General features: G+C 47.0%; 1 protein-coding gene and 1 pseudogene across 4 annotated transcripts; one reads left to right on the top strand and one right to left on the bottom strand.

Moving 5' to 3' along the window:
• The first annotated feature begins 203,685 nt into the window (after positions 1-203,685).
• Positions 203,686-746,459, top strand: BCL2L1 (BCL2 like 1). Of its 4 annotated transcripts, none has more exons than XM_069650982.1 (3): positions 203,686-204,105; positions 656,161-656,832; positions 745,507-746,459. In XM_069650982.1, exons 2-3 carry the CDS (start codon positions 656,284-656,286, stop codon positions 745,642-745,644), a joined length of 687 nt encoding a protein of 228 aa, XP_069507083.1. In that variant the 5' UTR covers positions 203,686-204,105; positions 656,161-656,283; the 3' UTR covers positions 745,645-746,459. The 4 variants fall into 4 exon arrangements, with proteins under 4 accessions (XP_069507083.1, XP_069507084.1, XP_069507082.1 ...); XM_069650983.1 differs by lacking the exon at positions 203,686-204,105 and adding an exon at positions 655,415-655,438; XM_069650981.1 differs by lacking the exon at positions 203,686-204,105 and adding an exon at positions 655,425-655,654.
• Positions 708,887-709,620, bottom strand: LOC138581456 (ATP-dependent Clp protease proteolytic subunit, mitochondrial pseudogene; annotated as a pseudogene).
• Positions 746,460-953,543: the final 207,084 nt, after the last annotated feature.

Below are 953,543 nucleotides of genomic sequence, written 5' to 3'. Positions count from 1 at the left end.
AAGAGGTAGAGAATGAAAGTTTAAGTGCAACTTTGCAAAAATGTACTCTCAAAATCAATGCAGAATTGAAACGGTTTATTTTTGTCATTGTGCATTACAATTGTTGACAACATAATTATTTTTAAAGGTAAGTTGCAAAGTCCAGTCTAAGGAAATGATGTTTAACTAAGAAATAAACATAACATTGTAGCATCAATTAGCCCATCTTCGTCGCTCTAGAGCAGCGTCTTCAAACTGTGGGGCGTGCCTACCAGGGGGGCGCGGCCGCAACCCTGTGGGGCCGCGAAAGCCCAGGACGAAATGTAAAAATAAATATATATACATTTTTTTTAGATTGGAGGAAATGCGCAAGGTCGGACTGGAGCATAAAACTGTCTCAGGCACCAATGAAAAAGTGTTCCCCAGTTGCAAATGGATATTCATTCCTTTGGTCACAGACTGTTTGAATAGTACCCAAGAGGGTGTTTTATGTCAAAATATAAGCAAATTGTGATATTCAAAGAATATTTATTCAGCAACAATGGTCAAAACTACTAGCTACATAGTGAAGTAACTCATCAAACTGGCCCACATTGGCCAAAAAAGTGGCCCATTTTGACTGGCCCACACTAGCATTTTGCATTTTTGGTACAGGCTTTGCCCTATTGCCCTATAGGCCAGTTCGAGCCTGGGGGCTCATCCATAATGGGTGAGGGGGCATCCACCCAGTGGCCCCCTCACCCATTATGGAGGAGAGGAGTAGCCTGCCCAGTGAAACACTGAACACTCCCTCAGCTGCTTTGTCCAGCTGGGGGAGTGCTCCTAGGCTGGCTGAACTGTCAAGGGAAACCTTTGACATTTCAGTTCTGTTCCCCAGCCGCACATGCTCACTGAGCCATGCAAGGCTGGAAGCGTTTTGCTTCGCCAACCTTGCATAGCTCATTGGAAATGCTGGCTGGGGCCCTGAATGTCTGTATGTGCTAGGGGGAGCTCTTGCGCCTCCTCGCACATACTAAGAGAGCAGCCTGGAGCGGGGTGTTTCAGCACCCATGCGAAAGCCCCTGCAGAAGGTATGTTTATGTTAATTTATTTTTATTTAAATATGTGCATGGATGCATGTATGCTTGTGTTATGAGTGTAATGAGTGGCCTCATCACGAGTTCGGCTGTATTCCCGGCTGTACTACCGCCGACTGTAATAGCCCTAACACCGACCGGTACGGTGGTATTACCACTGGATCACGAGTTGGGCCTTAACGGTAAATCCCCATTCCTGAATGGGTCTATTGGATCCAATAGGGAATTTTCGGTGCTAATACTGCGGGCTAATACAGCCGGCTGTAATACAGCCAAAAACAGGGAGTTTCACCTCCAGAAAAAAGCTGGAGGTAAAACAGCCGATTTAGCGCCCAACTCGTGATAGGGCCAGCCCTTAAATGCGCCGGTGATACCGTTACCACCGCATTTAAGGGCTACAGCCAAACTCGTGATGAGGCCCAGTGTATGGTGATGGGTACTTTTGTGAATGATAGAGTGATTGCTGTGTGAATGTGTGTGCGTGTTTGTTTTGGTCCGTTGAGCTGATTTTGACGAGGGTAGAGGGGGGAAGAGTGTTGTACAACAAAGGCATTTAAAAAATGCCTTTGTTGTACATTCCCCGTACCCACCTGACAAAATCAGCTCTCCTTTTGAGGTGCTGTGGAGCTCAGGGGATCGGGATGGTAGTTTATTACTGGATATCTATCATAGATGTCCAGTCAAAAATACCATACTTTTCCCCTTTGCCCCCCAGCACCTTGCATACACACATAAACATGTTGATTGTATTAGGCGCTGTGGGGCCCAGGGGACAGGGATGGTATCTTTTTACTGGAAATCTATTATAGATGTCCAGTAAAAAATATCATGCCTGCCCTCTTAGCCCCCCAGCTCCAATTGCAAACTGTTTGGCTTTTTACCCATTTTCTTTTCAAAGAATGCTCTAAAATGCAACATTTTAAACCATTATTTTAAAATAATTCACAGGGGAAAACCCCCCAAACTCCTTTTGATTGGTTCAGGCTCCCTCGCTGCGCTCAGTCGCTATGGCATATCTGGTGGAAATATGTATTATCCTCCACTAAAAAAAATCACCAGCCACCACTGGCCCTGGGACTGTGCTGGGAGCAGGGTGGGGGAGCCCAGGCACTCAAAACAGATAGTTGGGAGAACCCAAATGTCCACACCCAGCCGGGGTGGTCTCCTACCTTAATTTTCGGAAAACTAAGAATCAATAAGAAACAAAAGGTAGGAAAGGGAGTTATCAACAGTTACTTAACAGAACTGAACAATAAAATCAAAAAATATATACTTTATTAAGATTTCAAAGATGAAAAATGTCATCACATGAATAAAATGCATATTCAACATTAAAGACAGAAAACTGTAGATACATATACAAATATGATAAAGACATGACACAATATTCTAAAAAATAGAAGAAACAAAGATGTTAAAATACATCAGTTGGTAGTGGAACCTCGGAGTCAGATTTCTCAGGGTCTCTCAAAAATTTGATCCAATCTGGTATGACTCCTAGATTACAGACTCAACATGTTTCAGTCCTCTCTCTGGTAATGGGACTTTCATCAGGAGTGTTCAATTACAGTATTAGAGTTTGGTACACAACTAACTCAAGGTTTTCTTTACTGAACCTTCAATCGAAATTCACAAGGAGTAACTGTTGAAAAACCCAAAACAATAGAATCAACAATTTGTATATATTCTATAAAACACATTTAAGGTGTTGAGGCGAGCTCAAGGTTATATAAATTACCTGTGCTCCCTTATGTAGTCTATCCCTCAAAGGAGAAAAGGTCCCAACGATTGGGCATGTTCAAACGTGATAGTCTGATTACTTCAAGGTGTTCCTATAAACAAATTTGTAAAACGAGGGGATCATTAGATTGGCCATTAATCTACAGATATTGTTGCTCACAGGACTCACATGAGCCAGGAAACATTAGGAATTGATCATTAAAAAAAATATTGATCATTAAAAAATATATATAAGAGTTATCACTTCGTCCAAACTAGTACCCGTAAAGTCTCAAAACATAAAAGTCACAAAGTGTGGCTTCTTACCTCAAAAAAGCGGTTATTAACCCCTCTAGAGGTCTCCCCGGTGTTAATTAGGTCAAACTGGTTTGGCTGCGCATGGTTCGGTATTATTTCGGCTAGATGTAGATCATCAATACTTACAGATAAGGTCCCAACACCATCTAAAACCAAAATGCCACAACAAAGGCTACTTAAGACGTTGTAATCCGTGTGGTCTGATTTAATCATTAAACGTCTTCCTAGTGTTCTCCCTGGGCTCCCGGGTGTTTTTTTTAACACTGTTTCCCCCATGAATCAATACTTTAGGTGGGCCTAATTAGTTTGGTATCTAAGACTGTTGAACTAGTCTTCAAAAAAATATATATATGTATCAATGACAAATTACTGCCCCAGTACTTGATCTAACCCCATCTGCCGGGTTTGGTCGAATCCTGAGTCTTAATCTCCACCTAATCTTGTTTCTGGTCTATATACCCGGCATGCTTACCTTACTCGATGTGGTTGACACATCTGCCACTGGAAAGAGCTTCTTGTCAGGCTTCGGCTCTACCTCCCTCTTCTCCTCACCTGATTCTTCGGATGTTAGATCTTTGAGAGCCTCCTTAGCTCTTAGGCAGTTCTTCTCCTTGTTGGAAGCCTTGTCCTTGTGTGTCCGGACCTTCCGCTCGTGTATATAAGGTCTGGCCCCTCTGGAGGCCACCTTGACAGAGATATAAACCTGCCCTCGGGGGCTCCCAGAGGGCCAGCCTCAACTCCCAGGGAAAAAGCCAGAAGGCAGAAAAAACCCTGGAGATCTTGTTTATGGGAGATGGTTGTATGAGGATCTTCTGGAACTTAATGAGCAGTGGATGAAACACTCCAATCAGCTGAGTTGCCAAAGGAACACTCGATAGATCGTTAATGGTGGCTGACTCGGAGGCACAGATAAAGTGGAAGAGGGAGTATCCACAATAAACCAAGAAGCACTAAAAGGAATGACAGAAGAACCGGGCACTATAAGATAAACAACGACAGGAGAGAGAAAGTATCGAAATGCTGGTAAATCCCAACAGAAAGAAGGATAATAAACAGTGTGCTAACAGGTCAAAGAAAAATGAAAGGAGGAAGATCAATAAGGCAGAAAACTAGCAGAAGGCAAGATCAGAAGAGATGCGATGGAGAGGAATGGCCACACGCCGTAGTTCAGTAAGTAAGAATAAGTAGGAGGAGACAGGTAGAGCCGCAAGCAGTCGACGATCGCAGGCGGCGGAGCAAGGAACGGCGAAAGAAGCCGAAGCGAGAGGTAAGCAAACCGACTCCGGGAGCCGAAGCGAAGACGGTAAACGAATCAAAAGTTGGAGCGGATAGACGAGGAAAACACAGGTACTAAGAAGCTAAATAGTAAAACCGCAGAACAAAACAACTACGAGGAGTCGAAGGAGAGAAGCGTATACTACAGGAGTAAATGGAGCGTCAGAGTGAAAGTACACAGATGCAACGCACCCAACCAGGGGGCGGAGTCGGATATTATAGGAGACTCCGCCATGTTGGGTGAGGACTGGTGCGGAACCGTGCATTAAGCTAGTGCCTCCAATGATTCCAAATCCTCCACCCGCGGTTCCTGATACTTCTCTTCTCCAGGTATGTGTTCTCACCCGGCAGCTTGGATGCTACTGTTTCCTGTTCTTGGGCTCAGAGCAATAAAAACTGAAAAAACACTGGAACAGCGCCACAGGGGTCCGCCATATTGTGAGGTGTGGATTAGGAAGACCTAAGTCCTTTTTTGGTGTTGAAAATCCCTAAATGTTAAAGGGATGGTCTAGTAAAAAATTTTATTTAAAAAATAGATAGGCAACATAAAAAAAAAATACTAGCATTCTCCGTTTTAAAACTTCCTATGTAAAATTTTGAGCTATTCAAGCTCAAAAGTCGCAAAAGCAAGCACATGGGCGCATCCATTTTGTGAAATGGAGGCCCTCCTGTGCTGGCTTTTGCTTTTGCGGCACTAATGAAGGAAAAGCCAGCGAGCTGTAGTAAACAAAGGCTACCGCTCGGTGGCTTTCCCTTCATTAGTGCTGTAGGCGGAGGACAGGGACCGGAGACCAGAGCAGGAAAGCTGCAGCTGAATCTCGGTAAGTGCTATTTATTTATTTTTTTAAAATAAGCACTAGCTGCGTTTTTTTTCTAAGTTTTCCGGGCTGGAGGAGCCCGGAAAACTTAGAAATAAAACTGCAGCTTTAAAAACGTTGTATTTATGTTTGCGGTCGCTTTTGAAGCGACCGCAAACATAAATACAACGTTATTGTGTTGGAAAACGCTGCAGTTTTATTACGTTAGGTAGAGCTATGTAGATGTTAGGGCTCACATCCAGGTCATGAGGGATCGATCCCCCCTACGGTATAAACCATCACCACATGTTAAAGAAAAGCATTTTTAGATTTTGACGGCAGTACTGTCCCAGAGGGCTACAATAAACATCAGAAGAACGCCGGAATAACGCCACAGCGATCTGCCATATTGGGAGGTAAAGAATGGGAAGTCTTTAGTCCTTTTTTAGTGTTAACAAACCCAAAAGGTTCATTATTTCGTAGAGAAGAGCTATGTAAGTGTTCGGGCTCGCATCTAAATCATCAGGAATCGATCACGACCACAATGTAGACCATCACTACATGATGAAGTCTACCATCTTCCCATCCAGGGACTCCTCGTTTGAGGGAAAATGTGGTCTACACAACACTTCTGTTTGAAGAAGTGAGAGCCCGATAAATGTAACTCGGGTGGCATAAATGTGTGCTAGTGTCTAAACGTCCTAAAAATACCATTTCAAGGTTTTGAGAAAGGCAGAACTCTCCCAGTGGGCCACTGGTATTTATATTTTAGCCAATCAATTGATTTGTTAAGACACAAGTAGATCACTTTGAGTCTGAAAAATCAACCTCTGTTCCTTTTCAAACAATATCTTGCTTTTCATATTATGGCTAGCTCCTCTCACCATCAAGAGAACTGTCCATTGAAAGTCCTCAAAACCATGTTGTGCCTCGGTGAAATCTTTCACTAGGGGGGCTGTGAGGATTTTATTCTTCAAACAGCTTTTATGTTCCAAGATATGTGTTTTTACCTTTCTGTTTGTCTTGCCTACGCAATGCCGGTTACACGGGGACGTAATCATATAGACTACGTACCCTGAATTACAGTTTGTCATCTGTTTCTGATGCCATGGCTTGGATAAACCAATATTTACTTTATTTGTTTTAGATGTGAGTTTACATATGGCACAGTTCCCACATGGGAAGTGGCCAGTGATGGGTGTAAGCCCCCATGACTGTGTCAAGCTGGTCATTTTAGGTGTTTTTTCTTTTAGCTTACTGCTACTTACCCGATTACCGATAGTGGTAGATTTGTTATAGGCAAACAAAGGTGCGGGTACTTCAGAATTAGTATCTGTAAGCACCCTCCAGTGTTTTCTAACAATTTGACTAATCTTGAGGCTAAGATTAGTAAAGGTGTTCACGCAAACCAAGCACTCCCCAGGCAGCTGTTTAGTCTTGTCTTCTAACAAGGCATCCTGGTTATTATTAGAGGCTCTTTTTGCAGATTTCTTAATCAATTTTTTCGGGTAGCCTCTTTCTTTCAATTTTGAAGCTAGATTATTTGCTTCTTCCTTGAACAGAGTTCGATGGCTGCTGTTTCTCTTGAGACGTAAAAATTGGCCGTACGGCAAATTATCTCTCAAGTGTTTAATATGATGACTTTGTTAGTGAAGTAAAGAATTTTCTCAGTTAGTTTGTGGAAGGGTTTTACCATTAGTCAACCTTCTTCATGGAAAATAGTCAAGTTCAGGAAATCTATAGAAACTTTCTGTATGTTCATGGTGAATTGTAAATGACGATTACAATGATTGAGCCAGGAGAGAAAATCCTGCAGTCTCTCTACTGTCCCTGTCCAGATCATAATGACATCATCGAGGTACCGTGCCCAAGACTGGACATGCTGTTCAAAAGGATGAGTGGTGTAGATAAACTTCTTCTCGAAAAATTCAACATAAAGATTCGCCAAGCTGGGAGCCATTGTGGCCCCCATGGCAGTGCCTTCGATCTGTTGAAAGAAAGAACCCTGAAATTCAAAATAATTCTGTGTGAGTGCCAGTCCGATGCACCATAGGATGAAGGAGCTAGGTACCGAATCACTGTCTAGTACAGTGAGCAGGATCTCTCCAATGGTTTCCAGGGTTTCTCTTTGCGGGATGTTGGTGTATAGAGAGACAATGTCGAGACCCACTATGTATGAATTGTCAGAATTGTATGGCAGGTTTTCGTATTTCCTTATCACATCCTTGGTGTCTTTTAGGTATGATTTCATTTGGAGCATGTATCCCTTTGTCAGGGTTCCACTGAATGCCTCGTTGGGTAAACATAAACGGAGTTCGCGCAATAACAACCTTCCTAGTAAACCCAGAGGAGCAAACATTTTGGTTCAAAATCGAGGTGGTCTGCTAAACCTCAGAACCGTTCTACATTGTTTCTGGCGCGTCCTTTTACAGAACGCTATGGGTTGCCATGGAAACGCTGGCGGCCATGGTATTCGCGTAGGCACTCAGGCCTACGGCGCCGTCCTGTGCGTACAGTCAGGTGACCAGTAGTTACCCGTGCACACAACGGCGCTTCTGAATTTGTCTGTTTTCAAAGCTACGTACCTTGTCGTCTTGGCTCCATGAATCCCCGGTCTGCCTTGTGACCACCCTTGCCTCCTTGTTGTCAGTGCTCTCAAGTCTTACCTGCTCAAACCCGACCCAGAACGTCCATGGACTGTACTCGTCTAAATCCTCAAGTCTTACCTGTTCATATCAGACCCGGAAAGTCCAACGACTGCATTTGTCTAATCCCTCAAGTCTTACCTGCTCATTCCCGACCCGCAACGTCCACGGACTGCCATCGTCTAAATCCTCAAGGTCTTACCTGCTCATACCAGATCCGGAACATCCATGGACTACAATCGTGTAATCCCTCAAGTCTTACCTGATCATACCAGAACCGGAAAATCCACGAACTGCAGTTATCTCATTTCACAAGTCTTAACTGCTCGTCGTTACAATCAGAAAACCCACGACTGCATACACCTCATCTCCTGAGTCTCGCCTGTGTCATACGTTCTTTCTGTCCAAAGGACATTGGCGCCTCAGCGCAAGGATCAAAGAACACCAGCGCAACGTCGCCCGGATCAATTGACTCTTTAGGTGTCCTTGTGCCGTCGGGTATAGGAAAACAAAACATTGTGTTTACAGGACTGTCTCTCCATTTTCAACTCTCCTGCAACACCTATCAAGGGCACTCATTTGGTAAGCACAAGACTATTAGTTTCTTACTTTCTTGTTGTTTCTGTATTCTCAGCAACCGTGAATTTACTTGTTTTCAAGGTACTCACCAGTCTAACTTGGAACTATTCAGTGCCAGTCTGATTTTCTTGTTTGTGAGTATCAGTTCAGTATCTCGCTTTGGAGAGTTCATTGCCTTAACCCACATGTTAACATCTGGTTAATTTTTCTTGCAGCCAGCTGTTGAAGTACCAGGGTGTACCATATTTCGGGCAGTACTCACCTCAATCTGTCCTTTTGTACACTTGAGGGGTATATTGGGTAAATTGCATCACGACGTGTCAAGCCACCACTACTATACTGAGCTTTTGTGTCATAACATATTCAGAAGCCTTTACAAAATGGCCGTTGACCATTTGGCGACTCTATCCAAAGTGGTGGAAGACCTTAGGGCTGACATGACAGCCGCACATGATGCTACTCAACGTTGTATTAATGAGTTACATGCTGATCTGCAGTCAGGGGCTGGAGCATCTAGTCTTGGAGTGGATTCAACTTCAGGAAGGGCTCAATCAAGAACTGAGTCAAGCCCAGTGTACATTAGCCCCTCCAGAAAGGTTCCTAGGGGATCCTAAGACCTTTTGAACATTCATTAATCAGTGCCGTTTACATTTCCTGTGTAGGCCTGCATCCTTCCCTGATGCTATTACTAAGGCAGCTTTTGTTCTGTCTAACCTTAGGGGTACTGCTGCAGTGTGGGCCAATCCCTTGCTGGAACAGAGTAGCCCTTTACTGTATGATTATGAGGCTCTGATTACAGCTATGACCTGTGTGTTTGATACCAGATATAAATCACAGGCTACGGACTTGGAATTGCTTTCTTTACAACAGAAAGACAAATCCTTCTTGGAGTATTTGGCTAAGTTTAACCAGTTAGTTGCAGAAACAGATTGGCCCGACGAAAAGAAATCTGCTTTGTTTTACAAGAGTCTTTCGGAAGGCTTAAAGGATATTTTCGCAACTGTACCAGTGGTTCCTAGTGGTTTCCCAGAACTGGTTGACCTCGTGTTGCAAATCGATGCACGTAAGGCTGAACGAAAGGGGGAGCAAAGAACCACCCAAACCGTTCCGACGCCAGCAACTCCGGTCCCGGCCTCCGAACCGATGCAAATTGGTGCCATTCGAGGTCCGGTCACTCCTTCAGAAAGGGTGCTTTGAAGGGTCAACCATTTATGCTTCTATTGTGGGTCATTGGTTCATTTTCGGAAACTTTTTCCTAAAAAACCAAAGAAGGCGGGAAATGCCAAAGCTCGACAATAGACGAGGTCCCTTTGTCGAGTCAAGCGTTCATGGACCCCAGATCCTCGGTTTACTTTTTCAGTCTTGGCTACTTTGTCTTCTACCCCTGAGATAACCTGGTCTGTTGAACCTATGATTGATTCAGGTGCTACTGGAAATTATGTGGATGCACAATTTGTACGTGATCATTCCATTCCATTGATTCCCAAGAAAACACCAGAATTAGTTAATGCAGTGGATGGTACGCCTCTCATCTCGGGTTTGGTGACAGAACAAACCATTGATCTTGTGTTATCGATTGGTGACGATCATTCAGAGATCATCCGTTTTGATGTTATTTCAGCTCCTCAACTTAAGCTGATTTTGGGGTTGCCATGGTTAATGAAACACAACCCTTCCATCGATTGGATGTCACGTTCAGTTGAGTTTACCTCGGATCACTGTCAGGAGTATTGTCATGCAGATACGGTTGGATCTGGAAATCCTAGTTCCAGGCTCCTAGATTCAGCCTTAACGGTTGGGGCCATTGCTACAGTGCTCCTTCCAAAGAAATACGATTCTTTCAAGGACGTTTTTGATAAGAAGGCGGCGGAAAAACTACCTCTGCATCGCCCTTATGATTGCCCGATAGAACTATTGGCAGTTGCTTGTGTTCCTTCCGGAAGAATCTATTCGCTTACACAAAAGGAGGATGTGGTCTTGAAGGAGTATTTGGATCAAGCACCCCACATGGGGTTCATCCGTCCCTCCAGGTCTCCAGCAGCATCACTGCTTTTCTTTGTACCTAAGAAAGAGGGAGATTTACGCCCATGTATCGATCATAGAGAATTGAATGCAGTGACAGTACGGAATCAGTATCCGATTCCCCTGATATCTGTTCTGCTGGATCAACTAGGTTCTTCCAAGTTTTTTTTTTTTTACCAAACTTGACCTAAGGGGGGCTTATAATCTGGCCAGAATCAGAGAAGGTGATGAATGGAAAACAGCGTCCAAAACTAAGTATGGTCTATTCGAGTACTTGGTTATGCCATTCGGTCTTTGTAATGCCCCAGCTACCTTCCAGTATTTCATCAACGATGTTTTCAAGGACTTACTGGATCAGTTCATGGTTGTCTACCTTGACGACATTCTCATTTATTCTTCTACCTATAAGGAACATGTCCAACATGTCTCAACCGTTTTGCAGAGATTGCGCGAAAACAACCTCTATGCCAAATTGGAGAAGGGTGTTTTTCATGCTGACCAGGTGGAATTCTTAGGTTACGATATCACCAGTGAGGGGGTTAAAATGAGCAGTAATAAGGTTAAAGTAATCTTGGACTGGCCTGTCCCAAACAATGTAAAGTCTCTTCAGTCCTTTTTAGGCTTTGCAAACTTCTACAGGTGGTTCATACACTCATTTTCGGCCATCGTAGCTCCCTTGACTGCATTAACCAGTTCTAAAACTCGCTTTGTATGGTCTGATCAAGCCCAGAAGGCCTTTGAAACATTAAAGTCCACGTTTACCTCTGCCCGGTCCTACAACATCCAGATCAAAAACGTCAGTTTATTGTTGAGGCTGATGCCTCGCATCTGGCTGTGGGGGCGATTCTGTCCCAGAGGTGTGAAGACTCTGGTCTTCTACATCCTGTGGCTTACCATTCCAGGAGACTTACTAAGTATGAGATGAATTACACTATCACTGAACGTGAACTTCTGGCAACATCTGATGCATTCCTGGTATGGAGACACCATCTATTGGGTACTATTACACCCGTACAGGTTTTCACTGATCATCGTAATTTCTTGCTCTTAAATCTGTACGCTGTACCACCGCTCGCCACGCAAGGTGGCATGAATTCTTTTCCATGTATAACTTCCACATCACGTACCGTCCCGGCAAGATGCATTCAAAGGCAGATGCTTTATCAAGATTGAACGAAGGCTCACCGGGAAAGCACTGTGTTACAACCATCGTTTGTCATTTGTTCTTGTACCGTAGATCCTTCTTTGAAGGGAATGATTAAATCCTGGATGGCGACGGATCCTCCTGAACTCCATGATCATGACATAAAAATCGTCAATTCCATGCCTTATGTACCTCCCTACTTCAGAAACCCGTGTCTTGGCCCTTCAGTGGTGTCATGATGCCTTAATGACTGCACATCCAGGGAGACACAAGACGCTCTAACTGGTAAAACGTTGGGCATTCTGGCCTACGATGGTGAAAGATGTTTCGGACTACATCAAAGGGTGCGCTATTTGTGCTCAGTGCAAAGGTACAGTGTCTAAACCTATGGGATTGATTCAGCCTATACCTGTTCCTAAGAAGCCCTGGCTAATGATCTCAATGGACTTTGTGGTCGAATGACCTCATGTCCGAGGTTGTGATACCATATGGGTGGTCGTTGACTACTTTTCCAAGATGGCCTTGTTTGTAGCCTGCCAGGGTATTCCTTCTGCTCCGGTTCTAGCAGAAATGTTCTTGCAGAATGTGTTCCGTCATTTTGGGCTACCTGAGATCATCATTACAGATCGTGGCTCTCAGTTTACCTCTCGTTTCTGGCGTCATCTAGTCACTGCTTTGGGTATAGATGCAGGTTATTCTACGGCCTATCATCCCGAAACGGATGGGCAAACCGAAAGGGCAAATACCACTATGGAACAATTCTTACGTTGTCTGATTACTCAGCATCAAGAGACATGGTTAAATGTTTTGGGGGCGGCAGAATATGCATGTAATAATTCAGTACATTCATCTACAGGTACTTCTCCGTTCTTTGCTCTTTACAGTCTCCATCCTAGGTCAATTCCTGAGGATCTAATACCTACCACTGAAAACCCGGCAGCTCAGGCTTGCATTCGTGACTTCATCTCCTTAGGGAAACGGTCTTTGATCATTTGGAGGCCGCTCAACAGCAAGCTAAACTCTATGCTGACAAACACCGGAGACCTGCTCCCGATTATCAATCTGGAATGTTGGTCTGGTTATCTTCCAAGAACCTCCATTTGTCTTGTCGTAGATGTTTGATACCTCGTTTTGTGGGACCTTTCCCCATTAAGGAAGTGATCAATCCTTTGGTGGTTCACTTAGATTTACCTTCCCAATGGAAGATTTGTCCAGTCTTTCACGTTTCACTTCTGAGGCCTTGTCCCGCAGGTACTCGCCCTTCATCTCATCCGGCACCAGTGATAGTCAAGTGGGTGGAGGAGTACGTGGTCAAAGCCATTCTGAATACTAAGTTGATACGTGGGGTCTGTCATTTCCTTATTGATTGGGAAGGTTATGGTCCGGAAGAGCGAACATGGGAACCCGAGTCTAATGTACATGGTCCTCGTCTTTTGTCCGAGTTCCTGGCTGCTCGCTCCGGGGAGGCATCTTTGGGGGAGGAAACTGTCAGGGTTCCATTGAATGCCTCGTTGGGTAAACATAAACGGAGCTCGCGCAATAACAACCTTCCTAGTAAACTCAGAGGAGCAAACGTTTTTGGTTCAAAATCGGGGTGGTCTGCTAAGCCTCAGAACCATTCTACATTGTTTCTGGCGCGTCCTTTTACAGAACGCTATGTGTTGCCATGGAAACGCTGGCGGCCATGGTATTCGCGTAGGCACTCAGGCCTACGGCGCCATCCTGTGCGTACGGTCAGGTGACCAGTACTTAAGCCGCACCCCTGCGCACGGCTGCGCTTCTGAATTTGTCTGTTTTCAAACCTACGTACCTTGTGTCTTGTCGTCATGGCTCCTTGAATCCCTGGTCCGCCTTGTGACCATCCTTGCTTCCTTCTTGTCATTGCTCCTAAGTCTTACCAGCTCATACCAGACCTGGAACGTCCACGGACTGCAATCGTCTAATCCCTCAAGTCTCACCTGCTCATACCAGACCCGGAACGTCCACGGACTACAATCGTCTAATCCCTCAAGTCTTACCTGCTCATACCAGACCCGGAACTGCCACGGACGGCATTTGTCTAATCTCTCAAGTCTTACCTGCTCATACCAGAACTGGAACGTCCACGAACTGCAGTTATCTCATTTCACAAGTCTTACCTGCTCGTCGTTACAATCGGAAAACCCATGGACTGCATACACCTCATCTTGTGAGTCTCGCCTGTGTCATACCTTCTTTCTGGAACTGTCAAAGACACTTTTGGAACATTCAGGACTGTCGCACATTGGCGCAAGGACAATAGGATATTGGCGCATCAGCGCAAGGATCAAAGAACACCAGCGCAACGGCGCCCGGATCAATTGACTCTTTAGGCGTCCTTGTGCCGGCGGGTATAGGAAAACAAAACATTGTGTTTACCGGACTGTCTCTCCATTTTCAACTCTCCTGCAACGCCTATCCAGGACACTCATTTGCTAAGCACAAGACTATTTGTTTCTTACTTTCTTGTTGTTTCTGTATTCTTAGTAACAGTGAATTTCCTTGTTTTCAAGGTACTCACCAGTCTAACTTGGAACTATTCAGTCCCAGTCTGAGTTTCTTGTTTGTGAGTATCAGTTCAGTATCTCGCTTTGGAGAGTTCATTGCCTTAACCCACATGTTAATATCTGGTTCATTTTTCTTGCAGTCAGCTGTTGAAGTACCAGGGTGTACCATATTTCAGGCAGTACTCACCTCAATCTGTACACTTGAGCGGTATATTGTCAGAAAGCCTAAATTGCATCATGCCGTGTCAAGCCACCACTACTATACTGAGCTTTTGTGTTATAACACCCTTCAAGTAATGATCGGCAAATTTAGATAAAGGCTCAAGAATTGAGACTATTGGTCAGCCCGGAGGTTTCACAAGTGATTTATGGATTTTGGGTAAGCAGTAGAAAGTGGGTGTAGCTGGTTCTGAGTTGTTAAGAAATGACATTTCTTGTTTGCTAATCCAACACCTTTCTCTGGCTTTAGTGGTTTTAAGTTCAATAAGGATTTGAAGTTCTTTGGTTGGATCTATTGCTAGTTTCTTATAGTAATGCACATCATTAAGTTGTCTAAGGCATTCTTCAATATAGTCCTTCTTATTAAGTATAAAAATGGCTCCACCCTTATCAGCCTTTTTGATGATAATGCTGTCATTCTTGGCTAATGATTCAATTGCCTCTTTCTCTAGAGTGGTAAGGTTATGGTACATTGGTATTGCTTGTTTTTCTAATTTTGCTACATCCACCAGAACTCTTTTTTCAAACATCATTGATTCTGGCATAGAAGCATACGCCGGTGGACAAAAAGTGGATGGATTTTTGAGACCTGAATGGTTCCTCATTTGGAACCCAGTTGGTTCTCATGTTTGATTAGCAAAGAATTCCTTTAGTCTGATTTTCTGCATAAATTTAAAAAAATCAGCGTGAAACAAAAAGGGGTTGTGTTTATTTGAAATCACGTACCCTAAACCTTTATTCAAAAGTTGTCTTTCCATGAGAGTAGGTTCATAAGTTACCAAGTTCACTAGAAGCGATTGTCGCTCCGTAGGAATCTCTGATCTCCGTTCCAATTGCCCCTGTTGAGGTCTTTGTATAAAAAAGGCTGATTACCTTGGTTGGAGTTCCCTCTTCTTTGTCTAAAGTTAGAGTTTCCTCTTCCTCGGTTAGGAGCATTAGTAGATGTTCCCTCTCCTGGATTGTCTGGATCACTACTAATATTACTTGAACTAAAAGAGGTTGCTCTAAACCTTACTCTTCTATTTTGTCACGTCTGTCCATGACTTTGGCCAACTTGGGTTTTGTAACCTTCTTTTGTGTATGGATAGGCTCTTTTATGGGTATATCTACCCAAATCCTTTTTAAGCCTTTGGATTCTTTCCATTGTGTTGGTCTGTTTAAAGTCCTTCATTTCTTTGTCTATTTCTGCTACTTTTTTCTTTAAGATGTCTAAGGATATCAATTTTTTGATGTCTTCCTCTAGTTTTTTAAGGTCAATCTCAATTTTTTCGGCGGTTTCTTTCGCTGTGTCTATTATCAGAATGAGCCAGTCTCAGGCTCAGCGGTTTGCGATGTAACGCCACTGTATTCAAATTTGGTATAATCTAAAAAATGCCGGGGTTCATTTGGAACTGTGAGACCCTGGGGGAGGGATTTATCTTTGAGATATTCCAACATAAGGCAGGGACTGGGGTGGGAGCAGGATGGGTGGGAGCCATGGGATAGTGGTGGGAGCAGGGTTTGGAGAGCCCGGGTTCTGTGGTGGGGTGGAGTGGGGAGAGCACTGGGACTGGGCAAGGAGTGGGATGAGGGAGTCCAGAGACTGTGATGGGAGCAGATGGGGGAGCCCAGGGACTATACTGGGAGTAGGGTAGGGTGACGATGCGTGATAGTTCATAGCCATTTGGACTTAATGTCCATTTGGCATTTTCTGGGGGGCCTGTCCTGCCCACATTTTGCTCGGGGGGCAGGCCTAAAAAGTTTGAAGACCACTGCTCTAGAGTCCAAACCCCTGCCACCAATCCCACTACAAAATTCCAAAATATATATGTACTTACAGGCAGAGACTGCAATTGTCCTTTTTAATTGTACAGCAGGACGTTCCCTGCAGGTTATCATCCCAATCTTCCCATCTCTAACCTCTGAAGCAGGGCCACTACGGGCCCAGGCTAGAGTGAAGCCCCACAGAGGTCTCTGGTGATGCAAGGTCTAAGCGCTTCCGTCTAGCTGCAGGTATTTAACTTCCAAACGCTGCCCGGTGCCCTACGGCCTGCCTGTCCAGAGCGCGCCAAATTTAGGATGGAACATCACGCGCCATTATGACATCACTTACATGACAGTCACGTTGTGGATTGGCGCAGGATCAGCCTGCCTCAAATAAGAACTTATTAACTGAGTTTAAATTAACGTATCCAATGAAAGGACAAATTAAATGCTCTAGGCCGGGTCCTAACCAGCCTTGTTATAAATACACCACTGCCCCCCCACCCAGTACCCTCCAACCCCTATGCATCCCAGAAGTCAGGGATCATTAAGAACACCACAGAAGAAAAATGCATTGCTGCGTTCATTTTGCCCTTTAAAAGGCAAGGACACAGTGAGTCCCATTCTGCCTTCGTCAAGGTCCAGCAGGGATTGCGAAGGTCCCAGGGCCAGGTCATAGGTGGCAGCAGGTGCACCGGTGGGGGTGCGCCAGTTCCACTGGACCCTGCATCGCTAAAGTTACAGTGTACTGCCCACCACGGCTGGCATGTGGCCATGGGATGATCGATCGATCGATCCGATCTTCACTCAATTTCAACTTTTCACATAACTCACCTCGAAGACTCACGAGCGGGAGCCCAAGCCACGTGCTGGGAGGAGGAGGACTAGTGGTGAGTCACTGTGGTGCTAAGTCAGTCCCTCCAGTCCAACTCCCACTCGACTGCTTCAAGCCAACTTAGTCAAGGACTGGACCGGAATAAAAGACTTGGCGGCCCACCACACCTGAACTTGCTGCCCTGCGCCGCGGCCGCCACTCACACTGTGCAACCTGCCTGTGCGTACCAGCCAGCGCCAGGGTGTGGTCTCAGACTCAGGCTCACTGAGACTGCGCCCCCGTGTCTGGCTGCTACGCACAGACAGTCACGCAGGGCCGGCGTTCGCGGCACGGTACACTACTACAGATACCACGTTACAAAAACAGGTGACCCTGACCTGACCTGTAGGCCTCACATCGGCACTGCAGGCCAGGCAAGAAAAAAAAATAAGCTGGTGACCGTGCGCTGCCGTGCACAGAGGCAGGCAGCACAGTTTTATATTATTAAAATGAAGGAAGGCCCAAAAAGAGTTCTGGTGCGCAAAAAAGAGTGCCTGTGCTGCCCACTGGCAACCACCGGTAAAAATTAAGCACTGGTAACATGGCCCTCTTTCTCCCAGCGGCATATTCCATGCGACCCACCGCTTCAAAGTACATAGCGAACAATGTCTAACATTGTGGACATGGAATCGCAGGCCTACCTGGGGACTGCAGAAATGCTTGAGGAGGCGTTGCACCTTGCATCATGGAGATGATGAGCACTTCCCTTGATCCTTGTCGCCAATGATGTTGTGGCTTCACATAAGACTCAACACTGTATTTAGTGACTTATTTAATCACATCCATGAATATTAACTATGTACACAATACAGTTAATTCACTGCTTCCTTTTGTCTATTCCAGTCCATTGACAGTCAGTGCTTTAAGTGGGCCGGGCCTGCCGGGGCTGGGCCCCGGCAGTCTCCAAAAAGTGAGGCTGAGCCAGGGCCCTGCCGGGGCCCTCCGGTCCCACTGCTCGACAGCGGGTCATTGTCCCGCCACCGCCTCAGCCGCGACGGGAGAAGAGGCCGCCATCATTAAGTCAGGCAGTTGTGACTGACAGAAGTGCAGGGCAGTCACAGCTTCGCAGAAACTAGTTTGCGCGAAGCTGCGGCTGCCTGGCACTTGTAAGTCACAGCTCAGGAAACGCACCCCACCATTAACACCCCTTTGTCTCCACTCACTATTGTGCCTTTTACACCGTAAGGATGAGTGTAAGAATGCCATTTCAGCCATGGACTTTAACAAGCACAACGGGAGTGGAGACAAAAGGGTGTTAATGTTTGGCCGAATAACACCGTGATGGAGACATTAGCTGAAAGCCTGTTTCATAACAGACAGACGTTAGGAGGACGGAGAAAAACTACGAGACTGAAAGATGGCGTCCACAGACTACAGCACCTACAGTCAAGCTGCAGTCCAACAAGGGTGAGTTGTGATGCATATACTAATTGGCGGTTACTGTACATGTAGCGTTTGAGAGAAATTCTGTTAGAGTTTGTCTAACTAGTTTGTTTTTCTGCACGTCAATTGTTTGTCCATGTGTTTCAAAAAAAATCTATAACCTTGGGTTTTGCGCATCCGACGTGGCAGGTGATTTACCTCCTTTTAAAATGACAAGATCCTATTTACTTTTGATGTAAGTTTACCTCAAAATCAATTTCGTATGCTGGTCCCAACCTGTAGGAAAGCACTCCACTGCAAGGATCTCTCCAGGGATGTATGTGAAATAACACTCTCCCAAAGCCCGTAGTTGTACCTTGAATGCTGTATAGTGCACATTAGCGTGTGTCTTGCACCAAAAATTGACTCTCGCCATCGATGAACGGTCTCTTATTGTTTGTGTGTGTGCGACATCAGTGTGTGGTTACTTTAACCTGAGCGATGGCATATCTTGCTGAACTCCCTCACTGCTAGTGAGTCCTCCCTAAATTGTCATTGTTTCATTGGATAGATCTATATGCTGCATATATATATATATATATATATATATATATATATATATATATATATATATATATATATATATATATATATATATATATATATTCAATGAAAAAACTTTGTTAAAGGGACGTTATGGTTAAGTTGCACTAATAAAAACCTATGAAATTCAATGAAAAACCCTTTTTAAAGGGACGTTATGGTTAAATTGCACTAATAAAAACTTATGAAATTCAATAAAAAACCTTTGTTAAAGGGATGTTATGGTTACAAGTAAAACCAAAAACCCCAGAAATTCGCCAGTTATGGTAAGCTAAGCAACCATAAAGTGCGCCACCAACATGCACTGCTAAGACTAACACCCAGGACATCAAAGATGACATCACAAATGATCTAAACAAAATTGCTAAAAGATGGCCACCATGGAAAGGGAAGGGAGGGTTCCATACAGGGCCTTTCTTCGCTTTCTATGGCAGCCTGCAGAAGGCAAAAAGAGAACTCTATGACTATATTACCACAAGCACATTTTTCTTCCTTTTCAAAATATATCCCAATTTCGAATATCTTTACCACAACATGGCCAATTTAACCCCATGTTTTGTCCCTCATGGTCATGGCCAGTAGCCAGATTGTCCGGACCATGACCTTATTCCATGACCCGCACAATCTGGCCATTGCCCATGGCCACAGGCTATGCCTAAGTCACCAAAGGTATATCACTATTTTTTGTACCTACATTATGACACTTGTCAAAAAATAAAACACAGGCACATTTGCAAAACCATGCTTTCAGGTCCTTCTCAATGCTCCTTACACAAGTTTGCTGGAAATCCACCCATGTTTTATTTTTTCAAAAGTGTCAAATGTATGGACATACAATCGTCATATAACCTAGCCCCCACTTGACAAAATCCATTCAGACTTTACGAAAACATTTATTTCTAGATCTATAATCTTTTTGCAAACCTTTGTGTAGATTTGTCAAATGGCACCACATTTATAAGCTTTTACAATATTTTGGGACACCGCTCTAATTCTGCGCCCTCTTGACAAAATCCCACCAAACTGCGCAAAAACATTTATATCTATATGTATTATCAGTTTGCCAAATTAAGTGTAGATTTGTCAAATGGCACTTCATTTATAAGCCTTTATATCATTTTGAGACCCCCCTATAATATTACCCCCTCTTGACAGAATCCCACCTAACTTTGCGAACACATTCCGGATCAGGTCAAAAATATAATTGCAGCATTTCATGCAGTTCCATTAAGTGGCGCCAAATTATAAGCCATCCAAGAACTGCTTTTCACCAACCGTGTAATACAGAGGTGTCCGCAAACTTCACAGGACTGTTCGTGTACAACCGAACCGTTCACGGACTATTGCAGCAAATGCACCTGTTTTTTTTGCTTCTTGCAGGCCATATTCCATCCCATCCTCATCACGCCTCACCTCCCCAGAGATTATTTGATAAGTTTGACAAGTGCAACGTTGTGTTTTTTAATATGTTTTACCACGATGTATGTGGACACCGGCCACTGTCCACAAATCCAAGATGGCGGGTATTTCCAAAAATCTGATGCACCTCACGCTTCACTTCAACCAATCAGCGAACACGTCGTGTGTCCGCGGACATGACGCAAGCCGATTATCCAATCGGTGTCCTGTCCACGGAGCAAACAGGGAAGTGTATCTGCCGATAGATATCACCTACTTTTTGGTTGTTTAAAAAAACGACTGGATGGATTTTCACCAAATTCACAAAAGCACGATTTTGGGACCAAGCCACTGCTCCTACAGCAAATTTGGTGAAAATCCGTCCAGCGGTTTGGGCTGTAGGCGCGACAGAAATATTTTCTCCATTCAATCTTTGGGAAAAGAAAGACATTTTGCAACCCCCCCTATAACTTTGCGCCCCCCTGGACCAAACCTCACCAAACTTTGCAAAAGGGGGCCATATACTTTTTTTGCAAAGTTTGGTGAGGATTCATCCAGGGGGAGCGAAGTTATAAGCCGCTCAAAACGGGCTCTTTCTATGGGTTAAGCAACTTAACCATAACTACATGGCCGCTACCGCAGGCCATGTAATATCTATCTGCTGCAGATAAGACACAGTGGGCCTCATTACGACCCAGGTGTTAACCATGGCGCTATTAGCGCCATGGTTGACGCCGGTACCTTACCGATTCCGCCATGGTGAATGGCGGAATTACCGCCCCATTCCAAGGTTGGCGGGGCGGTAATTCCCCATTCACCATTGGCCCTTCCCCATTCCCATTTTTGCCCCCATAGGGCTCAATCGAAATGGGGAAGGCGATAACTACGGTACCACAAGTTGCGGTACCGTAATTACCTCCAAGGTCCCTTTGCGGGTCCCGTCCTTAACGGCTGTTAAGGGAGGACCCACAAAGAGACCTTGGAATTGGGTGGTAAGGGATTACCGGCACCAGTGCCCTTACCGGTACCGGTAATCCCTTACCACCCGGGTCGTAATGAGGCCCAGTGTAATTAAATGATTCGCCCAGGACCACACATTTTGGTTGTACCAGCAGTGTTGCAGTATGCGCTTAGTTATGTAGATTGGACCACCCCTGTTCATTTTTGCATGCTCTTCTTTAGGCCACGCCCTCAAGTTTAGGCCACGCCCACCAGAAAAGCCACGGCCCAAATTAGCCCCCCCCCCCAATTTCTTACCCCACTTAAAACACTGGACACAGTCTATCAAGAGGCCAGGTGGCATCTTCTGTGGCACCATCTGCGCTTCCCCTGACGGATTCGCACGTTGGGGTTGCACATGCGCACCGTGATCCCGCGAGGCTACGGTGGCGGCCGTATCTCGTGAGACCGCATCCTCACCCCCAACATGCTGCCAGGGATAGTTAACATCCTCAGCTCAAGGAAGCAATAGAGACTTTATTATAAAGGTAACAGCCTAACAACCCCTCCACAATGACATACCTCCAACCTCCTAATGCTTACATTTTCTATTGAAACCTCAACAGTTGTTGTATGTGGGCTCACCAAACTGAGTCGGCCCACGAGGAACCAGCAACATCCGAATCGACAGGTATACAACTCTAACGGAATCATAAGTACCTAAACCAGGATACAGACCCCACTAACCCAACCTTCAATCTTCTGCATACTTAAACCCACGCAAAACCACACAACCATCTCTCTCCCAGCAATCTGCACGCACTTTACCACACCGCACCAACAACACATAAAACTGCACCCACAGCACTCGAGGCCTTCATCCGTTCCGATACTAGCACCAAAGCCCAGCACTCGATGTATACCGAGCTGAAGCTGCCAACAGCATACCACTTCTCCCTCTCTCCTCCCCTCCTCCCGACTAACCCTACCCACCCTTCCTGTTTCAGATCCGCCAGAGCGCCTGGGGACCAATTCCGTTGGTGACGGTGCGCTATACAAGTACCGCTAACATAACATGTGCAGTGGCACCGGGCTTGTAGACATGGGAGGAGCACAGAGTGAGGGGCGAGCAGAAGTGCAAGGTGCCTTTTTAATTTTGGAGATGCAGGCTTTAGGTCAATGTTTGATTGAACCCTAATTGGGCTTGGGGCTCGCCTCTCCACCCCTCGAGCGACAGCATGGTGGCATTTTCGGACCCAGACTACAGGATTTTCAAACTGGTTTATTTGTTGCAGTGCTCTTTCTTGGGAGCTGGGAAGACGTCTCAGTGGGTTGGTGTGCCTGCTGCTTACACCTGCGTGAGCATGTCATGCATTTTGAGTCCTAGTTAGAGCGTGCAGTGATTCAAGCAATTACATCCTGTTTCTGGCTGTTATCAGAGGTTCATGTCCCTATGCGTCGGCTCAGTGTGTTAATGTGTCAGTGGCAGGCGTCTGTGTTCAACTTATAAATCATATATTAACATCCAAGTGGGGCTGCTCAGTGGTTTGATTGCATCTGCTGCAGAGCGCAACAAACCGTTCTGAATCCCGTTGGTGGGTTATAATTGACCATTCAACAGATGCAAAGTACACCCTTCAATACTTATCCTCACTGTGATGTCGTAATGAAGCCTACACACGAGTCACGTGGGAAGGGAGTTGGGGCATGGGGAGGGAGAGAGAGGAAACGGATAGGGAGGAGTCAGTTTGGAGTGAGGGATACGAGAAATAAAGACGTGTGTGTTTAACCCTCCAATGGTATCTGCTTCTCATTGCATGGTCTGTTGCGATTGAGGAGCCGTGCAAGTAATGCAGAGAGTTGGGAGAGCTTTCAGCTTGCCAGATACCAAAGTGGTGATAAGGGGTCAGCCCGCGTGTGTTTTCGCAGAGCCCCGTGGTGGCGCCCCTACAAGACGTGCACAAGGACGGCAGGAGGCGTAAAGTCAGTGGGCGGAGCGGCCTGAACGCCGGTGTGGCACAGTGACAAGACCCGTAGCACCCAGCTGTCCTGGGTGCAGCAGGAGGCACACAAGGCGCTCGTGAGGGAGCATGTTTGACACCTCCCATGGAGGTGTCATTGTCCTTGAAGTTCGCTCGTGCGTGCAATCAACGGTCGCATGGGGAAGGCACCATATTGTACTCAGGAGGTAGCCGTCTCATCCCGGCAAAGAAGGAAGAGGTCAGTGAGCACAAATTAACTCAAATTGCAAAGAGGAACACTGAGCAACGTGTGCAGGCAGTTATCAGCCAGTTTTCACATCTGTGCCAATTACCCCAGGAGACAGCATGCACGATTTCCAATCAAGAGTGGCTGCAGTAAGCACAAGGACACAACGCTTAACACACCCAACCTAAGAAAGGGGCACCACATAATCCAATCAGCCCCATCGCAACCATGTCAGAAGAGGTTGAGCTGACTGTGCCGGTCACACCGCAGGCAAATCTGCACACAAGGTTGCAGGACAACTTAATTATGCAGTTACCCACCCATTTTGACTTGTCAGAAACCAGCAGCTTGGGTCCCAGATGGAGAAGATGGATGAGGTATTTCGAGGTGTACATCAAGGCCATAGGACCTTTGGAAGAAGACAAAAAGTACAGTCTACTAACTCTATCGGCCCAAACGTGCGTGATATATTATATGAACTGCCGACGGGACCCACAGATACATACATCAACCTAAAGATGACCCTCACTGACTACTTCACACCCCACACAAATGTGGATTATGAACGACACGTGTTCCACATGATAAAACAGCTAAAAGGGGAATCAATGAACACCTACGTGATGCGTCTACGCATGCAGCTTAAACATTGTGTCTTCAACAATTACTCAAATGACGAGGCATTACGATCACAGATTATTGCATGGTGTGAATGCACTGATTTCAGGAGCAGGCTCAATCACTGGAAGAAATCTTATACCTAGCAAGATTAGACGCTGCGCTGGCTCTTCAAGTAGAGGGCTTGAGTGACATTAAAATCTCTCATGGAAAAATGGAAACTGTCCACAAACTGGACAATATGACACTGCCCAAAGGTAATGGGGAACGCTATTTCTATTGCTGTGGTTATGAGTTTCCCCTCAAAGGAGTCTGGCCGGCCATTGGGCAGTCGTGCTCAGCTTGTGGCAGGGACAACCATTTCAAGGCCATCTGCCGCATGTACCACAGTCAATCACGAGGTGAAGGGAGCAGTGTAAGACCAACACAAAGCTGGGAGAGAAGGATATCGAGTCCCCCGGGGACCGCAAGCCAAACCTATGAGCCGCCCCATCAACAGCAGAGAGACAGAGACAGAAGGGACAGAAGGGAAGATGGAAGGTTACAGGAGAGAGCACCGGACCGGTGAAATGGCGATCAAGCAAGCCAACGACAAGCCAATGACATCGAGGACCAGGAGTAAACCTAAGAGATATGTCCGGTATCCTGTTGAACAGTCACAGACAGATAGCCGATCCAGCGCGTCGTCGGAAAAAGATTCGAGAAGAAAAGAATCTCTGTGCGAAGAATCACGAAAAACGGGTTACCTCTATGCACTCGCAAACCCAACAGCCATGGAACGAAGTCTATTGCTCCTTAAAGTAAACAACATGGCTGCCGAATTTCTAATAGACACAGCAGCCACGGTCAATGTCATAAGTGAGGAGGACTACAACAATCTCCTGAAGTCAACCTGCTAAATGGCACCACTGTATTTTCAAAACTGGACCTTAACAAAGGATATCATCAACTGGAACTGAGCAAAGAGTGCAGATACATAACCACTTTCGTCACCCATCTGGGTCTTTACAGGCACAAACACCCTAGTTTCGGGATCTCGTCAGCTGCAGAAATCTTCCAGGCGGTAGGTAATACATAATGTCATAAAGCATATTCCCAACTGTTTAAATTATAGTGACGACATTCTAGTGTTCGGACAAGGTCAAGAACAACATGATAACACCCTTCCTAGAGTGTGCAAGGCACTACAGGAGGCTCATCTCACACTAAACAGGGAAACGTTTGAGTTCAGAAAGCACACTATTTGCTTCTTTGGGCATATTTTCTCAGTACAAAGCATGATGATCCCTGATCCAGAGAAGGTGACTGCTTTCACTGAAGTAGACCCTCCGACAAATGTATCAGACTTAAGGTCCTTCTTGGAGCTCGCCAGCTACTGCACCTGTTAAATCAAGGATTCTGCATCAGTAAGCAAAAATTTGAGAGCCCCGACGAAACGTTAAGTAACATTTGCATGGACTGATGCATGTCAGCAAGCATTTGAGACAATTAGACACTCCATTGCAGACACCAAGAACATGGCATATTTCAACACAGCAAGGGAAACAGAATTGGTAGTGGACGCCAGCCTAGTGGGATTAGGTGCCATACTGACACAGGTTGATCCCAGAGAAGGAGGACTGAACAAGTATACTCACAGGCTGAAAAAGAAGGGTTGGCTGTAGTGTGGGCCTGTGAACATTTTCATTTGGCCCTTTATGGGAAACCTTTCACAGTGGTCACTGATCACCAAGCACTGCTGTTTAAATATGGGAACCCACAAGCTACGATGCCCCCTAGAATTGCACGATGGGCACTAAGACTGCAGGACTACAGTTTCTGCATCATTCATCATCCGGGGAAGGATGACAATCCCGTTGATTTTCTATCTAGTCACCCTTGCAAGAACCCTATGCCTACACCTTCCTATGCTGATCAATATATTCACCAAAACGATCAGGCCATACAAATAGTTTTCAGATGTATTGAGTCCGGGCGGTGGAAGCAGGCCAAGCAGACAGGAGTGTGTGCCAGCCCAGAAGCTCAACAAGACCTCAGCAGTCTGGTGGCGGTGAAGGAGGAACTCCCGAAATCAGAAGAAGCACTCTTACTCAAAGGAACTCAACTAGTCATTCCCCGGATGCTACAAGGGAAAATCTTAGAGCTAGCGCATGAGGGACATAGAGGGATTGTGTCCACCAAGCAGATGTTACAGCATACAGTCTGGTTTCCACAGTTGGATGCGCAGATGGAAACGCTGCTCTGACAATGTCCCACATCTGAAGTAATCAGAACTCACACCCGACCTGAACCACTGTGCATCACCGGCCTGCCCGAGAAAGCATAGGATGAAATAGCAGTTGATTTCTTCGGTCCTCTGGAAGGTGGGGAATACATTTTTGTGGCAATGGACAAATACTCTCGCTTCCCAGATAAACAACTGGTGCCCTCCACCGCTACCTGTCACACCATACCGACATTGGACAGGATGTTTGCTGCATATTGGATACTGAAAGTAGTCAAATCTGACAATGGACCCCCTTTCACGGGGCAGGATATTAGAACTTTCGTAGAATAGATGGGTTTCACTCACAGACGTGTCACACTGTTTTGGCCACAGGCCAATGGAACGATGGAAAGCTTTATGAGCAACATCAAGAGAAATGTACAAATTGCATGACTGAGAGGAGACCCTGTTGAGAAGATATTATATCAACTGCTGTGTGAGTATCGCAACACACCCCATAGCACGACTGGGAAAGCACTGTCAGAGGTGATGTTTGGATGTAACATATGCACGAGAATCCCACATGTCATGACTGCCGGAGAGAGCTATGCGGGAGACCCCGAGATGCGGGAGCAAGACAGGACAGCTAAGGAACGCATGGAAGAGCGAGCGGATGTAAGTAGGAAAGCTCGTGAAAATGATCTGGAGATAGGTGATGTCGTAATTGTGCGACAGACCAAGACCCATAAACACACAACGACTTTCGATAAAGAACCCCTGACTGTCACTCGGGTAAAGGGTTCTCTCTTCACTGCGGAAGGAGACAGAGAGAGGAGACCCGAAACCCCTCATACTTCGAGAAAATGCCTGGAACCGTCATGAAGAGCAATCTCGATGAGGAATGGGGTCCACAGAGTGGGATACCCCATATGAAGGAGATGGAGAGGACTCCAGCGAGGAACAATCCAGGTCACCATACAGAGAAAGGAGTAGCCCAAGGCCGATGAATCAAGTGGACAGACAACAGAGGGCGGGCATCAGGCCCCAGAGACTCATACAAGAAATGGAGTGAGATGGAACGTTTTGATAAGAAAGGGGGGGTAATTTCATAATGAAGCCTACATGCAAGTCACATGGGAAGGGAGTTGGGGCAGGGGGAGGGAGGAGAGAGGAAACAGATAGGGAGGAGTCAGTTTGGAGTGAGGGACATGAGAAATAAAGACGTGTGTGTTTAACCCTCCGATGGTGTCTGATTCTCATTGGATGGTCTGTTGCGATTGAGGAGCCGTGCAAGTAATGCAGAGAGCTGGCAGAGCTGACAGCTTGCCAGATACCAAACTCACGTGAGAGAATTTGTAATATTGGTCAAAGATGACATGACTTACGCTATTGTTCATGTCCTTAAGCCTCCTCCAATCCTTCTCTGAGGCAGGGGATGGGAAGAGCCAAATGCTCTTTTGGTAGGGCTCTCCAAGCTATTGCTTTCTATGTGGTGCCTCAATACGATTGCTATGTCTAATACATTTCTCTATTGCAAGTAGGTCACATAATACCTGTTTTACCCTCAAGTTACTTAATGACAATTACCCTTATTAAGCAAATGTTTATTTTGTTGAGAGACATGTTAACTTAAATAAGTTCTGTTTTTATAAATCAGTAAAGCCTTTTGATAGTACCACATGTAGTGTCCAAATGAGGACTTATTGAAATTGCTGTCTTTTAGGAAGTCTTAAAAAGGTTTCCTACGAGGCAGGTTTGCATGAACTTGTCATGCACATGTCATGGGTCCAGCTGATATAAACTTAAACATAATCACCCGCACAGGAGTGGTATACATTCTATAGATAGGTGGGGTGATTTAGCACGGGGTAGTAAACATGATGTGTTTATGCATGATGTCCCCCAATTAAAGGTGGGTTGTTATGAGGACCAAGTGTCACTGGAAAATACATCTATACATTGGTTGCGACACGTAAGAGGCTGCAAGTCAGTAATTCGGGATGACATTGCTCATTGTGCAAGAGGTAAAATGCTCATCACAACCGTGAATTTGTTCGGGTAACACTGGGTAATCCAGGGTTGGCGGAGGGGCTGTTGCTGGTTGAGTTAAGATCTTGTCCCCCAGCGTGTTTGAACATTATCCTTCACCCTAGACCCCCAACAAATAACCATCCCTCCCTTGGTGCCACCAATGATTGGGATCTGCCACAAAGAATAATGGTTGAGAGTGCTGATGGGCTGGATGAGATTGACTGACTGACCGGGACAAATAATAAAACTCACCTTAAAGTGGTACAAGAATTCTTGCAGACACTGCAAGTGGTAGAGACCACATCTTGAAAGAACTGATGGTGCTATCGTGGAATGTGGCAGGAGTGTATAAATTGATACATGACTCTGAATGGGTCTGTTTTATCCACATGTTTAATATTGTCTTATCCAGGAAACATAGGCTATGGAGAATATAGAACTAGGTGGATTTAGTTATTTTTGTTTAGGTGCAACAAAAGGCCCTAGAGGTAGACCTAAAGTAGGGCTGGCAATACCGATTAGTCCAGTATTGGAATTGACAGTCAAACCTTTGATGACAGGCTTAGTTGATCTGCAGGGCCTAGAGGTGACCAGTTTGAATGGGATGTACTGTGAGAAACCAAAGAATGTCACACCTGCTAGTCCCCGGGGAGCTCTCGGGTGGACAGGGCACGCCATTGCCTTTGGATCCAGACCCTGGGGGTGGACCAGTGCGGGAGGATCACCTGGGTGAGGGGTCTTTGGGGGGAGGGGGTGAGGCAGCCGATGGCGAGACGCGGTATTCCTCCCTTTCCCGTACCCATGATCCCTCCTACTTCACAGGATTCTCTGATGTCCCAACTTCCACCCCCCTTTTCACACAAACACCGGGCAAAGGAATAGGGTGACTGAGAGTAAAAATTCTAACTCTTACAAATCGCATTGGACATATCCCGCTAATTGGGTCAGGCAAAGTCTGGCACTTGACTCTAAGTGCATACGTCAATTAGCTCTCCTCATACGGCTAAAAGGCGGAACATAGAGACACACTTTGAGCAAGGTGGAACATGAGTAAGAACAGAACTTCCGGGGCAAAGGCGAACCTACTAGAGCAGAGCAACGGACCGAGGGATGAGAGCAGCGGAAGGACCCCAGGAATTCCGTGCAGGAGTTTGTTGACTCCAAAACGCAGCAAAAGACACGTGGAGAAGGCCAAATCCCAAACAAGAAGGCTGCATTGTGTTTCAAGGACACCAGCAACCCTCCCGGGTCAATGGCAGAGTTGGTCAGGCGAGGACAAACCTGTAGTACTAACCTTGACTTGTAAACTGGAAGACAGTAAGGACAAGAAAGAAACACACACAGCCAGTGAGTTGGCAAGCGACATGAGAGACACGTGTGTGCTAAAGAAAGATTGAAGTGGCAACATTATATCGCACAATTGAATGCTGCATGCATGTGGATGAGATGCGAAGAAAGGCAGACCTGCGAATGAGCCTTAAAGTAACAATAGCTGTAAAGTCAGCAATACTGAGTAACGGAGTGGTTCAGTGAAAGGAAGTAGCCCACTCGAAAGTTTCTGTGAATGGTGAAAGGTTTGTAGCCATAAAGTGAATGAACTGTAAGAGCGAGGTGATTAAAATTAACCCAGAGAAAAGGGGAGAGTAAAAAGGTGAATGTTGAACTTTGGTGCATAATACAGTGAACTACCAAGACCAGAAAGCATTGGGGCAAATAACATAGGAGTGTGAATTGAAAGCTGTAAAGTTGAAGTGGTCCTGTGGAGGTCTGTAGAAAAAAAACATGCACATTCAAAAGTCTTCGACATCAGGAAATGGTCACAGCCCAACTGAGGGAGACCGGAAGTGTAATAAGTTAGGGGAAGAGAACCCCTGCAAATGAACTTTTTGGTGAACTGTTTTTTGGAAATTGGAAAATAAGACTTTAACATGGAAGGCCAGGTGGGCCTCAATCCATGTTTTGAACTTCCTGTGTGTTAAGAACCTGAGCCAGAGTGGGTCATCTTGCCTACAGGGATCGCCTTACTCTGTGCTTTCCAACGTGGGGAGGAGAGCTGACTCAGCCACCTTTATTCTTTATATTTGAACACTAACTTTCCTTTGCATACATATTCTCCTTTTTACACCTTTTGTACAAGATATAGGGCAGGCATTAGGTGGTGTTAGTATAGGCCCTTTTGATTTGGTGTACTTAACTAGGACTGTTTTATTTATTATTTGATGGTCGAGACGACTCCCACCCTAGCTATAGGGCAAAGTAGGAGTTTCTCCAACCCCATTGAAACTTCAATAAAGGTTTTCAAATTGTACCTTTTGTGTCTGTGTCATATTTGTGATACCATGCCTCCCTTACATATGGTGTTAGCAGTGGGATAAGACTCAATTGAGACAAATTACGGACCCTATAATTCCAGAAACCTAGTCACAGAGCCTCAGACCACTCTACTGCCACAAAAGAATCCATAGACTTTGATATTTGTAGCAGCAGAGAAGCCACTATCCCTCCCGGGAAAAGAGGGAGGATTCCCACAGACTTAGTTCTAATACCCCCTGCGATTTGCTATATAAAATTGGCCCCAAAATCTGGGTTGGCCTGGAATTTTGGCCTAGATGTCCCAGCAGGCGTTATAAATCCAGACTTACATGGAGACATAAAGGTTCTCCTACAGAACCATCAGAACCATAGCGAAACTCCATTTGAAATACACAGTGGGGACGAAATTACACATGGAATTCTTGGGAAGGCTCTATTTCCTCATTTTGAGGAAGAAAGTGAACCAGAGGAAACTGAGAGAGGTAGCTTAGGTTTTAGAGATTCTGATGAGACGTGTATCATTGAGGCAAAAGGGGAAGAAGAGCCTGCCAATCTTCCCAATCTAGCCTTAGCCCAGCAAAAGGATACAGTGCTCGCAGAGGCTTTCTTACAAGTGATTCCTGAGGGAGAAGGACAAGAGAAGGTAACCCAAGGTCACAACAGTGGGAAATTATATTAGCCAGGTATCCATGGTGACATAAAGAACTTCATTCAGACTGAAATATGCCAGAAGACCAGATCCCTTACCTGCCACGCTAAACCCATTACCAATAATAGAAGACGCTATGGATATCATTGGACTGTTGTAAACCTCTAGACTGGGTAATAAATATGTTCTCGTAATTGTTGATTACACTACCCGGTACCTAGAAGACTTCCCCATGTGGAACAGCACAACCCAGCACATTTTAAAACACATACTACCATTCTTTTCTAGGGTTGGTTTCCCCAAGGAAATTCTGACGGATTAGGGATCCAATTTCATGAGTAACCTTATGTGTGAAGTCAAGGAATTGCTACACATTACCACCTTAAGAACCTCAGTTTACCACCCGCAAACAGACGGATTGGTAGAGAGATTTAACAAAACCCTTAAAATGATTTTGAGGAAATTGGTAGATGAGGTTGGGAAGGACTGGGGTTGCATGATCCCATAGGCCCTATCTGCCCTATTTGCAGTAAGAAAGACCCCCCGAGGCATTGACAGGATGTGCTACCTTTGAGCTACTCTATGATAGAGAACCAAGAGATATGATATGATATGGCATTTATAATGCGCCTATACACATGTCTTCGACATGCTCCAGGAGACCTGAGAAGAGAGAGATGAGGCACCTATTCCCCTCTCACACACAACTACCCGAATGCGAGAGCACATGAAACTCGTCCAGAGTCTAGTCCATACTCACTTGGAGAAAGCTCAAGCCCAACAGAAGTCCACCTATGAGAAGAAGGTGAATTTAAGATCTTTTTCAGCAGGACAGAAGGTATTAGTCTTCCTACCTACCTCTGAAAATAAACTTGTCTCGAAGTGGCATGGTCCATATAAGGTGCTAGAGAAAACAGGAACCTGTACCTATAAAATAGCCCAACCTGATAGAAAGTAAAAAACCCACTCTACCATGTAAATCTCCTAAAGAAGTGGAAAGAAAATCCTTCCGCTGCCACCTCCTCTATATTGTCTTGTTTGGTACCCGAGGAGACAGACAACTCTGAACTTATTCCCCAAGAACTATCTAAATAAAAACAAGAAGATGTGAACAACCTTATTATGGCATCCCCCGATGTATTCTGCGAGAAACCAGGGAGAGTACATGGTACTTATCATTATATCAGAACTCCAAAGTGAAGAGTTGTCCATTTGAAACTATATAGACTCCCAGAAGCACGAAAACAAATAGTGGTTGAGGAAGTTAAATAAATGCTGAAGGCCAACATTATTGAGCCCTCTTCGAGTTCATGGTACTCCCCTATTGTGCTGATAACGACACCTGATCATCCTTGGGGGTTTTGCATAGACGTCAGGAAGGTAAACGCCATCTCTGCCTTCATTGCCTACCCTATGCCATGCATCGATGAGTTAATAGATGCACTTGATAATGCCACATTCCTGTCAACCCTAGATTTAACCAAGGAAATATGGCAGGTCCCAGTACATGGACCTGAAAAGGAAAGGGCGGCTTTCCCAACACCAATTGGACTATTCCAAATCAAAAGTCCTCCCTTTTGGTCTACATGGGGCACCAGTCACTTTCTACTGATTTATGGACAGGATATTACAGCCCTACTCTGATTTCTGTGGGTCCTATATTGATGATGTTCTCTGAGACCCCCGACCGGCCCATAGAGTCAGAGTTTGCTCAGAAGCACTTTAAGACAAGATAACAGCACCTGTGAGATGGATGGGGGTGCAGGTACATACTTCAACACCAATCAATAAGGACAACTCAATGGTTTGGCAAAGGGAGTCCGTTTAATGACAAGTAAAAAAAATGGGGAGTCATGAATAGCAGCAATGGGGCGATCTTCCTTCTCGCTTCAACTCCAATGAACTTCATAAAAATCCTAACATTTATACTAAAAACTCGCCATCATTGACGTGTAACACTCAAAAGTTGACATGCAATTCTATTGGTTCAGAAAAGGTAACTTTACTATAGGTACTATATCTGTATATGGTAACGGAGTGAGGAGATTGGGGAAACACTGTCAGGTGGGCATCTAGGCCCTTGCTGCAAAAATGCTACTGCAGACATCACTAAAAGTACGACTTCAAATTGGTTCTACTAACTATAGGACCCTAGATTACTTGGTCCACTGTGATTGGGTTAGCACCAACCCAATGCATACTTTCTCACTGGGCTTAGCAGCATGCAGAATGGTCGGCCAGGTGTAGGGTGTCCCTCAACTCACCCGGCCTTCCTCCAATCAATCATTATATGTGGCAATTATTTTGCTGTGGTTGGCCTCGAGACTGCAACTTCTGTCTAGATATCTTCTCCTGGCTCACAGCCATGTGTAGGTGTGGGGGTCTTGCTCTGTTCTTTCGGCTGGTCACGTGATTCAGACACAGTGGATTTGCCTTTTCTTCAACAATTTGTGTATTTGAATTTAAGTTCACTTACCACCTGCCTTCGCCTTTGCCTTCTTATCTTGCCCCTTGAAAGCAGCATATTCTGGTACTTGCTTCAGTTAATTGTAGCTACTGCTTGTTCATTTTGATGGATACGACCTTGGTTCCCTAGGCACGAGTTGCCTCTGCTGAGTTTGGTTTCTGCTGCTCAGCTCCTGATTTCGTTGAATGCGAAACCCTTCTCAAATGGCCTAAGTAATTTTTGTTGATTCTGCTTTTCGTGCAAAGTGGAAGTATACTTCATATAAAGGGCTTTAGTTGAGGTAGATATGTATATGGCGCTTGCCGCACTATCCCTCTACTAAGCATAGCAAGTCGCACGATTCTCTTAGCTTTCTTGCGGTTCCAAGCATATGTATACGTGTAAACTGGTCAAATATTTTGTCATGCTTACAGCTTAAGCTTCTTACATTTGACATCGCCTTCACACTCTAAGTTCACGATATACTAGTTCATGGCGTTTTGTCTCTTTGTGCCATTCTCTGGTCGTCATTTGTTCTATAGGTGAGTCAGTCCAGGTTCTCGTGACGTCACCATTCGTCTTCCATTAGGACCTTTTTGGTTTCTTCAGGGACTGTACTCACGCGATCTTCGGTTCGTCTCATTTGTTGATATGGCTTTCTCAATGGGTACCTTACTGTCCATGGTTTCCTCGGTACTGGTACTTCAATAGGTGCTGTTCTTCTAATAGGTACTGGGCAGAACACTACCGCGGCTCTCTGCTGGTTTATTTGCTCATCATACGTCACATATCTCGGTATGAACGTTCTTGGTACTTCAAAATGGATGGTTGAAGTGTGGACTGTATTTGGGACCTCCTCTACACTCCCCCCTCTGGGCGATTCATGAACCACTTTCACCTCCTTCTTTGGATCCATCTTCTTTGGTACCTGTGTATTCACCTTCACTTTATCGCCTGGGTCCATTCTTTCTTCATCTTCTGGGTCTATACATGATGGTCTGAAGAAATGTCTCTTTGGAGTCCATATTTTTATAACTCCTTTTAGGCTTCCTGCGGTTCTCACGATTTTCTCTTTATTCCATGTCATCAGTTGACACTGTCCATTTGGGCTGCAGTAAACCCATCTTCCCACATAGTTTCTATGCTTCTTGGGATATAGAATCCTTGTTCCTTCTGCTGCATGAATGATGGCTTTCACAAAATCTCTTATTTCTTCATCAGTCAAGCTTTTGGGCTTCCATCCTGGCTCGACATCAATCATGATCTTAATCCCTATGGCTTTTTTCACAGTTTTCTGGCACTGGGAGATTATTATCTTGATAACGCAGAATCCTAGCAGTGTCATCACTAACAGGGCTCCTAGAAACTTGAATGCATCTGCCATCCATTGTGGAACCCATGAGAATAGTGATCCAAACCAACTGTCATCATCAACTTCGTCCGTCTCATCAATCATCTGGTTCTGCAGTTTTGTCAGCATACCTATGGCTTCTGTTATTGTTCCATTTTCCTCATCGTGAGAAGGTATAAATGTGCAACATGATTCTCTGATTTTTGCACAAACACCTCCATCCATGGCTGTGATCATGTCAAGCACATATCTATTCTGGAGAGTCATCAGTTGGACTGCTCTTAACTCCTCCTTGATCGCGTTGAATCCTTTTATGGTTGTGTTGTTGGTCTGCAGTAACTCCCATCTAGGTATCTGCAACCATTTAGTATTTGCTCCAACTTGAAATCTTGGCATGAAAATTGTTGTGAACACTGATGAGGTGAGGCTGAATAGCCTGTGTTCATATGGGATTGCATGAAAAGCTTCTTCTGATTTGGCTGAAAAGTAATTCTCCCTTTTCATTCGGGTCAACAGTTCCACAGATCTCTTCTTCCTCAGGTGAGCATCTACTTTCGGGAAGCTGTCAATGTTCAAGTCACTCTTCGGGATCATGAATGCTGGAATGTGGACATTCATTATTGTGCATATACCTCCCCAGTTTCTCGGCAATCTGATGTATGCTTTGGATCCACATGCCCAATAATTCATAATCACTGCAGTTCCATGCATCATTCCTGGAGCATCAAAGATTCATCCACAGTTCTGATTCTCTCCCATCTTCCTGGTGCTATTATTCCTGAAACACAATTTTGAGCTCTCCATTGCTACTATCTGCAAAGGTCCCCCTCTGTCTTTGACCCATGTCAGCAGTTTTGCAAGCCTTGGCCACAATGGCTTGCATATCCTTTGTGAATTTTCAATTGCTTCCTTGCAGGCTTCGAGGACCATCCATGCCCTGCAAATTATTACTCCTTTCTCCCATAAGTCTGGTGAAAGCACTGTTCCCCAAATCTTCATTTTGCCTCTGTTCTTCCAACTTTGAGCCTCTTCTTGAGTTTTCCCTTGGACATTTAGCCTCTTGTTCACTTCCCATCTGATTTCCGCTCATTTCACTCCAGGTTTCTCATACCTGATGACATGATTCCTAGTAAGAGCTCTGTCTCTTGTCTTTATGTCTTGAACATAATCATCTTCATCAGGATCAGTTTTTTCAGTTGCCCATTTCAGTGAGGCATCACTACCCATGAAGTGGCCTCTGGTTTTGCACATTGCTACATGCGAAAGACAGTGTACTGTCTGGACATCAGTTTCTACAGCTACAAAGTTCTTGGACTTCCCCATGCTGTATGGTAGGAATGCACAAACAAAGCATTCCTTCTCTGAACTTCGTCTTCCAACTTATTTCATGTGTTGGTACCGAATATTGTTTCCCAAATGTGCTGTCCAAGTAATCGTTTAGTTTGTTGTTGTATCTGTGCATGCTTCTCTTGATTCTTAAAGTTTTCATGTGGTTCGCTATAACTACATCCCTGATGCATCTATATGGCTCTTTCTTACTGGAGGATTCTCAGGCATCCTGGTCCTTGGTGCAGGCCTCCTCATCTGTGCCATTTGAGCAGACAGAAGTCTGGCAGTTCTTTCTTTGTCTTCATATGTCTTTTTCTTTCTGGTTAGAAGTGTCCGCATCCACTCTGGTTTTGGTTCAGTATATGGCTGTACTGTAGAACTTGTACTTGTTTCTTTTACTGGAACATATATGCTCGGCAATGTTTTTTCTGTGGGTTTATTCTTCAGCTTTTTTTGTTTCTTCCGGAGTTCAGTTTTGTCCATTTGTCTTTGCGCTTCACCTATCGTGGACCTTCTCACAGTGGGCAGTCTCTTCTTCTCTGCTGCTTTTGATTGTGGTTGAGCAGTCATTGACACTAGGCCTGGTGTATGTGCATTCACTGTTTGCATGCGTGTGGTTGTCAGCAACCTTTTTTCATTCATACTCTGCCGACCCTGTCTCCGGCTTTTCAATTTGTTTGTTACCACAAGTGTGTGTGTGTCATTGCTAATCACATCCATCTCAAGTTCACTCACTCCATTATCAGATCTCCTAGGGACTGGAATTACTATAAAGGGTCTGGGTGCTTTTGTGGGTGTCATGCGCACATCATTAGGTGACTGTACTGGGATTGGAACGCTTTGTACACCAATGAAAAATGCAGTTCTGATCATTAATGACAGTAAAATGATGATGAATATAATACACAAATACATTATTCCCCTGTAGGGTAGGCGGCAAGATTTACGTCTAGGGAACTGTGAACATCTCTCCTCCTGCGGGAGGACTAGAGTACTGTTCTGGACCCCCATCTCGATCATCTGTAAAATGTGTTAACTTTTAATACAAATTCTAAATAATATTTTCTCTGGATCCTGCTTGTTCTATTTGTGAGCTGTAGAACTTAAACAATTGTCTCTCCTTGTCAGACCACTGGATTTGTCTATAAGTTCTGGATACAGTTTTCTTGCTTAGGCTATGGGTAGCGTCAAAATCAAGCAATAATTCAACAAGTCCCTTTACTGTGCATGTTCAAAATGTATCGGATCCCAACCTACACCTCTGATCTGCTTCATTCCTGAAGACATGCTGTATCCTTGTCAGTACAAAAATAAAAATAAAATAAATGAAATCTTTGACACTGCTCTCTGGATCTGTCCCTCGGCGGAAAGTTTAAAATCTTTTCAAATAGTTCTGCTGATGGTTAGAAAGTTCTATTTGCATCACAATACCATGCAGCAGCATGCCCATCTGTGCAGAATTTGCTGGGTCTCTGATGTATTTGAGGATGTCAACATCGATTGGTCTCCCCACAAGCTCTGGAAAATCCTCGATTAGGCGGAAGAACACATTGCTTGCCAACCTGCTGTCTTCTGGTGACAGGGACATTTCTCCTTTCGTGCTGGAATTTGGGACTGTTTGCTTTTCACTTCACTGTGAAGAGTGTCTGCAACTTCCGTTTGCGTGGAGAGCCACTTGTATAACTATGCTATTTAGGATGATGCTCAGACGTTCTGTATTTGCTGGATCTCGAATAAAAGTTAATGCGTCTGTCGTTCTCCCGACAAGTTCTGGACACTCTTCAATTAGGCGAAAGAACAATACGTTGATAAACTCATTCACTTCCTTCTCCGCTTGGGACATTTGGCCTTTCCTTGCTGTACTCAGGAAGTAGGAGGAGCTGCTCGGCAATCACAGTGAGCAATCTCCTTATAGCCTTTTCGTTTTTAGGATCTTGAAGAAAGTCAGTGACACTGGTGAGCCTCCCCACCACTGACGGGTACGATTTTAGCACTAGATTGAAGAACGTTATCACATCCTTGGTGATGTCGCTACTGTAGGACACCATAAGTGATTCCGAACAAGGTTATCGTGCGGAAAGAGAAAGGATACTGGTTTTTCTTCCAGCTTATGTGTCCGCTATCAAAATTTTGCATGTTCTCTTTTCCTTATTAAGGCTTCAGTGTGCCTCAGTCCAAAGTTCAAATTTGGCAGGCTATGATGTGTTTTTTAAATGCAATTTTCTTCTTCACCCGCAACTAGGATGCATAGAGTGTGCCTTTTTATGTCCTTAGCCTCCTTTTTGCTCAGAGGAAAACCACAGCTTTTGGACAAAAACTCTTTGTCTTTGTTTTGCTGCTGCTCATGCGTCCTTCTTCCTCGTCATGGATCCCATCTGCACTTGCTGTGGTTCTTCCCCATCGTCTGCAGTCTCTTCGCGCTGGGGTACAGGCAGGGGGCCTTCTCCGATGTATGGCTTAATGTCACACAAAAAGATCCAAGCTCTTCTTCCTTGTAGTTTTACTGCAGATGGAGTGCAGTCTTCCACTGTAAAGGGACTGTTAAACCTTGGCTCTTCCCACCTTTTCCTCATATGTTTTTTTATTAACACGATGTCTCCAGTGAAAATGGAGGGAACACAAAGTCCTTGAGCTGTTCTTTCAGTAATATCTCCTTCTGTGTTCCGTGCTGCCCTGCACCCTTTTCGTCGTCGCTGCAGCTGGTCGGAAATTACAGTAAGCCAAGATGTCATGCAATTCAAGTAATTTTGCATTTCAGACCCTAAGATTTCTCCTGCTGACTGGGCATCACATCTAGCTCTGTCTTGGGGTGTCATTGGAGTGCACATTCTTCTTCCTGTGGCTATTTCGTGCGGTGTAAGATGATGGTCGGAACCAGGTTGATTCCTGAGTGCATACAATGCCAAAGGAAGGCAGTGCAACCATCCCTTTCTTAGAGTAAGCTTCAACTTGGCTATCCTTTCCTTTAATAAGCCATTGAGCTTCTCGCATAGCCCGTTACCTTGCGGATGATACATCAATGAGAACTTGTGCTTTATACCAAGCAACAAGCTAATCTTCTCGAAAACTTCATTTGCAAACTGGGTCCCGTTATCCGATCTCATGACTTCGCATACCCCCCACCTGGGAAATACCTCCCTCACTAGAAATTTGGCCGCACAGGTAGAGTCTGGGTGTGTACATGGATATGCTTCTATCCATCTAGAGAATGGACACACCACAACAATGAAATACCTGTACCCATTACATACTTGAATCATATCGACATAATTGACATGCAAGTGTTGAGAAGGTCCCTTAGGCCTTGGGATGACTCCTCTAATTACCTTCAATGTGTGCCCAGCTGTGAACTGTTGGCAAATTATACAGTTCACCAGAAAAAGCACAATATGCTCCGCTAAATTCGGTATGAACCAGTCTTCTGCGAGCGTTGCCGCTAGATTCTCTTTTGTCATGTGGGCTGGGTAGTGTAACTGCTCCAGCACTCATTTTAACAGGGCTATAGGCATTACTGGTTTACCAGTGCTGTCTTGTCGCCACAAGCTGTCAGAGAGGTTTAAAGAACACCCTCGCCACTTGCATACATTTTTCTCCTCCTGTGGTGCTTCCACTTGGAGTTCCATTAACTGTGTTTGTCCCAGATTATTATACCTTTCAGGTGTAATCCGTGCAACCATAATTTTCTCATTTGTGTGCTACTTCCATGATCTTCTCACTCTTGGATGCCATATGCTTGGCTTCCGTGTCTGCTGCTTGATTTCCTCGTGAGATAAAATCTGTCCCCTTCATGTGGGCGGTGCATTTCACGACTGCTATGCCCACTGGGAGCTGTAGTGCCTTAATCAGTCTGTCTAACAAGGCTGCATACTGTACTGGCGTGCCGTCCACTCGGAGGAAGCCCCTTCTTTTCCAGCACGCTAAGCCTGCATGCACTGTTGACATCACGTAGGCAGAGTCACTGTACACCGTTACTTCCTGGTCCGCGTGATTCTCAATCGCGAGTATCAACGCCAATAGTTTTGCAGCTTCTGCTGAATAATGAGACGGTATCCGTGCACTGAGAAGCACTCAGAACTCTCCATTTACTGTGTGCTTCATCACAGCAACGCCTGTATATCTTTGTCCATTGTTTTTGATTGATTCTCAAAGAACCGTCAATGAAAATAATTTCTCCTCCTGCTAATGCATTTTCTGGGGATTTCATCATAGAATTCTTCATAATTCACGCAGTCATGTATTGACTCTCCTTCAGTGACTGGCTCGGCTATGAACATAGCTGCGTTCACTATTTTTCATCGGACTATTTTAATCGATGGATTTGATATGACAACTTCATAAGCAGAAGCTCTCTGAGATGTCAGTGTGCCTTTCGGTTTCTCTAGATTAGCAAATAGCGAGTGCTGGACATATAATGTCATTGAGCATCCCATTACAATGGTTACAGCCTTCTCGATGGCGAACACTGCAGCAGCTAAACTTTGTTCACACAGGAAATGGCCTCTCATCACTGGGTCCAAATTTCCACAATACTGTGCTAGGGGCTTGTACCCCAATGTGGTTCTCTGCGTGAGTACTGCCGTCATGACGCTGCCATTCGTGTGTGAGGACAGGTAATATTCCTCTGCATAATTGGGGATCCCTAAAACTGATGCCGTGCAAATGGCTCTTTTTAGCTCAGCAAATCCTTCCTCAATGGTCTCAGACCATTCAATCTTTTCTTTCGTCGCTTGTGCCTTCTTTAGGGCCTGAAGCAATGGCTTGGTGTAGGAGCTGTAGTCAAAGACCCATGCCCTGACATAATTGCAAAGGCATAAAAAGCTCTGCATCTGCTTTACCGTGTGTGGCTTGGTTGTGTTTAGTATGGCTTCAGCTCTTTCTGGGGTAACTCTTTTCCCTTCATGAGAGATCAGCTGACCTATGTAGAGTACTTCTCATTGACAATACTGTAACTTCTCTTTGTCAACCTTATATCCTTTCTCAGCCAATATAGTCAATAGCTGAACAGAATCGTGTCTTCATTGCTCCTCTGTCGTGCTACAAATTAATATGTCATCCACACATTGCAAGACAACACTCTCTAATGTAATATTGCTTAGGTCCACCTGCAGGACTCTGTTAAAGATAGAAGGAGACTCACAGTACCCCTGGGGTAGCCTCGTGCTTTTCAGACGCATCTGTCTGAACGTGAATGATGTCAGATCTTGTGAGTGGCATATTTTGCCTCAACAGGTATATTACATAGAATTGTAGCCAGGTTTGGGACTATCGGGAACTCAGCCTCAACAATATCATTTATCAGCCTTAGATCTTGAATTAGTATCCAAGACCCCCCTTTTGATTTTTTGATAGGGTAAACCACAGTATTGCATGACGACTCTGACATCACTAAGATGCCTTGCTCCATCATCGCCGAAATTGTCTTAAAATTCCCTTCATCTGCCTCCCTGGACATGGGATATTGTCGTTCCTTCTGTAAAATTGCTCCTGGTTTCAGTTTTTTCTTCACTTCTCTGACTCCTTTCAATAGGCCTACATCATAGGGTCCTGTGGTCCACACTGAGACAGGTACCTGGGCCATGTCACTCTCGAAATATTCAGGGCGATTATGTGCCAACATCATTCTCTGAGGCACTTCTCTTTTGATCATTTTCACCCAAAAGGTGAGGCTCACCTCCACTGCTGTTTCTCCTTCGTCTGCTTGTTCATCAAACAGATCATCATCAGTGATGTCAGTCAATCTATACCCCTCGTCAATGGCGATTACTGTGCACCATTGTCGACCTTCATCATCATGACCATCGATCAAAACCACTTTTCCTCGCATTGCAGCTGTGTGTATCACCAAGGGAAATACTTGTCCCCTTTCCTCGTGCATAGGTATTCTTGGCCTGAACAAAAATTCATCTGGGGTCCTCATAGTTTTTTCAGCAAGGCCTGGCAGCCCTGCCATTAGCACGCGCATTCCATATGCAAATATTTCTGACTCTAATGGAATGGCTCTCATGGCTACGTGTCCTGCGTATGCTCTAATCATTTTGCATATGTTTGAATAGTGCATTCCTGGAGTTGAGCATACTATGCCCTCCTCCGTGAACAAGATTGTCATATTTCGTTTTGTCAGTAGATCTCGAGCCAAAATTTTTACTGGGGTTTGTTGTGAATATAATAGAGGCACATTCATCTCACATTCTCCTATAGAGACTGGAAGTGCGTTTGCAAAGGGAACACGACTTGTAGCTCCTGTGAAACTCTGAGTATTTATAGCATCGCCGGACAAGGAAAACTTGCCTTCACATATACACGAACGTGTTGCACCCGTGTCAACTAAGAAGGAATATTCTTTATCCCCTATAACGACATCCACCCTTGGTTCCCGGTAAGGGTCTGGTGTCACTGATAGGATAGAACACATCAGGGTTCCCAGTGAGCTGTCCCAGTCCATATATAATTCTTTCCCACCTTGGCCGAATGGACTTCCCCCATCGCCGGTGTTACTCCTCATACCAGGGTTCACGGCCTGCCCTGTGCTCACTGTCTGTGATAGTTGCATCAGTGACTGTTGGGATTGCCCTTGTGGAAAACTCACAGAATTCTGAGGCTGTAAGCCTTGTTGTGCTCCTGGCATCTGTTGTTGCACCGTGTGATTTTGTGCAACTCCCTGCTGTAAGAATACAGGTGGATTCGTCGTACCTGCTCCTATCCCTTGTCCGTTCTGTATCATGCCTTGATTCCTGCATGTGCGCGCTAAATGCCCTGTCATCCCACACAACCAACATACTGGCGGTGGTCTGATCACTTGCCCATTAGACATATCTTGATTGACATTTTGCATATTTTGAAAACCCCCTTGATTATTCTGGAAACCTCCCTGATTGCTCTGCCATCCTCTCCCTCGAAATCCTCTTCCCTGATTATTCTGCTGTGGATTATTAACTTGTTGCATGCTCGACTCAGCTGTGTTAGTTATCATGGCTCCTTCGAGAGCATATTTTGACAATTTCTTCTGCACTCATTTTACCTCCTCACCCTTTCGTGCAGCTTCCTTTTTGCGATTCTTTTCTTACAGCAGTCTGCAATAGTGTGCGATGGTCAACTGTATTTCTGACCATGGCTTGGCCTCGATTCCCACCAATTTCTTGAGCTGTTTCTATACTGGTTCTGGCAGCCTTTGGCACAATATATGGTAGAACACGGGTATAGATTTCCCCCAAGATTCCAGAGTCTCGAGTAACCAGGCGTCTTGAAAATTCTGTATGTAAATTAATGGGTCTTCCGACTCCTTCATTTTACGTGTCATGATAGCTCCCATATCGGAATTATCGGGGTATAGCACTCGTAGTGCTTTCCATATCGTGGCTCTGCAATTATTAAATGGAGGTCCGTCATGCACTGTATTAACTGTGGTCACCCCAGGGTTACCCGCCCATGTCCACACATCGTCAGCTCTATCACCAAGTATGGCGATTAAAAGACCTTTGATATCCCTGATAGCTAATGTGTTCCCTCCCGTCATTTTTTCAAGCTTGTGTATCCATTTCCTGGCTCCCGATGTTAACATTGGAAGCTTATTTTTCAGGTTTTCCCGATCCATGTGTGGCCATGGAATATATTGTGGTCTTGCTCCACCTTTCTCAAGCAACGGAAATTGGGACGCATAGTCCTCTCCCTCCTCTCTCATTGCTCTTCTGTCTATTGCAGGCGTAATATTCCTGCATCGCCGTCTACCAGGCAATGACCTTAGTCGGCTCATGTAGGGTGGTGGCGATACCCCCCTCTGACCGTGAGATACTTCTTTGCGCCGAACTGGCTGTGTGGCAAATTCTGATGCCCTCGGTGTAGATCCCCTAGAGTCTGACCATCTTATCCCTTTCCCTCCTGAGACTCTATTTTCGCATCTTCTCTCCTTCTCTGTTTCTTCACGCTCCTCTCTTTCGGTGTCAGATATTGTCTGCCCCCAACTTGTGCAACTACTTGCATCCTCATTGCTCCTGCTTATTTCAAATCTATCTAGCAAAAGTTCTCTATTCCCATTGCTTCAGGAGACATCCTCAGTGTCATAAAGTTGAGTGCTTTCCAGGCGCTCGTTTTCCCCCTCCCCTTGTGGTACTTGTTCTAGCCTCATTTCATCATATATCCCATTGATCGTTTCTCCCCTGCTTCTGGTGTCAAAGTCATCCTCGATATTTGTTCTAGATGTGCCTGGTACTGAATCGTACTCAGGAAAGAATTCTTCTATGTCTTCCCTGTCTACTGCTGGCTCAGGTTTTTTAATCTCTCTTTCTAGATATTCAAGATCGCATGCTCTCTGTCTTCGCTTACGTTCTATATCGTCATCGAACTCTCTGCGCTTCCTCACTTCCTCTCTGACCCTATCTTCCTCCTTTTTCTTTTCGTTCCCTATGTTCAGTTGCCCTTTGGATCTCCTCATCCATTCTTCTCTTTATTCTTTTCTCTCATATCCTTTGTTCTTCCTCCAACCTTTGCTGCTCCTGTCTGTCCTGTTCAGTGGTTGCTTTCTTTTTGTGATCGCTTTGCCTTTCTTGCTCTTCACGATATAACTGTCCTCGTCTCTGTTTATCTCTTTTCTTTATTCTTTCGTCTCTCAATCCTTTTTCTTTTTCCCCTCTCTTTCCTCTGTACCTCGTCTAACTTCTCCTTTTGTTTCACGTCATCAATGCCTCTATTCATCCAACTTTGAGCCTCTTCTTGAGTTTTCATTTGGACATTTAGCTTCTTGTTCACTTCCCATCTGATTTCCGCTCCTTTCCCTCCAGGTTTCTCATAACTGATCACATGATTCCTAGCATGAGCTCTGTCTCTTGTCGTTATGTCTTGAACATAATCATCTTCATCACCATCAGTTTTTTCAGTTGCCCATTTCAGTGAGGCATCACTATCCATGAACTGGCCTCTGGTTTTGCACATTGCTACATGTGAAAGACAATTTCTACAGCTACGAAGTTCTTGGACTTCCCCATGCTGTATGGTAGGAGTGCACAAATGGAAGACCATCTTTTTAATCTTTCTGCTATTATGAGAACCCTGAGAGAGGCTGGCTTAACTGCCAATCCATCCAAATGTAAGGTGGCTCAATCAGCCGTGAAATACCTAGGCTTCTTTGCAGGGAATGGAAGTGGCCAGCCCCAAAAAGAAAAAGTGAAAGCCGTCCTAGATGCCCCCAGACCCAAGTCCAAGAGAGACCTTAGGGCATTCCTTGGATTGATTGGTTATTACCATAGATTTATCCCATATTTTTCAGATAGAACAGCCAGATTAACAGACAGGCTAAACATGCTGAACCCCAGAATCTTCATTGAACTGATGGGGATGGTTCATGTTACAACCTAAAGCAAATCTTGTGTCAGAACCCATTCCTAAAAGTAGTAGACTTTTCAAAAGAATTTGTGTTTCAAACTGATGCCTCTCTCACAGGGTTAGGAGCAGTTCTATCACAAACATACGATAGATTAGAGCACCCCATCCTATTCACTAGTCGTAAACTCTTTCCACATGAGGAAAACGACTCTGTGTTGTAATTAGAGGCCCTTGCCATCAAATGGGCAATTGTCCATCTGAGGTACTACCTTCTAGGAAGAATGTTCAGACTTCTCACAAACCACACACCTTTAGTATGGCTACTCTGGCCTTCTTTCATGGGCTCCCCCCCTGCTCCCTCCTCTTCGATCCCTCCCTCTCATTCATCCCTCATATTCAGGACATTGTCAAGAAGTCCCACTTTCAGCTCTTCCTTCTCAAAGGAACACTACCCTTCGTCACCTTCCCCCAGAGATTCAATATTGCCCGTGCCCTCGTTCTCTCCAGGCTAGACTATTGCAATAGCCTCCTCCTCAATCTTCCTGTGTCCACCCTGCAACCTCTCCAGCTTACCCACAATAGGGCAGCAAGACTTATCCTTGGCCTCAAGCCAAGGGACTGCATCTCTCCTGCCCTACAAAGCCTTCATTGACTCCCAGTCTCAGCACAGATTAAATTCAAATCCCTCTGTAACATTCACAAGGCTATCTGGGGCCAGGGACCACTCTATCTTCAATGCTTCCTGTCTAAATACTCCCCTTCTACGCCCCTGCATTCCTGTGGCACCAACTCCCTGTGTGTGAAGCGGTTTGCGAAACAGAGAGCTGGTGGCCGATCACTTTCCTCAGCGGGCTCCCTCCTTTGGAGCAGCCCCTCACCCCCCTCTGTGTCTTGAGCAATACCTCCTTAAGTTCCCGGAAAAGCCTTAAGACCTTTCTCTTTACCTCTTCCTTCTCCCCCTCTCTTCCCTGCTAATCATACAGTAGCATGACTGATGTGCAGGGCCCTTATGTATCCTCGGGGGCCCGACCCTCCCACATCTCTCATCCCGGCCACTGTCTATTTACTGTACTTACTTGTATCACACTCCCCACGGGAGGTTGCGCTTATGTTCTTCTCCTCTTAGCACTTCACCCCGACACTTCTCCTCAAGCACCACAGCACCTATCCCTTCCCCCCTACACTTGCACGTTCTGAACACTCACAAGGCAAAGTAGGTTTGTCTTCCCTTCCTGTTAGTCTTGCTATTTGTTGTACTATTAATTCAATTATTTATCTTGATGTAATTCATTGTCTACCACCCCTGTCCCCACGTTGTCGCCCTTTGGGCATTTTGAAACAGTTTTGCTAATTGTATAAACGCTTAACAAAGGATCAATAAATAAATAAAATTAAGTCAACGAAAGCGCTCTAACCCTCAAATCATGCGATGGTTGTTATACCTGCAACACTACTGTTTCACTGTGGAACACCGAAAAGGTAAGAACAGGGGAACGTCGATTTCCTTTCCCGGTTTCCCTGTGAAACAGATGCGGCTACATCGTATACGGTAAGGGTATGTAAGAAACCAGAGGGTTTCTCACCCACTAGTCCCCGGGGATCTCTCTCTAAGGTGGCCAGGGCACAGCCATCGTCTTTGGATCCAGACCCTGGGTGTGGACCAGTGTGGGAGGATCACCTGGGTGAGGGATGTTCGGGGACTGGGGATGAGGGAGCCAATGGTGAGACGTGGTATTACCCCCTCTTTTGTTTATCTAACCTATCCTATTTTTTAGGATTCTCCAAAGTCCCAATACCCCCCTTTTTACACAAGCACTGGCCCGAGGAAAAGGGTGACTGAGGGTAACCAGACTAACTCTCACACATCGTACTGGACATGTCCCGTTAATTGGGTTAGGCAAAGTCAGGCACTTGACTCTAAGTGCATACACCTAATACCAATTAACTCTCCTCACATGAATAAAAGGCAGAACCTAGAGACACACTCTGAGCAAGGCAGAACACAAGTACGCCCCCGGGGCTCGAGAGCAGCGAAAAACGAAAACGGTTCCTAGTGATTGCATCGAAATCCAAAGCATCGATAAACCATAGCATTGAACACAAAGCATCTAAGAAAAAAACATCTAATCCATTTTTTTTGTTTTTAAAATGTTTTTACGGCGGGGTTCCCATCCAACCCCCCTTTTTAATGGTTTAAAACACATTTCTACTAAACTAAACCCTTTTCCTTTGAAAAAAAGGCATCCAATGGTTTTATTTTTTGATGCATTTTTGTCAATGCTATGGTTTATTGATGCTTTGTATTAGATGCAAAGACTGGATACCTCGAAAACCCCAAGAGTTCCCTACTGGATGTCGTTGCCTCCGACAGGCCGCAAAAGACACGTGGAGAAGGCCAGTTCCCACATCAGAATGCTGCATTGTGTTTCAAGGACGCCAGCGACCCTCCTGGGTGAACGGCAGAGTTGGGGAGGCGAGGCCAAGCCTGTGGTTCTAACCTCGACTCGTGAATTGGAAATCTTAAAACCAAGTAAGAAACGCACACAGCCAGTGAGTTGGCAAGTGACCTGACAGACTGGTGTGTGTTAAAGTTTGAAGTAGCAACATTATATCACAAGTCAAGGCTAAACATGTGTGGATGAGACGCGAGGAAAGGCAGACTTGTGAATTTGAGGACAGCTGTAGAATCAGCGATACTGAGTAACGGAGTGGTCCGGCGAAAGGAAATAGCCCACTCAAAAGTCTCTGTGAAAGGTTTGTAACGATAAAGCGAATGAACTACAAAAGCGAAGTAAGCAAAATTAACTTCTAGAGAAGGGGAGAGTGAAAGATGAACCTGGAACTTTGACTTGAAGTGGTCCTGTGGAGGTCTGTAAAGAAAGCCATGCACTTTCGAAAGTCTTCAACATACGAAAGCAGTCTGAGCCCGACTGAGGGAGGCCAACGTGTAAAAATCTTGGCAAGGGAGCCCCCTTGCAAGTTTTTTTGTTGATCTTTGTTCTGAAGAGGTCTGAGCCCAGCAGAGTTGGACCTATGTGAACTTTGTTGTGAAAGGTCTGAGCCCGACAGAGGGGGACCCATGTGAAGTGTGTTTTGAAGAGGTCCGAGCCCGATAGAGGGGGACCTACGTGAACTTTTTGTTGAAACTTTATTTGGAACTCAAGAAAGAGAGACTTTAACATGGAAGGCCAGGCGGGCCTCGATCCACGTTTTGGAATTGTTTATTGTGTTGAAAACCGAGCCAGAGGGTGTCATCCTGCCTACAGGGACCGTTTTACTCTGTGTGGTCTAACGTGGGGAAGAGAGCTGGTTCAATCACATTTATTATTTTGAACACTGATTTTTCTTTTGCAAATGTATGCACTCCTTTATACACTTTTTGTACAAGAAATAGGACAGGCATTACGTTTATGTTAGCATAGGCCATTTTGATTTGACAGAGTCCACTAGGACTGTTTTGTTTATCGTTTGATGGTTGAGACTACTACCATCTTAGTTATAGGGAAAGATAGGAGTTTTTCCAACCCCAGTCTTTAATGAAGGTTTTACAAATTGGACCTATTGTTTCAGTGTCATACTTGTGATACCATGCCTCCTCTGCAGCATCTACAAACTATCAACCAACTAACTCAATTTAGCAATGAAAGATTCAAGATGGCTGCCGGAGGAAGAAGGACGTGACGAGGGAAGCTCCGTCCCCATCAGGCCAAAAACAAGCAGTATAATAAAGCGTAACACCGCAAACTTGGCTGGATAACTGTCGCACCCCCACATAGTGTCGAGACGCATGATACGGCGGGAGGAGGTGCACAAAGGGGCGCAGTGTTTGTGCCAAAGAAGAAGACCGGGAGAGTAAGCGCAAAACACGCGCCTGAGGCGGCCCCTGCGGTGAACACCAGCCAACACCTAGGTGAGCGCGAGCTGAGCCCAGTAGCAGTGGTGAGCCGGAATACCTTGCGTGTGTCCTCAGCTGATACGCATCAAGGCTGCGGGGTGGCGGAGCAACCCAGACTGGCGGTGAGCGCCTCATTAGTTACTGGGATGGAGTTATGGACTACCCTCCCCGCTAGCAGGTGTGGGGTGGATGCGCACTCTGGACTTGCGCAGCCGACAGAGGCCTCCGTGGGGAGGCTTACCGTGAATGCAAGACAGTGCCCGGCAGTGGCTAGGTACACCGCAGAGACGTTAATACACCCTGGCCCCCTGCACCTTAGCTCTGTGCCAAGCAATTTGAGGCTGCCCTAAGGCAAGGAGTTAAATAGGTGGCATCCAAACTGCCCACTGCAACGAGGCACAGTTGTAGGGAGAGGGCACGGTTCAGACCCTGAAGAGTGCATGGATTGCCGGCTCACCAATAAGAAACTGGGAACTGCCTAGGCAAAGCACACAACACAGGAGAACTGCACTACAGGAGCAGAGATGGGCTGGCTCCATTTTCAGTGCTAGGACAGCCCCAAAGCTGGTGGAGGGTTGGGGGAGTCAGCATATTGCACTAGCCGGAAACAAGTTCCCACCAAGATGGCAGGAGAGGGCAGTCATAATGGAGGAGTGAAACAACCCTGAGTAGATTTGCTGAGCAGAACAGTGTGGTGAGTGCCCCACTGTTATTAGTGGGGTGAACATCTCCCCCCAGCCCCCTTTGGCATCAGTCTAAAGAACTCTGGGAAAGAGGTGGAAAAAGGGAAGGCATCAATGACCTGAGAAGATAAAGAGGAGCCCCTATTTCCTCTGCAGTAGCTAAGGAGAGCACATATACTGGCACAGGGGGACTAATGTCAAAAGGCAAGGGGAGGGGGCGTGGCCAACTGCCGATCCATGCACAGGTGAATCGTAGGAGCTCCTGTGCGGCCGCCGAAATCCGCGTGAAATCCTGGGTATATTCCCCATAGATGCAATGAGGAATGTCTGGGAGTGGAGCTGAACTGCTGGTGAGCCCAGAAATCCGGCTGAACAGGGCTGTGGAGCTGTAGGGGTCGTATTTATCAAGCCGAAAAGTTCGGGAAGGTGGGAAGACTGTGCAAGATGGCCCCCGTGGAGCTGTAGGAGAGAGGGGAATGAGCCGTCTGGAGCCTGTGGGGGGTGATGGCGAGGGACTCGAGGCGCCCCTCACAACGGTGAGGGAACGGACTGGACAGCCAGGAGAAGCACCTTGGGGTCGGCGGCCGGCAGCAAAGCGGGTTCCTGGTGCGGGAGACTTTGCTACGCCCGCGGAAGCAGCGGCAAGAGGAGACCCGGCGGGGAGCCAGAGGCTGCCACTGGAAGAGGAGCAGCCCGGAGGACGGGGAGATGATGGGCCATCTAACGCTGCAGCGGGGACTGGAGCTCGAGCCCCGCTGCAGAAGAATGGGCTCCTTGACAGAGCAGGCAGCCTAGACGGTGCTGCTGTGGGAGCGGCGGCCGCAGCACCAGAGGTGAGCCGGGTCCCCGGGAGGTGGAGGTGGACCCATGTAGAAGAAGCCCTGAGAAGTGATTGTGTTACTGGTGGCAGGACCCTGGAAAGCTGAGAGCCCAGGTGTTGGCAAGTAGGACGTGGAGGCCAGGAGTGAAATTGACTCACCGTAGGTGTGAGTCAGTGAGATAAGGCGGTGACTCCCCCTGGCTACAAGCCTGGACTGGGCCCTCAAGGAAACATTGAAGTGTGAAACTGAAACCCCTGGGGAGGGGAATAGGGGGGTTGGATCTCTGGTCCCCCTTTGGTGGGGGGGCCCTGGAGATCTCCCTCATTGATTTTGGGTGGACTGTAAGTCCAGCCCCAATGTTGATACATTGAGTGGAGAGAGAAGAGGGGCCCACGCGGAAGGAGGTTCCCCCTCCCTGGAGCGAAGTGTGGAGTTTGGAGAGGGCCTGGGGGACTGGCCTTGAAGAGGAAGAAGGCCAGCTTGGAGAGGAGTGCTTTAGCCAGGTGGCTAGGGTGGAGGCGGCGGAGGTTGACGACACCAGAGGGGACACACTGGAGCAATAGGTGGAAATAGGCTTGAGGCAGCCAGGGGAGACTAGTTTCCGCAACTGTGCTTGGAGGGTCCCTTCTGGGAGCTGGGGACCATGGGAAAAAAACAGCAACGGATGGAGAAATATACAGAAGTGAAAGAGAGGCCTCAGAGGCAAGAGGGCCCGGACCGGCAGGAGGTCCCCCAGGGAGAGGGGAGAAGCCTGGTGACTTTAGACTCCGTAATGGAGGCAATACAGGTCTCCAGAGATACTCTACAAGAAAGTATTATGGAGGTCCGAGTGGATGTCTCATTGGTGAGGGCAGACCTCTGCAAGGTCTGGGAGAGGGTTACAGAAGTGGAACAGAGAGTCAGCACGGTGGAGGATGATGTCCAAAAGCTGAAAAATCAAGTGGCGGGCCTAATAGGCGCAACTCGTACCTTGGAAGTTCGGGCCGAGGATGCGGAAGGTCGCTCCAGGCGCTGCAACATTCGCCTGGTGGGGGTCCCGGAGAGGGAGGAGGGCCCTAGTGCTGAGCTGTTTGTGGAAAACCTGATTCTAAAAGTCTTGGGGATCCGGGGCCTGTCCAATCTTTTCACAGTGGAGAGGGCACACAGAGTTCCGGGGAGGCCTCCACCGCCGGGCGCCCCGCCGAGAGTAATGGTAGCCAAGATTATGAACTTTAGAGATCGTGATGCCATTCTGCAGGATGCTCGTAGGGTGGGGCAATATACGATTGGAAGTGCAAAACTGAGGATCTTTCCGGACTTTACCCTTGAGGTGCAGCGCCAGAGGAGATCCTACGACGCAGTGGGGAGCCGTCTGAGAGAACTCAATTTAAAGTACATGATGTTTTACCCGGCAAAGTTAAAGGTTTTGTCAGGAGGAAAGTCTTGTTTTTCTGCTAGCCCCGAAGGAAGTGTGGGACTGGTTGGACATGGGGCAACATAAGGAGGACCCCTCTCTGGCTAGTCCGGGGGAGGGACAGCTTGAGGTAGGGAAATGTGGGTTAAGTTTGATATGGGGTCAAGGAGGGGGACTTACCTGGTAGATGAGACCCCTGGAAGTGAGGTGGTATGGGGGAGAGAGAGGGAGTTGCAGGCGGGGCTGCATGGGGCAAGTGGTGAACCCCCTGGTTTAACCAACGCCATTAACTTCCTGCCCCGGGGGAGATAGGGAAGAGGGGTGTAATAGTGCAGTGGGTCTACTGCTATGGTGGGAGGAGAGGGAAGGGAACATAGGGGAGGGGGGAGGGGAAGGGAGGGTGGGGGGAGAATCAGGGGTGGGGGGAGTTGGGGTGGGTGGCACCAAGTTGGGGTTCGGTGCGGGAGGGGGGTGGGGGATACGGCCATTGGAGGGGTACCTTGACACAGCAGCCGGCCATGTGAAGAGGCGCAAGGGGTCGAGTTATAGATATGGAAGAGGGGTTGTTGGATGGGCACGATCCTGGCATGCCGAAGGAATAAAATGGGAGGTTTGAAGATTGGGACATGGAATGTGCGAGGGCTGGGGAGTTATCAGAAAAGGAGGAAGGTGGGGGAATATTTGAAGAGACAGGGGATACAGGTGGCCATGTTGCAGGAGACACACGCGGATGTAGAGGTGTTGGGGAAGCTTGAGAGGCAGTGGGGGGGCCAGATACGAGGTACAACATACTCCACCCAACTGAGGGGGTTCTCATCTGGGTGGCAAGAGGGCTCCCGCTGGAGTTGGAGCGAGGGGTGACTGATGGGGGCGGGGGGTAGGATGGTCCTGGTACGCGGTACATGGGAGAACAGGGCACTATGTATGGTCAACTCATATGCGCCCAATGTGGATGATAAAGAGTATTTCCCCTCGGTGCTGCAGATGATGGGGGCCTACAGAGGGGAAATGATAATATGGGGAGGAGACTTTAATTGCCATCTGGATGAGCGATTGGACGGGCATGGTACAAGAGGGGGATCAAAGAAATGTATGGCGGCATCGCTGTTGGAGATACTGTGGGAATTGGATTTGGTGGAGCTCTGGAGAGAGAAACATGGAGAGGAGAAGGGTTTCTCTTATTAATCGAGTGCACATGGTTCTTACTCGCGCTTGGACTATTTGATAGCGAGAAGGGAATACTGTCACTATTTTGGGGAAACAGAGTATCTGGGACGGGTTCTATCAGACCATTCTCCTCTGGTGACGATGTTGGGCGGGCCCGGTGAACACCCACCGCTGCGGTTGTGGCGGTTGAGGGTGGAGGCGCTGCGAGATGGGGCGTTTGTGGCAGAGTTTAGGGAGGAGATTGGGTGGTACTTTGAACTGAACAAGGGCACGGTGGACATTAGGGGGGTGTTATGAGAAGCCTTTAAGGCGACCATTAGAGGGGAGTGTTTGGCCATGGTAGTGGGGATGAGAAAACGCCTCTTAGATGCGTTACAACGACAGAGGCCCGGATAGCGAGGTTGGATCGGGATGCAGCGAAGGGGGGGCAGACGTGGGGGAAACCCTGGCGCAAGCACTGGAGCTCCATCAGAAAACTTTGACGGAGCTGTCACACTTTGATGAGAGTAGACGAGATGTGAGGCTTCACGGGGAGGGAGATAAGGCGGGAAAACTCTTAGCATGGCTCATTAGCAGAGAAAACCTGAGCCGCGTCATAACCCAGGTCAGGTCTAATGATGGTGGGACAGCCGGGACACAAAAGGAAATCAACGCGGCCTTTGTGGCATACTATAAAGGGACTTTATGCGAGTGAGAGGGGGTACGTAGAGGTGGAAGTGGAGGATCTCATGGAGATGCTTCAATTGCCGAAGTTGGATGAGGGCAATCGAGGGGAGTTGGAGGTCCCCATAGGGGAGGAGGACATAAGATGGGCGATACGAGCTATGAGGAGGGGTACAGCACCGGGCAGTGATGGTCTCCCGGTAGAATTTTATGCGGAGTTCTCCGATCTGCTCGTCCCGCAGCTCCTGAAGGTTTATGAGGAGGCGTTTCAGGGAGGGTGTCTCCCGGAATCGATGAGAGAAGCAGTGATCACGGTGATCCTGAAGGAGGGGAAGGATCCGAGGGATTGTGAGGCGTACCGGCCCATCTCGCTTTTAAATGTCGATGGGAAAATCCAAAGGAAAATCCTGGCGGCCAGGTTGGCGATGCTTGCGCCAAATTTAGTACACCCTGATCAATGTGGGTTTATAGAGGGCAGAAACACATCAGGAAATATTTCCTGCTTGCATCATGTGATGGATCGCGTGAAGTCACAGAAGCAGGACATGGCTTTAGCGTCATTTGACGCAATGAAAGCGTTTGACTCCCTATAATGGAAGTGATTATTCCGGGTGTTGCGGGAGTTTGGATTCGGGGAAAATGTGTGCAGATGGCTATCCCTGTCGTACACAAAACAGCTGGCGATGGTAAAAACCAATAACTGCGTTTCGGAAACATGGGAGCTGGAGAGGGGGACTAGGCAGGGGTGTGCGGCCTCCCCAATTTTGTTCGCTTTGGCACTGGAACCGTTAGCGGCATACCTGCGGCAGGAGATGGGTGAAGCTGGAATTGAGGTTGATGGCCGGAGGCACATTGTATCCCTATATGCAGATGGCTTATTACTATATGTGGAGGACCCTAGGCTATTCCTTTCAGACCTATCAGAAATCTTGAGAAACTTCAGAACCATGTCGAGGTTCCGTATAAATCCAGAGAAGTCGGTTTTGTTTCCGCTGGGGGGCTACGGGATTGTCCAAAGCAGGAACTACCAGAACTGCATATAAGATGGGAGATGGAGTCGTTCCGATACCTGGGGGTGCGGGTGTTCCATGATGTAGTGGATACGTTCGTACATAACACTGGGAGGGCGCTATCTAAGATAGGTGACTCCATCCAGTTCTGGAGGGTTTTACCAATCTCACTGATGGGTAGGGTGGCATTATGTAAAATGGTAATCCTTCCGCGGTTACTATATTTTTTTGCAAATATACCGTAGGTGGCAAAAAAGGAGTTCTTTAGGATGCTGGATGTCAGGATTAGGGAGCTGCTCTGGGACTCGGGAGGAGGCGGGTGTCCTTGCAAACCTTGCGGAGACCGAGGGAGAGTGGGGGTCTGGGTCTCCCGGATTATGAAAAATATTTTGTGGCGGAACAACTGCAATCAGTGATGGTGTGGGATCATTGGGCGGTGGACCTCCTGGGAGTATTGGTGGGGCCCTTGCAGCGAGAATGTAGGCCGGCGGACCTCTTGTGGTACCCGCTGGGTAATGTGGGGACATCAGTGGTTTTTGAAGCGGTAAGAGAATCATGGAGGAAATATGTGGGTGGCAGGGGGGTTAAGGGCCGCTATGAGAAGAACCTCTAATGGGGGGCTGATCAGAAACTCTGCCAGGCAATTGGGAGGGTAGGGATACGAAGGCTACGGGAGAAGGGGTGTGAAACGGTGGGGGACTTTTTTGAGGGAGGGCAGCTCCTTACCTGCAATGAATGGTGTGAGAAGTTTGGCTTGCCACGGGGAGTTTTTCTGGTATATGGAGCGGTGGTTCGAGGATGGCAGAGTTATGGGAAGGGATACCTGAGGAGCTGGAATCATGCCCGGTTCTCCGAGTGTTACTCAATTGGGCTGGGGGAAGAGGACGTATCTCGCGGGTATATAAGGCTCTCGGAGAGAGATCAATAGGAAGAGAGTCAAAAGTTAAGGAGAAGTGGGAAACGGACATGGGGCGCCAGATCTCGAGTGAGGAGTGGGAGAGAGTCTGGGACCTGGTTCGGAAATCCTCGAGGAACGCCCGTTTTCAGTTGGTCCAATTTAATATCCTGCATAGGGTGTATATTACCCCAGTGGCACTTAAGGCGATGAGTGGAGAACATTCGGGTGATTGCTCCAGATGTGGGTCAGGGGATGGGGGATTCTGGCATATGGTCTGGGAATGTGGGTTAATAATAAAATACTGGGATGAGGTGCTTAAGGGAATAAATGAGCTACTGGGAGCCAACCTGGAGAGAAGCCCGGAGACCTGTCTGTGGGGGAACATACCGGGGGGGGAGCGTAACAAAGTATGAAACAGAATGGGTTGGTTTCCCCTATGTCCAACAACTCAGCTCTGGAGGAAAGATGGAGGAAAGATGTCCGAAGATGGGGATTAGGGGAGTTGGCGGTACTGCAGAAATTAAAGGTGGAGGAGGAGGTGGGGGAGGTAACGGTTCACTGGTCTCAATTGTTGAACGACCTTGCAAAAGACAATGATCTGCGCCCTCCGTGAGATGATGTAACTGGAGGAGATGCAATAATAAGGGAGAGGGGGAGTGTGGGGGAGCGCTTTGTGGATGGGCTGACTCTACCCTCAATGAACTATCAGTATTTGTGCTGGGCTGCTGTGGCTAAAGAAGACCGGAGATTAGTTCCGGTAGTGGGGAGGGCGAAGGGGGGGGGTGTTTGACAGGGGGTATGGGTTATGCGGTTGGGGGTTTTGGGGCGGTCTAGAGTTGGGCCTGATTTTTGAGGGTGGGAAGGGGGGGAGCGCCGAAGGACTGTTGTATTGAACTGTCAATTAAAAATGTTTGAAAGAAGGGATGTTAAGGGGGTTGGGAAGTTGGATCTGTTTAAGGCCTACGTGTTTATTGAAAAGGCAAATAAAAAGTGTTTAAAAAAAAAAAAGGCGAGGGGAAATCAACAGCAGCCAAGTAGAAACCTCCCCAAAGAAAGCTGGCAGGCGGCATGTGAAGATATTGGGGACATGAAGCACAACAGCACAGCTAGGAGGGAGCAGAAGGCCAAGGCGCAATACAGTAGGGTGAGCACAGGGACTTAGACATAGCAGTCCGAAAAGAAGACCTGCAACAATGCTTCAAAGAATTCCAAGATACTCTTATGGAAATATTCCAGACTCAATTTGCTCTGATGAAAACAGAACTGAAGCAATCTATACAAGAACTAAAAGTGGATGTCGCTAAGTTGGAGGAAAGGGTGGACACTACGGAAAGAGCCATGCAAGACAATGACACAAAGAAAAATGACGAACTTTTAGAGCACCTCTCCTGCTTATCACAAAATCTGGAACTACAGTGCGAGGATCTGGAGAACCTCTCCAGGAGATCAAACATCCACATTAACAATCTGCCGGAGACAGTGGAAGACAAAGACCTAAAGAGTATGGTGCAACAACTCTTCACAAGACCTATTGGATGGGCATCAAGAGGGTGCAGTGCAATTAGATAGGATCCACTGTGAGGGCTGTGAGGGGTCAGACATGCAAGACTGACACAAAGGTAAAGTTTTCTCAAAGTTTGACATTTATTCAAAGTAAAAAGAGGGTTGGATGAACGCCTAGCTTTCCCTAACCTAATAGAGCAGTGTTCTTCAAACTTTTCTGGTTGGACTTTCCCCCAGAGCAAAATGTGGTCAGGCCGGGGCCCTCGAAAATGCCAAATGGACAGTAAGTACAAATGGCTATGAATTATTGCGTGCCGCACCCTGCCCCCAGTATAGTCCCTGGACTCCCCCACATGCTCCCATCACAGTCTCTGGGCTCCTTCACCCCACTCCTAGCCCAGTCCCTGGGTTCTCCCCACCACAGGCCATGGGCTCTCCTCACTCTCCTCCCACCACTATCCCATGACTCCCCACATCCTGCTCTCACCACAGCCCCTCGCCCCCCCCCCACCCTGCTCCCAGCACAATCCCAGGGCCAGTGGCGGCTGGTGAATTCAAGGTGGGTTTGGGGGTTCTCCCCTGGGGATTTTTCTAAGATAATGGGTTAAAATGCTGCATTTTAGAGCACACTTTAAAAAGAAATTCGGTACAAAGCAAAACAATTTGCAATTGGTGCTGGGAGGCCTCCCTCATCCCACTTCTAGCCCAGTCCCTGGGCTCTCCCCACCTCACCACAGACCCTAGGCTCTCCCCACCATGCTCCCACCAAAGTCCCTGACAACTGCAATTAGGCCAGTAACTCTGAGTATACTGCTTTGAAATTGCAGTGGCATGTCCTGTACCGCACACAATGTGATTTTACTGCTTGATAGAGCCAGCTCAAAGAGATCCCCAGGAGGTATGTATTGGGCAGGGTGGGGCAGGTAGTTAGGGGAATGGCCATGTGGATTGATTAGCCTGGCTGCGTGTAGTAAAATGTGGTTAAATAATCAAATATCATCCATAGCACCCACACGCTGTGTATCTTGTCTCACATCTCCCTCCTAACCTATCCCCCTAGTTTTGGCATACAGGCGGTGCTTAAGTACCAGATAATAGCCACAACAAAACATTTGCACCACATGATGTCATTAAAGAGTTGTCTGCTTTGGGGCTAAAATAGGCAGAGGCAAGGGAATGGCACCTAGGGACACCTGTGTGAAACGTTTCATTTGGAAGCTCTACGATACAATTAAATAGTAGATGATAAATCCTTCGAAAGACAAAAGTTCGAGACATTGGCTTTGCTAATACTTCTTACTTTTGTGGGCTTGAAAGGATGCTGTGCCAGCCGAGTTCTCCGAATGTTCGGATATGCGATAGGCGAACCATCTTCAGGGCATTCATCCTTATATAATATAGAATTCTGAGGCACAAAGTGATGCTGTCTGGTCTATTTCAAATACATTTAACTTCACAAAGCAGCATTAACAAGACATTGCCAGCACCTTGCATTTGGAGGTCTGCTAATTTATTTTCCCTCTGCTGGCAACAACAATGGGTTCAGACACGAGCTTCCTAACAATACCTACGTTTGTCGTGCAAGTGTGACCAAGTGTACATTTCTTTTCTCCCACATGACATTTATGTACCTTTTTTAGGCAGCGCTCACGCTTATATGCGCATGGTGTTACCCTCAAGAATATAGCTTGCTTAATAGCCCGCAATGTGGCATAACTTGTCAAACCACCTTATTCTGTTGATAGTTTGAAAGCTCCAGTACAGCACTTTCTTCTTCGAATTCAGCCACTCCACAGAACCCACCCTACCTCCAGTTGTTTGCAATTAATAGTTTCTTTTATAGGCGTACTAATGAAGGTAATGCTGAACATTCAAGCTGGTTCCAAGGCCTATTCTACTTGTTCTCCTTTTATGACAACAGCCTCATAATCCTGCCCATGTCATTCCTGCCATCTACGAAAAGCCTAAAAGCAAATCATCCCTTGCTTTCCAGAATTGTATAAAAAAATCGTAATGGATGCTCTGGAAATACTGTTAGCATGTTTGTATATAGTTCTTCCGGCCAGATTCCTCCAACTTAGAAAACTGCTATGGTAACTGTTATTTTTACACAATGAAAAAGTACTACTTTGGCTGGCGCGTGGTGACAGTTATCAAAAGACTGTCTGGGACTGTGAATTGCAGCAATAAACGCTTCTCTACAATGACACTGCCTGAGCCGTGTGAAGGAGGCACATGTTAACGGCGGGGGAGGGGATAAAGTCAGCTGCAGGCGTTTTCCATTTCATTTCTCAGGAAAAGTAGGAGACACAACATCTTTGTCAGACTGTGTGTGCGTGACTCCCTGGACATGAGGCCGTGGCCCCCCAGAGGGTCATGTGACAGTATGAATACTGCTGTAGTAGAGAGATCCCTACCTAGCAAACTAAAACTAACGGAAACTGATCTAATGTCAACAATATCCCTAGCCCTCACACAACAAATGTATACAAGGAAAATATGGCTAAAGTTCAATTCAACAAAATAGTCTTGTAATTCAAACGCAAATGTTCTTGGAAGTACTACTTGTGACAAGGGTTGTATTCCCTTTGCCTGAATCAATTCAGGAACAGTGAAATTATTCTTCTGTTTCAACACAGTTCCGTTCAAAGAAATATAAAAGTCTTTTTCAACTATAGAGTCTTTCTTGAAGAAACAATAAATGTCCTTTTAACTACAACTGGTAGACAGTTCAAACAATTCAATGGTTTCCACAATGACCCTCTAGTAATGATGACTGACTTTCTCCCAAAACACAGGCTCCAAAGCAAAATGCAATTGATTCTTCTTCTTGTTAAGATAACATGTCACTCTTTTTCAACAATTCTTCTTGTCAAGATAATATATCACTCTTGTTCAACACTTCTTCTTGTCAATAAAACTTTTTTTGTCAGGATAGCAAACAACAACTTGCCTCAGTAGTATACTTCTTCTCAACAAATGATAAAGCATATAAGTTATTTCATTCAACAAAGATTCTTAAGACAATTCTTTCTGCCACAACGGTATCAAACCATCATCTTCTTTCTTGGTCCACTCGCCTGCTAGGACTAACCACTATCAGCACGTTCCTGGTATACTTGCCTGCCAGTAAGAAAACTCCTACCACTACCTTTAATGTTGATGTCTTGATTCCAATATTGCCTACCTGGAAGAAAACTCCTACCACTACCTTTAAAGTTGATGGCTTGATTCCAATATTCACCAGTCTTTCACAATTTTTTGACTGTTGGCAATGTGAGATATACGCTTTCCAAAATTATATCTCTTAAATGGGGCCTTAGGCTTTGCTGGTTCTATTAAGGGTCTTTCACAACTTCTTGGCTGATGGTAATGCTGGTTATGAGCTTTTCCCAGGGGTGGTCTTGGTCTAGTTTGCCTGTAGTCTCTTGTCTATAGATAATGTTGGTTATAGGCTTCCCCCACTGGTAGTTTGCCCAAAGTCTTTTTACAGCCTGTTGGCTGTAGGTAGTACTGGTTACAACCTTTCTTCTCTTGGAGTTTTCCCAAAGTTATTTGACAGCCCCTTGGCTGTAGGTAATATTGGTTACAAACTTTCCCCTCTGGGAGTTTGCCCAAAGTCTTTCTTCTTTGCCACTTAGCTTTGTTTTCTTTAACTGAATGGTATTCATTAAATACCTTCTGCTTAGATTTAGTAACTGGACGGTATTCAAAATCATTAGTGTGGGACAGCTTTCTTGCATGGAACACCCCGGTGTCAGCATACACGCTCTGCCAACTCACTGGTTCTTCGCGGTGACTCCATCTGGCTGCCAGGCCTTGCGAGCTTCAGGTAAGTTGCACAGAGGTCTCCAGGAGCATGGGCAGTTCTGTTGATCTTCCACGGCTTCTCCAGTCTGCTGCATGCTGCTTCAGTAGCACGTCTCCTTCACAGCTGGGCTTCTACTTAGTACTCTGTCTTCCAAAGCGCACACTCTACAGTTCTTCTGGCTTTCACTCATTGGGGTGACTTCTGCTGGTGGGCTTCTCTCCGTGGCTGCTCCTGCACCTCGGATGGCTTGAGCTCCCTCTGCTACGACTCCCGCACAGCCATGATCTGCTTCTTTCTCTGCTTCATCTTCTTCACAACAACTCCAACCACCCAGCTGGGTCTTATCCTGGGATTTAAATACCCTGCTCAGGTGCTCTAATTGGAAACGACTAGACCACACCTTTGAATATTCACACTCCTGAGTCCCTCTTGCCTCTGAGTTCCTCTTCTTGGTCTCAGTACTTTTGGTACTATGGGAGTCGAAGTCCATAGGAGAATGGGTAATATTAAGTTGCTCAATTTTATTTTCAATTAAATCAGATTGTTCTATAGACTGAGAGTTACCAGAGTAAGGGGAGCTTGGGTAAAAGGTCTGCCACTTCACATTAGAGTGAGAGGTTCTCTCTAAGTCCAAATCACAACAACTCATGGTTTTCATCTTTAGCTCCTGAGCCTCTGAGGCACCAGCTTGGATCTGTCTAACTGGCTCTTTATAACAGGTTCCTTGAAAATTGATGTCAAAAGGGATTATAACATTGATAGTATGCCATTAAATATCGAGGAACGATTGCATTTTCATCTTCAGAAGAAGAGGAACATCGCGTCTATCCCAGTGAAGTCACTGCTTCCCCTTAACAGTCTTCTCCCATGTGATCCTTCCCCCTGATACCACCCTGTGAGAAACCTGATGGTGTCTCACCCGCTAGTCCCTGGGGATCTGTCATCCAGGTGACCAGGACACGGCCATCCCTTTTGGATTTAGTTCCTGGGGGTGCACCAGTGTGGGAGGATCACCTGGATGGGGCGATCTTCGGGGAGTGCAAGTGGGACACCGGATGGCGAGACGCGGTATCCCCATCCCTATAACACCTTTACCCCATCCTACCAGAGAGACTTTGCGGAGTAAAGAGACTTGCATACAGAAGGTCCTGATATTATGATTTAACTGTATCCTTATGCTAAAGAAGCCAGAAACTGTGCTATGCTTGAGTGAACCACCTTGTCCAGTGCTAAAAACGTGGGGAAGGGAGGCCAACAGCCTGAACATCCTGACATATCATTTTTAAAACATTTTTCTTTTTGTAACATTATCCCCATGCTGTTTGTATTTAGAGGTAAGGATTGGCAAAAGGTTTTCTAGTATAGGTCCCTTTTATTTTGACAAGACACCACTAGGACTCTGTTATTATTATTTGATGGTCGTAGCTTGCTCCCATCTGTAGATTTAGGATTAAATAGGCATTTATCATACCCTTGTTGAAGTTCAATAAACACCCTTGAACTGTGGTCACTTGTGTCTGTCTTACTGTTGATACCATGCCTTCCTTACAACCCCCAGGGTTAGGACAGGTAGCCGCAGCCTTCCCCAGGCCACATGGGAGGAGACTTTAGGCTAGGGTTTAGTGATGACTCGACAGGGCCCTTGGAGGAGTGACTCATGGTATAGGGTGCGAGATGTTGGCGGCTATGATCTCATATGCCCAAAAGGAACAGATCCTGAAGGTGGGTTGAACATCCTGACATATCATTTTGAACACTTCTTTCTTTTTGTAACATTATCCCATGCTGTTTGTATTTAGAGGTAAGGATTGGCAATAGGTTTTTTAGTATAGGTCCCTTTTATTTTGACAAGACACCACCAGGACTCTGTTATTATTATTTGATGGTCGTAGCTTGCTCCCATCTGTAGATTTAGGATTAAATAGGCATTTATCATACCCTTGTTGAAGTTCAATAAACACCCTTGAACTGTGGTCACTGTTGTCTGTCTTACTGTTGATACCATGCCTTCCTTACAACCCCAGGGTTAGGATCAGGTAGCCGCAGCCTTCCCCAGGCCACATGGGAGGAGAATTTAGGCTAGGGTTTAGTGATGACTCGACAGGGCCCTTGGAGGAGTGACTCATGGTATAGGGTGCGAGATGTTGGCGGCTATGATCTCATATGCCCAAAAGGAACAGATCCTGAATGTGGGTTGAACATCGGAGCCCATAAGAGTCAACAGAATGGACGTACAACCGTATCAAGATTTGGCCCAAAGCACACTGCAAAAAAGGAGAGCAATGGGTCTGGTGGTGAGATTTCTCTCCCCAAAAAATGTGAGATATAAGTGGATTTTCCTTTTTGGATTGCTGTTCACCTGGGAGGGCCAACAGCACAGGGTTACGACGTGCAAGGAAGGGACGAATATTTTGCACCTACAGGATGAGCAGGGAGAGATCTAAGAACGGAATACGAACAGTGAACAACATAGAAGGCAACCGTGGGAATGGAAGACGGTGCTGAAACAAGTGCGGTGGAAGGAAGCCATGTAAGGCCATTTATTGGCCCTGGTTCATCCAATTCCATCGAATCCAAGGCAATTTGTCACCAGGGGGAAGGATAGAAGCAGTAGTGGGGGCCCCAGTACAAGGGGATTCAGGGTCAGCATGGTGTACTTTCAATATAGTGGCCATGGGGCGACCAGCTTTAGTTTGGGAGGTCGATTGAATTGAGGAGTGCAGGCTTTAGCATACCAGTCAAATGGAGCTCTGGGAATCTTGGAGGGTCAAGGCCGTGGGCCATTCGTCCAGGTTTCAATAGGAACCTTGATTTTCCCCAGGGAAACAGAGGGGGGGATGTTTGAGGTTGGGGGGTGCAGTGGAGGGCTTGGTGAATTTGGGGTGGTGGGGAGGGCTGGAGGAAGGAAGGGAGATGGCTCTGCTGGCGGTATGGGACTAGCTGCTTCAGGCAGGGGATGCTGGTAAACTATCTCTGCTTGTGATGGTCGACTTCAATTCAACCCAGCACAAATCAGATTACCACAGTCTCTCGCTCGAGGCTGTTATTTTGTTCACATCGAATTGATGGGGTTTACATATTCCTAATGAAGGTATTACAGGTGATTGCCCTCCTCAATTTACCTGGAAAAACGCTCAGCACATGCCGACTGTCGATTATATCTTTGTACCTCAGATGGTCTTGTACAACTGTACCACTTTATCTGTAGTCTCTACTGATGCTAGTGATCAGAATATGCTTAGGTTTTAATTTTGCTGTATCTAATCCAGAAATCCCTGCTAGTGCCTTGGTAGTGGAAGTCTGTGAAAGAGATAAGGCTCTAGTATGGCGTCCAAGATACGGCAATGGCTTCAATCATCAAATGTACTGGCTTTTGGTAACTAATGATGCTGATGTGATAGATCCTCACCATTATTGAGAGTTTAAATTGGCGCGCCAACATGGATCGTTTTTGTGGCGAGTTTAGTCCCTTAACATTAAGGGACACGAATGTTATACCCTCAGGTGGCATCATATTAGGATGTGCATTGCTGAATGGTAGCCACGTTGGTTCTAATGGTTCTAACATGTCTGGTCAATTTGATTTAAAATGTGAACGTGTGACAGGTACTTTCGGGTGCAATAGTGGAAGTACAAAAATGTGGATTTGGGGTCTCCTTCCCTTTCGATGAGTATGTGCCCTCCCCTCCACGTTGGAAGATGCTAAACCCCGGCATTTTAATAGAACTGAGACGCCCTTAAGTAAAGAAGGGCCACACTACAAGGGCCCCTCTCAGGCACATTTTCCAGATTATCACCAAAAAAAATCAATAATCGGACCGGGTAATCTTCAGCTGACATAACTTTGAACTGAAAGAAACTACTCTCTCTAAACTACATAGGTAACCCGTAGGAGTCTTGCATGAAACACAATACTAGGAGCGATCTGAGCCAATTCTTGAGGCTGCAGGACATTCCTCTCCGGAGGTGCTCGCCGAGCTGTTTTGGAACTCGTGAGCAGATATGAAGCATAACTAGAGGATCAACAGGTCTCCGGGTGTGTTGTAACGCTTACATTTCCGAGTTCCTGGGACTTGGCCCCTCTTGGCGGATGCGGGCAGGGACTTGCGCAGCGGTCCCGCAGGTCTCCTGGATCTGTCGCTGTCGGAGTCTGATGTGCTCCCCTGCAGACTGTCCAGGAAGCTAAGAGCCTCCTCCACTCTGTCATTCTCTCCCTCATGCTCGAAGCTTAAAGAAAAGGGGAACCCCCATCAATAGCAGATCTGGCGTTCCTGCAACCAGGCAGTCAGAGGGCGACAACCTCTTCGTTTGTTTAGTGTAGCTGCAGAGAAATCTTGAAAGAGTTTGACAGTTGTCCCCTCGAACACTATGCTCGTGCTCTCTGCAGAATGTCTTGTCTCTGCCTGTAATAATGGCACTTCACCAGGACAGACCTCGGGCTGTTTGGAGGACCCCCGGCTCTTTGGACTCTGTCGAATTCCATGAGAGGTGCGTTGGCGGGGTCGAATAGTGATGCCACCAGGGCTTTGACTCTCATTTCCAAACCAATTAGGGTTTCACCTTGCTTTTCGCTGAGGCCCTTGATGCGAATGTTGGTTCTTCGCTCCCGATTTTCTAAGTCGTCCAACTTCAATTCTACGTCCTGCTCTTTTTGTTCCAGGTCCAAGAATCTTGCCTCAGTAGACATTGCCGCAACATCACTTGACTGCTGATGATTTTCCGCGGCCTCGATGCGGTCTTCACCCTTGTCCATCCTTGCTTGAAGATCAGACACTTTTTCCGTAAGGCTAGGTTTTATAGAGCGGATCTCGGCAAATAGGAGACGAATATCTGATTTGGTGGCACTGTCGCAATCATTCCCTGGGATTTCCAAAGAGCTCTGAACCTCATCTTGCTCCATGTTCCTTGCAGTGTGGCAGAAAGCTCAAAGCTTGGAGAGAGTGCACGGTCCAGCTCACCGACAGAGAGGCGGGTCTACAAATGTCTCAATTACCAATTCCCTTTGTGGCTTCTCATTCTCGGGACTAGGACTGCTGTGTTTCTGGTCGGGGGAAGCCTAGTTTCACTGTCCCTTCTGTTATGTCGTCCGGTCGAGGGTCTCTTGAGACGTTACTGCTCCCGGTGGCGTTGTGTATAGTGGGTTTCCTTACTGTGCGATGGTACAATATCTTCTCCTCTCCCCACTATTCTGCTCCTGCCGGATCTTAGCGTAGGTTGTTGGCAGGAGCACTCGATGCTGGGGATTTGGCGTTTGGTGAAGGAGCTTGTCGGGCTGCTTGAGGTGCTCCTTCAGCCTCAATATGTTCCTAGGGGGTGTGCCAGTATCCCTTGGCCACCTTCTCACACGCCGCAGTGTAATCCGGAGCACCTTCTGGCTCTTCCCCCCACTTTCTAGGAGCTAGGTGAACTCCCCTGGCGGAGGAGGTATTCCGACTGCACTTCACACTTATCTGCCTCTTGGGGGCTCACTGCTGTGCTTGCCGGATCCAGTGGAGGTTTGGGGATATGTTTTTCACATTGCGGGACAATAGCAATGTGTGCACACTTCGTGGGGCTTCCTGCCTAATGTGCAGATGTTGCACACAGTCCCCTCAAGCCCTATGTGTGCATCGGGATAGGTCTGCAGTCTCTCCCTCCTTGCTGCGTCCCCTGGAGCAGATGAACGAGTCTCCCCCTGTGCCAGCCGAGTCTCCCCCTGTGCCTCCAGCCATCCTGATTAAATGTGGGTGGAGGCTGTTGGTATGTGGGACTGTTGCAATGCACTTGAGCTGTAGATGAGTCGCACCTGCCTTACATCAAAAGGCTAATGCGTGGCGAGTGCCTTGTGTGTGTATTGTGCCAAATTGCTCCATTTCGAGCAGGTGCGCAGCTGGAGGATTTCTGCCGAGCGGGCCGCAAGGGAAGGTGTCCGCGGTGTAGGGCGGCCCAACGGTGCGAAATTGCTCAAATTTGCCCGCCCGCTGCACCTTACCGGTAATCCTGCTGCTTTCGGGGGGAAGGACTCACCGTACAGTGGCACGGCAGTCGGATTGTTCCCAGCTCGTAGGTTTGGTACATGTGCAGGAAATCTTCCTTCTCTCTTTCACTGGAGCTCGGGTCTAGCGCCCGCCATTTTAGGAATGCGGCATTGCGGCTGGGAAGTCTGTATCAAAGGTCTTTTTTCTCATAGGGACTATTGCGGTTCTGCTACCAATTTCTACTCGACATGCCCCACTGCTTTATTGTGAAAGGGGTTCAATCAGGGACCACTGTGGGGCTGACACATGCATGAACACTAGACACACTGGTACCAGTTTGTGGAATGGGACCAGACAGTCCCAGCCCACTTCCCAAGCCCATACACACATTGCATGCACAAGCCTGCGGAAAACACAAGCTTTCCTGTGCAAATGCATGACCATGAAAGGGAATTCCTGACCTGAGGAGGCAGGAAGAATGCCAAAGAACAAACTGGCCAAAGAACAAGCAAAGAAATCTTCTGGCACGGCCCTCTTGGGACAGTAGCCACAGTTAGTAGCCAGAGGCGGTAAATGTGAATGGGCTAACTAAAAATATAGCAAACATTGTAAAAATGTAACTGCTGCCACCAGCTTGTCTTTACAAAACAAAGAGGTGATAGATGGAAGGTTTAGAATTAATCTTAAACATCTGGCAATTGCTCTGGGCAACCCTGCAGACCATCGTTCTTTGCCTGCCAAGCCCTTACAGAAAGTGAAAATATCATATGTAAATCAGGCTTGGTCCCACCCCCAAATGGGCATTCCAGCCCGAACTACTAGGTCATATTCCTTGTGCATGAGCCCACAAGCATCTCTAGGCCAAGCATGGAGTGGGACGGCTATGCCCAGATGTGGATCTGTGTCTGCTGGGCCTATAGACCAAAGGTACTCCTCATTGATGAGGCCCACGAGGCGGAAACATGTCTGGGGATGCTTGTGGTCTTGTCCCCAGGGTGTGGTCCAGGGAGACCAGAGAGTGGAAGTTGCATCGGGCGTGATCTCCCTTGTCACAGTAATTACCAAAAAGACATAGAGAGTGGAAGTTGCATCAGAAGCAATCTCTCATCACAGTAATTACCAAAGAGACACAGAGAGTAGAATTTACATTGGGAGTAATCTCCCTCGTCACAGTAGTGATACCCAGAAAACCAAGAGTCAAGAAAGCCTCGGGAGTAATCTCCCCCATCACAGTAGTGATAACCAAAGAACCAAGAGTCAAGAAAGCCTCTGGAGCAATCTCCTTCATCACAGTAGTGATACCCAGAGAACCAAGAGTCAAGAGAATCTCAGGAGTGATCTTGTCATACACTCAGGGAAGAATCCCTCCTTACTCACAGCTTTGCATACCCCTTCTGGAGATAGGGACGCCCAGACACCTAGCATAGCCAAAATGCCCACTACACAATCGCCTCCTCATTATGCCCCGTTACCTGTAGTGTGTGGGAAACGTCAGCCTCCGTGGCCTAGTGTCAGCCGCAGGAAGCGGCTTAGTTCGTTTCCTCGTTTTCGCTGGCAGCTGCCAGGCAGAATACGAACGGGCTGGAGCAGCCAATCGCGCCCGCTTCCTGGTTTCGCGTCGGCATCCCGATCACGTGTCACGAAACCAAATCACGTGATCGGATGTTGACGGACATAAAAACGCTCAAACGCTCCTCGCTTCACAGCTGTTTTCTACACTGTTAGGGTTTGCGTTACGGATACTTTTGTTCAAGACCTCGGCTCACGACACTCGGACTGGCTTTCTTGCTCCTCGAAAACTCTTCCCTGGATTTTGCTCGAACTTTGATACTTGGACTTTGTCTAAACGGAAACGGACTGGCTTTGGATATTCCCTTTTCTGAATTGTCAACCTGGACCTCGATCCTCGGATCATTTTGCTGACTGCTTTTGGATTCCTCGAACCACGTTTTGTCACAGTACTACGAAAGACTCTAGCCTCTCAGGTGATTCTCCCAGAGTTGGTGTTTCTTCATCTAGCTTTCAGGATCGCTGGCGTTCCCTCGTACCACAGCTTTGAACACCATAGCCCTTGACTTTGAACTTAGGTAAGCCTTACTTATCACTGACTCAAGGTACTGTTATTGCTTGTGTTAACCTTGCCTTCCTTCCAACAGCTTTGGGGTTCTCGACGCTGCTGATCCTGTGAAATACCATCCACCTGTGGTCCCAAGGCTCGCAGAGGGAGTTCATTCTACCTCTCTGCCTCTCTGTGGGGAACTTGGGAACGGAGGTCCATACTCTCTTCACTACGTGGCAAGTCACGACAGATCTCCCTCGTCACAGTAGTGATGTCCAAAGGTCTAAAGGTCTAAAAGACTAAGAGACAAGAGTACATCAGGAGGAATCTCCTTTGTCACAATGATAATCCAAGTAAAATATGCCAGAGCGACCGAGCATAGTGAGAGAGCCTGAACCAACCAAAGGGAGTTCAGGGGGTTGGGGTGGGGAGTTCTTCCTGACACCCGCCTCTGCCTTATGGTGCATTATACAGAACACTTCACACTTTCTGTGAAAAATTGGGTAAAATGCCAGACAGTTTGCAGTTGGTTTTGTAGGGTAGCTCAAATCTACAAAGCCAATAGATGCAACTCATCAACAGTGTACAGGGGCATTTCCCAATGCATTTTCAAGATGCCTTTACCCACAATATATGCCAGTATAAAAACATAGTCAAGCTGGCTGTGCCCATACATGTTCATAATGGCTGCACCAATATATGCCCGTATTGCCACATAAGAACATACTCATGTTTGCTTAGCAGATAATGCCAGGAATTATACTATAAGAAAACATGCCCAGGCTGGCTCAGCAAATATATGGTAGTATCCCTATGTTAGGACATACTCATGTTGGCTGTGCCATTAAAAATGCCATGCCACACTAAGAAAACATGTCCAAACTGGCTGCATCAAAAGGGCAGTTTAGCAACATAATAACGCTTATCATGCTTACTTTATCATAGATGGGCAAAATAGCTGCCAAGCCAGAGTAAGAAATAGCTAGACTGACTGCACCAAAATGCCAGTAAATCCATGTAATAACATATCATGTTTGCTTAACTATAGATTTCCAGTAAATAATACCATGCCACAGAAAGAAATGGCTAGACTGGCTGCACCCCAATGCCAGTCTAGCCAGGTAATGATAACTTATCATGATTGCTTTATTATAAATACCCATTAAAAATGTCATGCCACAGTGTGAAGTAGCTAGACTGGCTCCACCAAAAGGCCAGTCTAGCCACATAACATGCTTGTTTTATCATTGATGGATGCCCATCGACCAAACAAATGTGGTATTAGTGCACCTTGCCCCTCACCCACCAAAATCAGTTCCTAGGCACTGGCCAAGCACAAACACATGCATAAACCGATTCACAAACCATTCACTCACTCATTCACATGTGCACGCAGCCACTGGTACATTATACACTCACACACACATTACATAACAGGCAACACACCCTTGCATGCTCACATGCATATATATACATACACACATCAAACGTGCAGCCCACACGCACACACGCATGCGCACACCCACGCATATAGACACTTCCAACATTGTTTTTCTAACAAGCTCCGGATGCTACTCCATCTTCCCTGAGGAAGGCTCCCGCTTTGCTGTGACAGCCAGCTCCCGCTCTCCAGCCTCCACCATGCAGACAGGAAACAAGAAGCAGGGAGAGCTTACTTGTTCCTGTCATGCGCAGTGGGGCCGGAGCCCCGGTTCCACAACTGGCCAAGCACAAACATATGCATACACCGATTCACAGACCATTAACTCGCTCCTTCACATGCACACCCAGCCCCCTATCCATCATGCACTCACACACATTACAAAACAGGTAACACCCTTGTATGCTCGTATGCATATATACACACATCAAACATGCAGCACACATGCATGCGCACACACACGCATACAGACACTGCGAACATGTTTTGTTCTTACCTGCTCTAGACCCGACTCCATCTTCCCAGAGGAAGGCCCCCGTTCCGCTGTGGCAACCGGCTCCCGCGCTCCATCCTCCACCATGCAGACAGGAAACAAGAAGCAGGGAGAGCGTACTTGTTCCTGTCATGCACAGTGGGGCCAGAGCCCCGGTGCCGCAACTGTACGCAACTGTATTTTTTCTTTTTGAAGTCTGAGTGCATTGCTCTTTGTGAGAAACCTGAAGGTATTCTCACTCATACTCCCCGTGGATCCTTTTATCAGGTATCCAGGGAAAGGCCATCATTCTCATTGCTGACCCTGGGGATGGAGAAGTGAGGGAGGATCACCTGGATGGAGGGTCCTTGGGTATTGGCATTGAGATGTCCTCAGGTGAGACACAGTATTCCACATTCCCTTTTACCAAATAGTCCTCAATCCCAGACACAGTCATGGGATATTGTTATCCCTGTCCCAATATCAAAGAACATGACCGGAGATAGCACCAGTCTACATGCATCAGAAAGAGGATGAAAAGAAGAGGGATTAAAAGTGGGGTGCCAGCAGGTGAGGCATGGTATCCCCCTTACCCTTTTGAAAAACAACTAAACCCTCCCCCGGCCCTTATAGGCTACTGTAAGACCTCTCCCCTCTTTACCGCATCTTTTATCTCTGACAGTACAGGGACGAGGAAGAGGTGACTAGGAGTGATGAACACTAACACCTCATTTCACCACTCTAGTACTGGGACAAAGAAGATGCCTGTAGAGTGCGTTAAAGGTTAGGCATGTCCTTTTAATAATGGTCAGGCAAACCCAATTGAACATCCACACCGGCAACCTGTCAAAGGGTTGCAGGTGTATAAAGGGAGACCATAAATGCAGCAGAGAGAGCAAGAGGGAGGCCTGGGTGTCAGAGACCAGCAGGGGACCCATGTCATGGGGAGGCAGCCGTGGTGGGACCTGAGAGGAAGCCAGGATGCTTGCCGAGATCCAAGAGGACCTGTGGATCCCAGGACAAGCGGGGCTGTGAAGCTAACACAGGCGTGGGAACCTTGTGCGAGAGAAAAAGCAGCTGGAGCTGCGAAAAGAGACAAGAGGAAGAAAGGATGCTGTCCAGGCTGAAGCAGCAGGGCCGCCGGCGTGTGGAGGACGGTATCCGGAATGTGAGCGGGGCTCGCAGAAGCCGGCCCAACAGTCTACAAGATGGAGAAGGAGATAGGTGGGTGGGGATGTTTTCGGATTTCCTTTTGAATAGCTGTTAATTTAGTAGTACTGAATTTTGTTGCACTGATGTATATGGAGTAATCTCTCACTTGTTCCCATTCTGTTGTTACTCAGTTGTATTATTTTCTGTATAATTATTAAATAAAGTTGAAAAAAAAAAAAGATGGAGAAGGAGAAGCTGAGCCACCGGAGAGGAACACCAGGACTGGTGAATGTCGGGGAAGTCACCCAGCACTGGGGCACTCCTAGCAGGCTATGCTTAAGCAATTAAGGGCTGCACATGTTTTTTGGTTAATATCAAACTGAATGCAGCTTTGAAACAAGGTTGAATTACATTTATTGAATACTGAACTAATTGAAACTTTGTACACAAAGCTGAAATACTTTTATTGAACACTGTATTGCTTGAAACATTGAAAGCTGATTCACATATATCAAACATCAAAATGAATGAAAACCTTTCAACTGAGCTAAAGTAAGCTTATTGCATACAGAACAGAATAACAATTTATGGGCAAAGTTAACAACGGATGACAACCAGAAGGGAAAGTGCCCATTTTCAAGTAACTTACTGAAAAGAGCACATGTGTGAAAGAATACCACTGAAAGGTGGGTCCGGGAAAAGACTGCTGTAAAGTAAACTTTATAAACACATATAATACGTCAAAGCCAAAGGCTGTAAAGAAGTGTATAACACGTGGTGACATAGCCAAGAGGCTGACCAGGAGAAAGCAGAAACGTGTAAAACGGCATACAGAGCCAAAACGGGTTCCTGGTTGCGCGACCTTTGATGGATGGACCGTGTGGTCTGACAACTGCACCTAGACCAGTGAGCCTTAAATGATGAACATCAAAAGACATTGTGAAATTAACCAAGGAGCACTATGAGTGAAATGGTAAAGCGAACCAGAAGGAGGGTGAAGTGGATCTATTTTATGTTGAACATTTTAAGGTTGAAACCAGTGCAAGTGCTACATTGAAATCTTGGAGAAGGGAACCCTGAGATTTGAGAAGCTGCAAATACTGTCTTGAGGACGGAGCCTCAAGACCCCATCTTTCGTGTGAACTGTGTTACATTGAACATGGGTAAGGGAGCCCTGAGGATTGTGTGGAAAGGTATTGCCTTGAACTGGGGAAAGGTAATCTTGAGACTTTTTTGGAACTTTCCTGAACTTGGGGAAGGGGAGCTGAAAGGGAAGCTAACAGCTGGAAGACGCTCAGAACTTTATATTGATCACTATTTCTTTCATTATTGACATCCATACACATTTTATAGCTTTAGTTGTGAGGGCAAGGATAGGTTTTGGACACAGACAGACCTTTAAGTTGAACTCTTTGGCTCAGACTTTTCTTAGTTTCGTTCAGGTAGGGAAATCCCACCCTAGCATAGGGCAAGGTAGGCCTTCTACCATCTTGACATTTGAGTTACTAAATCATTTTATTTTGAACTTTGAATCTGTTGTCTGTGTCTTGCTTCATGATGCCTTCACAGCTCCGACTTCACAAAGAAATCACAATGATTTAATTGGTTTGTAAAGTTGGAGTGCATTGCGCCTTGAGTTGACAAAGAAATGATATGACTACAGAAAAAAAGCATTTCTTTCTGAAGCTTGTCGGGGACCCCCAAGAAATGGTGTTGTGGGGCCACCTGCATCACGTGGGATGTGGCGACCCTCGCTATGCCAGTGATATTATCACATTCAGCACTGCCCACTTATACGACACAGCCAATTTCAAGATTTTAGTTGCATGGCAAAATAGATCCAATTTGATGTGCTAATTTATAGGAGTTTTGTCATTATTAGGCATTGCTTGCATGACATACAGTTCTTTCTTTATGCCCGCTAGTCTCTGCATATCTGGTTATAATTCTAACAAATTCTAACTTTTTCTTTGGATGTGGGCTATTGTCATTTTCCCCCCTTCTTTATCCTTTTTTCATTTAAAAACAGTTACATTACTAACAAAACAATTATATAGTTAACACTAGGACCAGGAAAGAACATAGTTTCAGCCATTAACAGAATCCTTCGTACTGTACAAATTGGAATCCATATAATACATAATATCATGTCATAGATAACATATTTTCGTATTGAAGGAGATGGTAAAAGACAGGCTTTTGCAATGCTGGCACATACAATTAACTTGTTCTATGTTTAATGTGACGGGTTGCTCACCACAAATAACCACTATAACGCTATCTGACAGCCCAATGCTGTTTTTTATGGGTTCTGTAGAAAGAAAGAAAAAGAAAAAAAACTGAACGGACAAAAAAAAATGCTGAAGTTGCTTAATGTCGATCAGCGGGAGTGGGGGATGCACGGGTGGCCTCCGCTCCCCTTGATCGACATTATGGGACGTAGGGGGTTGCAGGGGTGTCCCCGCTTCCATAAAAAGGAAAGCGGGGGACAAAGGAAGTATTTGTTTTAAAAAGGAAAAAGAAAAGCACCCTGCAGTGGAAGTCCCGCCTCTAGATGGGGAGGCAGAATTTGCGTCACTGGGTGAGCGCTGCGGTGACTGAGAAAAGGTAAGTTGGACGCTGGAGGTAAGTATGTAAGTATTAAGGGTTAGGGAGGTGGAGGGAGGGAGGTTGGATAGTGGGCAAGGGTGATGCTTGTTATTATTACCTTTTCGAAACGTTTTGAATTCATCCTTCCAAAAACAAGCGATTTCCAGTAACTTTAAAAGGGTCCTTAGGGCCTACCGGTTTTTTAGGGGATATTTGGCACTAGGGCCATCCTTTTCTCTCTTCTCCGGCGTTCTCCCCACCTCCCCAACCAAAGTGTCCCTAATGGGTGTTAGTTCTGTTGAACGATGACACGTGTGTGTCTGCTTCTGGCTGGGACTAATGGTGCTTTCCCTGAGCTGATGGATACCTGTCTCCCTAGGGCTCCTGTAAATGTCTCTACCCTAGCCCACTTAGTACTGTAAGGGTGTTATGGGGATGTTGCCTTCTTCTGCACTGTACCACCTGCTCACCAAAACAACCTCACCTATCCTTCTCCTACACTGTGTCCCAATGTTATTCTCCTCCCAACCATTTGCTATCCCTTGAATCTCACATTCTGCCCTCTTACCTCCACTCGTGGGCTTCTCTTCCTACTTTTCAATTCCTTCACTCACTGCTGTCACTACCGCCTTCTATCTCTGATAGTACATTCTACTCCCTTCTTTCTCCTATGCTACCTCTTGGCCTCTGCTTCTCCTGCGCTGCTACTAACACTTCTCTGTTCTTAACACCACTCCTTAGTCCACTACTCCCTCTCACGAGTTGCTCCAATTTACTACTACTATTATCACTCACTACTACAGCTCCCACTCTATTGCTACTACCACTTTGTTAACACCACTACTACCCTACTACCTCTTCACCCTCTAGTCTTACTCTTCACGGCCACTACTACCACTACTACTACTTACTACCTCTCTCTCTAACTGCTACCACTCCCAACTACTACTACCTCCTCTCTACTCCTATCCTACTACTTGTCCACTTGCACCTTCCTCTCACACACAAACCCTCCACAGACCCCTCTTTCCAATACCCTCCGCACTCCCTTCACCTTCATATCTTCTGGTCTCTCGGATGTCCTCCACCACCACCTGTCCTCGCCCATTACGTCTAGGAGTGGCGGAAAGCGGGATCTTACAGGGAGAGACTCCCCTCTTGGAAATAAGGACTCCCGTTCAGAGAAGTAATTCCCTTTTTATCTCATACAAAAGGCAAAAAAAGAAATATCTTTAACACCAGAATCCTCTCCTATGTGTTGTTGTATTACATATCTGGAAGAATGTCTATATGGTATTGAGATGAGTAAACATCAAGGAGTATGAAAGAATGAACAGTTGCCTGACACTCAGACGGGGACGCCCAAAGGAGTTAGGCCGAGCTTGACTCAAACACAAAGGAAGGACTATTCCTGCCACTTGGGGAAGTCTCGGTCTGACCTCATAAAACTGGGAGGACTTAGGCAAACATGGAGCGAGACCAAGGAGTTTCAAACAGGTTCTGCAGAGACCGAGACGTGGACCTGCCGAGTGATGAGAAAAGCGGAGAAGAGGGTGTCCGAGGAACATCTGTGGGCAGAGAGCCTACCAAGAGACTCTGTCTAGAAAGAGTATCCTTGTAGGGATTTGCTCGTAGGAAGCAGCAATCAAAGAACGTCAAGAGAGGAGAAACCTCTCCGTACAAAAGCCATCAAGGTGGTCGTACCCCGAGAAGTACCGATTACAGAAGTAACCAAGAAAAGTGAAGGATACCTGCCATACATTAACCAGGAGGAGGAGAGAGAAACCCTGTGTCGAATGGCTATACCCTAGCTGGCATAAGAAGAGTGAACCTAGCTACTGGACTCCTCATATTCGTCCCAGTAGTAACAAAGGTTATAAGAAGAGTGAACCTAACTACGGGAACCCACATACTTGGTCCAGTAGTAATAAATGCTATAAGAAGAGTGAACCTGACTACGGGACCCATCATACTCGTCGCAGTAATACTTGACGTCATATAAAGAGTGAAGCTAGTGAAGATGGGACTCCTTTCACTTGTTCCAGTAGTAGTGAAGAAGGCAAGAGAGGTAGGTAGAGTTAAACCTTGGGTACATTACCCAGATCCCGAGGGAGTAGTATAGAGACCCAGAGACATAAGACTTAGGGCCTCATCACGAGTTGGGCAGAGTGGTACAATGCGGTGATAACGCTATTACTGCCACATTTACCTTTTAGCTGGCGATAAAATCCCCCCTTTCTGCCCGTTTTTGGCACTATTAGCACAGCGATAATTTCGCCGCCGCTAATAGTGCCAAGAAACCCCCATTGGGTTCAATAGACCAAATCGGAATGGGGATTTACCTCCCCAACGCAAGTTGGGATCCGGCACAAATCGCTCCAGACCGAGTTAGGGTAACGACCGCTGGGATACTGTCCAACTCAGGATGAGGCCCTTAGTCTCAAAGATAAAGAGGCAATAATACCTAAGGAGAAAGAGAGACTGTTCAGTGACTGGTGCAAGACATAGAAGAAGATAGGGTTCAATACCCTGGAGAAGAAAACATTAAAGAAGCCAAGAGGAATACAAAATAAGATATGGACAAGTTCTAGGAAAGAACTGGTCAAGAAAATAGCCGAACACTATTTAAAGCTTACCTATTGAAACAGAACATCTTTCTGAACATCTTTCTGCCCCAGGAGATGGGAGGCATTCTCCTCGTCTTTAGTTGGTAAGTGTTAGTGGTAGGGTCAGGACAGGTTAAGTTTGGGACTGAGGACAAACATTTGATTTTGGACTTGCACCGTGATGATGAGCACTAGTTTTATTTGTGTTAGGTAGGGCAAACCTTAGTTTAGGGAAAGGTAGGCCTTTTCTCTTTATTTTGAATAAAGTACAGTTAAACATTGTGAATCCTAGTCTGTCTCATCCTTCCGGCTGGCCACACACTGTACCCGGGGAATTGGTTTGCTGCTCCTTCCACTGGTGGCCAGTGTGATGCCTGTTGTTGCATCCCGGTGCTCGGCCTCGTCCCGCAGCGCTGCCCTCTTCTTCTCAGCGCTGGCTCCTGCTGCACTTTCCATGGTTCTGGTACTCTGCCACAGCCCCATGGCCCGGTAGTCTCTGGGCCTCATTACAAGTCAGGCAGGCTGCCGCCGGACTCGTAGTGAATTACCGCCTCTGTGATTGCCGGAATCACTGGTGCATTACAACCTTGGTGACCAAGTATTTCCGGAGGCGGAATTCCAGTAATCCCCATTCCCAATGGAAACACTGGTTCCGTCTATGACAGAGCCAGGTGTTCCATTTCTGTCTGCAGGCGGGTGGCGTTACTCCCCCCAGGTCAGACCTGGCGGGAGTGACACCTCCCACCTGCAGAACTCGTAATCTGCCGGTTCGGAAACTAGGGTGGCGGCGGGTTTACCGCCACCATTGTTTCCGGACTGGCAGGCTTATAATGAGGCCCTCTGTGTCTTAGTGGGCGTGGATGCCGCCAGCACCTGAGGTAAGGCAGTGGAAAGAGGAGTCCTGCCCACAATCAGGCACCTAGGTGGGGTGTCAGGGGTGGGGTGCCAGGGGTGGAGTGTCAGGGGTGGGGTTCCCTTCCCTGACAGGGTTGTGAAGGTAGCCCTATCACAATAACCCATATCTATGCCTCAAGCTTGCATGCTGAAGCCTCAGTGGCAAGAAAAACCCTCAGGCTAGCCCACATATCTGCTGAAGCCGCAGTGGCAAGAAACACCCTCAGAATAGCCCATATATCTTTTGGCCTGCTTGACGAGAGTAACTATGCAGTGTATGTTAAAAACTGCTCACTGTGTAGCGCAAAGGGGGTGATGTAGTGCTGTTTGTACGGATGGTGGTTTTAGGGGTGGAGTAGAGAAATTTGATTATGTTAGCATAATCGCAGTGGGTCTGTGGCTCAACCAACAACTGTTTGAATGTATTTTGCTCATTACTTTTCCTCAAATTTTACAATCAAAATGTAGAAGGTGCGTTGGGGGTCAGGAAATATTGGTGTGGTTGGGGTAGGTACGTGGCGAGAGGTAGTGGAGAGATTGCATGGGTATCTATTTGCCCTTGTGCAATAAGAAATATGAGAAAAAAGCAGGCAAAAGAAATGTGAGCAGTTTCTTTCGAGCAATAGACATGCATCCAATATAACCATCTCTCAATCACAAGCGACATAACACCTTGAAAAGGGATGACCATTTGACGGAGTCGTATGCTTTGTCAGCGTAGAGGGTAGTGTAAGGGTGTGCAAGCAGGAGACTTACACACAAGTGGCATGATTGTTGCTAAAGACTATTAATTTGTGAGAAAATAAAGGAAAAACCTTACTAGACCCTATCACAAAGAGGGGTTTCCCTGCCTCAACGATATGTCAGAATGTCCATAACCAGAAATCCACCATCCTGTGTCAAAACCTATTTCCTTCTCTTACACTTCTAACTAAACAAAAAGGTTGGTGACTCCCTTCCCCAGGTTCAATCCCTTTCAAAGGTACCACACACTGTTCCAGATTGAAAAGTCTCAGTTGACAAATAAAGCAATGTTCTAACTCCAACACCTTGGTGACAAGAGAATTACTCCCTTCCTTTGACCTTTCTCAGGTTTCTCACAAGGTGGAATGACTCCTTTCTCCTGGCCTTTCTTAGGCTTCTCACACTGCTAAGAGAATGACTGCCTTTCCGTTGTTTTTCTTACAATGTCACAAACACCAGGGGAAATGACTCCCATCACCTGGCCTTTCTTAGGCTGTAGGCCTCTCACAATGCCAAGAGAATGACTCCCTTCTTTGGCTTTTCTCACAATACTCACCAACACTAGGGGGAATGACTCCCTTCCCCTGGCCTTTCTTAGGCTTTTCAGAATGCCAAGAAAATGACCTCCTTCCCATGGCCTTTATCACAATGTTCACGTACACCAGGGGGAAGTACACCCTTCCCCTGGCCTTTCTCCAGGCTTACTTTCAATACAGTGCTCCCGGGGGAATGTCTCCCTTTTCCGAGTCTTTCTGAGAGTTTCCTTACAGTATACAACTCCTGGGGTAATGTCTTCTTTCCCAGGTCTTTCTCGGCTTTTGTCTCACTGCACACCTGGTTCACTACCCTAACATCACAACGCGGGTGTGGAATGAAGGTAAAGTTCAAACAAGTTTATTTAAATAATTTGTAGTTATCGTAGACGCATTCTGCTGGCTGTAGCACAGACGATAAAACGTTGTAAACATAATACACATATCAAGAATACAGAATACATATGTAAAGTCCAGTGTGCAAAAGGTGCAAAGAATGCATCCCCAAATGGAGAAGAATTGGGAAATTCTAAAGTGAAAAAGTAGCCATCATATCCTAATCAATGAGGATAAGAAGGACTCCAAATTGATTCACAATCTAAAGTTAATAGAGTTAATAAAATCAAGCATACAAGTGAATTAGAATGGGTAGAGTCATAAAGCATTTTTTTTCATTATGCAGAAATCTACTAGGTGAGACAATCTATCATAATGTATTTGTCTTCAGAGTGTTTTCTGAGCTCTCTTTCAGGGTCTAACAATGTTCCCTCCTTCTTAGCTTCAACAATCTCCAAATGGTATTGTGGGACTGTTTTCCTCAGGACATACTGCTTCTATTTGAAGGTCTGTGATAAGTTTAAACTTTCTATCTGTGAGGTAATATTTAAGGTATCCTACAGCCCACTTTATTGCTAAAGCTTCTAATTCAATGGTGGCATAATTAATCTCTCTGGGGAAAGGTTTTCAGCCGATGTAAAGCACCGGATGTACCACTCCATGATATTCCTGTGATAAAATCGCCCCTAACCGTTTTTAGAAGCATCAGTTTGGGGTAAAACCTCCTTATTAAAGTTAGGGACTTTTAGCACAGGCTTGTTATATAGAATGCATTTCAGGGTATCAAAACAGGCCTGATCTTCTTTTTGCCATCGTAATTTCTGAGGTTCAGTGTTTTTTCACTTATCGATTAAACAGTCCTTGGTGGTAGAGTAATTAGGGATAAACCTCCTATAGTAACCGGTAAGTCCTAAGAAGGCCCTAAAATCTCTTTTTGTTTTAGGAGTTGGGGTTTCATGAACATCCCGTACCTTCTCTAACTGGGGTTGTACAAGTCCGTTTCCCCCAAAGAAACCCAAGTATTTGTTCTAAGTGGCATGTCTTGGGGTTAGTGGTTAGGCCAGCTCATCTTAGGGCTCAGATAATTTCATACCAATAGTACAAGTATTCTTCACAGATTTTGCTATGGATGGCAATGTCCTCCAGATAGGCATGGCAAAACCAGAATTGGGCCGCAAAACTGGTACATTAATCTCTAGAAAGTGGCAGGAGCGCCATGGAGCTCAAATGGTAGAACTTTAAAGTGAAATAGTCTGCTTGGGGTGGGTAGCTGTCTTTTCCCTATCTTCCGGGTTTAATGGCACCTGCCAATATCCCTTGGTAAGATCAATCGTTGAGAGGTAGAACGCTGCGCCCAGTCGATCCACAAGATTGTCAATTCGAGGCATTGGATAATTGTCAAACTGGGATACGCCATTGAGTTTTTTAAAGTCTATGCAAAACCTCCACGATTAAACAGGTTTTACCACTAGGACTATTGGTGAGCACCACAGACTTTGCGATGGCTCGATAATATCCGCTTTTAGCATTTTCTCCACCTTTGGAGTACTATTTTTTTTTTAATATCTCGGATGCAATAGGGCCTGAGATTAACGACTTTCCCAGGGGGGAGTACTTATATGATGGTAAATCCAGTGGTCGAAGTGGGCAGGAGTGGTTGGGGGTGGTGCTCCTCTACTTCTCGTTATTAAGTTTCACTGTTCCTATACTTTTATTTTAAAAAGAACGCATTATGGAATATTTTCGCTTTAAAATAAAAGTGTAGGCAGAAGTTGAAACATGCATGTTCAGTGCAATGCACTGAATGTTCTCTTGAACAGCAGGCGCATGTGTTTGGAGGTTTCTACTGTGCGTGGGAAGAGGAGTGGCAATGGGGTTTGTGGGAGCAGGGGCAGGCCAGTAGGGAACATTGTTCCACTACTTCTTTTCGCACACTTCGACCACTGGGAAAATCCCCTTCACTCTCCCAGACTCACAGTTAAAGACATCAGTGAACTGATCTAAAATATCTTGGATGTCTTGTTGTTGGTACTTAATTGGACCCATCAGTCTCTGCGGACAGGAGGCTGGCCATTACCATGGAGAAGGACTCTGCTGGGTCCTCTTTCCATTCCTTTAAGAGGTTCACGTGGTATATTTGAGTCTTAAGTCTTTCATCAGGTTGGGAGATACGATAGTTACAAGGGCCAGTCTATTTTTCTCAAACCTGGGCTGCCTTTGCCCGACAGTGGCCCCAAACTGCTGCACTATATGACAACTATGGCACCGTTTTTGCCAAGTAAATACAAAGAATGTGCTCTAATGGCAGCCCACCCATTCTTGTACCAAACATGTTATGTTATGTTATATTATATGATTTGTAATGCGCACCCGGTACCCGAAGGCTGATGGGCGCAGACTAACAGACACAGAACAAAACTACACATACAGCAGAACTATAAGCTGTCCGTTGTTACTACTAGCACGGCTCTAAACAGCGAGCAATCTTTTCAGCTTTTTAAAAAAAAGTTCTGTTGAGACCAACATTCTTATTGAAGTTGGGAGGGCATTCCAGGCAGTGGGGGCCGCTACTTCAAAAGAGCCTTGCCTTGTCTTGTTGGTCTTGTGCCGGGGAACAGTGAGTATATTTGAGTTGTCCGATCTCAGTGACCTTCCCTTGTCTTTCACAATTATGGCTTCCTTCAGATATGATGGCATTGGACATCAGGATTGAGCCATTGATCTGCGAGGCCTTCAGCGTTTGTTCTTTAATATGCACAAGCCATCTCGAGTCACGTGAAATTGTGACTCCTAGATAACGAAAAGAAGAGACCCATTCCAGTTTTTTGCCTTCTACAGATATTTCATTGCCCCAAGGTTTGCTGTTACCCACATACATGAACTTTGATTTCCCCACATTTATTCCCCATATAACTATTGAACCCATTCACTAATATTTGCAGGGCCGGTTTGGTTCTGGCTGTCAGAACTGTTTCATCCGCACATAAAAGTGCACATATCTTCTGAACGGCTGTCCTAGGGCCATCACTCATCAGACCAGACAGTACACTGGGAAGTGATTTTGTATAAAGGTTAAAAAGGAGCGAGTTATTACACACCCCTGCTTCACTCTCCAGGTCATTCGAAACGCCTGAGCTGTTTGACAACTGGTCCCCAATCTCACTCTTGTCGACAAGTTTATATGAAACTGAAGTAGAATTTGCCGTAAATCCTCTGGCATGCCTATTTCACACAGTACCCTCCAGAGCTTGTTATGAGTTACACAATCGAAAGCGGTGGAAAGGTCCGTGAAACCCAGGTATATCGTTCCTTTGTAGCCTTGAATGAACTTGTCCAAGAGCAGAGTCAGATTCAGTGTCTGGTCAACTGTGCTGAATCCCTTATGGAAACCAAATTGATACTTGGTCAGAATCTGGTTTTCGGTAATCCAATCCAGAATCCTGTCATGCAGCACTCATACAAACCACTTTGCTGAAGTATCAATTAAGGAGATTGGGCAATAACATGCTGGATTCCTTTGTTTGTTTGATCACTTTTCTTAAAAACTGGCACTATCATTGCCTCTGGAAGGGAGGCATAGTATCACAAGTATGACACTAACACACAAGTTACAAGTTTTAAAACCTTTATTAAATTCTTGGGATTTGAAGACACTCCTACTTTGCCCTATAGCTAAAATGGGAGTAGTCTCTACCAACCATCAAATAATAAAGAAAACACAGTCCTAGTCAGTCTATGGCAAATCAAAATGGCCTATACTAACAAAACCTAATGCCTGCCCTATTTCTCATAAAAACAGTGTGTAAAGGGGAATATGTATGCAAAGGGAAATCTGTGTTATAACATAAAGGATCAAAGTGGCTGAGTCAGCTCTCCTCCCCATGCTGGACAGCACAGAGAAAGGCGGCCCCATAGACAGGATGACACACTCTGCCTCACGTTCTCAAAACAAAGGCAGTTCAAAACACGGATCGAGACCCACCTGGCTTTCCACGTTAGTCACTTATTCCAGCATTCCAAAAGTTCTTTCACAGTTCAACATAAAGTTCACGTAGGTCTCCCTCCCTCGGACTCGGACCTTTAAAAGTTTTAATAGTTCACGTAGGTCTCCCTCAGCCGTGTTCGGACCTCTCAATCAACAAGTACCTGATTCAACGCCGATCTCCCTCACCCGGGCTCGGACCTGACAATCACAGCACTTGCAGGGGTTCCCTTCCCAAAGGTTAATTCACATTCGTTAGGGTTCCCGTCCCCTTACTTATCACACTTCCGGGCTCCCTCAGTCAGGCTCAGACCTTTTTCTGATGTCAAAGACGTTCGCTTGTGTGAGGCTTTTACCATAGTCCTCCGCAGGACCACTTCGACTTTCTCTTCAGCTCACACTCTTATGCTATTTGCCCCAGTGTCTCTTCAGCTCACACTCTTATGCTACTTGCCCCAGTGTCTCTTGGTATCGGTAGTTCAGTACCATAAGGACAAAAGTTCAACCAACTTTCTCTTCAAACATTCACCTTTTCACTTCCCCTTTTGCCGGGGTTAATCTTGGCCATTACGCATTTCATTTCATTCACTTTGCTGCATTATAACATAACATTTCGCAGAGACTTTTGAGTGGGCTACTTCCTTTCGCTGGACCACTCCTCTACTTTGTATCAATGGCTTCAAAGTTATCAGCCACTGAAAAGTTCATCACTGGTTAGCTTTCTTTCGCTTCTCATCAGCATATGCGCAACCTTCACTTGTGAAATACACTGTTGCAGCTTCAATCTTTCCTTGACACAAACCGGCCTTTCATGTCTTTCACTAACTTCACCGGTTGTGCGCGTCTCTTTCTTGTCTCTGCGGTTTTGATTCACAAGTCAAGGTTAATACCACAGGCTTGGCCTCGGCTCCCCAAATCTGTCGTTCAACCGGGAGCGTCCTTGGCTGCGATTTGGCTTTCTCTGTGTCTCCTTCACGGTTTCCCGGAAGCAAGGACCTCCTGTAGGGATCTTCAGGGTTTCCCTACCCTTTACTCAAGTCCCTTGATCGGTCGTCCTGCCCCAGTATCTATGCCTTTGTTACGGTTCTGCTCCTTCCCGTGTTCCACCTTGCTCAGAGTGTGTTTCACCTTTTATCCATGTGGGGAGACCTAATGGGTATCAGATGTATGTGTCACAGCGACGTGCTGGTCGCTGTGGCACCGATCGAGAAGGGCGTCTCGCTTGCTTTGACTTTCCTTCCGCAGCTTGGAGTGCCGGTCTAGTTTATTCCATCATGGCGCCAGTACACACTGGCTTTTCTTTCCACAGCGGAACTTGCTCACTGTGTTTGAAACCTCCAGAGTGGTCTCTCTTCTCGGGTGAGACGCTTGTGCTTCTGTGCCTCTCTTTTACTCATTTCCAGCCCATTTCTTCTGCCTTTTGCTGCTTTGCTCTCCTGCCGGCTTCTCCACTAGATTCTCTACCCTCCTCCTTCCTTTGCTCCCGATTTTCACCTGATGGATCTCCATTGCTTCTTGCCTGCTGTCTTCTCTACTGGATACTCCACAACTGCTGTCAAGGGATGACTACAGTGTTTTTATGCCAGACTGGCTTTTTCCCTGTCTTGGGGGCGCTGCCCTTCGGTTCTGACTCTGTGTACCTCCTGCCTCAGTTTCAGGATACACCATGGCGAAGGAGGAGGGTCGTCCTTTTCTCTGCACTCAGAAACTTTGTGATAAACCAAAGAGCAAGACCGCAACTACTGCAGAAAGTGAAGATCACACGGAAACTACAGGTGAGAGACGTGAGAGATTGAAACGCCAAAAAGAAGATTGCAACCATGGCGCAGATGCAGGAGTTTGTGAATGCAGTCCAAGCATTTTCAGCTGAAGTGCAGAATCTTAAAGCTGAGAATGCCTTGTTGCGTCATATGATGACCGCTAAAGATGCTTTGACAATGGAAGCCCCTTGGGGGGTCTTACCTGTGGAAAGTTCGATGGAACCCCAAAACAACTCAAGGAGTTTCTGGATGCATGTACAGTGCATTTTCTCCTCAGAGAAACATATTTTGCCTCCGATAAAGCAAAGATTGGATTCATGATATCCAATAGGACAGGAAGTGCTTTATTCTGAGCTACACCCTTGGTCATCACTGCTAGCCCCCTTGTTGCTTCCCATGCTGCCTTTGTACATGCATTAATGGACATGTTTGAAAGGCAAGAAGGGACCTCCAATTCTTATGAATCATTACTGGACATTAAACAAGGGTCACAGGACATTTTGTCCTATATTTCCAAGTTCAGGAAACTGGCAGCTGAGGACGGATGGCCCTAATTGGCTCAGTTTACCATATTCAGGTGAGGCCTTGCGGAGGACATCATGGATGAATTAGCTCACATTGCTCATCCAGCTACACTATCAGAACTCATATCTCTGTTTCTGCAGATAGAATACAGACAGCAAGAACGAAAGAATGAAAGAAGAAAGCACAAGGGTGCTTCTTATCCTTCTCGACCAGTGACCGCCCCTTCTCTCAAGGAGTGTGCACCTACAGATGAACCCATGCAAGTCGGCCCTGCCCGTGGACTGTTGACGCCAGATGAGAGACAAAGAAGGAGAGACCTCGGGCTTTATCTTTAATTCGGGTCTCAAGGGCATCTTCTCAGGGAATGTCCAGAAGTCCCACCAAGGAGGTCGGGAAATGCAAGACCCCGATCCTAGAAGGGATGCTAGACCAGGGAGTATGAAGACATCCCAATGTCAGCCAAGAAGTCACGGAAAACCAACTGATGGTACTACGTGTTCAAGTGGAATAAAACACCGCATGCTCAGTCAAAACCTTGGCTCTTCTTGATTGTGGTGCAGCTGGAAATGTTATGGGCTGCCATGATTCCTACCCCCGGGCATCCGGACCAGGTCCATCTGTCCCGGGAACAGGCATCCAGATACTTGGGAAAAACCCAGCAGCCCCAGCTAGGGGCTATCTGGGTACAGTCCTGGCACCGTAGGCGCCAGGCTCATAGAAGGGGTCAGTCCTGGCACCATAGGCGCCAGGCTCATTTGCTTTCACTTACCTCGTGCAGACCATGCTGCTCAGCATTCAAGCCAATGTGAAGTCTGAAGGGGGACTACTTTATTTCAGGGACTATTTTCTTACTCAGGTGTGGTCTTGGGAACTTCTTAACTGGGACTACTTTGAAGGCTATTTAAACCACGCCCGAAGAGCAGCTCACGCTTCGCGTTATTCTGCATCCTGCAGCGTAACGCTCACCGTGCCTGCAAACCAGCATCCAGTCTTTTGCCACGCCCGCCTCAAGTCTGGAGCTCCTAGAAAAAAGGGAGAAAGAAGGAAAAAGGTTAGAACAAGAACAATACTTATTTCCTCACCTGATTCTGGATCCATCGCGCCTTCGAATAGGAAGAAAGACGTTATTTGATGCGCGTCGCATCGCCTGCTGCAGCGCCGCGCTATACTCACCAGCCTTCCCAGCACCTCCACGATCCACCTCTGTCTTCATCATTTCTTCGCCAAACTCCGGCACCTAAGGGGAATAAAGAACAGCAAGGTGAGCCTAGAGAATAATAAGGCAAGATTAGTCACCACAATAGACTTACCTGATTTTACCACCGGAGGCATTCTTCATCTCCACGGGCCGGCGCAGCCTCCATTCATCTTCGCCGAACTCCGGCACCTAAGGGGAACAAAAGGACAGCCAGGTGAGCCGAAAGAACAAACCAAGGGAATCTCTATCATCATAATAGACTTACCTGATTTTACCGCCTGAGGTATTATTCCTCAAAACGCCACAATTTCTCACTCTGCACCTGTAATAATGGAGAAGGCAACAGATTACATACAGGTGTCATTTACCGGAAAGTGTTGGATAATACAGACTCTTACCTGAACTTTACCAGCTGCACGAGGCAATCTTCTCTAGGGTCAAGCTGCAAGGTATCGGACAAGAGTGAAAGTCATTTTGAACTCTTACGAACTATATACTTACGGCTTCTCGCCAGGATCCTCAGAGTCAATATTGTTCTGGAACTCTCCAATTCCTTCGGACCAGTGAAGTACTGGTTATCCACGCGCCCCTGCATTCTACGCAGGATGGAGAGCTCATCCTTTAAAAACCTAAGGTGAGAATATAAAAAGAGACATCAGAGGTGATTAGAGGGGAGAACAGTGGGGGGGGTTATCACTCAAATCCACAGGTGGCTAATTCCCTTTCTCCACTTTCAGGAGAATACTTCTTAGGGTCAAGCAGATGAGATTAGGTGGGCCAGTCCAGTCTGTTATCTCTGCACTATGCGTCACGTGGGTGGAAACCGCAGCTGTCCTGTTCCGATCGACGCCCCTGTGGGAGCCAGGTGAGCGTAACATGGACAATCAATGGGCCCTTCAACATCGATTATGTTTGAGGGACCGAGTCGTAAACGAGCCAGTGGAGGGAGTTGACGGAAGACCCCTGAGTTCCGGTTTGATTACAAAGACAACCCAAAGACTCAAGATGATGGTGCAGGAACACCAAGAAGAGATAACATTCGACATCATCAGAGCCGCTCATTTTCCGATCACCCCCGGAATACCATGGCTTCGGAGACATAATCCGGCTATTGATTGGGAAAAGAACATTGTAAGGCTTTCCTCAGACTATTGTACACAGCAATTTTATGGAGGAGTACCAACCATTATGTCCAAAGTGGCCCTGTCTGAAGGTCCGAATCATTAGCTGCCCGCAGTGTAAGAAGTGCCATTGGTTCCCTTAAGATACCAAACCTATGCCAACGTGTTTAACAATCAGATACCCAAGAAACTCCCTTCTCATCGGGAGGGAAATTGCACCATAGACCTCATCACAGGTGCTGTGGTACCCTTTGTTCGAATGTTCACTCTTTCCTGTTCCGAGAAGAGAGCCTTACGACAATACCTGGATGAGAACCTCTACAACAGTCTCATACAAGAATCTAAGTCCTCAGCAGCGGCCTCTTTGTTTTTCATCCCAAAGAAAGACACTAGCGAACTTCGGCCATGTATAAATTATAGAGGCCTCAACAAGATTTCAGTGAAGGACCAGTATCCCATGCCTTTAATAAAGGACATCATTGAAGCTGTTCAAGGTGCGTCCGTATTTACGAAACTCGACCTGAGGGGTGCATAACATCTTCTCTGGATCAAGGAGTGGGATCAATGGAAGACCGCTTTCCGGACCCCCTTCGGTCACTTTGAATATCAGGTGATGCCCTTCGGTCTGGTGAATGCATCTGTGGTTTTTCAACATTCTATGGACCGAATATTTGCAGATGTACATTTTCATCACGTCATTGTATACTTGGATGATATCTTGGTCTTCTCCTCTTCTTCCAAAGAACATCAACATCATCTTTCAGGAGTTCTCCAAAGGCTTCAACACAACCAGCTCATGGTCAAGCCAGAAACATTTCTCTTCGAAGCACCTTCGGTCCCCTACTTAGGGTTTATACTAACCAAAGAAGGGGTTCACATGGATACACGAAAGGTTTTGGCGATCTCTACCTGGCCCACCCCAAAATCTGTAAAAGAAATACAGAGGTTCTTGGGGGTAGCCAACTTCTAGAGCCATTTTATCCAGAACTTTTCGGATATCGTTCTACGATTCACTGCCTTCTTAAAAAAGGATACTCTGTTCATCTGGGGAAGGGTAGCAGAACAAGCCTTTCTGACACTCCGAGAAGCCTTCTGTAAATCCCCTGTACTGATTCTACCGGACCAGTCTAGAAAATGTATTGTGGAAATTGACGCCTCCCAAGGGGCTATCAGGGCGGTGCTTAAACAACTAGCTCCAGATCATGAAGAACATCCAGTGGCCTTCTACTCCAGGACTCTAACAGCCAGTGAAAGAAATTACTCTGTGATAGAGAAGGTGCTGCTTGCCATACGGGCTGCCTGTACGGAATGGAGACACCTCCTGTTGGGAGTAGAACATCCTTTTGAGGTCCGCACAGATCACAAAAATCTTCAGGTACTCCAACATATCGAATGCAACAACAGCAGACAAGCCTGATGGGCTTATATTTTTTTGCAATACGATTTTTTCATCATTTATCTACCCAGGACCCTGAACATCATTGCAGATTCATTGTCACAGAGGGATACTGACGAGAACATGGACCACCTAGTTCGTAAACGGATCCTAATAAATAAACAGGTTGAATATGTGATTAACGCATTTGCTGATAAACTTAGGCCTGCTTCTTACAGAACCTTTCTCACATCCATACCCCTGAAGCATCAAGGACATGTTACCCAAAAGGAACAGCTGTTTTTCTTCAAAGGAAGACTGATCGTCCCTCAAGTCCTTTACAGAGAAGGTTCTTTCGTTTACCCATGATATCCCCTCTGTGGGACATCAAGGACTCGCTGTTACCCAATACCTCCTTACCCACACCTTTTGGTGGCCTATCTTGAAGAAAGATGTAAGGGATTAGGTGCTGTCCTGTCCCACTTGCTCGAGAAGCAAGTACAACACGCACAAACCCATTGGTAAACTCACACAGTCAGTGGTTTCCCTAGGTCCATGGACACATCTATCTACTGATTTTGTAGTGGATATACCCCCTCTGAGAGCAACACCGCTTTCATGGTCACAGTAGATTTATTCAGCAAGATGGCTCACTTTTCCTCATAACCTCGCATTCCCTCAGCGCCGGTTATGGCCTCAGTCTTTCTCAAGGAGATCTTCAGTTTGCATGGATTACCACTTTCTATTACCACTGATCGAGGTTCTCAGTACACCTCCCATTTTTGGTCATCCCTGTGCAAGCTTCTGGGCATAGAACGGTCGTTGTCCTCTGGCTCACACCCGTAAATGAATGGCCAAACCGAGCACTTGAATCATACCATGGAGCATACATCAGATGTTACACACCACTAAACAAGATAATTGGTCAGCCATGTTACTTCTTGCAGAGTTCGCTTACAACAATGCTCTTCACACAGCTACCAAGATGAGCCCTTTTTTTGCCTAACAGGTATGCATCCCCAATCTCTACCCTTGTCAGTGGCTCCAGTGACAAATATACCATCTTTAAACATTTTACGGCAACAAATGGCCAACAATCATTCTTTGGCAAAGAGCTGTCTCCAGGAAAGCAAGGAGAGGAACAAGAGGTATGCTGATCAACATCGATGCAACAACCCAATCTGGTCAAAGGGAGATAAAGTCTGGCTGTCAACAAAATACCTACCTAGATGGATCCAACCCTCTAAACTCTTCCCGAGATATCTAAGTCCCTTTCTCATAACAGCCAAGATCAATCCTGTGGCATACCAGTTACAGCTTTGCAAGTCATTGAAATACATCCATCCTGTTTTCCACACTGTTTTCCACACTTCTTTGCTGCAGGAATACCGTCCGGACCCTTTCCATAGTTCTCTACCTTCCGTAGCCCAAAGTACTTTGTCCAATACCGACTCTGAGGAATATGAAGTAGCCAGTCTATGTGACTCCCGATATTCCTGAGGAGCTCTCCAATACTTGGTACATTGAAAAGGCTATTCCCCTCAGGAACGTACCTGGGAACCAGCCTCTCACATTCATGCTCCCGTTCTCCTCAGACGATTTAATCTGCGACATCCCTGGAAACCAGGACCAGACCGGAGAAGAAGGGGTCATACTGTCACAGCGACGCACTGGTTACTGTGGCACCAATGGAGAAGGATCTATCGCTTGCCTTGACATTCCTTCCGCAGCGTGGAATGCCGGTCTAGTTTATTCCATTATGGAGCCCGCACATGCCATCTTTTCTTTCCACAGAGGGTCTCACTCACCACGTTTCAACCCTCCAGAGGGCTCTCTCTTCTCGGGTGAGTCGCTTGTGCTTCCTTGCCTCTCCTTTGCTCGTTTTCAGGCCTATTCTTCTACCTTTTGCCACTTTGCTCTCCTACTGCCTTCTCCACTGGATCCTTTACCCTCCTCCCATTGCTCCTGATTTTCACCTGCTGGATATCCATTGCTTCTTGTCTGCTGCCTTCTCTACTGGATACTCCACAACTGCTGTCAAGGGATAGCTACAGTTTTTTTTTATGCCAGACTGGCCTTTTCCCTGTCTTGGGGGCGCTGCCCTTCAGTTCTGCCTCAGTGTACCTCCTGCCTGAGTTTCAGGATGCACCGTGGCATAGGAGGAGAGTTGTCCTTTTCTTCGCACTCAGAAATTTCAGGACAAACCAAAGAGCAAGACCGCAACTACTGCAGAAAGTGAAGATCCCACTGAAACTACAGGTGAGAGACGTGAGAGTATGTGATTAAAGTCAAGTGCCTGACTTTGCCTGACCCGATTAGCGGGACATGTCCAATGAGATATGTAAGTGTTAGCCTCTTTACTCTCAGTCGCCCTTTTCTTTGGCCCAGTGTTTGTGTAGAAAGGGGGTGGAAGTTGGGACCTTGCAGGATCCTATAAAATTGGACGGGGGATGGGTATGGGAAAGGAGGGAATACTGCGTCTCACCATCAGTTGCCTCACCTCCACTCCTCGAAACACCCGTCACCCAGGTGATCATCTCGCACTGGTCCCCCCTCAGGGTCTGCATCCAAAGGCGATGGCCATGCCCTGGCCACCTGAGAGAGAGAGATCCCTGGGGACTAGAAAGTGACACACCCTTTGGTTTCTCACACCTTCCTCTATGAATGTCACGACCCTTGCCCAAAACCCCCTCTGGCAAACCCATTGGCCAGGTGGAGTCAGGACTCAGGCCTCTAGAGCCTGGCATCCTTTTCAAAAGCCCTCATGCAGCCAGTCCTGGCGCCTATGACGCCAGGCTCATACACCATGAAAAACAATGTGCTTGGGAACAACTTTATTGTATTGTCAGCCAACATGGAGGCATCCACATAGCTTGGTTCCTAAGAACCAAGCTATGCGGTCTAGTGTTTTGGGTGTGGTAGCCTAGGGACTACTTTACCTGGACTATTTTGTTGGGGCTATTTAAACCACACCCAAGCAAGACAACACGCTTTGTGTTACTTTGCAGCTTGCAACGTGACGCTCACCGTGTCCAGCTATTCCCTCGAACCTCGGAGAAGCAGAACCTGCAAGGAAACAAAAGGAACATCATTAGCAGCAGCATCTTACCTGCAGTCTTCATCTTTAAACACTTGCAGCGACTGAGAACAGCTTCCTCGAATTTGCACGCCTCTCGGATAGAACGACCTGAAAGAGGAAGATAGAGGCAACATTAAAGAAAGCAGTAGAGACATTTACAAATTACGAACTGCTCAAAAGTCTTACCTGGCTGGTCGCCTCTCGGCTGGCACCACTCCGGACATTCTACTCGCGCTGAAGAATACCGGAAAACACAGGTTAGCAAAGGCAAGACTTCTCAGCGCTGCGCATAGCGCTTACTTACTGCATCATAGCGCTCTTAATGCGCCATCATTTACCAGCGGGGCTCAACCAAACCAATTCACCGCGCTGAAGCTCTGCATACCTAATGGAGAAAAAAGAGACATTTTAAACAATGAAAGGCATGCAGGATAGAAACAAAACTAAAGAACAGCAATAAGACCTACCTGAACAATATCAAACGGGCCGGCGTCAGTGAAGTAACTGGACCGCACTCGCCCATGAAAGACAACACGCCCCTGCAAAGAAGGCAGGACGGAGAGCACGCCTAATTCTACCACAGGGTGAGGAGAGGGCGCCAGAAGGACTGAAATCATACGGGGGTGGAGGGAGGATACTTCCCCCAGTCGGTCAGTCTTGTACAAGTCCTCCTGTATTTTCAGGCAGAACCTTCCCCGCAGACCACATCAGGGCAAAGCTGAGAAGCATACCAGCGAGTAACCCAGCTGGGTGGCGTCCCTGTGGATACCAGGTGAGCATAACAGAACGCAAAGCCTACCATAACAAATCCACCTGGGCGCCATGGAGACATCAGAAATGGACCAATTGGCCCAATTAGACAAAGAACACACTGAAGAGATTAGCAGGCAATACTTGCAATCACAGGCAGGACAGACGCCTCTACCTGGAAGCAATCCAACGATGCAAAACCCTGCCATACCACCCACTACGGTACAGATCACGTTAACTGGAACAGTGCCTTTGGCACCACCAGAAAGGTTCTCAGGCGACCCACGGAAGTATGCGGCATTCATCAATCAGTGCCGCCTTCATTTACTTTGTAGGTCTGGAGCATTTCTAAACGACCAAGCTCTGGTAGCTTTTGTCTTATCATACCTGAGTGGTAGTGCAGCAGATTGGTCGGTGCCATTGGTAACCCATGACGATCCTCTATTACATGACTTTGGGGGGTTCCAGAGAGAAATGGAAAAACTTTTTGCTCGCCATACCCAGGAACAAGCAGTAGACAATTAACTGTTGTCCCTCCGACAGAGGAATCAGGAATCAGTACATTGCTACCTTCAACAGACTGGTTGCCGAAGCTAGGTGGCCAGAAAACAAAAGAACCACGTTATTCCATCGATGTCATGACCCACAGGACGCGCTCCTTTTGGTCTTCCTGGTCCTTATCGCAACAGGCCTTGCATTCCCTGACACTCCCAACATGGCCGTCCAGCGTGACACACCTTCCGTGGTCTATACGTTGGACGTAACATATTCTACTAATAGACCGAACCCCCGCGGCTCTGCGCGTCTCAATGCTATTGCCAAGTAGCGATCAGACTTGTGCTCCGTAGTTCGCAGTATTGCTTTCCTGGTTCCTAGCTTTTTTACTTCCATTCCTTGCCCCTTTCCCTTTTCCTCTTGCTTCTTGGACTTGTGCGCCATCAGCACGTCTGCATCCCGGAATCTTAAACGCACGCTGGTGTCGGAAGAGACTTGCTCAGCCTTATTCAAGTCCAGGTCTGTCCACAAGAAGACACCGCCCACGGAGTCCAGCAAGGATCGGTCTCAGGTGAGAAGGGGGGAACTCTGTGACAGTTTGAGACTCCTACCGACCGCACTGGAAGTCAACATGGAAGCGGCCGTCCAGGACCTGATGCGAGGTATGCAAGAAATAACCACAGAGGTGCAGAATTTAAAGGCGGAAAACGCTGCTCTCAAGCAATTAGTTCTATCCCGTGATTCAGCCGCAAAAGAAAGTGTGTTACTGGGTGGCATTGTTGACAAATACGATGGGTCGGCAAAAACCCTTTGTGGATTCCTGGACTCATGTTTGGTTCACTTTACATTTAAGCCCTATTACTTTTCCACTCCCAGGGCTAAGGTGGGGTTCATAATCTCTCACCTTTCCGGAAATGCTTTAACCTGGGCTACACCCCTAGTTAACTCCGGCGACGCTCTCCTAGATGACTACGATGGTTTCATACGGGCCCTAAAGACCATGTTTGATCGCCCTGAGCAGGTCTTTAGTGCCCAGGAACGCCTCTTAGATTTTCAGCAGGGATCCCAGGATGTGCTCACGTATGTAACCCGCTTCAAGCAATTGGTCAAGGAAGCTGATTGGTCTCCGGAGGCAAGTTTTACCCTTTTCAGGAGAGGACTGAATGAGGAGATTAAAGATGAGTTAGCCAGAGTGCCCCGACCGATCACATTCCAGGCTCTTATGGACCTTGCCATGCAAATAGACTTTCGCATCCAGGAAAGGAAGGCAGAGAAGAAAAAATCTAGGGGAAACCCCCCGAAGGTGTCCTTTGAGAGTACCTCCAAATCTGACACAAACCCTCGATCAGTCACCGAACCGGAACCCATGCAGATAGGAGCCTTCCGTGGACCCATATCCCCGCAAGAAAGGATGAGAAGGATTAATACAGGGTTGTGCATGTATTGTGCCTCAGACAAACACTTGTTTAGAGAATGCCCTCTGGCCCCTCCTCGGCGTTCGGGAAACGCCAACTCCCGATCCTAGATGGAGCAGGGCTTCGGGAGAGAGATGTTTGCTCCACATCACTTCCATCCTTGAACTCTCCTGGACAAAACAATCTAGTGATACTACAAGCCTTCCTATCAACCTCCGGGAATAAGACCTATCCTGTTTTGGCCTTGGTGGACTGCGGGGCTATGGGAATATTCATTGATCAAGATTGGGTTTTTAGTCACCACATCCCATACAAAACACGAAGCATCATGCAGCCGGTGGAAGCGATCGATGGAAGACCCCTCACTTCGGGGCCCATAAGCCTGCAGACCAAAGAGATCCAGCTTTCAATTAACCACCACCAAGAGCGGATTCGATTTGACATTATTAAGTCAGCTCATTACCCCATGGTACTGGGCATGCCATGGTTACAGAAACACAATCCGTATATCAATTGGAAAGCAGGATCACTATTCCTCGGCTAAGAGTTTTGTATGTCTCACTGTATAATCCTGGATCCCTCCTTGACCCCCTCCCAAGAACCACCAATAGACCATCAAGCACCTCTCATGGTTTCCAATATCGTGCAGGTTGCTAAGGCCTATCAGGGATTTTTTGATGTGTTCTCAACTGCCATAGTCCAGGCCTTACCCTCTCATAGGCCTGAAGACTGCACCATAGACACGGATCCCTCAGCAGTGATTCTTTTTGGCAGGATGTTCATCCTTTCCGAACCTGAGAAAAAGGCCCTCCGAGAATACTTGGATACCAACCTTGAGAATGACACCATAAGACCTTCAAAATCTCCAGCCGGAGCTTCATTGTTCTTTGTTCCTAAGAAGGACACTAAGGAACTCAGACCCTGCCTCGATTATCGTGGATTAAATCAATGCACCCTCAAGGACCGGTACCCTTTACTCTTAATCTCGGATATCCTGGAAGCGGTGTGATTTTCACAAAACTGGACCTCCGGGGTGCCTATCATTTGATTCGTATCCGGGAAGGAGACGAATAGAAAACAGCATTCAAAAGTAAAGGCTATATTATCCTGGCCTGCCCCCACGACCGTGAAACAAGTTCAATCCTTCCTGCGGATTGACAATTTCTACCGGAAGTTTATACCCACCTTCTCTGAGATTGTTCAACCGATTGTTGCTCTCCTGAAGAAAGACCCCCCCTTTGTCTGGTCTATTCCACAAGATAAGGCATTCCAACTCTTGAAGACAAGATTTACTCCAGCTCCCATTCTGGCCCAACCCGACATTGATCGACCATTCCTTGTGGAAACGGATGCCTCTAACTACGCCATTGGAGTAGTGTTGAAGCAAGAATTTGAGGATAAACTAGAACACCCCATTGCTTACCGTTCATGAACCCTGACTCCCAGTGAGACACACTATTCCGTCCTGGAAAAAGAACTTTTAGCCATCCGCCAAGCCTTCACTGAGTGGCGACATCTACTCCTGGGAGCAAGATATCCAGTCCAGGTCCGCACGGACCACCGAAATCTTCAAATTCTACAGTCATTAGAGTGTCGGAACAGTCGTCAGGCTCGTTGGGCCTTCTTCTTTGCCCAGTGCCAGTTCCACATCACTCATGTTCCTGGATCACAAAACTTGATTGCTGACGCCTTATCTCGACGGCCTGACTATGAAACTACCGAAGATAAGGCCTATCCTAAAATGTTTCCCCACACGGTTTTTGTAGCCCAAGCAGTCAACCTTCTGGAAGAAATCAGAGTACAAACCCAATCCTCTGAACTTTGGAAGAATATTTCAAGAAAGAATCAATGGAACCTGAGAGTCAAGGAAGGATATTTGTTCAAGGACAACGCTCTGCTCATTCCTACACAAAAATTACAACAGAGAATAATAAACCTCTGTCATGATACCCTTCACTCCAGACATCGTGGCATCACCAACACCCTCCACCTCATACAAAGACAATTTTGGTGGCCTAAAATGAAGACTGACGTACAACTATATTCCGAGCCTGTGCAATCTGTAGTCAGAATAAACATGACAACAAGAGGCTGGCGGGTCTTCTGCTACAACCCGCACTGCCAACAAGGCCATGGGAATGTATCGCTACAGACTTCATTGTGGAATTACCGCCTTCCAGAGGGTACACCACCATCATGGTCACCATTGACTTGTTCACTCATATGGCTCATTTCACACCCCTCAATAAACTACCATCCTCATCTGAACTGGCTGGAAACTTTATGGAGCACATATTCCGCCTTCATGGACTTCCTTCCAAGATAATTTCCGATTGAGGACCTCAATACGTCTCACAATTCTGGAAACACCTCTGTCAAATATTAGGAATCCAACGCGCTCTTTCATCAGGTTATCACCCTCAAACCAACGGGGCCACAGAACGTGCTATTCAGACTCTGGAACAATATCTTCGATGTTTTGCTACTAAGGTTCAGGATGACTGGTTGCTCCTGATACCCGTGGCTGAATTCGCCCATAACAATTCCAATCATTCATCAGTAAAGACTAGTCCCTTTTATTGCAGCCAAGGATTCTATCCATCAGTTCTGCCCTCTGTTCTTCCACAATCCACACTGGTACCGACTGTCGACTCCTGGATTGAAACACTCATCAACATACACAAGGAGACCAAAGAGCACTTAGAGAAGGCCAGAACACAGACCAAGAGATATGCGGATTCCAAAAGAAGACCCGGGCCTTCTTATTCAGTTGGAGATCAAGTCTGGTTGTCCTCGAAATTACTACCCCGACATCTGCGGCTGAACAAATTGGCCCCCCGGCATTATGGTCCGTTTTCCATCAAGGAAATTATAAACCCAGTCTCATACCGGCTCAAGTTACCAGAATCCTGGAAAAAGATTCACCCAGTTTTCCACACCTCCTTATTAAAACCTTACATTCAATCCTCCCGGAAATCCTGCAGACCCACTCTTGTGGTGGTGGACAATCAACTGGAATATGAAGTGTCCCGGATATGCGACTCCAGGTATAAACGGGGTCAGCTTCAATATCTGGTTGAATGGAAAGGATATCCCCCCAGTGAAAGAACTTCGGAACCACTTTCTAATCTGAATACCCCTCGACTGCTCAGAAGATACCACTTCATACACCCAGGCAAACCTAGAGGAACAGGTTTTCGGAGGAGGCATGCTGTCATGACCCAGAGGACACACCCCTTTTGGTCTTCCTGGTCCTTATCGCAACGGGCCTTGCATTCCCTGACACTCCCAACATGGCCGTCCAGCGTGACACACCTTCTGCGGTCTATACTTTGGACGTAACGTATTCTACTAATATACCGCACCCCCGCGGCTCTGCGCATCTCAATGCTATTGCCAAGTAGCGATCAGACTTGTGCTCCGTAGTTCGCAGTATTGCTTTCCTGGTTCCTAGCTTTTCTACTTCCATTCCTTGCCCCTTTGCCTTTTCCTTTTGCTTCCTGGACTTGTGTGCCATCAGTACGTCTTTTTCGTTTCCCGGATCCCCGGATCGCTGCAATCCCGGAATCTTAAACGCACGCTGGAGTCGGAAGAGACTCGCTCAGCCTTATTCAAGTCCAGGTCTGTCCGCAAGAAGACACCGCCGACGGAGTCCAGCAAGGGTCGGTCTCAGGTGAGAAGGGGGGGAACTCCGTGACAATCGAGGCTTATGAGGCAAATTAAAGGACGTCTTAGCCCAGGTGGTTGATCCACCCAGAGACTGTGCAGAATTCATAAATCTGGTTGTGCAGCTAGACCATCGGTTGCAGGACTGAAAGGCAGACCGGTCTAAGATGGACCCTCGGACCGCGTATGTTTGACCAAGGGAAAACACACCCTGTGTACCTGAAAATGCTGTAGAACCCATGCAGATTAGAGGGATACGGCCTCCATTAACAAAACAAGAGCGGGACAAAAGAAGACAACAACAGCTTTGTTTGTATTGTGGGAAATCAGGACATTTCCTGAAGGACTGTCCAGTAAAACCCCCAAGAAGAACAGTCAGGGCCACAGAGAAGGATGAAGCTAAGGAATCGGAAAACTACCAAGCTCGACAAACGTAGAGGTCAGTTTTTCGAGTGAGAAGAAAGAGTTGCTGACCTCGCACTTTGCAATACCAGTGATCTTAATTAACCACCAACAGTCATCAAGAATGCATGCCATTGAAGCATACATCGATAGCGGAGCAGTTGGAAATTATATTGATCAAGAACTGGCAGCAGAGATGGGGCCTCCTTTGTGTTCTAAGCCAACTATGGACAAGGTAACCACCGTGGATGGGACAGAAATCGCTTCCGGACCAGTAACCCAGTGCACAGCCAGGGTAACCTTGCTGTGCCAGGACGGACATCGGGAGTCTATTTCATTTGATCTCATCAAGGCACCTCAGTTCAGGCTAATACTAGGGATGCATGGTTGGTCAACCCTTTGATAGACTGGCGGGCACGAAAATGAACCCCCCCCCGGTGACTGCTCCCCTGTCTGCTATTACCAAGAGGAGAAACCCAACGTCTGTATCTCCATGACTCCCATTTCGACCAGGAGTCAGAAACGGAAAGGCGGATGCCTTATCTCGCATGGGCATAGATGAAATAGTATATACAACTCCAGACCCAAACTCAAATTGAATCAAGTGAGAAAGATACTTGAAATTGTGCGCTATTTACCAGCCTGTATGTTGGTTAGTGAGTGATACACATAGAAAAAGAATGATACCGGCAGCAGGAGTCTTACCAAAGGTGAACCACCCACCAAATGGTTCACAATATGTAAAACGAACTTAGAAATAATTAGCAGACTAACACTGCGCACAGAAACAGTATATATCTAAGTTGAAAACATTTTTCAAATATGGTGTTCCTAAACCGATGCTGCAAATAATCGAATCCACACATCAGATCAAGCAAAATCTCTTCTTTATATTATGAAATAATAGCCGACACGTGTTTCAACCCCAACGGTCGTTGTCAAGGCTATTAATTGTCCATATTTGTCAGACGGTGAGGACTTTTCTTCTATTTTCCTGTACATTAGACGGTTAAAAACATGTTTCATGTCACGATGGCCCGGGTACTTCTTACTGTGCACTCTATCTTTCTTTCCTTGATAGGTTTTTTTACACGTGCAAGTTTAGCATGCACTCCAAACGGGTGGTCTTTGGCACGGGTCGCATGTTCCACTATGTGCCATCTATGCACAATAACATGATCACAAACATATTGTTTTGGAATACGCATGTATACATTAATAAGTTATTTCAAATTCAAGTAGATTATCTACGATAGCGAATGCGAACTGAATTAAATTTTCCCTTTTTTTATCATCTATTTACATGTACTTCTGCTTATCCCAAAACCTCCTACCATCTGGTCTGGTATGACTTTTAATAATTTATTTTATGTTTGATGGATTTTGTTTGTATATATTTTTCTGTTTAACAACAACTGACTTTATAATTTGATGTCAATATAAAACATTTTTTTGGTATATTTTGTAATCTATTATACAACTATGGACAATTAAAAGACCTATGGGGTCGAAACACGTGTCGGCTATTATTTCACAATATAAAGAAGAGATTTCGCTTGATCTGATGTGTGGATTCGATTATTTGCAGCATCGGCTTAGGAACGCCACTATTTGAACATTTCTTTCAACTTAGATATATACTGTTTCTGTGCGCAGTGTTAGTCTGCTAATTATTTCTAAGTTCGCATCTCCAGACCCAGTACCTATTATACCTGAAGACAAACTCTTCGGTATCACGACAGCCTTAACACAAGCAGAACTACGAAAAGAAATCCAGCCGACAATGAATCCTGATGCCTACTTCGCATGGCAAACTCAAGGAGAACAATATACCATCAAGGACCATCTACCCTTTTTTAGGGATCGCCTATATGTACCCAAGGAGGAATTACAACAGCATATTATTTCAAACTATCACAATTCACTGATCGAAGGGCATCCTGGGATCGCCAAAACCCTAGCTAAGGTGAAAGAGAACTTTTGGTGGCCTACCTGGCGTAAGGACATCATTCAGTATATTCAGTCCTGCGGTGTCTGCACACAAAATAAATCACAGAAACAAAAACCATCTGGCCTCCTACAACCATTGGACATTCCTCCTGTTCCATGGCACACTCTTTCCCTTGACTTCATCACTGATCTACATCCAAGCCAAGGGTTCAACACCATCCTTGTAGTTGTGGACTTATTCTCGAAGATGGCCCATTTTATTCCTCTCAAAGGCCTCCCAGACACAGCCACTTTAGCAAAAGGGCGTGGTTAAGCTACATGGCTTTCCTTCAGTTCTGGTCTCTGATCGAGGCAGCCAGTTTGTTTCAAACTTCTGGAAAAATGTTGTGCAATGGCGCAGATCGACGTTCGGCTATCTACCAGTCACCATCCCCAAACGGACGGCCAAACCGAGAGAACCAATCAGACACTCGAGCAATATTTACAGTGCATGCTGCACCACGAACAAATGAATTGGAAAGACCTACTATGGATAGCCGAATATTCTTTGCATTCAAGCACGGGACAAACGCCCTTCTATACCCTTTATGACAGACATCCACGTACCTCGGAACTAGACCTTCCAGCCAGCTTGGAAATGCGAGCGGTAAAGACTCTACACACAACCATTACTCAGGCTATCAAAAGGGCAAAGGAACACCTTATTCATGCCAAAGAAAAACAAAAGGGATTTGATGACCAACACCGGAAAAAGGCCACTGATTATCAAGTAGGAGACAAAGTTTGGTTAACCGCTAAATTCGTACCCATCAAGGGAACCCGGACCTTTCATCCCAGATTCTTAGGACCCTATATCATTAAGGCAATTATCAACCCAGCAGCCGTGAAACTGGATTTACCACCTAATCTACACATCCACCCGGTATTCCATGTGTCCCTCCTGAAACCAATGCAACCCGGCACACGGATTGGGACACCACCTAAGCCCATACTTGTTGACGGAGAACCAGAATTCGAAGTCAAAGATATCTTGGACTCTAAATACTCTAGGACCAAGCTATATTATCTTGTCGATTGGAAAGGATTTGGACCACAAGATAGATCCTGGGAGCCCAGTGAGAATATCCACGCACCAAGTCTAATCAGGAAATTCCATTGGAACTTCCCAACCAAACCTGGGCCAGACAGAAGGAACACCATGGGAGGGGCCTTAGGGGGGAGTTCTGTCACGACCCTCGTCCAAAACCACCTCTGGCAATCCCATTGGCCAGGTGGAATCAGGACTTGGGCCTCTAGAGCCTGGCATCCTCTTCAAAAGCCCTCATGCGCCCAGTCCTGGCGCCTATGGCGCCAGGCTCATACACCATGAAAAACAATGTGCTTGGGAACAACTTTATTGTATTGTCAGCCAACATGGAGGCATCCACATAGCTTGGTTCCTAACCAAGCTATGCGGTCTAGTGTTTTGGGTGTGGTAGCCTAGGGACTACTTTACCTGGACTATTTTGTTGGAGCTATTTAAACCACACCCGAGCAAGACAACACGCTTCGTGTTACTTTGCAGCTGGCAACATGACGCTCACCGTGTCCAGCTATTCCCTCGAACCTGAGAGAAGCAGAACCTGCAAGGAAACAAAAGGAACATCATTAGCAGCAGCATCTTACCTGCAATCTTCATCTTTAAACACTCGCAGCTACTGAGAACAGCTTCCTCGAATCTGCATGCCTCCCGGATAGAACGAAGAGGAAGATAGAGGCAACATTAAAGAAAGCAGCAGAGACATTTACAAATTACGAACTGCTCAAAAGGCTTACCTGGCTGGTCGCCTCTCGGCTGGCACCACTCCGGACATTCCACTGGCGCTGAAGAACACCGCGACCTACAAGGAAGGAAAACACAGGTTAGCAAAGGCAAGACTTCGCAGCGCTGCGCATAGCGCTTACTTACTGCATCATAGCGCTCTTAATGCGCCATCATTTACCAGCGGGCTCAACCAAGCCAGTTTGCCACGCTGAAGCTCTGCATACCTAAGGGAGAAAAAATAGACATTTTAAACAAAGAAAGGCATGCAGGATAGCAACAAAACTAAAGAACAACAATAAGACCTACCTGAACAATATCAAACAGGCCGGCGTCAGTGAAGTAACTGGACTGCACTAGCCCATGAAAGACAACGGGCCCCTGCAAAGAAGGCAGGACGGAGAGCACGCCTAACTGTACCACAAGGTGAGGAGAGGGCACCAGAGGGACTGAAATCATACAGGGGTGGAGGGAGGATACTTCCCCCAGTCCGTCAGTCTTGAACACAGTCCTCCTGTATTTTCAGGCAGAACCTTCCCCGCAGACCACATCAGGGCAAAGATGAGAAGCATACCAGCGAGTAACCCAGCTGGGTGGTGTCCCTGTGGATACCAGGTGAGCGTAACAATGAATTTGTTATGATCTTCAATTGTAATATCATATCTTGGTCTTAAAGAACTTGATTGGTATTGAGTCTAGTCCCGCTGATTTGCCATTGGCCATCCCTTAGCAACTTCACCCATTGACAACAACCAGTTTGACGCAGTAGCATAAAATATGTTACAGGCTGAAATATTCGGATCAAATGGGTCTGGATTATTCATATCATTATTGTCACAATAATTACCATACTGTGACGAGAAACGTGTGGTCCACTTTTTTTCGCCCACTCGATCTACACATTTCTGCTGAGGATTTCCATTAAAAGATAATTAATTGGAAATGACTTTCCAGTACTCACTTAAGTTGCCTAGTGCTGCAGCCCTCTCTAGCTTTAACCAGTCTTGTCTAACATAATCCTTCTTGGTGTTATTCATGATCTTTTTATAGAAAGCCCTAACTTGGGCCACCATTTCCTTATCTCTCGTTTGCTGCTTAATCGTTAGTAAAAGAGTTGCTTTGCCAGCTTGCATTGTCTATTAAACCATTGTGTTCTGCTGGGTAGTGCTTTGGGCAAAGTGGAAGTCCTCCTAAAAGCCTGGCTTACAGTCCTTATCATATCGGTCCAGGCAGACCACTTGGCCTGGTCAGTAGCCCCAGGTTATAAACACTTCTTGAAACTATCCAGGATAGCACGCATTACCCGGGGGACTAGCCAACCAGAATCCACCTGCCCCCAGGCAAGCGTTTTAAAAGCAGATGCATAACCCTCCTTGCTCTTCGGAGACGACTCATCATCCCCAATACATAGGGCCTCATTACAAGTTTGGTGGTAGCCTTGCCGGTAAAACCAGCAGTCTGCGCCATACCTGCACATTTTTCCGGCACCCGCATATGGGCAGTTACTGGGTCATTACGGCCCTGTCGGACCCGGTAATTGCCCATTCGTGGGTGCAGAATAAAATGCTCCCCATTCCCATTTGAGCCCCACATGGCTCAATGGGAATGGGGAGGTCTGATGCACCGGCACCATTCTTGAATGGTTCCGGTGCACCCGTCATGCTCTGCTCGCGGGTGCCACAGACCGTAACACGGTGCTACATTACAACAGCCACCACCCCAAGAGCCTACGAGATAACCTCCCGTATGGACAGTTCTGGAGGATTCGTCGCAACTGTACGCAAATGGACGACTTTCAGAAACACTCAAGCGACCTTCAGACAAAACTGCTGTCTAGAGGCTACCCCAAGAAACTTATAAAAAACACCCAGAAGAGAGCAAGATACACACTGAGAGAGGCCCTTACCCAAAGACCAAACTGCTACTTCTGAGAATATCCTGACTTGTGTCACCACCTTTAGTCCTACCACTTCCAAACTCAAATCACTCATCAGAAAATTCTGGCCTCTTGTTCAACTCAATCTTCCAGATGAACCTAAACCACGTATGGCTCTCAAGAGGTCCAGAAATCTAAAAGAATTCCTTACCAGTTCCAAATCCAACAAAACTCCAGCCCGTTCCACCTTGTGGAACATGAGAGAGATCATTGGACATCACCCGTGCGGCCAATGCACGGCTTGCAAACAGACCAAAAAACTCAACTCGTTTATGATTGAGGGGAAAGAGTGGAAAATTAGACACTTTTCTAATTGCAAATCCACCAATGTTATATATGTAATCAAATGTCCTTGTGCACTACGGTACGTAGACCAAACTTCAAGACCCGTTCACAAACGCATTTGCGAACACAGATCAAGGATACGCTGCAAATCCCTTACTGCTCCTCTGGTCCACCATTTTGTCGAATTTCATCATGATTCCGACTCCTTCTCCAGGTGGGTGGTGGATAAAGTCCAGAACAAAACCAACATTGCCAATACCCTCAATTTCAAAGAGGCATGGTGGATGCATAAACTAAAATCCACTACCACCGGCCTCAACGAGGCCCTACTGGGACCGTTCAGCATCTGAACTTCCTTCCCTAATTACTATATACATGAGCTCCCTCTCTGCTCTGCTCTCTGCCACAACTGATGCACTTACATGCAACAGAGACTATTGTCTACCATGTGTCTAGACATTGTTATCCGCCCGTGTGTGCCTGTACATATGCGCATATTCATGGTGCCATTCACCACCAGTTTCCATCGATGAGGCTTGACTTGAAGTACAACTCTGTATTTTATATGATGCATCCGTGCATTACATGCATGACTTGTGTTACAACTCTGTACTGTATATGGTGTACCCCATGCTCTTACCATCTGACGCAGATTACTGTGCATGCATATCCCAGAACTCTTTTTGTATTGATTTGCTCCTTCCTCTGTACTGATTTGGTTCTGACAGACATGTCTACATTTTTGATTTATATTTTGTGGCATTTTCAGATCTTATGTCTTCAGGTGCTTCCTTTTGATGACTGTCAGTTCCTACTCCAGCACCACCCCTGGGGCCATGGCTTTCCCTCCCTCCCCCCGCCATACAGGACGTGTTCACCCTGTCTTCAGCACTTATCTTGTACTGAGTTCGGCCTTTGTTTTGCCACTGTTTACATTTTACCTCCCGTCGTGTGCTAATTATTCATACACACTGTTCTTACTTTCTACTCTTCACTCTCAGCCGCATGACCAACGACATGCCGCTTTCCATCTCCTTTCCCCCTTCAGTGCGTGACTGTTTCTACTCCAGCCTCCCAGCCTATGCCGGATTTATTCCCCTCCTAACACCTTCCCTCCCACATCCACCCCTGTGCTCAGAGCACATACCTGATGCACATCGCCGTCTTGTCATTTACACACGGATCAGCTGATCCCGGGGGCAGCTGTTCTCCGACACCATGGGTTAGACCCTCATATTGTTCTGCATTGTTCCCGCAGCAGGGAGTCCAGCCGGAGACACTACCCGCGGGACACTGCGCAGCTACAGCATTGTGCACACAAGACACTAATCTCGTGCGCATGCGCAGTCCCTTCCCGCTGGACCGGGCTTATCCACAGCTCTCCTTTCCAGAGCCAGCACAGGTGCCATTTCGAGACGCCGGTCCAAGTTCTGATCGCTTCGACTTACTGCAGGTATGCCCATCCATACTTGCCCACGGGCAGGCAGCCACTCGCCGCACCCTCCTCTTGAGAACGCCGCTCCTTCTCGGCTCTAGAGGCCCCCACTTGGATACTTACCCGATCCTCAATTTTTCTTCACTTCCACCCCACAGGGCGCTCCAGACGCTCTCACTCCTCAGAGCCATCCAGCCATGATGACTTCGCTCACGGACTGGTCTTGAGAGGGTCCCCTGCCCATTCCTGGTGGGACCCCACCAACCAGTTTCAGGTACCTTTTGTCCCCCTTTACCCACACCGCTATGCATTCCTCCTGAATTTCTTTGCTTGCTTGTGCTGCACCCCCTCGCGCATCCATTGACTCATGCAATATTCCCTCCTCCTTCCCCCTTTCCCTCCCCCCTCTTCCGCCTTTGCCTCTCTCTTGCTGTACAGGTTCAACTCCTGCGGACCTACTACCGACCCCACCATGCACTCCGAGGGTCTGGCATTATTCACCCACTGGCCGCCGGTCGGCATCCCGGCCATCCACTCTACCTATGCCCACAAAGGCTACTTCTGCCTTTCCCACTGCCCTATGATGAAACCCTTCGGGTTCATCCGCTCCAACTGGACGCACAACCAGTGGTGAGTGGTGTCTGCCTCTGGAACCGTTTTAGGATTTGTTTTTTAGCGTTTTATGCTTCACATTGACCCTCATCAGCAACCTTTAGCTGTTTTAACTGTACTCTCTTATATAATCTCTCTACCTTTCATGTTTCTCTTAAACACAGAGCCTCCTGACTTTCTTTGACCCCAGAAGAAGGCTACCATCCATTCTGCCGAAACGTCAGCAGCACATCTTCCCTAAAGTATTTTCGGGTTTCAATCCTGTGCTGCATTTTCATTTCCTAACATCACACCCAGACGTAGACCAAATATGAGGTCAGACTTTAGCCGGGCATAGGAGACTGATTTCCAACGTCTCCTCCATCTAGGACTTTTATCCTGTGTTTTTTACACCCATTGGCATGAAACATTTTTTCTCACTAACAAACTGCCAGTTAAAATGAATGCTGTATTTACCATGCCTTTGACTCCTACATTGATGTCATAGTGAATGTTTAACTATGCTTCTGTGTTCCACAACGGACATTATAGATTGTCATATATAAAAAAAAATCTACTAAAATGCTTTGCACAAAGAAAATAAGCATCGGCTAAATTAATAAAAAGCTGCAAATTTTCTATAAAAGAATTGGAATTTTGTACATGATTACTGTATTAGAGATATCTGTTTGACGCCAGCAAGCATGCTTTTTCCTCCAACGGTTGCCCAAACTGCACGGGCACCCATAAGGGTCTAAAACCAGTGTGCACTGAATCCACCCTGCGCACCCCTAAGATCCATAGAGGTTAGGACAACCCCCCTTGTTATAAGTACACCCGCCAGGTCAGACCTTATAATGAGGCTCATAGCGTTAAAACTAAGGGGTCAGGGTCACTTTCGTTCCGGGGAACCACCTCAAACTACTTAATCCTGAACCAATTTTCTACACCCAGTATTACATATTCGATAATTGAATGTTACCTTGCATTCGAAAAGGTGTACTTTCCCGGGACTTCGGATTTAAATCTTCTATTCACTTGCCTAAATCCCATTTCAATGATTACATCCATACATTTCTTTCCCCGACAATCCGCCCTAGGGTCAATAAGTAATGATGTACCACGTCCTAGTCTCCCACTCCTTCAACAGTGTCTGCATAGTTCCCCAATTTCAAATTAAAGTCACCGCCCAGGAGGAGCCTAGCTTCCAGTATGGAATTTTCACAATTTCAGTGTTGCATACACAAACCCAATAGCCTCGTCATAGATATACTGCTATCATTATCACTTGCTGCGTTATAAAAATCGGCTATACGCCACAAAGAACCATCAAACAGTTCAAGCCCTCCAATCAGTAGTGTCGACGAGGTTAAGAACAGACTCGACTTTTTGACCTTCTGGGAAATCCGTATATATGTAGTGAGGCCACCATGCTTCCTGTCTCACAAAGAGGGAGATGCCTGTGTGGTAAAGACCTCAAACTTGTTCATCTAAATCGTATCCACGGACCTGGTCTCCTGCAATAGTAGAAAGTCCGCTTTCTCTAGAAATGCCATGAAGTCGGGGTCTATGAATCTGGAATTCAGTCCTGCAACATTCCATGTAATTAGTTGCATGAAATTCGAGGAAATGGTTTACTTATTAGGATTGTGACGGAGGAATGTGTGTGATGCAACCGTAGACAGCATCTTTTGCACTTCTTGTCAATGTAGACAAGAAGGATCTAGCCAATACACCCTCCAGAGTGGCTTGGTTCACATCCATCATGTCTGTCGCTTTTGGTGGTACCAGGAGGCCATTGAACTTTGAGTATGCACAGCCACATGTATTCATATTCATGCCGCTCTTCTCCGAGATTGTCATAGTTTAGCAAAGCATCATGTAGATGGCATACGATATGTTGCTTATCCTGGTGCACTTCCATGCCTCTCAGTGCCAGGGCATCGGCACAATTTAATATGGTTGTTCGCAAAAACTGATTTGGGTTGCCAGTCATAGGGTCGAAAACAAAAGTAACAAAAGGTCAAAAGGACCGAAAAAAAGGGTCGAATTTTTTTTTTGTATTTTTTTTAATGGGGGGGGGTTCTCCCCAACCCCACCCTTTTTCTATATTAAAAACATGTTTTACCAACCCAAACTAAAAAATATATATATAAATAAATAAATAAAAATGTGACCCTTTTTTTTCGATCCTTTTGTATTCGAGCAAAAGGTAATTTGATCCTTTATTTTCGATCCTTTGACTGGACACCACTGATTTGCTATTCTAAATCTCACGTTGCAGCCACTAGAGTACATACAGTCTTGTTACCGTGAAGATTTTGAATGACAGGCCAGTTATCCCCAAAGTTTCTGTTGCTACTTTGATCAATGACCTCCTGTAGGAGTTCTTGTTTCTGTGGTTCAGGCCTTTAAAGCAGCAAAATGTTCACCAACCTCAGGAGGAATGACTCCCTTGACCTGGCTTTTCTTAGACTTTTTTTTTTATTGTAATTTTTAGTTTATTCAAACTTTTATTACAAACTTTCTTATTACCGAAAAGAACACAAAAAAACACAAAAGAGAACGCAGAGCCATGAACAAGAAGAGAGAAGAGAAGAAATATACATAAGCGGACAGAAAAATAATCACGGAATCCTTCCCATATTGGTGAGTGGTCACGTTGTGAGTTCTTCATATGGAAGGATCTTTTCTAAAAAGTTAATCACCGCACAGGTTAGATGGACATTTTGACTGGAAAGCGTTCTACACCACCACTCCTCAGAGTTGTCATTTAGAGGAGCATATTTGCCCAAAAACAGGGATCTCATCTTTACTAGCTTGTCGCATTCAGTTATTATATGTTTCAAAGATTCGTCGTTGGCCAGACAGAATCTACAAATGACGTTGGTTGTATTTACATCATGTCGGGTCCATAATACATCTTTTGTATGGTACATGTTTAAGCGTAGTCTCAAAAATTTATTTCGATGATATCTAGATGGAAATTGGCTTAGATATTTTGGTAATTTATCCAAGCCATTTATCGCAGTCCCTAGATCCAGGGAAGTCTTCATGTTCGCACGATTTTCTGCGTTCTGTATCCAACTCCACTGATGGAATTTTTTTTGGCTAGCTGAGGTAGTTCCATCACGGCTTCCCATTTGATGTCAGCAGCGTCAACAATTTATTTTGTTGACCCAGCATCTCAGCAGTCCTTCATATGGTCGCTGTGTGGATTCTGTCAAGATTCTGTATGCAGGCATGGGCTCATTCAAATGTAATTTCCTTACTGTTGATATAGATTTCCATAGCACAGTGGTTTATAGGGAGACAAGACCATGCTCATATCTTATGGCTTTTATTGAGACATAAGACGAGAGACTAAAGACACGTCTCCAGAACTTTGCCTCAAGAATGTCCCAACAGACAAAGCTCAGGTTCCAGCCTGCCTCGAAGCCGAAAGTAATTGCTGGAACGACTTTCTGTTTATAGAATGTTAACACTGGAATTGTTGTGAATTTCCCATATTCTGCATGTATGCGTGCTCCCTGCACTTCAAAGCCGGCCATCCGATTTTTTAGATCTTTCAACCAGTCTGATTCGCTTATTGAATTGTTGAAGAGAATTCCTAAATAGCGAATGGAGGGAACATTTCCTATACTCTCACAACCAATCGACCATTTGAAGGCACGATCTTTCTTTGTTAACACCTTGCTGACAATCAAAATCTTAGTTTTCATTTCGTTTATTTTTAACTCATTGTCGTTACAATATGCTTGGAATCCAGTTAGCAACCTTTGGAGTCCGATTTGTGTGAGATCCACTAACACAATATCACTGGCATAGATTGCCCAACTCAGATGCTGCCCATTTACCTTTGGTGGGAAGCATGAGACATTGCCAAGTGCTGATGAGATGTCAGAGAAGTATAATTTGAATAATAGTGCTGCCAATGGGCAGCCCTGCTTAACACCTCTATTTGTTGGAATTTTGTTTGTTAACTCACCTAGAGCATTCATCCGTACACACATGGTGGTATTTGAGTGTAAGGCTCTCACTGGATCTAATAGTGATGTTGGACAATTCCACTTAGCCAACTTTCCCCATAATTTGGCTCTATTTATTGAGTCAAATGCAAGTTTCATGTCGATGAATGCTAAAAATAGCTTTGACTTTTTCTTTAACGTCTCCAATTTCAACAAGTTTAGTATCATGAGATTTACTTTGGTTCCCACACCTTTGGAGAAACCTGTTTGTCGACAGTCCATCAAACCAGCGCCGAGGGCCCATTTCGCTAGTTTCTGTTATAAACAGGTGGCAAAGATTTTTCCAATAGTGTCTAGGAGAGCAATCGGGCGATAATTCGAGGGATTGTCCCAACTGCCCTTCTTGAACACTGGAAACACAATGGCTGTTCGCCATGACTCAGGAACTTCTTTCACTGATGCTATTAATTTAAACAGGTAGGCAATGAAATGAGACCACTTCTCTTTTCTTTCTTTGAGCATGATATTTGTAATGCCATCAGGCCCTGCAGCTCTTGAGTTCTTTAGATGTTTAATAACTTCTTCAATATTTATAATGTTCTCTACCACATCCCAGGGCTCATTACTAACCTCTGTCTGAGTAAATTCGCTTGAAGATGTGGAACTAAATACATTGCAGAAGTGTTCTTCCCATGTCATCCTCGATATCCCGTTTGACTGCATTATGTCTTGATTTAGAGACCCTTGATTTAAGATCTTCCAAGTTTCTCTGGACTTGTGATTTAGGATCAACTTTAACATCTGTTCACCTCTTTCCTGATCGCGCAAGCAGACAAAGGACTTCAACCAGTTTCTGTATTTCAACTTCCTTTTTTTGATTAATGGACCAGCATTGTGACCATGAAGTCTCTTGAGCAGTCTTAGATCTTTTCGCAACAACTTTTTTTCCGTCTGCACGGAACTGCTAAAGGCATGCTTCTGAACTTTAGGCACGCTCACACCCAATTTGTTTATGACACGAAATTCTGATAACATAGGGGCAAAATTTATTTTACTTTTTGGAGATTGGTTCCCCATCTTAAAATTCCGTGAAAATTTGACTAATTGGGCTGTGTTGATCCTTGATCTATTTCCCCCGTGGTTAACTACAACGGCGGTCTCATAAGATCCTTCAGGTGTGTATTTGTCACATCTCCAGGATAGATGTAATGGATAATGATCACTATTAGCACACCTAATGATATGTAGATCAACAATGTCAGCCCACACGTTGTTTGAAATCCATATGTAATCCAGGGTTTTATGCCGCAGTCCACCATGCCAAGTCGACTTTGGTGGATTATCACTTTTCGTCATCCCATTTAACATATCACAGTCTCGTGTTTCCATGGCTCCTTGCCATTGTGTTTTTCTCTCTATATTAGCGTCGGCTGTTTCTTTTGTTGCCCAATTTGTTGGCTCGGTGTTGTCAAACCAAGAACAATTTAGGTCACCACATATGATTATCTGTAAATCGTGACATGTCACTAAACTGTCGTCTATAACTAATGTTATTGATTCCAAGTATTCATTAGTTGCGATCATGGTATGGTTCCAATATGTATTGATCAAGAGTAACTTTTTGGAATCTTTAAAGACAGATGGCATGAATTCCAGCAGAATCCCTTGAACGAACAAGTTAGGCATGGATATTTTGATTATTTCCCATCCAAATGAGTTGTTAAGCATTATTAAAAGCCCAGAGAAGGGGCGACCGCTATGATTTTTGCCAGCTGGGTTTAGAAGAATGGAATATCCAGCTCTTGCCAGTGTTTCGCGCAGCCACGTTTCTTGTAGGCATATAGCGAAGTTCTTATCTAAGGAAAAAGGTAAGTCTTGAAAAAGATGGCTAAAGCCACGGGTGTTTCATGAAATCAGTTCACAAATCACTTTTCCATTTGGCCTATCTAGTTACGTCCTTATTTGAGTTTCCACTGTTGCTCTCCCTTTAGCCACACGGTCATTTTCCTTCTCTCTAGGCTGTATTTTAAATGCCTCACTTAAAGTATCTCTTCGCTTTTCGCTCGTCGTACGGTGATCTTCAACTGGGGAGGTACACTCGGACCGATGTTCGTTGGAGTCTTCCATCTGATGTGAGACCTCAAATCCGTAAGACAAAAGTTTGTCTTTAGCGGACAGTAGTGTTTTTTCTACTGCCTGTGAACGTATATGTAGTAATAACTGGTCAGAACAAGTCTCTGATAGGTATTCTACAATACGGATGTCATCTGAGGTTATTGTGCGCAGTGATGGAATAACATGAAATAAGCGCATCACGTTACTTCTATTTAGATTTACTTAGTTGCCATCCGGGAAGATATTTTCAATCCGAACTCTTCTAGTCAAATTTTTTGTGACAGGGTTTTTTTCAAAACGCACTTGCTGTTCTTGAACAGAATATTTTGACCTTTGCGCTTGAGTTACTCTTGGATTTAGCGCTATATTTAAATGGTTTCTTTTTTGAGACTCCGCCTTTGGTTCAGTAGTCAGCTTCCTCGAAGCGGATTTTGGGGCTATGGTACTGTCAGCCTTGCCATTATTTGTTTGATTCATTTTGCTTTTGTTCGTTCTGCAACTACAAGGCGAGTGAATGGATGGTGCAGTTACAGGAATCATCTCTTGCACATTTGCTCCGGGGGCACTCTAGTTTTCGTCTCCTGCAGCGTCGTTGTCTTCATCGATCGAATAGGTTGACCAATCTCCAAGGTCAGAAGACTCTTTTACCGACTCCACTGTTTTTGTTTCTGAGTCCATCCTTATTCGTTTTTTTGGGTTTTTCTCCTGTTGGGCAGTCGATCGTTCAACCATCTTTGGCAATTCCTGAGGATTGAGTTTGTCTATTACGACTGCTTGTGTCTTATCAGGGAGAGCCCGTTGGAAAAGACCCAGTTTGCTCGGTGTTGACAGGTTTTGTATAAACTGTTTGGTTTTAGCAGGATTTTGCTTTCTCTGTCGTTTTTTTACCGCTGGCTTCTGTTTGTTAGTAACATCGAATATTTTCGTGGAGAGCTCTAGAGTCTTAGCATTGCCCAGAAAAATATCAAAGGTGTTACAGTGTTTTTCTTTTGTGCTATTTTGCACTGGCGTTTTTGTGCACACAGAAGTGGGGCTTTCCTCCACTATCACGATGGACAGAATCTGATCCTGAGGTTTTTCTCCCGAATCAACTAAGACTGTTGGAGCGTCAGCTGGTACTAGAGCTTTTTCAGCTACTGCCTGCTCCGGATGAGCGGGCCGCTGAGTCACAGAACTCGTCGCCTCTCGTGGATTGCCTGTTTTAGCTGTATTTACTCCAGCCATAACATGTTGACGTCCATGTGCATGAGAGCACGAAGATTGGTCATTCCAACGATTTTTGTCCAGATGGCGAAACCATTTCATACATTCAAGGATGGCCTCCATGAGGTCATCTGACTTGGTATGCTCTCTCATTGCCATATCACTTAATCTGTGTTGCCACTGGAGAGATAGATTTGCCTCCATTTCGTTTTTCTGCTGTAACAATTCAAAACTGTGAGTTAAAACTGACAATTTATTGTCCAGGTTTGCCATTATTGCCCCTTGATCTCTTATGGATTCATTCAGAGATTTGTGTAATTTTACAAATGGCAACAATGCCAGCGACGTTGCAGCTAACACGTTGTTGTGTATTTGAATAGATGCAGCCACTGAAATGTTTGCCTTTAAAGCACATTCCACGTTTTGCTCTTTATGTGGCTGCTCAATATGTGGCTGATTCGATAAACCGTTGTTCGAGCCTGCTGAATAGTCTCCATTATTTTGTGACATTTCCGATGTCGATTCATTGCAGTGATGGTGCAGTGGAGCGTTTTAAACGCTTCTTATCCCTTGAGAGCTTGCATTGGCTCTCAAGTTATTTGTCTGTGGAGTACTTGTTCTTTCTCTGTTATTTGTCGAGCGACGCACCTCTGTAATGTTTACATTGTTTGAAGATGAACTCAAAATCATATTACTCAGCACCGGTTTAGCTGGGAGTGAAAAGCTGTTCACTAATTTGTCTTTTATTTGCAAGAAGTCATCGGTCAGGCGTTTAGTCAAACACGCTTCCCTCTCGACAGCATCAGAGCTTGCTTTTAATTGTGCAGACGTCTGAATTTGATGGTGTTCCAAGACTGCGGTTTTTGCTTTCAGTGTGTCAGGTACGGCAATGTTTGATGTTTCCCTAGTTGATGTAAGGGGATTGGCTTTGTGCAGGCCAACGGCATCGCATCCCGTAGACATTCGAGTATCACTCACTTCACAGCTCTGATTGTCAAGCGCGTTCCAGTTTGCAACTGCGGCTGTATGAATGATTGGACGCGCCTCCTTGCAGGCAACTGGAAAAGCAAACGCTGTCTGTTTTTGATTTAATGGCGCTGGAGATTGTTTGCTCACGCAGGAGCGGGGCATGGTCGAAGGATCAGCGGATGAAATTAAGCTGTAATCCGCTGAATATGTTGTAGAAGCAGATTGACTTGCTGCCGCTGATTCGACCTGCGTTGATGGTCGACACACTTCAAGACCCACAAGGCATTTCTTTTGTACCTCATGGAGCCGAGGATTAAACGACACTTCCCTTTGTTCTATAGCATTTGACGGGACATGTATTTCAAGTAGTTCGGTGTCTGTGACATCGAACGGAGATTGAAACAGCGAGGGATCGATAGTGATGTTATTTGGAAGTCCATATCTGACATCTTCTGTATTCTCAGTCTCGTCGGCATTCAACAGAGTGGCATCGACGGCTCCCCCAAGCAGGACCTTGTGTGAAACTTCAGGTAAGACAGGTCCATCAGTTGTTACTACGAACGAGACTTGTGCCTCAGCATGCGTCTCGACATGTATTTGTTGATTAGATAATGGAGTCAATGCCTGTGTTAAGCCCGATTCCTTCAACCTGGCACTTAAGGGGCCTGATACAAGCGATTGTAAAGATGGCACTGGTAGTGCCACGGATAACTGAGTGCAGGTTGCTAATGACATATCAGCGCTTACCTCGTCTAATATTTCAGGGGAAGCCATTAGACCGAGTGCTCTGGGCAGTTTCGACTGCCGTCGCTTGAACAGCGTCTTTAGCCTCGTCTGAGGGCCTGGTGCAGTCATTTTTCCACTAGTTCCGGTCTTCTTAGTTATCGCCAGATCTTTCGCCGTCAGAGGCGGACTGGGCAGACTGGAACTCTACGGGACTCTGCGCGGCGCTTTGCGCCTGCTACACCCTTTTAAGGGTGGAGTCAACCAGTTAAAGGGCCAGAAAAGGTAAATTCACCAAACACAGTCTGTAGCAGCAGCTCCTCACAGCACAGAATCCTGTGCAGACTGGGACTCTACGGGACTCCGCGCGGAACTTCGCACCTGCTACACCCTTTTAAGGGTGGAGTCAACTAGTTAAAGGACCAGAAAAGGTAAATTCACCAAACACAGCCTGTAGCAGCAGCTCCTCACAGCACAGAATCCTGGGCAGACTGGGACTCTACGGGACTTTTCACAATGTCAAGAGAATGACTCCCTTCCCTTGGGCTTTCTCACAATGTTCAACAAAACATCGTGGAATTACTCCCTTCGCCTGGTCTTTCTTCAGGCTTACTTTTCAATACACAACTCCTGGGGAAATATCTCCCTTCCCCAGATCTTTCTCTGGCTTTCTTTACAGTATACACCTCCTGCGGCAGTGTCTTTGTGCCCCAAGTCTATCTCGGTTTTTGTCTCACAGCCCACCTGGTTCACTACCGTGCCAGGTACTGTGACTGTGAAGAGCAGTGATGATCTTCCTTATATGGGTGTGGGTCCCCGACTCGCATTGCTTCTTCAATAATATCATGGATAGACTTGATTCACTCTCCTGTCAAGTGCTATCGGATGGGCAATGATATAAGATAGTCTCTTTACTGTGGTACGGGTGCCATACCCTTAATTGGCGATCTCCCTCGCCCGCTGCATTGGATACAGCCTTCTTAGTCCCCCCAATGCCTTTCCGGCTGCCTGCATACCTTGCTTCGTAGTCCGCAATGGCTCTGGCCTCTCTAGGGCATAAGCAGGCAGCCGCAGGACTTCTGGGGCTGCCGAGGCCTTTCACGCTCTGCAGTCTTACTTTTCCTTCTTGTTGCATGCTTCCTTTCTTCCGCGCTTCTGCGGCTTCATGCACCCAGGAACCTTTGTACACCAGTTTGCAGGGTCGTTCCTCTTCCTCCGACTGGCATCGGACCTTCCCACTCCCTTCTTGGTATCCCAGACTGCTTCTGTGCTTCCTTCGCTTTCGTGGTCCCTCTGGGGAGGGTTAAACTAACATGTCAGTGCCTTTTCCCTTTTCTTTCTTCAAAAAACTTGTATTTAACTTACTGTGGATACAAGCAGGTTCATCAGTGTCACATTTAGAGAGCGAGGACAGCAGTATATATTCCACCTCAAATTCGTCCCACCCCCGCAGCCTTCCATTGTCAGCAAAGACCATCATGACTTGCATTGCCCACATATTATCCCCTTGTAGCATCAGTATTTTATAGCAATTAGACATGTCTCATGATTGGGGGTTTTGCAGTGATGGCTGGGAAGTTTTCAGCATACTCATACTCAATGAAGGGTCGCCATGTGCGAACAAATTTCCCATATCTCCCCATGCCCAGTGCAGTGATCGTATCTGCCACTAAAAGTTCCCACTCTTTCGCTCACCACATTTGGATCACTGGGCCTATTGTAGATTTCCAGTTCTTGGCAACAGTCAGTTTGTCCACTAGAATGAGAGTGGCCATGGATCCAGATATTGTGAACACCTCATCCCCAGTATCACCCAATAACACCACTAGGGGATCCATCGGCAGAGTCAGCCCAGTAATTGCTTTGATTCTGGCTAATGTGAGAAACCTGAAGGTGTCTCCCTGACTGGTCCCTGGGGATCTGTCATCCAAGTGACCAGTACACGGCCATCGCTATTGGATCTAGTTCCTGGGGGTGAACCAGTGCAGGAGGATCACCTGGATGCGGGTTCCTCGGGGAGTGGAATCGGGACGCTGACGGGTGAGAAGCGATACCCCCTTTCATATAACACATTTGCCCCATCCAACCCCATAGGATACTCCGAAGCTCTACCCCCCTTTTCCAACACAAACACTTTCCTACACTGAGACAGACAACGGACCAACACCCAGGCCATTTACTTGACATGTCCCAACACAAGGGTCAGGCAAAGTCAGGCAATTAACTTAAACTATGCACATCTGATGGCCCTTTCCCTTCCACATGGGGATAAAAGGCAGAGCACGAAAGTACACTGAGAGCAAGGCCGAAAACACAAGGATGCAGTCGTATCGAACTGGCAGTTCAAGAGGAGGAAAAAGGCAGAGCGATTTGAAAGAATGACCAGAAGGGAATTGCACTTTACCTTTTCAAACCGGACCCGCAAAGCCTCAGTGAAAGCGAACGTAAGACCGGGAGTCACAGCTGGCAAGTGGCGTATCGGATGTCCGCGGTAAAAGGGACCCTCCCACACTGATTGCCAGGATGGGGAGAGACGGTTCTCAGCGTGGTACCTCCGTTGATTCCAGCGACAAAAGGAAACGCCAACAAGGTCAACCCAGCCGGTGAGTCGGAAGCCAGTGATAACAAACTGGACTGTGCTGAGCCCAAGGTTGCAGTGGCAACATTGTATATACTGAAAGAGGCTAATAGACAGAGGTCTTTTCTGAGTAAAGTTAGAACCAGACATAGGGCCTCATCACGACTTTGGCGGTAACCCTTAAATCTGGTGGTATCGCTATTACCGCCGGATTTAAGGGTCTGCCAAATCAGGACTTCGGCGGATTTCGTCCCAGTTATGAGCTTGGCGGAAATCCACCGAAAATTCGCGCTCATACCGCCGGCGGATTTCCCGCGTATTAGCGCGAAATTTCCCCATTGAGCCCAATGCCCATGGGGAATGGGGCATTCCCGAATGGGCTCAATGGGGAATGGGGATTAACATTACCGCCGAACTCATGATCCGGCGCTATTAGCGCCGGGGAGTTCGGCGGTAGGGCAGATAGCGCCGGCGCTAATAGCGCCGGCGTTACCGCCCAAGTCGTGATGAGGCCCATAGAGTGGTCAGGCGCCACATGGGTGGTCATTTGAAAGACTCTATATAGTATTCCATTGCTGAAAGAAAGAGAAAGTATTGAACTGAGATCATTTGTTCTGCTAAATTGAAACTACAAAGACCAAGGGTCCTTAAGGGAGGCCGTGAGTAGTGTCAAAGTGGTCATACGAGGGTCAAGTAAAATCCCTCATACAGTTGAAAGTCTTTGACACATGGTGAACACCAAGTGAGTTGTGAAAACTGTGAAGTGTGGCCCTGATGGAGGGATGCCGAAAGAAAGCTAGGGGAAGGGAACCCCTGCTTTCAGACAAGCGGGAAACCGGATGAGGGATGTCCACAATGAATAGTTGTTTAAAAAGACATTAAGACTCTGGAATGTTACAGTGTGAATGAAAGGCCTTAGTGAACCTGACGGAGGGAGGCCCACATTGTACGAGGGATTTGACCCCGGCAGAGGGAGATCCTAAGGCGAAGAGTAATCACCCCATGAAGATTTATTGAAGGAACTTTTGTTTTGGTTGATTGCAACACATCAGGTCCTCTGGGGCAAGAGATTTTGGGTGAAAGAGACTTGGCCACAGAAGGCCCAGATATTTAGGAAATTAACTGTATGTTTCTGCTGGCGAGGCCCAGGAATGTGCTGTGCTCAAAGGTCCTGCTTTGTCCCGTGCTAATAATGTGGGGAAGGGAGACATCCTGACTTATCATTTGTGAATACTTCTTTCTTTTCTTGGGAATATTATCCCACACTCTTTTGAAATTAGCTATAAGGATTGGGAATTTTATTTTTTTTTTTTTTTTTAGTATAGGTCCTTTTATTTGACAAGATGCTACCAGGACTGCCTTATTATTATTTGAAGGTCGTAGCTTGCTCCGATCTTAGATTTCGGTTTAGATTAGGCTTCAGCTCACCCATTATACAGTTTAATAAATACCCTTGAACTGTGATCACTTGTGGCTGTCTATTCTTGATACAATGCCTTCCTTACACTAGCGCTTCCTTCCAAAAGAGACCCACCTTCCCACATGTCCAGACCATATGAAACAGAGATCCCACCTCGGGGCACCCACGCCAACATGTAGCTGGATAGTCAGGGGACATATGATGCAGTCGATCTGGTGTAAAGTACCACCTATAACAGAGTTTATAGGAGTACTCTTTATTGGTAACACACCTCAAGGATTTGTACATTTGTTCCCATATTCGTACCCAGGCGTCATCATCAGTCTCCCTACCTAGGTCCTCATCCCATTTACACATGTATGGCAGCCACGTTATTGGGTCCCCCCATCAAGCATTTTGTATAAACGTGATACCTTCCCCTGAGATGACTCCTGAGAATAGTCAATTCGAGGCTGCTCATCGGGTTAGTAGCTCCATGCTTTGTGGTAGGGTGAGATGCCCAGTGCCTCAACTGGGCAAATCAAAACCGTTCAGTCTCAGGTAAGGCAAAAGCTATCTCACATTTGTCGAATGTCAGTGCATTCCCTTCTTCTTTTTTTAGTTGTTGCAGGCTATTCAGCCCCCTATTCACCTATTCCTCAAAGCCCTTGTTGTCACATTCCAGACGGAACCCCAGATTGTTCCAAATCGGTGTCAATAGCCCCACCCCCAGCTTCGTACCCCATTTCCGAAATGCCCTCCACAAATAATAATACGTGTTCCTGGTTGTGGCTAACAGGGTCAACCCATGAGTATGCTCCAAGTCTCTTTTCTCCATATATGGGAGTTCCCCCCGCTTCACTGCAGAATGGGCCTGCTCAATGATCTTCCATTTTGGGAGCATGTTATTATCCCCCCAGGTCATCACATGTGTCACCTGCGCGGCCAGGTTGTAACGATGGACGTCGGGAACCCCCAACCACCCGACGTTCAAAGGTCTTAATGATACAGTCCTTGAGAGCCTAGCCCGTTTGTTACCCCATAGAAACAGGAAGACCTTCCTTTGAAACGCTCGAGGTTCGAGTCTGGAATTTTAACAGGCAGTTCCGCGCAATGGTAGAGCAGTAGTGGATGAGGTACATCTTGACTGCAGAGATTCTGCCATACCAAGAGATTTCTTGATTCCCCGCCTGATTACATTTTCAGAGAAATCCTGAAACAAAGGTGGGACGTTGGTTTGAAAACTCTCCGAAGTCTTACAGGGGATACAAATCCCAAGATATGGGATAGATTCCCGAGACCACTGGATCGGGGCAAGAGCAGCACCTAGGGGCCTATCAAGAAGTTGTATAGAGACATCCAACCCATGTGATATGCCATAGTTGATTTTGAAGCCAGAGACCCTTCCAAATTCTGTCAGCTGCCGCAACAGCCCAGCCATCGAGGTACGGGGGTTCCACAGTGTTAGTAAGATACCATCTGCATAAAGTGATATTTTATCATTATTCCCCAACCCTAAACCCCTCAATAGCTGCACTACGCCGGACGCGACATGCCAGAAGTTCCATACTTAGGGCAAACATCAGTGGGGATAGTGGGCAATCCCCCTTGTTGTTGGGAGGCCGGAGAAGTACCCATTAACCCGAAGCAACGTTGATTGCTCTCGATAAATGGTCATCACCCAACCAATAAATCCAGGGCCAAAGCCAAATTGTTCCAGCACAACACTGAGGTATCCTTGTTCCACTCTATCAAAAGCCTTCTGGGCATCCAAGGCAATCACCCCCAAGTCAGTACCTGAGGCCTGCTCCACCTCTATTAGATCTAGGGCCTGCCTAATGTTATTGTGTGCACTGCGCCCTGCAATAAATCCAGTTTGGCCGCTATCTACAATTCTAAGAAGAACCTCCGTCAACTGGCAAGCCAGAATTTTGTCAAATAGTTTCAAGTCTATATTGGTGAGTGTAATAGGTCGATAGGAATCAGAGAGCATCAGGTCTGTCCCTGGCTCGGGGATCAACACAGTTGTGCATCCTCCCATGGATGGGGTTACTCTCCCAGCCACTGAGAACGAGTTAAAGAGATCTACGAGAGGGGCAACGAGAAGGGACATACATTTCCTGTAAATGAGAGCCGTAAATCCGTCAGGGACAGGGCTTTTATTCTTCAGAGTTTTAATAGCCCATTCTGCGTCCCCAGATTTGAATTGGACCTTTCAGACTTTTGCGCTTCTCAGGAGATAGCTTTGGGAGGCCCGCACTATCCAAGTAGGCAGTCTGGCTTTCACTCAAGTTTGCTTCCCCCGGGAACACTTCCCCAAAGTGAGTCTCAAATATCCCCATGATGTCTGCCACCGCCCTTCGGACTACACCCTGATTGTCACAAAGTGCCAACACTGTATCACAGGTCTGAGATTTCTTTAGTTAAGCTATGAGGAAGCGATTAACTTTATTCCCTTTTGCATAGTAACATTGTTTAGTGTTCAACATTGCTTGCGCTGTCCTGTCAGTTTAATGTCCTCAAGCTTTTTGCAAGCTATTTTCATTGCCCGCCAGGCTGCCCGTGATCGAGTCCGCTTGTGTTCCTACTTCGCAATTTTTACCTCAACTCTGCAGGCCCAATCAGATTCTCTGCCGCACTCTTCCAAGTTGTCTAGGCTGCTCATGTTGGTTCCTTGAGACTTTCTCTAGGTCATCCCTGCTCTTCCTTGTCTCAGTATTTGTTACAGGAGTGATTGTGTAACAACACATGACAAAGGATAACAAGGATAACAAGGATGGGGAGTGTGGAGGTACAGGAGAGGTGTGAGTATGTTGTGGGTAGTCGTCCCTAGTCCCATAGAGAGAATCTCTCCCCATGAGATCTACCTGCTTTGTACCACCCCCAGGGGGACTATCAGGTAGCAGCCTCACCTCCCTGGCCTCATGCGAAGGGGCTACCCCTAAGGCAGAAAGGACAACATCCAAGGATTCGTCACAGTAGTAATTACAGATGGAACCTGAAAGGAAGTCATGGCATCAAACAGTGAAAACAGACACAAGTGATCACAGTTCATTTTCTTTTTTTAACTTCAAATGGGTTGGTTAAACACCTATCTAAACCTAAATCTAAGGATGGCAGCAAGCTACGACCGTTGAATAATGCTGCAGTCCTAGTTGAGTCTCTGTCAAAATAAAAGGGCCTATACTAATAAACCTATTGCCAATACGTACTTATAAATACAAAAGGTGTGGGACAATGGTGTATACAAAAGAAAAGTGTTCAAGAAATAATAGGTCAGGACGGTTGAGCAGTGGGCTTCCCTTCCCCATGTTTTTATCACGGGGCAAGGCGGCACGTTCGAGCTTCGCACACACTCTGGCTTATCGGCTACGAGGACACCGTTTAAAGCACAGACACCAGGGCCTTATGTCAAAGCCTCCTTTGTGATAACAGCCACTTACTGCAGAGGGTCTGTCGTAACAAAACAAATCTCAAAGTTCCATTCCTATCAGGATTTTCACATGCACAAGTTCTCGCTTTCAATGTTCATCATGGGTCTCCCTTCTTCAGGCGGAGACCCCCTTTTTATCACAATGTTCATGCTTGGTCTCCCTTGTTTGGGCAAAAAACATGGATCTCCCTCCTTCAGGTTCGGATCTTCTTGATATAGATCCCCCTCGTTTGGGCTCAGATCCTCTTAGTATCAAAATCAAAGACTTTAGAATGTGCGGTGGGTTTTGCTTAAACCCTTGCAGGACCACTTCAATTCACTTCTTACAATTGCTTTCATCAATCTTCATTGCTTTCATCATTCTTCTACTTTCATTTCTCTTGGCAGGATACCATACAGAGACCTTCGATTGCACACTTTTACGGTGCTGGACCACTCTGTCAACGGTATCGTATCTTGCTTTCTCAAGTTCAAACATTTGTCAGCAGTTTAGCTTTACTTGTGTCTTTTATCACACACGTTTAACAGTGTTTGTTCCAGTGCTCGTTATACAATGTTGCCGCTTGCAACCTTGATTTCAACAAAGACTGGTCTTAGATCGGTCTCCCAACTAAACGGTTGTGCTGATCTCTCTTTTACTTCTTTCTTGGGAGCCAAGGACGATACCACGGCAACTGCTGTTCCTCCCTGCCCTGGTCATTTACGTGGGAGGGCCCTTGGTATCTTTGACACACACCTTGCAGGATTCTTCAGTCTGGTTTCGTGGCCTTACACTTTCTACTTTGAAGGTTTCTTGAAAGCAACAGCGTCTTGCCGAAAAGGTCAAGGGTATTTCACAAACCTTAGGGTTAATATTCTGAAATATAGCAAATAGCCTACATAAGTTATGTTGCATAGCGCTAGCGGGAATGAAACTTGCCTGGTCAGGTGTGACCAGGTGAGCCATCTGCTGTACAATATGATGTGCAAGTAATTTTCCTAAGATATTGTTCTCTGTATTCAATAATGAAAGGGGCTTATACGATATTTTCTTTTCTTTCGTTTTTTATTATTAGTGATTCTGGTTGTTCTTACTCAACCTTACACAAGATTAAAAGCAAGTAAATAAACAATTACATATATCAATTCAATTACATATATACAAACAAATTTCCTTTGAAATTCATAATCCCACCGAAAAATAGTAACATTACTTCTTTACAGTATTAGACTTTGTGTTTGTCACATAAATTATTTAAAAATCATTATCAAAAGCTACAGATAGATGTTACTATCTTAACTTTCAGTCCAGCCCAGTGCAGAATTTTAATAACAGCAATCATAGCCATGGTTTCCTCATCACTCGAGATTCTTACAAAAACAAATCTTCTGTTTTGAGCAGCGCAAAGTTATGTTTGAATCGCCCCAACCACAGAGTTCTGATTGTTGCCAGTGTGGGCCAATTCATATCAATGTGCTCTCTATCTTGAAACACAGATTGGTCTTTACACAGATCACAACCAGAGTCCATCCTCCTATTTTGAGATCTTACCTGACAGATCTCACTAGTTGGAAGTAGGTTCAGTCTGTATCTCAAGAACTGGCTACCCCAGTCGGGATACTTCCTTCGAGATTTGTTAAGTGGTGACAGACTGTTGGAGAGCTTGAATTGTCTCATCCTTGTAATTGCGATTACCCAATCACTCATTAACTAAACCTTGTTGACTTCATTCAGATACCTTTTTATTCAGATACCTCATGAGGTCTCCTGTAGGTACCTCCAAGCTGGATCCCCTCTGCTTTTTCCCTAAAATTGGAGACTGAACTATGTGAGGAACACGGAAGAACACCTGCCAAATCCTTGTATAAGAAGTCCTTCACAGGTGTCAAAAGTCTTCTATATAGTTAAAGAATTCCTCCAATCTAATAGGCAACTGAGTGAGGTCAGGCCCAACTCAAACCACAGGGAGGCCATGGGCACACAGTTCGGTAAACCCAATGGGCCTCATTACGACTCAGGCGGTAAGGGGTTTACTGCGGCGTAAACAGCGCCGACCCTTACCGCCTGATTCCGAGGTCCCTTAGCGCCATGGAGGTTTTAACACCAGGTGTTAAAATCCATGGCGCTAAGGGACCTTGATGTTAATTACGCCACCGTAATTTACGGTGGCGTAATTAACGCCTTCCCCACTCCCATTATGCACTATGGGGCAAAAATGGGAATGGGGAAGGGTAAATGGGAATTGGGGACTTACCGCCCCGCCAACCTCGGAATGGGGCGGTAAGTCCGCCAACCACCACTAAACGTAGTTTACGCCATGGTGGTAAAGGTACGACCCAGGCGGTAACTTACCGCCTGGGTCGTAATGAGGCCCAATGCCCGCTTCCATACCCTAGACTCAATCCTTTCGTATGGAAGCAATCGCAATTGGTAGTCGATCTTGGTACCATACAGCAGGCCCGGGACCACCTTCATTTGATAGTAGGTTATCAACGGGCAGATAGAAAATCTGTAATACTGGGAGCTAATCTTTTTCATCTGTGAACCAGCCTGGGAGGCCTTCAATAACAGACGCGTCCTGGAGATATCCATGCTATTATCTGCCTCCAGATTGAAGCCTTAATGAGTTAAAGAAATGGTTGGGATAAGGCGTTGTTCCCCCATACACCAACTATACTCCACTTAACCTTTTTTTAAGACGTAAATCTGATTATGTTAGTTGTAATACCATTAATGCTTAGCTATTTCAATAATGAACATTCCTTAATGGCGTCAAATACGGGATGTTAAATATGGGATGGTCACTGAAGGTATCCTGGGGGGAGCGAATGAAAAGCTAGAATTCCCAAATCTGACGGCTAAAGGTTGAATAGACAGGGAGCTAAAACACAGTCCTGGCGGGGACCCCTTCTTGTAAGAAAGGCTTCCACCAGTGCACCCTGCCCATTCAACCTTACCTGTAAAAGAATGTTCTCATCGAGATGGATCAGAATCGATAGAAGTGGCCCCAGAATCTGCCAATCGATTATCTTAAGCCAGAGTAAATATTGATTGATGCAGTCGAAAGCCTGCGTATAACTGATTACAGCTACATATAGTGGCAACTCACCCAGTTTAAGCGTCTTCCCTCAACCAACCCACGACTAGACTGTTTAAATCCGTGCCCAGCCCCTTCCGCAAGCCAGTCTGGTACTTTTGTAGGCGACTGGCGTGGGTCGCCCAGTCCACCAGATTGTGCAAGATCAAGCCTGCAAAGATCTTACTCTTGCTGTCAAGAAGGGAGATAGGACGATAATTGCTTGGGATTTTCATATCTCCGTGCTTATGTATGGGTACCATAAAAGCTGTATGCCAGGAGGTCAGAGTCACTCCTTTACTCAGCACTGAGCTAAACAGAATAAACAGTAGCTTAGACCACAGCTCTGGATCCAGTTTGAATAGAGCATTTGACAAGCCGTTTATGCGGCCCTGGAGTTGGATGATTTCTGGATCAGGCCCTCAATAGTTTCTAATGTCATATTCAATTCCCATGCTACTTCCACCACTGGACACAAAATTCTGCGGTCGGAATTGCTGTATACGTTCTGGAAGTGTCTCACCCACTCACCCTCAGCTATGAGATTGCTTTGTTGACTGCCTTGTGTTTCATTCATGGAATTGATCAAATCCCCAACATTTCTGGAGTCGTTTCTGGTTATGACCTCAAGCATTTTGCAACCCTCTTCATGTTCTAGGATACATTTACATTTTTGTTTCAGGTGTTCTGATTAACCAAGAATAACTCCCAACCTTTGCGCTGCCTTTGTAGGGCCCGAATGTCTCTTCTAAGCTCCTTCTTTTTATTTTGAATGCTTAAGTCAAAAGGGTGGGGTGTAAGGCATTCCATTTTCTTTATTACCCATTGGTATATGTTTGTAATCATTAAAGGAGGCCTGTAAAGAGCTGGAAGTGATGCTGGCTATCTTTTGCTCCAATGAGGACGTTTTAATGAATTGCTGCATGAGCCTGTTGAATCTATTTATATTTCCAGTGGGTTTAGAGATTCTATTACCAGTCTGGTTTACTGTTATTGCACTAAACTAGGGTCTCCCTTTAACAAGAACTCTGTGTTTCAAACTTATTGTTATCTGTGAGTGGTCGCTTAGATCAGTACCCCTGACCCTCATTTCCTCACAGAGGTCAAAGAGGGACAGTGTTAGTGCGACATAATACAGAAAAGCCTCTACGTTGGTCTTGGAGGAAAATCTGCAATGGATCCATTCAGAATCCTCAGATTCCATGGTACAAACAGATAAACCCAAGAATTCCCCACAGCACAAACTCTGGAATTAGAAGTAGAAGTTTCATTATCATTGCAAGGATTATATTTAAAACCCTCTGCATTGTCCACAAGGCTTTCTGGGGCTTCGGTCCAAAATACCTTCAACTATCCCTCCGTAAATACCTCCCCTCTTGAGCCCTTCGCTCCTCTACTTCTAACTCCCTCAGGGTCAGTCGTTTTTCAAAGAAACAAGCTGGGGGTAGATCCCTATCTTCGGCTGGGGCCTCCCCTTGGTACAGCTTTCCTGCCACCTTGAAACCTGAGGAGAACTATCTCCGGTTCCGGAAGCACCTCAAGACTTTCCTCTTCGCTTCTGCCTTTGCCCCTCTTCTCCCCTGCTGATCTGTTTTCTCTCTTGGCACCATGCACCTGGCCCCCCTCTGTCCTTCAGGCCCAGGTACCTGCTCACCTTGCCATCCTCCTGCACTGCCTCCGAGCCACCCCTTGCACTATGGTCTGTATCTGTACCCATACAGTCCCCCATCCACTTCTTTTATGCACTAATCAGATATACCCTATCTGCTAAACCTAGCACTTGCCACTTGATGGCTGCACTACCACCTTTATTTATTTATTTTTAACTTATTTATTTATTCTGTTCTCTCCCCTGTGCCGCACTTTCCACCTCTCCCACCTTCCATGCACTTTTCCCGTTCCCATGCACTTGCGCTTTCTCAATGTCACGGTGTCTCTGTTACCCTCCCTTTGCCTGGTCGCGCTCTGAAACACTTGTGTGAGAGTGCGATATAAATAAAATATAAATTCCATTTCATTGTATAGGGCTGAACAACAATCTGCATTTAGATCACAGGCCATCATAATATGAGTGGGCCCCCCTTTCACATAGAAACATTTCACACTCTGCTCCACATGTATCCAGGAAGCTACCCACCTCTATATGAGATGGATTACTGTAGATGCCCACCAACAGCAATGGCTGCAGGGGGCAGATTCCCTTCATTTTCACCTTTATTGCTAGTAAGCCATAGATGTTATCACACATTACTTCTGATTCTAGCAATAAGGAATGTTTTATCATTTGTATACGATTTCTATCATTTGTGTAAGATTTACAATGTTCTTGCCAGGCTTTAATAATAAAGTAATCAATGCAGTCCTGGTGGATTCGTGCAGCACAGCTGCCATCAGGGAGGCTTAATGGACCTTTTTAGCTAAGGAGCTTGTTTCTCAATATAGGCCATATAAATCTCCACTATACGACCATCAATATCTGGAGCCTCCCAGTTAGGGAGGGATTGAATAGCCTCTGTAATTTCATCAACAGCGATACAAGTGTTCAGGTTCTCCGCCTGTTCATAACCAAAATACTGCCAGTAGACCCTGTTTAAAAGCAAATCAATCTCACTTTTTGAGCATGGTATTTTTGATGTGTATAAAGCCTCACACAATTAAAAAAATACATTGTTAATGCCATCCTCTCCCCAACACCTGTCGCCAGCCTGGTTCACCACCCCTTTGATAGTTTTCTGCCCTCTCTCCTGTTGAGCAAGCCATGCTAGAAAGTCACCTGGTCTCTCCTCCTGGCTGTATTTCGTAGCTTGCATGTTGCCATCCAGGTACCGGACTTCCCTATCGGCAAGGACATGAAAAACATGAAACTTTTCTTTTATCTCCTCTAGAGTGCGCCCATTCAGGTGCTCAGTATATTCTGACTCCAGCTGCTTGAGTTCATCTTATCACTCCCCCATTTCCCTCCTGATTTCCTTCAAGATATCAGCCTCACCTGAGATGCACATTCCTCGGATGAAACATTGAATGCTTCCCACTTGGTACATACACTGCCCACGCTGCATTATTCCAAAAGTACAGAACAAAGTCATTCATAATCCCCTGCCTGAATTAATCACCAAGCAGTGCCTCACATTCTAGAACGTAGAGTGGGAAGGTATGACATACGTCATGGCAACTGGGTATGGTCAGATAGAGTTCTTGGGAGTATTTTACATGAGGACACTGCATGTGTCCCCTGTGTGGAAATCATAAGGTAACCTATGCATGTGAAAGCATTGTGAGCTAATGAATAGTATGTGTGTTCTCGACGTTGACAGATGCAGTGTCAACATGTATCAGTGAATGAGTAGATCTGAGCAATAGCTAGTCAGGTGCATGCAGCGGGGGACAGGGGTTCAGCTTCAGTCATTGACATATCTAACTCCAACCATGTTAAAATCCCCAGCCCACAAAACCAGGCAACCATTGTATTTGTGCAATCCTTGGGTCAGGTCCTGGTAAAAGGATGGATTGTCCACATTATGGGCTTAGACATTCACTACAACCATCCGGATGCAGCATATCTCCTCCATTGCTGATAGCATGTGACCCTCTGAGTCTGACTCAGTCAGGTACAGCTTAAAGCCAACTGACTTGTGCAGACATGTAGCCCACCGTCCCCTAGTACCAGAGGTGTTTGGTGCGCATTTCTGGTGTTAGCTCCAGGAAGATGCTAACCTGTTCTTACAGCTTATGTAATAATATTTCTTTTATTGGTGTATAAATGGGTTTCCTGCACTATTAGGATATCAATACTGTGCCTCTTAGCATGCTTCACTGCCTGATGAGCTTTCCTATTGTCTTTCCCTCCCCTTATATTCTAGGTCATTATTGACAGTGCTTTACTCGTTATATGCAACTCAGTATGTGTCCTCCGTTGCGATGCGTCTGTGGCAGTCCACTAGTCAACATATCAGAGTGATCGCTCATACCTATACGCATAAAAAGCAGCATCTTTTGCACCCTCTTTACACACACCATCAAACTCTGCTCATATTTCGCGACCATGAGGAGTACATCTTCGTCTCAATTGTTTAGTACTCTGATGATAATTGGGAAATCGGGGCAACTGGTAGTCGCCTTAACATCAGGGAACTGTAGGCTTTTTCCACTATGGAGTGTTGCAACACCAGAGAATTATCCAGAATATTGATCAAAACATTCTCAATAAAGTTATCCATTTTGCCTTTAAGTTTCGTAATCTCTTGTAGGCCTGGCAGGAGTATATTAATCCTCCTAGAACTTCCATTCAAGTCTTCACATTTGGTGCCACTTGTTTTTATTACGAGGAGCAGACGACTGGCATCTTTCCGCAATTGAGTGGAGCTGTCTTTGACAGCTCCAATCTGCATCTTAGCTTCAGACTCTCTACTGCAAAGCATCTCAATTTGGGACATAGACATATCAACCTTGCTAGACAGGAAGTCTAGTTTCTGCCCCATGTCACCCTGTCTGCAACGGGTATGCCCAGACATGGGTCCAGAGCGTGCTTGGTCTAGAGACCCCAGCTACACCTCACTGATGATGCCCAATAAGGCCAAAAGATGTCTGGGATTGTACAAATTTAGACAAGTATTTGTGCAGATTGGGAACAAACCAAGCCTCCAATCCATATTAGTTTAGACCCTAGTTTTATCATTTTAGCCCCGCTCGCCCCCTTTGTTCATTTCATTTGCCACAAATGGTTGGGGGACGGACCTGAGCGAGGTCCGGCCGTGAGCGGTGACCCTCGGAGTACCTGACTGAACACATGGAGTCCGGGTTGCAAAGACCCCAAAGGAAGGTAAGGGGAAATACGGGAAGAAGGGAATTAGCAACAAAGGGAAGGTAGTTAAGAATAGGGTCTGTGTGAGTGACGACGAGGGACCCCTGCAGTGTTATCTCCACTTCCTTGCACCCCCAGAAAGCAGGGGGGCAGCGTCTTCAGCAAGTTAGCTTTATCCATTAGTGTCCAAGGCACATAGTGAGGCCTTCCCACCCCCTTGTGAATGAGAGGCATCTGCAGGTTTGATTTCCCTCTCCCCTTACCTACTTTTGTTCCCTTCCTTTTTGCCAACGCCATTCGTCCCATCCTGTTTCTCAACCTCCCCTGCCACCCTCTGTCGTCCTCTTCTTCTCTCGGGGGCTTCTGCCGTGGCAATGGTACACCCCCTGCCCATGCCCCTTTCTCACATTCATCTAGATCACTCCAAAATTCCTCTTCCCTATCTAAAGTCACACTACCTTGTCCTGTACTTGCCTGCTCATCTTCCTTCTCTATTCGTATTACCTTGACGGGTGTGCTATCAACACGGAAGAGGAAGTCTCCTGACTTCCACTCATCCTCAGCTATGCCAGAGAAAATTTTTGATGGCGGGGGCGGTGGAGTTTGCCCACCCTCTGGCAGAAGCTGCAAACTATCACACAGTGCTCTAAGTCGCTGCGTGGGTAGTGCTCATTTGATTTTCTAGATCCCGAGAGAGGTGTCCTAAATGTACTGGGGGTGCGCTCATTGGGCAGTACAGACTTTTAGGGTCGTAAGGGGGAGGAGGGGTGGTTACTTGTGTGGTTGGTGCACTAGGCCGGGGCAAATATAGTGGGTCACTATATCCTTCAGCAGGTTTGGTCAATAATGGGTAGAGTCTTTTAGGTTCTTCCCCCTTACTTTTTTCTTCCCCACTCTCTTCCTGTGTTGCTGCCACCTGCGGTTGCGCCTCTTTATCTTTGTTTTTAGTAGGGGGACCTCCTCAAACATACGCCAGAGGTCTAAGAACTCTCTTCTATTTTGGAGCTGTTTTCCCTTGTATTTGATCGATAGGTATGTTGCCACAAGATCCAGTACTGTCTTATCAAAAGACTTTCCCTCTTGCCATATTTGGGATGACCCACCCCCCTTGATTTCCTTTAGCCATTGCTCATGATACTTTTTTATCTTCTCACTGTGTAATGGGAGGGGTTGACATATGCTCAAGAGGAGCGTACCAGCTCCCATTATATGTATTTGCTGGTTAAGTGCATGTATATGTATAGAGGTCCTGTACTGGTTGAGACAGTACTAAGTGTCGCCGCATTCCACCCCCTTTCGGAGCTAGATTCCCGTATCTCCTCTTATTCTGTCACCTTATATAAAATCCTAATGGCCATATGAAAGAAGAAAGAAAGATTGCTCACTCATACATACTCTAACCCATGAGTTGTTCCTCTGTTACTTAATCGGACTCTGTTCGCATTACCCTTACCCCTCCTTTAATTTTCCTTGCTATCAATACTCAAGTGTCCATGTTGATCCAAGAGCCTCCGTGCGCAGTCTATCCACAATCGGGTGCCGCCCCCAATCAAGAGCCGAGCCCGGCTCCGGAGAACAGTAGATTGGGTATTTGCAAAGCCGGGACCTGCTGAACCTGTTCAGGAGCGTATGCGTTTTAGGGTACCAGTCAGCCGTAGGTGGAGGCGGTTTTGTTGGGGGTGCCCCAGATCTCGCCGCAATGCTCGGGGGCTTTCCAGTATCATCACTTAGTCAGGGTCACCAAATGAAAGCGGCCATTCCCCTTCATAAAAACCCAAAACTCAGAATAAATGGACACACCCCAGTAGGGAATGAGACCAGGAGAAAGATTGCGAGTCAAACAAGGTAAGTTTTATATAATAGTAAAATGAGGCATGCAGAGGACTCTGCGGCTCCGAGAGCGCTCTGCCAACAATACAGAAACATAACTTTTTAACCACAACCTTCGTCATTGATGACGATTTCTATAAGTGTTACATGGTGCCACTTAATTGCCTCGTTTGGCTAATACATTAAATGCTATAAGGTGGCGGTGCTGCTTGATTGGCTGGTGCTGAACTTGTTGCTTCTTGTGGCATGTGGGTCAGCTGGGCTCATCTGGGAGGAGTGAAGATCAGGCTGAGTACACACCATCAGTCGTCTAACTAATCTAAGCTACACAGTACTTATTGGCATGCAGTGATTCATATAAGACATAAAAACTTTAGACAAAATATGCAGGGTCGTCTATAAATTGTAGTAAAAGGCACACATTCTCGACTTGGGCCTCAGTGGGGACAGAGGCGCAACGGTCCAGGTGCCTTATCTGTGAATGCCCTCCTGAGATTTATTGACATGGCACCTCATGGTTCAAACGAATGGATTGATAGGTGTAAGTACAGGGAGAATATATGATTTCTGTGGATTAGTTATATTGGGGGCCATCTAGGGTGGCCGGTGGGGATGGGCCGTCTGCTAGATGAAAGAAACACAGGGGAGCAAGGGTTATACCGACAATAATTCCTAAGGGTGGGGTGTTTGGAGGAGCTGGGGCAGGTTTATGGAGACGGATGGTTTTCGCAAGCCAGGCGTCGGCCCGGTCACACACAGGGCAATGATCTCAGAGGAAAAGAAGAAATACATTGTCAGTTTGCAACATTTCGCGCCCAAGCTTCTGTGAGAACTGGACAGCTGTGGCATAGACAGGGGAGGAGGAGGTGGGGCTGAGCAGTACGCAACGCTGTGAGAAGGGAGAGAGGGCTTATTAGAAATCGCAGTGCGGCCTAGTAAAAGATGGAGTCGGGAATAATACAAAATGGAGTCTGGGGACATACGAGATGGAGTTTATGTGTCATGCAATGGCTTCCAAGCTTGTTCGCCAGTAGCCCAGACCTAGGGACATCTCCAGCAATTGAATGAGCATAACTTCCACTTCATACGGGATGTAAGGGGGTCAAAAGGCCCCTTCCTCCCTTACACTAGGCGTAAATTCCACCTGCTCCTGGCATGAAGGCTGGTTCTACATAGTTGCCAACATGACACATTCCAATCTGTTGGTGCTCATCCAGTCCTGGTTTTTTCTTTGCATTCTGGGACTTGTAGTCCGAGTTTTATAATGAGAAAAATGGAACTCCAAATCTCAGAATGTAAAGAAAGAAAATCAGGACTTGTTAAGCACCTACAGATTGGAATGGGTCATGTTGGGAAGTATGAATGCACACTTGCCACCAGTGAACTATTAGTCGCCAATGGCTGGTAGTGATCATATACTCACACCCACTGCAACCTTCATTTTCCTGGTTCAAAAACACAGGATCTACTTCAGTTGAAAAGTAAGTGGGCGACATGTACGTTTACCAAACATACTAAACTGTAACTGTACTAGGACATGGGAGCAAACGTATGGCCTCTCTTCTACTAATGCCATAAGGATGCCATCTCCATCCAGTCCATTGTTGTAGTCACCAGGACGTAGATAACCTTTTGGAACTAAATGTAGGTGTGAGGTGGAGTCGGATATCCTAAAGCATTGGGTCTGCAACCTTTGGCTCTCCAGATGTTTTAGAGTACAAATCACACGAGTCCTGGCCAGCATAGTCAATGGTAGGGGATCATGGGAGTCGTAGTCCAAAACATCTGGAGAGCCATAGGTTGCAGACCCCTGTAGCCAGTCAGGTATACCTCCTTGAGGATAAGTACAAATTGTCTTCAGCTGGGGTTTCTTGTCATCAAACTCTGCTCCATGTGAAAAAGATGTGACATACAATGCAGAGCGCCTGGAGACTGCCCTAGCAGTGCGTGGTTTACATCAACGTAACATAACATCTAAATAGAAATGCTTTACAATGGTAATGTTATGTAATGGGATCTTGCTGTAGCACGTTTTTTGAAATTCGCAATGCCTTTTGGTACTTTGGGTACAACAAGTGGGTTTATAGGTGTGTTTGAGGGAGCGGAACAGAGGTTGCGGGTAAATGAGCTGTGCGAGGCATGCTGGGAGATACCGCTGCTTCTATGCCGGTGTTTTGTGTGTGGTATGTGTTAGGGTTCTCCTGGGTAGTGTTTTATTTACAAGCCGAAGCCAGTCACCTACGTGTGTTATGGGGTATGGTGTGATGGTAAGAGTAGTTGATAGAGGTGGGAGATGTAGCGTGTGTTTTAGGCACCAGCTGGAAGGTGTTATTGTGGAGTTGTATGGTTAAGCAGGTTGTATTAAGATGTTGGCAGTTAGCTGTTAGTCACAGCTGAAAGTTGAATGCCTTACACAACACAGCACCAATCACTAATCTTGGGTCAGTGTTCTCGTCCACACGGGCCGATAATATTGCAGCGCAGATAGTAAACATGCGTGACGCAGCACTTTCATTGAGTGCATACATTGGGGTATGGGCTAGTTAGTGCTATGTGGCATTGCGGGATCGGATGCATCACGAGGAGCCCTTGCAGATCTCGACACCGCCCAGCGGAGGGTTAAGCTTACGCAGTACAGGGATGCAGACCTGAACACGTCAGCCAGGATCCAAGCAGCTTAGTCGCAGGTAGACCGCACCAATCATGGCCCGGACGCAGCGAGCACGAATTTAATGATTGCCCAGCACGTGCACGGTGGATGTTAGTTATGGGTCTTCGGTTTCTGATGTTCTTGTTAGAAGACCCATGCCTTTAACCCTAACAAATAAAGTAAACTGATTTATTTAAAAAAACAATACAACACTGCCATCTAAAGGCCAAAGATAAAACGGCTTCCAAACTGAAGGACTGTCATTGAATCCTATTAATTCATTTATTTGAGCATTTCAATCGGTAACCAGCATGCAAGTAGGTTTACGATAGCGCTGGGGCGGGAGTGTTTAGTATGCACCTCATTTACACCGTCTGCGAAATGATGCTTGCAGCAAACGTCATACTATACCATGGAAACTTAAAAGGGTATGTTTGTACTTTCAGCATTGAAACTAATCACGTCCCCTCTGCTGTTTGGAATGGTATCATATTGTGTATGTATTAAACATAAGAAGAATGTGTCTTTTTCTCAAATTACTTATAGACTTAATGTTCTTTATAAAATATATACATGTATGTGTAATGCATGTGCGAAAATGAGCTAAAAAACATGGCGCCAGTGCATGGCCATTTGGGACTTTCATTTCGATAGCCACAATGAACGTCTATGTTTCTATGAGCTTAATTAGCAAACATGAGTGCTGCCACTGATGCGTTGTTTATATTTAGAAGCAGATGAGTTAATTATGGAGGACAGTAGGCGCATTGTTCAATCAAAGACGCGCCAAGAAGGGAGTCGGGCAGTGCAGGTGCTGTGATAAGGGGTGCTTGGAGTGAGCGCACAAGAGACAAGCTGGGTTTTTCCACAATTAACTGGAAAATTCCACTCTGTGCCCCCGTGCTTTTTGGCTGTTCTATGGCCAGGAGCGGTTGTCAATTCACGGAAGGCGGGGACCTGTTTCCCCATGAGAGAGGGGTATCAAGGTAGTAGAATCAGAATTGGAACCCCGGGTGCTGAAGTCTCGCTGAGAGGGGGGATGCTCTGCTCCAGACCCAGTTAGAACGTGTGATCTCTCTGCCCACCTGCCTTAGGTCTGGGTAGTGTTGTCGTGGCTGAGATGAAGTTCTCTTCTTCAACTACGTTAACGGTGAAGTGTTTTCTTTATTCTTATTGATGTGTATGTCGATGTATAACTGACTTTGTTTATTTACAGTATTGTGTGTGTGTGTTTATATTATTATATCATGTGTGAATAAATGGCCTGTAAAGCGCCAATCATATTCTAACTATTGGTCTCTGTGTGGGGTATTGCCTCCCTGAGTCCAAGAACTTTCCAGTCTGCGTGGTCTGGTAAGTGGTTTCTTGGGTAACTGCACACGACAGGAAAAGCAAAACATTTTGGCGCTGTGAGCAGCGCCTTTGTGCTGTTGTTGATGCCAAAGAACCCTGATGAATCTGGAGCTTGGTCTCGGATAGGCAATTCTCTTTCTGTAGTGGGAAGGAAAAGTGAGTGTGTTCTTAGGTATTGTTAATAGGGGACCTGAAACATTTATTGACACCATGAGTTCCCTATTTAGGAAAAAAGGACGCTCCACAGGCAGAGACTGTCCTGAGATGATGATCCCAGGGTGGACAAAGAGTCCATATGATAAGCTTGCACAGACTTGGACATATGGCGCAGGTTTGAGTGAAACCTGGGATACGAGTTTAGGGGAGGCCAGCCCGGTTGAAGTGGTGGGGTGCCTGCTACAGGTGTCTGTAGAAAAGGGGAAGGAGTGTTCCGCCCTAGGTAGATGAGGGTGGATTTTGTTGCATTCATTTACAAGGGTACACCAGCAGAGTGTAGAATTGCAGGTGCAGGTTTTGAGATTGGAAAGGGAGCTGGCTGCTGAGAAACAGATTGCGTTGATGCAGCAGCTTCAAATGAAATTGTATCATGACAAGGCGGATACATTTCAAGCAGTAGCTGAGCAAGCTGCTGTGAGAGTTGCTTGATATAAATATCACAAGAGAAGATGGAGGGTGAACACCTGGAAGGTGGCAACAGTAATTGCCTCTGCAGGGGTTGATTGGGACCCCGACCAATGGGACAGAGATGTATTTGATAGTACCAGCTCGAGAGTGGGTCGGAAAGGGAAGTACCGTCCAAATTAGAACCTGGTCGAAAGGAGGGGACTGTTAACCCAGTCATGCGCAGGAGAGCAGGGCAAAATCAGAATAATCCGGGAGGTGGTTTAGTGGATTTGATAATGTTAGAGGATTACTCCAAGCAGGAGGTTGGGGAAATAATTAATTGATTGAAACAGAGGGCTGAGCCTCTGTTGACCTGGATGGTTCGTTTATTTGACGGAGGTGTGTCAGGTCCTCTGGTGGATGCAACACTTGCTGCAAGGTTTCTGTCATTGTCGCAGGAAATGCATATTCAGGAGATTTTGCGTGCAGGACCACCTCATGATGAGGATGGCAGAGAACCGCAAGTGTTGCTATTACAGTTAGCTGCGCAAGGGTGCAATCAAAAGTATCCAATGGCATCAGACTAGCCCAGTGAGGAGAAAAAATGGTGCACCCTGAGAGAGGCGATTCCGAGGCTAAGAGTATATGTCATGAAAGAAGCTATCCATGTTGAGACGCCCGAACATATGGGGGTAGTAGCATTATCGGTCATCCCGAAATACCATTATTCGAACTGCTCCTCCAGTGTACAAGAATGCCATTATGACTTTGTTGGTGGGAATGACTGGTAAAATAACGGATGAAGTAGTGGATGCTATCAGAGAGTTGGCTGATATGGGGGAATGGGATAAGGAAGATGAGAGACCCCAAGAGAGAGAAAGAGAGGGGCACAGTAAGAGATGAACCCCTGGAAAGAGGTTCGATAGCAAAGATTCCCAAGTATCTAGGAAAGATATGTTTTTGGCGCTACTAAAAGATGGAGTGCCGCGGAAAGACATTGATGGGATCGAAACTCGAGAAATGTATCAGCACTATAAGAAGAGAGGGTTAGAAGGAAAGGAGCGGTACAGGCAAGTGAAAAGGCAAGATGTCAACAAATCCTGTGGGGGAAGGGATCCTTTTCGCCTGAGGAGGAGGCGAATGAGGAGTCCTTGGAGACGCCTCTACCATATCAGCCGATTTATGCTGATTTACGGAAGGTGGTGAGCGCTATGTTGGAGACAGAGTCCAAATACGCGCCTTCAAAATACGACTAGGGTTGTGGTCAGACTCTGGTAGCGGCTGCTCGACTTGAGGTAGACAGACGGCCTCATCTGAATGTGAAATTATTTTGGCGAGCGGCAAATGCACAAGAGGTTTGTGCCTTAATTGATACCGGGGCAGAGGCCTCATTGATTCACGGGACTCCTTAAAGGTTTAATGGTAAGCATTTCACCATTACAAAGCAGTCCGAACAAGAGTTGACATGAAAATTGGTAATTTGAATGGAATAAATATCAAGTGCTGATTGTTCCCATACCAGAATACATCATTGGCTTTGATATTCTAGAGGGGTTGACCCTCGGGTTAGTCAATTTGGGGTGATTGCATTAACGTGTTCTCCCGTTCTTGTAGGAACATTGAAAATGCCCCCTGTGCAGGTTCCCTTAGCCACAAAACGGGTATCTGTGAAACAATATTGTATCCCTGGAGGGCAGAAGGAGATTACAGACACCATTAAAGGAGATGTTGAAGCAGGTGTGCTATGACCTGTGACCACAGCTTGTAACAATCCGGTCTGGCCGGTTAAAAAAACAGACCGAATCTACAGGATGACTGTGGATTGTCGTGAGTTGAATAAGTACACTTCTCCATTAGTCCCCGCATTCCAGAATCAGTTACCTTGATAGAGAATGTGCAAAGGTTTGAAGAAACCTGGTAATTGGTCTGACCAATGCATTTTTCACAGTACCAATTGCGGAAGAATGCCAAGAGCAGTTCGCATTCTCGTGCAATGTGAGGCAGTATACGTTTCAACGTTTGCCCATGGGATACTTGCATAGTCCAACCATCTGTCAACCATCTGTCACCGGCTGGTGGCAGAACACTTAGATAAGATTCTGTGTAAGGCAGATGTGCACATTTTGCACTATGCCGATGATATCTTGATACAGGAGAAGGATGAGCAGAGCGTGCAGCTGCACCGCGACCTCATTATTGAGGGACTGAGAAAGAAAGGCTGGGAAATTAAAGAGATGATAACCCAAGGTCCCACAGAAACTGTGATCTTTCTGGGGATTCAGTGGCATAATGGGCATTGTGAGATGGTGGCAAAGGCTAAACAAAATATTTTTGAGTTCTCCACAGCTGTGAATAAGAAAAAAGCTCAACAATTCATAGGTCTGTTTGGGTTTTGGAGACAGTATATACCACATTTGGGGCAGATTCTTGCACCCTTTTACCGGGTGACACGAAAAAAGTTCAACTTTGAGTGGGGAGAGGAACAAGAGAAAACATTTCAATTGGAGAAAGATACAATACCGAAAGTGCTTGATTTATGGCCATTGAGGGTAGGAGAAGTGGAGTTGAATGTTTCAGTGCAGGAAAACTATGCGAACTGGAGTTTGTGGCAAAAACAAGACCGGAAGCGTGTCCCTTTGGGATTCTGGAGCCGTCAGTTGCTCGATGCTGGTGACCGATATACTCCCTTTGAAAAACAGTTATTGGCCTGTTATTGGGCTCTTGTAGATACAGAGCAAATGGTGGTGGGTCATGATGTATTGACCCGACTGGAAATTCCGATTATGCAATGGGTATTGAGCTCTCCTAAAACACATCGAATAGGGCATGCACAAGAGGCCAGCATTATTAAATGGAAATGGTACATTCAAGATCATGCCAAAACGGGAAAAGGTTGCGAAATTGCATGAACAGGTAGCTGGTGTTCCGTTGGCTGATTTGGAACCTTCAGACAAGGCTGAAGTGAGGGAGTCTCCCGTGAAATGGGGAGTACCGTATGGAGAGTTGACGAGTGAACAGACAGAGCATATATGGTTCACGGATGGTTCCGTCAAATACCTGGGAAACGAGCGACACTGTAGCATATAAACCCCAAAATGAAGAAAATATTGACCACGTCAGGGAAAGGGAAAAGTAGTCAATTTGCAGAATTGTATGCCGTTTATCAGGCATTAAAACAAGAGGCACCTGGTTGTTGTTATGTATTGTTAAGTGACTTCAATTAGGCAATTCCACTAAGTCAGTGCCTCGTCTGGGACGCCCAAGGAAAGCCCTTATTTATATATTTTTATGACAAGTTATACTCTGGAGGATAAACCCTTATATAACGCCCCTCTCTTTGAATCCCCCTGACCTCACTGAGCCAAGAAGTAGGTTTGTTTGCAATTTAAAAGATTTATTGGAAAATTTAAACAATATATATATCACACTTTTATAATAAATTAATATTTGATATCACACTTATGAGTATAATGTCGATCAACAATGGATAATGTTATACTAGCACACTTATTTTATTATTTAGGAGTTGGTACGGAAAGAACAAGGTAGCTGCGAATGCTTTATGGTTTCAAGGAGATGCAAAGATGAATAAAAGGCAGTACAGAAATAAACTTGATATGATTTCAGCAAAAGATAATGTGATCGCTTTTCCTTTTGACAATTCACTCCCCCCCTCTATGCAATATAAGGAAATGGAAGGATAGCACTCAGTCTTCAAGAATACCAACAAAAACTCAGAGTGAGTGAGAGATACTTTAAATCAGTTCGGGCCAGCCCTATCAATGATTCAGGGATGGTGATCAGGTTGAAAACGGAATTCCGTAATGGAAGCAAAAGACAAATGATTTTACACGTGGCTGGAATGAAGCAAAATGTCAAATCGCAGCAATTTAGTCGCGTGCGTCAAGCGCAATTACGGAGGAAGTATAAGGAACGTGTTTAGAGCGTGCTGGAAAGCTTATAATCTGAGCTTTAAAATAAAAGTTAAATCACGCTTCTATCACAAATGGTTCAAGAGATATGGACGATTTTGTGAAGGTAGATTCTCAAAATAAAAGTAAAGCTCAGAATGACAGATGACAGTTTTGCAGCTTTGAATCAACAGGAGGGACACGATTTCTATGATGCAGTTCTCGATAGGTTAAAATAGTTTGAATTAGATTATTTTAAACTAAGAGATTGGTTTTGCACAGTTCTGGCTGAGTACTCACACTATATTTTGGACAGGAATGCGACTTCGTCAGGGATCGGGTCAGGATTGGCTGCGGTTCTCTCGCCACTGGGTACTGGTTCTCTGGTTCTGCTCACAGTGATCTGGGTCAGCTCTCAGCACTGCACAGCGATCTGGTCTCTCTGGATCTCTGGTCTCTCTGGATCTCTGGTCTCTGGAGATTGATGGATTTGAAGTCTGGAGTCTCCCGGCAAAGCGTCCCGCAAGAAAGTGGAAAGTGAATGTCCCTGTCTGGCTTCCAGTGGCTCTTTTTATGTCTTTTGAAAATGGGTGGGGATGCTAACTTTCTGTGCCCACCCCACTCACGATTTGATAGGTCAAGGATTTCTCTTTGACCTGATTTGAGAAGGGAGCAGTGAGTCATCAGGTGTCATCTTTATGGCATACAGAAAGAACACTCCCCTTTTCTTTTACCTTAGAAAATCATTTTCATAACTAAACACATTTCCCAGATTTACAAGTGGTTGACATTACATGTACAGATTGCAGATGACTTGAGGTACATTCTTGTTCAACTCTGATCTTCCTCAAAGCTTGCATTCAAAAATGACAACTTATTTTCGTTTTTAGTTGGTTTACCAATATCGGATATTTACCAAAAATGGCACAAATGTACATCGCCTTTCTACACATATTCCAGTAAATTTCCATGTCTCTAGCTTAAACCCAGTGTCTGCAACATGAATAAATTGTGGGGTTCGGTCCTAGAGCATCGTACAGAATTGAGTTTAGACTCAAATTGTAGGTACATTTTCCATTTTAAGGATCTCCAAATTGTACATTCCTGTCATCTGGTTACAATTAGTTATCAGTGTTTTATAAAACATATATTTGCCTTCAATTCCATTCACAAAACGTGTCTGGCCCGCCCCTAGGAACTGGGCGAGTCAGGGATCACATGTCTCTTCTTCCAGGCAGAGCTCTGTTTACAGTACACACCCAAATCAGCATACTCCATTCAATTGAAAGAGTCTATTGCGTTGACTGAGGTCAGCAGACCAGGGGGCCACTCTGCATTTGGTTAGCATGACCATTTCATCTCCTGGGCTGTTCTGGTAAGGGCTGGTGTGAATGCTTCCCATGGACAGAGGCACTTTGAACTGTTTTAATTGAATCCGACTGCCTCCTGGGAACAAACCTCTGAATTCCCAGCTAGCTCAGGACGCTGTTTAGCTTCTGCAATACAGGTCCCCAGTCAGAGTTTAGACCGCTAGCACGGTTTGTGGAAAATGCCGGTACTGCACCTATTTTTGGGATCTGTCTTGAATTAATACATTTCCAAAAGAAAGGATTTTACTTGATAGTATATGATCCTTGCTTGACATGGCACTGATGTGGATCTGTAGTAGAGTAAAGTAAAACACTCAACCATAGTTGGATTTTTGTTTGGTGGTTCCGGGCCCATGATCTTAGCAATTTTTGACATTAATAAAAACGGGTTTTGAACAGAACCATCTTTCTTTGCACTGGTGGGTGGCAGGTCAGGGGACCATTTTGCTGTGCGCAAAACTTCACGGTTCTCCAGGATTCTGGCGCAAATGTGGACTTTTCTGCCCTCTTGGATTTCCTAAGTCCACCACACCAAATGTTGCAGCATAATAGTCCAAACGTGGGTCAGGACACCCAACAAGCCCCCCCGCCCGACTGCGCTTTGATTTCGAGTCGAGGGGGAGTCGGGTGCAAAGGATGTTTTGATCCACACGCTAGTATGTCCGCATCATCTTCTTCCAAATCCGCAGATGGCACAGTTCAGCATCTTTTCCTCCATCCGGTTGGATCGATCGGTTCTCCTCGCCTGTCCTGATGGGAATATTGGGCGGTACCCCGGTCCCCTCGGATCTTTGCTCCCGGTCCCCGGGTCATTCTCCTTGGTCAGTCTTCATGGTTTCATCTCTCCTAGGATGATAAAGCAAAGCGGCAATACACATTCCTAGACATTTTTCCACCACTATTAATGGTGTGGCGAACATATACATTTTATACATCGGATACATTTTGCAGTCTTATTTTAAAAAACAAGATATAACAGGAAACATTTTCATACCAGAATCATGATATTTTTAGAGACCATATGCGGGATATTTTAGGGTTGGAACTGAATTACTCTGGAGCGGCCCCCTCTGGGATTCCAGAGGATTCCTCCAGTTGTTGCAGAGTGTGCCTGGGATGGCAACACTTTAACTGATTTATATGGACCCACTTGTCTTCCCCTTCCGCCAACCTACCTTTGGGGATGCGGATCTTGTATGCAACTGGGGAGATCTTGTCTATAATTTCAAACGGTCCCTTCCATGTAGGCAACATTTTCGCTGTTTGGCCTGGTTTCTTTGGAAATTGTATAGATAGACCCGGTCTCCCACATTATATACTTTCCTGGAAGTTTTCAAATCGTAATGGGTCTTCATGCTATCAGCTGATCTTTCTAGATTCCGCTGAGCATAGGCAAAAGCATGTTGAAGGTGTTTCCTTAAATTCTCCACATACTCATGAGTTGTGGAGGCATTTATCAATGTCTGCTCTTGGGTCCTGTAGAGCAAATGCTGGGGAAGCACCATCTTGCGTCCAGTCATCAGCTCAAATGGTGACATTTTAGTTGCAGATGAAGGGGTAGATCTGATGGCCATTAGGAACAGAGGTAATCGGATATCCCAACTTGGCCCAGAATCTGCCACAAACTTTTTTAAGATGCTCACAATGGTTCAGTTATAGCGTTCTACTGCCCCAGAAGAAGCTGGTCGGTAAGCAATATGTATCTTCCTTTTGATCCCCAGTATCTCCCACATCTTTGTCATTACCTCGCTGGTGAAATAGCTACCTCTGTCTGACTCAATCCTTTCAGGTAGACCACAATGGGAAAAGATGTGGTTAATCATCAGGGCAGCTGCTGTTTCTGCCTTGCAGTTTGGGGCCGGGAGACATTCCACCCACTTGGTAAACAAGCATGTGACCGTCAACATGTACTTGTTTCCCCTAGACGAACGAATCACAGGGCCTACAAAGTCGATTTGCAAATCTGACCATGGCAGTGTCATCCCCCTCTTTTGGGGAGGCGCACGGTTTGTGAGGGATGATGGCTGAAATTGTGCACACACCAGACACCCCTTCAAGTATTGGTCGAGGTCCTGCCCCATGTGTGGCCAGTATGCAACCTCTCTTAAGATCTCAAGTGTTGTATAAAACCCCCTATCACCGGCGGTGGCCACATCATGGGCGTGACTTAACATCAGGCTTCGGAATGAGGTAGGGACCACCCACTGATCATGGCCAGCTTGGGATTTCCTTACCAACAAACCGTCTTCGATTCGAAACATTTTTGGACATTTCAGCAACACTCTAAGGTCCTCCTTCCCAATGTAATCGGTATCCGTCAGGGGAAAGTTCTCAGGGTCCTCAATGTATTGGTAAAACTTAACAATTATTGGATCCCCCTTCTGAGCCGTAATTAAATCAGCATCAGGGGTCTCTTTACTCCACTGTACAGTTGAAAGATCATTGTGAGCATTTGCCTGGGACCTAGTGATAGCCGTGACCTGGATTTCCCCCAATAGGGACTCTATTTCTATTAGATCCCCTTGGATGGCCCCGGTTTTGGCCAGCTGATCAGCTGAGTCATTTCCAGTTTTGTCTGGTCCCTCTACTTTGGAATGACCCTTGATCTTTATCCAGTAGATGGTCATTCCATTCGAATTGACCAGATCATCAATATTTTGGATTAACTTCCCATGTTTCAGGGGTTTGTTATTAGCACATAACATGCCTCTGGTTTTCCAATTAACCAGGTGCTCCACGAACCCGTTCCGTACATAATCTGAATCTGTGATTATGACCAGTTTGTGGAGTTGATGTTGGACAGCAGTGAGGATGGCTTGATACACAGCCATCAATTCTGCCACCTGAATACTTCGGGGACCAATTTTGTACCCAGCGGAGGGTTCTGGGGACTCCTTCACCCATGCATTCCCTACGCCAGCCACCAGTTCTTTTTCCCTGTTGTTGTCAACATGGTAAGAGCATCCATCCACATAGACAGTGGGCATTCCCTCACACTTGTCCTCTTCAAAGACTTTGTGTGGGGAATTAAGGTATGCCTCCATGTTGTCCTTGATTTTTAGACTTTCGTCCTCGAGACAGTTTTCTCTGGCATAATCATGCAAGTCAGCCAGACCTTGCGCGAGGGGACTCTTCTTGTTTTGGCCATATCTGACCTCCACAGGAAAGCCTTGCATTGACAGAATCCAGGAAGTAATTCGGGAATTACTCACGTTTCCAGCCCGGATTCTGTCACTTTGGAGATATTGCAGAGGCTGGTGTGGAGTCTCCACTAGGATGTGTTCCCCTGGATGAACGGGCAGTAATTCTTCAATGCCCACACCGTTGCCAGGAGTGCCTTTTCACAATCGTTGAATTTTTCCTCCACAGAGAATAAAGTTTTGCTCGCATAGGAGATTACTTTATTGACCTTGTCATGCTTTTGGTATAATACTGCCGTCAAGCACGTATTAGAGAACCCTGTCTCCAGGAAGAACTCCTTGTTTCTGACAGGGTAAGCTAAGCAAGGTGCTTGTGAGAGGCTTCTTTTGAGTTGTCTTACTGCCTCGGATTGTTCTGGACCCCATTCCCACTTGACCCCCCTCCTTCAAGAGATGAATCAGGGGTCTGGTGATCTCTGCGTAGCCCTCAATGAACTTTCTGCTGTAATTAGTCAGTCCAAGGAGGCTCCTTAGTTCCCGCAGAGTTGTGGGGTCTTTCAGTTTCTGAAGTGCTTCCACTTTCTTTTCCTGGGGACAGAGACCCTGAGGAGTAATCTCATGCCCCAAGAAATTAACAAGGGTTCTACACCACTGTGCTTTCTGAAAGGAAAGTTTTGCTCCAGTAGCCCTCAACTGTGTCAGAACATAACGGATCTCCGCTATGTGTTCTTCCACAGATGAACTTTTGAAGAGGACATCATCTACATAAGCCAGGTTACCCCTCGCACCCAGGTCGGGCATGGCCTTATGTAGGAAAATGTTGAATTCATTGCCGGAGTTGAGGTATCCGAAGGGAGTCCGGGTCCATGTGTACTGCTGGCCCCAAAGGTAAAAGCCAGTTTGTATTGGTCCTCCCTACTGACAGGCACAGTCCAGTATCCATTGGTCAGGTCTATTGCAGTGAATACCTGTAACCCCTGAATCTGGGCCAGCCCTTGGTTAATGTAGAGCAGAGGCCATCGGAAAGTATGGGCCCATTTGTTGAGCTCCCTAAGGTCGGCGCAGAGTCTCCACTGGCCGTTTGGCTTCAATATTCCCAGCATCGGATTATTGAAGGGGCTGTGTACTGGACGGATTATCCCCCGGGACTCAAGGTTCTTAATTATTTTAGTAAGGGACTCCATGGAAGCGAGAGGCAAACGATATTGCTTCACAAACACTGGAGTCATGCCAGGGTCCGTGGGAATTGTTGTCGTGTGGATGTCGGTGCGACCACAGTCATATGAGTCTACTGCAAAGAGATCTTGGAAATCCAAGAAAACTTGTTTCAACTTTTGCTTCTGTTCCAGAGTCACACAGGCATCAGCTAGGTTGACTCTCTCTTCCACCATATGCCTGAAGCCTGGAAAGACTTCTGGTTTTGCTATCTCAGCGGCCTCCTCCAGCTGGGTGGAGAAGTCCCTGGTCAGAGTGCTGATTTGGACCGGAGGCCTCAGGTGGGAAAGGCAGCCCTCATGGGCCTGGAAAATCACCTCATCCCCTCTGAAGTCACAAGTCACATCTTCCTTACCATAAGGGCAAGAAGTGTACACCAGGAAGTTCCCCCCATGCCGGGTAAAGATCCTGTCTGGTGTTGTATTGTCATCACTGTCACTGTCAAAACAGTCCTTGGGGATTGGTCCTAACAGTTCATTTCCTAAATCAATGGAGAAATGTCGGTCATCAACCGCCATTCCAATAATGGTGCCTGCGGCTAGAGTAATACTCTTTAAGTCGCTGTTATCCACCTCTATTGGAATGGTGTCATGTTCTATGTTGACTAATGGTGTTGGGTTTACCCATAACCCTTGCTGTTGGAGGAAAGCATTTAGATGAATATAAGCATCAGGGTTTTTCAATTTTTGTCCTCTTTTAACTTTCACTTCCAGGGAGAATTGTCAGGTCCTTTCTGGGATGGTGACTTCCTCCTTTATCTGAATTTCAACTGCATAAGGTAGCAATTGAGCTGACCTAAATGCTTTTTCTGGATCATCAAAGCCCATGGGATTATCCGCTAATCGGGACCAAGCTTTGAAGTTTATTAGGTCCAAACTAATGGCAAAGCGATTGAGAATGTCACTGCCTAAGTAAAAGGCGGCAGTGACGTCTTGCACGACCCAACAATCATGGACTATGCTCTTGTTGCCAATGGAGATTTTCAGCATACACCTGCTTGGCAGGAGATGTTTGGAATTAGGTGCTTCCAGGTCCATTTCCCATTTGTCTATCAGTTTGAATGTGGGAATGGCTGGATCTTTTGGGAGTTGGCGGAACATGGCTTCGCTGATGAAGCTCTTACCGTTGTTCACCCACACTCGGGCGAGAACAGAGTCCTTCCCATCATTTAACTGAACAGGGATGAACAACTGCTCTCCAATTTGCTGTATATCAGCCAGGCTCTGAGCTGATTTCACATCTTTCTGGACTATCGGAGTGGGAATGTCTGATTGTGGATTTGTAAAGAATTTCAGAGTATTTCCTTCCAGTGTGGAATACCACCTTAAACTGGAAGGAAGGTTGATTTTCATAAATAGAGAGGACCCCCCATCACCAGTCTGTTGTCCTACTGCTATTACTGTCACGTCTGGAATTTGGTTGTTCTGGAAGTGAAATTCTACTTAGTCAGATTTCTGTTCAACCATGTGGCAGGTGCCGTTTAAACTAACATGGTTGACACTCTGTTTTAATTTTATTGGTCGGCTAGTCTGGGTCCAGAGTACCTTGTTTACGCAATCTATTAGGGGTGACAACCTTCTCAGGAGGTCATTCCCTAGTAAACAAGGGGTGCCCTCTGGAGTCACTACTATGACCGGGTGTTTCACCTTGTGTCGCCCAATTTTGATGTCCAAATCTACAGTCCCCTCGAAAGGAATTTCCTTCCCGTCTAAGTTCTGGAGTTGTCCAGGAAGAGAGGTGAGGGGAATTTGGTACTTCTCCCCCCTACCTGAATTCAGTTAATCAAAGGCCCTTATGGACAGAAGGGTAGCTTGACATCCAGTGTCCACCATCGCCAAAATTGTATCCTGCCCCTGTACTTGTACCGGGGCATAGTATCTTCCCTCCTTCTCCTCAAGGGTGCACGGATAATGCACATTTTTGGACAACTGGTGGGCTAATTTTCTGGTTTTGGACATTGGGAGAGAAGAGATTTGGGCAGAATTCTGTGGAGAGTCGTGGGAATCTGCAAGAAAAAGTTGGCATCTTGAAATGGTTTCGGGTTTCCCTGGTTCCGGGCCGCCCCCCTTTTTGGAAGCAGTCATCAGGATGGGTTTGACCCATGGGATTTTGGTATTGTTGGTTCTGGGATAGAATGATGGGCGGCGACAGCTTAATCCCCACATCTACCCAGTCTATTGACTCGGTTTTAGGTTCCCCTGGTTCCGGGCCGCCCCCCCCCCCTTTTTGGAGGCAGTCACCAGGATGGGTTTGAACCAGAGGTTTTCGGTCTTGTTGGTTCTGGGATAGAATGATGGGCGGCGACAGCTCAATCCCCACATCTACCCAGTCTAGGTTGGAATCCCTTGGGACCCATTTTTCCTTGGGAGGAGTTCCCCCATCTCTGAAGGAGAAGAACCTTTTCCCAGGATCCTCTGAGGATCCCCCTCCCTCAAATTGGAAGACCTGTACCTCCTCCAAAAAATGGGTCTGTTTGGGTCCTTTGTTTCTCCTACCTCCTCTTTGCTCCTTGGGTGGCAGACTTTCAGGGGTAGGAGATTTTGTTTCCAGTTCCTGGGTTTCCAGGGGCTGTTTACAAGTGGGGAAGGAAGCTTCCTCCAAGGCTTTACACCCCCCTTCCCCTTGTGCCTCCTCCCTGGGAACCGGTGGGTCATCGGGGTGCTACCCCCGTCATTGTTCTGGAGCACCAGGCCCAGAGTTTGGGGCATTCTGCGGTGGCATGATCATCTGAGGGTACTGCCCTCAGTAAGTGACCCAGATCCCGTGCCATATTTTGGACCTGACGCTCAAGTTGGGAAACCCACTCAGGCTGATACGGGGTTCTGTTTTCTCCCCTGGACTGATCCCGGGAAGGGTAGCTATCCCTTCTCTGGTAGTGCCCCGGGTTGGGAAGATTAGGGTACCCCTCCACCCTTGGCCTCCCCTCTCCCGGATTAGGTTGTCTGGGCTCAGGGAAGTGGGGAAAGAAGGATGGATGATTTTGGGGCTGGAAATTGGGTGGATACCTGGGAAAAATGTTCTGCCCAGTGTTTGGGGAATTTCTGCCCTCCTGTGGGAAGTTAGGAGGGAAGTTCCCTGGGTCAGGTGCTTGGCTGGTTCCCCCCCCCCTTGGGCTGGAGGAGTCCATACATAACCCAGGATTGGTCTGTTTCCCTTGTAGCGGGGACTTACATAGTCAGGGGAGCGAGGGACCCCATTTGTGGGATTACCCCCTTGACTCCCTGTCTGTGACTGGCCTGAGGGCCTTCTGGGCTGTGAATTGTTCAGTGCAGGCAGGTTTTTAGGCCCCCCCATCTCCAAATCTAAAACGGGGGAACCTTTACCTCTGCCACCTTGGCAGCAGCTGGGGTGCTGTTGGTTTTAGGGTTTTTGGGCTGATTCTTATTTTCCACCGGTTTCTGCACCTCATAGATGCGGGTGGCTTGCTCAATGACCCAGTCTAAAGATCTTTTCTCGCGAAAATCTCTCATGAGCTGGGTCATTATGTATTTGGGGAGTGCATGGAAAAATGTGTTGATGAATTCTCTGCTGTCCGTGCGCACCCTTCTGGTGGTCTGCGCAAAGGCACGCTTCAATTCTTGCACAAATTCTTGTGAGGCCTGATTCTCCCCACATTGCAAATTGTAGGCTGCCTTACGAGCCTCTTGGGGATTCCGGTGAACAGAAAAATGTTTCAAGATGGCCGCCCTATATGTGGACCATCTTGAATGGTTTTGGTCCTCCAGCCCCGCAAAGAAACTGGAGTATTCTGGGGAGAATGTCCATTTGACATACTGAATGCAGCTACTGGTGTCCTTCAAATGGAAAGTCTCCATCATTTGCTCAAAGAGCTCCAAGTGTCCCCAAACAGAATACTTGGAGTTCTTGTGATAAGGGGTGATGACACTCCTTATTGCCTTGATCTGCTTTAAGGGGTCCTTAAGCAAGGCCCTTTTTGCCTTATTGGCCTTTTTGGTTCGGGTAACCCTGGTCCACTCATCCGGATTCTGCGAGTCTGGGAATGGCTGGCAGAATGTGGGGAACTGGTCTCCTGTGTCCTGGGCCGCTCAGAGGAGTCTTCAGATCCCTCCTTGCTGCCAGGATTTGATGGGTACCCCCCACTGACCTAACTGGGCGGAGGTTTTCAGGATGCCCTTAGTGGGCCTACTCTCCTGGGGTTCCCCACTAAATTGCACTGTGCTTAGGTGCCCATACCCGGATGCCCGCCCATCCATTCCTGGGAGGTACTGGCCTATGAACCCCATACTTTTGGCTGGATAGTAATCTGCCCTCCCTGTGGCCCTGTGCTCATGTGCGCCAGGGGACATGGGGGTGGCAGAGTCCAAGGACTGGGAGAGATGAAGGCCTCTGGTACTAGGGCTCCTGAGGTTATGCTCAGGTGTTTCCCTTTCCCAGCGAACTTCATCTCTGTCAGCCCCTGCTCCCTGTTGCAATGCAAGAGCCTGCGCTTTCAGTTCCTCAGTTAAGGCCTTACTAGACTCTATCAGTCTCTCCTGCATGGCTACCTGTTTCTGGAGCCTATCATTGTGCTGACAGAGAGCCTCATTTTCTCTCTGCGCTTCCTGGTTGGTCCTGGAATACTGGGCCAGTCTTTGCTGCAGGAGGGTTACCTCCTAAGTCCCATCCCTACTGGCCTGCTCCTTTCTTGCCAGGGCATCTTCCAACCTCCTGGTGTGCTCTAACAAGTTCTGATGCTCTTTTTGGAGGTCACCCAGCCCCTGGAGGGCCAGGTGATTTCCTTCAATTTTTTCTTTTAATTGGCAGACTTCCTGGCCTAAGGTGTCCCTTTCCTGACTAAGAGCCTGCATCTGTGCCGCCAGGTCGTCCCTCTGCCTTTGAAAGGCACCAGCTTTCTGGCGTTCTTGATCAAACTCTGCCTGGGTATCCAGGTCTTTCAAAATCAATTTATTGCTTTCCTCTTTCTCTCTGTCTAGTTGGATTTGCAGGGTGGCTACCTGCTCTGTGCATGCCCTGTTAAAGTCTATTTGTTGCTCCAGCTTTTTCTGGCTCTGCAGTAGGGCGTCCAAACCTTCTTGGTACTCCTTCTGCAAGGCCAGAAATCTGTTATCCTGGTCAGACTTTTCCTGTTGCAGGATATTCATTTCCTCCTTTATTTTAATAATATACTGCCTACTATCATTTTCTGACTCCTGGCTCCTCTGCAGCCTCTGCTCAGAAGAGACCAGGTCAGATTGGGCCTTCTCTAATGCCATCAGTTGCCTATTTGCCAGATCTTGGCCTTCAGCACATTTGTCCTGTATGGCTCCCATATGTAAATATAAATATGCTGCTACCCTGGCAATCTTGTTGTGCTCATCCTTGGCCTTAAGGGCCATATATAGTTCACTCAGGGCCACATGTAAGGGACCCTGATCTCTCCATTTATCTGACCCTGTTTCAGTGATCTGGGGTGCGATTGCCTGCAACCAGACCGCCTGGTCCTGGTAAGCCCACTCACCTCTCACAAATAGCTTATGTAAGAGGTGTTCACTGGCTATTTTGATATCTACCAAGGTCGTCATTCTGGAACTTGATTTCCTTCCTGACTTACAGAAGTTAGTATTTTATTTTGCAAAACAGACTGTTTCCTTAGAGCGTTCCTTTGAGGGGTGTCTTTACAGTGTAACACGGCGTGGTGATCCAACAGAATTTATATATTCTGTCAGTTAGCACACTGTATTAATCTGCACAAGTGATAGATCTAATCCAGAATCCCCGGCTACGAGCCCCCACTCTGTTAAGTGACTTCAATTCAGCAATCCCACTAAGTCAGTGCCTCGTCTGGGACGCCCAAGGGAAGCCCTTATTTATATATTTTTATGACAAGTTATACTCTGGATGATAAACCCTTATATAACGCCCCTCTCTTTGAATCCCCCTGACCTCACTGAGCCAAGAAGTAGGTTTGTTTGCAATTTAAAAGATTTATTGGAAAATGTAAACAATATATATATATATATATATCACTTTTATAATAAATTAATATTTGATATCACACTTATGAGGATAATGTCGATCAACAATGGATAATGTTATACTAGCACACTTATTTCATTACTTAGGAGTTGGTACGGAAAGAAAAAAGTAGTTGGGAATGCTTTATGGTTTCAAGGAGATGCAAAGATGAATAAAAGGCAGTACAGAAATAAACTTGATATGATTTCAGCAAAAGATAATATGATCACTTTTCCTTTTGACAGTTCACTCCCCCCCTTTATGCAATATGAGGAAATGGAAGGAGAGCACTCAGTCTTCAAGAATACCAACAAAAATGCAATACAAAGTTCCAATTCCCCCCCGGCAAGCTTAGAGAAACAGGGATGATTTTTAAACAAAGGCCCAAAATACTTTAATGTGATGGCAATGAAGTGATAAATATGCTAAAACTGCTTTTAATTCCCTCTAGAGGTTCAGGCTGAGTGAGAGATACTTTAAATCAGTTCAGGCCAGCCCTGTCAATGATTCAGGGATGGTGATCAGGTTGAAAACGGAATTCCGTAATGGAAGCAAAAGACAAATGTTTTTACACGTGGCTGGAATGAAGCAAAATGTCAAATCACTGCAATTTATTCGCGTGCGTCGAGCGCAATTATGGAGGAAGTATAAGGAGTAGCAAGTCGGTTTAGAGCTTGTTGGAAAGCTTAGAATCTCAGATTTAAAATAAAAGTTAAATCACGCTTGTATCACACGGTTCAAGAGATACGGACGATTTTGTGAAGGTAGATTCTCAAAATAAAAGTAAAGCTCACAATGACAGATGACAGTTTTGCAGCTTTGAATCAACAGGAGGGACACGATTTCTATGATGCAGTTCTCGATAGGTTAAAATAGTTTGAATTAGATTATTTTAAACTAAGAGATTGGTTTTGCACAGTTCTGGCTGAGTAGTCACACTATATTTTGGACAGGAATGCGACTTCGTCACGGATCGGGTCAGGATTGGCTGCGGTTCTCTCGCCACTGGGTACTGGTTCTCTGGTTCTGCTCACAGCGATCTGGGTCAGCTCTCAGCACTGCACAGCGATCTGGTCTCTCTGGATCTCTGGTCTCCCTGGATCTCTGGTCTCTGGAGATTGATGGATTTGAAGTCTGGAGTCTGCCGGCAAAGCGTCCCGCAAGAAAGTGGAAAGTGAATGTCCCTGTCTGGCTTCCAGTGGCTCTTTTTATGTCTTTTGAAAATGGGTGTGGATGCAAACTTTCTGTGCCCACCCCACTCACGATTTGATAGGTCAAGGATTTCTCTTTGACCTGATTTGAGAAGGGAGCAGTGAGTCATCAGGTGTCATCTTTATGGCATACAGAAAAACACTCCCCTTTTCTTTTACCTTAGAAAATCATTTTCATAACTAAACACATTTCCCAGATACACAAGTGGTTGACATTACATGTACAGATTGCAGATGACTTGAGGTACATTCTTGTTCAACTCTGATCTTCCTAAGAGCTTGCATTAAAAAATGACAACTTATTTTCGTTTTTATTTGGTTTACCAATATCGGACGTTTACCAAAAATGGCACAAATGTACACCGCCTTTCTACACATATTCCAGTAAATTTCCATGTATCTAGCTTAAACCCAGTGTCTGCAACATGAATAAATTGTGGGGTTCGGTCCCAGAGCATCGTACGGAATTGAGTTTAGACTCAAATTGTAGGTACATATTCCATTTTAAGGATCTCCAAATTGTACATTCCTGTCATCTGGTTACAATTAGTTATCAGTGTTTTTATAAAACATATATTTGCCTTCAATTCCATTCACAAAAAGTGTCTGGCCCGCCCCTAGGAACTGGGTGAGTCAGGGATCACATGTCTCTTCTTCCAGGCAGAGCTCTGTTTACAGTCCACACCCAAATCAGCATACTCCATTCAATTGAAAGAGTCTATTGTGTTGACTGAGGTCAGCAGACCAGGGGGCCACTCTGCATTTGGTTAGCATGACCATTTGATCTCCTGGGCTGTTGCTGGTAAGGGCTGGTGTGAATGCCTCCCATGGACAGAGGCACTTTGAACTGTTTTAATTGAATTAGACTGCCTCCTGGGAACAAACCTTTGAAGTCCCAGCTAGCTCAGGATGCTGTTTAGCTTCTGCAATACAGGTCCCCAGTCAGAGTTTAGACCGCTAGCGCCGGTTTGTGGAAAATGCCGGTACTGCACCTATTTTTGGGATTTGTCTTGAATTAATACATTTCTAAAAGAAAGGATTTTACTTGATAGTATATTATCCTTACTTGACATGGCATTGATGTGGATCTGTAGTAGAGTAAAGTAAAACACTCAACCATAGTTGGATTTTTGTTTGGTGGTTCCGGGCCCATGATCTTAGCAATTTTTGACATTAATAAAAACGGGTTTTGAACAGAACCATCTTTCTTTGCACTGGTGGGTGGCAGGTCAGGGGACCATTTTTCTGTGCGCAAAATGGCACGGTTCTCCAGGATTCTGGCACAAATGTGGGCTTTTCCGCCCTCTTCGATTTCGTACGCCCACCGCACCAAATTTTGCAGCATAATAGTCCAAACGTGGGTCAGGACACCCAACAGTATATACCAATTCTTGGTCCGTGGCAAATGGGCTAGCTGTCTGGCTGCCAACATGGCAAAAGAACGGATGGAAGATCCATGCTAATGAGGTGTGGGTTAAAGAGTTGTGGCAAGACATTGCTGAAATGTTGATGCATAGTACAGTGACTGTGTTCCATGTAGACGCCCATTGCACAACCGACTCATTAGAACGTTGGTTCAATTCTGTTGCAGATGACCATGCCAAAATGTCAGTAATGGACACAAGATCTGAGGAGGATGATCTGGAAGGGCTTGCTAAGTGGGCACACCAGAAAAGTGGGCATCTCAGAGAAAAGACTATCGGGTGGGCACAAGATCGAGGGATTAGCCTTCCGTTAGCAATTGTGAAAACTATGATTTTACAATGCCCAGTGTGCCAACCTCACAAACAAAGGTCTATCCCGCGTATCATTCAGGGTACCTTGAAAAGAGGCAAATTGTCTGGACAGATCTGGCAGATCGATTATATCGGTCCCATGCCAATTAGCAGAGGATGTCAATATGCGTGCACTATTGTGGACACATATTCCGGATATTTGATGGTGATGCCATGCAAGAGAGCTACCCAATTGAATACGATCAAATTGTTAGACCAAGTGGCATTGTATTATGGAATACATATACAGACTCAGAGTGACTGTGGATCACATTTTAAAGGAAAGCTGATTCAAGATTATTGCCAAGAGAAGGGGCTTGAAAGGATTTTTCATGTCCCCTATCATCCTGACGCTTTGGGATTAATTGAGAGAATGAATGGCTTATTGAAAGAACAGTTGCAAATAACTGTACAAGGCAGTCTGAAAGGGTGGCGTGAAGGAGTTTTGGATGCAGTTCAAGTGCTTAACAATAGACCCATTGCAAATGGAGAGACCCCTCTGATGTGCCAGCTTTACAAATGAAACCGAATACAGTTATTGAAACCTTGGTGTACTGGGAAATGCCACCTGGGGCATTAGCTCCTTATCAAGCCACCCCAGAATCAGCAGGGGTGGATTTGCATGCAAGGGAGGAAATGAGACTGGGACCAAGGGGAATTGGTGTAATTGACACGGGAATCGGAGTACACATTCCAACAGAGTATATGGGATTAATTGCAATTAGATCTGGGTTAGCTTTAAGAGGAATGGATCCAGGTATTGGGAGGGGTTGTTGATGCTGACTACCAGGAGGAAATTAATTAATAGTGGAGAGACCATCCTTAATATTTATAAGGGGGATAGGGTGGCACAGCTAATCATTGTACCTGTACAAATCTCTATGGTAAAGAAGGGAGAGCCACCGACTGTGATAACTACACGTGGAGATGGAGATTTTGGCTCATCAGACAAAATGGTTCCGAGAGCAAAAGTCTGGGTTGAGAAACATAGTGGTCCCCCGGTTCCGGCGGATGTAATTGCAGCAGGAGAGGACCAAGTAGACCTTGTAATGGAACGAGGGAAGAGGAAAGTCAGGTTCCCGCTGACAAATGTTATTTACGTGTCCACTGATATCTTGTTCTCTTTTGACATTTTGTTTTCACACCCTGGTCGTGGTGTTTGCACTTGTGGGTGTGTGTGGAGTGCTTTCAGGCGAGTTCGGGGACATGCGAGAAATGGTGGCAAATGTTTCCATAGTGCAACTGAATTCAACGATCTGGACGACGAATGACGGTATTGATGTTATCACGCTGCCTGCTGCCCGTTCCGCTGTGGGGTATTGTGGCTCCTGGAGAAAATGGTGCAAACATAATGTTTTGCCCCCTTCTGTGGATTCCATGTCTTTTGTTCGACATGGCTATGCCGCCACTGTGGATCAACCTGAGAATATATGGGTCTTCTTGGCCCGACATGTGCTGAACATTTCGCATTTCTGTTTAGCCGAAGTCCATGATGCTACGAATTTGATTTCAACGTGCCTTGTGGCTGTGCCTACGCCGGGCCCTGTGTTGCAGCAGATTTTTGGAGTACTGCATAATAACTCTCTCGTAGAGGATTCAGATGTCAGAAGTTACATTTCTGTTTATGAGTATTGTCGATTTTGGGCTGATACTGATCCTAAATGGAGAAATATGACTCTAATTATTACTTATAATATCACTCCTGCTGATGTGTGCTATCTAATGACTTATAGTCCTAAGCGCATTGGCAAGGGCCAGCAACTAGATATAACTAGTGATCAAAGTGGCACTAACTTAAAATGTTTATGTGCTTGATCTAACTCTATGTGTATTTATGTGTCTAACAACAGGTTTTGTAATTTCATTGTTGTGGCAGCCAGTCACATTTGACATGTCAAGCTCCCTACTGGTTGGCTGTTTTCCTGTGGTAACACTACATATTCATATATTCCTGCTAACATTTCTGGTGGCCCTTCTGGCCTAACGCGCCTTAGTTTGATGATGTTTCCTTTGCAACCTGTTGTTCGCCACTCTACACGTGCTGTACATCATATTGGTCTCTCTCCTGATTGTGATTCTAATGTGCGATTGATGTCCGAAGCTGAAGTGTTAGCACTGGGCTTTTCTTTGGTGGGGGTATTCGGGTTAGCTCCTGGGGGCTATACATCCTTAATCAAACTAGCTCGTGCAGTCATGAAAGGGCTTAATGAAACCTCTCAAGCTCTAAATGAGCTGCTGTTAGACAACAAGAATTTTAGGAAAGCAATTTTGTAAAACAGGGCTGCTATAGATTATTTGTTTTTGAAACAGAACTTAGTTTGCAATGCTGTAGAAGGGATGTGTTGTTTAATCTAGAGGATCATTCTCGTTCCATCGAAAATCATATCAGTGATTTAAAAGACCTGATTTCCCAAGTCACCCAAGATCAGGGCAGGAGCTGGTGGGATCAAATATTCTCATGTATTCCACTGGCATTGCATTATATTTTTGTTTGGATTGTTGCTGTATTGATGGTTCTTATTATTTGTTGTATTTCTTGTATCCCAAATTTATTGGGTATGTTTCGTCAGTGTCAGACCGGCTTTCCATCCATTGGGATATAGAAATTGATTGTCCAAAGGGTGGAGTGTAACGCGTGTGCGAAAATGAGCTAAAAAACATGGCGCCAGTGCGTGGCCATTTTGAATATTCATTTCAATATCCACAATGAAAGTCTACATTTCTGGGAAACAAAACATGAGTTCTGCCACAGTTGCAATGTTTATATTTGGAAGCAGATGAGTTGCTTATAGAGGATAGTAGGCGCATAGTTCAATCAAGGACGCGCCAAGAAGGGAGTCAGAGCTGTGCAGGTGCAGTGATAAGGGGTGCTGGGAGCGAGCTATTAAATAGAAAATTCCACTTTGTGCCCCCATGCTTTTTGGCTGTTCTATGGCCGGGAGCATTTGTCAATTCACGGAAGGCGGGGACCTATTTCCCCATGAGAGAGGGGTATCCAGGTAGTAGAATCAGAATTGGAACCCCGGGTGCTGAAGTCTCGCTGAGAGGGGGGTTGCTCTTCTCCAGACACAGTTAGAACATGTGATCTCTCTGCCCACCTGCCTGGGACTGTGTAGTGTTGTCGTGGCTGAGATGAGGTTTTCTTCTTCAACTATGTTAACAGTGAAGTGTTTTCTTTATTCTTATTGATGTGTATGTCAATATATAACCGACTTTGTTTATTTACAGTATTGTGTGTGTGTGTTTATATTATGTGTGAATAAAGAGCCAATTATATTCTATTAGTCTAAGTGTGGGTTATTGCCTCCCTGAGTCCAAGAACTTTTCGGTCTGTGTGGTCTGGTAAGTGGTTTCTAGGGTAACTGAACACAACAGGAAAAGCAAAACAGTATGTTATGTTATTACTTTTTTTATACTAAACACATCACCAGTGTAGTGGTATTAAGGTGCAGAGCCCTGTCATTGTAAAGGCGAATTTTGACCCTGCCTAGGGTGGCAGCCAGACCGTGGTCTGTGGGTTGAAAAGCAAATGGAGACAAGACGGGCAGAAAGGGGAAGAGTGGGAAAAGTCAGGGAAACAAAAACATTCAGATTTTTCTCATAACGGGTAGGGAGATGAAAACCTAAGCGTGAGTGATAGCGATATTTGGGATGAATCTATAGTTTTAAGTGTTTTTGCTCAGACCACAAATGTAATCAAAAGAAGGGAGGGGAGCTTCCCTTATTGGCCAGCAGACATTTCATGGAGGCCATTAGGAGTGTGGTGGGGGTTTTAGGGTAAGTCGGGTTTTGGATGAGTAATGGCCTTGAGATGTGCTCGTGTCCTTGAACATCTTTGCACTGTTCCTAAACCTCAATAAATGCAGCAATTTGCGTTTTTCTTTGGACATTTACTGGACCTCAATATTTTAAATAATCCTTTACAGTCTGAATGATCTTACTGACATTAGTGAAATGGTAAACAAGAGGATATTGAGGATGTCAGGGGTTCTATGCAATTTCATTGAATACATTTCAACGAATATGTATTCATTGATTTTCTTTTTTTTTTCTTTATGTCTATTTGGCTGCAAATGTATGCAGGGGGAGACCCCCAGCAGCTCCCCCATGCCCTGAATTCCCCCAATCTTAATTATAAAGATCACTCAACCCCCCAACATAAATTTACGGCCAAATTCGATGAAAGAAATGTGTTGTTTTTGGAAATCTACCACGATGTAACCTCCCATTCCCGAAGTCAGGTCACCAGGTTTGTACTCACCACTGGCCAATGTCTTGGCGAGTATGACATGGCATTCTGAGAACCTGTGGGGAACAAGCATTCATTCCAGGGTTGTATCATAAGCCCCTCCTGAACTTGTGTGGAAGTCATGTGTTAAGTGACACATGGGAGACATGTCATCCGCTCAATAAATGGCCGAGCAGCTTCCCACTCGGTGGTCAGTCACTGCACTGACTCCGGCTGTCTGTGCCTTCTTGCAGCTAGCGCTGGCACTGCGCAATATGCTGTGGGCCTCCTCCACACAGCCCTTCACCAGCGGGTCCTGGGATCACCGGGTCCCCTAATATCTGGCGACAAGGATGGGATGTGGCCCCTGCAATCCCAAAGAAGAAGAGACACAGCCTGTCCCTGCCACGCGACCGGCATGGTAAAGGCCCCCAACAAGCACCAGACCTGCTGGCCTCCGCGGCACAGCAAAGGTCTGCTGGCCGCCCAGGCAAGCAAAATAAAAAAAGAGAAGAATTGGTACTCCCGCCTGGGAGAGTCAGCCATGGCACGGCCCAGACCCTGGGAGGGGGGAAAGGAAGTGGCGTGGCATCAGCTGCAGTATTCATATGATTGTGTCTCCCGCCTGGGGGAGAGAAACAGGAGCGGCCTCCACTGCATAGGGGAGAGAGCAGCCCGGTGCCATGTTAAGGAAAAGATGTGACAATAACTTGGGATTCATCACATACCCTTTCCCTTCTGCAACTAATTCCCCCCTCTAGATTTTTACCGGTGGGGCTTAGGGAAGCATTCCAATACCAGATGGGCATATTCAGTGATAATTCATCTTCCTCCCAGGTTTCAAAGAGGGAATACCCTGCGGTTGGTTTATACATTTCATTAATATTCTCACCACATTTTGGGAAACTGGTTCCAATAATGGTTTCTTCCAGTAGTCTGGGAATGTGTGCCAAATTGATCAAGGTGTTACGACCCCTGATGTTAATAACTGTTGGGTCAGTTGATACACTGCTTGCTCACTTTGAACACTGGTAACCCTAATTGGTTTAGCATGGTTAAGGTTATTTATGTTGATCAAGTCCCTCCTCATGGCTGTCTGTTTGCTATCGGAATCTACCAGAGCCGATACTCGGATTCCGTTAATGGTAACCTGTTCATGGGTCTAAAAAGGGACTGTTTGGCAGAGATAAATACTGGTGTTCTCAATGTCAGGGTCTAACTGATATTCGGGATCACCCCATTTGTCACCTGTCATACACCCTATGTGCACGGGCTCTCCCTTTCCATTAGAGGGACACTGGTGTCTGGTGTGAGAAACCCGAAAGTGTCTCACCCGCTAATCCCCAGGGATCTGTCATCTAGGTGGCCAGGACACAGCCATTGCTATTGAATCCAGTTCCTGGTGGTGGACCAGTGTGGATGGGGGTCCTTCAGGGAGTGTAAGTGGCACACCAAAGGGTGAGGCACGGTGTCCCCTTCCTTATGACATCTTTTCCCCATCCTACCAGGTAGGATATCTAGAAGCTCAACCCCCCCTTTTCCGACACAAACACTTTGTCACAGACAGTTCACCATGAGCGACCACGGACTAACACCAGAGCAGGCAATCACTGATAACTACACACTCCTGACTTCCATCACACTTCCCCACACGGATAAAAGGCGGAGCACGAAAGCACACTCTGAGCAAGGTCAAACACACAAGGAAGCAGCTATTCCGGGATGGCAGTTTAAACAGAGGAGAAAGGCGGCGAGACCAGAGAGGGAGTTACCAGGCCGTTTTCCAAGAAAGGATCGCGACTTTCAGGAAGCCTCAAGGAAAAGAAACATAAGACCAGGAATTATAGCGGACGAGAGGTGTAGCATGTGTCAACGGTGTGGGGTACATTGACCCATTCAGCAGAATTCCCATCCATAACGAAGCTGCGCTTCTGCAGTCAACAGAAAAATGGCTGTGCTGGCTCCTTGGAGCACCATTGCATCAAAACTGTGTGTTGCAGCGACAGAAGGATGGCTGCACCATCTTGCCAAACACCTATTGGGCGAGTTGGAACAGAGGGCACACCGAGAAAGGTGCCAGTGTGTTCTTGGGTGCACCCCAAAAGAAGTGAATCAAAGTAGCGCTGCTCTGCTGCTTTCAAAAAGTTCTCATTGAAAAGGGAATCTTTTACACTAAGGATGCTGCCCTGGCACTATTTTCATCTATACCACATCACATTGCTTTTATCCATAAGGCCTTGCCATGCCCATCCATATCCACATTGTGCTTCAGCAGGAGAAAGCATGATCCCTGGATGACAGACTGTGTCAGCCAAATCCGAAAAAGGCAAAAGAAACTTCACTTTCAGCTGCAGAAAACGCTTCACTTTTGAGTCACAAAATGTCAAAAAGATCAATGCATCAAAGCAACCCCAGCTCTCTGGGCCTATGTCAATTTCAGTGCATCTGTGTTTCAAGCAAATTGCTGTATAGAAGGAACTGACTATGGCTGCAAAACAATATTGGGAAGTCAGATGGAAGAACCGAATTTAAAAAGGGAAATCCTATCAACTTTCACCACGTGTCAAAATGGGCTTTTGAAAACCAAAAGGAAAATGCCTGTTTTAAAATTACAATGTTGGAGAAAAATGTATCCTTGCATAGCAATGTGAAGGGGTGTTTGCTGGGGGACATGTATGGGATGTTTTATCCAACAGGCTTGTTTTTGATTCAGAGCAAAATAACAGAAAATAAAGGAATTAAAATGTATTGGCTGGATTTGGCAAGCTCCAGAATTGGTCTTTCTGCTGGTTAAACAGAGGCCTTCCCCCACAAAATGAAGCCACCATAAACTTCTATGACACAGGCATGCCTGATAATTGCTAATTTGGAAAACTTTGAATGGGCCAAGACAAAGAAATGTCACATGCTTGTTAGACATTTGTCTGTGCTCCAGGCTCTTACAATAGAGATCTGGGACACCCATGTGTGAAGTGGGGGAAGTGGCAATAAACAACCAATCAAACTGGGAAACCCACATGGCCACCCTGGGCTGAAAATGACAGTTGGTGGTAGCTGAAGAAAAAAATTGTCCCAGTGTAAGGACAAAGGCTGACCATCTGTCTCAAAATACTATTTGATTAATACACTTTTAAGTTCATTTTGTAACCGGACAGCGCAGAAATGTAGAAATTATACAGTTTAAATGTCATTTCCGTGGCTTTCAAATAAGATATCTTGGCTGTCAATAGCATGTATGGGACACAAACGCCAGAAAAATTTGAATCATGGGGAAAGGACATATGATGGAACATTATAAATTAACAGAGATATGCTCCATGATAATATGTACACACACTTAAAGTTATAGAATTTTAAGTAACATATTTCTCACTAAAAAGTGCGAAAAACTGGCGAAACAAAGTCTGATAAACTGTAGAGTTGGACTGCCCTGCTCAGCGTGAAATATGTAATCAGCCTAGGTAATTTATAAAGATGCCAAAATTGCATAAATGTGTGATTTATGTGAAGAATGATTTTAGCTAAAGTAACTGGGATGATCCTATGCATAGTAAACCCACATCATCAAGCTGCTGTCAGGTTTCTAAAAGTCCAATCAATTGACAGGAAGGCGGTAACAATCACCCCTGGCCCATCCAGTTGTTTAGGGGTGTACTCAGCCTAAGCCTGCCCTACTATATAATTCTATGATGTCACCATGCTTTATATAAAGGGCGGCTGACAGAACTCTAGAGACTCTCTCCTGAATTTCAAGCGCCTGCGTTCCTGATCTTCTACATCCATCTTGCCAGATTCCAGATTACACTGCAAGGCCAAAGCATAGCTGACCCTACTCCAGCAAGGCCCAAGATTTAGAAAATCCCACTAAAACCCCACTAACCAAGGGGAAAAACTGTGGTACCCTTTGTGGGGAGCATCCTGTCACCAGCGTTTTGCCCGCTAGCTGCATGCCTGCTGTACTTCTGCCATCCAGCTGTACTGCTATCCAGTGACCAGAATTGCCCGGCTGTTTGCTGTAGGGGGCGTCCGCCGTGCGGTGACCAGACCCGTTTGACTGGCCCAAAATTCCAAACTCAAGTGTTGACTGTATTTACCCATCCCATAGAAATACATAGCTTACCTGATCTTGACCCTTTTGTCTTTATTCCACTCTATAAGAATCCTATCCATGCCTTGGTAATTTGTCCTACTGTCAGAATTCTCTGTGCATTTTGTCTGTGTTTTCCTAGTGTTATCGCCATTCTTTCATTTACCCCATCCTGTAACTCATTAGCAATATTTTGAAAAATGTTATTAATTTCCACGGTAAGAGAAATGCGGCGTGGAGCAGGTTAATGCGGCCGACTTAACCTGTTTCATGGGCAGCTCTATCTAGCCTTGATAATCTAGTTTAAGTAAAACTTGTCTTTCGGTCCCAGCCGATTTTCTCTCTTTCACGGCTTCAATTTACCAAAACCGAACCTCTTTTTATCTTGTAAATCTCATCCAAATCTTCAGCTACAACCATCCTTTCACTCCTATATTGTCCCTGTGATGTGCATCTATTCCCCAGCCCAAAAACTGCATTCCAAATCTGAGTATTTCACCTGTTTTTCATATAAATCGTTTGTGTCATTTAAAACAGCAATTGAAAAATGCAACTTTCCAACGTGTGATTCGGCTGCATCGTGTTTTACTTTCAACTTGTCTTTGGACTGTGCGCCTTTTGTTGAGAACTTGCTTTGAGATTGCCAGTGTTTATATGTTACTGCCATTGTGAGAAATCATATTTGCCTCATAGATTTAACCACACATTAATTATTTATTTGTCAATTTTCCGAGTGTAATTTTATGCTATTGCAAAGGGTTTTAAAATGTTTACTTCATATTTTATGAGGGAAGGGCGGATTTCAATTCTGTTTGCTGCACAATATGCCTGACTCCCTGCCGCTTCTTTCTGTCCATTCCAAATTCAATTCACAGGGGTTTGGGAGAGCATTATAGGGGGAAATCTTAACTCAGGTGCTATCTACCCAAAGAGAAAAAGTGCTCCTATTCATTTGTGCTTTGTATATGTTCTTGTAGAAGGTTAACCAAGTGTATTGCTTCAGTTTCCATTGTAATTATATTTATGTTTATGTTTATTGAGTTTATATAGCGCTTTACTCCAAAGCGCTTTACAGTATAACAACAGTACTAAAGAAGAAGCATATTTACAAACTTGAAACAAACCAGTGGTACATTACACAGAACAATTGACTCAAAAGAAGGGGGGGTAAGGGGGAGTGTTCCCAGATGGTCTTGACGCCCACGGGTGGTTACAGCATCCGATATAAGGGCATCGGGAGGAGGGGGGTGAGGGGGGAAGGGAAGAGGGAGGGGTTTTCGGGGGGAGAGGTAGGGAAGGAGAGTCAGGGGGGGAGTGGAGAAGAAGGGCTTTCAGGGAGGAGCAGAAAGATGGGTAGGTGGGGGTGGAGTGGATAGGGAGAGGTAGGGAGTTCCAGTGGAGGGGGGCCAAGAGTTGGAAGGAGCGGAAGCGTAAGGAGGCACAAGGTGCTGGGGGTACAGTGAGAAGGTATAGATCAGCTGAGCGGAGAGAGCGGGAGGGAGAGTAGAATGAGAGGAGGGAGGAAAGATAGGGGGGCGAGGTCATGGAGAGATTTGTAGACAAGTCAGAGGAATTGGAATTTCAATTGTGAGAGGAAAGGGAGCCAGCCGAGTTGGGAGAGTGAGGTAGAGATAGAGTCTCGAGGGCCGAGGAGACATACAGTACGGATAGAGGAGTGGTAGATGGATTTTACGGGAGTCAGGTGAGAGATAGGGAGGCCAAAGAGGAGAGAGGAGCAGTAGAAGATATGGGAGAAAATAAGGGAGGAGATTAGGAGTTTAGTAGCGTGAAAGGTGAGGGAGGGGCAGATCTTGCGGATGTTGAAGAGGTGGTGCCAACAGGTAGGAGAGGTTAGAGAGATGTGGGTGGAGAAGGAGAGGAGTCAATATGGAGGCCAAGGTTGCGGGCATGGGTCGAGACAGGGAGATTGGAAGGAGGGAAGCGGATGAAAGGAGGAGGAGAAGGTGAGAGAGTGTTAGGAGAGAAGAAAAGCACTTCAGTCTTGTCAGAATTGAGGGAAAGAAAGTGGGATGACATCCAGTTTTTTATGGCTGTGAGGCAGGAAGAGAGAGTGTGGTGGAGGTCGGAGGTGAAGGAGGAGAAGGAGAGAAAGAGTTGGGTATTGTCCGAGTAGAAGTGGTGGGAGATGCCGAAAGAAGAGGTGATGGGTGCGAGAAGGGAGGTATAGAGAGAGAAGAGGAAAGGTCTGGGTACAGATCCTAGGGGATGAGGAGTTGGTAGACTTTGGGGATGAGGGAGGTGGGGATGGGATCAGATGGGGCAGCGGTAGGGAGAGTTTTGGAAAGGAGAGGGGAGACACAGGATGGGGTGATAGGACAGAAGGTGGACATGTTAGCAGAGGTGGAAGAGGAAGGGGGGAAGGGGGGAGAAAGAAGGAGAGGAGAGGATATCTTGGCGAAGAGAGAGATTTTGGATGAGAAAAGGTTGGCGAAATCAGAGGGAGAGAGGAGAGAGTTAGTGGAAGGATCAGGAGTGGGAGGGGAAAGAAGGCGAGAGAGGGTTTGGAAGATATGCCGGGGTGTGAAGCTTGTTAGTGTAGAAGGTTAGAGTAGTAGAAGCGCTTGGTAGATGAGAGGCAGGAGTCGTAGAGAGATTGATATGAGAAGTAAGAGGATTGGTTTGATAGAGGGGTATTTGAGCCAGCGTCGTTCGAGACGACGGAGAAGGCGACGCATGGACAGAAGGTGAGAGGAGAGCCAAGGTTGGGAAGGTTTGTGAGAAGGTGAGAAGGAAGTAAGAGGATAGAGAAGGTCAAGACTGGAGGAAATGGAGGAGGAGAGTGAGGAGAGGGCGTCATCGGGCGAGAGAGATGAGAAGTCAGGGAGAGGGTGAAGGGAGGAAGAACAGGTGTCGAGGAAGAGAGAAGAGTTGAAGTTGCGGAGATCACGACGAAAGAAGGCGGAAGATAAGGGCGAGGGGGACAATGAGGAGGGGGAGGGGTAAGGGAGAAGGAGAGTAAGGCGTGGTCAGAGAGATAGTTGGGAAGGGACGAGATGGGGGAGGAAGAGTGAGATGAGAGAAAGATGAGATCGAGAGTGGAGCCAGAGGAGTGGGTGGGGGAGTAGGAAGGGGGAGAGGAGGTAGGAGTCAAGTAAAGAGAGAAAAGGGGAAGAATGAGATGAGGTGGAGAGAGGGAGGTTAAAATCGCAGAGGACAGAGAGAGGAGTAGGGGAGGGAGAAATGAGAGAGAGAAGGTTGTCTAGGTCTTCATAGAAGGAAGCACGGGGGCCAGGAGGTCAGTAGATGATTAAGAAGGAAATCGCGTGAGGGTAAGTGAAGGATTTTAAAAGAAATTCAAAGGAGGAGAAGGTAGGGAGAGATAAGGGAGGAGATGAGGAAAGACATTTAGGGTGAAAAATTAGACCAACGCCGCCTCTGCGACCTGAGGAGCATGGGACATGAAAGAAGGAGGAAGAGGGGGTGGAGAGAGATGCAGGAACAATGGAATTGGAGGGGGAATCCAAGTCTCTGTGATGCAAAGGAAGTGAAGGTTGAGTCGTAAGTACAGATCAAGGGCTGCAGTGGCTTTGTTGCAGATGGATCGGGCATTCCAGAGGGCGCTGTTGATGATACCGGAGGAATTGGCAGAGGGTAGGTGGATAAGATTAGAACGAAGAGGGATTATGCGAGGGGGAGGGGGTGGGCAGGGGTTAGCAAGGGGGGGCATGAGGGTAAGTGGAAGGAAAAGGAAGAGGAAGAGGAGGAGGGAGAGGGGGAGGGAGATGGAGGGAGGCCGTCGGAGGGAAAGGTAGGTAGAGGGCATGACAGGAAGGGGATGAGAGTGTAAGTGCTGGTGGCCACACAGTGGGGTGCCCACAGTTGGAGTGGGTGTCAGGGGATATTGTAGATTCAGTGGAGGGGGTTGAGGTTTTAGAGAGGAGGGATGGGGAGTCGCAACAGTAAAGAGGGAGTCCAGGCAGTGGAGTGAAGGTTGCAGCAGCAGAGAGACTGAAGGCGAGTTGGTGAGGGGGGTTGGATCCTTTGGAGATCAGCTGCAAGCAGAGAGTCAGACAGGACGATAGTCACAGGTGGTCTGTAGTGAGGAGGGCGAAGTGGCACGCCCGCGGTGAGGTTACAGATTGTTGCAGCAGAGCGCAGGAAAGCTGGGACACTCGGAGTCGGCGACAGTGCTGGGTTGAGCGGGGGATGAGATAGCGAAGGGGAGGAGGGAGGCCCAGATCTGCTGGTAGTCACAGTGGTGGTGGAGAGGGCTAGACAGAGCAACAGATCCCAGGTGGTCCGTAATACAGATGGCGGTAAGGCACGCCCATGATGCGGCTATTGACGAGGGGCTCTCCTGTCTGTGTAGGAGTGGGGGTGGTTACTTGGTAGAGGGAGTGATGAGGCTCCTGCTCAGAGTGGTAGTCGGTCACTCCGTGGAATAGAGCGGTCCTGGGCGATGGACCGGGATAGCTAGAGGGAGGCGCAGCTCAGGAATGAGGTGGCTGTAGGGGTGATGTCCGGCGCAGCAGGCTTGATGGCAGAGGCGGCCTCGGCAGGGACCTAATGGAAGTTGGATGTTGGGCAATGAAAGTCAGATGAGGTTGGTCCTGATTGTGGGCGTGGCTCCAGATGGAAGTTAGAGTGGGGGGTGATGTTAGGCGCAGTCAGCTGGCAAAGGAGGCGTCAACAGGGGCACAGTATCTCATTCAGCGCTGTGTTTATGCAGCACCACAGAGCTTCTCTGGGAGTGGGCAGTGGGCTGGGGCTGCAAGATGTTGGAGGGGGTGCAGCACCTGACGGTGGAGGCAGCCATGGCAGGTGGGCCAGGGCAGCAAGGTGATGGAGGGAGGCGTTGCTCCCGACGGTGGGCATATGGTGGAGGCAGAGATGGCAGGTAGGCCGGGGCTGCAAGATGTTGGAGGAGGGGCGCTGCACCTGACGGAAGTTAGGCGGTGGAGGCAGGCACGGCAGGCGGTCCGGGATGGTAGGCGCAGTCCAGGATGGTAGGCGCATTCGTGGAAGTGGCAGAGCTGGAAGCAGCTCACAGTGCAGTGGAAGGAGACGGGCACAGCACTCGGTGGCACAGCACTCAGTGGTAATGGTGTGCGCAACGGGCGAGATGGCAGTGAAGGCTGTGGCAGTGGGTCCGTCTGTAGCCTCTGTCCCCAAGGCAGTGCTGGAAGGAGCTCACAGTGCGAAGGAAGGAGATGGGCACAGCACTCGGAGGCCGTCTTTAGAAGGTCTTTAGATCACTGCAGTGGTGGCAAGGGTGTGCGCAGCAGGCGCGTTGGCAGCTACAGTCAAGGCAGCGGGCTGCAGAAGTCGGTCGTCGCCACGCAAAGAGAGATCAGGTGCTGGGACCCAGGAGAAGTCCACGGGAGCCCCGGAGGAGGACCAGCAGAGGCCCCGCCGAGGGCGCTCAGAGCTTTGAAACAGTTCGGCGGCTGATGGTACGGCTGCCAGTGCAGTTCCAGAGCTGGAAACACACAGAGTCTCACCCAACAAAGTGGTGGGGGGTGCAGCACCAGGTGGACGCCCCCAGTTTCATCACGGACAGCCCTGTGCAGTACCCGTCACTTTTGTCGTCAGAGCTCCCGCTCGGAGGAGAGTGGGAGGGGGCCTACTGCAGAGGCCGCTGAAGAGATGAGGTGAGTGGATGGTCCGAATGTACTGCTGTCAGTGCAGTGTTGGAGCCGGGGTCCTGGAACCCTTCAGCGGATCATGTGAATCCTGGAATCCAGGAGGAGTCTGCAGGAGCCCCCGGAGGAGGTGCAGCAGAGGCCCCGCCGAGGGCGCTCAGGGCTTTGATCAGTTCGGAGGCTGATGATACGGCTGCCAGTGCAGTGCCGGGGCCGGGGATGCACAGAGTCTAATCCAAGAGAGTGGCGGTGGGTGCAGCACCAGGTGGGCGCCCCCAGTTTAGCGGCGGGTAGGCCTGTGCAGCACCTGTTACTTTCGTCCTCGGAGCTGCTGCTCGCAGGAGAGCGGGAGGGGGCCTAAAGCAGAGGCAGCTGAGATGAGGTGTATGGAGGGTCCAGTTCAAGCTGAGATTTGGACCGATGGTGCTCCAAGGGTTCTAAGTGAGAATCGTAGAAGTTGATTTCAGTAAATTGTTGTATATAATGCAAACACTCAGAATGTTTCAGCCTGAGATGAGGAGACGACCTCAGGGGTAATTATCACCCCATTGGTAATTGCTGCCCAATATTAAAACTTGTATGATTTTCTTTGAATTTTAAAAATAAATAAATATTGCATTCCCACCAACCGCCTGGTTCATGGTCCATTGTGACCCGGGGTATTTGAAAAAGGAGGTGTGAGACAGGTTGTGAGCCATCTCAAATTGAATTTGCATAAAATAAAGAAAAAGCATTCCAATTGTGCACTACATCCTAGGCTAAGACCTTAACAACGGTAAACAGGGTCCTCCCACATTAATAGCCAAGGCGGGGACAATCGATTGCCACTGTGGTACTGTCCTTGACTCCGACAGAAAAGCAACACCAATGAGTTCAGCACAGCCGATGAGTTGGGAGAAACTGATAACAGACGGGACTGTGTGATGCTCAAGGTTACAAGCAGCAACATTGTATGAACAAAGAACTTGTATTTGATTGAACTTCATGAAAACCCAGCTGAGTACCAGATACAGAGTGGCCTGGCACCACATGGGTGCTCACTTGAAAGTCTCTGTTTGGTACCCCCCACACCCCGAGAGCATGTGAATATTGAATGACAAAGTCAAAGTGGTCTTGCATCGGGTTAAGTAAAATCCTGTGCACATTCGGAAGGGTTCGATTATATACAAAATGAAATTGGTCTGAACCCGGAAGAAGGGGACTAATTGTTTAAAGGGGGATCTGAGCCCAGAAGAGGTGGGTCCGGGGTGAACAGTAAAACTCAACCGCACAGATATTGTTGTGCCAAATGTGAACCCGACTGAGGGATGCTTATGAATTGAAGTTGGTCTTATCCCGGATGAGGGGGACTAATTGTGAAAGAAGGATCGGAGGGGGATCCAGGGCAAAGAGTAAATCGCCCGGCTTGACTATTTGGAAAAGGAACTTTTCTTTGTTGTTCAGAAGGCCATGATGTTGGTGAAGGAAACTGTGACCTTGTGCAGAAGAAGCCCAGGAGTGTGATGTGCTTGAGTGACCCGCCTTGTCCCGTGCTAAAAACATGGAGAAGGGAGGCCCACGCCTAAGCATCCTGACTTATCATTTTGTGAACACTTCTTTCTTTTTATGAACATTATCCCACACTATTTTGTAGAATAGAGGTAATGATTGGCAATATTTTATTTTTAGTATATGCCCTTTTTATTTGACTAGACTCCACTAGGACAGTATTATTATTATTATTTGATGGTAGTAGCATGCTCCATTTTAGATTTAGGTTTAGATAGGCATTTTTCCCACCCTTGATAAAAGTGCAATAAACACCCTTGAACTGTGATCACTTTAGAGACTTTTATCACAACATTCAACTTTTGGTTAGGTTCCAATGAATAAACGGACAGCCTACCCCCATCAGCTAATGTCCTTCCTTAAAAAATGAGTTTTTGGTGGAGCATGGGGATTTTCAGTTTTGTTCGGAGTAATTGCTTAATGGTATAAATGGGTTCAGTAGAGGAAACGTTTAACTAAACAACCTCTCCTCAGGCATCTTTAAGTATTATTAACATAAGGAAAGGGGAGGAAGGGGGAAACATTATTGATATTTCTTAGCTGTCGAATTAGGAGACTGGTCTCAGTCTTGGTCTATCTGTAATTTTGGGGTCCCCCAGTTTCTATCTACCAGGTCGAATCCCACTTCTTGCACCATATGTAAGGGTGCAGAAGAAGGAAAACGACAGAGAGGTGGCATTTTTGTGATTTACATGTTTTTTATTCAAAGTAAAAAGGGTTTGGGGAAAGGCTTAGCTATCCCTAGCCACTAAGAGCGGTTGCCCTGCCTCAACAAAAAGTATACCATGGACACTGTCAGGATGTCCGTCAAACAAAATGTCCACCGTCCTGTGTCTAATTCTATTTCCGTCCCTTACACTTTCTTTCAAAATAATGGAAACATGGGTGTCTTCTTGATTCCACAAGGAGGCCTCTCCGGTTCTGGTTGTTGACTCCCAAGTGCAGTTCTTCTGACAAAAGAATATAAATGTTTCAATGTTAATAGTTTAATGTTCACTATTCACCAGTTCATCCAACTTAAAGATAACCCAGTTACCCGGTCTCCTGGGGGGGAACCTCTTCCCGAGTTCTTGGTTCCTTCTATTTGCAAAAACAACTTTCCTCATAGTTCCTCTGGGGAATACCTCTCCCCCCAGTTCATAGCACAAAGAATGATCCTACCCAGTCTCTTGTAAGGCCTGGTTCACTACCTGCCAGACCTTACCCTAGACATTTCCAATAAGGCATCAAGCCTGGTGTACTCGCCTGCCAGACTTGACTTCCACAAGTTTCACTTTCCTTGATATTCGTGTTTTGGACTCCAGCCCAATGGTTATAATTATTCTCCTGTAGGTGTGGGTCCTCGTCCATTATGTTCTCAACTGTTGGGCTTTGCCTGCTTTCATCTGGGTCCCAGCCCCCGATCCTCTGTCTTGGTGGTATCCCTGTCCCTTCGTTACCTTGTCTACACTTGGACAGACCTGGTGTACTTCCCTGCCAGGTTCGTCCAATGTTATCTGATTGTATGCCTTGCTCTCTATTTTCTTGTGTCCCTTGGGATGTGTTTGTCCACTTCAGACAGTTCGTAAGGTACTGTAGGTTCTCTTTCTCACCCCCTTGTGCTCTTCAGGGTGTTCTCACTGTGCTTATAACATTTTGAACTATTTGTATGCTTCCCTTTTCATCCCCTTGTAATCTTCAGGGTGTTTTCATAAAGTTTGCAAAGTTTGTATTATATTGCACAAGGCCCCTTTCACCCCCTTGTGTTCTTTTGGATATTTTGTATTTTTTTGTATTTAGGTGTTTAGTTTTTACAGAAAGAAAACCTTACACCATCAACTTTTTGAACATCTTAAAACAAAATGTGTCCCTCCTCTGACCATCATTTGTAAGCACTGATCAATATCAGTTACCCAGTAGGCAACCCCCAGTCCTGAGCTTGATCCATTAGATCATGGAGAAAATGTCTTTCCGAAGCCTAACCAAGGCCAATGTCACAGAGATCTGTTCTCCCTTGGTGAACGCAGTCCACCAGTCAGTTGCCATCGACTCACTTTCCTTAATTAATCTGCCCAGGATGTTGGTGTCAAGACGTGAGCTACTGCATGGACTAGAGTACCTCCGTCCACAAGTACCAGTCAGGGAGGTAAGTGTATCACTCACTGACCGGTTATTGAGGCCACAGGTGGCTGTAACAACAGCACCGGATCCCAAGGTAGCAGCAAAGGAAAACAACACTGGTTAAAGGCAGTTCAATGGTCAAGAACAAGCAGATAATCATTTTAGGGACTCCACCTATCAATGAGAAGCTGGAGACAGGATCTTGTAGTAGGAGAGGGTGTAGGATTCCCGATATACCGGAGGCATATCCCTATACTACTGCAGTGCAGTGTGGTGTGTAGGTAGTGTCCAGCACCTGATAAGATGTGTCCAAAGCGTTGCAGTAGAAAACCGCCAGCAATCCAGTTCAAAGTACAGTAGAGGAAGTCCATGGCAGTCCAATAAGACAAATCCAAGGTCAGGTAACACAAGCAATCCGAAAGGGGAAAACACCATAAGCAGATTCAGGAAAATCCAAGAACAATCCAAGAAGCGTAACCTAGGTCAAGAATCCGGAAGTCAAAACAACGTAGAAGTGCAGCAACGAGGAACGCTTAACCCTGGCCGGGAACAAAGCTGAGAAGCAGTGAACACTGCGCTGAGAGTTCATTTATCCTCGTTGTCAAGGTAACTGACCATGTGACTTCTGGCGTGTCACGTGACCGGCCATGAACGTTCCTTGTATCTCTGCCAAACGCCATGGCAACCACCAATGCGGAAGCGGCTGCATCTGCCGGCAACATCCCCTTCATGTTAGAACAGCACCCCTACCACGGTGAGTACTGAAAGAAGAGGACTGTTTGACAGGTGCCTGAAATGAGGGTGGAGCGGGAGGATGATGTGAAAGTGGCATGCACCGGTTGCGGTGTGTGAAGTAACTTGATTCTTGAAAGTTGGTCCTTATGTCTCTTGTAAGGGGGCAGAATAGTACCAAAAGTCTCAGAGTTTCCTTCAAGTCTTTGTTTAAGCACAGTCTGCATGATGTATTGAATCCCCTGTCACATGCTCTTTGTCTCAATATTTCTTTTGCGGGGAACAGGTTTAAGCGAAAGTGCATGAACTGTGCTCTAAAATGATGGTTGGGCAATTTCTGCAGATATTTCGGTAGCGTGTTGAGTTTCTGGCCTCTTGTTAGAGCTTCCCGTAAAGTTTGTAAGCTTGTCTCTCTTGCTGTGTGTTAATTCATTCTTGCGTGTACAGCTTCCGTTTGGTTCCATATAGATTGCTCATCAGGCATTTTTTGGTTTCTTCCAAGTCTGCCAAAATTGCTTGGCAGCTGCTCCTCCATTAGTCCATAATTCTTTCGGTAAGGCTTTGCTTAACACAGAGAAACCTCCCGGAGGGTTAGGCAGTACACACTTGCGGTATAAGGAGAGTGATTTCCACACCACTATTGCGTATAGTGATGTCAGGCCAACTTCCATCCTGATATCTTGGATGGGGGTGCTTTTTGGCAGACCCAAAACCCTCTTCCTAAACAGCCCTTCTATTTTTGGCCAAGTCTCAGCTGGTGATGCGAAGGAAGCGTCTGCTCCATACGTAAGGATTGGTACTACACTTCATACCATTTTCATACGGTGGAATGAAATCACAGGCATCAGTGAGAAGCCACATAATTTACTAAGGAGAAGCCTTCCCTGTGCAGCAAGGTGTTTGGCTTTGTTTCTTAGGATTGTTTAGGATTGTTTCTCTCAGGCCGTCTCTACTGCTAGTGTTCAAACTCGCCCAGGTAATAGAGCTTACTTCGCTTACTTTTCTCCACTAAAGTTTTTTTTCTTACTTGGCTTGCCACCACATTTCCCACTAAATGTCAAAATCCTGGATTTTTTAGGATTGATTTTGAGTCTGTTTTTCCCCACATAATCTTGCAGAGTGTCAAGCTGTCGTTGTAAACCTATTGGCGTTTGATCCATTAGCACTACATCGTCTGCATAAAGCAGTCTACCAATGGCTTTGTTAGCAAGTTTGTGGGGGGGGGGGTATTTAAGATTCGCAAAGGCTTCCTTTACATCCAAGATGAACAAATTGAACAGCTCAGGTGCAAGTGGACAACATTGCTTAAGACCTTTGCCATTCGCAATAGGGTCAGAGAGGAGGCCCATCCTGTCCAGCCTGACCCTTAAGGCTGTTCCACAGTAAAGGCGTTTTAGTGCATCTCTGATATCACAGGGGCATCCCCATCCCTCATGTTTTTTCCATAGCTCAGGTGGGCGTATAGAGTCGAAGGCTTGTGCCAAGTCGATGAATGCCATATAGGTTTTTGCCTCTTTTTATTTCTCTGCACGAGCCTTTAGGATATTGATCAGGAACACGTTGAGAGACGTGCCGACACCCTTGACAAAGCCTGCTTGCCTATGCCCTGATGGCCAGAGCAGACACTACACGATGACAAATCCAACAGGGCAATAGGCCGGTAGTTCTTAGGATCTGACCTGTCCCCCTTTTTGTAGATGGGGACCACCACTTAAGACTTCCATGACAACGGAACTTGTCTAGACTTTTTGATATGGGCAAAGAGTCTGTGCAGAAATGTAGCCCATAACTCTGGGTCCTTTTTTACCATGACGTTTGTCATCCCATCAGGTCCCGCCGCCCTTGAGTTGCTAGCTTTCTTTATAAGTTCCAGAATGTCTACGATGGCCGTGGCAAAACTCCACTGGATGTTATGCAGTAGTATGTCTCGGCTCAGGTCCTCTTCACTGCACTCAAAGAGTAAGGCAAAATGGTCTACCCATTTACTGGCTGCTTACGGCGTTTGTAATAAGGGCATCTTGTGGGGCATGCAGTGAGTTTATTATTTGCCAGATTTGCCCAGTCTTTTTTGATGTGATCCTGTTTAACATAGCTTCAGAGTCATGTTGAAGCATCATTTTCCTGTGTGAATGTACCCAGTTACGATAATGTTGCTTAAGTTTTTTAATAACCAGAGCTCCCACTGTGCCCACCTTTTTTAGGTTACGTATTTTGGAATTAAGGGTCTTCTTCCTTGTGGCCAACTCCAGGTCATATTTGAGGCGGTAGCAAATGGTGTTCTTGTTAATAAAGTTCTTATGTTCCACAAAGTCCTTCAACATGATGGAGTAGTTAATGTGTTGCTCCACAGAGTCCCCAATGCATGCCCTATTTGGGATCTTAATTTGGTGGACAGATGGCTGATTCTTTGGTGGGTTAATGATCCTCCTATTCCTCCCGGGCGTCACTCCCAGCTCACCCGGGTGGAACTCCCTTTGATGTTTTTTTTTTTTTTTTGTTTGTTACAGTTGGCGAACCAACTTTTCAAATATTAAATAACAATGCAGTGTATTCCAACAAGTTACATACATTAATACAATGCATCCCAGGATGCCCACAATCATAGTGCAAATTGCAATACTCCTCATATTCATGATAAAATACATTTAATTTGTTTTCCTTACTCTCACTTAGTCTCTTACATTCCTGGTAGTATTATTTCTAAAAATTGCACAATGGCAACCTGAACAGTTATTCTTTAGCTAGAAAACAGCATGTTCCAAATTTGATCATAATCTACATGATTCTGTACAATAAGTTTCTTCCCAAAACATTTGGCCCTTGTTGCTTCTAATGCAGTGCACTCGATTACCAGGTGCTGTAACGTTTCCCTCTGCTCCCAGAGTAAACAGAATCGGCAATAATTTTGCTCTCTTGGTATTAGTTGCCTTCTACATAAGAAATCTCTTGTTTCGTGCTGATTCAATCTAAATTTGAACATTTTTCGGCGATGTGAGTGCGATGGAGATTTTACCAAATAATCAGCTATCACACCATACTTTTTAAGGCCGAAAGTGCTAGAATTAAAATCCCTCAGTTTTGAACATAGTGCTAAGTTGCCAACCCAGTCATATTCATAGATCTTTCTTTTTGCACGATCTGGGTTGGTTAATAGCAACTCAATTGTTACCGCGGCATCAGCTGCTGCATTTAGGGTATGGTGTCGCCACCTTCTCCATAAACCATCATTCGATGTGAGAATGTTTTGAGCTAAGATATTCAAGAAGGATGGTTTCACTAACCCTTCTAATAGTTTTCACAACAGGGCACACTGTTTCCATAAAACCTAGTTCGAATCGCAGTAACGCCAAGGGTGTTCCGGGCGACAATGTTAAAACTGTTTTCCATTATTTTGCTTCCCAAGCATCCCAAAAACAACGGTCTTGCGGAGCAAAGGCCTCGACGCCATACAGTAGGATCGGAACTACCTTCAACCTATAAAAGGTTATAACATGTTTTAATGTGAACTTCCCAAATTTCCTTAGTAGTATCTTTTACTGCGAGATCAACTGTTCTAACTTAGCTTTGATTTCACAGGTTTGGATTTTTAAAGTTTTTTGGTGTTCAATGTGGATTCCCAGATACTTATATCTTGGAACCACTGAAAGTTCACATTGATGTAAAGACCACCTCAAATTGAGTCTCTTTGAGTTTTTGTTGCAAATTAAGATTTGTGATTTGGCGGTGTTCACAATTAAATTGTTGGCAATCGTATACATTTCTAATTGATTCAGCATATTTTGTAACCCACTAGCTGTCTGAGAGAGCAAGACTAAATCGTCTGCATATAATAAATAGGCTATCTTTTGGTGACCAATGCGAGGGGCATCAGTAATGCAACTCGTCAAAGCCGGACCCAAATCTAGAATGAAGAAATTGAACAGAAATGACGCAAGGGCGCAGCCCTGCTTCACACCTCTGTGTGTTGCAATCAGGGGAGACATTTTTCCTTCCAAATTTAATTTGACTCGCATGGAGGTATTCATATGTAATTTCATCACCAAATTCACTAAAGATGGAGGACAATGATGTTGCTTAAGTTTGTCTACAAGTAATGATCTGTCAATTGAGTCAAACGCTGACTTAAAATCAATGAAGCCTAAATACAATGGGCTACCACCATCCATTTGTTTTGATTGTATCATAGAAAGGGCCATGATATTGGGGATCGTTCCCATACCTTTTACAAATCCAGACTTGAGCGGATCTTTGAGTTGACTATCAGTCACCCACTTATTGAGCTCCTTCAGAATGAGTCTGCAGAATATTTTACTCGGGGCATCTAACAAGGAAATCGGACAATAGCTCTCTGATAATTTACGATCGCCTTTTTTATAAATTGGAATTGTGATTGCTTCAGTCCAAGACTTTGGTAGTGTTTGCTGTTGATTAATGGCTGAAAATATTTTAAAGAGAATTGAACCCCAGATTTCTAAATGTTTTTTCATTATGAAGTTAGATATACCATCAGGGCCCACCGCTCGTGAGTTACTAGAGGACATGATTAATTGTTTAATCTCGCCCAGATCTATTTGCAGATGAAACTTTAGGTCTCGCCGGGGTGGTGCCAATGGTCGAGAATTAAGGGGTAGCGCATATAGCTGCTCAAAATGGTTCACCCACTGATGTACATCCAACACTGAAGATTGCATATCCATTTGATGATTATTGGTGGCCTGATTGAGTGAGGCCCACATTTTTGATAAGTGTTTCTGCGCTAACGTGGATAACATCTGCTCCCCATCTCTTTGGTATAAGGTTGCTCGATGTTCCAAGCGCCAGTTATTATATGTTAAACGAGCTCTTTTGGTGAGGACCGATCGGACGGACGGACGGACGGAGGAAGCCTTGCTAACCTTCTTAATTCTGCACGATGTGCAGTTTTCCTGATATATAGGGATCTATCAAAAGTGTGCAAGTGAACTCTACCTTTTGAGTCACAAGGTTTTTATTGACTAAAAGCTTGCATTACATCACTATAAATAAGACCCACATTAGTCGTATGCAGAGTATCATTTTGATTGGAATCAAGCAGGATTTGATTGAAGTGTATCAAGGCATTCTCTGTCCATCGTAAGCGATTCCCACCGCAATTATCAACAAAACAACCATTCTTCAGTACCCTCGGCTGATCGACCCCAGATCTTATACCAGATTGCCAATTGGCACAGAGCAGATCATGGTCACTCACCCTTGACGGTGTCACCTAAAACGCTTGCATCTTAGACCATAGTGCAAAGTTCACATATACATAGTCAATTGTGGATGACGAGCTACCTCTATGCCAGGGTTGGTGCCGAGGGAACATCAGGACTAATGGCTCCATTCAAAACATATTTCTAAATGAGACTAAAAAGTTCCATCGCACCAGTCTCTCACACTGTTGCCCATCATTTTTTGCAAGACAATTCAAATTCAGGCCCCAGCCAATATTAGGTGGGTGAAGGTTTTCTCTTCATCAACCATGTCCAACAACGCATTCAAGTCTTTAAAAAACAGGTCTGTGGTGATGGCTACAGGATTCCAATATATATTGAGAATCGCATATATGTCCCCATAAATAACCACCCTTACTAATAACATATAGGGGTTTGGGGTTGCCCATACATCTGACGAATACCCTGGACCATCTTTCAAGGCTACTACTAGACCCGCAGATGATCTGCCTACTGCGGACTTTAGGGCAGGAACATGATGGACTTGATGTTCAGCCCAAATTAGAGGTGAAATCAACCATGTTTCTTGGAGGAGGATTGTGTCAAACCTACTTAGCCCGCTCTCATCATTGTTCAGGAGCTGCTTGAAGCCTCGAGAATTCCAACTGACCAATGAGAGGGACTGCTGACCTTTAGAGTTACCTAGTTAATTTTGATTAGAATTGCAGTTGCAAACACAAGATCCCCCTCCTAGCTCTGATTGTTTGTTGTTCGTATTGGTAGTGGGAAAGGATTTGGTATTAGGTGCACATTCCGTGCTACTTGATGCTAGCAGACTGGACGTACTATATGTTTCCACACTAACTACAAACCCCAGGTCGAGCAAGTACCTCTTTGCTTGCCAAACCAAGTTTTGAATTACTCTGGATTGAGTCCAAATGCGAACAGCATTTAAGTTCAAATTTGATAAAAATTCTACCAGAGTTAGATCAGCTCATATGATGTCTTGCAGTGGCGGTACATCTGAAAAAATTGCCAAAACGGCTCTTCAATTTAAATCATACTTGGTACAAGGAGCCGGTCTACATTTGAGGATCAAGGAGCATAGTGCTGGTCGAATTTTACTTTTTGAATCACTCTTTTTCTCTTGTTTTCCTACAAATGAGCTGGCGGGAACAGATTCCTTGCCATTCATATTCAAAACCAAGTTACCTAGTGCATTTTTAACGAGTGATAGCACTATATTTGATAGGTCACCTGGATTGTTCATGTGGGATGGTGTTGTCGGCTTCACACAAGCCGTGGAGTTGCTTATGGTCGGGTAATTGTTATCAAAAGCAACCAGGGTCGTGCTCAAAGTGGGGGCTACTAAATCAGTGCTTCAATTTCTACTTATATAATCATTGATTGTGAACTTCTTCACACCATTCTCTAATGTATTGGAACCCTTGTTCGACAAGCACAGCACTACAACAGGTGCTCCCACTAATGAAGGGGGAAGATGCTGACCCTGCACATACGCATCCACCTCCTTCCTTATTTCTGCTCGATGTCGCATTATCTCCTCTGTACAGGATGTGATAATGGTCTCACTTGCGTTCTGCTGACTGGTTGTAGTTGTCAACAGTGATCTAGAGGGGCCGACCTGACACTTCAGCTGTGCAATCTCTTTCATCAAGGCATCTAAAGGGGTATACTCATCCACCACCCCTACGCTAAGGGCCTTAATGGGTTCTCTTGGCTTATCTCGATTCATCATCATATATTTCTTTTTAATTGCATCAGAAACATTTACACATGGTTTTCTATTTGCAACTATTGGAGTGGAAATGGATTTCATAAAGCATTTAGCAGTAGCTCTCCCAATGCTTTTGGGAGTCGGTTGATTGTTTGATAATTTTATCCGTGCCTTCTTTTCAACTACATTGCTAAATACTTTCTTTTTTGGATCCTCATCCCCCATTCTCACATTAATCCCTTTGTCATTGGCACAATTAAAAATTGAATACACCTTTTAATTAGAGGTAAGCTTCGATGGAAGAGCACACTCAGGTCGCGAATTACATATCAAAAGTGGATTCAGTTCTTCAATTACCGGCACAGTGGGTATTTCATGTATAACAGATTCAAAACAGGGTAAACTACTCCTGTATGCCTGATTAAGGGGTGTGCCTCCCGACGAGTGTGGCACCGTCGGTTGGGGAACCACTAAGTGTGTTTGTGTGGCTATTGAACACAAAGGTGCTTTCCCCCTCCCATCTGATATAGCCCTTAACTCATTGATCTCATATCCATGTTGCGTGACTTTTTGATGTAAGGAACATAACAAATCTCTTAATGATTGGACAGCCAAATTCAACGCTTGTAGAGAGATGTTGGACTGAAGCAGGGCCGGAGCATTCAAATCCACATAAGTGTTAGTCCCACGCAAGTGCAAATCTTGGTAAGTGGAAGTGTTCATGCCCAGGGTGCACACACCGGGGCTAGCTCTCACTGACGTGTTCGATGTAGTTGACTCATCATCAAAGCTTTGGGATGAGTCTGTAAACATCAAAGGTGTGCTAGACAGATTGTCCACCATACATTTGTCAGAGAATGCTGAACCATTCATATCCAAGTCAATAATGGCAGCATCCCCTGCCGCTTGTGGTAAACTTGGTATGGCAGTGGGAAGAGTCAATCCTTGAGTTAGTGAGTCTAACAGAGCCGTGTCAGAGATAGATGAATCATGTGGACGGAAGTTTTGTTGCGCAGTAGTCAGTAATAAGACAGGAGTTGTACCTAATGTTAGGCCAGCAGTGTCTAGTGCAGGCCTTGCATTTCAAAGTTCCACACTACAAACACCCCCAGTCATCTGTACCTGAACACTGGCCACAGCCCGCTTTGCTCTGTGGGCTGATAGTGAACCGCTGCAAAACATTCGAATGTCCCCATTCACCATTGTGCCTTTTTTAGCTGGTCCCCGTGCCAGAGTCACACACTCACACTGGACTGGCAAGGCCGTATCATTACGGATAGCTGTAAGCAACGGAGAATGATCTTTCAGAGATATGCCTAAGGTCGTAGATCTGGTCAGCATAACAGTCAAACCAGATTTGCTCTTCTTTTGATCAAAGAACACGGGGAGACACAGAGGAACCACACCTGTTACTTCGGCTCCTCAGCAACCTTCACACAATGGGGGTGACTCTGCTTGGACTAATACCCTCACACTGCGACAGATATCCTGACTTACAGGCACAATGCAAGTGATCAACAACAACTTGTTGCATGTGGCCAAGAAGCGACTGGGATCAAAGGGTCTAGCCCGCAGTCCCCCGCTGTTCGCTAATTCTGATCACACGAAACTCCCAATAGAGCTAATATGGGTTACTGAGTGTGTCAAATTACATACAGCTGTACATTACCGACTTATGTAATGCAAGGCGTCATGACAACGTGCTGAATGGGGGTCCACAGCTTTCTCTTCTTACTGTGGACGCCGGAGTGCACGCGGTACCAGCGCCTACCAGCCGCACAACAGCCAGTGGCCTTGCCTCTGAAGGGCTTAACGCCACAAGGGTGGCTCAGGTTGTAATTTATGCACGGCCAAAGTCACGTGATCAGTCATGTGATGCGGATGATCCCACCTCCTCCAGGAACAGGGGATTCAACAGCAAGTGCTACAGCAAGCTCGCAGTGCTGTTTAAAACAAGATGAAAGCAGGTAAGCGTTCCAGTTGAAATAGAATTCTTCTCCTCAGCACAGTACACGCCGCTCAGCCTGCTCGAGTTGCAATTTATGCATGGCCAAAGTCACGTGATCAGTCACGTGATGCGGATGATCCCGCCTCCTCCAGGAAGCAGGGGCTTCAACAGCAAGAGCTACAGCAAGCTCGCAGTGCTGTTTAAAACAAGATGAAAGCAGGTAAGCGTTCCAGTTAAAATAGAATTCTTCTCCTCAGCACAGTAATTCTGTTGATACCGAGCAGAAGAAGAAATATTTCCCTGCTCTTTTCCTGCAGGAAGGGACTGGACAGATGCAGATTCATACGTCAGGGTCGGAAACTGTCCGGACGTCGCCCTTTGATGTTTACTCATCAGTTAACAAGTACGTTTCAGCAGGTTATAATCACTCATAGTCATGTTCTTCACTTCCAGCCTATTTACTAAGGATGTCATATTTCGGGTTATGAAGATATTGGGCCTCATTACGAATCCGGCGGTAACCGAGGCGGTAAAACCGCCTGGTTACCGCCGGACTCGTATTACCATTCTGCCACCGTGATTCCCGGAATTACCGGGGCATTACAACCCCGGTTATCCGGGAATCTCGGAGGCGGAATGGTGTTAATCCCCATTCCCATTGAGTCCTATAGGACTCAATGGGAATGGGGATCATGGAAACAGCGGCAGCATCTCGTAATGCTGCCGGTGTTTCCTCGTCAGTTTGCAGGCGGGCGGTGTTAAACCCGCCAGGTCAGACATGGCGGGAACATCACATCCTGCCTGCAGGAGTTGTGATCGCCGGCATAGAAAACAACGGTGGTGGCAGGTTTACTGCCACCGTTGTTTCCATACCGGGCGATTTGTAATGAGGCCCATAGTCTACGATTTGCCTGTTCCTTCTTCCTTTCCTTGTAATTTCAGCTGGAATGTCGCCCTCAGTGTGCCCATTCATGATGTCAATGTTGCTCAAGGCAAGAATGTGACACCACTCAAGACCACTCTTTATCGCCGGACCAGCCGAAACGCCTGCATTCTGAATCAGGCATCGACTTTGGTCGAAGAAATGGATCTTCAAGTCTCTGCTAACGATGAACCAGGGGCCTAGCCACCGCTCTGTCTGTCGATCCAGTATGTCTGTTATCGTTTCCAGTAGACACCAGATTTCAGGTGCTTCAGGGTTCCAGTATAAATTGAAGACTGCCAAAACTCTTTGCCTTGCGGCCTCCCCTGGCCCCACCTTTAATGTTATCACCTGAATGTAGGGGTTGGGATTTTCTATTAACAATAGTGTAAGGTTAATCCCATTTTTTATGGCAGTTAGTAGACCTGACCTAAGCCTACCGTTTTGGTCCTTTTATTGCCAAGTTTAGTTAAGTGGTGTAGCCTTCTAATGTGGGGGTATGCTGCAGCTGCGTTTCCTGGAGGCAGATTATGTCAAATGTTTCGAAGTGTAGTTCCCATGAACTAAACAGGTGGCCAAAACCTTGTGTGTTCCAGGTGCCAAAAACAAGCTTGTTGACGGCGATGGGTTTATGCCGTTATGACTTTCTGATTTTGTCTGTCAGAATCCCTGCCAGCCATTTCCAGTTTTCTTCCTCTGCCTTCTGAATCCCTGGAGTATACCGGCATTGTGTTCCGTCTCCCTCCTTTAGCCCTCCACCGTAATCGTCATTGTTGGAAGGATGGCTTTATTAAGGTCTTGTCTGTCATCCTCCTTCGGAAATTTATCACTACTTCCCGAAGTTACCCTGCTTTCATTTGAAGCTTCCAGAGACAATACAGTTGGACTCTCAATTAACATCAGGTCAAAGCCCATTGGTAACAGACGAGTGGCCTCTTCCAACAAAGGTTGTTTGACTAACGACAAAGCGAGGTAGACGATCACCTTGTCTAACCTCTCTTCCTCTGGAAACTCAATGATGTCCAGGTCATAAATTGTTGTGACCTTAAACTTGGAACATGGTGGAATAGTCGTAGAACGTTAACTCGATTCAATATCAAGCCATCTTTCAGGAGTAATATTCTCTCCAATAGTAGGCTATTACTTGCTTGGGTGGGAGCTTTGAGGGGGGCCCATCTTAGATCTTGAGTCGATCTCCATTCTTTTGTCACATTGTTTTCAGCAGGTATTGTAGGGGAGGACTGGTCCAGGAGGACCCCCCTCGCCTGCATTTTCTCCCCAGGTGAGGGCTATGGCTCTCTCGGGCGTCCCCTCATGCCACCCGGGCCCAGGTGGTGGAGGGTTCACCCACTGGAGACATTGCCCACACGTATTAATTGCCCACATGTATTAAAATCCAGCTAGGCCCAGAAACCATTTTGTCTGGTAAAGATGGTGTGAGCTCAGCACACTGTAGTGCGGCCCCCACCCTTGGAGGGTTTCAGTCATCCTTGTTGCCGCAGCACCCTGGCAGATCCGCTGCGAGCACGTTCCCACGAACAAGACGGACATGAGCTAGTGTAATACACTAACATTGTAACAGTTCACCTCCCGCAGTGTATCATCGCTCCCAGCATGACCCGGCCAGCAGGCCTAGGCAAATGAAAAGAACAGTAAAATGGTCGTTATATGCCAGACAATCTTTGTATATTAATGTTGAGACTACTTGCAAAGGATGCTTTTCTCTCATAAAATCCCTTAGATTACAAAAAGCCTGTAAGATGTATAATTACAAGAGATCATGCCCCCATGATATAAGCGATGGTGAGCATATACCATTGCAGTTGGGTACTAATAACAACGGCATGCACCAGGAATCTGTTTGTTACGTATATGACTGGAAAACTTACACCCCATGGGCTCGTGCCATAACTGAACTAATGCTGCTAGAGGACACAAGAAAACGAATGTAACCATACAAAGGGCCCATGTGAAGAATGCATGAGAAGGCGCATGTCATGTGTGCATGTCTAGGCCCCACATGCGCCACCACCGTCACGAACAAGTGGCGGGTTACTTTCTATGTTCTCCACCAACCCTAACTCTACCTCACTTAATGCAAATATATATGCATATAACTAAATACTGCACTTGTAAAAATATAATGTATGAATAAGGTACTCCGACTGGGTATAATCACGACACATCCAGCAAAGTTTAAATGCATGTTTTGTAATATTTTGAATAAGTATTATAGAGTGTTCAAATGTTTGTGATGTCTCTACCTAAATCGGCAACACACGAGGAAGATACCTTTGTGAAATACGTGCAAGGCCATTCCCCCTCCCACCCTGCGAAGGCTGCCAAGGCATGAGAGCAGAGACCGCGCCGCGCTGCGTTACCTCCCCCAAACTAGACTGGAGCCGCTTGAAAGACTTGTAACCCCCTCTGTAGCACCCAAGGCCACCACCCGCCACCTGCATTATTTACAGCACAGCAGTAAACCTCTGCCTGAACACACGCGCCCCCTCGTAAACCTCACAACCCACCGGACCATCTCAGACTTATGGCCCTGTGCAATCAGGACACCCAACACTTTGACAACACACAGCGGAACATCCATAACAACTTCTAACAAGGCAGTAAGACATGTACCGCCCGTCCCAGGCCCCGAAGCTTAGCTCCTCGACCTATGGCCCCGGTCAACAGGACACTGGTAACCATGTCCTGACGTATTACCTCCAGACCCCTCACAAGGTACATTCCTCCTGTGTTGCATTAACCTGTTGTATAACCTATTGAAAGATTTACTAAAGAAGATAATACCAGAATGTTTGAATGACTGCGGTGTGCACGGCTTAGGGCTAACAAGTCAGGAAAAGACATTCATCTCTGCCACTGGCCGCGATGGCCCCACAACACCGCCTGGATGAACTCTGCCACCCTGCCAGGCCCAGCCCAACCCACGAGGCTGCCCAGTGACGTCTTCCAGCCAAAGCCAACCACATCACAGCAGCACCTATAGTTAGTCATCGCCACCCAATCCCCATGAACTTGTGCCCCCTATAGTGTGTAGGTTCTTATGATGTTTTTTGTAAATATATACGCCTGTCTTTGCTATTGTCAGACAGAGCGCTCTCTGAGTTTGCAGAGTCCTTTGCATGCCCTATTCTGATTGATAAACTCCCATTTACGCTCACCCGCACTCTGTCTTGGCCTTATTCCCATATTGGGAGAGTCCTTCTTTCATTGCGGGGAGGATCGTGCTGTGTGGGGGCGCTTGCCTTCAGTGGTAACCCCGATAGCGTGATATTATTTCTTCCTAAACTCGTTATAACCGTCCCCTTTTGGCACGAGAATCTCCGGTCGAAAAGGGATACGCACGGTGAGCCGGCTCCGGGAGGCTGCCCGCCAACGGCGACCGGTACACTAAGAAGTGCGCACTCAATAGAGAAAGGGTACGGGATCCCGGTTGAAAAATCCCCTTTGAGTACCGCTCGCCGGAGTCGGGGCCGACTGTTGAGCTGACGGCGACACTGCCTGGACGGACCCAGTTTCGGAGACTATCGGTTCAAGACGGGCACGTGAGTACCGAGTGCGAGCGATTGTAAAGGGAGCGGGGAGAGAAGTGAAGGACAGGGAACGAAAAGGGGGTACGAAGATATACTAAAGATCATTCTAAAATTTCCTTTCTTTTTCTTTGCATATGGCCATTAGGATTACGAGGTGAATAAGAGATAGAAGTGACGGGAACCTAGCTCCGAAAGGGGGTGGAAGGCGGCGCCGCATAGTGCTATATTGACTAGTGCTGGGAATATATGACGAAGTGAAATATAAGATAAAAGTGTTCAGCAAAAGGGGACACTGAGAAAATATTAGTGATCGCTACTACTTCTTTCTTTTCTTTTTCTTTAAGGGTAGGGGGAGAATAAAAACCAAGATTAGCACGAACTTGGGAAGAACGTAAGAGAAAGGGGGGCCTACTAGGAGGGGGAGAGCAGGTTAAAACATATAAATATATGCATATGCGCATTCATCTATCTAAGTAAGACAGACAGGGACAGCCGGCTAGGGAGGAAAGGGAGGGCAGCGTGAATGGTGTACTGAGTGTTACCAAGAGGTGTGTGCACCTCGTATGTGTCAGGGGACAATTTGAGGTTGCGAATGTGTAAAACGGCTATAAATGCATAATTGTCAAATGGTCATGGTAAGTGTGACCGGATGAAACTTTTTTGAAGGCAGCGGTGATACAGTGACGTGAGTGAGTGCCTTTTGATTTCCGGGTTGCTATTGTCAAAATAAATGATGGGTTGCTCTTGTATGTGTACTCCAAAGAGAACAAAGTAGAAACTGTGTACAGTCAGTTTCGTATTGAATAGTCAAGGGAGGGAGAGCCCAACCGAGCATAACAGTGAATGTGAAGTAGAATACGAAAAATAATATTGATACTACATTCATATTGTAGTTGCAGACACACAGAGACAAATAAGCACGAGGAGAGCACTGAAATGGGGGCAGAAACACCCTTATCACATATTTGTAAAAGTCTTCCGGGGTACGCGGAGCGGATTAAGAAATATCACGACCAATGGGTAACTCAGTTGAAGGGAGAGGGGCTACCCCAGATATGGCCAGAGGGAGGGTCATTTGATAAAAGCGTTCTGGATATGGTGGTCACATGCGTTTTCTTGAAATATAAAGGAAAACAGTTGCAAAATAAGAGGGAAATAATAGACCTCTGGAGGTTATTTGAAGAGGTACCACCGCCTAAAGCACCAGCATTAAATACTGACCTCCCATCCACTACAGACAATCCACTGATGATACAGAAAGATATCAAAGAATTGCCAAGTGTAGCGCCACCAATAGAGGTAATAAGTTTGTACCCGATACTGAAAAAACCTGTACCCGCAGAAGGATACAGTGATCCAACGTATGTACCTCCCCCGACAACTACTACACCCCACAGGCCCACTGCACCCCCACCATATGAAAGTACAAGGGAGCGAGGCCAGGCGAGTACACAAAGGGTGGACATAGAGAAACTTACAGATGATTTACAGTCAAGACTCTCAATAGCAAAAGATGAGCTCTCAAGGATAAAAGATATGTGCGGACAAACAGCACTTAATGCAACTAGGTCAGGGCGCACGTCTAGAGCGCCAGGCGAGACAAGAAGACCCGAAGAGGGGTGGAAGAAAGGCGAGATACTGTTCAGAATTGAGGAAGAACCAACCCGAATAATTGAAATAGAGGCACATGAGGGAGATCCTGACAATGATGAAAGGCCTATGGGGGATAGAGAGGAATTACTATGCGACATTGGGGACGAGTTAGAAGAAAGTGACAGGTTGAGCATGGCTGTGGGAGGGGGAAGCGAAGGAGGGGATGGCACATGTTCAGTGAGAACACTGGACGACGAGTGGTCGGGACGACTAAGGAACCGAGTGGGAAAAATGGCATCACTAGAAACATCAGCATCCAAATCGGGTCCGGGTGCTATACAGAAAGGAAAGCTACAGCTTCCGTTGATACACAGAGGAGGAGGGAGACTTAACTATATCCCATGGGCACAAATGGACAAAGCCAACTTATTAAAGCTATTGCCCCCGTTATCAGGAGGGGCAAGTAAGTGGATATACGCCTTTGAAAAACATACTGCTGGGGTACCCCTAGCTGTAGGGGATGTGAAAAGTCTACTCGTATCAGCAGTGGGCGATCAGGCTGAAAGAGTATGGGTTAAAGCCGGTTTCCCAGGAGTTACGTTAGATTGTGACCGCCATGATGGGGCCTCCTTTAACACAGTGCGGGCTAGGGTGTGGGACGCCTTGCGCGAAACATTCCCAGATACGCCGGACTTGCAGTCGGTGATGCAATGTACCATGAATGAGGGGGAGGAGGCTATGGATTACATTTTTCGGGTTCAAGAGATGTGGAGAGCGGAGACGGGCACACCCTGGTATCAATCGACATCTTTATTTTACTTCATTATAAAAAGAGGGTTCCCCAAGGAAGTGCAGAAAGCGCTCGACAAGATTGCAGGCATTGAAGCGAAGGGATGGCCAGAAATCCAAAGCATAATAATACACCATTGTAAAAGGATAAAGGAGAGGGAGAAGGAGGTGGCACAGAAAAGGTTGGCAGACGAAGCAAAGTTAGTACAGACAAAATTGGTGAAGGTCGCAGCAGCAGTAGCTGCACTCCCACACAGCAGGGAGGGAGAGGACGAGGAGGAGGGGCTGATAGCAATACAAGGAAGGATGGCAACTAATTGGGCGGGAACAGGACAGCGGCAGTGGAGTGAGCAAGAGCAAGGTGGAGGTCCGCAGTGGCAAGAGTGGACCCCTCGAGGGGGAAGAGGTGGGTACAGGGGCCGAAGAGGAGGCGGAACGGGGTATGGGGGAATGGGAGGAAATGGATGGCAGGGCCCTAGAGGTGCACAAGGAAGTTGCTGGAACTGCGGGCGATGGGGGCACTATTCCAGAGAGTGCAGAGGCAGACCCAATAACGGGTTCCAAGAGGTAGAACAATATGGCCATCCCCACCCGGGAAGCCCATATGGCCTCCCAATGGGGCAACAACAATTAAGAAACCCAAGCCAAGGTAATGCCGGCCAGCAACAGGGAGCCCAGTATAGAGCACAGAACCACCCACAAAACATGCCTAACAACGACAGCATGCAATATACACCAGGCAACCCTTTCGCGACAGCAACAAACGGGGCCCCCGCACCAGCACCTTACAACGGCATGTCAGTGGTCTCAGGTAACGTATTTAATGAAGGGGGGGCGATGAGACACCCCGCATAGGACAGCCCACAGAGAACACTTGCGTGTCCAGTTCTATCTACCACCCATAGTGCAGCAGAGGAACCATTGGTAGGGGCGCAGATAGGAGACAGGCAATTTGTATTCATGGTTGATTCGGGAGCGGAGAAATCATGTGTCAGGGAGGGCCGGTTCCCGTTATCTAACAGGAAGTTAGAGACGCAGGGGTTCTCTGGGGCTGTAATTGAAGTTCCTTACACAGAAGTTTTGGATGTAACCGTAGGGGGCAAGACTGTAAAGGCACCCTTACTGTATTATGAACAGTCCCCGATAAATTTGCTGGGGAGGGACCTTATGAGTAAACTTAACATGACCATATCATTTACCGAAGGAGGAATAGTGTGTTCTACACCCGGGATATGCCCCTTGCGTGCAATGTTGGTAGTGCAAGCCTACACAACCACACAGGAAATACGAGGGCTGCCACAAAATGAAGAAATGTTTATTGAAGGGCTAAAGACTTTGGCCCTTATAGTTCCAGAGCTAAAAAGCATGGATTGGAGGATTCCAGCAGAATTCCTCTTCCGCCCCATAGTGTGTCCAAATGCAGCACCAGGAACAGTGGTGTCGTTGGATTTCCACGCTGTGCAGGTATCAACGAAACGGATCGCTGTTATTGGAATGGACAGAGAAGGATGTGAGTGGCGCACCGTGCTGTGTACAAACGCCAACCTCGCCCTACGCGAGGTAACAGATGAGGATCTCTTTTCAGACACAGAAGCAGATGGTGAGATAGTAATGGAAATAGCGATGCCCTGTGACCTTTTGATCCAAGCCAGAGAGATCCCCGTCCAATTGATGGCAGTGGTAGGAACACCACCGTCATTTTTTGATGACGACATGAGGTTGGTACCAAACAAATTATGGACAACAGGCCCCCATGATGTAGGGCTGCTGCATGGAGTACAACCTGTGATAATAAAACTAAAACAAGGAGCTATCTTACCCCGAGTCAAACAGTATCCATTGTCCCGTGAGGCTGAAGAAGGGATAAAAGAAACGATAAATGCACTACTAGTACAAGGGATAATAGTGCCTTCAAACTCACCATGTAACACATGTATTTATCCAATCAAAAAAACGAAAGGGGGGTCTTGGAGGATGATACAAGACTTACGCCCCCTCAATGATGTAATACAGAAAGAGTTCCCTCTAGTCCCGAACCCTGCATCAATACTATGCAGTATCCCAAAAGCAGCATCACATTTTACAGTAGTGGACTTGAAAAACGCATTTTTCTCAATACCTCTGGCAGAAGAGAGTAGATATCTTACAGCGTTCACACTGGGGGGAAAAAGATATGAACACTGTAGACTGCCACAGGGATACTGTGAGAGCCCGAGCATATTCAAACGCATATTGCATGAAGACTTGGGAAACCTATCAGTAGAGAGTACGATTATTCAGTACGTAGACGATTTATTGGTGTGTGCACAAGACGAAGCAACATGTAGAAAAGATTCAACAACTCTCCTGACTTTACTAGCAAACAAAGGATACAAGGTAGACAAGGAGAAGCTACAGTATTGCCTGACTGAGGTCCTATACCTGGGACAGCTCATATCAAAAGATGGAAAGAGAATAATTCCTGACAGGGTGGAGGCAATAAGGTCAGTAGGAGAGCCCACGACAGTGAAAGACATGCAGAAATTTTTGGGGATGTGCATTTATTGCCGAGCATGGATACTAGACTATGCAGCATACACCAGGCCCCTCCTACAAGCACTCAAAGAAGCACAACAGGAGAATGGAAAAATAAAATGGTCAGAAGAAATGAGCATATCGTTTCAATCACTGAAAGAGCTAATTTCAAGCGCTCCAGTACTAGCAAACCCTGATTATGGACACGAATTTTACCTATTTTCCCATTGCAAAGGAACACTTATGACAGCGGTACTGACACAAAAAACATCCTTAGGACACAAGCCCCTGGCGTACTATAGTGGTACTTTGGATGCCGTAATGCAGGGTCATTTCGCGTGCGAACAATCGCTCGCAGCAGCCGCATTCGCGATTGAGAAAAGTGCCACAATAGTAATGGGATGCCCTGTGACATTGTTCGTGGAACACTCATTATTTGCAATACTTGAAAGATCGAAAAGCACACTGACCACACAGCGGGCAACAGCATACGAGATCATATTGTCCAGCGCCAACATCCACATAGTGAGATGCAAAACAGTGAACCCCGCCACATTCATTACAGAAGCGTGCACATTGGAGGATATGCAAAATCACGACTGCGCAACCCACACAGGAGAAGGAGGGGAGGACACAGTGGTGTGTGAAAACGCTCTCAGCGAGGGGGAAGTGTACTTTGTGGATGGGTCCGCATCAATTGATATGGACACGGGAGAAAAACACGTTGGCATGGCGGTAGTGAGATTAGAGGAAGGTGAGTTTGAAACATTAGTACAGTACCGCCTCCCGTCACATTACTCTGCACAGGCAGCAGAACTGATTGCGCTCATAGAAGCACTACATGCAGCGAAAGGCTGTGCAGTAACAATATACACAGACTCAGCTTACATGACGACAACAGTACATGGAGGTCTAGCAAGATGGGGCCGTAGGGGATTCAGAAGGGCAGATGGAACACCAGTACAGCATGCTGAATTGTTAAAAGAATTAATAGAGGCCCTACAAAACCCTACTGCTGTAGCAATAGTGAAGTGCCAGGCCCATACATCCAACACGGACGTTGTGTCTTTAGGAAACGCGGCAGCGGACACTGCCGCCAAAGAGGCTTCCTATTTCCAGAAATACGACACAGGTGAGTTCATGATCAAGAACACAACAACCGAAGAACTGTCAGAAGGGTACAACATGATGTCTTTATCACAAATACTAGAATTACAGGAAGGAGCTAGTGCAGAAGAAAAACTAACGTGGACAAAACGGGGATGCAGCCAATCAGGAACAGACCTATTATGGCGGCAAAATAACTCAGGAAAAGTGGTAATGCCACTACAGTTACTAGAAGTAGCATTTCAACAGCTACACTTCCCTGCACATAATACCAAACAACACATTGCAGCAGAAATACAGGAAGAATGGTTTGTGCCCTGTCTCCAGGAGCATGTGTCTCGATTAGCACTGGAATGTACAACATGCCAAATATACAATTCAGGAATGACATTACGCACACTCCGGGGAACAATTCCAAAACCCATCGGCCCCTTCAGAGAACTACATATAGATTATGCAGACATGGGGGAAAGGTGTAATGGCTCGCGGTACATGATCGTGGTGGTGTGCCCATTTTCAAGGTGGGTGGAAGCGGGACCCTGCGCGCGACCTGATGGCAAAAGCGCCGCCAAGTTCCTAGTAAGGGAGGTGTTCCCGCGCTGGGGAATTTGTGACGTAATTCGCTCAGACAACGGCTCTCACTTTGTGAATGAACTTTTCAAGGAAGTGACCACACTACTGGGTATAAAACATAAATTATGTTCGATTTATCATCCCCAAAGTAATGGCGTAGTGGAAAAGATGAACGGCCTGTTAAAAGGCAGGTTATCAAAATTATGCTTCACATTGAAGAAAAATTGGATTTACTGTCTACCCCTGGCGCTATTTGAACTAAGAAATCAGCCAAGTAAAGACCACCATTTGTCCCCGCACGAGATCGTGACTGGGAGACGAATGAACACAGCACACTCTCCACTGCGCGAACACTCAGATGCTCACAGAAGCGCCGCAATATTGGGAGATGAGTTCACAGACTACCTAAGAAAATTAACAAGAGCAGCGCGCGCCATATCAAAACAACTGTCCCCACCCTTCACTAGAGAAGAGGGAAACATAACAGGATCTGTCACGGAGCCAGAGCAACAGCTACAGCTGATGCCAGGTGACTCAATTTATGTTAGAAGCTTTGTACGTCAGTGGAATGCACCACGATTCCATGGTCCATACGAGGTAGTATTTTGCACGCCCACAGCAGTGAAGGTAAAGGGCTTGCGGTACTGGGTGCACTTGACCGACGTACGAAAAGCATACACCAATGTACAAGAGGAGATAGATGAGGAGGCACAGACAACAGCAAACGATGCAAATGAGTAGGATGTCTAAATATTGACTTGCGTGAGTGTGTGATTAAGCACTGGACTTGAATGGAATAATGTCAGCGCTGGAATTAAATGCAAATAATAACTGACAAGGATATTACAAAAAAAAAAAAAAAAAATATGTGTGTGAGGGATTTCTTTTTTTTATCTTGTTAAGTGGTATGTAATTAATGAAATAATAATATTATAGCTTGTATATACCCTTGTCTGTGAATACCCCTCCCCCGCATCCCCACCCGCTTCCATTCCCCGTCAAATGTATTGGCACAGATGGTGCCAGCAAAACGTTTACATGCATGCACTTAATGCACTTTTATATCTCAAACAGGAGCTTCCATGGCATCTAACGGGCAGCCTGCAACGGATAGAATTAGTAGAATGAGAGAATTAGTATATGAGAGATGTAGATATTTGTATGAGTGTGGATTATCAGTATGCATCACATTGTTTTTTATGATCATGTTTGGCCTGGTTACATATTGGGTTATAGCGTTCATCTCTATCGAGATGTACGAGGGGGGAGGGAGTAACAACACTACTGGATCAATTAACAGTACCACCGGGCCCAATGCAACTGCAGGGGTCAATACCAGGGAAGGTGACTTTTTGATATGGGACGGAACTAAACTTGTGTGGGGGTATCATACCACACCATCCAGTGTTGTGACCTCATAAAGAGAAAAGCCACAAGGTGGAATGCAGAGCAACACAGTGTCTCCACCAGGGGTATCCACTTACAATGCCCACAGTCTCAATGACCGAAACCCGTCTGCCATATCATGGTTGTATAACACCCCCACCAGCCAGCTTGCCCCCATCCCAAAAAACAATCTGCCAGATAACGTCAGGAAAGAAAACGATAAGTTACTAGCAATGCACGAAATATTATATGACGAATGGGCCAAGGGGGGCGGGAATGAAAGAGGGGGGTCTAGTTTGTCCACTGCCCAGGGGGGTGGGAAATACACGAATAACAAGAACAACAGACGAAAGAGAGAAGCAGGGAGGAGAAAGTACGATGAGTACTATGGGCTAGGTCTGGATGAGATGGAAGACCCACGACACCCCCATCAAACAAATAAGTGGTATGCAGACATGAGTGCCACCGCTAAACAGACTACAAACGAGAGTTGTTATGTCTGTTCCCTCATCCCTCATGCATCAGGTACACCCAAAGTGTTGCTACCCAAAGAGTTGCCTATTGTGGATGCCCAATGTCTCCTTCATCTCACGCTGTGCAGGATTAAGAACACCTTCCAGGCACACAATGTGACTTTTCAAATGCTGCAGAACGAGAAAACGTGTTACCCAAAAGCGGCAGGAGTGGTATGTTTGAAAGAACCATTTTTTGTAATAGAAGGGACACTTTTTTCCGACAACAAGCGGAAGGATGAAGAAGTACTGTGCAAAGCGGAAGCACTAAGAGGTGTGGCACCGGATAAATTGCAGTGGATAGAGGAAACCTGTACACCAGTATGGAGAGAACACATTTCAAAACTAACTTGGGTAACTGCCATTGAAAAACCGTTCAAACTGCAAAGCGAAATGGACTACAAACTGTGCTTTAAAGGAGAAGGGAGGACCCCCATGGGAACAAACAAGAACTGCAACAAGACCCTCACCATCCCAGACCTAAGGAAAGGGACAGCGGCCCTGATGGACACGTACTGGGTGTGCGGCAAACAGGCATACCTACACCTCCCCCAGTCATGGAGTGGCAGCTGCTCAATGGCCACTCTGCACTCAGCCTTAATGGTGATACCAGAAAGCCACGTCGATGGGACACAGGAACACATGCACAGTGTGGCTCAACCAACTGCAGAGACACAAATGTATGTCCTGTCTTCTGGAAGCAAGGGAGAAGTGCTGACCCGTAACAAACGAGCATCAAATTACATATCAAAGGCATCATCAGAACTATTGGCTCAGATCCCAGACAAGTATCGATTATTCAGCTCAGCAGAAACATTTTTTGCCTCACTCGTCTCAAGTGTCCAAGCAAGGGCAAACGCAAAATGGCTCCAGATAACACGCTGGGAATTGATTCAGCTGGCAAACGACACCGAAGAAGGATTTAATATAATTAAAGTGGAACTAAGAGCTTTACGACTAATGACCATGCAAAACAGGTATGTCTTGGACCTGTTGACGGCGATGGACGGTGGTGTTTGCCGAAAAATAGGAAGTGCCTGTTGCACTTTCGTACCTTCTGAAGACGCAGAGAATGGCTCCCTATCCCATGTGATCGAAGCAGTCCACAACCTAGGAGAAAAAATGAAAATGGAAGGTGGAGCAGAAGCGAGTACATGGTTCGACAACATCTTCTCCTGGGTTCCCTCATGGCTTGGAACAACTGTGAAATTTTTAATACCAGCTGTTGTGTTCCTCCTTCTACTTTTTTGCCTGTGCCAGGTGGGTCTTTGAGTTTGTGCTAACGCAGTACCAAATGGTGCAATGATGATGGTGACAATGGGCAACTCACACGGTACAATAAAAACGATGCAAGAAGCACAAGTACAAACAGGGATAGATAACTCGCCCAGGTACCAACTGGTGCCTATATACCACGATAAAGATATTGTAGATAAGTTGTGGCACACCACCATCAAAGAGCCCCGTATACTAGAATGGTATGAGGAAGTTTGGGTAGATTTGGAAGGAGATGGTGGGTGCATATATCTAATGTGTACCCCAGATGAATATGCCCGGAGAGGTGAGAGTTTAAGGGGGGTGTGCAGAGCATGGATGCCCATCAAAGGAACTCCTGCATGGGATGAGGCGGTGATGGACGAGGCAGAATGTAGGAGGATAGAAGATTTGAAGAATTTGTTACTTTAGTAACGAAAGGGGGGAAATGTAGGGGAGGACTGGTCCAGGAGGACCCCCCTCGCCTGCATTTTCTCCCCAGGTGAGGGCTATGGCTCTCTCGGGCGTCCCCTCATGCCACCCGGGCCCAGGTGGTGGAGGGTTCACCCACTGGAGACATTGCCCACACGTATTAATTGCCCACATGTATTAAAATCCAGCTAGGCCCAGAAACCATTTTGTCTGGTAAAGATGGTGTGAGCTCAGCACACTGTAGTGCGGCCCCCACCCTTGGAGGGTTTCAGTCATCCTTGTTGCCGCAGCACCCTGGCAGATCCGCTGCGAGCACGTTCCCACGAACAAGACGGACATGAGCTAGTGTAATACACTAACATTGTAACAGTTCACCTCCCGCAGTGTATCATCGCTCCCAGCATGACCCGGCCAGCAGGCCTAGGCAAATGAAAAGAACAGTAAAATGGTCGTTATATGCCAGACAATCTTTGTATATTAATGTTGAGACTACTTGCAAAGGATGCTTTTCTCTCATAAAATCCCTTAGATTACAAAAAGCCTGTAAGATGTATAATTACAAGAGATCATGCCCCCATGATATAAGCGATGGTGAGCATATACCATTGCAGTTGGGTACTAATAATAACGGCATGCACCAGGAATCTGTTTGTTACGTATATGACTGGAAAACTTACACCCCATGGGCTCGTGCCATAACTGAACTAATGCTGCTAGAGGACACAAGAAAACGAATGTAACCATACAAAGGGCCCATGTGAAGAATGCATGAGAAGGCGCATGTCATGTGTGCATGTCTAGGCCCCACATGCGCCACCACCGTCACGAACAAGTGGCGGGTTACTTTCTATGTTCTCCACCAACCCTAACTCTACCTCACTTACTGCAAATATATATGCATATAACTAAATACTGCACTTGTAAAAATATAATGTATGAATAAGGTACTCCGACTGGGTATAATCACGACACATCCAGCAAAGTTTAAATGCATGTTTTGTAATATTTTGAATAAGTATTATAGAGTGTTCAAATGTTTGTGATGTCTCTACCTAAATCGGCAACACACGAGGAAGATACCTTTGTGAAATACGTGCAAGGCCATTCCCCCTCCCACCCTGCGAAGGCTGCCAAGGCATGAGAGCAGAGACCGCGCCGCGCTGCGTTACCTCCCCCAAACTAGACTGGAGCCGCTTGAAAGACTTGTAACCCCCTCTGTAGCACCCAAGGCCACCACCCGCCACCTGCATTATTTACAGCACAGCAGTAAACCTCTGCCTGAACACACGCGCCCCCTCGTAAACCTCACAACCCACCGGACCATCTCAGACTTATGGCCCTGTGCAATCAGGACACCCAACACTTTGACAACACACAGCGGAACATCCATAACAACTTCTAACAAGGCAGTAAGACATGTACCGCCCGTCCCAGGCCCCGAAGCTTAGCTCCTCGACCTATGGCCCCGGTCAACAGGACACTGGTAACCATGTCCTGACGTATTACCTCCAGACCCCTCACAAGGTACATTCCTCCTGTGTTGCATTAACCTGTTGTATAACCTATTGAAAGATTTACTAAAGAAGATAATACCAGAATGTTTGAATGACTGCGGTGTGCACGGCTTAGGGCTAACAAGTCAGGAAAAGACATTCATCTCTGCCACTGGCCGCGATGGCCCCACAACACCGCCTGGATGAACTCTGCCACCCTGCCAGGCCCAGCCCAACCCACGAGGCTGCCCAGTGACGTCTTCCAGCCAAAGCCAACCACATCACAGCAGCACCTACAGTTAGTCGTCGCCACCCAATCCCACTGAGCTTGTGCCCCCTATAGTGTGTAGGTTCTTATGACGTTTTTTGTAAATATATACGCCTGTCTTTGCTATTGTCAGACAGAGCGCTCTCTGAGTTTGCAGAGTCCTTTGCATGCCCAATTCTGATTGATAAACTCCCATTTACGCTCACCCGCACTCTGTCTTGGCCTTATTCCCATATTGGGAGAGTCCTTCATTGTCTCTCATTGCGGGGAGGATCGTGCTGTGTGGGGGCGCTTGCCTTCAGTATCGCAGTTGTACTTTTCATAAGTCGCTCCCCCAATTTACTGATGCTTTGCCCACCATTCTTGAAGAGGTATTCGTGTCCCACTCTTCGTGGCCACTGCCCTCTTCAACCGCTGGTCAGGCTTGATTGGCTACCTCATGAAGCTTGATGGTTCTCTAGGCTGATTATCGTGATTTCTTTGTCTCTACTATCTCTGTGGAGGTAGGCTTGGTGTAGCTGGGGCCCAGATCTGAATTACAGGGGGCGTCCCTGGTTGCCACCCTCAGGTTCACCCATGGTCCTACATTACTTATTGCCTCCGGAAAGCCGGGTGGGTAAGCTCTCACAGCTCTTGACTCCAATTTCGGGATTCCCGTGCTCTGGTCTCCGGAAGAGGAAGGGGGAGAATTGAGTGCTTCTTTGCTTTTGTTAGGGCAGGCTCCACTTCCTTAGCCACTCTCTCCTCATCCGTGGTGGAATCCAAATCAATATGAGTTTGATCATCCTCCAGATTCAGTAAATCGTCTGTCACCTCCCCTTCCGTCACAGTGTACATGGAGAGCTCCAGCAGGTCCTCAATGGCGACTTCTTCTGATCTTGTTCTTGCCCTCTTCACTAGTTGCTGTGTGCGGTGGCAGCTTGGCTCCTTGGACTAACAGGAAAGTGGCCGACCTGATGGATTTCTCAACTCTAGTGATCCATCATGTTTTCGGTGGGTAAGATTTCCAATAAAGGAGCGACTGCCATTGGATCTCGGCTTGGTTGGAGTACTTTTATTTTTTGTTTTTTCTGAAGAACCTCTTTGATGTGTGGTGTCCTTGGGTGTTTCATCACAGACTTCCTCAGATTCTGTGCTGGTTTAGCTGGAGTCCCTGATTTGGCTCTGGTTCCATCTTGGGTTCTCTTGAAGATGTCAAATTCTTTTGCCTTGTTTTCGATGCTCTGACTCTGGGTTCCCTCCTTTTGCACTGCCGTCTTTGGAGACTGGGGATCGACGGCTTCCTCCTGACGTCAATGCGATCACGACCACATCATGAATTATATTCTCATACTTTTTGGTAGAATCTTACTACAAGCCTCAATCCGTTTCCTCTATAGCCTTTCTATTCATCACCATTCATTTGTAACTGGTAGTTACATTTTCTGCACACCAAAAGGAAGAAGGTTATGTGGCTTGAGGCATGTAATCCGTTCATTTTGTTGGTTGGGTTGGGGGGTGGAATGGACTATGGGAGGGGACCCCCAAATCTATCTCTGCACCATGCCCCAAAAACTGTTAAACTGGTGCAGGGTGCAGCTCTCTATGGTGGCCACCTGTGGTGTGTGATACACGGTGGCCACTTGGACATGTGAGGTGTCGTGATCAGGGATGCGTGAGCTAAGTGGCAGTGAGAGCGAGGCATCTACTGCTACATCAAAATTGGAATGTGGGTGTGTGGAGTGTGTACGTTTATCTGGGTAACGGTTGACAGTTGGAGTGAGACTAGTCTGAGTAGTGGACGCCAGCTTTGGGACCATACCATCATATCGGTACCCTGCGTGGTATATGGGAAGTGAGCGTCTTCTGTGCCTTCTTCTTGTGTCAGCTCACAACAGGGCGCTCTGCATCGCGCTTATGAGTGAACTCATCATGAGGCACCCCATTGACTGAGCACCTCAAAACAATATTTAATAATCACTGGACCCAATCCTGAAGTCTGTGCAGCTTCTTCCCCAGGCCACCACGTGACACCCCGTAGGGTCGCAATGCCTCCTCTGCAAGACATCGTGTGCTGCCTTGTTTTACATGTGGGGGTCCTAGGTTTACTGCAATTGCTTTGCATGCAGTCTACCTGCAATGTCAAATAGGCATCTTTATCAGAAACCGTTAGGGCAAAGAAGACCATACTTACCTGCAACGGTCTCGCAGGGCACAGTAAAAAGAAGAGGTGTGGCCTGCCTTCATACCCCAACAGAGAAGTGGGGAGAGGAGTTACTTTTTTTATGACTACTTGTCGGTAGAGGTCTCATCTAGAAGGAGGCTCTTACCTCACCTTGTTAGGGCCGGGACAAGGACAAATGGACGATGAGGTAATGAGGGCATTGGTGGCCCCAACTTTAATGTGGAGTTGCAATCACCTGCTATTTGATGGCCATATACATAGTACATGAGAACCTGAAGGAGATGGACATATAACCTCACACCAGTTGCAGTGCCTGGCCATAAAATAGCACTAAATATGCTTGTCATTCCTAAACTGATGCATCCGTTTGCAACAGCTCAGCCAACCATTTACAAACCAGTCAAAAACCACAAAACGGAATCAAAACAGATATCCATCTATCTACTCTCTACCTATAAACTATGTAACACTCGAACTTCATAAAGCCCGTCCTATTGCGTGGCCAGTGCTTCAGTAAATAGTGCTTGTTGTCGGTTATTTTAGGCATTGTAGCACTATAAATAACCATTGTATACATATTTCTGTTTAGGTGAATTGTACGCGCGTAGCTACTTACACAGCTTAACAAACGGTGGCGGGAATCTGCGCCATGTGCATAGGATGTGCCTGTCTGCACGCTGTTTCTTCCACAAAAATAATCCTCTCAAACTCCATTGGAACGTCAACCATGACAGGTGCTGCGGTGTGAAACGGCTCCCATTCTAGCTATGGAAGTTTGGCCTCTGTGACCTCCGTTCGCAGTCGGAATTAAGTACTGGGTCACTGTGACGTCATCCTTCGTCACAGTGCCGCCCTTCTGTTTTAACAGGTGACTTGCCATTTCGCGGTCCGCTGCAGTGTCTAACAGAGAGGCGCGGTGCGAGGCGCCATGTCATTCCAGAAGGGTGCTGGTTAGTCGCCCCACCCCCCAACGACATGGCAAACAGTTACTTTTACCCAGCATACGTTTTGCCCTGAATAGAGCTTCTGCCAAGGTAGGCGTACCGTACCTCTTTTAATTATCCCGATGTATGCCTGATGTCCACGGGTTTAAAGAGTCCGTGTTCACCCACATAAATGCAGAACCCCCAACATTTCAGAGCTATTTTTGGCACCTTCGTATAATGCTATTTCACTTCCTCGCGGGCGGGTACTGCTAGTTAGTGACTGCTGTGCCCAGCAGGGCAGTATGGGCAGCAACGTACAGCTTTCGTGTTTTCTAAAGCACTCCCTGCCTTGCTTCCTTGTCGAAGCAGTCTCTTGAGGGTTCTCAGCGTCTGGGCCAGTGGCAGTTTTAAGTCAAAGTCCCCAATGGGCAAACATGACAGTGAGCTCCAGGTGGGCGGACCATGGGGGCGGATCCCAGAGTGGGCGGAGTTACACAATGGGGAACTTTAAGGACACGCCTACATTGTTTAAGTTGTGTTTTCTGTGTTTAGGGGCCTGGCTCTTGCTGGAGACAGCTGGGCCGCCTCCCCAGGTTTGGCTGTCAATGGTGGTAATATTGAATGCTCAAGCCTGTAGCTAATGTTGGAAATGATAGGTTTCAAGTCAATGTGCAATAACGGTGGCAATAGGAAGGGACATTACAGGAGGTGATATCACAGCATAATTCCCACAGCATGCAGATACATTTTGTGCATGCTGTACCCCACACACTTGAAATGTCATTGAACATCACAGACAGTAGTGTGCCTTTTAATATCAAAACATACTAGAGCTTACCTAAGTTTTGTGTAGGTGCTGCTTGTGGCACTTGAAAGACCCCTTAACTCTACCCCCCCCCCCCCCCCAAACCCCCATATCACCTCCAGCACCACAGGGCCCAGTGAATGGAAATGGAGAGGGAATAAGGGCAGGATAGTGAGGGAGAAAAGAAGAGAAGGGGCAGGTGACATAGACATTGATGGGGCAGGAGAGTAGAGGGTGAAGGAGGGGAGAAGTATGAGGGAGAGTGTTAGGGAAGACAGGATATAACGTGATTAAGGGGGACCAGGTGAGGGTAAAGGGGTGAATGAGTGCAGCGAATGAACGAGAGCAGGAGAATGGGGCAATAGTTAATGAGGCACAAGAGTGAGGGGAAATGCAGGGCAAAGGTGATAAAAGGGAGGGGAAATGTAGAGCGGGGATTCAGGAGTGCAAGAAGAATGGGGAATGAAAGAGGTCTAAAGAGTCAGGGAGAAATGAAGAGTGAGGGAGGGCAGGAGAAACAGAGAGAAGGGCGGCAAGTGAGTGTGAGGAATGCAGAGTGCAGGGGCAGCAATGTAAAGGCAAATGGTGTGCATCATGGGTTAAAGATGGAGGGAAACATTGAGTGAAGGGAAGCCAGGGGAGTGTGCGAAATAGCAGCAAAAGGAGAAAGAGAGTGGGATATTTATTTAATATTTAAAAAAACCTTTGGCAGAAATGGAGAAAGAAAAAGACGAGAGGATTAAGGGAATGAGGCAAACACAGGGGATGACAAAGTGATCAAAAAGAGCAAGAAAAGGTAGTAAGGGAAAGGATAGTGGAGAGGAAAATGCTAGTGTGGAAAAAAGGGGTTGAAAAGAATGCTGTATGGGATAAAAAGGAAGCAGGAGGGTAAGGAGTGAAAGGGGAGCATATTTGTGATGCGAGTTAGGCAGGCGCTTGCCCTCGCTCTCCACCTATACCCATTCACAGCTGCAATAGATAAATGAACAGGGAAGCAATTCAAATACAGCTACTTAGATGAGGTTGTAGTGAAATGGGCCAAAAGGTCCACATGGGTGACGAAAATACCTCATACCAAGTTGGCAGCTGCATCAACTCAGATGAAACCTAAGGTTGGGGAGCAGGGCTGGGTGTGTCTGTATGGTGACCAACCACCCTGCATTTTGTGGGACTATCCCAATTTCACAGGCCGCGTCTCACACACTGCCAGTTCGCGCCATGAATAAGCTATGACTTTTCTCCTCTGAAGCAGGATCAGCTGTCCAAAGTCTTCCCAGCGCACACTTTTTGTGTAACAGTTAAAAGCACAGGGAAGCACAGCACCTTCCCACTGCTCCTCGAGCACCCACAGGTTCAGCTTTGTGTCAACATAGCATTGCAATAAACAGATAAGAGATTGATGACTCAGACACAGGGGCGCCTGGGCAAGGACTGTTGTCCCTTAAAAAGTGCAAATGGTGGGTGATAATAAATGGGAGTGGGAGTCTAACACGGCATGCTGTCTGAAATGTTGGCTCAAACAGATGACCTTATATTGCATTCTCTTTCACTGTGAATATTTTTTTAAAACCAAATGAGATTGTTTTTAGGTCCATACACCTTTTCAGGCTGCTGCTGCAATCTTGCATTGAGGGTGGTGAAAATAAAGCTACACATATCGTTTTGCTTGATCTATTTCTATAACAGGGTATATAATGTCAGGCCGGTTTCTTATGTGATTTGTGTACTTTTCGAGGCATTGCTAGACAACTAATTATTCAATTTTTGGAAATGCCAATCTTCACTAATTTCACCACTTTAATTAAATGCGTGATCCTGGGCAAATAATTTAATCTCACTGTGCCTGATCTGCTGACATTGGGTGTCCCTGGAAGGGATTCAGTTTGCAACGTTTGCTTTGAAGAAAAACCTTCATGAGTTTACTAAACTACTGAGTTGTTGCATATTAATAATACTGACTATTAATATATCACACACCACATTATTTTCTTGGCTTACACTGGAAAACCTCTTTTAACGCCTTCACCAATGGTTACCTAGTATATGGAAGACTGATGTGACTGCTCTAATGTTATTTTCTGTGATGTCGCTTCTGATCATGTCAATCCCTATCATGCAAAATCAGGGCTCTGCATATCTTTTTCTGGACAGGTCCGGAAGACAAAACAAACATGTCAGTGCCTTATATGCCTAACAGCCCCAGTGTTGTGATTTCATTGTGCTGTGTATGTGTTCAAGAGCCTCTGAGAGAGGACCCAAGCAGCTGTCCCCATTTTGGCAGTCTTACCACACAGCAACATATTTCTTTGTTCACGAGATTAAATGTTCACGTTGCCTTGCGTGCATTTTACAGACAGCCCTTTGCTGGCTGCTGTCACCTTAACTGGAGACTTTACATGTGCGCTTTGCAGCAGGTTACAGACTGCATTTGATAGCATCCAGCTGTATTATCACCTCTTTGCCTTTTACTCTGGTTTGCATAAGCACCTTCCGACCAGAGCAATTACACATTTTTCAGTGGGCGTTTAGTGTTTCAGCTCCCCTCTTGCTGCTTGCTCCTAAGGAGCATTCCTTTGTTCCATTATTATTTAAGCAACCCAAGGGGTCCACATACTGTGTCCACCCCCCAACTATGAGCAAGGTGGGCCCAATCATACTGAAATGGGCTCCCTATGAGCCCTGACACATGTTCAACTGGGCCCTGTGAGCGACTGCCAAGACTTTGTTTTTCTACTGTGTCCGACTGCCAGCAAGGAGGGATGAGGGTGTGCATCTTGTGGCTGATTAAAATAGATTGGGTAGGTGGGGACTAGGACACCCGAGGGCCTGCTCATCCTTTGTCCATCACCCGGGTGCTAAGTCTGCCTCTGGTTTGGGCGTGAGCTTGTGAAACTACAACAGATATTACCAATGCAAAAATTGCCAAAGCAAGTCACAATTCATATAGAAAAATATCACATGCACATTCTCTTTCACGCTCTGTACAGGACTTACAATATATAGGGTAATAAAGGAGTTTATTTTGCATTGAAGCTCTTGAGACTGCACTGAGTCGCCACCAAAAGGGGGATAGGACCAGCTTACTCCATGCACTTTGAAGGGCAAGATAATGGACCCTTGCTTTTCCCGGTGCCAAGTTTAATGTAATATATCGACTATAAAAGGGTACCAGGACAGAACTGCTAAGTACGGAAGACAGGAAGTAGAAGAAAAGGTGAAAGCGTCTCCCGGAAGGGACGCTTTCCAAATGAAAACCAATACAGGCGCAGCCTATCAAAATAATAAATTAAGCAAAGGATCAAAAAAAAGGAAAGAAGGCAAAGTAACGCGAAGAGTCACGGACTGGGGTAATACTGAAAGGAGACGAACCTGAAAGTGGGTTAACAGAGAAGGTTTAAGGAACTAATATCGCCAGACCAAGAATTGAAAGACACACAGACAGAAGACAGGAAAAACCAGGAAGTAAGGGAAAAGTAACTCGCCAAAACATACTGGATGGTAGCAAGGAAACCGGTATGAGAACAGGGGAGCGTGACACTGAAAGTAAACAGATACAACGCACTCTAGTTTATGCTCCGCCCACCCTTATAGAGGGGGCAGCCATTTTAGGGGAAGACTAGATCAGTAATCTGGATTCATTGCTTGTGTTTCCAATGATGCCATAGTTTCCAAGGACGGCAAATGACAAAATGCTGGAGATCCTTGTAGGGTCTGCCTTCCAAAATCTCTGATTCATGGTGGGCCAATTTGTTTAGAAATCAAAGTATTGTACTCTCCTTAGTGGTGATTACGTTTTAAAGCAATTGAGTATGCAATTTTAAGGCTTTTTAGGTTTTTGTTTAATTTGGTATTGAGAACAGAGTGATTAAGAGAGTATGGTAGGAGGGAGTGGAGTGAGTGTTAAGAGGTAGAAGCAGTAGGCAGGGTGTACTTAGAAGGGATAGGTTAAGAGAGAGTGGCAAGATTAGGGCTCAGTGGTGTAGATAGAGAAGGGGGCAGTGAGAGCACGGAAGAGGAGAGTAGACTGTAGAGGGGAGCAGAGGGTAGAGTGAAGAAGGGTGCAGAAAAAGGGTGAAGAGAGGACAATAGAGTAAAGAAGGGAGTATAGAGTGGAGTGGAGGAGGAGAGGCAAATATATTGGAGAGAGAAAAATGAGTAGAAAGAGAAAAAGAAGGGCGAGGAAAGAAGAGTGAACATAGTAGGGACAGAAGATGGAGAAATAGTGGGAAGACGATCAGAGGGAGGGAGACAAAACGGAAGTGAGAGAGAAAGGGTGTAGTATGATCAGGGAGAGAAGAGAAAGGGAGCAAGTGAAAAGGATAAGGGTGTCTGCTACTGGCACCAACTTGACATCATCATTTGAAAAAACGGGGTGATATGTATAAGCTTCCACGTCCCATTCCACATTGCTTCTCACACTCACATTCTTTCAGTGTGCGGAGGGTCGCACACTGTGTCCTGCGGTTGCTGACCTCATCCGAGAAGCCATTTCCATGTTTAAATTGCTGTATGGAAAATAGAATTATGTTTTGGCTGTGGTAGATACTTTGTTGGGACTATGACCTACCCTAGACCCTTGGTGGGAGTTGTTTTCTGTTGTTTTCCACGTTTTCTGTTCTTTCTCTTTGGTAATTTGCATCTTTCTGAAGTGGATTGATGTAAGGCTTTAGTACATCCGCCCTTTGTTGTTTCTTGCTTTAATGTCTTGTGGAATATAAGAAGGATGAGCAGGACATGGACGTGGGAGCGGCAGTATTCTGGTCTTAGATGTTGTACTCACCATTCTGCTGAGTGGGTTGTTTATGTACCAGAGTTTGTGGTACTGGAATATTGATCCTGCCCCTCTTTGCGTTAGACAAACCCATAACATGTATGGATCTGTCTGTCCTCCATCCTGTTTGTATTGCCACATCTACAGTAACATACCATGTGTCCTGGGCAAGTCACTAACGAAACCCAGAAATATGCTCTCTTCCATTTACTGCTGAAATCTGGAGCAGAATTAGGTTGTGAGTTTTTTTGAGAATTAGTAATCCTGTTTCACTCATCCTTGTGTTCTTCCTCCAATCTGAAGAGAGACTCGAGGTAACACTGCTCTTGGTTCTGTGTGGCTTATTGAATTTTGTGATTATTTCGGTAGTACGTTTTGGGTTTTTGACATATTACTGCAGCTGAAAGCCTTAATTGAATTGGCTGATGCCCACCTCACATCTGCTTATTTGGGAATGGCTAAAAAACAAGGTCACATAGATTGAGCCATTTATTTCTAAGGGTATGGTATTTACAGTGCCATTAATAGCTGCTGTCGAACATGTGATGTGTGTACTGAAGGGCAAGAAGCAGAGATTATTCCAGAGCTCTGATGCAATGTCTACATGGGATGGCTATTCCACGACTGTATAACAATGCCCAGCTTGTGTCTTCTCAAGCTCTTCCATCACATACTGGTTATACTGGTCTATACTACATGCTATCACTGTCAAGAATCGGAGTGCTGATCAAAACACCTAGACGACCAAAGAGGTAGTAGTTAAAAGGGATTTTATTTGGGAAAGTAACAAAAGTAAAGTGGTTCAACTCAAACAAGCAACATGATGGCTCCTCTGTGTGTTGAAATAAGTGACAAACAAATAATAGGATGTCTACTCTTTGGGTTACAACAAGTAAACAAAAAGTCCGTGGACCTCTGCCTGGCCATCCAGGGGGATGACTGTCACTCTGTCTGAGGTGGTTTTAGTACCCTCAACCTGTCTTTCCACAAGTCTGGTAGTAGTCCTCTTCTTCTTTAATGTCTCTGCAAAGTCTGAAACAAACTCCTCTGCCATATTATATTGGTGGATGGTGGGGTTTCCAAGAGAGCCAGCTGCAGCCACAAGCCACGTGATGCAGGGCACAGGCTGACATGGGGAACATCCCCTTGCTCCACCAACAACACCATCCACCAGAGTCAGAGGCTCATCACATTGCCGCTTTAGTGCCTCTGTCCCTTTAAGGGAACTGGTGTGTAGCGATCTCGTGGAGACAGCCAAGCCTGCATGCTTTCCCCCCTCCCCCATTGGGTGCTGAAATCATATCTGAAAGCATAAGGAAAAGCGCAAGATTTGTACTGAAAGAATGTTGAAACTGATGACTGCAGATGTACCTGAGCCACCACGGACAGAGCAGACCCGCAGCCATGACTAAGCGATGATGTGGTGACCACAGCCATGTTTTGGGAGGTGGTGCATTGAGAGAGTTGATTGGTTGATACGCATGTGAAAACCCAGAAGTCCATGCTGATATGTTGTGAGACTCATATGCCCTGCGATTAACATTAAGGTTTGTTTAGCCACATAAGACCCGTAATAAGAGTCACGTGGGCACGAGGTGCCTGTTCAGGTCTTATTACATATAATGGATTGATCCGCAAGAAATGTTGTCCCTGTCAAATGGGTAGGTGAGCGGAATTGTCCAGGTCTGAAATGGTGCTGTAAAGCCATGTGGTGTGTCGTGTGTCGCCCTTGCCCTGGTGCTGTGTGAATACAAGCTGGACGGACTCCCTGGTGTAATGCTGATGCGTAGAATGTTGATGTGAGAGTGCCCCTGAATGTTGGCTCAGCATACAGGAGCAGCAGAGGAAGTTTGGCTATTAAGGGGTGACTACGTGGTTGCAAAGGGCAGCAAAACGGCCCGATAGTCGCAGCTAGGCTGCCCTGCGGCGGCTTTGACAGCCTGGGAGAGACCCAGTGAGATGGCTTCATAGCCTGGGAGTGAAGTAGTGAAGAGGCTTTGACAGCCTCAGAGAGAGCGTTTGGTGCTTTGACAGCCTGGGAGTGGTTATTGGCAATGGATCTGCGGGTCCCAAGTCAGCAGGGATTTGAATTCTGCGAGTCGCAGGCTAGAGCAAGACCTGCGCCTCTGTGAAGTGGCTTATCTACGAGGCGCCACCACATGTGAGCAGCCCCACGTCGGGGTTATGAGAAACAACTTGTGGAGTGTGAGGGCGTAATAAGACTGATGGCGGAGGTCATGGCCCTGATCTATATGCAAGGATCACCCACAAAGTATGCGTCCACCGAGAATAAGAAGTTTTGCGACTTATTGAGAAGTGCTTACCTGTCTGGAGCGGTGTGCTCCGGATCGTTATCTGGAGTCCGTTGTCTGGAGTCTGCCATCTGCTCCGTTGTTTGGAGTCCGGTGCTGTGCAGATGTAGGCTCTGGCAGGCGTTCCAGCGGTTGGCTCAGCAGAGCTCCATTCCCTTGAGCTGTGGGGTCCTGAGTGATGAGGTCTCCAGAAGGTCATTATCCCAACACTCTTTTTCTGTTAGGATGTTGCAGGCGCCGCTCGCATGAGGGTCCTTTTCTCCCTTCACCCGGGAAGCTGTTTTCAACGTGAAGGTTCCTTTGTGTCCTTTGCCAGTGTTTTGTTTAATTGCTGGAGGATTGCAGGGATTTTGGAGAAGGAAAACAAAAAGGACGGAAGTTAAAGGCCGGGCCTGGAAAGTCTGCGCTGTCTAAGGATTCATGAACATCAGGTACTGTTGTGGTGAACTGGGAGCAGTGCTGGCTGGGAGCAGTGCTGGCATTGTTGGGCAGCAGCACAAGTAGACATGCCCTTAAAGGTGCTGTTGGAGCTTTGGAGCTTAGAGTAGAGTGCAAAAAACAAGGGGGTTCCTGGGAGTCTACCTGCCGGACATTAGTCCCAGTTACGAGAGCCTTACCCAGATTCTTTAGCTCACTATCTTTCACAGAGGAGAAATATCCAAAGCATATCAGTCTTTGTCCTGCCCTGGGGCAGTCCAGCACCGACATGCTAGGCAATTCTCCTCTGAACAAGAGTACCAACAGTAACCCCAGACACGTATTTCGGTCTGGTTGGACCTCATCAGTAGGGTGGAGGTGTGCCTTTCTAAGAATAGTGAGCAGGGGGTCCAAGGCTGGAAGAGCAACAGCGAAATGGTTTACCCCGCTACTCGACAGCATGAAAAGGAAAAACAGGAAGCTTGAACTAGAATGGAGGAATAAAAAAGACTGGGTCAACAAATTTGAATTCCAACGTCAAATCCACTCATACAAAAAGGAAATCCTAAAGGCCAAAAAGAAATACTTCGACAACAGAATCACGAAAGCTCCCAACACCCAAAAAGAACTGTTTAAAATCATAACCAAAATGAGAAACCCCACTGGCTGCAACAACACACTGATAGCCTCACTGAAGCTATGCAACAACGTTGCAGACCACTTCAAAAACAAAATCAGCACCATTCAACAGATCATACAAACCAGACCAAGCAACCTCGACATGCAACCCACCCACTCATTTGAGGATTGGCAGAACAAACTCTGAAACTTCCCCAAAACATCAGCGGAGACATTCGTCAAGCTGGTAAACATTAGCAACAAAGCAGGCTCCGCCATGGATCCCTAACCCCCAGACATACACAAATCAATCCTCACACAAAGGACACCCATGGAATACCACAGAAACCTTTTCAACCAATCAATTTCAACATGGAAAGTACCACAATCCTTCAAATCAGCATACATCAACATACGTCTATAGAATAACACAAACATTTATAGAAGAAAATCTAATGCTGGATCAGGCACAAGTAGGCTTCAGACGATGCGAGGCACTGAAACAGCACTGCTCTGAATCTTGGTCAATCGAAAGGCGAATGCAGGCTCAGACAAAAGCACAGCGATAATACTTCTGGATCTATCTGCAGCATCTGACACAGTCAACCACGACATCCTCATCGGGATATTGGAAGAAATAGGAATAAACGACCTAGCCTTACTATGGATTAAGTCCTTCCTAACAAACAGAACAGAAACCGTATGGATCTAACCTTTCAAATCCATCCACCCCAAGGGAACTAACCTGCAGAGTACCACAATGATCATCTTTTCCCCACTACTTTTCAAGGTAATGCCTCAAAATGTCGCCCTCACAATTACGACGGCTTAGTAAATGCAGAGTTTTATTTTTGACCCCCCTTACACCATATATATATGTGGGGGGCTATGTGATATAATGGTAATTTGGAGGGGCTGAGGGGGGTCTCCCCAGCATATGTACAAGACACACATGAAGAAAACACAACGCTGATACGCTGCCTACAAGAACTCTGTGGCTAGATGAACTCAAACAACCTCAAACTCAACCCGGGCAAAACAGAAATAATTATCATATCCAAAAGCGCAGAAAACAATCACTACATCCCGTGGCCGATGGAACTTGGTACAGTGCCACCTCCATCAACGATAGTAAAGAACCTGGGAGTTCTGATAGACAACAAACTAACACTTGAGCCACAAGTAAACGCTATATTCAAGAAATGTCTCTTCCTACTGCACGCAGTAAAAAGTATCCTACCATTCCTCTCTTTCACCCACAAAACACTCAACATCATCGCACTCATCATGTCCAGAGTAGAATATGGCAACAGCTTATACTTAGAAATACCAGAACAACTGTTAAAGAAACTCCAGCAGAGCCAGACTCCTGCTCAAACTACCACAAAGAGAACACATTACCCCAGCACTGAAAATGCTACACCCGACAAGACCACTCAGATCAAACAACGACATACACCTAGAACCAAAACCATAAAACTAAAATAAATTCAGAGGATTCTGGGGTGCTTTTAAAGGCCCCAAACAGAAATCCCTTTCACCTGAAAAACTGCATTTAAGCACTGCCACCAAAAAACAGCTCTACTTTGCTTTCCCTGTCACATGAGTGGCAAGCATTGTAACACCATAAGCAAAAACTGCCCTGCTTTGCTTTTTTTTCACCTAAATGACAAAAAGTTATACACTGCATCCAAAAAACAGCATTGATTTAATTTTAATTCAAATGAGGGGCAAGAATTTCAACACTACAACCAGAAAAGGCTTTTGCTTTCCCTTTTTCATTGAACAGCAGCCCTTTAAACATTGCAAACAAAAAAAGCAGTTTGGCTTTTACTTTTGTTCACGTCAAATTAAAGAACCATGTGGAAGAAGGCCTACCCCTCAATGCAAACTTGCTCAAAAAGGAGAAATCAAAGAATCCTTGACCTGCAACACAGGATTTGAAACATTAGAAGCAAAAAGCCTGCACATGTGTGAAAAGAAAAATGGCTTTAAAAAGCCACAGTGGAAGATAGCACTGCTCATGCAGAAAATGTCAGGGAAATATGATGTGGGGGGGTTGACCCAAGCAAATGTACATTCTGTTCCAACCCACAAAACTCCAGTCACCTTTGAAGAGACACTTGCTGCAGGAAAAACCTGTTAGGGCTGAAGGCAGGAACTTTATAATCAAAAAGCCCCACTTCATGAGGGATATCACACATACCCTATAACCATCCCGCAATAAAATGTGATGCTGCTGAGGGCGTCACAATTCCCTGTTCTGCAGACTTGAAGGCAGGAGCTCAGAGATTTCAAAGAAAGCGAAGTGAGGCTGGAGCATGATCAGGAAGTGAGCCCTTGCTGCACCCACTTCAAAGAGCAAACTGCAAAATTTAAAGGGACTAATAAAAACCTCTGGTCACCGGCTGAGCCCAAAAGAAGACAAATGGCTGTGGGGGATGAAACGGCCCTCCCACAGGGGAGACTGACACTCCCAATTGACATTAAAAGATTGATTTCATTTTAGGCATTTTTAGCAGCAATCAGAATTAGAATAAACTTTGCTTTATGCTATTTCTTCATGTAATTTCCGGGCGGTTTTAAGGAGATACATTGCATTTACCTAGGACTATGGGGACTGAAATGGCCAGTTAAGACTAGTTTCAGGCTGATCTGAACATGTGATGAATGGGACAGTTGGCAAAGAGATGGAAAATGAAATTAGGAATATGCTTGATCATTTGCAGAGTCATAACTTTTGTACATTTTATGAAAATGACAAAAATGTGCCAAAGGGCCATGCTACCTCATACAGAGTTGGCGGACGGCTTACCTAATTCCCTGTGACCAACCAAAACTGCATATCTAGTTCATATGGCAGGGGCTAGTATAATTATGAAGTTATGAGACATAACTAGTTTTTGCCAAAAAGTGGTAATGAGAACAAAGAATTGTAATAAATGCAAACAGACAGATGGTGCTCTCGTCCCTTGAACCAATCATGCCAGGGCGTGAAGAGAGGAATGGTAAACTGTCTTATCTGAGCAGCAGGGATAATAACAGGGTACACCCCCTAGATTGTAAAGTTAGTGATGTCATTTCTGCTATATAAGAATGCTGTACTAGCACTCGGGACACACAGACAGACACACAAAAACCAGGAGACAGGAGAAGGAGGACAGAGAGAAGGCTGCTTAACCTTACAATCTTTGAGAGTGCAGTGACCACACACCTTACCCTAGCTGTCCAGAGTGTCCTGAGATCCAGCTGGCTTTCGTGAATCCTAAACCAAGGCTTGCTTTGTAAGTAGCATATACCCCATCCCTAAATTGCATAAGACCTTCACTTTTGTAGCATTGCATCCAATATTTCTCCCATTGAAAATCCCCAAAATTGCCAGTGTAATTCAGCCACCTTCCCATAGAAGAATCTATAATTAGCCTGTGTATGCTAGCAGATATCCTTTAAAGAAAAATACCTCTCAGTTGTCTGTGTAAATCCTTGGTATTTTTCAAGTAAATCAATTAATTTCCCCATTGAAATTTACGGTTCAAAACTGTTGAAGTTCGAAATCAACTATCGTGTCCCTGTTGTTGTATTCAATTATTATAGTCATTAAAGTATTGCCTCAAAAGAATTAGTCTCCTTGTAACTGAAAACCGAATGTGCCTGTGTGTTGTGTGCATTACCAAATAATTCCTATTTGTATCTGTCTTATTAAACCCCAAACCGTTGTTCCATTGTGAGCAATCCCTTTTGCCTAGAAGTCTACTTGTTATGTGCCTCTGTCCTTGTCATTGAAAACCGATTATCCTATTGTAAGCTAAGCCCCTCCCCTGAGCTGCCTGTCATTGTAAACCCAGTGTAAACGAATTTCCATTTGCCACTGTATTTTTCCCTTTTGCCTTTGCTTTCTCCCAAAAGCGATTTTCCCACTTCATTTCTATTGTTGCCCTGGTGTGCTGATTAGTATGCTCTAAACTTTCCCTATCTCCTAAAGTGTAAGCAATTCAAATCTCCTTTCATTCTGTCCCCAGCAGTTGTGAGAAATAATCAAAATCCCATTTTGTCATTTTGCTTCAAAAACAGGTTTTCACTTTCTTTGCTGGCTTCCCATCTTGGGGTGGTGGGCTTTAACCCAAATCCGATTTTCTCTCTCTATTCCTACTCCTTGCCACTGCCTTGCAGTCAAAGGAATCAAGTCTAATTGATGTTTGGGGGTGTGTGGCGCAGGGGGAGTGCTAAACCGTTGGTGCTATCACTTTGTAAACATTTTTCTTTTTTTACGTTTTGCCATTAAAGAACTGTGTGACTTGTAATAGGATACCTTAACCTAATTGTTCTGTACAGGCTATTGCATTTGTGTTGCTACAACAATGGTGGCTGCTGTATAATAAATTAATAAATATCTCATTGAGATACACCGGCCTAGTTCCTAGTCCATTGTGACATGGGGTGTTTGTGGAGGTTGGGTGCGAGACGGGTTGGAGGCGTACTCAAAAGAATCCATAGTATATTAAAAATAAACAGCGTTTTATAGTGCGCCACATCCATTGTAGGGGAAGAAATTCCCTACCTGGCATGTGCCGTGTTATAAACCGTGACAGGATCATATTTCTCCCACCAGGCACCAATAATCTGGAATGAGCTACCAAAAAACATGCAAAACAAGGGATCATCTTCAATTCAGAACACTACTCAAAACGTGTTTCTTTGCTCCAAAACTCGAATGAAACGACTAGGAAGCATATACGTAGCAGGAATCGAGAATCCCAGGGAGGGAAACATATTACCCGTGACTTAAACTTCACTAACTGCAGGGCGAGGGAAGGACGCCATGGACACATACCGCTAGCACACAGATGAAATATAGATAGGTTAGGACATGACACGGGAATGGGCAGGAAGGAACCAGGAGGATGGGGAAAAAGGACACCTAATCCACATGAGAAAACAGAGGCAGGTAAGGACCCCGCACAGGAATTGGAAGGGAGGGACCAAATCTGCCAACTTAAACATCGCCAACCAGGGTCGGACTGGAACAAGAAATAGGCCTGGTCACCCAAAAAAAAGTGGCTCACCCCTCACCTCAAAAAAGTGGCCAACGCCTCGCCTCACAACCCTTGACCTCTGATGACATCACCAGAAGTGATGTCATTTGACACCCACCCCAAAGGGACATCCCGGGAAGCGATGAAACACAACCTTTCACCCCTCGACAAAACAGGAAGTGGCACCAAATAGCATTGTTCCTAAGTACACTAAATTACTGTGAATTCAAGCAGACGTCCAAGGCCAAATGATAATGTAATTTTATAGCACTTACGCCTAAGCTCTTTTTTATCGAACAAATATGCATACAATATCACCCAACCTGTGTTGGTACTCATTTATCGACCTAAGAAGGATGAAAAACTTTTTGAAAAAGAAAAAAAATATATATATTTCTTTCACATCACATTTATTTTTCTCCAAACCGGCCCAGGAATGGCCAGAAACCGGCCCCCACTTCCCAGGGACGATTTCGGCCCGGCCACGGGCCGAAAGGCAGAGAGGCCAATCCGAAGCTGTCAACAACCCCCGAGTGCGGGACCACGCCCGCTCCAGACAGGTACACAGACCACTAAAGTAAACAGAGGAAAACTGCCACTCATTAACATACCGGCTAATTAGATGAATTAACGACAATACCAAAAAACAAAAATAATCATACATGTGGAGGAAAGACAAAGAGGAAAGAAAGAAAGAAAGAAAGAAAGAAAGAAAGAAAGAAAGAAAGAAAGAAAGAAAGAAAGAAAGAAAGAAAGAAAGACAGAAACAAACAAACAAACAAACAAACAAACAAAGAAAAGAAAAAAAACGAACCCAAATCTAAAACCTCATTCTCCACATATGCTTCACATACAGAAATTCACACAACCACTTCTCTGCACAGCAATCCACACGTACCTCACCACACTGCAACAACAAACAACACATAACCCGGATCAACAGCACATGGGGACTCGCACAAACCCGATAACCGCACTCAAGCTTAGTGAACGGTACAAACCGAACTGAAGCTGCCAACAGGATATCACAGCTCTCACTCTCCTATTCCCATTACACCCTACTAACCTCCCGTCCCACCCCCTTTTTTGTCAGGTCCGCCAGAGCACCTGCGGACCACTCCGGTGGTGACGGTGCCCGGTACAAATCATTAACATTGTCATGTGAGGCCTGTCGGGCTGGATTTGGGATCCAATGTCATTCAGAATGGTGCTGTGCCTTTGGAGAAGAGACATGCCTTTTCTGGTTGTGACAGTGGCTCTTGGTTGCAAGCTGCTGTGGAGATCTTTGAGTATTTATTCTGGCTGTGTCAGTTGACTTTGTCATGCGGGTGATTTATATGAATGGCATGGCCTCTGTTTTGGGGAGGCCAACGATTGGTGGGTCCGGTATTGGTCCAGGTTTATAATTCCCTAGCCACCCTGAATGCCCTCCTATTGCCTGGCAAAGGAGTTTGATTGTCCCCCTATTTAAAAAAGGGGATATTTCTGACCCAACTTGCTATATCGCCCCATAGCACTGGTTGACACATCATATGAGATTTACGCATCCTGTCTGGCACACAGATTGTATGCGTGGGCCTTTAAGAATTATGTGGTCCCAAATACACAGGCAGGTTTTTCGAAAATGTTATTCAACAATAGACCAGTGCTTTATCCTACATCCGATTTTCACAAAGTATGTTAAAGGATGGAAGCTGCGGTTATTTGCTGCATTTCTTGACCTGTCCAAAGCATTTGATTCCATCAACCGTGTATTTATGTGGAAGAAATTAAAATCTATTGGGGTGCCGCCTACGCTTTTGGCTTCAATCAAGGCTTCATACAGAGACTCTAGGATGTCTGATAGGTGTGATGAGCAGTACGGGTACTCGAGAGAATTTAGCAGCAACAAAGGGGTGAAACAAGGTTGCTCCCTTACCCCCCTTTTGTTCTCTCTATTTCTGTGTGATTTTAATCCTACAGCCAGACAAACATCTCTTATTCCACCGTGTCCTAACAGGGTGCAGGCATGTGCATTATTGTATGCAGATGGCACAGTGCTGCTGGATTTAACCCCCAAAGGCTTACAGCTGAGTCTGGATGATGGCCATTTGTACTTAAACCATGGACTGACACTAAACCCTGTAAAGCCTAAGATTTGGGTGTTTGGGAAAAAAAATGAAGCACACCCCTACTTGGTCACTTAAGAGTGAATCTCTTTAGGTTGTCAACGAGTATAAAAACCTAGGCCTGCTATTCACCCACAATGGGCCATGGAGAAATTACATAAGCATAATTTCTAACCAAGCTCAAGTCGTCTTTGGCGTACTCGTGTGCATCTACCATCAATTCGGAGATAAACGCCTGGATATATGTTTGCAAGTACTGCAGACCAAGATTAATTTAGCTACTCTTTATGGGGCGGAAGTGTGGGGTGCTACCCCATCCAGGCATCTGGAGATGGGGCACAACAAGGGTCTTTGCAGGTTAATAGGCCCACCTCCTAACTCCCCTGCAGATGCTGTTCTCTTCATATTGGGTGCGATAAATATCTCCCTTTTAGCAGAACAGCACTTTTTTTTAAGTGTCTACACAGCCCTTTTTCTAAACCAAATTTATTAGCGGCAGTGTCGGAACTCAGAAAACATGTAAAAATACTCAGCGAAAATTGTCTCTCATGTGGGCAGAATACGACTGAGTAAGCAGCGTATTCAAAACAGGCTGAGATTCATTCTTAAAAAAAGGGCAGTCGAGTTGGAAGTGGGTGCCTTCTTAGAGCGAGTGATTATGCTCCCGTCCTTAAGGTTCTATGACCCTGTCTTGGTGTTTCCGAAAGCCTCACCAACAATAGAGGAATACACTCTCCTAACAGGCGCAGGTTGCTGCTTATGGCACAAATAAATGTATTATCACTACAAGCAAGTGTGCCATGGTTGAGGTCAGAGAAAACCTGACAGTTTGTAGGTTCACATTTCATATGAGGAAACGCTGGCTAAAAGGCAGCATTTTAATCAGAATAATATAAGAACCTGCACAGGGGCAATTCATTGTTTAATGAATTCTAATGATGTAACATTTTTATCTGATGCACCCTATTTTTATTAAGAAAGCTTTTAAAGTGTCAAATACTTTATGGAAAAAAGGAATCTAATTTTATATGATGGTTGTTGATAGTTTTATGTACTGTTGTATCATTGTGTTAATGGACGTATTGTCCGGATACAATTAATTCCTCTCTGAGAAATGGATTACTTACCTGTTTTTTTTAGCCTATGCTTCACTATATTGACAGCAATGCTAAATCTTTTTTTTTGTGTTTTGTGTTAATATCTTCCCTCCAAAGTACCCCAAAATTTGAAGGACTTTGTTGCTCAAGGCAATTGGCTCTATTAGAGTGGGAATCTCTCGTTTCCCATGTCCTAGTAGGTTCAATTACCTAATTTTGTTTGGTGAGGCTATTTGTTGTATGTCTTGTTACGTAAAACTCAGCTTGTGGCGTAGCAAACCACTTGCTGGGTTTGTGGAGGTCCAACCCCTGTGTGCTTGTTTAGCAGTGCTGGGTCCGCTAGTTGGCTTGACCTGACTGTTGTGTTGTGTGGTGCAGTGTTCGCTGGAGAGGCTGACCTGGCCACGGGGGTGCAATGAACCAGTGCCTCTCATTGTGTTGTGGTGGTGGGGTGTTGGAGACCTGTAGGTTTTGGTTGTTTTCCTGGCGGGTTGTACCTGCATGTGCTTTTGGAGACCCTGCAGTTGGACACCCCGGTACCCTTGTGGGGGTCATCTTCTTTCTCCATTAGTTTAGTTTAGTTTAGTTTATTAATTTATAATGCACACCAAACCCAGGGGTATCAGGGCGCAGCAGTTACAGATAATGCAAAGCTTAGTTAACAGATTACAAAGTTGGCAGTGCAATCAAACGTAGTGCAGATGAGGATCACTGAAAGAAAAAGGAAAACGCAATGGAATATACATAGACAAATCATTACAAAATAGACAGGATGTAGAGGCACAGGGTTCGTACAACTAGGATACGTAGGGGGGGGGTACAGGCAAATATACAAGAAGTGGTACAGTGGTGCGAGAGTGTAGTCCTGAGGGATAGATATGTGTGTGCGGACATTAGATGTCGTTAGACTTAAGCCAGTTGATGTAACTTAGTCTGAACTTTGGGTAGGATTGGTCTTCTCTAATGTGGTGTGGTAAGGAATTCCACAATTGAGCAGCTTTGATGTGGAAACTATTTCCACCAACCTTAGATTGCTTGAATCTAGGCATGGTGATGCAGTTGGAATTCATAAGTCTCGTGGCTCTATTGGAGATTCTTCTTTGAAGTTTGTTCGTGAGATAGCTGGGGGCAGAGTTGTTCAATGCCTTGTGTGTCAGGGAGTGTATTTGGGTGGGCACCTGAAGCCCTGTGTTCTGTTGTACATGGTTTAGGTTAGCGCCTTTGGCAATGTAGTTGTTGAGGGGTGTACTGCTTTTCAGTGCAACACATTTGTGAGTGGTAGAATGTGAGATGGTTGTGGTTTGAGCGTTTATGAACTTGTGGTGAGTTGTATTGTTGGACTAGTTCCCTTGGTTAGTGTGTCTTGCTGTGGGCCCGCAACAAGACTGTGAGTTGTGTTTGGATAGTTGGCCTGTTCATGTTGCAGGATGTTGTGGTGGGAGGATGTTTGGTGGGAGCGTTGTTCCTTGTTCTCAGGAATAGAGTGCAGGGTCATGGGAGTTTTTGCTTCTTGTCTGAGTGGGATTTGGAGTGTTGGTGGAGATGTCAGACTTCAGGCTACTTTCTCAGATGGTGTTCCCTGTGTGCTCTGTTCCGCACTCTCTTTCCTTTGTATTGAGGGGGAGATGTGCTGTGTCTTGTGTCTCCCTTGCCCTGGTGCAGTGTGAATGCAAGCTGGATGGAATGACCGATAGAAGGCTGATGTGTAGAATGTTGATGTGTAATGCCCCTGAATGTTCCATGGATGTCAGTTGAATCTGAGAGCCTGTGAGAGTGGGAGCTGGTGAATTTTTCATGTACCTTCCTTTATACTTAACTTGTAACTTGCACAAAAAGGTCTGGGAGCCCTTCTACCGAGAATGAACGTGGCAAAATAACCACTATCTATGGGAAGGTGCGCCCTTGGGAGGGTCTACACCCACGTTTTAGCTTAATGTACCTTTCACAGAGGAGAAATATCAATTTGCATATCATTCTTTGTCCCACCCACAAGGGCAGTCCAACACCAAAATGCTAGGCAAATCTCCTCTGAACAAGAGTAACAACAGCAACCCAAGAGAGGTTGAAGCTGTGCCTCTCTAAGCACAGTGAGCAAGGGGTCTACATCTGGATTATCCTGGGTAATTTAGGATGGAACCCAAAGTTCCTAATAATGCACAAAAAGGTCTGGGAGCCCCTCTACCGAGAACAAACATGGCCAAATAACCTGTTCTATTGGAAGGTGCCTACTCGGGAGGGTCTACAACCACGTTTTAGCTCACCTTGTAACCTGCCTGCTTGTTATTACCTTGCCAACTGGAACATTAGTAAAAGAGTTAATTTCCCTACCTGGTGTCTCTGAGGTCTTCTTTACCAAGAGCACATTTTTACACCATGCCCCCAAGATCGGGGGATATTCTGTTAGGAAATGGGTTGTTAATGTAATGGACTAAATGTATAATACTGACTCTTCTGTAAAAGTCTAATTGTGCAAAACTATATAAAAACCCTGAGGATTCGGTATATAGGGGGGTCACATTTTTGGGTCATGATACTATGCCATTTTCGTTATACAGTTCTGCATAGCTGTATAGAAATACATCCTGTCCCTCCCTTTGCTACCTGAGATTGCTTATTGGATTACATGGTGATGGAGTGCGGCTTCACAACCATACACCTAAGAGTAAGGGAGACCTCTGAGAGGGCACGGCCAGGATATAGCAAGCAGAGAGATACTACTTATGGGGAGGAACTAAAAAAGTGCAAGTCTCACAATAGAACTGTAAGCCATCCCCCGGGGCAGGGTCTATCAGTCAAACCCCATACCAGCTGCATAGCGCTGATACACCTGAGTACTATTAGGCTGTAGAGAGGCTGGAAGGCGGGCAAGGGCCAATTAAAGGAAAGGCCTGTGGCAGAGGACTAGAGATGGACCTCATTTGCAGACAGCTGGTGAAGAGTGCAGAAGGAACTCTGTCATAGGCTGTGTCTTTAATAGTGCCTTGAACTCCCATCCAGCTCTCTCTGACCTAAGGGAACTCAAGATGTGTCTCACTATGTAATTGGTATGGACATTTGTTGATTATCTCTGGGTATGGCTTGCAGTGTTCATGTGAAACTTGGGGTTGTTTAGTCCCTTCCCCTATGAGGTCTTGACTTTGTTTGCCACAACAAGGCCCTCCCTCCGGGAGGAGTCCCTTATCCTAGCAGGCTTTAGATGTATGTGTGTGTGTGTGGACCTTGTGTGGTGTCTGGTTAATGGATCCAGTTGTCTGTTTTAGTTCCGGGTACACTCCTTCGCCCAATGGTTTTAGGGATTTCTGCACCTGCTCGAGGAGAGTCCAACATGCTGGCGCTGCCAGCTCCACAGGAACGTACCATATAATCAAATCCCTTAAAGGGATCATGCTGAATTTAGGCCCTTGTAACAAGTCCCAACCTTATGGGAGAGGGTGGGATAGACCAGGGATCCCCACCACATTGCCCCTGGACCCTGCCTCATGTAGGGTGTGGCAGCAGCCACTCTCCTTCGTCACCCCATCCCCAACCTCTAGAGCAAGTCAGGGCACTTTGTTATATCCTGCTGATTTTCATTTGCACAGTATCTCTCACAATATTTTCAAAGTATACTTTAGTATCCCGAGAAATACGTTCTGGCCAGGGTACCTCCTCTATGTCTAAGATGGCATAGAAGATAAAAGATCTTTTAAAGAATAAAATGTCATATAAATCAATTTTCACCCCCAAACAGACTGGTTTAAATGTTTAACAAAAGGTTAAATCACCCAATGAAAAGGATGTTCTACCACCCTTCATTCTGTTTGCTCTGTGAAATACTCTCCAGGTCTGCACTGACTTATGCTCATTTGAGCTGGCTGTATGGATGACATCCACTTGGTTTGCTAGACATTCTCCAAGAGGCATGGAAGACCCCAGAGCATACTCATCCTATCTTATATGACTTTGGAATATCATGAAATCTGGCAAGAGAGAATTTGGCGAAGGATCGTATACAATAAAATGCCTGCTTGCTTATGTTCAAAATAGGAGTCTGGCACTTGTCTTGCTACTTAACTACAGCAACTAGTTTCTGGAACAATGGCACAAGCCTTACAGAGTGACACAAGGCATAAGAAATTTGAACTGTTGTGCTTATCATCCTCACAGAAAAAAGAAAAACCAGATTTAGCATGTCACTTGGTTTAAGGTGTGGCAGACATGAGAAGAAACAAGTAAGACTTCATCACCTTCATGAAGGTTACCACTCCTTCATTTACGAAGAGTATCAAAGAATGATGAACATGGGAGTCTTTGAGTAGTCCTTTAGTGAAGGGTCCACCCCCGATGTTTTCATTCACAAACATGATGGACTGTGGAGGTTCTGTGTAAACCTATCCAGAATGTGAATGCTAATCACATGCCACACACTGATTGGGAGGCATGTGACTGTATGTGCAGCTAACTGAGGGCCTGAGAGGGTCTAACTATATTACTACAAGGATCTTACAAAGGTCTTTTAGGAAGAGCCACTTCATCTTAAGGAAAAAGAAAATAGCATATTTCTTTCAACCTCAGGGTCTCGTTTAATTTACAGTGTGCCCTCTTGCTTGCATAGTGCATCGGCTACATTACAATTTTGTGTGTACTTCCTCTTAAAGAGCCACGCTTGTGCATCAGCTCAGTTTGATGATGGCATTGTCCATAGCCTCATCACCATCTGAAGTTGGTCAGTTCTATCATTATAAAAGCAAGCTTAATGACATGCCATACCAAATGCACCTTCCCTGCTTTACCAGTAAAATATCTTGGATATATCAAGTCAGGAACGGAGTAGTAAAACCACAAATCAATAGTGGCGTAGCTGAAAAGAAGAAAGATCTGTCTTCCTTCTTGATGTTGATTTATTTCATAATATAGAAGTATTTTTCTCCCAGTTTTCAACATGGGCCAACGACCTAATCTATATTCTTTCTAACAAGCTCTCCCAAACCTGTTAAAATGGAACTAAACAGCCATACAAGCTTTCACAGATTTGAAAAAAGGACTTAAGTTGATAAAGTGTCCAAGAGGTTTTCTCTCCCCTGGACATTTCCGACAACCCACTTACCCCCACGCCCAAACTTACCTGTGAGCGGCACACCTCACAGCGTGCCACCCTCTCCTGCACCCCTTTGCGATGCCGGTTCCCTTCACTTGCGTGAATTGGAACCGGTGCCGCATGGTTCTCTTTTGTTTTTTTTTTTACTTTATTCCAACAGGTGCGGGGCACACCTCCGCATTCCCTGCTGACATTAAAGTGAACAAGGAGGCGGGGGACACCCCTGCATCCCCTACTGCCCTTGTTCACTGTAATGCCACCGAATAGGGCCCTTGTTTGAAATGTTCGGCCATACGTAATGTTCGTATGGCCAAAATTCAATAAAGTCTCCCATTCATTTTTATTTCTCGTTTTTTTGTACGGATACCGATGTGTCCACAGTGGGACTTGTTGCAGTTCTATCGCAGGTTTGGATGCAGAAGATGAACCAATACTTTTTCTTAGCCGCAAGCAATTCCCAAAGGAAGACCGCTATTTCACCATTGAGAGGGGATGCTTGGCAATTAAGTCAACAGTATATGCTCAATGACATTATTTAACACTTTAATTAATGGAAGACACTTCAAACTGGTTACCAACCATGTCCCGTTGGTCTTACTGTGCTGTAACAAAGACACACATGCCCAAGTCTTGGATTACAGTAATTTCAGTTTCAGTTTCCTAAGAGTTACCGCTACCGCCGGTTCATAATTGGCGGCAAGCTACTGACTTGGTCCCTCCCTCCCCCCCACCCATCCATTTTCTCTTTTCACCCTTCCCCTCCCCCCCTTCTTCTCCTGTCCGTCTCTCGCTCCCTCTCTGTCCTTATCCCTCCCCTATCTCTGGCAAGTTTCTTTTGCCCCCCCCGCCTCCTCCTCTTCCGCCCTTCTCTCTTCCCCCTTTTTTTCCCCACTGTCGCTCCTCTTCCCTCTCTTCCCCTCCCCTTTCCCCCCTTTCCCCTTCCCCTCTCTTACCCGTGATGGAGGAAGACCCGGACCAGCGTCTCCTAAGGAGCCGCACAAAGAAAACCCTAACGTTAGCGCCCAGCAGCGCCGCAGGCCCTGTCCCGTCTCTGCATTCGTCAAGAGCGTTAGCGGCCAGCAACCCGCTTTCGCTAGAAAACCTGGATCACGCTCACCCTGGGTCCACCAAAGAACTTTCTCTCCCTGGTAGAGACAACGAGCACGGACTGAACCCACCCTTCCATATGGTGGGACCAAGCAACGCATCTGCATTACCTACACTTTGCCCGCCTTTTGAACCACGATCCTCTCTGTCTTCTCAGGTTCACAAAGACAGAGCACTTGGAGGCCGCTTGGGCCAGCGGCAGTCATGGGACTTCGAACCCTTTACGGCCCCCCCCCGCACCGCTTTGGCGAGAGACCACCCCTGTGCGGGGACCGGAGGGCCCCTGTCAGGGGGTCTGGGGGCGGGCCCAGTTTTAAGCGAAGCGACATGCGAAACACAACTTCCTCTAAATCCGCCTGCTCGGCTGGCCACCAACCTCCAAGAAAGTTCAAGTGTTTCCGACTCGTCTCAACAGCCTCAAGACGCCCAGCGGTCACTCCACTTGACCACCAACCTTCCCGCTCAGGACCTGCTCTTCATTTCACATGTCATTCCGGCTGCTCAAACTACCACCACGGCCCTAATTCATCCTGCTACACCGGGCAGCCGGGTCCCTTCCTACTGCGGCGGTGGAGGACGTCTAGAGAATCCAATGGCCTCTCCCACCCCAGCTAAGATAGCCCAGCACCCCGCATCGGATGCGTTTAAACCACCAGAGACGGGCATAGCGCCAGCCTCGCCCGGCAACATCCCCGGCACCGGGGCATCAAGGACGTCTGATATTCTGTCCCCAGTTTTGCATAACCCCCCAACTTCCTCGAATCCCCTTTCGGAGGATCCTAGTGAGGCAGACTCCGATCCCTGTTCTGAAACTTCAGAAAGGGGCAGCCGTAAACTGACAACCCATCAAAAGAAAAAAAGACCTATCTTCAAAAAAAAAGGCAACACGGCCTCTAAGTCCACCGACCCAATGTTTACAGCCAAACCTGCACTCGCCTCCAGACAGCCTAAAAAGGCTGTTTCGCAACAAGGGCAGAAGAAGAAGCCCCACACAAAAACTACTCTACCTATTCCACTTTTGTCAAATGCTTTGCTGAATTTCTTCCAGACGCAAGGCAAACGGAAACTGTCCAATGACTCAGAACTTTCAGATGCAGAAATCCTTCAAGCCCTGGATGAGACGCCTCAGACGTCTAAGTCAAGGAAAATCTCCACTTTTGCCAATCCCCAGGGCACGTTTCCCGGGCAAGTCCCGGCTCCAACGCCATTATCCTGCAGGCCATTAGAAAAGCCTTTCCCGCAGTCTGATCTAGGATCCGACCATTTGGTCACCCTGACTCAAACCACATCCGAAGCTGTTCGACCAACTGTACCAGCGCCAGACACGCCAAGATGGCAGGTCTCAGCTTCAAGTCCACCAGAGCTTGGTCAGGCGAAGGCTCCATTACCACCGCTTCCAAACCCGGCGGTCACCACAACAACCGATCCACTATCCAACAAAAGGACCTCCTATCAGCCCCTTTTAGAAATCTTTGACTTACAGCACCCCAAAGGGGGGCCACAAAGAGAAACGTCGCCTCAACCCTGGACAACGAATCACCTGTTCACCGCGCTGCCCGCTGCCAGTCACCAAGACGCCTTGACTCAGATTCCTCAAACAATGGACCTAAATCTGAGGCCTTCTAATACGTCTGACCCTGGAGAGCCCAATACCAGGCGCAGGCACTCACTGGCAAACCCGACGGCTCCAGGACCAAAGGCCTCGTCAGCAAACGGCAGATTTGATCTGTCCTCATCATCGCACAAAGACTCACCCAACACCAGAAAAGATCTGACAACAATAATGTCGGCAATTACCATCTCCATGGCCCCGTTCTGCAAATTATACGAAACGCTAAGTGATGTTTCAAAAGATAACACAGCCATCTTAGCAAGTATACAGTCGAAGCTAACCTTCTTAGAAGGCTACATAACAGCTATTGACTTAAAGTACGAATCCCAGGCCCTAACAAAAGAGGCGATAGCCTCAGATCTGGAGCGGTCCGTGGCATCATCATCAACACACGGCCCTTTGCCTCCAACGTTAAAGCACAAATCTACACAGACGTCCCAGGCAAAATTTTCAAATGAAAATGCTCCAGTGTTCCTACACAAAGCAAAAGTGTCACAAACATCCAACCTGCCTACACTGATCCCAAACCTGGCTTTGGGAACCTGCCTACGTCCGATTCAACCCCTGCCTAAAGGAAAGAACATCCTGAAATTAAGTGGGATCGATATTCCAATCCCACTAGTCGACAAACTAAACGATTGTACCCCCCCACGAGAGGACCTCCCCTCCACCTCAAGAGATCCTGGAAGCACGGCTGTAAATATCACACGCGCAGGCTCCGTGATGGATCTCACCTATTCCCCTAGACCGACAACAGAATGTGTGACCTCAGACATACAACCATCCACGCCGCCTGACAAGGGGCATTCTGCCCCTGCGAACGACCCTATTCCCTGTGAGACTAACCTGAATTGCAGAGCGCCTCACCATTCCAGCCGGAGGGAGACCCCCGAGCTGAACAGAACGACGAAGACCCGACATACTGATGCTCCATCAAGATACTTGTCAGATGCCCAAAGCAGACCCAGGACGAGAACCCACTCAGTCAGATCGTCCCCGCAGAAGCTGCGGACATCCAGAAGTGCAATAGACAACCACACTCTCCGCCCAAGGGACAAGTCTACTCGCGTTTTTAAAATAGAGCAACTCTCTGACAAAGATAAGTACATCATCTTGAATAGAAAAACAGTGCTAAAAATCACATCGAATACACCCTCGCTACGCAAATTAACTTCGGATGATTTCAAAAGGGTGGAGCCTTATCACAGAGGTAATAAAGCGAAAGCCTACCTACACATCTTCTCGTCTGCAACTCAAGATATAGGCCCCCTTGCTAGCGATGAACTCAAAGCACAAGGTCTTCTACTGTCAGAACTAAAGTCTCCTGTCCTCAAGACCATCACACAGGACCAGCAACCCCCACACGAAAGACCTGATGCCCCTAGTTCTTCCCAACGGCATACCGATCGAAGAGAGACACTGAAGTCGCACTTTTTTTATCCATCAACAACCCGGAAGCCAAGTCAAGACTCACCTGAACGCCCCATAAGACCCGCCGGGGGATCTCCGGATCCACCTCTTCGGCCATCACAGCTTTCCAAGCGGTCTATCGACACTCAGGACCAAGCCAGACAACGTCTGCGGCACTCCCCTTACCAGCGACCACGCAGGGCGCAAAGGAAACCAAGCTGGAGAGAGCAATCTCCACGAAGAGCTCGCGCACCCCACAGATCGGGTGGGCAACCCAAACCACCATCGTCGCCAGTTCCAAAAAAGTCTCTCCCCCAGCCTGGCCCGTGGGACTGGATAAAAGGGGCTCTATCATCCTACCGCCTCAGATAGCAATTACCCAAGGAAGCCGATGACCACCTATGCGACAAACTCTTGTCACTGGCCTCCTGGAATACCAGAGGGCACGTCCACCTGACTGACCCTAACACCTCTGACCTGGGCCATTTTGACATCTTTTGTCTACAAGAAACCTGGCTCCAAGAAACACCCTCCATGGACGGGTATGACATTGTGATTTCGCCGGCGACAAAAGGGTTACTAGGCCGTCCCTCAGCGGGTCTGCTCATCGGTGTACGATCAGACCAAAATCTAAAAATACTCAGGACCACAGCTAGTTCATACGGGATACTGGCAGTCCTAATTGACTGGAACCCTGCTTCGGGACCGCCAAATCGCCGGCCAAAGCAACCCTCATCCCCACCACTCGCTGTAATCACTACCTACTGGAACCCGCAAAGAACCACAACGCAACTTTTCTGCCAAAATATGGCAGAGGTCCTGGATGAGATTCTTATTGAATGGAACACTCCCTTCATACTGGTATGCGGTGATCTCAATGCGAAGTGCAGCCAGCAGAAGACAGACCGAAAAAAACCATCCGACGTAACTGAAGCAGAGCATAGAGGACAAGCATGGACGACCCTCATGGCATCCCGGAACCTACACAACGTTGCCTGGATCCGTGAAGGACAGACGCTCCTCCCGACCTGGGAGAGGGGCCGACTGACAGCCACATTGGACTATATTTTTGCGTCTCAAGCCCTGTGTGCTGCAATTCAAGACTTTAAGGTGGTTAAAACGACCGCCAGTGACCATAACATGCTCATCACGTCTTGGAGCTCCCTAGCGAGGAATTCAACTTCCTATTTACCAACGATTGAAACAACTCCCAAACAATCACGCCTGCGATTGACCCGGACCAACATCAGAGCTATCACCGATCAGTACGTGGCTGAATTTGAGATCGACCAACCTTCCGTGCCATCGTCCAGGCCGGACTACTATCCCCTGCTCTTAAAATATACGAGCCACCCGGCAGTGGGCCTAACCACCCCCAAATCTTGTACCCACAAGTATGACCGGGAAACTGCGGGGAAAAAAAATAGCCTGAGAAATCTCAGAAGACGTGCAAAGACCACCAATACCGAAGAGGCATGGGACCGTTGGAGAACTGAAAAAAAAGCCTACAAATCATGGATCAGGGCACGTCGTGCTGTTTTATACCAACAGGACGCAGAAGCTATGATGAAAGTACTACACGCAAAAAAAACGGCAGATTTCTGGGACTTGGTAAACGCCTCGCAAGGATCTACAACCTATAACATGAGCAATTCTGTCCCAGAACAAGTTTGGGCCACGTTCTACACTGATCTTTTTGCCAGCTTAGTGCGAGAGACGAATCCGTCCTTTGCCACCACCGGTGCACCCTGGATCGACCTCTCCCTAACATCAACCATAAGTACTGCCATCCAAAAGTTAAAATCTTCCAGAGCCCCAGGCCCGGACGGTTTGTCGAACATAGATTTAAAAAAGCACCACGTGGAATGGGCTGCCTTTATGAGCATTCTGTTCGACCATTGCAGATCTACCAGACAGATCCCATCATCATGGTGCAAAGCAATCATCATCCCTATTTTCAAACGTGGATCCAGAGAAGCACCGGAAAACTACCGTCCGATTGCCCTATTGGACATAATGGGAAAAATATTTGCCTCCCTTCTTTTAGACCATTTCCACCGCTGGGAGAGAACAGCTCCCTGCAGCGATCCCTACCAACTAGGCTTCAAGAAAAACGGCAGCACCACACTGAACATCTTCATACTTTCACTTCTAAAAGCCAAAATAAAACAAGGTTCTCCTGCGGTGTACGTGGCTTTTATCGACCTCTCTCAGGCGTTCGACAAAGTGGACCGACCTAGACTATGGAGAAAGCTGGCAAACTGGAACTGCCCACCGGCCATATTACACCCTATAATAGCCCTCCACACCAATACTTCTCTTAACGTCCGTCTAAACAAACAGGGGGCCCTGTCTAGAAACATCCAGACGTTCAGAGGCGTCAAACAAGGCTGCCCTCTAGCTCCGGCACTTTTTGTGGCTTTTTTGGGGGACTTCAAAGATTCGGAAGCGTTGGTGCGCTGCTTCCCCCCAAAGTTTGGCAATCTCCCCCTGTCTCGCCTCCTATACGCCGACGATATGATCCTGTTTGACCAAACGCCGATCGGCCTCCAAAGGCAGCTGGACAATCTGGCAACCTACATGACCACCAACAATCTTCAAATAAACCAGACCAAAACTAAAATCATGATCTTGTCCTCTTCACGCCACCTGCCTAAAACCACCGGGTTTTGGTCAGTTTGCAAAACCAGAATCGAAGTGGTTCAACAATTCAAATATCTAGGTGTACTCTTAGATGGGTCGCCACATGAAAGCAAAATGCAGCAACACCTCTGGACCAAAACAAGGCAACTGACTTCCCAATTACGAGCACTCGACAGGAAGTTTGGCAAATTTTCACTAATCCCGGCCATCAATTTTTACAAGGGCAAAATGGTACCCTCTCTGACCTACGGCATGGACGCCATGTTCACCATACCGCCCCAACTATGGCGTAAACTAGAGGCCTACATATGGAAGTCCCTTTTAGGTCTGCCAAACGCCATTCCTATAGAAGCAATCAGACGTGATCTGGGCCTTTTGTCTCTAGGCGCCACTGTCAGTGGGGCTGCTCTTGCCCTATTCAGGAAAACTTTAATTAAAGACAGTCTCCCAATTTTCACAACAATTGGGCAGGAACTTGAATCAACCACTACCAAGTCGGTCCAAAAGTGGGTGGATCTTCAAAAAACCAAACTGGAAGGCCTGCAATGTTCACTTAACGACCTGATAACGAACCCACAAAGAGTAAGTGAAAAACTAAAACTACAGGACTGGATCAACACTGTGGACAAAGCAGCTTCCATCAAGTGTCTAAACCATCTTCCTCCAACCTATAATAAACTGAAATCTCCTATTACGTACTGTCTGCGATTTCCAGATAAAAAACTACGCTCAACTTTTCTAAGGGCTCGTTTAAACCTGCTCCACACCCGCGAAACCTTGAGAAGAAGACTGCAGACCACCTCAACTATTTGTAGACTGTGTGAAGACCCTGACTCTGTGGAGAACATTCGCCACCTGCTCCTAATCTGCCCGGCTTTGGACGACATTCGGGCCCCATTTCTGTCTTCGCTTCGGCCAGACTCGGTCTTGATCGAGGAGCACACATGGTGGTGCCGTTTAATATCTGGCGAGAAGTCTCGTTGGGCGGTTGCCACGGCCAAAATATTAGAAGCAGCCTTCTCCAAAATTGGTGGCAAAACTAGTGGCCTGCAGACCGTGGATGCTTAACTGACGGTTTTCTGCTACCTCTAAAATCTACTGTGTAGCTGAGTCACTGGGTCTTAAATTGGCGAACCTTTATTCTTTTGATTTCTTTTGATTTTCATTCACTGCAACTGTCAACTTCTTGTAAAAATCATTTTCTTTGATTACACACAAGTAAAATAAAAAAAAAAAAAAATAAAAAAAAATTAATGGAAGACACTTCAAACTGGTTACCAACCATGTCCCGTTGGTCTTACTGTGCTGTAACAAAGACACACATGCCCAAGTCTTGGATTACAGTAATTTCAGTTTCTGATACAACACAGCAGCAGGGAAAACCATCAATATGTAACGTCCTATCTCGCTTCCTGTTGGCAAGGACCTTAAAAGCATTCTATGGTGCAAACTTAGAAAAAAAAACCTGTGGTGTGCGATGAATCCTGTGGAGCCCTGACAAAAACACAGCCTAAAGTCTCCTCCCATGTGGCATGCGGAAGGCACCTGCTACCCGATCCTAACCCTGCGGGTGGTATCAAGGGGAAGGATCATATGGGAGCAGAAGTCTATCAAGGGGAAGTGGTGACTCCACTAGGAGGGACGGAGTATTCATTATCTTCTGAGGATGAAGTTTAAATAATTCCCAGATATTTAATGACATACTATCTATGTACCAATCCCTCTAATATCAATGTGAAAAGAACCTGTTATAAAAAGTCAATTAAACAGAACAAAGTTGGTGCCTCAGAGACTTCAGGAATTAAAGATGAAAACCTCGGATTGTCGTAATTCTGTCTTAATGGGAAGTCCTCCCTTTAATGTAAAATTGCACTCTTTCCACAAGCTCCCCTTACACTAGGAACTCTCAGTTTCCAGAACAATTGAAAATGACATAGAACAACTTCATGTTACACAATCTTCTATGGACTTCAGTTCCCATAATCCTAAAATGGGCGGCTCGGATTATGTCAAATCTGATCCTTTCAGCATTCTGCAGGACGGTAATTTGAAGGTCTTCGGTGGTGTGAGTGATCAAGTCAGAAGTAAGCGGTTCTCCATCCACCCCTTCTACCTTCTGGTCTTCCTTCTTCTCAATTCGATGAAGACCCACCTGGCTGGCCCAAATAGTGTCTATGAAGTTTCCTGCGGCTCCACAGTCGATGAGAGCAAGCATGTCGATCCTTTGGTCCTTGATTGTGAGTTCTATGGCCACTACCATAAGTCGAGAATCTTCAGGAGTCTCAGGGGAGGATACTGTAAGAGTCACGTAGGGACTGTATGTGGTACCTTGGTGGCCCGTCCCTTCTAGGACCGAGGTCGCCCCTTTCCCAGACGCCTAGGAGGAACTTCGGGTCAGTCCCTCAGGAGATGGGTATCTGAGCTGCAGTACATGCAAAGGCCTTTGTCTTTCCTTCGCTTTCGTTCCTCTGAAATAAGTGGGGTTCGAGCTGTTCCTATCTGCATAGGTTCTTCTTTGACCTGATGGCTGGTGTTTGGGGATGGAGTGAAGTATTCCCCAGATGGTAAAGAGAGGCCTCAGACCTTTCTTTTCTCAATCTTACGTTCCGATAAGCGGTATTCAATATGGAGTACCGCTGACAATAGATGGGAGAAATTCGGTGGACGGGGAGTGCGGGCTAACTCATTCTTAATGTCTTCCTTCAAACCCGCGTTTGAAGATCGCGTATTAGGCCTGCTCGGGCCATCCTGCACCTGATGCAAGCTGTTTGAAGGTAGTGATGTAGGTCAGTAGGTCGGTATTACCTTGATGGATATCCAAAAGTTCTTCACAAGCAATGAAGGTGGTTTCCGGTTGTTCAAATGATTGTTTGAGTAAATTTACAAAACCCCTGTGATCTTGCAGTATAGGGCTGGAGCTGGTAACCACCATGTTAGAGACCAGAAACCCAACTTGGGCGTGTTCGGAAGCAAAAGTCCCAGCTCTGAACATGAAGTGGACAACACAGGCTTCCAAGAACTCCTTTAACTTTTGGGGGACCCATCAAACTTCCCAGCCGCCAGAGCCATGGGAGGCAAATATGCTAAATGGGATCACGCGGGGCAACTAGCTGACGAAGAACAGTGTTTTTGGTCTTTAAATTCTGAACTTCCTGGGAAAGTCCTTGCACTGCATTGACCAGTTACTGGAACTGTTCAGCTGTAGCCATCGCTGTATTTGGGCGTTGCAAACTGTCAATCTCAGATAATTCAGTTGCAGTTTCAAACTCTTCCTCACCTGAAGAGCTGGAGCTTGGTGCCGATAACGTCTTCCTTCTTCTGTTGCTGTAGTCTTTCTTTTTGTGTAGATATGGTCTACCACAAGAGGAAACCACAATGGCCGCTATGGAAGGAGCAGGCCAGTGACCTCACTTCCGTGATAGCCAAAGTGAGGGGCAAAGCCTCTTGGGCACAAAAATCCCCAGGTCTTGTGGATACAATGAATAACAGGAAGAGGTCCAGGAAAGAGTGTCTCGAAATCCATGCAACTGAAGATCCAAAAGGTAATTAGAATCCAGGTCTGACTGAAGTGAAGAATACGACCGCTTCAGGAGCGACAAAGAGGACAAATGCAGTAACCCCAAAGACTGCACCCAGGAGCCTAGGGAACAGCAGGAGTAAGTGTAGCAGCGTGAGGAGCAGGAAGCTCTAAGCAGAGTGAGAGAGACAGACCCAAAGAAGCAAGGTAAAGGATAGACAATAATGAAACAATAATGGAACCGCGGGCGGGGACAGCCCGATGCAGGAGAGCCAATCGAAGCTAAGTAGAACACACAAGCAGAGAGGGCTTGCTGCAGGGAGCCGAGGAGCCGGGGGCGGTCTGAGAAGACGCTCGCGAGCAGGAGCTGAGAGACTGGCAGGGAAAGATCTACCGCGAGGCAAAGAAAAAGAGAATGGTGCCGCAGGCCGGAGGCGGACTGAAGCCCCAGGAAGGCGGGGGCGGAGAGCAACAGAGCTGGGGAGCGGGATCACCGAGAGGAGCACTAGCATCTAAACCCAAAGAGGAAAATCAAACACTGGGATTGCAACGTGCCGACTGCTGGGAGAGGAGGGGTTAAGAACCTCCCAGCGGTGGCCGTGTTGCCAACAACTAGACCGTACAAAGAGAAAGGGCCGATAACGTGGTGGCAGACTAATGAAGGCGAGTCCTCCAGGTATTCCACACTCGCCAGCCGCCCGGGCGCATGACACACAGACAGAACCCCACTAACAGGAGTCACCCCGCCAGGGGAAAACAAGCAGAACTGCAGAGTACGTGCAGCGTAAGGCAGGGTACTCCGAAGAATCCCAGCTGAGAAGGTGACGGGTTTCCAGGACAGCGTGTGTCAGATGGATGCAGCCGCAGAAGATCAAGGTAGCCGTTGTTGCTCCAGGAGACAGCTGCGCAACTTACCCGAGGCTCACAGAGGCGAGGGAGTAAGCCAATTGAAAGCAGAAGCACCGCCACAAAGCCAGAAAGCCAGCAGGAGCAGCCGCAGAGAACCAGTCAGTTGGCAGGGACTGAATGCTGACCCCAGGGCGATCGGTGCACATAAACTGTCACAAAAGCAGAATTTTGAATACTGAACTATTGACAAATCAAAGCAGAACTTATTTAATGAATATCAAATTGTTAAAGAAAACAAAGCTAAGTGGCAAAGCGGAAGGTTCCCCATAACAGACTACAAGAGAGGAAAGTTTGTAAACAACACTACCCACAGCCAAGAGGCAGTAAAAATACTTTGGGCAGAATACCAGCAAATATTACCCACAGCCAAGAGGCTAAGAGAAGTCCATAGTAAGACAACCACTGACAAAAGCTCACAACCAGCATTATCGTCAGCCAAGAAGTTCAGAGAAACCCTTAAGAAAGCAACTGAAGCATAAGTCCCTTTTTGAGAGATATACTTTTGGGAAAACATATGTCTTAGCTGTAGGAGTTTTCTTCCTGGCAGGGTAGTACACCAGAAAAGGGCGTATAGTGGTTAGTTCTGGCAGGGGGAGTGACCAGGAAAGAAGATGATGGTTTGATATCTTTGTGACAGAAAGATAGGTGGAAAGAACTTTTGTTGAATGAAGATAATTCATGTACTTTATCATGTGTTGACAAGCAATAGAATTATTGAGACAAGTTGCTTTTTGATATCCTGACAAAAGTGTTTTAATTCAAGAAGAAGCATTGAGAAAGAGTGACATGCTATCTTGACAAGAAGTAGGTTCTGTGGAAGAAAGGTTCTAAATGATAACAGAACAATTGCATTTACAAGAACCCCTTTTTTTACTTTGAATAAATGGTAAACTTTGAGAAAACTTTACCTTTGTATCCATCTTGCATTTCTGACCCCTCACGAGTGCTAGGCAAGGGTTACCACCAAGTTGACTCTTCCCCTGGTAACGTGACAGCGCAGCAAGACTTAGGAGGAGAGCATGGTGATAAGGTACAGTTTGTCAATCAGCAAACACTTGTAAGGCACATGTATACATTTACAGGTAAGTTCTAAGGTTAGAGTCAATTAAAATTACAATAGTAAAAGGGGTCTACACAGAGGCCCACACCACTTCTACACTGTGTAAGGAAGGCATGGTATCAAAGTAAGACAGACACAAGTGATCACAGTTCAAGGGTATTTATTAAACTGTAAAAATGGGTGACACGAACACCTAATCTAATCCTAAATCTAAGATGGGAGCAAGCTACGGCCATCAAATAATAATAAGGCCACCCAAGTGGAGTCTAGTCAAATAAAATAAAAAAGGCCTATACTAAAACAAACTATTGCCAATCCTTACTACTATGCTACAGAAATAGTGTGGGATAATGTTCACAAGAAAAAAAAGAAGTGTTCACTAAATGATAAGTCAGGATGTTATGGCTGTGGTCTCCATTCCCCACGTCTTTAGCATGGGACAAGGCAGGACTATTGAGCACAGCACACTCCTGGGATTCTCCGGCAGGAGGTTACAGTTCCTTTGCTCAATATGAGGACCTTCTGTGTCCAAGTCTCCTTTATGCAAAGTCTCTTGTTCAGAGGGCCTGAATCAAAGAAAACTTTTAGTCTCATTTTTCTAGTTAATTTAAATATGTTGATGTGTTCCTCAAATAAGGCAGTATTGTTTGCTGGTAAAAAAGAAAGTCCTAGGTCTAGCAAATCTTGTTCTTGTTTGGAAATGTTAATTACTAATGTACTGCCTTCTTTTTGGTCCTCAATCTTCTTGTGTTCTCTCCTTGTTTTTCCCTGCCTAAAAAGGTCGGTGCGTTCGCAGATGATGTTGTGGGGCCGGTTGGAGATAGGTGATTCAGAACAGTGCCTCTTTTGTCTACTACTGGCATTCTTGAAGGGAGTGTCACACTACTGCCCGAAGTGCCACTAGATGGATCTGTTTCTGTCCCAGTATTATTGGGTTGTTCAGATTGAAATGGTTGTCTATTGGGTTGTTGCTGTTGATTGTGATGATAGAAATATTGCCAGGTGCATATTATGTCCCATGAATAGTCTAGAGTATCCCTTCTGAATTTAATAATTTCCTTTTCTCTATTTCTTTTTTGTAGGAGTCAAGGTTTATATTTGTGTCTTCCAAGTATTTTCGTTAAGTCTTCCACTGTCAGTAATGTAATGAATTGTTCTTTAAGTTCAGTGATCTCTGAATTTATTTTAGACAGTGATTTGGCAAGTTCCTCAATAGTTAGCAATATTAAGGTCCAGTGAGCATTTGTTGAGAATCTGTTCCCAGGTTTTACAAAGCCACTATTTGTTTCACATAATGTTGGACGTAGGTATATCTTCAGTCCTCTCTGTATTCTTTTAGCCTGATAGTATTGTGCCAATGAAGATGCGTGGAGTTTTTGCGAGATTTCTCATCTGTTTAATCTTTCCAAATTGTCAGCAAGTTTTTCGGGGCTCACCATCCTTGAAGTTGTACGTTCAGTGACTTTAATTAGGTCGAGGTATACAAGATGCTTCCTCTTCACTGAATGCTAAGGTTGTTGCATGTTTAGATGTAAGTTTATTTTAGAAAAAGACATTCTGTGGTCCTGTCCACTGTCTATCCAGTTCAGGGTGCGTCCCTAAGGCAAGTGTCACCCCACCCAAATGTGGGTAAACTTGCAAGAAAACAACAAAGATAGGCTGATGCACACCTTAGTTTTGGAAACAATACTAATTTCTTGTGGAAGTGAAGTAAATTAAGTTACATTTTACGGTGCAGGGGAGAAAATAAAGACTGACTCATCCGTCGTTAGAACAATACCAAAAGAATAAGTGTCCTTAATTGAACATCCTAACATATAGGTGATTTTTTATGAAGTTGCTTTCATAACACAGATTATCACATATATTTAATGTTACATAAGCAACTGATACAACCTTTCACTTATCTTGTAGATACCCTTGGAGATTTCTGAAAGAATCATCAAGTAATTGATTGAATGTAAAGTTTATTTTCTACTGATGAAGGGATGTATTTTCCTGAAATGTGTGGTGCTCTATACTTATTTATTATTGTTTTGTAAAATACACTGATGATTAATACTATATTTCCATGAATTCTATGATTAAGGTGAAATTAGACAAACCATATCTATCTGAATTATAATCACATAAATTCCTTCAACACTTGACTGGCATTTGCCAGTGGTAAGGGTGTGCAGGGCATGGGAGTGTCCGTCAATTGAGGACACTTATTTCTTTGCTATTGTTCTGACGACTTATGGTATCAGAGTTGTTTTTTATCTCCCGTGCACCCTAAAATTGAATTTAATTTACTTCACTTCCACGAGAAATTAGTATTGTTTCCAAAACTAAGGTGTGCATCAGCCTATCTTTAATGGTATCAAAGTAAGACAGACACAAGTGATCACAGTTCAAGGGAGTTTATTAAACTGTAAAAATGGGTGAGATAAACGCTGAATCTAAACCTAATCTAAGATGGGAGCAAGCTACGACCATCAAATAATAATAATAACATTCAAGTGGAGTCAAATAAAAAGGGTGTATACTAAAAAAAAACGATTGCCAATCCTTACCACTACGCTACAAAAATAGTTTGGGATAATATTCACAAGAAAAGAAAAAAGTCAGGATCTTATGGCCGGGGTCTCCCTTCCTCATGTTTTTAGCACAGGACAAGGCAGGACTCTTGAGCACAGCACACACCTGGGCTTCTGCTGCATGAGGTTACAGTTCCTTTTCTCAATATCAGGAACGTCTGTGTCCAAGTCTCTTTCATGCAAAGTCTCTTGCTTCAGAGGGCCTGATATGCCATTAAAAACAAACCAAAAGTTCCTTCTGCTAATCTTCATGTCGGTGATTACTCTACACCCTTGGATTCCTCTCAGCCGGGCTCCGATCCTTCTCTCAACGTTAGCCTCCCTCAGTCGGGCTCAGACCAACCACTCTTAATGTTATTCTGATAAATGGTAGCATGCGCCCCTCTTCAGAAAGAACACAGCATGATAACCTGTTCAGTGGGTTTTTCCCCACTATGAGAGTTTGTAGCCATCTGCTTTTTGCTCACTGTACCTTTCACAGATGGGAAATATCCATTTGCATATCAGTCTTTGTCCCTCCCACGTGGGCAGTCCAGCACCGAAATGCTGTGGCAATTCCTTTCTGAACAAGAGTACCAAAAGCAACCCTATACATGTGTTTCAGCCTTGATGGGCCTCATCAGTGAGGTGGAGCTGTGCCTCTCTGAGCACAGTGAACAGGGAGTCGACGTCTGGGTTGCCCCAGGTAACTCAGGGTGACCAACCCCAAGTTCCTTGCAAACATTTTTCATAAATGGTAGCAGGCGCCCCTCTCCAGAAAGAACACGGCATGATAACCTGTTCAGTGTTTTTTTCCCACTGTGAGTGTTTGCAGCCATCGCAGTGGACATCCCTTAGTCGGTTTCATAATTGTCGTCACAATGTTCATGGGTGTATTACTGCAGGTGTATTACTGCTCACCCTTATTCGCCGGCATCCCTCAGTCGGGTTCACATTTGCAGAGAGGTTACACAGTTTACCTAGCTTTCTCGCAATGCAGGATTCACTTCCCTTGGCTTTCCCCTGGCATCCCTCTGTCGGATTCACCTTGGCATTTTAACACAGTTCAAAAGAAATTCATTCTAGACCCCTTAGGTTCTTCACTAACCCAAGTCAGGGTCTCAGCCCCCAGCCAGGCTTCACACAGTTTTATCACCAGAATGCTCTTGAATGGGTTACTGTTTACCCTAATTTGCAGGCATCCCTCAGTCTGGTTCACACTTGCCCAATTTACACCGTTAATTTTGCTTAGCTTTCTCTTGGTGTCCCTCAGTCATGTTCACATTTGCCGCCACAACGTGCCAAAGACTTTCGACTGTACAAGGGTTTTGGCTTGACCCCCATATGATCACTTTGACACCTCACGCTGGACTCCGCTAGTGCCTCTTGGTACTTGTAGTTTCCCCAACTGTGCACAGACTTCAACATACACCGCTGCAGGACCACTTCCATTTCCCAATTCAACACATTCTACTTGTTCAGGAGCGGGGTACCAATCAGAGTCCTTCAAATGAGTGCCCACGTTGCGCCAGGCCACTCTAACTCTGATACCAATTTGGCTTACAAAGGAACTTTGTCCATTAGTCTTCTTTCTTCATATAATGTTGTTCTTCGCAACCTTGAGCCCAACACAGTCAGATCTAATATCAGCTCTTTCCGACTCACCGGCTATGGCAAACTCTGTTGGCGTTTCCTGCCTCTGGAGTCAAGGACGGTACCACGATGGCACCCACTTCTGCCCCCCCTGGCTATTAGTGCGGGAGGGTCCCATGTACCGCTCACATCCTTCACACCATTCGCCAGCTGCAATTCCCGGTCTTACGTTTCCCTTCTCTGAGGCTCTGCGGGTCTGGGTTGAAATGGGCAGGGGCAATTCCCTCCTCATCATCCTTTCAGGTCTCGCCGCCTTTCTCCTCCGTTTGAACTGCCGTCCTGGAATATCTGCTTCCTCATGCGTTTGGCCTTGCTCAGAGTGTGCTTTCGTGCGCTGCCTTTTATCCCTATGGGAAAATGGAAGGGAAGTCAGGTGTGTGTAATTATCGGCAATTGCCTGACTCTGCTTGACCCTTGTGTTAGGACATGTCAGGTATATGGCTCTGGTGTTATGTTGTGTTTCATGGTAATCGGTCTTGAGTAAGTGTTTGTGTCAAGAAAGGGGGGGTTGATTTTCTAGATGTCCTACGGGGTAGGATGGGGAAAAGGTGTCATAGGAAAGAGGGTACCACATCTCCCCTGCGGTGTCCCAATTCCACTCCCCGAAGACCCCTCACCCAGGTGATCCTTCTGCACTGGTCCACCCCCAGGAACTGGATACAATAGCAATGGCTGTGTCCTGGCCACCTGGATGACAGATCCACGGGGACTAGCGAGTGCGACTCCTTCTGTTTTCTCACAACTGCTAGAGCCAGTCGAAATATTGATATCAACAGTACAAAAGTATCTACAGGACTCCTAGGATTGAGGAACAGTGAACTCTACATCGAAATGCCTATACAAGGACAGATAAGTAATAGAAATCAGACAGTCCCTTAAAAGAACAGTACAGGATCTCTAAAACATAGATCTCACCCTCACAGTAAGTATGGAAAAGATTACACAGCTTAGTATATTTATACTTATTTTACTACTGCTAGAAAATGTGAAAAACAGTGATTGGTCACAAATAAATGCACAAAAAACCACAGGCAGGTACTACAAATACCAGGATTATTCTAAAACGTAAGCCCCTCAATGGGAACAAATGCACAATGCAGGTTTACCGGTTGTTTGTTATTGTCACTTTTAAGAGCTATTTTAGAGTTCCAAATGTTTGGCCATATTGTTTGAAAAGGCGGACCTGATAGATCTGCTGCTATTGTCGGAAAAAGGTATGCATATTTGACTTAGGGTCCATAGTTGGGGTGACGATGGCAACCATCCAACTGAGGAGCCACAAGGGATCCCACCTGAGGAGCTCAGGACCTGGAAACGGATGGTTGCAAAGTGGTTCCCTGTCAGGTCAGTACTGAACACACACTGCACCCAGGGCCCAAAGACCATGAGGAAGAGGACCAGTGACAAGATTGAGGTCATCACTCCACACTGAAGACTTTGGGCCTCATTATGAGTCAGCCGGTCCGGAAACAACGGTGGCGGTAAATCCGCTGCCACCATTGTTTACGGACCGGCTGATTCCGAGCCCTGCAGGCGGGAGGTGTCAATCCCACCCGGTCTGACCTGGCAGAAGTAACACCACCCGCCTGCAGGCGGACATGGAAACACCGGCTCTGTCATAGATTTACAGAATTCCGCCTCCGGAATTACCGCATCACCAGGGTTGTAATGCCCCGATGATTCCGGCAATCACGGAGGTGAAATGGTATTACTGGTCCGGTGGCAGCCTGGCAGTTTTTCTGGCACGGCTACCGCCGGACTCGTAATGAGGCCCTTTGTCAAGAAAGGCACAGAAAGTGCTGGCCCAGATGCCTTTTCAGATGCCAGGCCTCGGTCAGGCTAGATGACAGCTCAGGAATTCTGTTGTCTTCAGAGTCTTAGAAGGTGCCAATGCCAGATCCGGAGGGCCCAGGGCAAATGTGGACCAATTCCAGGCAATCCGTGATAGGGAGGACACGACAGTAGCAATGGGGTGCCCAGAGGTGACACAGCAAGCAGAGCAGATGTGGCTCTGAGAAACACAAAGAACTCAGCACAGGCAACAGGATGGTCCCACACAAAGAGGAACAGCTGCAGTGGTGTACATTCTGATGTCCCACGATGAAGAGCACAAAGGTTTGTGAGCAGCAGCACAGGCCACTCAGTTTCAGCACAGTAGCAGAGCACCCACTGCTGTACAAGTCACAGAACAAGGTGACATAAGTTTTGAATGAGGCACACAGGGCTGCAGTGAAGGATAATCCAGCTGCTCCTGCCACATCAGAGAAAGGAAGATCCTTTAATAGGATTTCAGAGGATGGAAAAGAGCAAAGCTTCGCCTTTGGAAGATATAATGGAAGCTGCACCGACCCAAAACAAAGTATTTTCAGAACAGCATCGTCTGTTTCAGCTAAAAGGATATCATTCTAGGGTCTGATCTGAAATAGAGGCATGACATCTCCACATATACACACACACATATGGCTAGTGGCCTTCCATAAGCCTGCAGTCGGCATCCAGGCACCATTCAAAGTTTTGGAGGCCATCCAATCAGGGTTGATGAACCAAACTTCACTTTACCGGGCATTCACTCAGGGATGTGGACTGCAATGTCTGGGAGACCCACATCCTGTCCAAACTGGATGGCAACAAGAAAGGGGAGATCAGGTAGGCGCTAACAAGAGTTTACATATGCAGAACGTTGATTTCTTGTGGTCCAAACACACAAAGAAGGCCAGAAAACAAAATATCAGGGGTGTAGGGTTTTTTAAATAAACAGGTAGCACAATGGTAATAGGTTGCAAGGTCATATAGCCAAAACTAAAACATGTAGGTGCCACAAGGATGCACAAAAACCACTGCGCAGACCCATAGTGTCTAGGTGTGGATCCATCCTGGGGCCAATATGTAAATTTATAGATCATTTTTTGAAACCTCTAAGCCAACAGACTCTGACATATTTACGAGACACCATGGCCACAATCCAAGTCTTTGAGGATCTCCCATATAATACATCCACCAATTTGCTGACCACCATGGACATTAAATCTCTCTATACGGGTATTCTGGAAACGGAGGCTCTCGAATGTATACAAGCACATCTAACACATCACAGAACGCAAATGAGTGTTCCTACGAATTTCATTATTGAACTCTTGCAACTAGCCCTGACAAAAAACGTCTTCTCCTTTAATGACTGCTTCTATTTACAAACGTGGGGGCAGACTTTGCACCCAGCCTTGCAATCATTTACATGGACGAATTCGAAAGAACATTTGTGCTGAATGAGATGAACCCATTTTTGAAAAACATCACAAATTGGAGAAGGTATACAGATTATGTGATCTTCATCTGGCAAGGCGATCACACCACTTTAGAAAGCTTTCACACCTGGATCAACTCATGTCATGAATCCATAACATTTTCCCTGGAAGCAGGTGCCTTTTCAATTAGCTTCCTTGACCTCAAGATACAGGCGAAAGATAACCAGTTGGTGTGTTCTCTTTTCAAAAAAGACACAGACAGAAACACTCTACTCCACTACAAAATCTGCCACCCACGTAACCTAAGGGATAATCTTTCATATGGGCAATTTTTGCGACTAAGGCGCAACTGTACTGAAAAAACTGAAGTCTGCCAACATGCATTGGAGTTGGAAAGTCGACTATAAAATCGAGGGTATCCTAAAGAGCTGATAAAAAAACAACTGCAAAAGGGCACTACTGCCCGGGAAGTCCTACTTCAACTGAGGATTAGACGTGACGATCAGAACATTATGACTGTGTGACCACCTTCTGTCCGGCCACCATTAAAATCAAACAAATCATCAGGACATTTTGGCCACTTGTCCAACAAAAAATTGCAGATGAACCCTATCCCTGCATGGCCCTAAAACGCTCAAAAACCCTCAAAGAATATTTAACACATGCCAGGCTTACCAAGAAAGCATGTAGAAACACTATGTGGAACTTAAGAGATCTTACGGGGCACCATCCATGCGGTACTTGTTCTATATCTAGATTCACCAGTAAAATGAAGAAGTTTGATGTATTAGGCAGGGAATGGACACTGCAACATTTCTTCAACTGCAAGAGCACCAACGTTATTTACATTATTGAATGTCCATGTGCTCGACGTTATGTAGGACAGACCACCAGACATGTACATAAACAGATAATTGAACACTGTTCGGGAATCAGGTGCAAAAACCATACTGCCCCACTCGTTTCCCACTATATACAACTACAACACAACCAGGATGACATTAAGTGGTGGATGGCAGACAGAGTACATGGTGACACCAACATTGGGAATGCACTCAACTACAAAGAGGCATGGTGGGTCTTCAAACTCAACACAATTGACCATTGTCTCAATGACGCAAGTGTCCCTACAACTTATAGATAAAATCTTTTTGTGCTTTGCCTTCCCAGCAACCAAGGAGCTTGCTTCAGGCCTTGCTAGACCATGGTGCACCACCTGACCTGAACCCTTTCTTCGGTACAGTATGAATGATACTCCTGCTTCCTGCTTTTTGAGGCTTTCAACCCTTGGGATGCCTTCCTTATGTGCGACAGGCCCACATGTGGTTGGAGTTATCTCAATATGAGACCTCCTGCAAGCAGGTTGTTTTCGCCCGCTCTGCTCTTCTTAATAATTATTTTTGCTTTCACAAACCGTGCCGACGGGTGCCCACTTCATTTACTGCAACTCGAGAAACTGTCTTTAATTTATTGTAGCGTCCTGGTTGCCATAGTTCCCTACCAGTCCCCTTGCATCTGCACGCATGCGCAGCATAAGAGACACATTCCTAGGCCCAGAAGAAGGCAGCCTCCACTGACTGCCGAAACTTCTTTGGACCAGGAGCTTACTGCCCTTTGAAGTCCATACCACGCCACCACGCCATCAGGAAATAACTTTCCGATGTCGACCTTGTACTAGTCTTTCATCATTTTTGTGACCATGGATTGGTCACATTGGTATCTAGAGCACAACCACTAAATGGTTTATTGCTAATTATTGTAATAAATTACAGTTAGACACACATGCACTTTGTTCTAACTACATGGTCTTTAAATCTGTGAGTTGTTCACATGATAGGCTTCATGTATGCATCAATTGATTGTATTGAAATGTTCAATTCACGTCTCTTTGAAGTAGGATTTGTTTGTATTTTTTGTATCTGTATTCATTGTTTCACAATGCATTCAGCAATGTAAGTGTTTTTGATTCTTTGTTCGTAGTACTCATGTTTTAATATATAGGAAAACGATGAATTATCCAGATATTGATTCAAAAAAAGCAAAAATAAATAGTGGCAACACACTGAACCGCTCATTGAGAAAAACGCATGTGTAATGTTGTATATGTGTGTGCTAGCGGGGCTTAATTAATTCACTTATTACTCACCTGCTGTTAACCTGGTCAGGCAAAACAATTGTAAGCCATTGTTCTATGAAAATAATGCATACTGAGATCTAAAGTATTTCATAACTGTTTCAGTGGAAAAACCACACTCTACTGTTCTCTAACCAACCTAGTCCCAAACACACTTCCAGTGTGATTAAACCATGCAGCAACAAAATGGGGTTCCAGAGGAGCACCCCTGCGCTGATAGCCAAATGGGCTACTATGGGCCGCACATCATAAATGTATTGCAGCTGCAGGGGGACTTCAGTAGAAGTCCCTCTGACAGCAACATGACAGTCCACTAATCCAAAAAGCTAGCCAAAAGACAAGGGCACTAACAGAGTTTGCAAAAGGGAGTCAAAAATAATTCTGTGACATAACATTTCCCCACTCCTTTTTCCTAAAATTAGATGTGGAATTTAAGGGAGGAGCAGTATGTTGAAGCGTCAGGGGACTGGGATGGCCCATCTGCTGCTCAGGGTGGACCCCAGTGAGTGGAAGGAGCAGGATTCTCTGTACACTCCAGTTCCACTGAGACATGGTAGCCACCAACCCATGCAATCAACCTTGATGGAGAAGAAGCATAAAGAGGACAGGTCCCAACCTTCCCAAATGAACTTGTGTTTGTATGAATTACGGAGGTGGACTTGATGCAGCTGGCCAGCATAGGGGTGTGCAACAAGACGATAGGGTTGTGCAACAGGACGATAGTCCTGTATCAAGTAGGCAAGCTTCAGAGATTTGTTTATCCTGAGAGTGGTGTCCATCCCCATATGCACTTCTCACGACTGTGAAACCACACAGTTCTGCTGACGGGATTCCGGAGAAAACCAAGATGGTGACCAGGCCCAGATGCCCTTTTAAAGCCTCACCCAGAGTTAATAAGGCAATGCCAGTAACCCCAAACTATCCTTACTCAATTAACCAATGCTGTAGAGTACATAGTCAGTAGGAGATACAATTGAAAGCCCAGTATTACCAGACAAATCAGAACAGGGAATCTTGCAGGAGAAGCCAATTTGGGACTGGATCAGCCTGGGAGTCAGATGTTTTCAAAAGCATAAGTGGTGTGTGAGAATGTCAAAGTGATAGTAACTAATCATCTCGAAGGGGGACTGACTCTAATGTGAAGGGTGCTGCCTTTCACATAACAGGGCATTTCATCAGTCATGCCCAGGTTTAACCCTATGCTCCTAGCTCTGTCAAGAAATAACTTCTTTACATTGTGGCATAAGCTAAGAGTTGACGTAACAACTGGAAAACCATTTTTTTCAGGAAGTGAGCATGGACACAAAACTTAAAAGCATTTTGGACTGGATGGAGGCAAGGTTGATTTTTGATGCCCAATAGCTGCTTTTGACCATCTGGATAGCTATTCACAAGTTTTTAAGAAGAGCTTTGCAGCTGTCTTGTCTAATGGGTTTTTGTTGTTACACCGCCTACGGTCTTACTGTTCTCCTGTTTCAAATTTGTGTAGGTAAGTTTGAACCAGGGGGCATAGTGCTGTTAGTTCCTCGTGGAGGCAGCTGAAGCTGGAAAATCAATCAGATTCTGAATCTCTGAGGATAGCTCATACGTTAGCTGAGAATTATCTGGGGGACTCTCCAAAGCTCAGGGAGCTGAATGAACCTTCTGAATAGCGGGTTGGAGAGCTCCCTCATCAATATGGATCTCTCGCCATTTTGTCTTCACTACCACTACCATTAGACTGTGTCTTTGGCCAGGGCCGCTACATTCTTTTCCAAAGAGTAGATCACATCAAGGTTTGCATCCTTGACGTTCTTATTCAGTTACACACTGCAAAGGCTTCATGCATTTTAGTGGCCAGCGAGTCATCCTGCGAATCCCCACAGCGATTGAGATCCCACATTGAAAGTGCAACGTGGGGAGAAGAAACGTGACAACTCAAGACCTCTCATTATCTCACACTCTACAAGTGAGGTGGGCACCCACTGCCTCCTCTGGGGGAGAAACCTGTGTAAGTAGGCAATGTGGAAACAGTTTTCCTGCTTGTGAAAAAGAAACACCAGTGAAATGAAGGCCTTTACCTTTAATGCCTTTCCGGGCTTTATGTCCGTAACATCTGGACGCTCCACTGTTCATACTTCAAAGGCAGCCACGAAATGAGTAAGCGATGTATGTCTGAGTCTAATCTTTCATACGGCATTGATGTAAGTTTGTAGAGCCGATTTATATAGTGCAAACATAACTGGAAAGTAGCAGAACAGTGTTCAAATAGAGGAGGAGGTTCATAATAGATTAAATAGATGGGCAGAGGTGTAGACAGAGTAGGGCCTATGCAGCACAGTGTGGGCATTTACAGATGTCAACGTCACTTGCGTGGGCCCAACTGCATTAGCTTCAGGCCCCACTTGTTAGAGAATCCTGGCTATGCCTCTGGAGATGGGATGGGGATGGGGATGTTGCCCTCTGTATCCTGCCATTGTGTTTGTCGGCAAGCAAGGCCACCAGTGCCTTCCCGGAGTGCAGGAATGTGGGGGTCAGCCTGATGTTTATAGGTTTGGAATTCCAGAGTGTGGCAGGTAGCAGGAGCATCTGTGCTATCTAATCTTCCACTCCTTGGATTCCAATCTGGGGATACCTTGCTACCCTGTTTTGTATTGGGAACCTGCAATAGTGAGTTTCTCTGCTGGGCGAGATGCTGCCTTGGCCATCAATGCTTTGTAAATGAGACAGACCATCTTGAAGCTGGTGCAGGCTTGGGGATAATGAGTAAAGTTCCTTGAGTGTGGCAGTGATGCATTTCAGAAAGTCAGCCTACTGGTCAGCTCAGCTGTCACCTGGGCCTGGTTTGTGGCCGAGACACCTGCAAGTAAGGTGTTGCCACCGTCCCTGTGGACGATCACCAACTCTTGGATGACGGTCCTGAAATCCGAGGTGGGGGTGAAGGGTTTGATTCTGAAGAAGAAGCGTGTTCTGGTCTGTAAGGCAGTTTGGATTCAGGTGAATTGTGATTACGTTGTTAAAAGGGACTGAAAGTGTACAGGGATTGGGCATCAGTGATGCGTGTGCTCTTCAGTAACCCTGAAGTCATAGGAGTGTATTTGAAGGGCCAGCTGCAGCGACGAATGAGATAGAAGGTCTGTTAAGTGTGTTGTGGTATGAAGTGAGTGTGGAAGGAAAGAGTGGGATACTGACAGCACCTGAGAGTGGAATAGCGGTGACTGGAGCAAGTTAGTGCGGGGGAGGGAATTAGGCCAACTAACTCATTCATTAATCTTTTGTAACTCGCTAATTACCAGAGACGAGTGTGCTGGGATTCGAGTCTTTGTTGCTCTAGTCAAACGCATTGCCCCTGTGCTATCCTCCCAGCCAAACCAGTGGGGGACACCTAGAGGTTATTAACGATTTATGCTTAATTGTTAATGTAGGTGTTTTATGCAACTCAGCATGCATACAAAAATGCTTCCGAGTCCAGGATAGATAGCGAAGGCGAAAGGCCCCTCGCAGAGGGTGTGCATGGCAAAGGCAATATACAAGTCTAGATGTGACTAAGAATGCTGACCCTTAACAGACTGGTGGAGGTGATTAACACGTGACTAAAGAATGGAGTGATATATGCTGTCATGGGTGTGGTAAAAGGAGACTCATTAGCTGCAGTTTCACCTGCCCTCTAGTGAAATGCAGAGTTGTACCATATGCTGCAGAGCCCATTGAAGACTCTAACAGAAGCATGCGAGTGCTGACAGGGTGAGGAGAGCGCTGGCAAGCCCTGTTCTCAGCCTCTCAAAGGTGTGGTTAACCTCGCCTTGTCTGTCTTTGTTGCTACCAGACAGTACATTTAGAGCCTAAAAGTGATGTATTATCTGCGTGAACAACAGAAAAAGGGGAACAGTCTGTGCTCTGACTGTTCAATTCAAACCAGGCAATCCTCTCTGGCACACCCAAAACGCGTTAGGAATGCTAGACGGGTGCAGGGAGGACGTGTCTGCTATCGCACGATGCACACTGCAGAGAAGAGAGCATGACTTCCTGGTAATCTTCATTACTCCTAGTCTTACACTTCTTCATCACTGTACTTACCTTATGAAGGTGTTCTGCATCCCAGCAGAACCCTGTCCCAAAAGCCCATTATACATGTTCTTTTTTTTCTAGCACTTCCCCAACTCATCTGGTGCATAATAATCCTCATGTCCTTATGAAAATACCAGGCTACACCCAAGGAGAAGAGGGGAGGGCATCATTACTGTGACGAGGTAGACAGAGAGTAATGAATAAGATTTGCAAGTTACATTCACGCCCCTAGTCCTTGTTCAAGCACTTACTAGTGGTGCATAGCAAAGACCTAAGATTGGATCGGAACAGACACAAATGTGCAGCCTCGCTACAGTTCCATGCATCTGTTGGAACCGTCTGCAAAAACCAGGAGGAGCTTAGTACATGTTTTAAAAGACAACTTTTCTTTTAAGTCTGCACGTTGTTTATGATGTTGTGGTCAAATTCGACCAATTACATATACATAAAGATGGATATGCATATGTGGGGTGGGGGGTGTGTTGGCTGAAGGGGTGAGGGATTGGGGGGAGGCATCTAATGGGAACACCCACTAAAGTAATAAAACCAGAGGGGGGGCATTACGGGTCTGATAATGCCCTGAGGCATCAGTTCCAAGCCCAAGCGAAGTGAGGGATTTAACATAAGCATTAAAGGATAATGCAAGTATTTCTACATTCTATACAGTACATATATATTAAGTACACATTAGACACAGTGCAAAACATGCTCCCATGTTAGGCACATGCCTCGAATGTACTAGTGGTTCTATTCCAAACAGATACCCAAACCACATAAAAAAATGTGAGTTAAAAACTAATATGTTTACAAACTATTCAAGTGACTCATATATAGCCCCTTTTAGGTTCTGAATTCCTTAAACAGACAGTGGCAAGAGTGGTCTACGTCTCAATGACGTTTTGACGTTGCTTCTTTTTTCGCCTTCCTCAGGACCCTTCAAGAGATCTTCTACATATGGTATACACGCATTTCGCCGACCTATTTTTGGTCGTGGTACTTTTCATCGCCGGATTTTACATTGCCAGAAATCCCGTTTTTTTATTTTTTATTTTGGGGTGTGTTTAGTTGGGGTTGGGGTATTATTATAATAGTAAGGGGGGGAGTTTGAGGGGGAACCCCCCCCTTAATAAAAAAAAAACCCAAAACAGGGTTTCTGGCAATGTAAAATCCGGCGATGAAAAGTACCACGACCAAAAATAGGTCGGCAAAATCACGTAGAACCCTACATATACATCCCTAAACAAATTCGGAAGTCTTCTACAATTTCTGTTCACTCATACAATTGATACCACAATCAGAAGAAACATCTCATTAGTTGTTACTCACCAACTCACTTGACTGGTTCGTTGGGAGTTGCTTCAGGGCTCACCGGAAGGAATGCTGAAAAAACACAGTTCCTGGATGGTTGGACCTCGAGCCCAGGTCTTCCCTAAACCTGCGCCTCCTCAACTTGAGGGAACTCTTTTCTATGATACACCCCTCTGCTGGGTGAGTTTAAACAGACAAAGGGGTTGATCAAATAAAAGAGCGTAGAACACGCACACTGGTAAGTAAACCAAGCTGTAAGGAGAAAACAAACCACAGGTTACACCATTGCGGACAGAAGAGAAATGTAGTATCCCTGAGCTTCTCTTAACAATACCTTAAGTATTGTATGCAAAGGCTGGAGGAGGTTGTGGTTCCTATTGAGAACAATAACAACTAGAATTACCCACTGACACTAGAACAGATTGTAGCACTACAGGAGAACATAGAAAACCATAGGACTTACCACTGGGAAAGGAGACAGGTCACTGGAGAGACGGGAATGTCTAGGAACAACGACTGGGATAAAACAATAAACAGGGAAGTTAGTAAGGTGGTTGTCTCGGGCGGTACGAGGGTCGCGCTAGAGCTGGGTTGATGCACGGATTCTGCAAAGCGTCCTAAGCGCACCTAGTCTTGATTTACAGTTCAGTAATGAGGTCCCTCTGGGTTGGAAGTAAAATGGAGAATGGCAACAAGAGCAGCGTGGTTTTAACTGGGGATATGGCTGGATCGTAGTGCCAACGTGAGTGGAACAGTATGCGGCACGTGTAAGTAAAGGTGAAAGAGATGACTGAAGTAAGAAGGATGTTGCAAGCTTACCAGTTTCCTGGACAGACACGAAAGTCTGTGAGGCAGCACCAACGAGAGATGCTGGCCGGAAGAAATCTCCCTAAGAGGATCAGCCCAGGGTTGGTCAGCAGAGACAGGATATGATATGATTGGTTATGTATAACATGCTTAATACCCAGAGGTTTCTAAGCGCTGACCGGGGGATAGAACCTGTGGTGCTCTGTGTTGTCTTGTTTCCAAGGCAAGCACGTTGCCCCTGAGATATCCTCCCGAGACAAGGGCAGTCCAGTAAACAGTCCGTGTTTGGCAATGAAAACAATCAATGAAGCAAGGTGTTCAGCTAGAAGGCAGTTCGTTGAGCAATCCGTAGTCGGCAGCGGCGGGTCGTAAACAGGAATGGAACGCTAGGCGAAGGAAGTCTGGTAACACAGCGCAAAGTCGATAGGAAGTGGTTCGGAACAAACGAGTTGAATTGAGTAAGCTGCAAACAGAAGCAGTGAATGTAGCCCGCACCTTGGATTTACATAGCCTTCCAGAGGTGGGACTCGCGGAACCGTGCAGCGGCTGACATCACGTGACGTGGCACGTGACACGACATGGCAACAGATGCTGTGGACCATCTCTATGGCAAAAGCCAGCGCCGTAGGAAGGGAGCCGCGCCCAAATGATGGGGTAAACGAAGGTGAGAAACACGGGCGTCAGAGCACCGGGCGTGCCTGGGTGTAATATTAGTCTCTTTATGCATTGAATGTAGCCTGTATATATATATGTTTGTTTGTTTGTTTTATTATTTGTAATGCGGGTAACAGGGCGCAGCAGTTACATGAATATGCGAAGCTTAGTTACGACAATAAAAATATGTACATACACAAATAATAGTAGTAGCAAGATTATATACATATATACAAATAGACACATGTGGGTATAATAAGAGCAGATGGCAGGAGTATAAGAGTCTAACACCTAGATGTGTTTGCATTTTTTAACCAAGAAACAACTTTAGAGCGGAAGTTTTGATAAGGCAGATCCATTCCAACAGTTGGTGGTAGGGAATTCCACAGTTTAGCTGCTTTCACTGGGAAGCTGTTGCCCCCTGTGGTGGAGCGTTTGAAGTTGGGGACAGAAAGGCAGTCTTTGTAGAGTGTTCTAGTAGGTCTCGGGGAGGTCTTTCTATGAAATCTGTCTATCAAATAAATTGGAGCAGCGTTATTCAGAGATTTGTGAGTAAGAGGTGCAGTTTTTAGGAGAATTTTGTCTTTGATGGAAACCCAGTTATTCTGTTGGCTGTGTGCTGTGATATGGTCTCTTCTGGAGATGCCCAAAGCCGCTCTAAGGGCGTTATTCCGAAGAGTTTGTAGTTTGCTGGAGGTAGCATTAGAAGACCCCAGATAGAGAGCATTGCAGTAGTCCAGGCGGGACAATATGAGGGCTCTGGCAAGGGTCAAGCAGCTAATGTCAGATAAAAAGGGTTTGGCTGCACGGATCAGTTTGCACGTGTACGCCGTGGAGGAAGCTAGGGAGTTCACCTGTCTGTTGAAAGAGAAGTTGTCCAAATAGAAACCTAATGTTTTAACCTCTTGTCCTACTTTGATACTATTGCCATCAATTGTGAAGGAAGAGTAGACATGGCCTAATTTCTTTAAGCTGGAGGTGGTGCTCAGGATGATAAGTTCAGTTTTATCATCATTCAGGCATAGTCCATGTATGGCCATCCATGCCTGGATGATGACGTACACTCTATTCACCAAGGCCAAATCCTTTCCATAATCCCCAGAAAGCGGAAGGAGGATCTGGGTATCATATGCATAGTTAGTGTAGGTGATACCGAGATGATCCAGATCATCGAAAAGGGGCTTAGTGAATATATTGTACAGTGTGGGCAAGACACAAGAGCCCTGTGGCACACCACAAGTGATGGGTATGGGGTCTGCTGCAGATGTGGGTGAAAAGACCCTCATGGTTCTGTCGTTAAGGAATGATCTAATCCATGTGATGGCCTCATCGGAAAAGTGGGCTGAGGTGGGTGCATAGGACAGAGTGGTCCACCAGGTCGAATGCTGCAGAAAGGTCAAGGAGGAGGAGTAGGGCGGCTTGACTATTGTCTCTGAGCTTATCAATCTGTGCTTTAAGGTCAATGAGAGCAGTCTCAGTCCCATGTTGAGGGCGGAAGCCTGATTGTCTGGCTCCTAGTAGGTGATGTTCTTCCAAATATTTCTGTATTTGCAAGTAGGTGACCTTATTCAGAATTTTTAGAAGGAATGGTACGGTCGTTATGGGTCTATAGTTTGTAGGTGTGGCTGGGTCAAGTGTCGTTTTTTTTAGTAGTGGGAGTACCCAAGATTGTTTTAGATTGGGAGGGATAGAACCGGTGGAGAAGGAGGCGTTAATTAACTTTGTGATGAAAGGGGAAAGGTCGCAGGCAGCATCCTTAATGAGCTGCGCAGGGCAGAGATCTCCCTGACAGTTGGAAGGTTTTAGTGGAAGGGTATATACTACAAAAAAACTTTGTTTAGGGGACGTTATGGTTAAGTTGCCCTACCAAAAACCTGTACACTTCACTAAAAAAAAAAAAAAAAATGTCCACCTCCCCTTTATGCTTCAAATTAAAACCGAAAAACCCCTGAAATTCGACAGTTATGGTAAACTAAGCCCCCAGCCCTGCCACCACCCCTGTGCACTGCTAACACTAACTAGCACGTAGATGGTGCGAGTTATGGTTGCTTAGCTTACTATAATGGCGGAATGTGCAGTGGTGTTTCGTTGCACTGTGAAGTATAACATTCCTTTAGTGATATTTTTTTACTGAATGTACATATATATGTATGGCAGGGTAGGAAAAGAAAGGGGCTAAACAAGTGATGTCGTCAACTTAAACATAACGTCCCCGTAACAAAGCTTTTTTTGTAGGGAATTGCATAGACTTTTGGAAGGTGGAACTTAAGCATGAAATTGCGGCAATGAAGTCGTTCAGTAGAATGTACACTGTAATCATATGATTTTGAAAGATATGTAGTATAGTGTATGTACTTGACATAGATTTAACATAGAACATACAGAACCCCCTCCTTAATGACATTGGAAAGGGACGGACTGAGCGCCTGTTTGCGGACGGGGTTGGACAGCATCAACATTACCCAAAGAGGCGGGGGATAGCTGAAAATGTACTATTGTCTTACAGAACAAATGTGCAACGTAGAAGAAGGACATAAAGATATTATAAGTAGTAATAAATAAATATGGAAACCTGAAGTTAGGAAAAGAAAACCACACATTTAATAACCATGTAGAATAAAGTGGATGGTACCATAAAAAAGAAAGGATGCCTCCAGCGTAATCACTTCACAGAAACTCGGCAGCCTGGAACGACAGTGGACGGACGCAGTAGGACGAAGGGACATTACAGCAAAAGAGTGAGTGCAGATCATTTTTTTATATGGGTGATTTTATTTTGTGGTATGTATTGCATAAATAGTAATTTCTTTCTGTTGTTTTGACACAGAAATGGCAAGTACTTTGGAGTGGCTGGAGGAGCATTTCCCACATGACGAAATGTCTGAAGACAGCGACAATAATGGTACAGAGTGCTCTGCATATGCAAAATAGTGACCAGTATTTTAGAGGCATTCAACCTATGTATTTTATTTTTTAACAGACCAGGAAAGAAAAGAAGAAAGGGCAACAAACGAAACAGAAGAAGACAGGATAAAAAGGATAGAGCAGAAAATGGACACATTGAACAACAATTTTCAAAGTTTACGGGAGTTTGTGGAGCACTGTGTGAGAGGAAAAGTTTGTTATCGTTGCCCCACCTGCACCTGCCTTGCTTCTCCATTCCCTAGTGAACCATCCCCAAACCTTGAACAGGAAAATAGATGTTTTGACGAAATATCCATCCCTTCTTCCCCTCACAAATCTTCTCCTCATAACCACCCCGTGTTGAATCCTAATTCCCCCATATTTGTTTCCGTGTCCGCTTCCCCCGCTATTTCTTTAGATTAATGGGTGTGTGTGTGTTTGAAATGTTTTTGTGCAGTAGTTGTAGAGAAAGAGTGTGTGTGTAGATTTCTTTTTATAAAGACCTAAAATGTTCGTGAACAGCGCGCCTGTTCGACCTATCCGCAAGCAATGGAATGTGGGTGCTGTCTAATGTGAAGTAAGACGGATGTGATGTGTGACTGCACCATCTTTTCAAAATGTGCGTACATAAACAGAAAGGGGTGTCCAAAGGATATACTATGTCGGCGTACCGCTTGGAAACGAGATAATACATGGTCGTAGAACACACAAGATGTCTGGAATGGGTGTAAATGAGTAAAAAGGAAGTGTGTGAAGGACAGTATAGCGGTCCGTATTGGGCGCAGCCAAAATGGTGCCGTCCGTAGAACAGGCACGGTGGCCGGCAAGTTCGTAGGCAAACAAAATGGAGTTGTCCAAAGGACACTGGAACTGTCTGTACAGTGAACATAGCATGCGTGCACATGCGCAGTAGAAACGTAAGGATTGCGAACATCGCGCCAGTTCCTAACTGTCCGTCTCACTTGTGTCGCACTTTGAAGTAGTTTCAGAACCCGAACAATGTCGGTAGGACACTTGTGCGCATGCGCATGTTTGATTCTTTGCATTTGCTGTCCAGGGGACTTTCATTACGGGGGCAGATGTGTTGAGGACGTCATCTTGTGACCGCACCTACGCTGAGAGTGGGGACTAGTTTCCGCGGTTTGCGTGCTTCCGCAACAATAAAAATGAACTTGTAGACACAAGGCAAAGTATTGTGGAGTGTAAAAATGTAATTTCACACATCCCAAACAATAGGCCACCTCAGGAGTTGCTGTGTAAAATGTGTGTACCGCTTTGTGGGGATGAAGATGGTCACGAGGCACACCCCTGCACCCCTACAAAAGGCCACACCCCTGAGTGCATCTTCATTGTCCTTCTAGCTATAGCAGATTGAGGTGCGTTGCCTTTACTGCTATAGTGACCAAAAGGAAACTAATCGGTATGGCTTCCATGGCTGCTGTTGGGTTATTAGCCTCTGCACCACCCCCAAACCCGCCACCATCACCACCTCACCAAGGACCTGCAGAGAGATTTATGGGTGAGGATGTAGAGATTGAGGAAGAAGAGGAGGAAGAGAATGAAGTGGAGGAACTCCGCACTAGGAGCACTCGGCGGGAGTCGTGGGTGTGGCGGTTGTTTTCCGTTTATGGGAACGTACCAAAAGCACATGCGAACCTGGTGAAGTGTAATCAATGCGATGTGGTGTTGAGTTGCGGGAGATTTGGAGCGTACAGTTTTGGTACGACAACCATGAAGCGACACCTCACTTCGTTCCACACTGCGGACATTCGCAAGGTGGTGCCATGTGAAGAGCGTAGTCGTTTGAGTTCCTCCACAGCATCCTCGGAATCCGAACCTCCCACCACAAGAGACACTCCTGTGGTGGAGCGCCTCCCTCCAGCTGCTTCACAAGCCATTCGCAATGCTGTGGACCCTTACCTTTCAAAGGTGACAGTAGTGTGCACGTATTGTGATGCAGTACTCTGCAGGGGGGAGAGCTTTCGAAGTGCTTTTGAGGCTGCAGTCACCGAGCACCAGAAGATTTGCTCCTTACCTAAATAAAGATCACCCTTAATATTTGTCTGTTCAGTTGCCCTTTCTTATCCCCGTGGCTGGTGTCCCTTCCTTACCCTCCTTTCGCCTCTTCTCCTAGTGTGTCGAGTGCTGTTAATCAATGAACGTAAAAACAACAAAAATGACAGAAAAGGCTCTTTTCAGAGCCGCCTTTCTCACTGTAACAACAGAACTATGAAGTGAAGGCCGTAGACCCCTGCGGAGTTCAGCAAAAGTTTGCAGACAGTCGTAGAGGGGAAAAAGGGAAAGTGCAAGCAGAGCAAACGCAATAAAGTATACGTTGGGAGTAAGTGGCGGCTCTGAAAAGAGCCTTTTGGTGGTGTGTTGTGTGGGTCAAAAACAGTGGATTAGGGAAAACGGATTGTCAGATAGGTTAGTGTGATTGCAAAAGAGGGCGCAATGCATTTTCTAAATTGTGAAGAAACATCTGATTGCCAGCATATGTGAGGTGGACTCCATCTCTGCGGAAAATGAAACTGCTATGAAACAAAATGTTTTCATTGTGGAAAGAGGACATGCCAACATCTCTTAAAAAGGCACACACAGCCTTATTCACATTGCGTCTCGCTTTCTCCATTTGTGGACCAATGTCTTTGGGCAATACGGGAAATAAGTATTTGACAATTTGGAAACATGTCCATGTGCTTTGCGAGTCCTTCCTTCATGGCAAATTGTAAAAAAATTCCAGATACATGGCCTAAACTGTTTCCTCCACAATGAATGATGAGTATATCTGGAGGATGCTCTGTCTGTAAAGTACCACAAAGAGGTACCAAGTCCAGCCATCTCATGCCACGCACGCCATGCCAGTGCACTTCCGCATGTGGGAATCCGAAATTTGTAGATAAACTGCAGCTTTCTGCATGCACCTTCAACCAATGTATCCATGAGTCTCCCACAATCCAGATAATCTGTTTTCGAGCATGGAAAGCCATGGCTGTGTGGTGTCCTGTGAGGGAGAAGACGGTCTTACTAAAGTACGTCGGTCAGAACACACCTACTGAACTTTATGGACCAATCCCTAGCTCCGCTCATTCTCATTTACATGGGACTCCACCCTTCAATCCCCGGTGGTGATATGTGCTGGCTGCCAACTACCGCCATGTTCGCGGACATGTACAGTACCAGAGCGTGACGACGGTACATTAAAGTACTATTCTCCTTTTTCCCCTTTAAGGTAGGCTCTGAAAAGAGGCGTTTTTATTTTTTTATTTTTGTCCACATATCGTACAGACATGTGGCATTTTATGTATTTTTTTGTATTTCTTGTCCTTGCTTTACTCTTGCAAACATTACAGAACCTTCTCTAAAGCAAGCCTTATGTTCCAAAAGAACATCGCATTTCCCAAAGAGGATAGCGCAACACCATCTCCTTCAAAGTAATGCGCATTGCTTGGAGCAATGTTATCGTGGCTACAAAAAAACATACCAACTCGTAGCATGAATGCACGCATGCCGCGATTAATGATGCACCTCCCGATGCTTTGATCTGGACAGAAAACAGAAGGGTTGTTCCATTGTACTCTCGGGAGTAAAGCAGAAAAAATAACTTTCGATGTTGGGAAGATGGTCATGAGTGCTTCAACTAACTGTGCCAAATCTGCCAACAAAGTACGTGAAGTCAGGATCCCAAGTGGCAAGCACCGTAGTGCAAAATTACCACATGAGGAGTGGTCATTCTACGCATGTCTCTGCAAACTTGCAGAATTGCCGCAGAATTGGCATCAGTGTCAGCGCTCCACACCACCTCCACTCCTCGCACATCGCAAGGGTTTGCCACATGCCTACTCTCGCCATAGTGTTGTAAGCCTTGCACAAAAATGTCTCGAAGCAGCAAAACCCTGACCCTCTGCACCTCTGCCATTTTCAGTGTGCGCACCGTCTTTCGACGCAAAAGAGTAATGTGAACATCTGATTGGCTGATGCCTACAGTCGTCTTTTCATGCAGGATTTGCTGTAGAAACCTGTATGTGACACGCCCTACCAGCGGACAAGCGTTGCCTACGTGCGGCACATAACTCCTTCATTGGACACAACTAAGCGGGCGCACAATCATCCACCAATCACATAGAACATCGCTAATTTTAACTCCGTCATCAACACTGCGCACTTCAAAATTACTGGTGATGATTCTTAATGGAAATCGCATACCAATGCAAAGCACGTACTTCACAAGCTACTGTGCAAAGATTGTGAATTTCTACGTACAAATCCATGCATGTCCACATGCATCAGTATAGAGTGCAGGTATGTACATTTTAATCAGAGTACATGTGGAAGCCTTATGATTTAAAATAGACAAAATAATGCCGGTAAATTTCCATAGGGAACACATAACAACGCTCCCCCTTTTAAAGTGCAAGATTGCCGATTTGTCATTAACAAATTGCACGACTGCTTAATGTCTTCTGCATAACCTGTACATACGTTGCAAGTATGCCTATTTCGGCATAGCTCTCAAACATTTTTGTCTGAAAGGTGGGTGAAATCAGCCGATTTTGTTTTTGGCGGGTGAGACGCCCATTGGAATGAATGGCCGTGCAGGAGGCTTGGCGGGTGAGTCTGCACTTGACAAGGCAGGTGACACCCGCCAAAAGCGTGTGAGTTGAGAAGTATAATGTCGGGCAGACCTCGATTTTGGATGTGAAAATGTCGGAGTTCTGTACTCTGTACTGCCAACAGTAATGCTACTTGCAATGTGATCGTATGAGAATAGTAATCGCTCCCGATTGTGGTGCTGACATGTCCTTCGGAGGGTCTCCCGATTTTTGGACATTGTGCTTTTCATTAAGAAGTACAAAATGTTTGCCCATCTACTACTTTGTCCTATCGCTTACAAACCTCTCTCCTATGCATACTACACTTTGTAAAGAACAAGGCATTTGCAAACACTTAAAAATGTAGTTATTTTGAAGGACTTTCAAGTACCTTATTGAAAGTAGTATGCAAAGACTGCACAGAGAGAAGTGAAATGTGCACGTGGACTGGGTTGAAATATGAAAGTTGAATCCTCTGACGAGAGATGTACAAGTAAAGTCTGCAGTATCATGATGGCTGCAAACACACAAAGTAATTGGTATTGTTTTTTTAATTAACAGTGAAGACTACTCTCCTGAGAATCAACAGCATCTACACTGCAGATGACATATCCGAAAAACCTGGTCATCTTGCACAAAAAAGTAAGTACAGTACAACCTTCATATTGTAACTACTCCTTAAAGAGGCTGCATGGGTTATTTCTTTATTTTGGGCACCAAAGGAAGCATTCATTTGTAAACCATTCTACCTACAAATATCCATGTATTGAACAAAGATCTACAGGTGGAATGGCTGACAAATCCCTGTGTGTTTGGTACTGAAATAACATAGGAAATCCTTAGAAGGTTAGATTGTGAAAATAAGTTGCGGTAGCAAGTTTTTGGCATTTCGGTTATTAATAATGGTTCTCGTCAAAAGTAGGGCACTTTGTACTCTCATCTAAAGCACATTGTACTAGTATACAAACAGTAAAGTAGCCTGACCAAATGATAGTTAGAGGTCACTGAGCGTTCACACACCATGCCAAAGAGCTTCCCCATCACACTTATGCACACTTGCACACAGCACACATACATTGGACAACAGACCAAAGTATACTTTTTTTCTCAACAGACACCAAAGAATGCCTACCAAAAAGCAGCTCCGTAGAAAGGAACGCAGAATGAAAGCAAATAAAAATAAAGGTGACCAATGTAAGCATCCACCTGTTGTAGAGTTAGTAGAGAATCTTGGTACAAACCACCTAATGCAGTTGGGTAACATAATAAAAGAAGTCTCAACTACCGAAACTGTACCTCCTCCATCAAAAAGTGTCACAAAACATAGAAATGTTGTAAAAAAAACGGCTGCCAGTACAGCTAACAATGTTCCTAATAATCCTGATAGTGTACGAAGAACCCATAGTAAAAAAAGTATTTTAGCAAAAATGTTTCGTCACAGAGTCCTTCAGAATCTACTAAGAAGAGGACCAAAATCATCCTCACCCCTTAAAACGTACCGTAGAAAGTTAATTCTACAAGCACTCGTGGACAGTGCAATCCTTCTCAAAAGGAAGTTCGGATTAGTGTTAAAAAGGATGAAAGCAGTAACAAAACTAAGTACCAAACTACAAATGAAACTCAGTAATAAACGGACTGTGAACAAAAATAATTTTTTGCATGTTGGTGGTGAATGGACTCAAACAACAACCACAGAGCCATACTTTAATGAAGAAGCATACAAACAAATTCAAACAAACACAATTGTCATCCATAGCAGTGGACGAGGGTATGAGAAAATCAATGCTACCATCATGGAACAAGAAACACTGCTTACAAAACTATCTTCTGAAAACTCAGAATTACCTCTCGATTGAGCAGAACAACAACGTCCAGTATACAAATGGCCGTGCACATCAATGTGTGCCATTCCAAACAAAGCTTTCAAATCTTTACGTCAGTTCCTCAACCAATATGTAAAAGGTAAAGACAAAAGTAAAATGAAAGTGCTGCAAAATATGGATATTTTTGTAGTGCGGAAACACACAGGACTAAAAGGACATTCATTAGCCTGCATTTCTGGGCCTATTTGCAAAAGTACCTTCCATGGTATCAAAAGAATATCAGTACATCATTCCAAAGTAAGAAATTTAGTGCATAAAATATACTGTGCAAAAAGTCCAGCTTCAGAATTAGGCAATTTAAATACCACTCTTCTGCATGGTACATCCAACTACTTACAAGAAGAAATGGACCGTATTCAGAAAAAGTATTTTGGAAGTGAGAGCCACGTAGAGAATGCAATAGTTTTAGAGCATAGTAGCGACAATTCTGCAAATAGCAACCTTCTATTACACACATACAGAAAAGAAATACTAAAATTTAAAAGGTCATCGGCTGAAGTACCAAACCATGTGTGTGTATGTTGCTGCAGAACGTTTTACAAAAGGAACACAAAAAATGTGGACATAGCATACAAAATAGAAAACAATGAAGACTCTAAATGGTTTGAATTAGCTTTGTACCTTTTAGCTGAAAGCAAATATGAAATAACTGAACACCTAATATGTTGCAGTTACTGTACTGCAAAATTAGACAACAACCACACTCCTTCACGTGCAATTACAAATAATTTGGATTTGTTTCCATTACCAAAAATCCTGCAACAGCTCAATTTGTATGAGAGCATAATAATTCAAACAGTTCACCCATTTCAAGCAATTATACGCCTTCATCCAAAAACAGCAAATTTACCTTCCTCTGAATTGGTGAAAGGCATTCGTGGCAAAGAAGTTTACTTGCCATTAGATCTAACGGAAAATGTGCACACTCTAGGAGTGGAACGTTCAATAGAGCATTCTTAAATAGTCTTGGTAAATGGAGTACCAACAAAGGACAAAAAAATTTGGCAACAATTAGTAGACTTACACAAAGTTACACAAGCATTGCAATATCTAAAAGACAAAAATGAGTACTACAAGGAAATAAATATTGATGAAAGCTTAAGGCAAACAACTGAAATAATTCAAGAGCCATCAGAAACTGGACAATTCGAACTTCTGGATCCAGCTACAGTATCCACTCTTTTGGACCATTACACAATTCATCCATTGCATTCCAATGAAAGTATAGATGATGCACTAGAAACTTACCAAATGCGACAAACCAAAGGGTCACCAATGAGTATTTGGGAAAAAAGTATAGAAGCACATGCTTTTCCACTGCTATTTCCTACTGGCAAAGGTGGGAGATACGATGATAGACCCACTCAGATTGGGGCATCAGAATACCGCTCATTACGAATGTATTCGCAAGATCCAAGATTTAGAGAAAATGTGGAATACATATTCCACCTACTCTATGAAAGTGAATTAGCAATACTATGTTATGGAGTTGCACACATTCTTAAATCTGCAACACACTTTCAAAATATGTCAGCTACGCAGTTAATACAAACAGTACAAGAAAAAGATGAGGTTTTACAATCAAGTATAACAAATGTGTTTACAAACATGCGTGGTACAAAGGAATACTGGTTTAGACGGCACGGAGACGTGCGTTGCATGATCAGAAACCTTGGACCACCAACTTGGTTTGTTACGCTAAGTTGTGCAGAATATGCATGGGAAGATTTACAGGAGTTCCTACGCATAGCAAACAGCAACAAAAACAGCATAGATATATTAACACCTGCAGAACTGTGCTCTCTAGATCCAGTTAATGTCTCAAGATATTTCCATCATTGTTTCATTGCAATGCTACACTTTATTTGCAATAAAACTGTTCCTCCCTTGGAGAAGTGCAACACTTCTTTTGGAGAAAAGAATATCAAGCGAGAGGAGCACCACATATTCACATGCTGTTATGGATCAAAGGTGCACCGAAATTTGGGCACGGCAGTGATAGCACTGTTTTGCAGTTTATCCAAAAATATGTCACATGTGAAATCCCTTCACAACAGACACATAGTGTGCTGCATGAGCAGATTTTACAATTTTAAAGACACAAATGTGGCAAATATTGTCGCTGTAAATACAAAAACAAAGATAGATACTACACCAAATGCCGCTTTGGTTTCCCTAGACCAGTTACAGAAACAGGTGAAGTAAACAACTTCATGTCTTCAGTTCAACATAGTGTTAAAGGCAAATCACCTAAAAACACGTATTACATAAAAAGAAGGGAAGAATCAAAATATATCAATGATTACAATGCAATCATTGCCCTATTATGGAATGCAACCATAGATGTGCAGTACATTGCAGACAATTCAACTGCTGTTGCACGATATGTTACAGCCTACTTAACAAAAGCAGAAAAAACAGAGTTTCAAGACCTCTGGGATGACCTAGCATCAGACAGAACATTATCACAGAAATTGTACAGCCTAGGCATAAAAATGCTCTCTCATAGAGAATGTGGGGCCTATGAAGCAGCAGATCGTTTAAGCGGCACTGCTTTGTATGGAAAATCAGACAACATAGTATGGCTCAGTCTTGGTCCTGCAAAATCTAGAAAAAGAGTGCTAAAATCATATGAGGACATAGAAACAATTGCCAGAAATGATCCCAACAGCCAAGACATTCTAAAAAACAATTTACTGGACACATACTATCCGAACAGGAGTACCACTCTGGAAAGCATGTGTCTATACCACATAGCTCAAAACTTTGCATACAAAAATAATGTAAAACCCGATGAAAGCAAACGTAGATATAGAGTGACCGATTGAGAAGGGAGTTTAGTGAAATTTAACAAACGAAGCTTAATTAATCATGTGAAATTGTCATTAAAAACTCCTCAACAGAAAAAACTATATTACATGTCTCTGTTACAACCATGGAGAAAAGAGGAAGACATACTAGATAATTATGAGTGCTATGAAGATGCTTTCAAAGCAAATGAAAGCACTATCACCGATGTTAACTTTACGCAGTACAAAACAATGTTACACAATGAGCAGCAACAGGAAGAAGAAATTCAGGCCCAACTAGATAAAGACTCTTCTGACAGTAGTCAACCTTCTGTAACAGGAAGTCAAGAACCATTAGGACAACCACTAATAGCAAATGAGGCTGAAGTTGCTATGGCAGAAGTAGAAAACACCATGTATCAGTATAAAGAAGATACAGAGGACTTAACTGTACAACAAGCAAAACTTAACAACGATCAGCGCACCATTTTTGAAGAGGTAACAAAACAAATTGTGCATGGCGTACAACTCGAAAATAAAGAATGTACCTGCCAAAATTACAAACCTATACTGCTGTACGTCAGTGGTGAAGCTGGATCAGGGAAAACATTCTTAATCAAAATTACCAGCAAGTTCCTTCAACAATTGACAAACAACAAACTGTCAGCTGTTGTAACATCCCCCACAGATTTAGCTGCCTACAACATAGGCGGTGTGACTTTACACCCATTACTACTGCTTGCAGTAGAGCATCAAAATAAATTAGACTACTACAAACTTTCTGCAGAAGCTGCAATGGAATTACGTAGAGTATTGAAACAAATGAAAATGCTACTAATAGATGAAGTGAGCATGGTCTCCAATCTAATGTTGGCTTTGATTCATCTCAGATTGCAGGAAGTACTTAAAAGTAATAACGAAGAACTCTTTGCAGGGAAACACATTATCGTTTTCGGAGATCTTCTACAATTAACACCAGTAAAAGGTGAACCGATTTTTAAAACCTTAGGCCGCAAACTCTGCCAGAAAACTGTTGGTAGCATAGGTAATGTTAACCTTTGGCAACATTTCCAATACAGAGAATTAACTGAGAACATGCAGCAATCTGCAGATCTCACTTATGCCAACATCTTTAAAAGTATTAGAGTTGGTGTATTATCGCAAGAAGCACAAGCTGTATTGAAAAAGCGGCATATACATGCACTTTATGGCGATAATGCATGTGCAATTGATGTTATGGAACAAATAGCGCACAAAAATGTCAATTGTATGGCCTTAATGCCAACTCTTGCAAGCTGTTTCAAATTCAATGAAACAAGGTTAAAGAAAGAAATGCAAGCAATAATAGAAATTAGCACCACAGACAAACTAGACGTACATGGTTTGACAGTACCCATGTGTGAGCAAGCCACAACAAGACTAAATAGTTTAGAAAATTCAATCTCCAACACAGCTGGGCTGGTAAAAGTATTGAAATTATCATTAAATTGTAGAGTAATGCTTAAACGTAACCTTGACGTAGAGCAAGGGCTAGTTAATGGAGCACTGGGCCCAGTTGTTGGCTTTCAATCATACCCACGTGATAGCAGCATTCAGTTTGTAAATATTTGCTTTGATAAAGTTTCAGAAGTAAAAAGGATAGGGCGCTCAATGTCTCGATTTCTTTTCGTCAAAGACATGTATGTACCTAGAGAGCAATTTTCTCTAACTCTTACATATGCAGTTACCATTCATAAATCCCATGGTCTTACCCTAGAGAAAGCATTGATAGCTATAGGAAAGACAGTTTTTAAGGAAGGCATGAGCTACGTAGTATTATCACGCTTACGTACACTTGACGGTCTATTGCTAATAAACTTTGATTCAAGTAAAGTCAAAGCTGATATTCCTTGCATTCTAGAATACAATAGATTGCGTTCGCTGTACACCCCTCATCTGAAACAATACCCTGTTCCAGATAAAGTGAAACGTGGTAAAAGAAAAGTAAATGAAACAGAAATGCAACAGAATGCAACAGGAAATTCCGCAAAAAAAAAGAAAAGAAGCTAAAGTTTCATCAATTGCCGCAAACATAGAAGAACCTATTAGGGAATGTAAACCAGGCACGTCTGCAAAGAAGCAACAGAAAAACCGAAAAATGCACTCAGATACAGAACTTGCTTGCCCATTCAAATTTACAAATGAAAGTGGGGTAAGTTGCTATGCAAATGTAGCAATGAATATTCTATTTCAATTGCCACCAATTGTTAACAATATTTACCTGCACAGCACAGACCAATTGTGCTTGCAAATGCCAGTGCTGCATAGAAATGCAACAAGCAATCCTGACAACACATACAGTGTTCATGGAGTAAGGCAACAATTGGACGACTGTGCTGGAATGGTGAGATTCACTATGAACTCACAAGAAGATCCACAAGAATTTCTAATGTACATACTATTAGTATTGGAAAACAAAAGCATACCTGTAAATGAAATCTTCAAAATTTCGTACATGTGGAAACATACATGCACTCTCTGTAACAAAGTGATACAGGAAGAAATCCCAAATGAGCGATTTGTGTATATTTCCATACCAAATTGTGAGAGCATTCCATTTCAGCAACTTGTACAAAATGCAAACCATGGCAGATTATGTGGTATTTGCAATTCAGACAATCGCTCTACCTTACTGATACAATCACATAGTGCCTACATAATACTTATGCTTCTACGTTATAATGCAGATGGCACCAAAAACAACTGCAAACTAACTGGATTTTTTACACGGTCAAGTGTCACTTGGAAAGAAAACCTTTACAACAGTAGGAATAATCTACCATGCAGGTGCTACAACCAATACAGGTCACTACACTGCATACATTAAAAAGAATTATGGATGGTTTGAATGTAATGATAGCACCATTACTCTAAAGCAGAGGTTGCCAGCTAACCTAACAAATGCGTATTTAATGTTCTTGAAGCCAAAATATATGAAATAATGTGTACTTCTAAATTGCCAACTAAGTATGTGAAAGACTACAAACAGTTAGAATACGCCCACATGTATCTAACTACTCAACAGGATGTAAGAATGACACAAATAAATGATTATCACAGATCGTTGGAAACAAATGCACAGGCAGAATAAGCCTATACGTATCTAACTGTTGTTAAAAATCGGCAGGAAGGCAACAAAGAAAACATTAATGGGAAAGATAAAGGAAACAGGATATGTCAACGACACAAATGAATGAGTATCACAAATCTGTAGGAACACATGCACAGTTAGAATATGCCTACAGGTATCTAACAAGCCAACAGGATGGGAGAATGACACAAATAAATGATTATCACAGATCGTTGGAAACAAATGCACAGGTAGAATATGCCTATAGGTATCTAAGTGTTGTTACAAAACAGCAGGAAGGCAACAAAGAAAACATTAATGGGAAAGATGAAGGAAACAGGATGTAACAACGACACAAATGAATGAGTATCAAATATCTGTAGGAACAAATGCACAGTTAGAATACGCCTACAGGTATCTAACTGTTGTTAAAAATGGGCAGGAAGGCAACACACATAACATTGATCAGAAAAATGAAGAAAACACTGAAAGGAAAAAATGAAGTACTTAGTTGCATAAGAAATGAAGTTTTTTTTTAATCCGACAAGGATTTTTTTCCCCAGACCCAAGCATTAGAAAAGCAAACACAGAAACTGAGCGCAATGCACAGTACACTGCTTTGTAAACTAAATATGTATGTCTAAAAAAAAAGTTAACTGTCTATTATGCAATGTGGTAAATGTGGAAGAACTGCAAACATTAACACACCTTTTTCTTTCATCACAGAAATGGAAAAAGTGATACTTCCGCAAAGTACGAAAACCAATTAAAAAAAAGTTTATGGATTCTGAACAAAGTAAGGAGTGTGTATATTGGCAGGCATTTTCTACACATGGGAATCTACTTGTCTAATCTATGGTAGTAATATGCTGCAGTGCCTGTAGGCTGGCCTTTCTTCTGCGGTGAGTAACCTACCACCTACGCCTTACAACCAAGTTTCAAGGAGTACAGTTCCTATCCACAACCATCGCTGCATATGTAAAACATGGTCCTTGTAAATTAGCTGCTTATAAATTTACTTTTCGGATCATCGTCTGCAGCCATGAAGTGAAGAAAATAGGGCAGCAACACAACGACCACAATCCACCACACCCATATTAACTTGTAACTCTACTGCTTTTGGCTTCAGTCTTGCAGGCATGGGCTTTAGCCATGCACCCAAGACTGCAGGGTCTTCCCACAACCACCTTGGTGATGTGTGGTAGTGGGGGTTGTTCTATAGGTGTGTTATCCTTCAGTACCTCTGCCCAGAGGCTTCCCTCCTAGGTGTATGTCTGTAGATCTTTCATGGGATGGGTGTGCAGTGTCTTCCAAATCTAGTATTTAGCACTTTGTTCTTGGTTGCATGGCCTTCGGCCATGCACCCAAGACTGCACGCACTCCCCACAACTTGCCAATCAAAACTTAACACTACGGATGTGTGCATGGGTGGCATATGTGGAGGTGGTTGTGGCCAGGGCCTACAGTCTTGTAAGTAAGGCCTTTGGCCTTTGGCCGACGGCCATGCATCCAAGACTATAGGCCCTGGCCACAACCACCGTAGCATGTGCAACCCAAGGCGGCGTACTAATGAATATAATGATAACCATTAGAAAAAAATAATGCATTCATGGCATGTTGTCAATTTCAATGTTCCCTAACACCACACGTGTCCTTACAAATCTAACAACTCCCCTGTGCACTGCACGGGCTAAAATACTGGCCTTATTGGGCCCCTCATTTTCTGTGCGTACAAGGAGGCCACAGGACATACGTCATAAAGTGGGTATAAGTGTACTATTAGGTGCAGGGCCTTCGGCCCTGCACCCAAGAGTGCAGAATCTCCCCACAACTTGCCAATGAAAATGCAACACAAGGGGTGTATGCATGGGTGCCACATGCGGTGGTGGTTGTGGCCAGGGCCTACAGTCTTGGAAGTAAGGCCTTCAGCCTTCGGCCGACGGCCGTGCATCCAAGACTCTAGTCTCTGGCCACAACCACCGTAGCATGTGCCAACCATGACAGCGTACTAATGAATATAATAATAGCCATTGGAAACAGTAATGTACGTGTCCTTACAAATCTAACAACTCCCCCGTGCACTGCACGGGCTGAAATACTGGCCTTATTAGACCCCTCATTTTCTGTGCGTACAAGGAGGCCACAGAACATACATCATAAAGTAGGTATAAGTGTATTATCGGGTGCATGGCATTCGGCCCCCAACACTGCATGCACTCCCCACAACTTGCCAATGAAAATGCAACACAAGGGGTGTATGCATGGGTGCCACATGCGGCGGTGGTTGTGGCCAGGGCCTAGAGTCTTGGAAGTGAGGCCTTCGGCCTTCGGCCATGCATCCAAGACTCTAGGCCCTGGCCACAACCACCGTAGCATGTGCCAACCATGGCAGCGTACTAATGAATATAATAGTAGGCATTGGAAACAGTAATGTATTCACAGCATGTAGGCAATTTCAATGTTCCCTAACACCACACGTGTCCTTACAAATGTAACAACTCCCCCATGCAGTGCACGGGCTCAAATACTGGCCTTATTGGACCCCTCCTTTTCTGTGCGTACAAGGAGGCCATAGAACATACGTCATTAAGTAGGTATAAGTGTACTGTGCGTACAAGATGGCCATACACAATACATCATGACAACCGACCCCCAGAACAAGTGCATTAATCACCCATATGTTAAGACTGTAGCCCCTGGCCACTACCACCGTAGCATGTGCCACCCATGGCGGCGTACTAATGAATATAATAATAGCCATTGGGAAAAATAATGCGTTCACGGCATGTTGTCAATTTCAATGTTGTCTACCTATACCAATGTGCTTTCAAGAGTTACAAATGTCCTGTCCACTACATGGACTGAAGTGTTACACATTTCCTGCCCACTACATGGATTGAAGTGCTATTTTAAAACAATTTTTATTATTTTTAAACAGCACACCAAACATTACAACTTTTAGGACGTTCATAATCAATGTCAAATCAACACTTTTATGCATTTCCCGTCCCCCCCTCCCTCCCCACAAACTCGAGCCGTTCCATCAGTGTTATCATCATGAGCATGTTCGGGAGTCTCAGTACTAGCCGTCTCATCTGAGTCCTCCGTTTCATGATTGACCTGGTGAGGGGTTGCTATTGAGATCACTAGTAGCCTCCAGGCTATCAGGGGGCCCACTTCCTCCTCTCCCCCCCCTGGTAACAGCTTCGAAACCGCAGTTTCTGCTTCCGCCCACCTCAGGAGGTTCGCCCACCATGTCTCCACTCTAGGCCTATGGGCTGCCTTACAGCACATTGCAATCCTACGCTTGGCCAGGATATAGGCCAGATCCCTCATTTTGTTGATATGCTTTAAATTGCGTGGCCTGGGAAAATTCCCAAGCATACATGCCCCAGCTGACCCCACATCCAGCACCACGCCCCCACCGGCCATTTTCGTCCTTATTTCTTGTACCTGTGTACCTCCGGGAAAGCCCAGAACATGTGCAGCAATCCTGCCTCCTCCTCACCGCACCTGGGGCATCTCTGTATGGTTGAACCTCCAAACCTGGCTATTCTTCCAGGCGTCAGATAGGCCCTGTGGGTGACGTACAGCTGGATCTGCTGAAGCCTCGCATTCCGGGTCATCTTTTTATGGTACCTTTGGGCTCTTTCCCATTGTCCATCTGTCATGGGTTCTCCTATCTCCTCTTCCCAATCATGCCTCAGATAGAGCAACTCCCTCTCTGCCTTCATTCTTAAGAGCTCATGTATCCTAGATATTTCGTGCCCACCCTCCGAGACATCGTACATCATTTCTAGGGCGACGTCGGGTTCCTCCGCTAGTGCCGTCTCTGGCCATCTTCCTCTTACCCGTTTAATAAGTCTAATGTATGTGATGTATTGGCCTCTATGCACCCCTGTCTCCTCCTGCAACCTCTGGAACTCCAATATCTCCCCTTCCTGCCATATGTCTCCGAGGGTAGCCAGGCCCACCGGTTCCCAGCTTCTGCGGACCGCCTCGAACAATTAGGGGTCATGTCCACATAGCACCACTAGCGAGACCTGCAGAGAGAGCGGGTCTGGGTCACCCACCGTTTTCCATGTCCTGCGCCAGACTTCCCATCCCAGCTCCAGAAGTCTCCCCCTCCCCGCCATCTTAGTCTTATGCATCCACACTGTTTCCCTTAAGAAGTACGGGGCTGAGTCACCCTGCAAAAGCCTAGCTTCCGTCGAGTCTTCCGCAGACAAGCACCTGGCTACATACAACAGCTGTCCTGCCAGGTAATACAGTTCAAAATTTGGCAGGTTTATGCCCCCCTTATCACAAGTATTCTGAAGTTTCCACAGGGCCACCCTATTCCTGGAGTTGCCCCATAGGAAGCCCCTGCACATGCCATGGAGTCTCACAAAAAAGCTCTGGGGATCAGGTACAGGACATTCACAAAAAAGTGCAAGAGTCTGGGCAAAATGACCATTTTGAGCAGAGCTGCTCTCTCCATCATTGCTAAGGGTAATCTAGACCAAAATGCCATGCTATTCCTAATTCCCTCAATCGCCTTCTCTGTATTATGTTTGTGCTCTGTTTCTATCTTATGGAAAATGCTCACGCCCAGATACCTAAATGTCACGGTCTGACAGGGTATCCGCAGAACGGGTATTCTCTCCGGTGGGGTGTACCTGTACCTCCCCAAGGGGAACAAGCTAGACTTCCTGGGGTTCACCGATATGCCCGAGAGGGTGGCATAGCGATCCATCACCTCTAGCACATATTGCAGGTTTTCCTCAGGGTAGCGCAAGTAGAGGAGCATATCATCCGCATACAATGATATCAGGTGTGTGCCCCCTGTCGTGCGAATCCCCACCTCCATGTATTGTTGCCGCAGGCATATTGCCAGCGGCTCTAGTGCCAGAATGTATAACATGGGTGACCAGGGGCAACCCTGTCTGGTCCCCCTGCTGAGCTGCCATTTTTCTGAAACTATGGGTCCAGTTTTGACTCTCGCTATCGGGGAGCTGTAAAACAGCTGGACCCATCTGATATATCCTCGTCCCATCCCGTTTCCTTTCAGGGTTGCTTTCAACCACGACCACCGCACTGAATCAAAGGCTTTAACCGCGTCCAGCGACACGATAGCCATCTCGTCCGAGTCCCCCTTGGTTTGATCGATGATATGGTGTAGCCGCCCATGGTTGTCTGTGATGTTTCTGCCAGGGACATAACCCGTTTGGCCTGGGTGTATCAGCTTACTAATTACCCTTTTTAACCTATTTGCTAGCACTGCCGTGAGTATTTTGCTATCCTGGTTAAGCATGGATAAGGGCCTATATGACCCACATTCCTCCTCCGGCTTGCCTGGTTTCAGGAGCGGGATGATCACTGCCTCGCGGAGGGACGCCGGCAGTTCCCCTTGCTCATAACCTTCATTAAACATAGCCAGCAGCGGCTGGAGTAGCTCCTGTTTATATGTTTTGTAGAACTCGCTGGGTAATCCATCTGACCCGGGCGCTTTACATGTAGGGAGGTGTTGAATCACCGCCTCCAGTTCGTCCAGGGTAATGGGGGCGTCTAAATCTGCGCGTTCTACGTCATCCAAGGTGGGCAACCCCAAATCCTCAATTGTTTCCAATATTTCCTGGCTCATATCCCCCCCTGTATCCTCATATAATCGTCTATAATACTTGAGGAACTCCCCATTTACCCCCTCCTGGGTGTTATGGATTTGACCCTACGCATCTCTGACCCCTCTGATCACCGAACGGGGGGTCTTGTTTTTATATAGCCAAGCCAGTAATCTACCCGGCTTATCTCCCCCTGCGTGTAACCTCTCCGTGTATTTTTTAAAATTTAATTTGCATAATCTGTCCCAGAGTTCATCACAGGCTATCCGCAAATCCCTTATCTTGGCACTGTTCTCTTGGGCGGTCCCCTCACATTGAGTAAGGCTCTCTAGCTCTCTTTCTGTTTCTTGCAGTTCCCGTTCAATACCCCCCGAGGAGCCCCTTCGATTTTGATATGGCTACCCCACGTACCACTACCTTGAATGCCTCCCATATTGTTCCCACAGAACGAACACTGCCCGTGTTAATTTCAAAGTATTCCCCGATGGCCTCCCTCAGATCCTCTCGGAATTCCGTATCCTGTAGCGCCTCTGTTCTAAGCCTCCATGTCGGGATTCACGCTCTGGGAGGTTGATAGTGCCACTCTACGACCAAAGGCAAATGGTCAGATAATATCCTGGCCTTGTATTCGGCCCCCACCATTTCTCCCATTATATCCGCAGCAGCAAACACGTAATCCAACCTTGTATGCAGGTCATGTGGCACTGCATGGTGCGAATACTGCCTATCCATTGGGTGTAGCCTTCTCCACACATCCTCCAACCCAAGGTCTGTCAGCAGTGCTCCCAATAATTTAGCTGCTGGCGCTGGCTTCCCCAATTTGCCATCTGACCTGTCTAACCCAGGGTTCAAGGTGCAATTAAAATCCCCTCCCCACACCATCGCGCCACCTACCAGGGGACTAATTTTGTTGTATAGAGACCTGAGGTATGCAGCTGTGTCATGGTTAGGGGCATACAGATTTATAATGTTCACTTCCCTATTCTCCAGGAGTCACGCCACCACCACCATTCTGCCCTCTGGGTCTATTGTCGAGCTGAGCAACCTAAACGGCACGTGCGGCGCCACCCAAGTGATCACCCCTCTTGCATATGCCGAGTATGTGGCCCCCATGACACTGCCCTTCCATTTTCTTCTGACCACCTCCAACTTCTCCTTGGTGAGGTGGGTCTCCTGTAACAAGGCCACGTCAATGCGCATCCTCTTTAGATAAATCATCACTTTGTTGCATTTTAGATAACTGTTGAGGCCCCACACATTCCAGGTCACCACTCTGAGACTACCCGATGCCATCTGCTCGGTGTATTCCTTCTCCACCCTCCCCTCGAAAGTCTTCTCTGATGGCCCATTGTCTGGCTCTTAACCCTCCCTCCATCCACAGCTCCCCCCCTTCCCAAATTTCCACCCCATTGCACGCAACCCTTCCGCTCCCCCCACCCTACCCTGCCCCAACAATTGCCCAGCTCCATCCCTGGATCTCAGGCCCACCCGCGTCTGGTCCTGTCTCGGTACCGAGGACTAGGACCCCGCGGGGCGTCACCGATCTAAAAGTGACCTAAGTATATTACTATGGGAGCTCCCACTTATCTAAATGGGATAGCTGCATCCACCGGGACCCGCCAGCGCTTAATTGTTTAATTGCCACTGCACATTCCCACAAGCTTTATTTGACACTATATTCAAGTCCCAATGCCTCATCAATGTTACCAGAGGTGACTCGGCTGCATACTACTTATCTTCTGCGACTCTCATCTGGGCATCCGGTTCCTGAGGGTGGCCCTGCATGTCCAGCCATTCTATAGCATCCTTTGGCATCTCGAAATACAAGGTTCTGTTCTTGTGGAACACTTTCAGTTTGGCTGGGTAGAGCAACTGAAACTGTAGCGGTGGCCGGCCTCTCTCAACCTTCTTTTCACCACCCCGTAGTTCATCCTGCTGCGCTGTACGTGCAAAGTGTAATTTTTGCAGGCCCCTTTTCGATTGTTCCTCCTCTCCGGAAAAATTCAAGTATTTTCTCTCGATCCCTGTAATTCAGAATCTTTGCTATCAGCGGCTGCGGGGGGGGGCACCCGGGGATGGTCTTTTCGTCATGGCCCTGTGTGCCCTCTCAACTGCAAACCCCTGTGTCAGTGCTCCGCCTGTTATCTCCTGCAGGAGCATGATTTCCACATATTCTGTTGGATCAGGGCCCTCCATTCCTTCCGGCAGACCAACAATGCGAATGTTGCGTCGGGCGTGCCCTTCTGCCTCCTCCGCCCTGAATACCAGGTTGCCCACCCTCTGCACAAGGGCATGGATCTCTGATCCATGGACGTGGCATGCCGCCGTGTTCGGGGCCATTTCCTTTTCCAAGTTTCCAGTGCGCTCTGAAATCGCACGTACGTCCTGTCTTAGCAGATTGACTTTCTCCTGGACCACACCAATCTTGAGGTCCAGGCCCACTTTCAAATCGCTCATTGCCAGGTCCAGTTTAGTCTCCCCAACTTTCAAGTCTGCTATCGATGCCAGCACTTCCTGGATCGTGCCCGGTGTCTCCGCTACTGTCGTGCTGGTGTCTTTACTTTTGCCCCCTTCTGCGACAGGGGGCGACCTAGCATAGGTCTCCAGTGTGGACTGCTTGTTCCTGGGCTTGACCGTCCTGGAAGACATCCTGCTATGTCGTCCGAGCACCAGCTGGCAGCTCCCTTTCACGGGCAAGAGGTCCACGTGGCGCCTGGCCCCGCAGGGGCCAACACCGCCGTGTTTGGATGTGTCCTTATTGTTCGCTCCACGCCTTGGATGGATTGTGTCCACCCACGTAGCTGCGCCCGTGTAGTGTAGCACAGCCGGTCTCCGCTGTAATCTCTCCGTGGCCAGTGATCATATGTATCCGTTGGCCCAGCGCCCTACCACCACGGCTCTCTGTCGGCCCTAAGGCCATCCAAGCCCCAGTCCTGCCCAAGGTGCAGTCCGCACGCTCCCCAGCCAGGGAGGCCGCCTCGCAATGAGTCCGGGGACCAACAAGTGTCCTGGTTAGTCTCTCCTGTCTTCCGATTATGGCTCAGTCTGAGGTCCCCCCACCCTCAAAGTTCGCGGGCCGGGGCACTTTCACCGAGTCTCTTCCTGACTCCGCCCATCGTTGCCGCCGGTACGTGTGCCGTTGGTGTCCCTTCGCACCACGTTGCCTATTCCAGGGCCCCCTGTGTGCTTCGATTCATCTTGGGGCCTCTCGTCGCTATGGTCTGCGCAGCGTCTAGTGCTCTCTGGGGGCAGCCCCTCAGAGCGTGCCTTATCCCTGTGTGTTGGCTCAACCCGCAGCACTGGCCATAACGCCTGCCACGGGCAGCCCGGTTTTCAGTTCACAATGGTGTTGATCGTGTGGGGTGTCTATGCGGGGCGGTTGGCAACCTCTTTGTCCTTCCCCTACACCAATCCTGTACAGATCTTATCCCCAGCCTTGATGTGTGCTGCTTCTGCCGCTCTTCCTTTCTCTCCAGGCAAAGGGGCCACTGCTATTTGTTGCAGCCGACCTTTTGTGTCAAACACAGCGCTCGTTCGTTTCGCCTTGCAATGTGAAGATACAATGTATCTGCTATAGCTCCCCCAACTTTCGGTCCGTCTGCGTCGCTGTCCCGGCGCCTGCCGCCGGTCCGTTCGTGTTTCCCTGATTCTTCCGGCTGCAGGCCATGCACCCGTGCGCACTGAAGGCGCTCCTAAAGATGTTTTGCCGTCGCTCTCCCCAGCCCACAGAACAGTTGCGCGGCCTGTATCGCTCCACAGCGCTCCGGCCCCTTCAGATTCACGTCTCAGGGCAGCGCTCGTCTGTCAATCACAGGCTTCGGCTGGGCTCACGGCAGCGTCCCCAAATATCCGAAAGTTCCTTTGTTCTCGCCGCCATTTTGATTCTTATATTTTCCGGCGCTCACCGCATGGAACTATTTGTAACTTTGTTTCTGTGCATCGCGCAAGCACCAGAGTTCCAACTAGTGCACTCCCCGCCTTCATAGGCAAGGGTGTCGTTTCCCAGCACTGGCAGGCATCCGTGCACGCAACTATTACAAGGATCATTACAGGATCATCGGAGCTCCTCCGGAGTACGTCCTCTCACATGGCCGTCCTGGCCACGCCCCCAAGTGCTATCGTTATTACCCCCCACATTTACTGTACGTACAAGGTGTCCATAGAAATTACATCAAGACGGCCGAAGAACAAATGCATAGATCCCCCATTTCTTACTGTGTGAACCTTTCCCAATGCTCTGTGACACAGCAAAATAGGGTAATGAAAAAAGCATGTGTACGCTGGTTGTTGCTCCGCTTTCCGTGGATCCAAGATGTCGGGCGCATCTAAACCATCTGACGCAGAACATGTCTCGCAGCAACCAATGGGCAGAGATGTCGCCTGTACGCGGTCATGACGGCAGCCCCTTAGCCAATCGGTTTCTTGTTCGTCGACCGAACAGGGAAGTGTGACCGCGGAGCGAACATAGATATCACTAATTATTTCAGACCTACTTTTTCATAATTATAAATAAACGTACTGCATGTATGGTGACAAAATTTACAAAAGCACGCTTTCTGGACCAAGCCCCTGTACCTGCCACAGATTTTGTCAAAATCCGTCCAGCGGTTTCACCTGTAGCCGTGCGCAAAGTTTTTCCCCCATTCAGTCTATAGGAAAAAAAGACGTTTTGGGTCCCCCCCTATAACTCCGCTCCCCCTGGACGAATTCTCACCAAACTTTACAAAAACATTCAGAGTGGCCCATATACTTTTTTTGCTAAGTTTGGTGAAGATTCGTCGAGGGGGAGCGGAGTTATAAGCCCCCAAAAAGTGCTCTTCCTATGGAAACAGCAACTTAACCATAACTACATGGCCACTACCGTGGCCATGTAATAGATAGATAGATATATATATATATTTATTATCAAAGAAACTGGCTTATCGTCAGTCATTTGAGGAGCACTCTCCTTCATACCAGCTTCAAAGAGTAGACGGTCACCAGCATATCATTAATGGCTTCTTTATTTGTTTAAAATACATCTTCCATTCTTCCCAAGAAAATCGACGCGTTTCGCAGCATTACTTGCCGCTTGCTCACAACACCATTTTACCAACACCAACTTATTTAAATACAAACATATGCCTACAGACATAGAAATGGGACAATGGAGTTTATATATATAAAACTCTGTTCGCCCCACCATTATTGGGTGTGGGGGCACAGGTCATGACACCATGTTAAACTCACCTTAATTAAGGAGGGCACAAACGAGTTTCAAGGTTGCATATCTCTGTATAAAGAAGCCAGAACAAGCTGCGTAAAAATATATCAAAAAAGCCATATGCTCTATCGCATATCAAGACTGTCTTAATTTTAGAGGAGATTGGTAACACGTCATCTAAGGTGAAATGCAATCAAAACAAATCTTTTTCAGTACTCTCCCTAGCACACAAAGTGCTCTTTTTAGATGCCTCTACTTCTTAGAAAACATTATGTAACATAGCGAACGGGAGCGCCTATTCTTCTCGCTCACCTTTACAGATTTTATTTGACTCATGCGGGCCTCATGAGCGAATATTAGCGCCATCTTAAGGATCCATTTTCCGTATGCCAACCTATAAAATCAGAGACGTTTGTAAATATATTTTTATTCTGTCCGTGAAAGACTGCATGCAATTGCAAATTCCGTCCCTTTCTTATTTTAATCTGAGTTATCGCCCAGTGTGTACATCAGTCAAACCGCTGTATGTGAGTGTCTCCCCCTCCATACGCGAGTGATTTACTTCTTGCGAGGGGACAACTGACTTCCATTTAGCGTACCTCGCGTAACCTGATGATTTCTCATTTGGCGGCTATACCCGGAAATGCGGGTAAAGCACGGCACCATCTTTAAAGGGAATTTCTTCTGTTTTACTTAGACGATCAGTTCAAACATCGATTCATAGTCAGCAATTCGATTTCTTAAAGTCATGATTTATAGATCTTTAGGAGCACCATAATTTGTTATTATACATATTTAGTTAGGAGACGTCAACATCATTTGGGTCACAAAATCTTTTAAAACGACAATACTCAACACATTTTCTTTTTCCCAGAACTTCATCAAAGTATTATTGCTACACAGTTACATATGTACAATTATTCTCCCTTCAACTGAAATACATTCTTATATAAACAACTACAAGTGCCGTAGATTTTTCTGCACACATATCGTCCCATGACCAAAAATACAAGGTTTACTGATTCAAAATCATTATCGTCATTACATAACGAAATCGGTTCATCAAAATATTGTAGGTATTCGCCCTAACGTGCATACAGTGATCATAACTTCAGCCTAAAGTCCATTCTTACATCAATCACTGCAACTGCCATGGATATGTCATCATGTGTACGGCTGCATGACTAAATAACATGGAATATAGTTTGCAACTCTTGTAATGGGCCCAATAATAGTTTTTATCCATGTGCAATTACACAGGTGAGATTACACAGGTTGAAAGAATTCATTTAAGCCCTTTAGGTGGGTCTGAAGTCTATACATCCATTGGGCTTCTTTATGTAGTAATGCTGTTTTGTTATTATTAGTATTCATAACTGTATCAATTACCCACAAAAACATGTCACAGTGTTGTTTTTCTATGTAGTGTTGGACCAGTGGATCCCCAATCGGTTTATATTTGATCCTTGATCTATGTTCCGCTATTCTGATCTGTACTTCTCTACTGGTCTGACCTACATACAGTAAATCACGTGGGCATTTCACACAGTATATCACTTTGCTTGTTTTACAATAAGTCATCGTTCGTAAAGACTAGTCTTTGTTCCGCACCTTAAAGGACACCATTTTTCTTGTAAATGTGCATGCAGGACAGGAGCCACAGAGGAAGTGACCCACTAAAGTTCCCATATTCCAGAGTTGGCTATTAACTGATTTGGTTACATATTGGGAGTGTACTAGATGGTCTTTGAGATTTTGTGCGCTTTTTAAAGCAAACCTCTACGTCTGCAGTTGTGGTAGATTTAACTTCACCGGAGGCCAACACTTGTGAATCACTTTCTTAAGTTATTTGTGTGGGCAAAAGGTGGTGACACATGTCAATACTTTCAGTTGTTGTATTTTCTCTCGATCCACGAGTAGGACTTCCCTTGGGGTGTTCTGAGCTCTTTTTCTTGAATGAGCGATTAATCTATTAGGATAGCCTCTACTTCTCAACCTGTTATTGAGTTCTCTCACTTTGCATTGAAAGACTTCTATTCTGGTATGGATCTTTCTCAGCCTTAGATATTGCCCATATGGCAAATTAGCCTTTAGGTGATAAGGGTGAAAGCTTTTAAAATGTAATAATTTGATGCTGTCTGTTGGTTTATGATATGATTTGCATATAAGGTTCCCTCTTTCTGCTCCAATAACCACATCTAAAAAATTTACCTTAGAGCAAGAATACTCGTGGTAGAATTGTATGTCTTCTTTGCATGTGTTTAGCCAAGTACAAACATTATTTAAAGACCTCACATTGCCTATCCAGATCATTAGTACATCATCTATATAACAGCACCATTCTTTAATTTGATCTGAGCTAAAAAGATGTAGTCCTCTTCATATTTAGCCATATAAAGTGTTGTCAAATAGGGGGCGAACGTAGCACCAATGGCAGTGCCACTGGTTTGCAACTTTTAGATGCAGCGTATTCTACATTTCTTCCCCAGTGCAGACCCTAGGGAGCACATTCCATGGGCACTTTCTATGGGTCATAGGCACACCTGGTGCTTCTTTCTGCAATAACTCAATAGGTGCAAATTTTCATTGGGTCCAGAGCGGGCTTGCCCTCCTTTAACCATGCTGAGAAGGGACTGTGCGAAGAAAACAGCACAGCAGATGAGGCCTACAGAGCCCGGCATTGAGGCCATAACTCGGGAAACAAGGAGGCCTGCAGTGCAAGACTTCTCAGTGTTCTGTGTCTGGAGGGCAGAAGGCAAAACAGGAGGATTCTTGGACAGATCAGGTCTTTTTTAACCGAGTTGAGAAGAGGATGGACTAGACAAGAAGGAAAGGTATACAGGATTTTTAGGAAAGGGTTTTGTAGGATGGCAGATCACCATCACAAGTAAGTACTGGGATGAGGAAGAGGGACGTGGAGGTAATACGTGAGAGGTTCTGTCTCAGATCCATCCTGCAGTGAGTTGCTGTCTTAGTTGGTGAAGCTCTCAGAGTGACTGTTCACTGAGTGGCAGATAACGAAGCAGAGGGGATTAGTGAAGTGCAGCGATTAGCTGTTAATCAGGCAGGAAGTGCAGTAGGCACTTGCTTATTGACTGTAAGGTAGAGCTGTTAGTTCACATGGCGCCTATACTCATTTCCATCTGGAAGCATAGCTTGCCAGTCCTCTCCTTCCAGCATGAAGCTGACTTGCAGGTCCACTGTTTTTGATGCATTTTCCATTCTGAAGCAGCTTGCAAGATCCTTGATTTTTGTTATTTGATTTCACATCCGGCCTCAAAGCTCTTCTTGCAGATTTCCTACCCTGTCCTCATCTCGCATTACCCTGCCTTCAGTGCAGCATCTCTTGTATATGCCAACTTCTATTTTCGGTTCTATGTGATAATCTCGAATATTAAAGATCGTTGTGAGAAACCTAAGGGCACACATCTACTCCCCTTGGATCTTCTTCCGAGGTGGCCTGGGAAAGGCCATAACTTTGTTATCCCAACCCTGGGGGAGGAGAAGCGAGGGAGGATCACCTTGGTGGAGGGTCCTTGGGGATTGGGACCAAGACGCCCTCAGGTGAGACAGGGTATTCCGCATTTCCATTTCATGAAGAAACCTCTATCCCAGAGGCAGCTATGGGATATTGTTACCCACATCCCAATGACAGAAGGTATCACCAGTCCAGAATCATCAGAAAGACGGTGAAGAGGAAAAGGGTTAAGGGTAAGGTGGGTGAGACATGGTATCCCCGTTCCCTATTGACGAACAACCTTGCCGGCCTTTATAGCCTACTATAAAACAGCTCCCCTCATTTACCCATATTTAACATCTGAAAGTACTAGGACAAGGAAGAGGCGACTAAGAGTAATGAACACTCAAACTTAATTTCACCATTTTGGTACTAGAACGAGGAAGATGCCTGCAGAGTACTGTGAGGGTCAAGCATGTCCCGCAAATCCCTTTAACAATGGTCAGTCAAATCTAGGACCTGAGGAGGAGCCAGAGCGCCGGCCGATGTCCCTGAGGTGTGGGAGCCTCCGTGACAAAGATCGAGCAGCAGGGGCTGCGAACAAGCAGGAGAGAAAGAGGATGCCATCCGCGTAGACTCAGAAGCAACGAAGTTACCGGCGTCCAACCGGCATGCGAGCGGGGCTCGCAGAGGTCAGAGCGCCAGCCAGAGAAGCGAAAGGAAGCAGTAGGACACTGAAGACTGGTGTGTGTCAGGGAAAGCCACTCAGAACCTGGGGCGCTCCGGGTGAGCTGCGCATGAATAATGAAGCGCTGTATGACTTCAAATCAAGATGAGTTATGCATACTGAATATTGAACTGAATGAACGTTTAAAACAACGCTATATTGAATACCAAACTGAATGAAAGATTAAAGCAACGCTAGAAAATGTACCAAGCAGCATAGACAAAAAGCAAACACACTGAAAAATGTCCACTGCCTCTTTCAAAATGTCTGCTGAAAAATGGTTTTCTGCAAGATGCACTCATTATTTATTACAGAGCAGCTGACCTACACCAGAGCCCTTCTGAAATATGTATCTTCATGAGGTCTGGCAATGAGCAAAACTCGCTGGAGCCAAACCTAAAAAGGCAGAATGACATTGCCTGAAGTCTGAAGTATTTACCCTAAAACAAAACAAAATGAATAAAATATATTGGTGTTGCAAGTATATTTCACTCACAATAGATTACAGCACTTACCTGTGGTGCCAGCGAGCCCTGCATTGCAGACATGCCAGGAGTATTGTCGTCCATTAATTATTGACAGAACCCAAGTAACCCTGCAGGCCAGGAACAGTTTCATCAGCAGTATGTGCCCTGACACGTTCATTATTCAGAAGATAGAGTTGAATGCTTGCCCTTAGAAGTGTTTAAAAGAGCATTTCTGCCAGTTGGGATTGTGCCAGAACTGAGAAATCAGCTTGGAATGCTGTATTTCTCCCGGCCACATTTATCCCAAGTGGAGAAATGGGGCAACACTTGCCTGAATGGTGGCCCGAGGGCATTTTCCTAGACATCTGTAAGAGACCTCTTTCCGACCGTGTAACGGCACAGAGGGTGGTGGCCTGTCAAAGAAGAAATGGTATCGCCCAAGTCCCCTTTCCCCATCCATTGCCCACAACGGCAGAGAAGGAGAGGCCAGCATTCAGGGGCGCGAGTGTACCGGTAGCGGGCAGGTAAATGGAGCAAAGCAAAAGCTTGGAAAATGGAAGGCGGGCCGGGGTGAGGAAGAGTAGGTGTGTGGGGGCTTCCCCCACTTGAAAATCCACGGCAGGAGAGAGGCGAATTGATGAGAAGGGTGCGAATGACAAGGAGCCAGGTGCCTAACCCTCCATTATAGTCAAGGAGGGGACGGGGGCGGGTGTGATTAGAGGTCAGACAGGGTAGGATTGGGAGAAACAAAAAAGGTTTGGGGGAAGAAAGAAGCAGAAATGGGGGCACCACAGCGTAGGTGTGGCATAGTTGGGGAAAGGGGAAGTGTGTAGCGTTGGAAGGTGGCGGACAAGACGAAGTCAGAAAGAGTACAGTGGACGGGAGCCCATGTGAATTCCATAAAGTGTGTCACAGGGGGAGCGGGACAATGCATGCAAGGAAGAGGAGCAGTGGTTGCCATTACCCCCTAGATCCACCAGCTTTCCCATCCTAAGAATGCTAATTAGCCCTGATCATATCTAATATAGGTAAAATACCATGGATTAATTATCTCACCGGACTGCTCCAGAATCAGAATACATAGATGAGAAGGGGAGGGGTGGGGGGGGTGGAGGGGGACCCAAATAGACCACCACATCAAAAGTGGTTGAACCGCAGTTCCTTTCGGATATTTTCCAGGCCATTCTTCCCTTGGAAAATAAAGGTCAAAGTGGCCTGTGAAATCCCCAATAACCTTCTTGGAACAATATTCTCCAAGTCAAACTAAATGAAAATATGTTTTAAATACTGTGAAAATAATGTAATCAAATCATATCCAAAATATGAAGTCAAATAGTTATTTTACCCCATATTGTAGATGTGAGTCAACTAGATTATTGTCACACTTGTTTCATATGTGTTCATATTGTCTGAGTTGTGTTTAAGTTTAATGCGGACATATCAATGTTTGAATATTTCTTTTGCCAATTAAATATATTTTATTCATCAGGGCACAACGTTTGCTATGTTGTTCCCCATGGTTCCTAGATTCAAGTACTCTGAATGCCCCAGAAAGTGCACAGCAGCCAGCTTCAATGTACCTCACAATACCTGTCACAGAAAATTATGAGAACCAAAACTACCAGACCTTTAATGTCCTTCCACACTCATCGCCTGCCCCTACCAAAAGTAAAAAGGGCCGGAGGAGGAGGCTCCAGCTTCCCGACCGTGGCAACAAACCATTGGAACGCCCTCCCACCTGCCCTAAGAGCGGGAGCGTCCTACTGGCTGTTTCGAAAGGCCTTAAAAACGTAGCTATTGTTGGGGGCCTGCTCTGGGTCACCGGGCAGGCCCCATACTCATGTCGGAGACACCCGACGGGGTTCCGTTGGGCAGCGATCACGCCGCGGATGATGCAGTGGGGATCACCCCACTGCGCTGCAGGTCACTGGAGCCCACACTGGGCTGGGGGCACCCAGCACATGACGGCCCTGGCTCTGGGGGCACCCAGGCCGGGGTTGTCCCTAATAGCCATGATCACATGGCCTGCAGACAATGGAGGTCGGCGCTGCCCAGCAGGGGCGCCAGCCTCGGGGGGGGCTCGGTCCTTGGGCCTACACCACCCTGTGTTGTGCCAGGCAGGCACACAAAGGACGACACCGGAGCAAGGGTAGAGTGTGACTGACGAGCCGGAAATGGCTTGTTACTTTTATTACGTGACCCATGACAACATCCTGGGAGCTACCATGCTCCCAGGAAGGTTACTACGCAACACCACTCCATTTTTTAATAATAACAAAACAAAGTTTACACCACTATACACTACTGCTCCTATAACCACTTTACTAATTGTTCACCACTTTATTCACCTGGGTGAGTGGTTCTACCACAACAGAATAACTCTCAGAGGTACTGGCACCATGTTACATTGCCCACCACCAGGGCCATTTTACACCAGTCTGTCTCTGCAGGCCTGGAGTCTTCATCAAGGACGGCGGTGACGATGTCCATTTCTCCGCACTCCTGGAATTGCAGGACGCCAGCCTGTGTCTTCACCACTGGTCAGATCTGGCAGCCACACCAAAGTCAACACAGCCGGCAAAGCCGCACCTGGGAAGGCCCAGGGGCCACATCGGCCTAGTCCATAATCTAGGGTGCAGATGTCGTGGCCGGATGTATGGGCAACAGAGGTAGGAGGGCAAAAAGCACTCATAAGAGCTGCAACCCTCCCTGTGGAAACATCACCTTCACCACCACTGGGCCAGGGTCTTGCGCGGGCCCAGGAGCAGCGCCATTGATGCTGCGGGCAGGGTGGCACGCCCTCATAACCACCCCACACTTGCTTGTTCTTTGTTGCCACGGCAGGTCCGGTACCTAGATGTGCTGCCGCAGGCACGTGCTCCACCTTGTGGGAGCACTTCCTATCCCTGCAGAGGGTGGGGGGGCCGTTTGGAGGGCCACCAGTTCTGTTTCTTCTTCATCAGCACACTTTGCCGCTCCTCCATTCCTTTTCTGCTCCAGAGTCTAGCACTTCAAGAGGTCACCTGCTGCACCCCTGCATGGCTTGGGACATGTGGCTCCCTCCATTTCTGTCCTGCTGTCCATGGATAGTTTCACCCTGGCAGGCCCATGTGTTCACAGGCCTCGCCCCTTTTCATCACACTTTGGGCACTAAGCTACTTGCATGGGTCACCGCCAGGCCCAGGCGTTGGAATGCCACTCCCCCTCCCCTTGCTTATGTCGGGCCTGTCGCAGGGCCTGCATTATTGTTTTTTTTTCATGCGACGACCACCGCCACTCTTCGTTTTCGCGGCCCGCGGGTGGCGCAGGAGCAGGCAGCTCACCCGACGGGGTTCCGTTGGGCGGCGATCACGCCGCGGATGATGCAGTGGGGATCACCCCACTGCGCTCCAAGTCACAGGAGCCCACACTGGGCTGGGGGCACCTAGCACACAATGGACCCGGCTCTGGGGGCCCCCAGGCCGGGGTCGTCCCCAATAGCCATGATCACATGGCCTGCAGACAGTGGAGGTCGGTGTTGCCCAGCAGGGGCGCTGGCCTCGTGGGGGGCCCGGTCCCTGGGCCTACACCACGCAGTGTTGTGCCAGGCAGGTATACAAATGACGACACCGGAGCCAGGGTAGAGTATGAATGACGAGTCGGAAGCGGCTTGTTACTTTTATTTTGTTGGTCACGTGGCTACTGCCACGTGACCCATGACAACATCCTGGGAGCTACCATGCTCCCAGGAAGGTTACTACGCAACAGCTATTATCCTAAAAACTACCGGATTGCCTTGCAGAATATGAATACGTTCTTGGCTCTTGGTGTACTGGCTGTATGCCTCTGGATTCTGTAAGGCACTGTTTAAGGACTTTTTGTTTTTGTTTGTAACTGATGTCGCAACAGTGCCCTGATGCCCCCAGGCTTAGGTGCTTTACAAATGAATAAATAAATTAATAATATGGAATTTAGTTTGTTTTGCACTGGCACTGTTGCAAATGTTGGCCGTAGGCTCAAACATGACGACAAAACCGTCTGGGAGGGATCCATCTTTAATGGACTCCTTCAGTAGTAGGGCTGGACTAGCCACTGCTGCCACCTGGTACCCTACCATCACCTGGGCATCCACCAAGCCTGACACTGGGCTCTTCACCAGCGTTCCGGTACAACTTGGTAATAATTGGATTGCACACCTTGAACAGCTCCTTCTGCAACGTTCAAACTCCTCTTTTTCAGTATTCTGATTCTTACCCAACGAGGCAATTATTTTGTGACATTTCTCCAAGACTTTCTGCTTATCTTCGTTGCTGATCTTTCCCTGGATTTTTTCCTCCCTCAGGGTTGCCTTCATGCTGAAAGCATAAGATTCCATAGAATTCTTGGATGACACCTTGTCCTGTATCTTTCCATCCTCAGTTTGTATTTCTCTGCTTCTAGGACCATGCGCTCAATGTCTTCCTTACTCCATCAGCCTTTGTCGTTGGTGATAGTAAACTTGCTCGTCTTCCCAGTGCTATTGTACACAGCAGAAACCCATGTTCTCATCAATGTCAAATGTTACTTCAGTTTGAGGAACAACATAGGCTGATGGAGGAATGACAGTCAGGTCAAACTTTCCTAAGAGGTTTTTGCCCTTAGTCATAGCCCTCACACCTTTATAAACCTTAATCAGCACACCAGGCTGCTTGACCGAATGAGAGGTGAAGATCAAAACTATGTGGGGTGGAATGGTGATGTGTCGCTTAATTACACAGTCATGGCTCTTCCAGCTCTATAAACACCTGAGTACAAGGGGAGGACATTCAGCGACAAGAAATCCTCCATGTTGGCAGACTTGTCCCAGACAAGATCCCTGCTTGCATAGCTGCACCATTGGCTACAGCTTCATCAAGGTTCATGCTTCTGATCAGCTCTTTGTTGTACGAAAAGGTAGGGTAGCCCCTGAAGTGTTAAGTGTGGATTTGGGACAAAGTACAAAACAAACAATAAGGAGTAATTCACACTGTGGTTTAGACATAGAAATGAATGTCCTAGTTTTACTTATTTTTACCAAAAAATGTTTCTGATCAGCTCTTTAGCAGTGAAGAGCTCCTGTAGCAGCAATATTGTGTATGTAGATCTTTCACGCTTAGCATCTATGTTAATAATTGATCCACAACCAGTGGGACTCCATTCTGATTATAGGGAATACCCTTCTTGTTTAGCTCACATAATACATGCATTCTTTACTAATTGCATTGGCAGACAGTGCAGAAAGCGGATTTACTATGACCTCCCGGATAGAAAGCACAGTGGATGATAGTGTAGAGTGCAGTGCAGGCAGAGGCCGTCCTTTGATTGGTGTACAGTGCAGTGCAAAGAAAGATTGCTCTCTGCATGGCACACAGTGCAGAGTGGCTGCTCTCTGTCCTAATTATGTACTCTAATCTTCATTACACTTTGTCTGAATCTTTGTCACAGTACCCAGGCACAAGGTGCCTACATTCTCTGTCCAGGTTTTCTAAAGATTTTTTTCACTTCCATCTTTGCCCCTACAACACCACAGACGTGGACCCCTTGCTCACTGTGCTCAGAGATACACAGCTCCACCTCTCTGAGGCCCAACAAGGCTGAAACACGTTTATGGGGTTGCTGTTGGTACTCTTGTTCAGAAGAGAATTGCCATAGCATTTCTGTGCTGGACTGCCCATGTGGGCGTGACAAAGACTGATATGCAAATGGTTATTTCCCTTCTTTGAAAGGTACAGTGAGCTAAAGTGTGGCAGCAGACTCTTGGTGGGTACCTTCCCAAAGAACAGGTCATTTAGCCATGTTCGTTCTCAAAGAGGGGTGCCCATGGACTATTTTTTGATTGTTTAAGGGACTTAGGTTTAGTCACCCTAAGTTTCCTAGCGTCTTCTAGATGTGGACCCCTTGCTCACTGTGCTCTGAGAGGCACAGCTCCACCTCACTGATGAGGCCCAACAAGGCTGAAACACGTGTATGGGGTTGCTGTTGGTACTCTTGTTCAGAAGAGAATTGCCATAGCATTTCTGTGCTGGACTGCCCATGTGGGCGGGACAAAGACTGATATGCAAATGGTTATTTCCCTTCTTTGAAAGGTACAGTGAGCTAAAGTGTGGCTGCAGACTCTTGGTGGGTACCTTCCCAAAAAACAGGTCGTTTAGCCATGTTCGTTCTCAAAGAGGGGTGCCCATGGACTATTTTTTGATTGTTTAAGGGACTTAGGTTTAGTCACCCTAAGTTTCCTAGCGTCTTCTAGATGTGGACCCCTTTCTCACTGTGCTCTGAGAGGCACAGCTCCACCTCACTGATGAGGCCCAACAAGGCTGAAACACGTGTATGGGGTTGCTGTTGGTACTCTTGTTCAGAAGAGAATTGCCATAGTATTTCTGTGCTGCGCTGCCCATGTGGGCGGGACAAAGACTGATTTGCAAATGGATATTTCCCTTCTGTGAAAGGTACAGTGAGCTAAGGAACAAGTTACTTACCTGTAACTGTTGTTCTCGAGCATGGGTCTGGCATGGATTCACATACTCATGAATATTCCACGTCATCAGGCCGGGAATCCTCGGTAAAGAAAAAATCAGTTATCAGTTTAGTTTCTGATCTGTCTTTCTCAGTAGTAACCAATCACTGGTCTCTGGGTCATAATGCCCCCAGCTAATGACTGCCCTCTCCCTAAGACCCACCTCTGGCAGCCATCCTCAGATTTGGTAGCACGTAAAGTGGCAGTATGACCAAGTGAAGAGCCGCAGAGGGGTAGGGGGGAGGGTTCGCATGTAAATCCATGCCAGACCCATGCTGGAGAACAACAGTTACAGGTAAGTAACTTGTTACTTCTCCAGCATGGGGTCTGGCATGGATTCACATGCTCATGAATGAAGAATACATAGCAGTACACACATGCACAACCACGGGAGGTGGCAAAAGGCTCAACATTAAGCATTACATCAAAACTCAACATTGAGCATTTCTTACCTCCTCACCAGGCTCATTTTAAGCGAACAGGTTGCGCAGCACTGCTTGGCCGACCCTGGACTCCTCCCTGGAATCCCGGTCGATGCAGTAGAATCTCGTGAAGGTGTGCGTCGACCTCCACGCAGCAGCCCTTCAGATGTCCAGCAGGGGTACACCAGACAAGAACGCCATGGTAGCAGCGATAGCTCTGGTCGAATGGGCTCTCGGACGGCCGGGCTGCGGTCGGTTCGCCAACCGATGACAGTGCATGATGCAGCCGGAGAGCCATCTGGAAATGGAAGCCTTCGAGAGGGCCTTCCCTTGGTTCACAGGTCCAAAGTTCACAAACAGCTGTGATGTCCCCCGAAAACTCATCGTTCGGTCCATGTAGAACTTCAGCGCTCTAGCTACATCCAGTGAGTGCAAAGTCCTCTCGGCCGGCGATGAAGGCGACGGGGAAAAAAACTGGTAACACCAAGGGCTCGTTGAGATAGAAGTCCGACGGCACATGGGGCATGAAGGAGGGGTGCGTCCTCAGCACTACCCTTGTATCGTGAAAGGTCAGGTATGGAGGCTTGCAGGATAGCGCCTGGATCTCTCCCACTCGTCGTGCGGAGGTGATGGCCACCAGGAACGCCGTTTTCCATGACAGAAACTTCTACGGGGCCGAATGCAACGGCTCGAATGGTGGACCCATGAGCCTGGTCAGCACCATGTTGAGCTCCCATGCCGGGGCTGGTACCTTCACCGGCGGGAATGATCGAAACAGTCCTTTCATAAATTCCTTAACCAGGCGATGAGACCACAGGGATGACCGCCCTGTAGTCCTGGTGTATCGGGAAATAACTGCCAGGTGTATCTTGATTGAAGCGTGAGATAGTCCTGCTTTGGCTAGCGACAGTAGGTATGGCAATATCTGAGGGGCCATAATCCGCAGAGGGTTAATCTTCTGTGCCTGGCACCAGATGGAGAACCTTTTCCACTTATGTCAGTAGCACTTGAGAGTTGAGGACGCCCTGGCCTTCGCAAGAACCTGTCTGCAGTCGGCCGGGATATCGTACCCTCCAAACACTAGCGCTGCAGGAGCCAGGCCTGCAAGTTCAGCGACTCTGGGTCGTGATGAAGAATGGCGCCTCCTTCTCTGGAGAGAAGATCTGCATCCGTCGACAGCTTGACTGGTGGGGATGCTGACACGTCCAGAAGGTCCGGAACCATATCTGTCTCGGCCACGCTGGTGCGACAAGGATCATTCTGCACCGGGACTTCTTGAACTGTTGATGAGTCAGAGCAGCAACGGCAATGGAGGGAACGCATATAGGAACAGGCCGTCCCAGGGGAACGAGAAAGCATCGCCCATGCTCCTCGTGAGGGGAAACCTGCTGGCGAACCTCTGGCACTTGGAGTTTGTCGACGTCGCGAACAGGTCGATCTGGGGTTTGCCCCATCGTTGAAAGAGTCGGTCCACTTGGTCCTGGCATAGTTCCCACTCGTGGCACGAGCGCAGCTCTCTGCTGAGTGAGTCGGCAATGGTGTTTTTTATCCCTGCCAGATGAAACGGCACCAGGAACATCCCTTGAGCGACGGCCCAATGCCACAGATCCAGAGCTTCCTTGGATAGGGCTGGGGACATGGTTCCGCCCTTCTTCCGGATGTAAAACATCGTGGTGGTGTTGTCGGTGAAGAGCCTCACTACCTTGCCCTTGAGGGACGGGAGAAAGGACCCGAGGGCCCAGAACACTGCCCTGAGCTCCAGCATGTTGATGTGGAGCGGCTTCTCTTCCGGGAGCCAAAGGCCTCTTGCGTGAAGATCTCCGGTGTGCGCTCCCCACCCCTCCAGGGAGGCATCCGTCGTCACCGTCACCTGGTGGGCGGGGATCTGAAAATCTGTTCCTGCTGCCAGGTGAGCGCGGGTGCCCCACCACCGGATCGCTCGACGGAAGTTCTTGTTGAGAGGGATCCTGTCTTCGAAGCTGCCCGTCGCTTGTATCCAGCGGGCGTCGAGGAACTCCTGTAGAGGGCGCATCCGAAGCCTGCACAGGCGCACGAGATATATGCAAGAGGACATCATCCCGAGGAGGGACTTGATGGACCTCACCTTGGCCACGTCCGTGGCCAGCAGATGCTTCACCTTGCCTAGGATGGCCTTTGTCCTTTCCTCCAACGGTGAGGCCAGACACGCCACTGTGTCGAGTTTGGCTCCCAGAAACAGTGGGACTTGCGAGGGGACCAGGTGGGACTTGGGGAAGTTGATGGAGAACCCCAGGTCCGTGAGCAGCTGGACGGTCTTCGCTGTGTGTTCCACGGCGAGCTCCCTTGTCGTTGCGCGGATGAGCCAATCGTCCAGGTAGGGGTAGACGTGGATCCCCTGTAGGCGCAGACGCGCCGCCACTGGAGTGAGGCACTTGGTGAAAACCCTGGGTGCCGATTTCAGTCTGAAGGGGAGGGTCTTGAACTGGTAGTGTCGCCCTTGGACCACGAATCTGAGGAACTTTCGGTGTCCTTTTAAAACGGGGATATGAAAGTATGCATCCTCCAAATCCAACGACGACAGGAAATCGCCCTCCTCCAGCTGTCCAGCACGTGCTGGAGGGTGACCATCCGGAACTTCTGTGCCTTTATGTACTTGTTCAGTCATGGCAGGTCCAGGATGGGTCGCCATCCTCCTGTCTTCTCTTTCACGAGGAAGTACCTTGAGTATACTCCGGAGCCCCAGAGCCTCTTCGGGACGAGCTCAATGGCACCTTTTTTGAGCATCACCCTTACCTCCAATAGCAGTTGAGGGACGTGATTTTTCTTCCTGACCATGGGTGGAATGCCGGGGCACTTTTTTAGAAATTTGAGGGCGTGCCCCTCGGCCAGGGCATCCAGCACCCAACCGTTGGTGGAGATGGACTCCCACACGCTGACGAACTTCGCCAGCCGGCCTCCCACCGGGGTGCTTCGGTGGGGGCCCTACACCACGGTCGGTTCAATCTTGCTTGGAGGACGCCTTGCCGCCTTGGCCTCCCTGGCGATGACGGCGGGGTCCACCCGACTTGCCTCGTCCTCTATAGGCTTCCTGCGACGAGGAGCGGGCCGCTTGGCGGGAAGTAGAGGAGCCACTGCCGAATCCCTTGGAGGCACCCTGCTTGCCTCCGGTGCTCCGAAAGGACGGCTTTCGTTGCCGGAGAACACCTAGGGCCTTAGCTGTCTCCGTGTCCGCCTTGATGGCTTGGAGGGACTCATCCACCGTTTTCCCAAACAGATTGTTCCCGTCGAACGGCATGTCCAAAACCTTGGCCTGTACGTCCTGGCGGAAATCCGTCGCCTTGAGCCACCCTCGACGTCTAAGGCATACGCTGTTGCCTAGCTGGCGGAAACCGGTGTTGGCAATGTCCGTTGCCACCGTTATAGCGCGGTCCGACGCCACTTCGCCTTCTTGCAAGATCTCCAGGGCCCCGGCCCTCTTGTCGTCCGGTAGGAAGTCCAACAGGGGGGTGATCTTGTACCATAACTCCCTGTCGTAGTGGGCCACGATCGCGAGGGCCGCCTTAATCGTTGTTGCCGCCGACGAGATAACTCGTCGTCCCATTGCATCCAGGTTCTTTCCTTCGCCGTCCGGTGGGGAAGTTGACGTTAAGGCCGATGCCCCTCGCTTTCTTCTTGGCCGCTGCTGAGACGACCGAGTCAGGGGTCGGTTGTGCCCTAAGGCACAAAGGGGCCGCGTCGGGTCCCGGTACTTCTTCTCGTACCGATCCCTCTTGGCAGGCGTCATAGACAGGTTCTTGAGAAGGGTGAGACCCTCGTCCCAGATGTCATCCAACAGAGGCACGGCGAGGACCGTTTTCCTCTTGGCATGGCGCCTTTGGTAAAGTAAACCGTCCTTCTTCTTCTCTTCGGGGCACAGCTGAAAAAACTCGGATGCCCTGGCGATTATTGCATGGAAAGATCCGATCTCGTCGGGCGGGGAGGCCCGGGCTGGGGGCGATGGGAGCTCCATCCCCTCGTCACCACTGTCGTCGTCGGTACCCGTCGTGGCCGTGTCCATTCCCGTGTCAGCCCCAGGGACGGGGGACATGGACAAAGGTTGAGTAGGCTGCGCGGGCTGAAAAGGCGGGGCTGGATGGATCTGTCGTCTATTGTTCGGGGGACTTCCCGCCGGTCCTGGCTCTGGCTCCTCCGTCGAGCCTGGTTCCGGTTCCTCCGTCGGTGGTAGGGGCAATCCCGTCCTTATCTCCGAACATAAGGATTGTATTGCTAACAAAATGGCCGCCGAGTTGTCCTGCGGCCCCAGAAGCGACGGGCGCAACAGGTTTCTAGGACCCTCGCCAGTGCCGCCGTCGCTCTCGTCGTCCTCTTCGTTGGGATCCCTCCCTTGGGAACGAGCTTCTTCGACACCCTCGTCGAGGCCCGCCAAGACTTCTACCAGCTCCTCCTCGGATGCTGTGTCTGTGTCCACAATGGCCACTGCCCCCCCCTCTTTTTTTCTGCCGGGTCTTCACGGGGGTCTTCTCGATGGGTCTGAAAGAGGCTTCCCCCCGCGGAGTCAGGGAGACTATGGGCCCCGAGGTAGCCTCCACTTGTGTAGCCTTTGCAGGCTGCGCCAGGGCCGCCGCGACTTCCTCGATAGAGGCCTTGGCCGGGTGAATCAAGGCCTTTACCACCTTCTGTGGGCCTGTGGCCTTCACCTTGGGGGGAGGGTCACCGCCTCGCTCCCCCTCGGCTGGGTCCTTTGAGCTCGACCGGGGCCTCTCCAGAAGCTTCGCCGAGTTCTCGGCCTTCCTCTTCCCTGAGCCAGAGCATTGGCTCGTGGTTGATGGTGCTGGAGAGGATACGCCCTGCCTGGCAGCCGAGGAGCCCAACCGTTCAGTGCTCCCGGTGCCCGCGGAGTCGCGGTGCTTTGCCTTCTGTTGGGCCCCCGTCACCAGGGCGCCCTCAGAGGACTTAGAAGACCGCTCGGACTTCTTCTTCTTCTTCTTCTCACCTGACAGGCTCTTTCCTTCCAGCCAGTTGGAGAGACGAAGGTGTCGGTCCTTGATGGTCCATTCCGACATGTTCCTGCAAAATGCACAGTCCTTCTCCACGTGCGTTTTGTCCTCATGAAGGCAGTAGAGACATTTCGAGTGCTCGTCCTCCTTGAACACATTCTGAAGCTGGCATCCAGGGCAAACCCTGAACAGCTTTCCGGGCGTCGAGCTTCCTTTCTCCTGGGCCATGCTTCAGGTAGGCTGCAGAAACTCCTGGACTCCTCCATGAAGCGTAACTCGATGAAATCTTCACCCTTGAGGGGCGCTGGAAAAATCCGACAAGGATCCCCGTTAGTCGGATGTAGAGACGGTGGAGCTTGAGGCTCTATTTGACCGAAAAATGAGACAATCTCTTAGAAAAAAGCGCGAAAACGCAGCAAAAGCTCGAGAGCTAAACACGAGGGCTTCCAATACTAGAGAGTGCGGTAAAAATCTGAGGATGGCTGCCAGAGGCGGGGCTTAGGGAGAGGGCAGTCATTGGCTGGGGGCAGTATGACCCAGAGACCAGTGATTGGTTACTACTGAGAAAGACAGATCAGAAACGAAACTGATACTGATTTTTTCTTTACTGAGGATTCCCGGCCTGACGACGGGGAATATTCATGAGCATGTGAATCCATGCCAGACCCATGCTGTAGAAAGTGTGGCTGCGGATTCTTGAGTATCTTCCCAAAGAACAGGTCAGTTAGCCGTGTTCATTCTCAAAGAGGGGCGCCTATGGACTATTTTTTTATTTCTTCAATGATAACATTGCCAATTATTGGTCAGTGTGTGCACATGATTAAAATGGAATCATTTCAAAATTCTTCAAAAACATTTATTTTTCCCCAGTATCAAGACTAGTATGGTATTCAGAGAAAGGTTACTTGAACAATTGAATTTTAGAAACATGTATTCACGCAACTTAGCTCCCCTGTATAAGTGGGGGGTTATGAATATATTGGCTATGTCCAGGTCATTTAAATGTAGTGTGGCAAGGCAGAAGAATGACTCAGACCAGAGGACATGTTTAAATTTAGTTTTATATTTAAATTAAAAGTAAAAAGCCTAACTAACCCTACTACTAAAAGGGAGTTCCCTTCCTAACCTAACTAAACTAAGGTGCTTGTCTGTAGTCCAAAATAAAAATAGTCCTCGGTCCAAAGCTTCTACTAAATTGGCCCTAGCACTTAGCCAAATGTAAAAGAAATATAAGGAGTGCCCTGCACTCGTGGATCTTCACAGAGATCTCTCAGTCCTTTCCAGGTATCCCCCCTGAGTCTTGATCCAATCTTAGAAATGACTAAAAGTTCCTCTAAACAAACAGCTCTTGTCAGTCTATCAAAGGTTCCTCAAAGATTTTTGAAGTTCAAAATAGTCTCAAGTTCCTGAAAAAACAAAATATCCTATCTTTTTTATGTGGAGGGACATTTCCCTGATCCCCTTCCACCTACTTGGTCGATCTCTCCACACTTCGACCAACTTCCAGGTGCTCTTGTGCTGCTGTGATACATTCTCTTCTCTCTACTTATTCTGCCCTTGTGGCTCATTTGGGGTCCCCTGCCCCAATATATCACTTGGTTTGCTAGGGTCCCTGGGGCCCTTTTCTACTTCTGGTTCTCTCAATTGTCTTGGGTACCTGTAACTCGGGTATGAAAGTAGTTTCCTTGTGTTCTCTGGCTGCCTGTGACCCTTCTGGGGGTTCATGCGGCTCAGGTTTCTAAGGCGTTTGTAACCCTTTGATATTGATATTGATATTTTATTTCTATTGCACTCGTACACAAGTGTTTCAGTACGCTACAAGGCAAGGGAGGGGAACAGGGGAGAACCAAACAGTGATCTTACTAGGCCCATTGACATTGAGAATGCGCATGGGGGAGGGGGAGGGAAAAAGTACATGGAAGGGGGAGAAGTGGAAAGTGCGAAGCAGAACAGATAAATAACAATAAATAAATAATAAAGGAAACGAACAGTGGTAGTGCAGCCAGCAATTTGCAAGTGCTAGGTTTAAGGCAGCAGACAGGGTAGGTCTGATAAGTGCAGGAAGAAAAAGGGGGGGCTGTATGGGTAAAGATACAGACCCCAGTGCAAGGGGTGGCCCGGAGGCAGTGCGGGAGGGTGGCGGGTGAGCAGGTACCTGGGACTGGAGGACAGAGGGTGGCCAGGTGAACGGTGCCAAGAGAGAACAGCTCAGCAGGGGAGAGGGGGAGCGAAGGCAGAAGAAAAGAGGAAGGTCTTGAGGTGCTTCCAGAACCGGAGATGGTTCTCTTCAAGTTTTAGAGTGGCAGGGAGGCTGTTCCAGAGGGAGGCCCCAGCCGAAGACAGAGATCTACCCCCAGCTTGTTTCTTTGAAAGACGACTGACCCTGAGGGAGTTAGAGGTAGAGGAGCGAAGAGCTCGAGAAGGGAGGTATTTGCGGAGGGATAGCTGAAGGTATTTAGGACCCAGGACCCAGAAAGCCTTGTGGACAATGCAGAGGGTTTTGAATTTAATCCTTGCATCCACTGGGAGCCAATGGAGAGATTTCAGAGCTGGAGAGATACGATCCCAGGGCTTGAGGCTAAGGACAAGTCTCGCAGTCCTGTTCTGGATTAGTAGCAGAGGGCGGAGAGTAGAGGCAGGTAGATTTAGAAAGAGGCTGTTATAATAGTCCAACAAAGACAGAACCAGAGCTTGGGATACCATGAGCTTTCGGGAAGGTGAGGAAAGGCAGAGTACCTCTGAGGAGGTGCAGTAGGAAATTTGACTTTTTAGAGACCTCCGAGATGTGGGCGGAGAAGGAAAGGGTGGAATCAAAGATGACCCCTGGGTTCTTAGCCTCGCAGGTGGGGGTAGGAGGAGGGCCAAGAGAGGCCGGCCAGTGAGTTAGGGCAAAGGATGGTGACTTGTGATGGTTAACGTGTCTCGCTCTCTCAGGCTTCTCGGGTCCCTGTGACCCTTGGATGGAGTTAGGGCAATCCTTCCCTCTTCCCCGCTGGTTCTCTTGTCTTTCCTCCTTCCTCTGACAATGGCAACCCACGTACCTTCTGTGTTGTGGTGCTTTCTCCAGGGAGGGTTTGTCTCGGAAGTGGCGGCATGGTTCTCAACAGCTTGCCACTCCTCGCCACTGAATGCTGGCGGTTTTCGCGTTTCTATGGGTCTTGCAACTCTCTCGCTCTTCACTGGCTCTTGTGCTGAGAGCAGAGGACCCGGTCCTCTCTTGTCCCTGGACTCTGTGCCGGTTTACAGGCCCCGGGCTCACTATGCCCCGAACGTGGTTGCGCCTCCAGGTCTGGTTCTGTCTGTGCAGCCTCGGCTTCTGCAGCCTTGCGCGTTTCCTAGACTGGCGTATGGCGTCTCAAACAGGCGTCCGCTTCCTTCTGCTCTGCAGCAGGCGCTGTTGGTTTGGTGAATTCTCCTCTTGCCAATGCTCTCACATCTGGGAGTCGCCCTGGCATTGATATTCTCCTCCATTCAAGGGTCGTTGGCTCTTTATTCTTTATATCTCTGTAATCAGAAGGGGTGTGTTGTTCACCACAGGTTGGCAAGCAGGAGGAAAGTTGAGCATTACCCTGAGCCTAAGACGAAGATGTATTGTCCTCTTGTCTTACTCCCATATAGGCAGAGAGTACATTGTAAATAGGGAGTTCGCTATGGGAAGGGGGGTCATTGTCGCCAAAAAGAGGGTCACTCCGAGCAAGGCCCCCCTTCATTCAACCCCTATGGAGGGTTTTGTGGAACTGGCTCATCTCCCTAGCCTCAAAGGGGGTGGCTCCCCCTAGGGAAGAAGGGACAAAGTCTCCAAAATTGTCAAGTGGCATGTAAGTCATACAGGTTAGGATTAGAAAAATAAAACTCTCAGGAATTGTACAGTGTTTGTGAACCCATGTGTGTGTAATGTTCTCAGAATATGTATGTGCAGCTTTCTCTGAACATGCATATGTAACTCCCAATCTATATATGTGCAACGTTCAATCTACATATGTGTGCAGTTTTCAATGAACATTTGTTTTGGGCTGGAGATGTGGTATTCTCTAGTAACAGGTGCAATGCTAAACACGCTAGCCCATTAACATTCCAGATAGGTATTCCTGTGCATTTTCGAGATAAGACATTGCAGAGATGTAACTCTTTGCACAATTGTACATAAGTAGAATTCATTCTCAGTGCTAATTGTGGTTGCGCAAACATATCGTTAACCAGGGGAGTTGCTAGGTCTGGAAAAGATTGGGGGCTAAGCTGATGTCGGAACTGTTGGGACTGGGGACTAGCTAGTCTTTTGGCTGTAGCTCCTGAGATTCTATCCGGGGCTACAACCAAAAGATCAGGGGCTATAGCCCCCTTAGCCCCCCCCTAGCAACGCCCCTGTCGTTAACATCGGCTGCACAGTTTGCATGATATCACATTAGACAATAGTGTGTCATGAATACATTATGGCCTGTTCATGAGCCAATGATTCTATTTAACAGGGCTTAATTTTACAAAACACTTCTGCATTTAAGTTACACCAACATGCTATCTGTTTTAAATTAGGGCTTTTAATACAAATGTTCATTGGGTTTTAAGTTACACTACAATGGTGTCTGTTTTACATTGTGCTTCTTGATACAAATGTACATTAGGTTTTAAGGAAATTGTATCTCACTTTGTAGTCAAAGTAAATGGGAAACATATGGCACCAAATGTAACACTGCGCCAAGTCTTTGTCAAATTAGCATTCCCATTGATACACAACCCTCTATTCCCCGGATGTACCACAGACAGTACTATGAGCAAGTCGAATTTTTATTGGGGTTTCTATATGTGCATTTTTAAATGTGGCTACTCATTTTAAGAATATCAGCTTGGACCCTCACTCTGGAGCTGCTGTATCAGTTTCTAATGTGGGCTGATCCCCTCTCTGAAAGGGTTTGAGTCTTCAGCCTGCACAGGAATCAGTCATCCAGATGATGTCAGCTCTGTTCCATAGCCATCTCCATTTCTAGTTGCATCCAGAAATATAATCTTCAAATGCCCACCTCCCAGTATTAATCCTGTCTTAATAAACCTTCAATTTTCTGTGCAACCAATTTTATAATCCTTCACTCCTCCCAGCATCCTGTGACTGGGTGTGGATACCACCAGTCCCATGTCTGCAAAGGTGGGAGGAGATTTCACTCCTCATTTTATGGGGATGCATTTTGTTTAAGTACAATAACCTTTTATTGACATGTGCTAGTTTAATAAACAACTGTTTTTTCCATTATGTCCGAGGCAAATGTCAAATAGGCTGGAAGATATCATCTTTAGCTGCAAACTGCAGTTTGTTTTAAGTTAGTAGAACATTCCTTTCTAAAGATATGATTTTTCAAATGATTACATTTTTTATTTCAAAGGCACTGTGAGGAACCTGAGGGTGTCCTCACCTCCTTTTCATCTGAATCCTCCTCTCAGGTGGCCAGGGAAACACCATCACTTTTGGATGCCGACCCTGGGGGTGGATATGCGAGGGAGGATCACATGGGTGGAGGGAACTTGGGGACTGAGGAGAGGACAGCATAAATTGAGACGCTGTATCCCCCTTTTCCTTTCAAAATGAGACCGCTATCCTTAAAACCTTTATGGGATATTGTCAACCCCTTCCCTTCTCCTCCTTTCAATCAATTTTCCAGAAATACCATTATAGTACTGAGACGATTTTTCAAAAAGGTAGCAGGCGCCCCTCTCCAGAAAGAACATGGCATGATAACCTGTTCTGTGGTTTCTTCCCACTTTGAGAGTTTGCAGCCATCACTTTTTGCTCACTGTACTTTTCACAGATGGGAAATACCCATTTTCATATCAGTCTTTGTCCCGCCCACATGGGCAGTCCAGCACCGAAATGCTATGGCAATTCCCTTCTGAACAGGAGTACCAACAGCAACCCCATACACGTGTTTCAGCCTTGTTGAGCCGCATCACTGAGGTGGAACTGTGCCTCTCTCAGCACAGTGAGCAGGGAGTCCACGCCTGGGTTCCCCTGGTAACTCTGGGTGACCAACCTCAAGTTCCTTGCAAACATTTTTCAGTAGTGGGACGAAGAAGAGGAAAACTAGGAGGACACATCCTCATTTCATGAACACACATACATATCAGAGTCAAGCCGAGGTAACAAATCCTTCTTTATTAAATCAGACAACTTTAAACTCCCTTTTGGTGCTGACACGAGAAAGAGGACTATGGATGCATAACAGAGGATCAACCTGGCATGTCTGACTAATAGACTCATCCAGAGTCAGGCACAAGAACTTAACTACCCACACCTGGGGTTAGTTAACACACCTGAGCAATATAAAAATGCCTGCTGTTCAGGAGTAAGAGGAACGAGCTGGAGAAAAGGAAGCTGGTGACCCAGGAGACTGGAGCAGTGCTGTGCAGGAGAGAGGAATGCCGCAGCCGTGGTCGACTGTGTGAGGATCCTGAAGGGAGAAGCAGTGGAGCTCTCCTTCACTGCAGCCGCCGCTGAGACAAATCAGGAAAGCGTGCGGTACAGACCACGCAAGGAAGGCAAAGCAGGGAAGCAGCAGAAGCCTGGAGAAGCCTGTTGCAAAGGACGCTGGATGGAGGAACACTGCCGTACGCGACCAGTGAGTGTAGAACCAATACACACTGTGACCGGGGTGCTCCTTTAACGTTTAGCAAAGTCCTTTGCTGCTGCCAGGTGAAAGGCAATGTGACTGAAAGCATTTGTGCATACCGAACAGAGTAAAAAATGAATGGAAAGCATTTATGAATGTCACACCAAGTGAAAAGGTGTTCTTGTGAATATCGAACAGAGTAAAACGATGAATGGAAAACATTTATGAATATTGCACAGAGTGGAAAAGTGTTGAAAGTACTTGTGAAGACTGTGCAAAGCCAATTCAATACTCATGATGGGAGCAAAAGTAAAGTATATATGAAACGCAAGTTGAGGAATGTAATGGAAATTCAAGAGGGTACTAAGGAGGTAAAACAGATTACACCGTGAAAGTGTCTAAAAGTCTAGAGGGGCCCAACCATGGCAACATGAGAAAGCTGTGTGGTGGCAAGAGCCAAAGTCGTGTTGGCAAGAACCGTAGAAATACAAATAAAAATAAGAAGCGGCAGAGTGGCTAAAGTAGCCACAGAACAGTGTTTAAAGCAGGTGACACTAAAGAAGCAAACCAGTAGCACCGTCAACTCGAAGCAATGGCTGAGTGCTGATGGCAACAGGAAAACAGGGTATCGGTTACGTGACCTGTAATGGGTGGACTGTGTGGTCCGACAACTGCACCTAGACCGAGTGTCCTATGTGGAGAATGTCATATTTGAAGCCAAGCTCATGTGTCATTCGTTACATTTTTGTTGGAGAAGCTGAAGTTAAGAAACTGAACTGTGTTGATTTTGAAAACTGGAAGTTTAAATTCTTGGGGGAAAGAGACCCCGACTTGGGAGGTGTCTCAGGGAACTGTGTTATTTTGAAGCTAGCAAGAACGTCTGAACTCCTGGGGAAGGGAATCCCCATACTTTGAGAACTATTTAAACTTGGGGACGCTCATACAAAGCCAAGGGCTGCCAGAAGCTCAGATCTTTCTTTTTGAACATTATTCATTTGAGACCGACATCCCTACACATTGTATACAGTTAGTTGTGAGGGCAAGTATACGCTTTGGACACAGACAGAGACTTAGGTTGGACAGACTGACACAGATTATCCTTAGTTTTCTTTTGGTAGGGAAATCTTTGAGTACAAACTTGAAACTGTTGTCTATGTCTTGCTTCATGATGCTTTCACAGCACACAAGGAACTTTTTCTTCAGTTTAACAAGTATTATAAGTCAAATTCATGATATTTTCAGGCCTGCGGATGGCACTGGCGGTGCATGGGAACTGGGCTCTTTTCCGTTTTTACATGTTTTTTTTATTTTTTATTTTATTTGTAATATCTAGTTTCTTACAAACTTTTATTACAGCTTTTATTATCAACTTTCCTCATCGGTCTCATCATTTCACATTTGTGAATTGTCAAAGTTCGAAGATCCGGAGGCTATTCAGTTTACCGTTTTCTCAAGAAAGTTTATAACTGCACAAGTCAGGTGAACTGAATTCCCACTTAAAATTCGCAACCACAATTCATCCATACTGTCAGTAAGTGGAGCAAACTTAAACAGGTGTAGAGTTCTTAGGTCTTTAAGCAAATGACATTCGGTCAGTATGTGTTTTGTCGTTTCCAGATGATTCGCACATAACCTACAGAGAGGATCCTTTACATTGTCAATGTGCCGGACAAAACATGATTGCCTGGTCTTGTAAATGTTTGTTCTTAGACGCAGAAAACCATCTCTGTGATAACGAGACGGGAATTTACTCAAATATTTCGGCAGTTGGTCCAGCTTGTTCGAATTCAGCCCCAAATCCAAAGCGGTCTTTAATTCGTGATATTTTTCCAAGTTGTCAGTCCATAGCCATTGCCTCAGTTTTTCTTTGGCATTTTGAGGACGTTCTAATAGCATCTCCATGGTGACATTTGCGGCTTGCATATTTGCTTTTACTTTTTCAGACCACAGTTCCTGTAAGGTTTCCTTGTTTGGTTTTTTTTGTGAGCTAAACATTTTAAATGCCGGTTCTGGCTTTTCGATTGACATCTTTTGCAACAAAGCCATCGATTTCCAAATGACAGTTCCATACATAGGCTCCAGTCCCAATTCATGACGGATTACTGTCACTGATAAGTATTTAGGCAGTCTTAGCGCACAACGCCAAAACAGGCCTTCAAATTTTGACCAGATCTTGTAGTCAATGTTCCAGCCTGACTCGGCTGCAAACGTTATTGCTGGTATCACCTTTTGTAAGTAGAAGGTTCGTACTGGAATCAAAGAATATTTCCCATATTGTGAGTGAATTCTAGCTCCTTGTAGAGCTAATGTTTTGATTCTTTTTTCAAGTTCAGTCACCCAACTCCATTCTCTTATTGACGTGCTGAAGGATATACCTAAGTAGCGGATCACATTCACTACCTTGATCGGGACGTTGTTTATTGTCCACTTGAAGTTCTTATTTCTGTGACCCTCAACGAGGCCGAGCTTCAGTATCTTTGTTTTTTCCACGTTGATCTTCAGGTCATTTTCCACCATGTATATGTTCAGCGTATTTAATAAACTCTGTAAGCCTATTTGCGTTTTGTCGATCAATACAAGATCGTCTGCATAGATCAGACAACTTACAGGATTTCCGTTGACTTTGGGAGGGAAGCAATGAGTTTTTTCTAGCGATGTATAGTTTGAAAAGAACCGCTGCCAGTGGGCAGCCTTGCTTCACTCCCTTGTTTGTTGCAATCGGTTCAGAGAGGTCGCCATTTTCGTTTAGCCTAATTCTTATGGAGGTTAAATCATGCAGGGCCTTTATGGGATTTAGTATGTTATCTGGGCAGTTCCATTTCTTCAGCTTTCCCCAGAGCTTTGCCCGATTTATTCCATCGAAAGCTTGTTGCATGTCTATAAATGCGAGAAACAGTTTTTCTTTTCTTCGCAGGGTTTCTAGTTTCAGGAGGTTCAGTATGGAAAGATTGTTTTCAGTTCCGACTCCCTTGGTGAAACCGGTTTGCCTTACATCGTTTCGCTCAAATTGAAGGGCCCAAGCTGAGATTTTTTTTCTGTAAGAAGGCTGCAAATACTTTTCCAATGGTATCCAGTAAGGCAATTGGTCGGTAATTGGCAGGGACGTCCCTATTGCCTTTCTTATGAATTGGGACGATTATTGCCTCAGACCAGATTGTTGGAATTTTCTTAGATTTTGCTATTATCACAAACAATTCGGCTCTGAACTTGGCCCATTCATAAGGATGTTGTTTTAGCATTATGTTTGTGATGCCATCTGGGCCAGCTGCTCTAGAGTTTTTTAGTTTTGCTATGGCACAGATTATGTTATCCACCGTCTCTATTGTATCCCAGCCCGAGTCAACAGAGTTGTTTTCTTCCTCCGTCAAACAACCATGGGACGAGAATACTTTCTGGAAGTGACTCACCCATGCCGCCTCGGGTACTCCATTTGCCATGGTTGCGGCTTGATTTAGGTGGTCTTGATTTAGGATTTTCCAAATATCTCTGGTGTTATGTGTTCTTATCAAGGAAAGCATCACCTCACCGCGTTCTTGATCTCGCTGGTGTGCGAAAGCTATTAACCAGTTTCGGTACCTTTGTTTACGTTGTTTGATTATACTTGCATTGTTGGTGCCAAATCTGGATCGCAGATCTTTTATGTCTTTCCTCAGTTTCTTCTTTTCACTATTAAAGCTGGTGCTCCACGTGTGTTTGTGATTAAGTACTGGTGGAGGATTTCTTGAGGGGTGCATACTCAAATTTAGAAGGATTGCTGGATAATTTATGAAATCTGAGCTTTCTTTGTTTTCTGACTGAAAAACAGAAGTTAGTTGCCGGATCTATTTTGTATTCAGCCTAAGCCTGTTATGGCCTGAATTCACTTCTAATTGAGTGCAGGACGTCCCACTCAGGCGCTTACACCGAGGTTGCCAGGACATTTTCAACCTCGGTGTAACTATTATTCGTTGGTGTTATCTGCAGGTTGGCAATTTTGTGCATCACGTTGTTCGAAACCCAAATGTAGTCTAGTGTTTTCTTTAACCCCATATTTGACCACGTAATTTGTGGCGGGGAATCGCCAGGCACGTTTCCATTGACCATGGTACAATCTCTGGATTCCATTGCCTCGGTCCATCGTGCGCTCCTAGGGGTATCCCTGAAGTCTTTGTGGCAGCGAAGAATGCTTTTCTGTTGGTTTCCATTGAACCAAGTTGTATTTAAGTCACCGCACACGATTATCCAGAGGTTTTGGAGACTCCTCAGATTTTTGTCTATTATTGTTGTTATTGATTGAATGAATGCCCCTGTCGAGATCTTTGCAGGGTTCCAGTATTCGTTGAGTAATAGTAGATGTTGAGATGTGTGATGCTCATTTTCAGCTCCACTTGTTTTTCTTTCAAGTAGGGTTGACTGGACATATCCGTTTGGGTTTGTTGAATCCACCACTTCCCAGCTTGCTCCTATTTCTATCAGCGTCAATAGCCCCGATAATGGGCGACCTCTTATGTTCTTACTTGCAGGGTTTATCAATATTTGATATCCGTCATTTTCAGGAGGTTGACGCATCCTAGTTTCCTGCAGGCATACTACGAAATTATCTGAAAGGTCCTCTGGGAAGTTGTTGTATAAGTGGCTGGAGCCTCTGGTGTTCCACGAAATCAGAGTGTTGATGGCTTCCAATCCATCGTTGTCTAGTTAATGTTTTTTTCCAGATTGTTGTATGGTCTTTTTGCTCATGGCAGAAGTCGAGTTTGAGTTCAAGTGCTTACGAATCTGGTCGCGCCCGTGACTCAGAGAGCTCTTGGACTCTCGCCTATCAATGCCTTCTCCTCCATTCAGTCTTGTCGGCCAAGATTTCGAAACCAAGGCATAAAATGTCATCCTTTGCGCCCATCAGTGACCTTCTAACTGCTTGGGAGTTGATGTGTAACAATACGCAGTCAACCCGTTCTTCTGAGATATATTCAACAATTTGAATGTCATCAGAGGTAATTGTCCTTAGAAGAGCACTGAGTGCAACAGGTGCATTACGTTGCCACGATTCAGATTTACATCGATGTCATCTGCCAACACGTTTGTCAGTTTAATTTGTTTTGATGATGTATGATGTTGCCCAGAAGTGGGGGTCTTCAGTGTTGAATCTCCAATTTTTTGTTTTTGAGCAGCGGTACGCTTTGGATTTAATCCAGTAACTAGCTTTCCCTTTCTGTTGCAGGGATTAACCATTTTTCCGCCATCCGTTTGGTTATCGAACTTCGCAAAAGCTAGGGCACGATTCGCACCCATTTTTGCAGGGAAACGTAATTGAATCGGTTTTGTTTTGAATCTGTTTTTGTGGCTTAGAGTATGTAGTTCCTGAGAATTCATTCTATCAGTGGAGAGGTTGTCGTAGGAAGCGCTACTGCATTCTTCACTTACGTCATGTGAGTAAGTGGACAAGTTGCAGAGTTCTTCGAGACCCTCGATTGTCGAGTCACTGCTGGAGTCTGAAACGATTCTCCTCCGCTTATTTGGATTCGATCATGTTGGCTTAGACGCTTGTGTTGTCGGAGATGAGTCATTGAGTATTTTTAACTTTTCTTTTCCGTTGTCATTCTCTTTTGTTGGCTCCAAGACGGGAAATAACAGTTGTTTATTTGTCGATTTCCCTAAAGGTTTTTCTCGGGCAAATACCTTCGAGATGGAGGGAGTTGTTAGGTTTCGAATAAATTTCCTTGAATTTGAAGTTTGCTTCGTAATAACTGTATTTTTTGTCTTTTCTTTCCTTTTTGTATGTTGGGCACTGCTTGCTACCCCTCCTTGCCCTTCATCTTGGGTGCAGCTTGGATTCATTCCAATTTGGAGGTTTTTTGCACCTCCATAAAAGATTCCGAATGACGCCTTTGAAGTTGAACAGCTTGGTGCCGCTGCTGGCAAATTCCAGATACTGGGGGGACTGATCTTTTTAGGCCATTACATGCTTGCTTCTCCTCTTTCGATTGTGGGGCCTCTACTGCGTGTGATTGATATTTCTCATGGTTAACAGTTTTTGTTTCACTTTCTTTCATTTTTGTAGCCTTTGTTGCGCCTTTGTCAGAGTGTGCCTGATGGAGTATGCAGACTTGTGCGCTTACTGGGCCATTGTTTCCAGTTAGTGTTGATTGTGAAGCAGCGGGGTCACCAAGACTTATGTCTTGACGACTGCCACTTCCTGGGTGAGCCAAGTTTGGAGATGCTGGGCTTAAATTCAGGAAGGACTTTTTCATAAAGTTCAACAGCTCATCCATTTGGATCCTTGCTTCATTTGAATTTTTTTCAATTAGCCGAAATATTTTTTTAAATCCATCTTCCATCTAAATATATTTGTTTGTTCTTTTTTATTGCTGATAATTCAGATTGAGTTCCATCAATGATATTTTTGTCGGCTAAGTGTCCAACTATCGCTCCATTGTTGTGTAACGTTTCATTCACACTTTCATATAATTTTATGAAAGGTATTAGGGCCTGCAATGTCGCCGCTAAAACATTATTATGAATCTGTATTGCCGCAGCAACGGATAGATTAGATTTGGCTTCTGTGATTGATTCGCTAGGACTTTCCGCCTTGTCCTTACAATGACAGTTGGTATCGCAGTGTTCAGCTTGTCGGGGCAAAAGTTGCTTCCCACGGCATGACTCTATAGATTCAACTTTGTGTGCGTTTAGGGGAGTGGAGCAATTTGGGGTATTGTCTCCGCCTTTGTTTGTCAAGGACTTAGGTCGGGATGTCACTCCTCTCAGTTTTTCGGCTCGCCCATCTCCAAAATCGTGACACCGATGAGATCCGGGGACTCCCCTCTCCCATCTCAGCAAGCTAACAGCTTCGTTCTCATTTTGCTCCTGATGGATTATTTTTTGTTGGAGGTTCGCATTTCCTGATTCAAGGAGCGCTGAATTGCTCCGAAGTCGACATTATTCTTTTATTGTGGCTATTTCGTATTTATCTTTGGAGTAACTTTCTGCTAGCTTCGCCTTCATAGATTCGAAGTCCGCTTGCAGCCTTAGAGTAAGTCTGGCCTCCCGTCCGGGTAAGTCGGTTTCATTGTTGTTCAATCTCAACAAAGGAGTGGATTGTACAATGCCTGTTCGCATATTCTCTTTATTGAAGGCCACTAATTTGTCAATATTTGTTGGGTCCAAATTCGACGTTATATCGCTCACCAGTTGATTAATGATTGGATGGCTCGTCTGGGTCAGAAGAAGTGATTCTGTGTGGTCAACAGATTGATCTAGAGCCGGTTTCTGAAAATGAAATCTTAACGTTTTGGTGTTTTTTTGAGTGCGCACGGAGTCCGAGTTCAGAAGCTCGGCGTCCGTCACCTCAAATGGGGAATAGAAGGAATCTTCTCCTTCCTCATTGTTCCCATCTGGTGGGCCACATGATTGTAAGATTTTTCTTGGAGCGTCAGAATTCATTTTGCGTGCAGGCTGAGCGGCTGTTTCTCCCTTCTCCCTCTGGAGCAGCTGTATTCAGCAGGGCCCTTTTTCTGCTAGCTGTCTGGAAAATCAGTTTCTAATGTGGGCTGATCCCCTCTCTGAAAGGGTTTGAGTCTTCAGCCTGCACAGGAATCAGTCATCCAGATGATGTCAGCTCTGTTCCCTAGCCATCTCCATTTCTAGTTGCATCCAGAAATATAATCTTCAAATGCCCACCTCCTAGTATTAATCCTGTCTTAATAAACCTTCAATTGTCTGTGCAACCTATTTTATAATCCTTCACTCCTCCCAGCATCCTGTGACTGGGTGTGGATACCACCAGTCCCATGTCTGCAAAGGTGGGAGGAGATTTCACTCCTCATTTTATGGGGATGCATTTGTTTACATGAGCACAATAACAACATTTTGCGATCAGGGCCTTATGTCTATATTTCATAGGGTGAAGTTGCTGGAGTGAGGTGGATTCTAGGTTAGTTCAAGTCAACACCAAGTGGCATGTTCGGACTTGTCTCATTTCTGCATCACACTTAGGATTTCTGGTTTTCAGTTGAATCCGATAAACCCTGGGAAAAACACCACCGGGAGGAAAAGGTGCCTCCTTGGTGTAAACTGAAAAAACATTGTTTTTCCCCCTCCCAGTGATGGCTTCGTATGATCAAGGATTGGAGGATGTTTGGGTGTAGGATGCCGAACAGGTGGTTGCAGAGGGGCTTGGCATACAATAGAAGGGCTCTACCACTCCCCCAGCATGCCTGTATGCGTCCTCTCCCGTATTCAAAGACATTGCACATTCTATCTTACATCATTTGCTTTGTAAAAAATATTCTTCGCCGTGTTCAGGGGCTATTTTGAGGCATTATGGACACATTTGAGCCATTTTTGTGGCTGCCAAGTCACATCTCATGGCCCCAAAAACCTTTAAATAGGCCTTGACCGCTGACAAATATTTGTATTTACAAAAAATGGTTTAACATTGATTTTTCAGTGTCACCATCGAATTTAGGGTTTTAATAAGATATGCACAGACACCAAAAAATGAAGGTTCAATTATTTTTTGTAAAAGAAAGTATTTGTTAGTGGGCATGTGCTACTAGTTTTTTTTATGTGACCATGATTTCACACATTCCCTAAAATAAACATATCTCAAAATTTGCCTCAATTCCTCAAAATAACCCCTGACTAGTGACAAATACTTTTTGTCAAACTAAACAAGGATGCAAAATAGATTTGGCTGCAGTAATATTTGTGGACCCACGCTGTATTTGTGGCGATTGCAATATATATTTAGCGTTAAAATAAGACACACACAGGCACTGCAAAATCTCTCTTGCATCCTTTTTTTGTAAAATAAAATATTTGTCAGTAGACCGGGGCTATTTTGAGAAATTGTAGCCAACCTTTTGCCATTTTTACGGCCACACATTCACTTGGCCCAAAAAATACAAATTGCCCTGACATTTGCCACACTTCCTCTAAACAGCCCCCGACCACTGACAATTTTTTTTTTTTTTTTACAAATAAAAACAATGTAACCTTGTATTTGCAGTATCTGCATTCATGCTCCCAGGCTCTTGGCTTCTGTTCATGCACATGCTGAGAGAAGGCAAGCAACAGGTGAGAAGGAGGTGGGAGTCTAAGGAGTCAGCAATAAAGTAAATTTGTGCACACTATTGGTACACTTTTAAGGCAAGGCACTTCATACTCCAGCACATTGAGGCCCTGCAAATCCTGACTAGTCTCCTCTTGTATGCCTGTGTAAAACTATAACTCAACCACGTGACCTCATCAACATATTTTGTTGCACCTAAGTCTGGTGATCCTCCCACACTGGTCCACCTCCAGAGTCAGGCAACTGACAATAACTACACACACTTGACGGCCCTTTCCCTTCCCCACAGGGATAAAAGGCGGAGTACGAGAGCACACTTTGAGCAAGGACAAACGCACAAGGAAGCAGCTATTCCAGGACAGCAGTTCAAACGGACAAGAAAGGTGGCAAGACCAGGAGGGAAGTGCCCTTGCCATTACTGACCCAGACTCACAAAGCCTCCGTGAAAGGAATCATAACACCGGGAACTACAGCTGACGTGTAGTATAACAGATGTCAACGGTGCACGGGACCCTCCCGTGCTGATAACTAAATCGGGGAGAAGCTCTTGCTACCGTGGTACCGTCCTTGACTCCAGAGACAAGAAAAGACAAGGACTTCAGCAAAGCCGGTGAGTCAGAGGGAGAACCGATAGTAAACCTGATGGTGTTGAGCGAAGGTTGCAAACGGCAACATGATATGAACAAAGAATTTAGGTGCTACTGAACTTTTAAAGCCCAGGGAAAGTCCAGCTGCAGAGTGGTCTGGCGCCACATGGGCGCCCATTCGAAAATCTCTGGCTGTTCCCCTTTTCTTGTGAACATTATAGTCCCAAGAGGCCATAGGAAAGAACGGCATAGAGAGTTAACGTGGTCATACAACGTTTGGGCCAAAATCCCTGGTACAATCGAAAGTCCTTAACCCACTACCAAAGTTTTTACATTGTGAAACAGGCATGTGCGTCCGGCTGAGGGAAACGCTGTGCGAACTGTAAATGTGTGAATCCTGACTGGGGACTTAAGAGAAAGCCTGACTGGGGGCTGGAAAAGCTAAGGGAAGTGAATCCTGAAAGGTGTTACAACTAAGTGAACTGTGTTAAACTAGCAATCTTGGCCTCCCCCAGTCGGGTTCACATTTGCCAAAGGATCGGAGTCCTGTTGAGGGGGATCCACAGGTGAAGGGAAATCACCTGACGGGAAGATTACTGAAAGGAACTTTGTTTTGTGGTTTAGAGCACATGAGGCCCTCTGAGGCAAGAGACTTGATGTAAAAGAGACTTGGCCACAGAAGGCCCTGATATTTTGGAAACAAACTGTAAACTTGTGCTGGAGAAGTCCAGGAGTGTGCTGCGCTCGAGAGTCCCTCCTTGTCCCGTGCTAAAAATGTGCGGAAGGGAGACCCCAGTTATGTCATCCTGATTTATCATTTTGAACACTTCTTTCATTTCTGGTAAACGTTATCCCACACTATTCTGTAAACTTAGCAGTAAGGATTGGCAATAGATTTGTTTTAGTATAGGCCCTTTTTAGTTGACAAGACGGCACTAGAACTCCATTATTGTTATTTGATGGTTGTAGCTTGCTCCCATCTTAAGATTTAGGTTTAAATTCAACGTTTTCCTCACCCATTTATACAGTTTAATAAACACCCTTGCATTGTGATCACTTGTGTGTGTCTTTACTGTTGCCAGCATGAGTTCCTTATAAGGGAGAGTAACTCACAGCTACAGGGAGCGTCTGCTCAGGAAGGAACACAGAACATTGAGATGCGAAGAGGAGAGCGCTGCCGAGCGTCTTCTCTTCCCGGTCGCGCTCGGATTTGCTGTGCGCCAATATGCCATCACATTCTGTATCTTGCTGCAGTTTGTTCTGCTTTGAGGTGATGTGCTCAAATATTATAGCATAATATACTTTTTCTTAACAGAAACCTCCCGTCCTGCAGCAGCAGGACATCATCTGCACCATTCACTTGGATGCATTGCACATGGTACATTCTGCGATCAATATGCTATGTTACTGTGATTTATACCGCAGATCTCCTTCAGTGCGCTGTTGTCTTTGGGCCTCAGTACAAGTTCAGTAGTGCAGGGAAAAAGTTACAGCGACTTGTTTTAGTGGTAACAGAAACACTGGTTTTATTGCAAACAGAAACACTGGCTTTATTGCAACACTGAACAACAAGTTTAACCTTGAAGTGGAGGATTTTCATCCAGCATCATGCTGGAGTTATATCTGCCACTGTAAGGACAAACATCAGTGCAATTACAATGTCCACCAAAATCGCCATGCAGCCCTATGAACTCCAGAAATGGGAATTAAAATCACCCTTCCACCACTTGTAATCCTGTGGTAAAGCCAGTGTACCAAGCGGCAGCAAAAGTAAACGAGTTTAGCAGTAATTTGGTGGATTTGCAACCGAATTACCACCAAACTCGTAATGAGGCCCTTTGTCATTTCTCTCTCTCTCTCTCTCTCTCTCTGCCTTCTGTAACTTATAGCAATATGTTTTGCATAGATTCCACATTTACTATGGTATGTTAGGTTACTGGGATTCATACTGCATCACTCTCTTCTGTAATATTGTTCAATGTGTTCTGTTATGAGGATGATGTGCTAAATATCTTATATATGTAATTCTCTAAGAATGCCTGTCGATTGGGGATTGGGCATGCTCATACAGAGATGCAGCTGCTCCTCTTTTAAAAATCTGTGGAAACTAAAAGCACAACAGCCCTGTGACCCCAATGGAGTGACAGATGTTGTAGTCATTTTACCCTCCCATGCAACTCCTTAGGTAGTCCGAATGGGTATATATGGGCCATGGTTTGAAACATTTTAATGTTTAGGGTAAGTGTTGTGAAACACGATATTAGCACCAAGCCCAGCGTGCATTATGTACTTAGTCAGGCAAGCTTACAACCATTTTAACACAGGCACAGTTGTCAAATATAAAGATCTGTGGTCACTCTTATGCTTCCAAAATGTTCTTTGATTGTATTAAAAGCAGCCAGGAACCCTCATTGATTCTCATTGTCAGAGGGCTGTTTTGAAAGAGTACAGTAGAAGCGTACCACAGTGTACATTTGGGAAATTATTTAAATGGCTATTCTAGGTTTTGATAATGTTCATTGTTCAGTAAGACAAGCCTAACAGTTTTATTATGCATGATGTATATGTTGGAACGATTATTCAAAATAAACATTGAACAATTTAAAAAAGAGCCATTTTACAATGTTAGTACAGTTAAATAATAGATTTCTTTGCAGAAAACATCCCCTCTTCAAGATAACTGTTTTTGGCTCTGGTTAGACTGCGGTCAAGAACCACTGGGGTGGCACTAACAAATTTGCACCTGACAATGGGACTCTGTTAGGATATTCATGGCGTTGACCACATAGTGTAGCCGTAGAATTCCTCAAGGCAATATTCCCTTGGTGTGAGGCACAAAACCAGAAACACCAATAAGGATATTGTCCAGAAGAAAGAGATCAGAAGATGGCAGGCTCTGCACTGGAATTCCACCTCTCAACTGAACTTCTGGTTAAGCACTGGCATTAGATACTTCTCAACGGAACTGGTAACCTGAAGCTCAACTAGGAATGCCGTTCAAGGAACAAGAATAAGACACACCCAGACTACAAGGAACCAGAGCCGGATTTTCCTAAAAAACAACCACCAAGATGAAAGAGATATCACAAACCAAGGTTGAAATCAAGCCAAGTAATAGAAAGAATGCTTACTGATGTGCACTTGGTAGTTGAGCGAAACTGGTCTAAGAACAATAGGAAAAACCCAACGGCACGAGGACGCAGCCCTGAGGTGGTGAGTCTCTAGTCCACAAGGCCACCGGACCCGACGGCACAATGACGCTTTATACTGAGGTGGCGAGTCTCTAGTCCACAAGGCCACCGGACCCGACGGCACGAAGACGCCTATAAGGTGGATTCCTAGACCAGAGTATGAGGAAGTTGCTTTGAGGTTGTTACTGTAGGTGTAGGGATTCCCAATTGGTGCAGGCAGACTGGTCCATGAGTGCCCCCAGAGTAGAATGCAGGGTGAAGGTCCTGATCCCTCAAACGAACAGGAGAGATTGCGGGGAGTAAGACAGGTTTGTGGACAGTGATCCAAGGTCCGAAAACAATGTCTATAGACCACTACTAAGTAGTGGAAATTCGTGAAATATATTATTACTATGGAGCAGGAAGCGTGAAGGCCAATCAAGGTAGAAGCAAAACAATCTGTAAGACAAGCTAGTTCGGCAACGGGCGGGCGGCAAAGTAAAGCAAAGGGAATTCCAACACAGTCCAAGATTCGTAGCAGAGGATCGGCAACGTGCAGGCAAGAAACAATCAAGGGTCAAAGTACAAGCAGTCCGTAGGGCAAAAATAGGTCAGAGTGCCAAGATAACAATAACACTAGCAACATGGAACAAAACTTACTTCAATTAGAAGCACCAAGCCGATTCTCTTCCCGGCTTTTGAACCCGAAAGTCACGTGATCCAAACTCACGCTGCACACGTTGCACGTGGCCACTACGTCGCGTGGAATGACCCAGTTTCCACGGCAACCGTACACGCTCCAACAAACGGGTCCGTGTCGTGATGAATACTCGTTGCACCAAAGGCATGGTGCGCATACGGGTGCCACATGGGTAAGAGATTTGGTTTGTACGGCCCTAATGACCCCTGAAGTGAGCAAACCATGCAGTTTAGCCACATTGTCAATGCATTTCCTGACAGACTCCCACCCGCAGAGAGAGACAGAGACAAAGCGAGTCAGAAAGAGTAGAGAAAGAAACAGAACACAGAGAAAGAAAGAGAGATATAACATAATATTATAATATCATGTTTCTTACCAGAAGCCCCTAGGGTCATCCACCCACGGTAGCAGGGCATTGTCTACACTATTCCACTCACAGGAATTGCACAAAACACTATCCAGAGAAACCTGAGCAACAACTGCAAAATGTTATATACAGGTCTTTTACATCCAGCCCAACGAGTGAACAAGCACAAGATGATGTTTGGATGAGTTTCCAAAAATAAATGAATGGATACACAATGTTTGCAACTCTCATTTAAATCACTTAAATCCTTCAGGGAAAGCCGCTTTAATTAAATTAAACACATGGAACTAGTTACTTACCTGTAACTCCTGTTCACCAGCATTGAATATTCCCTGTCGTTAGGCTGGGAATTCTCTGTAAAAGAGCAGTTTCATTTCAATAATATTCAATACTTTTTTTGTTCAATCATATTTTGTATTCATCTGGTTTTAAATTCTTTTTTTTATTTATTTGATGACTGTTCCATATTTTCCCAATATTCTTTATATTTTGGAAAACCTCAACTTCTCCAGCATTGGATCTTTCATAGATTCCCATGCTTTGAATATTCCTCATCATTAGACTGAGAATCCTCGGTAACAGAGGAGTTTAATTTTAAACTGCAAGCTTCAGTCACCTTTGTGCTCTATTATTGTCATTTTGGGTCATACTGCCCACAGCCAATTGGAAGGGCTCCCTTAGCTCCACCCCTGAGGTCCATCTTCAGATTTTGGCATACAGCACGTAGGATGGCAGTATTAACCAAGAAGAGAAAAGCAGGGCAGGTGGGAAGGTTGCATGTGAATCTATGAAAGATACCAATGCTGGAGAGCAGGAATTACTGGTAAGTAACTAGTTCCTTCTCCATCATTGGATCTTTCATAGATTCACATGCTGTGACTAGATTACAAAACACAAGAAAAGATCCAACACACATTTAGTTTAACATATTTTAATCTATGCATTTATTTTCAAGTAATAATACTTTTGAGCTTGTAAGAAAAATGTGCAAACGTTACAACCTGAAAGTGCATAAAGTGCAAACACAACGTACGCACAAGAGCATTCAAATACAATACATAATCATATCAATACATATAAATATGAAAAACTGTTCATACTGCCAGAAAAAAAGACTTCAATCACTCCCTACAAACACTCCACTCACACAACAACCAACTAAGGTTGTTTGAGGAGTGGCGAGATATTATTCCAGCCATCTGTGTGGAACCAAACAAATACCCATTACTTTTATACTTCAGAAACATCCTTGTAGAAGACTTTACTTCGCCAACAGTCGCATGATTACAAACTTTGCGCAACTTCTAATCTTGTGCACAGATATTGATTGTTCAAAGTAAAAACAGGGTTGAATGAACGCCTAGCTTTCCCTAACGCAATAGAGAGATCTTGACCTAGCAAACTAAAACTAAAGAAAACTGACCTGATGTCAAAAATATCTCTGGCCCTCACACTAGTTCACTTCCACAAAACAATCTTCTAATTCAAACATAAATGTTCTTGGAAGTACTCCTTGTGCCCAGGGTTGTGTTCCATTCCCCTGGATCAATCCAGCAACACTCAAATTATAGTTCTGTTTCAACAGAGTACCATTCAAAGAAATATAAAAGTATTTTTCAATCACAAGTCTTTCTTGAAGAAACAACAAATGTCCTTTTTACCACAACTGGTTGACAGTTCAAACAATTCAATGGTTTCCACAACGTCCCTCTTGTAAAGATGATTGACTTTCTCCCAAAGCACAGGTTTCGAAACAAAATGCAATTGAAACTACTTCTTGTCAAGATAGCACGTCACGTTTCCTTAATACTTCTTCCGTTAATAAAACTCTTTTTGTCAGAATAGCAAACAACAATTTGCCTCAGTAGTATACTTCTTCTCAACAAATGTTAAAGCATATACGTTCTTTCATTCAACAAAGCTTATTTCCACAATTCTTTCTGCCACAAAGGTAACAAACCATCATCTTCGTTCATGGTCCACTCGCCTGCCAGGACTACTATAAGCCTTTTCCTAGAATACTTGCCTACCAGGAAGAAAACATCTACCACTAACTTTAAACTTGATGGCTTGATTCCAAAATTCTCCACACCAGTCTTTGGGTGTGGTTTCACATTTTCTTAACTGTTGTCAATGTGAGATATAAGCTTTCCCAAAATTATATGTCTTAAAAGGGGCTTTGGGCTTTGGTAGTTCTATTAAGGGTCTTTCATAACTGCTTGACTGATGGTAGTGCTGGTTATGAGCTTTTCCCAGAGGTGGTCTTGATCTGGTTTGCCTGTAGCCTCTTGGCTGTAGACAATGTTGATCAGAGGCTTCCCCACTGGTAGTTTTCCCAAAGTCTTTTGACAGCCTCTTGGCTGTAGGTAATATTGGTTACAAATGTTCCCCTCTTGGAGTTTGCCCAAAGTCTTTCTTCTTTGTCACTTAGCATTGTTTTCCATAATTAATTGGTATTCATTCAATAATTGTTTGGTATTCAAAATCATTAGCGTGGGTCAGCTTTCTGGCACAGAGCATCCGTTGTCAGCATTCACTCATTGCCAACTCATCAGTTCTTTGCAGTGCTCCCTCTGGCTGTTAGGCCTCACCCACAGCAGTGCTTCTGAAGTTAGTCACCCGCTTTGGGGAGCATCAGGTAAGTTGCGCGGCAGTCTCCAGGAGCAATGGTAGCTCCATGATCTTCCGTGGCTTCTCCAGTCTACTTCACAGCTGGGCTTCTCCTTAGTACACTGTCTTTCGCTGCACATAATCTGCAGTTCTCTGACTTTGACCTGTCGGGTGACTTCTGCTGGCAGGCGTCTCTCCGTGGCTGGTCCTGCACTTCGGATGGCTTGAACTCCCTCTGCTACACCTCCCACACAGCCATTATCCTGGGCTTTAAATATCCTGCTCAAGTGCTCTAATTGGAAATGACTATTGGAATTGGAATATTCACACTTCTGAGTCGCCCTTGACTCTGAGTTCCTCTTCTTTGTCCCCATACCTTTGGCATTATGGGAACTCGAAGTCCATAGGAGAATGGGTAATGTTAAGGTGTTCAATTTTACAATAAGCCATTGTCAGTTTAGGAATCATAGGGGAATGGCGAGTCCCCCAGCATGAGTCCCTTACCATGTGATCCTCCCGCATGAAACACCCCCTGGGTCAGGATCAGGTAGTGTGAGAAACCTAACGGTATTCTCCCAGGTAGACCCTGGGAAATCCTTATTCCGGTGGCCAGGGAAGGGCTGGCGCTCTCAGATCCCAACCCTGGGGGTGGACGAGCGAGGGAGTATCACTTAGGTAAGTGGCCCAGGTTTATGCTCAGGGGAATGCCCCAGGTGAGACGCGGTATGTCACCGGGGAAGAAGAGGAGAGTGAGATCCCTGAGACCTTTATGGGCTGTGCCACATCTGCCCCTTCTACCCATTGAATCTCTCTTACCCAAATCCACTTATCCCTCTTTATATAACCTATTCCCTAGGATATCAAACCTTGTTATATTCAGAAACTGTGTCTCCTAAAACCCCTGTAGTCCTGTGCCTTACCCACATAGACCCAGTCATTCCTTTCCACGCCCCTCTGGTCACTATTTCCTGCACTCCCTTATGTTCAGACAAAACACTACCATTCCCACAATTCCCCCTGTTCACTTCATACTAACAATCCCAGTCATTTCTGTTTGCCCCGCAAACCCTACAAATCCTGTCCCTCTGATTATCATTTTCCGAACAGCAGATCCACTATGACAGAACACTACCGGTCCAACAATCCCCTTTGTTCTGTTTTTCCTCCTGGGCATTCTCGTCCATTTAACAAACCCTCTAAAACCTACCCTTCTGATATAACCTCAAACCCAAATACAGAGGATACAATGCCATATAACACCTATTTCCCTTCCGACTCTGTAGGATGCTCTGACACCCACACTTTTCCCCGATGTAGAAAACAATGGTCAAATAAAACTGTGTACCTGACATGTCCCAACCTGAGGGTCAGGCAGAGTCAGGCAATTAACTTGAATCACACACCTGAAGGCCCTTCCTTTTCCCCACATGGATAAAAGGTGGAGCAGAAGAGTAGAGGGAGAGAAAGGTGAGTACAGCAGACAGCACGAAGGGATGGCTACCATGTAGCAGTTCAAAAGAAAGAGAAAGGCGGCAAGAATCGAGAGGGTGGCGAGGAGAGAAGTGACGTTGCCCTTTTCGTCCCAGGCCCGCTGAACCTTCGAAGAGGAGAGCCTAAAACCGTGAACAATAGCACAAGCGTCATGCAGCAGATGTCAACAGTACACAGGGCAAGCCTAAGCCAATAAGCAGGAGTGAGGGAAGCTCCTGCACCTGTTGTACCGGCCTTGACTCCAGAGATGCCAAAAGCCAAGCATTTCAACACAGCCGCTGAGTCGAGGGGAGAACCAATAAGAACCAGGCTGTGTTGAGTGACAATCGCAGGAGTGGCAAGCTTCGAACCAAAGCTAATGAACTTTGAATGAACTGTAAAAAGGGTGAAGGGGAGACCAGTTGCAGAGGGAAAGGGGAACCACGTGGGGGCTAACTCAAGAGACTACGGTCAAGCCCCATATGAGATGAGATAAACTAAAAGTCCCAGAAGGCCGTAGGAAAGCCCACGAAATAGGTCAAACTGGTCATACGCCAGGGTCAAGCAAAATACCCATACAATCGAAAGACTGTGATCTACAAGCACTGTGAAAGAAAGGGAAGTGAATCCCACAACAAAAGAACATTGAGAAACCAAGGGAATTAAATCCTGTTAAAGTAAGAGGGGTCCGGGCCCGACCAGGCGAGATATGTGGGTGAAGCCAGCATCCAAGAATATAAAAAGGCAGGAGGGGTCCAAGCCCGATGGAGGGAGATCCGACGGTGAAGCTATCATCCAAGGTTGTCAGGCAAGAGGGGTCCGAGCCCGACGTAGGGAGATCCGGCGGTGTAGCTATCACCCAAGAGTTGGAAGTCAGGAGGGGTCCGAGCCTGACCGAGGGAGATTCAGGGGTGAGACCATCATCCAAAAACTGACAGTCAAGAGGGGTCTGTGCCTGGAAGAGGGAGATCTGGGGGTGAAGCTATCACCCAAAGGTTCATTTAGAAAAGAACTGTGATATATTGTGAAATACGATTGAAAAGGGTCAGTCCAGAACAGGGGGACCCAGGGCTGAAACCATCACCCTCTTGAGGAGGTTCCATGTGTTAATATCCCTGCAAAAATATCGCCATACAAGAATGGTGCCATATTGTTGCGGCGATATTAACCCATCAAACATGTGGGGGACATCCCTGCAGCCCCCATATTATTTTAAAGGGAGCGGGGGACACCCCAGCAACACCTGCTCCCATTTACCCCATAAATTATCCCCGCCTATGGCTGTTTCCGACTACCATATATATATGGCTATATTATTGGTGGGGATAATTTTATCTGATACCCTTGGAATTATGGATTACAATTGAGAAGGGTCAGTGTCCAGAAGAGGGAGACCCGGGGGGTGACCCTGTCTCCCTGTGAACCTTGGAAACTAACTTTAATTTGTTAAAGGAACTTTTATTTTTGTTATTTAAAACACATCAGGACCCGAAGGCAAGAGACTTTCACAGGAAATGAGACTTGGCCATCGGCGGTCCAATGAACTACCGTTGTAACTGTTGTCTCGTGCTGAAGAAACCCGAGAATGTACTATGCTCCAAGCTCCCATCTTAACATGTGTCCAAAACGTGGGGAAGGGAGACCCAGGCTACCGCAACCTGATATATTATTTGAGAACACTTCTTTCTTTTCTTGAGAACTAACCGCACCGCTTTTTGTTTTAGTTGTTAGGTTTGGCAATAGATTTCATAGTATAGGCCCTTTTTGTTTTGACACAACACTACCAGGACCGTCTTATTTTCAGATGATGATTGACGCTTGCTCCAATCTTAGATTTAAGTTTAGATTAGGCGTTTTTCCCACCTGCAAGCAGCATTCATTGTTCAATAAACCCCCTTGAACTGTGATCACTTGAGTTTGTCTTACTTGTTGTCACCATGAGTTTCTCACAGTAGTGACTGCCTTTCCCTGGCTACATGGAAGGAGGCCCATAGAGGGTTTCTATTGATGATCTTACTAGGTTCATCACAGTGCTCACTTCCCGGGCCCCATTAACTTCTCAGCTAACCACCAGGCACCATAGAGTGAGAAAAACACCAAAGCACATCTCCAGAAACACCCAATTTGAGAATCATACACTGGGAAAATGCACATCACTACCATGCACCAAACCCAGGGCCAGTGCCACCACCCAAAATAATTGTTTAATGTTAATGGGTGTCACTTATCATCAATCAAATTGTAGTCAAGTTGGATCACCTACCAGCATTTACCAAATAACCGGGTTTTACGGACAGACCACGGACTACGCCAGGCATTGACACTATATATTTAGAGCATCACACACTCCTCAATGAATGAAACGTGCCCCTGGGCTAAATCACCCTTCCAGATATTCGCGGTGGCATGGAAAATCAGAAACCAAGAAATATGAAACCTGAAAACATGACCAACACCCAAGTCTATATATGTAGAAAGGCATTAAGAAATCACCTGAAGCGCCCATGAGGCTAACGGCACCCGCGGGGGCTATGCGCTCTCCCTCAACTTGGGCTGCTGTAGAAAGCCATTCACAGCATGTTCGAAAAAACACGTTTGGAAACACCTACCCGCATCTGAAGCGGTAACGTGCGACAGAGAAGTCTCCTGCAACTCTAATTAGAATAGATTACAAAGCAGCACCATATAACCATAAACGGGCAGAGGCAAGCTCCTCCTAGAAACACTTACCACAAGAGACACTAACATCACGCATACCTTCAGCTATCCCTCCGCAAATAGCTCCCCTCTCAAGCCCTTCGCTTCTCCACCTCTAACTCCCTCCGGGTCATTTGTTTTTCAAAGAAACGAGCTGGGGGTAGATCTCTATCTTCGGCTGGGGCCACCCTCTGGAACAGCCTCCCTGCCACTCTAAAACTTGAGGAGAACCATCCTGAAGACCTTCCTCTTTGCTTCTTCCTTCGCTCCCCCTCTTCCCTGCTGATCTGCTCTCTCTTGGCACTGTGCACCTGGCCACCCTCTGTCCCCTTGGCCCAGGTACCTGCTCACCCTGCCACCCTCCTGCACTGCCTCCTGGCCACCCCTTATACTGGGGACTGTATCTGTACCCATACAGCCCCCCATTTTCCTCTTTTTCTGCACTTATCAGACTTACCCAGTCTGCTGCCTTAAACACAGCACTTGCCACTTGCCGGCTGCACTACCACTGTTTATTGCCTCCATTTTCATTTTCTTTTTCTTTTATTTATTATTATTTATCTGCTCTCCTCTGCTCCGCACTTTCCATTCTCCCCTTTCCATGCACTTTCTCCCCTTTTCCCATTCCCATGCACTTGCGCGTTTTCAATGTCACTGGGCCTAGTAAGATTGTTGTTGTGTTGTTCTCCCCTATTCACCTGTGTACGAGCGCAATGCAAATAAAATATCATATCATACAATATCAGAATCCCAGTCGAGGCAGTAGAACTTAGTAAGCGTATGGACTGACCTCCATGTCGCTGCCCTGCAGATATCAAGAAGTGGGATGCCAGAAAGGAATGCCATGGTAGCGGCCACCGATGTGGTGGAATTAGCCCTGGGCCTACCAGGAACGGGCCTGTCGGCTTGTTGATGGCAGAAGGAAATGCAGGAGGAAATCCATTTGGTGACAGAAAGATTAGACAGTGACTTCCCAATTCCAGACAGGCCAATTGTTATGAAAACTGTGAAGTCTGCCTCAAGGCTATGGTGCGGGAGACGAACAAGTTACTTACCAACTGTAACGTTCTTTCGACTGGATGCTCCTTCCACGTATTCCTCATCTTGTGATAATTCGTATCGCCAGCTTCGCTTTGCTGCATCGGAAAAAAAATGTTGGCGGAAGGCGCTGTGCTAGAGGTCGTGGCGTCGAATGTCCCTCGACGGGCTCCGTACCGTGTCAACGTCACTGATGGTATAAGTAGCTTGAGCTGCGCCCGTTAGCTTCAGTTCTGTTTTTTCGAGGAAATACTTGTGGAACATCCAGGAGTATGCTGTGACTGATAGGCCCATCGTGAGAGGAAATTGTAAGAGAACAGACTGTACTGCGGGGTAGGCTGGGAGGGTCGATGAGGAATACGTGGGAGGAACATCCAGTCGAAAGAACGTTACAGTTGGTAAGTAACTTGTTCTTCGAATGGATTGTGTCCTCCCACGCATTCCTCATCTTGTGATAGACTCCCATAGCAGTGACCAATTTGGAGGTGGGAGTGCTAGTTCTTGTTTTCGTTGTACAGAGTGAAGTACCGCTCTGGAAAATAACCCCTCATTGGAGGAGGAGGCATCTAAGCAGTAATGCTTGATAAAAGTATGCATTGATGCCCATGTTGCAGCCGAGAAATATCTTTTGCAGGGACTCCTCTCTTCAAAGCCGCAGAAGTAGCCATTCATTCCCCTTGTGGAGTGAGCACGTAGCCCATCCGGTGGGTCTTTTCCTGCTAATCTGTAACACTCCAGTATAGCTAGAATAATCCAGCGGGATATGGTTTGTTTTGTCACCGCTAAACCCAATTTACGACCTGTGTAGCCCACAAAGAGGTCGTCTTGACGTAATTTTGTCATTCTTGCAATATAAAAGCTGAGGGCCCTCTTGGGGTCCAGCCTATGTAATCTCTCCTCTTCTTTTCCCAAATGAGGAGGAGGATAAAATGTTGGTAAAACAATTTTCTGCGACAAATGGAAGTCGGAAACTACTTTCAGTTGGAAAGATGGTTTAACTTTCAGAACTACTTTGTCCTTGTAAAATGTGGTGTATGAGAGAGCCTGTAGTTCACTAACCCTGCGGGCTGATGTAAATGCCACAAGAAGGACAGTCTTTAGTGTTAAAAGCCTCAATGGACAGGAATGCAGAGGCTCAAATGGTATACATGATAGGAATTTAAGAACTAAATTTAAATCCCAGGTTGGAACATGAAATGGTATGGGTGGATAGACATTTGTAAATCCTTTAAGAATTGTATTATTAATGGTATTTTAAAGTAAGAAACCTCTTCCGAGGAGCGCTTAAAAATGGACAGCGCAGCAAGGTATCCTTTGATTGTTCCGATTTGGAGCCCCAGATTGGCTAGATGTAACAGGAAAGAAAGCACAATTGGTGTCCCACATTGAAAAGGGTCCACGTCTCTATCCTTGCACCAGTTACTGAATTTATTCCAACTACATCGGTACAAAGATTTTGTTGCTGGCCTCCTGGCCGAAAGCAAAATCTCCATTACGTCAACCAGAAGGTCGCAATCCTTGTATCTCAACCTCTCAGAAACCATGTATGAAGTTTGAGCGTGTTGACCTCTGGATGGAGAACCTACCTTCCTTTTGCTAGAGAAGATCCTCTCTTTGTGGAAGACGTATTGGAGGGCGGATGGACATGTCCAGAAGGTCCAGGTACCACGTCCTCCTGGCCCAATCCGGGGCAATTAGGATCATGGTTTTCCTGAACTTTCTCAACCTCCTGATTACTTGAGGAATCACGGGGACTGGAGGAAACGCGTACAGCAGGGGCAAATTCCAATCCACTACGAACGCGACTCCCAGAGCTCCGTTCAGAGGAATTTCCCTTGAGCAATACTGATCGCACTTTCGGTTTACCGAACAGATCCACTTGAAGGGTTCCCCAAAGGGCGAAGATCTCCAGAAGGACTTCCTGAGCTAGCTCCCACTCGTGGGAGACTGTGCTCTGCCTGCTCAGAGCGTCTGCTGCCGTGTTCTGCTCTCCGGCTAGGTGAACTGCCAATACAGAGCTTCCCTCCTGTATCGCCCAGAACCAGCGCTGCATCGCCTCTCTGCACAGAGGTAGTGATCCTACGCCTCCCCTTTTGTTGAGGTAGTACATGGCCACTGTGTTGTCCGTCATTATCAGAACATTCTTTCTCTGTACAGAGGGCAGGAAGGCCTTCAGAGCTAGTCTGATTGCCCTCAGCTCCAAAAGGTTGATGTGTAGTCTGTACTCCGATGGAGACCAACGTCCGCTAATTGTCAGATCGTTGGTGTGTGCTCCCCACCCCGTGAGTGAGGCGTCCGTCACTACTGTTATCTCTGGCCATGGTTGCCAAAAAGATTCTTCCTTGAGGATGTTGTCGTTGCAAGCCCACCATGATAGATCCTGAGCAACTGCGCTCGGAACTTGCAGGAGATTTGACATATTCCCTGAGAAATGGGACCACTGAGTTCTGAGGGCCCATTGGAGGGATCGCATTCTCAATCTGGCCTCTGGCACCAGCAAAATGCAGGATGCCCTGAGACCGAGCAACCTCAGGAAATCGAAGGCCGGTAGATGCTGGGCTTTTTGGAATTTTGTTACCATCTGCTGGATGTGGAGAGCTCTCACCTCGGGTGGTGAGGCTTTCCCCGAGGAAGTGTCCAAGACTGCTCCGATAAATTGGAGTTGTTGGGATGGTACCATGTGGGACTTCTTGAAATTGAGGGAGAAGCCCAGGTTGTAGAGGAAGTGGCAGGTGATCGACAGGTGTTCCTGAGCTTGTTCTGGAGAATGTGCTCTGATTAGCCAGTCGTCCAGGTAGGGGTATAAGTGAATTCCCCCCTCTCCTGAGACTCGCTGCCACTACCGCTATCACTTTGGTGAAAACCCTCGGGGTGGAGATCAGCCCGAATGGCAGAACTCAAAACTGATAGTGAGAACCGCCAACTGCAAACCTCAGGAATTTTCTGTGCTTGGGATGGATTGGCACATGACAATAAGCATCCTGAAGGTCCAATGATATCAACCAGTCTTGGAGTTGGAGAGCCTGAAGGATCTGAGAAAGGGTTACCATCTTGAACTTGTCCTTCCTGAGGAATTTGTTTAATTTTCTCAAGTCCAAGATGGGTCTCAATCCTCCGTCCTTTTTGGAGATGAGAAAATAGGGGGAGTACCAGCCTTTGTTCCTCTCCACTACAGGTACATGTTCTATTGCACCTTTCTCTAGCAGGGTTATAATCTCCTGCCAAAGGAGCGGATCTGGAATTTTAGTAGAGCTGGCTCCTGGTGGATAATCCTGAGGTCTTTTTATGAAGGGTAGGCAGTAACCTTGAGCTACTGTCTCCAGTGCCCATGCATCTGAGGTAATGCCTCGCCATTCTTCCAGATGCTGAGAGATTCTGCCTCCCACAGGTGTTTTGTATGATAAGACCTCAGAGAGATTTGGAGGCGGCTGCAGGAGCGGCTGAGGGCATAGATGCCATTCTTGAAGATGGCTTTGTAGTCTTTTCTTGTCCACCAAGAGTGACATTTCTTCTGCCCCTTTGAAAAGCCTGTCCTCTTCCTCTACCGACAGAGGAGTAGTATCGAAAAGGACGACCCCTCCAGGAAGATGAGCCCTAATAGGGTTTCTGAGGCTGTCGCATGGAGGCACTAAGAGACTTTGCTGCCGCTTTTGAGGTCTGTCGTTTTTCCAGGCTCTCATCAGCGTTACTACCAAACAGCCTCGAGCCATCAAAGGGCCTGTTGAGAAGCCTGGTCTGTACATCTGGTGCAAACCCCGACTTTCTCAACCACGCAAATCTGCGAAGCACTGTGCTTGATGCCATGGACCTGCTAATACTATCAGCAGTATCCAGTCCAGACTTGAGGCATTCCCCCATTGCCTCTTTACCATCATTGACGATATTCAGGAAGCCTTCCCTTTGCTCGCCTTCCGGAATATGCTCAGCCGCCGCCGAAATGCATTCCCACAGGGTATGTGTGAACCTGGCCAGGGTACAGGTGACATTGGTAGATTTCAAGGCCATGCTACCCGATGTAAAAACTTTACGAGCCCAGGCATCAACCTTTTTATCCTCCCTGTCCGGAGGTATGGTTGGGTTTGCTGCCTGCCTGGATGTAGTAGCTGCCTGAATACCCAAGCTTTCTGGAGTAGGGTGTCTACTCAGGTATTCTGGGTCAGACGTGGAAGTTCTGTACTTGTTTTGGGAGATTGCTGTCTACTGCAGGAATGCTATCAGGTATTTCCCAGTTTTTCTCAACTGTTCTTTGCAATGCCCTATGGAAAGGGAGAACTGGATCTTTCTGGGGTCCTCGGACTATAATATCCATCATATCATCTTGTTCAAACGTAGGGGATGCTCTTCCCCAGCCCATATATTCAATCACTCTACTCATCAAATTCCTATACCCTGAGTCTGCATGTTATGCAGGATCAGGTGCAGCAAACTTTAATTCGGGTGATGTGTCCACACCACTAGCAGAATGTAGAGTTTCAGATAGATCTCTCATTTTTGTCTCAGGATTTATCAGTTCCTCTGGAACTTGTCTAGTCCCATATTTTACTCCAAGAGGAGTGACCTCCTCATCGTCTGAACCAGTTTCCTCAAAAATTGAAGACGTGGACCTAAAGAAGTCCGATCTTGGTAAAGGTGTAAACCTTCTCTCTTCTTCCTCATAATTTGTCGAAGGAATCAGTGTTTTCTTCGAGGGAGTCTTCGAAGGAGTCGAAGGAACCTTCGACACACTCGACGAAGCCTTCAACAAAGGCGTTGAGGATAAATTAGGTTTCGTTATCGGAGCAGTCGGCGCCGATGGCGTCGATGAAGTTGCACCCGACTTCGATAATTTTTGTTTCTTATGAGGGATCGGAGAGGCACTCGATCCTAGAGGATCTCCCGACGACTTGAGATCTATGGGTACTACTAGGCTTAACCGTTGTAGTTCCCGACTTCCCTGCGTCGTCCAAAGGAGCAACCGGGGTCTGGCTTTTCTGAGGTTTCTTCGAGGTGGTCAAGGCTGCATTCTCAAAGACATGCAACATTCTTTTTCTAAAGCTCTCCCACTTTGAAGGGGAATCTGATGTAGTCGGACATCAAACCAATTCTGTCGACGAATTGGACGATGATGACGGAGATCTACGTCTCCTTTTGAGCTTTTTGGAGGAAGACGAAGAAGATTGTCTCGACCTGCTACGAGATCGGGATCTTTTAGAGTGCTTTTTATGGCGTTCTGATTCCTTAGAGTCCGATGATTTTTTATGTTTTTTAGATAAGGCTTTCGAAGAGCCACCCGCCCCACTGCTAACTTACTTTTCCTCTCACGGAGGGCCTTCTCCGTTATAGACTGACAGGAGCCACAGTCGCCGGTTCGATGGTCTGAGCCCAGAAACCACAAACAGATACGGTGAGGATCGGTGATGGACAGCTTCGATCCACAGTCATTACACTTCTTAAACCCAGTTTTGGGAGTCAAAGCGGTCAATGAAGAAGACATTTTCTTGACAGAAAATCTCGAAGCGCGCCGTTCTCGAGAGCGAAGCAATCGGAAAAACGGAACTGAAGCCAACGGGTGCGGCTCGAGCTACTTATACCATCAGTGAAGTCGACACAGTACAGAGCCTGTCGAGGGACATTCGACGCCACGACCTCGAGCACAGCGCCCTCTGCCGAAAATGTTTTTCCGATGCAGAGAAGCGAAGCTGGCGAAACAAATTATCACAAGATGAGGAATATGTGGGCGGACACAATCCATTCGAAATAGTATTTTAAAGCTTGCAAAAACATCCAGGGTGTGCAAAAAGCGCATTGCCGGGGTAATCGGCGATCCAAAGAACACTGGAAACACAACAGGTTCATTGAGATGAAATGTGGATACTACTTTGGGCACAAACGATGGGTTGGTGTGTAGAACCACTTTGAATTTGTGGAATGTTATGTAGGGCGCCTTGCAAGAAAATGCTTGCATGTTTCCCATTCGCCGGCCAGAGGCGATGGCCACTAGGAAAGTGGTCTTCCAGGATAGGATCAGGGCTTTTCTGCATTGGCTGAAATTGAGGCTTCATTAGAGTGGAAAGGACCACCTTGAGCTCCAAAGCTGGTGCCAGTCGTTTGATTGGTGGAAAAGAATGGAAGAGGCCCTGGAGGAACTCTGACTAAACTTTAGGATCAAAGCAAAAGTGAGGCAGGAGTATAACTTGAGATAGCTGCTAAATGCAACTTATATTTTTGTTTTATTGTTTGTTTATAACGCGCTTAATACCAGTGAGTGGTTTCTAAGTGTGGGATCGGGATTCAAATCTGTGTTGCGCCACGTTGTTTTGCTTCCAGGACAAACGCGTTACTCCTGAGCTATCCTTCCTCCTTACCTTAATGGAGGAGTAAGCAAGACCAGCATGTGCCAGAAGTAACAAGTACAGCAGTATGGCAGAAGGTTGAATGGTGAAAGGATCTAGCTTTTTGGATTTGCACTTTATTTTGAACCTTCTCCATTTGCTGTTGTACAAAGCAAGCGTAGAGGGAGAGTGAGCCTGTGCCAGAATATCCCTGCAGTCTTGAGGTGCTGGGATAGAAAGACACGAGCCAGGCAGTCAGGTTGAGGGAGGCCGGGTCATGGCATAGGACGTCCACTCTGTCCCTGGACAGCAGATCAGGATGAGGGTAAAGTCTCACAGGGGGAGACGAGGAGAGCTCTAGGAGGTTGAAGTACCAGAACAGTCTCAGCCATTCAGGGGCCACTAAGATCAGTCTGCACCGATGTTGTCTAAAGACACTTAGGACTGACGTCAAAAGCAGAATCGGAGGAAATGCGCAGAGGAGTTCCCTTCCCACAGGAACGAGAAGGCATCCCCTAGGCTTTCCTGGTGGGGAAACCTACTGCCGAACGCTGTGCACTGTTTTTTCTGGTATGTGACAAAGAGGTCTATGTCTGGGGTCCATTAAAAGGCTAAAAACCTGTTGGAGCTAATGCTCCAGTAACTCCCACTACTGACAGGCGTGAAGTTCTCTGCTGAGTGAATCCGCCATGGTATTCGGAAATCTTGGGAGATGAAGAGGAATGAGGAACATATGATGTTTTAACGCTCAGTGCCATTGGGTCTGTGCTTCCAAAGACAGGGATGGAGATCTTGCGCCTCTCTGCTTGCGTTTGTAGAACATTGTGGAGATTTGCCCCACCTTTCCGTTGACTCTTGAAAGGAACGACTTGAGTGCCCAAAAGACTGAGCGTAGCTCTAGGAGATTGACATGTACAACTTTCTACTCTATCGTCCAAAGGCCTCTGCCATGCAGGTTGTCTGAATGCACGCCCCAGCCTTCCAGGGAAGTGTTTTAGGTGACTAACTTGGTGAAGGAGAAGCTGAAAGGGGGCGCCCTGGATCAGAAGAGCCTTGATGGACCATTAGTGCAGCTCTTTTCGGAAACTTTGAGTCAGATTGATTTTGATCCTGCCAAGACCCGGAGACCTGTTTCCAACTTGCATTAAGGAAATCTTGCAAGTGACATATGCAGAGCATGCAGTGAGGTATTAGAGGGATGCAGATGCCTCTAGGCCCGCTATATAAATAAACAAAATGACTAATTACAGGAGAGCAACACGCCTAACAAACACTTTTAGCTGCAAACAGATATTGCTGGAGACACAAAGAGGTGCTGTACTTTGGCAAGAAGAATGAGCACCATTTCCTCTGACGGGGTCACCGTGCACGATAGAATGTTGAGATGTGCACTCAGGTACAGTGCTTTCCGATAGGGAATGAGACATGATTTTGGGTAGTTGATGGAGAAATCAAGGGATTGCAGGCAGTAATCAGACCAATGCTGTAAACTGCCTTTGCATATGATGGTGCCCTCATCAACCAATTGCCGAGATATGGGTAGACGTGAAGGCCCACCCGACGGGGATACGCTACCCCTGGGTTGAGGCATTCGGTAAATAGCCGGGGTGCAGACCACAGTCTGAAGGTTAGAGCCTTGAACTGGTAACGCTGACCTGCTACTACAAAACGCAGGTACCGCCAGTGTTTCCGGTGAATAGGGATGTTAAAATAGAAGCTGTCTAGAGACGCCAAAAAATCGATGTGTTGCAGTTGTGGCAGTACCTGCTGTAGTGTGACCATCCAGAATGTTTGGGCCTTTAGATATGTGTTTAAAACTCTGAGATCTAAAATCGGTTTCCAAACTTCTGTCTTTTTTTCTTACCCGAAAGTATCTGGAGTAGACTTCTTGACCTCGTTGTGTGGGTGGACATTTTTGTATGGTCCCCTTGGACAGCAGCGACCAAACTTCTTGCTGGAGCAGATGATGGAACTTCTTTGCTTTCCTGGCTGGAGGGTTGTTAGATGGCCACTTGAAAAACTCCAGCGTATTGACCTGCTGAATGAGGGATAGCACCCATTTATCGGTAGTGATATTTCTCCACTCCTGTCGGCAGTCAGGCAGCAGAACTAAATAAAGTCACAAAGGACACACATAGACTTGCAGGGAGTAATATCACTGTGTTGCTCTATATTGACAATGCCGTGCTATTGCTGTGCACTCCCATAGCATTACAGAAACTTGTTAATGCCTACGTTAACTACACGGGATGTAGGGATTTGTTAGTAAACACAAAAAAATCCCAAGTTATATGCGTTGGTAAGCAGATTAAAAATGTACCTTCTATTTTCACATCTGGGAATAAACTGGACTTGGTGGGGAAATCCACCTACCTTGGGGTGATTTTTAAGAGTAGGGCAAATTGGTTTGAAGTTATCTCCAAAACAACACAGAAATGTTCTCAGGCCTGTGGTCTTTTGTATAGGTTTGGGCTAAATATTTATCGGGCTAAGCCCATTGCATCGTGTGTTTATGGAGCAGAGGTGTGGGCTTTGTCCCCAGTACAATCAATTCAGGCCAAAGAAAATATTTTTTTCCTGAATATATTGGGGGCTGCAAAGAGCGCCTTAATTTATCTGCTATATCAAGAGCTAAGACTGGACTATATGAAAGATCTTATACATTTAAAACCCCTGTTATTCACGTTAAGAATATGGTCCCAAACCGAGTACCACCTGACGCATGAGATCCTACAGGAGCTGAAATCCTCAGATACCTGCAGGAATGTCACCTGGCTGAATACACTGGAAAAAACATTCAGGAGCTTAGATTTGTTAGGCTATTATGTTTCTCCGGCACATGTCTCCAGAGCCGATCTTGCATTAGTGTGGCAAAAATATATTGAGTAGAAAAGGCAACTGCATGGCTTACTTGAGTCCAAAAAACAGTCTGTCATAGGTATATTGAATATGGCTGCAGGGGGCTAAATGTTGATAACATGTGTTGGTTTTACAGTAAGCGAAAGAGGAGCGTTTTGTTCCATCTAAGGACAAGTTGTTTATTGTCGCTTGATAAGGGCCATGACGGTAAGACCTGTATGGGTTCGGCATCAAGTATTCGATGTCCCCGCAAAGTCACTTTATCTCATGAGTTGGCTTGTCTTTTTTTTTTTGTCCACTATTTTATCAAACTATGCTAAGATTTTTAAAACCGATTTTAAAGAAGTCAAATTGCTGCTCAATCAAAGAAGCTATTAGATACCTACTCTCTTGGCCATATAGAGAGGTTGCAGCGGCTGTGTATATGTTCTTAGAAGAAGCTACAATACAGCTGATTACGTATAATTTGCCGGTATTATGTACCCATTGGGCCTAGGGACATCGTATGTGTTTTAAGTGTATCCTATGTTTTATAATGGGTTTTCGCAAATGGACTGGGAGAGAATTAGGAGCACTGATGGTATCTATCCTTACCCGTTTGCTCCTGCACCGTATATGGTATATGTCTGATGGAAACAAACAGTTGTATTAATTATAAGTTTTCTATTTGGATTCGTTCAGCACATGTTGTATGGATTAGGAAAAGAAACAATGGTATTTAGCATTTATAATGTATGTTTTATTGTTGTTGTGATGTTTTCTGACGTATCTTTTATGGCGTTATGCCAAATTAAAGTGTAGGGAACACTCCTGGATGAATTGTGACAGTATTCCTCCCACCACAGTGCTGAAGTGGGTGTCCACAGCCCTGGACAGGTCAGGCTGTTTGCATGATTGGACCCTGGATTGAGAGGAGCCTTGCCGACGCTGGTTTCCTCTTTAGGACTGGGACTTTTTTCTTTAAGCATCTGATGGACATAGGCCGGTGCTTTGTAGGAAGGAGACCGATAGGCAGGACGGTATTCCCTTTAAGTCCTGGGGAAACGTGATCTTCCCGAATGAAAGGACGGGCGCTTTTGTTGCATTGTCCCTATGGAGCGTGCCGTGTATATATCCGTCTTAATGGTCTGCAGGGTTTCATCCACCTTCTTCCCAAACAGATTCACCCTGCTGAAAGGCATGCCGACCACCTTAGGTTGTACCTTAGGTCGGATGTTTGTAGTTCAACCATTCATGTCGACGCAGGACAGCCCCATTTCCTAGTTGTCAAAATCCTTTGTCCGCAATGTCTACAGAGACTGATAAGGCATGGTCGGATGCTGACTCACACTTGTGCGGAATATCTAAAGCTTCTTGCCTTTTATTCTCTGGAAGGAACTCAAAAGGGGTCCCAGCTTGAACCACAATTCTCAGTCATATCTGGCAAGGATGGCCATAGCATTAGCCGCCTTGATGGTAGTGGCAGTCGTGGTGATGATCTTCTTCCTGAATCTTCTTCCTGAATACATCAAGATGCTTACCCTCCTTATAAGGTGGGACTTAGTAGGAGGAAGAGGGATTTGTGGACCATTTATGTGGCGCAGCGGATACCACAGAGTCTAGAGTTGGCTATGTTCGGAGGCAGGTGGGGCCTGAGCCCGGGACCCTGTACTTTTTTTTTATCAAACCGCTGCTTCTTGGCAGGTGCCGATGATGGGTTTCTCATGGTAAGAAGTCCTTCTTCCCAAATGCCATCTAAATGGAGTATAGCTAGGACAGACTTTCTGTGCTGATTGCACCTTTGGGAAAGGAGGCTATCTTTCTTTTTTTCCTCTGGCAATAAGCCGAACATCTTGGTTGCCCAAACCATTAGGGCGTGAAAAGATCCAATCTCATCAGGAGGGGAACCCTTGGTTCTCCATCCGCTAAAACTATGTCATCAAACTCATCTGACCTGTCTGTGGTGGGGATTGAGTGTTGCTGGTCTTGAGGTTCATCCTCAGATTCAGTGAACGACAACTGCAGCAGCCTCTTGGGATGCTTTTCATCCCTTGTGGGGCAACGTGGAGGTGGAATTCCACTTGGGCCTAGCTGCGGGACTAACAACACCTGATGTGGGTGAGGTGAGGACGGGTCTGGCAGTCTTTAGTGAAGCTCAGACACTAGAGCTTGAAGGGTGGTCAATTTGTCCAGTGTTTTGATAAAGGAATAAATATCACTTTTCTGTTTGAAATTACACGTGAATGTCTCTCTGAGTTATGGGCTACTAGATGTGATATCCTTGCTGATGCAAGCCTTTCACTAAATAAGTGTATATTGAATATTGAATCACTTTTTCTACAGCGGGGACTATATATGCTCTTTGATTACCTTTGACCCCCACCACTGCTGCCCACAGGGGCACCCCTTATTAGTTAGAACAGTGTGACATCTCTAGGTGCTTGTGTACGCGCGCTTCTGTCTTGCACCGATGGCTCCGTCATGGTAGCACCTGTACTGGTGTTGACTTCGGAAGAAGCATGTCTAAGCCTGGGCTGGAAGGGCTGAACTCCCCTTCTGACGACAAAGACAATGAGGGCAAACTATCACTGTGCCAGAAGGATGGAGGGTTGTTTCTGGTTTGATTCTAATGGGCTAGAGGATAAGGTGGTTGTGGGAGTGTCACTAAAGCTGATGCTTTAAGAGGTGGCAGCGAGATGGACATGGATTTTGTTATCGTTGACGATGGTTTTGTCGCTGCTGATGAACATTTCGTGGCTGTCGACGAGGATGTTGTGGCTCTTGAGGTGGCATTTGCAGTCGCTGACAGACTTTTTACGGTCGTCACCGGCATGGTTGACGACGATGAGGCATTCGGGATTGTAGACGTTATGGTGGTCAAGGTGGCTAGATTGTTGTCAACAATCTTGGCATCCCTGATGCAGGCATACGCCCTTTGACTTTTGAAGATGAAGGCCTACCTTGCGTAGACAGCGTGGAAGAACCTCAACTGTTTTTGGAGGCGCCATGTCGTCTCCAAGGGAAACTTTGCAGGAGGTGCTACGTGGTTCGCTGGGTAGACCTACCTTGCCAAAGAAAAGCATGACTCTGTACTGGAGCGGAGTCAGAGGCCCCAACGGCATTGTCGAGCCATGCCATGAGTCTTTGATGATGTTCCCTCTGGGTTTTATTTGAGATGGATTGAGATATCTCAAACTCCTCGATGATGTGAATCATGTGAATCTAGTAAAGATCCAATGCTGGAGAAGTTGAGGTTTTCCAAAATGTAAAGAATATTGGGAAAATATGGAACAATCATCAAACAAATTACAAGTCTGCCAGTCTGGAAATAAGGGTGACGGCACCCTTTCCGGACTGGCAGACTACAACTCTGCTTTTCTGGGCCTGTGCGCCCTGGAAGGTCTGACCTGCCAGGTGCAACGGCCCTGGAAATTGGAGTTGTCACCGAAGCACCAGCACCATTCGGAACGGTGCCGGTGCTTCTGTGTCCCCACTCCCATGGAGTCCTATGGGGCTCCATGGGAATGGGGACTAACAAATTCTGCCGGCTGACATCCCGGGCCGCCGGGACTTTCCCATGGCACTGGGATATCAGGCGGCCCGGGCACCAGGATATCAGGCGAAACAGATTTTCGGTCCAGCAGCAACCCACCGGTAGCACTGGCGGATTACCACCGGTAGCACCAGAGGGTTACAGCCAGACTTGCAGTGAGGCCTTATGTCAAGATCTCTGTTTCAGAGGGAAGCACAAAATTTAAGGTAAAAGAGGTAACTAGAAGTTAAAGCATGAAAGAAAGAAAAAGAAATTGGTACCAACAGAAGCACGGCTTTTAAAGTGTTTGAGCAGGGGAAAATGGCAGTATTTAGTTAAAAAACAAAAGTGGTGTTGGGTGTCACGCTAAGTGACAATCATATTGCAAGGCTCACTGCCACCCCAAGCATGTTTATTTCAGTGTATACTCTTTATGCTGGTTGAGGATTAAGCTTTGACCCAAAAAGCAACAAAATAAAACACACAGGGGAACTGTTAGCTCACGCTCTATTCGTCTCAGCCATCCATCTGAGCTATGAGATTAGTTGCAGCTGAATAACGTAATGTATTACGAAAATGTTAATGGTACCCATGCTTATTCCTCATACTGTATTGGCATGAAACTGTTATAATATTGAGAAGTGCAGAATTTTACTAAATATTTGTATATGAATTACACAGTTCTGTAATAAACCAAATTAAAAATATTCATGGCCAATTGCAAAAAGGCCTTGCCATATGTGGTATTCAAACCCAACCCTAACGACTATTCCTGATTCAAAGGGCCATGCCGTATCCACTTGTCAATTCACTGGCATGGGAGGGAAGGCCACAGAAGTGTACTTAGATGTGCTTTAACACATCGCCATGTGTCACGATGCGCTGGGCTCGGGAAAACCCTTGTGCATTGCCATCGCAGTTTCCATCTGGCACCACTCCAAAGAGAGAGTGGAGAGGTGCAGTTAGTTTCTCTTTAGGCATCTTCTACAATTATCAGGTGCAATTTCTGCACCTGCCCTAACTTCTGCTTCCACCTCATGGTGGAACTTAGAAAGGAGGGACATTTAGAGTTTATGGTGATGCCAAGAGCCAGAGGCGAGATTTTACAAAGGTTTCATTTTTCCTGGTACCAGGGTTAACAGCACTAGCATAAATGAATCGTGTGCACACTATGTGGTAAACGGGAGACAGGCGCCTGCATTCACTATGAACTCCTTCTCAGGAAGTGCCTCCAACTCAGCTGATAGAGGAACATCCAAAAAACCCTTGAACTCAAACTGCCTTAGGTTGGTATAGTAATAAACTAATTAAACATGCTTTCTTTTTAAAAGCTCAAAATAACCCCAGGAGACAAAAAGAAATGACTGCAAAACCCTGGACCACAGTGGGCCTCATTCCGAGTATGGCGGTAAGGGATAGCGGCCACCGCTAACGAGAGCGGTGGCGGTAATCCCTTACCGCCATACTCCGAGTTCCCTTAGCGCCATGGTGCTTTTAACACCTGCTTTTAGCAGGCGTTAAATACCATGGCGCTAAGGGACCTTGATGTTAATTACGCCACCGTAATTTACGGTGGCGTAATTGACGCCTTCCCCACTCCCATTATGCCCTATGGGGCAAGAATGGGAATGGGGAAGGGTAAATGGGGATTGGGGAATTACCGCCCCGCCAACCTTGGAATGGGGCGGTAATTCCGCCAACCACCAAGGCGCTGCCGGTCCGGGTACGGCGTCAACCAAGGCGTTAATAGCGCCATTGGTTAGCGCCGTACTCGGAATGAGGCCCAGTGTGTTTTGTAGATGGCGGAAAATAGATATTTGACAAACTTTAAACAAGCATTGTCAATGCCAATAGTTGCGGCGTTTACTGATGTTCTTTGCATTTTGCATTTATAGGCACCAGGGGGCAAGGAGGAGAGTGCACAGTTTCAAAAGAGGATGCGATAAGCGGTGCAGGCGTGCAATAGAATAAGAAGGGTAATAGAGCAATGAAGGGAGCCATCGATAGAGGGAACCATTGATGCTGAGCAAGTGAAAATATGGGCGAGAAAGAGTGAGAGTGAGAGTGTACGAAATAAAGTGAGAGTGTAAGAGGATGGATGAGAAGGGATAGGGACGGTGTAATGTGGCAGGAGGAATAGGGGGTAAGGTGGTGTCAGGCAGGTGGGGGAATAAAGGGTGTAGGCTGGGTGGAGCCAGGGAGAGGGGAGTAGGGTGTGTGGTGGGGGTAAAGAGAGAAAGGGAAGGTTGAGTAAAGAAAGAGGGTGTAGGATCGGTCGCGGTAGAAAGAGGGGATGGGTCGGAATAGAGAGAAAGGTAGGATGGGTGAATGGTGGTAGAGGAAGAGGGGATAGGGTGGGTGGGGTTAGAGAGGGGGTGGGTTGCATTGGCAAGGGTAGAGAGGGTGAGGGTAGGATGAGTGGGGGTAGATGGATTGGGGGTAGTGTGGCTGAGTGGGGGTAGGGTGGGTGATTTACAGAGAGTAGGTGGTGGTAAGAGATTGGGGTAGAGAGAGTGGGTTTAGGGTGGTGGAAGAGGGAGTGGGGTAGAGAAAGTAGGGTCAGGGTGGGTGGGGGTAGAAATTGGTAGGATAGAGAGGGTAGGGGAAGATAGGCTGGGTTAAATAGGGTGGGGGTAAAAAGGGTGAGGGTAGAGAGGGTGTGGGTAAAGAAGGTGGGCGGTTGAGGGTAGGGTGGGTGGAGGCAGAGAGGGTGAGGGGGTAAATAGGTTGAGGGTAGGGTCTGTGGGAGTATTTGGGAGGGTGGCGTAGAGAGAGTGGGGGTAGGGTGGGTGAGTGGGGATAGGGTTGGAAGGTGGTGGTAGAGAAAGTGGGGGTAGGTTGGAGGTAGAGAGACTGTGGGTAGGTTGGGATGGGGAAGAGAGGGTGGGGGTAGAGAGAGTGGAGGTATGGTGGGAGTTTTGGCCATCTAGAGAGTGGGGATAAGGAGGGTGGGGGTGGTAGAGACAGTGGGGGCAGAGTGGGTGGGAGTAGAGGAAGAGAGGGTAGGGTAGGTTGGTGAGGGGTAAGGTGGGTGGGTGTAGAGAGGCTGGGGCAGAGGGGGTGGAGAGAGTCAAGGTAAGGTGAGTGGGGTAGAGATAGTGGGTATAGGGTGGGTGAGTGGACGTAGAGAGAGTGGGGATAGGGTGGGTGCTATACAGAGTGGGTGGGGGTAGAGATTGGGTTAGAGACAGTTAGGGTGGGTGTGGGTAAAGCAAGTGGGGGTAGGGAGAGTGGGGAAGAGAGAGTGGAGTAGGGTGGGTGGGGGTAGAGAAAGTAGGGTCAGTGCGGGTGGGGGTAGACATTGGGTAGGGATAGAGAGTGTAGGGGTAGACAGGGTGAAGTAAAGAGGGTGAGGGTACAGCGGGTGGGGGTAAAGAGGGTTTTGCTAGAGAGAGTGGGGGTAGGGTAGGTGGGGCGGAGAGGGTGGGGTAGAGAGGGTAGGGTGGGTGAGTGGGGATGGTGTTGGTGGGTGGTGGTAGAGAAAGTGGGGGTAGGTTGGAGGGTGGGGATAGAGAGAATGGGGTAAGGTGGGTGGGGCAAGAGAGGACAGGGTAGGGAGCGGGGGATAGGGTGTGAGTAGGGCGGGTGGATTGGTAATCCACAGAGTGGGGGTGGTAGAGACAGTGGAGGTAGAGTGGGCAGGAGTAGAGGGAGTGGGGGTAGGGTAGGTTGGTGGGGTAAGGCGGTGGGGTAGAGAGGGTGGGGGTAGAGGGGATGGGGTGGAGTGGAGTGTCAAGGTAGGGTGATTAAGGATAGCGATAGTGGGTAGGGTAGGTGGGTGGGGTAGAGAGAGTGGGGATAGGGTGGGTGGGTGCAATACAGGATGGGTGGGGGTAGAGATTGGGGTAGAGAGAGTGGGGTTAGGGTGGGTGAGGGTAAAGCGAGTGGGGGTAGAGAGTGGGGTTAGGGTGGGGGAAGAGAGAGTGGGGTAGGTTGGGTGGGTGTTGACAAAGTAGGGTCAGGGTGGGTGGGGGTAGGGAGAGGAAGGGTAGGGGTAGACAGGGTGAGGTAAAGAGGATGAGGGTAGAGAGGGTGGGTTAAAGAGCGTTTTGCCAGAGAGAGTGGGGGTAGGGTGGGTGGGGGCAGAGAGGTTTGGGGTAGAGAGGCTAGGGTCGGGTGGGTGAGTGGGGATAGGGTTGGTGGGTGGTGGTAGAGAAAGTGGGGGTAGGTTGGAGGGTGGGATATAGATAATGGGGGTAGGGTGGGTGGGGGAAGAGCGGGTGGGGGTAGAGTGGGAGTAGGGTAGGTGGGTTGGTCATCCAGAGAGGGTGGGTGGTAGAGACAGTGGGGGTAGGTTGGGTGGGAGCAGAGGGAGTGGGGGTAAGGTAGGTTGGTGGGGTAAAGTGTGGAGGTAGAGGGGTGGGGTGGAGAGAGTGGGGATAGGGTGGGTGGGTGTAGGTAGAGAGGGTGTGGGTAGAGAGAGTGGGGTAGGGTAGGTGATTGCGGTAGAGAGGGTGGGGATAGGGTGGGTGGAGGTTGAGAGGGTGTGGGTAGAGAGAATGGGGGCAGGGTAGGTGGGTGGGGGTAGAGATAGTGGGGGCAGGGTGGGTGGGGGTCGGGTCAATGGGGATAGGCTGGATAGGATGGAGTATTAGGGCGGGTGGTTGGGGGTAGAGAGAGCAAGGGCAGGGCGGGTTGGGACAGACAGATCTGCGGTAGGGTGGATGAGGGTAGAGAGCCAGGGTAGGGTGGGGTGGGTGTGTGGGGTTCGAGAGAGTCAGGGTAGGGTGTGTACCTGTAGTGAGAGCAGGGGTAGGGTGGGTGAGTAGGGGTAGAGAGAGCAGGGGTAGCGTGGGTGCGGGTAGAGACAGCGATGGTAGTATGGGTGGCTGGGTATAGAGAGAGCAGAGGTATGATAGAGAGTGGGTGTATGGTGAGTGGATTTGGGTAGAAAGAGCAGGCGTAGAGTGGGGTAGAGAGAGTGGTGGTAGGGTGGGTGGGGGTAGATAGAGCAGGGGCTGTGTGTTTGGGGTCGTAGGGTGGGTGAGTCCCTTTAGAGAGATTAGGGGTTGGTAGAGAGAGCGGAGGTAGGGTGGGTGGAGGCATAGACCGAGTTGTGGTTGGGTGGGTGTGCATGGAGCAGTGGTAATGTGAGTGGACATAGAGAGAGCAGATTTAGGGTGAGTGGGGGGCTAGAGACAGTGGGGGTAAGGTGGGCGTGGGTACAGAGAGGAGGGTTAGGGTGGGTATGTGGAGCTAGAGAGAGTGGGGGTACAGTGGGTGGGTGGCTGTAGAGATAGTCAGGGTAGGGTGTGTGTGTAAGAGAGCGGGGGTAGGGTGGGTGGGAGTAGAGAGAGTGGTAGTAGCTTGGGAGGGTGGGTGGAAGTCGATAGAAAGAGCAGTTAGGGTGAGTGGATGGGGTAGAGAGAGTGGGGGTGGGTGTAGAGAGAATCACGGTAGGGTGGGGGTAAAGAGAGTGAGGGTAGGGTGGGTGGGGGTAGATAGAGCAAAGGAAGGGCTGGTGTGTGCGGTTAGAAAGAGTGGGGATAGGGTGGGTGAGTGCCTGTAGAGAGATCAGGGGTTGGTAGAGAGAGGGTTGGTAGGGGGTTGGGGGTACAGACAGCTTTGGTAGGGTGGGTGGCATAGAGAGAGCAGCTGTAGGGTGGTAGACATAGAGAGAGCGGGTGTAGGGTGGGTTGGGGGCTAGAGAAAGTGGATGTAGGGTGGGTGGGTCAGGGTACAGAGAGCAGGGGTAGGGTGTGTGTGTGGGGTTAGAGAGAGTGGGGGTAGGGTGGGTGAGTGCCATTAGAGAGATCAGGGATTGGTAGAGAGTGGTGGTAGAGTGGATGGGGGTTGAGAGAGCTGTGAAGGGTTGGTGGGCATAGAGAGAGTAGTGGTAGGGTGGGTGGCCGTAGAGCGAGAGCAGGTGTATGGTGAGTGGGGGGGCTAAAGAGAGTGGGGGTAGGGTGGACAGGGGTACAGAGAGCAGTGGTAGGGTGGGTATGCAGGTTTAAAGACAGCTGCGGTGGGGGGTTGGTGTTGATAGAGAGAGCAGGGGTAGGGTGAGTGGGCTATGAAGAGAGAGTGGGGGTAGAGAGAATCGTGAGAGGGTTGGGATATAGAGCGTGGGGTGGGGTTGGGTAGATAAAGCAGGGGTAGGGTGGATGTGTGGGGTTAGAGAGAGTGGGGGTAGGGTGGGTGAGTGCCTGTAGAGAGATCAGTGAGAGGGTGGGTGTAGGGTGGATGGGGAGAGTGAGCCGCATTAGAGTGGATGGGGTAGAAAGAGCAGGGGTTGGGTTGGTGGTGTAGAGAGAGCAGGGGTTGGGTTGGTGGGGTAGAGAGAGCAGGGGTTGGGTGGGTGGTCAGCGGGGTAAAGAGAGCAAGAGTAGGGTGGGTTGGTGGGGGAAGAGAGCATGGGTAAAGTGGGTAGGAGAGAGCGGGGTAGGGTGGGTGGGTATCGGTATAGAGAGCAGGGGTAGGGTTGGTGGCTGGGTTTGGGTAGAGAGATCAGGGGTAGGTTTGGTGGGTGGAGGTAGAGAGAGTGGGGGTACGGTGGGTGGGTGTTGTAGAAAGAGAGCGTGTGTTTGGTGGTAAAGATAGTGTGGATAGGATTTGTAGATAGTGTGGGTGTACGTTCAGTGGGGTAGAGAGAGCGGATGATGGGTTGGTGGGGGTAGAGAGCATGGGGTCGAGAGAGTGGGGGTAGGGTAGTGGATGGGAGTAGAGCGAGCAGTGATAGGGTGGGTTTGTGGGGCGAAATAGTAGGTGTGAGAAACCAGAGGTGCTTTTCCCATGCTGTTCCCCGGGTTCCCTGACTCAGGGAGGTGGCCTGGGGAGGGCCATCGCTCTTGGATCCAACCCTGCGGGCGAACAAGCGAGGGAAGATGACCTGGGAAAAGGAACCTTGGACACTGTGGGAGGAACGCCCTCGGGCGAGACATGATATCCCCCCTGTTCCAATACATCCCTACCAAACATCCCCTCAGTCATCATGGGATATTATTGCCCAAAACCCATTCACCCACAACAATACATCTGCCCCCTTCACCTTGACAAAAACCCACATGGTTTTTCCATGATCCCTAAGAGAAACTACAACTCCCACAATCCATTAATCCACTATAAAAACCCAAAGACAGAGACTAGGAAGATTGCCTATAATGATATGCAACTGCCCTGTCCCACTAATAAGACCAAACAGGGTCATGCGCTCAGTCACGATCACGCCCACTCTGCCTTTAGGAAATATGTGCAGTGCCATTACATGTTCCCCCTACCATTTTTTAACAATACTAAGAAGAAGGAGAGGAAAAGGGGAGCTATGAAGATTACCCATAGGAGCCAATGTACCAGGGATTCCAATTGGAAGTCGTCATTTTGTCCCGATAACGAGGCCAGGCAAAGTCAGACCTCCCTCCACAATCATTCCCACCTGAAACCTGTTAAGCCTCCCAGTCAGTATAAAAGGCAGAGCACACAGGCATACTGAGCAAGCTGGAGGGGCTGAGAGGATTGTGCTGTCCAGAGGAGCCAAGGAGAAGCTGCAGAGACCCTGAGCAGGAGGACATGCTGCCAAGTCTCTGGGCCTGTGAGGGCAGGAGAGGCTGTAGTGTGGCAAGAGAGCTGTGCTTCCAGGCAGCCAGACCAGGGGCAGCTGCAGCTGACAGGGCCCAAGTCAAGGCTCATCCTCTGGGTGTAACATTAAAACCCTGGCCTTTGACAGGCAGGTGGGACGACCCTGACCCCAGAAAAGCGCCATTGGAAACCCCACAACTCCCAGAACCTGCAGAATGCCGTTTTGGGGAGCTGGTGAACTGGGAGCAAAATAAAGACTGATGCATTGTGGACCTTGTACACCACAGAATTTTTTTGTTTGATTGAACATTTGTGTAAAGCGACAGGGTCCAAGCCCGACTGAGGGAGACCCATGTGTGAAGTAAAGGAGGGGTCTGAGCCCGACTGAGGAAGACCCGTGTGAGTAGCTAAAGGAGGGGTACAAATCCAACTGAGGGAGACCCATGAGAATTGGAGCTGGGTGGAACACGAGAAGGTGTAGAACTTCTGGGGCAAAGGCGAACCCACTGGAGCAGAACGACTGATAGAGGGACAATAGCAAAGGGTTGGAAAACCCTGAAATAACCTTCAGGAGGTCAATGCCTCTGAAAAACCGGGAGAGTGCTAAATCCTAGATAAGGAGACTGCATTGTGTTTCAAGGACGCCAGCGACCCTGCCGGGTGAACGACAGAGTCGGGGAGGCGAGGTCAAGCCTGTTGTATTAACTTTGATTCCTGAATTGACGCAGCAAATTGAATGAACTCTGAAATACATAATGGTTAAGATTAACCCCGGCAAAAGGGGAAGTGAAAAGGTGAATGCTTGAAGAGGAAGATTTCTTTAAACTTTGGGATTATGGTACAGAACTACCAAGACCAAGAGATACTGGGCAAATAACACAAAAGGAGAGTGGAAGTGAAAGTCGAAGTGGTACTGCAGAGGTCCATAGTAAAAACCTTGCACATTCGAAAGTCTGAGGAGAGCTAACTCAGCCATCTTGTTTCTTTATGTTATAACACTGACTTGTCTTTGCATACATATTCCCCTTTACACATTCTTTTTTGTATAAGAGATAGGTCAGGCATTAGGTTTTGTTAGTATAGGCCACTTTGATCTGACAGAGACTATGACTGTTTTCTTTATTATTAATATTATTATGTGATGTAGAGACTAATGCCATCATAGCTATAGGGCAAAGTAGGAGTTTTTCCAAACCACACAAATGTAATAAAGGTTTTGAAATGGTATCTCTTGTGTTAGTGTCATACTTGTGATACCATGTCTTCCTTACACAGGGTTGGGTGGGGGAGTTGTAGATAAAGTGGGGGTAGCGTGGGTGTGTGGGTGTAGAGAGGGTGGAGGTAGAGATAGTGGGGGTTGGGTGGGTTGATGGTGGTAGAGGGATTGGGTGTAGGGTGTGTGGGGGTGGAGAGAGTGGGGGTAGAGAGAGCAAGGGTATTGTGGGTGGGTGGAGTTAGAGAGAGCAGGGGTAGGGGTAGGGTTGGTGGTGGGGGTAGAGTGTGTGTAGGTGGGGGTAGAGAGTGTGGGGGTAGGGTGGGTGAGGTTGGTTAAAGAGAGCAGATGCAGGGTGGGCAGGTGGGACTAGAGATAATGGGGTACGGTGGGTGGGGTTAGAGAGGGCGGGGATAAAGTGGTTGGGGATAGAAACCGGGGCTTGATAGAGAGAACAGGGGTTTAAGGAGAGATATGGGTTAGGGTAGGTGGGTTCAGATGGACAGAACAGGGTACGGTGGGTGGGTGGGATAAGAGAGAGCCGGGATAGGGTGAATGGGGTAGAGAGAGCAGGGGTAGGGTGGGTGGCATTAGAAAGAGTGGGAGTAGAGAGAGTGGAGCTAGAGTAGTGTGGGGGTAGAGTGGGTTGGGGTGGAGAGAGTGGGGGTAGGGAGGGTGAAGGTAGAGAGAGTGGGGGGTTTGTAGAGATAGTGGGGGTAGGTTGGTTGGGTGGGTTGGGATAGAAATGGTGGGGGTAAATAGGATGGGGTAGAGAGGGTGGGTGTGGTAAGAGAGACTGTGGGTAGGCTGGGTGAGAGACAGTGGGCATAGTCACTGATCAGCACTCAAAAACACCCTCTGCAACATGCCTGCTCCCACAGGATAGAATAATCCTGCTTTGAACCCAACTTCACAGCTATGCAAAAAACAACACAGGCAGCTTGCCTGCCTCATAAATCTGAGGCTTGCCTGGCTGCTTCAGTGACAACAGATCACTCTGCTCAGACTTTAAACATAGTCCGATAGGAGTTAATCTGAAAAAAAGCATTGGTGCATACAAATTAAAATCTAATGTGCATCTAGTTAAGTGCAGTCATTTTGCTCCTACTTTGGTAGCACACACAGCTCCATGGCAACAGCAGCAGGCATATAGACACAAGCGAGAGGGTCAAGGCCCACCTGGTCCTTCAGCCATTTCATAGGCAAGCATCGGCAAGTTGCCACGCCAATGCCATACACTTCTCCCGTCACATTTACAGTACCAATGGTTTAGCGATTAGGTGACTTACGCCACCAAAGGGCCAAAACCAAAAATAGTAGTGTGTGTGTGCAAATACACCTCCAGGCATGTATTCTTTTACCATTTTCATACATAAATACGAGGCAGGGGACCATAAAAAAGAGATTGACGACCCGAATTACCCATAAACGACAGTTTATCCTACGACATAGGCCCTCATTACGACCCTGGCGGAAATGGGAAAACGATGGCGGAAATGCAATACCGCCATCGAATAGCGCTCGGTGCGACTACGACCCGTCACCGCAAAGTACGAAGCCATTAGCGACACCGTAGTGAACGCCAACGCTAACTGCACCAAGCACGCGCGCGCGCGTCATGCCAAACCGCAAACACCACCATGGTGCAACGGTACGCCAATTCCGACCCTAGCGGACATGTACCTAACGCCATCAGGCATGGCGGAATGGACCATTCCGCCATGGTGAGAAGTACGGCATCGCGAATCAACCGTAAACGGCCCCACTGAGTGCCTGTACACCGCTCCCTGCCCACAAAGTACAACTCCCTGTAGGTGCAAAGAAGTCACAATGCAACCATTGAAAAGTACAAAGCACCCATGCATGCCAACGAACAAAAGCAACACAAGAGGTGCCAATGGGAGCTGCAGGGCACAGATGGCACGAATACAGAAGCCATCCCAATGGACATGACCACAGTCCCCCACCAAGAAACGCACGCAAACACAGGCACCTGTGCCCAGCAACAATCCGAAAACACATCATTCCACCAGTCCACCTGGCTGACCGGCATCTGTTACACAAAACCCAATCCCCCGCCCCTGAGCATGACAACATTCAAACTGTCACATTCGCAGCCCCCATCCCTGACCTCACGGGCTCAGTAGGCAAACGCGCCCAGTACAGTACCACGCAACTAAACCCCGAAGCAGGAACCCAATGCAGATCACCTCACAATACATCGCCCCACAAATAGGCACATGCCACATCACTTGCAAAGAAAAACGCTACACGGGCCAAATCCGATCAGAAATTCAATGCACAACTAAATCACCAAGCCCATACAGCCATCAGGCCACGAACTCAAAAACACATTCCACCATTGAGGGCTGCATCCGCAAGAAATGACCATCCACCACTTGTGTGACGCCCTGTTCCAGCATGGTACACAGAGCCACATTCACGTACGAAAAGGCTACATGGAAGCGCACACAACCGCAGGGCCGTCCCAATGTGGAGGCACTAGTCCAGCTGAAAGGCCGAAATGTTGCTCCGAGCCACCAGTACTGCGTAAGGGCATGTGGGCCACTGGCGATCGTCCCATAAGATCGTAATGCTGCTCCACCGATTAACACGAAGCAGCAGGTGTTGGGAGTAAAATCCATCTGCAGGAGTGGCATACAGATGGCAGTGGCAAAAGGGGAGGAGATACCTGTCAACCAAAAGAAAAGAACAAGAACAGAATGGCCATCAGAACCACATACGAACAACTCACTTCAATGAGCACACGAAATCCACAGCCATATGCATGCTAGCCCACTCCAAAGGATCATCACCACCCCAAAACCACTTGCGACTTATAACTCTCTATATCGAGGTGTAAACACCATCACAAACGAGTGTACCTGTGCATGCGTCTGCCATAACAGAATCCATCAGAGGGGAATGTTAACGTGCATGGACACAAGTGGCTGAGTGCGCGTCGAGACAGGGAGGGCTCAACAAGGCCAGATAGACGATGGGCCCACTATGGCAGCCCTGCATCACATAGCGTAGGGGAGGCAGATAGACCCCAAGAAGCCCTGTACAAGGGAAACTCTGCATCAAATCACCTGCCCATGCATCCATTCATCATACCCTCATCCAGGAATCAAAACGCCTGAATAATTACTCACATGACATTAGAAACATCCATTGAGTCTGTGCGTAATGCAGCCTGCTAAATCCACAGTGCCCCAGCCCGTAAATCCAGTGTTGTGAAGTAACATGTATTTGGGAATGGCCGGCCTCATCGCCCACGTAGCTATTGCGCATCCCAAACTATTCATATCAATCATTGCTCCCTCGCCATGGGCCCTGTCTCAAGGACATAGAACAAAAGAACGTTATATTTGCAGACAGACCTGTGGGCATCTCCTCGCCGCTAGCCGGAAACCGAAAGCGCCGCCCTTCGAATTCCTCATTTGCAACATCACGTCGATAAGGCATCTGTGGCCGTTTGAAATCACTAATTATTCCATCGAGTGCGGCTGTGCGTGAAAATGGCAACTGCCTTCACCCACGAATGGGAAGCCACGCCCGTCGTTGCAACTCGGTACAGTGATGCATGAGGGCCCACCGTTACTCGAGTACTACGTTCCACTGACCCTTCACAAGTCCGTTCGCGACTGCACAGATAGTATGGGAAACAATGGGACCACAGCAGAATGAACATATCAACCAATCTTACACGGCCATCGGGTACAAATACATGATTGCAATAGCAAGATACAAATACCCGATTAGCAGCGTCGTGCGCGGGACATGCTCGGCCAAAGGGGAGAGCAGTTGGCACAGGTGGAATCAATCACCACAGGTGGAGGCCATACAGCCTGGAAACACATAAATTGCACAGCCAGTCTCCTCCCACAACCACAGCGAAATGCTACCGGCAGGACTCGCGATGTTGGCCCTGGGGGACCTGATAGCACTGCAAGTGCTCCGACTCCAAGAGGAAGACGAACATCAACTACAACCAGCCGCACGGAGGAGACGCAGGAGGAGGAGGAGGCCAAGGCAGGGCCAGCAAGGCCCACCAGCACAGCCACTACCACCACGCAGGCAGCCCGCAATACCACGCCTCCGAGCACATCCGTTCAACCTCACTGATGAGCAGATCCACACCCTCTACCGTCTGGACCGGGACACCATAGCCGCCATTGTGGACATGACACAGGCTGACCTAGTCAGCATGATAGATAGCCCAACCGCCATCCCACCCCTACTGAAGGTGGTGTCTGTACTCCACTTCCTGGCCACAGGCACCTACCAGCACACAGTCGGACAGTTGCATGGCATTTCTCAGCCACTGTTCTCACGGACACTATTCCAAGTGCTCGATGCCCTCCTGCAGCACGCAGACGACTACATCTCTCTACCACGCTCGGAGCAGGAAATAACCAACACAAAAGTGGGATTCCATGCACTTGCCGGCATACCGGGTTGCATTGGTGCCATCGACTGCACCCATGTTGAATTGGTCGTCCCACATGCCATGGAGGCCCAGTACCGCAACCGAAAACAATTTCATTCCCTGAATGTACAAATGGTGTGTGACTCCAACAGGATCATTACGCATTGTTGTGCCCGATTCCCTGGATCAACCCATGATTCCATGGTCTTGAGGAACTCTACCATACCACGCTACATGGAGCGACACGCAGGGAACAGATCCTGGCTACTCGGTGAGTCTCATTGCATGCATGATGATGTGGGGTATGTGATTTGGCAATGTACTGGCAGGAAGGGGGGGGGGTGTGCGTACGTATCAATGGCATTCCACATCCTATGTTTCTCGTCCAAATACAGGTGATGCTGGATATCCACTGAAGAGATGGCTCCTCACACCAGTCCGGAACCCACGGGACCAGCATGAGGAGGACTACAACCATGCCCACTCACGTACCCGTGTAGTCATTGAGCAGGCATTCGGCCTACTGAAGACTCGTTTCCGCTGCCTGAGCAGGTCTGGCGGGGCACTCCTGTACCGCCATGAGAAAGTTGCAAAGATGGTCATGGCATGTGTCATGCTCCACAACATGTGCGTACGTAGAAATGTGCCCATGCCCCCTGACGCAGAACTGCAAGCACCTGATGATGGTCATGATGAGGGTGGGGATGTGGCAGCACCTCATGGAGTCTGCGAGGCACCGGAGGCCCGTGACATCCGTCAGCATCTCATTGATGTATGCTTCTAGCACTCACGCCTGGTGGCTGATACATGGACACGGGACTCGTGGCACTGCGTGTGTCTGGGACATGCACAATATGGACTGTACGCCTATGATGGCCTAGTACACAAAGATCAATGTCCACACATCTCATTGGTTGATCGTGCACTTTTTATGGCATATGTGATATCATGTTGAACACCCTATCGACCCGCCACCCAAGTGAGCCCAACACACCCCCTCCACCCTCCTACCTCCCCCCCGAACACCAGTGTCCAAAGATGCTCATTGTCAGTGGGCTGTCGCTATTGCATGCCCCCTCTGCGGGTATCAGGGGCACCCCTGCCTGTGGAGCGCCGGGTCCTCCCAGATCTACGTTGGGGGCTGCCCTGGACGGAACTTGCAACGGATGATGTGTCTGCCTGCTCACGTCCATGCATGTCCCTAAGGGTTTGCGAGAACTCAGTGAGCACACGGCGCACTGCGGCAAGTTCGGCACATACGTCTTTGGACGTCGCATGCAGTTCCCCCCTCAGGCTCTCGGTGCTTCTCTCCATTTGGACTCTCAGGCTCTCGGTGCTACTCTCCGTTTGGACTCTCAGGCTCTCGGTGCTACTCTCGATTTGTGCCCTTAGCGTCTCAGTACCTCTCTCCATTTCTGCCCTAAGTGTCTCTGTTGATGTTTCTATGTCTGCCTTGGTGCCCCCACATTCATCGGCATGGCCCTTGAGGAGTGTGGCCATTTGCTGCTGTTGGACGATTAACTTGTCGAGGGACTGTTGCCTCTGCTGGGCCATGGCCATTTGCGGTGGTGTCACAGAGGGGCTGTTGTCCTCATGTTGCCTTGCCACAGGGCTTGGGGGGGATGGCCAGTCGTCGTCTTGTGGGTGCCCCTGCGTGGTATCCTCATGTTGTACGGGATGGGACAGACAGGGGGATTGGGACAGGTCATGGATGGATCTGACTTCGACATCCCCGTTTTCTGTGTCCGAGCATGCTGCCATCAATGGGGTGTCACCTATGGTGCTGCTGCCACCAGAGGCAGTGCCTTCTGTGGCATCCATTGGGGGGACCTGTGGTGGTGGTGTTGTGGGCATGCTGGCTGCTGGGGTGCCTGTTGATGTTCCCTCCTGTGTGCTGCCACCTGATTTGTGCTGCTGCCGTGTCTTGATGCGTGCAGCTGAGGTGGAGGGTCTCTGGCCATTGGTCTTGGCCCTCTTTGCAGGTGTGCTGGTAGGGGTGTCCTGTAGCTCGTCGTTTGGATCGGACCCTGTGGTGGAGTAAAGGAGGGCGAGGGTTATTGATGGGTCTGTGGGAATTGGAATGGCATTGTATCACATGCTTTGGGGTGGTACCTGAGGGTGATTTGGGTCGGGGACTTGGAGGTGCTTTGATTTGTGTGTGGAGTGAGGGTGCAGTTGTTTGGCAGCCTGCAGTTTGGGTGTGCCTGCTGCACGTGTAGTGCGTGTATTAGGGGTTTTTAATTATTTATGTATTTATTGTGGATTTTAACGTGCGCTATCAGGCCGATGTGTGTGGACGTTCTCCTGGACATGTGTTTCTGTTGCACTATGTGGACGCATGGTACTTCACATGGATGGACTGTGTGGATTGTTATATCTGGCCCACCTACCTGAATCTTCGGATGTCTGCACTCCTTTCTCCATCCCTCCGACTCCCTCGATGCTCTCCATTCCGATGGTGGAGGCACAGATTTCTTCCCAGGGGGTCAACTTGATGGTTGATTCAGGAACTCCCCCGGTGGCTGTGGCAATGTTGCGGTTGGCGGAGAGTATGCTGCGGACGCGTATCCGCAGGTCGTCCCATCGCTTGCGGCATTGCTGTGGGGTGCGGGGTGCGGTCCCCACCGCACTTACACGCTGTGCCACCAGAGCCCATATGGCCTTCTTGTTTGCAAGTGCCGTCCTGGTCATTTGCGTGCTGAAGACGACGGCAGCATTCTCCTGTAGGGTCTCTGTTAGCACGGTGAGTTCCTCGCGGGAGAAGTGGACCTGCCGCTTGCGATCGCACGCTTTCTTCGCTACTTTTCCCATTTTTCTTGGTTTCGCTAGGGTGGTTGACGGGGTGGGGTGTGTCTCAGGGTAGTGTTTTTAGTGGTTGTGTGGTTTTAGTGTATTTATAGGTGTACGCCGGGATGTTTCCCGTTCCGGCCCCGTGTTTTGACTCCCGTTTCCGTATATTTCCGGCCACCGTACTTTCCGGTAGGCGCACACTGCGGTGACCGCTAAGAGGGGTGGCGGTATTGCACCTGGGGCGCCGTACGGCGGCGGTGTGGGCCGTTTTGGGGTCATTTCCGCCATCGCGGACTTTGCACTTCCGCCATGCCGTGGTGCTCGTGCTCGATGGGTCGGAATGGGCCGCAGTTTGCTCCTTCGTGCTATGGCGGAAACGCTATTTACGCTGTGGCGGTCCGGTCAGTCGCTTTCCGCCAGGGTCGTAATGAGGGCCATAGTCTTTTAATAAAACAGACTGTTTTGCTCTAGAACCTGTAGAGCGCTCTTTTGCTCGCAAGCTAGTTTTGTGCTTAAATAATATATAAAAATAACAATAATAATTTAAACAATATAAGGACTTAGGCAGCTGCAGTATGAAAAAAACAAGGAAGGTAACTGGCTAACTAGGTGAATATTTATAGAGCGCAACATATTACCTCGAAAGGGGTATCATGGCGCTAAGCTCTTATTAGCATATCCACCTCAGCCACTTCATTAGTTACTTCGGAAAGAAAAGAGTCTTCAGGTTGTGTCTGAATTCAAGGTCAACAGTGATTAGACATAGTCATAGTGGAACAGCATTCCACAATTTAAGGACCAAAGTATTGACCACCCCATCGTTGATATCTAAATGTAGGGGGTCAATAGTAGCTCCGCTGTTGCAGACCTTAGATGTGTCCCTGGTGAGTAGAAAGAGAGGCGGCTTTGAACGAAAGGGGAACCTGTTAGTTACAGGCTTTATGAGCCGACATAGTGCCTTGAACTCAACTCGTCTAGCCACAGGAAGCCAGTGTAAGGTTTTAAGTGCGCCATAAATGTGATCTCTGCGATTTAGCTTCAACAGCCATCTGGCAGCAGCATTCTGAATCTATTCAAGTTTTGTTTGCCCCTTCTTTGGGAGTGACCCAAAAAGACAACATTAAAATAGCGAAGGCGACTTGAGATAAAAGCCATGAGTAGATGAATACCTAGCTGAAAAAGGAAAATAATCAGGAATTCTTTTCAATAATCTGAGGTGAAAGAAACAGCTTCTTGTAAACTTGTTAATCTGGGTGGTCATGGAGAAAGCTGGGTCAAACCAGACTCCTAGATTACTAACCGGTTCTGAAGGTTGAGGACGACGTTTCCACAATGGAGGCCATTGGTCATTGTAACAGACAAAGGGTGAATCCTGAGGTGGAATTTTTACAAAACTTTCTTTGAGTGGAGCACCCGAGAGTGATGGCCACTTTACTGATGTTCTTTTTAATTGTATTATTGTTTTTATAAAGAACTTTATTGCCAAACCCAGATTTACCTGAGTCCTTCACTGCTTTTATGGTGCTTAGCTGACCCATGACAGTGGGGCCAATTTATGAATTTGCCGGGGTGTGCTGGTGCACACAGTTTAAGTGTAAGAGGGATCGAGGCAGTGAGCAAACTGTGTGCAGGTCCGACTCTGGGTCTCCGGCAAGTGTCCGGAACCAGAACACCAATGCGCCCAGCTCCCTTGCCCCCACAGTGATCTTCCTCAGGGGCTTGGTGGCAGGTGGTGCCCTACAGGCCAAACAACCTAATGCAGAAGTGAATCCTGTAAAAGTGGAAAATGCAGGCATTGACACCACAAACGACAAACCACGGACCCGGCTGGATTGCACATGGACTGTGGCAGACACCAGCAGCAGCAGAGATACACAAAGTAAAGACATGAATGGCTCCTTACAAGGACTCCAAAATCGGCCAAACCGGGAGTTAACTTCTCTATATGAGGGATAAGAGCGGTTATGCTCTAAAGACAGATGCAGCTCCTCATGAAAGGCTATTGGCTGCGAAGCTAGAGGTTCATGGGTTTCAGAGCTCTCGGGGTGACACAGCATATGAAGAGTAACAGGGGAGCCAAAACAGTGCCCTCGCTGGAGGAGCAGAGCCAGCCACCTCAGAGTGAGCCGCTGACACACGGAGCGCCGCTTGGCAGCGTTTGTTACTGTCCTCAATGCACACCGCTCTTCTTCACCCTCGTTTCATAATGTCCTCTCTTCCGGGCTCCTCCATAACCACTGTATACAGGGAGGAATCACACAAGAAAACCCTTCAAATAATGAATGAAGCAAGCCATAAAATAAACGGCCAAAACATATGACTATTACAGTCTAGCCCTTTCATACATTTCTACATAACAAGCATACATGGCCTCAACACATTCAGGGACTCATTTTGTAAGCCCTGGTGTGCAAAAGTAAGGTGTAAAAAAGCCAGGCGTTAGCCATTTACACCTTACTATTATGCTCCCGGGCATTTAAGAGCCATTTGGAGTCAGAGAAGGGCACCAGAAGGAATGCTTTATCGTCACCCTGCATTTTCATGCTGGAGTTAAACTAATGGATTCCTATGGAATCCACCTCTATTTAGCACCTGGTTCCAAATTCAATTCATGAATTTGAATTCACCATGGTTTGCTCAATAAATGCAAACACAATCGCAGCAGCCCATTTAATTAAATTGCCATTTGGTGCCAGAGAAAGCCAACACTAAAAACTGGGGCACTGGTGAATGTCAAGGTGTCAAGAAAGAGCAATGGGCTGCACATCCCCTAACGTCAGGGGCGTTGCTAGGGGGGGGGCTAAGGGGGCTATAGCCCCTGATCTTATGGTTATAGCCCTGGATAGAATCTCAGGAGCTGCAGCCAAAAGACTAGCAAGCCCCCAGTCCCAACAGTTCCGACATCAGCGTAGCCGCGGGTCTTTTCCAGACCTAGCAACTCCCCTGTCTAAAGTTACGCACTGAAGGTGCCATGAACCATGTTCCATTGCTGCAACATAGTGGCAGGGGTTCCTACTGCTGGGTGGTACCAGTATGGAGTTGAGTAAGGTCTTATTTGGACTTTGACAGATCCCTAAAATACGCTCATGTCTCCTTTCAGACACGGATGCCAACCCTTCTATGCCGCCAGGGCACAGTTTCAGCAAATCAGTTCTATTTGTTTCATCCAACAACCAACAGAAACGGATGTTGGTGAGATCCGAGAGCAGAACTAAATGACATATGGGAACGAGGGACAGAGAGAAGGGATGTTGGTCAGAAGTGAAAGCAGACTTAATGGCAGAAGGGGAAGCCCTGGTAATATGGACGGGAAGCAGATGAAATAAAATGCATATTAATGAACACTTCAACATCCTTGTGGTCAAGATATGTTTCAGCTACTAATTCTCCTTTCAGAACTGATGACTACCACTTCCATAGCATCTAGTTTCACGCTTATCGTCGGGGCTCTGCGCCAAGTTCAATCTCTAGTCTGGTTTTCCCCTTTGAAGGGTATCGGAAAGGATTGTGACAGAGAGTAGAAAGCACCTAATTTCCAGTAGCATGCTATTTGTATTCATTGATAAATAATTCACGGTGGCATAGTGCCATTTCATGAGCCATTAGGTTTGTGGAATGCTTGAACACGAGATGGAAATATTTGCTTAAATTGGTGATAAGAAGCAAGTTCGCTTTGTCAGATGAGGTTTGTCGGACTCTGTGGGCTTATCGCTTCATCTCTCACTCAGTGAGGGGGAGTGTGTGTTCTATCGAATTACTTTGAGCAAGGAAGGGTAGAATTAAAGTAAGGCCAGGATAGTATGACATTACGTAGTGGTCGCCACACAGGCAAGCAAGAAGGGTTTGGTTTCTGTTATGTGTGGTTTATGTAGAGTCTGTTGTTAGTTTTCCATTGTTATTGCCTTCATGTTATTTCAGTGGTGAAGGTTGGTATGTATGCTGTAGTCTTGTGCTGCCAAGGGGGACTGGAGTGCCGCATAAAGGCAATGGGTGCGGTGGCTGCGCCTAAGGCCTCACAGGGAAAGGGCATCTTTGGCATGCGCACCATCTGAAGTACCCGACATCTGTGCGCACACAAAGGAGCATAGGCTGAGGGGGAATGTGTGCCACTCTGCTCACCTGTGTTGTGGATGAACCCCTCTGTGTAGTCCGTATCAAGTAATATTAGCCCCACCAAAAATATCGCCGTATATATGGTCGTTGGGAACGTCAATAGGCAATATTTTTTGTAGGGATAATATTAGGATTTTTTGGGAGCAGGGTTTGCGTGGGTGTTCCCCGCTCCTTTTAAAATAATACACGGCAACCTGTCCATTCCTTAATATCGCTGCAAAAATATGGTGATATTTTTGTTTGGTGATATTTCTGCAGGGATATTAACACATGGACCCGTGTAGTCATGGACTGCACCACAATTATACATGCCCATGGCTAAGGGCTGGTCTCATTCATGTTCTAGAGGGATCACATGCATGTAGTTGTGGTATATGCCCACATTTATGGACTGACACAAGCGCTTCGTGCAGGTAAGCGCCCAGAGCTTTTTGGCATGCTTCTTTGTGGGTGGCTTCACGTGCAGGCCACATTATTACTCATTTGGGACACCAGTGGGTTAATTTTGCCGGTTAAACCATGAACGATGGTTTGAGATCGGCCACATGAGCAACATATATGCATCTGCTGAATAACAATATTCGTCTGATCGGAGGGGAATGAACTGTTAAACACATATTAGGCGCACAATGGTTCGGACGCCCCCACACAGCCTAAGAGAATATGAGACATGCGTGTCTTTTTAACACAAACTGTTGGTTTAAAAACACCAGACGACACCGTTTCTTCTTTCCCCGCAGTGTCACGCGAAGTCCGCGAGGACTATCCCTTAACATTTCACCACTTATACCCTTGGGTTGAAGACAATCTCCACGAGAGGGGGGGCAGGGGGGATCAACGCTAATTTTTAATTGTAATACCAGCCTTGCCAATAACAAGAATGGGCACAATAATGTCATTTTCTGAGAACACAATTTTATGTAAACTATGAATGTACGCACTATGGACCAGACAATGGAATTCCTGTGGTTCTTTCCACAGGTGTATGTACAAAATGCTACACTGAGGTTAAGACAAAGGTCAGTAGTATGTTTTTGGTATTACAATTCACTGTATTGAATCTGCATCAGAGAAAGTTATGTTGATTAGATAACATTAATTAGAATAATACCTGTTATATTTACAGGATGAACATACAGACTGGGAAAATGTATCTCAAATGCCCTGAAGCTGAACTATTAGTCCGAAACGCATTGGCATTAGTTGTTTGTCAACGATTTGAGTTTATTGAGACACTCTATTTGTTGAGTTCAATAATATTTGATGAACAATTTTTGCAAGACATCCTAGGGTGTCCGTCAAAGTAATTTACCATTGTAACTCGCATTTTGGTGAAATGTGGATATTTGTTTACCGTTGTTTCTGAAAATAGTTTCTGTTTGTTAGAAACACTTGTTGGTTTTGGAATTATTCTTTCATTTATTTGCTGACAAAATATACTGGACACTTCTTTGTTGCCACGATTTAATTTAATCTTGCATTGCATTGCCTTTGGCTCTTGCATAAACTGTCAAAATTATTATTGAAGTTGTAGAAGCTTGGCATGCTTTTCTAGAAAATGGTGTTGAAGATGTTAAATTGTCTTACCATAACTTTAAACAGGGCATAGCCCTCTTAGGAGTGCAAGAAAGTTTCCCCGTTGGCAACAACGGGCCATTTTTGTGTTTAGTGGTTCCCTACGGAGTCTCTTATGGCCTAGAGACCTATTACCTTCTCGCAACTGAAGTTTAAACTCTCGCTTGAACCAAAAACATGTATTTATTGGCTTAATATCTTCAAAGAAATGTTAAGAATCTATGACTATACAAGTAGTGCCCCTCTCTACTCTCTCTTCCATTACGTGGTGGTCCAACATAGACAAGCAAGAAGGATTTGGTTTATGTTGTGTGTGGTTTATGTAGAGTCTGTTGTTAGTATTCCATTGTTATTGCTTGATGCATTTGCGTTCCAGAGCCAGTAGTTAGTTAGCTTCTGGTTTGTAAGGGGGATGGTGGGTGGGTCCCTTTATCCATGAATCCGTTTTCACATAATACCTGCGTCATGTTATTTCAGTGGTGAAGGTTGGTATGTATGCTGTAGTCTTGTGCTTCCAAGGGGGACTGGAGTGCTGCATAAAGGCAATGGGTGCGGTGGCTATGCCTAAGGCCTCACAGGGAAAGGGCATCTTTGGCATGCACACCATCTGAAGTACCCGACATCTGTGCGCACACAAAGGAGCATAGGCTGAGGGGGAATGTGTGCCACTCCGCTCACCTGTGTTGTGGATGAAACCCTCTGTGTAGTCATGGACTGCACCACAATTATACTGTGCGGGGCTAAGAGCTGATCTTATCCATGTTCTAGAGGGATCACATGCATGTAGTTATGGTATATGCCCAAATTAATGGACTGTTAAGTTCTTAAGCATTCAATATGCACTGCAACAGCCTATCCGAACTAGTGAGCGTCATGCCGCGCAGAGCAATAGTTGGGAGCGGAGTACACATAAGTACTGGGACTGCCTGGAGGAATTTTCTCACTGAATAATCTTTGCACTATGCTTCATGTTGCAGGATTTCCATGTTTCCCCAGCCAGGCGCAAGTCCCCCCCTCCCCCCCATGAACCTTCTAAAGATGGTATTTGGTGCGCAGCATGTTTGCTACGTTGTGCGGTGCTTGCCGTACTTACAGTGGTAGAAGGAGGTCCCTGGAATACGTCTGCAGGCATGCCAGTGCAATGTGCAAGGCATCCTCAATGGGCAGAGTGGCATGGGCACACAGGTGTGCACCTGCACACACAGGACTTTTGGTAGGTACGTCGGCCCCCAATGTAGATCTCAATGTGTACTCTGTGATGCACCCATGAGGAAGTATCACATTAACTGCCAGGGCTTCCTGAGAAGTCTTGTCCCAGCTGAGGCCGCACATTGCTTGCAGTAAACAGGATTGCAGATGATCACACTGTAACTGTGGTACAGGTTACCATTTTTCTTGTAACATGGTCATTGCATACTGAAGTTACTTCAGAGTGCCAAGAGGCGAAAGGGATAGTAGGGAGGGGGTACAAAATCAGTGAAAAAAGAAAGAGGCAGCCATTAAAATTAAAAAGTACTCCTTCACAGCAATTCCACGAATTTAATTTCAGGTAAAAAGGGTATCACAAGATATAGTTTGTGAACTATGGTCACATGCTGAGGTTGTCAATGATCCATCTAGAAGGCTCTGCGGAAAAGGAACATTTTCAGCGATCTTCTGAATATGAGGTGGTCTGGTTCAAGTCCCAATTCTGCAGCAAGGGTATTCCATAGTTGTGGACCCAGGATGGAGAACATCTTTTGTTTTAGTCGGCTTGTGTGTTTGACCATGAGGTTAGCTGACTTGGACTGGAGGATCCTATTCCGTTGGTGGTGCTTGAGTCTGTTGGTGAGGTGCTTAGCTCCTTTCCTCCTGTAGGCTTTACAGCTGAGGCAAAGCGTCTTGAAGTCTATTTGTTGTTGCACAGGAAGCCAATGAAGAGCATGAAGTGCATCACCCTTGATGTACGATCAACATTATTTAGACCCATGATTAAACAGACCACCCTGCTTTGCAGGGTTTGGAATTTCAGAATGACCTTATTGTTGAATCCGCTGAATATACTCTGGCAGTGGTCTCATGTGGATATCACCAGCCCAGGGAGGCTTAGATCTTTTGTTGGAGGTCCAACATTGAGAGGAGTTTTCTCAGGATATCGAATTAGGGGTGGCAGCTGCTTTCCAGTGCAAAACACGTGGGAAAGAAAACAATATAGCAAGGTGTACTAAAGTGGAACTGTTATAGAGTCAAAAGAATAGAACAGGTGTAGTTGTGTTTTGGCATCAAGAACAGAACAAGAGAACTACCAATCTCACCAGAGTGCTTCGTCACACGCCATATTTTAATACCAGTACCAGTCACCCCCAGAATGCAGAATATGACTGTTATGTTAAATGATAAATGTTAAAGGTATTTGTACCACGCACCGTCACCAACGGAGTTGGTCCCCAGGCGCTCTCGACTGCAAGAACGTCCTTACTTTCTCATAGTGTTGCGTATCTGAGTTACTTGACTAGATCCAGAACCAGAGCAGACCTTCTGGGAGCCAAAGAAGATTAGGCCAGTGCCCCCTTCTCCCTTAATTAGATGAGCCGCGGTGAGAATTATAACACTGGCAGGACTTCACCCAAATAGGTGGAGGTGGCAGATAGTAAGCACCTCTATATGATGCTTGGTAACGGGAGTCAGGAGCTACAAAAGTTGACAAGAACAAGAATGTCAAAAGATTACATATCTAGATCAACCCCTTACTTATTCTCCCCTTCAGTACAATTGTTACCTTAGATAAGAATGGCGGCCGGGCTACTATCTCTTACATAACCGCTCGGAGAATGTCAAATTTTATGCCCACCTCGAATGCATTATAAGACAATTGATAGAATAACTAGTTGCATTTTAATGTATTGCATAGGATGAAATAATCTGAAAATGGTGATAGTTTGAGAATATTTTATTCAATGGGAATGCTATTGTTTTTTAACATTTTTAGATAGTAGTTATTATTAAGAGGAAACCTTTTCTTAATATCAATTGCTTATGTATCTATAACAGAATGTATTATCTTTGTATGACTGTAAATCAAATGTCAATTGAGCAGGGGTTGTATGGTTTTTATGCAAGTATAATATTGGATCACATTTGATGGTATTATTTTTCCGAAATAAATCTAGTTTTGAATGACTGACTGCCAAATGCTAGCACACAAAATAGCCTAGCCTCCAGGAGGCAGAAAATACCAGTAGGGCAACATAGGTGCCCCACAGGTAGGGTCGGATTGTTAGTACAGGGGACTGGAAATGGTCAGGTGAAGAGGTGCTGGCTATTCTTTGATTGAAGAGGCCCCTGGCAGAGGTGTGTGAAAGTACAATTAGTCAACTCGGGTAGCCATTTAATAATGAAAAACAAGAACACTGCAGTGGCATATCAAACACAAGTACAAAGCCAACTGTGAATGGGGGAGTCATAGTCATGATAAAAACAGCAGAGAGCTTCCTGCGGTGAAGGCGTGTCTTAGGTTTGGGCCAAGGGAGAACCTTTCCAGAATAAGCTGTACATTCCTCAGGTAGCATGTGCATGTTTGCGGTAGAAAGTATAGGAGAGAAAGTGGAAGAAGGTGTAGAAGGAGAAGAAGATGATGACAGTGCTCGCCGTAGTGGGAATAAACAAGAAGGCTCCTGTTTACCTATGATTGTAGAGGGAATGTTCCTGGACACTTTTTTGTTTTCTAGACTGACATATATTACTGTCTTAAATATATGTTTGGGAAGGATCTTGATGGAAATATACAAGGCCTCATTAGTCCAGATATACAACCAAAACATTCAAGAACTTCCCCATGGATGCACTGGGAGGAAACCTCATCACATGGGCCTTTATGTCCGACCCTTCTGAGAATGTCAAGTCCCCGGCTCGGTGCACTCAACCATATTCTGAGGACACCAGCACGAATTTACCACTGAAACTTAGAGTAAAAAACATAAGCCCTTCATACCTTCGTACACACAAGAACTCATCAACAGCAAGCATACCATCCACAGGCAAGAAAGGCTATGGTAGAAATCTCACCAACAAGTAAACCTCATCACTCGGACAACCCTTTATTTTTCATATTGGACACTCATGACCACAGTCGAAGCCCAAAAGATGCTCATCATCATAGTCACAGCACATACAACACTCATGACCACAGTCAAAGCAAACTACTAGAAAACATCAATCGTGGAAGCATCCAACAAGAGCAGAATGATCTTCCAAGCCGTGAAGGACTACATCAACCCCTTGCCAGACCCTGCAGTACTGCAATCCACTGCCAAATGCAATGCAATCAACAACCTCTTCACAGACAAGATAGACAAGATTAGGCAACACATTGATAGGTCCAAAAACACCACAGACATCCCAGATTGTAACATATCAAGAGGGATCAAATTCAGGACCATCAACACTTTTACAGCACTTAACCCCACCACCTACAAAAACAACATTCTCACCCCATGGACTGTTATGGTCAACACAGGTGAAGCACTTACACCACTTCTCAATCTCATTAATGCATCCCCTTCCCAGATGAGCTGAAAATGGGACAGACCCCCCTCCTGCTAAAGAAACCCACACGTGGCGTAGATGACCTGGCCACACATCTACCCTTCATCAACAAAGTGATTGGGAGCACAGTCACCATCCAGATGGACAAAAGGGTCCCTAAACGCAATCTCCTACAGGACCACCACTTTGATTTCTGGATACAATGCAGCACAGAGTGAGCCACCATTCAAGTTATCGATGATGTTCTACACTGTTAGGCAGAATCATATGCAGTACCCTTTGGGAACACCACACACAATTAAGACTACAAGTGACAGTACAAATTCACCTTTGGTACAAGCCTTTACTACACTAAAGTGGTAGCGATGGCTGAGCAGCCAGACTTATCTCAAGAGTAAAGTGAGCAGTATCATAAGTTACACAAAGGACAGCAATTGCTATGGTTCAAACAAACACTGACTCAAGGTTTCTGAGTAAAAGAATATACATTTATTGACACAATCATCTGTAAAACAGTTCACTAATGTAAAACAGCAGAAAATCACAATATTAATACACTACACACCACCCAATGAATACTGGACAAGTTAAGCTCAAAATGAAGTGTGAGCAAAATGGCACTCCAGCAATTTAAAAAGGGAGGGAAAGACAAGGTTATTCAAAATCAAGCAGCACCAACAAGTAAGTAGGCAGGGCAATCTAGAAAAGGCTTACTACAACTAGGATTCAAATAAATAGGCCTGGGCCAATGTCAATGGTTCAGAGTCTTTGCAGAGGATCACACAGTTCAGAGTAGTTTGCGGTTAAATCTTTGCCAAGAGTTCGAAACAAAGTTGGTCGGAAGAAGGTTTATTTAAAAGAGTAGAGAAGGACAAGCCCTCGGGTTAGCGAAAGATTTCAAATACTTTCACTGCGGTTGGATGGAACAAACGACCGAAATTGAACAGTACCTTAGTAGTAGAAGAATGCTGTAGCTGAGGCAGAAGTTCCTGGCAGATCCTGCAGGATCATGGTTCCTGAAGCGACTGTCGGACTGATACGAAGGAGGAAGACTGGAGGATCCTGCACTGCCCAGGGAAGAAACCAGCAGCAGAGCAAAGCGACAAATAAAAGGTGCGCTCCTTAAAACCCAAACAGGGTCCGGTCCTCCTGGCTATCCGGTTCACTGCAGCGATGCACAGCAAATTCGACCAGGGGAGGGAGGCCTTGCTTGGTGTTTGGCGAACTGGTTGGTCCCACCAGCTTAGGGGAAGAAGATTCCTTGCAGATCTTCTCTGTCGTCGAAGTGTTGGAGATTCGGACCACCGCCGCAGGGCTTCACCGGGAGGTTCAGTAGTTGCAGTAGTCCTTTTCCTTCAGCTCCTCTTCAGTTCTCTCGATCCAGTGGCGACTCTCCCTTCCAAGTCCCAGAGACCTGCTTTTTATGCAGCTTTCCCCCATTCACACAGCCTGGCTGTCAATCACACAGCAGGGTGGCTGTCCTGGCAGGACAGTAACCTAGCCAATCAAACAAGAGTGCGACTTGGGTTTCCAAGGAGACCCTGTGCAGGGGGCCTAAAACCCCTCCCTCACATCCTGTCTACCTCGACTCTCAGGCACCTAAGGAGCGTTTCTGTGCAGAAGCCCGCCAAAGGACGTTGAACAAAGGAACCAAACCTGGTTTGGCACGCAGAGTACAACACGAGAAAGACCTTTACAAAAAGAAATGGCCCATAAACTCAGCCGGAACCAAATAAAATTAAAAGGGGTCCAGCGGATTAAAGTTTGAGGCTACTAACTTAGCTTGGCTATTTTCATAGTCCACTGTAGGGAAAGAATTGTAGATACCACTGCCACCAGGAAAATCTTAAAGAAAGGGGAACGAAATAATGTTCCATGAGAAACAGATAAAAAGGGATAACTGTTAAACCTTTCCAGTATTCTATGGAAGATAGTTTGTACTGGGTCTGTGAATTTAAAAAGACTAATAAAGTCAATGGCAACTTTACATGTTCTGGCAGGCAGTAGTCAGTCCCAGAAAATGGAGTTTAAAGTGGGAAGTCTGAAAAAGACAACCCTGTGTCACTGCACTAAAGGTGCTGTGTGACACAGTAAAAAGATGATGCCTATGGAGTAGGTGAGGCTCCACAGTCTATGAACACAAAAAATGTAAAACACACAGCAAAACACATTTAAGAGTGGGAAAAAAGGCTCACACTCCTACCAGGTGAAACGAATAAATCCTAGAAATCCAGCAAAGCAGCTGAGGGACTACGTAGGTAAGGGAAATTAGCCATTCTGGAGAATTCTCCCTAAGATCCACATCCTGGACCAAAGGGACACCTGCTTACTCATCCTATTGAACTTCTCTGCCACCATTGATACTTTTAACCATGGAGCCCTCCTGAAGGTCCTAGCCACACGTATGGAATTTCGATGGAAGTCCATCAGGGTTCACCTCTATAAGAGAGACCAACTCATCCAGCTGGACCCCAACAGATCCAAGCACTGCCCAGTAACCTGCAGAGTTCCACATGGCTTCATCCTGCCTCTGTTAACCTCAACCAGTACATGGCACGTTTGAGGGGACTCCTCACCCACACTGACAACAAGACACAGCAATATGGAAATGACAAGCAGCTTTACCTAAAGATCAGTTGCATCAATGACATTCATTGACTGAAGCCCTGTCTGTCTCACATCCAAGCGTGGATGTTAAGTGCCTACCTGAAACTCAACCTGACAAAGGCTGAAATCATTCTCCATGGAAATCCAACCAAGTATGCACATGTACAGAAATGGCTGACTGGCACAACTTTATATTAATTCATACCTCAACTCTCACCCCATTTAAAGTCTCTCTGCTTTTCTATCAACTATGACGTCTCATTCAAAACGCACATCGCCAAGAATGTCCAAGCATCATTTTATCGGCTTGTGCTCCTGCAAAATCAAGCCTGCCCCGACTTTCAGAAGTTGTCTAAGCCATGAAGATCTTGCAGCTGGATGGTGGCATCACCCTCCTCCCAGGAGTCCCAGATTGTACCTTGGCCTCTCTGTAAGATGTGCAGCATGCTGCAGCATACCTCACTGCAACACTGGATTAAGAAAATTTGACATCACTCCCATGCTCAAGTGGCTGCAGTGGCTACCCCTTCAAGCACACATCATATTCTAGACAGCCTGCATTACCTATATAGCAGTCACAACCAAAGCATGACTCTAACTGTACAAGAAACTCAACATCTCCAGATGCCAATGCAATACCAGAAGCCACAACAACGCCTGACTGGAAACTAAGAACTGCAAGAGGGAAAGCAAACAGAACATTGACCTTTTTCTGCTATGCACCCTGTCTCTAGAACAAGATACCAATTAAGATAATACTGTGCCCCTCCATCCTACACTTCAGGAAGGAACTGAAAACACTACTCTTCAAAGAACATCTCACCAATCGATGACTAGGGTCTGCATGCACATGCTGAGGGTCTACCTCTACCAGCCAAAGGTAGTTAGCCACATTACTTTTAAAATAATAAACTGCTAGCCGTGGGAAATCAGTTGTGCTCCACTTACCAGAACCTTTGAACACCTCAGACTCATTTGACCAACCCTCTTCAGGGATTCTCTCTCAGTCCCAACTGTCAGAATGGTTTTGAAAGCTCCCCCACAATTGAATCACACAAATGACACTCACATGGGCCGTTATCAATAGGACAGGCATCTCTGGTCACTGCTGTGTAGAATGGGTCACCCAAGTCAACAGAGGCTGGCCAATGGAAGGGCACTGATGTCACAACACACCACAGAAGGATAGATATGTAACCTACTACTCTACAGTGGCAGATCCCTGCGAAGCAAACATACATAGAGAGGAGAAACAAAGCTGACTACAAACCCTCATTGAAGCATGGGTTTAGAGGTAGGGTTTCAGCATTGTTTTTGCTGTCTTCTCTGTGAGTGAAGGTATATGCATGCAGACCCATCCTGAGCTATGTGTATGCCTCACAACGCTCCCCATCTCTCGCTAAGCACTGTGCAGGCAAAGTCATCATCAGGTACTGCGTGTTCTGGTAAAGGATAGTTTGGACCAGGGGTTCTCTGAGAAAACTTTTTACGGCCTACCGGGGCCTTAAGGGTAGTTGGCGCTAGGGCCGTCCCTCTCTATATGATTCCCACCGTTTTACCCCCTCCCTTGCTCGGGTGTCCTTAACAGGGATGTTAGTATCTCAATAGCGGGGACACCTATCTGATTGATGTTCTATCTGGTTCTATTAGTGGCTTCCCTAAAGCAATGGCTAACTGACTCCCTAAGGGCGTGTTAAGTGCCTACCCGAAACTCAACCTGACAAAGGCTGAGATCATTCTCCATGGAAATCCAACCAAGTATGCACATGTACAGAAATGGCTGACTGGCACAACGTTATATTAATTCATACCTCAACTCTCACCCCATTTAAAGTCTCTCTGCTTTTCTATCAACTATGACGTCCCATTCAAAACACACATCGCCAAGAATGTCCAAGCATCATTTTATCGGCTTGTGCTCCTGCAAAATCAAGGCTGACCCGACTTTCAGAGGTTGTCTAAGCCATGAAGATCTTGCAGCTGGATGGTGGCATCACCCTCCTCCCTTGGCCGCTCTGTAAGATGTGCAGCATGCGGCAGCATACCTCACTGCAACACTGGATTAAGAAAATTTGACATCACTCCCATGCTCACAGTCTTTCCCAGACATAGCCCACAAAGTATTCTAGGGATTTATGGATGGTGCCTTCTTTCACTAGATGTCACCCTTTCGTCTCATACACACATTCTTACTGGTCCCTTCACTACACTGGCTTTAAGATAGTCTCCTCCTGCTGTGCTACTGTCACTCTGATCTCTCACTCCGCCTTTCCAGCGCCACCCTTTGATCTGACTTCTTCTCTTACTCCTCAACTCCTTTACTTCTTACTGTTGCTACCTCCTGTTACCTCCATTGTTATCCTTGCTCCTTCCTCCCAATCTACATCCTTACTGCTTGAGATTCTTCTGTGATAATTCCTCTTTGCGTCTACCACTGCTCCTATTCTTCCACTCCCTGTCGCTCTTCCTACTTCTGTCTCCACTGCTGTCCCTAATCTGCTATTCGTTCTACCCACTACTCCTGTCATCACTCTACCCTTCTTTTCACTCACTACCACCCATTACTACCAATTGAGCACTCTAATACCTTTTTTCTCTCACTCATTACTCCTGCTCCCTACTATATCTACTCCCAACTACACTACTATCTCTGCCACTACTACTACTACTACCACTCCACTACTCCTACTCCTACTCATCACGCTCTCCACTCTCACACCCACAACACTCCACAGACCCCCTCTCTCCAATAGCCTCTGCACTCCTTTCGCTCTCGCGGACGTCCTCCACATTCTGTCCTCACCCAACTAACCTACACCCAACCACTCACACACAAACACACACACTTACTTAAATACCCCCCACCCACCCAGGATTGGTCCATTTACCGTATCGAATAGTTTATCTGTCTGGCGGAGGTTTGTCCAGGAGAAGGAATTTGGAGGCTTCAAAAGGGCTTGTAAATCCTGCTCTCTCCTTGCACTATGTTGCTGCTGCATTTCTTTTTTTTTTAATAATTAACTTTTTTAGCAGTCAATCTGATACAAAACAGTAGACACAGTACAAGGATTAATACTGATTTTAACCTTTTATCAGTAATTGTTGAGCAAACAATCTTACCCAAAAGCACACAAAGATTGTGGCAGCCATATCATAACTTTCTGGCATTGCTTCGTCAGTTCAGCTCATTAGCAATTGGGGCTTGCTTTCACCTATGGCAACAGAGGTCCCCTCCGTGAGGGCAGCGCTTGCTTGTCCTCCACTACAATCCACCCACACACAGGCCCACATTCTCCTGCCCGTAAACCTACTGGGGTCTGCGCTATATTTATCAAGGAAGACAGACCATTCCATTTCGCTAGTCATGTATCAACCCCATCAAAAATTCCATGTCATCCATTTCCCTGGCTTTTCCAGACCCACTACTGCTGTCCTGGGAGCGATGCCCTTTCTCATCTCGCCGAAAGACATGTGCGCGCAGCCAATAGCAGGAAATGCAACATGTGAGGGAGTTTCCTCCACCCCCCATCTCTTACTTCCAGGCCAAACAGCACCAATAAAGGGTCCAGGCTGCGCCCTACTCCATCTAAAATCCTTATCCAACCCAGGGCCTCCTTCCAGAATCTTTGCACCATCACACATGACCACCACATATGCCAATGGTCTGCCTTCTGCCACATCCCCTCCAGCATCTGGGGTCCACCCCCGGGAACTTTTTCCAAAGGCATATCGGGTCCCACTGCCATCTATAAAGTAATTTAATACCATGCAGTTTATACTGCCACGCTACGGATGTCTTTATGCACGCTCCTGCACAATAACCCCCATAGTTTGTCATCAACATCCATTCCCAGATCCTCTTCCCACTTCCTCCTACACCTCTCTGTATCTCTCCGCCTAAAAGAGGGTCCGGTACAGCTTTGAGATCAGGCCCTTCATGGACGTCTCAGTGCTCAGCACTTTCTCAGTCTCCGTCAGCACCTGTTGTATCTTCTCCTTCCGCTTAGCTGCCATCAACTCACCTTTCAGTTGGAGATATTTAATCACTGACAGCCTGCCAATACACAGACTCTCACCAAGTGTCGCGATGTCCGCAAAGACATCTCCTTTCACCACCTGCCCCAATCGCTCCAGCCCTGCGTCACACCAATCCTGAAACCGGGACGGGTCCTGGGTGTCATCCCTAATTGGGAGGGCCCATATGTGGCTTAGGGGGGAAGGCCAAGTCGTGATGTCAGTCATTTCTCTTTTCTGCTTCCAGTGTCCACAGTGGACCTTGGATCCTGTGTACCCAGGCGAATCGGGGTACCACCCTGTGTAGGGCCCAAAGCCACTCGTCCGCCGTTACCGGCCTCAACCACTGGCTCTCTATGTGCACCCATTGTTTCTGCCCATCAACCCTCATATGAGGGACTATCGCCCTGAATTGCGCTGCTCTGAAGTATGTACGGATGTCAGACAGCCCAACTCCCCTCCTCTCTTTCGGCTGCACCAGTGTCTTGTAGGACACCCTCTGCTTCTGCCCTCCCATTTGAATCTCATAATGCTAGTTTCAAAGTGGAGGTCAGGCATTGCAATCGGCAGTGTTTGGTATAGGTATAGGATCCGCAGCAGCAGTTTCATTTTGACAGCATTCAGTCTGCCAATCCAAGACAGAGTCAGCCATGACCAGGCCTCCATGTCATCGAAGAGCCTTTGCACAACTTGGGGTAATTGATCAAGAACAGGTCGCCCAACTTTCTGGGTATTCAAACTCCCAGGTATTTACGCTTATGTTGCTCAATCGGTATCCCCAGGGCCCTGAGATCTTCTCTGTGTTCCCTCTTAGAATGACGGAAGGGGACGAGGGCTGACTTATTGATACTTATCTTGAATACTGACACCATTCCATATTCCCCCAGCACCCTAATTACACCCCGAGCAGAGCTACCGATATTACCAATATGGGGGAGGATATCAACCGCGTATAGGCTCAACTTGTACTCCTCTTCGCCCACCCTTATGCCCTTAATCTGCACTGTTTGCCTGATATTAATCCCCAGTGGCTTGATAGACATGGCAAACAGAAGAGGGGACAATGGACAGCCCTGCCTCAACCTCTCCAGAAGCGGAACTCTCTGGATGTCATGACCTACAGAACGCACCGCTTTTGGACTTCCTGGTCCTTGTCTCAACGGGGCTTACACTCTCTGGTACTCCCAACATGGCCATCCAGTGTGAAACACCTTCCTCGCTCTACACGTTGGACGTAGCGTGTTCTATTAATAGACCACGCCCCCCGTGGCTCTGTGCGTCTCAATGCTATTGTGAAGTAGCGACCAGACGTGTGCTCCGTAGCTCGCAGTATTCTTATCCTTGGTTCTATCCAACCAACCCCATTCCTAGTCCCCTTCCCTTCTTTCTTGCTTCCTGGACTCGTGTACTGAGTAGTGCACTCTCTTAACTTCCTGGATTCCTGGATCATTGCATCCCGGAACTTTGAACGCACGCTGGAGTCGGAAGAGACTCGTGCAGCCTTATTCAAGACCCGATCCGTCCGCAAGAAGGCATCGACCAAGAAATCCAGAAAAAATCGGACTCAGGTGAGAAGGGGGGACCTCCTTGACAGTTTGAGACGCCACCCGACCGAACTCGATATGGACATGGAAGCGGCCGTCCAGGACCTGATGCGCGGCATGCAAGAGCTATCAAACGAGGTACAGAATCTAAAGGCGGAAAACGCCGCTCTCAAACAATTAGTTATATCCCGGGATTCTGCCACAAAATAAAGTGTGTTGCTGGGCGGCATAGTGGACAAATGCGATGGGTCGGCAAAAAACCTTTGTGGATTCCTGGATTCATGTTTGGTCCACTTTACTTTTAAGCCCTACTGCTTTTCGACTCCCAGGGCTAAGGTGGGTTTCATAATTTCTCACCTTTCAGGAAATGCCTTAACTTGGGCTATGCCCCTCGTTAATTCCGGCGATGCTCTCCTAGATGACTATGATGGGTTCATACAGGCCCTTAAAACCATTTTTGACCGCCCAGAGCAGGTCTATAGTGCCCAGGAACGCCTGTTAGACTTTCAGCAGGGATCCCAGGGTATGCTCACCTATGTAACCCGATTCAAGCAATTAGTCAAGGAAGCTGATTGGTCCCATGAGGCGAGTTATATACCCTTTTCAGGAGAGGACTGAATGAGGAGATTAAGGATGAGTTGGCCAGAGTGGCTCGCCCAAGCTCATTCCAGGCACTAATAGAACTTGCCATGCAAATAGACTTTCGTATCCAGGAAAGGAAGGCAGAGAAGAAGAAATCCAGAGGAAATCCTCCGAAAGTGTCCTTTGAGAACACCACCAAGACGGACACAAACCCAGGCTCAGTCACTGAACCAGAACCCATGCAGATAGGAGCCTTCCGTGGACCTATATCCCCGCAAGAAAGGATGAGAAGGATTCATACGGGGTTGTGCATGTATTGTGCCTCAGACAAACACTTGGTTAGGGAGTGTCCTCTAGCCCCTCCTCGGCGTTCGGGAAACGCCAGCTCCCGATCCTAGATGGAGCAGAGCTTCAGGAGAGAGATGTTTGCTCCACATCAATTCCATCCTTGAACTCTCCTGGACAAAACAATTTGGTGATACTACAGGCCTTCCTATCGCCCTCCAAGAATAAGACCTATTCCATTTTGGCCTTGGTAGACTGCAGAGCTATGGGAATTTTCATTGATCGAGATTGGGTTGTTAGTCATCATATTCCATACAAGACACGAAGCACCATGCAGCCGGTGGAAGCAATCGACAGAAGACCCCTCACTTCAGGACCCATAAGCCTGCAGACTAAAGAGATCCAGCTTTCTATAAACCATCACCAAGAGCAGATTAGATTCAACATCATTAATTCAGCTCACTACCCCATGGTATTGGGTATGCCCTGGTTACAGAAGCACAATCCGTATTTCAATTGGACAGCAGGATCACTATTCCTAGGCTCAGAGTTTTGTATGTCTCACTGTCTATTCCTGGATCCCACCTTGAAACCCCCTAAAGAGCCACCAAGAGATCAGCAAACACCATTCATGGTTTCCAATATCATACAAGTCCCTGAGGCCTATCAGGGATATGCTGATGTATTTTCAACTGCCATAGTCCAGGCCTTACCCCCTCACAGACCTGGAGACTGCGCCATAGATACAGATCCCTCAGCAGTGATTCCCTTCGGCAGAATGTTCATCCTTTCCTTCCGAACCTGAGAAAAAGGCCCTCCGAGAATACCTGGATACCAACCTTGAAAATGGCACCATAAGACCTTCAAAATCTCCAGCGGGTGCTTTGTTGTTCTTTGTTCCCAAGAAGGACACCAAGGAGCTCAGACCTTGCCTCGACTATCGTGGCTTAAATCAATGCACCCTCAAGGATCGGTACCCACTGCCCTTGATCTCGGATATGCTGGAAGCTGTGAGAGGCGCAGTCATATTCACGAAGTTGGATCTCCGGGGTGCCTATCATTTGATCCGTGTCCGGGAAGGAGACAAATGGAAAACAGCCTTTAGAACACCCTTTGGTCACTATGAATATCTAGTCATGCCCTTTGGACTAGCTAATGCCCCCACAGTTTTTCAACGTTTCATGGATAGGGTGTTTTCTGACATGTTATTCCTCTTCGTCATTGTCTATCTGGACGACATATTGATCTTTTCCAAGGACCTTCTAAAGCATGAAGAACATGTAAAGGCAGTATTACAACGACTCGGTGAACACAAACTTTTAGCCAAACCCGAAAAATGCTTGTTTGACGTTACTTCTGTTCACTACCTAGGATTCATCCTTAGCCCAGAAGGAATTGGTATGGACCCTTCAAAGGTAAAGGCCATACTGGCAGGGCCCGCTCCCACGTCCATGAAACAAGTTCATTCCTTCCTGGAGCTTGCCAACTTCTACCGGAAGTTCATATCCACCTTTTCCGAGATCGTTCAGCCAATCGTTGCTCTCTTGAAGAAAGACACCCCCTTTATCTGGTCTACACCGCAAGATAAGGCATTCCAACGTTTAAAGGCAGAGTTCACGCAAGCCCCCATCTTGGCCCAACCCAACATAAATCGACCATTCCTATTGGAAACGGATGCCTCTAACTACGCCATAGGAGCGGTCTTGAAGCAGGAATTTGAGGATAAACTGGAACACCCCATTGCTTAGCTTTCACGAACCCTGACACCCAGACACACTACTCCATCCTGGAAAAGGAACTGTTAGCCATCCGCCAAGCCTTCACTGAATGGCGACATCTACTTCTGGGTGCTAGATATACAGTTCAGGTCCGCACGGACCATCAGAATCTTCAAATTCTACAGTCATTGGAGTGTAGGAACAGTCGTCAGGTGCATTGGGCCTACTTCTTTGCCCAGTACCAGTTCCACATCACTCATGTTCCCGGATCACAAAACCTGATTGCTGACACCTTATCTCGACGTCCTGACTATGTAACTACTTAAGATAGGGCCTATCCTAAGATGTTTCCCCACACGATCTTTATAGCTCAAGCAGTCAATCTCCTGGAAGAAATTCGAGTGCAAACCCAATCCTCTGATCTGTGGAAGGATATTTCAAGGAAGAATCAATGGAACCTAAGAGTCAAGGAAGGATATTTATTCAAGGACAATGCACTGGTCATTCCCACACAGAAATTACAACAAAGAATAATAAACCTCTGTCATGATACCCTTCACTCCGGACATCATGGCATAACCAACACCCTCCGCCTCATACAAAGACAGTTTTGGTGGCCTGGAATGAAGACCAAAGTACAGCAGTACATCCAAGCTTGTACTATCTGTAGTCAAAATAAACATGATAACAAGAGACCGGCGGGTCTTCTACTGCAACCTACACTGCCAACAAGGCCATGGGAATTCATTGCTACGGACTTCATTGTGGAATTACCACCTTCCCGAGGATACACGACAATCATGGTTACCATTGACTTGTTCACTCATATGGCTCATTTTACATCCCTGTGTAAGCTACCATCCTCGTCCGAACTTGCTGGAATCTTCCTGGAACACATATTCTGTCTGCATGGACTTCCTTCCAAGATCATATCTGATCGAGGACCTCTATACATCTCACAATTCTGGAAACATCTCTGTCGCATTTTGGGAATCCAACGCACCCTCTCATCAGGTTATCATCCCCAAACCAAAGGGGCCACAGAACGTGCTAATCAGACCCTAGAGCAGTATCTTCGATGTTTTGCCACCAAGGTTCAGGATGACTGGTCGCTCCTGATACCCGTGGCTGAATTTTCCTACAACAATTCCGATCTTTCAGCACTTAAGACCAGTCCCTTTTATTTTAGCCAAGGTTTCCATCCATCAGTTCTACGCTCTGTTCTCCCTCATCCCACACCGGTACCTACTGTCGACTCCTGGATCGAAACCCTCATCAACGTACACCAGGAGGCCAAAGAAAACTTAGAGAAGGCCAGAACACAGACTAAGAGGTATGCGGATTCCAAAAGAAGACCAGGCCCTTCTTATGCAATTGGTGATCAAGCCTGGTTGTCCTCGAAATTACTACCCCGACATCTACGGCCAAAACAAGTTGGTCCCTCAGTACTATGGTCCATTTCCCATCAAGGAAATTATAAATCCAGTCTCATACCGGATCAGACTACCAGACTCCTAGAAGAAAATTCACCCAGTATTTCACACATCCTTATTAAAACCCTACATCCAATCCTCCCGGAAATCCTGCAGACCTCCTCCTATGCTGGTCAACAACCAACTGGAATATGAAGTATCCCGAATATGTGACTCCAGGTATAAACGGGGTCAGCTACAATACCTGGTTGAATGGAAAGGATATCCTCCTAGTGAAAGAACCTGGGAACCACTTTCTAATCTCAAGACCCCTGGACTGCTCAGATGATTTCACCTTATACACCCGGGCAAACCTGGAGGAACGGGTCTTCGGAGGAGGCATGCTGTCATGACCTACAGAACGCACCCCTTTTGGACTTCCTGGTCCTTGTCTCAACTGGGTTTACACTCCCTGGTACTCCCAACATGGTCGTCCAGTGTGAAACAGCTTCCTCGCTCTACACGTTGGATGTAGCGTGTTCTATTAATAGACCACGCCACCGCGGCTCTGCGCGGCTCTATGCTATTGCGAAGTAGCGACCAGACGTGTGCTCCGTAGCTCGCGGTATTCTTATCCTTGGTTCTATCCAACCAACCCCATTCCTAGTCCCCTTCCCTTCTTTCTTGCTTCCTGGACTCGTGTACTGAGTAGTGCACTCTCTTAACTTCCCGGATTCCTGGATTGTTGCATCCCGGAACTTTGAACGCACGCTGGAGTCGGAAGAGACTCGTGCAGCCTTATTCAAGACCCGATCCGTCCGCAAGAAGGCATCGACCAAGAAATCTAGCAAAGATCAGACTAAGGTGAGAAGGGGTAACTCCTTGACACTGGAGGTCTTTCTGTTGACCACCACCTGTGCCAGAGGGTCTGCATCATCCTGTCCCCGAGTCCCAATTTACAGAGTACTGCAAATAAGAAGCCCCACTCCACCCTGTCAAATGCCTTCTCAGCATCCAGGCTGAGGAGGACATAGTCCCTTCCCTCGCTCTGTGTGTATTCCATGAGGTTGAGGGTTTTACATACAGTGTCAGCCCCCTATCTTCCAGCAATAAAGCCAACCTTATCTGGGTGTACCAGGTGAGGCATTGCCCCTCCATGCCAGTGGCCAATATTCTTGTAAAGATCTTCTCATCAACGTTTAATAGCGGGATGGGGCGGTATGAGGGGCACATCGTAGGGTCCCTGCCCTCTTTGGGTATTAGTGTGATCAATGCCTTGCTGAATGATTTTGGCACATTGTCCGTCTCTAAGATGTTACTATATAACTAGTCCTGTGGCTAAGGAAGGAACCTTAAAAAATCCCAGAGTGTATCTGTCCTCCCCTGGTGATTTCCCGTTGGGGAGTCTGCTCATTGCTGCCTATACCTCCTCCACATTAATTGGGCTCTCCAGCATTCCCGCCTCAGCCTCCGTGAGTCCCGACATATCATCTATATTTGTCAGGTATAGCTCAGAGTCCCTGGCCACCCCCGTGCCTTCCGTATCATACATATTCTCATAAAATCGTGCAAAGCAATCAACAATCTCTTACGGCTTATCGTTAGGCTGTCCGCCCTCGTCATGCACTGCTGCAACCCATCTTTCTGTGCTCTAAATCTGTCTGCCAGCAAGGCTTTATTCCCCCTTCTCATAACATTTTTGACCAAGGTATTTCAGTTTATGCAGTATGTCCCCACTTTTTAATGCCTTCAGCTCTGCTCTCTTCATCTGCACCTGCACAAGCTCCTCATCATCGTACTCTTCCCCCTTGTGCACCCTAAACGTGCATTCTGTGATCTCTTTCTGTAACTTCTCCTCCTGCAGCTTACGCTCCCTTCCTACGCACTCCTCTCTCATTAATATCCCCCTCCAGGTAGCCTTCCCCGTGTCCCATACCACATTAATACCCATTTGCCCTGTATCATTAATTTCAAGGTACTCGGTTATGTCCGCTGCCAATTGCTCATAAAAGACCAAGTACCTGTACAGTGAATCATTAGATCTCCAGTGCGATCACCATCTGCCCAAGTACACTTCCTCGGGGATACAGGTCTGTAGAAAAGGACCACCTGCTAAAGCTCTGGGCACCTCTCCATCCGCTGAGCGCTGCTCCGCCTCCATGCAGCTGAACACTTTGCTCAAGCATCAGCACCGGTCGTTGCGCCAACACAGCAATAGATTTGGATGTGACACAGTTACTTGGAAATCACTGAGATGCTGGAAGAAGTCAATTACTCTTTCCCATGGATGCTGACTCTACAAGAGCCATCTCAAACTACAGAGAGTAATGCACCAAGACGTAGTAAGCCATTTCTCCCAATTCGTAGTGTTCAAAGTGCTTCAGGAAAAGCCGACAGCATGTGTTGTTACTCTGCGCCTTCCACTTCACAAAACACATCCCATCTCGCAGGTGAGTCTGCAGTCGTAGGCAGTGCCGATTGCCAAGGGTTTCTGCTGTTGTTGCAGAATTAACAAGTGCTTTCACCAATTCGAATTTGGCATCCTTAGAAGGCTTGTCTGGGTCCACTTGTCTGCCTATGGTGTAGTCCACAAATCCAAGACTGTTTATAATCAGCCTCTGGGCCCATGGCTGGTTTGCAATTGCTGTGGTATACTTGGAAATCGGCACACAGATACATCCATGTTATCCATATAGTGATGGCACTGGAGCCCAGGGAAATGTTTCAACTACTTTTGTGACAAATCGTTGCAAGCCTTTGGGCGCCTGGGGCTCCCCACAGCTTGCTTCCAGCAGGAGCTCGCCCCTTATCTGCTGCGGTGGCAGCACTCCAAATTATTGCCTGCCCACTGTGCTGCTTCTCTGATTGCAGCACACTAGGGGCCGCACCCCTATTTTGGCCCCAGGCCTTTGCCGCAAAGGCCTCTGCCTCATGCCTCATGGGGGTGGCGGGGAGCCAGTGGGTGTGCCGATCTGCTATTGCCGGACGGCTGCAGGGTCAGTGTCACGGCTGGGGTGTTCCGCCTCTCCAACAGTCATTTGCCATGCCAGGGGCCACGCAGATGTGCTCCTCCTTGCATTAGTCCTGGTGGGATCAGGAGGTACAAACCAGGCAGCCATTTCACTGCACGCCCCCTGGCGGTCTCCACTGCTACATTTCTAACCTGGACCCTGATGGGGTCTAGGAGGGTTAGTTTTGTCCCAAGTACTCCCTGTGATTTAGTTGTTTTTTATAGGCCTGTTTGGGGCCTTTGTTTAAGAAGCGTAGCCTGTTGGTGGGCTAGTGGACTCCACTTTCCACAATGGGTCACCGTGGTAGGCTAGTGGGGTTTCCGTGAAGCTCTCTGCTGAGGTGACCAGTGTTATCACGGCTGCTGCACCCCTTGGTGTTCCTTTCTCAGCTGTAGCGCTGGTAGGGCTGCTCCGGCTGCAACAGAGTCCTCCATGGCTCCACCGCTGAGATCCTTCAGATAAGGAATGGGTAAGAGGGGGTCCGCCTTCACTCCGGCATATGTCGGGGTGTTGCGGTGGGGCCCTTGCCCCTTTGACAGTGCTTGAAAGCAGGCCCTGTCATTTAAGCTTTTGAGTACATGGGGAGGCGTGTTCACCCGGATGGTAATAAATATGCTAATACTAACCTGCAATCATTAGAAATGCTCACTTGGGGTGTATATTATATATGAACACACACCCTTTCAAACCCTGGGGTGGGGTACTAGCAGTGTTTGGAATACTTAAGGTCAATGTTAGGATGCCCTCCCCAGACAGCAACAAAATCTCAGGGTTTTTGGTTTTGAAATGCAGGCAAGTATGTCATTTGGTTGTCGCCAGGCTGTAATGTCAAATTATTGCTAGTCAATACGCTTTATTCGTATACAAAACATCTATATATTACAGACAATACATCAGAAAATGCATATAACAACCTGTCTAAAAAGCAGATTCCACAGAAAGAATCTCATTACATACAGCCCTACAGATAAGGGGTGTATCGGCCAGTTTTACTCCCTAGAAATAGGCAAATACTCCCCAAAAATTCAAACAGGAAGTAAAATTACTCCCAACAAAAAATTGTGAAATAGACACTTAGAACCCTGTGCCCCTGCTTTCTCCCACACAGCTCCATGGATATGTTTGGACCACTAGTGCACATAGTACCACTGCAAGAAGCTACAATTATAACATGTAGCTTTTAAAGGGCATGAATAACTAGGTGCAAAGAAATAATTATTCATTGAACATTTCCGTTTTCTAGCTAAAACATATTTTTACTCACTTATAGAATACTCTCATTGGGAATTAGACTTATATTTTTACTCCCTAAACATATTTTGTACTCCCAACTTTAAAAAATAGGGAGTAAAACATTCTCACTTCCAAATTGTATTTGGAGCACCGATTACATATGTACTGCGATGAATCTGAGGATGTCGTCCCTTCTCCCCTAGGGGGAGACCTTTCTCATGGGGCCAGGGTGGTGCATCCACAGTACAATAGTCCCACTGGGGGTGGTGCTCCGTGGGATGATCACATGGGGGAGTAAGCCCCTTATGGGGTTGGAGATGATCATACCCAGATAACGCGGTATTCCCCCGAATCAATACACGTACACCCTTCTCCAATGCTAAATCCTCCTTCCCCTTCTTTTGATAGGGCTAATACGTGGTATTGTCAACTTGGCCAACCTAATATACTACACAAGATCAAAACATCAGAGAATGCAAAGTCTGCTACATATGGCTCTATTTGAAATATTGGGGAAACTAATATACTTGACAAGAGCAAAACATCAGAGAATGCAAAGTATGCAGCATATGGCTCTATTTTGAGTACTGAGAGGAAAATGACTAGAAGTCCAAGAATCACTCTGGAGAAGCAGAGCCAGTGCTCTAGCTTCTCACACTATGTGATTGGCCCAAAGCAATTCCACTATCCAGCGTGGTAGTTTAATCAGAGCTCAGCTGGGACAGAAGGGGGGAGCTGTCCTGCAAGGAGGAGTCTGGTGAGCCGTACACCGACAGAGCAGACGAGAGCCAGCAGTGGGGAAGCTGTGAGCTGAGGAGGAGAACCCAAACATAATGCTGGAAGGAAGGACTGTTCCACCTGCTGTTGAGTAAAACCTCCAGGCATCCCAAGCACTGGAGGACGCACCACTGGCGAGAAGCAGACATCCGCAGAGTTGCTGCAGATGGCGCCGGAGCCACAAATACTATCAGAGCCTCGAAAGATGTAGCAGCTGCTCAGGAAATGCTGGTAACTGCTAGGAAGAAGCAAACAGGTAATGGTTTATCCGAGAGGTGCTGGAGGTTCAGAGAAGCATGGGGGTGAAGGCGCAGGCTGGAATAAGAGTGTCTGGGAACCTTGGAATGAAGTGCAAGTCTGGGACTTGCACCCATATGAGAAACAGAGCCATTCCGAATATTGCACGTCTGGGTCCCACACCCATATGAGAAACCAAAACAAAGCAATTCAGAATATTGAAAATCGCGACTCGCATCCAAAGAGATAAAGTCCACGAGAGGACAATTGCTTGGCAGGAGAGTAAACCAAGCAGTGCTGAATATTTCGAGTCTGGGACCCGCACCTAAACAGAAAAAAGGCTATTTAGAAAATTGGGAGACTGGGATCCACACCCAAAGAGAGACAGTCCATGAAAGGACAAGTACTTGGCAAGAGAGTAAACCAAGCCGTTTTAAATGTTGCCAGTCTGTGACCCGCACCTAAATGAGACGTTCATGAAAGGATAACTGCTTATCAGGAGAGTACACCAAGCAGCAGTTCTGAATATTGCGAGTTCGGAACTCGCACACAAAAAAGTACAGTCCATGAGAGGACAAAGGTTTGGCAGGAGAGTGAACCAAACAGTTCCGAGTATTGCGAATCTAGGACCCACACCCAAAATGAGAGAAGAGTAATTAGTGAAAAGGAACGCTACGCTTGGTAGAAGGAGTGTGAAAAGTTGTTGGGATAAAACAGTAGAAATGTATGCAGCATATTCTTATGAACTACCCATTGACGTTTACTTAAGAAATTATATAAGCCTGAGAGGCCCAAAAGGAAAGAAAGTAGAAGAAGAAGGAAGTTAGGGGAAAAGATCACAACCCTGACCTGGGAGTTAAAGGGAGTGTGCCAAGTTGTTGAGATAGAGTAGTGTGGATTCAAGAAACCTGTTCTTGTGAATTATCCAGTGACATTTGCTAAAGGAAATGCAGGCCTGAAAGGCCCAGAAGGAGAGAAAGTCATTTAAGAAGGAATCTAGGAGAAAGGATTACAACCCTAACCTTGGAGTCCTACATTTGTGAACATTTATTTATTTTCACCAGTTTTGATTACAGTGAGACAGGCAACTTTTCTGCTGGTTGGATTTACAAAGAACACTTTACTTTGCTTGGACATCATCCTTGCACAGTTGGTTGAAGTTATTAGTGTTAAGGACAGAGGTAGACTTTTGAGACACAACAGTGATGTACTTTATAGTTTTGGACATTCTGACAATTTCCTTTGTTTTCTTTGACGCAGGCCAATCCCTCCTAGTTTTAGGGATAGAGAGTCATTTTTCCAACCCATACTAAATATTTGTGTCCAAAAGCATGCCACCTTTGTGTCTGAGCCTTACTTCTGCACCCTCATAGTAGCAACAGGTTCTTTCTACATTTCACTGCACACTTAAAATAGGTTAACATAGTCCATCCAATCAGAGGAGTGTCCACTATTAGTAAATAAAAAAGAGCAACCCGGTATTGAGCAAACATCTTTGTTGTCAGTAGGGGAACCAATGTGACTGCTCTTTTATGATCATATGCCGGGCAAATGAGTACAAAATGTAAAAGAGCCTCCTTTGGAGCACCACAGAGTAAAAATATATTGTCTTCCAAAGCACCAGACCAGACAGCCATGATCACTCTAAGAGGTAGACAATTAAATCTAGCTCTAGTTACTAAAGAGCGTTCATAAAAGTGATTAGACCAAATTAGATATTGCTGTATGGTGTTGAAGGATAAAGCTGCGTGCCTCTGATTAAAAGGTTTTGTTAATTTGCTCGACTCACGCATGTCCTTTGAGTTGGACACTAACTGCTTTCTTAGATGGGATGCCATGACTCTATTAAGACGATTTCCAGGCCTAAAGTGCTGCTGTGCATTAATATTAGTCAGGGCTGTTTTAATGTGTCAGAACCAGGGAATAGGCAGTACACTGCTATGATCTAACCTTATGTTGATGATAAACTGGGTAAGATTTGCTTTGTAGTTTCTACAAATTCTCATCCAATGTAACACTGGTTGTAAGGATAAATCGTCCTCAATGAAGTTTAACCTCTTGGTTTACCATATAATTCAATATTTTAGAGCCCCAAATCCTCAAAACAAAGCCCCATAATTAACGACCCATGTGAAAATAGGCAAAGGCCGATGCATAATGTTAATTATGTTTCACTATTTAAGTTGATATATGTTTATGACTGTTGTGTAAACAGGCAAATATCGCTTTTACAATTTTGACTATGTTTTTCTAGTTAATCATATGTTGCCACAATAATGTTTGCAATGCAATATGTTTCAAACAGTGGACCTTCTAGGTTTATGTATGGTATGCATTTATTTATGGTGTGTTTTGTGTCCAATTAGCACATTTTTAAAAAATTGTATTTGTTGAATTTGAGATTTTCTTTTATTGGATATATGATTAGTACTTAATGCATTTTCTATCCACATTAAAATTATTTGGATATACAATGGTGTCATGGTACTCCACAAGAGTAATAAGAGTGGACATATCCACCGTTAGTTATTAGTTTAAATAAATTGTGCATAATGACTGATCCCATCTGGCACCCTTGTCCTGTTCATTTTAAGTATTACTTCCCCTGGTGTCAATGGGTTATGGGGACTACCCACCTAAAGATTTGGTGTCCATAATTAACGACCATCAGAGTTTTCTATTTGTATACTTCTAACATCATGATCAATGGTTGCAACCTGTGCATTTTTTCAAGAAATGAAAAAAAGCACCAATGGCATGTTTCATTCTTGAAGTTACTTTGCTAAAATACCTCACACCAGATCAGGTATACTTAAAGGGAATGTTCAAATAATCAAATTCCTTGACAACTGGAATTATGAAGTTATTGCACGTCAAAGAAGGAAGTTTGATGAGCTTCCCCGATCTATGGGCCACCAGGATAGTAGATTTGGAGTCATTAACCTCCAAGTCTAGCTTCCTCAAAAACGGGTGTACTCATTTATACGCTTCTGAAGTGCATTAGGGGTACGAATGATTAGAATAGTGTTATCAGCATAAACGAGCACAAGGAACTTATTGGTTCCCATTCTGGGGACATCAGTTGCTAGTTTATTTAGGGACTCCTGTAAATCATTAATTTAAAGCGAAAAGAGCAGGGGTGCCAAAACACTCCCCTGTCTGATTCCAGTGCTAACTGAAAAATATAACGCTCAATGTCCCACTCAACCACTCATTACACAGGCCACCATGCCCTTGTGAATATCCTCCAGGGCAATGATTAAGTGCTTGGGACAATTGAGTGATCTTAATCTATCCTATAATTTAGCCCAATTGACCTGGTCGAAAGCTGTCGACAAATCCATAAATGATAAATAAATTGCTCCTTTTCTTAAATAAAAAGAGAGTTTGCCGCTAGGAGAACATATTCAGTGCCTGTTCTGAGGTCTCCAACCCTGCCCTAAACCACAATTGAATATCAGATTAAATGTTATTTTCTTCGGCCCATTGTTTGATTTTGCTTAGCAAAGCTATCCAGAAGATTTTAAATTGTGTGTTCAAAAGCAAGCTAGGTCTGTTGGGAGCAAGCTGTTTCCTTTTTTAAAAATAGTTTAAGTAAGTACCCGCTTCCTACTGATTGATATCAGGCTCCGATTTAGTAACATGTTTAAAACAATTGTTAAAATCACAGCCCAGAATTCCAGAAGATCTTTGTACAAATCTGCCGGTTTTCCATCCGGGTGCAGACATCTGTCGGCAGCTTGTTAGTGAATAGCTACCATAATGTTATCAACTGAGAATTCAAGGTTATTAGTATCAGATACTACACAGCCACCCATAAGGACATTTTCAGTTAAGGTGGCTGAGCAAATGCTACACAATTCCATAAAATGAGCAGAAAGCTGTTCATTAAACAATGTAGAAAAGTAAGTTACACACTCAGAGTCCCCAACAGAGACAGCAGCACTGTTACTACTAAAATTATACAAAGGACCCTTGTTCACTACATCCCAGAATTTACGGGAGTCCTTCATAGAGACAGCATCAAGCAATGTATTCCAGGCCTCCTTATCCAGTTGTTGCTTCCGGAGGATAATAGCCTTTTTATATTGCGCTCTGGCCATTATAATATCCGATTCAGTTGAGGATAGGATCTAAAAATACAAAGCATATGCTTTTTGGAAAGAGTACCTGCTTTGTTAAACCCACCCTGTTGTTTAGAAATCAGGTTCGCCAGAGTTTTCAAAAAGAAACAATTTGAGCTATAATGCATCAAATCACTATATGTATCTGAAATGTCGTCAGGCTGAGTACGATCGTTAATTTCACATCCTTACTGTTCATGGCCTGTAAGAATGTCATTGTATTTTCCCTTGTTCCCTCCCTTGCCTTGAAGTGCTTTGAAACACCTTGTGTATATGCGCTATATAAATAAACTATCATATCATATCCCCCATAGTTACATACAGTGTTTTGTCATCATTAGATAGGAGAAGATTGATGGTACCCCCATTTTTATTTATGATCTCTTGTAGCAATAAAATCTTGTCAGTAGCTGAACAGCCCATCCTGATACCTTGACGGTCTGGTTTCATATGGGCCATATGTGGAACAGGATTCTGTGCCCAGAATTTTTCTGCCACAATATTTTAGCACAATAGGATGGTTATCACTGCCTAGTTCCTCTAATACAAAACATATATTGTAACTCAGACCATTGGTTAACTGAAGTACAAAAATGATTGATCAAGGAAAACCCCTGATGACCGTTAAATGTATATTTACCCGAGATGTCATTCGGGGTGCACTCATTAACGGACTAGAGACCCCATTCAGTAAACCAGGTACAACACATCATGCCCGATGCATACATTCAGGGATCAATCACATTAGGTCCTTCACAATCTATTAGGTAGTCTACAGTTTGATCAAATAAATCTGGGGAGGACCACTGCCTAATTTCAAATTAAGATCACCCCCACAATAATCCAGCAAATATTATATGTATCTCCCAACCACAAATTATCCAGACAATGTGTAAAAATTGACAGCGAGGATTCATTATTCTGCTTTTGTGCATGTTTGTAAAAATTAATTAGCAGAATAAATGTGTCCCTTTTTGGGTGCAATTCGATTGCTTGTAAACAGTTAAGGCCGAGCATCCCTCAATATTGGTAAATTTAATTGATGATTTAACTAAAAGACAACCCTCCAGCAGTTTTCATCTGCTGCTGCTACTGGCTATGATTTGCTAGACACAGTAACCATCAAAAATAATATCAGATAAGGACCAGGTCTCTTGAAGTAAGATAATATTGAATTTTGACAGAGCATTGAAAATTTCAGTTAGCATATATTTTTCCCAGACCCCTGCTATATTCCAACTGATCAGGGATAGTGTATTCAGTGTGGCAGTTCCTGAATTAATTTGCTTGTCAGTTAAACAATAACCTCATGACTACTGCACTTTGATAGAACGATAGGGACAGGATTAATGTTGGTTTGGGAATACTCTTGGGCTCATGGTCAGTCAACTTCTTCTAAATTGGACAAGCAATCATATCTATTTCCTGAGGCCATAATACCTGTGACACCCGCATCATGCCTGCTGCACACACTTAAGTGTAGAGAGAAACAGCTCACAGCTCATTCGCTCCATGAGCCTTCCCGCAGAGTTTCTATCCTTTGGGGTAGGCTTCGATTGAACCCTTACAAAGCTCTGCACAAGCATGCTAGGTTTCTGAGCTAATCTATTTGATTCAACACTTTTAACCAGATAAAAATAGGATAATGTTTTAATTTTCAGTCCATTATTTGATGAGCACAGTCCTAGTGGGGAATCAATCGCTTTAGCAGTTAAAGGGTTGGAAAATTATACCACAATACAATCCACCATTATGGTTTTATCTATGAGGCCCACTCAGTTGACAAGACAGCCATTAATATTGTATTTGGATCAATACTAAAACCACCTCTTCTGGTATTGATTTAGTCAGTCATTTTGTTAATGAGTGACATCAATAATTTTAAAAATCCCTTCTCTTGAAGGGTCTTGCCCCACTATCACACCAACCAATGGTAATGTTGCTGGTGGTAAGTGTAAGGTAGGTAACATTTATGATTCTATAGACTTAACTGGGAGATTAGAATTATGCATGACAGACTGAGAGTGTAAAAGTGCTGGCAGAACAAGACGAATATGGATTTCTGCCATCACGCTGCTACTAGGTTTACTTGCTCCTTCCCCTCCCAGGGTCGTTGATTGGGTCACCTGTATTTCTGATATTCTAGAACTCCCAGATTTGTTCTTAGTGGCGGGCATAAAGGACTAGCAGGAGATTTTATGTTGAGCAGCGAATTACATTTGATCACATTGGAGATCATTAGAAGAACAAGTTACTTTCTTACCTGGTAACTTTCTTTCGATGGGATGGTCCGACGAGGTATTCCATATATATGACAGGTAATGTCCACAGCTGTGCTGCTTCGCAAAATCTTCGGCGTCTGCGTCCTGCGTCGATGACGTCGATGCCCCGTCCCCGAGGACCTCCTCAGACTGCCGACGTCACCCGATGTGATAAGTAGGACGCACGACGCCCATAGCCTCAGTTGTAGTTTTTTCCCCCAGAACGTGTGCCACCAGTTTTCTGCCAGTCAGACACACAAGGCCTTGCGGAACGCAAGCTGCAATCGCAAAAGAAATTCTGCAGCGGGGAAGGTAGGGAGGGAGCAATATGGAATACGTTGTCGGGCCATCCCATCGAAAGAATGTTACCAGGTAAGAAAGTAACTTGTTCTTCGAGGGGATTGGGTCCTCCGACGTATTCCATATCTATGACAGACTCCCAACGCAGTACCAAGCAAAGAGGTGGGAAAAGAATTTAGTACACAAATTTAGCATGCCCAATCAAATTGCGGAATATAGGACTGCCTTGCCAAAGGCCAGATCCTGCCCTCTGATGGAATCAAGGGAGTAGTGACGTACAAAAGTATGTACTGAAGCCCAGGTGGCTGCATCACAGATGTGACGAATAGGAACACCCCACTGCAGGGCAGTAGACGCAGCCACTCCCCTGGTAGAATGGGCCCGCAAGCCAGCCAGAGGGTCCTTACCCGCCAAGCGGTAACACTCGGAGATAGCTAAAATAATCCAACGAGACAAAGTCTGTTTCGTCACAGCTTGTCCCAAACGCTTTCCAGCATAACCAATGAAAAGTTGATCGTCCACTCTGACCCGGGACATGCGCGAAATATAAAAGCTCAACGCTCTCCTAGGATCAAGCCTATGGAGCCTCTCCTCTTCCTTACCAGGATGTGGAGGAGGATAGAACACCGGAAGAACAACCTTCTGGCTCAAATGAAATTCCGAAACCACCTTCGGAAGAAAAGAAGGACGAACGCTAAGGACAACCCTGTCCTTATGAAACACAGTGAAGGGTGGCTTAACTGAAAGTGCCTGTAACTCACTCACTCTGCGAGCAGAAGTGACTGCAACCAAAAACACAGTTTTCAGAGTTAACAGTCTCAAAGGGCAAGAATGTAAAGGCTCAAACGTAGCACCCATAAGAAACTTAAGAACAAGGTTCAAATCCCAACCGGGCACCAGAAAAGGTGACGGAGGGAACACATTAGTGAGCCCTTTCAAAAAATGAGAAATTAAAGGAATCTTAAAATAGGAACATTCTTCAGACGAGCGCTTAAATATGGACAGCGCCGCCAGGTAACCTTTAATGGTCCCCACTTGCAAGCCCCTGTGGACCAAGGAAAGCAAAAAAGACAGAACCATGGGAATGTCACATTCAAAAGGATCCACATTCTTAACCCTGCACCAGTCGCAGAACTTTCTCCAATGGCAACGGTACAGAGACTTTGTTGCCGGCCGCCTGGCCGAGAGCAACACCTCCATCACGTCTTCAGGGAGGTCCCAATCCTTATACCTCAACCTTTCAGAAGCCAAGCGTGAAGGTTGAGGGATCTGACCTCTCGATGGAGAACCTGACCCCCCTCCCGTGAGAGCAGATCGTCTTGGTAGGGAAGACGACGTGGAGGGCAGATGGACAAGTCGAGAAGGTTTGGGTACCACGTCCTCCGGGTCCACGCCGGAGCAATGAGGATCATCAGGGAACCGAACCTCCGTAACCTCCGCAGTACTTGTGGGATGACGGGGACTGGAGGAAATGCGTACAGCAGTGGGAATGACCACTCCACCATGAACGCGTCTCCTAAGGCTCCTTTTGGAGGAAATTCCCGTGAGCAAAACCTTTCGCACTTCCGGTTGACATTGGAGGCGAATAAATCTACTTGAGGGGTCCCCCAAAGGGCGAAGATCTCCAGGAGAATCTCCTGAGCCAGCTCCCACTCGTGAGAGATCGTGCTCTGCCTGCTCAGAGCGTCTGCCGTCTCGTTGTCGACTCCGGCCAGATGACAGCCGAGATCGAAACTTCCTGCTGGATGGCCCAGACCTCAAGCTGCATCGCCTCCCTGCACAGAGGAAGTGACCCTGCCCCCCCCTTTTTGTTGAGGTAGTGCATGGCCACCGTGTTGTCCGTTAGAATCAGGGCACTCTTTCCTCGCACAGTTGGCAGAAAAGCCTTCAGGGCAAGCCTGACGGCCCTCAGCTCCAACAGATTGATATGGAGTCTGGACTCCGACGGAGACCAACGACCGCTGTCTGTCAACTCGTTGGCATGAGCTCCCCATCCCGTGAGGGATGCGTCCATCATGCTCGTCACCTCCGGCCAGGGCAGCCAAAATGGGGCCCCCTTCATAAGATTGCCTTCGACGGTCCACCACAGAAGGTCCTGGGTGACCGAGGGCGGCACCTGAACAGGGTCCGACAGCCTACCGGAGGACAGACCACTGGAGCTTGAGTGCCCGCTGCAAAGATCTCATCCGCAGTCGAGCCTCTGGCACCAGAAGAATGCAGGATGCCATGAGGCCGAGCAGTCTCAAGAACTCGGACGCTGGGAGATTCTGGGCAAGTTGAAACTTGTGCACCATCTGCTGAATGTGAAGAGCCCTCACCTGGGGAGGAAAACACTGCCCCAGGGATGTGTCGAGCACTGCTCCGATGTACTGGAGCCGCTGCGTTGGTGTCAAATGAGACTTCTTTAAATTGAGGGAGAAGCCCAGCTTGTGAAGGGAGTGGCAGGTGACGGACAGATGATCCAGGACTTGCTCGGGAGAGCTCCCCCTGATCAACCAATTGTCCAGGTAGGGGTAGACGTGAATCCCCCCTTTCCTGAGATGCGCTGCCCCCACCACCATGAGCTTGGTGAAAACCCTCGGGCGGAGGTCAATCTGAACGGCAGGACCCGAAACTGAAAGTGCGAGTCGCCAACCACGAACCTCAGGTACTTCTTGTGCTTGGGATGGATCGGCACATGGAAGTAAGCATCCTTGAGGTCGAGAGTCCTGAAGTTGAAGGCCCTGGAGGACTTGAGAGAGAGTAACCATCTTGAACTTGTCCTTCCTGAGGAGTTTGTTCAAACCGCGCAAGTCCATGATGGGTCTCAATCCCCCGTCTTTCTTCGAAATCAAAAAATAAGGGGAATACCATCCCTTGTTCCTCTCCGCTACAGTCACCAGTTCTATGGCGCCTTTCTCCAGCAGAGCTTGAATTTCCTGCGCAAGGAGCGGATCCGGACTCTTCAAAGAGAGGTTCCCAGGTGGATTGTCGTGAGGCCTCTGCCGAAAAGGAAGACAGTAGCCGTGGGTTATGATCTCCAGAACTGTCATGATCTCTGCTTCCAAAAGGTCAGGGTTTTCCCAACTCCCTTGGAAGCAGATCCATAACCCAGGTTCCGAGTGCCAACCAGTCCCAATTGGGACCTTTTGGACCCAGTCCTGGCGCCAGTGGCACCAGGCTCATAAATATGCCCAGTCCCAGCGCTGGAAGCGCCGGGCTCATAATGCTTGGGTGGACTTACCTGCAGCAGACCATGCTGCTTACTTGCCTGCCAGTTGAGCCTCTGATCCTCTTCTGTTTGGAACTACTTTTCCTGTTGGGTGGGGCAGGAGCCACTCTCTAGGTTCAGAACACTGGAACTCTTCTGGAAAGCAGGAACTCTTTTCTTACCTAGGCTTGGCTGTGGAAGGAGACACCTAAGCACTACAGGAGGCTATTTAAACCACACCCGATGGATGAATCTTGCTTTGCGTTATTCTGCATCCTCTGCAGCAGAACGCTCATCGTGTCTTCTGCATCTGATCCTGGGCCTAAGGAAAAAGGCTTACCATCCTGAATCCAGTCTTCAGCAACACCTATAAAGACAAGAAAGAACAGGTTAGCATTACGGTCTTCAGTGACAGACTCCGGGGAACCCATGCAAATAGGGGGTCTGAAAGGTCCTCTAACACAAAAGGAGCGGGAAAGGAGAAAACAGTTGCAATTATGCCTCTATTCCGGAAACTCAGGGCACTTTCTTCAAGACTGTCCGGTGAAACCTGCCAAGAAGGCAGTAGGAGCCGCAGTTACCAAAGTTACAAACTCTGAGCAGGGAAACGACCTCGCCCGACAAGAATAGAGGTCCTCTTGCTGAGCGTGAAAACCAGTTCCGTGACCTCGCATTTCGTGATACCTATGGTCCTCATTAGCCCTGATAATCCGGATCGATTACATGCAATTGAAGCTTACGTCGACAGCGGTGCCATCGGCAATTATGTGGATCATGAAATGGTTTTGAGGATGAATCTAACTCTTTGTCCCAAGGCTGTAAAGGACGTCATTACTACGGTGGATGGTACGGAGATAGCCTCCGGGCCAGTAACGCATACCACTCAAGAAGTGACGCTAGTAAGTCAAGATGGACACCATGAGAAGATCGTGTTCGATGTGATCAAGGCCCCTCAGTTTCAGATTATTCTAGGAATACCTTGGTTAGAGAAACACAATCCTCTGATCGATTGGCGAGCAAGAACGGTCCAGTTTCCAGAATGTGTCTCTACTTGTCACCCTCCACCTGGTGTTGCACTGGCAGCAATTTCTTCAGAGACTCCCCAGTTACCTCCCGAATACCTAGAATACCAAGATGTTTTCCGGAAGGATCAGGCTAACTCTCTACCTCCTCATAGGTCTTATGACTGCCAGATAGACCTGATACCTGGATCTACTCCTCCTTGTAGTAGAATTTATGCCCTCACCGAGCCTGAGAACCTTCACCTTCGACAATACCTGGATCAATACCTGGCAAATGGGTTTATTCGTCCTTCCAAGTCCCCTGCTTCTTCAGCTTTGTTCTTCGTTCCAAAAAAGGAAGGAGACCTTAGAACTTGTATAGATTATCGCTCCCTGAACCAGATCACCGTTAAGAATAGATATCCGTTACCTTTGATCCCTGAACTCCTGGACCAAGTCAGAAAAGCATGCATATATACAAAGCTGGATCTTAGAGGAGCTTACCACTTGGTACGAGTAAAAGAGGGCGATGAATGGAAGACGGCCTTCCGCACCAAGTATGGGCTATTTGAATATCAGGTCATGCCCTTCGGACTTTGCAATGCCCCGGCCGCCTTTCAATATTTTATGAACGATGTCCTCAGAGAGCTCATAGATGTGTGTGTTGTTGTTTACATTGACGACATCCTCATTTATTCTTCATCGGAATCTGAACATCGGAAACACGTGAAAATGGTCCTCGAAAGATTGCGTCAACACAAACTTTTCGCTAAGTTGGAAAAATGTGTTTTCAACGTGACTGAAGTTGAATTCTTGGGATTCATATTATCACCTGGCGGAGTGCGTATGGATTCAAAGAAGGTCGATACAGTTCTCAAATGGCCATCACCATCCTCCGTAAAAGGTGTGCAAAGCATGTTAGGCTTCGCTAACTTTTACCGCAGGTTTATCCCCGAATTCTCTCGAATAGTCCAGCCCATCACTGCCTTGTTAAAGAAAAACAAACGTTTTGAGTGGGCTACCGAGGCGGAACAAGCTTTCCAGGATTTGAAGACTAAATTTATCTCTGCACCAATCTTAAAACACCCTCGCCCCGAACTCCCCTACATCGTGGAAACTGATGCTTCAAGCCTTGCCATGGGGGCAGTTCTATCACAAAAGGACCCGATAACCAATCAGTTGCATCCCGTGGCATTTTGGTCCCGCAAATTCTCGCCTCCTGAAATCAATTACACGATTACTGACAAGGAACTTCTGGCTATCAAGTCTGCCTTTAAGGCTTGGCGGCATTATCTGCTGGGGGCCCGACACACCGTTACTGTGATTACGGATCACCGAAACCTGCAATATTTGAAAACCGCAAAAGCCCAATCCTCTAGACAACTCTGTTGGGCATTATTCTTTGCCGAGTTTGACTTCATAATTACCTATCGACCTGGTACAAAAAATGGTAAAGCTGATGCCCTTTCTCGGATGGGAGTGGAAGAACACTTGATCAACCCTAAACATGTACCAATCATTCCCGAACAAAGAATTCTGGGTGTAATCGCCACACAATCCATAGAGGAAGTTGAGGATAAAGCCAGGCAACTTGTAACTCCAGCAGACATACAGAATTGGCATCTGCAGGGAAAGGACTTTGCAGTAAAGGACAACTTATTGTATTTCCAAGAATGATTATACCTACCCAGCACAGATTTACAGAAAAGAGTAGTCTCTTGTTATCACGATTCTTTAATGGAAGGACATCCCGGTATAGCCAAGACCTCAGAAAAGATCAAGCGCTACTTCTGGTGGCCGTCTTGGAAAAAAGATATCAGAGACTTTATAATGTCCTGTGGAGTATGCGCCCAAAACAAGAGTCAAAAGGAAAGACCAGCAGGCCTCTTACGCCCTATTGACATCCCACCTCGCCCTTGGCATACGCTTTCTATGGACTTCATCACCGATCTACCTCCATGCTCCGGATACAATACGATTCTAGTAATCGTGGACCTATTCTCCAAGATGGCGCAAAGGCTTGCCAACAGCAGCAACTCTGGCCCGAGAATTTCTCGAAAACATCGTCCGACTGCACGGTTTTCCTTCGGTTCTAATTTCGGATCGAGGTAGTCAATTTATTTCTCATTTTTGGCGAAGTTGCTGTCGGTCGGCTCAAAATTGATGTGAGACTATCGACCAGTCACCACCCTCAGACCGACGGACAAACCGAGAGGACCAATCAAACTCTGGAACAGTATTTACGCTGCATGCTGCAACAAACTGAAAAAACTTGGAAAGACATCCTTTGGATAGCCGAATATGCCTACAATAACTCTGTCCATTCGGGAACTGGGAAAACCCCGTTTTTTCTTTTGTACGGCAGTCACCCTCGAACCTCGGAGTTGGATCCCCTCCAAGATCTTGAAACACCAGCAGTAGACTACCTGCATTCTACAATCACCCAAGCCTTTAAGGAAGCTGTTTCTCACCTTCAAAGGGCTAAAGAACAATACAAGAAAGGAGCAGATCAACATCGGAAGGAAGCCCCTCAATATCAAGTAGGGGATCAAGTCTGGTTATCCACCAAATATCTACCTCTAAAAGGGCCACGCACATTCAACCCAAGATACCTTGGTCCCTATTCCATCACTACCATAGTAAACCCAGTAGCGGTCAAGTTGGACTTGCCCCCGCACATGAAGATACATCCGGTCTTCCACGTCTCTCTATTAAAACCCGTGCAACCTCAAACCCGACTAACTAAATCTCCAAAACCTATCCTAGTTGATGGAGAACTCGAGTTTGAAGTCAAAAGCATTCTGGACTCCAAGATCTCCAAATCTAAACTATTTTACCTAATTGACTGGAAAGGCTACGGGCCCCAAGAGAGATCCTGGGAACCTGCTGAATATGTCCACGCTCCTCGCCTAATCAAAAGATTTCACCGAACATTTCCTGACAAGCCAAAACCCCCGGAGAAGCCCGGTTTGGGAGGGGCCTTGAGGGGGGGTACTGTCATGATCTCTGCTTCCAAAAGGTCAGGGTTTTCCCAACTCCCTTGGAAGCAGATCCATAACCCAGGTTCCGAGTGCCAACCAGTCCCAATTGGGACCTTTTGGACCCAGTCCTGGCGCCAGTGGCACCAGGCTCATAAATATGCCCAGTCCCAGCGCTGGAAGCGCCGGGCTCATAATGCTTGGGTGGACTTACCTGCAGCAGACCATGCTGCTTACTTGCCTGCCAGTTGAGCCTCTGATCCTCTTCTGTTTGGAACTACTTTTCCTGTTGGGTGGGGCAGGAGCCACTCCCTAGGTTCAGAACACTGGAACTCTTCTGGAAAGCAGGAACTCTTTTCTTACCTAGGCGTGGCTGTGGAAGAAGACACCTAAGCACTACAGGAGGCTATTTAAACCACACCCGATGGATGAATCTTGCTTTGCGTTATTCTGCATCCTCTGCAGCAGAACGCTCATCGTGTCTTCTGCATCTGATCCTGGGCCTAAGGAAAAAGGCTTACCATCCTGAATCCAGTCTTCAGCAACACCTATAAAGACAAGAAAGAACAGGTTAGCATTACGGTCTTCAGTGACAGCTCTTCACTTACCTGGTCCATCGGCTGTCACCAATGCCTCGCGCTGCATTCCGACATCTGAAAGACAAAGGCTTACCTACTCTTCGTGCGCTCCGGAGGTCTTCACACTGCATTCCGGCATCTGAAAGACAAAAGCTTACCAACTCTTCGCATGCTCCGGAGGCCTTCGACGCTGCATCCCGCATCTGAAAGACAAAACAAGGTGCGTTTAAAGACATTGGGGAACTTTAATACTCACGTGCCATTACTCCTTTCCACATCTAACCCAGTGGGTATTCCGGCACCCTGCAGCCGCTCCGAACTTGTACCTGCAAAATAAAAAGACAGTTAGAGCGCATCGTGAAGCAGGCAACAAACGCTTACTTACGTGCTTCCAGGCGCTTCTATTCATCACACGAGCTCCATCTTCAACTCACTTCAGCCCGTCATCCACCATCGCCGGAACCCTGCAAAACAAGAGACATCATTACTAAAGACTTTAAAGACATTAGAATTACTCGAAACTTACCGTTCGTGCAGTAAACAACGGACAGCAGTCCTCTGAAGTCAAGAGGCCTGCTCCCCTTATCCAGTGAAGAAACTGGTTACAGCACCCTGCCCCGAGGCAGATGGAGAGCACGGCGTTCACTTACCTAAGGTGAGAGCGTTAACCTTCGGGGTTCTACAGGAGAAGAGAAAGGGAAGAAGAGAGAGACATTCAATAACCCAGTTCATTAATCCCATATTTTCTATCTGCAGACATCTTACCCTTCGAGTCAGATATACAGTGCACAGAGGTCCAGCCCAAAGAGTCAGCCGTGTGTTACACATCACCTTTGAAGATACGGTATACGCCCAGTCAAGACCGGCGAATCAGGTGAGCGTTACAAGAACCCACACATCTGAAGTAATGGCTCGCCACTCTACAAGATGCTGCGCCAGCCTTCCCCCAACCGCCGAACCATGGGACCTGGCCTCATGACTGAGTGGTAGCGACTGCGGCGTTGCCTGAGGGCAAAGAGGCAACTGCCCGAGCGGCCTTGGCACCTCGAGTACCCTTGTTTCCACCTCTGGCACTCTTACGGTGGCCTCTTTGACTGCTAGCTCCTCTCGCTTTACTGAAGGACGAGTAATAGCGAAAGGAACCTCGTCTCCATTGCTGTCCCCTAGGACGAAAAGGCGGAGGTTGGCGAACTGCAGCGCCCAACGACTTTGCTGCAGCTTTGGAGGTCTGCAACCTCTCAAGGCTCTCGTCAGCCTTGCTGCCAAAAAGATGTTCACCGTCAAAGGGCATGTTGAGGAGCCGGGACTGCACATCAGGAGCAAACCCAGACTTCCGCAACCACGCAAACCTGCGTATTACGGTGCTCGCTGCCATGGACCGGCCGACACAATCTGCCATGTCCAAACCCGACTGAACGGCCTCACACATGGCATCCTTGCCATCCTGAACCATAGCAAGGAAACCATCCCGTTCGTCCCCTTCGGGAATAGGTTCAGCCGCTAATGCAACACAGTTCCACAGTGTGTGTGTGAAACGAGACAAGGCACATATGGAGTTGGCCGCCTGAAGCGCCATACCCCCTGAAGAAAACACTTTCTTCGCCCAGCCGTCAAAACGTTTATCGTCCCTATCCGGAGGGATTGTAGGATACAACGCCTGCTTTGCCGGGGCCGTAGCCGCCTGCACCACCAAACTCTCCGGAGTGGGGTGCCTGGACAAGTAGCAGGGGTCGCTACTGGCTGGATGGTATTTTCGCGACAAAGACTTGCCCACTGCCGGGAGACTCTCCGGAGCAGTCCAAGCCGCTGCCACCCTTCTCTGCAGAGCCATATGAAACGGCAAAACCGGGTCAGTGGGGGGACCAAGATCAAGGATGTCTGTGAGATCATCCTGAACGAACTCCCCTGGGGGAGCTGACCAACCCAAGTACTCGGTGACCCGAGACATAAGGCGCCGATATGAAGCCTGGCATGAGTGCCAGGCTCCGGCCTACAAAACTCCACCTCCGGAGAGGTGTCCAGTCCACTGGCATCATGCAGCGACTGCCTCAGGTCGTCAAACTAGCTATGGCCCGAGATAAGCTCATCTGGTACCGTAACCGGAACCAAGCCGTCATCAGAGCCTTCATCACCCTCTGAAATGTACTCCAGGCGGGGAGAGGAAGACATTTGGGGACCAAGGTAGTGCCTGACCTTAGCCAGAGCCTTTCTAGGGGCTAACCCCGTGCCACGGGGCCCCTCTGACACCACCGCCTTGAAAGGCGTTGAGGGCGCCGAACAAGTCGGCCCTGGCGTCGACAGAAACGGCGTTGATGTCGAGCGAATCGGCGTCGACGTCAGCTGCAGCGCCGCCAGCATCGACGGCGTCGACATAGGCCTCGAAGCCGGAGCTCCGAGGGTGTCTCTCGACGACCTAGGCGCCTACAGCATCGACGCCCCCCTTGGAGGCGGAGCTTCGACAGAAATCGTCGACGACCTCAGCGCCACAGGCGTCGACGTCTTCTTCGAAGACGCCACAGAATCACGCGGTCTCCAGCGCGTCGAGGACCGGGACCTGGAACGGGCATGGCGAGAATGGCTACCCTTGTCCGAGCGGGACCTCTCCTGCGAGCCGTGCCGACCACCCGAGCCCGAAGGCGTACGAGTGGTGTCTCTTGACCGGTGCCGACCGACCCCACTCGGAGGCGTGGACGGACCGGTGCCCTGCGATTCAAGAATCGCCAGCATCTGCTTCCCGAAGGAAGCCCATTCCTCTGTTGTCGCTTGCATGGAGGGATAAGCGACCCGCCGACGGGCGGAGTCCTCGGAAGAGGACGGGGAAGGTGACCTATGCCGGCGCTTCCGGGAATGCCTCGAAGAGGCGGAGGAGTGGCGAGACCGACTCCTGGAAGGAGACCCACTGGACTTCCGACGATGACGCGGAGAGTCGCCCCTCGAGTCATCCGTCGAAAGCCCTGCAGACCTCGACTTCCAGGGCTTAGACACCCGACCTACCGACAGCTTCTTCTTGCGTTCCCGCAAGGCCTTTGCCGTGAGCGACTGGCAGTCGACACAGTCGTCCGTATCGTGGGCCTCCCCGAGGCACCAGAGGCAGGCGTCGTGCGAGTCCGTGACCGACATCTTGCACCCACAGACCCCGCATTTCTTGAAGCCCGGATGCGGGGTTGAAGAAGAAGCAGACATCGCCACGAACAGGTCTTCACAAAAAACCGAACAGGTTCAACGAATCGAGAAGAAAACAGCAAACTCCAAAGAGTCGAGGCGTACTGAGATTCACGAAGCGAACACGTTCGTGGAAAAAACGGAACTGAGGCTATGGGCGTCGTGCGTCCTACTTATCACATCGGGTGACGTCGGCCGTCGGAGGTCCTCGGGAACGGCGCATCGATGTCATCGACGCAGGACGCCGAAGATTTTCCGAAGCAGTACAGCTGTGGACATTACCTGTCATAGATATGGAATACGTCGGAGGACCCAATCCCCTCGAAAATCATTTTACACTCCCCTTAAAATATCATAAATGATTAAAAGCAAATTGAATTACTATTTTAAACTAGTTAAAAACTCCAAAACGTCCTGTACCTTCATTGTAAGGTGTGCGGAGGAAGATTCAACGATTTTGGTTATCTGATGCATTTTGCTGGTGATAATCTCCTTTAAGGGACTCATTTTAGCACTTGGCCAGTGCAAGGATCATCTGCTAACTCCACAAAGAATTCAAGCCCCTTGTTGAGCAGAGTGCTGGGGTTATCCTTAACCTGTGATAGCAGAGGTATCGGTGAAATAACTGTTAGCTGTGGTTCGGAGCAGTTAGAATTAGTGGATGTGGATATGCTCTGAGCCACCAGCTGCTCAGACAAATTCCTATTAGAAATCAAACCAGTACCCCTTTCTTGTCAGACCACTTTCTCACCAGAGATTGCAGGAGTCCCCTCTACAAGGCTAGAGTATCGTAAAGTTGCTGACAAAGCTCCCTCTGATTGAAGAATATTGTGCAACGTTCTTGTAACTTCCTTAAGAAAAAAAAATCCAGTGAGTGTTGGTTCTGTAGTGGGGGTTTAATGCCGCCCTTCTGGGCTTTTTCCCTGCCACTCTACCTTTGGGAGTTGTTCCCTTTGTTTTCCTATGGACCGCAGCCACGTTTGGTTCCGATACCCCACAAACTACACAATACAATTGTAGAAATAGGCATATTCAGCACGTTATGGTAGGCTATCGTAGGCAGTGATAAGTTCAACGTACACAATATGGATCGGCTCAAAGGCTAAGACCGCACTTCCTGATTCCAATAGTACAACAATACAATGCAGTAATTCAAAGTTCTGAGTCCAGGGCAGTGTGATAACCTACTCAGTAATCAGACAAGAGTGTGCACATCCAAGTTCAAAACAACTAGAGCTCCTGTGAGGTAGCTAAAAAAGGACAGAAAGCTTGGTTGCCTACTGCTGTGTCTGGGCCTAGCACCAGCCAACAGCTTCACAGCCACACAGGTAAAATGAACCGCTTTGTCCTGTTGCTACACCCGATAGTGGCTGCATACGCGCCAAGTTGTCGCCAAACTCACCAGTTCACACCACATGTGGTTAATGTAGGTGGGAGAAACAGATGAGGCTTGGAGGGGGCTGGGTGGCGGGTGGATTGTTGGCTGATAGCGGACTACAGCCTTCAAATTCCAAACTCTGGGTACTGGGCTCCTACCTCTAGATTCAGGCACTCCCTTGTGGAGAGTAATGCAGAAGGAGGACCGAAGGGTAACAGCACGACAACAGCCTGCCATGTTAGCGGCTCCAGCAGTGCTCAGCTGCGCCCATTGGTAGCGGTTTTGTTGGGAGCACGATCCGATGCCCCGCCTCCTCAGGTTCACAACAGGGCAACAGCCCGCCTCATCAGCCAATCCGGAAGCGTTCCGCTGCACTCGTTGGCAGCGGTTTTGTTGAAAGCAGGATCCAGTGCCCAACCTGGGTCACAGCCGCCCTGTTGGCAGCTCCGCCAGGCAGTAAGATAACAGCAGCGGCATCACATAAGTACACTGTGCTTAGGGGGACGATACCAAGTTTGAGAGTGACAAACAACATTAGTTTTCTTTTCAGTCTTCATTGTCTGATATTTCCACTTTTGCAAGCTAAACCTAGTGAGGCGGCCCAGCTGTTTCCAGTCATTCAGACCCTTAAACACATATTTCAACCGTAAAAAGAAATCCAGCTTAAACAACACAAATAATAGTTTTCCCTAAAGTTCATCATTGTCACAATTTTAACTGCAATAATTCTTCTCAACGTAAGCCCTGCCCCCATGACCCGCCTAGCTTGGGCCTCCTTCAGTCCTACACACAGGGCTCTTTGCCTTAATTCTGCCACTACTCTCATCACCAACACTGGCCACAGACTTAGCCTCAAGCGTCCAACACATCAATACAGGGCTGAAGAACAGTGTTCTACATGAGCGTGGCTAAAGGGAGGGGACGCACCAAGCGAAGGGAGGCATGTGCCGTACGCTGTTGTAACTGCTTCGCCCAGCAGGCCTCCCTGGGCCAATGTTCCCCATCCCCCTCCTACAGTAGGGACCAGCTGGGGGAGCCCCTCCCCTACACTAGTTGACGCCACCCGCAGGAAGTGGGAAGAGGGGAGGGAACCCCAAGGTGCTAAAAGGGGCAGTATGGGGGGGCAGAGGTAGCCCATCCCCTATTATGTGCTTATAAGCACTGTAAGATGGGTAAAGCCGCCTCATTGTAAATACCTGCCCACCCACCCGAAATATAAAGCACAAAAATCTGAATTGTTGAATATATTAATCTGTGTTTCATTTTACAGCATGACTGTCGTAGTGGAGGCACATGGTGCTGCAAGCTGGTAGGCCTGCTGGAATCCACAAGGGACTTGTAGTGTCCGAGGTTGTCGGCGGCGGAGTAGTTAACTCAGCCAGCCACGAGGAAAGGGCGGAGGAATGTGTGGGTGGCGGGAAGGATAGCTGCAAGGATCAAAGTTGGCAGGGGACTAGGCAACTGGCGGTAGGGGCTGGCAGGCACACGGTCACAGGGCGCAGGGGAATCCAGTTAGTCGGGAAAAGGGGGAAGGGGACAAAGGTAGGGAAAAGCGGCCCAGGAACTTGGGGAGTTGGTAGAGGACTAGTGGTCGGTTACCACGGGGAGCAAAGGGGAGGAGAGGGGGGGCAACCCCCAGGGGAACGAGGAGGCGTCAACGGGGGTAAGGGAAGGGGGCAAGTGCAAAGAGGAATAACCTAATGGGGGCATGCGAGAGGGTAAGTCACACAAGCAACGGGGAGCGAGTAGTAGGCCTGGAGACCGGGTGGAAGAGGCAGAGGTTAGGTACCAAGGGAGGGGAGGGGTGAGGAGGCGAGAGAGCTGGAGGACACCGAGGCAAGGAATAAGATAGGGACCTGGAAGCTGGAGGTCGGTGTATATAAAAGGTAAATAAATTGGAAACCAGGTAAAGCAAATGCAGGGCCCCGGGCAGGGCCGGTATGGGGTGTTGTTGCTACGGAAGCCGACTGCTGGAGGAAGAGCGTAAAATGATGCTAGGAGAAAAGGGGTGATTGGTTGGCACCTGAATGACAAGATGGCATAAATACTTTGGCACGTGAAGAGGGAAGTTTTCTGCTGCAGAAGCCAGCGTGGGAGCCCGGCAGGAAAGATGAGTCTGAGTGCAGGCAGACAGGTAGAGCCTTGCCCGCAGCTCTCACAGATGAGGTAAACACGTCGGACCGTTTCAACCCGGCCGTGTATGGACAGTGCTGCGTCCGGCGACGTAGCCCACCCGAAGTACCCCCTGCTGGCATATGTGAGAAGTCGCAAATCACTGGTCAGAGGATGGGGCACAGCAGCGTCAGCCTTGAATACACGGAGCGCGATTAATACGTAACGTGTTTTTAGAGAATCGGTTAGCAATTGCGTATGTAGTGAATATGTGTCAGGCAGCTATCGGACATTAGAGACGCTGCGTGGCAGGCCGGCGGGACAGTTCAGTGAGCGGTTGAGGGTGCAGATGGGACGGCAAGGAGTCACTGTTATAAAAGCTGTGCAACACACAGTGATCCTGTACTCTAAAAGGGAAAGGCTGTGATATTCCCTGTGCTGGCACTGGCAGGCAGAACAGTGCACAGAGCAAATGTTTTACTTCCCCCCAGGTGAATGCTGCCTATATTGGAAGAACGTGCCTCCCATAAATGTACCCACTATGTTGCCCTTTGTCTTGACGCCTGGCCGTGGAGTATATGACTGTCAGCAGCTCTAGCCGTTGGCGATTCTGTGCTATCTTGACGTAGGTAGTAAACTCATCACAGTCGCTTGGGACGGGGGCGTCGAGAGAGGGGAAATGGGCTACCCCGCCCATGTGTATCCAGTTGTTGCTAAACGCTGGGTCGTCCGAAGATGTGCCAGGGTGAGTGGGGCCCCATTTCAACATTATGTTTGGTGGGGCCCATTGCGCACAGCTGGGGAACACTGTCTGAGGCACCTGTGAGACAGAGGAATGCATGAGGATGTTAATAGCTACACATTGTCACTGGACAGGCAGGCAGCCGAGAGATGAAACACAATGTCAAATGAAAAGCTATTGAGCTCTGTCAGCAAGCGGCTAATATAGACAAAAGCGGAGTAAAAGGCAACGTGGTACTAAGAACGTGAGAGTGGTGGCGACCTGCGGGCACCTACAAAGGCGTGCATGGAGAAAAGTGCACATTTAATTAATGTCCTTGAATTAAAGGAGTGTGTTGCCGTCGCAACAAGGCGGCAGCTTCTTCGGGAACGGTGGGGCGGGAGGGGTCTAAGGCTCCGAGCCTGTGTCAACTGAAAACGTTGCAAGGCAAGTTCTCAAATATCACCTCCGAACAGTCCATCCAGTCCAGATTTCTTTCTTCACATTGTGGTACCTACAGTTTTGGATTCATAGTCGAATTAGCATAAATTAAGGGTACAAGACTGCCTTAAAACAAAACAGGGACATAGTATGAGGGAAAATAAAGCTCTGCATCACTACTACCACCATTCAGTGCGAGTGCATAGTGGTTGGAAAGTAGCTGACTGGTGGTCAGTCCTAGCTTTACATGTGGTGATTTGTAAGTCCAAATCTATAGGAAAAACTAAACTACAAGTCCCAGAAAGCAAACCGCTGTTGACTGAACAGCCAGGGCTGGATGGAGAGTTCAGATATGTCCGCTGTTCAGATACTGCTCCGGTGGCGATTTGGTGCAGTACAAAAGCCAACTAACACAACATAACATTAGACCACTTAGCAATACTTAAATCTGTGTTGAGCTGTAGTCCCCTCTCTGAAGATCTAGCAGGCTGCCCAATGTCAAGTGTTAAATAATCTACAAATTCTGGTCCTCATTCTAACACCACAATGCAGATCTGCTAACTGTAGATCCATATTGATAGGGTGACATTTAAACATCACCGCAGTACACGGGAGAAAAAAGCCATAAGCTAAACAAAACAGCACCAGCAGAAAATCTCATATCTGCCATTAGACAGAATAGAGTCTTTGGTTCTAAACATTTATAAACCATTAGTATAAATGAAGTAGTTAGATGACAAGAGGGGCCAAAATCTTGTCAGCATCACTGGCCTTCAAAATGTTCTTACACAGATCTCTGTGTGGCATGAATACATGATTTTTTTGACATCATTGTTTTATTGACATCAGAAGTATGAACCACCATGTCCTCCCTAGCAAAAGTCACATTTTGACTTCGATCTTTTTCTTTTTTCTCTTTCTCTCTTTTTTTCTCTCTCTCCCTAAACCCACACTCATCTGAAACAGTAGACCCTAAACCCACTGAGCTAGGTTGCCATCATTTTCTTGTATGTTTAGGCATGTGATTTTGCATGTATCTGTGAACACCATACAAATCACTAAATCATATGTAGAAGTATGCTCTTTCCACCCAGTTTGTCAACTATTCGGATATTTGCTCATGATAAATCAGTCTTTATCACTGATGTTTATATTTGCATTTGCCACTGTACCATGGAGTATGGTTGCTTTGTTTTTCATTCTTGGATTTTGCTGAATTGCTTGTACTCACTTTGCAGATATACACTGGGCCTCATTCTGACTGTGCTGGTCTGGAAATAACAGTGCCAGTAACCCTACCAGCACCGTTGTTACTGGACTGGCACAGTACGACTCTGTGGGTGGGTGGCGTCCCGCCCACCAGGGTCAGACCTGCCGAGCGGAACGGCACCCGCCCGCATAGTTTTGCGGAAGCCCCGGCACCTTTAATGACGGTGCCGGTGTTTCCGTGGTCCCCATTTCCATTGAGTCCTGGGAAGGAACAAATTACTTACCTGTAACTTGTTCTCCAGCATGGGTCTGGCATGGATTCACATGCTCATGAATATTCCCTGTCGTCAGGCCGGGAATCCTCGGTAAAGAAAAAATCAGTTTCAGTTTCATTTCTGAACTGTCTTTCTACTAGTAACTAATCATTGGTCTCTGGGTCATACTGCCCCCAGCCAATGACTGCCCTCTACCTAAGCCCCTCCTCTGGCAGCCATCTTCAGATTTGGTAGCACGTAAAGTGGCAGTGGGACCAAGTGATGAGCCGCAGAGGGGTAGGAGGGAGGGTTCGCATGTGAATCCATGCCAGACCCGTGCTGGAGAACAACAGTTACAGGTAAGTAACTTGTTCCTTCTTCAGCATGGGGTCTGGCATGAATTCACATGCTCATGAGTATAAGAATACATAGCAGTACACACATGCACAACCACGGGAGGTGGCAAGGCTCAACATTAAGCATTTCATCAACTCAACATTAAGCAACTCTTACCTCCTCACCAGGCCCACCTTCAGGCGAACAGGTTGCGCAGCAGTGCTTGGCCGACCCTGGACTCCTCCCTGGAATACTGGTCGATGCAGTAGAATCTCATGAAGGTGTGTGTCGACCTCCACGTAGCAGCCCTGCAGATGTCCAGCAGGGGTACGTCAGACAAGAACGCTGTGGTAGCAGCGATGTCTCTGGTCGAGTGGGCTCTCGGACGGCCGGGCAACGGTCGGTTTGCCAACCAGTGACAGTGCATGATGCAGCCGGAGAGCCATCTGGAAATGGAAGCCTTCGAGAGGGCCTTCCCTTGGTTCACAGGTCCAAAGTTCACAAACAATTGTGATGTCTTCCGAAGGCTCTTTGTGCGGTCCACGTAGAACTTCAGCGCTCTAGCTACATCCAGCGAGTGCAAAGTCATCAAGGGCTCGTTGAGATGGAAGTCCGACGGCACCTTGGGCATGAAGGAGGGGTGCGTCCTCAGCACCACCCTTGTTTTGTGGAAAGTCCGGTATGGTGGTTTGCAGGAGAGGGCCTGGATCTCTCCCACTCGTCGTGCGGAGATGATGGCCACAAGAAAAGCAGTCTTCCACGAGAGGAACTTCAATGGTGCCGAATGCAGAGGCTCGAATGGTGGCCCCATGAGCCTGCTCAGCACCACGATGAGCTCCCACGCCGGGGCTGGAGCCTTCACCGGCAGGAATGATCAGACAATCCTTTCATAAACTCTATCACCAGACTATGAGACCACAGAGATGATCGTCCCGGAGTTCTGGTGCATCGGGAGATCGCCGCTAGATGTATCTTGATGGAGGCGTGCGCTAGCCCCGCCTTGGCCAGCGACAGTAGGTACGGCAGCACCTGGGGGGCCGTAATCCGAAGAGGGTTAATCTTCTGTGTACGGCACCAGAGAACCTCTTCCACTTATGTCCATAGCACTTGAGAGTCGCGGACGCCCTGGCCTTTGCAAGTACCTCCTAGCAGTCCGCCGGGATATCATACCCTCCAAACTCTAGTGCTGCAGGAGCCAGGCCTGCAAGTTCAACGACCCCGGGTCATGGTGGAGGATGGCGCCTCCTTCTCTGGTGAGGAGATCCGCTTCCGTTGGCAGTTTGACTGGGGGAGACGCTGGCATGTCCAGAAGGTCCGGGAACCAGATCTGTCTCGGCCACGCCGGTGCGACAAGGATCATCCTGCACCGGGAGCGTCTGAGTTGGTTGATGAGTCGCAGCAGCAATGGCAACGGTGGGAACGCATACAGAAACAGGCCTTCCCAGGGGAATGAGAAGGCATCGCCCATGCTCCCCGGCTGGGGAAACCTGCTGTCGAACCTCCAACACTTGGTGTTCATCGCCGTCGCAAATAGTTCGATCTGGGGATTGCCCCATCGTTGGAATAGCAGATCCACTTGATCCTGTCGCAGTTCCCACTCGTGGCACGAGCACAGCTCCCTGCTGAGTGAGTCGGCAATGGTGTTCTTTATTCCTACCAGGTGGAAGGGTACCAGAAACATCCTTTGGGCGACGGCCCAGTGCCACAGATCCTGCGCCTCCTTGGATAGGGCTGGGGATCTGGTACCTCCCTGCTTCCGGATGTAGAACATCATGGTGCTGTTGTCGGTGAAAATCCTCACCACCTTGCCCTTGAGGGAGGGAAGGAACGACCTGAGGGCCCAGAACACGGCCCGGAGCTCCGGTACGTTGATGTGGAGTGACCTCTCCTCCGGGAGACAAAGGCCTCTTGCGTGGAGATCTCCGATGTGCGCTCCCCATCCCTCCAAGGAGGCATCCGTCATCACCGTCTCCTGATGTGCCGGTGTCTGGAAGTCCATACCCGCCGCCAGATGCACGCGGGTGCCCCACCACCGGATCGCTTGGCGGAAGGTCTCGTTGGCCGAGATCCTGTCTTCAAAGCTGCCCGCCGCTTGCATCCAAGGAACTCTTGCAGTGGCCGCATCCGCAGTCTGCACAGGCGCACTAGGAAGATGCACGAGGACATCATGCCGAGAAGGGACTTGATGGACTTCACTCTGGCCACAACCATGGTCAACAGCCGCTGCACCTTTCCCTTGATGGCCTTTGTCCTTTCCTCTGATGGGGAGGTCAGTCACGCTACTGTGTCGAGCTTGGCTCCCAGAAACAGTGCGACCTGCGACGGAACCAGGCGGGATTTGGCAAAGTTGATGGAGAATCTCAGATCCGTGAGCAGTTGGACGGTCTTCGCTGTGTGCCCGACGCCGAGTTCTCTTGTCTTTGCTCGGATGAGCCAATCGTCCAGGTAGGGGTAGACGTGGATCCCTTGCAGGTGCAGCCGTGCCGCCACTGGTGCTAGGCACTTGGTGAATACCCTGGGTGCCGACTTCAATCCGAAAGGAAGGGCCTTGAATCGGTAGTGCCATCCTTGGACTACGAATCAGAGAAACATTTGATGTCCTTTTAGAATGGGGATGTGAAAGTAGGCATCCTCCAAGTCCAGCGACGATAGGAAGTCGTCTTCCTCCAGCTGCCCCAGCACGTGCTGGAGGATGACCATCCGGAACTTCTGGGCCTTGATGTACTTGTTTAAACGACGAAGGTCCAGGTTGGGTCACCAACCGCTGGTCTTCTTTCTTACGAGGAAGTATCTAGAGTACACTCCGGAGCCCCGGAGCCTCTTTGGGACGAGCTCGATGGCTCCTTTCTTCAGCATCGCCCTTACTTCCAGCAGCAGTTGAGGGACGTGGTTTTCCTTCCTGGCCACGGGTGGATTGCGGGGGCACTTCTTTAAAAACCCGAGAGTGTGCGGGCACTTCTTTAAAAACCCGAGAGTGTGCCCGTGGGCCAGGGAATCCAGCATCCATCGGTTGGTGCTCAGGTGGGGGCCCGATGCTACGGCTGGTTCAGTCCTGCTTGGCAGAGGCCTTGCCGCCTTGGCCTCTTTGGTGACGACGAGGAGATCCTCCTGACTTGCCGCATCCTCTGTAGGCCTCCTGCGACAAAGAGCGGGCTGCCTGGCGGTACGTCGAGGAGCCGCCGCCAAATCCTTTGGAGGCACCTTACTTGCCTCCAGAGTTCCGAAAGGGTGGCCGTCGGTGCTGCAAAACCCCAAAGGCCCGGGCCGTCTCCGTGTCGGCCTTGATTGCCTGCAGTGTTTCGTCCACTGTCTTGCCAAACAGGTTATTGCCGTCGAAGGGCATGTCCAAAACTCTGGTTTGCACGTCCTGGCGGAAATCGGTCGCCTTGAGCCAACCACGCCGTCGAAGACAAACACCGTTGCCCAACTGGTGGAAACCGGTGTCAGCAATGTCCGTGGCCACTGTTATGGCATGGTCCGACACCACCTCGCCTTCCTGCAGGATCTCCAGGGCCTCCGCCCTCTTGTCGTCAGGAGGAAGTCCAGCAGAGGAGCTATCTTAAACCAAAGCTCCCTGTAGTAGCGGGCCACAATCGCTAGGGCGTTGGCTGCTTTAATAGTCATCGCCGTCGACGAGATGACCCCTCGCCCCATGGTGTCCTGTTTCTTCCCCTCGCTGTCCGGGGGGCGGGGGGTTGAAGTCAAAGCCCTAGCCCCTGCCACCTTCTTATTGGCTGCCGCCGAGACGACCGAATCCGGGGTCGGCTGCGCCCTAAGGCACAGAGGGGTGGAATCCGGAACCCGGTACTTCTTCTCGTACCGGTCTCTCTTGGCAGGGGTCGTGTACGGGTTCTTCAGGAGCAACAGCCCCTCATCCCAGATGTCAAGTAACGGGACCGAGAGGACGTCTTCCTTTTGGCCTCACGCCGTTGATAGAGGAAACCTTCCTTCTTCTGTTCTTCGGGGCAGAGCCCTGGCAATCATGGCATGAAAGGAGCCAATTTCGTTGGGCAGGGAGGCCCGAGGGGGTGTGATGGGAGGCCCATCCCGTCGACATCCATCCCCGTCATGGCCGTCTCTGTTCCTGTGTCCTCCCTAGGATCAGGGGAAGGAGATGAAGGCTGTGAGGGCCGCGAAGGCTGGATGGGTGGGGGGATGAACTCTCCTCTGCTTGCTTGGAGGGCTCTCCTACGGGCCAGGCTCTGCTGGATCGTCCCTTGGGGGTAAGGGCAACCTCGTCCTTATCTCCGTACATAAGGCCTGGATCGCCATCAAGATGGCTCCCGAGTTGTCCCGTGGCGCGACGGTTGGTGAGTGGAATCCTCCGCCTCCACAGGAACCTCATCGGCACCGCCGTCGCTCTCTTCGTCCGCCTCATCGGGATTCCTCCCGTGCGACCGGACCTCCTCGAACTTCTTGTTGAGGATCTTCACGACTCCAGCCAGCTCTTCTTCAGAGGCTGTATCCGTGTCCCTGATGGCTACCGGCCCCCCTCTTTTTCCACCGGGGTTCTCACGGAGGTCTTATCGATGGGCTGAAAAGAGGATTCCCTCTGCGGTGGCAGGGAAACTGGGTCCCGAGGTCGTCTTCACTGGGGGAGCCTCCACAGGCTTCGCCAGGGCCGCCACAACCCCCTCGATAGAGGATTTAGCCGGGTGAATCAAGGCCTTCACGACTTTAGCTTCTCCAGAAGCTTACCCGGGTTCTCCGATTTTCTCTTCCCTGAGCCAGAACGTTGACTTGTGGTTGATGGCGTCAGTGAAAGCACGCCCTGCCTGGCAGCCGAGGAGCCTGACTGTTCGGCGCTCCCGGTGCCCGCGGACATGCAGTGTTTAGCCTTTTGTTGGGCCCCTGTCGCCGGAGTGCCCTCAAAGGACTTAGAAGACCGCTCGGACCGCTTCTTCTTCTCACCTACCGCTGGGCTCTTCCTTTCCAGCCAGTTGGTGAGGCGGATCCGCCGATCCTTCATGGTCCGCTCCGACATGTTCTTGCAAAACGCACAGTCCTTCTCCACGTGCGTTTTGCCTTCATGAAGGCAGTAGGGGCATCTAGAATGCTCGTCCTCCTTGAACACATTCTGCAATCCGCACCCAGGGCAGTTCCTGAGCAGCTTGGATCCGGGCGTCAAGCTTCCTTTGTCCTGGGCCATGTCCACGGGGTAGGACTCAAGGTCTTCTGGAATCCTCCAAGAAGCGTAACTCGATGAAAACTTCACCCTTGAGGGGCATAGAAAATTCTGAAACGGGTCACCGTTGATCAGAAGTAGAAACGGTGGAGCTTGAGGCTCGACTGACCGAAAAAATGAGATTAAACTCTTTGAAAAATTGCAAAAACGCAGTAAAAGCTCAAGAGCTATAGCACGAGGACTCCCAACACTTGAACGTGCGGTAAAAATCTGAAGATGGCTGCCAGAGGAGGGGCTTAGGTAGAGGGCAGTCATTGGCTGGGGGCAGTATGACCCAGAGACCAGTGATTGGTTACTAGTAGAAAGACAGTTCAGAAACTAAACTGAAACTGATTTTTTCTTTACCGAGGATTCCCAGCCTGACGACGGGGAATATTCATGAGCATGTGAATCCATGCCAGACCCCATGCTGGAGAATGGGGATTATCAATTTACCGGCACCTGACTTTGCAGAACGCCAGGGTTGTAATCCCCCGGTGTTGCCGGCAAATTTTACAGGTCCAGCGGCAACCAGCCGGTAGTACCGGTAGGGCTACCGCCAGACTTGTAATGAGGCCTACTGTCTCTTAAATCTATGCTCTCTTTTGTGCCCTTTTCCCCCTTTCAGAATGAATAATTTTGGTATACCTGCGGTGTTTCAATAAAAACGTCATATCTATAGGGGGTCATTACACCTTTCCCGGTATCCAGCTGGTAATTCCGGCGGGATACTGGCACACAGTATTACCGTTCCCTCCGCCTGATAACCTGGAATTTCCAGGATATTACAGGCAGCAGGAATATCAGTAAAGCCCATTCCATGGAAGGGATTGCTGGTATTACCGGCGCTGTTAATACCAGCTGTTTTTTACTGGTGGGGGGCCGATTTACCTCCATCTTTTTGATGGAGGTAAATTAGGTAACCCCCACCAGCAAACTTGTAGTTTGCCAGTCCAGATATGTGCTGGCATACGAAAATACAGGCACTTTGTTCCAGACCGGCAAACTTGTAATGAAGGCCATTGTCTGATTCGTTTAGCACGTGGTTTGGTGCTTTGCAAGTCAGCTTTATTCAACACATAGAATGAGTGTAGATTTTGAAAGACAAGTATGCACAAAGCACTGTACATTGATGCACATTTCAAGATAGAATGGGACGAGTTGTAGTCAATGCCCTAAATTACAAACTAGGAAATCTCGGCTAAGAGCCCAACTTCTCCACTTGACTGTAAGTATGCAATCCTGGGCAAATCAGCTCGCATCACTGTGCCTTAGTTTGCATAGCTGCCAAAATTGGTTTCTCCTAGACATTGGGCCTCATTACAAGTTTGCCGGCACACTAACAACGGTACCGGTAAGCTTGCTGGTACCGTTGTTACCATTCCAGCAAACTACGAGTTCTGCTCGCGGATGCCTTACCGCCCGCCAGGTCTGACCTGGCGGGCGGACCGGCAGCCGCCAGCAGACCATGCTGGATGCACCGCCACCATTCGGAATGGTGACGGTGCATCCAGCCTCCCGATTCCAATTGAGCCCTAAAGGAATCGAATAGGAAGGGGGAGCATTTTTTACCGGCGCCCGGCAATAGGCAATTATCAAGCCCGGCGGGACTGTAATGACCAGGTAATTGCCCAGCCCCGGGCACCGGTAAAAAAAATGTGTAATGAGGCCCATTTTCTTTTTTTCATGTACACTACACAAAGGGATTCACCCGGGCAAAGTTTAACATATTATAGTTTTGCATAGTATATAATAAGATTGGCAATTTATATAGTGCATGCTACAGGCTGAAGTGTCACGTTTGTCACTCATAACTATATCAATTGTGATGGGTAGATTAAGTGAAATAAATTATGCTGCAATCGGGCTCGTTGTAAATTTGCTGGTATCCTGCCGGTAAATCGAGCGGCATAACGGCAAACGTTATTAGCGTTCCCACAGCCAGATATACCGGTATTACCAGCATATTACATCAGCGGGAATACTGGTAAATCCCCATTCCCTGGGGCCGCAGGGCACTCCATGGGGTGATCTACCGGTATTCTTGGACTGGTAACACCAGTGCCAGTAATACCGGCTGTTTCTTGCCAGTGGGGGCCTGATTTCCCTCTTGCTTTTGGCTTGAGGTAAATCAGGTAACTGCCACTGAAGTGCAGCTAAAAACTATTACCAGCACTTATTCTGGACCAGCAAACTTAAAATGAGCTCCAATATCTTTTTGGTGGCTCTAGGATAGTCTGGCGCTTGGGTCGTGCAATACAGAATATAGGCATAGAAGGATGTGATGTTTTTACAATGGTATTACAATGCGCAATCTGAAAGCACAACAGTCATAGTAAAATATAGCTATTGTTTCATTTAAATGTACTGAAAAAAGTGCTATTTCCCAAATCGCTTAACTCTCCTTTTTAGTTGGGTATACCACATAGCTTGTTGGAAAAAACTCATGAGCACCCGCCCCCAATAAAATTGACTAATCTTTGCCTCTAAGTGTAAATGCCTAAACAATGACCCCATTGCCAAATCACCCACCCCTGGCTATCAACAAACTCCCTGGCCTTCTTTTTGTAAAAAGATCACACATGTTGTGGAAAGAGGTAGGCATTGACAATGCAAGAGGATCCTTGTGGATTAGGTATACACAAAGTCATACTAAGGGAGTTTTCCTAAGACCTATACCCACCTCATACTCACCTTTCGATTTCACTCTTCGATTTCAAACTTCTGGAAACAGATTACCAAGAAGAACTCAGTTGACTCTCCTTGCATCCAGAGATGTTGAGCTATGGGCCCTGCTGATTTCATGCCACACCCATATTGATTTGACAGGCTCTGAGTTGTCCATGATCCTCTGGACTATGCTTGCCATAGCTCAACTTCAACCCATATACTCCATCCTCTCAGCCAAAGACTTTGCCTCCTCCTTCTCCTCCAAAATCACCAAAACTACAATGTCTGCAACTTTGTATCTGTCCTCGCTCATTATCCCAACCAGCCACTAATTCACGACATCTCCACTTTCAAACTTCTCTCCCTCCTCCCCTTCTGAGATTACACCTGTCCGCAACTAAGCCAACCTGTTTGGCGCTCTTACTGATCCCTTTCCACTCCAAATGATCAAAGAGGCTGCATCCACGACTTGCTCTCACCTCTCCCCCTTCTTCAACCATTCACTGTCAGCGGGCTCTTCCCAGCCCTCCTTGAGAAAACACATTACTGACCTTAACAATTCCTCTTTCTACTGAGCTGACTCTCTTCTACCTTACCATTCAGAATCCATAAGCATGTTGTCATTAACCAGGTTGTCAAATTCCTTGAGGTAAATGTTCTGTGTGCCTCCCCCCAACCCGGGTCTCACTTAAGTCCACTGCAACTGCTCTAACTTATGTTATGTCTCAAATGTTCCCACCACTGGTCACCACTCCCCCACCCGCATTATATTTGATCTCTCTCCCACCTTCAACACTGTGGATCCCTCCCTCCTCTAAACTCTGTGCTGTTTTGGCGTCATGGACACCAACATCAAATGGGTGCAGACTCATCTCTCTAACCACCCAATTTCCATTTCCTGCACCTCTTCACACCTCCTCCTTTCAGTGGGCGTCACAAAACGATCCACCCTGTACCCGATACTTTCAGCACTCTAAAAGCAACCTCCTCTACACATTTGGATTCTCAAATCACATCTTTGCTGTCAACACGCACAGCTTCTCATTTCCTGCTCTTAAGCCCAATATCTGTGAATGCATCACCAACCAGCTCTCCACCATTCATCAGTAGATGGCACAGTGTTGCCTGATCCTGAACACCTCAAAGATTTAAGACATCTTTCTTCTAACCTCCAGTGCCAACTCTACACTCGCATTCCATCCTTTTCTTCCGACTTCTTAATGCCATCTCCCAAAGCTGACAACCTTGAGGTCCTCTTTGAAAGCAAACACGAACTACATCAATTAATTATTGGCTAGAGCCACTACCACCACGTACAGGTTGAACCTTCTTAACATCAGGAAGGTCTGGCTACACCTGACCAATCACGTTTCTAAAACCCTCATCTCCAACCTTGTTCTCAGCAAACTGGCTAGTGCTCCAGCACGCCCGTGGATCTCCCTCTACTGCTTTGCACCCTCAATAAAATATTCAACATTGCCACACTCACCCTCTAAGAACGACCCAATCTTCCACATCTTGCATAACTTCACCACAGTGGCTCTTTCTGCAAAATCCCTCCTTCCAGTGTCTTCTCCTTGCTTTCAAATCCTTTTTTGCCTACACGTCACAAGCTGACTGAATCAATTTCTCTCTTAACTATCTTGTTTAGGCTCTCCACTCACCATCAACAGCCTCTCTGTTGCTCGACTGCCCATGCGCTGCCTCCCACTTCTGCTCATTTACTCTACTGTCCCCTCATCACTGGAATGCGGTTCTGTCTGTCATTAAGGCAAACCTACTGGATTTCCCTGAGAAGTTGAGCATTTTCTCCTCCAAGTGGGCTATCCAGCCCACCCCACCCTCCCCCACTGCACATGTGAGCCTCTTACCCCCAACCCACCTGTAGCCTACTATGAATGAAACCCTTTTTCTCTTCAAATATAATTTTGAGCACTTTACTTTTTCGGCTTGCCCTGGGATTCCTGCAGGAATTACATTGCTCGCATTGGGCAAACAAAATCTTGGTGGCTTATTTCTGAAATGCCTCTCTGCTGCAAAGCACTATGGGAGAAATATAAAACTTTTTTGGGATGAGGGGATCACCCCCTTTTTCGTCGAATATTTTAAAACTACTGGATGGAGTCACCCCAAACCACCAGAAGGCATATCTGTGATGCGTTATGCCAACATTGTTTCTAATTTGGTGTAAATCCATCCAGCAGTTTTCGCCCTGTGGGCATTCAATGGAAGCACTTTTTCTCTCTCCCCAACATTTCTAGTTTTAAGGGTTTGACGAATCCAGGAAATGTGTCCCTTCTCCCCAAGGGAGAGCTACCCCCTTTGGTACTAGGGAGTTGATACCCTCTCTAGTGGTCTTGGCAAGCGTGATCCCACCCCCATGGGTGACCCCGACCCCATTAGAGAAGGAAGGCCCAAGCAAGAATTCCATCCCATCTGCTTCTACCTTAGACTCCTCAATATTTGTTGGTTACATGGGGGTAGAACATTGCCAGAGGGTACAGGGCCCCTTTAATATGGATGGTTTCTGACCTGGTTTTGTTTCCGCCTTTTAAGGAAGACCAGGACCAATGTAATCTTCCTCTCCGTTCTAAGGTGGAACGTAAATGCTGACAAGCAACGGAAGGCCAGAGAGGCCGGCATGCATGGACATGCATCAGAAAGAGACACTCCCACAGAGGAGGAGGTGAGAGCCACATAGCATGGCAGGTAAAGACCCAAGGCAGCCCGCGGAGTGCTGCCGCATCCACAAGGGCAGGAGCCCCGACGGGACAAGGACCGCGGAATAACAAAGCAGTGGCAACAGGATGAAATGGCATCCCGATATGCCGAAGCTTTGGGCATTGGGAGGCAATGCGGAACAGCAGACCGTGCATACCAGAGCAAAGGCAAGGACGCAAACCCACATGGGCCAGAGAGACCACCTCCAGTCCAGCGCAATGCCACGCTGGAACTAAGCACATTCTGGGTTGATGGTGGGAATACCCCAGGAGGGGAATGAGAAAAGTCATAAACCATGCAGGGATGAGCAGGCCTCTAGCCCATCTGGGTCTAAATACCCAATATATAAATAAAATAGAAAGCCCATCTGGGTCTAAATACCCAATATATAAATAAAATAGAATCAAACAAACGGGGATAGAGAAGCCAGAAGCCCAAAAAGACTTGAAAAAAGCTGAATATCCTGCGGGGAGGGGATCAAAGCAACCTCACAAGCAAGACTGAACATGCCCAAAGCCCACACAGGGAGAGAGAAATGTAACAAAACCAACAGGGTTGAGCCGGCCCATTGTCCACCTAGGGCTAACGATCAGAACACCCCACGGGGGAGAGGAGAACACTAAGCACTGAAGGGCTGGGGAAGCCTGCAGCCTGCCTGGGGCTGGAAAACAACTACTCTAACAGGGGGTGAAAGAAAGGAGAAACTGTTACGCTCATCTGGTCTCCACGGGGACGCCACCCAGCCCTGGTTGGATGATTTGCACTCTCGAACCCTCTCCCGGTACCTTGTTAAGGCCTCTGGTTAAAGATGGGTCTGCAATATAGGAGAGCTAGAGTCAATACTAGATTGTCTTTATGTTTCCCACCTCCCATGGCCTCAACTCCTTCCTCCCCCCTTGGGCCCTCACCTCACCTTAATATTGTAAAAGGTGGATTCTCCGTCCTGCTCCTCGTAGCAGGGGCACGTAGATGTGGGGGGTGAGCAGCGACCAAGTTACTTCACTGGTGCAAGCCCCCCTGTGGGAATCCAGGCCTGCTGCGACTCTGTAGGTTTACTGCTTTACAGTCTTTATATGCAGTTCTTATGTTCCTCTTAGTTCGAATAATAATGTCTTGCTTCTTTCCTTTTAGGTATGGAAAGGTAGTTTGGTGCTGTCACGCAGTTTGAAGATGAGCATGGGCCGGTAGGCGAAAGCGCGGTGTGTGCGATTCTGTCCGGCGAGTAATGCGTGATGCGCGGCGCTGTTTCGCCTTTTATATTGCTAACCTGTGTCTTTTCTCACCTTGCAGGTTGTGATGTTCCTCAACGAGCGCTGTAATGTTCCAGCAATGATACTGACCAGGAGATGACTGCCCAGGTAAGAATTGTGTGGCTTTCTTCATTCGGGAGGAAACGTGAGTAAATGCTTACTAATGCTGTCTTTCTTTCTCCTCTTTCCAGGTTATGGTATTCCAGGATGCATGCAGTGCCGGATGATGGAGTTCATACCTTCAGGTGAGTGGAACTGAAGTCGGCGATGGATTGAAGACAGGATAATGTTCCAGGTAAGTTTCGTAGTGTTCTTTCTCTCTCTGCAGGTCCTTGGTTTCAGGTAAACCGGCATCAAAGAACTGGACACAGTGAGCGTTACGCTGCCCACAGCAGAATAACGCAAAGCATGTTCTGCTGTTTGGGTGCTGTTTAAATAGTCTCAGGTAAAGTAGTCCAGGTAAAATAGTCCCAGGCCTGCCACACCCAAAGTAGTCCAGGTAAAGTAGTCCCAGGCCTGCCACACCCAAAAGACTAGACTGCATAGCTCAGTTCCTTGTAGCTGAGCTATGTGTGTGCCTCCATGTTGGCTGATCCCTCCAAGTTAAATAGTCCCAAGTAAATAGTCCCATTCTAATCTTGGTCTTCATGATGGTTATGAGCCTGGCACCAAAGGATCCAGGACTGACTCCAAGTGAGTCTTGGATGAGATTTTAAGGCCTTTGACATGGCCCTAACTGGAAGGCTGACTTGCCAGTGAGGGCCAGGGGCAAGGGTCATGACAGCACTTCCCCCCCAAGGCCCCTCTCACGGTGGCACTTCTGCCTGTTCCTGGTTTGGCTGGGTAATTCTGATGGAACTTTTTAATTAAGCGAGGTGCATGGATGTATTCACTAGGTTTGCATGATCTGTCTTGAGGGTCGTATCCCTTCCAATCAACTAAGTAGTATAGTTTGGATCTGGTGTATTTTGAGTTTAGGATATCCTTTACTTCAAACTCTGGTTCTCCGTCAACTAATACTGGTTTTAGTGGCATTGTAACCCGAGTACCCGGTTGTACCGGTTTCAGGAGTGATACGTGAAACACAGGATGAATCTGCATAGTGGGCGGTAGGGCTAATTTAACTGCCACAGGATTTATTATGGATTCAATAGAATAAGGTCCCAGATATCGGGGACGAAAGGTCTGAGTCCCTTTTATGGGCACATATATTGATGCTAACCAGACCTTGGGCCTCATTAAGAGGTTTCCGGTAAGCAAAAAACCACATTACCGGCATTGCTTACCACTCCGGTGTATTCCGACCCGCAAACCCGCTAATAGCGGCATGGGTGCGTACACGTGCCCCTTCGGGGAGCAAATACCGGCATGGCGGTAATAGGAGGACATCCCAACCCACGCGGACATGCAAATACCGGCATCGTGAAGCTGGTAATCACGGGCTGCACGATGCCGGCCATAAAGGCATCGCGGAACACCCGCAAACAGCAATCAGGAAAAAAGCCAACTGCCACAGGTGCACACAATCCCCACAGGTGGAGTCAATGGAGGCTGGGCCTGTATAAAATGAGCACACCCACACACCACACTCCTTCCAACACCAAAATGCTACCTCTAGCTGTTGCAATCATGGCGCTGGAGGACATGCCCATACTGCTAAAACTACAGCAACAACAGCAACAACAACTACAGCAGCAACAACAACAACTACAGCAGCAACAACAGGAAGCACAGAGGAGACACAGGAGGAGAAGGAGGGTGAGACAAGCCCAGCAATTACCACCAGCGCAGCCAGCAGTGCCTCGTAGGCAACCACCAATCCCTCGCACCAGACCCAGCCCTTTTAACCTAACCCCTGAGCAGATCCACACCCTGTACCGGTTGGACCATGACACCATCACCACCATAGTGACATGATACAGAACGACATTGCCAGCCTCATTGAAATACGCACTGCCATCCCCCCGCTACTAAAGGTGGTGTCTGTGCTCCACTTCTTGGGCACAGGCACCTACCAACACACAGTGGGCCAGCTGCATGGCATTTCACAGCCACTATTTTCATGCATATTGAACCAAGTGCTGGATGCCCTCCTGAAGCACGCAAGCACCCACATATCCCTACCACGGACTGCCCAGGAGATAGCCGACGCCAAAGTAGGCTTCCATGCACTGGCAGGCATGCCCAATTGTGTTGGTGCCCTCGACTGCACCCATGTGGAATTGGTAGTCCCCCATTGCATAGAGGCGGTGCACCGCAATCACAAGCAATACCACTCCATCAATGTGCAAATGGTATGTGACTCCAGCAAGATCATCACACATTGCTGCCCCCGATTTCCCGGATCAACACATGATGCCATGGTACTGCGCAACTCCAAGCTACCCCGTCACATGGAGCGACATGCTGGACCACGTGCCTGGCTGCTTGGTGAGTTGCACAACTGTCCCATGGCAGTGCTTTGGGGTACTGATGTGTAGGGATGTGTTAGGGAGAATTCTCTGTTAAGGCTAATTTCCCAAACCTAGTGAGTCCCCCAGCAGCTTTGCTGTATTTTTGGGGTTTATTTTTTTCTCCTGCTAAGAGTGAAACTCTTTTTCTCCCACTCTTAGGCATGATTTGAGTATGCCCTTTGACTGTGAATGTGTTTTATGGGCTATGGGGTCTTTTACTCCATAGGGCTTCATGTGTTTTTGGTATATGTGTTACACAGCACCCTCAGTGCAGTAGCACAGGGGTGTCATAGTGACCCCCAAACATAGACACCATACCCTGAGACTGACTACTGTCTCCCAGGGCATGTAAAGTCACCATTGCCTTTACTAGTCTCAAATTGTGAACAGAACCAGTACAAACCATCATATTGTGGAAGTACTGGTAGGGGTAATTCGATTGCCCCCGGGTCTGTTTTCCAAGGGGGCACTGTCCAGTCCCCCCTTGTCGAGTTTCTGGCTGGTGGCAGTGGATACCACGCAAAATATTCCACCGGAATATTTCCTATGGGATTTTCCCATTGATTTTAAATGCACCACTTTTTGGTGCAATGTGAAAGATACCGCTGGGTTATTTATCTAATATTTATTCCCCGGTTGGGTCTTTTTGCCAGGACTCGGTTTTAAAATGGCGTTTGTGTTCGCCTCTCTGAAACTCTAACCCAAGTCGAGCCCTTTGTTCCACTTTATTGGCGGGCTTCTGCACAGAAGCCCTCCAACTGGTGCCACTCTGTCTGGGGTCTACAGGATGTGTGGGAGGGGGATTAGGCACCCTGGACTGAGTTGCCTTGGCAACTCAAGTCGCACTCTTGTGTGTTTGGCCCAGTGATGAGCCGCCCGGCTCACCACTTAGCATCTGTGAGTGACAGCTAGGCTGTTGAATGGGGGTTTTTCTGCATAAAAGCAGGGCTTTGGGGACTGGAACTTCGGAAGTCGCCACAGGACCTAAAGAATCCAAAGAGGGGAGAAGCTGAGCCAGCTACAACCACCGGTGGAGCCCTGTTGTACAAACTCACCACTTCCCCGACGACAGAGGAGATCTTCTTCCAGGAGTGTTCTTCCCTTTGAGCTGGGGGGACCAACCAGTTTGCCTTTTTCGCCTTCCTGGACATCTCGTGGTCGAATCGCCTGTGCATTAGCACCCCGGCGGCCGGATAGCCACTCTTCACCACTACCGCGAATAAAAGGGTTGTGACTTTTAATCGGGAAACTTTGCGGCTGGTTTCTTCCCTGGCAGTGCAACGACCTTCAGCTTTCTTCCTCATCGAGATCATCTCTCCCTCTGGTCGAAGCCACAACTTGCACCCGCTGCCAGGAACAACTGCCACCGCTGGAGCTTTCTCACCATTTCAGGTACTGTGTCCCGCCTGGTCTCCCTTGAAACAGATTGTCCAAGGTGTCCCGTAAATCCTTGACTTTCTAACTGGTTTGACCTCCGACCTGCTAACTTTGCCTTTCTGAACTGACCCAACCTCTTTTTGACTTTTCTGAAAAGACTTTGAGTGCATTTCCACTGTGTGATCTTGGACACATTCCGCCTTGCTCTCTCCAAGAGTGGGCCTGGCCTATGAACTTTTTGCTCTACAGTAGACCCTGCCTTTCTTGACTTGCTGTGGTTTCTTAAAAGTGTTGGTACTGTATTATGTTCCTACTCTGCCTTTTCTCTCCCTTTTTAAACAAATTATTGGAGTGCCATCTACGGTTACACGCTCACCTCTGTTTTGCTAAATAAGTGGTGTCTTAACCTAGACTTGTCGAATAATTAGCTAGGGAGTTGTATATACTTATAGTGACTGTGTTTGAACTTCCTTGATATATTAGTGCCAGTGTATTCTCATAAGTGTGTTTTTAAATAAATAATTATATACTTTTATACCAAAGCTCTGGTCAGTGTTTGCTTGTTCTACTGTATTTTTAGCCCTATTGTGAAGAAAAAAAACATACATATACCACTAGCTACCCACCTCTAACACACCGAAAGGTGGCTACTTGTCAGAAATTTACCTCACAGTAGGAATTTCATAGGATTATATCTCCCACCATAGACAAAGAAATGTGTTTAGCATATTTTAATTATTATATCAAACAACATGGTAAAACAACATAAAAAACCTATTTCCCGCGTTCGTTATTTGTAGAAGCACAAATGGGCGGAAGAAGCAGACACCAAAACATTTGCAATGTACAATTTGCGTGATGTTAGTAATGGTGTATTTTGATTGCATTTTCAATTATACAACAACATGGTATAATAGCGTCAACATTTGAATATGTTTCTAGGGAGAAGGACAACACTGTTGCAGTTTAAAGCTCGTCAGTAAAGTCCAACGCCCCGTCTTCAGGACGCGATAGGTTAAAGAAACACGTTACACTGGCAACATGGCGCCTATGTGTCAGTGTAGTGACCTAAAAAGATAAATAAAAATTGTTTTACTCAAACATGATAAAAACGGTGATGGTGGTGTTTGTGTGCATACAAAACAAGTAGCCAGGTTGCTAACCTTAAAAGTGATTTCTTTTGGTGTGATGGGCAAAGCGATTGCATGAATCAATTCAATTGAGGCGGCAGACCAGTCCGTCTTAAGAATTCAAGCTGTAAATCAATACGTAAATTTATTTAGATTTTTGTTGAAACAAGTAACATATTGAACCAACAATAGTTACATTTTGATATATGAATCAATCATATTTACCACTGTATCTGTAAGGCAGGGATTATTGTTTCAAGTCCTGCAGAGAAATGTCAGTAGTGTACCGAGTTTCTATGGTATTCCGGATACTACATGTCCCATAATGCATCATGGAATGTAAAAGAAATGCAAAAAGCCTTTCAATTTCACAGGTTTCACCTGATTTGCGTTTCTTTCAAGCATTTAAGTGGCAGGGGGTAACACTTACTTGGCCATAATGATCCCCAAGGCTGTCTTGCATTGTTATATATTGGGTTAGATATTTTAAACCACTTGCATGTCAGTGAATGGCTCTGTGTGGGAGACAAAGGCACCAGAGAGTACAATTAGACTCTCTGTACGTTTTTGAGCAACAATCAAGTGTGGCATGGATTTCAAAGCAGGCTTACCTGTCGTGTGTGCATTCGCCTTCACAGAATCGCTTTACCCCGTGGCTTTTTCCTTGGTTGAATACTGGGGTAAGCCAAATGTCATTCGTTGACATCGAAAGAGGACTGCCAAGTCCAGTCCATTCGTGTGTGTAATAGAGGAAGGACTTTCCTCAGTATTAGAAAGGGGTCGGCCATTTTTGAGTGTATATCGATCCTATGAAGGTATACTTAACACGGCAGTAAATAATGATCTGCTTGCTAGTTCTCAGTAAGGGGGTGTGTATAGTGTGTCAAATACATTTTTTTCTTATAGAGCAAATTTGTGCACACAATGGTTATACATTATATGACAATTTTAGACAAGGCATCATCCTCCAGCAGACATGATAGACATAAATGGCAATGAGATCATATTTCATTAACCCCCCACTGGTTGTCTGAGCTGTTAGTGGATAAACAGACTCCACTCTACGGCAATATTTAGACCGGACTGGACTGTATTGAGATTATAAACTAATTTTTGCTCCATTTATTTAAGGAACAGATCCCTATTCCCTCCCCGTGGGTGAGCTTTAGATGTCTCAATAACAAACCAAAATATATCTTCGCATGTTTGTTTTGCTTGTAAATAATGGGCCACCAATGGTTTATCCGGAGTACCATTCCGTATGGCTGAGCGATGTTCGCCAATTCGTAATTTCACTGACCTGATCGTTTTGCCTATATAGATTAACCCACAAGGGCATTTTATCCCATAGATCACCCATTTAGTCAGGCAATTTGAGAAGGATTGGTATTTCCATAGCCTGTCATACAGATCAATCTGTTTCAAATTCTTGGTCAAATGGCAGACTGAACAATGTCCGCATGCATAATGACCACTGACTAATGGCAGTCCCCATAATGTAGATTGAATGGGTGTCTCAATGTTGTTAATAGGGTAAGTGTGTACTAATTTATCCCGCAGATTAGGCATCCGCTTGAAGGCAAATCTAGGAGAATTGGGTTGAAAATGATCGGTATGAATGATTTTCCAATTTTTTAGTATCACCCTTCTTAGGTCATTACTCAGGGGCGAAAAAGATGAGACACATGTAATTCTATCATCTTGTGGTTTTGTGTGTTTCTGAAGGATTACTTCGCGATTTGCATTATTTTCCGAGGATATTGTCTCTGTTTTAGTTTTTCGCTCAAGAACTGGCTATTGATTTCAAAGTCAACCAATTCACTACAGTTCCGTCGGATTCTAAGAAATTGTCTGTAGGGTAAATTTTCCCGTAGACTAGATGGATGGAAGCTGCTGAACAATAAAAGCGTATTCTTGTCTGTGGGTTTTTTGAATAATGTAGTACCCAGTTGGTTTTCCTTTTTGAAGATTTTCAGATCAAGAAAGGCTATATTGTCAGTGCTTGATGACATGGTGAATGTTATGGTTAGAGTTTGGCTGTTGAGCCATATTAGAAAGAGATCTAGTTGGTCCTGGCTTCCGTGCCAAAGCATGAACACATCGTCTATGTAACGATGCCATGAACTAATGTGTTCATGGAAGGGATTAGTCGCCGTGTAGATTAAATTAGATTTGTAGTGATCCATGTATAAATTTGCTAAGTCTGGTGCAAATGTAGCACCCATTGAGGTCCCTTGCCTTTGTTGGCAAAAGGTTTGATTACAAAAGAAAAAGTTTTTTGTCAGTGCCAGCCTCACACATTCGATGATAAAATTGGTTGGCACTGTACGGTCAGCTCTTGTCTCTAGATATTGATGTAATACTTCAATGCAGTGGTCCTGGGGGATGTTAGTGTATAACGACTCTACATCCAGGGTGACCAAGATGTCATCGGCCCCTGGGTGTAGACTGGCAACAATGTGTATCATAGCTGTAGTGTATATACTGCCTAACTCTTCTTGAGAGAAGTCTGACTGCTCAGCCACAGCTACCAGGTAAATCTGGGTGGTGCAGACTGCTACCAATTGGGTTTACTGCTTACTCCTGTGGTCTTAAACTTTTTTGCAGTGGTCCCTAAGGGAACTGTACAGGTTTCTGCCTAACAGGATGCATAAGGGGGGGGGGGGCATACTCCACCTGGGTGGGAAAAGGGGGGCATACTCCACCCGGGTGGGAAAAGGTGGGGCATACTCCACCTGGGTGGGAAAAGGTGGGGCATACTCCATCTGGGTGAGAAAGGGGGGGCATACTCCACCTGGGTGGGAAAGGGGGGGCATACTCCACCTGGGTGGCAATTGCCGGTGATTGGAGAATGCATGCAGAGCTAAACACTCCTGACCTGAACCGGCCAAATGGAACATGACACACCACTGGGCCACATTTCTCAAATTATGCATATTGATGACAAGTAAGAGGCACAACCAGGCCACCATGAGGATGGCAAGCAATGCATGAATGAACAGGATGGCAACTGTGGAAATGTGGTCAGTGTGACCATGCACAGTGAAGAATGAACAGCATGAATTGGAGGCTAAACATTGTTGCACTACCACAGCACATCTGCCTCAGCATGCATGATTACACCCTGCATCATCTATTGAACGCCATCCAGACTACCACACCTCATGACAGTATAGATTGCATCTAGGTGACATATTTGCATGCGTACAGGGACATGTGCATGCCCACACCAAATAGCTGGCGCCATGACTGTGCAGTTCAGAGTGACAAACACCTCTTTGTATCTGCAGGTGATGGAGGATATCCCTTGAGGCCACGGCTACTTACCCCTGTGCGGAACCCGCAGAACAGCCATGAAGAGGAGTACAATCGTGTGCACACCCGTACCCGTGTTGTGATTGAGTAGACCTTTAGCCTGTTGAAGGTGTGGTTCTGCTGCCTCAGCAGGTCTGGTGGGGCACTCCTATATAGGCCTGAGAAGGTGGCAAAGATCACCATGGCCTGTGTCATGCTGCACAACATGTGCGTCCGGAGAAATGTACCACTGCCACCTGACATTGACATGCGTGGCCCGGGTGAGGATGATGAGGATGGAGACGGAGGTGAAGTAGCCCCCCTGCCAGTACGTGATGCACGGGATGGCCATGCTGTACGCCAAGCACTAATTCACAAATACTTCTGAAACACAGGGACTATGATAGACATGTGTCAGTGACACACTGGCTCCATGTGGACATGCACACTTGTATTGTTAGGAGTTGGCCACTGAACACCGTCACACATTAAATGTACATGCACAAAATGAAGAATGTCCAGCCATTGAATTTTTGGCACACAACGGGTGTATTTTTCAAACAGGCAACAATGTGAACACTCCCCCCCAACCCCCAGTGAACTCCCTAACCCACCCTACAAACCCCAAATGTCCCCAGTGAACTCCCTAACCCACCCTACAAACCCCAAATGTACTCTAATGATTGTTCCCTTCAACAACAACCATGTGTCCCACGGCAATTGTCTGGCCAATCTACTTCTTGGCCTTTTTGGTATCCCGGGGTGGCAACTCCGAGTGCCGTGCACTCCTCCAGGTCATCCGCACAGGGCTTGTGTGGGCTGAGGTTGAAGGTGTTGTAGCAGAGGACGTGTCAGAGGCAGGTTCCACGCCTGCTCCAAGGCGTGGCCGCTGCATATGGTGCAGGATGGACGTTAGCACTTGCGTTACTGCCCCCAGACAGTCCCTCATGACGATTGCAGATGCGTTAACGGCAGCAGTGTTTGCAGCGATGGCTGCTGTGGTCTCCCCAATGGCAGTAGCAATGGCCCTCCTCATGTCCTCCCCATCGGCAATATACTGCCGCATGAGATCAAGCATTGACTCCTGTCGTGCCTCCACCCTTGACAGGCAAGCCTCAAAGGTGTTGGTGGTAGCTGGAGTGCTGGTGGCCGGGGTGGTGGTAGCCGAGGTGGTGGTGGCCAGGGTGGTGGATGGCACGTGCGTGGGGCCCACATCCAGGGTGCTGTCCTCCTCGAAGAGGCACATGTCGGAATCTCTGAAGTCGGAGTCGTGGATGCAGGGGTCGTCACTGCTGTCGTCCTCCATATGGGGTGGGAGGGGTGGCCAGGGGGCTTGGGGTGGGTGTAGTGGACACGACTGTGACACCCTTGGTGTCCACATTCGCATCCGCAACGTCCGCAGTGGTTGGTGGTGCAGGAACGGAAACCCCTCCCACTGTTGTGGGTGGCTGCTGGTCTTGATGTGTGTGGCCCACACTGGCAGCAGGTTTTTTTTGCTGGGTATCAACCCGGTCTGGCACACTGCCTATTGGTCTTGCCTGTTTCTTTGGCTGGGTGGTGGCGGTGGCCCTTGTCCCATGGCGTGATGTTGATGCCCTTGCGCCTCTCTCCTGACTGGCATCTTCCTCATCGGTGCCTGGGGGTTAGAAGAGATGCAGGTCATCAGTGATATTGTCACATGCCAGCTCCATACTATTGTGCTGTGATATATTCATGCATTCATGCATCCATTTATTACAGGGGTGTGGCAATTGGTGTTCTGAGGGGGCATGTAGGCTATCAATGCATGGCAGGTGGCATGCCATTGATATGGGGTCTGTGTGTTGGGTTACATGGGCACGGTCATGTTATGTTGCCCGTTTGTTGGTATTGGGATTGGCACTCAGCATGCATTTGTGTGTGCCAGGGTGTGGCAAGCATTCTTGACTGGATATGTTGATGTGGGTCTGGGACATGCATTGGCTTGCCTAGTCTCACTCCACGTCACTTGTGCTACGTCATGTTTTTCCCTACAGGGATGTGCAAGGTCACTCACCTCCTTCTGGGGATGATGTGGTGCCCATCTCCATCTCTCCGAATCCCCTTATTGACTCGGGATCAATGAATGAGCTGGCAGTCTCCTCCCAGGGCATAAGCTTTGATGGTGAGTGTGGCCCCCCTCCTGTCACCATGGCCGCCCTCCTGTTGACTGCCAGGCTGTACCTCACCCTCAAGAGGAGGTCGTCCCACCTCTTGCGGCAGTCCCACACAGTACGTGGGGTAGTCCCCACGGCTGACATCCTCTGGCCAAACTCCCGCCAGATTTGCTTTTTCTTCATCTGGGCAGCATGCTTCATGTCATTTGACTTGATTATGTCTGCATGCTGGGCCAGAGTGTCCGCCAGCATGTTGAGCTCAGCTTCAGAGAAACGCTGTTTCCGCTTCCGGGGGGTCATCTTCTGGGTAGCCTTTGACATCCTCAGGGTTTTCTGACGCAGCACAACACTGTGGAAAGGACTGTGGTTAGGGAGGATGGCAATGGATTGTGTTTTTAAATATGGCCGCCGGCCCATTTCCAGTTCCTGCGCAATGACGTTATTTCTGGGTCCGGTTTTGCAAACCCGGCATTAGCATTGTGGTATTACCGGGCCGGTATTTAGGGGTTGCTACTTGGCAGTGCTGGTATCAGCAGGTCCCGTGATGCCGCTATCGGGGGAGGGCCTTTAGCGGCATGCCGGTATTTCCATTACCGGCATGGGGCTTCACGCATGCTCGTGCACTCATGATCACCCGCTATTAGCGGGTTCATACGAGCACAGACCCGCTCTTACCGGCATGCCGGTAATTAAGCCGTTTTTACCGGGCTACTCGTAATGAGGTCCCTTGTCTCCAATTTGATAGTCGGGGGCTTTACTACGATGTTGGTCAGCGAATTTCTTTTGTCTGTTCTTGGCTTGGAGTAAATGTTCTGCTGCTTCTTTGAAGGCCTGGGAAATAGTCTCATGTAGGGTTTTAACCGCTGGCATTTCCAAAGGGGTTGGGAGATCCAATTCTGAAGTACGTGGATGTCTACCATGTATAGTGTAGAAAGGGGTTTGTCCAGTGCTGGTGTGTAATGAATTATTATAGGCATATTCAGCTATCCATAACAAGTCCTTCCAATTTCTTTCCACTTGATGTAACATGCAACGTATTGCTCGAGGGTTTGGTTTGTTCTTTCTGTTTGCCCATCTGTTTGAGGATGGTGACTTGTGGATAGTCGAATGTCAATTTGGGCCATTGGACAGCATTTCCTCCAGAAGTTGGATACGAACTGACTACCTCAAATCTGAGATCAAGACCGATGGAAAGCCATGTAGCACGTACGATTTCCTCCAGGAATACTTTTGCTAAATTGGATGCATTTGGAAGACCCTTAAAAGGAATAAAGTGTGCCATTTTAGAGAACAAGTCTGCAACTACTAAGATGGTGTTGAATCCTTGACTGGGAGGTAGATCTGTAATGAAATCAAGGGACAGAGTGTGCCATGGTGCAGGAGGAATTTCCAATGGTTGGAGAAGACCAGCTGGTTTCTGCTTTTGGGACTTGTTTTGTGCACACACATCGCAAGATTGGATAAATTGTATGTCTTTACGCAATGTGGGCCACCAATAGTTTCGTTTTACTTTAGCTAGAGTTTTGGCAATTCCAGGATGACCTTCAATCAGGGAGTCGGATAACCCAAAATAACCTGTTCTTGTAAATCTTTACTTGGCAAGCATAGACGGTTCCTAAAATATGGTAACTGGTCTTTAATGTTCTCCTTGAGTACACCACTCTCGTGAGAAAGTGGGATCCATTAAGAGTTGGATCTTGTTTTGGAGTTCACCCTGTGTCAATGTTGTTGTAAGACCCAGGAGTTTGTCTTCTGGAATGATGGCTACTGGATCTGGAGTTATGTATACCTTTTCATCAACACCCATGCGGGACAGGGTGTCAGCCTTTCTGTTTCGGACTCCTGGCTGGTAGGTGATCACATAGTCATATTCAGCGAAGAAAAGAGCCCACCGCAGTTGACGGGATGATTGAGCCTTTGCTGTTTTTAGGTATTGCAGGTTTCGATGATCAGTTATGACCGTGACAGTATGTCTAGCACCAAGGAGATAGTGTTTCCATGCCTTGAAAGCTGATTTTATAGCCAAGAGTTCTTTGTCTGTGATAGCATAGTTGAGTTCGGGAGGTGAGAATTTTCATGACCAAAAGGCCACAAGGTGTAACTGGCAAACTCCTGGGTCCCTTTGTGAGAGAACAGCTCCCATAGCCATGCTAGAGGCATCTGTTTCAACTATATTGTTATTGTTATTTTGCATTTATATAGCGCCTTATATACCATTGGTATGGTCTGAAGGCGCCGGTAGGTTGAACGCCCTTGGGAACCGAAGTTCAGGTCAGTAGAGAGAGTAGAGGGAGTCCAAAAGTGCGTGTGTGCACCAGGTATGTGTGCAGCTGGTGCGGAAATCGAGTGGTAGCTGCTTCTTAGTTGTAGGTGTGGTGGTTGAGCGGTCAGGAGTATGTGTTCGCTCTGGTCGGTTTTACCCAGAACGAGTGTGGCTGCGTTAGGCCTGAGGAGAACGCCTGGCTGGGGGGTGTGAAACCAGCAATGATTACTTAGAGTGATGTGGAGTAAGCGGGAGAATGTAGATATGAGAACAGTTATACCGAATGGTGTCATAGTATCTCTGTGTTCTAGATGAGTGGTGGTGTAAGGGGGAGAGTAAGCGTGGGGTGTGGTATGATGTATGTTTTCAAGTGTTTCATTCATTCCAAAGCATATTAAGTATCGTCCGTTGCACATATTCGTCCGTTCCTCATACTCGTCCGCTCCACACATTCGTCCAGTCATTATCATCGTCTAGTTCACACCCTCGTCCAGTCGGCACACTCGTCCAGTCCGCACGCTTTCTTTGCTGCGATTGGTGTGAGAGAGGGTAGGGGGGTCAGAGGGGGAGACAGAGGCAGCTTTGGTTCTTGCTAGGGCTAGGCGCGCAGTTTTTAGGGAGGGGAAAGGGTGCGGTCGGGGGGAGGTGGCAGGGATATGATGGCAAGGCGGGGGTGGGCGATTGCAGGGTGGGGTGTGGTAGTGGGGGAGCGGGCACGGGCAGTGCTGGTGGGTCGGCAGTGGGGTTCAGGAGAAAGAGAGTGGTCTTGGGTTTCTGATGGGCACTGGTGGAGTTGGTGCGCTCATGATTGGTGTGAGGTTGATTTGGGAGGGTTTTCTGATTGTAGTTCTAGGGTCAGTGACTCACACTTATAGGTACACTTCTGGGCTCAACTAGTCAAGGACTAATTGGTGCTTCTAAGCAATTGGATATACTTCTAAGTGCAACTTGGTACGGTTCTAAATGCAATTGGGTACACTTTCTTAATGCAGTTGGGTATACTACTGAGTTGAGCAACTTTCAGAGAGGCTAATGGGCGCAACTTCAACTGTAGTTGGATATACTTCTAAATGCAGGTGGGAAGAGTCCTAAATTCAACTTTCTCAGATAGGGTATTGGGTGCAATTTCTAAATGCAATTGGGTACACTTCTAAATGTTGGTGGGAACAATTCTAAATTCAACTTTCTCAGAGAGGGTGCAGGGTACAGTTCTAGATGCAGGTGGGAACAGTTCTAAATTCAGTTTTCAGATAAGCTATTGGGTGCAGCTTCTAAATGCAATTGGGTACACTCCTAAAATGCCGTTGGATACACTTCTAATTGCAAGAGGGAACAATTCTAATTCAACTTTCTCAGAGAGGGTGCGGGGTACAGTTCTAATTGCGAGTGGGAACAGTTCTTAATTCAACTTTCTCAGAGAGGCTATTGGGTGTAACTTCTAAATAAGATTGGGTATACTTCTAATGCAGGTGGGAACAATTCTAAAATCAACTTTCACAGAGAGGCTATTGGGTGCAAACTTTCAGGTGCAATTGGTACACTTCTAAATGCCGTTGGGTACACTTCTACATGCAAGAGGGAACAATTCTAATTCAACTTTCTCAGAGAAGCTATCCGGCGCAACTTCCAACTGCAGTTGGGTACACTTCTAAATGCAGGTGGGAACAATTCTAATGCAGGTGGGGACAATTCTAAATTCAACTTTCACAGAGAGGCTAATAGGGGGCAGCTTCTAAATCCCACGGGATCCCCTGGATCTCCCTGCTCCCGCCTCCCATCCCACAGGATGGGAGGCGGGAGCAGGGAGATCCAGGAAGGAGCGGGGAGGTAAGGGAGGTCTGGGCAAGGATGCCATAGAACTGGAGCAGAGGTGATTTTTTTCTTAAGTTCTGAAAAGGCCTTCTCTGCTTCTTTGGTCCAATGGAACTTTTTATTGCTTTTTCTCAATAGTGATGTAATTGGATGCACTGTTTGGGAAAAATCTGGTATGAATCGGCGGTAAACGTTTGCAAAGCCCAACATACTCTGGATTCCTTTAAATGAAGTTGCTGATGGCCAGTTAAGAATGGCATCTACCTTGTGCCTATCCATTCTGAAGACAAAAGCAACATGCGCTTGGTCGTTAGGAAAAGCCCGAGGCCTGCAAAGGAAATGAAGACGACGCTGGTTCATGAACGTTGCGTACTTCTAGGGGTCCCCTGTAAATCGTTCAGGTGGCGCTAAAGGAACTGCCCCAGGAAGGGTTATTTGTACTGGATTGGTGGAGGAAGTTGGTACAGGTGCTGGCAGAATGTTACCAGGCAATGGGGTCTGTCCTGCCTGTGATTGGAGCAATTGTCTACTTATTTCCTCGGTACAATCTTTAGTAACAATCAAATCCCTCCTAATAGCGTTGGTTTCTTGCCTGGCTGAATGTACTTCAGCGCGTAATTGTCCCAAAAACTGAACTAACTTGTCAGTCTCCGAAGTCTCCATGACGGTCAGGTGGATAATATTGTTATGGCTTGCGTTCTGTTACGCTCACCTGGTATCCACGGGGACGCCACCCAGCCCTGGTTGGATGATTTGCACTCTCAAACCCTCTCCCGGTCCCTTGGTAAGGCCTCTGGTTAATAATGGGTCTGCAATATAGGAGAGCTGGATTCAATACCAGATTGTCTTTATGTTTCTCACCTTCCTTGGCCTCAACTCCTTCCTCCCCCCTTGGGTCCTCTCCTCACCTTAATATTGAAAAAGGTGGATTCTCTGTCCTGCTCCTCGTGGCAGTGGCGCGTAGATGTGGGGGGCCAGCAGCGACCAAGTTACTTCACTGGTGCAAGCCCCCCTGTGGGAATCCAGGCCTGCTGCGACTCCGTAGGTTTACTGCTTTAGAGTCTTTATATGCAGTTCTTATGTTCCTCTTAGTTCGAATAATAATGTCTTGCTTCTTTCCTTTTAGGTATGGAAAGATATTTTGGTGTTGACATGCCGTTTGAAGATGAGCATGGGCCGGTAGGCGAAAGCGCGGTGTGCGAATGCTGTCCGGTGAGTAATGCGCGATGCACGGCGCTCTTTCGCCTTTTATATTGCTAACCTGTGTCTTTTCTCTCCTTGCAGGTTGCGATGTTCCTTGCCGAGCGCCGTAATGTTCCAACAATGATACTGACCAGGAGATAAATACCCAGGTAAGAATTGTGTGGCTTTCTTCATTCGGGAGGAAACATGAGTAAACGCTTACTAATGCTGTCTTTCTTTCTCCTCTTTCCAGGTTATGATATTCCAGGATGCATGCGGTGCCGTATGATGGAGTTCGTACCTTCAGGTGAGTGGAACTGAAGTCGGCTATGGATTGAAGACAGGATACTGTTCCAGGTTCTTTCTCTCTCTGCAGGTCCTTGGTTTCAGGTAAGCTGGCATCACATAACTGGACACAGTGGCCGTTACGCTGCCCACAGCAGAATAACGCAAAGCATGTTCTGCTGTTTGGGTGCGATTTAAAACGTCTCAGGTAAAGTAGTCCAGGTAAAATAGTCCCAGGCCTGCCACACCGAAAAGACTAGGCCGCATAGCTCAGTTCCTTGTAACTGAGCTATGTGTGTGCCTCCATGTTGGCTGATCCCCCCACCCCCAATAGTCCCAAGTAAATAGTCCCATTCTAATGTTGGTCTTCATGAGGGTTATGAGCCTGGCGCCAAAGGCCAAAGGTGCCAGGACTGACTCTAAGAGAGTCTTGAATGAAGTTTTAAGGCCTTTGACCTGGCCCTAACTGGAAGGCTGACTTGCCAGTGAGGGCCAGGGGCAAGGGTCATGACAGAAACCCATCAGAGTGAAACAGAGTTGGGTCCTTCCTGAAGCGAGGTTTGTGAATCAGTCTGAAGGAGCAACAAGTGAACTATGTTGTTATTGTAAATACCGGCCCATCAAGGTTAAAATAATTAATCTCAGGAGAAGGGTTAGCCAGAGACTATATGGACTACCTGACAAGATCAGCATTTGAACCGGAGAACCATTGAAAGGCAATTTTGTATTTTCTTTGTTGATCATTCTGCAAAACCGAGAAGACTATCCGCACTCTTTGGTGGGGGACAACCACTTTAAAAAGGAGTAACCCAATACTAGGCTGAAGCTTAGTTTCCTTTTCTTTCTTTCTTTTCTTGGTGGCAGGTTAGTGTCGTTTTGGATGGAGAACCGAGTTAATTCGTGAGGCATCCTCACGAGCACCAGTTTCTTATTTTCTAGCATAGGGAATCTATCATAGAGGTGGGGGCAATAGAAGGTTTTCTAAATTTCTTTAATAAATATTGGTATCAAACCTGTCGTCCTGTCTGTCTACTGTGTCTCGCTTACCACAAGGGACTAGCTTTGTTTGGGCAAATTTCATTCAGTTCCGCCCAGCAAGTCAAATGTTATTAGCAAAATAATTTCGGGAAACGTCTGTGTACACAGGCTTCTCATTAACCATAGAGTGGTGTATGCATATAGTGTTGATCCAAAAGAAATCAACAAGTCAATACCTGAATTAGTCGAACAAAGTCAAACTGAACCTATATATATATATATATCCATATGGAGAGTTTGTCCGCATTAGACGCAACTGCAGTAAAATCGAAGACTTCGATTCAGCCAGCAAAATAACAGCTTTCAATTTCCTACAACAGTAATACCCCAAAAGGATTATCGAAAGGGCGTATTTGAAGGTCCGTGAAATGAATAGATATACTATGTTAACCACATCTAAAACGGACAGAGCAAAAGAGGAGGAGCAAAATACTACCAGGTTAATTCTGACATTTGGAAGCCATTCGAGTATTATTAGAAGAATAGTCAACAAGTATTGGAAAGTGTTAAAAGCTGATAAAGACATTGGAAACATGCTGCATGACCATCCCGACATTACCTTTCGTAAAAGTGCCTCCATCAAAGACTTATTGGTGCAAAGCTATATGACCACAGAAAGGAATGACACAAATACCAATTGGCTTTCCCTAACAGGAACAGGCTTTTTCAAATGTACCAGATGTAAGATCTGTAAATATGCAAAGAACTGCAAAAGCTATGAGCACCCTATATTAAAACATCTGGTTTACATCAATAGCAGAATCACATGCGAATCAGAACTGGTGGTATATGCTTTGATATGTCCTTGCTCAAAATGGTACATCGGAAGCACAAAATGCAAGCTGAAAGTGCGTATTTTGCAACATGTGAGAGCTATTATTAACAAGGATTGCTCTTATCCCATGGCTAAACATTTTTCGGAAATGCACAACGCCGATCCAGCTTATCTTATGTTCTTCGGCATTCATAGGGTCATCCCAGGCCCCAGGGGTGGTGACTATGAAAAAATACTCCGCCAAGAAGAGACTAAATGTATCTTAGACTTCGAGAGCAAAACACCACTGGGACATAACATCGACGAAGAGCTTTACACATTTTTGGGGACATAGAGATCATATTATACACAACAATATCCCCGATTGTCTATACATCTATAGGATCCCCCCTATTTTGCTATTTTTGTTGTGTTTCTGTTATTTTTCTATTATTGTATCTGCTTGATTGATTGCGCATTGTTTCATTTTTTTATTCCTTTTTGACTTATCACTTTACTTTCTTTTCACTTTTCATGGTGACTTTTATTTTGATACACAAACCATCTGTGTAATATACTTGGCTCAGGCATGCCCATAGAGAGGCCTGGTTCTGGTAGATTTGTTTTAGCCTGGCAAGCTAGTGGTGGTCACCTGAATTCCATTCTAAGATATCACAGTGTCCAAGACGATGTGATCACATTTTTAGTTCAGAGTGGTCACCTGTGCATGTATTACCTGATATTACCTGATATGCATATACAGCAAAAAACAAGGTAACACCATTTGGCTAGGAAGTCATTTGAAATCATTGCTCAGTAGCAGTTGGAATATATTTGTTTTGATTGTGAGGTATCACATAAGAAAAACTATTCTTCTGGCTTGCACTAAAGTATCTGTAGAGAGATGTTTACAGCTCACACTATGCATTTTATAATATGGCTTTAATGTTCTCTATATCCCTCTATATGTATTTATTGTGTCATAGGAATGCATTATTTGTACAAAAGCACCATGCACTTTATATTGTTCCAACGCTATTTGTCATAGGAATACATTGTTTGCACAGTAGCACTATGCACCTTATATTGTCCTAAGGCTACTTACCTAGCGAAGAAATTAATCTCGCTTCCAGGCATTTTACAACAATGGCAAAATGCATAAGCAGTTACTTGTTGGGTCTGCTAATATTTTTGAAAGACTTATTCTTTTACCCCTGCCTACATGCACTTTATGTGACAGTTAACATTACATCATTTAGATAAAAACACATGGGACCATCATTTGGCAAAGGAGTTACTAGCAGTCACCGTTAGAAGCAGATGTTGGTCTTACTGTGTCGTATTATACAACAAAAAAGAAAAAATTCCTTTATTATATTGGAATATTTTAGAGAGATGCTTATAGTTTGCATCTTGCATTTTATAATACGACAGGAATATTCTGTATTATCCCATATGAATTCATTATATCATAGGAATGTATTGTTTATACAAAAGCACTATGCACTTTATTTTTACTGAACGCTACATACTCAGCGAAGATAGTTATCTCGCCTCTAGGTACTTCGTAACATGGCAAGATGCGTAAGCAGTCACTTCTTGGCTTTGTAAATACTTAAGGCAGATCTATATTATTACCTCTGCCTTTATGCATCTAATAGGAAAAATAACACCATGTTACTTACATAGGAGTTTTAATGTTTCCTTATTGCCCTTATAATTGTGGTTTATGTCATATACTATAAGTTGGTTTTTAAGAATATTCATATTTAAAATACCAATCGTATTTGCATGTGTCTTTTAATGGCGAAAAGGTATGTTTAACATCTATATATGTGTTTATACCATTCAGTAATGCGAATCAGTAGCCCAAGCCAAGATGGCTAATTGCCATTATTTTTAAGACTTTAAGTCACCTTTTTTATGTCTTTCACTGTGGGGGGATTGTCTGTTATATAAACAAACACTCTATGGGTGATGAGTGACTGTGAACAAGCCACTGGTTAGTGGTGAAACGCGTCAGGCTGCCGTCTGGCAAAGCATATATTGCATTGGGAGAACACTTTTTATCTGCTGCATTTCTTAAATAAAGGCTGTTATATTTCACACAACCGAAGATGCAGTGTTTTGCTGTTGGATTTCCGTGATGATTAGAATCATCGAAACACTTTCTTGTTCGTGGAGTGCTGCTCGCCTGAATAGTTTCTGCAGAAGCTGTTTGTTTTTTGAAATATATATATATATATATATATATATATATATATATATATATACACACAGACAATATCTAAATCTGATCTGTTTACGGCTGTCCCATTTTCCATGTCTCCACTCCCTAACCCCTAAAACAGAAATGGACTACTACTACCCACAGCATTTTGCAACACTGTAAACCCACCCAGAAATGGAATTGTCTTTGCTGGCTGGTAATTTTTACTAGGTAATGCACTTCTGGTAAAAGCGTCAACCCTATCACTGAAATATATACCAAAAAATACAACCAAGCTAATTGGTGCGAGTACAAGACAGTCTGATGTATCTGCAAAGAGTAATTTGCAGACACTGTTGGAACTTTTAAACACATTCCTAGGTATGTAGGGATTATTTAAGTAATTTCTTTAAAAGTAACAAAAATGTCACCAATTCTTTGTAGACCCGAAATATTTGTAATATACATTGTAAAAAGTACTAAGACTTTTGTTCACCACAGCATAAGGAAGCCTTTTTACTATGTCTATATGTAAAAGTCGCCAAGGGTAGTCAGTTACTCACCGCTGGGGCCAAGAGAGCTGGATCCAGAAGAGAGAGAGAGAGGTAGGTATAGTGAATGCGTTTGTGACTGCTTCCGGAGAGATCCAATGTGGCACCCGATGGAGGGGTCAGCTGCTGCTGATGGAAGGAGACTTTACATGCCAGCACCAGGCATCGTTAGGCAGGGTCCCTGCAGCAGCTGAGTGTCTACAGTCTCCACCTCTCCCTCTCTACCCCTCTTTCTCTTCCTCTGCACCATTCTTGTTTGTGCGCATGGCTCACCGACATAATGAGCCGCAGTCCAAAGGTGGCAAACTAGCACTAGAGGGTGGCTTGGCTGGTTTCCAGGCAGCCTTGCTAAAGAAATGTTTGGGGCTTGGCTGATTTCCCGACACCCCTGCTAAAGAAATGTTTGGGGAAAAAAGAGCTAAATGGTGCATAAGAACCCACTTTTTAATGCCTATGCTGACTTAGAAAGATTAGGTTTAGATACTGTTTTAAAGGAGAGTTACAAAACAATCCAATAGTTCAAGATCTGTCACACTACCTAGCAATTACTCCTAAGGAGTGTAAACAAGAACAGTGTGTCCATCTGAGGCATTCTTTTCTCAGAATAATCAATGTGTTTACATTATTTCAAGATGCAGCTCAGAGAGCCACAACACAAATATTGTCCACGATATCATCCTGTGCCTACACATTCCAGCCATCATATGAGAAGTGAGATGAAATGACGAGCAAAATTACTTGTGCTACAGATTTTTGTAGATGTTCTCAGAATGCATGTTCGGCGAACATGTGTTCATCAGTATCACTGCATCACAAAATAGGTCAAATGGAGTTAATCTTTTGTGGATGTGCCATTCTGAGTAACTGAACAGGAATTGCTAAAGAAACACACATTTCAATCATTTGAAAGCACTATGGAAACCCCAACAGTCCCTACCCTTTGGCTAACCAACAGTTTTCCTCCACCTGACACCTAAAAACAACAAACTCACCCACACTTCGAACATCACAAGTATACACCTCTAACTACATCCAACATCCTCAACCGCTGGCAAACACATGCCCACACTCATCCCAAGGCCACCCCTCTGGACACAAAGCTTTTGATGCCTCTCACACTTTTCACCTAGAAAGATTTCAAGCACAGAGAGCTCAGGGTACTTCTGATCTGCAATCTCAACACAGAGCACTTTAATCATGCCTTTACTTCTCCCCCAACTAAGCAAACCCACCCACTCTCTTCCAGATGTGCCAAAGCACCTGCAGACCATACAAAATGGCAGTGGTGCATATGCATAAGTGATTCTAAATATTAAGCATGCCAGTTTCGATGTCCAACTCTCTCGCTGCACCGCCTCTTTTAGTACCCATTTACTTATGTATCACTCTCTGTCCCATGTATTTTGTAAGTGACATCTTACACCCTGCCTCCTGAATGTAGGTGGGGAGGGGTCATTTTAAAAAAGGTGGAGCAACAAATGGAGGCACAAAAGAGTTTTCCTGCTCGAGCACATTTTCGTGCTGTATTGACCTGCTCCGTCTTGTGATCACACTTGTTTTAACACCTGTATGAGAAGTTTGTGCAAGCGTAAATCGAAGGGAATCCACCTTGATTTAGCACCTGCTAGATAGCAGACAGATTCCATATGAATACATTAATAAATGCTGCCTTCAAAGCATAATTTGCAGGTGGTATTTTTTTTTTTTTTTACACGACTGATCATAAAAATTAAGAATATAGGTGATTGCATCTGATTTCTCTTACCTTTTACCCTATGCCTTTTTTAAATGTTGAAAATTGAATGTAGGGGACCCAGTAGCATGTAAGTGCAAATGTTGGTTGCACTGTGCTAATTAAATTTGTATTTTTCGGAAAATGACCACCTTTGTGTGCGTCCCTTCCTCTTCCTGTGTACAAACCACTCTGTGACCATTACTGTCAAACACTCCTTTCTCTGTAGCAACCTTTCTCCGCCGGTCTGAATGTCCTTCTTTACAATGTCTATATTCATCTGTCCCTGTTCCCATGTCTATGTCGTTGCCTCCCTTCCTCTTCTATACCTATACGTATCTCTATCCGCTCTGTGTTCGCTGTGTCCCTGTCTCTCACTGCACATCTTTCTGCCTATCTCTGTGCCTCTCTCTGCACCCAACTTTGGCCCTTATTCACAGATCGTTTTCCAATGTGGTTTTTCCATTATAATCCGCTTCTGTGAATTAGGTCCTTTGTGTCTACCTCTTACTACCTTTGTTTCTGCTCCTGTGGGAGAAACCTGAAGGTGTCTCACCTGCTAGTCCCCGGGGACCTGTTATCTAGGTGGCCAGGATACAGCCATCGCTTTTGGATCCAGGTCCTCAGGGAGTGGAAGTGGGACACTGGATGGCGAGACGCAGCATCCCTTTCCCTGTAACACCTTTACCCCATCCTACCAGCTAGGATACTTAGGAACTCAACCCCCTGCCCCTTTTCCCAACAAGAACACTTTCTCACGGACAGCTCACTGTGAGAGAAAACGGACTAACACCCAAGTCGTATACCTGACATGTCCCAGTATAGTGGTCGGGCGGGGTCAGGCTATACCTGACCATTACACACACCTGGCTTCAAGCGCACTTCCTCACACAGATAAAAGGCGGAGCACGTGCTTTCGTACGCTCTGAGCAAGGCAAAGCACACGAGGAAGCAGCGGTTCCAAGATGGCACTTTAATACAAGGCGAAGGACGGCAATACCGAAAATGGAAGGAAGTGCCCTTGACCTGTTCAACGAAAGACTGTTGCTTTCAGCAACCTTCGAGAGTGGGAAATGTAAGACCAGGAATCGAGGCTGAGGAAAGCTTCATTGTGTGTCGTAGGTACCCCGGGCTCTCCCGCATCTATAGTCAATATGGGGAGAATCGCATGCCACTGTAGTACCGTCCTTGGCTCCGACAACAAAGCAGTGCTTGTGTACTCATCACAACCAGTGAGTTAGGGAAACTGATACCAGACCAGACTGTTTTGAAGCAAGCAGCAACATTGTACAATGAGAACTTTGAAGCCAAGATTCGATACTGTAAACTGAGGGGTCCAGCACTAAAATGGGTGATCATTCAAAGGTCTCTGTTAGGTATCCAGCTGAAAGGTGGCAAATGTGAAGAGTGATAAAGAATTGGTCCTGCAACGGGTCAAGCAAAACCCCTGTGCACATTCGAAAGTCTTCGATTGTTGATGAAATCGTATAGAAAGTTGGTCCGAGCCCGTAAGAGGGAGATCAGCTAAAAACATTTGGTTAAAGCAAGTTGGCGTAAAGTTATGAGCATTGTGTTAAAAGGAATCTGAGCCCGACTGAGGGGGATCCAAGATCTGAGCCCGACCAAGGGGGATCAGGGGTGAACCATGCGTCACCCGAGAAAGAATACTCTACGAGGAATTAGATGCATAAATAATCTGAAAGGATCTGAACCCGGCTGAGAGGGATCCTGGGTGAATAGTGAATCACCTAAGAACTTGAGAACTTGTGATAATCTGAAAAAGGAAAATAACTTATTGTTTGTTTGTCGCATCAGGCCCTCTGAATGAAGGGACTTTGAAAGGAAAAGAGACTTGGGTCAGGAAGGCCCTTATTCTAATGATTGAACTGTATCCTTGTGCTAGACAAGCCAGAGACGGTGCTAAGCTCGAGTGTACCGCCTTGTTCCATGCTGAAAACGTGGGGAATGGAGGACAACGGCCTGAACATCCTGACATACAATTTTGAGAACACTTCTTTCCTTTTCGTAACATTATTTCCCACACTATTTGTATTTAGAGGTAGGAATTGGCAATAGGTTTATTATTATAGGCCCTTTTATTTTGACAAGACACTATGAGGACTGCGTTATTATTATTTGATGGTCGTAGTTTGCTCCCATCTGTAGATTTAGGATTAGACGGGTGTTTTTCAAACCCCTTTTGAAGTTCAATAAACACCCTTGAACTGTGGTCACTTGTGTCTGTCTTACTGTTGATAGAATGAGGAATAGGTGGGCACCACGAAGAGTATCATATTTTCATGTAGTTCTCAAATTTGGTACTGTTCCAAACATTGTTTGTGCTTAAATGGAGCTCACTGGGTCGAAAAAAGGTCCAATGACACTCGGGCCTTAATACCTGTAATGATTTGAAAAACAGAGTGGAAATCACCCTGTAGCACCCAGCGCTCACTGTTTGCCTTGTATCATGAGGCTAAATTCAGTACTTGAAGCTCAATTCCATTCTTTGTTAAATTAGTTAATTGGTTTTTGAAAAATCTGTGTAATTATTTGATTTATTTCTTTCAAAAATGCGATTTCAGCCACTTGGTTTATCAAAGCTTTTACTCAGGAGATTGTGTTCAAATCACACAATGCATTAGGCGTTTTCCCAATCCCTCTACCTAAAATCACAGCTCTTGCCAATGCATTTCGGTGTCTAGCACCATCTTCAGGGCTAAATGTCAACATAAATTAACATAATGTATATATAACAAATGTAAGTAATAAATGTACATAACATCAATGAGATAAGTTCCATCCCATAAGTTCTTACTCTCCCACTGAGAGTAAGAACTGCAACGGCCTAGGAATGGGCCAAAGGTAGAAGAGATCACCAACAGGCTATATTTTGGGCAGAGATGGAAGGGTAGTGGGCTGGGTATTCCATAGCCATTGCCTTGGCTATGGGTGTGAAGTGGGTGGGAGAGAATTCAAAGGCGCTTTCCTCCCTAAAATCCCATCCCTATATTTGTGGCCCGCTAAATGATTTTTACCATGTATGCGCCGAAACCAAAAAGGAGGGTTCCTAGGTCCTTTCTTGCCTGCAAGGTTAATGTTACATGAAAGTGGTGATTCGTAAGTCCATATCTATAGAAAGAACAAAATTACAAGTCCCAGAATGCAATCCGTTGTTGACTGAACAGCCAGGGCTGGATGGAGAGTTCAGATATGCCAGTTGTTTAGATACTACTTCGGTGGTGATTTGGCGCAGTATAAAAGCCCACTAACCCAACATAACATTAGACCACTTATGAACACTTAAATCTTTGTTGAGCTGTAGTCCCCTCTCTGTAGATCTAGCAGGCTGCCAAATGTCAAGTGTTAAATAATCTACAAATCCTGGTCCTCAGTCTAACACCACCATGCAGATGTGCTACCTGTAGATCCATATTGATATGGTGACATTTAAACTTCAACTAACAATAAGAGACCAATGGAGTAATTTAACGACGTCTGGACCTAACTCCACTGAAGCTTTATAGATAAGGAACACCAAAGGAACCAGTCGTCATTTTCCTGTGTGAACTCACACCTTTCTCCCAACTCTCGGTCCATGGACCGAATAGGACCCGAGTCGTAAGTTTGTGAAAAAAAATCAGAGTATAGTTTATTCAAAAGAAACACACAACCTAGTGCACTTTTTTCTTAAAACATACAGTACAAAAAATATAAATGTTCCAAACCAGTTAAAACACTACAAAAACAACAAAAACACCTGCCTAGGTGTCACATGTACACATCAACACTCCTGCCTATACAAATCTACCCAGTACAATTTGTAATCAACAACACAATAAACCCAGTGTATAGCAACACTATGGTTGGTAGCACCTCAAAAAACCACCTTTGTTTGTTTTCAGAGGTTCCCTATTTGTGGACTGTCAGCTGATTGTCTACCCTTCTAACTGCTACTAGGGTGACTATAACCATTCACTTGGTTGATGAACAGCACCTTTCAAGTTCAGGGTGCTTTTATGCCCAACATGTTTCGTTCATATAAATGAATAACAATGATTCAATGAACTTCTTCAGGGGATCCAAAAAAATGGCAACTATACACATATAACAACATTTTCCAGGAAGCGCTATCAATCCACCATGGAGGTGAGGTCAATCCAAGCATTGAATCTACTTCAAAGTTGTGAAGACAAAAAGTATACACAACCAGCTTGGGAAGGAGAAAGGAACAAAGAGAACATAGGAGAAAAAACAGAACAGAGATCAGAGTTAATGACATATCTCTATTCAGTTTACAAGATTAACATTAGCCTAATTAAGATTTACCAAGCAATTGCCAACATGTGGTCAATGCACAATGGTTCAGGTAATCAGGGGAGCATCTCATCTGTAGACGGTACACACATACTACAAAGCCGAAAAGGGGGAGGAGAAGAGAAACGGAAATTAGTACTGAGAATAGGGAAATGCAGAAATGTCATACGAGTCTGGTAAATCTCGATCTATGGCCATTATAATCCCTGAACACCAATGATTCGGGACACTGACACGCGAGGACTCCATTCTAATAAACCTAGGCAACACCCATCGGTTAAAAACCACAAGATTGTGCCTTAAAATAGAGGACCGCTAAGGATTGATAGTGAATGGTGAATCATAACAGATTAACTAAGGCTCACCCGGATGTTACTACCATATCTCATGACCAAGTGGGACGCGTGTTGTTGTCAGTGATTGTGTGCAGCTCAATTGTTACAATTTACGATATTCAATATACCGAGGGAGAAAGCAATCCCAGTTCGCTCGAACCTGTGTACGCCGATGCGGCGTGCACTCCTTGGACAATGCTAATACGGTCCGGACCTCAATCCACACGCTGCACTCTAAAACAAACAGTAGAACGGTAGGACATGAGTACTACCCCCAAGTGCCGGTAGTGACCCCTCCACATGTCGACGGTAAGAGCAGAGAGTGTGGCTTACCAGGTTATGGTTCCGTCACAAAGTAAGAGCTTACTGCCAGACTGGTCTGTGTGCAGTGTAAATCCTAATCACGGCTCCCGACCTTCCGTGCTGATAGCTCACCCGGAGGTTTATATCTGGGATGTGGGCGAGGCTACAGAATCAGGTCAGGTGTCCACCCGGCATACGTGTCTGAAACGGACCATGATGTGTCACTGGTCACAAACATAGGGTAAAACCGAGTTAGGTAAATTCCAGCCCTGTGGACGAGAGTGTGGCAGCCGCTGCCCACTATATCCTGCGACCAATCGCTGCCTCTGCCTTGCATAGAGCATAACCGTAGGACCCCGGAATCCTCCCGTCCCCGAAAACGTCGGAGGCATTCAGCGCCGAGGCTTGCCTCGACATAGCGCGTGGTAAGTGTACACATGCACAATGGGACAACAACTATGGGGCAAGCCCCCATCACCCTGTCATCTGCCTAGCTCTGCCCCCACATCTCTGGAGAGTAGTCAACTATCCAAGCTGAAATTTCAACACATAGTGTTAATAAATCTGATTTCCTGCACATCTTGGGTGAGGAAAGTCATGCAACTGGATCCAGGGAGGTCATAACACAGAGTCTCAAGTAAACGTTATTAGCCCGATGGAGTGTTCTCTAGGAGAGAAAGAAAGAAAGCTCAGCATCTATACAAAAGTGCCAGGGGCCACTACCTAGGTGTGTTAGATGTGCTGTGACCCCAGTTAGTCTGTTTGTTGAGGCCCGTCTCGGCTGACTTGGTGAGGAATATTAACCATTGTTCTTTGAACAACAGTTTATCAGTAATATTGTCATTCTTTTTGGACCTGTCAATCTGCCACAATACGGTCCATTGTAATTCATCCGGACCGTGTTCCATCGCGACAAAGCGATTGACTAGCGGGGCTAAGAGATTTTTCTTTTTAATGCAACTCATGTGCTCACTGATCCGACACTTGATTTTTCGCTCTGTCATGCCTTTATAAAGCCTCGGACATGGACACCAAATGGTGTAAACCACTTCAGTGGAATTACAGTTGGTGAATTAGGTTTGTACCCATGGCCGTGTGAGGCCAAGATCAACCTCTTTAGTGCGCCTGGTATATTTGCAATTGACACAATGCCTGCATGACATTTAAAAAATCTCATATCTGCCATTAGACAATATAGACAATATAAAGTCTTTGGTTCTTCACATTTATAAAATATTAGTGTAAATGAATGAGTTAGATGACAAGAGGGGCCAGTAGCTTGTCAATATCACTGGCCTTTAAAATGTTCTCACACAGAAGTTACTTTGCACGTTGACTAACATGCACCTAAACAATCCAATATATATTGCTTCCCCATATCGCTAGGTGAGCAATCTTATCATGATTACACCACTAATGTTTCTGAGTAAGATATGTCCCTGCCACATGGGACTTGATTTAATAGATGGAAGTTTGTGGTGAGCCTTTTCCAGGATTATAGTGGCACATTATAAATACACCCTGGGTGTTTATTATCTCTGTCTGACATGAATACATGATTTTTTGACATCATTGTTTTATTGACCTCAGAAGGATGAAAAACCATGTCTGCCCTACCAAGAGTCACATTTTTTACTTCGATCTTTTTCTCTTTTTTGTTTCATTTTTCTCTTTTTTACTTTCTCTTTTTCTCTCTCTTTCACTCTCTCACACACATGCACACCCTCTGAAACAGCAGGCCCTAAACCCACTGAGCTAGGTTGCCATCATTTTCTTGAATGTTGAGGCATGTGATGTTGCATGGATCTGTAAATACCACAAAAATCAATCACTAAATGATATGTAGGAGTATGCTTTTTCCAGCAAGTGTGTTAACTACTCAGATATTTGCTCATGATAAATCAGTCTATATCACTGATGTTTATATTTGCATTTGACACTGTACCATGGAGTATGGTTGTTTTGTTTTTACTGCTCATATTTTGCCTAATTAACTTTTACTCACTTTGCAAACATACACTGGGCCTCATTACAAGTATGGTGGTAAGGCAACAACGGCACCGGTATCGCTACCAGCACTATTGCTACCGTACCGCCATACTAGCAGTTCTGCCCACAGGTGTCCTTGCAGCCACCAGGTCTGACCTGGTGGCCGTACCGGCACCTGTGAGCAGAACATGATGGTAGCACCGGTACTGTTATTAACAGTACCGGTGCTTCCACCCTCCACATTCCCATTGAGCCGTATGGGGCTCAAATGGGAATGGGGATGTACCAGACCCAGAACCCGCGAAAGGGCAATTACTGGGTCAGGCTGGGCTGGAATAGCCCGGTAATTGCCCATTCGCGGGTGCCAGACCAGGATGCAAGTTTGGAGGTAGCCTTGCCGGTGTAACCGGCAAGGCTACCTCCAACCTCCTAATGAGGCTCACTGTCTCTTAGATATATGCTCTCTTTTGTGCCCTTTTTCCCCTTTCAGAGTGAATCCTTTTTTTTTATACCTCCAGCCTTTCTATAAAAACTTCTTATATATTGGGGGTCATAAAACGTTTGCCGGTATCCCGCTGGTAATTCCGGAGCGATACTGGCAAACGGTATTACCGTTCATGAGCCTGATATGCCGGAATTTCCAGGATATTACAGGCCGGCAGGAATACTGGTAAATCCCAATTCCATGGAGTCCCATAGGACTCCATGGAGGGGATTGCCCGTATAACTGCGCTGGTAAAACCGGCTGTTTTTTACCAGTGGGGGTCTGATTTACCTTCAGCTCTTTGCTGGAGGTAAATCAGGTAACCCCCACAGCCAAACGTCTAGTTTGCCAGTCCAGAAAAGTTCTGGTATACCGAAATACAGGCACGTTTTTCCAGACCGGTAAACTTGTAATGCAGGCCATTGTCTGATTTGTTTACCATGTGGTTTGGTGCTTTGCAAGTCAGCTTTATTCAACACATAGGGCCTCATTAGGAGTTTGGAGGCAGCCATGCCCTTAACAAGGGCATGGCTGCCTCCAAACTCGGGTCCGGGTTCCCTGAATGGGGAAATACCGGACCATTCCGACCTTGGAGGGCCCAGTATTTCCCCATTCAGGGAACCCGGACCCCCACCATCCCCATCAATGGGAATGGGGAGGGAGCTAACAACGGGCCCGTTAATAATGGACCCGTTGTTAGCTCCCTGGTTCCCTCGTGGGACTCGCAAAGGACGTCTGGTCTGACCAGACATCCAGAGTGGGTCCCGCGAGGGAACCTCGTAATAGGGCGGAATGGGTTTAACGGCGCCGGCACCATTACCGGCGCCGTTAAACCAATACCGCCAGGGCCCTAATGAGGCCCATAGAATGAATGTAGATTTTAAAAGACAAGTATGCAGAAAGCACCGTACATTGATGCACATTTCAAGATAGAATGGGAGGAGTTGTAGTCAATGCCCTAAATTACAAACTGTAGAACTAGGAAATCTCAGCTAAGAGCCCAACTTCTCCACTTGACTGTATGTGATCCTGGCCAAATCAATTTACATCACTGTGCCTTAGTTTGCATTGCTGCCAAAATTGGTTTCTCCTAGACATTTCTTTTTTTTCAGGTGCACTACTCAAAGGGAATCACCCGGGCAAAGTTTACCATATTACAGTTTTGCAAAGTATATAGTGCATGCTACGGGCTGAATGTCTTGTTTGTCACTCATAACTATATCAATTGTGATGGGTAGATTAAGTTAAATAATTTATGCTACAATGAGGCTCATTATAAGTTTGCTGGTATCCTGCCGGTAAATCCGGCGGGATACCGGCAAATGGTATTACCGTTCCCACTGCCTGATATACCGGTATTACCAGCATATTACAGGCAGCAGGAATGCCGGTAAATCTCCATTCCACGGTGTCACACAGTCTTCATGCTAGTCTTCCTACTACATTGATTTGACAGCCTCTGAGTTGTCCATGATCCTCCAGACTATGCTTGCTGGAGCTCAACTTCGACCCATATCCTCCACCCTCTCGGCCAAAGACGTTGTCTCCTGCTTCTCCTCCAAAATCACAAAAACTACAATGTGTGCAACTTTATATACGCCCTCCTCCCTCATTATCCCAACCAACCCCCAATTCACCACATCTCCACTTTCAAACTTCTCTCCTTCCTCCCCTTCTGAGCTTACACCTGTCCTCAACTAAGCCAACCTGTTTGGCGCTCTTATTGATCCTTTTCCACTCAAAATAATCAAAGAGGCTGCATCTGCGACTTGCTCTCACCTCTCCTCCCTCTTCAACCATTCACTGTCAGCTGTCTCTTCCCAGCCCTCTACAAGGTGGCCATGGTCATGCCCACCTTGAGAAAACACATTACTGACCTTAACAATCCCTCTTTCTACTGTGCTGTCACATAGTCAGTGTGGGAGGTGAAGACCCAAACAGACTTGTTAAGGACCGTGGAAGAACAAAGCAGTGGAAACAGGATGAAAAGGGCGTCCTGATCCGCCGAAGCCCTGAGCACTGGGAGGCGATGCGGAACACCAGAGCATGCACACCAGAGCAAAAGGCAAGGACGCAAACTCGCATGGGACAGAGAGACCACCTCCAGTCCAGAGCAACACCACCATAGAAAAGGTATGCAACAACATCCAACAAGTAGCTGGAATGTGGTGAGGCTGGAACCAAGCCCATGCTGTGTTGATGGTGTGAATACCCCAGGAGTGGGCCTGTAGCCCACCTGGGTCTAAATACCTAATAAATAAATGAAATAGATGCAACCAAACGGGGTTAGAGAAGCCAGAAGGCCAAACAGGCTTGAGAAAAGCTGAATATCTCGCGAGGAGGTGTTCAAAGCAACCACACGAGCAGGACTGAACTTGCTGAGGTAGCTGAATGCCTTACCATTCATAATCCATAAGCATGTTGACTTTAACCGGGTTGTCAAATACCTTGAGGTAAATGCTCCGTGTGCCTCACCCCAATCCGGGTTTCACTTAAGTCCACTGAAACTGCTCTAACTTATGTGTATTTATTTATTTTTTTACATTTGTAAAGCATGCTAAACCCTGGGGCTTCAAGGTGCCGATGCTTGACCAATTACTTGCAAAATCAATACAGAAATTGTATAAAAGGTGAGCAGGCGGTTTCATACATTGATCTCAAGTAGGTACAGGGGGCAACTACTTGCTCCAGTTAGACAAAGAAAAATGTTTTTAGTGCTTTTCAGACTGTCGAGTAGGAATGTTCAGCGCAAAGGGTAGGCAGGAGGAGGTTCCAGTGTTTGGCAGCAATGGCTGGGAAGGTAGATCCTCCAACTTTGGTACGTTTATATTTGGGTGTTGTGATGCAGTGGGCATAGGCTGCTCTCGTGGGTCTGGAGGATGCCGCCTTAGTGATTTATTGAGGTAAGTATAGCAGGGAATCCTCGGACAGACATCTGTGAGTTATGGAGAGAGTTTTGACGATAACCCGCTCCCGTATGGGGAGTCAGTGGGCTTGTTTTCTTGCCGTCATGATACGTTCACTTTTAGGTGATATTCAGAGTTGCTCTGAGGACAATGGGGCTCATGCTGAGCCTGCCGGTTCGGAAAAACTGTGCTTACCGGCACCGTTGTTTCCAGACCGGCATATTAGAGATATGCATGCCGGAGCCGCTGTGCCCGACAGGTTGGACCCTGCTGGGCACAGCGACCACGGTATGCAGACCATCACGGAAGCAGCGGCACCGTCATTAACGGTGCCGGTGCTTCCGCGGTCCCCACTCCCATAGAGTCCTATGGTACTCTATCGGAATATGGACTTACAGTTTACTGGTGCCTGACTTTCCGGTCCGCCAGGGTTGTAATCCCCTGGTGTTACCAGGAAGTCAGGTGCTGGTAAATCATTACGGGTCCGGCGGCAACCTGCTGGTATCACCGCCATGGTTACCGCCGGACCTGTAATGAGGCCCATTGTTTAGGATTAGCTGCATTTTCTGAATGTTGATGTCTGTGGTACCTGCAAAAAGGGTGCTGCAATAGTCAAGCATGGAACCTACAGTGGCTCGGGCGATGAGGAGGCATTGTCTAGGGATAGGAAATGTCTGGATGCGTTTATTAACTTAGTTGTATAGGCAGCGGATGAGGCAATGGCGCTGAGGAAAGGGGGAGAGGGACAATGTGGCGTCAAGGTATACACCTAATGTTTTGACAACAGGTGAGACCGGAATTGGGATTCCATCAATGGTGAAGGAGGTATATTAGGGGTTGAGCTATTTGATCACAGAGGGGGGTCCTACAAGGAGTAGTTCAGTTTTTTTGTCGTTCAGGCAAAGCCGGTGAGTGGCCATCCAGGGCTGGATGGTCAGGTAGACGGTATTGAGAGTAGTAGAGTCGTCATTGCCTGAAAGGGGCAATAAAATCTGTGTGTCATCAGCATAGTTTGTACATGAGATGACCATAAAGTCAACAAGGGTAAAACATGGTCTTGTGAATATGTTGTACAAGGTTGGGGGCACACATGAACCTTGGGGCACAACACATGTGATCGGGGCTGGTGAGGCGCTGGCAATCTCGGCGAATACTCTGAGGGATCTGTCTCCAAGGAATGAGGAGATCTAAGATGTGGCCTTGGGAGAGAAGTTGGCTGAGGAAGATAGATGCTGCCCCAGAAGGTTGTGGTCCACTAAGTTGAACACAGTATAAAGGTCGAGGAGGAGCAGCAGGGCAGCTTTATCTTTATCCCTGAATTCATCGATTCGGATCTTGAGGCCTAGTAGTGCAGATTCGATCCCGTGACCTTGGCGGACTCCTGATTGACTTATACCCAGGACTTGATTGTCTTCAAGGAATTGATGGATTTGCAGGTAGGCTTCGCTGTCCACATTTCCCAGCAGGAAGGGCACAGTAGTGATGGGACCGTAGTTGCTGGGGATGGTTGGGACTAGCAAGGGTTTTTCAATGAGTGGGAGTACCCAGGCTTCCTTGAGTGACTTAAGGACTACGCCCGTAGAAAAGGAGGCGTTGGCGTTGATGAAAGAGATAAGGGGAATAAGTGCGTCAGAGCAGTCTTTGATGAGGCTTGCAGGGCAGATGTCTCCTTTGCAACGAGATGGTTAGAGCCCTTTTAGGATGGATTTGACTACGTCTTCTGAGACAGAGAAGTAGAACATGGGTAGATTTTGGGAGCGGGGAGTGGAGGAGGAGGCTATTCGAGATGTTAGTAATGGGTCAATGAGGCATTGTTTAGAGTCGATTTTGCTGTGCAGGATGTAAATTCTGGCGAGCATGGTATTTGGTATCCTGGTACACCACTGAGTGTCTTTAGTAAGAGTGACTGGAGGGGTGGTAAGGTTTTCAAGTTCTCTGACGATGGTGAATATTTCACAGGAGTTAGATTGGGCATTGGCAATGTGTGCATTTTAGGTGAGGGATTTGGCAGAGATGATGGCTTTTTTATAGTGTTGGAGGCTGCTGTGAACAGAAGCTTTGTGGCATCTGAGGGTGATTTTTTCCCATTTGCCTCTGGTTGCAGTTTAATTGTGCAAAGTGTTAGGAGTTCAGGTGTGTACCACGAGTTCTTGTGTGTCGATGCGTTAGATTTCCGGGGCTTAAGTGGAGCTATTATATCAATGGCAGCTGTTAGGGTTTTCGCATACAGGTCTGCAAGTGTGCTTGGGTCATTGTCTAATGGAGGTTCAGGTAGGAGTGAGTTCAGCACAGGGGTAAGACGCTCCTTGGTGAGGCTTTTAGCACTGCGGGCAAGAGAGGGTGGCAGCGGGACAGAGATGGGAACCATGCGTCCCGTTGGTGCGATGGAGAACTGTATAATGTTGTGGTCTGTTCATGGGCAGCGACTGTTAGAGAGGATAAACGCGTTGCAGTTGAGGACAGATATCTAATCTAGGGTTCGGCCTTTGTTGTGCATGGGGTACTGATGCATTGTTGGAAGCCCAGGGAACTAAGAGAGTTGGAGGGTGAAGCGGCTGCTGGTTCATTAGGGTCATTGAGACCGAGGTTGAAGTCCCCCTGGAGGATACATTTTGAAGTAGGTTTTATGTGGGACCTCAGGGTGTAGAAGAGGTTCTCTTCAAAGGACATGGGTGATCCTGGTGGGCGGTAGATGGTATATAGTGTGGTGGAGTCTGAGTTGGAGAGGGCCAGTGTGGCAGTCAGGATATCACTGTTGTCCTGCAAGGGGGAGTTAAGTTCCCTGATAGGTAGTGATCCCTTTGCTATGAGTGCGACTCCACCATCTCTGGAGTTGGATCCATCTGATCAATAGATGTGTATCCAGGGGGGAGGGCAATAGAGAGGGCAGGGCCAGATGCGGAGTGCAACCACGTCTCACAGATTGCCAAGATGTCAAGGGTAGAGATAAGGTAGTTAATATCTAGTGTGTGTGCCTGGATGGATCGTGCGTTAATGAGAGCGAATTTCAGGGGAGTGGTAGTAGAGCAAGGTTGTCCAACATACGGCCCGCGGGCCACAATGCGGCCCTCCAAGCCATTTCACGTGGCCCGCGAGGCTGTACAGACAACATTGAACAAATAAAGAAATACACCGGGCCGTGGTGGAGGACTGTTACTGCCTCTGGTGCCCCCTAAAAGTGGGGGGGGGCACCAGAGGCAGTAACAGGCCACGGCCCGGTTTATTTATTTATTTGTTCAATGTTTGTCGGGTCCGTGGACCCGATTAATTTATTTATTTCTGCAATGTTGGGCGGACCCAACAATGCAGAATAAATAAATTAATCGGGTCCACGGACCCGGCAAACATTGAACAAATAAATAAATAAACCAGGCCGTGGCGGAGGACTGTTACTGCCTCTGCCACGGCCTGGTTTATTTATTTATTTGTTCAATGTTTGCAATGCATAAATAAATGAATTAATCGGGTCCACGGACCCGACAAACATTGAACAAATAAATAAATAAACCGGGCCATGGGCTGTAACTGCCTCTGGTGCCCCCAGCACATTTGGTGCTGGGGGCACCAGAGGCAGTTACAGGCCACGGCCCAATTTCAGGGGCGCAGAGTATGCGGGTGATCCGGCCCCCTGGCCGGAGAGAAGAGACGCAGTATGGATGGTCCTTTGTTCCATCCATACTGTGTCTCTCTCTGGCGGCCCGGGTAAAAGCCGGGTAAAAAACAATGTTTAAAAATTGTTGGATGGATGCAAAGCAAGATGCTCTTGTTTTGCATCTGTCCTTCAATTTCTAAAAATCGTTTTGGTTCGGGTATACTTCTACATCTGTGTGCACGGATGTAGAAGTACACCCAACCCAAAACGATTTTTAGAAATGGAGGCACAGATGCAAAGCAAGTCTGTCCCTCAATTTCTAAAAATCGTTTTGGGTTGGATGTATTTGTACATCTGTGCACCCCGCTTGGCAAGAGGGGTGCACAGATGTAGAAGTAACCCAACCCAAAACGATTTTTAGAAATGGAGGCACAGATGCAAAGCAAGTCTGTCCCCCAATTTCTAAAAAATCGTTTTGGGTTGGGTGTATTTGTACATCTGTGCACCCCGCTTGGCAAGAGGGGTGCACAGATGTAGAGGTACACCCAACCCAAAACGATTTTTAGAAATGGAGGCACAGATGCAAAGCAAGTCTGTGCCCCAATTTCTAAAAAATCGTTTTGGGTTGGATGTATTTGTACATCTGCGCCCCCCGCTTGGCAAGAGGGGTGCACAGATGTAGAAGTACACCCAACCCAAAACGATTTTTAGAAATGGAGGCACAGATGCAAAGCAAGTCTGTCCCCCAATTTCTAAAAAATCGTTTTGGGTTGGGTGTACTTGTACATCTGTGCACCCCTCTGTGCACCCCTCTTGGTAAGAGGGGTGCACCGATGTAGAGGTATAATGTACCCAGTGGGATCAAACCTGTGTTGCTCCTGAGCTATCCTCCCGAGACTCCGAAGATCTGAAGTACATTTAATGATACAGAACCAGAACTATTGAGCAAGTCTAACATCATCTTCATCATCATCAGAATAAATCAACACTGTTGTGGTTATACAAGAGCTAATATATTTAAAGGGATGGAATTACTCCGAATGTAGCAGCACTATTCAATAACCCAAAGTGCTTAAGCATAGTTAATGTGAAAATATGACACTTCTCACCATTGGGACAGTACTGCCTTGGACAGAGTTTCACAGTGAAGAAGTGAGCAAGTGATCCGTGGTATGCAGCCCACACACACGCATGGCATTCCCATGCACCCACTAGCGCGAATTGCACCAAATTAGTGAGATTGTGCTCCAAGGCACACGCACAGTCTTTGCTCTGAGGTTTGACACACTCACAGGATGGGATGGCATTTCGTTCTCCTATCCTAGTTGTGTTGCTCTGCCTTTTGAGGGCTACTACAACCTGGTTGATTATAGAGGGGTGGAGTAGGGCAGTATTGGCCTACTGGGATGCAACTAGAAGGCTTAAACCTCCTTCTTACTTGCCTTTTGTATATGCAATACATGCTAGCCAATGTTTCCACTGTTCTGCACCCCCCGCGTACCCCTCGCACCAAGTTGGCGACTACGTGCAAATGCGGTCATATAAGTGCTGGTTATGTCACTTCCTATATTTGGGCACCACCCGGGAAATTCATAAGTCGGCTCCCCTGCCCGATTTATTTATTCAATGTTTGTCGGGTCCGTGGACACGATTAATTAATTGATTTCTGCAATGTTGGGTCCGACCAATAAACCGGGCCGTGGCAGAGGACTTTTACTGCCTCAGGTGCCCCCTGGAATTGGATTATGCTTCTTTCATTACCACAGAAGTAATGAATGTGTATTACAGAGATAAGCTGGCATATGTATTGGGCACACTGCACATGCTCAGGCAGCATCAATCATGCTTTGTAGAGGACAATGCTGGCCTAAATTGGTAACAGCCAGCACAGACATGTTGCTACAGAGGCATATTTTGGGCACAACCAGCATGTCAATGTGTTACATCAGTGACAGTGCTGTCTTACTGTCTTAATGTGGACACATTGATCATTAAAATGTGTTGTGTTCTACAATGTTCTTGTCTGCTGTTAGTGACATGGAATGTACATGTTCCCCTTTAGAACTGATTGTAAACGTATGGCTTTTTGGTCACTTTTCCTGCTGTAAAATGCACAATTTCAGCCCCATATTTGGACAAAAAAATCTTGGGGGGCGACCCCCCCAAACCCTCCCTATATTGTTATAGCTCCCTCGCTACGCTAGATCGCCCCCACTATTTCCGAGAAATATCAACACATACACACTGGAAGAAATCACAAGAAACTAACCTTTCATCACTGCCCCCGACACCAAAAGCTATTTTTGGGACTGCATGGCTATGCCTTTGATGCTATTGTGTGAAAGGTCACACACCATCGCTTTTGAATATACTGCTTTGGGTCAGGGTGTTCACTTTTGGCTCGCCGGGTGACGAAAAGTGAATGCTTTGGCCCCACATTCAAAAAGGTTGGACAAGCCTGTAGTAGAGTGTCCGAACTGCTGGATAGGTTGAGATTTAGTGGAATCCTTGTGTTGGGTGGTAGGTTTAGTTGGCTTGTGGATGCAGCTGGGTGTAGAGGTCTTGGTTCTGGGATGCACATGTGTGAAAAGCTGGTCTCCTAGGCGAGACTTTCTATTGGAAGTGGATTGAGGGAGTGTAGTGTGTTGTGGGGATGTGAATCCTGGTGATTAGTGGAATTTAGCGCAGCCCGGTATTTCCACGCATGTGAATCTGGGTTGGGTAGGGTCCTCTGGCAGGAGGCTATAGGGATACTAGGCATTAGTGGTTGTGTGAAATAATCATTGTACTTAATGCGCAAGCCATTGAGTGAGGGCAGCTTGTTAGGAGTTGATCAGATAGGTGCGTAGGGGTTGATGAGCCTGGGCGCAGCTACTCTATTCTGTCTGGTGTTGAGATGGAATGGCGTAAGGGAGGTTTGTAGGATATGTGTCATAAAGGTGCATGCCCGTAGGTGTAGGAGCCTAGCCAAGCCAGTACAAGGGGAGGTACGGGCTGGATAAGGGGTCGGGGGTGTAGGAGCAGTGAGTACGCTTTTGGGTGCAGGGGGAATGTGCCTCGAGGGCGCACTTTGCTCACTTGGCAGTTGCTATGAACGAATAGGTGATTTGTCTGAGTGAGGCGGGTCCCGGGACGTAGCACTGGGTTCAGTCTTCCGGGAGGGGGGTGAGTCATGGTGTGTGGGGCCCTGTGAGTTGGAGTGCCGAGTGGGCGTGCAGGCTTGCTCCTAAACCATCAGTGTTGTTGAGGCTCCAGGCTTAGTGGCAGGATGGTCTGTGAAAGCCCAGTGGTGATGGTAGGTACAAGACGTAAATGCGGTTTTGAAGAGAGGCTGGGGGTAGCCAAATCGGACGGAATCATAATGTGAAGGTAATTGATTACGATTCGGTCCCATGGACGCGAGGGGGGTGGCGGAGGGGAGGGTATAGACCGGTGTTCTGTGGCAAAAGCCAGGAGACATAGTTATTTTCAGGAGGTGGTCTCCGGAGCATGTGGTGTACAGAGTGATGGGAGGAAGGGCGTCAGGGGAGGTATTGGGATTACATTAGAGCAGCACAATCTAACATTAGAAGCCAGAGACATTGGCTTACCAGATAGATGGCCAGGAGCTGAAGGAAGGATTCAGAGATGGGCCAGGTACCTAATGTGAGTAGAATGGGATGCCTCATGCCCTGACAGACCCGGACAAGATGGGTCCTTAGGTGTGGGCCAGCTGAGCCTGCCGGCTTGCTTCCTGTGCACATGACCAGGACCAAATATCTGTGAATACATCACCAACCAGCTCTCCAACATTCATCAATGGATGGCACAGTGTTGCCTGATCCGGAACACCTCAAAGATTTAAGACATATTTCTAATAGCCTCCAGTGCCAACTCTACACTCCCTTTCCCTCCTTTTCTTCTGACTTCTTAATGCCATCTCCCAAAGCGCACAACCATGAGGTCCTCTTTGAAAGCCAACTCGAACTACATCACTTAATTATTGGCTCTACCACCATGTACAGGTTAAACCTTCTTAACATCAGGAAGGTCTTGCTACACCGGACCCACCACGTTTCTAAAACCCTTATCTACAAACTTGTTCTCAGCAGACCCGACTAGTGCTCCAGCCGGCCCATGGGCCTCCCTCTACTCCTTTGCACCCTCAATAAAATACTTCACCACAGTGGCCCTTTCTGCAAAATCCTTGCTTTGAAATCCTTGTTTGCCTACACATCAAAACCTGACTGAATCCATTTCTCTCTTAACTATCCTGTTCAGGCTCTCCACTCACCATCAACAACCACTCTGTTGCTTGACCCCCGCTTGCACTGCCTCCCACTTCTGCTAATTTACTCTACTGGCCCCTCATCACTGGAATAAGGTTCTGTCTGTCATTAAGGCAAACCTACTGGATTCCCCTGAGAAGTTGAGAATTTTTTCCTCCAAGTCCCACCCCAAACTCCCCCATTGTACATTTGAGCCTCTTTCCCCAACCCACCTGTAGCCTACTATGAATGAATCCCCATTCCTCTTCAAATATAATTTTGAGCACTTTACCTTTTCGGCTTGCCCTTGGATTTCCCGTGGGAAGTGAATCGCTGGCATCGAGCAAAAAAATAAAAACTGACAGCTTTTTCTTTCTGAAATGCCTCTCTGCTGCAAAGCACTATGGGAGAAATGTACAACATTTTTGGGATGAGGGGATCACCCCCTTCTTCTTCGTCGAATATTTTTAAAACTACTGGATGGATTTACCCCAAAGCACCAAAAGGCATATCTGTGATGCTTTGTGCCTAAATTGTTATTTGGTGTAAATCCATCCAGCCGTTTTTGTCCTGTGGTATTCAATCGAAGCACTTTTTCTCTCTCCCCAAATTTTCCAGTTTTAAGGGTGTGACGAATCCAGGAAATGTGTCCCTTCTACCCAAGGGGGAGCTACCCCCTTTAGGACTAGTGAGGTCAGACCCTCTCTAGTGGTCTTGGCAAGTGGCATACCACTGGAGGTGACCCCCAAACCCCTGGGCCAAGGAAGGCCCAAGCAAGAATTCTATCCCCCCCCTTCCACCTTAAACACCTCAATATTTGTTGGTTACATGGGGGTAGAACATTGCCAGCAGGTACAGGGCCCCTTTAATATGGATGGTTTCTGACTAGGACCAATGCAATCTTCCTCTGCGTTCTAGGATGGACCATAAATGCTGCCATACACCAATAGAGAAGGGGAGAAGCAAACCGGAAGGCCAGAGAGGTCGGCATGCATGGGCATGCATTGGAAAGAGACACTCCCACAGAGGAGGAGCTGAGAGTCACATAGTCAGCGTGGTGGATGAAGACCCAAGCAGACTTGATAAGGACCGTGGAAGAACAAAGCAGTGGAAACAGGACGAAAAGGGTGTCACGATCCACCGAAGCCCTGAGCATTGGGTGGTGATGCGGAACACCAGAGCATGCACACCAGAGCAAAAGGCAAGGGCGCAAACTCACATGGGACAGAGAGACCACCTCCAGTCCAGAGCAACCCCAACATACCAAAGATTAGCAGCAGCATCCAACGATTAGCTGCAGGGTGGTGAGGCTGGAACCAAGCCCAGCCCATGCTGTGTTGATGGTATGAATACCCCAGGAGTGGGGTGAGAAAAACCATAAACCATACAGGAATGAGCAGGCCTGTAGCCCACCTGGGTCTAAATACCGAATAAATAAATGAAATAGAAGCAACCAAACGGGGATAAAGAAGCCAGAAGGCCATACAGGCTTGAAAAAAGCTGAATATCTCACGAGGAGGTGATCAAAGCAACCGTACAAGCAGGACTGAACATGCCTGTAGCCCACACAGGGGTAATTGTTTGAATACCCTAGGAGGGAGAAAGAAATGTAACAAAACAAATGGGGTTGAGCCGGCCCATAGTCCACCCAGGGCTAATGATCAGAACACCCCAGGGGGAGGGGGAGAGGAGAGCAGTAACCACTAAAGGACTGGAGCTGAGAAAATGACTACTCCAAGAGGGGGTGAAAGAAAGGAGAAACCCATCAGAGTGAAACAGAGTTAGGGCCTACTTTAAGCTAAGTTTGTGAATCAGTCATAAAGAACAACGAGTGAACGATGTTGTTATTGTAAATACTGGCCTAGCAAGGTTAAGATAACTCATCCTAGTAAAAGGAGAAGCCAGAGACTGTATGGACTACCTGACAATATTGAACCGGAAAACCATTGAAAGGCAATTTTGTATTCTCTTTTTGGATCTTTCTGCAAAACCGAGAACCAGAGGAGACCATTAGGACCCTTTGGTGGGAGTCAGGAAACCAACCACTGCAAAAAGGATTAACCCAATACTAAACCTAAGCTTAGTTTCTTTTTCTTTCTTTCTTTTCCTAGTGGTAGGTTAAATGGTAGTTTAGTGCAGTTTTGGATGAAAAACCGAGCTAATTGGTGAGGCACCCTTACAAGCACCAGTTTCTTATTTTCTAGCATAGGGAATCTATCATATTGGTGGGGACTATAGAAGGTATTCTAAATGTCGTTAATAAATATTGGCACGTAACCCGCCGTCTTGTCTGTCTCCTATGTCTCGCTTACCAACTTTGTTTGGGCAAATTTCATCCATTTCCGTCCAGCAAGTCAAATGTTATTAGCAAAAGAATTCTGGGAAACGTCTGTCACATTAACTATAGAGTGGTTTATGTCAACACCTGAATTAGACGAACAAAGTCAAACTGAACATATATATAATATATAATATATATATACATACACCTGATCTGTTTACGGCTCTCCCATTTTCCATGTCTCCACTCCCTAACCCCTAAACAGAAATGGACTACTACTACCCACAGCATTTTGCAACACTGTAAACCCACCCAGAAATGGAATTGTCTTTGCTGGCTGGTAATTTTTACTAGGTAATGCACTTCTGGTAAAAGCGTCAACCCTATCACTGAAATATATACCAAAAAATACAACCAAGCTAATTGTGGCGAGTACAAGACAGTCTGATGTATCTGCAAACAGTAATTTGCAGACACTGTTGGAACTTTTAAACAAATTCCTAGGTATGTAGGGATTATTTAAGTCATTTCTTTAAAAGTAACAAAAATGTCACCAATTCTTTGTAGACCCGAAATATTTGTAATATACATTGTAAAAAGTAATAAGACTTTTGTTCACCACAGCATAAGGAAGCCTTTTTACTATGTCTATATGTAAAAGTCGCCAAGGGTAGTCAGTTACTCACAGCTGGGGCCAAGAGAGCTGGATCCAGAAGAGAGAGAGAGAGGCAGGTATAGTGAATGCGTTTGTGACTGCTTCCGGAGAGATCCAATGTGGCACCCGATGGAGGGGTCAGCTGCTGCTGATGGAAGGAGACTTTACATGCCAGCACCAGGCATCGTTAGGCAGGGTCCCTGCAGCAGCTGAGTGTCTACAGTCTCCACCTCTCCCTCTCTACCCCTCTTTCTCTTCCTCTGCACCATTCTTGTTTGTGCGCATGGCTCACCGACATAATGAGCCGCAGTCCAAAGGTGGCAAACTAGCACTAGAGGGTGGCTTGGCTGGTTTCCAGGCAGCCTTGCTAAAGAAATGTTTGGGGCTTGGCTGATTTCCCGACACCCCTGCTAAAGAAATGTTTGGGGAAAAAAGAGCTAAATGGTGCATAAGAACCCACTTTTTAATGCCTATGCTGACTTAGAAAGATTAGGTTTAGATACTGTTTTAAAGGAGAGTTACAAAACAATCCAATAGTTCAAGATCTGTCACACTACCTAGCAATTACTCCTAAGGAGTGTAAACAAGAACAGTGTGTCCATCTGAGGCATTCTTTTCTCAGAATAATCAATGTGTTTACATTATTTCAAGATGCAGCTCAGAGAGCCACAACACAAATATTGTCCACGATATCATCCTGTGCCTACACATTCCAGCCATCATATGAGAAGTGAGATGAAATGACGAGCAAAATTACTTGTGCTACAGATTTTTGTAGATGTTCTCAGAATGCATGTTCGGCGAACATGTGTTCATCAGTATCACTGCATCACAAAATAGGTCAAATGGAGTTAATCTTTTGTGGATGTGCCATTCTGAGTAACTGAACAGGAATTGCTAAAGAAACACACATTTCAATCATTTGAAAGCACTATGGAAACCCCAACAGTCCCTACCCTTTGGCTAACCATCAGTTTTCCTCCACCTGACACCTAAAAACAACAAACTCACCCAAACTTCGAACATCACAAGTATACACCTCTAACTACATCCAACATCCTCAACCGCTGGCAAACACATGCCCACACTCATCCCAAGGCCACCCCTCTGGACACAAAGCTTTTGATGCCTCTCACACTTTTCACCTAGAAAGATTTCAAGCACAGAGAGCTCAGGGTACTTCTGATCTGCAATCTCAACACAGAGCACTTTAATCATGCCTTTACTTCTCCCCCAACTAAGCAAACCCACCCACTCTCTTCCAGATGTGCCAAAGCACCTGCAGACCATACAAAATGGCAGTGGTGCATATGCATAAGTGATTCTAAATATTAAGCATGCCAGTTTCGATGTCCAACTCTCTCGCTGCACCGCCTCTTTTAGTGCCCATTTACTTATGTATCACTCTCTGTCCCATGTATTTTGTAAGTGACATCTTACACCCTGCCTCCTGAATGTAGGTGGGGAGGGGTCATTTTAAAACAGGTGGAGCAACAAATGGAGGCACAAAAGAGTTTTAATGCCTCCATTTCCTGCTCGAGCACATTTTCGTGCTGTATTGACCTGCTCCGTCTTGTGATCGCACTTGTTTTAACACCTGTATGAGAAGTTCGTGCAAGCGTAAATCGAAGGGAATCCACCTTGATTTAGCACCTGCTAGATAGCAGACAGATTCCATATGAATACATTAATAAATGCTGCCTTCAAAGCATAATTTGCAGGTGGTATTTTTTTTTTTTTTTACAAGACTGATCATAAAAATTAAGAATATAGGTGATTGCATCTGATTTCTCTTACCTTTTACCCTATGCCTTTTTTAAATGTTGAAAATTGAATGTAGGGGACCCAGTAGCATGTAAGTGCAAATGTTGGTTGCACTGTGCTAATTCAATTTGTATTTTTCGGAAAATGACCACCTTTGTGTGCGTCCCTTCCTCTTCCTGTGTACAAACCACTCTGTGACCATTACTGTCGAACACTCCTTTCTCTGTAGCAACCTTTCTCCGCCGGTCTGAATGTCCTTCTTTACAATGTCTATATTCATCTGTCCCTGTTCCCATGTCTATGTCGTTGCCTCCCTTCCTCTTCTATACCTATACGTATCTCTATCCGCTCTGTGTTCGCTGTGTCCCTGTCTCTCACTGCACATCTTTCTGCCAATCTCTGTGCCTCTCTCTGCACCCAACTTTGGCCCTTATTCACAGATCGTTTTCCAATGTGGTTTTTCCATTATAATCCGCTTCTGTGAATTAGGTCCTTTGTGTCTACCTCTTACTACCTTTGTTTCTGCTCCTGTGGGAGAAACCTGAAGGTGTCTCACCCGCTAGTCCCCGGGGACCTGTTATCTAGGTGGCCAGGATACGGCCATCGCTTTTGGATCCAGGTCCTCAGGGAGTGGAAGTGGGACACTGGATGGCGAGACGCAGCATCCCTTTCCCTGTAACACCTTTACCCCATCCTACCAGCTAGGATACTTAGGAACTCAACCCTCTGCCCCTTTTCCCAACAAGAACACTTTCTCACGGACAGCTCACTGTGAGAGAAAACGGACTAACACCCAAGTCGTATACCTGACATGTCCCAGTATAGTGGTCGGGCGGGGTCAGGCTATTCCTGACCATTACACACACCTGGCTTCAAGCGCACTTCCTCACACAGATAAAAGGCGGAGCACGAAAGCACGCTCTGAGCAAGGCAAAGCACACGAGGAAGCAGCGGTTCCAAGATGGCACTTTGATACAAGGCGAAGGACGGCAATACCGAAAATGGAAGGAAGTGCCCTTGACCTGTTCAACGAAAGACTGTTGCTTTCAGCAACCTTCGAGAGTGGGAAATGTAAGACCAGGAATCGAGGCTGAGGAAAGCTTCATTGTGTGTCGGAGGTACCCCGGGCTCTCCCGCATCTATAGTCAATATGGGGAGAATCGCATGCCACTGTAGTACCGTCCTTGGCTCCGACAACAAAGCAGTGCTTGTGTACTCATCACAACCAGTGAGTTAGGGAAACTGATACCAGACCAGACTGTTTTGAAGCAAGCAGCAACATTGTACAATGAGAACTTTGAAGCCAAGATTCGATACTGTAAACTGAGTGGTCCAGCACCAAAATGGGTGATCATTCAAAGGTCTCTGTTAGGTATCCAGCTGAAAGGTGGCAAATGTGAAGAGTGATAAAGAATTGGTCCTGCAACGGGTCAAGCAAAACCCCTGTGCACATTCGAAAGTCTTCGATAGTTGATGAAATCGTATAGAAAGTTGGTCCGAGCCCGTCAGAGGGAGATCAGCTAAAAACATTTGGTTAAAGCAAGTTGGCGTAAAGTTATGAACATTGTGTTAAAAGGAATCTGAGCCCGACTGAGGGGGATCCAAGATCTGAGCCCGACCGAGGGGGATCAGGGGTGAACCATGCGTCACCCGAGAAAGAATACTCTACGAGGAATTAGATGCATAAATAATCTGAAAGGATCTGAGCCCGGCTGAGAGGGATCCTGGGTGAATAGTGAATCACCTAAGAACTTGAGAACTTGTGATAATCTGAAAAAGGAAAATAACTTATTGTTTGTTTGTCGCATCAGGCCCTCTGAATGAAGGGACTTTGAAAGGAAAAGAGACTTGGGTCAGGAAGGCCCTGATTCTAATGATTGAACTGTATCCTTGTGCTAGACAAGCCAGAGACGGTGCTAAGCTCGAGTGTACCGCCTTGTTCCATGCTGAAAACGTGGGGAATGGAGGACAACGGCCTGAACATCCTGACATACAATTTTGAGAACACTTCTTTCCTTTTCGTAACATTATTTCCCACACTATTTGTATTTAGAGGTAGGAATTGGCAATAGGTTTATTATTATAGGCCCTTTTATTTTGACAAGACACTATGAGGACTGCGTTATTATTATTTGATGGTCGTAGTTTGCTCCCATCTGTAGATTTAGGATTAGATAGGTGTTTTTCAAACCCCTTTTGAAGTTCAATAAACACCCTTGAACTGTGGTCACTTGTGTCTGTCTTACTGTTGATAGAATGAGGAATAGGTGGGCACCACGAAGAGTATTATATTTTCATGTAGTTCTCAAATTTGGTACTGTTCCAAACATTGTTTGTGCTTAAATGGAGCTCACTGGGTCGAAAAAAGGTCCAATGACACTCGGGCCTTAATACCTGTAATGATTTGAAAAACAGAGTGGAAATCACCCTGTAGCACCCAGCGCTCACTGTTTGCCTTGTATCATGAGGCTAAATTCAGTACTTGAAGCTCAATTCCATTCTTTGTTAAATTAGTTAATTGGTTTTTGAAAAATCTGTGTAATTATTTGATTTATTTCTTTCAAAAATGCGATTTCAGCCACTTGGTTTATCAAAGCTTTTACTCAGGAGATTGTGTTCAAATCACACAATGCATTAGGCGTTTTCCCAATCCCTCTACTCAAAATCACAGCTCTTGCCAATGCATTTCGGTGTCTAGCACCATCTTCAGGGCTAAATTTCAACATAAATTAACATAATGCATATATAACAAATGTAAGTAATAAATGTACATACCAGCAATGAGATTAGTTCCATCCCATAAAAAAGAAAAAAGTATAATGTGTATATTAGTGCCATTATGCGTGCCAAAATCATTGTCTTTATCTTTACTGAACGTATGCATACAGCCATATAAAACTTTAATTACCTGAGCTGTGTTGTATGCGCGTGAACGCCTCATAAATGTACATATGTCAATGCAGTGTTTCTGTTAAGAGAAGAGAAAATACTCTAAGCTCGCTGTCTGGCTTAGTAACATTAACTACTAGCGTGGACTGCCATGACTCGGCAAAACTTCCTACTTTGACTCTGCTCTCAATCCAACTGTTCATAGAAATGGTTGCAGCTGCGCATGACTGTGCGTGGCTTAGTAGCCTCGTCACCAAGGAGATACCGGCCCCGCCTGTCGTCCATGATTGGACAAGACTGACGTGCCTCCTGCCCCACATCCTCGCGTGAGCGTGGGGGCGGGATGATGCGTCTCCTAGGTAACGTGTCGTCATCGCATCACAAGGTTACTTTCAATCCATAAAAAACATTTACAACCAGGTACAAAGGTCCACATATGCATTTTCATCATCAGATCTACATTGGGCAGTATGAAAGTTATACTGTCGTGTGGCTTTCATCTGTGCACGTAACCAGGCCGTGAGTGCGGCATCTGGGTGTGTGCGGAGATGGGAGGAGGCACGAAATATGTTATATAGTTGCATACCTTGCTGTTTGTCACTGTGGTTCCATCCGTGCAATGTGTCAAGATAAGGACAATTTAGCATCTCGTTACTAATCGGCACTTTGTGCTTGTTTATGATTCTCTCGATGCAAGGTGAATCAACCTGTCGATAATCGTTACATTATCATTAAATTGTTATACCGACACCCATCTTGTCCCAAGGGCATACCTATTACATCCTAAGGGAAAAAAAGCCCTCTTAAAGATAAAATTGTGTACCAAACAAGGATACTGTTACATTTAGTGTGTGCATTACATTAGAGAAAGCAAGCAAAATTGATCTCTTCATTGAGCCCTTTAGTGGTAAGGGTTCCAGGGCGGTCTATCCAAAATGATTCTCTTTGATCAAGTCTTTACTGTAGATTCATGTGAGGCTCCTCTTTTTGAACAACCTCTAAAATTTGGAACCTTATCTGGGACAAATTGTGTTTTTTGTGATCCCAGTGCCGTGCCACTGCTGAAGTCTTACTGTGTGTTCGGATACACGAGCGATGCTCGTTCCATCTGGTCTTCGCTGCTCTCGTTGACTGTCCTACATAGTATAACCCACATGGACATTTGATGGAGTAGATTGTGTTGATGGAGTTACATGTTCCAAAATGTCTCAATTTAATCTTTTCTCCAGTGTTTAGGTGATTTACTATATTTCCTTTCAATAAGTATCCACAATTCGAACAACTTGGACAAGGATAAGTTCCGGTTCTGGTAGTTCTCTCTTTCCTCTTCAGGCTTTTTGTTCTGACCAACTTGTCTTTCAAATTTTGGCTCCTTTTATATGCAAATGTAGGAAGTTCTTTGAACAAAGGCTCAACTCTCTCATCTAGTGTCAATATATTCCAGTTCTTTTTGATGATATCTTTGATCCGTTTGCTCTGTTTAGAGTATTTGGATACGAATACTATTGGGGGTGCTTCATTCTGTTTCAATTTAGGTTGAAGTAATTCTTCTCTTCTTTTACCCTTCAGTCTTTTTTTCACTTCCTCAATTTCTGATCCGTCGTATCCTTGAGTCAAACATTTATTTCCCATCATGTTAATTGCTTCCTCATAGTCCTCTGGATCACTTACTATCCTTTTAGACTAGGCTGATGAAAACTTAACTTTTGTAGGATTTTGTTCCTGTCTGTAGGTGTTTGATATATATTAGTTCTGTAGCCAGTTTGTTCCTTAGTAACCTTGACATCTAGGAAGTGTATTGTTTCCCTTGAACTTTCAGGTGTGAATTGGATACGTTCTTCAATATTGTTAAGATACTCCAAAAATCTTTTCAACTCATCCTCTGTGTCATGCCAGATCCCAAAGATATCGTCTATGTTTCTAATCCATAGATCGATCTTGCTTTTCCATCTTGCCTCTTTCAGCACATGGTCTACCTCAAATTTGTGTATGAACACATTAGCGTAGGCCGGTGCCATTGTTGCACCCATAGACATTCCGGCTGTTTGTAGGAAGAACATACCTTTATATTGAAAATATGAATTTTCAATGATGAACTCCAACAGGGCCATAATGAATTCTTTCTGAGCTGGGATATCTCCTTCTTGTAACAATAGCCATTCCACCGCAGCTCTTCCCAGATCGTCTGGAATTGAAGTGTATAAACTTTTCACGTCTATTGTAAACAGTATGTCTGTTTCTCTATATGTTGCTTCATTCAGATATTTCAAGGTGTTGTATCTTTGACGTACGTACAAGTTTTCTGTATTAGAGGTTGTAAGAAGTAATCAATATAGGCTCCTAAGGGTTGTAGAATACTGTTGGTCCCTGCTACGATAGGTCTCCCTGGATGGTTGATAAGACTTTTGTGCACTTTCGGTAATATGTAAAAATGCGGTATCTTTGGGTAATTGTTTATCAAGAATCTTTTCGTGTGGTGATTAATCCAACTCAATTCTTCTGCCTTAGTAAGTAGTTCTTCCAAGTTTTGTTTGATTCCAATAGTTGGATCTGTTTCGAGTCTAGCATATGTACTTTGATCTTCTAACTGCCTCATGCATTCCATATCATAGTCTTTCGTGTCCAGTAGTACAATTGCTCCTTCCTTATCTGTACTTCGTATAGTGAGTTCTTCATCGCTGTACAGTTTTTTGATCAGCTCCCATTCGTGAGGTTTCATATTCATTCGTCCTTTGGACTTAAAATTAATTTTCTCTAGATCTCGAATGGTTTGCTTTTGGAAAATGTTGATGGAGGGTCATTGATTGGTGGAATGAAGCCAGTTTTGGTTCTTTGGTAACTTTCATACTGCCCAATGTAGATCTGATGATGAAAGTGCATATGTGGACCTTTGTACCTGGTTGTAAATGTTTTTTTACGGATTGAAAGTAACCTCGCGATGCGATGACGACACGTTACCTAGGAGACGCATCATCCCGCCCCCACGCTCACGCGAGGATGTGGGGCAGGAGGCACGTCAGTCTTGTCCAATCATGGACGACAGGCGGGGCCGGTATCTCCTTGGTGACGAGGCTACTAAGCCACGCACAGTCATGCGCAGCTGCAACCATTTCTATGAACAGTTGGATTGAGAGCAGAGTCAAAGTAGGAAGTTTTGCCGAGTCATGGCAGTCCACGCTAGTAGTTAATGTTACTAAGCCAGACAGCGAGCTTAGAGTATTTTCTCTTCTCTTAACAGAGACACTGCATTGACATATCTACATTTATGAGGCGCTCACGCGCATACGAGACAGCTCAGGTGCTCAGGTAATGAAAGTTTTATATGGCTGTATGCATACGTTCAGTAAAGATAAAGACAATGATTTTGGCACGCATAATGGCACTAATATACACATTATACTTTTTCTTTTTAATGGGATGGAATTAATCTCATTGCTGGTATGTACATTTATTACTTACATTTGTTATATATGCATTATATTAATTTATGTTGAAATTTAGCCCTGAAGATGGTGCTAGACACCGAAATGCATTGGCAAGAGCTGTGATTTTAGGTAGAGGGATTGGGAAAACGCCTAATGCATTGTGTGATTTGAACACAATCTCCTGAGTAAAAGCTTTGATAAACCAAGTGGCTGAAATCGCATTTTTGAAAGAAATAAATCAAATAATTACACAGATTTTTCAAAATCCAATTAACTAATTTAACAAAGAATGGAATAGAGCTTCAAGTACTGAATTTAGCCTCATGATAAGAAACAGTGAGCGCTAGGTGTCTTACTGTTGATACCATCCCTTCCTTACATCTGTCTCAGTGTTTCTTGCTTTGCAGCCTGTCTTTGTGTTTTCTGTTGGCACTCACCTGCTTATCCTTCATTGATGGTGAATCCGCAGTCTGCGACACAGTTTGCTGGAGAGGAAAGCAAGGTAAGTGGTTTTGCATGGGTGCATTTTACAAGGACACTTACACTGAGAGTAAGAACTGGAACGGCCTAGGAATGGGCCAAAGGTAGAAGAGATCACCAACAGGCTATATTTTGGGCAGAGATGGAAGGGTAGTGGGCTGGGTATTCCATAGCCATTGCCTTGGCTATGGGTGTGAAGTGGGTGGGAGAGAATTCAAAGGCGCTTTCCTCCCTAAAATCCCATCCCTATATTTGTGGCCCGCTAAATGATTTTTACCATGTATGCGCCAAAACCAAAAAGGAGGGTTCCTAGGTCCTTTCTTGCCTGCAAGGTTAATGTTACATGAAAGTGGTGATTCGTAAGTCCATATCTATAGAAAGAACAAAATTACAAGTCCCAGAATGCAATCCGTTGACTGAACAGCCAGGGCTGGATGGAGAGTTCAGATATGCCAGTTGTTTAGATACTACTTCGGTGGTGATTTGGCGCAGTATAAAAGCCCACTAACCCAACATAACATTAGACCACTTAGGAACACTTAAATCTTTGTTGAGCTGTAGTCCCCTCTCTGTAGATCTAGCAGGCTGCCAAATGTCAAGTGTTAAATAATCTACAAATCCTGGTCCTCAGTCTAACACCACCATGCAGATGTGCTACCTGTAGATCCATATTGATATGGTGAAATTTAAACTTCAACTAACAATAAGAGACTAATGGAGTAATTTAACGACGTCTGGACCTAACTCCACTGAAGCTTTATAGATAAGGAACAAAAAAGGAACCAGTCGTCATTCTCCTGTGTGAACTCACACCTTTCTCCCAACTCTCGGTCTATGGACCGAATAGGACCCGAGTCGTAAGTTTGTGAAAAAAAAATCAGAGTATAGTTTATTCAAAAGAAACACACAATGTAGAAATCACCATTAATAAAACCAACATCACATTTAAAAAAGTGTAAAACCTAGTGCACTTTTTTCTTAAAACATACAGTACAAAAAATATAAATGTTCCAAACCAGTTAAAACACTACAAAAACAACAAAAACACCTGCCTAGGTGTCACATGTACACATCAAAACTCCTGCCTATACAAATCTACCCAGTACAATTTGTAATCAACAACACAATAAACCCAGTGTATAGCAACACTATGGTTGGTAGCACCTCAAAAAACCACCTTTGTTTGTTTTCAGAGGTTCCCTATTTGTGGACTGTCAGCTGATTGTCTACCCTTCTAACTGCTACTAGGGTGACTATAACCATTCACTTGGTTGATGAACAGCACCTTTCAAGTTCAGGGTGTTTTTATGCCCAACATGTTTCGTTCAAATAAATTAATAACAATGATTCAATGAACTTCTTCAGGGGATCCAAAAAAATGGCAACTATACACATATAACAACATTTTCCAGGAAGCGCTATCAATCCACCATGGAGGTGAGGTCAATCCAAGCATTGAATCTACTTCAAAGTTGTGAAGACAAAAAGTATACACAACCAGCTTGGGAAGGAGAAAGGAACAAAGAGAACATAGGAGAAAAAACAGAACAGAGATCAGAGTTAATGACATATCTCTATTCAGCTTACTAGGTTAACATTAGCCTAATTAAGACTTACCAAGCAATTGCCAACATGTGGTCAATGCACAATGGTTCAGGTAATCAGGGGAGCATCTCATCTGTAGACGGTACACACATACTACAAAGCGGAGAGGGGGGAGGAGAAGAGAAACGGAAATTAGTACTGAGAATAGGGAAATGCAGAAATGTCATACGAGTCCGGTAAATCTCGATCTATGGCCATTATAATCCCTGAACACCAATGATTCGGGACACTGACACGCGAGGACTCCATTCTAATCAACCTAGGCAACACCCATCGGTTAAAAACCACAAGATTGTGCCTTAAAATAGAGGACCGCTAAGGATTGATAGTGAATGGTGAATCATAACAGATTAACTAAGGCTCACCCGGATGTTACTACCATATCTCATGCCCAAGTGGGACGCGTGTTGTTGTCAGTGATTGTGTGCAGCTCAATTGTTACAATTTACGCTATTCAATATACCGAGGGAGAAATCAATCCCAGTTCGCTCGAAACTGCGTACGCCGATGCGGCGTGCACTCCTTGGACAATGCTAATATGGTCCGGACCTCAATCCACACGCTGCACTCTAAAACAAACAGTAGAACGGTAGGACATGAGTACTACCCCCAAGTGCCGGTAGTGACCCCTCCACATGTCGACGATAAGAGCAGAGAGTGTGGCTTACCAGGTTATGGTTCCGACACAAAGTAAGAGCATACTGCCAGACTGGTCTGTGTGCAGTGTAAATCCTAATCACGGTTCCCGACCTTCCGTGCTGATAGCTCACCCGGAGGTTTATATCTGGGATGTGGGCGAGGCTACAGAATCAGGTCAGGTGTCCACCCGGCATACGTGTCTGAAACGGACCATGATGTGTCACTGGTCACAAACATAGGGTAAAACCGAGTTAGGTAAATTCCAGCCCTGTGGACGAGAGTGTGGCAGCCGCTGCCCACTATATCCTGCGACCAATCGCTGCCTCTGCCTTGCTTAGAGCATAACCGTAGGACCCCGGAATCCTCCAGTCCCCGAAAACGTCGGAGGCATTCAGCGCCGAGGCTTGCCTCGACATAGCGCGTGGTAAGTGTACACATGCACAATGGGACAACAACTATGGAGCAAGCCCCCATCACCCTGTACATCTGCCTAGCTCTGCCCCCACATCTCTGGAGAGTCGTCAACTATCCAAGCTGAAATTTCAACACATAGTGTTAATAAATCTGATTTCCTGCACATCTTGGGTGAGGAAAGTCATGCAACTGGATCCAGGGAGGTCATAACACAGAGTCTCAAGTAAACGTTATTAGCCCGATGGAGTGTTCTCTAGGAGAGAAAGAAAGAAAGCTCAGCATCTATACAAAAGTGCCAGGGGCCACTACCTAGGTGTGTTAGATGTGCTGTGACCCCAGTTAGTCTGTTTGTTGAGGCCCGTCTCGGCTGACTTGGTGAGGAATATTAACCATTGTTCTTTGAACAACAGTTTATCAGTAATATTGTCATTCTTTTTGGACCCGTCAATCTGCCACAATACGGTCCATTGTAATTCATCCGGACCGTGTTCCATCGCGACAAAGCGATTGACTAGCGGGGCTAAGAGATTTTTCTTTTTAATGCAACTCATGTGCTCACTGATCCGACACTTGATTTTTCGCTCTGTCATGCCTTTATAAAGCCTCGGACATGGACACCAAATGGTGTAAACCACTTCAGTGGAATTACAGTTGGTGAATTAGGTTTGTACCCATGGCCGTGTGAGGCCAAGATCAACCTCTTTAGTGCGCCTGGGATATTTGCAATTGACACAATGGGCCTCATTAGGACCCTGGCGGAGAGGGTGTTACGCCAGCGTAGTGCATGGCGTACCTCTCCGCCATACTACGAGTTCCCGTAGCGCCATGGCGGCCTTTTCCGCCTGGTTTTACCAGGCGGAGAAAACCATGGCGCTACGGGACCTCGTTGTTAATTACGCCACCGTATTTTACGGTGGCGTAATTAACTCCTTCCCCACTCCCATTATACCCTATGGGGCAAAAATGGGAATGGGGAAGGGCAGAATGGGGATTGGGGATTTACCGCTCCGCCGAGGTCGGAATGGGGCGGTAAATCCGCCAACCCCCATGGCGCTATCGGCGGCTTTCCGCCATGCTTCGCGGTGCATTTAGCACCGCGAAGTCCGCCTGGGTCCTAATGAGGCCCAATGCCTGCATGACATTTAAACTTCACCACAGTACACGGGAGAAAAAAGCCATAAGCTAAACAAAACAGCACCAGCAGAAAATCTCATATAGAGTCTTTGGTTCTTCACATTTATAAAATATTAGTGTAAATGAATGAGTTAGATGACAAGAGGGGCCAGTAGCTTGTCAATACCACTGGCCTTCAAAATGTTCTCACACAGAAGTTACTTTGCACGTTGACTAACATGCACCTAAACAATCCAATATATATTGCTTCCCCATATCGCTAGGTGAGCAATCTTATCATGATTACACCACTAATGTTTCTGAGTAAGATATGTCCCTGCCACATGGGACTTGATTTAATAGATGTAAGTTTGTGGTGAGCCTTTTCCAGGATTATAGTGGCACATTATAAATACACCCTGGGTGTTTATTATCTCTGTCTGACATGAATACATTATTTTTTGACATCATTGTTTTATTGACCTCAGAAGGATGAAAAACCATGTCTGCCCTACCAAGAGTCACATTTTTTACTTCGATCTTTTTCTCTTTTTTGTTTCATTTTTCTCTTTTTTACTATCTCTTTTTCTCTCTCTTTCACTCTCTCACACACATGCACACCCTCTGAAACAGCAGGCCCTAAACCCACTGAGCTAGGTTGCCATCATTTTCTTGAATGTTGAGGCATGTGATGTTGCATGTATCTGTAAATACCACAAAAATCAATCACTAAATGATATGTAGAAGTATGCTTTTTCCAGCAAGTGTGTTAACTACTCAGATATTTGCTCATGATAAATCAGTCTATATCACTGATGTTTATATTTGCATTTGACACTGTACCATGGAGTATGGTTGCTTTGTTTTTACTGCTCATATTTTGCTTAATTAACTTTTACTCACTTTGCAAACATACACTGGGCCTCATTACAAGTATGGTGGTAAGGCAACAACGGCACCGGTATCGCTACCAGCACTATTGCTACCGTACCGCCATACTAGCAGTTCTGCCCACAGGTGTCCTTGCAGCCACCAGGTCTGACCTGGTGGCCGTACCGGCACCTGTGAGCAGAGCATGATGGTAGCACCGGTACTGTTATTAACAGTACCGGTGCTACCACCCTCCACATTCCCATTGAGCCGTATGGGGCTCAAATGGGAATGGGGATGTACCAGGCCCAGAACCCGCGAAAGGGCAATTACTGGGTCAGGCTGGGCTGGAATAGCCCGGTAATTGCCCATTCGTGGGTGCCAGACCCGGATGCAAGTTTGGAGGTAGCCTTGCCGGTGTAACCGGCAGGGCTACCTCCAACCTCCTAATGAGGCTCACTGTCTCTTAGATATATGCTCTCTTTTGTGCCCTTTTTCCCCTTTCAGAGTGAATCCTTTTTTTTTTATACCTCCAGCCTTTCTATAAAAACTTCTTATATATTGGGGGTCATAAAACGTTTGCCGGTATCCCGCTGGTAATTCCGGAGCGATACTGGCAAACGGTATTACCGTTCATGAGCCTGATATGCCGGAATTTCCAGGATATTACAGGCCGGCAGGAATACTGGTAAATCCCAATTCCATGGAGTCCTATAGGACTCCATGGAGGGGATTGCCCGTATAACTGCAAACCGGCTGTTTTTTACCAGTGGGGGACTGATTTACCTTCAGCTCTTTGCTGGAGGTAAATCAGGTAACCCCCACAGGCAAACGTCTAGTTTGCCAGTCCAGAAAAGTGCTGGTATACCGAAATACAGGCACGTTTTTCCAGACCGGTAAACTTGTAATGCAGGCCATTGTCTGATTTGTTTACCATGTGGTTTGGTGCTTTGCAAGTCAGCTTTATTCAACACATAGGGCCTCATTAGGAGTTTGGAGGCAGCCATGCCCTTAACAAGGGCATGGCTGCCTCCAAACTCGGGTCCGGGTTCCCTGAATGGGGAAATACCGGACCATTCCGACCTTGGAGGGCCCAGTATTTCCCCATTCAGGGAACCCGGACCCCCACCATCCCCATCAATGGGAATGGGGAGGGAGCTAACAACGGGCCCGTTAATAATGGACCCGTTGTTAGCTCCCTGGTTCCCTCGTGGGACTCGCAAAGGACGTCTGGTCTGACCAGACATCCAGAGTGGGTCCCGCGAGGGAACCTCGTAATAGGGCGGAATGGGTTTAACGGCGCCGGCACCATTACCGGCGCTGTTAAACCAATACCGCCAGGGTCCTAATGAGGCCCATAGAATGAATGTAGATTTTAAAAGACAAGTATGCAGAAAGCACCGTACATTGATGCACATTTCAAGATAGAATGGGAGGAGTTGTAGTCAATGCCCTAAATTACAAACTGTAGAACTAGGAAATCTCAGCTAAGAGCCCAACTTCTCCACTTGACTGTATGTGATCCTGGCCAAATCAATTTACATCACTGTGCCTTAGTTTGCATTGCTGCCAAAATTGGTTTCTCCTAGACATTTCTTTTTTTTCAGGTGCACTACTCAAAGGGAATCACCCGGGCAAAGTTTACCATATTACAGTTTTGCAAAGTATATAGTGCATGCTACGGGCTGAATGTCTTGTTTGTCACTCATAACTATATCAATTGTGATGGGTAGATTAAGTTAAATAAATTATGCTACAATGAGGCTCATTATAAGTTTGCTGGTATCCTGCCGGTAAATCCGGCGGGATACCGGCAAATGGTATTACCGTTCCCACTGCCTGATATACCGGTATTACCAGCATATTACAGGCAGCAGGAATGGCGGTAAATCTCCATTCCACGGTGTCACACAGTCTTCATGCTAGTCTTCCTACTACATTGATTTGACAGCCTCTGAGTTGTCCATGATCCTCCAGACTATGCTTGCTGGAGCTCAACTTCGACCCATATCCTCCACCCTCTCGGCCAAAGACGTTGTCTCCTGCTTCTCCTCCAAAATCACAAAAACTACAATGTGTGCAACTTTATGTACGCCCTCCTCCCTCATTATCCCAACCAACCCCCAATTCACCACATCTCCACTTTCAAACTTCTCTCCTTCCTCCCCTTCTGAGCTTACACCTGTCCTCAACTAAGCCAACCTGTTTGGCGCTCTTATTGATCCTTTTCCACTCAAAATAATCAAAGAGGCTGCATCTGCGACTTGCTCTCACCTCTCCTCCCTCTTCAACCATTCAACCATGTCAGCTGTCTCTTACCAGCCCTCTACAAGGTGGCCATGGTCATGCCCACCTTGAGAAAACACATTACTGACCTTAACAATCCCTCTTTCTACTGTGCTGTCACATAGTCAGTGTGGCAGGTGAAGACCCAAACAGACTTGTTAAGGACCGTGGAAGAACAAAGCAGTGGAAACAGGATGAAAAGGGCGTCCTGATCCGCCGAAGCCCTGAGCACTGGGAGGCGATGCGGAACACCAGAGCATGCACACCAGAGCAAAAGGCAAGGACGCAAACTCGCATGGGACAGAGAGACCACCTCCAGTCCAGAGCAACACCACCATAGAAAAGGTATGCAACAACATCCAACAAGTAGCTGGAATGTGGTGAGGCTGGAACCAAGCCCATGCTGTGTTGATGGTGTGAATACCCCAGGAGTGGGCCTGTAGCCCACCTGGGTCTAAATACCTAATAAATAAATGAAATAGATGCAACCAAACGGGGTTAGAGAAGCCAGAAGGCCAAACAGGCTTGAGAAAAGCTGAATATCTCGCGAGGAGGTGTTCAAAGCAACCACACGAGCAGGACTGAACTTGCTGAGGTAGCTGAATGCCTTACCATTCATAATCCATAAGCATGTTGACTTTAACCGGGTTGTCAAATACCTTGAGGTAAATGCTCCGTGTGCCTCACCCCAATCCGGGTTTCACTTAAGTCCACTGAAACTGCTCTAACTTATGTGTATTTATTTATTTTTTTACATTTGTAAAGCATGCTAAACCCTGGGGCTTCAAGGTGCCGATGCTTGACCAATTACTTGCAAAATCAATACAGAAATTGTATAAAAGGTGAGCAGGCGGTTTCATACATTGATCTCAAGTAGGTACAGGGGGCAACTACTTGCTCCAGTTAGACAAAGAAAAATGTTTTTAGTGCTTTTCAGACTGTCGAGTAGGAATGTTCAGCGCAAAGGGTAGGCAGGAGGAGGTTCCAGTGTTTGGCAGCAATGGCTGGGAAGGTAGATCCTCCAACTTTGGTACGTTTATATTTGGGTGTTGTGATGCAGTGGGCATAGGCTGCTCTCGTGGGTCTGGAGGATGCCGCCTTAGTGATTTATTGAGGTAAGTATAGCAGGGAATCCTCGGACAGACATCTGTGAGTTATGGAGAGAGTTTTGACGATAACCCGCTCCCGTATGGGGAGTCAGTGGGCTTGTTTTCTTGCCGTCATGATACGTTCACTTTTAGGTGATATTCAGAGTTGCTCTGAGGACAATGGGGCTCATGCTGAGCCTGCCGGTTCGGAAAAACTGTGCTTACCGGCACCGTTGTTTCCAGACCGGCATATTAGAGATATGCATGCCGGAGCCGCTGTGCCCGACAGGTTGGACCCTGCTGGGCACAGCGACCACGGTATGCAGACCATCACGGAAGCAGCGGCACCGTCATTAACGGTGCCGGTGCTTCCGCGGTCCCCACTCCCATAGAGTCCTATGGTACTCTATCGGAATATGGACTTACAGTTTACTGGTGCCTGACTTTCCGGTCCGCCAGGGTTGTAATCCCCTGGTGTTACCAGGAAGTCAGGTGCTGGTAAATCATTACGGGTCCGGCGGCAACCTGCTGGTATCACCGCCATGGTTACCGCCGGACCTGTAATGAGGCCCATTGTTTAGGATTAGCTGCATTTTCTGAATGTTGATGTCTGTGGTACCTGCAAAAAGGGTGCTGCAATAGTCAAGCATGGAACCTACAGTGGCTCGGGCGATGAGGAGGCATTGTCTAGGGATAGGAAATGTCTGGATGCGTTTATTAACTTAGTTGTATAGGCAGCGGATGAGGCAATGGCGCTGAGGAAAGGGGGAGAGGGACAATGTGGCGTCAAGGTATACACCTAATGTTTTGACAACAGGTGAGACCGGAATTGGGATTCCATCAATGGTGAAGGAGGTATATTAGGGGTTGAGCTATTTGATCACAGAGGGGGGTCCTACAAGGAGTAGTTCAGTTTTTTTGTCGTTCAGGCAAAGCCGGTGAGTGGCCATCCAGGGCTGGATGGTCAGGTAGACGGTATTGAGAGTAGTAGAGTCGTCATTGCCTGAAAGGGGCAATAAAATCTGTGTGTCATCAGCATAGTTTGTACATGAGATGACCATAAAGTCAACAAGGGTAAAACATGGTCTTGTGAATATGTTGTACAAGGTTGGGGGCACACATGAACCTTGGGGCACAACACATGTGATCGGGGCTGGTGAGGCGCTGGCAATCTCGGCGAATACTCTGAGGGATCTGTCTCCAAGGAATGAGGAGATCTAAGATGTGGCCTTGGGAGAGAAGTTGGCTGAGGAAGATAGATGCTGCCCCAGAAGGTTGTGGTCCACTAAGTTGAACACAGTATAAAGGTCGAGGAGGAGCAGCAGGGCAGCTTTATCTTTATCCCTGAATTCATCGATTCGGATCTTGAGGCCTAGTAGTGCAGATTCGATCCCGTGACCTTGGCGGACTCCTGATTGACTTATACCCAGGACTTGATTGTCTTCAAGGAATTGATGGATTTGCAGGTAGGCTTCGCTGTCCACATTTCCCAGCAGGAAGGGCACAGTAGTGATGGGACCGTAGTTGCTGGGGATGGTTGGGACTAGCAAGGGTTTTTCAATGAGTGGGAGTACCCAGGCTTCCTTGAGTGACTTAAGGACTACGCCCGTAGAAAAGGAGGCGTTGGCGTTGATGAAAGAGATAAGGGGAATAAGTGCGTCAGAGCAGTCTTTGATGAGGCTTGCAGGGCAGATGTCTCCTTTGCAACGAGATGGTTAGAGCCCTTTTAGGATGGATTTGACTACGTCTTCTGAGACAGAGAAGTAGAACATGGGTAGATTTTGGGAGCGGGGAGTGGAGGAGGAGGCTATTCGAGATGTTAGTAATGGGTCAATGAGGCATTGTTTAGAGTCGATTTTGCTGTGCAGGATGTAAATTCTGGCGAGCATGGTATTTGGTATCCTGGTACACCACTGAGTGTCTTTAGTAAGAGTGACTGGAGGGGTGGTAAGGTTTTCAAGTTCTCTGACGATGGTGAATATTTCACAGGAGTTAGATTGGGCATTGGCAATGTGTGCATTTTAGGTGAGGGATTTGGCAGAGATGATGGCTTTTTTATAGTGTTGGAGGCTGCTGTGAACAGAAGCTTTGTGGCATCTGAGGGTGATTTTTTCCCATTTGCCTCTGGTTGCAGTTTAATTGTGCAAAGTGTTAGGAGTTCAGGTGTGTACCACGAGTTCTTGTGTGTCGATGCGTTAGATTTCCGGGGCTTAAGTGGAGCTATTATATCAATGGCAGCTGTTAGGGTTTTCGCATACAGGTCTGCAAGTGTGCTTGGGTCATTGTCTAATGGAGGTTCAGGTAGGAGTGAGTTCAGCACAGGGGTAAGACGCTCCTTGGTGAGGCTTTTAGCACTGCGGGCAAGAGAGGGTGGCAGCGGGACAGAGATGGGAACCATGCGTCCCGTTGGTGCGATGGAGAACTGTATAATGTTGTGGTCTGTTCATGGGCAGCGACTGTTAGAGAGGATAAACGCGTTGCAGTTGAGGACAGATATCTAATCTAGGGTTCGGCCTTTGTTGTGCATGGGGTACTGATGCATTGTTGGAAGCCCAGGGAACTAAGAGAGTTGGAGGGTGAAGCGGCTGCTGGTTCATTAGGGTCATTGAGACCGAGGTTGAAGTCCCCCTGGAGGATACATTTTGAAGTAGGTTTTATGTGGGACCTCAGGGTGTAGAAGAGGTTCTCTTCAAAGGACATGGGTGATCCTGGTGGGCGGTAGATGGTATATAGTGTGGTGGAGTCTGAGTTGGAGAGGGCCAGTGTGGCAGTCAGGATATCACTGTTGTCCTGCAAGGGGGAGTTAAGTTCCCTGATAGGTAGTGATCCCTTTGCTATGAGTGCGACTCCACCATCTCTGGAGTTGGATCCATCTGATCAATAGATGTGTATCCAGGGGGGAGGGCAATAGAGAGGGCAGGGCCAGATGCGGAGTGCAACCACGTCTCACAGATTGCCAAGATGTCAAGGGTAGAGATAAGGTAGTTAATATCTAGTGTGTGTGCCTGGATGGATCGTGCGTTAATGAGAGCGAATTTCAGGGGAGTGGTAGTAGAGCAAGGTTGTCCAACATACGGCCCGCGGGCCACAATGCGGCCCTCCAAGCCATTTCACGTGGCCCGCGAGGCTGTACAGACAACATTGAACAAATAAAGAAATACACCGGGCCGTGGTGGAGGACTGTTACTGCCTCTGGTGCCCCCTAAAAGTGGGGGGGGGCACCAGAGGCAGTAACAGGCCACGGCCCGGTTTATTTATTTATTTGTTCAATGTTTGTCGGGTCCGTGGACCCGATTAATTTATTTATTTCTGCAATGTTGGGCGGACCCAACAATGCAGAATAAATAAATTAATCGGGTCCACGGACCCGGCAAACATTGAACAAATAAATAAATAAACCAGGCCGTGGCGGAGGACTGTTACTGCCTCTGCCACGGCCTGGTTTATTTATTTATTTGTTCAATGTTTGCAATGCATAAATAAATGAATTAATCGGGTCCACGGACCCGACAAACATTGAACAAATAAATAAATAAACCGGGCCATGGGCTGTAACTGCCTCTGGTGCCCCCAGCACATTTGGTGCTGGGGGCACCAGAGGCAGTTACAGGCCACGGCCCAATTTCAGGGGCGCAGAGTATGCGGGTGATCCGGCCCCCTGGCCGGAGAGAAGAGACGCAGTATGGATGGTCCTTTGTTCCATCCATACTGTGTCTCTCTCTGGCGGCCCGGGTAAAAGCCGGGTAAAAAACAATGTTTAAAAATTGTTGGATGGATGCAAAGCAAGATGCTCTTGTTTTGCATCTGTCCTTCAATTTCTAAAAATCGTTTTGGTTCGGGTATACTTCTACATCTGTGTGCACGGATGTAGAAGTACACCCAACCCAAAACGATTTTTAGAAATGGAGGCACAGATGCAAAGCAAGTCTGTCCCTCAATTTCTAAAAATCGTTTTGGGTTGGATGTATTTGTACATCTGTGCACCCCGCTTGGCAAGAGGGGTGCACAGATGTAGAAGTAACCCAACCCAAAACGATTTTTAGAAATGGAGGCACAGATGCAAAGCAAGTCTGTCCCCCAATTTCTAAAAAATCGTTTTGGGTTGGGTGTATTTGTACATCTGTGCACCCCGCTTGGCAAGAGGGGTGCACAGATGTAGAGGTACACCCAACCCAAAACGATTTTTAGAAATGGAGGCACAGATGCAAAGCAAGTCTGTGCCCCAATTTCTAAAAAATCGTTTTGGGTTGGATGTATTTGTACATCTGCGCCCCCCGCTTGGCAAGAGGGGTGCACAGATGTAGAAGTACACCCAACCCAAAACGATTTTTAGAAATGGAGGCACAGATGCAAAGCAAGTCTGTCCCCCAATTTCTAAAAAATCGTTTTGGGTTGGGTGTACTTGTACATCTGTGCACCCCTCTGTGCACCCCTCTTGGTAAGAGGGGTGCACCGATGTAGAGGTATAATGTACCCAGTGGGATCAAACCTGTGTTGCTCCTGAGCTATCCTCCCGAGACTCCGAAGATCTGAAGTACATTTAATGATACAGAACCAGAACTATTGAGCAAGTCTAACATCATCTTCATCATCATCAGAATAAATCAACACTGTTGTGGTTATACAAGAGCTAATATATTTAAAGGGATGGAATTACTCCGAATGTAGCAGCACTATTCAATAACCCAAAGTGCTTAAGCATAGTTAATGTGAAAATATGACACTTCTCACCATTGGGACAGTACTGCCTTGGACAGAGTTTCACAGTGAAGAAGTGAGCAAGTGATCCGTGGTATGCAGCCCACACACACGCATGGCATTCCCATGCACCCACTAGCGCGAATTGCACCAAATTAGTGAGATTGTGCTCCAAGGCACACGCACAGTCTTTGCTCTGAGGTTTGACACACTCACAGGATGGGATGGCATTTCGTTCTCCTATCCTAGTTGTGTTGCTCTGCCTTTTGAGGGCTACTACAACCTGGTTGATTATAGAGGGGTGGAGTAGGGCAGTATTGGCCTACTGGGATGCAACTAGAAGGCTTAAACCTCCTTCTTACTTGCCTTTTGTATATGCAATACATGCTAGCCAATGTTTCCACTGTTCTGCACCCCCCGCGTACCCCTCGCACCAAGTTGGCGACTACGTGCAAATGCGGTCATATAAGTGCTGGTTATGTCACTTCCTATATTTGGGCACCACCCGGGAAATTCATAAGTCGGCTCCCCTGCCCGATTTATTTATTCAATGTTTGTCGGGTCCGTGGACACGATTAATTAATTGATTTCTGCAATGTTGGGTCCGACCAATAAACCGGGCCGTGGCAGAGGACTTTTACTGCCTCAGGTGCCCCCTGGAATTGGATTATGCTTCTTTCATTACCACAGAAGTAATGAATGTGTATTACAGAGATAAGCTGGCATATGTATTGGGCACACTGCACATGCTCAGGCAGCATCAATCATGCTTTGTAGAGGACAATGCTGGCCTAAATTGGTAACAGCCAGCACAGACATGTTGCTACAGAGGCATATTTTGGGCACAACCAGCATGTCAATGTGTTACATCAGTGACAGTGCTGTCTTACTGTCTTAATGTGGACACATTGATCATTAAAATGTGTTGTGTTCTACAATGTTCTTGTCTGCTGTTAGTGACATGGAATGTACATGTTCCCCTTTAGAACTGATTGTAAACGTATGGCTTTTTGGTCACTTTTCCTGCTGTAAAATGCACAATTTCAGCCCCATATTTGGACAAAAAAATCTTGGGGGGCGACCCCCCCAAACCCTCCCTATATTGTTATAGCTCCCTCGCTACGCTAGATCGCCCCCACTATTTCCGAGAAATATCAACACATACACACTGGAAGAAATCACAAGAAACTAACCTTTCATCACTGCCCCCGACACCAAAAGCTATTTTTGGGACTGCATGGCTATGCCTTTGATGCTATTGTGTGAAAGGTCACACACCATCGCTTTTGAATATACTGCTTTGGGTCAGGGTGTTCACTTTTGGCTCGCCGGGTGACGAAAAGTGAATGCTTTGGCCCCACATTCAAAAAGGTTGGACAAGCCTGTAGTAGAGTGTCCGAACTGCTGGATAGGTTGAGATTTAGTGGAATCCTTGTGTTGGGTGGTAGGTTTAGTTGGCTTGTGGATGCAGCTGGGTGTAGAGGTCTTGGTTCTGGGATGCACATGTGTGAAAAGCTGGTCTCCTAGGCGAGACTTTCTATTGGAAGTGGATTGAGGGAGTGTAGTGTGTTGTGGGGATGTGAATCCTGGTGATTAGTGGAATTTAGCGCAGCCCGGTATTTCCACGCATGTGAATCTGGGTTGGGTAGGGTCCTCTGGCAGGAGGCTATAGGGATACTAGGCATTAGTGGTTGTGTGAAATAATCATTGTACTTAATGCGCAAGCCATTGAGTGAGGGCAGCTTGTTAGGAGTTGATCAGATAGGTGCGTAGGGGTTGATGAGCCTGGGCGCAGCTACTCTATTCTGTCTGGTGTTGAGATGGAATGGCGTAAGGGAGGTTTGTAGGATATGTGTCATAAAGGTGCATGCCCGTAGGTGTAGGAGTCTAGCCAAGCCAGTACAAGGGGAGGTACGGGCTGGATAAGGGGTCGGGGGTGTAGGAGCAGTGAGTACGCTTTTGGGTGCAGGGGGAATGTGCCTCGAGGGCGCACTTTGCTCACTTGGCAGTTGCTATGAACGAATAGGTGATTTGTCTGAGTGAGGCGGGTCCCGGGACGTAGCACTGGGTTCAGTCTTCCGGGAGGGGGGTGAGTCATGGTGTGTGGGGCCCTGTGAGTTGGAGTGCCGAGTGGGCGTGCAGGCTTGCTCCTAAACCATCAGTGTTGTTGAGGCTCCAGGCTTAGTGGCAGGATGGTCTGTGAAAGCCCAGTGGTGATGGTAGGTACAAGACGTAAATGCGGTTTTGAAGAGAGGCTGGGGGTAGCCAAATCGGACGGAATCATAATGTGAAGGTAATTGATTACGATTCGGTCCCATGGACGCGAGGGGGGTGGCGGAGGGGAGGGTATAGACCGGTGTTCTGTGGCAAAAGCCAGGAGACATAGTTATTTTCAGGAGGTGGTCTCCGGAGCATGTGGTGTACAGAGTGATGGGAGGAAGGGCGTCAGGGGAGGTATTGGGATTACATTAGAGCAGCACAATCTAACATTAGAAGCCAGAGACATTGGCTTACCAGATAGATGGCCAGGAGCTGAAGGAAGGATTCAGAGATGGGCCAGGTACCTAATGTGAGTAGAATGGGATGCCTCATGCCCTGACAGACCCGGACAAGATGGGTCCTTAGGTGTGGGCCAGCTGAGCCTGCCGGCTTGCTTCCTGTGCACATGACCAGGACCAAATATCTGTGAATACATCACCAACCAGCTCTCCAACATTCATCAATGGATGGCACAGTGTTGCCTGATCCGGAACACCTCAAAGATTTAAGACATATTTCTAATAGCCTCCAGTGCCAACTCTACACTCCCTTTCCCTCCTTTTCTTCTGACTTCTTAATGCCATCTCCCAAAGCGCACAACCATGAGGTCCTCTTTGAAAGCCAACTCGAACTACATCACTTAATTATTGGCTCTACCACCATGTACAGGTTAAACCTTCTTAACATCAGGAAGGTCTTGCTACACCGGACCCACCACGTTTCTAAAACCCTTATCTACAAACTTGTTCTCAGCAGACCCGACTAGTGCTCCAGCCGGCCCATGGGCCTCCCTCTACTCCTTTGCACCCTCAATAAAATACTTCACCACAGTGGCCCTTTCTGCAAAATCCTTGCTTTGAAATCCTTGTTTGCCTACACATCAAAACCTGACTGAATCCATTTCTCTCTTAACTATCCTGTTCAGGCTCTCCACTCACCATCAACAACCACTCTGTTGCTTGACCCCCGCTTGCACTGCCTCCCACTTCTGCTAATTTACTCTACTGGCCCCTCATCACTGGAATAAGGTTCTGTCTGTCATTAAGGCAAACCTACTGGATTCCCCTGAGAAGTTGAGAATTTTTTCCTCCAAGTCCCACCCCAAACTCCCCCATTGTACATTTGAGCCTCTTTCCCCAACCCACCTGTAGCCTACTATGAATGAATCCCCATTCCTCTTCAAATATAATTTTGAGCACTTTACCTTTTCGGCTTGCCCTTGGATTTCCCGTGGGAAGTGAATCGCTGGCATCGAGCAAAAAAATAAAAACTGACAGCTTTTTCTTTCTGAAATGCCTCTCTGCTGCAAAGCACTATGGGAGAAATGTACAACATTTTTGGGATGAGGGGATCACCCCCTTCTTCTTCGTCGAATATTTTTAAAACTACTGGATGGATTTACCCCAAAGCACCAAAAGGCATATCTGTGATGCTTTGTGCCTAAATTGTTATTTGGTGTAAATCCATCCAGCCGTTTTTGTCCTGTGGTATTCAATCGAAGCACTTTTTCTCTCTCCCCAAATTTTCCAGTTTTAAGGGTGTGACGAATCCAGGAAATGTGTCCCTTCTACCCAAGGGGGAGCTACCCCCTTTAGGACTAGTGAGGTCAGACCCTCTCTAGTGGTCTTGGCAAGTGGCATACCACTGGAGGTGACCCCCAAACCCCTGGGCCAAGGAAGGCCCAAGCAAGAATTCTATCCCCCCCCTTCCACCTTAAACACCTCAATATTTGTTGGTTACATGGGGGTAGAACATTGCCAGCAGGTACAGGGCCCCTTTAATATGGATGGTTTCTGACTAGGACCAATGCAATCTTCCTCTGCGTTCTAGGATGGACCATAAATGCTGCCATACACCAATAGAGAAGGGGAGAAGCAAACCGGAAGGCCAGAGAGGTCGGCATGCATGGGCATGCATTGGAAAGAGACACTCCCACAGAGGAGGAGCTGAGAGTCACATAGTCAGCGTGGTGGATGAAGACCCAAGCAGACTTGATAAGGACCGTGGAAGAACAAAGCAGTGGAAACAGGACGAAAAGGGTGTCACGATCCACCGAAGCCCTGAGCATTGGGTGGTGATGCGGAACACCAGAGCATGCACACCAGAGCAAAAGGCAAGGGCGCAAACTCACATGGGACAGAGAGACCACCTCCAGTCCAGAGCAACCCCAACATACCAAAGATTAGCAGCAGCATCCAACGATTAGCTGCAGGGTGGTGAGGCTGGAACCAAGCCCAGCCCATGCTGTGTTGATGGTATGAATACCCCAGGAGTGGGGTGAGAAAAACCATAAACCATACAGGAATGAGCAGGCCTGTAGCCCACCTGGGTCTAAATACCGAATAAATAAATGAAATAGAAGCAACCAAACGGGGATAAAGAAGCCAGAAGGCCATACAGGCTTGAAAAAAGCTGAATATCTCACGAGGAGGTGATCAAAGCAACCGTACAAGCAGGACTGAACATGCCTGTAGCCCACACAGGGGTAATTGTTTGAATACCCTAGGAGGGAGAAAGAAATGTAACAAAACAAATGGGGTTGAGCCGGCCCATAGTCCACCCAGGGCTAATGATCAGAACACCCCAGGGGGAGGGGGAGAGGAGAGCAGTAACCACTAAAGGACTGGAGCTGAGAAAATGACTACTCCAAGAGGGGGTGAAAGAAAGGAGAAACCCATCAGAGTGAAACAGAGTTAGGGCCTACTTTAAGCTAAGTTTGTGAATCAGTCATAAAGAACAACGAGTGAACGATGTTGTTATTGTAAATACTGGCCTAGCAAGGTTAAGATAACTCATCCTAGTAAAAGGAGAAGCCAGAGACTGTATGGACTACCTGACAATATTGAACCGGAAAACCATTGAAAGGCAATTTTGTATTCTCTTTTTGGATCTTTCTGCAAAACCGAGAACCAGAGGAGACCATTAGGACCCTTTGGTGGGAGTCAGGAAACCAACCACTGCAAAAAGGATTAACCCAATACTAAACCTAAGCTTAGTTTCTTTTTCTTTCTTTCTTTTCCTAGTGGTAGGTTAAATGGTAGTTTAGTGCAGTTTTGGATGAAAAACCGAGCTAATTGGTGAGGCACCCTTACAAGCACCAGTTTCTTATTTTCTAGCATAGGGAATCTATCATATTGGTGGGGACTATAGAAGGTATTCTAAATGTCGTTAATAAATATTGGCACGTAACCCGCCGTCTTGTCTGTCTCCTATGTCTCGCTTACCAACTTTGTTTGGGCAAATTTCATCCATTTCCGTCCAGCAAGTCAAATGTTATTAGCAAAAGAATTCTGGGAAACGTCTGTCACATTAACTATAGAGTGGTTTATGTCAACACCTGAATTAGACGAACAAAGTCAAACTGAACATATATATAATATATAATATATATATACATACACCTGATCTGTTTACGGCTCTCCCATTTTCCATGTCTCCACTCCCTAACCCCTAAACAGAAATGGACTACTACTACCCACAGCATTTTGCAACACTGTAAACCCACCCAGAAATGGAATTGTCTTTGCTGGCTGGTAATTTTTACTAGGTAATGCACTTCTGGTAAAAGCGTCAACCCTATCACTGAAATATATACCAAAAAATACAACCAAGCTAATTGGTGCGAGTACAAGACAGTCTGATGTATCTGCAAAGAGTAATTTGCAGACACTGTTGGAACTTTTAAACACATTCCTAGGTATGTAGGGATTATTTAAGTCATTTCTTTAAAAGTAACAAAAATGTCACCAATTCTTTGTAGACCCGAAATATTTGTAATATACATTGTAAAAAGTACTAAGACTTTTGTTCACCACAGCATAAGGAAGCCTTTTTACTATGTCTATATGTAAAAGTCGCCAAGGGTAGTCAGTTACTCACCGCTGGGGCCAAGAGAGCTGGATCCAGAAGAGAGAGAGAGAGGTAGGTATAGTGAATGCGTTTGTGACTGCTTCCGGAGAGATCCAATGTGGCACCCGATGGAGGGGTCAGCTGCTGCTGATGGAAGGAGACTTTACATGCCAGCACCAGGCATCGTTAGGCAGGGTCCCTGCAGCAGCTGAGTGTCTACAGTCTCCACCTCTCCCTCTCTACCCCTCTTTCTCTTCCTCTGCACCATTCTTGTTTGTGCGCATGGCTCACCGACATAATGAGCCGCAGTCCAAAGGTGGCAAACTAGCACTAGAGGGTGGCTTGGCTGGTTTCCAGGCAGCCTTGCTAAAGAAATGTTTGGAAAAAAAAAAGAGCTAATAGTGCATAAGAATCCACTATTTAATATCAAGACTAGGTTAAGATACTGTTCTAAAGGAGAGTTACAAAAAGGTCCAATATTTCTCTTTGTTTAGCTTCTTTGATATTTGAATTGCATCTATCACCCTTGACATATCAATCCACTCAGGCCTAACAGCCCGCAACTCATGTGACTTATTTGGGTAAAAATGAGTGCAACTGGAAAGGGCTTCTTAATCGATCACATTTGTAACGGTATGCAATGTCTCATATGACATTCATTGTGAGGGTTTCTCAGGTTTCGGTGGCATATTAGACCATGTGTGTTCAACGTTTATGCATCTGATCATAATGTAACAATGCAAGGTCATGCACCCGTATTCAGCAATGGGTTTCAATATTTTCGAGTTGTTCAGGTTTCAAATAGCATCTAAGGGCATTTTTAGCCAACCCTGTTAACATAATGGGTCATTTGTTTTTTATCAATGTTTGATTAGTTTCTGAGGTCTTTTATTCATGAGACTAATTGATTCTTTCAATATTTTTCACTCCCTTTCTTTTATTTTTCCTTTATTGTTTTGCTTTGGCTTTTTGGAATTGACATTCTTTTTGTTGCATTGTACTCCTCTCGCTTGCTCTCTACCTCAATGCTTTGTTGCGATTTATGATTTATTATTATTTTTTGATTTGTGTGGACAACACATCGGACAATGATGTTGCTTATGGACATAATGTTTCATTTCATATTGCACTAATTCAACGGTACAAACTAGAATTATGTTTTGTGCCTTGAGAAAGACCCACCTGGTTGAAACACGTGTCGGCAACTGTGTACAAACTAAACACGCCACCATTAAATTGTTTTCTTGATCGAATTCTGTATATCCACAGCTCTCCTCATTGATCTGTGTCAGCGCATGTATGGTGATTCACTCTCTTTATATTCTTCACTCATGTGCTAGGCAGGGGTAGCCTAGTGAGTCACCATCTGAAGCAGACACCACCACACATTACAAACCTCAATACTTTTGATACAGCGCCCACATATCTGGTAACCCCCAATTCCATTTGTTGTTTTCCATTATTAGTCAATCTGATCCATCACAGCCTTTGGATCCATGATCAGAGTAGTGGTACCAGTATCCATAAAGACATTGGGCCTCATTATAACTGTGCGGGTCCGGAAACAACAGTGCTGGTAAGCTTACCAACACTGTTGTTTCCGGACTGACACACTACAACTCTGCGGGCGGGTGCGTCACGCCTGCCATGGTCAGACCTGCCGGATGGGACGGCACCCGCCCGCAAAGTTTTCACGTTAGCAACGGTGCTGGTGCTCCTGTGTCCCCAATACCATGGAGTCCTATTGGACTCCATGGGAATGGGGACTAACGAAATTGCTGGCGCCTGACTTCCCGGTCGCTGGCAGGGTTACCACCGGACCTGTAATGAGGCCCATTGACTGGATAAAGTTTGAATGGCTGTCTAAGAGAATATCTGTTTGCGTGTGTGGATGTCACTGGCCCTCCTGGGGGCTGTCCAAACAGTGAGTTGCTTTGTGCGTTCTTGACTCTTCAGGCTGTCATGTTCATATGGGTGAGGAGGGGCATTCCAGGGATGGTCTCTTCACACACTACCTAGCAATTATTCCTAAGGAGTGTAACCAAGAACAGCATGTCCATCTGAGGCATTCCTTTCTCCGAATAATCAATGTGTTTACATTATTTCGAGATACAGCTCAGAGGTGCAGCAAAGCATGTTTTGGCCATGGGAAAAATAATGCCCGTCTGAACAATTATGCCACAACACCAATATTGTCCACAATACCATCATGTGCCTACAACTTCCAGCCATCACATGCAAATGTAAATGAAATGACCATCAAAATTACTGTGCTACAATTTATTGTAGTTCTCAAAATGCATGTTCTCTGAAAGTGTGTATCACTGCATCACAAAATAGGTCAAATGGAGTTAATCTTTTGTGAATGTGCCATTCTGAGTAACTGAACCCAGAGTTTTCAAACAAGACGCAAAGGTCAATCATTTGAAAGCACTATGGAAACCCCAACAGTTCCTACCCTTTGACTAACCATCAATTCCTCTCCACCTGACACCTAAAAACAACAAACTCTCCCCCAAACTTCAAACATCACAAATATACACCTCTAACTACATCCAACATCCTCCGCCGCTGGCAAACACATGCCCACACTCATCCCAAGGCCACCCCTCTGAACACAAAGCTTTTGATGCCTCTCACACGTTTCACCTAGACAGCTTTCAAGCACAGAGAGCTCAGGGTACTTCTGATCTTCAACCTCAACACAAAGCACTTTAATCATGCCTTTCCTTCTCCTCCCAACTAAGCAAACCCACCCACTCTCTTCCAGATGTGCCAGAGACCATACAAATGGCAGTGGTGCATGGACACATCCTAATAACCTAACATAACATCTAATATATATGTGATTCTAAATATTAAGCTTGTCAGTTTCCATGCCCAACTCTCTCTCTGCCCCTGTCTCTTTCAGTGCCCGTGCCTGTTTACCTATTACTCTCTGTCCCATGCATTTTGTATGTGACATCTCTCACTCTCCCCACTAAAAATTTTTTTGTCCCGATGCCTCTCTGGGGGGTGAAGGAACTTGTTTTTACACCTGTAGGAGAAGTCTGTAAAAGCGTAAATTGAATGGAATCCACCTTGATTTAGCACCTGCTTTATTTTCTTTTTCAAGACTGATCGTAAAAGGAAAGAGTTAAGGTGATTGCACCTGGTTTCAATTACCTTTTACCCTATGCCTTGTAAATGTTTAAAATTGAATGTAGGCGTCCCAGTAGCACGTAAGTGCAAATGTTGGTTCTACCTTGCATGCAATTTGCATTTTTGGGAAAATGTCCCCCTTTGTGTGCTTTCCTTTCTCAACGTGTACCCACCACTCTGTGATCATTACTGTCAAACACTCCTTTCTCTGTAGCAACATTTCTCCGCCGGTCTGAATGTCCTTTACAATGTCTATATTCATCTGTCCCTGTTCCCATGTCTATGTTGCTTCCTCCCTTCCTTTTCTATACCTATACGGATCTCCATCCGCTCTGTGTTCGCGGTGTCCCCGTGTCTCACTGCACGTTTCTTTCTGCCCATCTCTGTGCCTCTCTGCATCCAACTTTGTGTCTTCTTTCTGCCCCATGTTCAGTGTTTCTTGCTTTGCAGCCTGTCTTTCGTTGGCACACTGACCTGTTTCTCCTTTGTTGATGGTAAATCCGCAGTCCGTGACACGCAGTTTCCTGGAGAAGAAAGCAAGGTAAGTGGCTTTGCATGGGCGCATTTTACAGGGTACACTTATACTGAGAGTAAGAACAGCAATTGCCTAGGACATGACCAGAGGTAGAAGAGATCCCCAACGGGCTATATTTTGGGTAGAGATGGGAGGGTAGGGTATTCCATAGCCATTGCCTTGGCTATGGGTGTGAAGTGGGTGGGAGAGAATTCAAAGGTGCTTTCCTCCCTAAAAACCCATCCCTATATTTGTGGTTCGTTAAGTGAATTACGCCACGTATATGCCAAAACCAAAAAGGAAGGTTCCTAGGTCCCTTCTTGCCTGCAAGTTTAATGTTACATGAAAGGTCTTTATAAACTTGAGACGGGATGTCCTTTTCACATGATTTGTTGTCAGCCTAGCCAGTGATAATGAGGGTAAGAACAGAGTCGATCAACCAAAATGACCCACAGCAACTCTGCTGTGGGTACTGACATCATGCTGTTGTTCAGGCAAGCTTAAAATACATTCTGATCGGTTCGACATTACAAGCTCAAGAAAAGTGGCCTTCTTAGCTATGGACTAGTTCTTCTGAAGCATGCGCTCGAAAAAGGTACCCAAAACCCAGTCGGCATCTAAGCGGCAGCAGTCTGAGGAGTTACTGTGCACCCCCAAGAGACTCAACAAACATCTCCACCAGCCTGCAAAATACTACCCCCGGATACTGACATTTTAAAAGCGCTCTCCTGCTAATGCCTTGAAAACAAAGTTATAGACTAGAGGCACTGTGCCCCACCCAAACAGGCATTCCATAGCCATCTATTTACCATCTGCAAAATAATCACCCACATAACAGAGTACAGCTGTTTTAAAAATGCCCCCTCCATAACTTTAAAAATGGAGCATTGGGGAGCTGGAAAATACAGCATAATTTATAATTTCAAATAGCTGAACCACTGCAAGACTGAGGAAAGGTACAGCAAAGCGGTGGAGAATGCAGGAGGATGCGTTAAAGCTGTGGCACAAGCTCCAGCTGGACTCGCAGGACAGGGCGATTTCGTGCAAGAGTGTCCCTCAGTAAAATGAGGATCACTCCTCCACCCCGTGATTTGCAACTCTGCAGGTGCCTGCTCTACGCCATGAGAACAATGCATGCCGGCGTCTGTACACAGATGGAGTGTTCCTCACTGTTAGGCAGAATTGCATGCAGTACCCTCTGGGACCACCACATACAATTAGGACTACAGGTGTAAGTCTGTACTACACAATGGGCCTCATCACGACTTCGGCGGTAACCCTTAAATCCGGCGGTAGCGCTATTACCACCGGATTTAAGGGTCCGCCGAATCAGGGCTTTGTCGGATTTCGCCCCAGCTCTGAGCTGGGGGGAAATCCGCCGAAAATTCGCGCTATTACCGCCGGCGGGAAATCCGCCGGTGGTATTAGCGCGAAGATTCCCCATTGAGCCCAATGGGGGATGGGGCATTCCCGAATGGGCTCAGTGGGGAATGGGGACTTACATTACCGCCAAACTCGTGATCCGGCGCTATTAGCGCCGGGGGGTTCGGTGGTAGGGCTAATACCGCCCACGCTAATAGCGTTACCGTTACCGCCCAAGTCGTGATGAGGCAAAGTGTGTGGTAGCGAGTTGAGCAGCCAGGCTTATCTCAAGAGGGAATGTGAGCAGTAAAAGAGGTTAAACAGAGGTCTTACAATCACAGTGGTTCAAGTAGACATTTATACTCAAGGTTTCTTGGTAAAACACGTATTAATTTATTACACAATCATTTAGAAAACATTCACTAGAAGGAGGCAACTTAATATTGTACAAAAATAAACTTCAACGTCAAACCAATACGTTTCTGAGCAGATTAGGCTCCCCTGAAATAGGAGCACAATAGCATTTCAGTCACTTTAAAAAGGAGCGTAAAGGCACAAGTTAATAGAATAGATCACAAATACTTTCTTAGGCAGTGCAAATAGTTTCAGTTCACTAGAGGACTCAAGTCAGTTCAATAGGCCCAGGCCAAAGTCAATGGACTAGTGTCTTGGATAGGAAAGAGCAGTTCTTGTAGTAAACGGTAAAGTCTTTGCCAATGTTCTCAGAAGTAGTTTGTACGAAAAGGAATCATATGTTGGGTCACAAGCTGATTAGGCCTGCAAATTGGGAAAGTTCCACGAACTTTCACTGCGAGAGATGCGTTCTCTCAATCGTGTTGGCACAGTACTTTAATGTGAAGCTAAAGATGCAGCTGAAGACGTTGGTTCCTGGCAATTCCCGCAGATCTCACAGTTCCTGAGCCTCAGTCATGGGGACAAGAGGGAGGACATTGGGGGACTGCTGCACTGCATGGGATCGCCGGAAAACGCTGACAAAATAGAGTCACTTCAGTTCGAGTAGCTGTAGTGAAGCACACAAGCTGGTGTCATTCCCCCTCGTTAATCCTAACCAGCTCCGAGAATGGTATCCAGGTGGCTTACGAGTTGATTGGTCTTTCCAACTCAAAGGAAGAAGTTGTCCTTGAAGGGGATTCTCTGTCGAGGTGAACTTGGCAATTCGGACCTGCAGCAGGGCTTCACCGGGCAAAACAATGGTCCAGGAGTTGCAGCAGCCGTCCTCTTCCAGCTCGTCTTCGGTTCTTTCGCTCCAGGGGTCGACTTTGCTTTTCAGTCCAAGAGACTCGCCTTTTAAACAGTTTTCTCCCTTTCATTCCAGCCTAGTTGCCACTCACCCAGCAGGGTGGATGTCCTTGCCGGACAGTCAGCCAGCCAATCATGCCAGAGTGCATTTGGGTCTCCTAGGAGACTAAGCACAGGGAGGTTTGGGCACCTCACTCACTTCCTGCCCACCTGAGACACTCAGAAGCCAGAGGCAGTCTTCAGTCCTGAAGCCAGCCAAAGGCATGAAAAAAAAGGAACCAAACCTAGTTTGGCGCGCAGAGACAAACACTATAAGGACCTTTCCAAAAAGAAATGGTGAAAAAAGAAGACCGAGACCCGTTTAAACAAAGGGGCTTAAGGCGCCATCTTGAAAAACATGGCTCCCGCGATTATTAGCTACCGGTGTTCGCGGTCGGGAAAAATCATGGTAGTTCATTGTAAAACCACTATCACCAGCCATTTCGATAGAAAAGGGTATCATTTGACTGCTACATGAGTTTCTAGACATAGCGGAGACTAGGTAACCCCTCCAGCACTCTATAGGAAGATAGTGTGTGCTGGATCTAGGAATTTAAAAAGTCTAGTAAAGTCAATTTAACCTTACATTCTCTGGGAAACAGTAGTTTATCCCAGAGAATGTATTTAAACCTTTGGGAAGTCATCCCTGTGTCACTGCTCTGAGGGTGCTGTGCAACACACCTGAAAAGATGCCTATGGAGTTATCTGAAAACCCCATAATCAAAAGAAATAAACACAGAAAACAAACAGAATTAAAAGGTAGAGTCCCAAAGTTCAGCAAAAGAATTGGGGGTCTCTAAGGTAGACATGAATTAGCACATGTTGAGAATTCTCTCTAACACTCACCCCCATAGTTCACCAGGTGGGGACTGCTGTGTGACCTGTGCCAGAAGCAATGTGTCAACATGGAGGTTCGGACATCATGTCGGTTAGCCTCCATGGGTGAGTGAGAGGCCGATGAATGATCTCTTCTGGAGTTTGAAGGAGAGCCGCCAGCAGAATTCTCTCTGATTGGTGTGACTGGTCCTGCAGACAAGGATAGGAAGAGTCCAGTCTGGTCAGCTACAGGGTGAAATCTATGTTTTGGTGCCCATGCTAACAAATATTCGGAGGACTCAGGAATAGAACAGTTACCTAGCAGAAACAGTGAATAGCTACCTCTCCAAAACCCACCATGCGTTGCAACGAACGGCACAGCAGCTAATAGGAGAAGGGATGTTCCGGGTTCTGGCAAAGTCCTGGAAAGAGTAAATACCCTCTCTCCACTCAGTTTCTAGGCCACGAAAAAAGCGAGGCCATGGCTTTAAGTGTGCCGGGGCTAAATGGGCAGTAGCCAGGCCCAGCTGAAGATGTGTCACGGCTCGTGGGGGTCCATTTCAACATGATAGTTAGGGGCCCCTCCATGCTTACAGCAGAAAACAATAGTCTGAGGCACCTTTGCGGTGCATGCATTATAATGGAGACAAAACAATACAGCAGGAGGTTAATAGCTGCCGATTATCACGAAATGGCTAGCCAGCAGGTAGCTGGAACACTAAATGCCCACTGAAAAGCTATAAATCCTTCTATGTCAAGAAGGGGTCGATGTAGAGAAACCTTTGTTAAAAGGCAACAAGGTGATAAGAACACGTCTGCAAATCACAAGGGAGGCGACGGCCTGCAGGGCTCCAGGAAATGCAGCCTGTAATGCAATTGCTGCTAAGCACACATTTAAAACCCAAGAAACAAAGTCATATAGAAAGTAATACATTTCCGTGTAACAAGACTGGACAGCCAACATGGGGGCCATTGTTGAGGACCATCCTGTGGTTCATGGCCCCTATCAATGAAATTTTTTGAAAGGCCCTGATGTCGTCCCTGACGCCAGCTTCCATAAACCCAACCTTGAGCCCGTTTGAGGTAGATGTGTGGTGCACAGATTATAATGGAGATGTTGCCTAATGCAAACTCTGATGGATGATTTCGAAAGGTGTATCATTGAGGGTGAATAACATAAGCCCCACCTTCAACTTCATTATTCACTGCCCCACACGAAAGAGCTGAAAGAAGGGTGAAACATGTCAGTGATAACACCCTTTAAAGAGGTCTGTCCTTGGCTAGCAAAACCACACATCCAACAGCCTTCAGTTGGAGAACACAGGTATTTCATACTATCAGGCCCACGTTCCAGCTTCATTCTGTGGCACAATCCTAGCTAAAGCAATGAAAGGCGGGGCTAATACCTGTAGATGATCATGGAACAGGTTTATTGGTCCCTGCACAGTAAAACAAAAGACGGGGGCAAGCAGTGGGGCAGCCAGCCATTTATTTAGAAACTCAGCCAGGGAGAGCTTTATTTACAGTATGCAGCCCGTATGCAAGCAAGACCACCTGAGAAAATGCTGAGTGACCCAAAACACATGTTTGCTGGGTCTCATGATGTATTGTTTGGGGCAGGCAACCATTGCCTAAACGCCCGCCCCTTCTTTAGGACACGACCAGCACACTTTGGCCATGCTCCCTTCTTAACGCCTCTCTCGATTGCACATCCCACTGCAGACAATGAGCAAGGTTTTATAGACAGGAAAGGAGGGCAGAATTTAAGTGCACTTTCAAATGAGGGTGCACTTTTAACCATGGCTCAGTAGTTTGTGTCACTGAGAGGGTTTACTATGAAGCCTGCTAGGAAGGTTCTGCAAGGTTGCAGTGGAGGACTGAGATGAAGAAGGGGTGGGGTTCAGTTATTTGGCACATGTAGAGCGCTCCACCCCCAATCCATACCCCCTTTCTTTGGTCAGTCCATGCCAATGCCCTTCTTATCTACAAGTTGAATTGCTCCCGACTCAAACCTGTGCTGGTCATTCCTCTGGGATCTGATGCCTTGACCCTACAGTAGCACCGTCGGGATACTCGATGCTGAGGTAGCTGTGAAGGCCTTGAGTGCAGCACGGGGTGTATGCCCTGCAGGAATTGCACTCCGGTTGGGGAACTCTGGGCAGGAGAGGGCGTTTTCTCACATTCCTCCACAGAGTGGAAGAAGAGGCATATGGGTGCAGGGACACACAGGTTTACGGACACTCCTGGTAAATGGGTGCATTGCAGCCTATAGAACAATGGCCTTGATCATCCACTTGGTTTGTGGGCCACAGCTTAGTCATCTGCGACAGCTGAAACGTGCAACGCGCCACTGCACCAACACTGCCAGTATCCACCCATGACCTGGGCCATCTCAATGATTTCCTTGGCACTGCACACCCACTCACCGAAACCTATTCCCTGGGATCACATGATCAGTCTCCAAACCAGTGTGCATGGGTCAGGCAGATTCCACTCCAAAGCTTACCTAGCATTCAGGCCCCTGCCCTAGTCCAATAGCATAAGGCACTGGTAACCAACACAATGAACAGTGCAGGAAGGGTAGCCATGGGACTGTGGCATAGCTGGAATACCCCTTACCCATACCACAGAGCAGCGGTTATGCTGGCAGTCTGCACGGCCTGCCAACCTTGAGATTTGTTTCATTGTGTGGAATCGGTGGATATGGATGCCGGGTGTACGCAGCCAGTGCCAGGGTCAATCCTCCCCGACATAAGCTTATTTATGAATTACGAGACACCAGGTTTCTCCGTCACACTGCTCAGACCCATTTTTAATTGTTGATAAATATTGGTGGCAGGAACATGCTCAAATACCTGGGGCATCTCTTTTTTGAGTGGGTGGTGTTGGCAAGTCCACATGAGCGGCCTGATGGCATTATTCTCGCTGAATGCAGAACCACTCTATCTACCAAAAGCCCTTGAAAGGAAGGGTGGACTCAGGCACACTCTACATATCAATGCTCCTTAAATCATCCCTATTCCCTAATGTTGGCATTGAAAGAAAGACCAGCATCTTGAAGAGTCTATCTCTTTGCTAATTAGTCCAGACAATCTCAGCATCACACTACTAACACATTACCTTGCAATCCAGTAGCAAGCCACAAGTAAATCCGGGCAACATTAGGGGAAGTCCAGGAGGCAAGGAAGATGTATGGGCTATCTTCCCCTAACTTCACGCATTGACGATGCTATGACACTGTCCCCATTGCTGCTACAGGGGGAGTTCCTATTAAGTGCAGACAGAATGTAACCCTCTACTTATTTGGCATGCCCATGGCAAACTTTCTTACTTTCTCCCAGGCACTCATTCTTTCCCTTATCAGTCATCCAAATGTGTTCCCATATTTACACAAGGCAGCAAAATAGGAGGGATTGTGGTCGGATGCGAATCAAGAGGTAATGGTGTATGCAGAACCATGGTCAGATGTAAGCGGTGGTAGTCGGATCCGAGACCAGTCCTATAAGATGCAATGGAGGTGTAGTTCAGATCAACATCCTATTAACTTGGTTCAAACCATTACCTCTATGTATAGACCTACGGACTATCTCTTCCAGGATATCTTGTGTTTCTTTAATCAGCTAAGCTCTTCTCCTGGCACTCCAAACTGGAGAATGTGCGGACTGGAGAGAACACTTGCCAGAATATTTAGAAAGTGAGAACTAGACCAAAGTGTCATTGATGGACAAAGGGCAAACCCACCTATGACTCATGCTGTACATGTATACACTACTTTTCTTTGGACACAGTATAGGTTGGGGGTCTCACATTTCAGGCTTATGTTGCAAGGGCCATAGATGATTATTATTATTATTCGGGTATTTATTGAGTCTGGACCTAGCTTTAGGGAAACAACGAACCGCTTTACAGTCATAGGAGGAAGAACCCTGTGAGGGAAGCGGATGAACAAGGGAACGGTAGTCCAAGTGAGGGGATTCATCTGCGCTCAATTTCAGGATTTATATAATTAACAGTAAGGCTACTTCTTTAAATGCAAATTTAGTGGTTTATTGCTGTGCTATTTTATAATCATAGCCAGCTAAACAAATCCTTTGTGTATTTTTCATTGAGCTATCATCTACTGTGCTATTGTACATTCATAGCCGGTTAAACAGGAGAGAACATGTTTATCTTGACCGCTATAAACAAAAACAAATTCAAGGATTTGTTTAGTCTTTATAATGAATTGCAATATTTCAAATAAACTGTTTGGATTCAACATTAATTAAATGGTGTACTACTCACCAATTCGCTTACTTAAATTTTGTATCAGATAGACACATTTCTTAATATAGTAGCCCTGCATTAGAATAGAATTGCTTGTGTCAGCCTCAATCTTAATGCACTTTACGCTAAGGTTATATTGTATTTTCTTAGGGATGTGTGAAGGAAAAAGCTTAGTTAGGTTTGTTTTGCGTTGGCTTACCTGTGAATGAGGATAGCTATGCTAGTTCATCCTCTCTAGATCCTACAACGTCAAATCTGCGTGATTTCGGCATTCCAAGACGGCCGCTACATCTTTATGCCAAAGTGTGATGTCATCCAGTTCACATTATGAACGCAATGGCATCATCACGTTGTTATTATGAAGCGTCCATAGGCCAATTGCAGGCAATGCCGCGATCGTAGCAAATTCTTTCTAATTTAATTGAATAAAGTTTCTTATTTTGAGAAAAAAATGTTTTTTTTAACCATTTATTATCATTTATTGACTTCCTGATTCTTGTTAGCTCAATTAGGGGCTCATACAGTTACTAATGGTGATATAATAGTTATACGTTTATTGATTAACTCTGTTATTTTTACTTCCTTGTGGTGCTTCTTAATTAGTATTACAATTCGTAGTATTCTAGGTTTGCGTTTTCGCTTAACAAGCATCAAAATACTATGTTTTATATCCCACTCTTGTGTCCCATTGCCTATTTCTCTCCATGTACGTTTATTTTATTAGCCTTCCTAGGTAGTGAGTTACTTGTTTTAGTTGTGTATGCAGCCTAAACATACTATGGGTGTTGAGTGTCATATACATTGGGTTACAAGATATAGTCAAATTATGACAGAGACAGCGAGAAAATCAAAGAAACTACTCATTCCTATAGCTCAAAAAATTAATAATTAAGGAACAAGAAAAAGTAAATAAAATTCAGGAAATTAAGAGGTACATTTTCTAACCAAAAGCATCATAATTTCGATTGAGGATGAATCACAGATAAGTACATAACTCATTGGGGGTCATTACAAGCGTGCCGGTCTGGAAACAACAGTACTGGTAAGCTTGCCGGCACCATTGTTTCCGGATCGGCAAACGAATTATGCGGCACCCGCGCCTGCAGACCTTGACGGTAGCACCGGCACCATTCTGAATGGTGCCGGTGCTCCTGTCCTCCCCATTCCCATTTAAGTCCAATGGGACTCAAATGGGAATGGGGAGTAATTTTTCCGGTGCAACCGATGCTGTAATGCCCCAGTAATTGCCCATTGCCGGGTGCCAGAAAAAAAAATGATTCCGATGGCAGCCGTGCCACCAGGTTCGTAATGACCCCCATTATGTTGACTTAGACCTGTGAGGCATGTGTCCATAATATTAATACATTTAGTTTCTTTTTGTCGGAGTAGTTGTTCTCCGTTACCTCGCCTTGCAGGCATGTGTGTTCTTTCTAGACCCACTTACTTTAATTTTTTCCAGTTTATCATTTCGATGTTCAGAGTTAAAGTGCACTGCTAGCAGGTGTCTTTATTGAGTATCGCTCGGAAATGTTCCATTATTCTAGTCCTCAGGTTTCTTATCGTGCTTCCAATGTACCATTTTTCGCATAGACATTGTATTCCATAGATGACACATTTTGTATTAGTTTATAAACTGATTTATTCTTTTTTGTTAACCATTTTCTCTGTCTATGATGCTTGTTCCAGTCATATTATTAGGACAAATTTTACAATTTCCAAATGTGTTATTCCCAATTGTTTTGGGTATATTCAACATGCTTTGCAATGTGTCTCTTTCATTTGGTTTCATAAGGCTAGGGCTGATTCGATTTTTTATGGTTTGGGCTTTTCAATATGTTATAAATGGGTATGGATCCAAGAAATCAGATAGAGTGCTATCCAATTTTAGAATTTCCCAGTGTTTCCTTAAGATGATGCCTATGATATATGCGTCAGGACTATAGGTGGTAATAAATCTTATTTTGCTGTTCATGAAGCATTGTGCTGTGTGGGCATCTTTATTAACAATCAGTTGCTGTCTTGCTTTACATTTTGCTTGATTTTCTGCTTTCGTTTCTGATATCCTCTTTCTTTGAATTTAATCAATTTGTTGTTCGTATGTTTATCATATTCGGAAGGTCCGGAATGTCACACGCTGATTACATGAAAAGAATCTTCGAAATACTTTATGCGAGTCCTTTAAATTGCAAGATTGAATCCCCAAAAAAGAGTCATCTGTCTCATCAGTTATACCTTAATGGTTAGAATCAGCTCCAAATCAACGGGTTAGAGTCCCAGGTGCCGCGCACGTATTAGAACACCAGTATTTCCAAGATTCTTTTCATGTAATCAGCATGCGACATTCTAGGCCATCATAACTAGCATCCAAGATAAAGACCCTGAAGATGACTTAGGTCGAAACATGTGTTGGCAGATGTTTGGGAATAAATCATTTACAGATGAAGACCCAACTAGACTGACTAGTTTTAATAACATTAATTCTGCAAAATCATCAATTCTGAACAAAGCCTGATTCGCCAGTACCAATCTATTTTCTGATTTACTTGTCTGAGGCCTTTATGGGCAGGCCTTGTGGAATTGGTGACGCAGCCTGCCGCTATATTGACTTCAAGTGGTCATAGCACACTCTCAAGTGGTTGTACCAATACACTTATTGTTTTTCTTGCCCATGAAAAGATTGGCATAAGTTGGGGCATATTTTGAGCCCATTGCAGTGCCTTACTGTTGCTGGTAAATTTGTCCATCAAAGCACTTTTTTTTATTGTCTAATGTGAATTTGAGTAGGGATATAATCATCTGATTCTGTTCATAGTATAACATCAGTCTTGATTTGCGAAAGTATTTAGTGGTTTCAATACCTTTCTGATGTAGAAGGCTTGTATATAATGATGTAACATCTAATGTTACAAATCTGCAGTTAACATTCCAGGCGATTGAGTCTAGCTGTTGAATTAAGTGTTTTCTGTCTTTGATGAATTATGCCAAGTTTGAGGCCAGCGGGTGCAAATGAACATCTATGTATGCTGATATTCAATCTGTTAATGAACCTATCCCTTTGATGATGGGTCTGAATGGTGGCATACTCTGATATTTCTTGTGGATCTTCGGCAGAGAATAGATGGTCGCCATACATGGGAATTGTATGTTCATGAAGTTGTATTCGTCATCATTTAGTAGCCCTTTTTTACACCAATTATTGCTCATCGTTCTTCAATGGGATACTAAGTTTGGGAGAGGATTGCTCAACAGTTTATTACAGCAATATTGGTCATTTAAACGGTGTAGTGCTTCTTTTACATAATCTTGTTTGTTCATGATTACTATTTTCTGACGTTATCAGCCAATTTGACTATGTAGTTGGGGTTATTTTCTGAATGCTTCTTTTTCTTTAAATGATAAGTTACATTGTGTTTTGCCCCTTTGATTGGTTAAGTAGATTTTTCTTAAATCTTCAGTAACTGCTTTGTTAAAGAGTTCTACTACATTGTCAGGTGGTAAATTAGGTACAAATGTAGATCTTGGTTTCAGGTGAGATTCTTCTGCCAAATTGAGGGATATATTCTATTCTGTGGTAAACCTTTCTAATGTGTAATCTTCTAAACCTTCATGGTTAAGCAGATTGTTTGATTGTTCTGATAATTCAACTGCTAATGACAAAGGAATGGGTATTTCGGTATTTCCTCTCCAATTTCTGTTCTTGATGGTGCCATCTCAAAATATTATTCTAGTTTATGTCGTCTACAAAATGTGTAGATGTCTAGGTTTGTTTCGAAGTAATCATAATGACTTGATGGACTGAAAGATAGGCCTTTATTTAAGGCTTATATGTATTCATTTAGTTTGAAGTTTGAAAGGTTGACAACCAAATCGATTTGTTTTGGTCTCTGTTCTATTGAGATCTTGTTAACATTCCTGGCACACACCTGCACCTTGGCTTTTTGATAATGCCCCTCTTTCCTCTTTGGTGCATCTTTGTGATTTCGAGGTAGTTGGGTCTGCTGAGTTGTTTATGCCTGTATAGTATAAATCTGTTTTAGTGAAATCTGGTACTTTTCTTGTGCCTTCTTAGCTCTTCTAAAACAGGACACTATTTCAGAAGAGACTGTTTTGGAAATGATTTCCTGGTCAGTATCACCATTACTTTCAGTTTCAACTTCAGAGGATGATGGGGAGGGGATCTCTATTGTGGAGGTTTTTATTGTGCTTTGTACTGGTATATTGGATATTCTTAGGTCATGTTTCTTTTGAAAGGTATATAATCCTCTTATTTTTATCATCTTTTTCGTCTCTTATGAATTTTTTACAGTTTTTTGTATTTCATCTCTGTGGTAAATTTGGCCAGGTGATCATCGAAGATCTCATAGTTCTTAAAAGTCAAGATGAACATTTTCTCTCTTGAGGAGCTTCACTATAAGTGTGGGAAAACGCGTGTAGAGAGTAATTAATTACATTTAATCAATCCTACAACAAGGTTGAGAGAAAAAGTAGGGGAACAATTTGAAAAGATAAATTGAAAGGAGCCAAGAAATGTAACATGAATAACTATGAAATAGACTTTTCTCTGAAAAAACATTCAAGAGGATCTGTTCAACTGACTATGAATGTACAATAGCACAGTAGTTGATGACTCAATGAAAAACATACACATGCTTTGTTTAACTGGCTATAACTGTATAATAGCACAGAAAGAAACTACCAAATTAGCATTTAAAGAAGTAGCCTTACTGTTAATTATTTAAAATACTGAAATTGAGCGCAGATGAACCACCTCACTTGGACTACATTTCAGTGTTATTGGGCAGACACAATAGTAAGAGGTTGGAAATTTGCGACAACAGGTACTTCATTTTGAAAGTAAATCTTTCGCATAAAGGTTGATGAATGACTGCATCTTCCAACTCACAAACAAGAGAAAGGGTTGCTAATACCAGGGGATGGGGAAGGTGGACAATTTGACAGCAAGGGATATGCAAGCAAACAGGCGAGGAAACAGTGAGGAGCAGATCAACCAGTCTCACGTAGGGTGGGGAGTGGAGGAGCGATTTCTTGAAGAGGAGGGTCTTGAGCTTCTTCCTGAACTGTAGAGGCGACGGGCCAGTCTGATGTTGACTGGGAGGAGGTTCCAGAGTCTTGGGGCATAGAGAGAGAATGCCTCTCTTCTGATTCTTTCCTTCCTGCACCAGATGAGTTCAAATTAGCACATGTTCTTATTTCTGGTGGATCGTAGGGGATCGACGTGGTCACTGTGCCACCCGTAATTCCACCGATGAAAACGTTGACTGCAATTACGGTGCAGCGCAGTGATCAGATAGATCACTTCTGCCCGCCTGCCCCGGCCCGCAATCCCAAAAACCACAACCCCCCCACCACTTACCTTGACTGCGGCGCACTCCTGTTTGTGCTGCTGGCATCCTTGTACCCCTGCGCGTCAGCTCCCACTTACGTGGGGCGGTGCTGACGCTGCAACCCCTGACATCTGTTACTGAGCCCAAGGAAAACAGGGGACACCCCTGCAACCCCTGCTCTGTTTGGGTGCAGTAATGGGGGTTGGAATTTTTGTGTCACGCTTCGGCGCAATTGTAGTAATGTCGCCACAATGGTGGTGGCATTATGGTACAATTCCGATCATAGGTCTACTGGGAAGCTGGGTGTCTCAGTGAGCTAGTTTGGGCACTTCGGGGTGACAGCCTTGTAGATGATGCAGCAGGATTTGAAGATGATACAGGCTTGCAGTGGAAGCCAGTACAGTTCAATGAGGGTCGGGATGAAGTGATTGAATTTGCAGAGTCCTTTGATAAGTAGTGTTACAGCATGCAGGACACATCTCAGGGGGGTCAACATAGACACCGGAAGGCCTTCCAAAAGGGCATTGCCAATAACCAGGTGGCAGAGGACCAAGGCTAGGTCAGAAGATCCGAAGTTGCTTTCTGGAATGTAGGGCTTGATTTTCTGCAGGAGAGAAAGGTGGTACCAAGCGGTTTGTGTCTTCCCTGCTATGTGCTGTTTTAAGGAAAGGTGTCTGTTGATGTCAAACCCAAGGGACTTGGCACAAGTGGTCAATTGGGGTGGGAAGCTCTCGAGGTTCATAACAAAGAGCCCGGCGGTGTTGTTGGTCAGCAGTAGGAATTGACTGGATCATTATGAGACAGGCCTTGAGCCTGCAGATGTCTTCAATGAAGGATATCTTGAGGTAGAGCTGGGGATGTGGATGTTGGGTTGAGCGATGAGGGTTTCAAGTGGTTCCATGTAAAGATTGAAGATCACCAGAGAGGACAGATCCTAGCAGGACTCCACAATGGATGGGTAGAGTTGATGATCTGGAGGAATCCATTTGCAAAAAATGGTGGCAATTATCAAGTTACGATTTGAACCAGCTTAGGGTGATCTCGCTGATCCTGATACAGCGATGTAGATTGGCAGTGAGAGATTGGTGGTCTACTGACTGTGTCGAATGCTGCTGAGAGGTCAAGGAGAACCAGGAGGCAAGGATGGCCATCATCGAGGACTTTAAGAGCATTGTTGATCACCTTTACGGTAGCCATTTCTGTGTTTCATCTGGGTCTGACGCCAGATTGGTAGGACTGAAGGAGGTTGTTGGCTTTCGATGTGTTGGAGGAGTTGCGTGGCTACTGCTTTCTCAAGGATCTTACCTAGGAAGGAAAGATGGGTGATGGGACGGTAGTTGCTGAGGTTGTCTGGGTCCAGTGTTGGTTTATTGAGAAGTGGGAGAGTTTGTCCAGACTTGAGGGTCGAGGTGAAGGTGCCTTAACTTAGGGAGCTGATGATGATCGTCAGGTACGGGAGAAGTGTTTCAGTCTGAAGCGTCTTGAGTACAGAGGCAGGGAGAATGTTGCCTGTGTATGATGTGGCCTTGATTGATGCTAGGGTTTGTAAGACAGGCATGGTATCAAGAGAGCCACAGACTCAAAGGCAACAGTTTGAAAACCTTTATTTATAAGCTTTGTTGGGTTGGTGGAATACCTAACTGGACCTCACTCTAAAGGGATTGGTCCCTCAACTGATGTTTCTAAGGGCCGTTGATGTCTATAAGTCCAAAAGCAACATCCTTCTGTGTCTAAACCTATGCTTGCCCTCACTCCTTGACAAAATGTGATGGGAAGTTTTGTTAAAGAAAATAGTGGTTCAAAGAAAAGGAAATGTAAACCACAGCTGGTCTTACCAGTAGGTGTAGTTCTGCCAGTGCAAGATAGTTCAATTAAAAAATGGAGCCCTTGCAACCTTCCACGCAGGGCTCTTGCAGCAAATCAAAAAAGTTCACAATGTTCTTGGGTCTCTTGGCATTCCCTTCCCCAAGCTTGGACTCTTCCAGTTCAAGACAAAAAAATACACAGTTCTGGTCAGGCCTCTCAAGGTTTCCTTCCCCAACCTTGGGCCCCTTCTGTGTTTTAACAAACAAAGTTCTTCTGGTCAGGATGTACCTTTTGTTTCTTACACAATTCTTCTTAGGCTTCTCAGGGTTCCCTTCTCCAAGCTTAGGCCCTGTTCGTCATCAAACAAACAAACTTCTCCTAGTCAGGATGTACCTTTCACTGTACAGTTCCTACATGGGGTAGTAGAGACTTTTGAGAACACTGGGCTCTATGCTCCTCCTAAGCACAACCACTCTGACTTACAACCCCTCTCCTTGCTCTCTGTGCCTTTCTTCTGGCACCTTTTCTCTTCTATGCCTCATTCACTCTGTTATCTTCCACTTCACTGTGCCTCCTGCACACCTTTTCTATCGTGCACACTTGCACCCTCTTTTTATCTTGCCGTGCCTCTTGCACACTTCTCCTGCCTTTATCATGCCTCTGAAACCCTCTGTCCCTGAGGTTGTGCACTCTTGCACCTTCTTGTCACATTCTCGTGCTGTTCGCACTTTCTTGTTTTCACCTTTGGGTCACTAGCAACCTTATGTTTTAACAGTTCACTTTCCTCTTATTTCAGTGCCCCTACCACATTTTCCTTCAAGCTTTCTTTCTGACTTTCCACTTGTTTTCGCTCTCTCTTACTTTCGGCTTTCTTTCTTTCATGCCACTTTACATCATTCTGCTTGCTTTCTTGCTTTATGCCTTTTAACAATCTGTCACTTGCCTTTTGCTCTGTGCCGCTTTACGTCGGCGCATTCCTCCCGCTCTGCTGCAGTCACACGCAAGCTCCAGAGTTTCTCTCTCATTAACTTTCACAAAACTCACTGGCAGCGTCGAGTTGACAGGCGATCCCTCCAGGTCAGGCGGGGTTGAGGTCAGGGTCTCACTGCCTGCTCATCAGACACCCTTGATGCCAGCACAGGTCCCAAGGGAACAAGCACTCCACTGAACACCGCCAGCAGAATGCAGGCAGCCTCATTCCCGCTCCTTGGAGACATGGCTCCCTCACCATGATGCAGCCCCTCAGACACCGGGCCAGCGTATACGCATGCTGTTCCAGCCTTCAGCTCCTGCCCCTCTATGCTCCTTGGCTTCTCTGGTCCAGACCGCATCCCCAGCTTGCTTAGTGCTTCTGGCAGAACCCCACCTTTTATAGAGTAGGGAAGTCAATTGGAGGTCAGGTGTGCACAGTTGGGATGAAGTGCCTGACCTTGCCTGACTCTATTGCACTTTCGCGATCTCAATGTCACCTAGCCTAGTAAGATCGCTGTCTCCGTCTTCCCTCTGTTCCCCCTCCCTTGCCTCGTCGTGCCTTGAAACACTTGTGTAAAAGCGCGTTTTAAATGCCAGATCATATGATATTAGTGGGACAGCCTAGTAGTAGGTTGTAGTAGTAGGCCCTGTCTTGCTTCCCTATGGGTAATCCTCAATGATCTTAGTTGCATCTGCTGCGTCTCAGTGTTTTTTGGAAATGGGGAGGGGGAGATGTGACAAGATGGACTCCTCACTGCTCCTGTCCACCTCGTCCTCGTCCCAGTACTTTTTGGAAATGGGGAATGCATGGTGGCTTGTGGTGAATGAGGAGCTGTCCCCCTGTGGCCTTGTGGGTGCTGCACCCGTCTGGTTGGGCTACGGTGTGGTGAAGTGGGATGGGTCCGGCGTCGTGTTGTTTCCGGCCGGCCCTTTTTGCGGGGTGGTGGTGCTGGTAGAAGCGCGCTGCCTCGGGTGCTGTGATGTTGTAGCCTCCTCACTGGCATCATCGGCCTGTGGTGATCGCTGTGTCCCTGTGGGATACATAGGGTGTGGTATGAGATCAGGGCAGCCTAAATAATATCATGCATATCATAACTTCAAAGTGGGTTTGTACACAGTATCAATCATGCATTGCAATTTGTTCACTCCCCATGTTGTGATTGGTGGAACGTGTCACTGTGGAGGGACACTGCACGGACATGTTTGCATGACATCTTCAGATGCCTGCTGGGGATGCACGGTGCCCATGTTGCAGGTTTTTTTTCATGCACACTCACACATCACGTAGCTGTGCCATGGCCATGGATGTCTGGTCACTGGCCCTTGCATTGATGCAGTGCACATACAGGGGAGTCTAGGGGGTGCTACGGTACAGTGGTACAAGGGGTCAGTTATGGGTGTCTGCTGTGCCTCACGCACATTGCATGCACATTCATTCACTCAGGGTCTGCATGTGTGGCCCTTACAGGTTCATGCATTTTTAGGGGGGGGGCTCCCCTGCAGCCTGCTGTGTACTGGTGCCAGCCTCCGCTCCTCCGACTCCCTCTATGGTGCCCATATCGATGACCGTCCTTATCTTTTCCTCCCAGGATGTGAGCTTGGGGGGTGGTGGTGCAGGCCCTCCTCCAGTCCCCATGCTTGCACTCCTGTGCTTGGAGAGAAGGCCATGTACTCTGACCCGCAAGTTATTTAGGTGCTTGCGGCAGTCCTCCCCATCCTGGGGCACGCGCCCCACTGCAGACACCCTCTGGCTGATTGCACCGTATAGCTCTTTCTTGGTGAGTCACTGCCTCCTCCACAAGTATGGCCAGCTCCTGGTCATTGAAGTTAGGTTTCCTGACCCTGTCCAGGGCGGACTTGCCCCTGAGAAATGTTTTAGTCTTCAAAGGGGTGGATGGCTTGCAGGGGCTGTGATATTCGGCGGATTGTGACTTCCATAATGGCTGCCGCTTTATTTCCCGTTCCGGCAGTGACGCATTTCCTGCACGCTAATAGCTTGCGCTATTAGAACCACGGCTCGGCGGTAGCGCAGAGTGCAATGGATTTACGGGTTCCTGGCCAATTTCTACACCAGATGCTATTGCCTTAACACCATGTCCCTGTGCGTGTGCATGCGTACTCGTGATCTGGCGTGCTTTCCACCAGGGAGCGTGGCGTTAGCGCAAATAGTGCTCAGCGGGATCTCCACCGGAATACCGTTGAACTTGTGATGAGGCCCTAGTCTCTGTTTACCTCTAACTACCAGTCTAGGCAGGTCATTTACAGTGACGTTTCTATCCACATAAAGAGGAAGATCCTGTGGCTTCATTCTACACTTAAAGCAGAAGTTACCCATAATTCTGAATGTATTTAATGTCCTGGTCGCCGCTTATGGCCAGCTACCGGCATACTATACAGATCTTGCAGCCTCATAAGGCCATTTACCATCATCATCATTTGGTAGGTGCAGCCTCGAATGTCCATTCCAAACTCTTGCAGCCTCATAAGGCCATTTACCATCATCATCATTTGGTAGGTGCAGCCTCGAATGTCCATTCCAAACTCTGGTAGAGTTCATGTACCACATGTATCCTCAAAAACTAGGCACTCCCTCACAGGCGCAAGTACTCCCATCACATGTCAAAGCCTATGGGCCTTCCTTTAGTGCAAAAGCCACACTTGGCATTTCCCAGAATGCACACAACCTCACTCAGTACAGAGATCCAACAGAACAACATGTCCAAAATGATATCCTACCTCATCTAGCATAAAAGAGGAATATCTGTCCCACAATGCACTCATCCCAACGCAGTGCATGGGCACCAAAGGCCATGTCCCTGGATGCACTTTGGATCATTCAGTGCAGATGTATAAAACTACATACAACAAAATGCACTCTGCCTTTCTTTGTTCAGAACCCCAGGGACGACTACATGCCCCAGATTCCACTACACCTCACTTAATACAGATAAACACAACTCAGTATGTATCAGAATGGGCCACGTTTAATAAAAAAAATATGTTTTTATTATTAAGTATATATGATTTATAATAAACATGTATAATGAACAGCATTCAATACATTAAAAGGCATTAAAAATCAATTCCATAATATAATTATATACAAAGTTCATCTTGTATCCCAATACAATAGAAATATTCCACTGCATGATACATGACATCCAAAATCAAAACTTACTAAAATAGTATAATACATCAGAAAACACATTTTAATGTTCGATCTTTTTATTTTCCAGAGAAATCATTTTGGTTTAAAAATAAAAAGGTTGTTATATATGCCTTTCTAATCGCTCTTGTAATCTATATATAAAATGCACTACCACAATTATCATGGGCACTTGACTGCCATTTAGTAGTCGAGACCACAGGGACTCCAAAAATACTGCTTCAGTGCTATTAACAAAAATAGCCAATATCATCAACTGAAGAGTCCTTGTCTCTTTGCAATACAGGTTTCCCTTTTTCGAGGGCAACCTACACAATAAACAGAATCTCATAGCGTCACCGTACCTATACGTGGGTACCCAAATATCCAATGTGAAGTATATTGAAGCAGAATCGTATTTCTGCTGCTTGTATCTGCTTAGATTCACATACTGTGCATATAGTCTGTTATTTAGTGGTAATTGCACAGTATTGCATCTTGTTTTCCAAGTTGGAAAAGGGACATCGACCTAGGCGTGTCTGCAACACTATCCAAACTGTAACATGTAGTGTATCCATGAGCCCTCACGCGTTGAGGCCCCCCTGGTTGTTTTTGTTTTACCATAAGGGAGCCTGAAGAGAATGCGTGAGTGAGCACTGTGAGAAACCTGAAGGTGTCTCCCTAGCTAGTCTCTGGGGATCTGTCATCCAGGTGGCCAGGATACGACCATCGCTATTGGATCTAGTTCCTCGGGGTGGACCAGTGAGGGAGGAACACCTGGATGGGGGGTCCTCGAGGAGTGGAAGTGGGACACCAATGGGTGAGACGCGGTATCCCCCTTCTATCAACACCTTTTCCCCATCCTACCACATAGGACATTCAAAACCACTGCCCCCCTCCCTTTTACGACATGGACACTTGCGCACGACACAACAGAGAATAGACTAACGCCAGAATCGTTTACCTGACATGTCCCAATACAAGGGTCAAGCAAAGTCAGACAATTGATCAGAATCACACACACACCTGACGGCCCTTTGATTTCCCCACAGGGATAAAAGGTGGAGCAAGAGAGCACGGTAAAAGCAAGGCAAACGGCACAACGAGACACCTTTTCAGACCCAGCAAGTTTAAGAGGAGAAAGGCAGCAGACATCGAGAGGGTGACGAGGAGAGACAAAACCTTGCCCTCTTCTTCAAAACCCTGCGAACCCTCAGCGGAAAGAATCGTGACCGAGGACAGTAGCCCAAGTGTGCTGCAGCAGATGTCAACGGTACATGGAGGGTGTTGATGCTGATAAGCAGGAGCGAGGGAAACTCGTGCTACCGAGGTACCGGCCTTGACTCCAGTTACGAGGAAATCCAAGTGGTCCATCACAACCGGTGAGTCGAGGGCAGAGCCGATAAGAGCCAGGCTGTGGTGAATGAAAGACGCAAAGTGGCAAGTTGAACCAAGTTCAAATAACTGTAAAAGTGTTGAGGGGAGACCAGCTGTAGAGGGAACCGGCACCACGTGGGTGCTAACTCAAGAGACTCTGATCAATCCCTGTCTGAGTGAAACTACAATTACCAGAAGGCCTTAGGAGAGCAGCCAAGATAGGGCAAAGTGATATGATATGATATGATAAGGCATTTGTAACGCGCCTATACACAAGTGTTTCAAGGCGCGAAAGTGGTCATACAGGAGGTCAAGCAAAATCCCCGTACAGCTGAAAGCCTTTGACCTAAGAACTGTGAGAAAGCAAGGGAAGTGAATCCCACAAACATTTGTGAATGTGAAGTTGGCAAGAGTGAACCCGGAAGAGGGATGCTGACGAGAAGGATGGAAATCTAAAGTCCCAAGAAACAGTGTGTTGACAAGAGTGAACCCAGCTGAGGGATGTCCACGGGAACTGTTTAAAACAACATTAAGATTTGTGAAAGAAGGAAAAGCCATAGTGAACCCGGTGGAGGGAGGCTGAGAGTAAAGAGTGGTCAGCGTCCGGAAGAGGGGGACCTAGGGGTGAAGAATCCTCATCCGATGTGAAACCAAGAAACAAACTTTCATTTGTTGAAGAAACTTTTGTTTTTGTTGGTTAACTATGTCAGGCCCGCGAAAGCAAGAGACTTTCAAGAGAAACGAGACTTGGCCATCGAGGTTCCTAGTACACTGGAACAGAACTATTGACTAGTGCTGGGGAAACTTGAGTGTGTGCTGTGCTTCAAGATCCCACCTTAACCCGTGCTCAAAAGGTGGGGAAGGGAGAAACAAGCTACCGCATCCTGACATATTCTTTGTGAACAGTTCTTTCTTTTCCTGGAAACCATCCACACCTTTTCGTATTAGTTGTAAGGTGGTTTGGCAATAGGTTTCTTAGTATAGGCCCTTTTTATTTGATAAAACGCCACTAGGACTTCCTTATTTTCATTTGATGGTCGACGCTTGCTCCCATCTTCGATTTAGTTTTAGATTAGGTGTTTTTCCAACCTGCACAAAGTTGATAAACTAAACACCCTTGAACTGTGATCACGTGTGTGTCTTTACTGTTGCCCCCATGAGTTCCTTACAGTACAGAAGGAGAGGAAAGGTGTAAGATGTCTACGTTCCTTCAACTCCAAGCAGGGAGGACGGGTGAGCGCATGTGAATCTAAGCAGATACAAGCACCAGAAATATGATTACGGTGAGTAATGTATGTCTTCTGATGCTTGTGAATCTGCTTAGAATCGCAAGCTGTGCATAGACTAGCGAGCATTACTAGGAGATGGCGGTGGGATGTTGGAAGTGTAAGGGAGGCATGGTATCCAACAGTGAAGGCAGACACAAGTGATCACAGTTCCAGGGTGTTTACTGAACATTAATGGGTTGGTTGAACACCTATCTAATCCTAAATCTAAGGATGTGAGCCAGCTACGACCATCAAATAATAATAATGCAGTCCTAGTGGAGTGTCATACCTGCCAGATTTGCCCCAGCTACTTCTACATGTGCTCCATGCTGCATGAATAAAGCACCCACTTTCAAGCAGGAGTTTGCCCATAGAACGGCAGCAGGGCCGCTCTATTCACATTACGGGCTAACCAGGCGGTTTCCCTGGAGACAGCGCTTACTGCTGGGTCGCTGCTCTTACTGTCTGGTTGTATTTCCCTAAAGAACTTCAGGTCACGCGACTACTGAATCACGTGTCTGGGTGTGTGTGTTCCTTACCCAAGCACGGCTGTTGCTGGAGCCCGGTGCTTCCAATTAATATTCTGTCCTTGAAGCTCTCGTTGCCCGTCACCTTCCAGTCTGGCAACGTTGTTTCCAGTTGCTTTTCTCCAACTCTTAGAAAAGCATTTTGCTGTCTTCTCAGCATTCGCTCAGCGCTTCTATTCACTGAGTCAGAGCCGCTGTGTTTTAGAATGAGGGACAGCTGTTTCGTTCATCAGCGCGTCTCCCGCTTGCTACTACAGACTTCAGCTGCTCCATCCAGCCGCACGGCTCCTGCGACTACTGCTAACCTCAGTGGCTCCATCCAGCCACACAGCTCCTGCGGCTACTGTTACAGTGTGTGCAATTCTTGGACTGCGCTTCAGGACATAAGTGTGGTCATCCCGCCGCCGTCTGTCCCTCTGTTCTGGTCATTCGCTGCCGAGAACTTGATTCTACAACTACATCTACAGCTCTTCTGTTTGTTTGCTTTCGTGCTGACAAGACGCACATTGCAAGTTCAGCCATTCGGTACACTGCATCAACGGCTGCTCTTCTCTCTTTAGTTGGATTCTGCCTCCAAATGACATTACAGGACATTTTTTGTTGCTTCCTTGAACCTAAGGAACAAGTTACTTACCTGTAACTGTTATTCTCCAGCATGGGTCTGGCATGGATTCACATGCTCATGAATATTCCCTGTCGTCAGGCTGGGAATCCTCAGTAAAGAAAAAATCAGTTTCAGTTTCGTTTCTGAACTGTCTTTCTACTAATAACCAATCACTGGTCTCTGGGTCATACTGCCCCCAGCCAATGACTGCCCTCTACGTAAGCCCCTCCTCTGGCAGCCATCTTCACATTTGGTAGCACGTAAAGTGGCAGTAGGACCAAGAGAAGAGCCGCAGAGGGGTTGGAGGGAGGGTTCGCATGTGAATCCATGCCAGACCCATGCTGGAGAAAAACAGTTACAGGTAAGTAACTCGTTCCTTCTCCGGCATGGGGTCTGGCATGGATTCACATGCTCATGAATACAAGAATACATAGCAGTACTCACATGCACAACCATGGGAGGTGGCAAGGCTCAACATTAAGCATTTCAACAACTCAACATTAAGCATCTCTTACCTCCTCACCAGGCTCACCTTCAAGCAAACAGGTTGCACAGCACTGCCTGGCCGACTCTGGACTCCTCCCTGGAATCCCGGTCGACGCAGTAGAATCTTGTGAAGGTGTGTGTTGACCTCCACGTAGCAGCCCTGCAGATGGCCAGCAGGGGTACACCAGACAGGAACGCCGTGGTAGCAGCGATCGCTCTGGTTGAATGGGCTCTCGGACGGCCGGGCAACGGTCGGTTTGCCAACCGGTGACAGTGCATGATGCAGCAGGAGAGCCATCTGGAAATGGAAGCCTTTGAGAGGGCCTTCCCTTGGTTCACAGGTCCAAAGTTCACAAACAGCAGTGATGTCCTCCGCAAACTCTTTGTGCAGCCCACGTAGAACTTCAGCGCTGTAGCCACATCCAGCGAGTGCAAAGTCCTCTCAGCCGGCGACGAAGGCGACGGGAAGAAAACAGGTAACACCAAGGGCTCATTGAGATGGAAGTCTGACGGCACCTTGGGCATGAAGGAGGGGTGCGTCCTCAGCAATACCCTTGTCTCGTGTAATGTCAGGTATGGAGGTTTACAGAGGGCCTGGATCTCTCCCACTCGTCGTGCGGAGGTGATGGCCACAAGAAACGCTGTCTTCCACGATAGGAACTTCAGCAGTGCTGAATGCAAGGGATCGAATGGGAGACCCATGAGCCTGGTCAGCACCACTTTGAGCTCCCACGCCGGGGCCTGAGCCTTCTCCGGCGGGAACGAGCGGAACAGTCCTTTCATGAACTCCTTCACCAGGCGATGATACCACAGAGACGACCGCCCCAGAGTTCTGGTGTAGCGGGAGGTAGCCAACAGAAGGATTTTGATGGAGGCGTGAGCCAGCCCCGACTTGGCCAGCGACAGCAAGTACGGCACCACTTGAGGGGCCGTAATCCGCAGAGGGTTGATCTTCTGTGTACGGCACCAGACAGAGAACCTCTTCCATTTGTGTCCATAGCACTTAAGAGTCGAGGACGCCCTGGCCTTTGCAAGCACCTCCTTGCAGTCCGCCGCAATATCGTAACTCTAGTGCTGCATGAGCCAGGCCTGCAGGTTCAGCGATCCCGGGTCGTGATGTAGGATGGCGCCTCCTTCCCTGGCGAGAAGATCCATGTCCGTCGGCAGTTTGACTGAGGGGGGGGACGCTGACATGTCCAGAAGGTCCGGGAACCAGATCTGCCTCGGCCACGCCGGTGCAACGAGGATCATCCTGCACCGGGACCATATGAATTGACTGATGAGTCATAGCAGCAATGGCAACGGTGGGAACGCATACAGGAACAGGCCGTCCCAGGGGAATGAGAATGCGTCGCCCATGCTCCCCGGCTGGGGAAACCTGCTGGCGAACCTCCGGCACTTGGTGTTCGTCGCCATCTCGAATAGATCGATCTGGAGATTGCCCCATCGTTGGAATAGGAGATACACTTGATGCTGCCGAAGCTCCCACTTGTGGCAAGAGCGCAGCTCCCTGCTGAGCGAGTCGGCAATGGTGTTCTTTATTCCTGCCAGATGGAAGGGTACCAGGAACATCCCCAGGGCCACAGCCCAGTGCCACAGATCCTGCGCTTCCTTGGATAGGGCTGGGGATCTGGTGCCCCCATGCTTCCAGATGTAGAACATTGTGGTGGTGTTGTCGGTGAAGACCCTCGCCACCTTGCCCTTGAGGGACGGGAGGAAAGACCTGAGGGCACAGAACACGGCTTGGAGCTCCAGGACGTTGATGTGTAGTGACCTCTCCTCCGGGAGCCAAAGGCCTCTTGCGTGGAGATCTCTGGTGTGCGCTCCCCATCCCTCCAGGGAGGCGTCCGTCGTCACCGTCTCATGATGTTACGGGGTCTGGAAGTCCATGCCCAACACTAGATGCGCATGGTTGCCCCACCACCGGATCGCTTGGTGGAAAGTCTCGTTGAGGGAGCTCTTGTCTTCGAGGAACTCCTGTAGTGGCCGCATCCACAACCTGCACAGACACACAAGGTAGATGCACAATGACATCATGCTGAGCAGGGACTTGATGGACCTCACCCTGGCCACCTCCATGGTCAACAGACGTTGTACCTTTCCCAGGATGGCCTTCGTCCTCTCCTCTGACGGTGAAGCCAACCGTGCCACTGTGTCGAGTCTGGCTCCCAGGAACAGGGCGTCCTGTGACGGTACCAAGTGGGACCTTGCGAAGTTGATCGAGAATCGCAGTTCCGTGAGCAGGCGGACGGTCTTCGCTGTGTGATCGACGGCAAGTTCTCATTACTTTGCTCGGATGAGCCAATCGTCCATATAGGGATATAAGTGGATCCCTTGCAGGCGCAGCCGCACCGCCACCGGTGCCAGGCATTTGGTGAAGACCCTTGGTGCCGACTTCAACCCGAAGGGCAGGGCCTTGAACTGGTAGTGCCGCCCTTGGACCACAAACCGTAGGAACTTTCGATGTCCTATCCGTATGGGGATGTGGAAGTAAGCATCCTCCAAGTCCAGCGACGACAGGAAGTCGCCTTCCTCCAATTGTCCCAGCATGTGCTGAAGGGTGACCATCCTGAACTTCTGGGATTTGATGTATCTGTTGAGGGGGCGAAGGTCTAGGATGGTCCGCCAGCCACCGGTCTTCTTTCGGACGAGGAGGTACCGCGAGTATACTAGCCCCGGAGCCTCTTTGGGACGAGTTCTATCGCGCCCCTTTTCAGCATTGCTCGTACCTCCAGAAGCAGCTGTGGCATGTGGTTTTCCTTCCTGGCCACGGGTCGTAGACGGGGACACTTTCTTTGGAATTCCAGAGTGTGCCCGTGGGCCAGGGCATTTAGCACCAAACGGTCGGTGGAGATGGACTCCCACACGCTGATGAAATTCGCCAGCCGGCCTCCCACCGGTGTGCTCAGGTGGGAGCCCGACGTCACGGCCGGTTTAGTCCTGCTTAGCCGAGGCCTTGCCACCTTGGCCTCCTTGACGACAATGACGATGTCCTCCAGCCTTGCTGCGGCCTCTGTAGGCTTCCTGCGACGGGGAGCGGGCCACCTGGCGGTACGACGCAGAACCGCCACCAAATCCTTTGGAGGTACCTTGAGACTTGCCTCTGGAGGTCCGAAAGGACGGCCTTCTTTGATGGAGAGAACCCAAGGCCCGGAGTGTCTCGGTGTCCGCCTTGATGGCCTGCAGTTACTCGTCCACTACCTTGCAGAACAGGTTGTTCCAGTCGAAGGGCATGTCCAGTACCCTGGTCTGTACGTCCTGACGGAAGTCGGTGGCCTTGAGCCAATCGCGCCAGTGAAGACAAATGCCATTGCCCATCTGGTGAAAACCGGTGTTGGCGATGTCCGTGGCCACTGTGATGCCGTGGTCCGAAGCCACCTCTCCTTCCTGTAGGATTTCAAGGGCTTCCGCCCTCTTGTCGTCTGGTAGGAAATCCAGGAGGAGAGCGATCTTCAACCAAAGCTCCCTGTCATAGCGTGCCACGATTGCAAGGGCGTTGGCCACTTTGATGGTCGTCGCCGCAGACGAGATGACTCGTCGTCCCATGGCGTCCAGCTTCTTCCCCTTGTTGTCCGGTGGGGAAGTGGAAGTTGATGCCATCGCCCCTGCCGATTTCTTCTTGGCCGCCGCAGAGACCACTGAATCCGGGGACAGCTGAGCTCTGAGGCCCATGGGGTGGAGTCTGGGACCCGGTACTTCTTCTCGTACTGGTCCCTCTTCACAGGAGCCGTGGACGGGTTCTTCAGCAGTGACAGTCCTTCTTCCCAGATGTCGTCCAGTAACGGGACTGAGAGGACGGTCTTCCTCTTGGCCTCCCGTCGTTGGTAGAGGAAACCCTCCTTCTTCTGCTCTTCGGGGGAAAGCTGGAAAAGCTCTGATGCCCTGGCGATCATGGTGTGAAGGAGCAAATTTTGTCGGGGGGGACGGGGGAGGCCTGGGCAGGGGGCGATGGGAGACCCGTCCCGTCGTCATCACCGTCATCGTCTGTCCCCGCTGTTTCATCCCTCGGTGAAGGGGATGGAGGTGAAGGCTGGAAAGGAGGGAGAGGATGGATTCGCCTCCGCTTGTTCGGTGGGCTCCCCGACAGTCCAGGTGCCGCTGGATCGTTGCTGGGGTAAGGGCAACCTTGTCCTTATCTCCGTACACAGGGTCTGGATAGCCATCAAGATTGCTCCTGAGATGTCCTGTGGTATAGGCATCGGTTGCGACGGCTGGGGTGTGGGGACATCCGTTTCCTCCGCGACCCGCTGCTCCTAGTCGGCCACACCGTTGCTCTCTTCGTCCACCTCTTCGGGATCCCTCCAGTAGGACCCGACTTCCTCGAACTTCTTGTCCAGGATCTTTTTGAAGCCAGCCAGCTCATCTGTGTCCATTATGGCTACCGTGCCCCCCCCTCTTTCTTGTCCCAGGGTTTCACGGGGGTCTTCTCGATAGGTTGAAAAATGATTCCCTCCGGGGTGGCAGGGAAACTCTAGGCCCGGAAGTCGTCTCCACTGGGGTAGCCTCCACAGGCTTCGCCAGGGTCACCATGACTCCTTTAATTGAGGCCTTCACCGGGTGAATCAGGGCGTTCACGACCTTGGGCGTGTCTGGGGCCTTCACCTTAGGGGGAGGGTCACCACCTCGCCCCCCTTGGCTTTCTTTGTCAGGATAGACCGGGGCTTCTCCCGAAGCTTACTCCGACTTCCTTTTCCCCGAGCCAGAGCGTTGGCTCGTGGTTGATGGCATTGGGGACATTGTTCCCTGCCTGGCAGCCGAGGAGTCCGAACCAACGGCGCTGCCCGCAGACTCGCGGTGCTTTGACTTTTGTTGGGCCCCCATCACCGGAGCGCCCTCAAAGGTCTTCCGTTTGGACTTCTTCTTCTCACCTGCTGCTGGGCTCTTCCCCTCCAGCCAGTTAGTGAGTCGGGTCCGACGGTCCTTCAATGTCCGGACGGACATGTTCTTACAGAACACGCAGTCCTCTTCCGCGTGCGACTTGCCGTCGTGAAGGCAGTATAGGCACTGGGAGTGCTCATCCTCACTAAAGACATTCTGTAATCCACATCCAGGGCAGATCCTAAACAGCTTGGATCCAACAGGCGTTGTGTCTCCTTTGTCCTGGGCCATGTCCAAGCGGGGTAGGCCTCAAAGATCTTCCGTAATCCTCCAAGAAGAGAAACTCAACAAAAATTCGCCCTTCAGGGGCTTAGAAAAATTCCGAAATGGGTCCCTGTTGATCGGAAGAAGAATCGGTGGAGCTTGAGGCTTGAATTGACCAAAAAATAAGAGTAAACTCTTAGGGAAAAAAAGCAAAACGCAGTAAAAGCTCGAGAGCTATAGCACGGGGACTCCCAACACTTGAACGTGCAGTAAAAATCTGAAGATGGCTGCCAGAGGAGAGGCTTAGGTAGAGGGCAGTCATTGGCTGGGGGCAGTATGACCTAGAGACAAGTGATTGGTTATTAGTAGAAAGACAGTTCAGAAATGAAACTGAAACTGATTTTTTCTTTACCGAGGATTCCCAGCCTGACGACGGGGAATAGTCATGAGCATATGAATCCATGCCAGACCCCATGCTGGAGAATTATTGGGTACCTCCAACTCTCTGTGTACTTGACTCTGGCTTTGCAGAGGATTTTGTGCACCAGCCCGACACTAGTGCGTCCCTCGTGCCGTACGGGTTCTCGTCCCTAACTAACATCCCTTCCTTACTCGTTTACCTCGACCTCTTCCGGATCATCGAGGATCAGCTATTCCCAGTCCAAGGTATGGTACATCTGGTTTGGTTGTTCATATGAAAGTAGGAGAGTTAGGGGCTAGTTAGGTGAACATTTCCGATACTAAATCTGGTCCTCCTCTTTCTAGGAGAAGATACATTCCAATAAGAACATTCAGCTCTGCATCCCTGGCTAGCCCCGTAATAGGGAACGCTGTGCCCTTTTCAGTGATCCACTGTGCTAGCTTTAGGTTCTTCTCAGCTAGTGGGGTCGGTTATTAGGGTGATCTTACTACATCATAGGACCCTCCATCGCACAAGGGCACAGCAGTTCATACCAAGACAATGCTGCAGTCCCGGTAAGTCACATTCTTCTTCACTATCATAGCTGGTTGTATTCTGAGTGCCTAGTGTAAAAGAATAAGAAGCCAAAATGGATATCCAGGAGATCTTGGCATCTCTATTACAACTAGTTACAGACCTGATGAATAATATGACCTCGGCACACGATGCAATGCGTCATCGTATTGATGTTCTACAGGATGCAGTTAGGGCACCTGTTCAAGGCGGTGCTCTGCCAGGTGGCACGGGTTCAAGGTCTGGGTTCCCATCACAACGTCAGGATCCAGTACCCGTCTTTGTTCCTACACAGTTCCCGTTGGCTCCACCAGAGAGGTTCACAGGTGATCCTAAGACATATAGGACTTTTGTGAACCAATGTAGACTCCACTTTCCATGTCGTCCAGCTTTGGTCCCGGATTCAACAACTAAGGCTGCCTTTGTGCTCTCCTCCTTAGGGGGGACTGCCGCCTCTTGGGCTAACCCACTGCTTGAAACTAACAGCCCTCTATTGTATGATTGTGATGACCTCCTTACTGCTATGAGCAGGGTTTTTGACATGCAATATGTCACGCAAGCAACAGATTGGGGACTCCTCAACTTGCATCAAGGTAATCAGTCCTTTTTGACATACATGACCAGGTTCAACCAATTAGCCGCTGAGACGAACTGGCCCGAGGGAAAGAAATCTGCGGTCTTCTACAAATGCCTTTCTGAGGAATTGAAGGACACTCTCTCCACGGTTCCAGTTGTCCTCACGGCTTTCGGTGATCTAGTGGATCTGGTCCTTCAGATAGACGCACGAAGGTCCGCTAGGAAGGGTGAAAAGAAAACCCTACCAACGTCTGTTTCCCCACCGATTACCAGGTTTCTACAACAACAAGACCAGAGCCCATGCAAATCGGTGCAGTCAGAGGCCGTTTGTCATTGGCTGAAAGAGAGAACCGAAGGAAGAACAATCTCTGTATGTATTGCAGTTCTTCGGAACATCTCCTGGTTACTTGTCCCAAAAAACCCCTCAAAGAAGCAGGGAAATGCCAGAGCCCGGCAATAGTAGGGGGTCCCATTGCTGGGTTTGTGTTCCGACTCCCTTGTGTCCTCCACCTACTCACCCATTGTGGTGCCCATCACTTTCCATTTTTCAGCCAAATCCAAACAGGCCAAAGCCGTCTTAGATTCCGGGGGCAACAAAGAATTATATGGATCATCATTACGCTACGTCTCTAAGGATTCCTTTACAGACAAAAGACAGTCCAGAGACAGTGAATGCTGTAGACGGTACAGTTCTTGCTTCTGGCATGGTTACGGAAGATATAGTCTTTGATATCATTGCCACCCCGCAGTACAAAGTGATCTTGGGATTAGCACGGTTAACTCTGCACAACCCCGCTGCTGACTGGATGAATCGGGACTTACAGTTTCCTTCGTTGTATTTTAACGATCATTGTTTCCTTAATCAGAAGTCACCTAGAAGTCGCCTTGTTTAGCTTTAACTGACTTCGCCCCTGTTGTTGGTTCCATATCAATCAAAGAGGTCGTAGTACCTCCTGAGCCCACTCCTTTTGCAGACGTATTTGACAAGGGTTTGGCGGAACAACTCCCTCCGCACAAACCATATGACTGTCCTATCGAGCTGATTCCGGGTGCCAAGATTCCTGCAGACCGAGTCTATGCATTGCAACTGGGTTTCATCTGCCTGTCTAGGTCATCTGCTGCGTCGACCTTATTCTTCGTTCCCAAGAAGGAAAGGGACCTGCGACCGTGTATCGATTTTAGGGCTCTTAACTCCATTACAGTAAAGAACCAATACCCTTTACCATGGATATCCATCCTCCTGGATCAGTTGGGTTCCTCTGCTGTATTCACCAAGTTGGATCTCTGTGGAGCCTATAATCTGGTCCGCATCCATCAAGGCGACAAATGGAAAATGGCATTTAAGACACGGTATGGTCTCTTTGATACCTAGTGATGAGGTTCGGACTTTAATGCACCTGCAACGTTTCAATTTTTCATGAATGAAATATTCAGTGACATCCTGGATCAATACGTCATCATTTATTTGGATGACATACTGATTTATTCTCCTTCGTATCAAAAGCATGCTGTTCACGTCACAACGGTGCTACAATGGTTGCGTGATCATCACCTGTATGTCAAGGCCGAGAAATGTGTCTTTAATTCATAAGAGGTGACATTTTCGAGATACACCACCACCAACCATGGGGTGCGAATGAATCACTCCAAGGTAAAAGCAATCTTGAAGTTGCCAACACCTACCTTAACCAAAGCACTACAGTCATTGGTGGGTTTTGCCCATTTTTACCAGCGTTTCCTCCGCTCCTTCTCATCTGTTGTAGCACCTCTTACGTCCTTGACCAGTACAAAGACACTGTTTAATTGGAACAAGGCTGCGCAGTCGGCGTTTGCATTTCTGAAAAAAAGCCTTCACTACTGCGGCTATTCATCAACATCCTGACTCCACTCTTCCATTTCTGGTCGAGGCTGATGCCTATAGTATTGCGGTCGGTGCCATTCTGTCCCAGGAATGTCCTGACACCAAAGTGGTGCATCCGGTAGCGTATTTCTCACGTAAGCTCTCTCCATACGAACGGAATTATACCATCATGGAAAGGGAGTTACTTGCTGTTAAGGACGTTTTCACGGAATGGTGGCATCACCTTCTGTAAGCTCTATGGATTTCGTCGTGGACTTGCCCATTGATCAAGATTACAATACCATCTGGGTCATTGTAGATTACTTTCCAAGATGGCTTTGTTTGTTCTGTGTGCCGGAATACCCATAGCTTCTGTGCTTGCTGATCTGTTTATGTGGCAGGTTTTCAGTTTTTTTGGTCTACCTTCCATCATCATAACCAACAGGGGATCACAGTTCACGCCCCATTTATGGAGAGCATTGAGTTCAGCTTTTCTCATTGATGACAGGCTCTCTAGTGCTTATCATAGTCAGACTGACGGCCAAATGGAATGTACAAACAGAACAATGGAACAGTATCTCTGTTGCCTATGTCTACAACATCAATCGACGTGGTTATCCATTCTGCCTTTGGCAGAGTTTGCTTACAATAATTCCTTACATACTTCCATTGGGACTTCAGCGTTCTTTGCCTTGTATGGTCAGCATCCACGATCCATTACACTGGACCCGCAGCTGTCTCTTGCCAACCGGCAGCAGTTGCCTGCGCTCGGGATCTGGTTTCATTGCATCATAAGATCATAGGTCAATTGCATCGGGTACAGGAACGCTCCAAGCGGTATACGGACTCCCACAGATCCCAGGCTCCGCCATACCAAGTCGGTATGAAGGTTTGATTGTCCACTAACAACTTGAGGATCCCGGGTAAGAGGTCTCTACTGCCAAGATTCATGGGTCCTTTTTCTATCTCCAGGATCATTAATCCGGTTGCCGTACGTTTACAACTCCCGGCCCGCTGGAGGGTCCATCCAGTGTTTCATGTGTCCTTGATCAAACCCTGTACTTCCTCGACTCGGTTGTCTGTCCGTCCCCTCTCGGTCACGGTCCGGGGTTCGGAAGAGCATGAGGTCAATGCCATTTTGGACATGCAGCTCAGGTCTAGTAAGCCTTACTACCTGATTGATTGGAAGGGTTATGGCCCGGAAGGCCTTACTTGCGAGCCTTTGTCTGGTATCCATGCACCAGCGTTGCTTTGCTGCATTCATGCTTCTAGGGGGGGGTGGCAGGGCCTTTGGGGGATGATACTGTCATGTCTGCCAGGTTTGCCCTAGCTGCTTCTTCACATGCTCCCTGCTGGATGAATAAAGCACCCACTTGCAAGCAGGAGTTTGCCCAAGAAACGGCAGCCAGGCCATTCTATTCACATTACAGGCTCACCGAACGGTTTCCATGGAGACGGCACTTGTTGCTGGGTCGCCGCTCTCACTGTCCAGTTGTATTTCCCTAAAGAACTTCACGTCATGTGATTTCTGGAACATGTGTCTGGGTGAGTGTGTGTTCCTTACTTAAGCACGGCTGTGGCGGGAACCCAGTGCTTCTAATTAATGTTCTATCCTTCAAGCTCAGGTTGTCCGTCGCCTTCCAGTCTGGCAACTTTGTTTCCAGTTGCTTTTCTCCAACTCTTAGAAAAGCATGTTGCCATATTATCGGGATTCGCTCGGCTCTTCTATTGACTGAGTCAGAGCCGCTGTGTTTTAGAATGAGTGACAGCTGCTTCGTTCAGCAGCACGTCTCACCCCAGCTACTATAGACTTCAGCTGCTCCATCCAGCCGCACGGCTCCTGCAGCTACTGCTGACCTCAGTGGCTCCATCCAGCCGCACGGCTCCCGCGGCTGCTGTTACAGCATGTGCAATTCTTCCAGCCGCACGGCTCCCGCAGCTACTGCTGACTTCAGTGTCTCCATCCAGCCGCACAGCTCCCGTGGCTGCTGTTACAGCGTTTGCAATTCTTGGACTCTGCTTCCGGACATAAGTGTGGTCATCCCGCCACCGCCTGTCACTCTGTTCCAGTCATTCGCCGCTGAGAACTTGATTGTACAACTACATCTAGTTGTAGAATTAAGCTCTTCTGTTTGTTTGCTTTCGTGCTGACAGCACGCACATTGCAAGTTCAGCCATTCTGTACATGATTCTCTAGTGGCGGTAGAGGGATCTGAGGCTCTGTGACTACGTTTCTGGAATTTTAGGGTCCCCCAATTTGTCTCAATTGAGTCACATCCCACTCCTGACACCACATGTAAGGGAGGCATGGTATCAAAAAGTGAAGACAGACACACGTGATCACAGTTGAAGGGTGTTTATTGAACTTCAGTGGGTTGGTTGAACGCCTATCCAACCTAAATCTAAGGATATTAGCAAGCTACGACCATCAAATAATAACGCAGTCTTAGTCGAGTCTCTGTCAAAATAAAAGGGGATATACTAATAAACCTATTGCCAATCCTTACTTCTAAATGCAAAAGGTTGTGGAACAATAATGTATGCAAAAAGGATAAGTGTTCAAGAAATAACATGTCAGGACGGTTGAGCCGTTGGCTTCCCTTCCCCAAGTTTTCAGCATGAGGTAAGGTGGCACGTTTGAGCTTCCCGCACACTCTGGCTTCTATGCCACGAGGATACAGTTCAAAGCATAGATTTCAAGGCCTTTCTGCCAAAGTCTCTTTTCCTTCAACAGTCTCTTACTGCAGAGGGCCTGTTGTAACAAACGGGTATCAAAGTTTCAATCCTATCAGGATCATCACATGCGCAGGGTCTCGCTTCCAATGTTTATCATGGGTCTACCTCCTTCAGGCTTGGACCCCTTTTTACCACAATATTTACGCATGGTCTCCCTTGTTCAGGCTAGGACCATGGATCTCCCTTGTTCGGGCTGGGATTCTCTTCATATCAAAATCGAAGACTTTCAAGTGTGCAATGGGTTTTGCTGCTTGAACCGTCGCAGGACCACTTCGATTCACTTCACACAATGTTCGTATTCATCTTTTGGCTTTTGTTTCTCTTGGTGGGACACCTTACAGAGACCTTCAATTGAGCACACTCACGGTGCCGGACCGCTGTGTTAACGGTATTGTATCTTTCCATCACAAGATCAAAAATTCCTCCACATTTTAGCATTATCCGCGTCTTTCATCACGCATTAAACAATGTTTGTTCCAGCACTTGTTATACAATGTTACTGCTTGCAACCTTGACTTCAACACAGACCGGTCTTCCATCAGTCTCCCCAACTCACCAGCTGTGTTGATCTGTCTGGTGAGTCTTTGTTCTTGGAGCCAAGGACGATATCCCGGTGGCTATTGCTCCTCCCCACCTTGGTCTGATACGCGGGAGGGCCTTCGATATCTCCGACACACAATGCAGATTTCTTCAGTATGGTTTCATGGCCTTATGCTTTCTGCCTTGAAGGTTTCTTGAAAGTAACAGTTTCTTGCTGAAAAAAGGTCAATGGTAATTTCCGTCTCGCAAACCTTTCTTTGTTTCCTGTCTTTCTCCCCTTGTTGTTTAATGGAAGTCAGGTGTGAGCGATTGTCAGTAATTGCCTGACTTACTTCACCTGACCATAGTAGCGGAACATGTTAGGTACACTGCTCGGGTGTGAGTCGGTTTTCTCCCAGAGCGGGCTAAAGGGGTGGGAGATTAGAGTTCCCACGTATCGTACCTGGTAAGATGGGGTAAAGGTGTTACAGGGCGAGGGATACTGTGTCTCGCCATCCGGTGTCTTACTCACCGAAGACCCCTCACCCAGGTGATCCTACCGCACTGGTCCACCTCCAGGGTCTGGGTCCAAAGGCGATGGCCGTGCCCTGGCCACCTGGGAGAGAGATACGCAGGGACTAGCAGGTGAGGCACTGTAAAGACTGGAGGGGGTATCTGTATTCCTGCTCTCTATATGGCAGAATAGGAGGACAGAGCACCCGAGCCAAGATTCTCTATTTGGTAACGTTGGACGAGCAATCAAGGTTTAAGCTCTCAGGAGGTGATGCAGGCTAGTTCTTAAGTACAGTGTAGGCCCCAAGCACCCACAAAGGAATGTCCACACATTATGTTAGTGAAAACACAGTTCTTTATATGAATAAGGCTTTGATTATGTACACATACAATAACATACTTGGGGCTCAGGCAATTCTATAATGATAAATATATACAGTCTCTATGTGGTACCACAATTACTCATTTGATTCCATTAAAATGCATCAACTGTGGACAGTTTCAAATGACACACAAATCAATTAATAAAGTGAACCACCAATAGACATAGGAGGAAAACAAGGGGTTAAACAATTGGCAGAATACTGGGCCCCTACCACTAGGCACAGTTTTGTGTGAGGATCCCCCCCATCTGGGCAACCTGTAAATAAAGATATACTGACAAGCTCAGTCCATATAATGCTTAGGAGAGTCTTATTTCCTTCTAAAAATGTTCTACTACCCCAATGTATCTGGTTTAGTAGACAGGTCATCGACGGATCCTTCTTGAGTGAACTCCCTTGAAGGCAGGAGCCACGGATTGTCGAGATTCCACGAAGAAAAGGGTGAACAACGTTGTAGAGGCAGCAGCTTCGGTCCTTGCGTTGCTCATCGACGATCGGTCGTGGACGTCCTGCCAAGATGAGGCCTGCGGTGCACCACTGCGACAATAGTGTGTTGCTGCAAAGAGTCACTGAAGAATGTAGGCTCAGCAAGGGCATCGGGTCGTCGGCATTTGGCGTTGGTGATCGGGACTCGACCACGGCTGGCTTTCGGATCTTCGTCGCCGTCTTTGAGGACTTCGGTTGGCGGGAAACCCACCAGCGGATTCTCCTCGGTTTATCGGTGACCTTGACTTTCTCCGGCAGGACAAAGCGGTCGACTGGGATGAGAAAGGGAGTCCTTGATTCAAATGTCTTAGGCAATGGAGCGCTGCGGCTCCGGTCGACGATGATAGTCGTCGATGGCGATGGACTTCAATGTCCGGGTGCTTCGCTTCAGATTCCTCAGCGGTCCCCATCTCCGGTCGGCAGCCTTTTCGAGGACTGACATCCAGGGAGCCTTGGTGAAGGTTAGTTGGTGCACGATGGTCCCTCGTAGCTCAGGAAGAGGTCTCCTAGACAGGTCCTCTCTTGGATCAGTTTCTTGAAGGCATGGCAGCTTTCAGATTGTGTCAAAGGGAAACAGCAGTTAACCTTCTTCCGGCTCAGCTTCGAGATCAAGCATCAAGTTTGGACTTCAGCTTCTGACCGATTTTCATCAGTGAGAGGTCCCCCTCTCTTTCACTTTGCTGGGTCACACTCAGGCAACCAATCATTCAGAAGGGCATTCATGAAGGCAGGCAGCCAGCCAATCAGGCTCACAGTGCATTCAGGGCATTCTTCTCCATCCAGACATTCACAACAAGGAATGTGGATTGAGACAAGCACCCAGCCATTCAGCACTCCACACTGCATTCATACCAGTTTTGGGCAGGGCTGACTCAGTCTTTGTGTCATATACCAGACACCCATAACAGGAAATATATATTTGTATTTTGTGGGTACACCCTTGGGGTGGGGCCTGAGGGAATGGAGTGTGTGACAGTCACTGGGAAGGCTCCAGCCACTCTGGCCTGGACTTCCCCACAATATGGAACTTCCACCCAACAGCCAGTCAGGGGAAGGGACAGAGTCAGGGCTTCCCAGAACTTTGGGAAAACAAGGTAACAGGCAGTAGAAAGCAAGAGGCCACAGGGGCCATCTTGTCTCCTATCAGGAATCAACTGATTCCAATGGCAGGGCCCGGTACACCACAATGGAGGAAACTCAGAGCACCTGTCAAATTCACCAAGGAGCTGCCACCAGCCTATAAGCTGCTCTGTGGGCCACGCACAGGTGCCCAAAAACATACACTAAGGGTACAGGGCTGTACCCTCACTCATGGGTGCCATACGGGTATCACAAGGGTCTGTTCACCATGACCAAAAAGAGGACGAGCTGCACCAACAGGAGTCCCACATGGACTCTTGTGCATAAAATAACACATAACACACATGATAAAAGGACTACATGACAGGAACATGGAGGCCCTGTCCCTCCAATGCATTTCCAGCATCACAGTCACCCCCTCGCCCTGAGACTGAGGTTAGGGTGGTCTAATCTCCCACGAGATTGACACCCTAAACCAGACGGTAAACATACCTTCTGCAAAGGCCATCCGCATTATCATGACTCATCCCTGGACTAAACTCAATGGTGAAGTCTAGCCCTTGCAGGCTAATTCACCACCTGAACAGTTTTAGGTTTTCACTGTTCATCTGCATAAGCCACTTTAAGGGCTTATTGTCTGTTTGGACCTTGAAGGTAGACCCTGTAAGGTAGGGCCTAAAACACCTAAGGCTCCAAACTATGCTAAAACATTCCTTTTCAACAGTAGCCCACCTAAGTTCTCTACCCTTGAGTCTACTGATGAATGTCATCTAACTGGGACAAGACAGATCCAATTCCGGTGTTGCAGGCATCAGTCTGAATGATAAAGGGATTGCTGTAATCAGGCGCACACAACACAGGTGCCCTGCACAGACTTTTCTTCAAGCCAACAAAGGCCTTCTGACAGTCTTCGGTCCAATTAACCTTCCTCGGTTGTTTGGGTGAAGTCAGAGCTGTCAGAGGGGCAGCTATGGTTCCATAGTCCGCCATGAAGTTGCAGTAATACCCAGTGAGGCACACAAAGGCTCTCATTTTGGTTTGAGTAGTGGGAGTCTCCGAGTCCTGTACATCCTGTACCTTATGGGGGAGAGGTTGGATTCAACCCCCTCCTACCTCATAACCAAGATATGCGACTTTCCCCTGAGCTATCTGGCACTTTGTGGCCTTGATAGTGAGGTGAGGTAAGCCCTTTTCAAGGCCTACAATACCTTATCCAAATGAGTCTCAAATGCTCTTCCCAGGTGGAACTGTAGACAGCAATGTCGTCTAACTAGGCCACACAAAAGGCCTCCAGTCCACTGAATGCATGGTTGACTAATCTTTGGAAGGTGGCAGGTGCTTTTTTGAACCCAAAAGGCATGTCTCTAAACTGGTAGAGTCCCTCAGATGTTGAGAGTGCAGTCTTTTCCTTGGCATGGTCCGTCAGAGCTATTTGCCAATAGCCTGAGGTAAGGTCAAAGCTGCTCACAAATTTGGCAGCACCTATGGTGTCCACGAGCTCATCAGCCCTGGGCAGTGGGTGCGCATCAGTTTTGGTGACGACACTGACCCCTCTGTAGTCTACACAGAACTGCCAATCCTTGGTACCTGCCTGGGAACTTGCCTTGGTGATAAGGACCACTGGAATGGACCAGGGACTGGTTAAGGGGTCAATAACACCTGGATCCAACATCTTGGCAACCTCAGCCTTGAAGTGGTTCTTCACCGTGTCTGACATCCTGTAGCATCTGCTTTTGATAAGTATGCTGTCACCAGTGTCAATTTTGTGCCTACACCAGTGGGTGAGGCCTGGTGTCAGCAAGAACAGAGGGACATACTGCCAGAGCAAAGCCCTGCAGGCCCTCTGCTGCTATGGTGTCAGAGACATGCACTCCCTCCACTGAGCCATCCGGAGGGTTGCTATGCAGCAAATCAGAAAGGGTCTCACTCTCATCCTCTACTTGCTCTGAAGCTAGCAAGAGGCATGAGATGTCTGCTCGCCTATGGAAAGACTTGAGCCTTTTGATGTGGAATACTTGTGGCTCTACCCTAGGGACTCCCATGTCAACCAGATAATGGACTTCGCCCATCTTGGAGATTGTGACGACCGTCGCCCAAAACCCCCTCTGGCAAACCCATTGGCCAGGTGGAGTCAGGACTCGGGCCTCTAGAGCCTGGCATCCTCTTCAAAAGCCCTCATGGGGCCAGTCCTGGCGCCTATGGCGCTAGGCTCATACACCATGAAAAACAATGTGCTTGGGAACTACTTTATTGTATTGTCAGTCAACATGGAGGCATCCACATAGCTTGGTTCCTATGAACCAAGCTATGCGGTCTAGTGTTTTGGGTGTGGTAGCCTAGGGACTACTTTACCTGGACTATTTTGTTGGGGCTATTTCAACCACACCCGAGCAAGACAACACACTTTGCGTTACTTTGCTGCTTGCAACGTGACGCTCACCGTGTCCAGCAATTCCCTCGAACCTCGGAGAAGCAGAACCTGCAAGGAGACAAAAGGAACATCATTAGCAGCATCATCTTACATGCAGTCTTCATCTTTAAACACTTGCAGCTACTGAGAACAGCTTCCTCGAATCTGCACGCCTCCCGGACAGAACGACCTGAAAGAGGAAGATAGAGGCAACATTAAAGAAAGCAGTAGAGACATTTACAAATTACGAACTGCTCAAAAGGCTTACCTGGCTAGTCGCCTCTCGGCTGGCACCACTCCGGACATTCCACTCGCGCTGAGGAACACCACGACCTACAAGGAAGGAAAACACAGGTTAGCAAAGGCAAGACTTCGCAGCACTGCACATAGCGCTTACTTACCGCATCGTAGCGCTCTTAATGCGCCATCATTTACTAGCTGGGCTCAACCAAGCCAGTTCGCCGCGCTGAAGCTCCGCATACCTAAGGGAGAAAAAAGAGACATTCTAAATAAAGAAAGGCATGCAGGATAGCAACAAAACTAAAGAACAGCAATAAGACCTACCTGAACAATATCAAACGGGCCGGCGTCAGTGAAGTAACTGGACCGCACTCGCCCATGAAAGACAACGCACCCCTGCAAAGAAAGCAGGACGGAGAGCATGCCTAATTCTATCACAAGGTGAGGAGAGGGCGCCAGAGGGACTGAAATCATACAGGGGTGGAGGGAGGATACTTACCCCAGTCGGACACAGTCCTCATGTATTTTCAGGCAGAACCTTCCCCGCAGACCACATCAGGGCAAAGCTGAGAAGCATACCAACGAGTAACCCGGCTGGGTGGCGTCCCTGTGGATACCAGGTGAGCGTAACAGAGATGATACTGAAGGGTCCAGTCCACTTATCTGCCAAAGCTCGAAGCTTGGTAGGCTCCATCATAAGGATCTCCTGTCCTGGAGTCCAATCCACTTGTGATGATTTAAGGTCACCCAGTACTTGTTCAATTCCTGGCTTGCCTTAAGGCTTGCTGTCGCCTGGCCCATCATCTGTGTCATCCGCCGTCTGAGGCCTAACACATAGTCCCCCACTTGCTTGGCAGGACCTGGAGGAGTGGCTTCCAAACCTTCTCTGATCAAGGCAAGGGACCCCCTCGCGGGATGTCCAAAGAGGAGCTCAAAGGGGTTGAAACCAACACCCTCTTGAGGTACCTCTCGGTAAGCGAACAGAAAACATGGCAGGAGGAGATTCCATTTCCTCCTTAGGGGTTCTTCCAAAGCACCCAGCATGCCCTTGAGAGTTTTATTGAATCTCTCAACAAGATCATTGGTCTGGGGATGGTAGGTGGTGGAGAACGACATGCATTACTCACTGTAATAGCATTTCTGATGATTGTATCTGATTAGATTCACATGCTGTGCATATAGTCCGACATCCAGTGGTAAACGCAGAGTCCCTCCGATTGTATTTTTTCTGCCGTGAGGGAGCCTAATGACTATCGTGAGTGAGTACATAAAAGAGAGAAAGTAGTAAAATGTCTATGTTCCTTCCACCCGAGTGGGGAGGAAGGGTGGGCGCATGTGAATCCAAGTAGATACAATAATCAGAAATTCTATTACAGTGAGTAATGCATGTCTTCTGATGCTTGTTAATCTGCTTAGAATAACATGCTGTGCATAGACTAGCGAGCAGTACCCGGAGTTGGAGGTGGGTTGTGAAAAGGAACAGTAGTGAAAAGATGTATTAGTACTGCTTGTCCCACTTGAGAATCAGATCTAGAACGCGTGTCTAGGCAATAGTGTTTTGTAAAGGTGTGTACAGAACTCCAGGTTGCCGCTTTGCAAATGGACTCTTTTCATTTGCAATGAAAGCTATGGAAGCCCGAGTGCCTCAAGTAGAATGTGCTCTAGGCTTGAAGGGCATTTCCCTCTTAGCAAGAGTGTAACAGAGTGTGATGCATTTGACAATCCACCTTGAGATGGCTGATTTAGAGACAGGATCCCCTTCTCTACCAGCTGCCACAGAAACGAAAAACGGGTTAGTCTTTCTCGGTTGTTTAGTCCTTTCCAGGTAAAACATGACTGCTCTGCGCATATCTAATGTGTGTATGCTTCTTTCGGCCACTTTAGAGGGGGTCTGGAAGAAGGTAGCCAGTTCTATTGATTGGTTCACATGGAACGTGGAGATAAATTTAGGTGCAAATCGAGGGCCAGTGCGCAGAACCACCTTATCTCTGCACTAACAAAAGGGTCTAGAACTGAAAGGGCCTGTAGTTCACTAACCCTTCTAATGGAAGTAATAGCCACTAGGAAGGCTGTCTTATAGGTAAGATCTTTGAGACTTGCCTTATGCATAGGCTCAAAGGGGGACCACCATGAGCCTAGTCAATACCACATTCAGGTCCCATCCGGGAGCCGGGTTTGAAATGGGGGGATGAATCTTTTTAACCCCTTCCATGAAAGCCTTAACAACTGGTAATTTCCACCACAACACATTTTGTTGTGACGTAGTGTAGGCTGAAAGAGCAGCCAAGTCAACCTTTAGGGAATTAAAAACCAGACCTGAGTCTAGTAGGTGAGTCAGGTACAATACAATGTGAGTAGGAGAGCAGTCAATGGGATTGACGCCCTTGGCAGTGCACCAGATAACAAAGCGCTTCCATTTGCTGTAGTAGCAATATCGGGTGTTCGGTTTTCTTGCCTCCTAGAGTATGTCCATGCATCTCTGAAGAAGTTGTAAGTGCCCAACTCTACGACTTCAGGAGCCAGGCCGCTAAGTTCAGGGTTTGCGGGCATGGGTGAAGCGTGTCTCACTTGTCCGGAGATAACATGTTGTACGGGCAAGGCAGTTTTATTGGAGGAGAGAGAGACATCTCCATCAGATGAGAGAACCAGCATTGGCGGCCCCACATGGGTGCCACCAATATCATGGTCACTGGTTCTTGGTGCATCTTGTGCACAAGCTTGTTGAGTAGGGGAGTCGGGGGGAAAGCGTAAACAAATTTCCCTAACCATGCTATCTAGAGACTGTTCCCCTTGGATCGGTTCTGGGGGTACCTGGAGGCGTAATCTAGGCATTGGGAGTTCTCCATGGTTGCGAACAAGTCGATCTCTGTGCGAAAACGTTGGAGACGATGTCTTCGTGTAGTCGCCATTCGTATTCCTCGGGCAGTCAGAAGTCTCTGCTGAGCACGTCTGCCAGAAGATTGAGTTCCCCTGGAACGTGTTGGGACAACAGGAACATCTTGTATTTGAGAGCCCATATCCAAATGTTCTGGGACAGCTTGGATAGCCCTGGAGAGTACCATCGTAAACACCCTTGTCGCTGAAGCAATGGCAAAGGGGAGTACTTTGAATTGATAGTGCTTGTCCTCTATCATGAACCTTAGGTATTTTCAGTGCGCTGGAAACATTGAAATATGAAAGTATGCATCTTTCATGTCCAGTGTTGCCATGTAATCCTGTTTCAGCAGTGGGATTACTTCTTGTAAAGAGACCATGCAAAACCTTTGAGGTTTGACAAATTTGTTCGCTGTGCGCAAGTCTAGCACAGGGCGCATGGTGAGATCCTTTTTGGGTACAAGGAAATACACTGAATAAATACCCTTGTTTACCTGTAGAATCGGGACGACTTCTATGGCGCCCTTTTCTTGAAGGATCTCCACCTCTTGCAGAAGGGTGTGCAGGTGTTCCAGAGTCCAGAGTCGTGATTTTGGTGGTCTGAACTGAGGTGGTTGGCAGAATTCTATGCAGTACCCGTGGGCCATGGTCTTGAGTACTCACTGGTCTGTCGTTATCGCCTCCCATGCTTGAAGGAAAGATGTTAGACGCCCCCGACTGGGGTGGCATGGGAGGGAACTCAGATCCGATGGTCATTTCTGACCCGAGGCCGGGGAGGCCCTAGGGGTGGAACCACAGCCTCTACCCTTTCCACGCCGCTGTCCTCTAGGTGGCTAGGTGGTGGTGGTATTAGATCCTTGTGCCGAGTTCCACTTATTTCCAGAACTGTATTGGTTCTGAGGTGAGCAGGATTGCCCACGAAAGGACCGGCGGGAGCTGCCCCCTCTCTGTTGATAAGGTTTCTGGGTAATCTGCTGAAGGGACTGGAGTTTCTCATGTTCTTTCTTGGCTGTTTCAAGAACGTTGTGCACTGCTTTGCCAAACAAGTTAGTTTCTTCAACGGGTTTGTTTATCAAGGCAGCCTGAGTCTCTGGTTTTAACCCAGAGTTCCTCAGCTAGGCATGTCTCTTGAGCAAGGTACTTTGTGCCAAGGTTCTTCTCGCTGTTTCCGCAGCGTCTAAAGTGTTCTTAAGCACATTCTGATTCACCTGCTTGCCTTCTGATATGATGGCGAGCAACTTAGCCCGCAAGGGTTCTGGTACTTCTTGAAGGCCTTCTTGTAGCAGGTTCTACTGGACATCTGCATAGCTAGCCAATAAGGAGTTGTTATTGGCTATTCGGGTGGAAAATGCAGCAGCAGTTTTGACCCTTTTACCCAATGCATACAGCCTCTTGGACTCCTTATCGGGCAGTGCCTCTCCTGTAGACATACTCCATGTTTAATAGAAATCCACACATGGATTAAAATAGTCACTTGTGTTACTAACATCACACACAACTCAACGAACAGCAGTTGAATTTCTGTGTATAAGTACTATATGTCTACATATTATTGTTTCTCTTCAAAACGCAACCAATTACATCTTCTGCAAATGGTTTTTATTTTATGTGACTTGTTTTAATATTTTGTGATATGAATATGCAGACCCATTAAAATATGTTGTTCTATTACATCTGGTCTACGGATTTATACATGTTTTGTTGATAGCCTTTTGCTGTCTCTTGGGGAGTGACCCACCTGTGTACTGGGAAGCAGAGTAGCTAGTTGTGGAACTTTGCTCTTCTCATCTAACAAAATGTTAGCAGGTACATTGTCCTGAACCAGGACAGGAAGCTTAGCTGTCTTGTCTCCAATCATGATTGTGACTAGGGCTACAGGAGATAATTTGGGAGGCCCACCAGCTAACCTGGTGGTTCTCAGAGGAGGACCTACATAGTCCTCTGGCATGAGCAGGGTCCTGTCCATCACTGTCATACTTGCGCCAGTGTCTCTCAACCCAGTAGAAGGCTGGCCAATCAGAAGGACACTTCTCAAAAACCTACGGGTGATTTGAGGGATTGTAGCCAGTACTTTTGCGTACTGGTCCCAGGCCCCAAGGGACACTAGGGCAATCTCTACAAGAGCACTGAATGTGATCCCTGTAGAGGAGGGGTGGACCGTGGCCTCCACCTCAGGCATGGGGTAAGGGTAGGTCAGGCTTACAGCCTTGACTCCAAGTGCTTTACCTTTAAACTTGGGGTCACCCTTCTTGTGGTCCAGTGCCCCACAGTCCCAACAAGGTCCAGTAATGCCGGGTATGGTACTGGAGCCACTGGGAGCCTGCTTTGCAGCATGAGGACCACTACTCTTACTCCCACCCACATAGGACCTATCCCCACTAGATCTTTGGGTCTTAGGTGAGGAAGGTTTTGGTTTACCCGACTGTGGCTGCTTTTGGGACTCCTCACACTTCGAGAGACCCCCTTTTCCTTGTCCTTCCCACTGGGTTCCTTGGGGGACACCCGGTAGGAGACGTACTTGACAGCCAGCCTGGCCAGCTTCAAGGGATCTAAAATGTTCTGGTCAGCAACATACTGACGCAGCTCTGGTGAACAGGCTTCAGAAAAATGCTCAAAAAACAAAAACGTGGGACAATTCAACAAACGTTTTCACTTTGTAACCATCAATCCACCCCATCATGTTCATATGTGTAGCACTCACCCAGTCAATCCAAGACACAGTCTCTCTTTTCTCATATTCCCTGAACCTTTTAAGGTACTGGGTAGGTGTCTTGGAAGACTTGGCAATCAAAGCAGATTTCATGCACTCATAGTGACCCCTTTCTTCTTCACTCAGTTTCAGAATACAGTCATACCCAGTCTGAGGCACTCTGCTTAACAAACACTTAGCCCGATCGCTTTTGTCAAAATCATGGATTCCACAAGCCATCTCAAATGCTTCAATCCATTGGAGGATATCAGAACCCCCACATAAACACCAACCAAATCTTTCATAAACATGGTGGCACGGGACCTGACACTCTCAACTGGTTTGGCTAAAGTCTCCACTCTTGCTTTCTCTAGCTGGATTCTCTGACATTCAGTGTCCTTGTTTTTAAGTTCAAGATCCCTATCTTTGTGTATCACTTGCTGTGCCAACTTCTCCTTCTTAAGTTCAGCTTCAGTTTCCAACTTTTTATATTCAAAGGCCAATTTCATCCTTAATTAATCAAGTTCCAAGGGATTCCCTGAAGAAACACTGCTGGGTTTCGGAATAGACGCAGTAGGAGTGGTGGCACTTCCAGAAACAGATTCAGTAACAACCCCAGGGTCAGGGTCCTCAATGGTTGCATCCCCCCATTCATTAAGAGCTTCACAATCAGTCTGTTAGTCCACCAGGGCAGCTATCAGCTCAGCCCTAGACTTATCTTCAAAGTCTAACTCCGTGGCTTCACAAGCACTCTCGAGAGCCTATAAGCTCATTCTAGTCAATTTACCATTTGCAAAAGATTCCATTGCTTGTAATGTAGTTATCTAGTACACAACTAAACCTCAGTTTAACAAAGTGTGGATATTTTGTAAGTGGCAAGGTTACACACTGATTCTTAAAACCATAAGCATCCCACTGCTGCCAATAGTGTAAAGACTGGAGGGGGTATCTGTATTCCTGCTCTCTATATGGCAGAGTAGGAGCACAGAGCACTCCAGCCAAGATTCTCCATTTGGTAACGTTGGACGAGCAATCAAGGCTTAAGCTCTCGAGGTGATGCAGGTTGGTTAAGTACAGTGTAGTCCCCAAGCACCCATAAAGGAATGTCCACACACTGTTAGTGAAAACACAGTTCTTTATATAACTAAGGCTTTGATTATGTACACATACAATAACACACTTTGTGCTCAGGCAATTCTATAATGATAAATATATACAGTCTCTATGTGGTACCACAATCACTCCTTTGATTCCATTAACATGCATCAACTGTAGACTGTTTCAAATGGCATTCAAATCAATTAATAAGGTTAACCACCAATAGACATAGGAGGAAAACAAGGGGTTAAACAATTGGCAGAATACTGGGCCCCTATCACCAGGCACAGTTCTGTGTGAGGATCCCCCCACCTGGGCAACCTGTAAATAAAGATATACTGACAAGCCCAGTCCATATATTGCTTAGCAGTGTTTTATTTCCTTCTACAAATGTTCTACTACCCCAATGTACCTGGTTTGGTAAAGTTTGACGACGGGTCGTCGACTGATCCTTTTTAAGTGAACTCCCTTTAAGGCAGGCGGCACGGATCGTCGAGATTCCACGAAGAAAACGGTTAAAGTTGTAGAGGCAGCAACCTCAGTCCTTGCGGTGCTCGTCGATGATCAGTTGTGGATGTCCTGCAAAGATGAGGCATGCAGTGCACCTTGGCGATGATAGTTTGTTGCCGCAAAGAGTCAATGAAGAATGTAGGCCCAGCAAGGGCATCAGCGTTTGGCGTTGGCAATCGGGACTCACCACGGCTGGCTTTTGGATCTTCGTAAGCATCTTTGAGGACTTCCGGTGGCAGGAAACCCACCGGCAGATTCTCCTCGGTTCGTCAGCGACTGTGACTTTCTCCGGTGGGACAAAGCGGTCAACGGGGATGAGCAAGGGTGTCCTTGATTCAAATGTCTTAGGCAATGGAGCGCTGCGGTTCCGGTCATCAACGGCAATGGACTTCAATGTCCGGCGCTTAGCTTCAGATTGCTCGGCGGGCCCCGTCTCCGGTCGGCAACCTTTCGAGGACTGACTTCCAGGGAGCCTTGCTGAAGGTTAGCTGGTGCAAGAGGTCTCCCAGCCAGCTCCTCTCTTAGATCGGTTTCTTGAAGTTAGGGCAGCTTTTAGATTGCGTCGAAGGGAAACAGCGTGAACCTTCTTCTTCTGGCTCGGCTTCGAGATCAAGCATCAAGTTTCGACTTCAGCTTTTGAATGATTTCTATCAGTGAGAGAGCCCCCAGATATACTGTTTGGTGTCTCATTCACTCTGCTGGGTGACACTCAGGCCACCAACCATTCAGAAGGGCATTCATGCAGGCAGGCAGCCAATCAGACTCACAGTGCATTCAGGCAATTCTTCGTCATCCAGACACTCACAATAAGGAATGTGGATTGGGACAAGCACCCAGCCATTAAGCACACCACACTGCATTAATACCAGTTTTGGGCAGGGCTGTCTCAGTCTTTGTGTCACATACCAGAAACCAGACACCCATAACAGGAAATGTATATTGGTCACACACTCCATTCACCCAGGTCCCACCCCAATGGCGTACCCACAACATACAGTCACTGGGAAGGCTCCAGTCAGTCTGGCCTGGTCTTTCCCATAATACAATCTATGGAACTTCCACCCAACAGCCAGTCAGGGGAATGGACAGAGTTAGGGCTTCCCAGGACTTTGGGAAAACAAGGTAACATGCAATAGAAAGCAAGAGGCCAGAGGGGCCATCTTGTCTCCTATCAGGAATCAACTGATTGCAATGGCAGTGCCTGGGTACCCTAAAATAGAGGATACTCAGAGCACCTGTCAAATTCAGCATGGAGCTGCCACCAGCCCGTACACTGCTCCGTGGGCCACACAGAGGTGCCCAAAAACATACACTAGGGGTACAGGGTTGTACCCCCACCCATAGGTGCCAAAAGGGTATCCCAAGGGGCTGTTCACCACGACCAAAAAGTGGAAAAGCTGCACTTCCAGGAGTCCCACATGGACTCCTGTGCAGAAAATAACACAGAACACACATGATAAAAAAGACTACAGGACAAGGACATGGGGGCCGTGTCCCTCCAATGCATTTCCAGCATCACAGACACCTTCTGGTTTCTCACACCCATTTGTATCAAAAACCAAAGACTTTTGATTGTGCGATGAGTTTTGCTTAAACCGTTGCAGGACCACTTAGATTCACACCCATTCGTATTCTTTATCTTTTACTTTCATTTCTGCCACTTTTTGGCTGAATATCTTACAGAGACCTTCGATTGAGCACACTTGCTGTGGCAGACCACTCTGTCACAAATATTGTATCTTCTTTGCTACAGTTCAAACATCCATCAGCCGTTAGGCCGTCCTTGCATCTTTCTTCACATGCGTTTAAACAATCTTTATCCTTGCTCTTTGTATACAATTTTGCCACTTGTAACCTTGACTTCAAAACATACCGGTCTTGCATTGGTTTACCCAACTCACCGGCTGTGTTGATCTTTCTTTGATCTTGGAGCCAAGGACGGTACCACAGCGGCTGATGCTTCTCTCCTACTTGATCAGCCGTGCAGAAGGGCCACGGGTATCTCTGACACACAATACAGGATTCTTTCCTCTGGTGTCCTGGCCTTATGCTCTGAAATCCAAAGCTGTCTAGAAAGTAACGTCTTTATGCTGGAAAGGTCAAGGGTATCTCCCTCCTTGTGCACCCTTCATGGTTTGCCATCTTTCTTCCCTCGTCCAGCTGCCGTCTCGAAACTCTTGTTCCTTCGTGCTCTTTGCCTCACTCAGAGTGTGCTCTCGTGCTTCACCTTCTTTCCATTAGGGGCAGTTCAATGGAATGAATGGTGTGAATAATTACCATTAATAACCTGACCATAGCAGTGGGACATGTCAGGTGCACGGCTCGGGAGTGAGTCCGTTTTCTCCCAGAGCGGGCTGTCTGTGTGGAAGTGTTTGTGCAGGTAAAGGGGGTAAGGGAGAGCGAGAGAAGTAAAGTTTCCATATATCCTAGTGGGTAGGATGGGGTAAAGGTGTTGCAGGGAAGAAAGGGATACTGCGTCTCCTCATCAGGGGTCGCACTCCCCAAAGACCCCTCACCCAAGTGATCCTCCTGCACTGGCTCAACCCCAGGAACTGGATCCAAAAGAGATGGCCAGGTCCTGGTCACCTGGATGATAGATCCCTGAGGACTAGCGGGTGAGACACCTTCCGGTTTCTCACATACCCTTCCCCTATGCAAGGTGGATCAACTTGGTCCTTTCCAAAGGCCTCCCATTTTAGGACCTTGCAGAGAGCAACGGATAGATATTCTTTTCCTCCATTCCGGTAGAGGCGGGGTGTTTGTATTTGTCACCCAAATGTATCCTATAAACTGGGATCTAGGTAGTGATTTTGTTATTAGGTATTCTTGATGCTTTGGTGTTGGCTATTGACGAATGATAGATTCATGAGATTCTGTTTCTGTCCACTCCCACACTGGAGAGATTTGGGGGTAACACTCACATTGCCAACAATCTTGTGGTATAAATTCCCTGTGGGGTTTTGGCAGTTCTTGTAAGAGAGTGGAGAATGCAGGAAAGTCCCTTCCCACAATGACTTCTTCTGAGAGCCCAGGAATAATGGCCGATGACACCAGCTGTGATTCTCACCTAATGTTAATGTACACGGGTATCTTGGGATAGACCTCGTTATCTCCATGTACATGTCATCTCCATGTACACATGTAACTCTAACTAGAGTCGCATTCTTTAGGTCTGTTGTTGTAACCAAATCGGCCCTTATGGCAGTCTGTTTGCTGCCTGAATCAATTAGCACATTTACGGGTCTACCATTTACCAGAGCTTTTTCATATGTAAAGTCAGTTGAAGACTGGCATAGACATATGCTGAAGGTTTCTAAATCTGCCTCTGTTTCTTCCCACTTGTCCCCTTTCAGGCACCCTATTTTTATAGGTCTTCTTTTAGATTTTTAGGGTAATGTCAGGCAGATAGCCAGTTTCTTTTCATGAAGAACAAGTAGGAGGTTACGTTTAATTGTTTTAAGTTCCCCTGTCCTGCTTTCCTCTCTACCCTTCGGGCATGTTCTTCTGACTTGTATTCTCTCTTTCGGGATCCAATCTTTGGGTTCAGAGCGCCCTCCCCCACTATCTATTACCTGGGATGGGGAGCAGTAAGTGGGGTTGTGATCCATCCGCTCCTTGCTTCTGTGTACAGAGTGAAAGTGTTTTATTGCATCTGAGTGGTTCTGGGAAGTTTCAGCAGCCATGACTAGGGTAGGTCGGTTTAGCCGCAACACTGCTTTCTGTAAGAAAGGAGGCAAAGAATTGGTAAATTGTTCCAGAATGATCATGTCTACCAATTCTTCCATGGTTTTGTGATTAATCCAAAGGTATACTGTGTTCTTAATTTGTTCCCCCAATTTGAGAGGGGTTTCACTGTGGTTGAAAGTCCCTTAATTTCTGTCGTTAGAAATTACAGGTTTGGCCTACCCTTTTAAGAAGTCCATCTTTTATGCATATAAAGGTAGCCCCCTGGGCAAGATTAAGTGGCTCTTAGGTGGTCTGTAGTTCGCCATACAATAGGGGCCCCACATTTTAAAATAATTAGCTACTCTTCCCATCCCGATTTTTCAGCTAATCGCTCGAAATTCCTTGGGTCTTCACCTTCCTGATAAGGTTGTAGCATCCCTTGAGGTAGCAGGGGTCTCGCCTGTAACTCGACTAAGTTTGTTACATTTTATTGAAGACTGGTTTTGGCCTGAATGTGATGGGTGGCCAATTGGGCCATGATAGCTTCAAGTTTGTCCATGTCTACCGGGGGAGTAAGGGTTACCTCCATAATACTTTGAGTCGGAAAAGAAAAGGGTCTCAACTTCTTCGGAGAGAGGTTCAAAGTCATCTGACTTCTCCGAGCTTGATCCTGATGGAGGGGAAGATCTGGGTATGTTGACCTCTAAACTAGATGGATCAGGAACGAGACCTAGCCTGGTACCAAAAAGGAATGGTTTGGGAAAAGGCGGATTCAGGTTCAGGGCGCTAGGTCTAATGAAGACGTGTGAGGGTCTTATTCTTTAAAATATGCAATCCCATTGTTGAATATTATAGTGGGAAAGATTGAAAAACAAATCTTGTTGGCCAATCGGGACTTGAAGCTGGGAAAACAGAGTGGGTATTCTATCAAACTAAAGGAGTTCAATAATCCTATTTTCTCCTTCTGGTGGTATGACGATTGCCAGCATGGATTTCCAATTGTTGTCAACTGAATCACATGCCACCCCTGACACCACATGTAAGGAAGGCATGGTATTAAACAGTGAAGTTAGACACAAGTGATCGCAGTTCAAGGGTGGTTATTGAACTTCAATGGGTTGGTTTAACACCTATCTAATCCTAAATCTAAGGAGGGGAGCAAGCTATGACCATCAAATAATATAAATTCAGTCCTAGTGGAGTCTGTCAAAATAAAAGGGTCTATACTAATAAACCTATATCCAATCCTCCTTACTTCTAAATACAAAATGTGTGGGACATCAATGTAGGCAAAAGAAAAGTGTTCAAGAATTGATATGTCAGGATAGTTGAGCAGTTTATAACCGCAATGTGTTCCATATACAAAGATTAATGGAAGAAGGAAATATATTGACAACAGCTACTATATGACATTTTTTGTCTGCCTAACTAATGTCAAAAAGGGAAGGACAGTGCCATGGGAAGAATTTTGTCAAATCTTTCCCTGCTCGGGTTTATCCCTTACGCAGCCAAGTCAATCATTATCGGACTATCGCCACTAGAAAACATACCATGCCCAAACCACATTCTGCACAAGCATCTCTTGAATCTATTCTTGACACGGCCAACATAGGCTCTGGCAAACTCATATTGAGTGCAGATGGAGTGGCTAGCCCCACGGCACCACAGAGGTCTGGCCCTGAGCACTCTCCTAACAGCCATAGAGAACTGTTTATAAAGGAAGGTTTTTATAGTGTCAAGCTAACACGATCTGTGGACAGATTGCCACGGGATCAAGAAAAAATTACTATTATTTTCCCAGTTATATCTGTGACAAGACGTGAATGCCTGCCAGTAGTGGCTAGCGCACCCAATTTCTTGGCAAATATTGACAATAACAATTCTTTGCTAAATATGTGCCTGAACCTAAGACGTGCTTCCCTAGCAGGAAAGGCTCTGACCACTGAGAAACAGGCATTACCATTTCCCACAAACGTGTCAGCTATGCCCAATCTCGAACACATAGTGAATACACATTTGCTGGATGTTGAAGATTCTAGTCTGGACATCTCTGGAAATACTACTCGGGAGGAAGCCAATTTGAACGATTCCAATTGTATGCCTAGCTTGAACACCATTGCAGTCACAATGGATGCGATTTTGTGGCCTGGGTTCCACGCTGGCCAATGGAGAGCAATTAAGAGTATTCTGGCTAAGGAAGTGGATGTGATTCTGAAAAGCAGTGTGGCGGAAAGGGGCGTGACTGGTGTAAGTGTAGAGACTGATGGTGAGGAACATTTGGGTGAAGAGATATTGATTGATCCAAGCATGCTAAATATTCCTCTTTCAATGTCTGATCACTCAATGTCACCTATCGATACAAACCAAGGCAGGGATGGTCAAGACCTTGTCGAGTATTGAGCCTCCCCTAGTTAGTAGTCAACCCAAAACATTCTGGAAATGCAGAAAGCAAAAAATAAAGGTAAGCCTCAGTTGTTTCACAAACAATTCTCTGAAAAACCTCCCCAATAATGCATCTGCACTGGGAACAATTTCTAACGCTAACAAGATTGTAACATCCACAAACTGTATGAGAGTCACCTCGCTGAAAACGACAAATACTTTCAAACAGCCTCTGTGCCAGTGTGGCACCCTAGATAAATGGCTGCAATTCCCTGAGGAGGGATCCCTGCCTCTACTGGAAATTAAGGGCACAACCTTATCCAGACAGAAAGATAAAGGACAAACAACGAAGGTGCAGCAGACAAAAATTGATATGGGCACACAATGTGTGGCAAATATCGACTGGGAACTTTCACAGATTGCGGCAACATAATTGGACCAGAGGGTAGAGCTGAAGTCTCGGCCCGAAGACAGGATGGACCATGGATACACCCACACAATGCTGACAACCGGTGATCATGCCGGCTCTCTACAACCAACCCATAAGGACGGTCATCATTAGTGGTCTAACTCACATAATCCTCAGTATGGCAAATTATCTAAAATCACATAATTCTATCTAATCTAGCGACAGTCCATTCTTAAATAGAGGAAATGTGATGCTATTGTTTAAGCGAATTGAAGAGTTGTCAATCATGACTTCACAAGACATTGAAAAGGTAGAATTGGCCATTTTCAAAGTCAATTTAATTGGGTGGTGATCAAGCTGGTTAGTAGTGTGGTTGTTCAAAGACTCATGACATTTGCCAACACATTTTACACCATGGGCTATTGCATGCAACTTTACCACAGCCTTTTGAATGAAGAACGATTTGGGTCCCTAATGTATACCATGGAGGGCAAAGCATCCACTAAAGCGTATAGGATAAAAAAGGGGAGGGGTAATCCAGGCCACCAAATTAAAGTGGCTCAGCCAACTCAATTTAACAAGATTGCAGCACCATCTTTAGAAGAACCACTTTATTGACCTTCGGTCCACATTAAACTGGGCCCTGTCCTATCCTGGAATACGAGGGGATTTAGGTTGTTCACTTCAAACACTGCAGAATTCGCCACCTCGACTGAAATCTTTTTGCTGCAGGAGATGTGGCTAACAATCCCTTTTTCGCTGGATGGCTAGCAAATATTTCTACAACCAGCTATCAGGGCCCGGATTGGGAGGCGTAAGGGTGGATTATGCATAGGTCTCTGATAAAGTTATGGAGCAGTTGGTTATTACTCGGGTGTAGCCTGTGACTATGGTTTAGCAGTGGAAACCAATAATTTCCTTGACAGCAACACTAACACTGTAATACTGAACGTGTACGATCCACCTGATGGAACACACACTGATTCGTTGTTGAAATGGGTGACAGAATTACTGTCCCTCTGGCAGTTAAAGAACCTGAAATGATTTATAATGTTAGATGGTGACTTCAATGCCCACTGCACTAACTTAGAAAGAGATGACATTACTAAAGAACAATGGATGTTGCTCACAGATCACTCAAGTATTCATTTAGAAGGGTTGTAGATGGTTTGAAGCATTATTAGAATTTAATTTGGTGCCTTTCCTACCTAGTAAGAGCGAATCACTCCTGGAGGTGGTCACATGGACGAACGGGATTGGTGTCTCATGGCTAGATTGTATGTTTGTTACTGATATCCTACATTGTAAAAAAAATGGGAGGTATGAAATTCCATTTACACCACTTAGCGATCGTGCATTGTTGAAGGTCTTATTTCAAGTGTAGTCCCAGAAGAATAGGAAGGTGGACATGGGTAAAGTGTCAGTTACTGCTCAGGGTAATAGAATCGTATTGTCAGAGGCCAACCTAAAAAGGGCTAATGAATATATAGGGAGGATAGTTTTCACCCAAAAAGAACTAATAAATCGCTGTAATGATGATTTGGGTGAACAATTTTCCCTAATTAAGCCCTGCCTCCACATGGCAGGGAAGATAGCTGTACAAGGCAAGGATAATCTTCCAGTTTTCGACTACAAGATTCACAATGAAAAGTGCCAGCTACATAAGAAAGTAAAAGTCATTAAGAAAAATAAGAATTTGAACTATTTAGAACAAAAAGCCAAGATTGGTACAGAGTATTCCAAATACAAGAACTGATTACAAAACCAGTCATGACTCAGCCAATTGGAAAACGCTATATGACCTGACACATACGCATAAATCACGAAAATGTTGTTACCTTTCTTTTTTGGCAGCAACGGCACCAAATTAAATCTGTGCCATATCAGAAATCGAATGGAAGGCACATGTTAATGGGCTTTACTGGGATCAATCTAACGTGAAATGTAAATCTTCCTTTGAATATCTGGGAGGCCTAGTACAGAATGTTGAACCCATTGACATCTTAAATCTCTTGGTAAGACCAAAACCATCCACGGCCCCGGAACCGGACGGGTTATTCAACGCTGTACTGAAGTGTAATCATCAGTTTTGGGTCAGAGTGCTGTACCAACTTTATACTAAAATATGTCCCCTGGGAGTGATTTGCAGGACGTGGTATAATTCAATATTGGTACCCATACATAAACGTGGTTCACAAACCAACCCTAATCAGTACAGGTTGTAAGCTATGTTAGATGCTAGTAGCAACTTTTTAACAACAGTACTATTAGATATGCTGAATAAGTGGTGCAAAGATAAACAACCTTTCCAGCTAGGATTTAGGAAAGGATATTCTACTTTCCAGACCATATGGTCCCTGTGTCTGTTGGCCACTGATGTGTTAAGTGGGACAGATGGTGACCTTTTTCTATGCTTTGTTGATTATACGCCAGCATTTGACTGTGTCGACTGCCTATGGACAGATCTGGAAAGATGGGGTATAGATAAACATCTGCTATACTTCATAAAGGCCCTATAAACCGATACTACTGTTACCATCCACCTCTCACAAGAGGGCGATATTGCCTCCTCCATGCCTACCAATAGAGGATTGAAGCAGGAGTGTGTTCCTGCGCGCGTGCCATTCAACCTCTGTGTGGTTGACATGGGGGAGCATTTCAGTTTGAAGTGGACCTTTCCGCCACACATGGTTGGGGCAGCAGTGCTGTGGATTACCAATGCGGATGACACAGACTTACTGGACCGCACCCACCTTGGTCTACAAAGAGTGTTTGCCAACTTGGCTCAGTTTGCGGAAGTAAATGCGTGAAGATAAACTATGCAAAGACCAAGGTTATGCATATCCATGGTAAAGGGAAGCGCACTACGAGGTTTAACTGGTATATAAGTGGTATTAAATTAGAACTGGTTAAAACCTATGTGTACCTCTGTTTACGGTTCTAAAGTGCACCATCCTCGTCACTATATTACACCCATATTAAAACTAAAGCGATGTGACGATGGCTGGTATTGAGGGGTTTGATTAAGGGAGTGGGAGGATATTCTGTTGAGGGATTACTGGAAGTGTTTACTAAGACTATTGTCCCTTGTATTTTATATAGGTTAGAAACTATTCCAGAAAAGCATGTGGGTTGGTTAGATACATTAGAAGGGAAAATCCTTAGATCTCTACTGTGATTACCGTCAATAGTTTCTATAGCTGCCACGAGAATGGAACTGAGTATTACTTCCTTAAAAACTATTAGAAAATTGTCTTGCAGTAAGTTATTCTTAACAATAAAATCAAGCAACCAAAACAGCTGAACTACCGGACATTTTTTGATGACTAAGACTCTGTAAATTATTGTAGGGGTAATAATGCATATATTGACCTGGTAGAGTCTGTACAATCTCATTTGCACAACATTTGATTGCCGTTGGGAAAGGCAGCTGATATAGGTTATTACCTACACAAACCCAAGCACAAGACACTGGAATGGGACATAATGAGGTCTATTGGGATACTTGAGAAAGGACGACACTCTGAGGAGTATGTCTAAAAAAGTTCAGAATATTTTAAGCCTTGCACATATTTGATTAAAGCATGTACATATACATTAAGACGTTTTATTACGTATCTGCGACTAAACGTTTTGCCTGTTATGGATTATATTGGTACGTGGCAGAATATTCCTCACGAAAGAAGATTATGTTGTATGTGTGCCAAGTCTATAGAAACAAGTGGACACATCCTGTCATGTGAAAAGGCAACATATTTCTATTATAAGGGTTACAAGCGTTTTGCACATCGTCAAATATTATTGTAACGGACCCGTTTTGGTCCAAGATCCTGGCAGCAGAATCTCTTGTAATTACTGTAGCAGCTATGCACGTATGGGAAAGCATTCAAGGTATATTATTAGAAAGGAGGCATTGAATCGACTCAAATCGCTCAAAACCTATCTGGGGGGTATAGACACCTATGACCTAAATAGACAAGCCTGTTGACTACTGGTACTAATGGACAAAGTGTAATGAACGGGAAAGGAAGTTCTATACATTAATTTTAACAAATGTATTGTCTAAGGTATTTAATAGAACGGTAAAGATTTAATTGATAGTGTAGGAATTGTTGCATGATTTTATATGTACAGTAATTTGTTGAAATTTAGTGTTTTCTAGTTTTTGTTTATCACCTTGTGTATTTCGTATTGTGATTTGTATGCAAAAGGCTTAATTATATTGGCCATAATGCATTCATACAAAATGAAAAAATAAATAGCCAAGAGATTTCAAGGAACTGTGGGCCTAATTCACAGAAGTGTTTTCTAATGGCAAAACACCATTGGCAAATGTTCTGTGAATTGGGCCCTGTATGTTATAAGGAGATACACATTGGCAGGGGCCAGGAGAACCTGAAAAAGTATAACAAGTGCATGGTGGCCAAACAAGCCACAGTAGGAAATACAGCAAAATGTCACCCTCAGAATTCCGACTCCCGAAATTCCGACCTTTTTGTTTTACGACCCCCCTTACACCATATATATATGTGTGGGGTTATGGGATATAATAGAAGTATGGAGCGGTGCGCAGGGTCTCCCCCCCGCATATAATAATAATAATTTAGCATTTATATAGCACTACAAACCCTCGGGCATCTGAGCGCTGCTTATTATTACCCATGGTGTGTGGTGTTCATTTATCGACCTCGCAATGATGAAAGGCTGAGTTTGGCCCAGCCGAGATTCGAACCTGCTCCCGGGACTATGTTATTTTGAAAATCTGAAAGATTTTAACTATTGGGAAAGGGAACCACTGTGCCTTATGAACTATTATGAACTTGGGGAAGAGGACGCTGATTACAAGCTTAGAGCTGGAAGAAGATCTGAACTTATTTTGAACACTACTCATTTTGATGCTGATATGCCTACACATTGAATACAGTGTGAGAAACCTGAGGGTATTCTCACTCCTACTCCCCTTGGATGTTCTGCGCGGGTGGCCAGGGAAAGGGCATCCCACTTGGACAGAGACCTTAGGGGTGGAGAAGCGAGGGAGGATCCCCTGGGTGGAGGGTCCTTGGGGATTGGGAGTGAGATATAGTCAGGCAAGACGTGGTGCTCAACATTTCCCTTCCAGGAAGAACCCTCTATTCCAAGGGCCATCATGGGATATTGTTATCCATGTCCCATTGACCAAGAAAAGGATATTCGATACCACCAGTCCAGACGTACCAGAAAAAGAGCAAAAAGGGTTAAATGTAAGATGGGTGAGACATGGTATCCCCATTTTCTTATTGACGACCAGCGTAGCCCTCCCTCAACCTTGATTGGCTATTATAAGCCAGCTCCCCTCATTTTCCCACATGTAATCCTTGACAGCACTGGGACAAAGAAGAAACAACTAAGAGTAATGAAGAGTACACTCTTTCACCACTCTTGTACTGGTACGAGAAAGATGCCTGCTAGGAGCTTTGAGGGTCAGGCAGGTCCCTTGGATTGTGGTCAGGCAGGGCTAATCAAACATCCACACCTGCAGCCTGTCAAGGGGCTGCAGGTGTATAAAAGAAGACCAGCCCAGCAAGGAAGAGAGCAACAGGGAGAACAGCAGGAGACCATTGTGAGGAGGAAGCTGTGGTGGGACCGGAGAACGAGCCAGGATGCCAGCAGTTATCCCAGAGGACTTGTGGGACCCAATGTGAGTGGGTTGTGTACTTCCCACAAGCCTGGGAGCCTGCGTAAACCAGTGCGAGTAGCAGGAGCTGCTGTGAAGCCCAGAGGATGCGGTTTGCGCCCAGGAAAGTGCTGGAGTGTGGACGGAAACACACGGCAAGTGAGTGGGGCTCCCACCAGTGGATTTCCCGGCTCCGGAGGGCAAGAGGAAGTCACGGGAACCACCGGGGAGAATAATAGAAGGCTGGTGAGTGTCAGAAGGGTGCTCAAGCACCGGGGTGCTCCCATAGGACCGCTAGTGAGTAACGGTCCATAAAAGAAAGCCAATAAATATATATTCCGAACTAAACGGAAATTTAACATTTAATCAAACAAATGCATATTGAATACAGAACTATATGAAAACTTAACATTGAAACAAATAAGTGCCTATGGAATACTGAACATAATTAAGCAACATAAGTGCCTATTGAACACCGAACTAAAAGTGAACAATAATGAATATATGTTGCACAACGATTTAACTCAAACCTTTAAGTCAAGTACATTAAAGGCTGAAGGAAGACAAACATTGAACTTTTATGTGTGGCAAGGCCAAGATTTGGGATGAGGCGTGTGACACGTGATGGCAGAGCCACAAGTATATCAAGGTGAAGCCAGAGGAGTGCAAGATTACACACTAGGCCAAGAGGCCAATAAAAGGAACTAAGTAAAGGGGACTTGGTGCACAGGAGCAAGTGCCAGGGAACCTATGTGGGCTGGGGAGACCAGGGATCCTGGATGCCAGACCAGTGGTGGGTGGACCGTGTGGTCTGACAACTGCGTCTAGATGAGAGATCCCTGAATGGTGAAAGATAAGGACACTGTGACAGTGTGAGAAACTAGGTGTCTCACCCGGTAGTCCATGCAGATCTCTCTCTCTCTCTCTCTCTCTCTCTCTCTATCTATCTCTCTCTCTCTCTCTCTGTGCTAGGGCACGACCATCGCCTTTGAATCCAGATTCGGGGGGTGGACCAGTGCGGGAGGATCACCAGGGTGAGGGGTCTTCGGGGAGTGGGAGACCGGATGGCGAGATGCGGTATCCTTCTTCCTGTAACACCTTTACCCCCATCCTACCAGGTAGGATATGTGGGAACTTTACCCCCCTTTCCCTTCTCGAACACTTTTACACGGACAGCCCGCTCTGGGAGAAAACAGACTCCCACCTGAGCAGTGTACCTGACATGTCCCGCTACTATTGCCAGGCGAAGTCAGTCCACAGATTCTTGCTTGTACCGGTAGCCAGTGTGCATCTCTTCCGTGTTGGGAGATGTGTTCTCTTCTGTTAATACCTAGGGCAGCGCTAAGGGCTTTGTTTTGCAGAAGTTGTAGTTTGGTTATTTTTTTTTAGGTGCCTAGCAGTAAAATATTGCAATAGTCTAACTTTGTGAGGATTAGGGCTCTGGCGAGTGTCAGGCAGTTTTCGGTGGAGAGGAAGGGGTTGCTTAAGGTAATGAGTTTGGCTGTGTATGCAGTGGAGGCAGCAAGAGCGCTAATATGATTTGTCATAGAGAGTTTAAGAGTCGATGTGGACTCCTAAGGTTTTGACTTTGTGATATGGTAATAGGGGTGCCATCTATCAAGATGGAGGTATAGTCAGACGGGAGTTTACTGAGCTTGGCTGGGGAGCCGATTATGAGGATCTCCTTTTTTTCTCCGTTTAGGCAGAGACTATTGTTCGCCATCCAATTTTGGATGAGGGAGTAGATTTTGTTGATACAGGCAGTGTCCTGTTCTAGATTACTTAAGATGGGGATAAGTATTTGCGTATCGTCAGCAAAGTTTGTATAAATTACTCCCATGGCGTCTAGTGCCGCAAAGAGTAGCTTTGTATATGCATTGTAGAGCGTTGGGGAGAGGCAGGACCCTTGTGATACTCCCAGAGGTATTGGGATGAGATCGACTGCTTCTTCTCCTAGGGCAATTCTTGTTGTACGGTCTGAGAGGAAGGATTTTATCCAGGTTGTGGCTTTCTTTGAGAAGTGGAAGTTGGTGGAGAGGGTGCTGCATAATTTGTCATGGTCGACTAAATCAAACGCAGCGGAGAGATCTAGTAATAATAGGGTACCCAGTTTGCCAGAGTTCCTAATAGAGTCCATCTGTTTTTTTAAATCAAGGAGGGCAGTCTCTGTGCTGTGGCTGGGCCGGAATCCCGATTGTCTGTCCCCTAATAGGTGGTACTGTTCTAGGGGGGGTTTGTACTTGGGAGTAGGCTATTTTATCAATGATTTTAAGGAGGAAGGGTACAGTTGTTATGGGCCTATAGTTTGTTGGGTTGGTGGGGCTAGTGTGGGTTTTTTGAGTAGAGGTGTGACCCATGCTGATTTAATGGATGCTGGTATTGTGCTAGATTTGAAGGATTCGTTAATAAAGTTGGTGATGATGGGTGCTAATGTCGCGGCACAGTCTTTGACTACTTTAGCAGGGAAGTTGTCGCCTTTGCAATTTGATGGCTTGAGGGAGACTATAGTTTTGAGGACCTGGTCATTGGTGACTTGTTTAAAGTGGAATTCAGGTATATCAGATTTAAAGGTGGCGTCAGGTAGATGGGATGGGGTAGTGGTAGGAATGAGGAGCTTTTTTTGTGAAGCTATTTTGTTTTGGAGTGTGTTCACTTTGGAGGATAGTGCATCTTGTATGGTGGTACACCATGCTTTGCTGATGGTAATGGGGCTGATGGGTTGGATAGGGGATTCAAGTTCTTTAATAATGGTGCATAATTATTTTGTGTTAGAGGCTGCATTGGCTATCCGATTATTAAGTGAGTCTGCTTTGTGGGTGAGTATGTTGCGTTTGTAAGTTTTGGACAGTTGTTGTCGTTTGATTTGGAGTTGTGGGGAGTGTTTTTTCTGATTAAGTGTTCTAGAGCTCTTTTTTCCCTTCTGAGTTTGTTAAGCTCTTCATTGAACCAGGATGAGCTATGTTTGGGTTTGGGTATTTTAGTTTTTAGCGGGGCTACTTGGTCTATTGCGGCTTTTTAGGCATTGGTGGTAGTGTTCTGAGATGTTTTCAATATTGGTGAGGTCTAGCGGTTTGGAGTTAAGTAGGTTGGTGAGCAAAAGGTTGAGGTTTTCAGGGGTGAATTTACGTGCGTTCCTGATTTGGATAGGTGCTTGGTTAGGAGTTTTAGTTATTAGGTCTGAATTTAGGTTTATGCTGAAGTGAATTAGGTGGTGGTCAGTCCATAGCATCTTGTGGATGTCTACTATGTTTACTGTGGTGTTAAGGGTTGAGTATTCAGTCGAGGATTCTGCTTTTGGAGTGGGTGGGTGCGTTCACTATTTGAGTGAATTGCATCTCGCAGAAGGCCTTGTGGCATGCTGTTGCTTTGTTGTCTCGAGGTTCATTGAAACCTAGTTTGAGGTCTCCTAGGAGTATATATTTGGTTTTAGGTTTGAGCGTAGGTGTAATTGATAGAGGTAAGTCTATATATGGTTTGTACCACAGATCCAGGGTTTTTTCTTTGGTACCAATTTACAAGGTTTCCATGCGCCTGGTTATTGTTCCAATTAGAGATGGTGTTGCAGGTTGTGTGGAGCAAGAAAAAATCCAACCCATAAGTATCCCTACACCACATTTGAGGACTAGATCCAAATTCACACCGCAATTTGGCCAAGACAACATGATTGATGCGTTTCATAAAGTTTTCCAAATGGACATTAATAATCTTTTTGAAAGGAGGAGCAAATCCAGAAATAGATTTAAGACCAAAAATAACAATCTAACTGTAAAGGAGGCAAAATCCCTGAAAAATCTACAAATGGACCAGTCCATAGTTATCAAGGAAGCCGACAAAGGGGGAAAAAATGATCATTATGGATCGTGCAGATATATACAGATGGCCGAAAATCACCTCACAACCCCCCTTTGTTATGAGGAACTTCGGACAAATCCAACCGTAGAAATCAAAAATCAGATACTGGAGCAAATCAAGATTTGGGAAAGGAAAGGCCTAATTACTGATAAAGAACAAGCTTATTTAACTGTCTCGCACCCTGTGGTCCCAACCATTTACTTTCTACCCAAGGTGCATAAAGCACTTAGTAAAATTCCGGAGGGGAGGAGACCAATTGTCAGCGGTATTGGTTGGGCCACAGAGAGAATTAGTGAGTTCATTGAATAATATACTAAGCCCCGTGTACCAGATACTAGAGCTTTTTGTAAAGATTCTACCGATGTCATTAAGAAACTTCAATCTATCCATTGGAAAGATACATACAAACTGGTTACATGGGATGTCCGAGCCCTGTACACCTTGATTAAGCACGAGGCAGCCATTGAAACCATAGACTATACTTTTCGTGGGCAAACTGCTTCACACTACCACTACGTGACCATGCTGAAAGAAATGCTCACAACGTCTTTGGATAACAACATTTTTCTTTTCGACAAAAGATACTTCAAGCAGAAACAGGGAGTAGCTATGGCCGTTAAATACGCACCAGCCTTAGCCAATCTATTTATGAGTAAATTTGAGGACAAATATGTTTACACGGATCCAAATGCAACAGACAAAATTGTGATGTGGACCAGATTTATTGATGACATTTTACTTATCTGGAATGGGAATGACCAAGACCTACTTGAATTCAGAGATCGTCTAAACAACAATACATAAGGGATTTTACTCGCAGGACCATCGAGTAACATCAGTCTAGATTTCCTTGATCTTACAATATATGTGATGGATGGCAAACTCGTGACTAAACTTTCCGCAAACCAACAGAGGCCAACTCAACCTTATTTGCAACAAGTTGTCATCTGAAAACAGTGGTAATGAATATACCGAAGGGGGAATTCGTAAGAGCCCGGAGAAATTGTAGTAATACTAGTGACTTTGTTCAGGAATGCGACCTATTGAAACATAGATTTTGTCAAAGAGGCTACAATAAAAAATGTATAAATGTGGCACAAGCAAAAGTTGTTACTATGAATAGGAATATAACCCTATTACCCAAGAACCATAAACGAATGGAGGAACAGAATAAAGTAAACTTCATCACAACGTTCTCTTACGACAATTTTGAAATAAGAACAATACTCAATAAAAATTGGCATCTGCTTAAACTTGACGATCACCTCAAAGACCCCATTGATGATAAACCTACACTAATCTTCAAAAAAGCTAGATCCCTAAAAAACATGCTTAGTCCATCCTTACTCCCTAATTTGCCAACACCTAGACCGGACCTATGGCTACCCAGTCTACCTATTGGATTCAGGAAGTGCGGTTCATGTAGCATGTGCAAATTAGCGCATTCAAATACAGAGATCTTCATGGACTCGAGAGGAACAACTTTTTTGATCAAAGATACTGTTACAGAATACTAGATTCTTAGACTAGGTTCAATGGATCTTTAAGAACCCCCGATTAAATAGGTCTGGAGGTCTTACCTGAGCAGACTGATATGTTCAACGGGAAGCAAATGCTGAACTCAAGAATCTCCCCGACCAACGCGTCAACCTCTCAACCGGTAGGGAAACCCAGAGTGAGAGGTACGCGCCAGTCAGGGAACCCCTCTGGGGAAGAAAACCCTGGTCGAGCGCAGGATCCGAAGATTGGAGTGTGGTTCGCAGGCTGATGACGCCAACTCGATCATGGCGTAGAGTATCGGAAGACTGCTTCTGGAGAGGGAATAAATGAGAAGCGAAGTGATGAATAGCAGAAGTATAGGAAGGGGAATGGGGAAAACAGGAAAGAGACTAATTCCCCTGACCTCTTAACCAGCCGGATTGTAAATACCAGGAGAGAAGCTGAGAATATGAGACACGGAGAGGGCGACTGGAACACAAGTCTGTCAGAAGGAAGTAAAGGTGAGTAAGCCCATAGAATCAAATCCTACAATACCTGAAGAAAGATTCAGAAAGGGACTTGGACGGGAGTATTTATTATTACCCAGAATGCAGTAACTCGAGAACTCAAAGGCAGCGTTTCCGAATGAGACGCAGGATGAATCTGGGGGATTTGTGTCAACAAAGAATGCTGAAAAGAGAATCTGGAAAGTTAAGAGAAGAGGGGTTAGTAATGGTCAGAGGTAAGAGGTTTCTGCTGAAGATTTGAGATTGCCTAGTTGCGAACTCACGGAGCATCTGCTAGTACAGTAGCGACGCGAAGAGCTGGAAGTCTCCGTGTCCTATGAAGAGTCACGTGAGCGGTACGCCGTACCTCTGGCGAACGTGAGAGGACTGGAACGGTGATAGCGGAACCGTTCGTACTGCGATCCACCATCTTGAAGGTACCCTTCCGAATGGAGCCACAGAACCGGCTTCTAGACCAAAGGGACCAGCGCTTCGTGAGTGTAACAGTATGCCCCCTTCTCCTGGGGGGCGACCCTGGCTTCCCAGTATGTAACCTAAAGAAACGTTGGACCAGACGTGGAGCATGAACTCCTGAGGCAGGCTCCCAAGTTCTTTCTGCAGGGGAGTACCCCTTCCAGTCCACCAAGAACTGTAGTTTCCCCCTCCGATAACGGGAGTCACAGATACTGGCGACTTCATATTCTGGGCCAGCATCGGTAGAGATAGGAGGATGAGGGGTACAGTCTGACCGGTGAAATCGGTCCGGTACTGTCAACCGAATCTGGGAGAGGTGAAAAACAGGATGGATCCGGGACCATGACGAGGGCAAATCGAGCTTGACTGCCGCAGAACCGACCATCGATAGGATCTTGAAGGGACCGAAGAACCTAGGGGATAGCTTAGAAGGGACCAAATGTCGGGGAAGAAAGCGAGAAGCCAACCAAACAGTATCTCCCGGGCTTAATGGTGGGACGTCTTGGCGATGTTTATCAGAAGTCCGTTTGGCCCTATCTTGAGCCGTTCGTAAAGAGACATTAGCCAATTTATGTCCTTCTTGTATTTCGGAAATAAGGCCATCCACTCGTGGACAGTTAGAAGGGGATAAAGTGACAGAAGGAACAAAGGACGGATGAAATCCATAAGTACAATGGAAAGGGCTAGTATGAAGGGCTGTATGAAGGGCATTGTTGTATGCAAATTCGGCTAAGGGCAACAAGTCCAACCAATTGTCTTGGGCTGCTGATACGAAACACCGTAGATAGGTCTCCAAGGTTTGGTTAAGGCGTTCCGTCTGTCCGTTCGTCTGTGGGTGATACCCCGAGCTGAGAGCCAGCTTGATTCCCAAGACTTGGCAAACCATTTCCCAAAACTTGGAGGTGTATTGAGGGCCCCTATCGGAGACCACTGTGTCCGGTAGGCCATGTCTGGAGAAGATTTCCGAAAGAAAAATCTTAGACATTTCCCCAGCCCCTCGCAGCTTGTTCAAGGGAGTAAAATGTGCCAACTTCGTAAGATAATCTATGGTGACCAGTATGGCGGTCTTGTTGTGTGAGGGAGGAAGATCTACTATAAAGTCGGTAGAGATCATTTGCCAAGGTTTCTCTGGAATCGGCATCCGGGTGAGCAGCCCCAAAGGTGGGGTCCTGGGATTCTTGGATTGGGAACAAACGATGCAGGCTGTTACATAATCCTGTACATCATTGCGGACTTCTGGCCACCAAAAATATCTTAGCACTAGGTCTAAAGTGCCTTGAACGCCTCGATGCCCAGCGGCCCGAGAGTCGTGACACATTCGTAATACTTCATGCTGCAGCTCTGAAGTAGGGATAAAAACTTGTGATTTGTGAAAAAAAAAGAATCGTTCTGGGTAAGATGATAAGTACTGGCTGTCTTCTTGCAGGCGTCTAGGTTAGAGACCGATGCAGTCCTCAATTCACTTAAGAAGTCGGCGATGACAGCGATGAATCTTGCTTTGGGAAACAATTGTTCAGAGCTGAATTGGGAGACAGGAACGTCCTTACGAGAGAGAGCATCCGCCCTCTGGTTTTGTTTTCCTGGAAGTATGGTAAATTCGATCCGGAATGGAAGGAAGAAATACGCCCAACGTGCTTGTCGACTGTTGGTTGTATATGCATTCTGTAGGACCCTGAGATTTTGATGGTCTGTACGTACCACTACAGGAAAGGGTGAACCAAGTAGCAAGTGTCTCCACTCTTCAAACGCCCTTTTTATCGCCAGCAATTCTTTTTCGAGAACTGAATAGTTTTGTTCCGAGGCACTGAAGGTTTTAGAAAGATATGCAACTGGTCTTTCATCTCCTTGGTCGGTTTGTTGAAGTAAGACCGCGCCTAGAGCATAATGAGATGCATCAGTTTCCACAAAAAACTGTTTATTCTGGTCGGGGGTTATCAAGCAGAATAATATCTGAAAAGTTAGGGATGAATTTCCTGTAAAAATTAGCAAACCCTAAAAAACGTTGAATCTCCTTAACGTTAGAAGGTATAGGCCATTCAACCACTGCGGAGATCTTTTTTGGATCCATAGAAATGCCTTGGGCTGACATCACAAACCCGAGATAGGTTACCTGTCTTTGGTGAAATTTGCATTTAGATGCTTTACAGTAAAGCTGATTTGACTGCAGTCGTTTGAGTACAGTTTTTACATGTATCAGGTGTTCTTCTTGAGAGTGGGAGTATACTAAGATGTCGTCTAAGTAGATGATTACAAAATGGAATAGAATATCTGCGAATAGATGGTCCATGAAACGCTGGAACACGGCAGGTGCGTTCACCAATCCAAAGGGCATGACGTGATACTCAAAATGCCCAAATGGGGTTCGAAATGCTGTCTTCCATTCCTCTCCAGGGGCAATACGGATGAGATGGTAAGCTCCGCGAAGGTCCAGCTTAGTATAAAAGGAAGCTCCTCGAACTGCCTCCAGGATGTCAGGGATTAATGGCATAGGATATTTGTCTGCCACTGTGATCTTGTTAAGACCCCTGTAGTCGATACAAGGTCGAAGTTCATCAGTCTCCTTCTTTGGGATGAAGAAGAGAGGCTCCGGCCGGGGAAACTGACTCAGTAATGAGCCCGTTCCTTAAATTGGTTTGGACATATTCTTTAAGGACTACCTTTTCTTGTTGGGAAAGGACGTACATTCTCCCAAACGGGATGGGTTTGTCAGGAAGAAGTTCAATGTGACAGTCATCTCTTCTATGAGGCGGTAGAGTAGGGAACTGGGGATTGGAGAAGACAGACTGATACTTCGAATAGCATTCCGGAACAATCTCCAAGTTGTTTATTGAAGATACTGGTGAAGGGATCGAGTTTTCAGTCGGAATGTAGATGCCAACTGATTCCTTGGCTAAACAATGGCTGACACAGTATTCCGAGCCGAGGAAGAGAGTACCTGCTGTCCAATTTATAAAGGGGTTATGTCTCCTTAACCAGGGGAGACCCAATATAATGGGGAAATGGGCTGCCTTGATTAGATCGAAAGTTATGGTCTCTTTATGTGAGGCTATTTGACAGACAACAGGTTCTGTCTGTTCTCGGATAGGGCCGGAACTTAGTGGATGACCGTCAACTCCTTGGATAGGAGTGACCATCGCTTTGGGTATACAGTTAATTCCTTGTTTATTGGCCCATTGATCATCAACGAAATTCCCTGCAGCTCCGCAGTCTACCAGAGCAGGTACGTTCTGTACCATCTGAGCGTGAAAAACGAGAGTAACAGAAATAATAACCATTGTGAGTGGTTGCTACTGAATCCAGATTTACGGGGATTCTCTTTGGGGAATCAGAATCTTGTACCCCTACCGTTGTTCCCCCCTGCGGTAGGGCTTTGAAGTTTCCTGACCCCTTAGCTGGAGTGCGTCGGGGAGGAACTAAAGGACAATCTCGTAACTTATGAGATGAGGCTCCGCAATACATGCATAGTCCCAAACTCTTCCTTCTCTCTTTCTCTGCTGCCGATAAGGGTCCTCTCACTGTTCCTATTTGCATAGGCTCGTCAGAAGCTATAGGTTTATTTGTTATGGAGGGATAATCGAGTTGGGATCGTATGCCTCTAGTCTTCTTCTTTTCAGAAGAACGTTCATGTAAGCGGTAATCGATTTGCATGATGAGTGTTATCACATCCGCTAGATTTGCCGGACGCGGAACCTTAGCTACCTCATCCTTTAGTTCGTCTGAAAGCCCTCGTCGGAATAAGGTGAGCAACCCATCGTCTGGCCATCCTAACTCAGAGGAAAGCTGTTTGAAGAGAGTGATATAGGTAAGTAGGTCTTTGTTACCTTGTCTAAGATCTAACAGTCTTTCTTGCGTGGACACTGAGATCTCTTGTCTACTGAACATTGATTTCAAACTGTTTGTGAAAGCAGAATAAGAGTCCAAGATCACATTATTAGAGGTCACCAAAGGTGTAGCCCAGGCCAAAGCAGGTCCGGCCAAATGTGAAATCACAAAGCCAACCTTATCTTTGTCCGTGGGAAAGAAGCGGGACTTAAAGGTAAACTGCACAGTGCAGCTATCAAGAAACTCCTTAAGTTTGTGTGGATCTCCGTCAAACTTGCCTGTATTCAAACTTACTGGGGGAGAGTCTGAGAAGGCACGAGTAACCTGTTGTCGTAATTGAGCATTATCCTGTTTGAGAGCCTGCATCTCTAGGGACATTGATTGCATGGCGGCAATAAATTGTTGCATTTGCTGTTCCATTGAATCTCAGTCTGCAGTAGCCTTATTTATTTTTATTTTTTAGGCGTTGCTAACTGTTACAGAATACTAGATTCTTAGACTAGGTGCAATGGATCTTTAAGAACCCCCGATTAAATAGGTCTGGAGGTCTTACCTGAGCAGACTGATATGTTCAACGGGAAGCAAATGCTGAACTCAAGAATCTCCCCGACCAACGCGTCAACCTCTCAACCGGTAGGGAAACCCAGAGTGAGAGGTACGCGCCAGTCAGGGAAACCCTCTGGGGAAGAAAACCCTGGTCGAGCGCAGGATCCGAAGATTGGAGTGTGGTTCGCAGGCTGATGACGCCAACTCGATCGTGGCGTAGAGTATCGGAAGACTGCTTCTGGAGAGGGAAGAAATGAGAAGCGAAGTGATGAATAGCAGAAGTATAGGAAGGGGAATGGGGAAAACAGGAAAGAGACTAATTCCCCTGACCTCTTAACCAGCCGGATTGTAAATACCAGGAGAGAAGCTGAGAATATGAGACACGGAGAGGGCGACTGGAACACAAGTCTGTCAGAAGGAAGTAAAGGTGAGTAAGCCCATAGAATCAAATCCTACAATACCTGAAGAAAGATTCAGAAAGGGACTTGGACGGGAGTATTTATTATTACCCAGAATGCAGTAACTCGAGAACTCAAAGGCAGCGTTTCAGAATGAGACGCAGGATGAATCCGGGGGATTTGTGTCAACAAAGAATGCTGAAAAGAGAATCTGGAAAGTTAAGAGAAGAGGGGTTAGTAATGGTCAGAGGTAAGAGGTTTCTGCTGAAGATTTGAGATTGCCTAGTTGCGAACTCACGGAGCATCCGCTAGTACAGTAGCGACGCGAAGAGCTGGAAGTCTCCGTGTCCTATGAAGAGTCACGTGAGCGGTACGCCGTACCTCTGGCGAACGTGAGAGGACTGGAACGGTGATAGCGGAACCGTTCGTACTGCGATCCACCATCTTGAAGGTACCATTCCGAATGGAGCCACAGAACCGGCTTCTAGACCAAAGGGACCAGCACTTCGTGAGTGTAACAGATACCATCAATTGCCGCAGTAAATATATTGTCTACGCGATAATTTGCACATGTGCGCGCATATATATTGGCAGCACTATACGGGAACTCAGGTACAGAATACGTGAACATGTTTATGCCATGAGTAAAGCTGACTCCACATTACCACTTGCCCAACATTGGCAAACCAAGCATCAATTGGATGACAAAATGGATGGGAGGTTGTCTTGATATGGGCCAAATCTTCCTCGGGACCAGCCCTCGGGAGCAATAATTACCCAATTCAGCCCAAAATACAGGTTCTATTGTGCTGAGCAGTGATCTCATGCTAGTGACAAATGACACCTTCAATAAGTTTTAGTATTAATTCTAAACAGTGAATTTCATATACATATGGGATTCAAGTTAGAGAAGATTTCAAAGCACAAAACTTAGAGAAATGCAAAATTTAGAGGAACATAGAACTTAGATAAACATAGAGAAACATAGAGAAACACAGTCTTACGCCCCTTCAATCAGCACTGGGAGACCCTGGCCCTCATAAGCTAGCTGTAACAAGCCCCGCTCAGAGGACAGCGCTGCTGGGTGCCGTCAGAGCTCCAATTCCGGGCACTTGATCTTGCTCGAACCAAGTCCACAGGACGATCTCCCACCTGAGTCATGTGAGCATGCATATTTTATAATCTCGTGCTGCCCACCCATGACGCACAGTTCCAGAACTTTCCCTGTGCAAAATATAGGCTGGCTCATGGAAAAAACCCAACTCTGTTAATTTCCACTGTGCTTCTTCTGAGCCCCTCCCTGGCCCATCTGCGCGAAAGCTCAGGAATGTCTTATCAGTGCCTTCCCAGAGAAAAGGAAGATTAGCTTGGGGCCATGCAGGGCTACCGTTAGTGAGGCAGAATATTCTAAGGGAAGCAGGGATGTATTAACCCCATCTGCAAGCTCTAAAAGGCATGCACTCATAGCTTAGTGTTCATAGCGCTTAAGACTGGCTATCTAAGCGCTATATAGGTGCCATAATGTTCCAAACACTCCAAAAATGTCTATTAGCTACAGAGCTAGGGCCCTCTCCCTGCCCGTCTATCAACAATGCATAATGTGACCTATCACTCATACTAGGCCTGCATATTCCTTGTAGCTCACTACTGCATAATGGAAGTGCTACAACAGACTGCTGTCAGCATTTTTGGCACATACTTTGAATACACTATTGGCTTTCAGCGGCTAATGCTGTCATCTAAAGCCCTGATTGGCAAGGTTGCAATTTTGTGTATCACTACATTCCACCCCTATTCAAAGTGTGTGCGACAATGCTGACTAATACACATCAATATAGTATTTAGTGCAGTGATAAAGACCTTGGGGCTTTGCAAGAGGTTTAAGCAAACTATCTTCTAGCGGTTAGTCAGCGTGGCATGCAAGGTAAAACACTGCCTAAACAAAAATGTACACAAAGTGAACAGTGACATATACCCTTGCCAAAACCTGGCCTACACAAAAATACCTACACAAAGTGAACATGGACATTTACTCTAGCCAAAACCTGGCCTACACAACAATACCTAAATAATTATTGTATAACTGATTGTCAGTTAAAAAGCAGCATGCAGTTAGAATGTCAAGGCAATCCAGTGTAGTCTAATCTACAATGCACTATTGCATTTATGTATGGTTATCAATTCTAAAACCTGGCATCCTTTCACTCTAAGGGCCTACCCTCCCCCTGATCCCAGGGCATTCAAACATGACTATGGGCTGTGTGGCTAGACACTTCCCCCATGTATGTGGAACCCAACCAGAAACCATCTAATTTCGTGAACAAGGTGAACCCATGGGCACCAGGTTATCTAAATAAAAACAATTCTATTAATTTGCATCAGAGCATGGCATGTGTTATTCATGCAATCAAAAGCAAGCAATTTGATCCATATGTATGCTGGTAACTGTATCTCTGCGTGCCAGTGTGTTGAGGATGGTCGCCCCCACCCAGTAAAAAGCCAACACCTGCTGATTAAAAATTGTTTGCCATACAATGCATCGTGTGTATTTAGCAGTCTTGTTGACCTGCCCTATGGCAGAAAAAATGTCTTCATACCTAAAATTCTGCCATCTTCAGTGGTTGCCAATACTTGTAGCAGTGTTGGGCGTATCAATGAACCCCACTAGGCTAGAAGTTCTATAGCAGAGCTGGCATCAGAACCCATAGTGGCTAACTTATTGTGCACAGTTTCTATGTCACAAGCATATAAAGCTCCTGCAGTTAATGAATCTAGCTCCCTAGCTACGCGCACTCTAGTGATCGGCCATAGAAATGGACTCCATTTGTAGCAGCTTGGTAGTACTAAGGAAACATTGCCTCATGATAAATCTATGTCTAAGTGTATCACTGTAATAATAGAGGTGTGCATTACCAGCCTACAATTTAAATGTTGCCTTACTTCTGGAAAATCTAACATGTTCACAGTGTCTACCTATTGTGACTTGGAGAATACCCTTCTTCAAGTGGGATATCTACCATATACAATAGTAGTTTTAGCCACAAACAACATACTACCATCCGGCAGAGGCTGTTTCATCACACCATTGTGTAAAATGCATATAGTCAAGTTATAGTCCATAAAATCTTGGCGAGAACACTCGCTGTAGTTCTTGGTCAGAAAAACATCACATTAAACAAATTAAACAAATCGTTGTATCCATTAACTGAAACATTTGGGCCTATGACTTCATAGACACCAGTCATATGAGTCAGTGACAAAAGATGTCTGACAATGTGCCAGGTCAGTACACTAGCAATTCCATGTGGATACTCATTTGTAGCGCTTTTCCAAAGAATTATTTCAAATGTCTACAATCAAAAAGATGACTCTTTGCATTAGTGTGCTGGAGACAGCTGTCCCCACAAAAACATGAAACTGGTTGGTTTAACAAAAACCGTGTCACACTCTGTGTTATAAAATCAAATAACTAGTCAGTCATGGTTTCATTTACCCGCCTTAAAGCTGGCTGTAAAAGTTTCCAGTGTTTCAAAGGTTACCATCTCAAATTAGAGCTCACACACTTGGCAGCATTACTTCAAATTAAGAATCTTAACCTACGCACAGGTGACTTTGATGTGCGCACTCATTTTATCTCAAAATAAATTACGCTCCTGCTTGCATAATTCTGCTGCCCCAACAATTCATAAATCATTTTCCTGCCTACGTGCAACGTAGAAGTTTTTTTTTCTTTCAAAAAAGCAAAGCATCTCTGGTTAAAGCAATTCAGTTGGAAGAGCAAAACCATTTCGTTTTTTCAGATTCATCTCAAAAAGTGCATTTAAAAACCATTTTTCAATGTGTTAGCATTCAAGTGCTGTGTCACACAGCTGTTTGTGGTGCATGATGTTACAGTCCACAACTCATTGTCCATAGTCCTTTAAACAAGAAAGGCAAGACATGTCAATTAAGTTATTTCCAGCAACTGAATCATTTGAATGTGCAGCATCAAATATTTGATAACTAGCCAAGTCTGCACCGTGCCAGTTCAGCAAAAGTTATTACTCTGTTGGACACCTTTCGCAGGTTGCAGAACAAATATCCTCATACGTCATGCATGTTAGCAGCATTGAGTGCGGTGCAGGACACGTTCGCAGTGACTCACTTTCTCTGAGAATGCGTCTGCTTGACTGATCAGTGTCACCCACAAATTGCACACATCTACTTCTGTTATGGCACGCACCTGTCTTGCTTTTTTGCCTAGGCAAAATACAAACAGAAATGTTAGGATTTCATCAAAACTTCAATATCAGTGTTATCCACCCCTTCCCATAACACCACCCCCATCTTCAGAAGTCTCATCAGGTAACTACACACTTTATCATTGCTACTGCAATTATTTATCACCCTTCTGCATGTTTCTGGGGGCTTATTTACACTCAACCATACGGGGTGTAACTGCCTAATGACAAACTCATTTGTGCAATGCGATCATAGTTGGTCAATGGTACCTCAGACTGATCTGTGCTTTTACAAAAGCCATATAATAAGTACCCAGGTCGCACAATGCTTTTCTTTTTCACCAAAGCGATCACGAATGCCAGGCGCCAACTTGCTTCCAGTGTCTCATGATCTTGATTTAGTTTGCCCTGCTGGCATCACTCCATTTTTCAAAGGTAAAGTCTTTCAGTCCAATATCGCCTGCAGTTGCACAATCAGCTTTGTTTATTTTTCTCCATACAGCTAGTGTCTTTCAAGCCTCTGGTTTTTTCACTTATCATTTTCTCAAAGGGTGTTTGCTGATTTCTTGGCCCACCCCTTTGAGAGCGATAGTCTAAGTCAGTTTCTTTTGTTGCTTCAACAAATCATTCATTCTTGCACTAAGCCGTGAGGCTTCTGGATCATGGCTAATGTGCAGTGTTCATGTTGTACTCCATAGGCCCGCTCTGCATGTTGTCTCTTGCAAAACGGCTAAGCGCTTTTGTCAGTTTTGCTTCCATCTGGAATGCCATAATGTCTTTGTCAGTTACTCCAGCCCTGGCAATGTAGCTTGCATTTTGCCAGCTGTGTATTTTCTCTTCTCAAAGCGCCTAGAGGTTTCTTCTCCAGTGCACAGCGCTTTACTTCAGTTCACATCACATGGAGCACTGGGATGCAGCTTGCATGGCAATGTCTCTTGAAATGGGCAGCTGTCTTTTCTTAGCCCATTCACAGATGCACAGGTTCCCCAAATGTTCAGATGTGATGTGCCCATATGCCATTCCTGCATGCAGCGTTTGTTTTCCTTCCAGTGTTGATACTGGGCAAATTCTTTACTTCTGATCAGCATTTCTGTCTTTGCACCCCCTCTCCTCAGTTTTTTGCTCACACTGACGGTGTCTCTCACATGGGATGGAATGCAGGAATGTCATTGTTTATCTTTCGCGCAGCAAGCTTATCTCTTTGCTCTATAACTCTTAAACTGTGGCGGCTTCAATGGAAGGCACTCGTTTCAGACAGTTCATCCAGATTAACTCTTTCTTGCCCTGTTCCAGCAACTCAGAAAAGCTCTCACATCTGCCAGCTTCTATAAACACCATTTCACTAAACAGGAGCGCAGTATTCTGCTTTTGTCTGCCTTCCTCCAACAGTTTTTTTTTTCTTCGCGCACCTCGCCCAAGACAGTGCAAGTTATCTTCAAGGCACAAGCTCTGCACACACAGCAAGACTCTTATTTTCAAAAGAGGCACTTTTTCTTGTCATCAGATTCTACTCCATGTAATTTTGCAAAATGTCAAAGTGTCTTTTAGCCTGTTTTGAACTGATTAATGTCCCATTTAAAAGCATACGTTTTTTTTTTTTTTCCTCGTAACCTTGTAGTTTGGCTTCACGAGCTCACTCCAATGCAATGTGCGATCTTTCAAAAGAACCCGCAACCCACTAAATCTTTGTGCTATCTTATCACACACAGATTTTTCATTCTGTTGTACCATTGCCAGAATATAACCACTTATTTCAGTGCATTTAAAAAATGCCATGTTTAGTGCAGCTCCCTACACGGTTTTTTTCTGCAAGAGCAACCCACACTCTATATTGCTTGTGGGCTGTTATTGTGTCAACAACATTTTTCACCATGTACCACAGTTAACAGGTCACTATTTCCAAAACATGCATCACTTATAAGGCAACAGTACAAATCCATGGCATAGCGTGGGAACAGTCAAAAATACTCCAGGGGCAATTTAGAGGCAATTTAGAAAAATATAAATTGTTTTTTCCCCCCAAACCATTGCAAACTGATTCTGCAATTTCAAATCAATACACAAAAATCGAAAATCCAAATAACATCACTCACTTTCTTTTTTAAGTGAGTCTCTCACCCATTATAAGCATGGCACAGCTTAAAATGCAATATAGTGTGTTTCCTTTAAACAGAATTCGCCACCAGCACATGGAATTTACAGTTGCCAAAAGAAAAACAAACCCTTTAGGCTCTCAGCACAGATGTTACTCTTTCTCCTAAACACGGCTCATTCCCCACGTTATCTTCAGGAATGTCAACACTTCAAAAGCATACATTAAAAAGCGAACCTTCGCCTCCGTACATTACAGCCCCCCAATCGCTAGCACACTGGGGCTGAGTCAATGGTTGAATTACTATTCACAATTTGCATGTCAAATCCTCGCAACTATTTTTCCCTGCCCTCATGACAGAATAGAGAGGAGAACTCCGTCTCACTTTGCATTTCAAATTACAACTTTAAACTGGGGAAACCGCATGATAACATTCTTTCCTAATTGAACATACATCTTTCTTGACCATTCATCGGAGCGCTTTAAACAAAGCCATTTCCCGCTTGTTTATCGCCATGTACTCCCTGGCTCCATTCCCAAGCAATAAGTCAGTCACGACTGATTTACTGAAGGGAGTCTTAACCACACAAGCTATCGGCCACGGCAAGCCGACACAACGCTGCTGTCTTTTGAAGTCTCAGAGCTGCAGTGAGACCACCAAGGAAATGCGACAGCCTGCTCCTCACTCTGCACTGTGTTCTCTCACACAATTTGTCATTTCACAGCAAGGCACTGCTCTGCACAAATCCCACAAAGCTGCCACCAAATGTCTTGATATGGGCCAAATCTTCCTCGGGACCAGCCCTCGGGAGCAATAATTACCCAATTCAGCCCAAAATACAGGTTCTATTGTGCTGAGCAGTGATCTCATGCTAGTGACAAATGACACCTTCAATAAGTTTTAGTATTTATTCTAAACAGTGAATTTCATATACATATGGGATTCAAGTTAGAGAAGATTTCAAAGCACAAAACTTAGAGAAATGCAAAATATAGAGAAACATAGAACTTAGATAAACATAGAGAAACACAGTCTTACGCCCCTTCAATCAGCACTGGGAGACCCTGGCCCTCATAAGCTAGCTGTAACAAGCCCCGCTCAGAGGACAGCGCTGCTGGGTGCCGTCAGAGCTCCAATTCCGGGCACTTGATCTTGCTCGAACCAAGTCCACAGGACGATCTCCCACCTGAGTCATGTGAGCATGCATATTTTATAATCTCGTGCTGCCCATCCATGACGCACAGTTCCAGAACTTTCCCTGTGCAAAATATAGGCTGGCTCATGGAAAAAACCCAACTCTGTTAATTTCCACTGTGCTTCTTCTGAGCCCCTCCCTGGCCCATCTGCGCGAAAGCTCAGGAATGTCTTATCAGTGCCTTCCCAGAGAAAAGGAAGATTAGCTTGGGGCCATGCAGGGCTACCGTTAGTGAGGCAGAATATTCTAAGGGAAGCAGGGATGTATTAACCCCATCTGCAAGCTCTAAAAGGCATGCACTCATAGCTTAGTGTTCATAGCGCTTAAGACTGGCTATCTAAGCGCTATATAGGTGCCATAATGTTCCAAACACTCCAAAAATGTCTATTAGCTACAGAGCTAGGGCCCTCTCCCTGCCTGTCTATCAACAATGCATAATGTGACCTATCACTCATACTAGGCCTGCATATTCCTTGTAGCTCACTACTGCATAATGGAAGTGCTACAACAGACTACTGTCAGCATTTTTGGCACATACTTTGAATACACTATTGGCTTTCAGCGGCTAATGCTGTCATCTAAAGCCCTGATTGGCAAGGTTGCAATTTTGTGTATCACTACAGAGGTTCATCGGACGCAGACAGGGTTCTCTGGGCGAGAGAGGTGGAGACAGAGAAACCCTCCTTTGCCAGTGTGAAGCCTGCATCATATGCAAATTCAGAGCGACGAAATTTGGTCTGAACCAAGACCATGAGGCGGCATATTTTCTCTAAAGATTAAACATAATTGTCTGTTATGCTTATGAACAACTGACATGTAATATGTATGTAAATTTAGGTACACTATTCTAATTTAACAAGATGCAGTATTCATGTTTTTCTACCCTGACTTTAAAAATATGTCTTATAAACTAGACACCTGTAGCCGAATCAGACGGCTATAGGTCGTTGAACTATGTACAAACATACAACTAACACCAGATAAACGTAGAATAGGTTCTGTGTCCAGTTCTCTGCCCGCTACTCATATTAGGTACCTTCTCTCTACTGTTCATTGTATGACATGTTCTAGCTATTTGGCCACTCCCTATGGATTTACCATCTGTTCTTTTTCCATTTATTACAATACAATATATGAGTTCATTGGTTACTTCAACGGAGCAATTTGGTCGGAATCTCTAGATTTGAGTTTAAATTTGATTATGATGTAACAATATCATTTAAATATATTGCAACTAGCAAGCCCTTGAAAAACCACCTAAATATCACTTCAAGGGGTGTTTTTCAGTAATGTTATATGATATGAGCCCAAAACATGGCGCTCGTTCGTTTTACCTGACTTCTTAGATGGGACTGAATAGAAATAGTAGTAAGACTTCAGGTTGCCAAGGCAACCTTTGTAAACTGAGCAAGTGCAGCGTCTTGCACAACCCAGACGGCAGCAGACTTCATCTAACCAGGAGGTAGGCTCGAGCATTACACTGTCGCTCCATTAAGGAGGCTTCTCCAACAATATACCGTGTCGCATGTGGACGATTGCAGCCGCAGCGTCTTCGCGCACGGCTGCAATCCGACTCTGTTACTCTGCTGTTTTCAGTACGGCTGCTCGTGCGTACTCCAACTTTTACTGCTTTGTGTAATGACTAATCAAGTTTTCGGCAATATTCTTTTTACTGCTTTGTGTAATGACTAATCAAGTGTTCGGGAATATTCAGTTTAATAGCAATGGTGGATTGATTTATTTTTCATCATTCCGTCACTGTAATTACTGACGGGCGGGTCCCAAACCGTAGCATCATCGTATTTTTGGCTGCACGCATACTTTTATGTATACAATGAATGACTTGACATTTCATTATTTTTAGTGCACGCATTTCTGCACGATGGACTTAAATGGTGCGGTTTAAATTTATACAGTTATTAATGTCAGATAAAATGTTTCTGATGCATATATATATATATATTTTTGGCGCCTTTTGGGTCGAATGAACTTAAACACCAGAAAAATCCATCCCCTTGTCTGAAAGCTATGTGCTCTTTAAACCATACATACTCACAACTTGTGACTTTTGGTATGATTCTCCATAGGGGGATTTAACCCATGAAAGTGTGTTTCGCCTAATTGAGACTCATTGACTTGAAATTTAGGTAAGGCCGCCAAGGGCAAAACTATACTTACTACGTAAATGTGTTTTTTACAATTGGTGTCAAGTTGTTACTAATGGTTCTTTTTGCTTTTTGTTTTTTTCTCAATTTGATTTACCTTTTACCTCCCTACCCTTCACCCATCCTTATGTCTCTGTGACTACACCACACTATGTTTTTGATCATACTGTATGGCTCGGTCCTAATTTGTTTTATCATGCCTTATGATTGAAATGTATATTTGTTTTGTGACTTTTCGCCATATGAACCCTTCTTTTTATGTCACTTAATAGTTCTGCCATTAGCCCTGATTTGAAAAAGACACTGGTGTGTCGAAACACGTGTTATCCATAAAGGGCATCATTAATTTAATTCAATTTAATAAACTACCAACCTTTTCACAAATACCCAGTGTGGCGCATTTCCTGAAGTGTGGAGAAGCTCATTCAACTAAGTCTATATATGGGTTGGTAGAGGTACTTGGAGATCTGTAAACTATTATGAAGTTAATTGTTGACTTTGGGCTGGTGGCTAGTTTGAGAGCAAGGATTCAATATCCCGCTAATGATTCCATTTTGCACTCCCTGAACTGTAATGAGGTTTTGTGGATTATGGCCACTCCTCCACCTATAGAATCTAAGCGATCAGCTCGAAGGAGGGTGTAATCCTCTGGGACAGCTAATGTGATTTGTGGGCCTGAGGCAGTGTGCATCCATGTTTCCGTGAGGACCAGGATGTTTGTGTTGATGCATTGGGGCAGGTGATCTGGTATGCTGCGAGGGAGGCTGATAGTGCGTGAGGTACAGCAATGGGTAGCTCGTGTGGTCTGTGGCGGATAGATCAGGATGTGGCCTGTGGATCGCTGGGGTGATATGACAGTGGGCTGGTGCATACAATATGCGCACTGGGTAGGGTATCGTAGTATGGCGCAGTGGCGCGGGTAGGATATCGTAGTATGGCGCGGCTAGGTACGGCACAGTGGTCTATGGTGGTGGTTCTACTGGGGTCAGCTAGACACTGTTCGAGTTTAGCTACTAATCGTATTTGTGCGCAGATTGATGGTGCAGCAAGGAGTGCAGTCAGTAGGGATCGCGGGGCGGGTCACAGATATCAGGCTAGCGTGTTATTATAGCAATAATACATTTCAAATATGGTATAGCTTCACAGTCAGGGGTACATAAAGCATAGGCATTCAATAATGGTTACAGTGTTAGATGTATATTGCCTTGACTCCACAAAACACTTACCATTACCCATAAATGCATCTCTGACACAGCACCCACTTACCTTAATCAAACCATATCCTGCAAAGCCACAACGAGATCCCTCAGATCCAGTAACAATACACACCTCCACATCCCACGCTTCACCACCACCAGAGCAGACAATTCCAGCTTCCCCATAGCAGCCCTGGCCATTTGGAACTCGCTCCCCACCCACCTCACCAACAAGACCTCCTTCCAAAAGTTCAAGAAGCAATTAAAAACTTGGCTTTTCAATAAATACTAACCACCCAACCTAACTATTATGCAACTATGAAACCACACTGTTTGTAACATGACTGTGCAATCCTAAATGTATGAATATGATGTAAAATAACCATGTTGCTGCAACCAAAGTCTTTACAATGATAATTCCTAAGATGTACGATCAAGATGTATGTACACCATGATACCTAAGGGTTTGGGCGTGTAATCAAATACAATAAATAAATAAAAATAAATCATTACTGACAATCACTCAACACCTGACGCGAGCACACTCTGAGCGAGGCAAAACACATGAAGGAACAGCAGTTTCTAGTCGACAACTGAACGAGGAGAGAAAGACGAGAAACCATGAAGGGTTTGCAAGGAGCAAAAATACCCTTGACCATTTCGGCAAAAAAACGTTACTTTCAAGAAACCTTTGAGGCAGATAACATAAGGCCAGGAAACCAGACTGAAGAATCCTGCATTGCGATTGTGTGAAGGCCTCCTGCATAACTGAACAAGGTGGGGAGGAGCAGAAGCCACCAGGGTATCGTACTTGGCTCCAAGAACCAAGAAGCCCCAGAGAGATCAACAGAGCCGGTGAGTTGGGGGGAGCGATGCAAGAAAGGTCTGTATTGAAGTCAAGTTTGCAAGCCCAACAGTGCATAACGAGGGCTGGAACAAACATTGTTAAACGCGTGTGATAAAAAGACGAAAGTAAAGCTAAACTGCTGATGAATCTTTGAACTTGAGAAGGAATGATACACTTCGCGCCTTGAAACACTTGTGTATAGGTGCATTATAAATGCCATATCATATCATACGCTACTGTTAACAGAGTGGTCCAGCACCGTGAGTGTGCTCAATCGAAGGTCTCTGTAAGGTATCCCACCAAGAGAAACGAAAACTAAAAGATTGATACGAACATTGTGTGAAGTGAATCAAAGTGGTCCTGCAACAGTTTAAGCAAAAACCATTGCACTTTCGAATATCTTTGATTGTGATATCAAGAGTATCCGAGCCTGAAAAGGACAGATCGGTGGTCCGAGCCCGAACAAGGGAGACCAAGGGCCTCATTACAACCCAGGCGCTAATGGGTTAACGGCGCCGTAAAAGGCTGCAGCGTTGTTAACCTATTAGCGCCTAATTACGAGGTCCCTTTGCGGGACCCAACCTTAACGGCTGGTTTTACCAGTCGTTAAAGTAGGGACCCGCAAAGGGACCTTGCTGCCAAGTATGGTGCCGCAATTTGCGGCACCGTACTTAGCGCCTTCCCCATTCCAATTGAGCCCTATGGGGCAAAAATGGGAATGGGGAAGGGCCATGGCGGCATGGGGAATTACCACCCCGCCAACCTCGGAATGGGGTGGTAATTCCCCATTCCGCCATGGCGGACACCGGCATGGACCATGGTGCTAATAGCACCATGGTCCTCCGCCTGGGTCGTAATGAGGCCCCAAGTGTAAACATTGTGGTAAAAAGGGGTCCAAGCCTGAAGGAGGGAGACCCATGATAAACATTGGAAGCAAGAACTTGTGCATGTGAAAATCCTGATAAGAATGACACTTTCATACCTGTTTGTTATGGCAGGCCCTCTGCAGTAAGAGACTATTGAAGGAAAAGAGACTTTGTAGAGAATTGCAGTGTCCAAGCTCCAACGAGAAAAAAACTGAAAGCCCCCTAGAAGCCCCATGCCTAAGACCAAGGGAGACCTCGGGGCGTTCCTAGGATTGATTGCTTATTACCATAGGTTTATCCATAATTTCTCGGATAAAACAGCTAGGTTAACTGACAAATTAAAGAGCGATGAACCCCAGAAGATTCATTGGACTGATGAGGACGATATATGTTACAACAACTTAAAAAAAACCTTGTGCCAGAACCCAATCCTCAAGCTGGTAGATTGTTCAAAGGAGTTTGTGTTACAAACTGATGCCTCTCTCACAGGGTTAGGAGCAGTCGTATCACAAATGTGTTATGGATTAGAACACCCTATCCTATTCACTAGTCGAAAACTCTTACGTGAAAAGAACTACCCCGTATTGGAGTTAGAGACCCTTGCCATCAAATGTGCAATCACCCATCTAGGGTACTATCTTTTAGGAAGTAAGTTCTCCCTCGTCACAGACCACTCACCCTTAGTACGGATAAGCCAACAAAAGGATTCTAAACCTCGAGTCATGCAATGGTTCTTAGACCTGCAACCCTACTGTTTCACTGTGGAACCCTAAAAGGGCAAAGACCAGGGGAAGGTCAATTTCCCCAGACGAGAGAGCCCTGAATGATGAAAGATAAGGACACTGTGACACAGTATGAGAAACTAGGTGTCTCACCCGCTATTCCCTGCGAATTTCTCTCTCAGGTGGCCAGGGCATGGCCATCTCCTTTGGATCCAGTCCCTGGGGGTGGACCAGTGCAGGGGGCTCACCTTGGTGAGGGCCCTTCGGGGAGTGGGAAACCGGATGGCGAGACATTAAGCCTCCCCCTGCAATACCTTTACCTCATCCTACCAGGTAGGATATGTGGGAACTTTACCCCACCAACCTCTTTCCCTTCTCCAACACTTTTACACGGACAGCCCACTCTGGGAGAAAACAGACTCACACCCAAGCAGTGTACCTGACATGTCCCCCTTCTACGGTTAGGCCAAGTCAGGCAATTACTGACAATCACTTACACCCGATTTCCATTAAACTTCCCCACAGGGATAAAATGCAGAGCACGAGAGCACACTCTGAGCGTGGCAAAACACAGCAAGGAACAGCAGTTTCGAGTAGGCAGCTGAACGAGGGGAGAAAGACGGGAAACCAAGAAGAGTTCAAAAGGAGGGAAATACCCTTGACCTTTTCAGCACGAAACCGTTACTTTCAAGAAACCTTCAAGGCAGAAAACATAAGGCCAGGAAACCAGACTGAAGAATCCTGCATTGTGTGTCGGAGATACCAAAGGCCCTCCCGCGTAACTGACCAAAGTGGGGAGGAACAGCAGCCATCAGGGTATCGTCCTTGGCTCCAAGAACAAAGAAGCCACAGAGAGATCAACACAGCCGGCGAGTTGGGGAGACTGATGCAAGACCTGTCTGTGTTGAAGTCAAGGTTGCAAGCAGCAACATTGTATAACGAGTGCTGCAATGGACATTGTTAAACACGTGTGATGAAAGACGTGAGTAAAGCTAAAATGCTGATGAATGTTTGAACTTGAGAAGGAAAGATACAATACTGTTAGCAGAGTGGTCCGGCATCGTGAGTGTGCTCAATCGAAGGTCTCTGTAAGATATCCCGCCAAGAGAAACGAAAGCCAAAAGACTGATACGAACATTGTCTGAAGTGAATCGAAGTGGTCCTGTAACGGTTTAATCAAAACCCATCGCACATTCGAAGGTCTTCGATTGTGATATCAAGAGGATCCAAGCCCGAACGAGAAATCCATGGTCCGAGCTCGAATGAGGAAGACAAGTGTAACCATTGTGGTAAAAGGGGGTCAAAGCCTCAAGGAGGGAGACCCATGATAAACATTGGAAGAGAGAACTTATCCACATGAAAATCCTGATAAGAATGAAACTTTGATACCGGTTTGTTACGACAGGCCCTCTGCAGTAAGAGACAGTTGAAGGAAAAAGAGACTTTGGCAGAAAGGCCCTGGTATGTATGCTTTGAACTGTATCCTTGTGGCAGAGAAGCCAGAGTGTGTGCGAAACTCAAAGGTGCCGCCTTAGCCCGTGCTGAAAACATAGGTAAGGGAAGCCCACTGCACAACCGTTCTGACATTATTTCTTGAACACTTTTCCTTTTTTCATACATTATTGTCCCACACCCTTTTGTATTCAGAAGTAAGGATTAGCAACAAGTTTATTAGTATAGCCCTTTTATTTTGACAGACTTGACTAGGTCTGCGTTCTTATTATTTGATGGTCGTAGCTTGCTCCCATCCTTAGATTTTGGTTAGATAGGCGTTCAACCAACCCACAGCAGTTCAACAAAGACCCTTGAACTGTGATCACTTGTGTCTGTCTTCACTGTTTGATACCATGCCTTCCTTACACAAAGCCCAATAAAACCACTGCATAGGAACTGGCGAGGTATGCCAGAAAGAGGGTCAGGTTGACCTGGTTTATTTGTTAAGACTTTTGAAAAGACTGAAGCAAGTGTACATAGGGACATTGAAGTCTTGGGGAAGGGAACCTTGAGAGTTAGAGGACTGCACTTGTTGTCTTGGGAACCGAGTCTCAAGACCCTTTTGTTTTGGATTGTGTTACTTGGGGAAGGGAGCCCCAAGGATTAGTTCTGAACTGCATCACCTCGAACTGCAGGAAGGTAAACTTTGAGACTTTTTCACTGACCTTTCTTATGTTTGGGGAAGGGGAGCTGTGAGCTAGAAGAAGCTAAAAACATTGGCCCTCATTACGACCTCGGCGGCATGGCTGCCACCGAAATCGCGTCCGGGGCCACGGAATGAGGAATTACCGGGCCATTCCGAGTTCGGAAGGCCCGGTAATTCCTCCCTCCAAGGACCTGGACCCGGTCCTTCCCCATTCCCATTTCTGCCCCCAGAGGGCTGAATGGGAATGGGAGAGGGAGCAAACAATGAGCCATTACAAGTTGGCTCGTTGCTTGCTCCCTCTTCCCTTCATGGGACCCGGCAAGCACGCCTGGTTTGACCATCTTGTAATGGTGCCAGTGTTTCCACGTCCGCCTGCAGGCAGGTGGTGTTAAACCCGCCAGGTCAGACCTGGCGGGAATGACACCTCCCGCCTGCTGAACTCGAGATCAGCCGGTCTGGAAACAACGGTGGTGGCGGGTTTGCCGCCACCGTTATTTCCAGACCAACTGACTCGTAATGAGGCCGTATGTCCCTTAACTTTGACATCCCTACACACTTGTTAGCTTTAGTTGTGAGGGCAAGGATAGGTTTTGGACACAGACAGACCTATAAATTGAACTCTTTGACTCAGACTTTCCTTAGTTTCGTTCAGGTAGGGAAATCCCATTTTAGCATATGGCAAGTTAGACCTTCGCCCATCCTGACATTTAAGTTAATAATATCTTTTGTTTGAACTTAAAGTCTGTTGTCTGTGTCTTACTTCATGATGCCTTCACAACAGTTAGCTGTAAGGACAAGTATTGGCTTTGGACACAGACAGAGATACAAGTATTGGCTTTGGACACAGACAGAGATTGCTTTGGACTTTCTGACTCATACTATCCTTAGTTTCTTTAGGTAGGGAAATCCAACCTTAGCATAGGGCAAGTTGCTTACTCCATTCTGCATTTTAGGTTAATAAAGGTTTTGAGGAGCAAACTTGAACCTGTTGTCTGTGTCTGCTTCATGATGCCTTCACACACTAGAATCTGCCTTGGCTTCTAGACGGTGTCCAGTCAACTCGTCGAAAAAAAACTGGGCGACTGCAATTTGGTCGACGCAATTTGGTCGAAAACCAAATGGTCGAATTTTTTATTTATTTATATATTTATTTTTCGGGTTTTCGTTTAGTTAAAAAAGGGGTTTTTAGAGAAAAAAAGGGGGTTGGGGGGGACCCCCCCCCCCCAAAAAAAAAAAGGGTTAAAATTAAAAAAAATTTTTTTTCGAACATTTGGTTTTCGACCAAATTGGTTCACCATTTGTCTGGTCGACCAATTTTTTTCGACGAAATGTCTGGCAACCCTTCTAGACTACTTTGTTCTCTCAGCTTCAACAGTCGCAGCTTTACAGATTGTTAATGAGATATTTTAACAAGCACACAGCTCCATTCCCCAGCTTTATACACACCTTCTTCATTCCAGCAGTTACTCCAAAACTGCATTACCACTCTTCGAGACCTGGATAACCTTGTTACACCTGTATCAGAGGACACAGGATTAGTAACAACTTTGACAACTTCAAAATATAGGTGATTAATTCTTATTAGGGCTGGTTTCACTTTAGAAAGGGGTGTCCTAATGGCTTGGGTAATGCTTGTTGTTCTTACTACTTCAGTAACTTCTACAATTTAAAAGCACTTTGTTCTGGATGTTACAAGCTGTGAGTTTCCCATGGGAAACAGAATTAGGTACACGTGACCACTCTTTGATGGAGAATTTCAACTGTAAAGTCTTGCGCTCCCTTTCATTCATACAGAATGTTGCTTTCACGCCAATCAGGAATCACCATCATTCACACACAACCTTTCTTTGAGGTTTATATTCTTGTAACTATTCAAGAAAGTCAGCTGCAACCTTTCTATTAGCGTTCTCCCCCTTAATTGGAGACACGTGACCACTCTGGTAAGGTTATTTATTACAACATTGGAAAATGAAAGGTTTTTCTCATACGCAAGCACTTCAACTTGTTTTAAATGTGCGAGTGATTCATTTTCTTTTGTTGCCCAGACTTCCAAGGCAACAAATAACTTTTACTCACTCTTCTTTGCTAGTTTAAATGGAGCTGGCTACAGTTACCGGCAAGGGGTTATTAGTGAATTGGTGTACGGAGCTTCACTCAGCAGCTCCAAAACACTGTGGTTGAGGGCGGCTTCCACTACCTGACTTTTCTTCATGCTACTGCTGCTTCAGGCACACTTGGGACCCACCCCCCTCTGCAGCACGGGTGTCCATGCTCCGACTTTGACCACAGAGTCTCCTTCTCTCCTACTTCCCTCAGCTTGCTTCTGCACACGGGCCTTGGGTAGCTGCATGACTTCAGCTCTGCAGTCACAGCTATTAGGCGGACCTGCAGAAACCATTAACTTCTTCAAGTCTCTCTTAGTGCAGCCACAGCCACCTGCAGGTGAAATATACTCTTCTCTCGTCCTGGCGTCCCTTAAGTGGTCACATTTCCTTGTGAACTGCCAGCCTTGCACTCTTCTCCTAAATACTGTGCCTCATCCCACAGACTCTCCTCTCTACCCTGGGCTGTGTCTCCAACTAGGTGATCCTGTCGCAGTACACCACCTCCAAGGTCGGGATCAGGTAGCATCTGCCCTCTCCTGGCCACCTTGGAGTTGACTTTAGCCAGAGTTTTGGTGCGGGATTTGCAGGATTCCACACAGTTACTTGATGGAATGGGATTCCTCTCTCCCTGTGAGGTCCCGCTTACCACCACCCCGAAGGGGAATATTGCATAGCTGGCTCACCCCACCTAGCCTCTCAAGGTAGGGTTCCCCTCTGGAGAGAAGTGACGAGATCCTGCAATTCGTCACACCCTCTACAAAGTCCCACCTAGATCACTTTGCAAGGGCTCATCCGGTCCACTGCCTTACAAAGACAAATCTAAATCCCATGCACTGTCACTATCGAGACCCCTCTACAATGCCCCAAGTTGATCCTGCAGTGTTGTTCCTATCCACATCCACCCCTAAAATGTCCCAGAACTTCCTTTATAAACCTCATTCATACCTGTCCCTTTTGCAAATCACTATGCAGAGACCGTGGACACAGTGAATTCTACATGCTTCATTTACAGCCACAATGAGCCCTCTCTTCACAGGACCACAAGTCCCAAAAACAGCTTGGTTTGGCGCTAGGGTTGCCAGAAATGGAGCTCACTTTACAGCCCAACAAGACTCAAATGCTAGACCAAATATAAGCCAATCATACGCTGCCCAATCATCTTCAATGTTATGTGAACAGCATACACTTAATTAGATCTTTTAGGACAAAGGAGGCAAATGTTTTACTAGATGAATCTAACAGACTTATCGGTCTGAAGTACAAATGCCTTTTTATAGAGTTACCACTAATGCCTTCGACCAAAAACCAGGTATAGTCATGGTATGTGCAATCTGCAAAAAGAGAGACAAAAGAAGGTTAGACGAAAGGATTATATCCATTTCATATCCAATATTCGGAATCCCGTCTGGACCCGCTACCTGAGAGACATTCAAATTGTTAAACGCCATTTGCAGGTCTTCAACATCAAAGTTTAATGGACTGCTCGGAGTTGGATCATGGAATTTAATGGGAACAGGCTCATCATGTTGACAGTACACAGCATTGAAATGAGAGACCCATTCAGATTCCGTAATGGGATTAATCTGCATGAATTTATGTGAATTGATCTTACTGTTTAATATGCACCAAATGCCTTTGATATCCTTTTTATTAATGATTTCATCATATCCTGGTTATTTTGTATCCTTTTAGAAAGTTTATGTTGCCAAAGCCAGTTTTTATACTGTATCTTTATTTTGAAGCTGATGTTTTTATATCATCCATTGATACGTCTCTAAACAGTTTAGTGTCTCTGAGTAACATTCTCATTTCCTTTTTCACATAAATCTCCTTATCAAAAGGATGAGAGTGACTGATTGTTGGAAGACATCTGGCTGCCGAGCCATTGCATGGACTATCAATTATACATTTCTTTATCAAGTTATAACATTTGGCAGGTGAACACCAGAACAACTTATCCTGTGGCCCCCAACTTCCCCATTATGCCATTAGTTCATTAGTAAGTAATTATTGCTTAAAATCAGACAGCTTCAATCTGTTGCCTGCATTATTGGCACTTAAATTGACACAACAGGGGTCACTCGTCCTAGGTGATAGGGCAAAATGATCAAATATGAGTATACATTTTGCATGGTCCCTTTTTGTAGTTCTTTCCATTTCATGCATTCATATCTTTCAAATAAATGTATTGATAAATAGATAAAATCAATTGTCCAGTGAAGAAAGGATCTATACCAAATAGGTTGACTAGGGCTATCTTACCATTTAATCACATTAGGTTCCATTTCTTCATAAATTTCATCCATTTAAACCCCTGTGATTTAATATATTCCTAGATTTACTAATTTCAGGGTTATAAGAGTTAGATTTATTTTCAAAGATGTTCTCCATTTCAGACAGTAAATGTTGAAGTCACCTGCAACTATCACTGAACCAGACTCCCCCACCCCCACTGATATGATCACACATTATTTTTATCCAGTTCTAAACTGATCCCTTGCTCACCCTCCAATGTAGGATTTCAATAGATAGTTTATAAATAACACACTTGAGCTTGGACTCCCCTTCCAACGGTTCATTATACCAACCAACACAAGGTTAGAGGTCGATTTAACTGGGATTAATATTGCTCCCAATTTTTCTTTTTATTACAAGCAATGAGCACACCTCCAAATGGGCGCTGTTCCTTCCCATTTTTGGCTGCACAGGTAAAAATGTCATAACCGTCAATCATTAGCTTGCCCTGCATCCTGCAAAATAAATTGCATCATAGTTTCCCCACATCTCATTCGGATTGTCATTAAAGCTATTAAAGCCTCTAGAATTCCAACTGAAGCTCAATTTTAAAATTTTAATTCCGTCTACAGTTGATTGGATACACAGGTAAGGTCAAGGCAAGCCACGACCAATCCATTTCTCCACCAAGACTGTGAGTTCCCTCCCTGTCAACTTTGCATCTTAGGTTGTCCAATGCTCATTCAGTGTTCTAATTTTGACCAGTATTAGAATACTTGAGGGTGGTCCTGGGCTTTCCAGCTAGTTTTTGGGCAGTTATATAAATCATAGCACCCGATGGAAAAAAATCCTCTTGAGCATGGCAGGCTAAATATTAAATTGGAGTAAAAATTAATAAACACCTTATTTAACCCACTGTTGTCATCTAATTATATTATCTTTATATCCGAGGGGGATACTGTAGACAGTGTATGCATGGACCTAAAAATTGAAAGAACTCTAGAGCTGTTCAAAGGAACATCACGGTCTTGTTCGAAAATCGACTTTAATTTAAGGCAATACAAATGATCTTTGTCTCTTATATTTGAACTCTGTATGAAAACAGGATTAGACTCGTTGGATATTAGCACCTGCTAAGCAGGGAGCAGTATGTTGCTTCTTACATGTCGGCATATATTGGAATATCACTGAGTCATTGTCCAAAAATGTTCTACTTCTAACAATGTCATGTGTTACTGTTAGGATGTTAGTTACTAAACCACAAAAATCTTTCAAGTTAATGGCTTTAGCCTGGGCCTTTTGATGAAAAAAGCCCAGATGTAATGTTTAGTTTTGGCTATTAGGTGGCTCTGAAACTGCTACTTTTAAGGCAAAACTATTGTAATTATAATAAGAGCTTTAAATTGGAGTTCAGATGAGGACCTATAATGCTTTCAAATGGAGATGAAATATGAGGGTGGATACATAGTCTGTAGGTGTTCTTTGGTTATGTGTCCATCCTTTTAAACACCCATTAGTAAGTGAATACTATGTGATTTTACACCTATTCCCAACAAAAACCACACCCCTTTTGCACTCTTTACTGGCATTTGTATTGTGTGTAGTATTTGGCAGTCATTTTTACTTTCAAATGGTGGCTGCTATATGTTAATGTTCCTAGATAGTTATTTTACTTATATTCTGCTTTAATAAAATATACATTAGTGCTTGTAAGTTATGTAATAAATATGTATTTATTTTGTAACAACTGAACAATCTGTAATAAAAATGAACAACTGAACATTAAAAAAACAGTATAGATATGTTTTGATCGTCTCTTGGGTTGCTTATTCGAGCCTAGTCAGCCCTCCTAAGTCCTAATCATGGCCAAATGCACACATGCATCTTAAGCCTCCTCTGAGAACTTTCCCATTCCTGGACTTTGGTACCTAAGGGCATTACTACCACAAAGCGCTTTGAGGCCATACAAATGGGAAAAGGCGCTATATAAATGACTAATACAATACATATGTTTCCCTTGTATAGAACAAAGACACACATTTAAACATACATGGACATTAAATATGGAAATTGTCTTGAAGGTGTGTCCTTTATGTGATCCCAAATTAAATGTGCAGCACCCCATTCAATCCTTCAAGCAATCTAAAAGGATTGACACCCGCTGAGCTCTCAATGTGCCTGAAGCCAGGAGTGGGAAGTCTATCTATTACTATTTTGATAGTTTGCATTCTGACTTGCAGTTTTCCTTTTCAATTACAAAAGTTGAACTGCATGCCCTAGAATGCAAAGCAAAAACCAGGACTGAATGAGATAATCACTTCTGACATGGGAGAAGGTGATAGCACTGCATGTGAAAAGTACACGCTGTAAGTAACTCATAGTGGCAACAGTAAATACAGACACCAGTGATTACGGTTCAATGTTGTTTATTGAACTATAAGTGAAGGGTGGAAAAACGCCTAATCTAAACCTAAATCTAAGATGGGAGCAAGCGTCCACCATCAAATGAAAAATAAGACAGTCCTTATGGCGTTGTGTCAAAAATAAAAGGGCCTCTACTAAAGGAAAACGTACTGCAAATTCCTTACAACTAATTACAGAAAAAGTGGGATAGGGTTTCAAGGAAGAAAAGAAGTGTTCCAAATAATAAGTCAGGATGTGATTGCCAGGGGTACCCCTTCACTGTGTTTTCAGCACAGGACAAGTTGGGATTTTGGAGCCTGGTATACGCTCGAGCTTTCTCAGCACGAGCCGGAAGTTCCGTTCCAGTTAGCAAAGGTTCTTCGATGGTAAAGTCTCTTTTCATAAAAAAGACCTCATGCTTTCCACAACAGACAAACAAAGAGTTCTATTTCACAGTTCACGTTGGTGATGGCTTCACCACTGCGTCCCCCTCTTCCGGGCACCGACCCCTCACCCATCATATTTAGCCATTCAATTGAACAGGTTCTTTCTCAATGAACTTTGGGTGATGACTTTTCACCCCTGGATCTCCCTCGACCGGGCTCGGACCCACTTGATAAGGGGAACCATTCACTTCCCCTGGTCCTCCAATACCTCTTACTTTCTTTTAAAACAGTATTCAGGCTTCGTCCCCGATTGGCGGCTTCCCCCTTCCGGGTTCACTCGCGCCAACTTTTACAGCCAGTTCACTGTGGACACACCTTGGTCGGGTTCACTTCGATCACACTATTTTGGTTGTCAGCTTCCCTCTGCTGGGTTCACTTTCGCCAACTTCTACAAACAATTCCCTGTATTTCGGGAGTTAAGACTTCACCCCTTTTTGTTAGCATCTCTCCGCCGGGTTCACTCTTGCCAACTTTTTACAAAACACACTGTTCATATACTGATTTCAGCATGCAGGATTCACTTCCCTTAGCTTCAATATCATATGCCGGTCAAAGACTTTCGACGGTACAGAGGATTTTACAAGACACCTTTATGACCACTATGACCTCTTTTTTGCCTCCTCTCAAGGGTTTCTGGATACAATCATTTCTACCATCTGGTAGTTCAAGGTTTCTTGCTTGAACACCCATGTGGTGCCGGACTCCTCTATTTCCTGCTTTCCCCCTCATCAATACTGTCTTTAAATCTTTCAAAGTTCAATCTAGCCGTTTGCTACTTTTTGCTCAAAAAAGTTCGGTTTCTTGTCTGCTCCCCTCAACTCACCGGCTGTGATGAACCGCTTGGCTTGCTTTATCCTTGGAGTCACGATTGATACCACCGAGACCAACGTCCTTCCCCGGCTTGGTTACCAGCGGAGGAGGGTCTTGTGTACCCTAGACATCTGCTACAACACACGCTGGCTATTTTTCATGGTCTTATGTTTCCATCTGCGGAGGTTTCATGGTCCTTGATCAGAAAGGGCAAGGTCACTTCTCTCCTTGTCACCCTCTCGGTATTCGCCGTCTTTCGCTGCCTCTTGAACTGCTGTGCTGAGTTAGCTCATGTCGTGCGGTCTGCCTTGCTGGTCCTGTGCCCTGGTGCTCCACCTTTTATCCCTGTGGGGGAAGGGAAAGGGCCGTCAGGTGTATGTGATTCTGGTCAACTGCCTGACTTTTCCTGACCCTTGTACTGGGACATGCCAGGTTAACACCACTGGTGTTAGTCTGTTGTCTTTTGTGTTGTGCGAAAGTGTTTGTGTCGGAAAAGGGGGAGGGGCAGTGTTTTGGAATATCCTGTGTGGTAAAATGGGGCAAAGGTGTCAAAAGAAGGGGGATACCGCGTCTCACCAGTCAGTGTCCCACTCCCTGAGGTCCCCCATCCAGGTGATCCTCCCTCACTGGTCCACCCACCGGAACTGGATTCAATAGCGATGGCCGTGTCATGGCCACCTGGATGACAGATCCCCGGGGACTAGCTAGGGAGTCACCTTCAGGTTTCTCATAACTCCCAATGTGAGATTGTAGGTATTATGTATTTGTGACACCTACTTGTAAAGGACCAGAGGGGGGGTGTCTGTACTTCTGCTCTCTATATGGTAGAGGAGAGGCACAGAGGACCCCAGCCAAGATTCTCTATTATTGGTATGTGGTCGAGCAATCAAGGCCTAGCTTCTCAGGAGGTGATGCAGGCTGGTTCTTAAGTACAGTGTAGTCCCCAAACCCCCACAAAGCAATGTCCACACACTGTATTACTGAAAACACAGTCTTTATATAATTAATATTCAAAGGTATGTACACAATCACAATAATGCACTTTGTACTCAGAAATCAACAATGATAAATATATACAATTCTAAAGTGGTACCACCAATATTATCAGATCCCATTACAGTGCATCAACTATACTGTTAGAATGTCACACAGATCAATAACAAAGAAACCAGCAATAGAGATAGGAAGGAAAACAAGATGGTTGACACAATTGGCAGACTACTGACCCAGCTACCTAGACACAGTTCTGTGTGGAGGTCCCCCCACCTGGGCAACCTGTAAAATAAAGATATAGCACAAGCCCAGTCCATATATTGACCAATAGTCTTATGCTCTCTTATAATGTTTTTTCCCCCCCAATGTACCTGGTGGAGTAGAGTTCTTCGAGGAAGCATCGACGGATCCTTCTTGAGTGACCCCCTTTCAAGCAGGAGTCACAGATCGTCGAGAGGCGTCGAAGAAGGTGAACTTGGCGTCGATGAGAGGTTCGAGGGTGCCGGGGCCACAGCGTCGATCCAGGCGGTGCTCGTCGGCGACATCCTGCGAGGATGAGGTGTGCGGGGCACCTCGGCGATTGATTGTTCAGGACCGCAAAGAGTTTCGGAAGAACGGTGGCCCAGCAAGGGCGTCGAGTCGTTGAAGTTTTTGTGGTCTCTTGGTGGCGGGAAACCCACCGGTGGATTCTCCTCGTAGCGTCGGCGGCTTTGACTCTCTCCGGCAAGATAAAGCGGTCATCGGTGCGGACAAGGGAGTCCTTCGATTCAAATGTTCTTAGGCAAAGGAGCGGGCGCTTCCGGTCGTCGGTGGCACGGCGTCAAGTGGTCCCCTCTTCTGGGGCAACACGACTTGGACGGGCCTCCAGCGGTTACACAAACCAGTGAACCCTGGTCGACGGCAATGGACTTCGACGGCGGCGAAGTCCGGGTGCTTCACTTCGTTCTCCTCAGCGGTCCCATCTCGGGTCGACAGCCTTTCGAGGGTCTGACTTCCAGGGAGCTTCGGCGAAGGTTAGCGGTGTTCGATGGTCCCTCAGAGCACGGGAAGAGGGCCCTTACCAGGTCCTCTCTTGGATCAGTCTTCGACGAATTTGGCAGCTTTCAGATCAGGTCGAAGCAAATGCAACAGCAAGTCTTCTTCTTCCAACTGGGCGTCGAGGATCAGCAGTTCCAGTTACTCTTCAAGTGTAGACACAGCTTCTGAACAATTTCCAGTGGTGAGAGGTCCCCAGATATACTATCCTGTCTCTCATCCACACTGCTGGCTCACACTCAGCAGCCAATCATACAGAAGGGCATTCATGCAGTCAGTCAGCCAATCAGGCACACAGTGCATTCAGGCCATCCTCCTCCATCTCAGACACTCACAACAAGGAATGTGGATTGGGACAAGTACCCACCCATTCAACACTACACACTGCATTCAGGCCAGTTTCGGGCAGGGCTGTCTTAGTCTTTGTCTCTCATACCAGAAACCAGACAGCCACAACAAGAAGTGCATATTGGTCACACACTCCATTCACCCAGGTCCCACCCACAGGGTGTACCCACAACAGTCACTAGGAAGGCTCCAGCCAGTCTGGACTGGACTTCACAACAACACCATATATGGAACTTCCACCCAACAGCCAGTCAGGGGGAAGGACAGAGTCAGGGCTTCCCAGGACTTTGGGAAAACAAGGTAACAGGCAATAGAAAGCAAGAGGCCACAGGGGCCATCTTGTTTTCTATCAGGAATCAACCGATTCCAATGGCAGGGCTTGGGTATCCCAAAATGGAGGATACTCAGAGCACCTGTCAAATTCAGCATGGAGCTGCCACCAGCCAATACCAAGCTCTGTGGGCCACCCACAGGTGCCCAAGAAAATACACTAGGGGCACAGGGTTGTACCCCCACCCATGGGTGCCATAAGGGTATCCCATGGGTCTGTACACCAAACCAAAAACAGGAAGAGCTGCTCTGCCAGGAGTCCCACCTGGACTCCAGGCCAGAAAACAATACAGAACACAATGAAAAAGGACTACAGGACAAGGACAGGGAGGCCCTGTCCCTCCAATGCATTTCCAGCATCACACTAGTTAATTCCAGTTTCTGAGAAGTGCAGTTTCCAGCTGCATTAGTATTATTGTGACCCTCAATCCTGAAGCACCTGATTCTTCCTTTTTCTTTAAAAGTAATGCGAGTTCTGGGGAATCCAGAGAATTAATCCCTTTCCCCCAAGGGGAAGCCACCGCCTTTGGGACTAGGGAGGTGAGACTGCTACGCGATATCCTCCTTGGGGATCAGGGCAAGCGGGATCCCACTGGAGGTGACCCCCCCCCAATCCCCTGTCTGGGGACAACGAATGCACAAGTCAGGGTTCCATCCCACCTCCTTTGCATTACTTGACCCAAGACCTCAATGTTTGTTGGTTTTATGAGACTTAAGCATGCTTATAATGTACAGTGCCCCTTTAAGGTGGATTGCTGGGTTTCTGACATGCACTTGTTGCCCCCTATGGGTGAGACCGATGACCAATGGAATCTTCATCTCCATTTTAGGAAGGAACTTAAAGATAACAGGAAGCCAGCCGAACAGGACAGAATCAGCCAGAGAACGTGGAATGCCACCCCCCACAGAGACACAAAGAGGAAGGCAGTCCTTCGATAAAGAACAGAGCCATGCAGAGGACGTGGTAAGTGAAGACGCAGGGCTCCACGAAAAACACCACTGCTTCGAAGAAGGCCGGAACCACATCAAGGCAGGGGTCGCTGAGGCAGGAAGCAATCGAAGCAGCAACCAGAAGTAGCAGTGCCCTGTCATGTAAATGCTGAAGTCCCAAACAAGGCGAAGGGAAGCCAAATAGCCGACTGAACAGGCAAAAGAGGAAGAGAGGTGGCAGATCCACATGGGCCAGAGAAGCAGACTCTAGTGCTGAATCCTACCGCTGGAAAGAAGGTACACAGCTGCACACAGAGACTGGTTGGAGGGCAGTAAGGCCAACACCAAAGAGAGTGGACCAAGTCCATAGCCAGTTGGGGAGAGAACCTCTAAAGACCCCACATGGGGGTGAAAGAAACACCATGGCAGAGTGAGGCCATAGCCCACCTGGGGCTGAAACTCTGAAGGCAGGGGGTGAGAGGACGGAAGATACGGAAGAGCTGAACAAGCCCTTGGCCCACCGGGACATCGAGCATTCTGCAAGAATGTGTAAGGAGAGATAATCCCAATATTGCGAAGCTGGGCTACAGCCTACACAAGACTAAGATTGAGAAGCAAAAAGAAACAACGAAGAAAGAACTTTGTTTGTTTTGTGGGGAATACTGACCTACCCACGTCAGGAGAATACATCCCAGAAGAAGAGATAAGGTTGAATTTATTTGGACTACATGACAAGGACATTGTATTGTCTATAGCGGAAAGACATTTCTTTTTGTTGGTTTGAATTTTGAGCAGTCTATGAAGCCAGGAGCTGGAAGACACTGTGAGAACACTGTTGGTGTGGGTCAGACCACCGGCCATCACTAATATTCCCAAAATGGGACTAACCTGTAAGCTGAAGCTTAGTCCTCTTTTCTTTCTTAGTGGTAAGGTAGAAATAGGTTAGCATATTTTTTGACAGAGAACAGATTTTAATTTTGTGAAACGTCCTGACGAGCACCTATTTGTTGATTTCTAGCATATGGAATTAATTAGTGAAATAGGACCTAGAGTAGGGTTTCTTTTCATTTGTTTAATAATCCATCTTGTGCAAACATGCCCTTGTGTCTTTCTCTTAGGTTTGTCTTACGGCAGAGTACATTTCTGCTGGGCATGAAAAAAAAACATACTTCAAACACAGGTTTTTTGATCTGATGTGTTTCCAACCTTTCGGATGTGCTGTTATGTCCCAGGTAACCAGGCTGCAAAAGTCAACTCTTTTGTTCCTGCTCTGGCCTTTTGTGCATACTCCAGAAGACTATAATTGTGAGTATACAGTGGATGATTAAAACTTGCAAGGACAAGCTTGCACAAAGTACAACCGATGTCTAAGCCCATATAGTGGGACAAACTTCTCTCCATTTTTCCAACTGTGAACTTTAGTACAGCTGAATAAATAGAAGGGAATCACCATAATGGTTACAATTCACTTGTTTGTTAAATGAAAGCTTGATACTGCAAAGCTGGTGAACTGGTTACTTGGACCAATGTAGTTTCCATACGTAAGTGGTATACAGGAGGTCTGTATCCTGTGGTGAGTTGATGTAAATCCTCATCCTTTTATATGGGATGCGGAGTCACATGGTCCTGCGATGGTCCAGCACTACTTGATGTGACTCCCAGAAGGTGGAAGGAATTGGATTGTCGGGCTCTTCCTCCCTTCAGAGAGATGGCATTTCAATTCTTCAAAAGAATTCATTTTTACCAGAAAAGATCATCCGGGACTACAGGTTCCACCAGCATTACACAAAAAGAGCCTGCCTTTAACAATGGAAAACATGGCCCTTGTAAATGATTCTTAAATCATAACGGAGTAGCATTAAACACCCGGATGGGACGTAATAAGTGCCATGATGTTAAAGTCCCTGCTTCAATTTAATTGGTTTGCCCAACAAAGAAAAGAACCACAGAGGTTCTGGGAATTCTGAACATGAAGGGAAACCCAGTCAAATAATATTCCTTCAGCACAAGAACCAGGATGCTTGCATGTAGCTGAAATACCAATCTCTGTTCAATGTGAGATCGCTGAGCACCGCAGAACACAGTGGAAGCCCGTCTGGCCCCACTTGTAAATCTAAAATGGTGCTGATGGCCCAGTCCCCGTTTAAAGGTTTGGCACAGGCCACTGCCCTATTTAAACTAAACACAGACCAGATCAATGCTCAAGGACAGTTAATAAATAAGCATGAAGTTCATATGAAGCATGAGAAAACCGCCCAATCAAGGAAAGTAAAACATGCAACACAATGGAGGAACACTATCTGTTAAGAGCCAGGAATGAGACGCTGACACAATGGACTCATGGTGTTTGCCATAAACTTATATTAAATAATAAAGGGGTTGGAAAATGCCTCAATGTCCCTAATCTAGGAGGTATTTCCCTAGTGCAACCAAAATTAAGGGCCTGTGGTGAGTCAAGATGTACAAAGCAACATTTCCTGTGTCTGGAATCCTATCCTGGCCATCACAAGGTGCTAGGGGTAATGTCTCTGAGTTTTAAAGTGCGGAAATGTTCAAGTTCAACAAAAATGTGTAAATCCAGCGGAGCTTCCAAATAAATAATGTTCACAGTTCAAGGGAATGATGCCATTCCCCAGGGTTCTTTCCACCAAAACAAAAGTTCAAAAGAATAACCAAGTTCTTTGTAGCTCAAGAGGATAACAACCCTCCTCTTGATGTTGCAAATAATTCCAAGGGAAATGGCTACTTTCCCCAAGTCCTTCTCACATTAAACATAATTCACAGATCCTATGGGCATGAATCTTCCTTTGGATTCTCCGATTCACACAATAACACCTGGCTGCCAGGTTCTTTCATATGGTTACAGGATACAATTTGGGTGCGTGTTGCAGACTCGCGACACACCTGGTACATTCTTCTGCCAAGTTCCTTCTCTTTTGTTAAAAACGATCTTCCCAGGTGAACTTATACCTCCGTTTCCAAGCACCAGCCAGAGAGAGTGAAGGTATGCTCCCTAGCCAGTTATTGAGACCACAGGTGGGACTGGATGCACTGCGCCGGGTCCTTGGTGGCTGAAAGGGAAATACAGGGGTTAGCAATAATACAGTATCGTCAAGGACCCTCCCCTTAGTGTACCTGCAACCTATTCATACCTGACACCAGGAAAGACCACGTTCAGAAGATGCGTACATGACGTGACCCTATGAAGGGTAAGAACGCACCAACATGGAGCACAGTGGAAAGGCCCACAAGGTTCTTGCTGTGAGCCGGGAGGTACACAATCTGTAGAAAACTAAGAGTCCAGCCCAACAGGTTCTAGAAGAAATCCAAGAGAAAAGAACCAAGTCCAGAGCACAGTTCGCCAGAGCCAAAAATGGGCAATTCAAAAGGTAATCCAGGGAGCAGAGCCAAGTTAAAAAATACACAGGTCATCAAAATGAGCAAGGAAATCCAAAAAGCAATCCAGGAGACAGAGCCAAATCGAAGCCGCAGGATCAGCAGGGGCAGAGGGGTAATCCAGAAGCAGTTCAGTAAACAAAGCCAGGGGTCTAGAGCAACCAGGTAATCCAAGGGGATGTAGCTAAGCACAAGAGCTGATGCGGCGCCGCGTTGTTCAGGCACCATGGCAACCGGCACAGGAATATGTGTTGGGAGTGTGGGTGCATGCTACTATCATTGTGGCCGTAGCCACCAAGAGAAAGCTAATAAGCCCTGGCGCTGCCGCACTTTGGGGCCTCGGACTACATTACCCAGAAGCCTGGGCCTCATTGCTAGGGGCGTACAGCACGTATGGCTGGCTTGATAAGATGCGCCTCCGCCCGGGCACCGTGCTGGTGATTGATGGTTGGAGGCAATGGCGGAGGGCGTTGCTGAAGCTCCTGGAGAATCGTGGAGCGTTGGTTCCTTTTCGGCTGCTGAGAACGCATCAAGCTGTCTGAACAATGCTTCCCGGGCCACGGCGGTGATGCTTCCCGGGCTGCAGCAGTGAGACAGGAGAGTTGCTGTGAACTGGTGCCATGCCGGCAGAGTCAGAGTTGGATACTGCCTGACAACGTTTGCTTGCATGGGTTATGAGGGCAATTTCATTGGGATTGGACAGGAGAGGTTATAACGAAGTCCAGTCTGTGAAGGGATGTTAGGTGTTCCAAGTACATGAGCTAAGGGTGTGTGCAGGTTGTCACAGAGTCACAATTAAGAGTAATTTTATGTCTAAAGATATTCTTTCCCTATTCCCCCGTCCTATCCAACTGGTTAACCTAATCCTCTTTCTGGTTTCCGGTGTACGTCTATGACAGAGCCATCCCCTAAGGGCCGCAGACCCCATGTCCGATGCAGATGGGATAGGTGGAAACGTTGCAGCAAAACAGGGGCATGGATGATGGCGACAGGTTCCCAGGTCCGTTCCTCAGGACAATACCCCTTCCAATCCACAAGATACTGGAGACCACCCCTGAAGAACCGTGGGTCAAGGATGGCATGAACCTCGTATTCATCACTAGAGCCAGGATTGACAGGAGGAGGTGGGATGGTAATGCGTGGGGAAGGCAGACAGGGTTGGAGGAGGTAAGCGTGAAAAACCGGGTGAATGAGCCAGTAAGCAGGCAAAGCCAGACGAAAAGACACAGGATTGAGAACCTTTGTGATGCGGTATGGTCCCACGAATCAGGGTTTCAGTTTACAGCAACCTGGAATGCGTAGATGGCATGTGGACAACCAGAACTCCTCACCAGGTTTGTAGGGAGGTGGAGGTCGACGTTGATTGTCCACCGCCTGGCGCATAGGGTCTTCTGCCTTCCGGAGATTGGCATAGGTGTGCTCATGGACCGCCTGCAGACTGGATTAACAATCATTCTAAACCAGGACAGTGGAAACAGGGACATTTGAGAGGGGCAAGTAACGGGGATGCTGACCGTAAAGAGAAAAAAATTGAGAAAACCCAGTAGAGGATTGTGGAGCGTTGTTATAGGCGAATTCCACCATACTTAAGACATTATGCCATGTGTCTTGGTGTTGAAGGCAAATGCAACGCATATACTGCTCCAGTGTTTGGTTCACACGCTCAGTCTGTCAGTCAGTTTCAGGATGGTAAACCGAGGAAAAACATGCATCCATACCTAACATGGGTGTTAGGGCTTTCCAGAAGCAGGAATTAAATTGGGATCACAAACTGCACAGAACAGGAGCGGAAGGAACGCCTGAGCAAGGAACAAAACGGGCCATTTTAGTAAAGTAATCAACTACCACCCATATTGTGTTATGCGTTTTAATCTTGGGGAGGTCGGTTATAAAATCTGTGGATATGGTCTGCCAAGGCTTCTGTGGTATGGGCATGGATTGGAGCAGACCAAGCTGTTTGCCCTCAGATTCTTACCCTGGGCGCAACATGCACATGTGTTGACATATTCAATAGTGTCCTGTCTCATAGTAGGCCACCAACACCAGCGTTGCAAAAGAGTCAGGGTTTTGTTTTGTCCTGCATGACCATTGATTAGGGCATCATGGGACCACTCCAAAATAGAGTCAGCGAGTTATCTGGGCAGATCAATATCAGATGACTCACTGCTACTCATGGTCTGGAAGGCCCGGGGCCCCAGGCCACCCATACCACAGTGGCGTATACCAACAGACGCTCTGACTGATGGGTCCTTTAGGGAGGACCTGCGAAGTAGGCTGTCTGAGTACATAAATAATAATGTGGGGAGCGTAAAAAAATGGAGCACAATCTGGGAGGCACTCAAAGTTGTGGTGAGAGGAGAAGCTATTGCGAGTGTAGGGGGCATTAGACGGCTGCTGAGAAAGGAACTAGAGACAAATGAGAAAATTAGACAGATGGAGGCCAGCGCCCAGAGAACTAGAGTTGGAACTTGCGGCGACCAGGAACAGTTGTCACGAGGCCTGGGGTAGATTATCGAAGTTCGATTATATTGCAAAAACCAGCAGGTCACATTCAGAAGGAGATAAACCAAGTAGGCTGCTGTCGTGGCTGTTCAAGAGGGAAACCCCTAAACACCTGACCACAGAGATTAAAAGCGAGAACGGGGAAGTACATACATCACAAATGGTGATCAATGATACGTTCAGAGAATTCTACTCCCAACTGTACAGCCATGACACGCAGGTACCCCAAAGGGACATACTAGACACACTAGACGAAATAGATCTCCCCATGCTAGATAGTGCACAATGCGAAACATTGGAGGGGGAGGTAACGGGAGAGGATATCAGCGAAGCGATCAAGTCATTAACTACCTGCAAGACCCCTGGGAGCGATGGACTGCCCCCCAAGCTTTACAAGGCGTATAGCTCAGAACTGACCCCTGCCCTACATTAGGTATTCAAGGAAGCAGGGACTATGTGGCAGACACTAGTCCCGATACCTTAACTGGGCAAACCCACAGACGATTGTGACTTATATATACCACTTGCAATGCTGAATTACGATGTCAAAATATTGATGACCATACTGACCAAACGGCTCTCCAGGGTCATAGGAACCATAGTGCATGGGGACCAGAACAGGTTTATAGCGGCCGAAATACAGCATTAAACCTGCAGTGTCTGCAACATATCATGGCGCAGACAGCAGGTATGCAAGAACAGTATGTAATAGTCTCCTTAGACGCAATAAAAACGCTTGATTCTATATATTGGGAATGGTTGATCGCTGCATTAAGGGGATTTGGGCTGGGCAAACGTTTCATTAGATGAATCAAAATACTCTATATAATGCCGGTGGCCAGGGTGAAAACTGGAAGAATAGTATAGGCAGTCTGGGACCTTCAAAGGGGCACCAGACAGGGCTGCCCACTGTCGCCGATGCTTTATGTCTTGGAGTTAAAACCGATAGCGACATAGCTGAGGAAGCAATTCTTCGACGCTGGAATTAATGTGGGAGGGATGTACCATGTAGTATCCTTATACGCAGATGACGTACTGTTGTACTTGAGGGACCCAAATTTGAATGTACCAAGCATCCTGTAAGTGTTGGAGAATTTTGCACGAGTATCAGGAATCTCTTTAGTAGGGGGAAATCTTGCATATTTCTACTGGCGGGACTGGCAGGGAAAACAGAGGAGGAGCTACCAAAAGTAGGGATCAGGTGGCAGTTGACATCATTCAGATATCTGGGTGTGAATGTCGGCACACACCCAAACTGATGCACAAGGGTAACACTGAACTGGTGGTAAAGGGACTCCAGAAGTCCATGAAATTCTGGGCCAGACTACCGCTGTCGTTGATGGGCTGTGTCGCCATTGTTAAAATGATAGTCCTACCAAGGTGTTTATACTTCTTCCATTATGTTCACTATTACATACCGGCATCCTTCTTTCGCCTATTAGAAAAATTGCTGCAGGAGCTTCTTTGGGGCCCCGCCAGACACAGGCTATACCTAACCACACTCATGTTACCGTAAAAGGCCGTAGGAGTTCAACTACCAGACCTAGAGAGATATTACTTGGCAGCACAACTCAGCTTTGTGGCCAAGTGGCTTGCAGATGTGCCTACGTCGGAAACAAAGCTGATAAAACAACTAGTAGCGCCGGCACACCTAAAAGAAACTCTGTGGGTTCCACTGGGGTGCTTGGGCAGTGTGCCAATGATTGTAACGCCAGGAAGGAGGGTTTGGGACAGGGCCCTGAAACTGCCTCGACCAGAGCACCCCTACTCACCTGAGACACTGATTGAAGCTGATGGCTGCGCAGACAGAGCAGACCTGGTAAATGTAAGGCAATGGGAAAAGGTGTGGTATATATACCTGGGGGGACACATATGAGGAGGGGGTTTTCAGGGAATTTTAAACCTTGGGAGAGAGGGAGGGCCTGCCCAAGGGCCAATTTCCGTGGTATCAGAGAATCAGGAAAATAGCTAGGAAAACCTGGAAAGAATGGCCAACGGCAGACCCCGTACTCTTGCGCTGCTCCACAGTCTAGATGACTGATGGAGGCCAGTGTCCAGGATCTATAGCCAACTGGTGGATAGGCCCAATCCCAAGAGCGTGGTGTTGAAACAATGGTGGGAGGCAAACCTAGGAATCAACATAACGGAGAAGGAGTGGGAGAGGATCTTGATGTATCCCCGGGAAGTGTCGCTCGATTTAGGCTGATCCAATTGAACATTTTGTATAGGACCTACATGACACCTAGCAGGATAGCCAAATTCAGTAACGGAACACACCCACTGCGCCCATGGTGTGGGTCGGAGGGAGCCGGATTGTTAGACATGTTTTGGGGGTGCCTAAAGGTGCAGTGCCTCTGTCCCAAAATAGAACAGACTTGAAGAAAGGCTGGGGTAGCAAGGTATGAATGGACACCGAAAGAATGCCTCCTGGGGGCATGCCCGAGAATAAGCAAATTAGGAACGTGGTCAAACTCATGGACATGGTATGTATACTAGCCAAAAGGGCCAACGCAATGGAGTGGAAGACGACAGGGGGACCACAATATGCTAGATGGCACAGTGAACTGTAACACTGGACAACGGCCGAGACTAGAGTATGGGGAGACTGGGTGTCCAGAGCTGGGGGGGACGCGCACCCGACATATGAGCCCTGGAAAATGCTGATATGGGATGTGTTCCACCCATCAACTGATAAGCCCCCTTGAACGAACAGAGACAATGCATGAACTACCTAAGACCAAATAGGATCTAGATTGGTAATGCAAGGAGAAATGAATTGTCATCTGCTGGCCCCTGGTGAACACAGTGACTCCCTAAACCCCAAGACCTGGATAAACAAACCGACTAGAGCCCCTAGAAGCGATCTAAATAGTGAGACTGTTTGTTGTTGTTATAATATCACCAGTTGCTGTTGATTTACTACTACATATATGCATGATAATGATGACAAATTGAGATGCAAAATGTGAATGTTAACTATAAATGCCAATAAAAACATTTCAAAATAAATCATGGGACCACTCCAAAACTTGATGTCTGGTATGCTGAGTTAGTAGGAATAACCGTTCCTGGACAAAAGGCAAATCCCCATGATAGGTTACGTTCCATTCCTGCAACTCGTCCCGATGGAGTGATACCCAGTCCTTTATCGAGGTAACCACACTAGGAGGAGGGGTGCAAAGGCAGATGAAATTGACCTTTTCTATGACAGTAGGTGTGAACACCGGGAGAACCTCGCCCCCGTTGTGTTATAAAAGTGCATCTGCTTTTCCTTACGGGCGTGATTTCAAAACAAAATTGAAGGCAAAAAACAGATGCCAACGTACTTGTTGACTATTCACACACTTGAGGGAAACCAAGTCTTGGAGATTCCAATGGTCCGTGAACACAGTAACAGGCAATTTGGCCCACAGCAGATGATGCCTCCAGGCTTGAAAGGAGTCTTTCACCTCCAGTAATTCTTTTTCTGGTACTGTGTAATGCAGTTCTGCGGAAGTTACAAGAGGGGTAGCCCACCGGGTGCAGGATTCCAGTAGTTGAACAAGCATGTGAGAGTATGGCTCCCCAGAGCGAACGAGGAGGCATCTGCCTCCACAAGGAACGGAATGTCCAGATTTGGGTGTTGTAAAACGGGGGCTGTAGAAAAGACTGTTTTCAGGGTATCAAAAGGCATCCTGCTGAGGGTCGGACCAGATGTAGGAGTTGGTAAGCCGGGTCAATGGCACGGCAATAGCCGAGAACCCAGGGATAAAACGCTGGTAGAAGTTGGCGAATCCCAGGAAAGTCTGTAAGGACTTTACAGAGGTGGGCACAGGCCATTCCAGAATGGCTCTTACTTTGCTGGTACTCATGGATAAACCCTGTGCAGAAATGTGGAACCCCAAAAACTCTCATGTACGTGGAATGCACATTTTTCGGGCTTGGCGTGCAATGCATGTTGGCGTAACCGAACAAGAACATCTGTGACATGGGCAACGTGTGTTGAATACGTTGGAGAATAGATTAAGATATCATCTAAATAGACAATGACATAAGAATCTAAAACGTCATGAAAAATGTTGTTCATGAAGCACTTGAATGTGGCTGGCGCACTGCACAGGCCGAATGGCATGAGGTTATATTCAAATAGACCATATCGCATGCAGAAGACGGTCTTCCACTCATCACCTTTCCTAACACAAACCATATTATAGGCCCCCCACTACGGTCAAGCTTGGTGAATATGGTGGCCTGATGCAGCTGGTCCAGTAAGAATTAGAGGAATTGGGTATCTGTTCTTCACAGTGATTTGGTTGACCCACTTATAGTCTATGCAAGGTTCTAGATCACCCTTGCGTTTCGGGACACAAAATATGGGACTGGCCAGAGGGGATTGTGAGGGTGAAATATGTCAATTTTGAAGGACAGAGTCAATATATTCCTTCAGGGCTAGATCTTCTACTGGTGTTAAGGAAGAAATGCGCCCATGGGGAATTTCCGTGCCTGGGATCAGATCAATGGGGCAATCAGAAGGACGGTTGGGCGGCAAACCCTCAACCTTGCCTTTGCCTTTGTCGAAGATATCCAGGAAGGACGCATCTTCTTTCGGAACAATAGAGGTAACAGAACCAACCACATGGTTTATGGAGACTAAGGCTTGACATGGAGATACAAGACCAACAGGAGTGGATAAACAATGTTCCAAACAGTAGGACGAATGAAACTCAATGGTGCCCAGGGCCCAATCTTTGAATGGGTTGTATTTTTTCAACCAAGGAATTCCTAGTATGATTCCGAACGGAGGATAGGAAATTAGGTCATAAGTAATGAGTTCTGAATGGATACCCGATATACTAGGAATGAGTGGCTGGGTTTGTTGACTGATAGGGTCCGAGACTGTTAGGAAAGATTTCCATTTATGTGTAATTTTCCCTCCAGCCGTGAACCCCCGCCAACTTTTTGCTGTTGTCTGACAAGCCTAGAATGACTATTGCCAATGGAGCACAGCCTTCTGCTGCACTCCGCTGGGCTTTTGCTCACTTTGTTAAGGGGGAAATTGACATGCCCTTAGAGACAATCAGTACTGGGAGACTTTGTTTCCCTTAGTCCTTTCCATTGTGGCAATTTCTTTGCAACATATTACCAGTTCACAAACTACCTTACAGTATGCTGTGATCTTCCTTTCGTTTCCAAAAGGCCCTAGACACCGTAACAGGATTTTTTGGTAGAAGTACAAATGTGCCTTGGACAGAGCTGGTGTCAGCTGTTATTTTTCATGTATTTTTAACCCTTTCTTGTGGTCCAATTCACATTCACTGCGTTTGGTCCTGAACAGTGGCCTGGCCCCAAAATGGCCATTTCACAAGGTCTTTTGTTCTGTCCTTTGGCCATCTTGTCCCTTTGCCTTCCCCAGGTCGAGACCACCCGGGACAGTCCTTATTTGGTCATGCATTTTCCCGCAAAACGCCAAGCTTTCGCAGGCTTCTGCATGCCTTGTGTGTGTGCCTCCAGGTTGGGGGCTGGACCGTCTAGATCCAATACACATCCTGGGTGCCAGAGTGTCTGGTGTGCTGGGAATGACTGGGACCACCGTGGTCCGTGATTGGTCCACGTCTGGTGTGCCTGTATGTGAGCAGATCTCCCATTGGGTCCTCTTCCTTTTGGCGTGAAGGAGATTCTGGATAAGAGAAGGCTCCAAACACCCATACCTGGTTGATCTTTTGAGTTCTCACTGAACCTAGGATAAGATCTAAGCATTCTGAAACCAAAAAGCCAAGTCGAGGAACCTCTGGTGACCCGCTGCAAGGTTTGGCACCCTGAGCCTGCTGTTGCCCGGCAGGACCCCCTCTACCCATGATAGAACTTAGGTCTGCTAAGGTGCTTCGACTCATTTGAATAGTGGGAACAACTATTCTCGGCACCTTCGCCTTAACCTGCAAGCGTGCCTTCTCTGAAGTGTTCCTGAGCCAACCAGTGAACTAACCAGCTTGCGCAGGACCTTTGCACTGGAACCGCCGCCGTCTCAAGCCGACACTTGAGCCTTTGGAGATTAAAAGCACTGGGTCCAAGGCACTCTCCTGCTGAGTTTTGTACACCTAGGCGCCGTAGGTCTGGAATTAGGAGAGTACGCTTGAACGTGAGTGCACGCAGTCATTGTGTCGCCAAGCCGTGGTGACGAACTTTGAGGGTGTGCTGCTGCTCTGCCCCCCTTTGCCCTGAGATGTGCTGCAATGAAATTGAGCTGATCCCTTCACCAGGAGAGGAAAAATCTTCACTGTCCTGCCACGGAACCGTCCCTGGAACTCAGCCGCTGAAAGCTGCAGATCCACGCAATTGCAGCATTTGAACCCGCTACCAAAGTGGACTCGACTGCCGAAGTTTGGTCCGGAGTGCGCCTTGGGTCAGTGAGTACTTGCAACCCTAACCGGTGGCCCCTACCGCATCCATCCATTTTTACGCATGAGTGTCCCCTGAGGGCCACTCACCTTTCTCCAGGTAGCCTGTGCTACCATCCTATTTCCAACTCTTGGAACCTGTTCTGCCATCTTGGGGAGACCCTCCTCGAATAGTGGGAACATATTCTTCACTGCCTCACCTGCCTTCCTGAGCTGCTAGAGCCCCTGCAAGAGACCCCGTTTTTGCCCAACCGCATGACCGCGTGCTTCTGCATCCGAAAGTACATTTCAGCATAACGCTCCACTCATCTTAGGGATTGGACTTCCCCTCAGATAGGGTTGATAAAGTGAAGGACTGCCTAAAGTATATTCACACTGTTTGCTCCCTTTCCCTTACAGGTTGTGGGCCCTTACTGTGTGCCATTCCTTTGGGCCAAATGTAACTGTATATCTGTTTTATAGTAGTGTTGTGTGGTGAGTGTAAGTATTGCTACTGATCTTTGCTTGGGTTTGATTTAAAAGGCCTTTAATAAATGTATATGTATTTTTGATATACACCTGACAGAGAAATTTGCAGTGTCCTTGCTGTGTTGGCTCATTGTGGGCTTTCTATCACCCTGATCCCTCCTGAGACCTTGGGGGGTCATTACGAGTACGGTGGTAGGGGGTTAACGGCACCGGTAAGGATGCCAGTGCCGTTAACCCCCTACCGCCGCATTCCGAGGTCCCTTAGCGGGTCCCACTAAGGGCGGCTGATTTTTACCAGCGGCCCTTAGCGGGAGCCGTTAAGGGACCATGGAGCTAATAACGGGCCAGCTATTTGCGGGCCCGTTATTAGCTCCTTCCCCATTGTGCCCTATGGGGGCTCAAATGGGAATGGGGAATGGTATTCAGAATGGGGACTTACCGGGTCCTCCAAGGTCGGAATGACCCGGTAAGTCCCCATTCCGACTACCCGGACCCAGACACGAATTTGGAGGCAGCCACTATGGCTGCCTCCAAAATTCGTAATGACCCCCCTTGTCTTGACTGCCACCAATGCTACCTTGATTGTTCTGGCTTGTCCAGAAGATTACCCTGTTCTGAGAAGCTAGGCTGGCCTTCTGCACCTCTGCCCACCAAGTCAGAGTTCAGAAATCCATTTTAACACGAGACAAGGGATGGTCCATTTACAGCTTGAACCACCAACTCAGGTCTGGGTTTCTCCTGAACAGGGAACTGCAAAGAATTGGCTATGGAAATATCAATGTAGGTGCCTGTAGAGTCGGAGTCATGGTAACATGTACTGCATGTTTTGTGGAGCAGGGGACCGCTAGACAGATATCCATCACCTAATGAGCAGTAGAGTCAAGGGCTGTGGATCTAGCAGAGGTACCTGAATCAGGGCTCATCCGTACCCCTTTATCTAGGGATGATCCTGCTGAAAACCCAATTGTTTCTTGGGTCTTTTAGGGCATTCTTTGACAAAATGACCCGCTTGACCACAATAATAGCAGGCGTTGGTCAAACGTCGCCTTTCTCGTTCTGAGGGTGTTAAGGGACCATGTATGCCTTTAATCTGCATGGGCTCAGCAGGTGGTTCAGCCAAACCGGAAAAACAGGATTGAGGTGGAGTGGTAAACCCAGGTCCTTTATGTGTTTCGGACCTTCTTTCGGGCCTCCTGGCAACTACTTGTAGTGTTAGGTCAACCAGGTCAGAAAAAGGGTAGGCAAGGTCAGTATTACCGCAAGGGCATCTTTCATTTAGTCACCAAGTCCTTTATAAAACACCACTGCCTTCTTGTTTTCAGGCATGATGTTTCTGGCGCAAACTGGTTAAAGCATGGTATGTAGTCCAGTAGACTACTTTTGCCTTGGATCAGTTCTAGCAATTCCAAGTCTTGAGCCTGTGCCTTGAAACAGGTGTCAAAGACCTACAGGACCGGACTGTTCCTTTCTATCAACGGAATGGGCCAAGTAGCTACTATACCACCCAGGTAGAATAGCGTGAACACCGCTTTGGTAACAGAGTCAGGAAAGGCCTGTCGTCAGCATAGGAAATGTATTTTGCGTTGGTTTGTGAAGGTGCAGAATTTCCGTGGATCTCCACAAAACCCTTCTGATGGAGCTAAGGGAAATGGCGTGGGAACATACAATGGAGCTGGAATAGGGGGGCCGGTTGGACACCCAAACTATCATATGGGGTTAATGGCTGTCGTTCACTTTGGATGGCATCCAATCTTTGGAGTAAGGTGGTATTGGCTGCAGTAATTTCTACCATTTGCTGGACCAAAGCTGCCACTGTGTTCCCGGCTGCGTCTATGAGTTCAGGTGGGAAGTGGGGGGCTTCTCAATCTGTTCTAAATTATCTCCTCAGGTGAATTTATAACTCTGTTCCCAAGCACCAGCCAGGGAGAGTGAAAGTATATTCCCATGCCAGTTATTGAGACCACAGAAGGGAATGGATGCACTGCGCCGGGTCCTTGGTGGCTAAAAGGGAAATAGAGTGGTTAACAATAATACAGTATCGTCAAGGACCCTCCCCTTAGTGTACCTGCAACCTATTCTTACCCAATACCAGGGAAACCCATGATCTGATGATGCGTAGATGACGTGACCCTATGAAGGGTAGGAATGCACCAACCAGGAGCGTAGTGGAAAGGCCCACAAGGTTCTTGCTGTGAGCCGGGAGGTACACAATCCGTAAAAACCAAGGGTCCAGCCCATCCAATTTCAACAAGTTCTAGAAGAAATCCAAGAGAAAGAACCAAGTCCAGAACACATTTCGCCAGAGCCAAAAATGGACAATCCAAAAGGTTATCCAGGGAGTAGAGCCAAGTTAAAAAATACACAGTTCATCAAAATCAGCAAGGAAATCCAAAAAGCAATCCAGGAGTCAGAGCCAAGCTGAAGCCACAGGATCAGCAGGTGCATAGGGGTAATCCAGAAGCAGTCCAGTATACAAAGCCAGGGGTCTAGAGCAACCAGGTACTCCAAGGGCATGCAGCTAAGCACAAGATCAAGAAATAGAGCACCAAGGAACAAAGGCAGCCACCCAAAGACTTTGAGAAGCAGAGAGGAATGAATGGGAATCCTTTAAATACTACAGGAGCTGCGTGACTTCCTGATTGCAAGGTCACGTGGCGGTTAAAAGTCATGTGACGGGTGCTCTGATGCTTTGGGCAAGTGACCCATGCTACACTGCGTCGTTCAGGTGCCGTGGCAACCTCCACGGAGAATGCTTGCTGGAAGTGTGGGGGCATGCTACTGTCATTGTAGCCGTAGCCACCAAGAGATAGCTAATAAGCCCTGGCGCTGCCGTACTTTGGGGCCTAGGACTACATTACCCAGAAGCCTAGGCGTCATTGCTAGGTGCGTACGGCACGCAGGGCTGGCTTGATAAGATGCACCTCTGCCCGGTCCAGGTGCTGGTGATTGATGGTTGGAGGCACGGGCGGAGGGCATTGCTGAAGCTTCTGGAGAAGCGTGGAGCATTGGTTGCTTTCAGGTGCTGAGAACGCGGCGAGCTGTCCTAGCAATGCTTCCCGGGCCACGGCAGTGATGCTTCCCAGGCTGCAGCGGTGAGACAGGAGAGTTGCTGTTAACTCTTGAGGTGCTAGCAGAGTCAGAGTTGGATACTACCTGACAACGTTTGCTATGGGAGTCCTCACGAGCCTGACGAGCCTCAGATAAGTGGCCTTGTTGAATGCTAAGCATATTCTCAGAATACACTGGGCATTAACTCATCAAGGGGCAATGTTAGGAAATAAGTGACTGTGCTACGAAAACCAAGTTGATGTGGAGCACACTAGTGTTGGACATGTTTGTAAATGCTTTTTGCAGAGCTGTGTAACTTACTCCGGCTCCAGTGCAGGGAAGTTATAGTTGTGCAATAGCCACCGTGTGTGAGATGAACACAGAGGGTGAGGACACATGGTGTACGGAGCGATGTGCTAAATACTGATGAAGACATTCATTATATGTTGTATATGCCATCATGTCACCAATTCATCATGTCATTTCATTGTCCATGCCAGTGTTATGTGTTATGCATTGGATATGAGGGCATTTCCTCCGGGATTGGACAGGAGAGGTTATAATGGAAGTCAAGTCTGTGAAGGGATGTTAGGTGTTCCAAGTACATGAGATAAGGGTATGTGCATGTTGTCACAGAGTCACAATTAAGAGTGATTGTGCGTCTGAAGCTATTGTTTCCCTCTTCCCACTGCCCTAGCCAACTGGTTACCCTAATCCTCTTTCTGGTTTTCCTACAACCCCCTTACCCATCCACAAACTCTCCCTAATCTCTCTAACCCCCACTGGCTGCCTCGTGGTTACCTGTTACTGGGAATCAGGAACCCGTGCCAACCACAGTCGGAGGGGTTGTATACATTTATACATTTCGGCTTCTGTGGTTCGGAGGGGGTGTCGATACCCTTCCCTCCTACGGGTTGTGACAACGCAGGACCCCTGGTGCTGTGGGGAAGTGTTGCTGCGTTCTCCTTGTGCAGCGGAACCGCCGGGCTGTGGGCTGCCGCATACAGTTAGGTAAGCAGTGTCCGTCTATGATAGAGCCCTCCTCTAAGGGCCGCGGACCCTGCAGCCGATGCAGATGGGATAGGTGGAAGCGTTGCAGCAAAGCAGGGACATGTATGTTAGTGATGGGTTCCCAGATCTGTTCCTCAGGACCATAACCCTTCCAATCCACAAGATACTGGAGACCACCCCTGAAGAACCGTGAGACAAGGGAGGCATGAACCGCGTATTCGTCACAAGAGCCAGGAAGCGTAAAAAACCAGGTGAATGCGCCAGGATGCAGGCAAAGCAAGACCAAAAGACACAGGATTGATAACCTTCTTGATGCGGTAGGGTCTCACGAATCGCGGTTGCAGTTTACAGCAACCTGGAATACGTAGATTGCGTGTGGACAACCAGACCTCATCACCAGGTTTGTAGGTAGAGGCAGGTTGACGATGGTTGTCCACCTGCTGACGCATTGTGTCTTGTGCCTTCTGGAGATTGGCATAGGTTTACTCATGGACCTCCCGCAGACTGGAGTAACAATCATTCGAAGCTGGGACGGTGGAAACAGGGATATTTGAGAGGGGCAATGTACGGGGATGCTGCCCATCAAGAGAAAAAAATGGGAAAACCCAGTAGAGGAGTGTGGAGCGTGGTTATAGGTGAATTCCACCGTACTCAACACATTATGCCATGTGTCTTGGTGTTGGAGGCAAAGGCAACGCAGATACTGCTCCAGTGTTTGGTTCACACGTTTGGTCTGTCCGTCAGTTTTAGGATGGTAAACCGAGGAAAAACTTGCATCATACCTAACATGGCTGTTAGGTCTTTCCAGAAGCGGGAAGTAAATTGGGAGCCGTGAGCAGAAATTAGAATGGATGGAAGACCAAAAAGAAAAAAAATATGTCGGAAATACAAACTGGCCAAAACGGGAGTGGAAGGAACGCCTGAGCAAGGTACAAAACTGGCCATTTTAGTAAAATAATCAACTACCACCCATGTTGTGTCATGTGTTTTAATATTGGGGAGGTCGGTAATAAAATCCATGGATATGGTATGCCAAGGCCTGTGTGGTATGAGCATGGGTTGGAGCAGACTGATCTGTTTGCCCCTCAGATTCTTACCCTGGGCACAACATGCGCATGTGTCAACATGTTCAATAGTGTCCTGTCTCATAGTAGGCCACCACCACCAGCGTTGCAAAAGAGTCAGGGTTTTTTTTGTCCTGCATGACCACTCCAAAGCTTGATTTCTGGTATGCTGGATTGGTAGGAATAACCGGTCCTGGTCAAAAGGCAAACCCCCCCATGATAGGTTACTTTCCATTCCTGCAACCCGTCCCGATGCAGTCCTTTATGGAGGTGACCAGACTAGGAGGAGGGGTGCAAAGGCAGATGAAATGTACCTTTTCTAGAACAGTAGGGGGGGGGGGACACCGGGAGAACCTCGCCCCCGTCCTGTCGTGAAAGTGCATCGGCTTTTCCTTGTTTGTTGCCCGGGTGTGGTTTCATAAAGAAATTGAAGGCAGCAAAAACAGATGCCAACATACTTTTCGACTATTCAAAAACTTCAGGGAAGCCAAGTCTTGAAGATTCTGATGGTCCATGAACATAGTAACAGACCATTTGGCCCGCAGCAGATGATGCCTCCAGGCTTGAAAGGTGTCTTTCACTGCCAGTAATTCTTTTTCAGTTACTGTGTAATGCGGTTCTGCAGAAGTGAACTTACGAGAGTGGTAGGCCAACGGGTGGAGGAGTCCAGTAGTTGAACAAGCATGTGAGAGTATGGCACTCAGAGCGAACGAGGAGGCATCTGCCTCCACAATGAACGGAATGTCCAGATTTGGGTGCTGTAAAATTAGGGCTGTAGAAAAGACCGTTTTCAGGGTATCAAAGGCGTCCTGCTGAGGGTCGGACCACATGTTGGGTTTGAGCAGACTGGTAACCCGGGTCAATGTGCATGGCAATAACTGAGAACCCTGCGATACAATGCTGGTAGAATTTGGTGGATCCCAGGAAAGTCTGTAAGGACTTGACGGAGCTGGGCACAGGCCATTCAAGAATGGCTCCTACTTACTTTGCTGGTATTTGTTAAGATGGATTTCTGAACTCTGACCTGGTGGGCAGATGTTCAGAAGGCCAGCCTAGTTTCTTGGAACAGGGTAACCTTCTGGACAAGCCATACCAATCAAGGTAGCATTGGCAGTGGTCAAGACTAGGGGGGGTCATTACAAGGTGGGAGGTAAGTAACCATGCTGCTATTTGTGGCATGGCTACCCCTTACCGGGTACCGGGTCTGGGTTCCTTGAACGAGGAATTACCGGGCCATTCCGACATTGGAGGATCCGGTAATTCCTCATTCAAGGAACCCATACCCATTCCCATTTGAACTTCTATAGGGCTCAATGGGAATGGGGATGATGCTAACAACGGGCCTGTTAACAACGGGCCCATTGTTAGCATCCTCGTCTGCTAGCGGGACCCGCTAATGGCGCCTGGTTTTACCAGGCGCCATTAGCGGGTCCCACAAGCAGACTCGTAATGTGGTGGTAAGGCCCTAGGTCTCAGGAGGAGTGAGGGTGACTGAAAGCCCACAATGAGCACACACACTCCCAGTCAGGTGTATATATCAAAAATACATATACATTTATATATATATTTATTTATTTGTATTTGGTTCATTTACAAAAATATAATACCTTTGCAGAACCTTTACAAAACATCATAAAAAGAGGGAGACATCAGCAATCTTTAAAATTTCTACATAAAACGATGAGATTACAAATTATTGAGGCGTACATGTCAATTCTACTTAAACTGTAACAGCTCCTTTTCAATGTGTTTGCAAACGCTTACCAATTCATATATCAGAGGTTTATAAATGGCCTGCATCATGCGTGCCCACAATAATTGCAAACAGTCTTCAAAGTCCACATTTACAAACTTGTAGAGTCGCTTAGTCCTCACAGTTTTATACATGTATTCAAGACCTTTGAAATCAAACAAAAAGCAAATATCAACAGTAATACTTCAAACCAATACAACACTACTATGAAACATGTATACAGTTACCAAGTGGCCTAAAGGAATAGTGCACAGAATGGGTCCACAACCTATGAAGAAAGGGAGCAAACAGTGCAAATAGACTTTAGGCAGTTCTTCATCAATCAACCTCTAAGAGGCAATCTTTTGAATGCCTTGTCTGCAGACTTTCCCTCTCTCCTGGCCATTCTCTTACTGTGACTATCAACCACCTGGTCAGATGGCCTCCTTCCTCTCTGAGTGGGTGGACCTCTCCTCCTCCCTCCTGGCCTCGACCACTCAACTCCTCCTTCTTTGAGACCTCAACATCCATCTGGATGTTTCCCGTCTATCCTCTGGACTATTTTGCGACCTCTGCGACTATCTCTCTTTCTATTCTCCCCTTTGGCCCGACTCAATCAGCACGTCACACTCAGGATGTCATCTCTTCAGACCTCCCCCCTTTCTATCCCAATGACCACTCCTCTCTCCTGGAGTGATCACTCTCTACTTTCCTCCCATTTCTCCCTCTCTACCCCTTAGGCCAAGCCAACTCCAACACTGCCACCTACCTTCTCGGTCATTCGACCCATGAAGCGTGTGTCAGTCGAGGCTTTCGCTGCCACTTTCTCTCCCCCTCCTCCACCTCTGGCTGACTCACACCCTTACACAGCCCTTTCTATGCTCCACTCTGCTATATCGGATACTCTTGATGTTCTTGTCCCTGTCATGAGGATCCGCTTGAAGCCCATTGCCAAGTGCAATTCTTGGTACGACTCTGACCTAGTTACCTTTAAACGCAAGTGTAGGGTGGCTGAGGGGAAATGGTGGGCTTCTTGTGCATCCTCTGTCAAATTGGCCTGCCCCCTGCTCCAAAGGCTATACCAGCTCCTTGTCCGCACTAAGAAGAGAGCCCATATCCAAACTGCAGTGTCTACCTCTCATGTCCCCTCGCAGGCCCTCTGCACCGCTCTTGCCTCAAATTTAATCTAAAAAACCCAGGACATCCTGTCAACCCTCTCATCCTCTCCCCCCCCCCTTCTCTCCCTGATACCTCTGGGCCCCCTGCAGCTGCCTCTCCTCTCTCTTTCTCATCTTTTCCTCTGTTCTCCCCTTACGCGATTTCCAGACAAGTACGATCTATGATGGTCTCGTCAAAACAGGTTCTTCCCTGTTCGTCCCAAACCATTAAGGACCACATTGACACCCTTGCTCGTGCTCTGGCCTATTCTGCAACCATGCCTTTGCCTCTGGAGCCTTCCCCTCCCCTGTGAAGAACTCTCTTATGCACCCTCTCCTCAAAAATCCCACAGCTGAACCCACTTGCCTGGCTAACTATCGCCCAATCTCCATCACTCCTTTCCTGGGCAAACTCCTGGAAAAGTTGGCCATCTCCCAGCTTAATCTTCACACTGATTCTATTGGTTGTCTCTATGAACATTAGTCTGGCTTCAGAGCTGCCAGAAGCACTGAAACTTCTGTGAAGACCTGCTCTCCGACCTTGATTCTAATATCCTATCTGTCCTCATCCTACTTGATCTTTCTTCTTCCTTTGACACAGTCAACCATGCCACCCTGCTCAATGACCTCTGTGATAATCTGGGTATCACTGATCAGGCCCTAGCCTGGCTGACCTCCTTCCTCTCCAACCGACACCCCCCAGGTTCAACTTGGGTCCCTCGTTTCCTCCTTCTCACTTTCCACCTGTGGTGTCCGCCAGGGGTCTAACCTCTCTCCCTGGCTCTTCAACCAATACCTGGCACCGCTCGCCCACTGCATTGCTGCTTTCTGCTCAAACTTTCAATGCTATGCGCTTAAAACCCAACTTGTTTTCAGGCTCCCCTATGCCACCTCTTCTCCCTCTCTCATCTCCGACTGTCTGCATTCCAGGAATGGTGCGTCGCCAACGACCTCTGCCTTAATGCCAGTAAGACAGAGATCCTCCTCATCGGCACACCTGCACCTTCCTTTCCTGTTACTCTGTAGCCGGCCTCCCTTGGCCCTCTCCCGGTTCCCACTTGTGAGGCTAAGAACCTTGGGTCGTCTTTGACTCCACGCTTTCCTTTTCTCCTCACATCTATAACGTCTCAAAACGTCTAACTACCAACTGCACCTTCTCAGAGGTATTTTTCCTTTCCTCTCCTTACCCCAGAAGCTCACTGTCTTTCTAAATCTGCCTGCAAACACTCTCCGTCCTTTGCAGCTAATCCAGAACAGGACTGCGAGACTTGTCCTTGGCCTCACGCCCAGGGACCGTATCTCTCCAGCCCTGAAATCTCTTCATTGGCTCCCAGTGGCTGCAATGATTAAATTCAAGACCCTTTGCATTGTCCACAATGCTTTCTGGGGCCAGGGTCCACAATACCTTCAACTCTCCCTACGTAAATACATTCCTACTCAAGCTCTTCGCTCCTTTACCTCCAACTCCCTCAGGGTCAGTCGCTTCTCCAAGCAATGAGTTGGGGTAAATCCCTTTCCTCGGCTGGGGCCTCCCGCTCGAACAGCCTCCCTGCCTCTCTGAAACTTGAGGATAACCATCTTCGGTTCCGGAAGCACTTCAAGACCTTCCTCTTTGCTTCTACCTTCGCTCTTCCTATCCCCTGCTAATCTCTCTGCTATGGCACCGGGCACCTGGTTACCCTCTGATTTTGGTCCCAGATCCCTGCCCTCCAGCCACACACCCGTACTGCCTCCTGGCAACCCCTGCACTTGGGTCTGTATCTGCAACCCTACAGTCCCCTTCGAGCAATTATCAGACACCTATTGTCTACACCTTATTCTCGCTCTTACCACCTGCTGGCTGCACTACCGGTTGTTGTTCTATAATGTTTGCAGCACTTTTCACTCCCCTCCTGCCCCTCGCGCTTTCCCCCTTCCCTCTCCCCTGTCGTCACACTCACCTGTGTCTCTGCAGGAGCGATGGACGAGCCTCCCTTGACCCCTAGTCTTTACTTGCCCCGTTTCACCCGGAGGAATACCTACCAAATACAAGGTGTACAATCAGACCTGAATTCACCTGATTCCCTTGGGCCCTTCCCCTCTCTTTACTGTGTGCTGTGATGTCCCCCTATGGGCTTACCTTGATCTTTAGTAGGGTGTGCACTCCATCCTGCATTCGCAGGGGCGCGATTCACTCATGTGATTGGTGCCAATGTCTGTAGGCTGAGTTCAGATGCCAAACGCCGTTTTATGCCTTCACAGCGAGGCCGAGTGTTCAAGGAGCCAGTTTCTTCACTGGCTAGAAAGTCCTTCCCACAAGTGAACATTGCGCGGAGAATGTTGAGTGTCCAAAATTGTCCGTATTGTCTTTGTTTGCCGGTATTTTTGTGGGTGAGTAGCGCTGCATGTAAAAGCTAGCTGCTGGTAGGTTTGCGCAGCGCCTTAAATTCGAGCGCGCCTGGTAATGTATCTCCCTTTCCCTTGCAGGAGAAATTATGTGGTATTAGCGCCTCGAGTCCGGGTTTAGCGCTACGGGAGACTTGGTGGTTGGGTAAGTATACACAGAGGCTTTTTGTAAATATGCACCATGAGCGCAGTGAAATAAGTGTCTGCGTTATTGGGGCACGCGCAATGAATAATGTCTCTTTCTTTTGCAGGGGTTTGTGCGCTCGTACAACTGACGTGGATTGCAGCGTCGCGGGAAGATTCGGTGAGTATGCGCAGCGTTACTGATGTGCGCGTGTTAACGCAGTTCTTTGTTCTTACAGGTGCCGGTGTAGAATTCCCCCCTCGACTGGAGATAGCTGCGGCGTGGAGTAAGAACAGTGGTTCTTCCGGAGCAGGTAAGCTGAAGCAGAATGATCCGGAACGGGTAAGCAGAAGTAGGATGATCCGGAGCAGGTAAGCAGAAGCAGGATAATCCGGAGCAGGTAAGCAGAAGCAGGATGATCCGGAGCAGGTAAGCAGAAGCTGGCTTATCCAGAGCATGGCAAGTGTGTTACTGATACAGCTCACAGTAAGCAAGACGAAGCACTGGAAGAATCCTGGGTGTGGCTTATATAGCCAGCCACACCCAAACACTAGAGAGCTCATGAATCATCATGCACTTCCTGTTTGGCAACAGGAAGTGGTAACCAGGAAGTTACTACAAACACTAGGAAGGAATTAAAGAAGGGATTTGCTATGGGTTCTTTGTGTGCCTATGCCAGGCCTGCCAAGCCTCCACCCAGCTTGCCCCAACTACCTGCCTGATACCCATAACACCTGCACTTGCATGTTCTCAATGTCAATGGGCCTAGTAAGATCGTTGTTTTGTCCTCCCTTGTTTCCACTCCCTTGCCTCGTCGTGCTCTGATACACCTGTGTATGAGTGCAATAAAAATAAAATATATCATGTCAGTCCAGTCCCTATGAAGAGTGGAGCCTGGCGCTCAAAAGTACTTTCGGATGCAGGTGCACGCGATGGTGCAGTAGAGCAAAAACGGGGTCTCTTGCAGGGGCTGTAGCGACTCAGGAAGGCGGGTGACGCGATGAAGAATAGGTTCCCACTATTCAAGGAGGGTCTCCCCAAGAGGGCAGAACAGGTTCTAGGAGTTGGGAATAGGACAGTAGCACAGGCTACCTGTGGAAAGGTGAGTGGCCCTCAGAGGACACTTGTGCGTAAAAATTGTGCTAGGGGCCATCGGTAAGGGTTGCAAGTACTCACAGACCCCAGGCGCACTGCGGACCAATCATCGGCAGTCAAGTCCACTTCGGTTGCAGGTTCAAATGTGTCAATTGTGCGGCTCTGCGGCTTTCAGCAGCTGATTTACAGCGATGATTCTGTGGCGGACAGTGGGCTCAGGGTGCCAAACTTTCCAGCGGGTCACCAGCGGTTCCTCGACTCGGCTTCTTAGTTTCAGGATGCTTGGATCCTATTCTAGGTTCAGTTAGAACTCCAGCGATCGACCTGGTATGGGGGGTTTGGAGCATTCTCTTATCTAGAATCTCCTTCACGCCAAAACGAAGAGGACCCAATGGGAGATCTGCTCACATGCAGGCACACCAGACGTGGACTAATCACGGACCAGGATAGTCCCAGTCATTCCCAGCACACCAGACTCTCTGGCACCCAGGATGTGTATTGGAACTTGACAGTCCAGCCCACATCCTGGAGGCACACACACAAGGCATGCAGAAGCCTAAGAAAGTTTGGCGTTTCACGGGAGAATGCATGACCAAATAAGGACTGACCCGGGTCTGCTCGACCTGGGGAAGGCAAAGGAACAAGATGGCCAAAAGATAGGATAAATAACCTTGTAGTATGGCCATTATGGAGCCAGGCCACCTTCCTGTGCCAACCGCGGCAGGAACAGGTTAAAAATAAGCGAAAGTAAAAGCTGCCACCAGCCCTGTCCAAGGCACATCTGTACTTCTACCAAAGAAATCCTTTGAGGGAATCTAGGGCCTTTTGGAAACGAAAGGAAGACCCCAGCTGCACTGTACTTTGTGCACTTGTAATATGTTGCAGAAAAGTTGCAGCATAGGAAAGGACTAAGGGAAACAAAGTCTCCCAGTACTGACCATCTTTAAGGGCATGTCAGTTTCCCCATAACAAAGTGAGCAAAACCCAGCGGAGTGCAGCAGAAGGCTGTGCTCCACTGGCAAAAGTCAGGCTACGCTTGTCAGACAACAGCAAAAAGTTGGGGGGGTTCACAAATGGAGGGAAAATTACACATAAATGGGAAACCTTCCTAACAGTACTCATGGATAAACCCTGTGCAGAAATGTGGAATCCCAAAACCTCTATTTCATGTACGTGGAACACACACTTCTCGGGCTTGCCGTACAATGCATGTCGCATGTCGGCGTAACTGAACAAGAACCTCTGTGACGTGGGCAACGTTTGTTGAATACCTTAGAGAATAGATTAAGATATCATCCAAATAGACAATAACGTAAGAGTCTAAAATGTCATGAAAATTGTTGTTCATGAAGCGCTGGAATGGGGCTGGCACATTGCACAGACCGAATGGCATGACATTATATTCAAATAGACCATATCGCGTGCAGAATGCGGTCGTCCACTCATCACCCCCGAGGTCAAGCTTGGTGAATATGGGAGCCTGATGCAGCTGGTCCAGTAAGGCAGAGATTAGATGAATTGGATATCAGTTCTTCACAGTGATTTGGTTTACCCGCCTATAGTCTGTTCAAGGTCTTAGATTACCCTCACGTTTTGGGAAATAAAATATGGGACTGGCGCAGGAGATTGTGAGGAAGAAATGTGTCCGAGTGTCTGATATTCCTTCGGGGCTACATCTTCTACTGGTGTTAAGGAATACATGCACCTGTGGGGAATTTCCGTGCCTGGGATCAGATCAATGGGGCAATCATATGGACGGTGGGGTGGCAAACCCTATGCCTTGCCTTTGTCGAAGATATCCAGGAATGACGCATATTCTTTCCGAACAATAGAGGTAACAGAACCAACCACATGGTTTATGGAGACTAAGGCTTGTCATAGAGATAGAAGACCAACAGGAGTGGATAAACAGTGTTCCAAACAGTAGGATGAATGAAACTCAATGGTGCCCAGGGCCCAATCTATGAATGGGTTGTGTTTTTTTAACAAAGGAATTCCTAGTAGGATTCCGAACTGGGGAGTGGCAATGAGGTCATAAGTAATGAGTTCTGACTGGATAACTGATATGCTAAGAGTGAGTGACTGGGTTTGACAAGGGATGATCTGTCTACAGCTTGAACCAACTCAGGTCTGGGTTTCTCCTGATCAGGGAATTGCAAAGAGTTGGCTAGGGAAAAATCAATGTAGGTGCCCATAGCGCCATCGAGTTGCCATCTTGTGTGTTTCCACCCGGCTACCTGACCCACACCGGGAGTACTGTCTCTTTCTCTCTCCATTCTCCATGTGCGTTTCTTTTAAGCGCCTTGGCCCCTGTTAAGCTCGTACAACCATTAGAGTACATCTCCTGTTCCTAGCTCCAGTAATCCTTATTACTCTGATCCTCTTTCTCGTCTCAGTGTTGCCAGAAAAAGGGCAAAGGACATGAATTCTATTATTGGTCATGACTGGATGTTTTAAGTCAGTGATACAGTATGTCATACAGAAATGGGACGACAAGAGGGGTGGGGGGTTAGATTCTTGCTTGACTTTTCAATGTGTTACATAGTATTGTTGAATTACTGGGGAGTTATGAACTTCTTAACAACATCCTGATATCCACATAATCTAGCAGGGAGGGATATTGGATCAATGTAGTTTTTTTCAACTTGGTAAGGGGAATACCATTTCTCATCTGACAAATCACCCTTACTTCCATGAGGGACATCTGCCTCTCTGTGACCCTCCCTCAAATAGCCACCTTCAGCGTTATGATCACAGAGCGCTGGCCTCAGCCTGGCCACATGAGTGGAGGTTTTCCCCACAGAAGTAGTGATGATATTGCAAGATTCATCACACCTCTCTTGTAGATATTGGCTTCTCTCAAGACTTCTCACTTGTCTCTCCATGAACTTCAGATTTCTCTACGGTCTCTCCAGGACTTTGGATTCTCTCAGGCTTCTCTGGGGTCCCTCCATGATTTTGGTTTCTCTTAACATAACATTGTTAACATTAATGGGTATCCCCGCCCTTCAGGGTTGTGTTCAGGCATACACTATTGTCACCCTCCAGCCAGGAATTCTTCTCAAGCTTCTTGGAAGTGCCCTGTCCTTAGGCTTTCCCATATAGTATCAAGTTTATGGAGGAGGACCCGTACCTAGGGTCTCTCTTCCACAGATCACTAACTCTTGTAGTGTGACCTCTGGCATTCCCTTCCCAGAGTCACTGCTGCATAGCTAGTAGCAAACAAACTACCTTTTATGAACTACCTTTTACCAGGTCGTGGCCTCTCCCATGTATCTAGGAAGCGTTTGAAAGTCTATCTGATTCCTTACAATCTTTACCCCTTTCTGATGTTTTCTGCCTTTTATAATGCTAGGCCTTTGTATGGTTTCCTAAGCCAGCCTAAAATTATTTTTCAATTGTTTGGTTTGTTTTACGTCAAACCTTAGAGCCATCAACTTTTGGGTTTGGTTTAGTCACCCCAACTGGGACGGGTATGCCCAGATGGGGGTCGCGAGCCTGCTGGGCCGAACGATCCAAGCTATTCCTCTCTGATGAGGCCCAACAAGGCTGAAAATGCCTGGGGATGCTTGTGGTCTCATGTAGAAGGGATGTGACCTAGTGGTTTGGGCTTGACTAACCCTTTTGGGGTGGCATCAAGCCTGATTTGCACATGGTCTTTCCCCTTCTGTAATGATTTGACAACCGAAAACGATGGTGGGTTGCCCAGATCTATGACTGTAGTTATGATTTATTCTAAAGCTTCCAGCCATCAACTTTTGTTTTTGTTTGTTTTACGTCACCCGGTTCTTTTTTCTCTCATTGTGCTTTATTTGAAACTTGGGCTTATTATTACTTCTCCTCTGGCAATGGGTCGGTTGTTAATATATCAATTGTTTAATGCAGGCGCTTTCACAGTATTCTGCAGTATCAAGCAAACTCATACTGAATGGGATTTGCTGTTTATGCTGGCCGTGAACATTCAGATTTTCACTCGAAAGGTATAGTGTGACTAGGTTTCTCACTGATCACTTCTGTTTGTGTTTGGTGTTCTGTGAACTACCAAGGGTCACATTTAATCTGTTCAAGCAATACAGTTCTGTTTTTCTTTGTTCAACTTTATTAACTTTTCCAATATTACAAGCTGAGAAAAGGCCTACACCTCAATAGAATCCCCACACAGAACATTTGACATCGCCCAATTTGCACACTACCGCCATCTAACCCCATTCCCCCACCCTCTCACCTCCACCCCCCTGGTATAGACCGTCACTTCCATCCCAACTGAGTTATTCCACTGGCAACCGTAATCGGTTCAAGTCTGACCTACATGTGAGCCTCTGTCCACTCGTCCCCCACCTCCTGGTCTCCCTCAACCTCTGCACATTCTGAAATCAGGCCACAACGAACCCGCCCACTCCGCCCCCTATTATGTCCTTTCTCGAGCAACCTCAGGCGACATGTACTGAGCCCGAAAGTCACCCCATTCTATTTCAATGTTCGCGCACCTGCCATGAATGGCCGCCATAATTCTTTCCATTACATAAATATTCTTTGCAGTATTAATCCACTCCTTTGTGCCCGGGAGCAATAGCCTCTTCCAGCGCATTGCTAAACATTCCCTTCTTGCCAGTAACAAACAGTGGGCCAAGTGTGGCAGGTTATTGTATTCTCCCCCCACTAACCTTAAAACCAAACACCACCAATAATGGTGAACTCACCCGGGAGACCCCATCCAGCTCCTTAATCCATCCAAGTACTTCATCCCAGAAAACCTGCACCCTCTCACAGCCCCGCCACATTTTCCAATAGTCTGCTTGGCCTCAACATTCATGCTAGCAAAGCGGGCTCACCCCCGAGTACATTTTGGAAAGTTGCACTGGCTCATACTGCCACCGGTGCAAATGTTGTATCGGATGAAGCTTATATTGGCTACTGATCGAACTCTTATACGCTCTACAACACATTTTATACCATAATTGTGCATTCCAATGCTAGACCCAAGTCCCTTTGCCACTGATTTCAGAGCCTCTCTGTGTTCCCCTTCCCCACCTCCACCAACACACTTTATAGAGAGGAGAAAATCCCCTTCAGTTCCTTTTTAAAGTTCAGGATTTTCTTCACTGGGGCGAGATCTCTCTGCATCTGCTCCTTCCAGGCTTCCAATGTAAGCAATCCCTTCGGTTGCAGGTATGAAAAGACAGTCAACCTCCTCATCCCTCAGACCTCTTCCAGTTCACCATGGAGATAAACTGGCCCTGTCTCCACAGCTGCCTAATCCTTGTTAAGACGGCCTCAAACCAACCCTGAAACCTTTCTAGGGTTGGAACATGATCACTCACACCAAGTGCCCACAAATGACTCAATGGGGAGGGCCAGGTCATTATGCCCCTCATCTATGGTCCCTTCCGCCAGATGTTCCAAATCACCCCTTGAATAGGGTGCTCTCTAATCCTTTTCAGGACCCAATCCCTCGGCACCCATAACCATTCCCCTACCGTTGCGGGCTGGAGGTGAAAGTTATCCCGTCCCACCCATCGGTGATACCCATGCTCCCTCAAATGTGGAATCAATATTTTGAGTTGAGCGGCCTTGTAATACAGGTACAGATTTGTGAAGCCCCCCGCCCCCTCTTTCTTTCGGGAGCACCAACACCTCACATGCCACCCTAGCCTTCTTTCCCTGCCACAAGAACTTCGGGAGGTAAAGGGGCACGTTCTGAACATAGAATCGGGGATCAAAATAGGGATCATCTGGAATAAGTAGAGAATCCTGGGAAGCAAATTAATTTAATAGCATTCACCTGCCCTAGCCATGATAGTTAACTTAGCCCATCTCTCCAAATCCTTAAACGGCCTCACTAGTAAGGGCGGGGGGGGGGGAATTGTCTCATAGAGCCCCTGCATGTCCCCTGTAACATTTATTCTTAGATAACGCAACAATACAGTGCAGTTTAACCTCATAACAACTGTTTCCTACACTCCAGAGTTTTCAATCTTGTGCTAGTATTCAGATTTAGGAAGCATGTACCGTAGGAATGCTCTCTATTATTATAATCTGATGTAAAAAAACAAGAATTATGAATAGAACCAGACTGTAAGTAACTTGAGAGGGATTTATATTAAATGTATCTGGTGTATGCTTGTTTCCTAAAATAGGGATGGCCTTTAAATCAGTACGTTTCTGGGAAAAAGGTTTGGGCCAAACTTTTGTTGCAGGTTAAGGTCCAGCCCTCTATTGCTTGGCTCCCACATACAAAAGGCTGGGAAGTTTCTCAACTCATCACATGTAGACATGCATGATGTAGACATTAACGTTAACCCTTTTATATGATATGTACAGCTACTCACCCTCTTTGCCGAAGTTCTTACTTTTTGGATAAGTGGAGAAATTTGATTTAGTATTCTCTTCAAGTTTGAAAATATCTTTCTGCAATTGTTCAAATGAGTAATACACTTGTAATACTGTATTTTCACAAACACTCTCAGCAGTACAAAGTGCTGTAGTTTCCATGGCATGTAAATCCTATCACACAAAGGAATGTTGCTTAGAAAGCATTTGGTGGTGTTTGCAATGTCTTGTCAAATTAATATTTTTAACTCATTAAGAAGGAGTATATAGTTCAGCCCAAAATGTTCTACAACAGTGCAATGTATATTTCTTTAATGCAGCAATTCATAGTTTGGGGAGGTGTGAGAAACCAAAAGGTGTCTCACTCGCTAGTCCTTGGGGACTTGTCATCCAGGTGGCCAGGACACAGTCGTTGCTTTTGGATCCAGTTCCTGAGGGTGGACCAGTGCGGCAGGATCACCTGGGTGAGGGATCTTCGGGGTATTCCTCCCTTCCCCGTTCACATGACCAATCCTATTTTGTAGGATTCTCCAGTGTTCAAACTCCCCCCTTTGCACACAAACACTGGGCAGATGAAGAGGGCTACTAAGAGCAACAAGACTAACCGTTTCATATAGCATAGGACATGACCCGCTAATTGAGTCAGGCAAAGACAGGCACTTGACTTTAAGTGCATACATCTGATACCAATCAGCTCTCCTCACACGGATAAAAGGCGGAATATAGAGAGACACTCTGAGCCAGGTGCAACACGAGCAAGAACTTCTGGGGTGAAGGCGACCCTACTGGAGCAGAACAACAGCCTGAAGGACGAGAGAAGAGGGTGGAGAACCCCAAGAGTTCCCTTAAGGGGGGCCTTGCTTCCAAAAGGCAGCGAAAGATACGTGGATAAGGCCAAATCCTAAACAAGAAGGCTCCATTGTGTTTCAAGGACGCCAGCGACCGTCCCGGGTGATCGGCAGATTTGGGGTGGTGAGGCCAAGCCTGTGGTACTAACCTTGACTCGTAAATTGAAAAAACCCTAAAGACAAAAAAGAAACGCACACAGCCGGTGAGTTGGCAAGCGACATGAAAGACCAGTGTGTGGGTTAAGGAAAGACTGAAGTTGCAACATTATATTGCACAATTGAAGGCTGCGTGCGTGTGGATGAGATGCGAAGAAAGGCAGACCTGCAAATGAACTTTGAAGTATAGCTGTGAAACCAGCGATACTGAGTAATGGAATGGTCCGGTGAAAGGAGGTAGCCCACTCGAAAGTCTGTGTGAAAGGTGAAATGTTTGTAGCGATAAAGTGAATGCACTGTAAAGGCAAAGTGGTCAAAATTAACTTTAACGTGGAAGGCCAGGCGTGCCTCGAGCTACGTTTGAACTGCCTTTGTGTTAGAACCTGAGCCAGAGTGCGTCAGCCTGCCTACGGGGACCACCTTACTCCACGCTGTCCAATGTGGGGAGGAGAGCTGACTCAGCCACATTTATTCTTTATATTTGAACACTGACTTTCCTTTGCATACACTTTCTCCTATACACACTTTTTGTACAAGAGATGGGGTAGGCATTAGGTTTTGTAAGTATAGGCCATTTTGATTTGACAGACTCAAATAGGACTGTTTTAATTATTATTTATTATTTGATGGTTTAGACTACTCCCATCCTAGCTATAGGGCCAAATAGGAGTTTTTCCAGGTGAGACAGTTCTTCAGCAGGGGTAGATATTTCAAGTGGCAAGCTTCTATACAGGCATTAAAGTCACCTTTCTTTCCTGTGGCTAAGTGCCCTGCATATAGCTTGGAGTAACATGGATGGCATCACAGGTTACCCTCGTGGGGACCCTACAAAAGGGCAGAAGACTGACCATCAGCAGCACTAGAGTCACACTCGCCAAGAGTACATTGCTTGTGGGCAGGCATATTAGGCAAATTTCACTAAAGAGTGTAAGTTGGGGTGGCCGAAGGATGAATGGGTCAATCCTTAATGTACCACCTTCATAACTTGTATCACATACTTTGTGGTCTCTCCTGACCCACAGAACCCCCCCCTGATCTCCAGCAAGTTAACCAATCCCAGTGATTGCTGCTGTGGCTGCTGGAGCGGCTGCAGCTCTGCCCTCTTCAAGCTCCCTGGCACGACTCTTGTGCACGCATCCCAGACCACATGAAGGTAAGCCCTTTACCACGGGCTGCTGCGAGTAGCGCACGATGGTGCGTCTCACGGAACGTTCACTTGCCTTGATGACAATATGCCTAAATAGGCACCTACATCTGCCTGAGGGGCATACTCAGCAAGGCAGCGGCATGCTCTGCTTGATGCAAACTTTTGTGACTACTTTGAAATCACAGTCGTTTTTGCCATTCTAAGATGGCGGTGTCCTTTGTGTGAGTGTCTCCATGGTGCTGGGGGTGGCTGGGGGTTTTTCCGGCACAGCTACCGCCGGACTCGGAATGAGGCCTACTTTCTCCCAAAGAAAAGTGAAATCTTAAATCAGTTCTTGAAAAGTTCCAAAGAAACAAAAATTCAATCAAACAAAAACCCACTGGTAACAGTTCCTTCTTCGGTCGTTGCAAAGTTCCCTTTCCACTTTCCACAAAAAAAACAGCACCAATGCCAATCCTGGATAACCTCCTTCCAGGATAGAGATGATGCAGTTCAAAACAAAAGTACCACTTCTGCTTCAACAACAATTCTTCTTGTGTAACCTCTGCAGCGCCTTTAATATAACTTATCAGGATGCTGCTAAGGGGGTTGCTTTCTCCCTGGCAACTCCCTTCTACAAATGATACTGTGAAAGCAGGCTCCTTTGCTTCACAGTCTACTACTGCTTCAACTACATTCATATAAAGTGTTCTGACAAAATGATAGACAACCCCAGTTCTACTGCTTCTGCTGCAACTTGATACTTTGAAAATATACTAGGCAACTTACACAAGACGTCTTCGACCTCTACAGGTAGGCAAGGCACTCTTCTGTCATATACCATAATATGGGGCAGCCTCTTTGCCTCTTCCGTCGGTCTGTCTTACAGCTACCACAAATGTCTGTTTTGGTTTCTAGACTGCTTTTCGCTCTCAGCTTCAACAGTCTCAGCTTCATAGATTGTTGATTAGTTATTTTAACAAGCACCAAACTCCCTTGCCCAGCTTTATGCATACCCTCTTGTTTCCAGTAGTTACCCCAACGCTGTATTGCCACTCTTCAAGCCTTGGATAACCTGGTCACCCTTGTATCAGAGGATTCTGGGTTTATAACAGCTAAAACAACTTTAAAACATAAGTGTAAGTTCTAAATTGGGCTGTTCTCACCTTAGAAAGGATCTGTCTGATTGCTTAGGTAATGCTTGTTCTTCTCGTGACTTTAGCAACTTCTACAACTGCTACATCATTGTTCTGAATGTTACAAGAGTCGGGTTTCACTTTAGAAACGAATTTAGGCGCACGCAATCTCTCTTTGATGATTAACTTCTAGTTAAAGACTTGCATTTCCTTTTATTCATTCAGCGTTATGCTTTAACGTGGATCGGGAAACAGTTTCTTAAGCGTGACCTATCTTTGATGTTAAGCAGGCTTGTAACACTTTGGGAAAGTCAGCTGCTACTTCTTGAATGATTACCGGCAATGTTCTCCCTCTTAATAGGAGACACGCAGCCATGCAATGTAATGATTTAAATTCAACAATGGGAGTAAACAGGGTTTTCTTTCTATGCTGCACTTTAACTTGTGCTGAATAAGCGTGCGATACAATTTCTTTTGTTATAAAGGCTTCCCGCTACTCAACAACTTAACTCGCTTCTACTTACACACGAGCCTTATACAGTTACTGGCAAGGAGTTTTGTGTACAGAGCTTCATTCACCGGCTCCAAAGTCACAGCGGTTGCAGGCTGCTTCCACTTCCTGACTTACTTTCTTCTGCTACTACTGCTACGGGCACTCTTGGGACCCACACCCGTCTGCAGCAAGGGTGTCTCGGATCCGGCCTCAACAATGGAGAGTCTTCCTTTCTCCAGCTTCCCTCGGCTTGCTTCTGCACACGGGCCTCAGGTGGATGAACGACTTCAGCTCTACATTCACAGAAATTAGGCAAACCTGGAAAGACTGTTAACTTCTCCCAGTCTCTTCCAATGCAGCCACAACCAAAAATGGTTTGTGAGCACATGCCCAACTTAGAACCTGCAGATGGAATCTGCCCTTCTCTTGCTCCGGCGTACCTTCTGTGGTCACACTTCCCTTGTGAACTGCCAGCCTTGTGCTCCGCTTCTTCTTCTGCTACTGCTGCTGACCTCCCAACTCCTGCTCCAGCTTCTTTCTATTGTTCCTTCCTGCTGAAGCCTTTTATGCCTCTCATGTAAGACAGTTGGCTTTGGGTGCAGGCCCTTAGAGATAATTGCCTGACCCTGCCAAAGGCTGTTAGGCCTGCCTGCCTGTCCTTTACCGCTACATGCCTCCTCAGTTCTCTTCTTCATCACAGTCCCTGCGAGATTCTGGGACATGAAGTACTTTAAGGAAATTAGGATTTCCTACTTCATTATTTTTAACAAGGATTTTATTTCCCCTGTTGTTGTTAAAGGAGAGATTGTACGGTTTAACCTTTTTAGGACAGATGGGACAGGAGTGGTCATATTTCCGCCATTCCTTTTGACATATTCTTGGTGTTGGGGAGGACATGGAATTTTAGGGGTAATAAAAGACCTGCTCTTAGGACACAATACCTTGTTGGATTACCCCCTTGGAGTTTACCCTTCCAGCCTAAGTAGGAGGTCGAAATATATCAAAATGACAATAAGTCAGATCCTCATTTAATCCAGGGTCAAGAGCCTCTCTTTCCAAGGAGAAATACGGTGTCTCACCCTGCGAAATCTCCCCACTATGCTGGGCCTCGTCTCCACCAAGGTGATCCTCCTGCAGTACACCACCTCCAGGATTGGGATCAGGAAGCGTCTGCCCTTTCCTGGCCACCTGGGTGGAGACTCTAGGCAGGGTTTTAGTGGGGGATCCAAAGGATTCTCCACACCACACTGTGCATCATGGCACATGGTAATGAAGCCATCCACAGGCATGTGTGATAATAAGCTTTATAGGTGGGTGGCTGGAAAGACTATGGGGATACAGTGATGGTGAGGTGATGCCATCCTTTAGATAATGCCTGGAAATATTAGGCCATTCCCAGTCAATCATCTGCAAGTAACACCTGTTAAAAACATTGTTTCCGGGGGAATGTGGAGACTACACTCTGCACAGCCTTCTACCAGATGACATTTGCACAGGCACTGCCACAACAACTAAGGAACTGCATGGACAGCTTCTTCATAGGCTCACCCACACCCATCTGGAAAGTCCTGAGAGAACTCTTAGTACATAGCCCATCAATATCGTAAAGTGCGTAAGAGGGGTAACAATTTCAAGTTTCAATCTACTAAAGAGGCATAAAAAGTCACTTGCCACCTTAGTTATAACTTCTAAATAAGATGTATACATATCATTTTGTCCATTATATATGACCTTTGGTAAGTCAGACTCAGGAAAGGGACAAGAGGCCACTTTTCATACAGTGTTTTGTTAAACAGAAGAGAGTTAAGTTATAGCCTAGCCCTACCGCGAGAGAGCTTTCACCCTACTATATAAGGAAAACAATGAACAAAGAAGGGTGCTTGTCTGGATATCTTAACAAAATAAAACGGTCCTCTGTCCAAAGCATAATCTTACCTGGATTTCTGTCCCTACCACTAACAAAAGGATGAACACAAACTCAACCAAGAAAGGTCTGATAAGGGGTTTCTTCACAACCTATGAAGTGGTGGTTGGCTTCTGGCCCCCATCCAAATGTCTCTCTGGTTTCTTCCAGGCTACTTTCCCAGCTGTACAGTTAAATGTTTAGGATTGCAAAATGTATTTTTATTCTTCCTCTTCTCCTTGTAGAAAGGTCTCGAGCTCTTGCAGTCGGACTGTATTACTAAGCCCCGGAATATGGTTTCTCTTACCATGCCTTGGGGTTGTGTGCCTCTCTCGCAGTCTTGTGAGTATTGATCCTCTCACCCCACCTTCAGGTATTATTTGTTTCTTCCCACCTTGCAATCTTGTTTCTCCCACCCCACCTTGTCTTGGGGCTCTTGCTTCTCTCACCCTGCCTTGGGGTTGGGCCAGGCCTCTCCACCCTCCTCCCGGTTCTGTGATTAATTCTGCAGTCCTCACAAAACCCTACCTAATGTCTCCTCCGAGGTGGACAGGGCAAGGCAGGCACTACATAATCCTGACCTGTGTGGTGGTATTAGCCGGGAGGATCACCTGGGAGGAGAAGGGCCCCAGGAGGACTCCGTTGGGAGGGGCGCTGTATTTGTGATCCTCAGAGGAAGAAATGTCAGTGATGCCAGAATATGTAATGGCTTGCTGTCGGGGGGAGGTTTTCTATTCCAAAGCTAATTGCGGTGGTGAAAGCTGTCATAATCAGTCATTTATTGTGGTAACGATTCCTTTGATTCACAGGGGAATGTTAAATACGAATATCAGAACATTAACATCTTATATTCTGGAAATTATAAATCCCATGTAAAGCAGAACCACTCATTAAGTCCTTATAATCCTCCATTAGAAGATATAATTAAGGCTAGAAATGAAGTTGGTAAATTTAGAAATAACATTCCCATTGAAAAGGAGTAATTTGAACATTGGGGACTTCCAAGTCCCACAATGCCCAAAGCACCGGGATGAAGAAGGGGGGTGAAGAGGCACTAGACTGCAAGTTGCAGCCTTATAGTGCTAATGACCCACACATGAGGGACACTGGGAGGTATAAAAGGGCCCCTTGGGTGCAGGCCATAGAGAGCAGTAGTGGGAAGTGGAGTGATTGCAGTAACTCCACATGGCAGTTGTAGCAGCAGTTGAAGGAGAGCAGAGATGTCAGAGCCACTGTTTGTCAGGCAGATGCCGGTTCTGGGAGGGTCTCTACCTTCAAAGACCTTGAATGCAGAGGTTGCGCAGAGGGAAGCGTTAAGTTGCACAGTTCGCCTATTCAAAGTTGGACTCCGGTGGCAGGCGAGCACCGGGTCGTCCTGGGAGCGAGAAGAGCTCCTTTGCCGACCGGCGTGGGCTGCGAAAATCAGAACAAAGCAGTTTACCTGATTTAGTGAAGCAGAGGAAGCAGAAGCCCAGAAGGCAGTGGAGCGAGCGGAAGTGTATGCCGTACACAGTGAGTTCACTAGTGTTGTGTGATCCCGGAACGCTTCGTGATCGCCCGCTTACCTGATTTAATCGTTTTGAATGCCGAACTGATGTAAAGCAAGTGAAGTGGCAGAATTATATTCACTTTGAATATCGAACTGATTCTAAGAAGCTACGGTGGTAGAATAATAAGAACTTTAGGGATAGACAAGAAAGTTATCATTGTACTTATTGTTAAGATGGATCTCTGAACTCTGGCCTGGTGGGCAGAAGTTCAGAAGGCCAGCCTAGTTTCTTGGAACAGGGTAACCTTATGGACAAGCCAGACCAATCAAGGTAGCATTGTCAGCGGTCAAGACTAGATCTCAGGAGGGGTGAGGGTGATAGAAAGACCCCAATGAGCACACACAGTAAATGACACTACAAATGACTCACAGTCAGGTGTATATATCAAAAATACATATACCTTTATTTAAGGCCTTTTAAATCAAGCACAAGCAAATATCAGTAGTAATAACCAAACCAACACCACAAAAACTATTAAACATATATAGTCACCAATGGCCTAAAGGAATAGCACACAGTATGGGTCCACAACACGCAAGAAAGGGAGCATACAGTGCAAATATTGTTTAGTCAGTCCTACACAATTCAAACCCTAACTGAGAGGCAGTCAAGTCCCTAAAATGAATGGAGCCTTGAGCTCAAAAGTACTTTCGGTGCTGGTGCACGTGATTGTGAGGTTAAGTCAAAACAGTGTCTCTTGAAGGGGCTGTAGCGACTCAGGAAGGTGGGTGAGGCAGTGAAGAATAAGTTTCCACTATTCAAGGAGAGTCTCCCCAAGAGGTCAGAACAGGATCCAAGAGTTGGGAATAGCTTGGTAGCACAGGCTACCTTGATAAAGAAGAGTGGCCCTCAGGGAACACTTGTGCGTAAAAATGTATGGATGCAACAGGGGCCACAGGTAAGGTTTGCAAGTACTCACCGACCCTCGGCGCACTCCGGACCAAACTTCAGCTATCGAGTCTACTTCGGTCACAGGTTCAAATCCTGCAGTTGCACAGTCCTGCAGCTTTCAGGGGCTGCATTGCAGGAATAATTCTGTGGCGGGACAGTGTCTATTTCTTCGCTCCTGGTGAAGGGATAAGGCCAATTCTGCTGCAGCGAGTCTGAGGGCACAGGGGGGCACAGTAGCAAGGCACCCACGAAATTTGCCACCACAGCTGGGCAACACGGTGACTGGTTCGGGCATACTCTTCTGAATTCCAGACTTAGGAATGCTAGGTGTACGAAACGTGCCGGAAGAGTGCCTTATACCCAGAGCTTACAGTCTCCAAATGCTCAAGTATCAACTTGAGACGGTGGCGGTTCCAGGGCAAAGGTCCCATACGAGCTGGTCAGTTCACTGGGCGGTCCAGGAACACTTCTAGAAAGGCTTGCTTACAGGTTAAGTTGGAGGGGCCGAGAAAAGCTAGTCCCACTATTCCAATGGGTCGAAGCACCATTGCAGACCTTCTAGGTTCGATCAGAAACAGGCGGGCCAACGGGACGACAGCGGGTTCAGGGTGCCAAACCTTCCAGCGGGTCACCAGCGGTTCCTCGGCTCTGCTTCTTGGTTTCAGGATACTTGGCTCCTTTACTGAATTTGGTGTGAACTCGACCTGCAGAGACTGTAAGATGCCTTCTCTTATCCAGAATCTCCTTCGCGACAAAACAAAGAGGACCCAATGAGAGATCTGCTCACATACAGCCATCCCAGATTTGGACCAATCACACACCACAGTGGTCCCAGTCATTCCCAGCACACCAGACATCCTGGCACCCAGGATGTGTATTGGAACTAGACAGTTCAGCGCACATCCTGGAGGCACACACACAAGGCATGCAAAAGCCTGCAAAAGCTTCGGTTTGCGCCGTGGTCTGCATGACCAAATCAGGAATTTCCTGAGTCGCCTCGACCTGGGGAAGGCAGAGGGACAAGATGGGCGAAGGACAGAACAAAGGACCTTTGTGGCATGGAAATTTTAGGCCCTGGCCACTGTCCTGGGCCAAACGTGGTATGGACCATATAAAAGGGTCAACAATATATGGAAAGTAACAGCTGCCACCAGCTCTGTCCAAGGCACATTTGCACATACACCGAAAGATCCTTTGAGGGTGTCTAGGGCCTTAAAAATGAAAAGCGGACAACAGCACACTGTACTATAAAGTACTTTGTCCACTGATAAAATGTTGCTAAAGAATATCAACAAAGTGAAAGACTAAGGGAGACAAAGTCTCCCAGTACTAACTGTCTTAAGGGCATGTCAGTTTCCCCATAACAAAATCAGCAAAAGCCCAGCTGAGTACAGCAGAAGGCTGGGCTCCACTGGAACAAGTCAGGCTAGGATGGTCAGACAACAGCAAAAAGTTGGGGGGTTCACAACTGGAGGGAAAATTACACATAAATGGAAATATTTCCTAACACTTAGCAAGGTCAGAATGATTGCCAAAGTCAAGAGAGGGCAATATTAAAGCAAATCCATAAGAACCAACATTGCCAAAGCCAAGAGAGTGCACTTAAGAAGCAAGTTGTGTATAAACCCTATTGCCAGAGTGTTAAATAAGCCATAATTCAAACTGACCTAAACAAACATTGTCTATACCAAGGAAGAGCAAATGTGAGAATCAGCCATTATCTGCACTTGGTTAAAATACCAGGGGGAAGACGAGTGGCGGGAAAGCTGTCCTCATGATAAAAAGTATTCAGGAGGAGAGGAGCATAACCTGGATTGCTTGTGGAAAGTCAAGAGACTTTGCTAAGTTGTTTGAAGTAAACCTTTACAACAGAAGTACTTGTAGTAGTTAGGAGTTTCATTGAGTCCTGGCAGGCGAGTATACCAGGGCAAGGGATTTTATAGTAGAAGACCTGGCAAGTGGGTGGACCAGGTAGGAGTTATTAAAATACTATGCTGTGATTAAATACTAAATACAGTGAAGAAGTGGCAAGAACCCTGAAGTATATAGTGAACTGTTGTAAAGTCATCCTGACATATTATTATTGCTGGTGCAAATATTTTGTGAACTGTTGTGGAACCATCCTGACAATAGCACTTTTGATGCTACAGACGAACTGTGTATATTTAAATTGGTTTTCTAAGAAGATGTTGTGTGGAACTCTCTACTACAAGTGGAGAGATAAAAACTTGTTGAACATTTTGAACTGTGGGTCAAGTCAAAGTGAGAGACTTGTTGGAGCAAGAAGAATGTTATTAGAATTTTGTTGCAAGACATATCTTTCCTATTTTGAACAGTTGATAAAATATCCTGTTTGAATCTCGGGAAGGGGAATTCACCCAGGTTACAAGGGGAAACAGTTATCATGTTTTGAACATAACTTAATTCTGTTTATTTGAATTGCCATACATTACCTTGTTAGGTTGTTGTATGTTCTCCTTTTGTTAGAGCGTTTCCTTTAGTTTATTTTGATAGGTAGGGAAATCCTTGTCAGGGTAGGGATAGTGAGGCATTTGTCAATAAAATGGCATCTTATGAAAAACATATACAAAGTTATCCGCCTCTCGTTGCTAACCCCTTGCAGTTCCCTGGCACCACTGTGTGCCTTGCTAGATGTGACAGTGTTCCTTGGGGGAAGTGGTCTCCTCAGCAGCTGCGTTACTGTGGCTCCGGTTTCCCTCAAGTCTTCTGTGTCATTTCGGCTGGCTCGTTTCTTCAGGCCTCAGTTCCAGCAAGGGCCAGTAGACCACTTCCTGTGCAGTCTGGATTCTTTGTTGTTCGGTGGCCCAAAGCATTCTCAGATCCCAGTCATGTAGGGAACAGCAGTGCTTTGCAGGGTCTATGGCTTTTCCACACAGTGTGCACTTTGCCACTTTTCAGCACCGCCTCCCAAGGGGACATCTCCTCCTGTGCTCTACTCTGCATGCTTTCCTCTCTTTCATGTGTTTGTCTTACGGGACCTTTATGTTCCACCCTACAATGAGATTGGGCAATCAATTGTTCCCGAGCTTCATACACAGCAGCACAAAGGGGTCAGAAACCACACCAAAGTGGGGGCCTTCACACAGTTGTCTATTGCAATTCCCACATAGCCAACAAAGATATTGTGATCTTGTCAAACCCCAAGGATCCCTCCCGGTCCTCCTCCTCACCTGTGTCTTCGATGGAACTCCTGGACTTCAGACTCCTTCCGGGCGAGGCTTTCGGGTTTCCTTAGGTCTTTTCTCCTTCTTTTGATGAAGGTAGGGGCAAGCCCCCTCGGAGGCCACCTTGGAAGGACAGGATCCCCGGGCTAGGTGGACTCAGAGAAGCAAGCTCCCAAATGCAGGGAAAAAGCCTTCTCGGCACAAAAAACCCTGTATGATGAATGGTTCTGATCTTCCGGTGAAGTGGTAAGGAGACAAAGGGCCTCATTATGACCCTGCCGGTCCGGAAACAACGGTGGCGGTAAATCTGCCGCCACTGTTTCCGGACCAGCTGATTCAGAGTTCTACTGGCGGGATGTGTCACTCCCATAACGCCACCCGCCTGCAGGCGGAAATGGAAGCACCGGGGTTGTAATGCACCAGTGATTCCGGCAATCATGGAGGGGAATGGTATTTTGGGTCCGGCGGCTGCCTGCCGGTTTTTCCGGTACGGCTACCACCGGCTTTTCCGGTACGGCTACCGCTGGACTCGTAATGAGGCCCAAAGTCTTTACAAAGGATGAAAAATCCTGCAGACTTATGGATGTTCTGCATGAAGAACAGAGCCCTTTCTTCCTTAGCAAGAAACCGTCCTAAGGTTACTGAAGTGGAATAATAACTCAGACGATCCAGTAGGCTTCTCCAATTGTGTAATAGAACCCACATGTAGGAATAACGGTTGGGAACTAGGTTCTCTGCTGACCACAGCAAGACAGCTGGGCAAGGCACACACTGGAACAAGGTAGAAGCAAAATTAACTGAAGGGAAAGAGAAGACCCAAAACTTAGAAGGAAAAGGGTGAAAAACCAAACAGAGCGCAGAAGGGAGAGGTCGCAGACTCCAAAGAAGATGGAGCACGACCACAAGGAAAGTCAGAAACCAGACGGGAAAGGCAGATAGGATGGCTCAGACAGAGATGAAAATAATGAAAAGGCTAACCGCGTAGGAGCGGACAGGTAGGCAGAAAGGGAGACGGAAGCCGCAGAGAAGCGGTCAGTCAGATGAGGGAAAGCAGGAAAGAGACGCCGCCGAGGGCGGTGCGAAAGGCAGAAAGAAGGATGAAAAGGACACGGAGTAGAACCGCTGAAGGCGAAGTGGAGGAAAAAAAGGGTGATAAACAGCAGAGCCTCTTGTCCGGGAAAGTACAGACTCTCCAAAGGATGTTAGCCACTGCGAGGAAAGATGAAAGGACTAGTGTGACGAGGTTGCAGGAGGAAGAAAACAAGCTTGAAAGGGCTGGAACACAGTAGGAGTTCTGGCACCGAAATCCAGTAGACGGATATAACGCAAGGACATTGAGTACCCGCCTACCAATATAGTGGCGGCGGCCATCTTGGTAGAACACTAGACCATCAAGCAGCTATGAAAATTCCTTACTACCAGCGCTTCCACTGATGCCAGTACTTCCACAGGCGGCGCATGACATCTTGATACAAGGGAGGATAACTCATATCTCTCACTGAGGATTTCCTCCCCTCTATGGGGGAGGTCACCCCTATAGAGATCTTGCTTGCCCTATGCCCTAGAGGGTGTTAAGATTTTCGAGCTCACCTCCCTAGTCCCAAAGCGGGTCAACCACCTTTGGGGAGAGGGGACGAATATACTAGATTCATCACATACCACTTTGCTTTAAATGGCGTATAGTTGTGTCCTAATGTTTATTTATAGATTGTCTCAAATGCCCAGAGTTAAATTCACAAAGGTAGGTTTGTTCGGCATCAGTGGGCATGGGGAGCCAGAAATTAGCACCTGGTAGCTGTTGATGTGAAGCTAGCCCGGCTCTTCTAGACCACACGCAGAAGCCAAATAGCTCCCAGCTCCCCTCAATTTCGAACCCTGCATATACACAGTACAACATCTTATTCAGCAAGCCAATTATCATTAGCAAATGGTTAGTGGTGAGTGCATATTTTGAGGTCTGGACCGTATTACCTCATGCACATCTTCCTTGTAGCATGTTACTAGCGACCATAACCGAACTCGGCCCTCTCTGGAATCGCTACTCTTAACTCCCCTCAAATTTTATGTTCACCAATTGTCTATATGGTAACCAATGCTCAAGCTCCCTCTTACCGTGTTTCGCCAGTCTCATTCAGTACCAGTCACTGCACACTGTCCACTGCCATAGATACTAGCCCACTCAGGGGTGCCTATGGCATCTCCTCAAAAGTACCTTACACAAATAACACCTGTGCTGGGATGTCGTCATGGCTGCACCGGATGGATGATACATGCTTCCCCCTGGGCCCGCTCAGCACTAAATTTCACAACCTAGATGCTCATACACTCTACACGCCTACCAACTAAGCCACTTGCGCAAGTCAATTGAATAACCATCCCAAAAGATATCAAACACCAGAACAGGGTTCGAAATTGAGGGGAGCTGGGAAATATTTAGCTCCTGCTTGGCCTAGATGAGCCTTGTTAGCATCCCACCAATATCTGCCAGGAGCTATTTTTGGCTCCTCAAGCCAAGTAATGCTGAACAAACACACCTATGTGAATTGAACTCTGTGTGTTTGGGGCAATCTACAAAATAAACATTAGGACAAATCTATATGACATTTAAAGCATAAGGGGTCCTAAATAATGGACAAAAGTATATGTCTGCATCTTATGTGGAACTTAGATTTGTGGAACGCTATGTACTAGTTCTTTGTTTCCCAGTTATAGCTCCTGGGTACTGGATAATGCTGGATACCCAGGAGCTGCTTTTAGCTCCTGCTTATCCAATCTTAATTTCGATTACTTCTACAATAAATTAACATGCCACAGTCCAGACCAATGCATCCTGGCACAACGGGCATGTAAGGCTCGCATATACACAAAAATGCCTCTATGCTCATGCATTTTCCTCTACCTTCCCATTAAGCCTCTATTTCTTTCAGATCTGCCAGAGATCCTGGACACCATGCAAATAGCAGCGCTATGAGGTTTACCAGCCTGCTCGGCCACACTCACCTCAGGCTTTATCAACGCTGTTTCAAGGGCCTACAGCCACTTGCCACCACCAGCAGCAACAGTATCGAGAGCAAGGTACAGGACACGTAACCTTTCTTCCTCATAGCTCTCGTAGCCTACTGCCATCAGTGTTCTGGCGTTCTCGGTCATGCCCACCTCAGGCGCAATCAACAATCTCCACTAGGCGTCCTCAGTAAAGGAAATACAAAAATAAGGACGTGGTCGGTATTTTGCCATGGCACGGACACCATGATCCTCTACTTAGGAGGTTATCACCGTGTCTCCTTATACCCAGGCTCTTCCCTGCACTCTCCAGGAACCATCTATTCAAATACTAGCGCCCTTAACGGTTACCCAACCAACCTCCTCAAAATACCTATTGTCACCCCAAAGCCTGCACACCATGTAAGCTCACGCATCGCCATGCAGATCAACACCCAATCAGCCGACGCACACTCACGGGTAATCTCAGACCTCATCACCTACCACAATTTTGCAGTATTCTTCCATCAATAAAACCTGGCTGACTCTAACCTCCTCCCATAACTTAAATGTCCTTGTACCATCCGGTTATAGCATTCAACATGCAGTCTAATCAGAAAAGACATGGGGTGGCAGTCATATACAAAAGTGACTGGCCATGTTTGATTCAAAGCCGGCCACCCCTTAACACTATGGAAACCATTACATACAAATTCCCCATCTCACATTAAAAATAATCAACCACCTTCCACCTCATCTACAAACCATCTCACAGGTGTAGCACAGGGACTAAAATTACAATTTCATTAGCAGCAGCAGAAAGGTAGCGCCTCGGTATCCAGCATTAGCCAGTGACCAGAAGCTACCGCTAGGGAACGAGGAGCTAAAACATAGCGTTCGGCAAACCTAAGTTCCAAGGTTTATAGTGACTTTCTCGAATGGCATATTTTCGAATGCCATTTTCTCGACACAATTTTGTAGAAATGTATTTCTCTGAATGTTTTTTTTTTATTTTATTTTTTAAATGGGGGGGTTGCCCCCAAACCCCTGTTTTTTTTTATTGACGCTTTTTTTTTTACTAACGAAACCAAAAAAAATAACATAAATAATGAAATAAAACATTCAGAAAAAAATATTGCGGCATTTTGTTTTCCACAAAATGCCATTTTGAAAATATGTATGAGAATTTAACCGGATACCAAGTTCCACATAAGAAGCAACATATAATTTTGTCCATTATTTACGACCCCACATATGCTTTAACTTTTGTATAGAGGTGCCCTAAGGTTTATTTATAGATTGTCCCGAATGCATAAAGTTAAATTCACATAGGTGTGTTTGCTCGACATCAGTTGGCCTGAATAGCCAAAAGTAGCTCCTGGTAGATGTTGGTATCAAGCTAACCAGGCTCTCCGAGGCAACAAGCAGGACCTAAATAGCTTCCAGCTCCCCTCAATTTCAAACCTTTTAGTACCTTCCAAGGTGAGATCAAGGACTTCATCATGGTAGCCTCAACCTTGCAGGAAGATCACCTCTTTCAGGCAGGCCCCAATCCCTCTGGGACCAACCCAACCAATAGTGAAGTCCTCTTATCCATAGCTGAATCGGTAGGCCTACCTCAACGTGTGCTTTCTCTCACTCAAGATAACAGGAAAACATTAGGCCTCATCTTCTCCTCCACCCCCTCCTCAACTGTGCTGACCACATTGCCCTGAACTGGCGGGTACACACTGTGGGAGAAAGATTCTCTAACTTCCCTTCCTTGGAGAAGAATTCCTCCCTTGGGGACTACACTTGACAAACCTGAAAGTAGTTATCCGACACCTATCCGCCAATCAAACTAAGCTGGGCCAAGACAAAACGCTCTGCCTCTTGGTACACCGAGGAACTCCACAGTAACAAATGCACAATTAGGTCATTAAAGAAACAGTGGCGTAATACAAATGATCCAGAAGCCTTCCTCGCAATCAAGGCATTATGGTCCAACCACCAAATCCTCATAACTGGAGCCAAAGATACTTATTATACCAAAACCACTGCAACAGCCCCTAACAGGAGCAGCTGTCAGGCAATGCTCAAACCCCCCACCAGAACTAGTGGTTCCAGTTTCACAAGAAAAATGTGATGCTATCAATGACTTCTTCATCAATAAAATCAATACCATAATATTGAGTCATCTCTGCAATTAGTATCAAGTGGAAAAAGAGGTCTGGTGGTATAAATAAAAAATCAAACCATTTAATGTATTTCAGTCACAAAAATAAATTTATGGGAAAAGTTCAATAACAAACATCATAAAAAAAACAAAAGACAGTAAAACCATTATCAAAACGACATTATGAAAAGAACATAGACATAATTATACTAACAGACAGTGCTCCAGATAAGATTTTGAGGTGTGAGTATTTTACTCCCTATTTTTAAACTTTGAGAGTTTCTGTATTCCCCTTTGAAAACTAAGATAAAATTAAGAGAAAGCGATTGGAAAAGTAAGACCGTAAAAGCGATTTAAAGTCCTGTTTATTGATGCCAGGCTTGTGGGGGCACCCCCAACCTACATAAGCAAATCCCTGAGACTTTCATGGCGTAGAATGGCTATGAGATTAAGACTCAATCTATTACCAACTAAAGAAATTGTGGGTGCTAAAGCTGGGATCCTGTGGGAGTTAAGGTCTTGTTGCTAGTGCTTGGAACAGGGCCAGGTTGAGTCACTGCAGCACCTGCTGCTACATAGGGTGGCCCTGAATGGTATCAGGTAATAATGTCCCTATACATAATGTCCCCATACATAATGTCCCCGGGAAAAGCCATTGGCAACCTTATATATGGTGACATTATGTATGGGGACTCGTTGCAGGGATGTCCCGTGCTCCCCTTGTAAAAAAAACAAGGGTTGCAAGGGTGTCCCCCGAATGTAATAATGTCTCCAGAAAAAACGGCAACATTTTTGCTGGGACATTATTACATGGAACCTTTAAATTATAGGCATCATCATTACTTTGATCACTTGGTGAAAAAATTGTTGGAGGAGTGGGCATGGTCTGGCAGCAAGTTATGAGTTCTCACGGTATTAATCATTGGACGACAGCAGCAATTCACTTTTTTAAAGAGAGTTTGTACTAAAGTAACTGGTTGTGTTTCTAAACTGTTTGTGGTTTTTTTTTCCCCTTTAATTTCCTTACTTACGATCTTGGGTAAATGTATATGAATTTGATTGTTTTTTGGCTAAACTAATTTTGTATGTGTTTTAAGTGTATTCATAAGAAGTGGAAAAATGTATTGCAATGTAATTAAGATGATGTTTTTTTAAGGAGGGTTGTTAAAGCTTATTTTATAACCATACAACAACAAAAATGTGATCTTAAGAGTAAAAATGAGATTTCTCCTTTGTAAGAGAGTAAACTGACATCCAGCCGATGTGTGCAAAAATTGTATGGAAATCATTAATATGCAGTAGCTTTGTGCATTTTCTTTTTTTAAAACCGGTTTTATTGAATTTTGCATACACATAAAACAGAACATTCCATAATACAATCTTGCACATCATTAAAATTATCCAAACATGAATCCCCCCTAGCCTCATACCCCAACAATTCCCCCCCTCCCCGGTTCCCTTCCCCTGTAGCCTGTACTACTAGCCCGTAACTTATGTGATCCCAGTTGCGCCCGACTCGGGATACCTACAATAAGTGTGATGTTTGTGATTATTCATGGAGGTGTATTCCTCACGTCTGCGTCTGTAGCCACCGGGGAATACAGGCTCTGTAATAGGGCGTCCCATGCAGTAATATCCTCAGTAGCTATTGGTGGGTCAAAGTGTGCCGCACTCCTCCAAACCACTGCATCAGCCTGTGCCCACTTCTTCAAATCGCGCCACCATTCCCTTCTATTAGGACCCCTTGGGGCTTTACATTCCATAGCAATCCTGCATTTGGCTAAAATGTACGCAAGATCTTTCATTTTATGGATGTGCTTTGTGCGTTTGGGGCATGAGAAACAACCTAGTAAGCCCCAGGGGAAATCACGTCCAATGCCAGCCCTCCGCTTTCCATTCTGGCTGACACCTCCTGCCAGTATATCCTAATCGTTGGGCATGCCCAAAACATGTGTAACATACCAGCTTCTTCAGAATTGCACATAGGGCAGTGCTGTGTTTTTTCTCCAGGGAAACGGGAGATTCTCAAAAAGGTCACATATGCCCTGTGTGTTACAAGCAGTTGTCAGCTGCAATCTAGCGTTCCGGGACACTCTCTTGTGGTATACAAGAAACTCCTTCCAGTGTGTATCTGCAAAGGGTGTTCCAAGGTCTTCCTCCTACTTGCGTCTCACTGCTAGTTCAGTGGGGAGGAGGGTTCTCCCGTTAGAAGTTGTATATCCTAGATATGGTATGCCATCCCTCTGAGATGTCATACAGGCTATCTACAATTGAGTGCCTTTCCATTAGTTCACCATATGTGGGCCACCTGCCTACAATCTCCCTCTTGATGGTGCAATGTAGCAGGTATTGGCCTCAGTGCAGGCCAGTGTGTTCGCTTAAATCGCTAAAGGGTATAAAAGAGGCGTCATGCAGCAGGTCGCCCACCGTGGCAACACCGCTGGGTTGCCAGTTTGCGTGTATCTTCAATTGCGCTTGCGTGGTGGACGATACCAAGGGCATCTGTACTGAGATTGGATCCGTAACTCCGATCTGTTTGATAGCTCTGTCTCACATTTGCACCCCTAAAGACACCAAGTGAGAACTGTGGCGGGCGTGGGGTCTCTTTCTATAACAATTCCCTCAGATAGAAGCAAGGCTCTGTGGGTAAAAGCATCTGTGTGTCTGGGTTAGGGTAATCTGCTAACCAGTCCACAACAAATTGCAGCTGTCCTGCTATATAATACAGTTAAAAAATGAGGGACCCTGATTCCGCCCTCTTTGCAAGGTCTACGTAGAGAGGACAGCGCTATCCTGCTTCTACCATTTTGCCAGAAGGAATCCCCTACAAATGGAGTCTAACGTCCTGAAGAAAGATTTGGGAATGAGGTACAAGACATTTACAAAATAGTGAGGTAGTCTAGGCAGGACAACCATTTTTTACAAGGCCGCTCTTAACATAAGCGAAAGGGGCAGTTTATTCCAGAACCTTATGGAGTTCGTAATACCTTCCAGGGAGTTCAGGGTGTTATTAATATGCTCTGACTTAGGGTTGTGATATATGTTGACCTCCAGGTATCTGAACGTGCTGACGCTCCACTGTAGTGCCAGGACCGGGAGTGTGTGTTGCGCTCTCTTAGATAAACCTGCTAACGGGAACAGGGATACTTTATCTATGCTGATCGTGATCCCTGATAGTTTTGCAAACTGCCCCAGGGCCTCCATAATCATCTCTAAGTTGTCCTCTGGGTTTTGTATGTATAGCAAGGTGTTGTCAGCATACACTGATATAAGGTGACTTACGACATCTATGTCTATGCCGGCCACAATGTATTCTGACCTCAAGTACTGAGCTATCGGTTCCATCGCCAAAATGTACAGCAATGGGGACAGCATGCACCCCTGCCTAGTACCCTTTTCTAGCTCCCACGAGTCTGAGATGTGTCTGCCGGTCTTTACTCTTGTGACTGGTTGGGTATATACCAGCCGTACCCATTTTATGTACACAGGTCCGAAGCCAAGTTTGCGCAGAGTTGCATAGAGCAATTCCCATCTCAACAAATCAAACGCTCTTACAGCAAGTGCGTTGATGTAGCGCATGGGGTCTCCCAGGATGCTGCGCTATCAATTACATGGTGCAACCACCACAGGTTCCAAGCCATGTTTCTACCCGGCACGTAACCAGTTTGGTCGGAATGTATAATTGTATGGACCACCTTCAGTCTATTCGCTAATGTGGCAGTCAATATCTTATTATCCTGATTGAGCATGGACAGAGGCCTGTAAGAGCTGCACTCTGGATGGTTTGCGGGGTTTAAGGAGGGGAACAATGATCGATTCCCTTAAACTAAGGGAGAGAGTGCCCGCTTCGTAGGAATTGGTGAATGCGTTTAGGAGCTGAGGAGCTAGGATTTCTATACATTCCTTATAAAACTCGCCGGGTAAGCCATCTGAGCCTGGGGCTTTGCCCGTTGGCAAAGATCTAATTATGCACTGTAGTTCATCTAATGTGATGGGTGCCTCTAAACCATCAAACGCCTCCTGGTTTAGACGGGGGACATTTATCTCATCCAACACTTCTTGTATGTGTACGGGTGATACCTGGGGCCGTTCCAGATAAAGTGATTGATACAATTCCCTGAAGACTGCATTGATACCCTCTTTGGTATGACACAGGTCCCCTTCCCGCATGCAAATCTAGTGGGTGGGACTCCGGTGCTCCTACTTTTATATAACCAGGCTAGTAACTTGCCCGGCTTGTCTCCCTCCTTATGTTGTCTCTCAATAAATGTGGAGTAGTGTATTTGCCTAGCCTCTCCCAACATTCATCACACCTCTTTCTGAGCGCCTCCTGTGGGGTACATTTACCAGCCCAGCAGAACTCCCCTGCACCACCAAACTGCATTTCAGCAGTTACAAGAAGAATGGCTGCGCTGGCTCTGCTGAGCGCTATTCCCTTGCATTAAAACTGCGCTTTGCAGTTACAAAAATAATGGCTAGGCTGTTTTTGCCGAGCACATATGGGGCGAGATGGATCATGGAACACCCCGAGAATGGCTGCCAGTGTTTTCTTCATGTGCAACAAAGAAAAGAATTCAAAGACAGTGCTGCTATGCTGCCAGCTCAAAACTTCCCACTGAAAAAGAAAACGTTCTGCATTTAAAATGACGGCGCACTGACGCCCTTTCCATCTTTTCAACATAACAATTTGGTTCCAATAAGACACATCCATGTTCATGCATATTCAGGGTGTACACCAGCAAATGGGGGAATTCCTCACTGAATGGCATGTTGTGTCAGGCAAAATCTGTGAAATAGAGAACTTCACTCCACGCTTTACTTTTTGCAACAAAATAATACAGGCAAACCCTTAAGAAGAAGCCCTCTCTCTCTTTACTTATGTCAGTTTCAAAGGACCCTTGCATTGAACAGATTCCTGTGTAGCAGAAATTGACTAGGGCCATGGAAATGCTCAGAATACAGAAATGAGGAAAAAACGCATTTTGTAAAGGGACATTTAAGGAATATCAACCCACGTGTAAAATGGTGCTTTTGCCAAACAAGACAATGCCTTTTTAAAAGTGAAATGTTAAACTAAGGCTTTGTGCTTGCATAAAAATGTGATGGGGGTTTGCTTTAAAATATATACAGGGTATTTATTCCCAAAAGACTTGCTTTTTGGTTAAAGACAGAAAAATAAATAAATAAGATTACTGTGTGGCTTCGAAGGGCCCTGCCTTTCCTGGCAACAGAATCACCTTTCCCAAGTGGACCAGCCCCCTGGAAATTATGAATAGACTAAGGGGGAGAATATAGACCCTTGGTCAGATGAAGCGGCACTGCTCCAGCCTGAGACAATGGACTGCCAGGGTACATAGGTGTGAATTCCTGGCAACGCCTCCCCTCAACTTAAACTGAAGGACTTCAAAGGCCAATCCATGGCAACAATGGGCTACACTGACCAGAGCCTGACATTTGGCTGTGGGCTGGAAAGGAATGCCAATATTTGGAAAACAAAGCCAGCCTAGTTGATTTCACTAGTTGATTTCAGAGACTATTCACTTTATGACATTTATTTCAGTAATCAAAACACATATTAATGTGAAATTATGAACATTTAAATGTCAGGTTTGCGCCATTAAAATAAGACATTGTAGGTTTTCCTAGCATGTTGGGGCTGCAAACGCCAGGAAAATACCAATTCTGGGGAAAGCCTACATGGTACAACTTTGAAAATTAATGAGAACATGGCCAGTGGTAATATGTATACATATATACAATTGTAGAATTTTTGGTGAAATATTTTCCATGGAAATGGGGAAGATTGCCAGAATGAATAAACAGCATCGCACCGTCTTGGGATTTCGATCAGCATGTGTCTTGTAAAATATGTAGTCTGCACGTATAAGTTTCCTGATGACATTTGTAAATATGAGTGTTTTGTTCCATAACTGATTTTGGCAAAGGTAACTTTGGTGGAACAAAGCACGTTGTAAAAGACACTCACCATAAAACTGAGTCACCTCCTTCAGTCCAATCTGCTTCCAGGGAGGCGGTGACATCAGATGACCTATCCGATTTTAAGAGGTGTCAAGCTTGAGTCTGCCCCATAGTAAAATCCTGTGATGTCATGCTCCTCATATAAAGGGGAGGCATAGGGAGCTCTGGATTCTCTCTTATGACTTTTCCAGCTCCCGCGCATTCAGAGATGCAGCCATTTCGATTCACCCTACAAGATTCCAGATTACACTGCCAGGCCAGAGCTAGCTGACCCGATCTAGGCAGAACCACTGATCCAGAAAAAAAACACAAAAATCCCAATAATTCAAGGAAAGCCCAGCTAATGCACCTCGCTATCCAGTGACCAGACTAGGCCCAGCTGTCCCCTTCTAGGAGAGCCTGCCGCTGTTTGCAGTGACCAGATCTTGCCTCGCTGTCCATAAACTCGGTCCGCTGTCCAAGCTACCCTATTCAAGTGCTTATTGTGAGTATTTCGCTTCCCCAGTAACCACAAACTGCATCCCTTGCTTTGTTACCTTGTATTGGGTCCAATCCCATAGAGATCCTAGAACTAGCAAAATCCTTAAAATTGTCAGAATTGTCTGTGTATCCTGTCCTTTAATCTCCATGTGTTAGCACCATTCTTTCCAATCCTTTTAGTCCGTTGTGTAAGTCCCTAGTACTATTTTGAATACATCAATTCCCACATAAAGAGACACATGGCGTGAGGGGGTTAAAACTGCAGCTTAACCCTTTTCACGGGCAGTGTTTATCTTGTTCATAATCTAGTCACTAACATATAGTCTCAGTAAAACTTGTCATTTCCTTTTCAAACCGATTTTCCCTGTGCAACTGCTTTCATTTTAAAAACAGATTTTTCCTTCCTCTTTAAAAAGCCCATCCTGTCATTTCATTCAGAGTTACCCTTTCACTTTCATATCCTACCTGTGAGGTGTCTTTGTACCCTAGCATCAAAACCGATTTTCGATTTTGTGTGTTTCACCCATTTTGCAAGCTGTTTTGTAATTTTAAAACCGTGAAACTAAGCAAATGCAATTTCTCCATGTGTGATTTTACTGCACTGTGTTTTTCCTTCCAAATCGATTGAGTAGTTCTGAGTGCTCAATTTCAAAGGTTTTCAATCCGATTTTGCCCCCCATTCAGAGGGGGAAGGTCAGATTTGTATTCTGTTTGTTGCCTAATATACCTGACTCGTTGCTACTCCTTGCTACCCACACAAAATTTGGTTAACAGGGGTTTTGGGGAGCACTGCAGGGGGAAATACTAACTGTGGTGCTATCTGCAAATAATCTCTGAAAAGTAATCTTGCCTTTATTCAATTGTGCATGTGTATCTCATGTAGGAAGATCAAACTAAGTGTATTCTATCAATTTACAGTGTAATTATCACCAGTACTGTGAGGAGTCCCTGCCTCGTTGATCAGGCAGGCGCCCACTGCCCTTGCAAAGCGGTATGCAAGACAGCCCATCTTTCCTGAGGTATCTCTCAGGCTCTCGTACAGGCAAAACATAGTCCCCTTTACCCCTCCCAACTTCCCAAACTAAGAACAATTGCCCAGCATCGTTCTCCATGCTCGGCCGTATCCGCTTCTCGCGACCGCCCTCAGGTACAAGGCATAAAATAAGCGGTATTGCATCGCATTTTGCTTTTTATTTCAATAATCATGTCGCACTGACTGCCACATGATTTCTAGAGTGAGGAATGTAGGCTTTGTCAGCATAGCCTGTGCCTGGGGTGCAGAGCACACACAGGCGAAGGCAGCGGCTCCCGGGCTGGGCTGAAACGGATGCATTTTTTTTTGTATGTGCGCAGCCCGGGCGCCGTGTAAACACATGCGCAGAGCAGCCCATGTGCTGAGGCCGAGCACGCAAGAGGCAGCTCGAGACAGATTCTCCAGCCATCGCGGTTGCCGCTGGTAAGTTCATGCAAATTTTATTTTTCGTAGGTGCTGGGGCACTGTAACAGCCTGCAGGCATATTGCCTTCTTAATGTTCTTTGAAGCGCAGGACTGCAGTGGTTTGCTGCAGTCTCGCTCTTCAGAGAACATTTAGAAAGCCTTGTGCCTGCAGACAGTGTTATTAGTGCGGGACTCACACTGCCCTAGCACTGATAACAGCCTGCAGGCATATTGCCTTCTTAATGTTCTTTGAAGCATGGGGCTGCAGTGATTTGCTGCTGTACTATACTTCAAACAACATTTACAAGGTATTCATGCAGGCGACCTACCTACATTTGAAAATCAAAAACCCTGAGATTTCTGCGGTCCATGCTTTGCTGCACCTCTAATTACTATAAATTCTGTCCTTGTCTGTCCTATATTGAAAAAGGGGGCACATGCTTACAAAAATAACCTTAAGGTGTAATGGATCTCTCAATACTTAAAGCGCCATGACAAAAAAATACTGTCATAACTTTGGCAGGAGACGCTATACATAGGCAAGATAACTAGCAGGACCTTTATTTGGGCTTTCTTGTTCAAAATAGCCAATCCCTGCTCCTTTCTGATCACTTCCTAATAACAAAGAGGTGTTGGTTCTTTAAATGCCTCGATGGGAGCCCTGTACACTTTGTAGACTGAGCAGCAGTGTGCACTCTTTCCATCACAGACATCCTCTGATCACTGCTGAGGGACGAAAAGCACTGCTTTTATTGCAGGCCCTGACAATCCCAGAGGCTTTATGCTCTTCCCTGGAGACCCAGAGAAGAGCATGAAATACCCATGGGATACAGAATAATACCAGAAGTTAGGCAGGTCTGGCTGCGTTATCAGTGCGGGTTGGGTGCTATCAAGTGTCTGGAAATATTTCTCCCGCCATGATTGGCGGGAGATATATTATTCCCAGCCATTTGCTAATGCTCAACCTGGCAATGATGATACAACCTGTAGGCAGGAGGCCTTCTAAATGTCTTTATGCGCAGGATTACAGCAGGGCCTGCGGAGTCATGGCTCGGCGGCCCCATTTCAATATGATCTTTGCAGGGCCCCTTTTGGAGCTGAGAAAGTCTGAGGCACCTGTGCGTACATTCTAATGAAGACCATAAAATACAGCCAGGGGGTTAATAGCTGCAGATTATCACAAGACTGCCAAACAGCAGAGAACTGAAACACTAAACTTCCACTGAAATCCTACTGTAGTAGCAAGGGGCTATTGCAGAGCCACTGGACTAAAAATGCAACAAGGCGATAAGAACACTTTTAGATACCAGAGAGGCCCAAGGAAGGTGATGGCCTGAAGGACTCCAGCTAGTGCAGCTTATGTGTGCACTGCAAAGTGCACATTTAAAGAATGGAATATAAGATGTTTGTTTCCATGCCATACGATTCATGACTGCTAACATACAGGCAGCTGCTGGGGAACGCCCTGAGTCTCAGGCCCCTTTCAACTATAAAGTTTGAAAGGCCATGATGCTGCCCCTGGAATGCAATGATCTGTTGCTGCCCTCACGTCAAAGAGCATTTAGTAGGCATACATATACCCACAGGCTGTGTGGCATCAAGTGTCTGGGAATGATATTTATCCTGTTTGATGATTGGCTGGAGATATATTATTCCTAGCCATTTTTTAGCAGTTGTGCCTGCACTGATAGCCTGCAGCCATGAAGCCTTCTAATTGTTGTTTCAGCGTCAACGTAATAAATGGATGGTGCCTCCTCTGCCCGGTTAAAAAGGCCTGGAGATTACTGCTGTAATACATTGATTTGTTAGCCGCACCTGTGCCTTATTTGGGCAATTGCCTTGTTGCAATTAACTACTTGTCCCTTTAAAAATAAAGATATCAAAATTACTAACCATTTTGGTTGGATTGCTAAACATTTTTTTTTTTTATTTAGCAATTTCTGTTAATCAAGTTTGCAAAACTAATTTATGCCTTGAGGTACGTAAACCGGAGGCTTGTGCGCAGCAGGTGGGCACATGAATAAGTGCCCCTGAAAAAGAGAGAAGAAAAAGAACTATAAAAAAGAAAGCGAGCCGTTCGAGGGCATCATAACCAACAGCTCTTGGCCAGGTCCGTCTCCATAGGGATGGCTGTCAAAGCTTAAGGAGAGTCCCCCTGTGAAAACCAGAGCCACAGAAAAACACGCTGCGTCGCCCAGTCAGTGATCTATTTGTCCTGAGGATCGATTCTGGGTCACGAGACTCGGCAAAACCATTTGGGTGTAACAGGGGTAGGCACATCTTTAATGTTTATTCCCAGTAGGCTCAACGATTCCCTGATGAGTGTCTGCGTCTCCAGAGTGAGGTCTTATCAGCTCTCTATCCATCCAATCGTATGCCTCCTATGGGAGGTCGAAGAACGGAGCTTGGTTCTTGTACAGGACCTTTAAGCATGCAGAATAAATCAACATATATTTCAGGCCAGCCGTTCTGAGTCTCGACTTGGCCGCATAAAATTGTGCTCTGCTTTTCCGCACCTAAAAAGGTGTATTCGGGGTAGACCGCCAGGTCTGCTGAGGGTCTCCGCAGTATACCCCCTTGTCTGGAATAAGAAAGGATCTTTTCCCTTTCTTTGTAGTTCAGAACCTTTGCAATTATAGATCTGGGGCGAGGGGCTCCTGGAGGTGGGCGTCTGGTGAGGGCTCTATGCACACCCTTTCAATTGCAAAGCCTTGTGAAAGGTTCCCAGGACCAATTTCATGTAAAAGCATATTTTCAATGTATGTTGTCGGGTCATTGCCTTCTTCGCCCTCTGGCAGGCCGACAATGTAGACATTGTTTCTGCTGGCCCTTCCTTCAGCGTCCTCCACTTTATTTTCTAGCTGGCTGACCTTCTGCTGCAGAAGAAGCACATTGGTGCTTGCTAAATGGAGCTCTGCAGTGTTTTCTTTTGTCTGAGTCTGCAGAGTCGTAGTTCTTTCAGCCAGGTTCCGGACGTCCTGTTGTAGTAGGACCACATCGATCTTGACAGCTTCAGTTTGATTGCCTAACGTGGCCTTCAAGTCTGCAATGGCGTATATCACCCAATTATGCATCTCAATGGTGTCCGCTTCTTTTGCTTGCGGGGACGCCATGTATGCCCCAGGTGCTCGTCCCGGGCCCCTAGCGTAGCTATCAACAGTAGTTTGGGTGGCGCTCAATTTAGCTCCCTGTGGAGGCATCCACTCTACCCTACACACTCTTGCTGTATGTAGCAAGAGCAGTTGACCCTGCGCACCTCTCGTAAATATCCAGATGTGTTTCGGGACCGAATCCAGCCAGTGATTTGGGAAGGGGGCTGCTCATTTAAGTGTTGGGCCGCTGTGGTGTGGTAAAGACAAATCGGGATACCTGTTGTTCACTTTGCTGCTGCCAGTGCTTCAGGCACTTATACCGTTGCCCCCTTACGGGTCACAAGCAATATGTGCACTAAGTCGCTTTAGGGTTAAGATCACAGATGCATGCGAGGAGTAGGCAACGGTGGCCCTGTCCCTCTTTAAGCAGCTTCCCCCTTTGTTCCTATTTACCTTCTTTTTTCTTTGTATTACGAGGTAAATTCCCTTTTGCACATCTATGGTTTGTTATTTTATCTTCCTTTTCTTCCCTTTATGAACTTGGGAACCAATTGCTGGAGGGTTCGACTCTTGTATTTTTATGCGCAAGTGCAAGGGGCCTCTCACATCCGGTCTAGGGCAGCCAACTTGGGAAGGCAGTCACACCAAAGGGGCAGCACTGTAAGGAGTGCCTCGACTGGGACGATGGGAGAGAAAAGAAAAAGAAAAGCGATGTGCCCAGTTGTGCTACAGGGTCCGCAGGCAGCCTCCAGCAGAGTTGTCACTGGCCCCCCCAGTCCCGGTCCAGTGGGGCCCCGAGCGTCTCACCAGCCTGCCACCCACTGAGCCGTCCAGGCACCGGCTCTGGCACAACTCCTACCCGGAAAGTTCCAGGCATCTCAGGGGCTACTCCGCACACCTCCCGCCTTGTTAAGATGGATTTCTGAACTCTGACCTGGTGGGCAGAGGTTCAGAAGGCCAGCCTAGTTTCTTGGAACAGGGTAACCTTCTGGACAAGCCAGACCAATCAAGGTAGCATTGGCAGCGGTCAAGACTAGGTCTCAGGAGGGGTGAGGGTTACTGAAAGACCTCAATGAGCACACAGAGTAAAGGATACTTACAAATCACTCCCAGTCAGGTGTACATATATATTAAAAATACAAATACATTTATTCAAGGCCTTTGAGTTTTAACACACAGTAATTATCAACAGTAATACTTTTAAACCAATACGATCCTACTACAATACATATATACAAGACCAAGTAGCCTAAACAGTTAAACGCACAGAATGGGTCCACAACCTGCAAGGGAAGGAAGCAAGTAGTGCAAATTATCTTAAGGCAGTTCTGCAGAGTTCAATACCTAACTGAAAGGCAGTCCAGTCCCTAAGTTGAGAGGAGCCTGGTGCTCAAATGTACTTTCAGGTGCGGGTGCATGCGATAGTGCAGATGGGCGAAACTGGGGTCTCTTGTAGGGTCTGTAGCAGCTCAGGAAGGTGGGTTAGGTGATGCAGAATAAGTTCCCACTATTCGTGGCGGGTCTCCCCAACAGGGGCAGAACAGGTTCCAGGAGTTGGGAATGGTTCGATATCTGTGGAAAGAAAAGTGGCACACGGGGGACACTCGTGTGTAAAAATGGGTGGATGCGCTAGGGGCCACCGGTAAGGGTTGCAAGTGCTCACTGACCACCGGCGCACTCCGGACCAGATTTCGGCAGTTGAATCCACTTCGGTTGCAGGTTCAAATGCGGCAGTTGTGCAGCTCTGCGGCTTTCAGCTGCGAAGTTACAGCGATGATTCCTTGGCGGGACAGTGGCGATTTCTCAGCTCCTGGTGGATGGATCAGGCTGGTTTCACTGTAGCAGGCGTCAGGGCACAAAAGGGCACAGCAGCAAGGCATCTGCGAAATTCATCACCACCGCGGGTGACACAGTAACCGTGTGTACGCCGGTTTGGGCGCTCTCTTTATTCCAGACCTGGGAATGCCAAGTGTACGAAATTCGGTGCGAGAGTGCCGTGAACACAGAGCCTGCCATGTCCCAAGTTTCAAGGGTCTCCTCGAAACGGTGGCGGTGTCAGAGCAAAGGTCCTGCGCACGCTGGTCAGCCCAGGGACACTTCCGAGAAGGCTTACTTGCAGGGTTTGATGAAGGTGCCAAGAATAGTTGGTCCAACTATTCTAATCGGTCGAAGCGTCTTTGCAGACCTTCTAGTTCAATCAGATGCAGAGGGGTCCAGCGGGACAACAGCTGGCTCAGGGTGCCAAACCTTCCAGTGGGTCACCAGCGGTTCCTCGACTCGGCTTCTTAGTTTCAGGATACTTGGATCCCGTCCTTCTTTCAGTGAGAACTCCAGAGATCGACCTGGTATGGGTGTTTGGAGCCTTCTCTTATCCAAAATCTCCTTTGCGCCAAAACGAAGAGGAACCAATGGAAGATCTGTTCACATAAAGGCATACCATACGTGGACCAATCATGGACCACGTTGGTCCCAGGCATTCACAGCACGCCAGACTCTCAGGATATGTATTGGAACCAGACAGTCCAGCCCACATCCTTGACACACACACACACACACACACCCCCACACACACCCCTGGGTCGGCTTGACTTGGGGAAGATGAAGGGGCGAGATGGCCAAAGGACAGGACAAAAAAAAACTCGTGGCATGGCCATTTTGGAGCCAGTCCACCTATTTGTGCCAAACGCGGTAAACGCGGTTTACCTGGCAGGAAAGGGTTAAAAATACATGAAACGATAGGCTGCCACCAGCCCTGTTCAAGGCACACCTGCGCTTCTCCTAAAATATCCTTTGAGAGTATCTAGCGCCTTTAGAAATGACAGGAAGACCAAAGTGCACCATACTGGAAAGGATGCTTCATTGACAAGTACTAAGGCAAACAAAGTCTCCCAGTACTGACTGTCTTTAAGGGCATGTCAGTTTCCCCATAATAAAGTGAGCGAAAAGCCCAGCGGAGTGCAGCGGAAGGCTGTGCTCCTCTGGCAAAGTCAGACTATGGTGTTTAACAGCAGCAAAACGTTGGGGGCTACACAATTGGAGGGAAAATTACACATGCAATGGAAATCTTTCCTAACACTTAGTGCCAGCATGTTTGCTTGCAGACCCTTATATCCAGCTTCACCTCGTAAAAGAGATACTCGCATGTCCCTGTCTATTACTTTTTTTTAAAATCTGCACTAGAGGTCATGACTCAGCACCAAAAGAAAAGAATTCAGCACTGCCAATAGGACAACCTGGGCCAGAAAGCTACAGATGAGAGCTGAGGCGAAGCCAGAAGCGCCAGTACTGCGCAACAGGGGGAGAGGATTTGTAGATCTATGCAGCCACACTGAATGAAATTAAGATTGGATTAGCATGAGCTAAAAGCAGTTCCTGGGTATCAGACATTAACCAGTGAGCAGGAGCTACCACTGGGTAACGCAGAGCTAGTAAATAGTTTTATGCAACTTGAACTTCCACAAAAAGATACAAACTTAACATTTTGACAATTTTGTATTACCTCTTATGATTTTAAAGTCATATAGATGTGTCCTAATTTTCACTTATCGGTCATCCCAAACACAAAAAATGAATGTCACATAGGTATTTTTGTATGGCATGGGTTGGTTTAGGGAGCCACAAGTAGCTCCTGGTAGCTGTAGGCGTCAAGATAACCAGGTTCTTCTAGACTACAAGCAGAAGCCAAATAGCTCTTAACTACCCTCAATGTAAACCCTACAAATCCAGCCTCCCGAGAGAAACTTACTGGTGAACCCCACTGCAAGGGGTGCCGGAATACATGATAGAAGGCAGATCCGCGCAGAGAAAGTGGGCAGGCTAAGCCCCCTTTTCAGGACTTTCAAATAGAATGAAAGAAGGGTGCGCAGTAACTGGTGGGAGGAGGAGATAAGTAGTGGGAGGAGATAAGTAGAGGGGAGGAGGAGAGTAAAGGCAATGGGTGGTGGCAAGAACTAAGGATTGAAACATCGGAGAGGGGCAGAAGAATGATAGGAGGTATAAAGAAGAGGGGTGTTAGTAAACGTAGAATGGACGAGGTACCATGGATGTGAGTGAACCATCCTCAATCCAAGAGAGTAAATGCAAGGCACTATCCCAATTTGGATCAGAAACACTAACTAATGGAAAGATTAGTTACATTTAGGAAGACCCTTAGGGAGATTAGACAGCCACCATTTTAGCATATCATCTGAAGTATAAGATAAGCTTCTGGACAGTAGGAGTCAACATTTGCTAGCACCATCCAGGGGTTACGGACTCCTATGTTAGGGGGGGGGTTAAAAATAGTAGAGGGGCGGGCTGGACAGTAGGAGTCAACATTCGCTAGCACCATCCAGGGGTTACGGACTCCTAGGTTAGGGGGGGGGTTAAAAAATAGGCAAGAGGCGGGCAGCCTTATTGCCCACAAAGGAAAAAAATAAAGACCCTTGAACTGTCTCTACGACTCTGAGTGATTTGTGTGCAGTCTGAGACAGCGGTCCCATTGCTGCCCTTCTCAAGATAGTCAACTCATCTCTTAGCAAATGCACTTTTGAAGGCAGATTCAAACAAGGCTCAGATGCCTCACGAAAAAAACATCCTCACCCAAGGCCCAATACAGTTGCCCTCTCTACAAAGCACCATCTGAAAACGTTTTGCAGAGATCAAAAGTGATACCTTCTCTATACCTCCATCCAAATCACCTCTAACAAAGTACAATCCTGATATATTCTCTGCAAAGCACCATCGAAAAAGCAATGACAAGAAGCAATTCTGTCCCACCCTTACATTGCATCTTCCATAACATCTCTCACAAGGTGTCATGTAGACCCCTGTACTACAAAGCTCTATCCAGCTGCCCTTCCTCAAATCCAACACCTACACCCTGCCACCATACAAAACCACCTCTACAAAGCCATATGCCCCTTTGTTGAAGGTAGTTAGAATTCCCCTTTACAAGGACCATACACCCCTCCTTTATAAAAACCATGTGCCCCTTTACAAAGCCCCACAAAGATGCTACACTTTCACATTTCAACTTACAAACATGTGGAGACGCTCTTCACAAAACCCAAACACAAAACCCAAACCCAAAATGTAACATGGTTTACTGCAATTCGCCTCTCTGCACAAAACCATAAGAAATCTGCACCTCTGTACAGCGAAAATCCACCACTCTGCACAGGACTAAACAAACCTATGCCAGAACATGTATTTATCTCTGCACAGTACAAATAACATCCATCCTACACTTCTACTGCCAGGACGAATCTCCAAATATTCCCTCTGCATACATGCCAACCCTCCTGACTTTTCAGTGAAAAATATGCTATTTTTCACGTTCTCCCGCCTAAAATAATTCTGGCCCAATGCAATCATATGGGAAAATGTACGTGTCCAAATTTCTCTGACATAATCTCCCTCCCAGGTGCATCGGAATGTTGGCATGTATGGCTCTGGGCAGGCAAATCTCACCCAACTCCCAATCAATTCTTTGCACATAGCAAATCCCAACTCTGTACCATTGTAAAGTACACCTGTTCCCTGGTCAAATACCCATATGCCCCCCCGCTGTACAAGACAACAAATCCCATACTTCCTCAGCTCTCTGTACAGGTCAAATACCTAAGTTTACCAATGCAAAAAAAACATTAGCCTCATCTGCTACACATTACAATTGCCCAAATATACCTGCTGCACAAGATAAACTGCTCCTTTATACTGGAGCAAATAGTCTTTGTCACTAAATGTGTCACATGATAAATGCTCAAGTATGCCTGTGTTCATCAGCTCTCCACCAAAATGCTGCTCCAAGGTCCTGTCTTCCCGCGTGTGTAATGATGGCAATGTGCTAAGGGTGCTGCAATGCAAGTATGCCCCGCTGCACCAAACACATCTCCCCCTTATGCTGCACATTAGAGATCCACAAAATAACCCTCTCTGCTAAGGTGACCGATGTCAGGATTTTGCCGGGACTGTCACAGAATTGGGACCTCTCTCCCACGTCCCGATAGTTTTTTTAAAATGAAAAAGCCAGTTCCGTTTCATGGAAAGGGAAGGTAGCCACTGACAGTTCCATCATGTAATCATTGAATATTGGAAATTCACCTGGGAACAGAGGGATGCCCGTGCTCAGCCAAATACACCGAAATAACTCCACCGCGGGGCAGGCCAAATGGTCACGTGTTTTGGCTGGTTAAATGGCCCATTTCTGCGAGAGATCCTGGGAAATGTAGTCATGTTTAAAGTTTATGTGTTTTTTCAATGATGCTGTTCTCTCACATTAGAGAGAGAGAAGCATAATACGAGCCTGCATGCTTACCATAGCCAGTGCTTTAGGTGGGCCGGGTAGGGGCCCTAGCAGTCTTCAAAAAGTGGGGCTGAGCCGTGGCCCCCGGTCCCACCATGCCATGGCAGGATACATTATCCTGCCACAGCCATAGCAGTGATGTGAGATGTGCCTACCAAAAGACACTGTGGCTGGCTGGCACTGGTCAGTCACTCTAACTTCCTCTTGTAACCCCTCGCGTGAGGTCACAAGAGGAAGTTATTTTGCCTTTGTTTCCCCACCCAGGCCCAGTCACTGACCCTCAGGGAACCCGGCGGTCAAAGATGCCTCGGGCTTGGTGATCGATCTGCTCTTCAGAGCACAGATCACCAGCCGTCTTTCCCCGTTGGCAAAGCTTTATAAAGGATGGCTTGAATTGTGTACTTTTCAAGCCATCTTTAATAAACATAGAAATATGTAACATATAAGTACACAGTTCAAGCCATCTTTTATAAAAAGACTTTGTTGATGGACAAAGACACCTCAGGTTTTGTCCGTACTCAATGCTTTATAAAAGATGGCTGGAATTGTGAACGTTTCAAGCCATCTTTTATAAACATAGAAATATTGTACATATTTCTAACATATTTCTATGTTTATAAAAGGTGGCTTGAAAGTACACAAACCATTGTAAGGTACACATACAAATATATAAATGCTTACATACATTTGCGCACCATACTATGGTTTGTGCACTATTTAGGCCATGCCCACCATGGAAGTCATGCCCCCAAATGAGGGCCCCCCAATATTTCTTACCCCACTTAACGCACTGGCCATAGCATAACAACTAAGTATGCAATAGTATTAAGACCTCATACCTCTCAACTCGCATGCTTTTTGGCAAGTACCTGCCAAGCTTCCACATGCCCATAGGATTCAATGAGCATTTCACCCGCCAAATACAAAATCGGGTGTTTTCACCCGCCCAGGGCCAATGGAAGGCTGAGAGCTATGAGACCTACTGTAAAGCAAATTCGTTTAGTAGGAGGAAAGACGGTGTTCATCGGCTCTGGTCCACTACACTATGTCTTAAGCTCTGGCCTTCCCCTGCCGGTCACGAGGCTGCTAGTCTTCCCGCTCGTGTTCGTGCAACGCCTTCTAAAGACAACGAAGCAGAAGTGCGTAACCGGAGGCACGTGACTTCCCAGACACGTCCGAACGTGCAACCCACGTGACGATGAGAAGGCGGAGGTTTGTTAAGGTCCGTTTCTCGGATGGCTAATAGTGTCCCTCGCACACACTGCAAGGTGCTGTCATTTCTGGCAGCCAGAAGCTTCTCTTCTGGGACATACACCCGCTGGCTTTGGCTCGGTATTCAGCTGAGACTGCTGTTGAGGCCTTGAGAAAGTTATCTTATCGCCGATTCGTTCTGCTTCCAGTACCGTTTGTTTTATAGGGACACGCCCGGGGATTCCAGGTAGCTCGGCTATTCCTTAGCAGTTGTCGCAATACATTCTACCGGCGAGGGACTTGCTTCCAGTACCGTTTGTTTTATAGGGACACGCCCGGGGATTCCAGGTAGCTCGGCTATTCCTTAGCAGTTGTCGCAATACATTCTACCGGCGAGGGACTTTATAGTTTGTAAGATCTGTATTTTCCAACAGCCTAGACTAGTGAGATTGGTGTCGTTTGTTAGACCGCTTTATGCTAATTTGCTGTGCTATTTTGCTGTTTGTGTATGCCAACATTTGAGATCGTACTAAGGAGATTATGTGCTCGAAAGAGGTGGAATTCAATTTTCCTAATTTGCATTGGGATGAGGGAGAAATTTTAAATCTAGGAAAAAATGTCAGCATTGTGTCTAACGTCAGGAGCCGCTCTCCTAAATAGGGAAGATTATCGTATGTCATGGTGGTTAGGTATTTTTGGCAAATGTTACCTGTGTGACCTTGGCTTACCTACTTTTTGTGTTTCTTTTCGCAGACTCTGCACTTCTACCCTGGGACAGTTTCTTGAGAACCCAAGAACATTGTTCGAGACAGGGAGTTCTTGGCTCAGTTTAGTTTTTTGGACCATGGACCTCCAGATCCTGTGTGCAGCGTGAATATGTCGAATGGTAACCGAGAGCTAGTGATTGACTTTATATCCTACAAGTTGGAGCAGAAAGGATACCCTGCAAGCCTTTGCTGTCCCGGTGTTCACGATTTTCAAGAAAATGGGACACTGATCCCAGAGTCGACAGAGCTGAGTCGTACACCCAATGGGAGTCCTTCTTGGGAATCTGCAGCTACCCACGTGACGGCGGAAGACTCCACCACGACCCTTGGAAGTGAAGCCTTCGAAGACGTGAAGGAGGCTCTCCGAGAGGCTGGCGATGAGTTCGAACTGAGATATCGTAGGGCATTCAATGACCTGACCTCCCAGCTCCACATCACCCCTGACACTGCATACCAGAGCTTTGAGCAGGTTGTGAATGAACTCTTTCGCGATGGGGTGAATTGGGGCCGCATTGTGGCATTCTTCTCTTTTGGCGGCGCCCTCAGCGTGGAGAGTGTTGACAAAGAGATGGAGGGACTTGTAGAGAACATTGTTTCATGGATGTCCACATATCTGAGCAGGCATCTGGACCCCTGGATCCAAGAGAATGGAGGATGGGTAAGAAGCACTTTTCTTGTATTTCTGGTTTTGGTCAGAAAATCTGCCTTTTTTGCTCTATCTTCTGTAGTGAGAGATTCTGCAAGGAATCTAGTTTTAAATTGCCACTTGACTCCATGCTCTATTTAGAAGTCTTTAAACATGCACCTCCTATAATACAATATTGAGTGAGGTTTTTGTCAGCTTAAGCCATTCTAACTGATGTTGGTGGGCATAATGGGGAATCGAGCTGGGTATAAAAACATACATGTCTTTTTACATTGTATAAACCATACAAAATCTTGTGATATTGAGGGGGTTTGTAAAAGGGAAGTGGATGGAGACGGCGTACGACGGAAGACTCAGATGTTTGGGGAGTAGTATCAGCCCCCTCTTTTCTTCTCACAAAGGGAATGGAGCCATAGTTAATCTTGATTGTCAAAGGGCCGGGATTGACACTGAGGGATTAACGTAGAGGGAACAAGTGTGTATTTGGGTGATCCACCAGGATCTAGTTGTGGGAAGGGTTCAGGCACACCAGATGCATCTGCCCACAGTCGCATGTTCCTCCTCTTGACTGCAACAATTGGGTGCAGAGCTTTCCTTTCAGTGTTGCCTCTATTCGCAATAATGCATGGTCTCTTAACTTGCCATTGCAAATGGTTGGAGCCAAGTATGGGATAAATTCTAGAGGTGCATGTTGCAGCTTTCCTTTTGTGTCGCGCTCTTCCTTGGGACTCTGTGGCTTCCTGTGGTCCCAGTAATAATCTAACCTGCTGCATAGGTGGACCATGATAGTCTGTGAGCATCAGTTTCCCTCACAGAAAGGATGCTAATGCTGATTTGTTACATGCACCATCCAATCCTTACCTGGCTGGTGCCTCTGAAAAGATCTGTATTGCGGGGCAGAGCCTCCCGTGCTTCCTGACAAGTGATTGACTACCAGACTTTAAGATGGGGCGGGTTGTTGGAGCCCCCCCCCCATTCCCCTGTGATCGAACCTGCCCCTTCTCCCCCCAGCCGGTTGCCTCGAAGGCTCCAACCTCTGAGCTGCTTATTCATCAGAGGATACATAGAAGAACAAGATATGCAATTATGAGCCCTCCTTGGCTGCTTTCCAATTCTAGGGTTGCTTTCCAATTCTAGGGTTGTCCTTTTGGATATATGACAAGACATCACAATAAGATCGAATAGTTGGTTCACCTTTCAGCCATACTATGCGCTGTTAACCTACCTGCCATATAACCACCTATCAACCACTGCAAACATACTAAATTTAACAAAACTCCACATAACCTGGTGGTGCTTGTCTTAAAACAGCAGGGTGTTTCTCTGTGCGGGTGTTCAGCGTAGATCGGATGCCTCTAAGGCTTCTAAGCCAACAGCTAAGCACTCGTCAGAACCGGTAGGACTCGACCAATACAAACACCCACTTTCATCACATCAATCGTTCAATGTCAGATTTAACATAAACCAATCCATCTGAAATGTCCCCCAACCAAAACCGCCTAATCCCTTGTCTGACAGTAAAGCGCTCACAATTTCGGATCGTTAGGGCACGAAACCCAAACAGCCAGCCTACTGCATCGACACACCTACATTAACGCAGCGAGTGGCCGCAGGTCTCGAAGCCAGGACACTAATGAGCCAAACGTCGTTAACCCTTATTTAGTGAGGTGTCTGGGGCACAGCCCCACAATTGCACATTCGACGCAGTGAGTCAAGAAAGCACGGGCTTGTGGAACGATGCGTTTTACAATAGCCTAGGGCCAGTGAGGGTATGCTTTAGTTGCCCCCTCCGCTGCCTCAAATGCTGTCCTTGGCTGCATCACCTTGGTTGCTACGAACATGTACGTGTAGGGAGGGGGGAGAATCACGGGGCATTAGACCTGCGCAGAATTGCTGCTTGGGAGATGGGGATTAAACTTCGCTCAAATAAGTGACCCATTGAAATGCCGGAAGTTGAAAGGGAGTGTGTTCTGCAAACAGGAATGTGTGGAATGCCATTGTTCTGCTTTACGCTTGCGGGCAGGGCAATTTGTATAACGCCGGCAAGCCTGCCATAACCTCGCCCAATGGCAGGCGCTCTGGACTTTCTGTCCAGAACGCTGCTTCCTGTGGCGAGCGTTGTGTTGTGAGAACTGGGAAGGGGGCAGGGAGAGGGGTGACATGTGGCACGGTAGGGTGCAACCTTTATCTTCTCACCCCTTGTTCCCTGAGCTGCGAGAATTGCTCATCCATGTATTGTCTCTCCTGTATTCAAGGACGTTCCTCGCCCCTTTTTCGTTCCGGTTCGTGAACTTATTTCTTTGCACCTTTTTTTATTTATTTTTTTTTGTTTGTTTTGGTTTGGTCAAAAGGGGGCGATGCACAGCGCCACGTTTGTTTTGTCCCTCCATGCTCCGGCACCTCGCAGGGGGTTAATCGCTGGAATAGAACGTTCATGCATACTAATGCATGAGCACCCTATTCCAATGAAAACCTCCTTGCTCACGTGGGGGCTTGTTAAATGCGCCCGTGCCATCCCGGGCGCATTTAATACATAAGGGCACCTGCCGCGCCTTCCCCCACTACGCCAGCTCGTCGGAGCCCTTAAATTCTACCCTTAATTCTTATAAAAAACTAATCCTTCAGCGTGCAAATGCATTTTATTTGCATATTACTGAATGCAAATAAATAGTTTTACTTTTCATTTTCTATCTGCAGCCCCATTAACAGCTCGCCGCAAATTACATAGCCATTGCCCCAAGCCAAACACTTGCTGCGTACCTGCCTAACCTCCGGAATTTTTCTGGAGACTCCGGAATTTTAAGCATTGGTCCGGAAAAGTCAGGAATTTTGACATTCTTTCCGGGTCCCGTCATATTCTCCACCTGATTGGTTGCCACTGGTAGCCAATCGGGTGGAGAAGTGGGAGGGCGGGAAATGTTCGTACCCGCTGCCTGCACCACTATATGAGGCCGCTGCTGGCGGCCATCATTCACTGACTTTTTTATTCTCCCTCAACGCGACCTCTGACCTCCGTAATAATAGTGCTTTCAATCCATGTCATTGGATTGCAAGCAGCATTATTTCTGCTGCGGTGCCGCCTTCATTTTGCTTATTGTAGCATTGAATTCATGATTTTCAATGCTACAGTCAGCAAACTGAGGGCTACAACAACCAAGTTTATCTTTTTGACAGGAGGGCGGGGCGGGGCGTGCGGGCAGAGCCATGTGCAAATGGGTGGAGTCTTGTGTGGCTGTGGGCGGGGCATACATCTCAGGAATTTTGATTTTCAAATGTAGGCAGGTATGCCTTGCTGTATTACTAAAATTACCCTAACTGCAACTCCAACACCCGAATGCTAACGGCTTTCCTACGCCAACATCACCAGCCCTTTCCAACCTCTCTATCCCTTTCTTTAACACTTAAACCCATACCCTAGCACTTACCCTGACGCTTGATCTACCCTAGCCACTAAACAAACCCCAGCATATTTGCTCTAACCCTAAACCAGGCAATCACAAGTCCACTAAACTCTACTTAACCCTAACAATTAACCTAGCAGCACTAGATTTTGGGCTACTTTTCAGCTGCATTTTTGACTACCTTTTAGCTTGGCACCTTTTTCACTGCATCAAGGAGCAGATTTTGGGACTTCTAGACTAGCTGGGGTTGGGCCTCAGGACTGCAAGACCAACTTTTCCAGAGCTCTGCTCCATCCTGTTCTGGCCCATTTCATGTCGTTCCTCTATTGCTTCACTGTGGGCTTCAGATACACTCTAGGTGTTGCTACACCTTACCTTTACCCTCCTAGAGATTGGAATGGTTTGGATAGTGCCTCCTGCATTGGAAGGTCTTGGCCAAATTCTTACTGTTTGTAATCTGGTACATCCTTGTTTACTGTGCTTAGCGTTGTGAAGACCGATCTTGTTACTCCTTTCTGAGTTTGCAAAGGAGTCGCCTCTGCAACAGACTCTGACCCCCTACTTGGCCGAGACACGATCCTCTCGACTCCCCGTGGTTCCTCCCCTACGAAGTAGGACTTTTTAAGACTTCAACCTAGTTTTTAGCTCTCCATTTGAGAACCACTCCCGCACCTTCTCGCCCTCTCTGCCCCAGCCTTAGATTACCACAGAGATCCGTTGGTTTACAGCTGATGTTTCAGCACCTTTGCTGTTGGTGCAAATCTTGCTTACCCCACTTCTTTTGGCATTTAAAAATGCTCTCCTAACACTCATAACAAGTCTTGAGGCTGCCAAATCCAACTTCTACTCAGTCATTTCTGCCGCTTATTCCCACACATGTGAACTCTTCTATTCTCCAAGCTATGCTTGCTTCTGCTCTCCCTTGTACTGTATCTTCCTCTCTCTCAGCAAATTACTTTGCCCTCAATTTCTCATCTAAGAAATTGAAGATAATCAATACCTTTTTAGATCCTCCTATTCCTTTGCCCATTGTATTCTGCTTACCTCGCTACTATCCGTTGCAGTGTTTGTGCCCATTTTATTCTGCTTACCTCGCTACTATCCGTTGCAGTGTTTGTATTCCCCCCCCCACTACTGACCTAGCTCCCATCCCCCAGAACATCAACCCTTTGTTTGCCGTAGTTGACCCCTTTTGCTCCTCGATCTATTCAAGTGCTAGGAGTAGGTTACTGGTGCTATCTCTCATTCCTCTTGAATCACTCTCTCTACCAGAATGTGTCTTGCATTCTTCAAGATAGGCACCACCTCACCCATCTTCAAGAGACAATTTGCTGACCCGAACTGCCCAAAAACTACCAGCCCATCTTTCTCCTCCCTCACTGTTCCAAACGTCTTCTTCAAGAGGATTAAGAGCTATTGCAAGCCTCGAATGTTGTACTGGCAAGTGATAACTAACTTGTGTTGAGGGAGAATTGGTAGGCTGTGTGCGTGTGGAGAATAAAGATTTTCCATAATAACTTACTAGAAAGTCTTGATTCTATTAAAGACACGGAGGCGAGCATTATGCTTCTCTTTCTTTATTCACATATTTAAAGAAAGGCTCAGCAGCAAGGTATTTTTGTGCATCAAGTGAATATGAGTAAACATAGAAAAGGGGGGTGCACTAAATATACAATATAACAAGTAAACATAATATAACAGTAGTATTTCCAGAGTTCTGAATGAAACAACTCCATTTCCCAGAGTTCCCTAGTGTCACCAAAGAAACATCAACATGTGACTTAGTCCTCCAATGGGTGTCCTGATCCCTTCATAAACCGTCCTAAACATGATGCGACTTCCTCTTTCGAAGCTGCGAACTTGGCTGTCCATGATAAGGTAGTACTCGTAGTTGGTAGATCTGTTGAACAGCTGATCAAGCGGATTTGTCGGCAGGCGCTGTCGAAAAAGGAGATAGAAAGTAAAATTACTTCATGTATATAAACACCCTAGTTCCCTTATCGGGGTGGGAGAAAATGTCATTGGGTTATTTATTTCTTATAAAATGCAATCATTTCTTTTGTGAGCTTTAGTAACTTATAACGATACATTGTCACAATTAGGAGAGAGGTACAGTATTATTTTCTCTTTGGGTGGGATAATGCTCGCCTCCGTGTCTTTAATAGAATCAAGACTTTCTAGTAAGTTATTATGGAAAATCTTTATTCTATGTCAAGACCGGAGGCTCCCATTATGCTTGTTTAAAGCTTACTCACCACGATAGATGCCGGTTGATCTACTGGTTTCAAGTAGAATTGTTTAAATACTGATTCGCTTGCCCAGTCTGCCATTCTCATGATGTCTTCTAGTCGAACTCCGGCCTGAAAGGCTTTGGAGGCCATAGCTCCTCTCACAGAGTGAGCTCCGAAGTGCTGGGTATCTATCCCGGCTTGAGTTAGTGTCCAGCGCGCTAAAGTGGGAGCGGAAACCGGTTTGTGTGGTTTACGCAGAGCTATCAGTAGTTGCCCGTTGGGGGAGGCCCTAAGGGGGGCTGTCTTTTCTTCATAAACTTTCAGGCATTTCACCAGACAAAGTTTAGGCTGGTCCTTGAAGGCGGGGTAAGAAATTACCCTAGAGTTACATTTCGTCCTTCTGTGTATGTGAAATACAATACCGTCAGGAGAAAAAGTTCTGCCCGCTAGGTCAAGGGCTCTGACATCAGAGACTCTCCTGCAGGAGACTAAGCAGAGTAAAGTAGTAAGCTTGCCCGAGAGGGCTGTACGTGATAGCTCTTCATTATGATGCCATGAAAGGAAAAGATTCAATACTTTGTTAACATCCCAAAGTTTGTCATAGCGGGAAAGGGGCGGGACTGTAAGTCTGACTCCTTTTAGTAATCTGCAGACGAGGTGGTGTTCACCAGCTGGTATTCCTTCAATGAGGTCGTGACCAGCTGAGATCGCTGAACGATATGCGTTCACTGTCCTGTAGGCGAGCCCTCTTTCTACTAGAGATGCTAAGAAATTCAAGATTTCCTCTATAGGTGCTGAAATTGGGTGTAAGCCTTTTCTCCGGCACCAGGTGCTCCAGGCGCCCCAAGAGTTGGAATATCTCTTAAGGGTGGTAGGAGCCCAGCTTTCCTCGATGAGACTGATCGCCCTGCGTGACATGCCTGGAGTTCTCCATCTTGATCTGAAATCCTCCATGCTGCCAGGGTCAGAGAACCGTTGAGAAGAAGGGGATGCCTCTGCCCCGAAGGATCCAGAAGAAGATCCGGAAATTGGGGTAGTAGGATTGGAAAATCCGAGGAAAGTTCCAGAAGAACTGGATACCAGGTCTGAGATGTCCAGACCGGTGCTATGAGGACTAAGTCTGAATGTTCCAGACGGGCCTTCGCCAGGGTCCTCGCTATCATGGTGAATGGGGGGAAGGCATAGAGTACCCCTTGGGACCATTGTTGGAGAAAAGCGTCTGTTGCTGTCGCTGCTGGATCCGGTCTCCAGCTGTAAAACATTGGTAGCTGTGTATTGAGTCTGGAGGCGAAAAGATCTATGGACATTGGGCCCCAAATCTCCTGGAGGCGGAGGAAGACTCCTCTGTCGAGCTTCCAGTCGCTGTAGTCTGTGGAGTGGCGGGCGTACCAGTCCGCTACCACATTTGATAGGCCGGGAAGGTATTCTGCTGTAACTGAGATTCGATGTGCCAGACAGAAGTGCCAGAAATCCTTGGCTAATTCTGCTAGAGGTCTTGATTTGGTGCCACCTAGATGGTTGATGTATCTTACCGCGGAAATGTTGTCCATTTTTAGCAAGATACAGCAACTCGCTCTGTCTCTGGCGAAGGAGCGTACTGCAAAGGAACCTGCCAGAAGTTCTAGGCAGTTGATATGCAGGTCTAGCTCTTGATAAGACCAGGTCCCTCCTGTGGCTATGGAGCCGCATCTCGCTCCCCATCCGGAGCGGCTGGCGTCTGACTCGATGATGATATCTGGAGCAGATCCGAAAATGGCTCTGCCGTTCCAGGCCTCCATGTGAGTGAGCCACCAGTTGAGTTCTGTCCTCGCTTGAGGAGATAATGTTAGGAGTTGAGAGTATGAAAGACTGTGTCTTAAGTGTTGGCCTTTCAGTCTTTGCAATTCGCGATAGTGGAGAGGGCCGGGAAATATCGCCTGAATGGAGGAGGATAGTAACCCTATCACTCTTGCCAGTTCTCGAAGAGAGAACGGGTCCTTCTGTAAGATCCTGCGTATCTCCCTTTTGGTAGAATGGATCTTGGCTGATGGGAGTCGGAGCTGACAATTCTGGGTGTCCACAACAAAGCCCAGAAATTCCATGTTCTTGGATGGAAGAAGAACTGACTTTTCCCAATTTATAAGGAAACCGAGACTGTGTAGCAAGTCTATAGCTAGTTTGGTCTGTTTCTGAACTAGTTCTTGTGACTGTGCCATAAAAATGATGTCGTCTAGAAAAATAATAAGACGAACACCTTGCTCTCTTAGATGAGCTACTACAGGTCTTAGAAGCTTGGTGAAAACCCAAGGCGCTGAAGAGAGCCCGAAAGGTAGGCTTGTGAACTCCCAATCTCGATTTTTCCAGGAAAATCTCAGGTAATTTATATGTGCCTGATGAATTGGTATTGTTAAGTAGGCGTCTTTCAGTTCTAGACGCATGAGCCAATCGTTCGGTCTCAGAAGATCTCTGAGCATATGTATACCTTCCATTTTGAAATGGCGGTAAATGATGTATTCGTTGAGAGCTTTGAGGTTTATGACTGGTCGTACTTTTTCTTTCCTGCGAACTAGGAATATGGGACTGCAAAACCCTCCCTGGCTTTGACAGGGGCGAATTGCTCTCTTCAGACAAAGATTGTGTATTTCGCTGTCTAAGGCGATTTGATCTGTCTGAGACATTACTATTGGAGTAGGGCGACATGTCTGGATGGGCTGCTCGAAAAACTCTAGGCGCAGGCCCCGAGCTGTGTCCCTGACCCAGGCGTCTCCTGATAAGGTATCCCAAGCATTTATAAACATCATTAACCTCCCACCTATAGGAGTCAGTGGCGCTGGCGCTGCTATAAGTACACTGACCTGTAGATTGTTGATGGGCTGGGTATCTGGCCGCTCTTCTCCAGGGGCGCCCTCTTCCACGACCTCTTGAGGGAAAGAAAGTGTCGGAGCGCTCTTGCCAGGAGTTATGCTGGCCTCTGGAGTGTTGAGATCTTTTGTCGAAAAAGTAACGGCCGGAGGAGCGACCTCTGCCTCGTCCGGCCCTGGTGAAAACCTTGGACGCGAAGACTCTTTTTATGGAGGCCTGTGCTTTGTCCAATGCTGTAAATGTTCCCACGAATTTCGCCATTTCCTTCATAAAAGGATCTCCAAAAAGCAGGCCTTGTGCTGTTGGACCCGACTCTGTGTCTGCCAGTTCGCTCAGTTTGGTGTCTATTTTATATAGGATGCCTTTTCGGCGTTCTGTCGAAATAGCACAACTGGCGTTACCTAACAGGCAAATTGCCCGTTGAGCCCAAACAGAGAGTATTACCGGGTCAATGGAATTAGAGGAGTTTATTGCTTCTTCCGCTAGATCTGAAATCTTGGCTAGTGGCCCCGCCACGTCTAGTACTTTGTCCTGACAGGACTTCCAGGCACGGTCTATGCCCTTCCTTGGGTCTTTTACGTTTTTACCTAGGAAGGTAATCATCTTTGAATCTAGTTCTGGTGTTAGAGCCACCTTGTCCGCAATATCCGGACGTGGACATTCCGCTCGAAGTCTAGCTCTGACTTCTTTATCCAGTGGCTTACGTAGTCTGAAATGAATGTATTTTGATGTCTTTGAAGACGGTTCCCAGTCTGTGGATCTGGGGTGCATAAGGTCCTCCGGAGTAAACATCCCCTCTGCAGAAGGCTTGTTTCCGGTTGTGTTCTTGGGGATGGGGTCTGCCGCAGTCCCAGAACCAGAGGGCTTTGAACCCTCTATTTGAATTTCCTCTTCAGATGAGGATTGAGAAGGATCAGCGTCGTAGACGCTCTTGTTTTGGTCGTCTTCAGTGCCCTGTCCATATCTCTCCGGGCTTGAGGGTACATTTCCCCTCATTTCTTCCTCTGGGTAAGAGGGTTCATGGGAAGAGGTTACCTTCCTGTTCATAAAGGCTTGTTTCAGCCTGGAGAAGGCGTCCGAAACGGCAGCTGTGGCATCTGTTGGCTGGCTCGGGGGGGTCGTAGAGCTTCTGCTCTTGCGAGCCGGTATACATCCCCCTTCCGTAAGGTGCTTCCTCTTTTGCGTTCTCTTCCTCCCAGGAGGGGAGGTCCCTCTTAAATGCTCTTCCATAGTTTCTAGGCGTTGTTGAATGGGAATGAGCATGTCTGTTACTGCTTTTCTAATACTGGTCTCCAGAGGATCCCAGAACCTTTTGTAAGCTGTTAGCCATCGCCACCTCATCTATATAGCCGTGATCTTCCTCAGTCTCAGACCAGGCCTGATCTGATTGAGGTGAGTACTGCGCTGCCATAATAAAGTTTAAAGCACCTTACTCACTTTTTTTTTTTTTTTTTTTTGTCTTGTCTTGTCTTCTGGGTTTTAGAACGCCTTCTCTCACTGCCCAGTAAAATCAGTTCAGCTTAGTGTTATAATCTTTTAGAGAATGCTGAACGGGAGATTTTTCTCTCCTCTTTTTTTTTTTTTTTTTTTTTTTTTTTAATAAATTATGTAGATTCTGTATGTAAATATATTCTCAAGCACTCGCGTGCGAATTCCTGTTGATCCGCGATGAAAAGAAGTGTGTTTTTGCTGCCGCCTGAGGAGAGATTCCGGCGCTCGAGTTCGCAAAGACCGTTATAACTTAACGGTCATGCGCACTCGAGCGCCGGAATACAGAGGAAAGGACCAGGAGGAGCAGGAGCTCCCCTGGTGGTTAGTGAGCGGCGCTGCGGGCTGTAGCGATGCCGCGCCGGCCTCCCCGAGCCCGAGGAGAGCACCGATGGGTCGGGGAAGCCGACGCGAGCCCGCCGAGAGGTCCGCCTGTGAAGCGGAAGAAACAGCTTCGAATCACGCAGTCTCCGACGCCAGCAGAAGGCAGCTGGCGTCGGAGTCAACAACGAAGGCGATGGCCAAAAGGAAATCAATTCAATTTGAGGCAAAGTACACTCTTAATAACAATTAATATATATATATATATATCAACGTCAATTACAATGAAATGAAATAACGTGTCATAAACAGAGGTAAACATGAAGGTACTTATCTCTTGCTGTGAGCAGCAAAGAAAGAGGAAGTCGCATCATGTTTAGGACTGTTTATGAAGGGATCAGGACACCCATTGGAGGACTAAGTCACATGTTGATGTTTCTTTGGTGACACTAGGGAACTCTGGGAAATGGAGTTGTTTCATTCAGAACTCTGTATGTTTACTTGTTATATTGTATATTTAGTGCACCCCCCTTTTCTATGTTTACTCATACGACACTTGGTGCACAAAAATACCTTGCTGCTGAGCCTTTCTTTAAATATGTGAATAAAGAAAGAGAAGCATAATGGGAGCCTCCGGTCTTGACATAGAATTGAGGGGGATGAGTGACTTTTTTTATGCCTGGGTAGTAGCTTGCAACTTGAAATAGTTGCCCTCTATTTGCTCATAGACACATTATCTCTGCAACTCTCCAATCTGGGTTTTGCAGCCGTCCCTTCACTAAAGTGACACTGGCCCACATGTTCAGCTTTCAGTGTTCTGCCCACCACACCAAGCTCTCCACCAGAAGAATCATCCTGGATCTCTCTTCTTCTTTTGACACTTATCAACCACCTGGCAGCTCTTTAGATTAGATTTAGTAGATTAGGACGTACTGGAGATACCTCCTGGGAGTCACCAAGTATTGCCCTCCACACCCCGGCAAGATAATCTCCACCCCTTGGGAGATGAACGTGAGCAAAAGAGCTGTCTTGCTTCCCTGAGCAAAGGCGCCTTATTTTTTTTTTATTCTTATTGTGTTTAACTGTTAGCAGTTTTTACAAAAGAAGCATGTCAGTTTCCAAATGAATTTGTCCAGGTACTTGTCAAGGGCTAAGTCCTTTTAGTGCTCATTCCAGTTGGTCGCATATGACGTCCAGCTTCAGACTATGTACAAAATTTGCCACTGCGATTACTGGTCTTCAACTTAGCCCGTTCATTAGGTATGACCACCAATAGTCCTCATCCATTTTTGAGAAAGTAGACTCGAGGTGGCCCAAGTGGATTTCCCTTTTGTCGCTGGTTCCCGGACACTGGAGGATCAAATGTTTTAGGCTCTCCTTGGCCTCTTGGTTCCGGCAGAATCGGCAGGAATCGGATGCTGCTTTTCCTCTGATTTTCAGAACCTCATTGGTTTTTAAAGTATTCATTCTTGCTCTCAGGAACGTCGAGCGGGCAGATTTGTTCAGGAATTTCAAAAGGTAGCTGACTGGCTCGTTTAGTTTTTGGGCAAAAGGTGGAAGAAGTGCCGTAGCCTTGTAATTTGCTGCTTTCAGTTGTGTTTCACACCAGTCCAGCTCTTTCAGTTTTTTTGCGTTTTTTTTTTTTTTTTTGGATTATCCAGGAGCTCCTCTTCTGAGCTACCTATTGGGACCCTTTCACGATTTCTTCCTGAATCGGGGTGTAGATTTTTTCCACAGATGACCTAACTTCTCTATAGAACATCAGGCTGTTTAGAGATATTGAGCCTTGGAGTGAGGTAAGACCCAATTCCCTTCTGATGAGGGTCATCGGAGTCGAGGTAGGCAGTCGCAAGACTTTTTTCCAAAGTGAGCCTTCCAGTTTTGGCCAAATTGAGTCTGGAATACCAAACATAGCGGCCATGCCGTAAGTAAGTGCTGGAACTGCTTTCATCCTGTAGAAATTTATCGCCGCCTTAACCGAAAAGCGGCCATATTTTTTGTCCATGATGATCAATTGGTTTGACAGGGTATTGTTTTTGTTGATCAAGAAGTCTAGCATTGGCTGCTCGTTCTTTTTATTACTGAACATGATGCCCAGGTATCTGAAGGCTTCTACCTCTTCAAGGCGGGTGTTGTTAAAGAACCAAGCCTCTGGAGTTTTTCGTTTGGCCACTTTGGTTAGTTGCATCACTTTGGTTTTTGCGGTGTTACTTTCTAGGTCATTTACTTGAAGGTATTCGTTCAAGTTGTCCAATTTTCGTTGGAGCCCAATCTTCGTTTGATCTATTAAAATGTCGTCCGCATACAGCAGTCTACTCACTTTTTCCGACCCAAGAGAGGGGGGGGGAAGCCTTTGCCTTCCTTTCTGTGTGTTGAAAATCACCTATGTAGGCATTGTAAAGTGCCGGTGCCAGGGTGCAACCCTGCTTTACTCCACCAGTTGTACTGATTGAGGAGGAGAGTTGCCCTATGCCGTTGAGTCTCACTCTCATGGATGTTTCCGAGTAGAGCTCCTGTATTGGTTCCAATAAGGAAGGGGGGCAATTCCAGTTAGTAAGTTTTGTCCAAAGCTTCTCTTTGTTTACCTTGTCGAATGCTTTTGATAGGTCGATAAAGGCTATGCAGAGAGATGGCCCCCCTTCCTGGGCTCTGGCTTTAAGTATGTTGATGGTGAATATGTTGGCCATGGTGTTCATGTTCTTTCTAAAGCCAGTTTGGAAATTATCCCACCCTTCTGTCGAGGGCATCCATTTTTTGAAGCTGTCCAGGAGGAAGGAACCAAAAAGTTTGCTGATGCAGTCAAGAAGTGCAATCGGGGGATAGTTATTTGGGTCACTTCTATCCCCCGATTTATATATTGGCACCACGTTTCCTGTCTCCCAGGACTTCGGAATGGATTTAGTTGTTGTGCATTATTCGAAAATTTCAGCTATCGGAATGGACCAGTTTTCTGGGTTGGGTTTTAGGTCCATGTTTGATAGGCCGTCGGGGCCGGGTGCACGTGATGATTTTAGTTTCTTAATTTTTGCTTCAATTTCGGTCGGTGTGGGATTGGTCTCCCATCGAGATCCTTGATGTTTCAGGTGTTCCGTCCTTTTAACCGATGGACCGAAGAGGGCAGAGAAGTGAGTGATCCAGGCTTCTTCTGGCACACTGGATGATAGAGGGTCATCACTTGATGGACTTTTAGAATTGACCAGAATGCCTTGGTTTGTTTGCCGGCCAGTACTTGCAGCATTTGTTCCGAGTCCTCCTGATATAGTTCAAGTTTGAAGCCCTTTAGCCAGTTCTTGTAGGCCTTTGTGGCGGTCCTGGCTGTTTCTATGTTGGTAATAGAGGGGGCCCGTCTTGCCATTCGGACGGCTCGTCTCATCTCCAGCCTTTTTTCTCTAAGTGTCGCATTATTACGGTGATTGATCTTCCCTTTGGGACGGATACCGGTTGCTTGGATATGATAAGTCTGTAGTAAAGGACAGTAGTCCGTGGTGGTTCCTACCCTTTTTTCGTTGTCCCAGGCTTTTACCCGACGGTAATCCATAATTATTGTCGAGATGGCAGAGTCTTTCAACCTTAGGCGTGTCGAGTTAGCATGGGTCTCAATATTTGATGTTCTTAAGACGGCGTAACTCTCGTGGGCTTCTAGACTAGGGACGGCCAGTGTCATTTTCAGAAGATTGTGGTCACTATTGAGTGTTCTGATGATCTCGAAGCCCTTGACTTGCGACAGGAGATTCCTGGAGAGGTAGACGTGGTCTAGGGTTGCGTGTCTTCCTGCTAGTTCCCAGGTCGGAATGATCGGGTGCGCTGCTTTGCCAAGGAAGTGGGCATTGTGAAGATCGAAGCTGTTCATCAAGGTGGCCCATTTCTTTCCTCTTTCTAGTGAGTTTTCTGACAGTTGTGACTTGATAGTTTTAGGTTGAAGGTTGTCATGTTCCTTCATCTTGATTGTGGCATTTAAGTCACCGCAGATGATAGTACAGTCGATTAGTTCGTTCGATAGGGCGTCTTTCAAAATGTTTTCAATTTTTCGTAAGAATTGCTCTGTTGCAAATTCTGTTGGATTCCAATACAAATTGACCAGTAGGTAAGTGATTACCTTTTTGTTTAGTTATTTTTTGTTGGGTGCTACTACGTTGAATCAGAGTAGCCAGTATATGTGGCTCCGCCTTTTGGACCCAATTCGCAGCGCTGATAGTAGACCTGCTCTTGGTCTGCCCGAAACGCCTCTCAGGGCTGGAGAAGTGGTAATTACATAGCCCTCTATAGATGGCTTGTTTTGGATCCAAGTTTCTTGGAAACACCAAATATCTGACGATCCTAAATTGACATCTGAGGCGTGCGTCAGATGGTTGAAACCTCTGGTGTTCCAAGATCCCAAAGTAAGGTTGGAATTGAGTTCCCTGATTCGTGGCTTGCCAGAGCGCTCCTTGTTATTCTGGCGTAAGTTTGGTTGCTAAGATCTTTCTTTTGTGGATAGGGCTTTCGGCAACCAGGCCCAACAATTTGAATCTTCATTTGTGCCAAGAAGATTAACCTCCATGGTTGACTTCTCCTTTCCTTTGGTTGCGATGTCTTGTTCAATGGTGATATTCCAGTTTTTCTGCGGGCCTGGTGGTACTCTTTCTAGTTCAAGAGAACTTGGTCGAAGACCCTCGATCTGTTCCCTCGTAGTGACTCTTGGTTGGTTCCTTTTTTTTAGTGACAGAGCCCGATCTCCCTGGTGCGTTCGATCCGTTGTTCCGTGGTTCTTCGTATTTTTTTCCGGAGTGCGCCTCTCCGGGCGATTTGAGGGTTGTTCTTTAAGGTTGGACCCCTCTTTGCTGATGTAGTCTGTGAGGTCGTATCCTAGCGCTCTCAATTTGTTTTTGGCTTTATGTAAGGCGGCTTTTATGGTTTCGGATCGTATGTGTAAGTAGACGTTATCGACTCTCTTGTCCCGAAATTCCACAATTGTAATGTCGATAGCGTGGATAACGCCGGGACCAGGTGCAAGATTTTCATGATGGTTTTCCTATTGAGGATGAAAGATACGTCTTCTTTCCAAATATTTTTCAGGACAAAAGAGCGGGTCTTTGTGGATCTGGCCGAGCGCCTTATGAGGTCTCTTTTTGTTTGGCGGTCGTTGTTATCCTCCCCAGAAGTAGTTACGTGTTTGGGGGATCTTGACCTTCTAGATTTAGACGGCCGTCGATCAATTGAAACATACGAGGGTCTAACTGGGTGTTCGGATTTGTAGTGTCTTTTTGGGCTCCGATTTCTGGTAGTTGAGCGCTCCTCTCTATAGGAGCTTTTCTGGACTCTGGAGCACCAATGGGTAAGAGTTTTGGATGGACGGTCCTGTTTTACTTTTTGATGGACTGGTCTCAATGGTTTGGACCAGATAGCAGTGCCCGCCCGTGCGTCCTTTGATGTTCCAGATTTTCTTTTTGGGCATCTCGTCCCGATGCTTGGGTCCCAGCAGCCGTGCGTGGCTTAGACTTTGATCGTTCATGAGTCTTTTCAATTTTCCTAATTGGTAGCTTCTGGGACGATGGTTTGGCTTTGTTTTTCGCCAAGAGATTGAGCTTTCTTTCCTCCAGTGTTAGGAAGATTGGGCTGGTTGGTCTCGGTAAGCCATCCTTGATTTTGTTTTCTTTTTTTTGTTTGTTATTGGTACATTCGGCAGCTAGCACAGGGGATTGAGAGATTGTGTTTCTCTTCCTTTTTTTGTGGTGGATTCTTCTCAGCCTCTTCCAGTTCTTCCCAAGTTTCAGTTTCATTCAGTGCTGCGTCCATCAGCTCGCTTTCCGTAATTGACCATATGGTATCATCCGTAACCATCTTTTCATTGTTGGATGTGCGTAAAGACTTTGGTCGAAGAGAGAGAGTGAGGTCACTTGGTTTGGGCTCGAATGGTAAACTGGATTGTTTGAAGGAGGGAGCCAGACTGCCCTCATTGATTTTGAGTCTAATTGGCAGATTGCTCGTCTTCCCCTTTATAGGTCCTCTCAGGTTGACATCGTCATTATGGATTCATTGGTCGTCAGCCCAGGATGCACATCCATTCTTCCGTTGGGGTCGAAGACCCATTTTCCCTGTGATTTTGTTTGGAATAGTTTGCAGTGATTTAGTGCTTGAAGGTTTTGCTTTTTCTTTTGCTATCCGCATGGTGCTTTTGACAGAGGGAGCTTCTGACGGTGACACTACTTGCCGACCAAGTGACCCGTTTTTTTTCTTGGTTAGTAGGCGCTGTTCTGATTTCTTTGTCCGATTTCCCTGTGAAGTTGAAGATTTTGGGTACCGTCTCTTCAGTTTGGGTGTTTCTCGAGCACTTTGTGGGTACTGCGAGGTAGCCCGGAGTCAGTGTGTCTTCTCTTGGAGATCCTTTTTTGTTTACTTTAGCTGTGATGTAACCTTCAATGAAGGAAAGCCGAGTTTGCATCTGCGCCAGTAGGGTAGCTTGGTCTTTAGCCGAGTCATTTAGCGCTTCGTACAACTTGGTGAAAGGAGCAAGGGCTATGGTGAATGACGACATGAGAACCATAAGATCTGGTTTCCTTTTTGGTGATGGAGATTGGGGGCCTGCTGCGGTATTGATGACGGGGGTTTGATTTCGGTCCTGTGGTATAGACAGCGGCTGCCGCAGCTTGGGCGTGATGCGTTCACTAGCTGTATTCTCTTCCATGGATCTATCCAGAGGGGAGGCTTCGCTCCTTGAGTCTTGCTCGCTGATGTTTTTTGAAACTTTACTTGGATAATCCTTCTGACTATGGTTCTTCGTGTGGGGTACAGAGTCACTTTGCCCCTGGTCCGTGGTTGGTTTACCTACGGCCAAGTTGAGTGCGTTCTGCACTTGGTCGTAAGGAATTGGCGTGGACCTTTGATGCAGGTTGGACTTAGCAACATCCGCAGAGTTAGCAGAGCCAGGTCTTTCCACTTTTAAGTGCCATCTTTTCAGGAAGGCGAGTTTACGCAGAGAGTCCTTATCATTTTCGTGGTTCAGCTCTTGGGAGGTACCTTCTAGTAATTCAGCATCCGATATCTCCGCTTTGTCTTCCTCTTGCTGAGGCTTGCTTTTCGTAGCGAAGAAGTTGGCTATCGATACACTTAGTGGTGTTTTAGGGGCCTTGCCCGTTCGTGATGGTGTTAGGCCTTTTATTTGAGTTTTTTCCCGGGCTTCTGTGTGGCTTTATGGGGCATCGTTGAGCGTATTTGGGACTGGGGCTTGGTGTGGTTTACGCTCTTGAGGTTGAGGCAGGTTGCTGAGACTGCTTCTATCGGCGTGGAGATAGGGTCCGAGAAGTTAAGTCTTAAAGGGATAGATATGGGTTCGATTGCCTCTCCTGAGACGTCCAATTCATCTTCGGAGTAGTCGATTGTGGAGTACGAATCCTCCTCCAAGCTTTTGTCTGCCACATTATTTTTCCCGGGGCTAGGAGAGTCCTCGGGCTTGTGCGACTGGTGGATTTGCACTTTGGTTATTTCTTTTTTCGGAGTGTCGGCTAGTTTAGCTGACGAGATGGTGATTACCAAAGGCCTCTGTAAGGGCTCTGTTTTCATTGGAGTGATGGTTTGATGGTGTCCCCCCTGATCGGAGTTCATTCTTGGTTTTTGAGACTCCCTTATTATTTTTTGTGGCGCAGACTCCTTCAGAACTCCCTGATGCAGGCTGGTTTCGGGGGCCTTCCTGGCCTTGCATTGAGGAGTTGTGTGTCCTTATTGTGCTCGAGTCTGACGTTGTTTCAGACAGCTTCTCGAGCTGTTGGGGATCCTGATCCGGTTCACCGGTCCGTCTCATGTTTTCCATCTCACTCTGGGCAGAGCGCGGCACGTCAGCAACAGGGCTCGCCACCTTCGCGGCGAGCTCCCGGTCGACAGCGGCGCCCAGCACGAAAGGAGGCGGTCCACGGTCGGTCCCAACTTGCGGATTCTCCGAGGCGGGACAGAGTGCTCCGGTCCCAGTCTCACCTTCAGGAGCCCTCTCCTCAATGGTAGCGGCGCCAGGTGAGTCCGCCGTTAAAGTTTCGTCGACAGACGCGACAAAGCAGGTAAGTCCCCGCGCGTTGTTTTCAAGTGCGCTGGGGGTAGGGGGGACGATGTTGGTGTTGATGAAGTCCCTCGGCGAGACTTGCTTGGGGGTAGCCGCTGTCAGCTCTACCGGGTCTGGCTGGGTTCTCTTCCCCCTCCCCGATAAGCAAGTTTGCTGGCATTGTGGTCGGGTGCGGGGGGGGACGATGGTTGAGTCCGCCGGCGAGACCTGGTTAGGAGTAGCCGCTGTTTGCTCTGCCAGGTCTAATTGAATTCTCTCCCCCTCCCGAATGGGCAATTTCGCTGGTAATTTAGGCATATGGCTATCTTCCAAGCCAGTTGGTACGTTGGCCATAACTTCGTTGGAATTGTCCGATAGCAGTGGCACTTGGCCTTTGAAAGTGAAAAGTTTTTTTTTAAGTCTGTGGCCGTTTTTGAAGAGGGTGGTTTTTTGGCGGGAGTCCTCCGCTTCAGGGGACTGCGCCTCTCCAGGCTGCTATCTTCGCTTCTGGTACGTTGGCTTCTCAGCCAAAGCCCTTCAGTCTGTGTCCCCAAATGGCATCTCGGGGCCAGGTTGGCCGAGGAGCGGCCGCGGACTGCCGTAGACTGCGAGCACCTCAGCGAGCAGCTCCGCGGCCGAAATGAGGTTTTGAAGGCTGTCTGGGTCTCTCCTCCCACCACAGCAACAGCAACTGAGAAAAGACTGCAAGAAAGCAGGGTCGTGCAAGAGTGTGCCGTAGACTGCGAGCACCTCCGGCGCCTTATATCGTGGAGCTGTATTGGTGGAAACACAACAGAACTGTTGTAAGTAAGGATACATAATGGTATTGTTCGAAAGGCCCTTCTCCAAAATCACAAACCTTGGAGCAGCCTTTCCCTTGAACCAAAAGTGAAAGAAGCAGGGCTACATTCTGATTTACATCACAGGTGAAGTCTTTATCCCAAGGGTTTTTAGTTTATCTGGGGAGATCGAACCTTGGTTTGTTTAGCCTTCTTGGTGCAGGTTTATGCTATGTGGGTTGGGGAGCAATTAACACACAGAGAAGGTCACTAAATTCCTGGTGTGGTCCAAATCTGCATGGTGTCAGTTGCAAGACGCAGCTAAATTGGCGTCTCCCGACCATAATCGTCTGTTTGCGCCATGCGTAGTCCGACTTAATCACGACCGACTACAGCAGCCATCTTGTTTGAGGTTGACTTGCCCACATCTAGTGGCCATCTTGGTATGGGCCTGGACAACGAGAGGGTCACTCGGACGAGCAGAAACTTGTCCCAGAGCCACCATGTACAGGCGTGGCCAACATGTTATCTTAGGTGACCCAGTAGGAGGGGTGCATGTCCACAGAAAAGAGTTCCTAACACCACCTTTCTCTGCTGCCATTCCTCTAACCTTTGCATCCAATATACCGTCCTTGCATGTTTCCTACCTCACTGGTCACTGCTTCTCTCTGTCCTGGAACACTGGCACCTTTGACCCTACATCTTTCCTGTTGGGAGTCGGTCCTCCCAGGCTCTGTAATATGTATTTTGATGTTTACACTCGATACCTTCTCCCTCGCCAAACTCCTCCTTTGGGCTCTTTTTTTAGCCTCTTTGATGATGCTGTATCTGCCTAACATCCGAAAGATCCACCCCTCACCAATGACCATTCAAGATGTCTCATCTCGACCATTCACCTTTGCCCACACACCCTGCCTAATCTCCCATCTGCTTCCCTGCCAGTTGACTTTCAATGTGCAACCTTTCCATCTTTAAATTCCTACTACTTGTCTTTAGTATATGAACTTTCTGCAGTGCCCCATGCCCATCTGGCTGCCTCCATCTCCTTCTCTCAACCTAGCACCCTCCTCAATCTTTCCATTCCTTCATTTGCCTTGCACACTTTTTGTCTATAAAGTGGCATCTAATTCCAGGTATAAACTCCCTGCTCTTGTAATAAAAATCTCTTAGCCACCTGCCTTCAGCCACTTGATTTAGAAGCACTGTGCTGTCCGTGTACTGAATTCCTGTTAAAAACAAGCATTGGCAAAGCCAACAGTTTGGATTGTTTATATAGGTATTTTGTCAGGCTCTCCTTTCATATGCATTAGAACTCGCACCTTTCCCCGGTCTACTTAAACTTTACATCGTATACAGTGTGTTTTGCAATTTAACAACTTGACTAATAAAATGACCCAACCTTACAATTGGGGGCTGGTGGGATAAAATAAATCTATCCTAAGTCATCCTGCTGGAATGCACTGTCATAGTTTCTGATTGATAATAGAAATGCTGTACATTTCACTGTATACCAATGGCACAACGACACGTCTTTAAGGCAATGTGTACTTATTTCAAGGCTTTTTTTGCAGTGGATTTGTAAATATGTTATGAGACCCACTCTGCTAATTGTCAGGATTGCTAAATATTTGTGATCCACGGAAAAGTCGAAGCTGGAAGCAGATCGTTTTTCCTTTTTTTGACAACTAGACTCTGGCTACGTCCCATAACAGATCTGCGGTCCATCGTTCAGAAAAGCATTTAACATGAGGCTTTTTTCCAAGTGGCTCTGAAACCAGCCCCCTTCTCTTCAAAGGCTGCTTCCTCTAGGACCTGTGATTATAAACATTGGCAATGGAAAATGCCAAGAGAATTTGCATGTGGTAAATCCGGGCTGTACAAATCCGACCCATCGTAAAGCTCTTGTGGCTCACTCTTCATACCCTCTTCCGTGCTCATTTGAATTTCTTATTTTATGGAATGTACTAGCTCATACTCTTACTTTACTCAGTCCATCTCCTATTTGCTCAATGTGCAGGTTTTCTGTAGGACTACTCGCTTGAGGCGGAGTGCAGATTTTGTGGCACCCTTTTCCATACCCCTTTTGTTAACATATGTTTCTGTGGCTTGCGTTTCCTGTTCAGCCTTGAATTAACTGATCTCGGCTTGTGGTCTGCTGTATCTTGTGACATCCGGAATACCTCCCTCACCCCCCATTGACCCCAAAAGAAGCTAGCATGAAGCTAATGAATGTATTTGGCTACGGTTGTCTGACAACGCCCAATTCTTTTTAACCCAGTCACTCCTCTCCACCTCCCACTGTAAACTGTGTGGGTCTGTTTGTAATTTTCAGGAAATTCCAGTGGGTGACGTGTTTTGTCGTTTTCTGCCCCGGTCGGATGCCCTTATCAGTGTAGCGGATGGAAGAATATATAGATCTGTTTGCTTGGTCACACCAGTGGCATTTCTGCAACGCGCGTTACCCTCTCTCTCTCCAGCCTATACCACTTTTTTTCTGGTTTTTGTAATGATACAACGGTATTTTGGATCCTTTTTCTTTCAGTCGTTTGGGCAAATAATTAGTTTAGGACTCCTGTCTCTACAGGTGGCACATAAGGCGAAGGGTGGTGTGTGATATGTCAATAATTTTTTCATAACACATCCTGTTATCATCCTACTTCCCATCACGATCATTTTGCTGGCCTGGGTATGTCTAATTGGTATCTTGTGCTGTGGTGTCTGGGGCATTGCCAAGCGGTGCAGGCGTGCTTGCTGACTGCACCGTACTAGCTTATACTCTATGGCATGGCGTAGGCGTGCTATCAAGCATTATTATTATTTATTTATGATGTCTTAAAAGAAACTTCCCATTTCTGTTCCAGTGAATAAAGGTTTCAGCCTGTTTGTGAGGGACTCTTTCTCCCCCCCCCCCCCCCACCCTCCCTGGCCAGGCAGTCATCTGACCTGCCCTGGTAGCGCCAATTGGCTGCTGTGGCAGTGCCACTTTGCAGTTTTTTGCAGTAAATAGCTGTGTCCACAGGCGGCCAGCAACGTGCATCCAGAAATGGTTCCCTGATGGTGGCCGGCCACTGGACACGGTGCTCAAATGCCTGGGGGGGATGGAGGGAAAAGAGTATCCCCTGTCGTACTATTTGGGGTAAGGTCATATGGCCAGCAGAACCTGATGTTAGGCACTGTCCTATAGCGGCCGACCTATAGTGGCAGATGATCCAAACACAGTGGTATGTAAAGGGCACCTTCGGAAGGAGTCTGAGCAACATAAAGAGGACCCTGGAGCAATGGAGTAAGCTTGCACAAATTATGAAACAAGTGGCAGATGCATGAATCTGTAGAAGGAGCAGTGCAGGGTTCCTGAAATATGCAACGTAAAACATTAGGCTGTTTGCAGTGCAAGATGCTTGGAACATGGTATATACTGTGGAACAGAGCAATCCAATGTATTTTATTTCCTAGTGAATTTTTCAAGTTAATTCAGATAGTGCCAAAACCAAATTGATTGACATGCCATTCAGCAGATGCTTGTGTACGCCAACAACCTATTTAGTGAAAAAATGCAGGAGCGCCATGTATTGGAGTGCTGAAACACTATGCAAGGTGATGGAAATGAGTAGATGATCCAGGTATTTTCACAATTCTTTTCCGCTAATGTTGTAGTGTTAACATTCGAATGTGCGTTTGAAATCATAAGCCAACTAAGTTACTGCAGTTCGATGTAGTGGCATCGAATCTTGTTGCGCTTCCACTTGTTCGCACGTGCCTTTTTACACGCTGAGGCTAGTTAAGTGGCTTTTCCTCTGCCGAGGCTCGTGAGATCAGAAGTGTACCTAATGACTAGTCAGTCAGCTGGGCTGTCTGCCTTCTGATGTTAGTTTCCTGCGATTCTTCGACTGTCATGAGATGGAACACACAGGGTACTGACATGTGATTCTGCACTGGTCATGAGATGCGAGACGCTATGTAGACACATACCATGGTCTGCATTTGCAGTCTGGGTGTAGCGGCATGAGATTCTGCAAGCCATCGATACTTCCGCCTTCCTTTCCGCACTCGTGCTATTTCGTTAATTTGTGATCCTGCTTGGGTTCACGACTTGGCTAGTCATGCGGTTGCCTATTAGAGAGATTGTGAAAGATCCGGTGATATGTGAAAGGGATATGAAGTGTGTGACGGGGTCGTTGGGGATGGTGTAACCGCATTGAGGTCAGAAAACTACTGCCTTGGTCCATTGTATGCATATTCTCTGTAACCAGGTATAGTAAAAATGTCGAGCAGAGGGAACCAAGGGCAAGGCCGTTGAGTAAAAACCACTTGAAGATGTGGGCTGTTATTGGGGCCAAAGGGGCCTCGTCCATTGTATTAGGGTGGAGTCGAGTTTCTTTGCCTTTTTGATGTTGATGCAACCCCTGTTACTGTGCAGGGTAAGGTATGCATCCTCTCTGGCAACCACCTTCATGTCCAGGAGAGCAATGTCCTAGTTTTTTCTTAATCCTCTAGGACTTGTTGCTTTCGCTGCTGCCACAGCCAAGGGCCATATTCATTGTTCACTTCCCTTCGTTCATTAATTTGTTTGATATGCGTATTGCCCGTGTGATTCCCACTGTCTTCCAGGCATACATGTTTGAGACTGCAAAATAGACTAGTTACACTTCTTGTCATCGGATTTATTAATGATTCACTATTGCAACTCACCCTCAGATCTTTTCAAATGCTCGCGTATGTAGCTCTGTTTTGTGTAGCTCCCTGAACTGCCATAGAGGTAACGTGAGGCCTACATGCATTGCACAAAAGTGGTCCTGGAAGTTTTTGTTCGTTTCATGGAAGTACCTGACGTAGGATTTTTGTATAGCTGTAGTGTGCTTTGATTACGTGAGCATACGTATGATGCAATAAAGAAATATTTTGACTGCGCAGAAGCCCAAGGCTTTTGATGTAGGTTGGGCTTTGTGTATGATGCAGAGTTCTTCACTCTGCTTTGGTCTCTCTGGCTATGGGTGGGGAAACTTGAGGGCTGATTCTATGTGGTCTTCTGTGTCTTGATTTTGTAGTGGTTGCCCTTTCTTGGTGTCCTTTTATGAGACCTGGGCCCATTGATGAGCTTTGATTAGGGATCTGAAAAGCTATATTCTTGGGTTGAGCTGGCGAGTGTGCAGGAACCTGCATAGCTTGATCACTGGGTAATGTGCCCCTTTGGGAGACATGTGTGGCTGGGACCAAAGCTCTCGCCCAGGTTTCTGAAGCTCCACCAGTTTAGGTCCCCGTCTTAGGGATGGAATTTCTTAGGCTGGCTTTTCTGAATTTACGTCATTGCTTATTAAGCAAACTTACATGTTTTTGGTCTTTTTAATATAGAAAAGTCACCCACCACCGGACATGGTTGAAGCATTGTGTGATTGTGTCTTAGTTTCCTGCTACAGTGTTTTTTTTTTTTTAGAGGAATAAGTGTATCCTCTGCGTTCTAAATTTAGCTGTGCATGTATGTTGTTGTGATTTCTGCTGTGCACCGCTGCCTTTTTCATGGCCTCCAGGCGCTCTGGCGGATCTGAAAAGGAAGGAGGATTTAGTGGGATTGAGAGGGAAACGCGCAAGAGAGCTTTGGTGTGCTGTTGATAGCTTCGATGTGCTGTTGATCGCTACAGTTTGGAAAGACCGGTCCCTATGTGCTGGTTTGTTTTTTGTTGTTGGACGCTATATGGTGTTTGGTTATTGAGTGTTTACGGGGTTGATTTGTGTGTAACTGGTTTTGTTTCTTGCTGGGTATTGCTTAATGTGTGCAGTTTGTGCTGGTTTTTGGTTTTCAGCTCCTTTAGAGGTGCGTTTTTGTTCTGTGTCTTTTATTCTCTGTTTGAGGATGAGTAGGGGGGATATTGCAGAGTTTTAGTACGGTTAGTGGACAGTGGCTATAATAAAAATAAAAAAACGCAACTCCCATACAGTATTGGCTATACTCAAAAATGTATTTTTTCCATGCATTGATGGCTATACTCGGAAATTGCCATATTTCCAAAGGCAGCAGGCTTCAACACAGTGGCAAACTTCAGAGCGCAGCAGGATTGTAGTGGCTATATGCAAAATCCGCACCTGGCTTAAATACATTGGCTATTATTTAATATAGTGGCTATACTGGCTATTATTTAATACAGTGACTATACACCAGAAAGCTATTAGTCACAAATACAGCACTTGCTGTGTAATCCAAAACATTGTCTCTTACCTGGAAGTTGCTGCAGACAGGCAGGTTTAGCGGCTTGGCTGGGGCAAACAGGCAAGGTGAGATGCCTTAAGGAGGTAACTTTGCTGTGGCCCTTAGCCGGCTGCCCGAGCATGGCTACCACGAGGGAAGCCACTTTGTACGGAGGGTTCTTGGATCGGCTGACTCAGCTCTTTCAGCCAATCGCTGTGCTGGGGGCGGGCTAGGGCGGGAATAAGGGAGGTCCAGGGGAAGAAGCAGGAAATGACCGCCGGGGCATTTCTGTACCTTTTTGTGGATCGAGAGGGTCTCTGGTCCTGGGCTGACTCACCGCTTCAGTTTGTCTGGGGCAGCTCTCGTACTGAGCAGGGTGTACATAACATTTCACGGATGATTGGGAGATGCCCACACAGTGCTATACAATTGCAGATTCAAGAGTCCAGCCTACATTTTTATTTTGAGTTCTGGGGAAACTATTGGGTACAGTGCAGTGGGTACTGCTCGAAGCATTCGTTTTTGTTTGACATATTGTGTGAAGTGGGTCTCCAGCAGTGGGTGCAAGCAAACCCAGGAAGAATTTTTTTTTTTTTTTTTTTTTTTTTTTTTTTTTTTTTTCCCCTGCGGTGTGGGCCCCCTGATCAAAATCTCCTACCACTTTATCAGATGCAGGCCTGAAGTAAAAGCCGATTCCGGTGTATGGTGTTCGTGTGCATCGTCCAACTTCATTTTCTGAATAGAATAGATGCCTCTTCCCAGTTAATTTGGTTCACAGCTGATTTTACATGGTCTTCCCCATAAAAGCTTTTTCTCCTTCAAGGCGCACATGCCAGCATGTATTGCTGTGAACCCCGGACCTCTCAAATGCTTGCTGTCTCCCAATGGAACTGGCCATGCAATGTCAATTTCGTCTGTAGTGCATGCCACAAAATGTGCACTAGTCATTGGTGAGTCATCATTCACTCTTGGCGGGTTCGAAACTGTGTGTATGTGGAGATCTGGCATTCATGACCAAGAGTGCAGTACTTGTATGCCAGACTAGTAACTCCTCAAGGCGGATCACGAATCCTCAATTCCTGTACATGGCAAGCACATGTTCAGCAATTGTAATCTTTTTCAAGGATATAACCATCACAAAAAGCTGTTCTTTGATATCTGGCATCAATCAACGAGTGGGCTGAATAGGGGACGGTAAGCACAGGCAAGAAACGCACGCATGCCAGTTTTTGAAAGAAAAACGTGGTTGAATTTATGACCTACACAAAATGCAACACATTATCATTGGCACGGTCATGATGTGAAAGATAAAAGTTAGAAAAAGGCAACATGAATGCACTGCAGTGCATAACCATCCGTGCCCCTTAATGCCAATTCCCCAACAGGTGGCCCAGCAGTCTGCACCACAGCAGTACATGCACTGGAGGTGTCCCGCACCTCCCCACCAAGCGATACCAGGATGCCCACGACTCCAGTCCTACACAGACTGCCTACTGATCCCATTTCCCGTCCCCCCACACTCCCCCCACCACCACCTGCCACAGGGACTCTAACCTACCGGTCCTTGGCACGCCAGCACCCCCCTGCCCCCACCACCAATCCCATGTAAAACTGAAAAAAGCCAAAATATCCCCGTTTCTTGTCTTGACAGGTGCACCCCATCTTGGTGAAAAATGCCAGAGCTCCTCAAAAGTCATGGGGTACTACCTTGAAATGCCAGTGGCTGGAAGCTCATCTGGGCCAGTCCATAGTTCAATTTGATGGCAGAGATGTCCTCACCCTTTGCCCCCACATTTTACAATGGATGATCTGAGACATGCAATGATTGCCTCTGGGCAGAACCTGCTTCTCCATGAAAATGCTGATACCAGATCCTCCCTTAACTCGTCTGCTCAGGGAGACCAGATCGTTGCTCCAAAATGTGCAGAATGACATGGTCCAGGTTGAGAATCTGTCTATTTCTTTTTTTTTTTCCTTCGTTACCACCATCCTTCGCTGATGCAGACTGAGCACTCTCGTGCCATACCGCCAAATCGATCTATCCAAGCAGAAAAAGGTTGGGCACCCCGCCCCACCCTCCCCTTTATCAGCTGCACAATCCTCTGAACTAATTGCCATTGATCCACAGCATGAGATTCAGTGACCTAATCAAATGTAAAGGAGCCAAAAAGAAAATTGTTAGATTCAATCGATATGCTAGCATTCTATTCTCGCCCACACCCCCTAACCCTTCTTGCTAATCAGTAGCTCACATAACTAGTGAGGCTGGATGTAGCCTTTGAATGCATTAGATTTCCATTTCCACAACTTCATAATTTTGCCCTGCTCTCGCTACCGTGGTTGCCGCCCCTACCCAGAACAAATGGAAAGCAAAACCCAAACCACCAAGCCCTGGTACTTTCCGTGCCTGCAGAAACAAACACTGAATTTGAAAACGAGACTGGCTGGACCCATCCCTGTGAGTAAGCAATGGCCCACTCTGTTCCCACGAGCTTCCAAGAAGTTGGCCATTTATTTGGACTGCCTATCCCTCCGTCCCAGTTCCCAGAGAAATCCTTGCTCCCCTCTCCTCTTGATTGGTTGGTCTAGTACAGGTGTCCTGCAGATGAGCAAAAGCATCCGGTGTGGCGTTATGTAACCCCCCCGCCCCCTAGCCACCTGCCACACAGTGATGCAATAATGATGGGGGCGGGGGGGGGAGACATAGTTCCAGGAAGTCGTATTCCGCACAACACCTGAAAGGACTAATTATGGAAGCCAACCTGCCCTGCACCACTTGAATCAAGAATAGCGCCAAACCCCAGGTTCTCGGCCACATTAATGTACAGTCCTAACTCGCCATTAGGCTCCACCTTATTGCTTCGTTAAACTCTACTGGGAATGTTGCCCAAATCCCCAGATCATCCTTCACATTCTGCTGTGATTCTTTTCCTCCAGATCTTTCATCACCCCTGCGGTTGACCTGTAAAAGGGCTTTCCCATGCGTCTGATACGCAGAGCAAAGTTACATTTCCTGATAAATCTTTGCAACTGTCCCAGAGTCTCCTTGCTCAAGCGGATGCACAAGTACACCCACTTATAGAATGCTCACACTTTCGTTTTTGGCAACGACGAATTCCATTGAGGCATTCTATTTCTATCCTGAGAAAAGTCAACCTTGTAAGGAGACCTTCTGTCTTCTCTGCTAATGGCACACCTAACTTCCTTGCTACCGCCTGAAAGGCACCAAGGGAAAAAGCACATTGATGTGTCCCAGCCTAACAAGAATCATCCAGGCTATGGATAACTCTGGTCGCTGTTGTAAGAACACACTGTGGCACCTTCCAGAAACCTACTGAACTTCTTGAAATAGCTGGATGATACGTGCATGCCAACAGGGTGTTCTGTATCATAAAATAAATGTCCGTCAACCTGAAAGCCAAGTAAGTGATAATCGTCTGGTTGAACCGGCAGGAGCCAAAAAGCAGATTCACTGTCCACCTTTGCCCAACTGCTGCAGTTACATGAGGGCCTCCTCAAACTAAGCGTATCACACAGAACACAAACTCTCCTCAATGGCATAATTAACGGAAGCTGCCCTCTTTGGAAAAGATAATATGCATTAGCCTGAATTTGCCCTCTTCCTTCTTGGACAAACTTGTCTAAGGGTGGTCTTAGAAATGGACCTGCTATCCTTCCTAGCAATACGTCTTTTGTCACCTTGAGAGCAGACATTTGATTCCGTGGACTAGCCGGATGTGATATCCCCTTAACCGGAATACAGACACCCTGGGGAAAAGCCTTCAACCAATTGTCGTCAATCTTATGATCGTAATTCGCCCACACCCACATGAGGGTCACTCAAATCTGCATGGGCAGACCCCCCCCCCCCCCAACCCCCGTTCATTGCCCAGCATAAACTCCACATCCCTGTGAGCCCTTTTTTTCTCCCTGGCCGATTGTCACTTCAGATCTTTCTCTTTGGCTCGCTTATGGCAATGGGTGACTGCTGAGCCCACAGAATAAACGCAGGTGTTTGAATTTGCAAGCTGGTCTTTTACAAGCTTTTTTGTTTTGGTTTGCTGAAATCCCTGCATATCCCTTTATTTTTTTTTTGGAACTGAGCACTGGTCTTAAATAACTGCCCAGCTCTGAAATACCCTTGACGACTTACGCCACAGCCTCATTCATGTTTGATTGCTGTGCGTTTCACCCATTGCCCCCAATCAAGCTCCATACTCCCCACTTTTGCTTTGAATTTTTCATCATAAACCAGCCATACCCCATGCAAGCATTCCTGATCTGTGGACACAATAATAGGGTGGTAAACAAACAGTTCAGGAGGCAATTCAGGAAATGTCAATCGTGACAGCAGAAAAGGCCGAAAATCTTAAATCCAATTCGCAATAGACTTTTCAATGGGGGGGGTGGGTGGAGGGTTACTCGTTCTTGTTGTCCCCTTTATTATCTTTATTTTTGTCCGACACTGAATTCTCCAATAATGAAAACACATCAATATACTTATCTTTCCAGATGTCTTTCTTTAAGAGGAGAATGCATGCCTTCACATCACCCAATTCAGCTAACAAAGGGTGTCCCTGGGTGGATTCCTTGGTCCCTGCCTGACACCAGGGGGCAATGTGCCACCCACTGCTGCACCCCCTGGGCACTGCAACCACACCGCTGAACCAGTTCCATATGGCGGAACACTACTACCATCACCCTGTTAACCATAATACTGAACCTGCTGCACTGCTTTGGACACTGGACAATTCTACTTGCGCACCATGCCCGGCCATCCGACTATTTCCTTACTGCATTGCCTACTAGGTGCTCCTGAAGCTGACCATTGACCCCCAAGAAGCAGCCCATTGGGGGATGGTCCAGCACCCCAGGGATTTTGCAATTCTGCAAGGACGTTCTCTACATCCTTCTCCTGAACCAGCGCCAAAAATGCACTCCACTGAACTGGGTCCATCACCATGCCAATATTATTCATTTTTTTCCCCAAGAAATGTAGACTTTTGAAACGGCCTAAATCATTAATAAAAACAGCAAAATCAAACGCAAGTAATAAGAATCCGAACCTAAAAGCTCAAAGCCAGCTGAACTTTGTAAATGAACTGCAACTCAAAGTAAACATTTTGAAAATCGTGTTGAGAATGTGTGTTTTTGCAACAGGGAAATACCCTTCCCAACACTTGTATCATGTTAATAAAACAGACAAGCAGTATGGGCTCCAAAAAAACTAGCAAAATATTCCCATAACTTTGCAATGCCCACACAAAATTGCAAAAACAATGGAACCCAAGCCCCCAGTGCCATCAGTCTCCCGGCCACATGGCGTTTGCAGTGAGCACACTGCTCTCCCACCCCACCAGCCCCCACACCAGAACGAGGAGGACGCTTTGCAGCTGGGGGTGCCAGGAAGGTGAGTGCTGTGTGGGGGATACACCGCACTAAACTTCCTGGCACCCCAAATAGGGAACTGTGGACGAAGAAAGCCAGTGGGTCCAGGATGTGAGGCACAGCGGTGGGAATCACAGAGGAGGAGGCAATGCTGTCCCCTGACCCCCCGCGACCGCCCTTAAATGCTGGCGATCCCACTGCCCGCCCCCATTCAAACCTGCAGGACCGAGCTGGGTTGCCTGTGTCGGCCCAAGCTAGCCAACCCAGTCGCCCCGCTAATTGTGGGGCTTATCTTTTGTAAGCAGCAGCTCCCACAGAAGAACGAGCAGCTAGTGCATGCTGTGCTTCAAATCTTAATTTTGCATATTTTAATTTGGTGTTTTTTAAGGCACACACTCCATGAAAACAGCTTCAAAGCTGCAGGAATACAGACACGACACAGTACAAAATAAGACTGAGAAGATCACCGTAACTTCCTTTTTCCTGCGAAAGGTAAACCGAAAGCAGCTAGAGGCTGTTATAAGGAGTTGTCCCTTACAGGGGATGGAAGGACGACCGGACACGTCTATGACTTTTAGCATTTATTCAGTAACTGAACTTTCACTTCTCTTGGTGGGCTCCTCCTTCCTACTTCTGCCTCATATTCCTTAAACCCTGGTGCTCCTCCTTCTCCCTCGAACACCTCCCCCTAGCATATCTCCTTACGCCCATGTTACACTTCTTCGATGAGTCTGCATGGTTTCTTGATGAGTCGCCGGGGGCAGCCCTCTGCTGGGTCTCCTTCCCCCTACTCCCTCCGAGGTCAGGGGATTTCCCTCAGCCGCTTCAATCTCACCTCCGGAAGCGTTCGTCCCTTGCCCTGTCATCCTCGGGCGTGAAGTGTCTAATGATGCATTCCTTGTGATGGCATTCAGTGCGTTGGCGGCCGTTACCATGGTCCCTTTTATTTCTGTCACCCGAAGGGGTTGCTGTCGTATTGTGAGTCTGTTTTTCCTTTGTATGCCTTGTTTCACGAACGCCTCTTTTCCTTCCTCGAAGGTCTTCTCCTTTGCTCCCTGGGTCTGTTCTGTCCTTTCTTTGGCCTCTTCCTTCGCCACAGCATCGCATTCTCTGACTTCATCTTTCAGTGCTGCTCGGTCATCCGGTCCCTGGTGGCCCCTTTGGGTAGTCGTGTCTTGGCCTGGTATGTCCTCATTAGATCTCCAGGTAGCACTCCGGTCACAGAATGTGGAGTGTTTCGGTAGTGGCAGAGCATTAGGCATAGAGTTTGCTGGATTGTCTTTTCCTCGATGGCTGCCTTTTGAATGGTTCTTTTGATTGATGCCAGGAACCGCTCTGTCATCCCGTTGGCCTCGGACCATAGCTGTTATACGCTGATGGTTGAAGCCCAGGTGTCTTGCAAACCTCTGTAATTCGTGACTGTTAAAGGGCGGCCCATTGTCTGTCTTTACCGTGGTGGGGATGCCCCATTCACTAAATACTTCATCCAGGGTGAAGCCTGTGGACTGCCGTGTGTTTGATGATGGGGAATCTAGAGAATTTGTCTATGATCTCTAGGAGATGGGCCCCCGGTTTCAAGTGGCCCATAGAAGTCCATTGTAACCCCCTTCCACACTTCTTCGGGGATGCCTGTCGGCTGTAGGGGGAGTGCGGGATCACTTCTGGCGGTTCATTTACATGGAAGGCAGCTTCTCCCCATCTCTTCTACCATGTCCTCCATCCTCGGGAACCATGCCGATTTGTTTTAGTTGGTTCTTGGTTGCCACTACCCCCCCCACCCCCGATGTCCTTCATGTGCCAACTGTTCTTGTCCTCTGCAGAGCGATGACTGGATGACTATCCGGCATCCTCTCAGCAATATCCCTTGTTCTGACACTGCTAGTTCTGTGCTGACGTTCGACATGCAATCTAGGTCATGTCTGTTTATATGCTCGTGTTGGCGTGACAACCCTTTTGTAGTCCCATTTGTTTGCAATGGTGTATTCCCTAGCCCACCTGGTTGATGGATCCACCTGTGTTGCTGTGGCTATGTCTTCAATGGTGAGTGCAGGTGGTAGGGCCTGCTCCACGATAGCACAAGTACTCTACATCTCCCCCACGTGGCGACCCAATGGATCTTGTCTGGTGTCTCGAGATGTAGTCGACCGTGTTGTCTCCTCCCAGTTGGTGTATGATGTGATGGTCATATACTTGGAGGCGGATACCCAACCTCTCTATTCTGGTGAACCTTTTTCCAACTACAAAGCCGTGGAAATACTTGCATTCCTACATGACTACTAGGCTTTCTTTCTCTGCCTGCGAGTATGCGCTCTCTGTGGGGGGATGAGGATCTGCTTGCGTATATGCTGCGACGCAGCTCGCTGGAGCCTCCGGTTTCTCCCATTGTGCCAGGATGGCCCCTAGGCCTACTGGGCTCGCATCCACAACCAGTACAGTGTGCCAGCTCGGGTTGAAATATGCAAGGTGTGTTGCGCTCGCCAGCTCCCTGTTGATTGCCTCGTGCGCTCTCTGGCATTCTCCTGACCACTAGAAGGGTTCGTCTTTTCTCAGGAGCCGTTGCAGCAGCTCAGTTGTGATGGCGTATCTTTGCAGATAGCTGGCGCAGTACCCTGCCATTCCCAGGAAGGATCTAATTTCTCCCACGTTGGCAGGTTCTTTGAGTTTGTTGATCGCACACACTTTGTTGGGGTCGGGCTACATCTCCTCTGTGGAGAATATGTTTCCATAGAACCTTAGTTTGTCCCTGCTGATGTTGCACTTGTCATAGTTCAACGTGAGTGCTGCGGTCCTCCAGGATTTCACACACTCCTCCTCTTCCACCTATTCCTTAACCACTTGTGCTCCTCGTTCTCCCTCGTTTACAGAGGCTGTTCACGTGTAAGTGCTGAGGAGCTGTGGGTCCTGGCTAGCGGGCAGGGTGGAGCTGTGCTGTTGTGGATGATGGCGTTCTTTTTAGGGTACTTGGTTATCCAGCGTTGCAGATTTCTTTTTAAATCTTGTGCAGTCGTGTTTTGATTTTAGTTCAAGAGGAATGTTGTTCCAGTCAGGGCAACCCGGTAAGATCTTGAAGTGGCAATATTTTATTTATCTTTACATTTAAAGCGCCTATGCCCGGGGATATCAGGCGCTGTTATAGAACAAGTTACTCACAAAGCGGCTTTGCGTGGCACAGAGATCAATAACCCAACACTTTATGCTGGAAACAGTGTTACTATTCGGAGCGAGCTGGGGCACACGTATTCTGTCCTAGGATATTAGTAAGGTTTTCTAGTCTTTCCGAAAGGCTCAGTATGATTCCTCGGCTGCCAGTGTTGCGGAAACGGGAACCTCCTCCTCTGACTCGTTGTTGTAATTAATTCTTTAGTTGGGAATAACATTTTGTTTTTCCAGGAGCAAAACATGTATTACAATTGCAAGTGTTAAATGTGTGTGTGTATGTATGTATGTATGTATGTATGTATGTATGTGTGTGTATGTATATATATATATATATATATATATATATATATATATATATATATATTTCTCTTTTTGTAATCCATACTACTACTTTGCACACAATAATTTATGCAACTAAAAGATGAATTGATGCAATTTTTTTAAGTTCCTTTTCAGATCAGACACTATTGCTCCTTCCTGTGGCACTAGTCTGCTTCTATCACCGCTAAATGTGCTTGTTTCCAATTTCTGTTGGCAGTGTTTGTATGCCTTTTTTTTTTTATTTTTTATTTTTTTTTGCATTTGCCTGTTTTTAGTTATGTTATTTGGCACTTATATAGCGCTCTATATATCATTGGTATGATCTTAAAGCGCTGGTAGGTTGTACGCCCTCAGGAACCGCAGTCCTGGTCAGTAGAGATAGATATGATATGAAAGGTTATTTATAACGCGCTTAATACCCAGAGGTTTCTAAGCGCAGACCTGGGGATCGAACCTGTGATGCTCCGTGTCTCTTGCTTCCAAGGCGAGCACGTTGTCCCTGAGTTACCCTTCCAAGACAATTGTGTCATATGGTGCGTGGGTGCACCAGTTATGTGTGCAGCTGGTGTAATTGCCGGATGGTAGCCGCATCTAGGTGTGGTGCTGAAGATATCAGTTGAATGTGTGTAGTCTGGTGGGTGGACACCCAGACTGGGTTCTGACTGCGTTGGGCCTGAACGATGCTTATATGAGCAACTAGGCCGGAATGTAGTGGGGATAGCTGCATTTTATTAGGGTGATGAGGTGTTCATGGGGTAGTGTTCGTATGTGAACAGCTAGGCCGAATTTATCAGGGGTATAGCTGTGTTCTAGTGTGTGATGGTGTGTAGTAGAGAGTAAGCATAGTGATGTGATGTGATGGTTCATCTTTAGAGGCCCGAGATCAGGCACCTGAACAGAATGGCAGGGAACACAGCGACACACAAACCCACAGTCACAGGGGGCTGGGCATACAGCGACAGGAGGTGGGCGTAGGGATAGACAGCATGCGGAACAAGAAAGCAGGGTACACAGTGACCCACTAGCACGGTGGGCACACAGGGGGATTAGAGGGTAGGGTAATGCATTGGGATACATGGCGACATCACGGGAACAGTGGGACGGGTACACAGCGACACACGGGCAGAGAGGGGCATAAAGCGACAGAGGGCTGGGCTTACAGCCACAAGACTGGGGTGGCAGAGGGGTACATAGTGACATTATGGGGAACAAGAGGGAGGGTACACAGCGACGCATGAGCACAGCGGGCATACAGTGACATCACGGGACTAGAGGGGAGGGATAAACAGTGGGATATATAGTGACATCACCGGAACAGAAGGGGAGGTGAGTGAAACACCTAATTTAATTTAGCCCAGATGCCATGTGCCACTTTTTGACTTAAACTTGTGGGCTCCGTGCCCTGGTGATTCCCCTGCCTTCCATCTACCTCCCGCTCGCATTTCCTGGTTTGCCGGCCCTCCCTCCCGCCCGAGTGATTAGGTTTTTGGGCCCACCATTTCAAACAAGCGAGAAATGAGATCAGACTTTCCTTTTTATTTCTCTGCAGGAGCCAACTGAGGGCTTTGGAGCCTGGTAAAATATGTGCCAATGGTTTTAGACCTTGCGTGTAGGCATTGCTGCTTTGTTTATGATGAGTTGCAGGTGGTTGTTGTGTTTATTTTTTTTGGTTTAACTTCAGATAGTACTATTCTAGTAGGCCTGAGAGGACACGTGTTCTGTTAACTTCAGTTTTGTGATGCATGTCCACGAATTTGGGGGCGCTACCTTCCTAAGCATATGTAGCTTAAAGAGAGACTTGTGCCAGGGAATCAATTTAAGGTTGTAGACAAGTTTGCCAAAAGCTTATTCTTGGATTTTTAGATTGGTCTGATTGGGTAGGAGCTTGTTTCATGTGGGATGGCTATTATAACTGTAGCAAAGTGGGATAGGTAAACTGAAGAAACGAATCGGTCTCAATGGGTTTAAGTCCAAGGTTATCTATGGTCTGCTCCTGGATTCTCTGGAGGAGTTTGGTAATATAGGTTGGTGTTTTCAGATTTGATGTTGCGATGGACCAGTGAATCACCTGTGCATAGTTGAAAAGATTTAGAAAAAGGGTTGGTGTCTGCTAAATGTTGCCATGCATATTAAATAAACAATGGGTATTTTGTGAATCATTGAGGGACCCCGAACCTCTTGTGGAAATGTAATGGTTTGCAATCTCCTGTTTTGACCCTGGAGGTACAGCCTTTAAAAGCCAATGGTAATCCAAGGTTGTTCATGTAATCCCCCTTTGCATTGTTCGTCTTTTTATTAGTGTGTTGTAGCATATGCAACCAATACGTTTACAGCTAGGATTGCTGTGGCGAGTGATTTCAGATCTCCTCTACATGAGATGCAAACTATAACTTTGCCCATTATATATTCTGTTGATATGCGTTTCTATTGGGCCTAATCATCACAATGACCATTTTTGCTTGGAATGTCTCATAGGTTATCCCAAAGAGGTTATACCTACATTCCCAAATGCGCAGTTAATGTCCCATATGCATATTTATATGGTGCCGGTCAGGAGAGTCAGAATTAGCTCCTGGAATTTGTTGATGTCAAGCTAACCAGGCTCTTCTAGGCTACAAGTGGGAACTAAATCGCTCCCAGCAATGGAAGAGTCAAGTATATTACAGTGGAGTGCTAGGAGTAGATACTTCAAAAAAGTAAACAGTAAAGACGGACACAAGTGATCACAGTTCAAGGGTGTTTATTAAACTGTATATGGTGGTGGGAAAAACGCCTAATCTAAACCTTAATCTAAGATGGGAGCAGGCTATAAACATCAAATGATAAGGCGGTCCTAGTGGCTTCTTGTCAAATAAAAAGGGCCTAAACTATTGCCAATCCTTACAACTAAATACCAAAAAATGAGTGTGGGATAGGATTCGCAAGAAAGAAAAAGTCATGAATGATAAGTCGGCATGTGGTAGTCGGGGTTTCCCTTCCCCACGTTTTGAGCACGGGACAAGGCGTGACTCCAGAGTCAGCACATGCTTGAGTTCTCCCAGCACGAGACTACAGTTTTGCTCTCTGTTATCGGGACCTTCTGTGGTTAAGTCGCTTTCTACAAAAAGTATTTTGCCTCCGAGGATCTGATGTGTTAAAAAAAAAAAAAAAAAAGTTCCTTTCTGCTTGCACGTTGGGTGTTGCATTTTCACCCCTGGATCTATCTCTTCCGGGCGCAGATCGCTTCTGATCATCAGCCTCCCTCCGTCAGGTTCACTATGGCTTTTCTTGTATTCACAAGTCTTCATGTCTTTTTAAACTGTTCACTGTGGACATCCTTCTGCCGGGTTCACCCTTTTCAACACACTGTTCACTGGGACTTTAGACTTCACCCCTTCCTCGGCGTCGCTCTGTTGGATTTACTCTTGCCAACTTTTGCAATTCACAAAATGTGGTATTCACTTCCCTCAACTTCACCATCACTTGCCGCTCAAAGACTTTCGACTGTACGGGGGATTTTGCTAGACCCCCGTATGACCACTTTGACCCAAGTCTCTTGTGCCGTTCCAAGGCCTTCTGGTAACGGAAGGCGCACCCCACTGGTTTGGATGTGCCACCCTCAACCATCAATGTCACCCCTGAACCACACCTCAAATGTGCCCTCATCAACGCCCGATCCATCAATGCGCACGCGTTAGACATCCACGACCTCATTACCACCCTAGATTTAGATCTTCTAATGGTCACCGAAACTTGGCTACACGAAGCCTCAGGCCCCGCCCTATCCCTCGCTCTCCCACCTGGCTATGCCATCACGAGACAAGATCGCCTGACCACTGGAGGCGGTGTCGCACTCATAGCCAAAGACTCGATCACCATCAGAAAGGTGGACAAAACTATTAACAATAACAGCGACTACCTTCAACTGAAACTCACCATCTCTCACCAATGCACCATCACCTTACACCTCATATATCGACCACCAGGACCCCTAGGAGACTTCCAGGCCTCCATCACCCACCTCCTGGCGGACAACTTTAAAAAGTCCTCCAAAGCCATTTTCCTTGGAGACATCAACCTTGGCCTCAATGACGCCAAAGACCCTGCGGCCAAAGCTCTTGACACAGCCCTAGCCACCCTAGGATTCATCAACACCATCACTAACCCCACACACACCCTAGGCAGATCTCTAGACTGGATCGCCCACCACAATTGTCCCCTCACAGTCACAGGCAACACCCCCACCCCTTGGTCTGATCACCACACCATCACCTTCAACATCCCCACCACGACAACCACCGCCCACTCCCCTCTACCCTTACCTCCAGCCCTTACAAGGAGTGCCCGTCAACTGACCAAAGAAAGACTCTTTCCCTTCTTACAGGGACCTGCCTTCAGAGCCCCATTCCCCAACGACCCAGAAACCCTGGCCAAAAACTACGATACTGCCATCACGGCAGCAATCAATACCATCGCCCCACTTAAACCACGCAAAACCAAACCCACTAGACATGCTAATGCGTGGTTCACCCAAGACCTTCTAAAACTACGCATCGACAAACGAGCAGCATTAGCTCTTTGGCAAACTTCCCGGGATGATAAAGACAAACTCAACTTCAAATCCCTTGCAAATAATTATAAGAAAGCCATCATTAAAGCCAAAGCTAAATCTTTTGAAGATAGAATCACGGAGGCCAAATCGAACACCAAGGAAATGTTCGCCATATTCAGGGAACTTGAAACCCCCACACCCACCCCCCAAAACTTCACCAAGGATAAAGAATGGTGTGACAACATCCAAACAGCCATGCACAATAAGATCAGCACCCTCCAAGCCAAAATCGTGAACACCAAACTATCACTTTCCACCCACACTACACCCTCCCCGCCACCACCGCCCCCCTCACCCTCAGAGGCCCCACCCACCTTCTCTTTTAAAACCATCCAAGAAAAAGACATGATCAACATCATGAAAAACATAAAACCCTCCAATTGCAAAGGCGACCCCTGTCCTGCCTCCATCATCAAAGACTGTGCAGACACCCTGGCGCCCTTCCTAACAGCCTTCGTCAACGTCTCCTTCACCACAGGGAAAGTCCCCACATGCCTCAAGAAAGCATGGGTCCGACCCCTCATAAAGAAACCCACACTCAACCCCACCTCCCCTAATAACTACCGCCCCATCACCACTGTCCCTTTCCTCCTCAAGATTCTAGACAAAGCAGCCTACCTGCAGGTCCAGCACTTCCTTGAAGAACAGAACCTCCTTGGACTGAGACAATCCGGCTTTCGCCCAAGACACAGGACAGAGACTGCCCTACTCGACCTTAAAAACAAAATGGACGACGCAAGGGACCAAGGCAAACCTGTCTTGCTCCTTCTCCTGGACCTGTCGGCAGCCTTTGATCTTGTATCCCACGACATCCTCTACCACCACCTCTCCTCCACAGCCAACTTCTCTCAAGAAGCCACCACATGGATCACCTCCTTCCTCCAAGGCAGGACCATGCAGGTCTTCTCTGACCTAGCCAAGGCATCACCCTCCATCATGCTATGTGGGGTGCCCCAAGGCTCCTGCCTCTCCCCCACCCTCTATAACATCTTCACCCGCCCCCTCTTCCTCATCGCCATGAGCATCTCTTACTCCAACTATGCTGACGATACACAGATCCTTCTCACCCTGACAGGAGACTATGACACGGACTCTGCCACCCTCAACAACATCTACAACACAATCCAAATGTGGATGGCTATCGACGGCCTCTGCCTTAACTCCGACAAAACTGAGCTCCTACTCGTAGGCTCCCCTGACGCCATCAAAAAACTTGACGCACAGTTTAGTCACTTCACTATTGACTCAATCAAGATCCCAGTACTAGACACAGTAAAAACACTAGGCGTCTACTTAGACTCCGACTTATCCATGACCAGACAAGTAAACGCCATTGCTTCCTCTGCTGCTTACCATGCAAAACTCCTTAACGCAATCAGACCTTATCTGTCAAAAGAAACATGCACTAACATAGCCAGGGCCATAACTGGCTCGCGGCTTGATTATTGCAATAGTCTCTTCCTAGGGACCTCCAACAAAAACCTTGAGAAGCTCCAAGTAATACAGAACAATGCCCTGCGTGCTGCACAAGGCATTGCCAAGAGAGAGCACATCATCGCTGCCAGAAAAGCATCCCACTGGCTCCTCATAAAGGAAAGGATCTTATTCAAAGCTCTAAGCATCACCCACAAATGCGTCCATCTTGCCGCCCCAATGTACCTTTCCCAGAGGATCCACCCGGTCTCCTCTGCAAGACCCATCAGGTCACCCTATGCCAGCATGCTCTCAGTACCCAGGGTAAAAAGAGCCAGAGCAGGCGGCTCTAGCTTCCCGTACCTCGCTGCCGTACACTGGAACACCCTCCCTAGATCCTTGTGCTCTGAACCCTCACTGGCCGCCTTTCGGAAAGCCTTGAAAACTACCCTGTTCACCTAACAAACATATGCCTAGCCTTCATGAATGTTCATGTTTTGCTGCATTACGTGGTATGTCACCACCTATATCTGATCACAGGTCACTGCCTCACTGTTAACCCAAGGCACAACCTTTACCCTTTGTAACTAAGTTTTCCTTACAAGTAACAGTGCCACAATGCCCCCGGGCTGTCTGCGCGCTATATAAATGTAATAAATAAATAAATAAACGGTAGTTTCAACCATAGGGTATTTGCCCAGAGTTTCTCAAGCAAGCACCTTTGTGGTGCCTGACTCCCCTGTAGCTGGCTTTCCTTCTCGTATGGAAATAACAGTTCTTTGTACTTTCCTCATTATCACGTTTTGCTACTTTTGTTCAAACACAGTTCGGTTTCCTATCGACTCTCCCTCAACTCACCGGCTGTGATGAACCTCTTGGCTTTTGTCTCTGGAGTCGAGGCTGGTACCACGGTGGCAAGCGTCTCCCCTCTGCTTGGTTAACAGCAGAGGAGGAGGGCCCGGTGTATCTGCTGCAACACATGGTGGCTTTTGTTCGTGGCCTTACGATTTCTTCTGTGGAGGTTTCACGGGCCTGGCTTGGAAAGGGCATGGTCGCTTCAATCCTTGTCACCCACTCGGTTCTTTCCATCTTTCTCCTCCTCTTGAACTGCAGTGCTGAGTTAGCTCTCTCATCATGCGGTCTGCCTTGCCCATCCTGTGCTCGCATGCTCCACCTTTTATCCCTGTGGGGAAGGGAAAGGGTCGTTAAATGTGTGTGGTTCTGGTCAATTTCCTGACCATTCTGCCTTCTGTTGGGACATGTCAGGTAAACGGCTCTAGTGTTAGTCCGTTGTCTTTCATGGTGTGTGAAAGTGGTCATGTGGAAAAGGGGGCGGGGGGCAGTGTTTCTGAATATCCTACGTGGTAGGATAGGGAAAAGGTATTGGAAGAAGGCGATACCGCGTCTCACTAGTCGGTGTCCCACATGCACTCCCTGAGGACTCGCCCCATCCAGGTGATCCTCGGTCACTGGTCCACCCCCAGGAAGTGGATCCAATAGCGATTGCTGTGTCTTGACCACCTAGATGACGGATCCCAGGGACTAGTTTGGGAGACACTTTCAGGTTTCTCACACCTGCTATGGAAGCCAGGTACCAGCAGCAAGACCTGGTGCCATTTATGAGATCAGATGAGTTGCAGTAAGTTTTTCATTCTATGTTTGCCTTGAATGTACAGTTCTCTGATGATCTTGGTCTTATTCATGCTGTAAATCAAAACCTATTGCCCCAATAAAGTTGTGGTAATTGGGGACACATTCCAGTATTCACATGAAGCAACAGTCTGCCCTGGCCACTAATCTGCAATCCACCTTTTGCAGCAGTCGATGTCCCCATGACTGGGCTATATATGCGCATAGGACCGTTCACGAAAATAGCCTGTGCACACCGAAACCAAATGAGTCTCCCCATTGCCCATAAAGCTCTGCCTGCCCATCTGATTACAAATGCAGGTAGAAAAGTTTTGTTGGGCAGCGGATAGAGAGCGCAAAGTTCCAGGGTCCGTTATCTGTTGCTGCCGGACTGCTGTCTCTTTTACATTGTGTACCACAATAGCTGTTCCGCTCAGCTGGGTGATATATTGAGTTTTGGAGATATATCTATCTATTTTCAAAGTTGATATAGGATGAGACAATTTTGTTAACATCGAGATATATACATTATTACATATACTGCAATTTTTTTTTAATTTACATTTTGATATTCACACAGCTGTATACATTCTCAAACAGGAAGGGGAATTTGGTATTAGCAGCTATTTTGATAAATGAAATAAAGGTGCCTGTGACATCTTGCATTTAGTTGGAGGCTTACAACTGAGCATTTAACCCACATAAACCATATCAAGATGCATATCGCCATTCAGCCTACAAAAAATCGAGATATGACTTTTGCTCCACGTTGCCCAGCCCTAGGCCTGCCCCATACTCATTGAGCTTTATATCCATAGACCAAGGAGAGACGTGGCCTAGCGTCTCAGCTGCCAGACTTGTGTGGTCACAACGAGCAGCAGCTATGTTCAGCTTTGTTTATTTGCATAGCTACTAAAATAACCCTGCAGAGTTGCACTTGCAGCTTGAGGTTTTGCAACTGTTTATTAGGGGGGATTGTGCAGGAGGGCAGGTGTATCAAACCGGAGAGGTTGTGCCCTGAATCTGACAACAAGAAAAAGACGGAAACCAACCCGAGAGGTTTGGCGCTACCGGTCAAGTTGGGTGGGGCGGGGGGGGGGGGGGGAAGACCCTAAACTGGCAGTCAGGCTTTGTAGGTAAACGTTATCATGAGACCTATCAAACTGTCCCCGAGATTCCAGGCTGTCCACGTAGTGCTACAGAAAAAAGATGGCAACATACCCGGGAGCAGGGCCGGCCGAACGCCCGGGGCGCCATTAGCCCCCTGCCATGCCACCTCAGGGGAGTCTTTTAAGGCCTTCCCCGTGCTGGTGTGGTGGAAGAAGGCGCAGCAGGTGCCCTATTGCTAAATGCGCCCTGCCAACGCGGGCGCATTTTAACAGGGTGCTGATGCTTTCGCATCGGCAACCTATTGAGGTGATTACCTGCCTGCTCCGGGAGCGAGGTGGTTCATTCAAAAAGGGCGCTCATGCTTTGACAGTAGAGCCCTATAACTCCCTGCTATGGCGCCGGAGCGGGCAGTTAAAATGAATGCCACCCCACACCCCAGCTACCACCTCTAAGGCCGGAACTGCCCTGGAGGTTGCGTGCTACAGGTAGAAGTCTGAGTTTTAAGGGGGCCGGGGCCCGGCAGTCTCCAGCAAACGCTCCCGAGCCGGGGCCCACATCTGACTAGCCCCAGCCAGCCGACACCTCATGCAGCCTGTGTAGAGGCTACACGGTTACTCGAGCTGCCTGCAAGTGTCAGGAAACAAAGAAAAGGCACTGCCTTTTCTTTTTTTCTAAACCGAAGTACTGACAGCTGCAAGCAGCAGGCGTTACCATGCAGTGCGGGATGCCTGAAGTATGTACTCTAAACAGGAGGGCTGGACTGCCCAGCTCTCATTTTTGCTTGAGTAATTAACTAGTCCTCACACAGGGCACAGTCGGACTGGGACAAGAAAAAGGGCCTGGTCACCCAAAAAAAAGTGGCCCAACCTTCACGACTATTGACCTGTGACATCACCGGAAGTGATGTCATTTGATCCCACCTCAAAGTGACATCCCAGGAAGATGAAACACGACCTTTCACCCCATGACAAAACAGGAAGTGGCATCAAATAGCGTTGTTCCCAAGTACACTAAATTACTGTGAATCCAAGCAGACGTCCAAGGCCAAATGATATGTCATTGGATAGCACTTACGCTTAAGCTCTTTTTTTATAGAACAAATATGCATACAATATCACACAACCTGTGTTGGTACTCATTTATCGACCTAAGGAGGATGAAAGGCTTTTTTCTACCAAACCGGCTCAGGCATGGACAGAAACCGGCCCCACTTTCTAGGGGCGATTTCGGCCCGGCCACTTCGGCCCAGGGGCCAATCCAATCCTGACCCAGGGTAATGACTAGTTACTCGAAAACAAAAGGAGAGACTGGGCTCTCCAGCCCTCCTGTTTCAAGTGCAGACATTTCATTCAAGGAGCCCACTGGTTAAAGCAGGCTCCTTGAATGAAAGGACTGCGTGCGGCCGGGGAGGGTGGGGGGCACGGGGGATTGGTTTGGGGGTACACTGGTGTCGCACCTTTTGGTGCGCCCAGCCACTCTTTTTTAAGAGGGGCTGGGTGCATCAAAGGTAATAATGCTAGTGTGCCCCAGCTCCAAGTTTTACCAGCCACTCCCCCCGCCTTTAATTGAGGGGGGGGGCTCTCGTTGGGGGCGTGTCCTTAGGCCACGCCCCCTAAATAGCCCCCCCCCCCCAAACCCCCTCGATTTCCAAACCCACTTAGCACTGGTAGAAGATAACCGGATGTGATGGAAAGCAGTTTCGTTTGTAAGTAGGGGTTAACCCGAGGTCTGTGGAAAGAGACAGATCGCTTTCTGACTTTCAAGCAGTGACCGGAACAAGGTGGATCAGACCAAGTGAGGCCGACCCCGTACAGCCCATGTAGAAGGGGACTGTGAAGTTGCAGCAAGTGGCCCAGCTCTGCTGCTGAAGTTAAACGGAGAGACCAATCCATCTTCGCAGAACTAGAGTCGGGGGACTTTCGACCCACGGATGGTGGTGCGCTCCAGACCGCCTCTTTGCCGTGGGAAGAGCTGAAACGGGAGGCGTTTTCTTTTCTGCTACTTAAAATAGAAAGGAACGAAAGTGCTTTGTCTTGTGAGACAAGAAAACGGCTTCCTGTTTCAACCCGAGAAGAAAATGTTCGCTGACCCCCCAGGGAGGTGAAAAAGCGATCAGGGAGTGGGGCCGGATATGCTACTTCCTGGCAGCGGGATAGAATGACAGCAGAAGCTCTCTCATAGCCAACCGCCGAGGAGTCACGGCAGGTGACTCCCACCTTGGTATTTGCCAGTGGGGTTCTCTACTGCGCAGGTTTCAATTTGAACCTTAAGAAGTACACTTCTACCCCCACAGCAAGCCATAACTGTTGTCACATCTCGGTCGAAGTACATCGCTCTGTCGGCTTACGAGAGTGATGTTATGTTGTGGCGTCCATTAATACCCACTCCATATGCTCTACTCCTCTCTTAATCGTACTGTAGGATGAATCCAGGTCGCTCGTGAGCAGTCTTGAATTGGCAGTGCCCTTGGGCAGGCGGTTGGTACAAGCTGATCTGAGCGATGAGATGGGAGTGGGTGCTGTTTGTCTTGTCACTGGCCTTGGTTCTGGAGCCAGCGCGTCTAGGCTGCCATCCCAAACCGTTACAGCGGAGCAGACGGTGACACCGGAGCCGTGTTCCCTGAACCTGGCAGCATGGCATATACGGATTTATTTTTTTCTACCGTCAGTCAGCAGGATTTGTACATTTATTATTAGTGTTGCTTTGACTATGAGGACACCAAGTGCGTAATAGGATTTCAAGGCCCTGATCTCTGCCCCTTCCCCCATACCCTCTCCTGCCTTGCCAACCTTCTGCCCCACCACCTGCACACTCGCCTCACTGGCTGAAGATCATTCACCACTGAACGACCCACTGATCCTTCATGCTGAACTCCACAATTAAATTCCCGCCCACCCTCTTTGCCATTGCTCATCCAATCCTTTCCATCAGACATCACCCACCCCTCCCCCTACCACCAATGAAAAGCCTGGTGGTCCACTTCATTTATCGCCTGCACAGCTAGAACTGCACACGCTCGCCATCTCAGCACTTGTATGTCTAATTCTTGCTTTGCATTTAACAAGTCATGAACCTCATCAAGGCTTGCCTATTGCAGCATCCTTCTTTTTGCCCTCTGCAATACTCTCCACCAACCCCCCTTCCCCACTTTCCTCCTGCCCCCTCTATCCAACTTGCCCCGCCCCACTTCCCTGAAGACCCAAATGCCGTTGCCACTTCTCGAGACTGCAGACCCACCCTGACCTTATTATGCCATCAAACCCACCAGTTTACAGGCAAAAAGCGGATCCTTAGTCCAACTCCTTTGCCTAGTATATAAAAATCATCAATGGCTTAAACCTTGGCAAGTCTAGCGCTCTGCACTCGCTGACTCAGGATAATGCAAGCCTCCCAGTGCAACCTTGAGATTCAGATCCCTCGGCCACCTACCCTACCCGCAGGCCATGAGACCTATGTTCAGTGTTCATGCTACATTCAGGGCACTGAAAACCTTCGAGATCATGAGCAAATGTAGCTTCTTGACTTCTCTTAACTCTTCCTTGCAGCAACATGTGACGCTGCGACTCTTTCCTGATGAGTGCAGTACTTTTCCACACCCTGAACACTTGGTCTGTTGGGAACAAAGGTGTAACTGCTAAGCTCTGGTTCTGCGTGAATGCCACACATTCCCGAAAGCAATACTCTTTGAGCGTGTGGAGACCCAGATTGAAAGTGGCAGAGACACTAAAAGAGGGGATCCTTCGGTGGTTATGAAAATCCCTTAACCTTTACCTTGGAACTCTCCTTCCTCTGACCTTCACAGGGTGGGGGCTTGGAGCTGACAAATTCCCAAACTCACTTGGAGCTATGCCTGCGCTAACCACAAGCTATTTGCCCTCTACTAGCTTTCCCACCAGCAATAAGCCGTACTCTCACAGTGAAAGACTGTAGATGTATGGTAATGAGGTCCCTCCCATTTCTCGGTAGAGAACCCCCCCCCGCCCCAACACCGGCCTCCGTCCACCCCCCCCCCCCCTCCCCGAGGATTTGTGCTTCCTTTTACCAGAACCTCTTGAACACCTGTGCCCAGACCCTTGGTTTTGTTGATGCTGCTTACCATTTGCCCCATTGAGCAGTGTGATATTTTAAACGTAGCTGCTGTCTCTGGAAGTAGATCGAGACGATTGGGTTTGATGGTAGTCGGTTTGAGGTGAACATTAAGGTCGATTAGACAAGGCTTTAATGTTCTCAAAGGAAAGACTGTCTGTGTCCTGTTTGAGATGGGAATCCAAGGAACTGGAGACACTACTCCAGTAGGCCTGTCTCAATGTTGTGTGCACTTCAAATCACTTTTTGAGCTGTTGCTTCTCTCCTTGTAACTCTGCATTGTCAAATTGTGCACACACTCTGAGGTTGTCCAATGTTATCAGCCGCCCCAACCCCCCCCCCCCCCCAACCCTCTCCTGGCTTCTGCAATCCTTCATCTGTTACTATGCGGTCTGTATCCTAAACGCGTGTGTTTGCAGATTGGTGCCCGAGTCTTGGTTGTCTGCCCCCATATTGTTCTTTTGCTTTTTCTTTAGAGCATAGTTTTCCGTTTTCCTCGTGTTCCCTGCCAGAAGTCATGGTTTGAAGCCACACACTGGGGCACAAGTGGATTATTTTGATTTTTGTTTTTGTTAATCCGGCTTTGAGTTCTGTGCTTTCTTGGCACTTGCACCTGACTGGCAGACTGCTTTGCGCCAGACATGAAGATCCCCTTCGGGGAACATATGCTTATTTGAGGACCACGTGCACAAGGTGTTTCTAGGCGGATAAGCGTACAGGTGAACTGCAGATGAAATCAGGCCTGCTACCTAACACTGAACGATAAGAGTGGTTGAAGCCTTGGTCACCAACCTTCACCGCTCACAGATCGGGGTGGGACTAATACTTATAGCCTAAGGCTGGCGCCTATTACCCTGGACTGCTGCAACTGCATTCCTGATGCCAGTCCGTTGCTGGTGGTGGAGCAGGGAGGGGGCGGGGGGCTTCAGGGCCTTTGAGGATTTGGGCCCAAATGTCCAGAGACCCTTGGTCTAACCGGACATTGTGATACCATCTGGGAATTCATTTGTCCCTGCCCAGAACCCTCTGGAGTGATCGCAACTCCACTCCCCATGAATTGGATCAGGGGGGTGGCGGGGGGGGTGGCCTTGTGCCAAGGGTTCCCCTCGAGAGGACCGTGGTGCGCCATCCCATGCTTCAAGTGGGGGCCAAGTTCCTTGTGCAATTTTCTTTCTGGTTCCCAAGGCTGAAGGGTACTTTCACCTGGCGGCTCTTACGGACGTTGACTCATTCATTCCATCATGACACGCTTGTATAGGGCGATTCCTATGGTATGGACCAGGCCTTCTTGGCCTCAAGGATGCGTTTTTTCAAAATTCCGATCTGTTCCAGTTGCCGGTCCTTCCTGGGATTCTCAGGTTGAGGTAGACGATCTCTGTGTCAGGCCCTCCGTTCAGACTCTGCACCTGGGATTTTTCAGAGATCTTGCAGCCTTTGACATGTTACATCTCCAGGGAGTCGGAGTACCCCTCCTGGGCGGCCTGCTCCTCAGGACGTCCTCCGGCTCAAGGCTGCAGATGCTTTTACAGCTGACTTGGGGTTTTCCTCGACTGGAGCAAGTCGCCTGTCTCCCCGTCCCAGGTTCCCTGCTTGATGGAGGTTTGGTTTCTGGACAAGAGGTAAAGAGTTATGTTGCCTTGGGACTCGGGCCTGTGTTTGGGCGTAAGAGCACCAGCAAGAGCGTTTCTCAGGCCTCTAGGTCAAATGGCATCCTGCATACCCCTGGTACCATGGCCAAGATTCCATCTGTGGCCACTCTTGCCTCATTTTAGAGAGGGGAGGACCTGCACTTCGACAATTTGGATTCCAGTAGGGTAATCCCTAAGGCAAAGGTTGCAAGGGTGATTGCAGCCTGAGGTCCTGCTGAATGGATTCCCCTGTTTCAGGCCTGACCATAGTTCCTCCTGATGGTGACATGTGGAGATGGGAGCTGTACGGCTGGATATGACGGTGCTGGGATGCTGCTAAGGCGTTCAATTGGTTGGAAATGGTTGCATCCTTTCTGTCTGTTGGGATGTTTTGCCCTTCTCTCAGTGGGACAGTGCTGGTTTTGCTGGCGGACGATCCCGCATCTGTCATATTTCCATAGAACGTGGGTGGGGGGTGCCGATCCCTGTCCCTGGGGAGTCGGAGTCTGGCGGGATCTCTGGGGTACAGGGCTGAAAGGACTGAAGGCGGTGCATATCTGGGTCTGGCCTACGCTAGGGTGGACAAGCTCATTGGGGTTCACATACAAGATCTGTGTACCGAGGATGGAAGTCTTCATGGGTATTTGCATGTGGTTTTCGCGTCTGCCTGGTGTTTGGAGGGGGGTCATTTCCTGTCACTGATACCAACCCTGATTCCTCTGGGGAGATTGGGTGGAGCCATCAGGGTGTCTGTGGTGCTGTCTTGGTGTGCTTGGAACGTTCACGGGTATTTCGTGATGTGGACAGCCTCTTCGCATTTGGAGCCCCTAGGCTGGTCCTGTAGGACTCGGTCCTAACCATTGAGAGTTGGGTTCGAGACATGAAGTGAAAGTACTGGCCTATCGGTCCATGGAGTGGATCCCTGTACCGTCCTCCTGGACCCAGGCTACTTAATGGGTGGAAGCTCTGGGGGCAGGGGGTCATGATTGAAGAACTTTGTAGGGCTGCTGCGTGGGCCACTCCAGGTACCAACTCCAGCACTTTAGGTTGGCTTTGCACAGGATGTGTGCACAGCCCTTCGGTTCAGGGGTACTGGGGGGCTGCTGCCTTCTGACACGTTTGTTCTTTTTGCGTCTTGAGTGGTGCTGGGAACGGTTGTGTATCTGGCCCATTCAGCATGCTTTATTTGGTGTACCTCACATGGAAGTACTGGGATGAGGAAGAAGCATGTGGGGATTACTTACAGTAATTGTCATTACTCCCAGTTCTACTCTTCCCCGTCACAGTACTGTAGTCCTGCCTCCCGACTTGGGTTGTGCATTGGGTAGGTTAACTGTGGCCTGTCGGTTAAGAGATGCATTATACCTCCCGAGGAGGGGTGGGACTTAACACATTGGACAGAGGATTCCTGGGGAGGTAGGACACCGCACATGTAAGTACAGTGACGAGGAAGAGCAGGACTCGGCGTAATGAAGATTACTGATAAGTAATCTCACCTCCTCCCCACGCACCCCAATTCCAGTGATGTCCTGGCCATCGAATGCCTCGTGAATGCTCGTGTTTTGTGACGCTGCATGGCATATTGTGGTCTTCTAGCACTTCTCCCGACTGCAGTGCGAATTTATTCTTTGTCAGGCACGTCTCTGGATTTTTTTTCAAGCATTCAGATTACTTCTGTGATAGATGTCCATTTTTTTGATTGCATGCATTTTGTTAAACCACTCACCTTTTCCTAGTGGTCTACTACCCAGACCCTGACACGTGGGCTCGGTCTGATTCGTTATTGGCCTTTTGGCTCCGTTTGTTCACTTCTTTCCAATTGCGAGTTCTTGGTCCAGGATATCCCTTCTCCGACTCCTTGTTATCCGAGTGAGCCAGTAATAATTTGACTGTTTAATTGGTGCACTAACTTCCATAATGGTATCTTACAAATAAAAGCAAGGAGCCACTCTGTGGCATGCAGCACGCCTAAACAAGCGCTGCCCAATGTCCTGTCCTAGTTCACCAAGAAGTGTAAACCCTGCTAGAGGAGGTCTCCCTAAAGTGTTTATACTGGGAGTTCGCAGCCTCCCTTCTGCTACTCCAACCTCTCCTTGTGCACCTTAGCCCAAGATTGAAATGACGAGCGATCCCAGGGGTCCCACCCTGCCTATCACTAAATGGCAGAAATCCACTGGCCTACCTGTAACATCTCCGAGCAAAGCATGTATTATCTGCTATGCCTAGCAACGGGACCCGGTTTGCCTGCTTCTCCGAGTGAGGTGTGTGCTTGTGATGGCCAGACGGTCTACCTGTTATTTATACTCCTAAACTTGTCTCCTTATCACTGTCTCACACGTGCCATTATGCGGACTTGCTGTGTCTCCTACCGGTGCTAGACTTTAGGCTTTCCTGCGTGTCACCATCTCTGAGGGAGACCTGCATTTTCTTGGCCGGGTCCATTCTGCCAACCCCCAGCCATCTTGGCAGGATGATTCTTCAGCATTCTGGCCTTCCTTCAGCTCTCTTCGAAAGAAAGGTTGCACCAGCTGTGCCACATCTCCAAAGTCTACAGCTGGGCCAACCTGCCCCTACCTCAGTTTCAAAGGGAGGCCATCATCCTTCATCTCTGGCTTCTAGGCCTGTTCAGGTCTGCTCTTCAAAGTATGTGTTGTATATTGTGGTGTGGATCGTGCAGATGCGCACCCCCCGCGCGCCCCTGCACTGCAGATTTTTATTTGTTTGAAAAAACATTTTTTTGTTTATTTTTTTGTTTTTTTTACTGTTCCTACACTCTCGGATCGGCTTTTCATAAAAACACCCGTCAAAAAAAACGACTGCCAATGAAACTACGTCGTACCCTGCAGATAGCCCCAGGGATCCAGGTGTGCAGGAGTCCTGACCATTCACGGAGGCGGGCTAAGGTTCCTGAGTTCCAAGAGGTGGGGGAATTCTAGAGTTCACTGGCTCCAAGAGCCATGTAAGTCTGGCTCCTCTGTGTGCCTATCCGAGAATACAACTGCCATTGAACTGATGCAGCAGAAGGTGCATTCTTTTTTTATTTTTTTTAATGTTTTTTTTTCTCATTTTATTTTTTGCAAATCTCAATTGCTTCGTAGAGAACAAGCTGCAACATCTTTTGCGCAACCAGTCTGTGGAAAATGTTCATTTAAACCCAAAAAACATGCAGCTATACTTTGAGGGTTCTCACTGCGGTCCCTCTACACGAGAGCAGGCATGTGGGAGTACAGACCTCTGCCCCCTCCTTGGGTAGGAGGGCAGAGAGAACAATTGTCATAGAAATGTCTATCCGAGGCCTTCATGCCTAGAACTGGGAAACGTCAGTCCTTGGTAGCCTATCTGAGAAACCAAGCACCCTCAACTTGATCTGAGGAGATGTGACCTTTACTCCTTGCCCAAGTTTGTTCTAGCTCTGCCATCCTTTAATTGGTCTGTGACCGCCAACTGTTCACTGCAGGTGGTGTGCAGGCCCTGTCATCTCCTGGGCACTCCTACAGTGCCTTGCAGGAAGCATCTGGCTCCACAGGCTCCTTCTTCACCAGCTCTGGCTCATCCTCCATCATGTGAGGGGTGCACCAACACTTTGTCCAGAATGCTAAACTCCTGGGCCTCCATAGGACTCGTGTAGCGATCCCTCTCCATCACGTTGACCGTCAGCGGCTGCTTTGTATGCCTGGCATAGATGGCATTAATTAGCTTCTTCAGTTTGAGGATTTCCTCAGCCTGGATGGCAATGTCTGTGGCCTTACCCCACACTCCACCTGAGGCTGGTGGGGGGTCATGATACATGAGTCTGGTAGGCAGTGTCTCATGCCCATAGATCCTACAGCGAGAAGCCGAGACCCTATGCTGGCCAGCTGACCCAGAAACCACGTACAGATAGGGTTCAGGATGTACTGCATCGGGTCACAGATCACCAAGCCTGATGTCACAGGGCGACCTGGGCTGTTGATGTACACGTCGATAGGCTTCTTGTGCTCTCGGACTGCAGAAAAAGTAGCTGTGCGACAACCAGACTGACAAGTAGTCATCGATAGGGCCCGTAAGACAGATGATCCTTTCCCTCAAGCCTGGAGTACATATCATACGCCCGCTCTCCGCGCCCTGTCTGCTCCACCACGATGGGGACGAGTGGGCTGCGGCAAAGTGAGGTCTGGTGCAGCTTCCGACAACATGCTGACTCGGCAAGGCTCCCCTGTTGGTTACCCCTAATCACTCCCAACATCCAGCTCGTTCACCTCTGATCGGGAAATGCTAATTAAAAATAATATTCATGCGTACCACCATTTGCATATCTAAGTAGTGAGCCTGGAAGCTGTTTAGCGTCTGTGTGTTATCTGAAGAGCCTGGTTCGCTTGAAACCATGAGATTGTTTTGTGCCCAGGTCACCTGGGTTTATGCAAACATAATAATGAGCGAGTGACTGCATTTGGAGTGTGTCTAAAGGAACGTTGGACACATCTAGAATCCTTTTTTAAAGGATGAGTCCTACATAAGATACACTTTGCATCTCGTGGAAGCTAGGATTGCTGTGCGCTGTGTCCTAGCCCATCATTAGCCAGCAATGGCTCCTGGTTACTGGCTGGTGTCCGCATGATCTGCTCATCAATCCTTCTAGCCCACGGTAAGGCTGGGGACAAATCTGGCTGTTAGCCTTGTGGGTAGCAGCTTCGCTTTCTCGTCGGACAAAAAGCCCTACATTTATTGGGTGAAAGACTAGGGCACTGCTTGCAGGGCACGGGTTCCAGTTTTGCAATGCCTAGGTGAGCATGGGCTGCAGTTTTAGACAAAACCGATTTTTTTTGGGCATATTTATAATGGCCTAGACACGTTTTGCCCCTTGCGTTTTTTTGCAGTTTTGTGCCACTGGGCCGGTAATTGTACTTCCTCTGTGTGGCCGTGGTTACTGGAACACCAGGCTTTCGCTGGTGGGGTGAGATGTGAGGAATTTATGAAATATGCAAAGGCGGCCTGAGCACGAGGAGTGGCATAGTTGAGGGCACTGTCTCTCCGCTGGTGACTCACGAGTTGATGCTTCTCCCGGACTGGTGGGAGCGTCTTGTGTGACGTGTTCTGCCTGCACACTTAACGGGGGCCGTGTGGGTGTGTCTGTAGAGGCAGGTTGGGTGTCTCTGCATGTACTTGACCTGTCGTCACTGCGGAGGTATGTCAAACACTTGACTTGAATGAAGAAAGCTTTCTGCCTTTTCAGCATGTTGGGACACGTCTGCTGGTCACCGAACCCTGGGAGGCTTGGTATTCACCAACCTCCAGAACCCAGCCTCCGGCAATGCGTGTATATTGTTTGTTCTAGTTAATGATGAAATGGGCAGGTGTGGTGTGTCCAGGGCTGTCTTGGTTGTGCCACTGTGTCTGTATTTGCATGGGTAAACAGGCAGATGTATACATGTTAGGGCTATCTTTGCTGTACCACTGCTCTGTATTTGTATTCATTATGGCAAGTCCTGATCGTATCAAAGGAAGTCAGAGGGTCTGCACAGACTCCTTAATGCCCACGGTGCCTGTGAAATGTGTTAAGTCTTAACTCTGTGGTGCTAGTTTGTATTAATGGCCCCAAGCAATCGCTGGGATGGTGTACATGGTCTGTGCAGTGCCCATTGAATTATTGGGAATACATGCCTGGGACAATCTAGTCTGGGAATCCTCTGGGTTGAAGAATGGTCTTGAGTGCACCCGATAGACATGGTAAAACAGTCTAGCATTTATGCCAAGGGCTGCACTGGGAAGCCTGGTCTATTGAGTAGCATCTTGGTGCTCAGTGTCGGAGCAGCTCCTGAGGTTCTACCGTGATCGCAAAAGGAATTCACTGTCGTGCTGGGCTGGGCAACCTGCTGCGCATCTACCATCAAGCCCAACTACTCGCGTCTGCCATGTCACTCCTTTTATTTTATTTGCCTCACAAATGGAATCGAGGCCAGAAGGTTGTGAATCTGTAGTTTGCTCTCAGAACGTTTACTGATGAAGCTGCCACATCTGCTCTACACCCATGTTCAAATGCAAGTACCAGCTGCTTGCAGTAGGTATACATTGAGAATTGTCTCGGGAGGATAGCTTAGGTGCAGCGTGCTCGCATTGGAAGCAAGACGACACGGAGCAACACAGGTTCGATCCCCGGGTCCGCACTTAGAAACCTCTGGGTATTAAGCGTGTTATGAATAACCTATCATATATCATATCATAAAAGGCTGGGATTTCATGATCAACTTAAATAACCTTCTTGGAACGAACGTTGCATACAGTTCCCATAGGCTACTTTCAGGCTGCACTGCAGGTAAGCTATAAACTCCCTAGAGAATTTTAAGTGTAGTAAGGCCCAGTAGTACCACTGCGATCAGTGCAAGGTTGGGTTGTGACAATGTAAATATGTGCCCTGTTGCACATGTTCACTGCTCTGCATCCCACATGAATATTCCGCCATCTAGCGCTACGTTGCATGTTGTACTAGGCGTTTGCCTTCTGGGCCAGAAGGTCCTACAGCTGGATAAAGGGACTTTTGCCAAGTAGGGTCTGTGTGCTGCAGGGCACATTGATTTTGTGAAATGGACAGAAGGCATTCAAGGGGTCGATGTTGTAGGTATTGACTAAAGGAAAAACTATTTCCGTTGGCAAGGATCTCTGCCTTCCCCTTAACATCCTTTTTGTGAGAAAAAACGGCACTTTTGGAGGAAAATAAACTAACGTAACAAAGCTACCAGTAACTAGGTCAAGCTTTGTTACGTTTGTTGTTTTTCCTCAAAGTGTCTTTTTTGCTCACAAAAAGATGTTAAGGGGAAGGCCGTGATCCTTGCCAACGGAGATAGTTTTTCCTTTAGTCAATATCTAAATCGATATCGGGTCAGGGTGTTTCCCACAGCATAGAAGTTCATGGCAGATAGTACAGGATTTCAGAAGCCCACATGGACTGACCAGTTGGTTGCCCGAGACCTTTTTTGTCTGACCTGCCCCCTTCGTTGGGGATGGGGTGGCCTTCATGCTGTGCAGTTCTGTTACTGTGTGCTTTTGGCGAGCATTCAGTGCTGCGCTGCTTCTGCAAAGGTTGCCTCTAGAGCACTTATGTCGTGCCCCTGTCCAAACGCGTTCCGTTACCTACGAGAGATGCTTCGAGCAAAGTCGGCAGTAGCTATTACCCTTCCGCTAAGCCACCTCGGAGCCTGCCCCTATTGCCTCTTCTATTTGGCTTGGTCCTCCTATTGCCCCCAGCCTGCGCTGCATGATAGCCTCCAAGCTAACAAGTGCATCTTATCGGCTGCCACACTCAGTTCCTTTTCTCAGAATAGCAAGCTGCCGTGTAGCCGACTTCTAAGAACATTCTGCGAGTTCAAGGAATCTATATTTTGCTTAAAATGAATGTGTCGTCGCCTTGGCTAGTGAAAATATTCTGCAGTGTCATATGTGTTAATTAAATGCAAGTCGGGTTTATATATTCCGTTTCATAGTGGGTTCCTTTTAGCTCGTATGCACTGCAATAGTAGGCGTTCTAATTACCCAGTCAGAACTCCTTTTCGACCTCGAAAGGGTAAAGGGCTGAGTCGGTTTTGCTGGAATTGGAGCAGGCTATCTCCGTCTTTCTTCCTAGCTTGAATTGAGTGTCCACTATGCGAACCCAACAGAGAGCATCTCTCTACTGTTCTGTCTCTGCTGTATTTCTGAAGCCCTCAAACCCTGTCCAGCCTCCCACGCCATGATAGTTTACCCAGGGGCAAAAAGTGCAAGCGGCCATAAAAGTTACTCGCCATGTCACTTCTTCACACGCGCACTGTTCCTTACTCGCCAAGAGTCCCTTGTTACTAGCTAGTGGCCAGTGCAACGTTTGCACCCTGTTAAGGACCTCCTAATACACAGCCAGGCAAGAACTGTCCATTCGGGGCATATTTTGAAATGGGTGTGTTTCATTCTTTAACCCAACTTGAGCAATTCTTTCAAGCATGAGATTTGTTTGCCATCATCTTTTGCTCTCCAAAGGCAGGCATTGCTTTGCTCTTATTGGGTGGAATTTCTTGGGCTTGCCCCCTTGTGTTTTTTGTCCTGAAGGACTTGCTTGTCCTCTAGTTCTAAATGTGTACCTTTTTTGCTTCACACAATGAGCCGTTTTGGGGATATTTACACCCCACTACTTTTAACAATTCACCAGTCATCACTTATATGATTTCCGTACCTGGCAAATGGTGCAACTACCTATGGGAAAACCATAACAGTAGCTGCACAATTGTGTGAATACCTTTTTGTATATGGTACTATACCTTCCAAAAAACATCTGGCAAATGGTGAGCGTATCCTGCAGGCTGATGGCCATGGTGGAGTGTCGGGGTACCTGGGCTTATGTAGGTAGCTGAAGTGTTGCGAGCACCTGCCAATATGATTGCCATATTGATTTATGGTACGATCTAGGCATGTGATGGTCACACCTGGGAGACATTGCCAGCTGCGTAGACATATGATGTCAATATCTGGCACCACAGAATGTTTTCTCTATCCAAAATACGAAACTGTTGGCTTTATCATTACATGTTAATAACGATTGTTTTACACGGCTTGCTTTGTTGCTCTTTGAGATCCTTGTAATCCTTGTATGTTGACTCTTGACATGAGTGCACCCCACTAGAGGAAATCGTTGTTGGGAGCGGAAAGAATTGCGCACCCCAATCAACGTTTCTGTGGTAAGGCACATCGTTCACTTTGCTGGCATAGTTTGGTTCTGCAATGAAACCCAGGTGGTTGCGTCGGAGCACTCCATGATCAGTTCTGCAGTGTGACCCTCGGTTGCATCTGAGCACTCCATGATCAGTTCTGCAGTGTGACCCTCGTGCTTGTTTCTCTGGCACATGGTGATCGGCGCTGTGGCTGTTCTCTCCACAGAGATGTGGTCCTGTGCAATCTCCTGCAGTGCTCATGCTATATCCGTGTGTTAGAGGGCAGTATGTAATTGTTTAGGCTTTAGCTTTCAAGCCCAAAGGCCTGGGGTCACGTCTATGTTCTGCACGGACACCTTATGCTTCTGTGCAATTTCTAGCTTGGCCTCTGCCTTTACTTTTAAACTGCCTCTTCAAGCTCAACCCTTTAGTGAAGTGAGCCTCTTCCCTGTTCCCCCTTTCTCGACACCATTTGCATATTCACCAGGTGCAGCATCAAGCGCTCCAAGAGTCCAAAGCTGGAGCGACTTGCTTTACCATACACACCGCAAATAGGATGCATCTCTCTGAAGCAGCAAAACGGGGACTCCCACAGTCAAGTGCAGTCAGGATTCTGACACAGGTGTTTGCTTTAAATAAATCTTTTTATCCTGAAAAATAACCTGCTGAAAATTAATCAAAAAAGCTCATTCGAGTCCATTGCAGCAATCGGGTTTTTTTCCACTTGTAAGAGCCTCCCTTAGAGAGAATCTGAAGCTTGAACTGTGCCTAGGCTTGCGACTCTGAATAGCCACCCACTAGTGCAGCTACTTGACTGGATTCATCAGTTTTTTTTATTTTGTCCCTGTCTTCCAGTTTTTTTCATCTTATTTCTACACTGTAAGGTCTTGGGTTTGTATGCTCGTATCTCAGTCGCCTTATGCAATTTGAGAAAAATGAAACCTTCTAGTTGTCATACCATCCGGATGGAAAGATTCTAGCTCCACTCGAGCTGCATTCAGTTGCCTCTATGCTTTCTGGGATCCCCGAGTCTGCAGGCTCTTCCTGCATTGAATGTATTCCAGTTGTCGTGAGCTATGATTCGAAGTTTACTCTACTCGGGCTTCCTACCTGCCTGCTATTATTGCCTCTTGACACTCTAGGTTTTAACGACCTATCATGTTCTCTGGCTCCGTTTGTGTACCCTGCCCCGTGCAGGATTACAAATCTCTGCAAACATTCTAAATGTTTGCCAATGACTCATCCGGATGCTGACGCACAGACGCACCCAGAATCTAGGCAGCACACCATTGAGGTTGCTGAATGTGGCATAATAGTGCCACAGTGCAAACTACCACAGGTCACTTGCACCACTCTTGAACAGCTAGCCGAGAACGTGAACCGAACAGTCGCTGGACAGTCATTCCGCCCCAAGCCCCCGAAATTTCCTTTTGCAGTTATCCGTAGTATTAGGGGGTTATCCATGTCTAAAGCATACTCTAAATGTGACTTTAACGGGCAACCCACCCAACGGACGACCTATGCATTTATTTTTTTACATTTAAATACCGATTTGTACTTGCAAGTCAGTTAGAATCGTGGGTGGGGAATAAAAAAAAAAATATATAATCTAAAATAAACGTTATCTGAATAATCGATGGAAATGTAGTTCTTTTTGAAAGCATACCCTCTTTGTCTACGCCTTATTACCTGAAGTCCATAGACCGTTGGCTCTAACTGGATGATGGTGATGTCTGAGATGTGTTCATGGAACACAGTCCCAATCGGGCATGGTTTTGCTAAGAAAATCAACATGGTACTTGAAAGACAAAAATCGAACACAAGACTATAAATGCCCACTGAAACTATAGTGGAACTGTGCGAATTGGCAAGCACGTCCACACTTGGTGCAGTGTGATCAATTGATCTGTGACAAGCTCGACTGCTAAGACTCCAAGATACAGAAAGCCCTTTGGATGAATAGCGATCCGTCATTTGAGACTCTCGCCATTACGCCTATTGTCCCTCTTCTCTGTTCATACATGTCCCTCGTCCTTACTCCACAAAAGCCATCTGCCTTACGAAAGAACCCATTCCCAAATTCCAATTGGAGCATTCCTCTCCCAAGCAAGTTGCATCATCAGCGCCAATGCCCTAATATTATCCAGACTCGACTATTGTAATGCTATGTACCTAGGAGACAACAAATGCATCACTGACAAACTACAAACAATGCAAAACTGGGAACCCAGAACAGCCCTTAACCTATCGTACAAGGAACACATATCCAACAAAAGAAGAGAATACAAATGGCTCAGAATCTGTGACCGCATCTCACTTAAAACCGCATCACTCACCTTCAAATGCCTAAACAACGCAGCCCCCCCAGTACCTCGCAACCAGAATAGTAAAACTAACATCCATCCGACCCACCAGAACAACCAACTCTTACTGCCTACAAGTACCTAAATTCAGACAAAAGAAAACTGGCGGCAGCAGTTTCCCTGTCGTGGCAGCCCAACACTGGAATGCCCTCCCACTGAACATCAGAACCGACCAATCCTACTACAACTTTAGGCGAAATTTTCTTACCTGGTTACGATCTAACGACCCCCTTAACTGAACCGTGCCTCCGCATACTAACAATCCTTAACCTATCTGACTGTATATATGCACATAAACTGACCTGAAATGTAATTTACTATATGTATATTTGTATATATGCTCAATCAACATCCTGTAACTTAACGTATAACTACGTTTTATGTAATCTTATTTTCCTGTTCTCTGTTGCGCCCTGTTACCTCTGGGTTTTGTGCGCCATATTAAACAATTATCTTCCACTCTCATCTGGAGAACTGTTACCGCTTACCTTCCTGCTAAATCTCTGGTTTCTTCTATCCTTCTGGTCAGTCAACCCTGAGAATGCCTGCTGGGCTGGCCTCCATATTTTGAGTGTTTCTTCTCGCTCATGTACTTTGGGGATATTCTATCCTCTGGAAGATTTTTCAGATCTCCTGCAATCCTATTTTAGTCTTTACCCTCCCTATTGAGTGCTTACCTAGGTGATGTGCAGGGGCTACGGCAGGAGATTGAGCGTAGAAGTGGAGGGGCACCGTAACCAGCCTGTTGGGCTTGCCTGGTAGTGCTATCAAGTGGTTAGGGGAAACCTGAGTGAATTGTGAAATCTTGTTATACATTGCCCACTTTCCGCCCTGCAGCCTTCGACACCCAGGAATGACTTTGGGTTAAGGGTGTGTGAGTGCTGAAGCCCGAGTTGGGACCATGGCACATGGAGGAAGCGCTGCATTCTGGTAGGAGGCATGCTGCTGCTCCCTGCCCTCATCTCCCCAAGATGCTTTTGGGGCCTTTGGGTTGTCAGTTGCATGTTATGGCTGTGAGACTGACTCGGTGGGTTGGGCCTGTCTTCCTCTTAGACCCATTCTACCCTGATCTCAATGTTGTGGAACTTGGGCACAGAAGGCAGTCGGTGTCCTATGTTTAGGGGTCTGCATGGTCCATTGGTGCGGTAACCGCTTGGTGTTGGTATGCGCAGCTCACCAGAGACTGTATGATTCTGCTTGCAGCAATGGGCCTCCCCCACAAAGTGTTTGAGTTTCTTTCCAGGAGTATGGGGTGTCTTCAAGGGCCCCGCCCTCCCAAAGTCCTCTCAGCAGTACTAGGCTGAACACTGATCGCATTTCCGGCAGTACTTTTAAAAGGGAGTACACATGCATATTGTGCATGATGACTCCTCCAACAGGATCCCTGGACTGGCAAGTTTTGAAACGACACAAGATTTGATGTGTCCTATTTATTTACGTTTTGTTATTGCATGTTGGATTGTCGGTCAGACCTGTTGGTTCAGGGTGCACAGGGGCAAACTGTAAAGGTAGCAGCACCCTTCGGAGCCTTGCAGTTTTCTTCCACCTTCTGGTCTTGGCTTTTATGTGACTGCTCCACTTCCAATGTTAGGCAGATGATGTGCAGCTCTCAAGTGTTCCACCTCTGCTTCCTCTTCGTCTCTTTCCTGACTCGCTGCCTGCTATTCAGGCGTGGTGCACTGCTAACAATCTTTGCCTTATCTGGCCACCCTCAATGGGCCTCCTACCCCCACCCTCCGGTGAGGCAAAAAACCTTGGTGTCCTCTTCGGCTCCTCTCTCCTTCTCTCCTCACATCACAGACCTTGCCAAGAAGGCCCACTTTCAGCTGCACCTCCTCAAAAGCATTCTCCCTTTCCTCGCCTCTCCCCTCCCGCGAAAAACTCAATGTCTCCAGAGCTCTGTTCCTCTCCAGGCTAGACTACTGAAACAGCCTCTTCCTCATTCTTCACAACTCCCTTCATCCCCTTAAACTAATCCAGAATAGGACTGCAAGACTTATCCTTGGCCTGAAGCCCAGGGACTGCATCTCTCCAGCCCTAAAATCTCTCCACTGGCTCCCTGTTGCTGCGAGGATCAAGTTCAAGATCCTCTGCATCATCGACAAGGATTTCTGGTGCCTGGGAACCCATTACCTTTTACCCTTACCCCCCTCTCCCCTTCTCCCTGCTAGAGCGCTTCGGTCTTCCAACTCTCTGCAGATCAGATGCTTTTCAAAGCAGGGGAGGAAGGGGTGGGGTTGATCTCTCTCCTCTGCTGGTGCCTCCATCTGGAATGGCCTCCCTGCCACTCCTTGAGCCGGAGCTCCTTCAGTTCCGGAAGCTTCTCAAGGCACTTCTTTTTCTTTCTCCTTCCTTCTTCCACCCCTCCCCTGCTAATGTCTCTTTCTGCCACTTGACTGATTGCCTGGTTACTTCAAATTCACCATGCCCCCCCTCGTCCAGTCTACCCTGCCCCCACTACCCCCCACCCCCCTCACCCAACTTGCACAAGCCTGGCTGGACCTGCCCCCTGGAACCCTTCTACCCACTTACCTCTCACTTATCATATGGCCCTTTCTTCCCCTGCACTCTACATTCCGCTGGATCTGTCCACCTGGTGTCTCTCTCTCTCTGTGTCTCTCTCTCTCTGTGTCTCTCTCTCTCTCTGTGTCTCTCTCTCTCTGTGTCTCTCTCTCTGTGTCTCTCTCTCTCTGTGTCTCTCTCTCTCTGTGTCTCTCTCTCTCTGTGTCTCTCTCTCTCTGTGTCTCTCTCTCTCTGTGTCTCTCTCTCTCTGTGTCTCTCTCTCTCTGTGTCTCTCTCTCTCTGTCTCTCTCTCTCTCTGTCTCTCTCTCTCTCTCTGTGTCTGTCTCTCTCTCTGTGTCTGTCTCTCTCTCTGTGTCTGTCTCTCTCTCTGTGTCTGTCTCTCTCTCTGTGTCTGTCTCTCTCTCTGTGTCTGTCTCTCTCTCTGTGTCTGTCTCTCTCTCTGTGTCTGTCTCTCTCTCTCTGTGTCTGTCTGTGTCTGTCTCTCTGTCTCTCTGTCTCTCTGTCTCTCTGTCTCTCTGTCTCTCTGTCTCTCTGTCTCTCTGTCTCTCTGTCTCTCTGTCTCTCTGTCTCTCTGTCTCTCTGTCTCTCTGTCTCTCTGTCTCTCTGTCTCTCTGTCTCTCTGTCTCTCTGTCTCTCTGTCTCTCTGTCTCTCTGTCTCTCTGTCTCTCTGTCTCTCTGTCTCTCTGTCTGTGTCTGTCTCTCGGACAGGATTGTCGACATGGGCTGATTGGTGTCTGCTGCCCTTCACGTTGAGGCCTCGGTCCGGTTCACTATGGTGTTTCCTTCACAAATCTTTTTAACTACTGTATTTATTTGGTTGGAACATGGTCACAACAAACTTTATACATGGTACAAAGAAAGAGAGAATTGTCAGCGAGGTCAGAGCTTCACATGTTCCCCACCCTGGCTCCCACTGACCTAACCGAGTACTTGCAAGAAGAGTTTTGCCAGTTTGGGTTTGTGTGTCAAGGTCGGGACCTCATGATCGTACTCCAGAAGGGGCTCCCGTGTGTCTGTAAATTGATATAAGCGTCCATCTTTGGCTGCAGTGACTTTCTCCCCTACCAAGACATCCCATACTTTAACCCACCTGAGAGCCAATGGCGGGCTTTTTGTGGATTTCCAGCAGTGAGCTATCGTGATTCGTGTCACCAGCAATAGCTGTTATCGGCTGAGCAGACCTTCCAGATTTAGGTAGACTTCTGGCACTGGGGCCCCTACGAGAACAACCTCTGGAGTCATTGGGAACCTGATACCCACCATGCCCCTCACTACCGAAACCACCTGTTCCCAAAAGGAGTTGATGAGCGGACAGTCCCACCACATATGAAGGCATGTCCCTCGTGCCCCACATTTCCGCCAACACAGTGGCTCCATAGTTGCCTTGAAATGGTGTAGCTGAACCAGTGAATAAAAACACAGAAACATGAGTTTCAAGGCACATTCATTATTGGTGACACATCTAGAGGAGGAATCCTTTTTAGTCCAAATATCCAGCCAGTATTGGTCCTCTAATGGCCGACCCAAGTCGCATTTCCAACTGCGCATGTATGAGGGGCAGGCCACTAACATATCCCCCCGAAGTAGTCTGTATATCTTTGACACACTTCTGGCTTGAATACCTTCCTGGATCGTGAGTTCAATAGCCCCGGATCCCTTGTGGCTCTCTGTCTGACCGCCGGCTGTTATCCAGTGGCGCAAATGCCCATAAGAGAACCTGTTTCTTTGCTTCAGTAAGCTGGAAGGTGTGTGATTGGCCGCCTTCAAAGAGCTGGGATCGAGTTTGTAGGCCCCCCTATTTCTACCTCTTGGAGGCCCCCCAGTTGCATCTCAAGGTAAAAGGCTCAGTTGTAGAACATCGGCGTGTACGGGCTTATACCTTTTTAGGAATCTTCTTGTGTCTTAGTGCCCATCCCCAGGACTCCAGTGTCACTCTAGAAGATGTCAGCAAGTCGCCTCCTTGTTTCTATGCTCGGACGGGGGCAAATGGGAGGAAGCGCAGTAGGAGTGATTGTCTAGCCTGCTCAATCATCGCCCACTTAGGAAGGGGATCATGGGATGCCCATATCAGAAGATGTGAGGTCTGCACAGCGATGTAGTACTTGTGGAGGTCTGGAACCCCTAATCCCCGCCCTGGCACCCCCTAGCTTTGCATCGCCTTCAATGTAAAATCTCAGTTTATCTGGCGTGGTAGAAAGGCTAAAATGCATGCAGGCTTCCTGGGGATTCTAGCCTTTCTACCACGCCAGACAAACTGTGAGATTTTACGTTGGAGGCGATCCAAAGCTTTAGCTTTAGATAGCTGTTCGCCCGGTCTTTTTGACATTGGACGCTAGGAATTGTTTAGGAAAGTCTCTATTCCGGAGACATGAGAAATCCAGAGGGAGAAGATGGGGTTCCTGCAGAAAAATTGCTTTGCCGTTCAAGTCTCTTAAGCGCTGCAGGATTGATTTACATTTTTCTGGGGAGTTCAGACCCTTTACATTAAGGGACACGCACTCCAGTTTTCGGTGGGCCGTAGGGGCTATACTGAGGTCAGGGTCCTCCATCCGGGGAGTGTGGTGGGGGTGGGGGGCCTGGACCTTTTACAGCTCCCGCAACATTACCTTTGTGGTGTGGACCACTACCACATGACAACCATAGTTTGGTTTGAACTAGAAAACGGAAAAAGGACAATACAAAAGGTAACTGGAAAAAAAGGGAATTTCGCCTTGTCAACCTCCGAGTGTCATCACACTCTGCGCCAGGCATGAGCCTCATGAAGCTCGGCATAAGTACTTGTAACGCTTTCATTGTCGCCAAACTTATGTCTGCCCTTCTCTAAGGCGACCGGCCACTTGACCATCCCCAGAGACTCAGGTGTGCGGAGGGGATCTCCCGTGTTTACGGCCTTTAAGAACCCTTGCCCATGTGCCCCCTTCTGATTTATAGGCTGTCTCGCCACCCAGATCATGATGACTCTGAGTCCAAGCCATTACTTTCCTTCTGTGGGGAGGAACTCCTCATCATCCCTTCTGCCTCCTCCAGCTTGTCAATAGGGTGGGCCGACCCCCTTAAACATGCACTGCATAGTTGCTGGGAAAAGCCATCCATATTTGATGTTTTGTTCTTGCAGGAACAGACTGAGAGGGCAGAGAGATCTTTGTTTTTGGATCGTTGTGGTGGCCAGATCTTGATAGATTTGGAGATCCGAACCCTGGTAGGTTAGTTTGCATTGTGTGTGCCCTGCTGCCAAATCTCCTGTTTCGTGATGTAGAAATGGACCCAAGTGATTGTCTGGCGGGGCATTCAGTGGTGGGCTTCCCCGGAAGCGCAGTCTGTGCGTACAATCCAACAGTAACAGTGATTTGTCCATGTCAGGCAGGTGGGCCTGGAAGAAGTCTCCTATGCATTCTGGTAGAGCCTGATCAGAGATGGAGGATGGCACTCACTTTAATACGTATGTTGTTCTTACGAGCTCTATTCTCCATCTCCTCCTGGTTCATTTCATGGGCTTTGCCCTTTTCCACTGACAGTATCCTCTGTTGCATGTCAGCTAACCCTCCAGAGTGGTCCTGGACTAGGTTCCGTTTACCCCAGCCTCTGCTCTGCCTCCACTACTCTCTGGTCCAGTCTGGTTGAAATTTTGGCCATACAATTACTGAACTCCGCCTTGATATTCATGGCAAAGGCCTGCATATCTTTTGTTGCCAACTGTGCTGCTGGGTGGTCTGGGGATTGAGTAACTGCTTTCCCCACCTGCGCTCTTTTCCCCTTCTCTGCTGGCAGCAGCAATGTGGAAATGTCCACATTTTCTTGGACATTTGGTTGCCTATGCCTATTGTATCTGTGGCCAGGGTCTGTCTTCCCTATTAAAATGAGCTTGCAGAGATATGTGACAAGGATTTCATAACATTCGGCAAAGAGCGGTGTTCTCCACAATCTCCCGCTTTATGCTTTGCAAAGGGTTTCCATCCGACACAACTCTGTGTGCTCCTCCCTCTGCTCTGCATCCTGAGGCCTCTGTCGTCTTTGCGCTCTGGGGCACTGACACCACGGTGGAGCCGGGGGCTATTGATGGTCTGTTTCTGTATGGAGTTGTCCTCTCCTGCTTCCCTCCTGGGCAGGGGATGCTGTGAGGCGCTGCCACTTAACTTGTTGGGTTGCCGGGTTGCTGCTTGGGCTCACGTTCCACCCCCACCACCTCCATTCCGGCTGCATTTCAGGCAGCTCCTGGGGCATGGGGCGAGAACTCCTGTTCTGATTCCTGTGAAAGGATTTCCTTTGTGAACTGGCAGGGTGATTGTTGGCCGGTTATGATCTTAAAGCAGTGGCACCATTTTGGGAACGCTCCACCGGCTGCAGGGTGACTCGGCTCTTGGGCTCTCGTCTGACTTTCAGCTAATGCCCAAGGTTGCTGCTTCATCTCTTTCCCCCCACCCCCCTGTTCTTCCCCCTCAATCCAGTTGATCCTCCCTCACTGGTCCACCCCCAGGAACTGGATCTGATAGCAATGGCCGTGTCCTGGCCACCTGGATGACCGATCCCCGGGGACTAGCTTTAGAGACACCTTCAGGTTTCTCACAGGACCGAATCCCTACTATATTTTCCCCATTTATGTAATGAGCTCTTGTATGGTTCTTTTGACATTTTGTGGACCGCTCGGTGCATGCTTTTGGAATCAAAGGGCAGGGGTGGGAGGGAAGTTTATCCAGGGCAGGGATGAGGCAGGTGTGAAACCTTGGGGGGGGGGGGGGGGTGCAGACCAAAAGTAGTAGTCCTGTGTGTGGGTATAATTCTATGTGGTTTGTGGTGGTTATGCTTGGGTATATCTGGTCACAAGAACCCAAGATTTATCTGCTACCAGCACCTGGGTAACAGGTGAACAGCTGGCGCATGAGCATGAGGGGCTATATGGTAGGACCAATGTAGACCATGCATTCATGTGGCGCGTTTGTAGTTGTAATGAAGGTTGGTGCTTACAAGGGTAAAGTGTGTGTGTGTGTGTGAGATTAAGAGGTGCATGTGATCGTTTTGGTGGAGAAGGCTCTTGCGGAGTCTTATTCCTGGAGTGTGTATGGTTGACTGACCAATGTTTCATACTGCGGTCAGGCTAAAAGCAAAGGACTTTTAGTTTGTAATTCATCACACAGATCAAAATAAAGAGGAAACCAGCAGTAGAGAGAGGAAGGAAAGCAAGATGGTTGAGCAATTGGCAGAATACTGGCAGCTACAGTTTTGTGTGGAGATTTCCCCCCCCCCCCCCCCCCGGGCAACCTGTAGAAGAAAGATACAATCCCAGTCCATATATTGTTCACACTAGACTTTCCAATAGTTCTGCAACTCCAAAGTACCTTGGTGTTGTAGCATTCTGCGTCAGGGAATCAACGGCCCTTCTTGAGTGTCCTCCCTTTCAGGCAGGAGTCGTCGAACGTCCGACGAACAGGTCGAGCTACGACGGTGAAGTGGCCGCGTCGTTCCTAGCGGTGCTCGTTGACTGGGGAAGCGTAAACATCCTGCAAGGAAGAGGCATGCGGGGCACCTTGATGTCAATAGTTCTGGACCGCAAAGAATTGAAGAACTGTGGCCCAGCAAGGGCTTTGAGTCGTCAGCGTCTCTGTGGGTCTTGGGTGGCGGGAAACCCACTGGTGGATGCTCCTCGGTGCGTCGACGGTCAGGCCTTCTCCAGCAGGATACAGCGGCGACAATGAAGGTTCTTAGGCAAACGGGAGCACGGCGGCTCCAGTTGGCAACGGCGGTCGTCGACCGTGGTGGACAACAGTCTGGGCGCTTCTCTCTTCGGGTCGGCAGCCTGTCGAGGGTCTGTCTACCAGGGAGCTTAGGCAAAGATCAGCTGTGCATGATGGTCCTTCGTAGCTCGGGAAGAGGGCGCCTTACGAGGTCCTCTCTGGGTCAGTCCTTGAGGCACAGCAGCTTTCAGATTGCGAAGGAGAGCAACAGCAATTCTTCTCGTCCAGCAGGGCTTAAAGATCAAGCTTCAGTTACTCCAGTTACTCGTCGTAGTGGACTTCAGCTTCTGAACACGATTTTTAGCAGTGAGAAGTCCCCAGATATACTGTTGATCTCCCATTCATTCCGCTGGGTCAAACTCAAGCATCCAATCACGACTAAGGGCATTCATGCAGGCAGGCAGCCAATTGGGCACGCGGTGCATTCAGGCCATTGACTTCTCTCAGACACTCGCAACCAGTTATGCGTATTGGGACAAGTACCGAGCTATTCAACACTCCAAACTGCATTCATACCGGTTTCGGGCAGGGCTGTCTCAACCATTGTGTCAAACACCAGATACTAGACACCCACAACATAGAATGCGTATTCGTCACGCACTCCATTCACCCAGGTCCCACCCACAGGTGTACCTACAACATACGGTCGTTGAGAAGGCTCCAGCCAGCCTGGTCGTCACTTCCCCACACTACCATATATGGAACTTCCACCCAACAGCCAGTCGGGGGGGGGGGGAAGGGACCGAGGCAGGGCGTCATGGGACTTCGGGAAGATCAAGGTAACAGGTGATGGAAGGCAAGAGGCCATGGGGGCCATTTTGTCTCCATCAGGAATCTACCGATTCCCATGACAGGGCCTTGACATCTCAAAATGGAGGACGCTCAGTGCACCAGTCATTTCAGCACAGAACTGCCACCAGCCCGTACCCTGCTCTGTGGGTAACACACAGGTGCCCAAAAACATACACTAGGGGTACAGGGTTGTAACTCTACCCATGGGTGCCATAAGGGTATCCCATGGGTCTGTTCACCAAACCAAGAGGGAGAGCTGCACCGCCAGGAGTCCCACATGAACTCCTGCGTGGAAAACACGACAGAAAACACGATAAAAAGCAGCAAAGGTCAAGGATACGGAGGCCCTGTCCCTCCGATGCATTTCCAGCATCACACTTCTGGTCTCAGTCTATTTTTTGTAAGGGTGCGACTGCTGATATCCTGTACCTGGCAAGGTGGCGTAACTGAACCGATAGATACTGGTCTGTAGGGTTCTCTTGATTTAATCGTTCTGCAACAGTGTTTGTAGAAATGGATGAGGCTGACCCGATTTGGGTCAGATCTCGAGTGTGCTTGTTTGTGACTTTAGTTTTCTGGCTGGTCTTTTGGTGTGAGGTTGTGAGGGGTGGGTAGTACGTTGTAACAACCCAGTTGGTCCAGATTTTGAAGAGTATAAGCAAGTCCTGAAATGTGCACTCGCTACTAGGCATTGGCAAGTGATAACTGACTTCTCCCAAGTAAGAAATAGTATGCTATGTACATGTGGAGAATGCAGGAGGCGGGTGACTTGCAACTTCACTTTTTGACCTGTGGTATAAGTCTGTGCCAGTTTGCCTTTGAATGTTTGCAGATAATTTCCGAAGGCCAGATAGCTAACCAATGGAACACCAGGCTGAGGTGATTGTGGAGAGGCTATCAGGAAGTAGAGCCCTCAATTAGGTTCGCGTGGGACTGCTTGTAGGGCAGTGTTGCTGGATTGAATCTTTTTTTTTTTTTATAGGCTGTAGTGGGTTTATGCCACCCAAAGAAAGTTGAGTTACTAGGTGTCTCTTCTGGCATAGATTTATAAAATGGCCATCCTCAGCAGTTATAATGCAAAGATATTTTGTGATTTCTCCTCTCACTACATTATTGAACCAGTGAAAGCATTGAGTGGTTCAGTGCCATGGTCCTCACAAGAAAGACCAAGGGCAAAAGACTTTGTCCAAGTTTCTGAGGTCTACTCAATTTCATTCTCACAGGTAGTTTTACACTACTGAACTGCTCCTACTACTCTGCTACTGTGTTAGCGACCAACCCCGTTTTATGATGCCTACCACAACAGAACTAACTTCAACCTTTTAGACCCGTAACAAGCACAGCAGAGAAGCATTCTTCAATTGGAATTGGTACGTTTTGGGGAATGTTATATTGGAAGGCTTTTATGCAAGGCTGTGCCAAATCATTACTGTAGTGATGCCTAGGCTTGTCCGGAAGTTGGCATATTAAACCCCCTCCCAAGGTATATCCAGACCTCACTTTGGAGAAAAAGCAATAGGGCGAAGATAAGAGGATGGAGAATAGGGTCAAATGCTACAGACGTAGGGCAAGGATTCCGTCGAGGGGGTAAAGGTTTTTTTTTTGTTTAAATTTTATTTTATTTTTTTTGATCACTTGGGTGTGTGTAGATTCAGGTGTACCGTAGCTCAGTATTGCTGAATGGAAGGTATATTCGAACGTCTGGACTCAGGACAGACTGTTTGAGGTAGTATCAAAGAGCAATAGGTAGCTAATATCATGGTTGCCTGTGTGATAGGCCTAAGATGTGCACCAGCCAGTCGGTTCAATTGTAATGAAGCTTCTGAATAGTAATACAGATTTCCCATGCGGCAAGCGCAGGAAGTCTTCATTCTATTAAAGACACGGAGGCGAGCATTATGCTTTATCTTCTTTAATTACTGCTCAACAGCAATTCCAAACTTTATCATTCAAACTGTTTTTTTTTAAGAAAGTATGCCCAACAGGCTTTAAAAAACGAAAATAAACAAAATATGGTTCTCTGTATCCTTAGCCTTAGCCTCAGTTCACCAATGCAAGTCCCCTGGTAAGTATAAACCCCCATGTCCTTAGGTACTTTCCTCTTCTTTCTCTCTCGCTGCATAACTCTTGCGACTATCCAACCGATTCAACTTTAAACCACTAGACCCCTCCCTTCGTAGGATAGGCCTTTCGACATTCCATCAGTCCGTTATTTTTCTGCTCTTCTCCTACGAACAAAGAGAAGATCATAATCATTAGGGTTGGGAACCCTTCTTAAAATCTCAATGATGATAATGCAGTACAACATTATTTACAATTTCCTAAATTCCGTAGGGCGGGGTAATGCTCACCTCCGTGTCTTTAATAGAATCAAGACTTCCTGCGGTTGTCGCATGGGCAATCTGTATTCTACTACAAGACCGGAGACGAGCATTATGATTGTTCAAAGCTTTGCATCACTGCCGCTGCAATATTATCTACTGGCTTAAAATAGAAATTCCTGAAAACAGAGTCACTGGACCAATCTGCGGCTTTCATGATCTCCTGCAGCGGAACTCCGGAAGCAAAAGCTCCGGAAGCCATAGCTCCTCTGGCTGAATGAGCTCCAAACATAGATATATCTATCCCTGCCAATTCCATGATCTCCTTTACCCATCTCGCTATAGTAGCTGAGGCTACTGCCCTTTAAGGCGTCCTGCACACGATAAGCAGTTGGGTCACTCCTACACATCTCACCGCGGCTGTAACCGCCTCATATCGTTTTATGCATTGCGCTACGCAGAGCTTGCTGTTATCTGGAAAATGCGGGTAAGTAATTATTCTGGAGTTAGTTACAGTGCGCTGCGCTATGTTGAATGCTGCTCCCTCTGGATAGAAAATCTTCCGATCTACCGCGAGTGCTTTCACATCCGAAATACGTCTGCATGATACTAAACATAGTAACGTGGCTAGCTTCCCCGATAATTGCTTCTCTGACAAGAGATTGTTTCCTGGCCATCGCTCCAATATGTGTAACACCTTAGTGACGTCCCACAGGACTGAATACCTGGGCAATGGAGGCCTGCTGAACTTTTGAGAAGTCTTACTACTGCTGGGTGCTCTCCCGCTGGTACTCCCTCCACCAGCTCGTGTCCCGCCGAAATGGCTGACCTATACACCCCTATTGTTCTGAAAGCTTTCCCCTCTGCGCTCAGACGCCAGGAAATGTATGACCTGAGCTATAGTGGCTGAAATGGGAGGAATACTCCTCTCCCTGCACCATAATTCCCAGGCTTGCCAAGCGGAATTATAGCTCCTGACTGTCGAGGAGCCCATGATACTTTGATGAGCTCAGTAGCATCTTCTGAAAGTCCCGGCAAGCGCCACCTTCGCCTGAAATTCTGCAGGCCAGAAGTGTTCGACTCTGATCCAAGATCAGAAGGTGAGGTGCTCCTGCTGGATCTAAGAGGAGATCCTCTCGGTGTGAGATCCTCTGAGGGAAATCTGTGTAAAGTTCCATCAGAATCGGAAACCAGGCTTCAGACCTCCATTCTGGAGTCACTATCACCAACTCGGCCCTGTCCCTGCAAACCTTCGCTAGGACTCTGGCTATCATCGCGAAGGGGGGAAACGCGTAATGGACGTGCAGTCCCCAAACCTGCAGGAACGCATCCGTTCCCAGCACTTCCGGGTCTAATCTCCAACTGAAGTAGTTCCGCAGGTGTGCGTTTAGTCTGGAGGCAAACAGATCTGTATGAAACGGCCCCCCATCTGTGCTGCAATTTGAAAACTGATTCGTGTAGTCTCCAGTCGCTGGAGTCTACCAGATAGCGAGAATTCCAGTCGGCCACTGAATTCTTCGTTCCTGGAAGATATTCTGCTTTGACTGATATGTTGGTGCTTAGGCAGAAGTGCCAGAAATTCTTGGCAATCTCCACTAGCATCTTAGACTTTGCCCCTCCCAGCTTGTTGATATACCTCACTGCAGATATATTGTCCATGTGAAGCAGAATGCAGCACTGCGCCTTGTCCTTAGAGAAGGCTTTTACTGCGAATGATCCCGCCAGCAGCTCCAAGCAGTTGATATGCAGCTCTAGCTCTTCTGGAGACCACTTCCCTCCGGTTTCTGTGCTTCTGCACCTGGCTCCCCAGCCTGACCTGCTGGCGTCTGATTCTATTATGAGCTCTGGCAGGTCTCCGTAGATGGCTCTGCCGTTCCATGCCTCCATATTGCTCAGCCACCATCGTAGCTCTGTCCTGCTGTCCTTGTCCAACAGGACCTGATGATGGTATCTCCATCCCTTCTGAAGATACTTGATCTTGAGCCTCTGAAGGGCTCTATCATGCACAGGCCAGGGGGAAAATAGCCTGAATGGAAACCACCAGAAGCCCCACTATCCTGGCTAGATTCCGAAGCGAAATAAACTGTCTCCCCAGGGCTTTCCTCAGGTCCTTCTTGATGGCTCTTATTTTGGAAGGCGGAAGGGCTAGAGAGGCCCTTCTCGTGTCTATGGTGAAACCTAGGAATTCTAGTTTCTTGCATGGAACGAGCTCTGACTTCTCTTCGCTGATCAAGAAGCCTAGGCTGGAGATGAAGGCAGTCGACCACTGAACCTGCTTCTGAAGTCTCTCCTTGCTCTCTGCCATGAGAAGGATATCGTCCAAATATATGATCATCCCTGTTCCCTGTTCTCTCATTGCACTGGCTATAGGCCTCATTAGCTTTGTGAAGGCTCAAGGCGCCGACGCTAGCCTGAAGGGCAAGGTCTTGAACTGCCCCATCTCTTCCTTCACTCGAAACATAGAATGCGACGGAATAGCAGAGCTACGGGTATTGTGAGGTATGTGTCCTTCAAATCTAGCCGAGCTAACCAATCGTCCTTCCTCAGGAGGTCCGCCAATAAGTGCTTTCCCTCCATTTTGAAGTGTCTGTAGAACAGCCACCCATTCAGCTCCTTCAGATTGATAACTGGTCTCACCTTTCCTTTGCGGTGTACCAAAAACATGTTGCTCAGGAAACCCTCTGTATGGGGCTGCGCCCTTTCTATCGCCTGTTTCCACGCCAGTGCCCCTAATTCTTCATCTAAAATTGTTATCTCCTCCTCTGAGGCCCGCATGCGCTGAGGGATTTGAGTTTGAATCGGCTCCTCTACGAAGTCTAGATAAAATCCCTGAGCTGTCTGAAGCACCCAGGCGTCTGCTGATAATTCGTGCCAGTTGCTCATAAAAAGTGACGTCCTCCCGCCCACCGGGGATAACACGCTGCGCTCTCTCACCTGTGGAACTATTCTGCTGCCTGAAGTATCCTCTTCGCCCTCTGAATCCTCTACCCGGGAAGAACGCGTCTTGTTGGCGTGACTCCCAGTATTGGGCCCTGGGCCCCTGAGGTCTCCTGTTGTAATTAAGGCGGCCGGACGAGCGACCTCTGTTGCGGCCGGCCCCTGCAAAAACCCGTGTAGGGAACACCTTTCTAATCTATGCTTGAGCTCTCTCAAGCGCAGTATAAGTCCCTTCAAACTTATTCATTTCTTTGACAAATGTGTCGCCAAATAGAAGCCCTTGCGCCCCCTCTCCTGCCTCGTACGAGGCTAAGTTTCCTAACTTGTTGTCTATCTTCAGGAGCATGGACCTACGTCTCTCTGCTGAGATGGCAGTGTTTGCATTTCCTAGGAGACACACGGCTTGTTGAGCCCATCCGGCTAGGACATACGAATCCACCGGCTCTCCGGTGTCCTTTGCTCTCTCCGCGAGATCCATAATTTTAGCTATGGGGCCGTCAAATCCAATATTTTATCTTGACAGGACCGCCATGCGCGGTCCATCCCTTTCCTAGTGTCCTTACCGGCCTTGGTGATGAAAGTCAACATTTTGGGGTCTCTGCCACTTTCCCCATGAGCTCTGGCCTGGGACATTCTGACCTTAATCTGAACCTGGTCTCTTTCTCCAGAGGTTTCCTTATTTTTTGGGACATATATAGCGCCACCTTAGGGGATGGCGTCCAATCCGTGGATCCCGGATGCCTGCTGGCCTCAGGCTCAAACATATCTGACAGATCTTCCTCGGGGGTACTCTCCACCAAGCTGGCTTTTCCCTTTGTCTGCCTCTCTCTTTCTTCTCCGTACTGCTCCCTGACAGACTTCTCTCCTCTTCCTCCTGTTCGTCGTATTCATCTGAGGAAGAAAGTACAACCCCCCCCTATGTTTTTTGCCCCTGGGGTAGGGGGTACGAGGCTGAGCACCACTGATCTAGAAAGGAAAGCGTCCTTTAGCCTGTTAAAGGCGTCGGCTGCCTCCTGGGGCTTCTCTCTCTTCCCCATATCTAAGCCCGGAGGAGGGGGGGGGGTAGAAGAGTGTTTCCTCTTCCGGGCTGCTTTACACCCCTTATGATCATTCTGTAGAGGCTTGGTGGTGGAAGTCCCCTCACCTGGGTCGTCTTCTCTGCCAGCTTTAGTGCCCAATAAGTTTTCCAGGACCTGAAGCCTGTCCTGAATAGGCTGGACCTCTTGAGCTACTGCTCTAACTAGGGAAACCCCCAGAACCTTTTTAAAGCTCAGAGAGAGGTCTATTTCCTCCTCCTGCAGCTCCTGATCCTGGTCGGAGTACTCCTCCCAGTACTCTTCTCCCCTGTCGCAGGACATCTCTGCCTGAATGAAGGGGCTGCTATCTGGTGCTCTGTAAATCTGTTTAGACTGTCTTCCTGAATGGCAGTCTCAGAGCGTGTGAACAAGATTTTCTTCTTTTAATTTTTTTTATATAAGCCTCTTAAAACGATTGCGCGTTAATCAGGACTGAGTCTTCTCTGACTGACCGAGTCCATACTGTGCTCCGGAGCTGTCAAATGCATCACGTTCGAGAAATGAACGTTACGTGGGGAAAGACCATCTGCGCATGCGCGGAACGCTCTGCCCGGCCCGCCGCTGTGTCCGCGGCTCGAGAGCGATACATGTATTTCGTGCCTTTTCATTACCAAAGGAATGGACTCCCAGAAGCGAGCAAGATCACTCGCGGGATACCCATTCCCTCCTTAATGCGCCCTGCCGGAGCTAATAAATGCTACCGCTCCTGCAACGGACAACGAAAACGAATCACGCTTCCACACACAATGCGACGCGCCTATATTACGCTGCGCAAGTTATACATACAAGATCCTACGCGCTCTCATTATTATGAAACAGAAATCCTGACACAATGCGTGAATAAAGCTATAAAACCAATGAAGGTTACTTAACTGTCGAGCCAGCAAAAAAAAGAAGAGGAAAATACCTAAGGACATGGGGGTTTATACTTACCAGGGGACTTCCATTGGTGGACTGAACTGTGACTAAGGACTACAGAGCCTCGAAGACTCTTGGGATTGGTGGTCTGGTTGCACCATATTTTGTTTATTTTCGTTTTTTAAGCCTATTGGGCATACTTTCTTAAAAAAAAACAGTTTGAATGATAAAGTTTTGAATTGCTGTTCAGCTGTAATTAAAGAAGATAAAGCATAATGCTCGCCTCCGGTCTTGTAATAGAATTCAGGGACTGACAAATCTAGAGACAAGGACAGACTTTGTGAAAAGTGAATGTGGTTGGAAAAACAAAAGGGAGGGGCGAGATGCTATAGAACCCTTGACATGTTCTAACTTGCATTGTAGGACAGGCACTCGTAACTGCTGCTCTTGATCAAAATGTGCCATCATTCCTGTCCCTAGAACTTTGCTCATTCTGTTGGAGCAAGTTAAATGTCGCACACGAATGCCATGTTCATTGTCCCCATTATCCCACCCCTAAGTGCCTATTGAAGATGAAGTAGGTTCCAACACACATGCACCAGGGTTTTAATTGAACAGTACTATATCCAACTAGTAGGAATAACCCTTTAAACATTCGCTGAAGCACGAGTGTGCCACCATCCCCTCTTGAGCTGTGTTGAACTGTGATTCACTTTGCTCACTCACCATTGACTATGCTGGCTAGAACTAATGGGAGTTGTGGCCCAAAACAGCTGTAGAGCCAAAGTTTACAGATCCAGGCTCTCAAATTATGAATGCTCTTGAGCTGCTTCTCCTCCTCTAAGGCATGCAAAAGCACCTTACTGACTTAACTGATTGCTGCCTTACACCTGGGACAGGTGCAGTTTCCTCTTCACTGAACAGTGTCCCCCCAATCCCCAAAACTAAAGAATACGGTGCCATTGCACTGCACTTTCTCTTTAGGCTTGCAAGGGTTAGGTAGATGTTAAAAAGGTAGTTTACATTCTTTGTTGGTTAACTGAGCTTTGCATCCAGCTACTGGAGACATTTGTTGCCTCCGCTGTGATGCGGGTGTTCTGCAATGCCACCCGTGCTTTTGAAAGATATTGGAGTGTTTCTGCTGCTCAAATGACAATATTTCTGCCTGTTTGGGAAGTTTTCTTGTCTGGTAGTCAATTTGAAGAAAATGCATTTGTTTTGTAAAGCGTTTTTCAGTACCTTTTGGGCTTGATAGCTTTGTGTGGCAAGGTTTTCAACTATGCTGCATATTAACTGTAATTTGTACACCCAAATCCTTTCTTTCTTTCTCAGAGCAGGTAGTCGTGTAAACTGAGCAGTTTCCCCAAGTTTTGACTTCAACCTGCTGCCTGTTAGCCAAGTCCACATGCAGCACAGGGGGGGTAGGCTGAAAAGGGCGGGATCATGTAGCAACAACTGTGGGAACATATGGACACAATCTCTCGCACACCACTGCGTAGACTGTACAAGACCTAAAACCTTCAGTGTGTAATGCATCTGGAGTGAGAGTTGCACAAAGGAGTTATTCTGGGAGTTGTTATAGACTTTTATAAAAGAAAAAGGAGGTTTGGAGAAAGAACTATCTCACCCTATCAGTAGGAGGGGTTTCCCTGCCTCACAAAACTAAAGGATGTCTGTGTCCGAATGTTCAAAAATAAGTTTCGTACTGTGTCAAATCCTAAACTGACCTTTACATGCAAAACTCAAAAGTGCAAAGGTGTATATAGTCAGGATATAGTCTTTCAATTGGCCATCTCTAGCTTTTTCCAGTATTACGAAAGGTGCAAAAATAAACCAATAATCAAATTTCCACAATCTACAGGAGTGAGTCCCCTTACAGGTTTCTCCGGTTCCTTTTAGTTCACATTCACAATTCTGGGGAGGTACTTTCTTCTTCAGATACTTTACATAGTTCAAGTGGTATGGTTCTTCCCTTGGAGTCCTTTTTACAGAGTGCTATGTTCCAGCCCAGGGCCTATAATTCCCTTTTCCCCGGTTTTCACCCATTCAAGAAATGATTTAATTTCACCATATATTATATATTTGGGTGTGGGTCCCAGACTCTCCGTTCACCTGTGGGATTCTCCTGCCAGGACCTCCTTATTTTCTTCAGTTTGCTTTTTCCACTATTTGCACATTTCCATCTCCGTGGGGTGGTTGGATGTTGGCTCCCTTCCCCTAGATCTCGTACACCAAAAGGGTTTTCCTTTCTCGCCTTGATTATAACAATTTCACAATCAGTTCTTTCTCAGAATATGCAATTTTCCAGTCATAGGGGAGTGACTCCCTTCTCCTGGATTTCCTCCACTCAAGAGGTTGTCTTTCCTCTTCTTGATTCTTAGTTTATTTGCAATTGGGTGCGAGTCGCATACTATAAATGACATTGCCTAGTATACTCTCCTGCCAAGGCTTTCTTCACAGGTAACAATTTTACTAATTCATCCAATGGGTCTTAGACCCCCTTTCATCTGTTTCATTCTGTAACGCACTCAGCGTCCCGCCTCTCCTGCTCAGGTTCGCCTTGTGAATGCCTCAATTTTTCTTCAGTGTGCGGTACAAGCTGTGAAGCATCCGGTGTATCAATTCTTGCTGTCTGTGCTCAGCGGTCTCTTGTGGCTACTTTGACGTTCTCTGCGGTCTTTGGTTTCTCCAGTGGGGGGGAACTGCCTCATCCTGGCGCTGCGTCTGCTCTCCAGTACTCTCTGCATTGGCCTCCTCTCCGCTCTCCTGTCCCCTTCTGTAACTGGCTTCTTCCTCGCTTCCCAGCCCTTGGTGGGTATGGTGGAATATCTTTCTTTCTCTCTTTCTCTCTTTCTCTCTTTCTCTCTTTCTCTCTTTCTCTCTTTCTCTCTTTCTCTCTTTCTCTCTTTCTCTCTTTCTCTCTTTCTCTCTTTCTCTCTTTCTCTCTTTCTCTCTTTCTCTCTTTCTCTCTTTCTCTCTTTCTCTCTTTCTTAGGAAAGAGCCCTACTGTTGGTGCAAACGGGATGGACTGGCCATCACAATATGCCATACAGGTTTGGGAAGTCGGAGGTGTCATGCTCTGAGTGGAAAGGGGGATACCATGTTCCTGCCAATGAGTCTCCTTCTCTATCATGAGGGTTGGCTTCTCCCCCACCCCGTGCCCCCTCCCCATATGGTCTGCTTTCAGGTAGTGACTGCCATTCGCTGGTCATATGGGAAGAGCTTCCCCGGAGAGGGAGGGATACCATTGCTAGAATTTAGTTTAGTTTGTTAATTTGTAGAGCGCACCAAGCCCGGAGACATCTGGGCGCTTATCTTACAATTTACAGAATTGCACACAAACAGTTTAGTTTCGTAGAAAGGCTTAACTTACATAATTACATATTTACAATGGGTTAAGTTGCATACAGAGCTGTGAGTACAATAGATGCAATACAGGTGCGAGGTAATTCTACTACTTTCTTGCACTAGAATTCACAGCTTTACAGCTTTACGTTCTTTCTGAACAGATGGTAAGATAGTTCAGATCTTGGTGTTATAGGCAGAGCGTTCCAGCTTTTGGTTGCTAATACCGGGAAGCTGATCCTCCAGCTCTTTGCAGGTTTAACCTGGGGATTTTGAGGCAATGTGTCTGAGCAGATCTAGTGGGGTGAATTGGTATGTAGCGTGAAAGACTATTGGACAGATATTTAGGGGCCAGAATCGCGAGACGCTTGTGTGTAAGTGACAGGGTTTTGAGTGTGATTCTTTGCTCGACGGGTAGCCAGTTCAGATTACCTCTGATTTGAGAGATGTGTTGTGATCTTGGAATGTTCAATGCTCACCTGATGACATTATTTAGTATGTCTTCCATCTTATTTAGGTTCCGTTGGATGGTTCCTAGATATAGTGCGTTACAATAGTAGAGTTTTGACATGACTCTGGCTACTTGGATGCAATTTTCAGTAGTGATGAATGGTCTACAGGCGGTCATTAGTTTGCAGGTGTACGCTGCAGAGGATGCAATTGCATTGGTTTGTCGTGTTAAAGTGAGAGCCGAGCCGATGTAGATACCTAGGGTTTTTACATCCTTAGAGATTTTGGTTGTATTCTCCTTCAAATTTGAAGGAGGTACATTGTTCATCTAGTTTAAGGTTTGCTGGGGTTCCTGGAAGTAGCAACTCTTGTCTTATCTTCGTTGACAGAGTCCATGCTTGACCATACAGGCTTGGATATGATGATGATGATGATGATGTAGATGTCATTTCGTTTTTTTGCTGTCGGTAGCATAATCTTCAGTGATGGGGATGAGTATTTGTGTGTCATCAGCGTAATTAGTATAGATGACACCCAAATAATCATGGTCATCAAATAGAGGTTTTGTGAACACATATAGTGTAGGGAACACTCTGCAAGTGACAGGTGATGGTTCTGCAGAGGCCGTTGGTGCAAAGACCCTCATGGAATCTGTTGTTGAGACTGGATCCAGGCGTTGGCTTTGTCTGAGAAGTGCGCAGCGGACGTTAGATGGTTGCAGAGAATTTTGTGGTATACTAGGTCGAATGCTGCTGACGGATCTAGAAGGAGGAGAAGAGCAAGTTTGTCTTTGTCTTTTAGGGCTTGAATTTGAGTCTTAAGGTCGATCAGAGCTGTTTCAGTCCCGTGTCTGGGTCTGAACCCTGATTGTCTGAGACCAAGAAGGTTGTTTGAATCTAGATGTTGAATCTTCAGATATCCTGCTTGATCCAGTATTTTCGAAAGAAAGGCTACTGTGGTAATGGGTCTATAGTTTGAGGGGTTATTAGGATCTAGGGTTGTGTTTTTATTTAAATTTTTTTTTTTTGTTTTTTTTTTTTTTTTTTTTTTTAGTAGGAGTACCCAGGCATCCTTTAGGTTGTTGGGTACAATGCTAGAGTTGAATGATGCGTTGATAAGGGATGTGATGAACGGGGCAAGTTCCTTAACTGTCTCCTTTTAATGATAGGGGCAGGGCAAATATCTCCCTGGCATTTGGAGGGTTTTAATTTTGAAATTATGTCCTCGACCTCTCATAGAAAGGGAGGAGAAATTTAATTGGTTTTGGGTATTCGCACCTGGTCTAGGGAGCGTGGGAATGGATGCTGCATTAGTAATGCTGAGTTTTTTAGATTCTATTTTACTTTGAAGCATTGAGATTTTATCTTGTAGTGCCTTCTGCATATTAGTTCACCAAGAGATGTCTTTGGTGCAAGTGTCAGGTGGTGGTGCAGGGGATTCTAGCTCTTTGAGAATGTTTGAGTTCCTTGGTGATAGATTTCGCTTTGGGGATGCGGTCGTTATAATTGTCTCTTTTGGCCTGGACAATAGCTGTTTTATAGTTGCGGGAAGTTAGCAAAATGTTATCCTTGTTGGTTGCTGAGGGGAGACTTTTCCAGAGGGCTTCTGCATTTCTTTTGAGTTTCCTTAGGGATCTGAGGTTCGGGTGAACCATGAGTTTTGATGCGCACAAGGTTTGAATTTGCGCAATTTCAATGGTGCTGTGGTGTTGATGGCATTGAGTAATGTGCGATTATAAAGGTCAACTGTGTCAGTGGGGTCAGTGAGTGTCATAGGGGAGTTGATGATTGGCTGTAGTAGGGATAAAGGTTTCTCCATTGTTATATTACGTTTGTTTCTGGTGCTCATTGGTGGGGCGATATTCTGTTGGTTAGGCTGATTACCTTCCTTAATGGTGAAGGAGATCAGGTGATGCTCTGACCATGCACATGGTGTGTTGGACAGGATATTTATGTTGCAGTTGATGTCTGCTAACCAGTCTAAGATTCTGCCTTTAGTTATCCAGTTCCACTCACAGCCCCACCCTCCTTTGGGTAAGAATTACCCTTCCGCCCCTCCCCCCACACCCCTCTCTTACCCCAACCCATCGCCACTAAGTCGTAGAAAGAAAATGCGTCCAAAAAATGTCTACCATGTCGGCAGCCTGATTTTCCTTTTGGGGAAGTAAACGTTCAGACTCTGCACATTGAAACAGTAGTCAAATATTTACCATATTGCCTTAAAGGAGTGTGATTCCATCGCCTCAAGAGGAGGACATACTTTGTTTATGTCAAGGCTAAGGCCCTCCATTTTGGTTAGACAACAGTATGGCCCCCATTCCGAGTTTGGAGGTAGCCATGGCGCTATTAGCGCCATGGCTGCCTCCAAAATCGCTCCGACTCCGGCCTGGTGAAGGAAGTAATTACCGGTCCAGTCCGAGGTCGGCAGGACCGGTAATTCCCCATTCACCAGGCCCATTCCCCATTCCCATTTGAGCCCCCATAGGGCTCAATGGGAATGGGGAAGGTGCAAATAACAGTACCGCAATTTGCGGTACCGTTATTTGCTCCCTGGTCCCTTTGCAGCTCCCGCTAAGGCCGCCTGGTAAAACCAGGCGGCCTTAACGGGACCCGCAAAGGGTGCCCAGTATCACTTTGCGCCCACCTTGTAATGAGGGCCAGTATTTCTTCCCTGTCAAAGGCCCCAGTATAGCCAACAACGGTGAGGTGCTATCCGGGACTCTAATGGTCAAAGTCTAGTACTTTCGACCAAAGTCTTTTTGTCAGTTAGCAAAATCCTTTGAATAAAAGATGCCTTTTTTTGTTGCAACATTTAAGTGAAGCAGCGTCCCAATTTTAATGTAAATGTTTGGGAGTAACAGTACACCCCATGCATAACTGAGATTAAGCATTGGTTAGTATCCTTGGGGCAAAATGCCACGATGCAAAAAAGATTTACCAGAAAAGAGAAACTCTGTTCTCCCTTGCAATACTTTTTTCAATACCTGGCAAAGTCCATTACTGTCGCTTTGTAAGGATGTATATGCCAAGAGAGCTTGTTTCTTTTGAGTATATAATGTTAAACAAGCCATGTGGTGAATCAAAGGGCCGGTTATTGCCAGCTTCCTCCGTGCAGGAAGCAGTTCCTGATATGTAGGTACCTCCAGAAACCTAGTCTATCAAGCCCAAGCTTAGTGCTTTTCTGGTGGGGATTTTAAGTCCATTCCAAAATAATTGACCCAATATCCTGAGACCTTGAGCATGCCTCCCCAGCCAGTGGAATTGCTTCCCACCTATCCATACTATACAGTTAAAGTATATGGGTGCTGTGGAGGTGTATCCTGTTGATATGCCCTCTTTTATGTATTTTGTGCTGCACTTTCCACGAGTGCCTCAGCAATGTGTTGTGCTTTTGTAATGAGTGATCAGATCTAAAAGAAATTATGGATGAAGGAATGTAGTTTATGTATCTAGACCACCCACATGGGACTTCCTAACCTACAATGTTTCTCCTGGTCAACAATGCCAGCTACAAGGCCCAGAAAGAAAGTTACATTTGGGAGGCAGACCCTCACTTCACCCTACCCCTTTTGCTTTCTTTGCACATGGTCTCGAACTTGATTTTGGGTTTGCTACCTTACCAGAGATGAAAGGAGCATACTTGTCATATTTGGGAGACACTTTTAACTTCGTGAGCAGCTGCAGGTGAGTGCGCAGGGCCAACGAGCCTCCTGGGCCTGGCTACACCCCATTTCGCCTTGAGAATGCCTGCGGAGATGAGACCTGCTCCCCCTGCAGTCCCCATCCTCGATTTCCTCTTCCCTCCCTCTTCCCGCCTCCCGACCGCCCCCGACCCTGTGATTGGCTGCCCCGATTGGCCCCTCTTCCCCATATCTTGAATCCTCCCTGGGAAGCCCCCTACCCGACAGCCCCTGCGGTGAAGGGCACCAAGGCCAAGGGCGGCACCGACATTGGCGTCTCCACGTTGTGTCTGCAGGTGTCAGCAGGGGAAGCCAGTGAAGCCAGCAGTCAACAGACACCAAAAAAAACTGAGTGTGGCATGGGTGAGGAGTAGAGCACTTCAAAACACTGCAACAACACATAAGCCGGAGCAACAGCACACACAGACTGACACCGATCCAATGCCCGCACCAAAGCCCAGCACCCAGTGTATACTGATTTGAAGCTGCCAACAGAACACCACTTCTCTCACTATCCTACTCCCTCTTCACCTTACTAACCCAACCCACCTTATCGTTTACAGATCTGCCAGAGCACCTGGGGACCAATTCCGTTTGTGACGGTGTGCGGTACAAAGACCTTTTAACATTTAACTTAAAAACAACACTAATGCAAACCGGCCAAGTGCACTTATCTTCCTGGATCTTTCCACATTATTCGAAAAGATCTCTATTGAAATTCTGCCGAAAAGACTGATGGACATTGGGTTAGAGGGAATGGTACAGTATGTTAGATTACGTAATTTCTCGTTGTTGAGATGAATTTCTGAACTCTGACCTGGTGGGCAAAGGTTTAGGAGGCCAGCCTAGTTTCTTGGAACAGGGGTAACCTTCTGGACAAGCCAGACCAATAAAGGTAGCATTGGCAGAGGTCAAGATTCGGTCTCGGGAGGCGTGAGGGTGACTGAAAGACCTCAATGAGCACACAGAATAAAGGACACTTACAAATCACTCCCAGTCAGGTGTAGATAAAATAAAAATACATATACATTTATTCCAAGGCCTTTGAGTTTCAACATACAAATCAAATCACAGTAATACTTATTAAGCCAACACAATCCTATCTAAATACATATGTACAAGACCAATGGGGTCTAAAGAGTTAATGCACGAAATGGGTCGACAACCTAAAAGGGCAAGGAAACGGGCAGTGCAAATAGTATTTAGTCCCTTCTGCATCCAACACACTCCTAACTAAGAAGCGGTCCAATCCCTAAGAAGAGTGGAGACTAATGCTAAAATGTACATGCAATGCAAGCAGTAGTTCAAATGGGCAAAACTGGGTCTCTTCAAGGGTCTGTAGCAACTCGGGAAGGTGGGTGAGGTGATGAATAGGTTCCCACTATTCGAGGAGGGTCTCCACTGAGGGCAGAGTCGATTCCAAGAGTTGGGAATAGCTTAGAAATGGTGCGTAAAAATGGATGGAGGCGCTAGGGGCCACCGGTTAGGGTTGAGATTACTCACTGACCCCCGGCACACGCCGCACCAAACTTCGGCAGTCGAGTCCACTTGGTTGCAGGTTCAAGTGCAGCAATTTGACGGCTCTGCAGCTTTCAGCGGCGAAGATACAGTGATGATTCCCAAACGGGATAGTGGCGATTTCTCCGCTCTTGGTGGATGGATCAGGCCAGTTTCATTGCAGCAGGCTTCGGGGGCAAGAGGGGCACAAATGCAGCGCACCTGCAAAGTTCGTCACCACGGCTGGGCGACACAGTAACCGTGTACTCCGATTCTGGTGCACTCGTCTCACTGCAGACCTGGGAACGCCAATTGTATGAAATTTGTTGTGCGTGTGCCGTGAACACAGCTTGCGATATACCAAGTTTCGACGGCCTCCAACAGCGGTGGAATCAGAGCAAAGAGTCTGCGTAAGCTGGTCAGCCCATTGGTTGGCCCAGGGACACTTCCGAGGAGGCTTACTTGCAGGTTTTGATTAAGGTGCCGAGAATAGTTGGTCCCACTATTCTATTGGTTCGAAGCGTCTTCGCAGACCTTCTAGGACAACCAGATGCTGAGGGGTCCCATGGGACGACATCGGGCTCAGGTTGACAAACCTTCCAGCGGTTCCTCGACTCTGCTTCTTAGTTTCAGGATACTTGGATCCTATCCTTAGTTCAGTGAGAAATCCAAAGATCGACATGGTATGGGTGTTTGGGGCCTACTCTTCTCCAGAATCTCCTTTGTGCCAAAACGAAGAGGACCCAATGGGAGATCTGGTCACATACAGTCATACCATACGTGGACCAATCGCGGACCACGGTCGTCCCAGGCATTCACAGCACTCCAGACTCTCTGGCACCCAGGATGTGTATTGGAACCAGACGTTCCAGCCCACATCCTCGAGGCACACACGAGGCATGCGAAGCCTGTGAAAGCTTGGTGTTTCGTGGGAAAATGCAAGCCCAAATAAGGACGGACCCGGGTCGGCTCGACCTGGGTAAGGGGCAAGATGGGCAAAGGACAGGACAAAGAACCTTGTGGCATGGCCATTTTGGAGCCAGGCCACCTATTCATGCCAGGTAATCTCGGTTTACCTGGCAGGAAAGGGTTGAGAATATGCGAAATAAGCGGCCACCATCCCTGTCCAAGGCACCAAAAAATCCTTAGACAGTATCTAGGGCCTTTGGAAATGTCTAAAAGACCCAAGTGTACTGTACTGGAAGGTACATTGTACACTTGTTACTTGTTGCAAAAAAGTTGCAAAATTGGTAAGGACTAAGGGAAACAGTCTCCCAGTACTGACTGTCTTAAGGGCATGTCAGTTTCCCGATAAGAAGTAAGCAAAAAGGCCAGAGGAGTGCAGCAGAAGGCTGGCCCCCTCTGGTAAAGTCAGACTATGGTGTTAAACGTCAGCAAAAAGGGGGGGGTGCACAACTGGAGGGAAAATTACACATGAAATGGAAATCTTTCCTAGCACTCGTGGACGAGATGGGGACCACACACAGGACCTTTTTTAAAGTTCCACCCCTGTGACATCAATTGTAGGGTGCACACCCCCCCATTCCCCCACTGCCCCCCCAAGGATTCAGCTACATCACTCTTAAACATCTACAAAGATCACCCTGTTTTAACTCACTAGGCCCTGTGCTTCAACTACAGACTATACCCAAATAATCACCACAATTGCCAACACTTCTTGGCTCCTCCCTTGTGCTGGTTGACTCGTAGATGATGGCACCTACTCAAATGTATGCCAACTGAAATGGAAGTGATTATTTTTGGTTCAAGGGGTTTGGAGTTTGGTGTCGGGACGTTCGGTCCCCTGCGCACACGTTCAGTTTGATGCAAGTGTCTTGCCTGCAGCCTGGCACATGGTTTGTCTTGGAACACAACTACAGGGTTCCCGAGGGGTTTGGTACTGGGTGGGGTGACACAACCTTGTATAGTGTTGACGCTGGCAGTTATTGCTGGGCCATTGTTTGGAACTCTTGGTACTTTAGATTGGTGTTGAACACGGTACTTTAATTATCTGATACAACAGAGCAAGTGAGGCATCTGGTGCAAAAGAGCTGTGAAACACAAAAGCCGACGCACGTTTCGACCGTAGCTTTTATCAAGGCAAGGAAGTTTGTTGAGCGGGCTCCAAGTGGAGTGGAAGGCAGGTCACCCTATAGGGTGATGGGTTGAGGCTCGTTCAGCTTATCTGTGTCTGGTAGTGGGAGTCCAATCCGTCTGGTTCCAGTTTATTTTTGGTGCCACAACGGTCCTAACCTCTGTTCCATGGCCTGAAGAATTAAGAACCTACCTACGGCTCTCTGTAACGATCCTAAACCGCAGACTCCTCCTGGACTCCTCCTTGCACTCTAAACTCAGGTAAAACTGATTGTAAAAATCGGCACACAGTTCCATACCTGACCTTGGACACAGAACCATAGTAGTTTTTTCATTCAAAAAGGCCAGACTTGAGACTGTCAGCAGCTTCTACCGATATGACGTTCGTTCGTTCGTTTATTTATTGATGCCAGTTTTGGCTGAAAAAACTCAGCAAAAAATTTGGGGGGGGGGGTAGTTGGGTTTGGATATAAGGGGTGTTTTTTCTTTCTTTTTTTTTCCCTTCTCTTTTTCGCTTGCGCTCTAGCTTAATCTCTTCTCCCCTTCCCACTCCCCCTGCCACCACACCCGCTGCAGACTCTCCTACTTTCAATATAGCAAGGTGCTAGCAGTGCCATTGCCCGCAGATGCTGTGTAGTACGGGTTCTTATGAGCCTGAATTTCTTTCCTTTGCTTTGCTCATACCCATAAGTCATGTGTCCATGCGCCTAAGAGCCCATGTTGTCTGTAGTTGCCGGCAATCACGCAAGACACACAGATGTCATTCACCTCTCGGACTATTTGATTGCTCTGGATGCACTGCATTGCAAATCTTCCGACTTCAGATGCTGACAAAGAAATGGCAAAGAATTTCTCTCTTCAAGGAACAGTGATGCAATGTCACAAGTTGTTTTCTTCACTGCATCTCCGTATTGGGCAACATCCAGTTTTGTACACCAAGTGCATGCTACAACATGGAAAAGTACTGCGTAGAGATTCGTTTTACTTTCCATTACACTCAATGCATGTCCATGTTAAAACCATTCCAGTTCAAGCTAACTTACAATTGAAATGCTAAACTTAGAAAGACAATTTTCTTATGTAAATGGTACTGGATACAACCACCTTAATTTAAAAGCACGTTTGTCTTTTTTTAAATACTTTCTACAATATTAAGTTGACTTTAAAAAAAAAAAAAAAAAAATTAATTCACCACCACAATTCAAAAACCTCAATTTGTAAATAGCCTTCCAGGCCTTGGAAGGGCTCATTATTGCTAAGGATAATGAGCCTTCCCCAGTGCTTTAAGTGGGAGGCAGAATCGAGGTGGCGGATGGGGTGTTGTGGGTGGTCGGTGCAGTGCTCTATGTACGGGGGAGTGGGTTACCCATTTGTACATGGGCCATACCCCCTAACTATAGCCCCTTACCTCCTTGGGAAAGGGGGCCTTTAGTCGCTGTGATATATATTAGTGGTTTCCTACTGTCCTCTGTTTTGTTGCCACCTATCCTGGTTGGGCGAATGACTATTAAAGTAGGGGGGGGGGGAGCGTTCTTTGGAACTTGTTTTTGCAAATGCTGAAACGTTTAACGTGGAGCCTGGTTATTGGTATGGGCTAAAATGCATTGTTTTAGATATGGAACTGTGTATCCAGTCCTAGCCAGTTGGGAGGGGGGGGGGGGGCAGGAAAGGGAGTGGGGGGGGGGAGGGTCTGCTCACTACCCGTACTAGTGATCACCTGTTCATTGTTTGGTCTCCTTCCGCTTGTGCCACTATGTAATGTGTGGTCTAAACTGCTCCTTTCCCTTGGTTCACAGGAAGCCTTTGTGAAAATGTATGGCAATGACGCAGCAGCAGACAGCCGAAGGAGCCAGGAGCGCCTTGGCAAGTGGCTCCTGACTGGGGTCACTGTGGCCGGGGCGATCCTGCTGGGCACGTACCTGACTCGCAGATAGACCTGGCTTGCCTGTCGTCATGGATGGGAGTACGTACTCTGGATCAAGCACTTGGAATGGCTGCAAAGGCTGGGCCTGACACACACGTAGTCTAAAGCGTGACGAATCCACAGCTGGGAGAGTTAACCAAACCAATAGAAAATAAATGTTAATCTTGAACTGATTTGCAATGCTTGTTCTGTAGCTCTAAAATCTTCTCCTACGTTATGTGTGATGTGCTGTAAAGAGTTGGAAAAATGAGTCATCCTTTAGGGGGTCTGTAATGTTCATCGTAAGTGAAGAATGATTTGTCATCTCGGGGGTGAGGGCCGAGTGGGCTCTGCTGTTTCTGCTTTGCGGCAGTTGGTTCAAAGCGTTGTGGTAGAGTTTCAGCTGCTACGGGGGTTATTGCCTCCCGCTGCCAGAATTCTCTCCCCCTCCCCACCCCTTCCAGGTAGCTTGCAGGCCCTCCTTTGCATGTACAGAGTGGGGAGTGGCGCAGCTTACCTTAGTGCTATGCAAATGTTGACTGACCTCTTGCCTCTGGCGAAAAGTCCAGTGGTTCCATCACCAAGTCCTACAGAATTATCTGGCTCCACAGATTTCCCCTATAGACTAGTCCGCCTCTGCTCCTTACCTAGGCTGTGGTAGAAGGGAATTCACTATGGTCCTACAAACCAAGGGATCGGGTGAGGGGGCCTCACAAGTTCTTGGGAGGAGGTGGGTTAACATTCTGCTCAAATTCACCGACCGGCATTGAAGGAAAGGCACTGGCTCTGTAGAGGTTTTTGTGAAGGTAACCGTCCTATGTACCAATAAACTCTTTCCTGAAATTCCTCCTAGGGTCTTGTGTGCTTTCCTACGCTTTGCCCTCACTGCTCACAGATGTGTGTTTTGCTGTCAGTTACGCATTGTTTCCAGGCTGAATCTGGAGGATTGATGATTTTTCCTGGGCCTGTGTAGCTGCTCTGTGCATTATGAACCGCCCAGGACCTCCTGTTTTGGTGGCAGAAACTTAACTTGTACACCTTTTCTATGCAGCAAGAACCATTGTTCAGCACTAACTGTTCAATACGGTAAGCACCATAAACTTTCCTGCAGTCGCCCTTACTCCGGGTCCTTGATACATTTTGGAACATGTTTTAAGAACGAGACCACATTAATGGGCAACCCTAAAAAATATTGGAGTACAAACATGCGTGCCCCATCCAGACCACTTGACTAATGGCCAGACCATCACTACTGCAGCCACTTCTGCCTGCTAAATGAAATTATACCCGTTTTTTGCCTGGCGCTTGTGCATATCTTTTCACTAGGGATCTCTGTGTCCCACCTCCTTCAATGCCAGACCTTTCCTCTGGCTGCAGCTTCCGTACGTTTCCTGCGATCCTGCACATGCAATAAGATACCTGATTGAATTGGCTTCAGCTCACCTGCAGGACAGAAATGTTTGGTCAGTAAACCGTGACAGCAGCTCTATGTACCTTGGTACCGGATTGTTTCCTTGAGGTCTCCACATAGCCATAAAACACCTGTGCATGCACCCCCATGTCTTTTTCAGCCTAAAATCTGTGCTCCTTTTTCCCAGTTAACCCAGCAAACCTATGGAGAATAGTCACTAGGTTTGCTATTTTATTTCCTTGTACAGGGGTGTTCACCAAGGTGCTCACCAGGCCTACATCCAGTTCTTGGCGTCGACTAATCCTCTGCAGTGCAATATTGACATTTTACCATAGGGGCACCCACGATTAAGCTTGCATTTACACCTGGAGTTAGGTCGGGGGTGGAGGGGGAATTCAGTTAAAAACTTGAATTGCTAACAACATGCTTGTGTCACGGCATACAATGGATCAAAACTGGGTCCATTTACTTGGCATTAAGGGGCTCTGCTCAGTCATGTGACTGATTACTTTTTGTTTTGACAATTAAAGGAATAGTTCTCTCGAAAGAAATTCTCTCAAAAATGTTATTGTCCCGATCGTTCGCATGTATTTTTAAGCATACTGTAATCCATCTTCAAATTCTTTCCTATGTATCTTACCATAGTTTTCCTCACTTTTACACAAGGGGGGGTGGGGGGCGGGAACAACGGGTTGGGCGCCGCCATCTTGTGCTAATCTTATCCATTGGTGCATCGCCCTAAATTCAAGTGCCCTCGCAGCATGAATACAGATCGTCCGCCTCTCAAACTGACATCACTAAACGGTATGCTCCACCTATTTTCAAAACGTTCGTGGCAGGGACGTAATTTGACCAAAGTGGTAGTGGAAGTGACATCACATGACCCTTGACCTCTATCACAGGAAGTGATGTCATTTGACCCCACCCCTAAGTGATATCACGGGAAGTAATGGAACCCGACCTTTCACCTCTTGAAAAACCAGGAAGTGGCATCACATAGCATTGTTCCTAAGTACTCTACGAAAAATATGGTTTACGATATCACTATAATGTGATATACATTTCATACAAAAATGGATCGCCATATGTATCATTCGGATCAGTGTGTATAGGACCATATTACCAAATTACTGTGAATGCAAGCAGACATCCATGGTCAAATGGTAATGATTGTAGCACTTAGGCTTAAGCGATTTATACAGAACACATATACATAAAATATCACCCAACCTGTGTTGGTACTCCTTTATCGACCTCAGGCTGAGTTGAGATGTTTAAGAACAGACTAAATCGGTGACTCACCCCCTGAAGTGTACCTGAAATAAACCTTTAATGAGCCTATCAATTATTGTATAGAATTCCAGAAAGACAAATGATTTATAAGTCATATTCTTTCTTATTTGGGATCACTGCTGAAAGGACTTGTGGAACCCTGGTGTGTTTTAAAATGCCTGAACAAGAAAGCCAGCCACTCCAGAAGCAAAGAGCCACATGGTGCTGGCCACAGGAGCTTGCACTTAAAAAATAAAAAAATAAATAGAAAAAAGTTTGCGTATTTTGCACAAATTGACCCAAGTAATAGATGGGCCGCCCTCGCTGCAACTGAATGTATGAGCATAAGAATTGCCACTGTTAATTTTTTAAAGGCTTTGAACATGGAATGAATTTGGTGCTATACTATCTGTTTAGTAAGACAAACTTGTTAGTAGACATTTTATCATATCATGAAATATTCTATTAATATTTTTTTGCCAAATTGTTTAATCGGCTGATATTTTGTAGATGTATCTTTTTTACTATTATTGTTTGTTTATGAAATTCTTTTCTATGTTAAAAAAAAAAAAATTGAAAAAGTTGATATAAATTCAGCTATATTCAATAAATAAATAATAATAGAAAAAAGTTACTTTTTTCCAGATGTAGCAAGGGAGACCACAGGGGTAGCAAGGGAGAGCTCAGGGGTCGCATTTGCGACCCCTGGCACCCCATCATGATGTTCGTGGTCAGCATAGCCAAACGTTCCCCATCATCACCCACACCATAATGTTACTTAGCGCAGAACCAGGAGATAAACGCACACGTCTTCTCACAGCGTGTAACTTTTCTGTCTTGCATAAATAGGAGAGCAAAACAATAAAAGCTCAATAGTCTGCAATGCAACAAGTGCTTTTATATTTCAAAGAACGCTCACAAGAGAATATTAAGTCCACAAAATGAGCGATCTGTTTTTTGCCATACAAGTTATAGCTAGCAAACATTGCATGCTTTGAATGTGGTTTATAACATCCTCATGATACGGTGACCGCAACATTGTATAAAAAATGTGATAATATGCTTGCAATTCGCCGTGATACCTTCGGGTCTGGGCGAGTAATAAATGTAATAAATAATGATAATCAATCCATGTACTCTAATTCTTGTGGGTACATATGTTACACCAGCAAAACCTTCAAATGATGCAGCTGGTGTTCAGTTTGTGCGAAGATATGGATTGTTTGCACCTTCAAGCGCAATGCTTTCGTGTCGTCATGTTTTCACAACAGAAACAATGATGGGTTGCTCCTTATTCCTATAAGGGCAAATTGCTCCCTGTCGGTCGTCCCACATAACCGCGATCAAATAAAGACCGTTGACGATTATCCGCCAATGTTGGTTGAAGAATCCATCCGCCGGTAGCTGAAAACTATGGCATAAGCAGAACAGTACAATATAGCTGTGTAGAAAACAGAATAAAATAATTTCTGATGCTTGTGAATCTGCTTAAAATCACATGATGTGCATATAGTCCGACATCTAGTGGTAACCGCAAGTATTGCATCTTGTCTTTCGAGGATCGAAAGGGGATGTCGACACAGGCGTGCCTGTAACACTATCCCTAACGTGACTTGTAGTTTACCCAAAATCCCTCACGCATCGCGGTCCTCAGATTGTTTTTTTTTTTTTTTTCCGCCCAGCTAGCTGGTCAACTTATGCGGAGCTCTTACAAATTCCTAAATTATATTCTTTTCTGACTTCTGGTCGTTTATATATTATTCATCTCCTCTTCGATTACTTCTCAACCACTGCTGAAGACAGCGGAAGAACAGACTTTGACGGCTGGCGCTCCGGTCGACTGTCGACTGCGTGGTCGGGCCTTCTGGCTGGCCTATACAGTAGGGAGAGTGGGGACTGGGGATCTCTATTCTTTATCAAGAATGTCTCCCCTCTCATTTTGTCCCTTTGATTTTGCCGTCGCTTTAATACACCCGAACTATGGACCAGACACCATTAAAATGTTGTCCTTCCTGTAAAGGCAAGTACCCCCGGAAGGACATGCACTGGAGGTGCAATAAGTGTCTCCCTCGCGATCACTACAAGGCGTCCTGTGTCGGTGTTGTCTCTTGCATCCTAAGATGATCAAGGAGCGGTGGGTGGCCTACGCCATGATGCAGGCCGAGGATCGCTCCCCCATCGCCGCAGTCGCCGACAGTGATGAGGAGGTAAGTGACAGCTGTGGCTCCGATACAGATGCCATCGACCTCTCATCGGAGCGATCGCGCTCCGAAACGTCCGTCCCCGGCCCCCCACCAGGCAGGACGCTAGTTCTAATATGGGGAATGTACACACTGGTGACGGGGACGCACCCGCTACTCCTAGTAGCAAGCACACAACCCCTGGTACAGGCTCGACTGATTTGTTAAAAAGTCCAAGGCGCCAACCGGTACGGCGAGCTCCCCGACGGCAACCGCCGGTCCGTGCAGTCGGCAGCCCTCCCCTCAACCACGTAAGTGACATGCGTCTGGGCACTCTACAGACAAGGGCACCAGCACCAATAGTCACAAGGCCGTAGACACAAAGTTCCGACTATGTCGTAATCTACGGTGAAGCCGCTTGAAAAGCCTAAACCCCTCCCGGAGGCGCCGAACATCGCAAGAGTCTCGCACGCAGCCAGTAAACCCAAGGACAAGTCGAAAGACACATCCACATGCTGGGAAAGGCAGGATGACTATTCTGAGGGTCCCCAGCCTTTATCCAGAACACTCAGTAAAATCTGTGCATTCTAGGCAGGTAGATCCCACTGACCAGGCCCTAGATTGGGGGGGGGGGGGGGTGAGACGCCAGTGGACAACCCACCAAGGCCGTCGCCTACTCATATCCTGGATCCTGATGCCATATGCATGTATCCTACCTCCTCCCTACCTCTGCGTCGGGCATCTCCTACAGATGACCAGATGGCGTTTTAATGCCATTCTGAAAAAAGCAGCCGAACATTTCCAGATAGCCACGCAAGAAGCGGTGTAAGACTCCGATTTCGTGGAGGATATTCTAAAGGAGAAGCCTCTTGCCAGCCAGGCTATCCCTTTACTTAACTCCATTAAAAGGCGCATCGCTCCTTTCTTACTAACACCTTCACAGACCAGGGCTTAGACCCCACGGGTTGAGAAACCTTTTCGCACCTCCCCTACTGACCCTCTCTATATTCGGGGACAAGCCACCCCAGATTCTCTCGTGGTAGCTACAACAAAAGGGCAGGGGTGCCTTTTGTCCACAGGGGAGGCAGCGCCGGACAAAGAATGCGAAAAAGCGGTATGCCTTAGGGAAGCAAATCACTACTGCAGCAGAATATTACACCCGCATTGCCAACAATAACACGCTGTTGGCCAGCTATTGTGATGTTCAATGGAACCTGCTATAGGAGGGCCTGCAGGAGGTCCCTGAAACGGTGCGTTCTCGCCAGCATACAATTGTGTCGGAGGGTATACAAGTAAACCATAACATCCTTAAAAACACATTAGATGCGGCGTAGACCGCAGGGAGAACCCTGGTCCATGGTACCCTTTTGAAATGACACGCCTGGTTAAAGAACTCGGGGTTCAAACCGGAGACACAAGCGTCTCATCAACAAACCGGTGGACAATTCTAACCTGTTTGGCAAAGCTGTAGATGAGGCACTAGAAACTGCCAAGAAAGAATACGAGGCTTTGAAATCTTTGAACCAGATCACTCAAAGGCCCTTTCAACAGAGAGGGGAGAAGTTCTCGCCGCTCTTTTCGCGGACAGTCCTATTCTTGTTCCCCACATAACCAATATAGTACGGGTAACACATGGTCCTCAGGACAAGGGTCTGCTGTCTCAAATCAGTATCCCCCTAAAGGACAACGCTGTGGAAAAGGAAGGGGTTGCAATGGCACCCCTAGAGGCTCTCAGCCTCCAATCGGAAATGACTCTCAGATCTGGGTCCCCTCCCATGCCTCCCTGGTCGGGGGATGTATAACATCATTCTTACATGCATGGGAGGGGATTACCACAGACCAGTGGGTGCTCAAGACCATCACCCATGATTATTGCAGCAAGTTCAGCCGGCTACCTCGATTCAGACCACTGAAGTCCAGGTGTGTAACACCGGAACACCTCAGAATCCTGCTACAAGAGTTTGAGATACTGCAGGAAAAGGGCGCAATCGAAGTCATCCCGTTCTACAGGTAAACCAGTGTATTTCCTTGTACCCGAAAAGGATCTCACCATGCGCCCTGTGCTAGACTTGTGCCCAGCGAACACATTTGTCAAACCACAAAAGATTTGGATGGTAACACAGCAAGAGGTAATCCCTCTGCTTCTCCAGCATGGGGTCTGGCATGGATTCACATGCTCATGAATATTCCCCGTCGTCAAGCCGGGAATCCTCGGTATAGAAAAAATCAGTATCAGTTTCGTTTCTGATCTTTCTCAGTAGTAACCAATCACTGGTCTCTGGGTCATACTGCCCCCAGCCAATGACTGCCCTCTCCCTAAGCCCCGCCTCTGGCAGCCATCCTCAGATTTTTACCGCACGTTCAAGTGTTGGGAGTCCTCGTGCTTAGCTCTCGAGCTTTTGCTGCGTTTTCGTGCTTTTTTCAGGAGATTTTTCTCATTTTTTCGGTTAAATAGAGCCTCAAGCTCCACCGTTTCTACTTCCGATCAACGGGGATCCGTTTCGGAGTTTCTACGCCCTTCAAGGGTGAAGATTTCGTCGAGTTACGCTTTTGGAGGATTCCAGAAGTTCTGAGGCCTACCCCGGACATGGCCCAGGAGAAGGGGAGCTAGACGCCCGGGAAGCTGTTCAGGACCTGCCCTGGATGCCAGCTTCAGAATGTTTTCAAGGAGGACGAGCATTCGTTATGCCTCTACTGTCTCCATGAGGACAAGACGCACAAGGAAAAGGACTGCGCATTTTGTGGGAACATGTCGGAGCGGACCATGAAGGATCGCCACCTCCGTCTCGCCAACTGGTTGGAAGGTAAGAGCCCGCCAGACGAGAAGTCCGAGCGGTCTTCTAAGTCCTGTGAGGGTGCTCCCGCGACGGGGGCCCAACAAAAGGCTAAGCACCGTGAGTCCGCGGGCACCGGGAGCGCCGAACGGTCGGGCTCCTTGGCTGCCAGGCAGGGCGCATCCTCCCCGGCACCATCGACCACGAGCCAACGCTCTGGCTTGGGTAAGAGGAAGTCCGAGAACCCGGCGAAGCTTCTGGAGAGGCCCCAGTCGATCTCGAAGATTCCGGCAGAGGGGGAGCGAGGCTCAGACCCTCCCCCCCCAAGGTGAAGGCACCAGGCGTACAGAAGGTGACGTTGGCCTTAATTCACCCTGCTAAGACCTCGATGGAGGATGTCGCCGAGGCCCTGGCTCAGCCTGTGGAGGCTACACCAGTGGAGGCGCCCTCAGGTACCAGAGTCTCCCTGCCACCGCGGAGGGAGTCATCTTTCAGGCCCATCGAGAAGACCCCCACAAAGTCCTCGTTGGAAAGGGTGGGGGAGGGGTTGGTGGCCGTCGTGGATACGGACATGACCTCTGAAGAGGAGCTCATCCAAGTCGTGGAGGAGGCCCAGCCCATCGGGAGGGATCCCGACTAGGGCGACGACGAGGGCAACGGTGACGCAGACGAGGCTCCTCAAGAGCCCTCGCTCCCGTCGTTTCCGGCGCCGCAGGGCACCTCGGCGGCCATTTTGTCAGCCATCCAGTCCTTATGCTCGGAGATGAGGACTAGGTTGCCCCTTCCCCTGACGGAGGTACCTGAGCCAGACTCGACGGGGAACCGGAGCCAGGACCTTCGGAGAGCCCACCTCTTAAGAGGAGGAGGACGCATCCTAGGCCTCCTCTCCGGCCTCTGCGGCCTTCTCTGCCTTCCCCCCAGTCCACTACCCACGGGGATGATACAGGCATGGACACAACTACGACGTGTCCCCTGTCGCCCCCTGCCCGGGCGTCCCCACCCGACGAGATTTGATCCTTCCATGCTAAGATTTCCAGGGCATCCGAGCTCTTCCAGCTCTGCCCCGAAGAAAAGAAGGAAGGGTTCCTTTACCAACGGCGCAAGGCTAAAAGGAAGACGGTCCTCGCCGTACCGCTTCTTGATGACATCTGGGATGAGGGGCTCGCCCTCCTCAAGAACCCTGCCACGGCGCCTGCGAAGAGGGACCGGTACGAGAAGAAGTACCGGGTCCCCGACGCTGCCCCCTTGTGCCTTAGGGCGCAACCTACCCCGGATTCGGTCGTTTCGTCGGCGGCCAAGAAGAAAGTGGGGGGAGGGCATCGGCCTCGACTTCAACCTCCCCGCCGGACGGCGAGGGTAGGAAGCTGGATGCAATGGGACGACGGGGTCATCTCATCTGCAGCGACGACCATCAAGGCGGCCAACGCCCTGGCCATCGTAGCCCGCTACGACAGGGAGTTATGGTTCAAGGTCGCCCCTCTGTTGGATTTCCTTCCGGACGCCAAGAGGACTGAGGCCCTGGAAATCTTACAGGAAGGTGAGATTGCCTCGGACCATGCCATTATGGTGGCTACGGACATCGCCAACACCGGTTTCTGCCAGTTGGGCAACAGCGTTTGCCTGAGACGACGAGGATAGCTCAAGGCGACGGATGTCCGGCAGGACATGCAGACCAAGGTTTTGGACATGCCCTTCGATGGGAACAACCTTTATGGCAAGGCGGTTGATGAGTCCCTTCAGGCGATCAAGACGGACACGGAGACGGCCTGTGCCCTGGGTGTGCTCCAACAGCGACGGCCGTCCTTTCGGAGCTCCGGAGGCAGACAGGGTGCCTCCAAGGGAGCCGGCAGCAGCTCCTCTACGTACCATCAAGCAGCAAGATCTTCGTCGCAGGAAGCCTACAGGGGACGCGGCAAGTCGGGTGGATCCCGCCGTCGTCGCCAAGGTGGTCAAGGAGGCAAAGAGGCCTCCAAGCAAGATTGAACCGACCGTCGGGTCGGGCCCCCGCCGAAGCACCCCGGTGGGAGGCCGGCTGACGAAGTTCGTCGGGAGTCCATCTCCACCGACCGTTGGGTGCTGGACGCCCTGGCCCTGGGGCACGCCCTCGAGTTCCACAAGAGGTGCCCCTGCATTCCTCCCGTGGCCAGGAAGGAAAATCACGTCCCTCAACTGCTGTTGGAAGTAAGGGCGATGCTCAGGAAAGGTGCCATCGAGCTCGTTCCGAAGAGGATTCGGGGCTCCGGAGTTTACTCAAGATACTTCCTCGTAAAGAAGAAGACGGGAGGATGGCGTCCCATCCTGGACCTGCAACGACTGAACAAATACATCAAGGCACAGAAGAAGTTCCGGATGGTCACCCTCCAGCACGTGCTGGGACAGCTGGAGGAGGGCGATTTCCTGTCGTCGTTGGACTTGGAGGATGCATACTTCCACATCCCTATTCTAAAGAGACACCGAAAGTTCCTCAGGTTCGTGGTCAAAGGGCGGCACTACCAGTTCAAGGCCCTCCCGTCCGGATTAAAATCGGCGCCCAGGGTGTTCACCAAGTGCCTAGCACCGGTGGCTGCGCCTGCAGGGGATCCACGTCTACCCCTACCAGGATGACTGGCTCATACGGGCAAGGACAAGGGAGCTCGCCGTGGAACACACTGCGAAGACCGTCCAGCTGCTCACAGACCTGGGGTTGTCCATCAATTTTCCAAAATCCCACCTGGTCCAGTCGCAAGTCGCCCTGTTTCTGGGAGCACAACTCGACACAGTGGCGCGGCGGGCCTCACCGTTGGAGGAAAGGATAAGGACCATCCTGGGAAAGGTGCAACGTCTGCTGGCAACGGACGTGGCCAGAGTGAGGTCTAGCAAGTCCCTCCTCGGAATGATGTCCTCCTGCATTTATCTGGTGCGCCACTGCAGACTTCGGATGCGGCCCTTGCAAGAATTCCTCGACACCCACTGGATCCAGACGACGGGCAGCTTCGAGGACAGGATCCCGCTCGACGAAGCGTTCCGTCAGGCGATACGATGGTGGGGTGTCCGCTCTCATCTGACGGCGGGAACAGATTTCCTAGCCCCGGCCCACCAGGTGACGGTGACGACGGATGCCTCCCTGGAAGGTTGGGGAGCGCACACCGGGGGTCTCCACGCGAGAGGCCTTTGGCTCCCGGAGGAGAAGACTCTCCACATCAACATCTTGGAGCTCCGTGCAGTATTCTGGGCCCTCAGGTCCTTACTTCCGTCCCTCAAGGGCAAGGTGGTGAGGATCTTTACCGACAACACCACCACAATGTTTTACATTCGGAAGCAGGGCGGAACCAGATCCTCTGCCCTATCCAAGGAAGCCCAGGATCTGTGGCATTGGGCCCGTCGCCCAAGGGATGTTTCTGGTACCCTTTCATCTGGCAGGGATAAAAAAAAAACACCATCGCTGACTCACTCAGCAGAGAGCTGCGCTCGTGCCACGAGTGGGAACTACGCCAGGATCAAGTGGACCGACTCTTCCGACGATGGGGCGAACCCCAGATCGATTGCTTCGCAAAGGTGGCGAACTCCAAGTGCCGGAGGTTCGCCAGCAGGTTTCCCCAACCGAGGAGCATGGGCGATGCTTTCTCGTTCCCCTGGGACGGCCTGTTCCTTTATGCATTCCCGCCGTTGCCGTTGCTAAGAGATCCCGGTGCAGGATGATCCTCGTCGCACCGGAGTGGCTGAGGCAGATCTGGTTCCCGGACCTTCTGGACTTGCCAGCGTCCACACCAGTCAAGCTGCCGACGGACGCAGATCTTCTCTCCAGAGAAGGAGGCGCCATTCTTCATCACGAACCAGATTCGCTGAACTTGCAGGCCTGGCTCCTGCAGCACTAGAGTTTGGAGTATACGACATCCCGGCCGACTGCAGAGAGGTTCTTGCGAAGGCCAGGGCGTCCTCAACTCTCGTGCTACGGACACAAATGGAAGAGGTTCTCTGTCTGGTGCCGTGCACAGAAGATTAGCCCTCTGCGGATTACGGCCCCTCAAGTATTGCCGTACCTATTGTCCTTGGCCAAGGCTGGCCTGTCTCACGCTTCCATCAAGGTACATCTGGCTGCAGTCTCACGTTACACCAGAACTACAGGACGGGAGTCCTTGTGGTCTCATCGACTGGTGAAGGAATTTATGAAAGGACTGTTGCGATCATTCCCGCCGGTGAAGGCCCCTGCCCCGGCGTGGGAGCTCAACGTGGTGCTGACTAGGCTCAAGGGGGCCCCATTCGAGCCTATGCATTCAGTGCCGTTGAAGTTTGTCGTGGAAGACCGCATTCCTCGTGGCCATCACCTCTGCACGACGAGTGGGAGAGATCCAGGCCCTGTCTTGCAAGCCTCCATACTTGACTTTTCACGACACTAGGGTGGTGCTAAGGACGCACTCCTCCTTCATGCCCAAGGTGCCGTCTGACTTCCACCTCAACGAGCCCTTGGTGTTGCCAGTTTTCTTCCCGTCGCCTTCGTCGCCGGCTGAGAGGACTCTGCACTCGCTGGATGTAGCTAGAGCGCTGAAGTTCTACGTGGACCGCACGAAGAGTTTTCGGAAGACATCACAGCTGTTTGTGAACTTTGGACCTGTGAATCAAGGGAAGGCTCTCTCGAAGACTTCAATTTCCAGATGGCTCTCCGGCTGCATCATGCACTGTCACCGGTTGGCAAACCGACCGTTGCCAGGCCGTCCGAGAGCCCATTCGACCAGAACGATCGCTGCTACTACGGCGTTCCTGTCTGGTGTGCCCCTGTTCGACATCTGCAGGGCTGCTACGTGGAGGTCGACGCACACCTTCACGAGATTCTACTGCGTCGACCGGGATTCCAGGAAGGAGTCCAGAGTCGGCCAGGCAGTGCTGCGCAACCTGTTCGCCTAAGGTGAGCCTGATGAGGTAAGAGTTGCTTAATGTTGAGTTGTTGTATTGCTTGATATTGAGCCTTTTGCCACCTCCCGTGGTTGTGCATGTTGTATACTGCTATTTATTCTTATATTCATGAGCATGTGAATCCATGCCAGACCCCATGCTGGAGAAGGAACAAGTTACTTACCTGTAACTGTTGTTCTCCAGCATGGGTCTGGCATGGATTCACATGCAAACCCTACCCCTCTGCGGCTCTTCACTTGGTCATACTGCTACTTTACGTGCTACCAAATCTGAGGATGGATGCCAGAGGCGGGGATTAGGGAGAGGGCAGTCATTGGCTGGGGGCAGTATGACCCAGAGACCACCAGTGATTGGTTACTACTGAGAAAGACAGATCAGAAACGAAACTGATACTGATTTTTTTCTATACCGAGGATTCCCGGCCTGACGACGGGGAATATTTATGAGCATGTGAATCCATGCCAGACCCATGCTGGAGAACAACAGTTACAGTTAAGTAACTTGTTCCTAACGCAAGGGGAATTACATGGCAACATTGGACATGAAAGATGCACACTTTCATATTTCAATGTTTCTGCCACACAGGAAATACTCAAGATTCATGATGGAGAACAAACACTATCAGTTCAAGGTCCTTGCCTTTGGCACTGCCCGAGCCCCAAGAGTATTTACAAAGGTACTGGCAGTTGCAGCAGCTCACCTGCGCAGGCCATCCATCCCAGTATATCCTTTTCGAAGGGATTGGGTCCTCCGACGTATTCCATATCTATGACATGTAATCACCACAGCTGTGCTGCTTCGGAAACTTTTTTTTTTTTTGGCGTCTGCGTCCTGCGTCGATGCGCCGTCGTCGAGGACCTCCTCCGACGTCATCCGATGTGATAAGTAGGACGCATGACGCCCATAGCCTCAGTTCTGTTTTTTCCGCGAACGTGTGGCTTCGTGAATCTCGGTTAACGCCTCGACTCTTTGGAGTTCTGTTCTTCTCGGTTCTTCGAACCTGTTCGTTTTTGTGAAAATCCTTTGTGTGAAGATGTCTTCTACTCCGTCTTCGACCCCGCGTCCGGGCTTCAAGAAGTGCGGGGAGTGTGGGTCCAAGATGTCGGTGACGGACTCGCACGACGCCTGCCTCTGGTGCCTCGGGGAGGCCCACGACACGGATGACTGTATCGACTGCCAGTCGCTCACGTCCAAAGCCTTACGCGAACGTAAGAAGTTGTTGTCGGTAGGTCGGGTGTCCAAGCCCCGGAAGTCGAGATCTGCGGGGCTTTCGACGGATGATTCGAGGGGTGATTCTCCGCGTCATCGTCAGAAGTCTCGTGGGTCTCCTTCTAGGAGTCGGTCTCGCCACTCCTCAGCCTCTTCGAGGCATTCTCGGAAGCGCCGACACCGGTCGTCTTCCAGGTCCTCTTCGGAGGACTCTGCCCGGCACGTCGCTTACCCCACCAGCCGTGCGACGCCGGAGGAATGGGCTTCCTTCGGGAAGAAAATGCTGGTGATTCTTGAGTCGCAGGGTACTAAGCGTCCGCGCCCCCGAGTGGTGGTCGTGAGAGGTCGAGAGACACCGCTCGCAAGAGTGGTCGGCACGAGTCACGGGAGAGGTCCCGTTCGGACAAGGAGACTCGTTCTCGATGTACCCGTTCCAGGTCCCGGTCCTCGACGCGTTCGAGACCGTGTGCAACTGTGAGGTCTTCGAGGAAGACATCGACGTCTGAGGCGTCGAGGGCGTCAACAGGCTTTCTCGAGGCTCCGGCTCTGAGGAAGTCGTCGACGCTCAGGTCGTCGAAGGACACGCTCGGGGCTCCGGCTTCGAGGGCTGTGTCGCCGCCGCCGATGCTGCATCTGACATCGACGCAGATTTCCTCGACACCGATCCTCTCGGCGCCAATGCCTGTTCTCTCGGCGCCGGCGCCGATTCGCTCGACGCCTTTCATGTCGGAGGTACCCCGTGGCACTGGGTAACCCCCTAGGAAGGCTCTGGTTAAGAGCAAGCACTCTCGGGTGCCTTCTTTTCGCCACCTGGAATATATTTCAGAGGCGGATGAGGATTCAGATGGCCTGGTTCCTAGTCAGGTTCCAGATGAAATTGTCTCGGGCCATAGTCAGTTTGACAATTTGAGGCAGTCACTGCATGATGCCAGTGGACTGGACACCTCTCCGGAGGTGGAGTTTTGTAGGCCTGAGCCTGGCTCTCATGCCGATTCCTTGTACCGGCGCCTTATGGCTAGGGTTTCTGAGTACTTGGGATGGTCTGCTCCCCCAGGGGAGTTTGTGCAGGATGATCTAACGGACCTCCATGATGTTGGTCCCCCAACTGACCCGGTACTGCCGTTCCGTATGGCTTTACAGAGAAGGGTGGCGGCGGCTTGGATTGCTCCGGAGAGTCTCCCGGCGGTGGGCAGATCCTTGTCTCAAAAATACCGTCCAGCCAGTAGCGACCCCTGCTACTTGACCAGGCACCCCACTCCGGAGAGTTTGGTGGTGCAGGCGGCCACGGCCCCGGCAAAGCAGGCGTCGTACCCTACCATCCTTCCTGATGGGGACGACAAACGTTTTGATGGCTGGGCGAAGAAAGTGTTTTCTTCTGGTGGTATGGCGCTTCAGGCGGCCAACTCCATTTGTGCCTTGTCTCGTTTCACACACACTCTGTGGAACTGTGTTGCGTTAGCGGCTGAACATATTCCCGAAGGGGACGAACGGGATGGTTTCTTTGCTATGGTCCAGGATGGTAAGGATGCCATGTGTGAGTCCGTTCAGTCGGGTTTGGACTTAGCTGAATGCGTCAGTAGGTCCATGGCGGCGAGCACCGTGATACGCAGGTTTGCGTGGTTGCGAAAGTCGGGGTTTGCTCCTCATGTGCAGTCCCGGCTCCTCAACATGCCCTTTGACGGTGAGCACCTTTTTGGCAGCAAGGCTGACGAGAGCCTTGAGAGTTTGCAGACCTCAAAAGCTGCAGCGAAGTCGTTGGGCGCTGCAGTTCGCCAACCTCTGCCTTTTCGTCCTAGGGGACAGCAGTGGAGGGGTGGTTCCTTTCGCTATTACTCGTCCTTCAGTAAAGCGAGAGGAGCTGGCCGTCAAAGAGGCCAACGCAGGGGTACCAGAGGCGGACAACAGGGTACCCGTGGTGCCAAGGCCGCTCGGCCAGTTGCCTCTTTGCCCTCAGGTAACGCCGCAGCCGCTCCCACTCAGTCATGAGGCCATGTCCCATGGTTCGCCGGTTGGGGGAAGGCTGGCGCAGCATCTTGTAGAGTGGCAAGCCATTACTTCAGATGTGTGGGTTCTGGAGATCATGACCCACGGCTACTGTCTTCCCTTTCGGCACAGGCCTCGCGACAATCCACCGGGGAACCTCTTTGCAGTGTCCGCATCCGCTCCTTGCACAGGAAATTCAAGCCCTGCTGGGGAAAGGCGCCATAGAACTGGTGCCTATAGCGGAGAGGAACAAGGGATGGTATTCCCCTTATTTTTTGATTTCGAAGAAAGACGGGGGATTGAGACCCATCATGGACTTACGCCGTTTGAACAAACTCCTCAGGAAGGACAAGTTCAAGATGGTTACTCTCTCTCAAGTCCTCTAGGCCCTTAAGCTTCAGGACTGGTTGGTGTCACTCGACCTCAAGGATGCTTACTTCCATGTGCCGATCCATCCCAAGCACAAGAAGTACCTGAGGTTCGCGGTTGGCGACTCGCACTTTCAGTTTCGGGTCCTGCCGTTCGGATTGACCTCCGCCCCGAGGGTTTTCACCAAGCTCATGGTGGTGGTGGCAGCGCATCTCAGGCAAGGGGGATTCACGTCTACCCCTACCTGGACGATTGGTTGATCAGGGGGAGCTCTCCTGAGCAAGTCCTGGATCATCTGTCCGTCACCTGCCACTCCCTTCACAGGCTGGGCTTCTCCCTCAATTTAAAGAAGTCCCATTTGACGCCAACACAGCGGCTCCAGTACATAGGAGCAGTGCTCGACACTTCCCTGGGGCAGTGTTTTCCTCCCCAGGTGAGGGCTCTTCACATTCAGCAGATGGTGCACAAGTTTCAGCAGGCCCAGACGCTCCCAGCGTTCGAGTTCTTGAGGTTGCTCGGCCTCATGGCATCCTGCATTCTTCTGGTGCCAGAGGCTCGCCTGCGGATGAGATCTTTGCAGTGGGCACTCAAGACGCAATGGTCGCAGTCCTCCGGCAGGATGTCGGACCCGGTTCAGGTGCCGCCCTCCGTCGCCCGGGACCTTCTGTGGTGGGCCGTCGAAGGCAACTTGATGAAGGGGGCTCCATTTTGGCTTCCCTGGCCGGAGGTGACGATTGTGACGGATGCATCCCTCACGGGATGGGGAGCTCATGCCAACGGGCTGACAGTCAGCGGTCGTTGGTCTCCGTCGGAGTCCAGACTCCATATCAATCTGTTGGAGCTGAGGGCCGTCAGGCTAGCCCTGAAGGCTTTTCTGACGACTGTGTGAGGAAAGAGTGTCCTGATCCTGACGGACAACACAGTGGCCATGCACTACCTCAACAAAAAGGGGGGCGCAGGGTCACTTCCTCTGTGCAGGGAGGCGATGCAGCTCGAGTTCTGGGCCATCCAGCAGGAAGTTTCGATCTCGGCAGTTCATCTGGCCGGAGACGAAAACGTGACGGCAGACGCTCTGAGCAGGCAGAGCGCGATCTCTCACGAGTTGGAGTTGGCTCAGGAGATTCTCCTGGAGATCTTCGCCCTTTGGGGGACCCCTCAAGTGGATCTCTTTGCCTCCAGTGTCAACCGGAAGTGCGAAAGGTTTTGCTCGCGGGAATTTCCTCCAAAAGGAGCCTTAGACGCGTGGAGTGGTCATTCCCGCTGCTGTACGCGTTTCCTTCAGTCCCCGTCATCCCGCAAGTGCTGCAGAGGTTACGGAAGTTCGGTTCCCGGATGATCCTCATTGCTCCGGCGTGGGCTCGGAGGACGTGGTACCCGGACCTTCTCGACTTGTCTATCTGCCCTCCACGTCGTATTCCCTACCGAGACGATCTGCTCTCACGGGAGGGGTTCGGGTTCTCCATCCAGAGGTCAGATCCCTCAACCTTCACGCTTGGCTTCTGAAAGGTTGAGGTATAAGGATTGGGACCTCCCTGAAGACGTGATGGAGGTGTTGCTTTCGGCCCGAAGGCCAGCAACAAAGTCTCTGTACCGTTGGCATAAGTTCTGCGACTGGTGCAGAGTTCAGAATGTGGATCCTTTTGCATGTGACATCCCCATGGTTCTGTCCTTTTTACTTTCTTTGGCCCACAGGGGCTTGCAAGTGGGTACCGTTAAAGGTTACCTGGCGGCGCTGTCTATCTTTAAGCGCTCGTCTGAAGAGTGTTCTTACTTTAAAATCCCTTTTAATTTCACAGTTTCTGAAAGGGCTCACTAATGTGTTCCCTCCGTCACCTTTCCTGGTGCCCGGTTGGGATTTAAACCTTGTTCGTAAGTTTCTTATGGGTGCTCCGTTTGAGCCTTTACATTCTTGCCCTTTGAGGCTGTTAACTCTGAAAACTGTGTTTTTAGTTGCGGTTACTTCCGCTCGCAGAGTGAGTGAGTTACAGGCACTTTCAGTTAAGCCACCCTTCACTGTATTTCACAAGGACAGGGTTGTCCTTAGAGTTCGTCCTTCTTTTCTTCCGAAGGTAGTGACGGAATTTCATTTGGCCCAGAAGGTTGTTCTTCCGGCATTCTATCCTCCTCCGCATCCTGGTAAGGAAGAGGAGAGGCTCCAGACGCCGAAAAAAAAAGTTTCCGAAGCAGCACAGCTGTGGTGATTACATGTCATAGATATGGAATACGTCGTCGGACCATCCCATCGAAAGAACGTTACCAGGTAAGAAAGTAACTTGTTCATCTCGATGACTGGCTCATAACTGGGGATTCCTACGGAACATGCCTGTCAAAACCCCCAAAAAATGATAGACCTACTCTTCAGCCTGGGATGCTCCATAAACGAGAAGAAATCCAGCCTAGACCCCAGCCAAGTCAAGCAATTTCTGGGGGCCCTAATTCAGACAGAAGGCAGCCTTGTCTTCCCCCTCCAATGAGACGGTTTAAAACATGCTGTTCCAGATCACTCAGTATGTAGCCAGTCGAGAGGGGACGGTGCGGCTGTTGGGGATGATGGCATCCTGCATATACTTGGTCCCTCACGTACGTTTTCGCATGCGCCCCATGCAAGAGTGGCTCAACAGTCAGTGGTGTCAGGCCAGCCGACAATGGAACGATCTAGTGGTTGTCTCGGCAGCCCTCGTGTTCTCTGGCTGCAGCGGTGGTCGAGAGAGAACCTCCTGAAGGAGAAAACCTTCACCACCCCCGCAGTAGAAGCCACTCTGACAGACGCGTCTCATGGGGTAGGCAGGGCTCACCACCTTCAGCATATGGCGTTTGGTCCCCAGCAGTAGCATCCAACGGTTACCAGTCAAATGGTCGAAAACATTTGGTCGACAGACAATTTGGTCGAATGCCAAATGGTCGAATTTTTTTTTTTTTTTTTTTTTTTTACCCATTTTTTGGTTTTTTTTGGGGGGGTCCCCCCCCAACCCCTTTTTTTCTTTTTTATTTTTTTTCCCCACACGAAAACCCACAAAACACATATATATAAAAAAAAAAAAAAATTCGACCATTTGGCATTCGACCAAATTCAGTCGACCAATTGTCTGTCGACCAAATCACTGTCGACCATTTGACTGGACACCGCATCCAACCACATAAACCTGTTGAAGCTGCTAGCAGTGTTCAAAGCCCTCGAGGCTTTTCAGACACAATTGCAGGGAAAGACAGTACTGGTCCTCACGGACAGCACCACGGCCATTTACTGAACAAGCGAGGAGGCACTCACCAGAGTTATCCAAACTGTCCCAGAACATTTGGAAGTTGGCTCTCAAACACCAGATGTTCCTACTTTCTCTACATGTTCCAGGGCAACTCAAAGTTCTGTCAGCCGTGCTCGGCAGAGACTTCCCACTACCCTTCGAGTATGAAGGGCAACTATACATAGACATCGTCTCCAACATTTTCGCAGAATGGGGCTTCCCAGAGAGCGACTTGTTCGCAACTCTGGAGAACTCACAATGCCCAGATTATGCCTCTAGGTACCCTCGGAACCGATTCAAGGGGAACGGTCTCTGGATAATAGTCAGGGAAATTTGTTTGCACTTTTCCTCCGACTCCCCTAATCAACAAGATTGTGCACCAGGAACGAGCCACCATGATATTGGTGGTCCCAATGTGGGCCTGTCAACCCTGGTTCTCCCATCTGATGGAGATGTCACTCTCTCCTCCGATGCAACTACCTTTCCCATACAACATGCCATCTCAGGCCAAAGGGGAAACGCTTCATCCATGTCCGCAGACTCTCAACTTAACCGCCTGGCTCTTGAAGTCCTAGAGTTCGGGCATCTCCAACTTTCTCAGAGATGCATGGATATACTTTGAGAAGCACAAAAGCCTTACGCCAGACATTCCTACTCCAATCAATGGAAACGCTTCGTCATCTGGTGCAATTCCAAGGGCATTCCCCTCTCCTGGACTTCGGAGGCACTGGGCCTCTCGTCACTCTTGGAGCAGTGCTACTCATCAGGTGAGGCCAGGGATGCATTCCCACTTTACTAAGGCCGCCGCACCTTCATGGACACTTTTCGTCCTGAGCAGATTTGAAATCTGCATTGCCCTCCAGAATTCGCTGCATGAAGACAGCGTTCTACAAAATATTCATCTGATGCCTGTGAAAACTGCTTTTAGCATCCTGACTCCATTAGCCTCCACGAGGCACTTCCCTTTCCATGATGGCCGCCCGTAACTTCTTGTGTGCAATTACAGCCTTCGGTAGGCTGCTCTTCCAGTGATTGGCTCTCTGCATCTACTTTAGCCAATCACATTCGCCGGCAGGCGAACGCCGGCCCGCCTACTAAGGCTGCCTAACAAGGCTGCCCTGTCCCTGAGCCTGTCCCAGCCGAATCCCTGCCGCCTGCCAGAAATGCTGCATCTCCAAACAGAGGATCGCACTTCTCGGCTGCACCAACTTCAAAGGTACTGTCACGGAAAACCCTGCACCTTTACCTTATGTAATTGACACCCTGTCTATAGTGGCTACCGACTCTGACTGGCTCCCGTATATTACCACGAGGCCAGTACAAACATTGCTTGACTGGCATTGCTAATTGTGATCGCATGTTACATGCCCAACCACTATACCACCATTGCCTATTATCTACTGAATGTGGGCATCATACCAGCCTACCCCAGCTCGCCACTGACTCACCTCTGCTTGTCTCTTACAGCATGCGCTGACATTCCCTTTGTCGCCTCTCGATTTGTTTACAAACAGTCCATTGCTGCCTACGCTTTATGTTGATGCTGCCTGTAACTTGCCTTGGAGCTTTTGATGCACCGTATATTGTCACACGCCCCATTAGCTAAAGCTAAACCCATGTCTAACGTGATTCACTCTAGAGCTTTATGTACACTGTGACTACTCGCCCGAAGCCAAACTTGCCTTGAGCACTTCTCTTCACCTCCTTCCGATATCATAGCTTACGCAAGTAAAGATAAACACTGCCTATTGTGATTCTACACTTCGGCATTTGGTGCTTTCAGGTTTACTTAGCCAAAGCCGTATCTACCCACTACGATTTGCCTTAGTATATCTTGCTCACCTGTATACTGTGCCTCTAGGCATTTCAGCCAAGTCAAATCTACCCACTACGGTTTGCACCAGTATATTTTGCATACCTGTATATACTGTGTTCCTAGGCTTATTCAGCCAAGTCGAATTGGCCCATTGTGATTTGCACTAGAGCATGCTGTAATTTCTGTGATGTGCATTAGAGCATTCGGTACACGTTTTTATTGTACTACAATCCATTCTAGCTAAAAGCTTAACCTGCTCATTGCGACATATCCCTGACCACTAACGTGCCCACATGATCCTAGCCAGTGCTTGTAGCCTAACTGCACTATTGTAAATCTAGATGCATCTCTGCACTGCGCCCAAATGATTTGGTAGAACTGGTGATTGTAGCCTAACTGCATTATTGTGAATCTAGATTCCCCATTTGCACTGTGCCCAAATGATTTGGCAGAACTGGTGATTGTAGCCTAACTGCATTATTGTGAATCTAGATTCCCCATTTGTACTGTGCCCAAATGATTTGGTAAAACTGCTGACTATAGCCTAACTGCATTACTGCGAACAGAGCTGCTACCACCACTGCCTCGTTGCCAACAGTGTATAGTACACAGACATTGCCACATTAACTGTAACCCTTTCACCTGGCACCACACCTCAAGCTTCTCAAGAACTAACAAGCCACGACATGCAGTCGACGCACACGGCTTGCCTCTACCTCACACACAGTCATCTTGGGTTCTCTACCCCTCACTGCAGGCAGTTTCCCTGCCAGCTTCCTTAAAATACACCACGACCCTCAACTCACTCGTCCTTCCACCATGCTCCACTGCTCAGACTCTGCATCGAATCCCTACCTCAACGACCCAGCTCTATGGCTCAAGCACTTTGCAACTAAACCTACACCAAATCTCCCTTGTACACTACAACATAGGAATATCAGACTTAGATCTAGACTGCCCAGACCACCTTGTACTCAGCGCAGTCACACCGCTCATCCACAGTCCAACCTACCCGTAGCATCTAGCCCCTCCCCCCCCCCCCGTCTATCCCACCCACCTCAGCGCTTAAGGGAGCCCTTATTAATGCCAGATCCCTCACGGCCCATGCCCTTGACATCGCAGACCTCATCACTGTCCATAACCTCGACTTCCTAGCCATCACCGAAACCTGGCTACATGTGCCTCTGGTCCACTCCTCGCCCTATCCCTACCCAAGGGTTATAACATTATCAGAAATGACCGTCATTCCAACTTGTCTAAAGGAGGAGGAGTCGCTTTCATACATAGCGACAAGATCACTGAGAACCGCCGCCAACACACAATTCAGCTCTGCAGAATCTCTATCAGTGAAACTATCCCTCTCTCCCACCAACACAGCAACACTCCACCTTGTATACAGACCTCCAGGTCCACTGGGCTCATTTATTAATGATGTTGCTTCCACCTTGTCGACTAATACCAAGCCTAATTCCCAGATATTGCTATTAGGCGACCTCAACCTCGGCCTTTCCGACCACATGGCCTCTGAAGTTGACGCCACCCTTTCCAACCTAGGCTTCCAGCAGCGCATTCGTGATCCTACACATAACAAAGGTAGAACGCTCGACTGGTTAGCTGACCTAAACTGCAATACCAATGTAATTTCTAACGACGCCTGCACATGGTCTGACCACCCTGTTATTACCTTCCTCTTGCCAGCCACCAACCCCCAGCCCACAGCTACCGTAGCCCCCGCTATACCCACCAGAAATAAAAAGGATATCACTAGGGAGAAACTACTTCCTCTCATCCTCCCTTGTTTGAACACTCTCGCTTCGCAGCATAAGGACAAAGACCCTACCGTCTTAGTAGACGCCTTCAACAGCTTAATGAGCAAAGCCATTGAGAGCATAGCCCCACTAAAAATCTGCAAAGCCAAACAGTCCCACCTGAACTCTTGGTTCACCCCGCAGCTTAACACACTGCGCAAAGAAAAGTGCAAGGCCGAAGCCCTTTGGAAAATTCATCCTAGCTCAGCTAACAAAGCCTCCCTCCTAATCACCGCTCTCCTATAAGGAAGCCATCCTTCAAGCTAAAAAAGAGACATATAACTCACGCATATCCCAAGCAGAATTCAATACAAGAGAATTAATTAGAATCCCCCGCACCTGCCCCTGACGTGTGCTCCAAAGATAGCACTAGGTGCAATAATATACAAAACGCTCTGCTCAACAAAATAACCACCCTGCAATCTAAAATCAACGCCAAACAAAACTCCCTCCACACTCCTTCATTTAGCAATACCCTGCCACCCAAAACAACCACCCCAGATTCCCCGGTGCCATTCAGCTTCACACCGCTCACCGTTCTGGAGGTTGAAAAAATCATCTGCAACTTAAAACCCTCCAATTGCCAAGGGAACGCATGTCCAGCCCCGATCATTAAGGAATCGGCTCATGACCTCGCTCCTTTATTACCACTTTTATGAATGCCTCTTTTCAATCAGTAGTGGTCCCCAACAACCTGAAGGATGCTTGGGTCATCCCTCTACTAAAAAAACCTACTTTAGATCCGGAGGTCCCAACCAACTACAGACCCATCACAACAGTCCCTTTTTTGCTAAAAATCTTGGATAGAGCAGCGTATCTTCAGATACAGAACTACCTGGAAACTAATAATCTACTAGGCAGGAGACAATCCGGCTTCAGACCCAAGCACGGTACGAGACGGCCCTCCTTGATCTTAAAACCCAAATCGAGGACCTTAAAGATAAAGGTAAACTAGCCCTGCTATTACTATTAGACTTATCTGCTGCCTTCGATTTGGTCAACCACCAAAACCTCTGTCACCACCTGAAAATGGCAGCCCACTTCTCTGACAAGGCCACTAACTGGATTCAATCCTTCCTGGATAACAGACAGATGAGGGTATTCTCCCCAACCTCCTCTGCTGACCCGGCGCCAGTCCCTTGTGGGGTCCCCCAAGGATCGTGCGTATCTCCCACCCTCTACAATGTTTTCACTAAACCCCTGTTCGATGTGTTGGACTATCTGGGTGTCACCTACACTAATTATGCTGATGACACCCAGATACTCATCCCCAGCACGGGCGATTACACGGTAGACTCGAAATCTCTAAATGACATATACCTTGTCATCCAAACATGGATGGCCCAACATGAGCACTGTCTCAATGACGACAAGACAGAGCTCCTCATCCTAGGCTCTCAGCAAAGACTTAACAAGCTGAACCCCATGTTCAGTTCCTTTTAATATCGAAGGAAACTCCATAAAAGTCTCTAAAGATACAAAAACTCTCGGAATCTACCTTGACGCCAAACTTTCCCTCCATAGAGAAACTAATGCATTTGCTGCCGCCGCTGCTTACACCTGCAAGCTGATCACAGCATGCCACCCTTTTCTTTCCACTCAGAACTGTACTATCCTTGCTAGGACCCTGGTCATGTCCAAACTGGACTTTTGCAATGCACTGTACCAAGGTACTAACCAAAGCAACCTAGACAAACTCCAGGTCATACAAAACAACGCCATCAGGGCAGCCCTCAATATCCCTGGATCAGCCCACATCTCGGAAACCAGGAATAACCTTCATTGGTTGTCAGTCACCCAAAGGATCTCACTAAAATCGCTTGCCCTGACCTACAAATGCATGAACAACCTGGCCCCCATCTATCTTTCCTCGCGCTTCACACGGTATACCCCATCTCGATCGCTAAGATCTTCCCTCAACCAGAGCCTACTGATCCCCAGATACAAGCTCCAAACTGCCGGCGGGTCCAGCTTCCCAGTTCTGGCAGCCAAACTGTGGAATTCCGTCCCCCTTACTATCAGAAACCTTCCCTCCCTGAATCTTTTCAAACACAAAGCCAAATTTTGGTTAATCACATCAGATGACCAAGCTGCATTCTGAAAACTTGATGACCTATGTATTTCTGTATAATTACCAATGTGTTTGATTACTATGTCATTCTAAATGTTATCTGAAATGCCGTAATATTATGTAACCACTGCTTCTAAAATATGCGCCCGGTAGCCTCCGGGCCTGGTTTGCGCTATACAAATAAATAAAATACAAATCAATCCCATTGACTGCTCTCCTACACATATTGTACTATACTTGACTCGCCTACTAGACTCAGGTCTGGTTTTAATTCTCCGAAGGTCCAATTAGCTGCACTTTCGGCCTATTTATTTATTTATTAAATTTATATAGCGCGCAGGCAGCCCAGGGGCATTGTGGCACTGTTACTTGCAAGGAAGACTTAGTTACAATGTGAGCAGGTTGTGCCTTGGGTTACAGTAAGGCAGTGACCTGTGATAAGATATATCACATAATACATCATACAATACAATTATGAGGGCTAGGCCATGCCAGCAAAAGTTGTGGTGGAAGATCCCAGTAATTAAAGCTTTCATGGAAGGGGTTAAAAGAATTCATACCCCTATTTCTAACCCGGCTCCCGGATGGGGCCTAAATGTGGTATTAACCAGACTTATGGGGTCTCCCTTTGAACCTATGCATAAGGCAAGCCTCAAAGCACGTGCTTACAAGACTGCCTTCCTAGTGGCAGTCACTTCTATAAGGAGAGCCATTGAACTACAGGCCCTTTCATTTCTAGACCCCTTTGTGACAATACACAGAGAAGGTGGTTCTGCGCACTCACCCAAGGTATGTGCCGAAATTCATTTCTAAGTTCTATGTGAAGCAGTCAATCGATCTACCCACTTTCTTCCATAACGCCACTAACGTGGCGGAAAGAAGCCTACACACACTGGATGTGCGCAGGACAGTCATGTACTATCTGGAAAGAACTAAACCACTAAGGAAAACAAAATAGTTTTTTGTTTCAGTGGCGTCTGGTAGAGAGGGGGACCCCGTCTCTAAATCGGCCATCTCAAGGTGGATTATCAATTGCATCACACTCTATTAAACTCTTGCCAAGAGAGATCTCCCCTTCAAGCCTAGAGCACACTCTACTTGGTGCACTGGGGCTTCCATAGCATTAATTTCAAATGTTTCTCTCAAGTCCATTTGCAAAGCAGCAACCTGGAGTTCTGTACACACCTTTACAAAACGCTATTGCCTAGAAACTCACTCTAGGTCTGATTCTCAGGTGGGATAAGCAGTACTAAGACATCTTTTCACTACTGTTCCTTCTCACAACCAACACTGGGTACTGCTCGCTAGTCTATGCACAGCATGTAATTCTAAGCAGATTCACGAGCATCAGAAGACATGCATTACTTACAATAATCCTAAATGCTATTACGGTATCTGCTTGGATTCACATGTGCCCAGCCTTCCTCCCTGCTCGGATGGAAGGAGCATAGACATCTTGCTACTTCTTCTCTCTTTCTGTACTCAACTCACGTAGTCATAAGGCTTCCTCACTGCAGAAAAAAAACTGTCTGGGATCTAAACGCGTGAGGTATTTGGGTACACTGCACATCACGTTAGGGATAGTGTTACAGGCACGCCCATGTCGACGTCCCCTTTCGATCTTCGTAAAGACAAGATGCAATACTCTGCAGTTACCACTAGATGTCGCACTATATACAATCATCAGAAATACCACATAGAATGAACACACATGACAACATGGGGGACTATTTGAGACCACGACGTGCATGAAAGTGTAGCGCTGTAAAGTAGGTATAGCTCTCAATGGGATGGAGAACCACATGCACCCCCTTCACATAGCGGGCCCTACCAGAAAATAAGGACAGCAATAGTAGCGTTTTCTGTTGAACCACAGACAGATGGCATTGTAATGGAATTGGTAAGATTAGTGATCGAAAAGCAAACCAAGTTCCCACCGAAAAGGTTCAGCCCCCGCCCCTGCCTCCGCCTCCAACCTTCATTTTATGCTGCATAAGGATGTAGAGGTGACAGCACACCAGGATATTCCACGGGACAAAGCATTTTAGATGACATTACCCAGCATACAGGCTGTGGATGCGGGTCTTGAAGAATAATAGTCACCAAATGCTCCAGTTTACAACACATAACAAGGCCAGTAAGCAATACGTCCAAAAAAAAAAAAACTCTATTCACTCTTTAAACTATACACAAATAACCATCATTACTAGATAAACAGCAAGTTCTGCACTGTTTTTTATAGTGCGCAGTATAAATTTCATTCAACAGAACGTACTGTGTCAATTCCTTGTATCAAATCGCACATTTGCACATCGCTGAATTAGTCATTATGCATACAGCACACATGCAATTTTTTTTTTAATCGTACAAATATTATGTATAGTTGAACTTGCATAATTTCAGGAAGTGCCATTCTCTTGTTGTCACGCTGAGTAACCGCTCCGAACAACAGATCGCGGAAATGGAAACTAAATTTTCATATGCCCACTTTCATTATAGTAAATGTTATAATTTTTGTGGGTATTCGACACATTGGGCCTCAGGAGTGTTGCGGTAAGGCAACAACGGTGCTGGTAGTGCTACCGGCGCCGTTGTTACCTCGCCGCAACTTTCCGAGTTTGCTCACGGGTGCCGCTCTGGGCGCCTGGTCAGACCAGGCATGCTGAGCGGCACCCGCGAGCAGACTAGGATGGTAGCAGCGGTACTGCTTTGAACAGTACCGCTGCTACCATCCTCCCCATTTCCATTTGAGCCCTTTACGGCCTCAAATGGGAATGGGGACGTACCGGATCCCGCAAACAGGAATTGCCAGGACCTCCAAGGTCGTAATGGCCCGTAAAGTCCCCTTTTGCGGGACCCAGACCCGAGTTTGGGGGTAGCACCAAACTCGTAATGAGGCCCATTGTGTCCTTCAAACAGTTGCTGACTTTCAATCTAGGCCAAATAACAATAGCAGCTTGTTTTCAGTGATTGAAGCCAGAGACGGGTAGGTTTTGATTTTGTGAAGAAAAAAAGCCACCCAAAACAATTATTGGACAAGACGCTGCTTCTAGAAAGTGGTTCAGTAAAACAAGGACAGTTACAAACGGCTATGTAATATGTTTCGCCACAGGAACATAACCATCCAGAAAGGCATGTGTTGCTGCTACCTCTGGGGATATATCATATCTGTAAGAAAATTCCATCAAAACCCCACCTCTCCATCGTCCAGCACCGTTTCATGGCACAAAGCGCAGGATGTGTGGGTCGGTGTGACTGTATTTCTTCATCCCTTGCCCCTGGAAACAGCACCCGAGCTGCCCAGGTGCATGCCATAGTGATGTAGTAGTAGGGTTAGTATATTATCGTAGTTTTCACAAAGTAACTTATGAGAGACCTGACCTTCACTCCATGAGAGATGAGCCCAGCTGACCCACATGGGAATCTACAGACGGCTGAGAAACAAACCAGTTGTAGCCTGGCATCCCCTATGGAGCAGGATCGTGTATATTGTCTTGCCAATCAACTGTGCAGGTACAGACCCTGTATGTGATTGTCATTACTGATGCTGTGGCCTCTCAAAAGGCAAAGCTATGTACGGTCCCCAAATGTCTGGGGGGTGTGCATGCAGCGGTAGAGTCTTGATGAAGTCAGTCTCCACGTCCGGGGGCTGGGCGGGGGGCCGTGGCCTCAGGTATATGCTACTCTTCTTCGGGCAAGGATAAGCAATAAGTCTGTCAGTTTCCTGGTAGAATTCGGAAGCGATTGTGTCAGTCCCAACATTGCCATCTTTGGATCTATGTTCAGGGCCGTTCCTATTATTGCTGATGTTTTCTTGAAGATCACGCTCCAGAAAATGGCTACAAGCGGGCAAGACCATGCCAGGTGAAGAAAGTCTGCCTCTGGCTCACCGCATCTGTGACACTCTGCTGATAATGTCTCTCTTTGAGCGTGAATTCTCTTGGGAGTGTGGTATGTCTGATGGAGGAAATTAAAATGGATCAATTTAAATCTAGAGTTTATCGCGTCTTTTTGCGTGGGATTGAGAATGTATGCCCATTCTCCATCCGGGATTGTGGTATCCAGCGCTTTTTCCCACCTCTTCTTGGCTTTCCGGCAAGGTGGTTTCTGTTCGTGAAAAAGGGCTTTGTATTTATTCGTCACCAGGCGACCTTCTCCTTGGGCTTGAATTGTGTTGTGCAACAGCGACCATTCAGGTGGTTGTTCCGGAAAGGTTGGGAAGGCCGCCCACAGCGAGTGTCGCAGTCTTGGGTAGATGAAGGTGTCAAGGGCATTATTGCTTCCCCTTTCTCGTGCTTGTTGCAGGGTTAGGAATGTTCCCTGTGGGAAGAGATTGTGCATGGAGATCGTGCATGGAGTTTAACTGCAATTTCTTTGCCCATAACGAGAATACCTTCTCGGATGTTACAGGAATTCCAGGAATGTGTTTGATGGGTAGGAGGGGGGAAAATCGGGTTATGACTCTTTTTATTTTAGTGATCTTTCGCCAAATCGAGTATGTGGTAGCGACGGGATTCATTGATTGCTGGCTGGCCGAGAATTGGCCAAGAATTATGGCGCAAAGAAGGTGTGGGGTCGCGAGCGCCCTTTCAATTTGGACGTGAGGTCTTCTAAACTGTGTTGCATACCAATGGCTCAGGAATTGCGCTTGGGCGGCCCAATAGTAACGTTCCAGATCTGGGAGGGCCAGCCCCCCTTGTCGTGTTGGCAAAGTTAGTGTGGTATATGCGACTCTCGCCACCCTGCCCGCCCAAATGAGGTCGAGAACCATGCTTTTAATGCATTGCAGAATCCTCTGGGGAAGCAACAGAGCAATATTCATGAATAGGTACAGGAGTTTTGGCAAAATTACCATTTTAAGTAAGGATACTCTGCCCCATAGGGTCAGCGGTAGCGACTTCCACCTGTCAATCTTTGAATGGAGACCAGTGTGGCCTCGTAATTGTCGCGTATGATGTTTTCCTTCAGTCTGGACATGTAAATGCTGAGGTATTTTACTCCAGAGTTTTGCCATTGAAAGCCGAAGTCATCTGTAAATTCGACTGTGGCGGCAGTGAGTGGGAGAATGACAGATTTGGCATTGTTAATTCTTAGTCCAGAGAAGCGGCCAAACTGGATTACTGCACTCATAACGGGGTTTAGGTTCTCTTCTGCATTCCGGAGGAACGGGGCCACGTCATCTGCATACAAGGAAATGATCATCCGGTGAGGACCGAATGAGAGGCCTCTGTGGAGGTGGTGTAGGCGCAGATCGGATGCCAGGGGTTCCATTATAAGGGCGGAGAGCGGGCATCCCTGTCTAGTCCCTCTTTTTAGATGAGTCAGCAGAGAGTAGGCCCCCCCCGAAATGATGATAGAAGTTGGTCTCTTGTAGAGCAATGAGATTAGGCGTATGAAGCGTTTACCCATTCCCATCCTTTCCAGGATTGTGAAGAGAAAAGGCCACTCAACCGAGTCGAACGCCTTCTCGGCATCCAACAGCACAGCCACCGCTTGGCTCTCTGGGTCAAGTGCTTCCATTGCTCCGAAAATTCTCCTTATCCCATAGGAGGTGTTTCTTCCAGGGACGAAGCCTGCTTGATCGGCCAGTACCATGGCGGGCATCAGGGGTAGTAGCCTCTTCGTTAGGATTTTAGCATACATTTTATTATCCAAGTTTATCAGTGATATGGGTCTGTATGATCCGCATTGAGTTGGGTCCTTGCAGGGCTTATGTAGGATTATATTAGCCATGTATAGGGTAGGCGGTAGTTGGACGTTGGTCAGGGCTTTGTCAAATACCTGAAGGAGTAGCAGGGCGAGGAGATCCGCACAGGCTTTATAAAATTTGCTGGACAAGCCATCTGGTCCTGGTGCTTTCGAAAGAGGTAGCTCTTTAATGGCCTCAAGGATATCTTCGAGGTTGATAGGGCCATTTAAGAGTTCTCTGGGCTCCGGGTCGACCCAGAAAAGTTCCACGGTGTTTAGGTATTATGCCAGCTCTGTCGGATTTACGGAGTAGTTTGAGTCGTAGAGGTTTTGATAAAAGCTGTGGAATGTTTCCACGATTTCAGTTACCGAGTAAACAGTGGTACCGGAGTGGTCCGTTACTGCATCAATTGTCATGTGTTTTCTGTCAGCTGTAATTAGTCTCGCAAGGAGAGCTCCAGGCTGATGCCCCTCACCGGATTGGCGGATTTTGTGATGGCGGCCCAGGAACTTCACCTCTTTCGGCTGTGGTCCTGAAGGTCTCTAGTTCTGCTTTGATTTTCGCAAGAACCTGCGACGTGCTATCCACCAGGAGCAAGCTCTCAAGGGCTTTGAGGCGTGATTCGCTACAGCTTAGGTCTCTGCAAATTAATTTTAGGATTCCACACTCCTTTGCCATACAGACTCCCCTGGTGTAGCACTTAATGGACTCCCACAGAGTCCCGGCCGAGGACACTGACCCTTGATTGAAGTCTAAGAAGGATTTTATTTCAGACCGAAGTTAGTCTGCGAAGATTGTGTCCTGTAGCACTCTGGGTTTGAATCTCCAGTGTAGAGTAAATATGACTGCTTGCGTGGTGGTGCACTCCAGTGACACAATGGAGTGATCTGATAGCGCCCGAGGGTGGATGCGGCACTCGCCCCACTGCATACGACCATGTGCAGACGCCAAGAGATCTTGAGATAGTGTTGTGCACCCAGGAGTAGAAGGTAAAATCCCTGGTGTCAGGGTGTTTGAGTCTCCAAATATCGACGAGGTGATAGGCGCTGCATATTTCTTTAATTTGCATGCTTGCTCTGGATGGGGCCACTGTTGGATTGTGTGACTTGTCTTTGGCAGGGTTGAGTGTTGTATTGAGGTTGCCGCCCCATATGATTGTGGACTGCTCTAATGAGTTTAGTTGGGTCATAACCACTCAAAGTTGCTGAGGCTATTGGTCCGTATGAGTTAACCAGGGTAATTTCTTCTCCATCGATCATTCTGCGTATTAATAGTGATCTGCCTTCTGTGTCTCTTTTTTTTTTTCTGAGATGAATCTGAATTTTAATGTTTTGCTAATAAGGATGGCCACCCCTCTGGCAAATGACGAAAAAATGATGTGAAGTAGCGGTGACAACCCCATTCTTTTGCCCAGAGGCGTTCGGTGGTCGAGCTTAAGTGAGATTGTTGAATGAGGGCTACGTCTATCTTGTGCCGGCGTAGGTATTAGGTCATTTTCCGCACTTTGCCCGGTTGGTTTCCCCCTTTAATGTTCCATGTAGCTACAGTGAAGGTGCTGGCTTTAGGTCTCCTGGTGTCAGCTGTTTTCGGTGATTTGCTGGTGAAGGACGTTGGCAGCGCGTGGTGGCAATGGGGTGCGGGCCGAGGCATGGTCCCCCGGTGAGCGGCGCATGTGGATGGCCTCGAACTTGTTAACCCCCAACTGGATTGTATCCCCCTCCCGGTTCACACGAGCAACCCCCAACTTGCTCGTCATGGTTCCCCCCCCCTCTCAACGTATAACTTGTTAACATGAACATTGCTGTGCTACGGGCGCTTGGATCCTCCCAAGTCATGCGGCATTGGGGGTGTTTTACCCCCCAAAAATGTACGCTCCGGCAGTGTTATTTATCACAGTGAGCTGCGTTCCTTAGCCTCTAATCTTCTACGGTGGGTTCCTCTGGGCCCTTTCCCTTTGAGCTTGTGCTTGATTGTACTCGGGCGGGCGGCAGCCAGCCTGATCCATGTAGACATTTGCCTCTTCGGGGGAATGGAAGAACTGGAACCTTCCCTGGTGTTGTATCCGCAGTCGGGCGGGTAACAGCATTGAGTAGGGGATCTGATTTGTGCGAAGCCTCAGTTTGACGTTCGTAAATGATTTCCTCAGTGCCTGGACGGCTGGCGAAAAATCCAGGTAAAAGTGGACGTTGTCGCCACTGTGTTGTAACTCGCCCTTCTCTCTGACCATCCGGAGTATTGCATCTCTGTCTTTAAAGCTGAGTAGCTTCGCAATTATAGGTCGAGCTGGTGCTCCGGGAGCGGGCCATGACGCCAGTATTCTATGGGCTCTTTCAATGACGAATAGGGGCGAGAGCGATTCTGGACCAAAGAGAGCCTTACACATTTCCTCGACGAGGTCCTCCAATTTGCCTTGCGGTTGTTTCTCCCTTACACCTACGATCCATATATTATTCCTTCTAGAGTGTCCCTTGAGGTCTTCATTTTTTGCGTTGATTATTTTCATTTGCGCCTCGAGGGATGACACTCTAGCATTTAAGGATGATGCGCCGTCGTCAAGGTTGAATTCACTGAGGCACCTTGGGGGTTTGGCTGATGTGCCGGCTTCAAAATGTAACATACGCTGCAATTTGTCGTTTTTTTTTTCTTTTTTTCTCTCTCCCCATTGCAAACGCGGGGTTTGGCTAGTAGTTGAGGCAGGGCTCTGGGATACTGGGTATCTGCACTCCCTAGTGGGGTCTCTGTGCCCCAGGGGGGGGTCAGCCCGTTGCTTTATCTAGTTGTGGTGCTGTTCTGTGCCGGATTTTCAGCCTGCTGCCTGTGTTTTAAGTGGTGCTGGGATCACAAGGTTGTAGGGTGCCGGGATCACAAGGTTGTAGGAAGTCCATGCAATATAAAGGTTATCGCCCAGGCCAGCGAGCCGCGAGGCAGCTTGTGCTGCAGTGGCCTCCACAAACAAGATGCAGTTGTAGTGCTGTGTTGCTGGCACTGGGCCCTCTACCGGGAGGTGCTGGGTCGCCTGTTGTGAGCAGCCTGGAGGAGCGTAGCAATGCAACACTGGGGCGGGCGGGTTCGAGCTGTGCACCGAGCTTCTATAATGGTGTAAATTGAGCGCCCCTCCCCCCCAGGCCTTCTCCCCCATCAGCAAGCGTTGTACCTGAGGGGGCTTCACTCGCGCCTTGACTCTCAGCTTGTGCCTCATCATTGACCGCAGCCACGCCCTCGGATGTCCGAGGGGTAGCCGGCGGGAGACCACAGATCCGCGGGGCTCCGCAGTGTTCCGGCCCCTCGGCCACCATGTGCTTCTGTGTCAGTGGAATCAGGTAGATGAGCTCTCTGCCCGCTGGAGCCACAGGGGCCCTCCTCCCCCTCGGTTGCCTCTGGGAGTGACACCCAGCCGGGACTGTGGCGGGCCACACCAGGAAAGCCGCGGAGGTGCCCAGCCTGTCCTGGAGGGCCCGCCCGGGCCTCTGGAATTGCAGGATCTTCTTGGGGGGGGGGGGGGGGGATGTCCCTGGGATTGGGCTGTGATGCATGTCTCCCAGGGCACCCGGCCACACTGCACAGGGCTTGCAGATATTGCGGCCGCGGGCAAGGCCGGCGGACAGGCCTGTTCAGCGTTCCCACTCCTTTTCCCCTGCGGGTGCGGACAGGTCTCATCCCATCCGCCGTGGCCCACCCACGGGCCCGGGGCACAGTCAGCGTGTATCAGTGGGTCCTCGGGGCTCCGCCACCACCCAGGAGCGCCGCGACATGCCAGATCGGGCCCAGGTGGCTCGGGTCTCCAGATCAGACTGCTGCTCGGCTGGCTGACTTCGCAATGCACCAGAGGAAGAATCGGTGAGTGTTTCAAGGAGCCACACTGCCAAAACAATCGGGATTAATTTGGATTTTAAGGGGCCGCGCGGGAGCTCACAGAGGAAAGGCCATCTTGCGTGGGTCACTAGCACACTCTCCTAGAGTGTTCTTTTCATTCTGGCGTGAGCGTAACAGCGGACTGCCTTCAATTGCACGGCACTTAATATAATTCATGCATGTCCATTCATACACCCTTGCGCACCTGAGGCAGCCGTCTCTACCACCATGCGAGATAAGTGACATTGCTTGCCCATACTTGATAAGTTACATTCATGCTCCAACTAGGCCTTGTGCCAATCGGCCCAGCTAGTGCATGGGGGATGGAAGGAGGAGCCTATGGGTTTACAAGTGCTGCAGGAGGGTGTTAAAACAGATTTCTAAACTCTTAACTGTAGGAGGCCACCCTCGGTTTAGTGAAAGGGGTGAACTTTCTGGACAAGCCAGACCAATCTAGGTTGCTTGGCAGGGTACGATGTCCTTTCATCGCGTAATGTTTTTTCGTGGGGTTTGTTACCGTGATTTTTTTTTTTTTGGTCGCAAAAACCCATCTAATTTTTTCGAAAACGGGCCAGTTGGTGTGGGATCCCACCAAAAATAATTTAAAACAAATTCAATGGGTTTTTTCGTAAAAAAAATTGGTTAAAAAAAAAAACCCAGTGAAAATACATCCCGCGATGAAATGACATGGAACCCTTGGCAGGTGGTCAAGACTAAGTCTCAGGAGAGGGTGATAGTGATCAGAAGCCCACAATGAGCACACACAGCAACGAACCACAACTTACTCTTAGACAAGTATATGTGAAAGATATCTATACATTTATTGTCGACCGGACCAATAGATAAAAGTAAACTTTAGTTATGTGAAAACAGTTAGTTACCACACACAATACTCGACTATGCAGTATGTATACAATACTTGTCCTAATGCAACAAATGAGGAAAACAGACCTGTAACTAACAGACTAGGGGCTTTAGAGAATTTTTCGGATTCGTTCCCTAACTTTCTAGTCCAGCCCTAAGAAGTGGGTAGCTTTGGGCTCAATAATGCAATAGTGCGCCAGTGAAGCAAAAAAGCGGGTCTTCTTGGGAAGGCTGTAGAAAGTCAGGAAGGGGCCTGAGGCGATGAAGAATTGGTTGCCACTATTCGCGAAGGATGTGCCCTTGGCGGCAGAACAGTTTTTAAAAGGTGTGAATAGCTGAGGAGCGCAGGCTAACCCAGCCAACATCGAATACCTTTATCGGATATTTGTGCGTAAAAGGTATTGGTGCTGCTGGTGGGAAACGGTCAAGTGTAATGCAAGGGCTTGATCCATGTAGCCAACTGGAGCCATGGGATAGCTTTTATGTCTGCGATGACATCCTTTTTACACCTTTCCATTGCCCTTTCATCAAACTTCTTTCTCGACGGGACGCACCTCCACTTCATCCATATAAAAAACATACATTATTGGAACAACTTATTGTGTCTGCTAAGGTGTGGCTGTTAGGACAGGGTAGAGTAGACCAGGCAGCCAGGCTTATTTTAGGAGCGAGAGAGTGTTGTAGAATCAATAAAAATGAAATTTTAATGTAAACGGTCCAAAGAAAAACTATGTATTGTAAAAATAAATGTTTTATTTAAATACAAGTAGGCCTGGATAAATCTGGGGGGGGGCAGCTGGGGGGAATAAGTACTATCACATAATATGACATGACAACATTTGTAAAAGCACAGCACTATACATAAGCATGTAACCTTATTTGGAACACCTAACAGTAGTTCTTGGGAAATCAAAACCAATATTTACTTTTAGATTACTTTCAGTAATACCAGGGTATTAGACCCCATCAGTTGTACTGTGACGCTCAGCAAGAAATCAGTCATTTCAACTGGACAATATACTTTTCTGATCTAGTGAAACACTGATCCTAGGCAGAGTATAAACCTATAACTCAGATTCAAGATAACAGTTATTCTAGGGGAGTTGGACCTTGGTGTAATATTCAATTACAGGTGCTTTTCAGTTCACAGACCAAGGGAAGCAATGACTCTAACCTATCTTTAGTGTAACTGTGTTACCCTAAAATAAGTAAAACCTATATACTTTTTACAGGAGCTATAAGCAACTTAAAAGCAGATGTTACCTAAGACTCTTATGTCTGTCTGAAACAGAACAGTGAAAGCCAAGCCCAGTGTTACACTTTATGATGCACCCAAAGTTATTATAGGTAGCTTTTATTCTGGACATGCTAACAGCAAGTCAGGGGAAGCAAACCCCAGTTGGGGGACACTTGTACAATTATCCTAACAGGAATAATGAAGTGAAATCAACAGCATTACCTGTGTGTAAGAGGCACAACCAATTCACAAGTGTGGAAAATAACTCTATATCTAATTTCCAGAATGTCAGAACATTTCTAAGGTAAGTAAACTAAACTTTTCTATACTTTGCAGAACGTTTAGAACATAATTTCTTATAATGTCAAGACTTTTCTTTTTTAATTATTGTTACAGTTGATCAACTTTTCAATATTTACATTTATACAAAATTGATGATAAAATAATCAAATTATCAATAACATGAGACCTTTCACAAAGCCACATGAATATTTAAAATATTGATCTATAAAACTTGATGTGAGATCACTAAATAAAATGTTAAACGATTTCAGAAGATGAAATGAAAAACATAATTTTTCTCTTATAATTGGCGGTAAACAATGCATATATCGGGTCTCATTGAGACGACCATTGTTCGCAAGATGACATTCGATAATTAATTGCTGCATATTACTCAAATTGTTCCATATTAAGAGTTCAGGTTCCAAACGGTTTTGTTATACTTTTCAAATACCATCTCCAAGTTTGAGTGACAACAGAAAGTTTACAACAGCAATTCTCACTTTGTTCATATTGGTGTTATATACTTAATACCAAATGTTTGCAACCGTCAGGAGTCTATAGGCTTCAAAATGGCGCTTAAGATGGTTGATTCTGTTTTCTAAAAGCGCAGGACAGGCTGATATTAAATGTGGCAGCGTTTCAGGAATTTCGAGGTCTTTACAAAAGCGACAGGTATTCTTACAACTAGGGATCAAGACCGTTTGAATCCTCTAATGAAGTCATGGGAAGCCTTTCATATCAGTAAAAGTGTTAAACAAATTTCTGCCACCAGCCATTAATGTTAAGTTTGTCCTTGTAACAAATGTTAGAGTATCCCCTTTTAAATACATGCATCTCCCCAGCCCTCTGCATAAGGCGGGGAGTGCTGGTCTCACTTAATTAAATGTAAAAGGGATCCACAGATCCGTTCTACCCTTGGGAACTGTAGCTCTCTCAGGGTTAACAAGAGAATGTTAAAAATGGAGCTCCTAGTGCAACCCAGCAACAACAGGAACTTATTGCCAAAAAGGTGTCAAAGAGGATACATCTTAACAGACACCATGGAGAGCCCAGAAAAATCACACCCATAAAGAGTAACATTTTCTGGGAGTGTGGAAAAAGGTTCCCACTCACAGAGGTATAAGGAAAACAATCCAGCAGTAACGCTAAATGTTCTGGGGATGACACCGGTGAGGAAGATTTATCATTGCTTTGAAAATCTTACCTAGCGGAGGCCATCAGCGCAAGTGCCATGGATTGAATGTGTGCATGGGTTTGGGTCAAACAGAGGGTTTGACAGACACCAGGCCTCGGTCTACCTTTCACAGATGGGAAATATCCATTTACACATCGGTCTTTCTCCCACCCAAATGGGCAGTCCAGCCCCGAAGTGCTAGGGCAATTCTCTTCTGAACAATAGTACCAATAGCAATCCCAGGCACGTGTCCCCTAGACAGAGGATAAGCAATATAAAGAAGGAAAGGTAAAAGATATACATGAATGCATCTTCGTAAATAAATACTTTGTAATACATTATCTAGCATTGAAATTGCAAGTGTGATAGCATTAGATTGTTTCTGTACAATGTCCAAACATTGGGGAACATATCTAAAATGTTATTGTGAGCAGACTCTGAAGACTGCTACAAATCTTTTAAATCTGGAAGTCAACCTTTCAACAAGTTACGATTTTGGAGGACTAGGCCCGTTTGCAATGTTTTGTGGCATTGTATGTGTCCGGGAACAAAATCTGGATCCATTCGGTGATTGTGCATGGCCAACACAGTCCATGTCGGATCTTTCACAAATTCAAAATCCATTTTCTGGTATATTGGCTTGGCCACCCATTGTTTGCCTCGATTTGTAAAGGCAATGAGGTAACGAAGCACTCCGAACGGGCCTGCAGTTTTCGCTTTTGTTCCCTCCCAACGTTCTTGTTTTGCGCAAGTACAGCTAGTCTTGTTCTGGCCTCCATACTGTCTGTGCTGAAATGCAAACTTTTGGGCCTGTACTTTAGGCACATGTTATGGAACACCTCCAAATCTCCAGTATGACAGAATGCTGTGAGTCCCGTCAGGTCTCTGTGTACGATAAAATGCTTTCAAATCTTCTCAAGTGTTTTGTGTGGAAGGGAACATGGCACCAACCACTTCTTCTTGTGTTCCTTCATCTTCGATAAAGGTTTGTGTGCATATTCATGGAAATGTTGGTTTTCTGTCAATGTGTGCGTTGGAACAATGGCCCATCAATGAACGCCATTTTTTAAGTAGAATTTCTACATATCCATCACAAGTTTTGGAGCTCCACCAAAAATGGTCGATAGACTGAGACCACTTTAAAAGGTTTTCTGAACCTTTTTTTTTAAAAAAACCAGCAGCTGTAATTTTTTAATTGATTTTGGCAACACGCCATACATCAATTGATGCCGAATGTGTGGAAACTGCTCTTGCCTGGCCTTTAATATTGAAATGTGCCTGTCAGTGGCTATCGGGTCTATTTGCGTTCCCCTGGATTCCAGATGTTCGATGGACTTATTGAAACCATGTTTCTCCATGGCCACAGACGATGTACATTCAGACACCTGCATGATAATCGAAATCACAATTTTTTTACTTTCCATATCATGAAAGTGGAACGCCACACTGTCCGTCGCCAGCTAGCCTTCCACGTGTCATGATTCCTGCCCCTCATGTCCCCAGTCCTCCAAGATGTCCTGCTGGAGCCAGGCCACGTTCACCTACATGGCCCTCAAGGGCCTCTCCATCCCTCCAAAGACCCACTTGAAGTCATACTTGGCGCTTGTGGCACCAGACTCGCTCTAATAGGATAACATTGGGGTTTGGACTTGTAGTGCATTGATGGGGACAAGATGGATGCCCCCACATATTTCGGTTCCCAGAACTGCATGTGCGGTCTAGTCTTTTGGGTGTGGTTCAGCCCAGAGGCACCTGGGATACCCAGAGACTATTTAAGCCACACCCAGGCTGAGAAACATGCTTTGCATTTTCTACACCTGCAGCGTGACACTCGCCGTGTTCGGATCGGTCTCCAGTAGGCCTGCATCTTTCTTCTGCGCTCAACTCCTACAAGAACACAGTTAGGAACAGCCTTACCTTGTGACGCTTCTGCCCATCAGTCATCGCTCCTTCTGTTCTGCGGGCATCTTTGGCGGTGTCATTCCCATCCCGGCACGCTGCTTCCTAAGGAAAAGGGAAAAGAACAGAAAAGGCAGCATTCTGCAAATCTTTGCTTATTTTTAAATACTGTATGAGCTTCAAACGCTTACCTGAATCCCAGCCGCTCTGGGGGAACTCTTTCTCCGGAACTTCTCAATCATCTGCAAGAGGGAAAAGACACCCCAGGTTAGCGTGGAAACATCTAGAGGCCCCGCATACCGCGCTTACCCACCGCATTTTTTCTTCTTAACCGACATCCACGCTGAAACCATCGCGGCACCTAAAAAGACACAGAAAAAGAACTCCGTTCAATGCAAATACGAAAGGGGTGCATCGCGCGCTCACTCACCTTCAGCGCTACTCATCTCAGCAGCACGCCGCCATCCCTGGACGCCGGCCATCATCTAAGGAAGGAAAGGAACGAAGTTAAAGAACTGTTCAAAAGACTCATTATACTTACCTGTCGGACTATTGCCAGTGAAGTAATTAGGAAGCAACAAGCCCGTATCAATCAACACGCCCCTGCGCTGAAGGCAGGACGGAGAGCACACTATCCAAGAAAACAAGGTGAGCTGTGGATCAAAGGGAAGGGTTGGACCCCGGGGAAGAAGGGGTTCAAGCACACAGACAATATGGAGTTAAACTCTAACAATCCTGTGTTTCCGGCCCAGTCTCCAGTCGAATAGCCTCCAGGGAAGGGTTTGAGGTCGTAAGAGGTCAGAACAGGCTGAGTGACGTCCCCGTGGATACCAGTTGAGCATTACACCACGTTTGCCAGAGAATGTACTGTCCATTGACATCTGTTCCAGTTTCCAGGCATGACTAATAGCGGGGAGTAAGAATGCCCTCTGATATCTGTAGTACTGGGTTTTAGCAAGGAACTCAAGTCCCACAAATTGACAGAAAGTGGAAATCTTACTGAAAGTCAATCCGCTGATCAGTAAAGCCGCTGAACAAAGTACATTTCCAGCAGGCACTTTCCTGAGGATAGGTTGAGCAGACCATGAAAATGTATTATGGAGGTGGACACAGCTGCCCTGAATTTTCAGGTTGGTGCCTTGTAACACACAAGACACATTCACCAATGATATGAACTTTATAATGCTCCTATACACAAGTGTTTCAAGGCATGACAAGGCAAGGGAGGGGAAACTGAGGGAGTACAAAGACAACGATCTTACTAGGCCTAGTTACATTGAGATCGTTTTGGGGAGGAGAGAGGGGAAAAGTACCAGGGGGTGAGGGGAGTTTGGGCAAGTGCCGGACATGGGGTCAAAACAAAAAGTAGTGCAACTAACCAGTGGAAAGTGCAGGTGTTAAAAGTGCAGACAACGGTGTCTAATAAGTGTAGGTAAGGGGACTGTAGGGTTGCAGATACAGGCCACAAGTGCAGGGGTTGCCAGGAGGCAGTGCAGGAGTGCAACTGGGCGGGCAGGGACCTGGGCGCAAATTCAGAGGGTAACCAGGTGACCCGTGCAGTATCCAACAGGAGATCAGCAGGGAAGGAAGAAGGCAGAAGCAAAGTGAAGGTCTTGAGGTGTTTCTCGAACCAGAGATGATTCTGCTTGAGTTTCAGAGAGACAGGAAGGCTGTTCCAGAGGGAGGCGCCAGCTGAGGAAAGAGATCTGCCCCAAACTTGCTGCTTGGACAAGGGACTGACCCTCAAGGATTTGGAGGTGGGGGAGCGAAGAGCTTGAGTAGGAAGATATTTCCGAAGAGAGAGTTGGAGATATTTCGTTCCCAGGCCCCAGAAGGCCTTGTTGACAATGCAGAGGGTCTTGAACTTGATCGTTGCAGCCAATGGAGAGACTCCAGGGCTGGAGAGATATGATCCCTGGGCTAGAGACCAAGGTCAAGTCTAGCACTCCTGTTCTGGATGAGTTGCAGAGGGCTGCGAGTAGAAGCAGGCAGATTTAAAAAGAGGCTGTTGCAGTAGTCCAGCTCTGGTTCTGGCGATAGTGAGCTTCTTTGGGAAGGTGAGGAAAGGAAGAATACCTCTGAGGAGGTGCAGCTGGTAGTTTGTCTTCTTAGAGAGGTGTGAGGAGAGTGCAGTTGAAGATGACCTTTAGGTTCTTTAGCCTCACAGGTGGGAGCAGGAAGAGGCCAATGGTGGCTGGCCAGAGAGTGACAGGAAAGGAAGGTGCAGGTGTGCCAATGAGGAGGATCATCTCTGTGTTACTGGCATTAAGGCAGAGATTGTTGGTGGCACACCACTCCTGGATTGCAAACAGACAATGCAGGATGAGAGAGGGAGAAGAGGTGGCAGAGGGGAGCCTGAAGGCGAGCTGGGTGTCATCCGCATACCACTGAAAGTTTGAGGGCAGAGCAGCAATGTGGTGAGCGAGAAGTGCCAGGTATTGGTTGAAAAGCCAGGGAGAAAGGTTAGACCCTTGGGGAACACCACAGGTAGACGGTGAGATTGAGGAGAGGAAGGACCCAAGTTGAACCTGGGAGGGTCAGTCTGAGAGCAAAGAGGTCAGCCAGGCCAGGGCCTGGTCAGTGATACCCAGGTTATCACAGAGTCCGTTGAGCAGGATGGCATGGTTGACCGTGTCGAAAGCAAAAGGGAGATTGAGTAAGATGAGGACAGAGTGGTGATTAGCATAAAGGTTGGAGAGCAGGTCTTAGTCGTATGTTTGATGGCTCCCCGCATGTGTTCTGATCACATTTCAGCATTTGTCCATCTCTAGCAAGCAGATGTTGAATACAATGTATTTTTGCTCCTCTAATAGCCAATCGTCCTGCAGTACTGTGTTTTGTGACTCGACGGTGGTGGACAATTCCCCCCAAACTAGGTAAACTGAAGACAGGATCTTGAGCAAATTCCTCAGTCAATTGCGTTGGCTGTGATATTTCCGCATGAATTGGATGAACTGGTAACATTGAATGTTTGTTCGGTGTAACATTTTTAGATAGTGGAGATTGTGTCAAAGGGTCTGTGAGCAATTGCAATGCATCTTCAGTTTCATCTTGTTGAGTTTGCACAAAATAACGATGGTCCATGGTAATTTTGTACGTGTCGTAGGTAAGATTCCATTCATTTTCTGGCCACTGGACATATGCATCATGTATCTGAATATTGACTAGACCACGCTGTACTTCAAACAGTGGTTACTCTATTGTGAAATCTGTTTGACAAGCAACATCTTTGGTTTCAGTTGTTGTCTGAGTCTTTATACTCCTTCCTTCTGGGCCTCTAGCAGATTTATAGAAAAACATGCTCAATGTATAGCACACATACAGAAGGTAGGATTTTCCAACTAAAAACATAATGACTTCTCCAAAACAAACTGGTTTGTTCTTTACCCTTGTTAGAAACCGTGGTTTTCTCTTTGGCGACTACAACATCAAGCTGAAAAAATTGTGTATGTGGTTTAAATCAAGCAAATTTCATTTCTACTCAAACATATGTACATATATACATACAAAACCAAATTGACGGACTTCAAAACATTGCACCATTATACAAATGTATTCCCAATCCAATGTGATGCCCAATTATGTTTCATATTAGGTTATGTATACCTCTGGTCCATGTGTCTTCTAATTCCACATCTTCAGTACATACCTTGGCGGGAATAATTGTTAAAACATTTTTAAATGTCAATCGTACTGAAATATTGCAGAGAGCACTTCAGAACAAAGTAGTTTAAAAGGATTACGAAACATATGCTGTAAGGTTTGTTGTTGCAAAACAAATGGAACATTTGTATGAACATACCCTTGAAAACAGTGCATGTGATTTGGTCATAATATACATTTCAGATTTCACCTGATAACCTTCTGAGATGACACATGGACTTGATCTGAGATCACCCTGCAAAACAGTGATTATAATGTTGCCTTCAAAAGCAGTTTGCTTTGTAATGTTTCCTTTGTAATCTATCCTGCATTAGGGAGGAAGTGTAATGTTAGAACCAAAATCAGAAAAGTATGAACAGTGCAAGGTTACATGCATTTCAGTCTCAAAGTATATCCTTTGTCGGATTTACTTTCTTTCTAGCCAGGAAACTGTAAGTATGCATAACTCATGCACTGGACCTGTTGCAAAGGAGGAAATGATTGTAGCCGAAGTTCCAGCATCCCATTATAACCTAGTACCTGTTTTAATACAAATTAAAAAGCAAAATTAAAGTGAAAAAAAGAGATGCAGACAATGGTACATACAGAGAGACACCCATACATGCCACTTTGTGTAAATAACCTATACTATACATAATACCTTTCAATATGTTGAAATTACAAGCATGAAACATGCACATATTGTTCATTCACATATAAAGGACTAGTACAATTATTATTACTTGATGGGCGACTGAGGTTGATGTTGACTCCGGAAAAGTAATTGATGCAGAATCTTGCTCCTTCAATTTCAGTACATTGTCAGAGAATATTACAATGAGAAAAGTAAATTAGTATTAGAAATGTGGCCACGTCCAACGCTCTAAAATATCACTTTGGGCAAGTCGGGAGTGCTCACCATTTGGATCCTAGATATGTCGGTGGTGTCGTCACTGGTGAGGGTCTGTGCTTCCATCAGTGTGCTCTACATAAAGGACATGTCTACCAATACATTTCGAAAACATTATGCGACTTTTAAAGGGTACTATGGAAGTTTTTACTGAGGGTTACATTTCACTGATTTATTAGAGGCTCCCGAAAGCGGGTACAGATAAAGTATACTAAAGTGAAACATTTTTAAAATTCTGGGAACTTGACTAATACTACTTTGATGGAAATAAACACAGAAAACTCTTAACCGTTCATGAAGTTACCTTTTCAATGCACTACTTTAAATAAATCAATCATAGAGAATACATTTTTATATACCATCTTCCTACATGCCCACAAACATAACAAATTCATTGTCATTGTCCAATACTGAGCCAGCGTGTGCCGAAATTGAGTCGGAATTGCATTTGGAAGCAATTTATGTAGAATTTTGGGTCCATGCTTTTTTGCGTACTTTGTACCCATTGTCGGTAAAGTGCTGGCTGCAGATACGGAATCGAGTGGCTTGTGGGTCTCCCAAGACTTCTCGGCCTTACTTCAATCTCGTCCACTGGAAAATGGCAATTTAGTAATCCATCTTATTAAATCAGTATCTTTCGGGTATATATGCAGGACTGTGTTCTGAGTTTTGGCATGGCTCACAGAAGGGCAACCAATAATGATGCATGAAGGCATTCTTGAAAAGTCTGTAAGATCTGTATAAAAAAATATAATTCATTATTAGAAATACTGTATGAATGTGACTAAAGCAATTATTACACAGCTTTGTCTGTAAAGTTTGTTTAAAATAAAGGAAACCTGTATAACCTAGTTGAATTAACACATCTAATTTTCTTACAGAATTGTTATACTGCAAATCGTAATCCATTACTCGTCCATTGAATGAACTTTCAAGCATCAAAAGAAAACATGCTTGCAAACATGGACCACAAAATGTTCCATTTTATTACAATGCACAGTGATGCAATGTGCTATTTTCCGAGATCAAAATACATAAAACATTCGAAAATGGTGTAGTCTTTGAGATAAATGAACTTTAGAATACTGGGAACATTGGGTGGAAATTGATAGAAACTTTCAGAGCAGCGATCGATGAAAATAGAGAAGCAAATAGGTGACCTACCCTTACTTGGACGAACAAATGAGCTGATTCAGCAAGCAGGGGAACAAGTAGCTGTGGAACAGGTATCCAGGGACCAGGTTGCTTGATGACGCCATACCTTGTCGATCTTAGAGATGTTCTCCTGGTAAATGTCAAGGTGTTTACAAAGGCTTAGAAAAGTGGGTGTGTATGTGAATGTGTGACGTGTTCGTTGACACCCGCGCAGCCTCGATGTTATGTTTCACATCTGCCATACCCACCCATCCCCCTTGCGAGTGCACAGGCATAGGCCTGTTCGTACTGCCTATAGGGCCAGGGTTGAACCACAAATACAAAATGCTTGTGTGGGTCTTTTGTTTTAATTTTCTTTATGAAAGTGGCCGTCTTTTTTGGGACATGTGAGGATGGTGTTGCAGACGCGCCTGTGCCGGTGGTCCCTGAGGGATGGGATGCGGTGCTCTGCGGTTGCCACTGGATGTTGGACCATGTGCACGGCGTGTGAGTCTGGGCAGATACTATCATCAGAAATGCTATTATGGTAAGTAATGCATGTCATATGGCCATACCATTGAAGCCATGGTCTCGGAGAGCCCCATATGTGTGGCCCATTGTTAGACTGCAGGCCAAACACACATGAAACGGATGGAGCGTTTGCATGTGACATGAATCAATAATTAATGCAAATGTCTAACTGCTAGACGAGACGATTAGTGCAATGGCATCACATCAATCGACATGAATCTGCATAACGCTATGGTGCAGCACAGGACGCAATGTCAATGCGAAAGGCGACTGCTGGCTGGGGCTGGATCAAACCACAGTTCGTGGAGCACATAGCCCAAGACGGAGCAGGCTGAGCACAGTTCAGCCCTCCAATCCCATGGTCAACCGTACACAGATGAGGGCTCTTCAGATCCCACAAACAAATCATAAGTCCAGAAAAGAATTGCAGCCATATGTAGCCCAGGCTGACTTTGTCAATGATGCAATTCATAGCATGTCCCCCTTATAGGCCAAGCCCAGTCATGTCCCACCACAAGAACCATAAACCAAGAAGCAAGTTACATTTCCACAAGGAGCAGCCACTGAACGACAATTTAATCGGAAGGAGACAATCATTGGGTCAGAACTTGAGAACCTTCATGCAGAACGGAAAACCGTGTCACAGGGTTCCAAAACAGTCAATTGTACAAGAAGTTGCAACAAAAAGCTGTGACTTCAATTACCCATTCCATCTAAGCATTCAGCACATTTACTACACGGCAGGTTGCTAATCGTAAACCTTGGAGAGAGTCTGCTGGACGGTTGAGAGACAAAGAACCAACTTATTAAGCCACCATTATAAGAGCATCAATCGAAATAGTCCTACCATGTGGCTCCACGTCTGTCTCTTTGTGGCAGTCCACAGCTGGACCACTTTAACAGGGGAAAAGAGGAAGATGGACGCCGTAAGTGCAGGCCTAGGTTCCCCCAATGTTGGTCTCATTGCAAACCTAAGGATCAGGTAGTGTCATGACTGAGAGGTAATCCCAGTTGGTGCTTTACCATTTCATGGCTGGTGACCTAGGTACATCGTGCAATGTAGATATTTGAATCCCACATATGTGCTTTACCATTCTGTGGATCTAGGTGCACCTTCCTATGTAGAAGTTGCTATTCAAAATTGTGAATCTTGCAGTAAGTACCTGCCACGATTGAGAGTTGCATTTAAACAAAGTTGTAGGTTTGAAAAGCCAGCTCACTTGAGTTGATAATCCAGAGAAGGAATGAAAAACTGGTCGCTAGGAAATGTTTAGGTTTCCTTGGGCTAGTGTACCTCTTTTTTGTAGCTGAGCGCGGGTGAGTGAATTTCATTGCAGGCATCCCTGTGCCTTTTGTGTGCTTTTTGCCCCGTGTGTCCTGCAGCCCCAGGCCCTCCTTCCAGTCGGTGTCCCCTGCCTCCCCACCCCGCTCACACTTCCTGATTCCCATCCCTCCCGCCTCCCAGCCCGCACACCACCCCCGTGATTGGTCGAGTGGCCAGCGCTCTGCAGGCCTAGTGAACGGCTTCACCGCCCGCTCGCTTCTTTGTAGCTGAGCGCGGGTGAGTGAATTTCATTGCAGGCATCCGTGTGCCTTGTGTGCTTTTTGCCCCGTGTGTCCTGCAGCCCCAGGCCCTCCTTCCAGTCGGTGTCCCCTGCCTCCCCACCCCACTCCCACTTCCTGATTCCCATCCCTCCTGCCTCCCAACCCGCCCACCACCCCCGTGATTGGCTGAGTACCCAACGCCTTCCAGGCCGTGCCCAGATTGGCTAGCATGCCCTGAGTCACCAGCCATTACAGACCTTCCCAGGGCAGCCCCCTGCGACTAAGGACCCTGGGACAAAGGACAGCTCATATAGAGACAGCTCCTAACCGTATCTGCAGGTATCCGCAGGAGAAGCAAGAAGCCAACAATAAGTAAGTGTGGGAAGGGCAGGGCATGAGGCAATCGCTTCACGCCATACTACCCAACCACGCATCTAACAAAGCATTAACACTGTAATCCAATCATAGATGTAGCGTACTTGCACTTGGAAACTCTAATCTAGACATGTATGAGTAGATTTAAATGTGCTCAATAGCCTCCCTTGAAAGTTACATCTAGAAGTGTGCCCAATAGCCTGTCTGTGGAAAGCCACATTTAGAAGTGTGCTCACTAGCCACCATTGAAAGTGCACCATTTGCATTAGAAGTGTACCCAATTGCATTTAGAAATCGCGCCCAATAGCCTCTCTGAGAAAGTTCAATTTAAAAGTGTACCCAATTGTATTTAGAAGCTGTGACCATTTGCATTAGAAGTGTACCCAATTGCATTTAGAAATCGCGCCCAATAGCCTCTCTGAGAAAGTTGAATTTAAAAGTGTACCCAATTGCATTTAGAAGCTGTGACCATTTGCATTAGAAGTGTACCCAATTGCATTTAGAAGCTGTGACCATTTGCATTAGAAGTGTACCCAATCGCATTTAGAAGCTGTGACCAACTGCATCTAGAAGTGTACCCAATTGCATTTAGAACTAGCGCCCAACAGCCTCTCTGGGAAAGTCGAAGCTAGAAGTGTTCCCAATTGCATTTAGAAGTTACGCCCAATAGCCTCTCTGAGAAAAGTGGAATTTAGAAGTGTACCCAATTGCATTTAGAAGTTGCGCCCAATAGCCTCTCTGAGAAAGTTGAATTTAGAAGTGTACCCAATTGCATTTAGAAGCTGTGACCATTTGCATTAGAAGTGTACCCAATTGCATTTAGAAATCGCGCCCAATAGCCTCTCTGAGAAAGTTGAATTTAAAAGTGTACCCAATTGCATTTAGAAGCTGTGACCATTTGCATTAGAAGTGTACCCAATTGCATTTAGAAGCTGTGACCATTTGCATTAGAAGTGTACCCAATCGCATTTAGAAGCTGTGACCAACTGCATCTAGAAGTGTACCCAATTGCATTTAGAACTAGCGCCCAACAGCCTCTCTGGGAAAGCCGAAGCTAGAAGTGTTCCCAATTGCATTTAGAAGTTACGCCCAATAGCCTCTCTGAGAAAAGTGGAATTTAGAAGTGTACCCAATCGCATTTAGAAGCTATGACCATTTGCATTTAGAAGTGTACCCAATTGCTTTAGAAGCTGCGCCCAACAGCCTCTCTGAAAGTTGAATTAGAATGTTCCCAATTGCATATAGAAGGGTACTCAATTGCCCTTAGAAGTTGTGACCAATAGTCTCTCTTGTAGCAGAGGGGATGAGCGTGAAGAGGGGATGAATGTGAAGTGGGGATGAGTGTGAAGTGCGTAGAGGATTAATGCGGTTGACGGATGAGTGTTGAGGGCGGATGAGTGTGGATGGCGGATGAGTGTGGAGAGCGGCGGAGTGTGGAATGCGAACGAGTGTGGAGAGCGGTCGAATTGCAGAATTGCATGACATCCGTATTATGCCTTGGAATGCATGGATCCTTTGAAAGAGCATACATCATATCACACCCCACGCTTACTCTCTCCTTACACCACCACTCAACTAGAACACAGAGATACTATGACACCATTCGGTATAACTGTTCTCATATCAACATCTGCCGCTCACTCCCCATCACTCTAAGTAAACACTGCTGGTTTCACACCCCCAGCCAGGCGTTCTCAGGCCTAACGCTGCCACTCTCGGTCTGGATAATTCCGGCCAGATCGAACACATACTCCTGACCTCTCAGCCACCACACCTACCGCTAGGAAGCAGCTACCACAGGAATTCTGCACCAGCTGCACACATACCGGATGCGCACACGCACCTTTGGACTCTCTCTACTGACCAGAACTTCGGTTCCCAAGGGCGTTCAACCTACCAGCGCCTTCAGACCATACCAATGGTATATAAGGCACTATATAAGTGCAAAATAACATAACATAACATGTGGGCCAGTTTGAGTTACTTCAATATTCGGCTAGTAGTACTGAACGCTGTTGCTGAATATATATATATTTTTTAAATGCACAATTTGCATCCCCTTTTCATCAAAATACTCACCTTTGGGTAATATTCAAACGGTGTCTGAAAAGGAATGAATAGCGACTTCGAACTGTGTGCCATGTTTTCATTGGTGCCCAAGACAAACTTATAGCCCAGTACGACCCTGTTCATAGGTGCCAACTGCCATTGATACTAGGGAGGAGTATGGATGGGGACGAGGTGAGTGCAGAAACCCTGGAACACTGTTCAACAGACGAGAAAATATGTGGCTAGCAGGGACAGGGTCTTGAAGAGGGGAGTCGGGAGACCCAGGTCTGGCCTGGCCATGTGGACAACGGATATCGCAGAATATGGGACACATTCTTTGAGGATAGTCGCAGCCACATCAGCATGGTGCGCAGTCATGAGGACACAAGTAGTCAACAAGATAGGAGGTTGGAAATCCTATTTGTTTCACAAGATGTATAAGACCAGAGCTAACATAAGGAATATTTTAACAGATAAGAGAAACCCTACAAATCGGCAGGTAGCGTGGGACTTTCCTTTATGGGTAGGACTGGAAAGTGGACGAAAGAGCCATGAAGTAAACTACCATTTAAAAACACGATCACATCCTGGTGGGAGCATTCTATTCTGACCCAGAGCATTTCCACAAAAATGGAATCCACCTATCAGTAAATGGGATAAAAGTATTCCTATTAAACCTATGAGCAACAAGGGTGTGTGAATAGAGATTTAGGAGAGCAAGGGTCTTTTGAGTGAACCTCAGTGGCCCTGGACCCACTCAGGTGTGCTGGCATGGGCCTGTAAGGAAACCACCACCACCCCTGCAAGTATGCTGACCAGACGAGATGTAGGTTCCCCAAAAAACAGACCTGAGATCCCACAATGGGGGGCAGTTGGTGAGCCAAGGAGGGCCAGTTCCTGTTTCATGTCCAAGTGCCCAATCATTTCAGAACTATGATAATGTTGCACACCTGTTGATTTGTGACATAAACACAGTAATCTTGTTTGGTTCATCATTGTAATGTTTAAAAAAAGGCAGATTGATATGTGATGTATATTTTAAATGCTACACAGAGGCTAGAGATTCCACAGCTGAGTGTCCACACCCACCGAGCTGCCTTGTGAGCGTGTTGGTCTTAGGTGTGAACTGCCATCGATACTGGGGAGCGAGGGGGATGGATGGACTTGAAGAGAGGAGTCTGGAGACACTGGCTCTGGGGAGGCCATGTGAACAGTGGTCACCGTGTGGAAGATCCCTTTGAAGTGTGCATGGTGTTTGGCAACTTGAGTGTTCCCACATAGCCAGCCAGCCCCCTTGGGAGCGCACAGTAATAGGTGTGAACTGCCCTTCGTAGTGGAGGGGGGGTGTGGCTGGGCATGAGGCAAGTGCATCAGGCCCCAAACACTGCTGAAGGGACACAAACCTATGTTGTTTACTGGGGCGGGGTCTTGAAGAGAGGAGTCTGCAGGATCCCATTTGAGTTTTACATGGTGTTTGGCACCTTGAGCATTCCCACCCACCTACTACTGGAGGGATGGATGGTGATGAGGCGAGCGCAAAAGGACACCAACCATTCTTTCATGACCCTCATAGACGAACAAGCTTGTTCTTGACTCACTGAAAAATTCAAACAACTATTTGTATATGCTAATTTGTATTTTATTTAGTTTGGTGATGTTGATGGCACAAACAAACTACAAATTGTATACTTGTGGTTGCAGTATAGTGTGTGAAAATCCCCTGTACTGTCTTCTCTCCCTGGGGAGTTTGGCGTGAATGATTTGAACGACACAGGCGGGTATTACCCTTCGAATGCAGAATTCAAGCCTCCCATAAAGCCACCATGTAAATAAATGGTAGGCCACCAGCCTGTACCACCTGTGAAAGAGCAACATAAATATTTAATTGCATGAACCAGATAAGTGTACCACCGAAGTTGAAAATTCATCCTAAATTCTATAGCATAGTTGCTGAAGGCAAGCGTCCCCAGCCAGCACGATCCTCCCCGCAATGAGGGACAATGAAGGACTCTCCCAAGTAGGGAATAAGGCCAAGACAGAGTGCGGGTGAGCTTAAATGGGAGTTTATCAATCAGAATATGGCATGCAAGAACTCTGCAAACTCCGAGAGCGCTCTGTCTGACAATAGCAAAGACCGGCGTATATATTTACAAAAAACGTCATAAGAACCTACATATTATAGGGGGCACAAGTTCAATGGGATTGGGTGGCGATGACTAACTATAGGTGCCTCTGCGATGTGGTTGGCCGTGGCTGAAGAACGTCACTGGTCAGCCTCGTGGGTTGGGCTGGGCCTGGCAGGTTGGCAGAGTTCATTCGGGCGGTGTTGTTGTGCCATCGCGGCCAGTGTCAGAGATTAATGTCTTTTCCTGATTTATTTGCCCTAGGCCATGCACACCGCAGTCATTCAGTCATTGCAATATTATCTTCTTTAGTAAATCTTCCAATAGGTTACTCTACAGGTTAATGCAACACAGGAGGAATGCACCTTGTGAGGGGTCTAATGGTCATTCATCAGGGCATGGTTACCAGCGTCCTGTTGACCGGAGTCATAGGTTGAGGGGCTAAGCTTCAGGGCATGGGACGGACGGTACAAGCCTCCCTGTCTTGTTAGATGTGGTTATAAATGTGCCGCTGTGTGTTGCCACAGTGTTGGGTGTCCTGATTGCACAGGGCCATAAGTCTAAGATGATCTGGTGGGTTGTGGGGTTTACGAGGGGGCGCCTTTGGAAGTGTGGGTTCAGGCAGAGGTTTACTGCTGTGCTGTAAATAATGCAGGTGGCGGCCCGTGGCCTTGGGTGCTGCAGAGGGGGCTACACATCTTTGAAGAGGCTCCAGTCTAGTTGGGGGAGTTGGGGCAGCGCGGCGCGGGCCTCTGCTCTCATGTTTGGCAGTCTCCGGAGGGTGGGAGGGAAAATGGCCTTGCACAAGGTATCTTCCTCGCGTGTTGCCGGTTTTTGGAGGCGAAAACATCACAATCATTAGAATACTTTATAATATTTGTTTGAATTACTTGAGAACATACATTTCACTTCGCTGAAGGCATTTCAATTATATTCAGTCTGAGCACCTTATTCGTACACTATGTTTTGACAACTACAGTATTTAGCTATATGCATATACATCTTGCAGTAAGTGAGGTAGCATTGCGGTTGGTGTAGTACATAGAAAATGAACCGCCACCGTATGTGACGGTGGTGGCACGCAAGGGGCTTTAAACATACACGCGTGACGAGTGCATTCTCGCACACCCTTCACAGGTGCCCCTGTATGGTTACATTCGTTTTCTTGTGTACTCTAGCAGCATTAGTTCAGTTATGGCGTGGAACCGCGGGGTGTACGGTTTTCAATGATACATATAAGGAACACTCCCCCGGAATGCTTTTATCATTTGCACACCCCTGCAGGGGTGCGGGTCCTTCATGGCTGGTGTCATGTACAATAATTACACAATTTTACAGGTTTCTTTAGTAAAAGTGGTTGTATGGAAAGGATACAAAAAGTGTTTTTTGACATTCATATTTGGGTACCTTTCTGCTTTCATCAGCTGACCATTCTACAGATCTTCCCATCACCCAGGCCTTGCTGACCGGGTCATTCTGGGAGCAGTGATACACTGCGGACAGTGAAATGTTACAGTGTTAGTATCTTATGCTAGCTCATGTCCGCCCTGTTCGTGGGAACGTGCTCACAGCGGATCTACCAGGGTGCTGCGGCAACAGGGATAATTGAAACTCTCCGAGGGTGGGGCCGCGCTACAGTGCGCTACGCTCACACCATCTTTATTGGACAAAATGGTTTCTGAGGCCTAGCTAGATTCAATACGTGTGGGCAATGTCTTCAGCAGGTGAGCCATCCACCACCTGGGCCCGGGTGGTAAGGAGGGGGCACCCGATGAGCCGTGGCCCTCACCTTGGGTGGAGATGTAGGCCAGGGGGGTCCCTTGGACCACTCCTCCCCTACATTTCCCCCCTTTCGTTACTTAAGTAACAAATACTTTAACTCTTCCAGCCTTCTGCATTCTACTTCGTCCATCACTGCCTCATCCCATGCAGGTGTGCCTTTTATGGGCATCCGTGCTCTACACACCCCCCGTAAGCTTTCCCCTCTTCTGGCATATTCATCTGGGGTACAAGTCAGGTATATACATCCGCCATCTCCCGCCAGATCTACCCACACCTCTAGGTACCATTCTAGTACACGGGGCTCTCTAATGGTGGTGTGCCATGCTTTATCTACGATATCTTTGTCGTGATAGATAGGCACCAGCTGATATCTTGGTGTGTTATCTGTTCCTGTTTGTACCTGCACTTCCTGCATGTTATGCATTGCCCCACGGGTGTTGCCCATTGTCACCATCATCATTGCACCATTAGGTACTGCGTTAGCACAACATCGAAGACCCACCTGGCACAGGCAAAAAATAAAAAGGAGGAACACCACAGCTGGCATCAAAAATTTCACAGTTGTTCCAAGCCATGAGGGGACCCAGGAGAAAATGTTGTCGAACCACGTACTGTCTTCTGCTCCACCCTCCATTTTCATTTTTTCTCCTAGGTTGTGTACTGCTTCGATCACATGGGACAGGGAGACGTTTTCTGCATCTTCGGAAGGTTCGAAAGTGCAGCAGGCACTTCCAATTTTTCGGCAAACACCTCCATCCATTGCCGTCAATAGGTCCAAGACATACCTGTTTTGCATTGTCATCAGCCGTAAAGCCCTTAGTTCCACTTTTATTACGTTGAACCCTTCTTCAGTGTCATTGGCCAGCTGAATCAGTTCCCAACGTGTTATCTGGAGCCATTTTGTGTTTGCCCTTGCTTGGACACTTGAGATGAGTGAGGCGAAGAATGTTTCTGCTGAGCTGAATAATCGATATCTGTCTGGGATCTGAGCCAACAGTTCTGATGATGCCTTTGATATGTAATTTGATGCTCTTCTGTTACGGGTCAGCACCTCTCCCTTGTTTCTGGAAGACAGGACATACATTTGTGACTCCGCAGTCGGCTGGGCTGCACTTTGTTGTATGCGTTCCTGTGTCCTTTTGCTTCCATCGATGTGGCTTTCTGGTATTACCATTAGGGCTGAGTGCAGAGTGGCCATTGAGCAGCTGCCACTCCAGGACGGGGGAAGGTGCAGGTATGCCTGATTGCCACATACCCAGTACGTGTCCATTAGGGCCGCTGTCCCTTTTCTCAGATCTGGGATGGTGAGGGTCTTGTTACAGTTCTTGTTTGTTCCCATGGCGGTTTTCCCCTCTCCTTTGAAACATAGTTCATAGTCTATTTCGCTCTGTAGTTTGAAGGGTTTTTCAATGGCGGTTACCCAAGTTAGTTTTGAAATGTGTTCCTTCCATACTGGTGTGCATGTTTCTTCTATCCACTGCAGTTTCTCTGGTGCCACACCTCTCAGTGCTTCAGCTTTACACATTACTTCTTCATCCTTCCACTTGTTGTCTGAAAAAAGTGTCCCTTGTATTACAAAAAATGGTTCCTCCAGACATACCACCCCTGCCGTTTTTGGGTAGCAAGTTTTCTCATTCTGCAGCATTTTAAAAGTAACTTCATGTGCCTGGAAGGTGTTCTTAATCCTGCACAACGTGAGATGAAGGAGACATTAGGCATCTATAATTGGCAACTCTTCGGGTAGCAATACTTTGGGTGTACCTGAAGCATGAGGAATAAGGGAGCAAACATAACAGCTCTCATTTGTTGTTTGTTTCGCGGTGGCACTCATATCTGCATACCACTTATTTGTCTGGTGGGGGTGTCGAGGGTCTTCCATTTTATCTAATCCTAACCCATAGTACTCATCATACTTCCTCCTCCCGGTTTCCCTTTTCCGTCTGTTATTCTTGTTCCTCATGTACTTCCCAGCCTCCTGGGCGACGGACAAAATAGACCCCCCTTTCTCATTCCCGCCTCCCTAGGCCCATTCATCATATAAGATTTCGTGTGCTGCTAGCATCTTTCCCTTTTCGTCCCTGAGTTTATCTTGCAGGTTGTTTTTTTAAGACGGGGGCAGGTTGACTGGTGGGGGTATCATACAAACACGATATGGCAGACGGGTTTTGGTCATTTAAACTGCAAGCATTATACCTATACATCACTGGTGGAGACACTGTGTTGTTTTGCATTCCACCCTGTGGCTCTTTCTTTTCTGATATGACAGCATTGGATGGTGTGGTGTGATAACCCCATACAAGTTTAGTTCCATCCCATACCAGAAAATCACCTTCCCTCATATTGACACTTGCAGTTACATTGGTCCCAGTGGTGCTGTTAATCCCAGTGCTGTTAATCCCTCCCCCCTCGTTCATCTCGATAGAGATGAACGCTACAACCCAATATGTAACCAGACCAAACATTAGCATAAAAAACATCGTAATGCACACAGATAATCCGCACTCATACGAATATCTGCATCTCTCATTTAATAATTCTCTCATTCTACTAATTCTATCCGTTGCAGGCTGCCTGTTAGATGCCATGGTAGTTCCTGTTTGAGATATAAAAGTGCATTAAGTGCATGCATGTAAACATTTTTGTTGGCACCATTAGTGCCAATATATATATATTGACGGGTAATGGAAGCGGGTAGGGTTGTAGGGAAGGGTATTCACAGACAAGGGTGTAAACATGTCATAATTTGATCACTTCATTAATTACATATAAGTAAAAAAAAAAAAAACTTTTTTTTTTTCCGTAATATATAGAAAGAGAATGCAGGTATACTTTATCAGTCACTTTCCCATTCACGTTCATTGCTGACGCACATACACAAGTTGAATTGTTGTTCAGTTGAATTGGTTGCTGTTGTCTGTGCCTCCTCATCTGCCTCCTCTTGCACATTACTATATGCTCTTCGCACATCTGTCAAGTGTACCCAGTACCTCAAGCCCTTCACTTTCACAGCTGTGGGCGTGCAGAACACTACTTCGTATGGGCCGTGGAACCGTGGTGCATTCCATCGACGCACAAAACTCCTGACATAAATTAATCTGCCCGGCATTAGCTGTAGCTGTTGCTCGGGCTCTGTGACAGACCCTGTTATGTTCCCCTCCTCCCTAGTGAAGGGTGGGGAGAGCTGCTTTGATATTGCGGGCGCTGCCCTTGTTAATTTTTTAAATAGTCTGTGAATTCTTCTCCCAATATCGCGGCGCTCCTGTGTGCATCTGAGTGTTCGCGCAGTGGAGAGTGTGCTGTGTGCATTTGTCTCCCAGTCACGATTTCGTGCGGGGACAAATGGTGATCTTTACTTGGCTGATTTCTCAGTTCAAATAGCGCAAGGGGCAGACAGTAGATCCAATTATTCTTCAATGAAAAGCATAGTTTTGATAACCTGCCCTTCAACAGTCCGTTCATCTTTTCCACTACGCCATTACTTTGAGGATGATAAATCGAACACAATTTATGTTTTATTCCCAGTAATGTAGTGACTTCCTTGAAAAGTTCATTCACAAAGTGAGTGCCGTTGTCTGAGCGAATCACGTCACAAATTCCCCAGCGCGGGAACACTTCCCTCACTAGGAACTTTGCAGCGCTTTTGGCATCAGGTCGTGCACATGGTCCTGCTTCCACCCACCTTGAGAATGGGCACACAACCACGATCATGTACCGTGCGCCATTACACCTTTCCCCCATGTCCGCGTAATCAATATGCAGTTCTCTGAATGGGCCAATGGGTTTAGGAATTGTTCCCCGGAGCGTGCGTAATGTCATTCCTGAATTGTAGATCTGACATGTTGTGCATTCCATTGCTAATCGAGATACGTGCTCCTGGAGACAGGGCACGAACCATTCTTCCTGTAGTTCTGCTGCAATATGCTGTTTGGTATTATGTGCAGGGAAGTGTAGTTGTTGAAACGCAATTTCTAGTAACTGGATTGGCATTACCACTTTTCCTGAGTTATTTTGCCGCCACAGCAAATCTGTTCCCGACTTGCTGCACCCTCGTTTTGTCCACATCAATTTTTCGTCTTCACTAGCTCCTTCCTGCAATTCTAGTATTTGTGATATGGGCATCATGTTGTACCCTTCTGGGGGCTCTTCGTCTGTCTTGTGCTGCAGCATGTACTCACCTGCTTCATATTTCTGAAAATAGGAAGCCTCCTTGGCGGCAGCGTCCGTGTTGGATGTATGTGCTTGGCACTTAACTATTGCTACTGCAGTGGGGTTTTGTAGGGCCTCAATTAACTCTTTCAATAATTCTGCATGCTGTACTGGTGTTCCGTCTGCCCGTCGAAATCCCCTCCGCCCCCATCTCGCTAGACCTCCATGTACTGTCGTTGTCATGTAAGCTGAGTCTGTGTATATTGTCACTGCGCAACCCTTTGCTGCATGTAGTGCTTCTATGAGCGCAATCAGTTCTGCTGCTTGTGCGGAGTAATGTGATGGGAGGCGGTACTGCACTAATGTTTCATACTCACCGTCTTCTAATCTCACCACCGCCATACCAACATGCTTTTCTCCCGTGTCCACATCAATCGATGCAAACCCATCCACGAAGTACACTTCCCCCACGCTCAGAGCGTTCTCACACACCACTGTGTCCTCCTCTCTCTCTCCTGTGTAGGTTGCGCAATCGTGGTCCTGCATGTCCTCTAGTGTGCATGCTTCTGTAATGAATGTCGCAGGGTTTACTGTTTTGCATCTCACCACATGGATGTTGGTGCTGGACAATATGATTTCATAAGCTGTTACCCGCTGTGTTGTCAGGGTGCTTTTTGACCTCTCAAGTATTGCAAATAATGAATGTTCCACAAACAATGTTACAGGGCAACCCATTACTATTGTGGCACTTTTCTCAATCGCGAACGCGGCTGCAGCGAGCGATTGCTCGCACGCGAAATGGCCTTGCATTACGGCACCCAAAGTACCACTATAGTAAGCCAAGGGCTTGTGTCCTAGGGACGTCTTTTGTGTCAGAACAGCTGTCATGAGTGTTCCCTTGCAATGTGAGAATAGGTAAAATTTGCGTCCATAATCAGGGTTGGCTAGCACTGGGGCGCTTGAAATTAACCTTTTTAGTGATTTGAATGACGTGCTCATTTCTTCTGACCATTCGATCTTTTTATTTTCTTGTTGTGCTTCTTTGAGTGCTTGTAGTAGGGGTCTTGTGTATGCTGCATAATCTAATATCCATGCTCGGCAATAGTTGCACATTCCCAACAATTTCTGCATCTCTTTCACTGTTGTGGGTTCCGCTACTGATCTTATCGCTTCTACCCTGTCGGGAATTATTCTTTTTCCATCTTTTGATATCAGCTGTCCCAAGTATAAGACCTCTGTCAGGCAGTACTGTAGTTTCTCCTTATCTACCTTGTACCCCTTATTGGCCAATAGTGTCAGGAGCGTTGTTGAATCCTTTCTACACGTTTCTTCGTCTTGTGCACACACTAGCAAATCGTCTACGTACTGAATGATTGTACTCACAACTGATAGGTTTCCCAAGTCTTCATGCAATATGCGGTTGAATATGCTCGGGCTCTCACAGTATCCCTGTGGTAGTCTGCAGTGTTCATATCTTTTACCCCCCAGTGTGAATGCTGTAAGGTATCTACTCTCTTCAGCCAGAGGTATTGAGAAAAATGTGTTTTTCAAATCTACTACTGTGAAATGTGATGCCAGCTTCGGGATGCTGCATAATATGGATGCAGGGTTCGGGACCAAAGGGAACTCTTTCTGAATTACATCATTTAGGGGGCGTAAGTCCTGTATCATCCTCCAAGACCCTCCTTTTGCTTTTTTGATTGGATAAATACATGTGTTAAATGGGGAGGTTGAAGGCACTATTGTCCCTTGCGCTAGTAGTGCATTTATGGTCTCTTTTATCCCTTCTTCAGCCTCACGGGACAATGGATACTGTTTCACTCGGGGTAAAATTGCCCCTTGCTTTAGCTTTATTACCACAGGTTGTACTCCATGCAACAGCCCTACATCATGGGGGCCTGTCGTCCACAAATTATTTGGTACAAGCCTCATGTCATCATCAAAAAAGGACGGCGGTGCTCCTACCACTGCCATCAGTTGGACGGGGGTTTCCCTGGCTTGAATCAAAATGTCACAGGGCATCGCTATTTCCATTACTATCTCACCATCCCCTTCTGTGTCTGAAAAGAGATCCTCATCTGTTAATTCTCGTAGGGCGATGTTGGCATTTGTACACAGCACTGTACGCCACTCACATCCTTCCCTATCCACTCCAATCACAGCGATCCTTTTTGCTGATACCTGTACAGTGTGAGTGAATTTCATTGCAGGCATCCGTGTGCAAGTCTTATGATACCACTGATCCTGGTGCTGTGTCGGGGCACACTATGGGGCGGAAGAGGAACTCTGCTGGAATCCTCCAGTCCATTCTTCTTAGCTCTGGAATTATGAGGGCCAATGTCTTTAGCCCTTCAATAAACATTTCCTCATTTTCCGGCAGCCCTCGTACTTCTTGTGTGGTTGTGTAGGCTTGCACTACCAACATTGCACGCAAGGGGCATATCCCGGGTGTAGAACACACTATTCCTCTCTCGGTAAATGATATGGTCATGTTAAGTTTACTCAGGAGATCCCTCCCTAATAAATTTATTGGTGAATGTTCGTAATACAGTAAGGGTGTCTTTACAGTTTTACCCCCCACTGTTACATCCAATGCTTCTGTGTAAGGAACTTCAATTACAGCCCCAGAGAACCCCTGCGTCTCTAACTTCCTGTTAGATAACGGGAACCGGCCCTCCCGGATACATGATTTCTCCGCTCCCGAATCAACCATGAATATGAACTGCTTGTCTCCTATCTGCGCCCCTACCAATGGTTCCTCTGCTGCATTGTAGGTTGTAGATAGAACTGGACACGCAAGTGTTCTCTGTGGGCTGTCCTATGCGGGGTGTCTCATCGCCCCCCCCCCTGATTAAAGACACTTCCTGAAACCACCGACATGCCGTTGTAGGGTGCTGGTGCGGGGGCCCCGTTTGCTGTTGTCGCGAAAGGGGTTGCCTGGTGTGTACTGCATATTGTCATTATTTTGTTGGTGGTTCTGTGTTCTCTACTGATGCCCCTGTTGCTGCTCATTATTACCTTGGCCTGGGTTTCTCAGTTGTTGTTGTCCCATTGGAAGGCCATATGGGCTCCCCGGGTGGGGGTGGCCATACTGTTCTACCTCTTGGAACCCGTTGTTGGGTCTGGCTCTGCTCTCCCTAGAGTAATGCCCCCATCTTCCGCAGTTCCAGCAACTCCCTTGTGCACCTCTAGGGCCCTGCCATCCATTTCCTCCCATTCCCCCGTATCCCGGTCCACCTCCTCTTCGGCCCCTGTACCCACCTCGTCCCCCTCGAGGGGTCCACTCTTGCCACTGCGGACCTCCGCCTTGTTCCTGCTCGTTCCACTGCCGCTGTCCTGCTCCAACCCAATTAGTTGCCACCCTTCCTTGTATTGCTATCAGCCCCTCCTCCTCCTCCTCATCTCCCTCCCTACTGTGGGGGAGTGCGGCTACAGCCGCTGCGACCTTCGCCAACTTTGTCTGCACTAGTTTTGCTTCGTCTGCCAATCTCTTCTGCGCCACCTCCTTCTCCCTTTCCTTTATTCTCTTACAATGGTGCACTATTATGCTCTGAATCTCAGGCCATCCCTTCGCTTCAATACCTGCTATCTTGTCGAGCGCCTTTTGCACTTCTTTGGGGAGCCCTCTTTTTATAATGAAATAAAATAAAGATGTCGATTGATACCAGGGCGTGCCCGTTTCTGCTCTCCACATCTCTTGGACCCGAAAAATGTAATCCATAGCCTCCTCCCCGTCGTTCATTGTACACTGCATTACTGACTGTAAGTCTGGCGTATCTGGAAACGTTTCTCGCAAGGCATCCCACACCCTTGCACGTACTGTGTTAAAGGAGGCCCCATCATGGCGGTCGCAGTCTAATGTTACTCCTGGGAAACCAGCCTTGACCCATACTCTCTCAGCCTGATCCCCCCACTGCTGATACAAGCAAGCTCTTCACATCTCCTATTGCTAGGGGTACCCCGGCAGTGTGCTTCTCAAAGGCGTATATCCACTTACTTGCCCCTCCTGATAACGGGGGCAATAGCTTTAATAAATTGGCTTTATCCATCTGAGCCCATGGGATATAATTCGGCCTCCCTCCTCCCCTATGTATCAATGGGAGCTGTAGCCTTCCTTTTGTCGTCACATCTGGACCCGTTTTGGCTGCTGATGTTCCCAGTGATGCCATTTTCCCCACCCTGTTCCTTAATCGCCCCGTCCACTCATCATCCAATGTTCTCATTGAACATGTACCATCCCCCCCTTCGCTTCCCCCTCCCATTGCCATACTCAACCTGTCGCTTTCTTCTAAATCGTCCCTTATATCACATAGTAATTCCTCTCTGTCCCCCATAGGCCTTTCCTCATTATCAACATCTCCCTCTCGTGTCCCTACTTCTATTATTCGTGTCGGTTCTTCTTCAATTCTGAACAGTATCTCGCCCTTTTTCCACCCGTCTTCAGGTTTTCTATTCTCACCTGGCGCTCTAGACATGCGCCCTGATCTAGCTGCATTAAGTGCTGTTTGTTCACATATGTCTTTTATCCTCGAGAGCTCATCTTTTGCTATTGAAAGTCTTGATTGTAAATCATCTGTGAGCTTCTCTATGTCCACCCTTTGTGTACCTGCCTGGGCTCGCTCCCTTGTACTTTCATATGGCGGGGGTGCCGTGGGCCGGCGGGGTGTAGTAGTTGTCGGGGGAGGCACGTAAGTGGGGTCACTGTACCCTTCTGCAGGCACAGGCTTGTTTAATATCGGGTACAAACTTATTACCTCTATTGGTGGCGCTACACTTGACAATTCTTTAACATCTTTCTGTATCATCAGTGGATTGTCGGTGGTGGACGGGAGGTCAGGATTTAATGCTGGCGCTTTAGGCGGTGGTATCTCTTCAAATAACCTCCAGAGATCTAATACTTCTCTCCTATTTTGCAACTGCTTCCCCTTATACTTCAAACAAATGCATGTGGCCACCATATCCAGAACACTTTTATCAAATGACCCTCCCTCGGGCCATATCTGGGGTAACCCCTCTCCCTTCAACTCGGTTATCCATTGGTCATGATATTTCTTAACTCGCTCCGCGTAGCCTGGTAGGTTCTTACAAATATGTGATAAGGGTGTTTCGGCCCCCATCTTGTGTATTTTCCTCGTACTTGTTTCTATCTGTGTGTCCACAATTACAATGTAAACCTCTTACCAATATTGTTTTCGTCTTTTACCTCACATTCAATAATGGGCTCCTTTGTGCTCTGCCCCCTGCCTGCGCAATACAAAACTGGCTGTACACAGTCTCTATTCTCTTCTCTTTGGGGGGCACATACAAGAGCAAACCATCAGTTATTTCGACAACATTAACCCGGAAATCAAATAGGTACACACTCACTCCACCTTGTCGTTTTTCTCTTCAAAAAAGTTCTATCCGGTCACACTTACCATGACCATTCCATTTCTATACATTTATAGCCATTTTACACACTTACAACATCAACTTGTCGTCTGACACATACGAGGTGCACACACCTCCCGGTAACACTCCGTTCACAATTCAAGCTGCCCTCCCTTTCCTCCCTAGCCGGCTGTCCCTATCCTTCTTATTCGGATATATGGATGCGCATATATATATATATATATATATATATATATATATTGGTCTGCTCTTCCCTCTTATAGTAGGACTCTCTCCCTCTTACTTTCTCTTTGAGTTTTGTACTAATCTCACTTTTATTTTCCCCCTAACCCTAAAGAAAAGAAAAGAAAGAAGTAAAAGCGGTCACTAATATATTCTCAGTGCCCCCTTTTGCTGGACACTTTTTATCTTATATTCCACTTCTTCATATATTCCCAGTACTAGTCAAGATAGCACTATGCGGCGCCGCCTTCCACCCCCTTTCGGAGCTAGGTTCCCGTCACTTTTATCTCTTATTCACCTCTTAATCCTAATGGCCATATGCAAAGAAAAAGCAAGGAAAATTTTAGGATGATCCTTAGTAGATCTGCGTACCCCCTCTTCGTCCCCTGTCCTACACTTCTTCCCCCACTCCCTTTACAATCGCTCGCACTCAATACTCACGTGCCCGTCTTGAACCGATAGTCTCCGAAACTGGGTCCGTCCAGGCAGTGTTGCCGTCAGCTCAACAGTCAGCCCCGGCTCCGGCGAGCGGTACTCAAAGGGGATTTTTCAACTGGGATCCCGTACCCTCTCTCTTTTGAGTGCGCACTTCTTAGTGTACCGGTCGCCGTTGGCGGCCAGCCTCCCGGAGCCGGCTCACCGTGCGTATCCCTTTTCGACCGGAGATTCTCGTGCCAAAAGGGGACGGTAATGTTAGATCGGGAAAAAATAATAGTAATAATCACGCTTTCGGGGTCACCACTGAAGGCAAGCGTCCCCAGCCAGCACGATCCTCCCCGCAATGAGAGACAATGAAGGACTCTCCCAAGTAGGGAATAAGGCCAAGACAGAGTGCGGGTGAGCTTAAATGGGAGTTTATCAATCAGAATATGGCATGCAAAGAACTCTGCAAACTCCGAGAGCGCTCTGTCTGACAATAGCAAAGACAGGCGTATATATTTACAAAAAACGTCATAAGAACCTACATACTATAGGGGGCACAAGTTCAATGGGATTGGGTGGCGATGACTAACTATAGGTGCCTCTGCGATGTGGTTGGCCGTGGCTTAAGAACGTCACTGGTCAGCCTCATGGGTTGGGCTGGGCCTGGCAGGTTGGCAGAGTTCATCCGGGCGGTGTTGTTGTGCCATCGCGGCCAGTGTCAGAGATGAATGTCTTTTCCTGACTTATTTGCCCTAGGCCATGCACACCGCAGTCATTCAGTCATTGCAATATTATCTTCTTTAGTAAATCTTCCAATAGGTTATTCTACAGGTTAATGCAACACAGGAGGAATGCACCTTGTGAGGGGTCTAATGGTCATTCATCAGGGCATGGTTACCAGCGTCCTGTTGACCAGAGTCATAGGTTGAGGGGCTAAGCTTCAGGGCATGGGACGGACGGTACAAGCCTCCCTGTCTTGTTAGATGTGGTTATAAATGTGCCGCTGTGTGTTGCCAAAGTGTTGGGTGTCCTGATTGCACAGGGCCATAAGTCTAAGATGATCTGGTGGGTTGTGGGGTTTACGAGGGGGCGCCTTTGGAAGTGTGGGTTCAGGCAGAGGTTTACTGCTGTGCTGTAAATAATGCAGGTGGCGGCCCGTGGCCTTGGGTGCTGCAGAGGGGGCTACACATCTTTGAAGCGGCTCCAGTCTAGTTGGGGGAGGTGGGGCAGCGCGGCGCGGGCCTCTGCTCTCATGTTTGGCAGTCTCCGGAGGGTGGGAGGGGAAATGGCCTTGCACATATTTACAAAGGTATCTTCCTCGCGTGTTGCCGGTTTTTGGAGGCGAAAACATCACAATCATTAGAATACTTTATAATATTTGTTTGAATTACTTGAGAACATACATTTCACTTCGCTGAAGGCATTTCAATTATATTCAGTCTGAGCACCTTATTCGTACACTATGTTTTGACAACTACAGTATTTAGCTATATGCATATACATCTTGCAGTAAGTGAGGTAGCATTGCGGTTGGTGTAGTACATAGAAAATGAACCGCCACCGTATGTGACGGTGGTGGCACGCAAGGGGCTTTAAACATACACGTGTGACAAGTGCATTCTCGCACACCCTTCACAGGTGCCCCCTGTATGGTTACATTAGTTTTCTTGTGTACTCTAGCAGCATTAGTTCAGTTATGGCGCGGAACCGCGCGGTGTACAGTTTTCAATGATACATATAAGGAACACTCCCCCGGAATGCTTTTATCATTTGCACACCCCTGCAGGGGTGCGGGTCCTTCATGGCTGGTGTCATGTACAATAATTACACAATTTTACAGGTTTCTTTAGTAAAAGTGGTTGTATGGAAAGGATACAAAAAGTGGTTTTTGACATTCATATTTGGGTACCTTTCTGCTTTCATCAGATGACCATTCTACAGATCTTCCCATCACCCAGGCCTTGCTGACCGGGTCATTCTGGGAGCAGTGATACACTGCGGACGGTGAAATGTTACAGTGTTAGTATCTTATGCTAGCTCATGTCCGTCCTGTTCGTGGGAACGTGCTCACAGCGGATCTGCCAGGGTGCTGCGGCAACAGGGATAATTGAAACTCTCCGAGGGTGGGGGCCGCGCTACAGTGCGCTACGCTCACACCATCTTTATTGGACAAAATGGTTTCTGAGGCCTAGCTAGATTCAATACGTGTGGGCAATGTCTTCAGCAGGTGAGCCATCCACCACCTGGGCCCGGGTGGTAAGGAGGGGGCACCCGATGAGCCGTGGCCCTCACCTGGGGTGGAGATGTAGGCCAGGGGGGTCCCTTGGACCACTCCTCCCCTACATTTCCCTTATAAAAGTAACTGTCTGGAAAAATGTAGTTGGGCTTTGAAGTATCGACAGATTACAAAAATGAGCACCCATTCTGGCTTGGGCCCTAGAGAAATATTGTTTTTTTAGTTGAAAGTGAAAGACACATAAGCAATAACACTGATTTGAAATCGGCAAGACAAATGTATTCAATTTACATACTAATTCATTCTTCAGTGATAGATCGAAGTTACGACAATATTGGAGAGCAACATGAAATGTTAGTCGTCTCAGTGGTCAAAATTACATCACATCTAGAGTATACTTACTCGTAACTTGGATTGTGAGGAAGAACTGTTGCGTGAAGTTCATGCATAAGCACCATCATAATCCTGAACATGGACTTTGTGAGGCAGGCTGCCCTGAAGTCATGCAGCCCAGTAGCGCATAGTGGTTGTTGTGTACGTGGTACACGCAACGCGCATGCGCGGCCCGCGAGCCGGCGCATGCGCGCTAGTTAATAAAGGTGACGCCCGGCGGCAGTTCGCGCCGGAGCGCCGGAACAGGCAGACGTCTCCAGTGTCTGTTCTTGTGCGATCCACCCGCGCGCAGGGCCCAGATCTAGGAGGGCCCCGCACTCCACCACAGTGGGCCCTCTGATCGTAACACTGGCGACGAGGAGGTACGGTCTATTTCCGTACCCGACAACCTCGGAGTGACGGAAATCTACCGTGTCACGGACCCACGGAGCACCGGCGGCCATTTTCTCTTCCACCCGCTCCCCGTCGCACGTGGCGACAGTGGTTGCGGCCCGACGGGGTGCTCGTGCGCCACTCGCCAACGGCGTCAGGAGTCACCAGTGGACAATTTTTGAAACGCCCACAGTCCTGCAGGCGCAAGACTGTGGCAACGAAGAAGAAAGAAGGGGATTTCGCACCCAACCCTACCACGAGGCCGAAACAAGCCATCTTCTCCCGAGACGGCCAACCGTGAGTACGGGGCACCGAAATGGGTGAAGGTGCCGACGATGAGGGTGCTGCAGCCCCAATCCCCCGCAGAGCTCGCAGCTCCCTGGCCCCCATGCCGGAATTCGATGCCACTGGCCCCCCTTCCAAACTAGGCCCGAGGTGGCTAGTGTGGGTCAAGAGACTGGACATGTTCTTTAGGGCAGCTGGGGTAGTCGATGATGACGAAAAGATTGCAACCATGATCTATTCGGCAGGCACAGAAGTCCACAAGATCTACGACTCCCTCGTCATCCCCGCGGTCACATACGACGCGGTCAAGCAGGCACTCAAAGACCACTTCCTACCCATGGCCAATATAGACTTTGACAGGTTTGTCATGGGCGCCGAGAGACAACTGGATGATGAGCCCCTAGACAAATTCTGCGCCCGCCTGAGACACCTGGCGACCTCCTGCAGATGGGCCGATGAGGAGGAAATGGTCCGCAACCAACTACTACAGGGGTGCAGCTCCGGAAAACTTCGGAGGCAAGTATTGAGGGAGCCCGGCCTGACCCTCCAACAGATTCTAGACCTGGGCAGAGCACATGAGCTGGCAGAGGCCAGAGGCGCGAAAATGGACGCTGCATCGCGACCAGGACCCAACGAAGAGGCGTTCGCAGTAGGACGGTCGGATGCTGGTAGGTCGAGATGGGCGCCGAAAAGGCCTGACACCACGTCCACACCAAGCAACGCCCCATCGTGCTCGAACTGTGGGTATGACCTCCCCCACAGTGGTGACTGCCCGGCGAAATCAAAGACGTGCGCCCGGTGCGGTACACCGGGTCATTTTGCCAGAGTGTGCCGTGCGACTTCCCCGGTTGCAGCAGTGAGAGGACCAGAGAGAGTGGGGCGAGGAGGTACCCGCAGAGTGAGAGGCATCTCCTCGATTGATCAGGGCCTGCAAGACTTAGACCTCGCGGAAGAAGAAGAGGAGGAGGAAGAAGTCTTCTTCATCTCCAGCATCGCGGAAGGTCCCAGCACGAGGCGCCAACCGACGTGCACTGTCAACATCAATAACATTCCTACCCCCATCCTCATTGACACCGGAGCCTCAGTCTGCGTGCTAGCCACCAAACACTATGTAGCCCTGCCAGGCCCACCAGAACTGTCGACATCCACAGCAAGGATATATGCATTCGGTGGGGACACCCCCTTACCCATCCAAGGTGCGTTTGTTGCCCCGGTCTCTCATGGGCGAAACTCCATCAAAGCAAGGTTCTTCGTCACCGACGTCAGCCCACATTCCTTGCTGAGCTGTGCAGCGTCGGAAGCGCTCGATATTGTCCATTTCACATTCGGGGTATACCACGCTGATCTGAAAAGCATGTTACACAAGTTCGAGAGTCTCTTCAAGGGCATCGGCAAACTGAACGCAGACCCTATTCGCCTGCACATCGACAAGTCTATAAGGCCAACAGCCCTCAAACATCGCCGAATTCCCTTTCACCTGAGGGCCCAAGTGGAGGAGGAGTTGCAACAACTGATCGACCGAGACATCATCGAACGGGTAGAAGGCCCCACCCCTTGGGTTTCGCCCATCGTAGTAGCCCCAAAGCCGAAACAACCAGGGGCCGTGCGCATCTGCGTGGACATGAGGCTCCCAAATGCCGCCATCAAAAGGGAACGCCACCTCACACCCACCCTGGATGATATCGTCGGTGAACTCCAAGGAACTAAAGTGTTCTCCAAACTGGACCTCAGATCCGGCTACCATCAACTGGAACTACACCCCGAGTCGAGGTACATTACGACGTTCACAACGCACGAGGGGTTGTACCAATACAAGAGGCTTAACTTTGGGATCTCATCCGCGGCTGAGGTCTTCCAGAACGCCATAAGAGGAGCACTGTCCGGTCTAAAGGGTGTCATCAACATGTCCGACGACATTTTAGTCTTCGCCAAGTCAGAGAGCGAACACCTTAAAAGGCTTGAGCGCACATTTGAGAGGCTCCAGGCGGTAGGACTTACCCTGCACCGCGAAAAATGCGGGTTCACTTTTCATGCAGGAGGCATTTCCCCAGACCCTGGGAAGGTGAAAGACATAAGAGATGCGCCCCCACCCACATCTCCAGCAGAAGTTCGGAGCTTTCTAGGGATGGTCAACTACTGCGGCCGATTCATCAAAGACCTAGCCTCCCTATCAGAACCACTGAGGGCGCTCACCAGAAATGACGTGCCGTGGCAATGGACAGCGACTGAACAAAGATCTTTCAATGCCATCAAAGAGGCACTGTCAGAGCAGGAGACAATGGCCTACTTCCACCCCAGCCGGGAATCGGAGATCGTAGTTGACGCCAGCCCTGTAGGACTAGGGGCAGTCCTCATGCAGACCGACGAACTGGGGGCCATGAGACCCATAGCGTACGCCAGCAAGGCCCTCACCGACACGGAAAGACGCTACTCACAAATTGAGAGAGAGGCCCTCGCCATCCTGTGGGGGTGCAAACACTTCAGGATATACATCCTCGGCAAACCGGTTGTCGTGGTCACAGACCATAAACCCCTGATTCCCATCCTGTCTGGCACATCTTCCAAGCCGCCTCCCCGTATCGAAAGATGGATGCTGTCACTCATCGAATACGGCGTCAAGCTGGTGTACCGCCCAGGCACCCATAATCCCGCGGACTACCTGTCCCGCCATCCCGGCACGAGGAACGCCCAGAGTCCCGTGGAGCTGTCTGACGCTGGGGACGCAGTGCACCTTGTCGTTGAATCGGCCCTGCCAGTGGCCCTGTCGAGGGAGGACATTGCGGATGACTCGAACTCTGACGAGGCATTCCTGCGAGTGAAAAGAGCGGTAGCCACGGGGGAATGGCGTGACGTCCTCCAGAACAACGCCAGAAGAAACACAGAGGTGCAGAGAGACCTACAACTACTGTGGAAAGCTAGACACGAGCTCTCGGTGTCCACGGACGGCCTGCTACTGCGGGGAGACCAGATCGTGATCCCCAGGTCCCTGGTCACGAGAGTCCTCCAGCTAGCCCACACAGGGCATCAAGGCATGGCGAAGATGAAGGCGCGCCTAAGGCTGAAGGTCTGGTTCCCCGACCTGGAGCACAGGGTGGCCGAATTCGTAAGGACCTGCATCCCCTGCCAAGCCGCGAGTCCGGCGGAAAAGAGCCCGCCCATTCGAGCCATGGAACGGAGCGACGTGCCGTGGGGGACCGTTCACGCAGACTTCGGCTCGACCGGTAGAGGCCTATACTTCTTAGTAGTGACAGACCAGTGGTCAAGGTATCCGGAGGTGGAACTCGTGGAATCCACCGCCAGCGACCACACCATCCTGGCCATGGACAAAATCTTCGCCACCCACGGCTTCCCACTCGAGATCTGCTCGGACAATGGAGCCCCGTTCCAAGGGCAGCGTTTTGCCAGATACTGCGCAGAACGAGGCATCAAGCACCGCAAGGTGACCCCGCTGTGGCCGAGGGCCAATGGAGAGGTTGAGCGTTTCATGCGGACGCTTAACAAAATTTTTCGCATCTCTGTCAATGGGGGAGAAGATCTGCGCCACAACCTAATTGACTTTCTCCGTGAGTACCGGTCCACCTCACATCAGTCCACCGGAATCGCGCCCGCCGAGGCACTGTTCAAGCGAATACCCAGAGGGCTGATACCGGAAGCGGGTGAACGATGCCCTGGGGTGATCGACGACGCACGGGTGGCAGCAGACAGGGCCGCGAGAAACGAGAGTGAGACAACGAGGCGGAAGCTGCCGGAGAAAGAGATAGCAGTAGGAGACACCGTCCTTGTCCGAAACAGGAAGCCGGAGGGGAAACTCTCAATGACTTATGAAACACAACCGATGGGAGTAACCCACGTCAAAGGATCCATGGTCACGGCGGCAAACGCGCATGGGACGGTGACCAGAAATGTGTCCTTCTTCAAACGCATCGGACCAACAACCTCAGAAGAAGAACGAGGTCCCGGCCAAGGGCTGGCGGTAGAAGCACCGCCGGAAAATGTTGAACCGCCCGGAGATCCTGGAAGGCCAGAGGACCTCGAAAGGGGCCCGCCCAGATACCCCCGCAGGGAAGGGCGCCGCCCCCCACAAAGGTTCCAAGACTTCATTATGGACTCAGCAGCCTGAGCAATCAAGTCTGTTAAGTATAAAATGTTTTGAGCCACGTTGGCTCCCCATGTTTAGTGTTTTGTTGTTTGAGGGGAAAAAGGAGGGATGTTGTGTACGTAGTACATGCAACGCGCATGCGCGGCCCGCGAGCCGGCGCATGCGCGCTAGTTAATAAAGGCGACGCCCGGCGGCAGTTCGCGCCGGAGCGCCAGAACAGGCAGACGTCTCCAGTGTCTGTTCTTGCGCGATCCACCCGCGCGCAGGGCCCAGATCTAGGAGGGCCCCGCACTCCACCACAGTGGGCCCTCTGATCGTAACAGTGGTGGTGTGTCGTCTTTGGCTATGTCGACCGAGCATCTGGAGTTTTCTTGGCAGCAGCCGTTCTCCACCTCGGTTGGCATAACCTCGCAATGATTGCAGGCACACCAGGTGGAAACGTCTTCCATGCAACGAGGCTCATGCTCCGGTGGTTCATCTTCCCAACTATTGTCCGATTCCACATCCTTTCCGCTTCTTTCTCTTTCCATTAGTTCCTCTTTGGAATACTCAGACTTGTACTGGTAGGGCTGTAGTGTTGCCATTACACAACAAATATTTAAATAAAACAAAAGTACTTCAGTTCTGCTAGTGTAAGTACCTGTTTGCGGGGCTTCTTACTAGGAAGATAGCTGACCAGAGTCGAAACGAGTCATGGGCGATCAAAACTAGATACAGTTAAACGATTGAAAAAGCAATGTTGCTTGCTTAGTAAGGGTCGGTTTATACTTGTTGAGGCAAGAAGCGTACTGGCATTACATGGAGACACGCCAATAGCTTGCACACCGAGAAAGTTGACACGAGACGTGCATTGGTGTTGTGAAAAGGGGCATAAGCGTCCAGTGATGTCAGCTTGATGGGCGGGTGATATGATTTAGTGCCCCTGAGGGCACTTGAACTTGGCGCGATGCATCAAAAGATTAGCACAAGATGGCAGCGCCCAACCCGTTGGTTTCGCATGTGCAAAAGTGAGGAAAACTAAGGTAAGATGCATAGGAAAAAATGTTGAGTATGCTTAAAAATACATGCCCGAAAGATCGGGACAATAGCATTTTTGAGCAAACTATTCCTTTAAGTCTTACAAATGTTAGTGGATGAGGTTTAAAATAATTGTTGTTGATTTTCCATGATTGCTTGTAACACTGTTCCTACAATATCAAACACCCTACTGGTATTTGGCAGCATCACCAGTTAAAAAAAAAGTTCCCTTTATTAGATAACCCGATGTAACAGGTGTTAATTTGTTAAATCATCAGGTACCATCATGCACGTACACCTAATGGGACTTTCCTTAGACTGCCACGCTTCATGCAGGTCATTTGCAAATGCAACAAACACTGATAAATGTTGAATTGCTTCACACAAATGTACAGCATCCTGTGTATTCGTAATGGCAAACAACCTTGAGTGGCTGCAAATTCAAATGCCTAGATTAATCATAAAATGGGCAAAAGAACATAACATGTTGGAGAGTTTCTTTCACATTCTTGCACTTGGTACATAGATATGTTTGTGATGTGTTCTATGTGCTCGATATATAAAGTGAAGATCCTTCCTGACCTTGCCAAAGCACTACTTCTTAGATCCCTTACAAAGCCCCCCCCCCAGACAGATCCTTAACCATCGACTCCTTCAACTCTTGGCTCAATGAATCATGAATTCCTCTCACCCCCTCGCGCCCTGCTTCCTCACGCAATGGACCATTTCCCAAATAGTTCACACCTGAACTGAGAAACGCCAAAAAAACAAAATAAATCTTGAATGCAAATGGTGAGCATCAAAAACGGATCTCAACAGATCCGCTTTTCGCCTTGCACCATCGTTATTACAAAGCTAAAATCCGGAATGCCAAAAAAGCCTATTACAACAAATGAATTCTCAACTGTGGAAACAGCAGCAAAGAACTCCATAGAAAAATGTCTGAATTCATCAAACCCACTTGCACCTCTACCCAATCGGCCCCATCACAATTGCTCTGTGACTCACTTTCCCTACCCTTCTACACCACTGCTATTGACAGGACTGCCCTTAACAAACTGTCTCTCCTTTCGCCCCTCCTCCCCCCCAACGACTGAACAACCCTACAACCCCCACTCCGCCCCAACCCCCGATCTACCCACCTTCAACTCATTCAGACCTATCTCAAGCGATGAGTTTATTGACCTATCTGCTAGAAAAATGATTGACTCCCCACCTGCCCCCCGTGCCCTGCATCTGTCATAAAATAAATATTCTCGTCTTCTCGTCCACCTGTGCAGGAGAACACGCAAGAACCATACTAAATGACTCTTTCAGCTCTGGCATCTTCCCCGATGCCTTCAAAATTGCACATGTCAAGCCTCTTCTTAAAAAGCCATCCCTCGACCCCAAAAACTACAGACCCATCTCGAACACCAGATTCCTTGCAAAACTCATCAACCAAACAGTATACTCCCAGCTAAATGCCTTTGTTGAATCCAACAACCTCCTCGACCCCGCACAATCCGGGTTCAGATCATGACATGGAACCGAAACGATGCTGACTTCGATCTGGGATGATTTTAAGGTCACTGCAGGGGCTGAAGGATGTGCTGCACTAATTCTCCTCGACCTCTCTGCAGCCTTTGACACGATTATCCACTCAATCCTCCTTGACCGGCTCCACTTCCTTGGAATCCGTGGCACTGCTCTCAAGTGGATTTCCTCCTTCCTTAGCAACAGGAAACAAATAACCCTCCTCTACCCTTTTGTCTCAGCTGCTCGCTCGGTTAATACTGGAGTGCCGCAAGGTGCATGTCTATCTGCCCTCCTATTTGACCTCTATATGTACACCCTTCCTGGAATCATCCGCCCGCACAACATCTCTTGCTACAACTACGCTGACGATACCCAAATCATCCTTAAAATCCACAATTCGGACACCAACCCCCAGCCGACCTCGAAGCCTGTCTCCTAGATATTGACCTATTAATGACAATAAACCACCTCCTCTTAAACCCCACAAAAACCAAAATTATGGTGTTCGGCAACACTGCACTTCTACCTCATCCACTCCCTTGGCCCCCTTCCCTGGGCCAACCCCCACCCCCTCCGATACAGTAAAAGACCTGGGCTGCACTATGGACTCTGGCTTAACTGTCGTCTGACATATCAACAAGGTGTCTAAATGTTGCGACTACCATCTCAAACTTCTCAGACGCATCTTTCCCCTACCTCTCTTTCCTGAACAGACTTGTTGATTCTAATGTCCAGACTGTACTATGCCAACTCCCTAAACCTAGGAGTCACGGCATACCACCTTAACAAACTCCAAAGAGCGCAAAATGCTGCTGCTAAGCTGCTCCTCGCCCTGGGTCCAAGAAACCACACCTCACCAGCTGACTGAACCCTCCACTGGCTCCCAGTCAGATGAAGAGCCACTTTCAAGACCCTGCGGATCACTCACCATGCAGTGCACAAGACGGGCCCATTCTTCCTACAAGAAAAGCTAAAACCTTACCTCCCACGCTGCACCCTAAGATCAAGCACTGCCCTCCTTCTGTCAGGATCGGAGGATCCACTTTCGCAGCTGTGGCCACGACTCTGTGGAACTTGTTTCCCCCACATATTTGACACACCCAAGACTATATGACATTCCGAAAAGTACTAAAAACATGGCTCTTTCCATAGCACCAACCCCAACCTTAAGAAGCGATTGAATTTCCAAGACCTCGAATGACTAAATACAATGTGACCCAGCCATATCATCAATGAATACGGCCATGCACAACCCTATCCCTGAACACAGAATAATGGATCTCCTTGGATCATCACTCCTCCCAAGTTGTGTCCCCCAGCACATTTGGCCTGTGCTGTCGCTCTGTGCACCTGCCCAGGATCCCTGTGCTATCATCCAGGATCCCTATGATATTGCTGTGTAGCCTTCAGTCTGCGTACCTCCGCTATAGGCCCCATCCCCTCCAGCCCAATGTGTATCACTGCGTGCCCCCATACCTCTTGGTCCCTGTGTCTCACTGTGCCCCCATCCCTTTAGCCCTTGTATTGTCACTGCACACCCCACCCTGGCTCTGGTGATATCGCTATATACCCCTTGTGCTATTATAAGTGCTGTCGCCATGTATCCCTCTGTTCCCTGGGTTATCGTTGTCTGCCCAACCCTCAATAAACCCCCAACCCCTTTGTCCCCTGTACTGTCCCTGAGTTCCCCTTCCCACTTACTACCTGTTTATTCATGGTTACCCCCCTGGCCCTGTGCTATTGTTGTATACCCAACCCATCTATGCCCCACTAGGCCCTTCAACAACACATCTAGTCCCTGTGATGTTGCATTGTGCCCAGTGTGTCGCTGTATATCCCTACCCCCTGTTGTATACTCCGGCCCCCTGCTCCTTTGATGTCGCTATGTATCCCTCTGTATTGCCCTCCCTTCTAGTCCCCGTGATGTTGCTGTACGCCCCACTGTGCCAGTGTGTTGCTGTGTTCCCTGCGTTCCTTTCCCCACACCGCTATGTATCCCTCTAGCCCCTCCGTCCTGTCACTGTAAGCCCAGCCCTCTGTGTGCCCCGTGTGTCGCTATGTTCCCCTGCCCTCCTGTTCCTGTGATATTGCCATATATACCTCTGTAGTATCCCACTGCCTCGAGTCCCTGTGATGTTTCTGTATGCCAGTCTGTGCCCATGTGTTACTTGTATCCTGCAGTCTTATTCCCCATGATGTTGCTATGTATCCCTCTGCCCCCCCATCCTGTAGCTGTAAACCCATCCTTCCAGTCGCTATGTATCCCTCTGGCCCCTCGTCCTTTCGCTGTAAACCCAGCCCTCTAGTCCCTGTGATGTCCATAATTGCCCCTACCCCTCCAGCTCCCATGTTGTTGCTGTGTACTCCTGCCCCTCAGGCCCTGCCCCGTAACCCTCTGGCCCCTGTCACTGTATGCCCAGCCTGCTTGTCCCTGCGATGTCCCTATTGTGCCCCTACCTCTCCAGCCCCTGTGCTGTCGATGCATACTGCCCACTGGTCCTGTGATGTCGTTTACCCAGCCCCTCACTTCCCCTCGATGTCACTGTGTACCCACTACCCCTAGGTCCCCATGTTTCACTATTGCCCAGACCATCCTGTCGCTGCGCCAATCCGCTGTTAAAATATAATGCAACTGTGTGCACAGCCCCTTGCCAACGTTATATGCCGGACCTCCTTGTCCCCTATATCGCTGTACACCCATGCCCCTCTCGTGTCCCACGTAGTGACTGCGTGCCCAGCCCCCATGGCCCCCTTATGTCACTGTATACCAGCCCCTCTGGTCCCGTAATGTCTCTCTGTACCTCTGGCCCCTGCATGCCTGCTGTTTGTCCCTACCACGGTCCCCCGCGATGTGTACCCAGCCCTTCCGGCCTTCCTGTACTGTTCCGGGCATATCGCCACTGTCCGTACCTCACCACTTGCACAGTCTGGGTGTCTCTACCAAGTGCAGTAGCTACTCTTCACATTCGCGCTGTGCATGGCCTGTGGGAGTGCCTCCGCATCCCTCCACTTTTCCTCCCTTGTCATCAAGCGCTTCGATGCGCATTATGCTTAGGCGCTTTATGTATGAACCATCCTATCATATCACTACGCTTACTCTCTACACTATCACTCAATTAGAGTACAGCTATACCCCTGGATAAATTTGGGAGAACTGAGAGTACGTATTCGTGAGCACCTGGCCAAGATTGGCAGTCAAGACATTTCCTTGCCCTTAGCCGAACATTGGCAAAATTGTCACCAGATGCACAATAAATCTGACATTAGATTTATAGGTTTGAAACAAGTAACACTGAGCAAACGAGGAGGAGACAGACTAAAAGCCCTGCGGCAGTCTGAAGCACGCATCATATGCATTTTCAATTCCACCGTTACAGGTCTCAACAATGACAAGGAGATGGCTTCATTCCTATAGGACACTTGCTTCTACTAAAGAGTTGGTGACTTGACTTATGTGCAATAGCGTGATAGAATGCATTCATTTGTTTACTGCATTAATCAAAAATCTTTGCTTGTGGGGTTGTGGGAGGCTTGGTGACACTAGCCACGCACAGGGACTTTGTGTTTCCACAAGTTCCCTTTCAATAGATTGTATACATGGAGTTATACACAATGTTTTTCACAATTAATCGGTTGGGAATAGTTATGCAATGAAAATGCACTCTAATATGTCTTTCAGAGCAACCAGTTGATAGCTGAAGTGAAGGCTTTACTTTTTAGTCTATTATGTGTCGGTATGGCGGCCGTCGGCGGCCGCCGGAGACAACATACAGTAATATGATTTAGGAGAGAATTTTTCCCGTGCCACGCTTGGTTGCTCATTTTCTTCTTTTTTAATAGATTGTAGACATGGATTTAGACATCATGCGGTTTACAACGAACTGGTCGAGAATTAATATGCAATGGAAATGCACGTAAATATGTCCTTCACAGTAACTGTCTCGAATAACGCCTGTATGTATAGCTTCCTCTTTAATAGGGTGGCAACAGGCAGTGATGCGGTCTAGGAGAGAGATCTCTTTAACAACTCGAGGCTGTTTCGCCTCTCAGGAAAGAGAGCTCCATGGCAACGCGTGGTTGCGTTGCCGTGGGGATCCAAACACTTTTTTAAGCCAAAATGGCGCCGGCTGCCTTCACCGTTCGAGCAGCCGACGCGAGTAAATTCGGAGCGCCATAGTAAGTCGCTTCACTTTCAATACTCGCGTATGCGAGCTTTTGTATTTGCGAGTATGGGTATGATTGGTACGTCAGCGTTATCCCACGAATATTTAAGGTTCTATGACACATGGTCTTTGCGTCAATACGCTTTCTGATTTTCATTCTCGATACGGCTTACTGTTGAACTCTATAAGGTGTTTCACCATTAGCGTGCTGCTTGTACAACGTGGCGGTGCCACTAAACGTTAACGTCCACCCCACAAAATGCAGCATGGCTTTTTGACCGTGACATGCCCTCAATCTCTTACTAAATATGGGTTGCCTCCTTTCGCACCAGAGGTGACCCACCAGGTGAACATTAGATTGTCAGACTAATTTGGGGTTATTTTAATTCTTATGTTTACAGATTATCTACCATTGGGATTTGTCCTTATTATTATATATCGGACAACAGTCATACAGACATAATAGCGCTAATATTGGGTAAGCTAAAGTTACATTACATGATGCAATTACAAAACTACACTTAGTAATATTTCTTGCAACAACTGAACTAGTGGGCATTTTTTACTTTTCTCTGTTATTTCTTCTTTTTATTTTTTTATTTTTATTGCTATTCTTACATAATAATTTTCTTATGTTACTGTGTTATGGTTTCATATGTCTATATGACGACATTATCTTGTTTTCTTGAACCCGCTTAATCCTCCCCTTCACCAACCCTTGATTCTCTAACTTCAATATGTGGACTTTTTGCAATGTGTAATCTCTACATGCCATACGTGATTTTTAATTATGGTACGAATGTCAATACTGTAATAAAACTATGGTTTCGTTTTAAACTAATATAGCCCTGATTTGATAAAGGCTTGTGGGAGCCGAAACGCGTAACCAAGTAGAGGGCTACTGTATTTCCATATAGTTACGATGTGTAACAGATTGTGCTATTAAACAATCAAGCTTTACACTGGCGCTGAGTCCTGGAGTCTCCTGTTTTTTCCTTTGTTTCTTTCTTGCCTGTATGCACAGGACAGTCTGCTTCACTGCAGCAGCCTTGCTGATTATCACAGCCCGCTCTGGATATGCGTTTGTGTGCTGGTGTTGCGGTGCTCACCATTGCTAAGTCACAGTGGCGGGGACACAGCCTCCCCAGCCCCAGCACGGCGGTGCCTCCCACTACGGCACTCCTCCAGGGCCACATTGCCTCTCCTATTACAGGCCTTGCCACGGTCTCACCGCGATATCAGCTGTACAGCTCAGTCAGACAATCAACCACAGGCCCTTCCAGCACTACCCCAGGAGTTTTTCAGGGTACATCAACCTCGATGAATAAGGATTTTGATCGGATTTGCGGTAGGTTACCGGGAGCTCACATAAGAGCAGCCATCTTGGCGCAGCTCTCGAGCGCCCGCCAGGGCTTAGGACTATTTAACACACTGCCATTCATATGGTGAAGACCTGTATATTTCTACTGTACACCCCAGCCGCTGAGGTGCGGATTGACCACATCTCAGACACAAAGCAGTATATACTTCAGATGGGCACAGGCAGCAGCTGGATTGCTACTAGAAGTGTTTCCTTTTTGTGGACGGTATGGGCTTAGTATCCGTCCAAATCCAGTGACCCGCGACATTTGATGAAAAGTGTGAAGCCACTGTTGCTAATTACGTGATAATTAACAGGGATTGTAAGGAGTCGCCTGCCTGAGCAACTTTGAAAATAAGCCCCACACTTTTGCAAGAAAGAAACAATGCTTGTCTGCTTTTATTACCATGGGACCACAGCAACTGGCTAAAATAGCCGCTACCATGTTGCAAGCTTCACTGGGATCCTAGGCTGCCTTGCCGAGTGATGTCGGTGATTGGAGGAAGCTCCATTGATCTGTAGCCCTAGCTGGGAGGCAAAGCCGGGCCACAGCAAAGGCCTGCAGCTAAGGCTCACAGATGGTGTCTCTGCCGGCAATGCGGCGATGCTACCCCATCAACAATATGCTGACCTCTGTAAGAAACTCATGGTGGCAACAAAAGACCAACACAAGTGATCACAGTTCAAGGGTGTTCATTAAACGGTGCAATGGGTGAGAAAAACGCCTAATCTAAACCTAATTCTAAGATGGGAGCAAGCTAGGACCTTTGAGCACAGAACACTCCTGGGCCTCACCAGCACAATACTATAGTTCCTTTCAACGATGCTGGGACATTCCAGGGCCAAGTCTCTTTTCCTGCAAAAGTTTCTTGCCTTAGAAGGCAGGCTGTACAAAAATAATAAACCAACAAAAGTTCCTTTGGCAATCTTTTCACCTTGGGTGACTGCTCCTCCCCTCCTGGATCCCCCTCATTTAGGCTCTGAACCTTCTTGCAACGCCGGCCTCCCTCAATGTGGTTCACTATGGCCTTTCACTCAATGTATCACTTCACAGTCTCCATGTCCATTTCACCAACTATCCATTGTGGACATTCCGCAGCCGGGTTCATGCTTGTCATCACAATGTTCACGGGTATATTACAATTTACCCTTTATTCGCAGGCTGTTGAGTTCACATTTGCCACTGTTCACAACATTTCTTAGGTTCTTCTCTTTATTTAAGCCAGGCTTCCTTTAAAGCCCCCAGCCAGGCTTCACACAGTTCTATTAATATCTGGTTCTCGGGGGTGCCCCTGGTTACCCTGATTTGTGGGCATCCCTTAGTCGGGTTCACTTTTCTCAGTTTCATAGCTCTCAATTCACAGGCATCTGTCGGGTTTACAATTGCCAGTTTCGCAGTTTTCCCTTATGCGTCGAAGACTTTCAAGTGTACGACGGGCTTTGCTCACCCCTCATAGGACCACTTTGATAATTTACACTAGCCTCTCCTTAGGCCTCTTGGTCTTTGTAGTATCAACAAAACATAACCCCAAAAAGGCTTTAGTCAGAGTCCTTCGAATGAGCGTCCCCCCATAATGCCTGACCTCTCTGCTTCTGAACCTTTTATTAGGGTTTCTTTAAAGTTCAATTACACAAGTTTGTTGTTCAACAAGGTTGCTGCTTGCAACCTTGGGCCCAGCACAGTTCGGTTTCATTATCTGTCTTCTCTGACTCACCGGCTGTGCTGACCTATTGGAGTCTCTTGTCTCGGGAGTCAAGGATGGCACCACAGTGACAAGCGCTTCTCCCTGCTTTCACGATCAGCGCGGGAGGGCCCTGTATGCCGTTGCCATATGTCACACCACACGGCAGCTGGACTTCCCTGTTTTATGATTTTCCTTTCGGAGGCATTTTGGGTTTGAGTTGAAAAGGGCAAGGGAAATTCCCTCCTTGTCATCCCTCCAGGTCTCTCTGCCTTTCTCCTCCGTTTGAACTGCTGGTCTGGAATAGCTGATTCCTCGTGCGTTTGGCCTTGTTTGAAGTGTGCTTTCATGCTCTGTCTTTTATCCATGTGGGGGGGGGAGGGAAAGGGCTGTCAGGTGTGCATAGTTTTCGTCATTTGCCTGACTCTGCCTGACCCTTGTTTTGGGACATGGCGGGTAAATGGCTTGGGTGTTAGTCCGTTGTCTGGCACGGTGTAGGAAAGTGTTCATGTAGTAAAATGGGAGGGGGGTGTAGAAATTCTGAATGTCCTATGGGGTAGGATGGGGAAAAGGTGTTATAGGGAAGAAGGTGCCACATCTCGCCCATCGGTGTCCCACTTCCCCTCCCGAGGACTCCTCAACCAGGTGATCCTCCTGCACTGGTCCACCCCCAGGAACTGGATCCAATAGCGATGGCCGTGTCCTGGCCACCTGGATGACAGAGCCCTGGGGACTAGCGGGTGAGACACCTTCAAGTTTCTCACACCTCCCCTCAATGCCAGTCCACACAACCTACTGCGTCTGCAATACCTTTTACTCGGGCTTGGGTATGCTTGTCTGTCACACCGCACGCCACTATGCCTCATACCCTGCTCCCCCGACCATCTCCTTTCCTCCTGCCTTTACGACCATGGCTCGACTATTTTCCACCTGGCCAGTCCTGCACGTATTTGCACCTGAACATTTGTTACCTACCTACCTCCCTCCCTCCACCCCCCTCCTGCCACTATTTTACCCACTGTACTTTGTAGGGGTTCCCCCGCACTTCCCAACTCCTCTCGGGAACTCATTGCCCCACGTAGTAGGAGCACACTAGCCATCCGCTTTCTGCCAACCCTATCGGAGTCATGCTCCCCATGAACCACAACAGTACAACCGTCGGCCCCTTCCGCATTGATCTTAAAACCCCCTTGTTGCCATCTCCGCCGTCGCCGCCTCAACGTGCACCCACCTGCACAGTGCGTCAGTACACAACCAGTTGTCCATTTATGTGATGCTGCCAGTACAAAAGCCACACCGCCTGCCCACGCACACTGCATGCTGGTGAATCCCACAGTACATTGTAAAACTCCACCCTATTACCTCTGAGGACTAATATTCCTCCCCTTGAGATCACTAAACAAGCGAGGCGCAGCCCCTCCAGCCCTGCCTGGCACTCCACCATTCACACCAAACTACCCACAGAGCACCTTCAAAAACCTCAGCCTCTTTCCCCCCCACCAGACCACAAGCGCATCACATCCCTCAATCCACCACACCTCCCCTAACCACTTGACTACCCGCGACCAGTCATCACAATGCAAATCTGTCATACCATGCTGTGCTCCATTACCTCAGCTCACTCCTCTCCATGGGAGGATGCCATCTCATGTACTCCATGACAGCACGAATGCAACTACAACCCCGACAGTGATGCCCTGCAACACTATTCAACCCACCGACTCTCTCACACCTACAAAGCCTCCTGTTGTACTGGCTCTCCAATGTGCCAGGTCACTCACAGCCCACCCGCAGGAAATACTCAACTTCATCTCGGCAGACTACTTGCATATCCTAACCCTGACAGAAACCTGGCTTACCCCCACGGCCGGCCCAGCCCTATCCATTGCCATCCCCACTGGTTATGCCATGCTTAGATGTGACAGACCTGAACAAAAAGGCAGCAGAGTCGGCTTATTTACAAGGACTCCCTCGCACTTGCAACTCCACCTCACTTCCTAATTGTGAAACCTTTTCTGTCAAACTAAAATGCTCACCTAACGCCACTCTCGCTATCCAAACTAAATTGCTTACCAAACTCCACTCTCACTATCGCTCTAACTTACCACCCTCCTGGCCATATCACCTCCTTCAAGGACGACATCATGCAGCTCATCTCTTCCAAACTTAAACCATCCATGTAGCTTCTCATACTGGGTGACCCTAACTTGGGGTCAACAACCCCTCCGACACAAACGCCACTGCCTTAGCTACCTCCCTGGCAGCCTTAGGTTACATCCAACTTGTTACAGAGCCAATGCACACGGCCGCACTCTTGATTGGCTCCTGGATCATAAAAGTAACCTTTCTATACTGAACAACTGTACGTGTCCTTGGTCAGATCACCACACCATCACATTCCCCATACCCATCAATCACAATCGCCCTACACTAGAGACTGCCTCACTCAGCATCATGACCCGCAGCTCACGCAATCTAACCAACGAAAACCTCATCCCCCTTATCAACCTAACACTCCCGCCTACTCAGGATCCCACAGCCTTGGTTGATCATTGCAATACTTTGCTCCATTAGGCTATCGACCTCCTGGGACCCCTCAAGGCCGAGAAATTCAAAAACCCTACACATCTCAACTCTTGGTTCACACCAGAGCGTCGTCCTGCGCAAGCTGCTAAAAGAGCAGCAGAAGCCACCTGGCTTAAAGACCCTACGCCTGCCAACAAAAGTAACCTCTCCAGACTGTTGCTCCACTACAAACAACTTATATTGAGCTCCAAAGCTGCCACCTATAGTGACAGAATTTCCAATGCCGCCTCCAGCTCACAGGAAGTCTTCACCATTCGCAGCGAATTAGAAACTCCCATCTCCCCACCATCCACAGTCCTAAAAGATACTGCTTGGTGTACCTGCACTGTCGGCACCACCCTGAAAGAATCATGGACCACCCCATTGTTTAAAAAAATAAATAATTAAACGCACCCAACCCAGCCATTCCCACCAACTATCGGCCCATCACCACGGTGCCATTTCTCCTGAAAATCATGGATCGAGTGGCCTACATCCAAATACAGTCCTTCCTAGAGCTCCATCACATCCTGGGCGTCTGTCAATTAGGCTTTCGGTCCAAACATGGGACTGAAACAGCCCTCCTAAACTAGAAAAACCAGCTCGACCACGCAAACGACCAGGACACAATCTCCCTGCTCCTGCTACTTACCCTCTCTGTAGTGTTCGATCTCGTTGACCACAAGATCCTCGGTCGTGCCCTCACATCCTCAACTCACTTTTCCACAGAAGCCGCCTGTGGGATTGCCTCATTCCTAGCCGACAGATCCTCATGAGTGTTTGCTGGAGAAGCTGTGGCCAGACAAACACCCATAGCCTACGGGGGTACCCCAAGGTTCATTTGTCTTACCCACCCTCTACAATGATTACACAAAGCCCCTGTTCGACCACCTTGATGCCCTGGGGATCTCAAACACTAACTATGCAGACCACCCCCAAATTCACATCCCCCTCACCGGTGACCCACCCCAAAGAAACTCTCTCAAAGTTAACTCCATTTACAAAACTATCCAAACCCGGATGGCCACACACAGTCTTCAACAACAATGAGAAAACGGAGCTTCTCCTCATCTGTCCCCCCTCTCCCCTCCCCCCTGCCTGGCTAGCAAACCTACCTCAAGACTTCACCTCCTTTGTTATTGATGGCCACAACATCACTATCGCCTCCTCCGTCAAAACTCTCGGCGTCTACCTTGACTCGTCCCTGACCATGTCCTGGCTGGTCAACCACATTGCATCAGCATCTGCCTATGCCACCAAGCTCATCAACACCAGCAAACCCTTACTTGCCACCTCAAACCTACTCGAAGTTGCTAGGGCCCTTATCGGCACAAAACTAGATTATTGTAACTCCCTTCTCTGCAGCACCTCTGTAAAGACCCTACATAAACTCTATCCTTGACTGGTAGCCCATTGGCTACCAGTCAAGGATAGAATCAACTACACAATTCTGTCCCTCACTCACTGTTGCCTGTCAAACGATGCCCCATTCTACCTAGTGGCCACACCTAGGTTCAAGCTGTCTAGAGCAGGTGGAGTCAGCTTCCTGGTCAGTGCTGCGTCACTCTGGAACAAGCTACCCATCCACCTTTGAAACAAACCATCGTACAATGCATTCAGAAAACAGCTCAAGACCTACCTCTTCAACTGACCCTCCCCTTCTGCCCTTACACCTAGCACTCTGGTTCTAGCGCCTAGATGCCCACAGGCTTTTTGTGCTACTACAAATGTATAAATAAGCGTGTGGTGGACCCATGGGAAGAAGAGTGCAGATAATGACTGACCATACAAAAAGAGACCCTGTGTAAGGGGCAGTGATCGTGTGGTTTTATGGTCTCCTGGCCGTGGAGACAGGGGGTCCCGTGAGAGGTCTCCTGCTCGGTGCAGCGAGAGGCGGCCCGTGCTGCCTCACAGCCGCTTGCGGACTGGAGCAGGTTGACGCGCTGGGAAAGGATCTTGCAACCGATGAGTAAGCCGGGCAATTCATATCTGTGCACCCGAAGAATCTTAGTGTTCAAAGGGAAAAGCCTGGTGCTTGCCTCTGGGCGCCGGTGTGTGGACCGCTGAGAGACACCGGGAGTCCCCAAATTGAATAAGAAGTCCGTGTCCTGGCGCTGCACTGACTGTATTAGAGGAGGCTCGAACTGCAGGCGCCGGGAAGTGCTGCTCACTGAAGTGAGCAATGCTGTGAAAGAACGCTTGCACAGTCAAGAGGGTGCTCAGGACATCATTCCTTAGCTGGTGGCAGCCTGGCATTCTCCTGCTGTGGTGTGGGCCTGCGGGCTGAAGTGGCAGACCATCTGGCTGCATAGGTGTGGCAGGCATGATTTCCAGAGAGTGAGGTTGACCTGGGGAGACTGTATAAAAGTGGAGCTGCATAATAAGGCGCTGCAGAGTCAGTGGTTCCCACGCACTGGCAGTGCATAATACAGCGTGAGAGGTGATGCAGAATCAGGGGGGCTGCCACACTAGAGGGAATTGCCTTTAGGTGGTAGTACTGCTGCTAATTCCAGAGCTATTTGGGTGGTTCCTGCAAGGTGTATTCGGTGCAGAGGAGGGTTTGCTGAGTGCCATACTGACTCCATCAATCCTCACGATGCGTGAGGATACACTGCAGCCAATGTCAAAATGGGGAAGCATGAGAAAATGAATCTGAACTTCCATATGGCACCCTATCACGGTGTAGAACTGCAGCACAAGAGGGGGCTCATGAAGTTGAGGCAGCTGACCCAGCTGCAGAGCGGGATCACCTCACTGGATAACAAAATTGACACACTTAACTGTAAGGTTGATCATATGCAGGTTCGGCTCAACAGGTATGGTGACAGGTTAGATGAAGCGGAAAAGCGCCTCTTCACAGTACAGTCCTCCGCAACATCAAGAGACGTGGCCAAGCTGAGGAAGGTGGTCAAGGAACTACAGGAAAAGCAGGATGACTTGAGTCCAGGTACCGCCCAAATAAGATCAGGATAATCGGGGTCCCAGCGGTTGTGGACAGAGTGCCCATGAAACAACTGAAGGAGGTACTGCGAAGGGAGACACTCAGAGAATCTGAATTTTCCTCTGCCTGCATGGTCGAACGAGCCCATCGCATACCAGGGGGGCGTTCCTTGGTGCTGGGCGCTTTGGCCAGGCCCATCATCGCTATGCTCCTTAAATACTGCTATAGGGACCATGCTTTGCGGCAATCAAGAGAATTGGGCTCCCTCAGTTACCCTGGTGAGTAGATCCGGCTTTTCCCACATTTTTCAAATAAGGTACAGGTGGCATGGTAGAACTTTCTTGAAGGAAAGACTGAGACAAAGGATTCAAGTATGCCATGGTGTTCCAGGCATGCCTGCGTTTTGAACACAATGGCAAAGCCCTGTTCTTTCAAACTCGAGAGGAGGTGAGTGACTTCCTAGACGTCTCTAATTGGGCTGGGCCAGAAGAAAAGCAGAAATGGCCTGGGGAGGTGCTCGCCCAGAGATCTGGACTGAAACTCTGGTCTTATAGCAGCTCTCCAGTCTGGTTGCTCTACATCGAATTTATGAGGGGTGATCAACCGTCGGGGTATTCTATTGGGAGCTGTAGCAGGTGGGGGTGGTTAAGCTTCGATAGGCTGCCATGCTTTGGCTTTTGGTTGTTTTGTGGAGTGGTCAATACTGGTGCGTTAGGGTTGTCAGGGGTTGCTCATTTAGATCCACTGTACATGGGTCGGCTTCCAGGCTCGACTTTGTTTTGGCTTTAGCCAATGGGTCTGGGTAGTTCTCGGAGTGCAATATCCTGGCGCACACGCTTTCCGACCATGCTCCAGTGGTTACAAATCTCTTAATCCCTGGGAAGTGGCAGGGGGGCAGGAGCTGGTACTTTAAGAATGAAAGCTTGTGAGACCGTGTTTCGAGAAGCGGTACGGGAGGGCATACTCCATTTTGTTCCAAAAAAATGGAGGCTCTGTAACATCTTATTCCACCCTGTGGGAAGCCATTAAATGAGTGATAAGGGGTTTGTCTATCGCCAAAGAAGCGGGTATTCTCAGGACCATAAGGCCCGAACTGGCCTCTTGTGAAAATTGACTGCAGGATCTGGAATCGGGTGCAGGGTTCCTTACAGATGACGGAATGCAGGCTAGATTCCTAGAGGGATTGGGTTTATTTATGGACAATGCAGATCGAGAAGTTATATTTCTCCAGCATTTCAATCATTCACATGCTGTGAATTTTTCCTGTCGTCGGGCTGGGAAAACCTCGGTAACTTTAAACTAGCATTTTCCTTTGGAAAACCTCGACACCTTAGTGTTCTATCGATTTCCTTTTTGGGTGCTTAAGGCTACACCAATAGGACGTCTGGTATAAATAGCCCTGCTCCCACGGCTTCCCTTCAGATTTCAACCGTCTCCAAACTGTTGGATCACCTTGTGTCTACTCTTCGTGCTCTACATGTGCGTTTAGTACTTCGGCCATTATGTCATCTGTGGGCCAGAAAGTCGCTGATTAGGCCTTGTGCAACCTGCGGCCTAAAGAAGGTCTTCGAGGGGGACAGCTGTGCGTGTACAGATTGCCTGTATTGTCTTTACCACAATCATTCGGCGGATGCCTGTGAGATCTGTCGTGGATTTTCTCAAAAAACCCTGAAAGACTGCAACCGCCGACTGATTTGTTGGCTCAACAAGGGCACTTACCCAGGTTTGGAGGTTTCGTCCTGGGGAAGCAAGTCTTTGTCTCCGGCAGTGAAGGCATCTATGCAGCGGAGGGCCGTGTCTGTGGAGCCCCCGCCCAGAAGCAACGCACGGAGGTGCCAGCATCTGAAGTAGGGAAAGGTGGTTCCTCTGAATCAAAGTTGCATCGGTCAAAAGGTGCGAGAAGCTCTTCGCTCTCCAAATCTGCGAGACCGGAGAAGTCCAAGGGGTCGAGTGATAGGCCCGAGAAGTTGCGCAGAAGTCTGCGTTGGTGGAGAAGGAGAAGGCGAGGGTGAGAGAGTCCTCTTCGAAGCACTCGTCTAAGGACCGGCATAGGTCCTCTTCCAGCCGAGACTCATCCAACACCGTTCCGGCACTTCATCCACACGGCCGGCATCGCCGGACAAGGCCAGGCCGGTGGAGGCCTTAGTATCGATGACGAGGTCCTCAACGGAGGTTCCGTCGTCGATGATTGTGGTGCAATCCTCACTCCCTCTGTTGACAGGGGTGTCATCGGCTCTGTCTACGGCCATGACTGTCAGTGGCCCGCAATTACTGTCGATGATGCAGCTGTAGGTGCAGGTGGTTTGTTGCCGACGGGTGATCCATGGCAGTCTGGGGCCGGCTTCGGGCCGTTGCTCCCGGTATATATTCTTCAACAGGATCTGACTTCGTATTCTGTATCCTCGGGTCTGGAGGAGGAGCAGGAATCAGGTTTCCATCCATCGGCACTGGGTCTGTGGGAGGCAGGCATCTACGTCCAGTGGGGTTGGGGCTGGGGTGCCCATGTACCCATTGGTGATCCCTCACTCTCTGCTGTCTATGCAGGTGTTTAAGTACGCTGTTGAGACAATTGGATGCACGACTTCCAGCGGCTCCGAGCCCGGTGTCTCCAGTGGTGCGTAGTGTGCCTGTTGAGGCCCCTCGCCTGAGTCTCCCCCAGGAATTCACCTCCAGCGCAGCTGACATTGCCGTCACCGGTGGAGTTGTGCCTTCCACAAAGTCATCCAGAGGAAAGGGAGCTGGTTGATTCGGAGCCGGAGAGCAGGCCTTTTGACACATTGTCGACGGTGTCCTCGTCGCCCAGGAGAGATGATACGTGGGATACAGACCCAGAGGTGGAACCGCCTTGTAGTCCAGCTCAGCCGTCTCCGCTGGATGATATTGGGGCGTTTAATGCTATGATGGCGAAGGTGTGCCAATTATTTGGCCTTGCTCCTGAGGAGGAGCGAAAGGACTGTTTTCTTTTCGATCACATGGGGAAGTGACGGAATGCAGTCTTCTTGGTCCCCATTTTGGATCATGTGTGGCCGGAGGGCCTGCGCACAATGCGCCATCCTTTTTCAGAACCAGCCGTGAAGGGGCATCTGGAGAATAAGTTTAAGGCACCGGATTTGACCCCCCCCAAGTGCCTCATGTCTCAGCCCACGCCGGATTTGGTGGTTTCGGCGGCGATTAGTCGAAAGGCGAGGAGCCAACATAATTGTTACGCCCCAGAGAGTGAGGCCAGAAAACAAGATGCTTTTAGGAAGAAAGTCCTCACGGTGGGCGCTACGACAGTGAAGGCTGCAAATTCCTTGGCCATTATGGGCAGGTTTGACGGGGAGATGTGGCACCGGTTGGCCCTGCTCTTGGAACATCTCCCGGAACAACAACGCAAGGAAGCTGTGCTGCTGGTTTTAGCGGGGGAGGAGGCCTCCAACCACAGCATCAACATTTCAGTGGACTTATAAGCAAATAAATAATGGTGTTGTTCTCCAGAGGCAGGCGTGGGTGCGCTGCACTGACCTTCGCCCGGAAGTCCAGCTTAAAATCGTGGATATGCCCTGTGAAGGGGAACAGCTCTTTGGCGAAAAAATCAATGAGGCGCTCAAAGGAATGAAAGAAGACACTGAGACGGCAAAGTCCCTGGGGGCTCTGCAAACAGGCTGGTCTTTTCACCCCTTTCTGGCGTTTCGAGAGGCCTCTGGTAACGCCAGATTTGCCGCATCCCCGCACCGAGGTTACAGTCGCCCCGGTTACCCTTCCCAAGGCTTCAGGCGCTCGTTCCAAGTTGCACAGAAAAGCAAAGACTATCGGGCGCAGCACAAGAAAGGTCCTGCCTCCTCAGCTGCTAAGGGAAGGCAGTCAACTTGAGGGCAGAGTGTTGCAACATGTTGACGAGTGGACTGTTATTACTACAGACTGCTTTGTACTGGATACGGGACATCTCGGCCACTCGTTGGAGTTTTGGCGTCCTCAACTCTCAATTCTACCAGTGCACATGGTGCAGCCGCACCTGCCTGTCTTGCGGCAAGAGGTCAAACTCATGTTGGCGAAAGGGGCAACAGAACCAGTCCTGGTGTCGGAACAGGGCCAGGGGGTGTACTCCCAGTATTTTGTCATCAAAAAGCCCAATGGAAAGTGGAGGCCTATTCTCGATCTTTGGCCGTTGAACAAGAACCTGCAACGTCTGAAGTTCAAAATGCTTACGCTGCAGGATGTGATTTGGGCAGTGCAGCCGGGAGAGTTCCTGGCGTTGTTCGATTTGGAGGAAGCTTACTTCCACATCCCGATGAGGCGAAACCATCTCAAGTTCCTGCGCTTTCTGGTCAGGGATGAACATTACCAGTTCTGTGTCCTCCCATTTGGGCTGAAGTCTGTGCCAAGAACTATCACAAAATGGCTAGCTCCAGTCGCTGCCTTCCTCCGCAGGGGGGACACATCATGTGTACCTGTATCTGGACGACTGGTTGGTACGGGGCTGTTGCCGGAAAGGGCATTGAGTCTCTCCAAGCGTCCATGAACCTGTTACAACGGCTGGGGTTTGCAGTAAACTTCGCAAAATCCTTTCTGCCGCCATCCAGGGAGTTGTTTTTTCTCGGTGCTCAGTTTCCCACACAGGACAATCTGGTGAAGCCGTTGGACGCGAGAGTTGTAAAGTTGCAGTCCACAGCAGCCGAATGGGGTCAGGGAACAGTGGTCTCGGTCCGCAGTTACATGTCACTGCTGGGTTTCTTGGCATCTTGGATCCCGCTTATCCTGAACTGTTGCTTGTTCATGCGGCCGGTGCAGGAATTTCTCACAGACCGGTGGTCACAGAGCCGAGGGTTATGGTCGGACTAGGTGGTCATATCCAAGGGACTTGTGGAGGCCCTAAAATGGTGGTCATGCACAGACCATCTTGTATGGGGCATGCCCCTGCTGGAGCCGCCGGATTTTCAGTTCACGATAGTGGCAGATACCTCCCAGGTGGGTTGGGGGGTGCACCTCGACTAGTCGCAGGTCCACGGCTTGTGGTCTCGGGAGGAGGCAGTATTGCACATCAATGTACTGGAGTTGCGAGCGGTGCACTGTGCCCTGAAATCCTTTCTATCTCGCATCCAAGGCACTGTGGTTCGAGTGTTGACGGACAATACCACCACAATGTTCTATTTAAGGAAGCAGGGTGGCATGCATTCTCGGCACCTATACAGAGAGGCTCAGGCGGTGTGGCATTGGCCCATTGCCCGGGGAATTCGCATTACGGCTTACCATCTGCCGGGGTTCCAGAATGTGCAAACAGACACTCAGCAGAGACGGGGAGCAGTTACACAAGTGGATGCTGAAGAAGGAGCAGGTGACGAAGATCTTCAAGAAGTGGGGGTTTCCCCCCTCTTGACTTGTTTACTATGCCACAGAACAAGCAGTACCCATTATTTGCCAGCAGAGTGGCTCACCCGGAGTCGAAAGGAGATGCGTTCTCGTTCTCATGGATGGGCCTCTTCGGGTATGCGTTTCCTCTGTTTCCGCTGATTCAGCGGACGATCCAGTGGGTGCGCAGATACCCATGCAGGGTGATCTTTGTCGCCCCATTCTGGCCCAGACAGACGTGGTTCTCAGATCTCCTTCATCTAGCAGTGGAAGAGCCGGTTCGTGTGGGGGCGGAACAGGATCTGCTATCGCAGGACGAAGGGAGAGTGTGGCATCACGATCCGGCATCTCTCAGCCTGGCTGCATGGCTCCTGACCACTCAGAGTTTGGTCATCTAGGTATTTTACAGGAGTGCCGTCGGATCCTGGAGACGGCAAGGGCGCCTTCCACTAATATCTCTTAGAGTAGAAAATGGACAGAATTCTGTGCCTGGTGTGAATAGCAACCGGGAGCGCGGCCATTGGAGGTTTCACCGGCCCAGGTTCTGGCATACCTGTTGCATCTGGCAACGGGGTACCTGGTGGTGTCTTCAGTCAAGGTGCATTTAGCAGCCATTTTCAGATTCACCAGACAGCACCATGCTACTGCTCTATTTTGTGACAGATTGGTTAAGCATTTTCTGAAGACTTTTTCAGGCATTTCCTCCGGAGAAAAGGTTTGCTCCGGAATGGAATCTCAATGTGATTCTCACTGCTCTCATAAAACCACCGGTTGAGCTCATGTCGACGGCGTCCTTGAAGTTCCTCTCATGGAAAGTCGCATTTTAGTGGCAATCACATCTGCCAGAAGGATTTCGCAGCTTCAGCCGCTTGTCATTGACCCGCCGTACCTGTGATTCATGAGAAACAAGGTTCTCCTGTCTACTAATCCACACTTCATACCAAAAGTGCCTTCAGCGTTTCGCCAGCACACTACAATTGTCTTGCCCTCATTCTTCGCTAAGGCGACCACGCCGGCGGAAAGAGCCCTGCATTACCCGGACATTAAGTGGGTACTGAGGTTTTATCCGGCCCGTACTCAGGACTTCAGGCAGTCGAAACAGATGTTTCTGGCGTTTGGTCCCTCCAGCAAGGGACAATCCATTTCCAAGAAAGGACTGTCACAAAAAGGCGGGCAAGCCTAAGGCCCATTCTACGGCATCGTCGGCGGCACTCTGGGCTGGAATCCCGCTCATGGACATTTGCCAGGCGGCTTCTTGGGCGGTGCCGTATACCTTCACCAGCCACTACTGCCTGGGTCAGCAACATGTGGAGGATGTGCAGGTGGGACGGCCGGCAGTCCTTCAACGCCTGTTTCAATAAGGTAAGCCCTGCAGCTTCTTGGATTTGAGTTTTTACTTTATCACTGTTATCATGCATGTTGTTGGTTGTTATTTGTTATGTTCGTGGTTCTGGCCTGGGGGAATGGGGTTGGTTTGCCTGTCATGCACATCCAAGTGTTGGTCGCACTGCTATATAATCTATTCACAGCATGTGAATCCATGAAAGATCCAATGCTGGAGAAGGGAGTAGTTTCTTACCTGTAACTCCATTTCTCCAGCGTTGGCATCTTTCATGGATTCACATGCGCCCACCGGCCTCCCCCTACAGGCAAACCGTAATTCAGGTTTCCTCTACTTTGGAGGTTAAAATATGAAGGGATGTCGGGGAGGGGTGTGCTATTTAAACCGGATGTCCTATTGGTGTAACCTAAAGCACCCAAAAAGGACGTTGATGGGACACTAAGGTGTTGAAGTTTTCCATAGTAAAACACTAGGTTAAAGTTACTGAGGTTTCCCAGCCTGACGACGGGAAATATTCACAGCATGTGAATCCATGAAAGATACCAACGCTGGAGAAATGGAGTTACAGGTAAGAAACTACTGCCTTCTTAATAGGAGTGCGGCGATGAGAAGATGTTGCGAGGGGCAAAGGACAGGGTCTTTGTTGGTCTGTTTAATTAAAGCTAAAAACTCCAGGTCGCACATCGCTGCTATTGCAGACCAGACAGGGAAGCTCTTGCAGACAGATGAGGATAATGGGGGCATTTGTGGACTATTATAGGGATTTGTACTTGTCTAGGACCACCGTGGGACAGGGCAAGCAAGACGAGTATCTGGACCAGGTTGGTCTCTACTGGAGGAGAGGGAATGGCTGGGTAGGCCGCTAGTGGAACATGAGATCCAAGAGGCTATCAAAGCACTTCCTGCTGGTAAAGCTACCGGCCCGGACAGACTTTATTGCCTATTCAAGTATACTGGTTCCGCACATGCTTCGTAGATATCAACAGGTACTGCAAGTTGGTGTGCGGCCCGAGTCAATACGTGAAGCTGTGGTTGCCCTTCACTTAAAGCTGGGGAAGGATGCAGAAAACTGCTCCTCCTTTCACCCAATTTCCCTGATAAATCTGGACAATAAAATCTTAGCTAGGGCTTGGCTAATAGACTTGGGCTGATAATGACTAGATATGTACTGGCCGGTCAGGCTGGATTTATTCCTGGCCGATCCACGTCTTGCGGGGTCCGTAGACTTTTTGGCCTCCTCTCTGTTCTGAAGAAGCAGTCCTCAGTGGTGGCAGTTCTTCTCGACGCAGAGAAAGCTTTTGACTCAATCAAGTGGTCATTTCTCTACACTGTTCTGAGGCATATGGGGGTGGAATTCATATGAAGGGTCTCCCTGCTGTATGGGTGCCCGGTGGTGCACCTCAGTAAATGGTAGGCTTTCAGCCCCTATTGAGATGGAAAGAGGGACACAGCAGGGGTGCCCATTGACCCCCCCCCCCCCTTTGCTATTTGGTCATCTGGGTCTGTTGATACTGTTGGCCATAAGGAGAGTGGCTATGGTGTAGGGGGAAGATGCTGCCCTCCTGTATATGGCCAGTGGAGGGTACATATCTTACACTGCTATGAATTGGGGACGGACTATGGAGCTTTTGTACACCTGGCTTCCAAGCCAAAGGGTATCTGGGGACCGTATGTTCCATCTGTGGGGTCTGATCGCCAACCTGTCTCTTGAGTTTGGAAATGATTTGTCTTGTCTCTCCTTGGTTGTATTTGTCCCTAAGCTTATTGTTGGAGTGTGAGGGTTGTCTCTTCTGTGGGGAAGTGTGTGCTGACTTGTTTCTCTTTATACTTTAAGAAAAAACAAGAACAAATAGTCCCATGCTGTAAAGCCAGCACTAGTCTCATCACTGACGTTCCCAATTTAGCCTCAGATCTCGTGTGGAAAGTGAGTCTGAGCATCCCACGCTTTCCTGATGAGAATCGCACCCTCTGTATAGCAAAAATCGGAACCACCCCGGATAGCACATCCTGGCAAATGGAGATTGCATGGAGCACTGTGACAGAATGCCAGCACCTTCAGAGAGGAATTGTGACCTTGCAGGGAACACTTTTTTAATATATACCCAACGTTGTGCAAACCATCCTCTTCCAAGAGCAGCGTTAGTCCCAGCACACCCACGCGGATTGTCTGGCAGGGACGGCCTAATTAATGCAGCTGAAAGTGCCGCTTGCAACAGCTGCTCATGATTACCCACGGATACATTCTGGTTTCACTATCACTGTCTTGTGGCCAATGCTGGATTTTACTTTTATGGACTTCATTGATTCACGGTGCGTCACCCTGTCTCAACTCTCATACTGGACTTCCTTTGCATCTTGTACTCATGGTGGGCCTGAATCATGCTGTTCCCATCTTCATCTTGTATCCTGGCTTGCAACATTATGTGTTACTACTGACTTCTGCAATTGTATTCGCTCTCCCCGCTTGCTTCTCCACTCTTTTTGACTGCTTACTCTGTTCTCTCCTCCCCTCTCCCTTTTCCTATCTCCTCCTCTCCTCCCCTTACTTTCTTCTATGCACTTACTCTATCAGAATTGTCCCTGGACCTAATATGATAACAACCTCGTCTGTCGCTCCCCCATCCCCTTACTGTCCCCACCCGCCCCCACTCCCTCCATCACTATCTGAAACATTGTCAGGATTAGTACGATAGTCGCTTGTTTTGGTCCTCCCCTCCCTTTCTGCACCCCTCTCACTCACCTTTTGTTTTCCTCCGGCTCACCAGAAATGTCGTCAGGACTAGTACGGTAGTCACTTGTCTGTTTCCATTTGTTCCCACTCTCGCCCTCCCTTCCTTATCTATGTCTTAGCACTTGCACTATCTGAAATGTCGTCGGGCCGAGTACGATAGTTAATTTCACATCCTTACTGTTCATGGCCTGTAAGAATGTCGTTGTATTTTCCCTTGTTCCCTCCCTTGCCTTGAAGCGCTTTGCAATACATTGTGTATAGGCGCTATATAAATAAACTATCATATCATATCACGTGCAATGGTTTCAGGCACGGGCATGAAGGCGGGCTTCCGGTTCCCTTGCCCGAGATTGCTTCCTGTGGCCAATCGTCTGTGAACTTTGTTGGGTAGCACCGCGCATATTGGCAAGTGCGCCTGCTGGAGAAATAGCCCGCCGACCTCACAGTGGACCCTCATGTCTCTCCAGTACTTTTTGGTGCCGCCGATTCGGCGCGGCAGCCAGTTCGGCACGCCCATTTTGGCACAGAAGCCTTTCCGGCGCCGCCGATTTAGCGTGCGGGACGTGGCTGACATTGCAGCCACGTTTAAACGCCCTCACGCCACATGGAGCTTATTGCACCTGCCTACATCGCATGCTCTAATTCTATGACAAGACAGGAGGCTCAAATTATGCATTACAATCTTTACTCTGAAACCACAGCAGCAAAGAAAAAACGTTTAAAAACAAAAATGTTGTAAGAACAGAACTAAATAGAGTTCAATGTCAATGTAAGGGAGCTCCCCAATCCATCATGGAGGACAGGTCATGCCCTGCAGGAGATCAATGAGCAGGGACCCTTCCTTATATAAGTCCATTACTCTAAACCCAACTCCTCTTTCTTTGCTGCTGACAACCACAGCTAAGTCACTCCTAATTTCGTTGTGCCTTGCATGTTTGTCAGTAGTAGGCCTTGATAATATATTGGCCTTAATTTATGTGAATGTATTATATATATATATATATAGTTTGTATATTTGGATGCCTTTCATTTTGAAAGGGAGGAGGTTTTGTTTTGGTATCTTGTTTAATGGCAGGCCGTGTGCGGCCGTTACTTATTTATTAAGGAAAAGACTCATTAATTTATATGTTCCAAGTTTTACTTTGATTTTGACACGCGCCGGTCTGTCAGAGGTTTCGGTTCAGACCCGGCGCGTGCAAGAGATTAATTATTGTCAAGTCTGCCGAGTGCAGTAAAGCTTCTTTGGGCATTGCCGCCTTTGGGTCCCGAGGCGCGCCGGTCTGTCAGAAGCTTCTGTTCATACCCGGCACGCGCAAGAGTAGTAATGCTTCTCTTCAGTTTGGCCGTTGCCGCCCTCTAGGACCACGCGCGAGCTCGGTGTTTTGTTTTTCTTTATTAATTTCTCAGCATGGCCGTTGCACCCTCTAGGGTCCGCACAAGGGGCTCTATAATGTACATTAAAGAAGCCTGTTTCTGCGGCACAGTCTTTACGTGTTCTGACCTGTACCCGTGAGGTTGGGGGTTCGAGCCACTCCTCCAGTTTAACATTTTTTGGAATGTTGTGAAAAATACATTTCAATTTTCTTCCATGTTTTCCTATCATATTTATTTATATATTGTAGTGTATGTATGTATATAATATTTAAAGCCTCTGCTGCAGCCAGAAGCAGGTTAGCTCAATGGTACAGCTGCATGTTTTCCATGCAGGAAGACCTGGGTTCACTTCCCGGCATGTCCACTGTGCACATAAATGTATGTGCATATATATATATATATATATATATATATATATATATATATATATATATATATATACATATTTTAAATCGATACATTTTATTTGGATATTTTAATTGATATTTTATATTTATGTTTGGCGAGGACCCGCCTGTTCGAGAGTCTGTTGCGCTACCAGTCTACAGCTTTATGTTAAGCGCTGCTCATGAGATGGGTGATTTGTCTTCACTATAGGTGTGCCTTAACCTGCTCGGTTTCAGGTTTTGCCTGGGTTCTACTGCGAGGTGCTCCCTCATGTACTGCTGGTTGCCACCCTGCTAGGGTGAGCAGTTTTGAGGTACACTTACTCAGTGTATTCCTCGCTTAAGGTCGGCAACTTTGTTTGGGTGCTGCATATGGCATTGGTGATTACCTTAACTGTTTGTGTGCCACATCCTGCTCGGCTTCAGGTTCTGCCTGAGTTCTAATGCGAGGTTACCCCCTCGTGCACTGCTGGTTATCACGCCCCGGGCGAGCAGTTGGAGGTACACTTGCTCAGTGTATTCCTCCCTTAAAAGTCGCAGCTTTGTTTTGTTTAGGTGCTGCATGTGGCAGTTGTCATTATCTTCCCTTTAGGTGTGCTGTCACCTGCTCAGTGGCAGGCTTTGCCTGTGTTCTTCTGCGAGGTGAACCCTCGTATGCTGGTTCCACACCCTGCTGGGGTCAGCTGTTCAGATGCACTTGCTCAGTGTACTCTTGAGCTAAACAATTTGTTTAAGTAATGCCTGGACAACATTTGTGTTTTCAGAATTGTCAGTAGCCCGAATAGCTCAGTAGGTAGCAGCTACTATAAGGTCGGGGTTCGGACCCCTGTGAGGGCGTAACCCCTCTTCCTTGGATATTTTTATATTATGTTATTTATTAATTAAATACTTTAAAGAAAAGAGTGTTTGGAGGTAGTTATAAACAGACCCATGTGGGGGGTTGTACCTTCCTCTCTAGTCACCACTCTGGTGTTAACCTTCGTCTTTTAGTTAAAATTCTGTCACCCTTTACCTTAGTTAGTTTCAGGACAACTCAGTCCTTTCCTTAGGTTTTGCTTTCCACAATAACAATTACTCCACCCAGTACCTGTGCGGATTAAGCTTCAGAATTTTTCTCTCGACATGGGGAAGAAAAGAATGAGGTGTTATACCCCTATTGAGGTCTGCAGGGCTTGATGCTCTCTTTAGTGAGTGGCGTGTTTCCCTTACTATTTCTCCCATTATGACATTCATTATACCTTTTGGACTATTGGTGGAGACAAGGTCAGCTCGGGGGGATCTGCTCAGTTTTGTTACAAGGCAGTTTGGGCAACCATGTTCTAATTGGATGGAGTGTTTGGAAACACTTGTTGGTATCAGAGGGACGAGTTGCCAAATAACTTTCTGGCGCCTACCCATGGTTTTCCTCCCAAGGCTTGGCCTGTTTTCAGCTATCCGGCTAGCAGTGTGTTACAATTTCTCCTCTGCTCGAGGAGTACAAGCAGGTTTCTGTACCCTCAAGAGAGTTGTTTAGCCTCTTTATTTATATATATATATATATATATATATATATATATATATATATATATATATATATATATATATATATATATATCGTTAAGACATGGAGGAAGGAAAAAACCGCACTCCAAGCATGAGGTCTGTAGGTCCCAGTAAACAATGTAGCAAACTCGAATCCAAGTAACAGAAAAACGAGTTTAATAGATGGTTAAAAATAGTAGGCAAAGAACAGACAGCAAACAGAACAGAACGCCAGGGCAGTGTCCTTAATATATATATATATATATATATATATATATATATATATATATATATATATATATATATATATATATATATATATATATTTTCTACAGTGCAGCGAATAGAGTGCTGGCTTGCAGATCTGTACTGAGCCTACTGATGCAGGTTCCTAATTTGGGAGAGTCTAAATCAGTCTTTCTTCCTGCTGAGATGGATAAGTGAACATTTCGCATCACACACCGTTGGTAGTAGTGATGATCAACACTCGTATACCTGAGGGTTTGTAACGCTATATAAGTGCTATTTTGCTATGGGCAATGTGCTTCATATTTTCCTTCCCCTGATTCCCTTAGTGGCCAGTCAGCCTCACACGCATACAGAGACTCAGACCTCAGGGTTTGAGGGGCCAGTGGTCCCAGTATTCTTTCAAAACCTTTCATTTACGGGGCATGATAATTACCCCAGAGTCCTTTCCCCCTTCATTCCCCTTCCTGCCATTCTTGGGGGAGATTGCATCATAATTTTACACCTCTTGGAGTAACACCCGATGGTTTCCGTGTTTCCTTTTACAGGAGTTCGGACTTGTGACCAGTGCAGACTCGCACTGAGCATTTCCCTCCCGTCAGTTTACTTTCCTTTGCGCTAATTCCTGGTAGTTCAATAAGTTAAGCGGAGCCCCTTCCACGGTCGGGGGGTTGGTTAGAAGTGCAAGAGTGTATTTATTTTAAAGGTATAAAGCGGGGCTTTAGCGTGGTCCTCACGGTAGCCGCCTTCTGGGTTGCAAGGTTTCCTTAGATAAGTGGGGGAGGGTTCTCTTCCTTTGGGAAGGCTCAATATCCCTTGGTGGGATATAGGGGTCTGGGAGTGCTACTAATCTCCCATCCAAGTTATTACGACCCTCTTATCACAATGCGTTCCAGCATCTCTACATTAACTATCAGAGGGTGTCTGTCAGTGCGATTCCCAGAGGGCTGGGATATATATTTAGTCACCTGCATGGCAGGTAGACCTTTTGGTTTTTTTTCACAGGAGTTTGTTTTTGCAATAAGGTGCCAGCTCAGGGTGCTGGGAGCTTCAAGGTTCTTCAAATTGGCTAAGATAGATGCTAGTCCTCTTCTGGTGAGCAACTTCATTTTAACTGTTTAGTGATCAGTTCTTTGCAGTTTAGAGTCTTTGCTAAGACTTTGGGATTTTAGGGGTCCCCCTTCGGTTAGTTTATGATCCTCTAGGGGATTTATCAACCATGGAGGAGGGAACAAGGTTCAAGCACCGGGCACATCTACAAGGGGGTTCAGATATCACTATAATGGTAGCGATTGGATGTAAGATACATTTTTTCTCCTTGTCTTGCCAGGTTTGGTCTCTTAAGGGTCAGCTTTTTGTATATATCTGCCTTTTGTCATGGTAGCAGAGTCCTTCTTCAAGAGCTCGGGAGGTCTGAAGGTGTCTGTTTTGGCGGTTTGGCAGGTTTAGCTTTTCAGGTGGGGCCCCTCTTCCATTCTGCTTCTGCCTCCAGAAGGCATTCCTTCTTTAGTATACACAAAGGTCTGAAGACAATTGTGTGTTAAATCGATTGCTTTTCAGCTCTTCTCAGGATAGGTCGTCCTATTACAGATTAATAAAACGACCTTTTTTACTCCCATTTTACCTTTTATGAAGATTTGTCTTTCCCACTTGTTCCCCAGTGTAGTTATGAGACATGCCTTGCTTCTAATGCGATATCTTCCTTTAACGCATGGGATGGAACCTACAAAGCTTTCACCCCTAAGGGGTATATTTTCTTTATCTCCAGGAGAGCTAAGTGCCTATCTTCTTTGGTTTGCTATCTAGGTTCCCAAAGATGGTATGAATGTAAGTGTGTAAATGTTTGATGGTCAACGAGGAGTTTATTATTCCGATGGGTTTTTTCCTAACCTATTATTATAGGAAATCTTTGTTCAGTGTTTTCCCCCCCCCCCCTCTTTTTAACCAGTTGGTTTTGGTGGTCTGTAAGGAACGCTGTAATTGGCACATCTTCCAGTTGTTTTTTCTTGCAGTGATTTGGCGATGCCTTATAAGACAGTTATTCGGGCAGCCTAGTCTTGAGCAATTCTCTTGCCGTCAGCTGATTGATCTAATGAAAGCATTTAAAACATTTTCTTCTCCTATTATTTTATCAGATTGTCTCTATTGTATCGATCATGTTGTACTAATGAGATGCAGGGGCTTCGAACTTGCATAATATGAGCCTCCTGTCTTGTCATAGAATGGCTAATCCCCCACACTAACGTGAGATGGGGGTTTAGATTCTATTATTAGCCATCCTAGCACATTTGTTCGGCTTATTAGCACCGAATCGGCAGTGCCAAAAAGTGGTGTACTGTGACCTGGTTCCTCTCCAGCTGCCCGCCTAGTTTGTTGGGAGTTCCTCTGCTGTTGCGTTAGTGTGTGGTGCACCCAGATAATTATGCTTGCCACATCTCCCCCCATGTCTCCCCCCGTGCCTGGTAGCCCGTGCTGCAAAGCTTTCTTTCACAATGCCACTGCCGCACACGTTAATATAAGTTCTGGCTATTTGTATTCGGGGGGGGTGGGATGGGGTGGTTAAGCCACTCGAGTAGTTTCAGAAGTTTAAAACACAGCAGGCGCATTAACCCGCTGCTCTACATTACCAGCAACAGTTTTGTGAAACCCATGTATCCCCACAAGTAAGGAGGTTGGGGCAGGGATGCCGGCAAGCGATAGGCGTCAGTGCTGCACGGAGCGGATAGTTAAACCTGCTGGCGCGGACACGTGTAACAGTTCGCTTGGATCTGTGTTAATTGGGGCACCTGCGTTGCTCTTGTTTTTGGGAACCCCACAAACACACAGCCTTGCACAAGCCGATGCATTGCATAGGCTGATGGGTTGGGACAGTGTCAGCTACTGATGCTACCGACCTCACAAACACACACCCTTTATTGCACCCTGCAGATTGCGTGACAAGCCGATGCATTGCAAAGGCTGGCAGGGTTGGGACGGTGTCAGTTACTGATGCTGCCACCTCATTCCTATTCGGTTTAGCGTATATTAAAAAAACAAATAATGCAGCATTCCTGGTGCCAAAAGATCCAGCGGCGAACCGTCACAGCGCCGAACTGGGCGCGCCAAATGTCTCCTGCGCCGAAGCAGTCGCAGCGAATCGGCACGCGCCGAACTGGCTGCGCCAAATCGTCCTGCTCCGTGTCTCTCTGCCCGCATCAAAGCAGTGATGCGTTTGGAATAACTGGCAGGTAAACTCTTGGAGCGGATGCCTCACCATGCTCCTAGCATTAACTTAATCTAAAAGGCAAAACCCGCAAAAGAGAACTGCTGGGGGTTTCTATGCTTCGGGACCATTGAACATGAGGATGCTAGTTAAGCCAGACACACGGCTGTTCCCAAAGATCATCTCCGAATGAAGTGTTCCTGGGGCCCCATCGCATTGGAATTGCCTCCCTCCTACGCCAATGGCTAGCCAGTGCAGATGGTATTTACCTGGGGCCAACCAAGAGGCGGGATGCAGGAACTATATGCCCATCTTCCAAGAGGCCAGCAAACCAAAGTGGGTGCTAGTGTAGCGGCAGCAACCCCGTATTTAAGCTCTGCTAAGCCTTGTCCTGTGCTGATATTGTGGTGTCTGCTTCTTGACCGTATGTGTCTTTCAAGGCACAGGCTATGACAGCAAGCGCTCTCGTAATGCCTATGCCTGCAGCCTGGTCTTAAGCACACATAGCTGGGGACCCCCACTCTGCACCCCTCCCCCCTTTGCATAATAATAAAGCAATCAGAACATGAGTAATCAGCTCATACAAATCCACACAGAAACTGTTGCAAAGTTTGGAAAGGTAGATCGCAGTGTATTGGAGCACAGAAATCGGGGCAGTCGCAGCAGCCTCATCAGTAAACAAGATAATATCCAAGGGGTGCCCCGTGCCGCTCCCCATTTTGTCATTTTGCAAAGAGTGGACATCCGCTTCTGGTTTTCATGACTGCCAGTCTGTCTTTCTCTGGACACTGACTTCAGGTGATGGAGTCTCAGCTGTCCCTAAGGGTAGTCGGTGCCCGTCAACCGGCTTTGGCTCGAGTGCGGCCATACCTGAACTGCTCATGACCGCAACCACAGCGTCAAGAGTTCTCCTCTCCGGCTAGGACCCCCCGTAAATCCGCCTGCGACAGAAAAAATTACTTAGCACGATGTATACAATCATTATAGTGAAACATTTGTCATATTACATGTGTACCATTAATATTCCAATTTAAACTACATGACCTGAAACATATCCCTCAATGTTACATATTAAAATACATGACCTGAAACGTGTCCATTAATATTACCAATTAAAGTACATGACCTGAAACGAAGAGTCATCCATAAAAAATTATTCCTAAATCACTACCAACCGAACTGAAACCGAAAAAGAATACCTCCCCCAGTGTTTTATGCATTATACCGATCCCACGTTCCGTTCTTCCAAGCATAAAACGGGACCCCATCTACACCTACCGGCCTCGGGATCAATACCTCCACCTGTACCCACTGCAGGTGCAACACAAAGGCAGAGGGAGGGTGGGACTTAAAGGGGGGGGACTGCAACAAACAATCTTACTGATAGATTTGTATCCATCAGCAGTGATTTTTGGATACTGAGGTTTGAGCCTCATTACTCCATCTTTTCTCTATGTAGTTGTGGGTTTGGATTCTTCTTGGTCTGTGTGGTCTTGTCACAGTAGGATTGGTTTCACAGGGTCTTTGCAGTGATGAGCCGCGGGTAGCGGTCAAAGGGGTTTGCAGTGGTGGCAGTGAGTCTTCTGATCAGAGGGTTCGGGTTTTGATCCAGTCCTTGGCAGAAGTTCTTACTCAGTTTCGCTAGATGTTCGTCCAACATCTCGATGTCCAGGTCTCTGTGAAGGACAGCTGTCCTTGCGAAGATTGGAGCTGGATGAGCGTCCGCATCCCCCCGCCTTATATGCACTCCCCGGGTCTGTGGCTGGATGTGAAGGACCCGGGGGATGCCTACTTCCTCCTCCCCGCATGGAGAGGAGGTGGGCTGTATGTGGACAGGGAAGGGGGTGGCCAGAAGGACAGCCTGCTATGTGGGCTAGCCCTCTAGTGCCCCCTGCAGAGGCAGGGTCAGCCTCTGAGCAAGGTACTTAACCTTTTCTTCCCCCACGCAGGTTGGATTAATCCTTGGGTGGCCTTCAGCACACTGAGCACCGCCTGAAAACAGGTTCTCCTCTTTCTCCTGCTGAACAAAAACAAACACAATCCATTAATTGAAACCGGCCACATCTTCTCGTGTATTGTGGGTATGGGGAAGGGGGTGCTGGTTAGGGGACAGTCACCTCTAGTCTGAAGGCTGCCTTCTGGCACCTGTTAAGGTTCACAGAGTCTAACGGCAGGAGAACACCAGCAGGGGCAACATGCCCTTCTAGGAGGTGTGATTAAAACGAGGGTCCTGACCCAGTCACAGGACATAGAGGGGACACAGCCGGCCTACCGGGACCTTTGGGCCAGAGCTATGTGCTACCCGGAAGCAGACATCTATACACGATTACATCAAAGACTCTGCTGTTAACCCCCCTACCCTCCCCGCTGAAGCAGTCCAGGCTGTTGCAGAAGTTCCTCCCCCTTCAGCGTCCACAGCGCTCCACCTCGGATATGGAAAAGAACATAGCCACATAGGTGGTACCCCCACCCCTGTCCTTCAGGCCAGTACCCCAGCTTTCTATGAGGATGGGGGTTGGCAGCCCTGGGGGAACTGGTGCGGAAGCGGTGACCTAGACTCCAAGGGCCACCAAACACTACAGATAACACATGGTATGCCTGTCTCGCCCCACTGGGGCCCTACATGCCTGCAGGGGCCCCTCACACTCGGCGAGTCACCTTCAGAGAGCATGGGGTGAATGGTACACTGCATGCACTGCCAGGGTGGCCCCTCGCTTATTGCTCACTCATGGCGCAGATGATACAGCGATGCCCCACCATGCTGCTGTGCCCTGTAGGCCGAGTGGGATCCGTGTGGGTGTTTAGGGGAAGACTGGAAGAAGCAGCAGTGCTGCAGGAAACAGTGGTTGGCAGGCCCTGCCTGCAGGAATCTAATGGGACGCGTGCAGAGGCATGCACAAGTGGAGGAAGGTCCAGTGGAGATGGGTGCTATGGCTTCAGGAGAAAAGGCTAGACTCACCTGGCCCCAAGAAGACTGACATGGCCTTGGCACACTTGGGCAAGCCTGGGCAGCTGTGGATTTTCCGTTTTAGATTGACCCCTTAGCTCCTATAGGCGTTTGCTCCCAAACCAATTCATGACAACATGATAATACCCATGAATATGTATTCTTCTGTGCCATAAATTGGCCAAAGGGTCAAGCCAGGCCCCACCCAACCCAGAGGAGACCACTCATCAAATTAGGTTGGATCTCTGATAAAGTTACCCTACCCTCTGGGACTGGCTACGAAGCAGCTGGGTATATGTTCAGTGTAGTGAAGTGTATGTTTCCCCCTGGGAAAAGGGGACCCTGATACTGACAGACTTGAGAATCATGCTCCCTCAGGGAACTTGAGAGAATAGCCTCACATTCCAGACTGAGATGCAAGCATCCACTACACATGGGGGCAGGAGTTGTGGGTGTAGATTAGAGATCATGTAGAAGTCCCCTTCCTAGGCTGTGGCAACCATCCCTTTCAGCTGACGGTGAGCTAGCCATCACACAGCCTGTCTGAAACTGGAAACCCCAGAGGCAGTGGACGTGGCACAGATGGACCTCACGGAGAAAGGCTTTGGCTCTGCATGAGAACCAGTACAAGCCTGTTATGAGGTCTTAGATGGGCAACCCTATTTCACTTAAGCCCCCTTACTTCCTGGTAACCCACAGAAAGAACCCAAACATTCAGAGGGCTTTTGAACACGTACCCGTGTTAAAAAAAGGCACAAGCTAACCCAGTTTCTTTTACCTGGAAAGAAGGGGGCGTGACATGCTAGATGCAGCACCTCCTCCCCCCCCCGTCCCCGCTACCTACCTCCCCCCAGATGGATAAACTACAGTATCGACTATTGGCACCCCAGCCTTTCCACTGCATGTCGATTGACCTTATCTATTCCCATTTTGGGGTGGCATCTTTAGGTGTGGCTAAAAGCCAGAATCCCATCCGACTTCTTTTGGACTGAAAAGGAGTCCTGCGCAAATATGGCGCCACTGTCAATCATTGCAAAGGTGGGCCAAGTTATTTTTGTTTTACTGCCGAAGTACCAACATGCCCAGCCACCACGAGTGATAGTTAGCGATGTGAGGGAAGAGGCGGGCAGCCATGAAGAAGTCTCTGAAGAACTTGCATTCAGAGAGCCATCTGCTGTGCCCAACCAACTAAGCTTACCCCGGAAGTAATTCACAGAGGAGCAAACTCTAATTCAGATGCTGTGGGGAGGGGAAGTAGGGGGGCAAAAAGTAGCTTATCAACCTTTGCCACATGAAAGCCCAGCCAAGACAAAGTGCAGCCATAGATTGGCCGATAGGGCCAGGTGGGGAGACAGGCTCTCGGAAGGGAGGGAGAAGGAAGAGAAGGGTATAAAAGATTGGCCCACAAAGAGCAGAGTGAAGGGTGTTTAGGTGAGGTCAGAAAGCGAGGAGGTGGACAGAGAGACCAGGTGGAGGAAGGACCATATTAAGGCGATTGGGGCAGAGATGATTACCGGTAGTGAGAGTGTGGATCAGCGAGTGAGGATGTGAGTGGGCATTTGGTGGGCTGAGTGAGAAGGGACTGGACTAGGAAGAGTGAGGTTGAGGGGAGATGGAAGAGGAGAGTTGACGACAGAGGGACAGACAAGGAGCACATGTGGAGACAGGAGGAGGAAAAGTGAGGGAGAGAGTAGGGCAAGAGTAGAACGGAGTGGAGAATAGGAGCAGGAACATCAGGTAAACGAGAGAGAGAGAGAGAGACCAACAGAGACAGACCGAGATTGGTAGACAATCTGTTAGGGCACAATATTGAAATCCCAAATCCCACAAATTGGCTAAGGGAGTGTTCAGAGAAGGACATTCTTGGAAGAACCCCTGGGGCAGCCATTTAAATAAGCCAAGAGCCGTTAGGCCCTCACGGTAGTCAGTTATTAGCTAGTAGGGGCTACTTACAGCTATTTACCAGTGTGGGGTTGGGGACACCTGGGCTAGGGAGGTAGGGTCCCTGGGAAGACGATGGAGGAAAGCCTATTAGTGTACCCTAATATCTTTAACATAGAAAAAAAATCAGTCTGAACACCCTAATTTCGTTTAACAATAAGAAAACTCTTAAACCGCACTTTAGAGTCTGGGAATTTGTAAGGCCATTTCAGACGGTTCTGTTGCTGTGTTCGTTAACTCAGGTCAAGATGGGTCCTTTCATAACTTAGCTTACAGTTTTAGCTGCGTACTGCAACTCGCAGGGCATATGCCTCTTTCTCGAACCCATCCATTGTGAAGTATTTTCAGGGGTTGTCTCACCCGTCGCCCCCTATGGTTAGCCCACCACGAGCCTCTAGCTTTTGTGGATTGTGTTTGCCAGCACTTTCCTGATAGTGGTCCCAACAGCCAGCAGAGTTAGAGAAGTGCAAGGGTGCTCTGACAGAGCCTTTCAGTGTTCCACAAAGACACAGTAGTTTTAAGAACACACCCTGCTTTTCTTCCTAAAATTGTCTCAGATTATCATATAAATCAGGAAATGTTTACTAATGTTTTTCCAACTACCACACCACACCATATCAGACCTCGAAAGATTGCACACAGAGATCTGCAAACTCAACCCCAAACACCGCAATCTTGCTTTTCCATCGCTCCCCAAATAACCAAACCCACCCACACTTTCCCAGATCTGCGAGAGCGCCTGGAGACCATCGCTGAGTAGTACAAATCCTAATGGAATAAAACATCTTCCACTGCATTGACATCAGAAGAGCTCACAATCCTTGCCCTGGAAGGACCAAATGATCCAGGAACTCGGGCAGGCTGTTCCTCTACGGGCAGCCAAATCAGGGTAGACAGGCTTGCAAACGCACTATTTCAAGATGGATTGCGAATTGCATTGCCATGCCCTACAAGTGTGAGTACAGAAAACCATACAAGGGTCTCTAAGCACACAATGAGCCAAGGCAGCCTTTGTGGCATTCCAAGGGATCTCCCCATTGAGCTAGGTTCTGTCAAATTCTTATGCAAAACCAATAATCTCCCCTCCATCTGGCTTCAAATGTATTCTCTAAATCTCCCATGAGGATGGAGGAAAAATGAAAGGGTACATCGGAGTATGTGAAAGTTACCATAGCGACTACCCCCCCACTCCCTCCCTACTTCTACCTGTTATTCTGGAAGTGTGGATGGTCAAGAGGACTGGTGGATGGAGAGGGTGAGAGGGGGCCATTGGTGAGTGGCCCTACTCTCCACATGCATAACAGTGCATATGCAAATGGTGGGTATTCTTTTTTTTTTGTGCCGAGTCTGGGACAATATTTGTTTTGCTTTGTACTATCCCTGTCATGTGATTGTTCTACTTTCAGGGTATTTCAGATTTCTGTCTATATGGCACAAGAAACCTTTTCTTTGTATACATATATACACACTACCAATGGAAGCGATTTAGCTGCGTATAATGGTATTGTCTTTGCGTACTTTCCTTTGGTGATATATTTGGATTTTATGTTTGGGTCTTGAAAGTTATTGAAAAGTCATGTGATAGAACGGGGTTGGCCTTGTTGCGCCCCAAAAGAGCACCACCAGCCCGTGGACAGCTTTCACATGAAAACCTGCGGTGCCAAGAGAGCAGTAAAGATTCCTATTAAAAATGACAGTGGAGAAGTTGGGAGGAGGTTGACTGGAAGTGGAGCTTCTGTGTAGCAGTACAGGGAACCGACAGATGCAGAGACTTTCAGCCTCATTACAAATTGGGCGGTGCAGTAAACATCAGTGGTAATGTGGTGATAATTCTGCTACTGGTGCATTACTGCACCACCCAACTACGAGGTGGGCAGGGAGGTGGAGGATTCACCTCCAGCTGAGAGCTGGCGCTAAATCCCCCACCTTTCCTCCGAAATCCCCATACACTCCAATTAATGGGGACTAAGACTGCCAACGACCACTTGTAACCCGGCGGTAATTCCACCAGGCCAAGTGGCGGTAACAGAATTCCATTTGGTAGTCTCTTGGCAGATATCCTGCCGAGATACCACCAAACTCGTAATGAGGCCATTTACCATGTGGTTAATAGTTTGTAAACTATTCTGTGTGGGTTTGGTGAAAAAGAAGTTTAAATTAACTGTATGTCTGGAAAACTGGAATTTAAATCAATTCAGGATTATGAGTATAATTGTTCCTTTCAGGACCACTTCGAGAAATCTGGGGAATACCGACCCTCTTCCTCCTTAGGTCTTTAAAAAGTGATTTTTCACTTCTGTGTGAGTATTGGTGAGTGTGAAATGGCGGATGACAATTTAAACAGATTTAAATGCAATCAAAAAAGAAAAGTATAATAAAAACATGGTGATGGAACAATTTAAAGGAAGTGCCAATGCCACCAAAGTGCCCCCCGGCACCTTCTATGTATAGCATGTAGCAGGACGTGCAATTATCTACAAGGATGGCATGACCTAACGCGGAAGCATCTGTATAACCAGTTCCCACTAGAAGACACCTTTCATCTTGACTGTTTGACACATTTAAAGCAAACATTACAGTTAAAGAAAGGGGAGGTTTGTCTGAAACAATGGGGTGCCTACTCGGACTGGTATGAGGAGACATTCGAGAGGCAGAACGCTTCCAAAATTAATGGACTTGAATATATGTAACAGCTGATGGTGCCCCACCAGTTGAGGGCATTGGTAACACCACTGTAGCAAATTTTACTCTGATGCAATACATTAATAAACAAGTAGATCCTGAATGTTTCATTTTCTTAATACCTTCTTTATTGGTGCTGTTGATCATCAGGGCTGCTTCTGTCAAGTGTAGAGCTCTTTACAGCATCTTGTACCAGTGTCTCGGGGAGTCCTGCACGCGCAATAGTAGAATCCTCTTGGAACCAGCATTGTAAAAACACTACGGATAACGTGCTAGAAGGTGTGATCCGCAGAGCTTTTTTCCACTTTTGACAGAATGAGCCCTGATGATGAACACAGAGTCCCAAATGCATTTCCTAGAGATTATGTCACTCGAGCAATGGTGAAAGAACAGCATCGATAAAGACGTTATTTTTTTAATTGTGTTTTTCAGTACAAAATGTACATTTAAAATGTACATATACAAAAGAATATAATATAAACATTTTTTTTAAAATTATAATTAAAAGTACATACAAATAAAAATGTCCTGAAGATTTTCATAGCTGTAGCCTTACTTGTTTACTGGTTGTATACTATAGAGATCTCTCGCATTAAGCATCATCTATGCCGACCAGGTCCCTTATACCTTGTTCTAATACCTTGCTCAGCTCTGATAAAATGACCATTAACATTCTGAGCAGGGCAATAGTAAGTGATACTTGGTAACTCGTGATAAGCCTACACCATAAGTCATGAGATAAAATCTGAGACGTTGAATGGAAAAATTGCCCAAAGCTTCCGATTCTCAGGTCCAAGAAATACGGGCAGCACATGACGAGGTGGAATAAAGTCTCAGCTATACCTATATTTCACACTCTGCAGGTTCACATTTCAATAGGGATGTTAAGTTTGGGGCCAATGAGCTCCAAAGTGGGGAGGCATTGTGTTCTGAGCCTGAGATACCAGTGCAGAAATGTCAAAGATGGGAATTTATCTAGATACATTCTCAAATCCTTTGGAGGTAGATAAAGAAACTCCTTGCCAGAACAACGTTTCAATTTACCCAGATCTTGCAGATCTGTTGCTCTGTCCCAATTTTTGATTTTCTTTTTCAGCATGCTCTCGGCTCTAGACCATTCAGACCCACCAACGCCTTCATCGTCTCACATCGCCTCTTACATCTTTTTGGATAGGACTTTGATTTTTTTGAGAGTAGTGCCATCAAATAAAACCCCAAGGAGGATTTGCCTGCATACTCCACATTTCCCAATAAAGAGAGGCTCCTCCTGATGTACTGTGACCACCAGGAGGTCAATCTGATGACGCTAATTGGAACTGAAATCGGGAGTCCCAGGGTGGATTTAAGATTTTAGACTCTAGGACGTCGTATGGCCAATATTTCACAATTCACAGCCATACAAGATGATTGGTGACACCTAAACTTTGTAGAACTCAATAAGTGTGATTTGTGAGTAGGCACACAATTAACTCCGTATGGCTTTCAGGGGTGAGGTGCATGAGCACATCTTTTCATCGATTTGTGATCTAAGGTGTTCCTGATATTTTTTTAACAGATATTATAAAGTCCAGATAACAGATCGATTCAACTCTCTGGATTGGAGTATTGTTTAATTTCCATGTGAAATTACTGATTTTCCTGCACGTTGTGCTAACCATTACAAAGGATTTCCTAGAGTTAATCTGCAAGTGGTGCGCATTAAGATATTTCTCTAGGTCTTCAGGATGCCGCTGTAATCCTGGTGGTGTATAGTCCATTAATGTCAGATCATCAGCATATGGGTTACATGTCATTTAATGAAATTTCAACTAATACAAAACAACTAATATAAAAAGAACTAATTTCTTTTTTGTTGTTTTTTGTGGGTTCCTCCCCCAAAGCCCCCCCTTTTTTTTACTAATACTTTTCCCCCACCCCAAAACCACTTTTCACACTCCCATCCCCATTTCTAGTTTTTTCTCAAATTAGTTATTTTCATTTTTGTTGTTTTTGTATTTGTTGTAATTTCATTCATTATTTTATATTTTATATAATCACTGCATACCCAGCGTAGGAAATGCAACTCATTTTCAGACCTGGCCACATTGGAACGTAGCCCCCCAGTCCTTACTTTTAGTCCAGAGATCAGCCAGATAGAAGTTTTAAAAAAATGGGAGCCAACGCGTACACTCCTGTTTAAAAAGATGATTCTTGATAATTCACCCAATGTGTTTAATCTTAACATGGCCAAATTGTTAGAATAAAGCAATTGGATCAGGTGCAATAAGCCTGTGTCTATCCCCCAAATAGACAGCTTGAACCATAATCTAGAGATATCCACATTGTCAAAGGCTGAGGATAGGTCTATTGTTGCGACAAACCATGATCGGGCCAAAGGAGGCCCAATGTCAGACAGGCAGACAGTCAGGGCCAGCCCACTCACTACTGTGCCACTAAAGATGTTATTAAGAAAATGAAGTACCCAGGATCTACTTATTTATTAATGTATTGAATTGCAGTAGCATCTGCTACAAATGTGTTACCAATACTGGTGGGACGCCATCCGTTGTTAAATATATTTTGTTGCTGAGACAGTGCATCTCAGGTTTTAGGTGACGCACCAAATATCAGCTCAAAGATTACTCTAACAGATTTCACACAGTAGTGGGGGTCGCTCTAACAATTGTGTGGCGCCGGCACCTGATATACTGTACCTCTATTCTCAAATGATATTCAGGATGAGGAGATGTAAAGAACTTATTTACATCCTCTACAAGTGTACACACACCCCCCATCCCTCCCTCTCTGTGAAGTGAGTGAGCGGGAGGGATGACTGCCCTCTCCTTGACCAATGCAGCACCAACTAGACCAAGGTAGGTGACAGTAACTCAAAGGGTCGATAGTCCAGCAACCTGCTTCAGTTCCCTAACTGACTGTCTCTCAATATCTGTGCCCAGACTATGCCAATTATCAACCTTTAGGACTGCATGCAGTGCTGACCGCAAATGCCCTTGTTTTCGCAAACACCTGCTTCATCTCTGTTTACCTCTCGCCTTCCAATGTTAGATTCCAAAAACAGAAGAGAATTGTATGTTATCCAAGTGCTGTTAAGGCAAGTGCCAGGGAACATCCATGGCATAGATGAGAAAGATGGTTTAGTGAATACACATTCCATGGTCTTCAGAAGACCTTGGAACCCTAGTCAAGAAATTTCCTAAGCATTCGAGAAGAATCTCCATGTTTTGCAGAGGAAATGGAAACAATAATCCAGTGCTATAAACCTTCTTGGGTTGACATGAACCAGCTCATGAGAGTAATGATGCCAGCCGAAGTCTGACAGAGTCTCACCCACTAGGGCCAATGACTGACGGGTGATGTGTTAACTAGTACCAATTTAGAACAAGATAGAAATAGTATTGATGGTAATCCCTGATGTGTGCTCGAGAGAAAATAACTTTAAGTAAAATAAATGAGTCACCAGTGAATTATTTGGACAGATCAAAGCTGGTCTTTACCTAACAATCTGAAATCGTAAAACTATAAGACACTGCTGGAAAAGCAGTAGCAAATGCCTTTGTTTCGGGGGTGCAACCAAAGCTCCATCAGTAATTCAAAATTATTTGTATAGGCTACCGGAACAAACCCCTATCTAAACTCGTGACAGTGATTCACTGTTGGTTGTTGGTAACAGCAGGAGGAGAACATTGAAAGCAGGCTTGTGGGCTTATAATTTCAAATTCTGCAGGGCAAAGCCCCACAAGAGAGCAAGGAGCTTTCATAGGTGTAACATGGGAAGAGAAAGAGTTGCCCCACATGAGGGACATCAAGGAAAATGTACTAGCCCTACAGCCTATAACTACTGCCCTCCACCCCAGATGAAGACCAGTACCGAGACAGCCTAAGTGAGATTCTTGTAGAGCAGGTCCTAGACCCCTGCCCCCTTCATACTGAAGACAGGTTACAGGTCATGCTGATCAATGGTTCCAGTATTGCAGAAATCTGAATTATAGTGCGTTCTGAAGACAAAGGGTACCTATAGGATGACATATATAGTTTGGGGTAAGAATGCCCCAAGAAGTGGAGGGTGTCTCGGGTATTGCACGTACATCATGAACATTGAAAATGTAGTCTGAGAACTGGGCAGATGTCAGGAATAAGGGCTGGAGCTAAAAGGGAGTGACAAGGTTTTTTACCTAAAGCCTGGAGGTTGCGCGAAGGTAGGGAAAAGACTACAACTCCCAGCATTCTGTGGGAGGAAATATAGTCCTACAAGTGCGTGTTGCCAGCTGCAGTTGATTGAGAGCAGCATAAAATAAGCAATGGCGCGCACGCAGGTGTGGCTTATTTTTCTTTGGGTACGGTGAGAGCTGGACGCGGAACGAATCTACCGCGAGCATGGACGGATGAAAGACCCATTCCTGTGTGAACGCTGTGTGCGAGGAAGGAGTGTGCAGGCAGGCTGGCAGATTGTGTACGGTGTTCTACTTTTCCTCCGAGAGGTCCCGGGGGGCCTCTCGTAGCTCAGATAAGTACCATCAGCATTAAATGCTAATACTGTGAACTCTGAAACTGCTTACGGTCTCACGGGGGGCACTATGATGAGCGCTCCAATTTACATCAGCTGTGTGGCAACCAAACAAACAATATTTTCGCATGAATCCGTGACAAAACATGAGTGCTGTTAATTCATCAGGCATGAGGGCGAAATTATGTTAGAGGCCCCTCAATAGGAACAGGTGTTTTACAAATGCTACAAGTGTTTGCATTTCAGGGGCATTGGATTCTATGGTCATGTATGTTATGTGTTGCTTCAGCTTGCCCAATGGGCCATGTGTTTTGTGTTTCACATATGGAATATAATTCCATTGTTTTGTGTTCATATCTGCTTGCTATATGTTTATCTCTGCTGCATTTTCACACGTATTAAGGTGTGTTTAGGCAATCTGGGAATTTGGTCAGGAGTTATGGTTGTGAAAATGTTGCTGAAGGTTTCATATTAATCATTAACCGGGTTATAGATAAGGAGGGTTTTTTTTCCCTGTGCTTCCCCTTTCCCTATCCAATGTAGGCGTTCCCTAAACCTCTATCCGGTGTTCCTAACTTCCCCACCCTATCCACAACCTCTCCCTAACTCCTCTCCCCCCCCATTGGCTGCCACATGGTGTCCTCTGTACTCATATCAGGCGCCTGTGCCAACCATGGTGGGAGGGTCGAATTCATTCAGCTTCTGTGGTTCGGGGGAGAGTGTCGATTTCTCTGCTCCATTATTGTGTGCATTGTGACAACAGATAATAAGTTATGCTCAAAAGTAAATTGGTTTGCCATTTGGTACCATGGGAAACTCTCTAGGCTAAGCAAGTTCAGATTAATTAATTAAAAGATGGATGCTGAATACAAAATGGTGTCTTGCAAGCAGATGTTAAAATAGCTGAATCATTCTGACCTGGAATATTCATTGGCAGCAGTTCACTGTAGACAAGTATGTGTAGTGGGATATATTTAGAATTTCTTGGCAGGAAAAGCTGACAGTGATGGATCATATATCCGCTAAAGGCCTGGGAAGACTACCAATTAGGGCAAGCAGCTGCTTAACTAGCAACAAATATGATGAGTTCATGAGGTGTTTTCACAGTATGAGCTGCCAAGTAGAGTTGGCAGGTCTCAGGAGTCAGCTAAGGGCTGGTTTTTTGGCAGCCACTAAGGATTTATAATGAGGTCCGACAGAATCTCACAAAAGTTGAATTAGCCTATATGTCAGTCAAATAATGCATGCCAAAATGAAATCATGTGGGCTTGGTGAGTGAAGGTAAAGCCAACAAATCACAAACAAGTAGGGGTTTGCTTTTGGTTAAAGGGACCAATTGGAATGTATTGTGAAATCATAGGAAGTGTTGCATCAGCCTCAAAATTGTATAAAACCGGGATGATTTTGGGAGCTCAGTGCTGTTGTTTCTGGTGTCTTGTGAAACATGCATTAAAGATGACTTTTGTAACAACTGCTCGGGCGTCCGTCTCCCTGCTTCTCCTGTCTCCACTACCCGAGTCCACAGATGTCAAAGTTTAAGGAGGGCGCTGGGTCCTCCTGTTCATTTTCATCATGGACCCCGTAATCTCAGAAGACCAAGAAGTGCCATATTCCAATGCCAACGCCAACTAGGGAGGAAGACCATTTAATGCTTAATAAGCCACTGGAACTAGTAAATTAGCAATCAGATCCAACTGTGTCCCTGACATACCACTATCTTCTACGGCAGTCAATGTCCAACCGTGTTTCTAAACCAGTTTCTATCACACAAGAACTACTTGGGGGCAAGCTTTCTTGTGGAGTCATCAGCCCCTGTGAATTTGTTAGGTAGAGACCTTTTGTGCAAGTTAAACTGTACTATATTCTGTACCCCCTTCCCCCGACACAGTTTTCTTAGAGGTACCTGACAGAAATACTGAAGCAGTAGTAGCCAGTTTGCGAACTACTTTGACAAATGCCAAAGAGGCTGACGAAATGCACATATCGCGAGAATGTACTCAACTGTTGGCAACAGTTCCAAACTCCCTATGGTTAACACATATACAACACAGAACCAGGGGTAATTACGGTGTACCAGACAGAGCGATTGCCCCTAATTCCTCCTAATCTTAATTGTGCCGGCAAAATAGCTCACCAGGTAGAGCGTTCGCTGTTGCGATCAATGTGTTATCTGCAGGTTGCAGGATGGAATACCGGTAAGGCCACCTTCTGCGGTTGATAACCAAGTATGGTTGGGATGATTAATGTATGTAAATATGTTCTATGTACAGTGCTAAGGTGTAAGCACTATATAAATAACAAATGATTATCATCCCTCAATATCAATTACTCCCAGATGCAGGGGAGGGTATAGCACAATAATACAATCCCTTTTAGAACAAGGAATAATTGTACCGACGGACAGCCCATGTAGTAACTCAATATTTCCCACTAAGAATTCTGGAAGATAACCTTACATTCATTCAGGTCTGCAGAGCAGTAAATGCGGTAGCATTATTGTCCTTCCCAGTAGTCCAGAACCCATACTTTTCTGTATTTCCCTTAACAGCTACTGTGAAAGCTGGTGGCATTTTGCTTAAGGTCGGTGAATGCACATGTGCCTCGGATGGTGCAAAACTGCAGTCATCATTGTAGTTATGATGTGTGCGTTGGAGCCATGCTAAGAGGTGGTGATGCTGCTGCTGACTTAACATGAATTGGTTTGCAAATGTATGGGTGCCCATAAAGCTGCGCGAGGATGAAGCAAGCCACTGTTCAATGCCCGGATATGCCTACCTCGACATGTAGGTGGGTTTAGCTACAAGACAACAGGAATAGCGGGACTGCTGTGCCTGCAGTTCAATTACATGTGATGGAAAGCTCCCACAGAGGAGGTGGTATGTCATGTGTGTGGGTCAAGTGGTATTATATCGAACTTGGATGATCCTGTAAAGCCATGCCCCCAGGAAGTGTTGCTAGAAAGACCATTGTTAATGGAAGAGACAAAATATGTCATACTTATTTTTGTGTATGGGTGGTTCATTGTGTAAACCTGTATAAAACCCCTGAGGTGTTTGTGCTTGAGGGGGCCTCACTTTTTGGAAGGGATAATATGCCAGTTTTCTGGCCTATATCTGCACAGATGTGTGGAAATAAATATTGACTCTGCATGTTTTCCTGGTAGATAATTGGTGGTGACCTATCGGTTTCTGCACTTCACACTTCATTGTAGTAGACCTCTCTTTTCCATACCCAGATATTAATTTGCTTTTTTCTACCGAGGGATCCAGTGTATGTGGAGTCTGTTTATTAAACTGTCAATGCAGGGTGGAAAAATGCCTAACCTAAATCTAAGATGGGAGCAAGCTTCGACATCAAATGAAAAATAAGGCAGTCATTGTGGCATCTTGTCAAAGTAAAAGGCCTATTCTAAAAAAACTATTGCCAAATCCTTAGAACTAATTACAGAAAGAGTGTGGGATAGGGTTTTCAATAAAGAAAGAAGTGTTCACAAATAATAAGTCAGGATGTGATTGCCAGGGGTCTCCCTTCCTGATGTTTTGAGCATGTGACAAGATGGATCTCCTGAGCACAGCACACACTCAAGCTTTTACAGCACGAGCCGACAGTTCCATACCAGCTATCGGGTTCTTTGATGGTTAAGTGTCACGCCGCGCGCGCCACTCACCTGTTCTGGGGGTCGGGGTCCTCAGCTGTGGCGGTCTCCCTCCTGGAGATTGTATCCGCGTTGGCGCCTTTCTCTATGGCGTACCGCGGTCCGGGCTGCCTGGGCGTGGCCATCTTGAATGTCCTGCGCATGCACGGAACGTCAGTATCCGACGTTTCGCGCATGCGCAGTGACAGCGGCTTGCGTTCCAAGCCTCGCTTTGGTCCCAGGCTATAAATAGCTTCCGCAGACCCGGAAACAACACGTCTCAACGCGGTTTGTTCCGTGTATACGCTCCAGGAGCCCTGCTTTGCCTGAGTCTCTGTTCTGCTCCTGTCCTGTTCCTGTTTCTTCCTCATGCTTAGCCCTGTGCTCCTTTTTGCCTTGCCTGGTTCCTTGAGCCCTGCCCTGCCTTGGTCCCTTGCCCTTTGGGTTCCAGTCTGGTACTTGGTCCTTGGGGTTAGGTAGGTCCCTGTCTGGGTTCCTCACCATTCCTTGGTTGGGAAGGGGTCCGGTCCAGGTGTGGTCAGTTCTCTTCCCCTATTCTTTTCTTCCTTCTTGAAGGGTCTGCCTCCCCATTACCTTTTCTACTGGTCTTGTGCCCTGCTGGTATCTGTGCCATTTCAACCACCGAGGATATTCCGAAGATCTGTCCCTCGAACTGCTGGTACCGAAGTGGACATCATCTGGCCTTCTCTGTCAGTGTTTACACTGTCCTGACGTCACACAAATACAGAGAAGTGCTACCCGTGACGTTGGGAGCTGGTTCAGCTCAATACTGTAATTTATTGTCAGGAGGGTGTTGGGTCGGTCCCCCGCGTTGCTCTTTCATCTTTGCGAAGATTCATCGACAGACTGGCAGCCTCATCTCCTCGCTCCCCAGGAAGAAAAGGTAACCAGCGATCTCGTGACGCCTCTTATAACAGATTGAGACGCCTTTCTTCCAGCTCCGACATGGCAGACATGCAAGAACTACGTGAGGAATTACAAGCCATGCGTCTCTAGATTACCACCCTTCGCCAGGAGAATGACACTCTTCGGCAAGCAATGGGTCGAGGATTGAATGTTGCTCCACAACCTGAGAATTCTATGGCTCACACAACTCCTATGAAGTTCGATGGTGATCCACGTCGAGTGGCGGAGTTTTGTACCCATTGCCGGATTCATTTTCAGTTTCGATCATGCCATTTCAATCAAGACAAGGCCAACATAGGGTACATCCTAGGTAACTTGACCGGCAACGCTCTAGCTTGGGCTGCTCCCCTGGTTTCCGCCAATAGTCCCTTGTTGAGTGATTTTGCTGCTTTTGAAAAGGCCTTTCTGGATATTTTCAAACCACCAAACCTGGCTGCCGTGGCCCAGAACCAGCTGATGGAAATCAAACAGGGATCCGGTGACATCATTAACTACATTAGGCGGTTTCGGCAGCTTGCAACTGATTCCCAATGGCGCGAAATCACTCAGAAGACTTTGTTCTGTCGTGGGTTACGAGACGAATACAAGGATGAATTGCTGCATATTCCTGAACCAGAAACCCTACCCGCATTGTTGGATCAGGTCCTCCGTATCAACCACAGACTGGCTGAAAGGAGAAGTGAACGTCGTCGAACGGAAAGATACCATCCGGGACTCTCAGTTCACCCTTCAGGATCTACAACCCCAACTGACGCGGGTCCTGAGCCCATGCAACTGGGAGCTATTTGCGGACCATTATCTGAGGCTGAGAAGAAGAGAAGACGTCAACAAAACCTATGTCTGTATTGTGGAGGAACTGGACATTATCTAGGAACCTGTCCTCTACGTCCCTTGAAGAAGTCGGAGAACTAACGGGCCCGCTGTGTGGTGAGAAGGCAGCGGTGGGCCGTTTTTCTGATTCAGACCTTCCTCCCATGCACTCGGTGCCCTTGTTGGTCTTGGAAGTCGGTATTGCATGGCAAGGGAAATGCATTAAGACCAGGACTCTTCTGGACTGTGGAGCATCGGGTAATTACATTGATGCCTCGTTTGCGGTTTCCAATGGGATCCACCTGTATCGCAAGGAACATTCAGCAGTGGTTGAAGTAATCGATGGTACGCCATTGTCTTCGGGTCCTGTGTGCCAACATTCCGGTCAGTTATGGTTATCAATGGAAGAACATCTTGAACGGATTTCGTTGGATGTGATCAAGTCTCCTTCCTTCCCTGTAGTGCTTGGTTTGCCTTGGCTGCTTTACCACAATCCACAGGTCAATTGGACTTCCCGAACCCTGGTCTTTTCTTCTGTACGTTGTTCTCAGGAATGTCGTCTTCGTGATACCCTTCTGGCGAAATCTGGTTTGGGGCTACCCACTCCCGGAAATACCTCTGTCCGCCTATGTGTTACTCAGTCCATACCTCAGGAATATGCTGAATTTCTCAAAGTATTCTCCAAACCAGAAGACATTCCATTGCCTCCTCACAGACAGTTCGACTGCTCCATTGATATTCTGCCTGATGCAGTCATTCCTCATGGCAAGATTTATTCTTTGACGCAATTAGAAAAGGGTGTCCTGCAGGAGTACATCGTGGATTGCCTTGATAAGGGCTACATTGTACCATCTAAATCCCCCACGGTATTTCCGCTTTTCTTCGTCAAAAAGAAAGAGGGTACTTTGCGCCCTTGTATTGATTATCGCCAGTTGAATGAAATCACGTGCAAGGACCGATACCCCCTGCCACTCATCCGGGACATCATTGAATCCTTGAAATCTGCTCAGATCTTCACCAAGTTGGATTTAAGAGGAGCCTACCACTTGGTGCGGTCTAAAGATGGTGATGAGTGAAAGACGGCCTTCAAAACACCTTTTGGGCATTACGAGTATAGGGTAAGGCCGTTTGGACTCTGCAATGCCCCGGCCGTCTTCCAGCGGTTCATGGATGCTGTCTTTTCAGATCTTGTTGGAGTGTCATTATGGGTATATCTGGACGACATCTTGATTTTTTCTTCTACTCGCATGGCTCATGTCGATCATGTTCAGGAAGTCCTCCGTAGATTATCTGCCAATCATTTGTATGCCAAAGCTGAGAAATGCCAATTTCATCTGGAAAGTGTGGAATTCCTAGGCAATGTAATCAGCAGCACAGGGGTTCAGATGGACCCCACAAAGCTGCAAGCCATACGGGAATGGAAACAGCCCCATGATGTTAAGTCACTGCAACAGTTCTTGGGCTTCGCTAATTTTTACCGACATTTCATTCCTCAATTCTCTCACTTAACTGCCATGTTGACTCGTCTGACCAGCAACAAGATGCCTTTCTTTTGGGATTCTCAGGCCGACGTAGCATTCCAGGAATTAAAGAAAGCCTTTATGTCAGCTCCGATTTTGAATCATCCGGATGACAAAAAACCATTCTTAGTTGAAACGGATGCTTCAGACTATGCAGTTGGTGCAGTCCTGTTGCAGCATGATCCAGTTACGGAAACAGAACATCCTGTGGCCTACTATTCGCGGAAGCTGCCACCCAGCGAAAGAAACTACGCTGTGATCGAGAAGGAACTTTTGGCCATAAAAGCAGCCTTCGAAGAGTGGTGACATCACTTGCTGGGTGGTAAATATCCAGTGGAAGTGCGCACAGGCCACCGTAACCTTCAATTTTTAGGTTCCTTGCAATGCAGAACCTCACGGCATGCACGTTGGGCCTTTTTCTTTTCTCAGTTCGATTTCGTGGTGACTTACATACCTTACTCTCAGAACATAAAGGCTGATGCCCTGTCCCGATCCTTGGAGGACGACATAGACAGAGCCAAGACCAAGGAACCCTTGATTGCTTCGAAGCATTTCCTATCAATGTTGACTCCTCAGCTTCGACAACTCTTAGATGCCACTCGGACGGATCCCTCCAGATCCCAGATATTGCAACGTTATGACATCTGTGAACGCGACGGATTGCTTTTCTTCAAGGATCGCCTGTACGTCCCCACTTTGAATCTTCAGAGGACTATCCTTCAGAATTGTCACGATTCCGTTGTCTGTGGTCATCGTGGGGTCAATACCACCCAAGAATTGTTTGCACAACAATTCTGGTGGCCAGGATGGGCCAAACAAGTTAGGCAATATGTGGATTCTTGCCCTGTTTGTGCTCAGGTGAAGGTTCCACACAAGAAACCCCTTGGTCTACTGCAACCTACTCCTACGCCACTGTACCCATGGCATACTATTGCCACGGGCTTCATTGTTGAATTACCAGTCTCTGGTGGGAATACGTGTATCATGGTAGTGGTGGATTGTTTTTCGAAGTTGGCTCACTTCATACCTTTTCTGAAGCTGCCCACTGCCTCCCAGATGGCTCGATGTTTCTTACATGAGGTGTATCGTCTTCATGGTCTTCCTGAGAAGATTATGTCGGATCGTGGTTCGCAGTTTATTTCTTCTTTCTGGGATCAACTGTGTCGTCATTTGGACATTCAGCGCGCTCTGAGTTCCGGTTACCATCCCCAAACCAATGGGCAAACCGAGCGTACTAATCAATCCCTTGAACAGTACCTGCGATGTTACGCCAATGCCACTCAAGACAATTGGTCAGATTGGTTGGACACTGCAGAGGTGGCTTACAACAATGCTGTTCATTCTGCTACCAGACTCAGTCCCTTCGTTTGTTCTGTTGGTCTGCACCCCAAGCTGCTGCCTCTTCGTCCGATGCCTCCTAGTGCCGTTCCGTCGGCTGATCCCATGGTGGCTCTCATCCGTGATCAACATCGCCTGGCGGCCAGTACCTTGGCAGTGGCACAAGCACGTATGAAGGTTCAGGCCGATAAACGGCGGAGTCCTGAGCCCGACCTTCGGGTTGGCGATATGGTTTGGCTATCCTCCAAGAATCTGCCTGTTCACAATTTGCCCGTGAAATTGGCCCCCCGCTTTTTTGGGCCCTTTCGCGTCCTTCAACGCATTTCCCCTGTTGCTTTTCGTTTGTCTTTGCCTCACTCTTGGCGGATACATCCTGTTTTTCATATCTCTCTTTTGAAACCCTGTGTACCCGATGTTCTTGGCCGTCCTGCCCCGGTGTTGGTTCAGGGGGTCCCTGAGTTTGAGGTACAGGAGATTTGTGATTCGCGGATTAGGCGTGGGGTGCTTCAGTTTTTGGTCAGTTAGAAAGGCTATCCGGCTTGTGACCGCACTTGGGAGCCTCGCTCCTTTGTGCATGCCCCGCGCTTGGTTCGGGACTCCTTCCTTCGCTATCCCTGGAAACCTGGTGCCCCAGGGTTGTCCGGGAGGGGGTATGGGGTCATGCCGCGTGCGCCACTCACCTGTTCTGGGGGTCGGGGTCCTCAGCTGCGGCGGTCTCCCTCCTGGAGATTGTATCCGCGTTGGCGCCTGCCCTGCCTTGGTCCCTTGCCCTTTGGGTTCTAGTCTGGAACTTGGTCCTTGGGGTTAGGTAGGTCCCTGTCTGGGTTCCTCTGGTTCCGCACCATTCCTTGGTTGGGAAGGGGTCCTGTCCAGGGGTGGTCAGTTCTCTTCCCCTATTCTTTCCTTCCTTCTTGGAGGCTCTGCCTCCCCATTACCTTTTCTACTGGTCTTGTGCCCTGCCGGTATCTGTGCCATTTCAACCACCGAGGATATACCGAAGATCTGTCCCTCGAACTGCTGGTACTGAAGTGGACATCATCTGGCCTTCTCTGTCAGTGTTTACACTGTCCTGACGTCAAGCAAATACAGAGAAGTGCTACCCGTGACGTTTGGAGCTGGTTCAGCTCAATCCTGTCATTTATTGTCAGGAGGGTTTTGGGTCTGTCCCCCGCGTTGCTCTTTCATCTTTGCAAAGATTCATCGACAGACTGGCAGCCTCATCTCCTCGCTCCCAGGAAGAAAAGGTAACCAGCGATCTCGTGACGCCTCTTATAACATTAAGTCTCTTTTCAATAAAAGTCTCTGGTCTTCGAGGCCCTGAAGCATTCAACAAAACAAACAAAAAAAAGTTCCTTTCCAAACGAACGTTGGGGTGATTACTTTCCATCCCATGGATCTCCCTCTCTCGGGCTCAGACCCCTAGGCTTCCCTTGACTGGGTTCAGGCCTTTCTTTCAGAATCTTCCTCTGCCGGACTCGGATCCCAATGTCAAAGGGCACAATCCACTTCCCCTGGTCTTACAATACTTCTTGCATTCACGAATCTTAATGTCTTTTCAAACAATTCACTGTGGACATCCCTCGGTCAGGTTCACTAGTGTCAATAGACTGCTCATATGCTACTTTCACCAAGCGGGGTTCATGTCCCTTTTCTTCACAATCGTCAGACGATTAAAGACTTTCGCCTTTACGGAGGATTTTACACGACTCCTGTATGACCACTTTCACTTCTGTTTGCCTTTTCCCAAGGACCTCTGGTTACGGTAGTTTCTGCCATCGGGTAGTCACCCAGAGTGTCTTGTGTGAACACCCACATGGTGCCTGACTCCTCTGTTGCTGGGTTTCCCCCATTTCATTAATAGCCCTTTCACAGTTCAAATTAGCTGTTTGCTACTTTTCCTTCAACACAGTTCGGTGTTGAACTGGATCCAATAGCGATGGCCGTGTCCTGGCCACCTGGATGACAGATTTCCAGGGACTAGCTAGGGAAACACCTTCAGGTTTCACCCACCCCCTCCCCCCCCAACTGAAAAAAGACTTGGATGATGTCAAGTTCCCAGGGCAGTTGATGTTAGTACAGTTCATACACTACCTCCACTTAGTGTCTCCTTATTACATCTGCAAGCATGACACACAGGTTTTATCAACTTCACTAGCTCTCAAAGGACATAAAGCTTCTAGACATAAAATACAATTATGAAGGGGGAAAAGTCATTATTATGGACATTATGCAGGGGTACAGGCGTATAACTAACTTGTGTGCAGAAGCCATTTTGAAGGTATTTATATTTTATTGCCATGTATATAGTGCTTTCACCAAAGTGCTGTACATAAGTTACAAAAAAAGGTACATAAAAGAAGAATAAGTGGTCTACAGGACTGGAGCAAGGATGCGTGCTTGCATCAAATGCATCCAGCTAGCTTGAACCAGTATAAATAATGGACATTTGTGTGGTGCTGGAAACCATCAGAGGGGCGGTGGATGAATGGTCATCACTGATTCAGCGGGATTGGAAGGACTTTCCCATACGTAATCTCCACCACCTCGTAGGCTGTGTCCAAACTGGAACTGTAGCATTATTACTTTTCAGTCCAAAACTGGAACTGTAGCATTATTCCGGCTGCAGGTGAGTGTGGAGTGGAGTGGCAACTGAGAGGGAAGCCGTTGTGCCGTGGTTTTGCTGACAGCAGTGATCGATCCTGCTTGGCCCACGGCATACCAGGCTCCGGAGTGGAGGTGATTGTGATCTACATACAGAGCTACTAGACGGGCTCGCTAGTGGAGCCCGGAGCGGGTAAACTGGGTAGACGCAGTCCATTGAGGGGAGCGTCCTGATAGTAGCGTGAATTGATGCACGCGTTTGTAGACGTAGAAGTGACTGATATAGAGCATACTCAGTGTTTAAGTGGGCCGGGCAAAAGCAAGTCTCCAAAAAGTGGCCAGGGCCCCCGGTCCCACCTCAACATTGGTGGGATACATTATCCCGCCGCAGCCATGACGTGAGATGCACCTGCCATGAAGTCAAGCAAGCTGACAGAAGTGGCAGCCAACCACAGCGATGCTGTGCCTGGCTGCCACTTCGGTCAGTCATAGTTACTGCCTCTGGTGACCCCTCGCGCAAGGCATTTATTGTCCCTTTGTTTCCAGAGGTTGCCGAGGCGTCTTTAACCCTCGGCGAACCTGGGGATTCCTTGACATATTTCGAGGTTTATAAAAGATGGCTTAAATTGTTTACTTTCAAAGCCATCTTTTATAAACCAGAAATGTTTAAAGAGATGGCCTGAAAACTAGGCAAACCGTAAGGTATGCACACAAATATATATATATACATGTTATATATCTGTGTGCTTACCTTACTATGGTTTGTGTACTTTGCAAGCCATCTTTTCTAAACATAGAAATATGTGACATATCTCTAGATTTAGTAGAGATGGCTTGCATAGTACACAAACCATAGTAAGGTACGCACACAGATATATAACATGTATATACATTTGTGTGCATACCTTACGATTTGCGTACTTGTAGGCCACGCCCCTCTCACACCACGCCCCCAAACGAGGCGCCCTCCCTCGATTTCCTACCCCACTTAAAGCCCTGGTAGTAGGCATGTTCCAGCCACTGCCATAAGGGTACCAGCCACCTGGCCATAAGATGGCAATAGCTGGCAAATGGTGTTAGTAAGTGTGCATATTAGAACAGTTCCTGGCAAATGGCTATACAACAGCCAACACAGTTAACTCTGCCAGTGGTTGCTTTGAATGGGAGTTCACTGCAAGAAACAGAAGCAAGTACACACTTTGTGCTTCGAAAACAAGTGGATTAAGGAACACCTTGTTAAAACTTTATTACACCAGGAGCTGGTTTACAGCTGCTATTGACCAATTTCCTTTCAAAACACTGCTTCGCAATAACATTGGCATACACTTAAACACACAGCTCTGGTTCACAGGGATTTCAAGGGTGTGTCTTTTTGGTGGGGAGGGGCAGTTTATAAGTGGCAATAGCCATAGGCAATAGCACGGATGGCCCTGGCTGGTGAATGGGTGGCTAACAAGTCAAACAACACCGAGAGGCTATGTATCCCTCCTCACATCCCATCTATCTTTAATTCCCATTCCCATGCCAACAGTTTCAGTTTATGTGCAGCGCTTACAGCGCCAACTAATAGCCAAAAGAAAAAGACCACCAGGGCCACTAGACTAGACATGTTCACCCGCGTGTTGGCATCTGGAGGTCCTGCTTAGTCTCACGCTTCCAATCCCCTGCCACAGAGTTACTGTCATTTGGGAAAAGGTTTGCTTTTCCGACCCCCCCAATTGCACGCTTCTTTCTTTCAATGGTTTTCTGAGGCTTGTGCAGATCTTCTCGTAACCAGGCTCAGACTGGTCTATGGTGAAATTGGGCATCTCCCATAGGACCAAGCTGATAGGCCAGCGTGATGACTGTGTGGATAGTAGTTTAAGTTTTGGCAAAGCCTGAAAACACGTCCCAGGTGTTCACGAAGCCAAACGCACCAATGCAGGCTGCTTCTTCTCTTTCGGGACTCGGCATGATGTGTTGCTCCAGTCTGCACCCTGCTCATTACGCTACAGGCACTTCTCTTCAGCTCTGCGCCCCGGCAATGCAAGTTGTGAGGAGAGTAATGGGCGCCCCGTGTCCTCTTCTTCACCCCCCTCTAAACACTTCCAAATGCAGACAGGGCCGGTGCAAGGAATTTTGCCACCCTAGGCAAACTGTCAGATTGCCTCCCCCACTCCAGATTCTAACCGTTCTCAATCAACCGTGGTCCTCCCAACCCCCGCCCCCCCCCCCCACAGCCTTGTGTTCACGAGATGTGTATTGCCCTGCAGGAGGGGGTGACTTCTAGGCCAGCATGCATAAAAAGAAATCAACAAACGAATGTGGGGCAGCTCAAAACAGCAGCTCCAGGTGCCCTGAAAGATTTGGCACCATACCACAAAAACAAAGGAAACAAGCATTGGCAATGCCAATGGTTTGGGCCTTTTTGTAGACATGGGAAAGGCATTTGCCAGGCACTACTGTAGTGGTATAAACTGGCCATTGATGGTAGCAGGTGCAAATGGTGCGGCTACGTGGGCATATAACTGCAGTGCCTGGCAAATGCCTAGTACCTATATACAAGTCAAAACTGTTGGCTTTGCCAAGGCTTGTTTTAACAGAACTTCAGTGAAGGACACCATAGTGCTTATAAATTGAGTGGCTGTGGGCAGGCCTGGTAAGACATTCTTATTATATCAGTAGCACGTACAGCTCAAATTAAGTGAATAACTCTCAGAAGACTGCTTTGAAAAAACATTTGCAGCCACTACAAGTACAAAGTTGTATGGTAAGGCTTGACTAAAACACGCTCAAAGTCATGGTATGGTATGGTAATGTTTATTTATAAAGTGCCTATACACAAGGCAAGTGCTTCAAAGCGCTCCAGGAGGGTGGGAACATGGGGACAAATCAACAGTCGTTCAGAGCCCTTGAAATTCTGAGACAATAATAGTCTTCACAGGCAGAGTAAGTGCAAATAACACAATTAACAGTTGAGACACAGCAAATAGGCCTGCCGACGATTCTGCAGTTTTACCAAGTGTAATTAAGGGGGGTAGACAGGGGAGAACAGACAGACAATCTTCAAACACGGTGCATTCGGATCGTGGAAGTGCACAGACAGTTCCAGGGGGGGTCCAAGTGCACCCAGTCGGTGGATACTAGGGTAAGTGCAGGGCCTTTCTCATGTGCATTGAGGGTGGGGTGAGTGCAGGGCGCTGAGGCAAGTGCAAGAGAGGACTGGTGGGGTCCCAGGGACCTGTGAGACTTTGAGGTACACCAGGCGTCCAGTCAGCAAGCTGTAGAGAAAAGGAGGGAGAGAGAAGGAAGAGGAGAAAAGGAAGGTCTTAAGGAGTTTCCGGAACTTAAGGAGATCAGGCTCAACATGGAGGGTGGCAGGGGGCTATTCCAGAGGGAGGCCCCTGTTGAGGATAAGTATCGCCATCCAAATCTCTGCTTGGAGAACCGGCTCATTCGCAGAAGGTTGGAGGTAGATGAGTGGAGGACTCGGGAGGGACAGTATGTAGGTAGGCAATGTTGCAGATAGGTAGGTTCAAGGCTCCAGAAAGCCTTGTGGACAATGCAGAGAGTCTCCAACTTGATCCTTGCAGCCACAGGGAGCCAGTGAAGGGATTTCAGTGCCAGAGAGATGCAGTCGCTGGTCTTGATGAGTTGCAGAGGGTGCAGGGCAGAAGCAGGGAGGTTGAGGAAGAGGCTGTTGCAGTAGTCCAACCTAGAGAGAACCAGGGCTCTGGAGACAGAGAGCTGCTGCGGGAAAGTGAGAAAAGGTAGAGTACCTCTGAGGAGGTCTAGCTGATAGGTAGACTTTTTAGCGATGTCAGAAATGTGAGAGGAAATGGACAGAGTGGAGTTGAAGATCACTCCAAGGTTTTTAGCCTTGCAGGTGGGTGCTGGCACAGGGCCAAGGGAGGCCGGCCAGAGTGAAAGTAGGAAGGCGGGGGCAGGGGTGACTGAGTAGCAGACAGACAGTCGGATATGAGCGAGGAGGAAGAGGCGACTGAGGGTAGCCTGAAAGATAGTTGTGTGTCACACGCGTAGCACTGGAAGTTAGAGGTGAAAGTGGCAATCACACGTGCCAAGGCAGCCATATCGACGTTGAAGAACCAGGGGGATAAGTTAGATCCCTGGGGTATGCCACAGGTTGAGAGAGCGATAGTTGAGAGAAAGGCTCCGAGTTCCACCTGGGATGGGCGTCGGAGAGAAATGAGGTTAACCACACCAGGGCCTGAACTGTGATTCCCAGAGTGTCACAGAGCCGTGCAATCAGGATGTTGTGGTTAACTGTGTCAAAAGCAGAGGAGAGGTCAAGGAAAATGAGGACAGAGGGAGTGTTAGTGTGAAGTTTGAGAGCAGTTCTTCACAGGTGTTCAGAAGAGCAGTTTCCGTGCCTCTGGCTGCTCTAAAACCGACTGATGGTTGTGGAAGCACCCAAAAGATTCAGTGTGGAGGGTCAGCTGAGAGATAGCCAACTTCTCCAGGAGTTTGCCCAGGAAAGGAGTGATCGAGATCGGGCGGTAGTTTGCCAGAATGGAGGGGTCGACAGAGGGTTTCTTGAGTAGAGGGTGCACAAGGGAGTGCTTAAGAGCCGTTGGGAAAACTCCAGTGGAAAAGGAGAGATTGCAGAGATCCGCCAAGGCTCGGGCGAGGGAGTCAATGTCGTCCTTAATGGTTTTGGAGGGGCAGGGGCGACCTGTTTGGATGAGGCCTTCATGGACCGGACTTGTCTGGCGACCTCAGCGGGTGAGACGGGTGAGAGGGAAGTGGTGGGAAGTGGTGGGGGGGGCAAAAGAGGCTCCAGTGCAGGTGTATGTTGTGGTGTGGAAGGGAGGGAGGAACGGATGTCTTCGGTTTTCGTGATGAAGTGTGCAGCCAGGGGCGAGCAAAGGTCCTGGGTGGGTGTGACAGAAGAAGAGGCTGCTTCAGAATTGGTCAGTTCCTTACAGACTGAAAAGGTTGGCAGTGTTGCTTGATACCACGGAGATTCAGGCTTGAATAAAGGCTATTTTCTTGGTGCGGATGCAGAGTCGATATCACCTTTGAAGGAGGCGGCAGGCCAGTTTGTCAGAGGGTTCGCCCGACAAATTCCATTTCCGCTCAGCTGCCCTACACTTGCGTTTTAGGGCTGCCAGATCGGAGTCGTACCAAGAGTTGCACTTTTTGGGGAGACTTCAGACGGACCCTCATGACATGACATTTTGTAAAGCTCAGGCAATATTATGTTACCACAGGTTGACAGAGCCTTTGAGCAACATATGGAAGTACTGTGGTTTAGGCGGACCTGGAGCGCTCGCCCCTGGGAAGCAAGCGGTAGAGCCACCCACACTGAGTGAGGACTGCAGTCTGCAGGGGGGGGCGTAGGCTCCATGCTAGCCACTGCCCCCCACAGTAGTTCCGCTCTCAGCCCCTGATGCCCTGCGCCCCCAGCCATGGAGCCCCGGGGACGGTGCTGAGCCTGGCACTGGGCCTCATCTCACTGGTGGCGGCGCTGCTCGTCACCGACACACTGCCATCTTCAGCAACCACACCCCAGTCCCCCACCCCCAATCTTGCTGAGATATCTTGCAGGCACTGACTCTGGCTTTGTTGATTTGAATAGTCTGCTTGGGGCTTGATGTGGAACCCATTCTTGAGCCGCCACATAGCCCTTAAATGCAGTTTTTCAGCATGTGTGTTCTGCAAGTAAGTAAGCACGTTTAACGTGGGTTTGCGCACTGGTACATCTACTTACTTGGTTGGCAGTGTAGTCGGCACGGCACCTCGGTCCAGGGGTCCTCCTCAACTGTCCTGACTCCTGCGTCGTGGTCGTCGCACTGCACTCCAGCATTCATACCATTGAGTTGACAATCGGATCGGTCAAGGGGGCACTTGTGGTGCTTGGTGGCGTGCTAATGCACATTGCACAGGTGCCAGCATTGCCACCACGCCCATTCACCCATCGTGACCCTGACCCGGCCCCAAGTCCCAACCTTCACTGCGCCACCTGGTCTGCTGCTGCAGCCAGCCGTACTGCAGACAGTAACTAACAACAGGACTGGTGCTATCACCAGGCAAGGCAGTAGCGTGGGGGTGTTAACAAAAAGCATTTTGCAGCTCTAACATTTCCAACATGTAGGCAAACGCCTAACCTTGCCTAGCGATAGCACCGGCCCTGAATACAGACATGCCGTTTTCCCAAGCCCCGATCAGATCCAGGTCTGTTCCAAACAGAGCCCCCAGCAGAGACTTCCATTCCCTAGCTCCACTGCCCAATCTATACATCTAGCCGTTTAACTCGCTTCTCACCTGGGGTTTTCTGTTTTTATAAAAAAAAAAAATAGTACATTTTTGGATTCAAGGAGGTTTGCTCGATTTTGTGGTTTTTTTCCTTACGCTTCATCACATACACCGAACCATGTCATCACAACAGTGTGGTAAACTGCCTCCAGTCCAACCCTCTCGATTCCCAACATGAGGACACATCTCATAGGCGAACCTGAAGGTTACAGAGGAGTGCATGGATGAGAGGCTGGCTGGTGGCTGTAGCTGCTGTCAGTATGGATAAGCTATGCATATTCTCCAGATGGACCCAACTTGGAAATTATGTTTTGGGTAGGGGTGAACCGAAATTCAGTTTGAGTAAGTATTTGGCCGAATTCCAGCTGAAAATGGGATATTCAGCTTCTGCTGAATACTTAACTATCACTCAAAGTCGAATAAGTTCTCTTACAAAATTCATTAAGTAGTACTGGTACTGAGCCAGGACTCATTCAGGCATGTCATGTTTATCCTTTAAAAGGATCATTAAACACATTCGGATGTCACATTTTTGATTGAGTAGAGGCAGAGCAGAGGTGTCAAAGTGCCTGCCCTTCCTGTGCTGGAGAGGCTTTCATCTTGTGGTTTGCTGGGGAAGGGTGAGCTGAAGCAAAGCAATATTTTGAATGCGTCTATAGTTGCCCCTGTATTGTGCAGTTGGAAACCATTGAGCTGGAACAATAGTTTATGAAGTCACTAATGGAAAATGGTATTTTCATTAGGTGCTTATTGATTTGCTGTTAAAGTGTCAGAAATCTGAATGTTACTGGATCCTATCCCTAAACCAAATAATTTAATAACATGTATTAATATAGCTATTGCAGAGATTCCAGTAAGTTCCAAACCTGGAGTAAAATACTTCAGGAGGTATTGTTCCTGCAGCAAATAACTGTATTATGCCTGCAGGCCAAGGTTTTAAAGCAAGTAAGATGGCTCAGTGGGAAGTGTGAAAGATGTTATTAAAGACAGCAGTTATATTTTCTTAACCAAAATGCCCCAGTCTATGGCAGCATAAATATTCCTCCCAGCGTTAGAGTAAAAAAAGAGGGATATTTGTGTAATGAATATGAGGAGATACAAGTTTAAAATTTAGAAACATTGGACCAAACCGATGTACAAGTGAAACAAATAAGTAAATTAAACATGCACTTGTCAATTAAAGATTTGAAAATCTGCACTGCCCCGTTCCTGTAGGGTCAGCGAAGGAGCATAGAGGACTCTGCATTACCTATATATTTTTGTCTGTCTTTAACCATACCACAAAACACTACAAACACACCACACCCAAAGAAGAAAGAAACATTATCTATCAATGAAGACATTTTTCAAATGCCTCCTCCCCACTCCAAAGGTAGAAAGCGCAGCTTTAGCATCCCAAAGATTTGTATTGAGTAGCACTTCTGCAGTCAGCAGGATGCAAATTGATGTAATCACCTCTTTTGCGTTTGACTGCCTTGCTGGAGACAGATGGCTAAAGATGTGCAGGACCAAAAAGGTACATTTCAAAGTACGAGTAGACACATCCCAGCCTCCCCTCACAGTAATTGCATTCATATACACTATGCTTTTAGGCTCATCTTAGCTACTTGAGCCATGCCCAATAAGCAACACCTAGGGGCGTGGCCTGGTGCTCATGGCGTAAGGAGGCAGAGACACCTAGCTCCGGCCGAGGCGCCATATCCAGATCCTAATAAGGTGTTCTGAAGGGCACCAGCATCTCAACAAGATAGCCGCAGGGGCAGCGGAAACGGCGCCCGACACAGTGCAGCAACCCGCTATAAAATCGGACGCGGGGAAGGCGAGAAATCTCATCCGAGCCGATCCCCCTCCCCCTCCGGTGATGTGCGCAAGATGGTAGCTGAGACGTAGAGCCTGCACCTTCAAGTGAAGAGCCAACCGCCGCCTACGTTCCAGGTAGCGGACAGCAGAGACGTGCCTGCCCCGCACCACAGCGTGGGCAGAAAGAAGCAGCGTCGGAATGCAGCAGCAGCAGCCGGAGCTTCACCCCACCACGAAGAAGCGAGCGCTCCGACCCAGAACAAGGAAGCCCAGCTGCAGGTAGAGGGAGAGCAGTGAGCCCGCTCCCGTGAAGGCACGATCGTATCCAGCACGGTGGAGGAAGGAACGACGCACCCCTCGACTCTGCATCGGAGACACACAGAATTGCTGCAGTGAGCCCCAGCAAACCCAAGGTGCGCCGTGGAGCAAGGGGGGCCACAGGGTGCTCCCCAACAATAAACGAATCGGGGCAAACTGACCTCATACTACGCTGGCCCACAGAAATAGAGGAGGCTAAAACCCACTGGGGGTAAACAGTGACAACGCCCGAAGCCCTCCCCACCAAACACAGCGCCCGCACACCGGAAGCGCCCTGCACGGGCACAACCGCACCGGAGGGCAAACCCTGCAACGCAGGAAGCGGACCCATTACCGTACCCAGAAAGGCGCAAAACCAATAGCCTCGCCACGCAAACACACCAGACTCCACGGTCAGCGAGCCGCAGCCCACAGGGAATCGTGAAAACTTCATCATGTCCTCCTCCAGGAGCAAGGGCAAGATAGCAACAATGGACACTTTCGTCACAAACCACATGCTCCAACTCAGGCCCCAACCCCGCTGCAGAACTCCCACTAGTAAAAGATGGGGAAGCCAAGGACACCCAAGTACTGGACGCCATTGCTGCACTACGTACATTTATTAATATCAAAATAGACGAAGTGAAAGCTGACATGCAGCTCAGGCGCCAGGATGCCCGAAATCTCACTGAGAGGGTGACTAATGTCGAAACAACCCTTCAGGAGACCACGGAAGACACTGCAGCCCTAAAAGCCAGGATGGCCAAACTGGAAAAGAAGGTGGCCACGCTGGAGGCAAGGTCAGAGGAAGCAAAAGGGCGCGCTAGACGAAGTAATGTCAGATACTCGGAGTGCCTGAAGGAACCGAAGGCCCGAACCCAACGGCCTACATAGAGGCCTTGATACAGCAGGAAATTGGAGCAGGAAAACTGACACAGGGCTTCGCGGTGGAAAGGGCACATAGATCCCTCCAAAAGAAACCGCCGCCAGGCTCACACGCCCGCCAATAATCGCCAAGTTTCTCAATTTCCAAGACAGGGAAACCATACTGAGATACTCCAGAGAGGGAGGAACTATCGAACGCGATAACCCTAAGATCACCATCTACCCCGACTACACCCTCACAGTGCAAAGGGCGAGAAATCATTTGTCCCAATTAAGGCCAGGCTCAGACAACTGAACCTGAAGTATATGCTACTATACCCATCCAGACTGAAACTGATATTTAAAGGCCGGGCAATATTCCTGGAAACACCAGCAGCTGCCACTATGTGGATGGAACACAATAACCTGGCAGATTGGAGAGAGGCACCCTCCCAAGAACACTGAGGCGGACACTGAAAAATATAGAAGGCATGCAACCATTCCTATCATTGTTTGTATACACCAGGTGCTACACATTTCAGTCTTAAGAACTGAACATGGGACATTTTTATTCACCAGGCCAGCACAAGTATCAGTTAGCTGACCAAACCTATGCATTCTGCAGAGAGAATTAACGTGCCACACAGAAAAGTTAAAAACTATTTTTTTTTATTTTCATGTCTCTTTATTTGACATACCAAAATGTATGTTTTTCTTATATTACTTTTTAGTTACATATGGCGCATCCCTGAGAAGGTTAACTGACATTTTCTTGCTTAAATATTCTAGTGTCTGCTTTGGACTAAATGCATCAGTTTAGCATTAAAGGTGTTTTAATTTTCAAAACAACCCAGAGCCAGCCACAGCCTAGCAGGCACACCAGATGGCAACTCAATGTGACCTTGATTAGGAAAGCAGGGTTTATTGTGTCACTGTGCAGACCATAGTCTGTGGCAAATCAGTGCAGTGATATGTGTGCAGCAATGATTTGTGCGCTGCCCAAGTCACCACCCTGTTGGTTAATGGTGTCTATGTGGCGCTCCCGTGTGTAACAGCACATATACCTGTTGATGTCTGATGTGCCCAATGTTCACACTATAGCACACTGGAACATTTTGTGTATGTGACTGACGAGATAGCCATACTGTGCCCACACTTAAACACATAAAGCAATCAAAGAAGTTGCCTCAAATTATACATCCACTAGGCCAAACGCCCTTTCCACACTGCCACGCCATGATTTTCACTTGCTGCATATCGGCACTAATAAGAGATGCTAATGCCAGGTCTGTTAGATGACGGGCCTGATCTCATTTGACAAAATAACTCTTGAGGCCTGCGTAATAGTGAGGAGGTAGTAACTGAGGAACTGTGGACCCTTTACCATGCATTAGATGCCAGTTTTGTTTAAAACGCTTCATCAGCTTATTGCTGGTCAGGCTAAAACTTGTAAGTGGTACAATCCTTTCTGTGCATTGTTTATTGGGTCTCTCTTGTGCGGTATCTTGTCCTGTCTGTAGATATAATTCCCAAAAGATGTTTCTGTATTGGGTTGGGTATGCCCACAGTGAGACCGAGCCCTTCCTCATCTAAAATTCTTCAGACAAGAAGCAAAAGAGCCCTTGTATCCCATTTGAGTGGCTAATGTCGCAGCCATTTAATACTCGCATCCAACAATTTAAGCTGTTCAAATGAGCATGTATGGTCCATGGTTGCAAACATTTTAATGTTAGGGTGAGTATTGTGAACCGTGATGTAAGCACCAAGCCATGCATCGGTTATGCATTTAGAGATTCACACATACAATCCTTTTATCACATACTTGTTGATCAAATGTAGAGATCTCTGATCACTGTTCTAGTCCTGAAATGCTCTGTGATTTAATGCAAAGCATACTGGAATCCTCATTGTTGCTATTTGTCCCCTTTCCCACTCTCAGAGAGGTATTTTGAAAGAGTACAATAAGAGTGTACCAGACTGTCCATCTTGGAATGATAACCTACTATCAGAAAATTATTCATATGGTTAGTCTAGTATTGCCACATGTGAAATGCATGTGAGGTGGTACGAAACAGAACACCTGCAACACAGGGCCAGTGGTCAGTGGGCCCTCAGACCCCGGCAAGCTGGTTACATTTGTAACACATTTTTTTGGTTGTAATTTTAAGGTGTTGGGGTGGAGGGGGGCGCCAACGAGGCTTCTTGCCTGGGGTGTAATGTGGTGTAAGACCGGTCCTGCTTGCAAACCCCTACATCCCTCCGCCTGCGAAGAGGAAAAGACACAACATATGACAATCCGAAGACCTACTGTTAATTGTTAAAAGACAAAAGACATTATGCAATGTACGAGAACAAGAAATTTTGAAATTTAAAACCGTATGCTTGTATGCAAATGTTAATAAAATACTTTACAAAAAAAAAATAAGCGACACCTATGAATATGCGCTGTTTAAACAGTTTATTTTCTGATCATGTATTTCTTTCATGGTTTATACAAACATCTTCCGTAGACCACAAAGAAAAGAAATGCAAAAAAGAATGGATATACATATTTTAAAGTGGGTTTTTAATTTACAAAGTGAATGTTATTTTGTTTACACAACAGTTAACAGCTCCTGCACGATCCTACATTGATCTGAAGAAATAAGCAACCTAAATGAAGTGTTGACAATCGAGAACGTGCATAGCAGCAGCAGAAATAGCAAAGATCCGCTTGAGAAGTGAACCGAGGCTCAAGACATGTGGAAAGAGGAGCTTCACCTGGCTGCGATTGGGCTGGTACGCGGAAGAGAAAGTTAAGATGGCAGCTGGCATCGCTGTGAAAGAAGTGCACGCAGCCGGAAGGGAGTCAATGGTGAGAAGTGGGACCCGCGGGACGAATAGAGAAGAACCCGTTGGCGTTGGGTGGCTCAGTCACTACAGCGGTGCAATGAATATGATATGATATGGCATTTATAATGGTTACTAGTCTTTCCATCGAAGTTATTCCATCGAGAGTTCGTGCCATCAAATCTTTTCCAGTGAAAGATGCTTCATCAAATTGCCATACATAAAGTGCAAAGAGTTTATGCATCGAAACCCTTTAATCAAATAGGGTTTTGTTATATAAACACTTTACATTTTTTGCATGGAAAGTCGATGAAACATGCATAACATTATAACTTTACAGGGCGCTATCCTGCGCTGAAATCTATTCTTTACAGTTGCAATTTCAGCACTGGACAGCTCCCTCTAACTTGTGTAGTGTGTACTTAATAAAATAAAGGTCCACAGTGCTAGAAAATAAAATGAAAGTGTACACCATACAAGTCAGAGGGAGCTGTCCAGTGCAGAAATCTATAAAGTATTTCAGCACTGGACATCTTCCTCTAACTTGTGGTGTTTATTGTTCATTGGGTGGGGTTGGGCCCCCTCCAAAACCCCCCAAACCCCAGGGGTCTACCCCAAACCTCCCCCCAACCCCCATTTTCAAAATGTAACCCTTGTTCAGTGCTGAAACCTATAATGCATTTCAGCACTGGACAGCTCCCTCTAACTTGTGGTATTTATTGGGGGGGTCCCCCTCACTCCCACCAACCCCCAGGGGCCTACCCAAACCACCCCCAACCCCATTTTTAAAATGTAACCCTTTCCTTGACTCATTGAATTTCCAATCCATACATCTATTTTAAAGATATGTTTGAGTTGGAAATCCATTGAAATTCATTAAATGAATATGATTTTCGATGGAAAAGCATTTCAATGAATGAATTTCAATGGATAATGATTCGATGGAAATTATTTCGATGGAAAGACTGCATACCATTTATAAAACGCCTATACACAAGTGCTTCAAGGCGTGACAAGGCAAGGGAGGGGAAACAGAGGGAAGACAAAGACAACAATCTTACTAGGCCCGGTGACATTGAGATCGCGCAAGTGAAGGGGAGGGGGAGGATGAGGGGGGAAAGTGCGGCAGTGAGGTGGCAGTGTAATACATAGGATCAACAGTAAAAATAAGTAAAATAAATAAAAACAATAGGTAAAAGTGCGATCAGCTAGTGGCAAGTGCAGGGATAAGTTCAGACATCAAGTGTCAAGAGCTGGGGGGACTGTATGGATACAGAAACAGGCCCCAAGTGCAGGGCTTGCCCAGGAGGCAGTGCTGGTGTGCAGCTGGAGGGGAAGGGGACCTGGGCCCGATATCAGAGGGTCGCCAGGTGACCAGAGCCGTTTCAGTCAGGAGTTCAGCAGGGGGGAGGAGGAGAGAAAGCAGAAGCAAAGAGGAAGGTCTTTAGGTGCTTCGGAACCAGAGATGGCTCTTCTCAAGTTTCAGAGAGGCTGTTCCAGAGGGAGGCCCCAGTCGAAGGAAGAGATCTACCACCAACTCGTTGCTTGGAGAAGGGACTGGCCCTGAGGGAGTTGGAGGCAGATGAGTATTTCTTCTCGGCCACCCTGCACTTGCGTTTAAGGGTGACAAGGTTTGAGTCATACCAGGAGTTGCACTTAGCTTTGGGCTTCAAGCAGATCCTCATGACAGGGGCAAGGACATCAAGAGTATCAGATATAGCAGAGTGGAGCGTAGAAAGGGCTGTGTCAGGGTGTGAGTCAGCCTAAGGGGGAGGTAGGGGGAGAAAGTGGCAACGAAAGCCTCAACTGACACACACCTCATGGCTTGGATAACCTGGAAGGTAGGTGGCAGTGCTGGATTTGAATTGGCCTGAGGGGTGGAGAGAGTGAGCTGGGCCGAAAGGGACGAAAGGAGAAAGTGATCACTCCAGGAGAGAGGAGTGGTGAGAGGGATAGAAAGGGGAAGGTCTGTAGAGATCAGAACATCGAGAGTGTGCCCTGCAGAGTGAGTCGGGCCAGAGGGATAGAGAGTGAGAGAGAGGCGCAAAGGTCACAAAAGAGTCCAGAGGATGGACAGGAAGCATCCAGGTGGATGGTAAAGTCTCCAAGAAGGAGGAGTAGAGTGGTCGAGACCAGGAGGGAAGAGGAGAGGTACGCCCACTCAGATAGGAAGGAGGAGATCTGACCAGGTGGCTGATAGATGGTAGCCACAGTGAGGGAATGGCTAGGAGAGAGAGAGAGCCTGTAGACGAGGCATTCAAAAGAGGAGTAGGCCTGCACAAGAATGACAGAGGTGGGAAACCACTCAGGGAAGATCAAGGTTACACCCCCTCCGGAACGATTGGACCTGGGCGTGGAGAGGATCTTGCCGTCAGGGAGGAGAGTGTCAAAGCTCGAGACAGAGCTAGCTGTGAACCATGTCTCAGTGAGACCAAGGACATCGAGGTGAAGTTCTTCAAGGAGGTGGAGAGGAGTGTTTGACAGCTGAGCGAGAGTTTAGAGTGGCAATATGGAGAAGGTTGCCATCCTTAAAAGACTTCCGGGAGGGGTACAAATCAGAGGTACGCCCTGTGGAGGTGTAGAAGAAGCCTGAGTGGGGGGCATAAAAGGAAGGAGCAGAGGGTAAGGTAGCAAAGGAGGAGACAGCAGGGGGAGGCAAGGAAGCCGAGGTAAGTGTCAAATCCTGAGGTCCACGTGGATTAGTATACCTCCGTCCCAAAGCACCAGTCAGAGAGGGGTAAAAATACTCGCTGACCGGTTATTGGAGCCACAGGTGGGCGGGGGGTAAACAGGAAACACCAGGTCCCGGGTGGCTGCAAAGAAAATACCAGGTTAGATGGTGGCTACACGGTATTCACAACAAGCATAAACGGATAATAATAAGGAAGACCTACCCTTGAAGTGAATGATGAATGCCTTGAACCTAGCTGTATTCCCCCCCCCCCGGGGGTCAGATGGGTGGTGCAGAGGAGAGGATGGGATCACAGGATCTGAAGGGAGAGGAGAGGGTCTGATAGAAGGTAAACAGTACTTGACAAAGTTCCAAGAGTCCAGACAAAAGGTAGCTGAAGGTTTGCCAAGCGCCAAATCCAAAGGTCAATCCATAAACAATCCAAGAATCAGTCCAAAGTTCAGGTAATCCAGGTATACAGGTCAGTAAGAATCCAAGCGTCAAAATTGAGGGCAATCCAGAAGAGAAAACGAAGTCCAAAATCCAAGAATTCGGAAATCAAGAAGTTCAAAATGCAGAAAATCGCTAAACGCTGAGAGATCAGCTGAGAAGCAATGTGTGAAAAGGCCAAGCCCCTTTTATTGTAGTCTTCCTGGTTCGTTGGCCAATCGTGAACGATGTCCTGATCACGCGATCATTCTCTTGGTCACGTGACCCACTGGTTCATCTGGCGCCTGCTTCCTGGAGGCCGTGTCACGTGACCCTCCTTCGTGACAAGCCGCGTCGAGTGGAGGACCGCAGCATGGAGTGGCGCTCCCCTCCGCGCCTGCAGTCTCCAAGGCAATCGTCAATGCAGGCGTGGAAAGCGACGCTAGGGATGCCCCGGAGCACAGCGTCCCCCTGAAAGGTCGAACGGAGGTGATCGTGGGAGGGGTCCACGTTTCTCTCCGCCGCCTGCATACCACGCGATCGTGATCGGGTGAGTCTGAAGGCATGACAGAGCCCCCCCTCAAGGGCACACGTCCTCCTGGGCTATGGGAGTTGTTCCTATGAAACCGGGTGACCAGCAGCGGGGCGTGTACCTGATCAGCAGGCTCCCAAGACCTTTCCTCCGGGCCGTAGCCCAACCAGTCCACTAGGTAGTAGAGGCGGCCCTTCGTGAGTCGGGATCCAAGAATGTCATTGACCTCGTATTCTTCAGAGGTACCTTTCATTACAGTGGAAGGGGGAAGGATGATACGAGTGGAGAGTGGACACGGTTTAAGAAGGGAAACGTGGAACACAGGGTGTATACGCCAAGTAGTTGGCAGGGAAACTCTGTAGGCTACTGGGTTGATGACTTTGGTAATATGATACGGCCCCACAAAGTGAGGAAGCAGCTTACGACAACCGGGTATAGGTAGATGTCTGGTGGAAAGCCATACCCGGTCCCCGACTGCATAAGTGGGGGCTGTTGTTCGTTTCCTATCAGCAGCCTGACACATAGAAGCCTGTGATTCCCGAAGATGTAATGTAAACCTGGTCATGGATGTCTTTAAGATTGTGTACACATGAAGAAACAGAAGGAGAGAGTAGAGGAGGTACATCTGGAATAGGAAGTATACGAGGGTGTTGCCCGTACAAGGAATAGAAAGGTGAGTAGTCTGTGGATGAGTGGGGCGCGTTATTGTACGCAAATTCAGCTAAATGCAAGAGTTTGTGCCAGGATTGTTGATGTTGTAAAGAGAGACAGCGGAGATATTGCTCCATGGTCTGATTGACGCGTTCTGTCTGCCCATCAGTTTCGGGATGGTAGGAGGACGAGAAACGTGTGTCTATACCTAGTTGTCTCGTAAGGCATTGCCAAAAACGGGAAGTAAACTGGGAGCCCCTATCAGAAATGACAATAGCGGGTAACACAAAGAGACAAAAGACATGTCGGAAGAAGAGGTCAGCCAGGGCAGGTGCTGTAGTTATACCGGTGCAGGGAATGAATCGGGCCATTTTCGTGAAGGAGTCGATCACTACCCAAATAGTATCAAACCCATTAACTTTAGGTAAATCGGTGATGAAATCCATAGTAACAGTATGACATGGTTTAACTGGGAGAGGCAATGGTTGTAGTAGACCTAGAGGACGACCCTTTCTGTTTTTGCATTGAGCACACACCGAACAAGAAGTAACATACGCCACTGTATCCCTGTTCATGGAAGGCCACCAACGTTGGAGCAAGGCCAGTGTGCGCTTCTGGCCGGGATGACCGTTTATGAGGGCATCATGAGACCATTCTAATGCAATGGAGCGGGTCTCTGGCGTTGGTAAGTATAATCTCCCCGGTATATATGGTAGGCCTTCATACATTTCTATCTCCCACTCCCGTAGTTGTTCTGGATGTGACTTGACCCATTGTTGAATTAAGGTCAGTAAATCTTTTGTTGGTGTACAGAGACATATGATGTGTTTGCTGTTCAGAAGTGTCTCCGGAAAGACAGGCAAAGAAACGCCCCCAGGGATGCGGGAGAGAGCGTCAGCTTTGCCATGTGCTATGCCCGGTCGGTGTTTAATTACAAAGTCATATGCTGCAAAGAATAAATGCCAACGGACTTTCCGGCTATTAGTGCACTTGAATGTGGCCAAATCCTGGAGATTGCGGTGATCAGTATAAACCGTGACCTGATGTTTTGCCCCAAGCAGGTGGTGGCGCCAGACTTGGAAGGCATCTTTAATGGAGAGAAGTTCTTTCTCTGTGACTGTGTAATGGATTTCAGCCTATGTGAATTTTCAGGAATGAAAGGCGACCGGGTGTAGGAGACCTGTGGATGGGCATGATTGAGATAAGACAGCTCCCAAAGCATAGGAAGAGGCATCAGCTTCAAGAATAAAAGGGAGGTCTGGATTAGGATGCTGTAAAATAGGGGCTGTCGTGAAGGCCGTCTTGAGAGCTGAGAAAGTATTTTGTGGAGAAGAGGACCAAACAAACAGGGTACGGGGGCTAGTGAGTTGAGTTAATGGGGCAGCCAAGGTCGAAAACCCTGCAATAAAATGCCTGTAGAAGTTGGCGAAGCCAAGGAATGACTGCACTTCCTTGACAGTTTGTGGAACGGGCCAGTCTGCGACTGCACGGATCTTGGTTGAATTCATAGCCAGGCCGCCAGGTGTGATGTGAAAACCTAGGAAGTCTACTTCCTTGGCGTGAAATAGGCATTTTTCTGGTTTAGCGTAAAGGAAGTGAGTGCGCAGCCGACTCAGGACTTCTCGTACACGAGTGACATGTTTTTGATGTGATTGAGAGAACACCAGAATATCATCCAAATATACCACCACGTAGTTATCTATGATATTGTGGAACATTCCATTCATAAACCTTTGAAAGGTTGCGGGTGCGTTACATATCCCAAAGGGCATGACGGTATATTCAAAGAGGCCATATTTGGTACAAAAAGCTGTCTTCCATTCATCCCCTTTTCGGATGCATATGAGATTATACGCCCCCCGTAGATCGAGCTTGGTATAAGATAGTGGCATGTGTGTGAGACGATCTAACAGCGGGGTGATAAGCGGTATGGTGTATCTATTCTTGATCGTGATGTTGTTCAAACGACGATAGTCAATACAGGGGCGAAGGTCGCCTTCCCTCTTGGGTACAAAGAAAATAGGACTGGCTGCAGGAGACTGTGAGGGTCTGATGTGGCCTAAACGTAAGGAATGTTGTGTGTACTCTTTAAGAATCAGGTCTTCAGATGCTGAAAGGGAGTAGATGCGCCCGTGGGGCACGAGAGCCCCTGGTTCCAGATCTATAGGACAATCAAAGGGACGATGCGGGGGTAAGTGTTCAGAGGATTTTTTATCAAACACTTCCAAAAAGTCATGATATTGCGAGGGTATCTGGGCCGAGACAAGACCGACCACATGCCTAGGGGTGTCAACCTCCATTTGTGGTTCTTGTATCGACAAATGAGCTAATGCCCCAAGCGCTTGTGCCGGTGTCGTTACCTGTTCTGTGGATAACAAACAATGTTCCTGACAGAACAAAGATTCGAAAGAAATAGAACCCAAGGACAAATTGATGAGCGGATTATGTGTGCTTAACCAGGGGATACCAAGGATAATACCGTATTGAGTAGTAGTTATCAAGTCAAAACTAAGGATTTCCTGGTGTGTGTCCTGCACTTTGAGAGTTACTAGGGCTGTCTGTTGTCTGATAGGGCCCGAAATCAACGGAGAACCATCTACCGCTTGTACAGGCTCTGGGTGTTTTTTATTCTGTAATGGGAGATTTAGGGACGCAGCCAAAGCACTGTCAACGTAATTACCTGTCGCCCCTGAATCGAGGACCAAGTGTACCTGGTGTTTGACGTTGTCAGAGGAAAACAAAAGTGCCGGAAGGAACAAGGGCCGGGTTGAATCCGGCAATGAAGGGGGTACGTACGGTTGTACTGGTAGGCTCGTCCGTGCCCCCTTATTTAAGGACGAGCCTTCGGAAAACCTGTTGCTCTTTGTTTGGGCCTTCCTTGACGAAATGACCTGAGATTCGGCAGTAAAAACAAGCATTAGCCTGTCTGCGTCGTTCTCTCTCTAAGGGCGATATGGGACTACGTATACCCCTATTTGCATGGGTTCGATAGTTTGTTCTGTAGAGGTCGAGTTTAGGGAAAATACCGGATTTGTTCTCTTGGTTTTAATGTTTCTCTCATTGAACCGGGCATCAACTTGTAGGGCCAAGTCAACCAATTCAGGATATTGGGCAGGTAATGTAGGTATAACGGACAGAGCGTCCTTCATACGTTCACTGAGACCTTTATAGAATACAACTGCCTTTTTTTCTTCTGGCCAGGCAGTTTCGACAGACAATTGGTTGAAGCGGGTTATGTTTCTGTTAAGGTGGTTTTTCCTTGGGTCAAATCTAGAAATTTTAGGTCCCGTGTTTGTGCTTTATGTCGTGTGTCAAAAACCTTAGTCATTTCTGCCACCAGCCTATCAAAATCATACAAAACTGGGCTATTATTCTCCAACAGGGGATTCGCCCACGTAGCGGCAATGCCGCTTAAATGAGATAAAGTGAAGGCCGCCTTAGTAGTCGAATCAGGGAAGGCCTGTGGCCGACATAAAAAATGTAATTTACACTGATTCAGGAAAGTGCGAAATTTACGTGGGTCACCCTGGAATTTCTCAGGGGCTGCCAAGGGAAATGGGGTGGGCACATAGACTGGGGCTGGTGCTACTGCCCCTACAGGTGGTGTAGCCTTTTCGGGTACATCCCCAAACTCCTCGTCTGGTGGCAAGGCGTGTCTTTCACTTTGTAAGGCATCTAACCGCTGATGAATGGCTGTATTAGCGGCCGTCATATCAACCCTTAAGACAGTGATTGCTTGTACAAGAGCAGCCACCGGGTCCCCGGCGGAGGTATCCATAATCCAGTGGTGAAACGGCTTCTCAGTCTGTCAAATCCTGAGGTCCACGTGGATTAGTATACCTCCTTCCCCAAGCACCAGTCAGAGAGGAGTAAAAATACTCGCTGACCGGTTATTGGAGCCACAGGTGGGGGGGGCCACGTTTAAACAGGAAACACCAGGTCCCGGGTGGCTGCAAAGAAAATACCAGGTTAGCTAGTGGCTACACGGTATTCACAACAAGCATAAACAGATAATAATAAGGAAGACCTACCCTTGAGGTGAATGATGAATGCCTTGAACCTAGCTGTATTCCCCCCCCGGGGGTCAGATGGGTGGTGCAGAGGAGAGGATGGGATCACAGGATCTGAAGGGAGAGAAGAGGGTCTGATAGAAGGTAAACAGTACTTGACAAAGTTCCAAGAGTCCAGACAAAAGGTAGCTGAAGGTTTGCCAAGCGCCAAATCCAAAAGTCAATCCATAAACAATCCAAGAATCAGTCCAAAGTTCAGGTAATCCAGGTATACAGGTCAGTAAGAATCCAAGCATCAAAATGGAGGGCAATCCAGAAGAGAAAACGAAGTCCAAAATCCAAGAATTCGGAAACCATGAAGTTCAAAATGCAGAAAATCGCTAAACGCCGAGAGATCAGCTGAGAAGCAATGTGTGAAAAGGCCAAGCCCCTTTTATTGCAGTCTTCCTGGTTCGTTGGCCAATTGTGAACGATGTCCTGGTCACGTGATCATTCTCTTGGTCACGTGACCCACTGGTTCATCTGGCGCCTGCCTCCTGGAGGCCGTGTCACGTGACCCTCCTTCGTGACAAGCCGTGTCGAGCGGAGGACCGCAGCATGGAGTGGCGCTCCCCTCTGCGCCTGCAGTCTCCAAGGCAATCCCCAATGCAGGCGTGGAAAGCGACGCCAGGGATGCCGCAGAGCACAGCGTCCCCCCAAAGGTCGAACGGAGGTGATCGCGGGAGGGGTCCACGTTTCTCTCCGTCGCCTGCATACCACGCGATCGTGATCGGGTGAGTCTGAAGGCATGACAGTAAGAGAGGGGACAGCAGGAGAAGAAAGGAAATTGATGAAGCACGAGAAGCATCTATCAAAGAGGAGAAGGTTAGCCTGAGGGCCTTGGACCAAGACGGTACCATTCAGATAAACATTAATGATGACCTTAGAAGATTGGAAGGAGGCGAGGAGGGCCTCCCACCGGATGCCACCATTAATGGGAGAAGAAGAGAAAGGAGAAAACACAGAAACCATATGGAGAGTCCAGAGGTCTGGCGAGGGTACGACAAAGAGGATGCCGGTTAGGGTTTGCCTGGAGGAAGCACTGGTATAGGTGTCAGCGATAGGGAGGCCTGGGTTGGAGACCAGGATGTCCTTTTTCAAATTCCTCCTACCAGATTTAGTGAGGAGAGCAGGATAGTCGATAGAGAAGCAGTTATTAAAGATAGGAGAAACAGAGAGCACCATAGAGTAGGTAGACAGTGGAGAGAAGAGAAGAGTAAGGTGGTGGGAGGCGAGGAGAACACTAGGGAAGGACACAGGGAGGGGTGCAAGTAGACAAGACAAAGAGAGACGAGACAATAGTAGACAATTGAACAAGATGACAAGAGCTCAGACAATAGCAAAACAGTTTGCTAGATGAATGCTTTGCTAAGAAGGCAAAACCAAAGAACAGCACTACTTTCAGAATGTAGTTTACACACTGGCGAGAACACACCTAGGTCTGAGAGGCCTGTAAAGTGGGGAAAAAGGGCGAGGTTTCACAATGCAGTTTAAATACTTTCACAGTGTATTTTAAACTACGGAGAAGAACACACCTAGGTCTGAGAGTCCTATATAGTGGAAAAAAAGGCCTAGGTTTCACAATGCAGTTTAAATACTTTCAAAATGTAGTTTAAACACCGGAGACAACACACCTGGGTCTGAGAGACCTGTAAAGTGGGGAAAAAGGTCTAGGTTTCACAATGCAGTGTAAATACTTTCACAGTGTAGTTTAAACAACGGAGAAGAACACACCCAAGTCTGAGAGTCCTGTATAGTGGGGAAAAGGGCCTAGGTTTCACAATGCAGTTAAAGTACTTTCACAAATGTCACAGCGCTATTCCAGTGTGGCACAGGCTAATACTCACAATATTATTCTAGTGTAGGTAAGGATGCTATGTGACAGGGCTTTCAGGGTAGAGTGATGGCTCTATGGCTCACCCGGGCCACACCTGCCTTACTAGTCGCTGTTGGTTGACATCTAGCCACTGGCTTCCTCTGCTGACACCTGCAGACACTAGGTGGAGCCGCCTCTGTAGGAGCTGCCCTTTGCCTTGGGGACCTTAGCCGCAGGGGCTGCACGGGCAGAGGGCTGCCCAGGGAGGGTCAGTGAAGACCAACAAATGAGCCAATCAGGTGGAGGGCGGGCTGGGAGGCGGGAGGAGGGAGGAAAGGAGGAGGTGGAAGTGGGAGTGGGAAAGCGGGAAGATGGTCAGGCTGGGTGCACCAGTTGACCCACATGTTTTTTTATAATCAAGTCCCGGGAAGGACAAACACCAAGCCACACTCACCTGCTAACACGAAGATGGGAAAGGCGAGCAGGGTGCAGTGTCGGCACAAGAGCCAGGCAACAGAGGAACTGCTGGCCAATTAGGTGGAGGGGTGGGTTGGAAGGTGGGAGGAGGGAGGGAAGGAGGGAGCGGGGAAACGGGAAGACTGTCGGGGCTGGGGGCACTAGTTTACTGCACGTTTTTCTAAAAATCAAGTCCCAGGAGGGACAAACACCAAGCCACACTCACCTGTTAATGCCAGAATCGGCTTGTGTAGTGCGAAATCGGACAGAGAGCAGCGTAGGAGTGGACTGAGGTGAAGCGTGGTGGCACAGCGGGGCCTATCGAAGCATCAGAGCCAGCGGCCTGCTGGAATCGTGTCAGCTGCTGGTAGAACAGAAGAGAACTAGCATCCAGAAAAGGACAGTCAAGGATCACACACATAAGCCCACGCGCAAGTGGATTTTGTACAAATTAGTCACTCTGGTGCCAAACGAACCACAACCGTCTCAACGGCAGGTAACAAAGACACTGCGGGACACGACAAGCAGTAACACTGAGCAAGGCAAGACACTGCGGTGGGTGATGGCTACTCATCCCAAATGGTCACCAAGAGCAACAAAGGGAAAAGTAAGCAGACCACCATGGAGACGTATACTAAAGGACAAGATGGCGCGAAGGGGGAATCAACGGCTGAGCCTCCGGAAGTCACAGTGAACTCACGGGATGGAGGTGAGCAACAAATATTGGCTGCCATAGCAGCATTGAAGACGGTGTTAGAAGCCAAGATAGATGTGGTGATGACCGATGTGGGATTGTTGAGGCAAGATGTGCGCTTTCTAGCAGAACGGATGGGACAGATCGAAGAACAAGTGAAGGATAACACCAAGGGTGTGTCGCAAGCAACAGTGGACGTTAAGAGTATTGCAGCAGAAGGTTAAATTACTGGAAGACAGAGTGGATGATGCAGAAGGCCATGCCCGCAGGAACAACATTGGAGTCCTGTGCTTGCCGGAAGGTATAGATGGAACAGACCCCACAAACTACACCAGAAATGTTCTCCTGCAAGAAATTGGCCAAGGGAACCTCACACAAAGTTTCACATTAGAGCAGGCACACAGATCCCCGAGAAGGAAGCCACCATCTGGGGCTCCACCGAGACCTATCATTCTAAATGTTTGAGTTGCAAGTACAGAGAGAAGATACTGGTGTTCGAGAACTGGAGGGTTAATACAGAGAGCTTCAGCTAAACTGGCGATATACCCGGATTACTCCTTACAAGTACAAAAGTGTTGGGCCCAGTTTGTCCCCACGAAGGAGAGATTGAGAAAGGCGGGTCTGAAATACATTCTAATGTACCCGGCTAGACTGAAGATATTACATGATGGTCGGGCGTTGTTCTTTGATAGCCCAGAGGAGGCGCAAGATTAGATGGACAGCATGTGGCTGACGGCATCGGAGACAAACTGATATGCACACAAAATACTGAAGCAACATAAGTACTTTTTGAGAATAGGGTCTAAAGGTGGTGAGTGGGAAGATGGGGTCACGACCCCGATGTTGATGACAAGAACTCAGATTTCGGGGGCTTTGTTTGTGGGCTTCTTGCTTAGAGCAGTCAGCTGGACTGAACACAGGTCACGGAACTATGGTTGCTTTTCAGAACCGTGGCCTACTGAGCAGGAGTGCAGGCCGTAAGGAGAGAGTCTTCAGAGGAGGGGTGGTACTACACTCTGTAGCACCCAGAACTCCCCCTTACTTTTTGTTTAGGGTACCATTGACCAGGTACCCACCCGTAGGGCACCGAACACCTGGTCATTTGGCTAGGAGGGGAGTGAGCGGAAATGGGCTTGTCTAAGCATGCATAGCACAGCTGGACGTTTATTGTTGGGGAGGGGACAGTTGGGTGGGGGGTTTATGTTAAGGGGAATTGGGGTAAGGTCTGTTATAGTACTAATATGTCCTGGTACCTGTAGACACTCATCCTTGAGAAACAAAAAGCGCGCAGTGACGCAACATTATCATTCAGCACTACTCGCACATCATTGCTGACAGCATTAGGGTAATTACCTGGAACATCCAAGGTCTTAATAATTATGTGAAAAGGCACAGAAAAATGACTTACTTGCGTAGAAATAACATAGGTATTGCCCTATTATAAGAGACACATCTCACTAAGACACAAGATATGCCAGCGCAGAAATGGCCGGGCCTAGTTGCGGGGTCCACATACTCAGCATATGCTAGAGGGGTACTTATTTGGGTAGCCCCGGCTGCCCCGGCTGCCCTGCTGAAAATTCTTCAAACCAAGACAGATGACGAAGGCAAAATGGTACTAATTTATGGTACCCTGGAAAACAGGGAGATTTGTATTCTAAAGACTTATGCCCCAAACCATGCAAGAAGTAGTGCTGAGACAAAAGTGCCTCTTGCAATGGGATAGATTCGGTATATTTAATTATATGAAATACACCGAGAAAATGTATGCAGAAGGAGATGAACCAAGCAGACTCTTATCATGGCTATGCACGAGTGACAACAGGAAAACACCAATACACTCGGTACAGAATGAGGAGGGCCTCCTCTGCAATACACTGGTAGAAGTGAACAGAGCAAACTATGAATATTATAGCACATTATATGCGGATACTAGAGCTGCGCTGCAAAGAGACGCAGGAGGCACTAGACCTTATGCAATTGCCATGATTAGGCCCAGAGAGCGTTGAGTTGTTAGATAAACCTATAACAATAGATGAGGTTTTAGACACAATGAAAACATTGCCCTAAAGTAAAACTCTGGGCATGGACGGACTGCCACAGATAGCCTCGCACAAGCCATGCTGGAAATGTTCATGGAAGCGTACGATGTGGAATTGTTCCCTAGTAGCTTAAGAGAAGCAGTGATAATACCCCTCCCTAAGCCCCACAAAAAAGGACCCATGTCCCTACTGAATTAGGGCCTCATTACACGGTAGGCGGTGGACCAAGGTGCTATTAGCACCATGGTCCATGCCGGTAAAATACCGGCACCGCCTTGGAGGAAAGGGGAATTACCGCCCTATTCCAAGGTTGGCGGGGCGGTAATTTCCCCTTCCCTCATTGCCCTTCCCCATTCCCATTTTTGCCCCATAGGGCATAATGGGAATGGGGAAGGCGCTAATTATGGTACCGCAAATTGCGGTACCGTAATTAGCACCCTGGTCCCTTTGCGGGTTGGTTGCTGCTGGTTGCTGCTAAAAAGCAGGCGTTAAAGTACCAACCCGCAAAGGGACCTCGTAGTAAGGCAGTAAGGGTTAACGGTCACCGGTACCATTACCGGTGACCGTTAACCCTTACTGCCTTCCGTGTTATGAGGCCCTTAGGATCTTAAAATTCTTACAGCATTACTGGGGAGCAGGCTGAAGCGTGTGATAACTGAGCTGATACATTCTGATCAAACGTGATATGTGCCTGGTAGGAACATCATTTCAATTTTAGAAGGCTACATCATGTAATTGACAGCACTAGGGCATGGGACCATCACTGTGCGGTAGCCTCGCTTGATGCGGTGAAGGCATTTGTTTCCATTCATTGGCATTGGCTTATGAGACACTGGGGAAGTTCGGCTTTGGTCCAAAGTACATTAAATGGGTGAAATTGGTCTACATTAACCCAATGGCTAGGGTGAAGACAGGCGGCACCTTCTCTGACAAATGGGAATTGCAGAAGGGTACTGGACAACGTTGCCCACTGTCCCCAATGCTCTATATTCTAGCCATGGAGCCAATAGCTAATAGCTGCATTCCTAAGATGTGAATATCTAGAAGCAGGAATCAGAATTAATGGCATATGTCATGTTGTGTCCATGTACGTCGACAACATGCTCTTATGAATACAAAACCCTGAGGTAAATCTGCAACATATTTTAGATGTGCTGGATAACTTTAGCGGGCTGTCAGGCATCACGATTAGCAAAGAGAAATCCTGCCCATTTCCGCTGGCCAAGCTTGCTTAGAGGGGAGTTAGGGAACTACCTACCCTGACACTCTCCTAGAATAAAGATATCTTCCGGTATCTGGGCTTAGACATTTATCATACACCATGGCAGGAACATACGGACAACACTAAAGGCATTGGAAGGCATAGCAAACTCAATTAATAGATCCGAAATTGGGTATTCAAATATGGTACAGAGTTTGTAAGATACTTAAGAGAAAAGACCTGGTACACACATACCCCGCAGCTGCATTAATGACAGATGGCAGAGGCTTGAGAGCCAGTGTGCGTCTCAACTGGGAAACGTGTGGGATTGCCACTACTGGGCACCTAATGTTGAATGATACCTTAATGAGCTTTCATGAGTTGCAAGAGACCTCAGGGATACATGATGGTTAATATCTCCTGCACCAAACTATTATAAATACGATAAAGAGGAGGTTGCCAACAGTTGGATGGGATGCAATTGGGCATGAGGCTGTGGAAGCAATAATAAATATATTGGAGGGGGCATGCTATATCGAGATTGTATGAAGTGCTTCTAGGGCAGAGGTCTTAAAACGGTGGGGCGTGAGAGCCCAGCCAAAAAATAAAACAAAAAAAATACAATTTCATTATTTTTTATGGAGGAAATTGGCAGGTTCGGACTGGAGCATAAAACTGTCTCGGGCACCAATGGAAAAGTGGCCCACAGTTGAAAATGGCAATTCATTCCTTTAGTGGCGGACTGTTTGAATAGTCCCAAAGGGGATGTTTTTTGCTCAACTGTAAGCAAGTTGTGATATTTCAAGAATATTTATTCAGCAACAACAGTCAAAACTACTAGCTGCACAGTGAAGCAACTCGATTTTGACCCCAAAAAACTGGCCCACACTAGCATTTTGCATTTTTGGTTCAAGCATTGCCCTATTGCCCTATAGGCCAGTGCGAGCTGGGCGGCTCATCCATAATGGGAGAGAGAGCGTCAACCCAGCAACCCCCTCATCCATTATGGAGGAGCCCAGGAGCCAGCCCAGTGAAATACTGAGCACTCCCTCAGCTGCTTTTTCCAGCTGAGGGAGTGCTCCTGGGTTGGCTGAACTGTCAATGGGAAACACTGTTTCCCTTTGACAGTTTAGTTCCCCAGCCTCACATGCTCACTGAGCCATGCAAGGCTGGGGGCATTCTGTCTCACCAGCATTGCATAGCTCATTGGAAATGCTGGCTGGGGAACTGCATGCCTGTATGTGGGAGTGGGAGATCCTCGCACATGTTGTGGGGCGTTTCAGCACCCACGTGTTTCGGCAACAACGGACAGCCCCCACACATGTACAGGAATCTCTTGCTTCCTGATTACTGTTCATGGATGTGTGTATGCTTGTGTTATGCGTGAGTGTATGGTGATGGGTGCTCATGTGAACGATAGTGATTGCCGTGTGTTTGTGTTGGTCTGTAAAGCTGATTTTGGCAAGTGGGGGGTTGTACAACAAAGGCATTTTAAAAATGCCTTTGTTGCACAATCCCCCTACCCACCTGCCAAAATCCCTCTTTTGCTCAGAGGAATGTCCAAAATGAAGCCACAACTATTGCACAAAGGTTCTTTGTCCTTGCTTTGCTGCTGCTTATGCGTCCTTCTTCTTCGCCATGGATCTCATCTGCACGTGCTGTGGTTCTTCCCCGTTGTCTGTAGTTTCTTCAGGCTGGGGTGCAGATAGGGGTCTCCTCTGATGTATTGCTTGATGTCGCCCAAAAAGATCCAAGCTCTTCTTCCTTGTAGCTTCACTGCAGAGGGAGTGCAGTCTTCCACTGTAAAGGGACCGTTAAACCTTGGCTCGTCCCACTTTTTTCTTGTGTGGTTCTTTACCAGGACGGTATCTCCAGGGAAGCTGGATGGTACACATAATCCTTGAGCTGGGTCAGCAGTAGTGTCTCCTTCTGTGTTCAGTGCTGCCCTGCACCCTTTTCGTCGTCGCTGCAGCTGGCCTGAAATTACAGTAAGGCAAGATGTCATGCAATTCAAGTACTCTTGCATTTCAGACCCTAAGATTTCTCCTGTCGACTGGGCATCACATCTAGCTCTGTCTCGGGGTGTCAGGGGAGTGTGCATTCTTTGTCCTGTGGCTATTTCGTGCGGCGTAAGATGGTGGTCAGAACCGGGCTGGTTCCTGAGTGCGTACAGTGCCAAGGGAAGGCAGTGTAACCATCCCTTTCTTAGAACAAGCTTCAACTTGGCTAGCCTTTCCTTTAATAAGACGTTGAGCTCCTCACAGATCCTGTTACCTTGCAGATTCTACACCGATGAGAACTTGTGCTTTATACCAAGCAACAAGCTAATCTGCTCCAAAACCTCATACACAAAGTGAATCCCATTATCTGATCTCATGACTTCACATACCCCCCACCTGGGAAATACCTCTCTCACTAGAAATGTGCCCGCACACTTAGAGTCTGGGTGTGTACATGGACCTGCTTCTATCCATCTAGAGAATGGACTCACTACAACATTTAAATACCTGTACCCGTTACATACTTGAATCATATCGACGTAATCGACATGCAAGTGCTGAAAAGGTCCATTGCGCCTTGGGATAACTCCTCTAATTACTTTTAGTGTGTGCCCAGCTGTGAACTATTGGCAAATTATACAGTTCACCAAAAAAAATGCAACATGATCCGCTAAGTTCGGTATGAACCAGTCTTCAGCGAGCATTGCCGTTAGATCTTCTTTTGTCATGTGTGCTGAATAGTGAACTGCTCCAGCACTATTTTTAACAGAGTTATAGGCATTACTGGTTTACTAGTGCTGTCTTGTCGCCACAAGCTTTTGGAGGGGTTTAAAGAACACCCTCGCCGTTTCCATAAGTTCTTCTCTTCCTGTGGTGCCTCCCCTTGGAGTTCCATTAACTGAGTTTGTCCCATATCATTGTAGCTTTCAGGTGTACTCCATGCGACTATATTTTTTCATTTGCGTCAGCGACTTCCACATCCATGATCATCTCACTCTTGGATGCCATACATTTGGCTTCTGTGTCTGGTGCTTGATTTCCTCGTGAGACAAAATCTGTCCCTTTCGTGTGGGCGCTGCATTTTACCACTTCTATGCACACTGGCAGCTGTAGTGCCTGAATCAACCTGTCCAATAAGGCTGCGTGCTGTACTGGCGTGCCGTCAGCCAGGAGGTAGCCTCTCCTTTTCCAGCGTGCTAAACCTGCGTGCAATGCTAATAACTCTGCAGCCTGTGCTGAATAATGAGATGGTATTCGTGCACTAAGAAGTACTCGAAATTCTACATTTGCTGTGTGCTTCATCACAGCAACACCTGTATATCTTTGCCCATCATTTTGATCGGTTCTCGAAGAACCGTCAATGAAGACAATTTCTCCTGCTGCCAATGCATTTTCTTTCACTCTGGGAATCTCCTCATGGAATTCTTCATAATTCGCACAGTCATATATTGGCTATCCTTCAGTGAATGGCTCGGCTATGAACATAGCTGGGTTCCATATTTTGCATCAGACTATTTTAATCGATGGATTCGATATGATCACTTCATAGGTAGAAGCTCTCTGAGATGTTAGTGTGCCCTTCGGTTTCTCTAGAATAGCAAATAGCAAGTGTTTCACGTACAAGGTCATTAAGCATCCCATTACAATGGTAGTAACCTTCTCTATGGCGAACGCTGCAGCAGCTAATCTTTGTTCACACGGGAAATGGCCCCTCATCACTGGGTCCAAATTTCCACTATAGTATGCCTGGGGCTTGTACCCCAATGTGTTTCTCTGTGGGAGCACTGCCGTCATAACACTGCCATTCGTGTGTGAGAACAGGTAGAATTCCTCTGCACAATTGGGATTCCCTAAAACTGGTGCCGTGCAAATGGCTTTTTTGAGTTCAGCAAATCCTTCCTCAATGGTCTCGGACCATTCAATTTTTCCTTTCGTCACTTGTGCCTTCTTTAGGGCCTGAAGCAAAGGCTTGGTGTATGAGCTGTAGTCAAAGACCTATGCCCTGACATAATTGCAAAGGCCTAAGAAACTCTGGGGGTAATTCATAGAATTTAGCGCACAAGTGGCGCACGCGGCTGGCGCACAGTGTGCGCGTGCGAATCCCTGCGCCAGCCGCGTGCGCTAAAATCCATTTCCGTGCACAGCGTATTCATGGATTCCAGCTACCAAAACCAGCCGTGGCGCACAGTGGCGCAGTGACCCTGCAGCAGCGCCAGTTACGCCCCCAAGAACGCCTCTCGCGCAGGGAAAAGCCAACAAAATCCTGAATCCAGCGCAAAGGGCTGCGCTATCCCTGTACCAGCACGGCAAGCGGGCTACGTGTATCAATGGGGTGCGCGGGAAGTACCTCACGTCATTTCAGCTGGGTACGTGTATTTCAGGGGTGCGCTGGAAGTTCCACACGCGAATGTCCTGGCTACGTGTATCTTGGGGTGCGCGGGAAGTTACACACGCAATATCAGCAGGGTACGTGTATATCAGGGGTGCGTGGGAAGTTCCACACGCAAATGTCCTGGCTACGTGTATTTCGGGGTGCGCGGGAAGTTTCACACGCGATATCAGCAGGGTACGTGTATTCCAGGGGTACGCTGGAAGTTCCACACGCGAATGTCCTGGCTACGTGTATCTTGGGGTGCGCTGGAAGTTTCACACGCGATATCAGCAGGGTACGTGTATATCAGGGGTGCGCGGGAAGTTCCACACGCGAATGTCCTGGCTACGTGTATTTCGGGGTGCGCAGGAAGTTTCACACGCAATATCAGCAGGGTACGTGTATATCAGGGGTGCGCGGGAAGTTCCACACGCGAATGTCCTGGCTACGTGTATTTCGGGGTGCGCGGGAAGTTTCACACGCGATATCAGCAGGGTACGTGTATTCCAGGGGTGCGCTGGAAGTTCCACACGCGAATGTCCTGGCTACGTGTATCTTGGGGTGCGCAGGAAGTTTTGCACACGATATCAGCAGGGTACGTGTATATCAGGGGTGCGTGGGAAGTTCCACACGCGAATGTCCTGGCTACGTGTATTTCGGGGTGCGCGGGAAGTTTCACACGCGATATCAGCAGGGTACGTGTATATCAGGGATGCGCGGGAAGTTCCACATGCGAATGTCCTGGCTACGTGCATTTCGGGGTGCGCGGGAAGTTTCACACGCGATATCAGCAGGGTACGTGTATTCCAGGGGTGCGCTGGAAGTTCCACACGCGAATGTCCTGGCTACGTGTATCCTAGGGTGCGCGGGAAGTTTCACACGCGATATCAGCAGGGTACGTGTATATCAGGGGTGCGCGGGAAGTTCCACACGCGAATGCCCTGGCTACGTGTATTTCGGGGTGCGTGGGAAGTTTCACACGCGACATCAGCAGGGTACGTGTATATCAGGGGTGCGCGGGAAGTTCCACATGCGAATGTCCTGGCTACGTGTATTTCGGGGTGCGCGGGAAGTTTCACACGCGATATCAGCAGGGTATGTGTATTCCAGGGGTGCGCTGGATGTTCCACACGCGAATGTCCTGGCTACGTGTATCTTGGGGTGCGTGGGAAGTTTCACATGCGATATCAGCAGGGTACGTGTATATCAAGGGTGCGCGGGAAGTTCCACACGCGAATGTCCTGGCTACGTGTATTTCTGGGTGCGCGGGAAGTTTCACACGCGATATCAGCAGGGTACGTGTATATCAGGGGTGCACGGGAAGTTCCACACGCGAATGTCCTGGCTACGTGTATTTTGGGGTGCGCGGGAAGTTTCACACGCGATATCAGCAGGGTACGTGTATTCCAGGGGTGCGCTGGAAGATCCACACGCGAATGTCCTGGCTACGTGTATCTTGGGGTGCGCGGGAAGTTTCACACGCGATATCAGCAGGGTACGTGTATATCAGGGGTGCGCGGGAAGTTCCACACGCGAATGTCCTGGCTACGTGTAGTTCGGGGTGCGCGGGAAGTTTCACACGCGATATCAGCAGGGTACGTGTATTCCAGGGGTGCGCGGGAAGTTCCACACGCAAATGTCCTGGCTACGTGTATTTTGGGGTGCGCGGGAAGTTTCACACGCGATATCAGCAGGGTACATGTATATCAGGGGTGCGCGGGAAGTTCCACACGCGAATGTCCTGGCTACGTGTATTTCGGGGTGCGCGGGAAGTTTCACATGCGATATCAGCAGGGTACGTGTATTCCAGGGGTGTGCTGGAAGTTCCACACGCAAATGTCCTGGCTACGTTTATCTTGGGGTGCGCGGGAAGTTTCACACGATATCAGCAGGGTACGTGTATATCAGGGGTGCGCGGGAAGTTCCACACGCGATTCCATCAGGGTACGTGTATTCCAGGGGTGCGTGGGAAGTATCACACGCAAAAACAGCAGGGTACGTGTATTCCAGGGGTGCACGGGAAGTATCACACGCAAAATCAGCAGGGTACGTGTATTTCAGGGGTGCGCGGAAAGTATCACACGCGATTCCATCAGGGTACGTGTATTACAGGGGTGCGCGGGGAGCACCACACGTGAATTGCACGTGTGGGTCCTCCCAGGTGTTCCCTCTGCACCCTCCACGGCCCCTGCAGGTGGCCCACACCACAGGAGCCTACCCTGCACATGTCTTGCAGGCACCCCATCCACCATGGCCATGCCCCCCAGCCAACCCACATGTCACCTTGCACTACTGCCCACCAACGCATGTCCCCCTGCACCCCCAGCCACCAGGGGCAGCCTTCACCAGGCCCCCACCCATGTCTCCCATCACCCCCACCCCCCAGCCACCAGGGGCAGCCTCCACCAGGCCCCCACTCATGTCTACCACCACCCCCACCCCCCAGCAGTGCAGGGGCAGCCTCCACCAGGCCCCCACTCATGTCTCCCATCACCCCCACCCCCCAGCACTGTGGGGCACCTGCCAGCAGGCCCCAACTCATGTCCAACTCATGTTCCCCTGCACCCCCACCCCCCAGCACTGTGGGGAACCTGCCAGCAGGCCCCCACTCATGTCCAACTCATGTTCCCCTGCACCCCCACCCCCCAGCAGTGCAGGGGCAGCCTCCACCAGGCCCCCACTCATGTCTCCCATCACCCACGTCCCCCAGCCACCAGGGGCAGCCTCCACCAGGCCCCCACTCATGTCCCCTATCACCCCACCCCCCAGCACTGTGGGGCACCTGCCAGCAGGCCCCCACTCATGTCCCCTATCACCCCCACCCCCCAGCAGTGCAGGGGCAGCCTCCACCAGGCCCCCACTCATGTCCCCTATCACCCCCACCCCCCAGCAGTGCAGGGCAGCCTCCACCAGGCCCCCACCCATGTCTACCACCACCCCCACCCCCCAGCACTGTGGGGCACCTGCCAGCAGGCCCCCACTCATGTCCCCTATCACCCCCACCCCCCCAGCCACCAGGGGCAGCCTCCACCAGGCCCGCACCCATGTCTACCACCACCCCCAACCCCCAGCCACCAGGGGCAGCCTCCACCAGGCCCCCACTCATGTCCCCTATCACCCCCACCCCCCAGCAGTGCAGGTGCAGCCTCCACCAGGCCCCCACTCATGTCTCCCATCACCCCCACCCCCCAGCACTGTGGGGCACCAACGAGCAGGCCCCAACTCATGTCCAACTCATGTTCCCCTGCACCCCCACCCCCCAGCACTGTGGTGCACCCTCCACCAGGCCCCAACTCATGTTCCCCAGCCAACATGTCATCACAATCTAGATCCCTGGTCCCTATGGTCAGCCTCCAAATGCAAAAACCCACCCGAGTATTGCATCCACCCACTTAGAAATGGCAATGACATGATAGAACACCAATTGCAAGTTTGGAAACAAACACATGTCCCTCACATACACCCAATGGGTGTCAGTGAATCTCAAAACCCATATCATGATATGCATGAAACCAATGAGATGATACTACACATTGAAGTTTGATCAAAAAATATGTATTAAAGGAAACATAAATTGAATAAAAAATAAACAAACAGAAATGGGAATGTAAAAAAATGAAAAGAAGCATGTCCGTGAAAAAATGCAAAACCAAAAATCATAATCCAAAGGAATGGTGTCCAAAGTCACAGTCCACAAAAGAAAATCCAATGGAAAATTATAATTGAAAGCCATTGCTCCATGGGGAAATTGTAAAATAAAAAGAAAATCCAACAGTGAACTATGTACAGATGAACAAGCCAGGGTCCATTATCCCAACAAAAGAAATGAAACCTATCTAACAACACTAACTAATAAAAAAAAACTATATACAAAAATGTGGCCCATTATCCAAAAGGTCCAAAAAAATGCAAAAACAAAGGAAACCTAACACTAACTACAGAACTATGTACAAGGGCAGCGGGCTAGTCCGACGGCTCACTTTTGGATGTCCCGGGCCAGGGCATCATCAAACTCCTGCTCAATGTCCCGGAGGCGGTCCTCCTCCATGGCCCTTAAGGGTCTGCAGGGCCGTCGACGTGTCCACCTCCAACCCCCTGCGGATTGCCTCGAGGCACTCGGCCCGCCTCAGGGCCCTCCGCATGGAGTTCTCCGCCCTTACCATCGTGAGCCGTGCCTCTTCCGCCCGCTGCCGCTCCGCATCTATGGCGTGGCCCAACCGCTGCCACACGGAAGACACTTTCTGTCCTGGGTCCTCCTGCCCTCCGGCCGATGCCTGGCCCTCCGATGTCGAAGGCTCCGAGCCTTCATGGCTCCCACCACGTTGCTGCTGCTGCTGTGCCTCTGCCCGTGCACTGCCTCCTGCTGCCTGCACATCCTCCGCTGGCTGGGGTGCAGTCGTTGATGTGGCCACCCCTGCTGGACGTCCGACTCCCGACTGTGGCAGGGATGCCTCCTCCACCAGCCTGGCCGCACCGTCAGAGGCAGCTCCACAGGGCACCCAGGTGACTGATGGGTGGGAAGATGGCACGGAGGACGACTGGCGCATAGGGGGTTCAGTTGAGGAAGGGGTCGCAGCAAGCCCCATCAAACGGAGGAATCCGGCCTGGGTGACCTGTCCCAATAGGCCGACGCGGTCAACGAGCCATTCGAGATGACGTGCAGTCTCCTCATGAAAAGACTGCAGGTCACCTCGCATGGCCCGTTGACGCAACGCCACACCAGTCAGGACAGGCTCAACCCGGACCGGATAGCCACGTCCACAGGCAGAGGAAGGCCAGTTGTCGTGAGCTCAGTCACGATGTCAGTCCAGATCCGAGTCCGTCCTTCCTTGTCGGCGCGGGAACTTCCGAAGAGGGCATCATACTGCCCCAGGACTTGCTCCACCAGGACACCAACTTCCCTGGCACTGAAGCTGGTGCCCCTCTGCCTCTCTGGCTGGGGGTTGTCAGTGGTGCCAGATGTTGCAGTGCCCGACATGACAACCCCAGAGGCAGGAGTGGGTGGTCAACTGGGTCCTGGGGCTGGGCTGTGGAGCGATGGAATCCCAGTCGGGAGTCTTTGGTTCCAGCAGGGGTGGTCACAGCAACAGCACCCCTGGCTGATGTGCAGGCAGCAAATGGCATGGCACATGGGCAGCAGGCAGTCAGGCAGCAGCAGATGGCAGGTGGGAGTGTGCTCGGGGCTCTGGGGGGCAGTAATTCAGCCTTCTGGGCAGGAGCGTGGTCTTCCGTGTGCTTACGCGTGGCCACCTTGATACGGAGTGATTTGGCACGTGAAAATTCTGCACGTCAGCGTGTAATTCGAGGAAAGGCCCTTAGCGCGTAAGCGCGTCTGCATGCATACGCAATTTCATTGGACAGAAGGCCCCGCAAGCGCCCCTGTGACGTGACGCGCACAGGCGTGCATGGGCATTTCAGCGCGTGTGAAAAACTGCACGTCCGCGTGTAATCCGAGGAAAGGGCCCATGCGCGTAAGTGTCGTGACGTGCGCGGGTGTTTCCCTCAGCACGGGTTAAAGGTGAGTGGGCCCAGCAGTTCGCTGTACGTGCCTTTCGTGGAGACCGACGTGTGTTGCTGCTTCCTGTTGTTTCGCGCGCCATCACAACTTCACAGCTATCAAGGACGTATCTCTTCTTTTGGCGGGGGTATTGGCGACGCGTGTGTTTCTGCATTGCGCTAGTCAGACGGCGCGTTATTCGTGTTACTGGGTGCCTCCGCGTACTGCGGGAGGTTGAATCCACGCACGTAGGCTGCAGGGTTGTGTGCACGGTTTTACTGCAGTTTTGGGGTGCCTGAGCGTTGCGTGACCTGTCACTACATCACCGGGGTCACATACAGCCTTGCAGGTGCAGGGGGGCTGTTAACATCTTGCTTCCCACCCCCTTCACCCCAATTTCCCAGGTCAATTGTGGTGTACACCTCCCATTGGCACCACTCCATCTGTGCCGGCACTACTACATCTGTGCCATGGTTGGGAGGCCACCAAAGGTGAGGGGCGCCTCAGCTGGGCGTCCTCCTCATGGCGGGCGTGGTCGGGGACGTGGCCGTGGTGACCAGGGAGTAGGGGGACTCCAGGGTGTCCAGGGCGGCCACAGAGGGGGAAGAGGCAGGGGTGCGCCACTTGAGCACAATGTTGTGCCATGTGTCGGTGCAGTCATGCCACCACCCCCTGTGGTTCCGGGGGATGCAGCTTCTGCATCTGGCACTGGCGCCCGTGTGACCCGGCAGTCCGTTCCATCGACTGCCACGGGCCCAAGGGTAGTGGTAGCTGCAGGTGCAGCTGTGGACACCGCCACCCAGGCTCAGGGTCTACCAGCGCAGGCTGCGTTGGCACTTGAGGAGCCCTTGGTAGATCTCCAACAGGCCAGGAGGGAAACCATAGGGGCAGGCCGGGCTGCTCAGACCAAGACACGTCTCCCTGGGGCAGTCATGTCATCTGTTGCTCCGAACAGCCGGGTGTTGGCAAGTGCAGGGGCAGATGCACCCAACAACACCCAGGTTGTGAGTCTGCCAATCAGGACCGTTGCGGTCAATGACCCTGCCACAGCTGATGTTGCTGCGCAGGGTCCATTAGTGGGCACCCAGCTGCCACTGACACAAGTCAGGCCTTTGGTCGTCCCTCCACCTGCCACCCCCTTGGCTCAATCCACCGAACCCACTGGCCATACTGGTCAGGGCGGCATTAGCCAGCCAGGGTCTGCGCCACAGTCCAAGAGGAGGAAGGTTGCACCTGCAGCACAGGCTGGGACCCCACACACAGCCACGACCTCCTGCACGTCGAGGAAGAAGCCTTTCTGCAAGCAGGAACTGGACCTCCTCGTGGACTACGTGCAGGGCCACAGCCGTGACATGGTAGTGGGTGCCAATAGTCAGACTACGGCTGCCCAACGTGACACCCACTGGAAGCATGTTGCGGAACATTTCAGTTCATTCGGCCATGAGGTGCGCACGGCGCAAGAGTGCAAAAAGCGTTGGAATGACATCAAACGCAGCACTAAGGCTAAGCGTGCCTCTGATTACAACTTGACTCTGGTGACTGGCGGTGGGCCTGCAACAGAGGAGGAAGAGCTCACTCCGCATGAGGCACTCGTTGCGGAGTTCATACCACCTGAATTGGTCGAAGGAGTGGGAGAGATGCTGGACTTTGATGCCCAGTCCAGTGAGTGTTGATGCGTGTTTGTTGAGGACGTGTGTGTTTCACTTGTGGGATGTGTTGTGCATGATTGCCACTACATGTGATGTGTACATGGTTCTGATGTGTAAGTAATGCAAGGCTTCCGTCATGCATGTCTCCTCTGCCTGCATGCGGGGACTCCATGTAGGCATGCTCCCTTGCCCCTCCTCCGCCACTCTGCACCCCAGTTCCACCTTTGCACTGGTGTTCTTCAATCTTGCCAATGTGTACTTTCTTGTTCATACGTCCTGTGTAGATGCTAAATTCCAGCGTAGAATCTGCCAGTCATATGCCGTGTGGTACAGCCTTAGTACTTGATGCAGGGTATCTCACTTGTACTGTGCATAGGTCAGATGTCCCGCAGGGACATGAGTGCCCATTCATGCTCCATGTGCATTGCACGCATGCCCCTATGTGTCCTTGACTGGATGATCACTGTAATACAAGTCCTTGGTTACATACATTGCCTGCCATCTCATCAGCCTTCCCATGTCAACTGTGGCTCAGTCCTGCGTTGCACACATGTTTAGGGTCTGACAATCTGTGTGGCTCACAGGCCTCAGCCTGTTCAATGGCCAATGACTCTGTCCAACTGTTGTTGTGTATTCTTCACACATGGGCGGAATCCAGAGTTTTCATCATGTTTCCTGCTTACTGTCCCAGCATCATTTGCAGTGTTGTCACTTGAATCACATTAAGCTGTTGATGCCAGTCAACACTGCCTGTTAATACACAGGTGTATGGTCAGCCTTTTGATACCATGCTAGGCATCCCTGCTTTGGTACTGGGGTGGAGGGGTGCTTGGCTTCTAGATATGGTACACATTGAATGCACAATGCACGTGATGTCTGAATTTGACATTGCACTGCCTTCACATTTCCTGGCACACACCATGGAGTCCTTGTACATGTAGGTATTGAGTGGTGTACACATTTTCTGCACTGCATAGACCCACTTCCATGGAAACTGCCACCTTTCAACAGGTCTGATCACAGAAGCAATTCGAAGTTGACCCAGCATGCATGCCAGGTTATATGTTGTGTGTCACATGTCTTCCTGATGCGTTTTCTGTCGGTGTGTGTGTGTGTGTTGTGTGCTTCTGACATGTGTAGTGACCTTTTTTCTCTCTATTTTTCAGGTGATGAAGCAATGGAGGCGGAGGATGGTGTGCCAGACACAGGGTTGTTACCACTACATCAACCCGGCACTAGTGGGGGTCGTGGGGTGGTAGGCCACGAAAACCCCCAAGTGCTACAGTCCATCTTGTCTCTGGCTGCCTATGAGTCCAGCCTTGATGACGACTCTGACGTCCATGTTGAGTTGGATGAGCATCAAGTCCATGTGTCAGGGGTGAGTGATTCTGATGTGGACACTCCTCTGTCTGCGACACCTGCACTGAGGGATCAGACAGTCTTGGTTCCTCCGCCCGTGGTGGATCGGGATGCAGGGTCACCCTCCACACCAGTCACTGATGTGCCTGGGACATCACGTTGACGGGGAATGTAGTCGTGCAGCCGCGGGCGGTGCCAACACAGCGAGGACCCCCGGTCCTTGGGTCCCGCAGGGGTCAAGCCCGGCAACGCGGTCGTCGCGCGCAACCGCAGTATACTGAGTGGGAGCAAGACATGACTGCCGATTCAGAACGGCAGGGGGCATCAATGGAGAACATCGCTGAGAGCATGGAGCGTGTGGCCCGATCTGTGCTCCACCCTGCTAGGCAGGTGCTTCTCCAGCAGCAGGCGGCACGGTCCACGGCCCGCTCGCTCAGGCTGGGCATGGCGGCCTCAGACAGGGCACGCAAGGCTGAAATGTCGTCTCTGCGTCAAGCAATTGCTGCTCATGCAGAGGCGCACATGGATGCCCTGAGGGAGGAGTATGCTTCCCTCAGATCCACTCTGGGTGTCCTTATGATGTCCCAGAGGCAGCAGGCAGAGGAGAGGTTTGCACAGCTTGAGCGTACCATCTCGGCTGAGCTACAGGCTTGCCGGGAGGTGCAGCGGTTGTCCAGCCAGGCCTTGCAGGAGGAACTCCGTGTTACACATGCTACCTTGCAAGAGGAAGCACGTGTATCACGTGAGGTTCTGCATGCAGACCTACGTCACATCGCCACACAGAACCAGGCTCACCCGTCCGGCAGACTTGCTGCCGACGAGGGGCAAGCTGCGGCTAGGCGTGGCCAGGCTACTGTGCCACGTCCTCCTTTCCAGGATGAGCCAGACTCGAACGACCATCTATCTCCCACATAGGTCGGGCTGTGCAGGCGTTGAGCCCATGGAGGTTTTTTTTTTGGCTCAGCATCATCGCATGTGGATGTTGAGTAGCACCCTGTACCTCCCCCCTCCTGGGTGCCTCCCCTCCCCCCGGGTCATATGTGGCCATTTTTGATTTTTCTTTTAGTTAGTTATGTTTCTGTTTGATAGTTAGTTTAATTAGGTAATGTAGGTTTTCCATTGTTAGTGTAATTAGTTAATATAGTTTAAAATTGCTTGTCTATTGTGCTTTCATGTGACGGTGCGGTGCTTTGTGGCTTTTGAAGGCATCCACTGTCTGTTCCAGCTGGGCTCTTCAGGCTTGTCTTGTGTATGTGTTTGCTGCTTGGGGTCCTTGACTCACATATGCCACTCCTGCCTCCCTTATCCATGGGCTCGCAAGGATGGTTCGGTGTCACAACCTTTTACACAAGGGCTTTGGACTGTCATATCTGTGGCATGTCTGGTGCTGTGTGACTTGTGTTTACACCCCTAGTGGGGATGATTTTGGTGTTATTGTCCACTGTTCAGCTTTTGCTAGATGGGGTGTTTCATGATTAATGTATACATTCATTGCTATGCATTGTGTAGTATGTTTCTTATCTTTACTGTACACGTGCTTGTTGCAATTCATGCTGTAGATAGTGTTCCACACTTTGGATGTGAAAGACGGACTGATGGTGTGATTTATGATGTGACTCTCTGACATGGTCAAGTAATGAGATGCCTGAAGAGACACACACAGATGACTTTGAAGCATTAATTATGTGTTTCATGCCCTTTCTGCAGGGGGATGAGCCTCCAGAGCACCTTTGCCAGCAGACATGGCCCATTGGACGACGGAATTCTGGACACGTTTGTTGGTGCCCACATGCACATGTGTGCACAAGCAGAGGCACAGGGATTGCAGACCTACATCCTAGAACTGCTGACGTGTTCCAAGGAACTCCAGGCAAGGTGAGCAGAACAGGGGGGCCACAACACAGCAAAGCTTGCACCAGGCGAGTTGCACATGCAGGCTTAGTCACAGCACTGAGGGTGAGCTTGGACGAATATTGGTGTTGAAGCACACAATGCAGCTCAGATGTGTTGGTGGACTGATGGCTGTTGATTGTAAGGTTGTCTGGGACACCTGCAGGGGCAGTGGCACATACCCTCCGGTACACCAAGGTCCATCGAGGCACTTGTATCAACCATGTAGCCTTCCGAGACATGGAAAGGGGCAGCTCACAGGGACATACAGCAAGGGACATACTCGGGTGCAGTGCATTTCATTTCCATGTACATTATGATAAATGCACTGCCAACTTTGTTTCGGTCATGGTGGTACACAACTTGCTCTGAAGTCATGGCTTGCTATATGGGTATGTCTGCTTACCCAGGGAACATTGCATGTTGTGTGAATTGTGACAGATTGGTGTTCCATTTGCCACGCACCCACCGGCGGCTGACTTACTGCATTGACTGTGTATGACCCATCACAGGGGTAATGTTATATATGGGTACGATGTATCTACACCAGATTGTCTGTTTGTAGAGTAGTTTGTTGCTATGGGGCATGTTTGGTGGTGTGTTTTTGTGTAATTGGCACGTACAGGTTGTTGACTGTGGCTCTCTTTGCAGCATTGCAGTGCTCCTGTATCCGGACCTGAGAGTGCGCAGGCAGGAGGTCAGCACGCAAAACCAGAGCTAAGTGTCTTGTTGTTTTTCTTTCAAACTGCTCTGCATAGGCTTGCTGGGGGGTGCACTAATGCATGGATGTATGTGTAATTCAATTTGGTATGTTTTTTTCCCCCTAATCACCCGGAATCCTATGCAATTTTGAACCCTGTACCCTCTACCCGGTGTTCCTGCTTCCCGTACCTATCCAAGCAACGTTCCCTAACCCTCTTTCCCCGCTGGGGTTGCGGATGCCTGTGTAAGCCCCAAACTTGCAGGCGCCAAAACCCTAGAGGGGGTGGTTGGTTCGTGCCACTCCTAAGCCTGGACTACAGAAGGCCATGACAATGATGTCCAAGTTTGTTTGGATTGTGTATGTGTTCATGCAGGTAGTACATTTTCGTGCATTCCCTACTTTCATGTGTCATTCCTCCTCCCCTCTCCTGCCACTCATTCCAGTTATCCAGTGTGCCAACACCTGTCCCGACTGCATATCCCTGAACCTCCTTCCCCACCAGGGTCTCAGGGGCCTGTGTGAGTTTGACCTTGCAGGCACCCGGGACACGGTGGGGGTGGTTGTTTCGTGACACTCCCGCGCCTGTACACGGGACCTGTGACAGTACACATCCGTTCATGGTGCATCATTCTATGTTATGTACCACACATGGTTCACATCCTGTTGTGACATTGTTTTACTGTGCTACCTTGGTTGTTGCATCATTGTGGTAGTACTTGGCCTTTGTGAGGTACTGCTACGTCAATTCATCTACTGGAGGGTGTACTGGTTCGTTTTTATGCCTTGGATTTTGTGATTTTGGAAATGAGTGTGGATTCTGAGGGTGCAGGCACCTTTTTACACACAAGGTGGGAGATGGTGACGAAGGGTAAAGGTGATCCTGTGGCCAGGTGGAATTGAGGGTTGAAGGCTCCATGACCCAGGTGCAGTTGTTCAGTGGGTCATGGTCATTTGTGAGGGAGGGGGGGGGTTGTTGTTGATAGTTGCCTTGCCCTGCAGTGTGATGGGAACCCTGACATTGTAATGGTGGTATCCTATGTACATGTTGTGTTCTGCTGATCAATGCCTGTTCATGTCTTGTGTTTACCTTTCAGGTGCGAGGGGATAGTTGTGGTTTGACATGCTGGGGTGTACACATGGTGAATGTTCACATGTGATGTGTAGAGAACACTGATGGTCACTTGATTGCACATGCATATGTTGAGTGCATGTCCTTGCTGACCCACATACTTGCACTCTGATGCACTACATGTACTACCACCCTTGCATATCCACGTGTACACTGTTTGCCTTCTGGTGCCCACTGTGTCCCTGCAGCACATGTTCTGTGACCAATTATGGATCCTGTACATGCCTAATTTGCTTTTTGATGTGGTCTGTCGCTTAGATGTGATGCTCAGGGTGTGCATCACACACAATGGCTGTTCACTGTGCTGTGCGCTGAGCAGTGTGTTGCAGGAGTAGGACACAGCACACAGAAGCTGCAGTGTTGATTTTGCAATGCACAATGTGCATGTAGACAGGCATTCATTGTTATGTTACGTCTACAACTCTTGTAATGCATTTGGAAATGACTTATTTTGGGTGGGAGGTTGTTGGTCAGTCATTTCATCTGATTACAGGTCAGGCATCATTGTCTGATGCCTCTGTACATTTTGGACATGGCAATGTGTACCTTATTGTTACTGTGTTGGTGTATGGGTATTGCTTGCCATGTCATGTTGTGGTTTGGGAGGGTTTGAGTGACATAACAGTGATGGCCATGGCCTGTTTTGCAGGTGTGTGTGAGTCACACCTTGCATGTCAGGGTCATCTGCTTCTCAAAGCAACTAGCTGGGGGTAGATCTCTCTCCGCGGCAGGGCCCTCCTTCTGGAACAGCCTTCCTGCCTTACTGGAACTTGAGGAGAACCATCTCCGGTTCGGGAAGCACCTCAAGACCTTCCTCTTTGCTTCTGCTTTCTCTCTGCCTCTCCCTTGCAAAATTCTTCACTGGAACTGCACTGGATCTGCAACTGGGCCAATCTCACCGACCTCGGTCCCTGGCCCAGCCACTCTCCACTTGCACTGCCTCCCTGGCAACCCCTGCACTGCGGTACTGTCTCTCTATCCCTACAGCCCCCCCTTCCCAGCACTTGTCTGCACTTACCTTTGCAGTTTCCACCAGCTGGCCTATGTATTTGTTTTTTGGTCTACTTACCCTGTACTGCACTCCCCCCCCACTCCCCTTCCCCTTGCACTTTTCCCTTCCCCCTACCCCTGCACTTGCACAATCTAAATGACACCTGGCCTAGTAGTACCGTTGTCTGTCTTCCCTTGTTCCCCCCTCCCTGCCTCATCGCACCTTGAAATACTTGTGTATAGGCCATATCATGTCATGTCATATGTGTGCCTTTTGGTCACACAGGATAGCTTGTGTTTAAGTAGCTAGGGATGCAGACAATGTGGCACTTCCATGGCAACTATCTCAGGGTGGTAGGGTTGTGACAGTTGACTGTCTCTTTGTCATCATCTATTGTCACCTGGTATGTGCCAGGCCTGTGTGCACTCCGCAGGGGTGGGAGTTTAGGTGAAAAATGTGGCCACAAGCTGGTTCCGGGCTTCCTCGCCACGTGCCCTGTCCCCTCCCATGGGCAGCGCCTGTGCCTGTGGTTGGGGATGTGGGGGCACCACCATGTCCACCGGAACGCCCTGCCGTGTTGCAACATTGTGCAGGACACATGCTGCCACAATGATCCTGCACACTACTGGTGGTGCATAGAGTAGCTGCCTGCCAGAGCGGTCAAGGGAGCGGAAACGTGACTTGAGCACTCCGAATGTGCGCTCCACTATGGCCCTGGTTGCAATATGGGCGGCGTTGTATCTTACCTGGGGTGGTGTGGTGGGGTTCCGGACTGGCGTCATCATGTGGTTGCTCAGGGTGTCCAGTCATAATATCGAATGCAATATTTTCGAAAGTCAAAATGTCGAAAATAAAAATGTCGAAAATAAAAATGTCGAATTACAAAAATGTCGAATTTTTTTCGATTTTTTTCGAATTGATGTTAATACAAGGTAAGTGTTTAAATATGTTTTATTATGCATTTTTGAACATTGCTATTATTTACTATGTTTTATTAAGTATTCTTGAACATCAATTGCATATACCATGTAATATTTTGCTTAATTATATATATAAGTTAAATAAATATATATTTATTGTAAACTTCAATTTTAAATAAATAAATAACAAATTGCAAACTGATAACGTTGAACATTTAGTATACTTTTTTTCCAATAGATGGCGCTATTGTTTAAGAAATGACAATGCCCATTTTGTTTATATATGGTAATTGCATGCTACGTAAGGTTGCGTTACTCTACGTATACGTAGGCGCCATTTTTAAAGTTCATTCGTGCAGCGTTTCCATCGCGTTCGGGCCTCTGTGCTTTCGTGTGGATTTCTTTTTGGATTTTCAAGTTTTTTCACCCTTTTCCATGGATGCAATGGGTTTTTTTTTACTGGATTCGATGGATGTTTTGGTTTTTCCGAGCTATGGATTTTTTTTCGGGTTGGATCGTTGATTTTGTTTCATGGACTTTCTTGGATCTTCAACTTTTTTTCCTTTCCGGATTTCACTGTTATGGATCGCACATGTGGATTTCTTTTTGGATGGTGATTTTCCCTGGCTAGCTTTTTGGATTATGGGTTCCTTGGATTTTGCTGCGTGGTGCTATTTACGGGTATCGCTTGGATTTGTCATGGTGGATTGGTGATTTCTTAAAAACGTGAGTACTTTTAACATTTTAAATTATACGCTATTGAATCTAGGTAGTTGTCTTTGTCATTTTCATTAAAATTTTGTACTATTTGCTCAAGGCGTTGTTCATAGTCTCTGTATTTTTTCTTTTTTACCTCTGTGTTTGCGAGTGAAATTGCTTGGGAGACTCGAAATTCCTGATGTGATTGTTCTTTGTTTAATTCTTTCAAAAAATGCCACAAATTGGGATTACTTGTGTTGAAAGTTTTATTAATACGGCTGTGCCATCCCTCAAGTGAATTGTTTGTTCTAGGTCGCCCTTCCAAGGTTGCTTTGTAGCAATTCCATAAGTTTATATTGTATTTTGGCCTTCTTCTGGTGCCATTCCTTGTTAATTGTCCAATCCATGTAATCTAACATGTCCAAATTTTCTTCCTCATGATTTTTAAAATAGTCAGTGTCAAGTAAATGTTCATAGAAATGTATAACCTGATCTTCTTTCACAAATGCTAATCCAAATAGTTTTTTTATGTTATGTTGAAATATGCTGTCGTCTGTGTATTTACTACTTAGTCCAAGTTTTTGCAGTTTTTTCCATATCGACTAAGTAAAATGGAAAAAGCAGCCTTGTATGCTAGAATCAGTGTATAATGAAGAAAATGCCTTAATCTGTGCTAATTCAAAATCCATGATTATGTTTTTGGGTTTTGAATTTGGTACAGTGTCCTTGATTTTGTTCAACATGATTCTGTAGGTTTCTTCATTTTCTTTGGGCATTAAAACATAAACAAGTGGAATTAGTTTGTTATTTATTGTTCCATTTATTGAATAAAATTGTTGGAAGGGGTTCGGGCAGGCTTTGAAAGTTGCGTCACCTTGCCACTGGGCACTTTCACTTAGATGCTTGAAATTGGTTGCAGTTGAAAATATCAACATTTTTTCGTCTCGTACATCAACGGTAGAATGGTGGAAATTTTCTCCATTAGCTGTCACTCTAAACACTTCTGGTATGGTGATGTCATTGTATGTTGTAGGTGCTGGTGGTAGATTTTCCTTTTGCTGTTTCTTGCGGTTTACTGTTCGTTGCATATGTTTTTCACTAGGCATCTGCGCAGATATGTGTGAAGGTAACGTGTCGCATACCGTTGATATTACCAAACCGCTTGCCTGTCCGGGGTTTTCTATTGCCTTTCTTTTTAGCTCGTGGAGAGTTTGTTTTATTACTATATTTGTCTTGTCCGGTAGATGGTTGTGTTCTCCCTTTATTTTTGTATTGGAACATTCAACTATAACTCGTGCGGCACATTTTGATCGCCCATATTCAATGCACTTCCAGTACGAGCGTTCATTTTTTTCCAATTCCTTACTATAAATGTATCCGTTCAAAACCAGCTGTTTTCCGCCTTTTTGTGAGGTTATGTATTCAACCCTTTCTGTCATGTTCAATCTAAAAGAACGGAAAAAAATGTTTTACTATGTTTGCCATACACTAATAGTAATATATTTTACGATTTAAATATCTAGTCACATATTTTTTTTTATATTACCTGATTGTTTGCCTGACGTAGCCGAATCGAATCCACGTTAGTTCGCTCTGACTCTGGTCCTGTCAGGTAATGACAGTTGTCCCCAACCGTCATCTGTTCCTTTTGTGTTTAGGCAAGGTTCTTTACTTGTGGGTGTCACATATTGGCTTAACCCTTACGACTCCTGATTCTATGGGGTTTTCGTTAGTCATAATGTACTTTATTTACAGATTGGCAAACGGTTATGTGTTGGTGGTCGAGAGGAGGGTGGGAGAGTTTCGGCGTAGAGGTAAGGGGGGGTTGGAAGGAGGTAACCCCCCCATAAAAATGGACGATTAGCATTACTTCACATTGGTATGTTAGTATTATCGTTCGACTTTTTTTTCGACATTTTTGTTTCGACTATTTTACTTTTCCTATTATATTTATATATTTTCGACATATTTGTTTTCGACATTTTTTTTTCGACATTTTTGTATTTCGGTATTATGTTTTCGACATTATGACTATAAACCGTTGCTCAGAGGGTAGGCACTGTCCCCTGGGGAGGTGTAAATGGTTGTGATTATTGGGGTTTGTTTATTTGTGTGTGTGTGTGTGTGTGACATGCATGCATGTGTAAGGGCATTTGTACTCACCTAGGAGCCATGTGTCGCCATGCTGCCCAGCTTCCAGGGCCCGGCTCAGGGCGGACATTCTGTATATGAAACTGTCATGGGTGGAGCCAGGGTAGTTTGCATAGACAGAGGTGATGATTCCCTTTGCATCGCATACCACCTGTACATTGATGGAATGCCAGTGCTTGCGGTTTCGGTAGATGTGCTCAGTGGCCCTAGGTGGACGTAGGGCCACATGGGTGCAATCTATGGCACCGAGCACTTTGGGGAAGTGTGCCACCCTGAAAAAATCCAGGACAACGGCCTGCCTTTCTACGGGTGTTCTGGGCATGTATATGTGCCTGCGGACTGAGGGGCGCGCTGTCATGATTGCCAGTACCTGGTGTAGGCAGCGTGACTGCGTGGCCTGTGAGACCCCCCCCCCACTATGGCAGTAGTCCGCTGAAATGACCAAGTGGCCAAAAAATGCAGGACATTGAGCAGCTTCTCCAAGGGGCTCAATGCTTGGGAGCAAAGGGTGGGGGATGTAAGGTCATGTTCCCACTCCCTGACCAGGTCTAGGATGATGTGGGGTGGAAACCTATACCTGCCATAGACCTGGTCGTCAGGCATCCCAAAAAGGCTGGTCCGTGGTGTGAAAATCCATGCCCCGGCTATTCTCCTCCTCCTGCGGTGTCCCACGATCAGTGTTGCGACAAATGGGGCATTCATCGTAGCTGTATATACATGTTTGTTGTTTGCGCGCACTTTTATACTGTGCGCGGGGACGCTTCCGCTTGCCTTCGTGTGGCGGACGCGTTGACGCCTGTGTGCGTCTTTTGCCGTGCGCGGGTTTCCCGTATTCGAATCCATGAATACGGGTTGTTCGCGTGCGTGTGGGCGTTCCGTGTAGTTCCCTACAGTACTTCCCCAGTTACGCCTTCTTTTTCACGCGTTATTCCCCATTCCGCATGTTACGCCCACTGTTCCGCCCACTTTGGTTGTGTGCGCCGCGCTATGTGCGCTTTTGCTGTGTGCGTAGCGCATGCCGTGTATGCCTGCGTGCGCCATGGCTGGATTGGGAGCACGGACAGCGGGAAACACGCACAGCATCTTCCTTGCATCGCACACGTGCGCGTGCGCTGCGTTTCTCGCGCTTGCGCTACCTTGCGCCTGCTTGCGCATAGATTTTCGGCGCACGTTTGTTCCATGAATGGGCCCCTCTGTATCTGCTTTACCGTGTGCGGCTTGGCTGTGTTTAGTATGGCTTCAGCCCTTTCCGGGGTAACTCTTTTCCCCTCATGAGAGATCAGCTGACCTATGCATAGCACTTCTTGTTGACAATATTGTAACTTCTCTTTGTCAACCTTATATCCTTTTTCAGATAATATAGTTAGTAGCTGAACAGAATTGTGTCTGCATCTCTCCTCTGTCGTGCTGCAAATTAAGATGTCATCCACATATAGTAAGACAACACTTTCCAATGTAATATTGCTTAGGTCTATCTGCAGGACTCTGTTAAAGATAGAAGGAGACTCACAGAACCCCTGGGGTAACCTCATGCTTTTCAGCGCATTTGTCTGAACGTAAATGATGTCAAATCTTGTGAGTCTTTGTGCAATGGGACTGAGAAAAATGCATTTTTCAAGTCAATCACCGTGAAGTATTTCACCTCAACAGGTATATTACATAGGATTGTAGCTGGGTTTGGGACTAAAGGGAACTTGGCTTCAACAATATAATTTATCAGCCTCAGGTCTTGTACTAGCCTCCAAGACCCTCCCTTTGATTTCTTGACAGGGTAAACTGCAGTATTGCATGACGACTCTGACGTCACTAAGATGCCTTGATGCATCATGGAAGAAATTGTCTTAAAAATTCCTTCATCGGCCTCCCTGGACATGGGGTATTGCTGTGCTTTTGGTAGAATTGCTCCTGGCTTTAGTTTAATTTTCACTTCTCCGACTCCTTTCAATAATCCTACTTCATAGGGGCCTGTGGTCCACAGTGAGACAGGCACCTGGGCCATGTCGTCCTCGAAATATTCAGGACGGTTCTGTGCCAGCATCATTCTCTGAGGCACTTCTCTTTTGATCATTCTCACCCAAAAGGTGAGGTTCACCTCAACTGCTGTTTCTCCCTCATCTGTTTGCTCGTCAAACAGATCGTCATCAGTGATGTCAGTCAATCTATACCCTTCTTCAATGGCGATTACTGTGCACCATTGTCGGCCTTCAGCATCACAACCATCGATCAGAGCCATTTTCCCTCGTATCGCGGCTGTGTGTATCACTAAGGGAAATACTTGTCCCTTTTCTTCGTTCATAGGTATTCTTGGCCTGAAGAGAAATACATCTGGGGTCCTCATGGTTTTCTCAGCGAGGCCTGGCAGCCCTGCCATTAGCACACATATTGCAAATGCAAATATTTCGGGCTCTAATGGTATAGCCCTCATAGCTGTGTGTCCTGTGTATGCTCTAATCATTTCGCATACGTTCGAATAGTGCATTCCTGGAGTGGAAAATACTATACCATCCTCCGTGAACGAGATTGTCATGTTTAATTTCGTCATTAGACCTCGACCCAAAATGTTTACTGGGGTTTGTCGCGAATATAATAGCGGTAAATTGATATCACATTCTCCTACAGAGACTGAACGTGCGTTTGTAAAAGGAACACGACTAGTAGCTCCTGTGAAACTCTGATTATTTATAGCATCGTCGGACAAGGAAAATTTGCCTTCACATATACACAAACGTGGTGCACCCGTGTCAACTAGGAAGGAATATTCTTTATCCCCTACAATGACATACACCCTGGTGAGGGTCTGGTGTCACTGATAGGATAGAACACATCAGGTTTCCCAGTGAGCTGTCCTAGTCCATATGTAATTTTGTCCCACCCTGTGTGAAAGGACTTCCCCCATCACCAGTGTTATTCCTCATTCCAGGGTTCATGGCTTGTCCTGTGCTTACTGTCTGTGACAGTTGCATTGGTGACTGTTGAGACTGTCCTTGTGGAAAGCTCATCAAATTCTGTGATTGCGAGTCTTGCTGTGCTCCTGGCGTTTGCTGTTGCACTGTGTGATTCTGTGCAACTCTGTTTCGTCCCTGCTGTAAAAACACAGGTGGATTTACCATGCCTGCTCCTGTTCCTTGGCCGTTCTGCATCATGCCTTGATTTCTGCATGTGCGCGCTAGATGCCCTGTCATCCCACACAAACAACATACTGGCGGTGGTCTGATCATTTGCTCATTTGACATATCTTGATTGCCATTTTGCATGTTTTGAAAGCCTCCTTGATTATTCTGCCATCCTCTTCCTCTAAATCCTCTTCCCCTGGGGTAAAACCCAGTATTGCCCTGATTATTCTCCTGTGGATTATTAACTTGTTGAGTGCTCGATCCATCTGTGCTAGTTATCCTTGCTCTTTCAAGGGCGTATTTTGACAATTTGTTCTGTACTCATTTTGCCTCTTCACCCTTTCGCGCAGCTTCTTTCTTGCAATTCTTTTCTTGCAGCAGCCTGCAATAGTGCGCGATGGTCAACTGTATTTCCGACCACGGCTTGGCCTCGATTGCTACCAATTTCTTGAGCTGTTTCTGTACCGGCTCTGGTAATCCTTGGCATAATATATGGTAGAACACGGGTACAGATTTCCCCCAAGATTCCCGCATCTCGAGTACCCACGCGTCTTGGACATTCTGAATGTAAATCAATGGGTTTTCCGACTCCTTTATTTTACGTGTCATTATAGCTCCCATGTTGGAAGTAATCGTAACGCTTTCCATACCGCTGCTCTGTAATTGTTAAATGGAGCTCCGTCATGCGCTGTATTGACTGTGGTCACACATGGGTAACCTGCCCGTGTCGCACATCGTCAGCTCTATTACCATGTATGGCAATTAAGAGACCTTATATATACCCTATGGCTAACGTGTTCCCTCCTGTCATTTTTTCTAGCTCATGTATCCATTTTCTGGCTCCCGATATCAGCATTGGAAGCTTATTTTTCAGGTTTTCCTGATCCTTTCTCGAACAACGGAAATTGGGATGCATAGCCCTCTCTCTCTTCTCTCATTGTTCTCCTGTCTACTGCAGGAGTAATATTTCTGCATCGCTGCCTACCGGGGAATGACCTTAGTCGGCTCATATAGGGTGGTGGCGACACCCCCCTCTGACCGTAAGATACTTCTTCGTGTCGGTCTGACTGTGTGGCTGTTTCTGATGCCCCTGATGCAGACCCCCTAGAGTCTGACCAAGTTATCCCTTTCCCTCCTGGGACTCGTTTTCCACACCTTCTTTCTTTCTCCTTTTCTTCTTGCTCCTCTCTTTCAGCATCAGACATTGTCTGCGCCCAACTCGTGCAACTTCTTGCATCATCTTTGTTCCTACTTATTTCCAATCTATCTAGGGACAGTTCCCTATTCCCACTACTTCGGGAGACGTTCTCAGTGTTGCAAAGCTGAGTGCTCTCCAGGCATCTTCCTCCTCCCCTTGGGGTATTTGTTCTAGCCCCATTTCATCATATATTCTATTGATCATCTCTCTGATGCTTGTGGTATCGAAGTCATCCTCGATATTTGCCCTAGATGTGCTTGTTACTGAATCGTACTCAGGAAAGAATTCCTCTATATCTTTCCAGTCTACTATTAGATCAGGTTTTTTGACCTCCCTTTCCAGATATTCAAGATCGTGTGCTCTCTGTCTTCGCTTGCATTCTATATCATCATCAAATTCCTTGCGCTTCCTTGCTTCTTCTCTGACCACATCTTCTTCCTCTTTCTTTGCGTCTCTACGTTCATTTGCCTTTCGGATTTCCTCATCCCTTCGTCTCTTTATTCTTTTCTCTCGTATCCTTTGTTCTTCCTCTATCCTTCACTGTTCCTGTCTGTCTTGCTCATTGGCTGCTCTCTGTTTACGATTGTGTTGCCTTTCTTGCTCTTCGCGATATAACTGTTCTCCTCTCTGTCTATCTTTCTTCCTTACTTTTTCATCTCTCAATCCTTTTTCTTTCTCCTTCTCCCTTCTCTCTACATCATCTAGCTTCTCCTTTTGTTTCGCGTCATCAATGCCTTTACCATCGAGTTTCAATAAAATCTGATCCTATCCATTCGTTCTGTGTGAGTGCTACCTCATCAGTTCTATCATTATTCCCTTTCCATCGTTTGCCTTCCCTCTCTGTGCCGAGAGATGTACTTGCTTGTGCCTGGTGTTCCCTCTCGTTCTCGCATCTTTCCTTGTCCCTCGGGACTTTGGAGGTGATATCTCTGTCTCTATCTTTGTCTAGATTTTCGTCGCCACTTTGCATAGGTGACTCATATGCTGGGTTGCTATACCCTGTGGCTGCTTTAAGTTCTCTTAGCGGGTATAACCCTTCATCCTTACGGTCTTCAGTTTTTGTTTCAGACGGGGCAGATGGTGCTGAGGGCATCTCACCCCCCTCTGTTCATATGTTAAGTATCCAGTCTAATGGCGCTTCCTCTTCCTTGTCCTGGTGATACATTTTCTACAACTCTAGACTAGCTAGGCGTTTGTCTAACTTTTTGCCCTTGTATGTGGCATGCAAATATGTCGTCATGTGTTGCAAGACTGGTTTAGATAAGGATCCACCCTGGGGACAAGGCATAAACATTTTGTGGGCGGTTCCTTTACCCATTCTGCACTGTACGTTTTCAGTTTAGGTGCGTGTTTTGGCAACTGTTTGCACAGGTCTACTAATGGTGTTATGTATTCCGTGCTTAAATCTGTTCACTTTCTCTTTATACAACACTTGTTATGTCTTTCGTTATTTAGACAATTGTAACAATATGAGCGAGCACTACTCGTTGCAAGCTCCAATCCCGTTTTTCCCACAAAATGTTATATCTTCTACTTTACTCAATAAACATCAGGTTACCTTCTACAACATGCCAAATATCCAATCGCGCAGTTTTTATGCTAGTTCCTCGAAGGAAAACTTTCCATCCTATGACGTCACAACAAACAACACATAAGACAGACGTTAACAGTCTAGACAAACTCCAGCTGGTTACATAGACCTCTGCCTCTAATATTTTCCCCCGACATGGAGTTTAAACCCATCCCTTTCACAAGGCGCCTTTAAACGCTGTGGTGACCTATTTGTTCCTGTTTATTTGGGACTCTGAATGCAAGTTTCTTCTAGCTGCTATATTAAAGCGTAGGAAGTAGGCGAATCCTCTCTCTTCTCGGGTATCCTCCCTGGTATCCTCTCTCTTCTCGGGTGTCCTCCCCGGTATCCTCTTTTGCTACTTTTATTCACCCTTTAAGTGACTGATTTAAGTTGCCCAGAAGCACTTTAAAACAGGATAGCAGCACCCATGAGATGGATGGGGGTGCAGATTAAATACTCTAACACCAAATCAATAATAACTTGATGGTTTGGCAAAGGGAGTGCGTTTAATGACAAGTACAGAAAACGGGGAGTCTCATGAACATCAGCGGATGTGTGATCTTACTTCTCGCTTCACAACTCCAACGAACTTCATAAAAACACATAATTTGTACTAAAACCTCGTCCTTTGGCCTGCAATTCTATTGGTTTGTGAAAGGTGACTTTACTATAGGTACTATATCTGCATATGATAACGGAGTAAGAGGATTGGGTAAACAGTGTCAGGTGGGGTATCTAAGCCCTACCTTCAAACTAGCTACTGTAGACGTCACTAAAGGTACGACGTCTCATTTGTTCTACTAACTATAGGACCCTAGATTACTTGGTCCATTGTGATTGGGTTGGCACCAACCCCACCGTACTTTTCCATTTCGCTTAGCAGCATGCAGAATAATGAGGCCAGGTGCAGGGAGTAAGTCTGTACCCCAGCTTTCCTCCAATTTATGTTACAGCCATCCATCATCTTAGTGGATGTGTGTCAATTACTGCCTTGTACTTTGGCCTTGAGTCTGCCTCTTGGTCTGAGAAAGTTAAGGAGGATGGGTGCGATAAGGCTCCATGCGTAGGTGTGAAAGGCTTACTTCTGCTCACTCGGCTGGTCACGTGGTTCAGACACCATGAATTTGCCTCTTCTTATTTTTGTTTCACCCACCACCTGCTTTTGGCTTCTTATCTTGACCCTTCAAAGCAATATATTCTGTTCTTTGCTTCAATTAATTGTAGCCACTCTTCGTCCATCTTGACAGATACGACCTTGGTTCTCTAGGCACGGGTTGCCTCTGCTGAGTTTCGTTTCTGCCGTTCTATCCTTGGTTTCGCCACATATGAAACTCTTCTCGTGTGGCCTTTTAGTAACCTCTTGGTTGATTCTGCTTCTTGTGCAAAGTGGAAGTATACTTATATAACATACTTCTTTGAGGTAGATATTGTATAGTGGCGCTTGCCGCACTACCTTTCTACTAAGCATAGCAAGCCGCACAATTTTCTTAGCTTTCTTGCAGTTCCAAGCATATGTACACGTGTAAACTGGTTGTATATCTTCATTTTGCTCATAGCTTAAGCTTCGTACATTTGACATCGTCCTTTCACTTTAGGTTCACGATATCCTTTATTCATGGCATTTCGTCTCCTTTTATCATTCTCAGGTCGTTACTTCTTATATATGTGGGTCAGTCTAGGTTCTTGTGATGTCACCATTCGTCTTCCATTAAGACCTTTTTGGTTTCTTCAGGGACTGTATTTAGATGATCTTCATTTCGTTTCATTTGTTGATATGGTTTTCTCAATGGGTACCTTACTGTCCATGTTTTCCTTGGTGTCAGTATTTCAATAGGTGCTGTTCTTCTGATAGGTGCTGGACAGAGCCCCACTGCGGCTCTCTGCTGGTTTATTTGCTCATCATACGTCACATATCTCAGTGTGAATGTTCCTGGTATTTAAAAATGGACGGTTGGAGTGCAGGCTATACTTGGGATCTCCTCTACACATGTTTATGGAGTCTGTTAGTATATGTGACTTGACATGGGGGCGAATTGCAAAACACCATGACTGGATACGTTTACCATCATTGGTCAATAGCACATTGTTTTTTTAGTTTCTTTTTTGATGTGTGATTTACTGTATGGTTGTTGAGTCTGAAAATAAATCCATTTTTTTAAAAAAATTAAAAAAATACAGTTAACTATTCGGCTCCGTATTCGGCTCTAGACAGATACTTATCCAACTATTAAATATTCAGCCGAATACTTCAATCTACTATTCGGTACACTGCTAGTTTTGGAAGGACCTCTTGCAGAAGTGGGGGGTTGGGTGGGAGGGGTTGGCCTGCAGAGAACATGCCTTTGCATAGTAACTGAATATGCACGTGCTTCAATGGAGCAGACAGGTACACCTCTCAAAAATGTTACACAATGGATAGTAAAGTAACAACAAAGTCAGGAGCCTAGCAAACAGGCAGGTGATACCTTGGAGGCCAAATTAATGACAGAACCTCCTCACCTGGGCGTGACCAGGAGCCAGAGAGACAGCTCGAGAAGCAAGCCTTAAGGTTTGGCCATTGAAGCAGGGAGAGTGGGGGGTCGAGGGAATTCACTTTTCACGCCAGATATGAGGGTCCCTGCCAATAGGAGATCCAAGCTCTTACCAGTGGCAGGTTAATTCCACCATTTTGTGGAGCACTAAAGGTCACCTCGTGCCCACTTTGGAGCACTTGAGGTCCAAGAACATATAGACCACCAGGAGTTTAAAGGGGGAAGTTCCAGTTCCCTTTGAGTCATCATCATCACACCTTTTTTATATTTCCCTTTCCAAGTGTTATTCCTCCATAGCTCATTGCAAACCAGTGCAAAATACCTTTTTTGGGCACCAACCTCTCCCTCACCTTTACCTTTGATTGTCTTGTATGCCTTGTGTTTCCCTTATGCCCGCCCCCTTACTATTTCTTAAATAGTTACTTTTAAGCTGTGTTCTTGGTGACATTTCTGTGGGTTTTCCATTCAAGTCAATTTATGTCAATCACAGAGCTACATTTTGATTTAGTTAAAAAATGTGTGGGGGAAAACTGGATTTACAGTGCGCTTAACAAAAAAAGGGTCAATCTGTCAGCAACTTGCACATCTAGTACAGTTAGGTTCTACCCATAACCTCAAAATACAGTGCTACAAATGTTGTACTAGTAGCGTGCACTTTGGCGGAGTGCGCTGGATTGTTGACAGTGTTGATCCTTGCTTTGCTCGGGCTGATTGTGCCGCGCTGCCTCCTGTTGTTGAGTCTCTCTTCCAGCTCTACTCCCTGCTGGAGCGGGACTGAAGCGACTCTTCAAAAACTCCAATTACTTGCAGAGTGACACAGAGTGCATTAGAGTGTTGGCAGTGTTGCCGGTGTGGAGTGGGGAAGTGCCACAGAGCACCTGTTTATTTTTGTTCACTTATGGAGCCAGCGAAGAGTACGCTTTGCTTTTTCCCGATGCCCAGGACTCACCAACAATTGAAATATGGGGTGAGCTTTGTACCCGTAGATTCGTCTAAACCCATTACTCTTCTCACCTCCCCTGTCTTAAACCCGAAGGACACTTCCAAACATGGCATAGTCCCTGCAACCAGTTCACCTACACATTGGCTGCATGACTCTAATGCAGGGTCCAGCTGGGTTGAATGTATGGGATTGACAGCCGCTCTGAAAAGGAAAAAAATGCCCAAAGATTCACTGTCCTTTGAGTTCTCCTCTCTCGACCCGACTTCTAATTTCTTGCGGCTAGACACCAAACCGTTGCCCGCATCCTTTGGTGAGCCCTGCCCACTCGACCTGACTGATGCTGAGATTTTGCAAACCAAACCTGTATTGGCAGGACTTGAATTGGCTGGGATCTCACTGCACGAGCCTACGCATCCTAAATCTATTTCTGCTGGATGTTGTAACATACCTTCGAAAAGCCTGCATCAGGAGGGGCGGGGGAGAGAGCCCGCCAGCGGACTATGGAGGCTAGCCCAAGCTCAACCCTACTACCCATTCCAACAAAATTGAGTAGGCTGTCAAGTGGCTCTACAGCTTTGATGGTGGTGAAGTCCAATCAGGCCACCTCAGTGGACTTGAAATCAGTAACTGCGGCATTGGAGCCTGTGGCATTTGAGGTTCATGCCAACCCTGAGACTGAACTGCTGAATCAGGGGATGCAACTTGCCCTCCACCCTTTGATGAAATAAACATTCTCACCCCGCAGAACAGGGTGCCTGGCCTGACCCAAATTTATTTTCCCCTGACTCAACTTCTCTCACCCTCACAAAGGCTCCAACAGCGCCTCATCTCAATTTCACCTGAGCCAGCGATCTGGCTTCCAATTTCAACGATCTGACACCATCCATCAAAGTCACTGACATTCCAGTGTTCTCCCCAAAGCAGCTAGCCGACCTTAGCTGGGATTTGAATGCTACTTTTTTCAGATCCCAATGTAACATGATGTCAGCCCTCACCATCGTGCTAGCATCTTTCTTGAAGCACTATGAAGCATTCAACGAGAACGCCAGAGACCAAGCCACTCTCCTCACCTTGATCAATTTCAAAATCATTTACATCAAATCTTTCATCATCTCTTTAGAGTCGAGAGTAGATCAAGAGATGGAATGCACCAATGTGATTCTAAGACGCCCTCAGTCTGGAAAGGGCAGACAAGACATGTCTTTTAAATTCTTTTCTGGACCTTTTACATCTAAAACCTCTGATCCAAAACATGAAAAAGGGCTTGTCTGATACCTCTTTGCTATCTATATCTATTGCAAAGGGGTTGAGTTGTCTTCTCCACAACTTGGGGGTTGGGGGGCGTAACATTGCCCACTACAGAGGAGGTAGATTCCATTACTAAAATAAAGTCTAAGGAGCCTGTTACTCCCCCAGATAGAACCTTTTGCCCTCATTCCACCAGCCACAGTCCCAACCCAGACCGTGCTGAGGTTGGCTACTGAGGTCTCAAGCTTGTTACCTTTGCCCGAGGCTACCCCTCCCCCACAGCATCATCCATCAACGAATCTTCCTGCCATCCTTCATCCTTTTTTCTCTGGCTGGAGGAAGCTGCACCTTCTTACAACAAAAGAGCTCCCTCAAAAAAAACAAAGATCCAACCTCTGCCGAAAAAAACGAAATTCGAATCAGGCTCAGATTTTTATTAGGATTTTACCAAGCCCACGACAAAACAAAGATCTAGCCAACTCTGATCTATTAGCAGCAAGAGCGGGGATGGCGGTCCCACAACCACCTTGGAAGTGGGGCCGGACGACTATGCAGTCCAACTTGACACTGATGAGCACCCCTGTCTAAACTTTTCTACCTATACGGTTGATGATCAGCTCGGCCCTGATGACCCCGATGTGGCCACTGGGCAGGTTCCACATATGGACTTGGTCTCTCAGCCGTCCACCATGGTCATGGAGCCCTCTTTGGCTCTGCACGAGAAGTGGTTTTGGGGCCCCAACCATCAAAGTCCTATATTCCTTCCAAACCTCCACTTACTAAATCATCACCATTATTTTTGACGTTAGCTGAGGAAAGGCAGAATTTTATCCTTAAATCCAAAACAGCAGTGCTGCAGGAAGGCTCCCCTCAGAGAACAAATATCGTCTCTCTCCCAGAGCTGTTAATGGGGAGTGACCAGGATTCTTTGCTCTCCACACAAGAGATGGTCTCGGGGCTTCAAACATCTGGGAAAAATGTCCCTCCCAAACCTCCCCATGTATACATTCTATCGCCACTTACTATACTGGCAGAAAAAAGACAGAAAATCACATACGGAACTAACTCATTAGAACGAGAGGACGTTGTAAGCCATAGAAGGACCTTTGTGTCACCCATGAAGCACGTTGCGGTGTGCGATTGTGACCCTCGTCAAACTCAACATGTTTACTCTCCTCATATGAGGTCGGGCTCCTCCAACAACTTTTTCGACCCCAAGAAATCTACTCACTTAATCTGGAACTCCTCCTCCCAGTGAACGACGGATTGATTTTGAACCGTGGCAACGTCCTCAGATTATTTCACACTTGCTTCCGATTCTTTTAGGCATTTTTCATTTTCCTCTTGTACTACATGAACTGGAACTGTTAAGAGCGCATGTGTCTTGCTCCCCACCACTCCTTCTTTCCATCCGTCAGCTGTGTATACTTGTCCATACACCAGCGCCTTTGGTCTTTCCCAGGATCCAGGTTCTCCTCCTATATCTATGGGTCCACTTTTGGGACATGGCAACTCCTTTTGTGTCACCATCCTGGTTTCTCTTTTTGTGGACCCGCTTATGTATTCGATGGCCTGATCTTTTTTCCGGTAATCATCCATCATTTCCCGAGTCTTTAAATAGTTATCTTCATATGGAAAAGTATTTTTGGACATCCATCTCAAGGTAGCTCTCTTCCCTTGAAATCTTTGTGTGGTGCACAACGATAAGTGAATAAGAAATTGTGCTCTTCATGCTGGGATTTCAGTTGCCACAAATGTTCTGGAGGCACTCATAGCGTAGGGGATGCAAGAGTAGACATGACAGCTCTCTCCAGTAGTTTGTATACTGTCTTTGGTCATGTGTTTATACCACATGTTATTAGATACCCAGCCCGAATCAGTTCAATATGAATCAACCTGACTTAAATCTAAGTCTGCACTGCACCTACTTCTCCTTACTGTTTTGGCAGTGCTTATCGTCTTACCTGATATGTAACAGTTGCTCCCATATGATACAGATTCTGGGGTCACTGAGCACTTCAATGACAGATGGGTTTCTGCAATTAAGTCCTGGATAGGATTGGGCTAAATAGAGCAGAAAGGCATGAAAAAACAAACCAGGGGCCACCCTTCTCTCTGATTCTGATTGTATAATGTATTGAATAAAATAGTCCTGGGTATCTAATAATCACATGTTATTAGATAGCCAGACCAAAAAAGTTAGATATGAATCAACCTGATTTAAAGCTAAGTCTGCACTGTGCCTACTTCTCCTTACTCTTTTGGCAGTGCTTATCATCTTACCTGATATGGTGGCCAGAGCTGCTCAGGTTGGGATTATGTTAGTAGCGGTCACAGCTTGTGCATCTACAAAAAAAAGAATCTTCGTGCAAGGATGAGGGTAAAGAGGTAGAGACAAAAAAAAGCACAAAATATCACAATCACACTTTTAATAATGGCACCCATTACTTACTCCTCTTCGGACTCTTGTGTTGCTCCAAGTGTAATGAAGAAACCCCACCTGAAATTCCTCAGAAATGCGTGATTATGCTGTTATTGTATGTTTGCTCAAGCTCTGTGGTTATAGTATTGTGTGAGTGCGATGAAAAACAGTCACTCCCATGCAATACAGATTCTGGGGGGTCACTGAGCACTTCAATGACAGATGGGTTTCTGCGGTTAAGTCATGGATACGTTTGAGCTAAATGGAGCAGAAAGTCATGAAAATATAGACCAGGAGGCTCCCTTCTCTCTGACTCTGATTGTATAACGTATTGAATAAAATAGTCCTTGGTATCTAAAAACCACATATTATTAGATACACGGGCCGAAAAGTAAGGGGCCTTTGGGAAAACATTGAATTTCAAAAATAACAATCGCTAGTTTCAGAATGGATAGCTGTGTGTAAGAAAAAGACAGTGTGCCTAATCTGGATGTATGAAAAGTCCTTTCCCTAGCTCTCTTGCTCTAGAGCGTGTAAGTCTTTACTGCAAATCTTCTGCTGGTCCCTCTCTTGGTTTAGTATCTGCGTCTTCCCCTTGCCTCAAATCACCCTCGTTTTCTTCACAGCTGGGAGAGGTCTCTGCCCGACAGGGTTTCATATTTCCAATACAATTCCAGGCGCGCTTCTAGCAAATCTTCACTGTTCAATTGGTTGCTTCCTCTACAGTACAGGGGTCAATAAATCAGGGCTTAAAGCAGGTTCTGGTGAAACTCCAGAGCATAACTGAGTCCCCAGGGTAAAGCAACGGCGGTGCTAGGTGATTCGCATGGGCCTCTGGAATATTGTCCTCTTCGTTCTTCGTTGACCTCTCCCGACGTGCTGGCAGTTGGTGAGAAATATAGGACACACTAACCATCAAAGAATCTACATATTCATGCATCTCGATACTGAACACACTTGACACAGAATTGGCATTTGTTAATGCCCTAGTGGGAGGAACCAGGGGCAGCCGTATGCACCGTCAGGTTTCCACCTCATGCGGCGTTGAATGGTGGTCGGACCCAGGATCGTTGCGCAATGCGAACAAGTCTAAGGGCAGACAGTGCAGCTAACTCTTATTTAGAGTGGCCTTTATCTTGGCCATCTTTTCGTTTAATAGGCCATTAAGGCATTCACACATCCCATTCACTTGCGGGTGATGAGCACAGGAAAACATATGCTGTATCCCCAGTAAAGTCGTCGTGTGCTGAAATATTTAATTAGCAAAGTGAGGGCCGTTGTCAGACAGCAGGACCTCGCGCCTTGAAACACTTGTATATCAGCGCGTTATAAATGTCATATCATATATCACACACGCCCCAGTATTGGAAAACCTCTCTAACTAGGAATCTTGCCGCTCCAAGGGCATTGGTGTGTGAACAGGGACCAGCCTCGATCCATCGGGAAAATGGGCACACAACTACTATTATACAGTGGTAGCCCTGACATACTTGGAGCATATGCATATAATCTACGTGAAGATGGTGAAAAGGACCCAGTGGACGAGGTATGGCTCCTCTCATTACTCCCAGGGTATGCACTGCAGTGAACTCTTACAGGTACCACAATTATTTACGAATGCAATAACATGTTTTGCTAAATTGGGACAAAACCATTCAACTCCAATGTGAGCAGCAAGTACATCCTTCCCCATGCAGGTCGGATAGTGTAGTTGTGCGAGTGCAGTCTGCAATAGCACCAATGACATCACCAGCTTGCCTGTGCTTTCCTGTTGCCATAGGGCATTTGATGGAGATATAGAACATCCCCTTTCTACCTTTAATTATTTTTCTTCCTTTGGTGTGCTTCCCTGTAACTCCATTATCTGTGTCACTGGTAATGCGTTGTACCCTTCCTGTAACACCATTGCATGCACATGAACACGCGTTTGAGATGGAGTATCAAAATCTGAAATGTCAACATAATATGCTGTGTACATTGCTTCTGCATCTGCTGCTTTGTTGCCCCCAGAGGCAGGATCCTCCCTCCGTTGTGTGGGCTTGGTACTTCACAACCGCTTTATCTGCTGGAAGTTGAAGCGCCACTGAGTCTGCCCAACAGGGCTGTGTGGTGCACTGGCATGCCATCAGCATGTCGGAAGCCACTCCTCTGCCATCGTGACAACCCAGAAAGCACTGTAGACATCACATAGACAGAGTCCGAATAGACAGTCACTTCCTGGTTCTTGCTCTGCCCTAATACCAATATAAGAGCCACTCATTCTGCTGCTGCCGCTGAAAAACCTGACAGTATTGTGCACTTGCTACGACTTCAGCTGTCCCATCTGCCTTTATGTTCACTATTGACGTCCCAGTGTCTGTCTCCCCCGTTGTCTGGTCTATTGTCGAAGAACCGTGAATGTAAAGCACTTCTCCCCCCTAGAGTGGCTTTTCTCTTATTTTTGGAAGATTGTTATACTGCTCCATGTATGTGGTGCAGTCATGTACATAGTGCCCCTCCTCTATTGGTTCTGCTACAAATGTCGCCGGATTTACAGCCCTGCATTTTAACACCTTAATGGCTGGATTGGATAATATTACCTTGTACCCTGAAGCACTCTGCATGGTCAAAGTACTCTTGGGTTGTTTGAATATTGCAAAAAGAGCATGCTCCGAGAATATGGTGGTACTGCACCCCATTGTAATACTCACTGACTACTCTACTGCGAACGCAGCAGCAGCAGCCAGTGCTTGCTGAGAAGGGTAATGTCCTCTGATTACTGGGCCTAATATCCCACTAGAATATGCCAATGGTTTGTGTCCTAAAGTAGTCTTCTGTGTCAGTACCACAGTCATCACTACTTCCACTGAAGTGTGGGAACAAATAAAATGTGCCCTGATAATCTGGGATCCCTAACACAGGAGCTGTGTATATTGCCTTCTTCAGCTCCTCAAATGCCTTTGTCATTTCTTCTGTCCATTGTAGTGCGCCCTCCCCTCTTTGTGCTTCCTTGAGTGCACTTAACAAGGGTCTCGTGTATGTGCTGCAGTTAATTACCAAAGCTCTGCAGTAGTTGCAGAGACCTAAAAACTGCTGCATCTGTCTCACTGTCGTAAGGTTTCGGCGTCCCACAGATTTCCTCTGCCATTTCTGGTGTCACTCTTTGCCCCTCCGGCGAGATTAGCAACTCCTTCTGATAATACTGTAATGTTGCCTTGTCTACCTTGTACCCTGTCTCTGCTAATACTGTCAACATGTGTGCTGAATCATTTCTGCACTGTATCTCTGACTTGTTGCAGATCAAAATGTTATCAACATTCTGTGTGATGGTGCTCTCCAATTGTACGTTGCCTAGATCCATCTGGAGGACCCTATTGAATATGGAAGGTGACTCAAAGTACCCCTCTGGGAGCCGAGTATGTTTCAACTTCTGGTTTGTATATAGAAAGGAAGTCAGGTACTGTGACTATGTGAAGTGGTATAAAGAAGAAGGCGTTCTTCAAATCTATTACTGTAAAGTGGGTAGCTTCTGTGAGAATGCTACACAAAATTGTCACTGGATTTGGAATTAAAGGGAATTCTCCCTCTACAATCTGATTGAAAGGGTGCAGATCCTGTATAAAATGCCATGACCCCATGTTGTCTTTTTCACAAGGTGCACTGTAGTATTGCACAGTGATTTTGATGGTACCAGAATGCTCTGCTTCACTAATGCTGCAATGGTCTCATCGATGCGCGCATCTGCCTCTCTTGAAAAGGGATACGGTTTTGCTCTTGGTATAATTGCTCCTGGTTTAAGTTTTATCTTTATTGCTCCTATCCCTTCCAGCATCCCCATGTCATAGGGACTTGTGGTCCATAACACACGGGGTACCCTCCCAAAGTCTTCCTCGAGAAATGGTGGTGGTACTTTCTGCAACATAGCCATTCTCTGTGGTACTTCCCTATAGTGTATTCTCAACCCAATATTCACTGCTGATGTCAAAGACTACTCTGTGATCTGATTGATAGTCCTGAAACAGTTCCTCATCACGCACTTTGGTCACCTGTACCCTTCGCCCACTGCAATCACTGTCCTCCAGGATCGTCCTTTGTCATCTGTCCCATGTAATGTTATCCTGCCTTCCCCCACTATCGCCATGTCGAGTTCTATTGGGACCACTTTTCTTCTCATGCTCATCTAACGGAACGTCTGGCCTGAATATGTACTTGTTGGGTAATCGCCATAGCTTTCCCTGAATCCTTGGGAGCCATGCTATGAACGCCTCCACTCCATATTGGAACAGTTCAATATCTACTGGCAACCCCCTCAGCACCATGTGAACACAATATACTAGGATAATCTCAGTTACATTCATGTAATTGCCTATTGTGGGTATAAAGACATCCATGTCCCCGTGAATGGGTTTCCCCCCATGACAGTCATCCCCCCCAACTTCCGATTTGGAGCCGAGCCCATGGAGTCTGTGAGTGTTGCAATTCCAGCAGCCTGCTGTGCTGTTTGTGGTGGCTGCATTTGACCCACATCTGTGGTGCAGTTTTGCCTGTGGGTATGGCTTTACGGGTACCTGTATCTGTGGTGCCTGTGCCATAGGCTGGTATGCTTGCATGTCGCTGTGTCTGTGCCTGTTGCTGTGTTTGGTCATGGGCATAATAGTAAATCTGTTCTGCGTGATATGTGGGTTGGTGTGGCATTCCCCCATTCTGTGGTATCCCACCTCTGCTTCTGCACACTTGAGAGATATGCCCTATCTGTCCACACACCCAGCATTGTGGGGGGGCCCCATTGGTCTCTGATAGCCCTGCTTAGGCCCCTCTTGTCGTTGCTGCATTTGGGGTCCATCCCATCTTCCCCTGGGTGCTCCTCCTCTCCCTCGGATCCCTTGGTGCATGTCTCCTTGCCCTGCAAAGCCTCCCCCTGTGGATGGCGGTCTGTACTGTGCATGCAGCGCACCTGTTCCTTCCACACCGATTAACTCTGCCCCTTCCATTGTATACTTCGATAATTTCTTTTGCACTAGCTTCGCTTCCTCCTGTTTTCTGTCCTCACACTTTCTTTGCATTACCCTGCAATAGTGTACTATAACCAGCTGAATTTCTGACCATGTTTGCCCTCCATCCCCACAAGTTTCTTAAACTGCCTTGCACTTGTTCTGGTAACACCTGACACAATATTTGATAGAATAATCCCACTATTTTATCCCACGGTTCATGTGTCTCCAGCCTCCATTTCTCTTGAATAGCTTGAATATATTGAAGGGGATCCTCGTCATTCCGCATTTTGCATGCCTTGATCGCGCTAATGTCCGAGGTGTCTGGGTACTGTATCTTCAGAGCGCGCCACACGGCCGCTTGACAATTATTGAATGTCGAACCACTGTGTACTGTGTTCTGAAATGTTACTCTGGGGTAACCTGCTCTTTTCCATACATCGTCTGCAACCTACCAGAGAATTGCGGAGAGCAAGCTCTTCATGTCACCCACCACTAATGGCATCCCTGCTGTCAGTCTCTCTAGCTCATATATCCACTTCCTAGTCCCTGCAGTCAACTATGGTAACTTACATCTTAAATTGTCTTTGTCCATCTACGGCCAGTAATCTTTCTAGTAATGGAAACTGTGCAAGTCCCATCCCTATTGTTTTTGGTGGGGGGTAAACACCCTGGTCATCTCTGGTCATCTCTCCTTTCCTCCACCCTGGCAGATCCCTAAGCATATGGGGTAAGCATATGGGGTAATGTCACCTGTGCTGTGCGATATACCTTTCAAACGCTGCAGCCGTCCCCCTTGGTCTTCCCTTAGTCCGTCCATGTCATCTCCCCATACTGTGCCTCTATTTGGACTCATCCCCAGAGATGCGGCAAGAGGGTCTTTCCTCTTCGTTGTCCTCATACCGCAATAAATCGTCATCTGACCCTGTGTCCCCAGCGATACTGTCAATGTCCTCCTGAAAGCTAAAGCTCCTCAATACAATGTCTCCCTGCTGCCCCCCTGATTGACCTGTACCTCATGGAGAAATCGATTTTGTCTATCTATTCGTGGGATAGCATTTCTGATTTTCCCGCTTTTGTTTTGTTTTCCTCACTTGAGTCTCCTTTTCCTCATCGTCACTACGATGTGCCAAACCTATCTTTACTTGTACCACCCTGAAGGCGTGACCCTCCTCTTTTTGTGTCGTCAATCCGTAAGGAGTCGTTTGACTTCTACCTTCCACTTTCCTCTTATTCTTCTTTATTTGCACTTGCCTTTCTCTTTTTCCTGCCTTTCTTTTTGCCATGTCCTCCATCTCGGTCTTCTCGCTTCCCGCTCCTCTCGGTCTGGTGCTTCTGCCTTCTTTCTCTCTCTGCACACCCTTTTGTTTTCTTCCCTTTCCAATCTTTCTACTGCCTCCATTATCATTGCCCATTCTCTCACCTCTTCTTTGTCTTTGTTACTTGCTAATTCCCTGCTCGTTCATCCTGTTTCTCCCACAACCTTCCCGTCCAATTAAAGCAATATTTGTCCATCTACCCATTCATTCAGGAGGATCAGCTCTTGCCCCATAAGGCTTTCCCTGGGTCATTTTCTTTTAACCTCATCTGGATTTCACTGCGTTCCCTGCATTTGATGCCTGCGCTCCCTTGGTTGTCTGCTCAGCTCTGCAAATGTGGGATTGGTCTAACCTGCCATTGCTTTTAATTCTCTTGTGGGGTAGAATCCCTGGGTTCCCTCTGCTGCTCCTTCGCTCTTGGTTTGAGGGGGAGCAGAGGGCGATTCACTCTCTGCCTCTCGCTGGCTCATCATCCATTGTTGCCGTACCAGGTCCCCTTCCTCATCCTGAAACATTTTCCATAACTCTAGTATGGACATTCTTTTGCTTAACATTTTCCCCTTGTGATCCTCATGTACATACGTGTGTAATTGTTGCTGCACATATATGGAGAAGCGCCCTTTTTTGTCCAAGGCTTTGCCAATTTGCCCTCTGTCCCAAAAGTCTATTCCATGCTATATTTCCAGATTTTGTCCTTGTATCGTGGGAGTGACTTACACATGTGCTCTAGTGGTGTATCCCTCATGATTTTACCTGTGTACATTATAGATCAATACTTATTTGAAATGAAATTGGGATTTCGACACCTCCACTTTTAAAATAAAATTATTTTAATTTCTTACACCTCGAAATCAGGTAGCAAATACTCAATCACCTCATCAACCTCAGTGGCACTCAACCAATACCACTGGAGTGCTCTGCACACCGCCCTTCTGCAGCCATCCGAGCCCAAAGGCTCAACTGACAATTCTGCTCATGCGCTGCCCACACTCCACCCGAAAGGCATTACCATGGTTTTGAAACTCTATTATAGCCTTCAGCCTAAGAAAAAAGACCGGAGTCCTACACAACAACCTGATTGGTGATGTCACCTCTACAATAGGGAAGAAATTGCTGACACCTGCCCCTTTGATCTGTCCACTTATACAGTACCCAAACACAATGACAGACTTGACAAGACACAGGCAACATATGTGGCCACCTTCCAGCCTAGCCAACAGGGAAAACTAATAATTCACATGATCTGCCTGTACCTACAGTGTCACCTTGTAGATAAAACGCCTCTGCGAGACTTAACCAAGAGAAATCCTTCCGCAATACAAGCTAGCTTCGTCTGTTAAGCCCTACACACAGGGATACCATCATCTATGATCCGAGCTACAACCCTCAACCCACAGGAAAACCAATATTTACATATCTTCTGTCATCCGTACCCTCATGTTAATCGTCTAAGCTGACTGCCCAAACTGATCGCCCCAAGCCCCAAAAGTTCCTTAACCAAGAACAAAAGTTACACAACAACACTCCTTAGTAGACAAAAACCCAAACACAACCATCGAGCGAAACCTGTTCACTCCCTCCCCTTTTTACCATAGTCTATGCTTGCACTCCATGATCCGCTGACATCGCTCACACACTGACTCTCCCCCAACCTGCCCCTTTGCCTTTCTGGTCTGCTGGGTGTCCCATGGAACGCAGTAAGGAATTTCTCCACGGCGGTTCCTGGGACCTCTTTATGATGTGCACTCTTCGTGTGGCTCTCTACTTCCGTAGGTCACCTCACAGCCCTCGAGGCACGTGCTGGGACGAGAAGGCCTCACCTATCAAACGTAGCAACAATCCTCTGCTACCATTTGTTGTGTACCAGAGGAATTGGGGATTTGCAGTAACAATGTCCCATGTTAGCAGAGAATCTTGGTCCCATCAAAGACTCCCCAATGCAAAAACAGAGGACTCGGCCATGGGGCAAAGTATACCATCTTTTATTATCCTATACAAACAGAGATCATACAGGAAAACGAAGCTCCCGCAATCTCAGCTCCTGAACCTGTGTCACACAGTTTTATTTACAAATTATGTCACAAAAATGAGGTCCACCCCAAAAAACTGACAGGGTATTCCTGTTGGTCAGCTTAGACCAACTGCATATCAGACCTATATGGGTTAGTTGTTCTACTCCGATGGCTTCGCCTTAGACTTCACCCCCCCAATTGGTTACAAACTACACTGTTGCAGGATCGCAGGAAGACAATTGGCCCGTGCAGCATTCTACACCACCTCACAAATCGAGCTTCTGGATTGGCTAGGGCAGGTCCTCCCAGGCCTGGGACCCTTTCTGGTCATAGGTCTCGGTGTACCGGTTCAAGGTGGTGGGAAGGGACATGGAGCGCTCTGTGTTCTCCACGGTTGCTATTGGTCTGATCACCTAGCCTGGGAGAGTGCCTTCAGGTTGTAGTTTTGGTGGGCAACACTTGTATCATTTCACTCCCTCGCTTCCTACCAGAAGTAAATGGGCATGGTCTTGTCCTACTGGGCCACGTATTAGTGGACTGCAAAAGAAAGTCCTTCTGTCTGCAATTATGAGGGATGTATTCTAAATTCTTGAAGGTAGCTTGCTGCTTCGGGAACCAGTAATTTTCCACCCGCCCTTGTCCTTGGCTGTGAACACCAGCTCTGCGCCTTGTGCTGCAGGGATCATCTCTCCCCTTTCATGTACTTGAGGCCTGGCTGTTCCTACCTAATTCACTACAATCACTCTATAGGTTCCCTATGTGTTTTCATGGCTTCTTGTAGTCAGTTGCACTAAAGCATATGCAAGCGTGGTCCACGTTCATTATTCAACTTGCGTTGTCACTTTGGCGAAAGAAAGAACAGGTTCTTAGCATTATGTACATGTATCCGTCCTCTACCTACAGGAGTTGCATGCATGTTTTTCATGTCAGTTTGGTGTATGTTTGCAATTTCATTCATGGATGCATATTTGCTTTTTGGCTATGTCATGATGTCATAAATTACATCGATACCTGGCTCTATTTGTCAGTCGATCTGAACCATTGATGAAACCTCTTTCTCCTCAAAACCATCAACTGGATACAGTTTGAATGGCTGTCTGAGAGAATATCTCTGGTCATATCTTTGATACATTGGTGTAGTCAGTGATGGGCCAAACAGCGAGTTACACCTTTCTTTCCTCATCCTGCGAGTCGACATTCGCATAGGGGTCATCAGGGCCATTCCAAGGACCCTCTCTTCTTTGTAAAAAGTACTACCAGACTCCATGATGTCATCATTAAAGCTGGAATGTTTGAAAAATGTAAGGAGTGTTTTTTAATGAAGTAAATATAAAAAAAGGGCCATCTCAAGAAGATGGGAGTTTGGGGGTGAGGGGGAGAGTAATTTGTGGCCATCATTTGTCAAATTATGATGTAGTGTGTGGGTGACACTACACCAATTAGCAGCCATATTTTCGTTTTCAGGATGTGCACAAAAGGATCTGGGCTACAATACCCTGTAATGTTACCATTGGATAAAATCATTTTGATGAGTGCGCAGTCTCCTTTTTTGTGCAAATCATCCAATTCTAGAGGTCATTCAGCATAATAGCTCACAAAGCTCTCTGGAGGCTAAGCAGATGCAGAGGGGGTGCCTTAACAGCCATCCATCTGTGGGGGGGTGTAGTTGTTTCTTCTAGCATTGCAGATTGACTTCCAGTACATTGATAAAAAAACTCTGGGTGCTATGTGTAGCTTTGTGTGGAGTTTAGTGAGATTCTTTGGCATTCCGAGGTAGAGATTGTTCACAGACAAATCTTGATAATTCTAAGCAGATGACTACAAGGGTTCTGTGCGTGAAGGAGAGACAGGAGAGGATCCCTCTAATTAGTCACAGGAGGTAGAAGCATTTCTTTGCTATTGCTTTGACTAGTCATTCCAGTGAGAGTACGTCATCCATGAGTATTGGAATTTTTTTTATCACTGCAGATGCTTACACTTGGGTTCCCATGCCTGGTGGCCAGTTCAGTTGTGCATCTGTTGCATCATCCTCAGCGGAATGGGGAGATCATTATTTCAGGTTTAGTTTGAGATTGTTCACTGTCATCCAGGTGTCTCAGCATTTGTTGAAGTTATCTTGAAGATGAGTTGGTGTGATCTGCATAGTTGTAGGCAGTCAGTCCATGAGTTCAAAAGAGTTTCATTTGGTGAGACATGTACATGTTGGAGGAGTGGGGAGAGGCTGGAACCTTGTGGTACATTCGCAACAGGCGATGTTTCTATGTTGGAAGTAAATGGCGAAGAGGCAAGTTCTTTCAGTTCGGTTAGCGGGGAAAGATTTTAGCCATTGCAGAGCAGAGTCTTTTACACTGCATTCCTCCAGTCTCTGAATTACTGCTATGTTCAATTATGTTGAAGGCAGCTGATCTGTCCAGTAGTATGAGGGCCAATGGTTTTCTGAATTATTTTTAGGTTGTCCCATATGGATGAAATTGCTGATTCCATTCCTCTCATGGGTCGTAAGCGGACTTGCGGGTGGTTGAGTGTTCCGTTGGTTTCTGCGAGTAGGATTTTGTAGATGTTGTTCTCCAATAGTTTCGCTGATAGGGTAGATGAGATATAGGTCTGTAGTTGGTGGGATCTTCTGCACCCAGTTTCATTTTTTAGGAGGGGCTTGATACACACTGAATTAAAGATGGAGTACTATTCCTGTGTTTAGGGTTCATCAGTAGCCGGAAGTATGATGCTGGGGTTCTGTAGTTAAGGATTTTTTTGAAGATGCCTCAAGAGCATTGGTCACTGGATGATCCAGCTAGGTTGGTGTCTTTTATTAGTATGCTGAGGGTTTCTTCATCTATGGGTTCAAATCATTAACATGTTGCTGTAGTTGGTGGTGTGCTGTTATTGGCAGTTCCAGATTTGTGTTTGATCTATGGCTAGCATTAATGGTCTGTTGAATTGTTTCTGTTCTTAAGTGGTTAGTTATGTTGTTACATAAGTAATTTGATGGTATGACACCTTTGTTGCAAGATTTTTTTTAATTTCTTTGATGATTTAGAACAGTTCTTTTTGTGGGTTTGTTGCAGATTGGATTCTTGTGGCATAGTTTGCTTTTTTTGCTTTAAGGACTGCTGATTTGTACTCTGAGTTGTTGGCATTTCATTTTGTCCGATTGATTGAAGAGGTTTCTCCATAGTTTTTGCAGTGTGTGGTTTGTTTTTCTGAGTTCCCCCAGTTTTTCTGTGAACCATCTTGCTGGCATTTCTTTGCACTGGCCAAGGGTGGCCAGTACTTGGCGGTGCATATTGTTTTTCTTTTGAGTCTGGAGTCATTCTGTTTAGCTGGGAGAGGTTTGGTTTGGTTGATTCCATCAGTTCTGTTAGGGATTCCAGATCAAGACTCTTCCAGTTTCTTTTGTTAGTAGCATTCAGTATGGGGTTTACAGGCAATATGATGTTTGGGAACTTGACGGTAAAGTGTTGATCACTCCATGTAATCAGTACTGTTAGGGCAGTGAGGTTGAGAGCCAGTCTCTGCAGAAAATTGCATCAAAGGTGTGTCCAGCAACATGGGGTGGGTCTGGTCACTATTTGCTTGTAGTGGAGTTATTCCAGTAGGGTGCGGACGGAGTTTGCTGTGGTTTTAACCTCAAACCAGATGTTGAAATCCCCAGCACAATTATGTTATAGGTGGACAGGTTGGCAATGAAGTCAGTGAGCTTTGTTGCAAAGTTCAGGTTGTAGGATTGCAGTCTGTAGATCAGGAGGAACAGTAAGTTGGCTTGGTCATTGTGCTCAATGTCGATTAAGAGATTTGAAGTCTTATGTCTGGGGGGGTGGGGGGGAGTAGTCAGGGATGTCATTTCACCAAAATGTCAGGGCTAGCAGAAGTGATGGCACACGACCCTTAACAACCCATATTACCAAATTACTATGAATGCAAGCAGACGTACACAGCCAAATGATAACAATGCGTTATTATATAGCACTTACGCTTAAGCACTTTATATAGAACACATCATCCAACCTGTGTTGGTACTAATTTATCAACTTCAGAATGATGAAAGGCTGCGTTGGCCTTCTCAAGGATATGAACCTGTAACCTGCAGATCCCACACACAATGCAGCAGTGAGCGCTCAACCGACTGAGCTATCTTACCAGCTATAGTAAAATGAGCAATTACAAGTCTGAATGTTCTCAAAGTCAGAAAGCAAATTACACTCTGTAATGGATACCATTTAACTGAGATTTAACAGATGCCAGTTCATCTGCAGGTCTGGTGCAAAGTTGGCCACATATGAAGCTTGCGTGGATCTACATTTCAGGCTTCAGAGTTTGGCAAAATACATAACATTGTGAGGGTTCATAACTGTGTATTAAAGAATTTAGAGTAGCGCAGGGTGAGAAGCACACTTACACGGCATCCCATAGTCTGGACACTCATTACCTCATACATGCAAACAAACATCCTGAACAGCATGCCATGGAGATAGGAAAGATGGACACGTTACAATGCATTCATTGTGGCACAATAAAATCAAGGGCCACTTTATATGCTTTGATCAACTATTTCTACACTGTACACAAGCTTTTCGGCACAGGGATTTTGACAAGTGACCAAGGACACCAAGATTGAATGCCTTGTGATGATCGAGAGACAACAGCAGAAAAACACATGCTATAACTGCAACTTCCGAAAAGCAAAATGAATAGTCCAAAATGGATGCTCATTCTACTCTAAATGCTTTTTGGAAGTTTAAGAACAGACTAAATCAGTGACTCTTCCTGAAGTGTGCCTGAAATAAACCTTTAATGAGTCTAGCAATTATTGTATAAAATTCCAGAAAGACCAATTATTTTGTATTCCTATTCTTTCTTATTTAGGATCACTGCTGAAAGTGTTACAAATGTGCAACCCCCAGTTTTTTAAATTATTATAATTTTTTTTTTTAAGCGGGCTGAACAAGAAAGCCAGCCTCGCCAGAAGCAAAGAGCCACATGGCAGTGGCCACAGCCCAGGGGCTTAAAATAAAAAATAAAAGTTATTTTTAGGGGTAGCAAGGGAGACTGCAGGTGTCGCAGTTGCAACCCCCAAATGACATCCCTTGGAGTAGTGTGGCACAAATGTTGTCTTTGTGCACACTGCAATTGCAATTCCACCTCCTCTCTAGTTTACTATGTTGGCATGTATTAGTTTGAAGCGGTTTGGCATGACTTCCTTGGAAATCGCTTTGCAAGTGTCCAATAGCCATCTTTCTGTCAAAAAGTGTGCGTCAGTGCCGCCCTCGATTAGGCGGTCATAGATTCCTGTTTTGTATTGACCTGGATCTTGCGTTGAGTAGGCTGCAATATATGTGTGCGTTTCCTGGTTTGTTTTCTATCCTTTCTTGCGTCTCGGGTTGGGGTGGAGTTTGTTGGGTTTTCTTTTCCTGAGTTTCTCTCTTGGATGAGGCCGTTTGCTTTTGCTGTGGTTGGGGCCTCTCTCTTCGTTGTGGAGTTCAATTAATAGGACAGAAGTGTTTCTTTGTTCTGGCTCGTAGTAGTGGGTTGTTTGTATGTGTGGTCTTTTTTTCCAGTCTTTGGTTGTGTAAGGGGCGTGTGGATGGTTAGGGATTCAAGTTTGGCTTGGATTGTTGGTGGTTTCTCTGAAAATGTCTTTCGAGTTGCTGAGTTCTGTGTGTTGTGATGTGTGGTGTCCTGTTGGGATCCAGGTTTGCTATTCCATCGGAGTAGGGTTGCTGGTGGTGAGGTATTGCAATATTTACTGTTTTTGTTCTTGTCTTGGTCCATAGTCTTAATTTAGTAGTGTCCATGTGGTGTTGTGTACTTTGGTTTGGGGTTTCCGTTTCGCAAAGTGTGCAGTTACCTTCCTATTTTTGTTTGCCCGTCTTCTCTTTCATCTTGGCAGGTTTGTCGTCCCACCTATTGTTCTGGTGTTTGAGTTTGCGCTATATTCCCGGTTCACATTGCACACATTGCCCGCCCAGTGGTCTCAAGATGGTACTTTTCTCAGTCGGCGATCTGAAAACTGACTTTGCGTGTAAAGTGAGGCTGCGCGGTGAAGATGCAGCGCTAAGGCAGAAGACATTTTAGGATATGTGCACCACCAAGCACTGGCCACCCTTGGGAATCACTAGAGGGTTTCTGAACACATGTGATCAGTCGGTGGCACAAACTCTAGAATAGCAGTGACTTCACAAGGTGGTGCTAATCAAGCCATGGCAAAGCTATTGCCAACGCCTTGTGCCCCCTGACCAGAGTGGACACAGTGGTGAACAGAACATTTTCAGATAGTCTGCACATGAAAGTGCATGGCTGAAACGGATAGAAAAGTCCCACCTTTGAACAGAGAAAGCCCAGCTGCACCGCAGGGACCCAAGATCATTGGACTTCAGCGCTCCCCTCCCCTTGATTTGACCTGGGAGACCTACAGAGCCCTGGCGGGACAGGGCACAAACTATGCCCGCGGCTGCACAGATAAAGGCCCAGCGATTACCAGTGTAAGCGTTTCCTGGTTGGCACACGCATTCGTATGCGTGCATTTAAAGCCATTGCCAGCGTGATGGGGCGTTAGTATTGCATTTTCAGGGGAGTGAATGGAAGGTTAGGGAGTTTGGGGGGGGGGGTGCAGAAGAAGTCTGCTCATTCTCAAAGCAGGCCTCAGCTCTTTTCCTGTGCACCAGCAGTTGGTTTCCCACCATGGATAAAGACGGTTTTTACCTTCAGTCTTAGAAGCCTGGCAAAGGGCTTCGGCCTAAGCAGCAGTGCCGTATGTGGCCTGAAACTGGATCCGGGGCTCTTAGGGGGCGTGGCCTAGCAGGGCGTTGGTGCCGCAATTGAGGCAACACTTACCTCACTTGAATGTTGCCTGTTCGCCCTGGTGCGAGCCATGGTTCGATTTTGCACAAGGGCCATGTTATGTTTTCATACAGGCCCCCGGGTCAGGTCTTAAAAGGCAGCATTCAGCTAAGTGTTGCCCGTCTTAATTGCTGTGCCTACGCCCCGCCAGGCACCGCTTTCACCAGAGATGTGGGGATCATCACCCTCTCACCTGGGGTGCGATGGTGACGATCCCTGCATCTCTTGTGAAAGGGGTGTCTGGTAGGAGCTCGTGGCAACACAATGAAAAGGTTTTTTTTTTTTTTTTTTTGCTGAAAAGCCTGAGGCTCTGGCTTAGACACGAGCGCTTCGGGCTTTACCCGACCCACCTTAGCAGGCACCCTATCCATTAGAAATGCAGAGATCGTCACCCCTGCATCTCTAATGAAAAGGGGTGTCTGGTGGGGGCAGGGTAGGCGAAACATGGAAATGCAAGGTTTGTTTTCTAAAGCCTGAAGCTCACAAGGAAAAAAAGACTGCCTTCTAGCAGCCTGGTGGGCTGAGGTTAGCAGGGGACTTTATGGAGCCCCGGCAAGGCCCAATCTCAAATAATTGTCAGAGCCTGCTAGGCAGGGCGTTAAGTTGCACTGCAAAATGAGCCGGGGCTCATCAAGAGGCATAGCCTAATGGCAGGGGTCGCCATTAGGCCACGCCCCTCGATGGGCCCCAGCTCAATGGGCTACAAGCACCCCCTCCAGGCAGCCTTTTGTAGAGATCAGCACTCTTGGTGCTGATCTCTGCATTTATTTTTTAAAGGCTTGCCTGGCAGGGGACAGCGCCTCGCCTTTTTAGCCTAAATGATGGTACTGCCCCTCGTCAACTGGGGAGGAGCAGCGTCACCATGGAGAGGCCAAAATCCTGACGCTCCTGTTCATTCGCAGGAGTTACAGGATTTCGAGCACCCTCACGTTTCTCTCCATAAGGGTGGCGCGGGCCCACAGGAATCTCTTGCTTCAAGGGATGCCTCGTAGGTACAGCGCCACCAGTATGGATGAAAGGCATTTTTTCCTGAAGCTGTCGCATACGAGCGAGTTTCAGAAAAAAAAATCCTGGTCATGTACTGGCCGGGGCTGCCAGGCAGATTAGTGAGCCCCGGCAGGGCCCCACCTCAAAACGAGATTTCAGAGCCTGCCGGGGCTCGGCTCTGACTGGCCCACTGAAAGCCCTGCTGCTAGGGCTCTGTCCAGGGCCAGGTAAGGCCCTGGGGCCAAGTCTCACTACACCGCTGTGTCCTGGATAGGGAAGGTGGAGAGACGTGCCTCCAGTTGCCACACAATTATAATAGGCAATCTGAACGCTATACCCAAGCATGGTATGCACTGTGGAAAGTTGGGTTGCTCTCCCTGGAACAAGATCTTGTTGCATTTGCAATTAGCATATTGGGGTGGGCAAGGAGTGCAGAAGCATTGGTTTGTTGACCAAGCCAATGACAAACCGTACTGTGGAAACCTACACAATCCAGCTAGAACTGAATGTGCTTGCACCATGTGTGGCTGTATTCGGTACCTGTATCGCTGACCATCTTGCATTCGACCAGCAACATGTACCACACTGGGTCGCCGTTCAAGAGCAAAGCAACCCCCAGCCCTCACACGTCACCCGCCCATCCGTGTAGGTCTGGACTCTCCTGCACACCACCACATGCTAGGGCCTTTTCACTGCATCCTCTTAATTAGATGCATTGACAGACATGATTTCTCTATGCAATGAACGCTACTTATGACAACATGCCAGGTACATTTCAAATGCTCAATTCATGATGTCAGGATGGGGAGTGGGGGGTTTCTACAAGTTCCAAATCTTCACAGGATGTTGTACTCAAAAGTGCCTTTCAATCTCCACTCATGCTCCTTGGATCCTCAATCAGTATAATCAGTCCTTCAGATTCTGGTACTTGTCTTAGAGATTGAAGGCACGGCCCAGATTGCTCACACCAGAGAAAATATAACCCGCTAGGGAAGAAAGGCCCAAGTTGATCTTTTAAGAATAACAAGTTTTAATCTCACAAAAATGAGAGCAACAGCAAAGACCTCTGCTGCCAAGAACGTTATGCCAAAAAAGGGTACAAGCGGAGGCCTAAGAAGAGACATATCGTCATTGTGACGATCCCATCCAGTAAAAACCCGCACAGCTGGTTGATGTGTGGCTATACAGGATCTGCCTGCTCCCTAACGGATGCCAGGTCATTGGTTCCAGCTCGGTCCATCAATCTTCCATCACGTGGGTGCTGCAGGGATAATCTTCTCACCGGTGAAGATCAATGAACAAATTAACTACACGCCTAACACAATGATACTTCATTATACTGTGCACCTGGCAGGCTTTATAAATGACACAAAGGAGGTTCTGGGGGCACTCTGACCTCCACACACACACATTTGACTCACTCCCTTTCGCGCCATCTGGCTCCAAGGTCTCCACCCTTATTTTGAACTATAATGTATCCCTCCGAGCACCTTGCAGTACAAATCATATGATTGTAGCTCAAAGACGCGCAATGTCCGTTCTCTTTGAACGTTCAAGACTGGTTACTTTCAGGGTTGGTGGTCGAAGGTCACCTCGTGCCATGGAATTCGGGGATCTTTGGGCTCAGTCAGTTATATGGGCTATAACTCATGGTCACCTGGGGGTGGACTGGGTCATACTTTGGCCAGTGTGAGATAACATGCGCACCAGTCTACGATCACGGCCTAGTAGGGCACATTCCGTTCAGGCAAAAAAAAAAAAAAAAAAAAAAAAATTTAAAACATCTTTGCAACACTGTTAGAACAATGAATTAACTTTATGGCGGTTGTGGGTGGTCCTCATGGGAGCTCTTCCATGGGTGGAGGTTTCCCTTGTCTCGGTATTAGAGCCTAGTGCATGAGATGCAGCATTTGCCATGCAGGCCTCATCTCCCAACTATGGTTACTAACATCTATGCAAAATGGCAGTCTTGCTCGCACCCTGCAATACACTATGTGGGTTGATCATATTGGGGTGAGGTCCTACCACCGCCCCCCCAGGCCCATTCTAGTGCTTCGAATGCAGCTTGCCTTAATCTAAAGCTCTTAAGGGGGTGGGACGGGGCCAGCCCTTTCCCAACATAACACCCTGAACTGGGACTTGGGGATTGGCAGGATTAAGCAGCATCACACAATTGCTGTAGGAATCTGGCAACCAGTGCCGCTCTACAGGCTGGTCTCCTTTGCTACCTCGCCTTTTTAGGGACATGCTCCATTGGCCAAATCCTCATCCTTTGATACAAGTTGTAACAAGCTGGTACCCATCTGCAAGTCCATCGACCCCCCCCCCCAAAGCTTTTCCCCCTTTGATGCTCCAGCATGCGCCTGCACCCTCACCCAACCGTAGGTGACCAAACCTCCCCCCTCCACTCACCACCCAGGTCCAGTGTGGAATTCTCTCTTCACTACAGATCAATAGCAGCCCTGGCACCTAGCCAGGTTGGCTGATGGGAGGCATGGTGGCATTCCAAAAAGTGGGCAGTACCAGGAATGAGGGTGAATCCTCCTGGCAACAAGCAGCAGAACAATGTCATATGTTGTTCCCAGAAGCATAGAGCCAAGGGGTCTCGGGGGTGGGGTGGTATAAGGCAGGGGGCATGAGGTGCTCTCACTCTTTTTCCTCCGCCCAAGACCAGAGAACAGTTGTCCAATTTCCCACCCTCCATCCTATAGTTTGGGAGTTGAGAGGGTATGTTTGTCACGCCCCTACGTTCCATGAACACATCTCACAAAACACACTCTCCCCTGCAGGCTTGCCGGCAAGGAATGGGACAAAGTCAACGACGCCGGTTTTTGCCATCTCAGCATTGGTTTCCATTCCGGCGGTGGCAGTTGCCATGGAGACGCGCCACGGGCATTCAACGTCTCTGTTGCCGGCACCTGAGAGCTCCTCCTTCAGCACGCTCGATCACGTGACGGTTGATGGAAGTCATGTGATCACCAGTCAGCGTTCAAAATGGACGCGCCGACTGCCCTTCAACGCTTCACAGCTGATCCTGTTGGGCGCGTTACGGACTAAGTTTACTACCACTGACCTCGGATTGATTTTTGGACTCTGATTTTGGCTTCTTCCTTCACAGTACCGTTGTTTGGAACTATTCTTCTACTGGATTCGACCACATTTCCGTCCCTGGATTGCTATTTGGATTGCCCTTTGTTATGAACTATGTTCTTGGATTGATTGATCTACATTTTCTGGCTTCTACGTAAGGTGGTGTTTTCATCAATTTCGTCACCCTTGCCGGCTACCTCTGACAGACTTCTTTACACCATTATTAAGTCCCGACCAACTCTTAAGGGTAAGCCTTATTCTAGACTTCTTACACAGTCATATATGCAAGTCTGGGGTTCCGTGTTTATGACCTAACCTCGTGTTTTCCTTACAGCGGTCATAGGGGGCACCTTCCGGCATCTTCAGGCATTCCTTGTTGCGGCTGACGAAGACCACCTGTGGCCTCAAGGACCGCTCGGGCAGTAATTTCTTGTTTGCTCGAGTGGTACTTGGGGACAGAGGTTTCATCGGCTACACGACCATCAGGTCTTGACAGACTGTGAAGCCTTTTTTTTTGGTCGTCCAGACGATGGAACCTGCTGCCGGGGACCCTGTGGCTGCTCTAATGCAAGCTGTTGCATCCCTTAGAACCGAAGTAGCAGCTGCCACAACCGCGATACATCATTGTTTAGGTAATATCCAAAGTACCCGCAACCCTCTACCGGCAGATGCTGAGTTTGGCGATCAGGCAACACTACCACCGGTTCCTTCTGTACCTCCTACACCACCTACTCCCGTGGTGTTACCTACTCAGTTTCCATTGGCACCTCCTGAGAAATTTCAGGGTGATCCTAGAAAATATTGCACTTTCATTAATCAGTGTAAACTTCATTTTCTTTGCCGACCACTGGTGTTCCATAATTCCACCACAAAAGCTGCCTTTTTGTTATCCCATTTGACCGGGGTTGCAGCTACATGGGCTAATCCTTTTCTTGAGAACAACCACCCAGCCCTTTACGATTTTGATCTTTTGGTGAGTGAGTTGGCCAAAGTTTTTGATACCAGGTACAAAGCCCAGTCTCGGGATCTGGAGCTCCTAGAATTATCCCAAGGCAGACAAACCTTAATAGAATACATCACACGCTTTAACCAATTGTCAGCTGAGACTTCATGGCCTGAAAACAAGAAAGCTGTGGTATTTTACAAAGGTCTGTGTAACACTATGAAGGACGCCCTTTCTGTAATTCCTTCCCTTCCTGATGCATATCCCGAGCTAGTAGACTTAGCTCTTCAGGTAGACGCTTGGAAGACCGAACGTCGGTCAGAATCTGGTTTTTCAAGTAAACCTTTACCCTCTCCACCGGATGGTGCAAGTGAACCCATGCAAATAGGTGGTCTACGAAGTCCCATCACTCAGATCGAAAGGGAGCGTCGGAGAACCGATAATGCATGCTTCTACTGTGGAATCAGTGGTCATTTTGTCAAAGAATGCCCAAGACGCCCGAAGAACAAGTCCTCGGGTTTTCAGAAAGCTCGTCCTTGAGTATGGGGGACAAGACGAGCTTGATTCACAACCCCAGAGTTCCTACTTTCGGCCCAGTAAGACCAGTGGTCGTTCAGGCAGTGCTTCATCCTGATAGGGAGTGATCACACACAGTACATATAGTTATTGATTCAGGGGCCACTGGTTGTTTTATTGATATACCCTTGGCCAAAGCATTGAACCTTCCACTAGTGACCAAGACACATCCCAAACCAGTCCAAACGGTGGACGGTTCCTCTCTCATTTCTGGTCCGATTAAACAACAGACCGCCCAGATGGACGTGATTATTCAGGGG

The sequence above is a fragment of the Ambystoma mexicanum genome, chromosome 3p, assembly GCF_040938575.1.
Source record: "Ambystoma mexicanum isolate Mex_15411 chromosome 3p, UKY_AmexF1_1, whole genome shotgun sequence".
Taxonomy (NCBI): domain Eukaryota; kingdom Metazoa; phylum Chordata; class Amphibia; order Caudata; family Ambystomatidae; genus Ambystoma; species Ambystoma mexicanum.
The sequence above is the reverse complement of the archived record's forward strand: the minus strand, read 5'-3'. Positions and strand labels throughout refer to the sequence as shown.

Coding starts and splice junctions, on each gene's coding strand:
- BCL2L1 (XM_069650982.1), top strand. CDS start 656,284: ATGTCGAATGGTAACCGAGAGCTAGTGATTGACTTTATATCCTACAAG. Junction 656,833..745,506: donor TCCAAGAGAATGGAGGATGG/GTAAGAAGCACT, acceptor CTTGGTTCACAG/GAAGCCTTTGTGAAAATGTA.